The 1153433-nt window shown below is 43.2% G+C and overlaps 7 protein-coding genes, 1 non-coding gene and 1 pseudogene across 23 annotated transcripts; 7 read left to right on the top strand and 2 right to left on the bottom strand.

Annotated features, from left to right (window-relative positions):
• The first annotated feature begins 262813 nt into the window (after nucleotides 1–262813).
• TENM2 (teneurin transmembrane protein 2) lies at nucleotides 262814–760313 on the top strand. Its single transcript, XM_088838514.1, has 28 exons — nucleotides 262814–262993; nucleotides 263546–263628; nucleotides 325576–325785; nucleotides 411623–411857; nucleotides 449804–450042; nucleotides 508118–508240; nucleotides 525949–526154; nucleotides 552151–552346; nucleotides 560039–560140; nucleotides 583726–583920; nucleotides 589802–590002; nucleotides 591724–591909; nucleotides 625849–625995; nucleotides 653235–653445; nucleotides 658070–658189; nucleotides 661396–661657; nucleotides 662431–662698; nucleotides 672901–673044; nucleotides 673685–673934; nucleotides 685233–685465; nucleotides 686707–686861; nucleotides 688138–689012; nucleotides 696466–696641; nucleotides 698160–698395; nucleotides 731901–732197; nucleotides 733637–735251; nucleotides 756400–756530; nucleotides 758165–760313. Exons 2-28 carry the CDS (start codon nucleotides 263613–263615, stop codon nucleotides 758924–758926), a joined length of 7791 nt encoding a protein of 2596 aa, XP_088694640.1. The 5' UTR covers nucleotides 262814–262993; nucleotides 263546–263612; the 3' UTR covers nucleotides 758927–760313.
• A 35910-nt stretch (nucleotides 760314–796223) lies between these two features.
• WWC1 (WW and C2 domain containing 1) lies at nucleotides 796224–955146 on the top strand. Of its 2 annotated transcripts, XM_088838511.1 has the most exons (23): nucleotides 796224–796798; nucleotides 875999–876108; nucleotides 884071–884274; nucleotides 894932–895008; nucleotides 896649–896728; nucleotides 903484–903613; nucleotides 905237–905383; nucleotides 906509–906582; nucleotides 911319–911561; nucleotides 919040–919129; nucleotides 919889–920424; nucleotides 923479–923587; nucleotides 923937–924017; nucleotides 924619–924705; nucleotides 925514–925706; nucleotides 931380–931532; nucleotides 932312–932403; nucleotides 940031–940148; nucleotides 941435–941599; nucleotides 948056–948148; nucleotides 950760–950993; nucleotides 953156–953277; nucleotides 954367–955146. In XM_088838511.1, the coding sequence occupies exons 1-23, from the start codon at nucleotides 796680–796682 to the stop codon at nucleotides 954431–954433; spliced, it is 3324 nt and encodes a 1107-aa protein (XP_088694637.1). In that variant the 5' UTR covers nucleotides 796224–796679; the 3' UTR covers nucleotides 954434–955146. The 2 variants fall into 2 exon arrangements, with proteins under 2 accessions (XP_088694637.1, XP_088694638.1); XM_088838512.1 differs by lacking the exon at nucleotides 796224–796798 and having other exon boundaries at nucleotides 884071–884267.
• Nucleotides 955147–962399: 7253 nt separating this feature from the next.
• TRNAE-CUC (transfer RNA glutamic acid (anticodon CUC)) lies at nucleotides 962400–962472 on the top strand. Its single transcript has one exon. It is a non-coding gene; the product is annotated as a tRNA-Glu (tRNA).
• Nucleotides 962473–965462: 2990 nt separating this feature from the next.
• On the top strand, nucleotides 965463–994928 carry RARS1 (arginyl-tRNA synthetase 1). Its single transcript, XM_055429998.2, has 15 exons — nucleotides 965463–965566; nucleotides 966887–967021; nucleotides 970482–970670; nucleotides 971749–971857; nucleotides 972400–972500; nucleotides 973719–973840; nucleotides 975148–975268; nucleotides 977002–977131; nucleotides 978116–978220; nucleotides 981492–981670; nucleotides 982044–982153; nucleotides 988162–988267; nucleotides 992890–993062; nucleotides 993200–993447; nucleotides 994710–994928. The coding sequence occupies exons 1-15, from the start codon at nucleotides 965522–965524 to the stop codon at nucleotides 994817–994819; spliced, it is 1983 nt and encodes a 660-aa protein (XP_055285973.2). The 5' UTR covers nucleotides 965463–965521; the 3' UTR covers nucleotides 994820–994928.
• On the bottom strand, nucleotides 972884–973396 carry LOC129558660 (large ribosomal subunit protein eL20 pseudogene; annotated as a pseudogene).
• A 12396-nt stretch (nucleotides 994929–1007324) lies between the features above and the next one.
• FBLL1 (fibrillarin like rRNA 2'-O-methyltransferase 1) lies at nucleotides 1007325–1008581 on the top strand. Its single transcript, XM_055430212.2, has one exon. The coding sequence runs from the start codon at nucleotides 1007461–1007463 to the stop codon at nucleotides 1008439–1008441; it is 981 nt and encodes a 326-aa protein (XP_055286187.1). The 5' UTR covers nucleotides 1007325–1007460; the 3' UTR covers nucleotides 1008442–1008581.
• Nucleotides 1008582–1030237: 21656 nt separating this feature from the next.
• Nucleotides 1030238–1093985, top strand: ZFYVE16 (zinc finger FYVE-type containing 16). Of its 11 annotated transcripts, XM_055428837.2 has the most exons (20): nucleotides 1030507–1030641; nucleotides 1033390–1033513; nucleotides 1045771–1045976; nucleotides 1048841–1048949; nucleotides 1049589–1051858; nucleotides 1053703–1053799; nucleotides 1056554–1056715; nucleotides 1059910–1060052; nucleotides 1061845–1062220; nucleotides 1063621–1063743; nucleotides 1068045–1068200; nucleotides 1069697–1069921; nucleotides 1072550–1072632; nucleotides 1073739–1073843; nucleotides 1074211–1074358; nucleotides 1075186–1075266; nucleotides 1085422–1085584; nucleotides 1087180–1087285; nucleotides 1088200–1088367; nucleotides 1091317–1093985. In XM_055428837.2, exons 4-20 carry the CDS (start codon nucleotides 1048880–1048882, stop codon nucleotides 1091479–1091481), a joined length of 4641 nt encoding a protein of 1546 aa, XP_055284812.2. In that variant the 5' UTR covers nucleotides 1030507–1030641; nucleotides 1033390–1033513; nucleotides 1045771–1045976; nucleotides 1048841–1048879; the 3' UTR covers nucleotides 1091482–1093985. The 11 variants fall into 11 exon arrangements, 9 of the variants coding, with proteins under 9 accessions (XP_055284814.2, XP_055284816.2, XP_055284815.2 ...); XM_055428841.2 differs by lacking the exons at nucleotides 1030507–1030641; nucleotides 1045771–1045976 and adding an exon at nucleotides 1030245–1030377; XM_055428840.2 differs by lacking the exon at nucleotides 1045771–1045976 and having other exon boundaries at nucleotides 1030478–1030605.
• Nucleotides 1093986–1100077: 6092 nt separating this feature from the next.
• FAM151B (family with sequence similarity 151 member B) lies at nucleotides 1100078–1134477 on the top strand. 5 transcript variants are annotated; one of them, XM_055430543.2, is made up of 6 exons: nucleotides 1100081–1100238; nucleotides 1106844–1106969; nucleotides 1117536–1117701; nucleotides 1125814–1126031; nucleotides 1128439–1128574; nucleotides 1133544–1134477. In XM_055430543.2, the coding sequence occupies exons 1-6, from the start codon at nucleotides 1100214–1100216 to the stop codon at nucleotides 1133701–1133703; spliced, it is 831 nt and encodes a 276-aa protein (XP_055286518.1). In that variant the 5' UTR covers nucleotides 1100081–1100213; the 3' UTR covers nucleotides 1133704–1134477. The 5 variants fall into 5 exon arrangements, with proteins under 5 accessions (XP_055286519.1, XP_055286518.1, XP_088694634.1 ...); XM_088838508.1 differs by having other exon boundaries at nucleotides 1100103–1100238; nucleotides 1106824–1106969; XM_088838510.1 differs by having other exon boundaries at nucleotides 1100146–1100296.
• A 14952-nt stretch (nucleotides 1134478–1149429) lies between these two features.
• ANKRD34B (ankyrin repeat domain 34B) lies at nucleotides 1149430–1151225 on the bottom strand. Its single transcript, XM_055431297.2, has one exon. It carries the CDS (start codon nucleotides 1151204–1151206, stop codon nucleotides 1149668–1149670), a length of 1539 nt encoding a protein of 512 aa, XP_055287272.1. The 5' UTR covers nucleotides 1151207–1151225; the 3' UTR covers nucleotides 1149430–1149667.
• Nucleotides 1151226–1153433: the final 2208 nt, after the last annotated feature.

Genomic DNA, 1153433 nt, shown 5'->3' with positions numbered 1-1153433 from the left:
TTTTTTGTTAATATGAATAGTATCGTCTGTTGCGTGCTGATTCTTTTTTATAAAAGATCTTTTTTTCTTAATTTTTAAGCACTGTTCAAAAAAATATCTACATCATTTAAAAGAGAATTTCAGCATCCCCCACTGTGTTGTAGTTTTTCTTTTCCTGAAAATAGATCCACAAATGTCATAAATTAGTCTGCAGATTTTACCTTATTATGCTTCCTCCTTCAAAAAATATGCAGGAAAGTGATTATATGTGGTGTTCAACTCAAGGCTGATGAGTTGGTTGTAATTATCAAGGCAGACATAATGAGATGAAAACAACTCTTTCTCGAGGGTCTCCAAGGAGTTTTCAGTCACTATCATAACCCTGTCACGCTGGGTTAACTGTTTTCTACCCAAGTAGATGTCAACACAATTAATTTCACAGTTTCCTCAGCTGATATGGTTAGGGTTCATTTGCTCATTTAGGCAAGAAGACCCCCATATGTTAAGGGTGGAATTGATTTCTGGGTTTTTCATAGGCAGATAAAACAATGAGAAAAATAGGCACTTATTTGTATTTATACAAAACTAGATGTCATTTTCTCTCTTTTTATGTCCTTAGATACACAGTTGTTGTGTTGATGTTCCTTTGCCATTTGACATGTATTCCATCATTCAGTCACTCAACAAATATTTATCAAGTGCCAGCATTGTACAAAGCCTCTTGCCAAGCTGTGAGGTTATGGGGAGAGTAAAGCAAAAAATCCCTTGTGAAGTTGGCAGTCCATCTGGGGAGAGACATTATTTAAATAATTATACCAATATATCTAATTAACAGAAAAATATGAAAGACAACTAGATAATTCATATGGCCTTTGTAACTCATTCTTTAGCCCAGAAATAATAAATGTTTGCCATGGAAGAGTATTCATTAGAACTTTGCACAATGATGGAAATATTCTGCATCTGTGTTTTCCAGTACTTCGACACTAGGCATATTTAACTTACTAAGAACTTAAAATGTAGGTGATATGACTTAGAAATAGAGTTTTTAATTTTCTTTAATTTCAATTAATTTATGCTTATATATAAACAGACACATGTGGCTACTGACTACCGTATTGGACAATTCTAGTCTAAAATGTACCATATGTACTTTTGCCTTTGAAAATGTCACTTGCTAGTATAAAAACAGGGCACAGCATGTGTACATTTGATTTATCATTTACTCCATGAACTATAAGGAACACCTTCAAAGACCAAAAGAATCCATGAGGGAATGACTGTGTTTTTGCATATTTGATAAGAAATGATAAAATAATGCCCTTGATCTTAATGTGTGAGTAGACTACAAATTCACTTTTAATTTGTGTCTTGAATCCTGTACCTGGTGAGTTTATTTCCCTAAGTCCAGTTTTTTACTTGTTATTCTTACTCTATGAATCACTGAGATTGTATATTAATTGAGTAATACGATTTATTACCATACATCTCCTTTAGCTTATGCTGCCGCTTAGTAAAAGCAGCAAACGTATTTTCACCCAGAATTGTGTTCAACATCATTCCACTGTAACCAATTTCTCACGCTCATTTTGTAGTGTATATGTATTTCTTAATGATGGGAATTGAAAGAGAGAAAAGGAACTGGGGCAGGGGATGTGGAGAAGGATGCAAAGAGGAAGAGGAAGGGAAAAGCAAGGATGGGGGAGGGATAGGGGGAACCAGAAAATTAAAACAACCCGGAGAAGGTAGCCTTTGGCCATGCATACAGCTATAATCATTAAAGTTGCCGTCACATTTCTTTCCCTTAGCATTGCTGTTAACTCTCCAGATTCCTCGTCCCTGCAGTTTTGGAGTATAAAGAATGATCGAGTGATTTTGGTCCCTACATTCCTCAGCTGCTTCTTGTTTGTTTCTCATTCTATTTCTTGCCAAAGAAGGAAAAATGAGCCAAACAATTTTCTGCTCCTTCTCCTTTCTGCTTGATATCCGGGACCTTTTAATTCAATGCCTTGTATGAAACCCCCTGCTGGCCATCTGTGAGACATGTTTGTGTCACCTCTCCACTTGGGGTTCACGCCTTCATACTGTCTCGCCATCTGTATTTTTTTATTGATGAGGGTAGAGCAAAGAAAAAATATTTCTCTATCAGTTTCTACTGAAGATTGAGTGTTCTGGGTCATGGTTTGGGTTAAGTAAGCTTGTGGAGGTGGGGAAGAATATATGTTGTTGAGACTATTTTAGACTATTCGCTCAAGTCCATTGAAGAAGAAAATACACTTTATGAATGCATTTCGGCTTCTATAAATTCATATATTCTTTCAGTTAATATGAATCAAGTGCATCCTTCCCAGTGGTTTTCCTAGATTCTGATGATATAAGGAAAGAGACACGACTGAATGACTGAACTGAACTGAACTGAAGGAAAGAGAAAGATTGAGAGCAAGACACACAAAGAAAATGATCAATGGAACTTAAGGTTTTGTCAGGCAGTGGGGCTAGAAAGGAGAAAGAAAAGCAATATGTAAACAAGGGACAAAAGAAAACTTTATAGAGGTAAAGGATGTAAAATAAATGCAGAGTCATATGATGTTAACTGGACATGGGGAGGATTCCCTTAAAGAGAATGGTCATGGAAGGTCTTATGAAAATAGGGACATCTGACCTGAGACTTGGGTGACAGAGGGAGCCTGCTGTGGGAATAGCTTTCCAAGAAACATCAAGGCAAAGGATCCTGAGATGAATAGGACTCTGATATTTCAGGTTCTCAGATGTAGAAGAATACAAATAGATCCAGTAGGCTGAAGCAACATGAAGGAGAGGAGGAGGAGTGGGTGTGAAGAGGTTATAGATACTTAAGTGTCACTAGATGCTCAAACACCTAGATTGTCATTTTGCCTGTGTTACGGGTTATCAATCGATTAACAGACCATACAGCTTCTTAAATTCCTTTAGATAGTACAAGGTCATAATATTATTTCAGTTTCATTGTTGAAACATATGCCAGAGGTATTTCCTCTAATTGTTTAATGTCAGTTTTAAGGAGGAAGTTCATATTGGTTTTCAGATGTCACAGATCGTTTTGAGGCCTTAAGGAGAAAAGCATTAAGAAATACCTGCAGAATGCTTAAAAGTATTCTTTAAGACCATAGAATCTACTTATTAACAGATGAATGGATAAAGAAGATGTGGTACATCTATATAATGGAATATTGTTGCTGGTTAGGCACTAAGGCATGTCCAACTCTTTGCAACCCTATGGGCTATATGTAACCTGCCAGGCTCCTATCCATGGGATTCCCCAGGCAAGAATACTGGTGTGGGTTGGATTTCCTTCTTTAGGGGATATTCCTGACCCAGGGATCGAACACGAGTCTCATGTCTGCTGCATTTCAGGCTGATTCTTTACCCCTGAGCCACCTGAGAAGCCCTACAACGGAATATTATTCAGCCATAAAAATGAATGAAATTTGCAGCAACATGGATGGACCTTGAGATCATCATACTAAGTGGAGTAAGCTAGACAGAGAAAGACATGGATGTATATGCACGTGCATACACACACACATATATTGGGTTGGCAAAAAAGATCATCGGTTTTCTTAGTAACATCTTACAGAAAAACCCAAAGGAACTTTTTGGCCAACCCAATAGATATTTTACATTGTGCTGTGCTTAGTCACTCTGTCATGTCTGACTCTTTGCAACAGCATAGACTCTAGTCCTTTGTCCATGGAACTTTTCAGGCAAGAATACCGAAGTGGGTTGTCATTTCCTCTTCCAGGGGATCTTCCTGACTCACGGATCGAACTCCTATCTCCTGCATCTCCTGCATTGGCAGGTGGATTCTTTACCACTGTGCCACCTGGAAAACATTACTGAATCACTTTGCTGTACACTTGAAACTAACACAGCATTGCTAATCAACTATATTTCAATAAAAAAAAAAATGTTTAAAGCCCTGCAGGATACTTAAAAGTGTTCTTTAAGACCATGGAGTCTGTTTGATAAATAGGGATGAAAAAGTTGAACTTACACTGTTTTCTCTTCCTCATTAGTGGTAAGGGGGGATGAAAGGATCTGTATTTCCAAGTCATGCTAAAGACAGAGCACTTGCAAATAAAAGCCAGCAGAAGAAGAGGAGCATTACAGTGGGACATGAAAAAGAAACTATATAGAAATGCTCTATTTTCCATTAAGTACGTCCTTTAATTGGTCTGGAGTCTTATATCTCTGTGTTTTGAAGTTTATCTCAGGAATGAGGCATGTATTCCCCCATTTTCTAGCTCAGAGTCCTTATTAGGGTGAAATAAAATAATACTAACCTGGTTTCCAATTTTCTCAAAACACCAAATTTAATTCTAAATATATGCATTCAGTTCAGTTCAGTTCAGTTCAGTCGCTCAGTCGTGTCCGACTCTCTGCGACCCCATGAATCACAGCACGCCAGGCCTCCCTGTCCATCACCAACTCCCGGAGTTCACTCAAACTCATATATGCATTAATGTACAGTATTTTTCACTTTCTGACTTACTTCACTCTGTATGACAATCTCTAAGTCATCCACATCTGTGCAAATGGCACAGTTCCATTCCTTTTTATGCCTGAGTAATATTCCATTGTGCCACTTCTTTTCCCATTCCTCTGTTTATGGTCATTTAGTTTGCTTTCATATCTTGGCTGTCATAAATAGTGCTGCAATAAACATTGAGGTGCATGTGTATTTTGGAATTATGGTTTTCCCTGGGTGAAAAGAGAGAATATGTGTGTATGTATAGTTGTTTTACTTTGCTGTACAACAGAAACTAATGCAACATTGTAAAGCAACTGTACTCCAATAAATTCAAACAAACAAACACTGAATTTGAAAAGACTAAAAATAGTAAAAAAAAAAAAATACGGTAGATGATAGTAACAGAAAAAGAAAAGATAAACATGAAACATGAAGCAGGACCTGTTAGTCCTATTTACTATTAAAATAATGCCTGGCACATAGAAGATGCTCAGGAAATATCTGCCAAGAATGGTGGAAGATGTAGCTGGGAAATGAGCACTCTGCAGTTAAAACTAGAGCAAGTAAAAGAGCTTAATCCTTAATGCCTTGAAATTCATATTGGAAAGGTTGTAATTAGCGAATTACCATCTCATTGACAAAATAGGGCAGTGGGCATTTTTTTTCCATCTCCTTCTTTGAATTACAGATTGACAGTGAAGATCAATGTTGTTTTGGCTCATCAACAGGAGGCTTTGTTTTAAGTGGTTTAGTCACTGGCAATCTTTTGGAGTCCTTTTTTGTGATCTTAGTATTTAATATGTCTCCATGTCTGTAAGTACATTCTTGTGTTGGATTTGAGTTGCTATAAGGCTTATATCATTCAAAAATCTTCTACTATTTTCCCTCTCTGAGAAGAGTAAGTCCTCTAGAGTATATTCATGTTACCTGAGGCATTAGGATGAGATGCATCAATGTATTCATGCTATTTTTGATAGGTACTTAACAATGACCGGATCTTTTGGCAGATGTCAAGGCTTACAGCAAACTTAAGACCAAACCTCCAGTAGTTTAAAGAGTTTTAAAGGAAAAATGTACAATGGTGAAGTGATACAATGTGATGAAGGCACAATGAATAAAGTCTGTGGATGATGCAAAGAGAGAAGGAATGATTCATTCTCTTTAGAAAGATTAAGAAAGACTTCCTAGAACTGAAGCTTGAGAAGCATTGGGGAGGCAAACAGAAAGATGATATTCCAGGCCGAGGAAAGCAGGTTTGATCAAAGACTTGGAGGCGTGCAATGAGGTGTGTTTCTTGACCTGCAATTAATGACAAGGTCATCCCTTGTCAGAGCAATGAGAAATGAAATCGCAGATGTTGTCCAAGTCAGACAGTGAATATGATCCTAAAGTTACAGACTGCTTTTCACCCTATGCTGTAGTCCATGGAAAATCATTAAAGAATTTTAAACAGGAGAATGCAATGACTTTGTGTTCAGTTTATGTTTTTTAAAAACAGTCTTGGTAAATGGGAATATGGCAGTACTCAAAATTGTAATTGTTTTTTTAAAAATATTCTTTTATAACTCAAAATTAAGAATCTACTATGAATCATCTTTGGAATATATGCTGGCTATAGGGAGATGAACAATGAATAAATATTCACCATAGGGCATGCTATGACTTTCAAAGGCAATAATGAAAATAAATTACATTTTCCAAAAAACGGTCAGTGAATAACTATTCACCCCTAAGTACTCTTTTTAAATATAGCCTCCTGTCCCCACTGAGAAGTCCTCCCCTGGGGTTACTACCACTGAGTATAATTAGGCCACCTGTATATGTGCTTGAGGATTATGTGTTGAACAAAGCTTCTTTCCATTGGGTAGAATTGGTATCACATGGTGGTCGATTTCTACATCAAATTTGTGTAACTCTCTAATGGGAACTCAGTTTGGAACACGTATGTAAATATTTGGTGTAACCATATCCTTTTATTTGTAATCCCCTTATCCTGTGGAGGCATGGGGCACATTGGCCATATTTTCCTCACATTTCTCATGAGTTGTGAACATTTGATGTATGAGATAAAAGAGTCCTTATCATCTCACATAGTGGTCCTTAGCTAGGCATGCACATCAGGATTAGGGGAAAACCTTTTTAAAACAGTTTTAAAAACTGTGCATGTATAAGTGCCAGCTAAGAGATGAAAGGTTGGGGGCGGGAGGAGAAGGGGACGACAGAGAATGAGATGGCTGGATGGCATCACCGACTCTGTGGACATGAGTTTGAGTGAACTCCGGGAGTTGGTGATGGACAGGGAGGCCTGGCATGCTGTGATTCATGGGGTCGCGGAGAGTCGGACATGACTGAGTGACTGAACTGAGCTGAAGAGATGAAAATCTCTAATCTCAGAGTAGGGGTAGGACCCTGAAGAATTTGTAGTGTTAAAAACTCCCCCAGCATATTTTTACATATTCATCTACTTGAAAAACCACTCATTCTAATCAGACATCCCAAAGCATAGATTTTAAAAACTAAGGCTAGAAGCCCTATCCCTGGAGTCCTAGCCCTGGGTACTTCCCATTAAATGCACCTCTTTTTGTGTCCCTCCAGCCAGACCTGGACCTGAAGTCAAGATGTCTGTATTTGCATTGCTTTAATCCTCAGTCTCAGTGTACTAGTCAGCTCCTGCTGCTGTAATAAAATACTGTAGTCTGCATGGTTTAAACAGTAGACATTTATTTCTCACGTTTTGAGGCTGGAAGTCTTGAGATCAGGGTGCTAGCTCTCTTTCTTGGCTGACAGATGGCTACCTTCTTACTATGTCCTCACCTCACTAAGAAGGAAAAGCACAGAGAGAAAAAGAAAGAAAAGGCGAAAGAGGAACAGAGAAAGCTCTTTGGTTTCTTCCTTATGTACTTATTATTTGTTTTTTTAGCTTCTCTGGGTTTTCTTTCCTATGCGTATGCTTCTCTAGTCCCAGGGATCAGAGACTACTCTCTGGTTGGCGTGCAGTTTTCTCATTGTGGTGACTTTTCTTGTTGCAGAGCAGGGGCTCCAGGTGCACCGGCTTCAGGAGTTGTGGCACACCAGCTTCGTTGCCCCTCAGCAGTGGGATCTCCTGGTCCAGGGATCAAACCTGTGTCCCCTGCATTGGCAGGCAGATTCTAAACCACTGCGCCATCAGGGAAGTCCTGGTTTCTTTTGATAAAGGCACCAATATCATCATGAGGAGCCTACCCTCAAGACCTCGTCTAAACTTATTTACCGCCCAAAGGCCCCACCTTCTGCTATTATTAAACTGGGAGTCAGGGCTTCATCATATGATTTTTTCAAAAACGCAAACATTCATTCCACTACACTAAGAGAGTGGTACTCAACCCCTGACTTCACTTTAGAGTCACGTGGGAACCTTTAAGAAAATATTGTCACTCTGATTCTAGCCCATGAGATTCAAATTTAATATGTTTGCTGGGCCTACCTCTTCATCCTGCTGGTGACACAACTTTACTTACAACCTTGGTTTTCTCATCTAAACAATGGGAATGGTATTCCTAGCACCACTGTTCAAGTGATATGAGATGACAGATATCAGAAGGCTTGGTTATCCCTCAAGTATTATAAAAGTACAATTTTCTGTCTTAATTAGCTGTCTTTCTTTGTTAAGGAGCTTGACATGAAATCAGTGTTTTAAATTTTGTATGGCAGAGCTTTTGTGGCCCAGGTTTTCTGCTAGCTGCTACTCTGATGATATCAGGAAAGGATCTTCCAAGAGAATGTGGAACCGGGGTCACAAGTTCTAATATCCACCAGGCCAGGACAGAACTTGTAAATGAAGAAGGAATGAGCTGACAGAGAGGAAAATCATTCAGTGCTTGGAGCCACTTTTGACGGAGACCTAGCAGAGAAAAATGTCTCCCTGCTCTTAGAAAAGTAATAGTGCAAACATGGTGACAAATGGCAGCTGGCATTAGCTGCTCAGGGCTGGAGAAACTAGAGAGTGAACACCATCTGAAGGGGGCAGCTGTCTGTACTCAGCCCAGCATTGCCAAATGTCCTATCCCCTCCCCCCCAGAGAATCCCAAATGTATGTTCTCAGGTAAAAGCTCTCAATATTTAAATGTTAATAACTAATTAAAATCACAACACACACACACACACACACATTGAGTAAGCATTTCACAGGCTGACATTGCCTGGTGTAAACAAACATATCTGTGTCTGAATTTGGCTTGTGTGCCCCAGGTGGCCTCCCCACCACTAGTTGATGACCATCCCTCTGAGTTATTCCCTCTGGAATCCATCTCTTCCATCTACTGAATCACTGTTTTTTGTTTTTGTTTTGTTTGCATATATTGTTTACCAACGAAATGCATCTCTGTGCGGGCATCCAGTTGGCAATCTCTGGCATGGATCCTTGTTTCCTTTCACTCAATTTTCTGGCATTCCTTGCTATGGATTATATTCATTCATGTAATCAATATTTACTGAGTTAGATGATACTGTGATAGATAATAATGATACAACATTCAGTAAGACAGAGTCCCTGCCCTATGGTGCTTCCAGTCTAGTCTAGGATATTTGCCCAGTGCCGTGACTGAGGTCTGAAAGGACAGGACAGGAATATGAGACAAAGAGGCCTCCTCTAGCGTGCCTGTTGCTTCTAGATCTTTTTATGAATAAAAGAAAATATCCTCCCTTTTTTTTTTAACCTGCCTTTTCTTTCCCTTATTTTTTTAAACATTTAGCCAATGCATTGAGCCCACTGTGTAAAGAACACCTAACCTTTGATTCTTTTGAGGCTTAAGAGATACGATGCCCAGAAGGTCAGGGTATAAAACTAGAAGTCTTACCACCAGTGTCATGTCAATAACTAATATTATCAACATTGTATTTAAAATGCGAGCTGTGTGATAGCTGTATTCAGCCAGTGGGGAAAGACCCGGATGCATTTGGTTCAGATGGGCAACCTGGGCTTTGGGCACTCAGTGATGCCATGTGACGCACCCCGGGGGACCGTCTCTTGTAGCAGGTTTCTCTCCAGGGAAGTGTATCCCCAACCCTGAGATGGTTATCTGTTAATAGAAGGAAAAACAAGTTGTGAAAGTAGGCCATGCGCATCACCGATAAACATGAAAATTTCATTGGCGAGCGCCCTCCTTTCCCTGCCAAAGTGACCTTGGTTGGCGCAAAGATGACAGAGTGCTTCCCTGCCCAGGTCTGACAGCATTGCTATCACAGCACGTTTGACAAATCGTTCACATTAAATCGGGGGGCACTTTCGGCAGCGCCGACGTCCCCTCTCCATCACTCCTGATTACCACACAAACGTCAACCGTGGCACCAAGCACATTTGTCAGAGGGAGTAAAAAGCAGTTGTTAGTAAGAGTGCTACCTGTCATACTAATGGACTAGAGCTTGTTGCTTTGTGTCTCACCGGAGCTGCAGATTTGCAAAAAAACAAAACATAATTTTTTTGGAGGGTTGGCCTGTTTCTTGAAAATGCTTTGTGCTTAGGCAGAGAGAGATATTGAAAGCTTGTCAGATGGGACACCTGAATGTCTTCTCTTGGAAGAAGAAATAGATTCTAATTTTTTTAGTGACTTTGCTGTTCCATGACCACTGTCATTTCTTTGTGGTCAAATAGGCAGTAGCAAGTGTTTCAGTTCAGAAAATCCACATCCTATATGCTGATTAAATTAGTGCACAACAACAAAATGAATGACATACTTTTTTTGTTATTTAGGAGTAGACATTCTAACCTTGCCTTTAAATTATGGGAAATCATTTGAAGGAGATGAAGGATGAATCTGCTTCTATCATCTTGTCCTTTAATGTGTAGATGCCATGTTTTGCATAAAGCATCAAACATTACTCATGGTCCAGCCATAACAAGCCTTCAAGGTAGTCTAGTCATGCCCTATTACTCCCATTTTAGAGATGACAAAACTGAGAATCAGAAAGGTAATATTGCCCGGGGTTACACAAGTTGAGTATCGTTTCTTTGACTCTAGTCCACAGTGTCATTACTATTTGGATTTCCAATAGAGAATATGCATTTGTTGATATGATTCTATGTCAATCTATATTTTTTTTGTTCGGTTGCTCAGTAGTGCCTGACTCTCTGTGACCCCATGGACTGCAGCAAATCAGGCCTCCCTGTCCTTCATTATTTCCTGGAGCTTGCTCAAACTCATGTCCATGGAGACGATGATGCCATCCAACCATCTCATCCTCTGTCGTCCCCTTCTCCTCCTGCCTTCAGTCCTCCCCAGCATCAGGGTCTTTTCCAATGAGTCAGTTCTTTGCATCTTGTGGACAGAGTATTGGAGCTTCAGCTTTAGCATCAGTCCTTCCAGTGAATATTCAGGGTTGGTTTCCTTTTGGATTGACTGGTTGGATCTCCTTGCAGTCCAAGGGACTCTCAAGAGTCTTCTCCAACACCACAGTTCGAAGGCATCAATTCTTCAGCGCTCAGCCTTCTTTATGGTCCAACTCGCACAACTATATATGACTACTGGAACAACCATAGCTTTGACTAGACAGACTTTTGTTGGCAAAGTAACATCTCTGCTTTTTAATACGCTGTCTAGGTTGTCATAGCTTTTCTTCCACGGAGCAAGCGTCTTTTAATTTCATGGCTGCAGTCACCATCTGCAGTGATTTTGGAGCCCAAGAAAGTAAAGTCTCTCACTGTTTCCATTGTTTCCCCATATAAATGCCATGAAGTGATGGGACCAGATGCCATGATTTTAGCTTTTTGAATGTTAAGTTTTAAGCCAGCTTTTTCACTCTCCCCTTTCCCCTTCATCAAGAGGCTCTTTAGTTCCTCTTCTCTTTCTGCCATAAGGGTGGTGTCATCTGAATATCCGAGGTTATTGATATTTCTCCCGGCAATCTTGATTCCAGCTTGTGCTTCATCCAGCCCAGCATTTTGCATGATGTGCTCTGCATACAAGTTAAATAAGCAGGGTGACAGTATACAGCCTTGACGTACTCCTTTCCATTTACGAACCAGTCTGTTGTTCCCTGTCTGGTTCTAACTGTTGCTTCTTAAGCTACATACAGGTTTCTCAGGAGGCAGGTAAGGTGGTCTGGTATTCCCATCTCTTTAAGAATATTGTATGATTCTATATTATAACTGTTTCCAAGTCATTCCTCTTTTTCCCCAAGTCCTCTTGAACTAGTCAGCTTGTATTTGTTTTTTTTTATTTATTTATTATTTTTTTTATTGGAGGCTAATTATTTTACAATATTATATTGGTTGGTTTGATTTCTGTTTTCTTTCTTGTCTGAAGAATCAAAAGGTTTATTTAAAATTTGTTTTTCTTGAAAAACTGGGGAAAGAAAAGTAAAAGAAAACAGAGTAGTTTAGAAACTTTTGTCTGACTGTATTTTATAACAGAATCAATTACTCTAGATTTTAGTTTGAGAGAATGAACTTCTTATACTAAAAACAAACAAGATTGTCACGTTAGAATCCAAGAACTGTTGCTTTTCTGTCTATTATAGGCCAATGAGTGGCCCCTTTTGGCTTCTTGTGCATTCTGTCTTCTAAGTGATGCAACAAGGCTGGGGTGATGAAACAGATGGGCAAAGTTGAATAAAATAGCACTGGTTAAGTGTTTGATTTTCTTCTCATTTTGTTCTAGAAGTCTTAAATTAATGTTTCTAGATGTTTGTGCTGGTTCATTTCCATTGGATAGCTTAGTTACTGTCAATGTTCTTTTCATAGGAAAATATGTGATCTTTAATTAGCTTTTCATTACAACCGTCTCAGATCTCTGAACCAGGAAATCTCAAAGTATTAAACCCACTCTGATTCATAAGAAGACAATCCCTCATAAATCTATCCAGTCATCAGGTACTATTCCACATTTATGACGTGCCCATACCTGGACTAAGCCCTGAGAATACCAAGACGAATGTGGGCCTCCCACTGGTTTCATGTGAATTATTTTATGAGAAGAAATGTTCATCTGCGAACCTTCTTTCTAGTCCCCAAGGCTTTGCATTCCTGGATCCCAAGCATTCTCTTATTCTCACTGACTACTGCTAATCTTGGAATGCTTCCTTTTTAGATCATAATGACCTTTAGCACATCAATATCAATATCTCTAATTTTTCTTTCTTTGGTAGTTGGTTTCCTTTCGCACTGCAGTATACTAAGTAGATCAAACAGGAGCATCCTTGGTTGACATAGGGGTCTAGGGTTTCCTTGGTCTAGAAGCCTGGATTAAGTCCTGCTGGGAGAAGATAAGAAAGCCCAGGTCTTGGGTTGCATGCAGGTAGTGCCATGAAAGAAGGCTACCTTCAGCTGAGAGCCCCTCCCCCTCTCTTTTACATGCGCCTGCTTGAGCAGTATTGTTGCTTTGGTCGTCCATGCCACAAGGAAGGGAGAATCTTGTCAAGAAGGTCTAGAGGAAGGAAGTCTAGTTTAAGGATATTTAACATATAGATTGAATGATAGCAATTTCTATTTTGTATCATATTCCAGATGCTCTGAAGCAATTTAATACACATTTACTTCAACTGATCAATATTTCCATGCCATGAATTTGTCCCAGTGTTTATTTTACAAATAAAATATGAAGTCATAGTGTCATATCCAAGGTCAGAATTATCAAACTATTACTGAAGCCAAAACTGGAGCACAAGTTCTCCAAGTCCAGCCCTGATGACTTCTTTGCAATACCGTGCAAGCAGCGGAGCAGCTCAGCACCTTCCTCAATAGAGGTATATGTTTTCATCGTCTACTGCTTTCTGCTTCTGCTGCCTCCATCATCAAGCTTATAATGCACATTTCTACCTGTATCCAAGTTTCTTCAAGACACACATTTCCATGGAAATGGACACCCATCCCCCCAAAAGATAGGTAGAAGGTAGCATTTATTTAATTTTCCTAAGATACCTCGCCTTATCTCCTTTATATCAAGATATACTGCATGCTTCTTTTTTAAAGGCTAGGGAATCTGGCCCTGTGTTCATTTCCATGGCTACACACCCAGTCATCCAACACTGGCTTAGCAGCATATGATATATTCAATACATTTTAAACACTGCTGCATTTAAAAATAGCTTTAAAAGGTTGTAAATGTCAATTTGAGATTTGAAATATGTCAGATAGCTGTCATTTTTACACCCTTCATTAATTTCAATTGGACTCAGTGAATTGTATTTGACAAACTGTTATCATACATTGACTATAAGCTTGCTACATTTATGTAGCACAGCCCTGACGTACAGAATGTTTTGAGGGGAACTTGAATACGTGACTTCTCTTTGACCTCCTCCATGACATAAGACCATCAAGTGACAAGTGTGGCAGCATTCAGCTCTCAGGTTTTCCAAATAGTGGCATTTGGAAAAACTTCAAGAGACTTGTTTGGAGAAGGAAATGTCCACTGGAGGGTTTCCAATAACAAAAATAGACACATTTGCTCTAGGTACAAAATGGCAAAATTTGGACTACAGCTCAGACAAATAGGTCATGACTAAAAAATCCCTTTGGGTAGATCTGAGCAGGAGGAGACATGCATGGAAGAGTCAGACCTGGTTATAAAAATAATTTCATTATTAAAATTAATAGCAACTATCAGCGATTCAGTACTACATGAAGGGCATGATACAAAAAGCACAGTGCTTAAAACCCCATGCTCTCGCGTGTCAGACTGTGTAAGTTCAAAGGCTGGCTTCACAGCTTACTCTGTGACTTTGGGCAAGTCACTTGACATCTAGAAGCCTCAATTTGCTAATTTGTAAAACCGAGATAATAATATTACTTACCTCATAGAGTTACAGTGAGGATACTCTGAGTTCAATGAAGGTTAGTTATTATTATTATATAGCAGGACCCTGTGAGGTGCTTGGCACATATTCATTTAATTCAGATATTATGAGCAGCATCACGAATTTACAAATGAAGAAATAGAGACTTCACAAGAGGCTTATCTTGTTCAGAGTTATCCACCTCGAAGGGGTCAGAGTCAGGGAGTCAGGGAACTGATAACATATTTTAGGTTAGTTTGTTCATCTCTAAAAGGCAGTAATTAAACTTGAAGGTCCCACCTACATCAACCATTATTGGAAGCAGTTGACACCCAGAGCCACCTTACTGTCACCCACTGAGAAAAATGAGTTCCATAAATCCTAGCGTCAAGCCAAGTTTATGCCCCTCCAGTACTGGGCAGTCAGTTTTAAAAACACAGGGCATCCTCTTTTCTGTCTTAAGAGAAAGAGGACTAGCAGAGAGCTCCCTTTTCTCTTTTAAGATAAGCTGGGCTTTTGTGTATGTGTCGGTGTTAGTGTCATTTTTTTAACACAGCATTAAAGAAAGTGTCAAAAAGTAAATAACCGGCTAAGTATGTTTTCAAAATGCAGCTGTTGAATAAATTTTACCTAGAAATTACTGATTTTCAGCTGTGTATTGTCCTGAATAAAGAAAATTATTCACTTCTATTCACTTTTTCTTTTTCTTGGCTTTAGTGCAGGAAAAAAGTCACTTGAAAACCTACTAATATAAATTAGTTTCTTAAAATTTGAGGAATCTTTTGAGATCATTGAGTCCAGAGTTCTCAAATTCCTGGTTCATCTGAACATTCTTTCTTTTGTCTGGACAAATAAATAACATGATCACAGTTGGCTGGTAGGTCATACTTCCTTTGAGATCTAGATAATATGCTTAAAAGTATGCCAGCTTTCAATAACCACAATACAATATCGGACTTTTATGAGGAAGTTCTCAGTTTTTGGATATCAGTAACTAATTCAAAAATGTATAAAACTGTTGTGGGATAAGAAATAGCTGTCTGCAGGCAATTTTTGCCCCTGAGTGAACCATTGTTTTATTTTAGATTAAATCTAATCTAGATATTTTGCATGTGGGGGAAAGTTTCTTCCCCCGCAAAGAAAGTCATGGTCACCTTTCAAATCTTTAAGATCTTACGTTGAGGTGGTAGTGATATAAGACAGGAACTCAGGCACTCATTAGTTCTACGCTTTGGTTAGTTTCGATATATCATCCCACCTCTTTTACTTATTGTCAGGCAAAAGTAAAGCGGTATGGTCTGTTAACTCATACAAGAGAGAAAACATTATTTTGCTTACATATTTGGAAAGTGGAAACACTTTAAGATTGGATTCATAGGATTCACTTGTAGCTTGGATTCATAGGATTGGATTTGAGGATTCTAGGGGAAAAAAGAAGATTTTACAGTCTATGGTTAGTTTCCTGATTGTATGAGGAAGAGAGAAGCACATCCAAACCAAAGAGAGCCTGTGATCCACCCTAAGAGATTTAATCTGTCACAGTGACCACGGAGGAGCAGAGAGATTGGGGATTGACACAGTCACTTCCAGTTTCATGTAAACCATATCCCATCGTGGTCAGTTTCTAAAAGCTTATCTGTCCTTCAGCCCCCTTTCTCCTTTCATTTTCCCACAGAATAAGCTTAGCTCTCATGTGAGCTAAGACGTGAGCTATAGTATGTGAGCGGGTGATTTCGTTTATCTCTGTGCTTCCTTTTTACTGATGGCTCCACTGACTGGAAGCAAATGCTGTCTTTATTTCACTGTGGGGGTTCAGCATCCTTCGTATTAGTTATTTTATGTAAATGAGGACTCTAAGAAGGAAATAATAATTTATGAGAACTGCATAGAGCTGCCAACCAATAATCATAAACATTCTAAACAACTTTATCTTGGTTCAGAACAAAACATACATTTTGTCACCTAATAAGGATTTTCATTATTACGTTTCAAGACTGCCCTATTACTATGAATAATATGGGTGGGTGGTATTTTTTGTCTGTATGTTTTTAAATATCTGCTCATTGCTATGATTCTTCCTTAAGGGTGAGAGGACAATAAATATTATCAGGTGAGTTGACCTTTATTGAGTCTCACTGTTGAGGAAATTAACTGCCAGTGCCTTTTGAAGTTCGGGTGTTATAATGGATTAGTTGTTTTTTGCTTTGTTTTGAACAAAGTAATGAGCAAGTTGTAGATCCCTGATCCTGAAATTGAAACCCCTTGACTCATTTGGTCTCTTCTGTCAGTCATCATTTATTATCACTTTTGCTTCTGCAGAATCAAACAGAAAGTGATAGTTCTTTGATTGTGTTGTAATTTCAGAATATAATAGTTTTTCCAGTTGATTTTCTATGGATTCCAACACTTGTGGGAAAAGGGATTCAGACTTGTGACATGGAAGATTATTTTCTTTTAATCTTTAGTGTCATCAATGAATAAACATTCAGACTACCTTAATTATAATTCAGGGAGATAGCAAATAGTCAGGTTTTTTCCCAGAGTTGCACATCACTACAGAACAAAAAGAAAAGCAAGCAAAACTCCCCAGTTAGACTAAACCTTTATCCTCTTAATATTTTTCATGCTGGTGGAGGGAATGGAGAACAAAACCAGTTCTTTTTTTTTCTTCTGTTACTCCTTTACTACTTATTATTTTTAAATCTAGCTTCATTATCCCTGGGTAGTATTTGAACAAAAGGCCATTAGGTAGAATCTTCGCTTCCAAATTTAAATGCTCATCTAGAGATAACCAGTGTAATCAGCTGAGTTTGCAAGGAATACACAATCATAAAATCATTTAATTAAATTCCATTAATGCTGTTTGTTTTGGTGCCCATTTGGGTATTAATAACACCGTTGCTGTTTTCAGTGCCAAAGGTTTACCACTTAATTATTATCTTCACTTATTGGAGATGTTAGCATTAATTTGTAGGGTTCCATAATCACACACAGGGTGTTGTTTCACCAGATATAACACACTTTCTAGAACTACAAGTCCCACAATCTGTGCTTGATCTGAAGATGAAGCCGTGGAAATCAAATGAAAACATTTGTTAACTTGTAAAAATGAAACTCAGAAAGGAAGAACAGTTATTCAGACTGTGAGTAAATTTGATGGGGTGTGAATGGATCACTTTATTGTGCTCTGTTTATAGCATCCTTGCCATTTTCTGAAATGGCAGCCCAGTGCTTTTCATTGTCTTAATTAGATTAAGAATGGATTAGAGGAGCCAAATCTATTATTAAAAAGGCAATTCTGCAGTGGGTTCCTGAGAACCCCCTTTTGGTTTTTAATTTCTTAAATTCCACTGATGCAAAATAGCAAATACCTTACCTGTAATTATGAGCATGTATGCATTCATTTAAAAGGCGGGTAGGGTATTAGGAAAGTTGGATCTTTGGTTTTTGGAAAATATTTCTGAAGATGTAAGGAAAGGAGGAAAGAGAGGGAGAGGGGGGAAGGAGGGCTGTGTTTCATTTAGCTGTGATGGAAACACGGGGAAACAGTGTAATTATTTTCTTCCACCTTTGGCTAACTCAAACGTATAAAGGGCAATGCACGACTATATGTGCTGATACCTGTAATTTCTCCAGGCCCGTTAGTTTTTTCAGTTTACTTCCCCACCTGAAATACTTGAGGATGCAGGTTTCTCATCCTTCTAACTTAGGGACGTTTGTTCTGTGAAAAACCTTCCAGAATGATTATCTGGTTTCAAATTTTGCATATCTATCTCTTCTCCTTGTGGCTATACACATGCAACTTTCAGTTTATAATTTTCCTATATAATCTGTTATAAACAGTATGCAGGTACAGTTTTGAACTTCAGTTGGAACAAAGCTGCTGTGTTGGAAATTGTATTATTTTGTTTGTCCAGTAGGTACCCTAGTTTTCATTTGTTGTTGGGTTCCACCCTCTAAACTGTCACTGTGAGATGCTAATTTATTTTTTCCATATATTCTCTCTATTTTAAAATTACTGTATAGTTATGTGATTAAATTTCATAGTATCTCTCTCACCACATACATACGAATGAATGCGTGTAGAAACTAATGAAATTAGAATGTGGTCAGTGGTTTACTTTAATGATATCATAATGGTATCAATTTTCTGATTTCAGTAATGTACTATGGTGATGTAAGATTTCATTGGAAAAAGCTAAATGAAGACTACATAGGAACCTTCAGTACTATTTCTACAACTTCAGTGGGTGTTTATTTTAAAATAAAGTTTTTTTAAATATATAGTTTTAGTCCATTGACTACTAAACTGCTACCAGCAAGTATTGATTCCTCCATGATCTATATTAAATTAGTTTTATTTTCATAACACTGAGATATCACCAGTCTTCTGAACACTCATAATTCTCTTCTACTTCTTGGTACATTTCATGTATGCCTACCCACTTATCTCTGATATCTCTTAGCACAAGATCCATATCTGAAAGATCTTTTTAGCCCCAGAAACTAACACTGGCCCCAGAACTTTGAATATCCTGTTCATGGGACATTTAATTGTTGGGTATTCCTATACGAATGTAAGATATAAAATGAAAATAAGTCATGGAAGGATGGCTAAGTGCATTAAAGAACAGCTGCATTCACACAATGTTTGCCACACAGAAAACACTCTCTATATTCTGAATGAATGAATCAGTTGATTAATTCTGTTCACATGTGAATTTTGTACCTTAGCAAGATAGGACTCCTTTCCTGCCGAGCCATCTGTTCTTTTGAATGCTTGGTGATGGACTCAGATTCTGAGATCGCTCATTAATTGTTATTGCCTCAGTGAGGTGCGATATTTGGGATTGGAGGTCTTGAAGTGATACCTAATTGAGGAGGGCTGTGACAAAATTTATCACTAATTACTTGTCTCTCAAATGGGAATCAATGCCATCCACAACATACGATAGTGATAATGGTTATCATTTATCAAGTGATTAGTATTCTAAGCACTTTACATGCATTCTCTCCCTTCAATTTTATTCCATTACCAGCTTAGAGTTCAGTAAAATAACTTGTCCAGGGTCACCCATAATTGGCTTGTGAGTGGCTGAGCTCGGACTTGAACCCAGAAAACCTGCCTTCAGGGAACCTTCTGTGGTCTTGCTTTCACACATATGCCCTTATGCTCTTAAATGGTGAGTGGTTACATGTTAGACTCATTGAGGACCTCTTCTGGACCAACTCTCAGATACATTTGTTTAATTTATCTGGGGAGGGGGGCATTTTGTTAAAGTTCGACGGTTCCTCCTAACACGCAGCTGTGTTGAGCATCACTTACTTGGTTGCACATCAGGACTTAATGTCCGTAAAGAGTGGAAACGGTATTATTCTACCCACAAGTTAATTTTGTCTGGGCACTGCCATTGCAATGCAGGGGAGTGGTCCCAGCCACCTGTGTTTGGAGAGAGAGAGCTGGGAGCCGACCTGTTTTTGTGATACATTTCCCACCTTCGGTTACCCATCTGCTTTTCATATTCTCAGCTACAGTCTTTACAATTCCACTACCCACCATCTGCCACTGATGTTCATTTTAATAGCATTTTACCTATATAAAGGTTTCTGTTTGTCCCCCAAAAAGAAAGAAAAAGAGACTTTACACCAAGTTCCTAAAATATACCAGTTTAGGAGAGCTGGGCAGATCAGGTAAATGAATTAAGAAGATAAGTCTTTTAATAGTGAGTGTGCCATCTTAAAAAAATAGAAGTGGTTATAACTGGAGCAAACTGGGGAGTATATGTCCCATTTCTAGGGGTCCTTAAACTCTAATTGGACAAGTTAGCCACATGGAAATCCTGCCCAGTGTTTTGGATCTTCCAGTTTTTCAAGAGTCTCTGAAAGCCCAGTTTTTTGTTTTGTTTTCCATTGCAAAATTACATGGCAGCTAGTTCCATTTGGGTTTTTCTTTGTTAGGGTTGCTATATGTTTGTCTTTTCTTTTTTATGAGGTATAGTTGATTTACAATATTATATTGTTGCATTAGCTGCTTTCAGCACTGCACAGGTCAATATCGTGTCACCAGTAAAAACACGAAAGAGCTTGTGTGTAGCTCAAAACAAGCAGCTGCCTTATTCTGCTGTGTATGATGCATGCTAAGTTGCTTCAATCATGTTTGACTCTTTTGCATCTCTATGGACCATAGCCCTCCAGGCTCCTCTGTCCATGGGATTCTCCAGATAAGAATACTGGAGTGGGTTGCACTTCTCCAGGGGATCTTCCCAATCCAGGGATCAAGCCCATTATCTCTTATTCCTGCATTGGCAGGTGGATTCTTTACCACTAGCCCCACCTGGGAAGCCCCTTATTCTGTTACCTTTATGCATCTGGAAATAAATAATTTCTTTCCCTCACTAACTACCAATGCCAAGTTCCAATCTTCACCAGAAATTGGCAGTCTTCTTGAATATAGACAAGGCATAGAATTTGGTGAACCCTGTTTTTTATCTGTGAAATTGAACCCAGAGAAGGACGTGACAAAATTATAGCTGGCATTAAAGGCCTGGACTGTGGAGAAAGGCTAGTACACACGAGACCCTCTTGCTCCTACTCACCAGCTCCTTGACTTTCAATGAGTTATTTAGCCTTCAGAGCTAAATGCATTTCCTCATCTGTAAAATGGAGGTATAAGATAGTGACTCTCATGGTTGTCCTGAGGATTAAATTGTGTATTTAAAGTGTTGAGCAGAGTGGATGGACCTGGAGACTATCATACAGAAGAAGTGAGTGAGAAGGAGAAAAGCAAAGATTGTATATTAATGCATATATGTGGAATCTAGAAAAATGGTATAGATGTTCTTGTTTGCAAAGAAAAAGCAGACACAAGGACATAGAGATCAGACATATGGATACTAAGGGGGAAAAGCGGGGAGGGCGTGAGATGAATTGGGAGATTGGGATGGACACACATACACTATTGATACTGTGTATAAAATAAATAATTAATGAGAACCTGCTGTATAGCACAAAGAACTCTACTCAGTGCTCTGTGGTGACCTAAATGGGAAGGAAATCCAAAAATGAGGGGATATATGTATACATACAGTTGACTGATTGTTATACAGTAAAAAGTAACACAATATTGTAAAGCAACTATACTACAATAAAAATTAATTTAAAAAAAGTAAAAGTTGAGCATTAAATCGCTGGTTCTAGTAATAGTAAAAGATATCTTTTTTGAGTATCATGTTTTTAACAGTGAAATCAGGCAATCGATTGCCCTGGACTTTGTCCCATTACTCTTGTTGGCCTCAAGCATTGCGCAAATTTGCTTGTTCTGCCTTTGCTACCCCTTCCATTGAAAACATTTCAAGGCCTTTTCCTATTACTGGTATTTTAAAAAAATTAGCAGGATTGATGGCTTCATGGTGAGGGATAGAAATGCAAGTTTCTGCCCACTCTCATATAGACCATACTGATCTAGAGGTTGTGGCTGTAGAACCAGGGGAAATCTCTTTGGGAAGAATAGAAATGAAGCATGATTAATAATGAATATATGTATGTGTTTTAAGAGTAGGGTTGTATTAAATGTGAAGAGTCAATAAATGCCTGTTAACCTTCTCAGAGGTCAACAGTCGGCTGGGTGACTGGTTATGCAGGACCATATGAGCAGCTGGGGCCTAATTCAGGCCTGCTCTGAGATCTCACAGTGGTTCATGCCATTAAGAAAGTATCTCTGTAATAATGATAATCAGTTTAAGCTAAGAGGACAGGGCACAGCTGTGGAGGAGCATTTGAGAGAGAAAACAGAACAATTCATATTCCTGAGAAGCAAGTCTCAGGTTCTCCCTTTTCGATATACATCTCCCTTTTTGGTAGCTTTCAAGTCCTACTTGATCACAATTTACCAAAAAACATTTTTAACATAAGTTCATGACTCTTGGGCCGAAGGCTCTTTCCAGGTCTTTTTAAACTTATTGTGAATAGGTTGGGATTGTGCATCTTCCTTCTTAATAATGCTATTGCGGATTTAAATCTCTAATTCAAACCATGTTGGACACAAACTTTGTGTTTTGGCTTGTATTATATTTTTTTCTCAAAAATTGAGCTCAAATTGTACTATTGTTGGGACTTCCCTGGAGGGGCAGTGATAAAGACTCTGCACTTCCATTGGGGTGTGGGTTCAGTCCCTCATCAGGGGACTTAAAATCCCATATGCCACCAGTACACCAAAAATTAACAAAAATTATAAAATACCCACACACAAAAAGAGCTGAACAGGAACATTATCAAAGTGTGGTCATAACCTACCTGCATCAAAGTCATCTGGGGCAGTGGCGGGATGTGTTATTTAAAGGGAAGGTTCCAAGGTCTCACTCCAAGCTTATGAATTCAGGCTTTCTTGGACTAGAACTTTCATTCTGCATATTCAAGCTTCTCAAACAAGCCTTATGTATAGGAAATTGGAAAATCGAACTCCTTTTCATTTGTCTCAGGAAATTCCTACTGTATTATGAAAATTTCAAAGACAAAAATATTTAGGTTAATATGTGTGTATATTCATGAAAGATTCCTGCTGACAGCTGCATGTGTTTACACTGTTTTATATACTAGCTCTTAATAAGATTACATAAGTGTGACAATTTTTAACATACTTAAGATTTATCTTTATTAATTCAAGCAAAATGAGTGAAATTGGGAACATACTTAAGATTTATCTTTATTAATTCAAGCAAAATGAGTGCAATTGGGTATTTTTACTTTTGTTCTATTCCATTTACTTGATTTTATTATCAAAAAGTAAACTCCACCTTGGCTGAGGAAGACATATAACAAGAAGCAAACCCTTTGGTCACCACAGGCCAGCAAACCCCTGAAATCCAGGAGCTCAGGAGTGGGAACTGCATAAATGCAGAGAGATACAAAAGTCTGCCATGTGTTAAAAACACATATGGTCTTAATGAACTAATGTTTAGAAGAAGAATTGGGTTAAGTGATAAAACAGTAAGTTGACTTTCAGAATAAGTTTTCACAATTGGGAAGTTTCGTCCAAATATTGGTGAAGATTTAGATTCCTCTATTCCCTTAGTGAGTTTTTAGAAAGATATCAGAGAAAAAGATTCAGCACTGAGATTAAGCCATACCACACAGTTCAAGTGAGTATTGTTCTTGCTCCAAGTACACTGTGTTTTTTAAAATCCCTTGAACACTGTAGACATGACAATCGCTTAAAATAGTATTTCCAAGGAAGAAAATGACAGATCATCAGCTTAGGAGGAACATGGCTTTAGAGCTATTTTTGCTATATGTGTATTCCAATCCAAATAGCCTAAGAGGAGGTCAGAGGCTGAGAATTTCTTTATTTCTTCTTTGGGGTTTTGTTTTCCCAAACCAAAACTTCATGGTATTTCCCTCTTTTACTGTCTCGTCAAAGCTGCAAATGTTATCACCCATTTCCTCTTCCTTCTACCTGAATCCTAACAAAATATGCAATCATTTGCACTTGTGGCAGGGAAAACAACAAAAAAAAAGGGCAGATTTTTTTGAGAACAAAATTCTGTTAAAATATCTTGTACAATTTTTTTGGAAAATGTCACCATAAGATGCTGCATAAGATGGCAGGAGGCTAAGATTTACTTTAGGATGCATAGCCCAAGAACTAGGGCTGCTGTTTCTTGTTTCGGGGCCAACTACTTCAAACACAGATTATTTGATACAGTGCCCTCATTCTGTCCTGAAAATAGAAGACTGTATTTATTTCACTTTCTAATACAGAGTTCTACTTATTATTATTTTTGTTGCCCATTTTATGAAATAGTTTTCACTGAAAATTACTAAGAATGATTGACTATCCTTTTCCTAGCTTGTGTGGTTCCTCTTTATCATCTCAAAAACACACCTGAGATTTTTTTTAACTTTTTTTCAGTTTCAGTTCCAGCACCTCTAGTGAATTGAGCTCATGACCTTTGAATTCCCTCCTTAACCCTGTGTTTGCCATCAAATCTGATATTAGTATAATCTGGCAATCTGTAGGCTACGTCATAGCCAAAGGGATTTGTGTAGCCAGCAAAGTGATTTTTAAATTGAATTTGAATGCCTTTCATTAAGTACACTTCCCAGTACCCACAATTGCCTCAAACCTGGCTGCTTCCCTCACTGGCCTCTGAAGGAATCCTGGCAAGACCATCTCTGGTGCTGATCTTGTTACAGCTTTTCCATCCATTTTTCTGCTTGTGTAACTGCTAAGTTTCCGGAGAGTGCATTTGTGTGTGTGTGTTGGCTGTTAGTATGCATCTTGTGTGTGTGTATTGGTTGTGTTTGTATGAGGTGGGTGGGTGGGAATGGTGAGTGTGTACTTTAGTTCTATTCTTTTAGAGTGTGTGTGTGTGTGTGTGTGTGTGTGTGTGTGTCTGTATGGTGTGGTATGTGATGCTGGGTGGAGATGCTAGTGGAGCAGCTGGTTATTTTTATTTTCTTTCTTACCTGTCCTCCACCCTTAATAGCCAAATAATTCTGTCTCCCTTGGGAGATTTTAATAATTATTTAAAAATTAGGTGGTTTTCATATTTTGTTTATCAATATCTATCATACAATTTGGGCTTCCCCACTGGCTCAGTGGGGAAGCATCCACATGCAGCGCAGGAGCCACACGGGACGCAGGTTCAATGCCTACATCAGGAAGATCCCCGGAGGGGAGGCATGGCAACCTGCTGCAGTATTCTGGCCTGGAGAATCCCATGGACAGAGGAGCCTGGCCAGCTACAGTCCATAGGGTCACAAAGAGTTGGTTGGACATGACTGAAGTGACTTTTCATGCAGGAATCATATAATTTATGTGATTCTTCTTATCCTCCCCCAAGGACAAAATCCTGATGTAAAAAGTCACTCATTTAGCTAAAAAGAATGTTCTGGGCCTCAGATATTTGACTCTGTCAGTTAAGAGTCAGGATGCAGAAACTTCTCTTTAACAACAGCTGATGGCATTTTTAAACTGAGGACTTCATAACAAGAACATTCACTGGGAATGACAAAATATATTCTATGATATCATTACCAAACACTTAGCAGAAGTGTTTATCTGCAGAAATATAACATTATATAGAGAGCTATAAACAAGGTGCATCTTGCATTAACAGCCATCTTATTTCACCAAGGAACTGTTCACCCTCTTAACTATGCTGATTTTCAGCGTTGCATTCCTGGTGGCTTCGTTTAGCAAATCACTATCTAGATAGCTGGTTTACCCTGAACGGAGAACTCTCATATTTCCTTTTGGCAGTGGGTGCACATTAAGATTTTTAGCATTCATCCTCACCACCTGTAAACTAGTCTCAGCCACTGCCCTTCCTAATGTGCTCTTTGAAAACTGTATCCAGAGTCAGGACTAACATGATTTTCTGCAGTGACAGTTGCAGTTGCCCATTATTACCAGTAAGTTTAATTCCTTATTCATATGTGAGTTTGTGAAACACAAGGAACATTTCCTGATTAAAGTCACCCCCACTGCTCAGGTTTAATTTTTTAGTCCATGCTTCTCTTAACTGTTTTATTATCGTACACTACCTCAGTCGTGTGCACGCTAGTTGCTTCATTCATGTCCAGCTCTTTGTGACCCTGTGGACTGTAGCCCACTAGGCTCCTCTGTCCATGGGATTTTCCTGGCAAGAATACTGGAATGGGTTGCTGTGCTCTCCTCCAGGGCTTCTTCTTGACCCAGGGATCAAATCCACATCTCTTATGTCTCCTGCATTGGCAGATGGATTCTTTACCATTGAATCACAAGGGAAGCCCATACCACCTCACTGAGGCCATGCAAAGTTGTATTATTTAACCATGACTTATTTTTAGGGACTATATACTAACAGCAGTGCTTATGAATTAAGAAGTATTTACTGATATTTGTGATGGTGATCATTTTTATGTGTCTGTGTATCTCTGATAAGAATAAATAAAAGTAGAGTTAAAAATGTCAGGAAAGGAATGTCTTCTCAGGTCTTCAGTTCAGTTCAGTTCAGTCACTCAGTCGTGTCCGACTCTTAGCGACCCCATGAACCACAGCACGCCAGGCCTCCCTGTCCATCACCAACTCCCGGAGTTCACTCAAATTCATATCCATTGAGTCAGTGATGCCATCCAGCCACCTCATTCTCTGTCGTCCCCGTCTCCTCCTACCCCCGATCGCTCCCAGCATCAGAGTCTTTTCCAGTGAGTCAACTCGCCGCATGAGGTGGCCAAAGTATTGGAGTTTCAGCTTTAGCATAAGTCCTTCCAATGAACACCCAGGATTGATCTCCTCTAGAATGGACTGGTTGTATCTCCTTGCAGTCCAAGGGACTCTCAAGTTATCTATTGCTGTATAACAAAACTACCAGAAATGTAATGGTTTAAAGCAATAATATTTAATAATCACAGTCCTTGTGGATCAGAAATTTGGGAGTGAATTACTTTATGAGGCTGTACAAGGGTTTGTGGCCCCAAGTGCAGCATCTGAAGGCTTTATTTGGACTGAAGGATCTGTTTCCTATGTAGCTTCTTCACAAGGGTAGCATTTGGTACTGGCTGCCTGCTGAAAGGAGGCTCAAATCCGCTTCTGCTTTGGTTCCTGCACAAGTTGCTTGATGTCCTTCTGACATGGCAGCTTGCTTCTCAAAGAGCACAAGATTCAAAAGAGATGAAGAAGCAATCTTTTTTATGATCCAGTCTTGGGACCCACTGTTATATCTGCTCTATTTTCTATTCACGAGAAGGGAGTCACTGAGTTTTGCCCACATTCAAGGGAAAAGAATTAGGCTCTGCCTTTGGAAGGAATAAGCATGAAAGAATTTGTGAACATATTTTAAAACTACCATATAATGCTCCTGTAATTTATGCTGCTGTTGTTGTACAGTGGCTAAGTCGTGTCTGACTCTTAACAACCCCGTGGATGCAGCGCGCCGGACTGCCCTGTCTTTCACTGTCTCCTGGAGCTTGCTCAGACTCACGTCCATTGATACGGTGATGCCATCCAACCATCTCATCCTCTGTCACCCGCTTCTCCTGCCCTCAGTCCTTCCCAGCATCAGGGTGTTTTCCAACGAGTCAGCTCTTTGCATCCGGTGGCCAAAGTGTTGGAGCTTCAGCTTCAGGATCAGTCCTTCCAAAGAATATTCAGGGTAGGTTTCCTTAGGATTGACCTCCTGTAGCTAAGAAATTAAGAGACGCTTACTCACTGGAAGCAAAGTTATGACCAACCTAGACAGCATTTTAAAAAGCAGAGACATTACTTTGCCAACAAAGGTCCATCTAGTCAAGGCTGTGGTTTTTCCAGTGGTCATGTTTGGATGTGAGAGTTGGACTATGAAGAAAGCTGAGCACCAAAGAATTGATGCTTTTGAACTGTGGTGTCAGAGAAGACTCTTGAGAGTCCCTTGTACTGCAAGGAGATCCAACCAGTCCATCCTATAGGAAGTCAGTCCTGGGTGTTCATTGGAAGGACTGATGCTAAAGCTGAAACTCCAATACTTTGGCCACCTCATGCAATGAATTGACTCACTGGAAAAGACTCTGATGCTGGGAGGGACTGGGGGCAGGAGGAGAAGGGGACGACAGAGAATGAGATGGCTGAATGGCATCACTGACTCATGGACATAAGTTTGAGTGAACTCCAGGAGTTGGTGATGGACAGGGAGGCCTGGCGTGCTGTGATTCATGGTGTCGCAAAAAGTCTGACACGACTGAGTGACTGAACTGAACTGAATTTTTAACTTACAATTTTTAACTTTTTATAGATTTGACAAATTGGATTAGATCATCAGTATTTTTATTTTTTTTGGTCAGTCTTGAAATGTGATCAGAAGGCCACTATGGAAGGCCATGTTCTTCCAGGTACACAGAATGGTTTCAGTTTGACAGTATTACGTGGGTTTTCCTGTGTGTGTTTCTGGCATGGTTTCCCAGAGTGCTTGATGTATTTAATAAAGTTAAAACCACTTATTGGCATCATATATAAAACAATCCAAGCCTCCCCTACTCATTTGGCTAAGTGGCTGTTTTTTTTTTTTTTAATAGAAAACAGTAACTTGACTAGGTCAGTGGTTTATAAACATAGGTTTTACATCTGACTCACCTGAAGTCTTTTATTAATAAAGATTTCTGGCCACTAGCCCAGATCTACTAAATCACAAATTCTTGGGAATGGGGCCCTGAGAACTGTTATTGTTTTTAAAGCTCTAGGTGATTCTGACAGAGTCAATTAGAACAGAGTTTGAGAACTACTGCCATACTTAACCAAATCTATTCACTGACTAAAGGCACTTATAAGGGACAACATCAAAAAAAAAAAAAGGCTAGGAGAATCATTGACACTCATGATAACCTATTTTGCTTTAAAAAAAAGCCTCCATGTTTCCCCATACCAGCCACCTGACTGAATATGACTGTTTAGTTCTGTAGCCATGTCCCCCCAAGGCAGTAACATGAGGGGCCATTCCAGTGGTCAGGGCACTGGCCCAGAAATGTATTATTCATGCTTTGCAAAGACAATGACTCTCTTTCTGATTAGAGTTGTCCTTTTACCCAAAGGCTTTCCATGCAACCAAGGGAGCATAACAATGACATGAGGGCTTGGAAAGGAAAGGTCTTCATTGATTTTTATTTTGTGAATTGGTGCCTCCATAAAAATGGTACAGGCTTGTTTTACAGTGTCAGTACATGGAATTGAGGGGAGGACAGTTAAAACCCCTCCATTTTCCCAAAGTTTAAACCACCCTAATGAATTAATCCATAGATAATGGATTGAAGTCAGTGCAATTACCCCAGTAACTAAGGCTTGTTAAAAAGAGATACGGTAACACACTAAAGAAAACAGCAATTTCAGCTGTTAACTGGATTTCATCTGGGCACTCATAATTCAATATGTGAGTTTCCTATGAAAGAGAGATGGTGAGACCCCATTATCAGTGTAGAAACCAGATGCTGGAGTTCACCTGTGAGTATTACACTCCAAAAAAAGAGGAAAATTGTGACAACCCTTTTCCCAACAACTTTAAAACGTACAACAGGTGTACCCAGTAAGTCTTTATGAATATAAGGCTTTGATTCCTCAAGACAGGAAACACATCCTTGTTCTGTGTTCAGGTTTTTGTCCCTCATTTTTTCTTTTTCCTGAAAGCTCCTAAGTGAATTTCCTTCTTCACTTTGCACATTCCTGCCAAATGGGTTGTTTCCAAAAACCTTGTCATCTTTTCATGGCCTCTACTCAAAATTCTAAGTTGTTTGTAGGGTTTCCAGTGGTTGACCCCGTTATTTGTGGGGTTGACCCATGAGCTGTAGCTGAAGGTCCTCGCTGGTCTAGTTTTCCCTGCATTTCCAACACTGGATTCCATTACCTTCCTTCGCGCTATTCTCGCCTGTAGGCTCTTTAATCTTTGTTCGTGATCTCTCATTTGTCCTTCTGTGATGCTGTTCCACCTCCTGAAAATATACGTTCCAATCAACACTCCCTTGTTTCTAAGACATTTTTCCCTTCCGCATAGATACCAGTTCCCTCCCGTTCTGATCTTTTATGGTAGTGGGAAACAACATAGCACAGACTAGGTGGCATAGAGAATGTTATCTTGAGAGTGAGCTGGCCTGGGTTTAAATTCTGCCTCTCTCACTTGCTAACTTGTGCTTTCTCTGTCACTCATTCGTGCCCAGCTCTTTGTGAGCCCATGGATTGCAGCACACCCCTGCCCCCAATCTCTCCTTGTAGCTCAGCTGGTAAAGAATCTGCCTGCAATTTAGGAGACCCCAGTTCAACTCCTGGGTCAGCAAGATCCCCTGGAGAAGGGATAGGCTACCCACTCCAGTATTCTTGGGCTTCCCTGGTGACTCAAATGGTAAAGAATCTGCCTGCAATGCGAGAGACCTGGGTTCTGTCCCTGGGTTGGAAAGATCCCATGGAGGAGGGGATGGCAAGCCACTCCAGTATTCTTGCCTGGAGAATCACAGAGAAGCCTGGCAGGTTACAGTCCGTCGGGTTGCAAAGAGCTGGACATGATTGAGGGACTAAGCACAAGCAGAGCACAGGCTCCTCTGTCCATGGGATTTCCCAGGCAAGAAAACTGAATGGGTTCCTAGAACAAATAAACTCTCTGATCTAGGTTTCATCTGTAAAAAGATGATAATGCCTACTTTTAGGAACATGGGGATTACATAAGGATAGAGGAAGCCTTCAGGACAGTGTTATATTGCTATTATTGACCGCTAGTTCTTTTCCCCTGTATTACCCACTGAATTTGTAGATGTATATTACTTGTGTTATGTTCTAAATCTATCATCATCCACCCAGAGGAGGTTTGTGTCATTGGATCTTCACAGCTGAACCTGGCAGAGTATCCATAAAGTACTGATAATGCATAATTGTCATAATTTATTAAACACTATAAGTGAAGTACTCTGCTCTATTAATCCTCAAAACTATCTATGAAGTAAATCCTATTAGCATCACCAATTTCTACATTAGAAAAGTTGGATCCATGGTCAAATAAAATCCAAGTGGTAGAATGAGATTTTGAATCAGATGAAATGGTTTAGTGTTTAACTCTTCACTTCTAAGAGAATGAGAGAGAAAGAAAGAGACTGGAGAGAAAGAAAGACTTAGGCTACCACTGTTTACCACTTTCTAGATATGACCTTTGATGAATTTTCTAATGTTCATAAGCCTCCGTCTTTTCATCTATAAAATTAGGATAGTAAAAGTATTTACATCCTAGGGTTCTTGTGAGGGTTAAATGAAATAGCTCATGTTAAAGTACGTGGTGTGTTTTAAAGGCTCTATAATGTTAACTATTAATATTTAATCATTTTACCCTCATAATCCATCCACTTAAATCTTATGCCCATGCCTTGCTGGCACATATTTTTCAACTGATTGGTATCACATCACAGCCTCTCTGGACCAAAACAGTTTCATCATTAAAAAAAAAAAAAATCCAGGACTGAGCAAGTATATGAATTGACTTCACACTAGAACATAAACCAGGATGGTGTTTTCAGACTCTGGGCACTTCCGAGGCTAACTGATGGGGTGATAATAACATCCCAAGCTCACCTTTGCAGTGTCCAGTAAATACACACATCCCGTTTTCTCATTGTTATATAGAATGTCAACTACACTTAAGGCAACAAAACTCTCAGGGATTTGAGGAAATTATTACACTTTCTGGTGCCTTATGACACCACCTAGGGTGTGTTATAATCACCCAGAAATGCACTACTTGTTACATCTTGTTGCAATTCAGTTTCTATGTAAAAATTTAAAAAGAAGAAAAATAAATGGGAAGATGCTGTGGGAAATCCGAGTCCACTCCTTTGGGTGATTTTGAGGGTCCAGGCAATATATGGTGATTTCAGTGACCATTGGTTTTAAAAAAATCACAGACTAAAACCTCACACTTCCCGAAATATTTATTATTTAAAGTAGAATTACCTTTTCTAGTATATCTAAAGGCAAACTGGAACAGTATTTAGGGATGTGGTTCTAAGAGTGTCACAACTCAGAGGGGAAATTAGCAGGCAAAAATATATGGAGCTGCATCCCTGAGTAGCTTTTCTTTGCTGGGAAAAATCCAGGGTGGGAAGCTGCCTCCGAGGAAAAATGAAGAAGAAGATGAATCTTGGTTTTGATCCACTAAGAAAGTGCTCCCCAGCATTCTCTTGTAACCTCAACAGGGTTTTGGATCCCTGACAGAAATTTCTGCTCTTCCATAGTGCTGGGGGTTGTAATTAATTCATTCACTCATGCAACAGTTATCCGTGGAGTGCTAACTACGTGACATAAACTATTGCAGCTACTTGGGATATAAGACAGATGAAACCCCTGCCCTCTTGTTGGCTGCCTTACATTTAAGAAAGACAGTCAGTCCGCTTGGAAAGAAAGAAACTCAGTAACTCCAGTGAGTGAGTTGGGCTATGAAGAAAATACAATGCAGTATCAGAATCAAGGATGACAAAAAAAAAAGGCACTGTTTTGTAGAGGGCCAGCAGGGCGGGCCTCCCAGAGAGTGTGACGTTTATGCTAGGCTTGAACAATGAGAAAGTGCCATCTCTGGAAAGACCTGGAGTGTCCCACACAAAAGAAACAGTTACAGGTCCTGAGATAGGACCCAACTGGGTACATCCAGAGATAGAAGGAAGTTGGACATGGCTGAAGCACAGAGAGCCAAGAGGGAAGATAGAAAACAACGCGGGTAGCAGCCAGATGACACACAGTATTCTAGGCTCTGGCATGGGGTTTGATGGAATGTATTACTGCACCTCTGATGGAGAGTCTTTGAAGGCAGAAATGAGCTAAATTTAATGAATATTTACCACATTCCTGCTACTGTTCCAAGCACTTTATACCACTTATTTCAACCTTTACAACCAATTTGTATATTCTACTGCCCGTTTTACAAATGGAACAAGTACAATGTAAAGAGGTGAAAAGACTGCCCAAGGCTAGTAATTAGGCCTAGAAACTGAACTGAAGTCTCACTTCCTAGCCTGTGTACCTGCCTCTCTGTTCTAGCTAATTGCTGGATCAGTGGTACAGATATTTTTTCAAAAGACATGGGTACCAATTTTGTTACAGCGTGCATTAGTATTCACATTTTTAAAAAGAGGAAGCCAGTGTTGGAAGCAAAAAAAAAATAAAGAAATAAATTACTAATGGCGACGTTTAAAACAAAGGGAAACTATTTTATTTTCTGAAGGGCCACATGTCTTTCCAGCATGACTTTTATTTTCTTCTCCACCATTCCTACATTCCACCTACCGTCGAGTACTGACGAATTGCCCTCCTCTCTATCTGTCTCCTCTGCTTCCCCTGTGGAGGACTGCTGCTTCATCCAAGTCACTGTCAGCTCTCACCTGGATGCTCATGGAGCACCAGCTGTTTTCCCAAAGTCCACACAGCCCTCCCTCTCTACCTTGCACTCAGATCAATCATTGTTGGACCTTCTTACGTCGCTCAGGAGGGTCTTCCCATTGCTGTTAGACTAGAGAGCAAATTCGGAGAAGGCAATGGCAAGCCACTCCAGTACTCTTGCCTAGAAAATCCCACAGATGGAGGAGCCTGGTGGGCTGCAGTCTGTAGGGTCGCTAAGGGTCGGACACGACTGAGCGACTTCACTTTCACTTTTCACTTTCACACATTGGAGAAGGAAATGGCAACCCACTCCAGTGTTCTTGCCTGGAGAATCCCAGGGAAGGGGGAGCCTGGTGGGCTTCCGTCTATGGGGTCACACAGAGTTGGACACGACTGAAGTGACTTAGCAGCAGCAGCAGCAGAGAGCAAATTGGTTATCATGGTCTACAAGGCCTGGCCCCTCCCTCCTCGTAAGACTCATCTTAGTCCTCTGAGCACCTGCCCAGGGACCTTCTCCTTTTCTTTTGATTAGCATTATTTCCTCCCATTTTAGGTTTATCTCACTTTCTAAGAATGGTTTCCCTACACCCCACCATGTTAGCCTTTACCTGTTAACTTCTACACTGTTAGATTTTGCTTCAAACTTGGCTTCCTCAGAAAAGCTTTCCTGGACCCCTTCATTCCCCCAACACCTTAGACTAGATCAGGATGCTGGTCACACACTCCTTGGCCTTCTATTTGATAACCTACACTGTGGATTATAACCATGTATTTATCCATTCATTTCTCTGCCCCTCTCTTTTGATTATGGGCTCTGTGAGGTCAGGAGTTGGAAGGGTTTTGCTCATGTTGAAGCCTCAGCACACCTCCCATGATATCTGGTGTATAGAACACATGCAGCAAACTGTTGAGCCTGGCAGTGTGTTCACTGCCAGAGAAATTACTGTACGAGGGTCTAACTCTGCCATCTCACTTCTGCAGCGATGAAGTAGCATTTTGAACAGCTCCTGTGGATGTTGCCTTACCAGTCTCTCAGCTCCCAAGGTGGGGGCGCGTGGTGGAGTCCTCTCGTAAAAGCTCTAGAAGATCCCTGTCAAGAAGAGTGAAATGGAAAGTCTTTGTTCTTACACACAATATTCATCCTAGTGAGCATGACAGCATCTGTGAGGCAGGCATCCTGCATCCAAATATACCAGAGAACTCTCCAAGAAAGAGGAAGCTCTTAGAGAAAATCATTCTGTATTCTTTGTGGATAAATTGGCCTGTTACAAAATATGTGAAGACGTATCAATGTAATAAAATGCCAAAGTGACACTGGAGTAGAGAATCAATAAATCTACTCAGCACTACATGTCGAATCAGCTTTTTAATGCATATTTGTAAGGCGACCACCCACGGAGCCACATTGAAATCTACGCAGTTGAGAGAAATAAGTCAATTATCAGTCCTGAGTGATTAAGCTTTTTCCCCTTCACTTTCAAAGCAGCCCCTTTACTTTGTTTGGACTCAATATGGGTGTACACTGGTGTGTACACACACACACACACACACACATACATGTGTGTAAGGTCAGGTATCCAGTATACTGCCCAGCACACTCTACTTAAAGTATAAAAGGTAGCTATTCTTATTCTACATGTTAAAGAAATACTCCAGTGAAAGGAAACACCCTGTTCTCGATCACACTGACAAAAAATGAGCAGAAGTTATGGCTGACAAATATTTTATTGCTTTGGGATGTGATTTCTTCCCCATTATCCTGTAACATTTTCTGAAGTAAAGTGAACAGTTTATAATTGCAAGTGGGCTTCCCTTGTGGCTCATCTGGTAAAGAATCCTCCAGCAATGTGGGAGACCTGGGTTCGATCCCTGGGTTGGGAAGATCACCTTGAGAAAGAAAAGGCTACTCACTCCAGTATTCTGACCTGGAGAATTCCATGACTGTGTAGTCCATGCAGTCGCAAAGAGCTGGACACGACTGAGCGACTTTCACTCATTAGGGAGCTAGCAGAGGGGGAAACTGAGGATGCCTGCAGGGTTTCTAGCTTGTTTAATAAAGATCATCATTGAAATAAACCTAGAAGGAAATCAAGGTTTAGTTCAGGATATTTGGAGTTTGAGGTGTTGGTGATACACATATGAAGATTTTTCAAAGGTGATAGCTCAAGTTAGAAGTTTGAGCTGGAGTTTGAACTGAGATCTAGCAGAATTTAATAAATATTCAGAAATATATGTACATTAATACATGATATTTGTTTTTCTCTTCATGACTTACTTCACCTCTATAACAGGCTCTAAGTTCATCCATCTCATTAAAACTGATGTAAATCCATTCTTTTTTATGGCTGAGTAATATTCCATTGTATATATGTACTTCATCTTCTTTATCCAATCATCTGTCAATGAACATCTAGCAGGGAAGGAATGGGGATGCAGATATAGAGAACAGACTTGTGGACACATTGGGGGAAAGAGAGAGTGAAGCAAATAGAAAATGTATCATAGACATATGTATACTACCATGTGTAAAATAGGTAGCTGGTGAGAAGTTGCTATATAACATTAGAAGCCCGGCCTGGTGCTCTGTGATGACCCAGAGGAGCGGAATGGGAAAGTGGAGGGAGGCTCAAGAAGGTGATATGTGTATTCTTATGGCTGATCTGCATTGCTGTATGGCAGAAACCATCACAATATTGTAAAGCAATTTCCCTCCAATTAAAAAATAAATTAAAAAAACCACAGAAATAGAAATAAAATATGTGATAATGCAGAAACACAGTATGCTCTGTAAGGAAATTGGGGATTAGGTTTATCAGTTTATCTCTGCTCAAAGAGTTTTCACTCCTGTTGAGTTGACAGGATATACTTGTCAACATTTATAGGCTCAAATGTTTTTGAGAAAGAAGAAATGTTTAGGACTAGAATCATTGGCAAAACCTTCCAGAAAAAAAAAAAAATGTTAGGCTTTGAATTGGCCCTTGAAAAATGAGTGGAATTTGGAGAGAAAAGTTCTTAGAAGACATTCAGGGATAATTGGAGCAAATCAGTCAAAATACTCTTGAAAACACATGGCAAATGCTGGATTTAATCCAAGCAAATTGACTTAACAACATCAGGTAGAGTTTCATTTGAAGCTCTCCAAGTGTTAGCTGAAGGGATCTTTCTAAATCAAAACTGAATTGGTAGTGCCAATCAGCCTAAACAGTGTGTGGTTTAGCTTGGCTCCTGGAAATATAATTTTAGCAGATTAGCTACACTCTTCCTCTCCCTCTCTCTCCTCCTCGTTTTCTTCCTCCCTTGCTTCTTTCTTTTCCTCCGTCTTTGCCCAAGTATTAATTAATAATGTTGTATGGCTTCAGGTATTGTACCTTTACCTTCCTATAGGCACAATCCGTCAAAAGAAAGGTTTGATTATCAATGGAAATCCATCCCTGGAAACATTCTTCAAATAATATAATAGATCATTTTGTAGTCCCAATACAAATGTAGATAGTAGTTTTATTACCAACAGCAATTTTGCTTGGGTTCATTGAGCCATTCCCAGGAGAGAAATTTGCCTCAGTTATAAGAAATGGTTGGGCTTTTCCTGAGCAACTGGTTTGTTTCTGCACTGTGAGCACCATGGATGTTGTAACTACTCAGGCTACCTCTTTGAGTTGGTTGCTAGAAAACTTGGGCTTGAAAACAAATATTGGCTCAGATGTCCTGAATTCATAAATGCCAAGGTTGGGACGTGGGATTCAAAAAGCTCAACAAGTAATTCTGATGATCCAGGAAATTTGAAAAGCTTGGCTTTTGTTTCTGTTTGTAAGAAACTTATGGTTTATAATGAATATTTGGCCAATGATTGCATTCCCATATAGGCTCAGGAAGCACATTTATTTTCCTGCTACAAGCAAGGCATTCTGCTGATATTTGGCATAAACTTTGAAAATAATTTAAATGTTAAAATACCACAAGGAGAAAATAAGTCAAAAGTTAGAAATTCTCTTTTTTGGAGTCTCAATAGGTGCTTGAAAGTATTAGGGTTAACTATTCATTTGATTATTATTATTATGGGGTGCCTAGAAAAAGCTTCAAAATGTCTGAGGAAGTTACCTGATTTTTTTGGGGGGGGAGACAGAAAATTTAAATGAGTTGATCAAGGTCATACAAGTACTTAATCCCAGAATCAGTTCATAGCAGTACCCAAATCTCTTGATTCATAGTCCAATGTTCTCTCTGTAGTCTCAGATCCATAAAGAAAACTGATGGCTCTGTAAATAAAGTACTTTTCCTGTATTTAACTTGAAGCAATCCCACCTGAATCCTCTATGTTCCCCAACTTAGTCAGGGAGGAACTGTTAAACAAACCTCCAGTATATTGAAAGCCTCCCCAAAGCGTTCATTTGCCCTTGAAAACCATTTTCTTTCTTTCTTTCTTTTTTTCTTGCTGCAGTCAAAGAGATGAGCAAGAAAAGAGATTTCTGTGAAATTAACTAAAAGATCTGGACATTGATTTTAGATGATGGGTCCATGGTTAAGTTTTTGGCAGATTAGAATATTATGGGATGCTGACACGTTGAAGATCTCCCAATTGGGAAATCTTTTATTTTGAAATATTGTCATTGCCTTTATTTAGAGCAATGTTTCTTGAACGTGGTACAAGAAGAAGCTATTGAACTTCTTTTCATTTATTTCAACATCCTTGAAAATGTTGTGTACATTTAATAACATGTAAGGAGGAAATGACAACTCACTTCAGTATTTTTGCTGGGAAAATCCCATGGACAGAGGAGCCTGGTGGGCTACACAGTCCATGGGGTTGCAAAGATTCAGATGCAACTGAGCACACACACACTATATATATAGTTTATGTAATAGGGAAGTATATATTTTCGTAAATAAATACATATAGTATGTGTTTGTTCCTTTTTAAAAAAACTGATATGAACACAGGAGACAAAATAAGTTTCAGACAAATGATAGAGCTCTGAAGATTATTTTTTCCTTTGTTTCTCTCCAAGGTCACTTAGAGAAACAAACTTTTTCTTTCTTTCTTCATGTGTTCCTTCCTTCCTTTCTTATTTCCTTCCCTAGTTTTTCTTTTTTGCCTGAGAATGTTCTCTAAGTGCATATCTCTATTCTCTGTAGATCAAATCACCAACCACATACGATGCTCAAAGAATTTCAGCCATTCTCCAAACTCAATAGTTCTATCTGCACTTTATCTCAAAATATTTTCTAAAATACCAGAGAATTTCCCTAAATATAAGAATTCTGATTATTATTAAATTATTGATACATTTTTGGAGCACATTCAGCTTTAAATACATGATAATAAACATATGAGAAGATGGATTTTTTTTCTTTCATTGACCAGTTATTTTAATATATGTTTTAGCCTGTATTTTTGAAAAAGCCTGCTTAATTATTTTTAAATGTTTAATTTACCTTCTCACAAGAGGGCTTCCACATATTTAAAAGTTCTCTTTCCTTAAAGAAATAAATAAGTCTTTTTAGATGATTATGGAAAATTCTAAGTATACAATAATTAGATTTAAGAGGATTCTCTCAGAGTCGCAATTTAAAAATTCTAAATGCATGATACACACTTCTGTGAAAAGCATAATAATCACCTATACAATTAGCTAAATGATTCTCTTGAGTTCAAGAATATAAATTGGTGAGTGGCTATCTGCATTAATCAGGTAATTTCCATGTTTTACTTCTGTATGTAGACTTTAAAAAATATTGCTTTGTGGATTTTACCTTAGATAATAACTCATTGAAATGGAAGGAAAAAGTTGATTTAATCCATGCTCCAGTGGTTTAATATTTGTGTGATTTTTGAGGGATTTAAGCACTGTGCCTCAGGGAGACATAAAGGAGAGGGTAAAGCCCATCCAAGAACTTCTCATATTAGTTTGTTGATTCATTTCATTCATTCATTCACTTAACATTTATGGAGCGTTTGTTCTGCATCACAGCTTCATGTGTGAGTTGCAGACTCCTGCGTCAAAGCTGTGATTGATGATTTATAGAGCATCCACCTAAAATAATAGACTGTTTGACCTAAGAACAATAAATATATCATATCAGACTTATTGTTACTTATAATTTATTTTATACCATTTTAATGGCATATGATAATTAGATAAGCACTGCTCCTTGAATTACGTTTGAGATACTGTGGTAGGCACCTTAGATTTATTGTAACACTTTCAACTCCCCTGCAACTTTGGCATTGTAGCACAGGGTAGGAGTACGAGTTGAGAGGCTGAACTCTGAAGCCACAATGGCTGGGTCCAGGATTTGACTCAGCCCTTTGGCTCAGAGGTTAAAGCGTCTGCTCCCAATGCGGGAGACCCAGGTTCGATCCCTGGGTCGGGAAGATCCCCTGGAGAAGGAAACGGTAACCCACTCCAGTATTCTTGCCTGGAGAATCCCATGGACGGAGAAGCCTGATAGGCTACAGTCCACGGGGTCGCAAAGAGTCGGACACGACTGAGCAACGGAACGGAACCAGAATGAGCTATTTGATCTCTCATTGTCTCTGTTGCTTTGTGCAAAATGAAGAAAACAAAATCACTGACGTCGTAGAGTTGCTTTACAGATTAAATGAGATGATAATATACATAGAACTAAGAACAGTGAATTTAGAACAGTGTGTTTACTATCACGATGATTGTTGCTGTTTCCATTTTAATTGATGAAAAATAATGTATTGGTTTTTAAAACAGAATTTATTTGCATATTGTTTTTGCCTGGGATACAGTGAGGGAGACTTTTCATAGGAAGAGAGACTGATTTGGTCCTTGAAGGTTGAAAGTTGTGTGGTATTTCAATTCAAAGTACATTCCAGGAAGAGGGAACAAAATGAACATGAGCATGGATGTTTAATGGGCTTCCCAGGTGGCACTGGAGAAGGAAATGGCAACCCACTCCAGTATTTCTGCCTGGAGAATTCCACAGAAAGAGGAGCCTGGCAGGCTACAGCTGACAGGGTCACAAAGAGTAGGACACAACTGAGCAACTGAACAAGGTAGCTCTAGTGGTAAAGAACCCACCTACCAGTGCAGGTAGTCTTAACAGATGTGGGTTTGATCTCTGGGGGGTTGGGAAGATACTCTGGAGGAGGGCAAGGCAACCCACTCCAGTATTCTTGCCTGAAGAATCCCATGGACAGAGGAACCTGGCAGGCTATGTTCCATAGGGTCGCAAAGAGTCATACACAACTGAAGCAACTTAGCACGCATGCACATGGATGTTTAACAGTCCAATGTAAATCTGGAGAAAAATTAATAATTTGGGAGCCTGGAATGTAAGGTATATGATAAAGATAAAAAGGCCAGATCTTTAATATTGTGATTTGGTCTATATTGGCAGAATGTGTGTATGCACATTCATGCATGCACAATGGAAAATCCATTGATTGTGAAAACATTTGGTTCTCAAGTTGTTTTCTTTTTAAATTGCCCTCAATAGATAATCTTAGCACTTATCAAAAGCTGATCTTAAAAACAGCCTCAGAAACAAAGGAAACCATTTAGAGACAAATAATGACTTTATTTATACTCAGTCGCAATGTAACTCTGGACAGCAGCCATCAGTTAAATAGACCAAAAATTAGACCGAGATCAAAATTGTGAGCCCAGGCACAGTATTAATTTTCTGATTGATGATGAGTAAGAAGAAACTATTGAGCATAGCCTCAGCTGTATTTCAGGGACCCTGTACATTTCTTCTAATTTATAAAGTACAATAAATGAATCACCAAGAAAGAAGGATTAGTTGTCAGCTATAAGACAGAGTGTGAAGGATGAAGCACTGCTGTCTTCTCCTGATGTCAGTTGATCTATTAAATTAACAAGCGTATAGATAGATTATTTAAAGATCAATTTAGCCAAGAATTGCTTTCAAATGAATATATCAGGCATCAAGCCTGTTTTCTGAGATCGTTTTATAATTGGAATACATATTACATTCAACTTCTCATAACAGGGCTCAGGCAGTTTCAATCAGGAGGCTCTGCTCTTTCTGGAAAGTGTGTGAAAATCAAAAATGAGTGGATTCACTTCATTATGTATAATGAGGAGATCTGTGTTACTCTGTAAGTAATCTCTGAAAAGAATTGCTAGAAAAATTCTCCTTGCTCACATTACTGGCACTGGGCTAACACTTTCCTCTTAAAAAGTCTTTTCAGCATGAAAGTTTTGGAATTAAGTTCCTAATAAACTTCGAAAGTCCAACAGCTGTGAGTAATTATGATACAAGCATATCAATCCATGTGCAAACAGATTTATTTGGTAAGCTCCAATCCTCTTGCTAACCCTTCACTGCAATAATTAAGCACACTCTAATGAGTTTGTGAGCAATTTCCATATGATTTTCCCCCTAATTATTATTTGAGTTGCCCATGTTTATAATACTTAGTAATATCCTTAAAGTATCAATGGTTAAGGCACAATTTTGGCTGCTGTATTAATGTGTATGTTCTCATTCATATGCTAAATAAATGAGGGAAAAACATCTATTTAAAGGTCAGAATTTTTAAATGGATTTTTATGTATGTGTATGTTCACTTTCACATAGTTTTTTTTTTTTTTAATACCCATAGAACCAGTGAGTAATTTTAGCTTAAATCAGTTCTTACTTTTCTCTGCCAAAAGACCTCCAAGTTCCTGTGGTGTCCTTTAAGAATCAAAAAAGAAAATAATAATAATAATAAAATAAAAGAAGGTGTGGCATACAAACAGGAAAAGAAGATCAAAAAGATATTTATTGCACTTTGCTCCACAGCAGAAATTAACACAGCACTGTGAATCAACTGTGCTTTAGTGAAGTAAATTTTTTTAAAAAGCCCAGTTATATCTTTTAGATTAAGAAAAGGTGTTTATTGGACTGGCCTTGCCTTGATAGTCTTTGCTGACATCTCACAGGGCTGGAGTGCAGCTCATATCTTACAGTTAGGTGCACCTTTCAGAAAACAGAGAACTAGGTAAATGCTGGCTGATTTATTACTTTATATAACAAGAACATTTTATGATCATTTTAACTTTGTTTTTAATGGAAACACCCTCACTAATGAAATTTTCAGTAAATGTCATTCAAATTAAAATGACCTCTAAATGACCTTAAACGATCAGGTTCTGGGTACCACTCAAGACTTGGTCTCTTATTTGCTTACTCTCCTGGTTCCAGAATATTAACCTTCTTCCTATTTCTTGAAATTGCCAAGCCAGTTTGGAAAATAATATAAGAAGAATATATATGTTTCATGCATATGTTTGACTGAATCACTTTGCTATACAGCAGAAATTAGCACAACATTCTAAACCAACTATACTTCAATATGTGCTTGTGCTTAATTACTAAGTCATGTCTGACTCTTTGTGACCCCATGGACTGTTAACCCACCTGGCTCCTCTGTCCATGGGATTCTCCAGGCAAGAATGGGAGTGATTTGCCATTCCTCCTCTAGGGGATCTTCCTGACCCAGAGATCAAACCCACAACTCCTATGTTTCCTAATACAAAATAATTAATTAGTTAATTAATTTTTATAAAAGTTGAGCTGGTTTATATCTCAGGATCTTTTGCATTTAGTACAGCCCTACCTGGTATATGCTTCCCCCGTCATTTTATGTAGCTGTCTCCCTTTTTAAATCCAAGAGTCCACTAAGATATCACTTCTTCATGGAGACCTTAACTCTTAGCTACAGTGATGCTTTAATGATATGGTTATTCTCCACCATCTTACTCAGTTTTATTTTATCTCTGAATATGATCACTATTTTATATGAGCTAGCTTGTGCACCTAGAATGTAAGCTTCATGGCATGCAGAGTCTCTTACTCAGCTCTTTGTTTTCAGGGCCTAACACAGTGCCAGATGCATGGTAAATTCTTAATGAATACTTCTTCAGTGAACAACTAGATGAATAAATAAAGCAACACAGGAAGGAATCTCAGCTATCTGGTCTACCACTCATTTTCTAGATGAGTAAATTTAAATCTATTTGCATCTATGATTTGTCTCCAAGAGCTTGTTAGAGCAGACCTAGGTGATCAGGTCCCCAGTTGCCTAATTGCTGACTCAGTGCACCATCATTTTGCCACTTGCTTTTATTTTTGTCTGTCTGGTTCTGCCTGTTCACACCATGATATGTATATTTGTAAAATTTAAAGTTTTAAGATTTTGAATCAAAATCACACCAATTTAAATCCTTTCTATCTATATGGACAAGTCACTTAACTGCCCAGGGCTTTGGCTATCTCATCTATAATATGATAATATATTAGCCATGCCAGTCAAGTGGTTGTCAGAGACCAAGTAAGAGAAAATTGCAAAATAACTTGAAAAATGGAAAAATAGAGTTTGCAGTGATAACAATCAAGACCCAGGTGCCACTTAACTAAACTGTATAAAGGAGAACTTAATTCTTGGTATGTCTACTTTTGAATGAGTTCAGATACTGAAATCCTATAGAAATTATAAAATGTATTCCTACGTATAGAGGAGAACAAAGTAAATAGAAAAAAAAAATTTCTCTAGATGCTTCTCCTTTCTTTTGAAAGAAAAAAAAAAGGTCTAAAAAATTGGTCCTCAAATCAATTTACCAGTATTACCTGAAAACTTGTCCAAAATACTATAAAATCTCCAGCAAACCTGAGACCTACTGAAGTGGATACCATGGGAGTCAGCCAAACAATCTGTGTTATATCAAGCCCTCCAGGGAATGTTGATGCACACTCAACTTGAGAACTTTTGTTGTAAGTGATTTAATAAGGTACACATGATAGCTTTCAGAATTCTAAGTTCTTACTGTGTTAGATGGAGAAGGAAATGGCAACCCGTCCAGTATTCTTGCCTGGAAAATCTCATGGACAGAGGAACACACCACTAAGCACTATGTTAGAACATGTGTTCATAGAAGTTCATATGAAACCTAAAAGTTGGATTTGCATCAGTGTGTGTCTGCCTATTTCCATTACAGCGAATTCATAGAACCAAATCAATCATGGCGAGCAGATTCCCATAATGCGATAGGAGATCAATGATTTATCACCAACATATCATGGCCGATTGCCGAAGGAGGTCTTTATAATTCCAAAGCCACCCCTACCCGTTAGGCAGTTCATTGAGGAAGTAAGGAATTTATCAAGATGGTTCAGAAAACAAACAAGTATTTTGTTTTTCTTAAAAAGACACTTTCTTTTCCTCCCAGAATTCTTGATGTTTCATCTCTCAGACAATTATTTTGGAGTTGATAAGGGAGCAGAACACACCCCCTATAACAGTTTACTAAATATTATGAAGATAATAAATTTACTGTGCATCAGACTCAATTTCAATCATGAAACAGCTGGGTATTAGAGTGATATCTGTCTGCTTCATGTACTAGCCTGATGAACCTGGGCTAGTTTGCTAACTTCCCCTGAGCTTTGCCTTCCTCATCAGTGTAAAGGGGGAGTGGGGGATAAAACCAGCCTCAGATAGTTGTTACAAGGACTGAATAAAATAATATAGAGGGAAGACCTACCAGCATACCACTTGCCAATCCTGGCACAAAATGACACTCATTCACTGGTGGCTTCCCTTTTGCCTGATCTCTTTAGTAAAAAGCCATAAACGAGTCTTTTTCACACTCCACACCCCTTTCTCTTTGTCTGCACCCCAGATTTCCAAAATATCAGATATTGAGGAAATGAGGACACAATGACGTGAGAAGAGAGATATGATCGCAAAATACAGCAATTTAAGTGTCAGCATAGATAGTACTTATAAAATGAGCTCCTTTCTGTTGAGATGACTGTACACAGTTGACCAGAAGACATAGGAGCTCTCTCAAAGATGCATTCAGTTCAGTTCAGTCTCTCAGTGCTCTCTGACTCTTTGCGACCCCATGAATCACAGCACGCCAGGCCTCCCTGACCATCACCAACTCCCGGAGTTCCCTCAAACTCATGTCCATCGAGTCGGTGATGCCATCCAGCCATCTCATTCTCTGTCGTCCCCTTCTCCTCCTGCTCCCAACCCCTGCCAGCATCAGAGCCTTTTCCAGTGAGTCAACTCGTCGCATGAGGTGGCCAAAGTATTGGAGTTTCAGCTTTAGCATCAGTTCTTCCAATGAACACCCAGGACTGATCTCCTTTAGAATGGACTGGTTGGATCTCCTTGCAGTCCAAGGGACTCTCAAGAGTCTTCTCCAACACCACAGTTCAAAAGCATCAATTCTTCGGCGCTCAGCTTTCTTCACAGTCCAACTCTCACATCCATACATGACCACAGGAAAAACCATAGCCTTGACTAGACAGACCTTGGTTGACAAAGTAATGTCTCTGCTTTTTAATATGCTATCTACGTTGGTCATAACTTTCCTTCCAAGGAGTAAGCGTCTTTTAATTTCATGGCTGCAATCAGCATCTGCAGTGATTTTGGAGCCCAAAAAACCAAAGTCTGACACTGTTTCCACTGTTTCCCCATCTATTTGCCATGAAGTGATGGGACCAGATGCCATGATCTTTGCTTTCTGAATGTTGAGCTTCAAGCCAACCTTTTCACTCTCCTCTTTCACTTTCATCAAGAGGCTTTTGAGTTCCTCTTCACTTTCTGTCATAAGGGTGGTGTCATCTGCATATCTGAGGTTATTGATATTTCTCCCAGCATTCCCATGCCCCCATATCTATGTATATCTCTACATACACACACTCTTGCACACCAAATTGAATCTACTGTGAGTTTGTATTACCTATGAGATGTGAGTGAAAGTGAAGTCGCTCAGTCGTGTCCGACTCTGTGAGCCCATGGACTGTAGCCAGGCTCCTCCGTCCATGGAATTTTCCAGGCAAGAGTACTGGAGAGGGTTGCCATTACCTTCTCCAGGGGATCTTCCCGACCCAGGGATCAAACCCAGGTCTCCCGCATTGCAGGCAGACGCTTTACCATCTGAGCCACCAGGGAAGCCATGAGATGTGAAGCTATTGTTTATTATCATCCCCGTGAAATACCATACAAGTGTCACAGTCAGGCTTCATGTCAAAAGGTTCAAAATAGACCAAAACATGATAGAACCGTTAAAGGGTTGGACATAGAGCATTGATGAATGGAGGGGATACAATGCTTAGAAAAATTCAAGAAACTCAAAGAAGGGATCTAAGACTCATGTTCTTGATATCATTTGAGTTTGAATGTTAAGTTTGTGAGTATTATGCATTGTATGGAAGTAGCATGTGAGAAAAAGGTGAGGTGGGAGGGTCAAGGTCTTCTTTGGAGGGGAATGTTGGAAAGCCTGCTTCTACAAGTAGGCCATGGGGTTTCATGCAAGATTCAGTAATGACATGGTGCTTAGTGCATAAGCTTAAGCCATCAGCGTTCCCGGAGAAGATGTCCTAATATCACTGCAAAGTGAGATATTACTCTTTGATGACAGTAAGGCAGAAATTCCTCTCTCAAACAGCCTGTCCTGCCATTAGTTTCAAACCATCTGTTCTTCCAGGTTATTTTTTCTACAGCTTTATTGATTTGTATTTTATATATCATTAAATTGTCCCATTTCACCGGACAGATCAATGACCTTTAGTAACTTCACTAAAGTTGCTGAAGTAACTTTACCATCCCCATAAATAAATTTTAGGATATTTTTGCTCCCCCTTAGTGAGCTTCCTTTTGCCAATTTAGTTAATCCCCATTGCCACACCCAGCCCCATGTGACCACTCATCCACTTTCTGCCTCTATAATTTTGCCTTTTCTGGGTGTATCAGTGGACCACACACTCCATGGGCTCTTGTGTCTGGCTGGTTTCACTTGGCATAATCTTTGTGAGGTTCATCCAAGATCCAGCCTGTGTCAGTAGTTCATTCCTTTCTGTTGCTTAACAGCTTATTAGCAGCTTCTGTTAAGCCTTTTTAAAGGCTTATGTTTATTTATTGATAGATATTCAGAAACTGGAGGGAAGACTCATTTCCAATGAAAAGCAAGGTAGATCCAGAGTTAGAATAGGGTTTTATTCTCTAGATCTCATGTAATGTGGCTGATTATACTTTCTCATTCATTTGTCCCTCTTGTAAAGAAAATGCCATGTCAAGTGTTGCACTTAAAATAAAAATAATATCCCACCATACTATTCAAACCCAGAATGATGAAAATATAATAGCAATTTCTGGCAAACTGTTTGGGGGAAAAAAAAAAGTGCCAGGCATTCATTTGGAGAGTGCTGTGATGCAAATATGTGTTAAGTAATGTAATAGAGTTAAGAATTATCATAGTATTAAGATGAGTCATAGGAATCTGAAAATAAGTAGAAGATTCATTACTTTTAATATTTGAAAGTAAATTAATTCCGTATCTCATAGTTTCGTTGATTTCATTTTCTTTCATATTCTAATATCGTGTCAGAGAGATTGCTGCAATATTTACATATTGTCTTTGCTGCCTGCAATATAGTTACCCTCTCAAATTATCCACCTGAATCCATTTAATTTCATAATGGGTTTCTTTGGAAGTTGAGTTGTGGAACGTCATAAATGTTCAGGGAAAGCATGCCACTGTGGACTCAGAAATTATATAAAAATGCTTCCAGTACACATGCTAAATAAAAACGGTTCACATAAAGTTTATTAACTAAACAAATTAAACCAGCTTGGCAATGGGTGTTTCACATGAAATTCCTAGTGCAGTATCAATGGGCTTTGTAAACCTGAGGTTTGAGCTCATGTTTGGCTCACATTATAACTGAGAGCTGAAACTGGCTTTTCCCAGTTTCTCTTCTAAGTGGGGGCAAAGGCTGTCTTCCTTTCTCTGGGGTGTGAGAGGTCTTGCCAAGAGTAGGGTGACTTTCCAGACTCGAACAATTCCAGAGGATTATCGAAAGGGTCGGAAAAGGAAAGGGCAACCCACTTAGTACTCTTGCCTGGAAAATTCCATGGATGGGGGAGCCTGGTAGGCTACAGTCCATGGGGTCGCAAAGAGTCAGGCACGACTGAACGACTTCACTTTCTTTCTTTCTATAGTTCCTTTTGGAGAATGAAATGGCAACCCACTCCAGTGTTCTTGCCTGGAGAATCCCATGGACAGAGGGGCCTGGTGGGCTACAGTCTACGGGGTTGCAAGGAGTCGGACACAACTAAGCAACTAACACACACACACACACACATAGAAAGGGTCAGGAGGTAGGTCTGTGGTGCCCAAACATTAATAGTAAGTGTAGAGTTATGCACTCAATGAATGGAAGCTACTGTTACATATGTGTACTGTAACACATATGATGTTGGGAAGATTCAATAAGATAAATGCTTTATGATGTAGCTTATATCATTACTCCATTTGGCAAATGGAGGCTCACAGAGGTTAAGAAACTTGTCCAAAATCACTCTGCTAGTGTCACTTTATGCTAAAGTACGTCTCAAAATGGCAATCAGACCTGCTCTTCCCCATCCCTCTGGTTCCTCAGCTACATTAAGAAGTCAAAGAACCTTTAAGGTCTCCATTTATTAATCTAAAGAATGAGAGGTTCATTCTATACCAGGGTCCTTATCTTGAGCAGAATCATATTTTCTTTTTCCTACTGTTTTAAAATGACATTCTCATGGCTGGGAGAAGGGAGTAATCATTGTAAATTGCTCATTGGGATGGAAAGAGGTGCCAGCAGTGAGGGAAAAATCTATGCTGAAACATGAAGGAAGGGTAGGAAGAAAGATGGTGGTGATGACCAGCATCGCTCGGGACTAGGGCTATTATAATTGCCACAGGAAGTCATAACAAGCACCAATCAAATCAAGCTTGTCAATCAATCAGAAAACCCCCCTCAGTCTCTGATGCGTCTCTCATACTCTTCACAGGAATAACTTGTGTGTTTTTCTTCTTTTGTCAGGAACATGTAATTTAGAAAGCAGAGATTTTTTTTTTTTTTAGGTAAACATGAAAGATTAAAAGAAAATAGACAATGGAGCTTTTAAAGAATGCTTTCATAAGCCCTTCAGTGGATGTTATCCAGTAAGTAAGTTTCACAGTATGTTATCAATGTTAGTTTAGAGAAAGAAAGGTCAAAAAGTTAAACTTTGATATCTTTATCTTTTCACAAAGGTTATTCCTGAAGGAGCTATATGTAAAAAGAAAAACAAAAAAAGAATATATATTATAACAACAACAACAAAAAAATCCTTTCCTGTTTTCATTCCAAGTAATGGGTTTCACCTCATAGCTATTCTTTTCTGCACAAGGTTCATGTTATTATCCTTGGGTATTATTTTCTGATGGTATCAGGCATAGTGGGTCATTATCGAAGAGCTGGCTTATTTCTAGAAGATGTTATTAAATGTTGTGGAGGTATGGTTATTTCCATTAAAATGCCAGAAGAAACGGAAAATGTGGAAATCTAGGGGTAGTTCTGAAGAAACCAAGCTGCACCTTAGAAAATGAGACACATTGGTATTAAAACTTTTAGATATTTTGGGGTTTAGCCTGCTCCATACACAAAGGCTGAGACAGGAGACACAAACCCAGAGTTTTACTGGAGCTAAACTGGAGATATAAATGAATGAACCAGGCTGATTTGGTGATAGACACAGGAGCATTAAAAGCATTCCATATTTCCCTTCATCCTGTGATAAGAATATAATACACAAGTGAAAAGTTAAAAAGTAACAGACATTCAACCTCAGCGTCAAGGCATATAATTGTGAAAGGAAAGACACTGGCAAGCCAGATGGCTTTGAAGGGCACAACTGTAATTCAACTCAAGCCAATAGCTCCTTCCATATTTTGAAAATCTGGGTCAAAATCCAGAGGAGGATAAGGGTTGCATGTTGTTGAAGGGAAAGAAAGGAGAAATTTAGAAGTCCTTTCATGCCTGGCTAGGATATAGAGATATGAGATGATTTCTCAACTTCTTGGAGACACTGTGGCACTCTCAAAGAGTTCCAAGAGTTGGGATGCAATAATATATAGAAAAATGGGATATTGGCAAATTAATCTGAATTTGTTTAGTGGTTTGAAATACAGAAACCAGTCATAAGGACAGGAGTCATAAGGACTCCTCTGAAATTAGAGTAGGAGCATTGGAAATTACCAGACTGATGGGAAGTTGGTAGAGCTGATGGATCTAGAATGAAGATTAATGTCCAGGAAAGAAGAGCTGTTGACAAAGACTCTCAGGAAAGATGTTGACTCTACCAACAACCTAGGACCAGGAGGAAACGAGCATGTTTCAAAGGGAAGAGGCTGAGATACTGAATTATTTCACATGGGCAGCATTCCCAAGGACAGAAACAGAAACTAGAAGTGCACATCTGTTCTGCAAGTGCCCCCCTTGTCTGATCCCCTTTTGTAGGAATTGCTTCTAGGTTCAGTTTTAGATCTTTAGACTTAAGATACTGGCAGATGCCTTCCCAGTTTAGAAACTTGAGCCCTATTCTGACTTCTCTCATTTTTCTCCTACATTCAATCCTTGGGTACATTTTGACTGCAAGTCACCTTGGACTTTGTTTCAGCTTCACAAAATCTGTAAAAGTTTGGGCTAGAGATAGTCTCTGTCCAAAAAGCAGTTGCCAGGATCTGCTTTGGTACAGCCACGTGTGTACATATCTGTGTGGAAAACCATAGAAACTAACCAGTGGTGTGAATGAAAGCGGGAGGAACCACACTAGTCTAATGCATTTCAGAGTGTCACTTAAAGGGGACTTCCCTGGCAGTCCAGTGGTTAAGACCCCATGTTTCCAACGCAAGGGCTGCAGGTTCAATCCCTGGTTGGGAAAATAAGATCCCACATGCTGTGCAGTGCAGCAAAAAATAAAATAAAAATAAAAATGCCTTAGTAACTCTATTACAGACAATGGCCCATTCTCACAGAGACTGTCCAGCTCTGGCAGACTTGAGTGCAGCACCTGGCTTAGACAAATTACTGAAAGCCATTGTGTGATACTCTTTCCTTTCATACTATAAAAGTATAAACTGTGCACACAATATTTTAAAAAATACAGTAATTAGGAATTCTAGTTTGATGATACGCAGAAAAGGAGATCTAAAATTTGTTTATCATATACTGTGTATCAAGCACTGCCCAGCCCAGTTTTCTTTACCATAGTGACCCTGTTTTGGAACGTGTCCCAGCAATGGGGACAACAGGACTAAATATTAGAAACGTAGACCATCCTAGGAAATCTGAACCATATGGTCACGTACCTGTACCTTCCTCTTTTTCTTCTAACAGAGCTTGAAAATTCCAGCAAGTGATTTGGAAGTCTGTTTGATGTTGCTCTCTAGTGAGAAGCAATGCGACTGTTCACTTACTGCAGTCGGATGGATATCTGTCTGGGAAAGAGGGCGGAGGGTGGAAGGGGTGCTGGGGGACCCCTCACCACAGGCTTTGATCTTTCTCGACTCCTCCTGGGATGGCTCACCTTTTGATGTTGGGAATCAGTTAATTACTAGCCAAAATTGGTTTGAGGGACTAGGAAACAGTCTGAAGGCTCTTTTCTCAAACAGCCTGTACTTTGATCTGAGGAACTTTAAGGCAACTTTCCAGGGCATCTCAAGCAAATGAAAAGGGCTCAGTCTGTGGCCCCTCCCTAGCTGCAGTCCTGATTTTGATCCTCTTATTCTATCGTCATACCATCCTTATTTAGCAGACTTCTCCTTCCGAGCGCCTGTAGTTTCATCTGTAGAAAATGATGACTTTAGGAGAAATTGTTAAGGGTCTTTCATACTGCAGAGTGCATACAACTTGCTAATTCCCTCCTTAGATCTTAATTTGAAACTTCCATCTCTCTTTCCATCCCTAACTCTTGGTAAACACCAGCTTGAATAGCTCCTGCAACACAATCTTGATTTGTAAGACAGTATATTAAATTAATGGGTTGGGAGTCAAATTTCCTGCCCTTTCCTTTGTTGATGCAAGTTAACATCCTCCGGGTTGACCTGGAAGGCTGAGAAATGCTCTGGGGTTTGATGGGCAGGTGGTGCTAGGGAACTCGGCTCTCCTTTCTCTTCCAAACAAGGCAACACAAGCTGGCACCTTGCCTAGTCATCCAATTCTCCTAATGAACACATCTTCCTAGTCTGAGGCCCCTGCAATGTGACCATGCCACAGGGCTGACAAAGAGATAATTTTCAGTGCTCAGGACAAAAAAAAAAAAAGCACATGCAGAAACCTTCTGAGAGTGTGTTTTGTTCTAATGTCACAGCCCATTATGTCATTTTCATTTTAATTGCATCTGAAACCCATTTAAAGAGGTGGACTTGGAAAACATAGGCAGGAGTGATCTGGATGTGTCTTAGAGGAACCTGGTTGTTACCTGTGCTGTCATCATCAGACCTGAAGGGTGCTAACATGGTATTGAGTATCTAAGCACATGTGATATAGTTGATCCTCTTGTATATAAATCCCTTGTTCTTATATAAAAGGTAGATTTATATCAAAGTATCTCAGGCAACAGAGTACTATTCAATATTCAAAGATAAAATATGCATTCCTATGCATGGGCGTTGTCTACTTTTTCAAATGGAAATTAAGCCATATAGATAAGCCACCCATACATGGAGACTCTAGAATTACTCATTTAGAAGAATGATGAATAGGTGTTTTTTGTTTTGTTTTTTCTTTATTCTCATCCCCATCATGGGAAGTGGCCCATACTTCAGAGAGCTTTAGGACTTCCTGACCTTCTGTAAGTAATAATGAAAGTCCCCAAGGTCAGAGAAATGAAACCACAGGGTCTTTTTCCATAAAATAAATTGTGTTCCCTAGTCTCAATATCTCTACCCTTCTGTGAGAAGCAGGTTTCCCAACTGAAATAATTTCCACATTGCTTTGACTCTTCCCCACTGTGGTCCCTTCCTCATTTAGCAGGCTTCGTTCTATATGCATAATTGGGAATTAATTTTCTAATTAGGTTTTTCACATTTATGAAGTTGTTTGATGGGGTGTCTGTTCTTATAACATGGCCTAAAGGCTAAAGTAGAGGTAATAATTCTTTTTTTCTGGCTTTGCCCCTAATTCAGCTAAGGTTCCTAGGAAATATATTTAACTTTTATGAGATCCTGGTAATACATCTTTAATGCTGATCTACCTTTGAAAGGTTGTTAGGAATGTGCTAACGAAGGCTTTAAGACTCATTACAATACGGTTGGCTTTATTTGTAATAGTTGCTCAAACGAAGCCATTTCTTTTGCAACATGAAAGGTATTTAGAAAACCAAGATCAACAACAGTTTCAGAAAGTAAAACCAGATGATGCTGGGAGCAAAATAACATTGAATTGACATTTTAATGTGGTATGAACAGTAAGGGTCTGTCAACTGAATTCTCTGTGATTTGCCACGATGCTTTCACAGGTAGAGCTCATGGATCAGATCATGTCAGATCCATAAAGGCAAGCAGGTATAATCAAAACCATTTAAATAGTCTATTTGCTTTCTAACCATTAGACTTAGAAGTAAAAAAGAAATCTTGGTGTCACAACTTTTTCACATAGTGGAGAAGATCATGTTGCTTATTATTATGGGTATAAATAGCATGTTTATGAGAACAAGAGGCATTAACATTGGAGAATGACAAGAGCATCCCCATTTCATAGGAAATCCATGTCATTCACCCTCCTTGAATTTGGCTCCAAAAAAAAAAAGGATATTCCTCAGGACCCTCCAAATAAGAATCACCTCTCACATAATTTCCTTTGCACATCAGTATCTTCATTTCCATTTATGTATTTGCATATATGTCAGGGTCAAGCAGAAATGAAGTATAACACTGGATATGTGATGATTTTAATGGTAAGTGATAGTCTCAAAAAAAAATATTTTTCTGACTCTGGGCCAATTTTACTCTATCATCTGGGTTGTCTTCTAGGTCCATTTATCTTCTGAACTCATGACTCTCTAAAAGTTCCCACTTTACAGCTGCAGCTGTAACTCTTAAGATCTAGTTAAGTTTCTGCATAGAAAATGCCACGTGATAGAATGGGAAAGTCACTCTACCACTCAGGATGCAGGCGTCCTGGTCGCTGTGTTGACCTCTAATACTACATGTCTGTCATGATCATGGACAAGTTATCTAAGCTCTTTGTTCCAGGAAATGTCAAACAAAGAGGTCCTTTCTGTTCTCATTGCACTTTGCCTCCAACTTGTTATCTGCCACATGTATTACCCAAGGATATCTTGGTCTGTCCAAATTTTTAAAAAATTATCTGGAACCTGCCAGCTGTAAGGACAGCATGGCAGTTAAGAGTAGAGGATTCAGGCACTGCGTTTGGATGTCATCACTGCCTCTTCTCCCCAGCTATTTAATTATCTCAGTCTAGTTTTGCAGCTGTAACTTGGACTGCAGATCATATTTCACTAATCCTTTTCTCTTCCCCTGCTGTCTCCTCCTCCTCCTTTCAGTGCTGAATGGTAGATTTTTGTTCTGATTAATTTTGTTTTAAAGATCTAGAAAAAGAACTAGAAGGAGGACCCTGATCAGCTGGCCTAGATTAACAGTTAGGAATCAAGGATCATGGAGATATCTCTTGGTCTAGCAATTGTCTGACCTTGATTTCACTCTATCTAACACTCAAAGTCTTTCCAGAATTTAGAGTAGAACTCACCCTTCCTTTGTTTAAACATCACTCATGGCTTCTCACTGTACTGTATCTAGAATAAAATCCAAACTCTACCATATTTAATGGTAACGTTTGACTTTGGACCCCTTCTTTTCTTTCTCTTCCTTTTGACTATGTGCATCCTCTTCTACAATTTCAACCTCCTCCTCATCTTCCTTCAGGAGGAGAAGACTTAGCCCCCAAATCTGTGCTGACTTCACACTTGCATTTCTAATGGCTCAGTTCAGTTCAGTCGCTCAGTCGTGTCCGACTCTTTGCGACCCCATGAATCACAGCACGCCAGGCCTCCCTGTCCATCACCAACTCCCGGAGCTCACTCACACTCATGTCCATCGAGTCGGTGATGCCATCCAGCCATCTCATTCTCTGTCGTCCCCTTCTTCTCCTGCCCCCAATCCTTCCCAGAGGAGTCTTTTCCAGTGAGTCAACTCGTCGCATGAGGTGGCCAAAGTATTGGAGTTTCAGCTTTAGCCTCAGCCCTTCCAGTGAATACCCAGGATTGACCTTTAGAATGGACTGGTTGGATCTCCTTGCAGTCCAAGGGACTCTCAAGAGTCCTCCAGCACCACAGTTCAAAAGCATCAATTCTTCGGCACTCAGCTTTCCTCACAGTCCAACTCTCACATCCATACATGACCACGGGAAAAACCATAGCCTTGACTAGACGGACCTTGGTTGGCAAAGTAATGTCTCTGCTTTTTAATACACTATCTAGGTTGGTCATAACTTTCCTTCCAAGGAGTAAGTGTCTTTTAATTTCATGGCTGCAATCAGCATCCACAGTGATTTTGGAGCCCCCCAAAAAAAGCTAAAGTCTGACACTCTTTCCATTGTTTCCCCTTCTATTTCCCATGAAGTGATGGGACCAGATGCCATGATCTTTGCTTTCTGAATGTTGAGCTTCAAGCCAACCTTTTCACTCTCCTCTTTCACTTTCATCAAGAGGCTTTTGAGTTCCTCTTCACTTTCTGCCATAAGGGTGGTGTCATCTGCATATCTGAGGTTATTAATATTTCTCCCGGCAATCTTGATTCCAGCTTGTGCTTCTTCCAGCCCAGCGTTCCTCATGATGTACTCTGCATGTAAGTTAAATAAGCAGGGTGACAATATACAACCTTGACGTACTCCTTTTCCTATTTGGAACCAGTCTGTTGTTCCATGTCCAGTTCTAACTGTTGCTTCCTGACCTGCATACAGGTTCCTCAAGAGGCAGGTCAGGTGGTCTGGGATTCCCATCTCTTTCAGAATTTTCCACAGTTTATTGTGATCCACACAGTCAAAGGCTTTGGCATAGTCAATGAAGCAGAAATAGATGTTTTTCTGGAACTCTCTTGCTTTCTCCATGATCCAGCGGATGTTGGCAATTTGATCTCTGGTGCCTCTGCCTTTTCTAAAACCAGCTGGAACATCTGGGAGTTCATGGTTCACATATTGCTGAAGCCTGGCTTGGAGAATTTTGAGCATGACTTTACTAATGGCAAGTGGAATTTATTTCCCTTGAATGCTGGTCAGTGTGTCCGAGTTGTCATTCATTATATTCTTCCACAAACCACCAAGCAGCTGTGGTTTCTGACTTCTCTTAATGGCACCTCTGTTGCTATAGGCAACCAGACTCACCATCTCATTCCTTTTGACTTCTCACCCTCACTCTCTCCCTTTAATTGTTGACCAGATTTTCTATTTCTACATTATTTGTACTTCCCCTTTCCTAAGGCCATAATGCTCACTCAGATCAGGTCCTCAGGAATACTGAAATAGCATCTCAGGGACTGAAATAGTGAAATATATCTTCCCAACAGGTCATCCAACCTCTTCCTCTTTTCTCTTTCATTCTAGGTTATAAAACTGTGAAATTAATTTATTAATTTCTGGAAATACAGTTCTGACCATTTGGTGTCCATGCTTTCAAACATTTGTGAGCCATATAGTAAAATCTAAATTGTTTAGCCTGACTTTCAAAATCCTGTACCATATGACCCTAACCACTTTTCTAGGCTAGTTTTCTACATTTCATGTATTATTCTATTCATTAATCCCTTTATTTTTGCAACAAATATTGATTGAGGACCAAAAATAGGAAATATTCCAAAGATACAAAAATACAAGTGTGAAATTTTCAGTCTAATTTTCAGTCTTTCAGAGAAAGACTAAGCACAAACACACATACTACACACACACTGTATAATGGAAACAAAGAATATGACTAAAAATATAAAGAGGGATTTCTGTACATTTAAGTAACTTAAATATATCTTATATTGACCACAGTTGGATAATTTAGTAATTCTGAATACTGCCTAGTATTTTCTGCCTATTTTTCTTTGCTTATGTTCCCTCTTCTCAGAATGTCCTTTTCCTTAATAGTCAATATCTGGTCCATATTTAAAGACATATTTATTGAAGCTTAATTTTATTGCCCCTCCAGTGTTACTTTCTCTGGCTTCACCCCTTCAAGGCCTTCAACCCAGCCCTTGGTCCAGCAATGGGTCATGTGACCTTGGGCTTAGGCAATCAACTAAGCTACATTTCTCTGCTCATAGAGATTGGCTCTGAAATGGCATGTGACTTAAGCTAGGCAAAGAGCTAATCTGAGGGATTTTAAAGAAACCATTGGGAAACAGTCTTCATATATTTCTGTTGGATTTCAACTTGAGAGGATAGAAAATCTAGAGTTACCAGAGCCATCTTATCTGTTGGAGAGTGGAGTCAACCAAGAAGGAAATTGGGAAAAAGAAACTCATTCTTGCTAAGATCTTATGAGCACCCCAAACCAAATCACCCCACATTCCCAGAATGGTTAGTTACATAAACCAATCGTTTTCCCTCTTGCTTAAATCATAATTGTGTTTTCTAAAAGAAGAAAAACAAAAACCAACCCATCTCACATACTGCTCTTTTCACTGAACATTTATAAATATCCTACTCCTTTCACTGAAACTTTATTAATATTTCCGATTCAACACAGTATGTCTCTACCATCAGTCATTTTGTTTCTCAATTTTGATACATATTTTATTCATCCTTATTGTAAGATCCTTTATGATCTTGTCTTGACCCCTACCAGATATGAATGGAAGAGCTCTTGATTGATCTGGCAAATGGGGCCCAAATTAAGGTGTGTTAAGTAAGGTGCCTCTGGTGCAGTATTTAAGGAAGCACTCACTCAGGCGCTCACTCTGCACTCCTATGAAGGGAGAGAGAATGCATACCTCCTTAAATGTTGCTCCCTGTACACTTAACTCACCGCATTCTAGTTCTGACTCTGCTAACAGAGTAACTTTAGGCAAATTCAAGAGACTTCCAAATTTTGCATGAGATTGGGAATTACCCAGCATCACATTTATTTTTCAGCATTATACTCATTTGACAAGCCTGTTCCACTCTTTTTTTAACCTTTACCTCTTCATCTTGCAGTCATTTGTCAATATACAATGATTTTAGGGAGAGTCTGTTGATGACATGACTCAAAAAACCTCTGAATAATATTTGCCAGCAAGGAAGTGAAGCAATGACTCTGCTAAGTGACACATTCAGAAATGACCTGGAATAAGGGACAGAGGATTGAATTTTCACTCACTCACTTATATTTTCATAGCCCAGTGTCTGTTGTGGAGCCAGAATTATACAACTCATTATCTAGGTCAATCTTGTGAGCCATCCTGTCAGCACAGATGTGCTACTTTTACACTAGAATTCTCGGCGGTAAAGTCGATTTCAAGCTGGCACCTATTATTAATAAAAGTGTTAAATCAATCAATTAGAGAAAAAACAATGGGATCTATGAAGCCTGTGCAACAAGCACAATAAGCTGTAAACGTATCTTCATTTTATAAGGAATTTTGTTGATTATTTAAAATTGTGGGAGGTCAGTAGCCTCTTTGTGTTTGTGCTGGTATTGGCTCATTGGTTGTAAGCAACGGAAACTGACTCCAAATAGAGGAAATGTTTCAGAAAAGTAACATCAGGTCAAACAAACAGGTTCCAAAGAAAACTTTTGGAACAGTTTAGAAGCAAGACAGCTCCAAGGAGCTAAATAACAAGAACTTATATCTATAGTCTCATCAAGCACAAATAGGATAAATCTCCACTAACCATTTTCCTCACATGATTCCGCTCAAGTTTTGTTTTTGCATTATTTTACTCAAGACTAGTTCCTAGGACAGTAGGTTAATTTCCTGGTTGTGATCATATGTCTCCCCCACAACCAAGAGAAAGAAAAACATTCTCTTGAAAAGTTCTACCAACACTACACACAAACAACAGATTTCTATTACTTGGGTACAGTTAGAATCAGAAAACCTTTGCTGGCCTACTTTACACATATTCTGGGCAAATTGCCAATTTGTGTTGAACATGGGCAAAATCATTTTATCGCAATACTTTACTGTACCAGTCATATCACATTTGTTCAGATTTCAAAAGCACAAAGCTGTGTCCATAGGCATGTGGTTGAATTTTGAAGCAAATAATAAATAAAAAGAAAAATTTTGTATTGTTGTATTTTAATTCAGCAATTGGTCTACTCAAAGTCTATGCTGCCATCTATTAGTAAATGAATTGGACTAATCTCTCTGTGAATTGTGTTGAAATGGTTTTGCCAATAGGTATGGAGAGTGAGAATATCCAAGACACAGATTTTTAAACCCCCAATTTTATCATAGATTAGCCCTTTCCCCCCTGGAGGATGCTTAGAAATGTGTGCATAATCCAGATAAGCTGGGTAAAAGGACACTATTATTAATTCAGGCATTGACCCTAGTTACTAACGTAGAACTCCAGTGATGTTGGCTGGAGCATATAGAAGACTCTTTTGTCTGGGTTTATTAGGGCTAAGTAGCCTGGAACTAATGCACTCTGAAAGTCTTGTTTTTCTGCTTTTCTGGAATTACAAACCTGATTTTACTCTCAAATTCAAGGCAAGCCCAATGCAGGTTTTGTCCTTCCCAGAGAAAAACAAAGGCAAAGTCAAAAGAGCATAAGATTTTGTCCCAGTGTCTAGAGTTCAGCTGCCCTCAGCTACCCAAGTCAGGAGTTTGCACTGATTCACAGCTTCTCCCAAGATGGCTGCATCTAAGCCTCATGAAAGACTAGGAAGAGAGGAACCAGCACCAGCTTCAAGGGCTTGTGATCCGTGCAGTTGTCCTGGACTCAGAGGAACTTCACATACTTGGCTTAACATACTGCAGTCCCCTGTTGAGGTTGTTAATAACTCAGACAAAAGGCTTATACTTTCATTGCGTGCCAGGCCTTGCGTGTTATACAGCTGATGCTAAGAAAGACAGAAACAAAGGAAGCCAGAGTAGCTTGTAAGTGGGAACACCTAGGCCACAAGTTGCCGCAGATTTTAATCTCTTTAAATAAATGTCATCTCTTGACACTCTAGCCAGATACAAAAAGGGAGATTCAGGCAATCCATATTTAACATGCTTTCTTCTTAGGAAGGGCAGAAAAGGTAGGAGACAGGTGAAAATGATAAAGAAGAATCATAGTGTTTCCACCACTAGAAGCCAGCTCTCAGCCAGCAACCTTTGGATCCAGACCTCAGACATGTTGATTTATCCAAGACAAATCACTTTTCTGAAACATAAAATGTTTTGATAGGTCGGATGCGAGAGAAATGGGTGAAAGTGATCAAAAGGTATAAACTTCCAGTTATAAATAATTCCTGCAATGTAATGTACAGCATGATGAGATAGTTAATACTCACATGCTCAGTCGTGTCCAGCTCTTTGTGGCTCCATGGACTGTAGCCCACCAGGCTCCTCTGTCCATGGAATTTTCCAGGCAAGAATAATGGAATGGGTTGCTACTTCCTGCTCCAGGGGATCTTCACAAGCCAGGGATCCAACACACGTCTCTTGTGTCTCTTGCATTGATTCTTCACCACTCGTGCCACCTGTGGGCTCAGTCGCTTCAGCTGTGTCCAGCTCTTTGCAACCCTATGGACTGTAGCCTGCCAGGCTTCTTTGTCCATGGGATTATCCAGGCAAGAGTACTGGAGTGGGTTGCCATTACCCTCTCCAGGGGGTCTTCCTGACACAGGGATCAAACCCACGTCTCTTGCATCTCCTGCGTTGGCAGGCAGGTTCTTAACCAATTGCGCCACCTGGGAAGCCCTTTAGCGCCACCTGGGAAGCCCAGTTAATACTACTGTATTACACATTGGAAAGTTGCTAAAAGGCTGGATCTTAAAAGTCCTCATCACAAAAGAAAAACTATGTGGTGATGGTTGTTCACTAGACTTACTCTGGTGATCACTTCACCATTTACAGATATGTTAAATCATTACATTGTATGCCTGAAATTATGTGCTGCTTGTTGACTCACTGGAAAAGACTCTGATGCTGGGAAAGGTTGGGGGCGGGGGAAGGGGACGACCGAGAATGAGATGGCTGGATGGCATCACCGACTCTGTGGACATGGGTTTGAGTGAACTCCAGGAGTTGGTGATGGACAGGGAGGCCTGGTGTGCTGTGATTCATGGGGTCGCAGAGAGTCGGACACGACTGAGCGACTGAACTGAACTGTCATTTATATCTCAAATATATCTGTGTGTGTATTTGAAATTGGTTGTTCTCCAAGGGTGAGGATTAACTCCTTGGATGAATTGGACTTGCTGTTTTTTAAAAAAATATACTCTTTTTAAAATTTATTCAACCATTTGTTGTATGAAACTTTCAGGGAACTTTGTTAGGTTCAAGAGAAAATCTAGCATTCTATCCATTATTACTGAAGGTTAACGTTTGACTTAGAATATAGTTGAGTACTGAATGCTGCATCTCCTAGTAGAAAAGTATTCTGTTAAAGCCAGATATTGTGACATGTTATTTATCTGTTTAAAATCTTTCAATCTGTTTTCATTGTAGAAAATTGAATAAAAATGAAATTCCTAAGTTGAGTCTACTCATATTCAGATCTTGGTGTAAATCTCACTTGGTGATAGAGATCTTCCTTGTCTTTCCAAATCAAATCAGGACTCTTGATGTGCTCTCTTAGGACATCTGCTGTTTAACATGACAGCATTTTTCAAAATTAAAAATAAATTTTATTGAAGTATAGTTGATTTACAATGCTGTATTAGTTTTAGTTATATAGCAAAGTGACTCAGCTATATTTGGGTTGGCCAAAAAGTTCATTTAGGGTTCCCAGAAGACATTAAAGAAAAGCCCAAATGAACTTTTTGTCTTACTCAATGCATAGGCATATATCTGTTCTTCTTCAGATTCCTTTTCTGTATAGGTTATTGCAAAGCATTGAGCATAGTTCCCTGTGCTATGCAGTGGGTCCTTATTGTTTCTCTGTTTTATGTTTAGTGATGTGTATATGTTCCTCCCAAATCACTAGTTCATCACCCCACCCACCTTCCCCTTTGGTAACCATAAGTTTGTTTATTTTGTCTATGAGTCTGTTTCTGTTTTGTAAATAAGTTCATTTGTATCATTTTTTATATTCCACATGTAAGGGATATCATACGGTATTTGTCTTTGACTTACTTGACTTATTATGATAATCTCTAATTTCATCCATGTTGCATCCCAGGGACGGGGGAGCCTGGTGGGCTTCCGTCTATGGGGTCACACAGAGTCGGACACGACTGAAGTGACTTAGCAGCAGCAGCAGCAGCAGCTGCAAATATCATTATTTTGTTCTTTTTTATGGTTGAGTACTATTCAGTATCTATGGCTGAGAGTATACCTCATTTTCTTTACCCGTTTATCTGTCCATGGACATTTAGGTTGCTTCCAGCTCTTGGCTATTGTAAATAGTGCTGCAGTGAATATCAGGTTGCATTATCTTTTGGAATTATGGCTTCTCTGGATATACTCTAAAGAGTAGGATTGCAGGATCATATGATAGCTCTATTTTTAGTTTCTTAAGGAACCTCCATACTGTTCTCCATAGTGGCTACACCAATACATTCTTACCAGCAGCGTGGGAGTGTTTCCTTTGCTCCACGCCCTGTGCAGTATTTGTCATTCGTACTTCTTAAAATATTTTAATTGAAGGATAATTGATTTACAGTGTTGTGTTGGCTTCTGCTGTACAACATGAGTCAGCCATAAGCGTACATACGTTCCCCACCTTGAGCCTCCCCACCTCCCCCCACCCCATCCACCCCTCTAGGTTGTTACGGAGCACCTGGTTGAGCTCTCTTTAATACTGGCCGTTCTGATTTGTGTGAGGTGACCTTGCAGATTTTGTATACTTCATTATTTGATGTTTCTCTTCCATATTAAGCTGTATACTTCTTAAAGAAAAGAGCCAAACTTTGCTCACTCTCCAGTATATGACAAGCACTGAGGACGGTTCCTAAGGACTTAGTACATGCCCCATAAATATACATTGACTTTTTTAAAAAAAATGCATGGAAGTTCATACCCTATATTTAAAGTGGCATCATGTACAGAGGCTCTGAGATATGAACAAACATGGCCTCTTCAAGGACCAGAAAGAAGGACCAGAATCCCTGGGATGCAGAGAACTAAGGCTTAGGGAGAAGAGGAAAGAAGTGAAATTTATGAGGGACCCAGGAACCATGTAAAGCAAAGGCCTTGGGGGATAGAGTAAGAAATTAAACGTGATAGGAAACCATTGCAGAGGTTGAAGTTGTTGAGGTCTATACTAAAGATGACATCTGCATTATAACACCATAGTATTTTGGAACTTAAGTCTGAAGCATAAAACTTAATTCAGTATCATTTGGAGGAGAGGTGAGCAAACATCTCTATAAAGAGCTGGCGAGTAAATATCATAAGCTTCTCAAACCATGTGGTCTCTGTCACAACTACTCAACAGTCTCATGACTGTGTGAAAGTAACCACAGATATAGATTTTTTAAAAATAGGTATTGCTGTGTTCCAGAAAATCTTTATGTAGAAAATTAAGCAGAAGGTCAGATTTGGCCCATTGGCCTTAGTGTACCAGTCTCTGGTCTGGCAGAACCTGGGAGCGTGTGCATCTGTATCTTAAGGGATGCCTGCTGGAAAAACGGATTCTTGTATCTTCCTTCAAACACAATGAACCTAAATCTTTAGGTTTGAAATCTGAGTCTAATAAGTTGTCCTAGACATTTCACTGTATGAGTAAGTTAAGAACCACTGGTCTAGTGGTTCCCTGGGTCCAGGCCATTCCCCTGGGGACATTTCTAGAGTACTAAAAAATGTAACCAATTGACCTAGGGTAGCATATGGGGGTGGTTTTTCACCGTGAAAGGACTGTTTGGGATGCTCTGTATTCAGTTCAGGGCACAAGGCAGGTTGCAGGAACTGGCCAATAAATCAGAGTGGAGCGTTTCAGGAGACTGTCAGGCAGGGCATATGGTTAGTAGCAAGGCAGAAAGCTCTGCTTAGATAAGGCTGCGGAGATCAGCCCTTCCTTTGAGTTCCCCCGTTTTAATTATTGATGCTAAAAATACTTTTCCCTTAATTGTTTTGTGAAAATAAGTTAAATAAAGAATAAAGCTGTTCCATACATGCACAGGCAAACATTGCACTCTTTTCACATAAACACTGGGATGATTCCGCAGAGTGTTCCTTTTCAAATGTGGTTGCAAAATAACACCCACGGAATGTATTTCCAACCACAAAATACTGTGACAGTAAGCAGACAGCACAAGAGAGCCTGTTATGCTTTATAGATTGCAATGATTATATTGTGGGAGCAGTTGATGCATTTGCTGGTGTTCATTCTATTTCACATTTGCATTTAAATTCCTGGGGAACAAAGGTAAGATAAAGAGGGAAACAAATGATGCTTATTTGTTGTTGTATTGAACTCCTATTATAAGTGTTGCTTTAAAAGTGGGTGAAGCTTGGCAAGGAAGCATTCCACGTGTTCTTTACAAAACATCAGATACACATTCAATCATCAACTAGAAATATGCAGGAGAACATGTCCCTAGGGCTTTAATAAAATCATAAATCAATAAGGAATAACCCAAAGTGTGGTTGCATACAAGGAGCAAATGAAATCCTCAATATTCTTTTTGACATATTTATCCACATTTTATTGATATATAAGAACTGTAGAACTGCATTTGAGTTTTGAAAACAGTATCCTTTTTATTTCAGGCGAATTTTTAAAGCATGGCTTGATATTCATGTTTCTTCTTTCAAATAACCTATACATCCGCAGTGTGATCCTTTGATGAATTTATGCAGATCAGTTCTACATCCAGGGTAATTCTTTCTGCTCCTCTAAGCTCTCTATTTTGTTGGGATCCAAGGAAAAAATCTTCTCATAGAGTTCAATTGCACATTCCAGGAAATGCATGTTGAATTCTTCTATCCATGCAAGAAAAACACCTGCCTCCCCAAATGATGTGTTTGAGATTGTGAACCCTTTTTTGGATGTTGGCAGTGAGAGTCTGAAAGCGTTCCGCAAAAGTGGGGTCTGAAGAATACTCTTAATAAGAAACATTCCACAAAAATTAAATTTGGTTGTCAAATTTAGTATTATGACTAAGAACCACTGCTTCGCTTAGCTTCTTTCTGGAATATTTAAATGCATACTGGCACATTCAAGGCTCTGAGAAGTCCAGCAGGAAAGATATGTATGAAAACTTTTTTTTTTTTTAATCTAACAGCTGGCATTGGAACATATATTCCTGGGAACACACATACCAAAAACCCTGATCTAAGTGTTAATTGGTAACTAGCAGTAACTATGGATTTCCCTGGTGGCTCAGATAGTAAAGTATCTGCCTGCAATGCAGGAGACATGGGTTCTATCCCTGGGTCAGGAAGATCCACTGGAGAAGGGAAGGGTTACTCACTTCAGTATCCTTTCTCCTCTCGCCAGAGGAGCCTGGTGGGCTACAGTCCAAGGGGTCACAAAGAGTCAGACACGACTGAATGACTACCATACTTCACAAGCGTAAATATATGCTCCTGCTTTTTGAATATTACACTTTTATGTCCTCTAATGCATATTTTAATATATGCTTTAGGCATATTCATTTATTTGTCATTCATTCAGCAAATATTTGAGGAAATTTTCTGTGCCAGGGACTGTTGGGTGCTGAGGATGCATCAGTTCAAAAGCATGTTTTAATTTTGTTTTCAAAATACATTAGTTGCTAATATAAATAAAATGTTATATTAAAAATCAAAGTATTGCAACACATCAAATAAATATTGTTTTAGAATCTTAAATCAGGTGGTCAGGACAAGTGCAAAATAATAGGTATTTTTTCCTTACGTGTCATTAGGGTAACTTGAAGTGAGCAGGTACCTTATTTATTGTTGTGACTCTCCCTCTGGAATACTGACAATGATGCATTTGAATAACTCACAGTTACGCGATTTAGAATCAGAAGCAAAGAAATTCAGAAGCATTAATTTCAGCCTCTTGCTTTAGCTGAATTTCTATGATCTAAATCAGTCCCTTCAAATGTTTTGAAAATCAGATCATAAACAAAATTTTATAAGCTGCCTCTTTTAGAATGTGAATTTAGAATGGCACAAACCTGGCCCATTTTTTTCAAATGTTAGGCAAGTTGGGTTATAAAATCTATTTTTGGAAATAGTAAACATTTTAAAATTCATAGCAGCTTCAAGCCGTAGATTTAAATAATAGCACACAGGAAAAAAAGTAATTCTGATTCTCATTCTTATATAGCTTATGTCCCTTCAGCCATGTCAGTAGAGCTGAAAGGGGCTGCCAAGTTAATTTGGTCAAGTGGTTTGCACAAACCATACACCTTTAAGTATTACTCTCATTTGCTAGTTAGAAGACCCAGTTCAAACTGGCTTAATTAAATAAGAACAGCAATAATGAATAAGACCAAAAATTGGTTTAGGAGATAACTCACGTCGCCTCACAGTGCAGGGGTATCGTTTGCTCAGGCCTGTCTAGATTCAGGTATAAACCATGTCATGGGGTGTGTGTCTCTCTTGTCTTTGGGTTTGGAATGGCTCTCAGACAATGGCTCTCTGTTGGTTCCCAGCAGCGTCAGACTTACAAAATTCCTCCAGCTGGAAAACCCAACACAAAGAGCAATCTTTTTCTTAATGATTCTCAGAATTGACTCTCGTTAGGCTGTTCTGACTCAGATGCTCGTACTGCAACCAATCAGAATGATCAAAAGAATAGAGTGACCTGCTTGGCCAGGCCTGGAAGATGCCTTTATTCCCGTAGTTGGCACAGACCAGTAGTGAGTGACACAGTGTGGTTTAGATGTGGTTCTTCCCAAAGGTAATTGAGGTGCAGCTACCCAATGAAGGAGGAATTGAGGCAGGGCAGGCAAAAGCAATCTGGCCATTATGTTGTTTTCAAATGAGCATGAACATAGAAACTTGAGGTGTGAAATAAACAAAAAGAGGACATTTCTCATTAGATGGTCCTGGGGGAGAGGAAGAAGGATCCAGAGACCTGATGATTCAGACACTCCTCTCAACTCTAAGGGAAGCTGTCCATCTGTCCTGATTTTTCTGGGATGATCCTGATTTGCGTCTGCTGTCCAGGGTAATTACTAATGGCTGCCTTTTTACTCTCAAAAGTGTTCTGGTTTGCTTAATAAAATTTGAGGTTGCCAGATCTTGGGAAATCTATGAAATCTATTACTTTCAATCAGACACAATTGCAAAACTCTTAATGTACACTATGGCATTCATCTTAATAAATGCTTCTGAGTTTCACCTGAATAATATGAAGATCTTGGAACATTTTCTTTTTAATCATCCTCTCCCATTTTACTTCTTTCCTATATAAAATTAAACCTTATTGTTATCATTTATACAAGTAATGTGCAGAGTTACCCACCTTTAATGAATTCTGTGTTTATCACTGCTTCATTTTTGTTGCTTTTTTAAAAGTTATCCACTAGGTTTTTTTTTTTCAATGAATGGATAAAGATGTGGTACATATATACATATTCACAACTGAATATTACTCAGCCATAAAAAGGAATGAAATTGGGTCATTTGCAGAGATGTAGATGGACCTAGAGTCTGTCATACAGAGTGAATTCAGAAAGAGAAAAGCATCATACATTAATGCATGTATGTGGAATCTAGAAAAATTGTACACATGAACCTATTTACAAGGCAGGAGTAGAGACAGAAGATGAGGAACAGACTTGTGGACATGGGGACTGGGATGAATTAGGAGATTTGGGTTGATATGTATATATACTACCATGTATAAAGTAGATACCTAGTGGAACCTACTGTACAGCTCAAGGGGCTTAGCTCAGTGCTGTGTGATGATGCACACGGTTGGTGTGAGGGGGAGGGAGGGAAGCTCGAGAGGGAGGGGATATATGTATACTTATAGGAACTCAAAAGCCTCTTGATAAAAGTGAAAGAGGAGAGTGAAAAGGTTAGCTTGAAGCTCAACATTCAGAAAACAAAGATCATGGCATCTGGTCCCATCACTTCATGGCAAATAGATGGGGAAACAGTGGAAACAGTGTCAGACTTTATTTTTTTGGGCTCCAAAATCACTGCGGATGCTGATTGCAGCCATGAAATTAAAAGACGCTTACTCCTTGGAAGGAAAGTTATGACCAACGTAGATAGCATATTAAAAAGCAGAGACATTACTTTGCCAACCAAGGTCCGTCTAGTCAAGGCTATGGTTTTTCCAGTGGTCATGTATGGATGTGAGAGTTGGACTGTGAAGAAAGCTGATCGCCGAAGAATTGATGCTTTTAAACTGTGGTGCTGGAGAAGACTCTTGAGAGTCCCTTGTACTGCAAGGAGATCCAACCAGTCCATTCTAAAGGAGATCAATCCTGGGTGTTCATTGGAAGGACGGATGCTAAAGCTGAAACTCCAATACTTTGGCCACCTCATGGGACGAGTTGACTCACTGGAAAAGACTCTGATGCTGGGAAGGATTGGGGGCGGGAGGAGAAGAGGACGACAGAGAATGAGATGGCTGGATGCCATTACCGACTCGATAGACGTGAGTTTGAGTGAGCTCCGGGAGTTGGTGATGGACAGGGAGGCCTGGTGTGCTGTGATTCATGGGGTTGCAAAGAGTCGGACACGACTGAGCGACTGAACTGAACTGAACTGAACTGACAGCTGACTCACTACGTTATGCAGCAGAAACTACCATTGTTTCTTGATCCTCAGTCTTTCTCCTGAGATAAATTTTTGTCTTCTTGAACTAATGCTTTAGACCTTTCTACTCAAAGCTTGGCCTCCTGAGCAGCATCATCAGTATCATCTGGGAGCTTATTAGAAATGCAGAATTTGGGGCCCACTCAATTAGATTCTGTAGTTTAACATAATACCTGAATAATCTGTATATGCATTAAAGTTGAAGAAGCCCTGTTTTAGGACAGAGGTTGGACTGGCTGCCCATTAGAATCTCCTAGATGTCCTAAAAACCCCGGTATTAATGTGTGAGTGTGTATGTAATATATGTATATTTAGAGATAGACATATAGGTGCCAGACCCTTCCTCAGACCAACTAAATTAGAATCTCTGGGCATGGGGCCAGAAGTTACCCTAGAAATTCCTTTGTCGCCATTGTTGATTCGCTAAGTCACGTCCAACTCTTTGCAACCCCATGGACTACATCATGCCAGGCTTCCCTGTCCTCCACCATGTCCCAGAGTCTGCCCAAGTTCATGTCCATTGAGAAACTGATGCCATCAAAGCATCTCATCCTTTGCCACCCTCATATCCTTTTGCCTTCAATCTTTCCCAGCATCAGGATCTTTCCAATGAGTCGACTCTTTGCTTCAGGTAGCCAAAGTATTGGAGCTTCAGCATAAGTCTTCCAATGTATATTCAAAAAGCTTCTTAATTTAGGATCTTGTCCTTAGTCACTCAGTCATGTCCTACTCTTTGTGACCCCATGGACTGTAACCCACCAGGCTTCTCAGTTCATGGGGATTCTCCAGGCAATAATACTGGAGTGGGTTGCCATGCCCTTCTCCAGGGGATCTTCCCAACCCAGATCTCCCGCATTGAAGGTAGATTCTTTACTGTCTGAGCCACCAGAGAAGCCCCTAATTTAGAATCAGTTGGTAACAAATTCTCATTTTCTTTTTGTCTGAAAAATATCTATTGATACTATTCGTATTGAATAATAGTTCAGTCACACAATGCTAGGTTGACATTTATTATCCTTCAGTGACTCAAAGATTTAAAAGATTTTCATTCTTTTCTGCCTTAATTGTTGTTGCTGAAAAATTTGTTGAGAATAACATTTTTCTTTTGTAGACAGTCTGAGTTTCTAATTTCTCACAGTCATCAATATCTTCTCATTTTTGATATTGTGCAATTTTACGGCATTGTGGCTAGGTGTGTATTTCTTACTTACTACATTTAGAATTTATTTCACTTACTTATCTGAGGATTCAAGCTTTTCATCACTTTTGAAGAATTCTTAGCCATATTATTATCCCACATTCTGTTCATTCCTTTTATTTTCAGGAAAGAAAGTTAGACTGCAAGACATTTTCCTTTTATCTTCCTGTTTCCTATTCTCTCAAATTTTAGTCTTCTTGTCTCTCTCTTCAACATTCAGGATAAATTTTTTGTATCTTCCAATCTAATATGTGACTGATATACATTGGGTTTTTATTTAGATGCTTTTAGTTTTTTGGTGTTTGAATTTCTATTCAGAATATTTTATTCCTAGGAGTTTTATTTTTGGCCCCACTCAGTGGCACATGGGATCCTTAGTTCCCCGACCACGAATCAAACCCATGCCCCCTGCATTGGATGCACAGAGTCTTAACCACTAGACCAGAAGGGAAGTCCCCAAGTGTTCTGTTTATAACCTGACCAGTTTTTCTTCCATTGTGTCTTTGCCTTTGCTCATTATTTCAGTTCTTTAAAAAAATATTTAAACATAGTTATGTTACAATTTGAATCTCATAATTCAAATGTCTAAAGGTTTTTTTTTTTTCCCTGTTGTTTTTGCTGATGACTGCTCATGAACACCTGTTTCCTTGTTTACTTTGCAGTTTGGGAGAGTGAGCTTATGTTCTCTGGAATTTATCTGTGTATATTTTGTGGGGCCTGACTTGAAGCTGTATCCCATCCTTGTAGAAACATTCCATCTTTGTAGAGATATATGTGTTGGCTTGTGCCATGCTCTATAAAATACAACTAAGTCAAGACCACTTTGATTTCTTGTCTTGGGGTTTCCTGATATATGCTAGTAATGTAAATGTTGAATCCCAAATTTGCCTAAGGGCAGGCCTGTGGTGATAAATTTTTCAGAAGGCACTTTTTTCCATCTAGAATTCAGGATTAGATAAACAGATTCCCTGGTCTGTCTCTTTGCTGACTGGTGAATTTTTTTTTTTTTTGGCCCATCCTTTCTTTGAGGAGAAGCACCCCAGCTTCAAGTCATTCACACTGTTAATGAGTAAAGTGAGGATCAGAGTTTGCTCAGGGTCACCCAGCACCTGGGAGGCAGAGATGAAAAAAGGACCCAGATCTTCTCATAGACCAATCGTTTTCTCTCCAACAAAACAAGCTACAAAAATAGCAATGCCTTCTTCTAATAAGAACGCTTCACCTTTGCTCCAGTTGGACAAGGAACAGCAAGATTCAGTTATTCCTCACAGTTAAGCTTGATGAATTGTAGAAATAGGTTACTTAGATATATTTTAAGAATCATAAGAACATAAAAAAGTCACATGGGATAAGAATTATAGTTCACACTATTCAGTATTTTGTCTTTTATAGTAGCACCAAGGGACATTGGTGTGACATGATGAGAGTTGCCCTTCTTGATATTGTCCTCAAAGGGGGCATCCCTAACTGGGGAAGATCTATCATCCAGGAATTTCTCTAAACCCTTCTTGAACTCTCATTATAGTTTTGGTTTGTATAACCTTAAGGCATGTCTTTATATGGAATTGATCTTATACTAATCAGGACACGGGATAAATAACCCTGAGGTCCTTTTAAAATATGATTTTAAGTATCACAAATCTTGTTGTATAAGTAGACTGTGCAAGTGGAAAGCATATTGAGGAGTGATGTGAAACAGATGCTGAGGTGAACAGGCTGTGTTAAAATACAGACTTTATCCATGTGACCTTGGGCAAAATCTTTCACTCTTCTGAACTTCTGTTTCCTTCCTGGGAAATGGACAATGATTTTAGGATTATCGCAGGTCATTGTGAAAAAGGAATAAGATAGTGCATGTAAAATTATATAGTATAAGACTCATAGTAAGCAATGATATGGAACTATTCTTAATATGACCATTATTAATATTTTTATTATTGTTAGTGGATGAGTCTTCATCATGGTTACCAATATCACACAAAAATGTTCATATGACCCCATTTCATTTATTTTAAAACATTTGGATGAAGAAGGGCAGAGCAGGATACGAGTGAGAAAAAGTTAATACCTATACTTTCAAATGATTTAGATTTTATGGCTACCAGTGTGTACCAAATAAGTAATCAAACTTTCAGAATACAGTAGTTAATATATCTTTGCATATGCAGTTGTGGGTCCTTTATTTTAAAAAAGAGAAACTAGCAAAGTAAATAGGGTCACTTGCGGTTCCATTCTGGATTATACCCTTATATAAACTGACTCTGATACTTGGTCATCAGGTGCCCTCAATTATCTTATTTTATTTTTGCCAAAAATATAAAAAAGCATGTAATAGCTCTAATGTTAATAAAATTGAATAGTTTTCCCTGGAAAGTGGCCTCTCCAATTTTTTCTTAAATGTCTCAGTCTGCCCCGACATTTACTTTGCACTAGTAATAACACTCAATTTTCATTGACATTATCTTCCCAATACAATCAGATCAAAAATCGCCAACATCATTCTCATTCCTCTCCTGCAAGGAGATAATACAGGACAGGGTCTGGCTGATAACTTCCGCTTCAGTAACCTCTGATTCCACTACTTGAAATGCTCTGAGTGGTTTTGACCAGAGTCAGAGGTATCCGTGTAAAACAGGTGATTCCCATCAGCAAAGATGCACAACATGGCATTTGCCTTTAATAGGACTTCCTTCCTGCTGGGTGCAGAGACTCTGTGAATTAGTAGGTCCCTAAGGGTGACTTGTACTAACTGGAGCCTGTACCCACAGGGACCTTCCCAGGCACATGTTTATCCTTTGCCCCAGGGGCTTGTCCTCAAATCTGTGGGTTGGAAGGAATTGCAGTGAAATTTCTAAGAAACGGTTGTGAGCATTTAGGATGTTCTATCTCAGTTCACAGAAGTATTGATCATGTTTTGTGACACTTTCAACTCCAAACTAAATCTACTCAGGCTTGCTCACAAAAATCAGGAATTGTTCTTCAAACCCTTATCATGTAAGTGACTTTCAGCAGGTAACTTAAATTCTCTAAGCCTCACTTGCCTCATCTGTAAAATGGGAACAAATATTAATATTTTTTAAGAATTATTTGAGAAGTCAGTATGATAGCTCAAGTATAGTACTTCAAGGGCCTGGCATATTTTATATATATATATGTATATATACTCATAGGGCTTCCCTGGTGGCTCAGACAGTAAAGAATCCACCTGCAATACAGGAAACCTGCGTTCAATCCCTGGGTCAGGAAGAATCCCTGGAGAAGGGAATGGCAATCCACTCCAGTATTCCTTCCTGGAGAATTCCATGGGCAGAGGAGTCTGATGGGCTATAGTCCATAGGGTTGCAAAGAATGGTACACAACTGAGCAACACTTTGACTTTTCATATATACTCATAATATTTAATGTTAATGCTAATATATGCCTCCACTAGTTTTTGATTTTGGGCTTTTTTCCCCCACAAATAGAGATCTCCATTCCTCAGTTTATATCTGAAAAGCAAAGTGGGCAATTAAAGACATTCTTTAAATGTAGTCCAAATTCTCCTTGTACTTGATATGCCCAGATGTTCAAGGAAAAACAAACTGCATTGGATTATTCGGATAATTTCTCAATTTGGGGGTGGGACATTTTTCATATGTTGAGTTTTCCTGTGTACATGTAGGGTAACCAACCATCTAGGTTTGCCTGAGACTGAAGAAGTTTCTGGGATATGGCATTTTCAGTGTGAAAACCATGACAGTCCCGAGCAAACTGGAAGAGTTTGTCACCTTATACATTATAGCTTCTGGAAGGCACTGCAAGGCACTTAAATCTAATGAGCTTTTAAGCAACACATGAGTCTTTTGTAAATTTTAAAAACCCTTTAGTGAAGAAAGTGCCGAGGGAAAGGAAGGGGGAGGAGGGATCCTCCTTAGAGCTGTTTTCAGCTTCAAAAACAACTCGATGCCAAACTAAAACTGATTAAAATAAAAAGCCTTCTTTGAGTCTGGAGGTAGTTCTGGATTGGTTTAGTAGTTCAACAGTGTCTTTGAGCAGGGATTCCCAACCCCTGGAGCCACAAACTGGTACTGGTCCATGGCCTGTTAGGAAGCAGGCCATACAGCAGGATGTGAGCAACTCGGGAGACAGGGAAGCTTCATCCGTATTTACAGCTGCTCTGCATCACTCGCATTAATGCCAGAGCTCCACCTCCTGTCAGATCAGCAGTGACATTAGATTCTCTCATAGGAGTGTAAACCCTACTGTGAACTGTGCTTGTGAGGGATCTAGGTTGAATGCTCCTTGTGGAAATCACCCTGAAACCATCCCCCACTGCCACTCGTCCATGGAAAAATTGTCTTTCATGAAACTGGTTCCTGGTGCCAAAAAGGTTGGGTAGCGCTGTCTTTGATGACTGGAGAACCTTTGTATTGGCTTTGGCCATGTTTGCCCTTAGATTCTCTCTGGACTTCATCCTCAAGCATCTCACTCTCTTTACTGCATGCAAACCCAGAAGGGCAAATAGCAGATCCCTCTTTTATCATCAGGGAGTAAAACTCACTTTCTGAATCTGGCCCAGGCTATTTCCTTTTATGTTTCCAAGAGCTGGGTCAACTGCCTGCCCATTACTCAGTCAAGCAAGTGCTTGGAATCACTAGACAATCAGACAAAGCAGAGTTTATCCCCTGGGTTGGGGAAGGGACCAACCTTTGCTAAGCACCTTGTGTGTGTGCGTGTGTGTGTGCTCAGCTGTGTCTAACTCTTCACGATCCCATGGACTGTAGTCCACCAGGCTCTGCCCATGGAATTTTTCCAGGCCACAATAATGGTGCAGCTTTTAGCATGAACAAAAGTAGGATTGGTTACAAGAGAAGGAGGGAGATAGAAAGAACTAATGGCTAAGGTGCAGGCAAACAGCAGAACCTACCATGGGCAGGGAAGAAGGGGAAGCCTGTCTGTCTAGAATCTACTTGTGTTCTTCAGTCAGTCATTTGTCACACAAACGTGAGTATTTCTTGCTGTTAATTTCACCAGACATAATAGAAAGATGGCAGATGGATCACTGTCTATTGGTCAGCGTAGATCTTAAGGCTCAGGGAAACCATATGAAACTTCTCCCTGCCTCAGTTTCTCTCTATCTGACACTTAAGATTAGGCCAGCAGCCTTCTAAACTAGAAGAAGAGTCTAACCAAAGAAAACGGTAAGGAACTCTCCATCCTAAAGTTTATTTCTTGCCTGCAAATCAAATAAGATATTGATCTTTCATCTCAATAGAAAGTCTTTCACTGGAACTTTGATGCCCCAATTCTCATAACAAAGTCCCCAACAAAGAAAATGTGATCTGATTTTCTCACCTTTGAAAATCTTTCTCAACTCCCTAAGTGACTCTCTTGATGTGAACTGAATGTTTATACTCTTCCCTCCTTCCTGAGACTGCTTTGTTTATTTAGGGATGAGGGTTCAAGGTCACTGAAATAGATCTTCCTCAGCTCTACCAAGACCCAAGAGCTCTTGTGTAAGTGACCAAATCCTTGTTTATCAGAGACTGGCCTTGTGCAATCAAGGTCTGTTATCTCATTTATACCTCTTACATGTCTTTTATGAGGATATTATAAGGTTTCATTAACTAATGATTATGATATTTCATACACTTTTTTAGAAATGTTCTACGAATGTTAGGTGCTATTACTCCTTGGATCATTCCCTATTTGCATTAATATGACTTTTAGCATCATCTGTGTACTCGACTGTGGGGTCCCTTGCACATTTACTGGCTCCTTAGGAACAAAAGATGACAGTGCAGAGTGAGGTTTAATTTTCTTTTCTGCTGGTAGATGATTCTTAAAACCTTTCTGAGAGACCATGATTGAGAATAATCTGGAAAATAATGACTTCTAATAGTAAAGACCTAATCTATGAAATATTTGATTAGGAGTTAAAGAATAAATCAGCAGTCACATGGCCCTGCCTTTTAAATGAGCATACATTTAACATGGCTTCCTAGGGACTTAGTGATAAAGAATGCAGTCTGCCAATGCAGGAAATGCAGAAGATGTAGCTTCCATCCCTGGGTCGGGAAGATACTCGGGAGGAGAAAATGGAAACCCACTCCAGGATCCCTGCCTGGAAATCCAATGGACAGAGGAGCCTGGTGGGCTACAATCTACAGGGTCACAGAGTTGGACACGACCGAGCGACTGAACCATATTTAATATAGCCACAGGCTATTCCTTCCATTTGGGATTTCCGAACAATTTAAGGAAAAACTAGTGAAAGTATATCCAGAAATATATAGGAAATCCAGTATGATTTTGGTGAGGTGAGCCACCTTCCGTGGCTCTGTTTTCATATACACTAGGGCGTGTGACTCTATGGGGCTTTCCTGGTGACTCAGTGGTGAAGAATTCACCTGTCATTGCAGGAGATTCGAGTTAGATCCCTAAGTCGGGAAGATCCCCTGGAGAAGAAAATGGCAACCCACTCCAGTATTCTTGCCTGGAGAATCTCATGAACAGAGGAGCCTGGCGGATTACCAGTCCATGGGGTTGCAAGAGTTGGACATGACTTAACGACTAAACTACACTACCATCATGGCTCTAAGCTTGTCTATAGATGTTTGCAGTTTCTATTTGTGTGCAAATGTACAACAGATGATCTGTTTAGAATTGGGGAAGAGCTATTTACTTTAAAGGTATATTGTTTGTACACTGTGGACAAAGTTCTGAATAAGAAGTAAGCATTTAGAAAATCTTCATTTAATTGGTTTGGTGAATCTAGCTTTCAGTCAAAAGAAATATGTGAACATCTTTTGCCCAAGACAAACAACGCATAAAGAAGGAAACACATCAGACTGATTTGTTCTATCCCCTGAAGATAGGAAGGTGGAAGAAGCATAAAGAGAAAATGAAAGACACAAATTCCTATTACACGGCACAAAGGATTGGTAAACAAAGCTTTGAACACCCTACTCACAGATACTCTAGAGTGTAACTTTTTAAATTTTTTTCTAAGAAGCCACCTTCATCTGCTCCATCTCATTCTTTTAAGAGCAGTCATGCATCGCACCTACTGAGCTCTTCCACCTCCGATTCCAACTCAGAGGAAAGCCAGCTTCATACTGGTTGTACTTTGTTGGGAGTAGAGGGCAGCGTTGCAGAGGGGGGAGTGAGCGCCTGTAATTAACATAATGGTTTAAAATATAGCTTTCAAAAGATGAACATTCTTAGACAAACCAGTGATAGTAGGTCATAGGCTGTGCTTTCCTTGCTAATAATTGCAAAATCCATTGCTGTCCCCTTTGAGCTTTTTTTTTAATAAAAGACTATTAAAACTGAATAAAAGCATAATAAGTAGATTAGTTAGAACAATAGTCCTCATGAGAATGTTTTGATTCTGAGTTTAGCTGCTAAAGATAACCCTAAATGCAATCAGGTTTAGCTCCCTGCCTGTGTGAAAGGAAGGTAATACCCTCCGAGATTTTGCCAACAGATGACATTATTTTTTAAGCATCTCTTTCTACATTTAAATTAGTCTTTCCTCTGGGCACTGGCAACAAAACCTTTGTTAAGAATCACCAGAGAAACAGCGCTCAGAATAAATGCTCAGTGGAAAATTATTTTTGAGAATTTGGTTTTAGATGTTTCACATCAAAAAGATGGATGGCAGTGCATCCAAGAGGGAGTGCTTTGTGATCCTTCTCTGTCCTCTTTGTGATTTTAAGGATCAAAACTCCCAAGGTGGCCAGAGATAAGGACAAAGGGAGATGGTGCGATTTTACTAAACATATACACATTGTAAAGGGCAATGTGATCCAATGTCAATGATGGTGTGTCCATATTCTGTTCTCTGCATTTCATTTTATTAATTCCATTCCTTTTGGCAAGATGGATTCAGATCCCCTCTTTCTCATTCTCCAATTTTCTCTGTACACTGAAAGAGCTGTGTAACCCCTCAGGGGGGAAAAAAAAACAAACAACCCATTCATAGACTTGACCATTTAAACTGTCATGAACGTTGCTACCCAGGTAAGTTCTTCAGATAAGATCACATAGTCAGTACCAATATTCTTTGTAACCTCCTGCAGTGTGCACATTCGTACGGAGGCCACCTTCCAGTTTCCATCTCTTTACCCTTCTATTTCTTCCTTCAGTAGTATATTCTTTTTTTTTTTTTAATTTATTTTATTGGAGGCAAATTCAGTTCAGTTCAGTTCAGTTCAGTCGCTCAGTCGTGTCCGACTCTCCGCGACCCCATGAATCACAGCAGGCCAGGCCTCCCTGTCCATCACCAACTCCCAGAGTTCACTCAAACTCATGTCCACAGAGTCGGTGATGCCATCCAGCCATCTCATTCTTGGTCGTCCCCTTCTCCTCCCGCCCCCAACCTTTCCCAGCATCAGAGATTTTTCCAGTGAGTCAACTCATCGCATGAGGTGGCCAAAGTATTGGAGTTTCAGCTTTAGCATCAGTCCCTCCAATGAACATCCAGGATTGATCTCCTTTGGAATGGACTGGTTGGATCTCCTTGTGGTACAAGGGACTCTCAAGAGTCTTCTCCAACACCACAGTTCAAAAGCATCAATTCTTCAGTGATCAGCTTTCTTCACAGTCCAACTCTCACATCCATACATGACCACAGGAAAAACCATAGCCTTGACTAGACGGACCTTTGTTGGCAAAGTAATGTCTCTGCTTTTCAATATACTATCAAGGTTGGTCATAACTTTCCTTCCAAGGAGTAAGCGTCTTTTAATTTCATGGCTGCAATCAGCATCTGCAGTGATTTTGGAGCCCCAAAAAATAAAGTCTGACACTGTTTCCACTGTTTTTCCATCTATTTCCCATGAAGTGATGGGACCAGATGCCATATATTGGTTGGTTTTGCCATACATTGACACGAATCCGCCCCGGGTGTACATGTGTTCCCTTTCTTGAACCCCCTTACCCCCCTCCCTCTTCCCCACATCCTCCCTCCAGGTCATCCCCGTGCACCAGCACCAAGCATCCTGTATCATGCCTCGAACCTGGACTGGTGATTCATTTCACATATGATAATATACATGCTACAATGCCTTTCTCCCCAGTCATCCCACCTTCACCCTCTCCCACAGAGGCCCAAAGACTGTTCTATATACCGGGCTTCCCTGGTGGCTCAGAGGTTAAAGTGTCTGCCTCCAATGCGGGAGACCCAGGTTCGATCCCCTGGAGAAGGAAACGGTAACCCACTGCAGTATTCTTGCCTGGAGAATCCCATGGACGGAGAAGCCTGGTAGGCTACAGTCCACAGGGTTGCAAAGAGTCGGACACGACTGAGCGACGGAACGGAACGGATACAGGGTTAAGGTTACCATCTTTCTAAATTCCGTATATATGCGTTAGTATACTGTATTGATGTTTTTCTTTCTGGCTTACTTCACTCTGTATAATAGGCTCCAGTTTCATCCACCTCATTAGAACTGATTCAAATGCATTCTTTTTGATGGCTGGTATATTCTTTTGTATTTTCCTATATCAGACATTTCAACATATGCTTTTCTCTACGATCTCCTGGACATCTCTATTACATTCCCAAGAAACCCTTGGGTGATCCGTTTTGTCCTCCTTCAGTGCCGTGTTTCATTCTTTTCCCATGCATCCCTACTCCTTCATTGCCTCCCAAACCATCACATTCCCTCAGAGTTTTTGTCTCTGTTTGGATAGGAGAGACTGAAATCTAACACTGTCTCAAGTTTGTAAGTTTGTGTCACCACACTAAGCAATGAGACTCTTTCATTTGTCCACACTTATCCAAATATGACTGCAAATATGGGATCTCATAATATTGCACCGGCAAAAAAGTTCTTTTGAGTTTTCTGTAAGATGTATGGAAAAACTAAAATGAACTTTTTGTCTAACCCAGTAGTTTTACTTTTCTTTTGCCTTTTAATGAAGTCCTTAACCTTATAGCTATCAGAGTGTAGGAGATATAGATACAAGACTTCGTCAACATAATTTGGTCTCACATACACATTACCCCACCCTACAGCTTTGTAGCCCTGTAGTGGTGACTTATATATATTTGTTTTGTAAATATAATGTGAATTAAAGTGAAATTTATTTTGAAACTATTTTATTATTCTATAATAGCTCTGAAATAATTGGAGAACCATTTGAAAATCCATAAGTCAAAGAGTAAGCTCCTGTTTGTTTAGCATAATCATAAAGCTGGTAAGGAATCAGTCACTCTATTATTTTATGAAAGAGGAATTTTGATATACAATGTGTTGACTTTTTTTCTAAGTCCAACTAAAGTCGGAATCATCTGAAGAGCTTTGTAAAACTACACAGACTTAAGTCCCATCTTAAGCCTCCTCATCAGTAGCATGGGTAATGCCCCAAGTGGAAATATTTTTTAAGTTCCCTAAATCATTCTGACATCCAGCCAAGTTTAAGATCTATGGACCTATTCTATTTCATGTTGACATTTTATGTATGTCTATATAAACACTGTGTGTATCCATTACATTTATTATTATAAATACATATTTATCATTCAGTTCAGTTCAGTTCAGTCGCTCAGTCATGTCCGACTCTCTGCGACCCATGAATCACAGCACGCCAGGCCTCCCTGTCCATCACCAACTCCCAGAGTTCACTCAAACTCATGTCCACAGAGTTGGTGATGCCATCCAGCCATCTCATTCTCTGTCGTCCCCTTCTCCTCCCGCCCCCAACCTTTCCCAGCATCAGAGTCTTTTCCAGTGAGTCAACTCGTCGCATGAGGTGGCCAAAGTATTGCAGTTTCAGCTTCAGCATCAGTCCTTCCAATGAACACCCAGGATTGATCTCCTTTAGAATGGACTGGTTGGATCTCCTTGCAGTCCAAGGGACTCTCAAGAGTTTTCTCCAGCACCACAGTTCAAAAGCATATTTATCATTAGATCATGTTAATTCCTTTAGAAAGTCTGTATTTGTATTCTATATAAATCCAATCTATACCTATAGATGTACAGAACCAGAAATATTATAGGTAGAATGGCCACAAATGTTTTTCTAAAAATTATTCACAATTCCTGAGCTATACCCTCTACTTAGAGTATAGAGGTTATGCACTCCCCTCCCTGAAATATGAACATGTCAAGAGCACTGATAGCTCTCCTTAACTGAGCTTACTCTTCTGTGTTGTGTGCTGGGGTAAGGGTTTTTCATACATTATCTCTTCAATCCTCCCAACAAATCTGTGAATGCAGCGCTTGCATTTCTTCTCTCGTGTAGTATATGCGCTATCTAAAAATCTTGTTACATGCAAAATCATGCACTGAAAAAAATAAGATGATTTACTGTAAATCTAGGTTGGGGCAGACCATTTAAAGCCTATACAACTTGGTAATCAAGCATCAACAAAACATTATAATCCTGAGAAATAAAACAATAGTGAAGAATTATTAAATTTTAATGTGTGTGAATACATATGTGTGAATGTGTGTGGGTGTATATATATATATATATTTACCTTTAATTAAAGGTAAAATAATTAAAGAGTAGGAATGGTAAAGACTGCTGAGCTATGGAAACAAGAGCAAAAGCAAAATATACAAATACAAATATTAGGAAGAACCATATATCCTTATAAGTCAAAATACTACCAAAATGAGCCACCGTCAGACTGTAGGATGAGCAGAAGTCATGCGCAGCAAGGGGCGGGGAGTGCTATATCATTGTTGGTTGACCTGCTGCATTCAGCTGGGTTTTCATCCCTAGGAATGCTGTCATTCCCAACATAAAACATGAACATGCTGGGGAAAACTGTATATCAACTAGTGAAATTCTAAATTGCATGGCATTATTCCCTTATTTGCCAACAGCCTAACAGCTTAACTACAACAGCAAAACACCTGCTGTAGAAGAATACACTGTTCTACTAGTAGCCACATCCAACAAATGAGGACATTTTAATCTGTGGACACAGGCATTCTTGAAGAGGTGCAGGTTCCCTCACCCTACCCTTCTCTTTCCTGCTCCCTATGTCTAGCATTTAGGACAGTAGAGGACGGACTCATTTAGGAAGAGGTGTGATCTTTAGCGAAAATAGGGATGTACAAGTAAAGGACCTGCCTGCCAATTTTAGGAGATGTGGGTTCCATCCATGGGTCAGGAAGATCCCCTAGAGAAGGAAATGACAACCCACTCCAGTATTCTTGTCTGGGAAATCCCTTGGAGAGAGGAGCCTGTGGGCTACAGTCCATGGGGGTCACAAAGAGTCAGGGATGACTGAAAAACTAAACAACAACAGCAAGAGGTTTTGTTATCCACTAGGTGGTTAGGTGGACACGGAAAAAGATAATTTTTTAATATAGAGCTATAAGAAGACTCTCTTATGCTAAGATAACTTTTATCTCTACTGGGCTTATTTAATTTATCATGTGTTGCCTCATCATTTACCTTATTTGATGCTCACTGCAGCCCTGTTAAAACTGTTAGGGGAGGTGTCACTGAGTTCACTTTGAAGATAGAATGACCAGAGCCCAGAGAAGCATCCTGTAAATTAGGAGGAACGAACTGTACATTTTCCCTTCCACCTTGATTCCAATATCTGTGTTACTCCACTACTGAGAAACGGAGATAGATGTTTCATCTGCTAATTAATAAAGCCCATAGCACTCTTTCTTGCAGACATAATACCGTGACTTGGTGTCGTTGAAATGACTTATTTAGTTCAGTTCAGTTCAGTCACTCAGTTGTGTCCAACTATTTGTGACCTCATGGACTGCAGCACGCCAGGCCTCTGTGTCCATCACCAACTCCCAGAGTTTACCCAAACTCATGTCCATTGAGTCGGTGATGCCATCCCACAATCTCATCTTCTGTTGTCCCCTTCTCCTCCTGCCCCCAATCTTTCCCAGCATCAGGATCTTTTCAAATGAGTCAGTTCTTCGCACCAGATGGCCAAAATGTTGGAATTTCAGCTTCAAAATCAGTCCTTCCAATGAACACCCAGGACTGATCTCCTTTAGGATGGACTGGTTGTATCTCCTTGCAGTTCAAGGGACTCTCAAGAGCCTTCTCCGGCACCACAGTTCAAAAGCATCAATTCTTCAGCAATCAGCTTTCTTTATAGTCTAACTCTCACTTATTATTACCAAGGGTCAAGCTCTGTGGCTTTAAAAGGACTCTGTACTTGGACCTGCCTTGCTTCAGAAAAGATGAATTCATCGTTTAGAGTATGAACTTTGAATTCAGGCAGACTTGGGCTTCAATATTCTATTTTCTTAGTAATCTGGGTACTTAACTTGTTTTGCCTCAGTTTCCTGATCTATAAAATGGGAACAATAACTCTGCCCAGAGAGGATTGTTAAAAAGATCAAATATGTACATATGCTAAATCTATAGTACAGTGTACAGAGTTAACATTCAATTAATAGTAACTATTATTATTAGGATGTTATTTTAGAAAAATAGGTTATAAAAATCCAGGTAGCACACTTACAAAAGAACTTAAAAATATCTGCCAAACTGTGTAAAATATAAGTTCAGTTCTAGACACTCAATTTCCCAGAAATCAGCTGTATGTGAAAGGTAGACCATGTGCATGTCTGTTCATCGTGTATAAACTCTTTAAATAAAAAGAATTGAGAAAAGATCAGTGACAAAACATAATAACTAGCATTCATTTTTCTTATCCCCTTTGCATACAGCTACACTATAAAGTATATTCATCTAAGTTACGAGAGAGAATAGAAAGCAATATGGGGGAAAATAGACTGTGAATATATCAACCAGAAGAATCAACATAGCTGCTTTTATTGAACTTCAGTGTTAGACTCTGAATTTCTCAGTTATGGACATGAAGCTCATGGTACTTACATAGATTTTTATTTGTTTGTTAATCAAAATGGGTGTAGGGGTTAGAGGAAAATAAAAGTTACTCAGGAAGACAAAATGTTTTTCAGGTATTAAATCCCCAAATTTTTCATGCCAAGTTTTTAAAATCAGAGATATTGAATGAATGGCATAAGCAATGTTCTCAATGTCCTTGTCTTGATAACCGAGACTCAGGTGGGTTTTTGAATGTGCATACCTGATAATATCCTTTGATCAAAGTCAATGGCATAGCATTAGAACCTTATTCAGTATGATTCATACTCCTTGACTGAGGTCTAAGCACATGGCCTTCTGGTGATCTGACTTCAGTTACTAGAGGGGTGAATGGACCATGTATCCCACAGACAGGTTTTCTGGCCCATCATTTCTCTCAGCCAGGCTTTCAGTAGAAGCTTGGAATTAAATAATCAAGTAAGTGATGCTCTCTAGAAAAGATTTGGCATGGTGATATGCACTGTTAAGAGTAAGTCTGTATGTCTGAAAATCAAACCAGGAGCTAAAAGCTTTGATGCCTAAGTGAAAGTTTATCTTCAGAGACATGAATACAGGTATACACACAAGCATGTTTTTCTCTCAGAAGAGAACTTAAACAGACTGGTGACTTGAGCACACAAGAATAAGAATTATGGTGTGATGAATAATTTGGGCAGAAATACTTGGCTGAGAAAAGTCGCTTTAAAGTAAGCCAAAAATTAAGCAAAATCGAGAGAAAAATGTGATGATTTGTCCAACCCTTATCATATAATAATAAATGGAGCCATGTCAGTTTCTCAAGAGATACCAACTGACCTTACCCACGTCCCCGCTCCAACATAGTGACTTTGTATAAAGAGCATGAAACAATCATGTCATGTTTTGACTTGTGGTGGTGTCACCAATATGTGGGTGCCAGGTATCATACAGCTGTTTCTATATCTACATCTGTGAGCAGGACTCAAGAAAATAATTTAAACTGTATTTTAGTATCCTCTTGTGTGTTTGGGGTGAGGGAGGATGTCTCCTTTTTAGTTTTCAGTGTGGTTTCCGTTTGTTGCAGTGTGTGTATACTACTATAATAATGAGAAAAAATGAGTTTATTCTAATTTTAAATAAAATATGGTTCCAAGTAAGATTTTTATTTGGCTTCCATGCCAAAACAGGTTTGTTCACAACTGTTGAAAGGGGATACCTGTTCTCATGATTGCCTTCAGGAAAGCTCTCAGAGGCATAGACTGTCTCTGCTGCTGCTGCTAAGTCGCTTCAGTCATGTCCGACTCTGTGTGACCCCACAGACGGCAGCCCACCAGGCTCCGCCGTCCCTGGGATTCTCCAGGCAAGAACACTGGAGTGGGTTGCCATTTCCTTCTCCATAGATTGTCTCTACCAAACCTCTAACGTTGATTCCTTCACCTAACATATTCTGAACACTGTGTACAGTGTGTTTCAAGTACTTGAGATTTTTAGCAAGAATCTGATGGGCGGGCTTCAGTGTTTAGCATAAAGGGTGTTGTGGGGGCATTTAAAGATAATAATGTTCAAAAAAAATCCAAATCCCAGTTCAAATACTGACTTCTAGGTTGGTGGTCTCAGAAAAGGGTTAAAGTTGAGAGACCCCAATTGAATCTGCAGCTTCTATTAAATTTGAACCCTAGAGACACCTTCCTGCAAATACCTTATTTTTTTTTTTTGAGTGTAGAACAATTCATATTATATACACCCTTCTACTGACCTGTCTCTTTGAACCCTGCAGGCACTTGACAACTGATGAATAAAATAATATTGTGTGCTCTTGGGGCTATTGCAGACCCTATTGTGTCTATAAAAGCTCTCATTTTTTCCCGACATATGGGAGAGGATTCAACATGGAGAGAGGCTGCATAGAATAACTGACATAGCACAGTCTAAACCCCAGGGGCACCAATGACATTGCATCCACAGAGCCAAGTTAGAATGTTCTATAATGATGTCATTAGACTCCTGAAAAGCTAACTTATTGCTGACTGGAATTTCTCAATTACATTCTCTTTAAAAGGGGAATAAACTCCAGGGTGTGTGGCTCTGCGTGGTATTGACATTGAATGTCTGTGTCTCCAGTCACTCTGCGAAAGCCATTTGACCTTCCTGCATGCAGTTTAGTCAACTCAGCTGCCCTTTTGATGGAGACAAATGAATTTCCAGGATTATGCAGGTCAGGTCACCTGGGGTCAATAACTGATTATTCAGTCATGCCATCTCCTCTGTTCTACCTTGGCATCTTTGAACATTTATTCTTTAGGTCTTCACCTTTGATTTAGTGTCCCCAAATGTTTATTCCTGTGAAAGTACATATGCAACTCAAATATAGAAATCTATAGCTGATGCCTAGAACACATTTCAACCCACTCCTGGGGAAGCAGATACCCAAAGTGGGCAGTCTAAAGCATTTATTTGAAAGGCAAAGTTGTAGTAAGGGAAAAAATAATCAGAAAGGAAGAAAATAAAAAAATTTGAGACCAACGTTCTTTTGTTTATAAGCCAAGTGACCTAGTTTGAGTTACATCACGTCTGTATTTCTCAGGTTTCTGGCCTGGAAAAAGGAAAGAAAAGTGAAGTCTCTCAGTTATGTCCGACTCTTTGCAACCCCATGGACTATAGCTTACCATGCTTCTCTGTCCATGGGATTTTCCAAGCAAGAGTACTGGAATAGGTTGCCATTTCCTTCTCCAAAGGATCTTCCCAACCCAGGAATCGAACCCAGGTCTCCCGCATTGTAGGCAGACGCTTTACCATCTGAGCAACCAGGGAAGTCCTGGCCTGGAAAGTGGGGTCGTTAAAAGAATCCAAGTCTGGCCTGGAAAGTGGGGTCATTAATAGAATCTCCCTCTTGGGGTGGCTCAAGTGAGATAAACATGTGAAACACCTAGTAAGTAATCAAGAATGGTGGTAGCACTGATGAATATGGGCACAGGAGTAACTGAACCTGGAATTTCACCAGAGGAGCATCAGTTAACAGAAACATAATCTTCCTAAACCTAGAACTTAGATTGTGTTTATGTACTGGCTGGTCACACTGTCAGCACTGAAGCTTTTATAAATGTCTCCCTATCAAAACACTGCAGTTTTTATGTAGCTGGGCTCTGTTTAAGCTCCAGCCTCAGACAGCTCCAAATTTGCATTTCCCGCATTTGCATTCTCTATCTCAGTGGCTCGCAAAACAAAGGCAAGAAAGAAAATTTTCAACTTAGAACACCCATTCTGTCACACTGATGTGCTATCCAGTGCATGGTGGGGAAAAAAGAAGGACATCACTCTGGTAATATGTAAGCACTCTGAAAATATCAAGCAAGCCCAATGCCAATATGATATAATGAGATTTAAAAAAAAAAAAACAAGTATGCTATAGTCTAACAAGATTGGCATGGTTTATTAATGGTCTGTGCTTCTTTTCCATTGGGAAGATTAAGAATTTTGTTTCCTGTTGTTTGGGGTGACACACAAAGACTTTTGAATACCTGCTGATACTTAAGTAAGCCTGAGGATATAGAATTCGAAGTCAGTTGCTACATAAAGTTCACAAGGAAAAAGGAATATAATGTTCAGAGCACAGTAGTCCTATCTTCCCATTAACAATATTTGGCTTTCTAAAATCATGTATATCCACTGTACATCTTTGTACCAGATAGTTGATCTGCTCTTTGGCGGGCCAGGCCCGGATGTTCATCGGATCGCCATTGCTTTGTCTGCATCAGCAACACTGCCCGACATTAGTCATGGCACCCCTGAAGTTGACATTGACACCCATGAATCATGACATTAATCAGGGGACCCCTGAAGTCATCTGAAGATGATTCATGTTCACAGAATTTTAGAATGTTTTCTTGATCACACAGTTTAAGGACTTCATGTGAGAGACTGTCTAGCCTCCCATATATAGTTGTCAAGGGGTTAAAAATCCCAGCTTTGCTACTTAGAATTTGGTGATTTTGTTTCAGCCTCAGTATGGTAGGGAAAATAATAGTACCTAGCTCAAAGGGAGTAAGTCAGATCCAGCACATGTTCAATAGTTGATAAACAGTGGCAGTTGTTAAAGTCAGAGAGTCACATTCTCATATAGAGAATACAAGACAAATATCATTATATCCAGATAATACTTTTACAGGAAGCTTCTCTCCCTTCTGTATCCTGATCATCCTGGTGGTTGTCCACTTCTTAGGTCATCTGGGTAATACAGAAATGTCAGAGATCAGTCTGTCTTTCAAAACCTTTGCAGTATTTACTGACCCATGATGCTCGACAGCAATCTGGAATAGGCAATGTGAAGTCTCAAGCACATTCAAAGAGCTAGTTTTGAGGAAAAAAAAAAATTCTATCACCCAAGTCTTCAGTTGTTGCAACAGTTCATAACTATTTACATGGCAGTTTTATTCTATGCATGGTGAATTTTTCCAGAATATAGATGTTGCAGGAATTATCTATTCTATTCATCTTTGATAATCATTTTCTCATCTCAGCCATCTTTAGTTGAAACTTCAGCCTTTTAATTTTTAATCTAGATTTTTCTCCCTTGAAATTAGGCATACTTTAAGTCACTAATACCCTTCTGTACTCATTCTTTTCTATCCAGTCTAAATACTCACCCTATAAATCATCCATCAAAACTTAAAAAAAAAAAAATAGCAGGCATAGTTCCTGGATTATTTTGGAATATGCAGCCTAGGTTAAAAAAAGGAAAACTCAGCACGTCTATACTTTACACTTATTTCTAATGTCTAGTACTCAAGAATACTTTGACAAAGTAATAAATTAACTAGAGAATGTATACAAGGTAATATGGCACGTGTAAAACTATTCTTATACATTGAATACATGCATTCATGTCTGTCCAGGAGGAGAGTAATCATGGTTGAAGCGTGTCAGTCAGGGAAGGCTTCCTGGAAAAATGTCAGATGATTAAGTTTCAGAAGCTATAAACGGAGCTTTGGAATGACAGATTTTTTTTTTCAGTGACTGTTCCTGCACCCATATCCCACAAATAATATGTTTTCTAAATTACATTGTATCCTTTGTTAAAACAGCACTTAATGGAATGAAACATACATTTCCCTCCCTCTTGAAGTGTCCTTGAAAAAGTTGAGATTCTAGTAGGCCTTTATTGTGAATCTAATGCTTTTTGTCATGAAGAAAAAGTCGAACTAATTAAACTATGTGAGAACAGAGCACCTGAAAATGACCTCTTAAAGTCAGCTGATGTCTGTAGGTAATTCTCTCCACTAAATGTATGCATGTTGTACAGTAAGGGCATTAGGCGGTCAGTGGCCTTTCCCTCTGTGTCCTATTCAGACTCCTGCACCTGTCTTTCAAATGTGGAGGACAAAGGAATGTCATCGCATCTCTTTTCAGCTGCAAGAGGAACTGTTCTAGAGAACTCACAACATTGTTTAGCAATTTTCCAGTGTTTCTAGTTATCTCAGGAGAAGATTATAGCATGAAATGATTCTCTAAACAGTTTAGTGTACTTAGCAATAAATTTTATTTAAAAGTTACAATTTTACTGAAGCAAATAATTGCATTTACCTTGACCATGTAATTGAGGATATCACTCAAACATCACATAGATTTTTATGAAGGTTTGAAAGAAAACATTTCTCATGACTTAGTACTAGAATAGATAAAGAAGAACTGCTTTTTGTTCATTTTTAAGAAATTGTTGCTTGTTTGACTAATAGTATTTTTCTGTTTCCATTGGTTGGCAAGTAAATCATACCTAGACTTTTGTTCCCCTCTATCAAAATCTGTAGATATTTATGTCTCATATTCTGTGTACTAATCTTTTCTCTCTTTTCTTTATGTTTTCCAACTCTTATTCACCATTTTTATTTTTAAAATTTTTCTTTTAAACCTATAAGTCTATAGGAAACTTAGAATATTTGGGGACCAATTAGTTAAGAAAATACAGTTTCAAATATAACAATTAAAGAAAATACTATTAATATAAATCTGTTCATAATAGCAGAAATTTTAAGATAAATTTGAATAGACTATGACTGAAATGGTTTTTCCCGTGGTCATGTATGGATGTGAGAGTTGGACTGTGAAGAAAGCTGATCGCCGAAGAATTGATGCTTTTGAACTGTGGTGCTGGAGAAGACTCTTGAGAGTCCCTTGTACTGCAAGGAGATCCAACCAGTCCATTCTAAAGGAGATCAGTCCTGGTGTTCTTTGGAAGGACTGATGCTAAAGCTGAAACTCCAATACTTTGGCCACTTCATGAGAAGAGTTGACTCTGGAAAAGACTGATGCTGGCAGGGATTGGGGGCAGGAAGAGATGAGGACGACAGAGAATGAGATGGCTGGATGGCATCACCGACTCAATGGACATGAGTTTGAGTGGGAGTTGGTGATGGACAGGGAGGCCTGGTGTGCTGTGATTCATGGGGTCGCAAAGAGTCGGAGACGACTGAGCGACTGAACTGAACTGATGATTGAAATGATGAATCTATCTTCCCCAAAATTAATAGATCCAAGACACAAATTTTTTATAATGTAGAAGAGGTGGAAATTGTCTACATGTTCATCAGTAAGTAGGTGGTTAAATAAATTAATGAAAAGTGAAAGTGAAAGTCTCTCAGTTGTATCCAAGTCTTTGTGACCCCATGGGCTATACAGTCCATGGAATTCTCCAGGCCAGAATATTGGAGTGGGTAGCCTTTCCCTTCTCCAGGAGATCTTCCCAACCCAGGGATTGAATCCAGGTTTCCTGCATGGCAGGCAGATTCTTTACCAGCTGAGCCACACAAGGAAAGCCCAAATAAATTAATCTATCAATGCAATAAAATAATGTATGACTTAGAAACATGATGTAGAACAACATTTTAAAATATGGAATAGTATTTGTGTTAAAATATAAAATTTAACATGGCAGTTTACAAAATAGCCTACCTAGGACTGTTCTTTTTTAAAAAAAAAAAAAAAGAATAGATTTCAACACACACACCACTTGCGGTCTCTTAGTTCCCGGCTCAGGGATCAAACCCATGCTCCCTGAAGTGAAAAACGCCAAGTCCTAACCACTGGACTTCCAGGAAATTCATGTGCTACATTTCTAATCAGGGAATTTGTTTTAAAAAGTCACATATGAGCCATTTATTGTTATCACATCCAGCAGATAAGTCCTGTCTCTCCAAATAAGCTATAAGAGAGGATTCGTATTCAGTCAACACAGAGCCTTTTCCACCTGGATGGCAATGGTGTAGTATCTCGAGATTGGCAAAAATATCTAATAAGCAGGTTCTACCTACAGAGTCATTCTTTTCTTCCCCTGTATTCCCACAGCAGGCTGTTTCTGTTACAGGACTTGCCACCCTGAAGTCCACCTCTTTGTTCATTAGTCTTTGGTTTCATACCCAATGACCCATTAGTCTGCATCTCATTTGTAGAGAAGATGATTCATATATATAGGTATTCCTTAAATGTGTGTGGAGTGAGTGAGTATATAAGCGACTCAGTAGAAATAGAAAAGAGGCCCTTGCTGCCAATCAGACCAGAATAAGGGCAGACAAGACACCTCCTCTCACAGTCAATTTTCTTGGCTGACTTTGTATAATTGCCTCAAATCTGAATTTCCTTTACCTATCTAGCTTCTGCCTAAATGTTGAATATTGTATTTTCCCCTCAAAGAATGTCAATAAAGATTTTATTTTTTTTTCAATTACTGTTGCAGGGAATGTTTCCCTTTAGGAAAACTAAAATTTAATAACTTTTCTTCAGCAAAGTTGACGATCTCTTTATTCTCACCATGATGACTGTAGTCAATCAGTAGTAAGTTGGAAGCCTAGCTGAACATAAAGTGATTAAAAGAAAGCCAAAACACAAATGCACCCTCTTGAAAACCTAATCACATTATGAAGCCCTAAGCATGAGGTACGAGGTAACTATGGCTGCCTGGGTTTTGATGAAGTACCTATAATTTCATATCAGCTGCCACAGGACTATTTCCTGTAGCCTTTCTGACTTCTAAGTTTAAAATAAGATTTACTCTGTTATCATCTACTTATACAAGCTTCAAGATCTACCTAGGAAAAAATAGTATTAATAATATGTTAAACTGCATTGCTATAAGATACTTATTTTTCCTCATTCATACAGTGGAATTCAAGCAGTAAAAATAAAATAGGTAATTCATTAGATTTCAAAGTTCTGGTTGTGAAAAGCATTTTCTCAATTCAGGAATCCTGGCATGAATCCATATGCTATCAGCAAGTACGATAGACATACTTCTTTTGAAACTATGTGCATTATTTTTATACAGTTTAGATAAGGAATAATTAGACTTATTTAAAGTTAAGGGGTTATGTGATCATGATTAATTTCAATATATTCATATTTCAGCTTTAAACCAGTTTTCTGCGTTGGTACTGAATACAAGTTTTATTTCAGAGAGAGTAATTTAACAGGGGAACTTTGGCAATTAGTTTCTTAGGCTGTTTTTTTTTTTTTAATGTTATTAGACATTGATACTCTCTGACATTATAAGCAGTTTAGATTTTTATTCAAGGTCCATATTCTGCAGGAAGAATTCGATTACACTGATGAAGACTCTAAAACGTAATCTGTCTCCACATATAGAAACAGAAAAGGCAAACTTTTTTGCAATGCTCACCTGAGATAGTCTGGGATCAATTCTGGAAGGGATAGCATTTATGGCTTATGTTTCATCATGGTAACAGCTCTTTTTTTTAAGTTGGATATTTTCGTTGGCCAAGTTATTCTTTATTTTTAAGGGAACACAGATTTTATAACCACCTGGTTAAATATCAGAAGTCTCTCTCTGCATTGCCTTTGTCTTTTCCTTGTCATTCTTCAAGACACATTCTTCAAGGCTTTGAGAAAACATCCCCCAGGCTGCAGTGGACTTTCCTTCTCAGGGCTCCCATAGGTTTTCCAGTCTAATTAATTAATCACTCCATTCCTTCAACCAATGTTGAACCCACTTTATGCTAGGTACAGTGCTTGGCCCTGGGGATGGTGATAAAGAAATGATCTCTGCCTTTGTACCGCTTACAAATTTATAGAGAAAACAAACATGAAAAGGGGTTTGAAGAATATATATATATATAAGAATACATATATGGTACTCTGATAGGTTAAAAAGAAAACTCCCTGAGAAGGTAATAATAGAGTTAAATCTGAAGGATACGTAGGAATTCAACAAAAGAGTTGGACAAGAGGTTCCAGGCAAAAAGGAATTATAAAGATTTGGGACAAACAAGAGAGTGTTGGTTTAAAGAACTAAAAGTCACGGAAGTAAAAATGAAGCGGGGGGGACTTTAGAGAGTGAGATATTGGAAAGGCTTCAAAGTTCCAGTTAGGATGTTAAGGACACAGAGAGAGATTGAACAGATATTTATGCGCAGTCATGTGGGGGAGAACGCAGTTTAAAAAGCCTGAGGGGCAGAGAACAGGAGGACAGGCAGAAGCTAGCTTATAGTTCCTGTCACTACATGAAGATGGTGGCCCAGGCGTACAGGAGAGAGAGAAGACGCAAAGCCCTGAACAGGTGCTGGGAAGGCTTAGGAGGTAGAAATGGCAGAACTCTGAGATCAAAGCATGGATCTAGCATGTTGCTGTTGTCCAGTCGCTAAGTCTTTTACAGGCATTTTTTTTTTTTAATCTAAAACGAATCACCAGTTCAGGATCGATGCATGTTATAGGATGCTCGGGGCTGGCGTGCGGGGATGACCCAGAGGGAGGATAAAGGGGGGAAAGAGGTGGGAGGGGGGTTCAGGAGGGGGAACTCATGTACACCTGGGGCGAATTCATGTCAACGTGTGGCAAAACCAACCAATATAATATTGTAAAATAATTTGCCTCCAATAAAAAATAAATAAATTTAAAAAAAATAAAAAAAAATAAAAAAATAAAACCAAACTCACTGCATGACACATTTTAGATGCTTGGCACACACTGAAGATGTTGCTGTTTGTTGTTCAGTCACTAAGTCATGTCTGACTCTTTACGACCACATTGACTGCAGCATGCCAGGCTTCCCCGTCCATCACTGTCTCCTGGAGTTTGCTCCGATTCGTGTTCAATAGTCAGTGATGCTATCTAATAACCTTCTCATCCTCTGCGTTCTCCTTTTGCCTTCAGCCTTTCCCAGAATCAGGGTCTTTTCCAATGAGTTGACTCTTCGCATCAAGGAGTCAAAGTATTGGTGCTTCAGCTTTAGCATCAGTCTTTCCAATGAATATTCAGGATTGATTTTCTTTAGAATTGACTGGTTTGATCTTGCAGTCCAAGGGATTTTCAAGAGTCTTCTTCAGCACCACAACTGGAAAGCCTCAATTCTTTGGCGCTCAGCCTTCTTTATGGTCCAGCTGTCACATTCATACATGATTACTCAAAAAAACATAGCTTTGACTATGTGGACCTTTGTGGGCAAAATGATGTCTCTGCTTTTTAATATGCTGTCTAGTTTTGTTAGAGCATCCCTTCCAAAGAGCAAGCATCTTTTAATTCTATGGCTGTAAACACCATCCACAGTGATTTTACCATCTGTCACTGCTTCTACTTTTTTCCCTTCTATTTGCCATGAAGTGATGGGACCAGAAGCCATGATCTTAGTTTTTTGAATGTTGAGTTTCAAGCCAGACTTTTCATGTTCCTCTTTCACCCTCATCAAGAGACTCTTTAGTTCTTCTTTGCTTTCTGCTATTAGAGTGGTATCATCTGCATATCTGAGATTGTTTTGATATTTCTCCCAGCAATCTTGAGTCTAGCTTCTGATTCATCCAGACCAGTACTTCACATGATATACTCTGCATAGAAGTTAAATAAGCATGGTGACATATAATATATAGCCTCTTTGTACTTCTTTCCTAATTTTGAACCAGTCCATTGTTCCATGTCCAGTTCTAACTGTTGCTTCTTGACCCACAAACCTCAATTGATTTCAATGTTGTAAACTGTCTTTGAATGAATTATACAAAGATTACACACACACATATGTATATATGTACATATATATGTATATATATATAAATATTTCAAGACCCTACTGCTATTGAAACATGCAGCATCTTTTCAATGTGTTAGATATTTGTTAGCATAGTTTCCTGTATGAAAATAATAATAGCAACTCTACTTAGTTCTTTTATATCAGTTACCATAATCTGTATTTATTGCATATATTTGTTTGGTTGAATATTTATTGACTGTCTTCTCCAGTAGCTCCATCATAGGCAGGACCATGTCTCTTTTCCTCACTGAGCATCAGAGATAGAAAATTCAAGGAAATAGACATAGCCTTCACTGGCATTTTTATATTATTTTGTCTTAATTTCTCAAAGGGAAGAAGATTCCTGTAATATCATCTGACTTCCTGGTTGTACAAAATCACTAACCTCTTAGAAGAAGAACACTGTTCATGTGAAATACAATAGTGTTCATTATGTTTATCTTTAAAAACTAAAGTGTGTTGTTATGTAAACATCCAATTGACTGCACTGGAATCCCCAAAGCTACCAATAATTGAGATTACATGAGGGAATAAACACAGGCAGCATTAGAAAAAACATTGTCATTTTATCTGTGTCCCAAATAGAATGGTTTCCTGAGATAGGGCAAACCTTATTTGTCAGGCATAAAATTTATGTTCCTATGAAAGGGGTACCTGATGTTATAACAAAACTCATAAAAACACATAAAGAGATTTGGAAGGAAAGAAGGCATTTCAAAGTGTGGAAACAATTGATGGAATCACAATAATGTTAATTTTAATAACAGTCTATAAATAGCCTGCCAGTTTCACTCTCTACCACATTGTACTCTTATTTATGATTATTCTAATGTAATTGGAAGTATTTTTTAAATTAAAAGTGCACATAGTACACAGATAAAGGAGATGCCTCTTGGGTAGCCTGGTGGCCATTGTGCTTTGCCTGTGGCTTCTCAGCTTTTGAAAAGACAAATCACACACTCCATGTGGATATGCCAGTGAGTAGGATCAAAGGGTCAACTCCTGCAGCTGGCAAGGGGACCACCAGTGCCAGCCCATCTTCACCAGTCATGTTTCAGTATGCCTGACCAATGCACAGAGTTATTTCAATGAAAACAATCATAAAGTCCACACCCAAGCCTCTCCTTAGATCTACACTCACTGGATTCTTCTCTAGGAGACAGTTGGCCCCAGTCTTGGCTGCTGCTGCTATGTCACTTCAGTCGTATCCGACTCTGTGCAACCCCATAGACGGCAGCCCACCAGGCTCCTCCATCCCTGGGATTCTCCAGGCAAGAACACTGGAGTGGGTTGCCATTTCCTTCTCCAATGCATGAAAGTGAAAAGTGAAAGTGAAGTTGCTCAGTCGTGTCCGACCCTCAGCGACCCCATGGACTGCAGCCTTCCAGGCTCCTCCATCCATGGGATTTTCCAGGCAAAAGTACTGGAGTGGCTTGCCATTGACTTCTCCGCAGTCTTGGCTACCTGTCCCAGATGGGTTAATGGTCTCTCCAAATGATGTCACCTGGAAAATTCTCATGCAGGTCAGCATCAAAGTAGCTTCTGTCTAAGCCTTGGCACAGATCAGGAGGCTTGTGCATTCAGGAATCTCCCAGTTCATTTAGTGTGCCTTTGGTATCAAAAATGCACCTCTCAAAATTTGCCTGATCAAGAATGAGGGCCTGGGCTGATATTTCGTTCATGGTGCAAGTGAGTGAGTTGGGAGAATGCATCTGCAACAAATAAAGAAAACTAGTACCTTCAGAGAGAAGTTAGATAATATTTACAGGAGGATTCCTCAAAGCAAATGCTCTCATCCACTGTTTTGTATGTGCCATGTGGGAAACAATGGAAGAATGTAGTTTAAATATTTTAAGAATAAATCAGGCTATACATTACCTGCTGTAAGGACATTACATTCTTTCCTACCGTCACTAGAAGTCCTTTCCCCATTAATAAGATTAGGAGCAATTGTTGTAACTGTCATAACAAGAATATAAATCTTTATTGAGCACCTGCTGTACTCTACTAGCCTGGCGTGCTGCAGTCCATGGGGTCGCAAAGTGTCAGACATGACTCAATAACAACAACTCTACTGAACTATACTGAATCCCCTTCACATACACTTTCTCAGTTACTTCATGAAAGTTCTGTTAACAAATATCCAGGTTCTATTAATATCAGATCTAAAGCAATGAGAGTAAGGATACATGATATGGAAGTGGAGAGGCCAAATTCGAACCCAAATGAGAACCTGTGGAATTCAAGCTTGCAGGTCCCAAACGGTACACAGCGCCATCTTGGTTGTTACCATTCCAAAGCCACATTTTAGAAACAGGCTCTTAGAACTTCCTGTGGAGTTGTGAGTCATCAGTAGTTAAACAGTTTCGTTACTGTTTCTGCAGTTTCAGAAACCAACTTGAAAAGAGAATTGTGGAATGTTTGTACTGTTAAATATTAAAAATTACATCTTGAAAAGGGACTCAAATGTATGGTTTAGTGGAAAAAATGAAACCAGTGGTGAAGATTAAAATCCTTGAGATGATCTTTTAAATACTATTGGGAAGAAATGCGTTTTCAGTATCTCAGTGTTTGGTACTGTCAGATCATTGCTGTATCAGTAATTCTGTTTCAGAGAATTTACGCACCTACCTATACTTATAAGCTTCGGCCTGGAGCCAGGGCTTACAAAAGTACTGTGAAAGCATAAAGGCATTTTTAAGTTGAAACATTCCTAGTGGTTGAATTCTAAACGTAATCAAGAGAGCTATGTAATTAAGGCAATTCATGGTAGACAGGTGGGACTTCCCAGGCAGCGCTAGTGGTAAGAAGCCCACCTGTCAAGGCAGGAGACGTAAGAGATGCGGGTTCCATCTGGGGCGGGAAGATCCCCTAGAGGAGGGCATGGCAACCCACTCCAGTGTTCTTGCCTGAAGAATCCCATGGACAGAGGAGCCTGGTGGGCTACAGTCCATGGAGTTGCAAAGAGTCAGACATGACTGAAGTGACTTAGAACGCGTGGCAAATAGATAATCCATGATGGTATGTGACAGTCTGTGATAGGTGATTTAAAAAAAACAAAACAGCTATGTCACTGTTGCTAACACGAGATGCATTTACCTTTCAAAAGAAGGGGAAAGGCTATAGAAGGGATGGAGCAGTAAGGCTGAATAGGAGTGTCCGTAAGGTTTTCCGAGTCTTATAATTGGCTGCTGCTGCTGCTGCTAAGTCACTTCAGTCGTGTCCGACTCTGTGCGACCCCATAGTCGGCAGCCCACCAGGCTCCCCTGTCCCTGGGATTCTCCAGGCAAGAACACTGGAGTGGGTTGCCATTTCCTTCTCTAATGCATGAAAGTGAAAAGTGAAAGTGAAGTTGCTCAGTCTTGTCCGACTCTTAGTGACCCCATGGACTGCAGCCTACCAGGCTCCTCCATCCAAGGGATTTTCCAGGCAAGATTACTGGAGTGGGGTTCCATTGCCTTCTCCATATAATTGGCTACTAGCTTATAAAGCAGATAGGTATACATTTGTGTAAGTGCGTCATCTGAGTTCAAATCTAGCATGGCCGCCAGGGATAATGTTACCTTGACTAAGTCACTTATCATCTTTTAGCTTCAACTTCCTAATCTATAATATGGGGATAAGAAATGTGCTTTTCTCATATGAATGTTGCAAAACTCAAATAAAGCAGTGTACTGAAGCACCTAGAATAGTACCCAACACATAAGATTTGGAATTTATTGATTGCTTAATATTAATAAGCCAAGATCACCTTGTCTATCTTTTAACAAAGGACATCTTTGTAAAGGCACATTTTTAACTGAAGTGTAGTTAACATTACAGTTTCAGGTGTACAACACAGCAGTTCTATATTTTCACAGGTTATACATCATACACATTTATTATAAAACCATTGCCCTTATTCCCTGTGCTGTATATTAACATCCCTGTGACTTGTTTATTTTATATGTGGTAGTTTGAATCTCTTAATCTTCTTTACCTTTTTCATACCTCCCCCCACCCTTGTCCCCTCTGGTGACCACTAGTTTGTTCTATGTATCTGAGTCTTTTTCTGGTTTGTTATATTTGTTAGTCTTTCAGATTCCACATATAAGTGAAAGCACATGGTATTTGTCTTTCTCTGTCTGAGTTGTTTTCCTTAGCATGATAATCGCTAGGTCCATCCATGTTTTCACAGATGGCAAGATTCCAATTTTTTGTTTGGCTAAGTAATATCCCACTGTATGTAACACCACAGCCCCTTTATCCTTTCATCTATCAATGGGCCCTTATATTTAGGCTGCTTCCATACCTTAGCTATTATAACCATACTGCAATGAATATGAGGGTGCAGATATTTGAGTTAGTGTTTTCATTTCCTTTGAGTAAACTCCCAGAAAGGAAATCACTTGATCATATGGTAGCTCTATCTTTAATTTTTTGAGGAACCTCCATACCATTCTCCATAGCGGCTGCACCAATTTACATTCCCACCAGTGGTGCACAAGCATTCCCTTTTCTCCACATCGTCACCAACTTGTTTGCCCTTGTCTGTTTGATGACAGCCAATCTGACATGTGTGAGGTAAGGTCTCCTTGTGGTTGTGATTTGCATTTCCCTGATGAGTAGCGATGGTGCACTGAGTACATATAAAGTACATATAAAGGGTAACCCAGTTCCCACATAAATGCCTCAGCAGTGCAGATTCGTGATGTAATGACCAAAAAGATGGTTTTATGTAGAACCTATGCAGAGTACATCATGAGGAACGCTGGGCTGGAAGAAGCACAAGCTGAAATCAAGATTGCCGGGAGAAATATCAATAACCTCAGATATGCAGATGACACCACCCTTATGGCAGAAAGTGAAGAGGAACTCAAAAGCCTCTTGATGAAAGTGAAAGAGGAGAGTGAAAAAGTTGGCTTGAAGCTCAACATTCAGAAAACGAAGATCATGACATCTGGTCCCATCACTTCATGGGAAATAGATGGGGAAACAGTGGAAACAGTGTCAGACTTTATTTTTGGGGGCTCCAAAATCACTGTGGATACTGATTGCAGCCATGAAATTAAAAGATGCTTACTCCTTGGAAGGAAAGTTATGACCAACCTAGATAGCATATTAAAAAGCAGAGACATTACTTTGCCAACAAAGGTCCGTCTAGTCAAGACTATGGTTTTTCCAGTGGTCATGTATGGATGTGAGAGTTGGACTGTGAAGAAAGCTGATCGCCGAAGAATTGATGCTTTTGAACTGTGGTGTCAGAGAAGACTCTTGAGAGTCCCTTGGACTGCAAGGAGATCCAACCAGTCCATCCTAAAGGAGATCAATCCTGGGTGTTCATTGGAAGGACTGATGCTAAAGCTGAAACTCCAATACTATGGCCACCTCATGCGACGAGTTGACTCACTGGAAAAGACTCTGATGCTGGGAAGGATTGGGGGCAGGAGGAGAAGGGGACGACAGAGAATGAGATGACTGGATGGTATCACCGACTCGATGGACATGAGTTTGAGTGAACTCCGGGAGTTGGTGATGGACAGGGAGGCCTGGCGTGCTGTGATTCATGGGGTTGCAAAGAGTCGGACATGACTGAGCAACTGAACTGAACTGAACTGATGACCTTTCTTACCCTGAATGTTTTAGATTTGAGATGGAAAACTTTGCTATCCTGGGTGAATAATTATCATGTCTTTAACTTAAGTGTTTAAAGGTACTATAGCACATTTGTTAATATTTCTTTCCTTGCAGACATCTATTCCACAGCCCAAAGTTCGCTGCATTTGTACACCGAGGGCCTATAGGTAGTGTCTGCATGGCAGGCATTTTGATTAAGTGAGAGCTTTAAAAATGGAAACATGTTTCCAGCCTAGAAAAGCTGGATGCGTGCATGTGTGTTCAAGGTCTTGGTATAAGTGGGGCCTGAGGTGTTTCTATGGTAACCTCATTCAGTGTTACAATGGCCAATCTCATGGAATGTGATAGCATTCAGAGATAATGTTCTGGAGTTTTCTTGATAGTCAACCTAAGTATGGAAATTAAAACAAATAGGATAGATACCTCACTGTAGCTTTTTTGGATGCTGGAGCCAATAAAGGAGCCCATGCCTCAGATAATAAAGAATAAGTCAAGATAGTAAAGGAACGTCAGGAAATGAAGCTTATGGCATCTTGGCACACAGGAAATCCCTCAGCTTCCACTTCTTATTTGTCGAGTTCTCACTGAAATCCTGGGGCAAGAAGACAGAGTCATCACACGACATGACAGACATATGCAGTTAAAATATATATAGGACATGAATTAAGTTATATCTCTGCTTGTTGTTTTTCTGGTAAATTTTAGTGATATGTTCTCTGGTAACTTCAGGGAAAATTGACTCGGGTGTACTCTTAGGGTTCCAGAAATCAAAGTTCGATTGCTTTAAGCCCATCATTTTACATCAAAATGGTACCATGTAATATTTGACTTATTGACAGATTTAGAGCTTATGCACGTATATGTCCTATACTTTCATTTGGTATAATTGCCAGTGCATTTTTTAGGATTATGCATATACAAAAGTTAGCGTGACCACCATTTTCTGAAGAAAAAAAATTGGCTCAATTTTCATCATAACTTAGGAGAGGGTGACATGGGAGCACCAGACAAGGGAAAACATTTATTCCCCAACTTAGTAATCAGGAGAAAACTCCGTGTATGTAGTGTTTTCACTTTGATCCCAAGGTCATATTGATTGATATGTGATTTTGTTCACTTGTCATTTAGTTTGAGAGTTCACAGATGTTTTAGTTAAGGTATTTCAAAATAAATTCTAAATGATCAAGGTACTTGGAGTTTAAGACTTAAAAAAAATTAAGCCACTTTATCCAGTATACACTATTTATGGAAGCAGAATTTGTTATGACAGAAGAATGCAAGAATTTTCCTTCTACCTCTCCCTTTCTCTCCCTTCCCTTTTTTTCAAATGGTAGATGTTTGTATGTATAAGAAAACTTTAGAATAAACAAAGAAGCCAGGGAAAAAACACTTGAAAATCATCTACTGATAGTATGTATAAAGTTGGGAACCTACTGTATAGCTCAGGGAACTCCACTCAATGCTCCATGATGAACTAAATGGGAAAGAAATCCAAAAAAGAGGGGATGTAGGTATACATATAGATGATTCACTTTGTTGTGCAGGAGAAACTAACACAACTCTGTAAAACAAATATACTCCAATAAAAATTAATTTTATAAAAAGAAAAAAGAAAATCATCCATTATCTTACCATTTAGCAAAAATCCCTATGGACACAGTGAGAAATGAGCATCTAGGGCTGTCTTTGTAATTATGTAATAAAAATTAAAACAATATTAATAATACTTTTATAGCACTTACTCTGTGCCAGGCACTTTTTAAAATGCTTTACATTTAATCCTCCAAAGAGTCCCATGAGCCAGGTATGCAGTCATCCCAGATGAATGGGGAAAGTTGGGTAGAGACAGGTCAAGTGACGTGGCAAGGTTATAAAGGTAATGGATATGTGCGGCAGAACCAGAATTTGATCTCAGCCAGCCAAGCTCAGGATGACCTTTTCCTAACCTAACTATTCTGTTATACTACCTCTTTGTGTGTATATTTTAAAACAAAAATGGCATCATATTTTATTTCTTGATTTGTAATTTTTTTCACTTAAAAATTAATACATTGTAAACTTCCCCTGTATTGTCACGTGTTCTTCTATGGTGCCATTTTTTCCTGATTCTCTTTGTGAGTTCATCTAAAGGGCAGGCAATAATGTCTTTAAATGATTCCCTCTTGTGGGCCATGTAGACTGTATCACATGGCAGAAGGCTGTATAACTGAGGAGTTTCTGTCTTCGTCCTGGAAACACTAGCGTTCCAACTAACTCATGTACCAACTTTGTTTGAAAAACAAAACAGATTGCATGTTGCAAGACAGAGCTGCTGGCAAAATACTCCATCGTGTCAGATTTATACAAACCCATCTCCTGTGTATTGCACCATGTCCTAGAAAACTGAAAACCATGAAAACAAGTGCTCATATTTTAAGGAACTCAATGACAGCTGATAAAATATTGCATTTTCTGTAGCAGTTTTTACATAAAGCTTCCACCTTAAAGAAATGGATTCGATGGGACTAGGTGGTAATTTTTTAACACAAGCAGTGACAAAATAAACACCATCTGTTAGTATTGACTTATTCTACAGCATTCTCAGGCTGGATGGTTTTATTTCACTTTTTTCAGAAGTGGTTAATGACACATCTGGTAGTCAGTGAAGGTACACTTTGGGTGATAAAATGTGGTCATAAGTTTAAACAAAATGCTAACAGAACATTTTTTTTCCCTTTCTATTATAACCAGTGGGACATGTCTGAGTCCCCAACTAGCTACTCATTTTAAACCTTGTGCCGAATGATCTGTTTGGCACTAGTTGAACTTTTGTAACAGTGTTGTGTCTTTTGGAATGCTCAGAGAAGCAGATACCAAGGCAGGATGAGATATGTAAGAGATTTCTTGGGGGAAACACCTGAAGACTAAAACAGAAGTGCCAGAGAAGGAGAAGGTGGGAGAGGCTTCAGCTGACAGTGTGAGTCTGACACCAGTGACAGGAGAGTGGGAGGAAAGGCGGATGCGGTAAAAGAGCCCCAGAGTGTAGCTAGTTCTAAAAAATGTCAGCCAGGACAGCGGAGAATCCAGGAACCAAATATGTCTACCAGAGCTTTCCCACACTCCACAGAAATGGGATTGAAGTATGTTATCTACTTTGCTCCGTCATTGGCTGAGAGTGTCCTGTAGCAAGCCTGACCTTGGCACACATACAGCTGTGGGTCCAAAGGGGACCGTGGTTATGGCTCTCCATCAACTGTGCTCCCACAGCAGGAGATCTGAGGGGTGCATTTTCATGGTCACCACAAATATCTACCCAGGAATGACACAGTGAGATGAGGTGACCACTGCCATCATTCATCTCTATGTCTTTTTTTTTAAAAAAAAAAGAAAATGTACTATTTTAAATACTTTATATATACTATTTAAATACTTTCCTCTCCCAGTTTCTCCACGGATCTCCAGCAGAGGGTTAGCATAACTGGAGGATGTGCTCAGTCACTCAGTTTTTATCTGACTCTTTGTGATCCTGTGGACTGTAGCCCACCAGACTCCTCTGTCCATGGGATTTTCCAGACAAGAATACTGGAGTGGGGTGCCATGTCCTGCTCGAGGGGATCTTCCCAACTGGAGGGATGGGTCCTGTTTTGATTAAATTCTATCAGCTGAAGAGAAAGAAAACAGTGCTTCACCCAGTTCTTACCTCTTCATCTGCTCTTAAAAAAACTCTGAGACACTCTAAGCCTGCTGCTAATTTCGCTTTTTGTGGAAAGTTATCCTTGGATTACCATAATTCTTGGCCATGAACCCAGGAACCTCTCCTCCTGTTTGAATTGAAAAATCATTTTGGAATGGGAGAGGTGGAATTTAGGAAAGAACACATGCTTTCCAGACATTCAAAACCCAGCATGTATTTTGAGGGGCAGAAGGCAAAAAGAAAAAATGAATGCTGCCTTATACAATCACTGTCTGTATGCCAAGCCTTTAGAGTATCCTCTTCCTTCATGTTCACAGCCTTCTGAGGTAAGTAGGACTTGTGTCATTGGGTTTGTTTCTTTGTTTTTAACGGAAGAGGGAAATGAAGTGCAGAAAAATCTGGTGACTTTTCATTGGCACATAACTGGAAAGCACAGATCGGGATTTCAACCTGTTCTTTCTCTGTTTTTCCTGAATTCGTATACAGAATAGATTTGCCAAAATTTTTCAATCCCACCAGTTACTTTACTTATGTGAGAAGCACTTCTAATGTTTGTACAGATATCTTTCTTTACATCTTGAAAAGGGCACTGCACTGAGACCTGCATTTTATTACCATTTCTGCTACGAAATAGTTGTGTGCCTGTGAATTAGTTAAGTTCTTAGGGCCTTTGTTTTTCCCTCAGTCAAGACAGGAGGTTGAGTTAGATAGTATTTTCCAAACTTCAGCCATTTTCCATCATCATTATTTTTGTCACATCTATAAGAACACCTATAATTTATTTGTTTGATGTAAATGAACTTATTTACAAAAGCAGAAACAGACTCAGACATAGAAAACAAAGGTTACCAAAGGGGAAAGGGAGTAGGGATAAATTAGAAGCTTAGGATTAACAGATACACATGAATGTACATAAAATAAATAAACAAGGTCTGACTGTATAGCACAGGGAACTATATTCAATATGTTGTAGCAACCTATAATGGAAAAGAATCTGAAAAAATGGAAAAGAATCTGGGCTTCCCTGGTGGCTCAGTAGTAAAGAAGCCACCTGCCAATGCAGATATGGGTTCTGTCTCTGGGTCGGAAAGATCCCCTGGAGAAGGAAGTGACAACACACTGCAGTATTCTTGCCTGGAGCATTCCGTGGACAGCGGAGCCTGGTGGGCTACAGTCCATGGGGTTGCAAAAGAGTTGGATACAACTTAGAAACTAAACAACAGCAACATATATGTGTGTGTATGTGTGCTCACCGCTCACCCTCTGCCTCCCTACACCACCACCTACCTTCCTGATTTATTGTGTGGAGGCCTGTCTTCCTTCCTGCTTTACCACCCTGTGTTGCTGCTCCCTGAAATTCTCTTATTTATGTGTAATGTCTACTTGCTTACTGCTATTCTCCCCTCACTAGATTGTAAATCCCTGGGACAGAATTTGTCTATCCTCTTCCCGGCTTGTTTTTAGAGTCCAGAACAGTGGTAGTACAGAGTATTCGGTCAATAAATATATACTGAAAAGTCAAATAAATTAGCCTGAGGCAATCGTCCCCATTCACTCTAACTTACTGAATTAGTTCCTAATTCTGGCTGCACACTACCATCACCTGGGGCTTTGTTGGAAACACGGTTTCCAGATCATCACCCCTCGATAGTCTGATTCAGTTTGTCTTGGGTGAAGCTTAGGAATCTGTATTTTTAATTAGCATGTCAGGTGATGGGACACAGCCAGTGCCTGGACTGCTCTACAGAAATTACTCCCTTGGGGAATATTACTGAAGACAGAACTTCATTCTCAGCCCATGAAGACACAGTGTCCTGTATTGAAAGCAATTAATTGTGTATTTATGATTTTTTAAAACGTACATCTCAAAGGCCTATCCAGTTTGTGTATGTGCTCTGGCAGACCCAGTTAGATTTATTCATACCCTGTTTGCAATATGGTAGGGAGACCAGCTGTTCAGTCAGGTGCCTCTTCCCCAAGAAAAAGATCCATTAGGTTAACAAATAAAATGGTGAACTGCTGAGAAGTTGTGAAAATGGCCTTTGGGCTTTCTTCTAGAATGACATCAATACACTGTAGCATTGTGGCAGATGGACCACAATGTTGCAGATTCGCTTGTGCTGGGAATGAGGCCATTTTGAGTTCTTCCATTGGTCCCCTGAAGGGCTGCCTGGTTGGCTTGCATGTATCCATTTGGCAGGATGGAGTGGAAATTGAGAGCCCAAGCTTTAGAGTCAGACAGCCCTAGGTCTGAATCACAGAATGGCCACTGATTAAACTGTGATATGGGGCACTTTGCATAGCCTTTGTGAGCCTCGGATCTTTCATCTGTAATTAGGGATAATATTGTCCAACTCATGGCTTTGTGATGAGCTATAAGTACAGAATGCCTGACATTTTGTATATATGCCGCTTAATAAATGCAAATATCATAACCTCTGGGAAGATTAACTCAGACAGCACCATTGCCAGAAATCACCCTACTAAGTCTCCAAAGTCTAAGAAATCTTGTCCTCAGTGACCAAGAAAGGGACCAGCCAAGATTGCTTAGTTTAATGTGGAAAAAGTGCAAATAATGGAACTTTGTTAAAAAAGTATTGCTCCTCCAAATTTCATTTGACATTTGCTGCATAAAGTTAGGATTTTAATAAAGAATTTTTAAATAGTTGCATAATTTTCCTGAAAGGTAGATTGGGTTCCCAGAAAAAAAAGAAAGAAAGAAAGCTGGGTTTGATTAAGATGAATCAAAAATTAATGTCCTAAGGAACAGTGTCAGTGGGTAAACTGAGTAGTTGTTACTGGAAGACCAGGTAACTGTCATATACTAGCACCTGATGCTGCTACCTCTCACTGTCATCAGCCCTTTAAGAAATTTCTAGGCAAAAAATAGATAAATATGTTGGTTAATGCAAGAGTTATTAAACATGAATTAGAGTGAAAAGACCTGGGGTTGATGATAAAAGACATATAGCTCAGATATTTGCAGCAAAACCAGTACACAGATAGACTTTAATGATAAATTCGATTTATACCTCAAGGTATACTGACTAGCGTGTCCACAATGCTGCAGTAGCTCCATGATCACCATATAGGAAGGCTAGTTACATAGGGGAACATCCCTTACTGGGAGTTCCCATTCCCCAAAGATTTTGCTTTAGGTTGAAATTCAAGGAATCCAGCACAATCTTACCTTTTAACTTTTAAAATTAGCTGAAATCCTGGAAGCAGAACAGACTAATAGGTTGAGTGAACTTTTTCCAGTTCCATTTATTTAAGATTTTTAGACAGGCCCCATAAACCTCAAGCTGAGGTTTTAGTACTATCAAAAATTCTTTATTTATTTTTTTTTAGATTTCATAACTGTTGCTTTTCAAAAGATACTCTTTTTTTATCTGTATCTTTTTAAAATTTTTATTTATTTATTTTAATTGGAGGCTAATTACTTTACAATATTGTAGTGGCTTTTGCCATACATTGACATGAATCAGCCATGGATGTACATGTGACCCCATCCTGAACCCCCCTAGCACCTCCCTCCCCATCCCATCCCTCAGGGTCATCCCAGTGCACCAGCCCTGAGCACTCTGTCTCATGCATTGACCCTGGACTGGCGATCCATTTCACATATGGTAATATACATGTTTCAATGCTATTCTCTCAAATCATCCCACCCTCGCCTTCTCCCACAGAGCCCCACAGTCTGTTCTTTACATCTGTGTCTCTTTTGCTGTCTTGCATATAGGGTCATCGTTACCATCTTTCTAAATTGCATATATATGTGTTAATATACTGTATTGGTCTTTTTCTTTCTGACTCACTTCACTCTGTATAATAGGCTCCAGTTTCATCCACCTCATTAGAACTGATTCAAATGCATTATTTTTAATAGCTGAGTAATATTCCATTGTGTATATGTACTACAGCTTTCTTATCCATTCATCTGCCGACAAACATCTAGGTTGCTTCCACATCCTGGATAGTGTAAACAGTGCTGCGATGAACACTGGGGTACACGTGTCTCTTTCAATTCTGATTTCCTCAGTGTGTATGCCCAGCAGTGGGATTGCTGGGTCATATGGGAGTTCTATTTCCAGTTTTTTTAAGGACTCTCCATACTGTTCTCCATAGTGGCTGTACTAGTTTGCATTCCCACCAACAGTGTAAGAGGGTTCCCTTTTCTCCATACCCTTTCCAGCATTTATTGCTTGTAGACTTTTGGATAGCAGCCATTCTGACTGGCATGAGATGGTACCTCATTGTGGTTTTGATTTGCATTTTCTGATAATGAGTGATGTTGAGTATCTTTTTATGTGTTTGTTAGCCATCTGTATGTCTTCTTTGGAGAAATGTCTGTTTATTTCTTTGGCCCATGTTTTTTGAATGGGTCATTTATTTTTCTGGTATTGAGCTGCAGGAGCTGCTTGTATATTTTTGAGATTAATCTTTTGTCAGTTGCTTCATTTGCTATTATTTTCTCCCATTCTGAAGGCTGTCTTTTCACCTTGCTTATAGTTTCCTTCGTTATGCAAAAGCTTTTAAGTTTAATTAGGTCCCATTTTTTTATTTTTGCTTTTATTTCCATTACTCTGGGAGGTGGGTCATAGAGGATCCTGCTGTGATTTATGTCAGAGAGTGTTTTGCCTGTGTTTTCCTCTAGGAGTTTTATAGTTTCTGGTCTTACATTTAAATCTTTAGTCCATTTTGAGTTTATTTTTGTGTATGGGGTTAGAGTGTCCTAGTTTCATTCTTTTACAGTTGGTTGAACAGCACCACTTGTTAAAGAGATTGTCTTTTCTCCATTGTATATTTTTGCCTCCTTTGTCAAAGATAAGGTGTCCATAGGTGCGTGGATTTATCTCTGGGCTTTCTATTTTGTTCCATTGATCTATATTTTTGTCTTGTGCCAGTTCCATACTGTCTCAATGACTATAGTTTTGTAGTATAGTCTGAAGTCAGGCAGGTTGATTCCTCCAGTTCCATTCTTCTTTCTCGAGATTGCTTTGGCTATTCAAGGTTATACATATTTCCATGCAAATTGTGAAATTATTTGTTCTACTTCTCTGAAAAATACTGTTGGTAGCTTGATAGGGATTGCATTGAATCTATAGATAGCTTTGGGTAGTATACTCATTTTCACTATATTGATTCTTCTGATCCATGAGTATGCTATATTTCTTCATCTATTTGTGTCATCTTACATTTCTTTCATCAGTGTTTTATAGTTTTCTATATGTAGGTCTTTTGTTTCTTTAGGTAGATTTATTCCTAAGTATTTTATTCTTTTAGTCACAATAGTGAATGGAATTGTTTCCTTAATTTCTCTTTCTGTTTCCTCATTGCTAGTGTAGTAATGCAAGGGATTTTTGTATGTTAATTTTATATTCTGCAACTTTACTATCTTCATTGATTAGCTCTTAATAATTTTCTGGTGGTGTCTTTAGTGTTTTCTATGTAGAGGATCATGTCATCTGCAAAACAATGAATTTCACCTTTTCCCCAAGTGCACACAGAACCTTCTCCAGGATAGATCACATTCTGGGCCATAAATCTAGCCTTGGTAAATTCAAAAAAATTGAAATCATTTCAAGCATCTTTTCTGATCACAATGCAGTAAGATTAGATGTCAACTACAGGAAAAAAAATATCAAAAATACAAACATATGGAGGTTAAACAACACGCTTCTGAATAACCAACAAATCATAAAAGAAATCAAAATATGCATAGAAATGAATGAAGATGAAAACACGACAACTCAAAACCTATGGGATTCAGTAAAAGCAGTGCTAAGGGGTAGGTTCATAGCTATACAAGCTTACCTCAATAAACAAGAGAAAAATCAAATAAATAACCTAACTTTACACCTAAAGCAACTAGAAAAAGAAGAAATGAAGAACCCCAGCGTTGGTAGAAGGAAAGAAATCATAAAAATTAGGGCAGAAATAAATGAAAAAGAAACAAAGGAGACTATAGCAAAAATCAGCAAAACTAAAAGCTAGTTCTTTGAGAAGATAAATAAAATAGATAAACCATTAGCCAGACTCATCAAGAAAAAAAGGGAGAAGAATCAAATCAACAAAATTAGAAATGAAAATGAAGAAATCATAACAGATAACACAGAAATACAAAGGATCATAAGAGACTACTATCAGTAACTGTATACCAATAAAATGGACAACTTGGAAGAAATGGTTGAATTCTTAAAAAAGTATAACCTTCTGAAAGTGAAGCAGGAAGAAATAGAAAATCTTAACAGACCCATCACAAGCACAGGAATAGAAACTGTAATAAAAAATCTGCCAACAAACAAAAGCCAAGGACCAGATAGCTCCACAGGTGAATTCTACCAAAAATGTAGAGAAGAGCTAACACCTATCCTACAGAAAATTGCAGAGGAAGGTAAAGTGCCAAACTCATTCTATGAGGCCACCATCACCCTAATTCCAACTTTCTAAGTCAACCTCTCTTCAGAGCTCCCCTTGTTCACCCTATCTCCTCTGTGCTCATTCGGTCCAATTTCTCATCCCATATGAGCCCATTTTACAGTCTTGTGGATATCAGGGCAGGGGGTAGCACAGTGAAGAATGGCTCTCAGGGCTGGCTGCACATTGGATTCACCTGGACAGCCCCAGGCACCTCCAATACTGGTTAATTGGTTGGGGGCGTGGCCTGGGACTCCGGCTTTGAAGCCCTGCCCCGACATGATTCTCTTCAACAACCAGACCCAGCATCCAGGAGAGAGGAGCCTCTCTCTCCCCGCAGGAGTAGTGGTGGCTCAGTTATGTTTTTCATCTAACTTTGACAAATTAGTGGCAAATTGTGCTCCTGACTGCCTTTTAACAATTAACATGGCCTCATTTTCATGGGAGATGATTTCGTGACGAACCCATTCACTGTGTCACTGCTTTGCTTTCTTAGTTTGTTGTGCCTTCAAGGAGCTTAGTGGTTGGAGTCTTGGTGCTGACAGAGCTTGCTAATTATTTCTTTTCTTTCCTACATTTTTGAGAATTGGGTCCTTTCTCAGTCTCTGGGTGTGTGTGAATAGTTCTCATAAGTTGTATTAAGTGAAACTAAGTATAGAAGCTTGCTGAAACTGGGCCACATAATCACATTGTTCAGTTGAATGGATTTTAATGTTTACTTGGAGAGGAAAAAAAAAAAAGGTCACATGTAGATAAACAGCCCATTCTTTCACAGAGCAGGAACAAACCACCAGGAAACTTGACTCTGTTCATATTCCTAGTCAGGCCAAAGAGCCAGGAATTTGGATATATTACTATACACCATATATATTTCTGTACAATATTTGTCTACTCTTGATATTGTCATTTCCCAAAGGGATATGCATTTTTCTCAAGCTTTATTGCTTTTTGTGGGACTCAAAACCACAACCAAACTCAGAACCAAAACCAGTCTTTAGCTATGCTCACTCACAGAGCAGAACTTTCCAGTGTGTGAGCTACATATACAACGGGTGGTAACAAGATGATTTTAGAAACAGCCCCTGAGGTGGTGTTAAATAACTTCAGATCACTAGGAGAGGTAGACAAACTTTTTCCTTAAAAAGCCAGAGAGTAAATATCTTAGGCTTTGGAGGCACTACAGTTTCTGTAGCAACAGGTCAGCCCAGCCATTTTAGCAGAAAAAAAAAAACAAAAACAAACCGAAACAGCTGTAGACAATTCAGAAGAGTTGGCAAGAATACACAAAAGAACTATACAGAAAAGATTTTCATGACCCAGGTAATCACGATGGTATGATCACTCACCTAGAACGAGACATCCTGGAATGTGAAGTCAAGAGGGCCTTCAGTTCAGTTCAGTTCAGTTCAGTCGCTCAGTCGTGTCCGACTCTCCGCGACCCCATGAATCACAGCACGCCAGGCCTCCCTGTCCATCACCAACTCCCGGAGTACACTCAAACTCATGTCCACAGAGTCGGTGATGCCATCCAGCCATCTCATTCTTGGTCGTCCCCTTCTCCTCCCACCCCCAATCTTTCCCAGCATCAGAGTCTTTTCCAGTGAGTCAACTCGTCGCATGAGGTGGCCAAAGTATTGGAGTTTCAGCTTTAGCATCAGTCCCTCCAATGAACATCCAGGATTGATCTCCTTTAGAATGGACTGGTTGGATCTCCTTGCAGTATAAGGGACTCTCAAGAGTCTTCTCCAACACCACAGCTCAAAAGCATCGACTCTTCGGCGATCAGCCTTCTTCACAGTCCAACTCTCACATCCATACATGACCACGGGAAAAACCATTGCCTTGACTAGACGGACCTTGGTTGGCAAAGTAATGTCTCTGCTTTTTAATATACTATCAAGGTTGGTCATAACTTTCCTTCCAAGGAGCAAGCGTCTTTTAATTTCATGGCTGCAATCAGCATCTGCAGTGATTTTGGAGCCCAAAAAAACAAAGTCTGACACTGTTTCCACTGTTTTTCCATCTATTTCCCATGAAGTGATGGGACCAGATGCCATGATCTTTGTTTTCTGAATGTTGAGCTTCAAACCAACCTTTTCACTCTCCTCTTTCACTTTCATCAAGAGGCTTTTGAGTTCCTCTTCACTTTCTGCCATAAGGGTAGTGTCATCTGCATATCTGAGGTTATTGATATTTCTCCCAGCAATCTTGATTCCAGCTTGTGCTTCTTCCAGCCCAGCGTTCCTCATGATGTACTCTGCATATAAGTTAAATAAGCAAGGTGACAATATACAACCTTGACGTACACCTTTTCCTATTTGGAACCAGTCTGTTGTTCCATGTCCAGTTCTAACTGTTGCTTCCTGACCTGCATACCTTAGGAAGCATCAATACGAACAAAGCTAGTGGAGGTGATGAAATTCCAGTCGAGCTATTTCAAACCCTACAAGATGATGCTGTGAAAGTGCTGCACTCAATATGCCAGCAAATCTGGAGAACTCGGCAGTGGCCACAGGACTGGAAAAGGTCACTTTTCATTCTAATGCCAAAGAAAGGCAATGCCAAAGAATGTTCAAACTACTGCACAATTGCACTCATTTCACACACTAGTAAAGTCATGCTCAAAATTCTCCAAGCCAGGCTTCAACGGTACGTGAACCATGAACTTCCAGATGGCCAAGGTGGATTTAGAAAAGGCAGAGGAACCAGAGATCAAATTGCCAACATCCGCTGGATCATCAAATAAGCAAGAGAATTCCAGAAAAACATCTATTTCTGCTTTATGCCATAAGCCTTTGACTGTGTGGATCACAATAAACTGGAAAATTCTGAAAGATATGGGAATACCAGACCACCTGACCTGCCTCTTGAGAAACCTGTATGCAGGTCAAGAAACAACAGTTAGAACTGGACGTGGAACAACAGACTGGTTCCAAATAGGGAAACAAGTATGTCAAGGCTGTATATTGTCACCCTGCATATTTAACTTATATGCAGAGTACATCATCAGAAATGCTGTACTGGATGAAGCACAAGCTGGAATCAAGATTGCCAGGAGAAATATCAATAACCTCAGATATGCAGATGACACCAGCCAGCAGAAAGTGAAGAACTAAAGAGCCTCTTGATGAAAGTGAAAGAGGAGAGTGAAAAAGTTGGCTTAAAGCTCAACATTCAGAAAACTAAGATCGTGGCATCTGGTCCCATCACTTCATGGGAAATAGATGGGGAAATAGTGGAAACAGTGACAGACTTTGTTTTTTGGGGCTCCAAAATCACTGCAGATGGTGACTGCGGCCATGAAATTAAAAGACACTTTGCTTCTTGGAAGGAAAGTTATGATCAACCTAGACAGCATATTAAAAAGCAGAGACATTACTTGCCAACAAAGGTCCATCTAGTCAAAGCTATGGTTTTTCCAGTGATCATGTATGGATGTGAGAGTTGGACTATAAAGAAAGCTGAGCGCTAAAGAATTGATGCTTTTGAACTGTGGTGTTGGAGAAGACTCTTGAGAGTCCTTTGGACTGCAAGGAGATCCAACCAGTCCATTCTAAAGGAGATCAGTCCTAAATATTCACTGGAAGGAGTGATACTATGCTGAAACTCCAATACCTTGGCCACCTGATGCGAAGAACTGACTCATTGGAAAAGACCCTGATGCTGGGAAAGATTGAGGGCAGGAGGAAAAGGGGACGACAGAGGGCAAAATGGTTGGATGGCATCACCGACTCAATGGACATGAGTTTGAGTAAACTCCAGGAGTTGGTGATGGATAGGGAGGCCTGGCGTGCTGTAGTCCATGGGGTCACAAAGAGTTGGACACAACTGAGGGACTAAACTGAAATGAAACAATTCAGAAGTGATAGGTGTAGCTCTAAATAAACCTTTTTTTATGGATGTTGAGAGTTCAGTCTCACATAATCTTTACATGTCATAAAATAGTATTCTTTGTATTTTCTTCTGCCATTTAAAACCGTAAAAATCACTCTTAGCTTGCTGTTTGTTCAAAAATAATCACCAGGCAAATTTATTGATTTCTGCCATTAAGGGAAGCCTCTGTGTGACTGACATTAATGTTTCTCTAAAGCCTGTGAATTTTACTGTTTAACAGACTTAGAAGTTGTGGGTTTTATCTCTTTATTAGACTATTTAGCTAAAATTGAAGCAGACTGTCTTGAATCCCTTAAATTTTATTTCTAAAACTACCTTATATTCATGTCTAGTTAAGTGATTTTTCCATTTAGAGCAGGATTGTTAAAATGACTTCTGGAAAACTGCTCAATAGAGAAGACAGTGATCCATAGATCCACAGTGATCATGGGACATGTGTGGAGGGGATAGTATTTGGTAAAATGCTATCTAGGTTTAATTGTCTGTCACCGTTTTCTTCTTCAAAGGAATACCTGTCTTTCTGAAAAGAACTAACACAAACCTTACCATCTTTCCCCACAGCTGACAATAGTTTTTAAAAAAACCCTGACTAAACACAAATCCCCCATCCACCTACTCATCAGAGCCAGCTGAGGTATGAAAACCAAAGTAGAATAAGGTTAAAACTTTAGGTGACCCTTGAAATACATAGAGCAAGAGTAATGAAATTACCTCCCTGGAATCGTCTATGGGAGAGTACGATCTCACATAGTTCCCTACCACGTCTTTTATCTTAACACTTACCATGTTTTTACTGCCATGTCAGGAGCCACCTGATTCATCTTTATTCAGAATGGTGATTCTCCCTTTCCTTTGTATGACAGTACTCAGTAAACTTTTCCATTAATGCAAAGACCCTGCTTTTTGCCCATTCCGCATTCTCTTAGTACTTTCAATGCAGCAGGCTCTAAATTATCTCGTCTTCTCCTCCTGCTACTTCCTTGAGCTCTTTGCTCATGTTCCACCTCCTCACCTTCCCTTTCTTTACACTCAACAGCCAGTGAAGATCTTCAGGAAACCAGCCTGTGGCTGTCCTGCTTAAAAAACTCTCAAGCCTCCTCACTGCACTGGGGACTTGCATGCATGCTTAGTCACTAAATCATATCAGACTCTGTGACACCATGTACAGTAGCCCGCCATAGGTTTTCTGTCTGTCCATAGGTTTTCCAGAATACTGGAGTGGGTTGCCATTTCCTTCTCCAGGGGATCTTCCAGACCCAGCAGTGGAATCCAGATCTCTTGAGTCTCCTGCATAACAGGCAGGTTCTTTACCATTGCACCACCTGGGAAGCACTGAGAACACTCACACCCAAACTCTGTAAAGCTGCCAACCCACCAGACCCTGCATGGTCTCAGCCCACCATCTTAGGCCTCAGCTCATGCTCCCCACTCAACGCACCCCTGACCTTTATTCAGTGTTCACCCTTGCCCAGTTCTTAGCTGCCTCTGGGTCTGAAGCCCAGATACCATTCCCTCCATCTCAGAGTTTCTCATCCTTGGCACAATGGACCTTCAGGCCAGGTAGTTCTTGGTAGTGGCAGGCTGACCTCCGCACTGCAGGATATTTAGCAGTGTTCTGGGCTGACCCACATAGAGCCGGGAGCACCACCTCTCCATAGTTAAAACCAACAAAAATGTCTCCAGCTGGTGCCAAATGTCTTGCCACTTGAGAAGCATTGCTTTGCTGGAGACACTGTTGGCTTATTCCTCCTGTTCACTTATTAGAGCTCAGCTGCAATTTACTTCTATAGCCTCCTTGAGCCCCATTATTAAAAATGATTCCTCTGATGCAAGCCTTTTATTCTGTACTTCAGTTTTCCTTACTAATGCTTGTCATGATTTCTAGTCATGAATCTGTGATGTGTCTACTTTTGAATGTCTACTCATTCACTAGACCATAAGTTTCTTTGTTGGGGTGGGGGACGGTATACATTTTTTTATTGTATTAGTTTTTATTGTTATTATTATTAGAGTATAGTTGCTTTAAAGTTTTCCTTTCTGCTGTACAGCAAAGTGAATCAGCTATGCATATGCATATATCCCCTCTTTTTTGGATTTCCTTCCCAGTTTGGTCACCACAGGGCACTAAGGAGAGTTCCCTGTGTTATACAGTAAGTTCTCATTAACTATCTGTTTTATACATAGTATCTGTCAATAGTGTATATGTGTCCATCCTAATCTCCCAGTTTATCTCACCTCCCTTTCCCCCTTGGTATCTGTTTGTTCTCCGCCTCTGTGTCTCTATTTCTGTTTTATATAGGATTTGTCCCCACGAGTTTTTTTCAGATTCCATATGTATGTGTTGAATACTATATTCTTTCCCAGACTGTAAAGTTGTTGAAGGCATGCTCATTTGTTCACTGCCTTCTTCCCAGCACTTATCATAGTGCCTGGCATTTTTCCATGTGTCGAGAAACAAATATGAATGAACAAAGTCAGATGCCTTCCAAAACCCCAAGTGCCTAGGACTGTGCTCACTTATGCATCATCCCTAGCTGCTACAATTTATGTTATTTAGGACAGAAAAATAAATAATCAGAAGCTGTAAATATAATTGGAGAAGGAAATGGCAACCCACTCCAGTATTCTTGCCTGGAAAATCCCATGGACAGGAGTGTAGCAGGCTCCTGTAGTGTGTCCATGGGGTCACAAAGAGTCGGACATGACTGAGCGACTTTACTCACTCATTTTAAATATAATAACCCAACAAAATATCCCTTGAAATGATTCAGCTGTTCTCATATTTTAGGGTACAAATAACTGCCTTTATTGTTGACTAGAAAGTACACCTAACTCCACAGAGGGAAATTTCTCCTCCTCCCGTTTTCTCATTGTTTCAGGTGATCTGTGTCCACATCTGATTAACCTTAATAGGCAGCCCCTGCGTGTAGTCATTTGAGTTGCATTAAAAGCCTGTCTCTGTAATGTTCCTTTTCCCGGATCCAGTGAGTTTTTGTTATTGTTGTTTTGGGTTTTGTTTTGTTTTGACCTCTGGCATTACCTCTCAAGTGAAAGTATTGCATTTCTTTCTACAAGATGATGGCTTATGCTCACCTCCTTGTTTTTGTCTCCCAGGAACCCGACTCATCATACACGTGCTTTATTGCCCTGAGTGACTTGACAGTTTCCAACCAGACCGTCATATCTGTCTCTTCCTCAGGCTTTGCCACACTGTTCCATGTGTTAGAACATTATTGCCCAGAACCTTTGGGAAGCAATCTCTTAATTTCTAGGATGTATCTAGCATCTTTTCTACCCACTTACCTGGCCCCTGATCTTAATGCCATTGTGCTTGATACACTGCACTTCCTATTCACTGTTTGCCTGACCGCTAACATTGCTTGGAAATGCTAGTGGGAAAAACAGGAAAGGACGCCCTTAAATACTTTCTATAGGAATTAATAAAGTACTTTTAAAATGTAAACTCCCTGAAATTCAAAATGGATTCCATTGTTAGCTAGTTATAAAAGTTGGACTATGTTTGGCTGCTTCTCCTGCTAAGTCAGTTCAGTCATGTCCGACTCTGTGCAAACCCATAGACGGCAGCCCACCAGGCTCCCCCGTCCCTGGGATTCTCCAGGCAAGAACACTGGAGAGGGTTGCCATTTCCTTCTCCAATGCATGAAAGTGAAAGTGAAGTCACTCAGTCGTGTCCGACTCTGAGCGACCCCATGGACTGCAGCCCACCAGGCTCCTCTGTCCATAGGACTTTCCAGGCAAGAGTACTGGAGGCTCAGTTCAGTTCAGTTCAGTTCAGTCGCTCAGTCGTGTCCGACTCTCCGTGACCCCATGAATCACAGCACGCCAGGCCTCCCTGTCCATCACCAACTCCTGGAGTTCACTCAGACTCAAGTCCACAGAGTCGGTGATGCCATCCAGCCATCTCATCCTCGGTCGTCCCATACTCCTCCCGCCCCCAACCTTTCCCAGCATCAGAGTCTTTTCCAGTGAGTCAACTCGTCGCATGAGGTGGCCAAAGTATTGGAGTTTCAGCTTTAGCCTCAGTCCTTCCAATGAACACCCAGGATCGATCTCCCTTAGAATGGATTGGTTGGATCTCCTTGCGGTACAAGGGACTCTCAAGAATCTTCTCCAACACCACAGTTCAAAAGCATCAATTCTTTGGTGATCAGCTTTCTTCACAGTCCAACTCTCACATCCATACATGACCACGGGAAAAACCATAGCCTTGACTAGATGGACCTTTGTTGGCAAAGTAATGTCTCTGCTTTTTAATATACTATCAAGGTTGGTCATAACTTTCCTTCCAAGGAGTAAGCATCTTTTAATTTCATGGCTGCAATGAGCATCTGCAGTGATTTTGGAGCCCCAAAAAATAAAGTCTGACACTGTTTCCACTGTTTTTCCATCTATTTGCCATGAAGTGATGGGACCAGATGCCATGATCTTAGTTTTCTGAATGTTGAGCTTCAAGCCAACCTTTCCACTCTCCTCTTTCACTTTCATCAAGAGGCTTTTGAGTTCCTCTTCACTTTCTGCCATAAGGGTAGTGTCATCTGCATATCTGAGATTATTGATATTTCTCCCGGCAATCTTGATTCCAGCTTGTGCTTCTTCCAGCCCAGTGTTCCTCATGATGTACTCTGCATATAAGTTAAATAAGCAAGGTGACAATATACAGCCTTGACGCACTCCTTTTCCTATTTGGAACCAGTCTGTTGTTCCATGTACAGTTCTGACTGTTGCTTCCTGACCTGCATACAGGTTTCTCAAGAGGCAGGTCAGGTGGTCTGGTATTCCCATCTCTTTCAGAATTCTCCACAGTTTACTGTGATCCACACAGTCAAAGGCTTTGGCATAGTCAATGAAGCAGAAATAGATGCTCTTCTGGAACTCTCTTGCTTTCTCCATGATCCAGCGGATGTTGGCAATTTGATCTCTGGTGCCTCTGCCTTTTCTAAAACCTGCTTGAACATCTGGGAGTTCACGGTTCACATATTGCTGAAGCCTGGCTTGGAGAATTTTGAGCATCACTTTGCTAGCGTGTGAGATGAGTGCAATTGTGCGGTAGTTTGAGCATTCTTTGGCATTGCCTTTCTTTGGGATTGGAATGAAGACTGACCTTTTCCAGTCCTGTGGCCACTGCTGAGTTTTCCAAATTTGCTGGCATATTGAGTGCTGCACTTTCACAGCATCGGGTAGCAAAAAGAAATACACATGGTTATTACCAGAAATAGTTCTAAGTACTTAAGAAGATGTTTCAAAACAGATAGCAAATACGTCAGATCCTTCTAACCAAGACTTAGAAGGCTTGAGAGGCTCAATGTTTTGAAATACTGTGCTGAGCAGGATTCTGAGGCCTCATTCAAACTTAATAAAAATAATTGGATCCATCAGCAAAATTTTATGAGCATCAGGCAGGGATGTGTAACATCCAAACTCTAGAGAGGTAACAAAAAAAGTAAAAGAAGGATCCTAACAAAAATTCTGCCACTTTTACCTAATGTTGAAATCAGAGAATCTTGAAGAGACCTCTTGAGACACCCCTGAATCTAATCACCTTTCTTTATGGATGAAGCAGCTAAGGTTTGCAGAATCAGTATGATGAGCAAGCCCCACAATAGCAAAAATAGAACTAGAACAATGCCCTGCTGATTGTCTTTCTAAGAATTCTGAACCATGCTGAGTTCATGGGGCAACATTCCCATGACAAGGCTTGCAGTTGAAGAGGTTTCTGGATCTGATACTCCTCTGCAAGTGACTAAGAGATACCGACTAGCAGCTATAATGTAACAATGATTTGTTTAGTACCAGTTCTGAGCCAGCTTTTGTTAAACACTTTGCTCTGCAGTATCTTCCTCATCCTTCCTAACTATGCTGTAGGATAGAAATTATCATCATCTCCAATATGCAAATGAGAAAGCTGAGGCTTGAATGATAACTTTGGGGAAAATGGAGAGAGCTGGACTTTGACTCAGTGTGACTCCAAAGTCACTCTGCCCTTTGAGGACATCTTGAGTTCTTCAGACTTCTTCACAGACATGATACAGCATGGAAATAGAATGAAATTTGCCAAGACAATTGCTCTGAAAACATAGAGAATACTTAGAAAATTTACAAAATCCCATTGCTCCCTTGATAGGAAAATCACATGGAACGTGGACTATAGTATTTTCTGAAACCTTTTCGAAATTGGGATGTGAAACTAGAAGTCTTAGATGATCTACATTAAAACTAATAAAAAGATCAAGCATTCCCTGGGGCCTTACTACATGGTAGGGGCTGCGCTAAATCTTTTATAAACAGAATGACCTGAATCGCCACAACCCTTGGGCAGGCTGGCATGTTCAGGCTGTGCACTGCACCATTCATAGAAACGACGACAAGCACAGTGGCTTTTGGAGTAAGGCAGTGTAATGGCTCTGACCCTGGGGTGGTTAATGTTATCCCACTTCTTGAGAAGGCAGAGTTTCAGTGACTGGTTCAGGCTTCATGGAACTAGGAAGGGGCTGAGCTGGGATTTGAACCAGGAGCATCCTTCAGAGTTATTCCCCACTGCTCTTGATACACCAGTAGGCCTGTAATCATCCTCTCACAAGGCCGAGAAGCAGGCTGATTAAATCGGCATGGCCAGGCTTGCCTGGGTTATGTGAAATCGGTCTTCGTAGGAAGCACAAAGCCAGCCATTAATGGCTTGATACTATTAACAGTAGATTGTGGATATCACAATTCAGCCCATGTTTTCAAAGCAAAATAAACAGATTCCATTTGAATATGTATTGATTCTATATTCAGTACCATTATCCTGCTTTTTAGCATAGCATGCACTGGAAAAATAAAATCGCTGTTCAGAAATAATACTTGGTTCAGCATCAGTTCACACAGTCTCTACCTTAAAGGAAAAAAAAAATAGGTTTTTGGGCTACTCCAGGGAAAACAATATGTGAATTAATTTCAGTTTCAAAGGAACAGCAGGGATTATTCAGGTAAAAATATTTATGTCACTATGATGGAATTGCCACATTTTATCAGTGTGACCAGTAGCACTTTCTAAACAACAGCTGCTAGAGAAATGTACACAAGAAATGTGGCAGTTTTGTGGAAAATGGAATTTTTGTATTCTAGCTACTAGATTTTTTTCCCAATTATTACCTATCCCTCACTCTTGCAGGATGTGAGATTTTTGCATAAGTTGCAAATTCGTAGTTAAGTGAGGTGCTTTTTTGACTTGGCGAAAGCTGTGTAAACATGCAGTTACGAATACTCTGAACTGGTATGAAAGGTGGAACCGTAACTACCAGCATTATTATTATGATGGATTTTTTTTAATATTGGTTTCAAATGTCTGCATGAAATTAGCATAAGGTAGCAATTACTCATTCTCAGGCTGTGTAGCTTCTGCAGGTTCAGTAAGAAGGAAAGCTAACATGAATTCCTGGCATGTAATGTCTGCGACAATGGCTTTAGAAACAGGCTGGCCCTGCTTTGCTCCTCACTAGCTGCATGCAAGATCCTGAGTGAGTCATTTAAACTCTGGTTCCGTGCCCTCCTTCAGAAAGAGAAAAGCTAAGAGTCCATGTTATTGACTGTCATATGGGTTGGCTGAATCAACACGTGTATGAAGTGGCAAAATGCCTGATTCCTAGTTAGTGGGACTCTAAATTGTTACTTTTGTATTGATAATTAGGGCTTCCCTGGTGGCTCAGAGGTTAAAGCATCTGCCTCCAATGCGGGAGACCTGGGTTCGATCCCTGGGTCGGGAAGATCCCCTGGAGAAGGAAATGGTAACCCACTCCAGTATTCTTGCCTGGAGAATCCCATGGACGGAGAAGCCTGGCAGGCTACAGTCCACGGGGTCGCAAAGAGTTGGACACGACTGAGCGACGGAACGAACGGAAGGAACGATATTGATAATTACTGTATTGTGGTAGTCCCTGCTCTGCCCTGGAAAAGGATCTAGCTGCATCACTATATCAATATTTTCTTATTTTAATGGTAGTTGCTAACTTTTTATTTGACCTTTCCTTAATTTTATATTGTGTTGTAATAACTTGAACTACACTATAAGTAAATATATTTCTTTCAATGTCATTATCTACCAGTTTCTTTTAGAGAATATTTGCTTTGGCAAGTAGAGGTATTTCCTGCTCTAATCAAACCACCAGGCTCATTCGATTTAAGGCATTTTCACAACATTTTGAATATTGCAACAGTTCCAGAAAACTCTAAAGTACATTCTCTCCCTTTGAAGCAGTCCGGGGGAGGATTATTGACATCTTTTATGCAGAAGAAGAATTATCCTGAAATACCAAAGAAAGGTTTAATATACATGTAAAAACTTAGATGGCATGCTGATTTAACTATTTAATGAGCAAACCTTGTGAACTCTGCCCACCCGTTCATTCAGCTACACAATGAAATCACTGACATCTGAACCTTCATGCATGGATGACAAATTTCATAAACAAGGTAACCAAGAATAGGACCACTTGGGTATCAGTATCATACCTTTCCTTGAGAAAGTTCTGTCTCACAGGTCCTTCAAGGACGTCTCTTGAGTGTCTGAGTCCATGTCCACCTCACCATCATACTTGTTTATATACTGACGTCTGGTTTGGATTTTGTTTCTTTCTATGGTGCCATATCCCTCACTGAATCTCAGTTTGCTTTAATGAAGAAAGGACTAGTTTTTGCCACAGTGTGAATCCTTTCAATAGCAAAGGTTTTTCTGAGAACTGTTCTTCGCATTTTCTTCAAAAGTCCTGATCTGTGCCCCCTCTCCCCATCTTGTTCTTGCTTTCTCTCTTGCATGCCTCCACAAGCACAGCCAGACACACCAGCATTCACAGACCTCCAGCCTTCCTTCTTATAGTGTCACCTCATGCCCCACAGTTGCCTTGGCTAAAATTGGTCCAGAGACTTGCAGTCCAAAGCCATATATAATACATGCTGGGGGATCCCTGCGGTGAATGGAATACAACATTTAAAAGGACACAGTAAGTCTTGATTTAAACAGTAAGAAAATTGGGTATGATTCTTACTTGTTCAGTTACAGGAATCGTCATAGGATTACTTTATATCATTTAGGAAAAAAGTTTGTTTTTCTTCCAAGAAAAGTATAGTAGAAGCCAACAAGTAGTAGTACATTGACATTGAACTGGCACTAATCCTCAAGCTCATAGTCTAATTGATGTGTTTGTTTTATGCAAGTTGTATGAACAAATTAGGGCTTTGGGTGTGATGTAGCAAGTGGTTTTCTCCTAGACTCATAGGGGAGAGTAGCAGGAGGTAAGGATTTGTGTCTCTCCATAAAGAGGCTGTGTTTTATTGTGTCTGTTGCTGTCCTCACCTGCTCTCCAGCCCTTTCTAAGCCAGAGGAGCGGATGAGAGGGATGGAGAAAGAAGGAATGAACTGTGAGGCAGAGTAGGAAGGAATTCCTTAAAGGTACAAAAATGACTTCCAGGAAAATCTGAACTTGGTCCCATTGGAGAACTTTGTGATGGGAATTGGCTGTGGACCTCTCCTATCTGGGATTACTATGACTGAGGCTTTTATTCCTCAATTCTGTATGGTCATGGTGTGGGATTTGGGGAACTGGCTGGAAGCAGGCTGTGTCTTTTCCACTTACCTTCATGGAGGCATCCTCTCAGCCTTATCTGCACTCTGAGTTCCTTTCTTGACAAGTGATACCTATGTGTCACTGCCCATCATTTCTCTGGGTACAACCTTAGCCCCAGCTTCTATTGTTGCTTTAACAATTTTATTTTTCCAAGAGCTATAAGCTAAGCACACCTTATCCGATAGGAGCCATCCTTACTGACTCATTCATTTAACACAAAGCCCACAATGCAAAAACTAATACTGTAGGTGGAGTCTTTCTTTGTATGGAAGAGTAAGTGCCTCTGATAAAAAGAATGCTCCACCCTCACTCCTCACTACGACTAAGAATATAAAATATTCAAACAGAAAAGCTAAATGCCAATATTTTATGCTACATGGTTGAGTCTAGAAACAACAATAATAGGAAGAGAGAGGCAGGGAAGACCAGGAAACTCAAGGAAAAAGAAGACCTTGAATAAAAAGTGTAGAACTTTGTGTGAGTTAACAGGTTTTGCTTCTTGCTGCTGTGTTGTTAGAATTGCAGGAATCACTCCTTTTCACTGGAATAAAGTTTTTGTGCATTATCACCAGACTGTGATTCTTGGTGTTGAAATTAGCATGCTGTCTTTTTTCCGGGATGCCAGGGAGTAGCGCCTCGGGTGAAAGCACAGGGCATGTGTGAGGTGAGGTGGAGAGGAATGAAGGTAGACGGAGCTGGCATGTATTGATTCTTTATCTCCAGTCGGTTCTGAGGCGTGCATTATTGACAGTGGAGTTTGAATGGTTTCAATGCTCTGTGGAGAAACCATGTGTTGCTTTGAGTCTGCAGAAACACTTGAGGAAAACAATCCCTTGCTGTCCTGACAGTCCTGTGCTTTTTGTGCATCCGGAAGTGAAAAGTGATTGAAGACTTGAACTAACTTTATTATTATTATTATTATTGTTGAGGTATAGTTGATTACAATGTTGGGTTACTTTCAGGTGAACAGAAAAGTGATTCCATTGTACATACATATATAGCTATTTTTTTCAGATTCTTTACCCTTCAGTTCAGTTCAGTTGCTCAGTCATATCCGACTCTTTGCAACCCCATGAATCACAGCACACCATGCCTCCCTGTCCATCACCAATCACAGCACACCATGCCTCCCTTTCCATCCCCAACTCCTGGAGTTCACTCAAACTCACTTCCATCGAGTCAGTGATGCCATCCAGCCATCTCATCCTCTGTCGTCCCCTTCTCTTCCTGCCCCCAATCCCTCCCAGCATCAGAGTCTTTTCCAGTGAGTCAACTCTTCGCGTGAGGTGGCCAAAGTATTGGAGCTTCAGCTTTAGCATTTACCCTTATAGGCTATTAAAAAATGTCAAGTTTAGTTCCCTGAACTATATAGTAGGACCTTATTTATCTATTTTATATGCAGTAGTTTGTATCTGCTAATCACAAACCCCCGATGTATCCCTCCCACGACTTTCCCCTTTGGTAACCATAAGTTAGTTTTCTGTGTCTATGGGTCTCCTGTTTTGTATATGAGTTCGTTTGCATAATTTTTTAAAATTCCACATATAAGTGATATCATATGGTATTTGTCTTTCTGTGGCTTATTTCACTTAGCATGTTAATCTTGAGGTCCTTCCATTTCGCTACAAATGGCATTTCATTTTTTATGGGTTGAGTAATATTTCACTGTTTAAATATGCCACATCTGCTTTATCCATTTCCTTAACAGTAAATATTTGAAGGGAAAACTTTGTTCTGCAGCTTTTAGCAAGTATGGTTATTATGTTCCTGTTTTATGAGTGGACTCTGCTGAGTTCATACTAAGTGATCATTTAATGCCAATACAAAATCAGCTAATGGACAAACAGATGTTTATGTCAGTGAAATAGTATCATAAGATCTTGGCTCACTGCAATTCTCAGAACTGTGGAATAATTGGTAGATATTTGGGTATTCCTGTTTTTTTTTTTTTTCCATTATTCCTCCATTGGTAGTTCTGGATAGAACTTCAGAATATTTATGACTGCCTTTGGCACTCTCATTGGCATCCTCCCTACAATTTATCTATTTCTGTAGTAATTTACTTTGAATGTGAAGCTTGAAAGAGGATGAATGGCAAGGCTTAGTATTTACTGGCTATGGTAGAGAGGGAAAGTGTGGATTTTCTTAACATTCTCTTGGAACTAATTCATCCAGTTCAAGATAGTTCACCAAGTGCATTCTCTGCTCTAACACTTAGCAATGATTTAGACTCATAATGCATAGAGATGTTATTAAAAATACATCAAAATTGACAGCATGAATTGTACATGATGAACTTCTCAAAATCCTGGAACACAGTCCCTGTATCCTGCATAAAGCCTTGGACAGTTGCACTCTGTATTCCATTAGGCTTTGGTGTGGAGTCCAAACCAGACTGGATGTGTGTATGAGCATCAGAAAACTGTTTCTTTTCGGAAGCCTCCAAGCTTTAATACAGGTCTTTAGGTAGCTCTCATGAGTACAGACTCCCCATCAATCCGGGAAATAGTATTCAGGGACACATTGAAAGTCAAAATATTAGCTACAATTCACAAAAGTGAAAAGGAGTGGGTGATGCTCGGTTTTCTGGTCCAGCCATTTCTCTGCTCAATGAATATGATCAGGACTTTCTTGCTATCTTCTTGTATTTTAACTCACTGATGTTGAGATACAGTCTAGGGTTGGAAAGGCAAATGGATTTTATCTAAAATTCTGATTCCCATCAATTGACAGTAGCTCCCTAAGCTGTTGATTCGAGAAGATTGTGATATCTGGCTTCCATTAGAAAAAGGAAGAGCTTCCCCAGTTGAAGAGTGCTTTCTGTCACAAGATGAGAAAGGAGAGGAGGAAGAAAGATGTATTATATAGACATTTATGTACGCACCAAGTTATCTAAAATAATAGCATGTGCACTTCCAAGGGTGAAAATGCACGATATAGGTGACAGATCCTGGCTAGTTGTTTATCAACCTGTTGCTCCTTCCCTTTTTGGACAAACAATGAAAATGCACTTTCAGCTTTCCTTGAAGTTAGGTATGTCCATGTTCATGAGTTCAGAGAGTGGAATATGTGTAAGGAAATGGCATCATTTCCCAAAAAGAAAATAAATCTACCTAGGACTCTCCATCCTATTTCTCTGTGCATCAGTAGAAGGAATGGAGAGGACTTGGGTAAGAAAACGTAGAAGGGAGCCCAAACCCAAGAAGGAGCCCGAGTCCCTGAATGACTGCGTGGAGCAGAGGCCTCCCCCGGCCCCCCACCCTTTTGCCTGCCAACCTGCTTTGTGCTGCCATGAGCGAGAAGTACACTTTTTCTGTGGGGCACCGCACAATCAATGTTGGTCATCTACATTGACTCATACTGTGTATGTCAAAGCTTTTTAGAAAGTGCAAGTGTGTTAGTCGCTCAGTCCTGTCCGATTCTAATGGACTGTAGCCCACAAGGGTCCTCTGTCCATGGGATTTCCCAGGCAAGAATACTGGAGTGGGTTGCCATTTCCTTCTCCAGGGGATCTTCCCAATCCAAAGATTGAACTAGGGTGTCCTACATTGCAGGCAGGTTAAGTGTAAAACATACCAGAAATCTGAATTAAAAATTCAAGAAAGCAAAATATGCGGTTTCCCTTTCCATACAAATTATCTATTTTCACATCGGCTAAGAAGCCTTCCCCACAGCATTCTTTCTCTTTCATTAAATGGGAATATTGAGCACATTTCCCTTCTTCCTAAATTGGGCTTATGCTTCGAACTGTCTGTCAGCACAGTGCTCTCTGAAGGTGACAGTGTCAATGTTAGAGTCCAGAGGCAGGCATCAAAACTACACGAGAGCTCAGGGGCAATCTCAGGGGCAAACAGAGGGGGATGCATTGCCTTTCCCTCCTTCCCGGCACGTACATCCTCGACTGAGTCACTTTCCTGCTTTGTATCTACTGTCTCTGCCCACTTGGGTTCACTGTGTGGCCTCCTGTAATCCCCAAGTTATTTTGACTTCGTCTCTCATTTTCTCCCCAGCACTTTTCTATTTAGGTTTTATAGAATTTATTTTTCCTTTCCTAAGTGTAATTTTTTTGTATCTGTCTTATTTGAATTTCATTTCATGAAATCCCTCCAGTGCATCCAGGCCATTTTGGATTCTAAACGTGTTGTCTCATTCCTGACAGCTGGGTATTCATTGTAGAGAACAAATATATACTTAACTGTGATGGCCACGCACTTATAAATAGAACAGTGAAACCAGAGTGAAAGTTAGAAGAGATGGGAGCTGTCCATGAGACTGGTCCAATGGGTACTTACTTGTCCTTGCAATAAGGCAGCTAGAACAAATGGAAAACTGTGTGTGTCTGTGCGTCTGTGCTTTCTCTCATTCTCTCTTTAACTCTTTAAGAATATCTTTGTCTCTGCATATCTTTCTCACACTCCTTTCTCTGCAGACCCACTTTCCTTGCTCCAAAGTTCACATGGCAGGACGTGGCTGCCAACACCCCAAAGTTTTATACCTTCCCTGTTGCAGAAGTTGGCTTTGATTTTACTAGTTCAAAATATTAGAAAGAATTAGAGAGAAACTAGGGGGACAGGAGGGTACAGGGGAAGAGAGGCTGCTCTTGGTCCAACTCATTCAAGCATCCACATCTGACCCAATGAACTCTGACAAAGAGAGCAAAGTTATAAGGTAAAAATAAGGCTCTGGGGTCCCAAATCTGTGGATAAATTAAGAAGAATCATTCTGTATCAGACACAACCTGGAAGAGATCTGACTACAGTGAAGAAAATAAGTGGTAGAGGAATATAAAGAAATGAGAGGTGAGAGAGAAACTGATTGTAATTTAACTTCTTCTAAACCTGGAATTCAAAAGAGCCTGTATATATAGTATACATATATATACACACGCATGTGTATACATAATATATGTATGAGTACATATTTCCACACATGTATGTACAACACTGTTGGTGAAAACATACTGTACCAGGTACTGGAAAGGCCCTTGTTCTCAGGTAGCTTTCAGTCTCGTAGAAACACCGACACACAAACCAAGAAAAATTAAACTCCTGGGCACAGTGGTCATGGGGCCCAAGCAGCACTTACTAACCCTGACAAGGGGATGACCAGAAGTCTTCCCAAAGGAGCAGATGCCTGAGATGGCTCTGAACAGCAGAATAGGAAGTGGCCTGAGGAAGAATGGGTGAGCATCCATTCACAGTCGGAGGCGTAACATAGACGGAGGCAAGATGATGAGAAATACCATGGTATGTTCTGCAAAGGGTAGCTCGATGTGCTAAAGTGTAAGGAGGTAAAGAGGGGAAAGCAGTGGGGAGGGAGCAAAGGACTGACTTTAAAGAGCCTTGCTACCCAGGTTAATCCATTTAGATGTTACTCTAAGGACATCGGGAAACCATGGAAAGATTTTCAGCAGAGGAGTGACACCATCAAACTTGTGTTTTAGAACTTCTTGTTGCCTGTACACACTGCTATGTTTGAAATGGATAACCAACAACGACCTACTGGATAGCACATGGAACTCTGCTCAATGTTATGTGGCAGCCTGGATGGGAGAGGAGTTTGGGAGACAGTGGATACATGTATATGTATGGCTGAGTCCCTTGCTGTTCACTTGCAACTATCACAATATTGTTAATCACCTATATCCAAATACAAAATGAAAATTAAAAAAAAAAAAAAGCTGATGTTTTATGTTGATCACCCAGCAGACAAATGGAAAACAGATATTAGAGGAAGAAAATTGGGGCACAGGGAGGCTTGCTAAGTAACTATTGCAATAATCTAGATGGAGATCTAAACTGAAGCAGAATAGCAAGAATATTCATGAATTCAACAAATAGCTATTAACATTTCTTATGTGCCCTGTACTACCCTAGATATCTCCCATGGGCCATCTTACTCAAATCATATTCAGTCTCCAGAAAAGACTTAGGGTGCCAAGTACTGTCATTGCAGGTGAGAAAGCTGAGTTTCAGAGATTACCTGGCCAAAAGTCTCTACACCATGAAGTGGCAAAGGCAGTATTTAAATCCAGGTCACTCTGACAACAAACTTCAGTAACTAACCACTATCCCAATGGTAATAGCAATGAAAAGGAGAGAGACAGATCAGAAATATTTTGGAGATAAAATTATCCAGACTAGGTAATTGACCAGGTTCAGGGAATAAGGGAGAAGAACACACCCAGGATAACTACCGTGTTTGGAGCCTCAATGTCTAGGATAGTGAATGCAGAAGGACTCAACTTTGTTCGTTTTCGGGTCTTTTTTGTGTGTTTGTTTATTTGCTTTGTTTTTTGTTGTTTTGTTTTAAATTAAAAAACATTTTGTTGATGTACAGTTGGTTTTCAGTGTTGTGTTAGTTTCGGGTGTACAGCAAAGTGAATCAGTTATATTACTACATATACATACATCTCTTTTTTAGATTCTTTCCCCATATAGGCCATTATAGAGTATTGAGTAGATTTCCCTGTGTTACACAGTAGGTCCTTATTAGTTATCTGTTATATATATAGCAATGTGTATATGTCAATCCCAGTCTCCCAGTGTATCCAGTCCTAACCACTGGACTGCCAGGGAATTCCCTGTTCATTTTTGAAAAGGGCTTTGACATTCATTCCAATTGAAACGTGTCACCTAGAAACCAGTCATTAGCAAACATCACTCTCTCCAGACCCTTGGCTCTTCCGTATTCTCTATCTAATCAGTCTCTCCAGCCCCCCTGGGCCCCTTGGCCAGTATTTCCAGCTTATCTCTTTTACACTTCCTGCGGTCCTTTGTCCACTGAGCTTGCCACCATACTCAACTCACCAGTCATTTTCCTTGAATCAAAGCAACTGTCCCTTTATCCTGTGCCAGCTCCTGAAAACCCATGCAGTGACCCCTGCAAAACCAGGAGGCTTAGTTCGTTCCTCCCCCTCATCCTCTCCTTCTCCTATCAACTTCTTCATCCTGTTCTACACCAAGTCCCTCTCCTTAGACCCTAGCCAGACACCTGCTCTTTGCAGGGTGAAATGATTTTGCCACTGATTTAGGAGTCAACGTCATGCATGTTGAGGTCACTCAGCTAAGCTGCCCTCCACCTGCATGTTCTATTCTGACCTACTGTCCTCTCTCCACTCTTATTTCAGGGAAAGAGGTTGTTTCTCTTCTTGCTGCCCGCTGAAACTTGATCAGTTGTGCACAATTGATCAATTGATCAATTTAATACATTGTTTAAAATGTATGTACCTTGCAAACTCACATAAAGTTATTTATCCTCTCTCTTAAAAAGTAGTATTGTCCTCATTAACACAGCTTTCTTTATCCCACAGTGAGCTATGAGAAGGGCTCAACTTTTTCCATCCTTACCTCAGGTCAGGATGAAGTAGGTTAAGCTCCAATCAACTAGATTTTAATTAGCCCCCAAATGATGTTTCACTTCCGTTTCTAAGCCCCAGCCACTGAATAACCAGATAAAAAATAAGTTTAACAAGTGAAGAAAGGCAAAAGTTATTAATGTCTCAAAAACTAGGTCTTTTACTATATATTATATTAACAAGTTTTAAGATGCCACCAATTGAGAGTCTTTTAAGGGATTTGGGGGAAGTTAAATGCATAAATGCAAATTTAATCTGGTGCTAGTGGTAAAGAACCCGCTTGCCAATGCAGGAAACTTAAAGAGACTTGGGCTTGATACCTCGATTGGGAAGATCCCCCGGAGTAGGGCATGGCAACCCACTCTAGTATTCTTGCCTGGGAAATCCCATGGCTGGAGGAGCCTGGTGGGCTACAGTCCATAGGGTTGCAGAGTCAGACACGACTGAAGTGACTTAGCATGCACACATGCAACCCTAATATCAGAAATGGGAATGGAAAAATGTGAAGAAAAATTGAATCTTACAATTAAGATGATACAATAAGTTTTATTCTTAGAATTATGCTTCTTTTTATCTATTATTTGTAGCTGAGTCTAATGGTCAATGAGAAAATTTCAAGGCCATGTTGCCCTCTTTTAAAGATTTTGCTTTATTTTCTGTTTTACATGGAAGTAGTATCTGAGACCCATGAGAGCCATTTCTCTCTTAGGTTAGGAACTGGTTTTTGATGCCTTTGCTCGATGGTCTTTTTCAAAAACATAAACATACCTGCAGTAAAGATTGAAGCACCACAAGGAAAGAAAAGCCTGTGACTTCAGAGGCTTTTCTGAATATGGGATAAAATATGAATCTGGACATAAGCAAATGAGAACACGTATTTCAGTGTTTTACCCCAGTAGAAGTTTCATGGAGAAAACAATTTGTTTGCTCTAAAATGACAGAATATTTCTCAGCAAACACCCATATGTGTTTGCGTGTGCATGTTTCCCTTATTAAATGATAACATCACTCTACTCTAGATTTTAGTGTCTTCCTGCTGGAAGCATTTGATTGCACAAATTAAGCCTATGACTCAGGCTGGGTAAAAGTATTTTGGGGTCTCATAGGCTCACAGTTAGAGATGCTACATGGATGTACATACTTTTGTATACACCTATGTATATGTTTATATTTTAATAGCACTTTGAAAAGGACACAGTGTTTGTAATGTTCAGTGAATGTTTATTAGAATGCTTTGAATTCCCTGAGCCTCTGCCATGATTTCTATCTTCCTATGGAGATTTTGGTGGTTTTTTCTGTCTTTTAAAATGTAACACTGATGAGAGATGCCAAATCGACAGCCTAGAGAGAAGTCAGGAAGCTGCTTGTTACCGCCATCCTGTAGTACTCCCTTTGGGTTTCTGTGCCAAAGCTGGCTGCGAGAGCTGGAGTTTCAGCTTCCTATTTAATTTGGCTGATCCTTTCTTCCTGGTGAATCATTTTACTAGTTTGAGTGTAAGGTACTGATCTCATGGACCGAGCTTACACACACACACACACAGATATAGGTGTACGGACACAGACATGAGCGCACATATATGCACTCCCATGCAGACATACATGTATGCACACACGCACTCGCACACGAATGTCACGTACCCCTGTGCACATGCAGGTATGCAGGCATGTGTCACAGACAGCACATGCCTCTGTTTGCATGCACACATACACACATATGTGTAGGACACATGCATGCAGATGCATTCATCTGCGTGTGCATGAACTCGCATGCATACACAGATCTGATGCCCTTTCCCCTTACCTCTCCCACCTAAACTCTTTTTGTTCCTTTTTTAAATTGTATTTATATTGAAGTATACTTATTGCAATGTTGTGTTAGTTTCAGGTATACAACAAAGTGATTCAGTTATACATAAACTCATTATTTTTCAGAATTTTTTTCCCATTTAGGTTACTACAGAATATTGAGTAGAGTTCCCCATGCTATACAGAAGGTCCTTGTTTATCTTTTATATATAGTAATATGTATACGTTAATCCCAAACTCCACATTTATCCGCCTTTCCCCTTTGTAATCTTAAGTTTGTTTTCAAAGTCTGTGAGTTTGTTTGTTTTATAAATAAGTTCATTTCTGTTATTTTTTAGACTCCACAGGTAAGTGATACCATATGGTATTTGTCTTACTCTATCTGACTTACGTCACTTAGTATGATAATCTCTAGGTTCACCCATGTTGTTACAAAGGGCATTATTATTTTTAACGGCCAAGTAATATTCCATTGTATATACCTCATCTTCTTTATCCATTTCTATGTCGGTGGACATTTAGGTTGCTTCCATGTCTTGGCTATTGTAAAGAGTGCTGCAGTGAACATTGGGGTGCAGGTATCTTTTTGAATTATGGCTTTTCCCACCAACAGTATAGGAGGGTTCCCTTTTCCACAAACTCTCTGTAGTATTTATTGTTTGTGGACTCTTTGACGGCCATTCTGACCTGTATGATATGATGCATTACCCTTCAACATGCCCAATATTGAGACTTTTGAGGTTATTGATAACCCATAGCTGTTAAGAATATGATATTTCTATAGATAAAGCCTGGATATCTCATTTTACAAGATCACTGAACAGTCCTATGCACCAGGTATGGAAGTTTTCATAACCCACCTGAGCAGAAGAAACAGATCATTGAAGCCTAACCCTAATTAAGCGAGGGTCGCCTTGGCCTTGCCTTCTGACTCGGGCTATCTATGTTGTACTGAGTGAGGGACATGAAACTGAGGATATCCCACAGCCTCCTTCCCCAGAACCAGGGGGTTAACACACACAAGAATTTGTATGTGTTTTCTACCATCTCCCCCATTACTTCTTTTGGGGGATTGGTTTTCACATCCCAGTTCTTCCCTGGTACTCCAGGGTTCTTTGTGTTGGGTTGAGGAGAGAGGCCTTTAAAGTTGCTGGGGCAAGAAGTGGCAGGAGTTGGCTTCATCACACTCTGTAGATCTTATCTCTGCTCTTTTCTTCTTCTTTTGTTTCATGCACTGAGAAAGGGCACCTCTGCTTCTGACCTCTGCTAAGTCACTGTGAAAAAGATTAGAAACAAGAAGAGGAGGAGGGTTGCGTCTTTTAGTTGAATGAGCTAAGTTCATTGACTCCTACCTTTCTTGTTGTGGGTAGACTTGGGCCTCCCAGGCCTCTCAGCTCAGGATTCTGTGATCTGTCAGCTTTCAGGCCAACAAGCCCAGCCAGGGAGTCTCCTGAACAACAGACAAGTGAGAGGAACTGGCTTTTGCAACTAAATTGGATAAACAAAGCAAACTGATTAGGAGGATTGACAAGCCAAATTGAGGAAGCATCTCCCAGCTGAAATCCCATGAGACTCTTGCAGTATTTTTCCCCAGTCTTTCTTTTGCATTTTTGTTTGTTTATTTTTGACTGTGCTGGGTCTTTGTTGCTGTGCATGGACTTTCTCTAGTTGCGGTGAATGGGGGACGCTCTTGATTATGGAGCGTGAGCTTCTCATTTTGCTGGCTTCTCTTCTTGTGGAGCCGGGCTCTAGGTGGGTGGGCTTCAGTGGTTGTAGCTCAGGGGCTCAATAGTTGTGGAATACAGGCTTAGTTATCCCGAAGCATGTGAGATCCTTCCAGACCAGGAATCGAACCCGTGTCCCCTGCACTGGCACGTAGACTCTCAGCCCCTGGACCACCAGGGAAGACTCAGTATTTTCCCAGTGTTTAGCCTACCACCCTTAACCCAGACACTGCTCCCAAATTCATGTCACTGAGGCTCTCTCCACAGCCCCTACACTGTCATTTTGTCCCCAAGGTTGGTGAATGCATTGTAGGTGGAAATTCAGTGTTAGCTCAAATAGTCCTGACATATATAATTACATAAACACTTTCCACCCTTGTTCATGATTTCTAAGCAACATACTCTTTCCTGTTAATAGAACAATGAGTACCTACTTTGCATTACTCTTAAGTGTTAGGCTCTAAGGATGCCAGGAGAACAGAACGTCGCCCCTGACCTCAACCATCTCATGGTCTTAGAAGGAAGAGACAGGAAAGTTCATATCATAGAGAATTCATAGTTCGTAATAGATGGACACATGATGGTGAGGCTGGAAAAGTGAAAGTGCAGTTGCTCAGTCGTGTCCGACTCTTTGCGACCCCATGGATTTTAGCCCACCAGGCTCCTCCGTCCATGGGATTCTCCAGGCAAGAACACTGGAGTGGGTTGCCATTTCCTTCTCCAGGGGATCTTCCCGACCCAGGGATCGAACCCAGGTCTCCCACATTGCAGGCAGACCCTTTAACTTCTGAGCCACCAGGAAAGCCCGAGGCTGGAAAAAAAAGGATACCACAAAGAAAGGAGGCTGGCTTGGCAGAGTGGATGCAAGAAGGTACATTTTAAACTAAATCTTAGGAGAAAGCAAAGGGTTAGTCAAATCCATTTAGCTGGGATGACAGGTCCCCACAGAGGGATATATATTAGTGACCACCTGTTTCTTTGGGGATTTTTCAAGAAATCTGTATCTGGGGGAGGGTAGTGTGTGCTACTTACAGAGGCCCAGATGGAGAGGGGGCTAGAGAAGCCATTTGATCCAAATGAGCCATTAAAAGATTTAAAACAGTGGAATGCTAGTGGGAAGCTGCAGTGCAGCACAGAGAGCTCAGCTCCGTGCTCTGTGATGATCCAGAGGGGTGAGATGGAGGGGCGGGGGGAGGCTCACGAGGGAGGGGATATATGTATACATACAGCTGATTCACATTGTTGTACAGCAGAAACTAACACAGCACTGTAAAGCAATTATACTCTAATTAAAAGAATAAAGCAGTAGAATTATAATATCATTTTCATTACTGTGACTTCTGGGGTGTTTTGACTTTATGGGATACAAACAGATATTTTCAACAGAATTTTCCCAAGATTGATGTTTTTATTGAGAAAATATTTCCTAGGAATGATAAACTTTAGACAACTTAATTTCTCAATTTCATATGCATTTCCATAGAGTAGAACCCATTCATCCAGAGTGAATTGACGGGGTCAGATCTTTTTTGGATTCAGAGTGACAGAGAAAAAAATTCAAAGTAGTGAAGGAAAAAACACCAGTAGTGAGTTCAAGGCTTCCTTGCGTGGGTTCTCATTTTATACAGGTCATGTGAGCCGCTGAATGCAAAATACATTCCTGCCACACTCTTGTATTTGTCTGGGATGCATGAGGGGCCCACTTCAATTCAGTGAATCTGTTATTTTAGAATGCGTCTCTCCTTGGGGAACTTTTAAATTTTCTAATTCCCTCTGTACATGTTTCACATGAGGCTTTTTAAGAAGAGGGACGGTGGAGGTCAAACCATTAGGCACACTTTGCTTGCTGCCATCGCAAACAAAAGAGGCGGAGCTTGGAGGGGAGGTGTCATTGTCCCTACCGCGGCTCACACCAGCGACAGCTGCTGGTGCGTGCTTGGAGAATAAGGTTCCTCAAGGTCACCAAGGAACACGGTCCCCGGTCCATCCCACAGCAGCCCAGGAGCACAGGGCCCTGGTGTGGTCCTTTGTTGTAGAAACAGTGGCTGCAGTCAAGAAGGCTTGAGAACAAGTCACCTGAGAGCTGACGGTGACTGGTGAACTGCATTGTGAAAGATCCCAAGGTGTCTCTTTAACACTCATGCCTCCTCCAGCAGTCTGCTAATCTGTTGCCTTCGGCTTTCATCTCCTCGAACGCCACCCAGCTCCTGTTACTGTGTCACGTCTGTGAAATGTGCATCACCCCCGTGCTTTCATCTGAGAGTTGATGACCAAAATTCAAGTGATCATCAGCAATGGGTTAACGTCGGCTAGAATTAACAGCAGTTTCACTCGTGGACTTTTATTGTTAATATTTACATAACTTCCAGATTGTGGCCTTTGGGCAGGGAGACCAGTGGAATGTGTAATGAGCTAAGGTCTAGGAGCTCAGAAAGTCACTTCTTTCTTTAAAAAAAAAAAGTGTTTTATTTATGATTTTAATAAATGAAATGAGTTGAATGGCTTCCAGTAAAACTGACAAACATAAAATATAAGGTTTGGCTTTATGCAAGTCTGAGCAATCCAAACGGATACTAAGCAGTAGTATTTGAAAGCTGGGTAAACTTGACTTTGTGAGGTAAGTCATTGCTGTACTTAGAATTCAGATATATCAAGGGAAAAAATCAATTTTAAGTCTTTTGTTACCTGTATTTTCAAGCGGTGAAATTTTCATATAGCCATCTTTACTCAGCCTTTGTACAGTTTCCAACATGACTAAGAGTACACTAACTTGCTTTCTTCAACTTGACTTTCAACTCAGTATTTTGAGTGCTTCATGCTTGCTGTAAAGTGACCCCTTCTCCATCCTCAGTTTTAGAGTTTCAAAGCAATATGGCTTAGAAATAGGTGAACATATTCTCAAATAACCCAAGAGTTGTGTTTAAATTATTTCATCAGCACACACTTCATGCTCTGAATTCTTTGCCTCCTTGAATGCTTTTTAATTTTTGCTAGAATGTTATAGTTTTTATACCGTCTATCTCTTTTGAGATTTTAGTGGTGCTTAAAATATAAAGATATTTTTCTGCTTCTTGAGGAAGCAGTATTTTCCCCTTCTGGTTGAAAGGACTTATAACAAAAAAGCATGATCACTGGAATTGGCTGTAAGTAGTAATCAAAACTGCATCATTGACAGACGTGCCCTTAGGTTCACTTTTCTGAACCTCCATTTGTAAATCTGCAAAATGGGGATTAAATTAAACAAAACCTAAAATCACTGTGGGACAGAAACTGCATCAATTTCCTCACAGTGAAAGTGTTAGTCACTCAGTCGGGTCTGTCTCTTTGCAGTCCCATGGATTGTAGCCCGCCAGGCTCTTCTGTCCATGGAATTCTCCAAGCAAGAATACTGGAGTGGGTAGCCATTCCCTTCTCCAGGGGATCTTCCTGACCCAGGGATCAAACTTGTGTCTCCTGCATTATAGGCAGATTCTTTACTGTCTGAGCTACTAGGGAAACCCTCAGGGACTGCCCCAAAGTGGACTTTTGGGAAAAGGAGACCAAACTTTTGCTCCGAAAGACCAGTGGCATTGAGTTAAAATTACAGTGAACCGTTCAACATTTTGGAGAAGGCAATGGCGAGCCACTCCAGTACTCTTGCCTAGAAAATCTCATGGATGGAGGAGCCTGGTGGGCTGCAGTCTGGGGGGTCACACAGAGTCGGACACGACTGAAGTGACTTAGCAGCAGTAGCAGCAGCATTTCTACATTTGTCAAACACCATGGACAGAGGAGCCTGGTGGGCTGCAGTCCATGGGGTTGCTACTAGTCAGACACGACTGAGCGACTTCACTTTCACTTTTCACTTTCACACATTGGAGAAGCAAATAGCAACCCACTCCAGTGTTCTTGCCTGGAAAATCCCAAGGACGGGGGTGCCTGGTGGGCTTCCGTCTATAGGGTCACACAGAGTTGGACACGACTGAAGTGACTTTGCAGCAGCAGCAGCAGACTTTTGAGATTTTTAGCCCTGCTCATTTGCAAGGGAGTTTTAATTTTAAATAGGCAGTCTTGAAAGATTTTGCTGTTGTGAAATTCTGAATGTATCATCCAAATATGAATTGGATTTTAGATGTGCTTTATTTCCTGAATCCAGGAGACACAGCTTCCTTCTGTGTAATGTGGGGAATTTTAACTCTCTTAGCAGAGTTAAGCACAGGAAACTCTCATCCAGTTTGTTCTAGTGTGTGTGTGTGTGTGTGTGTGTGTGTGTGTATTTTTTATATGGCCTCATAATTGCCTCCATCATTCTCTCTGTTGCTGTGGAACTGATACAGCTTGAAGTTGTGTTGTGTGAAGGCAACAGTGCCAGGCTTATTGTCTGATAAACTGAGTCCTATTCCTGGACCACTCACTTACCTGGGTAAGTCACAGCTTCTTTGTGGCTCAGTGTCTGCATTTCTAAAACAGGGTGATCACCCTTGTCCTTTGTGCCTTGCCAGAGACAATGTATGTTAAAGAGCTTTGAAAAACCTCCTGGGATGAACACATTTCAGAGGAACATTGGTAGTGTGGGAGAGTGTAGAGCCTGTGTAACCCTCTGGGACTCAAAGAAGCCTAAGTCAAATTGTAATTCAAGGACAGGTTGGGTGGGATTTCATATTGGAATTATTTTATCCATTGTATGGTTGAAAGAAGCAAGGTTTTGGGGTCATACCATAGATCGGGATTCACACGAATTGAGAGGAACCGATTTTCAAGCACCACAAGGTGGGTTCCAGTTAAGACAGTCTAGTTTGAATCAGTGGTTTAGCTTTATATTTTGTTCTGCTTCAAAACGGACCAGTTTTGAAGCCTTTGGCTTTTCATTTAACCTGAGCTTCAGTTTCCTCATCTGCCTGAAGGTAATACTAACAGCAGTTTCTCAGCTTTTCTGGGTGTGTATGAACTAGAAAGATATAAACATACGTAAAGCGCCAGGCACAACCCCAGAGATACACACATGCCCCAGAGAAATATTGACGGCTGTTTCTAGTTTTCACACCTTTCAAGTGTACAACTAAATCAGTTGTTGAACTCAGCCCATGTGTTATAGATGCGTTTTTAGGTATTCAAGGCTATATAAATAAAAGAAGGATGAATAGAATTCTACCCAGAAAAGCAAGTATGGGTTGGAAATGTAATTACAACAGAACAGATGAAAGAAATTGTTTGTCAAGAGAGGAGACCTCCTTCCTAATAAAATATGCGTCACCTTTCAAGGTAGATTTTTAAACTGGAAACACTTTTTTAAAATGGATTGGCCTACATGTTTGTGAAGGTCCCTGTGAACCAAGTTTTCATCTTGGGTCAATACCCTTGGTCTCAGTGACTGATCACAAAGGACTCAATAGAGAAGACAGCACTTTGGTGATTTTGTGTGTGTATGTGTGTGTGCTCAGTAGAGTCTGACTCTTTGCGACCCCATGGACTATAGCCCACCAGGCTTTTAGGGCAATATGAATGAGATGGCTGGATGGCATCACCGACTTGATGGACATGAGTTTGAGTGAACTCCGGAAGTGGGTGATAGACAGGGAGGCCTGACGTGCTGTGATTCATGGGGTCGCGGAGAGTCGGACACGACTGAGCGACTGAACTGAACTGAACTGAAGAGGTAAGGAAACTTCCTGAGGGTTTGAGCTCAGAGGGTCCTGGAGAGCAGGAGGAGTAAGAAGCTTGAGTTGGGCTTCCATAGAGAAAAGATGTGTTTCCAAAGAGGCGAAAGGGAAGATGAGTGTTTAATGAACTGAGGATGAGAGCAGACCGACAGGTCATAAGCGTCCGGAGCCCTGGGTGATGGCTGGGCATAGGGCTAGTGGCAAAGCAGAAGGAGAATCTAAATGAGCAGCGTGTGTGCAGTGAGATACACCAAAGGTCGTCTTCCCAGGGACTGAGCAGAGCCTCTCGAGCAGTGACTCTCAACCAGATGCCCCCCACAAAGGGTTTTGGTATTGTCTACAGACGTTTTTGTTTCACACAACAGGGGTAGGCGTGCTGCCTGCATCTAGTGAAGAGAATCCAGAGATGCCGCCACACCCCACACAACGCACAAGACAGCCCCCACCTCCTCATCAAAGAGTTACATGGCCCAAGACATCAGGAGGGCCCAGGGAGAAATGCTGCTCTAGAAAGGCATTTTCCAAACTCCATTCCACCCGCATGCCACTTCGAGGGACAGTGGTGGGGAGGTGTGGCTTGGGAAGAGGAGGTTCCATGTCCCCATAAATTTGGGAGGTTCTGTAACCCTAAATTGTAAATAGGTTTCTTTACTATAGAGTGTTTCTGAGTATTTAATTAAAATGGGAAGCACTGCCAGAGCCAATTTTCCTAGAAATAACTTCGTAAGTTCTAAATGTTCTACAAAATGTAGTATGGGAAATACTATTAACCTAGTATTTCATGTTAATTACTCCACAGTATCTACTTGAAAAAAAAAAGTAGACAAAGTTGACCTTAAATTGTTTAAACACACACAACCAAACACAAAACCTAGCCATGCATTTGAACAAAAGATTGCTTCCTGACAGAATATGTCATCTTGATGGCTCGGGCCGAGACGAAACTAAGAATATTCTAGTCCATAGTTCCCTCATACTGTCTCTAGCAGTGAAGAATGACAAAAGTCTAATGTCTCGTCAGTGTGCCAAGATGCTAATACAGCCGTTTCCCTGATAGGCACTCAGTGTGTTTGTTGAACTGAATTTATTGTTGATACTTAAGTGATTCTCCCCACCCCTGTTATAAGTGAGTAGTTACAGCAGATGCTCACATCTGATTGCTTTGTTTGTAAAACGGATTCCATCCCCTTGCATTTTTTCACTCTGAAATATTGCATTTATTTATTTCAGTGCATCTTCTTAGAAGATGTATTCAGGAGAGAGACCGAATAATGTATACTCCCTGGTTGAGTGCGAGGACATAATTTAAATGGAGGTGTTGGGCTGACATCAGAGCTTTTGAGTGAAATAGAAGCCCAGAGGAAGAAAGGAGGAATTGATTATTGTTTACGTGTTATACGGAAGCTTTAAGTTCCCTTAGTTACATGAATGTAATATGCATCCCTCCAAAGAGGACCTGGAAGGAGCTTTGCAGGAGAGGAAGTTGGGTGTGTGTTGTGCTGTAAAGAAATCTACAGTAATCTGTTACAAATGGCAGTTTATTAGGAAATAGGCATGTGTATTTAGCATAATAAATCCCTTCCTTCTAGTAGCCCAATTACTTAATTTTCTAGGAGAAAACTTATATCTCATCTCTCCTTTGATCCTACTTACTATAGTATTAAAGGATTAAAAGCCTTAGGACCTTTTGTCCTTCAATCATTCATTAGCTTGATGTTATACCTAATCCCCATTTCCATTTGCAGAAAAGTCAGTTAATATAATCAGCTATCATCATTTCTCAGGTTTAAAAAAAAGAAGGTAACACATCACTTGAATGTTGAAAATTTTTTCAGTGGTTTGAATGGCTTAATTTTTTATCTAATGCCACTAAAAAACTTACGAATTCATTTTCCTATTGCTACTGTAGCAGAGTAGTACAAAAATAATTTAAAACACTACATATTTATTATCTGATGGTTCTATAGGTCAGAAGTCTGACATGAGTTTCACTGGGATAAAACGAGGGTGGTATTTCTGGAATTTCCAAGGGAGAGTCTGTCTCTTGCTTTTGATAGCCTCTTGAGGCTGCCCACCTTCCTTGGTTCATGCCCCTTCTTCCATCATCAAAGATACCACCACTGTGTCTCTCTGACCCTGCTCTTAGGCACATTTCACTCTCAACACAGCCAAGAAAGTCTCCATTTACAGGGATTCATGGATTGGGCTTCACAGGTAGCCTAGTGGGGAAAAAAAATTCACCTGCAGTGTAGGAGACACAAGAGATGTGAGTTCAATCCCTGGTTTGGGAAGTACCCCCTGGAGAAGGAAACGGCAACCCAGTCCAGTATTCTTGCCTGAGAAATTTCATGGGCAGAGGAGCCTGGTGGGCTGCAGTCTGTCGGCTTGCAAAAGAGTCGGACGTGACTAAGCGACTGAGTACACACACACGTGGATTGGATGGAGCCCGCCTAGCTAACCAGGATCATCTGTCTCCCCATCTCAAGGTCCTAATTTCATCTGCAAAATCCTTTTTGCCATGTAGGGTAACATAGTCACAAATTATGGTGATTAAGATGTGAACATCTATGGGAATTCATTTTCTACCTAGCATGCTTTGTTTCCAGTATGATTTGAGAGAAATTCTGAAAAGTGCTCAAAAATCAGAAAAGCATATTTCAAAGTGTTTTTAAAAAGCAAACAAACAAGCATGAAGCCATTACTTCTTCACCTTTGAAATGAAATGAAATTAACCCAGACATGAGCTCGTGGGCTCCATTTCTTCCCCATTCATACTGTAGAAATACAGCTCCTGAAGACACTGAGTAGGGTTTGTCCCAGGACACGCAGTAAGTAGTAGATGTTGGTGGAGCATCTCCCCTGTCAGTGTCTGGCTGTGAATACCCGCGTCACCTCCTAGCCTGAGTGTCTGGCTCTGCGAAGCTCAGCCGTGTCACTCCTGCCTTCCCTCAGGCACAATTTCTACACGCAGACAATTTCTGGTGTCAGCAAGCATGTGGCTCTGGCTGGCTGCATGATTCGCTGTTAATATTTGGTAAAAGGAATCATTTGAATCCCACCCGTGTACCCATCCCAGATAAACTGCTCTTTGAGCAAATGAAACCACACTTCCTAATGTGAAGGAGGCTGTGGGCAGAATAAAGTATTACTCATTTTCCATGAACTCTGTGGGAAGAAAATATCTTTATTCACTCATTAGTCCTTGTTATAAATTAAAAAGGAGGAGAAGAGGTTTATTAGGAAGAGTTGAAAAACTCCTCAAATTTTTTATTCAAGTTCTTAGAAATGCTTCTACATTCACCTTAGCTCTTTCTCCTAAATTTCAGAAAACAGATGTTTCCAGTATGACAAGTCATGGAGAAATGAGGCATTTTGTTGGGAGGGAGAGTATGATGAGGCAGCCAACTACAAAACCCTCTTTGGAACCAGAATGATGGTATTAGATTTCTTTATCCCTGAAGGACTTTAACACTGTAATCACTACATCTGTCATTTAAATACACATGAGGTTGTGTGTTCAGTAATTATAACTCTATTGGCACGCTTTTTAAAAATTAAGGCATTTTTTTAGTCAGTGCTTAGAAACCACACTCTTCTGTTCCACTGTTGGCTGATGCCAACTAAGAAAAGAAAAGCATTAAAAGGTGAGCTTTTGCCAAAGGAGCGTGGCTGCTGTTGTAAAAAGATTCTTGTGCCTGCAGCTTTCTTTATATTTAGCGCGAGATCCACATGCTCTGGCTGATTTGGCCACTGTTTCCCTTGCTCACTATTCTGTGGTCATGTTGGGCTTCTGTTTCTGGAAAGGGTCAGGTCCTCCTATCTCTAGATCTTTGCACCTGCCGTTCCTTCTGCCCCCGATGCTCTTCCTTCCAGGCCTTTTCTCTGTACCTGTGTTCTCAGCACAGCCACCAGAGGGCGCTTGATACAGTCTGATCTGTCACTGCTAGGCTCCCAGCCTTCCAAGGGTCTCTAATTTCACAGGGGTCTTTACAGTGACCTCAAAAGCCCTCCACAATTCGGCCTCAGTTACTTCTTTGACACCTTCTTCAGCTCCCCCTCCTCACTGTCACTTCAGATTTCTCCACGTCCCTCAAATGTGCTACATGTTCTCCCACCTCTAGACCTCTACCTTTGCTGTCTCTGACGCAGTGGTCATCCCCTAGATGTATGCAGGACATCTCCCCACTTCACTCATTACCACTATACTTTCTAGAACAAGCATTTAGAAGGTGCTCAGTAAGTGTCGCTGAGTGCATGAATGAACAAAAGCAAGTGTTCCTTGTTCACGGAGCCTCCTGACACTCCTATTTATAGTCCTCCCTGTATGCTGCCAGGCGTCACCCTCTTTATTTCTTTTATAGAACTTGCCTGCATATTTTCTGGTTTCTATTGGCTCTACTAAGAAGTTAGCTCCTAGAGCAGGGTCCATGACTAACTGCTTCATGACTGTGTCCCTAGCACTTAACTGCAAAACTGCCACATAGTTGGGGCTCGATAAATATTTGATGAATGTGTAAGTCGGAAAGAAAACAAGCCCTCATTGATGAAAATTAGATCTACACCCCACTAGGCAGAAACTTGAATATAATGTAAAAGGTGGTGTCCAAACAGGTTGTAAATTTCAGTGTTCACACTCGCTAAGGTATAAATACAGAGATTCTACTGCCGTTTCGGCTCTGTGCCATTGATCAGAAGTGAGTTTCCTGAGTACTTCATAATGTAGCCGGGATAACTGTTGCAGCGCAACCAGAGATCGGTTCCTTTGTTTTTGTCCGTGCTGGTTTCACACATCTCACTGCATCTCATGTCAGGGAATATTGTACAAATAACACTTTTTATATCCTACACCTGTTAGGCTCCAGTGTTACTTGCCTTCCTCTCCAGCAGCCCCCTCGTCAGTGGCTTTGGAAAAGACCTGATAAGGGCAAAATACTATTAGACTTTTTCCTTTTACTTGCTGTGTGACTTTGGGCAAATTTCTTAACCTCTCTGGATCTATTCATGTATAAAATGATATTTTTAAAAGATCTGCTTTGTAAGGTTCACATTTATTTAGCATTTTACTGACTACCTACTGTGACCCAGGCATCACTTAGGTGCTAGGGAAAGAGTGATACGCTAGACAAATAAGATGCCTGTATTCCTGTAGCTTTCAGTCTTTTGGCATTGGGGGTGGGGACGGTGATAGTCAAGTAGGAAGAAGATAAATAATTTAGTAAGGTATTTTCAATGAGTGATGTTTAAAACAAATAAACTCAGGGTGATGGAATACAGAGAGGAGGTAGATGGCGGGTGGGGAAGAGACTACTTAAGGTGGAGCTTTCAGGGAAGACTTTTCTTTGGACTGAGATTCAAATGCTGAGAAGAATCAAACAAAAAGTTTCAATGAAATAACGTTCCATGTCGGAATAACATAGGTTCAAAGTGCCTGCGATGGCTGGGAGCTAGATGATTCAGGGACCAGAAAGATAGCTCTTGTGGCTGAAGCAGAAGTGAGCATGGCACTAAATCTCTGGGCTCCAAGATGTTAGCAAAAGTGGCTCATATTGGGAGCACCATGGCAAAGTGTTCCTGGGAGAATCATCTTACCCCTGCTTCTGGCACCTAGTAATTGTCCAATAAATTTAAACTTTCTCTTTCTTTCAGATTTAACTCCTCCAAGTAGAAAGACTATATTTGTTCTCCAGTAAAATAAAGGGCATAAACAAGGGCATGTTCTAGTAATTTGGTGTGTTTGTTCTACACTGCATTTATTATCAATCACGGTTTTAATTAAAGGCACAGGAAATTGATCCTTATTAAGATATGTTAACTTTTTACAAATTGTTTCATTTATTTACTTTTGTCTGCACTGGCTCTTCCTTGCTGCATACAGGCTTTCTCTAGTTCTGGGGAGCAGAGGCTACTGTCTAGTTGAGGTGCTCAGAGTTCTCATTGCGGTGACTTCTCTTGTTGCAGAGCATGGGCTCAGAGAGTGTGGGCTCAGCAGTGATGGTGCATGAGTTCAGTTGCCCAGCAGCATGTGAAATCATCCTGGACCAGGGATCAAGCCTGTGTCCCCTGCATTAGCAGGTAGATACTTAACCACTGAACCACCAGGGGAGTCCCAAAATTTGTTAACTTTCTAATCCAAAATGTGCTCAAGCATTTCCACCTCACTTAAGACAATTGTGTCACCCATGATATGGTGCAAAATGAATCATGCTATTAAAAAAAATTTTTTTTTATTTGGATATCTTCAAGAAAAATATGCAATGAGAAAATTCCTGGTATATGTATTTCCTGATAGCCTGTGTGAAGCAAAAAAGTATCTGAAGGTCTTTGCTGCTGCTGCTGCTGCTAAGTCGCTTCACTCGTGTCCGACTCTGTGCGACCCCATAGACGGCAGCCCACCAGGCTCCACCATCCCTGGGATTCTCCAGGCAAGAACACTGGAGTGGGTTGCCATTTCCTTCTCCAATGCGTGAAAGTGAAAAGTGAAAGTGAGGTCGCTCAGTCGTATCCGACTGAGTGACCCCATGGACTGCAGCCTACCAGGCTCCTCCATCCATGGGATTTTCTAGGCAAGAGTATGGGAGTGGCTTGCCATTGCCTTCTCCGTGAAGGTCTTTGGAAATCTTTAAATAAAAAGTGTTTTCATTAACTGGCATATTTGTTTGTTCTCCCAACAAATACTTAATGCTGGTGACTATATTATGCTGCATTCTACATGCTTATTAATTAGGCCCAAATTGTGTGGATTTTACAGGCTAAATACCTCTAATGTACATTTAATTGTTTTATCCCAACAAATACACTATCAGACTCTACCCTCCCTGCCTGTATGTCTGCAGCAGCTTCCTAATGAGGTCTTCTCAAATGCAAATATGCCCCTTTGCTCCCTCCTTTCCCATCTTTGCTTGGCTTCTCAGTGCCCTGAGTGCTTCAGGGGTGTCTTTAGTTTTTCGCCCCTTATTTATTTTTCCAAGTGTATCTCCTGCCGCCTCCTACCATCACTCTGAAATTCTTTCCTTTCCTTCACAGAATCCTTGCTGTCTTTTGCTCACGCTGTCACATTTTAAAACACCCTTCCTCCACCTAAATTCTTCTCCTCTGCTTTTTGTTGTTGTTCGGTTGCCAAGTTGGGTCCAACTCTGCAACCCCATGGACTGCAGCATGCCTGCCTTCTGTGTCCCGAGAGTTTGCCCAAGTTCCTGTCCGTTGAATCAGTGATGCCTCTGCTTTTACTGACCTAATTTCTACTCATCCTTTTAGTCCCAGCTTAAGTCATCTCCCAAAGACTGCATTTCATGTCCTCCCTTTTTCTGTGTCTAGTTAGGTGTCCTCTCAGGACATGTGTGCTCAGTGTGTGTGGGCTCAGTTTCGTCCAACTCCTTGTGACCCTGTGGACTGTAGCCTGCCAGGCTCCTTCATCCGTGGGATTTCCCAGGCAAGAACACTGGAACCAGTTGCCGTTTCCTCCTGCAGGGCATCCTCCCGACCCAGGGATTGAACGTGCATGTTTGCATTGGCAAGAGGATTCTTTTACCACCGAGCCACCTGGGAAGCCAGTCTCAGAATCACTGTGGTTGGTTGTCATTGCTGCCTGTCTGGCCCCAATACTGGACCATTAGCTGATGACGGCAGGCTCTAGGACTAAGAGGTTCTTCTTTAAATCCCCAATGCTGGGCACACCTCATGGCATAGAGAAAGTACCCAGGAGGCATTTCTTGAATTTAAAAGAGAAGTAAAGTGAAAGTCACTCAGTCGTGTCCGACTCTTTGTGACCCCATGGAGGTGGTAGTAGTAGTCCGCCAGGCTGCTCTGTCCATGGGAGTCTCCAGGCAAGAATACTGGAGTGGGTTGCCATTTCCTTCTCCAGGGGATCTTCCCCACCCAGGGACTGAACCCAGATCTCCCACATTGCAGGCAAATTCTTCACCATCTGAGCCACCAGGGAAGCCTGGAATTTAAAAGTAGCCTTTAAATCAAATGCCTCTGAAAAAAGCAGTATTAATAGATAAACTCTTTACTACTTGAAGTCTAGGAAGTTCCCTATAGCTTATACAGTAAAGAATCTGTTTGCAGTGCAGGAGACCTGGATTCAATCTCTGGGTCAGGAAGATCCTCTGGAGAGGCAATGGCAACTCATTCCAGTATTCTTGCCTGGAGAATCCCATGGACAGAGGAGCCTGGTGGGCTACAGTCCACGGGCTTGCAAAGAGTTGGACACACAGTAGATAAATTCTTTACTACTTGAAGTCTAGTTTCATGATCTACAATCTAAAAATCTGATTTGATCATATCAGTATTCATAAATAATAGCAGAACTTCTTATTTTCTTTCTTTTTTTCTTCATTTTTAAAATAGAACCATTGCAAACTCTGGCAATATATGTCAGGAGCCCGCCTTTCATTCCGAGGGCTTGCTAATAACCGTGGATGCCTCTAATGGTCCTAAACTCCCCTAGCTTTCAATTTTGTCCTGTAGAATTGATTGCTTTGAATTTCTATTGTTAGTAATTAATTGAAAGAATAAGTCTTCATGAGAGGTTAATAAATATGTTTTATTGAAGAAAATCCCAGCAGTGCAAATGCAAAACTTGTGTATTTTAAATTTTAAATGGTTACTGAGATGAAGCCTCCGAGTCTACCCAAAGTAAAGCTTGCTGAATCCGTAATGACTCCATTAATTTCTGACATGGTTTTTTGCAGATCTCGTTAGGGCTCCTACCAGCGTCTATTGAGTCCCAACTAAATCAGAGATTACTTCATAGATCTGCAGTTCATCTCTGGATGGACAGGGCAGAGACTCTCAACTCGTTTTATTTAAGTTTCAGGTGCACAGTATGATGAGTTGATGCCTGTATGCACTACAGTGAACTCCACCACAGGTCGAATGATAGTCTGTCACCAAAAATTGACCACCCCTTCACTCATTTCACATATATCCAACTCCCTTCCCCTCTGGCCACTACTAATTTGCTCTCTGTATCAGTCTGTTTTTGTTTGTTCATTTGTTTAGTTTATTTTCAGACTGCACATATAAGTGAAGGCATACAATAATTATATTTTTGTGTTTCTGACTTATTTCATTTAGCCTAATAACCTCAGGGTCCATCCTTGTTGTCACAAATGGCAGAATTTCATTTTTAATGGCTGAGTAGTATTCCACTGTGTATATATTCCACATCTTCTTTACACATTCATCCATTGATGGATATTTAAGTTGTTTCCATATCTTGTCTATTGTAAATATTGGTGCAATGAACATAAGCATTCATATATCTTTTCCAATTAGTGTTTTCATGTTCTTTGGATATATACCAGTAGGTGAAATAGCGTGTCATATGGTGGCGCTAGTGGTAAAGAACCCACCTGCCTGTGCAGGAAGCATGAGACATGGGTTCGATCCCTGGATTGGGAAGATTGGCTGGAGAATGGCATGGCAACCCTTTCTAGTATTCTTTCCTAGAGAACCCCTTGGATGGAGGAGTCTGGTGGGCTACAGTCCATAGGGTCACACAGATTTGGACCTGACTGCAGTGACTGATCATGCATGCGTGGTAGTTCTGTTCTTCATTTTTTGAAGAAACTCCATATTGTTGTTCATAGTGACTGCACCCATTTATATTCCCACAGCAGTGTACAAGGGTTCCCTGTCTCCACACCCTCTCCAACATTTGTTATTCCTTGTCTTTTGTACACTAGCCATTCTAACAAGTGTAAAGTGATACCACATTATGGTTTTGGTTTGCATTTCCTTGATATTCAGTGACACTGTTCATTTCTTCATGTACCTGTTGGCCATGTTTATATTGTCTTGGGAAAAATGATACTCTGCCCATCAAGTTGTTTCTTTTTTGTTGTTCATTGTGTGAGTTCTTTATGTATTTTGGATATCAACCCCTTAGTGGAGATAAGATTTGAAAATATCTTCTCTCCTTTAGTAGGCTGCCTTTTTATTTTGATGATGGTTTCCTTCACTGTGCAAAACCTTTTTAGTTTGATGTAATCCCATTTGTTTATTTTTGCTTTTCTTTACCTTGCTTTTAGAGTCAGATCCACAAAACCACTGCTAAAATTGAAATCAGTGAGGTTTCTACCTATGTTTTGTTTTAGGAATTTTATGGTTTCAGGTCTTATAATCAAGTCTTATCCATTTTTGAGTTACTTTTTATGTGACACATGGTAGTGGTCTAGTTTCATTCTTTTGCATGTTGCTGATCAGTTTTTCCAGCACCATTTATTGAAGAGATTATCCTTTCTCTGTGGTATATTCTTTGTACCCTAATCATCCATTGTTTATAAATGAGTGGATTTATTTCTGGGCTCTCAGTTCTGTTCCATTGACCAGTGTATCTATTTCTGTGCCAATACTCTACTGTTTCAATTAGTATAGATTTATAGTACACTTTGGAATCAGAGAGCGTGATACCTCCAGTTTTGTTCTTTCTCAAGATTGTTTCGGCTATTCAGGGTTTTCTGTGGTTCCATGCCACTTTTAGAATTATTTGTTCTAGTTCTGTGAATATGCCATTGAAATGTTGACAGGTATTGCTTTGAGTCTGTAGATTGCTTTAGGTACTCTGGATATTTTAACAATATTAATTATTCTTGTCCGTGAGTATGGAACATTTTTCCTATTTGCATCCTCTCTAATTTCTTTCATCAGTATCTTTATAATTTTCAGTGTATAATTTTCACATCTTTCATTAAATTTATTCCTAGATATTTTATTCTTTTTGATGAGATTGTAAATGGAATTGTTTTCTTAATTTCTATTTCTGATAGTTTGCTGTTAGTGTATAGAAGCACCAAGTATTTCTGTATCTTTATTTTTGTATTCTGTAACCTTATGGAATTTATTAGTTCTAGCAGTTTTTGGGTGAAGTCTTTTGGATTTTCTATATATAGTAGTATCATGTCCTCTGAAAATAGTGACAGTTTTACCTCTCCCTTTCCAATCTAGATGCCTTTTCTTTCTTTTTCTTGCCTAATTTCTGTGGCTAGGATTTCCAATACTATTTTGAATAAAAGTAACAGAGGAGGCATGTTTGACTTGTTAATGATCTTAAAGGAAAAGCTTTCAGCTTTCACAATTGAGTATGATATTAACTGTGGGTTTTTCGATTATGGCCTTTATTGTATTGATGTATGTAACCTCTATGCCCACTTTCTTGAGAGTTTTATCATAAGTGGATTTGGATTTTGTCAAATGCTTTTTATATATTTTATCCTTAATTTTGTTAATGTGATGTATTACACTGATTTGCATTCATTGAGTCATCCTTGCATCCTGGTATATTCAGGATGTATGATCACATTAATATGTTGTTAGATTCAGTTTGTTGAGGAATTTTGCATCTATAATCATCAAGGATACTGGCCTCTTTTTCTTTTATTCTGTGGTATTCTTTTATGGTTTTTGTTATCAGGGAGGGTAATACTAGTTACACAAAATTTGTACCGAAGATTTCCCTCCTCTTCAAATTTCGGGAAATACTTGAAAATGATAAGCATTAAATCTTTGAATATTTGGTAGAATTCTCTACTGAAGCTATCTGGTCTTGGACTTTGCTTATTGGGAAATTTTTTATTACTGACCCACACGCTGGGCTGGAAGAAACACAAGCTGGAATCAAGATTGCTGGGAGAAATATCAATAACTTAAGATATGCAAATAACACCATCCTTATGGCAGAAAGTGAAGAAGAACTAAAGAGCCTCTTGATGAAAGTAAAAAAGGAGAGTGAAAAAGTTGGCTTAAAGCTCAACATTCAGAAAACTAAGATCATGGCATCTAGTCCCATTACTTCATGGCAAATAGATGGGAAAACAGTGGAAACAGTGGCTGACTTTAATTTTGGTGCTCCAAAATCACTGCAGATGGTGATTGCAGCCATGAAATTAAAAGACGCTTACTCCTTGGATGTGAGAGTTGGACTGTGAAGAAAGCTGAGCGCCGAAGAATTGATACTTTGAACTGTGGTGTTGGAGAAGACTCTTGAGAGCCCCTTGGACTGCAAGGAGATCCAACCAGTCCATCCTAAAGGAGATCAGTCCTGGGTGTTCATTGGAAGGACTGATGTTGAGACTGAAACTCCAATACTTTGGCCACCTGATGCGAAGAGCTGCTCATTTGAAAATACCCTGATGCTGGGAAAGATTGAGAGCGGGAGGAGAAGGGGACGACAGAGAATGAGATGGTTGGATGGCATCACCAACTCAATGGACATGGGTTTGGGTGGACTCCAGCAGTTGGTGATGGTCAGGGAGACCTGGCGTGCTGCAGTTCATGGGGTCGCAAAGAGTTGGACACGACTGAGTGACTGAACTGAACTGAATCTCCTTTGTAATAGTCCTTTTATTCAGATTTTTAATTTCTTTAGGATTTTAGAAGATAAATTAGCCACAGAAATTTATATGTTTCTTCCAGATTGTCCAATTTTTTGGTTTGTACTAGTAGTTTCTCAGAATCCTTTGTATTTCTGTTTTATCAGTTGTAACTTCTCTTTTACTTCAGATTTAATTTGTATCCTCTCTTTATTCTTGGTTAGTCTAGCTTAAGATTTGTCAAGTTTATCTTTTAAAGGAACCAGTTCTTAGTTTCATTGAACTTTTCTATTGTCTTTTAAACTGTTTTAGACTTTTTCTGTGGTGGTTTTTTTATTTCTTTTCTCTACTAATTTTGGGCTTCATTTATTCTTTTTCGAGTAAATGTAAAGTAGATTTGGGGTGTAGGAAATGGCAACCCATTCCAGTACTTTTGCCTGGAAAATTCCAAGGACAGAGAAGTCTGGCAGGCAGGGTCACAAAGAGTCAGACACAGCTGACCTGAGCAACTAAGCATGTATGCACAGATTTGGAGTGGGAAGATTTTTTTGTTTAAGTTAGACCTGTATTGTTGTGAACTTCCCTCTTAGAATTACCTTTGCTTCATCTCATAAGTTGGGTTTTCATTTATCTCTAGATATTTTTTAAAATTCCTCCTTTTATTTTTTCCGTGACCCATTTGTTGTTCAGTAGCATGTGATATTTATGTTTTTGTGGGTTTTCACTTGTTTGTTTTTTTTTTTTTTTTGCAATTTTTAGTTTCATATCATTGTAGTCAAATAAGATATTTGATATGATTTCAATCTTCTTAAGTTTGAGACTGTTTTGTGACCTAACATTTGACATATCCTGGAAAATGTTCCGTGTATACTTGAGGAAAGAATGTATATCCTGCTGCCTGAGATGGAATATTCTGCATGTATCTATTAATCTAGTCTAATATGTCATTTAAGTCTGATGTTTCCTTATTGATTTTCTGTCTGGATGGTCTATTCATTGATGTAAGTGTGGTGTTAATGTCTCCTATTATTGTATCTCTTTCAATTTTTCCCTTTAAGTATATTACTATTTGCTCTATATACCCATTTACATTTAAATTAGTTATTGATAGGTAGGTGCATATTTCCTGGGTGTTCATTGGAAGGACTGATGCTAAAGCTGAAACTCCAATACTTTGGCCACCTCATGCGAAGAGTTGACTCGCTGGAAAAGACTCTGATGCTGGGAAGGATTGGGGGCGGGAGGAGAAGGGGACAACAGAGAATGAGATGGCTGGATGGCATCACCGACTCGATGGACATGAATTTGGGTGAACTCTGGGAGTTGGTGATGGACAGGGAGGCCTGGTGTGCTGTGATTCATGGGGTCGCAGAGTCGGACACGACTGAGCGACTGAACTGAACTGAACTGAGGTGCATATTCGGATGAGGCAATGGCAAGCCACTCCAGTACTCTTGCCTAGAAAATCACGTGGACAGAGGAGCCTGGTGGGCTGCAGTCCGTGGGGTCGCTACTAGTCAGACACGACTGAGCAACTTCACTTTCACACATTGGAGAAGGAAATGGCAACCCACTCCAGTGTTCTTGCCTGGAGAATCCCAGGGACAGCGGAGCCTGGTGGGCTGCCATCTATGGGGTCGCACGGAGTCGGACACGACTGAAGCGACTGGGCAGCAGCAGCAGCAGGTGCATATTGCCCTTTTATTCATTGTTTTCTGCCTGTTTTGGTAATTCCTCTGTTCTTCTTTCTCTCTTCCCTTGTGTTTTGGTGGTTTTCTTCATTGTTATGTTTAGATTGCTTTCAAGTTTTCTTTTGTTTTTATTGTCTTTTATTTGTGGTGACCCTGAGGTTCACATATGTAATTAGTAGCTTGTTTTTAGTTGGGAGCAACTTAAATTTGAACACACTCTGATGTTTTGTCTTTCCCCCCCACCACATGTTTTATGCTTTTACATATTTCACATCTTATTTTATGCATGTGTTAACTGATTATTGTAATGTTAATTATTTTTGCTGCTGTTGTTTTAACCTCATGATTGCCTTGTAAGTGACTGATCCACTACTTTTATGTATTTAACTTTTCCAGTGAGATTTTTGCTTTTGTATGTTTTATTACTAATTAGTGCCATTTCTTTTCAGCTCAAAGAAATCCCTTTAATATTTCTTGTTCAGTTCGGTTCAGTCACTCAGTCTTGTCCAACTCTTTGTGACCCCATGAATCACAGCACGCCAGGCCTCCTTGTCCATCACCAACTCCCAGAGTCTACTCAAACTCATGTCCAACTGACTTGAGTCAGTGATGCCATCCAACCATCTCATCCTCTGTCGTCCCCTTCTCCTCCTGCCCCCAATCCCTCCCAGCATCAGGGTCTTTTCCAATGAGTCAACTCTTCGCATGAGGTGGCCAAAGTATTGGAGTTTCAGCTTTAGCATCAGCCCTTTCAATGAACACCCAGGACTTATCTCCTTTAGGGTGGACTGGTTGGACCTCCTTGCAGTCCAAGGGACTCTCAAGAGTCTTCTCTAACACCACAGTTCAAAAGCATCAATTCTTCAGTGCTCAGCTTTCTTCACAGTCCAACTCTCACATCCATATATGACCACTGGAAAAACCATAGCCTTGACTAGATGGACCTTTGTTGGCAAAGTAATGTCTCTGCTTTTTAATATGCTATCTAGGTTGGTCATAACTTCCCTTCAAAGGAGTAAACATCTTTTCATTTCATGGCTGCATTCACCATCTGCATTGATTTTGGAGCCCCAAAAAATAAAGTCTGACACTGTTTCCACTGTTTCCCCATCTATTTGCCATGAAGTTATGGGACTAGATGCCATGATCTTAGTTTTCTAAATATTGAGTTTTAAGCCAACTTTTTCACTCTCCTCTTTCACTTTCATCAAGAGGCTTTTTAGTTCCTCTTCACTTTCTGCCATAAGAGTGGTGTCATCTGCATATCTCAGGTTATTGATATTTCTCAAAGCAATCCTGATTCCAGCTTGTGCTTCTTCCAGCCCAGCATTCCTCATGATGTACTCTGCATATAAGTTAAATAAGCAGGGTGACAATATACAACCTTGACGTACTCCTTTTCCTATTTGGAACCAGTCTGTTGTTCCATGTCCAGTTCTAACTGTTGCTTCCTGACCTGCATATAGGTTTCTCAAGAGGCAGGTCAGGTGGTCTGGTATTCCCATCTCTTGAAGAATTTTCCACAGTTTTTTGTGATCCACACAGTCAAAGGCTTTGGCATAGTCAATAAAGCAGAAATAGATGTTTAGGGATGGTCTATTGGTGATGAACTCTTTTAGCTTTTGCTTATCTGGAACTTTTTCTCCTTCAATTCTGAATGATAGGCTTGCTGGGTAGAGAATTTTTGGTTGAAAGTTTTTCTTCCTTTTAGCGCTTTTAATATGCCATGTCACTCCTTTCTGGCCTGAAGAGTTTCTGCTGAAAAAATCTACTGATAGTCTTCCAGGGTTCAGTTCAGTTCAGTTCAGTCGCTCAATCGTGTCCGACTCTCTGCGACCCCATGAATCACAGAACGCCAGGCCTCCCTGTCCATCACCAACTCCTGGAGTTCACCCAAACTCATGTCCATAGAGTCGGTGATGCCATCCAGCCATCTCATTCTCTGTCGTCCCCTTCTCCTCCCGCCCCCAACCTTTCCCAGCATCACCCTTGTATGTAACAAGTTGTTCTCTTTATTCTTAACTTTCACTTTAATTGTATGTGTCTTAATGTGTGTCTCTTTGGGTTCATCATATTTGTAACTCTCTGGGCTTCCGGGACCTAGATGTTTGTTTTCTTCCCTAGATTAGGCAAGTTTTCAGCCCCTATTTCTTGAAAATAGTTTTTCTGGCTCATCCTCTCTCTCTTTTCATTCTGGGAACCCTATAGGGTGATTGTTGTCCTGCTTGATGTCCCCACTGTGCCTTAAGAGTATCTTTAATCTTTTTAAAAAAATTTTTCCCTTGATGATCTGAGTCCCTTTTTTTTTTTTTTTTTTTTATCTTTTAGCTCATCCAGCCTGCTGCTGAACCCTTCTAGTGTATTTTTCAATTTAGTTATAACTTCTGTTTTATACCGTCTCTTTCTTGGTTGAAGTTTCACTGGCTTTATCCATTATTCTTCCAAATTCAGTGAGCAACTTTATGACCATTATTTTGAATTCTATCAAGTAGTTTGCTTATCTCCATTTCTCTTAGTTCTCTATAGGAGGTCTTGTCTTGTTCTTTTGATTGGAATATACTCCATTTTCTTTATTTTTGCCTAACTCTGTGTTTGTTTCTATGTATTAGGTAAGTCAGCTCTTTTCTCCTAGACTTGAAGGAATGGCCATATTTAGGAAATGTTTTGTGGGGCTCAGAAGAGCAATTCCACCTGGCTACCAGAGCCAAGTGCTCAAGGGGTGCCCTCTTGCTGGGCAGGGTCATGGCTGATGTGCAACACTAGATTTGATTGGGCTTGGTCTTTTGGACTGGCTGTGGGGCCCAACTGTAACTTCTATAGCATACTCATGGGTGGGACTATCATTTCACCGGCTGTGAGGCCCAGTTGAGGTGCAAAGATGGACAGAGCTTTCTGCAGGGCACTAATGCCTTAGAGGCAGAATGCCAAATCGATACCTGCCAGCAGCAGCAAAGTAGACTAATGGCTCCCAGTGTCTACCAAGTCGCTTCAGCCAGTTTCTCAGTCCTTGGGGCACATCCCCTCTGGCTCCTGCCTTCCTGGTAGGTGCTTCAAGATTGGTAGATAGATCCCTTCTGTGGTCTTTGGGCTTCTCAGTCAGGTGTTTCTGCACATTTTCAGGTCAAGTAAGTATGCACACAAGCCCTCTAAGAGCAGCTTTTCTGTTCCCTGTAGTTCTATAGTTCTATTTTCCTGGAGATACTCCTCATTAGTTTTCAAGGTGAGCTGTTTGGGAGGCTCATTTCTCCTGCGCAGGCTCTAAGGGTTCAGATGCCTGGTGTGGAACTCGAATACTCCAGAGGGAAAAATCCATTCCTTTGTGACACCTACTGGTTGTGAATCACCAGGACGGGTCTGTTGTTTTTTTTTTTTCCTTGGCAGGACTGTATCTCTGCCTCTTCTACCTGTCTCAATGCTGTCCTTTTTCCATTTGTTGTAGAAGCTCAGTTTATCCAGTTTTCAGGCCCCTTTCCATTGGAGTTACTCCTTGTGTAGATGTAGATTCATTGTGCTTACGGGAGAAAGTTCAGGATCTTCCTGTGTCACCATTCTGAACCCTCGAGACTCAACTCTTGTAGTATAGTTATGTGCTTGTTCATATCCACCCTGATTTCTAGAGTTTTCAGCATCACCAGACAAGGTTCAAATCAGGATTCACTGAATACTGCATGAACACATTTCATGCTAAAAATGATGCTGTATATTCACTTCTCATTGGGAACCTTCTTTGAGGCCCTGGGCATGTCACTTAGCTTACCTGGGCTTTAGTTTTAGTCTGTGTTAACATTACGGCTTTAGGTAACATACAAGATAACAGTTTCAAACTTAGTTTACTTCCCTGGTGGCTCAGATGGTAAAGAATCTGCCTGCACTGCTGGAGACCTAGGTTTGATCCCTGGGTGGGAAAGATCTCCTGGAGAAGGAAATAGCAACCAACTCCAGTATTCTTGCCTGGAGCATCCCATGAACAGAGGAGCCTGGTGAGTTACAGTCCGTGGAATCGCAGAGTCAGACATGACTGAGCGTCTGACATTTTCACTTTCTTTACTTAAAAAGGAGGCTGAGTTGACTAGAGGAAACCAGAGCCATTGCTTTGATGGAGGCTCCTTGCACATGCTGTTTATTTCTAAAACTCTTTCTCTCCACCCCAGTTTATTCTGTACTCCTTGTTTTGTCAGAGTTGTCTCAGAGAAGCTGAGGAAGATTAGCTACCTCCCCTCCTTCCTCCCTTGCTTTAGTCAAGGATTCTCAGCCTTGCTTGCGCACAAGCATTAGATGAGTTTTCCTAATATTAAATGGAGTGTCTGAGAGAGAGTGTGGTTCACTGTGTGTTTAATCTGCAGCCTTATTTGTCTTCTGACCACCCACCACTTCCACCAACAGCAGTGAGCTCCTGGACCAATGTGGGTGGGAACCACAAGGACTCCTGGAAATGCCTAGGCCTTGACACTGAGGAAGAGGTCCAAACCAAATCTGTGCAGTCCAGGCTAATCTGACCTTGTGGTACTGCCAAGTCATTGTCAGAAAGAGACGCTTCTCATGTTCAAATGTGGGCATGCTTATCAAGAAGGCAGACATTTGTTGTTTCAACAGATACCCGAAATGTGTAGCATCTCTGCCGTGACAGTCCTGCTTCGTTTTCTTTGCTTTTTGTTGCCTCGCCCTAGTACTCGAACTGAACAGCCTTCTCAGTACTTCACATTTACCAAAATGCTCCCTCACAAAAGCATCGCTGAAAACCCAGGCCCGATTTCCACCTCTGAGTAGCCATTGAAATTCCTGAAAGAGATTTCCTTCTCTCCCTTTCCTCTCCCCTGTTGGCTCCTTGTCTAGATGTTAGGCTTCCAAGCCCTTCACTCTCTAATTTCACTTACTTCTAAAATATAAAGAGCTATTATTATTAACTTTTAATCAGGGAGCTAAAGTTTAGTTTTTGCATGTGAATAGGCCACTGTTCTTCCTGTATTAGAAACTGCTTTTTAAAGCTCTTGTGTTCCATTAAAATAACAATATCAAATTATGTAAATGTGTTAATTGCTTTATTGAAATTAATACCCTTATTTAGCAAGTTAAACCTTGCAAAATGGCCATTTTTATTAAAAATTATGGAAGTGTGCTGGCTGTTTAAAGGCTAATGTAATTGGGTGAACCCAACAACTGGGAAATGTCAATTAACAGGAGATTGTTAAATAATATTGTTTAAACAATCAATTTTCTCTTGTAGCTTAGAAAATGGTCCTGGTAAACTCATAATGACTGTCTAAAGCCTGAGGGAAGGTTTATGACTATTTTCTTCTGCCCTGTTTTTGAATCTGTTGGATTTTCTTTTCCTTTTGTCAGAAGTAGGTTTCGTTTAGTAACAGAATTTTAAATTTAGCAGTTTGTAGGAAATTACACTCAGAACATTTTTCCTATGTGAAGGTCATTTTCTGGCTGGCCATAAAAGGGCCACGTAGTATGTCTGCCACCATGCTGTGGGTACGTAGAGAAATATTTGGAGATTTCATTTTATTCTTTTTGAGATAGTTTTCCTTTTAGAAAAGGATTTTGAGATTATAAAGACATCTTTCTGCTTTTGATAGCATGCATTGCATTCCCTTAATTTCTTAAAATCTGTACTGTTTACAATAACCCTTGCCATACAACAGTCCTAAAATTTGTCGTCTTCGGGCAATGGCAAGCCACTCCAGTACTCTTGCCTAGAAAATCCCATGGATGGAGGAGCCTGGTAGGCTGCAGTCCGTGGGGTCGCTGAGGGTCGGACACGATTGAGCGACTTCACTTTCACTTTTCACTTTCACACATTGGAGAAGGAAAGGGCAACCCACTCCAGTGTTCTTGCCTGGAGAATCCCAGGGACGGGGGAGCCTGGTGGGCTTCCATCTATGGGGTCACACAGAGTCGGACACGACTGAAGTGACTTAGCAGCAGCAGCAGCAACAGCCCTCAACTGGAACTGCTAGTAACTCTAGTCGTGCAGTGTAAATGTTCTCATTGGAGCATACTACAGAAACCTATTTATGAAAATATCTTGTGGTTTCCAAATAGTTGTAGGGAAGGGAATTTTTGGTCACTTATGCAATTTACAGAATCGAGGTCAGCCAAGGATGTTGGGATCTTTTCGACTGAGGCTGTGAAGACAAAGGTATGAATAATACTCTAGAGCTCTAAGCTCATTTCTTACTGCATATTGTTTGTGAGTCATTAGCTTTGAAAACCAGAAAAGAGCCCCACATTCGAGTTTCTCTGTCAACACCTGTTCTGGGTGTCATCCGGCCTTTGAAGGTAATCATTGCAGGTGGCGGATCCTGTAGAATTTCTAGGGCTTCTTGTGATGACTAAGGGATAGTGTTTCTTCATTTTATGAAAGCACACAGTTCTCTTCTCCCCCTCCCACCCCACTCCCCCATGGTTCTGGAACCAAGCCATCAGAGAGTTTCATCTCTTCAAGTTTTCTTTGTTCACCTTGGGGGCTTCTGAGGTAAAGAATCTGCCTGTCAATGTAGGAGACACAAGAGTCATGGAAAGAAATGGCTGCCCACTCCCATATTCGTGCCTGGAAAATTCAGTGGACAGAGGACCCTCGCGGGCTCAGTCCCTGCACAGCTTACTGAGCATGCGCACATTGTTCACACAGAGACAGAGACGTGTGGGGTTTGTTCGGTGGACTATCGTGATTAATACTCCGAGTATTGATTTTGTCAGTCCAATCACTTGTGAAGCTGATTACTTTATTGCTAGAACCAAAAATTAGTGAAATAAACTCTCTTAATAGACTAAACTTTTACGTTTCCCCAGAGGGATTTACCCAACTGGCTGTTATGTTTATCCTCCCCTCCACTAAATTTCTGCAACATGGACAGCAGAGTAAGAAGTGTACGTATATGTCTAGATTCCTAGCAGTTTCAACATAATATTTCTCACAGAAAATTACTCAGTTAAAAGACAATCCATACAGTGTTTGAACATGGTCAATCTGATTTCTTTGTGGAGGCAGGGATTCTTTTGAGAGAAACACCCTTATGTTCCAATACAGAAGGGGAGTAAGCAGCTGCTGTTTTCACCTTTGGAAGATGCAAATAACCTTTTAATATCAAAGCATTGTGAAAACCCCATACTGGTTGACTAAAATGGGTTTTTACTCTCTAGATTTTTTGTGTATGTGCCAGTTCTAAGGGGGAAAGTTCAGTTTTTAACTGTATCAGTAGTTTTGTACAACATGGAAGATGTTTGCCTCTGTTAGAGTTTCTTGCATTCCATGGAATTAAAATTAGCTGGCATCTGCTGAAGGACATTTTTCTGGTCTGTGTGCTGAAGATGCTTTTTCTATCAGGTGCATAATCATTTCCAGCTTTTTGAGGTCTCAACCAGGTTATTCTTTGATCTTTATCTTATTCTGAGCTTACTAATGGTCAAATTAGATCAGAATAGGGTATATCTCAACCCTCCAGACATTCAGGAAGAAAATGTCATTTTGTTGGTAGTTTAATTTTCTTTATAACAAAATATTTGTATTGACCTGTTTCATCATTTGAAAATATGTATATTGTGTTGTTTCTGACTTCTGCCTTCCTCGAAGGTGTTTGGTATAGTTAAATCTCTTTTCATGGACTCTGGGTGGTCGCTGAAACATCCGATTCCTCAGAACTTTTTTTGAGATATTTGAGCCTCATCACTGGTCTCCTGACCGTGCCCGGACCGCTGCATTTTGGTGGGGTTTCTGTCTGTCTGCTTTCTTTGTATACTGTTGCTCCTCGTGCGTTGCCTTAGTGCTCGTCACAGTGCCTGGCGAATAGCAGGTGTGCGTTAAGTGTTTGTTAAATGAATGAATGTCATTTTTCACTTCTGCTCCTGCATTTCTGGCTTCAGTGTCTCCCCTTCTGTTTTCTAAGTGCCTGTGTCTAGTTTGTTCAGGTTTGGAAATTTGATAGCATACATGATAGTAATATGTGCAAATCAAGATTAAGCAGAGTATGAATGAGGACTTGACTTGCCTGAGGCATTTGACAACCCAGCACAGACCTGGATTTTGCGACATCTATTTTGACTGCAAACAGGTCACTTTTAAAATTTGCTTCTTCTTTTGAAATTGAGCTCTGGATCCACAATATTGTATGACAGCTGAATTCCAGATAGATGAGGTATTTTTGTATTTAGTTTTCCTCCGATGGTCACTATCAGCACCTAGGAGAACTGCCAGAAGCAGGATGTGTAGAAAAATTACTAAGACATTACTGTGTTTGTGCTTATTTAATTAGATTTCTCTTAATTTTTTTAAAAACTGTCCAGAGAGTAATGTGTCCCGTGTGAATGTAATGTCCATTATATAAAACTTAAGTGCATCGTAGGCTTTGGAAAGTGTAAAATGTACACTCAGGGTCTTGTTTCGTCAATTTGATGTGATTTAAGATCAATTATGGAGGGAGGAAAGAACTGAATACATTATTGTTTTCAAGAAAACTTCAAAGATAAGAATTTTTTTTTTCTTGCTGCCAAATGGCTGACAGTTTGCTCTTTTGAATTTCAGTTGAGCTTTTGGAGTTTGTTGGTCAGACCCCCTTCTGCCACTTTCTTATTGTGTCCTGGCTGGAAGGGTGAGGAGGACAAGGGAATTTCTCATTAGTGACATGTAGTGACACTTCACTTTATTGTGTGTGGACGATTTTCTGACAGAGATAGATGACATGGTTCGCGTTTCCAAGAAAATGTTATTCCATCATTGAGTGGGGAAGCTCTGAACCAATCTTTCCGATTCACAAACAGGCTGTAGATGTGCCAAATGTGACAAAGTGATACTGAAATCTGAAGCCTTGAAATGGAAGATGCTTCCTTGTTCATTTCGGGCTGTATAAGGTTGCAGGTAACTGAACACATTAACAATGTCAACTTTTCACTTTTCATTAAGGAGTGACGTGTACGGTACTCAATCTGTAGTGAAGACTCTGCATTGGTTTGAGTTTTTTGACATTGGAGTCTTATTTTCCCATCAGGAAATATTTTTCTGGAGTAGAAAGGGAAAATGACAAATTCTTCTGTTTTCTTTAACCCCCGCATCTCCTCAATTTGATTCTTCAAACTGGCTTGGTAGTGTCAAAGAGAAAGGCGTGTCCACACAGAGGTGGGTATCTGTATATTACTCCCCTAACCCTCAGCAACAAACAAATTTTGTCACCCCCTGGCCAATTGTGCCCAGTGTCTCCTTTGGGGTACAGGAGAGGAAACCAGGATATAAACTAAGCCTGCCAGTCGAGTCTATCCTTCTAGCAACGTGGTCATTGACCTAAGCTGGCCTGACCAGAGAGCCTCTCAGGACTCTTAATGAGAGCCAGGACATGAAACAGCTCAGAGGAATCAGTAGGGCGTAAAGATGTGAGGACAGAAATGGCTGCCACCAGTTTTAGCTGCTAAGAGAGAAGCCAGCCTGAAGATAAAGTGGGTCCTCCAAAAAAGGGAAGAGCTAAAAGAATCTCAAAGAAATGTGAGCCAAGTTCCAAACCTTTGAATTAAGCCCTCTCTGAAGCCTGTCCTATTTCTAGACTCTTTTCTAAATTCTTTTCCTTTATTATTCAAGATCATTGAGTTTTCCATGGCTCTCAGTCAAAAGATACTCACTGGTGAAGCTACTCAATCTGCCATTTTTGGTTTTGATCACCTGCTATGAAAGTGCAAGCCATACAAATGTAGTATAAGATCAAGGAGCTAACTGTGGATCTTTCTAATAGAATGTCTCATCAGTGCTGTGCTGGTAAATGGTTAACAACAGGCTCTGGGTACATGAGTTGAGGTTGGTCTATAGCATTTGCCAATTTGATTTCCATGGTGTTAACATTCTCACCATGGCCAAATTTCAAGTTGCCAGTGTGATACTGAATGTGGGATTAGAAAGAGATAACAGTAATTGGATCCCGTGAGTCCATAATAGTCAGCACCATCATACCACCACCTCTATTCCAAGTTTCTCTTTTACATATAAGAAAACCAGGTTACAGAAGAGTTAAGAGGCTCTCCTGCAATCGCGCAAAGAGAGGAAAGGCTTGAACTGGAATGTCTGTCTCCTAACTTTTGAAGTCTGGTTTTTAACAAGCGGATAATCTGACTTACATATGTTTACACACACAGCTGCTAACATTAGCACATTTTTTAAAGAACAGAATGTCCTATGGTTCTCTGCTGAAGACCAGAAGACTACCCAGATTTTCAAAGTCATGACCTCACTCTTCACTGCCCAGGTGATCAGCAAGAATCCCAGCAAATCCTCACGAAAGTGGCCACCACATTTTGACAGTGTTTGTGCCCGTTACTCCATACACATGATGTCCTCAGAATACAGCAAAGGAATCATCCTTCCGTTTTATATGTGAGGAAGCTAAGGTTCAGAGAGGCAGAAGTCCAAGGTCACTTCTCACACCTAGCAAGGGGGGAGTGATAACTCAATAGCTCTAGGTTTGTCTCAGTTCAAACAGTAGTTAGACTGCCCCACCCTTGGTATCCTGTCTGGAGAGATGATGTTTCTACTGCATCCTAGTGGGCTTTTCAGGTTTTCCATAACTTAGGAAACACTTGTGGGGAACAAATTACAACTGTTTTTCGGTCACTAAGTTGCATCTGACTCTTTGTGACCCCATGGACTATAACATGCCAGACCTTCCAGTCCTTCACTGACTCCCAGAGTTTGCTGTTGCCATCCAACTATCTCGCCCTCTGCCACCCCCTTCTCCCCCTGCCTTCAACCTTGTCCAGCATTGGGGTCTTTCCCAGTGAGTCAGCTCTTTGCATCAGGTGGCCAAAGTATTAGAGCTTCAGCTTCAGCATCAGTCCCTCTAGTGAATATTCAGGCTTGATTTCCTTTAGGATTGACAAATTACAATACCAAACAAAAATGCAGCTGGCCCCTTTGCTGAAAAGGGCATGAACAGTATTCATGGCCCTTTGGGGTTCCGCTTATGGTTCTTATTTATCATATCTAATTTGACATGTCATCTTTGAGACTTGGTGGGATAACTTGTGAGGACTCACATAAGAAGACCTGTGTTCTATCTTGAATGCCCTCTATAAAATGGTATGAGAAATAGTCCTTCCTGTAATAAATGTGAGCAAGCAGTAAAATCTAAAATGAAAGCAAAAGAATCACATGCTATAAATATCAATAATAGTGGTTCATAAATGTCAGTCAATAACATCAATAATTATGGTTCATAGAAACTTAACTGGTTAAAGAAAAGAATGCTGTATTCCCTCATTTAATCCTTCTTTAACAGGTACCACTCATAGGAATTCCATAGTTTCTCAGTGTGTTCTGTCTGCATTATTCGGAATGACTCTGCAGCTTTCAATAATGTGGTCTGAATTATTTAAGTGGAATGATTAGCATAATCTGTACTGCACCCTTAAGAATACAGGGGCAATTAAACACTGAGTTTGACCTACTGCCCTCTTTTGTAGGGCAGAGAAGATCCACACAGCAGAGGAGATTACAAAAATCAATTCTGTTGTTCTCCCTCCCGCCCTCTTACCCCTCCCTCTGTTTAACTGCCTTTCTCCACAATGCACACACCCAATCTTTATCCTTCAAAACTGGGAGGAAACGCACTTGTTTTGTTTTAGTCTAAATGGCATTAGCCTATCTCAGTGAAAATTGAATATTCTGGTCAAACAGGGTCTCCAAATTACCCAAGCATCTGGATGTGTAGTGTCTTGTGGACAAACTAACCAGTTATATCCGTGGTGCATCTGGCTCTCTTTGGAGTCATTTGGAGACAACAAACATCAATGTATAAAGAAAAAGAATAATAACAAAATGCTATTTCTTTGAAGGTCCACTACAATCATACTGTGGTATGTCAGGCAGCCACAGCCAATGTGTCTGAAAATTATGGTTAACTTGTAATAATAATCTTACCCACCAATCCCCATTTTGGAGTCTCAAAATTTACACGTGAACAAAACTGCCTAGGGGTACCCGAGGTCATGTCATTAAGCCTAACAGAAGGAGCACCCTTCTTGATTCAGGCTACTAAAATGTCAAGTTGCTTTTGGTTAGAAAATCAGTGAGTTTTCTTTCAGTTAGAAAATCAATACTAAATAAATGCAACTTGGTAAACAAAACCTTTTATTGAAATACTTAGCAGATTGTTTAGAAAGGAGAGTTGGGCACAATATAAGAACTGTTGACCAAGAAAGTTAGGAGAACCGTCCTTATCAATTCGTCAGTTATTCACTGGACACCTAAATAAGTGCCATGCAGGTTTTAAGATTGAGACCCCATGCATGATACTTACCATCTAGTGGGGAAAGAGAAAAAAGTTTTATAAATTTGATGTTACCAAAGGAACTTAGAAATGTCTATTCCTGCTTGTAACCAAAAGGAATCTGAACACAAAAGAGCAGTCTGCCTCTTCAGTTCAGTTCAGTTCAATCGCTCGGTCGTGTCCAATTCTTTGCGACCCCATGAACCGCAGCACGCCAGGCCTCCCTGTCCATCACCAACTCCCAGAGTCCACCCAAACCCATGTCCATTGAGTCAGTGATGCCATCCAGCCATCTCATCCTCTGCCGTCCCCTTCTCCTCCTGCCCCCCAATCTTTCCCAGCATCAGGGTCTTTTCCAGTGAGTCAACTCTTCATATGAGGTGGCCAAAGTATTGGAGTTTCAGCTTCAACATCAGTCCTTCCAGTGAACACCCAGTATTGATCTCCTTTAGAATGGACTGGTTGGATCTCCTTGCAGTCCAAGGGACTCTCAAGGGACTCTTCCTCTAGTCCATGATTTTAAAGGAAACAGAAATGCAGTATAGATCAGTAGGTAGGTAGGTGAGCAGGTATATGGGTAGGAGGGTGGGTCGGTGGGTAGGTAGGTAGATGGGTAGGTAGATAGAGATCCAGATGCCTATTTTGTCCAGCCAGTATCTATCATTTCTTCAGGTTAAGTTGTTTAAGTTCTCAGTAAAAGACTGTCTCCTCTGAAAAAATGTAAAGCTGTTAGAAAACCTTAAAAATTCTGCTCCAATAAATGTGTTGGATTAGCAGCCAGTCACCTAGGACCTCTGCAGCATCAGGCCAGGACAGAAACACTGGGGATGCTGCAGGGAGGCATTAGAGGAAAGGAAGTGCTTCCTGACATGCATACTTCCAGAAGTTGCCTTAGAGAGAACTTGAGGAAGCCAGGGAGCCCTGAGGAGGGGCTGGAGCAGCCCCACTGTGGAATGCCAGCGAGGAAGCCTGCCTTCCCCAGCCACAGGGACCAGGCTGGTTAAGCCTTGGGTTGGCCTGGCTGCAGAGAAGCACTGGCCTCCCTGCTGAATGATATGGAAAATGAAACTGAGTTGATGAGAGTTGCCCAAGGCCATAGAAACCGTCCCTGTCACACCTGGGATTCTAATTCAGCTCTTTCTGCCTTCCAGAAAGACAACTCCTGTCATTCCCCATCATGTCCTATATTTAAGTTCATTAGTTCACCTCTGGGTACTTAGCCAGTTGCAAGAGCCCACATGTCAAAGCATTTTAAATGGACGAGTCTAAAATGATGGTCCTCTGAACGCCAGGCTCATCCGATGAGCCCCTGCAAAGGTTCCATGGTTCCTACAGAGGCAGACTGCTCATCAACAAGTTTCCCTGGGAGGTGGGAACGTCCCTCCTCTGATCAGAACATGCCTGTCACAGAGTGCCGCTGGCCATTGAGCCAGTGCCTGAGCCCAGGAGTCCACAATCCGTCTTCTGGCAGAGGCTTAACTGTTTGGCTGCCACATCGGAAGATCCATGCTGATACCTCCCAGGAGGAGAGAACTCAGCTGGGTAGCTGCCAGTTGCAGGCAATCTTCTCCTTCATTTCAACTGTACAAGTATTTAATGTGTCCCTGCTGAGGGTCCGGTCCTGTGGGGTGTGCAGCCCTCGGGTGGTCTACAGTCCTGGCAGGGAGTCCAGACACGTGGGCAAGAGGCAGCCAGATGATCCAGGGAGCCTCCACATAATTAAGAGCTTGGAAGTCATGGCTGCCGGAATTCAGTGATTGTTCTGGGCTCTTGATGTAGTGCTGCCCCTGCGAAAGGACCACTGGCAACGTTTAGTAGACACCCGATGAGATTGCCCCTGCCCTACCCTGGTTCTGCCTTTCACTTTAGGACACACAATGTAAGATAAAGTGGGGTCTGCTGAGGAGAGACCTCACAAGAATGAATAGGGCTGCCTCTGATCCACGGGGTGCTTTGCCAGACAGTCTCTTGGGGGCACTCAGCTGATCCATATCCCTCTGAGGTCAGAGGGAAGCCAGGCCAGGCCCCAGCAGTCATGGCTGATGTGGTTGATCCACCCTTGCGTTCTGAATGCCTAGCTCCTGTTTGCTTTTCTTTCTTGTGTTACATGCTTGATTTTATTCTTGATTTTGTTCGTAACTCAGAACTCAGGTCACTGTGCGTGAGCACTTCAGTTCAGTTCAGTTCAGTCGTTCAGTCATGTCTGACTCTTTGCGACCCCATGAATCACAGCACACCAGGCCTCCTGTCCATCACCAACTCCTGGAGTTCTCTCAAATTCATGTCCATTGAGTCAATGATGCCATCCAGCCATCTCATTCTCTGTCGTCCCTGTCTCCTCCCACCCCCAATCCCACCCAGCATCAGAGTCTTTTCCAGTGAGTCAACTCGTCGCATGAAGTGGCCAAAGTATTGGAGTTTCAGCTTTAGCATCAGTCCTTCCAATTAACACCCAGGACTGATCTCCTTTGGAATGGACTGGTTGGATCTCCTTGCAGTCCAAGGGACTCTCAAGAGTCTTCTCCAACACCACAGTTCAAAAGCATCAATTCTTCGGCGATCAGCTTTCTTCACAGTCCAACTCTCACATCCATACATGACCACTGGAAAAACCATAGCCTTGACTAGACGGACCTTTGTTGGCAAAGTAATGTCTCTGCTTTTTAATATACTATCAAGGTTGGTCATAACTTTCCTTCCAAGGAGTAAGCGTCTTTTAATTTCATGGCTGCAATCAGCATCTGCAGTGATTCTGGAGCCCCAAAAAATAAAGTCTGACACTGTTTCCACTGTTTCCCCATCTATTTCGCATGAAGTGATGGGACCAGATGCCATGATCTTCGTTTTCTGAATGTTGAGCTTAAAGTCAACTTTTTCACTCTCCTCTTTCACTTTCATCAAGAGGCTTTTGAGTTCTTCTTCACTCTCTGCCATAAGGGTGGTGTCATCTGTATATCTGAGGTTATTGATATTTCTCCCGGCAGTCTTGATTTCAGCTTGTGCTTCTTCCAGCCCAGCGTTCCTCATGATGTACTCTGCATAGAAGTTAAATAAGCAGGGTGACAATATACAACCTTGACATACTCCTTTTCCTATTTGGAACCAGTCTGTTGTTCCATGTCCAGTTCTAACTCTTGCTTCCTGACCTGCACACAGGTTTCTCAAGAGGCAGGTCAGGTGGTCTGGTATTCCCATCTCTTTCAGAATGTCCCACAGTTTGTTGTGATCCACACAGTCAAAGGCTTTGGCATAGTCAATGAAGCAGAAATAGATGTTTTTCTGGAACTCTCTTGCTTTCTCCATGATCCAGTGGATGTTGGCAATTTGATCTCTGTGGTGCCTCTGCCTTTTCTAAAACCTGCTTGAACATCTGGAAGTTCATGGTTCACATATTGCTGAAGCCTGGCTTGGAGAATTTTGAGCATGATTTTACTAGTGTGTGGGATGAGTGCAATTGTGCAGTAGTTTGAGAATTCTTTGTCATTGCCTTTCTTTGGGATTGGAATGAAGACTGACCTTTTCCAGTCCTGTGGCCACTGCTGAGTATTCCAAATTTGCTGGCATATTGAGTGCAGCACTTTCACAGCATCATCTTTCAGGATTTGAAATAGCTCAACTGGAAATCCATCACCTCCACTAGCTTTGTTCGTAGTGATGCTTTCTAAGGCCCACTTGACTTCACATTCCAAGATGTCTGGCTCTAGGTCAGTGATCACACCATCGTGATTATCTTGGTCATGAAGATCTTTTTTGTACAGTTCTTCTGTGTATTCTTGCTACCTCTTCTTAATATCTTCTGCTTCTGTTAGGTCCATACCATTTCTGTCCTTTATCGAGCCCATCTTTGCATGAAATGTTGCCTTGGTATCTCTAATTTTCTTGATGAGATCTCTTGTTCTTCCCATTCTGTTGTTTTCCTCTATTTCTTTGCATTGATTGCTGAGGAAGGCTTTCTTATCTCTCCTTGCTATTCTTTGGAACTCTGCATTCAGATGCTTATATCTTTCCTTTTCTCCTTTGCTTTTCGCTTCTCTTCTTTTTACAGCTATTTGTAAGGCCTCCTCAGACAGCCATTTTGCTTTTTTGCATTTCTTTTCCATGGGGATGGTCTTGGTCCCTGTCTCCTGTACAATGTCACGAACCTCCATCCATAGTTCATCAGGCACTCTATCTATCAGATCTAGTCCCTTAAATCTATTTCTCACTTCCACTGTATAATAATAAGGGATTTGATTTAGGTCATATCTGAATGGTTTAGTGGTTTTCCCTACTTTCTTCAATTTAAGTCTGAATTTGGCAATAAGGAGTTCATGATCTGAGCCACCTTCAGCTCCCGGTCTTGTTTTTGCTAAGTGTATAGAGCTTCTCCATCTTTGGCTGTAAAGAATATAATCAATCTGATTTCGGTGTTGACCATCTGGTGATGTCCATGTGTAGAGTCTTCTCTTGTGTTGTTGGAAGAGGGTGTTTGCTAAGACCAGTGCATTCTCTTGGCAGAATGTGGTCCACTGGAGAAGGGAATGGCAAACCACTTCAGTGTACTTGCCTTGAGAACCCCATGAACAGTATCAAAAGGAAAAATGATAGGATACTGAATGAGGAATTCCCCAGGTCAGTAGGTGCCCAGTATGCTACTGGAGATCAGTGGAGAAATAACTCCAGGAAGAATGATGTGATGGAGCCAAAGCCAAACCAATACCCAGTTGTGGATGTGACTGGTGATAGAAGCAAGGTCCAATTTTGTAAAGAGCAATATTGTATAGGAACCTGGAATGTTATGTCCATGAATCAAGGCAAATTGGAAGTGGTCAAACAGGAGATGGCAAGAGTGAATGTAGACACTCTAGGAATCAGTGAACTACAATGGACTGGAATGGGTGAATTTAACTCAGATGACCATTATATCTACTACTGTGGGCAGGAATCCCTTAGAAGAAATGGAGTAGCCATCATGGTCAACAAGAGAGTCCGAAATGCAGTACTTGGATGCAGTCTTAAAAATGACAGAATGATTTCTGTTCGTTTCCAAGGAAAACCATTCAATATTATAGTAATCCAAGCCTATGCCCCAACCAGTAATGCTGAAGAATCTGAAGTTGAACGGTTCTATGAAGACCTACAAGACCTTTTAGAACTAACACCCAAAAAAGATGTCCTTTTCATCATAGGGGACTGGAATGCAAAAGTAGGAAGTCAAGAAACACCTGGAGTAACAGGCAAATTTGGCCTTGGAGCATGGAATGAAGCAGGGCAAAGGCGTGAGCACTTAATGTCTGGCAATGCAATAACATTGCGTTGGTGGACATTTCAGGCTAGGGGACTTTCTAATTGTTTTATCAAATAAGAAAGTAGCATTAGAGGCTGTTAGAACACAATGTGATACAAGGACTTGAGCTTACGTTAGTTAGGTAGTGCCTGCTTTTTCCTGCTTTTGACACCCTTTTACTTCCTAGGAGAGTGACTTCTTATGCTAGGCAATTTTCTTTTAGACTTACTGCCACTCTAGCTAAGTAATTATTAGTAACCTAATTTATTTGATGTCTTTCACTCTTGCAAGACTGTAATTCCCACGAAGACGTAACAAAACATGGATTCTTCACTGATGCCTTAATCAGATTTGGCAGGAAGTGCTCGGTATCTAGTGAAGGGATTGTGTTAGTTTGGTAGGGTGACATAATAAAATATCACAGTGAGGGTGGCTTAGACGATGGAAATTTATTTCTCACAGTTCTGGAGGCTGGGGGTCGAAGGCCAAGGTGTTGGCAGGTTTGGTTTCCCCGGACAACCCCCTCCTTGGCTAGCAGGTGCTGCTGTCTCCCTGTGTCTTTACCCCTGTGTGTGCCCCTGTGTGCGTACAAAGTTCCTCTTCCTATAAAGACGCCTGCAAGATTGGATTAGGGCCCATCCTGGTGGCTTCATTTTAACTTCATCACCTCCCAAAAGGCCCATTTCCAGTTATAGTCACATTCTCTAGTACTGGGGGATTAGAGCATCAACATGTGAACTTGTGGAGGGTGGGCAGCACACTTCCGATTACAAGGATGAATGAGATAAACAGAATGATGTATTACACAGGAAACTGGTTCATTGTCAAGTGGAGAAATCTGAGAATAATGGCCATAAATATTACATTAAAATTAGTTAAGGTTATTCCTTGTGACGGTCACAGGCTCCCTCCTAGGTTCCCTTGGGCAGAAAAAGAAGGGTGGTATTACAGCTAGCAGACCAGAGGTGGTGTCCTAGCTGGGGCTGGGGGGCACAGGTGAGCTCTGTCATTTGGGGCTCATCTATTTCTGGGCCTCAGTTCTTTAACCTACAAAATGAAGGGCTTGGAATCACTGAGTCACTCTGTGATTCTGTGAAAAGCAGACCGGAATGGAAATTTTCCTTCTGGCTAGTCTGTTTGACTAAGAGCAGTGACCTTCAGTAATTCTCTCTCAAAGGCTTGGGAAGAGAAAGCAAGAATCCAAAGTCTCCCCTGCCGTTTGCTTAGTGGGATTCCAGTTCTGTGCTGCAAGTCGGAGACCTGGGGAGGCAAAGTCTCTACCCCAGGATGCTTCCCAAATAACCTCTTTTAAGCAATTTTAAATAACGTCCTGAATAGGAAACAGCTGGCCAATGTTCCAGATTCCCATCTCGTTGACTGGGAGCCACTCATGGCTTCCATCCATCTCCACCTACTTAGTCATGATGAGTTTGGGGGTTATGGTGGTTGAGACAGTAAGAAAGACCATATTTCCACAAATGTAATAGTCAAAACTTAGCCCTTTCCCCCACTCTGCCCCAAAGCTGAAGAAACCCCATAAAGGACTACTTTCTGCCCTGTCTCACTGATGTTTTCTATTCTTTCCTCTGAGGGCTTAATGAGACATTTTCTTGAGCAGTGAAATGACAGAGTTGAAATATGGAAATTTTTTTTTGCTCCCTCCAGTGTAATACTCCAGGAAAGTACAACAAGTAACTTTTGGTAACCCTCTTCCACCCTTCTGTCTCTTAAATATGGTCATTGTTCCAGCATGTGAAAACTTGCTGTGATGCTGCCAGAATAAAATCTTAGGATGGTTAATAGATGCAGGGGTTTCTGCCTTGTTTCACCAGTGAGGTGTTCTGGTCTAAACGTCTGCCCTCTTGCTCATTGCATGTCAAATGCAGGGTGGTAGCTGCATTTGCTTGGACATGCATATGTTTCTCCCATTTTCATTCACTGCCCCATTGCCCAAAAAATCCCATTTCTGAGTCGACAGTGACTCAAATATGTATCTTCGCTTTCTGCCTTTAGTACTCTCTTTGTTTATTCCATCACATAGGGTTACAGGGACAGAAAAGGAGAAACTTGTGCAAATCATTGTGATCTCGGAAGTTCAAGGTCATTTGCATTTCAGCTTCTGAAATACACTGAATGGAACTTGGAAAACTTTGGTCACACCCACAGCTGACAGAATCCTTCTCTTGTCTGCTTTGGATTGTGCGGTCAATTGACATTTTGTTGACTCTACTTCCCTTCAATCTCCCTTTCTATATAACTTCAATTCTCCTTCTGCTTGGATTTCCCATTTCTATTGCCGGTGGCTTTATACCTTGGCTCAGTCAATCTTTGGGAAACAATGCCATTCATTGCTCTTATTTCTTTTCTATTCCATGTCCTACTTGATCCCTATCTTGCCTCTGCAAACACAATTGGGATAATGCCAAGATAAAAACCACCCTTTAGCCTCAGTAACTAGGGGCTAGGGACTCATGAATGGCACCTGATAGAGGTCAACCAGACGTTCGTACTCTGGGCTTTATTCTGAAAGATTAAGGATTAGGACAATCTTGATTTTCTCTTACTGAGAAAAAGCATCCCTGACCTGATTCTTAATTCCTTCTTGGTGGTCCCTCCACCTTTGACCTCATCAGCCCCCACTGCCCCTTTCACTGTGGGGTTCTAGCCACACCAGTCTCCTTTAGACCCTGCATGTATGCCAAGCTCATACTCATCTTGCTTATCTAAAAACCCTGGACTTTGTTTCCTCTTTCTGGTACATCCCTGCACTATAGCTGCACTGTGTCTTTCTCGTGAATCTGAGAAGTTCAGTCAGAGCTCACATGTTATCTCCTTCAAGAAATCTCCCCTGATGACCCTGGTTGAAGTGACCGCTCCATCTCCACTGGTCACTCTCCTTTCCACTTACTTCTTAACTCTTTAACCTTCTTACTATCACAAGTAAGCACTATGAGGGTTAGAACTTCATGCTGTGGTCCCTGTTTTCTCCAGAATCTTTAACTGTGCTCATTAAAAATGAGATACTAAGTAGATCTTTGTTGAATAAATAAATTTTGAAGAATAGGGTTAAGGGAGGAAGAATCAGAGTAAAATACAGTGAATGATCTTCAAAAGGGAATCAGTGGAAAAATTGTCTTGTTGGTTCAGGCTCTAGCACTCAAGTTTGTAGTTCTTTAGGAATTGCCAGTCATGGACCATCTCCGAGACTTGGCTGAGGTGCAGCCGTCTTGCTTCAGACATCTGCTGCTGCTGCTGTTCAGTCACTGTTTTGACTGACACTTTTTGACTCCAAGGACTGTAGCCCCCCAGGCTCCTCTGTCCATAGGATTCTCCAGGCAAGAATACTGGAGTGGGTTGTCATTTCCTTCTCTAAGGATCCTTCCCCACTCACGGTTCAAATCCACATAGTCTGCTTGGCAGGCAGATTCTTTACCACTGAGCCACCTGGAAAGCCACTTTAGACATCACTTCTACACAAAATGTTCCCAGGAATGTATGCCATCTTCCCTCATTCCTAGATTCGACCATCACCTCTGAGTCAACATATTGAAAATATTATCATGACTTCTGGCTCAGCAACTACATCTACCTTCTGAACTCTCCTGTCAGTTTCACTGCCTGTCTTCTCTTTTCTCAAGAAGAGAAAAGCCAGCCCTCCCTGGCTCTTCCCCGTCTGTAGTCCCTTGTCCTCAATATCTCAAAAAAGAGTTATGTTACTTTCTGTAAACTTAAGCAATCATGCATTCATTTAGCACCTGTTGTTACTGCTAGAAACTGTGCTAAGCCTGTAAACAAACCAGGCTCTGGCCCCTGGGGAACTAAGAGTCACCCTGTTTCTATTTTAATTGGATGAAAGAACAATGAATGAGCATCCCTCCCAGGACCCTGGCCCTCACCACCTTTCTTTTTTTTCTTTGGCCACACTCTGCAGCATGTGGGATCTTAGTTCCCAGACCAGGGATCAAACCTACACCCTCTGCTTTGAAAGCACAGAATCTTAACCACTTCACCCCCAGGGAAGACCCTCAAGCCCCCCTTTCTTGAATAACAATCTTCTAATCATATCTTGCACACCATTGCCAAACTAATTATCCTCATCAGCAGTGAATTATTCTCTTCTTTAAGAATCTAAACTAGCTCCAGTTTGGGTCTGCTGCTGCTGCTGCTAAGTCGCTTCAGTCATGTCTGACTCTGTGTGACCCCATAGACGGTAGCCCACCAGGCTCCACCATCCCTGGGATTCTCCAGGCAAGAACACTGGAGTGGGTTGCCATTTCCTTCTCCAATGTGTGAAAGTGAAAAGTGAAAGTGAAGTTGCTCAGTCTTGTCCGACTACTAGCAACCCCATGGACTGTAGCCCACCAGGCTCCTCTGTCCATGGGATGTTCTAGGCAAGAGTACTGGAGTGGCTTGCCATTGCCTTCTCCAAGTTTGGGTCTAGAGTTTTCTTATACTGAACTTTGGAAAGTTTTTATCATCTGACCATCACTCCAAATTCCTCCCACATTTCTCCAATAATTTCCTCTTTCCCAGCCATACCAGTTGCTTTCCTGTCCTTTTAACCCCTATTTTTATTTCTATATTTCCTACCATAGATTTTCAGATGCGTATGGAATGTTAAACATTATTCAGCCCAACATTTGCATGGTATCAAAAAGAAAACTAAAGTTCATAGGCTTCAAGTCAGAAAGCTAGCCCTAAAAATATTTGCTGAGTTTTAAGACTCTTTAGCCAATATATTTTCACTTAGGCTTTGTAGGTGTATGTCCACATGGCTAGTATTTAGCATCATTTAGTATGAGATGTACTGTGAGAGCCCATTTAGAGTTCTCATATCAAGTGGTGAATTAAGAGAGAAGTTTTCTCTAGTAAACCAGGGAAGAACAGTTGGATAAGGAAAGGAGAAGAAAGAAGCAAGCTAAAAGGAAGCACGTTTGCAGATTTGACTACAGTCGGCCTTCAGTATCCATGGATTTTGCATCTGTGGATTCAACAAACCACAGGTTGTCTATTTTGTTTGCCATCAGAAGTTGATTGCATCTGCAGATTCAGAACCCACAGAAGGGCCTGCTATGGAACTTGAGCATCTGTGGAGTTTGGGATCCACAGTGGGTCATGGAGACAGTACCTGATGGGTACAGAGCGGTGACTGTGTTCTCCTCTCATCCTCTTTTGTCATTGGGTCAATAAAATAGAATACCAATCCTTAGTTGCCCAGATCTCTAGCAACCCAGATCCTTGAATTCACCTCAATGCTAAAGAAAAAAAAACCACACAGGCACACATAGTTGCTTTTTGTCTTTTAGTATAAAACTTGGGAGTCCGCTAACTGGGGTATAGCTGAAGCAAGAGTTTAAAAGACCAATAATTGTTGACTAATGGTGCCACAGTGGTAGTTCCAATATGCCAGTTAATGCATATTGTCTCTCTGCATGAAACCTGATCAAAAAGCTTTAAAGCTGCCGGGCCCCTACCATTTGTGAAAGAAAACACGGGGAACCCAAGACCTCAGAAGGAGGGGTGATTTGGACACATTGACTCTCTGGGCAAGACCTCATTTATAAAAAGATTAAAAAAGAAAAAAAAAAAGAGGCACCATCTTCGAAATGCATTGCATTGCAAATAGCCCATGATTTGTAAATGATCTGTAAGGTAACTATTTGAAGTGACAAAAAGGCTAGCAAAAAATAAGGAAAACAAAGCCAGCTTTTCTTCTCCTCTCTGTATTTGAAAACCTCCCCATTAAAAGAACACAATATGCAACTGCAAACATGGATCAGGCTCATTAGGAAGAAAGAAAATTGTTTGAAATAAACCTCAAAGAAAAAGAAAAAAGCTGTCATTTTCTTTAAGGACACTATTATGTTCTTATTGACAAGACAAAAGAGTAATAAAGTTAAATTAGAGCAACTAGGAGCTTGATAGTTTGGTTGGAGGGAAATAGAACAACCTTTGCTATTAAAAAAGAAGAAAGAAAGGAAAGATCTTTTAATCAGCCTCTACAGAAGCGATGACTACTGACCTTATCTTCATTGAGAGCTTTCTTGAGTCTGTTCCAGGGGCAAAATTATTAGCTCATTGATACAGTCCAGGAATTTTAAAACTCATAGGAAGCTTGAATCATCATTATGTGAGAGTATCTTATTTTGTAATTGGAGGCATTGGTGTCTAAAGCAGTTAAGAGACTTGCCCATGCTCACCCAGCTTTTGAATTTCAAGGTTAAATTCTAGAAATCGGCAGGAATGGAAACTTATTTTCTCCAGATATAGAATCTGTTTATCCTGTCTTATTGGGAAGGCATCCCACTAAAAACAGATTCATGGTGATTATTCTGAAATCAGTCCAGAGGCATGGTCAGGGATTTTGAGCACACCTGTTAAAGACCTAGGGTTCTCTTCCCAATCTGCACTAGGCATCGAACAGTAGAAGACGGGACCCCCAGTCTTCCTCCCGACGGCACTTGGTGATAAGCACCTGGTACCCATGTGCTCTCCTTGTTGGAACAGAAGCAGTGCCTGTCCGGCCCCTGTTGTGAGTAGAATGAAGCGCAAAGACCCTGCCGGCCATGAGTGAGTTATGGAACTCTCCAGAACAGCAGTGAGAGGGACTAGACACCTTGGAAGTGACAAGCTTTCCCTGGTAATATATAGTAGGAGTTCAGAAAAAGGAAAATTCAATCATTTCTTAAATACTTTGGGCCATTTTCCCCTCTTCCTCCCCTCCCCAAGAAGTCTGGACACGTTTTTATTTGGAAAGGTGCATTGTGACATTTTATATCATTCCCTCCACCTATTAATAGCTCTGGCTGCCCCAGGTGTTCATTTTCAAGACACCCTCAGAGAAGGAGGACTTCTGGCAGCCACTCTGCAGCTGACAGCTCCAGGGAAATGGCAGGTTTTAATTGATGTATTGTGGGCACTGTATTTTCTCTATCTCTCTCTTGAAAAAAAAAAATGTGTGATGGGTTTCGTATCCTCCTAGGACCTATAGATTTTAATGTCAATTATTCCTCTTTTATTGGAACTTGTATGTTTGCGGCTGACTGATGGCATTCCAGGCACCTTTTTGTCTCCGTGTGACACCAGACATCCATGTCTCTTTGAACACCTTTCTGGACAGGTAACAGCCAACAGCCCCCGTATAGATTCTCATCAGATCAGCAAGTCATACAGAGGACTTCTTAAATTAGCTGCCTGCCGTTAGTTAGTAATTACAATGAGATGAAATTGGAAAGGGTGACTGGAAGGCAGGAATAGGAAGTACCAGAATTTCTCATTTCAAAACCCAGTCCTGGCGGCAGGTCTCTGAATACCCCTGAGGGAGCCCACATTCCCCAGGCCGACAGTTGCGTGGACATTGGCTCCAGGAGACATTCCCTAGTATTCTGGCTGGCTGTCTACTTTGTGATGGAATGAGGGTATTTCCCAAGAGTGTCAAAGAACACCAGCACCACCATCACTTTGCCCAGCAAAGCCACTGCCTTTATATCAGCTTCTGCATAGAGCTCCATCTGAGACCCTTCCCCAAATAGCGAGTACAAGGGGATTTCTTACTCCCTCAATTTCCCTCAGCATTCTTATATATCTTTAAAAGAGTAAAAGAAAAAAAAACTTTGTTGCTACATAAATTATATACCATAAAATTTACCCATGAGTATACAATGTATGATTTTTTGTCAAATTCATAGAGTTGTACAGCCATCAGCAGGCTCTAGTTTTAGAACATTTCTACCATTCGGAAATTCCCTACTGCTCATTTCCTGGTAATCTATACTTCCACTCTCAGCCCTCAGTCAGCACTAGCCTACTTTCTGTCTCAATGAGTGTCCCTTTTCTGGACATTTCTTACCAATGGAAGTATATAACATGTAGCATGATGTTTTTGAGGTTTGTCCATGTTGTAGCATGTACTAGTAGTTCAGTCCTTTCTGTGACTGAATAGTATTCCATGGACACAAATGTATCACCTTATCTGCATCCATCCACCAGTTGATGGATATTTGGATTATTTCTAGTTGTGCGCTATTATGCTTTTATGAACATTTGTATGCATTTCTCTGCATGGACCTCTTAACTGCTGCTTATTAAATGCTCATGTGCTCCAAGCTATGCTCATCAGTTTCAGTGCATCATTTCGAGACTTCACAACTGATAATACAAGAATTTTAATCAGGAAACCCAGGCTTAAAAAAGCATGCTCACTTGGAAAAAATGTTTCTGGGGCCAAAATTCAAATTATGCTCCTTCCACCACGTCTGGCAGCCTCTCTACCTCTCTAGCAGAAAAGCAGGCATTTGCACTGCTGCTGCTGCTGCTGCTGCTGCTGCTAAGTCACTTCAGTCGTGTCCGACTCTGTGTGACCCCATGGACGGCAGCCCACCAGGCTCCCCCGTCCCTGGGATTCTCCAGGCAAGAACACTGGAGTGGGTTGCCATTTCCTTCTCCAATGTGTGAAAGTGAAAAGTGAAAGTGAAGTCGCTCAGTCATGTCTGACTTGTAGCGACCCCATGGACTGCAGCCTACCAGGCTCCTCCATCCATGGGATTTTTCCAGGCAAGAGTACTGGAGTGGCTTGCCATTGCCTTCACTCCACTACAAACCCAATTGCCCGCCCTCTAGCCACATCAAAAGTCCCCAGTGTAGCCACTTTAAATGGATTTGAGGTTTGCAGATCTGCCCTAGGATTCTCTCACCTGAAAATGTAATCATCCAAATTTTAGCAGGTCACTTCCAACTCAGTTTTAACATTGATACCTAGACCAGTGCAAATGTGTCAATTTTCTGTCTTATGCTTAGCACAGGATAGGCAGTGTGAGAATTCAAAAGATGGATGACAAACAGCATGGCCCCTGGAGAGCTGTATGATGGAAGCACAGACTCATAACCACTCATCTAAATAATGTAGAATCAACTACACATGCACTGAGAGCTTTGATTAGTTAAAAACCTTTGCTAATATTCAGACCACTTACAACTCATATGGCACCTGCCTGTTTCCTTCTTGAGTTATGTGGCCACTGTGGAGGTGAATTACTAATATATAATATAAAGAGGGCTGGACTCTATGCAATTAGTGAGCTGCTCAAAAGATATTCTGTGGAAACACAGAGACATTAACATCAGCCATATTATTGATGAGGCAGTTTATTTTTTCATATTTCCCAGTTGGATAATTAGGTAATCTACAGCTTCCCCTAGAGATTGTAGTCATATATACACGTTTGCACACGTGTGCATATGTGCACACATACACAGAGTGGAGGTGGAAGAGGATTATATATATTTTTTCTTTCATACATCCCGTAAATCTTTCTGAAACACCCATAGTGTTCCAGGTCAAGTGTAAGGCATGCGGGTTTTAGCAGGGAGCAAAACTAGAGTTCCCTGACCTCTGAGAGCTTACGGTATTACAAGGAAGATGAAGGTTATAGATTAAACATTTGTGCCTTCCCCCCAACCAAAAAAAAAAATCCATGTGTTGAATCCCTAATCCTCAATGTGATGGCAATTGGAGGTAAGGCCTTTGGGAGGTAATTAGGTTTAGATGAGCTCATGAGGGTAGAGCCTCCATAATGGGGTTAGCCCTTATAAGGGGATGAAGAGACTAGAATGCAGCTGTCTCTTTCTTCACGGTGTGAGGCCAAGGTGGGAAGGCACTTTAAAAGCAGGTGCTAAGTTCACCGGAGTTGAATGGAGTTCACCTGAGTTGACTGCTGGCACTGTGTCTCACACTTCCAGTCTCCAGAACTGTGAGAAGTGAAGGTCAGTGGTTTGAGCTACCCAGTTTTGGGTATCTGTTATAGCAGCCTGAGCTGCCAAAAACCATGGGTATTCAATAAATAGATAAATCATTGAAATCATGGGAAAAGCCACGAAGAAACAGAATATGTCAAGAGGACATGTCTGTCAGGGGCAGAAGACAGTGGACTTATGCTCAAATTTGCAGTAAAATAAAATGAATAACCAAGCAAAACAGAAAATCAGAACATCACCTCTCTAGGCAATGTATGAAGGATTAGCAGGGAGCAAGTGATACATCCCAGTGGCTTTGAATATGGGCCTGGCAGGATAAATGGAGAGAAATAGTCACATTTAAAAATGTAAAACCGTTCCTCCTGTGTCTTTTTTAATAAATACTCTGCAAATCTTCCGTAAAGATTGGCAATTTCTCTATCAAGCCTGGGTAACCTAATATATCACTTCTCCATTTTCCCTGCCCACGTTAGTGATAACATATCTTCCATTAACCTATGCTGAAAGAGCCATTTCTATTTTAAAAATCTATTTATGTTCCCCTATAACTTTCTCAAAGATATGCCTCTGGGCTGTAAAACCTCAATCTTATAATTCAGCTGAAATGTGAATACTTTTGCCAAATTTCAGTAACATCAGTTGGACCTTTTCTGACTCATTTCATCATGAGGATGTCTTCCCTTTGGGGGGAAAATATCGTCTTTTATTTGTTGGGTTTAAAAACTGAATTTGCTTCTTGGTTACTTGCTCTAGATTTGGTCTTCAATGTCAACCGTATCCTTTGACTTTTATTTTCAACTATTTCATGAATTAGAAAAGCAACAGGTGGTTCTAGTCCTGAAGTTTCTTTTAATAAGTGTAGGTTCCTGATCTTTGTTTTTACAATCTTAAGTGACATATTGCATTTTATTTCAGATGTTTTTCTCTGTACATTCTCAGTCTTTTTCACAGTTCTTACGAAGCTTCTCTGGCTAATTCTTGTTACTTTCCAGTTGTCAGAAACCTTTAGTTATGTGATCATTTTTTCCTTAAAGATTTCTAAGATGAAAGTATAGTTTCACCTTTCATCATCTCCCCATTCCAGAGAATTCTTTTTGAAAATTTAGTTCCCATACTACTTCCTACTGTAGAATTAGTTGTCTGTATTTCTTCCAGTTGCCTGTGGTCATTAACAGAATTTTTATCCATTAGGAAAAATCTATAGAATTCTTCCCACTGCATGCTTAAATTATTTTATGGTATATATTGAGAAGCTTTTGTAATTCCATAATGTTTCATTGATCCCTGTTTAAGGTTTTGATGTTTAAAGACATTTCAATCTGTGAAAACCTGCTGGTTTTTCATTAAGATAAGAACAATTCATGTTTGTGTGTGTGTATATATATATTTCCATTTTTTAAGAGGAATCAAACATAATGATTTCATTACATGTCTATTGAAATTGAGTGTTACCTTGACTGAAGCAATAGAGAAACTGAGGCAAAAGTGAAAAAAAATGTAATTTAGGACAAGAAGTATGCAAGGTGTTTATACTAAGAACTGACAGGAATAGGGTGATAAATAAGACATGATTCCTGTCTTTAAAAACTTGCACTTGAGTAGGTTAGGGCAAAAAAAAAAAGTTCAGATATTCATAATTAGAAGAATTGAAGGAAATAAAACGTGAAGGGAAAGGGAGAGATGTTTATTTGGCTTAGCTGTGGTACGTGGAATCTTCGATCTTTGTTATGGCATGCAGGATCTTTAATTGTGGCATGGGGGTTCTTTTCTCAGGTTCTTTAGTTTTTGCATGTGAACACCTAATCATGGCAGGGGGATCTTGTTCTTTGACCAGGAGTTGAGCTGGACCTCCTACATTGGGAATGCAGTGTCTTAGCCACTGGACCACCAGGGAAGTCCCGAAAGTGAGATTTATGAAGGCTGAGTAGCTCTACAAATTCAACACTGAGTCTTTCTGACCCACGTCTTCCAGTCAGCATGAGAGGAGGGGGCGGCTCAGTAAGAGGAGCTGATGACTTGCATTAGCATTTGATATCTTTCTTTTCTGAGTGGGTATCTTTGTTTTTCACCCTGAATCTCTTAGACCATCTGATAAGGATATCAATCCCCGCCCCTTTTATGAAGAAGGAAACTCGGGGACAAAAATTGGGATCCAGAACTGGCTTGATCACTTGCTATGTTTCCCATTCTGGTAAAATCATTGTCATCTGATTACTCTCCCTTTTCCTTTGATCAAGTATAGCAGACTTTGGTCAAAAGTAATGGGGATGTTTTTTTAAGTAAAAAGACATAAGGGGGTTCTTTGCAGGATTGGTTCATTATTCAAGGGGAAAGTTATCAGTCTTCCTGGAGAACTCTATAGAAGGAAGGATTCAGCCAAGGGACAAGTTTATTTACATGCTAAACTTACCTTAAAACCCCTAACAGAGAACTGGCACAGAATAGGTGCTCAGTTCAGTTCAGTCCAGTCGCTCAGTTGTGTCCGACTCTTTGTGACCTCATGGACTGTACCACAGCAGGCCTCCCTGTCCATCACCAACTCCCAGAGTTTACTCAAACTCATGTCCATCAAGTCGGTGATGCCATCAAACCATCTCATCCTCTGTCGTCCCCTTCTCCTCCTGCCTTCAATCTTTCCTAGCATCAGGGTCTTTTCCAGTGAGTGAGTTCTTTGCATCAGGAAGCCAAAGTATTGGAGTTTGAACTTCAGCATCAGTCCTTCCAATGAATATTCAGGATTGAGTTCCTTTATTATGGACTGGTTGGATTACCTTGCAATCCAAAGGACTCTCAGGAGTCTTCTCCAACACCACAGTTCAAAAGCATAAATTCTTTGGTGCTCAGCTTTCTTTATAGTCCAACTCTCACATCCGTACATGACTACTGGAAAAACCATAGCTTTGACTAGATGGACCTTTATTGGCAAAGTAATGTCTCTGCTTTTTAATATGTTGTCTAGGTTTCTCATAGCTTTTCTTCCAAGGAGCAAGCATCTTTTAATTTCATGGCTGCAGTCACCATCTGCAGTGATTTTGGATAGGTGCTCAATGAATGTAATTTCTCCATCCCTCTCCCCCTGCTCCGGCCCCAGGATGGCTTTGCCCCATGTATTCCAGTTGGTGTTCCCATAAACATGCTTAGAGCCTCAAGGGCTTCAGTAACATCTCGGGGTCTGGGGGTTCAATTATCAGAATATCTTTCTCCTTGACTCCTGACATGCTGAGTAATTCTTGATGGTCACTTTGCCCTTGACATCCAGCAGTGGTTCTCTTCATCTCCAGCATTCTCTGAAGTTGTGAGTCTGATTATAAAGGGAATGAGTGTGTGTGGTGACCTAACATCTTCTGCTGGGGTGATTGACATACCATAGAGGCAGCTAATCACAGATTGGCAACTGGGACCTTGAAACCATGTGATTTTAAAGTAATATATCTATATTTCAATCTTTTCTCTAGACCTTGGGGAGTCTTTTTTTCATTTTAAGCTCATTACCCAGCCTAGATTTGCTTTTGTTTTTAGTAAAATTGATGTGGGCAGCTGATTCAACGTTATGGTATATTCTAACTTCCACTCCCCTCCAGAAATATGTCTGGAATGATATTTTATTTCCATGAGAGAGAGAGAAGCCCTCCTTCTGTGGTATGGCTCTTTAGAAGGTTTCTGAGAACTTAGGACTTAACATTTTCTGATGCAATTATATCATATTCCACCAGTGTTTCAAAAATTTGGGACGGTCTTAGAGAAGATTTATAGGATAGGACAGCAGTATGTACATGGAGGGAACCTGACTTGAATATGATATCAAAGAAAGGCTTCCCTAAAGAAGTAAACTGATTAATAGCAAGTAACCAGAGGAGGGGATGGCGGAGGGAGGGAGAAGAGGACTACATGTGGAGTGAGTGTAACAGTGTGAGTTCCAGGAGTGAAAAGCTAAGGTTACTGGGGCGGAGAGAGGGAGCAGGAGAGAGGCGTGAAACAGATGGTAGGAAGTGGGAAAGGTCCAGATCCAGCAAGGGTTCCTGGGTCATCTTAAAGGGGCATGGACTCCATCAGTGGAACACTGGTGAAGGATTTTGAAGGAGGGGTTCTAATGATGAGATTTGTCTTTAAAGATCATTTTTGCCTACCATGTGGATAAAGGATTAGAGGGAGGAGCCAGAGTGACATGGAGAGAACCAACAGGAGGTGGTCATACTGTGCAGGATGCAGTCATGGCAGAGAGCAGCATGATAACTTCCCTGTGCCTCGAGAGTTCACAGAAGAGCAAGGAAGTGAACATACGTACCATGTCATCATGCAGTATGTAATGTGCCACAGGAATTAAGGAAAATAAAACGAGAAAAGGGAAAAGCCCCTTTTAGCAGAGAAAACTAAGGAAATATCTTCTCGTCTGTTGAACAGCAAATCCTGTGACCTGAGGTTTGTTTGGTTTTTTTTTTTTTGCTTTTTTGCTCTTGTTTTGATTTTAGTTACAACTGCCTCCAGGATAAGAAATTACTTTAAAAGTAGCATTCCCACTGTTTCTGTTGTTTTTCAAGCTACAACACACGCACACATTTTATATTCAATTTCACATTATCTTTGGCAGGCAGTGGAAAGCAGGTTTTGGTTAATTTCCTTTTAGAAAGGAGTGAGTGAGTTTCCCATTCCTTGTCCAGGTCATCTGTCTGTCAGTACAGTCGGGTAGGTTTAGAGACAGATCTTCTCTTTGTAGAACAGGGGTCTCCCCAAGCCCTACGGCCATGGATCAGTACCAGTCCATGGCCTGTTAGGGACCGGGCTGAAAGTGGGAGGTAAGTAGTGAGCGAGCCAGCTAGGCTTCATCTGTATTTACAGCCATTCCCATTATTACCTGAGCTCTGCCTCCTGTCAGATCAGTGGTGGCATTAGATTCTCATGGGAACACAGCACATTTCAGGTGTCACTGTCTCTCATCACCCCCAGATGGGGCCATCTAGTTGCAGGAAAACAAGCTCAGGGCTCCCACTGATTCCACATTATGGTGAGTTGTAGAATTGTTTTGTTATGTATCACAGTGTGATAATAATAGGAATAAAGTGCACAGTAAATGTAATGCACTTAACTCATCCTGAAACCATCCCCTGTCCTCAGTCTGTGAGAAAGTTGTCTCACGAAACCAGTCCCTGGTGGCAGAAAGTTTGGGGACCACTGCTGCAGAGGGCCTAGTGCTACCAAGTCAACAGTGTGGGCACAAGGCAAACGGAAGGGGTATTGTGCTTTTACCCTGAGAAATCTGGAAGAGACTGCAGGTAGAAAGACCTGTACAATGTTCTGCTATAGCTCTTGGAGTTGCTTCTTGAAACAACCCTCTGAAACCCCATTCTGCTTTTCATTCCTCAATTCCCGACTTCTTCATCTAGATCTCTTGCACTGGGGACGGCCAATCAAGAGCGCCAATTTGCTGTAATGGAAAAGCTACCAAACTCCACCGATGAATCTCTTTGGAAAAGAAATAGGCTAGGTTTTCCTGCGGAGAAGGCAATGGCAAGCCACTCCAGTACTATTGCCTAGAAAATCCCATGGATGGAGGAGCCTGGTAGGCTGCAGTCCATGGGGTCGTGAAGAGTCGGACACGACTGAGCGACTTCACTTTGACTTTTCCCGTTCATGCATTGGAGAAGGAAATGGCAACCCACTCCAGTGTTCTTGCCTGGAGAATCCCAGGGACGGGGGAGCCTGGTGGGCTTCTGTCTATGGGGTCACACAGAGTCGGACACGACTGAAGTGACTTAGCAGCAGCAGCAGGTTTTCCTGAGCTCATGAGAAAGAAAACTTCCATTTGGCCATATAGAAAGGCATTGGGAAAGTTCTCGCTCATGATTTCGTATTGGCTTAACTTTCATCACCAGCTCTCTGAGTTTCTTTGGAAAAATAAGATGGTTAGGCTGATTGATCATCCAGGTGTTTTTCACTCTTTAGTTCCAGATATATTTCCATCCAGGAGAGCTGTGAACTGATTTTTCAGAAGGTTCTTTAGCCTCAGGATAATTGCAAATGTTTAGTTATGTGGGTCTATACACCAGAGAGTGCTTGGCTCTATGTATGCTTCATACCGATGTCAGAGGAAAAAAGGAGAGAATTTCTTTAGTCCTCTAAGTATCTGAAAAATGCATTTGGGCCAAGAGGGTGGGAGGCTCTTTGAATATGAATTTTAACTGTGCCTGGTGGTTTGTAAGATTGAAGAAATGGCATATCTGGGCTAAGGAAGATTAAAAAGTCTCCTATGGTTTGCACTCTGAGACCACACCCAGAAAATTCTGTTCTGTATAATATGATGCAATTTAAAGATGCTGACAAATCTGAATCAAACACGATAAAGATGAAGAAAAATCTGGGAAAATTGCCATATAAGGAGAAGTTGTTAAAAATGGGAAAGGCTTGTTCTTGAAGACTTAGGGATACATTACAGCTGTCTCAAATATTGTGTAGAACTGTCAGGGGAAGAGAAATGAGACTTACTCTGCTCTGCCTTTCCTATTAGGCTTGGGGTAAATCAATGGAAATTTCAGGGAGCTTTATTTGGGCTTGGTGTGGAGAAGAAATTTCTGACAACAGCATCTAACCACGAATGGAAGGGGACCTAGATTATCTTGTGTGGGGGAGTAGTAAGCAAGAGACTGGACATTAACAGTACTGATCATAAGAGGCAGTGATTCTAGTATTTTTGTATGTATTAACTCAATCTTTATAACACCGCTTTGATGTAAGTTTTTTTTTTAATCATTCCCATAGTACAGATGGAAAAACTGAGGCACAGTATGGCCAAGTCATTTATCTAAGGTCACACATTTAGTAGGTGACAAAACTGGGATTTGACCTGTCAGTCTGATGGTAGAGTCCACAGGCTTAACTGTGCTGCTATATCGCTTATAGGTGGGCATCACTTAGAGAATCTGTGGCTATGTTTCTGCCCTGAGTTTCCAAGGTGTTTAAAGTGTCCACAAGTGGCAGTGTGTTCTGTGGTGGTACGTCACATATTCAGAGCTACCTTTCTGTGTGTGCCCCCAGAGCCCTTGGGCTTGAACCTCCATGCCCAGTTGGTCGTTCTTCTTTAGGTACACATAGCCATTCACCTGCCTTCCCCATGCCATCTGGAGTTGGGCTTCATTATTTCTTGGTAGAATTTTCTTTGTCTGCCATATCGATGTCATCCACTTCAGCAGCCATGCCATGCCATTCCTTTACAAAATTAAAAATCATATCCCAAAATATCACAAAGAAAAACAGCCCTGCTCTCTGGGTGCATGAGCTACAACTCAACCTTTCTTCCAGACATGGTGGAGAGCTGTGTGTTGTCTTCTCTCCCAGAGACTGTGCCTGATAGGAATGTTTGCGAGAGGTCTTGCCTTAATCAGCCCGTTGACAGTTAGGAACCACAAGACATGGGAAGTACTTTCTAGTACAGAAAGGAGAACGAGATAATCCCTTTTGGACCTGGTGAGATCTAGCCAAAGGTAACTGACCAAGAAGGAGAACTGACCCCACTTCACATACAGGTGCTTTAAAATAATTTCACAACAGGTAGTTACCGTTGAAGTATGCCATGCTGTCAATCACATCTTCTGGATTTGAACGCTTGTTTTACTTGAGGGAAGATGATGCGTGAACATTTTATGGCATCCATCAACAGGAATGTGTACATGGTCTCAAATAAGGGTTTCCAGCCTTCTGAAACCAATTACTTCTGCCTAAGTAGAAATGCCAAAGCAGAGAGATGTCAGCAAGTAAGGAAATAATTGTTTTAAATAATAATAAATACACCCAACGGTGCCTTGCAACAACTGCAGTTGTACACGCACACACAGACACACACACACATGCACAAACCTTTTTAAGAGATATTTTTAAAAGTCTGTGTCAAACAACGTTAACCCAGAGAGATGCAGAAATGTCAGACACATTACATGGGCAGGACTTGCAGTTGGCATTTGGCTGCCAGCGGGGGAGGCGTCTCCCGCTACTAATTCCTCAGGAACCTCATGCTGTGCCTGTCTACAGGGAAGGGAGAGAAAAGGGAGGAGGGGGAGAGCAGACAGTGGGATGATGTTTTTCCCTCGCAGCTGGAGAAGACCTCAGCTGTGGCAGGCTGGGACTGCTGGCGATTTTCCGTGGTTAGAGGGGACCGCCGAAGGACTGGCAGCCTGTTCCCAGCTTATGCCAATGGTGAGCCAGTCTCTGCTGATCATCAGCGTGGCTGGCACAATTGAGCACAAGCCAGACCGCTTCTCATGGAGACACGGCCGTGCCTCACCCCTGCCCACGAGCCCTCTCCGTGGGAAGGTGGTGATGGAGTCTCTGGGTAAGGATATCGCATGTGATGTGCGTGCAGATGGGGTTTCACAAGGACCTTTCCGAATGGACAGAGGAGCTGGACCATTTGCTTGAACCCTTCAGTGGGTGTGGAGGGAAGGACGGGTGACAGTGAAACTGCTTCTGCCCACAGCTCTCTTAGAGTAGCCATGGCCTCTTGCCGCCTAGTGTAATTTCTAATTCCTATTGGCCTGTGGGTCTGCAGGGTTTTTTTCTGTGACCTCCATGATGGCTGCCAGGTACAGCATCAGAAAAATATGCTGTGATCGTAGATATAAAATGGGATCGACTAACTGTAACATCTGTTGAGTCAAGCATCTTAGGTCTGTTGCCGAAATAGACTTTCAAGGGGCTCTCTCTACAACTGTCACATTCTTTCACCCTCCAGAGACCTCTTTATGGGAGTTCTCTTTGCACTGATTGGCTTCACCCTTGACTGTGGCTCTGTGTCGAGGGGTTTTTTAAAAACAGGCAAAAAGGGAGAGAGGGGAACGGATTGATTCTAGTAACCAAACTTGTCTTCGAAACATGGATGATTCTTGCGATCTGGGTCTGGCATTTAGTATGCCGAACAGATTTTTAAGAAACTCCTGGTGTCTTCCGCTGCAGGTGCTGAGTCTGTTGATGCGTCTTCAAAGAGCACACTGCTGTCACAGCAGTTTAAATAAAGTCAGAATAACCCCTTGCTTTTCAGGGCAATCTATGTTTTACAGAGTTCTCTCACTTCTTTTATCAAACTGATCTCATTTTATCAGTACATCAACCCTGTGTGGTAGGCATTACGATTTTTATCAGCTCCGTTGTGCAAAGGAGGAAATTAAGGACAAAGGACCCTTCCAAGGTTATACAGCTTCTAAGCCGAAGTGTTGGTATTTCGGCCCACTCCATGCTTCATTCTTTGAGTTGTAGGTGGTAGAGACACAAACACAGACGCAGATTCCTGCTCCCTTAGTGTCTAATATTCGCCGTTTTCCTTGTTTGACCTGCTCCCTGCTCTTCAGGTCACAGTAAGGACAGGTGTGGAGTAGAACAAGTTCAGTTTGAGCATGTGCTGCCTCCCTAGCCTCAGGCAGGCACACACATATTCACGTGCATGAGTACACACAGATACCCACATATGCACACACTTTGCTCCCTGGATCTAGGGGCCCTGAGATACTGTGCATTTCCTCTCATTAAAGAAGCAAATCATTAGTAAATCTGATAGGAGGTTAATATTCCCTATCATGAGTCTAGAGAAAACAAAAGGCTGATTCTGTAATAGGGTGATTTCACTGAGATTTGTTTGAGTAGAAAGAATTAGGGAAAGCTGAGGGGAATGCCAGTATCCTTCAGATCATCACACATAGGGTCCCGCAGCCTTTAAGAACAAGCAGGTGTGTTCCCAGCAGCTGGGGAGGGCAGATTCCTCATGGAGCTTAGTGATCTGTCAAGAACTGGCCAGCCGGAGTCCTTGAGAGCTAAGACCCACTCATGAAGTACATTCTAGGAGCCCTTTCTCTCTGTGTGTGGTTTTTCCTTTTTTTGGACTGCATTTTGTGGCATGTGGAATCTTAGTTTCCCCACCAGAGATCTACCTGTGCCCCCTGCAGAGGAAGCATGGCATCCTAACTGCTGACCACCAGGGAATTCCCTAGAAGCCCTTCTTTCCCCTAATTTATTTATATTTTATTGGAGGGTGATTACTTTACAATATTGTGCTGGTTTCTGCCATACAACAACGTGAATCAGCCATAGGTATACATAATGTCCCTTCCCTCTTGAACCCCCTCCCAGCCATCCCACCCATCTAGGCTGTCACAGAGCGCCAGGTTTGAGCTCCCTGAATCATTACAGCAAACTCCCACTGGCTCCCTATTTTACATATACGGTCACGTAAGCGTTTCCACGCTAGTCTTTCAATTCATCCCACCTCTCCTTCCCGCACTGTGTCTACAAGTCTGTTCTCTATGTTTGCGTCTCCGTTGCTGCCTTGCAAATAGGTTTATCAGTACCATCTTTCTAGGTTCCCTATATTTGCATTAATATGCTATATGTTAATGGTATTTGGATGAGCTGCATAGGATTCAAGCGGATACGATCCTCTCCTCCCAACCGCTCCCTTCATCTGCGGCCTCCAAGCGTCCGCATTCAGGCCCAAAAGCGTGTGTCCACTGGTTCTTTGTGAGAGCCCAGGGATGGAGCTTGACACAGGCTCCCACAAAAGGGAGCAGGATCTCTCTTCAGGTTTACCAAGTATGTAGTACCCTTAGGTACCTTTGCCTCCGCTGCGGAAAGAGAATAAGGGATTTTGCATTACTCTGCCGCCTCTGTCATGACAATTTCGTATTCTCAAGCCACCGTCTTAGATCACTGAACAATGCCCCGGTTACTTTCTGGAGCAGACAGATGCCCTCCCAGCTCAGCCACAGTCTGCCTTCATGCTTCCATCCACTTGCGCATGTAGAAATGATCGGAATATCACCCGAGTTGGTGGGAGCTGTCTTTTCAACTTTCTTTTTTGAAGTTATTCTTTACACAAATCTCTTGAGACATAGGTGGAGGGTGGATTCATCAAATCTTAAAATGTCAGAGCTGGAAGGCAGCATAAATTGCATGTGGTCCAATTGTCTCATTATAATGATGAAGAAATCAAGTCCCAGGGAGGTTGAGGTTTGTCCCAGTTTATCACGATAATGACTGTGTTCCATATTTTCCGTTTGTCCTTCACGTGCCCCTCCATCTCTCAGGACCTTGCTCTCCATCCTGAGAGCTGACCACATGGGCTGCATCAGTGGGTGCCCTTGGCCTCTGGCTGCCAACTGTTTACTCAGTGGGAACAGATCAGAGGATGGAGGAAAGGGACGCGTGTCCTTATTGCCAGCTTCCTCCTTATCGTGGGGCCGGGGGCTGGCTATTTCTCTGTCCCCACGATGCCAGTCCTCTCCGGTGGCCCACTCCATGTGTTGTTCTCTTTCTGATTCTCCTCATCACTCCCTCCCCTTACTCCTTGATGATGCTGGCAACTTCCCTCTTTGGCCAGCCCAGGAACACGGCACCAACCCTCCTGTCCTCCCTGAACCCCAACCCACGACTTCTAAAATAGTCTGCTTAATAAACTCTCCTCACGCGCCTCAGTGTGTCGTCTGCTTTCAGGTTGTGACCCTGACTGCACAGTAGCAGCTAGAACTAACATTACAGCCCAGCTGGTTCTCCTTCTCCTGACCCCTACCTACTCTGTTAGTCCTTGAACCATACTGCTTTTGTGATGGATAGCTTCATACTTGGCACACAAACATCATGTCTTATAAATACCTATTGCTAGTTGCTGTGAAAAGGATTAGCATTCAGGGGTTAAAATCATGGGTTCAGAGTCTGGAGTTTAGATCCCAGTTCTGCCCCTTGCTAGTTGTTTCTTAACTAGCGAGTTACGTGACCTCCCTGTGTCTCAGTATCCTCACTCATAACTAAAAGGCTGTTCAGTTCAGTTCAGTTCAGTCGCTCAGCCGTGTCCGACTCTTTGTGACCCCATGAATCACAGCACACCAGGCCTCCCTGTCCATCACCAACTCCCGGAGTTCACTCAAACTCATGTCCATCGAGTCGGTGATGCCATCCGGCCATCTCATTCTCTGTCGTCCCAGTCTTCTCCTGCCCCCAATCCCTCCCAGCATCAGAGTCTTTTCCAGTGAGTCAACTCGTCGCATGAGGTGGCCAAAGTACTGAAGTTTCAGCTTTAGCATCAGTCCTTCCAATGAACACCCAGGATTGATCTCCTTTAGAATGGACTGGTTGGATCTCCTTGCAGTCCAAGGGACTCTCAAGAGTCTTCTCCAGCACCACAGTTCAAAAGCATCAATTCTTCGGCAATCAGCTTTCTTCACAGTCCAACTCTCACATCCATACATGACCACTGGAAAGGCTGTGGTGACAGTTAAATGATACCAGTGTGTTCAGAGGGCTTAGTATACTTATGTGTTTCAAATTAAATGTTCCTAAGTGCCCAGCACATGGTAAGTGTTCCATAAATGTTAGCTTTTACTAGTGTTGGCTCTTCATTAGGACTCGCATTCTGCACATGGAGACATTGATTAGGACTCTATTTCTGAAAATGGAATATGTGCAGATTTTCCTGAGCCGCGCACAGTGTCATAAAATTTCATGAGGATAAAGTCCTCAGTTCCCAGGAATGCTGAAGAGTAGTGGGGAGGTTTTGGGGAGAGGAGGATGTGAGTTTTGGGTTTGCAAGGACAGGTGGAACAGGAATGCAGACAGCACCCTGACGGACACGCCTGGATATGCCTGGAAGCTATGCTTTGCCTGGGAGGGGCAGGAATCAGCTCCCTTCCAGCAGGGTGGATGTCACTTCCCAGCTGGCAGACCTGAGGGGAGACCATGGGCTCTGTTGCTTGAGGGAGACAGTCATGAACCTGGGGGTTCCTTCAACACTAACCACACGAGAGATAGTTTCCAGAGATGCTGACGAGCCCCCATTTGGAGACAGGATTTCTTTAGTTCTAGAGTGTGAAACAAAGCATCGGTTTCTTTTCTTTTTAAAAAAGGAGATTTTGTTTTTCAGATGTTTATTCTTCTTTTGCAATTTTTGATGAATATCCAGAGATGTGAAATGGGCTATATGTTAGTGTGACCATCCTGGAGAAGAGTTGTGGGCTGTTTGGAGAGAGAGACTGGACCCTCCTAAACAACTTAAGTAGAATGTGAGGCTGGCTCCTACCCGATTAAAACTCCGAGTGGTACATTTCATCCTCCTGGCTTTACTCCCGGTCTCGCCAGAGGTGTGCTGGGTCCTGGCTTCCCTGACTTACATCCAGTGGCTTCTCTCCTGTCGTTAAATAGGAGACTGGGACATGCCTCTGGAAGAAAAGGAAATAAAGTCATCTCACCTTCTATTGCCCAGTGACAGCTCTCTATTATTACTTTATGTCAGACAAGGAGAGAATTTAATACCCTGTCAGAGGCCATGGGATCCTAGGAGGAAGCTGACGCCGTCCCATCTCTGCAACTCAGGCTCTGGTCCTAACATATCCCCTTTTCCCCTTTGATTAGGGTTTTGATTTCTGATCCAGAAGGTTGTTAACCCTGGAGCCAACGATCAGTTGTGTTGAGGTTGCCCGAAACGCCCTTGATGGGGTGACTTGCAAATAAACCTCAGTCCCTGGTCAGTGTGCTCCCCGCCGCCACAGCGGACCTCTTGTTGCTCTGTCCACATTGGGTGTCCACACTCCTGCCCAGCCTGGGACCACTGAGCACCTCTGTGGCTCAATGTCCAGGACGGTCTGTGACTAAGATCCTGAGTGAATGTACCCTCCTTTCTCAACTTGCTGCTACACCTCTTTTCAGTCTCCTTCTGTCTCTCTTTTTTTTTTTTTTAATTTGGCCATAGGGCTTGTGGGATCTTAGTTCCCTGACCAGGGATCAATCCTGTGCCCCCTGAATTGGAAGCTTGGAGTCTTAACCACTGGGCCGCCAGGGAAGTTCCTCTTTTCAGTCATTTTTTAAAGGAACCTTCTCAGTGAGTCCTCTACTGAACATGCTGTTTAAAAGTAAATTGCTCTTTCTCCCACCCAGCCCCCTCACCTTCAGTCTCCTTTACCTTGTATTGTGTGTTTTAATTTTTTCTTTCTTTTCTTTTTTTTTTCCTGTTCATGACACTGAGTTTCAGACACGCTATGAAATTACTTATTATGTTATGGTTTCTTCGCCTCTACCCAGTGATACATAAGCCCCAGTAGGGCAGGAAACTCTGGCTAGTTTGTTCAGAAATATATCCCTCGGGCCCAGGATGGTACCTGATACGTGGTAGGCTCTCTGAGAATATTTTGCAGAATGAATGACTAAACAAGCATCCTGAAAAGGCCATGCCAAGAAATTCCTTAACTCTAGAAAGAGGCCCAGTGCTGTGTTTCTCTACCTTGGAGATGATGAGCTGCTATTAAGAAAAATCGTTCAAAAATCAGATTCTATGAAAATTTCAGTATCAGTGCAAAAGAAAAACTTAGTCTTTATAATGGATGCATGTTTTAGCTTTCGATTTTTAAATTGAAAACACGAGATTAAAATCCCCAAGGAGCACATGACCCCTACAAAATGTCCTGGAGGCTTCTGATCAAGGGCGGCAGTGGCCCACTCCGGGGGCCCTCTGAGGATACTGGCATCTCCACTTGGCTTCCTGAGTTTCCCAGCAGCTATTCCAAGCTCGGGCCCTTGACAGTCCCCCCTTCCACCACAGAGGCATTCAGCGATGATCATGCATCCTCTGGGCCAGAGTCTGCCAGTGCCAGCCGGGCCACATCTAGCAACATCACTGATTGGAAGTTTCCACTTTGAATCTTCATCATGCTTGCACCAATGAGCTGAGGGCTGCAGGAACCAGCTCTGCGGCTGGGAAGAATTAAGCAGATGTGCGAGTACGCGTGACTTGGGGCTAGCCTGAGGAACATGAAGTTCTTGATTCTCAGATGGTTTTATGGAAGGAAATCAAAATGACTTATTTTCCATCTTTCTCACACACAGAGTACATGCATCCATACATAGATCTAAGGTCGTCTACAAATGAACTAAAAATCTGAGCAGCTTTTTAGGAGGAAAAAAAACCTCCTCCTGCCACATCCACAAGCATCCTTATTCTGCTTGTAGGTGTGGGGGAAGCTAGTCACATCTATGATCTGGCTTTTGTCTGCATAAAGCACTTCTTTATCCCGTAGAAGAAATTTCATTAAGGAGCACCAAAAATGCACAGTGCTTGCGATGGCCCTTTTCTCAGGGTTACCTCCCTCCCCTTATCTTTGTGTGTTTCTTTCTTTAGGCGATGCAAGACCCTCTTGGATTTAAGTGGGTACCCCAGTCTGCAGAGTTGTGGTTGTCAGCAGCCAGTGGTAAGGTTAGGGATGAAAAGTCAATTTTAGATGCTCTACTAGTATCGATCTCCATTTATCAGAAAAGGTGTTGCTGTGCTGGTTTGCTTCTTTGCTTAGGCAAAGGCTTTGGCAGATTTACGACCCCAGCTTATTCAATCTGTTATAAAGTAGCATCGACATGCAGGGTGCCATTCCCCTTACTTTAACCCAGTTTTAGAAACATCCAACTCAAGAGGCTTCATTAAGTTTACATAGAGGTTGCAAAGCAATCAGAATTCCTCCTACAGTTGTAACCAGTAGAATTGCCATAAGACCTCTCTATCTTAGCCTCCAAAAGCTGCTGTCTTTGGGGGTAAAGAATGACTGCCACACAGGAAATACTTTGCCAAAATCCAATTGAACTCCTGAGTTTTGTTTCGTTTTTCCCCTTCCTGACTTGATTCCTTTTCCATTATCACTGATTATCTAGCTTGTAGAGTCCACGTTCACACTTTCTCTTTGGCCTGCCTTCTCCCTCCAGAGCAATTCTAGTAATCAGTTCTCTGGCCCTAATGCACATGTTATTAAATATCGCCACTCCAAGTCCCAAAGAGTTTACTCCAACTCTCTCATTGAAGGCCGCCCATGCAAGACTTGCTGCTTAGAGAAAAATGGGGTTTAAGCAAGTGCATGCTTTAAAAGATGTTTTAAAAAAGTGCTTCTTGAGGTAGATTGGTTTGTGTTCCATCCTGCCTGCTGTGATCATTTTATCTCTCACCTACACGGGCCACAGAAAGCACAGCTTTTACCAAGGGCTTTTCCCAGCTCCCAAGTCAATGTCATTCTGTGCTTTGCATTAGATTCTTTATGCTGAGAGTTTGAAATGGCAGCCTAGAGCTCCCAAGCGATCAGCAAATGTCAAGTGTCCCCAGGCACAGAAACCAGCAGAGATACGGAGGCACTGCAGGCTGGAGGGGGATTGCATTATTGTTAGGTTTCTGGTGGGATGAGGAATAGAATAAAGGGGGAAAGGGGGAAAGACGCCTCGCATAGACACAAAGACCGCATCTTCAGTCACTCAGCATCTTTCAATAACCAAAGTTGTGCTAGCACCACATTTGGAGGCAGTTTGCTAATTTCATTACCAGCCTTGCCTTGAATAAATGTTAACTGGCAGTAGGTACTTCTAACTTTTCGTGAATTTGTTTTAATGCCTGGAATATTTCTCCCATGCAGGCTGAACTTCCCCTTCCTTTAAATCGTCTGTTTACTTTAATTAAGCCTTCCCCAGCTCTCCAACTTGTTGAGCTTGACAAGCATTAATTTATAGAGAGCATTATTTTTCCTTTTTTTTTTTTTTAAGTTTTCTTACTTTTTCTTTTTTTTTCTTTAGCCCTCTCATACTTGGCTGGCGTAGAAGTCAATGAACAACTGAAAAGCAATACACTGTTAATCTGTGCTTTCTAGGGAGAAAGCCTGAATCCTATGAAAGTCTGAATTTCCAAGCTAATCCCACTGATGGTCTGTGTTGTTTCTTTATTTAGGCTTCTTAACATAGACATCTTTAGATAGGGTCTGGCCGAAAGAGAGAGATGCTGGGAAATTCTCAATTTCACATTCCAGCTGTGGCAAAAAGAAAAAAAAAATCGTCACTGGGGGTAAATTTGAGAGACTGCTGAGTTTTCCTTCCACTTCTTGTACTCTGATTTGACGCTCCAAGCTACTATCCACTTTTTTTAATGTCTCCGTCCAGATTTTACTTCTCCCGGGAAATTTTCAGTGACCCCCCCACCGCCCCACACCACCCACAGTTAAGTAAGGTTCCTCTTCCCTGCTCTCATGGCACCATCTGTTTTTCCATCATAGTGCTTCTTATATCCTATTTAAATTAATTTAGCAATTTAATTTAAATTGTCTCGATTGTCAGCTCTCCAAGGAGTGAGAGGCTGTCTAACTCATTGTCGGATCCCACCTGGCAAAGAGGAGCTTCCCGAGAAACAGACCTCTGTTGGATGTGATCTGGAAGCCAGAAAGAGTGTTCGTTCACTCTTGCCTCTGTGTTTCAAACAGTCCGTGGAGTCACTTGTGGCTAAATTCACCTGCCTTTTTAGATCTAAATAGAGCACATTCTTAAGCAGAACAGGGGCACTGGGACACTGTGGGCCATGAGGATTGCCTCTTCTCCAGTCTATCACCCTCATGCAGAGACCAGGGCCAGGATGCATATTTATGATCTCTGGATGAATGTGTCTTTCCTACCTGCCCACGGGGAGCTCTCCCACGAGCCTCCCCTCTGCCAGCCACACTTCCTTGCTTTGACGGATGGAGCTGACCGGGCAAATTGCTATGCTGATGAACTGCTCAGCTACCTGAGCACATGTTCCAGGGAGATCTCCAGGGATAAACCACATTTTAGAGAAGGCTTCATCTGCAGCCTGGGGTGAGCCTTTTAGCCCTGAGCTAGTGGAGTACGGTGGGGTAAGGAAGATGAAAGGACTCCAGTTATCAGGCTCACTTTTTAGCAACCCCATGCCTGTCCTTGGGCTAGAAGGAAGCCTTATTGCATTTCTCTCTCCTCCCAGAAAGTTATTCAAATTGAGACCTCGAGGTCTGGGTGTCACCAAGCTCATTGAAAGAGGGAAACCAAGAAGCTGAAGTAAAAGCACTTAAAGGCAGGATGCATTACCTTAAAATATGCAGATGGAAAACTGACATTATTGTCAATGTCAGAAGTCACCTTTCTCAGTAAACATTCACCTCTGGGCAAAAGCAGGGCTGTGTTTCTTTCCGTTTACAAATGACAGAGTATGCAAATGCAGGGGGGTTGTGCCCTGGAATGCAGTCTTCTTCTTTCATCTATCTGTAATGAGGGACATGCAGGAATCTGTCAGAAAAGGCATCCTGGGTTTGATTTGTGTCTTCTGAATCCAGGGGATTTTAGTGTTAAATCTGCCAGTTGGTTTTGTGCCTGAGTATTACATCAGTCTCTTGTATGATCTTACATCCTGTGTAAAATGCAATATTGGGGCCTAATGGGCAGGATTAGCAAGAGCTGGGAAGCCATAAATGAAAGTTTCTTGTTTCTAGAGAGCAAGTTAGAGCTTTTATATTATCTCCCGCAGAGCTCGGTGAATTTCAATGTATCTCTTGGGCTTTGGTAATATTCGTGTTAATGTCAAAATTGATCCCATTGTTATTGAGATGTGTGTTTTTTTTCAGGCCTGAGACTCTCAGAGCCTGTTGCCAGGGCTGATGAATATCTGATTGGGATAGGTTCCTTCCAACCTTTTCCCAGAACTAAGTGAGTTTATCATTGTGCCTGCTACCAAGTTGTGTTTGGAGGTCTGCCTTTTCCTGTAATTAACTCATAAACTTAATTGGTATTCACTGAGTACCTACTATGTGCCAGACACTCTGCCTGACTCTGGAGATGTAACAGGGAACAAGATCTGGGCTCTTCTCTCATAGGATTCCTTCCTAGATACAGAGAGAAGCAATAAAATAAACACACAAGAAAAATATTATAATTGTGCACTGACATCAGTGCCCTGTGAGAAGAGCAGCAAGAGAATAGAGGGATCATGGGGAGGGAAACCACTCGGTCTATTGGAGGCAAGACAATATTTAAGCTGTGATAGAAAGGATGAGGCTAAGTAAGTCTTGAAACTGGAAAGGGAAAGAACTTTCTACACACAGACAAAATAGTATGTGTAAAGATCCTAAACGGGCAAAGAGCCTGACATGTTTGAAGAATCAAATGGTGATGAGCATGTCTAGTGCAAAACAAGAAGGCAGTGTGGGATGCGATGGAATTAAAGCGGTTTCTGCAGAGAACAGATCGAGACCTTGTAGCCATGGAAGGAGTTCCCCATTTTATCCTAAGTGCAGTTAGATGCCATGGAAGAGTGTTTCTTAGTTCAGTTTATATCTTTTAAAACTATATTTTCACACCTATTAGGATGGTGATTTTTTTTTTTTAATGGCAAGAATGAGAAATTGGAACCCTTATGCATACTGATGGGAATATAAAATTGTACAGTACTATACAAAACAGTGTCACAATTCCTCAAAATATTAAGCACAGAATAACCATATTATTCAGGGATTCCTCTTCTGAAAATATTCCAAAAAGAATTAAAAGCAAGAACTCAGACAAGACATTTTTATACTCATGTTATTAGCAGCATTATTCACATTTACCAAAAGGCAGAAGTAAACCAATTGTCCATCAACAGATAAAAGAATAAGCAAAATATGATATATATTGAGTTGGCCAAAAGTGCTTATGAGTTATTCTATAACATCTCACAGAACAACCTGAACCAACATTTCGTCAACCCAGTACATACAGTGGAATAGTATTCAGCCTTATAAAAGGAAATGCTGACACATGCCTCATATGCTGAACCTTGAAGACATTGTCCTAAGGAAGATAAGCCAAATACACAAAATATCATATGGTCAGACTTATATGAAGGACCTAAAGTAGTCAAATTGATAGAGACAGAAAGTACAGTGGGTGGTTGCCAGGAGTGGGAGGAAAGGGAAAGAAGAGTTATTACTGGTATGGACTTTCCTTTTGGAAAGGGGTAAAAGTTTTGGAGATGCATTATGGTGATGGCTGTACAATGAGGTGAATGTACTTAATGCCACTTCTGCACTTAAAAAGGGTTAAGATAGTAAATTTTATGTTTTGTATATTTTACCATAATATAAAACAGCTTCAAAAAAAAACCCTCTCTATTTTATACTAGATGGAAAAGAAGCAAGAAAACAGTAGGGAAGACAGGTTACTGCTCCAGCCCAGTATTAAGACAATGGTGATTCAGTGGCAATAGAGATGCAGAGGATCTGTGAATCTGAGACATATATTAAAGGGGAAAAGCTACAGGACTTACTGCTGGATAACATCACAGTTCTTTATAGTTTGAACTCTGATACGCTTGAAGCCTTTAGACCACCCTTATGGAGGGTAAAGACTGGCAAAATCCCTTTGACTGGCAGATGTGTTTAAGCTTGACGTCTTGGTGCATGACAAGGAAAGCTTTATTTTTAAACCCTTCCGTAGTCTTGGATGGAGTATGGGAGCTATTGCTGTTGACATGTGACTATCTGTGTGAACTGTCACACAGCAATCATAGGCTCCGGGTGAACACGGCTCGTCTTGTGATTTGCAGGGTAACTAGCATGTGGCTGGAGTTGTTCATTCCTCCCCTTATTAGTAATGCATGTCTTCCATTAGCATATGCAACTAACTACTCCCTTTCCCCTGTGTAGTGTTGACATTCATTGTAATGATTTATTATCCAAGCTAAATAACCCTCAATATGAAACAACAAACATGCCTGTGTTTGTGTTTTCCATTTGTTTTGTTTTCTCTTTCTTGCTTCTGCATAAGTAGATAGTTCTTTATGTGATAATTGCATGGCACAGAAACAAACAATTGGGAAGCCCACTAGAAAGGTTATGAATGTGGGTTAGGTTAATTTTTTTAAAAATTTGAAAATCTACCCCATTTTAGTAGCATCCTACATAAGCAATTTGGAATTTTAAAATAATGATATTATTAAGAAAGCATTTGATATGAGCAAGCACTCCACGTAAGATTTAATGACCTATGGAAGGGCCACTTTCAGCTTCCCATGAAGCCTCTGAAGTCCCTAGGAGTTTTGTTTTCTTTGTTTGGATGTTTCCAGAATGGTCAGAACCGTAAGGTTATAAAATTATAGAAGCATTGATTGGGTCCAGAGCTCAGCAGTTCCACTGCTTGAGTCATATCCTAGCCACTGACCGGGTGTGTGATGTTAGATGTACTTAAACTCCCCGAACCTCAGTGTTATCATCTATAAAATGGGACAAGAGCCATGTCTATCTCCAGAGGTCCTTGTGATGATTAAGATGCTAAATGTAAAACTGTCGAAATAGTGCCTTCGAATAAATGTTCAGTGAGCATTAGCTGTTATCATCATCAGTGAACTGCAAATTGTGTGCTCGTGATAAAGGCATTATATATGAAGATAAATGTATGGAGAGACGTGACATAAAAAGAGAAATAGATACATTGAGGCCATTGTGTATGTGACTAGGTGTATATGACAGTGTTCATGTGAAGAGTGCTTTATACTTTATGGAGTGCTTCGTGCCCATGATAGATTTAGCAAGATTTTACCCTGTACAACAGCGATTCGAAATCTTGGTCCATAACTACTTGATCTGATCTCAAAGGCACTTCCTCACCCACTTTCGTTGTTCTGTTTCTTATTAAATTTATGTTGCCCATTTGAATCACAGTGACCCCTCTTCACAGCATTCTGGACATTTGAGACTGTTCACTGGCTAATGATAATTTCAATAATTTGACATTACAGAAAACTAATTTTATTATATTTCACCCAGTTAAAGCTGCCTTACCTGGCTTACTCTGGGCAGTTCTGTTTTCAAAAGAAAAAGAAACGCTAATTTTTGGTTGAGCCACAGCTTAAAAACCTAAGCCGGTTATTCCTGCTGCAGGCTTTTCCTCCATAGAAAATTGTTATTGATGTTTTGTAAGTATCATATTCCATTCAAAGGTAAAAGGCTGCTTCCACTTGCCATTTTTCTAGTGATTTTTTTTTCTACACTGGGTCTGCAAGTCAACACTCCTGGGCTCAATTAAAATATGTATTTAGCCACTGGATTTGCAGAGAGATGATCAAACTTGAATACTAATACCTGGGCTGCTGCCTATGAATACTAGGGTGCTGCACATTGAAGAATGGCTTTCAAGACAATGGCCAGTGAAACCAGGATGCATATCACTGCTTACAGCACAATACACACGTATAGTTGGATTTTCCTGAGTTTTGCAGCAAACATAGCACATTGCTCATTACGATCACAAGTCAATTGAAGTTATGCCCAGTCTCAATCATATAAATTATGGGAAATTCAAAACCACCAAAATGCTGCCTCTTTCTACCTTCTCAATGCCTAGAAATCCTACAGGACAGGCATTAGTTTTTCCCCAGCCTCGGTTCTGAAGACCTAACACATAGCATCATGATAGCAACTAATATTCGTGGAGCTCTTACTGTGTGTTAAGCCCCAGCTTCTAGCTGGGGATGGAATGATGATCCAAGGCAGGCACAGCCCCTGCTTCTTGGAGCTTATATTCTGGGGATCAAGGAGGAGGTGATATAGTCCTGGGAATTATGAAAAGTTTCCCAGAAAAGGAGCCAATTGGGCAGAACAGTGAAGGCTTAATGACTAGGAATGAGCATCTCAGGCAAGAGAAGCAAGGTCCATGTGGCTGTGTGGCAAGTGTGGGCATTGCCACGTGGGGATCTAGGAGAAGTTCTGGGTGGCTGGAGCCAGGAAAAGCAAGGTCCAGAATAACTCTGGAGAAATAAGAAGGACCAGTTCCCCAGACCATATTAGGAGTTGTGTCTTGATTTCTTAAACCAACTTAGTACAACAGTAGATACTATTAATACTATCTTCCCAATGCTTTGACAAATCAAAGTTTAAATAATGAAATTACCTCCTTCCTCAACTAGGAAGTGGCATATGGAGGATGCCTGAGTTTCTAACTATATTATAGCTATATAACCATAGCCTGAGCTTATAACCATCCTATTATAGTTTCTCTGTGAGATGTTTCTGAAACATTTTCATGGGGTTTTACTCACAGTGTTGTCATCCAGTGTCAATGTAGTCTTTCCATAGAATCTATTACTTTTAGTCTGCTGTTGGTTTGCCTTCTCAGTTGCTTAGTCATGTCCGACTCTTTGTGACCCTATGGACTGTAGCCTGCCAAGCTCCGCTGTTCATGGGATTCTCCAGGCAAGAATACTGAAGTGGGTTGCCATTTCCTTCTCCAGGCGATCTTCCTGACCTAGGGATCAAACTCACGTCTCCTGTGTCTGCTGCATTTGGCAGGCAGATTCTTTACTGTTGAGCCACCAGCAATGCTGGCATGGAAAAGAAACCAAGCTAACTGCTGGTAGACTAAACAGTACACAGATGACCTTTTATACAACCGGTATATCTTTATGCCAAATCTTAGGTCTCCAAGCCTAGAAAGAGGCTTAGAATTTAGGGTTTGAGTGAGTGTTTTTAGTCCCTTTGGGCAGCATGATGGCTGGGAGAGGATTGTATAGCTTTTCTTAGCTGAGACCAGGTTGAAAAGTCCAGAAAAGTTTAAAGAGAGCAAAACTGCTGCTGCTAAGTCGTTTCAGTCGTGTCCGACTGTGCGACCCCATAGACGGCAGCCCACCAGGCTCCCCCGTCCCTGGGATTCTCCAGGCAAGAACACAGGAGTGGGTTGCCATTTCCTTCTCCAATGCATGAAAGTGAAAAGTGAAAGTGAAGGCGTTCAGTCATGTCCGACTCTTCGTGACCCCATGGACTGCAGCCTACCAGGCTCCTCTGTCCATGGGATTTTCCAGGCAGGAGTACTGGAGTGGGGTGCCATAAACTAGTGTTATATTAAATGATGGTTCCAGTGTATTTAAGCAATGAAAAGAATCCTCTTAGGTTGCATACAAAGAGGGGAACGGGGAAGGGAGGGGAAGAGAGAAGAGAAACATTGCTACTTTTAAAGTCCACTTCAATCATATTTTTTCTCTCTCACTCCCTCTCTTGCCACTGCTCCTTCCCCACCCTCAACTTTTGCTTTGAAGCTAAACACTTGATAGCTTGGCCCACCGCTAAAGAAAAGGCCTTCTTTTATGTGTGCAAGCTTGGTAATTGCTGGAGAAAGATACTTAGTGGCTCATAATATTCATATAATCAGATTAGTTTTGAATCCTACCTCAGTGGAGGATGTTGGAGTAATCCAATTCACGCCTGTTTGCCTTGTCTGTGTAGGCACTTCTTTTTCCCAGTCGTTTCATCCTTTCTCTTGGCCTCAGTGGGTGCTACCAACACAGGGATCCCAGTATCTCTGAGAACATGTCAATTATCAGACCAGAAAGAAAAATAAAGAAAAGGAGTGGATGGACATGTTTGAAGAGGAGTGGGCTCTCGCTTTTGTTTTTCTTTGCTTTCTTGGTAACAGTTGATACAACCCTGAGGCTCTCCACCCCAGGCTATGAAAATTTTGCTGGGCAGTTAACATCTCAATTCAGAGACAGCTGTCTCCTGACCAATCCGCTCAGAGCTTTGAACATATGGCTGTGTCTGATGGCTCCGCTGATTGCACCAGGGAGAGTTTTGTAAGATCTCTATTTGAGGGAGAAGCCACTACACAGATGAGTGATACACTCCTGGAATTAATTATTACTTGCCGAGTTTGAGGATTGAATCATTCTAAGCCCAGAACCAAAAACTCATCTCAAAGCTGCAATAGTTTTTGATGATCTGGGTCCAGCTCCCCTTCACAGACCCTCTAACCTGGGTGCCGTGTGTACTTTGTTATTAATGGTAGGCTTTGAACTCCTTAGTTTGAATTTCACTTTCTAATCATAAATAAATGAAGACAGTGAGGGCCATGCATTCCCTGGGCCTAATAATTAAGGATCCTACCTTGCAACTCAGCCTTCGTCTTTCTGTGAGGGCTGCCTTTCTTCCTGAAATGAAAGTGGCATTTCAGCCATCTGGCATAGACTGCTGTCAATAAAGAAAGGCAATCACATCTTACCCGTTTTATTCCACGTGAATAATGAGCTTAGTCTTTATAGATAGATTTGTGCTCCCTGGCATATAGGAGTAGCCTCCAAAATTGCTGATCTTTCCTAAATGCATACTTAAACAAATAACATATCCAAAAAAAAAAGAAATCCTAATAATTGATGGAATCTAATGGGGAAAGTAGCATGGATTAACAGTGATGGTGCCTGTCAGTCTTCGTGATCTACCTAAAGGCACGTCGGCTGGGTAAGGTTTTCTCCAGACCAGCATCTCACTGTCAGGCCATCTCACTTAAGGCTGGATGAGCTTATTTAGGCAGCATGACTCTCTACTCTTTTGGATGTTATCCCAGTGTGTGTTCTCTCCAGTATCCCTAGGCAAAGGGTCCAGGCCACCTTCTCTCATTTTGTGTTAGGACTCTGAAGTGTGACGTTTTCAATTACCTACCAGACTTGGTGTTCTCTCTGAATAAAGCACCAAGTATCAGACCCACTTTTCTGCAGTCCTAATATTGAAAGCCCCCTATTAATAATATGTTGCACAGACAGGACCACTATGCCCAGTTTAAGCACCTTCAATTGGCAGGCTTGCATGTTAAATAGTATCTGATTAATAGTATCCTAGTAACCAGAAGAATGAATAAAACTCTTCTCTGTTTTCTGTATGTTTCACCTCTTTCAAACTACTGACAGGTCTTTTATTTTGGAAGTATATTTTACAGGGGAGAAGACTTCCTAAATATGATTTAATTCTTTTCTTCCCTCCAGAGAAATAGGATTTAAAACTTTGTGCTTGTACCCTCCAGAAAAGGCTCAACCAAACAGAATCAGAATATCACAGCAGTGAGAAAAAAGATGCTCTATTGTTTCAGAGTCCAGATCTGTCTCTTGTGATAAAGAGGTTTAAATCCTCGCTATTCACAGGGTACGAGCCACTCTGAGCCATGGAATATATTGAAATGATAGAAAGCTTTCAAGTTGAGCATTTCTGTGTGTGTTCCATGGTTGGAAATTCTGTTGGAGAAATATGGTTAGACTATTTTGACAATTTTTAACCTGCTTAAATTGGATTTTTTAAAGTGCACAAATTGATGTTCTGCCTACTTGGAGAATGTTTTAAAGATACCAAGACTTCAAAGAAAAACAGTGAGAGTAAATCAGATGCAAACATCCCTGTATCCTTCCTAGCAAAATTAGTTTAGGATTTCCTAGGGCAATGCTAAATTAGAATGATGCTCAGGCATGAGGGCGAGTACCACTGGTAATCATCTTTTTTTTTTTTATTTTATTGGGGGAGTGTTGAGAAAGGAAAGTGATTTTTCCATCTTGTGGGAATCTCTAAATGACATCAACTTCATAGATATTTTTCAAGGATACAATTGAGAATTCTTAGTGTTTCTGCCATAGTCAAGGAGAATTGTGTGACTTCTGACCTTTTGAAATTTGGGGTGTCATGGAGGGGGGACTTTCTTACCCACTCTGTTCTTCCTAGTTGGTCATCAGATATCTTTTTTTGCTTTTTTTTACTGCAGAGTAAATTAAGTCTCAAAAACAGCGACGTTGTATTAGACACGATATCAACTCTAGAAGCGGAAAGCATTTTTTTTTTAAATGAAGCCAGAGAGATGGAGTGATCTGCTTGATAATAAAGCTTAGCTTTAATGCCAGCTCCATGCTGTTACAGCATATTACTAAACAGCAAGAAATGTGGCACAGATGTTGTGGCGGCCATATTTTACACCATCCAAAAGGTCATGTCGCTTGTTATTACATTCAGAATCAATATTAAGTGAGCGTTCCAAATTTCAGCTGTCAGTTGAATTTATTGCTGCAAACCAAAGCTGAAGGGTTCTCGACTGTGATTCAAGCAAGCTAACAAATTAACTAATATAAGGGCATGCCTAGAAGAAGCAGGTGACCCACATGCCAGCAGCAAAAGCCGAGTCCTTACGTAGCTGTGAGAAAGGGCTGCCCCAGTTGCCAATCACAAACAATTGCCACCTCAGTATTTTGTAAAGAAAAAAGAAGGTAGATGGATTCTCGGGTGGATGAGATATGCTAAGGGCAGCTTCTTTAGATAAAGTGCTATATATGCTTATCTGTCAGATAATATTCAGTATGATTAGCACACCATGGAGATGGCTTGGCTTGCCTTGCTGAATTTGCACAGACGTCTGGTCCCCTACCCTCACTTCATAGGCATCTTTAAACCTAGACATGAAAATACTAAACCAGGTGGAAATTATGCTATATTCTTCATCTTGACATTTATCATCTCAGCAGGCACATCAGGAGCAATCTTTCTTAGCGGTAGTCAGCTCTAGAAAAGGCACAGAAAAATCTAATAGATGTACATCCATTTAACTAGTACATAGACACCCCCAGTTGCCTCACATGGTTTACTAAAGGGAATGAGGAATTTCAAGTTACTGAAAAGGAACTGTGGGTATTATCCCATCATCAGATCAAGAGTCTCAGAAATGTATTCCGCGCAGAATGGTTGGTGAGAAAGTAGAGGACTGTTGGCAGTAGTCTGCAAGCCTGAGAGTCCATATAGCCATGATTTTCTCTGAAAGTATTTTTAAAACCTATCCTCAACACTGTGTGTGTCCGTGATACAGTCTTTCCAGTGCATCTGTTGAGAGAATGAATGTTGCCCAATTAGCAAGTGGTCCAGAGGATGTGCTGGGTCTTCTCCAGTATGTGAGATCTCACAAGGCCACCTCACCAGGAGAAGTGAGCAGGAAGAAACCAGGTTGTGTGGTCCCTTGGCAGATGGAATTTCTCTCCTGAGAATTTCCAGCTCTTGTTGGAAAATCTCCTGAGACTGTGGATGCATTGGTAAGCCTCCAAGCTGCTGGTAACTAAGAACTAGGCTTAACTAAGGCCCTCAGATACTTCTGACAAAAATGGCACTCAGTTTTGGATATTTCCTCTTATCCTGCCTCCTGTTAAAAATGCAAGTAATGATTTTTAATTGACTTTACTAGGAGTGTTTAGGAAAAAAAGATCTGTAATTCTAGTAAATAAGTACTTGAGTCAAGGACTATTCATTATTCAAGATTCAATAAACATTTTTTTTTTTTTTTGAGTGCCTACTCTGGGCACAGTCTGTGTTCAGTGCTCGGGGATAAAAAGATGAACCAGACAAGGTTCCTATTCTCAGGGACTGGGAAAGACAGGTGTAGTCAGGGAAGTATAAAGCAGTGTAGCAGTATGTTGTTTCGATTGTGTTACTGTTTGACCCAGCAGGTTCATTTCCAGGAATTTACCCAGAGAAACAGTGTGTAAAGTTATGTTTAAATGGATATTGGTTGTACCATGTTGCCTGGGAGCTAAGTAGATGCTCAATGACTATTTGTTGCATAAATAAATATTATCATGAAGTATTCATAAGAGCAGAAACGGGACCTTCTAAATGTAGCAAAAAGGATTAGCTAAAGATGACATCTACCAACTAAAAGATTTTGGAGGAATTGTAAATTTTGTGAGGAATATAGCATGGGAAAGATTTTTCAATTTATTATTTAATGAAAGTACTTACAAAGAAATATGTGTAGTATGATTTTGATTTTTGTGAAAAGAAAAAAAATACGGAAGAAAAACCTTCATGCTATATGATCAAACCAAATGATTGATGGGTTAGCTAAACCAGTAAAGCAATGGGTTGTAAAGATCAATCCATACATATCTTAAGTAGTTTGTTTCAACTTCAAATATGGAAAAGTATTGTTCCACTAATCCTAAACGACACTGATCTTAAGGCGCAAGGCTAAGCTTTATCTTTGAGTGTGAAATTGTTTCTTTCTTGCATAGACTACTCCTGTTATGCAGGCTGTATGATTTCCTATTGCAGTTCTTTAAAATAAAGCCAGAAATCAAATGGCTTGCAAAGAAGTCTGAATCCTGAATCCTTCTAGATGTTTACATGTTCTCCAACAATTTTTTCCGGTTGTATCCATACCTAATTTGACAGTATTGTTTGTAGCAATTTGCATGCATTGAGTTTTTTCAAAGGCGCTGAACTTAAGAAAATGCTTTGTGTTTATACCATTTTGTTGGTTCATGCTATATTTAACTGAATTGTGAAATTAGATTAAAATACAACTGACATAAATAGGTTTGGGAACAAGCACAGTTTCCATGAGCAGAAGGGAGAAGGTTATTAGAGAGTAGCCTACAAGCTGTGTGCTGTGGATATGCTTGTATGTTTTAGAGGGATACAGAGTATGGGCTAATTCAGCCAACCACTCAAGTGAAAGTTGATCAAGGAAGCTGGGCGCATACATTAGCCAGGAGACAAAAGCAAATGATAGAGTGTGTGTGTGTGTTTAGTCGCTCAGTCATGTCCGACTCTGCAACCTCACGGAATGTAACCCGCCAGGCTCCTCTGTCCATGGGGATTCTCCAGGCAAGAATACTGGAGCGGACTGTCATCACCTCTTCCAGGGTATCTTCCCAACCTAGGGATCAAACTCAGGTGTCCTGCGTTGCAGGCGGATTCTTTACCATTTGAGCCGCCAGGGAAGCCTGAAAGAATAGAAACCACAATGTTAGTCGTGCTTATCACTGGAAGTGGACAATTATGACACATTTGTATTATTTTCTTCATCTCCATTATCTAAACTCTTTACAATGAGCAAGCATTCTTTTATTAGCAGACAAATTACTCAGTTAATTAATTTTTAAATAAATATAAAAGGCAAAAAATGCAGCGTACCTGGCACTGAGCTGTATGATGCAGTCCGTTTGAGATGTGGTAATACAGATTTGCTAGCAGGACTGTCTTTACACTTGGACTCCCTGGCTTTGAATTCAGATCTCCCACTTTATACATGTATACTTTGGGGAAAGTTTATTTTAAACCCAGTTTCTATAACTGCAAAATAGAGACAGTAGTAATAGCATCCAATGGCCGGGCTTTTGTGAAATCAGATAAAGTATATCAAGATTTAAAACACTTGATGATGCAAAGTACTTCTGTAAGCATAGCTAGTCTTGTGTTACTATTATTTTTCTCATGTCAAGGGGCCAAATTTCTAAATTGTGAATCAAACTGAGGCTTACCTGTTAATCAAAGAAAAATGCAAGTAAACAAAAGATTAAGTAAGATCTCAAGTATTTGTCTTGATGCTGTGGGAGAGGGATTTGGCATACTACCACCCATGGCCCAAATCTGACCTCCAGCCTATTTTTGTAAATAAGGTTTTTCTGGGAACACAGCCACGCCACTCATTTATTTATTGTCTATGGCTGCTTCCACACTGCAGCAGAGTTTGGGTAACTGTGGCAGACACTGTGTGGACTGCAAAAGCTGCAATATTTACCTACTTGGTTTTTATGGAAGATGTTTGCCCACCCATGCTGTAGGGAATTCACTGAGTATCTTTATATGATGGAGTAAAAAGGGAAGGTTTTGTGAGACAGAAGGAGGTGGACAAAGAGAGACTGTCAGAGGTGTGTACAAATGGTGTGTTCAAGGATGCTGCTGAAGCCAGTAAGATACATGGAAGGATAGGTTCCAAAAACAGTTCAGCTGAGTAGAGTAGGACCACTGTGAAGATCTTTGTCCACTTCAGCAAAGATGCTTACGTCTTGTGTGTTGGGCCACACACAGGCTATTGAACAGGACAGACACAACTTGGTTTACAGGAGATTATCTGATGGTGGAGTATGTGCAGGGATTATAGAAGGTAAACCTGCAACTGGAACATGAATAGGTACTTATTAGAGCAACATGGTGATGAGAAAATGGGATTTCAGCAAGATTATTACTGGGAGGGAAGAGAAAATTAAGTTTCACATAGTCCTGTAATCCTTTTAAGAACTATTTCCCACCATCTTGCACAAAGAAAACATCGTGGGTTTCTTCCCTGGAAACAAGCTTAGTCGCATACAGTCAGCAGCAGAGTTCGTCAACATAAGCAGAATAGCGGTCTTTTCAACAAAAGGTATTAAAATAGTAATTCAAAAATGGGATGCTTCTTTTGGATTAAAAGGCTCAGTGTCTTCATTTAAAAGTCACGCATTCATGTACGTGTAGGCTGCACAAGCTTTAGTTTGGGGAAACATTAAAATGATCTTATTCTATCAGAATTCCTTCTGCTGTGGCAGGATCTGCCTGCTTACCTTGCCAGTTATCAACGTCTGATCTGACTCGCATTCAACTTAGCCCTTGGCTAATGGTGTCAACGGCATTAGCACACATCAGGCTGTCACCCAGAGCTTAGGGTATCTTTATAGGCCTTTATTGTGACACAGAACATCATAGTGGTAATGAGGTGGAAGGAAAAAAGTTTCCATCCTAAATGTAAAGTGAAAAGGAAAGTATCCAATATGCAACCTTTGAAACACCAAGTAGACAGGCAGTGGTAGGCAGCAACATTGCCTTCTGGGTGGAAGGGTTTTTATACTGCATCTTTGAGGTCCTCTGTTAATTATTAAAGCCTTCATTGACAAAAGTCTTTAGCAACTCAGAACTGAGAAACAACCCAAAAGCACAGATGATATTAGAGGAAATATTTACTGCCCTACCAACCAAGAACCTCTCTAGAGTTCAGTCGGATGGGAGTAGGGGTTAATGGTGAGGTGGACTTGGTCCTCAGTAGCCTAGATTATATATCATGAGATCCCAAATGCACTTTCATCATGTCTAAAATTTCATAAAATCAGGTGAGCACACCGCAGACTCTTGGGGAAAAATGAAAACATGTTGCTTCCTGTCATCCTATATCACAAGGACTTTACCAGAACCCACTTCCCCTTTAGTCTCGGTACCAGTAAGCTTAAAAGCATATACTATGGCAGAATTCCTTTAAATAACTGAGTTTTAAGCAATGTATTAGTCAGTGGTCCTCCACTTGATGTTGAAGTCAGGTAGCACACCAGAATAAATGTGACTTAGAGAGACAGGCTTTCTGAAATGCTTTATAAGCACTGGCTTTGCATAGATCTCCTACACTTGCTGCACAAAAAGTCTACCATGTTCCCAGCACAGTTCTACAGAAGGTGACATCCAGCTGCAACTGGGGCACTAGAAGGAAACATAGGCAGCTTTGTACTTTGCCGTGAAATGTTGTGAGCCACCATCCTTCAGTGGTCCAAAGGTACAGGACCAGGTGCCAGGAAGCCACAGGACACGTCTCAATCTCCCAAATGTATACAGATAAGGGAGAATTTCCCAACGCGTGGGACAAGTATCGATGGCGATACTCCAGGGAATAGCTGGTTCACATGCTTGACATTTAAGTGTATTGAATCACAGAGCAAGCACAGTGTTGGCTTTTTATTATGTCAAGGAGAAAGCCTCCATTGGATACGAGCATGTCTTTCTTCCTAATACAAGCAATCCTTATTATTTGTGGATTTCACATTTGTGAATTTGCATCCTCACTAAAATGCATTGTTAACCCCGCAAAAGCCACACTTACGGCGCTTCCACAGACATTCACGAATGTGTGCAGGGCAGTGAAAGTGTTCAGTTGTTCTGTGCACATTCCCAGCTGAAGCTGAATAAGGACACGCTCTGCCTTCTTGTTTCCATTCTCCCAGTGTTAAAGCATTACTTCACAGTCTCCTCAGTGTCACTTTTCACGTTTGTGGGGTTTTTTTTTTGGTGATTCTGTTCTTTAAAATGATCCCTGAGCACACTGCTGAAGTACTATCTAGTGATCCTGAGCACAAGAAGGTTGCATTGTGACTTATGGAGAAAGTGCGTGTGTTCAGTAAGCTTTGTCCAGGCATGAATTACAATGCTGTTGGCTAGGAGTTCAGTGTCAGTGACTCAACAATATCTATTAAATAAGATTAATATTATTTAATATTAACATTAATATTAAATAAGATTTAATTCTGTCTTTAAACAGAAACATGAAATAGAACTATGTATTGGCCAGTCAGTGAAAATACTGTGAACAGAGGCTCTTAGGAACCTAACCCTTTTTCCTCCCTAGGAGCAAAGGTTTAGTATTCCCTAATTCAGTGTCCATGGTGATTTTTAAAACTATCGTGAATAATGAGGATCGTCCTTACAATTAGGTGACAGTAGCATTTGTAATGGAGAAGGAAATGGCAACCCACTCCAGTGTTCTTGCCTGGAGGATCCCAGGGACGGGGGAGTCTGGCGGGCTGCCATTTTTGGGGTCATACAGAGTCGGACACGACTGAAGTGACTTAGCAGCAGCATTTGTAAGAATTTGTAAACACTTTTGTTTCCCCTTATTTGTTTTTCATATATTAATTCTCTTTGCTGTTACTTTCAATTTATGGCATAAATACAATAGTATTATAAAATTTCATTGGGTTATAAAGTGATAAAGATTTTCTCCGGATGCATTTATTTATGTGAAATAACTGAGTTAATTGAAATTTATATAATGTTAAGCCAATGATAATATGGACTAGGAAAGATGGTAGTAAATGCAAACACAAAATAATATGTGAAGGAGGTAGGAAAAGTAAAAGTTTATGGGAACTTGGAATTGGAGAAGGAATTTATTCTTCATCTTTCTTACTTATTGCTTCCTTAGAGTCTAGTTCTGTAGCCACAAGCACATTTAATAGAGATTCTGTGACTTAAGTGAAAGGAGTGAAAAGGGTAAATGGCAGGAATGGGGTGAGTGTATGGCCATTCTAGATTCAAACTATAACCCTTGACCTTCTAGACAGAATTTATGAAGATCGTGGGTTAGGAGTTTTCCGTATTGGTTCTTTGTTGTTCAGCTACTCTGTAGTGTCCGACTCTTTGTGACCCCGTAGACAGCAGCATGTCAGGCTTCCTTGTCCTTCACCATCTCCTGAAGCTTGCTTAAAACTCATGTCCATTGAGTTGGTGTTTCTTTATAATAAGTCTTCTGAATTACTGTTAATAATCTAGCTCACCAGATGTGGCCTTCAAAACACAAGAGGGCCAGTGACCCAGCAAGCTGGTTCTCTGCCATCTGATAAAGATGACTCGCTTGCACCCCTGGGAAGGAAAGAAGTTCCCACCCCACCTCAGTAAGGCACTGAGATCATTTCCAAGTTCAGCTCTTCATGGCAAACCGTTCTTCAACATGCTTTTTTGGGGGGATGGGGGGCACACCACACATCACGTGGGATCCAAATTCCCCAACCAGAGATTGAACCTGCACCCTTGCATTGGAAGCCTGGAGTCTTAACCACTGGACTGCCACGGAAGCCCCCCAACCTGCTTTTATAGTAAACGCGCAAGAGAAGGGAGATTTTTGGCACTTGGAGCAAAATATGTAAAAACAAAAAAAGTGCAAGGGAGCAGTCAAACTGAAATGAGAGCAATTAAAGAGACAAAAAGTCCTCTTAGCTGCCTTTTGGGTACTTTTTTGATCTTTTCACCAAGGAATTAGCAGCTTTTAATTTTCCCCACCTTAGCTTAAAGTACTGCTGGAGGAAAAGAAAGGAGTGTTATGGGGGAAGGCTGCTTTGGATTAAAAAACAAATGTAGGTGAAGTCAATCAAGCAGCTGTCAGATGCCATGAACACAGGGTCTGCTTTCCTAGCTCAGTTGCCAGGGTTATGCTGGACAACAAAAGTCTCTCGTATAAAAGCAGACGCTTTTATTCTCCTCTTTTCTAATCATCAGATGTGTGTCTCCACTTGGCTTGACATTTTTTATGATCATCTGACCGACTGGCTGCTTCTGCCACTTAAAAGGGAGGAGAAAGGGATGCTTAATTTTCAAAGCACACTGAAAGGACAGTGCTTTTGAAATCGGATGTAAGCTCGGGTTCTGCGTTCTGTTCTTAGCAAGGACAGTGAAACAGTAATCAGCTCTAACTAAAAACAGGTTTTTTGGTGTGTGGTGTTTTTTTTTCCACTTTTGTTTGTTTTTTCTTATTCCCATCGGATGCTTTTGTTCATCGGCACAACTCCGGTTCAGTTCACTCAAGAAGTCCAAGGAGAAGGGTCACGTTCGTCTGGGAGATGGTGCGGGCCTGGCTGGGGCCATGCAGGGCAAGAGTGGGGCATGTTTATGGATGACCACTGGACGGCGCGGGGCAGACCCTCACGGCCCTGGCTGCAGCTTTCACTGCTGGGACCCAGAGTACATCGTTTCTCAAGGAAGGGTTTCTGAACCCCAGTTTAACAAGCCCTTCACGGCTCTGGCTCCAATCCCCAGGAAACTCATTAATGCAGTTAGATGCCACGGCTGTGTGCGCATCAGACGGAGAGGCAGAGCAGCAGCACTTGCTCTCCAGCAGCCCCGCCCCTTCCTCCACGCTGACCTCCAGGAGATGCTTCCGGCCTTCTGAGGACCAGCGCAGGCACGGTTGCGAAGCACCAGTGATGTTTCTGATGTTACAAAAACGTCGACTGGCGCGTGAAGGGTTCTTTGCCTACTGGCAAATCACTTGATTCTGCAGAGAAATCACACGACTTTAGCAAGGCCTTGGTCAAGCTTATGGGTACAGTTAGTCCCCTACATACAAACGAGATCCGTTCCTGGAGAGCATTCGGAAGTCCCATTTGTTCGTAAGTCCAGCAAAGTTAACCTAGGGACCCAACTACCAGAATCAGCTATACAGTACTGTCCTATAACAGGTTTATAATACTTGCATAAATAACACATAAAGAAACAGAAAAACATAAAACATTTTTAACCTTAGAGTACAGGACCTTGAAAAGTACCCTAGCACAGTACAGAGGCTGGCATACAGGGGCTGGGAACTAGTGAACAGGCAAGAGTTAGTGACTGGAGGAGGTGGGAGATGGTAGAACTGAAGGATTGTCTGCAATAGGAGATTGAGGGCAACACCTGGCGTTGATGGCGCCTTTGAAAGTTTGCTACTTGAAGTTTCCTGTGTTGGGGACTTAGAGTACAGTCCTATGTGGGCATTTGATGAGTATCAACGTTTGAAACTGAAGGAGGGGGAAAGGAAGAGAGAGGGACCTGGTGGTACTGAGTAAACCATGCGGTGAAATTGATAACCTTGTGGGGAGTTTTGTAACCAACTTTGGGGTTAACTCAGTAGAAAACAAGGGCAGGATTCCCGACAGGATCATAGCTGCAACAAGAATAGGCACTAAAGTCATTGCCTAATTAAAATTCTGACTCAGTCGCTTATTAAATTTCAGATTGTTGGATAAAAGTGCTGAATCTCTAAAGCTTCAGTTGCCTCTTCTATAAAATGGGGGTAAAATAATAATGATCCGAAGGGTTTGCATTTCAGTTTAGGGGTTTCATTTTGATAAAGAGATAAATGAAACAGTGTGTGTGATTATCACTTGCACATGGCCTAGACCACTGTACTTTTCTTCTATGGTTAGTTCATGTAAAGTGGGAACAGTGGTTTTACAGAAATCATCCATCCTTCTATTTTAGGCTAAGTGATACATTGTCACATAAACCTTAAGTGCGACCACATGTGTATAGTTATTGACCAAAGAATGGGATAGTTCCTGTCTTCTTTAACCTTCTCCAGCATGAGGAGTTATGTGACTTTTGGGTGCCAGAGAAGCATAAAACTGTTTTCCTTTCAGCCAACCAGTGAATATGAGATTTGACACATTTGCATTTGTCATTGTAATTCTTTTGTTCCCAAAAAAGGGGTGAAAAGAAGGTTAACAGGGATGTCATGCATTGGAAGGAAATATCAAAATGTGTACCAGTCTCTTTTCAGAACATTGCCCAAAATTGAGAGTTTGTGTTATTTGGGTTTTAATTCAAGGTGGAAAATCTAAAATACCAAAGACAAATGATTTGTGACTCCTACTCAATTTATTCAACTCCAAACTATTTCAACAAATCTAGGAATTCATCTATATCCTGTTAAATTAAGAGTTTTTTTCATGTTGAAAGAAATAGTGCCAAATTGATAAAGTTTTCTGAATTATTCTCTCTAAATATACTTAATCTTCATTAATGCAGCCCTGTGTGGTATTTTGAGCCAATCTGAACTAACAGAAAAAATTTTCCCATATCTAATCCTAAAATAGAATTTCTTTATTTTTCCGCTTACTATACAGTCTGTCAAGGCATGTGTGTATAGAGATTCTATGTACATTCAGAGTTTCTCCCTCCTGATCTCCTACCCCAGTCCATCCTCATTTCTGGGTATCATACTGTATGATTTAATATGGTCACTGGATTTGTTTTAATTTTTCCTATTTTTTCCTCAGTGTCATTGGAAGATAATTCAAGTATCTATTAATGTGCATTTTATTTGGTGAAGTCATTTAGGGGAGTCTCTTCCCTTTTTTTTTTTTTTGTCCTTGCTGATGTTGCTAATGAAACCATATACAATTCAATTCCTAGGCTCCCTGGATTCAGACCTAGAGAGTAGCTAACACACAATTGATTTCCCACCCTGCAGGAAAAGGGGAAACAGCAGAAAAGTCAGATGGATTGATCGCTAAGATACAGGCCCTGTGGGATGCTTCGATATCACCCGCGTCCTGAATGCATGAACAATCCTCTCATCAATACGAAAATCCCCAGGATAGTAACTTCATAGGGTCCGGAGAGAAGTTGAAGCAGGCAGGTGTGCTCTCCCACGTTCATTCCTGTTTGGGTCTGCCCTGTCATAGTAAACTGACAAATTCACGAGTTCAGACTTTAGAAATTAGCAAATCCAAGGTAGAAACATTACATGATGGTACTCAAGTGCCCCAGGAGAACTTTAGTCAAAGGATTGCAAATTCAGATGTCTACAAGTACCAGGTGGGTGGGTGTACGACAGTAAATGCTTAACTAATGCTTTGTAAGACAGCGTAAGCAGGCAGGTGTTACGCTAGGAGGTAAGGAAATAAAATGGCCACACAAAACATATTCATGGGACAACAAGGACCTCTGATGTAACACCAGGAATTATGTTCAATATCTTATAATAACATCTATTGGGAAAAATCTAAAAAAAAAAGAATGTGTGTGTGTATCACTGATTCACTTTACTGTACACTTGAAACTAACATAACATTGTAAATCAACTATACTTCAGTTTTCAAAAAAAGTCTGAAGTGAAGTGAAAGTCGCTTAGTCATGTCTGACTCTCTGCAACCCCATGACTATACAGTCCATGGGATTCTCCAGGCCAGAATACTGGAGTGGGTAGCCTTTCCCTTCTCCAGGGCATCTTCCCAACCCAGGGATCAAACCCAGGTCTCCCACATTGCAGGTGGATTCTTTACCAGCTGAGCCACCAGGGAAGCCTCCCTACCCCCCACAAAAAAGTCTATCTTCATAGAAAAAACATATTCGTGGGTTATCTTTGCCAATAGCCTGCTCATTGTGGCCCTTGAATTAGTCTCACCCCTCATTTTCCAGAATAGAAAACTTAGAAGGTGAGAAGTAAAACCCAATGTGTCACACTCAAATTTTCTACTCTTCTCCGCCCCCCTCCATTTTTTCTGTACCTGATGCCATTACCAGATGCCATGTATAACGTTCAACTTATGGTTTAAGAAGGTACCAAGCCGTGTGGAATGCTATTGCTCACAGTATTAGACAGGATTCTCTCCTTTAAAATTGACAGCAAGTGAATTTCAGCCAGCTTCAGCAAAAATTAAAGGGGGATTCAATGCCCGGGACATGAGCAGCAAAATTCTAGCTAAAGGTGTGGCTGGATCTAGATGCTTGAATCAGCTCATCAAGACACACTGTCTCCACCTCTTGGCTGTTTTTTTTTTTTCTTACTGGCCTCATTTTTAGAAAGACTTCCCCTTGTCATGACAATGTGAGTTCTGTTAGACGCAGACTTACATATCTATGTGATAACCTGACCGAACGGTGGTAGAGCTTCTCTTGTTACTGTTGCTGAGTCTCTCAGTTGTGTCCAACTCTGCGACCCAGTGGACTGCAACACACCAGGCATCTCTGTCCTTCACCATCTGTCCCTTTCTCCTCCCACCTTCAATCTTTCCCAGCATCAGGGTCTTTTCCAATGAGTCAGTTCCTTGAATTAGGTGGCCGAAGTATTGGCGCTTCAGCTTCAGCATCAGTCCTTCCAATGAATATTCAGGTTTGATTTCCTTTAGGATTGGCTGGTTTGATCTCTTTACTGTCCAAGGGACGCTCAAGAGTTTTCTCCAGCACCACAATTCAAAAGCATCAATTCTTTGGTGCTCAGCCTTCTTTATGGTCCAACTCTCATATCCATACATGACTACTGGAAAAACCACAGCTTTGAATATATGGACCTTTGTAAGAAAAGTGATGACTGCTTTTTAATATGCTGTCTAGATTTGTACAGCTTTCCTTCCAAGTCTTTTAATTTCATGGCTGCAGTCACCATCCACAGTGATTTTGAAGCCCAAGAAAATAAAATCTGTTGCTGCTTCTACTTTATCCCCCTTCTGTTTCCCATGAAGTGATGGAACCAGATGCCATGATCTTAGTTTTTTGTGGCTCTAAACAACAAAATCCTAAGATTGATTCTCATTGAAATGTGCTGTGCTTAGTCACTCAGTCTTGTCCGCATCTTTGTGACCCCCGCCCGGCTCCTCTGTCAGTGGGTTTCTCCAGGCAAGAATACTGGAGTGGTTTGCCTTGTCCTCCTCCAGGGAATCTTCCCCACCCAGGGATCTCATTGGAATAGTTTTGGGGTAAATGCTCTTTCCTAAAGCAATCAGTGTGGCCAGGAGAAAGAAATAATTGATTGGAGGTAAAGTCTTCCCGGGGAATGTCCTTGCTTGGGAGTGAACAAGAAAGACTGAGACACTGTTTTAAAAGAAGGTGATAAGAACCAGGCAGGTAAAAACAATAGCTATCTCTCATGCTTCCCTTTGTTCAGTGCTTGCCATTCCCAGCAGGACCACTAGCGTAGGGCTTAGATAGTTGGATTGTGTAGGAAAATACCTTAGCACTCCCTGGACCAACCTGAAGGCAGGACTAGGGACCAGTACAATTTCCAGTGACTCAAATGCAAAAGGTGAACCCCTTTTTTCTCTATTTTCTCCATTCTTTAACTTACATTGTTAAGCACTTACTAAATATCAGGTACTTTGTTAGATGTTCTTTTCTTACGTGGTGCTTTATTGTATTCACGCAGCCATCTCACAAAGCACAGAAATGATTATCCCCAGGGTCCAAATAGGAAGCATGTGCTGTTCAAGATTCTAATTTGTGTTTCAGGGAGCCGGGAGATCTAAGCCTTGTATCAACCCAGAGCAGTGCTTTCATCAGTGTCACATCTTTATGTTCTGTGTACTGATTTTTTTAAGGCATTAGTACTTAACATTTTTTCCTGAATATTACTTATCAAGTAATTAAGTGATGTTCTTTTCAGTATTCATCAGTTGCAGATGATGGAACTCTAATCTCTAATTTAATAGCAGCAACAGCATCCAAAAAGGAAATGTATTGACTGAAATGACAGAAAAGTCTAGAAAGAGCTGATTCTAGGGGTTTACACTTTGGATCTCTTTTGTTCAAGATTTCACTCCGTTCTTTGTCTCCAAGTAGAAGCCGGATGTTCATCTATCACCCTTCCTTTTCTCACTTGCTTAGAGCCTGCCTCTTTCCCAGGTAGTTCCAAGCATTCATTCCATCTTTTAGCAATCTCAACAGAGACAAGCCTTTCATTTTCCAATAGTCCTAAGAACCTTACTAGATCTGCTTGTCATTGAGTCTTACTAGATCTACTTGACCTGTCTTATATTGCCTGCCTATTCCTGACCTCTGTGGTCAAAGGAATACCATGCTTTGTTTGACCATGATAGAGTCAGGTGATTCCTGGGCACCTCGGAATGGGAGATGACCCTCACAACCCACTTGGGTTGAAAGCATGGGAGAGATGGCCCCTAAAGGGAAGCCAGAGGATTATTAGTGGAAGGTGGCCAATGGCAGGTGAGAAAGTCCACCAGCTCAATGACGGAGCCAGAATAATATCATAGACATTTAATTGCATATGAGTACTCTTTCCATTATATCTTGCACTCTCCTTTGTCTGTGGTATAGGTCTTTAAAGGTAGTAGGTTTTATATTCACTTTTTTGAATTATTTTTATTTTCCCATGACAGTTATAGGAATATAAGTAATTGGATAAGTGGTTCATAGAGACTGCTGTTTTGCCAAAAATGAGAGGTGGTGTTCTTAATTACTACACTGTTAAGAAAATATGTGTACGGTAGATAGCAGGTAATGGACTCAGATCCTGGCCATTGTGTGACCTTGAGCCAAATGCTTTTCTCCAGGTTCCTCCTCCATAGGATTTTTATAAGGATTAATTGAAACAACATGATTTATAAAAAGATCTTAGCACAGTGCCTAGCTCATGGGAAGTATTGTTTTTCAAGTGATTTACCCACAAGGATCCTTTAAATAAGAAATTCCTTAGAACATCTGAACGATAGATTAATTTACAGTAAAGGAATCTATAAAAAATATTTCCTAGACTGAATCTATTTCATCAAGAAAAAGACACTTGATGTACAACTCATTTTTATGATAAAAGTGTTCTAAGTAATTGTTAGTGGCATGTACAAGCAACAGTGGAATACCAAACAAGACCTGGAAAATATGGGATGTATTTAGGTCTTCTAAGACTCAAAATGGTTCATCACAGAATAGACTGTCAACAATATTTTGCTTATAGGTCATGTATTAGGTTAAGGTGATGCTACAAAAGCTTGGATTCCCCAGTAGCTTACCTCAGAAGAAAAACGCATGATCATTTGCATCACAGTCCAATTGCTGAGGGTCCAGCCTTCCCCGTAACTATTCAGGAATGCAGACTGCTTCCAGTTGTCGCTTTGCCTGCCTTTTGATTGTCAGCATCCTCTCCATTCAGCCACAGGAAAAGTACCACTTTCTTGATCCCTGACCCATCACTTCCTCTCCCTTTCCACTGATAGTTACGTGGCCCTACCAAGATGCAAGTGAGGCCGGGAAATGGAATATAGCAAGCACCTTCACAATGGAAGGGGAGGCAAAGCCAAAATCTACACGGGCCAGCTGCTTCAACTCTGCCGCCCTAGAGCCTGCTGCCAGCTGCTTCAACTCTGCCGCCCTAGAGCCTGCTGCCCCTGCTGTGATTTAGGATTCTGTGAGCATTCCAAGAATGCCATGTCTCATTGGTCATTGCATCCTTATTGCCCAGTGTCGTACCTAATTCTTTCCTAGTTGAATAAAAGAATTACTGAAGCAAACTAGCACATCCTCAAGATCGGGCTCAAAAGTAATTCTTAGATCAGTAGTTGCAGTCATTTGAGGTTCACATTTTCCTTTTCCTAGGCTCGGTCCTCCTGGTAGGTTTTGAGATAAAAGAAGGAGCATTATAACCTTAATAGCATCTGACAGTTTGGAGAAGGAAATGGCAGCCCACTCCAGTGTTCTTGCCTGGAGAATCCCAGGGACGGGGGAGCCTGGTGGGCTGCCGTCTATGGGGTTGCACAGAGTCGGACACGACTGAAGCGACTTAGCAGCAGCAGCAGCATCTGACAGAGGGTTGATAAGCAGGAGTTACCCAGTGCAGGAAGCCAGACCAGTTATAGGTCAATGGCTGTCTGACTCTCTCCCCACCTTTCATTCTCTCTGCAATGCTAAGCCCAGCTCATTCTTTGGTTTGTAAAAGAGGAGCCACGGTAGCCCGGAGCAGGCTGCAGGAGCAGAGTGCAGTTTTACCCTTTGGCCAGCCTGGCCAATTTTGGCTGCCCATGGGATATGGGTTTGTCATTTTCCAGGTCACTTGGGCATTTTGAAAGCCTTGTTAACAATGGTTATTTTAGCAATCATATTAACTAATTTGGATTTTCTTTGTTCCTTTTCAATTGTGTTATTTAGATTTTGGCCAGCTACTAACTTAGTGGGTGCCCCTGTTTGTTGTCATGAACAGCAGCATTCTTCAGATAATCTTCTAAGGCAGTTTAGAGAAGCAATGACGAATATGCTATCAGCTATCAGTCTGCCTTAATTCAAATCTTGGCTCAGCTACACCAGTGGGATAAATAATATTTAGGGCTTTAATAATATTTCCTTTTCTAGAAGGTTATTATCCTTTTTCAAAGTACTTAGCACAGTGCCTGAGACATAATATGCACTTAATAAATGTTAACCAGCATTATTTTCATTGTAATTATCCAAGGATTCATACCTGAAAATTTTAAAAAGCAGCTAGATCCTATTATAGCTTGCAGATAAAAGAAATAACATCACGGAAGTTGAGTTTCTCATTGCCTGGTTTCTTGATTTAACCTCTATCTCAGTGCTTTGAGTATATTTTTTGTTAATAACAGACAAAATAAAAAGCTGACTTTTTTTTTTTTTGAAGATATGATGAAGCCATGCCCTGGCTTTGATTCCTGCACAGAGCCGCCATTCATTGTCAGAGCGATTTCTCTGCATGGATTGATGGCAGAATACCGTCTGTTTCTAAGACTGTTTAAAGCAGGACACAAAAGAAATCACACTGGCGGGGTCCACAGCTGGCAAAATGGGAAGAGACTAAGCGGGTGAAAGGAGCTGTTAATACAGACCAGAAAATTTTTAAGCTAAAAAAAGGAATATGCCCACCGAAAGTCTGAAAACAAAAAAGTTTTATTTGGGTAAAGCAATGTTCAACTCTGTGTGATTCCTACTTAGAAAACTCACATGCTTGCCTTCTCCAACTGCCAGAACATCATTTTTTGACACAGAGGAACCAAAATAGGGAGAGGAATAATGGGCTTTCAGATCGTGGATGTCCAAAAGCAAACCTGGAAATGTCAACACTAGGTCCCTAGACCCGGCAGAATATAAAAGCAGAGGTTCCTGTAGCCCCTCTATTGCAGAGACACCCTCCTGCTGTCATTCACCATCACTGTGGCAATCGGTTTTAGGAAGACATATACCAGCCGAGGGCTTCCCAGGTGGTGATGGAGGTAAAGAACCAGCCTGTCAGTGCAGGAGACATAAGAGAGATGCAGGTTTGATCCCTGGGTCAGGAAGATCACCTGCAGGAGGAAATGCTAACTGGCTCCAGTGTTCTTGCCTGGGAAATCCCATGGATAGAGGAGCCTGGCTGGCCGCAGTCCATAGGGTCTCAAGGAGTCAGACACAACTGAAGTGTCTTAGCAGTCAAACAGAGAGGCTTTCCAGGTGGCAGGAGTGGTAGAGAACCTCCCTGTCAATGCAGGAGACTTAAGAGATGCAGGTTCAGTCCCTGGGTCAGGAAAACCCCCTGGAGGAGGGGGTCACAACCCACTCCAGTATTCTTGCCTGGAGAATCCCATGTTCAGGGGAGCCTGGCAGGCTCCAGTCCATAGCGTTGCAAAGAATCAGATACGTCTGAAGTGACTTAGCACGGATACACATACCTGCAGACGGGAGACAGGTGTTCAGGGGTGGTACTCAGTTTCCAAGTTACTTTTCAACACTCCTTTCTCTAATGTTCTCCTCAGTATATCCCCACAAAAACATTTGCCTGAAACCCCCAAGTGATAATCCATCCCTCAGAAAACAATGTCTGAAAACACGACTTCTCCCTCAAATGCTTTCCATATTGAAAATGTTTCTCCATCGCTGGCAGGACAGCCATTCAGTGACTGATTCTTCCTCTTTTCTAGTGAAAAATAAATCTTGACCTTCATTTTTCACTCTAACCCTTAGGCTATGACTCAAAAATTTCATGGCCAGTCACATCTCTGCTACAGGTTTCTGTTTCTCTATGTCTATACCTTATCAATAACTGCCCACAAGGATGCATTTGGCTTAAGAAATAAACCCCAGGTGTGTCAGCAGAGCATCTATGTAATCCTTAGATTTCATCTCACAAAGCCTGTGTCTTTAATAAAAGCTCTCTAGTGATGTTTTAGCCATCATATTTCAGTTTTTGAGTTCTTTTTCTTTCTCTTTGGCATGTTGTATATTCTAAGAAACATGGACTATATCATATAATGTATGTATATGTGTAATTTTTTATATCTGTATTTTATTAAAAATATAATACACATACACCCTCCCTCTGGAAACATGGACATATTCCACAGAACATAATAACGTGCTTTGTTGTTGTTCAGTCACTAAGTCGTGTCTGACTATTTGCGACCCCATGGAATGCAACCCGCCAGCCTTCCCTGTCCTTCACCATGTCCCTGAGTTTGCTCAAATTCATGTCCACTGAGTCAGTGATAACTATCTAACCATCTCATTTTCTGCTGCCCTCTTCTCCTTTTGCCTTCAATCTTTCCCAGTATCAGAGTCTTTTCCGATCAATCAGCTCTTTGCATCAGGTGGCCAAAGTATTGGTGTTTTAGCGTCAGTCCTTCCAATGAATATTCAGGACTGATCTCCTTTAGGATTGACTGGTTGGATCTCCTTGCAGTCCAAGGGACTGTCAAGAGTCTTCTCCAACACCACAGTTCAAAAGCATCAATTATTTGGCGTTCATCCTTCTTTATGCTCCAACTCTCACATCCATACGTGACTACTGGAAAAACCATACCTTTCACTATAGGGACCTTTGTTGGCAAAGTGATGTTTTTGCTTTTTCATATGCTGTCTATATTTGTTATAGCTTTTCTTCCAAGGAGCAAGCGTCTTTTAATTTCATGGCTGCAGTTACCGTCCATAGTGATTTGGGAGCCCAAGAAAATAAAATCTGTCACTGCTTCTACTTTTTCCCCTTCTATTTTCCATGAAGTGATGGAACCAGATGCCATGATCTTAGTTTTTTGACTGTTTAGTTTTAAACCAGCTTTTTCACTCTTCTCTTTCACCCTCATCAGGAAGTTCTTTAGTTTCTCTTCACGTTCTGCCATTAGAATCATATCATCTGCATATCTGAGGTTGTTGATATTTCTCCTGACAATGGTGATTCAATCTTGTGATTCATCCAGCCCAACATTTTGCTTGATGTACTCTGCATATAAGTTAAATAAGCAGGGTGACAATATCCAACCTTGTCATACTACTTTCCCTATTTTGAACTAGTCACTTGTTCCATGTAAGATTCTAGCTGTTGCTCCTTGACCCACATACAGGTTTCTCAGGAGACAGATAAGGTGGTCTGGTACTCCCATCTCTATAAGAATTTTTCACAGTTTTATGTGATCCGCAGTCAAAAGCTTTTGCATAGTCAGTGAAGCAGAAGTAGATGTTTACATACAGTAAATTCTTGGTAAATATGTATTGAATAAATTAACAGGGATCATGATTGCATAGCATATAAGGAAAGCAGTTGGAACCCTAAGTATGATCAGTGTTTCTCAAATTCTGCACTTAGGAATCAGGAGGCGAGTTCTCCTCTTGATTTGAGCCTTCTCTTGCTGTTTAAAGGCACAAACCTGTCTTGTGTGACCCACACAATAATTAAGAAAATTTGGAATTAATGGGCTAGGGTTCAAAACAAAGCAAGCACCTAGATTTCCAATTGTTTTTGAAATATCACAGTCTGATTTCAGAGCCACACCCCCATGTGACATCATGCATGCACAAGGGCACTGATCTTTCAGTTAAAACATATGCTTTCCAGGGGGCCAGAGTCCCCAGCTCTTCATTTTGTCTTCCCAACGATGAGGATTGGTGTCACATGCATTTATCATCAAGATTGAAATAATTGTTTTTCTGAAGAAAGGAGAGTGAACTATTTTTTTTTTTTAATAAGAGAGGATTTTATTATCAACATAAGTTGTACCTTACCAGATGCATTTTAACCCATGGACATTTTCTAATTGTTCAAATGCAACAATTCAATTGCATTTTCTTTTTTAAAAATTTTTATTGAGGTATAGTTGATTTACAATGTTGTTAGTTTCAGATGTACAGCAAAGTAAATCGGTTGTACATATACATACAGCCACTCTCTATTAGATTCTTTTGCCATATAGGCCATTACAGAGTAGACTATTGAGTAGAGTTCCTTGTGCTATACAGTAGGTCCTATTAATCTATTTTATATATATTTTACACATACCAATGTGCATATGTCAGTATTTAATATGTATATGTCAGTCCCAATCTCCCAATGTATGAGAGTGAACTATTTCTTACCCCCATGTCTCTATCAAGAAAAACAAATCAAAAGGGCTTCAGTTTCTCATAGGCTTTCTAGTTAATGAGCTCTAAGTAGGTGCTCCAGGCCTGTGAATTTGCAAACCCCATCTTAAGCAAATCACAAGAGACCAGAGCCTTCCTTACATGTTCCTCTCATCATAGTTTTTCTTTGAGAATACAATAGAGTAACAGCCATAATGATGTCATTAGAACTGCCTCAGACTGTCTCTGTGAATCAAAGGTCAGCCATTGACCTCTGTCTTAAAGATCATTGTGTGGGTCCTGGGGACAACTTGGACATGAAGGCAGAGCATGCTGGCACTTTCTGGAGGAACAGGGTCTCTACTCCACCAATCTCGATGGTGGTAGTTATGACACAGGTACAGAGAGGGCATCGGGAAGCATTCCAGCCAGAAACAGGAGAGGAGGTGGTCCACGTGGGGCTCCAGAGGGCTGCTCAACACTTGGAGACAACCTGTCCTGTCTACCTCACTGACTGTAAGAGTTCCTTAGGAGCCACACAGAGCAGTTGTCTACATCCTTAAATTTAGGAGTTTCCTAACAAGTCAATCCTAAAGGAAATCAGTCCTGAATATTCACTGGAAGGAAAGATGCTGAAGCTGAAACTCCAGTACTTTGGCCACCTGATGCGAAGAACTGATTCATTAGAAAAGACCCTGATGCTGGGAAAGATTGAAGGCAGGAGGAGAAGGGGGTGGCAGAGGGTGAAATGGTTAGATAGTACCTCTGACTCAATGGACATGAACTTGAGCAGACTCTGGAGATAGTGGAGGACAGGGAAGCCTGGCATGCTGCAGTCCACGGGGTCGCAAAGAGCTGGACACGACGTAGTGACTGAACAGCTTCAAACACCAGAGCTTGTGTTTCACGTAGTAGAACAGAGTGACTCTCGGCAAATTGTTACTAGAAATTGTTGCCACCATAAATCTGCATGGTGGAACTTCCCTGGTGGTCTAGTGGTCAGGACTCTGCACTTCTACTGCAGGGGGCAATGGTTAAATGCCTGGTGGGGAGCTAAGATCTGACATACTCCCTTAGTATGGCAAAATAAAAAAAAGCCCTGCATAGTGATCTGTGATGTCTGTCTTTTTTTTTTTTTTAAGGTGACTCATTTTTACCTCCGGGAGGTATTGTTCTGTTAACAGGCATTTACGTGATAATGTTGATGTCAACATTTGTAATGTGAAGAGAAGACTTTGCTATAAGCCCAGTAAGGTTTTCACAGCTTCTGCAGGAGCCTTCTCCTCTGAGGTTTCTGTCCCTGACTGAGTTTTCCAGTTTGTCCTCTTTCTTCTGCGAGTCCTGCCACACAGAAAGCACTTGGGGGAAGAAAATCTTTCATTTGTACACCACACTTCCTGGATTCTCCAGAATGCGCAGCAAGCACTTGTTCCTCCCAGTTGTTGGAGATAGGCAGGAGTGAAAGGGTCTCTTCTTGCTGTGAGAGCCTCAAGAGAGTGCTTTTGCCTTCCTAGAATGAAACTGCCTGCAATGAAATATTTTCACCTTCCCTTGTGAGGTGGTGTAGTGAAACCTGGGCTTAGAAATCAAGAGTGCACTCAGTTCCACCAATTGTTAATGTATGATCTTGGCCCAAGGACTTAGTCTCTGAGGCTGTTTTCTCATCTGTAAAATGGGGGTTATAATAGATTGATGGGAGTGATTTTGAGGATTAGAGGAGAGAATGACTATAATCACTACATAACCATGTATAATAGATGATGGTAAATGCTTCATAAATATCTACCATTATTTTTCAACTTCTATCTCTTCTTAGCTTTTTTCATTTTCTGTTTTCTTCTCTTTGGTAAAAGCATGTATAAATAGTAATGTCTCCCTCAAGTTGCAATTTATTCTTAAGAACCATCCAGAATTGTGTAAACATGACCAGCTGGGGTACAAATTATAAGACTACCTTGTAATATAACTTTCTGTTACTTTTCAGTTTTACTTTAGCATTCACCTTTCTGCTCGCTTGGGGGAAAAATATTAGAAAAATGTTAATAAGCCCTAAATTTGAGAAGTAAGAATAGAAAAATGATAGACAGTGAGGAATATCGCTTAGGGCTCCTCTCCCCAACAATTATTATTCCTGAATATTTAAATTCTATTTCTATCCACGTATTTAATTGAGGAATATATTACAGTAGATATGTCACCCACCAGTCCACTCAGAACCCAGATAAAATCTAAAGCTGCTTCTCCAAACATGTATTATACCAATGCTACAAAGTGGCACATGTTTGCCAAATAAAGCAGTTGTTCAAGAAAAACATTTTCTTTGGGCATGATAAATTACATATGTTTCTTTCAAAACTGTTGCCTCTACTGGTTAACCTCAAAAGGAAAGTAAGTTCTTTTGGTCCTGGGGGAAAGGTAGGCTATTAGGAGAGTCAAGTCATCAGTAATTCCTTCAGTAGGAAAATGAGGGTGGGGGTGGGGGGGCGGGAAATTACATTTGAAATGAGTCCTTTACAACATGATTTTGCTTAGCTCTCGGTTAGAAATGAATCAGTGAGTGTTGATTCCTTCTGTATTTTGGGTACCAATGTTGATATGGGTGTATACAGTAAGAGTCAATTTAGTGGAGAAAAGAGTTCTGGAAGCATTAGAAGGAAAGAGAAAGAAGCAGGCAACTTTCCTGCAGGAGGTTTCACAATGAAGGCAAGTAAAAAGAGTTCCATGGCAGAAATCTGGAAGTAGCAGGGAAAAGAAGAAAGCCAGAAAGTACTTATGGAACAAATTGAGAGGGAGGGGAGATATTTAGGCTAATAAAAAGCAAGCACGCTAAATGCAACATGGTGTCCTGGTTTGGATCCTGGGACAGGAAAACCTGGCAAGATCTGGAGTTGAGTTACCCGCAGTGTGCCAGTGATAGTGTCTTACTTTAGAAAAATGTTCTTTGAGGACATAATATGCTGGGATTGGGGTACTGGGTGCAGGGCATATAAGCACTCTCTAGCCTGGAGAATCCCAGGGACGGGGGAGCCTAGTGGGCTTCCATCTATGGGGTCACACAGAGTCGGACACGACTGAAGTGACTTAGCAGCAGCAGCAGCAGCAGCTTAGCTTTGACACTTTTCTATAAATTTAAAACTATTCCCAAATAAGATTATTTTACTAAAGACAATCAAGAGTGGGGAACACAGAGTAGAATGGTGTATTTGACCTGGAGTTTGGGTAGGTGAGTGAAGTTACAACTTAGATGGAGAGGGAGGTTGGACCTTATTGAAAAGGGATTTGAGGGACTTTGCTGGTAGTCCAGCGGTTAAGGCTCTGTGCTCCCACTGCAGGGGGCATGGGTTCTATCCCTGGTCAGGGAACTAAGATCCCATGTGCCATGGTCAAAAAAAAAAAAAGGTGGGGGGACTTGAATACCAGGCTGGAGAATCTTCACTCGGGTAGAAAAGTGTTTTTGTTATTTTGTTTGTTTTAAGCAGTCTTAGATACAGTTTTCATATGATTTGATCTGGTATCTGGTAGAGGTGTGCAGGAAAATCTAATAAGCAAGAGAGACGGACAACTTAGATTTTTTTGGAGGGAACCATTTGTGGGGAGGTACTAGTTTATGCTTTAATTTCCCCTGGCAGCTTACAGAGTAAAGGTTGCCTGGTAGAAGCGTCAAGTCATCAGCAGTTCCTTTGCTGGGAAAATGAGGGGGTACTTTCTGAGCACTTGAGAATGTAGTGATGGTGGTACATAAGGGCAGGTATATCTTCCAAAATTTTAAGGCTTATGGGTGGATTTTAGAAGTTAGAGGAGAAACCCACATTGAGCTGTGTTCAGTTCTACAAAGGAGTGACCCACAGAAGAGTCATCTGAGTCCTCCCTTTGGCAGAAATTCACAGTGAGGAAGTACAAGGAGGGTAAAAGCCTTGAAGGTAACTCAAGAATGAGGAGATGGAGGAGCTAAGAGAAGAGCCGTAAGGATATAAGACCCCCAAAAACGAAGGAAGGAAAAGATTCCAAGGTAATGAGCATGGACCATACTGTTAAAGGTAGCACACTCCAGCACGATAAACAGGAGGCATGCAGATATCACTCGGGAGGTAATTGCGACCACCAGGGCAACTGTTTCACGGAACTGATGAGGACAAAAGCCAGATTTTCACCAAATGGAGAAGAGAAAAAACAGAGGCACAGTGCACCTCCCACTCTGAGAAGAAATTATTTCTTTAGAAATAGGGGGAGGAACTTCCCTGGTGGTCCAGTGGTTAGGTGTCTGCCTTGCAGTGCAAGGGATGGGAGTTTGATCCCTGGTCAGGGAACGGGGATCCCACCTGCCATGGGGAAATGAAGAGCCTGTGCGCCACAGCCAGAGAATCCTTGCGCTGCAGGAGTGAACGATCCCACATGACCCCACAAAGATTCCATGTGCCACAGCTGGGATCCAACACAGCCAAGTAGCTGTAAGAAAAAATAGAGGGAGGAAGATGTCACGTAACGGATACATCTGTGCGAGCCAATGCATTTTGCTGTGGTTTTATTATTTTTCAAGATAGAGACAATGGGTTTTCTGAAATGAGAGAGGGATAGGAAAGACTGCAGATGCTGAAGAAAGGAATGGAAAGGAAGCAGTGTCCTTTAGGAGCTTTAGAAAGAGATAGAAAAGGGACATCTGTAAAGGAGCTGGTTTTGTCTCTAGACCCCACCACCATGTCTCATCTGGAACCATGATAGCTTCCTGGCTTATCTATTACATCTACTCTTGCACTCCCCGCCACCGTGTATTTGTCGTAGTTTAACTAGAATCTTAGCATGTGGTACTGATCCTCCTCTGAAAACCCTTTACACCATTGCATTTCGGATAAAGATCAAAATCCTACTAGCCTTCCCGCTTTATATGACACCATCTTCTCCTTGTTCTCTGCTTCCACGCGCAATGGCTTGCTTTCCATTTCTTGAAAACACTGTGGTTTCCTCTTTCTCAGTATTTGTACAAGCAGGCATGCTCCCAAGATACTGTGGGTTTGGTTCCAGACCACCACAATAAAGTGATTATCACAATAAAGCAAGTCACATGAATTTTTTTTATGAAGTTATGTTTATACTGGAGCCTATTGTGTTCAACAGCATTATGTCTTAAAAAAAAGAAAAGGTACATACCTTAATTTAAAAATATTTTATTGCTAAAAACCTACTGGCCATCATCTGAACCTTCAGTGAGTCACAGTAGTAACAGCAAAGGTCACAGGTATGCTCAGTCGCTCAGTCGTGTCTGACTCTTTTGCAACCCCATGGATTATAGCCCACGAGGCTCCGCTGTCCATGGGATATTCCAGGCAAGAATACTGGAGTGGGTTGTCATTTCCTCCTCCAGGGGATCTTCCCGACCCAGAGATTGAACCTACATCACTTGCATCTCCAGCATTGGCAGGCAGATTCTTTACAGTGATCCAGGTGGACCCACTGCACCATCTGGATCACCATAACAAATATAATAATGAAACAGTTCAAAATGCTGTGAGAATTACCAGACTATGACATAAAGACAGGGAGTGAACAAATGCTGTTGGAAAAATGGAGCCCATAGACCTGCTCCACCAAGGGTTGCCTTGAATCTTCATTTATGTAAAACACACTGCAGAGCAACGTGAAGTGCAGTCAAATGAGGCATGCCTGCATTGCTTACTCGTTCCTGCCTTTCCCTTCTGTGTTCCTGCTTCAGCTCTTAGCTCAGTGACCGTGACCTCAGTGAGGCCTTCCACAATGTCCCTCCGTTCTCCCATTTTTATATTCTTACAGCATTTCCTTTTCTTTTGAGGCTTTTCTCATAGTTCATTTGGCCTCCAAGTGTGTGTGTGTGTGTGTGTGTGTGTGTGTGCACATTATGTGTACACACACAGATGCATGCACACACACAGAATTAGGTACACACACAGAATTAGGTAATATGTGTGTGTCTCCTGAATGTAGTTGGGAGCAGCTCAAGGATTTAGGGATGCCATACTGTCGCTATTCATCCTCCATCGCCTGGTAACAGCAACCAGAACATACAAAGCAGAACAACAACAATGAGTTGTTCGTGTTTAAGTGTTTCTTTGGAATTTCTAGAAATCCCTTCTCTAGTTGTCTGTCAAGGTCCTAATATAGCTTGGTTCAATGCTATTTCTCCCCAGGAGTAAATTTTTATCTATTCCTTTCTGATGTATAGTATCAGTATGGTATTTGACAACAAGATACATAAACTTTACTGCCTACAGAAGCCAAACAGGGACCCACTCTCCAGTTTGTCACAGTTCCCTAGTAAATACCAGTCAGAGAAGCGGTAAGTGGTTAAAAGGTAGCAGGATCTCTACTTGTTAGTCTTAGCCCAACATTGACATTTAGTCTTAGCCCGACAGTCACCATTTTGCTGTGGTGGGGACATCACAATAGGTGACATGCAGAATCACATTCTCGGTATTGTCATATCTACTAATTTTTTAACCAATCAGCCCAAATCCCTCTAGCCATTCACTGTGGCACATGGGAGATGTCACTTGAACCCTGGGATCCTGAGTTCCTTTATCTTGTGACCTGCCACTTAAAGCATCTTTGCATTAAGTGGAACCCATTCTCAATGGCATCTCCTTTAATGAGTGGAAATATTTGTCACCTTTAACTGACCAGCCCTTAGAAACAATTAGCATTGAGGAAAATTCTTGTTTAGGAGAATGTCTGCCTCAAATTACCGTTTGTGGACACATTTGAAGCTGGAAAATAGATGCTCATTTTTCTCTGTGATAGCACCTGCACAAATGCAATTGTGAGGCTAAGAGCAGCGTTATTGTGAGTTGTCATATTTACATTATGAGTGAGAGGACATAAACGTTGTCTAATGAGAGAGACTCTATTCCTTTCAAATTGTGTTATTTACCTGTCATTTCAGATCTGAAGGTTGAGTATGTTTCACATGTTATAATTAATTCTCCCACCTTCTTTGAGATCACTGGCTTCTGGCCATTGTCAGAGAAACAGAGTGAAGCTATCAATCAAAAACAAGTACTTGGGGTTGGTAGGTGCAGTTGTTACATTTCAGTTCAGTTCAGTCACTCAGTCGTGTCTGACTCTTTGCACCCCCATGGACTGCAGCACACCAGGCCTCCCTGTCCATCACCAACACCCGGATTCTACTCAAACTCATGTCCACTGAGTCGGCGATGCCATCCAACCATCTCATCCTCTGTCATCCCCTTTTCCTCCTGCCTTCAATCTTTCCCAGCATCAGGGTCTTTTCCAGTGAGTCAGTTCCTCGTACCAGGTGGCCAAAGTATTGGAGTTTCAGCTTCAGCATCAGTCCTTCCAATGAATATTCAGGACTGATCTCCTTTAGAATGGACTGGTTGGATCTCCTTGCAGTCCAAGAGACTCTCAAGAGTCTTCTCCAACACCACAGTTCAGAAGCATCAATTCTTCAGCACTCAGCTTTCTTTATAGTCCAACTCTCACATCTATACATGACTACTGGAAAAACCATAGCTTTGACTAGATGGACCTTTGTTGGCAAAGTAATGTCTCTGCTTTCTAGCATGCTGTCTAGGTTGGTCATAACTTTTCTTCCAAAGAGCAAGCGTCTTTTAATTTCATGGTGCAGTCACCATCTGCAGTGATTTTGGAGCTCAAAAAGTAAAGTCTGTCACACAAAGTCTGTTTCCCCATCTATTTGCCATGAAGTGATGGGACCAGAAGCCATGATCTTAGTTTTCTGAATGTTGAGTTTTAAGCCAACTTTTTCACTCCTCTTTCACTTTCATCAAGAGGCTCTTTAGTTCTTCACTTTCTGCCATAAAGGTGATATCATCTGCGTACCTGAGGTTGTTGATATTTCTCCTGGCAATCTTGATTCCAGCTTGTGCTTCTTCCAGCCCAGCGTTTCTCATGATGTAGTCTGCATATAAGTTAAATAAGCAGGGTGACAATATACAGCCTGGATGCACTCCTTTCCCTATTTGGAACCAGTCTGTTCCATGTCCAGTCCTAACTGTTACTTCCTGACCTGCATACAGGTTTCTCAAGAGGCAGGTCAGGTGGTCTGGTATTCCCATCTGTTTCAGAATTTTCCACAGTTTATTGTGATCCACACTGTCAAAGGCTTTGGCATAGTCAATAAAGCAGAAATAGATGTTTTTCTGGAACTCTCTTGCTTGTTCAATGATCCAGTGGATGTTGGTAATTTGATCTCTGGTTCCTCTGCCTTTTCTAAAACCAGGTTGAACATCTAGGGAGTGTTTATTAAATTCCAGGGACTATAGAGAGAGCTTTCCATGATTTATTCCATTTACTCATCCTGACAGTCCTATTTACTGATGAGAGGATAGGTGTTTAGAAAGCTTCAGTTAAATGCCTGAGATTGTTCAGCTAAAAATGGCAGAACTGGGGCTTGGACGTAGGCAGGCTACCTCCAGGGCCAGAGCCGCACAGTGGTGCATCTACAACTAAGTAAATGTTAAACCTCTTAGGTCAGTTACACCTCCATTAATAGTCCCATCTCTATCAGCCTTCAGTAAGCTCAAGATTCTCAGTGGGTCACTCCTATGAAAAGTCCCAACCAGGAAGTCACCAGCAACCATCTCTTCCCCATGCAGATGAGTCTACAGTGCAGGGGGGATGTTGCGGTGGTGTAGGACACAGTCCTCAGTGTTTGATGAGGGGAAGTAGGAGGAGAGCTTCAGACTGTGTAGCACAGTTCCAGGGACTAAATGCCTCCGTGTAGCACAGAAGCCCGCAGGGGCCAGAGTGGGTGGCGGTCCGCAGGGCGCATGTGCGGGAAGCTCTTCCAGGCTGGGTGGCCCTGACTGAGCGTTTGGACCTCAGAAAGGAACAAGATGGGGGAGGCGGGGGTCGATTCCAGGAGATCGCAGATTCTGCACTTTTGCCTAAGGCCAGCCTGGCTTCAAAGTGAAACTTCCACGGGAAAACTAAATAAAGGAAAGAAAAGCCAAACAGAACAAATTCCCATTTAGTCAGCTTTTACGGTCCTCGGAGGCGCTGTGTTTATGCTAGATCTTAATTATGCCGCTTGTCAGAGGCATCCTCAACTCCACTGTGGTTGAGGGAGCTATTTTATCTTTTTATCCTTACAGTCAGGAAAGGACTTGGTATGCTGAACCCTACCCTGCATGAGATTCAAACCTGGAATAAAAGAACCTTTCTCTCTTTCCTGCCCCACAGTCCCCACCTCTGCCCTGCCTGCCGTGAACACCTAATGAGAAGGCTTCTGCAGCGTATGAAAGCGGCAGAGCCTGGGTGGCCTTAAATAAAACTGTGATGTCCGGGGGGCTACATGGGCTTCCCATGTCCGACCCCTGGGACTCCCAGACCCCACACCCGTGCCTCTGACTCAGACATTCTGGGAGAGCACTGCCCTGTACCCTACCAGGAGGCTAAGAGTGGGGGGCGTGCCCTTAGGGTAATGCCTCTGGGTAATACTGGGGAGTTATTTAAGAGTGTAGGTGCACAGCAGTGTGTTGAATGACTGAATCTCACAATAGGGTGAGTCCCACTTCACCTCTCTTAATCCTTCAGATTATATCAAGGAGAACGTGTTTGGTGTTTTTACCTTCTCACTTTCATTTTCTTCTGTCTGGTCTTACCTTTACTTTGTACGTAGGGCAGGTGATGCTTGTTTTACACTTCATGCAGTGGTGTAAAAGTTTCTTTCTGATGAATGCCTTCGTCAGGAGAAAAAAACAGATGTATAGGTGTACCTAAAATCTTAAGTCAGTGGTGATAAGGTTAAAGTAAAGACAGGGAGGGAAACAGGAAGGACGAAGTTTTGACAAAAACTTTATTCTAGAGGCCCTGTGTTATCCCGCACTCTAACTCAGCCTGTGGGATGTTGTTTCTGCATATCTCTTCTCAGACATACGCGTTTTCAGGGAATCTTGAGAACTGTGGCAGATTGTTAACACTGAGTGGTGACTGGATCTGAGCGGTGACTGGATCTAACGACATTTTCAGGCTCCTAAAAGCAGTATAAAAAGAATGTATTTGGGGGTAGATATTGCCATAGGTCATAGATTGCCACAGTCTATGATAAGAGTGTTTTGTTCGGTATCAGACTTGTGAGAGATCTTTGCTTTGCTTTTCTCTATTAAAATTAGGATACCTGAGTCCCACCCCTAGAGATTCTGTTACAGTGGGTCTGGGGTAGGGCCAAGGAATGTTCATTTTAATAATTAACCCAGATCACCATTGAGCATTCCCAGTGGAGAAGCTCGATGGATGGAAGTTGGTCCATGTTAGTAACCTGGGTTGTGTATAAGATGAGAATATGTGTGGACTGTGTCATATAAGTATCAAATCTTCCGATGTAAAGAGCCCAGACCAACATAAGACAAGTAACAGCGTTTGGGTTTGTAATTAGAAATGGCAAAAATAAATTTCCGATTCACACAGCCCTGTGTTCACCAAACAGCTAAGTGGCCTGTCAGTCCCACTGGCCTTCTTGACCTCAGGAGTCTTTTCTGGAAAGTTAGGCTGATGATATTCACCTATATGAGAGTAACACATCTGGCTGGATAAATCGTTTAAGTCTCTCTCTTTTGCACAGTGTCCACTTGTTCTCTTAAAAACTCGCTCTTACCAAAGGCCACTGATGTCATACAAGCACTTTCTCAGTTCCTGTTTGAGGCTTGTCTTGAGTCAGGTTTTCTTGCACAGATCAGAGAAGGACCACCCATCCCTCCAATAGGAGCTTGACAGTCTTTCTCTTTACCGAGCCTGACGAAGCTGTTTACCTTCCGGTTTCTGCAAAACCAATGGGCTTTGTCAAGGAACAACCCAGTCCAGAACGTGCTCAGATTTCATTTCTAGTTACAGACAAGATCCAGGTGACTTGCTTGAGCTTGGCTTACACAGAGTTCCCTTTCAGCACAGACGTTGCGTAACTGGCCCCATCCTGCCTCACCCAAAGCCGTGTGAAAATATTTTCAACAGTTAACAAGCAGAGCCTGCATATGCTCATTAGGCTGCATGTTAGTTTTCAAGTCTTGCAGCTCACATTGTCTGCTACTTGATTTCCACTGAATTTCAGTTCTGTTGGGCATCAGCATAGGAACCCTGGTAGCCCTGGGGGCTTTGCCACGGGCTGCTGTTTTCTGTGTGTTTTCCACAAGGCTGGGCTGACTAGAATCCCAGGGACGGGGCAGCCTGGTGGGCTTCCGTCTATGGGGTCACACAGAGTGAGACACGACTGAAGTGACTTAGCAGCAATAGCAGCAGGGCTGACTATAAAATAGCACACCTACCCCATTTGTGTCTCCTGTCACTTTTTGTCTGGGGGTGTCCCTTCAACCACCAAAGAGGCTTTCTTGATCCTCCAGTGAACAGATTCCTTCAGGAACCAAATTAATTTTAGATGACACTGTGGAGGTTAGACCCAGTAGTCCCTGTAGATGAATGAATGGGCTGATTTCTGGAGTTCATTAGATCTCCCTTTGTTCTAGACATTATTTCTGTGTGTCTCCAAACCACTGCCTTGAAAAATAATGCTCTAATTCCAAATAATCAGATTTCAATTAAAGTCCTTTAGCCAACCAAGTATAGCACTCCCCCAGTCCCCTGTATTTTGAAAGCCCTCCATTTGGGGGAAAATATTCTGTGTCTCTAGGGTCAGAGTGTGCCAGTGCTGTGGCGACTGTATTTGGGCAGTTTCATATTTTGTAAAGAAATGATGCTGGCTGGTAAAGGAATCATTTATTTCTATCTTTTTTTTTTCTTGGTGGCTGGCTGTGAAGGAGTGTTTTCGTTCTTTCGTCAGTCAGTGAGTTAGTAGTGCCCTGAATGTGCCTGGCAGGGTGTTAGGCCTTGAAAAGTACAGTGATAAATCACACCCATTTCACTCCCTAATGGAAGTAATGGTTAGTGGGGAAGGCCAGTCTTCTGAACAGATAAATACAGTGGAGCAAGATGAATGGCATGATTAGAGCTGTGACCAGAGGTGACAGAATGGAAAGACAAAGGCTGGACAGATGATGAGATCCTGTGTTGGGGGAGACCCAAGAAGCATCAGGATTGAAACAGAGACAGAGAACCAGAGATCCAGGGAAGCAAGAGGGAAGTGAGGCAGGTTGGAAAATATTGACATGGAATGAGGGATTGTCTCTTGAGAGGATGATGAATCTGGCCCATATTTAAGATCTGTAAGTACAGACTGGTAGGGGAATGACACAGGGGTACATTGACCTAAGGAGAGCTGGGTGATGCTGAAAGACAGATAAAGGGTGAGGGCGATGAAGTTGGAGAGGGAATAAAACACAGTAAGTGTGGAATCCTTTTTGGTTCAAGACCCCTGGGACTTTAATGAGGCATGCAGGTTAAGACTAATCACATCTTCACACTTAGCATTTCTTCCAATGCATTTGTGACCCTTCAGTGGCTCCTCCATGATAGGATATGTGTTACTACATTAAACAACATGGTGACATAAAATAACCTCTTTAAACCGTATTTTGAATCTGGCATATTCATTGAATCTGCCCAGTTCCATAAAATGTGTGGTCTCCTTAGGTAGTTATACATTGAGTTTCAGATTTGAAAGGTCTGTCTTCCTCCTTTAGGCATCTCAGAATATTTGTTAAAGGATGACCAAGATGTTCCTTATGGCTTGAGATACTCATACACTTACACACTGGGCAAGGTTAACTTTGTTTGAAGCATCTGGTGAGAGGCCTCTCTGATCATTTAAATGGGTTCTTCTTGATTCCCATTAAAGTGATCAAGCACTCATGTTGGTCTGAGTGATCGTAAATGCTTGGTAGTACAAACTTAATGTCATCTGCATAAGGTTCATACCTATCAACCTTCATTCTTTTATTGTGAGACTGTTATTTCCCGGGATGCTACATATTAACTTGCATGAGTCCTAGAATTGATGGCGTATTAACCCTGCATATTCAAAGAAAATCAAATGAGTGCTTGCAGGAACAGTTGCCAACTGCAGGCAATGAGACTTCAGTGCAGATGAAGCTAAATACCTGATGTGGGAGGCATTAGGGAGAGCCTGAGGCACAGATGAGAAAAGTGGCGAATCAGTAGTTGCTGAAAATCACTACTTGATTTTATCAAATTCTCCACCTCTTACACAGTGAACATCAAACCCGCCTGCCTGGGTCAGATATCTCTTCTACGGTCATGTACCTGGGAAGATAGAAAGGACGGGAGAATGCACCTCTGTTCCCAGGACCTGGCGCCAGAAATTCCACCAGTGAAGTCTCCTCCAGGAGCGGTGGCGTCCTGTGCATATTCAGCTCTGTCTACCTTTGCCTTACTTACTTTCTCCGTTCCTTTGAACAGAGAAAGATTTGAAAGTAGATTTTGATTAATGGAAGATTTAAAGAGTGTTAGGACATCTTGCAGGAGCAAACTGGAAGAAGAGTCTTCAAGGAACTTGGAAATGAGCCAGTAGCAGGCTTGCCATTCTCCACTTTTCTTCATTTTCAGGAGAGCTCTGCTTCCTGTGTTGAGATCAGATCATGGTTTAGGAACACTGGCTCCTATGGAACTCCAAATTTTCCCTTACCAGGACATAGATCTGATAAGTTAGGGTTTATCAAAGTAATGTTACTGTTTAAAACAGAGGGTTTATCAAAAATGTTGCTGTTTAAATGTTACTGTTTAAATCTGCATACTTATAATTCAAAGTTTAACCTTACTTTTTCTCCTTTCCTCCCTTCCTCTCTTCTCATTTCTTTATTCTTAAGTTGCTGTGTCTCTTTATGGAGGTATAATTTATATACCAAAAAATTCACCCACTGTAAGTCCTAGATTTAATGATTTTCAGTAAATTTATTCAGTTGCACAATCATCCCCAAAACCCATTTTTAAAGTTGTTCCATCATATCAGAAAGTTTCTCTCTTTCATATCAGAAGTGCCTGCCCAACGTGTTTTTATTTAGTCTACAAACCCCTCCACAGTTTGCTGCTGCTGCTGCTGCTAAGTCACTTCAATCGTGTCTGACTCTGTGAGACCCCATAGACGGCAGCCCACCAGGCTCCGCCGTCCCTGGGATTCTCCAGGCAAGAACACTGGAGTGGGTTGCCATTTCCTTCTCCAATGCATGAAAGTGAAAAGGGAAAGTGAAGTCCTCAGTCGTGTCTGACTCCTAGCGACCTCATGGACTGCAGCCCACCAGGCTCCTCCATCCATGGGATTTTCCAGGCAAGAGTACTGGAGTGGGGTGCCATTGCCTTCTCTGACAGTTAGATGATATGTTCTTTATTTGAAAACCATGGAAGCCTATTTTGAATATCTTATCATAAAAATGTATTTAAACTGATTTTTCTAGCTTCTATTCAGTTCAGTTCAGTTCAGTCGCTCAGTCTTGTCCGACTCTTTGAGACCCCATGAATCACAGCACGCCAGGCCTCCCTGTCCATCACCAACTCCCGGAGTTCACTCAAACTCATGTCCATCGAGTCGGTGATGCCATCCAGACATCTCATTCTCTGTTGTCCCCGTCTCCTCCCACCCCCAATTCTTCCCAGAATCAGACTCTTTTCCAGTGAGTCAACTCGATGCATGAGGTGGCCAAAGTATTGGAGTTTCAGCTTTAGCATCAGTCCTTCCAATGAACACCCAGGACTGATCTCCTTTAGAATGGACAGGGTGGATCTCCTTGCAGTCCAAGGGACTCTCAAGAGTCTTCTCCAGCACCATGGTTCAAAAGCATCAATTCTTCGGCGCTCAGCTTTCTTCACAGTCCAACTCTCACATCCATACATGACCACTGGAAAAACCATAGCCTTGACTAGATGGACCTTTGTTGGCAAAGTAATGTCTCTGCTTTTGAATATGCTATCTAGGTTGGTCATAACTTTCCTTCCAAGGAGTAAGCATCTTTTAGCTTCTATTAGACTATTATAATTTCTGGGTATGAGAAGAAATAAGGGGAAGGATGGTCTTTTACAATGACGAAGCCAAGTTTGCAGAGCAGCTCCATTTCTTCCTACTTTGATAGCCCACACTGAGATTTGAAAAAGTACAACTTTGTGTGGATGGCAGAAGGGAGAACCCACTTTTTGAATTATGTGCCTTATACTGAAGGTAGCAAGCCTTTGTGTATGTGTGTTCAGTTGTGTCCACCTCTTTTGGGACCCCATGGATTGTAGCCCACCATGCTCCTCTGTCCATGGGATTTTCCAGGCAAGGTGGAGTGGGTTGCTGTGCCCTCCTCCAGGGAATTTTCCTGACCCAGAGATCAAAGCCTCATCTCTTGTGTCTCCTGCATTGGCAGGCAGATTCTTTACACAAGCACCACCTGGTGTAAGCCTGTGTATGGGTGCGTGTGTGCATGCACATGTGCTCAGTTGTATCTGACTCTTTTGCGGCCGCGTGGATTATAACCCACCAGTCTCCTTTGTCTAGGCAAGAATACTAGAGTTGGTTGCCATGCCCTCCTCCAGGGGATCTTCTGGACCCAAGGATTGAACCAGAACCCATGTCTCCTGCACTGGCAGGCAGATTCTTTACCACTAATACCACCTGGGTAAGCCTTTAGTAGCCAGTGAATTGGCAAATAATAATAACTCTGCTACTCATTGACCATATCTTCTAGTTTATTCTCTTCACATACATTATCTTATTTAAGCCTCACTGTGAAGCCTCACCCTGGGCTCTCTCCCTTCATAAAGATTAGAAAACTGAGGTTCTGAGAGATGGAATGCGTTTTGTCAGTCACTCCACAGCCGATGTCAAAGCTAGGAATGAAACCTAGGTCTGTCTTACCACCCGGCCGCCTCCTTTCAAGATCATACTTCATTCCAACTCCAGACAAATGAATCACGGCACAGCAATCCAGGGGCAGCCCAGCTGTCAGCGGTCTGCTTCTAGTGCTAGGAAAAAAATTGAAAAAAACACGCGGCCCTATGGAAAAAGGTATGCTGACGTCACACTTAACAGCCATTCAAAAATAGATGTGAACAGAAGAATGATTTAAGGCAAGAATCCTTATGGCTGTGGAAGTCCTGAGACATTGTCCTTTGAGCTGCGTGGCATTTGAGGCTCTGAGTGAGGGGCTGAGACTGTGTATGGACAAGCCTGCCTGACTCATTTTTTACTTTCTACCTGGAAATGAACTTCACAGATCTGTGGTAATGCTTCAGGAGGCATCACCATCTGCCAGCTTGAATAAACTCAGAGTAAGTTATGATTATATAGCAACTGGGGGATGTAAGAGGGGCAGTCTGAAGTCATCTCTCCCTTAGCTGACCGCTCAGTGCACCCCCTCATGGCCGCTTAGCACATAACCACTGCCTTGTATTGGACTGTTTTCATGTGTGTGTTTTAGCATCTATCCCTGTGGTTCTCAAACTCAGTTAAGCACACCAGTCAAGGGAACCACTTGCTGGAAGAATAGGTTTCTGGTCCCCTGAGAAACTTTTCATATAGTAGTTTTGAATTAAGGCTCAGATAACTGTATTTTTTTATAAGGCTTTCTTGTGAATCTTAAATGGACCATACTTGCGATTTGCTGTTCTTTACAGTGGTTAAGTCCATAAGGATATCTTGCTTCATGCATCTAGCAGAGAGCTTGGCATAAAGTTCACTAGAGATGTGTTGATGGAAAGAGGGAATGAATGAATATTTTAATTTCCTTGAGGTCGGTGACGATGTAACGTACCTCTTACAACGTTAGTAAGTGGTGATCGATAACTGTATATTAACTGATTAGCTTTAAGTCTGTTTTATTTTTCCTCTACCTTTGCTTGGCACTGGGGAAGTGGTCATGAATTTGCTTCAAAGCAAATTGAGTTCTAGAAAACCTGATGCTTCTTCAGTGAGGAGAAGTGCAGGCTAGAACAGCCAGGAGATGATTTTGAGTCATTTCAGGAGTTCACTTACCCTAGAAACCCAAGGAGAAAACCAATTCCCACATTTTGCAAGTTTATTTTGCTGTAGTACAGTGAATAATTGTCCTGAGGGGACTAGATAGCATCGGAGAGTATTAATCTTAGATTTTCATTTCCTGTAAAATAACTTTCCACTTATTACATTCAGTGAGAATACTTTGAGTTTCAGGAAATATGCATATTTTATCACAGATAGTCCTAAGTGTGTTCTGAAATATATCTGAAGCTCAGGAGTTAAGAGGGGCAGCTATGGGCAATTGAGTGAGCCAAGGGGTGCCACCCTTGGCTGAGGGAAAACTGAGAGTAGATATAGGACCAAACCTCGGTCAGCACAGCCAGCATATCATTGTTTAATCTTAGGATCATTGGGCTTTCATTTTTTTTTTTTCAGTAGAACAATATTGAAAATCAAAATGACTATAATAATAATAATTAATGGGCCCGTATTCATCAAGCCCCTAAGTTCCAGATATTATACTAAGCTCTTTCACACATCATGCTGTTTAATTGATTCTTTACAAGAACCTAATGAAATAATACAGTGAATTACAAATGAGAGTATCTCAGTGAAGATTAGGCTTAAGAAAAAAAATATTCTTTTTGCTCATAAAACTGAAAAGGGGTCCAGGGGTACCTCTAGACAAGTTATATTTTAGGGACTCAAATGATATCATAGGGCCCTTGTCTTCTATGTTGGCATTTTTCCATGATAATAAAGATGAGCACCAACAACTCCAGCTTCTGTCGTAGGAAGACCAATCTCCATGGAAAAGAAGACTCTCTACCTGCAGAAACAGGAAGTCCACAAGATCACGTTCACCTTTTACATCAGCTGCAAAGTTTAGAAGTCCCCACCATCACCTTCAGTTTTGATCATTTGCTAAAAGGACTCACAGAATTCACTGTCAGCTGTGATACTCATCAGTTCAGTTCAGTTCAGTCTCTCAGTCGTGTCCGACTCTCCGCGACCCCATGAATCACAGCACGCCAGGCCTCCCTGTCCATCACCAACTCCCAGAGTTCACTCAAACTCATGTCCACAGAGTCGGTAATGCCATCCAGCCATCTCATTCTCTGTCGTCCCCTTCTCCTCCTGCCCCCAACCTTTCCTAGCATCAGTCTTTTCCAGTGAGTCAACACGTTGCATGAGGTGGCCAAAGTATTGGAGTTTCAGCTTTAGCATCCGTCCTTCCAATGAACACCCAGCATTGATCTCCTTTAGAATGGACTGGTTGGATCTCCTTGCCGTACAAGGGACTCTCAAGAGTCTTCTCCAACACCACAGTTCAAAAGCATCAATTCTTCGGCGCTCAGCTTTCTTCACAGTCCAACTCTCACATCCATCCATGAACACGGGAAAAACCATAGCCTTGACTAGACGGACCTTTGTTGGCAAAGTGATGTCTCTGCTTTTTAATATGCTATCTAGGTTGGTCATAACTTTCCTTCCAAGGAGTAAGCGTCTTTTAATACTCATAGTTAGGGTTTATTTCCATAGCATACAGATGAAATTAAGTCACAAGAAGAAATTCATGGAACGTCATGGAACATAGTCTAGGGAATATCCAAGAACAAAGCTTCCAGTTAGGTACCCCCGGTACAGTCATGGATAACACCAACTTTTCCAGGTAACCATGTGTGACAGTGGGCCTGGAGTATTGCCAACCATGGAAACTCTCCCAAGTCTTGGCGTCCAGAGTTTTTTTGGGCATCAGTCACAGAGCCATGATTGACCACCACATGCTGACCTTCAGTGTCTAGTCTCCCCAGAGGTCAAGCTGATAACCTTGTGGTTCAAAGTTCCCACCATAAATCACATTGTTAGACTACTCAATATGACCCAAGGCCCTCCAGGTAAACACAGGCTTTTACCAGGCAGAACATTCCAAGGGCTTTAAGATCACCTCTCAAGAGCCGAGGACAAAGGCCAGACTTCTTTTTGAATACAGTTAACTCTTTACTACACAATTCCTCTACTGTTCCATTAACAACCCTGGTCTCCATTGGTGTTACGAGCCCATACCTGAATCAGTTGCCCTGGCATGGAGAAGAAATACGCCAACTATCTGCCCAGTACATAGAAACAAGAGCAAGGAGTGGTAGTTTTCCAAGAAAACTGGACATTGGTCAAGGTCTTTTCAGTAGTAAATAAAAGTATGAAAGTCTAAGTAGTAAATAAGAGGATGAAAAGACTCCACAGAATAAGAAAAATACAAAATTCCTTTTATTTTGACTTCATGAGATTTCATTAGGAAGTCTATGGGAAAAGGAGCTAAAGGTGATTTAAGATAAATGTAGTTTTTTGAAAAGAGAAATAACTTCTTAAAATATGGCATGCATTATTTAAGAAAGAGCAAAATAATAGCAAGGCTCCACGTGTGATTGTTCATGCAGATTTCCCACCAGCAAAGGGATGTCTGTCTCATTTCCGTAGAGCATCATGGGAGCCATCTAGAGCGGTGGTTCCCAGGCTCGCTGTACATTAGCATCATCTGGGGGACTTTTAAAGTCTCAGTGCCCAGGGCACACCCCATAGCAGTGAAATCAGAATGGCTCGGGATGGGATCAGGCATCTGCATTTTCAAAAGATCCCTAGGAGATTCCAGTGTGAAGGAGTTTGGAAACATCATGATAGGATATTGAAGCAACACAAACACTTCTGCTCTGACCCTAGTTTCCAGTATGGACAAATGTATTTAATTAAAAGAAAAACTACCCCACCACTAGTCAGAAAAATTATTTTCCAAAATTAGCAGGATGTAGACGGAGGAGCCTGGTAGGGGTCACTAAGAGTCAGACACAACTGAACGACTTCACTTTCCCTTTTCACTTCCATGCGTTGGAGAAGGAAATGGCAACCCACTCCAGTGTTTTTGCCTGGAGAATCCCAGGGACGGGGGGAGCCTGGTGGGCTGCTGTCTATGGGGTCGCACAGAGTCGGACATGACTGCGGCAACTTAGCAGCAGCAGCAGTACAAAACTGACGTCAGAGATAGCTGAGTTCAAACCTGGCTTTTATATATACAAGGTGCTGGATCTTGGGCAAGTATCTTAGCTTCTGAGGTTCAGTTGCATCACCTGTGAAACAACTGGTAACTTCTACTGCATGGAACTTCAGAAAGAAAATATGGAGAAAGTACCTGACATAGCAAATATCAATTCTCTTTTTTATATCCTTACATTTATTTTAAGAGTGATAGAATAGAACCCCTTTCTCTTGTTTATCTACCTTTCAGACATTGTTGCTTTGTGCGTGTTGTTCTTTATTTTTAGCATATCTATACAGGATCAAAAAATTTTGTCTCAGTCAGTGATGCAAAGGTTGGAAGGTTTTGTCGTTAAATATGATTATTCCCTTAAGTATTGGGAGTCCCTTGAGAAGGTAGCCCATTTATTCAGTCATTTTTTTTCCATGCAAGATTTATTAAGTCTCTATGGCAATAATTCAGCAATCCTAAAATATACTCACTTGCAAATAACTCTTTATTATCTTATATATGAAGAGAAGAGAAGCCTTGCCAGTTAAACTTAAAACATGCTATAATTTGCAAAAGGGATTCCTATTTCATACATGTTCCAATGAGCAAGGAAATGTATATCACAGATGTGGTGTAGTCCAGGATGCCAGGTTTCAGAGCTATACATGATGCTGATTCAGTCACTGGAGGCCAGAAAGCACCAAGTTCCACATATGGCTTCAGCCTCTCTCCTCAGAAAAGTGACTCTATTTCCATCAGAAGAACATTTTTTCTCATGCCTCTCTTAGATCATTAAATATCCTACGCTGATCATCATTTCACCTTTGCAAAATAGAATGACCTGTTTAAATGGTCCCCATTTTTAAATCATTTTTCTCCAAATGGGGCCAATTTTAAATGGCTGAATGCCCTCCCACCTAGGGAAGGGAGAGTGAAAACGGCTCATTATTTCAGCAGATCACACAAGCCTTCATAGAGGAACGTAGGAGGTGGGAAGCCAGAATTCAGTTTGATGATCACATGATCTTTCTTCCTCAAACCTTCCCATTCAACTGAAGATTTTGGGTTATGATCCCAAATGAGTCAAAATAGAAGCTTGGAAAAAAATTTCTGAATAGCGCCTTTGCTGTATTCTGTGTATACTTAATACAGATTTGCCCCATTTCTCGCTCCTTACATTAAAGCTGACTTACCCAGAAATGTGCCTACATTTACTGGATTTTTTTTTTTTTTGGTAGCTGGCTAAATATGTCCCCAAGTGGAGGCAAGATGTTTGGAGCGATTTTGAGGATAAGTGAAACATAAGTGACTCTGACTCAAATCACTGAAATGCAATCATTGTGTTTAGTTTGGGAAATTAATTTTTTGTTGACAGAAAAAAAAAAAAACCCTCCAGAAAAAGACAAAAATAATATCCACTTCAAATCCAAAAGAGGATCCCACTAATAGCATCTTGGTGTGCCATGCTGGGGCCCTGGTCCAATCAACAGAGCTTTTCTTTTGAAGGTAAGCAATTTAGAGAATGAATCGGCTCTGCTGTCTAATAGGCAGATGGGTGCCAAAGTTAGATCTTTAAGGAAATAATCTTATTAGTCCCTCTTATTAAGGAAGCCTCTGCGGTGTGTAGACTTTGAACCTGCCTGATAAAAAGTAGGTCTTGTCAAACAGCTCACAGCTCCTAGTGAAAAGGTTGAACTTCGTTGGTTTAGATCATCCAATCCAAATGCAAACATGTTTCTAAGCTCTGTTTGCATACTCCAGGAGGAAGAAAGACTTCCTCATTTTCCCTCACTCTGACACTAATAGTATTCCAAGGGAATGGCAGCTTCCACAGAAATTACTAAATCACTGTGTTAATGGCAAAAGTTTCCTGCATATCCTGAAAGTCAAAGCTTCCCCCTGTCATTGTTTGGGTCCTTTTATTTACTTAACTCTTCATTTTTTTCTCCTAATGGATCCTGGGCTTTCCGTTTCTCTGCCTTTCTATCTCCAAGCTGATCCCATCTAGAAATTGTAAGGCTGAAATTTTTTAACACCTTTTTTTTCAAACATACCAGTAATATTTTTTAATTGGAGGAAAGTGGCTTTACCCTGTTGTATTGGTTTCTGCCATACAACTCGAATCAGTCATAATTATATAAATATATCCCCTCCTTCCTGAACCTCCGTCCCCTTCCCCATCCCAGCCCTCTAGATCATCACAGAGTGCCTGACTGGGCTCCTTGTGTTATATAGAAACTTCCCACTATCTATTTTGCACATGTAGTATATATATAACACCTTTTTAAAAATAAGTACATTTGGAGAAGCTGAGGGTGGGATGATATGAGAGAATAGCACTGAAACATGTGTATTACCAAATGTAAAATAGATGACCAGTGCAAGTTTGATGCATGAAGCAGGGCACCCAAAGCTGGTGCTCTGGGACAACCCATAGGGATGGGGTGGGGAAGGAGGTGGGAGGGGGATTCAGGATAGGGGGCACATGTACACCCGTGGCTGATTCATGTCGATGTATGGGAAAACCACCACAATATGGTAAAGTAATTAACCTTCAATTAAAATGAATTAATTTTTAAAATAGGTGTATTTCTTTTATTCATTTGTTTTTCTGACTGCCCGTCATGTAGGATCTTAGTTCCCAACCAGGGACTGAACACACACCCCCTGCAGTGGAAGCACAGCTCCCACTGGACCACCAGGGAAGTCCTCCTGAGGCTGAAATTGTGACTGCTTTGTCGTTTTCATCGCTATGAGGGTTGATGTTGAGTTTATAGGATTACTGCTCTCCAGGAATACATTACTACATAATCAAGCGGAAGGTCAAGAGAGATAGAGAAAAAAACTGTTAATTAAATCAGGAAGGACTGACTTGTGCCATCAAGCACGGTGCACCTTCAGGCAGGGCCCGATGCTCGTATCCAAGAGCAACCATTGGCCCCAGTCAGGAGCCGCACTTTTCATTGCTGGACCACAAAAAATGTACCATTAAAGTGAGCCACTCCTTGAAGAACTGGCTTCGTTCTTTGCTTCTCTCCTGCTATTAAGGCCCTTCTCGAATCAGATTAAGGGAAGATGCTATAACTTGGAGCTTGATTAGAGCAATGGAAAGAAGGGAGCCAACTCTTGTCTTGCCTCTGCTGCTTCTGCTCCTAGGATGTGTGGGTTCTGGGCAGTAACCTGGTAGGTAATACAGCCAGACAGTGGTGCCCAAATAGAATTAAAAGAGAGTGTGAGACCTAGTCTCCTGGGAACAGAATCAAAACGAGCCTCACCCCAGGCTTTTGCATGATGAGTCCCTGAAGTACTTAACCAGGCTCCGTGTCGAATTCTCAGACACCCAAACTGCTTTTGTCTGTTTTAGCTCAGCACAACCTTTGTAAGACCTACCACTTGCCAAACAGTGGCAAGATATTAGTGGTTTAGCAAAGTCATAGACAGGAGCTTCATGTCAAGAGCATGGGAGTGAACACTATAAATACGAGGTGGTTTAACTCAATGATGAGGCAATACTTATAGCTTTTAAAAATTACTAAGCACCTGCTTTGTGCTAGTCACTGTTTGGAGTGCTTTAGAAGGAGTTTCCCAGGTGATGCTAGTGGTAAGTAACCTGCCTGCTGATGCAGGAGATGCAAGAGATGCAGGTTTGGTCCCTGGGTTGGGAAGATCCCCAGAGAAGGGCATGGCAAGCCACTCCAGCACTCTGCCTGGAAAATTCCATGGACAGAGGGGCCTGGCAGGCCACAGTCCATGGGGTTGCAAAGAGCCGAACATGACCGAGCACACATGCACACACACATGCGAGCAGGAACAAGTCATTTAATGTAAAGGTTAGGTTATCATGCCTGGAGCTCAAAGGCATGTGTGGAAAATCTCCCCAAAGGAGGAGTTTCAGTGGATTTTGAAAAAAATGTATGGAACTATTGCCTACATTTAAGAAATAGAAGAATCAAAAAACAAAACAAAAAAACAACCTTGTTAAATAGAGAAAATCTCAGATATAGAGGCTTAAAGTGTGACATAAGATGAAATCATCCAAGAAATATAGTATTCCTGCAGCATAGAGCAAAAGGCAGGTGGTGGAGAAGGAGCTGAAGGTCATGGGATGGAATGAAGGTTTTGTCCTATGAATGATGGAGCTACTGAAGGATTTTAAGGTAGGGATGATGATCTGATTTCCATTTAGAATTGTTTCTATCCCTGTTGATGTAATAACCATGCCAGTTTGCCCTGTAGACCTCCCTTGGAAAAAAAAAAAAAAAAAACCTCCCACGAGGGTGGGAAATGCCCTGGCAAAGGTCCCAGTGTAGAACTCTCCCAACTTTCTATTTGTTGACCAGAAACAGAAGGAATGAAAATTTGTATTTTTTATTTATTGGTGAATGCTCCTCATGGAAACATAATGCTCCTGTATCAAATCTAATGTCCTAGGATTTCTTAGAAAACATTACCTTCATTAAGTGGCAACCTGAGTGTATCCCAGGCTTCCTTTGTGGCTCAGCTGGTAAAGAATCTGCCTGCAATGCCAGGAAAGGTCCCCTGGAGAACAGAAAGGCTACCCACTCCAGTATTCTGGAGAATTCCGTGGACTGTATAGGCCATGGGGTCGCAAAGAGTCAGACACGACTGAGTGACTTTCACTTTCACCTTGAGTGTATCCCACTAAGTGTCTGATTATGTCCGTGGAAATGATGATCCATGGGCAGTTGACTGGAGCAGACATGAAACCCTATATGCCTTCTCCACTAGGCTTGTGTCTGAGGACATCTGGTCTCATACTTAAAGGTTGAGGAAAGCCATCTTGCTGAGCTATACCTGCCTTTGATGGCCCAGTAGCATGACTGAGTGTTAGTCGCTCAGTCATCTCCGGCTCTTTGCGACCCCATGGATGATAACCCGCCAGGCTCCACTCTCCATGGAATTCTCCAGGCCAATACTGGAGTCGGTAGCCGTTCCCTTCTCCAAGGGATCTTCCCAACCCAGGGTCCCCTGCACTGCAGGAAGATTCTTTACTATTTGAGCCACCAGGGAAGCATGACTAAGAACCAAGGCAAATGAGAAAGGCAGGGGAGGGGGACAAAGCAGAAGCAGTAACATGTGTATGAGCCACAGCAGGGTGTCCGGGATGGCACTCAGACTGGTGATGACCATCCCCAAGTAAAGGGAGGGTGCAGGGTATGCGATTAGGTGATAATGTATCAGACCAGCAAGTTACACTTATTTCTTCCCTAACCATTTTGCTTCAGGTTAAAGTCTCCTGCATGCCTCTGTGAAATAGCTGCTGAAAATGCAAAGGTTTATCTCCCACCTTGGAAAGTGTCAGTTTCCTGGGAACCCTTGCTGTGGCCATTGGCTCTTGTTCCTTCACGAGCAGGGCCTGGACCCTCCATTCTGAGGAGGACAGCGTGCGTCCCAGTTAGTGGGAGTGGGGATGATGTTGTGAGATTGTCTAAGTCTCTGAAATGTGTCCAAAAGTGAAAGTAAAGCTGTTAAACCAACCCAGATGAATGCCTTGGAAGGTCTTCAGTGGATGGAGAACTACTATATCACTGCCCAGGGTTCTGGAAGGGAGCTGCTTTACTAGAGAGCTTAACAGTCATACATCCCCCACCCAACACACACAGAGAACTGAGCTAAGTCTTGGGAACCTCTCTGCTATGATGGAAAGGGCAATGGAATGTTGAAAAAGCAGGGAGAATGCATGCTGTTGAAATGCTGGATTTTGCCTCTGAACTTCCAACACGGGTAGCATTCTCCCTCTGTCCGCTCATGTGGTGCCAATGTGTGACCCCATGGATGATAACCCGCCAGGCTCCACTCTCTGAAACAATGCTAAATTGTTACAGTCATGTCTGACTCTGTGCAACCCCATGGACTATAGTGTACCAGGCTCCTCTGTCCATGGGATTCTCCAGGCAAGTATACTGGAGTGGGTTGCCGTGCCCTGCTCCAGCGGATCTTCCTGACCCAGGGATCGAACCCACATCTCTTAAATCTCCTGCCTTGACAGGCAGGTTCTTTAGTGCCTCCTGGGAAGCCCCATACAGTTTCAGGGAACAGAGCAAACCTCCAGTGGACAAGAAGCAAGAGAACTGAGGCCTCCGCTTTCCTGGCTCTGCATTCTGGGCAGTGCCAGGTGGAAGTGTCCCCTCCCTCCCTGCCTCCCACACTGCTCAGATCTCTTAGAAACAGGACTCTGTCCTCCTTGGTCACGTCAGGCCTGCAGAGCCTTCCTAAGTCCGAGCCACAGCCAGCTTTCTAAATTGAGAAAGTGATGAATTTTTAAATTCTTGAACTTGCCTGTAATAATCTTCCTGCCATCCCACACATTACGATGCAGGAAGGCAACAGATGTGTTTTCTTATGGTTCTGGGAACATGAAATATTGATGGGGGAAGGGAGCATGGACATGGAATCGAGATTTGCCCACGACGAAGGCAGCGGATCTCATCCCAGCTTCTCCTTTTCCACCTTTCTCCTCTGACACTTAGGGCTTGAAGCAAGCCCCAAACCCGTGAGAGCCCAGGCTAGTTCAACACCAGCTTTTCAAAAGCTGTGCAGGGAAATCTGTCTAAAAAGGTCTTTATCAGTCTCCAGGGACCAATCGCTAATGCGGCTAATACACGTTTGATCTATACAGATGATTTTTCCTTTGTCCCCAAGGGAACTTCTACAAACACTTTGGATTTACATGGTGCCAGGCCCAAGCGGGCTGTCGGAAAATAAATAGCATTTTAACACCCTCGAGCGTCAGTACCCGGGATGAAAAGTAGCATGTGGGCTCTTCTCTGAGTTTTCTATCCGGGCTGTAGGACATAATCAAAACTTCATTTTTAGAGCATTTCTTTTCCTGGTGACATTTCACTCTGAGGCACCGCATTCTGAAGAGGAAAAGGAACATTCTGACTCCAAAAAGAAAAAAGGAGAATGTTTCCCCTAGGACACTATTTCCAAACACATGTTTGAGTGCTGTTGGGTGCCAACATGTGTGGTACAAAAATACAAGATGGCTTTAAGAGGCACAGAGCTAATTTTTTTTGTTTTAATATTTAATGTAATGTGTATTTGAAATTATATGTATGCCATGTACACACGTGTTTAAGAATGTATGTATATGTAGTTACACATAGCTACTACTTATAAACTGTGATTTCATCGATATTATTAGGATGAGGCTAAAATTAGAAACAGCAAGTCAGTTTGAAGAAAAGTAATTGGAAGAAGCAAAGATTGGATGAAATGACAGCTCTAACTCCTTCAGGGGGAAACTGGGTAGAGCCAAAGTGCAGAAGGTAGTAGGGGAATGACTGACCTTGAGGAAACGCTGATCTAGGAAAATTCCCCACCAGTTGAATTAATGCGAGTTGAGGTCAGCCCCGCCCTTTCCCAGGCAGTGGTGATGAGTAGGAATCTGTGACCTGACGTCCCTAGGCAGAAACACAGAACACACTGATTTCTTGGGGCTCAATGGGATTTGAGTCACAACTCCTTGTTGAAGGAAGTCCTGTCTTTCTTGTGGTTTTAAGCAGAAAACTGCATGTTCATAGTACCTTAATCCAACCCGTCCTATCTACCCTCTTCCCAGTGGAAGGTTATGAGACAGGATATTGCTGACCACTCAGAAGACATGCCTTTCAGAGAGGGAGTCCTTCAAATAAATGGGCTCTGCCCAGGATTCTCAAGTGCTAGAGAAGAACCTACAATTCTCATAGAACTTATTACTCTCTTAGGATGTATCTAGGGCTTCCCTGGTGGCTCAATGGTACAGAATTCGCCTGTCAATACAGGAGACATGGGTCTCAATCCTTGGGTCAGGAAGATTCTCTGGTGGAGGAGATGGCAACCCATTCTAGTATTCTTACCTGGAAAATCCCATGGACAAAGGAACCTGACAGGCTACAGTCCATGGGATTGAAAAAGAGTCAGACATGACTTAGCATGTAAGTAACAAGGATGTATCTAAGTCCATGATGAAGAAATTATGATGACAGTACCTAGCAACTGAGTCTTCAGGATATGCTAGGCGTGTCTCCTTAAGTCTAAACTTCAGAAGAACTAGATGACCCAGACAGACACCATTATCTCCTGGTGTGTTTATACAGAAGCTAAAGTTAGGACATACACTACTCAGAGATTCAAATCCAGTTCTTTCTTAATGAGAGGTTGGACAAGAGAGGCTGTGCTCCAGTGGTGGACACTTTGGGGGACAGCTGCTCAGATAAACCTGTAGTCCCATCACCAATGGAATTTGAATATCCTACAAAACACTCCCTAAGAATGGTGCCCAGAGTTATACTTTCTCTCTGACAACAGAAGATCACAGACTAAGAAAACATTGACCATGATCTTTTTTCAGATCTGGCGAAGGTGGGGAAGGGGAAGGATGGTTGATGTGGAAGGCACAGTGTGTGCGTGCCCAGTTGTGTCTGATTCTTTGTGACCCTTTGGACTGTAACCCACCAGGATACTGTGACCAGGGGATCCCCTAGGCAATACTGGAGTGGTTTACCATCTCCTCTAGGGAATCTTCCTGACCCAGGGGTCAGACCCATGCCTCTTGCTTCTCCTGCATTGGCAGGTGGATTCTTTACCACTGCACCACTGGGGAAGCCGACATGTGGGATGAAAAGAAGGGAAATAAAATAACAAATCCATGTAAATGAGAGGAATTTCTGTGCCAGGATTCTCTTCCCAGCTTATTGTTAGCCTTGACTACGTTAGGAAAATATCTTATCCTCTTTGATCTTCTTTTTCCTCACATATATTGTGAGGGATTTGGACTAAATGGCCACTTAGTCCCATTAAAATCTTCTCAATCCTAGGATAAGTAGTTTATCTTCAGTTTGTCTGTGATGTAGAACAGCTCAGAAAGACAGAGTTGGGTTAGAGGATGGCTCAGATGGTAAAGAATCTACCTGCAATGCAGGAGACGTGGATTCGATCCCTGGGTCCAGAAGATCTCCTGGAGAAGGGAATGGCTACCCACTCCAGTATTTTTGCCTGGGAGATCCCATGGACCGAGGAGCCTGGCAGGCTATAGTCCATGGGGTCACAGAAGAATCGGACACAACTGAAGCAACTGACACTCACTCACAGTTGTTAAAACACTAGGAAAATCTTACCTTCACTGAATAACTCAGCCTCAAAAGGGAAAACAGAGCCACATCATCATAAAAGATCCCAGAAAGGGTAACACAGGGTATCTCGTTCTGGAGCAGAAACAGAGGGCATGACATAGGAGGGACAGCGGGGCTCCATTCTACCCCATCCACAAACTCTCTCTGTGGACTCTGTACCGGACTCCCTGCTACCTTCTGGCCCAACCATTGCTTGGATTGTTGCAGAAGAAGAAAAATGCCAAGTCCTCTTCCTAAAGAGCTTAACTTTAACTTGAGGGGGATAGGATGACTGTTGTTCTTTTGGTTCATTGAAGAAAGTTATTTAGATGAGGATTATACAATTTCTGAAGCCTCCAGTGGAAAGGATAACCTCAAACAATCGTTCTGCCTGCTGGAGACAGGATGTAGATGCCCCAGGCTGTCCATTGTGTTGTTCTGGAAGTGAGAATAGTTTCTCAATTTGGCTTCCAACAAGACACACCTATGCCTCTTAGGTAGTCTCCAGTTCAGTTCAGTTCAGTTCATTTCAGTCGTGTCCAACTCTCTGCGACCCCATGAATCACAGCACGCCAGGCCTCCCTGTCCATCACCAACTCCCAGAGTTCACTCAAACTCATGTCCATCGAGTCGGTGATGCCATCCAGCCATCTCATTCTCTGTCGTCCCCGTCTCCTCCCACCCCCAATCCCTCCTAGCATCAGGCTCTTTTCCAGTGAGTCAACTCGTCGCATGAGGTGGCCAAAGTATTGGAGTTTCAGCTTTAGCATCAGTCCTTTCAATGAACACCCAGGATTGATCTCCTTTAGAATGGACAGGTTGGATCTCCTTGCAGTCCAAGGGACTCTCAAGAGTCTTCTCCAGCACCATGGTTCAAAAGTATCAATTCTTCGGCAATCAGCTTTCTTCACAGTCCAACTCTCACATCCATACATGACCACGGGAAAAACCATAGCCTTGACTAGATGGACCTTTGTTGGCAAAGTGATGTCTCTGATTTTTAATATGCTATCTAGGTTGGTCATAACTTTCCTTCCAAGGAGTAAGCGTCTTTTAATTTCATGGCTGCAATCAGCATCTGAAGTGATTTTGGAGCCCCCAAAAATAAAGTCTGACACTGTTTCCACTGTTTCCCCATCTATTTCCCATGAAGTGATGGGACCAGATGCCATGATCTTCGTTTTCTGAATGTTGAGCTTCAAGCCAACATTTTCACTCTCCTCTTTCACTTTCATCAAGAGGCCTTTGAGTTCCTCTTCACTTTTTGCCATAAGAGTGGTGTCATCCGCATATCTGAGGTTATTGATATTTCTCCCGGCAATCTTGATTCCAGCTTGTGCTTCTTCCAGCCCAGCGTTCCTCATGATGTACTCTGCATGTAAGTTAAATAAACAAGGTGACAATATACAACCTTAACGTACTCCTTTTCCTATTTGGAACCAGTCTGTTGTTCCATGTCCAGTTCTAACTGTTGCTTCCTGACCTGCATACAGGTTTCTCAAGAGGCGGGTCAGGTGGTCTGGTGTTCCTATCTCTTTCAGAATGTTCCACAGTTTATTGTGATCCACACAGTCAAAGGCTTTGGCATAGTCAGTGAAGCAGAAATTGATGTTTTTCTGGAACTCTCTCAGGATTACATATTTAGTGCTGTTCATCCTTAGGGAAGGAGTTTGAGCTTCCACCTAGGGGAAAAAACTCTAGAATTTAAAGACCACCTAGAATGCCTCCATATTATTTACAAAGGAAGCCTATGTCATAAGACTAGAGGTTGAACCCCACATGTTGTCAAAATACATATGGCCCATCAGGGTCAGTTAACCTCAGGTGAAGTAGAGCTGGTAAGAGAAAAAGTACTCAGCTTCATGCCACACAATTTAGTACATACCATGGAGGAAAAAATATAAGAGAAATGTTAACAAAGCAAAATCGTGACTTGTATTAGAAGGTGATTAGCTGTGATCTGCCCCATGAATAAAGCAGGGCCATGTTGCAACTTGATTTAGCTGCTGTGTTTCAGAAGAACTCATAATTCATGTTTCAACTGGAGAAATAGCTTCAGTGAATGATGCAACATACCACATTTTTGTTCAGGTGGTTTGACAAGAAGTGAAAGATGGAGTTGTTTGAAACTTAAATTGAGTTGAGGATCTTAGAGATGTCTGTGCAGTCCTGATGGTCATAGAGGTGTAGTCACAGTATGTTTGGGTATTTCTTAGTAGTGAAATGTTGGAGAACCTGCTTCTTTTGAAGATTTATAATTCTGATAGTGCTCATTTACATTAGAAAATAAGTGTGGTTAATATTTCAAATACTGCCTATTAAGGACTTCCTTTGTTTGTATATACAGAAGAGGATACAGTGATCTATTAACTAGGTCATTAGAGAAGAGATATATGGGCAAATGTCTCTATTTTTCAAAGATACTGATACTAACCCGCATATGTTATCATCCATTGAAGATGCAGCTTTCATATGAAATAGGAGTTTGAAGTAGCCCTTTTCTCATTTGAAAGACTGAAAAATCTTGATCAGAACAAAAATGGCTTGAGGGAAATAGTGAAACTTAAAATCAAAATTTAAAGTAATCACTTTCTTAAAAAAAAATGAAGTTCATCATGTAGTTAAGTAGTGGTCCTCTACACACAGTTTTAAAACAAAAAGACTGGATTGAGTCAAAACCAATTTATTGGGCAGTGAAATAAAAACTTTGAGTTCTACTGGTTTTACCTTTGGCCTTGTGAGGGGATGGAAGGAGCATTTGGCAGGATGTCAGACCTGTGGGTTCCAATTGAGCTGTGCTGGGTGACATGAAATTGACTGAGTCCCTTAATCTCTCTGGTCTTCCTTGTCTTTTTTTCATAAAATGCTTCCTTTGTACTAGATTAGAGGTTTTCAGCCTCTGGTCCTTATAGCTTGTGGATAAATGGATAGAGGGCTCTAGATAATGGGATTTCAGGCCACTTTTCCTTCCATCTCCAATACCGCAGCCCTGTTTTGGATACCAACATTCTGAAATAGTTTTAGTTTACAGTTAATCAACAGAAAGGTATTCAACTGATCTGTAACATGCTGGAATTTCCTTTAAAAAGTGTTTCCTGATCTGCCTGTTAATACTCTCAGTTCTTCTACTGTCTTTAGTTTTTATTGACATCTCTGTCATGGGGCAACTCATCTGAGCAAGTTTATTGAGGGAAACGAGCGCCATAACTACAGTGCTTGGCACACAGATTGTGAATAACGATCTGATTGTTGAGGGAGTACTTAGAGAATGGGCTCAGGCATCTGTAAACTAGTCAGGGTCAGTTTCGTGCCACTGAACTGATACACTTTTGGAAACTCATAGTATCCAAGTTTATTGTAAGCTCGCAAGGTGCCAGGCACTGGGTTAAGCCCTGGACTTTTCTGACGGAATCCTCAAAATCCTGGAAGTGGGTCTCACTATCCATAGTTTCCAGATGAGAATAGAGGCTAAGGATGGTTGAACAGCTCATCTGAGACCACAGATTCTCAAAGTACTGATGGAGCCCCGGGTCGCTCCCACACCACAGCTCTGGGGGTCAGCATGAGGGATATCCTTACCAAGGTTTTTAGCTTGAGGTTAGCCTCTGTGTTAATGATTGCTTAGTTCCTGGAGGAATAATGATATTCTTGAGTCACCTTTCTCCCAAGGGATCATCTCTGTTCTCATCACTCTTGTTAGTTGCTTCTAAGTCCTTTCCAAGAGAAATTACAATGTGGGTGGGATTCCTTTGTGGAGAGGATAAGAGAAGTCACTTCTAGCTGGGAGCACAGTGGTGACCCTGTGTGGCCAAGGCCTCCTTAAGGGTCAGTGAATTGGATGACCCAGTGTTCTGGGTCTCAGCAGCTGATACCCCAACTTGAAGTCATCCCATCGGGCAACTTGTATCCGCTTTCTGTTCATCAGCTCTTTGGGTGCCTGGGTTGTATCACTTTGTGATATGTGAGTGTGAGAGTGTGTGCGCACGTGTGTTCTATCATGCTTCCTTTCATCTGTTTACGGCTGAGGAAAGCACTGCTTCTTCACGCACTGGAGCAGATTCCCCATTGCTTTGCTCGTGTGCTTCAGAGAGTGGGTTTGCCCGCTCCAGGCTCTGCCCCACTGACCTACACTGTGTTCGCTACGTTGTTTCCATCTCACACACCAATTTTCCACCCAAGATATCTGAGTGGGGATGGACTAAGTCATTGGAAGTGACAGTCACTTAAAAAAAAAAAAAACCGGCACAACACAGGAATTCACATTCAAAGGAAGCCTTTGGAGAGAGGCAGGTCGCTCCTTTCTCCTTGTGTTCTTAGATGAGACAATTGCCTTTCCCTCAGCCAACTTCTTGCCCACATCCACTGACTTCACTATGAGGGCCTGCCAAAGGTGGTTTCACTAAGCAGTGCCTGGGGCTTTCACAAAGTGAAGTCACCTCTGCCTGCCAAGCAGGGACTTTCTAGCTAGACAGGGAGGGGGAGATGCATAGCCTTCTTGCTGCTCCTGCAGAGGAGGAAGTGGCTGTCATCGGCCTTCCTCCACTGTGCCTGCATGCAGCGCCTCTGCCCATGGCTGAGAGACCCGTCTCAGAACATGTGGCCGAGCTATTGACAAGAAGGGAGATGGTGGACGGCAACTTGGAGAGTTGTTCGTTTTGCTGAAGAGGACGCTTGAGGCCAGGATGGTTGCTCTACTTGGCTAAATCCGTGGTCTTCCCGTCTAGGGCTGTGACTTGGATGGGGCACCAAGGAGCAGTTGGTAGGGGAGCATGATTGCTCTTCATCCAGCTTGGAAGGTTAGTCGTGTTGCCAAATGCTTCCTTCCTTCCCTTAACAGCCCATTCTAAATCAATCTTCCATGAATTCATCAAAGTGGCTTTCGGGTAGCGCCTTCACTTTGCTGCCTCCACATCAAAGTCCTCAACCCAGGGAGGACATTTGCTGGGTTATTCCCCAGACTCTTGCTGGAACCTTCCTCCCTGGAGTTTGCCTTCCGCCCACTCCAGGGAAAATGCCCTTTTCTCTCAGCTCGTTTGCCATTGTGACCATATTTCAGTGCTCTCTTGGCTCATAGTAGGTGAGCTGGGCCACGCCTCAAAGTGCTTTTGTTTCCTCTGAAAGAGGTTGAATCTGGGGAAGGGGGGGAGGTGGTGAAAAAAATATATGTGGGAACGGTTTAATTGTATCCATGAGGATTCCTCGTAATCAGGATGCCAGTGTGTGTTTTCCAGAGCCTAGAGCTGACATAAATAATGTAGCATACCTCGCTCTGTGCAGGCTTGCTGAGGAATGCTGATGGAGAAAGAGCCAAACTGGGATCTAAAGCTCCCGGCTCCCGGCACAGCCTTTAAAATCCTTTTATTGAGTAGTAGTTTGGAATCGGCAGCCAGGGCCTTGGCGGGCTGTCTCCACCAGGAGAAGCTGACGGAGGAGTAACCTTGGAGGGAGCCGCCTCGCTGGATTTCAGGAAGATGAGAGTCTGGCGCAGCCTGGCCGGCTCCCGTGAACGACTGGTTCATTTCACTCTGTGTTCCTAATCCCAGAAGGAATAGGACAGCTCTGTGAAGTCCCTGAAAGCCTGGTAAGTGTGCAGCTGTTGCTAACAAGATATGACTGGCCCCTCCAACGTAGTTAAAAGCATCTTGCTTTGCCTTTTAGAGCCTCTTGCCTTAATGGTGTAAGAGCCAAATGAGCTTTGCGGGACAGCTAACCCCAAATGAAGTCCTGCGACTTAAGCGCATTGAAAGGCGAAGTCTGTGCTGGCGAGAGCCAGAGGGACCACAAACGCCACAGTTCATTTGCAGGAAGGAAACAAATGTGGCTTTACGTGGGATTTTTACAGGAGGTCTGCCAAGCCAAATATCCAATTGAAGCATTTCCAGATTATGATTTAAAGTACAACTTAAGCCTTGTCTCGGGTACAAATTATAGAAGTGAGGGAAGAGATGGGGGATGAGGAGGATGGCTTAGTGGAATGTTAGAAAGAATTCTCTGTTGTTGATATTAAGGGACAAATTCTGGCCATTCAGTAACGAAGGATGACTCCTCCTTGCTTATACTCTGGGGATTGAGAGAAGGAACCTCAGGGAACATTTGTGTTGTTTTTTTTTTTTTTTCTTTCCTTTTGATTAAGGCATTTGTGGTCTAGAAAAGAAGATTAAAGCAGGATCCGTTTCATTTATTTAGTTTGCCTCACAGACATGAAGCTTCAGAATGGTAAGTGTCAAATATATTCCTACCTGTTGGGGAATTAGCCAGGAGCAGGAGATCTGAGCAAAGATGTGGTACCACTTCCAGACTATTTTTCAGTTTCTGGCCAGTGATAGGAGCTGGTGTGTCAACAAAGAGAAAGTATAGATATCAAGTTTGGTTGGACTGGAAGGGTCTGTGCAACTTGCCCTTTAAGAGATGATTCTTTAAAAAAGAGAGAGAGATGGTTCTTTCTGCTGTTGCTGGTTTGACAATGATGGGACCTTGTTTAAGTGGGTTAAGGTATAACCCACTTAAATTGACTAGAAAAAATGTAAAAATATTCAGACAGTTTCATTCTGGGACATGAGTATTTTTTTCCCTTTGAAGTTGCTACATAGTTGGTGGGTTTTTCCCCCTCTGTTTAAAAAGTATCATCCAAATGTGTTTTATAAAATAGCACTTGGAAATTTTGCCTGTGGTATGACCCTTTGCTTTTAACCATCTTATTGAACTGGTCAGAAAGGAGCAACGATTTTTGGTCTGAACTTCATTTCGCTCTCCCAAAAGTGCCCTTGGTGTGTTTACCTGCCACTTTAAGGGGTTCCAGCAAAACTTTTATTCAGTGATCACCGGAGCTCTGCATGGGCCTCTCTGCTTGTGGAAATACATTCCTAAAACAGAGTTGTTGTTTTGTCTTGCTTTGTTTACCTCGTTGGTTTTTGTCATGGTAGAAAAGGACATGAGGTGGGGACAGTTTAATTGAGACTTCTTTAGTCTGAAATCTATGGTCTTACAGATCTGTTTCAACTATTTTCTAGCAAGCCTTACATTCTTTAGCCATTCGCGAGCCCGTCTGTGAAATGGGCTTGAGACCTGAGAAAATGTAATACCTCTGCAGTCTGGAAGATGCTCAGTCTATTTAAAAGGGAAAAATTGTAATAGAGAATTAGCTAAGGTTCTGTCTGCAAGCTGTTCTCTATGGGCCTGAATTTAGAAATGCTGTAAGCACCTAAAACTCTGTCACTTGTTGGTTTTTATTTATAAGCGCATTAGGATAAAGTACATTTTACGTTTTAACTGCAAAGAGAAATACAATACTCCTAATAAACAAAACTCGGCTTTTATAACCAAAAAGTGACCTGGAGGAATGTGAGGGCTTGATAGAAGGCCCTGGTTCTCGGGTGCAGAGTCACAGCTTCATGTTTAATTTAACAAAACATTAAACATTTCATGTTTAATTTAATGAAACATTAGAGCACTAGGATTTGTCACCTTCATGACAGAATGTCAGAACTCTGGGATAGTTGCAGAATATATGTTCTTTCTGCAGAATTCACATGTGACACTTGGAAATGTTTCACATTCAGAGACCTTGGCTTTATTTAGGGGCCTTTTTCCCCCTCTGATCGATGCCAAAAAAGCAAAAATGCAAGTAAAACAACAAAAACAGCACCACATTAGGCATGCACTACTAGTCTAGCTAATTTTAGGGAGGGGCTATTAGCAGGCATTTAGGCAAATCTATTAACATTTAGCATCAGCACAAATGCAATCACATTTCTTCTCCTTGTGCTTCTGATAAAATGAGCCCAAGGATCTTCAGGACAAGAAAAATATGGATATCTCAGTCTCATTTGTTACGTAGTAAACTTTTATTTAACCCACTTGGTTTTTTAATGAGCTATTTAAGAAAGTGGGGTGTGATGTTTGGGGAAAATTGAAGGTAATGTATCTGTTTGATAAAGATTATTACCAATGAGAAAGAAGAAATCCTTGGTATGGCATTGCTTGCCAGTACATTTTTTTTTTTTCTTCCTTTTCTTAGTGGGAAAAATGTGGTTGTTGGTTGATAATGCTACTTTGCCTTTGGCTTGTGATGGAAGATTTCCCTTTTTGTATTTCCAAGTGCTAAAATATAGATATGCCCTACCTCCCTGTCCAGATTGGTGAGGCTCTGTTTTCCTCTGTTGCTTTCAGTGTTTAGTTTCTTTCAGTAGAAAAGAAGACTTTATATTTGAGCCATGAAGATGATTACCAATTCATAAAACATGTGTGAGAGTATACAGATGTGTGTTTATATACACATGCATACATATACGTATGCACACAGCATACAGATATACAAAAGCCTCCCCCCAGATCCTGCCTCCATTCATTTGAATTATCTCTTGCCCCGTTTCTGGAGTGTTTTTATCCAACACGACCAGCATAGAATTTTGCGAGTACAGTATCTGGCTTTGTGATGGCAGGAGTACAAATACCTCTCTGCGTTATTATAGACTCAGTCTGAATGTGTGTGCTTCCTTGTGCGCCTTGAAGTGGCTGAGACCAGATGCTTCAGCGAGAGATGTCATATTAATGCTATTCAGAGGGGCATATGGCAAGAGAAAAATCGTTATGACAGTGACTGACCTACAGAGCAAGTAGCATTTTTAACCTTAAAAAAAAATTTGTTTTAACCCTCTCCTAAGTAGCAGCAGATACTTTCTTGAGTTGATTTTTTTTTTTAACTCTCCTGGAGGTTGTGTTCTGGAACGGGGGTACAAAGGAATAGCCTGGACTGCTAGGGAGCCCTATTTACTTTGATGTGGGGGCAGAGAAGAAGGCAAGAAGGTTGGCCTGTGCTTATTCACCACCCACTCCCCAGGAGGGCCTTTGGGTCCAAGGGCTGAGATCCAGTGGGGTCAGGGGGCAGCTTATCTTTGACTGCCTTGATGACACCCCAACCCCGCCCTGAAGAGTCCCCCAGCTGAGGAGGCCTGTTGCCTATGTAATCTTTTTCTGACCTCCGTCCGATCCCACTGGTGGCCCTCTCCCCTTCAAAGTGCCTCTTTTGAGGCCCGTTTCTGTGCTGGCACTCTGACAGGCACTGGAGGGAAAAGCAAATGAGACGTGGTCTCCAGCCTGAAGGATCTCCCATCTCATGGGGAAAGGCGGCCAGTAGAAATGCAGAAGGCATAGTCCTCGTGCTGAGGAAGGAAAGTCTTGAATGGCCACAGGCACCAGATGGAAGGTCAGGAAAGGCTTGGTAGAGGCCATTGATCAAGAGAAGTAGCCGGAAGATTCCCCTGGAAGACGTGGGGTGGGGTCTTGTGGGCCCTGAAAATGGCCATTCATGCGTGGGCTTCCCTGGTGACTCAGATGGTAAAGAATCTGCCAGCAGTGCGGAAGGCCGGGTTCGATCCCTGAGTCAGGAAGATCCCCTGGAGAAGGGAATCTTCACTTCAGTATTCTTGCCTGGTGGACGACAGCCCATGGGGTTGCACAGAGTCAGATGTGACTGAGTGGCTTTCACTTTCCCTTTGGCAGATCACTTCAGGTGCTCAGTCCAGGAAGGCAGGTACACAGGGCACGCTGAAGGCAAAGGATTGGACTAGATGGGTGGGTGGAGCCCTCATGGTCATTGGCTTTCCATACCCTCCAGTCTGGGCCACTCTCTTAAAAGTGTAAAGCAGCCAGGCTGTTCGTGGCAGTAAGCACAGTGAAGGCCAGACACTGGGCATTAGGAGAGAACTCCTGAGCTTTGCAATTTTCATTCCTAATTCAACTTAAAAAAAAAAAAATTGCACCGGCTGCCACCGTGTGAACCAAACAATTAAATGCGAAGGTCCCAGATGGAGCCTGGGGGCTGCGAGCTGGCATCCTCCACAGGTGGACAAGAGGATGTCTACAAAGAGATTTCACCCTCCAGCTCAAATCCAACTAGCTTTCGATCTGAAAGGAGAGGTGTGTGGCACACCTTTAGAGAGGTGTGTTTCCATATACATAAACAGTGTGTTTCGAGACACAGTGTCTCCAAAATTCTCTAACTTTCAAGTGCCCTCACTTGAAATTCTGGTTGTAGGGCGGAGGGTCAAAATACATATGTCTATGTTGTGCTTTACAGGTATTTATGTAGTGGTGGGTGTGTTCAGATTCCTTCATGGAGTCAAAGCTCCTCAGAAATCCAGGTTGAAATGCCAACCTCATAGATAAAGACACACACAATCAGCCTGTCTCAGCTAATGACGGCCTTTATGTTTAGCCCATGGAGAAGGAAATGGCAACCCACTCTAGTCTTCTTGCCTGGAGAATCCCATGGACAGAGGAGCCTGGTGGGCTACAGTCCAGGGGATCGCAGAGTCAGACCCGACTGAGCATGCACACACATGCTTAGCCCATGTTGTAGGAGGTTTGCGGGCATTTTTCCTTGGTATTCAATTTTTTGTGTCTTATCAGCAGTGTAACTCTCTACCCTCCAGTCATAGCATAAAAGCTCCCACTGCTGTTAGAAAGCCCTCTCGGGTTCTGTGCTATCTTTTGAGAATGCAGCCCCCGCTGAGCAGGGTGGTGGGAAGGAGGCTGCGAGCAATCGCCTTGACCTTGACTCCCTGCTACCACTTGACCTGCATCTGGCCCCAGGTCGGTATGCGTGCCAGTCTGTGGGCTGGGCATCCCAGGAGAGACCAGCCAGAGGAGCCCATCCATCATCCCGCAGGCTCTGCCTCCCGAATTGTCAGGGCTCCCTGGGCATTACGAGCTGGGCCAGCAATGAGCAATCCGGGCCCAGGCCCTGGCTGTCAGGCTGGTTTTAAGGACAGGTGCTGACATGTGAAGTTTTTCGAGTGATTGACCCGTCCCTGCCCTAATTTATCTGTCTGAATAGTGGATAGCAATACTTCTCAACTCTATGAGAATAATATTAATAATGATTTTTTTTTTAATTTGGCCAAGGTATCAGCTCAGACCCTAGTCCCGCAAACCAGCCACAACTACTGTGCATTCCCAGGTTCCCTGGGCTCCTGCTCTCGTTTCCTTCCCCAGGCCTGCCACCCAGGGCCCAGAGTCTCAGGGTCCAGCGGCCTGGCCTATCTCAGTGCCGGCACCAGTTCCTTTCTCTCCACTTCATATCGATCCACTTGTAGAACTCGGCCCCTTTCTCCTGGCACGTACAGAAAAGGAATCACAACCTGGCAAACAAACACACAGGCAAACACAGTCAGCCGCACAAGACCTCTGTGCAGAGTACACTGAAAAATTTCATATGCCAGCCACAAAAAGGACTTTGGAATATTTGATGCCCTCCACGCATTCCAGTTTTCTTGCCTGGAGAAGCCCCATGGACAGAGGAGCCTGGCGGGTTACAGTCCATGGGGTCGCAAAGAGTCAGACGACTGAGAGACTACGCATGTACGTACGTGCCTGTGTGTGCGCGCGTGCACACACACACTCATGCCCACTATCCCCTTCTTATGGCTTCCTAGGTGGAGTTAGTGGTAAAGAACCTGCCTGCCAATGCAGGAGACACAGGAGGCATGAGTTTGATCCCTGGGTCAGGAAGATGCCCTAGAGAAGGGCAGGACAACCCACTCCAGTATTCTTGCCTGGAGAATCCCATGGACAGAGGAGCCTGGCGGACTAGAGTCCATGGGGTCACGAAAAAGTTGCATATGACCGAAGCATTAGCACACACACACCCCTTCTTAAACAGTCGCTGCAGCTCTAGGAAGCAAAGTCAGTAATGATCTGTCTACCTACTCCACCTGTCCACCAAGCTCCATGCTGTGTCTCTCTCTTTCCTAACTGACCAGGAGTTCAGTTTTTCTCCCATTGTGCTTATGGAGAGCAGATCAGCAGTCTCCACCTCTGCCCCCAGAGCCAGTGCCCTTGGCAGGATGTTGGCAGACAGAAGCCCGTCTGTTCCTGGCTTGGCCTCTCTCCCTATCTCAGCAGATTCCGCTGGAGGAAGACAGTCAGAGAGAGATTTAGCTCCCCGAAGAGCTGAATGATACCACTTCCCATCACCAACCTCTAAGCCACCAGAAAGGGAAAGCTGTTAGGTCCTTGTTTTAAATAAGAGTTTTTCAGACACATAACAGTGCATTGTGTATTTCATTATGCTTTTCAATGCCCTTCCCCCATATGCCAGTTGATTGACATATTGATTATAGAGGCAGTATGGCTGAAAGGTAAGAGCCCAGACTCTGGTGCTTGGCCCCTTGCTAGCTATGTGACCCCGAGCGAGTTGAAGTTCTCTGCTGTGCTATACTCAGTCGTGTCTGACTCTTTGTGACCCCATGGACTATAGCCCACCAGACCCCTCCGTCCGTGGGATTCTCCAGGCAAGAATACTGGAGTGGGTTGCCATTTCCTCCTCCAAAAGTTCTCTGAGCTCCAGGTAAGTGAGGGGTCATCTTGGTGTCTCTCTGATCCCTCTTATGTGATTCAGTGAGATGTTATCTCAGAACTGGGCATGTGCAATGGTTGTTTCTTTGGGTGTCCGCATTGATTTTCCTCCCGATTTTATGATGGGATTGTTGCTTTTATTTCCAAAGAAAGAGGAAGAATTTCAGTTGAACTTGGCAGGGCGCTGAGATTCTGGCAGAACACACCCCAGCCCACCACGTAGAAATTGACACATAGCTAGGGATGTCCCTCCTGTTCAAGACAGAAGGAGGAATGTGGGGGGGTGGGGGGAGGTGGTCCCGCTGGCTTCCTCCATGCAGGCTTTCGGGTGAGTGTCTGTTTCTCTGCAGTCACCGTCTTTCCTACTGCTCGGTTCAGAACAAGTGTCCATAGCAGAACTTTTTTTTCTTTTTCCCCCAAGCAGAGTATTACTAGCAATGCAAACACTCCAAATTACCTCACTCATCTCTGGTGGAAGAGAATCCAATTGTTCGCTCTTGGTTTGAGTCCTCAGAGGGCGGGGCTGGCAGGGGGGCAAGGACAATTATGGCGACTAAATTTTAATCAACAGTTTCAGTGACAATATTGAATTAAAAAGTTACTAGCTACTAGTTAGAGCACGGCTCAGCTCCTCCACGGGCAAATCAGTCATTCTGTGGTGATTAACATCTATTCAGAACAGAGAATGTATTATGGGTACCAAATTATCATAGGAATTAATGCAGTCTTTTTAAAGGGCTTAAAATATGTTAATAAATACAGTATTCCAGCACCTGCAGCTCAAGAAACTAAAGTCATTAAAGATGGATATAATTATATTTATTATTGCAGGGATCTGGGTGTGGGGGGAAAACAGTTTAATGAGCATGAATGAAACAGGGGTTCTTTATTTAAAACTTCTTACCTAAGGAAACTGTTCCCTTTGAGGAAGGAGGTATTTCATAGAATCGTTGATTTAGAGAACTATACAAAAGGTAAATTAGAGGTAGTAATATTCTAAGTTTGGGGCAATGAACTTCAGAGGTCCACTGGGGACATGGCAAAACTCTCCCCTTCCTTGGCATTGAGCTTGGCATGGGAGTCAGCATTCCCCAGCTTCAGTTTCCTCCACCTTCCCATTTATGTTTCACCCAAGAACCCCAGCGTTTTTGAAGTTTCTGAAACATACCCAGCTCTTGCCCACCCCATGGCCTTTACCTTGGTCTGACGTTCATTTTATACCACTTCATTAGTACAATGCTTGGCTCCATCCCCAAACAAATTTTCCTTACCAGCTCATTTAGTCCTCACAACAGTCTAATGGACTAAATCCTTCTCCTTATCAGCTCCATTCTACAGACAGGGAAATGAGTCAAAAGGAGGTCAGGGGCCTTGCCCTGGGTCTTGCTAACTTGAGGTCTCCTCTTTGCCACCAAGTTTCGTTGCTTCTTCACGGGGCCGGCTACTACCAGCTCTCAGCTCCTATGCGGTCCCTGACAGCTTAATCTCATTCATCCTCCCCCACTGAACATTTCAGGACCTAGCTTATCCTTTTCGGCACATAGTGTGTCAGTTGCTCAGCTGTGTCCGACTCTTTGTGACTTATGGACTATAGCCTGCTAGGATCCTCTGTTCATGGGATTCTCCAGGCATGAATATTGGAGTGGGTCACCCTGCCTCCCCCCAGGGGATCTTCCCAACCCGGGGATCGCACCCAGTTCTCCCGCATCGCAGGCGGATTCTTTACTGTCTGAGCCACCATTAGTGTGTGTGTTCTGTCGTTTTCATTTTCTGGCACTACTGTCATGTCCGTGAAGACAGCAACTGTTTTTGTTTGATGCTCTATCCCCAGTCGTGTTCAAGTAACTGACATTTAATAAGTACTGAATAAATATTTGTTTAATGGGTCTTTGAATTCATATGTACAGCATTTGCTCTCTGTAGCCAGAATGAATGGTATCTTTCATCTATCTGTCTATCCACGTAGACTGACAAATAGGTGAAACAAAATCTTTTTTCAAATTTTCAAAAGGAGAAGGTAACTTTATTTTTGTGATTAAATCCTTCTTAGTCAATTGATATAAAAATGGCAGCCTAGTATAGCCATTTCAGTATTAAATCTGGGTCTTTGGTAGAGACAAAAAGTTGTAGAACGTTTATAGAGATTAATTCCTATTTGACCGGTAAGTAATCAGAGAAGCTGAGAGGAGAAGCCACTCACTCAAGTTAGGGAGGTGGTCAGGACTGGGTTCAAGAACAAATCCCAGTGCTCTTGGCTCATGATCCAGTGTTGTTTCTGCAATCTGCCTTGCTTACACAGTCACCCAAGCTGATAGCATCAAGAGAAACTCATCAGAAACAGAAGAGCACTTAAGACTGACTGTGGCTGCTGCTGAGAACGTTGTATTTGGCAGGTCAGGAGTGGTAGATTGAAGCGCTCTTATTTTCTTAAATCTTGGGGGTGTTGGAGGTGAAAATTAACTGTCTGTCCTTGTGGTGGAATGCATTTGAAATGCTATTTCCTGTTATGAAGTGAAAGAAGAAAAATAAATGCACATTGTGTGGAATTAAAAATGGAGATCACAATTCTACACATCACGCCCTAGAGGAAGATACCACCTTTGAGAAACTATCTCAGTTCTCTGGTTTGCCAGCTTATTGGGAATATGGTCTGGCTCCTAAAATCCCCAACACTGTGAGGTGGTTTTTTTTTTTTTTTTTTTTTTACAATTTAGAAGCCATGGATCACATTGAGAATGTGATTAAACTTTTGGGCCATATAGCCAGAGTAAAGGAATATGGACAAACGTGAGATGTTTTGCAGATTATTTCAGGGAGCTCATGGACACATTTTTGTCCATTTCGTTGATCTCTAGAGACCCATGGATTTCGATTTAAGAAGTCCTGGTAGCACAGAATGCGTGATAGTATTAATTAATTATAATAGTGAATATTTATTAAGCTCTCATGTGTCAGACACTTGACTCATTAGCTAGGTATGCTTTATATGTGAACTGTGCATATTATATATGTAAGTTTTTAATTTAATCCTCAGGTATCACAATTGTTCCCATTTTGCAGATGAGGAAGCTGAGAATCAGAAGAAGCTAAACAAGTTGGAAAATATTGGAACCTGGATTAGAACCCAGGTGATCTGATACCATAGCCACATAAAGGCGGGCATAGGACATTTTCATAAAGTAGGCCTTGATCATAGTGTGTGCAATGCTGTGGTAAATCCCATGGTAGCAGACACACGGTAGAAGATACAGGCTAAATAGAACACCTTTAGAGTGTCGGCATCCCTGATCGCTCAGTTGGTAAAGAATGAGCAGTGCAAGAGACCTGGGTTCGATCCCTAGGTTGGGAAGATCCCCTGATGAAGAGAGAGGCTACCCACTCCAGTATTCTGGCCTAGAGAATTCCATGGACTGTATATCATGGGATTGCAAAGAGTTGGACATGACTGAGTGACTTTCACTTTCATAGAGTGTCAGTGAAAGCTCCGAAGGGCTGGAGGCTCCATGCTCCAGGTCTTTCATTTCCTCACAGCGAGGCAATCAGAATGGTATCAGGGTGTCCCCTCTTTCCAAGAACTTCCCTCCACCCTCCCACATGGGGGAGACTGGAGTACCAAGGGACTAAACAGTAGTTCTGTGGTTTCATTATTGCCCATGTTTAGATAGGGGCTTCCCTAGTGGTTCAGACAGTGAAGAATTCACCTGCAACGCAGGACACCCAGGTTTAATCCCTGGGTTGGGAAGATCCCCCTGGAGAAGGGAATGGCTACCCCCCTCCAATATTCTTGCCTGGAGAATTCCATGGAGCCTGGTGAGCTCCAGTCCATGGGGTCACAAACAGTCGGACACGACTGAACGGCTAACACATACATATTTAGTTAACTTTAAATTTGAGAGTGTCTGTCATCAGATGGGCAGATGGGCCCTGTCTGAATGTGAAACCATCTTAAGAATATTCAGAACCAACTGGACTGTCAGCACACTTTACAAGAGGCTATTAGTTTGAGATGTATTCAATTATTTTTTGCTTTCCTCAGGAGGATAAATAGTGAACCCGATAGAAGTTGCTTGAGAATGTTCCTGTGACCACTTTTTCTTCCTTCTTTCTTTTTTGAAGGAAACAAAACGTTATTTTTACTTAAATGTGGATGTCATTTATCAAGTTAGAACTAATAACTTGAATGAATTTGCAAATTTCCATTGTTTTCTTTTTCAATTCATTGGGATTTATCTAGCCATTTCGTTTGTGATTAATGTCCTAAGAACTTGCTTTGGTCTAGGCCCTTGGCTGGGCACTGAGAATAAAGAAGTGAGTCAGATACAGCATGTGGCCTCAAGGAGTCTAGTAGGAGAGCAGTCTGTGTAAACAAATCTGTGTAAGGTGTTGCAGTGTGTGGTACAGCGTGGAAGCAGCTGCAGGAGTGGTTGGTCGACTCGCGTTCAGAAGATTATCACTGGCTACATGGATGGGAAAACTATGTTCCCTAGAATACGAATTCTTAAACTTGAGTAGGCATCAGAGACCCCCAGAGGGCTTGTTAAAACAAGATTAATGGGCCCCAACCTGAGATTCTAATTCCATATGTATGGGGTGGGTCCTCAAATTTGCATTTCTAAGGAAGTTCTCAGATGATGGTACTGCTGCTGGTCCAGGGAATACACTTTGAGAACCCCTGTACTAGCCTTTCCAGAGGATGGATGATATAGAAAATACTCATTTCTGTTTCTATGGTTTTATCCCCTAAGTTAAAAATATTTCATCCTCTTGTTACTGCGTCCAGGTTTACACCACTCACTGCACAACAGGCCAACGAATTGAGAGACAAGTTGTTGGGGCAAGGAATAAGAACTGTGTTCAGAAAGTGAGCAGACCAAGAAAAACAGTGGAGTAGTGTCCACTAGAATCATCTTAATGGAGTTAGAGTTCAAGCTGCTTTTATAGTGAAAGAGGAGGGGTGTGGTTGGTTGTTGCAAACTTCTTGGTGTCTGAATCCTTTGTTTTTGCAGCTGTTCACAAAGGTCAGGTCCTGATGTTCCTATAAACCTCCAACAAGTCAAATATTATGCTCTATTCTGCAACTTTTTTCTCTGTAAGAATGGAAAAGTATTATACCTTTAAAGCCAGAGCTTTGAGAATGGGCTTTCCTGTATAGTGTAGGCAATTGGTGGCACTCTTAACTTGTAACAAAAAAACAATAGAATACAAAGGTTAAAGTAAAAGAAACAGGTCCAATATGGAGTCATATTTGTTTTTCCCTGTTGTACTCTGTCTTGTTTAAGGTTTCCTTATGAATGTGTATGCTTCTGTTCTCGCCTTTGAAAGTGTAGTTTTGTAGTGTTCTCTAAGTTTTCCTTTTTAAGTTCTTGACTTTGACCTCTCATAGGAGGGAACAGTGAGATGCTAAGAGAAATGATAGACCACTTGACATGAATCACGAATTGCCTAAATTCTAGTGGATGTGAGCATGTGAAGATGAGTGTCTTCTGAAACAGTGGTTAGCACTGAGTCTCACAAAATACTGTGGATGGCCAATTAAACAAGGTGGTCAGATTTCAGATCCCCTCCCGTACATCCTGAGGTCGTCCCAGATCCTATGGGGCCCACATCATGCTCACAGAGAAATGAAAGAGAGAGACAAGAGACCAAGGGACACCCAAAAAGAGTCTTACACAGTGAGAGTACTGCAGACTTTTCATAAAGAGAGTCACGTTTTTGGCCAAATGCAATGGAAAATATGAACTCGCGTCAGAAAACAATACCCAGTTTCTAGATTAATGCTTCTTCCTCTTCTCCTTTATTCTTTTGGTCCATTTTGCACAGCAAATAAGAACCTTGTGGACAGAAAGATCATCATTTGTCAATCCTTTTGCAGCAATTTTCCTAACAGTTCTTTCAGCTCTAAATGCTTTTAAGCATCTGTCAGTAGCATATAACAGCCTTAATGGGAGGGGAAAACAGCAACAACAACAGTAACGACTATTCGTGGCATAAGAATGAACTTAGTGTCTCTCCCCTTCCTGGGCCATAGTGAAAATGATCATCCGTCCATATGTGGGTTTCCACACACAGCTGTGCTGTTATTGTTTGTGCGTAGACCTTAAGTTGTCTGTAATTTTTATGTGTGGAGGAATGATGCCAATTCAGACAGAGAATGGACCCCCTCCCCCCCAAAAAAATTTAGTGTCTCAGTGATGAGACAAGTCAATAAACAGCTTGATTACTAATTCATTCAGGAACAAAAATAATGGCTTTCTAAAGTAGAATGACCAAATCCAATAACTAACTGTTTGTCAGGGCAGTAATAATGGTATTTGTATATCTTTTAATTGACTTTAACCTTTCCCTTCATGTGTGCAGTATTAAAAAATTAAAGAGGAAAGTATTTAGAGGCATGGATTTACGGCACTGCGTGGATTACATGCTTTTAATGAGGTCAGGACAATAAACCATCTGAGCAGAACCTGCTGCCCAGTGATGAATTACTCCCTTTTACAATAGATAGAAGACAGCCAGTGTGTGGGCACACGCATGCTCACAGGCTCATCTGTAGACCAGGTGATGCTCTGCTTCTCTGTTGAGCTAACACAGAGTGTTTCCAGTTACAAGGAGGGTCCAGAACTTTTCAAAATACAGAGCTGCAATATACCAGGTGAAAAAGTGAAACTCGCAGAAGAGAATGCACAATGTGTATGTTAGATATTGACTCATGTGTGTCTGTTTGTGTGCAGGTACACGTGGTTAGACAAAGGAACGATGGAGAGAAGGGAAAGAGAGGGAATGGGAGGGATGGAAGGAGGGAAGGAGAGGGGAAGGGGAAGAAGTACAGATAGTGTGGAAGGAGCAGGCTGTCGTGTTCTGGAGCTGGCTTGGATTGTCACGTAGAGTTGGTTATGTAACACCCTTTCCCGATTCCATCGAAACTACAGCTGAAAATTGCACTTGGTGGATGTATTGACCACACAGAAATAAGCAAATGCTATTATAAACCAAAACTTTCTTTTCTGGAAAGCCAATTGTTAAGCTTTTGGACATACGACAAACACTGCTGGACGTTCAACAAACCAGAACGTTTATATCTAGAAAGCAGGTTGACTAGGAGAAGGAGTGGCCCATGGAGCAGAAGGTTGGGACTGAGAAACAAGTGTCTTTCCTCTTCATTGCTACAGTTTCCGTATAGCATTTATTACTTTCATTGCCTTCGGAGAAGGCAATGGCAAGCCACTCCAGTACTATTGCCTAGAAAATCCCATGGATGGAGGAGCCTGGTTGGCTGTAGTCTGTGGGGTCGCTAAGGGTCGGACACGACTGAGCGACTTCACTTTCACTTTTCACTTTTCACTTTCACACACTGGAGAAGGAAATGGCAACCCACTCCAGTGTTCTTGCCTGGAGAATCCCAGGGACGGGGGAGCCTGGTGGGCTTCCATCTATGGGGTTGCACAGAGTCGGACACGACTGAAGTGACTTAGCAGTAATAATAATTCCCTTTAAACAGTTCATTGTAAAATTGTTCCACAATATCACTGAAACATTTTTAAAATACAGAAATAGAATTAATCACCTTTACTTTGTAAGTCAGGTACAGAACACTTTGTGCAAGGAAAAACAATTCAGACAAGTGATAGAATCAAATACTCAAGGGACTTAAGACTCAGAACACTCGGAAGTGTGTCCTTTGGTGGTGAAAACTTCCTCAGTCTTCCAAGTAAAGAGGAAAACCAAATCACACACACAGTGTGAATGGAGCCTGGCCCTGGAGTGTGTAGTGTTTGCAGTCAGATCCCACCCCGCAATAAATTCTAGTGACGAAAGTCTCATGGCTCTCATCCAGAGCTCATCTCCTCATGTTGACCAGTTAAGCCAAATCACCTCACAGTCTTTACCTAATCAGTAGCCTCGAGTTGACAGCATGAAACATTGCTAATGAAGAGGAAAGCACTCCAGCCCAGAAACGGAGCTGCAACCCCACTGGAAACGTACCATCCATGGGGTCCAGCCAGTCTGTCACCACCTGAAATGATGGTGATGCTTTTTTTCCCACTCTGAGATGCTGAGATCTCTAGTCCACCTCAGTAAGGTGCATTTCCCCTTCCTTTCCACACTGCTGTCTGTCTGCTCAGTTCTATCTCCATGAACTCCAGGTGATATCCTGCTAATGACCAAATTGCTCCTGTTTCCTAGGACTCTTATAGATGAAAGTCCCACATCTAAAAGCCTATACCTCAACCATTCATGAAGAGAAATGCTTGATTTTATAAACATGTATTCATTCATTCAACATATTTCTGTTACTGACCAGGGTTCTCAGTTTTCTTAATCAATAAAAATTGATAGGAGGCCAGATAAGAAACATAGGCAAGGCTTTACTGGGGCCCCTGCTAGGGCAGGGTGAGAGCAAAAACAAGGAATAGTTTCCCTTGCTCCCTGGCTCACTTGCTGAGGAGGGTTGAGCTGGTTCCTTATATGGGATGAGGGTAAAGTTATGTCCAGGGATCAGAGCAGAGGGGTGGGTTAGATGGTTTGCCCACCCCTTGGTGGTATGTGCAGCAGGCATGCGCAGTACCCTCTTTTTCCTCCTGACACTCTGCTTTTAGGGCTTCCCTGATGGCTTAGAGGATAAAGATTCCACCTGCAATGCAGGAGATCCAGGCTCAATCCCTGGATTGGGAAGATCCCCTGGATTAGGGAATGGCAACCCACTCCAATATTCTTGCCCGGGAAATTCCATGGACAGAGAAGCCTGGCAGACAACAGTGCATGGGGTCACAGGGTCGGACACAACTGAGTGACTGACTCTTTCCCTTTCACACTTAAACCCTGCTTTTGCTCCCAGCTTTTCAGGAGTGTCACTTGGGTTTTCTGGTCTCTTTGTATCGTGTCCATAATTTCCCCAATTGCATATGCACACAGTTATTTTCAGTCCTTTATAGTTTCTTTGTGTTTTGTTGCTCAAGGAGATGTTTGTCCAGGTGTAAGTACTGCTGCAAATGGTCTCAGGTCCTCGGTTCCAGCTGGGCTCATTTTTGTGTGCCTGGCACTGGCTTTAGTGTAAAGATACAGTCATAAACACATCAAACAAATACCTCACTTTCCTGATGCTGACATTCCAGTAAAAGGAGACAGACAGAAGCAGGTAAACCAATAAAAAACAAGCAAAAACAGGGTGAGTGATGTTTGAAACACAGTGAAATAAGAGGGTGCGATAGAGAGAACAGGTACTTTATATCCTCTGCTTTAGAGGGAAGGAAGGGGAAACATTTCTGGAAGATAAACTTTGAACTGAAATGGGAATGACAGGAGGCAGCCGGCCATGGGCAGATCATCATATGAAATGTATGGAGGTTCCTTAACCTCAAAGCGGGCTTATCTGCTTTTAAGACTGGGTGCATTGAAGGGCACTGTAGGTGCTTGCTTGCTTTCCTAGTATCTCAAAGCAAGTTGCCTGCTCCAAGTACTTCTGAGAAACGTTCAAGATGGGGATCATTTGTGTGTGTGTAGCTGATGTCATGTTCTTAACTATGTCTGAGATGGTTTACTGGTCCACGGAGTAGAGAGCATGAAAGATAGACAGGGCAGTCATAAGCTGAGATGTCATCATCTTATGATATCTCACAGTTGTGAGTTGTGTCCGTACAATGTTGACAGAAAGACAGTGTGTTGAGGGGAATGTATGCAGACTTCGGATGAAGAAACAGCTGCGTTCAAATGTCAGCACTGCCACTTAGTGTCACTCACATGGTATGGACCCTCTCTGATTTCTCAGGGCTGTCACCTGTAATGTGGGGATATAAAAATGCCCTCTTCATAGGGGGATGGTGAAAATGGAATAAGGTCATGTCTACAACGTGCCTGGCTCAGAGCATCCGGGAGCTTCCTTTTAGAGAAGTTTTTGGAAATACTGTTGAACTGTGACGCACCAGAGTGAAACTTTCATTGCTTGGGGAGAGGGACAGCTCATTCCTATCTTTGCTTCCATCTTTCTGCTGGCTGCAGCGCTGCAGTTTGAGACTTGAAGCTGTAGCAAAGTATCTCAGGTTGGGCAAGAAAATTGAAAATGCAGCAGTCATTCTTTAAGCAGGATCCATGGCAGAAGACAAAAGAGGCATGATAGGATGGGTACTCAGCAAGAGAAACACCCATGCCTTCATCCTTTATTCAAGAGTTACCCTCTGCCCTTCCCCTACCCCCTCCTCCTTCTCTCTTGCTTCTTTTAGTTTTTTCTTGGTTTTCCCTGAAGCACCAGGGATAAAGCTCAGCTCAGAACCAACTGGTCAGAGTCCTTGAATCACATCCCATGTGCAGTGAGATTCATACAGCAAATGGCGTTGCCTGAGAATAGAATTGTAAGGACATGCATGAATGCTGACTCTAGTCCTAGGGGTAAAGGAAGCTGCGTGTGAATATGAAAATAAAAACTCAAAAACCTTGGGAGAAAAATAAACATGACAGAAGCAACCAGATAATGTTTTTATGTTTTCACCTTTAATTGACTAAAAATATCAGTACAACATACTCCTTGGACAGTCTCCCCAAGCCCCACTCCCCTCTTTTTAATGGGAGTGAGAAAAAGTGGTTTGGAGGAAGAATGCTCGCTGAATTGATAAAACAGTAGTTACCCCTGGGAAGTACAAGTGGGGACCTAGAAAGGCCTTTATTTTTTATTTTAAACACATTCATCACTGTTTGATTTTGTTTTGAGCCAGCCTGTACTATGTTTTTTAATTAAAGTACTGTACCTTTTTAAAAACCGATGAGGAAATGAGGCAAGTTACTTTCTGCACAAGACAGCTACATTGTTTTTTAAGTAAGTTTTATTAACAAGTGACAATTACTTTTTTATGATACATTTAAGATAGTGAATTATGAATGACTGAAAATCCCCTCCAGCCTAATTGGGAACCATTATGTCTGGTAATTGCCACTGATTTCTGCAAACAGTCATTTTTCTCGGGCCTATTAACATAATTTGAATTTTTAATTGCCCTTCATAATTGTCTGTTGGAGCTAACAAACAGTCCCATTCACCGAAGGGTTTCAGACCAGGCTTCACCCCCAGAGAACTCGGGCTGGAAACTCCAAAGACACTATTAGGACTTGGTGGATTGTCAAATTGAGGTGGCAGCCATGGTGACAAATGTGACACATCTTTTTAAGGACCCACTGGGGTGATACTTTTTCAGATTTCTGCATCATTGAGTTTGTCCACTTTGTCTTGAAGCTACCTCAAAAAAAAAAAAAGAAAAAAGAATGTCACACTGTTAACAATTTTAACAAGGACTTTCATACTGGTACTTTATTGCAATAAGTGTGATCATTCTGGAAGAAGGGAAGAACATGTCCTGCTCCATTTCCTGTAGGATTTGTGGTGTAATTAACTTTGTGAATTCAGAAAAGGACAGAATTCCCAGTAGAGATACATATATATCTTAATATATGGAGAATAACATTAACTACAAAGACAATTTATGTTTATTTTTTAAGTTAAATTCAGAAAAGTACAAACAGAAATATAGAGGAAATTAACTATAATTTTACTAATAGTAAGTAGTATATTTTGCATAAATGCATACGTATATGTATACTGCTACTGCTGCGTCACTTCAGTCGTGTCCGACTCTGTGCGACCCCATAGACGGAAGCCCACCAGGCTCCCCCGTCCCTGGGATTCTCTAGGCAAGAACACTGGAGTGGGTTGCCATTTCCTTCTCCAATATGTATATTAGTGTTTATATTTTCCACATAATTTAATATTTCTAAGATATTATTTTTAAGGTCTACATATGGTCCAACATATGGATTCACCATTGGTTACTGAAGCATTCTACTCGTGTTGGATATTTAGTTTCTCAGTTTTTACCATTACAAAAAAGTGATGTGCGTTTCATATCCATCTCTGATAATTGCCTCAAGAAAATGTCCTAGCAGTGGCATGTACCCTTGAATCATCCTCCAAGAAGTTGAATTTCACTATACATTCTCCTAGCAGTATATAAGAGTGCTAAATTTCCCATACTTTGCTCAACATTAGACACTGACCTTTGTTAAAATATTGGTCTAGTTGCTAACTTAAAAAAAATCCCATCATTTTGTAAAGTTGAATTTATTTGATCAACAGTGAAGTCAAACATCTTTTTCATCTGATTATTAATTTATAGCTTGCTGCTGCTAAGTCGCTTCAGTCGTGTCCGACTCTGCACGACCCCATAGACGGTAGCCCACCAGGCTCCCCCCGTCCCTGGGATTCTCCAGGCAAGAACACTGGAGTGGGTTGCCATTTCCTTCTCCAATGCATGAAAGTGAAAAGTGAAAGTGAAGTCGCTCAGTCGTGTCCGACTCAGCGACCCCATGGACTGCAGCCCACCAGGCTCCTCCGTCCATGGGATTTTCCAGGCAAGAGTACTGGACTGGGGTGCCATTGCCTTCTCCAGTTTATAGCTTAGGTATGTGTTTTTGAACTCCAGTTCTTCCCTACACTGGCCATTTTTCCCTTGGAGTGTACTACCTTTTCTTACAGTCATAATCAAGATTTTAAATTTTTTGTGCTTCATTAAACCTCTGGAGATAGCGCTGCTTCCAAGCCAGTAGGTTGTCAGTGCAGGAAAAACAACAGACTCTAGCCCAAAACACACAGCTAGTTCAGGATCCACAGGAAGGAAGGTTGGGTCTGACCGCCGCTGTTTGGCTCTTACACATTTGCCATACGTGGGAAAGAATCGTTTTTCTCTCAGAACAGCCTAGGGAGCCATTAGCAAAACTGCCCCAGGCGCCTCTGTCTTCCTCCTTCTAGTCCTTGATTTAGTCCCCTTGACAAGTCCCCAGGAAGCCCTTTAAGAACTTGCACCTGTCTGAGAAGTGAGGGAATTAGGAAATGCCGATCAGAAACAGACTGGAGCTACTAGTCCAAAATACCAACTCACAAGCACTTCTCCCCACCCAGGGTCCAGCATTAAGCAAAGTCTAATCAATATATTCGGAGAAGGCAATGGCACCCCACTCACTTGCCTGGAAAATCCCATGGATGGAGGAGCCTGGTAGGCTGCAGTCCATGGGGTCGCGAAGAGTCGGACACGACTGAGCGACTTCACTTTGACTTTTCCCGTTCATGTATTGGAGAAGGAAATGGCAACCCACTCCAGTGTTCTTGCCTGGAGAATCCCAGGGACGGGGGAGCCTGGTGGGCTGCCGTCCATGGGGTCGCACAGAGTCAGACACGACTGAAGTGACTTAGCAGCAGCAGCAGCAATCAATATATTGATGAGGAATCTGATACTTAATGATACGTAAGGAGTCACAGAAATAGCAGTTTCAGTGAGAACATCTGATGACTCAAATCTCTTTCCAAAGCTGGGAGCTCAAGGGTCCATTGAAGTACCTTTAACAAAGGTTCCAGCTGAAATCTTTATGAGAGTCACTCTGGGGAAGCCCATCTGCTGGACTGAGCAAATCTGAAGCCTAGTTATGTGTCCTTAACTGGGAAACTGTCGGTACTATTGCTGTGAATGCGTTCCAAGTGGCCACAATTCTTCATAACTTTTGAGATACATTCAGCAGGGACATCAGAGAAGAGTAGGTGCTAAATGAATTCCTACACAGAAGCTTCCAGGGCTCAGCATCTGCTGGTGACTCTGATGGAGACATTTTTATAAAAATAGCAACAGTTAGTTGTCAGTCCTGACACAGCCCACACTTTCCAAGTTGAAACTAACTCTTATTACTCTTATTTCTGTCATGTCCCCAAGAAACTCCAGCCGTAGCCCATTTTTCTGTGACTCTCATTTCAGCCGGTACTTTGCAGACTTTGTTTCAAACTTGCTTTCCTTGAAGAGGCCTTGGAAAATCTCCTTCCTTCATCAACTAAACAGAGAGAAAGAGTGTTGTGTAGGTTTGGTGACATTACAAACCAGGGTTTCCAGCACTAATTTGGGCTTTTTTTTTAAAGTTTAAATAATAAACGAAGACTTCTTTGAGAAAGTGTGGTTTCCTTGGAATAAATTTTTAGACACTTGATAGCTGAGAGCTCAAAATTTGGAGTCAGAAACTGGCTTAAATTCTAGATTTGCCACTTTCTAGGTTAAAGGTGGTGCTGTTGATGAGGCAAATAGGGTTGTTGTTAGAATTAAGTGAAATGACTTAGGCATATAGTACGCTGTCAGTAAGGATTTCTGAGTACATGCATGCCTTGGAGATGTGAATCCAAATCATCACAATAAAGTGAGTATTGCAGTAAAGTGAGTTTCATGATTTTTTGGTTTTCCAGTGCATATAGAAAATATACTGTAGCCTAGTAAGTGTGACGGAGAAGGCAATGGCAAACCACTCCAGTACTATTGCCTAGAAAATCCCATGGATGGAGGAGCCTGGTTGGCTGTAGTCCGTGGGGTCGCTAAGGGTCGGACACGACTGAGCAACTTCACTTTCACTTTTCACTTTCACGCACTGGAGAAGGAAATGGCAACCCACTCCAGTGTTCTTGCCTGGAGAATCCCAGGGACGGGGGAGCCTGGTGGGGTTCCGTCTATGGGGTCACACAGAGTCGGACACGACTGAAGTGACTTAGCAGCAGCAGCAGTAAGTGTGACGGAGAAGGCAATGGCAAACCACTCCAGTACTATTGCCTAGAAAATCCCATGGATGGAGGAGCCTGGTTGGCTGTAGTCCGTGGGGTCGCTAAGGGTCGGACACGACTGAACTACTTCACTTTCACTTTTCACTTTCACACATTGGAGGAGGAAATGGCAACCCACTCCAGTGTTCTTGCCTGGAGAATCCCAGGGACGGGGGAGCCTGGTGGGCTTCCATCTATGGGGTTGCACAGAGTCGGACACGACTGAAGTGACTTAGCAGTAGCAGTAAGTGTGAAATAGCATTATGTCTTTAAAAAAACAATGTACATACCTTAATTTTAAAATAATTTATTACTAAAAACTGCAAGCCATCATCTGAGCCTGTAACAAGTTGCAATCATTTTTTGCTGGTGAAGGGTTTAAAATATTGCACAAAGCACCAGAACGACACAAAGACAAAAGTGAACAAATGCTGCCAGAAAAATGTCTCAGTAGACTTGCTCAATGCAGGGTTACCACGAACTTTCAATGTGTACAAAATGCAATGTCTGTGAAGTACAGTAAAATGAAGTATACCTGTATTGTCTTCATTATTGTTAAAAGCTGATCAAAATTATTATATTTACCACTTACATCTCTGAGGTGATTGTTTGTTCCCTCCTCTTTTCAGAGCCATCAATATTCCCAGCTGATTCCAGCAAGGCCCCGTCCTGCTTTTAATGTAGAAATAGAGAGGAAAAATATGGGATAACTTAAAAGATGCCAGATGAATCTCTGACCTGAGGCCAACTGTTTATACAGCTCATTCAACTAACAAATAATTTCACTGGTGATTTATTGTTTTCCTCAGTGATATTTTCCTTCATCCATCCATAATTAAAAAGGGTGCAGAGCAGTAAATCGGTGGCCCTGTCATGTAACATTTGTTAGCATCGAAAACTTAGGCATCATAGCTTTAAGAAAGAAATACGAAGAGGTTAGATCGAACCTGAGAAAGAGATTTTTAACAAATTTTTTATTTTGGAAAATTAAAGATGTATGTGTGTGTGCATGCATGTGAGCACGTGCGTTTAAAGACTTGAGGCCAAAATATAAAGTATATGTGACACTGTGTTCTTAGAATGGCTTAATTTCCATTGATACTGAAAATATTCTCCTTACTAGCAGTGAGCACATGGAATGTTTATAGTTTCTTTTAGAAGACAGTTCCTTTTTTAGTGACAAAATTTTCCAAGCTCAAAGAATAGATTGGATTATCTACCTAGTTCATAAGTTGTCTTTATTCAAGGTCAGTCCAACTATCCACTTGCCCATAAGGAAGTGCTAAATGAAGCAGTCAGTAAGCCTCTCAGAATCTGATTATAGAGAAAGAAAAGTTTAACTTATTTTCTGAAGAAAGTAAAAAGTGGAAGAAAGCAGAGTTTGGACCCCAGCTTTTCTACCAAGCTAACAAACAGCTGTGGATTCCTACTATATAATGTGATCCATGGGTCTCATACAGTTCAGTTCAGTCGCTCAGTCGTGTCCCACTCTTTGCGACCCCATGAACCTCTGCACACCAGGCCTCCCTGTCCATCATCAACTCCCGGAGTTTACCCAAACTCCTGTCCATTGAGTCGGTGATGCCATCCAGCCATCTCATCCTCTGTTGTCCCCTTCTCCTGCCCTCAATCTTTCCCAGCATTAGGGTCTTTTCAAATGAATTAGCTCTTTGCATCAGGTGGCCAAAGTATTGGAGTTTCAGCTTCAACATCAGTCCTTCCAATGAACACCCAGGACTGATCTCCTTTAGGATGGACTGGTTGGATCTCCTTGCTGTCCAAGGGACTCTCAAGAGTCTTCTCCAACACCACAGTTCAAAAGCATCAATTCTTTGGTGGTCAACTTTCTTTATGCCATGAAGTGATGGGGCCAGATGCCATGATCTTAGTTTTCTGAATGTTAAACTTTAAGCCAACTTTTTCACTCTCCTCTTTAACTTTCGTCAAGAGGCTTTTTAGTTCCTCTTCACTTTCTGCCATAAGGGTGGTGTCATCTGCATATCTGAGGTTATTGATATTTCTCCCAGCAATCTTGATTCCAGCTTGTGCTTCATCCAGCCCAGCATTTCTCATGATGTACTCTGCATATAAGTTAAATAATCAGGGTGACAATATACAGCCTTGACATACTCCTTTTCCTATTTGGAACCAGTCTGTTGTTCCATGTCTAGTCCTAACTGTTGCTTCCTGACCTGCTTACAGGTTTCTCAAGAGGCAGGTCAGGTGGTCTGGGATTCCCATCTCTTTCAGAATTTTCCAGTTTATTGTGATCCACACAGTCAAAGACTTTGGCATAGTCAATAAAGCAGAAATAGATGTTTTTCTGGAACTTTCTTGCTTGTTTGATGGTCCATCGGATGCTGGCAATTTGATCTCTGGTTCCTCTGCCTTTTCTAAAACCAGCTTGATCATCTGGAATTTCATGGTTCACATATTGCTGAAGCCTGGCTTGGAGAATTTTGAGCATTACTTTACTAGCATGTGAGATGAGTGCAATTGTAATAATGATGCTTTAAAAATTCTGGTGTTACCAGACACAAGTTCATGTGCCCAATGCACAGTGAAGTCAAACACACTGAAATGTGGGACTTCAGAGCAGAGAAAGGTGTGTTGCAGGGCCATGCAAGGAGATGGGTGGTTCCCCCTCAAAACCCCAAACTCCTTGAAGGTTTTCAGCAAAGCATTTTTAAAGGCAAGATGAAGGAGGGGTGTGGTTGGTTGTTGCAGACTTCTTGGTGTGGGAATCCTTTGTTCTTAGAGCTGTCCACAGAGGTCAGGTCATGGTATTCCTGTAAACTCCTAACATGACAAATGTTATTCTCTCTTCTGCAACTTTTTATCTCTGTATGAATGGGAAAATACTATACTCTTAAAGGTGAGAGTCTTGAGAATGGGCTCTCCTGTACATTTCAGGCTACAGGTCACGTTCTTTTTCTTTTTTTTAATTGGAGGCTAATTACTTTACAATATTGTGGTGGTTTTTGCCAAACATTGACATGAATCAGCCATGGGTGTACATGTGTCCCCCATCCTGTATCCCCCACCCACCTCCCTCCCCATCCCATCCCTCAGGGTCATCCCAGTGCACTGGCCTCCAGGCCACATTCTTAACTGTAAGCAAAAGCAATAGAATACAGAGGTTAAAGTCAAAGAAACATGTCATATGGAGCCAGATTTGGTCTTCCCTATTACAGTGGGAGAGAAAGGATGGGAGGAATTAAAACCAACCAGTGTATTTCTCCCATAAGGTTCTTCTGTAACTGAATGTCACTCTTCAACCAGTTCTGCACACATAAGAGTGAACTGGATACACACTGCGTATGCTTAGTGCCCTCCTGGACCAACTCAGCTCTTCTACACTCGCCCCTCTCCCCACCCCCACATTAACTGAGGACACAATAAATCAGCTAACAATATAGAAGCCTCCTCTAAAGCGTGCTTAGTCTCAAAAGAGAACAGCATTTTGAAAGAGACAGACAGTAACAACAGATATAATCATGAGAAAGAAAGCATGGAATGAGGGAACCGGCAGTAACTATGCCATGCCCCATTAAGGACCACCTCAAGATAAGGCGCTCAGTATTGCTACTGATCACAAGTGAATTCATGTCAGAAAAAGGAAAGAACATTTGGTCTATCGGACTATGTCAGTCTGGCTCGAACATGTCCGCCCAGGAAACTGTCAAGTTCTCCCAGCCTCCATTTGAGGGGTAATTGTGCCAGTGACTCTGAATGCTCAGAGCAACCTTGCCACCTCACTTTTCTTTGTACATAACACTCAATTAATTGGAGCAACCAAGCACCACCTAGTATGCCGGTCATTCATTTAAAGAACACTTAGCTTTCTTTAAAGTTGTCATCCTCATTTTTTTAACTTTGGATGCAATTTTAAAACTGTAGGAAAACATAGAGCCACTCGAGCACAATGGCCAGATTCACCACGTGTATATGTTTGCCCCGTTTGTCTATTGCTTTATCATTCTTTGCCCCTTTTCTCCTCTTTCTCCCCATCCCTCTCTCCCCCAAACCCCCCTTTCTTATGAGCATTTTCTCCCTGAGTCAGCTGAATAAGATGCTACCACATTCAGCTCCTTGACCCCTGAATACTTCAGTGTGTATTTCCTAAGAACAAAGATGCTGTTACATAGGAAGTGTTACTTGCTCAGTCATGTCTGATTCTTTGTGACCTCATGAACTGTAGCCTACCAAGGCTCCTCTGTCCATGGAAATCTCTAGGCAAGAATACTAGCCATTCCCTTCTCCAGGGGGTCTTTCTGACCCAGGGATCAAACCCAGGTCTCCTGCATTGCAGGCAGATTCTTTACTGTCTGAGCCAGCAGGGAAGCCTTCACTCCTACATAACTACAATACACATAACCAAAACCAAGCAATAACAATAACAACAAAATTACCATTGATAGAAAACAATCTAATCTTCAGTCCATATTCAAATATTATCAGTTGCCCCTATAGCTCCTGTTTCTCCGTGTAGTATTCATTTCAGGGTCACACTCTGCAACTTTATTTTTGTGTCTTTCGGTCTCCTTTAATCTCAAATATTTCCTTTACTCTTCTTTGTCTTTTTTGATTATGACATTTTAAACATTTTATTGAAGTTTTACTATAAGTATAAAATGTGGAGAAGGAAATGGCAACCCACTCCAGTATTCTTGCCTGGAGAATCCCAGGGACAGAGGAGCCTGGTGGGCTGGTGTCTGTGGGGTCGCACAGAGTCGGACATGACTGACGCGACTTAGCAGCAGCACCATATATCATAAATGTACAGTACAGTGAATTTTCCACATATGGAACATACCCATGTTACTGGCACAAGAGCAAGAAATAGACCCTAAATACAGCATGCAGGAGCCCTGCTCAGCACAATTTTTATTGTGCACATTGATTAGCTAAAAGAAGCTTGAATTCTTTTTGACCAGATTCAGCTCTTTCATCCCAACATATCTCATGCTATGGCTCTAAGCTGTCTCGCTCGCATGGTGGAACAGACGTCTTGCTGCCATCTGATACCAGGAAGGGGCAGGGCATTGCTGTCCACTGTGGTCTAAAGGAAGCCAAGAGTTTGGCTTAGTGAAGTTAGACAGGGGAATGCCATTGTTCACGTCTAAGGAGCGGAACTCCTGTCTGTGGTGATGGGCTTTTTGTGTTCCAGTTCTTCAGGGATCTTTTAAATACGGTCCTTCTGCACTTGCTCACGTACAGTCTGTACCCCTGAGACTCCGTGCAAAGCACTGGGGCTGGACAGTAAGCTCCTGTCAGGCAGAATTCGCTGGTTTACATGTTCCAGGAGCATTCCTGATTCCCCAGCCTGCTTTGGGCCACATCCAGTGCCTCCTGCACAGCTGTAACCTCTGTTTATACCAATACTTTTACTGGGGGGATGACTCCGTTAGTGTCTAGGGCCCTGATCTGACTCTGGGCTCCATGGAGCAGAGACCCTGCCAGTTTTGACCCCTGTGTGTCCTCAGTGGTGCCCGATGCCTAACAGACAATAAATAGCTGTCACGTGGAAGAATGAATACGTCAGTAGTGCCTTCTCACGAACCATAAGTTCGTGGCACCCTGAGATATGCTTCAAGCCAGCATAACTCCTTTTGGCATAAAAGAATAGAGATGGATCGTTATGGCTCTGAGGATTTGAGAATGTTTCGCTTGTTTTAGTTTTAAATGGGAGAAATCACACTTTTGAAAAATGCCTAAATTGGGCCTTACATATTCATAGTAGACACTTAAAAAGCATCCATTTCTTTTTTATTTTTTAAAAGCATCCATTTCTAATTAATTGTTTTGAGAGCGTAGTACTATTTTAACAGGGGGGCTGCATGTTGCTATTTTCAAGAAATTCTATATTTGTCCCATTGTATTACTTTGTTTAAGAATCACATTTAGCCAGGCCTCATTTCAGTGTGTATTCTTAACATTTGCTGGGGAAGGACCCCAAAGTTCTGTACTAAACAACCAGAGCCCGATTTATTCATGAAAATACAGATTATAAAAGGTTTGCAAGCAAAAGAAGGTTTTGAAAGCCAAACCTTTGAACAGGTTGTTTTTAAGAAGTTAAATAGGCTCAGTTGTCTATTCTTCCACTTTTTCCCTTCCACATGAACGGTAATGATAATAGTAATACAAGTTGATGCTTTACTAGGTAACAGTAGGAACCCTCACCAAAACCCTCTAAACTGAAACCCTCTAAACTGTGGGACTCGATCTTTGGAGCACACACTTAAAACTGCTGCCTTTTGGTTCTCAAGTGCTGATGATCTGGGATACGTCATTTGTGTTGTGTGACTCCGTCTCAAATTAGGGCTGACCAGTAGAAGCTAGGGGCTTCCCTGGTGGCTTGGTGGTAAAGAATCTGCCTGTCAATGCAGGAGACTTGAGTTGGATCCCTGGGTTGGGAAGACCCCCTGGAGAAGGAAACAGTAACCCATTCCAGGATTCTGGCCTGGGAAATCCCATGAAGGAGCCCGGAGGGCTACAGTCCATTGGATGGGGTCACAAAAAGGCAGAAGCGACTTAGAGACTAAACAGCAACAAGTAATAGCTAGACAATCAAGAGTGCTCTTGGCTTGGTGAATCGTTAGTAGCAAAGGAATGTATCTGAAATATACATTTCCTCACCACTTTTTCAACCTAGTTTTCTCAGCCACTCTGGTAGATAGTGATGACTTACAATTCCAGTGTGACATTTTAGGAGAACTAGTGAGGCAGGGGGAAGGTAGTAAATGTAAAAGATACGGCTCATTCTGTCTTTGAAATTGTTGGTGTGAAAAGAGCTCAACGGTGTTTTATTTAAACAAGGTCGGCTCCGACCTTGATTGACTTGTAGTAAATTGCCTGGTACAAGAGGCGAAAGGAAGTGGAGAGAAAAATGGCAATCAGCACCAAATGTTTCACGCATTGATTGACAAGCACCAGAGATGTGCTAGAGTAAGATAAATTGGCCAACAGGGCCCATCTTGACAGCTCCTGAGATGGGAAAATTGTTCTTGTTAATTTGCTGCGGGAACCTTGTCATTTATGGAATGTACACGTGAGTGTCTTCTCATTGTATAAACAAAGTTCAGATTCCTACGCAGCTTTGTGCTGTTCTCAGATTTGGTAATTTTTTGGTCTGAATCACCAGGATGCATTTGTAAACAGCTTTTGAATTGAGGGAGAAAGGGGAAGCAGTGTACCTGCTTCAAGCTGACATCTTCCACTGCAATATAGGAAATTGCTTGGCAGACATTTTCCTCTTAACAATAGGTTTCAAACAAACTCATGTGCAGGAGTTTCCTTTCCATCCACTTCCCATGATCTTCTTCTGGTGTGATGGATCTAATTGGCTTTATCTCATCACAGGCAAGAATTGGCAGTTTTTAGATATGTGAGTGTTTTTAGAGATTTGAGAGTGGCCAAAAAATCCTTCACAGGCTATTCTTCCCTTCACCCCTTCGCTGTTTCATTTTCTTTTAGTTGTCCCCTGCTGCTGCTAAGTTGCTTCAGTCGTGTCCGACTCTGTGCGACCCCATAGACGGCAGCCCACCAGGCTCCGCCATCCCTGGGATTCTCCAGGCAAGAATACTAGACAGGGTTGCCATTTCCTTCTCCAATGTGTGAAAGTGAAGTCGCTCAGTCGTGTCTGACTAGTAGCGACCCCATGGACTGAAGCCCACCAGGCTCCTCTGTCCATGCGATTTTCTAGGCAAGAGTACTGGAGTGACTTGCCACTGCCTTCTCCTAGCATTCGTCCATTTCCACTGGAGTATAGTTGCTTCATAATGTTAGTTTCTACTGTACAGCAAAATGAATCAGTCATACATATACATATATCCCGTCCTTTTTGGACTTCCATTCAGGTCACCACAGTGCATTAACTAGAGTTCCCTGTTCTATACAGTATGTTCTCATCAGTTATCTATTTTATACCTTGTATCAATGGTGTGTATGTGTCAATTCCAGTCTCCCAACTTCTTCCACTCCCCCTCTTCTCACTAGCATTATTTTTCTAGAATGTTCCCTCTCCTGTCTCTCCTTCCACCATGCTGAATTAGTGAATGTCTGTCATTTCTTAGTCCCCTCTTTACATCTCTTTCTATAAATTCAACTATAATATGTATCAAGTAGTGGGCAGCCTGCCAGAGAGATCCATCTAGAGGTCATCTTTCAGTCTTGTTTGCCATTTTTGGCAGATTAGGTAAAAATTTATTTTCCCTTTAGCAGTGTAATTTAAATTAAAAGGTTGTTGCAGAAATTTCTTTTTATATTTTTCAAGTAGAAATCCTCCCCATCATTACCTTCTCTCTCCCTCTCAATTTTTCAGACCTTTGTCCATTCTTGATTGGGTAGGAGTGATACTTTTATTTAAGAGGGCTGTGTGCAAAATAACCTCAAAATATAGGAAATTAAATATAACTGAATCTTTGAAATAATTAGGTATTATTTTATTAACCACCTTCATTGATGTCACAACTCTGAACAATGTATCACTTTACCGCTCTCCACAAGAAAGACGCAGACTCAAAAATGTCCACGATTCCCATATTATCTTGCGTGGACCCCTTTACTATTAAAGTATTCTTTCTGGTTTTAGGCAGGTCGCAGAGATGTTTGAAGCAGTCTGGCATATGAAATGGGCTTCCCTTGTGGCTCAGCTGGTAAAGAATCCTGCAATGCAGGAGACCTGAGTTCAGTCTTTGGGTTGGGAAGATCCCCTGGAGAGGGAAAGGCTGTCCACTCCAGTATTCTGGCCTGGAGAGTTCCATATATGTGAAATAAGATAAGGGAGTGGTAGGGCCTGAAGTGATCTGGACAATATAAACCCCGCTAAAAGCATTTGAGGTTATGCCACAGACAGGCAGACAGACATTGCTTGCTGCAAACTATAGAGATGCAGTTTATGATTTTTCAGCTTAAACTTACTGCCCTTAACCTTTTCCAAAGTACTCCCTTGCGATCTCATTTTTGTTTTCAGAGCAGCCCTGGAAGGCAGGCTCTAGAAATTCCATTTTTCCCACTTCACAGTTGAAACAGACACACCAGCAAGTGTTCAGTGGAGACAAGGAACAGGCTGCAGAGCTCATCCTGGCGGTTCCTCCTGTGGCCGTTCTTGCCACTTTCCACCCACCTAGGTTTCATACGTGGCTTCCTTCTAGCCTTGTTCTTTCACCCACCTCCCTCCACCATCTACTTAGCAAGGTCTCATTCCTAAACCATCTCTAGTGGTCTCTGGTTGTCATCAGCCCCCCCTTTCCCAGGGAGAGTTCACTGCACTGTCTCTGGGTTCTCCCACCATGCTAAGCAGATGCCTTGAAGAGCAGATACCAGGTTGAAAACAGCTGCATAGTTAACAGTCTGTGCTCCTCGCAAACGTGTGAATTCCTCGAGGACACAGGCCATGTCTGGTTTCATGTTTTGGTCCTCCTATCTAAGCTGGCTCCTGCCACATGGCCAGCCCTCAGTGAAGACTGGCTGAACAAATGTAAAATGTTAGCATACCCTCAGGACAGCTCAGCGACTTAGAAAAGTGTTGAATCTGGCATCCCTGCAGTCAGCTTTTTTCTCCATCTGCATGCATCCATCCACAGGGCCTGACTGGCAAATTGTTGGATTTAGAAATTATCCTGAGTCAGAAGCAAGAGGGAAAGGGACTCTGACCTGTCAGTAGCACTCAGATTGCTAGAGAAAGTTCACCCCCAAGTAGCCTGAAAGTGCTGGGAGTCTGTTTTAGAATGCTCAGGTGGTGTTTACATGATGCCAAGAATGTTTTGAAAGGTTGAGAACAGATGATGCCATGGCGTAAAATGCTACAGGTAACACTGAAAACAATGCTAGGATATTTTGTATCTCTTTTATTAACAAATTAATAGCCTGGGACATGCTTATGAGCCACATTCCCAAGGCTAGGTTTCAGAGAAAGCCTATTTGCACTGTTCCTAAGTAGCATCTTTTGCTCCACATAAATGAACTTGATTTTTCCCTTTCTACTTTGATAAGATCCACATTCCAAATTGTGTGTTGTCTTGAGGAAAATAAGGATGTGGTTTCAGAGACTCTGGCTTTTTGGACTGAACCACAGAACTCATCTTTCTCCATTTTTATCCACACTTGGATTTCCTCTCTAGGATCACCACCAAGGGCTGTTCAACATCTGCTTGAATGCCTCCACTTATGGTGAACACATTCCCACACAAGAAATATCATTTCATGTGGATACTAGTCAGTTCATCAGAAAACCCAACCTATTTGGCTTGACTTTTTTCCCCTTACTTTTTTTATTTCTTGGTCCCTTTTCTACCCTCTGTAAACAAATAAATGCCAGCCTCCCTCTACCGGGCGGAATGGTATGAACTGGATTAAATCTGCTCTTGTGCACAGCAGACCCCTACCTGCCCACTCTTTAGTTCTCCTGGCTCTGAGCATCTTAGTTTCTTTAAAAAAAAAAACAAAAACAAAAAATCCTTTTTTTTTTTTTTTTGTTGGCCACACTGCATAGCCTGTTCCCTGACTAGAGATTGAACCGGTACCACCTGTGTTGGAAGCAGGGAGTCTTAACCAGTGGACTACCAGGGACGTCCCTTACTTTCTTTTAGACTTTCACCTGACTTGAATGTACTCCCCAGTGCCATCTTGCCATTTTCTTATGAACATCTTGCAGTGTACAGTGTCATGTTGAAATGCTACTGTATCTGTGAGCATGTGCTGTCTTAGTACAGAGCTTGAAGTATGGTTTCTTCAGAACCTTGACTTCTCTTAGGGGTTTGTTTGGGCCAAACACATCTATCAGTGCCTCATAGCAGAGCTGCTATTTTATATGTGCTTCTGTTGAATCCTGTTTTCCCATTTAGGACTTGATAGTTTTTTTTCTTCTGTTCTTTTATCCTCTATGAAGAACTTTATATTTACCCTCTTAGATTTCAGACTGAGTGATTCAGCCTTCACTGTGTCTTCATTCTCATGTCCAAAATACAAGCTTTTGATTCTAGTACTGTGTTTCCTACAAATGTGCCAAGACCACCCTTTGCATCCTTATTCAGTTTTTCTGTGAACCTACAGGACTTCTCAACAAAGCAGCCCTGTGGTTTATCACTAGGAATGTGCAGAGTGATAGACTTTGGTGGGTCAGAATAGACAGCTAAATAGGCCATGAGTGCTAGATGGGCCATGAGACTCGCTTCAGAGTTAAATCGTAAATGCATAGTAAAGTGACCATAGATCTTAGCCTGGATTGAAAACATCTAGACAATATGAATGAATGAAATAGCCAGAGGTAAGTAAAAGAGAATGGTGAGGTCTCTGGTAAAGTAAGGGTTTCCCAGGTGGTGCTAGTGGTAAAGAATCCACCTGCCAATGCCGGAGGTGCAGGAGACACGGCTTCAATCCCTGGGTCAAGGAGATCCCCTGGAGGAGGAAATGGCAACCCACTCCAGTATTCTTGCCTGGAGAATCCCATGGACAGAGGAGCCTCGCAGGCTATAGTCCATGGGGTCACAAAGAGTCAGACACAACTGAGCGACTAAGCACACACACATGCTGGTAAAGAGTGTATACTTTAATCGAAGGCATTAAAATTCAATTGAAAAACACAATTTTGGTTAAAAAATACGTATGTATACATGTGTATGAGTGTGTGTGTGTGTGTGTGTGTGTGCATGCCAGACAAGACCAGTGACCCACCGCAGGGCAGACCATACTGCAGAGAAAAGCATTAGAACCAAGGAGCAGATCTGGACCTGTGTATCTCTCCCATGTAGACAGCAATCCCCAGCTCTTAAAAAGATTTTCTGGAGAGTCGTTACTAAAAAACTACTCATGCACTTTTCCTTCTTGGGTAGTTTTTAAGGTATTAGTTGATTCACTAACTGGTGACTTTTTGTCAGAACCCTCTGTGTCAGCCTTATTTCTATTGTTGATCTGACTGCTCTCAAAGAGTTCGGTTCCCTGGTGGCAGAATTTGGGAGCAGGCTGGACATCTGTCCCCCTTCTACCCCGTTCCCAGCACCCTGGGTTGGGTGGTCCTGACACTGGACCAGACAGACCACATAGAACAGGCCTCATTTCACATTGTTTAGTTTCCTGTTAGGACTCTAAACCAATTACCACAAACTCAGTGGCTTAAGATAACACAAATTTATTAGCTTACAGTTCTGGAGGTGAGAGCCCAAAAGCTGTCTCAGTGGACTAAAATCAAGGTGTCCACAGAAGGCATTCCTTCTGCAGACTCTAGGGAAGAATCTCTTTCCTTGCCTTTTCTACTTCTAGAGGCTGCCTGCATCCCTTGACTCCTGGCCCCTTCCTAACATCGCTCTGACCTTTGCTTCTATGGTTACCTCTCTGTGAACTTTGACCCTTCTGCTGCCTTGTTATTTCCCTCTTATCACCCCAACCCAAGATCCTGAACATGTGCACATTCCCTTTTGCTGTGCAAGGTAACATACTCACAGGTTCCAGGGACCAACTAAGTTATGGATGATGTTGGGGACCATCACGGTGTTCACCACATATGTTATATAACTGCGTGTAGTACTGCGTGTAGTCATGAGGCCAGCTGGTGGAAAAACCACTCAGCTCTTCCACTTTCATTCTTGTCAGCTGAGCGATGCTGTGCGTGGAGGGGTTTGCTGAGGAGGGGAACTCTTCTAGGACTTAGGGGACAGTTGCATTTTCGGTGCTGGAGAGAGATGATGGAGCTCCTTCCTTGAGCTCAACATTTAAAACTAGAAACTTCTTTCCTCCTCAACATGTAACCCAAAGAAGATGTCACCTCACTTCTGAAAGTAAGCAAAGCCATAAACAGAATCCAGGAAAAGCCTGGGAAATAACTTCCTGGGGGACGGGGGCTATTCCAGAAGATAAGGGTCTACAAAGGTAAGGTCTGCGTGATTATTTAAGAGAAACAAACTCTTTGCCAAAGCACCTGGGCTATGAAGAGAAAGCAGGAAAACTGGACCTTCGGCTGGTCGCCAAGTGCTGGCTTCGTGTGGCTACCCCCAGCGCACCCCTACCCGTTAGCGTGAAAGGAGTTAATAGCAGCTCTCCATAGTGTGACGTAGATGAGGTTTGGCATTAAAAATGCTAAATAATTACAACTCTGAATTTTCTCATCTTCATTCACAAAGGTGTGATCTTTTCCACCTAGTACTATCGCTCTTAGAATGAATCACTAATTGTTGTCTGAATCTCAGGAGGTGAGTTTCTCCGTGGAACCCAGCAACAAAGAGCAAAGCCTTAAAGGTGACGTATGAGGCCATGTGTCAGCCTACATGGAGATGTCCTTTTCCCGCCTTGGACATTATGTTGTTTGGAGTCAGTAGAAGATTAACTGGGGGGAGGGGCTTATTGATCAGTGTGATCATTTGCTAGGTGTTGGGGGATGGGTAAACTATGAGAGCCAGAGCCATTTTTATCTTAGTTTGTCCTGTGGCTCACGAATTCTGAGTCCTGCTATGAAGTTGTCTTTGTTGAGAAGACAATGCTTGTGTGTATAGTCATAGATTTTTTTTAGAAAAAAATATAAAGAAATATGTATATGTCTGTAACCACATTTACTCTGGTTACCCAAGATATCAAGCAAGGATTTTTATAGTGTCAGACACTACAGAAATGCTTGGTAAGGTCAGAGAGCATGTTATCTATTTCTCTCCTAGGTGTTATTCATCTTCTTGTTTTAGGGTATAAAAAGTCTCCCTACAAGGCTTCGGATTTGGGCCTTGAATGTAACAATACCAGTGCTCAAGGGTAGACTTCTGACTATAAGGAATAAATAAAAGAGAAAAGCTTCTTGGGCTTAAGCTTTGATTGAGGCCATGTCTGTCTTTGTGGGAAGCAGCAGCAGAAGCAAAAAGGAGTCTTTGGGTCAAGACTCGCTTAGGTCTTTCTGCAGGGGACCGCTGGAGACTCTTGCAGCTCACTTGTTTAGGAGGGGGATGGGGAAGGAGTGAAGGAAACAGAAGTGCTGCCTTCCTTCCTCCTCTCTTCATTTCTCTGGTGAAAGAAACCAAAGCCAAGGAGTTACTGTCTCTTTTAGAAAAGTTTCATTAGAGTAACATAAGTTAATACTGTCTTAACTGACTCTCTGATATTTTTAAAAATAAGGAGAATAGTAATGTTGGCTGTTTGTTACCTAATATAATAATTGTCTATACTACACACAGAATTTTCCCCACTCCATAATTCTCATCTCCCCATTACCGTATCCTTGATACTCTTAATGGAGAATCAGCAGCCAGGGATGCTTGATATGATATTTAAATTATTTGAGAAAGACTTCTAATTAAGCTATTGGGAAATATATGGATCTGTGCTAAAATTGCAGGTAGCTGATTTGCTTTTCAACTTCTGTAAGGTTTTGCAAGTTTAAAGCACTCAAGTCAAAGGCAGAACTAATAAAAGCACAGTTGAACTTAATATATTATATCAAGATTTACAGTAACAAATTATTGTTTTTCAGCTATGAAGATGTCATTAAGCATATGCCAAGCAATCAGTGCATGACTGTAATAGGTTCGTGAAGGAAAGCCTTTTCCTAATCGTATTTGGTGGTGTTTTTCCCAAGACAGCAACAGCTTTTATAAAATGATGGTTATATCTCCTCATTATAGAACCTAATCTCCCCCAAAGACATTCAGCAGCTGCAAAACTCTAGCATCTTTTAGTTGTAAATTGTTTTTTATTATTTATTCCTATTTAACTAAAGAAGAAATGGCCATCAGATGATGTAACAAGGCGAGAATTTAGTGGTTTTAACTTTTGACAGCCCCCCAATTGTTAGCCTGTGCCTTGATCTCTTTACATCTGGGTTTAATCTGGTAATTGGGGTTGTTTTGCTTTCAGCCTCTACTGTATAAGCTGGGTGTGAGTCTTCTAGAAAGCAAATGTGTGTGATCGGCTCTTTTATATCTCCCTTTAGCATGGATTTTGAAGTTTTGTGTCCTCCTCATAGAATTTAAGAAATGGCAGAATTAGACAAAAAGGAGCACATGTGCCCTGCTGCAGTAAGTCAAATTTTGATAGGAGGTGTCATTTGGAGCTGGATTTGTTACCCACAAACTGATACAGGCAAGTCAGCAGACAGAAGCCTCTGTTTGAGTGATGGCCATTATGATTTAGTGGCGCACATCCTGTGGCAAATGATGCTCCTCAGTGGGAACACTTGAGAAAGTGATCATGCTCTGTTTGAGACTGTTCTGTGGAATTTAAAAATAAAATGGGACTAATGAGTTTTTGCATCACTCCACTGGTAGGACTCTCAGGGGACGACCAGCCAATTTAAATAAATAAGATTCCATAACCCTATGGGAAGATTACAGTGGTGAGACATTCATTTGAATCAAGGCCCCCTTTGAGGAGAAGAAATTTCCCTCATAACGTCCTTTGAAGTAGATGGTTCTGTCGTGGGTTTTGTGGCGATGTTTCCTTTGTTGCTGTTTTAAGGAGATAGTTTGCTTTTCTTTCCAGGACTTGGCTTGTTTTCCTGGAAAGGTTTAAGCAGTTTCTCCACCATTAATACTGCATGCTGGCTACAGTGGCAGGTCACTCAGAACCAGTTAAGCAACTGTTTCACTCCACAGACTATCACATTTTGCTTCTTACTTACTCTGTGCAGACTGAAGTTGTATGTTTGTGGCCAATTGCTCTCCAATCTTTAGATTTTCAACTTCAGAGACAGAAATTCATCTTCCAGTTTTGTGATAGAATAATTCAAATAAGACTTTAAAAACTTACAGCGCTTTACATAAATAACCTCTTCCCTATCATAACAACGGAGAACTTTGTACAGTTGTGAATCTACATTTCTCTTTACTCAATAATTGTGCCCTTAATGCTGTTTACTATTTCATTTGTATTATTTATACATCAACCAAAGGGTATGAGCAGTAAAAAAATAATTTCACATCACCTATCTTCCATTTCTTTTTATTTTAAAAGCCCTGAAGATACAGTTCTCCTATAAATAATAATAAAAAGGTGCTATATTAATATTTCAACCAAGGTCCGCATCTACTCAGGCACATGCACAAATACATATTCTCTGATATATATACACACCCCTCACTACAAATTAACTGTGCCTGAGGCTTGCAAGAAAATCAGGTCAAGTTAAAGGGGAAATCAAAGAATGGGACCAAATTAATGTACTGCTCTGTACCACATGTGAATATGAGTTTGCAGGGAGAAAATAGCTTATTTTCTGGACCACTCCTATCTCTGTAATAGGTTGAGAAATTTGTACTCTAAGGCATGAGTAGCGTCACCTTGCCTGGACAGAGGTGAAAGTTCAACTCTCTCAGCTTAGGTTTTATTAGATTTTCTTAAGTTGGATAAAAGATGTCTACCTTGTCAGTACTGTTCTAGAACATCTGAAAGACCTCTTTGTACCTCTTTCTTCCTGGGAAATATGTTTTTTTCAAATTGTGAATAAAATAGCAATTTTGCCTATCTGTTTGAGAAGTGTAATTTAGGCAGCAATTAGCAACATTTTCAAACACTGAGAATGGTTTTCGGTCCAGGTATATCTTTCATCTTACGCTCCGTGTGAAAGCAAACGCATAGCATCAATACGTGAGTGTGGTAGGACTCATGCCTCTGCAACCATGCTTATTCAGGCCACAAGCTGAATTACCGTAACTTCTTTCTCTTTAAACCACATTAGCCCACCAGTGAAACATGTCAGCTTTACCTTCAAAATGTCTCCAGGTTCTGATCTTTGTCACAGTCCAAGCCCCAGTAATCTCTGACCTGGATTTTTTTTTTTTTTCTGACCTGGATTATTATAGCGCCTTCTAATGGGTCTCCCACCTTCTGCCCTACCCTTCCTTAGGTCTGCTTTAAACACAGCAGCAAAAGTGATCTTGCTAAAGCGTGCATCTGACAGGTCACTCCCCTCTTAGAAGTCTCGAGCAGCTTAGCGTGAAAGCCAAAGATCTCATGGTGGCTTGTCAGGCCTCCCTCTTCCCCATCTGTCATTACTTTCTAGGCTCCCTAACCTGCTTGCTCTTCCTGGATGCACCAAGCATATTGCTAACTCAGAGCCTCCCTCACTTGTGTCCAGGATGTGCTTTCTCCTAAGTATCAGCAGAGCCTCCTCTTCACTTCCTTCAGATCCCTGTTCAAACGTTATCTTAACTGGGAGCCCTTCCCTGATGGCCTTGACTTAAGTAGCACCACCTCCTAAGCCCTACCCTGCCTCTCACTAGTCCCCCTGTTTTCTCTATTTTCCCCTGTAGCCCTTTTATACATGTATACATTTATGTTTGTGTTTGTATATGAGTACCTGTAAATATGTATTTTGTTGGTTTTTTAAAATTTATTTTTGCTATTACTTCTTTGTTGGGTTTCCTCTTTCCCAACCAGAATATAAACTCTAAGAAGGCAAAGATTTTGGCGTTTCATTTCATGTGTTGAGAGATTTCATTTCATTTTGTTCACACACAAGAATATGTGTTGAATAAATGGAAGAAAGGGGGAAGGGAGGGAGAGGGGATAGGAAGGAAAGAAGAAAGACAGGAAAAAAGGGAAGAAAGAAGGCACTTGAGGGAGAACAGAAAGGTAGGGTAGGGAATTCCCCACTTGTGCTTTTATCTTCCACATAACCTCTTATACTGGATAGAAACTATTTTGGTTTAGGTACACATATGCTGACTTTTGGCTTCAATAAACAACGTGACTTGTTTACTGTGATCATAGAAAAAAAACAACAAAAAAAAAACAGGTGGGAAGAGAGAGCCCGGCATGCCAGTTTCTGCCTGAGCATTGACCAGTCAGCTCCTCCCACACCTCCCTTGCCAAACGAGTGAAGCAAATGGATGCTCACCTCCCAAATGAAGGTTAATCACTGTTTACCCTGTGCTTTGAGATCCACAGATGAAAGCTCTCGTAAAAGGAAAAAGTGTTATTACTTTGTGAATGGCTATAGGCTCTCATCTAGCTCTGGAAACTGATTAAGTGGAAATGTTGAATCATGGAACTAAGGTTGGCCAAATATCACACTTGTTATAATTAATGCGAGCTTGAGCTTCAGCACAGTGACATGTTTCCTTTAAATAAAGCAAAGTCCTCTTCGGATGTGGTGAATCTACACAGGTCTCAGGTTTTCAAAAGGAACTAAAAATTTTCATGTATGTAGAAGGCAGGAAGACAGATGTGTCTCTGACTTCTGATGAGGTGTGGAGACGCTTGGGGCAGACCGCTTACTTTCGAGATATCTTCTAAATGATCCTCCGTCTCCTTTACCCCAAGGGACAGTGAAAAGAACACTCCTAAAATCGTGGAGATTTCAAGCTGGAGCTGAATGTTGAAGGCCTGTGAGCCCACTTCTCACTAAACATGAAACACTCTCTGTGGTCTGCTGACCAGGGCTGATCCGGACTGCTTAAATAATCTCTGTGATGGGGAGCTTATTACCTGAATGGTTGCAGATTCTGATATTATCTAGCAACTGTTCTTAGAAAGCTCTTTGCTTGTGTCTCTGTTTGATCCAATAGTAGTATTAAACACTTTGCATGAGCAAGTGCGTTGGGAGCTGGAAAGATTAAACACACCAGCACTAGTGTTGTGGATTGAACGACCACCTGGAGCAATGCTCTGGCCTAGAAGACAGCGGGAAACACAGTAGGCTTTCAATAAATACGCGTTGAAGGAATGGAAGAGTAGATCACACCCTAAGAAGGATGAGAAAGTACATGCCTAAGGAATCATAATACTAGGTAGAATTTAGATAAGGGGAGGGAAAAATAACTACAGTAGATACCAAGCTGAAGCCCCTCCCTTTAACTTTAATCAGTCCTAGCACTGACATCTGAATTCATTCATAAAAGTTCACTTCTTCTTCCATGGATCATGGCTGTGTCATTTCAGGATTGCTACATCTTCCCTTGCCTCTTTTCCAGACTCAAGAGTTGCAGGGCCTATAACCTTTTAAATGATTTCTAAAACACCTAACACCTCTAACAGCTTCCTGAAGCTGTCTCCCTTCAGGAAGGGACACGATAAAGGTGAAGGAATTGGAGGAAAAGCTCCAGGGAAGAAACGACCATTTTTAGAGACAAATGTAAATGTTTGATGCCACTGAGGTCATTCCGTCTGCACTGCCGGGGCCGGCGTCTCTTGCGTCGCGTCTGCGCAGCCGGGGAAACTTGGTCAGCATCAATAAAAATGGAGGGGAGAAAATAATATCAATAACCTCAGATATGCAGATGACACTACCCTTATGGCAGAAAGTGAAGAGGAACTCAAAAGCCTCTTGATGAAAGTGAAAGAGGAGAGTGAAAAGGTTGTCTTGAAGCTCAACATTCAGAAAACAAAGATCATGGCATCTGGTCCCATCACTTCATGGGAAATAGATGGAAAAACAGTGGAAACAGTGTCAGACTTTATTTTTGGGGGCTCCAAAATCACTGCAGATGCTGATTGCAGCCATGAAATTAAAAGACGCTTGCTCCTTGGAAGGAAAGTTATGACCAACCTTGATAGTATATTAAAAAGCAGAGACATTACTTTGCCAACCAAGGTCCGTCTAGTCAAGGCAATGGTTTTTCCCATGGTCATGTATGGATGTGAGAGTTGGACTGTGAAGAAGGCTGATCGCCGAAGAATTGATGCTTTTGAACTGTGGTGTTGGAGAAGACTCTTGAGAGTCCCTTATACTGCAAGGACATCCAACCAGTCCATTCTAAAGGAGATCAATCCTGGATGTTCATTGGAGGGACTGATGCTAAAGCTGAAACTGCAATACTTTGGCCACCTCATGCGACGAATTGACTCACTGGAAAAAACTCTGATGCTGGGAAAGGTTGGGGGCGGGAGGAGAAGGGGATGACGGAGAATGAGATGGCTGGATGGCATCACCAACTCTGTGGACATGAGTTTGAGTGTACTCAGGGAGTTGGTGATGGACAGGGAGGCCTGGCATGCTGTGATTCATGGGGTCGTGGAGAGTCGGACACGACTGAGCGACTGATCTGATCTGATCTGATCTGAGGTCATTCCGTATGTTTCTCGGCAGAGAACAGACCTACATGAGGTAGGAGGGTCGCCCCCAACTCAGGGTCTTGTCTGTGCCCTCCAGGGTGGTTTGCTGGGCAAAGGAGGAGAATTTCCTCCCCCAAGCCAGTCCAGTTTCTCAGCTGGGCTCTAAGATGATGTCAGCCTGAAATGGAATAGGTCAGCCAGTCCAGATATGATCACACCAGCCTAGCATACACTGAGACTCTTTTCTCCTAGGCGTCTCCTATTGTGCAAACCATTTGGTCCTGGAACCCTTTTTTTCCTGGGTCGCATATTTATCTTCTAAGAAAACCCAGTGTTCCAAAGAACACAGTTTGGAAAATAAGAGTGTAACATTATGTGTTTGGCTTCACTTCAGGAAGAGGGGTCAGTACCTATTTTACACCTTTTGCAGTAGAATTGTAAAATTGTAGCTCATTAATATGATTTGCTATGAAATTTGATTTCTTTGTCAGAACTGGAACTTTGGTTTTTCTACTTATCCTTCAACTTGAATATTATTAAGAGTAGTGTGATTTAGTGGACAGACCTAGGACTTGGACCTTGGACTCGGGTCACTGATTCACTGCATGTTCTGGGGAAAAGCCATTTTCTTTCTCTGAGCCACAATTTTGTTATCAACAAAATGAAATGGTTGGTCCAGATACTCTCTGATGTTCCTTGTAGAGCTAGCCGTTGATGGTCTTAAGCCATAGCTTTCGCTGACTTTCTCCAGGTCATTCTATAAATTTTACTAGTCTCCGGGGAAGACGAAGAGATAACTAGATCACTCTTCTAAAGAGATGCAAAGCAAAGAAGATAAGCAGCCAAGTCAACCTTCAGTTCAGTTCAGTCACTCAGCACGTCAGCCTTCCCTGTCCATCACCAACTCCCGGAGCTTGCTAAATCTCATGCCCATCGAGTTAGAGATGCCATCCAACCATCTCAACCTCTGTTGTCCCCCTCTCTTCCTGCCTTCAGTCTTTCCCAGCATCAGGGTCTTTTACAACGAGTTGGTTCTTTGCATCAGGTGGCCAAAGTATTGGGTTTCAGCTTCAACATCAGTCCTTCTAATGAATATTCAGGACTGATTTCCTTCAGGATGGACTGGTTGGATCTCCTTGCAGTCCAGGGGACTCTCAAGAGTCTTCTAGAACACCACAGTTCAAAAGCATCAATTCTTCGGCACGCAGCTTTCTTTATAGTCCAACATTCACATCCATACGTGACTACTGGAAAAACCATAGCTTTGACTAGATGGATCTTTTTTGACAAAGTAATGTCTCTACTTTCTAATATGTTGTCTAGATTGGTCTTAGCTTTTCTTCTAAGGAGTAAGCGTCTTTTAATTTCATGACTGTGGTCACCATCTGCAAGTGATTTTGGAGCCTCAAAAAATAAAGTCTGTCACTGTTTCCTTTATTTCCCCATCTATTTGCCATGAAGTGATGGGACCGGATGCCATGATCTTAGTTTTCTGAATGTTGAGTTTTAAACCTACTTTTTCAACCTCCTCTTTCAATTTCATCAAGAGGCTCTTTAGTTCTTCTTCGTTTTCTGCCATAAGGGTGGTATCATCTGTGTATCTGAGGTTATTGATATTTCTCCCAGCAATCTTGATTCCAGCTTGTGCTTCATATTCCCCGGCATTTCTCATGGTGTACTCTGCATATAAGTTAAATAAGCAGATGACAATATACAGCCGTGACATACTCCTTTCCCAATTTGGAGCCAGTCTGTTGTTTCATGTCCAGTTCTAACTATTGCTTCTTGACCTGCATACGGATTTCTCAGGAGACAGGTCAGGTGGTTTGGTAGTCCCATCTCTTGAAGAATTTTCCACAGTCTGTTGTAATCCACACAGTCAAAGGCTTTGGCATAGTCAATGAAGCAGAAGTAGATGTTTCTCTGGAATTCTCTTGCTTTTTTGATGATCCAATGGATGTTGGCAAATTGATCTCTGTTTCCTCTTCCTTTTCTAAATCCAGCTTGAACATCTGGAATTTCATAGTTCATGTACTACTGAAGCCTGGCTTGGAGAATTTTGAGCATTACTTTACTAGCATGTGAGATAAGTGCAATTGTGCAGTAGTTTGAACATTCTTTGGTATTGCCTTTCTTTGGGACTGGAATGAAAACTGACCTTTTCCAGTCCTGTGGCCACTGCTGAGTTTTCCCAATTTGCTGGCATATTGAGTGCAGCACTTTCACAGCAGCATCTTTCAAGATTTGAAATAGCTCAACTGGAATTCCATCACCTCCACTAGCTTTGTTCGTAGTGATGCTTCCTAAGGCCCACTTGACTTCACATTCCAGGATATCTGGCTCTAGGTGAGTGATCACACCATCATGATTATCTAGGTCATGAAGATCTTTTTTTGTACAGTTCTTCTGTGTATTCTTGCCAGCTCTACTCAATATCTTCTGCTTCTGTTAGGTCCACACCATTTCTGTCCTTTATTGTGCTCATTTTTGCATGACATGTTCCCTTGGTATTTCTAATTCTCTTGAAGCAATCTCTAGTCTTTCCCATTCTATTGTTTTCCTCTATTTCTTTGCATTGATCACTGAGGAAGGTTTTCTTATCTCCCCTTGCTATTCTTTGGAACGCTATGTTCAAATGGGTATATCTTTCCTTTTCTTGTTTGCCTTTAGCTTCTCTTCTTTTCTCAGGTATTTGTAAGGTTTCCTCAGACAACCATTTTGCCTTTTTGCATTTCTTTTTCTTGGGGAAAAAGTCTACCTTACCCCCTACTTTCGAGACTCACCTAAAATGGCAGAACTGTGTAAATGGCAAAACAAACGTGAACTACTACCTATGACTGTCTTTGTTCTTTGTGGCATGTTTTCCTCAGAAAAGAAAAATCCTGAAAATTTTTGCTTAGTGATACTGACACTTCAGTCACATCACTTCCACCATGCCCTGCCATGTTCATACCCTGCCTTGCACATCATTGCATCACCTGACATGCAAACTCCTCACTCACCTTAAGTGTCTCTGCATTTCAGCCCAGGTAGGCACTAGTTTCTTTCTTAGCAACTGTGATTATTTGAAAATAATGTCAAAACAAATGATTTCCTTTTTTGACCGCCTGCCAATCATTTAGTAGCTATGCCTATTCCCGAGTCTCTGCCCTCATCTCTCTTTAATTATTCTCTTCCTCCGCTTCTCCATCAATTCCCTTGGCTAATTCAGAACTCCCTCAAGAAGTTGGGCAGAGGCATCTAAGGGCTGGGAAGAAAGAAGCAACCATTTCCTAGTGCTCAGTGATGTTTCAGGACCATGGACAGCGATGTTGGCTGGTGATGGGAAAAATCCATTTCAGTAGGTTTTTGCCTGTGGTGATCAGGCCCCTGTTGGAACCCCACAGGTGGCGGAGATGACAAAACTCTACAAAGACACTTTGCAGTGAGAACCACTCTCCCCAGAGCTTAGAAGCCAAACCTTATACCATCACATACAAAGAACAGATTGCATCTGGGCCCTGCCGTTGTCCTAATGTCAGCTCGCTTGGCATTTACCTTCCTTCCCCAGGCTGACCTCTGATGATGGGGGCAGGCCCTGGAGGCATTGTTCTATCTGGGCAAACGCTGCAGCCATTGTGTCGGCATGGGAGAGCTGCCGGTTCCTTTCCAGCCCAACACTGTAATTTTATCAACTCTGGCTCAGAGAAACCTATATTTATAATGCTAATTAGAAGAGCACACATTTAATTTGAGTGGAAGACTGTTTGTATCTTGCTGAGCCTGAGAGCACAGGGCTCAAGCGACAACAGTCAGAGGCAAAGCAGGCCTTTCTCCCTTCTCCAAGTAGTTGAAACAGGGCTGAGCCTTGCCAAACAATTTCTCTGTTGGATTAAAAAGAGAGGCGGGGGGAGGCAGTGAGAGTGCTGAATATGCCGGAGCTCAGAAAACTTTGGGTTTATCTCCCGTCTGCATAATATATTTCTCTGTGCACTGAGAAAACATGCCTCTTATGTTATCTAATTGTTTCCTGACACATTTAGCAACATTTCACACTCTTTAAAGTGACATTAACATTGCTGACAGTGGAGGTGCTTTCATTAGGTGGGCTTTGAATTGTAGCCAGGATGCACTGCAGGTCTTCAAACAGGCTTGTAGAAGGCGAGAAAGGCATTATTTATGAAAATAGAGACTTGGCCAACAGTGCCCCGTAGGTGCATGTTAATTTTGCTGACTCCAGTTAATTTAAGAATGTGTTCTTATGCGCATGGGCACATGCATGCACACAAGATAAGTTCTCATGAGCTGAACTGGGACATCTTCATTGTCCGGCAAGCCATGAGGATGCCTGCGTATTATCAAAAGTCTGAAACATCTCCCTTTCCATGTATTTTCAACCATAGCGTAGCGATTTCAGACACACATCAGTCATTTGGCATGCAATCCTCAGACTGAGAAACGTGTGGCTAGGGTATGTGGTCAGTGTGATTATTATGCCAACTTGTAGAGTCAGTTCTCCTCTTTTTTCCCCCTTCATGCTTCCTTCTGCCCTTTGAAGGTCGTTTTTTCATGTCTTCAGCTGTCTGCATGGAAGCATAGTTTCCCCTGGTGAGTATTCTAAATGAGCCTTCAGAGAACAGGACCCAGCAGTGCCTGAAAAGAGAAATGTGAAGATTCATTCTGACTTTCATGAAAAAAGGAAGCCAGGCTAGGAGATGATGGGGAAGGTGGAAGTCAGGTTGTGAATTTCTGCTAGGATGCAACCTCACCTGTGATCTTGATCTGATTATTGATCTCTATACTTGTTATCTGGGTGCAGTAGATGATATTTAGAAATTGTGGAGTTTTAGAGCTGAAGGAGAGCTTCCTACAGGTTGTTTTGTCACCTCCACAGTGCTATGCTTTCTAATCTGCCTTCCCAGCTGATTCTAGTTACTCTTCTCTCTTTATCTCACTCATGTTGCAATAACTCTTTGTGGCCATTCGACCAATATTCATAGAGATCTGAATTAGTATCTTGGCTTTGCTCATTACTTACTGTGTGACCTTGGTCCAGCCACTGGACCTCTACCTACCTCACTTTCCTCATCTGTAAAATGGGAATAATTATCATACCTTCCAGATAGTATTGTTGGAAAGGATTAGTAAGTTACAAACAATGAAGTGTGCTAAGCATTTTGACTAGAACATTGTGAATGCTCAAAAAGTGAGTATTAGTCTCCTCCATTGGAATGTGTGTTCGATTGTGGCTAAGACTACATCTTCACATTGCCTACAAGTACTTGGAAGTGTTATGTAACAGTTCAGTAGCATTGTCAGCAAAAACAAGACTGGGAGCTGACTGTGGCTCAGATCATGAGCTCCTTATTGCCACATTCAGATTTAAATTGAAGAAAGTATGGAAAACCCCTAGACCATTCAGATATGACCTCAATCAAATCCCTTACGATTATATAGTGGAAGTGAGAAATAGATTTAAGGGACTAGATCTGATAGAGTGCCTGATGAACTCTGGACAGAGGTTCATGACATTGTACAGGAGACAGGGATTAAGACCATCCCCATGGAAAAGAAATGCAAAACAGCAAAATGGCTGTCTGAGGAGGCCTTACAAATAGCTGTGAAAAGGAGAGAAGTGAAAAGCAAAGGAGAAATGGAAAGATATACCCATTTGAACATAGAGTTCCAAAGAATAGAGAGATAAGAAACCCTTCCTTAGTGATCAATGCAAAGAAATAGAGGAAAACAATAGAATGGGAAAGACTAGAGATTGCTTCAAAAGAATTAGAGATACCAAGGGAATATGTCATGCAAAGATGGGCACAATAAAGGACAGAAAAGGTATGGACCTAGCAGAAGCAGAACATATTAAGAAGAGGTGGCAAGAATACACAGAAGAACTGTACAAAAAAGATCTTCGTGACCCAGATAATCATGATGGTGTGGTCACTCACCTAGAGCCAGACATCCTGGAATGCAAAGTCAAGTTACTTAACTGCTCTGTGCTTCATTTTCCTTGCCTGTAAGAGAGAATGATAGTCATCTATAAAATAGGACAATTAATGATTCACTGAGCTAATTATGCAGTTGTTTAGTGCAGTGGCTGCACACAATAAGAACTCAATACATGTCAGCAATGATGACAATGATTTGACTTTTGTGCTAGAACTTGGCTAAGAGTGATTGGGTAGTGGGTACAGCCAGACATCCTAGAATGTGAAATCAAGCAGGCCTTAGGAAGCATCACTACCAACAAACCTAGTGGAGGTGATAGAATTCCAGTTGAGCTATTTCAAATCCTAAAAGATGATGCTGTGAAAGTGCTGCACTCAATATGCCAGCAAATTGGGAAAACTCAGCAGTGGCCACAGGACTGGAAAAGATCAATTTTCATTCCAATCCAAAAGAAAGGCAGTGCCAAAGAATGTTCAAACTACTGCACAATTGCACTCATCTCACACGCTAGCAAAGTAATGCTCAAAATTCTCCAAGTCAGGCTTTAACAATACATGAACCGTGAAATTCCAGATGTTCAAGCGGGATTTAGAAAAGGCAGAGGAACCAGAGATCAAATTGCCAACATCCATTGGATCATCAAAAAAGCAAGAGTTCCAGAGAAACATCTACTTCTGCTTCATCGACTATGCCAAAGCCTTTGACTGTGTGGATCACAACAGACTGTGGAAAATTCTTCAAGAGATGGGAATACCAGACCACCTGACCTGCCTCTTGAGAAATCTGCATGCAGGTCAGGAAGCAACAGTTAGAACTGGACATGGAACAACAGACTGGTTCCAAATAGGAAAAGGAGTACTTCAAGGCTGTATATTGTCACCTGCTTATTTAACTTATATGCAGAGTACATCATGAGAAATGCTGGGCTGGATGAAGCACAATCTGGAATCAAGATTGCCGGGAGAAATATCAATAACCTCAGATACTCAGATGACATCACCCTTATGGCAGAAAACGAAGAAGAACTGAAGAGCTTCTTGATGAAAGTGAAAGAGGAGAGTGAAAAAGTTGGCTTAAAGCTCAACATTCAGAAAACTAAGATCATGGCCTCCGGTCCCATCACTTCATGCAAATAGATGGGGAAACAGTGGAAACAGTGACAGACTTTATTTTCTTGGGCTCCAAAATCATTTGCAGATGGTGACTGCAGCCATGAAATTAAAAGATGCTTACTCCTTGGAAGGAAAGTTATGAGCAACCTAGACAGCATATTAAAAAGCAAAGACATTACTTTGCCACCAAAGTTTTGTCTAGTCAAGGCTATGGTTTTTCAGTAGTCATGTGTGGATGTAAGAGTTGGCCTATAAAGAAAGCTGAGTGCCAAAGAATTGATGCTTTTGAACTGTGGTGTCGGAGAAGACTCTTGAGAGCTCCTTGGACTGTCCACCCAGTACACCCTGAAGGAAACTAGTCCTGAATATTCATTGGAAGGACTGACGTTGAAGCAGAAACTCCAATACTTTGGCCACCTGATCCAAAGAGCTGACTCATCTGAAAAGACCCTGATGCTGGGAAAGATTGAAGGTGGGAGGAGAAGGTGATAGCAGTGCATGGGATGGTTGGATGGCTTCACCGACTCAATGGACATGAGTTTGAATAAACTCTAGGAGTTGGTGATGGACAGGGAGGCCTGGTGTGCTGCAGTCCATGGGGTCACAAAGAGTCGGACCTGACTGAGCAACTGAACTCTACTGAACTGATTGCATGCATTGACTGAGGCCTGCTGAGGGTAAGTCATTTGCTGTAAATCACTCAGCTAGCAGCCCTGAGGTAGCCACAATAAGAGCCGTGACCTCCTCACTCTAACTGTACTACCATTGTGGATTTTTTATGTCCAAGGCAATGACTTAGAAATGACTATATGAGGAAAGAATGAACTAATGAACTTATCCGTGGTCTCCTGACAAGCTAGACTTAGTACTGGTCTAGATTACTTTTTCCATTCTAGTTTTCAAACATTTTATAAATTCTTTGAGGGGGAGATTTTCAGCCTTTCTGTTGGCTATTGGTGGTTATTCCTAATATATCTAATCCTTAGAACCTTATCAAGGAGTGGTCCATGAGGAATGGGTGGGTGGTAGTGTGAGTAGGCAACAGAGAGATGACGAAGTTCAAGCATCTGTCACCTCAATCCCTTCTTTTATCTTTGCTGTCTCTAAGGCACAGAGCAGAATACAGACTTTAGCTGAAAACTGTTTGCTATCTGCAAACAAATCCTTTGAAAAAGAAAGCTTCCAATAATGAGAACAAAGACAGGTACCATGTGTAGAACACTTTACCACTTGCATTGGACTTTCATATATATTATTATTTAATCCTCAATGTCCTGGAAGAGGGGAATGGGACATCTCTCTCATTGCCTTCTGATGGATGATAATATTTACTCTTTACTTCAGAACATTTATGTAAATATCTCATTCAATGCTTAGAATGATCTGTATTTTTATATACATTTGCTTATCAAACATTTGAGAACAGTAAAGTTAAGTGACTTGCCAAAACTCACCCAGCAAATCAGTGGCAGAGCTAAGTTAAACTTCAGTCTGGTTCCACTACCAATCATATTGTCACATCAGTGGTGGATACTTTGTTGCTATAATGGTTAATTAAATTTCACTGTCATTCCCTATGCAGTGTTAAAAGCTCTAGAGCCTTAGCTCAAGTTCTTCCAATGAGCCGACCCATCCTGTCTTAGTTCAGTCTTCTGTTATTTGAAATGCAGATATTTCCTACCCTGAAGGACTGTTATAAGATTAAATATAATAATATATTTTAAGGGCTTGGAAATTATGCCTGGTGCCTTATAAGAGCTCAACGAATCTTAGCAATTGGCAGTCTTATGTTTCCATGAACCCAAAGAGTGAATGTAAAAGTAAGATGGATTCCTACATGTCATGGAAGATGTTTCCCAAGGAAGCTTTTTGAAAGTTAAGTTTTGTCATGGGCAAACAGTTTGTTTCAGTCTTCCTCTAAAAGTTCTCCCCCCAGATAAGCTCTTATGTGAATATAATGGAGGTTACATGAGGACTAGAAAACAGCCCAGTGTATGTTCTGTGTAATACTTGTGACACCATGGGAACTACATTTAGTACTTGCCCCTTCTGTTCTTGGGATCCCTGGTGGCTCAGACAGTAAAGAGTCCGCCTGCAATGTGGGAGACCCAGGTTTGATCCCTGGGTTGGGATAATCCCCTGGAGAAAGAAATGGAAACCTACTCCAATATTCTTGCCTGAAAAATCCCATGGATGGAGAAGCCTGGCAGGCTACAGTCCATGGGGTCGCAAAGAGTCGGACATGACTGAATGACTTCCCTTTCTTTCTTGTGTTCTTGGCCAGTATTGGGTCACTCCTCTGAAGCAGTTCCTAGGATAGGAAGCCTTCATAATTATAGAGTGGCAGTGTATCGTAAACAGGGTTTAGGTTCTGGGGTCAACCCAGCCAAGCCAAAAAACAGTCATACCACTACCATGGAGAATTCCTTAGAAAGCACCATCTTAGCAACTGACATATTTCCTGTTAATAAATCAAGCAGTAAGTTTTCCCTCCAAAGTTGTTGCAGACTGCTGTGTCTTCATTTGAGCACCAGATGAAGCAGTAGCTGAATATTTTGTTGTTGTTCAATCACTAAAATCACGTCGGACTCTTTTCTAACCCATGGATTATAGCACTCCAGGCTTCCCTGTCCTTCACTGTCTCTCAGAGTTTTCTCAAATTCATGTCCATTGAGTCACTGATGCCATCCAACAGTCTCATCCTCTGTCACCCCCTTCTCCTGCCTTCAGTCCTTTCCAGCATCAGGGTCTTTTCCAGTGAGTCAGTTCTTCACATCAGTTGGCCAAATATTGGAGCTACAGCTTCAGCATCAGTCCTTCCAATGAATATTCAGGGTTGATTTCCTTTAGGATTGACTGGTTTGATCTCCTTGCAGTCCAAGGGAATCCCAAGAGTCTTCTCACAGTTCAAAAGCATCAATTCTTTGGCACTCAGCTTTCTTTATGGTCGAACTCTTAATGTTCCAGCTACTTGATTAAAAGAAAAACATACATTTAAAATCAGAATAAATTCTTCTCAGCAAAATACTGACATACTGAGAGGCACCAAAAACCCAAGACCAATAGAAACGGCATCCAGCAGTAAAATCAACACCATTGTGCATTTGACGCATGTGCAATAAATATTTGTGGCATAAATTGTTATAATCAACCAATAGCACCACTCCTTACAGTGTACAGGCTCTGAACTAGGTACCAAGATACAGGGGTGCATGATCCCTCATCTCTACCCAATCATTCATAGTCTCATGAATGAGCTGGACATGTAGAAATATAAATATGTTAACATATTAAAAACACAATAATAGAAGGATATCCTGGTTAACCAGTGGGTGAGGTGATCAGGGGAGATTTATAAAGAAGATGATGCTTAAGCTGAGTGTTCCAGGAGGTTTGCAGGAGAAGGCTGAAACTGCCAAAGAGAAAGGAATGACTTCCATACACAGGGAAGGAGGGAAGGGGAAGACGGATATTCAGTCACCCCAGTGCTCTGCTGTGGTTAGAGAATAGGGCATGAGAGCATCTGGGAAGAGATAATTCCATGGGAGAGTTAGAACTCTATTTCATAGGCACTGAGGAGCCTTGGGAGAGTAAAGGAGGATGTCAGGAACAAATCTGTATGTTCAGAAGTATATTGGCTCTTGAATGGAGAAGACTCAGGAGTGAGGGGTACCATTTAGTGGCAAGCTAGAACCATAGACTAGACTTATACACCATATTGGTGGCCATCTAATATGATAGCCAGCAGCCACATGTGGCTATACAAACTTAGATTAAGAATTCACTTCCTCATTTGCAGTAGTCACCTTTCAGGTATTCGGTATTCATACATTAATCATTATTGACGTAGAACATACCCATCATCCCAGAGAGTTCCATCAGTCAGCACTGATCCACGTAAGTGCACATCACCAGAATAATAATACCATCTCATCTCAAAGAAATTGAGAGATGTAATTAAGATGCATGTACCGAGGAACTAGGAATTTGTGGTCAGGATGTGTTTGAGACTCCCTTACCTTGGGTAAAGAGTTGAATTGCTTCTGGTGGAATAGAATTTATGCCCTCCAAAGGGGAAACTGCACAGATTCACTGCATTTCATCTCATGAATATGAAAGGGCTGGCATTAAGAAAAATTATAGAAATCATATTACTTCAAAAATAAACTCTCTCCTCTATCTAGAGCCTGATCTATATTTGACACCTTCCAAAGTGCAGTGCTGCCAGGAAGATGTGCTATATAAACAGGCAAGTTGTTCCTGAGATCTAGGAATGACACTCAAAGGCATGGAGCCCCAAACTGTGAAGACAGTTCATGCTCAAGCTCCTGAAAGAGGCTCTTTAACTGGGGCAAGTCCAACAGCCTGCCACTCTTCCGATAAATTATGTATAATGGCCTGTGCAAAATCAGGATAGTTTTGCCAGGGCCATCTGAAAACGATTTGTTTTCGAGAAAATGCTTAACTGGGCTTTAGTGAGTTCAGTGAAGTGTGAGTGAAGAGGGCAATTAGGTCTTCTGCTGTAAAAATAAAAACTTGAAATGGGCTGATATGGAATAGCTCAAGCCCAGTTAAGCTGATACTGCCTCATTGAGAAGACATAAGAGGTCATCATGAAAATTCCTCAGGTGAGATACACTTACCTACACCCAAGCTGGAATGTTCTCCCTTGAATCTCTTACATCTGTAAAGGCAACCCAACTCTCTATTGACAGGCAGGTCTCCCCGTCTTCTGGATAAAGGTCAACTGTAATGTCTCTTAGCAACAAATTAGATTTGCTCTGAGGAACTTTTCCCTCTCTTTAACTTAAATCCCCCCATTTTCATCTTAAACTTGTTTGCTTGAAGTTTTCTTGGGTGAAGGGGAAGAGCTAACTGGGTCCAATTTTTACTTCTAATATCTACCTGTCATGTCCAGCTCTCTGCAACCCTATGAACCATGGCCTGCCAGGCTCCTCTGTCCATGGGATGCTCCAGGCAAGAATACTGGAGTAGGTTGCCATTTCCTTCTACAATATCTACCTAATTATTATCAGTTGAAAAAAAAAAAAAGGAGCTATTTAGAAACTGACCATGTCACATAAAGGATTTTAATCACAAGCTGTCACACATGCTGACCCAGGGGTTCTTAGCTTCCACACTGTTGACATTTGGGGCTGGAAGTTATTTGTTGTGGAGGACAGTCCTGTGCATTGTAGGATGTTTAGCAGCGTCTCTGGTCTCTGCTCACTAGGCATCAGTAGCATCCTCTCCCTCCCCCACCCTACTGAATTGTGACAACCAAAATGTCTCCAGACATTGCCAGTTGTCCCCTGGCGGGACATAATCCCCCCCCCTTTAAGAATGACTTATCTAGACTAACATCAACACTAAATATAAGCAGTTAGCAGGGGAATATAAATACATAATATGATATAAAAATTACACACACACACACAAATATATACACACCTATTTGAATTTTCAAATGCTATATTTATTGAGGTCACTTTGCATTCTACAGTTTTTATCAAACCGCCTATCTCTGTTCATTTTTAAAATCTTAGATGCAGGCGAGAAATTGAGTCTTGGGTGTTCTCTCACCCTACAATAAACAAGATCATTTTATTTATTGTAAGGCCCGGTCCAGCTAGAAGGTGATCTGAGTTTCTCTCCATTGCCAAGGACAGAAGGCTCCTGCAGTATAAGCTTGATTGATACCAACATTTGCCGGCATCTCTCCCCTACTGTCTGATGCCCATAGTATTCATGTCAATAGACTAGGTACCACCTGTCATAAATGGTTTCTCTGGGTCCCAACGTGTTCAATTTCTCGTGATTTAACAAGAAGGGAATCAGCTTATAGAACATGAACATCTCATAATTCTGAAAATCTTCTGCCCTGAAATCTAGGTGTTCTACTAAATAACTTTAGGGTATTAACCAAGTCATATTCTCACTTTGGCTTGGTAACCAGGTTTAAACAGGATGCTTTTGGTTCTGAATGACAGAAACCAACTCAAACTGGCTCAAAAACAAAACAAAACAAAAAAAGAGGGCTGGATGGAGAATGAATTGGTTCATATATTGAGAAGTTCAGCAACAGAGTTGCTTCAGTCCTAGCTGAATCCAGTACCCTAACAGTGCCATCCGAATATCTCTCTCTGCCCCTCACACCTCTGCTGTCCTCTCTGCATAACCCTTTCTCAGGCAGCCTCTCCCCTTGACTGGCAGGATAGCTGCCTTGTTCCAGCCTCACTGTCTACAAGACTCAACCCAAGAGGAAAGAATGATAGACCCCATGACTATCACATGGCCATGCACACAGAGTAGGTGCTTGCAGACCAACTGGAACCAGTAAGCTGCAAGTTTCATTGTCTCCATCTGAGTCCCTGGCACTTATCATGGTGTCAGACACCACCTTAGGTATATTATCTCTGGCCTTCACTACAGCATGTAAAGTCAGTGTTCATCAGTGTTAGTGTCATCAGAGAGGCCCAAAGAGGTGAAGTTAATTGCTTAAACTCACACAGAAAGTGCCAGAGCTCAGTCAGCCTGGCTTTAAAGTCTGTGCCTTCTCCATTCCCCACTTGGGCTTTGGAGGACCGAGGAAAGCGGGTGGACCAGGGAACTAAGCATGGATTGCACAGTATCGACACAGGGATACTGTAAGCAGGAAGGCAGAAATCCTCATTTGCCAAAGACTGTTGGATAATCACATCCATTGGAATCCAGGATTTCATTTAGGGCAGAGTGGAAAATGAGAATAGGATGGGTTGGATGGTGAAGGCAATTAGCAGGTGAATTTCAACATGAGCCAAGTCCACGTTTAGTAATAAGCCATTGCAGTTTTAGTAGAACATAAGCTGAAGTTCAGATCTTGGTTCTGCTCTGTTCTTAACATCTCTGAGTCTCTAGACAGTGTTGCTGTGATCATTGTGTTAGGTAGTTAGAACAGGAAAAAGTCCAGAATGGTGGTGGCTAAAAGACAAGGAAGGAAAAATCTCACGAAAATAGAACAAAGGAGGGTCCGAGAACCAGAGTGAGGATCTCAGGTAAAACAAACAGCATTCCTGCTAGCCCAGTTTACATCGGGCAGGCCCAGGGAGAGGAGAAAAAACTTATAAAAAAGAGGAGCCAAAATTGGGCTGGGGGGGCCTCTCTTCTCTTCACGTCTTTTGGGCCAACATGCCCTCATGTCTTGAGGGTGTATTTTCCTTTACTTTATAAATAAAACTGAGCTGTAACACGGAGCTGTAACACTGGTCCATCCAAGGGCTGTAACACTGGTCCGTCCATCACTTCAAATTTCTGTTGTGACAAGACAGAACCAAAGAAATTACAAACTCCCCCGACATCTATGGTAGTCCTCGGACCTTCCTTTGTTCTATTTTCAAGGGTTTTTCCCTTCCCTTGTCTTTTAGTCACCGCCATTCTGGACTCTTTTTTCCTATTCTAACTATCTGATAATTGGGGAAGGATTTGTGAAAAGTCCCAGTCTTTTTCTTAGCACATAAAATAGGCTAAACAGATGTGCAGCAGCTTCATCCACATTCCTTCAGCTGGAGGCAGGGAGTCCGGTTTGAGCTGTTGTCAGGGTACTTTGGACCAGATGTGGTGGCGGCCGAGGCTCCTATGCCCCAGTGCCTCCCTGAGCTCACCATCCCTCAAGTGAGTTGTCCCACCAACAGCCTTCTTCAAGTTCCATGTGTGGAACTAGGTAGAGCTGAAAAGATCTGATCCATCTTCCAGAATGATGTTCACGTGGAACTCCAAAGAAAGTGGGGCTGCATTCCTCAGGTATTCATCAGTTACAAACCAAGTGTTCAGTGCTCAGTCTTTCTGCAAGGACTGTGGCCCACCAGGCTTCTCTGTCCAAGGGATCTCACAGGCAAGAATACTGGAGTGGGTTGCCATTTCCTCAGCAAAAGGAGGGCACAGTCTCAGACATTAAAATTATTTCTGTTTACATACATACCCACATACCTCACTTTTCATTCTGTCAAAAATAGAGATTTCATAAATCCCAAACATCTGAGGGGAAATGGATAATTTAGTCAGACATCTGAGTAAACAGTAAGTATTGGGAAATGTCATTAGGACAATTGTTTAAATTCTTGAATCAACTGCTTTGCTTTTGTTAACACAGTCCTTTTGCAACCCCAACTTTAACACAAAAGTGATATTTTTATTAAGTCCTTAAACTTACAAAACCACAGAGGATTTCCTGTTTCTGACTTAAGAATTGCTTTCTTTCTTTCTTTGCAAATCATGTATTGTTTGTGCCTGATCTCTATTTCCAGGAGGAGCCTTGTTTCTGCCGCAGTTTAATTACCTCCCCTAGGATGACCTCTATGGTGCCTACCAGAAGAGGATCAATGAGTCTGGGGTTCATACCTTGTTCATTTTTTTTTTTTAAGCAATCTCTCTTCTTTAATGTGGGAAGTGGGAAAGCATAGAAGGAACCATTTGAGGCTTGGGTTTTGCCATCAGAACACCTGAATTCAAATCCCAGCCAGTTCTGCTATTGGTACAACATTAGGAAAGTTAGTCCATCTCAGCCTCAGTTTCTTCACCTGTAAATGGGGATGATAATAGGATTTTGTTCACAGAGAAGTTGTGAATGTTATAAGAGAGAAGTGCATGTAACATACTTGGCTAAGTTCTTAGCACAAAGCGAAATCACATGTATATTTAATAATGAGGTCATTTCACTTAATATTTTATTTGTAATTGTTCTCCGTGATGTTCTTTTTGTTTTGTTTTGACTGTCTCCCACCCGTGTGTCTCTGCTCCACCAAGTATCCTGATACCCCGTCCCTGCATAGATCGGTTACGCATTGTCTACACAAAAGATTTTACTATCAGCTGGCCATCAATCTTTTGAATGAAAGAGGAGCTTGTTGGAAGTGAATTTGGGGAATTGATCTGCAACATGCCCTCAATCATAAATTAGTGAATGTGTTAGCAACAGTTGGGCAGAGCAGCAATTTCACGGATGATATTTACTGCTTTGGGGATGGGGAGTAGATTGTAGCCATTTAATCTTGGGTAGGAGAGCTAGAGTTGGATCCAAGTCGGTTTAAGAAGAAAGTCAGAGCTGTAATCAAGACATTGGGAGTGAAAGCAAGGTGACTTAAGCCACAGATAGTGTGGAATAAAGTTTTCAGATGTGGCTGAAGCAGATGATGTATGAAGGGCTGGAGTATAGATGGCAAATGCACTCTAAACATATGCTACCTTTCCCCTCATTCCTTATCCATGATTTTTCTATTTGATGGTACGACTGTTTCCTTCAGAACCCAGGAGGTCCTCAGAATGTTCTCCACACAGTCTTCTGAACAGCCACTACCAGTCAGAGCTAGCATGAAACTGATTTGTCTGGCTATATGTCTTTTTTTAAATATATGTATTATTGACACATATTTGCTATGTACACAGGTATACAGCAAGGTGATTCAGTTATACACATATATTATTTTTCAGATTATTTTCCATTATAGGTTATTATAAGATAATGACTACAGTTCCCTGTGCTATACAGTAAACCTTTGTTGCTTTTTGCATATCTGTTTTTTTTTTATTAGAAATCTAGCATTCTATTCATACTAAGTCAAACAAGTAGAATCAAAATGTAATAAATTTTTTCAGTTCAGTTCAGTTCAGTTAGGTAAAAATTCATAGGGTCCTTTTTTTTTTTTTTTTCCCAGGCAAAGCTTTACTGGGGCCTATGTCACAGCAGAGGATAGTGAGAACAAATAACAGTTCCCTTGCTTGCCCACTCCTCAAGGAGGGGCAGGCTTGTTCTTTATATGGAGTGAGGATAGGGATGGGTCCAGAGGTTGGGCAGAGAGGTGACTTAACTGGTTTGCCCATGCCATGTGTCTTTCAATCCAAAAAATGTTATGAATTAAAGCTGTCACAAAATCTTACTCATTTGAAAGCAGAAAAATCAGCAAATTTTACTTAGTTCCCACTTTTAAGGTCATGGGGAGCCCAATCACACATAATTAAGCTTTGATTTACATGGGGATCTTAGAAACACACATACATATACACCCACACATATCAAGACCAAGAGTTTAATGAATGACATATTGCTGCCTTTGCATGTTTCCTCTTGCTTTTTAACAGATTGATGAAACATGGTTTTCTGTATATTTGCCGTGGACCCTATACACATTCAAAATAAAATTTCAAAAATAGTTTGGGGGCCAGGGAGCCCCCATAGTGCATCAGGTAGGAACTGGGTAAGCACGTAGCCCCTGGTTTCATGCCCATCCCACACTAAGTATTTTAGTAAGAAATCATGGTCTATAAAGTGAGCCTGTATAAGTTCCAGCTTTCTCCCCTGTACTTTGGAACCTGTTTGTGTCTGTACAGATGGTCTCTGTCAGTTGGAATAGTCATGGGGAAAAATGTAGCATAAGTGAACAAAATTAGCAAATGACATAGCAAATAGAGAACAGCACACAATTTGATTGGGGGCAGATCTCGGGACTGAGATATTTCCCAAGTAGTAGTGGATAGCATCTAGAGAATTTAAGGAGCTACCAAAGCATGGATTTTAAGGGTGCATGGATTTTATGGGAATCAGATAATTCTGCAGTGTGTATTCTAGTAGACCGGAATAACCCCCATGCTTGCACTGTGTTAGGACTGCTCTTCCATTGTCTGTATGTGTATGAATTAAAAAGCAGTCCTGTCTGTACTCTAGGAAATGAATTCATGCTGAACAAAATTTCCAAAAGTTCATGTAAAGAATGATTTCACAGCAACTATCATATCAGCCTCCTGGAAAATTGCCCCTGAACTTCAGTTCCACCTCAGTCACTCAAAGGAATTTAAAAATTGGCTCCCAGCCACCCTTGTTCTTCAACATGCATTTTCAGATATGCCTCAATAATACAAACTTTAAAGCCTATTGATTGGGAGTTAAAATCCATTCCTGCCACAGCCCTGCTGCTAAGTAGATGTCAACGCCAACTTCACTGTGCCCTGGTCAGGCCGCCTCTGCATCAAGGATCCTTGAAGAAGGTGGAAGGTATCATGGCTGTGAAGAAGCCACTTTGAACTTCATAACAAAATTTTAAGAAAAGCTTTGAACTCTGCCAGCTTATAGCTGCTATCAATGGTTAGTCAAAGCAGTGTTTCTCATTTGAAATCTCCAGAGTGCCTTGGGATAGGGAAATGGGAAACTTGAAATATGATTTCCTGTCCATCACCTCCCCTCCTTGTATGTCACCTTCTTCCATTTTTGTCACCATGCAGTTTAGGCAAACAGCATGCAGACTGGTGAGAGAGTAGATTTGGGAATAGGCAAACCTGGCCCCTGGCCCTTGCTGCCTATGCAGTGTCATTGTGCTGTGCCTCAGTTTTCTCATCTGCAAAATAGGGATGATAATCATTTAACCTCACAGAATTGATCCTGATTGCGCTGTGAGAGGCAGGTAGTCATTATGCAAAAAGATTAGCAGTTAAAATGATAATAATGATGGTAGTATTTTTATCAGCTTTGGGGGGAAGTCACGTTGATTAAATGTGAGTACTAATTCTGATCACATGCTAATTATTCAGCCTACCCTTGCCAGAGCATCTGGCAAGAATATCATGCCTTATATGGCTCCTGAACAGTTATGAATGAATTGGATTTTTAAAATCAAACTTCATTCATCCATTGACCTACTTCAGGAATGAGTCTTCTTGGACTGTGTTACAGAGCCCCTAACATTTAAGCTTTAAGCTACCTTGTTTCCTATCTCTTTCTGCCACTCCCACCCTCAAAAAGGGTAGTCGGCTAGTGGTTTGATGTGTCTGTGCTGTTGTTCATTGTGTTTCCTCTCACCAGGAGCCCCTTTCCTCTTCTCTTGAAGACTGCCTGCATACCACCTTTCCCAGGAATCCTTGCTTGACTCTCCATCCCTGCTTTGACTTGGTCTCTTTTTCTGGGCCCTCATAGAAGCACATTCTTACATGGGACCATCGTGCTCTTTACCATGTGCTGCTGAAATGATGTATTTTACTGTTTGCCTCTCGCACTAGACTGTGAGCTCTCTGAGGGCAAGGATGATGTCTTGCTTACTTTTGTATCCTCAGTGTTTAGCAGAGTGCCTTTAGGAGATGCTTATACATTTTGCAGAGTGCCTTTAGGAGATGCTTATACATTTTACTGATTCAAAATGATCTATCAATAACATTTAATGCACTGGAGAACTAATCATGAAATACAATTACAAAAGTGATGACAAAAATATACATCCAGATGTAATATCTGAGGGCTTCCCAGGTGGCTCAGTGGTAAAGAATTCACCTGCAGTGAAGGAGATGCAGATTCAATCTCTGGGTCAGGAAGATCCCCTGGAGAAGGAAATGGCAACCCACTGTACTATTCTTATCTGGGAAATCCCATGGACAGAGGAGCCTAGAGGGCTACAGTCATAGGGTCACAAAGAGTTGGACACAACTAAGCGACTTAACAATAATGAGATGTCTGAAAATGCCTTCACAGGTACAGTGCATCTAAAAGCAGGAACATGGGTTTCTTCTGCCTCGGGCATGTCTTGCCTGAGTTGAAACTCTAACCTGTTTCTTGAGTTTGCCTTCTTAATACCTTCCCTCTTTTCGACAACCCCCGATTTAGGGCATATCCCCTGGGCTGCTGTTCTTGGCTCATTTTTCTGAGCTTTCCAAATGAACAAACCAGCAGGCAAGCAATCACAAGGACCCCAAGATATAAGGGTGAATCAGGTTAAAGTCCACACAGCAGTTACCTTCACTCAGCAGTTCTGCTGCCAGGAGCTACCTGCCACAGAAAAAGAGGGGTTGTAGCAGCCTTCTGTGCAGGAGAAGAAGTTCTTGACTGAAGGCCAGCCCCAAGACACTGCCCACCTCCTTCCAGGCTGGCTGCTCCTCCCTATGGCTTGGTGTGGATGGTCCTTGTAAGAATTTCCCAGTGATGTCCAGAAGAACGACATGATGAAGACAGTGGTGAAAGAAACAGTCACTCAGTCCTGTCTGACTCTTTGGGACCCCATGGACTATAGCTCACCAGGCTCCTCTGTCCATGGGATTCTTCAGGCAAGAATACTGGAGTGGGTTGCCATGCCCTTCTCCAGAGGATCTTCCTGACCCAGGGATCAAACCCAGGTTTCCCTCATTGCAGGCAAATTCTTTACCATCTGAGCCACCAGACAATGGTGGCACTGGCCACTTCTTTGAAATGCAAATTTGTTGCCCTTTCTGCCTCTCATCCCCTTGTTCCCTAGACTAATGAGTTTGATTTTAGTCTCCCCTATTGATCTGTTCATTCTTTCAACAGATGCTGTTTGTTAGAAAGATACTGAGGATATAGGGGTGAATAAAATAAGTAGACGTATCTCCCTTCCAGTAGTCATAAGGGCTGTCGAGAAATTTAAACAAGATGACAGGATAGAGCAGATAAATGGGCAGTTCTCAAGAAGGCAAACAGGGAAGGCTTGAATGAAAAGAAGCAGGCTTGTGAGTATCAGTGAGGTTGCAGGTAAGGAAGAATGTTCCACTAGAGGGGATGGGAAGTGTAAAGACTCTGAAGATGGAATGGTGTGATGTGTGCAAGCAGCAGAAATAAAGATAGTACTTTGGCTGGAGAATAAAAGTGGAGCATGGTAAGGGCCGTTATCAGAGGTGAGATGGGAGAGGCAGCTGGTGCCAGTGTAGACGAGACATGCAGGGCAGTGTAAAGAGTTTGGGTCTCTTTCTACAGAAAGTGGGAAGCCACCAGAGGGTGCCAGGCAGGAGGGTGATATGATCTAATTTCTGTCAGTAAATTAGCATTCTGGCTGCTGTAGAGAAAGGAGGGAGACAAAGGGTCAGAGACAGGTGTGTGGCAAGAGTGGAAGCAGGGAGAACAGAAGGGAGCTAGTCCATTGAGAGATGGTGGAAACTTCGATTAGGACCATAGCAGGAAAGACAGAAGGAAGTGGATGTCTTCCTGGCTGATCCTATTTCAGCTGTGTCGATGGACACTTCTGTTGTCATGTCCATTTTCTGAAATATACAACTATGGTCATACGAATTTGGACATTTGGAAAAACCATCAATCACTCAAAAAAATACATCTGGAGCTTTTTTTTTTTATATTTGTATTGTGAGGTGATTGTAATGTGACTTTCTCTGGATGCTCTCATGACGCTCATTGCTGACCTTTGACCCCTCTGTCCTCTTTCCCAGGTCGTCCCATTCCACCTACATCCTCGTCTAGCCTCCTCCCATCTGCTCAGCTGCCTAGCTCCCATAATCCTCCACCCGTTAGCTGCCAGATGCCATTGCTAGACAGCAACACCTCCCATCAAATCATGGACACCAACCCCGATGAGGAGTTCTCCCCCAATTCATACCTGCTCAGAGCATGCTCAGGGCCCCAGCAAGCCTCCAGCAGTGGTAAGGAAACCGTGGCGTCTGAAAATGTGGTGTTGTGTTGTGTGATGGTCTGGAGTCTCCTGCGAAACAACACCTCTGAAACCAGGGCTGGGGAGAATGTGGTGTGGGGAGCGAGGAGGTGAAGTGCCTTTGTCATCTGGTGACATTGAGGTTTCAGGGTCTATTTGTTGAAGGTCGTGGTTACTAAAGAGGTGTAGCTTATCTGAACAGAGCTTGGCCCTCCTTCAGTGGGAAGAATTTCCCCCCAACTGCACGTGAGAGTCTGCAGTTCTCAAAGCTGAAGTGCAGAGAGATGACAGAATATTGAATGTTGTGTTACTATAACTCTGGTCATAGCTGACAGACATTCTCAATGTGACCAATGTATATGCATCTCAGATTTTTTTTTTTTTTGATGGTTGGCTTCTGACTCTTTCTTCCTTGCTTATTTAGATGATTTTGCAATTAAAATATGTTCCCCTGATGTGAATGTTGAATGTCTTGCCAAGCCTGAAGCATTTGAGGGTGACCTCTCCTCTGACCCTCTACTTGTCGGACTTCACTTGAAATTAAAGAGCTGATTCCATGGTACCATGATAAATACCACCTCTAAATCATTGGTTCTCACCGTGGTTTTCACATTCACACATCAGAAGGACTGGTCACAGCATTCTGTCCCCCTTTTGAGGATTTTGTGGTACTTGCCTCAGTTCCAGATCTCTAAATATTAGGTGGAATTGCCCCAGACCCAGAAGTAGCCATGCCTTATTTTGATTTCTGCTGTTGGTGGCTCACAAAACACGTGAATGTAGGATTGGGCAGCATCTAGGGTTAAGGACCCACAGCCCAAGGAGAGACATTTGCGGAAATTAATTGCTCCCGACCCCCAAGGCTTTGGAGTTATCTTTGGAGTTGGTCACTCATGGTGTTCATTAGCATATCCCATCAAAAGCATCCAGAAAGCTCTGGATTTCCATGCCAAGGGCGTTCCTTGATGAGATTGTATTTGGGCTCCATCCATGAGTATATGCCACCAATGGCCTCAACCTCTACAATTAGAGAGGACCTCCTAAATACATTAAAGATGATTCATTCAGGAGATGAAATGATGGACTGCTACTTATGATGGCCCATGCCCTTCTTCAAAGCCAGCCCTGATATATTTGGTAAACTCATATTCTTTTTCAAAAAAAATTACCTAATCAAATCTCTCATCAAATGAGCAATCCATTGTTGATATTATGAAGGCCTTTAATCTACCATAAATCTTTATTAGAACTCATCAGAGCTTCTAGTTTGAGAGAAATGTGATTATGGCACTCTTAAAATGACATTACATCATTGGGGTGATTGGTTTATCATTTGGAGAAGAGACATCAATCATAACTAGCATAACCACACAGTAAATGAATTCAACCTTTCTACCGCGGAACAATGACACTGTAATTGCTCAAAATCAGGCTTAAAATGAAATCGGAAAATGCTCTTTCTTCAAATATGATGTTAACTTAATGGAATATATTATAAAAAATCATGTTTGAGGAAATTCTATATAATTAAAAATATGTGGAAATATATTCCCTTTTTTCTTTCATCGGAACCTGATTTTAGCTACAGGATCATTTTTTTTTCCCTTTGCTTCTGAGATTATGTTGCATTTAATTGAACTATCCTCACTTATGTTTTGCTGCTTTTTATTTCATACTATGTAATCGTGATGAATATTGTATTATAAAGGACAAGAGGCTTTTGAAATGAGGTGCACCTGCTGATAGCTTTTTAAAAACAGATGATTATTAGCAAGAAAATGAGCTTTTAAAAACTATCTCCTTTTATGCATCAATGTATACCCAAGCCAAGATGATTTCCATAAGAGGGGTCAATTCATACCTCAGGGCTGTCTAGAATGATTTCTTGGTGATAACGCAGTGAGTGATTTCTTTTCTGTTGTATCAGATTGTAAGTGGTTGATAGGGAATTTTTGTTGATTTGCTGCCTAATCAGGACCTTCTTCTGGTGGACACAACAGATGTGTGTGTTCGGACTCAAACTTACCCATTTTTCTTCACTCGCACCAATTTGTTCTGCTCACTTTAGACTGATAGCTATTTAAGCTTCAGGAATAGGGAAAAATACCACAGAAAATTTGAGGGTACATTTTCATCCCACTTAAGACTGCAGTGACAGGTTTTCTTCACCTGAGGGGTAAAGATCCAAATGTGCACTATCCTTGTTCTCGGAAGGTTACTTAATCTGAGAACTGGTTAAAGCTCTGGCCACCTGGCAGCCATTCAAAATTCTTGATTCTGGCTTAGTGCTAAAGTGAGTGCAAATCCATTTTGAATATCCGTGTGCTCACATGTGTGTGTGTGTGTGTGTGTGTGTGGTGGAATGGATGTGGGGTCCAGAGCAAATTGGGAATTCTATGAAGATCTGAATGTTGTTGTCATGAATTTAAATTTGACATAAAGGATTGAAAATAGAGTTTGACACAGAAGATGCAAAGTGCAGAGCCATGCCTGGGTGTTCTGAATTGGGTTTGATGAAAGGGGCTGGCTTTTTCAGTAGCTGTGGAGGCACAAAGTGACCACGTGATTGGTTGTGTTATGTTCAGCTGCTTAAGAACATAGACCTTTCGAAGCCGGTCTCTTGACAGTGACCCTGTGCTTTGAAGATCTGGGACCAGTTTGGTCCTTGTCTCTTTCTTAGGTGAAGTAAAACCCCTTCCAACACCTTCAGCACATACATGACAGTAAAAAAATTCTTTCCTGCTGCCCTGATTGTTGCTCTTATGACTTGGCATTAGTGAAGCCCATCATTAGGAGAGTCAGTGTGCTCATTTCCTGCTCAAAGAGCTTCTGTTCTAAAGAGACAAACTGGACATAAACTACACAGTAAAATGTTTTTGACAACATGAACATCTCAAGGCAACAACAAAACTTCACCGTTATGGCTCCACTGTCATTATTTTCTATGACTGTAGTGCATTCTTTAGTGGACGGTGCTAAAACCTTGGCACCTGTGCAGCCAGATTGCTCTAACCTTCAATCTGTGCCAATCGTGCTGGTACCCAGGCACAGCTAGTGAGATGCTTATAAGAGGTGTGCTTCCCATCCCCTCAAGCATTTTCTTCCAGATAACTGAGCTCCGGCAAGTGGTTCATCCTGTGTTCTGACCTTCTGCCAGAGCAGGTCAGCTTCAGAGATGTTTCTTGTCTACAACAACATAATTTCAGATTCTGTGAAATAACTCATCTGGAAGAAAAAAGTCTGGAGCCCAGTGGCAGCATAATGGAGGCTCCTGCAGATGGACGCATAAGACTACCTTCCAAATAGGAATGGGGTTTGCATTTTGCTATCAGCATATGAGACAGAAAATACCCGGGCAGCTGCGTTATAGTCTAAAGCATTGACTTACCTCCTCCACTCTAGAAAGGTTGAGTTTTCATTTTCTTAAAAGTCTAAATAAAGGGATTTTGAATACTCATTAGTAACATCAAAGTATGCAGAAGAAACGTAATCAGTATGCCTCTGCCAGGACCCTTTCCACTGGTTCTGTGTGACTAAGAAGCTATCTCCACTGGAGAGTGTCACTTTGTTAAAGCGCATTGAAGGTACCCAACTCTTTTTTAAAGAGCATCACCTTGGTTAATTCTAAAGAACATAGTACTTCAAAACATCAAGCCCTGAGTTCCCTCGAGTGGTTCAGGAATTCGGTTGCCTAGCTCATTAAACAATACTCTTGTTTATCTGGCATCATAGAGCAAAAAACTTCACTCATCCGTTCATCCATTCAGCCAGCCAGCCATTCATTCCTTCTCTTACATCTTCCCTATAATTTGGACGGCTTCTAACAAATTTTTTTCAAAAACTGGAAAATTATAAGAGAATAAAGGGAAAAATCTAGGGAGAAAAGCATACATACAGGCTTATATACATAATGTCCAATTCCATTATTTAAGATAGAAAAACTTGATTCTAAGCTTCCCAGAAACCAAAGGAAAAAGAGACAAACCCCAACACACACAACATCTGTGAGATAAAAACAAATCAACTGACTGCTTCGGGGAAATTCTGCGAATCCTTATATTAGTGAGGCCAGAAAGACGACTGATTCCCAGAAACATGCTATAATGCACGCGAAAGAGTGTCCTGTCAAAATGTCTTACGACCTCCCTCCTCATGAGCCATAGAGGACATTTTCAGTTAAAAAACCTTTCTACTAATATTCCAAAATTGCACAACCCCAGGGCAAAACTTGATTTGATCCATAGATAAACCTTAGTTCTATAAGAGACCATGTCAACTGTTTGTCCAATGGGCAACAGAGCTTAAATATCATTGCTCATAACTAAATGTTTTATCAAAATTAGTCAACTTTGGGGTGGTCGTCCTCACCCAGAACCTGAGAAGCAGATGTTCTATATGACAGCTTTGTCTTGACAGCCTTTGAGATGTTAGAAATGACATCCTCTCCTGTGGACTAAAGCACTGCCCCAAGACAGTCTCATTCATCTGGCCCCTCCCACCATCCACGGGGCTGGATTTGGGATGAGGCATAAGGGGATTGCCCAGAATTTTTTTAAGTTAATGAAACGATGTCCCCTTGGATTGGATTGGCCAAAAAGTTCATTTGGGTTTTCCTGTACATGCATATGGAAAATCTGAACAAATTTTTTGGCCAACCCAGTGTATTTTAGGCTTAGGGAAGAATTTTTCCTCTAATATGATACAAATTTTCTTGCCTCCTTAAATAGATTATGCCCACTCTAATTTAATTTTATTTAGGATTTCCTAAATAGCTCACAGCAATTCTTACACACATGGATGATCTGACTATGTTGATAATACTAACTTGTTTTCTTTTTAAAATCCTTCTACATTGTGAGACTGTGGTGGTTTTTCAGTTGCTAAGTTGCATCCGACTCTTTGTAATCCCATTGACTGCAGTATGCCAGGCTTCCCTGTCCTCCACTGTCTCCCAGAGTTTGCTCAAATTCATGTCCATTGAGTTGGTAATGCTGTCTAACCATCTCATCCTCTGCCTCCCGCTTCTCCTTTTGCCTTCAGTCTTTCCCAGCATCAGGGTCTTTTCCAGTGAGTCATCTCTTCACAGTTTATTGCACCTCTTTTAAGGTACCGCATGTTAACCTTGTTCTTTTTCTAGACTTCTCTTTCTTCTCTTAGGTTCAAGTCATTATGCATAAAGCTCCTCTGTAGGATTCTGGTGTTAGGTCCAAAATAGATCAGTAAGTGTCTATTAAATAAATGAATTCATCGGTGTCTTCAAGAACTGTTAAGTGTAATGCTTTACATCATGTGTGAATGGAAAAACGGGATAATGAGGGAGTGAAGGCGGTTTAGAATATCCCAACTCAGAGGAGCATACAGACCATATTCAATATACCTATTTTTTGCTTGGTTTCTCCTGTTTTTGATCCTTTAGAACTTTGTTGATCATCTTTAAATGAGAAGGTGTTGAATAACACTTGTACATATCACGACAAGCAATGGCAGAACCAGTGTGAAGGACTCAGTGGGAGCCTTGGCAGAAAGAGGCACACCTGTTCGGGAGAGATTTCATTCTTCACTCTTGACTTGGGGGTCAGGAAATCGAGTCCAAATACCATTCACATCCCCAAGTTGGATTTCTCCTGTGCTTGAGTTGCTTGGTTCCCAGTTCTTCTCCTTCAGCTTGGACGTGGGGGCCAGATGTTCAGAGCTACCTGTAATTCCTTCATGGTTCTAGGCAGTGGTCTGACTGCCTCTTCTCCAGGGGAGTTCCAGGGCACCAGCAGCATGGACCAAGTCCTGGATGCTGTCTCGAGGCTGGGGAGGGCACACCTTCACCTTGCTCTTGCCCTAAATGCAAAACACGTGGGTTTGCTTCTCCCCCGAAGCAGCCTTCTCCCTCTACACTAGGCATTATGTCAGACACTTTATGTACCTCCTTTCAAGGAGGGCATGGCAACCCACTCCAGTATTCTTGCCTGGAGAATCCCCACGGTCAGAGGAGCCTGGCAGGCTGCAGTCCATGAGGTCACAGGGTCGGACATGACTGAGGGAGTAGGCACAGCACAGCACATACCTCCTTTCATTCATTCGCCACCACATCCCAGAGTAACAGGATTACCATCATACCCATTCCATGGATGAAACACCCTGGCACAAAGAAGTAACTGAAGTCACAAAGCTGAGAAATGAACGGCCTGGGTATCAAACCTAACCTTCCTAATTCCGGAGACTTTTCTCCCCACCCCTCTGTTAAATGTTAACCTTGAAAATATCTGAGTGACTTACTGAGAGAAACAGAAGACAATGAGAGCATTGCCTTAAGGGACACGAGTTACGCTGTTTAAAAGGTTGGGAAAAAACTGACAGCACATCACAAAAATACTCTTGACCTCCTCTGCTTGGCAAACACACACATCCCCTGACTCTTTCCAGAAGATTCTGGTTGAATAAGTTTAGGAGGAGCTCAGGAACTGTACTTTCACTTCTCTCTTTAGATGATTCTTAGGGTCTGGCAAGTTTGGGAAGCCTGGGTGTAATGGGAAAGGCCTAAAATAGAAGCTGAAGATTCAGTTCACAGCATGATCTTTAATAGTCAATCCTGTGCCTCAGTTTCCCTACTTGTCAAGGTCGAAGACTGGCCCAAAAGCTTCTCTTCTTGCTCTAATATTCTGTGTGTATAAGTTCCTTGTATCCAGCTGGACCAAACTACGCTTCCCCCCATTTAGAGCCTACCCTCCACCCTTCTTCCTGCATAGTGTGGATTTCACCCCATCCTCTAGGGCTTTGTCAAAACGGCAAGTAGCTCCTTGTAGTTTCCCTGCAGAGGTTGAGAAGCATGGTTTGGCATCTGATGACACATGCTTGAAAATGTTGATTGCCATCCCAGCAAGCAGAAAAGCAGAGCACCCGGGCTCCCAGAGCACCTCCTAAACAAGGTTCTCCACCCTGAGACTGGGAGTTGAGCGTTCTCAGAGACTCTCTTGACACTGATAAGCAGAGGTCAGACCTTTTCTTCTTGTTATCTGTGCCTTCTTGTAATGCATGCATGCTCATGTGCACATGTGCCCGCTCACAGGAATTTTGTAGGTTCAGCTGTTTCCAGCCCAGCGATGGTTGGGATCGCTTGTCTGCACCACGGTGCAAATGAGCACACAGGCAAGATGGACAGGCAATTCCTTTGGAGATGCGCAGCATGGAAGTGACATACGGCACCGAAATGTTCCTTCTCAGCAAATAATCTTGCTATTGACAAAATTCCCAAGGTCGATAAGCATTGTGTACTTTCTGCCTCTCCATCTCTGGCCCTGGTTTCATGATATTAATACAAGCGAGATGCCCTAGGAGCTATATGCAACATCTTAACAGTTTCCTGCCCTAACAATTTTTATCCAGAACTTCAGCTTTTCCCAGATTTTCTTAAAGACTATATTTAATTCTAATTAGCTTCTCAGCTAATATTAAATAGCCATTTTAAAATGTGGCCCCAGTCTGTTGCTATAGATGTATCAATGCTCTACTAAATGAAATGATAGATTTCTTTTACAAATGGGCAGTTCTAACAGAAATAATAACCCCAGCCCCTGGTAAATCTCTTAGACCCCTCCCAAATATAATAATTAAAAAGAACTGTGTTCTTAAGAGTGGGCTCTCAAATCTATACTAGTTGGATTTGAATCATAGCTCAGCCACTTTGTAGCACTGTGATCATGAATGACTTACTCCATCTGTGCCTTGGTTTTCTTTATCGGTAAAACAGTAGTAAGAGTCTACAACTCCTAAAGTTGTCATGAATATTAAAGGACATTCTGATGTATCTAAGTATCTTGAAAGAAGATTTAGATGGAGCAGGGATCAAGTTTGATATTATTTAATTTTGACTTTAGCAAATACATTGTGATAAAGTATCAAGTTCAGTTTAGTCACTCAGTCATGTCTGACTCTTTGCAACCCCATGGACTGCAGCACGCCAGGCTTCCCTATCCATCACTAACTCCTGGAGCTTGCTCAAACTCATGTCCGTTGAGTCAGTGATGCCATCCAGCCATCTCATCCTCTGTCGTCCCCTTCTCCATAAAGTGAAATTGCCGTTGCTAACCATTTTTCAGGTACCATTCTGCAGCAAGAAGCACATACACATTGTTGTGCAGCTGTCACCACCATCCGTCTCCAGAACTTGTCATCTTCCCAATGGAACTCTCTTCCATGAAACACTAACTCCCTACTCACCCCAGCCCCCTGCAACCCCCACTTGATTTTCTACTTCTGTGAGTTTGCCTTAGAAAGCATCACTACGAACAAAGCTAGTGGAGGTGATGGAATTCCAGTTGAGCTATTTCAAGTCTTGAAAGATGATGCTGTGAAAGTGCTGCACTCAATATGCCAGCAGATTTGGAAAACTCAGCAGTGGCCACAGGACTGGAAGAGGTCAGTCTTCATTCCAATCCCAAAGAAAGGCAATGCCAAAGAATGCTCAAACTACCGCACAATTGCACTCATCTCACACGCTAGTAAAGTCATGCTCAAAATTCTCCAAGCCAGGCTTCAGCAGTATGTAAACTGTGAACTCCCAGATGTTCAAGCAGGTTTTAGAAAAGGCAGAGGCACCAGAGATCAAATTGCCAACATCCGCTGGATCATGGAGAAAGCAAGAGAGTTCCAGAAAAACATCTATTTCTGCTTCATTGACTATGCCAAAGCCTTTGACTGTGTGGATCACAATAAACTATGGAACATTCTGAAAGAGATGGGAATCCCAGACCACCTGACCTGCCTCTTGAGAAACCTGTATGCAGGTCAGGAAGCAACAGTTAGAACTGGACATGGAACAACAGACTGGTTCCAAATAGGAAAAGGTGTACGTCAAGGTTATATACTGTCACCTTGCTTATTTAACTTATATGCAGAGTACATCATGAGGAACGCTGGGCTGGAAGAAGCACAAGCTGGAATCAAGATTGCCGGGAGAAATATCAATAACCTCAGATATGCAGATGACACCACCCTTATGGCAGAAAGTGAAGAGGAACTCAAAAGCCTCTTGATGAAAGTGAAAGAGGAGAGTGAAAAGGTTGGCTTGAAGCTCAACATTCAGAAAACAAAGATCATGGCATCTGGTCCCATCACTTCATGGGAAATAGATGGGAAAACAGTGGAAACAGTGTCAGACTTTATTTTTTTGGGCTCCAAAATCACTGCAGATGCTGATTGCAGCCATGAAATTAAAAGACGCTTGCTCCTTGGAAGGAAAGTTATGACCAACCTTGATAGTATATTAAAAAGCAGAGACATTACTTTGCCAACCAAGGTCCGTCTAGTCAAGGCAATGGTTTTTCCTGTGGTCATGTATGGATGTGAGAGTTGGACTGTGAAGAAGGCTGATCGCCGAAGAATCGATGCTTTTGAACTGTGGTGCTGGAGAAGACTCTTGAGAGTCCCTTATACTGCAAGGAGATCCAACCAGTCCATTCTAAGGGAGATCAATCCTGGGTGTTCATTGGAGGGACTGATGCTAAAGCTGAAACTGCAATACTTTGGCCACCTCATGCGACGAGTTGACTCACTGGAAAAGACTCTGATGCTGGGAAAGGTTGGGGGCGGGAGGAGAAGGGGACGACGGAGAATGAGATGGCTGGATGGCATCACCGACTCTGTGGACATGAGTTTGAGTGTACTCCGGGAGTTGGTGATTGTCAGGGAGGCCTGGCATGCTGTGATTCATGGGGTCGCGGAGAGTCGGACACGACTGAGTGACTGAACTGAACTGAACTGAACTGTGAATTTGACTATTCTAGGTACCTCATATAAGTGGAGTCACAGAACATGTGACTTTTTGTGTCCAGTTTATTTCACCTAGTTTCATGACTTTAAGATTCATTCAGATTGTGTCATGTGTCAGAGCTTTCTCCCTTTTTAAGGATGAATAATAATCTTTTGGTTCTGCATTTTAATTATTCATTAATCAGTCACTGGACACTTGGGTTATTTCCTCCCTTCAGCTATTGTGGCTCATGCTGCTGTGAACACTGGGGTACAAGCATGTGTCCAAGGGCCTGCTCTGACTTCTTTTGGGTGTATACCCAGAAGTGGAACACTGGACTGTGTAGAAATTCTATGTTGAATCTTTTGAGGACTTGCCGTACCAGTTTCCACAGTGCCTGCCGCATTTCAAATCCCTACCCGCAGTGCGCCAGAGTTACAGTTTCTCTCCAGCCTTCTAACACTTGTTATTTTCTTTGTTTTTATAATTGCCATCATAATGCATGTGAAGTGGTTTTGATTTGCGTTTACCTGATGATTAGTGATGTTGAGCATCTTTTCGTGTACTTATTGGCCTTTGGAGAAATGTTTTCTCATTGCCCACTTTTTAATCAGGTTGTTTGTTGTTGCTGAATTTTAGGGAGTTCTTTATATGCAAGCGTATCCCATTTTATTGAGCTTTGTTTTACTGCACTTCCTTTTTTTTTTAACAAATTGAAGCTCTGTGGCACCCCTGAATCAATCTGTCAGGATAATTTTTTTCCAACAGCATTTCCTTACTTTGTATCTCTGTGTCACATTCTGCAATTCTTGCAATATATCACTTTTTCATTATTATTATATTTGACACAATGATCCCTGATCAGTGATCTTTGCTATTATTACTCTAACTCACTGAAGGTTCAGATGATAGTTAGCATTTTTTAGCAATCAAGTGTTTTATGATTAAGGTATATGCATTGCATTTTTAAAAATAATGCTATTGCACATGTAAAAGACTATAGTGTAGTGTAAACATAAATTTAAATGCACTGGTAAACCAAAAAAAAAAAAAAATTCATGTGACTCTCTTTATTGCAGTAATAGCTTTATTGTGGTTATCTGGAACCAAACCCACAATATCTCTGAGTTCTGACTGTACTTTGGATGTGCTTAGTTGCTCAGTCATGTCTGACCCTTTTTGACCCCGTGGACTGTAGGATCCTCTGTCCTTGGGATTCTCTAGGCATGAATACTGGAGTGGGTTGCCATGCCCCCCCTCCAGGGAATCTTCCCAACCCAGGGGTTGAACCCAGCTCTCCCGTATTGCAGGAGGATTCTTTACTGTCTGAGCCACCACGGAAGCCCTGTACTCTGGATATCAATCTCTTATTAGAAATAATTTGCAAATATTTTTTGAATTCTGGAGGTTGCTTTTCAGTCTGCTGAATGTGCTTTGATTTGCAAAATGTCTTAATTTTAGTGTTGTCTGTCCACTTACCTGTTTTTCTCTTTTGTTGCCTGTGCTTTTTTTAGTGTCATATAACAAACACTTTTAAGGTCTTATTTTATGGCAGCCATTGTGCTAATGGTTTTTACAGATGGCAGCTCATTTAATCCTTCTTACCTATGAGAACAGGAAAATCAGCCCTTAACACTGGGAACTAGTCTGACACTAGCAGCTCAGCAAAAGTACTGTCGTGGGGAACTGGCCTGGCATCCCCAATCAGGCCATGGTGTCCTCCCCTTGAACCTAACAGTCTTATAGAACACCAGCATTCATCAGGACCCCTTTGTGGTTGAGATAAAGTACGATAAAATGAAAGCAAGGCCATTTTATAATCTTGCCTGAATAAAGACAGAAACCAGGTCACTATCCCAAACAGAAACGTACAAAACACCCCTTCTCCAGGCCAAAATGAGGAACAGTACTTTCTCTACCAGTGGTAGTGTTAGCCTCTTCAGCTCAACCCTGCCTGTACATGAAATATATCGAGATATCCAATCATAGGGTTATCCCCACTATCTGACAGCACCAAATGCAGTCAGCCTGTTTCTTTGACCCCTCCCTAAAATTATTCAACAGAGCGCTCTCTAATACCCTTCGACTGAAGCACCCCATGGCTCCTTTTTTGCAGTGAGTTCATTAACCCAACTTTGTTTGACAGTCTGTTCCTAGTGGTGTTTTGGCTGGAAGACATTGCCACCATTACCTTGGTGTGATCTCCTGTTCAACAGATTGAAAAGCTGTGGCACAGAGTTTAACTTGCCCAGGACGCAGAGTGGACAAGGAGTAGTACAATGAGAACAAAGAAATCAGTCTGCAGTGCTGATAAGCATATGTAAATTTAAGTAAATTCTTAAAAGACAGCAAAAAAATTGTTCAAGAAATGAAAGATGGTTATCATTTATGACATGGCTCAGCTCTTAAACACTGACTATGGATCTAAGCATTATATCAGAAGGACAGGGAGATGGAAAAGTACAGTACATATATGGATGGAACAGGTAGAAGAAAAAGGCTAGCTGTGCATTTTTCTAGTGAGAAGTTACTAGATAATGCCTAAAATTGGAAATGCAAGAAATAGCAACAAAACATGTTATTTATAGACCTGGAGCTAAATACCAAAATAATCAACTAAAAAAAAAATTAGGTAAATGTAGTTGCCTCTGGGAAAGAAGAAATTGGTAGTGATGCAAAAAGATTGCTACTTTTGAAGCAAACACTGTAGAACTATTCAATTCTTTAAACTGTGTGCATTTTTTCTCTTTACAAATAGAAAAATATTTTAAAACAAAGTACAAGGGATTGGTTGTGCACAACACTTCATACAATGTTAGAACACACAAACGGTAGCTGTTTAATATCTCCAGATGTATTTTCATTCAACATACGTACGTTGATTAGAGGCTATGTCTTTGAGGTGATAACAGGCGATGGGAACTTGAATGGTTGTCACTGAAACATTTCATCAAAACTGTAGATTTGTCTTATATTTGCTGCTGTTGATGAGGGAGTCCTGTGGAGTTATTTAGGACTTTAGAACTTTATCCAAACCCAGCCCCCATCCTTGTTGAAAAGTCCCAGGCCTAGAATGGCCTGAAATGGAGGAGATATCCTAACAACTGTTCCTCCTCATTACTAACCCAGTATCCATGTAAGCACAGGTCCCATCTTTTTCCCACATCTTTCCTAACCAACATAGCCCAACTCCAGCCAGAGTCAGAATTGCACCAGTCTTATAGGCTGCCTTATTCAATTTAGCACCTCATTACATTCTGATCTGTAATATTCTCTTGGTATTTCATGCATATAAGTCACTCATGTCAACATTAAATTGTCACCACTTCAAGACAAGGGTCATTTCTTTGGTCTTTTTATACCATTTAGCCCTCGGTATGGATTGAGTTGAGCTAAGACATCCTTACTGATCTAGGCTTTAAAAAGACAGTGGTAGACTGGGGCAGGTTCTTTCCATGTGGCTCAGTGGTAAAGAATCTACCTGCAGTGAAGGAGATACAGGAGATGCAAATTTGATCCCTGGGTCAGGAAGATCCCCTGGAGAAGGAAATGGCAACCCAGTCCAGTATTCTTGCCTGGGAAATCCCACAGACAGAGAAGCCTGCAGGCTACAGTCCATGATGTCACAAAGAGTCAGACACAACTGAGCATGCATGCACACTGGGGCAACAAAAAAGTGGACTCATTCCCAGTTAAGGTCTTCTAACTTGGGCCAGTTGACTGAAGGTCGTCGTAATGACTGTAGGTCTGAGATCATCTGTGATTGTGGGTATGAGCTTTTCACTGTTAGAAAGAACAGAAGAGGCAGCCTAGGGCATGATGAGAAAAATGTATGTTGGTCCAATCTGTTGTCTTCCTTGGACAATATTTCTCTCCATTCTTTCTAGCATCTGCTCTCCTTGGTAGATGGTGCTTTTGAGATAGTTGCTTCCACTGATGAGTATTTGGTAGAACAGTCATAACCTGGGAAAATAACCTGGGGAATTCACGTTCTTCGCATCTATAAGTTTTCTAGGGTTACTTTTATCAGTTCAGTTCAGTTCAGTCGCTCAGTCGTGACTGACTCTTTGCGACCCCATGAATCACAGCACGCCAGGCCTCCTTGTCCATCACCAACTCCAGCACCACAAACTAGGTGGTTGTAAACAACAGAAATGTATCCTCTCACAGTCCCAGAGGCTAGAAGTTCAAGCTCAAGGTGTTGGCTGGTCCATGCTCCTTCCGAAGGTTCTAGGGGACAGTCTTTCCTTGTGTCTCCTCACTTCTAGTGGTTGCTGGAAATCCTTGGCATTCTTTATTTGTAGCAGCATAACTCAATCCCTGCCTCTATCTTCACATGACCATCTTCTCCCTGTATGTATTTCTAGGTCCCCTAAACTCTCTCTGTCTCTTTCTTTTTAATTTATTTACTTTTAATTGAAGAATAATTGCTTTCTCTCCTTTTTAAAAAAAAAAAAAATGTCTTTACTTTTGACTGTGGGGCATCTTGGTTGCAGCACACAACGTCTGGCGTCTGTGTTGCAGCGTCCAGGCTCTTCCTGGCAGCGTGTGGACGTCTCTCTAGCTGTGGCACGTGTGCTCCAGAGCGTGGGAGCTATGTAGTTTGCAGCACGTAGGCTCTCTCGTTGAGGCAACGGACTTCGTTGCCCCATGGCACGTGGGATCTTAGTTCCCTAACCAGGGACTGAACTCGTGTCCCCTGCATTGGAAGGTGGAGTCTTAACCACTGGACCACCAGGGAAGTCCCTTCTCTCTCTTTATAAGGATACCAGTGATTGATTGGATTTAGAGCTCACCCCAATCCAGTATAACCTCATTTTAATTACATCTGCAAAGACCCTATTTCCAAAAAAGGTCATTTTCACAGGGACCAGGGGTTAAGACTTTAACATATCTTCTGCAGGAACACTGTTCACCCACAGCAGCATCTACCTGAGCACAAACCAGAACAGAGCTCCTAGATGCAGGGCCTCAGAGTAGTGCTCAAGCCTCTTGTCTTATTTCTGTGACAATGGAAGAAGCAACATCCCTCTTGCCTCCCTCCTCTCGCGCTCTCGATTCCATCTGGCCCCACCTTCTCCCTGTATTAAGGATCTCCCCTAGAGGACCTTTGCCAACAGGATTTAGTTCAGTGGAGAATTACTCCTCCCCTTGAAAAATTTCTTGAAAAACTTATCTGGCTTCTCTTTCTACTTTCACACTCCCCACATGCTCAGCAACTTATTATTTTCACTGACAAGTAACTGCTCTTCCTACATTCACAAATAGCCCCCTATTTGCTAAATTTAATAAACACGTCTCATCACGTCTTACATTTCCCTTTTTCACTGCTCCTTTCACCTTGAAATGCCCTTTCCTTTGACATCTTTATACCACGTCCTTTTCATTTTCTTTCCTGTGTTTCTGGCCACTCCTGTCTTCCTATACATGCCCCCTTCTCTGTTGATCCCTTAAATGTCAGGGTATCTATAAACTCAGGCCCCCTTTATTTTACTTTTTATGTACTCTCTTATGGACGATCAGCTACACTCATAACTAAAATTACTATCTGTAAGTTTATGGCCCTGATATCCATTTCTCTAGGTCAAATCTTTTATTCAATATATTTAATCGTCCTCTGGATATTACCACTAGGATGTCCAATAGGCCTTTCGAATACAACAGCTCTGAGATGAAACTGCAAAAGCTCAGTGCCTTTAATCCCAAACGCGATCTTGGGATCTGATTCATCTCTGGTATTCCTCATCTCAGCGCGTGCCCCACCATCCAGCTGCTCAAGCCAGCGTCCTAGAAAACAGCCTGCCTGTTCCTCGGTTCTATGGAGAATAAATTGCCAAACGCTATCAAATCTGTTTGCTTTACTTTTTTCAACGTTTTATCTCGTCTTGGGCTAAAGCCGGTTAACTATGTCGTTATAGTTTCAGATGAACAATGAAGTGATTCAGCCATATATATACATGCATCCGTTTTCCTTCAAACTCCCCCCCATCCAAGCTGCCACATAACACTGAGCAGGGTTCCATGTGCCGTATGTAGGACCTTGTTGGTTATCCATTCTGTATACAGCATTGTGAAAATGTCCATCTTAAACTCCCTAACTATCCCTCCCCTGCCACTCCTTACTCCCTGCAACCTAAGTTGGTTCTCTAAGTCTGCAAGTCTCCTTCTGTTTTGTAAGTTCAATTGTATCATTTCATTTTAGATTCCACATATAAGGAATGTCATATGGTATTTCTCCTTCTCTGACTGTTCTCACTCAGAATGACACTTTCAAGATCCATTTGTGTTGCTGTAAATGGCATTATTTCATGCTTTTTAATGGCTGAGTGATATTCCATTGTATATATGTACCACATCTTTATCCATTCCTCTGTTGATGGACATTTAATTGTCTCCATGTCTTGGCTATTAGAAACAGTGCTGCGATGAACATCGTAAACCCTATCAAATTGGACTCTTAAATATTTGTTTATCTCTGCTACCACAACCCTAGCTCAAATGACTATTATCTTTGGCCTAAAGAGCTAATTTGTTCTAATTGAGTCTTCTTTCTATTTTGTCTGTATAGTCTAACTCTTTCTTACGTTGCAGTTAGCAGAGTTTCCATATAAATGCATATCTGAACAAGTCTCTCTGCTGCTTCAGACTCTTTGGTGGGATCCCCTTGTTCCTTGGATATAGTATATAGGTTTAAGCATGTCACAAAACCCTGTGCACCCCTGTGCACGCCCCTACCCACATCTCTCGCCCTTTGCCCCACTCCGTACAGAGCTCCCGGCTGTGCACACTTGTGCTGCAGCATCTTTGTGCATCATGCTCGTTCTTCTGGGAAGCCTTCTGGTCCAACTGAGCTGGGTTCGTCTCTTACGTCTCCCTTCCGTAGCTCTCAGGCCACCTCTGTTACTGAACTCACTATCTGACTGCACTCAGCATTGTATTTAAGCTCTTTGAAGACAAGCACTGTATCTCTCTTGTGTCCCATTTGACTCTATGCATTTAACAAGCACAGTGCCAGGCACAGGGCAGATGCTTAATCAATATTCGGTGAAACGAACAGATAAATAGGAATGAAGTCAAAGGGCAGAGCAAAGGTGCTCAGAGAGTATTTTCAATTTCCAAAGAATGGTCCAAGAAAGTAGTGGGGGCAGACCCTGGCTCCCAGGCTGTTTTCCTCATCCTGTTGTAGAAGAGGTAAAAAATGAAGAAGGCATTTCTGGTTGGTGGAATAGAGCGGTGCGGTGTGCATGGCAGAGAAAGTCAGAAGCAAGTGAAGAAATGCAGTATAGTTAATTTTTCAACTCTAGAATCTGAATAAAGTAGTAAAACATAGAAAAACTATTTCTTGTAGTGCTTTAAAGTTCCCGTACCAGCCTTCTGCCTGATTCCGCCTGGGCCTCCAGCCCTCTTTCTCTTGTCATTTTCTGTCTCGTCTTTTGTTTTATGATTTCTGCTGCTTATTATGCTTATTCCTTTCTCGTGCCCGTAAAGCCCAGAGATGTGAAGGCACAGGCATTTTGATACTGAAGCATTTAGGCAGTTATCACTTCAATTAATGTTTTCTGCTAGAGTTGTATTTTAGTGGAAAACAATAATTGTTTCAAAGACAGCATCTTGGAGTTGAACCAGTTCTATCAGTGAACACTCAACCATGGGAAGCTAACAATGAAGGCAATGATCAGTCGTATTTTTCATTCTGTCTTCTACTCCAAAGGCAGATTTTGCCTCCCTTTGCTTTAAAAAAGACTAAGCTGACAGTGTAGCATCTTTTTAAATACTTCAGCGGAACAGTCCTGCCCCTTTACAGAAAGACCCTTGATATATCTTTATCACATTTTCTCAGCCCTCACCCTCACCCAGGATTTACAAAATGCATGTGTGCAAATTAGGACCTCACAAATCCCTGCTTTTCAACTGTGTTGATGTTCACCCCTGGACTGAGTGGTGGGGCCGGGGCTCATATTCCCTCTGCCAGCCCCACCCCACCCCCAGTAGTCCCGCAGTGCATTAGGTGGCATTCACACTTGACTGGAATCGCATTTCAGTCTGTTCCATCTGATTGGACACTGGGTTTTCTTCCCGTCTGTGGTAATGGAGCACTTTTTCCAAGTTCCCAAGGTTATTTTCATCTCAATGACCTTTTCCGTCTCCCTGGGGCGCCTCACCATTACCCACCCTGCTTTCTCCCTGCCTGCTTTAGATATTGCTTTATGTGTTACTCTTTCTGCAGGAACCATTGTCTCTGATACATTTCTATCAGCAATTTTATTGGAGCAGTGATCTTTATCAGCCTATGCTCCCACCCCTGTTTCTAGGTGGGTTCTCTCTCAGGTCGAGCAATTTGCTTTAAAAAGTGGGAAGAAATAGGATGGAATACCACCTATTTAAATCCTAGGATGCTGGCTTTCTGTTTCTTTTGCTAACCTGTGCACCTCCGCTTGAAGACTGGTTAGCATATGAGACTGAAAATGGGTGGTGAAAATAATTCACAGGGATGGAAAAAAGTCTTATTATACTGGGCACACTTGGCCTTTTCTGCCTCTTTTTATTGATCTCAAATTGCTGAAAGGGTTTGGAAGATAAAAAGAATGTGAAACAAAGACAGAAAATCATGGCAAAGAAGAAAAGAACCCTGAGACAGTGGGGGAACCAGGGAATCGGAAGCTGAGTCCTGATTCTAGGAGAACTCACTGTGTCAACTGAGTGGTCACTTCTCTTCTTGGACCCTCTGTTTTTGATTCTCTAGTGTTGGGAAAATTGGGGCCAGATGTTCTGAAAAGTCACACTTCTAGGAAAAGAATAACTAGGCACAAAGCATACAGTCCACTTGTAGGGATGTCTTGAGTTGCCAATTCTGTTACCTCTCTTTAAAAGCTCTTTCCTTCCCAAAGGTAGGAAACTGAAACCGCAATCCCTTTCTAGATTGCTGGTAGTGATGATAGTGACAGTGATAGTAATAATGATGGTGATATGATGATAATATTAAATAATCATTGTCACTTAACGTTTCTTTACATTTCATTGATAGTTTCAAGGAAAAAGTTCGTGTACATTATCTCAGAGGTTGTAAATATCTGGCCCTTGGACACATTAGCTTGCAAACCTATGTGATTTGTCTTTGCTGGTATTTTTTAAATGTTTTTGTTTAGGTGATGATGTTGAAAATGCAGGATATTTTATTTAAACATTCATAAGACTTTCTTGAAATAACATATCTAGCATTACTTGCCTGCACTGCATCATGGCCACAAATACCTGGAGTCAAGTAGGAGCTGCCCATTTTAGATGGGGTAGGCATTTTCCGTTTACTTCTTCCTGTGACTGACTTGGCCTCTTTAGATGTTTGACCTTGTGGTCTCAATTATCTAGCTTATGGATGATGATGATGATGTTATTGGTGATTATCTTCCTGTTGGTTTACCATTCTTGCCTTTAGAAAACTCTATCATGTGCATTATCTGTTTAAAACCCCATTACTACCAGACAGTGAGAAAGATGTAAAGAGTTTCATCATCCTCAGTTAAGAGAGAAAGTATCTGATGGTCAGAAAACTAGATTAGTCTCTAATCTCCCAACTTTCCCACCACCAAAACCTATTTTGTAGGACTCTGTCTACCTATTCACACACATTAAGTCATAGTTTGTTTTCTCATTTTTGTTACATGAAAATACACATATATGTTTTTTCAGAACATTGCTTTGTTTTAACACACTAAACTAATAGAATTCTTGCCCACTGGGCTTAGACCATCCTCCCAAAATAGGCTTTTAGCTTCACGATTGCTTTCAACTTCCCCTAAGCTATCAGCAACTTTTTCAAACTACATTTCAACTGCTATCTTCCTGTACTCTCAATGATGAGTTTATTTACCAAGTAAAATTATAACTGCTAATGAATAAATTCTTTGGCCCCTTTGTGCAATTACTCTGAATTTTCAGGTGGACTTATCAATAAGTACATACAGTTAAGAGGAAGGAGGGCTTACATGGGTCACGGAAAGTGGAGCAGGATATCTTTATAACATAGCTGAGTTTTATGCTGATCTGCTAAGGTCACTGCCAAGGCAGCCAGATGGGGAAGACTTCAAACTCATATATTTTGTTGTTGCTATTTTTGATATGGGAATATCCAGTGTGGAAAATGGTCTCACCTCTGGTTCCGGGTCTAGTACTTGGCAGCCACAGAGTGTCAGCACATTTTAATTCAATACTCACTGTATGTCCATCATGTCACAGGGGTTGGGCATTGCCTGGATTTGAAGTCCCATCGTCACCCCAGAGCTAGCTCCCCTGTCTTCCTTTCGGCATTCTGTCTGATCCTCATGAGTTCTGAAGCTCTGAAACACCCCTGGCCTGAACTTGCTCATGTCCTCCCAGCATTACAAGATCAGATCCCTTTTTCAAAATAACGCAGAGGCTTCTAGGGTTTAATTTTACTCCAGCCTGTTTTGGAAAAGATTCAACTTTTACAAAGAGGAGACTTCCTATGTGGAGGAAAGTCTATTTCATTGTATTTTCTTGTAAAGTCCTTAAGTTCTTTGTGAAAGGGGCTCGTGTTAGAAATACATAAATTTGGGCTCTATTCTAGATTATGAGATGACATTGATAGTAAATACACCATGGATTTAATTACAGCATTTCATGGGCGGAAATAAGAAATGCTACTTTAACCATGCATGTTAATCATGAAGTCCTAATTTCAGCAACATTAAATGTGAAAAAAAAATTTCCCAGAATGGAGAAAACAGCAACTACATGACTTTAGGCCAAACACATTTCTTTGTAAATGAATGGAAGATGCACGCCTGGCCCATAGTCATGGCGAGTTGCATGTTTTGAATAACCTGGATCAACTTAGGTTGATGTAAGAAACGTCCCTGTGTTGCAGTGCACCCAGGCTTTGAAGGGCTCTCTACATAGGTGTAGTTTTCCTTCGTGCGGTGAAGGAATGAGAGGGTAGCACACCTTGCTTGTTATCAGGGATCTGAACTAAAGCAGAGATCATCTGGAAAGAGCTTTTGTGAAGCAATTTGGGGAAGGAGGTGATTTTATCTTCCACACCTATTATGTTTCAGAGGTCAAGGCTAGACAAAGCACCTGAGAAATATTTCCTCAGCAGGGGTCAAGGTGGGAGCCCATGCCTTCATTTTGTGTCCATCACAGTTCTGAAAAACCCTCTGGCAAGACCTCCAAAGTCTGTGCCTTATTCGCTTTTCCACCTGGACTCTTGTTACCTTGGGCAAGATCTTTAATTAACTTCTCTGTGTTTTAGTTTCACCATTTCTAACACAGGGATAATTCTCCTTCAAGATCATGTGTGAGGGGGAAGATGCCTCTCCTTTGCCCAGTGAGAAGCAGACATGGACGTTATTGCTATTGTTGATTGAGAGTAACAACGCCCCACGTGGACAAACCTGACATTCACTCAGGTTTCTCTGGAAGGTAGACAGAGATAGAGCATCACTTCTCTGCTGGGTTTCTTCTTTTCTTGCTGCCATGTTCCTCTTCATCCTCTGTAAACATCTGGGCTCAAGCTACTCAAAACTCACTGACTAGAATGATCACAAGAGACATTGATAATGGGAAAGTGACTCAGGCTACTCAGACCAGAGATTTGGCAGACTGTTAAAGCTTCCAGGTTCAGAGTCGATTCCTACATTTCCAGGGCCCTACTCCCTCCAATAGGAGTCCGACCAGTTCAAGGTTGAATAATAGATGTGAGAAAGCAATTACTAAGACATTAAGCACACACTTTAACTTTCTACATTGTAGTAGAAAATTCCGCTCATAAAACAACGAGGCACACTGATCAAGACCCCCTGCCGTGTCCAATTAGACGTCCTTAAAAAGGAACAAACTCTTTAACTTTGTGGGTTTCTGGGGGCTGTTTATCTTTTCCTTTTGGCTTATCACAACTCTTAAATTACCTTAGCATATGCTTCAATTCTAGTATTTTTCTTCCTTTCCTTTGCCAAGAGAAAGAGAAAAAGGGTTTTATAAGAGGCATTTCAAGAAAGTCTTAGAGGAGGAAAAAACATTGGTTAATGAAATAAAGAAGAAAATTCCCGAAGGCTTTTAAAACTATGTTGTAGGACAGTCATTCAAGTACAGGATCAGCCCCTAAGCAAGATGAGGTCTAATGGGTGACAGATGAACTAAGTTTGATGTGTCAGCTTTAAATCCTTATTACCCTAGTTTCTGTGCGCCACCAAAATTCCGGGTCCAAACAGTTCTGCTTAGCATGCTTTTGAATATGATAAAATAATACAAAGTTCTGTGTTATTTCTACCCAAAGATTTAGTCCTCGTAGGGACATTGTATATGTGCTTTGTCCGACTCTTTGCAACCCCATGGACTGTAACCTGCCTGGCTCCTCCATCCATGATGATTTCCAGGCAACAATTTTGGAGTGGGTTGTCATTTCCCACTCCATGTGGTCTTCCCGACCCAGGGATCGAACCTACATCGCCTGTGTCTCCTGCATTACCAGGTGGATTCTTTAACACTGAGCTACCTGGGAAGCCCAGTAGATACATTGAGTCCCTGAGAAAAAATGGCAAGGTAATTTAGTGGAGCAAGCATCATCATTTATACTTCTACTAGGCCTCTTTCACACTTAAAGTACTTTATTAGATAATAAATTTCTTGAGAGGAGAAGCTTTGTCTTCTTTATCTTTATATCTTTGTTACATGGTAAGCACAGTTCCCGGCATGTCAGAAGCCAGAGATGACTATTGTATGGATAGCTGGATGGATGAGTGGATAGCTGGATGGATGAGTGGATAGCTGAATGGATGAGTGGATGGATGGATGGATGGAGAGAAAAGACTTGATTTCGGTGATCTTTGAAGTTTCTGGTTTCATCAGTGAAGATATAGAGGGCAAGATTCTCATGCCTAAAAATCGGTCTGGAGTGATATGTTTAATAAAATGTTTTCAGTGCACTCAGAATAAAATCTAGACCACTTATTAGGGCTAACCCCTTATCTCCCTATAGCTGACCTTTCATCTCCTTAGCCCAAACATCATCTCCTCAGACTGGCCTCCCCTCTTTCCGTATCCTCAGCACCCAAGAGAACGCCTAGCATTTAGCATATACTCAGTATCTGTTGGGTGATTGCCAGATAATAATCCATATTCACCAACTATTCAATATGATACTGTCAGGAAACTCACGAGGTTGTGCTTCTTCCCCATACCCAATGAAAAAATGAACAATCTAAAAGGCAGATCCAAGGTGGAAATGTTCCTTTTGTTTTGTCCTCCTAAATTGGAAGCTAAGGAGTTGCCTCCACTCCACCACTCCCCACCAAAAAAGGGGAGAAAGGGAGAAAGGAAGGGAAGAAGGGCAGGAGGGAAGGAGAAAAAGAGAGAAAGAGAAAAATCTCAGAGAAGACTGGATCATACTAAGTTTGGGGGAGAAAAAGTTATGACTTCTCCAAGTTGTTAATATGCTTATGTCAACTGAAAGTCTTCAAGAGGAGAAAAGATGCCTTGTTTCTAAGAATGATTTGACCAGGCAGCAGTGTTCCTCCCGCTCTTCCTCCTTGTCCTGAAGATCCAGGGACTAATCTTGGCATGCATTTTGCAAAACAGGAAGTTAAGAACCGACATGTGCAAGACAGTTACCATCACCCCAGGCCCTGTACTAGGCATTTCAGGTTTGTCACTTGCTTTGGTCCCTCTCCCTTTTACTGATGAAGAAATGAGCCTCACAGAGTTTAGCTTACTCAACCAAATTCACAGAACCATCGAATCAAGCATAGCAGCCAGGGTTTGAACCATTTTTGCTTGATTCCAATGGCCTTGATCTTCTCACTGCTACACAGTTCTTCTCAAAATATTGCTTCGAATTCACTAAAGCAGATGTTCTTGCTAGCATGCAGTATGATCACCTCAAGAGCTTATAAGATACAGATTCCTAGGCCTTCTACCAGCCTATTTGATTCAGTAGGTCCAAGGTTGGACCTGTACATTTGCATTTATTTAAAAAAAATAGTTTATTATCCCTATTTTAGCCAATGTAGTATTTTTATTTATTTTATTTTTCTGGCTGCCCTGTGTCTTCATTGAGGCCCACGGGCTTCTCTAGTTGTGGCACATGGGCTTAGTTGCCCCACAGCATGTGGGATCTTAGTTTCCTGACCAGGTATGGAACCCACATCCCCTGCATTGGAAGGTGGATTCTTAACCGCTGGACCACCAGGGCCATCCCCTATATTTGCATTTCTAATGAGTCCCCAAGTAGTGTCTGATGCTGCCGGTTTGGAGCCAACATTTTGAGTACCACTGACTTCAACAGCGAGTATCACTGTTTCTTTTTCCTTTTTTTTTTTTTTTTTTTAGTAATAGTGTTCTTAGAGGCTTGAGAAGCTGAAGACTCTTTCAAGCAGTTTTTCCTGCCTTCAAATGATACAACTAATTCATTCTAATTCCACAGATATTTCTTGAGTATCTACTGTTATAGACCCATGACTCAATAAACAGAGATGAGAGTCAGAAATGACTAACTCCAGATACATAGCCTTAGGGAGACCCTTATCTAGCTGGTGGCGGCATGGGCTGAGGAAAGGCACCAAGGAGAGTAGAAATAAACAGATGACTGTGATAGCAGCACGTCAGGTGTTCTGATGAATGCAGGGACCCGGTGCTAGAAGGGCATAACTGGGCCCTCCCCATCTGGGCTATAGCTGGGTTGGGGAGCAGTCTCCTTACAGAGTTGGCACCTGACTGGTCTCCTACATCATGATTAGCAGTCAGCTGGGAAGAACAGGTGGGGTTCCAGGAAATCCAAGAGCAAGTGCAAAGGCATGGAGATAGAAAAGAACATGGTGTATCTGGGGACGGCTCAGGGAAATGTTGATGCCAAGACTAGCATGCAGATGTGTCTAGATTCAGGCCAATATGGGGACCCACCGGAAATGAGGATGGAATCTGGTTGTGAAGGGTCTTGTCTACATGCTGTGGGTTATGAATGGCAGTCAGACAATGAAGAAAGCTCATAATTGAGGTAGGTGTCTCCTGAACAAGGTAAGAAATGAAAGTGAAAGTTGCTCAGTCATGTCTGACTCTTTGTGACCCCATGGACTGTACAGTCTATGGAATTCTTCAGGCCAGAATACTGGAGTTGGTAGCCTTTCCCTTCAGGGGATCTTCACAACCCAGGGATGGAACCCAGGTCTCCCACACTGCAGGCATATTCTTTACCAGTTGAGCCACAAGGGAAGCCCAAACCTGCTGTTTATTCAGACATACGTTCATTTGGTAAATTTTTTTGAATCTGTGCTAAATGATGAGGGCAGTACAAAGAAGACTCAAACTCTGAATCTCTCCTTTAGGAAGAGAGAAAACATTTATGACCTAAACTCCAATATGAAGGTGAATATCTGCCTTTATTAAAAGGCATTGAGGGACTTGCCTGGGGTTCCAGTGGCTAAGACGCCACACTCCCAGTGCAGTGTTTGATCCTTGGTCAAGAAACTAGATCCCACGTGCCCAGCTAAGAGTTTCGTGCCACAACTAAAGATCCCACGTGCCACAAAGACCTGACCAAAAAAAGCACAAAAGCCATCAAGACATAGGAGAAGTTGTGGAGCAGCCTAGAGGAAAAGCGGTGACCCATCGGGAGAAGCCCAGAGGCCACATTTGTGATAACTCTCACAGGAGAGTCAGAGGTAAAGCAGGTCCCGATTATCACCCTCGCAGACCTTCATGGGTATTTGTATACCCAGTTCTCTGATTCACCTTCAGAAGTGTAGGGCTGAAGGTAGGATGTGTACAATCCAAAGGCTTTTAGAGAGGGGTTGCCTGTAGACTCACGCCTGCTTTTTCCTCCTTGCTCAACATACAGAGAAGAGCTGGCCTGTGCGTCTCCCCAGCCTGATGAAAGGATGGATGTGCCAGCCTCTAAATAATTGCTGCATGAATCTTTATAACCACACAAATGAGCGGCACTCGGCTGGTCTGCAGTGGCGGTTATCACCCGCAAATGCTTCAAAGAATGGGAAGCAGAGGCTCTGTTCCCTTCTTCCCACACTCCCTGATGAATCCACACTTTTAGAATACGAGCGAGGGCTGACTGATGAGCTGATTTAGTTTAGCTTTGTAGGATTTTTTCCCCCAATTTAGCAAGCAATGAGGACCCGCGCTATTTCTACTCTTCCATTTGGCTCTTAAGTCTCATTTGTGCCATGAGCTGAACTAGTACAGCTCACAGTCAGGTTTTTTTTTTCCCCTACTCAGAATTCAGAGACTCTTTCTTCTCTTATAATTATAAAGTGCTCACGGTCAAGACGGCTCCGGTAAACTTTGCTTTTCAGCCCAAGAACAATATTAACTGAAGCGCTGGTTGTAATACAGATGCTTAGAAAAGTAGGGGGGGGGAATCAAGTCTTAAAAAGATTTTATAAACCTCATTCCAGATTATATTCATCATCTTCCTTTCTTACTCTAAACTCTCGAGAATTTAGGTAGGAAAGTTATTTACAGTGATCGCTGTCAGGAGATGTTGAATATAGATTTGAGTATAGAATCTGCTTTCCAGGTCAAAATTACCTTTAAAACCTACATGAAATGGAAAAAAGGAAAGAGAAACCACATTTTTCTCAGTAATGGGATATTCCTGCGATAGTCTTGTAGGCACCCACATTCTTTGCTGCATTTTTGAGCAGTGCCTTGGGCTAGTCTAAAGGTCCTTATTTCAGAAACAGTATAGAAAGAAATAAGTAGATAGGCAGACAGACACACAGACACATAGATATAGGTTGATAGGCAGGCAGGTAGACAGACATAGTTAAAATGCTAAGCACAGTGAGAAACAGAAACAAATAACTAAACTCATGAGCTTGAAAAATTCCAGGAGTTTGAGTTAGAAAAGAACACACCAGTAACCCATGCCGTAGTCTCTATTTGTTTTTGTTTTTTTTTTTTAATCTGTCAGGCAGCTGACACAATCCTATTGGAAGTAGGGTCAGAATATTAACTCGGGCCCTTTCATACTGGGCAACGTGGTTGCCGAGACAAGGGATTTGTGGACAGAAAGCGTGACCTCTTCAAACCTCCTGCTCATCTGGATCGTCTTCCAAGAGCCCTTTGCTGCAGACTACTGAGGACCGCTTAGTCTACCCAGTAGTGTGTTTTTCCTCTCAATGACCTTACCTTCATACACCTCCAGTAAAGGAAACAATTTAGTGCCATGGGTCTCCAAGTTTTGTTTCCCTAGATCAGCGGCAACAGCAGCTTCTGAGAACTTGCTAGAAATTCAAATCTTAGGGTTGGGGCCCCACAGTCCTTGGTTGGCCAGGCTTTCCCGGGAGTCCTGACTCATGCTAACGATTGGGGAGCCCTGATCTAGAAGCTTGGTTTTGCTAAGCTGTCCATTTATGCTGTAAACTGGCAGCCTTGGTCATACATTGGAATCACCTTGGAATTTTAAAATAATGCCTGAGTGACAACTCAGAGATTCTCATGTGATAGGACCTGGGGCAGGGTGGGTACAGCCTGGTCAGCAGGGTGTTTAAAGCTCCCTGGATGTTCTTGAGGAAGGGTTCCCATGGAAGCAGGTGTAAGACAGGCTGTGGGGGAAAGACTGGAGCTATGCTAAGAGCTAGTTATGGCAAAACACTGCCTGGGCCCTCAGAAGTAAGGAGAGATATTTAGGCTGTGCCACTGGTTGCTGGGGCTTCCTCAGTGGCTCAGAGGTGGATCAATCCCTGGGTTGGGAAGATCCCCTGGAGGCGGGCATGGCAACCCACCCCAGTATTCTTGCCTGGAGAATCCGATGGACAGAGGAGCCTGACAGGCTATAGTCCATGGGATCACAAAGAGTTGGACAGAACTAAAGCAACTGAGCATGCACCCTCTCACTGGATGGTGAAAGATGCTAAGACTGGCTGGAAAGAAGCCACAAAACCTGGATGAATGCATGGGAATGGAAGAGAAGTAAAAATCGATGGTAGACCTAGTACTTGAGCATGGCCAGGAAAATAGAAGATTCCTCGTAGCAACGTTAAGATTGAGGTGTAGAGGGAAGGAGATCTCTGACGGCAGGTAGAAACCAGCTTTGACTCTGGTGATTTGTGGTCTGACCAGATGGTGATTGATGCCCAGTGGGCAGCTAAAAGTTTGGGTCTAGAACTCAGGGAGGAGAGACAAGGAGGAAGAGAAGAATGAAGGGGGAAACCAGGAGGAACACAGAGACGCGAACAGAGGGGAGTTGGCAGTCACCTGCTCAGAGGTGGCATTTGAAGCACATGAAGAGGAGGTCACAACTGAGTTCGAGGCGTGCTGAGAGAAGACAGTCTCCAGAACGTTCAGGGCAGAAGCAAACAGAAAGAAAAGAGGGTAACAAAGGGGCCAAGAGTTTGGAGACGAGCCATATTAGTGTAGCATCCTGGGATGACCGCAAGAATCATAATTGCTGATAGTATCAAATGCCAGAGAGAGGCCAGGAGGGTGAAATATTTCAAGTAAGAAGAAAGCTCACAAAATCATCACAATAGTAATAATAACGGTAACTCGTGTTTATAATCCATTCACGAGCCAGGCTCTTGACCAGGCGCTGTATGTGAACTCAGCAAGCCTTCAAGTGTTGGGTTTCCCCATATTGCAGCTGAAGAAGCTGAGAAACAAGGTAACACAGAAAAAAGTGGGGGCGCCCCGATGAGAACTCAGGGCCATTGGACTACACACATCTGCCCTCTCTGTGGAAACCGGCAGGAGCCGTTTAGAAGGTGATGCTTTGTAGGGTTGGAAAAACCAACAGGGACTGAAAATCTCTGTCCAGGTAGATGAAAATATCTCCCGCGTGGCTCCAGACAGGAATTCTCCACAGAGAGTGGATTCTCTGTGCTGAGAAAATGTCACTGGGCAAAATGTGCAAACACCTATCAGGACCAAGGGAAAGCTCTGCACTCGACTCTGACAAAAAGTTGACATTTGAACAAAGAGAATTAAATAAAAGAGAGTGCGTTAAATTAATTTGAAAGGTCTTGTTTAAATCCACTCACGCAAAGGCGTTCTCAATTAAGGCTTTTATTCTACCCTTGGCTCACCTCCCCAAGTTTCCATAGCACATTCAGGATGATGCCAGAGAAAGTTCATTTCACACCTGAAATGGTTAGCCCTCATACCGTTCCTTACACTATCTTTCTGTCTGTGCCCTCAACCCTTAAAAAAAAAAGAAAGAAAGAAAGAAAAGAAAGGAGAAGGGAGGAAAAAAGGAATGATATCTTCCTCTGGAAATATCACACGAAGGCAACCGTTTCATGGTGGTGCATTAGGAAACTCTTAGATGTCAGGTGCCGAGGAGATGTGAAACAGCATCTGGTACTTCCCGTGCAATTTTTTAAAAAATCATCAAAGCACTTTACATACATGAAACCACCGACACTTCTGTGGGGGAGGAATTATTATCTGGTTATCATGAAGTTGGGAATTGCAGCACCGAGAGGTTAAATGATTTTCCCAGCAGGTGAGAGGAGAAACTTTCCCAGGCCTGCCAGGAGAACTTCCCTATTTGTATTTATCTTCTAATGAGGGCTGCTCTGATGATCCACGGGAAAATTTTGGGAATTGGGGTAATGATTTATCAGTGCAAGGTTTTTAAAAGCCATTTCCCATGTTTCAAAGTGAAATTTGACTGTGAGAATTCATTGCAAATGAGCCCAGATAACTGAGGCTGACACAGATTCGTTTTTGAAGTGAAAGGATGGGAGGATTGGCCCTGTTTTCAAACTGTTAATTTTCTTGTTAATCATGGGGTTGGTTAATAACTACCTGGTTATGACTGTGGCAGTGAGAGATTGTCTGAAATGGGTCACGCCTTCATTCAGCCCGGCATGTCCTGTCTTGATGGAAGGCTCGGGAAGCACAAAGGCTCAGCTGTGGGAGGGGAGAGGGAGGTGAAATTGATGACACTGTGACCAGCTCTTCCAGGGATGGGGAGGCTGGCAGGGCTGGCCCAGGGCACTCTTATGTTGGAGACTGGAGATTCAGGACAGACTCACAGGGAGCCCCCAGGGGACAGGGGGGTAACAATGGCCTGAGATGTCATTTTTGAAATGTAGGCACGTTTTAATTCCTTAAAATTGTTTTTTGTTAATAATGTGAATTAAGTATTCTCTCATTCTCTGTGTTCTATGAAAATAAAACAATTGGAATATTTAGACAAGATTAAAATGACAGTTATGCAATGCAGGAGACCCAGGTTCAATCCCCAGATCAAGAAGGTCCCCTGGAGAAGGGAATGACTACCCACTCCAGTATTCTTGCCTGGAGAATTCCATGGATAGAGGAGCCTGGCAGGCTACAGTCCATGGGGTTGCAAAGAGTTGGACACAACTGAGCGACTTAGCACACAGAGATGATCACTGTTAACCTTTTGATATGTAGAGTCCCTCTCTCTCCTCTCTATGCATAAGATTCGTGAGAGCAAGGACTTTATCTTTTCTTCAGTGTATTTTTTAAATAGGATAATCGCTTCACAACATTGTTAGTCTCTGTCACACATGAGCAGGAACCAGCCACAGGTAAACATACGTCCCCTCCCTCTCACCCCGCCTCAGCCCTCTGGTTGTCACAGAAGACCAGTTTTGCGTCACACAGAGAATTCCCACTGGCCATCTGTTTCACGCGCGGTAATGTATATGTTTCAGGGTTACTCTTTCGATTCATCCTGCCTCTTCTTCCCTCACTGTGTCCACAAGTCTGTTCTTTCTGCCTGCATCTCCATTGCTACTCTGCAAATAGATTCATTAGGACTTGATCTTAATTGTTCACATCTAAATTACTACCACCCAGAACTGTCCCCGAGCACATAGTAGACCCTCAATAAATATGTGCTGATGTAGGGTGGAAAGAAAAACTCATTATATTTATTATATGCAATTATATATTATACACATAATTATAGGTAATGGCATATTCATGTAATTTTCAAATCCCAATCAGGGAGTCCACCTTATACAAACCCTCTTTCAAATGGCAACATACGGTACCATGAACCAGCACATGAAGAGACTAGGCTTCAGAATCTGGGGCCCTGGAGTCCGACTGCCTGAGCTGGAATCTACACTTCAGCACTTACTAGCAGGGTGACCTTAGGTAATGTCTTAATCTCTTGAGGTCTCAGTTTCTTAATCTGTAAAATGGGAACCATAATAATATCCATCTCAATGCATCTTTGTAAGGGGAAATAAATAGGTACATAAATGAGCTTAGAATCTTGACTCACAAGCTCATACCTGCTGGTAAATGCTAGCTATTCATCTTACTGTACGTTATTAAATACTATTCTAGAGCACCATATTAATGTTATCCCATCATGCTGACATAGCACAGCTTATTTAAACTTGCTCCCATTTGTCAATCACTTTTACTCTCTTCAATTTTTTTGGTGTTAAAACATATCATGGCAGAGATCATCCTTATATAAAAATTGCTTTACCCACCTATAATTTTTCCCATCAGGTGAAATTGTAGAAGTAGAAACAGAAAATCATAGTCAATAGATCTTTTTGTAACTCTGTAACATATTGCCGATGAAATGTAGTAGCAGTGTAGGAACCGCCAACAGCATATGAGCAAGGCTCTTTTTACCTGTTACGCAGTTTCACTTTGAAAAACAAATCCCCTTTTATTTCTTCAGGCCATCTTGAGTCAGGTCAAGGAGTTGCTCTGCCGACAGACAACAGAGTTTTAGGAGCAAGTTCTGGGTGGCTGCTCAGGTAAGGGGCAGTGTAGAGGGTGAGAGAGAAGCATAGATGTGGATCTTCTGTCCCAAGAAGCTATGTGTGTATCACGGATGAACCTAACTGTTGCCCTCAATAAATTTAAGTGCTCAAAGCACAGCATAGGAAGTGCCGTGCCCAAGGTGTGGGCCAGGGCTGGCGTCTCCACAGCTGCTTCTGTTTGTATACTTGATTGCCTTGTCATTTCATTTTGTTTTACTTTTAACATTTATTGATTTGGCTGCTCCAGCTCTTTAGTTGCGACCTGCGGGATTTTTAGTTATGTTATGTGGGATCCAGTTCCCTGACCAGGGATCCAGCTCATTCAGGCCCCCCGCTTTGGGAGTGCAGAGTCTTAGCCACCGGGCCGCCAGGGAAGTCCCTCACCTTGTCATTTTCATTTCCTTGCCCTTCTCAAGATATCTGAATCAAGGCCATTGCCGCCTCCTTGGCCCCCTGCATTCTCCCTTTCTGCTGCTGCGATGCGGATCATAGCATCTGCTTTCCAGGGCTGCCCCAGCCTAAGAGAACATGCCGCCTATGGAGTTGCCTCCTCAAAAGGAAAACTGATAAGGTGTTTGTAGAACTCCTCAGAGAAATGGAATGAGTTGTATAAATGAAGTGCTCTGGCAGCCGATGCATGGAGGGTGAGGCCCGGTGTCACTTAAATGTTTTGGAGCTCTCTGTATCTTACGAAGGGGAACCTGGCTTCATATTGCAGTGCTTCAGCTCCGCCTGGAAAGTGATCACGGATGACAGTTTGCTTTTGTACTCCCCCAGTTTATATGAAAGGAGCGAGGCACTTAGATTGGCTGTATTTGTTTCGAAGAAGAAAACAAATCTGGCATTTTTACATATTATTCTGTACTCCAGGGAAAAATAGCTTTGGCAGCCTAAGGGAAATGCAGTTCAAATGGAAGCAATTCCCATGAATGTTTCAATATAAAGTAAACCCACCGTTTGACTGGAGAGCACTTCCATTCATTACAATCCTTGCACGCCTGTCCCAAGCTAGCACTTTTCTAAGCGCTATGGGCCTAATGGTACCGAAGGAAGATGTGGCCCCTGACTTCATGAAGCTTCTAGTCTAAAGGGGAAACTTAAAATTTTGGAGTCATGAAAATATAATGATGACCAATTGTGAGTGCTGTGGCAGCCATATTCAGATGCTGAGATTAAACAAACAAACAAGCATGAAGATGCCTACTCAGATAGGATGGGGGAGGAATGCTTTTGAGGAGGTGACTTTTTAACCACATCCTGAAAAGTAAAATTGAGGTCCCCATGGGACAAGGCTTTGAGTGGCTGGGGCAGGAGGGGGCAGTGGAAAGATTTTATACAGACCAAGAGAACAGTAAGGAAAAAGCTCAGAGAAAGGAAAGCTCTTAATAGTGTTGAGGAGCTAGAAGAAAAGGCCTGTGGCTAGAATGTCACCAGTCCAGGGGAGAGAAGCCCAAGAGATGATTGAAGAGTCAGTGGAGATGAGCCCAGCACCATTCACAGCCTCTGGGAGCTCATTAAAATTACAGCATCCAGGCCCCGTCCTAGACCTTCCGAGTCAGGGCAGGCTTTACACTGCACTAGATCCTCAGGTCATTCATGGACCTGCTCAGGAAAGTTTGAGAAGAACTGATGCAGGCGATTAAGGTAAGAGATCCAGGCTTTGTTTTAATAGCCAGGGGAATTTTTGGTTGAACAGGGTGTGGCATGCTTTAACAAGATCTTGAAAGATCACTCGGGCTGAACGGAGAAGGATGGGAGGGTGAGAAGAAACAGGAGCACAGTTAGGAGACTGTTGTAGTAGCTCATCTGAGCCATGAATTCAACCCAAACTAGATGACAGAGAAATTCCAAGCATGATTATGTGCCTGGGAAGCTTGTCTACTGTCCTGTGAGTCTGGGCAAACAGAGGAAAATATGCCCATCTATGTCCCCCAGGCGGGAAAATAGGACATTTGTTTCCCCTCAAGCAGGTGCTTTGTCTTAGACTCCCAAAGAGTCAAATACCCTCAAGGGCCTGGATGAGCCACAGAGGTCCTTCTTTGCAAAGCATCACCAGGTAGTTAAGAGTATGGACTGTAGAATCATCAGAATTGTCCCCATCTGCCTCCCTCACACCCTTCCTGGACACCAGTGATCACATCACCTGGATTCTGTCTGTCTTGGCTTCCTGTTCAGTGCAGAAGGGAGAAAAGTAGCACAACGCTTGCCTTAGTAAATTGGTATGTGTATTAATTGAGAAAATGCATTTAAGTTACTTAGCAAAGTAATTTAATAAGGGCTCTATAAACACAAGTTATTAGTATGAGCAATATTATTTCACAAATATGTACTGCATACCCACCACAGGCTGCATAGAGCCGGGTGGTAGAGCCCAAGTCGGGGGCAATGACCAGACTTTCCTGCAAGCAGAGTTTGCAGACTTCATGGGAAAATAGGTGAGAAAGGGGATTAAGTCTAGCTATGGGGTCATTTCTATTTATTTTTCCCCATCCCTCACTTATGTCCCTCTTCTACTCTGAAAACTCACAACTTAGTTTTGAGGAAGTCCAAGTTAGATAGCATCTTACTTGTATGTTTTCTTAGTTCATTGACTAGTTAACTTTAACTGTAGGTCAGGTGATCAAAGGTCCTAGTTTGCCAGAAACTGTCCTGGTGTGAACACTGTAAGTGCTGTATCCCAGATATCCCCAGCCCCTGATTGATGGCCCTGACTGTAGGAATGGTGGGTAAGAGTCAGGAGTTGTTGTGTAGTCGCTAAGTCATGTCTGACTCTTTTGTGACCCCATGGACTGTAGCCCACCAGGCTCCTCTATCCACAGGATTCTCCAGGCACGAATACTGGAGTGGGCTGCCACTTCCTTCTCCAGGGAATTTTCCTGACCCAGGGATCGGACCCATGTCACCTGCATTGGCAGGTGAATTCTTTACCACCAAGCCACCAAGAGTCATGAGAGCCGCTCTCAATGACCATAAACTAGTCATAAGGTCTTGGGCATTTCTTTACACTCCAGTTTCTTTATCTGTAAGACTGAATATTATTTCCTAGCCTGTATTTCTCAGGACATGATTGTAAGATGAAACTGAACAGTACTTCATACTCCATATGATCAGGAATGGGACTCTGCAGATGATCATCATGGTCACAATCTGTATTATTAGGATGACCACAAATGAGGATGTTAGAGGTAGAAGGAAAAAAATAAAACCCCAAATTCAAACTTAACTATTTCCTAGAAACCCTCTGTTGGTCTCTACTCCATGTTCTGATAGTAATATGTAGGTAGAAACACAGATAAAAAATTCAGCCAACCTCATCATTTTGTGATGGAGAGCAGGGAGTAGGGGCTACTTAGAAGGTATTTTGGGATACAGCAAGTTCCCACAGATGAATCTTCATTGGGACGGGAGGTTAGACCTGTTGCATGAATAAAAATGAGCCGCCGTCAATGATGATTATGAGATGCTAAATTCACACCGGCTCCTAGTGAGCGGCTGCTGTCTGTAGCCTGGCCAAGGCTGAGATTTTTCAATGAGAGCATCTGGCTTACAAACTCCATGGGAGGGAGTTGGGGGTAGAAGAGGAAAATTCAAGAAATCCCTATGAGACCTTTTTAAATTTAGCACTAAGGCACTAATGTAAGAAAATACCAGTGTGGATGAGAGAACGAGGGAGTCTTTACAAATAGGAGAATTTGGGATATCTGTGTTTGAGAAATTCTTTTGGACAAAAGCGGAGAAAATGACATTATCTGTAATTAGAAATAATAATGTGTAATTGGTTCATTTGCCATATTTCTACAGTTCTGATTTAGTTGAACAATGTGATCATTATGCCACCAGTTTTCAATAGAGGTGTCACAATGAAAAATAATTGCAATATTCCACAATATTAACTGCACCCTAATTGCAAAAGTTTTGAAATATAATTACCATGAAAGCTAATGCGACAGGGAACATTAAGCATAATTAGTGTTTTTTTTTTTTTTTTCAAAAAGGAAAAACTGTTAGGAGCTTGTTATTGTCTAGTAAGGTAGCTTCAAATTAGCTGGCTGTAGAGCACTTTCATCTAGCTTTTCTATAATTTTCATTATTAGCACAGACTGTAATAAATTTATTTGACATAGCTCACACCTGCCAGCCCTGCAGGAGAGAACTTCTAATGTGTGCCAGCCCCAAGGTTTCCCACTGAACCTGTCAGAGCTTCCTACAAGGAGGTAGCCGGGAGTGAGGTTATTTTTTTTTTAATAATAAAATAAAATAAAACCCCTCAATTGCACATTACACAGTCCAGATTTAACACTTAAGCTGTGTTTTAAGTAATTTCCGTCGAAAGCCAGTGCTCTAGGAATGCAATTAAGAGCCTCTTGTGGGCGGTGCTAAACAATCAAATCAGGGACCATTTGAAAGAACTCCCAAGGCGAAGGCATGCTCTCAGGGGACTGGCGGACTCGGCTGGGAGCTGACAATTAGCCCGTGCACCTGTTTGCCCAAGTGCAGCCCCTGATTTTCTGAGAAAGGCATCGCTACCCACCCACCCCGAACTCAGTGGCCGCGATCAAACCCATCAATTTCTCCTTTGACAAAACTACTCAAGGTCAGCACCTACCCACCCTGGCTTCATTCTGTCTGTAATGAGGCTGAGGATCAAGATTTTCACTCCACCTGGACCACCGGATTTGGGGAGGAGAATACTCAGTGCCCCAGGGGCTCAAGCGACAGCCTTTCACATTGTTTTCTCTGTGAAGTTGTGCCTTGGGGGTTTCCGGAGTGAATGGTGCCTCCTGTGGCTCCTTCTTTCTCTTTACAGGCTTTCTGCTGATTGACGACATCACATTCCTTTGATTAAGAGAGAGAGAGTACAGAAAGCAAGGCAAAGCAGGAGTGACTGGGAGCCATAGAATCTAATTAGGTAGACCCTCTGTTTTAGGTGGTCCAGCAGGTGAAGTCAAAGATGAAGAAGGCATAGCCGCTTAAGAGCATAAATCTGAATTATTTTAACTCTACATCCGTACATCTCCATTTTAAGAACTCATAAGACCCTTGTTTGCAAAATACTGCACCAGAAGTTGAAAATGGTCCCTTTCGACTTTGTCACTCACAACACCAACTCAATAATAAAAAGGGGTATAAATAAAAGTGGGTAATTTTTTTCTGGTCATGATAATCCTGCTCCCTTTAGTTTGTTTGATATCATCCTGAAAACGAAAATAAATAGTTTCGTAAATTCTTATAGCCTTAATATAGACCTAAAGAATTAAGGAAGAGGTATTATTCCTTTTCTCCTGCAAGCCTCAACATAGAGATGAAAAGCCTCACTGATTTTGTATTAATAGCCATACAACCAATTTTTAACTCTGAAGCTGCCCTCATTTAAATCAGTCTGATAGAGCTGATGACATTGACATGCATAAGAAAACATGAAATTCTCTGTGGCCTAAAGACACCGTGTCCTGTAGAAAGATAACCAAAAGAAAGCAGGTCACTTGTCCATATGCCTCTGTTTTGTTGCTGTTTAGTCATGTACGACTCTTTTGCAACCCCATGGCCTACAGCCCACCAGGTTGCTCTGTCCATGGAATTCTCCAGGCAAGAATACATTTCCTTCTCCAGGGGATCTTCTCAACCCAGGAATGGAACTCGTGTCTCCTGCATTGGCTAGTGGATTCTTTGCCACTGAACCACCTGAGAAACCCTTGCCTCTGTTTGTGAAGCATGAAGCAAAGTGAAGCGAAGTCGCTCAGTCGTGTCCGACTCTTTGCAACCCGTGGACTGTAGCCTACCAGGTTGCTCAGTGCACGGAATTCTCCGGGCAAGAATACTGGAGTGGGATGCCATTTCCTTCTCCAGGGCATCTTCCCGACCCAGGGATCGAACCCGGGTCTCCTGCATTGCAGGCAGACGTTTTACTGTCTGAGCCACCAGGGAATTTGCAAAATGAAGACATTCAACTTGATCCTCTAGATCCTTCCAGAGCCAAAAGTCTCTGTCTCTAAGTTAAGGTTTTTGACTGACGCGTTTCCTCTGATTGCCTGATTCATATTTCCGGCCAGTACTTGGTTCTCAGAATCACTCTGTCCTAGGCTTTCTATTGTTAGAACCACACATGCTATTAGCAACAGGTGAGCCTAACAGATATCTGGAGCCTAACAGTTATCTATTGGCAGGCCTCAGCTAGCCGGAAATCCTTGAATAAGAAAGTTTGTACTCACACTTTTCTCTGCTTTTCTCTCTCCTGTTCCCTTCTTTTCTCCCTCCCTCCTTCCCTCCCCAACACAGTCCTCAGCATATAGGTTCTCACAAATATCCCCTGACAAAAGAGAGAAGAAAGGCCAGCCTTTGCAGTTCTCCAGGCAAAGTGTGTTGCTTGCTTGGAGAGAAAGGTACCATGGGTCAGAGTTAATCTTCAGGTCTACAAGGCATGGGGATCTTGGGAGCTTCCCTTAGTTCAGCACTTGAGGCCCATAATCTGCTGAATACAGTGCCTTTCAATATATGGAAAGGGGTCATATATTTTAGTGGTTATGCATGACTTAAATAATGTTTAATGCTTATTATGATTCCTTAGTGTGACATTTCTGCTGAGTTTCATATTTTCATTTTCTTTTTTTTTAAAGCAAAAATTGAACCGGTTTTATTCTCTTCCAAGGGAGAGAATTTCCTTTTCTAAAAGGAAAAGAGAAAATGAACTAAAGACTCAGAGTATAATTTTTTACATTTTGGATGCCACATGGAAGTTTTGTTTATCCTGTGACAGGGTTTACAGCTGGACTTTTTAAAGAGTTAATGGACTGAATATCTGATTATTGCATTACTTCAAAAATATTATCTACATTCCCTTTGTCCTGTGACATAATGTAATCACTTGTGTTTAATCTGCCTTCTTTAGGGAATGAAGGATTGTCAAAAATGTTGTTGCATTGTCACCAGAAAATTCTTAAAATTTTTTTAAATAATAAAAAACTATTCTTAAAGAGATCTACTTTGTCAGTATTCAGCTATAGTCCTTCACTTGTAAGATCCTTAACTCTTATTTGTCAGTACTTTGTAGGTGAAAAGTTCTCTTAGAGCCTTAAGGGTGAACCTGCATTCAACAATCAGTTATCAAACCTGCATTTGTGAAGTTTAGAAAATTAATTTTTCAGTTAAAAAATATAAAGAGTTAAAATATAAAAATATAAATATTCTTTATAAATATTTATAAAAAAATATAAATAACAAAGCTTAGTGTATTGTATTATCATCCAAATGGCTAGACTTTATCACTCAAACTAGACATAAAATTTTATAATTAGTTTTATTTTATTAAAAAAAGTAAATTTATGATAGCACTTATGAGCAGGGAAAGAACAGACTATGGAAGTCATTTGGTTAAGGAAAATTAAGCCTTCTGAAGTTCACACCTGACTCTTCAATTGTAAGGCTTTTTTCTAGCACAGACTACATTTGTACAAAATGTAACACTTTGTGTCAATAGCTAGGACTTTTTAATATTGAAGGGCAGATTGGGCTCAGTATTATACAATTATTGACCAGGGATCTACCTTCTGGGACTCTCACAGGATTCATTTTTTTACTTTTATAACCATATGGCCCACTGTGGTGTGTAGCTTAATTTATCTTTCTGCGATACTAACACAATGAAAATTTTTTTTTCTGGTTTTGGAATTATATCTATTTTGGCAGAAACTAAGTGTACATGCTATTACTCCTCATTCTTGCACCCAGGGCAGACATTACTAATCAATCACAGCGCTCTTTCCTGCTGGGAACAAATGCAGCCTGCCAATACTTCTCAACAGTCCTCTAAGCAGCCAGTACTAATCAATCAGATTGGCATGCATGATGAAATGCACTTGCCATTCAGGGCAATAATCACATAAAGTAGCAGTCTCATAGATGTGATTCTCTGATGGTATCCAGGATGCCAAAACCTATTATAAATTCTCTCTTCAAAATGTGTATTTAATAGTCTCCTTTTCTCCAATACAAATACAAGAATAAAGGCATGCAAAGTAGGTTCTGTTCTGTTTGGGAGAGAAACATCTAACATTTTTGCTTTTCTCCAAGATTTAAACTGTTCTTGCACAAAAAGAGCTATCTTTGAAATCCACTAACTCACAGCTCAGTTTACATTCATTTCCTCCAAAAACAAGGAAGAGCCAACCCTTATGGTACAGTTTCACTATTATTAAATCTCTCTTCTGTGAGCAGATAGTTCTGAATGCTTAGCTTCCTTGGTCTTGAATACTGATACTAAATTGTGTCCTTCCACAGAATGAAATACTCTGAATTTTGAAGCAGTTATATTTATAGAGGAATAATTTACCCTGAGTTACATTAAAATAAGTAAATCCATGGCAGCACAGTTAAATTCCTAAGAGCAAGAACCTATCATTACTCTCAGATTCTCTTTGGATCTCTGCTAAATTGAGGACTATGCAATTTATGAATACATATTTTTTGGTTAAACAAACCCTAGGAAAAAAAGCATGTTTAGGCATCCAAAACCTGTTATTAAGAGCTCAAAATATAAACTTCTTATTAGAAGATTTGAATTTTTTCCAACTGCAGCAATCTCTAGAATTCAGAGTGATTTTGTATTTCCTTTTGTGAAGAGACAGTCATATCTTGTTTTACTTAAGATGGAGGGAATTGCCTGCAGTTTTATTGTTCCTCTAGAATGGAGGTATTGCACAGGAATGGCCATGCATACTGTATTGTGGGCAGTGGGGTGAGGAACCCAACTGTGATCAACAAATTTCAATCCAGTACCTATTCTGTGTTCAGCATTGAAACTGCAGCTCGGGTAGCCATGATAGCTCCCAGGAGGACCCATGAAGGGCTCCAGAAGGCAGTGGGCATCAACTCCCAACAGTCATTCATGCAGTGAATATTTATGGATGTTTTCTTTGTACCAGGCAGTGTCCTTGCGCTCCAGGGCTGTATCAGACTACAGAAAGATGAACAACCAGGGGTGGTAGGTTATAACTTATGAATGTTTCATTTTAAGTTTCTCTTAAATGAGCTTCTCAGGGGCCAGTGACCCTGCCTCTCTAGTTCGTTGTTGGATTCTTAGCAACTAGCACCGTTCTCGCACAAAGTAGGTGCTCAGTACGCACTCACTGAATGAATTATATGAAGGGAGCAGGAAGAGGGAGTGAGTGGATTCATGTGATTTCACACATTCCTTTTGCACACAACGAGCTCCCTAAGGTGGGCACAAGTCTGCTATCTCTGTGTGCAGAGGCCTTGGTACCTCCTGGGCATATGAAACATGTTGCAGAATGATTTCAGAGGTATCTAGGGAGTGATTAGAGGTCACTTAGGTGTGAAGATGTGAAGCCAAGGAAAGAAGGGGCCTAAGGTCATTTGAGACCACTGTGGTTTTGAAAAAAGAAATCCAGAGTGCCTTTTCCTCTTCTCAAGAGCAAATAGAGAATGGAGGTGATTTACTCATTGTACACTTTTGTGTTCATCATTATTCCTTGTGCCAGCTGCTGGAATACCTTGGGCAAAGGCAGGGAAAGGAGAGGGCATTCCCAGGTGGAGTGGGAACAGTCACAAAACAGGGAAGATTCAGGCAGGCATGAAGAGATGGATGAAGGACTATGCATTAGAAAACCTGGAGGCGATCATTCCTTGCTACGGCTGCTAAGTCACTTCAGTCGTGTCCGACTCTGTGCGACCCCACAGACAGAAGCCCACCAGGCTCCCCCGTCCCTGGGATTAACCCCGTCCCAGGCAAGAACACTGGAGTGGGTTGCCATTTCCTTCTCCAATGTGTGAAAGTGAAAAGTGAAAGTGAAGTCGCTCAGTCATGTCCGACCCTTAGCGACCCCACGGACTGCAGCCTACCAGGCTCCTCCATCCATGGGATTTTCTAGGCAAGAGTACTGGAGTGGCTTGCCATAGCATCCTTTAATTCCAGCAAAGCTCTGTGGTAACCTTAGAACAACAGAGTAGCCCAAGATGATGCTGAGAATCTTGAGGGGGTGCTCACCAGAGCCCAATGGCTAACTGGCTGGCTAGTGGGGTGTTGCATCCTCCTGCCTCTTTTCCTTGTACAACCTGGACCCTCAGCTAAGTTCTGATGGCTGAATCCATCTTCTTTGCCTGGGATTTCAGCATCTTAACTCCATGCCAAAGATCAGTGGGTTTATAAACTTTGATAAAGCAGTGGAAGCAGCAAGTTTCACATACCATCACCCATCATATTTTCATATCAAGCAGAAAGAATAAGTTTCAGTGGTGTTACAAAGCATATTTATTTATGCAGACGCTCTTTTTATCCTTTTCTCGACAGAATATTGGCACAGCAGTTGAAATGGGGTGGGGGAGAAAGCAGCATGTTCCCATCTTTCGATACCCTTCCTGCCAACTTGGAATTAAGACCAACTTCAAGATTTGAATATCTTCAGCATGAATCTGTTGCTAGATTGTGGTGGAAAACTTAAAACAATAGAAGTCTTCAAGTGAGATAGATAGTAGTTTGCAGTATGCATACCCTCTGTGGACATAGTGACAGGCAGAAGAGGGAGAGAGGTTATACCTTCTTCTGCTGCTCCGTCTCTGGGAGGCCCCATCACTCTGGCAACTTCTGAATCCCACCCCCCCACGACTTCTGTCCACTGCAGTCATGGTTCCACCACCTACCAGGCATGTAACTTTGCTCAAGTTATTTCTTGATTGCCTGTTTCCTCATCAGTAAAAAGGAAGTGAGAGCAGAGCCTAGCTCTGCAAAGGCTGTTGCAAGAGTTCGAACAGATCATGTACATTAAGTGCCAAGAATGGTGTCTGCATCTGTTGAGATACCGACGATGTTAGCGGCTATTGTTATTATTGTGCTAAGTCACTTTAGTCGTGGCTGAATTTTTGCGACCCCATGGACTGTAACCCACCTGGCTCCTCCATCCATAGGATTCTCCAGGCAAGAATACCGGAGTGGGTAGCCATTTCCTTCTTGAGGGGATCTTCCCGATCCAGGAACAAACCCACATCTCTTATATCTCCTGCATTGACAGGCAGGTTCTTTACCATAGTGCCACCTAGGAGGCCCCCTATTCTTATTGTTACATGTATATAACAGAGACTGTGTGTCTAAAATTGAAGGGCCAGAAAGGTAGGAAGTGGAGAAAACAGAAGCTCAACCGAGGTTGAGTATTCCCATTTCCTTTTATATTGTACTTTGCATGAGTGGGGCATGCCTGACTCTGAGTTTTACTCACATGGGTTCAGGGTTACCCCTGTATAAGTTCTTCATGGCTGCTGTAATAAGTCACCATAGTTTTTAAAAATTTTATTGGAGTCTAGTTGATTTATAATGTTGTGTTAGTTTCTACTGTACAGCAAAGTGAATCAGTTGTATACATACATATATCCACTCTTTGTTAGATTTTCCCCCCATATATACTCATTGTAGAGTACTGAGTAGAGTTTCCTGTGCTCTGCAGTAGGTTCCTATTAGTTACCTATTTTATATATAGTAATGGCAAGCCACTCCAGTACTCTTGCCTAGAAAATCCCATGGATGGAGGAGCCTGGTAGGCTGCAGTCCCTGGGGTCGCTATGGGTCGGACACGACTGAGCGACTTCACTTTCACTTTCACACATTGGAGAAGGAAATGGCAACCCACTCCAGTGTTCTTGCCTGGAGAATCCCAGGGACGGGGGAGCCTGGTGGGCTTCCGTCTGTGGGGTCACACAGAGTCGGACACGACTGAAGTGACTTAGCAGCAGCAGCAGTATGTATATGTCAATCCCAATCTCTCAATTTATCCCTCCCCCACCCAATTCCCTCTGGTAACCATGGTTTGTTTTCTACATCTGTGACTCTACTTCTGTTTTGTGAATAAGTTCATTTGTACCATGTTTTTTTGATTCCATGTATAAGCGATATCATGTAAATTGGTACGGCCACTATGGAGAATAGTGTGGACGTACTGTAAAAAACTAAAAATAGAGCTACTATATGATCCTGCAATCCTACCCGTGGGTATATATCTGAGAAAACCGTCATGTGAAAATATGCGTGGGCCCCGATGTTCACGGCAGCACTATTTACAATAGCCAAGACATGGAGGCAACCTAAATGTCTATCAGCAGAGGAAAGTCACCACAGTTCAGTGGCTAAATTCAACACAAATGTATCATCTTATAGTTCTACAGGTCAGACATTGGAAATGCCTTGACTTAGACTAAATCCAAAATGTCACTGGGGCTGTGTTCCTTCTGGGGGCTCCAGGGAGCCTGTGTTTCTTTGCCTTTTCCAGCTTCCAGAGGTTCTGCCAGAATTCCTTGACTCATGGACCCCCTTCCGCCATCTTCAAAACCAGCAGTGTCAGACCTGTTCTTTCTGATTTTGCCATCTCACTGGTTCTCTCTCTTCGCCACCCTTTTCTAATTAAAAGGACCCTATTGATCGCACTAAGTCCACTTAGGTACTGTGGGATCATCTCTCCATCTCAGGGACACCTGATTAACAAACTTCATTTCATCTGCAGCCTTCATTCCCCATTAGTTCATTTGCTTGTGTTAGTGTCTTTGGGCTGCTATAACAAAGGACCACAAATTGGGTGGCTTAAAACAACAACACTGTCTCATAGTTCTGGAGCCTAGAAGTCCAAAATCAAAATGTTGTTGGGACCATGCTCTCTCTGAAACCTCTAGAGAAATCCTTCCTTCCCTCTTGCTAGATGCTCATGGTCTGCTGACAGTCTTGTAGCCGTGTCACTCCAATCTCTGACATCATTGTCATATGCAGTATTGCTTGTGTATCTGTTTTGTTACAAGGACATGAGTCATATTGGATTAGGAGCCCACCCTGCTCCAACATGACCTCACCTTAACTAGTTTTCAAGTCACATCTGAGGTTTGAGGTTTAGGACTTCAACCTGTTTGGCAGGGGACACACAATTCAACCCCTACCACCATGTATCCTAACATTGTTACAGGTTCTGGGGGTGAGGACGTGGATACTTTTAGGGCTCAGCATTCCACCTGCCACCCCTCTCCAGGTCACCCTCGTTCCAGATTGGGATGAGGAGGCCACAGCTCAGAGTGAGAAAGAAGGAGAAGCTGAGGTTTGGCCCCAGCCTCATGGTCCTACCTTCTGAATGACCATTAATGTGAGAGGAGATAGCCCTCCATGACCCATGAAGGACAGCTAGCCTGTGCTGTCGAAAGGGATTTCAGTCCCCAGCAGTAGAGAAGGAAGTCAGAGAGAGGAGAAAAAGGAAGAAATTAAATCCCTGACAACATATGGTCAAATCTCATCCCAAGTGAGCTTTCATTTAAGGTGTCTGAATCTGTTCTTGGAAGTGTCTTTTCCCCTCCTGTTCGGGGAAGTTTGCTCCATATTGAAGTTCTTTTCTCCTCCACACCCCCTCTAACCACCAGCTCCCTTCTGCTGGCATCAGCCTCTGTTACTCCTCTGATATTACAAGTGTGTGACTAGGTCTCACTTTCCCAGCAACATCTTTTGTTCCCCTGTATCGATTCCACAATTAGCCACCTAGTCCCCACTGTCCATTCCCTCCCCTTTTAACACCAGCTCTACCTAAACCAGAAATTAAATGCCTAAACCTGACCAGAACGTGGTCAGCTCTCAGGGCCTCTCAGAGAAGAAAAACAAACCCATGTACCAATAACAAAGACGGGCTGTCCTCTATTTCTTTCCCTGTAGGAAAACATAATCAGGATCTTATTTTATGAAAAAATATCTCCTTAGTTTGGTGGGCATTAGTTGTATCAAAACATTAATTATATCAAAACAAATGTCACTGTTAACTATTCTGGTCCAAGATACAAGTCCCACTCTAGATATGTAAGGAATGCAGGTTCAGATTCTGATAGATGTATTTGATCTATGCTGCCACTTTGTCTACCTGTCCTTGGAGAAGTAACCTGGACTCATCCCTTATCTGTATTTGGTTTAAATTAATTTTTATTGGAGTACAGTTGCTTTACAATATTGTGTTAGTTTCTACTGCGCAGCACAGTGAATCAGTTATATATATACATATATCCCCTCTTTTTTATCCTCTCTTTTTTTCAAGTACCTAATTCATAGGTTTGTGACAAGGATTAAAGAAGCTAATAACATATAAGGACACTAGCTGTGTGCCCTTTTCATGGATTCTCAGGTGATGGAGGTCACTTAGAAAGTCTGATGCATAAGAAACAGTTGTTATTTTTTGTGACTCTGTGGTTTTGTCCCCCCACCCCACCCCCGATCCGTCACAGGAAGCAAAATACTCTTCCTTTCCTTTATGTCCAGTCTTGGAAGCTGCTCAAAAATCCGTTGCAAGAGCCCCAGCTTCTCCCGGGGATTGTTTCCGACTTGATCGTACTGTATTTTTGTGCAGCGAGGCAGAGCCAGAGGACCCCGTTGGTGAAAAATTTAAATCAGATCGGCGAGAGTCAGCAATCTTCGTCTCCCCCGCTGTTCGGCTCCACACCTTTGCCACCAGGTCAGGGAAATCATCAGTCCCGGGGAGCAACTACAAAGCTGTTTCCAGAGCCAATTTCCTGCTGAACTGTGTGTTACACTCTTAGCAACATTCCAAAAATTAGACTCATTTCAAAGCCAGCTTTGATCTGGACCCCCCCACCTTGCCTCAGCCCTTGCCGGGAACCGCATCTCCAGGACTGGAGGTTCACCTTGAAAGGCTGAGATGCCGGTGAGCAGAGCCGGGCTCTTCCTGAGAGGGAGAGAGGCCCCGGAACAGAAAAAAAAGGAAAAAAGAAAGTCTGTGGGAGGCCTCACTCATTCTCAGTGGTCCCTTGCCCTTGACTGGGCAGCTCAGTTCCTTCTCGTGGTGAGAGAAACCGCCAGCCTGGGCTCTGCCATCCACAGAGAAGCGCAGCGACAGCTCTGCTTTCAGCATTGCCGGCCTTGCCTTTTTTTTTGTCGTCGTTGTTACTTAAACAGGGAGCTGCCCTGGGTTTTTCACTTGGGGTCCCGATGCAGAGGTGTGCCTGAAGCGGATGGGAAGAGGTGGGGAGGAAATGTTCTTCCCAAGGAGCGACGTCAGTGCCATTCAAACCGAGGAAGGCTCGTGTTTGCCGCCTGGTGCATCAGATGCCCCGACGGTTCTGTGAAAGGAGGAACTCTCAAACGGGCTTCGTTTTCCTCTGCCTCCCCTCCTCGCACTCCTAAATTAGGATGTGGAAACTGAGGAAGAGAAAAAAACCTGCTCACGGGACCAGTTGCCTATGGAATCCAGGGTGATTCATAAACCCCATTTCTAGCCCATGAGAAGTTTTCTCCCCAGAAGCCACGCAAAGCTAGAATGACAGCTTGATGAATATACTTCATCCTCTGATGAAGGTTTGCCATCTCCAGGACTTACGGGGAGACAGTACTGTAAATCCAGGAGAAATGGAGCCTATATTCCTTTGTGAATTGGGAATCTCAGGGTGTCCGTAGGCAGGGACTCTTTTTTATAATAGTTACCAAGTTGAAGGACTCCATTTCCACCTTAGATCAGGGAGTAGGACGAACAGTGTATACTAACAGGCAGAGTGGGGAGAGGGGATGGCCAAGCCTGCCACCTGCCTACTGGGACCTTGAGAGATTCACGTCACTGTCTGAATCTCAGGTTTCTCACCCTTAAAATGGGGATGATTAACCCTGAATACTCATGGGAAAGACTGATGCTGAAGCTCCAATGCTTTGGCCATGCAGTGCAAAGAGCCAACCCATTGGAAAAGACCCTGATGCTGGGAAAGATTGAAGGCAGGAGGAGAAGGGGGTGACAGAGGACGAGATGGTTGGATGGCATCACCGACTCAATGGACATGCGTTTGAACAAAATCTGGGAGATAGTGAAGGACAGGGAAGCCCTGTGTGCTGCAGTCCATGGGGTCACAAAGAGTCGGACATGACTTAGTGACTGAACAGCAACAACATAAATGATAAAAGTCCATGCAAAGTGCTTCAACCAGTGCCTGACACAGTCTGTGCCCCACAAAGTTCACAGCCCCGTAGGGTGGCAGACACCAAGAGAAGCCTTCTCTGACAACCAGAGGGCCTCAATCTTGTCTGTCTCCCTATGCCTAGCACCCTGCTTTTCACTTTATGGAAACTCCATGTGCATTGATTAGATTGAGTTGACTTTAACAATGAGCAATATTTTCAATATGTTCAGGAAAGTGTGTATAAGGGAACCTTCAAGCTTTTTGTAACCACCCCAATATTATTCTTGCAACTACTTTGATTAACATTATTATTTCCTACAGAGGGCAACAATAACAACAGCTACTGTTTGCTAATACCTGACATTTAGTATAGCATTTAGCACAAAGTTAGCATTCAGTAAAGGTTAAATAATAGTGAAACAATACATAGCCTGCCTTTCAAAATGTTGGTTTCCATATGCATTCATGGCACTGCATCTGTGACATGAAGGATTTGTTTGCATTTCTCTTTTTTTATTAAAGCATAAAAGTTATGTTGAGTGAGCAAAAATAGTTACCACTCATCCTCAAAGAGAGGCAGTGAGATGGGTGTTGAACAAACACAGAATGTTTCCAGAATGGGGTCTTGTCCCCGAACCCCACTGTATCACACTGACCACAGGGGTAATTAATAACCATCCTGACACTTGAAGGTCCATAAGGCATGAGATGCTGCCCTAGTCTGGGAGGCTCAGGGACACATCACCACCTGCCTACCTCCCCATCAGCTCTGCCTGCACTAGCAGGCGACAGCGATTATATTAGACAGAGCCACAGCTGAGCCCGAGGTTTGATTTCTGTCACCATAAAGGCAAGACTCAAAATGACACTAGAGTAATTAGGAATGAATTTTCAGATCTCGACTTCTCCAGCATGCTGCTAGAGAGGGAGGCGGGAGCGGGTGGCAGTGTTCTGGAAGCTGAGATGGTGACCTTGCGCATTGCCCTCAGTCTTAATCTTTCTCTCAGAGAGCCTGGTGAGCACTTGGCCAGAACCTCTTGTTAGGCTGACAACCAGAATGGTTGTGTGTGTGTGTGTGTGTGTGTGTAGCCGGTAGGCACTTAGAAAAAAGAGCCGAAGATTGAAGCCAATATGGGAAGTAAAGTTACTACAGGGACAAAATGTTCTTCAGAGCAGCTTGAAATGAGCATAATTTGGGAGAATTTCTGCAAGAGCGGGTTAATTCATAATTGGGTTTGCTGAGCAATCAACAATGTGTTGCTTGTGTTTTCATATGCTGGGAGCATCTGACTCGGCGCGCGCGCATGTGTGTTCGAACGCTCCAGTACTCTGATACTTCACTAATGTGCAATCTCTATTTCTTGCTTTTGTCTGGGGGCCTCTCATATTACATTTAGATTGTATCCTTTATCATCCCAAATTGACATTTATGCTTTTACTTCTATTGTTTCCCTAGCTTCTCCCTGGTATGGATCAACAATTTGTTTTAATATGTGTCACTTCTCTTATCTCCCTCGACACAGAGGAGCAGTCATTTGGCACCGCCATCCGCCTACAGAGGTGGTATTATCAAGAGGGTGGTGGGGTCCTGCCCCTTCTCCCCACTATCTAAAGGGCTGGCGAATGTTAATTGCTTTTCCAGTTAGTTTATAAGAATGCAGAAACCGCTGAATGCAGCTTGACTGGTTTTGATGAAAGTAATGGAATGCTAGTGCCTATGAATAAATAAATCTGATTTACATAGAGGACCATCGTGGGGGTGGATAGGAAGCTGGTGAATGCAAGCAAATTATAGTTTAAGGACACATTATTCCTTGGCTTTTATTCTAAGTGCGGGAGGAGAACTTAGATTTCCTTGGATTTCCAGAGAGGTGGGGTGGGGGGCTGGGGGGGGTGCGTTGTGGAGGGGAGGTGGGCGGCGATCCCTTTGCCTCAGAGAAAGATGCTTTCCGAGAGCAGCCTTGGTCTGAAACTTAAGGGGGATGCGTTTTGTTTGGAAAGAAGCTCTGTTTCTCTGTCTCATTCTTACAATCCCCTTACAAAAAGAATAGCAAGCCGTGAAGAATTTATGAGCAGTAAACTGAACATGTTGGCGTGAACATCAGAGTGCCCTGGCGATAGATCCAGCAAAGACTCTCAGAGGCAGACGGGATTGCAACCATTTCTAGTTTGAGTTTATTTGCGTTTCCTAAATTCCCGCAAGATCACGGCGACTCGAGATGGAATAAATCAAGGCACTCTTATTTTCAGACGAGACAAGGCAAATATGAAGGAACGCTGTGCTGTGTGAGTAGCCTGATCCCAGCTGACTGCCGTTTGCAACAGAGAGGAAATAAGAGTCCTAACATCAGGGTGTCTGTGTTCCAGGACACCCAGGCTTGTCCTCACATAGGCCTATCTGTCAGGAGAGGAGCTGGCCAGAGGATGTGAACAGCTGAGCTTGACACCTGGACTAAAGGAGAAGCAGGAATGCTGTGTTTTACAAGTGACTCTGTTGGTGGCTTCCAACAAATGAAGGAAGGTTAAACATCAAAATTTAATCACCCAAAGAAGATATGGGTCAAGTTTTATTCATGGAGCAGGGGTAGAGTCATGAGTAAAGCAAGTCACGAGTAAAGCAAGTCACAGCCTCCAGGCCACTTATATTCTCCCACCCAGCCCTTAGCAGGTTCAAGGAGGTAAATAATTGAAGGAAATGTTGAAAGTTACATACAGATCTTTACTAAATAAAATTCTCAGAAAAGAGACCGTTTTCTTTGCATTTAGCATCATTCATGACATGGTAGCATCCAGAAGGCCTAAGAAAACACCTCCAAAAGAACCCAGCATGCAAGTTAGGAGTTAGGTAAAAATCATCAACAATATAAGGGGAAGAAAACCCATCTGACTTATTTTGCCCATTCCAGGGTCCTCTGTCTATAACTATATTTGAAATTGCGTTATTATACACTATCACCCATGCTTATCTTCCAAGTTCCTCCTAATCATTTCTCAGGTCCTGATGATGTATTGATAGCCTATAGATTAAATATGAAATTACCACAGATCTCAAGCACCCAAAGATTTATGGACCGGGGGCTAGGCCTTGTATCAAATCAACCATCTAGGAAAATATATTATTTTACAATAATATTAAAAATTACTGGCAGCATCTTCATCTTATCCGATTGGTGGTGTCCGGATGATAAGCCACGGTACTCAAAGAGAGAAATCATGTGATAAATTATGGAAGAGACATTGAAAAATATGTTTATTACGTTTGGGTGTGCAAGGATTTCACTCGCTGTGTATCGAAGAAAAAGAATTTATTTTTTAATGCCCACTTCAGTTCCATATATTTTAGAGTCTCAAAAGACTGGGTGATCGTCAGTTGGTGCCATTCACAGGAGTTACTCAAATACATAGGTGGGGAAAACAAAGGGTATAGTTACAGTGAAGCTGTTGATTCTAAACGGAAGTGTTTCCTGGTCACCGTGAATGATATGCACTAGAAGATCTAGAGTGGTTACAATCTGCCTTTCATTCTCCTCTCCAGAATTGTCTTGAGAGTTTAGAGCCATATGGCCTAAAGGGTGGTCCACAGATCAGCACATTTGCAATCTCTGGGAGATTGTGAGAAATATAACCTCTGAGGCCCCCCACCCCAGACTCGCTGAATTAGATTCTGGATCTTGAATTAGATCCCTAGGTGATTCATAGATGTATTGCTGTTTGAGAAGTCAAGGTTTGAGGCAAATCATGCTGTGACAGATATAAAGCATGAAAGGAGGTGAGGCGCTCTTAATATATCTCAGAAAGTGTCCTGAATGACTGCGAGACATGACCCAAATGATGATGATGGTGATGATAAACCAGAGCAGCAAAACAGTAAAAATAGTAGTTAATGTTTATTGAACCCTTACTATGAACAAGACACTATGCAGAGGATGTTTTATTCTTGACCCAACATAATCTTCATGAAGACAGCCCTATGAGTAGACAGTAAATAAATATTTGCCAAGACTAAATATTTCCTATTTACAAAGGAAATAAAGCCTAAGATAATTAAAGAACTTTCCCCTAGTCTGCAAGCTTGTGAGTAGCATTGCCCAGGTGGACACCCATATCTGTGTGGCTTCAAAACAACTGTGGTGCAGTCCTGATGAGTAGAATTGCTAGTTGATGGGGGCAGCTGTGTGGAGGGAGAACCTGGAATATTGAGCAGGAGATTAAGTCCTGAAATGAGAACCATCTTCACAGGGAAGAAGGAAAGGAAGACCAGCAAATGGTCTTTTAGGTTCTATGAAAATATGTCCCTCTCTGAGTTCCCCAGTTAAAAGCCTGCAGTCCTTGATTTTTCCTTTTCCCTGATGACCCATATCCAGTTGACCATTTCTGTCATTTTCTTTCTTTAGTATCTCTTTCCCATTTCCTTGGTTTTTAAGTTCACTCTGCTGTCTCAGTTCATTGACTCCAGCCCACCCACCGTATTGCTAGTCAATCACCACTGTCTTCGTAAAACCCAATCCAAGCATGTTTTCTCTGCCTGGCTCTATGTCAGGGACTGAAACACCAAGGCAGCTGAAATACATATTTTGCCCTCAAGGAAGTGACAAGTTCACAGAAACCCCTCACATTCTACCTGGCCTCCCTATCTGATCTCATTTCCCTCTCTCCTTACCTGCATGCACCAACCCAGCCACTCTCACCAGTCACACATTTTCCACCACCAGGAACACTTTTTGCATCTGAACTATCCAATGAACTCAACCCAGCTTTCAATGAAAGCCAGTTCAGCTGTGCAGTCTCGTCCATCACCTTACCCAAGCAGAAGGATGTGCTCCCTTGGCTTAGACCACTTTTATATCAGTTAACACTTTACTTATTGCCTCTTTTAAATCATAATTTGTATTCTTGATATGGCCCTGGAACAAAGAAAGAATATGAAGACAAGAAAATGGCTCACAGGTCAAAAAAACTGGGCATTAAAATGTGTTGTTGGGTTTTAGACATTGTAGATGAATCTTCCCCAACACCCAGCTCTTATTCTCTAACCAGAGTTATGTGAAGAGGGTGTGGAATGTTTTTAGGCTTAATTCATGATGTGAGGACACCACCTGGTCTCCTAGCCACTTTAATTCCAACAGCCTTTCATGCATCTGAATAGAAACAGGATTAATTGAAGCATAAATAGTTTGAATTATCTATAGAATCTCAGAACCTCTGCCAGCAAGTTAGAAAGACAGCTTGAGTGACTTCAAACCAGAATTATGTCCCCCTGGAGGATGTCGTCAGATTCAGTCCCCATTTGAGTCCTAAAACAGGAGATGGCAAGAGTGAACATAGACATTCTAGGAATCAGTGAATTCAAATGGACTGGAATGGGTGAATTTAACTCAGATGACCATTATATCTACTACTGTGGGCAGGAATCCCTTAGAAGAAATGGAGTAGCCATCATGGTCAACAAGAGTCCGAAATGCAGTACTTGGATGCAATCTTAAAAATGACAGAATGATTTCTGTTCGTTTCCAAGGCAAACCATTCAATATTACAGTAATCCAGGCCTATGCCCCAACCAGTAATGCTGAAGAAGCCAAAGTTGAACGGTTCTATGAAGACCTACAAGACCTTTTAGAACTAACACCCAAAAAAGATGTCCTTTTCATTATAGGGGACTGGAATGCAAAAGTAGGAAGTCAAGAAACCCCTGGAGTAACAGGCAAATTTGGCCTTGGAGCATGGAATGAAGCAGGGCAAAGGCTAATAGAGTTTTGCCAAGAGAACGCACTGGTCATAGCAAACACCCTCTTCCAACAACACAAGAGAAGACTCTACACACGGACATCACCAGATGGTCAACACCAAAATCAGATTGATTATATTCTTTGCAGCCAAAGATGGAGCAGCTCTATACACTTAGCAAAAACAAGACCAAGAGCTGACTGTGGCTCAGATCATGAACTCCTTATTGCCAAATTCAGACTTAAATTGAAGAAAGTAGGGAAAACCATTAGACCATTCAGATATGACCTAAATCAAATCCCTTATGATTATACAGTGGAAGTGAGAAATAGATTTAAGGGACTAGATCTGATTGATAGAGTGCCTGATGAACTCTGGACGGAGGTTCGTGACATTGTACAGGAGCCAGGGACCAAGACCATCCCCATGGAAAAGAAATGCAAAAAAGCAAAATGGCTGTCTGGGGAGGCCTTACAAATAGCTGGGAAAAGAAGAGAAGCGAAAAGCAAAGGAGAAAAGGAAAGATATAAGCATCTGAATGCAGAGTTCCAAAGAATAGCAAGGAGAGATAAGAAAGCCTTCCTCAGTGATCAATGCAAAGAAATACAGGAAAACAACAGAATAGGAAAAACAAGAAATCTCTTCAAGAAAATTAGAGATCCCAAGGGAACATTTCATGCAAAGATGGGCTCAATAAAGGACAGAAATGGTATGGACCTAACAGAAGCAGAAGATATTAAGAAGAGGTGGCAAGAATACACAGAAGAACTGTACAAAAATGATCTTCACGACCAAGATAGTCACGATAACGTGATCACTGACCTAGAGCCAGACATCTTGGAATGTGAAGTCAAGTGGGCCTTAGAAAGTATCACTATGAACAAAGCTAGTGGAGGTGATGGAATTCCAGATGAGCTATTTCAAATCTTGAAAGATAATGCTGTGAAAGTGCTGCACTCAATATGCCAGCAAATTTGGAAAACTCAGCAGTGGCCACAGGACTGGAAAAGGTCAGTCTTCATTCCAATCCCAAGGAAAGGCAATGCCAAAGAATGCTCAAACTACCACACAATTGCACTCATCTCACACGCTAGTAAAGTCGTGCTCAAAATTCTCCAAGCCAGGCTTCAGCAATATGTGAACCGTGAAATCCCAGATGTTCAAGCAGGTTTTAGAAAAGGCAGAGGCACCAGAGATCAAATTGCCAACATCTGCTGGATCATGGAGAAAGCAAGAGAGTTCCAGAAAACCATCTATTTCTGCTTCATTGACTATGCCAAAGCCTTTGACTGTGTGGATCACAATAAACTGTGGAACATTCTGAAAGAGATGGGAATACCAGACCACCTGACCTGCCTCTTGAGAAACCTATATGCAGGTCAGGAAGAAAGAGTCAGAACTGTACATGGAACAACAGAGTGGTTCCAAATAGGAAAATGAGTACGTCAAGGCTGTATATTGTCACCTTGCTTATTTAACTTATATGCAGAGTACATCATGAGGAACGCTGGGCTGGAAGAAGCACAAGCTGGAATCGAGATTGCTGGGAGAAATATCAATAACCTCAGATATGCAGATGACACTACCCTTATGGCAGAAAGTGAAGAGGAACTCAAAAACCTCTTGATAAAAGTGAAAGAGGAGAGTGAAAAGGTTGTCTTGAAGCTCAACATTCAGAAAACAAAGATCATGGCATCTGGTCCCATCATTTCATGGGAAATAGATGGAAAAACAGTGGAAACAGTGTCAGACTTTATTTTTTTGGGCTCCAAAATCACTGCAGATGCTGATTGCAGCCATGAAATTAAAAGACGCTTACTCCTTGGAAGGAAAGTTATGACCAACCTTGATAGTATATTAAAAAGCAGAGACATTACTTTGCCAACCAAGGTCCGTCTAGTCAAGGCTATGGTTTTTCCCATGGTCATGTATGGATGTGAGAGTTGGACTGTGAAGAAAGCTGATCGCTGAAGAATTGATGCTTTTGGTGTTGGAGAAGACTCTTGAGAGTCCCTTGTACTGCAAGGAGATCCAACCAGTCCATTCTAAAGGAGATCGATCCTGGGTGTTCATTGGAAGGACTGATGCTAAAGCTGAAAGTGCAATACTTCGGCCACCTCATGCGACGAGTTGACTCACTGGAAAAGACTCTGATGCTGGGAAAGGTTGGGGGCGGGAGGAGAAGGGGACGACGGAGAATGAGATGGCTGGATGGCATCACTGACTCTGTGGACATGAGTTTGAGTGAACTCCAGGAGTTGGTGATGGACAGGGAGGCCTGGCGTGCTGTGATTCATGGGGTCGCGGAGAGTCGGACACAACTGAGCGACTGAACTGAACTGAACTGAACTGTTTCAGGTTGTACATTAGATGACTTTCACAGGTTTTAGCTTGTCTTTTTCTGTGTGTGTGTGTGGTGTGTGTGTGTGTGCGTGCTGAGTCGTGGCTAACTGCGATCCCATGGACTGTAGATTGCCAGTCTCCTCTCCTTATGGGATTCTCCAGGCAAGAATCCTAGAGTGGGTTGCCATTTCCTTCTCCTGGGGATCTTCCTGACCCAGGGATCGAACCCACATCTCCAGTATTGGCAGGCAGATTCTTTACCGACTGAGCCACCAGGGAAGCCCCATTTCTCCTAGCAGCCCTATGGAATAACTGCTATAACTTCTGCTTTACTCATGAGGAGATCAGGATCCTGGTTATGTTCAATAATTTCCTACATGGATCCGACCTGTGGCTTATTAGTGTGGAAGTTGAGCGTTTCCTCTCAGATGGTAGACCAGTATATCCCGCTATACCAGGCAGCCTTACCCACAGCTCGCTCTTTCTCTCTCTCTCATGGCCATCAGTTTTCTAACAAAGCTCCCAGGGAGTATGTGTGACAATATAGAGACATGATGTGTGACTCTAAAACAGAAAGACGTTAGAGTGAAATATACATACAGGTCTCTCTTATGCCTTAATATCATGCCTATTCGTGGGAAAATAGCCCCGTGTTTGTACTTATGACCAACTGTGTGTATTGACAGTGTCCAAGTCCTGGGTCTCCCTGCTTTTGTTTTCTCACCCCTCAATGCATCCTGGACAGGAAAGGATGCTTCATGTCAGCCCACAGATATGATCACAGCATCTCTCTACATCCAGACTTTAGGCACACATTTCTCCTGATACTTTTTTTTTACAGATGAGCAGAATCAAGTGCATGTCTCAGCTCTGGGGCCCAATGAGTCAAACACAGATGACAGGCAAGGTGCTCTTGCCGGCTCCTGTGTGAGTATCATGGGGACCAGCTCTGGTCTGTTTCTGGCTGTGGGCACTTGCCAGGAACCATGCAGGCAAGTCAATGGGATGTCCATTGATAGGCCAAATGTTTTTCTCGACAGGAGCTTACAGAGTAGGTAAGAACAGCAAACTGGCTGGTCTGACCTGTCAGCCAATCTTTCTCTCCCTTGGCAATAGTGTAAAAGTGGCAAAATATTTAGAGTCTGGGACACAAGTTAACACTTCCTTCAACACAAGGTAACCAAAGTGTGGATAAACCAGAACCTGAAAGGAACTCTACTAAATGCAAAAATCAGGATCATATGAAACTTATTCCCAGGACTATTTGTCACGGTGAAGTTGGAGGACCACCTGTGTTAGAAGCAGAAGCATCAGGAGAGCTTGAGATGACGTGTCTTGTCTGATGTTGCCAGCCAGATGCTAAAGCTGGGACTTTAGCTGAGATCTGACCAGAGGTCTAATCCACACATTGGATTGCAAAGTGTATCTCAAGACTTTCTTTCTGCAATGCCTTTGAGTTGAAAGAAATATAAAGTATCATTTCACACCTACCAGAATGGCTGAAGTTAAAAAGATTGACAATACCAGCAGGAATCTAGAGTACTTCATATATAGTGGTGGAAGTGACAGGTTGTAATCTCATATAATCACTTTGGGAAATGGTTTGACATCTTCTCATACAATTAAGCATTTACCCAGTAATCTCAATCCTAAATTGTTAACCCAAAAGAAATAAAAATATATGTCCCAAAGTAGATTTTTGCCTGAATGGTAGTAGCAGCTTTGGTTCTCAATAATGTAAACTGAAAACAGAACCGTTTTCAATGTAAACTGAAAACAGAACAAATGTCCACTCACAAATTAATAGATAAACAAACTCTGATATCATCACACAATGGAGTTATATTTAGCACCTACTGAGATACACAGCCGGAGAAGGCAATGGCACCCCACTCCAGTACTCTTGCCTGGAAAATCCCATGGACAGAGGAGCCTGGTGGGCTGCAGTCCATGGGGTCGCAAAGAGTCGGACATGACTGAGCGGCTTCACTTTCACTTTTCACTTTCATGTACTGGAGAAGGAAATGGCAACCCACTCCAGTGTTCTTGTCTTTAGAATCCCAGGGATGGGGGAGCCTGGTAGGCTGCTGTCTGTGGGGTCGCACAGAGTTGGACACGACTGACGTGACTAGCAGCGACAGCAGCAGAGATATACAACAGCATGGATGAATCTCAGAAACATTATGCTGAACAAAAAAAAAGTCAGATACAAAATAGCAGTGACTTATCCTTCAGGAGTTGGTGTTGGACAGGGATGCCTGGCGTGCTGCAATTCATGGGGTCACAAAGAGTCATATGCAACTGAACTGAACTGATCCTTCCCTTTATACATGTTCAGAACATGTAAAACTAATTCACGGTGATCAAAATCATAAGCATGACCTGAAGGCTTGGGGACTGCCTGAAAAGGGGCACAAAGGATCTTTCTAGGATGATGAAAATAGTCTGTATCTTAAAAAAGCTGATAATTACTTGGGTGCATTATGTATCAGAACTTTGCAAATTTCATGCTTAAGTTTGATATGTGTAGAAGTTCACCTTGCTTTTTAAAAAGGAGAGTGGAAGAAGTGAAAGAAAGGGAAAGTTACTCAATCATGTCCAACTCTTTGGACAGACCCTACAGACGGTACCTCACCAGGCTTCTCTGTCCGTGGAATTCTTCAGGCAAGAATACTGGAGTGCGTAGCCAGAAATTGCCTTCTCCAAGGGAATCTTCTCAACCCAGTGATTGAACTCAGGTCTCCCTCATTGTAGGCAGATTATTTACCGTCTGAGCCAACAGGGAAGAAGTGGGTATAAAAGAGCAGTGTGAGGGACCCTATTGGTGATAGAAATGTTCTATATGTTGGTTGCGCCAGTGTGAGCATCTCACTTGTAATCCTGTTGCTCGTTTCATAGGATGTTAGTTACAATAAGGGGAAACTGGGTAAAGGGTAGTTGGTATGTCTCTGCATTACTCTTACCATCGCGTGTGCATCTATAATTATCTCAAATTTTAAAGTTTTCATTAAAACAAAACAACAAACATTTGGTATTAACAGCTTGGGATTTGAATTTTTGTCTTCTTGTAAGTAACCTGCTGTGTTTCTGTGTGTGTGCGCGCGCACTTTTTATGCGAAAGACTGAAAGAAAACAGGGCTTCTAAATAATTTGAAATTTATTTTGAGTTTTGTTTTGATGTCTCCATTTTTATTTTGATTTTTGTTTTGTATGCTCATGGTTGAACATTCACTCCTTCGATGGTGTTGACTTCATCACTCTAAGGTCAAAAATCGTTACATCACTCCCTGCTTCTTCCCAGTGTCTTATCACTCCAAACTTGCCATGGAATACAAGGAACTCCTTTCTTGAACATAACCATTAATCCACTAACTTCATGGAGCAAATAGTGCAGTTGATGCGTCTATGATGCCAGGTGGTGGGAGATGCCAGCCACGTGTGATTTTATAGCCACACCCACTTTTGCATGTTTTCTAGGTAATGCAGTTAGTACTAATATAGTCTTTTAGATGTAAGGACACCAGCTGGGTTTATGTCACTCCCTTGAGGGCTGTGAGTGCATAAATCAATTCTTTTTCTTTTCCAGTCCATGCAGAGGGCTTCCTCATGTGTACAGCACACAGGGAGAGAAGGCAAGATGTCTCCTTATGTGAATGATTTGCATCTGAAGAAAGCAAGCAATGCATACACTATCAGAACCTAGGTTTGGGAGGCATTTTGTTTCTTTGTTTAAATCCCGTGGGAAGGCTGCTCTGGCTTAAACAACTGTGAAGGAAGGAATTCATCAGCTGGAATGATGTTGCCAGCCTTGGCTTGTCTAAACCCATCCTTGAGTCACCATTGCAGCCAGCCTCCTGACACCTGCCCACGCCACTCTGAAACACACCAAGCTCGTGGATTCTGCTTCAGTCAAATGTCTGCTATAGTAGGGCTGATAGTGTGAGTTACGAATGCCAGTGATTATCAAGGTGCGCGTTAGGAAGGCTAAGTCCCTCCCACCTGCTTTTGGGGCAAGGACATCACCAGCATTGTCTTAATATGTCCGATGATGTCCAAGAGGTGGGTTGATACAGTTTATCCCATTTTACAGAAAGGAAAATTAATCTCACTTAGACCACCTCCTCCTTCTGCATGCTCTTCATCTTTCTATGCTTCCTCTTTTTCTTCTTCTTCCTCTCCTCCTCGTCTCCCGTTCCTCCTCCTGCCCCTCCTCCTCCTCCTTGGGGAGCAGGCGTAGTAAGAATTTAAGACAAATATGAAACCCTCTCGTTGCCTTTTCTCATTTCTTCTAGCATTTTCTTCCCTTCTCCACACTCCCCCCAATCCTGCCACCTAACGCCTGAGGTTCCCATCTCATTCTCACTCCAATGTCGGAACTTACCAGTTCTGTTTCCCAGTCTCTGTGGACCCTGAGGCTTGATAAGACACCAAGTGATAATTAGATTAACCGGGTAAGATGAAGCTCTAACATGTCATGAAGCCATTCGTTTCCTCTAGGCCCATAAAGGATATTTCTAGTGTAATCCTAGGCCCCAGAGTAGAGCCATGGGACAGAGAGTTTTAAGCCGATAGCTCGAGCTTTCATGTTCTCAAAATTACATCCGATGGGAAGAGCAGCACTTTTAGTTATTCAGTGATAACCGAAGACGGAGTAATATGTCTGGGTCTTCCCAGCACACCTAAGAGACACCCAGATGTGTGTTGGAAGAACATGTGAAGAAGTGTAGGATCATCCCCATTCTTTCCTAAGAGCATTTGAGAAAAGCCTGTGAAGGGATCTTACAGCCTGCCTCGCTTGCCCATGAACTTGCTCTCATCTAGAAAATTTTGAGTCCAAGTAAAAGCTTATGAGATTGCATTCTGTTATCATAATAAGAAGCCAGCTGCCAAACACCCTGCACCCTATCCTTTCTTACCACTTTTCAAGTTCTCTTGAAGTTGCCCATTCCTCCTACTACAAATTCCTCCAGGGTGACAGCTAAATCTTAGGTATCCCTTGGCTCGAAGCACCAAGCTCGGATCCAGGGACAAAGCAGATGTTCATTTAATGGCTTATGAGCTTCTTAAGCAAAAGTGCTAGTTCGTTTCCAGGAAAGAGTCCCAATAGGATGGATCATCAAAGAAGCTGGGGTCTGGACCTGGAGGAGCATAAGCAATGCTCCTTGGTGATCTCCTTCCAGATGGCTTGGTGCCCTTACACAAGAGAATGGATTCTAATCCAGGTCAGCCATGGGCCATAAGCTAGAATAGAGACTGACAAAATTGGTGGAGGAAGATTTATGGAGCTTTCCTTGATGGTTCAGGGCTCGGTTTCCTGCAAGATAAGAGTGCCGTCCCTTAGATAGGAGCACGAGTGAGCTGATGAGTTCTTGCCTGTCTGCCTTCTGTCCTCTTCATGCACCAGTTCTCAAGACAACACTGTTATCGCGCCAGAAAATACAGCCCAGAGCATTACAGATGTCTGGTACAAGCGGAACCCATATTAATGGTTATTGCTTAAAGAAGAGGCATGCTCAGATCTCTTCACTGTGCTCTAGGGAAATAGCAATTCTTACTTTCTTCCAGAGAAGACCAGAGACATAAAAAGATCAATTGGTCTGGCCTATCTCAGATAGGCAAGGCTTTTTTAGAGGTAACTTAAAGGGTCAGCTTGACATGACCTGAGACACATCCCCACAAATACAGATTTTTTCAACAATTAATTTTTGTTTGGATGGATAGACATAAAATGTTCAATTTGTCGTAGGAACAAATATATTAGTGACACTGTATAAAGAATGAATGAAGAGTCAGAAAAAATGGATTTTTTTGTCATTTTGGTTTTTTGGCATGAACTTCAGGCTTGTTCCAAAAATCCTGGATTTCTGTAGTCTGTTGACACTTGATTTAGGATTAACTGAACTTTTTTCCTTTTCTTTTTTTCTCTCTCTCTTTTTTAAAAAAAATTTTATTAAAGATACTTAGCCAGTTTTTGACAGTGAGTATATTGTTCCTAAAACAGAAAATTTTGGAGGAGAGAAAGCATGATTTCTTTTCAAGGAGCCTCTAATTGAGCCAAACTGGAAATTCATTAAATGACATTTAAAATGGCCAGGCAAAGTTACTGTTTTTGCTCTGATAAAAAAATGATTCATTTAAAACACTTACTGAGACATGCATCGTATACCATGAAGTTCCATAACACTTACAATGTTATCAGTGCCAGCCTCAGCTGGGAGGAGTTTATTTTCCTTTTCTGCAAAAAACAAAAGATCCCAAAGTATTGCATCTCCATCCTGACCCTGCTTCTACCTTAATTGCTCTGGAAATAAAATAGCACCTTTTGCCCCTTGAAACATTGCCATTTGTAATCATCCCAGATCCCCTGCTAGAGAGAGTGTCAACAGCAACAGAAACTTTAAAATTGCTTGCCTTTGATGAAAAATGAAAATGTTATCAGTGAAACATCTAAGAAGATAAGTTCAGGCCTGATTCTCGCTATGCAAACAGATACATACAGTATCTTCCTGAATCAGCTTTTTCTCATCTGAAATGGAGCCATTGTACTTTACTATGATGTCAGAGATTGAACTTGGGCATGAATACACTTCTGATAATTAAGATCATATCAGATTTGGAAAATTTAATTCATAACAAGAGATGAAAGTTTCCCACTGGCGTAGACTCAGAATGCTTGTGAATGGGGCCGTGTAATGGTCATAAAAGTAAAGGGTGAATTTGAAATTCCTCATTGCATAAATGTGCAGATAACGCCAGAAGGATGAGCACCCCAATCCCATAAGCCCATTTTTTTTTTTTTTTTAAAAATGGAAGCATCTTTTGGAACAGGCAGGTGGTGTATCATATGTTCCCGGGGCGGAGAATGAGCTTCTTGCTTTTAAAAGTAATTGATTTTATAGTGAAACGTGTCAAGAGCACTGGTTTTCAAAATGATTCTGTTCATGAGTGCTGGGAAATAATACATACTGCTAATTGCTTCAGAAATAGCTGAATCCTTTAACTTTGGCTTTGACTGTGGTTGGAAGAAAGATCCTGTGCCTTTCTGCCTTTCCCCCCCATCACAGATTAATAGCTGTTTTGAAACTGTGTCTCCTTTGGCTGTTCCAGAGATGAAATCTGCATGCCTTCACTTTTTGTCTAGGGCATCAGCTACAGTATTTTTTAGTTCAAACTCTGAGTGTTCTAAAGATAGCGGTGTGACATTTCTGTTTCATTGAAGCCCAAATAGTAGGCAAGATATAAAACACCAGAGAAGAAAAAGATGCGTTTGCTGATTTTTCCATCGTCCCTACTGAGCTGCCTAGGTGAACAGTTGTAAGTAGGGAGGTTGATTGCAGGTGGGGGAAGGAACGGGGGGAAGCTTAGTGCGTGTGCCTTGCTGTAATTCCACATTTGAATGTTTCAATCCTGTACAGATAGATTGAATGTACCATGGAACCCGAGAAAGGAAACCCAATTGTTTCTTTATGTTTTGTTCTTTTTTTTCCTTTGGTTGTCTCTCCAGTACGCTAACGTGAATGTATCTGATTTACAGTCTGTGTTTGCTCAAGGTATCAGCCCAGAGGAATAAGCCAGAACCATAGCCTATGGTCAAAAGTATTCATAATTGAGCCTACTAATTATGCCTGTGTGTTTCATCATCACTTCATTCACACAAACGTAATATACCTGTAATAAACATCCATACATGTGTGTGCAAGACTGAAGTAGACCTTGATGAATTTCAGAGACTGCTCATGTACCTCCTCTTCCAGGAAGACTTCTTGCATCCACTAGGCCGGAAGTCAGCAAATTTTTTCTGTAAAGGTCCAGATAGTAAATATTTTAGGCCTCACTTTGTGAGCTACATATGGTTTCTATCACATATTCTTTTTTTTTTTTTACTACCCTTCAAGGATGTACAAAATATTCTTAGCTCAAGGACTGAAAATGGTCCATCGGCCATAATTTGCCAACCCCAAGACAAAGCCAAGTGTCCCTTGTTTTTTCATCCAGAGCAGCCTCCACATCATATTGAAAAGAGCTCAACTCAAAATTCTCGGAGGGGAGCTTCTTATCTCTGCAGCCCTGGTCTCAGTGCTGGCAAGTGTTCATTTTCCAAATATACAGTGATTGCCGCCTTCCAGTTTTATATTCCAGCTGGGAAAAAAAAAAGATCCTGTACAGAAATGAGTTAAGTAACGATTCAGAACACAGCGCGTGTTCTCGACAGATCCTTGGCAACTTTGGCTTTCTGGAATAGAACCCCAAGTTGAGAAATAAGTTTTTTCAATGCCCTCTTAAGTTCCCACAATAGCTTTAAGAAAGCCTTTGCTCTGTGCTTCATTAGGCTTTCATCTGGGGTCCTGTTTGTTCTTTCTTAGCATGCAGGGTTTTTTTTAAGTTTAATAATTAAAAAAATAAATAACTTAAAAGATGGACAGCAGGAAGGGAGAGGGGTGTGTGATGGTGCCTGGGCAAAGCAGTCGGCCTAGAGGCAACCCCAAGATTGACACCAGACAGCCTGACCTCCAAGAAGGAGACAGTAAATCAGAAGGAGATGCAGAGCTAGCTGACTGCCTAGTACAATTATGTGTGTTCTTAATAGGTTTTCAGTCATCAATTAAATGTTGAATTATGCTCATTAGGCTCCCTTTAAAAGTACAGCCAAATTTAGCTTCCAATTTCAAATTATTATATCTACACAACACGGTTAAAATAAAAATATATCCAAGCACTTGCAGACAGTTAGTTTTGGTTATTTAGAAAGTTCCCTCACTGGACCCTCTCACTTTTGAATAATGTGTGATGAAAGGCACATTTGTGACCCAGGACCACCTAGCATGAAGAGCAAGTGGTGGAGAGGCAGGTGGTCTGGGCTGGTTCTTCCTTTCCAGCTATGCAGCCTGACGCAGTTACTTTCTCTAAGCCTCAGTCTCCTGGTCTCTATAATGGGCACTCTCTTAAGGTCACTTACTTAGAGAACCTCATTATTCTGCGTGAAGTAAGTAAATATCTTATCATTACTTCACATTCTGTGTTAAGTAAATAAAATTCTTGACACAGAAGCTGACATAAAGTGGGGGCTCAAAATACTTAGCTATTAATGGCAAGCCACTCCAGTACTATTGCCTAGAAAATCCCATGGATGGAGGAGCCTGGTAGGCTGCAGTCCGTGGGGTCGCTAAGGGTCGGACACGACTGAGCGACTTCACTTTCACTTTTCACTTTCCACTTTCACACATTGGAGAAGGAAATGGCAACCCACTCCAGTGTTCTTGCCTGGAGAATCCCAGGGACGGGGGAGCCTGGTGGGCTTCCATCTATGGGGTCACACAGAGTCGGACACGACTGAAGTGACTTAGCAGCAGCAGCAGGACTATAATTATTATCAACATTATGATAAAGTGTGAAAAATGAATGTGACAGAGTACTCAAGGAAATGACATAAAAGTATAAATATGAAAGTTGAAAGCAACTGAGAAGGTACCTTATGGAAAGTGCTACTCGATCTAGAATGATCATGTGAAGTCTAGAAATCAAGCTAAATTGGGATGAATTACCTCAGAACTCTATTTACCCCTGGGATACTTTTTTAGGTTGAGAAAGTCTGTTTTCTTGAACAGTAAAATCCACACACATATTTTCACATCAGATTCTACTCTAAACTCCGGAATGTTTTGAATTCCCAGCACCCTATCACCTTAGTTTTTTATTCCTTGCTGAAGGCACAAAGGGAGTGTAGAAGTGGAGTGGAACAATAGAATTTCATTTCACTCAAGTGGCTCAGTGCTAAAGAATTCTCCTGCCAATACGAAGACTTGGGTTCAACCCCTAGGTCAGGAAGATCCCCTGGAGAAGGAAATCGCAGCCCACTCCAGTATTCTTGCCTAGACACTCCCATGGACAGAGGAACCTGACAGGCTACAGTCCATGGGTCGCAAAGAGTCGGACACCACTTGAACACACACACGTACGTCACTCAGACCACCAGAGCCCCTCCTAGAAGAAGGGGACAAGATTCACAATTTTTTCCCCTGCAGTTTTCTTTCAGAGTGTTCTGGCTTCAAACCATGCTTCACTGTATTCCCCAAATGTAGCCCAGTGGAGTTACTGACACACCACACTGGTCATGACCTTTAAAAGCAAGGACCTGAAAAGGACTGCTTCCTTCTGGAATAATAAGCGCTGATAACAAGTCTAGTCACTGATGTAACACAGAGAAAGGGCTGCTTCAGAGGGAGAAATTGGGACAAGGGAGTTTGGCTGGAGCAATGAGAAACGTCGAGAGCCTTTGGGTATTAACCAGACTGGCAGCGTGATCCCCGGGAGGAAAGACAAAGATAGCTCCCGCCTTCCTGACTCAGGACTGCCCACACTGCTGCACCACCCTGCCCTCCTGCAAGGCTCTCCTCGTGCAGACGATCTCCATAAGTTGGCACCTCATGTCCAGCCCGTGCAGCACCAACTTTCCACGGCCTGGCATCTGTGTCCTCAACTCCGCAGTCAGCGGACGGTTGTACAGGCAGCCCTGCCGTTGTTTCATCCAGGTAGGCAGAATGACGGTTTCCTATTGACTTTTCCTGGAGGCTTAAAGCAGAAAAGAGGGACGGGAAATATCAAAACAATAGACGGCATTTTTGCTGTGTCCTCATAGGTGTGCATGGGAAACATCGGAACACCTCAGGGACAGGGGCAGAGACAGGGGATAAAGTGTGCCCGGGAAGGGAAGGGGAAATAAGACGTGAACTGCTCTCGCAACTGAGCTGGAGACGGAGGAGCAGAGAAGAGCGCTTAGCACTGTGGGGCATCCTGTTCTTTGTCAGTGCCTACGGTACCCTGGTTAGAATTCTCGTCCCCTTCCTGGGACCAGCCCGTGTAAGCCGCAGTCCCTGCTGTGAGTGCAGGCAATGTCATTTTCCTGTACCCCCACCTCCTTTCTGCTCGGAGCCCAGTCCCATAAGTTGGGGACCTCCTGGGCTCTGAAGGACAGGACCGATGCGGGTCACAGGTGCTAGAGCTGCACAGACACTATGCTAATTACACCACACCTGTTTCACCAGGTTAAGCCGTTGCTGTTGGCAACCTTGATATCCCTTTTCATGTATCCATTTCCCAGCAAGGTGTCATTGCTCTCTCCCCACTCCCCACCCCCCATCTCCTAGCAAGTAACAAACCTTGGACCTGGGACTTGGTCCCTCCCGTTAGGGGACAAGGACAGTAAGGAACAGCCCACAGGAAAGTAGCATCTGTATGTGTTACCTGGAGCTGATGAAAGAAGAGTCCGTTCCACCTGCTGGGGAAGAATGAGGTCAGGAAGGGCTATCAGGGGGATGTGAAATGTACAAGATGAAAAGGCATGGACCAATTGCTGGCATGGGGCCCAGGGACCAGCACAAGCCAAGTCAGAGTAGGTGGGCCCCTGAACTGCCAGACCTGTATCCACTGCTAACATCCCCTCTATTCCTGAAGGTGTTTTTCCAGTATATCCGAGATATTGTGCAGAACTGTGCCATCACTTTAGACAAGGCAGGAATGGTTTTCTCCACTTCTCCCAGCTCACATTCTGTTGAGCCCCAGCCGTGTAGCTGAGCTGTGAGTCCCCTTAGGGGTTCCTTCTAAATACTTTTACAAGTTTTTTTATCTTTTATCATGCTGTAATTTTCTTATACTCCCAGAATCAACCCCTTCTACTTATGGGAAGTTTCTCAAGACAAACAGAAGTTTCTCTTCCTGGGTAGCAATTTCCATTCATGAAAAATTGCCTTGTGTGCAGTCAGGAAGTATAGCAGGTTGTGAAACTCTGTAATTTGTTTCCCATCAGCTAATAATCTTATTGTGATGAATAATACAGTGCTGTTAATGTTGCTACAAGGTTATGGACTGTGCTGAGTGTCAGGAGAGGAGCCAACAGTGCCGTGCAGCAAAGCCATCCTTTCTTCATTTCATGCAGCAGAGTTTCTTAAACAGCTTGTGAGAGTCACATAAGCTCCAGCAAACAATATTCTAATGAATTCAAACATAAAAATTATTAATATCACGCCAGTATGACTTTTGCACAGATGTTGACTGTTTTGACTTGTTTCTGGTGTGCTTTTTGTTTTTTAAGGATGTGCCAGTGTATATATTGAAAGCAGATGTTCCAGGTTTGGGGGTTAATTTGCTTCCTTGTTTTTTGGAGAAGAGCCTCAGCTTCTCTACCTGGAATGGCTCCTGATCTGATGCAAGTGTTTCCCTGTCGACACCGAATAACTCTGTTCTGCTCTGCACATCCATCCACGTGTTTAATTTTGTTTTATTAATATTATACTTTTTAAAATTGGCATACAATACCTACCTTTATTGTATAGGGTCCTATCAAGTTTAACTACATGCATAGTAGATTTGCATACCATCACTCTCATGACACAGAACAGCTCCATCACCTCAAAAACCTCCCGTGTGCCATCCTTTTGAATTAGATTGGCCAAAAATTCGTTTGTTCGGGGTTTCCTTAACATTGAAAACCCAGACGAACTTTTCGGCCAACCCAATAGTTTCATCTCCTCTCCTTCCCAACCCCTGGCAGTCACTGATCTGTTCTCAGTCACTCAGGTTTTCGGGTTTTTTTGAGGATGTCCTGTGAGCGACATCATACAGTATATAACCTGCTGAAACAGACTACTTTCTTTCGCGTGTGCCTTAGAGCTGGATCCCGCTTGCTGTACCCGTAGGTGATCCCTTCCATTGCCACGTCCTATGCTGTCGTGCCCCACCTTGATTATCCGTGCACTGGTGGTAGGACCTCTGAGTTGTTGCCTGTTTTTGGTGATTGTGGATAGAGCTGCTGTGTAACTCTTGTGTGTGTGTATTTTGTTTAGTTTTTAGTATTTTTTCTATTTTATTTTTTAACTGGTGGGACATTGCTTTACAATGTTGTGTTGGTTTCTGCCATACAGTACCGTGAATCAGTCTTAATTATATATCTCTCTCTCCCCTCCCTCCTGAGCCTCCCTCCTTCCACTCATCCACCCTCTGGGTCATCACAGAGAGCCAGGTTGGCTCCCCACATTGTTTAGCATCTCCCCGCTAGCTGTCTATTTGACACGCGATCGTGTATATGTGTCAGAGCTGCTTTCTCAGTTCGTGGCCCCCTCACCTTCCCCAGCTGTGTCCACGAGTCTGTTCTCCACTAGGTTCATCACTTCCTGTGTGGATTGGGGGCAGACACACATTTTCACTTCTCTAGGGTGAACACCTTGGATGGGGATTATTAGTTGGTGTGGTAAGTGTGGCATCGTGGGAAACTGGTAAACTGTTTTCCAGGGTGACTATACCATTTTGCACCCCCACCAGCCATGTATGGGAGTTCCCATTATGTTATTTTGATTAGCTTTCATGTCTGTCAAAAGTATGTTCTCACATAATGCTCTCTTTTGTCATGACCTGCTTCTAACTTGATAATTTCATATTTTTTAGTTCCCTAATGAAAGAGTCCTTGAATTCTCTGTCTTTAAAAAAAAAAATCTTTATTTGCAGTGCCAGGTCTTAGCTGTGGTACTCAGGATCTTCAGTCTTCATTGCGGCAGGTGGGATCTTTAGTTGTGACATATGGGATCTAGTTCCCTGATCAGGGATTGAACCCGGGTCCTCTGCATTGGGAGCGTGAAGTCTTAGCCACTGGACCACCAGGGAGGTCCCTAACTTTCTGTCTTTTTAATGGTAAAGTTAATTTTTTTTAAGAAGAGAAGCATAAAACATGTTTGCCTACTTTTCTCAGTTCTATTTATGGTTTCTTCTTTGGTTGAGATTACATGTGTTTTAATTAGGAAAATATATCAGTGATATATGTCTCTGTGTTTTTCACAGAATGAGGGCCGTGAGCTTAGTATACTTGCAGAGGTGCAGACAGATGCAGCTTGGCTCATCGGAGTGAACCCGAGTGGTAAAACCTCTCCGTGGTCCCCTTCCCTTTTCACTTTATGACACCAGGTGTTTCACTGCACCTTACGTGTGCATAAAGTGCCCCGAAGGCGTGTGTCCTGCTCATGCGGCTGCGAATCCAGGGCAGGAATGCCAAGTCTGAGTCCTGCTAAGAAAGCAGTATAGCACGTATATTCCATGTGCATAACTGAGGACTCCAATTCACCACGCTCTGTTATCTGGAATTAAACATAAAAGACAGTCGATAAATACCACATTCAGTTGAAAACACAAATGAATCAAAATGTTATAGTTTCTCTCCACAGGTAACAATTAACATTCTTGTGAATTTCTCAGCGTGTCACAGATCACCCTTTAAATGGTGTGCTGGCAAAAAAAGAAAAGTCCTTGTACACTGAGACATGTGGGTATATAGACCCAACAGAATAGTGAGTTAGCTTCTGGAGATAAAATTAGGGTGGGAGGAGTAGGTAAGGATTCATGTTTAGTTTAATGATATACATATAGGAAAATTTTTCAAAGCAATATGTCATAATGGTCCTTAGAAAATGTTTTTGTGTAAACTGCAACATGAATAAAAACCTATATGAAAAATGAAGCATTTTGATTGTTAACAGTCATGAGGGGAAAAAATGTTAAGGTGAGATCTTTGTGGCTCAATGAAAACGTGAGTGTAGGTTATGACTGTCTTTCCTGACCTCCCTAGAGGTCAGAGATTCTATAACCTCAAAAATCCATGGGATCCAGGGTGGAAGCTCAATAATTAATTGCTAAATGAATGTGCACAGGAATAAGTAAAAATATGATGAAGGAACAAACAAGTTGTTGAAAATGATTTGTCATAAGTGAGCTTAGCTCATGGGTCACTGGGCAAGGAATTAATGGGAGAGAAGGCAAATGGAAAAGAATAGGAAAGGCTTTGATAAATACCCAACTAGCATATGACTTTGCTAGGCTCTGTACAAAGAGAAATCCATAGAATGACAGCTTTTTCCTATTATGTGCTGTGTATAACAGGGGTCCCCAACCCCCTGTTAGGAATGGGGGCCGTACAGCAGGAGGTGAGCGGTGGGCAAGCAAGCAAGCTTCATCTACCACTCCCCATCACCCACATTACTGCATGAACCATCTTTCTACTCCTAGTCTCCACTCCTAGTCCGTGAAAAAAAATTGTCTTCCACAAGACCAGTCCTTGGTGCTAAGTTAGAGACTTTTGTAAAGATTTAATGGGCTAAATATGGCCACGGGGAATTGTTCAATGTATAACATGCCAGTGGCATGTGATATATTACTACTGCAATCGTAGTCCTAGAACAGAACAACCGTAAAATATCTTACACTTGTAACCATACAGTACGGAAGCATTTGGATTTCTTCTGATCCAATCCAAAAAGCCTTCCTGCAGGAGGAAGAAATCCATCTACCTTGCTTTTGGCTTGCAAATCCCCTGCAGCACCCTCCTTTCCTTTGCCACATCGGTTTGCTTTTTGTGTCATGAGCCACAGAGATAAATCAGGATTTACCCTACTCAGATGAGTCAGTGGCCTGCAGCAGAGGTTCTTTAATACAATAGGTTCATAATGGAGAAGTGAACATTTTCCAGTGGCCTAGACAGCCACCAGAGATCCTGTTAGCCGAGTTTGGAAGTGAAGTGCATCTATTCCCACTTGGGGTGTGTCAGAGGCCTCTGCCATCATGAGTTCCGTGGGGATTTCAGCTTGTAAGGCATTTGTTGTCATGTTTGGGTTGCTGCAGAAGAGAAAAAATTGCTGCAGTTTGCGTGAGACCGAGCTGTGTTTTGGTAAGGAAGCCTGCCATTGTTTTTTTCCTGAACTTCGGTCAAGTTGAAGCATTTACGATTTGTCTCGAAGGATATCAAGCAACAGCCCCTTTGAAAGACTTCCAGATCTGTTAGAATTCGGACTGTCCTTTTGACTCCTTTGTTCCTACCTTACTTCTCAAAGTGTCCTTCATTCTCAGCAACCCTTTGTTGTGTCTACTAAGTGTTCCAGGAGGCAGGAATTCAACAGGGAATAAGACAGCCTCCTTGCCTTCTAGGAGCTTACTTTCTAAAAGACAATTTTTCAAACTGTGACAAGTGCTTTAGGCCAAAAGAAAGCAGTGTAAGGAGGATAAGCGTGCTGAGGTTGTCTTGGGAAGGCAAGTCCTGAAAGATGACACGTAGCCAAGACCTGCACACACGAAAGGAGTGGGCCATTCAACTGTCTGTATCCCCGATCAAGGTGTGGTGAGTGCAAAGGACCTAGATTTGAAGCCTGTTGGTTAAGTCCCAGATCAGGTGGAGGCCAGAGAGGATCAGAGCCTTTCTCGTTTACTTAAATGTTTTCTCTGAGAATCAGGCTTGAAGCTGAAGGCAAGAGACCAGCCTAGGATGATATTCTGGCCAATCCCTACACACGCCACAGATTTTAAAATGTCTTTGTTCTTGCTTTTTTCTCTGCCTGGTATGTTTGTTCCCCCAGATATTGGAATGGCTCTCTCCCTCTTTCCTTCAGGTCTCTGATCAAATATCATCCTACTGAGAAGCCTTCCCAGGCCACACTATTAAAGTGTCAGATAAGCAGTGTTAGAAATGGAAATTATTTGTTCCACCAAATCTGATTATTTCATGAGAGAGATGACTCATTCTCTATGTTACGGGATTAAGAATGATCCCATTTGAGATGACAAATATTAGAAAGTTTCAGTAACCTGAGAAGCCCTGAGAAACAAATGGCTAATTCATGACTTACACCATGCAAACGTGATGAATAACTCAGGGCCTCAGTGGCTTCACTGGTGAATTAGCAGTGATAGAGCAACCTGCCTGGCTCATCAGTGAACCTGAGCAAAAGAAACTTAAAAGTCTGGATTTTTCCCTTGGTTTTTTTCAAAATGAGGGCTGATACTCAAACAGGAATACCAAGGTTCAGGAAAAGCTTAGCTTTTCTAATGCTGATTTTTATAGAGAATAAGAGAATTTATAAAAAGTGGAAAGCTACTGATAAGGCCCTTCAGATTATCCACCATCAGATGGTTTTATTTCAGTATATTTATTACACAAGCTGAAAATTAAGGGCACTGATTATTTCAATGTGTTTTAAGACCTAAAAGAGCTACTATGACTCATGAGTAGGAAAAAAACCCTTGTTCTTTTTTTTAATCTAAGTACAGTTGATTTGTTATGTTAGTTTCAGGCATACAACAAAGTGATTCAGTTACACATATGTATATACAGATATAGATATGGTCTTCCCAGGTGGCGCAGGTGGTAAAGAACCTGGCTGCCAATGCAGGACATGTAAGAGATGTGGGTTCAGTTTCTGAGTCAGGAAGATCCCGTGGAGGAGGGAGTGGCTACTCAGTTCAGTATTCTCGCCTGGAGAATCCCATGGACAAAGGAGCCTGGCAGGCTACAGTCCATGGGGTCACACAGAACTGGACATAACTGAAGTGACTTAGCATGCACACATAGATATTGTGATATATGTATACATATGTGCATATATCAGTTCTTTTTCTGATTTTTTCCATTACAGTTTATTATAAGATATTGAATATAATTCCCTATGCTCTGCAAAGGGTCCTTGTTAAATGGCAACCCACTCCAGTGTTCTTGCCTGGAGAATCCCAGGGACGCGGGAGCCTGGTGGGCTGCCGTCTCTGGGGTCGCACAGAGTCGGACACGACTGATGTGATGTAGCAGCAGCAGCAGTATGTATCAGTTACTCCAAAACTCCTAATTTATCCCTCCCCCTCGTTCCCCTTTGGTAACAAAAATTTGTTTCTATATCCCTGAATCTATTTCTGTTTTTTTAAATAGGTTCATTTGTATCATTTTTAGATAAGAGTCCCTTGTTCTTAAAGGTGCCATTTACCTCAACAATATCTGGCAACAGGAAATTTTCCAAGTCATTGAAATAATCTCAGGATCACAGGATCTATTTCACGCCTTTCTCCATCATCTCTAGAAAGAATTAACCTGATAAGATAGAAATAAATAAATGCTGACATTTCCTAAGTACTTCCTATTCATGATGCATTTTCTTTGCACTTTAAGCATGCTATCTCATTTAACTCTCTTTACCAAATGGAAATGGTTATTAACTATCTTTTATGGATGGGAAAGCAAAGGCATGGACAGGTTACCTACTTGATAACTCTGATTGTTGAACTCAGAAGTCACCCAGGGAAAACTGGAGAAATCAATGTTGAGAAGACTGTGGATAAGTCCTGGAAATAGCATACTGAACTGTGGCTAAGAGGAAATTCTGTTTTCCAAGGGGGCACAGTGGGAGATGGTGATTCTCATGTCACTGACACCTCCTCCCCAACAAAACGGAGATCTGCAGAGCACACTGGCCTCCTGTTGGTCCCCGTGTTTTCTGAAAGTTGTTTGCATCCTGCGACTCTTGCATCAGGCTGAGGGGTACATGTTCATGCTCGTGAACCACTATATCCTGGGAGGGGTATGCTTCTTCAGAAAGCTCTGATATTTATTTGTTTCTCCAGCATAATTATGTGCTTATGTGTGTGTCCGTGTTTGTTTATCTTGAAGGCAGACCTGAAAACATCCCCAGCAATATACCCTATATATCCCTACATACCCTACCAAACCCAGCAATATACCCATTCATGTCCCCTGTCACTTGACATGAAGCCAGACACACAAAGTTCAAGGTCTGACATTCAGCTGACTTCCGTTTACATAGTATGGAGAAACTTTTGTTCCCTTGCCTTATAAGGCTCATACCATGAGAGATTTGGGGAAAAGGTCACCCAGAGAGTAAATAATTCTGCTGAGCTTTGAAGTGAAAATGTGCTAGGAACCTTTATCCCGTCGTTGCCATTTAACTGGTGTGTGTCAGTCATTCTTGGTATTAATGAATGGTGTAGACCAGAGCATGTTCCCATCATTCTGTTAATCAGAGGCTCAATCTGACATCAAAATCAGATTTTATCTTTGTTTTGATTCCCTTCCTATGTTCTGGGAAAAGAATTGTGACCATCTCAAAGAAAGAAAAAAAAAAAAAAAAGAATGAAATACACCCCAAGGAAAACCTAGTTTAAAAGCTAAAGAATGACATCTTGATGGAAGAAAATTCCACTGTGATTTTTATTTTTCAAAAAAAAGAGAAAAAAGTCCAGTCTTTGAAAAACATATTATCTTTCATGGGTAGGGAAATATCCAAATTATGCCCAGCCTATTTTACAATAAGACCTTGAAAAGCTATGCGATGAGCTGGAATGAGAGGAGTTTAAATTTCTGATGCAATTCTCTGCTTGGGAAAGTGATAATGCAGCTCAAATAAGAGAGAGTATTTTCTGCTACAGCGCAACAATCAACATAACGTCTGGGCGTATTAATAATTTCACTCCTAAACTTCTCGACTGGGAGAGCATGGGTCTTAATAGCATTGTCAAGATCCTTAGGGCAATTGAAAAACCCAAAATCATTACTTTTCACTGATAGGCTTTCCTCTCCCAGAGGATGCCAAAATACCTAGGGTAATGTAGATTTATTGAAATGCTCAGATAGGCACTGCTCAGATGTAACTTTGCAATAAAATCTTCTCTTTAGAAGGATTTCTCTCAGATATTTCAAGTGGTCTTTTTTTTTTTTTTTTTTTGTCTTTGTCACTTGGAAAGAGCTAATGGAGTTGACACTGATCTCAAGTGATACTTTCCTGATGATTTAAGAAAGCAAGAAGTGAGAAAAATAAGAAAGTAAGGATTGAATATAGGAAGGGTATGGTAAAAATAATGTGGCACTTCGGATTAAAACCCCTTTCCGACCCACCAGAGGTGAGAACTTGCCCACCTGGGGCAGGACGGTCCCAAACCAACAAGCGACTTGAAGCTCGTAATTCAAGGGTAGCTGCTGGCTTGGCACCTGATGCAAGAGTTCCCTCTGTCTTCCTTCTCCCCCGTCAAGAGTTCCTGCCTGTGCACGGCTGGGTTTTAACTGAGCAGAAATGGCCCTCTGCTGTGATTACAGCCATGCCTGAAGCACTGCAACAAATTCCAGGATCCCCCTCAGACCCTCAAGTACACAATTGGCTCTCAAATGGCCATCACCTAACAATCTCCACCGGAAAAATATCAACAGCAGCCCAAAAGCGCCTGTGAAGGACTGGCTTCAGGTTGCCTGGGAAAGATGTTTTCTGAGTGGTATGAAGTGCTCCCCTCCCCATCTGAGACCTAACTTTGTTCCAGCGGGGCTCCGCAGCAGACAGACAATGTGATTATAAAATCCCAGAGGGGATCACCCTTGATATGCAATGTCCAGAATAGGCAGACTCGTGGAAACACAAAGTAACAGGGGGACTTGGACAGCACCTGCTAGTGGGTATGGGCTTTCCTTGTGGGGAGTGGGGGTGACAGAAGTGTCCTCAAATTAAACAGTAGTGATGGTTGTATATCCTTTTTAAATACTATAATGTGCACTTTACGGACTGAATTTTATTATAGCTCAGTAAAGTTGTCATTAATAAAAATTAAAAGAATAGGAGGTCAGGCAGAGCCAGGACCAAGCAAATAAAAATAGAGGGGATGGAAGTCACCTGCCCCCTGTATCTGCCCCTCTGCCTGTTAAAGGACCTTCTGAGGCAATGAGAACCAGGGGAGTTAACGGGAATGCTCAGAGAACAGGCGCAGAAGTCTACTGTGACTCCTCTGAGCTGAGGCTCACCGAATAGCACCCTCCAGGGGCATCCGTTCATTTGCTCATTCATTCTCTGCTACTTCCGTGCCAGGCACTGTAACCTTGTGGTGGGGATATAAAAACAAGAGAGGTAGGCTTCTGGTGTTGGAGGAGCTCACAGTTTAGTGTGGAACACAGGAGGGTCCAAAAATAATACAAAACTTTTTGCCAGGGGTGATGCAAGAGATGGTGCGCTGGAAAGGGGCCCGGATAGAATGTGGTTAAATATGGAGTGTCCAAAAGGAAGCCTGTATCACATATCCTCCTTGCCCGCTCCATTTCCTCCTCTTTGCAATGGACAACAATATCTATTCCGAAGGTTGTTATAAATTTTTCTTCCATTTTTTTTAGTTTGATTTCACTGGAGTAGAGTTGATTTGCAATGCTGGGTTCATTTCAGGTGTACAACAAAGTGATTCAGTTATGCATACTTATTTTCTCTCTTTTACAGATTCTATTCTCATCTGGGTTATCATAGAATATTGAGTAGAGTATTATAAGTTTTAAATAAGGCGAAATATATAGAGTGCTTATCACACAGGTGGGGCTTATTAAATGCAAACGATTGTCCTTAGATGAGCTAAGATGTCCCTCTGAACTCTAGCTGTTTATGAACGTAGGTAAATCTGACAACACGCCTGCCTTGTGAGTGTCATCGTAAAGGTGCCTGGAATGCTTTTGCTCTGAGGTCATACATTTTGTGTAAGCGAGTAAAGTACAAATCACTCATGAGTGAGTACTGTCCTTTCCTTCTCTGGTGCTGCGGTCAGGCTGAATGGGGTCTTTCCAGGAAGGTCGGCCTCCTGGCTCCAGGACCGTGCAACGCAGACAGAGACGCACTGGCCAGGGAGGCCCTCTGGGAGATGAGAAAGAGGCCGTAACTTGGCTTTTCCTTCACCTTGTATTCTTTCTTTTCTCCTCTAGTCTGACATGCAGAGAAATTGCCTGACAATAGCACAGTTAGATGTAAGAAATAGTACAGACAAGCCACCCATCTCACATGCCAGCAACACCATCGGTGAGTCAATAATAAAAAATAAAGAGTCTGTTCTTTAGGAGACAGATCATTCAGTAGATGTTAAGGGAAGGAGGGGGTCCAGTACTTAGAGGCAGGTAAGTAAGCCTCTCTCCAAACGGAGGAGGAAGCTGAATCCAGATCGACCTCCACCCCCTCATCCCTGGGCTGTTGGCAGAGGCTCTCCGTTCAGAGCCAGCAGGACAGGCCGAGGCCGGTGTGCCCTTGTTTCTGCCTCCAGCAGACCTAATTGCTGCTCATCCTTCCCGCCACTGGTTATGGGAGCCAGGGATGCAGCGCGGGGAGGGGCCCTTTGGAGACGCGTGGAAAAGAAACCACTCTGCAGTTTGGCTGTTCTGGCCTATTTCTCTTGATTCAAGCCGTACTGTGAGGGGGAGATTCCTTCCACTTTCTCACGAGATCGGGTTCTGCGATTTAAGCAATGTGTAAAAGAGTACAGCGAGCCAGTTTTCCTCTGTATTTGCAGTGTGTGTGTGTGCGTGTTAGTCACTCAGTCGTGTCCGACTCTTGTGACCCCAGGCTCCTCTGTCCATGAAATTCTCCAGGCAAGAACACTGGAGTGAGTTTCCACTTCCTTCTGAGGGGATCTTCCCAACCCAGGGATGGAACCCAGGTCTCCCACATTTCAGGCAGATTCTTTACCATCTGAGCCCCCAGGGAAGCCCAAAGTAGTTTGACACTTTCCCTGTCAGGGAATCGAACCCATGTGACAGGCAGGGATTTGCAGGGTCCTGAGCAAACTGGGGAGGGGTCCCCTGTGAGCCTGCTTTCTAGAACCTTGTGCTCCTCTGCATGGGGCAAAGTGGGGAAGAGACCCTGGGATCAAATGCCAGCTTTATTGCTTACTCAGCTGTGTGACCAGTAGCACACAACTTAACCTCTCTGAGCCTAACTTTCTGGATCTGTAAAATGGAGATGATAAGAGAACCTATCCCATAGAAGGGAGTGGAAATACTCTGAAATAACTGAAGTGCAGCCCTTAGTGTGGGATCAGACACACACAGAGAGCTTAATTCATAGCATCTGTTGTCAATGTTATTGGTTTGTCGTCCTGATCATTGTTTTGTTTATGGAAATGAGAGAGCTCTGAATCCCAGGTTCCACTTCCGCAGGCTTTTAGAGAGATACTCCTGAGACCGCCTGTATTAATGTCCCTGCTTTGTCACTTAGTCCCTATGCCCTTCTGCAGACAGAATCTGAAGGAAGGGGGATCTAAGGATGGTAATTTTGCCTCCACATGTTGATTTGATATCTCACCGTGAAAGCTGCTGCCTAAAAGAGCTAGGAAAGCTGGAGTGCCTCAAGAGGTATGCATCACTTTTGGCAGAACCATGGTTGCTATCACCGTTATATCTATTATTGGTATTATCAGTTGCAAAGAAAATGATATGTATTGATAGCTTACTAAAGTGCCAAGAATTATCCTAGCAATCATATGAAAGAAATAAAATGACTATACCAATCTTACAGATGAAGAAACAAACTCAGAAAAAATTACGTAACTTTCCAGCGGTCGCATAGCTAATAAGTGGCCAAACAGGGGTTCACAACTTACCACCAGCCTGGCTGTTTGCAGTAGCCTCCACTCTCCTTATTTCTAACCTGAGGCTTGAAAATGCTCACCTCCGATTCCCTCTGGCGCCCATTCAAGGTTAAAACTGAACAGGGCATCCTGGTGTCAGTTTTAATCAACCCAGAAACTCCAGAGTCTTTTTCAACATTATCCCCACTTCCAGCATCTTCAAATTGCTGTCAAGGTGGAACTTGCTCCAAAGATGAGGTTCAGAAGGCAGAGAGTTTGTGGTTAATTCATTATCTTGGGGGCTGAAGGGTTAAAATTTTAAAGGCCAACAACTGGCATGCCAGCTCCAAGAATGAGTAAATTGTTGGCAGCTAGGCAGGCCTCTACTTTTTTCTTTCACACATTTCATCATCATTTTTAATCGCCAAGAATAATTGGTGTGGGCAAGTCAAGGCTATCTGAGTTCATCCCTGCCCTCCCACTGTCATCAACACCCTGCCTGGCAAAGGTAGACCCAGCCTGAATACCTCCCTCAGCTGTTGAGTTAGGAAAAGTGCAACAATAGCCAGTTATTGTGAATTTACTTCCTTAGCTCCAAACAAAGTTCTTTCTTTACACATTATTTAAAATGTGGGCGTTGCTGGTTTCCACAAGCTATTTGAGCACCACTCATCTAGTCAACACAAAAGCTGACTCCAGTGTATGTGTGTATGTGCGTGTGTGTGTGTGTATAATTTTTAAAGATCAACAGTTAGCATGCCATCTCCAAGAATGAGTGATACTCATTATCTATTTTATATATAGTGAAGGTGTATAAGTTAATCTCAGCTTCCTAATTTATCCCTCCTAATTTATTTATTTGTGGATAATGAATTAACCACAATCTTGCCTCCTGAACCTCATCTGTGAAGCAAGTTCCTTCTTGACAGCAATTATGCTAGAATAGCTAGAATATGCTAGAAGTGGGGATAATGTTGACAGACTGGAGCCTCTGGATGATGAAACTCCAGTATGCATTAATATGCATGTGTGTGTGTATACAATGGACTATTACTCAGTCATCAAAAGTAATGAAATAATGTCACTTGCACCAACATGGATGGACCTAGAGATTATCAGGCTAGGTAGAGTAAACCAGAGGAAGACAAATATTATACTATATTGCTTATAGGCTGAATCTGAAGGAAAAAAAAGACACAAATAAACTTATTTCCAAAACAGACAGAGACTCACATACACAGAAAACAAACTTATGGTTACCGAAGGGGAAGAGGGGTAGGGGAGGGATAAATTAGGAGACTTGGATTAATATATACACATTACCATAAATCCACCAAAGACCCACTGTATAGCACAGGGAACCATACTCAGTATTCCAAAATAACTTTTAAGGGAAAAGTTATATATATAACTGAATTGCTGTGCTGTACACCTGAAACTTAAGTGATATTGTAATTCAACTATACTTCCGTAAAAATTTTTCTACAAAAAGAGTTGATACTCTAAAATTTTGTAATCCCAGACAACTATGTTGGAATTGATATCGTGACTTGATCACGAAGTACTGCTTTATTTTTAAGACTCTACCGTTAACCACTTGGCATTTAGAAAGGACAGAATATGTGAACAGCATCTCTTTCAGGAACAGAATTGCTGGCAACTGTCCCACAGCACATCTAAAACCTCAGAAGCATAGACTGTTCAAGCAAACAATTCCAAATAAGCAAACAGTACAAGTTAAGTGTTCATTCAAGCACTTCATTTTTAAATCTACAGGAAGCACCTTCTCCATGAATTAACTTATCTTTGCTTGGATTCCTATCTGTCCCACCCTAGCTTTTAACATCAGACCAATATATAGCTCCTCTTCCTAGGACTAAAAGCTGCACAGCACCAAAAAACAAATTCCAGATTTCTGACTTCAGGATAAATCAGGTGCAGCATAATAGGTTAGCACAGTAATTTTATGACAACTGCCTTTTGCTGCTAATAGCATGCTTACTAGGTTGATACCATGTAAGTGTTTATGCTACATAGTTATTCATACCTCAATTACATTACTGTATGATTTCATATTTATATAATAGAAGAGCCATTAATAAGATGCACATGAATTAAGCCCAATAAATGTGTGGAACTCGGAGTGGACATGAAGGAAGCTTCCTTCATCAAGCTGAGGTATTCATCTTTGTTTCACCAAAGATTGAAAGCAACACTTGCCTTAGAGAATGACTTTTTCATGTCATTTAGCTTCCTAGAAAGCAGTAAGGCATGTTGCTTGCCATTGTGAATTTTTTGAAACAGAAAACCATCACATCCAGCAAACATATTGGATGACTGCGACAAAAACAAACACAAAAAGTGCTTGAGATCATTAACTGTAGCAGAAGTGTTGTTATATTACAGATACGTGACCCACACAGAATGCTAAGGAACCCTGAGTTCAGGCAGCAGTCTAAAAGCATAGATTTTGCCATTTGTTATAAGCTGGTATATGTAATTTAACCAGAACCATGGGAGAGTTGGTATTGTGTGAATTCTGAGGCACTTTCGACATGTTGTAGGAGTGATGTGGACTTTCTTGAGTTTTACACATTCATGAGTGAATGGTCTGTATCTCGTGCCTTTGTTGGTTTTCTGTGAGCTGTAGTTTCTGGGAAATGAGCAGCTCTTATTCCTGTAACTCTTGTAATCCAGTCATTCGTGTGCCTCCTTCATGAGGATTCAGTGCGGCTGTGGTACTGTTATCCCTCTGATAGGAACTCTAACTCAGTGTAAAGCCCCATAGATCTGTTACTTATTTTTATTTTATATTGTACTATATTTTATTTACAGTGTTGTGTTTGTTTCAGGTGTATAGCAAAGTGATACAGTCATATATATATATATATATATATATATATATATAATATGAATTAACAAAAGCAGTTCCCGTCTTTTGATGGGGAGCTCGTGGTTTATAATATAAATGGCATTATTTTGAGAGAGGGATAACTTAGGTATGGCATTGGGTTTTTTTTTCTTTTTGCAGCTTGAGGCAGTTGTAAAATAACTTAATGTAGCTTTTTGCAACTGTGTATTCTATAGTATTTTTTTCATTTGGTGAAATTTTAACTGTTAATGTTTATGGCATTGTGCTTTGTACCATTTATTAAATATTTATTTTAAAAAAAAAGCATAAATATCTACCAGCCAGTAATACAAATGTATACATCTGACCAGATGAAGGTAACAGGGGTTGTTCAGGTTGATGCCAGAAGCAAACAAACAAAGCCACCCAATGGTGCTGGGCTCCATCCAGCTGTTGCCACGAGGGAATACAGACTCAATATCTTCAATTTGTTTTCAAGAGAAGTCAGAAGTCTGGAACCCTATGTACAGTCTTGACCTTGAATTTTTGGTAATAGTCAGCTTGGGGTTTGCTGGTTTGTGACTCCTGCCCTCGGGAGATGAACTCTGGGCGTACTCTTTCTGCTTAAATCTGGGCCCCTTTAGAGCTGCAGTTACTCTTTTATCCATCCTTCTGTTCCCAAGAACCAAGCAGTGGTCCATGCACACAGTTTGGGGGGAACTTGCCAGCCACCAGGTAGCATGTTTAGCCCTTTACACTTATCTTCCTCCCTACCTTTCACAGCAACCTTATGGGTAGTTACTGCTGTTTTCATCATTTGACAGATAAGGATGTTGATAATTAGAGAAATGAAGTCTGAGGCCTAAGTTCCCATAACTCAAAAGTGGGCAGACTTGATCCTTGAACCCAGTTCTTTAGATATTATCTCCTAACCACTGGCTCAGTGCGCCCTGCAGATGCTCCTGCACCGTTCTGTTTATCCCCAGTGATAGCATTTGCCTCTCTTTGCTGTCAGTGTCTTTTCCTTCTAGCTCCTGCACCTAGTTCAAAAGTTTGAGTTTTAAATAGATAGATAAATGAGCAAATATGACCAGTGTCACAGTGGAAATGAGCAACAGTATAAGGAGAGCACCCTTCAGTCCTGAGGATGGGGGGCTGCTGTGCTGTTGCTGCTTTCAGTCATTTGATTTATACGCAAAGAGCTTGTGGCTTCATAGGAGGGCCGGGTGAGTGGAGAGCTGAGTATTTGTTTATCTTCTCCTGTTTGTCCTTCTCCATCCCTCAACCCCCCCACCCCCACCCCACCATGAAACCCTAGGCCTTCTCTTAAGGAGAAATGGAGAATTTGACATGTCTTGCAATTAACTGGAAAACTCACCCTCTGTCTGTTGGAAACATACCACACAACACCCAGGTGGGTGCTTCCGTTCCCCTCTGGGCATCACCACCCGCTGTGTCTTCAGGGAGACAACCACAGGAATCCCACCCACACGGAACACAGATGGACAGGAAAAGACCACCCAGGCTGGAGCAGGCAGAAAAATCTCAGCTCAGGGTGAACAGACAGGAAGCAGGAGGGTCCTGGTGTCCCATTTAGTGAATGAAATCCCCCACACGGCCTCTTTGTACTTGGGAGGGTGTAGCTGGAGAGCTGGAGGGGCTGAGGGCCGAGGGAGATGCAAAGTTAGGGCTTGGGGCTGGGGGGGGGCGGGTTCTCACTTGTACTCTGATTCATCTCGCCTTCCCGAGGCAAGGCTCATAATTACCTAACTAATGGAGAATAATGACACCACTTGGATGGGAGTTGAGAGGGGGAGAAAGAAAGGCATGAGAATTCATTAACCTTGTGTGAGGGGCTTAGATAGCATCTCTGAAGGATCATTATTACATCATTTCACCCCCTTTTCTCCCCTCTTTCCACTAATACAAGACAGACAAATGCTAAATAACCATATAATAATACATTGCAAGACAGACAACAATGCCAGAAAATATAATAGCCTGCTAGAGCAATGAAACTCCCTCAAAGTTATATTTAAAATGTCAGTGGTGCAGAATGGAAAATACGAATTAACAGGTTCATTTGGAGGACGCGATTTAAAAATCTATACAACTGTATGGTGGCATTTCCCACTGGGTTTTAGTTTTAGTTGCCTTTTCCATATACAACCCCCCCCAAAAAAAAAAATCACCCAAGTAATTTCAGCCCAGAGACACAAACTTCGAGGAACCACTTTCCTCTGTATTTTTCTCTCCTGTTTACAATGGTCATGATGCTCCCCAAACCTAGTATCTTCTTGACATGTTGCCTTTCTCTCGGATCGTTTCTGCAAGCTTCCCAGGAGCCATGGAATGTAGATTACACCTTTTGGAGATGTAGCATGGCCACATAAGGAGACAAGTAGTTGAAATTTGTGTCAAATTGCTTGTTTAAATGACTTGAGCCAACTTCTTAGAGCCAGGACAGCAGGGGCTGAGGATTTTCAAAGTTGGCAGGGGCCAAAATGACAAGGCTCGGCAGTCACCTGGTGGGCTGCCAAACCCGACTGGAGGCTTCAAAAAATAAACTTTCTCAAAGGACACGAATTAAAAGTCATGTTTCAGCAGCCATTAAAACCAAATTATAGGCTTGCATTGCATAGTGAACTGCTTTCATTTTCATTACGCTTAAAATATTTCACTTTGTAGATGGAGACGGATTGCCAGGAAAACCGTGGATGGGATTGTCATCCTTGGTCATATTTACAGGAGAATATGTAGAAGGGTGTGGTTGTCCTTTGTGTGTTTTTCCTGCAAGGATGGAGGATTTCAAGATTAGAAACTAGGATGCAATTTTGAGTAAGGGTCACGGTTTGAAAACATCAACCCTGACCTTCTCCAGAGACCGAGTCCTCAGGGTTCATCTCTCAGAGGACAGATGTTATCAAGCCCCTGATCTAAGTGAGCTCATAGGTATGTTTTGTTGACTCTCATTTTTAAAAAGGTATACATATATACATGTGATTATGTATACACGTGAAAGTGTTAGTCACTCAGTTGTGTCTGACTCTTTGAGACCCCATGAACTGTAGTCCACCAGGCTCCTCTGCCCATGAAATTCTCCAGGCAAGAATACTAGAGTGGGTTTCCATTCCCTTCTCTGGGGGATCTTCCTGACCCAGGGATCGAACCAGGGTTTCCCACATTGCAGGCAGATTATTTACCATCTGAGCCACCAGGGAAGTCATATATAGTCATATGTATGTATATATGTGTGTGTGTATATATTAAAAATATATATGTGTGTGTATACATATATATGTGTGTTTATATATAAATACACATACCCAAAACACACACATATATATTTTCATTGTCAACATTCTTTTAAAAACTCTAAAAGTCCAGATCTTCAGCTTTCCTAGAAAAACTGGAAGATCAGTTACCTTGATCTCTAACCCCTTAACAGCTAGGTGAGCCTTGATCTGAGTGAAGGCTGTTCCCTACCTGCCTCCATTCACCTCAATCCACTTCGCTTTCCTGCCTGGCCCCTGATATGTGTTTAAACTTGCTACTCCCTGACTTCCAGTATGCCATATTCTTATACCTTCAGAAAGATGCCATACCGTTATTTCTTTTTATGTTTATTTTGGCCACGCTTCACAATATGCAGGAGTTCCCCAACCAGGGATCGAACCCAGGGACCCTGAAGTGGAAGTGTGGAGCCCTAATACTGGACCACCAGGGAAGTCCCCCCCTCCCCCTTTTTTGGACATTGTTTAAAGAATGTATGGAGTATCCGGCTTACCAGGAAATGGGCTGGAAATTTGTCACATGACTTTCCTTGTGGAATTAATAAGTTTCAAATAATTCCCACCGGTCAGCCCTTCAGTTCAGTTCAGTTCAGTTGCTCAGTCGTGTCCGACTCTCCGCGACCCCATGAATCATAGCACGCCAGGCCTCCCTGTCCATCACCAACTCCCGGAGTTCACTCAAACTCACGTCCACAGAGTCGGTGATGCCATCCAGCCATCTCATTCTCTGTCGTCCCCTTCTCCTCCCTCCCCCAACCTTTCCCAGCATCAGAGTCTTTTCCAGTGAGTCAACTCGTCGCATGAGGTGGCCAAAGTATTGCAGTGTCAGCCCGTACCAGCCTGGTTTTGCAAACCTAGCTTCTCATTCATCATTTGATGCCTACCTAAAGGCAAATCAAGGCAGACTGTTTATTAGTAACTGACCCTGGGATGCTTGATGTGGTCTTTCCTGCGTTTCCAGTTGGTGATGTTCAGCACTTGTCAATATCAAGGCTTCGGGTCCAGATGGAGCGTTCGCGGCGGCATCCGGCAGCCTCTGACCGCCGTTTCTCCTTCCTCTCTCCTAGGTCCTCCAAACCACCACAGCCAGTCGACTCTGAGGCCCCCTCTGCCGCCCCCGCACAACCACACGCTGTCCCACCACCACTCGTCCGCCAACTCCCTCAACAGGAACTCGCTGACCAACCGGCGGAGTCAGATCCACGCCCCGGCTCCCGCGCCCAATGACCTGGCCACCACGCCTGAGTCCGTTCAGCTTCAGGACAGCTGGGTGCTGAACAGCAACGTGCCGCTGGAGACCCGGTAAGTCCCCATCGTGATCACACATGCCTCCTTCCTGCCTCCCCCTCCCCGAGCCTCAGGCTGGCGCAGAGCTCTAGTGGGGTGAAAACCCCGCCTACGTTGTGCGATAAGTTGACCAACTGTGGCTGTTCCCTTGGTAATTCCACCCTGGACAGCAGGTTGGTAGGTATTTCTTTTGTTCACATGTGTCTCCTTTTAATGCATGTTTACTTTCTTCGACAGCTCCTGTGTACCCAACTAATAGAATTAGCATAACATATTTTTACACAAAGGCTCATGGGAAACATGCTTATAAGGGTATATTGACTGAAAGCTGCTGATAAATTATGCATTTAGCCTTTCCTGAAGTAATAAATGGAGACTCATTTGAAATTAAGTGTTTGGGGAGACCTTGAGAAACAATCCCCGATTCCAGACTGACAGAAGTATAATTTTAATTTATATTTCATCCAACATGCAGTCTCTCTTTAATCCCTCCTGTACACACTTTTTAACAGCTTGATGCCTGAGGGGCAAACAACAATGCAGAAAAAAAGAAAAAAGGGGCAGCATTTATGTGGAAAGGGAAGAGTTTGAAAGTGATCTCCAGGTCTGGCTTTGTTTTGTTTTGTGTTTGCTTCTGTCCTTTTCTCACCTTTGCTTCTGGTCTTCCAAAATCACCCTTGCCTTAGTGACCAGAAGGAAGGGGCATTGGTCACAGCGTGGCAGGCTAGAATGTAATTGGCAGTGGGTTGACCAGATATTGGAATGGTCTTGTTTTTCCATCCCCAGGCACTTTCATTGTGTGTATACTTCAGTGGTTACTGTTTCCTAGCCCAGAAGAACCATGGAGACTAAATAGAGAATGGGGCTAATTCATATTGAACCTTTAGAAAGTTCTCACATAGTTTTTAAACTTTAATAACTTAGGTTTAAGAAAAGACAAAAATAATCTGTAATCTTTCTGGTAATGACCAGTGAATCTTCTGCATGCAGCTGGAAATAATTATGCAAGCCACAGCATTTCATGTTGTTTATCTCTAATATCTTTGTGTTATTAATAAGATCTTAAATACGTTGAACACCATTGTCACTAGAGTCACTTCAAACTTTAATGCATTTTATTTTCTAACCAGCGTAGGTGATTTGTAACCATGCCTACATTCTTAATCTCTAAGGTTTACAATAAGTAAACATAGAAACTATATGCACATATTATATATAAAAGATAGGTTTAAACATCTGCACTGATATAATAACCCACTAATAAGTAGCTTTATGGAAGGGTTCCAGGCTGAAAGTTAACTAGTCCACCAGGCTTAACTCAGCATATTTTCATAGTTAGTGGTGGTCTTTAAGACTAGATAAGATTTTTTTTTTCTTCCTTATATTTATGAACTGCCATAGAGTTTGTTGGGTACTAGTCAGTTTTCACGTTAACAGACCATTATTTGAAAAATATTAATAGTCACCAAACATGAGGCCATGCACAGTGGGTGAGATGGAGGAGGAGGAGAAAGGGCAGACGCAGTGTAGTAGAGACGGGAGAAAGAAGGAGAAAAAGGAAAAGGAGGACTGCCATCACCAGTGCCGAGCAGTTTTTCTTGGGCGCTTTGTATATGCCAGTATTAGTGGTTTAAAAGCCTGGAAGCACTTCAGTGAAGTAGGAAGAAATCATTGTTGTCACCATTTAAAAAATTCAGAATGTAGATCTGGGGGTCAAAGTAACTTGCAAGCATTCTAGAGAGTCAGTGAGATGGTAAATTATGAGTCACCTTGGATGGAACCCTGGTGGTTTCTACACATAAAATGAGATGGTGACATAGCTGATCACAAACCTACAATTATTGCCTTGATTGTCACATCATCAGGGAAAGATCCATCAGAATGTCCTCTCCTCACAAAGAATCTCTTATTGGTGATAAGAACACATACACCGCATGAGGGTATCTCCTGTCACCCATCACATTCTGATGTGATTGGCAGTAAATATTTCCCTTGAAAAGATCTGGGGGAGAGGACCAGCAAACCAAGCATATCCCCTTCCTGTTCTCCTGAAGTTCTCCCAGAACATGCCTTCCAACCTGTCGAGTCCTTCTTCAGGTTATTAGAATACTTAGCATTTCTCCTAGGATTGGACTTTCTCAATGCTTTTAGGGGAAGCAAGCTTGAAGAGTTAATAAAATGGCCAAAACCTTGAAGCCTATCAGAAGGCAAGAACAGTATCAGATGTTCTCTGATCAGTACATTCAAGGGCCAAGAACTCGAAATGTAAGTCCCTTGAGATGGGCCATTACTAAAATCAAACCCAGATATTTGAACTTCCATCCATAGAACTCAATACTTATAATTTGGATGTGCAACTGGTCTTGTATTGAATTGTTGAATTTAATGTTTCTCTTTTAGATATTATTTATTCAGTCTCTTATTAGCAAATATTTACTGAGTCTCTTGAAAATACTCAGTGCTATGTTAGGTACTGGGGAGATTATGATTAAAACATGTATTCTTCCCTTAGAGCTCATACAGCCTAAAAATGGACATAGGCACAAAAACAGAAAGATCATGCAGTGTTTACAATAATGGAAGTCTGTAAATTACAGTGGTTGAACAATTGACATCATAATTAACTATTCCAGGATGTTCAGCAAAAGTTTTCCAGCTGAGGGGCTGTTTGAGCTGGGTTTGGAAGGATAAATAAGAGTTTTACCTAGTAGATAAGTGGAGAAAAAAAAATTCAAAGATTATGGCATCATTTGTTCCCATTCTTCAGTGATTTTTCTGTATAGTTTTGGCAACTGTAGAAGTGAACAATTTCACTCACTCAAAAGCTGAAATATTGTTAGTTTAATGGTGTCATTTTCTTACCCACCGAGCAAATGTAGGGAACGGAAGCTCTTAAGTTAGGGTAATGATATCATACTAGGATTCCCATTCGTGTCTTTCATATCAAATAAGAATTGATTAACCACATCCGAGAGAGAGAACCACTGAAGGCAAGACATTCTGGAGGCTGATTATGATGTAGTCATCAACTGTGAAAGTGCAATGGAAACTTACAAACAAAACTTCACCACCCCCGATCTCATTAATCTAGACTTCTGGGCATGATGGAAGAATTTCATAACTCTGGAAGGTGATGGGTAGGCATTCTGCCACCCCAGAGACTCCAAGCCAAATCCAAGGTGTTTCTTTAAACCAGCAAGGAACAAGCCTTGCCCCCTGCATTGCTTGTTGATGTTCCCATCAGTCTTAATGAGGTATGTTAGATCTTCCCTGGACTGTGCTTTTTCCATTTTTTGTCCTATGACAGGTAGAATCAAGGTGCTGGTTAAGGAGGCATAGCCAGAAAACAGCACTGTACAAATCTGGAATTTAACACAAGACAAAAAAAGCTTATAAGGAAAGTTCTGTATCAATGTTAACCATATAAATAAAAAATACATATAAATGCATACTACCCAAAACAATCAGTTCATGGGTACACCATAATATAAGCCAAGAGAAACCAAACATAGGGCAGAGGAACTATTTGCAAACAGTCTGGACGGTCTGCAAAATCACTCTCCTCACCATCTTTCTCAGCCTACTTGTAGAATGTCTTAAAACAAGGTCCACGGGTGATTCTGAGTTGATACCACCTATCTCCTCCTTCTTCTCCTGAGTGCAGCAAGGTCAGGAATCTTTCTGGCCAGCTGCTGCTTTGTGAGTTTCTGAAGTCAGCATCTCTTCATCTAAAGTAGTAAAAAGTAGCTCAGTGACAGAACCTAACTTTCCTTCCGTCGTGCATTTTGCTGAAGCAAGCTTCTTTCTCAGAATCTATCTCTGGTAGCAGGTCACTAAAGTAAATCCCTAAGCAGGACAAAACTTCCCTCTGAGTTTGCTTTTGCCCCAGAATACCAGAGTATTCAAGATCCTCAAGCTGCAAACAAGTTTGCAGGTTACTTTTTGAGATGGTCATCCATTACTCATTAGAGAAACAACTATGAGACCCAAACAGGTGCTAGACATTGAAGAAGAAGAAAAGCAAGTCCTTGTCTTTTTGTAGATTCTAGGCTGTAGACAGAATGTGAGCAAAATATTAGGCCTGTGACCCTACAATGACAAATGTATTAAGTGCCATGTGAGGTATAGAGAAGCCAGACTCAGGAGAAATTGGCATATAAGTTGAGCCCTAAGGATGAGTAGGTGTTAATTAGACTTAAAGAATGTTCTTGGTGGCAAAAACCATGATCCCCTGGGAGAAGAAGTGCTACAGTTCCAGGAAGAGAAAGCAAACTAGAAAGGCAGGCAAGGGCAGGACAGTGCATGGTTTGGGCTGCTTTAAAGATTCTGGACTCTCCCCCTAAACAGTGAAAAATCATTGAAGCGTTTTAAACAGAAGGTTGAAATAATACATAAATGATTTTGTTTTGCTTTTAATTATGGTAGCTGCCTTATGGTTAATAGGTAGGGGTTTGGGGAGTAAGACTGAGGGTACAATTTGGAGAATACTGTCATGGTTAAGATGAAAAATGGTAGCATTTCCATTAGGGTCCCCATAGCTGCAGTATCAGAGCTGTCTGCCTTTCTTCTACCAATCTGACCAGAAGGTGAACGTTCAGAATTATGGGGAATGTACTAAAGGTAGAATCAGTAAAATTAATGATGGCTGGAATGTCAGGATGTAGGTTAGACAGACGTGAGCACAATACCCAATTTTTTTACTTAAGAAGCTGAGTGAATAGTGATGTCACTTAGAAAACAAGTTCAGTTTTCCACCTCTTAAATCTCTGAGGCAACAAGAGTATTGAGTTGCTGTTATTGGCCAGACTTATTTTGATTCTAAAATAACAGATGTAACATAGAAGCACATCCATTTACAAATAATAGAATAGTTAGTGTATCCAACTCCAGTTTTCTTAGGTTTCCCTTGTGGCTTACTGGTAAAGAATCCGCCTGCAATGCTAGAGACCTGGGTTCCCTGGATTCCCTGGTTTGGGAAGATCGCCTGGAGAAGGGAAAGGCTACCCACTCCAGTATTCTGGCTTAGAGAATTCCATGGACTGTATAATCCATGGGGTCACAAAGAGTCAGACACGACAGCGACTTTCACTTTTCACTTTCACTGCATCCAAAGTTCTCAGCGGTTGATTTTTCTCTTTAAAGTCCATAAATTTTGTTCAACTTAGTTATTCTACATGATTGTATAGTTCTGTGAATAACTTTATTGAATAGCTTTTGCTCAATACTTAGTTTTACAGGCATGATCCCATTGAACCCTTTAACTCTTCTGTTGAGTATATGTTACTTATCCCTATTTTAACTAAATGGAAACTGAGACTTGAGAAGATGAAATTACCTGCACATCTCCAAATAAGTAGGTGGCAGGACTGGAATTGAAACTTGGATCTACCTGACTCAACGTGCCATACTCCCATCACATGATAATGTCTTTGAAACTAGAAGAACAAAACAAAACAAAATGATACTTATTATCCAATAAAAATTTACCCAGGCCATGAAAATGATGAAGTTAATGCATTATAAGTGAAGTGAGGCAAGAAATGATCTGAGAGATGAATCCCAGTCTGTGACTGGACATAGAGTTGGTCACTGACAAAATCATAAGCTAGGCAAGATATAAGGGACCCTTGTCTTCAGCTCTACAAGACTGGCAGCCACCTGGAGTGGTAAATCTGAAGCCTCGAAAATCCGTGGTGGCAACAGCATGGGATACATGTGAGCTGAGTTCAGAGGTTTAAGGCTCTGCCTTCATAAAATGCAAGAGTAAATTGAAGCTGCAGAAATAAAAAGCACTGCTACTTTTTTTTAGCTCTGTGATTTGCAGGAGGTTTATCTTCCAAACAGGACTTTGTCAGATCGGCAGGAGAAAGCCACACTGCCTTAAGTATGCTGGATGGCCATTTGGTCATCGTTCATGTAGGGACACTCAAAAAGTTGTGATAACACCCAGGAAGTGCTCTGATCAAGAATGGAGCATGTTGGGCTTGACAAGTGGCACAGGGAATCCCAGGAATCTAATTTGGGTATCAGCATTTCAGAAAACCTACTTTTTATCTTCAAGACCAAGTAATCTTAGCCTCATCTGGAAGCGTTATGGGCAGTGCATATTTGGGAATCAAGCCTAATGACCTTTAGTAAATAAGGTTTTCATGGAGAAGCAGTGAGATTGTGGAAACATCCCCACCATGCTGAACCTGAAGACTCTTCTCCACTTGTTCTCAGATTCATTTTTCTACCTAAGGATTAATTTTCTGACAGAATCCCTGACAAGCTTGATCTTGAGAATATTAAACCAAGGTAACCTGTTTGCTTCCCCCCTCCCCATTTTTTTTTTTTTTTTTTAACGTTTTCGAGTGAGCTGTAAAGCTAGAATTCATTTTGGATGAACCAAATGCATTCTAGCACTTTTCAAATCAGTAGGCAGCATGATTTCTCCATATTGCAAAACATTATGCCCCCTCTAAATTCTCATCAGAGGCAACATGGAAATTAATGAGACCTTTAGGTTATCTTTTCAAACTCAGCCTTAGTTTATGGCTTTACCTTGCCTTTCTGACACCATGATCCCGCCTGGCCACCAGCAGCATTTCACGTTTCCGTGCACTTTAATTTTGTAGTTTTCTTAGTCTTCCTTGGAAACTGGCAGCTTATTAATCTCAATAACTGAACTGCTCAATAGGCATGCTCTCCAATGAGAAACCAGACTGTGTCTTATTTTTTTTTTCTTGGCAGATGGAGACAGGGTTGGCTGTTGGTTAGAAGCAGGAGGTGGAGTTGTGGGGGTGTTGGTGAGTGGTAGAGAAAAACCCAGTAAGGAGGGGTACCCGGTACTCCACATCACTTTCTGACAATTGGCAGGAAGATAAAGAGAACCTGGTCTAATCCATTGCTTTGCTATTTATGGCTTGCGGTGTTAAACACACTCAAACCCATTAATAAGAAAATAAAGTGTTGTGGCTCGTGTGCAAATTACAAGGTGCATTAAGAAAGAAACAAGCATTGTGTCTTATTTAAGACCACTCTAGTCTGCTCTTGGCATGGTTTGCAAACTTGGAAACATACTCGAAGGTATAGGTCTACAAGGAGGGCTCAGCTTTTAAAATGTGTCTCCCGCTATAAAATTAAAGCCTTGTTAAGTTTATTAAAGCTCTGGGGACTTGAACTTCTTACTTACGAGTTACCACGGGGAAGCCTCTGGGTAGAAAGATATTTTGTGTTTTTTAAAAGCCATCCCTCCGCAGCCTGGACCACGGGGACCCTATTACAGACTGAGGCCACCTTGCAGTCATGTCTTGGAAGTGCAAGACTCTGCCCTGAGTCCGTGTAAATGTCAGACTCTTGGGTTAAGTTCACAGTTGAAAAAAGCCCAGTATTTCCATCTCTGTCTGTGCTCTTTCACCCATTCAGCTAATATCAACTGTCATTCCCTCGGGGCATTTCCTGAAGCCTCCCCAGAGGATATTTTATCTGGCTCAGATGGGAGAGACTTGATGGAGCGCGAGGCTTTTCTAATTCTGGCTCCTCAATGATCTTTTTCTTTTCACAGAAGCCAGATAAGGCACTCGTGGTTCTCCCAGGCAGGGGCAGTAGGCTCTGCACCTTTTCTGAAGCTTCCTTTGATTTATTAGTCTTGGTTTGGCCTGCCTTCATGATTGGGAATCTCATGTCCACGGAATCGCAGTCCATCACAAGGCACTCAGCCAATGTGCTCAGCTAGGACTGCATCCTTTGGATGATAAGGGAGCTGAAACAACTTGAAGCACTTTTTCTCAGAAAGCTTTTTTTTTCCCCCTCCAAAACCTGCCAGTTTCAGACTGTTCCCTAAGTGTTGTATGCAAATAATCCGTTTTTATGACAACATTAACCACGGAGAATCAGCCTCCAAAGCATGTGTTTTTAATTCCTTACAGAATCATTTCTTGCTCAGAGTAATTGTTTGAGAAACCAGCAAGTGCTTCCAGTTTCTGTCCTTGGTGTTTTAACTGTGCATCCCTGCCTTATATTTCAAAAGAGAATGGGTAGCACTTCCTTTTTTTATTTGTGAGATGGTTCTCAAATTCTATTTCAATTTGTTAAAAGCTTCAGCTGGGTTGGAGCATCCCTAAGTCCACTGCTCAACAATGAGTCCTCCTGTCATGATGTCGCACACCAATGATATAACAATTAAAAGTTTATTGTTATTATTATTTTGCAATTACTTGAAGGACTGGATATAAAGTCCAGTTCTAGGAAGAAGATACGACATGTTCTTCCTCTTGCATGGATATGTGCTTAGATAAGAATTTTAAATGGGAAACTTAGGCTTTGTGCCTTTGTAAATCTCTTATCAACCCAGATCCTCTCCACTCCACTTTGGAACAGGGAATAAGAAAGCATAAGGTGATATTAGGCACTTTTAAGCATTTGGTGGGACCCTGGGGAAAGCCAGCTTAGTAAAGTGAGACAATAAATGTAAAAACCCTCTGAAAGTGGGACCCTGCTGTGTGGGTATCGTGTGTTCAGCTTAGCGCTTTCTTAGTTACCTTAGTACCACGGTCCCCAGCCTTTTTGGCACCAGGGACCAATTTTGTGGAAGACGGTTTTTCCACAGACTGGGGGTGGGGGTGGGGGGATGGTTCCGGGATGGTTCAACTGCATTACATTTATTATCCACTTTATATCTAATGCTGCCAACGATCTGAGAGGAGGTACTTGGTCCATGGCTCAGAGGCTGGTGCAGCTCAGCTTTTGCATTTTCGCTGACCCTGAGTAACCTCTTCTCTCTTTCGCCAAAACCCAATGAGTTAATCTCTCTAGTCCGGTGTTAAGACCCTTGGCAGATCTGAGGACTTCCTGCGTGTGATGTCTTGGAAAGGGAGACACCGGGTATGACTTTGAATTTATCTAAATAATTAGAAAAAGGAGGGTATTCATTACTGGAAGCTGGAGCAAAAGTATGAAGGCAGTTTGAAGAGCACAGAAATGGGGTTTTGTCAGACACAAGGTGTCTTGAAGACCTGACAATTTGACCATGACGTTCTGTGAATGAGTTTGATGAGAGCGCTCCACACAAATCCTGCGGATATTAGCAAGTGACTTGATTTTTCATTTGGAAATCGTGTTTGATGCTAGGAAAGGTTGAGGGCGGGAGGAGAAGGGGACGACGGAGAATGAGACAGCTGGATGGCATCACCGACTCTGTGGACATGAGTTTGAGTGAACTCCGGGAGTTGGTGATGGACAGGGAGGCCTGGCGTGCTGTGATTCATGGGGTCGCGGAGAGTCAGACACGACTGAGCAACTGAACTGAAATGAACTGAACTGAATCATTTTTTTTTAAATTAAACACGTGTTTATTTTCTGTAAAATATTGAACACTTTTGTTTGTCCAAAGGCAGAGAAGGGCAGAGATCGTCTTGTCCAGCTTCTAAACTTCTGAGTCCGTGTGAGGAGAGATGGTGGCCATATTGAAAATCTTTGCACTGTGTGGACGGACTGAACACTGTTGCTGGCTTTGTCTTTAGTCATTGTCATCTCTTAAGTGCCTGCCTTGTGCCAAGCACGGTTTTAGACACTTTATGTTATCCAGTTGGGAGCCCTGTCAGGAAGATGCAACTGGGGGTAATGCAGGTGTGATGGGACAGAATCAAAACTCAGGCAGAACTTGATTCAGGGACTTGAACTCAGGCACTAGGTGTCTCTCTATCAGCTGTTTTTCTGTTTCCTAACATCATTCTTAAGCAGGTGTCCTTTCGTGAGATCTCAGTGGGAACAGCGGGCTCTATTCTCATAGCTTAGGAACTAACTGAAAAAGGATTTCCCCTTCATATTTCAAGGAAACTCCCAGGAACTCAACTAGAATCCCATGCCCACAGCAGGCCCAGTCTGGAGGTCTGGAGCATGAACCGTGTTGGCTGATTAGGCCTGGATCATATTCTTAGGGGACCAGATACCAGAAAGAAGGGTGTGGCCATGACCAAACGCCATGGTGTTAGACGGTGAGCTAGGGAGCTGGCAGGCTGAAAAAGACAAGAAAGCCCAGGCTGAGTTCAGTGCTAGCTGTGCCCCAGCCTAGTTGTTTTTTCTTACTGCCTAATTCCATTATATTCTCCTCTGGGCACACAGTCCTGGCCAGGGTTGGGAGTATGAGAGGTTCGCGAGTATCGGTTACCTCACTTGCCTGGACACAGCAGGGGGTTTGCAACTGCTTCCGTCATGAAGTGGAAAGAATAAGTTCCCCTGAGTAATTGCCATCCCTTCTGATTCATCACCCTCTCTGGTTCACTTCTCAAACGTCCCACGACTTTACCTTGGAGCTGGCTGTGGCCACTGATGCACCTTAACTTTTATTTGTCCCCTGATGTCTCTCTCCAGCTATCATCTTCTTTCCTGCAAAAGTGCTTGGATTCCACATTTTCTAATTAGAACATGCTCATTTATTGTCTTACTAACCAGTGCTCTTTACGAGTGCTCATGATGAGAAAGTTAAAACAACTCAGTGCATTTCTCATCTCCTGAAAATGGCTGGAGAAGCAGTTTTACCTTTATCAATTTGAAGTCCTTGGTTTTGCTTTTTAATAAGACAGTGAATGGGAAACCTTTAATTCCATGCTCCAAGGTTCTCTTCTCAGCAATATAAAAATGCATCTTATCCTTTTTGTGGGGAAAATTTTAGATAGGAGTCAGCCTGCTCCCTAATGGACCTTCTTATGGGTACTATCAGAATAGTTCCACATTTAATGAGACAAAAAGTTTTGTCCTAAAAATAATCTTCTCCTAATGTCAATAATTATGGCCATTACTATTTACACTCTTGTGATTTAATCTGATATTGCATGCTGTAGAGAAGCTCAGTAGTAAGGGAACGTAGCACACCTACATTTAAACTCCCCTAGAAATTCAGTAGAATGGTGTGTGTGACACTGGGCTGGGTGTGAGAACCAGGTAGGATTCAGTATGTGTCTGGAGGTACTTTTCTGAGTTTTCACCATCGTGGGCCCTGTCTGGAAATACAAAAGCTGTGCTAGGATGGAGACCTTCTCCTGTCCTGCCTATAACGTGCATCTTCACATTCACAGTACCTTCAGTTTTTAGAAAAGGGAGAAGTGTAGAATTTTCTGCAGGGTTGGAGTTGTTTTCTGCAGGTTGGAGTTGGGCTGTTTCAAGGAGAGAGGAAGAGAGAGAGGTAGGAGGTGAGGTGGGAAGGAAGGGGTCTGATGATGAGCGTATAGAAACACCTGCCATCTTCCAAGAAGTTGGTCCCTTGAGTCCTCTTTTTCTTTTTTTGGCTGTACAGCAAGGCTTGAGGGATCTCAGTTCCCAGACTAGGGATTGAACCTGGGCCCCCAGCAGGGGAAGTGCAGGGTCCTAACTACTGCCCCACCATGGAACTAGCAGTCCCTTGATTCTGACCATTGCATCAGAAGGCAGACCAGGAGGGGGAATCAAGGTCAGCAGGATTTGGGTTGACCTGATCGTTTAAGAGGAAAGGAACCATTTAGTAGAACCAAGGCAGAATTTTGAGGCAGGAAGCCATGTTCAGATCACTAGTGCAGGCTGATATCTGTTTTACAGATGAGGAGGATGAAGCCGGGTGACTCATCAGTTTCTCAAGCTGATTGTCCAGGTGGGGCTGTAGGCAGGTCTCTGACTGGAGCTTCCCTCCATTTCCTGTATGATGATCAGGCAATTTTGTTGCCTGTTCATCCCATGCAGAATCTTTATCTCCACTTCCTTCTGCAAAGGAATAGTCAAGAATTAGGCAAAGAATTAGAGCACTTATTACAATAGATTGAAGGGATTAGATCTGACAGAGTGCCTGAAGAACCATGGATGGAGGTTCCTGACATTGGACAGAAGGCAGTGATCAAGACTATCCCCAAGAAAAAGAAATGCAAAAAGGTAAAATGGTTGTCTAGGAGGCCTTACAAATAGTTGAGAAAAGAAGAGAAGCGAAAGGCAAAGGAGAAAAGGAATGCTATACCCATCTGAATGCAAACTTCCAAAGAATAGCAAGGAGAGATAAGAAAGCTTTCCTCAGTGACCAGTGCAAAGAAATAGAGGAAAACAGCAGAATGGGAAAGACTAAGGATCTCTTCAAGAAAATTAGAGATACCAAAGGAATATATCATGCAAAGATGGACACAATAAAGGATAGAAATGGAATGGGCCTAACCAAAGCAGAAGATATTAAGAAGAGGTGGCAAAAATACACAGAAGAACTGTACAAAAAGGATCTTCATGATCCAGATAAGCACGATGGTGTGATCACTCACTTAGAGCCAGACATTCTGGAGTTCGAAGTCAAGTGGGCTGTAGGAAGCATCACTACAAACAAACCTAGTGAAGGTGATAGAATTCCAGCTGAGCTATTTCAAATCCTAAAAGATGATGCTGTGAAAGTGCTGCACTCAATATACCAGCAAATTGGGAAAACTCAGCAGTGGCTACAGGACTGGAAAAGGTCAGTTTTCATTCCAATCCCAAAGAAAGGCAATGCCAAAGACTGTTCAAACTACCACACAATTGCACTCATCTCACAGACCAGAAAAGTAATGCTCAAAATTCTCCAAACCAAGCTTCAACAGTACGTGAACCAATATCTTCCAGATGTTCAAGCTGGATTTAGAAAAAGCAGTCAGTCAGTTCAGTCACTCAGTCGTGTCCGACTCTTTGCGACCCCATGAATCACAGCACGCCAGGCTTCCCTGTCCATCACCAACTCCCGGAGTTCACTCAAACTCATGTCCATCGAGTCAGTGATGCCATCCAGCCATCTCATTCTCTGTTGTCCCCTTCTCCTCCCGCCCCCAATCCCTCCCAGCATCAGAGTCTTTTCCAGTGAGTCAACTCGTCGCATGAGGTGGCCAAAGTATTGCAGTTTCAGCTTTAGCATAAGTCCTTCCAATGAACACCCAGGACTGATCTCCTTTGGAATGGACTGGTTGGACCTCCTTGCAGTCCAAGGGACTCTCAAGAGTCTTCTCCAGCACCACAGGTCAAAAGCATCAATTCTTCGGTGATCAGCTTTCTTCACAGTCCAACTCTGACATCCATACATGACCATAGCCTTGACTAGATGGACCTTTGTTGGCAAAGTAATGTCTCTGCTTTTTAATATGCTATCTAGGTTGGTCATAACTTTCCTTCCAAGGAGTAAGCGTCTTTTAATTTCATGGCTGCAATCAGCATCCGCAGTGATTTTGGAGCCCAAAAAAATAAAGTCTGACACTGTTTCCACTGTTTCCCCATCTATTTCCCGTGAAGTGATGGGACCAGATGCCATGATCTTGGTTTTCCGAATGTTCAGCTTCAAGCCAACTTTTTCACTTTCTTCTTTCACTTTCATAAAGAGGCTTTTTAGTTCCTCTTTACTTTCTGCCATAAGGGTAGTGTCATCTGCATATCTGAGGTTATTGATATTTCTCCCGGCAATCTTGATTCCAGCTTGTGCTTCTTCCAGCCCAGTGTTCCTCACGATGTACTCTGCATATAAGTTAAATAAGCAGGGTGACAATATACAACCTTGACGTACTCCTTTTCCTATTTGGAACCAGTCTGTTGTTCCATGTACAGTTCTAACTGTTGCTTCCTGACCTGCATACAGGTTTCTCAAGAGGCAGGTCACTGCTGCTGCTACTGCTAAGTCACTTCAGTCGTGTCCAACTCTGTGCGACCCCATAGACGGAAGCCCACCAGGCTCCCCCTTCCCTGGGATTCTCCAGGCAAGAACACTGGAGTGGGTTGCCATTTCCTTCTCCAATGTGTGAAAGTGAAAAGTGAAAGTAAAGTCGCTCAGTTGTGTCTGACCCTTAGCGACCCCACGGACTGCAGCCTACCAGGCTCCTCCATCCATGGGATTTTCTAGGCAAGAGTACTGGAGTGGCTTGCCAGTCAGGCGGTCTGGTATTCCCATCTCCTTCAGAATTTTCCACAGTTTTTTGTGATCTATACAGTCAAAGGCTTTGGCATAGTCAATGAAGCAGAAATAGATGTTTTTCTGGAACTCTCTTGCTTTCTCCATGATCTAGTGGATGTTGGCAATTTTATCTCTGATGCCTCTGCCTTTTCTAAAACCTGCTTAAACATCTGGAAGTTCACAGTTCATGTATTGCTGAAGCCTGGCTTGGAGAATTTTGAGTTTGACTTTACTAGCGTGTGAGATGAGTGCAATTGTGCGGTAGTTTGAGCATTCTTTGGCATTCCCTTTCTTTGGGATTGGAATGAAGACTGACCTTTTCCAGTCCTGTGGCCACTGCTGAGTTTTCCCAATTTGCTGGCATATTGAATGCAGCACTTTCACAGCATCATCTTTCAGGATTTGAAATAGCTCAACTGGAATTCCATCACCTCCACTAGCTTTGTTCGTAGTGATGCTTTCTAAGGCCCACTTGATTTCACATTCCAAGATGTCTGGCTCTAGGTGAGTGATCACACCATTGTGATTATCTTGGTCGTGAAGATCTTTTTTGTACAGTTCTTCTGTGTATTCTTGCCACCTATTCTTAATATCTTGTGTTTCTGTTAGGTCCATACCATTTCGGTCCTTTATCAAGCCCATCTTAAGCCTATGCCCCAACCAATAACGCTGAAGAAGCCGAAGTTGAACAGTTCTATGAAGACCTACAAGACCTTTTAGAACTAACACCCAAAAAAGATGTCCTTTTCATTATAGGGGACTGAAATGCAAAAGTAGGAAGTCAAGAAACACCTGGAGTAACAGGCAAATTTGGCCTTGGAGCATGGAATGAGTCAGGGCAATGGCTAATATAGTTTTGCCAAGAGAACACACTGGTCATAGCAAACACTCTCTTCCAACAACACAAGAGAAAACTCTACACATGGACATCACCAGATGGCCAACACCGAAATCAGATTGATTATATTCTTTGCAGCCAAAGATGGAGAAGCTGTATACAGTTAGCAGAAACAAGACCAGGAGCTGACTGTGGCTCAGATCATGAACTCCTTATTGCCAAATTCAGACTGAAATTGAAGAAAGTAGGGAAATCCACTAGACCATTCAAATATGACCTAAATCAAATCCCTTATGATTATACAGTAGAAGTGAGAAATAGATTTAAGGGACTAGATCTGATAGATAGAGTGCCTGATGAACTCTGGACGGAGGTTCATGACATTGTACAGGAGCCAGGGACCAAGACCATCCCCATGGAAATGAAATGCAAAAAAGCAAAATGGCTGTCTGAGAAGGCCTTACAAATAGCTGTGAAAAGAAGAGAAGCAAAAAGCAAAGGAGAAAAGGAAAGATATAAGCATCTGAATGCAGAGTTCCAAAGAATAGCAAGGAGAGATAAGAAATCCTTCCTCAGTGATCAATGCAAAGAAATAGAGGAAAACAACAGAATAGGAAAAACAAGAGATCTCTTCAAGAAAAGGCAGAAGAACCAGAGATCAAATTGCCAATATCCATTGGATCATTGAAAAAGCAAGAGAGTTCCAAAAAAACATCTGCTTCTGCTTTATTGACTATGCCAAAGCCTTTGACTGTGTGGATCACAACAAACTGGAAAATTCTTCAAGAGATGGGAATACCAGACCACCTTCCCTGCCTCCTGAGAAATCTGTATGCAGGTCAAGAAGCAGCAGTTAGAACTGGAAGAACGGACTGGTTCCTAATTGGAAAAGGAATACGTCAAGGCTGTGTATTGTAACCCTGCTTATTTAACTTCTATGCAGAGTACATCATGCAAAATGCCAGGCTGGATGAAACACAAGCTGGAATCAAGATTGATGGGAGAAATATCAATAACCTCAGATATGCAGTTGACACCACCCTTATGGCAGAAATCGAAGAGGAACTAAGAGCTTCTTCATGAAAGTGAAAGAGGAGAATGAGAAAGCTGGCTTAAAACTCAACATTCGGAAAACTAAGATTGTGGCCTCTGGTCCCATCACTTCATGGCAAATAGGTGGGGTAACAATGGAAACAGTGACAGGCTTTATTTTCTTGGGCTCCAAAATCACTGCAGGTGCTGACTGCAGTCATGAAATTAAAAGACACTTGCTCCTTGGGAAAAAAAGCTATGACCAACCTAGACAGCGTATTATAAAAGCAGAGACGTTAACTTGCCTACAAATGTCCATCTAGTCAAAGCTATGGTTTTTCCAGTGGTCATGTATGGATGTGAGAGTTGGACCATAAAGAAAGCTCAGTGCCAAATAATTGATGCTTTTGAACTGTGGTGTTGGAGAAAACTCTTGAGAGTCCCTTCAAGGAGATCCAACCATTCCATCCTAAAGGAAATCAGTCCTAAATATTCATTGGAAGGACTGATGTTTGGCCACCTGCTGTGAAGAACTGACTCTTTAGAAAAGACACTGATGCTAGGAAAGATTGAAAACAGGAGGAGAAGGAGACGACAAAGGATGAGATCATTGGATGGCATCACTGACTCAGTGGACATGAGTTTAAGCAATCTCCGGGAGTTGGGAAGCCAGGTGTGCTGCAGTCCATGGGGACACAAAGAGTCAGACACAACTGAGTGACTGAACTGAACTGATTACAATAGATTTAGTATTTCCAGGTGTTTTATTACAAAATGTATTCACTCTCTCGATAAAAATATTCAGTGATTATAAAGGCGAAAAATGAAAAGTATACTCCCTGCCCCTCCATTCCTATCTTCAAGGAAATCTCATTTGAAGGTTTATTATCTTAGACTTCTAAAAATATTTATGGTGTCTGAGCATATTTCTTTTTAAGTTTAGTATAAATGGGATTGTGTTATACCTACCATTTGGCAACGTCTTTTTTTTTAGCTTCATAAGAAATTGTAGAAACCATTTCAGGTAATTTCTTGTCGACTACCTCATTCTTTTTTAAAGTCTGTGTAATATTCCGTAACGCCATAATTTATTTAACCAATCTCCTCCTGATGGACATTTAGATTGCTTTCAGGTTTTTGCTGTTACAAACAAAACTGTAATGACGAGTCTTGTGTATATATCTTTCTTTGCATACTTCCATGATTATATTCCAAATTTAGATTCCTGGAAGTGAAATTGCTAGATCAAAGGGTATGTATAATGTACATTTTGAATTTTGATAGATTGTGCCAAATTATGTCTGTCCCAACTTGAATGTTACAGTCTCTTTTTATTCCTCCTTTCTTGGCCTGAATGTCTTTTATGGGTTTAAAATAAGAGTCCTGAAGTTTACAGTCTTGGATTTTAGACATAGAATTGAATTTTCTTTTTTCAAGGACTAATGTACTATATAATACTCAAATGTTCCAGAAACTCAGCTCCCCTTCTTACATGTCAGGTAAAGCAAGAAAGAGGAATGGCTGTGGGGGAAATTGGATTTGCTCACTGCCCTTGGTTCCAGCTGTAGGGCTCTTTCTCTTTATTCCCAGACTTTCTGCAACCTGGCGGCTGTGATTCTAGTCTAACCTTTGCTGCCTTTTGTTTTCTCATTTCTAATTTGGCAATGTTTAAATTTGCCTCCTTTCCTCGTCTACCTTGCCTCTCTCTACCTAATGGGGATATTATCAGAATGTCTAAGATGACTGAGTCAAAGTTTCTGAGTCCCCAGGAGAAATGCTGAGAACAGCAGTATCATTGTTCTGTTACAGGAGAGTGTGATGATCAAGAGCTTGCAAATCCCGCACAGAAGACATTCTCTTTTGTGAAATAACTATGTGAAGGCTCAGTCAATATGAGGGCCTCTGGCCAAACTTATCTAGTTTCTTTATCTGAAACTCCAGTTTTATGCTAAATAAGGACTTTTGTATTTCGCACTTCCCGTTGGTAATCCCATTACTAGCTGTGTTCATCAGTTTAGTTCGGTTCAGTTGTTCAGTCCCTCAGTCATGTCCAACTCTTTTCCACCCCATGGACTGCAGCATGCCAGGCTTTCCTGTCCATCACTAACTCCCGGAGTTTGCTCAAACTCATGTCCAATGAGTCGGTGGTGCCATCCAACCATCTCACCCTCTGTCATCCCCTTCTCCTCTCACCTTCAATCTTTCCCAGCATCAGGGTCTTGTCCAATGAGTCAGTTCTCATGAGGTGGCCAAAGTATTGGAGTTTCAGCTTCAGCATCAGTCCTTCCAATGAACACCCAGGACTGATCTCCTTTAGGATGGACTGGTTGGATCTCCTTGCAGTCCAAGGGACTCTCAAGAGTCTTCTCCAACACCACAGTTCAAAAGCATCAATTCTTCGGGGCTTAATTTTCTTTGTGGTCCAACTCTCACATCCATGCATGTCGTGTTCATCAGACTACAACTTAACGTGTTGAAATGTTCATCAGGTTTCAACTTAATTCAGCCAACATTTATGGAGGTCCTGTTAGGGCCTGAGCACCAAGCAAGATTCTGAGAGTAAAGGAGGAAGAGGGTGTGGCCCTTGTCCCCTGGGAACTACAGTCTGGTAGGAGAAAGCTTTCCATAGTGTAGTGTTTATCATGTTTGCCCTCACACTCGAAAGGTTCCTGATTAAAAACTGGGCAGAAACAGATTGTTCTTTGGCTTTCCTGGTGGCTCAGATGGTAAAGAAGGTGGCTCAGATAAAAAGAATCTGCCTGCAATGCAGGAGACTGGGGTTTGATCCCTAGGTCAGAAAGATCCCCAGGAGGAGGGCATAGCAACCCACTCCAGTATTCTTGCCTGGAAAATACCGTGGACAGTGGAGCCTGGCAGTCTACAGTCCATGGGGTCTCAAAGAGTAGGACATGACTGAGTGACTAACACTTTCACAGGGGAAAACTAGGGCCTCCCTGATGGCTCAGCAGTAAAGAATCTGCCTGCAGATGCAGGAGATTCAGGTTCGATTTAGTGATGAAACAATAAACAAAAGAAGAAAGGGAAGTAAGTAACTTACGTGAATATAAACAGTTGTAAGAGGGAAGAAGGTTCAGGGCAATGTCTGGGGACATAGAATGATGGGGCAAGGAGTCTGGGCTGTAGGAATGGTGTCTGAGTCCCATTCTGTTGGAAATAAGAGAGTTACCCCAGCAAAAGGACATTCAAAGCTGAGACAAGGAATAAAACTAGGCCAGAAATGGAAGAATGCACGAGTATTCTGGATCCACTGCACTGAACAGGCCCCAGGGCCTATGGCAGGGGCACCTTCCAGGCCCAGTCAAGCCCCCTGTGGTTTATTCTGGGTGGGATATGGACCCTGCAGAGGGATTTATCCAAAGGTGTGTTATGACCCCATTTGTGGTAAGAAATGGGAAAGACTTTGATGAACACACCAGAAGTGCAAGAACTAAAAGTTAACGGCACGTTGGTAGTCCAGTGGTTAAGAATCCGCCTTGCAATGCGGGGGACTCAGGTTCAATCCCTGGTCAGGGAAGTAAGATCCCACGTGCCACAAAGCCACTAAAGCTACACAGCAACTACTAAAGCTGCGCGCCGCTGCGAGAGATCCCACATGATGCAACTAAGACCCAATACAGCCAAATAAGTGAAATAAATAAAACAGGCTCTCAGCTATTAACCAAAGGGTCTCATAAAGGAAGAAAGGAATGGGGACTAAGAGGCAAGAAACAGTTACTTCAAGGAGGCCATCTACAGGGGTCATTGGTCATTAGCTGCAGCAGTGATTGAGGGTCTACTCAGCATCAGGTATGTGCTGAGCCCCCACGTTTAATCCAGACCTTATCCCTATGAGATATTTTCAGTCATTTTCACCATTTTCCATCTCAGGAAACTGAGATTCCACAACATCGGGTTGTTTGCCCCAGGCTGTACCAGGTTCCAGGAGGGGCAGCCAGGTGATGAAACCCATATGCTGTCCACAGTTCCCCCTGTAACCTCAGCCCTGCCCAGCGCCCAGGATGAGCAGGTGTTGGGCCAGCCTTCACGCTGCCCCGACCTTCCTCCTCCTTCCGGGCCCCTGACCTCTGCATCCACTCCATGTCCTCTCCCCAAAAGGCAGACACTGCCTTGTTGTGTCCTGTAACCACTTCACCTCTTATCAAGCCAAACCTCAGAGCCACACGGGACCCTGGTTCAAGTCCAAACCTCTGCAGCATCTGCAAGGCACCCTCCCCTCACCAGACTCTCCTTGAGGTTTTGTTTTAATTCTGCCACTTGCAAAGGAAATGCCTGAAGGCGGGCCCCTGCCTTTTCGTCTCTCATGCCGCTTTCCCACCGGGCAGCTTTCAGTTTCCCGTGCCTCAGCCTGTCCGTCTGCATCTTCATCAAGGCTTCCAAGATGGCAGTGACAAGCTTTTCGGGTACTTAAGGCAAGCACACATGACAGTTTGCCTTGACACTTGCATTTTTAAAAAGCCTTGCCTGGGGCCCTGGGAAACCCAGCATTTAAGAAACCAGGAGCTTTTCAAGGAAGCCAGACTTTCAGAATCTGCTTCCCCGGGACCTGTTTAGTGACAGGAATGCAGCAGGATCTGCCTGAGAGGATAAAAAGTTGCCATGGCGGTATTTATGTGTTGATGCTAAAAGATGGTTGCCTTTTTAAATGGCTTTTTTTTTCTTTTTTGATGACTGACATGTGTGGATCTGTTCATTGTCAGTGGGTATGTGGATGGCCTACAAACACACTTAAATGGCACACTTCCGCAAAGCATTAATTTCTGAGTGTCCAACAGATATATGTAGGCAGGCAGACATGTCACAGGGGTTGCTACAAAGCTTAATTAATATCCCTGAAGGGCTCGTGTATCATTTCCTGAGGAGTGCTAAGAAGAAGTTCCTATGGATATTATACATGTAAAAAAATGTGGGTACATACACTGATAGGTCTTTTTTAGGGCTTATGCCCTGAAGAGCCTCATGTAAATTCAAATGAGAAAACAAATTGTATTCAAGGTAACTACTTTTATTTGAGGGCTGAAAAAAGGGAACAGAGCCCCAAACATAAATGCCAGCAATCTCCACATACAGTAGATATATGGAAACAGCAAATGTATAAGACACAAGAATGGGCAGCAGATTTCTTTCTCCTCTGGCTGTCCATACAGCTGAGTTACCAGCAACAACTAAGTCATCAAGGCAATCGCAGCTGTACACACTGCAAAAATTTAAGATAATCCAGTGTTTCTTTTCTAGGCCTTGAAGGAATCCTGTAACATACTTAATCTGTCCCTTTTAATTTTTATGACATAGAGATAGTCCTGCCGTCTGCTCTTCTTTCTCTCTTTCCTTCTTCCTTTTATCCCTCCCTCCCTCCCTCTACCCCAAGACTTGGTCTTAAGAATCTACAAAAATCTAGGAAATAACCATTTTTGTTTGTTTATTTCTCATTTCTTTCTGGGCGTTAGTGTACTCATTCAGAAATAGAAATGAATTAAAACTTTATTTCTCAAAGATGTACCCAGTGGGATACCAGTTTTAAGACTGGGAAGGTGGGTGGGTTAAAATTTATGTGATCAAATCAGTAAGTAAAATGATTTCGCAGAAAGTACCGAGATCTTTAAGATGTGAAAGGCTTGTGAAAATATGTAGTAATCTCCTTAATTTTATTTACTCCAGTATTTCCCAAATATCGTGGAATTCTTTCTTTAGCTGAAGTTAGTAATATATATATCCAGTTGGTGGTCCAAGAACCCAGTTCGAGTCTGAATATTTCAGTCTATCTCTGATGTCATGACTGAAGTAGGAAGGCTAGCATGTCTTCACATCCTTGCTAGAGAAGGATTTTGTCATTTTGCTCTCTAAAATAAAACATAATATCTCTTTCGGCCAAAACTTTTGAAATTCACTCATTTATTAGGTTCCACAGTAGTTGGACCTTATAAGTACTATTAATAATACGGTGCTCAGAATATGTGCTAACAATGAAACCTTTTTTAAAAATAAACTCTCAGGGGATAAAATAGCTTTCCTAGAATATAAACTTTACCAGGCTTTCACTATAACCTCTTTTCTGAAATGAAAGCCATTGACTTGGGCATGTGAAAGCATTTTGTAAGATATGAAGTTGTATTATGCTTTCTGCACATATAGCTCCCTGGCCCTTTGATGATGCTTCTTGTTTTTGTAATTTAGTTCAAGGTTTCAAAAACAAATTCACAACATGGATTAGATGCAAGAAGCCTGACACGAGGTTTAGAGCCAACCAGAATGTAACCTTGCAGAGAAGTTCAATGTAGACCATCATTCTCTGCATTTAGAAGCTAGCTAAAGGTTTATCAAAAAGTTAAACATAATGACCACTGTGCTTAATCACTCAGTCGTGTCTGACTCTTTGCAGCCCCATGGACTATAGCCCACCAGGTTCCTCTGTCTGTGGGAATTCTCCAGGCAAGAATCCTGGAGTGGATTGCCATGCACTCCTCCAGGGGTTTTTCCCTACCCAGGGATCGAACCCAGGTCTCCTGCACTGCAGGTGGATTCATGGTTATAGGTCATGGGTCATGGTAACCATATGACCCAACAATTGCCCTCCTGGGTATAGCCTTAAAAAAAAAAAAAAAAACATGAAAACAAGTATTTGTATGCAAATATTCAGATCAGCCCTGTGCCCAGTGGCCAGGAGGTGGAGACAACCCAAATGTCCATCAGTGGGTGACTGAGTGAACATGTGTCACATATAGTCACAGGTTCTGCATCTGTGGAGTCAATGAAGCAGGGATCAGAAATATTTGGGGGGGAAATTCCAAAAAGCTAAATTTGAATTTGCACTGGCAACTATTTATGTAGCATTTATATTCCATTTACAATGATTTACATAGTATTTACTTTGTACTAGGTAATATAAGTAATCTAGAGACAATTCACTCCATTGTTCTTGCCTGGGGAAGCCTGGTGGGCAGCCGTCTATGGGGTCTCACAGAGTCGGACACGACTGAAGCGACTTAGCAGCAGCAGCAGCAGAGACAATTTAAAGGAGGATGTGTGTAGTTATATGCAAATATTCTGCCACTTCATTTAAGGGACTTAAACATCCATAGATTTTGGTATCCAAGTGGGGTCCTGAAACCAGTCCCCGGTGGATACCCAAGGATGACCATAATATATTAATACAATGGAATAGTTTTCAGCCACAGGACAGGAAAGATATACTGATAAATGTGATGACAGAGATGACTTTAAGAACATTATGCCAGGTGAGAAAAGGCACAAAAGGCCACATATTGTGGTTTTATGTAGTGTGTGAAATATCTGGAATAAGGAAATCCATAGAGATGGAAATCATATCAGTGCTTACCCAGAACTGAGGGTGGGAGAAGGGAGAATGAGTGTTACTGTTTAATGGGGACCGTTTTCTTTGGGGGTGAGGAAAATTTTTGGAATAAAATAGAGGTGGCGGTTTATGCCGTTGTGAAGGTACCAAGTGCCACAGAATTGTACAGCTTAAAATGATTAATTTTATGTTATGTGAATTTCACCTCAATAGAAAAAAATTTAATTAATGAAAAGTAGCTAGAGGATCGATGTGTCTCCCTCAGTCTGAAAGATCTACTCAAGGGAGAGACACAGTAGTCTGGAGAACATGATTCTTGCTCCAGTCTTTTCCAAGAAGGATGCTAGGGAATAAATGTCTTCTTCCAGAACATACTTTGAAAGGGTGAACTTTGAAGGCACTGCACAAAATACCAGCACATGTGATTTGATTAATACTGGTAAATGGATCCACATGTGTAATATGTTAATATCTGGAAGATGGTCCACATGATCCCCGGGCTGCATCCTGGTAAATGGAACTCCAGGTTTTCCTGAGATCACTGCAGCACCAAAGATAAGGAAAGAGAAAAAACGTATGAGGCAGGACTCCTTCATTACAGAGGTGGGGGAGGAAGAGAAAGATAATAGATTCTTCTCTGGGGGGTGGAGGGCAAACACTGGATTTTTCAGAGATGAAATCCGTTCTCATCGTATTCTTTTCAAAGTGATTTGGAAGAGAAAATGCACCATGAAATCTCCATGTCTGCAGAGATACGAAACCTGTGAAGATAAACTGCTCTGTATATAGGTGGGCAGAGAAGTGACAGATAAGTAGCAAGTACATTTACCAAAAATTCTTCCAGACTTAAAGGAGTGTTATCTCTGAGCTCTTGGTGACAAACCAGTAACTGGCCCGGAGATTACTGTAAACTAATGCCTGAATATATACATCCTTTGGGTTTGCTGTGGAAAGGGAGGAAGTGAAGGCTGCAAAATGCACAGAATCACTAAGTAGGATCCTAGAAATTAGCCTTAAAAATGCATTGACCCATTATTTTTCAAAACCATTGTGTTTCCTCAATGGAAATAATTGATGTAATTGTGGCTAGCATACCTCAAGGATGACAGAATAGTTGAGGAAGATTCCAACTTGAAAGATGAAGAAAAGAAGAAGACTCACAAGACCTGCTGGATGCCTCCTCAGAATAAAAATGAGAAAGTTTCCTCTGCTTGGGACACTCTTTTCACCATTTGATTACCCACTCCTTTTCCTCAAATCACCTCTTTTTCTTTGTCTCCTCAGAGAAGAGTGACCCCACTAATGGAGTCCCACATTTCTATCTTAGTTGTTTTCACAGTTTGTAATTATATCATGTACTTATTGGTTTACAAAGGTCCATATAGTCAAAGCTGTGGTTTTTCCAGTAGTCATGTACAGATGGGAGAATTGGGCCATAAAGAAGGCTGAGTGCTGCAGAATTGATGCTTTTGAACTGTGCTATTGGAGAAGACTCTGGAGAGTCCCGTGGACTGCAAGGAGATCCAACCAATCCATCCTAAAGGAGATCAGTTCTGAATATTTATTGGAAGAAATGATGCTGAAGCTCCAATCCTTTGGTCACCTGATGAGAAGAGCCGACTCATTGGAAAAGACCCTGATGCTGGGAAAGCTTGAGGACAGGAGGAGAAGGGGATGACAGAGGATGAGATAGTTGAATGGCAGCATCAACTCAGTGGACATGAGTTTGAGCAAATTCTGGAAGATGGTGATGGACAGGGAAGCCTGGTAGGCTGCAGTCCGTGGGTTCATGACTTAGCGACTGGAAAACAACAACAAATTGATTTACCTGCACTTGAGTTTTATTTGGTCTGCCTCTCCAATCAGAAATTCTGCATGAGGGTTAGGAGTTAATTTACCATTGTATCTCTGCAAATACAGAGATTTATCAGACTGAGTGACTGAACTGAACTGATCCCTGTAAATATTGGTTGACTCAGGACAACCAACATTTAATGAAGACTCAGGACATGCTTAACACATGAAGGTACTGTATTTCCGAAATATACAATACATTCATCTATTAAACGCCTCCTAAAGGCCAGCTTCTGTGCTCACAAATGATCTCTTTCAGCCCTTCCAACAGTTCTGTAATGTAGATGCTATTATTTACCCATCTTTTAGAAGAGGCATCCAAGGCTCAGAGAAATTAATTGGCTTTCCCAATATCACACCGTTCCCGAAGGCTTTGAGATTTGACTGCAGCCGTGCCTCATTCCAAAGCCTGTGCATTTTCCATTAAACCATCCTCTGTGTGTTCCTTCAGCGACACTGGTGAACACCAACTGTACACAGAGGAAAGCACTGGGAAGCAAAAGGCACAGAGCCTGTCTTGGAGAAGCTTGTCATTTGACAGAAGAGACGAGGCAAACACACAGGACAAAGGTGGTCGCGTGAAGCAGAATATGGTAAAGGGACATGTCCTAAGGCTCCTTTCAGCTTGAAAATTCTTTGACTCTCTGAATGGCGCAGGCAGTAGACACAATGGGAGACGTCCCTGTGCCCTTTGATTATGTCTGATGGCCTGCATCCCCTCTTTCTCCACCTCTGGCCGCCGGTGAACACAGATGCCAGTCTATTTCAAATGGCTGTCTCTACACTCCCATATTATGGTGGAAGGTGGTTTCAAGGTCAAGCTGAAGCCAAAGTCAGAAGTCTTTGTATTTTTCCCTCTACTATATCATGAGTCTTACCAATTAACTTGAAAAAAGTCAAGTTAACAACTCGGGGGAGGGGGAGCGGGGCACGAAAAAAGACTCGTCATCATCTCATGCCAAAGATTCTGAAATGGATTGCTCACAAAACACCAGGTTTCTTTAGTGATCTTCTAAGACGTTGCCTGTCACACTAAACACTGTATCATTTCATGGGGGTAAAAGAAAAATGAAGTTTTTCTATGAAAAAAATGCTATGTTATATCACAGTGTGATGCTATTTAAATATCAAGCTTCTATTTAGAAAACGGAAGGCAATAAATTGAGTTGCTAGTTATTCCAGCTGTGAGTATTTTTGGTATGACTGCAAATTTTGAAGAGGGCAAAATAGAGGATTTTCCTGTTGTTCGTGGCATATGCAAATGTAACGATGGTCCCCTCTGATCTGAAAGGTTCAGAGATCAGAAACCTTGAAAGCCTGTTTCTCATTGAATCAAAATTGGTTTCAGTTTAAGCTTAGGGAATCATGATATGAAATGGGCTTTTCATTATACTAATTGGGTTATTGGCTGCTTCTTCAAACTTGGGAAGTAGCAATTTTTTAAAACATTTTTCAAGTTTTATTTTTAAAGCAACAGTTCACTTCTCAACCCAAGCATGAATTCCCGACTGGAAGGAGAGATGCATATTAGTAACATCCTCAATCCTTTCCCTTCCTAATAAAATTATTTTTGAGGGGTAGGGTTGCTGACAATCCTCTAGTCGCTGTGCTAATTAGGACAATGCATTAGTTCTAGAGATATTTTAAATGAGCTGGGCACTGTGTGGGTCAAGCAGATCTAGTAAAAAGTAAGATAAACTTGATTCCTGCCTTCAAGCGATTAATAGCTACATTTATTGATCACTCCTTGGAAGGAAAGTCATGACCAACTTAGACAGCATATTAAAAAGCAGAAACATTACTTTGTCAACAAAATCCGTCTAGTCAAGGCTATGGTTTTTCCAGTAGTCATGTGTGGGTGTGAGACTTGGACTATAAAGAAAGCTGAGCACCGAAGAATTGATGCTTTTGAACTGTGGTGTTGGAGAAGACTCTTGAGAGTCCCTTGGACTGCAAGGAGATCCAACCAGTCCATCCTAAAGGAGATCAGTCCTGGGTGTTCATTGGAAGGACTGATGTTGAAGCTGAAACTCCAATACTTTGGCCACCTGATGCAAAGAGATGACTCATTTGAAAAGACCCTGATGCTGGAAAAGATTGAAGGCAGGAGGAGAAGGGGACAACAGAGGATGAGATGGTTGGATGGCATCACCAACTCAATGGACATGGGTTTGGGTGGACTCTGGGAGTTGGTGATGGACAGGGAGGCCTGGTGTGCTGCAGTTCATGGGGTCGCAAAGAGTTGGACACGACTGAGCAACTGAACTGAACTGATTGATCACTCACTGAACATCAGGCTCAGTATTAAGGCTTTCACATGAGCGTTGTTGTGTTGTGCTGAGTTGGCCAGTCCCTCTGACTCTTTCCAACCCCGTGGACTGGCCTGCCAGGCTCCTCTGTCCATGGGGATTTTCCCGGCAAGAGTACTGGAGTAGGTTGCCATTTCCTCCTCCAGGGGATCTACCCTCCCCAGGGATCGAGCCCATGGCTCCTGCATTGGCAGGAGGGTTCTTTACCACTGAGCCACCTGGGAAGCCTTTGCATGTAAGTACATTTACCCAATCCCTCTAACAAGCCTATGAAGTAGGTATATATACATATATACCAGCCATCTCTCACTTTACAGGTGAGACCGCAGGAACGGTGACTTGCCTAGTGCCAGGATCCAAACCCTAGTTGTCCAAGTTGAGACTCTGTAGATTCAGTACCACCTCCTTGGCATGATCCTGTTGATTTCAAAAAGAATTAATGATAATAATAAAAAAATTTTTATCTGTAGGGAAAAAGTGTGACTCTAAACATCAAATGTTTACCAGTCTCTCCCTGATGACTCAGTGGTAAAGAATCCACCTGCAGTGCAGGAGACACAGGGGATGCGGTTTCAATCCCTGAGTTGAGAAGATCTCCTGGAGGAGGGCCCGGCAACCCACTCCAGTATTCTTGCCTGGAAAATCCCATGGATAGAGCAGCCTGGCGGGCTACAGTCAAGGGTCACAAGGAGTTGGACATGACTGAGCACACACACTTTCTCAGTGTGAGGGAGACTTGCTTTCTGTTTCTTTAACTTATGTACTTGGTTTTTCTTTTATAATGTGTGTCTCTTACGTTTGCAAACAGGAAAATAAATTCAGGACACTTAAAAGATGGTTTGGTTTTGCTATTTAAAAAGTGACTGAATGGGGATTCTGTGGCGATTCAGTGGTTAAGACATGGGCTTTCACTGCTGTGCCCAGGTTTGATCTCTGGTTGGGGAACTAAGATCCTGTCAGGCATGTGGTGCAGCCCCCAAAAAGTGGGGGAGCTGAATAGGGCAGTGTCCGACATCATTTTTCTCTGTCTCATCCCGGAAGCTTCTCTCTCTCTCTCCTCCCCCCCACTGTCTCTTCTTTTTATCCTCCTTCTTTTTCTTATTCATCTGTACCCTTTTCTCTCTTCTTTTCCCCTCTTTGCTCCCCCTCCTCCTCCTTCTTTACCTCTTTCTCTCTTTCTCATCTACCCTTTGAGTTGCCCCTCTCCATCACCATTCCTTCTCAGGTTGGAGAGCAGACTCTCAATGGCAGAAAGTGTTGTTTAACCTCTCTCCAGCTAACTGTTTTATGATATCTCCTGAAAACCTAATTACAGTAACTTTACATGCTACAGTACCCTTTATGGGCTGCCTCTTTATTAAACTTACTCCTTTTGAGACAATAAACCTGGTGCTTCAAAGGGCACGGCCAGCACCAGTGAGATGGGAGGGGATATCAAGTTTTTCAGGGCACACCTGGTCTCCCTTACTGATCACCACTCCCCCACGCCTGCTGGACTTCTGCCTCTCTCCTTTCTCTGGCGTTTTATCGCATTTCAGCAACTGCCTGTATGATATTCAAAATCTTTTAGGGATTAATGGACTGTGTATCAATATTCCCATCCGCTACTCTGAATATCTGTGAGTTTATTTTCTGGAGAGGTCAATTTTCTCGGTAGAACAACGGTCAACACCTGGTTGCCCTGATAAACAGAGCTGGTTTGTTTGTTTTTTTTTTTTTTTTGCACACCAAGCTACCTGGAGAGCATTCAAGACATTCACTCAGTTTCAAGGAGAATGGTGACTATGGCTGACTTCATGAGCAAAGACCATGGCTGCACTGTTAGTTGTGAGTCATCCTGGTTAGTTCCATGGTGCTCTGTGATGGAAGAGCTGGATCCAGACTGAGAGTGAGCAAGCAAGAAGAAAAACACAAAAACTTGACCTCTACACAATTGTTTCTCTAGTATATTTCTTTTTCAAAACCCTACTGGGATTTCCCCCGGGAATAAAGTTAAACCAACAAAAAGATGGAGACCGCCTCTGAGGATCCCACTGGTTGCAAGCTGGGGGAAAAAAAAAGATACTTGGCATTAAGGGCCTTTCAATATTTGTTTGTTTCTTTTCTTTGGTAGGTTTTGAGGTTAATGAGTGAGTATATTCGCCATTGACTCAGAAAAAAAAAGGAAGAGAAATCTTTTGTTGGGGCTTCAAGTAGTTTAGCCAGCCACTGCTTTTCAAAGCTTCCACTCTAATCAGTCAAGCTCCTTCTGTATCACAAGAATAAAATAAAAATGCACCATGTTTTGAATTGATGGGGTCCTTCTTGCATGGATGCAAAGCATGAGTGTCTTGTTTGTTCAACTGCTTTTTAAAATCTTCCATGGTTGTTTCATCAGAGAAAATGTATGTCCTTAATTTTCTAAGCAATTTGAAGCGAAAGCCTGGCTTGCCAAGATTCTGCCTCAAATGCATGGCTTTGCAGTCCTGTAAATTCCATGGGGGAATGACTATTTCTTTTGGTCTCCTCCTCTCTCTCACATGCGTGCGTGTGTGCTGTGTCGCTTCAGTTGTGCCCGACTCTTTGTGACCCCATGGATTGTAGCCCACCAGGCTCCTCTGTCCATGGAATTCTTCAGGCAAGAATACTGGAGTGGGTTGTCATGCCCTCCTCCAGGGGGATCTTCCCTTCTCAGGAATCGAACCCACACCTCCTGCGACTCCTGCTTTATAGACAGGTTCTTTACCGCTGAGCCACAAGGGAAGCCCTCTCTCTCTCTCTCACAATTTTTATTAAATGATTTTGTTTTCACAAGAGGGGAAGTGGTGACTTGTACTCAAAAGATTGAGAGTTTAGAGTGAAGTGATGATCACTTTATTCTGAGAATTCATGGGGACGGAGGCTACAGAGCAGAGAGAAGAGAGAGGGACCACCATTCCTTATTCTCACTACTCAATTTGACAGCCAGCCTTTGAGCCCCTAACCTGTGCCAGGCATGATGCTGGGTGCTGGGGCTGAGCTTTGATAACCCACATGGCTACCAAGCAAAGAACTGTGCACAACAAAAGAAGTATTAGTTTTTGTACAACATCAAGGACTGATTTTCTCTCTCCCCTCGAGTGTTAGCAAACTCCAAAGACAGCACTTTGGGGGCCCCTCATTTGCCTTCCTTCCTGAGGCACAAGTGGCCAATTCTGAGAGCAGTTGAGTTGTGATTGAAAAATGTCAAGTGCATTTGGAAACTACACATTTTTGCTGATGCCCAGAGTCCCGAGCTGTGCTATTTCCATGGCCAACCACTGGGAAGACCTTCGGTTGGGGCATGACAAATGACTCATTGGAGCACACTAAGCAGGCCCCTGAGGGGGATAAGCTGTCTTAAGGGCTAGTTTAGGAAAAATCCAAAGTGCCCTAACCCTTCTTGGCCCTCCCATTGACCATCTGGCCAGACCATCACCTTGTGGGTCTTTTTGCTTCCTTTTATTTACCTTTATTCTTGCTTCATTTGACTGTGATCTTTGAGTGAATCAGAGTCTGCATTTTCGTCAACCTGTTATTTTGAAAACTTTCAAGCATTCAGAAAGGTTGGAAGAATGATACAGATGAGAAAACCCACCTGTATTACAGTAGTAGTTAATTGTAGTTTAAACAATTGCTATCATTTTGTTGCATGTCACTTTTAGATCCATAGAGAGAGAGAGCGCGCGATCTTTGTACTGAGCCATTTGAAAATAAGTTGTAGACTTCATGACATTTCACATCTAAAGACATCAAGCATTCAAAACTTGCATTTTAAGGCATATATCTAGTAACCATTTAGTGTATTCTGGGTGAGGCAGATGTAGTTGAAAATTGCATCAAGGGTTAGGGTAGAATTTCTTAAGCTTCATGATACATTAGAAGCACCTAGGAAGCCTCTTCACCAATTCCTTCCCAGACCCCAGGCCTAGGTCTGAATGCAGCCCAGGAATTTGCACTTTTCTGACAGAGCCTTCAGTAATTCTAAAGCAGGTATTTATGGGATATAATCAAAAGATTGCTTCTTTTGATTAATAAAAAGGTTTTTTTATTTGCTGAATTTAATCTTCTAAAGATACAAAACACCACGGTGTAATTGTATTATGTGAGGAGTCTGCCTATCTCTGACACCCTGGTTTAATAATTTTAAAGACCAGCAACCAGAAAGAAAGGATATGATAATTAAATGAGTTTCATCTAGCAGTGATCACTACAGACACTGCAATACCCGTGAGAGGCCTGAGAGTTGTATCCTGAAAAAGTTAATACAGTGCCAAAAAGTATAGAGGTTGTTTCTCGTCTGTAGCAGGATCTGGCCTTGTCTGTATAAATACAGACTCTCTTGCCTGTATGAACTTTGCATACTTATAGATCTGTTTGGAAAATAAGAGTTGACATGGCAGAAGAAATGTTCATTTCAAAATTCACAATGTTCACAGTATTGTCCCTTTAGCGTTCATGATTTTGGCCTTAAGAAGGTTGCAGGACTTTTTCACCCAACAGAGATTTGTTGGCTTCCCTCTCTGTGCCAGGCTCCGCTCTAGATGTTAGGATATAGTGATGAACACATCAGACAAAATACCTGATTGTTTTGAACGTCATAGAAATTCAGTTCTCATGATGGAGACAGACAATAAATAATGCACATATGCATGTACCTTGGAGGAAAAAAAAAAGCGGTTTTAATAGGAGAGAGTGACAGAGAAAGAAGTGAGGGGAAACAGGAAGTTGACCAACATGAAGAAACAATCTGTGCAGGTATTTCCAGGCAGTGAAAGTGAAAGTGTTACTTGCTTCAATCATTACCCACTCTTTGCGACTCTTTGGACTGTCCAGGAATTCTCCAGGCTCATTTGTCCATGGAATTCTCCAGGCACAAATACTGGAACAGGGAGCCATTCCCTTCTCCAGGGGATCCTCCTGAACCAGGGGTCAAACCTGGGTTTCCCACCTTGTAGGCATATTCTTCATCATCTGAGCCATTTCCAGGCAGAGGGAATAGCAAGTTCAAAGGTCCTGAGGCAGGAATATGTTGGACATGATATGATGAGTGTAACTCATGGAGGGGAGGGGACAAAGTGGTGGAAGATACAGTCAGAGGACAGATCATCTGGGGAGTTGTAGGCCATAGGAAAGATTTCCAATTTTTCTCGAAGTATTATTGGAAGCCTTGTCTTTTTATTTAATTACATTTTGTTTTTAAATTTTTATGATGTTTTCCTTTTTCTTTCTTTCCTTCCTTCTTTTTTTCTTTCTGGGAAAAGAGGACAGTGATGACATAACATTAATCTGACTTCCTTTTTAGAAGGAAGTGTGAAAAAATAATCTGGATTGTCAAGGGGACAGTTGGAAGATCTCATGAAGCAATCCCATATATAAGAAATAATCATATTCTTCTAGTATTTCTTATAAATGAGTGCATTAAAGACAACTAAAATCAATTCAAATGTCCTAATCTTCATCTTGTGATTTCTCTCATATTGCTAAAAAATCCTTGTTTCCAATTTATGGATTCTGTCCACAAATATGACTGGTGTTGAGGCACTGATGTTTAGATTCTAGAAATACTCCTTGGAAGGAAAGTTATGATCAATCTAGATAGCATAGTAAAAAGCAGAGACATTACTTTGCCAACAAAGGTCTGTCTAGTCAAGGCTATGGTTTTTCCCATGGTCATGTATGGATGTGAGAGTTGGACTGTGAAGAAAGCTGATCGCCGAAGAATTGATGCTTTTGAACTGTGGTGCTGGAGAAGACTCTTGAGAGTCCCTTGGACTGCAAAGAGATCTAACCAGTCCATTTTAAAGGAGGTCGGTCCTGGGTGTTCATTGGAAGGACTGATGCTAAAGCTGAAACTCCAATACTTTGGCCACCTGATGCAAAGAACTGACTCACTGGAAAAGACTCTGAAGCTGGGAGGGATTGGGGGCGGGAGGAGAAGGGGATGACAGAGAATGAGATGACTTGATAGCATCACCAACTCGATGGACATGAGTTTGAGTGAACTCTGGGAGTTGGTGATGGGCAGGGAGGCCTGGCGTGCTGTGATTCATGGGGTCACAAAGAGTCGGACACGGCTGAGCGACTGAACTGAACTGAACTGAACAGCCTTTTAGTTATGAGTGAGGATACTGAGACACAGAGAATGAGATGACTTGATAGCATCACCAACTCGATGGACATGAGTTTGAGTGAACTCCGGGAGTTGGTGATGGGCAGGGAGGCCTGGCGTGCTGTGATTCATGGGGTCACAAAGAGTCGGACACGACTGAGCGACTGAACTGAACTGAATGTTTAACAGTATCAAGTGGAAAGGATTTTACAATTGGATTTGTGACAGTCACATTAAACATATTTACATAATATAGCCATATATAATATGTATTTTATAAGCACACACATATATAAACAAGTGTATATATAGCTTCTTGAGTGCACAGAGTGATGGGGTGGTGGAGGTGGGGGAATGTTGGAATAGGTTTCCCAGGCAGGTGGTTGGAAGGTGAGTCAGAGTTGCCTGGGATGGGGAAGATGGAAAGAACAGGAAGACATTTTGGAGAGCATTACACATCATCCACAAAGGCACAGAGTCATGAACAGGTTGGTTAAGGAGCACTGCATCTTTTTGGTGTGGCTGAAGTGTAGAGTTCATGGGAGCTGAAAGCCCAAGGTTGGAGATAAAGATAAAAAGGTTGGGTAGTGGTTGTAAGAGTCTGGTCCCATATTGGTATCTGGGTTTCCTCTTCTAGGGGGTGGAGAATCCACAGGGCTTTCTAAGTAGGGCATGATGAAATTTGTGATTTGGAAAGAAAAGTGGGAGAGGGATGAAGGAGCAGTTTGGTGGGAGACCTTTTCAGAAATAAAATGGATGGGCTCTTTAAGCCTTTGTGTAGGAGAGGATGAGAGAAGGAAGGAGGTGGGGATGACAGTGATGTCCTAGGCAACTGGGGATAACAGAAGTCAGGAGCAGTGTGACTGGGGAGGGGAAGGAAAAGAGCCGGTGTTTGGCTGTAACTTGCTCAATAGAGTTAAGGAATGTGGAGGATGAGACATCCAGTATTCAATTGGAATGTGGGTCTCAGGGAAAAACTTGAGCTAGAAATGGAGATCTGGGAACTCCAGGCCCATCAACGATGGGAGTAGCTGAGGTCCCTGGTGGAGTGAAAACAGGTTGTCTGTATGTTTGTAAATTCTCATTAATGATGGCTTACAATGTCTGTATATTCCCCTAAGTTTGATTCCCTATTTTTTTTTTTTTATCAGAACTGAAGAATTGTTCAAGAAGTAAACTTGAAGTCATTCTAAATCAAATCCTGGAATTTTCCCACCATGCTGGCTTTCTGGTGTGCATATGTTCTAGCTTAATTATAGGCCAGTGGACTATTATTTAGTGATTTGGAGAACTCTTCAGGTGTTTGCTCAACATTTGTCAAGCTTTAAATTAAAACTCATGTTTCAGGCTCCTTATGTTCTCTGAGGAATTAAGAATAAGTGCTATTTGTCAGGCACTGAGTACTTCCCATGGGACACACCCTTGCTTAAGTGCTCATCCTACATGACTATGTGAAATTCCCACAATAACCTGTGTTGTTATTATTCCCATTTTACTGATGAGGAGCTAGAGGCTGTCAAGAACAGCATAAGGTAACCTACATGAGCTTCTGTGTCCAGGAATGGCATAACCAGGACTCCAATCCAGATGAATTTTGTTCCAAAAGGCTACCTTTAAACACAATGCCCACTGCCTCCTCTTCCAAAATGCTCTTTTTATCTGGAGCTTTCAAAGAGAGCTCTTGGACAAGGAATGCAAACCTCATTTATAGAATCAAACCTCTTGGCTGTATTCAGATCATCAAATGTTCTTATAGTACAAATAAAGTTTAAGTATCAGTTGTTTATTTTGATGTTAGCCATGCTAAATAATTCACTAATCAGAGAGTCATTTTCTGACATGATTGTCAGTCATCTCAGCCTCCTTTGGCCTTTGTCAAGGATTAAAATACTTGCAAAGTTTTATCTGGAAGAGGCCATGATATAAATACTTGTAAGGACCACGATCTTGCCTCAGAATCCCACTGGAAAAACCAGCTAACCCCCATATGCAGGGAACATGTGGTGTTGTAGGTTCAGTTAGAGCTTTCAGAGTCCTGCAGACTGGAGTTTAAGCCCCAGTGATCCCACATGCTAACTCCTGGCTTCAGTTTTCTCATTCGTAAAAGTAAGGTAATAATAGTATCCACTTTATGGGTTGTTGTGAGATTTGATTACAAGTAAAATATCTAGCATTATAACTGACGCCTAGTATGTATTCCATAAATAAAGCTGCACCTACTGAAAACTTGAAGAGGCAGAAGTACCTGTGTAACATTTTAAAATCAGAATTGAAGCTGAGTAAATTCACAAAACAATGAGGAAACTCCATTCATTCATTCAAGTCACCCCTACCTGCTGTACTTGAATTGGGTCCTGGGAACCAACAAGGTACAAAATAAGCCACATTCCTCATCCTCCAGCTGCTCAGACTCTAGGCTATTAAACCCATTCTTTGCTATCCACTAGATGTTTTCCAGAAGATAAGTCGTCATTTTGAACAAGATATGGCCTGGCACCTTTGAAGTCTCATAAATGGCACACAAAAGAGGGAGAAAATCTCTAGTGGGAGAATTGATGGTCCCTGAAGTGTCCTTAGAGTGACAGGCTTCTGACCCCTGAGGAAGGGTTCTGTTTGGGGTCAACAGTACATTATCCTGTTGTCATGCCATAATTCTAGACTAAGGGCACCTTATTCACTTAGCAGGCAAAGACATTTCCAAAGAAAGAACCATGATCTGGAAAAAAAGCTTATGGTTACCAAAGGGAAATCGTCAAAGAGGGGTTGGGGTGTGGAGGGGGGTAAATAAGGAGTTTGGGATGAACAGGTACACACTACTGCATATAAGATAGATAAACGACAGGGACCTACTGTATTGCACAGGGACCTATATTCAACATCCTGTAATAAGCTAAAATGGAAAAGAATCTGAAAAAGAATATATGTTTATGTATGTGTGTGTTTGTGTATAGTCCCTTTGCTGTATATATGAAGCTAATGCAGCATTGTATATCAACTACACAGCAATTTTTTTAAAATTAAAAAAAAGAGCCAGGATCACATGATCTAAAGAGGCAGTCTCAGAAGAGAAAGCATAATGAAGGGAGGAAAACAGCCCATAAGGAAGACTCAAGAGAGACAGTTAAGGGTAAAACTTAAGAGCACAGACTTTAGTAGGAGACAGAGCTCACAGTTTAAATCCTTGAACAGCTGCTTGACTTTGCTAAGCCTGATTTCTCAAATCTTAAATGGAAATAAATATTATGATATTTAGTTTGTAAGTAGTTGTGACAATATATTTCAAGTTCTTTTATTTTTTTAATTGACATATAGTTGATTAACAATGTTGTGTTAGTTGCTGCTATATAGCAAAGGGAATCAGTTATATATACACATTATTTTTCATATTCTCCATTCTGGTTTATCACAGGATATTGAATATGGTTCCCTGTGCTGTACAGTAGACCTTGTTGTTTATCCATACTATATATAATAGTCTGGTCCTGCTAAACCCTAACTCCAACTCCATCCTTCCCCTAACCCCCTGGCAACCACAAGATTTTAAGATTTTATTTCTAATTTTATATTCGTGATATGAGAAAGGGTCTTGGTTTTCACTCATCATGAATATCTTCTCAGCATTTATTTATTAAGTTTCAGACTTTATTTCCTCAAATTTTATGGCCCTTTTTCTAGTGTGAGCACTTCATTTTGAAGGCAATTAGTTACTCTTTCTCAAACCAAGGGCTTCATTTTTTTAAATTATTAGTAACTATAATTGTAGTCATTTGATAATCATTTCTTTCTGCCCTCTCAGAGTTTCCTGATCTGAAGCTGATATCCTCTCTTGAACTTTGGGTTGCTGGAAGGAAATCTGTAGAACATGTGACTAACTTTATCCTTGATGTTAGTCTGTGTAGTAACAATTCTGTTTTCCACTTGGTTATAAATTTTTATTTTTCAGAACATTTCTGTTCATGTTGATGTATCTTACACTCAGAACTACATGTTTTAGCGTTTGAATGGGAAAAAACAAAACAACCTATTTGTCACCCTTGAATCAGTGTTGACTGATCAGTAGTAGGTCTTTTACCATTCTGGACATGAGCACGCAGGTACAGAAAGCCTTTCCTTTATCAGAGGGTATGGTTTGTGATACTAATTGCTGTTTTAATTGTGGTTGCCTTTATACAATACTCATGGAAAGAGTGTAGAATATTTTTTTAAAGTCATGACCATCAGATATCGCGTTCACCCCTCTGCCCAGGACAGGGTCAGGTAGAAAATTAGGACTGTGTGTTGTGCTCACTGACTCAGTCGTGTCCAAGTCTTTGTGACCCCAGGGACTGCAGCCCGCCAGGCTCCTCTGTCCCTGGAGATTCTCCGGGCAAGAGTACTGGAGTGGGTTGCCATGCCCTCCCCCAGAGGATCTTCCTGACCCCAGGGATGGAACCCAGGTCTCCTGCACTGTGGGTAGATTCCTGACACGGTGCCACTTGGGAAGCCCCAGTTAGGACTATATTCGTGCGATGTAAAGCAGAGCTGGGGGGAAGCAGCTGACTGGTCCTCAACAGCCAGGGTGTGGGGCCTGACTCTTTCCTCTTCCCCGGCAGGCACTTCCTCTTTAAGACATCTTCGGGAAGCACGCCCCTGTTTAGCAGCTCCTCCCCGGGATACCCTTTGACCTCAGGAACGGTTTACACACCACCACCCCGCCTGCTGCCCCGCAATACGTTCTCCAGGAAGGCCTTCAAGCTGAAGAAGCCCTCCAAGTACTGCAGCTGGAAATGCGCCGCCCTGTCCGCCATTGCGGCCGCCCTCCTCCTCGCCATCCTGCTGGCGTATTTCATAGGTGAGTCCGGGCAGCTGTGACCGGGCGGGGGCACGGTCACCCACTTGTGAACGGAGGGGGCCTCTGTGGTCTGTGCCGTCGGGCGTCTTGGCTCCTGAAGAATGTAAAACTGAGTGATGGATGGGAGTGCTTTTTCCCCTCCTGAAATCCATTTCACTTTGATGAGTTTCTCCTTCATGATGCTAAGTGACATTTATCAGATGTGAAATTAAATATCCTCACTGTATACTTTCTTGGAGATAAGCTGAAAATTGTCCTTGCCGTCAACCCCTCCCTCATTCCTCAAGCAGCCTTCTGGTCTCTTCCATCTTGGATTTTTAACCCGGGTCTGGGCTCGGCAATTCATGCAACGTTGGTTAAACTTCAGCCAGCCAAAAACTGGATAGAAGAGTAGCCATCAGTAGGCCTGGAACATTGTGATTGCAAGGAAAGTCAGAGTGGCTAGCTGATTTTTAGAGCTGGGGAACAGAAATAGGATTGAGGGATCGAAGCATCCAGCCAGGTCTTCGTACGGAATCAAGTCTCCCAGACCCAGTGGGTCTTGCCCATCTCTTCTCCTTCACCTCCACTGCTTCAACTCTCATCTCACGCGCTGCTGAATGTGAAACAGATTCACCTCACACACCAGATGTGATTCTGGGTTGAGCTCAGGATATGAGCTAGGATAGCAGATTGATGAAGTTGCTGGAGTATGTTTCTTCACCCACTGGGGATGTTGGTGTGCATCCGTGGGGTATGGCCTTCTAACTGTGGGAAGCAGCAGCTGCCAGGGGTTCAGGGACAGGGTGCCCCCTGCATTAGAGCATCCTGAGCTGGGCACAAAGCCTGCTTGTAGCTCCTGGCCCCAACTAAGAGCCCCTAGCACTGCTGCTTTGTCAACTGAGCTTGCCAGCGGCAGATCTCCTGGCCCAGGAAGAGACCACGGTGACATTTGTTTAAATTTATTTGAAACACTGGATGGTTCTGGCATGGTTTCAGGGCTGCTCTGTCAGGCCTTCCCAGTTTGGCTGTGCCGTGTTGCAAAGCAAACCTATAAAACACCAGCAAAAAAGAGACCGGCTCTAAATGAGTTCTCAGCACGTTTGCTGAACTCCTTCCCGTTTACAAGAGGGAAAATAAAAAACAACCCTGATCATTCTCGTTTAGCCCTTTCTCCCAATATAAATCCTCCTCTCTCACACACACACTTCCCTTATCCTCAGGCAGCCAGCAAGGTGCCTGCCAGAGGATAAGCTGATCTGGAGCTTCCCAGACCATTGTGCCTGAGCTTGCCTGGAGGCAAAGGAGGGCACCTGTGCTTCCCCAGAGATCTGGGGCCTTGCATAGAGCAAAGCACAACAGACCAGAAACTGATGGAAGGGTTTCACTCTCTTTCACTAAATATTGTCGCTGTGCTCCTCTTAATATGGAAAATCAACTTTGTGCAGCCCTTGTTATTTGCATCCCTCAGGAGTGAGTGCCCCCTAGGAGTAAGCACATTGACACTCTGGGGAAAGGTACCCTGTTAATTTGGGGCTTTGCAAAATTCTTTGTACTTTAAACCCCAGCTCTCCACGTGGGCTGAGGTCAGATACCCGGGCACCCCTAATTTAAAGTCATGCCTGCTTCTCACTTACCTCTTGATTAAGGATGGAGCCAGGGATGGACTGAAGGAGTGGGAAGGGCGTCTGTTGTCCCCTCAGTCACTTGGGTGGAATCTTCTCTGTCCTTAAAGGTAGTTTTCTGGGCTTCTGCAGGTTGCTGTTCAGGGGTGGAGCTTGGTGGAAGCGAATTCAAAATGCCTTCAGAGTTCTTGCTTGATTTGTCTATGTGTCAGAAATTTCAGAAAGGGCCCATGAGCTCACTCCTTGGGCTTCAGTGTTCTGCTGGGCTGGTGGGCACCACGGGGAGCTCAGATATAGAAACTGACTGCTTCTGCCAATAAGGTCCCCGGTGTACCTCCTTCTCTACTCGCAGGAGAGAAATAGACGGCTACTGCCTGATTTATTGAGCTTGATAGTTAAAATATAATGCTTTCTGTAGGGCGATCATATAAACAGGAAACAGTGTAGCGAGAGTTTAATGTTTTAATCGGGTATGTAACTTGTAAGTAATGGATTAGGAAACATATTTATCCTCGGTCTGGAGGCTACTGGAAGCTGGACCCAAGCATTTTAGGATGGCTTATTAGTTTATAACCCATCATTTCCTATTATGTATGCTTTAGGTAAGATTATGCTTTGACCCTGGAGTATTGAAGAATAGTTTACGACTCAAAATGAGTGATGGAAAGGGCTGATTCTCCCAGCAGTCTTGGTAGTGCCAAGGCTACTCTCGGCCACTCTCCAAAGGTGAGGGCAGGTCTGCAAGCATGGTGAGGTATCCGGATCTGGAGGGCGCCTGATTTAGGAACTCAGGGATCCAGACGGATTTCTGACCTTGACCCCAGTGACCCCTTTCCCTGTGGCCTTGACTGAGTTGTTTTCCTTCTGGGTCTTGGTTTCCTAAGTAAAACCTGGGAGTGATGGTTATTGACATTCAGAAACTCTAAAGCATGATGAGGATTAATTAATGTGTATAAATCACTTTGAAGATGAAAAGCAGTATATTATTAATTACAGAACTGCAGGGGCATAAACAGTGCGTTGAAAACACAGAGCAGAGTGCTGTCAGGAGCAACACATGATTGTGCCTACCTAGAAAACAAGCCATCAGGCAGGACAGAAGGACAACATAAAAAGCAAAGCCCTTCTGTTAAGGAGGGCGACGATTTAAGACCTGAGCCTGCTCTGGCTCATACCTGACTCTGTGTTCCGCTGGAACATGACAGGTCCTGAAATTGACACATCCGCCCCAGGACAGTTATGGACAGGCACTGGATTCAGGCCTGCCAGGAACTCTGACAAATAGGCCAAATTATCTGCCTTGCGTGTTGAAACTTACATGAAGTCCTTCCAGAAATGAGCAATTTGGAAATGTTTAGCCCCTTGACAGTTCTTCCATAGCCTCAGCCTGTGGGCAAGTGTAGATCAGAGTAACACCAGCCCTCGGGCAAAATGGAAGACGTGAGACTTTACCCACTGTGGTAAGGTCCCCTGGTTCCTGCTCACGCAGCTGGGGTCTTTTCTGTGATAGTCTTCCTCCAGATTCTTCCAGTGCCAAAGTCTCCCAGGGTACAAAACATCCTCAAATAAATTATTCTGAAAAGCTACATGAACCGCTCGGGGACCATCTTATGCATCACTCAGCCCTTCGCCCAAATGGTTCCTCGGGAAGACTGGTTTCAGAGAATTTGGCTGGGAAATGCACGAGAGCTTCCTGCTCAGGAAGTCGTCTGTTATCCTTGGGCTGCTCAAGTACTTTCATTGCCGGCAACACCAGAAATCCCTCTGGATCCCTGAGTTCCTAAGGCATGTAACCAGCATACTGTTTCTCACCTGTTTTATGCCAAGTCTACAAAGTTTCTCTCCTTATAGGGTGCATACAGTAACTGGTCAGTGCCTTCTGTTTGATTAGAATTGTTTTTCTATTTAAAGCACTTGTATATGATTATTGGGCTTCCCTGGTGGCTCAGTCAGTAAAGAGTCTGCCTGCAATGCGGGAGACCCAGGTTGAATCCCTGGATCCACTGGAGAAGGAAATGGCAACCCACTTCCTTCAGTATTCTTGCCTGGAGAATCCCATGGACAGGGGAGCCTGGCAGGCTACAGTCCATGGGGTCACAAGAGTCGGACATGAGTTAGTGACTAAATCACCACCATATAATTATTAAATTTGAACCGTACCCCAGCCCCCTAATATACACTCCGGCAGAAAATGAAATTGGCATGTTGCAATCCTTTGACAGTTGTTGCGGCTGAAGCCCAGAGGGCCTCATCACATGGCTAGTTAGTTGCAGGACCAGGACTAAGCACTCGTCCTCCTGGCGCCTTGTCTAACCTCTCTCCCTTGACAGCTCTCCCCTAAACATCACGGTTAGCCACATTTCCCAAATGCTGCATGAAGCCTCAGTCATCCTTTTCATAGCGTCAATTCACCTTACCTGATTCTATCCTTATTAGCAAGGGAGAATAATTGGTTCCCATCCTCCCCGAATCATCTTCTAAAAAAATGGAAAAAAAGCCACATCTCCTGCTTGCTCTCCTAACCTGGCCTCATATTTCTGCTTTCCCAAATATCTTCTGTCACAGAGACCACCGAACTTTTTCAGCCAAAAGCTAAATAGTAAATATTTTTCATTTTGCAGGTCATGCAGTCTGTTACAACTCCACAACTTTGCCGTTGTAATTCAAAAACAGCCATGGATAGTGTGTCAACAAATGGCCATAGCTTTTTTCCAGGCATCTTTAATTGTAGACACTGAAATGTTTATTTTATGTACTTTTCATGTGTCATGAAACACTGTTCTTTTGATTTTTTTCAACCATTTAAAATGCAAAACTGCCCCCTAGGTCCATGTATTGTTGCCACAGTCTGCCAACCCCTGTCTGATTGCATTACTATTCTTTTCCTAAATATATCTTTTCAGAGTATCTCTACCTTTACAAAAACAAAAAAACAGGCAAATGAGAAACACTACAGTGCTCTCAAACTGGCAAGAGTCCCCTGTAAATGGTGATTGCCTATAATTCCACTTCATAATGAATGCTTCCACCTTATCTTCTGACCCAAACTAAAAGTGGAAGAAGGAATTCACTTTTCTCCTTAAGATAAAAACTTTCTATAAGATGAAAATTTCCTTCTTAGTAGACTGCCTGAAACACTGCCCCAACTCATGCATAGAGTATAATTACCTAGGAACTTTGCCACGTACTCACTTGCCCTCAATCTTTAGATTTTTCTGCAAAACTATTGCCTGTTTTTAAAGATGACTCAGCACCTGACACCTTCTTTGGTGAGATTTTCCAACAGGTCGTAACAATGCTGGGTTGCTGAATGACATCATTGGTTTCTTGTCCCGGGTTAACACTGGCGAGATCTCATTTCCTTAAAAGGCAGCAATGTTCTTGCAGGGCTACCCCCCATCAAGGAAGAAAGATGCTTGTGTGACTTTGCTGTTTAAATCCAGATAATCCTCGAAATTCTAAGATGAGAGTCAAGCACAACGGTTCAACATGACGCGGGGCTCAGACCGTCGCCCCTGAGTTAAAAACAAGAGTCTTCTGTCAGAAATTCTTCACGTGGCTGGGAGAGGAGGGGGAGTAGAGAGACAGATAAGAGCATTTCTGTCATCCTAAATTAGTTTTCAGCTCTTCAGATCCCTGCCAAACTAAAATACATATATATGTATTAGAAAGTCACCTTGTCTCTTTTCACTGCAGTAATTCCTGCCAAATATGAAATGCTATGTTTTAAGTAAGCTGTTCACTGCTCTGTCTTCTGCCACTCTCACTTTGATCTGGGAAGAACGCGGGCCATCAACATGTCAGGATGTTAAAAGTCTAGTAATTTGGGGTGCTTTCAGTTTCTTTTGAAAACAATGAGAGATTATTTTCTATGGAAACTAAAAGCCTACAATGTGTTTAAAGTTGCTACACTTGGAAATTGATGTGTTGAGACTCACGCTGATGAATCTTGCGTTCTCGGCTGCGATTTTGTGTATTCCCATCTTGCCGAATAGAGCGGGTTTGGGGGAAAACATAAAGAAAATGACAGAAAATGATGAGAACAGTTAGTTTAACCTGGCATTCTTCCTGAGGACACAGCCGAGGAGAAATGTCAGCCCTCCCTTTCAAACTCACCACTCTTTGACTATCCAGAGAAAGAGTACACCATCCCCTCCTATATGAATTCCAAATTATGTATTTCCCTCCCATTATCTGAAGGGCAAAATGCTAATGATGATGTTTGAACAATCCAGCAAATAACATTTCCACCCAACTACCTGGCCCTAGATCGTCAAACCCCTCACAGTCAACCACACAGAGATAAAGAGAACCGCCCACAAATAAGTCAGGGGACCCAGTTATGTTGTGCATTTGATGTTAGTAGCAGACTTTTTATCTAATAGATATGCTAATGTGCTCTTAACTGGATAATAAAGTCCTGTCAGTGCTTCCACGCTGGTGCGTCTCTGGCAGTGGGGCTGCCATCTCCTAATTGTACGCCTGATTTCAAGAGGATCTGTCGACTTACAGAAAGTAAATTAAGTCATTAGATAGGTCCCCATCACCTAGCCACCGTGTGGCAACATTTGTATCTCATGTTTGACATTCAGAAAAGATGAGTTCCTCTGCTGAGGGGAAGGAGGTGTTTTTGCTTTCCTCTCCAAGGTGCCTGTCAGAAATCAAGGTAATTGGGGGTGGAGGGGAGGGATAAACGAGGAGTTTGGGATTAACAGATACACACTACTATAGGTAACCAACAAAGACCTAGTGAAGAGTGCAAGGAACTATAGCCAATATCTTGTAATAACCGAAATGGAGAAGAATCTGAAAAATAGTGTATGTTTGCATGTATATGTATATGTAGGGGCTTCCCTGATGGCTCAGCAGATACGAATCCACCTGCAGTGCGAGGAGAGGCAGGAGATCCGGGTTCAGTTCCTGGATCAGGGTACATGCGTGTGCACACACACACATGTATAGTATATACATATATAAATTGAATTATTTTGCGCCTGAAGCAAACACACCATTGTAAATCTACTAAACTTCAATAGAAAAAAATAAAAATAAATGCAGAAATCAAGATAATCAGGCAATAGAGAGCTTTCTACCGTCACGAGTAGATTTGATTGGTAAGAATGAGGAAGAAATTTTGGGTCCTAACTCAATACAGCATCTTAATGCAAAACGAGAAGTAGGTGACACAGCCCCGTGGACCCCTTGGGTCCATGTTCTTAAGGAGCACAGTAAGGAAACAGGGTGCTGTTATCGTCTGCCAGCCCAGGGCTCTGTGCCTCTACAAGATGTAGAGAGTCAGGTAGACGAGGATGGAGTGTCCACCACTTGTCAGTCCCTTGAGTCACCATTCAGCTCTGTCCTGGACTCTCTGTGTGACAGTTATCTCTCTAGCTGTCGTCAGTCCAGAAGCAGTTCTGTTCAGTCATTTAGTCGTGTCCAACTCTTTGCAACCCCATGGACTCTAGCATGCCAGGCCTCCCTATTCATCACCAACTCCCGGAGTTTACTCAAACTCATGTCCATTGAGTTGGTGATGCCATCCAATTATCTCATCCTCTGTCATCCCCTTCTCCTCCTGCCTTCAATCTTTCCCAGCATCAGGGTCTTTTCAAATGAGTCAGTTCTTTGCATCATATGCCAAAGTATTGGAGTTTCAGCTTCAGCATCAGTCCTTCCAATGAATATTCAGGACTGATTTCCTTTAGGATGGACTGGTTGGATCTCCTTGCAGTCCAGGGGACTCTCAAGAGTCTTCTCCAACACCAGTGTTCAAAAGCATCCATTCTTCAGCGCTCAGCTTTCTTTATAGTTCAACTTTCATATCCATACATGACTACTGGGAAAACCATAGCTTTGACTAGACAGACCTTTGTTGGCAAAGTAATGTCTCTACTTTTTAATATGCTGTCTAGGTTGGTCATAGCTTTTCTTCCAAGGAGCAAGTAAGTGTCTTTTAATTTCATGGCTGCAGTCACCATCTGCAGTGATTTTGGAGCCCAAAAAGATAAATTCTATTATTGTTTCCCTATCTATTTGCCATGAAGTGATGGGACCAGAAGCCATGATCTTAGTTTTCTGAATGTTGAGTTTTAAGCCAACTTTTTCACTCTCCTCTTTCACTTTCATCAAGAAGCTCTTTAGTTTTTCTTCACTTTCTGCCATAACGGTGTCATCTGCATATCTGAGATTATTGATATTTCTCCCTGCAGCCTTGATTCCAGCTTGTGCTTCATCCAGCCCAGCGTTTCTCATGATGTACTCTACATATAGGTTAAATAAGCAGGGTGACAATATACAGCTTTGATGTGCTCCTTTTCCTATTTGGAACCAGTCTGTTGTTCCATGTCCAGTTCTAACAGTTTCTTCCTGACCTGCTACAGGTTTCTCAAGAGAGTCAGGTCAGGTGGTCTGGTATTCCCATCTCCTTCAGAATTTTCCACAGTTTTTTGTGATCTATATAGTCAAAGGCTTTGGCATAGTCAATAAAGCAGAAATAGATGTTTTTCTGGAACTCTCTTGCTTTTTCGATGATCCAGTGGATGTTGGCAATTTGATCTCTGGTTCCTCTGCCTTTTCTAAATCCAGCTTGAACATCTGTAAGTTCACAGTTCACGTACTGTTGAAGCCTGGCTTGGAGAATTTTGAGCATGACTTTACTAGCATGTGAGATGATTGCAGTTGTGCGGTAGTTTGAGCATTCTTTGACATTGCCTTTCTTTGGGACTGGAATGAAAACTGACCTTTTCCAGTCCTTTGGCCACTGCTGAGTTTTCCAAATTTGCTGGCATATTGAGTGCGGCACTTTCACAGCATCATCTTTCAGGATTTAAAAGAGCTCAACTGGAATTCCATCACCTCCACTAGCTTTGTTCGTAGTGATGCTTCCTAAGGCCCACTTGACTTCGCATTCCAGGATGTCTGGCTCTATGTGAGTGATCACACCATCGTAGTTATCTGGGTCATGCAGATCTTTTTTTTATAGTTCTTCTGTGTATTCTTGTCACCTCTTCTAATATCTTCTGCTTCTGTTAGGTCCATACCATTTCTGTCCTTTATCGAGCACATCTTTGCATGAAAAGTTCCCTTGGTATCTCTAATTTTCTTGAAGAGATCTCTAGTCTTTCCCATTCTGTTGTTTTCCTCTATTTCTTTGCATTGATCACTGAGGAAGACTTTCTTATTTCTCCTTGCTATTCTTTGGAACTCTGCATTCAAATGGGTATATCTTTCCTTTTCTCCTTTGCCTTTAGCTTCTCTTCTTTTCTCAGCTATTTGTAAGGCCTCCTCACACAACCATTTGGCTTTTTTGCATATCATTTTCTTGGGGATGGTCTTTATCACTGCCTCCTGTACACTGTCACAAACCTCCATCCATAGTTCATCAGGCACTCTGTCTATCAGATCTAGTCCCTTGAATCTATTTCTCACTTCCACTGTATAATCATAAGGGATTTGATTTAGGTCATACCTGAATGGTCTAGTGGTTTCCCCTACTTTCTTCAATTTAAGTCTGAATTTGGCAATAAGGAGTTCACTATCTGAGCCATAGTCAGCTCCTGGTCTTGTTTTTTTTGTTGACTATATAGAGCTTCTCCATCTTTGGCTGCAGAGAATATAATCAATCTGATTTCGGTGTTGACCATCTGGTGATGTCCATGTGTAGAGTTGTCTCTTGTGTTGTTGGAAGAGGTTTGCTATGACCAATGCATTCTCTTGGCAAAACTCTATTAGCCTTTGCCCTGCTTCATTCCGTGCTCCAAGGCCAAATTTGCCTGTTACTCCAGGTGTTTCTTGACTTCCTACTTTTGCATTCCAGTCCCCTATAATGAAAAGGACATCTTTTTTGGGTGTTAGTTCTAGAAGGTCTTATAGATCTTCACAGAGCTGTTCACCTTCAGCTTCTTCAGCGTTACTAGTTGGGGCATAGGCTTGAATCACCGTGGTGTTGAATGGTGTGCCTTGTTCTGGTTCTCTCTGTGACAGTTGCCTCTCTAGCCGTCATCAGTCCAGAAGCAGTAGTCAAGTATTATTATCTCTGTCTCTCTCTCGACACACTTTGTTTATTTGTCTGGATCACTTAGGATGGTCACCAATCCCGCAGATCCCCATTTTCTGAGTCTTTCATTTGTTCATGTATTTGTTTCATGATGTGAGATTCTGTGCACCACTTTGGGTTATTTCACTCTCCTCTGCACCTATGACATGGTTGTAGAGGTTCTCACCCTGCCTTGGTAGTTACAAAAGAAACAGCTTGATGTGATGGAAAGCACATATGTGGGCATTGATGTCAGAGACTAGGGTTCACTTTCTAATGTATATATTTAAAAGCCATATGACTATGGACTTGATGTTTAATCTCACTGCACCCAAGTTTCCCACCCAAAACAATAGGAATAATTCCTGCCCTGTAAAGATGGTTCTAGTATTCATTGAATTGATACATGCACACAACTTTTCTTTAAATCCAATACATGTATGCATGAATACGTGCTCTGCTGCTGCTGCTGCTGCTAAGTCACTTCAGTCGTGTCCGACTCTGTGTGACCCCATAGACGGCCTCCTACTAGGCTCCCCCGTCCCTGGGATTCTCCAGGCAAGAACACTGGAGTGGGTTGCCATTTCCTTCTCCAATGCATAAAAGTGAACAGTGAAAGTGAAGTCGCTGAGTCGTGTCTGACTCTTAGTGACCCCATGGATTGCATCCTACCAGGCTCCTCCATCCATGGGATTTTCCAGGCAAGAGTACTGGAGTGGGGTGCCATTGCCTTCTCCGAATAGGTTCTCAGTCATGCCCAATGCTTTGCAACTCCTTGGACTGCTGCCCATCAGGCTCCTCTGTCCATGGGATCTCCCAGGCAAGAATACTGGAGTGGGTTGCCATTTCCTTCTCCAGATGATCTTCCTGACCCAGGGATCAAACCCACATTTCCAGCATCTCATGTATTACAGGTGGATTCTTTACCACTGAGCCCACCAGGAAAGACCCTCAAATCCAATATGTCATCATATGTGAGGTGATGTTACTGTTCATATCCTCGAGGGGAGAGAAAGTTATCAGTTAAAATAGGGCATTATTACTTAGCATTTGTAATTTGTATTTTTAGGAAAAGATAGACACAGACCACCAGGATTGATACGTGACCCTGTGTATAAAGAGATCCAAGGTCAGACCAGCAGACCAGTGTGCTGCCTGGTCGGCCTCAGTTTTAAGAAAACACCGATTTTGAAGGAGCATCCTGACTCCAGAAATGTGAAAATGTTTAAAAAAAAAATCGAATCTTAGAACAGGTGAAATATGGTGGTACCTGGTGCACAACTAGAAGCTCAACTAAATGGAATTACTGTGATTATTATATCCGCTGCCACACTCCTTGGTAGGTACCGTAAGAGGCCTAAAGCAAGTCCCAGGGCCGTTGTATCTTCAGAACAGTGCCTAGTCCCTCATAAGCGATCTGTACACATTTGTTGAGTTGATGAATATGCTGATCAGGGTTAGGGCTGAGTTGAGCCAATTGTGGAGGGCATTTCTCAGGTACCCAGAACCCCTGTTTTCTAGCTTTACTTGTTCCCCATGTCAAGAGAAGTTGAGGGTGCCCTGATTTAATTGTAATTGCCTCCGTTCCCAAATTGCGTTCCCAAGTTAGAAAGCATTTAGGCAAAGGAACAGTGAGGTGGGCTGTGTGTGTAAGCACCACACTGAAGCCCTCTAGCAGGAACCCGTGATTCCCTGAAATCAAGAGAGCCAGCTGAGCGAAACTGGGCAGTGTTTGTGTCTGGCACACAGCCAGCATTTGGCACTCACATTACAAAAGTGTAACAGGATTCAGTTGGAGTTCAAGGTGAAGAAGCAAATAATGGCATAAATCTGAATGTCTGCTGGCTGCTTCTCTGTAAATGAGGATGTGCTAAGAAATGAAAACAATTGCTACAAGGCACCAAGTAGTGAAAGGAACTATTATATCATGAATTAGGTCTGTGTACACAAGCCATACAGAATCTTTCAAGCCCTGCCACACCCTACATAGCTGTATAGCTTCGTATGACAGAAACTTGACCCCCAAAGCGAACTTTATAAACATTTGTATTTCCCTTGAGGTCACCTTAAACCAGATTTCTTATGTCCTTTAGAGAAAATTCTACCTTGGTTGTAAAGAATAGACCCTCAGAATTTTTGCCTGAGCCCTTTTGTCATCAAATAAATCTTTTATTAAATTGATGTCTCATAATAAGATCCTCAGCATTAGAAGAGCAAATGGCCCATCAACTATATTAACATATTTAATATTACCATAAAAAAAGAGGATAATGCATTGCACGTTCCACTAATTTCATTTTTTATCTTACCGACTTCTTGTTTTAAATAAATAATATAAATATCAGAGTGTTTCAGAAAATAGTCCTCAGCTACATGTTGATAAGAAAAGAGCTTTGCGAAAGAAAAGCTCTCCATTCTTGGAGAGACAGAGGAATTTATAAGATTTATAGTAGGCATCGTCTTTCAAAGGCTTTTTCTTTTTTCTCCTAAAAGTCAGACCTATGGGTGGGAAGGGAGGATGAGCTTTGCTTCCAGTCTTTACATTTATTTCATCATGACTGTCTGCACAGCAGTTAGGGAAGGCCCTTCCCTGGGGATGGGTTTTCAGTGGAGTTAGGTCATTTATGGGAAGATTTGTGCGAACATGTTCAGTACTCCCATTAGGGACTCTGATCTTTGGAAGAAGAAGGCATATTGCCTTGCTTTGGACTTTGCAGTCACGATGCAGTTCTATCAATCTGCTTACTTATGTTAACACCACACGCATTTTAGGCATGACGAAGGTCAGATTAGGCTCCATCATATTCCACAGGGAAAGGTTAAGCGGCACTGTGTCAGATGCTTTCTCTTCTCCAGGCCATGATAAACAAGGGGACATCTTTCAAGGAAGTTCAGTGTGCCTTTGAATTAGACTCATTTTGGAAATGGACTGTAAGTCTCCCTTATGACCTCAGTTGTACAAACACAGCTTTCTGGAGTATTAGAGTACATGTGTTTCATAAGATGATTTGTAGACTTCCTAAATCTCAAGAGAATTGTGGGTAGACATTTTTATGAAAAAAGTTATTGTAACTTTATATATTAATTTTATATTCATTTAAAATGTATTAAATATAGTACATTAATTTTACGTGTTTCTGTTGGGGAAGAAATGTTATTTAGGTGAGCTACTGTCCGGTCACATTGTATGCTGGAATCTGCTGACCAGCCTCAGAATCTAGGACATTTTTACTTGAAATGTTTTCCTAGACCTAGAGTCTAATGAGCAAACCTGTAAAACAGTACATTTAGTAGAAAGCTTAGCACCTGGGTAAGTTATATTTTGCACAGACAACTTATGCATGATGTCAGTCAGACACATACAATAGTGATAGAGGCATCTGACTTTCATTTTTCCCAGTTCCAACAGAGAACCAAAGCTTTTATCCTGAAAAACTTTGTTTAATGCATTGGCATGAATCAGTGATCAGCCATTCATTTTTTCCACTAGAAATGTGAAGTGGCCTAACCATTTTACAATAAGGTATTGAGGAGATTTGTGTCTGTTTTTACCCAATTTGGTTTTGTCCAGTGTAGGTATTATCTCCTCCTGAATTTACTTGAACAACTATCAAACTTCCAAATAAAAAAGCTTACACTTCGTAAGACCATACCAGTGATGAGTGAAGAGCCAAAGAAGGAAGAATAAATACTAAAAAGAACGAGATGAAATTAAGACGAGAAATAAGAATAAGGCATAAGCAGCTGTGAATAGAATAATTAAAAATGTTACCTAGCAATGTAAACTACAAAATGCCATGTATCAAGTAGATTAAAACATGACACAATTAGAAGACACAAGTATGGTGGGGGGGGGATGGAGAATGACACCCAGCATACCAAATTACACGTAATCTTCTGCACAATTTCTCGAACCAATACATCCAGGCAAGGTAATGAGATGAAGAGCTATCCTGGAGAATTGCTTGGAGGTGCTGTTTCACCACCTCATCTTACATCATTAAACTTTTGGTTCCCTCATGAGCTACTTAGATAAATAACAGTAGACAGCTCGACATTTATCCAAATAAACCAGAAAGCTACCATGATAAAGGAAATTAAATTTATAGACACGGCAGGCTCTTGCCTAATAGATGAGAGTAATGTGTTCAATGATGAATATCAATCTACATTTCAGATGCAGTGTACAAAGTTGTTGGGTGGGGGGGACTCTCAAAATACCTCCTCCTCCGAAATCATTTCTCACTACCGACTCTATGGACATGAGTTTGAGTGAACTCCGGGAGTTGGTGATGGACAGGGAGGCCTGGCGTGCTGTGATTCATGGGGTCGCAAAGAGTCGGACACGACTGAGCAACTGAACTGAACTGAAGGTTAGTTTATTTTCCACTGTGTCTAATTGATATCCGTGTAATTCCACTACCATCTTTGCTACTGCAAGTGATGTGAGAGATGGAAAGAATGACCATGGGTGTTGGTTCCCAGGAGAGCACTGAAAGTTGGAGATCAGGAATCACTTTTGTCTTCAGTGTTGTCTTTGGAATGACCCTTGCAGCCAGAGGGTGAGGCTATTTGTTTTTAATTATGCGAGGGCATTCTCCAAGTCTTCAATCTTGATCAAAAATTGACAGGAGGAAAATTGTTTTATATAACATCTTTTCTCTGCCTTATTTTGTATCATGATGTAAAAAAAAAAAAAAATGTCCAGTAAAGACTATTTGAGTTAACCCTACAATTTCAGCAACCAATCCAATTCAGTGGATTTATAAACTTCTAGCATTTAGATGACTTAGTTGGTAAAGAATCCGCCTGCAATGCAGGAGACTGCCTGCAATGCAGGAGACCCAGGTTTGATCCCTGGGTTGGGAAGATCCCCTGGAGAAGGGAATGGTTACCCACTCCAGTATTCTTGCCTGGGAAATCCCTGGACAGAGGAGCCTGGTGGATTACAGTCCATAGGGTCACAAAAGTTGGACACGACTGAGCAACTAAACCACAAGCATTTTGTAAAGTTCCCTAATTCCTCATCAGACAGGTCTTGGTTGAGGATAGGACATGACTATGCCCAGGCCAGTAGCTACTTACAACTTACCCAAGTCCTATCTGTTGGTGTGGGGGCAGGGCATGGGGCAGTGAAGGAGAAGGGAGAGGTCAGCTCTTAAGTTGGCATGTGTGTAAATGGTGTCACACACCACTACTCCTGCAGACCCCATCCCAAATATTCTGGTCATAAACACTTTTTATCATGTGTATATTTTAATGAAATATTTTGACATGTAAATTCAGTCTGACTTTAAGGAAACCAGCTTCCAATCCTGCTTGTAAAGATTTGCTCTTTCATAATGTCTGCTTTTATTTGCACAGATATGGATGTCTCTGTTTCTCTCCCTTCCTGTCCTCTATACATTTCAACTTTAAGTGTCCTTGGGGCACATCCAGATTTAGCTTGTTCTGTCAAGTTTAATTTTTTTTAAAGGAATATGCATGCATTACTGTTAATTTTTTTAAAAGGTACTAGCCTGCTGATCTGTGGCTTATCCCCAGCTCTTGTCTCCCCCACCCCTGCCCCAACCCCCACCTTGGTTCTTTAGGTGTAGGTCATGGGGGCGAAAGTGCTCCCAAGAGGCTCATGGCTCTGACTCCTTCTGGAGCACATATCTCTATTTCTTTTCTGTAGAGATGTGGATGCTAATTGCATGGTATTTTATTCTTCTCGTCAAAACTGACAGGAGTGAAGCCTTCTGGAAAGGTCGGCTGACCCAGCAGTGCTATCCTATCCTTATCGCAGAAAAATACCAATGGATTATTTTAATGTCAGAGGCAGATTGGCGAGCAGACCTGAAATACCCATGACTAAATTTATCTCAAAGGAAGAAAAAGAATTGTCTGTCATGTTTGTATGACTAAGGAATTTATTAAACAGGCTGTGTACCCCACCCAAGGAGAATGCTGTCAAAACATGAAGAAGAAGAAGAAAGCAGAGATCACAGAAAAGCCAAGCCTGAACTCTTCTCCTAATTGCATGTTTGAACACCCTTGCTAATTTTGCCCACTCCCTTTGTGATTCTTCACCACACTCTACTGCTGCCTCACCCCTAACTCAAAGCTTTACTGTGCTTATGTTTCCCACCACATCAGATTTGGAATCGACATGTACACACTGCTTTATTTAAAATGGATAACCAACAAGGTCGTACTGTATAGCACAGGGAACTCAGCTCAATGTTACATGGCAGCTTGGCTAGGATGGGAGTTTGAGGGAGAAGGGATACATGTATATGTATGACTGAGTGCCATCATGTTCACCTGAAATTATCACAACCTTGTTAATAAGCAATGAAAAGTGAAAGTGTTGGTCGCTTAGTCGTGTCTGACCTTTGCAACCCCATGGACTGTAGCTCTCCAGGCTCCTCTGTCCATGGGACTGTCCAGGCAAGAATACCGGAGTGGGTTGCCATTCCTTCTCCAGGGGATCTTGCTAACCCAGAGATCAAACTGTGGTCTCCTGCATTGCAGATGGATTCTTTACTGTCTGCGCCACAGGGGAATACTCCAATATAGTTTGAAACAAACAAACAAAAAACCAAAACAACAAAACAAAAACCTAGCTAATTGAGAAGATACCCAGAGTAGACTCTTGGCTTGTTGTCACATCCTTCAAAGCTCATTTACCAGATTAGATATAGCCCAGGGACTTTCCTCCAAGGGCCAGCTGATCTGGACTCTCTCTCAGTGGAAATGTAAAGAAAGACTCCAGATCAGGAAAATAACTAGGTGTAAATTGTAGTGGAATGTGTTGTGCATGTACTGTCCAATTGTGGCTGATTTTCTTTCACATGAAAAAGTGGGGTGCAGACTCTCATGGCAAAGCATGTAAAAAAAAAAAAAATGACCGAGGAAGAAAAATGCATAAATGCTGCAAGAAAAAGCAAGCATGCACCAGATAGAAAATAGACGGGGAGGCATTCCTTTGAGTGACTGTAGTGTATATGGTGTATATATTTTTTCCTGGGAAGATAAAGATGGCAGGAGGCCAGATGAATAGCTAGAGAGAATTATCGTTTACTCTGGCTTCTGTTGAACAAGAAAGAACCACATATTCACCAGTAGCCTAGTGAATAAGCTCAAGCCTCATGGTCAGTTCAGAAAATCCTCTGCCTTAGATTAAGCTGGTCTTTATTTTTCTACTGGATGATGAGACTGCAGTTTTAGCCCATCTGTTCCCACCTCCGTCCCCAGCATCCGCAGAGACTGCATCCATTTATCTTCGAAAGCCAAAGAAAAGAGCATGATGTGAGAGGGAGAAGTAAAGCCAGTGGCCCGGGGAAGATTACTCTAATGCTGAGTGAGGAGACTGGAAATCTCTCCCCTAGAACCCTGTGATCTGGTGGAGTCCTGAGGTCCCAGCGCACAGGGGTGACCCTTGTGTCTTGGCTGAAGATGTTCCATGTATGCGTAAAGATCCTCTGCGTAGAAAAGAATTTCAGGGGAGGGGGTCTGGGCTTTAATGTGTTTGAAAGCACATGAAGAATAACTCTGACATGCTTTCACCACAGCCTTGGAATCCCAAAATAAATAAGAGAAAAATTGTGATTTAAAATATAATTCCAAATACTAACTGGGCCCCGCTGTCTCGATGAGTAATAAGCTTCAATAAATGTGTGACAGGCACAAGGCTCTTCAGTATGAAGAGTAGTGAGGCCTCAGAAATAGAAATAGGTTTTTCATTACCTGAGGGATTAGGTTCAGCCTGGCTCTGGAGGCTGTTCCCGGGGCCACAGCTGCATCTTCGGCCCACGGTCGTATTAACTGGTAATAGTAAAACAGGCACGCGTGGCCCACAACAGCGATTTGTTTTAGGGAGGGGAGAAAGGTCGCTTTCTCCCGCTTAAGCCAGGATTACCATTGTTTATGACACATTTTTCCTTAAACTTCTCTCTCTTGGTGCTAACGAGCTACAATTTGAGTCAGGTCCCACCTGGGGGCGGGGCTGGGGGGGGTGCTGCTGAAATCTACAAGGAAGCCAGCGATGGAGACATCAGCATGGCTGGGTATGATAGATTGCTACCATTTTATTTTTTACCCGTAACAGGTTCAGCAACACACACGCGAGTGTATTTCTTTTTTTTTAATTAATTTTATTGGAGTATAGTTGCTTTACAGTGTTGTGTTAGTGTCTACTGTACAGCAAAGTGAATCAGCCATACATATACATGTCCGTATCCCTTTTGGATTTCCTTCCCATTCAGGTCACCATAGACCATTAAAAGGGTTCCCTGTTTTATATTGTAGGTTCTCACGAGTTATCTATTTTATACATAGTATCAATAGTGTGTATGTGTCCCTCCCAGTCTCCCAATTCCTCCCCCTACTCCCCGTTCCCCTTGGTAGCTATACATTCTTTTGCAGGTCATTCTTGAGTTGCTCAGTGTGTCCGACTCTTTGCAACCCCATAGACTGCAGCACTACAGGCTTCCCTGTCCTTCACCATCTCCCGGAGCTTGTTCAGACTCATGTCTCTTGAGTTGGTGATGCCAGCCAACCATTTGAAGGTTGTATAAAGTTTTACTGTTTCATGGCAAACTCAGTTCTTCGTTTGAGTTTTCCTGGTACAGGAACTCAAAAATTCAGCAGGCTCACTCCAGGCCTCTCTTATTCTCAGGACTGAGATGTGTGGTCAAGAAACTGATCTGAGCACATCCTGTCTCATGGAGGGCCAGAGAGGGAGAATCTCCAGTGATGAGTTTCGAGACAGGTTGGGGGACTAGCTTGTAGAAGGGTGCCCATGATGAGAAGAGCAGATTATCATGTGGGGATAGGTTTCCTTTTTCCTGCATTATCAACACAGAATTCCCTGCCTCTGTTTCTTCTTGACCCAAATAATAACTCATTGAAACTTTATACATCCAGGTCTTTGTTCACCTGGATTAGGAAACCTGATTGGTAGTTATAATAATTCCTCATTTCAGGGTCAGCTGACGTTAGAGCACTCCAGTGCAAAAAACTTTGAATTTGGTTTAGGCAGCTGGGTTCGTGTGAACCCTTGCTAACAGTGCTTTGGGGAAGGTGAATTCCCCAAAGAATTCAAGAAGGTGAGCCTCCTTGATTTCAACAATGAGGAGTGTTTGATAATAGTTATAGTGATGGTGGCACCTTTTTTTAATAGTCTATGAGAAATTTTCAGTAGATTTTATTATTATTATTATTGCTCTCTGTGAATTCTTTCAAGAGAAAACACACAGAGATGCTGAATCGCATTTTAGGGACTAGGCTATTGTGATTTAGAGAAGAGGGGGAAACTCCCCACGGACTAGAGAAGTTGAAGGTGACTGAGTGGAGAAAGTTCCAGGCTGACGCAGTCCTGTGAGGATGGAGAGAAAATGACCGGGAAGCGATTGAGAAGTGTTCAAGGCAGAGACACTCACAGCAGGGAAGGCAAGGGGCAGGAATGCAGAGGGCGAGTGAGGGTAGTGAGCAGCTTGGCCAGTGAGCGGAAGGATGTGATGGAAGAGCCGTGGAAAATAGTAGGTGAGGTGCAGCAGGAACAATTGATGGATGGCCTAGAAATCTGGCAGGAGGTTTAATTTGATTAATTTGGCAACAGGGAGGTGCTTTAAGTTCATAAGCGGGAGTATAATACAATAAAATTATGACATGATAGCGTGTCAGTTATCTAGTAGATGCCCCATAAATATTTATTCGCTAATTGATTGAAGATTCAGATAGATTGGGAAGTAAGACAGGAGACAGGGAGGCTGATCCAGAGGCTCAGGCAATGAGTGAGGGCATGAGTTGGTTAAAGCCCAGATCAGAAGGGGAGCCGTGGAAATAGAGAAAACAGGAGGGATCTGTGAGCGATGCCTTCCAGAGAAGAGAAGACAGATTAGTGATAGAATTTGTAGTGTGTCAACTATGGAGGTGAAGACAGAAATATCTAGTATGCTCCTCAGGTTTCTGACTTGGAGTCCTGGAGGGATGTTGTCAAGAATGGGGGAGCTGAAAAACTTGAAAAGGAATCCACCATTTTTGAAATCACCACTCACTTTTCTGAAAGAGTGGCTGGCCAAAATATATTTTTTTATGGGTGTTTAAGTTTACCAGGGCTGGCACAAAGCCATTCTTTTTTAATGCACTCAGTAAATCTCTGTGCAGTTTCTTTATTATCATAGGGCCCTTTGATTCAATAAAACCCATCAAGACCCCTTCGGAGGCTTTCACTTTGGATTTTGTGTGAAAGTCTGGGGCGGAGGGGGGAAGAGCAGAATCGTGTTAAAACTAAACTCAGAAAGGCTAAAAAAATTCCTCCAAAACATAGTCCTCCTAGGTCGTGCAAATCTTGTGGACCAAAAAAAGAGGCATCAGGATATAGGTTGACACACAGCACACCCACTTATAAACAGAAAACATGCTCCAGGACTTGAAGGCACTTGCCTTAGAAATGCAGAGCGTAGTCCTGGGAGTCTGTACCACTGCCCTTTTTGATTTGGGGCAGTGAAGCTTACAAAAGAAAATCTTCAAAGAAGAAACTTGCCTTTTGATCAGCCAGTTCAAGGCAGGTTTGAAATGATGATAAATCTGCTACATATTCACTGTATGAGCAGGTTGAAACTCTAACGTGTCTGTGCAGTGAGGCTGACCGACTGGACCCAGGCTGAAGGGTGAGATGGATGAAGTGGGTTATGGGTCTGCGGATCCGGGCAGAGAGGGCCAGACATCAGGGAATGAGCCTTTGCCCTCCTCCTGCCAGCCCTCACTCTGCACCATGCTCAAGTCTCCATTTATTTTCTGTGCTTTTAACATTCGATGGAAGTGCACAAAATACCCTCGCAGTTGCTAGGGGCCCAGAGTAAAGCATAAAACTTAAAACTACTTCATCACCTGGGGAATTTTAGAATGAGCTTCCAAACTAACCAAGATAATTTAGACCCCAAAGGCACTTTAGTTTCTCTTATCTGAATTGAGTGCGTGGATGATCCTAAATTTAGTTGATAATTATATCTCTGTACTTTTTTTTTTTCTTCTTCTCCCTGCTTTTAGTCTTTTTTCTGCCAGAGGGGAGTGGGAGATAAGGCTTGGCTAGGAAGCCAGACATCCCATTTCTGTCCAGGTTTTGACCCTGCACTGGTCTTCAGGGAGGTTCACATCAGTAACCATTTCCAAGCTCGGTTAGGTAAAGATGGACATCAGTGCTCGGGCTTCTCTACTTCATCCTGCAAGAAAGCCAGTGCCATGATGCCAGATCAGCCTTCTCCTAAATTCTCTGCAGTCTTCCTATATCCTCCCCAAGCTGCTGTGAGAGAAGTTCCTGGGATTGAATGTCATGTCTTGTGGGGTAATTAACTGTGTGTGTTCCCAACAAGCCCATGGCTCTGTCGTAAATGTGAAGAGTTATTATAAACAGCACTTAAATTTAGTCAACTTCTCAGCCAGGTTAGAATCATCACAGGACAATATGTTATTGTCTAGGAGCAGTACTATCGCCGACAACACTCTGAAAACCTCTTCAAGATACAAAGGAACGTGCTCTGGGGACTCCAAGATAGGATGAAGTTTTAAAGTGGAGTTTGAAAGAGAGAGAACAGGCCCTTAACTGTGGATGAAATTGTGAGAGAATTTCTTAACACTCTTCTTACAAACCAGCTTGTCATTCTCGAGTGTATAATGAAATAATGTGGATGAATATTTTCATGCAGAGCAGCCTTTCCCTCAAGTTTTACCCTCTTCAGCACTCCGTGGTGTATACAACAGAGTCTTTTAGAACAGTGTTGTACAATCTCAAGACCATGGGTTCCCACAAAGATCCTGAGAGAAGTGTAAAAGAGGAACAGCTCAAAGACATTTTTGTTAAGTAAAAGATGATGAATGATGAGGAGGGATCTTCGTGGGGAAGAGCCCCTTAAAATTATCAGGATTAGCAGAGAATGAAAGTAAAATGCAAACACTCATATTCTGTACCTACACTGATGAGCAGATCTCTGATGGTTTTCATGTGTTTGATGAGCCAAGGGCTTGGCTAACTGCACCCTTCCGCTTCAAGCTGAGGGTGTAACTGGAGAACAGAGCTAAGACTCCTTTCAGGCTCCACTACCTTTCTGTAGCTGCTCTTCTGTGATTCGTTTGGCTAGAAGAGCACCTTGTGAGTGAAGGATGAAGGGGAACCCAGTAGGTCCCTGGTGGTTCAGACGGTAAAGAATCTGCCTGCAGTGCAGGAGACCTGGGTTCAATCCCTGGATTGGGAAGATCCCCTGGAGAAGGGAATGGCAACCCACTCCAGTATTCTTGCCTGGAGAATTCCATGGGCTGAGGAGCCTGGCGGGCTGCAGTCCAAGGGGTTGCAAAGTGTCAGATATCACAGAGCGAGTAACACTGTCACTTTCTCTTTATAGTGCACCACATCTTTAGCCATTAAGCTGACTTGATTTGAAGAAGTTCTTGCATGGATTGATGAATAATCCACGTATGATCACTCCTTGTTCTGCAGTCTGGATAGAGTCATAACCAGTCACCTTAAGCTTTGCTTATCAAACAGGTGGTCGGCCTCAAAGATGTGTAGAAGTATTTCCTTGCTGCTCTTTCTGTTTCTTGCACAATGCAGGATTATAGTGCCTGGGGGACCACTTGTGGATGTGGCCCAGTAAGAGTCACCCAGTGAGACTCTCTTGTACATCAAGACTCCACTGCTTTTCGCTCTTAACTCAGCACACCACACCCCACCCCTGGAAACATCCAGCACCCTCTGCAGACGCCTTTCTTTGTCACAGTTAGGGGATGCTACTGGCATCTAGTGGGTAGAGGCCAGAGATGCTCCTCAGCATCCCACAATGCATGGAATAACCCCATATGGTGAAGAATTGTCTCACCCAAATGTCCGCAGTGCTGTGATCAAGAAATTCTGTTTTCTCACTGACTTGTCATCACGCCTTTAGGTGTCTTTTTTCCTCCTTTACCATCAGAACCAAAGTAAGAGCTCAGACCCAGTATCAGCCTTGTGTGGGTCATCTTTAGCTCTGTGTTGCTATTCTGCTTGATGCTGTTTTTCACACTCAGTCCTCAGTTCCCTCCATGAAAGCGAGCTATGGTGCTAAGTTCTGAGAAGTTCTTCGACTGAACTGGTTAACTCTGTATTATGAAAAGAGGGCTCAACTGCAGAGGTGGAAGAACAAATACCCCTCAGTGTTCATCTTTCCCAAAGTATCATTGCTGATGCTTTTTTCTCTGTAAAAAGGACAGTGATGTCAGTCCTGTGTGCAGTAACTTCACATGTGGTATCTTACATAATCTTCCCATTGTTTTCTGTTTTCCTGTTTCTAATTAAGGAAAGAGATTCAGAAAGGTTGAGTGACTTGCCCACAGTCACGCACTAGTCAGTGTTTGGGATCTGGAATTAAAACAAAGATCTCTTTAATTCCAAGTCCATGTTCTCACCAATATGTAAACTGCCATCAACTTGGTGCCTTTGACATTATGTGTCTCCATCCCCCAAGAAATTCTTGCACCCACCCTTAATCACACCACTTCCAATAAAGTAGAAATTACATCCCTCTGGTCACGCACATACCAGTCAGCTGCACCTTAACCTTGTCCTGCAAGTTGAAGGATGACACATTGCTTAGCCAATTCTCCACGGCAGGACAGGTAGGAAGACTGGAGACAGGCAAGAGAAATTGGGAAATAAATATTTCTCAAAACTGAAAGTGAGGAAGGGTCCTTAAAGTCCTGGTCAGGGAGATCAGATAAGGCAGTGTTTCAGTTAGGGAGGCATTCAGCCTCCAGTTATCAAAAACAACAACTCTCATGGTGGCCTAAACAAATGTAAGGCTCTATTTATCTCACAGAGCCAACTAGATAGCCATGGTTGGCTGGAAAATGGCATTGTTTGTCCTGCTCAATGATACCATCTACAATGCCACCCCTTCCTATCTCTCCACATTGCCATTCCCAGAACTTTCGTGTTTTCCCCTTGGATTTGCTGCCTCATTGTCACAAAATGGCTGATGTAGCTCCAAATATCATATCCACCTTCACAAGAGGGAACAAAGAGGAAGGGAAGAATGCAAGTCTCTGAGTCATTTATCAGAAAAAGCTTAAACCCACTCCCCCAACACAGACACTTAGCAAAATTTTACTTGCATCTTATTAGTGAGCATTGTCACATGATTGTCCCATGCTTCAGGAGAGGCTAGGAAAGCTTTTCTAGACTCTTATTCGAGACAGCAAGGGAAAAGAAGGTTGAAATTGTCTGATAAATCCAAAACACAGCAGTGTCTTTTAACAGTGATTTTTATACTCTAAAGCTGTTAGTTCTGCTTTTCTGAAAGTATTAAAGCAGCAGCTACTTTTAAGAAATCTCTTTTGCATATGTGCTCTGTGTGGCACTTTGAAAGAGGGTGTATTAGTTTGCCAGGGCAAATACCAAGTACTGTGAAATGAGAGTTTACAACAAAAGTTTATTGTCTCACAGTTCTGGAGGCTAGAGGTCAAGGATCAAAGGGTCAGCTGAGCCCTGCTCCCTCTGTATGTTCTAGGAAAGGATCAGTTCCAGGCCTCTTCTTAGCTTCTGATGGTTCCCTGGCTTGCAGCAGCACAGCTCCAGTCTTCACATGGCATTCTTCCTGGGTGCATATCTGTCTCTGTAGCCAAAGTCTCCCTTTTTTTTTTTAAGGACATTAGTCATATTGGATTCGGGCTCATTCATAATGAGCTCATCTTAACTTGATCTGCAAAGAAACTTAATTCCAAATAAGTTCACATTCACAGACACTGGAGGTTGGGACTGCAAAAATTGCTGGTGGGGGTTGGGGAGAGGAATACAACTTAACCTATACACAGGATTTTTCTGAATCATTCATACTATCTTAAGATGACTGTTAATACTTTTGAACATTTACTATATTCCAGAAAGCTCATAGGAATTTTCTCATTTAATGTATATTACCACCACACTAAATGATCAGTGTATCATCATTTCTGTCTTATAGAAAAGGAAACTGAGGCAAAAAAGAAAATTGGATAATTCCCCCCAAATCACATAATTAGTATGTAATACGCTAATTTAGTGTGACCACTAGGCCCTTGCACTTAACTGTCACTTAGACTGTCTTCGCCACAGCCGTCTTCATCTCTGCTATTACAAGTAGCCTATTCATAACTGCCAAATAAGGGTAGACAAGTTGATTGCCATGTAAAGGTAGACAAATCAGGTTCCTTAAAGCTTAATTTTTTTTTTTCTCAAACATTTCTTTGCTGCCTGGGAAACACAAATAAAACACTTTATTCCGTTCTGGGTATAGTGGTTTCCTCTTACTCAAATGCAGAGCCATCTGCAAAGTATTTTATTTCATCATTTGGTGAAGCTCAATTAAAAGATGAAATCACCCTTAATGGAATGATGAACTGGAAGGATTCCTAAGTCAAAGGCAAATACTTCATGTAGAAGCCCAAATGTGCCACCTTTGAGGCAAAATCCAAGGTGATGGGTCCTGATCACCACTTCTGCCCAGTCTCAGGGTGACTGTGGTTTGCTCTGACAACCTCCTGGAGAAAGAGAGGCTCTGGGAAGCTGGACAAAGTGGTCCTGTGGGTAGCCAAGCAGTCCACAAGGAGGAAGTGATGCTTCCATGCTGGTCCTCTGGCTCTCCTCAGTCAGGGGGAGCCTGGCGTTGATCTGCAGGCTGGAATCGGGAAAGGACTTTATCATCATTGCTTTGGCCATGCAGCCCTGTAACTGATCCCTTTTGCCATAAACTGCCTTATGACTACTTACAGTCATCCAGTGCTTTGCTATCATCCTTCTGCACCAGAACCGTGAATGGAAAAGAAGGCTGCCCCACCTTATAATAAAGGACTGAAAACAGAGAGGGAAATGAGGCTTTTTAAAGGCGATCACATAGGTTCCTCATTTCTTCCTGGTTGGAGTCAGTCAGGGAAGGATGTGAGAGCCAAGAACAATAATACTTTATGTCTGTGTGGTCAACACCAGGCATGGTGGTCCTCACTTAACAGCTGCAGACACGGTTTCTAGATTCAGAAAGGGCAAGATTTCCTCCTAGAGGACCAAGGTACTGCTTCCAGGTCCCATGCCTAAGGAGAAGTCTGTTGAGTTGGGGAGATGAAAGGAATTGAAGGGACATCTCTTGGCTACCTTTCCTCAATTTGGGATTTGTCCACATCACTCATTCTTTGAGTTAGCCAACAGTCATGAGGAACAGTTTTGTCCCACTTTTATGATCCTCATTCCTGAGAACAAAAGCTATGCTCTTCCAAATCAGAAGGGAAGGAATTATTATGGCAGTTGATATTTAGTGAGCCCTAGAGATGCTTCTGGAGAAGGAAATGGCAACCCACTCCAGTGTTCTTGCCTGGAGAATCCCAGGGACAGGGGAGCCTGGTGGGCTGCCATCTATGGGGTCGCACAGAGTCGGACACGACTGAAGCAACTTAGCAGCAGCAGCAGCAGAGATGCTTCAGGTTGAAGGCTTTGCTTAAATCACTCATTGACTTCCACTCCACAGCCTTATTAGTAGAGGTTAGAAAACTTGTCCCCATTCAGCAGATGGGGAGACTGAGTCTTAGAAAGTTTAAGTAACTTGTCCAGATTTGCACAGCTGGAGGGAGAAACAGAGGTCTATATTCCATTACTTCCTCCGTTGTTAATTCTTAACCCCACGTAAGTGTTTACCCTCTGAGAACCTCAGCTTTCCCATCATAACTGTCTTAGCATTTATGCAATAAGCACTTTCTCTGTGCAGGTCAGTGGGCTTTGCCTGCATCCTCTCATTTCCTCCTCCCAACAAGCCTATCAGGTTTTACTATTAATGTTTTTACCTCCATTTCTGAGACCGAGAGGTGTTAAATAACTTGTCTAGGATTACACAGCCAGGAGCTGCCTAAGTGAAGCATCCAGCCCTTAACCATAATTCTCTGTGGCCACAGGTCATCCCCAAGATCCTTCAACTCGACATTTCTGTCAATCCATTATTTTATCAAATTTATTAAACTTAGTATAAATTTCTCTTCCCAAGTGTTGTGTTTCTGTAGTGAGTTCTGCACCATTGTCTTCATTTTATTCCCATTTGTCAGCTGCAGAAACTGACATACAAACCAAATAACTCACCTAAAGTAATACAATTAGGGAAAGGGGAAATGTCTTCAAGGTCAGGCCCCCTGTACTCCCATGCCCATGATAATGTAGGCTCTGGGGAGCTGACCCTCAGAAACTAGACTTCCTACCCCTTGACCTTGACCTCATATGAACAATGACATCATGATCCCTGAGCATCCTCTTCGTGGGAGTTGAAGAAAGTAGTTTGCCTGGTGGCTAATGGCCAACCCCCTAGATCAGAGCAGGGCTGGAATCCCACTCTTCTACTTATCAGCTGTGTGATTGTAAGCAAGTTACTTAACCTCTCTGAGATAGTTTTGTATCATCCATAAAATGGTGACAATAAATGCACCCACCTCCAAAAGCTGCTGCACAGATTAAATTAGAGGCTATGTGCACAGCTTTTTGCACCATGCTTGGTATAATTAAGTGCCCAATAATTTCTCAGTGACTTTGGAGTAGACCTCATAGGGTTACCAGCCTGAGCCAGCCCAGGGCAGGACCCAACTTTGCACAGGGCTTCTCCCAGCAGGCACCCTGATTAGACTCCTTACTGCATGCATTAGTCATTTACCATCCTCTTCTCCTGCCCCTCCATATTTCTTCATCCCCTTGTTCTGACCCATCTAGGGAGCCCTCTCATCGCTTCATTAAAGGAATAGGAAGCAGAGACGATTTATGGTCAGTTTTAGAAATGGGACTGAGGTGGAAAGAATATGTGTTTGGATCTGCTCAGAACCGGGTTCAAATTGGGATGTCATTTAAATCTCCCTGAGCTTCAGACTATGACCTTAAAATGAGGATAATAATGCCCACCTTTGCAGCATTGTCATTAAACAAGAGGATCGTTGTGGAGTGCCCTGGCATGTGGTAGAAAAATGGTTGTCATTTTTAAACTGGCCAACAGGTTTGCTCTTGGCAATTTGTGGTGGTCCATAGAGAAGAAGGGATTCCCTGGTGGCTCAGTCAGTAAAGCGTCTGCCTACGATGCGGGAGACCCAGGTTCGATCCTTGGGTTGGGAAGATCCCCTGGAGAAGGAAATGGCAACCCACTCCAGTACTCTTGCCTAGAAAATTCCATGGATGGAGGAGCCTGGTGGGCTACAGTCTATGGGGTCGCAAAGAGTCAGACATGACTGAGCGACTTCACTTTCACTTTATAGAGAAGAAATGATCTGAATTCTACAAGTGATCTTTGCTCATTTTGTTTGACATTGTTTGTATTCTGAATTTTCCCCGGCTCCAGCTGTTGCTGGTGGGAAGGAGTTTAAGAGAATAGCGTATGACAAGGAAATTACTTTTGAATAGTATGTGTAACTGTTTAATTTTCATTGAGTGGAGAAAGGCATATTACAAGGAAAGCAATCTGCATGTTAGGATATTCAGAAGCATTCAGCCAGGCACTGAAGTCTGTGAACCATCAGTGGGTTCAGCCTCCTGAAACTCAAGGGGACTTGGGGGCTGGATATTCATAATTATCTGATTCTTTTTCCAGTTGTGGCTATTTGAGAAAGGGGCTTCGTGTGCCAGGACCTCAAAGCAGAGGATGGCTTCAAAGTTCTTCACGCCATTTTTGCCATTCTTTGCTGATGTTGGGTGAATCTTTGGGGACCCTCCTGTCACTCTGTTCCTGACATATTAGCCTTAATCCATTCTTCCTCCATCTTCCCAGCTTGTTCTTTCTCATCTCTTTTTCTTCTTCCATACCTCTTACTCGCTAGCTTCAGCTCGCCCACTGTTGGGTGATGGAAGACCTGTCTTTATTTAGCCTAAACGTTCTCTTCTGCCAGATGGTGAAATTAACTGCCCACCAGCATCTTGGAATTTGTTGAAGCATTCGTGAAGGGGGTAGTACATGTTTAATGTTTTTAAAATTCTACTTACTCTAGAAATGCAAGAATTGCTAGTCTTCCTCTCTGTTCCTTTCTCCCTATTCTTCTTCTGCTCCCAGCATTACATCTGATTTCTTCTCTCTCTCAATTCATCCAGCTTACATAATTTGCCTTTTCATTTTGTGAATAGAGATAATTTGTGAATAGAAATTACTTCCAAATGTTTCAAAAATATTTTCCAAGCCTTTGCTTTAATGTGGTCTTGTAAGCTTTTTTCCTCCTTTTTTTTTTTTTTTTTTTTTTTGGTGAGGAAATAAGTGTTTCTAGGGAAATAGAGCCTGGAGTTAAAAAAGGATTGGATTGCCCTCTGTTCTTGGGTCTCTTTTGTTGATGACAACTTTGGATCCCTGATCGCTGGAGAAACAGCAGATATGGACTTGCTGACCCCAAGGCTGGGGGAAGGAAGGAAGACAGTTCAATTCAGACCCCTGCCCTAGGAGTCCCAGAAAAGAATAGAATAAGAGGGAGGAGAGAAAGGGAAGCAACTGAGTTCAGAAAACAGAGCTAGTCTGGCGGCTGAGGACTTTTGAGGTGAGAGAATCCCCACATTGGTATTTTAATTTTACAGCTCATTCTCAATTTTGAATCTATCCTAGGGTACCTCCCAAGGACTGGCTTTGTCCTTTATCCATTCATTCAGCAAACATTTGCAGAATCCTTTCTGAGACCTTGGTGACGCAAAAATGCATCCAAGGTCCCTGCCCCCCACCTCCAGCAGATAGCTGTCACACACAGAAGGCAAACAGTCACTTAACGACACAAGCTAAGGAGATCATAACTGTGCTTCATAGCAAGTGAATGGGGAGAAGAAAAGGAGGAGTTTAGCTGAAGGTATCTGGGAGTACTTCAGAGAGGAGGTGACATTTGATTTCTAGCTGGAAAGGTGCATAGGAGTTTGGCAGATGACTGGGTGGGAAAAGTATATTTCAGGAATTAAGAACACCAAGTGTGGTGATTCGAGCCTGGGAAAGCATGGTGTTGTCGGGAGCCACATGGTTCACACTGAAGCAAACCATATGACAATATGCTGTCTAAGTTGGTCATAACTTTCCTTCCAAGGAGTAAGCATCTTTTAATTTCATGGCTGCAATCAGCATCTGCAGTCATGTGGGAGCCCAAAAATATAAAGTCTGACACTGTTTCCACTGTTTCCCCATCTATTTCCCATGAAGTGATGGGTATTAGAGAAAACTAAAGGCTTAAGAAGTACCTGCTTCTTTTTACTTAACATGACTTGTCTCACCTGCCTCGTGGTTTATTGCCTGAAAGTGAGGAGTGGTTGGGCTGCAGATAACCTGAGGTAGGCTTCAGAGATGGATTTCTCTTCCTGCGACAGTTATTCACTAGGTTCTCAGAGGGTTAGGATCAGTTTGGGGCTTCAGGGCTGGATTTAGGAAGGATTCAGGGATTAGATTGTTAGGATTAACTATCAGCTTCAGATTTGTAGGATAATGTTGAGGATATAAGTAGGCTTACCAGTCAAGTTCACTTAGACCTTGCCCCACCCAAATACATCGCTATCACTTAGCTGTAACAGACAGACTAGGGGTTCCAAGGTGATCCCCATTGACATCTTTAGTGGGTGCTCGGGGTCTCCACTCTCCAGAGAGAAATGAAAAGGAATCTCAAGCCCTCTCTTTACAGGGCAAAGGCACGAAGACACACCCAGTGTTTTTTTGTTTTTAAGATTTTTTTTTTGACGTGGACCATTTTTAAAGTCTTTATTGAGTTTATTATATTATTGCTTCTGTTTTATGTTTTGACGTTTTGGTCATGAGGCATGTGGGATCCTAGCTCCCTGACCAGGGATCAATCCTGCACGCCCTGCACTCGAAGGCGAGATCCTAACTACTGGACCACCAGGGACGTCCCGGCACACCCAGATTCTTAACAAGAAGGTCTTGGAATACCTATTTCCTGATTCCTGTTCCCCTTTTCTTCCAATAAATGGGGTGTATAAGTATGTGTGTGTGTCTGTGTTGGTCCAGCATGCTCCAAAAGACATTTTCAATCATTCAATCATGATACGTTTGCCCCTACCTGGTTATCACTGTTCAACGTGTCTGTGGGGTTTGGGGCATCATCGTTTTATTCTGTTTTCTTGGGAAGAGAGCCGCCTGCCCTCTGCCAGTCGCTTGATTTTTACCAGCTTTGGTAGCAGATCCTGAAAACGATTACCACTTCCACCTTGGGCTGTGGTTTTCAGCAGTTCATGGTTGAGTAGGATGGAGCTTCCACCAGCCGGCTTCCCAAACTGAAATGTTGGCTTTTGTGAACTTCAAAAGTTGCTAAGATACTGTGTGTATTTGGACACCATCCAGCCTGTTTCCCTCCAGGCTCACAGCTTTGACGGAATATTTCCTCTCCTTGATATCGTTAGATAGGTGACATGCCAAACCAAAGTTAGCACTGTTAGAAGACATTTCTTTGAGTGCAGTTTCCTTGGTTCTCCCATTCATCTGCCGTGCTGGAAGAAAAAAAAGTCAAATCAAAAAAAAAAAGCTGTATTAAATAGAAGTGCCAAGTAACGAGGGAAAAAAAGAAAAGTTTCTTCCAACTTTCATATGCTCAGAATTGTCTCACAAGCATATTTTTATTCCTTCCCTCTATTTAAAAATTGATAACCTAGAAATAAAGTCAGAAAAGGGTTAGAAATGGTTTGTGGCACGAAAGTGGCACCTACTGGTAAGCCTTGGCTGAAATTTGAAGTTTAGATTTGTGCATGACCTTGACCAAAGTTACACCCTCCTGAGAAGGCTTCCTAATGATTTTCTATGTCTGCAAGGGCAAACCCTCTTTAGATGTATAAATATTAAAAAGCACTTCTTAGGCATGAGGGCACTGGTTTCAGGGCTCCAGAATGACTTTTCCAGCTTGTAATTAAAAAACACCTACTGGATAACTAACCAGCAGCACTGTTTGCTCAGAGGAGCAAATGATTTAAACCTGACTGCATCACACGCAAAAGGGGAGTGGCCTGTCGGTGACTGTTCTCACCTCTGGTTTCCAGAAGCATCTGCGCAGGTCCCGCACCCTCTTCCTGCCACTGGGTTCGTATCTCTCCTTTACTTCTGTCTTTGGGGTTTCTGCTTTATCCTGCTGCTATTCATTTCACTTTTGGCTTTCTGTGTCTTTACTGTGTATCTGAATCTAAAGTGCTTGTCTTTAAAGGAAAATCATGGCATCCTCATTTATGGTGAGGTTTGCAAGAGGTACCCAAACAGTAATTGCCTTGAGCTGGCAAAACTTTCCTTGTTGAAGGTCTATAAATTTTTTTCAAAAACACAAAGACTCTCCTACATATTTGATCCCCCCCCCCATTTTAAAGGCAGATTCTATAGAATGATGCAAAGGGAACACAAGTGATCAGGTCCAAGAGTTGTGATTTATCCAGTTGAATAAGTGGGAAATCGTCCCCTTCTAAATGGTCCCAGGACCTCTATGTTCATTTTTTTAACTAATCTACAGTACAGTCTCATGCAGTCAGTATTTCTATCAAACCCATTTTATAGATGGGAAAACTGAGGGCTAGAGATTACTTACCCTGTGCTACCTAACAATTAAGTGGCCATATTAGGAGTCTTTCTGACTTTAAAAGCCATTTTACACCCCTGGATGACAAGACAACCTCTGTTCATTTGTTCATTCACTCATTCCACAAATATTCCTTATGTCCTGCTAGTATCTTGGCCAGCCCTGTGCTGGGTCAGGGATGTGGTACTCAGGGAGAGGAAGTGGGTACCCTGCTCCACTGAAGCTGACAGTCTCCTGTTACAACCAGAGTCACCACATCACGGTTTGCTCTGTGTTTTGAAGTTATTTTTTAACCCCTGCAGGGCAGAGTTGACAGATTTGGAACATTGATAAGTGATTGAGTCGCTTTTTTCCCCCAGGCTTCTTAAACACAGTTTTCAGTGAGTGCCATGGTACTACTTGGGATGTCTCCGAAGTCCTACTGGAAGAAATCAGAGCGGGTCATATTGTGATTAGCTAACCATCCTCAGCCTTAGGTTGTTCTGCGGGCTTTTCCTCAGGAGGCCCATTTTTCTCAATTCTTCAGCCTTCTACCTCTTGGGTTCAGTTTTGCTTTGTGCATTTAAAACAAATGCCTTCCAGGCATGAGTGTAGCAGGATTAGAATAAAATGACAGGGGTGAGGAAAGACAGATATTTGGGGGTTTTTTGGGTTTTTTTTGGAGCTGGTAGAAAGGCTGCATGAGACGGAAGATTCCAATCATCAAGCCAGTCTTACCAAAGCAGGTATAGTGTTTCTTTGTTTGTACTCTTTATCTTAATGGGGTCGGGGGAACGACTGTTACAGAACAAGTTTGGAGTTGATCCTGACTTCTGGAAAGGTGATTTTCTCCCCCTGGGGTCAGGGCTTTGGGGTCACTCCCGTGCACGTAGTACCTCACTTTTGTGCATCTTCGTCTGTCCAGTCTGCACTTTGTAAGCAACATTCTATGTGCTGACCTCCACGACCTGCATCCTTTGAAACCTCCCCCGGACTCCACTCCCCTGTCTCTCTTTCATCAGTGGAAGAAGTTTGCTTGACCAGTGTGGCCTGAATAGCGAGGGGCCCGGATTAGCACAACAGCTTCCGCCGCTGTCAGCATGTGACCTAATAGAGTCAGTGGAGAGGGTTCTTTAGAGGCGCTGGTCCTGACAAGGAAAGCTTCTGTAATCTTGCCCTTGTTTAGAAATATGAACTTCGAAACCCTGCTGCAGAGAGTGTCGGCAGCCACGCTGATCCGAAGCCTTGGGCAAATTCATTTGAATTGCTTTGAAATTGGATATTCAAAATTCAATAAAAATAAGCCAGCCCGATGGTACAGCTGCGGCATTTCCACCCATCCAGCTGGGTAAGCCGCACTGATTTCCAGGCCTCGGACTAGCAAAGCCTGAGTGTGATGGGAAGATGCACGCCAGGGCTGCCAGAGAACTCTTTCTGGCAACTCAGCCTGCCACCGGCACCCTGCCAGCTGACTCACGGAGCAGGGCCGGCTTTGGCAAGATGCAGCGCCTCTCGCTGGCCTGCCCAGGCAGGGATGCGGTGCCTGCCTCCGTCGTGGCAGGATCCAGGAAGAGGGAGTGCCTCAACGGCACATGGACAGGGTATCAGAAAAACAATAAAAATCCCAGCACTTCAGTGGTTTGCAGAGTGGCTGGACTTCCCAAACACTCCACCGCAGATCCTGAGCCATCAGACACGTAGGCGGGTTTAATTAAATTGTATGCAGATGTAGACAAACACCATAATTTGCCCTTGAGCAAGCGCTACTGTTTTTTCCTGTGACAGAGGACGTGGCATCGTGGATGGTGTTCTGCTGCCATCTACGCTGGAAGATCCCACTTCATCCTAGTCTATTTGGAAAGGCTGTTTCTTCTACAAGGGATTTTTAAGAGAAGGCCATTCTCTCTCCCCCAGTAAGACTCAAGCTGTTTGATCTCCCTGCTTCACAATGGGAGATCACAATGATGAATAAAAACTGAGAAATGCCTGTAAAACATATACATACATGCAGGGAGAGATGTAGATGCATGCACACAGGTAAACACACACATATACACGTATGTTCATGTGCATTTCTGTACAGACATGTGCAGAGATACGCAGTCTGATCTGTACAGAGAATACATGTGAAAATGGTGTCTTGTAACCCCTGAGCAGTCTCCTCAGTTTTCATAATAGGAGCCGATACCCCATGCATGAGTCCAGGCTCTTTGTCCGAACCGGTGTATATGTGAAGCATCTCGAGACAGGTTCCAGGAGAAATACATCCATTAACCTTCTGATCGTCGCCCCTCTGCCCCACACAGGACCATACCTAAAGAGGGGATAATTGCAGTGCCTGCTTGCAGGAACATTGTGAACAGCCCACTCCACTGGCCTGCCTTATATATCGCCAGCCACTCAAGGGCCAGCCGTGAAATTTAATTTGGAGTTTTACAGACCCATTCTGAATCCGAAATCTCAATAATAACTTTCCCTTTGCTCAGCCTTTTAACTGTGAAATTCAGTTGGGGAGTTTCGGAGCAGCAGGTAATGTCACAGCACTCCAGAGGGATTTTGCCAGAATTCTACTAAAGTGCTTGCAAGTGTCATTTCCATATTTAACTAATTTCAGTTTTTAATTAGCTCCATGTGAAAAATGAGAGTTCATGCTGAGCTCCTCTGTCAGCACAGACGCTTGTTTCCTTTCTAGGATCTCAGGACAATTAAGAAAAAAATAGTTGATGCTACAGTAAATGTGATCATGCATCGCATTCTCAAGCCCTAACATTGTTCACTGACAAGGAGGAAGTGGCACTCCCTGGCCTACTCGCCAGACTGGGAAAGAGCAGTCGGAAAAGGGGTTAGGATGCAGATCTATGGAGCCAAGAATCTGAGTGGTTTCTTCAGCCGCACGAAGCGTATTCTTGTTCCTGACTTCTCCAATATGACTTGAAATCAGTTTTTAGAAAAACCACTGTATGAAGTCGGTAACTACAAAAATGATGTTCCCTTGGGAAAACAGATTTCCTCAGTGCCGTCTCCATGCTAAACTCTTGCATCCAGGTACGTCCAAGTTCATTCGATTTCAGATTCTTAAGGCCCTTGGCGTATGAAAGCAACTTCTTTATTATTAAGTTTCAAAATGCAGTATAGACATGGAAATTTGTTAATCCTACATTCAGAGTGTAAATTTACCACTTGGGACTAACATGCAAATGAAAAACTACATACTCTTCAAAAAAATGTATTGAGAGGTCTTGCTTTGCATAAACTGAAAAATATTTGATGTGATCAGGTTTCTGAAACAATTTTGAGGAAGCCAAACAAATGCAGGTCCTGCATCTCATTTACATAGCATCCATGTTAATGGCATTATTTGTTTAAAAGAGAAGATTCATTAAAAGTTTTGAAAATGATTGAAGTGGAAAAGGGTTCAACACTTCTCTTTAGAAGCAATTCTTGGAAACTGGTTTTGCTGGAAAGTAGAATCTTTTTCTGTTTGTTTTTCCATGTTTTTTACTGTTAAGCGATGGTTCCCCATGGACCATGGGCATTAACAGATGATGCCGCAGTGAGAATATGAGACTCTTCCAGTGGGAATTGAAAATTGGAATCCAGGTGGCAAAAGTATCCAGACTCAAGTGTTGGGTCTGTGTGTCTTGATTGGTAAGCACAGTGGAGTATGGGTAGTATTTTATTCTGTGTAGTTTTGTCTACTGACTATGTAAGAGTTTTAAAAAGCAAACACAAGTGTGGGGATCAAGTAGGGCTGTCTTTTTGGTATGGAATTAGAGAGGCCTCTTGTGGGGTTGACAGAAATTCTACCATTCGAGATTTATTTGTGTAAATCATACATGAAAGAATAGAGAGGTTTTTGAACATGAAGAGACTGTCTGCTGCTGCTGCTAAGTTGCTTCAGTCGTGTCTGACTCTGTGCGACCCCATAAACAGCAGCCCACCAGGCTCACCGTCCCTGGGATTCTCCAGGCAAGAACACTGGAGTGAGTTGCCATTGCCGTCTCCAGAAGAGACTGTCTAGAGTTGTTTGAAATAACTGCCACAGTGAGTATCATTGACCAGCCATGGAGTCTTAGTTAGCCCATGAGACTCAAGGGTAGGATTTGATCACCCGTCTGAGCTCAGAGAGTATGGTACTCCTCTCCCAGGGCCATGATGGGAACCCAGCTGTGACGGGGAGTGAATGGTGAATGGAGAGAAATACAGCTTCCTAATTCAGAGTGGTCTGCTCTGTTGTCCAGAGATGGTTTGGATCGTGTGTATTTCTTTGCTTTTCTCAAGGTGTTCGATCAGGTGGGCTCATCTGGATTTTCAGGGTGCATAGCTGCCTGTAGCTCATCACGAGAAACTGGTCCTTGATGAGGAGGTATGGCTCACAGTTTCTTTGAATGTTGACGACCTCTCTAAAATGTTGAAGATCTTTCTAAAAAGAGGAGGCAGTAGCGGTGTCCACCTAAGCGTTTATCCACTGATGTGGAGATCGGCAGTTAGCAATCCCATAACAGGGAGTTTGTGTAATAGAACTGTGAGAATAACGCAGACTCTGGAAGTCAGAATGAGCTGTAGAGGGTGTGGGAAACCACATACTTAGTCAGAGGGAGAAATGCTGGGATGGGTGGAACTTTTAGAGAATTTTATGTGATTTCTGCGCCTAATAACTAAGGGTGAAACATGGTTTTGTCATACAGTGCTTTAATCTTACTAGCCGTCCGTTTATTTATTAATTTATAAAACAAGTATTTTCCAGTATAAGGCAAGAAAACAGGCTCCAGAATGCAGACTGCTCAGGATCAAATCCCAGGGTGTTGTTTTTTTTTTATTTATTTACTGGCTGCATGAGCACAGGCAGGATGCTAAGCCTCCCTGTGACTCAGTTTCTTCCTGTATAATGGGCATAATAATAGTACTTGTCTCATAGGAGTTTGGGGGAAATTAAATGAGAGAGGTTTTGACTCACCCTTAGCACAGGGCTTGGCAAAGGAAGGAGCTGTATAGAGACCATTTTTCTCTGCTGGGTTCCAGGGGTACAGTAGTGAGGCAGATATACCTAGTCACTGCCCTTCTAGAATACACAGCAACAAAACCAGATGAAACAATGAAGACAAATCACTCATAAGACACATACATACATGCGGGGAGATGTGTGTGTGTGTGTGTGTGTGTGTACACACACGTATGTATATACAGACATATATGCATTCCTATTGATGTACGTTTATGTACATACATGGGCTTCCCAGGGGGCACTAGTGGTAAAGAATCCCCCTGCCAATGCAGGAGACACAAGAGATGAGGGTTCAATCCCTGGGTTGGGAAGATCCTTGGAGTGGGAAATGGCAACCCACTCCAGTATTCTTGCCTGGAGAGTCCCATGGACAGAGGAGCCTGGTGGGCTACAATCCATGGCCACAAAGAGTCAGACACAACTGAGCAACGGAGCACATGTATATACATATACATGGACACACAGAGACAGCCAACCTCTACAGAGAGTCCACGTGAGAAATGTATCTCATCACCCCCAGACAGTCTGCTCAGTTTCCATAAAAGGGCCCACCATACCCCATGCATGAATCCTTAGGAGGGTCAGTCAGCCTTCCAAGTTTTATGTAAAATAAGGATATAGAATTAGGAGTATGGAATGGGAAAAAAATCTTAGCAAAAAAATAAACTAATTGGCTAAAGCCACTTATTAAAATGATAATCCCCTCTCTGGACAAAGTGGTCCCACATGCACTGAAACATATTTCTCAGAAAGACTGTTTCGAGCCAAGTGCCCTCACCCAATGAGAGCTAGCTCCTGACCACTGCGTGAAGCACAGGACCTCGTGGAAAGAACACTGATATGAAGGTCAAGTCTGAGATCATTGGCACTTGATTAAGGAATCTGTTCTAAATGTATAGAGCCTTCCCAGAAAAGGAAATACTGTCTTGCCCTTAAACCAGACATGCTTCCCATGGGCCCCTAGACTAGCTTTTTGCTTCACAATCAGTTCATTCACCCAGAGCTTTTCAGGCACCGTTGCTCCTGAGAACAGATGGGAGAACACGTAGAAAAAAGTTATTCAGCTCAAAATCTCGCCTATGCTGACCTTGCCCTGGACTGGCTTTGTGTATCCTAAATCCAAGCCCAGCACTTCACTCCAAAGCTCAGGGTTCTTTGGGGGATACTTGGTGCTAAAAAGTCATCCCTTATCAGCAAAATAAGACAGTGTTGTCTGAAGAAAAAATCAAGTTGAACTGTTTGACATTCCTGCTTTAGAAAATGTAATTGAACTTTAGTTTTGGGCTGCTCTGTTCTTGTGTTCAATAGTCTAACAGAGAATAAATCTCTGTAAAAGTTTTGTTTGTTATTTCTCTTTTGTCTCTGGTTTTACTGTTTTCCTCTGTGTGGAAGGTTTCAGTAACTACTGTTTGTTCTTGCTGTCAAGGAAGTTCAGCACACAGGTACTATAGCAGATTGATGTGGTAGTAAGAAGACATCACCTATTACTTTGTGTAATAAACCTCCTTCCAGAAGGAACAGAAAAAATGGCTGTGCCTTGACTGCAGAACACGTTTGGTAAATATTTACAGGAATCAACACTGTTGGCAGAAATGGAACTTGCAGAAGATCTTTGCTTGCATGCGTGCTAAATCGCTTCAGTCGTGTCTGGCTCTTTGTGACCCCATGGAACGTAGCCTGCCAGGCTCTCTGTCCAAGGGATTCTCCAGGCAAGAATACTAGAGTGGGTTGCTGTGCCCTGCTCCAGGGGATCTTCCCAACCCAGAGATTGAATCCAGGTCTCCTGCATTGCAAGCAGATTCTTTACCACTGAACCACTGGGCAGAGATCTTTAGGTTTCAATTTTTCAGCTGAGATGAGAGAAGAGAAGACCTTATGAATGGGTTGTAGTGAGCCTTCTGGAAAGACATCCAGCCTAAGAGATGGATTTGGACCAGTTAGGTAGTATCATGCTGACTGTCAGATGTCTCTAGGGGGGCTTTGGCAAGAGTGGAATATCAATTTGATGCTAGCTGAATTATGTTTTCCTTTTCCATTAAATTTTATTATATGATATTGAATGTGGTTCCCTGTGCTCTACAGTAGGACCTTGTTGTTTTTCCATCCTATATAGAATAGCTTGTATCTGCTAATCCAAAGCTCCCAGCCCATCCCTCCCTGGCTTTCCCCCTCGCTTGGCAACCACAAATCCTGTTCTCTGTGTCTGTAAGTCTGTTTCTGTTTCACAGGGAAGTTCTTTTGTGCTGTATTTTGGATTCCACATATAAGCGATATCACAAGGCATCTGTCTTTCTCTTTCTGACTGACTTCATTTAGTGTAATAATCTCTACATCCATCCATGTTGTCACAAATGGCGTCATTTTGTTCTTTATATGGCCTAGTAGTATTCAATGGTATATATTTATCACATCTTCTTTGTCCATTCCTATGTCGATGGGCATTTAGGTTGTTTCCACGTCTTGGCTAATGGCCAATAGTGCTGCTCTGAACATAGAGTTCCCTGTATCTTTTCAAATTAAAGTTTTTGCCAGATAAATGCCAATGAGTAGGATTGCTGGATCACATGGTGACTCCTTTTAGCTCTCTGAGGAACCTCCATACTGTTTTCCGTACTGGCTGCACCGATTTACATTCCCACCAACAGTGTAGAAGGGTTCCCTTTCCTGCTCACTGTCTCCAGACTTTACTTGTAGACTTTTTAATGATGGCCATTCTGACCTGTGTGAGCTGAATAGCTAATTGTAGGTATAATTTGCATCCCTCTAATAATCCTAGATGAATTTTCTGGTAAAATCCTCAGATCCCATCTGGGAATCCATCCAGGTGATAAAAAGTCTTGTGCACGAGTTTTATACACCAGACAGCCCCAGTTTTTACACTTGGTGAAGAATGCGGATGCTGGCCACAGGCTCTCACCTGCATGGACAGCTGTCCCAACACAACCAGAGCAGAGTGTCAGGGCACCTCTGGGTATGGACAGTACTTTGCTCCACAAAGAACTCTGTACCTCTTCAAGGGTTTAACCAAACTGTTGTATATACAAAATAGGAACCCTGATTGACTCCCACCAGTTCCTTTGGTGACAAGGTTGCCAGATTCAGTGTAAAACCTCAATGAAATCTGAGTTGCAGATAAGTAACATGTAATGCTTTTAGAATTAGCATGTCCTAAATATTCCATGGGACGTTCAAATGTGACTAGCATCCTGTATTTTTATTCGCTCAGATGTGGCATCTTCACCTGATGGCAGGTCTCTATACACAGCACTTTCTGCATATTGTCTTCAGTTCAGGCCCATGGTGTTATCTTCCTTCAAGGCCACAGTGACAGACCCACGGCAGGACCTGTGACCCCAGCTGAGACAGTCAGAGTCCTTGTCTAAGGCGTCTGAAAGTGAAGCTGGAAAAATGAAGTTCTTTTCTCTGGTGGCCCAAGAGGGTAGGAAGATGAGTCTGGTATTCTTTGTTGCCATGGTTCACCACGTGTGGAGAAAGCCCACTGATAGAGAATAAAGACAGGGGTTGGTGGGCCAGCTCCTCCCGCACTTCCATGAACTGACTTAACAGCCTTCCAAAAATTGCCCTATTCTGCTGAAGCTGTGTCAGGCTGAGCCTTAATAGTCCTGAGCTTGTACATAGCTGTTAAGCTCAAACTCGTGGGTTCAGCCTCCTGGACTAAAGAAGAAAAGAATTTGCCCCAAGAATTCTCATGGACAGATATTTCCTGTCAGAAGTCCCTGCCACAACTACCTCAGTGCATCTCTTTGGACAGCTCTGTGCCTGATGGGAGGAAGGGGCTGCAATCCTGCCAAACAGAGCTCAGATCCGTCAAGACCTTCCCGCCCTCAATCTGTACGTTAGCAGTCAGGGCTGACCAGAGAGTGGAGGAGGGAACCCTCCCTTTGTGCCATCTTGGAGCCATTGTCTAAAATGTTGTCTCTCTGAAAATATCTCCCCAATTTTAGGCACAGTGCCTAAAATTTCCACCCTGAGAGTTTATATGTTTGGCTTAAGCTCCCTTATAATTACACATCTATTAACGGTAGAAAATGTGAAGTTGCTGTAAGCGGGGGAGGACATTCATTGAATTCATATGCACTGAAGTGGCCGATAGTTGGGAAAGCAAAGTTCTGAGCGAGTTGGATGGGAGTCCAGGAAGCGTCCAGTGTGATGGGAAGGCATTCATACGAGTGGCACTGCTGAATCTGGCAGCGGTGGTGGGTCTCTGATAGCTGGTCTTCCCAGATAGGCAGAGCAGACAGACAGCAGACCCTGGGGGGAGAGGAGGCAGGCTGGGGAGGAACTTGCCCTGCTTCTCTGTTTCACTTTGGCTCAGGTCTGGTTCTGCATTGTTCCCGTCTTTCCACTCTGGCTTGAGCATCTCTTTTCCATCTTGCGTCTTCCTAGCTCGTTGTGACATTCTTCCCATGTGGGCGGAGACCTCACGCACCTGGCGGGAGGTTCTGGGTCTCTCACCGCCTCCACCCTTGTGGAAACAGACAAGGGGAGCTTGTTCCCTCCCTTCGGGTTCTGCTTTACTCATTGCTGTCAGCACCAATGGTTCTTGGTACAGCACCAGTATTTCTCCGACTTGAGCATCTGTCAGAATCTCTTAAAGGGCTTGTTAATCCAGAGATACCTGAGCCCCACCCATGCTTGAGTTTCTGATTTATGGGTCTGGAGTGGGGCCCAGTAATTTGCATTTCCTAACAAGTCCTCAGAGGATGCTGATTCTGCTAGTCTGGGCACCATGGCCTGAAACCACTGGCCTGGACAGGCAGCTTTTGGAGGGCAGCAGTGTCTTGGTAACCGCTCCCCTCCTGAGCCTGGCTCAGCACCAGGCTCACAGTCAAAGATTAGGGGAGGTTCGTTAACTGAGATCTCCCACGCTGCACAAGCCTAACCATGTGAGCAGGCTGAATTTGTGACTATCAGGGTAAATGTAGAAAATATTGCTATTGAATGATTTTTACACAGAAGCATCTCCTGAATATTAACACAGGAAGGGATTCAAGGTGATAATCTGGGTGGAAAGAGGGAGGTTGGAGGGCTCGTGTTGAAGTTACATTTGCATAGAAAACCTGCTGATTTTACTTGGACCGTGTTTTGCCAGTAGCTTTAGAGAAGGTTGATAGAAATCATTTAGAATCCCCCCTCATCTCCCTTTCCCACCCCAACTGCACCTCCCAGCACTGCTTCGTATTGCCAGTGACATCACACACGCGTGGACTCTGTGAGTCGGGTCAGCAGGCCTGACATCCCACTTGAAAGCATCTCCCCAAAAGGATGACTTTGAGAGTCCAAGCAGCAAGGTGGACGCGAATGAGGTCAGGGGTCTGTGCTCCTCGAGAATAGTGCCTGGCCTCCCTGCCAAGGTGTTTAACCCCTGTTCGGTTGGGCTCTGCCACCTCTTCTGTAAAATGAGTCTGGATAAGATGACCCCTAGGTATTTTTCCACTTCAGATTCTGAGGTTTTCATTCAGAAAGCAGGGCATCTCCAATTTAGGGATGACTATTTGCTTATAATCGAACGGTTTGGAATTTGAAAGATACTTTTCTCCAAATAGACAATGTTATTTCTGGCCAGTCCACACAATAACTTGTTTATTGAGCTTGTAACTCTGTCAAGCTGAGCTCAGTGTCTTGCATGCTCTATTTCATTAAATGTGACGATCTCTCCTGGGAGGCAGGGAGTGTGAAGATTCCCACTTTACAGATGAGGAAACTGAGGGTCAGAGAAGTCAAAAAACTAAACAGAACTTTCCCAGAATCTCACAGATACCCTAAGGGCCAGGGAGACCTAGGCTTGAAGCCAAATCTTTTTGGCTGCTAAGCTGCTCTAACTACATGTTCCATTGTCTCCATAAAAGTATATTTTACCCACAATGCTCCTAAAGTGTAGCTTCTAGTCTTTAGGCAGAAAGAAAGTAACTTTCTGTTTTGACACTTTTAGTCTGGAGGCAGAATGCATTATGGTTAAGTGTTCCGAGCCAGAGTTTCCAAGTTCAAAGCCCAGCTCTGTTACTGGCAGTTGGATGACCAGGTTACTTAATCTCTCACCCCTATAGTTTCTTCAGATATAAATGAGTAATAATAAAAGTATCTGTCTCTGGAGCTATTATGCTGCTGCTGCTGCTGCTGTGTCACTTCAGTCGTGTCCGACTCTGTGTGACCCCATAGACGGAAGCCCACCAGGCTCCCCCGTCCCTGGGATTCTCCAGGCAAGAACACTGGAGTGGGTTGCCATTTCCTTCTCCAATGTGTGAAAGTAAAAAGTGAAAGAAGTCGCTCAGTCATGTCTGACTCGTGGCGACCCCATGGACTGCAGCCTACCAGGCTCCTCCGCCCATGGGATTTTCTAGGCAAGAGTACTGGAGTGGCTTGCCATTGCCTTCTCCGCCGGAGCTATTATAGTAAATGATTAATACATTTAAGTTGGACCATTGAAAATTACTGACATTCTACCACATTTGATCTATCAAATATTTCATGCCTAAATATTTAACCTTCTTAGAAGTGTCTAGCACCCAGCAACCACTGTATTAGTGTTGACTATTATTCTTATTGAAAATCACATTGAAAACTAGTATATACAAGAGGCATAAGCAACAGGTTCCTTCAGGAGGTGGTAAAGGACAGGAGTGCTACAGTCCATGGGCTCTCAGAGTCGGACACAGTTGAGCGACTGAACAGCCACAACATACAGCATAGGAAACTGCGTTCAGTGTCCGGCGAGAAACCATAATGGAGAAGAATATGAAAAAGAACATACAGACGTATCACTGAAGCAGTTTGCTATATAGCAGAAATTAACCCAGCATTCTCCGTCAGCTATACTTCAATAAAACTTGGAAAAAGGAAAGAGGTTTGCACGGCGGGTTTGCAGTCTCTGGGGTATAGTAGGTGCACAATGATTGCCAGTGGATCTGTGAGTCAAATAGAAACAGGAATGTCCAGGAAGACACCCGTGGTGGTCTGGGCTGTGGATATGTTTGTGGGCAGCAGGTGGTGTGGATCAGGACTCTTGAATTCTAGCAGGTTCCAGACTATCCTGGCATGATCCTGGTATAAGGTGGGTAGGCTCCCGGCAGCAAGGACTGACCCCATGGATCCAGCCTGCCTTAAGCCATCTTAGTCCTCTGGCGCTGAAGATACAAAAAGCAAGCCTCAAGGTGGAGGGACTGTGTGGGAGGTCAGGTCTTGTGGTTCACTTATGTTTTGCTTTTATCCAGCTAAGAAATAATGAGAAGAGACAGGCATGAGCAGCCTTCTTTCCAGCCCATTCTTCTACTGCTGGTGTTTTTAATTTTTTTTTCGTCTCTTAGACTACTGTAGAGGGCAGAAAAACACAGAAATAATGGTGGGTCTTTGGAAACAGAAAGACAAATGTTCTAAGTTAGAGGCAATCTAGCAGGGGGTAGTGTTTGCCCCAGCGTAGGAGGAAGACCACCGGTAGCACACTCGCAGTGTAACTGTGAACTGTGTGCGCAAACTTTTTTAATTCAGTGATTCTGTGTTTATTTTCATGTATCACAAAGCCTTACAACTAATACATCAGGCTTTTTATTTCACAGATACTATTTTGGGATGAGGCTAAGTGGATTGAAATTTTAAGAGGGTGGGGAGGGTGATTTTAAAATGTAGTGAGGAAATGATAGCATGAGTGGAGATTGGATTTAGTAAAAAATCAGGAATATGGTCCATGATGACTGAGGTTAGCGAACCACCAGTGAGGGACTGAGAAATATCTGCATATTCCTGGCTCTGGCACTTAGGAGCTGTGTGAGAGTAGGTTAAGTTATTTAATCTCCCTAAGCCTCAGTTTTCTCATCTGTAAAACAGAAATAATAAGTCCTGCTTCAAACATGATGTTTTAGGGGAAAGAGGATATTCAGGTGAGAAATGCCTATAGTTATTGAGAGCCTAATACAAGTAGATATTGAGAGTAGATACTGTTTATGACTATCGCCATGATTATTCTTAGCCTGGTACACTGTAAGACCTCTGTTAATTGCATTTTTTTAAACACAGCTTGTCAAGTCATTCTTTTATTCAGTAGATATTTTCTGGACGCTAGCGTGTTCTAAACCTGATACAAGTTGCTGCAGCAAACTGCAAAGTGTGTTAGTCGCTCAGTCGTGTCCGACTCTGTGAGCCCCCGTGGACTGTGGCTTGCCAGGCTCCTCTGTCCATGGGAGTCTCCAGGCAAGAATATTGGAGTGGGAAGCCATTCCCTTCTCCAGGGAATCTTCCCGACCCAGGGATAGAACCCAGGTCTCCTCCATTGCAGGCAAATTGAAATGAGCTGGGTAAAGACTCACTCTCACCCCTCAAGGTGTTCATGGCTCAAAGTCTGAAGGGAGGTAGGGTGACCGGCAAACAAGTTGTTACCACGTAAAGCTGTAGATGCCCTGAGAGATGTGGGCACAAAATATCCTGGGAGCAAAGAGGAGGATATCGGCCTGGAAGAACCACAGTAAGCCCCAATGGTCTGGAATTGTTCTGTCCAGTAGTCACATGTGAACTGTAGTTCATTTAAATTTAAAAGCTGAAGGAATATAACATGGTTTTCTGTTTAACAAACTTTTCTTGTTTTGGCAGAACCACATTTCGCTGTACCCAAGGTGGGGAGGGATCACCAATTGAAGAGGGAGGGTGCACAGAATGTCATCCTGCTGTCATTGTAATACTTTATATAAGCCAGAAATGCCATAGTGGTTACAGTGCTGCTACCTGTTGAAACCAATGTGTACCTTCAGCAGGAAAGAAATCTGTGGAACTTGAGTGTCCTGTAAAACCCCTGAAATTAGCTCTACTAAGTAAATTGTCAAAGACTCAAAATAAGCCTAGCTGTGTCATTTATCATATTGCAGATGAATATGTACTTCTCTTTTGATGGATACTGGTGGCTTGCATTACAATAAGAAGTTATCCCTTTTTTTCTAGACTAGATTTTTCCCAGTAAAAACTTGACCATGTTAATATTAAGCATATCAGAGAACCAGGACTACCATATTTCTAAAACTTTTCACTTCCCACTCTATGATCAGGCTCTGGGGGAGAGAACTAACTCCTTTTAAAATTCAATGTTTCTTTCCATCAGAATCAAGTTTTAAATGTTACAGGTTAGGCATGTGAAATCCACTTAACTAAAAACCATTTAAGAGAAAGATCAAGTCCAATTTGCTAACACAAGATTTTTTATTCTTGAGTTGAAAAAAAAATCCTTGAGTGAACCATGTCAGAAATTAAAAATTGAAAAGAACACTGGCAGCCTCCCCACGTGCCTAATTTGGCTCTGCTGAACAAATGACCAAATTGAAATGAGAATTACATACAGGATTTGCTCAACATTCTTATTTCTGCAACTCATTTCTCACTCCTGAAAAATTACCAAGTTGACACGCAGGCGGGATCACATCTCTATCATCCTTGGACCAGGTAGAAATAAATAGAAAAATCGTGATTTTAGATTCCAGCTGTGAATGAACTTCTGCAGCAGAAGTACTTTGTCATAGAAACCCTAGCTAATGAATTTAGGATCAGGAAGAGCCATATGCCCGGTTTGTTGACTAATTTATTAACAGGTTATTTTTGCTCATACCCTGCATTGCAGAAAATAGTAATAAAAATCTTAGGTGAGAGAAGATGGCTTCTCTGCAGTGCCTTCATTGTCTTTTAAGGCCTTTCATTGCCTATCAGCTTCTCTGTCTTTAAGGAAATGGAAGAGACAGCAGAGAGGGCACCAGACAAAGAATCAGGAGACCAAATTTCAAATCCAGGCTCAGCCAGTCATTGGCTGTCAGGGGCACCATCTGTACAGCAAAGGTCTAGACCAGATGACCTTTGAGCCCATCTCAACTGTGGCTCTTCCATCCTAATGTGATGCAGTAAAGGAAGCCACAAAGGTGCCTCTATGATAAGGGGTTCATGCCAATGGGGGAAGACTATCTAGATGAATATACATCCCCCATCTCCACTGGTATTGGACTTCAGCTGACAGTTGTCCTGCTGTGAGCTGGGTGATGCAGTCAGTACTCAGGCTGTAGGTGTCACAAGACTCAGGTTCAAATCACCCCTCAACCACTTCCAGCTGCTGCTGCTGCTAAGTCACTTCAGTCGTGTCCGACTCTGTGTGACCCCATAGACGGAAGCCCACCAGGCTCACCCGTCCCTGGGATTCTCCAGGCAAGAACACTGGAGTGGGTTGCCATTTCCTTCTCCAATGTGTGAAAGTGAAAAGTGGAAGTGAAGTCGCTCAGTCGTGTCCGACCCTTAGCGACCCCACGGACTGCAGCCTACCAGGCTCCTCCGTCCATGGGATTTTCTAGGCAATAGTACTGGAGTGGCTTGCCATTGCCTTCTCCGCTTACCAGCTGCCTGTTACATCAATTCCTTGAGCTTTAATTTCATTATCTGTGAAATGGGAGAATAATGTACACACTCCATAAAATCTATGCCCGGCACACATTAAGGACTTAAAAGTTAGCCACGATCATCATTGTTGTAATGACAAAAAGATCTGAGACCCAACAGGAAGTGAGACACGTTTCTTGAGTGCCTCCTGTGTGTTTGATATCCCCAGGTTCCTGCCTCTTTTATACTGACTATACCCTGCAAGGTTGGTTTGATCACCCCTCTCCCCATAGAGATATAAACGGCTGAGAGCGTGTGCTTGATTCCATAATCAGCTGCCCCAACTCTGAGCCCTGTCAGTGTGGGCAAAATTCCCAACACCTTCTGGCCTCAATTTTTTCATCTATTAGATGGGAATGATAACAGAACCCACCTCTGGATTTATTGTAAAGGGTAAGTAAGGTAATGCATACTCAGTGGCTCAGTATCTGCCACTGAGTCAGTACTTTATAAAAATGTTAGCTTTTATTCTAGCTGAGGAAAGTAAAGCTCAGAGAGGTGAATTCATTGGTTCAAGGTTATCTGCTTATGAGTAGCAGTGCAGGGCTTTGAACCCTAATGGAGCTGAATCTCTCAGGGACTCAGGAAAGGGAGATAGCTCCTTCTTTACCCTGTTGCTAAGCTGCTCTGGCTTGGCTGCAAGTCTCAGGATGCCTGGCTATGGGCTCTGAGTTCAATCAGAAGGCTCACTGGGAGCAGTTTGCTGGGGGCTGCCTGGGACTCAGGGAAGGAAGTGAGTCTGGACCCTCCTTCTCATTTGCAGCAGTTGAGAGAACAGAGTAGGGCAACCACCCTAATTGTCACCTTCCAGACCCTCCTCCTCACTCCCTCTTTACAGAAGGCTATTATCACAAGAGAGTGCCCCCTGTTTGTTCCAGCACAAACAGCAGATCTCCTGATCGATGTGACATCTCATCCTCTAAAACATGCATAATGTCTGCTTCCTAGGATTCCAATGGCCACATTCCCCGCGCAGCCCACGTCCCTTCCCTCGTAGTTGGTGGGCTTAGGGACCAGCACCCTCTTGAACAGGACTGCTGGTTGCTGTTCCTTAAAGAGACCTGAATATTGTTTGGGTTGTCAACCCTGAATGATAATCTTCGGGGAGGCAGGGGGGAGAAAGATGCATTGAGGTGAATGTGTAAGGATTGTGGGAATGTGTTTTGCTATCACAAAAGCTCTTAAAATCCAAGACCGTGATTTATTTGCAGAATAAAACCTACTGATATTATCATTCTCTAAAGGTATTTTGATCACATGGGTCCTTTCTTGGAGAAAGGAAGGCTTTTATTTTAGCTCTTTCCCAGGAAAAATAACAGCAGGAACGGAGTAGTCTGGGACGGGAAATGATGCTCTGTGTGTTGAATGGCTCCAGGTGTGTGTTTTATCGGCCCAAGGATGAGCTGGCTCGTTGGACAATGGGAGGCTCCAGCAGCATCACCTCTCCTCCAGTGTATTCCTGGGGTCCCCACACGAGAAAAACAAAGTGGCCGTTGAGTGTGTGTGTCTGTCTTACATATCGATCCGCCCAGTGATGCTGGGAGCCGGGGAGCCTTGTTAGAGGTCACAGGAGCACAGCAGACAGCACACACCCATGCTGTTAACAGTTGCCACCTGCAGTGCAGTGGGTGCATGGGGATGACAGGAGTGGGACTGACACCAGCGTGGGGGCCCCGTGCACCCTGAAGCGGCAAGGAGCCCCATTTGTTTCCTCTAAACACAGAACTGATTAATCTCATACCACTTCCCACTCGCTGTACCATCCCAAGCCTGTCACAAGAATAGATTAATGCGCTGGTCCCTCCGTGTGGATTCTTCTTGCATCAGGAACATACTGCTCTCTGGTCCCAGGGCTGCCTCATGCAACTGGCTCCTTGTCCTCATGGCAGGCACACAGGAGGGGCCAGAAATCCTCCCTACTTTTGTGAGGGACTAGAATTAGAAAGGCACAGACAAAGCGTGTGCGGGGAACCATGGCAGCACCATGGCTGGAGGATGAGAGAGTGCAGGTAGAGGGATCGAGGCTGGGCCACTTCTCCCAAGCCCCCTCACTACCCGTGGTCCTGCCAGGATTCTGATATGGCTATCTACAGCTCATCTTTCCTCTTCCGTGTAACTCCTGGGCTGTAAACTTTGCAACCATTTTGGAACCTGCGGGCCGGAAGTTGGACACAGGCAACTAAGTTTTCAGAGCATTCTTGGGAGATCGGTGCACAAATCCCATTAGTGGTAAAGGGATTTGTGGGCATAACTTCCCTGCAGTGCTTTGAAAGTTTATTCTGTTCAGTGTATCGCAGTACAGTAGGGCGAAAATAAAAGAAATCACATCACCATGGCCGTTTGAAAGGGATTTAAAACATACAAAAAAAAAAACTCCTTTAAGATTTAATTTTTTTAAACTCCTTTAAGACTTTAGGCATTTCCAAGAATGTTCTCTCTCATGCTTTTGTTTGTGGCTCTTCTTTTAGGCACAAGGTCATTTTGGCACTAACAGCCTTCCTCAAAAGGATAATTAATACGTTGCAGCAACCCCTCCCTTCAAGTAGGAAGACATGCTGTCGTCTACCGTGTCCCCAAAGGATGATAAGCAAACCGACCCTGGAAAAAGTCACCAAACATATTGATGGTTGGGCAGTCAAGACTGTAAATTGAAGTTGCCATACAGATTTATTTTCTCCAGACAATGGCCATTCCTTTAAGTTAAATAGCACACTGGTTTTTTTATATTTATAGAAGACTAATCACTGCTTGCAAAAGGAGGTGTCTGTTCCCAATTGAGCCTTGACAATGTTTAGGAAGAGATTCTGTAGCCCACCTGACTTGTTCGGTCTTGGCAAAGCCGTAGTTCATTTAAAGAACTCAGAGGGCCAGATGGCCTCCGGTGAGGACTTGGTGGAGGGAGTCACTAGCTGGAGGGCGTGATGGTCGACCCTGCAGGTACACGTGTCCCAGTCAGAATCCCAGGCTTCCCGTTCACTGGCTCTGTGATCTTGGGCAAGTCACTTACCACATTATTGACCAGAGATGTAATTACCCGAGTGTTATTGACCAGAGACATTTCAGTATTCACTTACAAAACAAATTGTAGGCCATAGGCCTTAGTTTCTACACAAATTCCCTGGTCAATAATGAGTTAATCTTCCAAAGTCTCAATAGCTAGAAATTGTAGATTATATGAAAACCTCACAGGGTCAGAATGAGGTAAATGAGCCTTTATGTACTTTAGAACCCTCCACTGTCATCCCATCTCACCTAAATACGTGGCCGACAGCCTCCAAGTGTTTCTTAGGCTTTAAGACTCAGTTTTTAACTTTGTAAACCACATCTGAAAGACTTGGCACTTCTGCATTATTGTGTTTAATTTTTTTTTCTCCTTTTTTTCCCCCCCTATTTTGGTTAAGAGGATAGTAGAAAAAGATTTTCTCATATTTTTGTTCACTTGGTTAATTTGTATACAATTCCGATTGCCAGTTGCTCAGATAACAAGTGACAAGGCAGAATTCTTTAAAGCGTTAAAGTTCCTTAAACCTAAGGCTAAATCTTGAATACATTATTGAATTCTTTAATATCCTGATGGCTAGCAGATTGACAGCTGCACATTTGGCATGCTTTGGTTTTTGGTTTTGGGGGGTTTTTTTGGACTTTATTTTTCATTGCAGATTTATTTGGCAATGTACAGTAAATTTTGTAAACTTGCATCAAGTTTATGAATAAAGAACCATTTAAAAAATAAAAATAAAAAAAAAAAACAGCACCCACTCCCTATCACTGACCCCTCCAGCACCCCACACTCTTCTTTCCTCCTAACTTCACTTCAGCCTGGAATGTTCTTCCCCAGATGTCATCATAAATTGCTTGCTTCCTTCCTTCCTTCAAGGCTTGGCTCAAATGTTACCTATCACAGACCTCATTTTTATTTATTTATTTTCTTTTAATTGGAGGACAATTACTTTACAGTATTATAATGGTTTCTGCCATACATCAACATGAATTGGCCATAGGTATACTTATATCCCCTTCCTCTTAAACTCCCCGCCCACCTCCCTCCCCATCCTACTACAGACATTGTTTTTGATTGGTCTATATTTATATAGGATCTTCCTTGTAGCTCAGACGGTAAAGAATCTGCCGGCAATGCAGAAGACCTGGGTTTGATCCCTGGGTCGGAAAGATCTCCTGGAGAAGGGCCTGGCAATCCATTCCAGTATTCTTGCCTGGAGAATCCCATGGACAGAGGAGCCTGGCAGGCCACAGTCCATGGGGTCACAAAAGAGTCGGACATGACTAAACAACTAAAACTGCTACTAAACTACTATATTTAAGTGAAAGTCATTCAGTCGTGTCTGACTCTTCATGACCCCATGGACTGTATAGACTTTCCCTTCTCCAGGGAATCTTCCCAACCCAGGGATCAAACTCAGGTCTCCCACTGTATTTAAACAAACAAGCAAAAAGACAAAAAAGTTCAATTCCCCATCCCCCATATCCTGGCATTTCCTAGCCCCAGACCCTACTTTTCACTTACATGTTTAATTTCTGTTTCCCACTAGAATGTAAGTTCCATGAGAGCAAGGGATTTGGTTAAATGGCTTTATTCCTGGCACCTAGGAATGCATACCTAACACACTGTAGGTACTCAATAAATATATGCTGAATGATAAATGATGAATAAATAATGCAAACACTGTAATTAGCCCAACACCTGGCTCCGTGCCAAAATAAATGTTAATTGTCACCATCATCATTGAGCAGGCTCATTTGCATGTGTTAATTTTCACTACTGCTTGCAAAAGTGCCTTTGCAGATTGCCTGTGCAAGTTCCAGGTTAGCATTGGTGCACTAGAGCTCAGAGTATTCCACTGGGATTCTTTCCCTCCTCTGGATAGGGGCCCTTTCCAAATTGGGTACACTTCCCACTGTAGCCCTGGCATTGTTGGCTTGATCTGCTGATGTCAGGGTGGGGAGACCCAGCCCTGACCCACCCCATCAGCCTGCCTGGTCTCCAGAGGAGCTTTGCCATCATCTCTAAGGCCCTTGAGAAACTGCTCGCAGGCTGAGCCACAAGACCCGGTGAGCTCGACTCCCTGACCCCCTCCCTAAGCTCTGCTTGGCCTGCAGCCTTCCATTTTCAAAGGGAAAGCCCAGTCTCTTCCTCCAGTTATGTATCGACAAAGCTAATCTTTAAAGATAGCCCCGGTTCCTGGGGACCTGCTCGGCAAACACAGAACCCCCGTGGCCCCCGTGTTTGCCCTCTTTGACAAGCAGGGGCTGAGCAGCTCTCCAGGAAGCGTTGCTGACATATTGATTGGCCCTCTTGTCAACTTGATCCTCTGCCAGCCAGTGAGCATGGAAGGTTCTAAGTGGCACCCAGCAGGGCCCACACATAGCCTAATTACTATTTCAGACAACCCTCGTTCCAAGCTGCCACTTTTCCAGGCCTCCAGTCTCCTGCCCTTGTGGTTGCTAGAGAATTCTTTTACCTGCCACCAGCCCCTCTACCTTCCCTTTGCTTTGGTTCCCCCTGAGTATTTCAATCAGAGCACAAACACAGGCACAAACACAGGCAAGTTCAATGAGAAAACAGTACCTTCACTCCAGGTAGGTCTGTTTATTATTCCTGCTGAAATCTGGGGTCTGTGTGTGGTCTATTGGTCCTGCCTTGGTGCATTTTTAATACTTGATGAAAGTTTTCTCCAATTAGCCAAAGACATTTTCAGAGTCTGTTTGCCTGTTGTGTTTTTAGTGGCTGGTTTCCCAGCTGCCACCTGCATTACATGAACTTCCACTTGGAGGCTTTTCCTCTTTTGTCCCTCCTGACCTGTGGAGCCCCCTGGTTCCATCCCAGGGTCTCTCTGGAGTGGAGCCTGTCAAATCATGATAAATTGTGCATTTTGGCTGTCAGTGGGGGGTGAATAACATTAGGGAGAGGGTCTCCCAAACTCATTTCACTCCTGACCCTTAGATGGCCTGAACAGGACCTTTTGGGATGAGCTGCTGGAGCATTTTTGGCTAACAGAGGAGGGGACCACCCCCACTGCATCCAGATATCTTTGGGAAGAAAATAATGAGGCCAGTGTTCACCTAAAATCTTTAGATGAAAAAGCAATGGGCTTCTTCCCTGAGGCTTCTTGGCTTTCTAAGTCTGATTCTGAGAGCAGATCAGAATTGGAGATAATCATCACTTAATGTTTAAAGAGCTACTTGTTGTTGTTCATAGAGAAAAAAATGTAGTGGCCCTAAATATGTGCTAACTCTTCCCAGCTGGTTTTTAGAAAGAATCTTGACCCTGTAAGTAAATAACTCTAGGACTGCACGGACACCTAATGTATAAAAGTACAATTTCTCACATCCCGTACACTTAAATGTATCAGTCAAGATCGGCTCAAGCATGCTGCTGTAACAAAGAGCCCTAAACTCTCCATTGCTTACAACAGTAACCGTTCCCTTCTGCACTCATTCTGTATTGTGTCACTGATCAGTCATGGCTCCAGGCCATGCTGTCTTCTCTCCAGACCCAAGCTGATCATGTGGCAGAGGGAAAAGGTGTACAACGTGTGTGGTGAAATCAACAAGGTGAGGAGCTGTAAACCACCCCCTGCCCCAGAAAAAGGATGCTAACTATATATTGAGCCAGCCAAAATGGTCGTTTGAGTTTTTTCATCAAATGTTATGAACTTTTTGGCCAGCCCAATAAAATGACACTTCATAGACCATAGGGAGATTAATCATGAGTTATAAGAGACCAGGTTGCCTGAGATCCTGTTGCAAACCAGAATCTGTAACCAAATCACTGGGAAGTATGAAGCAGCCAACCACCTCATGTTGTAATCCTCCTGGGATTCCAAAAGCCCCCTGTGATCATATTTAACCGTCAACAGCTTCCTTGTCTGTGAAATGGGCATGATGATAGCACCCACCTTGACTGTAAGCAGTGAGCCTTGACATAATATCTGTAGAATGTCTGCCACGGAGCTGCCTATAGCAGGGATCCAAGGACTGGCAGCAGGTATTAATATCCTAATCATCAAAACGCTTCTCTCCACAGACCCGTCCGTATTACTGCCAGCACTGTTTCATTCCATCCTTTACACATCTATATTATGTATTTTTTATTTATCAGAGTACCATATCCTACAATCCAGCTCTTCACATGTGCCCCCATGTGTCATTACCAATTTTAATGAACACTTAGGGAGCACCTTCTATATTCAAGACATTCTGCTAAGTCTTCAGGGGGTGGCAGATGCTGAACCTCCCTCTGGCCCTAAGCAGCCATTATCCTACCTGTAAAGGGAAACCTTTACAAAAGGTAAAGAGAGAGACTGGCTGAGAGACTGATTTCTCAGCCCCCACCATCAGGCCAATCAGTAGCAGAAAAAGAAACAGAATTCTCATTAGTCAGGAAACTCATTTACTTCACAGCTCCCCTGGGTCTTTATCCTAAGGACAGTTCTGTCCATCCCCACAGTCCAGAAACAGAGTCTCATTTTCCTACTCACGTTAGAAGGAATAGCTGACCAAGAAAAAAAAAAAAAAAGTGCAAACTAAAGTCTGTTTCAAACTTTCCCATCCCCCCCCACAAAGAAAAAACCAAGAGAAGGTGGTTCTACATCTGATATAGTTCTCATTTCTTTACTTAATGTTCAGTTCAACCACAGAACATGCGCCCAAACTTGAGTTTCATTTTGCAACTTGAGTTGCATGGCTTCTACTGGGAGGACAGAGCCTGTGCACCATCAATTTGGCTCTTGTCCTTTTCCAGTCTTCCTCTCACTTTATTTTTCCTTTCACTTCTGGGAGTTCTCTGAGAAGTTACTTGTATACTCTAAGTTGAACCCTTCTCACCCCACCTGGGGTTTTCTTCCTTTCAGAATACTTTTTTGTTTTAATAAAGAGATGCTATGAAACCAAGACAAACAGCAAGGTGGGGACAGGCATCTTTGCAAACAGAGGCCACTGTTTCCTGGATGTTTTCTCTTTATCCAGTAAGATTGGGGTATTGCTTGCTTGCTGATCTTCCACAGCTGATGGCTGCAGCATGTTCTGCACCTTGAAATGGCAGGTTTGAGTACCAGGAGAGGAGAACAGGGACTTCCCTGGTGGCTCAGTGGTAAAGAATCTGCCTGCCAATGCCAGGGCCCCAGAATCGATCACTGGGTTGGGAAGATCCCCTGGAGAAGGAAATGGCAACCCACTCCAGTATTCTTCCCCAGGAAATCCCATGAACAGAGAAGAGGCTGAAGGGCTATACAGTCCATGGGGTCTCAAAGAGTCAGACATGACCAAGTGACTAAACAGCAACAACAGCAAGAGGGGAGCAGTTTTGACAAGAGTTTTCATATTGAGAAGGCACCTGGGGAGGTTGTTTGTCCTCTTTGACTGATGGACCCTCCACTTCCTTCTCTAAATGTGAAAAGGCAAAATCGTGTAAGGCCTGGGCCCCGGCTAGACCTGCAATATCTGTTTGCGTCTCTCTTAAAACACAGAGGCCCTCCTTGCATCTCCCATGCAGCAGCAAGCCGGGCTGAGGCGAGCCCCGATAGCCAATTGTAACTTTTTAAAAAATCATTTAAAAATAGCTAATTCCTTGGTTCCCTTCACCTGGTAATTACAAATCAGATGCTATCGTTATCTTGAAGCTGCCACAATTAGTTCTCATGTCCTGACCTCTGTACGCTGAAAATATGTCATTATTTGAGGCAATCGGATCTGGTCTCTTCAAGTAAGTGACCTACATAGAATAGATAAACTGCAGGAGAAAATTAGGTGTTACCCAGACGGAAAGTGTACAGTGAATGTCACTTATTAGCATGAATTATCTCAAAGAGTTGCAGCAGTGGGCTGTGCACTTCAGAGGCATGTAGAGAAAGAAAACTTCGTTATGAGGTAGGGGCGTGTGTAAGAAAAAAGCGGACGTGCCCCCAAGGACACCTTGCCACCTTCATCCACGGCCATCAATCTGAGCTGTAAAGTTTGAAGATAGGTTTTCTAACCTTAAAACAATGCAGCCTGACTTTAGGTGGTGGTAAGCAAGCAGAATTAATTGCTGTGTGAACAATTTCCTAAGCATTGTTAATTGCGTTTCCTGTGGTTAATTGTTTCTCCCATCCCCTCATCATACTAGGAACCTTTCGCTGTCAAGAACCCTTTCTTTCCGGCAGTACTGGAAACATAGCAAGGACATCAATCTGTGTCCAGTTGAGATGCCAGACAGACACGGGGTGGTTATTGTCTGGGTGAGAACTATGCAGGGAAGGGAGCTCCTTATATTTTCGCAAAGGAAGCATTTCCTAGATCCAGACTTCGAAAGAATGCAGGTGTGTGGGACTTGCCTTTCGTGCTCTTCAGTAAAAACAGCTTGGTGAGAAGCATCAGGTGTAGGTGGGCATTGAGTTTGCTCAGTGAGCTGGGACATGGGGAGTTGGCACCGCCGGAACAAGGACGATGAGAAGGAAGTGTGTATCTGGAGGCTTGAGGCATGCCTAGGAGTGAAGCACGTTTTGCAGGCGTGCTTGTTTGCTTAGCAAAGAAGAGGCAGCGTTCCGAACTCTGTCTCATTCTATACTCTGGGGAGGTGTGGGGGTGAGGCAAGTGGGAGGGATTTTAGAGGGAAAGACAGGGAATTGTCATCGTACTACTTCTAGAGAAGGACCCCATTCCACTGCTACCCCCAGGCTTTTTCCGCCGTAGGCAGAAAGGTACTCAGTGATCAGGAGGAGGGCTGAGAGGGAAAACTATCTTTAAAGTTTGAAATAGTCTGGGAGGTGGGCTTTTCCTGTGGACCTGTACTACTGCCAACCAGGAGACACGGGTTCAATGGCTGGGTCGGGAAGATGCCCTGGAGAAGGAAATGGCAATCCACTGCAGTACTGTTGCCTGGAGCATCCCATGGACAGAGGAGCCTGCTGGGCTACAGTCCGTGGGGTAGAAAGAGTTGGCCAAAACAACAGCAACAAGGAGTACTGCAGCTGCTGGGGGCTACGTGGTTATTCAGCACAGGTGTAGTCTCGCCTGAACCAGACCAAAAGTCTGGTCCCACTTGGGGAGCCTCAATTTGAAACAGGCTTAGATTTTGAGCAGTTTGAGGGAAAAATATCCTTGTCAATGTCCTTGGACCACCAGTCTATAAACGACTCTGTCCAGAGAGCAGGAAAGGCCCAGAGGGATAGAGAATACCCTTCACAGTGAGTCCAAAGGGATATGTTCCCCTTTGTGGGGGCACGTTTGGAAGGTCTGGGCTGTGTTTCCTCCCTCCTCCTCCACCCAACCATCAGGGATGCTGTCCCACCGTCAGCAGGGCTGTTTCCTTTCCATTGGAGGAGGAAACCCCGCCCACCCAGACCTACTTGCTTTCTGTATTTAGCTAATCCCTGTGGCCTGGGGCAAGCCATTTTTGAACTGCAGCTTCCTTCAAAGGCAGCCGCTTGGAAAAGGCACCTGGCCCTCCCCCTTGACATTTGCATTGCTGAATTATCTATTCATATTTTCATTACTTTGTCTCTCCTGCAGCAATGCATCTGCTCGGACTCAATTGGCAACTCCAGCCGGCAGATGGACACACCTTTAACAATGGGATAAGGACCGGCTTACCAGGAAGCGATGATGTGGCAACAATGCCATCTGGAGGCAAAGGTGAGGTTACAGTTGCGGCTTGCCCTCTTGAGGTCACAGGAAAAGTCAGAGCTTCCCCCCCCCCCAACCCCCGCCACCTGGTTGAGGTTTTCTGATCCAAATCTTGGAAGGTATGCAAAAAAGGAAAAAAGGGGAAGAAAAAGAACTGCCCTTTCCAGGTGCCCCTGTTCCAAGCTGTCTGCTGTCCCTGTCTGTGAGCTGGGTTTGGCTGGAGTCGGTGGGAGCTGGCAAGGTGCCGGCTTGGAGCTATGTGCATACCTAAGCTATCTGCAGCGACTGGCATGCTCTGCAGCTACTTGAAAGCATCTCAAGGCCGGGGCAGGAGCAGCAACAACAGCAGCAGCTGGGGCAGCAGCAGCAGCAGCAGCAGGAGGAAGTCCTGCCTGATGGGGAAAGCTGAGAGCAGCAGGCGGCATGCCACTAGACGGGAGCCTCTCCCGAGGGGAGAGATACAGCTTCCCCTGGGAGGAAGCGCCGCCTGGCAAGGCATGAAAGAGAAAGACCCAGAGCGGTTCCACTTCGGGAGAGAAGAGAAAGGAGTTTTGACAACTCAGAAACAAAGCTTCTTTTGGCAGAACAGCGAAGGGGGACAATACAAATGTTTATGAAAGCAATCAGGCAACTGTATTTTTGCAGAAAAAAAAAATAGGTGTTAGCAAGGTGCTAAGAAGGAGGAGAGAAAACAGAACTGTGGGGAAGTGGGACTGTGGGGCAATTAAAGGACAACGATGGCTCAGCAGTAAAGAATCTACCTGCAGTGCAGGAGCCGTAGGAGGTAGGAAGTGTGAGGTAGGAAGTGAGTTCGATCCCTGAGTCTGGAAGATTCCCTGGGAGATGGTATGGCAGCCCACTCCAGTATTCTTGCCTGGAGAACCCCATGGACAGAGGAGCCTGGCAGACTACAGCCCATACGACTAAAGTGACTTAGCATGCATGCATGCAGGGCAGCCAATGGCGCTGTGAGGCAGGTTGGCATGTGGATGGGGGAAAAGGATGCTTGATTCAGGACAGAAATCAGGAAGGGAAGAGGTTGCCTGGAAGGGTTATCCAAACACAGAATTTTTCACTCTGCCTCTTAGCTCACAAGGCAGTTCACCCCACATTTTTAAAATACCCTGGAGAGATATTTCAGTGATGGGAAGGGAAACATTTATTGGGCATCTATTGTGTGCTAGGTTTAATGCAGTATAACTTCAATAACTCTAAAGGAATAAAATTTATCTCAGAGAAACAGACCCAGGATGTTTTAGAAATTTACCCTGGGACTTACCTGGCAGTCCAGTGGTTAGAAGTCCACGCTTCCACTGCAGGGGGCACGGGTCTGATCCCTGGTTGGGGAAATTGAGATCCTGCATGCTGCATGGTGCAGCAAAAAAAGAGAAAAGAAAACAAGAAATTTATCCCAAATCAAACAAGTAGGCAGGTACAAATTTGAACTCAGGTCTCTGTTATGTGCATCTTTAGGGGAGTTGGGGTTTTCCAAGATGAGGCATTTTCCACAGAGACGATTCCAGATTCTAGACTAATGTATACCTCACATAGGGATATACATCAGTCATCCCTGAGATGCTCATGTTGCTTAAATTACTCTCTCTGGAGCTGTCCTAGTGCTTCAAGTGTGACTTTTTCATCTTTTGATCCGGGCTTGAAGAATCACTCTCCTCATCTCTCCTAATCAAAACACTGAATTACCTCTAAGTAAGCATGAAAAAGTTTTATCTGAGGATGAAATTATGTGCTTTCCATTATCAGGTGACTAAAACCAGCCCTGAAAATGAGCAGTATATTTTGTCTTCACTGATCCAAAAGCCAGGAGCCAAATTTCTTGGCCCCAGATTTGCAGTCTGCTCTCCTCTAGGACTTGACACCACCCATAAATGTAACTTGAGTTCCCTTTAGTGCAGTGGTTCTCAGCTGCACTGTCTTTTCCCCCTAGGGACATATCTGACAAAGTCCGGAGACTTTTTTGATTGTCACATTTAGAAGAGATGCAGCCGCCATCTAGTAGGTAGAGGCTGAGATACAGTTAAACAGCCTGCAGTGCAGAGGAACGCCTCCCACAATGAGCAATCTTTCCATCCAAAATGTCCATGACGCTGCTTTTTGAGAAACACTGCTTTTGGGAGATTCTGTTATGTCTGATCCACAAATGTCCTTTATTCTCCAAATCAGCACCCCTTCCTTTGAAAAGAGTGCAGAATATACAATGAAAAGTGAATATGCATATATTTTGCACAGGGATATATTTTATGTGTGCATATATACTGAGGTTATACACACTTTTAAAATAGCAGTCTTCACAAAAGGAAATCCCTGATAGGCATTAACTTCCATAAATGAAGGTCTGCCTCGTCTCCCATATGGGGTTAAGCTTCGTTTCCAACCCCCACCTGACTAGAGCCTCCCACACCAGCAGGACTGAAGGTTCCCCGAAGAGAACAAGTCCTAACTGAGAGTATGATGTCTCTAAATGAACAAAGGGACATTTTCCACAGTGTCTTGGAAAAGACCAGAATTTTTCCCCTTAGATGCAACCTGCTTTTGAAAACGTTGTGTGAGTCACATAACATCACACACAAAAGAATATTTTCCAAGTGAGTTCTGAGACAGCAAAGGGGTTGCCAAATCATTGTCCAGTGGTTTTTAAAATAATTACTTATTTTTGGCTATGCTGGGCCTTGGTTGCTGCATGTGGGCTTTCTCTAGTTGCAGCAAGCAGGGGCGACTCTTCTTGAGGTGCGCAGGCTTCCCATTGCTGCGGCTTCTCTCGTTGCAGAGCACGGGCTCCAGGCACACAGGCATCAGTAGTCATGGCACATGGGCTCTGTATTGTGGCTTGTGAGCCTTAGTCGCTCCACCGCATGTGGAATCTTCCCGGACCAGGGATGGAACCCCTCTTCCCTGCATTGGCAGACAGATTCTTATCCACTGGTACCAGGGAAGTCCCTGACCAGTGAATTTTGTCAAGAGAACTCTTATGATAAAGTCTGAGCATTTCAAATTGCTTAAAGCTGAAATAAAACTCGGAACACCTTCTTCTGAACACCAAAACAGTACTTTCCCTGTGACCAAAGAGATCACATATCTTCCTAAGTTGAAAAGTGTGGTTTTAAAAGCAACTCAAAAGGTTTACATTTTCACACACCCGCCTAACACTTTCGAAAGGCAGTGACGCTGGGTTTGAATTTCTTTACTCAGTGACCCACCCCCCCCACACTCGCCAATTCTATACATTTAGATAACCTGAATCAATTCCAATCGACCGCTTCTCCAGTGTTTCAAAGAGACAATCAAGATATATTGGCAATAAGTTAATTAAATACCACCCCCTCTGTTTTTTTGTGCTATACGATAATCCTTCACTCCGATAATGTTTTCATCAAAATCCACCACACATTGCCAGGGAGGTTAATCTTATTAAGCAATTACTGGGTAAGTATCCAGCAGACACAAATTAAAATGTAAGCAAAACACAGGCATGTGAGTCCCATCTAAGATGGCACATTGATAGAGATTTCATTACCTGGTCTTCAGGAGTGTGTACATTGCTCAGATTTGGAAAAGCGTCTAATAGACAGGGCAGCCTGCACAGTCGGATATGTTAGTGGAAGCAAAGTGCTTGATTAATTAGTTGGGAGAGTATATGTTCTTTGGGCTTTGTCTCCCCTTTTCCATTTGTTGTTGCCCATGGTTCTTTTTTTTTTCCCTCCATTCTCTCTTTCAATTAAACCTTAATGTGGTTGATTTGGGTGTTGGATTTCACATCAAGGAAAGGGAGCCCACAGACTGCCAGAATCACTCACCATCTCGAGTGTATTTCTATGTTAAAAGGAATGAACTCATACATCTTCATTATAAGAGCAGGAGGCACTTTTTCTATAGATCTGGGATGAGATAAGCCCGGAGAACGAAGATTCAATACAGTTCTGACCTGGTCAGAGAGCATAAGGGAATCCAGTTTGATTGGCCAGGCCCAGAGGCAAAGTGTGCAAGAACTTTTAAAGGGCACATCATATGTAGCCAATTTGTGCACTGATCTTAAGAAAGAATAAACTCCCAAGCAGAATTTCATGGACCATTCTCAAAACCTATCACTCATTTTACATTCAGGGCATCCTCTAGATTCGGGGTCAGCAAACTGTATCCCATGGACCCCATCTGGCCAGCCATCTGTTTTTTCAAGTAAAGTTTTATTGGAATCCAGACATGTTATTCATTGTCCCTGGCTGCTTCTGCACTGGAGCAGTGGAGTCAAATAGGTGCCACTAAGCTTAGATGGCCCGAGAAACCTAAAATATTTACTATCTGGCCCCTTACGGAAAATGTTGGTGGCTGCTCTTGATCATCCAGAGAGGGCAATGGCAACCCACTCTAGGACTCTTGCCTGGAAAATCCCATGGACGGAGGAGCCTGGTAGGCAACAATCCATGGGGTTGCAAAGAGTCGGACACGACTGAGCGACTTCACTTTCACGCACTGGAGAAGGAAATGGCAACCCACTCCAGTGTTCTTGCCTGGAGAATCCCAGAGATGGGAGCCTGGTGGGCTGCCATCTATGGGGTCAGACAGAGTCGGACACGACTGAAGCGACTTAGCAGCAGCAGCAGCTCTTGATCATGTACAAACCCATTTTGATCATGTACAAACCCATTTCTACTTTCCTTGGACTTGTCTGTAACTAAAAACTATAAGAGACTAGGGAGAAAGACCCAACACCAATATATCAGTTTTTCCTTCTTGACCGAGAGTTGGGTTTAATATAGTCTTGGCGACTTTGCATTGACAGATGCTCTGTAATATAGGGCTCTGGGTTGGTCTCACGGGATACAAACACCAGCTCCATCACTTAGCAGCTGTGTAAATGTAGACAGGTCATTTGCCCTCCCTCAGCCTCTTGGGTCATCATCTGTAGAATGGTACCCCCTCATAAGCGTGCTGTCCAGCATAGATGAGATGTCACTTATGGAACATGGTGTATGATGTCAAACACTAATAAGAGATCCCTGAATATTTGTTGTTGTTCCTGACATCACTATAATGTCTCCCAGTCGGTCCATGTAACAAGCCTCCACAGACTGCCAACTTCTTGTGAGGTGCTGTGTTTCCCAAAGGCAAAGGCTGCCTTCACAATGTCAAGGTAGACAATCCTGCCACTTTATCTTTCTTCTTCATCTTCTAAAAATTGGGACAAACCATAATGAGGACTTCTTCTTAACTAGATGCTTGATGAGGCCAGTAGGAAGCAGGACTTCGCGTTCCAAAGGACCAACGTGCAAAAACAAGCTGGCCAGCTCCTCACCGCATTATTTGTCTCACTGCAGCTTGAGTTCCATCACTGCCAGCCTGTCTGTTTTAAGCCCCACCATTCTCGGTTTATAACTCAGCTGTAAACATTTATTTGTGCCTGGAGCACATTTCTTTCCTACCCTTTGAAAAAAAAAAAAATCAGAATTTCCAGATGGTATGCAAGTTGGAAAAAAATGGCAAAGACTGTTATTCTGTTTAGAAACATGTTTTTCTACACTTGCCCTTTCAGCAAAAACTTCATAATGATTTTTACTAGTTGGCTTAATGTATGGTACTAGGAGCCAGATTAGCAGGGAGGTTGCTAATTCTTCCTCTGGCTCTCGTCAGCCTCTCAATGAACACAGCCCAGGGTTCCAAAATGATCACTTCCCTACATGGGGCTTTTTCAAAGTCGGTGAAGTTCCCAGAAGGGCACGGGGTCATTATGCTCAAGCCAGTCATTACAGTACTGCATGCACATCTACTGGCAGATATAGTACCAACAGCCTCCATAGCAATGCATCAACTCCCTTCATTCTGGAGGCCATGCCATTCTGCCATTGTTTCAGAAGGGCACCACTTAGTGCCCCAAACTGCTGGATTTCAGCTTCTGTCTGCCCCCTGCACCCTGTTCCAAGTTGCATACTCCCTGTTGTACATAGCATCATCACACATGCGTGTGTGCCAAGTCGCTTCCATCATGTCCGACTCTGTGAGACCCCATGGACTCTAACCCGCCTGGCTCCTCTGTTCAGCCCACCAGGTTCCTCTGTCCATAGGATTCTCCAGGCAAGAATACTGGAGTGGGTTGTCATGCCCTTCTCCAGGGGATCTTCCCAACCTAGGGATCGAACCATCATCTTTTATGTCTCCTGCATTGGCAGGTGGGTTCTTTACCACCAGCACCACCTGGGAAGCCCATCATGACTTGACAGAGGTAATAATAATGAGATCCAGTTTCCCTCCCTGCTGCATTTGCCCTGAAATTTCATTGGCACTTTTCTCTTTCAGAGAGACCTGCACACCCAGATCTTGATCTCTGCTTGATACATGTCTTTTTGTATCTCTTGTACTTAGCCCCTGGTCCAAAATGCAGTCAGCATAATGGTTATATATGTGGGTTGCAGAATCAGTCAGACATGGTTTCTGACCCAAGCTCCAGCCAGCACTTAAGACCTGTGTGACCCTAAGCAAGTCACTTTACTTCTGTGGTCCTCTGGTCTGAAAAAAAAAATCATAAAGGAACTGGGAGATGATTCCATGGTGAGTTGTAACCAATCTGTCAATTTTAGCCACTATCAGTTCAGTTCAGTTCAGTTCAGTCGCTCAGTTGTGTCCGACTCTTTGCGACCCCATGAATCACGGCACGCCAGGCCTCCCTGTCCATCACCAACTCCCGGAGTTCACTCAAACTCACGTCCGTTGAGTCAGTGATACCATCCAGCCATCTCATTCTCGGTCGTCCCCTTCTCCTCCCGCCTCCAATCCCTCCCAGCATCAGAGTCTTTTCCAGTGAGTCAACTCTTCGCATGAGGTGGCCAAAGTATTGGAGTTTCAGCTTTGGCATCAGTCCTTCCAATGAACACCCAGGACTGATCTCCTTTAGAATGGACTGGTTGGATCTCCTTGCAGTCCACGGGACTCTTAAGTAATACTAATGAACTGAACTGCATATTGATACAGAAGCATATTCACCTGAACAATTAGATGTATAAATATCTGTTAACACCCTGAGTGGCAGAGAGTTGGCCATGTTTGTCTAAGATTGAGGTTTCAAAAGATGTAAAAGCCACATGTAGTTCCTCATGCTGAAGGATTTTATTAAAATCGCTGTTGTTGTGTGATGTTCTGAAAACTATCATGGGAGTAGTGGACGCTCAGGATGGAAGTTTATTCCCCAGGAATAGCCAGCCAAGAGCAGCGGGCAGGCTTGCAGGCCGCTGCTGACTCAGACAAGCTGGTGAATCTAATGTCCTTAGGTGGATCTTTTCACCTATCTCTTGGTTAAACAGAACCCGCAGATGGTTGTCCTGCTTCCCAAATAAATGGAAACGAGGTGTAATGTCTGAAGCAATATTCTGAATTCCACTTTATTTGCGATAGATAAAAATATGTGAGGCAGAATAATCTGCAAGGCAGATTTATGCCAAGGTGCCTCCAGAGTTCAGTTCAAGTTTAGGAAGAACTAATATGAGGCTTCATTTTCCTGGTATGACTATGAGTCCATTCCCTTTATCACTTGTTTGGGGAATAGTCTCGCTGTTTCCATAAATGAATTATGGCAACATTTTCTGAAATGATTAGCTTCTAATGGGGCTATGGACGGCTGTCGTTTTGCTCGACATCAGTCTTATTTAACTGGCTGGAATTTTAGGTACATGTGTCTGAAATGGGCAGTCGCTTCACATTTCTATGAGCAATCTTCCGTGGAAGTTTTAGAGGTAGACTATCCTGTGAAATTGATCATTAGAGTGTTGCCTCTAAAACCCCAGAAATCTCATCTTTGAGCTGGAGGTGAACCAGCCAGAACCAATGTGTCTTAAGCATCTGCTTCGTAGGGCAAAATGATCATCATCTCCACTTTTTACCGGGCAGCTCGTAGATAGGAAGAAAAGCTAGCCATGGAAGCTGCAGCTCTGGGAGACACAGGCTGGACTCCATGGTGTTTGCCAGGACCCCACCCTCGGTCATTACCAAAAGCCCAAGGATGGTGGTGGACTCTCACAGAATGATTACAGAATGGTGTTAAATTCCCCTGTGCTTGATGCTGTCCATGGGACCCTGATTTCAGGCTGCCTAGATAACGGGAATATGACAGACACCCCAACTTTAATGTTGACCAGAGATTACCTAGCGCTGCAGTTGATGCCTGATAGTTGTTGCATGAATACTCGAGTAAGTGGCCCATCTGACATTGCTTGGTACCTTCAAGAATCATTGTTAAATAAATATACAACTGCTTTTCAGTTGTCTGCCTAAGCATCTAGAGTCCATATCAACACCTGTAGTTTGGGATGAATAAATTAGACTTTGCTTTCTCCGGCCATACCACTTTAATTCATGCCATAGGTTTCCCCCAGGTCTGCAGACGTATTGACCACTCATTGTATATTGATTTCAGCTGCTCTGAAAAGTGCCTGTCTCATTATGGCCCAGTCCCAGCCCTAGGCCCTCTGTCGATGTGGTGCATATATATATACAATGGGATATTATTCAACCATAAAAAGGAGTGAAATTGGGTCATTTGCAGAGGTGTGAATGGATCTAGAGTCTGTCATACAAAGTAAGTCAGAAAGAGAAAAACAAGTATCGTATATTAATGCATAAATGTGGAATCTAGAAAAATGGTACAGATGAACCTATTCGCAGAGCAGGAATAGAGATGCAAATGCAGAGAACAGACTTGTGGACACAGCAAGGGAAAGAGAGGGTAAGATGAACTGAGAGAGCAGTATTGACATATATATACAATCGTGTGGAAATAGCTGGTGGGAAGTGGCTGTACAGCATGGGGAACTCAGCTCTGTGCTCTGTGATGACCTAGAGGGGTAGATGGAGGAGGTCGGTGGTGGGACAGAGGGCCAATAGGAAGGGGATATATGTATACATATAACTGATTCACTTCATTGTACAACATCGTAAAGCAACTACTGTTGTTCAGTCACTAAGTCATGTGTGACTCTTTGTGATCCCATGGACTATAGCATGCCAGGCCGGCATGTCCAGCATCTCCCAGAGTTTGTGCAAACTCAGGTCCATTGAGTCAGTGATACCATCCAACCATCTCATCCTCTGTTGCCCCATTCTCCTCTTGCCCTCAGTTCTTTCCAGTATCAAGGTCTTTTCCAGTGAGTCAGCTTTTTGCATCAGGCGGCCAAAATATTGGAGCTTCAACATCAGTTCTTCCAGTGAATACTCAGGGTTGATCTCCTTTAAGATTGACTGGTTGGATCTCCTTGCAGTCCACAGGACTCTCGAGTCTTCTCTAGCACCACAATTCAAAAAACATCAATTCTTTGGTGCTCAGCCTTCTTTATGGTCCAACTCTCACATCTGTATACAACCACTGGAAACTATACACCAGTTAAAAAAAAAAATAGTGCCTACACTATGCAGCTGCTATCATAAATTAGACCACTACACATTTATCCTCCAGATCTGTGACAAATAGTTACAGATGTTTTAAGGTAGCACAACAGATAGCAAGATATAGAAGCACCTAAAAGTCAGGTCCTACCTGTGTTACTCTGATAAATCCTCAGAAGCAACCCCATTATACAACCTCAGATGAATAGACAGACTTGGAGAAGGGGAGGGATCAGCCCAAAGGCATGCAGCTAGTAGTTGTCAGAGCTGGGATTCAAACCCAGGGCTGACCAGCTCCACACGTAACATTGCCCCCTGATATCTCAGAACTTCTAAGTATGTGGACACCCATCTTGGAGGTAAAGAAAGTGTTCATTGCTCAGTTGTGTCCGACTCTTTGCAATCCCATGGACTATAGCCTGCCAGGCTCCTCTGTCCATGGGATTTTCTAGGCAAGAACATTGGAGTGGGTGGCCATTTCATTCTCCAGGGGATCTTTCTGACCCAGGGATCAAACCCAAGTGTCCGGCATTGCAGGCAGCGTGTTTACCATCCGAGCCACCATTTCTCTGGAGGTAAAGCCAGAAACAGTAATTATGTTGTTTCCTTCTTGAGTGTCTCTCAATGGCATCCTCTTAGGGATTAGCTATACTTCTGATCCTGGAACAGCTGGCACGGCTCCAGGAGCCCAGGTTCAGATTCTTGTTTGTGGGACTGGGAGCCTGGTTCGGGCTGCTGGCCACTTTGACCTCAGAGGCTAGCACAGACTTTCCAGACAGCAGCCCAGGGATTTGACCCTCAGGGATGGAGTCACTGGTATGGTTCCTCACATTGGCAATAGTAGTTTACATAAAACCACCTTTCCTTTTTATCTCTTGAGTGGCAGTATTGGTGTATTTTTCTTCCTTTTTATTATTTTTAAAATTATCCAAGTTATGCGCCTTCATTTTAAAGATTCTTTTAAGAATGTAGAGTCTTTTTTTTCTCGTTGGTTATAAAGACTATTGGTGTAACAATTGGCAAATTTGAATAAGATCTATAAATATATGTGTTTAGTTGTATCAGTGTTATTTTTCTATTTTTGATAGCTGCACTATGCTTCTGAAAAAGAATGCCCTTGTTTTAAGAGAAACACATGGAGATATTTAGAGGAGTAACCTGTTTACCACTTAACTCTGAAGGTTTCAGTTACAAAAATTTTATATATAGAGAAAGCAGAAGTGTGTATAATATTTTTGGAGTCTGGGTGAGGGAGATGCAGGGATCTTTGTACCAATTTTTGAAATTTTTCTGTAAATCTGAAATTATTTCAAAATGAAAAATTTGGACTTCTCCAATGGCGCAGTGGTAAAAGAATATGCCTGCAATGCAGAAGACACTCAGAAGACCCGGGTGTGATCACTGGGTTGGAAAGATCCCCTGGAGAAATGGCACCCCTCTCCAGTATTCTTGCCTGGAAGATCCCATGGACAGGGAACTGGCGGGCTACACTCCATGGAGTCACAGAGTCGGACATGAGTGAGCAACTAAACAACAACAACAACAAAACATATATATATTTATATATATGTGGAAATATATATATGCTAAAACTAACATTGTTGCATCTGGCCCCATCACTTCATAGCAAATAGATGAGGAAACAATGAAAAGAGTGACAGACTTCATTTTAGGAGGGCTCCAAAGTCACTGCAGATGGTGACTGCAGCCATGAAATTAAAAGACACTTGCTCCTTGGAAGAAAAGTTATGACCAATCTAGAAAGTGAAAGTGAAAATTGCTCAGTCGTGTCCGACTCTTTGAGACCCCATGGACTTATCATGGAATTTTCCAGGCTAGAATACTAGAGTGGGTAGCCTTTCCTTCTCCAGAGAATCTTCCCAACCCAGGTCTCCCACATTGCAGGCAGATTCTTTACCAGCTGAGCCATAAGTGGAGCCCAAGAATACTGGACTGGGTAGCCTATCCCATTTCCAGGGGATCTTCCCAACCCAGGAATTGAACCAGGGTCTCCCACATTGCAGGCAACTTTACCAACTGAGCTATCCAACCTAGACAGCATATTAAAAAGCAGAGACATACTTTGCCAACAAAGGTCCGTCTAGTCAAAGCTATGGTTTTTCCAATAGTCATGTATGGATGTGAGAGTTGGACTATAAAGAAAGCTGAATGTCGAAGAATGGATGCTTTGAAACTGTGGTGTTGGAGAAGGCTCTTGAGAGTCCCTTGGACTGCAAGGAGATCCAACCAGTCCATCCTAAAGGAGATCAGTCCTGAATATTCATTGGAAGGACTGATGCTGAAGCTGAAACTCCAATACTTTGGCCACCTGATGCGAAGAACTGACTCATTGAAAAAGACCCTGATGCTGGGAAAGATTGAAGGCAGGAGGAGAAGGGAACAACAGAGGATGAGATGATTGGATGGCATCACCAACTCAATCGACATGAGTTTGAGTAAGCTCTGGGAGTTGGTGATGGACATGGAAGCCTGGCATGCTGCAGTCCATGGGATCACAAAGGGTTGGACACGACTGAGTGACTGAACTGAACTGATGGGGAAAAAGTGAAAACCCCTGTTTGCAAAAGCATACTTCAGTTTCACATCTGGGAAGCTTACTTTGAAAGCAATTACTAGTTTGTTAAAAGGGATGTAACCTTCACTTTCTGTAACCCTTCCCCCAGCAGACACCACACATGCATCTTTGTAGCACAAAACAGGAGACCACCCTCCTGGCTCACTCTGTAGACCCCAGCAGGCTAGGGTGGAATGCACCTTAAGATATTTTGGGGTCATACCACTCTTAAGTAGACAAGAACAATGAGACCTGAGAGCTCACCTGCCTAAAACTAGCCACCTTCTTAGTAGCAAGGATAGGAGGTCAACAAAATAATTCCTTTACACCCCTGTTCCTTCCACAGATGGTTCAGAGTCATAAAGCATCAGGATGAGGACTCTCAACTTTGGGTTGTTAATCTAAGAACTTACCCACTAGACTCCAGCTGCCCTAGCTCATTGTTTTGTTTATAAGATTTTATATAAAAGATAAATTAAAAGCTGACTCATGATTTTTCAAAAGGATTCATAAAGAAATTTTGTTTAGATATTTTTGTTTTGTTTAGATAAATCTCCCCATGGAGCTTTCAAAAGAGAATTTTGTTAAAAAAAAAAAATCAGTTTCTATGCAACCTTTCAAAGTAAATCTTCCTTAAAGCTCTCATTTTACTTGGTATTCATAGGGATTAAGTTAAAATACCCCATCAGATGGACAGATAAAACTTGATTCAATTCAACAGTCATTTATAGATTACCCATGAGTTGCCAGGTGCAAACCACTGAGAACCCAGAGATGAATTTGTAGCTCTGCCTGACCTCAGAGAGCACAGTGTCTAATGAGGGAGACTTAGGAAGGCAAAGCTAGACAGCGTATTAAAAAGCAGAGACATCACTTTGCCAACAAAGGTCCATCTAGTCAAAACTGTGGTTTTTCCAGTAGTCATGTACAGTTGTGAGAGTTGGACCATAAAAAACGTTTAGCACTGAAGAATCGGTGCTTTTGAATTGTGGTGCTAAGAGGACTCTTGAGATACCCTTGGACAGCAAGGAGATCAAACCAGTCAATCCTAAAGGAAATCAACCCTGAATATTCATTGGAAGGACTGATGCTGAAGCTGAAACTCCAATACTTTGGCCACCTGATGCAAAGAGCCAACTCACTAGAAAAGATCCTGATGCTGGGAAAGATTGAAGGCAGGAGGAGAAGGGGGTGACAGAGGATGAGATGATTGGGTCGGATCACCAACTCAACGGACATGAGTTTGAGCAAGGTAGTGCTCAAGATAGCTCCAGGAGATAGTGAAGGACAGGGAAGCCTGGCCTGCTGCAGTCCCTGGGGTCACAAAGAGTCGGACACAACTTGGAGACTGAATGACCACTAGGAAGGCAAACAAAATCAGCATGGTACCTAATAATAGCGCTGTGGCAGAGTTAAGTGTAAATGCTATGGAGACAGAGAAAGAACCTGTTTATCTGGTGGGAGGCAGGGTGTAAAGGACAGAAGAGCTGCAGTGTGAAGGCGAAGCTGACAGGATCTTTATTTCAGTGTTAACTCAAAAGCAGGTTATTCAATAAAGTAGTCTAATCAGAAAGATAACCACACTGGCTCCTAGAAGGTCCCAGCAAGTCAGTAATGGAAACTGAGCCTGACTCCCAATTTTAAACTTGTTCCCATAGTTCTCTTAAGAGAGAATTAGACTCTCCCTTCTCTCTTGATGGATAGATGAATAGGTAGGTGGATAGATATGTGCTCCTCCTCCTCCTGAGTCACTTCAGTTGTGTCCGACTCTGTGTGACCCCTTAGACGGAAGCCCACCAGGCTCCCCCGTCCCTGGGATTCTCCAGGCAAGAACACTGGAGTGGGTTGCCATTTCCTTCTCCAATGTGTGAAAGTGAAAAGTGAAAGTGAAGTCGCTCAGTCGTGTCCGACCCTTAGCGACCCCACGGACTGCAGCCTACCAGGCTCCTCCATCCATGGGATTTTCTAGGCAAGAGTACTGGAGTGGCTTGCCATTGCCTTCTCCGATAGATATGTGCATTATGTATAAATATGTACATGCATGTCACATATATACACATTGTTTCCTTTTGGAAATTCTTTACTCTGAAAAGAAAGACAGGTACCTTCCCTTATAGTTCCATTATAGTTTTTCATTTTTGATTTGATTAATGTAGCTAGCATTTATTTTATTATTAGTCCGCTCAGCACCTTCTTTGTGTCCTTCCATTTGTTACTCTCACCTGATGAGATAGTTACTATTATCATTCCCATCTTAACAAAAAGACAGTGAAGGCCCAGAGAGGTTAAGCAGATTGGTGGAGGTCACACAGCAAGCAAGAACCAGAGCCAGGATTTGAACCCAGTTCTGTCTGACTGCAAAACCTTTAGCACAGGTGCACTGCCTCCTTTAGTGGATAGGGCATGGGGAGGGAGCATCTAGAACCCGGGGGGAAGTGTGAGTACTGAGAAAGCAGCCTGTCCCCACTGGTGGGAGCAGCTGTTACTGACATCAGTGTCCTGAAGTCAGGGTCTCATGAAAGAAGGGGGATCCCACGGCTTTCCACCCTGAACCAAACCCCTGAGGCCCCTTGCAGGAATTTTTCCCTCACAGCCACTCTCTGGAAACCAGCTCCTTTTGCCATCTCTGGCGTCCTCCTTGGTTTGATATTATCAAAATCCGTTTAAGTTTCAACAGCAGATTAGCAGGCTCGTGGGTGCCTATTTCCTGCTTCTTTTTCATATCCTGTCATTAACCCAGCAACCCCTGAAAGCCCAACAGACATGAAGGAAAGTTCACTTTATTAAGTTTAAAAATGAATAATTTCTTTAAAATTCTTTCATTTTTAATGTGTTTCTTTAACGTGTTGCCAAACTATGAATGATTGCTGGGCTTACATGTGGCCTTTATAAGAGGTTTGTAAACTATTCTTCCCCAGAGATTTTTTTTTTTTTTCTGTGTTACTTCCTTACTGCATCCTTTTTATTTGTATTCCTTCTTCCAAAAGGTCTTAATTAGGGGGAAGGGAAGCCCATCAAAAGCAGCATTTTTAAGTACAAATGTATTTTTAATTTATAATCATCAGAGCTTCTGATCAAGTGGTGATAAAAAGTGATTCCCCCCGGGTATGTCATTATGTCAGCAGAATAAACACCCCTCTATTGGTGTTGGTGGTGACGGTAGTTTAGTTGCTAAATCATGTTGAACTCTTGTGACCCCATGGACAGAGGACCTGACAGGCTACACACAGTCCATGGGATTTTCCAGGCAAGAATACTGGAGTGAGTTGCCATTTCCTTCTCCACTATTGAGTCTCAGATAATTTTTGTTTAGTGCTTGTTTCGTGCCAAAAAGTACTCTAAGAGCATAGATTAAGTCATTAAATTCTTTTAACAACCTATGAAATAAATAGTATTAATGTCCCAAATATGCAGGTGAGGGAACTGAGGCCCAGAGAAGGATACCCATAGCAAGTGTCAAAGCTGGGATTTGAACCAAGGTGGTCTCAGTCCAGAGTCTCTGCTCTTACATGTGATGCAGGGTTCCTCCAACTCCACAGTCTGTTAGGCCACATGAAAATGTTTGGGGAACACATCATCGAGTCCCCATCTAAGGAGCTGAACCACAGGACTCACTAGTTTCTTTTCTTCCCAACAGCGTTTTGTGGAAACGCTTCCCAACTTCCTGTGGAAGCCCATTCCCTATTCTAGAGGTCAAGCATGTCCCCTTAAGATCCAAACCAGGGTGTCTCCTACTTTATTTGAAGCCCCTGTTTACTTTGTACTTGCTCCACTACTGAACTATTATAAAGGGGAAAAAATTAACTTTACATCCTCAAGTCACTCCACGGTTTCTCTTTTATAATTTAGATATAGAAAACCTTCAGGATCCAAGAATGTCACCTCTCCATTTTCCAGATGGAGAAGCTGTCATTTATGAGTCATTTACAAGTCTTGTCTTGACTGCAGTGGCCAGATAGTAACAGAGCAGGGTGGCTAAGTCACTAACCCTTCAGGCCAGTCTCCTGCAACTGCATGATCCCTCCTGACCATCCAAACCTTTTGCAATGGATTGCAGCCAAGTACAGATGAATATATTCAGAGGAGTCCATCCATTACAGAATGCAGGAGGGAGCCTGCTTCCCTTGCTTTGCCTTTCAGGCTGAAGTTTTCAGATTCAGAAGGCCACCAAAGTGATCAATCAAAAAATGAAAAGACCCTCAGAACCCAAAATGTCTTCAATTCTTTCTGTATTTGATTTCAGCTGGTTTAGAAGATCTTAAGAAGATAGGAGATTGTGCTTTTATATTTCAAGTTTAGAATCCATTTGAAGGAATCACAAATGACCTATCTGAAACCAGCTTCCAACAAGGTTTTATTCCCATTTTAGAGAGGAGATTAATGAGGCTCTGGGAAATCAATTAACTTGCTCTTCTTGGGCAACTACTAGTAACTCCCAGCTTTTTCTTATTTGTAAAGCAAACCACCCTCTGAAGTGCAGGTGACCCTGGCTGGTTTGTTATTAAGAAATCCTCTTTTAAAGTAGGATTTTCTGAAACTCCTATTACTAACGTTCTGAAGGATGCTGAGTATGTGCAACCAATGGTTTCTATGTAGGTGATTTCAAATAATGCAACACAGATGCACCAGTGTCACCATGCGAAGGGTGTGGTTTCCGCTTGATCCATAAGTCCCTCCCTCTAGCAGGAAAGAAGTAAAGAAGTGAACTCACTCAGTCGTGTCCGACTCTTTGTGACACCATGGACTGTAGCCTACTGGGTTCCTCCATCCATGGAATTTCCCAGGCAAGTGTACTGGAGTGGGTTGCCATTTCCCTCTCCAGGGGATCTTCCTGACCCAGGGATCGAACCCAGGTCTCCCACATTGCAGGCAGACACTTTACCATCTGAGCCACCAGGGAAGCCTCTAGCGTTAGTATTGGGTCAGCCTGAGGGCAAGCCAGCATTTTCTGTTCAGTTATTTTATTTACTTTGGACTGATTTTTATTCACTGATGTCTCTTTTTTTTTTCTTTTTTAATTTATGAGAATGTCAGAGTATATTGGACTTGTTTGTGGCTGGAAAGAATAATTAAAGGCTGCACGAATTACATTTCATGCCAAATTAACATCACTCTCCCCTCTCCTGCTGATGATTTAACATCCCAGTCACATTTGGGGTGCTGGAAGCTTTACATGTACTTGTCAGACTGTCACTCAACTGATAGTTGATCAGTAAAGAGCAGTCACAGAAGTTCAGGAAGCATTGTGCCAATATTTCGGATGCCCTGGGGTATGCATTTCTGTGTTTCTTATTTAAAACCGAAATGGTTTGTTTTGGTTTTCATCTGCCCTGTTCTTTGTGCGCAGGCTTTCTGTAGTCATCTTGAGCAGGGGCTACTCTCTAGTTGTGGTGCTCGGGCTTTACATTGTGATGGCTTCTCTTTGCAGAAAACAGGTTCGGGGTATGCAGGCTTCAGTAGTTGCAGCACGTGGGCTCAGTAGTTGAGGCGCACAGGCTCAGGGCTCCACAGTAGGGGGGATCCTCCTGGACCAGGTATCAAATCCATGCCCCTTGCATTGGCAGGCGGATTCTTAACCACCAGATGACCAGGGAAGTCCCTAAAATCTAAATGGTTTAAGCTCTGACCTGAAGAGAAATTCGCCATGAGTTTCATCTTTATATATATATATATTTTAATCCTAGCATGTAATCAGTTGGAAATGTAGAGCCAAATAATGGGTACACATGTCACTGACTTGATGTCAATTCCTATTTTCCAGTGCCCTGGTCCTTGAAGAACAGCAGCATAGACAGTGGTGAAGCAGAAGTTGGTCGGCGGGTGACCCAAGAAGTCCCCCCAGGCGTGTTTTGGAGATCGCAGATTCACATCAGCCAACCCCAGTTCTTAAAGTTCAACATCTCCCTCGGGAAGGATGCTCTTTTCGGTGTTTACATAAGAAGAGGACTTCCCCCGTCTCATGCCCAGGTAGGACCATGCTTGATAAAGCCATGAGTTTAGAAAATACCACTGTGCACCCACTGAGGTGGCTGTAATGAAAGGACTGGCAATAATAAGTGTTGGTGGAGATGTGAGAACATTGGAACCCTCATACATGGCTTGTGGGAATGTAAAATGGAGAGCCACTGTGGAAGGAATTCAATAGTTCTTCCAAAAGTTAAACAAAGAATTGCAGTATGACCCAGCAATTCCATTACTAGATATATTCCTACAGAGAACTGAAAACTTTCTCATTTAAAAACATACATAAATGTTCATAGCAGCATTTATTCATAATCGCTCATAAGTGGAAACAACCCAAATGTCTATCAATTGGTGAATGGAGAAACAAAATGTAATCTCTCCATACCATGGGATATGATTAGAACATAAAAGGGGATGAAATTTTTTTTTAATAAGAATGAAATATTGTCACATGGATGAATCTTGAAAATGTTTTGTTAAATGAAAGAAGCCAAATACAAAAGGTTACACAGCATATTTGTTGTTCATTTGTTCAGTCATGTCTGACTCTTTGCTACCCCATGGACTGTAGCACTTCAGGCTTCCCTGTCCGCTATCTCCCAGAGTCTGCCCAAACTCATGTCCATTGAGTCAGTGATACCATCCAACCATCTCATCCTCTGTCATCCCCTTTTCCTCCTGCTCTCAATTGTACCCAGCATCAGGGTCTTTTCCAATGATCCGGCTCTTTGCATCAGGTGGGCAAAGTATTGGAGCTTCAGCATCAGTCCTTCCGATGAGTATTCAGGGTTGATTTCCTTTAGGATTGACTGGCTTGATTTCCTTGCAGTCAAAGGGACTCTCAAGAGTATTCTTTAGCACTACAGTTCGAAAGCATTAATTTTTCGGTGCTCAGCCTTCTTTATGGTCCAACTCTCACATCCATACATGAATACTGAAAAACCATAGCTTTGACTAGATGGACATTTTTAGCCAAAGTGATGTCTCTGTTTTTAATATACTGTCTAGGTTTGTCATAGCTTTTCTTCCAAGGAACAACCGTCTTTTAATTTCATGGCTGCAGTCACCATCTGCGGTGATTTTGGACCCCAAGAAAATTAAGTCTGTCATTGTTTTCATTGTTTCCCCATCTATTTGCCATGAAGTGATGGGCCCAGATGCCATGATCTTAGTTTTTTGAATGTTGAGTTTTAAGCTAGCGTTTTCACTCTTCTCTTTCACTTTCATCAAGAGGCTCTTTGGTTCCTCTTCACTTTCAGCCATAAGTGTGGTGTCATCTGCATATCTGAGGTTATTGGTATTTCTCCCAGCAATCTTGATTCCAGTTTGTGCTTCATCCAGCCCAGTACATATGATGTACTCTGAATATAAATTAAATAAGCAGGGTGACAATATACAGCCTTGACGTACTCCTTTCACAGTTTTGAACCAGCCTGTTGTTCCATGTCCGGTTCTACCTGTTAATTCTTGACCCGCATACAGGTTTCTCAGGAGGCAAGTAAGGTGATCTGTTATTGCCACCTGTTAATTTTCTACAGTTTGTCATGATCCACACAGTCAAAGGCTTCATTGACTCATAGTCAGTGAAGCAGAAGTAGATGTTTTTCTGGAATTCTCTTACTTTTTCAGTGATCCAACGGATGTTGGCAATTTGATCTCTGGTTCTTCTGCCTTTTCTAAATCCAGCTTGTACATCTGGAAGTTCTTGGTTTATATACTATTGAAGCCTAGCTTGAAGGATTTTGAGCCTTATCTTGCTAGCATGTGAAATGAGCACAATTGTGCGGTATTTAAATATTCTTTGGCACTGTCCTTTGAGATTAAAATGAAAACTAACCTTTTCTAGTCCTCTGGCCACTGACGAGTTTTCCAAACTTGCTCAATAGAGTACAGCACTTTCACAGCTTCATCTTTCAGGATTTGAAATAGCTCAGCTGAAATTCCATCACCTCCACTAGCTTTGTTCATAGTGATGCTTCCTAAAGCCCACTAGACTTCACACTCTAGGTGAGTGACCACACCATTGTGGTTATGTGGATCATTAAGAGCTTTTTTGTACTGTGTATTCGTGCTACCTCCTCTTAATATCTTCTGCTGTTAGGTCGATATCATTTCTGTCCTTTATTGTTCCCATCTTTGCATGAAATGTTCCCTTGGTATCTCTAATTTTCTTAAAGAGATCTCTAGTCTTTCTTATTCTATTATTTTCCTTATTTCTTTGCACTGTTCACTTAACAAGTCTTTCTCATCACTTCTTGCTGTTGTTGGAACTCTGCATTTAAATGGGTATATCTTTCCTTTTCTCTTTCACGTATCTTCTTTTCTCAGCTATTTGTAAAGCCTACCCACAAAACCATTTTGCCTTGTTGCATTTCTCTTTCTTGGGGATGGTTTTGGTCACCACCACATGACTCTATTTATGTTGTCTGGAAAATCCATAAAGACAAAAGGAGAAGGAAATGGCAACCCACTCCAGTACTCTTGCCTAGAAAATCCCATGGACAGAGAAGCCTGGGAGGCCACAGTCCATGGGGGTCACAACAAAAAGGAGGTTAGTGTTTGCCAAGGGTGAGGCAGGAGGAAGTTGGGACTGACTGCTGATAGCTATGGGCTGTCTTTTCTGGGTGATGTGAGTGCTCTGAAATTAGACAGCAGTGATGGTTGTACAACACAGTGAGTATACTAAAAACTACCGAATTGTAAATGGTAAAGTTTATGTTATGGGAACTATTTCTCAAAAAAAAAAAAATTGGTTGCTTCCCTACCTGATGTAATTAGCTTATCCCAACTAGACCTTTGCTAATTGTTGGGTACTTTTATTTCAGGGATTTGGGTTATTTGTTAAAGCATCCCACTGTGTTTGACAGGAGTGGTGTAACTTTAACCAAAATTCAGCAAACACTTTTCTGTGGCTTCCCTGTTCTTGTCGTACTGAGTTCCTTGGGAAGTGCTTGACACTGCAAAAGTGAGATTATTCCCTGCATTGGAAATGAAGAGATTGGATTATATTATAGATTTCATGATTTTTCTTCTCATCCCTCCTGGTAGAGATTTTATTAAGCATCCCACTTGGGATGCATTAACCCTCCTCTAGTTTGGTTTGCTTTTCCAGTAAGATTTGTGTATCCTAAGGAAACCCAAGTAGTATTTCCTGCCTCATTTGCTTTCTAATCCAGCAAGAATATAAAGAAGTCCATTAGGAAAATACGCCAGTGGAGGGAAAAACACCCTTAACCACCCTTTATATCCAGTCAAAGCTAGCTTTTTAAAACATGTGTTGGAGAGGTATTCATCCAGAAAATTCAGTGGAAGAATGTAAAGCTTTAAACCCATTGGCAAATGCAAAGCGGGCCACCATTTCTTTGTCTTTAGCTCATAGCAGACATTCCTAATCAAGGACTGCACTTTTTCCTCACTAAACTCAGTACACAGATGCCTCCAAGAGAGCCCTCGAGGCAGCCACCACCAATTGACCAGTGTTGGCTCTCAAGATGAAATTTACTTGCAGTCCCATCTTTTCAGCCTGAAACAATCGATATAAGGGACTAAAAGGACTTTCTTATCTGAGCATGGAGGACTGTGTAGGTTTTTAACACCATATACAGCCCATGCTATAGGGACCAATATGTAAAGTGGTAATCAATAAGTCCTCCTCCATCCATCCATCCAGAAAAATATTTATTGGTCTAGGCGCTGATTATCCAGAGGTGAGTTAGCATAGCTCCTAAGAGAAGGAAATGGCAACCCACTCCAGTGTTCTTGCTTAGAGAATCCTGTGGACGGAGGAGCCTGGTGGGCTGCTGTCCATAGGGTCACACAGAGTCGGACACGACTGAAGCGACTTAGCATGCAGCATGCATACAACCAAGCAAAACTCCTAATACAAAATTCACACCTGTCCTTCAGAGAGATTCCCTTAAGAGAAAGAGAGGAATTCAGCTAAGAGGAGTCCCCGAGGCATTTCTGTAACTTCCGGCCAGGAGCAGGGAGCTGGTCTGAGAAGTTATGCAGAGTGTTAGAGGGTCTCCCTGACCTTCAGACTCCACCATTTCTACGTTAGCATAATGAAAGATTGACAGCAGTGAAATCTGCTTGTTGGCATTATTCAAGTAAGTAGGAACATGCCTCTGGGCACAGCTGAGCATAACTTTCCTCTTAGCCCCTTGGACAGCAGGAGATTTACTTGGGGAAATGTCCTGTTTCGACCTTGTTCTGAAGCACTGCTGTCCTCCTCTGCTTGCATGCTCTAGACAGTCAGAATCATGGAAAAGCCAGCGATCATGGCAAGTCCAGTCGGTAACTCTCTGAAACTGACTGATAGTGGACGGCAGGCAGGAACATGCTCTACCCGGGTTCCCCGCTGTTCTGACATTCAGGACTCAGACCCTGCATGACAGTGTCTCTCCTCCTTCTGCGGCTACACCACGCCGTCCATCTCCTGCCAAGCCGGTGATTGTTCTAGTGATCGTTCTCTAAAAATAGCTCCACTCCGGGGACAGCCCCATCCCATTTCTCGAGAAGAAAAATGAATAGGTGTGGGCTGATGTGCACCGAGGGTTGCAGTCCAGCTGCCAGTCTGGGAGTTGAGCTTGACTTGGAGGGTCAGGTAAGCGAGCCGCGCTGCAGATGCTTGGAAATGCACAAGACAGCTACAATACAGGGGCACTTCTTAAAAAAAAAAAAAAAAGAGGGTGGAAACCGATTCCCCAAGCATCTTCACATTCATTCGCTGTTATTAGGAGCACTCATGTCCATTTGAGGAGTTACATTTCCTGGAGGAGACGGCGCTTAGCCCCGCGCAGGGATAGGCAACTAACTCACGTCTCAAACCATTATAGAATTTCTCATTTCTATTGGCATATTCTATCAAGGAACATAAGTTCTATGGGGATTGGCAGACTAGCCAAGGTGACTCATTTGAGCTGAAAAGAGAAAGAGAAAGAAGTAGGGAGGGGGAGGAATGTGAAAGTCTCTCGGCTGCATTGCACGAAATGGCTCTGCTTAAATTTTATTGAGGATCGTGCTCTGACCAAGTGCCTACAAGGTTTAGTATCCTTGTCCAAGGATATTAAATACAGAGGAGAATCCTTTCTTACCTGTTTAAATTTCCCAAAGAATCAGAGTCTGTCCCAGTTGACTTTTTGAAAGTGGCTTTCTATAGAAATGCAAAGGCAGCGTGGCACAGAGGAGAAAGTACTGGAATTAGCGAGAAAGCTGAGGATGAAGGTGCTGCTGTGTATTAACCAGGTGTCCTCAGACATGCACGTTAATCTCTCTGAGCCTCAGTTTCCTTGTCTACCTGTTGCTGTAGTTACATCTCCCCCCACAAAGGTAAGATGGGAACACACTTTGTAAACAGAAATGCAATATAAAAATATGGTACACAAGTGTCTCATCGTACTTAGAAACCCTGCGTGTCCCTAGTCAATACTGTCTATCAATAAGCAATTATGCAAATATAGGTTTTTAAAGTAAAATTAATTGGCTCATTTTTTTCTTCTTATCAAAGGACAAATTGTTTTCATTACAAAAAAATTTTTACAGCACAGAACAACAAAAGGGAAGTAAAAACACTCATAATTGGAAGCAGTCCCCTTTTGCTAAATATTTATACAGAGTTTTTGCTATAATGAAACAAATCAGTTGCAGTTAAAACAAACAAAAAAAAAACTCAGAATCTGAATGGTTTAAAACCACAGAGGCTGATTCTTGTTTATACCAGTGGCTCTCGACCTAGGCCAATTCTGCCCACCGCCCCCGCCCCTGCCCCTGAGACATTTTGCAGTGTCTGGAGATATTTTTGGTTTTGCCCTAAGAAGAGGTTACTCCAGGCAGGTAGTGGCAACTAGAGCTGCTGCTAAACACACACAGGAGAACCCTCCACCACAACCAACTCCAAAGGGTGAAAGTGCTGAGGTGGGAAATTCTACTTCACGTGTTCATTTCAGGTGACATTGGACTTTGCTCAGTATCAGTCTCATTAAAGGACAGGGAACTGTGAAGTTTCCACTGTCAGGAACATGACTAGTACTCTATTGCAAAGGAAAGAGAAGATGGGTGAATTATGCCCCAATCCCTAAAATCTTCTGCTTGCAAGCGTCACATATCATTTAAGCCCTTCACCTATGGACCAAAAGCAAGTCAGATCCTAACTTCTGTGGAGCAGGAATTACAGTCCTCTGGTGTTCCTGGATGGAGGGGCACCAAATATCCCAATGAAAGGCCCTTATGACTTACAGTAAAACTTTGGGAGACCTGTCCTTGTGGCTATTCTTTGTGTACACCCTTTATTCTTTTCCTGACAGCAACTCTTTAAGGATTTTATATGAATTGCCAAATTGTCCTTCTGAAAGTTTATACCGATTACCCTCCATACCCCTAGAGAAGGAAATGGCAACCCACTCCAGTATTCTTGCCTGGAAAATCCCAAGGACAGAAGAACCTGGTGGGCTACAGTATGTGGGGTTGCAAAGAGTTGGATACAACTGAACAACTAAGCGCATACACACACACATACACACGCACACACTATACTTTCCTACCACCAGCGGCAGTGTATAAGTGTTCGTTTTATTTACTTTAACTCCTGTATAAACTGAATATTATCGTTGTTTAATTTGTCCATTTGAAAGATAGGTATTATATTGTCTTTTAAATGCAGCATTTTCATAACCTGAATTTCATTTTTTTTAAATACCTAGACACAAAGAGAAAAAAAAAAAAAAAAGTCAGTCTAAGCCACTCTCAACCGACCAGCTCAAATTCTTATGGGGCTAGTGTGTGTAAGGTGGCCTAGTCCATCTTGCCAAGGATTTGAAATCCTACCAACCGTGTCAGGTTTGCTTGACCCCAGTTTCAGAAAGGAAGCTGATGAGACTTAAAAGTCATCATCATCATCTGCCCTGGCAGCAGTACTGGGGATCAATGGAGATCTCAGAAGCTATTGATGCAAGTGAGACTCTTGGGTGGTTAAGGCAGGGAGCAGGTTTGCTTGACAGTTCATCACTGATTGCTACCGATATGTCAAGCCAAGTAGAATCCTGCATGAGAACAAGTCAGTAATCGGCAAATTAGGTACATGATAACCAGAGCCAACAAGATGCAGTTATTGCTGGGGAGCCCTGCCAGGACTTCACCTTCTCCACAGTCCTGTTTATCAAATCTCAAAAATGCCTGTTTCATCACTCAGACTGATGGAGCCATGAGTGCAGTCACTTCCAGTGGCAACTTGAAAGTGTGGGGTGGACTTGCAGCTCCAGGTGTAAGGGTTTATTAGAAGGAAGTAGTGAGGAATAAATGATGCTAAGATAGAAGCAGACGCTGTCAGCCGCAGCGCTTTACCCTAAGATGTGTCTGTGGGGTGGGAAGCAAAACTATCCACACATTCATTGAACGATAGAAGGGAACTATTTAAGAGACCACAAATTGCCCCATGATCATACCAAATAAGTGCAAATGTGGCAGATTAAGCATGTACAGACCAAGATCAAACAAATGAGCAAACATTCCTATTTGTCCTCATCAGCAGAATTCTCCTAAATGATAGTTTTTAAAGGCAAATTTATAGATAGTGATGAATGGTGTTAGCTTTTTCCCAACTCAGTTTATCCCTCTCCAGTTCAGAGCCTTCTTTGAAAATGAATTCTTTCTTTCCTTGCCCTCTTCTCTTGTCCAAGCAAGTCAGCTGTACATAGTTTCCATTAGAGATGTAACTAACTGCATCACTGGATCACTGGAATGCCCGCGTGTTCTGAGCAGCCTGGTTCCGTCACTGTGACCCTGCCCATTGCTCAGTCACATAAGCTCTCCTTGGACCTCACTCATCCTGCAGAACTGTGTTCGGTGATCTTATGGGGATCCTTCCCCATACCAGGTTTAGCTGTCAGCTTGCATAATCACCACATAGCATTTTTTTTTTAATTGAAGGATAATTGCTTTACAAAATCATGTTGGTTTCTGCCAAACATCAACATGAATCAACCATAGGTATATATATATATATCTCCCCTCCCTCTTAAACCTCCCTCGTACCTCCCCCACCCCGATCCCACCCCTCTAGGTTGTTACAAAGCCCCAGTTTGAGTTCCTTGAGTCACACAGCAAATTCCCATTGACTGTCTATTTTACATATGGTAGTGTAGGTTTCCATATTACTCTCTCCATAAATCCCACCGTCTCCTTCCTCCCCCTACCCTGTGTCCATAATCTGTTCTCTGTGTCTCATTGCTGCCCCACAAATAATTTCGTCAGGACCATCTTTGTAGAGTCCATATTTATGTGTTAGTGCATGATATTTGTTTTTGTCTTTCTGCCTTACTTCACTCTGTATAATAGGCTCTAGGTTCATTCACCTCATTAGAACTGATTCAAATGTGTTCCTTTTCATGACTGAGTAGTATTCCATTGTATATGTACCATACCTTCTTTATCATTCTTCTGTTGAAGGACATCTAGGTTGCTTCCATGTTCCAGCTATTGTAAATAGTGCTGCAATGAATATTGGAATACATTTGTCTTTTTCAATTTTGGTTTCCTCAGGGTATATGCCTAGTAGTGGGCACTTTAATTTCATTTTAGGAAGGGGCACATTTTTACAGGCATGTTTTACAGACCCTTCCTCTCCAAACAAACTTGAGGTATAGGGAAAGAGTTTGCAAAACCAAGAGAAATTTGGTTTCTTCTGTATTGTACTAAAAGTGCTTTTGAAAAGGTCTTTCTCAGGAGACCCCTTCCGATTATCTGGTAGCCTCCTACAGAAATGGAAACTGCCATTTAAATCAATGAGTATCCTCCTGGGCAGTCACCAGTCAGGAGAAATCTCTGGAGATTCTTGAGTTTTACAAGGGACCTGGGATTGAGGAAGGTGTATGAGGAGGGCACATTGAATATTTTTCCAAGAAGGCATTGATTTGAGTACATGGAACTCAGGGAGAAAGACAGAAACAGTGAAAACAGGAATGAGTAAGAGGGGGCGGTACCAAGCCACATATTGCGACTGAGCAGAATCTCAGAGGTGCTGTAATTCAGGAGTTTCAAGTTTTCTAGGCAGTGGTCTTTATCTTAAAGTGGAATCTTCTGTAGAACCCCATATATAAAACAGGTTGTGACAGTTTTATTAGCATAAGTATGGTTTATAATTCAAATCCATATTTATTATTGTAATATTTTAATCTGTGTGCATATGTTTCTCATATGTTTCTTATATGTGTTTTAATCTCTGTGTACCTGTTTGTATGTATAACTATATATATATATATATATAGTACATAGAGATAGAGATACCAGAAGAGAAACTAAATTCATAAGGTTGGTCACCTGTAGGAATAGGTGAGGAAAAAAGGACTGAGAATTAGATTTAAAGAGTATTTTTTTATCCGTAATAAAACATTAAAGGTAAGGCGAACCCTTCCCCATCTGTAAGACACACATGGTGTGTGCCCATACAATGACTGAAAGTAAATGTGACACAGTGTTAACATTCATTTCAGTGGTTGAAATATGGGCAGTCTGTCACCATATTCTTTATACTTTTCTTAATTTTAGCAATCTCTCTCTCTTTAGGAAAAGTGAATCTGTGACAAACTTGAGTCTGTTTTGAGTAAAACAAGCATTAAGAGGTTATAGATGATGACTCTAATCTTATATCACTCTCAGGATTCAATTTATTTATGTACTTTGTTTTGTTTGCACAGTTTTGGGAAAAATCACAGTGAATGTATATAAGTAGTTGCAAAGAGCAACTGTATTTTTTTCATCATTTCCCTTACAGGCTCTGGATAGTCTTCAATTAAATTGATCCATGAACTTGAAAGAAGAGCAATAGAAAATAATCATTTCAAGGTTAAATAACCTAAAATATCTAACTATTCACATCTCTTGCCTCAGATACAGAAGTAGGAAGGTTGTACCCCACACTTAAGCTGTGAAACTATTCCAAAAAAAAAAAAACCCCACTGTTCTGGAACATGCTGCTTGTTCTTTTTTAAATTGAAATATAGTTGGTATACAATATTATGTACGTTACAAGTGTACGATGCAGTGATTCACCATTTTTAAAGAGTGTACTCTGTTTGTAGGTATTATAAAATGGTGGCTGTATCCCCCATGCTCTACAGTGTGCCCTGTCGCTTATTTTATCTGTCAGGTAGAACCTCTTACTCTTCTGCTCCCGTGTCTCCCATCCTCCCTCCACTCTCCCCTCTGCTGACTACGAGTTTGTTCTGTCCATGACTCTGCTGCTTTTTTGTTACATTCACTAGTTTGCTGTGGTTTTTAGATTCCGCATACAAGTGATATCATACAGTATTTGTCTTTCTCTATCTGACTTATTTCATTTCACATAATGCCCTCCATGTCCATCTGTGGTGCTGCAAATGGAAAAATTTCCTTCTTTTTATGGCTGAGTAGTATTCCATTGTGTGTATATGTATGTATATATCTATCAAAGTATGTATGTATACACACACACGCACGCACACACACACGCACTCGTGCACACCATATATTGATCCATTCGTCTCTTGATGTACACTTAGGTTGCTTCTATATATTGGCTATTAGAAATAGCGTGGCTATGAACATAGGAGTGCTGCTACATGTTTACTTGAAATTGCAATCCTGGTTTAAAATCCTGACATTAACTTGTGTCTCTGCTCTGCCTGGCATTTGGTTGAACAGGATCTCCAGTGGAGTTCCTTATACAACTTTTTCTGAGCAGACACACATCAGGTGGCTTCAAAGAAAGCCCAGGGAAGATCTTGAAGTTTCTTGATAAAGAACAGAGTAACAGAAGGTCAAATCTGTAGAGATATTCAGAAAAGCTTTATTCCAAACTCTTCACAAAAATTAATTGACTTTAGAAATGTTCATTGAAACCCCTCTCAGTACGGATGTCTGTAAGGGAAGCCAAAGTTGTTAGAAGGCAAAAATAACTATTAATTATCTGATCTCTTATAAAAATATTCCCCACTCAGATATCCCTCCCATTTAACATGAATTATAATGATCGTATTATTTGAGGGCTACAATGTTTCATATAAATTATTTTATCTTCACAACAACCCTACGATTGAGGCACTGTTCGGAGCAGCCCCATTTTACAGAGGAAAGAACTGAGGCAGAGTTTAGGGTCTCAAAGCTGGTGTGCATTGGACACAGCAGACAGGTACCCCCTTTCCCTCCTGCCAGAGAAAATTAATGCTGCTGGCCATCATTTCCAGGGGCATCCTGCAGTACAACGTCAATGTGTTTGTTGACAGAGTAAAATTACAACTCAAGCCCAAGACAAGAATTTCATTAAATCAGAGGAAGTGATGCTGGAGACCTGCTTCTGAGTGCCAGGGGGACTTGGTCAACGTGGATCCGACCAAGGTAGCACAGTTAACTAGCATGGCAGAGAGAAGTGACAAGGAGAGTGGCATGATCGGCACTTCTAAGAGGGCGGCTGTAATAACGCGAAGAGGGGTCCTGGAAGATTTGACGAAGACAGCCAGTATGTTTGCATTTGTTTGTGTGGCGCCAGTCAGGCTACAGTGAAGCTGCATTGTTCTCAGATAGTTTATCAATTCTCAGATGCACACAATGCTCATCTTTTGACATCTCGGAAAACAGGGTGCGTTTTGCAGTCAGTATAGCGGAGAGACAATGAAATGTTCGTTGTCATATGTCTGTGTATACAGGAAAGCTCAGTGTTCATTCTAATAATTAGAGTGTAGTGGCAAACATAATCTGAACATTCCTAAATATGAGATAAAAATACTTTAATAGTTACAGTTTTATTGTTCAAGGTAAATTCCAAATTGGTCATTTTCCCATTTGTTCAGAGCATCCATTTTAAGTGACCTTTTATTATTTCCAAATACACTCAGGTGAACTCAATCCTAGTGTGTATGTCGAGTCAGGGTGGGTATTTAAATATAATTTTAAAAATATATAAATACACAAATAAAAATAAAGTTTAAGCAGACATTCTGTGGAATGCCTGTGCAGCTGTTCCAGACACAGAGGAGCAGGGGATAAGGGTTCGAACCAGGCCAGACGGCCAGATCCAGTATTTGCAAGCTGTGCAACCTTGGGCAAGTCCCTCAGTCTCTCTGTGCCTTGGTTACTTCATCTGTAAGATGAGGATAATAATATTACACATTCATAGCTTTGTTGTGAGATGTAAATGAGGTAATCTTTATAAAGCATTTACAACTGTGTTGGCAGAAAGAAATGATATCAGCTATTATGTTTTTCAAAGCATCCATAATGCAAACAAAACAAACAAAGCAAAACAAATTCCAACAGTTTTATTAAAAGATAACTTTTATTTGTTATAAAAGCAATATATAATAATAGGAGAAACAGAAAACATTAAGATCTTTAGTATAATTTTAGTGTATCTTCTGTTCACATACAGTAATCATTTTTACAAATTTGAGTCTTGTCATACATACTGTTTTTATCCTGATTTTTTGAATAATGATAAGTAGGAAACATCTTTCTGTATCTGAATATTCTTCCATAAACTCATTTTAAATGCCTCAAAAATAGCTCATTCTATACTTTAAAATTTTTTAACCAAGCTCCTTTCTTCAACATTGTATTCATTCTACAGTAAACATCTTCACAGACATACTTTCATTTGGTTTTTAATAATTTCCTTATATGAATTCTCAAGAGTAGAATTGCTGTATTGGAATGGGTTGCCATTTCCTTCTCCATTTCTAAGAATAGTAATAATAGCCATAAGAATAGCTGATACTGATCCATTGCTCACTGTGAGCTGGACCAGACTCACAATGACCCCTAGAGGTGGGAAATTTTACTATTTTCATTTTAGGGATTAGAGAGCAGAGACAGTTAAGTAACTTGCCTAAGATCACAGTCAGTCAGTTCAGTTGCTGAGTCATGTACGACTCTTTGTGACCCCATGGACTACAGCATGCCAGGCCTCCCAGTCCATCACCAACTCCTGGAGCTTGCTCAAACTCATGTCCATTGAGTCGGTGATGCCATCCAACCATCTCATCCTCTGTTGTCCCCTTCTCTTCACACCTTCAGTCTTTTCCAAAATCAGGGTCTTTTCCAATGAGTCAGTTCTTCGCATCAGGTGGCCAAAGTATTGGAGCTTCAGCTTCAGCATCAGTCCTCCTAAAGAATATTCAGGACTGATCTCCTTTAGGATTGACTGTTTTGATCTCCTTGCTGTCCAAGGGACTCTCAAGAGTTTTCTCCAACACCACAGTTCAAAAGCATCAATTCTTCAGCACTCAGCTTTCTTTATAGTCCAACTCTCACATCCATACATGACTACCGGAAAAACCATAGCTTTGACTAGACAGACCTTTGTCAGCAAAGTAATGTCTCTGCTTTTTAAGGTCACAGTGCTGCCTGGTGAAAGGGTCAGGCCAGTTTGGAGTCAAACCACCAGTGCCCGTGACTGTGCCTCTTTCACGCTTGAGAAGGCATTTTGTGACTGGACACGTTCCCAGTTTGCTCCCTCTCCTCAGTGATATATTTGATTTATTTTCACACGCAGCCTGCATGAGACCCTTCTATTGATCTTAGGAGGGCAAGGAGCCAAATGTGACATTTCTGATAAACCACTGGCTAACACAATTAGATGGGGATGTGCAGTAAATAAGAAATCACATCAGCAAGGCACTAAGAGGTAAAACCTCCATTCTCCTGACCCCATGGTAGAGCTTCAGCGCATCTTGGCATGGCCTGGAGATGTTCGTCAGTTTCATTGAACTTGACCCCTACGCTGTGGCTGGCTTGGTCTTCAGGTTGGATCATAAGGCAGCGCAATGACGGCATTACCTTGTGGGAAGACAAAATATGAAATCAATCCAATCATGGACTCAACAGATACTCACTGCAGGTCTGTGTTGGGGATGCAGAGATGAAAGATAGGGACCTGACAAGTCAAGTAACAATGGCATCATCGTGCAGAGAGAGCCGTGAGATGAAGTACCAGGCAGAAGATTAGAACTGATGTTCCAGAACAGGCTTGGCCTGGGTTGGAATCTTATCACCCCTCTGTAGTAGCTGGAGGTTTGTGGATGAAACTCTCTAGATTCAGCTTCACCATCTGTAAAATGAGGACTGTACCTCGTCGGGTTGTTGAGAGAATAAATGAGATAATGCCCAGGAAAGAGTGAGCACCCCATGGAGATCAATCGATCAGTCTGACTGGTCTAGAGCCCGTACCACTCGCTCACAGGTAACCTAGCAACCAGAGGTCTCTCCAGGCAGGATAGCAAGGCCTCTGGCAAAAACCAGTGCTGGGTTGCAAACTTGAGTTTTCATTGATCTCCCTTAAGACTCTAATCCAGATTGCACAGATTCAGTTCAGTTCAGTTCAATTGCTCAGTCGTGTCCGACTCTTTGCGACCCTATGAATTGCAGCACGCCAGGCCTCCCTGTCCATCACCAACTCCCAGAGTTCACTCAAACTCATGTGCATCGAGTCGGTGATGCCATCCAGCCATCTCATTCTCTGTCGTCCCCTTCTCCTCCTGCCCCCAATCCCTCCCAGCATCAGAGTCTTTTCCAGTGAGTCAACTCGTCGCATGAAGTGGCCAAAGTATTGGAGTTTCAGCTTTGGCATCAGTCCTTCCAATGAACACCTAGGATTGATCTCCTTTAGAATGGACTGGTTGGATCTCCTTGCAGTCCAAGGGACTCTCGAGAGTCTTCTCCAGCACCACAGTTCAAAAGCATCAATTCTTTGGTGCTCAGCTTTCTTTATGGTCCAACTCTCACATCCATACATGACCATGGGAAAAACCATAGCCTTGACTAGATGGACCTTGGTTGGCAAAGTAATGTCTCTGCTTTTTAATATGCTATCTAGGTTGGTCATAACTTTCCTTCCAAGGAGTAAGCATCTTTTAATTTCATGGCTGCAATCAGTATCCGCGGTGATTTTGGAGCCCAAAAAAATGAAGTCTGACACTGTTTCCACTGTTTCCCCATCTATTTCCCATGAAGTGATGGGACCAGATGCCATGATCTTCGTTTTCTGAATGTTGAGCTTCAAGCCAACCTTTTCACTCTCCTCTTTCACTCTCATCAGGAGGCCTTTGAGCTCCTCCTCACTCTCTGCCGTGAGGGTGGTGTAGGGTCTGCCAATTCGGTCAGGTGGTTCCTGTCTCCTCTTGGTCCTCTTATAAATGGTAGTAGGGGCTTGGGGTGCCTTTCCTGGGGCACGTTGCCCAGCACATCCAGCCATGTCCAACCCAAGTCCACCTTTCCACAGGTGGACAACGTGCATCCTGCCAGCACTGTTGTGCTGTACATTTCTTGAAGTCGGTGCCATGTATCATTTATGGAGTTTGTTCCTATCGCTTGTATGATCATCAAATATTAGCTATTACCATTCCTAAAGAGTTGGGTGTAGGAGGTTTAAGAGTGTTAAATTGGCTACTAGTTCTAACCTATGCAGGATTTTAGGGCAGCTTCCTGAAGGAGATGCTACCCAAGCTGACTGTTAGAAGGTGAATCAAGCAATCAAAGAAAAAGGGAAGAGGGGGAAAAACCATTCCAAGCCAAGGGCAGTGAAGATCCCCCTTCTGTATGGGCTGTGCTGAAGCTTCACATAAGACCGTCTTCTATTTAGAAACTATACTTTTCTTTAGCTGTCACTCACCAACGAGGATATAGCTTTGCCTTTGAGACCTGGCTCTTATACGGCCAGGAGGGACCAAGGAGGGCAGCCCCTTTGGAGGTTTAGTGGCCATGACCCTGTGTTGACTTACTGCAGGCTTATAGCCATGTACACAGCCCCCACTAGGCATCCGTGTTATATAAAAGGAAAAAGTGGCCAAACACCACAAAGCTATGAGTTACCCTTGAAACTGTGAACACACGCTTTTATGTACTGAGGGGAAGTCTTGAAAAATAGGAGATCAAACTTATGGTTTTCAACTGTTTCTCTCTGATCTCAAAAATTTCATGGGAGAGGGTTAACGATCTCCCAAGCAGACACTCTCTTTAGCTAGATACATCATTCAGGCCATAACCCTGGACTCCACCAACATTTATGGAGCACCTGCTGTGTGTTGTGTGTCAAGGGGCTGCAGCAGTGGGCAAGACAGTGCTGGCCCTTGTGTGGCTGCCAGGCATTTTGGCATCAGGCCTGGAAGGGCCACCTACCAGGGGATACATTGTCCCTGCCTTGCCCCGGCCTGGCCTTATCACTGCAAGTCTATTCGTGGAAGTGGGATCCCTCTCTGATACACCCTGAGACGGAGAGGTGCTAGGATCTCACCATAGGAACAGTGAGGATGCTGATGTCTTCTTTAGCAGTAATAATTGATCCTTTTCTATTCGTTTTCTCTTCTGCCTGCATGATTCCCATCCCACACCGGACATTCAAATCGTATTCCTTTGAAACTTGAAAACCACAGTTTTAGGCTTGATGAGGGGTTCGTAAGGGGAGCTTGGCAGAACCCACCGTCTGCTTATCTTCTCCCAGCAGTCACCAAATCCCCTGCCAGCCCTGAGGGCCCTTGGGAACCCCCCACCATGAACACAGGTGAGGAGCTCTCTTCTTACTACAAAGAACAGCTGGTCTCACCTTATTTTAACTCTTCATTGGTGCGTTCATCTTTGCAGACCTTCCATCGACCTCCCATCACACTAAGAGGAAAATCTGAGGTGGTTCTAGAATGCCAGCTCCCTGAGGGCAGGGACGGAGGGGTTACCTGCAGCGTCTGCAGTGCTGACAGCCATGCTGGCCTGTAGTGGGCGCCGGCGTCCCCGAGGCCCTCGGATCTTTGGTCTTGTCTCTCTCCCTAGACCCTCCTCCACACTGACCCACTTTCTCTCCCCTAGGCATACCCGGGTCATCCTGTCTCATACGGAGCTTTGCACTGGCTGTTCCCTCCTTCTGGAATGTTCCTCCCTGATATGCAGGTGGCTTCTTCCTTCCTCTTGTCAGGACTCTCCCTAAACACCATGCCCTCTGTGAGCTCTTTCCTGACAAGGGAATCTAAGACTCCTTTATACTTTATCCCTATGCTCTGCTTTATCTGGCTTCAATCAACTTGGTTTTGCTCCATCTCATTACATGCGGGTGGGATACCCCCCGCTCCACAGGCACCCTCATCTTGGTCTTACCACCCCGGCCTCCCAAGAGGGAAGAGTTATTCTGGGCCAAAGAAACAGGATCCAAAACACAAAGCTGGTTGTGTCCTGAGCGTGATTCTGTTGACAGTCCTGTGGGCTACTTGAGGAGCCCCATTCTGTCATCCAAGGCTCTCCGGCCCTGATGCGTAGATTCTCCTACTGAAGACAGGAGGATAAACCTTGGTCTCCCCATGTGAACAAGGCTGACCAGCAGTGACCGCCCGTTTGTTTGGTGTGGCCTAGAGTGCAGTGGATTCAGGGCACACCCTCCGAGGCTGACTGCTGGGGTGAGAACCCCATTTCTGCCTCTTGCCGACTCTGGAACAAGTGATGTAACCTCTCTGTGCCTCAGTGTCCTCATATGCAAATGGGGATAACGATTCATGTTCAGTGGGGCTGTTACAAGCATTGAATAAGATCATGCATGAGAATCACTTAGAACAGTGCCTAGCCTCATTAAATGTCACCTTGTATTATCATCTCAACAGTTAGCAAACAAAACCCAGGAAAACTACATAGTGTTTAGTAAAACTTCCTAGGAACCTTTCCTCAAGAGCTTATGTCCTTTCAGCATTTGTACCACAAGATTCCACTGAACTATTGTACTTTTCACTCTGGGTACTATTTTCTTTTGAGCCTGAAAGTTTTCATTCACTCAGTCAGGGTCTTTTCTGAGTACCCACTGCATGCCAGGCACTGCTCTAGGCCCCAGAGGTCCCATGTGGAGTAAAACAAACAAGTCTCCTACTCTCTTTTAGTTTATTTTTTCTGCATTCAAGGCTGGTTAGCATTTATTTATTGGTTTATTTTATTGAGGTATAGTTGGTACACAATATCATATATGTTTCAGGTGTACAGCATAGCGAGTCACAATTTGTTTTTTTAATTCACTTTTGGCTGTGCTGGCTCTCTGTCACTATGTGGTCTTCCCTCTCGTGGCGAGTGGGGGCTGCTGTCTAGTTGAGGTGCGCAGGCTTATCACTGCAGTGCCGTCTCTTGTTGCAGAGCACAGGCTGTAGGGCGCTTGGGCTTCAATACTTGCGGCACGTGGGCTCAGCAGTTGCCTTTCCCAGGCTCTAGAGCGCAGGCTCAGTAATTGTGGTGCCCAGGTCTTAGTCGCTCTGCGGCGTATGGGATCTCCCTGGACCAGGGATCAAGCCCATGTCTCCTGCACTGGCAGGCAGATTCTTTACCACTGAGCCACCAGGGAAGCCCCACAAGTTTTTAAAGATTGCATTCCATTTGTAGTTATCATAAAGTCTCTCAGTCTTAAGAAGTTTGTGTTTGAGCTTAGTGAGATGGAGTATAAATTAGCAGAGAAGTGGCAAGGTTTTTGGTTTTTTTTTTTTTCCCCAAAGAGTTTTTGATCATTTTTTGCTGAGAGCAGAAATGGAGAAGTGATCAGAGCACTTTAGAATGGCTGGTTTAGGATGTGCTTTCTAAGGCCATGGTGTTTAGGCAGCCTTGATTGACACGAAGCAGGCAAGCTGTAAGATCAGGAGGGAGAGCTCATGCAAAGGCCCTGAGGCTGGGGTGAGTTTGGCATATTCCAGGAACAGAGAGGAGAGCAGTGTGGCTGAAACACAAGGAGAGAGAAGTTAGGAGGTGGACGGAGGAGATTATGGGCCGGGTATGGTGATTGCCCAGCAGAGGCATCCAGACCTCTCTTGGCATCTTTTTCCATCATCTCCAGTGGGACATCTTCCTGTCCTCAGGTGCCCAACTCACTGCTCAAGTCTGACCCTAGAACTCCTTGGCTCTGCCTTCCTCCCTCTCTCTGCTCACTGGCTTCTTTGGGAAACTTACCAACCAGGCCAGTCACCAAATATGCTGGCAGCCAGCTTACACCCGGGTTCTTGGAAAACTTCTGGCAACCTCCCACCATTAAGACTCATGCTAATCCAAGTTCAAGTCCTCGCTTGGCCACCAACCAGAGTCTGTGGCCCTGGGTGTATTATTTAACTTCTCTAATAGCCTTTGTTCTCTCCTGAGAAATGGGGATGAGAATAAGGTTTCTGGGAGGGTGAAATGAGATAACACGTATCAGCTTTTGCCATTTTGCCTGGCACATAGCAAGTGCCTAGAAAAAAAAAACTACTTATTCATGATGATTCCGTTTTCCTCTGCTACAAGAAGACATGTCATGAAAGAATCAGGAGTTGCACCTATGTAGGTGTAGTCTCCTTGCTCCTTATGTCAGGAATCATGTTTGATTCTTCTCTATCTGCTCGATTCTCACAATGGAGCCCAGCACGGTGATTGTTACAGTCCACAAATACGGGTGATGCTGTTTCCTGCCCGGAGGTTTGGGTCTTGTTCTCGTAGCTAGGGTACAGACAACCCCGCAGTGCCCACACTGGGCCAGTCGGCACCTAGTGAAGCAACCTTGACACTGAAGACATGGGCCCTGCAAGTAGGAACCGAAAATGACAGGCGAGGCCACGTGGAGGGAAGGCAGCCGCTCCCCAACCCTCCCAAGCACGGCCCACCGCTCTCATCCTTCCATGCTTCCTGGAGTATTCAGCCCTTTGAAAGAGAGAAAAGAAGCTGTGCAGAGCTTTAATGAGGAATCAGCCAGACGCACTTTGCCACGGGCCTGGCTGGAGGCGGAAAGAGATGCACAGGCCCCCAGGAGCGACCCGCCACTGCCAGTCGTCACCGGATGCCACCGCAGCCTCCACGCTCATGTGGCTTCAAGCAGCCCTCACTGACACATGCTGCTTCCCTGCAGTCCGACCACCTGCTGCACGTGCCTGGCTGTCTAAGGCGGCATCAGCATCAGACACCGGAGGCTAGGGATATTGCCAGCGTGGAGCCGGGTGTGGCAGGCTCTCCGTGGGACAGGTCAGCATTTGCCGCTGCCCCCATCCACATGGACCAGGGGCGAGCAGGCGGACCAGATAACAGTAAACTTACTTGCCTACCCCCTGCCCTCTCCCAGGGTCCTGGCCCCAGTAGTAACATCTTCCAGAAGGGCCATCAGTCTGTCCCTAACCTTGTCCTCTGTGGCAGGTGTGCGTTGGCATTGCTTCCAGAAGCTTCTCTGAGCTGCACACTCGCTACCTGTGGACATGCTCCCTCCAGGGAAAGTGAAAGGCCTCTCAGCTGTCTCCTCCAGCGCCCCTGGGAAGCCACTAAGTTATCTTAATTACCATTCCTCCTGGGCCTCTGCCAAGAAGCAGGGGAGACTGACAGTCGGATCAGTCAAATATTTGCAGTGGTTTCTTTGTTTGCCTCTCGAGCGCTCACGAAAGTTGCGTTTTCATGCCACTTCGGGGTATGACACATGACTCGGAGGCACAGCCCTCACATTTCATGCCAGCATGGGCTGTTTTTCAAAGGCCAAGGAGGAAAAGAGAACTTTAGTGGTGGGGTGGGGGGGCAATTATTTCGGGTTATTGCACTGTCACCCTCTGGGTGACCTTATTGCCAGATCAAGAGAAACCAGCTGCCTTGGGAGACAGGCTTGCTCCTGCAGGCAGCTTGTACACTCCCACAGCCCCCAGTGGGACTGGGCCACGTGCTTTCTAATCCTCTTCCAGGGCTTCTGCAGATCTATCAGATAGGATGTGATAGGAAGCAACCTTCTTAGTCCTTCGAGCACAGCATGGTTTTCTGAGCAGCCCTGGATCCAGGATTGATCGTGATGGAGTTCTGTAACTGAGGAGGCACATGCCCCTGGTACAAAGCCTGAGTTTTCAGTCCCCAGCACAGGGGCATGAGACAGCGACTCTGGCCAGCGCCTGAGTCCTTGGCCTCCTTCTGTTATCAGCCCGGCTGCCAAGCAAGCTGGCCAGACTGCCGTCTAGGATTCCTAGAGAGCAGAGGCTCTCCAGAACCAGATGGCCTCCGTACAAACCAGCTTCTTACTGTGTCCCTGCTCTTCCCACATGGAAAGCAGTCTCTGCTCTTGGCTGGCTTGATCCACCTTGTGTTTCTAGCCTCCAGCCCTCCCCAGGTTGTAGCAGGCATGAACGAGGCTGCGTGATGCTGCTTGGTATACGTTAACCAAAGAGGAGGGTAACTGTGGATTACACACCAGAGCACTTTTGAGAGTGGAAGAAGGAGTAGGAGATGGGAACTAGGACACCCCTGGGCAAACAGAAGTAAATAGATACCCTACACATAATAGGTGGAAGTTAGCCAACAAAAGATGCTGCCATTCCTTCCTAGGTGATTCTCTCCTACCACTCCAAAGAACAGAAAATATGCTAAAACTTACAGTCTTGCAGAGTGAACCAGCAAGGAAGAGAAACAAGAAATCTTGAAGGGTGTGCTGAAATAACAAATAAGCCTCAACATATCCGTAGCTTTTTATTTTTTTCATGTATGCGTGTATTCCGGCTTCTGTATACACTACAGCATGCTCACCACCAAAATTTTGTTTCCATCGTTTACCATGCAGATGACCCCTTTCACCCATTTTGCCTTCCCCGATCCCACTTCCTCTCTGGTAGCCACTACTCTATTCTCTGCATCCATGGCCTAATTTAATAAGTGTTTACTGCTTGCTCATGTCTGCATCTCCAGCTTCCCTCCAAGTGCAAATCTTGGATCCAGGCCACTCCTGTCTTGTGACTCCATCATCTTGGGCTTTAAGAGAACTCTGGTTCTCTCATGGGACGGGTATGGGGAGCAAGCAAGTAGGAGATAGCACAGAAGAATCCAGAAGGAGAGTTCATCACAACAGCTTATGTTCCTTAATGGGGACACCGTCACATGCTTGCACATAATGGAGAGGATTAAGACTCTGATGTAGACTGACCAGCCATCTCTACTCCAGTGGTCCCCAAGCAACAGGGCCAAAGGAGAAAGAGAAGGAGGATAAGAAAGCCTGTAGGAAGAAAGTGTGCATTGGACACCATCTCATTTAGAACTGAAAAGGTCATAATGGCCATCTGAAGTCACCTCTCAAATCTGGATGATCTCTGTGAATACACAGATTCCTTGGGCCACAGTGTCCGTCATACGCATGTCCTACCCTGTGAGGTGCCTGACTGAGGCTCACTGCCTCTGACTCTGCCGATTTATCTCCTATTCAAGAAAGCACACTAGAAGACAAGGGAGGGCAACTGATTTGTTATTAGAGACAAAATCTTCTAACATTGCAAGTTAGTTTCCTTTTCATGGAATTCATTTACAGATTCAGTATTTTATGTATTTGATATTTAATAAATATGTATTGATCACCTCAGCTAAAGATGAATTAGATATAACAATGAGTTATCATCGGGATAGCAGAAACTTTCAAAGTACGCTTACCTTATGCAGGGGCTTCCCTGGTGGCTTAGACAGTAAAGAATCTGCCTGCTAGGCGGGAGATCCAGGTTCGATCCTAGGGTCAGGAAGATCTCCTGGAGAAGGGAATGGCAACCCACTCCAGTATTCTTGCCTGGAGAATCCCATGGAGAGAGAAGCCTGGTAGGCTACAACAGTCCATGGAGTCACAAAGAGTCAAACACGACTGAGCAACTTTCACTTTCACAATATACAAATTACTTAGTATTCTAAGCACTTTACATACCTGGATTCATTTAGTCCTTACAGCAGTATTATGCTGTATTATTATTATGTCTTGATATTTTGCCCATTTTAAAGATAGGAGACTGAGGCACAGAGAATTGAGATGGCTGCATTCTAAAGGAGATCAATCCTGGGTGTTCATTGGAAGGACTGATGCTAAAGCTGAAACTCCAATACTTTGGCCACCTGATGCGACACGTTGACTGACTGGAAAAGACTGATGCTGAGAGGGATTGAGGGTGGGAGGAGAAGGGGACGACAGAGAATGAGATGGCTGGTTGGCATCACCGACTCGATGTCCATGAGTTTGAGTGAACTCAGGGAGTTGGTGATGGATAGGGAGGCCTGGCGTGCTGTGATTCATGGGATCGCAAAGAGTCGGACACGACTGAGCGACTGAACTGACTGACTGACTGATGCAAGTGTTACAGCAGGTAAGTGGCAGAGCGTAGGTTCTAATCAGGCAGTCTAGTTCCAAAGTCCCCACTCTTAACCATTCTACCATACAGGTGAAATCCCTGACCTCCTGGAGTTTATCTTCTTCTGAATAGACAGACAATAAGCAGAAAACATTATAGTCATTTTCAAGGGTGATAAGTGCTTTGAAGGAAATAAAACACAACAAAGAGATACAAGATTGGGACACCTCAGACCCACATGTCCCAGTGCCCCAGGGTCACAGATTCTTCTTTAAATGAAAACTGCCATTCTTGCTTCCATGGAGAGAACGGAAGAACCAGCCAAGACAGATGTCCCCTCTCTCCTCTGAAAAATGCCTTTTCCAGGGTCATTTGATTGGTTGTTGAACAGCAAGCACCACCGATGGTCCTAAGCCATTCCTGTGCCCCTGGGCTGGGCAGCCAGTTCAGAAAAAGATGACTGATGCCCAAATTAATAATGAGCAATGGTCCCACTCAAGTAATCACCTTCCCTGGACTGTTCCTCAAGGGGGTGATAACTAGAATCCCAGGTGAAGTATATCCTTCTCACTTTGCCACCAAGGAAGCTACACTCATTCCTCTGGCTGACAGCAATTTGTAGATGTGGGTCTGGGTAGCTGGACATTTACGAGGTTGCTAAGGAACAAATGCCTTGGTTACAAGAGGCTCCAAAAGCAGTATCAGTTTGTCATATCCTTTCAGATCATTTATTTTATCCCATAAGGACAGCTGCGACCAATGAACTGTGGGATAGAGGGAAGCTAAATATGAACATTTGTTTCCTGAGAGATGGAAGAAATTTCTACTTCCTATACAACATCCCTCCCCAGGCCCCTAGACACAAAAACTAAAACCATGTGCTTCTCCTCCACAACCCTTACAACTTACAAGTAAGTTGTTCAGAGTCACAAGGTATTTCATAAAATGGTTATTATCTTTCAGGCACTGCCCTAAGCATTATCTCATGTTATCCTTGTAACATCCCCAAAAGGTGTGGGTTATTATTCCCTAGTATGCAAACCAGGAAGAGGGTTAAAGAATCACCGAACTTCAAACAGTAGCAAACGGCAGAGTCAGAATTCAAACCCAGGTTTATCTGACAGTAAAACCTTTGTCCCCAAGATTGTAGACTCTTTTATTTTCACTGATCATGTTTCAGGTGGGAAAAGTGGCAGTTCTGCTGATGCGGAGGTCCCGTTAGTGGATTTCCTAGCATTTCATTCTGTGGGGTTTTTGAAAGGGGTTACAGTTGGATGGCAATAATCTGTGAAACCAGCTCTGTCCCACAGTGGTGATTTTTATCTGCTAAAGACCTCCACTTTGAATGTTCTCTGGAAGTCGCCATGCACATGACTTTCCTGTGCAATGATTTTGCATGAGTTCAAGATGATTCCTTTTCTACTGGGGTCTTACTGATTTTTTTAATTGTCAACAAGTAAAGAGACATGGCCACCTTCCTGGCCTTTTCTTTCATTCTCTCTGTCCAGCCAAGGTCAAGCCTTGTCCTTTCGTCCCTAAAAACAGTCCTCCAAAATTGCCCCCTTTTCTCTTTCACTGTACCTAATCACGATGTTTGTCACTTCATGATTGGGTTTCTACAATGGCTTGGTAACTGGTCTTCCTGCTTCTTTTCATTCCCTCCTCTAGGATATCTCATAGGCTGCCTGCAAGTGAACCTTAGAACGTTCCTCTCATTGTGTTAGTCACTGCTTAAGGGTCTTCTGTGGCTCCCACCTGCCCACCCCAGGATTTCACCATACCCTTGGGCAGGCCCCCCTTGGATGACAGTTGCTCTCCCATTCCCCCCACCCATTCCTGGTAGCCTTCACCCCCTACTCTCTCTCCCACTGATTACTTTCAGTTCTGAGCCTGTTTTCCATTGAAACAGAGTTTCATAATTAATTGCTGGTTGATGGGAGGTCAGGCACAGTAAGGGCCCAGGCATTGCACCTAAACAGATCTCGGTCCAAATTTTTGCTTGCCCACTTGGTCAGTGGGTGACTTCGGGTATGTTTGCTGGTCTTCTCTGAGTCTGTGTTCTTGTTTGTAAAATAAGATACAAATAGGACCTGTCTTACAGGGGTTTTGCAAGAATTGAATTAAATGATGGTGATAATGTGGTCATGATAGCTCACAAGTACTTTGTGTTTGGTCTGATTGTGTATCTATATGATCTTATTGTTCACAACAACCTATAACATAAAGACGGTTATTTTCAGTTTTGAGAGGGGAGAACTGAGGCACAGATAGGTGATGCTAATAAGTTCCAGTTTCCCTCTCAGGTAGTCTGGATCCTCAGCCCTCTTTCTTAACACATTATCAACCGGGGAATTTTTGTGGAAACTAATGCCCGTGGCATTACTATGTCTCTGGTCAATAATGTGTTAACACCTCTGATATAACTACTCTGATTAACTATTCTCCCACCTTCCCTTAGTAAATGGTCAGTCAAGGGTATCTGGTGTCTGCTAACATAGGTTAGTAATTCCTTACCTGAAACTCTTGGGGGTGCCAGATACATTTTGGAATTCAGAATTGGGGGAATTATTTTAAAAAGTTACACTTGGCATATGTTACATATTATGCAACACTCTCTTGAGGAATAGAGCAAAAACTCACACCCTTCCCCTCTCCCTCTCTGTCATACATACACACTCAAAAGAAAAAATCATAAAAGCAGAAAAGAGATTGTGGTCTATAGTCATAAAACTATTAGCAATAATTATAAGCATAATACGTGGTGACTGTTGTTATTACAACATTCATGACTCTTGTTTTACTTGTAACAAAATGAGTTTGCAGTAAAACATACTCAGAAGTATCTCTCAGTTAACTGATGGGGCGGGAAGCAGGGGTGCTAGTCATGGGAGCAGGTCTGCACCCCGTGTCACACGCAGCACGCTCTCTTCTTTTCCCAGTATGACTTCATGGAGCGCCTGGATGGGAAGGAGAAGTGGAGCGTGGTCGAATCACCCAGGGAACGCCGGAGCATACAAACGCTGGTTCAGAACGAAGCCGTGTTTGTCCAGTACCTGGATGTGGGCCTGTGGCACCTGGCCTTCTACAATGATGGCAAAGACAAAGAGATGGTTTCCTTCAACACTGTGGTCTTAGGTAGGTATGGGATCTCTGAGGTGCTGTGTCATCAAAGAAAGCATGGAAGTGTCTGGCTTCTCTGTTGAAGGCACACCTTCCAAGGTGGTTCTACTGCATAGAGGGCCAACCAGCATCCTTAATTTAGGGTTCATAGTTTCATCCACTTAAAAATAGCCTTGATTAAAATACTAATGCTACTTAATTCATGAAAAAGCCACTGTGAGTCCCAAGGATTGAGTTGCAATGAGGAACTTGGGTCCAACCACCTGGCTCAAGCTCTGGCCACACAGCATAGGCAAATCACTGGACTTTTGTCAGCCCCGGTTCCCCTGTGGTAAAATAGAACTGAAAAATCCCACCTCATACTATGAAATTAATTAAAGTATGAGTTATAAATCACTAAACATATAGTAGAGCCAGTAAATACTGACCATTCATGCCGGCTCATAATTTCTCTCAAAAACCAAGGAAAGCCCAAACTTTAAAAAAAATTTTAAAACCTGAAAAATAAGGATATAACCATAGAAGGATAGACTTCCCTGGTGGCACAGTGGTAAAGAATCCACCTGCAATGCAGGAGACTCGGGAGATGTGGGTTCCATCCCTGGGTTGGGAAGATCCCCTGGAGGAGAGCATGGCAACCTGCTCCAGTACTCTTGCCTGGAGATCCCATGGACAGAGGAACCTGATGGGCTACAGTCCATGGGGTTCCAGAGTCAGACATGATTGAAGCAACTGAGCAATAAGAAGGAAAACATATCTTTGTTCTCAGATTAGTAAATCTCCAAAAGCTTTACTTAAGCACTTGTCATGTGGGGCATATTTTAGCACTACTTTTTAGTAGCTATTGAGGAAAAGCTAAGATTTTTCCCAAAAGTTCCCCTTATAAGTCAAATAACCCCTAAAAACCCCATTTGTTTGAGAGTATTTCGTGAGTTTTCCAAGAGCAAATCCTAAGAATTTTAGCATTCAGAGCACCTGTAAATATTTTCATTACATTTACTTTGTCATTAGGTTTTAATCGTCTACTAATGATGGTAACTGATCCTGGGCAGAACCTCTCTGAATCGTGGCAGATTGTTAGACCCATTTCACAGATGAATAAACTGAGGTTCAGAAAGCTGAGTCCCTCAAGGTCCCAGGATGTGGAAATTATGTAAACAACATGGACTTCCAGGGATTTTTCACTGCCTTTCTGCAGCGCCGTGTTGTCCCAGCAGCATTCAGTCATGGACCTCACGGTTCTCTAGAAACCTGGAGAAGATGGTTGATCTAGGATTGAATCCTGCCTTTTCTTTCTTACCTGGGAGGGTCACTTACCTTCCCAAGCCTCAGTTCCATCATTTGTGGACAAGTAATACCATGTCCCTGGAGGGAAGGATGATGTACCATCTCTTTTGGAACCTGTCTGGAATGGAGCTGGTAATCACTCGTGAGAGCTGATAACTTTTAAGAGCACGTCTTGTGCAGCTGTTTTTCTCTTAACTTCATGTTAAGAACTTCTCTACTGGTTTCATGGATTGCTCTTAGGATTTCCCTGATCCTTGAAATAGATATATAAGCCAACCTAAAATCCAGGTGGCAGCCATAGCTGCCAAAAGCAGGATTTGGTATTTACCATAGCACTGAAGTTAATGCTTATTCCTCTGCTAAGAAAAGATGGGCTCTAACAGGGCAAGCCAAATGCTCTAAAGCAGTACTTGGCATGCCAGAGCCCATGGACCAAATCTGGCCCACTGCTTATTTTTATAAATAAAGTTTTATTGGACCACAGCCACATTCATCTGTTGTCACATTGTGGCAGCTATTAACAGCAGAGTGGAATGGTTGCAGTGGAGACAGTTTGACCTACAAAGCCTAAATATTTACTGTCACTTGACAGAAAAAGTTTGCCAAGCACTGCTCTACACTAATGGCATAAACTTTGTATCAGGAAAGTCACTGGAGAAATCTTCCATTAGTTAGGAAAATTTTCCAGGAGCAGATTATGTACCAGTGAGGAAAAAAAAATCTAAAAGGATAAAAACCAGATCACAAAAGAAAGACACTGGCAACACATTTGGACCTAGTTTGAGATGTTAAGATAAAAAAACAATCTTTTGCATAAGAATATGATGAGAAATGTGGAGAGGGCAATGGGACCCCACTCCAGTACTCTTGACTGGAAAATCCCATGGACAGAGGAGGCTGGTAGGCTGCAGTCCATGGGGTCGCGAAGAGTCAGACACGACTGAGAGACTTCACTTTCACTTTTCACCTTCTTGCATTGGAGAAGGAAATGGCAACCCACTCCAGTGTTCTTGCCTGGAGAATCCCAGGGATGGGGGAGCCTAGTGGACTGCCATCTATGGGGTCACACAGAGTCAGACATGACTGAAGCGACTTAGCAGCAGCAGCATGATGAGAAATGATGTCCTTTGGGTTGCCTGTGTGGGTTTTTAAAAAAAAATTTTTGTAAATTATGTTTTTTAAATATTTTTATTGGAATACAGTTGATTTACAATGTTGTGTTAGTTTCAGGTATACAGCAAAGTGAATTAGTTATACATATACATATATTCACTCTTTTTAGATTCTTTTCCTATATTGACCATTATAGAATATTGAGTAGCATTCCCTGTGCTCTACAGTAGGTGTTTATTATCTGTTTTATGTACAGTAATGTGTACATGTCAATCCAAATCTTCAAATTTATCCCTCCCCCGCTTACCATAACCACAAGTTTGTTTTCTACATCTGTAACTCTTTTTCTGCTTTGTAAATAAGTTCATTTGCACCATTTTTTTAGATTCCATATGTAAGCAATGTCATATATTTGTCTTTCTCTGTCTGACTTACTTCACTCAGTATGACAATCTCTAGGTCCATCCATTTGCTTTGTGTTTAAAACTCAAAGGCTTCATACACACACCTCATGCACAGTAGCTGGCTTAGCTGGAGTCTACAAAGACCCAGTGGAATGGATAATAGCAAAACCAGTAATAGCAGCACATCCATAGAGAGTTTTCCATGTTCCAGGTCCCCTGGACTTGGCCTTTTTGGGGACCTGGCCTTTTTGGGGACCAGATCAGTCAACCCATAGAGTAGTTATAAGAGGTCAGGATTACCAATATTTTGTTTTCCAGTTGAGGAAGCCCAGACTCAGAGAAGTTAACTTGCCTAAGGTCTCACATAGCTAGTAAGAAGTGGAGTCAGAATCAGCTATCCAGAGCCTGTGTTCTTAACCACTGAATTGCTTTGGATTGTAGCCAGCTAAAACCCTCTTCCCTTCCACGCAGCAGGTTGTCTGGGGGCCATGTTATCTAATAATGGCTTCTGCCCTCCATCACCTTTATCCACATGGACACAGATGGCGGTGTTGAGATGCCCTTCCCCCTGAGCCATTACCCTCACTTCTCTGTCAGAGCTGGGAATAGCAATTCTACCCGAAGGATTTCTCTCATCTGGCCATAGCTCAAAGAGAAAGTCAAAGGTAATCGGCCTAATAGTTGGGCAGACATCTTGATAGAGCAATGATAGTAATTGGCCTGAAATGTAGGGAAAAGAACAGTGTTTTATTTGGTTCAGAGATTCTCCCACACATATCTATTATCGGACCATTCGCCGTCAAGAGCCAGGAGCGCCGTAAGCCCCTGTGATATGAAACAGAAGAAAGGACGTTAGACGGGTGTCAACCAGCCATCATGCTAAATATACCTTTGACTCAGGGAAGTCTTCTGATGTGTTCTGGAGGGAAGCAGCCTGCTTTCAGAAATGAGTTTCATCTCAGGGGACTATAGAGTGGCATTCTTGAAGTGTGGTGCACATTTCAGGGAGGCTGGCCTCCGCTTGAGTAAAAATCCCATTTCCTGGTCTAACTCTCATCGCCCGCCTTGTTTCCTCAAGAAAACTTCAACCAGGATGACAAAAAGGAAAACTGATAAGATTTCAAGAGTAATATTTAAATTGAGTGTTGAACAAAGGTGATTGAGGGAAGTAGGCTCCTGTATTTCAGCAGTATCACGTAATTGTTGCTTTCCTCAAAAACTGTAGAAATGCTTCAAAGATAAGACCTGGGGGAAATTGAATGAAAAGTACACTTCATTGCAGTTTTTGCTTATTCTGGATTCTCCTATCTTCTGAGATGTGTGTGCATACACACACATGTATACTCACAGACACTTCAGTAACTCTTTGCCAAGGATCTACTGTGTGCCAAACATTGAGAATACCTCAGTAAACAGTTCAAATCTGATCTCTTCCTCATTGAGCTTGATGAGAGGAGACAGATAGGTAAAAGGCAATTATAGGAGCTAGGGGAGGATAATGGAAAGGGTACAAAACCCAGGTTGAGGGAAGTAGATTTTGTTGTTTAGTCGCTGAGTCATGTCCAACTCTTTGTGATCCCATGTCCACCTCTTTGTAACCCTCCAGGCTCCTCTTTCCATTGAATTCTTCAGGCAGGAATACTAGAATGGATAGCCATTCCCTTCTCCAGGGGATCTTCCAGACCCAGGGATTGAACCTGCATCTCTTGCACAGACAGGTGGATTCTTTACTGCTGAGCCACCAGGGAAGCCCAGAGAAGGAAGACACCTAGAAACTAAATGTTTTCTAAACTGAGACTTAAAGATAAATACCTCAACTAAAGAGCAAGGAGTTTGTGCAAAATCCCTGGTCCTTTTCCCTGGGACTGTGGTGGTTAAGAGCTTCCTGTCTTCGCTGCTCTGAGGATGCTCGGTTGGAGAATAGGGAACTTTGGCCTCGGCCATGTCAGTTTCCACCAAACCATTACCAGATCCAGCTGCTCAGTGAGAATCAAACTCCACTTTACTGTCAGGGTGACTTCTGAAAATGCAAGCTGGATGATGTCATTTCTATTTTGAAAACTTTTCATTTGTTCCCGTTGGTCTCAGAATAAAATCCAACTCATCCACATGGTCTCCAGGGCCCTGGAGGATCTAGGTTTCTCCAGCTTCACCTTATGTAGTGACATAAGGTCTCTTCCTTCTTTCTACCCTCCAGCCACATGGGATTCACCTGTGCTCTTTTCCACCACAGGACCTTTGCATGTCTTCCTCCCATCTGGAATACTTTTGTCTTGCTCTTCACTTGGCTTTTCTAGTCCACCCTTATATGTCACCTGCATGGAATAGTGAGGCCCTCCCTGGCCATCCTCTCTAAGTAGCTTCTTCCTCTTCCTCCCTTTCACAGTATCCCATTCTTTTCAAAGCACATATAACGACTTGTGCAGGGCTGTGCAGGGGAGGGGGTTGCACCATGCTGCACAGCATGTGGTGTCTTACTTCCCTGACCAGGGGTCAAATCTGTGTCCCTGCATTGAGTGTGCATAGTCTTAATCGCCGCACAGCCAAGAAAGTCCACGTACCACGATTTGTACTGTATTTGATGATTTTTTTTAACCTGTATTCTCTATGACAGTGGAAGTTCTGTGAGGACGGGGACTATGTCTTTCCTAGTCACCACTGTATTCAACAGTGCCTTGTAGGGTGCCTTGTATCATTCTCCAGGCAAGAATACTGGAGTGGGTAGCCATTCCCTTCTCCAAAGGATCTTTCTGATCCAAAGCTCAAACTTGGGTCTCCCACATTGCAGGAAAATTCTTTACTACCTGAGCCACCAGGGAAACCCCATTATATATAACAGATGCTCAATTAATAAAGTAAACCCCCTTTCAAGGACTGTGGCAGGTCTGAGATCTCACCCTAATTGTAAGCTAATGCATTATTAGCCAGCCACAGCCTCGTCAATGTTATCAGAAGAGGCGATGCTCCTGGGTAAGAGACAACAGGCTTTATTCCTCAGAGCAATATAATATCAAAAATATCAGCCTACGTGCAAGTTTCCCAAACACCAGTTCCCACAGGGCCACACAGACAGGGCCAGGTGACACCTGCGCCGGCAGTGGGTTATATTATGTAGAACTTTTCATTTTCTATACTCCAGTCTCCAAATGGGCAGTGAGCCTGCTTGTGCTTTTCTCCAGAGGGAGACATTCTCTTTATTCTACTGGACAGTAACTAAACCTGGCCTTTGCTCTGAAGACAGATGCTATATCTCCTAAGGCTGTTCACTGTACAGACAGTCTTTCAAAAGATAGTCCAGAGCTAAGGCAGTCAGTGCCTCTGCTCATAAAACATTCAGAAACACACGAGACCCATGGCGAGTTATCTCCGACCATCATGTGAAATTGCTGGCTTTTGACCTGCCAAAGCAGCTACCTCGTATGATTCAGTCTAATGCTTTTTGAATGAAAGAAGGAAAGGGACAATGAGTGGATGAAACATGAGACAAATTGATAGCCACTTGGGTGCTGCTCAGACCACCTTTACAGAGCCAACTTCAGGGATTTGATTCTGCAGTGATCATTGTTGGACACTAAAGAAATTGGCTTGGGAATTCCCTGGAGGTCCAGTGGTTAGGACTCTGCACTTTCACTGCTGAGGGCACGGGTTCACTCCCTGGTCCGGGGACTAAGATCCATAAGCCATGCAGCACAGCCAAAAACCAAAAAAAAAAGAAAAAGGAAAGAAATGGCTTGATACTGATTTTGGAAAACACAGATAGACTGCTTGAATTCTCCTACTGCCAGAAACCAACCACAGCCTGATTCTAGAAGATGAGAGCTGAGAAGTGAAACTATAGAAAGAAAGCATGGTTTGGTTTTTCAGTCCAGAGTGGAAATAAATGGGAAATTCATTTTAAAGGAAGGCCTTACCATTCCATTAGGGACAATTAGACTTCATAGTCTCACGCACATCACTAAGCCAATGTCCCTAGCTCTCCACGGACTGTGTCATGTCATCTTTGGGGCACGGTAGCTTTTCATCATCTTAGCAATTTAGAACCTGAAAGTCTAAATGTGTTTATTTGAATGTAAGGCAAAATGAGGATAATAATAATCATAATTTTAAAAGAACACATCTACTTCTGTGCAGGCCCAAATCAACATGAAAAAGTTCCAAAATGATCCCTTTGAAGGCATTTCTTGAGAGTACACATAGCAAAGTAAATCATGAAATAAGATGGCTGTACAGGTGAGAACAAGGGTGAACTAATTGATTTTCACACACAAAAAAAAAGTTCTTCAAAAAGCGAGGCATGAAAGGACTTTTGTGCCACCCCAAACTGAAGTGACTTAGCAGCAGCAGCAAACCTACTACTTGGTGAATCCCAAATCATGCCAAAATTGATCAGTCTTAGGTGTTTAGACTTTCTTTCTTTAATGCAGGGGATATTTTCACTCTGTGAACCTGAGATCAGGAGCCCACTCTGTCATTTGGAGAATCATTCTCTACACTTGAGGCTAAAAGCTGATATCTCACATCTCAAACCAAATCTCATATTGATAGGGTGATACTGGGGGCAGACTGAGGCTTAACAGTGTTTAAAAACTTGCCAGCATAGAACGTTGCAATTTTTAAATTCAGATAAGCAGTTTCTTTTGAAAAAGCAAAAATTGTCACAGTACTATATTCAAATTCCTGCCTGGGCTAATCCCGTGGAGAGCAGTGGTTATACCCTTGCATTGTCCAAGTTGCCCTAGTCCCCACCCATCCCTGTTCTATTTCATCCACTTCTCCTTACCAGTCCCCAGGAGGGGTCTGAGGTTACTGCCACTGCTCCTGAAAACCAGTAGGTGGCTGGCTACTAAACTGCTTCACCAGCAGGCAGAGAAAAAAATAATTGTTCACATTCTCTCTTTTTCAGATTCAGTGCAGGACTGTCCACGTAACTGCCACGGGAATGGCGAATGTGTGTCCGGGCTGTGTCACTGCTTCCCGGGGTTTCTAGGAGCAGACTGCGCTAAAGGTATTTACCACCACTTCCCTGCTATGATTGGAAAATGGAAAAGAGGCTTCTCAATGGGGCTGGGAGAGGGAGCACCAAGGTTGCCTCCCCAGCAAATTCCACTGGGATGTCTTGTAAGCCTGTGCAAGCTATGCATCCTAACACTTTGGCAAAGAGGAGACTTTGATATATGACAATTGGCCAATATACCTGTAAGAGCAGGGCAGTTATCCTTGGCATTGAGGTGTGCTGAGAAGAAAGATTTGCTAAAAATGAGATGGTTAGATTTCCTGTAAAAGCAGAAGTGAATTACCATCACTCCTTTCTTATAATCATTAACTTCTGTGTAATGGAAGATTAAGCATCTCAGGGTTAGTAAATTTCATTCATTCTGGCCAGCTACGCTCTTAATCTAGGAAGTGCTATTTATCTTGGTGGAATCGGTTTTAAATTGTATTATTAATTTATCTACACTGCTTTGCACAGAATGACGGGGGCCCTGGGATTCTTGGGGGAAAGGTAATAGAAGAAAGAAAATGACTCTCACAAAAACAGGGGACTTAGTGGCTCATATCTAGCTAACAGGAGACCTTGAATTTGACCTTCAAGTGATGCTATCACAGGCAAGTGCAGTGGAGAGCTGAGCTTCTCACACTTTTTAGACGTGGTACATGCATGCATACATACACACACACACGTATTCATGATAAATACAGGTATGAAATTAAAATGAGACTTTCATAAAACAACACTTCATGTTTCTTTTCTATTCTGTCCTATTTCACTTTTAAAAAATGACATACACTGACCACACTGATTCCCCACCCACCAGTGAGTGGGTCTGAAAAACAGCAGTAGAGCACCTCCAAGCCTTTATTCAGGAGTCAGGCCTTCCTGGGTTCCAGCCCCATTCAGATACCTGTGGCCTTTAGCAAGTGACCTAAGATTTCTGAGTCTTGGTTTCTTCCTCTGGAAAACTAGGGAATTTCTTCCTGAATTCATTGTGAGGATGGAATGAGAGAATCTACCCCCAAGCTCTTAGCAGAACATTTTGGGAGCCCTTGGAGGGTTTAGTTTTACCATCTTTTATTTACACACGTCATAATATATTTATTTATTTATATATCTGTATACTATTTTCACCCCTTTATGTACTCTTCTTCAAAAGACCGTGCTGCCTTGACATTCTAAGAGAGAGGCAATCATTAATAAAGCCGCTCTGTAAATACTCAATAGTACCACCCTCACCACGATGGCTTGGGAAAATTGTATGGTATTTCAAATATTCACAATATTTCAAAGCTTTGCAACTCCCATATCCTTCCAAATGCTGATTCATAAGTGAACAGGACTGTGGTTTGGTTGCAGCTGTGTGAGACTCATTGCTAAATGACACCACCTACATTCATATCCTTAACCACAGGATCATGTCAAAGGTTTGGTAAACCTGTCAGATGCAAAAGGAAAAGAGAGCAGGGATCCACCGGACCATACCGTTCTCTCAGCCGCTTTTCTCCTTACCACACTACGCCCAAGGGTATGTGGACATATCCCCCAAGTAGACAGCAGAGCCTGGTGCTCCTTGGCTCCAGTTCTGATGGGCTTTGATGGAGGCAGGTAGATGACACCTGCCTTGCGGTGCCGAGTACTTTTCCTGAGCAAAGGCTTTAAAGTAGGGAAAATTTCAGTAGCGTTTGAATGGCTTTTCTTGCATAATCTAATTTTCCTAGGAGTGAAGGCATTAATGAGAGAAAGAATAGTCCTTTTCTGTATGGCTGCAAACAGGCTGAACACTCTGCTGCATGGCCTGCGAGCTGTAAATGTATATTAACACTGACACACTTCGATGTATTATTAATCCTAAAACCGTGTGTGCTCTGGCTGCATATCCAGGGACCGGCCTTTCAGCCCTAAGTACCCCAGCCATTTAAGAACTCTTCGCTCTCCATCCATTTGCAGATGAGCGCCCATTCTGCATTATGGATCTGTAATGGGGTGTGCATTTAGCTCCTTAAAAGGCCTCTCGGTGTGTTTTGCATTCACCACCTGTACTGAGGGCCGGGCTGCACACTCTGACTGTGCATTAGTCGGGGTATATAATTGATCCTTGCGAAACAAATATCGAGTGGCTGTTAAGAGTAGTTCCTCTGGCATACTCAGAAGCCGTTCCTGAAATCGGCCGCTGAACTTGTTGTATGTTTTAATTCGGCTGTTGATGCCTACAGTGGGCAAAATTGAAGTGTTTAGAGACAAAAATGGCTTTCTCTTTGTTTCCTCACTTATTCTTGGGTAAGTTGGCTTAAGAATGTTCGGAGTAAGCTATTGCCTCTTGGCCCTGAAGATGTTCCTTAGTATTTTTTGAAATGGGCACAATTTAGCTATTTCATTAACAAGGACAGTGTTTAGAAACACCCTAATCCCTCATTTCTCACACTTTGCTCTTTCATGTACCACCTTCATGATTTTTGTCAAATTCATGGGGCATCAGAATTTTTATTTCCTTAACATGTTTCTTTAAGTCTACCCATTAGGTTTACATAGGTGAACTTCTTTTGAAAGGAGCCATGTCAAAATGAAAAGTTAGAAAAGAAACCTGGAATCTGTTGCAATAAATAGGAAAGGTTAGTGCTGCCTTTGGGCTTCCCTGGTGGTTCAGACAGGAAAGAATCTGCCTGCAGTGCAGGAGACCCAGATTTGATCCCTGGATCAGGAAGATCCCCTGAAGAAGGGAATGGCTACCCACTCCAGTGCTCTTGCCTGGAGAATTGCACGGACAAAGGAGCCTGTCAAGTTACAGTCCATAGGGTCACAAAGAGTCAGACATGACTGAGTGACTAACGCTAACTAGTGCTGCCTTTAAATCTATTGAGAAAGAAATGTTTTCTTTTTTTAAATTTTGTTGACGTATAATTGATTTCCAATATTGTGTTAGTTTCTGGTATACAGCAAAGTGATTCAGTTATACACATATATATTCTTTTTCATATTCTTTTCCATTATGGTTTATCACAGGATGTTGAATGTAGTTCCTGTGCTATACAGTAGGACCCTGTTGTTTGTCCATCCTATGTATGATAGTTTGCATCTGCTAATGCCAGACTCCTGCTCCATCCCTTCCCCTCCTCCCACTTGGCAACCACGAGTCTGTTCTTTGTGTCTGCGAGTCTCTTTCTGTTTTGTAGACGTGTTCATTTGTGTCATGTTTTAGACTCCACATGTAAGTGATATCGTATGGTATTTGTCTTTCTTATAATCTCTTCACGTGGTTCATCAGTGTTGCTGCAAATGGCATTATTTCATTCTTTTTTATGGCTGAGTGATATTCCATTATATATACGGACCACATCTTCTTTGCTCATTCATCTGTTGATGGACAGGTTGTTTCCATGTCTCGGCTGTTGTATGTAGTGCTGCTGTGAGCATAGAGGTGCATGTGTCTTTTCAAATTATAGTTTTGTCCAGGTGTATCCCCAGGAGAGGGATTGCTGGATCATATAGCAACTCTATTTCTAGTTTTTTGAGGAACCTCTGTACTCTTTTTCCATAGCGGTTGTACCAATTTATATTCCCATGCACAGTGTCGGAGAGTCCCCTTTAATCCATACCTTCCCCAGCGTTTGTTATTAGCGGAGTCTACAGTGCAGACTTTTCAAAGATGGCCATTCTGACTGTGTGCGGTGGTACCTCATTGTAGTTTTGTTTTGCATTCAAGTAAGGAATCTTTTCCTTGCTCTGAGCAATCAAGTCAAGTCAGCTTCTCACACATTCACTTCACACCAGTGATCCACAAATTGGATCCTACTATATAGCATGTGTGAGCCAGCCTGGCTTCTAGAGAAATTCAAGCCTTGAACATCTCAAGTCCTAAGTTTAGCGTCCTGAAAATAACGCAGTTCACTACCTACACAATAGATAGGTGATAAATGAGAAACTTGGTAAAAATAGCCACACAGGTTCAACTCTACCAGCTTCAAGTGGGTAAGCTTAATGATTAGTGCCTGATTTACTTGTGGTCTGTTAAGCCTCCATTTCAGATAGTTTCTTTTTTTCATAACCACCAATAGTTATTAAGTATTAAAGATGTACCAGGCTTTGTATAAAGTACTTAATACATACAGTCTTATCCATTCTCATATCAGCAATGTGAGATAAATCCTATTCTAACCACCCGCCCCAATATCTTAAGCTTTTTATATTAATATTAAAATCATTTTTGTCTTGCAGACAGGTTGCAAAAATAGTATACAGAGTTCCCAGGGTTCATTCAGCTTCCTCTGATGTGAACATTTTAACTGACTAAAGTTCAGTTGGTGAAACCAGGAAATTAACATGGATCAATGCTATTGACTAATTTACAGACTTGTTTCTAATTTTGCCCCTTTTTTCTGGTCCAGATCTCACTTTGTGTTTAGTTGTCATGTCTCTTTAGTTCCCTCCAATCTGCAAGGGCTCCTCAGTCTTTTTTTTTTTTTTCTGTCATGACCTTGAGCATTTTGGAGAGTACTAGTGAGGCATTTCTTAACTAGCCCCTAGATGTGGGTTTTTCTGATGTTTTCTCATGATTAGATTGAAGGTATGCAGGGACTTGCCTGGCAGCCCAGTGGTTAAGACCCATGATTCCACTGCAGGGGGCACAGGTTCAATCCCTGGTTGGGGAACTAAGATCCCATGTGCCATGCAGTGCAGCAAAAAAAAAAAGAAAGATTGAGGTTATGTTTTTTTGTAAGATGCTGTGCCTTTGTCAGTGAATTCTATCAAAGGTGCACTTCTGGTCTTTAATAAGAAAAAGATTCAAATATGGTTCTGTGTGAAGGGGTGTGTGCTTGTGGTTGTGAGCATGTATATACCTGCCCCTCACACACAAGGCAGAGATGGTGGGGTGGCTCCATCCCATTGGTCCTGTGCAGTCTGTTGGTGACGATGACAAATTGCCACTCATGGACAGCTTTTGAGCCTAGGAAACTGCTAGGTGTTAGCAGGGAGAGCTCTGGAGCAGACGGGGTGAGGTAAGCGTGCTAGCGAGTGCAGAGGAGAGAGACAGCCAGTCCCGGGGCTCCTGCCACCCTGAATGGAGCATGCCGTCTCCCGGCTGCAGCCCACGATCATGTCCTTTCTTTCTTGATACATGTCTTTAAGAGAGCCCTTGCCCAGGCCCTCCTGCATCACAAACTCGCATTCCCCTTCGTTCCTGCACTGCCAGCTGTGCCCGGTATGCCTCAGGGCTGCCAGTTCCTGTATTGCAGGCAGCCAGCAGACTCGGGCCCTCCTGCCAGGAGGAGAATTTGCCACATTAGCAGATGAGATTCCCATCACATCCAAGCAGCCCCGTGTGCGTCCAAGTGACAGAAATGCGGGTTTGCTCTCCTGACCTGGCGCAGCGCCTCTCATGCCCTCAGATATGCAGTGAGGACGGCAGCTCCTTGTCTCCTGATAAACCTGCCAGCCTGCATCAGGCACCCAAAGACATCCTCGCCGTGAGTGAAGGAAGCAGTCAGCATGAACTGCAAGACAGTCATTCCACAGTCCCCTGCCGAACTGGGGGCTCCAAGGGGCTAGAAGTTCAAGGGGAGCTGACCGTCACCCCCAGAAGAACGTATGAGGGTTCTAACCCCTCGATCCAAATCAGTTCAGGGGACCGAACTTATTTGTGCATCCAGCAAATGCTTATCATGTGCCCGCGGTGAGCCAGGCACTGCACTAAATACCAGACATCAGGTAACAAGCGAGAATGCCGGGCTGTGCCGTCTGCGAGCTTCCCGTCTGATGGATGCACGTGATGAGGAAGTAGGAAATGTAAGCCTAAGTCCGGCGTGCTGGGATGTGGATTCTGAATGCCATAGATGTCAGTAAGAAGATAAGGAAGTTCACGAAGCAGTAAAGTGTGGATCTATGAGGAGTCAACTAGTTTCAAGGAATGTGGGGAAATTCCATGGCAGAAGCGTACAGTAAAGGAGCTACACTGAAGAGCGTCTTCTTGCAGAGAATGTCAGTAATTTTTAGTGCAAGAAACGAGCTCTTCACACTCAGAGCTTCAGGAGATATGGTCTTTTTTTCCCTGATGTCTTGCATTGTTCTCCATCAGGCGCATCTCCTGTCCAGCTAGAATCATGCTTCAGTTCAGTTCAGTCGCTCAGTCGTGTCCGACTCTCCGCGACCCCATGAATCACAGCACGCCAGGCCTCCCTGTCCATCACCAACTCCAGGAATTCACTCAAACTCATGTCCACAGAGTCGGTGATGCCATCCAGCCATCTCATTCTCTGTCGTCCCCTTCTCCTCCCACCCCCAATCCCTCCCAGCATCAGAGTCTCTTCCAGTGAGTCAACTCTTCGCATGAGGTGGCCAAAGTATTGGAGTTTCAGCTTCAGCATCAGTCCTTCCAGTGAACACCCAGGACTGATCTCCTTTAGGATGGACTGGTTGGATCTCCTTGCAGTCCAAGGGACTCTCAAGAGTCTTGTGAATCATGCTTATTATTCGATTATTGTTTAGTTTGTGTTTTTTTTTTTTGTTATTACTAATTCCCTTGCATGACTTTCTCATTACTGTACTTGTATGCTATTTGCTGTAGGTTAGATGCTTTTTTTAAATATTTTTACTCATTTAACTGCTCTGAGTCTCAGTTGCAGCACAAGGGGACTTCCAAGTGGCATGCAGGATGTTCTGGTTGCCACACAAGGAATCTTTCAGTTGCAGCACGCAAACTCATCCTTGCAGCATGTGGGGGGTGGGATCTACTTCCCCCACCAGGGACTAAACCCAGGCCCCCTGCATTGGTAGTGTGGGGCCTTAGCCACTGTACCACCAGGGAAGTCCTGGACTAAGAGGACTCTGATTCCTTTTTCTTTCACTGAATTTTACTTGAAGTCTCTCATTGACTTAAGATGCTTCCTTAGCTTGTGTATAAAGTAGTCTTGCCTTTCAGAAAAGATAAGGCTTCTGATGGTGTGGTTTTTGATGCTAGTTTTTCAGGTGATGTATTTGGTGCTGAACTTAAGGCCCCAACCTGCGGCGGAAATTTAACACAGCAGAGCTTTCCTTGTTTACTAATAGCGATTAGAAATGACAGCGTCCACTGCTGAATGGCTGTCAGGGGAGGCCCAGAAATGCTGCAACCGCAGGAACATAAAGTCTTCTCTCTGGGAATTGGTCTCTGCTCCTACTGAGTTTCTGTGGGGCCTTGAGAAAAGAGGATGGGAATCTTGCCATTTTTTCTCTTCAGTTCCATTCAGTTCAGTCACCCAGTCATGACCGACTCTTTGTGAATCAATGGACTGCAGCACACCAGGCCTCCCTGTCCATCACCAACTCCCGGAGTTCACTCACACTCATCTCCATTGAGTTGGTGATGCCATCCAATCATCTCATCCTCTGTTGTCCCCTTCTCCTCCTGCCTTCAGTCTTTCCCATCATCAGGGTCTTTTCCAATGAGTCAGCTCTTCGCACCAGGTGGCCAAAGTATTGGAGTTTCAGCTTCAGCATCAGTCCTTCCCATGAATATTCAGGACTGACTTCCTTTAGGATGGACTGGTTGGATTTCCTTGCAGTCCAAGGGACTCTCAGGACTCTTCTCCAACACCACAGTTCAAAAGCATCAATTTTTCGGCCCTCAGATTTCTTTAAAGTCCAGCTCTCACATCAATACATGACTATTGGAAAAACCATAGCTTTGACCAGACGGACCTTTGTTGGCAAAGTAATGTCTCTGCTTTTTAATGTGCTGTCTAGGTTGGTCATAACTTTCCTTCCAAGGAGTAAGCGTCTTTTAATTTCATGGCTGCAGTCAGCATCTGCAGTGATTTTGGAGCCCAAAAAAATAAAGTCTGACACTGTTTCCACTGTTTCCCCATCTATTTCCCATGAAGTGATGGGACCAGATGCCATGATCTTAGTTTTCTGAATGTTGAGTTTTAAGCCAACTTTTTCACTCTCTTGTTTCACTTTCATCAAGAGGCTCTTCAGTTCTTCTTCACTTTCTACCATAAGGATGGTGTCATCTGCATATCTGAGGTTATTGATATTTCTCCTGGCAATTTTGATTCCAGCTTGTGCTTCATCCAGCCCAGCATTTCTCAAGATGTACTCTGCATATAAGTTAAATAAACAGTGTGATAATATACAACCTTGACGTACTCCTTTTCCTATTTGGAACCAGTCTATTGTTCCATGTCCAGTTCTAACTGTTGCTTCCTGACCTGGATACAGGTTTCTCAAGAGACAGATCAGGTGGTCTGGTATTCCCATCTCTTTCAGAATTTTCCACAGTTTATTGTGATCCACACAAAGGCTTTGGCATAGTCAATAAAGCAGAAATAGATGTTTTTCTGGAACTCTCTTGCTTTTTTGATGATCCAGTGGATGTTGGCAATTTGATCTCTGATGCCTCTGCCTTTTTTAAATCCAGCTTGAACATCTGGAAGCCCACGGTTCACAAATTGTTGAAGCCTGGCTTGGAGAATTTTGAGCATGACTTTACTAGCGTGTGAGATGAGAGGAACTGTGCGGTAGTTTCAGCATTCTTTGGCATTGCCTTTCTTTTGGATTGAATGAAAATTGACCTTTTCCAGTCCTGCGGCCAGTGCTGCATTTTCCAAACTTGCTGGCATATTGAGTGCAGCACTTTCACAGCATCATCTTTTAGGATTTGAAATAGCTCAACTGGAATTCCATCAGCTCCACTAGCTTTGTTCATGGTGATGCTTCCTAAGACCCGCTTGACTTCACATTCTGGGATGTCTGGGTGTACCCACTACCCAATCCCTCTTGGCCAAGTTCTAGCACTAAAGTCAAATCATTGTCATCATTGCTGACATGTATTGAGTTCTTATTGTGTGCAGCCACTGCACTAAACAACTGCATAATTAGCTCAGTGAATCATTAATTGTCCTATTTTATAGATGATTATCATTCCCTCTTACAGGCAAGGAAAATGAAGCAAAGAGCGGTTAAGTAACTTGCTCAAGATCACTGAGCTCATAAGTGGTATTGTCAGGATTCAAACCAAGCAATCTGGCCTGAACCCTTAACATTAGACCAGCCGTGAGATGGATTCACCGAAGATGTGAGTGTAGGAAGATGTGCTTTGCAGCTTGTGTAGCAGATATACACTGGGATTTGGATTGGAACCCCAGAAACCCTCACGAGAGGAAACTAGGATTTCCTAGGTAGAGAGTGGCAAAGCAGGTATTTGAAACTATACCCATTGTTGAATGTTACTTAACCTCTCTAAGCCTTTGTTGTTGAATCCATAATATGGGGGCAATAGCAATACTACCTGATGGATTGCTGTAAGGATTAAAAAATAAATGCATGTAAAACATGTAGAACCATGTTTGACACGTATCGAATGCTCCATAAATACTACCCAGCATTAATCTTCCCAAGCCTTGGAAATCACTGTTATCCATATTTTACAAGAGAAACAAAGACTCAGAGAAAGAAACTACTTGCCCAAGGTCACACTTCAGGCTAGATGTTGATGCATGTCTGGCTGACTTTGATCTTGTGACCCTAACTTGGTTTTCCTAACTTGGCGGAAAGATCTCCTAAATGGGGAGCAGTGACCCCTCACTTACTCCGAAAACCCTCACAGAAACTCAGCTATCTGGCTCTCCTGGCTGGCTTCATCCACTCAGCTGTTTCCCATCTCCCCATCAGTTGCTCCCCCAAGTGGACATCTGCACTCAGAAGGGGAATGACGAGCCCACCCCAGAATTGCTCCCCTCAGAGCATCTTTGCCAAGGAAGCCACTTTCCCCTTTCACAGCTGGCTCACCTGTCTCAGATGCCACCTGTCTTTCCTGGAACAAGCACAGATGTTCCTTTAGACCACCTGTCTTTCACACCTGTCTCCCTCTGCCACCCCACCTCCCTCCACAATCCCCTGTAATACAGACTAAAGGGGCCATGGCTGCTGCCCACAGGAGTCGTTCCACCGCCCAGTGCAGTTCAAGGCTGAATCCCACCTCTCCTTATTCCTGTCCTTGACCTGAGAAAATGTGCAGGAATTTCTTGGCGGCAAAGACCCAGGAGATGGGGCTTGATACCAGGCCCTTGGTTCAGGCTTTGCAGAAAGTGAGTGTCCACATTCAGCAAAGGCACCTTTGATAAAATAGTGTAAGAATCTCTGCCCATATTGAACATGAAGTGAATGCCAGGCCCTGTGCAGAGGGTTTAAACGGAATGATCTTGGGTCATCCCCACATCTGGCATCATCATCATTCCCATTTCACAGCTAAGGAAACTGAGACTCAGAGAAGCTAAGGTACTCGCCCAGGCGTGGCTTTAGAGCCCTACTCATCAGGATCACCTGTTAACTCACAGCTTGCTGAGTTCCCCCCAGAGTTTCTGATTCAGGAGGTTTGGGGTGCTAGCATCAGCCTGGGGAACCTGTTCAATAGCCAAACCTCTGGCCCCACTCCAGACCCTCTGAATCAGAATCTCACTGTCACAGCATCCCCAGATGACTTGGGCACACATCCAGATCTGAGTCTGGATGCCACTGCCCATGGACTGCTCAGATGGCCCAGAGAGCAAGAGCGGCAATATCACATTTACCTTCCACTCTTCCCAGCTTGCCAGGCAGGGGTGGAATATGCCTGCCGCCTCTGTTGGAAGCTGCAGTGCCCTTTCTTTGGTGCCCTCCTGCAGAGCCTTGCCTCCAGAACATGGGCACTCCTGCTGGTTCCCAGGTTGGTACATCACCAAACAGAAATCTCTCCACAGCACCCACCTCCGTCAGCCCTCCCCTGAGTCAAGTTACTTCTGAGGCTAAAAACTTTTTATTTCCTTTTAAACTACTAGATAGGCAGAGCAGTCCGAGAAAGCAGAGGGCCTAACCCTAGGGAAACCTGCTGTAGGAATGAGACATAAGAGGTGGGAACATACTCTGGTTTTAGAAAAAAAAACTTTCATATTGGGAGACAAACCAGTCTTTAGAGAGGAGGTCAGCTAGGATGGGTGATGGGAAAGAGTGTTTCCCCCTCTCTTGTCTCTTGTTTTTTTTTTGTTTGTTTGTGTTTGGCCATGGTGTGGTATGCAGAATCTTAGGCTCCCCAACCAAGGATCGAACCATGGCCCCCTGCCTTGGGAGTGTGGAATCTTTACCACTGGTCTGCCAAGGAATTCCCTCTTGTCTCTGTATGATGTGATAATCTGGAACAATTTTCTCCTAAAAAAATGATGATAAATCATACCTATAGATTTCTTACTATATGCCAGGCATTGTATATAGCACTTCACAGGCATTATCTCATTTCATCCTCTTAAAAACACCACTGGTTAGGTAATCCAGCAATTTAGTCCTATTTTAAAGATAAAGAAAATGAGGCTGAAAATAAGGTGTCTGGAGTCACAGGACTGGTAAACCCGAAGGGAAGTTTGAGCTGTCTAACTCACAGCCCAACACTCCTGGTGCTTTTCTATGTATCAGTGAATAAACAAGGCTTCATGTCTTGGGGAAGCGCCCATGCTTGCAGATAACAGGACACTAGTAATTTTCAAGCTCATCTCGATGCCTGAATCACAATAAGAATGAAAATTTCTTCAGTCTGGACTTGAGCTGCAAAAAAGCTTACTGTGTACTCTGAAAATTTTAAATATTCATTATGTAATTAATGCTGTTCGATCACACATATACACACACACACACACACACACACAGAAAAAGACATTTTTTAAGAAAAGCTTAAGCCCTTATCGATTGAGAACTTTTATAACTCTCAAAATGGAGGCATCCCCATATCTCTACAGGTATTTTAAATGAATTGAATTAATCATAGGCTTAAAAGTCTCTTGCGATCTTCGTTAACTTCCCTGGGTTTAATTAAAACATCTGTGCACTTTTAATTTATCGATTCATCCAACTCATATGTCATGTTTTTAACACACCCCAGCATGCTCTGCATCATTTTTAACCCGATTTCCACTTAACTAAAGCAATTAAATTCACCCCGGATTAATTAAAGCATCCATACTTTCGTGCTTAAGTCAGCGTGTGCTGCTTTCCCCACATGGCTCCTGAATGTCAGAGATCTGACACACCTGATGAGTTTTTCGTCCTTCTGGAAATTCTTCCCTGAATCGCTTCCTTGCTTATTAATGTGCCATTTGACAGAATGGGAATGAGGAAGTGGGTGCGCCTGAACTTTGGCCCTCTGAGCCGGAGGCTGTGTCAGAAGCATCCTTCACATGCCTGTCTTCACAGGGGCTGCTGGATATTGCCCCTGACACTGAGGCCAACTAAACTATCTGAGTAATCCAGGCAGGAAGGTGGAGGGCGGCTCCGGTCAGAGACTATCATCGTGAGAAGAGTGGCCGATCATGTTTCCTTTTATACTTTTGTCATGGCTCGTTAGTTCTGCTTTCCATCCTCCTCACTCTTCCTACAAAAACAGTCCTTTCTTGTCCCACCCATTTCATAGGGAGGGAAAACTGAGGCACCAAGGTCAACAGGCTTCTCAGTTGGGCATGGTGAGCCAGGGAGCTATCCAGATAGGAGCAGATGAGCCCCCTGGAAGCTAGTTTGAACGTCTGCGCCCCATCCACTGTGACGTAACCCGTTTCCCCTCAGCTGTGGCAGCATTGGAGATTATGTATTTTAGATTTAAAAAAAATTTTTATTGAGTGTTGTATTAATTTCTGCTGTACAGCAAAGGAATTCAGTTATATGTATATACATTCTTCTTTTATATTCTTTTCCATTATGGTTTATCATAGGATATTGAGTATAGTTTCTCTGTGCTATATAGTAGGACCTTGTTTTTAATCCATTCTACATATAAAAGTTATAGATTTCTTTAATCTGATAAGTCAAAGATTATTTCTCATTTTTATCTATGCTTATTTAATTGCTGGTGAAGTTGAGAACTTTTCATACTTTCATTGGCAATTTTATTTATTTTTTCATTGCTCTGAGTCTTTGTAGCTGTTCCTGGGCTTTCTCTGGTTGTGAAGAGTTGGGGCTACTCTTCACTGCGGTACACGGGCCCCTCATCATGGTGGCTTCTTTTATTGTGGAGCACAGGCTCTTGGCACAAGGGCTTCAGGAGTTGCAGCACGCAGATTCAGTAGTTGCAGTTCCTGGGCTCTAGAGCACACACTCAGTAGTCACTGCCCAGAGGCTTCGTTGCTCTGTGGCTTGTGAGATCTTCCTGGAGCAGGGATCAAACCTGTATCAGCTACATTAGCAGGTGGATTCTTAGCCACTGCACCACTGGAGAAATCCTTATTGGCAGTTTCTGTTTATATTTATCTGTCCTTTGCCCAGGTTTTCACTTGTTTGTCTCTTTTTATTGATTTGTAAGAGTTCTTTTTGTATTTCATATGTCAAGCTTTATTCTGTAAAATGTTAGAAAATATATTTCCCCAGTGTTTCCTCAGTTGTCTTGTTATTCAGTTGCTCAGTCATGTCCAACTCTTTGCAACCCCATGGACTGCAGCACACCAGGCTTCCCTGTCCTTCATCATCTCCCAGAGCCTGCTCAAACTCATGTCGATTGAATCGGTGATTCCATCTAACCATCTCATCGTCTGTTGCCCTCTTCTCCTCCTGCCCTCAGTCTTTCCCAGATTCAGGGTCTTTTCCAGTGAGTCAGCTCTTCACATCAGATGGACAAAGTATTGGAGTTTCAGCATCAGCACCAGTCCTTCCAATGAATATTTGGGGTTGATTCACTTTAGGATTGACTGATTTGATCTCCTTGCAGTCCAAGGGACTCTCAAGAGTCTTCTCCAACACCACAGTTCAAAAGCATCAATTCTTTGGCGCTTAGCTTTCTTTATAGTCCAACTCTCACATCCATACATGACAAATGAAAGAACCATAGCTTTGACTAGATGGACCTTTGCTGGCCAAGTGATGTCTCTGCTTTTTAATACACTGTCTAGGTTTACTATAGCTTTTTTCCCAAGGAGAAACAGTCTTCTAATTTCATGACTACAGTCACCATCTGTGGTGATTTTGGAGCCCCAGAAAATAGTCACTGGTTCCATTGTTTCCCCATCTGTTTGCCGTGAAGTGATTGAACCGGATGCCATGACCTTAGTTTTTTGAATGTTGAGTTTTAAGCCAGGTTTTTCACTCTCCTCTTTCACCTTTGTCAAGAGGCTCTTTAATTCCTCTTCGCTTTCTGCCATAGGGTGGTATTATTGGCATATCTGAAGTTATTGATATTCCTCCCAGCAATCTTGATTCCAGCTTGTGCTTCATCCAGCCCAGAATTCTGCATGATGTACTCTGCATGTAAGTTAAATAAGCAGGGTGACAATATACAGCCTTGATGTACTCCTTTCCCGACTTGGAACTAGTCCATTGTTCCTTATCTGATTCTATCACTTCTTGATCTCCATACAAGTTTCTCAGGAGACATCTCTTTAAGAATTTTCCACAGTTTGTTGTGATCCACATACTCAAAGGCTTTAGTGTAGTCAGTGAAACAGAAATAGATGTTTTTCTGGTTTTTCTGGAATTTTCTTGCTTTTTCTATGATCCAACGGATATTGGCAGTTTGATCTCTGGTTCCTCTGCCTTTTCTAAACCCAGCTTGTACATCTGGAAGTTCTCAGTTCGTGTATTGTTGAAGCCTAACTCAAAGGATTTTGAGCATTACCTTGCTAGCATGTGACATGAGCACAATTGTGTGTTAGTTTGAACATTTTTTGGCATTACCTTTCTTTGAGATTGGAATGAAACCTGACCTTTTCCAGTCCTGTGGCCATTGCTGAGTTTTCCAAATTTGCTGGCATATTGAGTGCAGCACTTTCACAGCATCATCTTTTAGGATTTGAATAGCTCAGCTGGAATTCCATCACTTCCACTAGGTTTGTTCATAGTGTTGTTTCCTAAGGCCCACTTGACTTCACACTCCAGAATGTCTGGTTCTAGATGAGTGGCCAAATCATCGTGGTTATCTGGGTCATTAAGACCTTTTTCGTATAGTTCTTCTGTGTATTCTTGCCACCTCTTCTTAATCTCCTCTGCTCCTGTTAGGTCGATACTATTCCTGTCCTTTACTATGCCCATCTTTGCATAAAATGTTCCCTTGGTATCTCCAATTTTCTTAAAGAGATCTCTAGTTGTTCCCATCTATTGTTTCCCTCTATTTCTTTGCATTGTTCACTTAAGAAGGCTTTCTTATCTCTTCTCGCTATTCTTTGGAACTCTGCACTCATATCAGTGTACTTTTCTCAAAGTTAACCTTCTTGGTCTCTTGAATTTATCTTTTTTATATATCTCATTCACAAGAAAATAAAATTAGTCTTTAGTATTTTTTCAAATACTGTGTAGATTTTTTTTTTCTTATTTGGATCTTTAATCTATATCAAATTTATGGTGTGTAATAGAGGACAGACTTTCAGTTCAGTTCAGTCGCTCAGTCGTGTCTGACTCTCCGCAACCCCATGAATCACAGCACGCCAGGCCTCCCTGTCCATCACCAACTCCCGAAGTTCACTCAAACTCATGTCCACAGAGTCGGTGATGCCATCCTGCCATCTCATTCTCGGTCGTCCCCTTCTCCTCCCGCCCCCAACCTTTCCCAGCATCAGAGTCTTTTCCAGTGAGTCAACTCGTCGCATGAGGTGGCCAAAGTATTGCAGTTTCAGCTTTAGCATCAGTCCTTCCAATGAACACCCAGGATTGATCTCCTTTAGAATGGACTGGTTGGATCTCCTTGCAGTCCAAGGGACTCTCAAGAGTCTTCCAGCACCACAGTTCAAAAGCATCAATTCTTCGGCGCTCAGCTTTCTTCACAGTCCAACTCTCACATCCATACATGACCACGGGAAAAACCATAGCCTTGACTAGATGGACCTTTGTTGGCAAAGTAATGTCTCTGCTTTTTAATACACTATCTAGGTTGGTCATAACTTTCCTTCCAAGGAGTAAGGGTCTTTTAATTTCATGGCTGCAATCAGCATCTGCAGTGATTTTGGAGCCCCCCCAAAAAAAATAAAGTCTGACACTCTTTCCACTGTTTCCCCTTCTATTTCCCATGAAGTGATGGGACCAGATGCCATGATCTTCCTTTTCTGAATGTTGAGCTTCAAGCCAACCTTTTCACTCTCCTCTTTCACTTTCATCAAGAGGCTTTTGAGTTCCTCTTCACTTTCTGCCATAAGGGTGGTGTCATCTGCATATCTGAGGTTATTAATATTTCTCCCGGCAATCTTGATTCCAGCTTGTGCTTCCTCCAGTCCAGTGTTTCTCATGATGTACTTTGCATGTAAGTTAAATAAGCAGGGTGACAATATACAGCCTTGACGCACTCCTTTTCCTATTTGGAACCAGTCTGTTGTTCCATGTCCAGTTCTAACTGTTGCTTCCTGACCTGCATACAGGTTCCTCAAGAGGCAGGTCAGGTGGTCTGGTATTCCCATCTCTTTCAGAATTTTCCACAGTTTATTGTGATCCACACAGTCAAAGGCTTTGGCATAGTCAGTGAAGCAGAAATACATGCTCTTCTGGAACTCTCTTGCTTTCTCCATGATCCAGCAGATGTTGGCAATTTGATCTCTGGTGCCTCTGCCTTTTCTAAAACCTGCTTGAACATCTGGGAGTTCACGGTTCACATATTGCTGAAGCCTGGCTTGGAGAATTTTGAGCACGACTTTACTAGCGTGTGAGATGAGTGCAATTGTGCGGCAGTTTGAGCATTCTTTGGCATTGCCTTTCTTTGGGATTGGAATGAAGACTGACCTTTTCCAGTCCTGTGGCCACTGCTGCATTTTCCAAATTTGCTGGCATATTGAGTGCAGCACTTTCACAGCATCATCTTTCAAGATTTGAAATAGCTGAACTGAAATTCCATCACCTCCACTAGCTTTGTTCTTAGTGATGCTTTCTAAGGCCCACTTGACTTCACATTCCAAGATGTCTGGCTCTAGGTCAGTGATCATGTTATCGTGACTATCTTGGTCGTGAAGATCTTTTTTGTACAGTTCTTCTGTGTGACTTTATTGACTATCAAATAGATTGTCACCTGCAAGAGCCCAGAAATAATGGAAACTTGCCTTTCCTGACTTCAGCTCAGCACCAAACTATGTCCACAATCCCTAAAGACAATGAGACACCTCTTTTGGTTTCAGTGACACTGAACTTTGTCTCCCCTCCATGACCCAAAATATTAATATTGTATCCTTAATTGCTTCAGAAGACTCGAGGCGTCTTTATTTCTCTATCCTTTTTTCCTACCACCTAAGCCAGCTACTCGCATATATTAGGTTCTTCATAAGTGTTTATCGACTATCTGGGATGTGAGGCAACCAGTCATTAGTACAATTTTGACAGTTTTTCATAGTACTAGGTTCAAGTATTCTCCAGTCTCTTTCCCAGAGAAATTTTCAATCAGATTTCAAATCACTTTTAAAAGACACATTATTTGTTTTTTCAAATTTAAGTCTAGTTGTTTTACCATGTTGTGTTAATTTCTGCTGTACAACAGAGTGACTCATTTATGCATTGTTTTTCACGTTCTTTTCCACTGTGGTTTATCATAGGATATTGAATACAGATACATGTGCTATACGGTAGGACCTTGGTGCTTATCCATTCTGCATATAATAATCTGCAACTGCTGGTCCCAAGCTCCCAGTCCTTCCTTTCCCCACCCACCCCCTTGGCAACCACAAGTCTGTTTCTGATTTGTAAGTAAGTTTATTTATATTGTATTTTAGACTGCACATATAAGTGATATCATGTGGTATTTGTCTTTCTCTTTGTGACTTACTTCACTAAGTAATCTCTAGGTCCATCCATGCTGCTGTGAATGGCATTATTCCATTCTTTTTTATGACTGAGTAGTGTTCTATTGTATATATGTCCATCTTCTTTATCCATTCATCTATTGATGGACATTTAGGTTGTCTTCATGTCTTGACTCTAGTAAATAGTGCTAGCGCTGCTATGAACATTGGGGTACGTGTACCTTTCCAAATTGTAGTTTTGTCTGGATATATGCTCAGGAACGGAATTGCAGAATCATATGGCTACCCTGTTTTTAAAAAGACGCTTCATTTGAAAATACCTCCAACATCTAGCCCAACCCACAAATGCCTTGTCAAGATGCGGCATGTTCCCTGTGTGTCTGGCTGACTGGTCCTCATCAATCCCCTCTGCCTTCTCTCCAGCTGCTCCCTGTACTGCAAGCTCCAAAGAAATGGCACCCATTTCACTTAAAGCAGCAGACGTGAGTGACTTGTCCTGTTACTTCCCAATGAGTAAATAACATGGATAATTCATTTCATCCTTTACAGAGAACTTTAGGGCAGCGAGGGGAAAGCTCCAGCTTGATCACTAAAATGAGTTTTACACCATTTAGGTGAATCTAAATTGTGTCATAATTTTGTCATCAGCCTCTAACTTGTCAGTCATTAGTGGCAGCGGTAATTTATTTTTCTTCTGCACGTCTTAGAGCTTCCATTTACTAGGTTTACTAAAACAGGAATAGCCACTTTGTGCAAAGTTTTAATTAATTTTAAATAGAAGCTTGGATATACAGTACTGTGCTCCTTTAAAGCCTTAGGAAGAGGGAAGAGAGACAGGGACGGAAAAGTTTCCACTGTGATTCCAGAACCACCTCCCACCCACAACCAGGGGAAGAACAAGATGAGATCTTTCTGTCAGTATTATTTGGAGTGGTGGTGGTGGTATGTGTGCCTTTGAGACCTGGGAGTCAGTTTGGTCACTCAGTTTGGAATGTCACAAGGGAACATCTGTTAATTTATGCACCAGGTGTCAGCTACTGTTTTGAGTCTTCAAAGATCTTCGCACACATATTGTTCCCAGCGACTAAAAGAGACAGTTTTTTTATGGGGAGTGTGGGTCTCAGAGGAGTCCAATAATCTTGTCAAAATCCCACAGCTGGTAAGTGATGGGTCAAGATTTGAACCCACGTCTTTCTGGCAGCAAAACCCTTGTTCTTTCCACTTAACTGTTCCATATCACTTGCAGGCAGGTGGAGTCAGAAATATTTGTCCTATCAGTTCAGTTCAGTTCAGTTCAGTCACTCAGTCCTGTCCGACTCTTTGCGACCCCATGAATCACAGCACACCAGGCCTCCCTGTCCATCACCAACTCCCAGAGTTCACTCAAACTCATGTGCATCGAGTCGGTGATGCCATCCAGCCATCTCATTTTCTGTCGTCCCCATCTCCTCCTGCCCCCAATCCTTCCCAGCATCAGAGTCTTTTCCAATGAGTCAACTCGTCACATGAGGTGGCCAAAGTATTGGAGTTTCAGCTTATTTGTCCTATAACTTGCTATAAAAAAAAATCTTGTAGAATTAATGATAGTATAACTAGTAAGAAAAGTTGCTATGCAGAAGGAGGACCCTACTTCATGTGCAGCCTTCCAGGTGAGGATCGGGCTGAGCCTTACATACTGTGATGCTCTGGGTTGAGTTATGTCTGAGGATGAGTCAGTTACCCTAATGGAAGGAGTTCTCTCTGATGCAGGTCAATAGTGGCTACCAGAGGGGGCTCATCTGATATTTGCACTCTGTCCTATGGCAAATGGGTTTTTAGAGAGCTTTACACTTCTTTAGCTTTCCCTCTACTTTTTTTTTTTATGTGACATCAGTGGAGCCTGTCAAGTGTCCTGCTTTCTGGAGAACATCACAGTGTTTTACATTTTTTTCCCACCCTCCCGGTGAGCATGCAGCAAACATATTGACGGAAGGCTGCATTTAGAATGTAGAGAACTCTCTGACCTGACTATTCTCCCCCCTTTTTTTTTCCCTGAGAAATGTAAGTAGGTCACATTTTAAACCAGGCACCTGGTTTTAAATAAAATCCATGCTTACATTTTAGAGAATCCAATATTTTTTCACCACCTTAGAGTTTTTGCAGAGGAGAAACTGTTTCAATAAAAGAAAATAATCCTAACTTAATTTTTCAATTGATAAAGACAATAATTTTTTCCTTTCTCTTCTTACCCTCTTCTGCCTTTGGGGCGGAAGGAATGTCCAATGAAACCCATTGGTGGTGATTTAATGGAACTTTCTCTGCCATCAGAACTAGTCTAACATATAACCCTCGGGTCAGAAACAGCCCTTGGAGGCTTATCCCACTAGTTTCGCATGCTTCTCACTCTTTTCCCTCTCGAGTGTGCGTGGGTGGCAGGGGGTAAGAAATGGTGCTTATTCAAGTCTTCCCACCAGGAGATATCTTCAGTGTCACCTAGATCAGAAAGGACAAGTGAGTTTTCTCTTGTCCACCTGCTCCCAAGTCCCAGTCAGGGCGCCACCTTGAAGGTTTTCAGGCTTTTTCTAGACTCAGGGGAGCAAAATGCTTTGATCTGTCTATTCTGAGGTGCAGGAAGGGAGAATAGTGGCTCGTGGACACTTAATGGCCATCCCTGACCTAGTGCTTAGCATGAGTGTATCATGGGACACTGACATGGAACCAATGTACTTTGTCCTGAAAACCCTCTGCAAACTTTGAGAAAGCTCATAATTTCTCATACTTGTTCATATTAACACAGTCTCTAATTTTGAATCTTGGGTTCCCTGGTTTAAAACTCTTCCCTCTACCCTCTCTCAGACAATCAGACAGGTAGCAGCTGATGTTAGGTAGGGACTGATGTTGAAGCTGAAACTCCAATACTTTGGCCACCTGATGCAAAGAGATGACTCATTTGAAAAGACCCTGATGCTGGGAAAGATTGAGGGCAGGAGGAGAAGGGGACGACAGAGGATGAGATGGTTAGGTGGCATCACCAACTCAATGGACATGGGTTTGGGTGGACTCTGGGAGTTGGTGATGGACAGGGAGGCCTGGCGTGCTGTGGTTCATAGGCTTGCAAAGAGTCAGACACAACTAAGTGACTGAACTGAACTGAGCAACTCTATGAGTCTCTCCACTCTTGAAAATAGAAGGCAATTCTCTATTAAATTTAGAGAGATTTTATCTAAATTTAACATGTAACTTTGATGTTCTCACTTTTGAACTCATTCTTCTTTTCTGGTATTAGTAGAGTCATAAGGATAAGAATTCTACTAGAAATGGTCATTTTTTTCACCTATTCTGCTATAAAGCGTTTGTTGGGCAGGGGAGGAACTAGCCCCCCCATCATATGTCAACAGTTGAGATGTTTTTGTTTCATGTCAGTTTACAATTAAGGTCAATTACCATCAACACACCCTTCCCCAGACAAAGGCATTGTATGTACAACGTGATGTCCACTCTAGAAATTGTTCTTTCCACACCTTTCATAAATGGCCATGTAGTGCTTCCCCACACCCCCACCACTTGGGAATCTCTGAATGAATCAAGAACATAATAGAAATATTTACTCAGTCAAGCCAACATTGATGAATGTAGCACTAGAAGGAAATCAACAATGATAACCATAATCTTGTCCTTTAGTGGTTTACTATATCTTTGGGAAACTAAACACTCACAGAAGGAGAATGAATTACTATAAAAAATAAACAGCATGACAACAAAAGGGGATTGATAAGGTGGGTGGGGCCATGATTATGGAGTGATCTCATTAGATATGGAATCATGTCAGGGGATGGGGAGACCATTCCAGTTGTACACACATGTGTGACTGTAGAATTCTTGGAACCACTGCATTACAATTTGCAGATAAACCAGAAATCACTAAAAATACCTCTGTAGGTCATTTCTGAGGAGAAGGCAATGGCAACCCACTCCGGTACTCTTGCCTGGAAAATCCCATGGACAGAGGAGCCTGGTAGGCTGCCGTCTATGGGGTCTCACAGAGTCGGACACAACTGACGCAACTTAGCAGCAGTAGCAGGTCATTTCTGAAGGTCTCTGAATGCCTGTTCCATAACCTGGAACAGTGTCTTCATTTTAGGCTCACACTAAAAGCCAGGTTCTTCTAAGAGATTCTTGTCCACAGTAGCAGAAATAATGATATGGTCATCGGATTAAATTCACCCATTCCTGCCCATTTTAGTTCACTGATTCCTAAGATGTTGATACATTCACTCTTGCCATCTCCTGCTTGACCACATCCAGTTTACCTTGATTCATAGACCTAACATTCCAAGTTCCTATGCAATATTGTTCTTTATGGCATTGGACTTTACTTTTAGCACCAGGCACATGCACAGCTGAGCGTCATTTCCACTTTGGCCCAGCATCTTCATTCTTTTTGGAGCCATTAGTAATTGCCCTCCACTCTTCCCCAGTAGCATATTGCACACCTTCTGACCTGGGGGCCTCATCTTCTGGTGTCATATCTTTTTGCCTTTTATACTATTCGTGGGGTTCTTGCAGCAAGAATACTGGAGTGGTTTGCCATTCCCTCCTCCAGAAGGCGAAAGAAGAAGGGGGAGGCAAAGAATGAGATGTCAGATAGTGTTACCAGTTCAATGGACATGAATTTGAGCAAACTCCGGGAGATAGTGAAGGACAGGGAAGCCTGGCGTGCTGCAGTCCACGGGGTCACAAAGAGTCAGACACGGCTTAGTGACTGAACGACAGAAGGCAGGTTGGAAATTCAGATTCTTTACAAACTGATCCCGAAGTGAAAAGCCCAAAGCCTGAAGGTGACCACTAAAATCCCACTCTTAATGACCTCCAAAGGGACAGTATCAGCATAATTGAGACCAAACTGGTGAGAATTGTTGGTAATTCATACCAGGCCATCCCCTGTGATTGTCAGCCTTCTTGCTCTCAACAGATGAAAGAGGGTCCCTGCTGATAAGAACTGCTAGAGATTTCATGTCTTTAGTCGGCCCTCCCTGTCTTTTTTTTTTTTTTTAAGCCAGCCATCTTTCCTCTTTATTGTTTATCACACATCACCCTTTGGGGAAGGCACAGTTATTTCTTTGTGATCTAGATAAGGAAAGTGAAGCATAGAGAGGTGGTGTCTCAACACTGGCCCATCCTTTTCCTTCTTAATGAGCATAAACTTACCAGGAATAGAAGTTGACTAATCTGAAGGTAAAATATTCAGCAAAATGGGTTCTGATCCCCATTACCAGCAACAGTAACAAGACTTGCTTGTCCTTGAGGCTTAGTTAAGGGCACAGCTTAAGAGGTGAGGCAGCCTGATTTCCCATGGGGCCCCCTACTGTTGAGTTTTGTGATTTCAGCAAAGTTCTTTCCCCAGTCGGAGCTTCACCTGTAAAATGGGATTGTGATTCTAACTCCACCTCACTGGGTGATAATGACAATTCAGCATTAAATTGTACCTAAAGCATCTTATGCCATGTCCAGAGAATAATGGGCATACGGTTAATGGTAACTGCTTTTATTAGTAGCATTTTAAAATTGATTTTTATTGGAGTATAGTTGACTTACAGTGTTCTATTTGTTTCTGCTGTACAGCAAAGTGAATCAGTTATACATATGTCCACTCATGTTTAGATTTTTCTCCCATTGTAGATCATTACACAGAGTATTGAGTAGAGTCTCCTGTGCTATACGGCAGGTTCTTATTAGTGATCATTAGTAGCATTTCTGTGGTGGTGGTGATTGTTTATTTGAAAATTGCTCTGCCACGTCTGTGGCCCAAGTCCCCAGCCCAGAGCAGTACAAGCAGAGCTGAGATGCCCAGCGGGCTCTGCCTTCGTAGACTGACAGCCCTTCAGGCTCTGGACCCCCTGACCTGGTGCTCTTCGCTCTTTGCAGCCGCCTGCCCCGTGCTATGCAGCGGGAACGGACAGTACTCTAAAGGGACATGCCAGTGCTACAGCGGCTGGAAAGGTGCGGAGTGCGACGTGCCCTTGAATCAGTGCATCGATCCTTCCTGCGGGGGCCACGGCTCCTGCATTGACGGCAACTGCGTCTGCTCAGCCGGCTACAAGGGCGAGCACTGTGAGGAAGGTAAGCCCGCGGGCTGGGCTGGCGTCTGCAGTTCTGGACCTATGCTGATGAGCCTAGTCCTGGCTCCCTGTTTTGCAAAGGAAGGAAACATTTTACATTTCAAACCACTCAGCTTTGATGGACTTCTTAAACTGTAGAACTTGAGAGAGTGAGCTTAAGGGTGGCTCTGAAAGGCGTGGTCTGTTTTCCTCTCCTTTATGATAATTAGCTCCTTTTCTCTCCTTTGTTTTTCTGTCTTCTCTCTCCCTCTACTTCCTCCGCTTCCTGCTCTTTCTTTTCCTTTCCCTTCCCCTCCACTCCTCTTTTTTTCTGCTTTATTTAAAGCCCTCTACATTGAGAATCGTGCTATGCAGTAAGAACAAACAAGAATCCTTAATTCTCTTCCCTTCCCCAAAGCTTTAAAAATAAAAAAATAAAAAAACTATTCCTGGTAATCTCAGATCCATATATGTCTGTGTAAATATTTCTGCAAAAATTCATATCCATAAAAGACAGTCAGGCTTGAGAGACGATAGGTACCCATATCGTTTAGAGACACCATGTAGAGCAAACGATCCTGGTTACCTGCAGTCACAGAGACAAGAGAGAGGGTGTGCCGTGAGGAAGCTGGGGTTTGATGAGTCCTGAGGAGCTCACTCTATGCTTTGAAGTGGCCTCTAGCACATGGTGGGGGGAGAGGGGGAATCAGAGGATGTAATCAGCTAAATCCAGTTTGAAGGAACATGATCAGAGACCAGGCTTAGCGACTGAAAGAGGGAGGTTTGGGGGAGAAAGTGAGGAATACAGGGAAAGAGCACCCCTCTGGAGGTGTTCAGAAACAAGCTCTAAGCCGTCCTAGTTACTCCAGTTGGTGCTTCTAAAAGTCCTTTGGTAACCAAGTGTTGGGACCTGTATGCAGTGGAGCTCAGCCAAGCTGCCTGTCAGCCCTCCCCTCTGTGTTTGCCCTTCCAGACTGTGGGCTCTAGTTGCTCACCTGTTGCATCTTCCCATATAAAGAATCAACCCCCATTGGTAGGAAGGTAAAAAACCCTTCTTCTCAGAACCTCACCCACTCCTCAGCCTTTGCATTGGAAGTCTTCAGCATCTTTCCACTCAGTCCATCTCCCAGTGACATGTCCCCATGCAACCCAAATGGCTCTTCCCTTCCCATCCTCCCAGTGGAAAAAATCAGCATCCACTCGCCCAACAAGCTAAGAGGAGGAGTGAAGCCCACTGCCTACCCCATAGGAAACAGCTTGAGATGACCACCCAGGGTGTCTCCCTGGAAAAGAGCCTTGAATGTCAGACACCCATGTTCTCTCTCAGCTTCTCGCTGCCAGGCTGATTAAGAATGGACCTCAGATGCCACAAGGTTCTTAGATGCAAGTGGATCTGTTCTCTCATCCTGTTATTTTACAGATCTCTGGGTTTTTGTACAAACTCATCAACCATTATAGCCCTCACTACAGAGGAATGACAATGGCTTACCCTTAGAAGCACATACAAAAGCTCCCCTTGTAACATCTCCCATTTCATGGTTTTTAGAACTATTTCCACAAGGTTCCGCTTCCATGACAATATTCTTCTAAGATTTTCCAATACGTCAGTGCTAGTCCCCTTCATGGGACCCAGAAGTGTAACCCCCCACCCCCAGGTCATCACTTACTCAACTCTCTCTTTATTTTTTCTTCTATTATAAAAAGTAAGCTTCCTCCCTCTGTCTGCATCATAAAACCAAATTGGGAGTTTGGATGGAGGAAGTGCTGATTTAATAAAAAGGTCAAAGTTCTTAAAGATAAATGGACTGCAGGAGGCAAAGCTTCATTTTGTGAAAACATGGGAGAGGCCAATAATATGACAAAAAAGGTTAAAACGACCTTTTACATACATCATTTGGCAAGAGGATAGTGATAGAACCATGGCATTGCCCATCTTAGAATTTTTTCTGTCCAGGAAGGCTTGTGTATATCTGTATGAGTGGAATTTCAAGTAATTTCTCAACATTCTCACTGTCCCAACTGGTCTTATTTAAATGTTTGGAATTTAACATCCAACAAAACAAGGAAATCACGTGGATCATTATGAAAGGATGAAGTTTCCTCTATTGATTTCTGCTACCCCAAAAGAATGAACCGAAATGATTCATATGCTGTTTCAAAACAGGAAATGGAATCAGAAAGCCTGTATCAGCACTTTTTCTTCCATTTAGCTTTTTTTTTCTTTGATATTCATCATAGTCATAACGTTCAAACAATTTACCTGAAATGGCCATGGCAATGAAATCAATAGCTGCCATCCTCTGTTTTTGCTGCCTAAACATTGTTGTACTATTAACAAATTTGCACAAGAAAATGAAAGGACAGATTCGTGAGGTTTCACTCAATGATATCTGGGGGAGTGGGAAGGTGACGAGAGAGAAATTGACATATTAGTTTAAGTCAGCCATGTTTTCATGTCAGTTTCATGGTTGAGTCATTTTTCAATGACATTTAACTTCATAAATGTAATTCATGGTTCTTCAGGGGTTTATAGTACATATTGTTTGTAAAACTCCTTGACCTCCTTTTTTATCCTTAGGGATAAAAATTGCATTCACAATCCTTTTTTGTCAAACCTACAGAGGGCCCAAGACTAAATGAGTTCTAATGATTTCAGCTGCCAAGGGGCTGGTGGTATAAGGCACATGGTACTTATCTGGTAAAGGCCACTGTCCCCCTTTTAAGTATAACACTGTTTCTATTTATAAAACTTTGTAAAATGCCACCCTCCCTCCTGCCTGCTGAAGACTCTAAGGACGTGACCAGAAGACCACCTTATGAAATTGGAACCAAATTTAAAATTAATAGTGAAACTGTGCCCCTTAAAGTATGAATTTAGTTATTCAATCGGCTGCTGTAATTATGTAGCACAAAGGGCATATTTACTGGTCTCAGTGACCAGAGAAAGGGTTATCTCCCATTTCTAGATACAACAAATGGTTCTTTTGATGACATTCCACTCCAAGGCTAATAAATCTCAGTGGATTTTCCTACTTCCTTCACGCTGTAACTCAGGATAGAGCAGAGAAAGCTAATTTAAATCTGGAAGAAAAGTGCCATTTTTTTTCTTTCCTTTTTTTTTTTTTTTTTTGGTATATTACTTTTTTGTCATTCTTTTAAGAAAATGATTATATTACAGTTTCTTCAGTTTTTTGAAAGCTCCTAGCTCTTGGCACCTCACCAAACATTTTAAGTGGCTAATTATAGATGAGAGTCATTACTGAGGTGCAAAGCACGTGAGGTATTTTCATGTACTTGTTGCTTTCTCTATGTCCGAAATGAGGACAGAACTTTGGGGTTTTCTTTTATGAAAAGAATATGGACAAGATTGATGCTTAACGAGTGAGTTCATACTTTGAAGATTCCAAATTACACTACGTTCTTCCCCAAAGAAAGACGTGGTTAGCACACTTCTGTCCTTGTCCATTAGTCCTTCACACTGGAAATTTGTCTTGTTAACAATAATGCTTGTGGCAAAGTCTGCCGTTCATCCTCTCAGATGTGTACTGAGCAGATGTGTACTCCCTTGACTGGGCCAGGCATGAGACGTCAAGGGCATCGCACAGCCTCTCTGTGAATGTCTTCCATGTGTTGGAATCTTTCACTTCATTTACAGCCAGACGTGCTCCACCCGACTGAATGGAGCAAATTAGAAAGTATCGGAAAGTATCGATATCATCAGAAGTAATAAAAGTCCCCGAGAGAAAGAAGGTCCAAATGGGATCCTAAGAAACATCTCTTAACACTGAAAATTCTTACTTTTTACCTGAAGGGAGAGGTACTCTTTGGAAGCTTCATGGAATGTCATGAATTCAGTTAAATCCAAGTTCCTCGAGTCTGATGTCCCCCAGAATGAAGCAGTTTGGATGATCTAAATCATGCCATATTTGGAGCTGATGTACCATCAGTTTTAAAATAACACCATTACTTTGTATATCATAAGAAAGAAAAAGAGCTGCTACACTACAAAAAGCTGGAACCCCATCTGAATGTCATGGTGAGCTATTTAGAGGACAAAAACCTTATTTCAGTCTTGGCATTGGGAAAAGAGAGAAATCAAAATCTTCTCTGAGAATCTGAACTACAAGATGGCACACATTCATACAAGGGACTGAATTACACCATCAGCGTGGCCCAAAAAACCTCAAGAAAAGGGTTTACGTGATCTCAAGCTGGCTGTGCCCCCAGATGATGGCAGAAGCAATTGATTTAACCTATGCCAATAGACCTGATTTCCAAGCTGTTAAAATGCACGAAATGTATGTCTTAGTCAAGTAAGATTATAAGACACCCTCCCCCCATTGCCATGATCCACATGGCAACATCTAAGCCTCATGCGAGATCACTGTTTGCCACTCAAACCCCACAGTGTGCAGTGTTCTTTCCTCCAAATGCCACTGCATCATTTTCTCGGAATACCTAAGGAAGCTGGTCTTCCTTTGAAAAGCTGTGTTTACCTACCTGTAAGCTAAGTGGAAGGGGGGAGGAGGGCTTCCCTGAGGGCTTCCCTGGTGCCTCAGACAGTAAAGAATCTGTCTACGATACGGGGTTCTTGGGTCGGGAAGATCCGCTGGAGATGGGAATGGCTACCCATGCCAATATTCTTGCCTGGAGAATCCCACGGAGAGAGGAGCATGAAGGGCTACAGTTCATGGGGTTGCAAAGAGTCAGACATGACTGAGTGACTAACACTTGCACTTGACAAGCTAGATATCCTAGTTTGGGGCCACATTCTCATACAAAAAGTCCTGTCCTTGAGAACTGACCTTTGCGTCTCATTCCTCTCCTCACTCCGAGTTGATTCCAGAGTAATAATCTTCAGGTTACTACTGGGTGTATATCCACTCTGATTACTGAGATAGCCAAGCAGTCAGACCATGAAACTGGTCAGAACAATAGTGACCAGAATCTGACCATTAATTTGTCTGATTAACGGTCTGTGGAAAGGTCAGTGACACAGCCAGAGACTGACCCATCCAGTCCACTCATGACTATGTGTAGGAAGATTACCCCTTTGGGGTCATTTCCATACCCAGTTTCACTCTCTCTGGGCTTCCCTAGTAGTTCAGACAGTAAAGACTCTGCCTTTACATGCAGGAGACCCAGGATCGTTCCCTGGGTTGGAAAGATCCCCTGGAGAAGGAAATGGCAACCCACTCCATTATTCTTGCCTGGAGAATCCCATGGACAGAGAAGCCTGGCAAGTCCATGGGGTCGCAGAGTCGGACACAACCGAGCGACTACCACTTTCACGTCTTCCTTCCTGTACATTTACACTTCTTGAGTAGATATGTGCTCAGAGTGAACACTAATTTTAGACTTGTCCTAAGTGAAACTTAATTAGGAAAGTGACTCATGCATGAGTCTCACTGGTTTTCTTTTTCAACTTTTGATACCTTCTGAAGTTAAGCATTAGTGAAGTTAAACTGAGCCTCTCTACTTTTCTTTCCAATAGTGAGTGATGATTGGGTTTGGTGATACATGTAAAGGTATCACCAGCATTCATGGTCCAGTCTCAGAAGCCCCGATGTGATTCAGTTAAGATACTATTACTTATAACCTTACAAAGCTCTCAAAGTTGGATGATACAACTCTGTATTCAGTTCCTCTAGTTCTGCTTGAGAAATCCCCCTTTTTCCTTTACATTCTCTTCAAGTTTAAGATGCAGTGTTTTAACAAATCAAAAATCTTTAATTCTGTATGGGTCTTCTTCAAAGGGCCACATAACTATTACTGGAGCTGCTCCATTTTCTTGCAGGTGGATAGGAATTGGTGAACCACTGGTCCGTTCAGCTCTCAACTGGTGTTTCGTGTCCCCTCCCCCATGAGTGATCAGTACTTTTCCCCTCTTTTTTTTTTTTCAGTTGATTGCTTGGATCCTACGTGCTCCAGCCATGGGGTCTGTGTAAATGGAGAATGCCTTTGCAGCCCTGGCTGGGGTGGTCTCAACTGTGAGTTGGCGAGGGTCCAGTGCCCAGACCAGTGTAGTGGGCACGGCACGTACCTCCCAGATACTGGCCTCTGCAGCTGCGATCCCAACTGGATGGGTCCCGACTGCTCCGTCGGTAAGTCAAGAAGTTTCCTCCTCACTTCCCCCAATGCTCACACCCTGTGTTCCTTCTAAGAGTCCACACAGATGGGGTTCAACTCTTTGTACTTAGCTCGGGAGGGAGGGACTTTAGTCAATTGCATAGTACCTCTCTTATTCTGTTCTCAGCTCTGAAGTCTTTGATCCTTGAGAAACATAAAAACAAATCCCACATAGGTTCTTGTGCCTTGTTGGTTTCATCACCACAAATGGATGAGGGGCCCGGGAGGGACACTTCCATTTGCATTAGAGCTTTCTTATGTACACTCCCTAAAGGTACTAGAAAACAAAACAGAACAATTCAGTCTCAGACGAACTGAATGGAATGTCCTATAAAACAGAAAAGAGGCTCCCTCGGGGTCCTGGGTGAACATGTTATAGAGCTCTGCAATACTCTAGTGACAGGAAAATAATGAAGTTGCACCATACACTTTATTTTCCTAAAATTAAGAGTACGTGTCTTCTCTCCCGAGTGACCTTAAAATGGAACGGTTCAACAGTTCAGGCCAGTGCCCACCTCTCCAAGAACGGTTCCATTCACACTGACAGCACCTATCCAAGCAAGCCATCATCTTTCCGCCCCCTTCCTGTGGGTAGTGAGACAGCTGTCAGATTGCCATGGCAATCAGAAAGGGAACCTATGTGAAGCTTTGCTACAATGGGAAAGAAGTGAATATTTCATTCCAGAAGGAAAAAAATAAAAAGGAAGATTCCATTAAATGGGCTATTTTGTGTGTCTTCTCAGCCTACTTGTCTCTGGCTTCAATTCTGAGACTAGTGGCCCAGGCCAAGTGCTACAGAGGATGGGGAGGGTGGGGCAGCCCTAGATCCAAGGCCCAGCTGTGCAGCCGACTTTCTGTGTGACTCGGAGTGAGTCACTGAACCTCCTAGTGTGGCTTCCCCTCCCTGGGCCTGATGAGCCACGCCTCCCTCCGTAGTCTGTTGTAAGGATGAGTGTCTGGCACGTGCTTGTCCTCGAGTGAGAGGTCTGGAACGCCAGAGAGTGCATATCTGTCTGTCTGTCTCCTCCCCAACCACCAAAGACTTTGAGCTCCTTTGAGAAAGAAGCTGTGTAAATGCAGCACAGTTAGAGCGGTCCCGATGGCCACCACGATGCCAATCTGGGTGATAGCTGCGTCTGCCGTCCTCCTGTGTGGATGGAGCTGCTGTGGGGCCCCAACTGACTTTGGGGCAAGGCAGGCTCTCAGCAGGGAAAGACATCCCAGCTGGCCAGGGAGTCAGGCTCCATGGGTATCTTTTCAGGTGGGCATCTCCCAGGGAGCTTTGCCAAACCAGATGGGCAGTGTCTGACCTCTTCCTGGGATGGTGTCCCACCCCAGAACCGTGGTCCTCACACTTCAGCATGCATCAGAAACACTTGGAGGACATAGTAAAAGAGATTTCTGAGTCTCACTCCCTGCGTTTCTAAGCCAGGAGGACCAACCAAGGCATAAGAAGTTGCATCTCTACATAGTTCCCAAGTGATGGTTGATACAGCCAGTCCAGGGGTCTACCTCTGAGAACACTGCTCTAGAAACTACTTAACCATGAATGAACCGGCCAGTGGTGAGACAGGCCGCCCAAGATGACGTGGGCCTTGGGCCGGTTCCAGGGACCCGGGCCATGTTTGTGGTCTGGCCTCCCATGGAGGGTTTCACCGGAGGTGGTGTTGAGCTGTAATCATTGTTTTTCTTCCAGAAGTGTGCTCAGTAGACTGTGGCACTCACGGCGTCTGCATCGGGGGAGCCTGCCGCTGTGAAGAGGGCTGGACAGGCGCAGCTTGCGACCAGCGCGTCTGCCACCCCCGCTGCATTGAGCACGGGACCTGTAAAGATGGCAAATGTGAATGCCGAGAGGGCTGGAATGGTGAACACTGCACCATTGGTAGGCAAACGGCAGGCACCGAAACAGGCACATATTGCTTTATTTTCATAAATCGTAGATCTATAGTGATGGTTGTGCGTTGCAACTGGCTGTTCCCTCAGGGATACAATGCTTCCTGCTGCCTCTCAAATCTCCCCGGGGCATAGGGAAGGGAAAAGCATGGTCCCGATTGGAAAAGATTTTCCCTGCTTCCCAGAATTCCAGATTGGGAGGAAAGGGACCAGATTAGATAAGAAAACCCATCCAAATTACTGAGAGAGAAATGCACATGCATGGGAAATTGTCAGGACCTGGAGGTTTTAAGTACCCCATGTAACTGCGGTCTGCGGGTCTCCCCCTTCTGAATATCCTCCCAGCTGGTTGGATCGCTGGATCCTTGCTTGGTGGCAGCAATGGAACTCACTTCTTTTAGATCAGGTTGGATGCAGGCTGGACTCCCAGGTTACCTGGGTAACCAGGTACCAGTTATGATAAGTTTGAGCATCCTCTTGCTGTCCCAAGACAAAGGCTTTGCCTTTGGGCTCCTGCCTACCACCATCATCATCGATAAATGTCTCCTCCTGTGACCCCATTTCATTCTCACTCAGCCACATCTCTATATAAGCTTCATGACCGAGAACATGTCTCTACGGGTCATTTTCTTTGTTAAGAAGTAGTAGTTCTCAAGTTTCTTCCATTTTGGTTTCTTTTTTGTCATTATTGTAGTTTGGGGTAGGACAAAACTGGATTTGTTATACCAGTTATCCCTTTAATTGAGAAGATGGGAGTGATTGCCCTCTGGATTTCCACATCTCTTAGACAGCTGGGATTAGCATTTTTTTTTGTTTGCATTTGTTATTTAATTAAGTCAGATATAGGGTTGATTTCATGCCAAGTCTGGCTGAAGCCACTGACTGGCATGGACACTCTCAGAGAAGTTTCCATCTGAACTACTAACTTGGTCTCTTGAACTTACCTTTGATTCTAGCCATTGAGTTGGGGGCCCTCCCATCTGCCCTAACCTCAAGACCCCAGGCACCGGGAGTAAAAGGCAGGATTAGGAGCTGGTCCAGGGCTGACTCATGAGAGCAGACTCAGTTTCCCATGCTGTTCATTTGGGTGGTCAAGCAGAGAAAAAGTGCTCTTTGCATTTGGTTTCCCCTAATTCCATCTAATTGGGCATCAGAGCGGGCAGCATGCCTATCCAGGCCATGACCGTAGCACTGGGACCCTGCCGGGACAGTCTGTTGGCAGTGAATTGTTTTTGCAATCTCTCAATGATGCTCCAGATCCCATGCCCCCCTCCCCCCCTGCAGCTGCTTTCATTTACAGTTCCCTGCAGAGTCTGGGGGAAAATTCAGAAGGCTCTCAAGGGAAGGATGTGTACAGCCCATTATCCAGACAGTTTAAAATCATTACCAATAGCTCCTGCTCTTTAGGGTTGCTCCTCTTGAAATACTTTTGCATGCTTGGTGTGATGTAAATACAGACTCTCCCCCCATACCTCCACTGACCTCAGTCTTCCTCCCCAAAAGAGCTCTTGCCAACCAATAACCTTTAGGTGGAAAATCCCACTTTCTCTCAGTTCACACACTCCGACCTCAACCTCCCCTTTTCCCCCTACCCCCCATCTGCCAAGGGTTTAGCATCCCACAGAGATGCCTGCTGGCCCTCTCCATCCTACAACCCATCTCTGCTCTGGGAAGAGCTCACAGTGCTGATGGATTAGAGCAAAGCTTGGAAAACTCTAGGCTGAAGGGGGCCAAATCCAGCCTGCTGCCTGTTTTTCTGTGACTTACAAGCTAAGAATAGTTGTCACATATTTTTAAGGGTTGAAAGAAAAATATTTCCTGACACATGGCAATTATATGAAACTTCAATTTCAGTGTCCATTACACAACATGTTTGTTGAGGGCAGCCCCACCCATGAGTTCAATGTATTGTCAGCTTCTGCACCACTCCTTGGCCTTGAGTGACTGCAGCATGGTCCGCGAAGCCCTTTGTTGTCTGGTGCAAAAATATACTGGAAAAAAACTGGCCCACCCCTGAATTGGAGAGTTGCACCAGTCTGGGTAGAGAGAGGAGAAAAGAGAAGAGGGTCAACAACTCACTTTAGGGAAAGGACACCAAATGTGATTTGAAGGACATCAGGGTCCAAGAGAAATGGAAAGGTCCAGATGTCACAGAGAGCAAGGAGAGAGAAAACAACTGTGTCAAGGAAATGTCTCTGTGGTCTTTGAAAATGAGATGGGAAGATGGTAACTTGAATCTCATAGAAGATGGTGAGGATGTAGCTGGCAACAGAGCACAGGAGATGATTCTAGCTAGCCCTTTGGGTGAGATGAATTAGAGAAAGGTGTTTTTGCTACTTGAAGCGTTTGGTTCAAGTTTCACATCACCATGAACTCTTGAGAGACAGAGAAAGGTGCAAATTTATATGCCAAGTAAAGCTCCCCCAGTGAAGCTAGTGACATCCCAGGAAGGTTTCTCCTTGAGAATTATGATCTTGCGTGACTTCATGAGCTTGTACTACTTAAGTTATAAAGGTCTTTATCACCAGTGTCTGTCCTTGTAAGAAATTAGGGCTGTATGGTTTTCTTAGTAGGATCCGTGCCATCTCCTCATAGATTTATTAATATGTTCACTGGGGCTTTGCTCAAAAAAAGCCAAGCACACCTTGGTTTGGTGAGATTTGCTATTCAAAATCTAGAGGTGTTCGTACACACGTAATTGCACCTTTTGCTTTTCAACCTCTGCCCCCAGAGCTGTTTCATGGAGTTTTAGTCTTTTATTTTGAGCAGACACTCCTGTCAATTCACTTTAAGTAAATGCCACAATTTACAAGCCCAGAATCAGTCCTCCTCCTCAGGGATACTGACAGTCAGAAAGGAAAGCAAGGCTTTTTGGTTCCTCTCAAGCAGAGACTCAAATGCTGTGTTTTGAAAATAGAAAATAAATCAGAATGAAACAGCACCTAGTCTACCAAAAAGGCATTGGCAGGTTTGGGGTAAGACAAAGCAGTGGGTGCTTAGAGTTGGGGTACTTTGGGTTGTCTGTGGTTTGTTTTCAAAAGGCCATGGTGCAACGGTTTTCTTAGGGTCATTGCAAATAGTCAGCTAAATAATGCACGTCAGTCCCTGTGTATCACGTGTATTTTACTGAAGGAAGCAAGAAGATAGATGCTGGGCTTGGGGAGGGGCAAGGATGAGAATAAAAGCACAGCCTCTACAACTCAGTCAAGTAGAATCACCAGAATCTATCCATAGTTGCTCAAATGCATTTCTAGAATTTTTCAACCCAATTATATTTGGATATTTAATACATATCACTGAAAATTTAAATACAAGGTATCACATTTCAGCATTAACTGGTAGAGCTAGCTTAACCAATCCTAGGCTGGATTCTACCAAGCAATGAACTCACTTTGTCTCTAACAAGTTAAAAACAGAGAATGGCTAAAATCTACAGAATTGCATTGATGAAAAATAGGTACTGAATCCAGATCAACTGCAATTCCTGTATATCTTTGAAATATATTAGCAGTATTTGAATAGATGGCAGTTTACGCATATGAATAAACCGGAAAGCACATTGTGTGGTGAGAATAGTTTCATTCTTTAAGCATAATCCTAAAATGGGTTGTTTTTCCTGTCACCTGCCACCCCTCCCCTGCCTGCCTCTTATTAATACAGAAGATTTAACCTCAGAAGTCCATTCAAAATCTATAACACCAGGGCATAAAGGAACCTATGTGTGCTAGAATAGAGTCAGATACACATCTCTTATAAAGAAATAGAGTAAATGTTAACATGTTTTGCAAACAGAATAGTGAGGCAAAATACAGGGAGAGACCAATGTCCTTATTACCGGAGATTGCAAGAGAAAAGCAAAATGCTAATTGAAGATAGTCACTATTATCTCTTGAATGTCAGCTTTCCAGATCCCCACTCTAAATAATACAAGCTAACACATGCACAGAATAAACCCGTCGACACTAGGCTCCAACCCTAGGTGAACTCCTTGATATCTGGGTAGCAAGCGATGTCTGTAATGGCTATTCTAGCCTGTTTATTTTGTGTATGTGGTCCTGACCTCCAACTGCATTTCAGAATCGTGAGGACTGGATTCCCAGAACCATGTGGGGCTGAATAACCTGCCCCTGGAACACAAGTCACATCAGTTTTCTTTTCCCTCGATCGCACTGGGGCCCTTCTATTTTTCCTCTTTAATTGGTTGGGGAAAGAACTAGGTTCTTGTGATGTTAATAAGGAAAATGAGTCTTTACCCAAGGTAAAACCAGCCGTGCGAAAATCTGATATGCTGATTAAGTGATTGTCACCAGGAATAGACAGGGTCACAGTCCAGGAGGCAGAGAACTTCGGCGCTACAGGGAACGAGACAACTGTCGAAACGAACCAACTTCAGACCAGTACAGCTGCTTCTGCATTTCATTCCAGCTTCATTCTAGTTGTAGAAACTTTTTTTTTCTTGTAGCTATTATCCTTCAACATTTGAGCTTTCATGACTCTACAATGAGATATCAAGTTGAGATAAAATTTGCCACTGTGGAGCCATCCTTCCTACAGGATCTGTAGAAGCAGCTAATTCTCTGATTCTCTCATTAACCTATTCCTCCTGGAGCCCTTCTTGGAACCTATCCTAGGATATCCCATCTTTTTTGAAATGAAAACCTAAAGTGATGATTGTTTACCATTTAAGACTATGGATAGCAGAGAGGAGAGGATGTTCCTCTGCTAATTTTTTTCCCCCTACACGTTGGCCAGAATGTGAGCCTTTTCACTGAAGATCAGGAATCACCACATGCCCAGAAGTTATCTCTGAGTCTCTTCAGGCAGTCTGCCTGCCCAGGTTTCCTACCCAAACTCAGAACAAGGGCCTGGTGGTAGTGGTCATGGGAACCCATTTTCAGCTCACTGTAAAAAGTGGAATAAAATGAAAGGGGAAAAAAAGAAGAAGAAAACTGCCTTACAAGTAGTGAGAAGTGTTGCTGAAAGTGTTTACTTTCTTGGCCTAGATGTTGAAGAGATCTTTTGGGGGGAAGGTAGTCACAAAACTCCCACTAGTTTTATAGTTCAACCATCCTCTAGTTTAAATGTCAACTTTCTTTTGTATTACTTCCTATGTGATTTAGTAATATATGCCCCAGCAGAAAAGGAGGTCCCATCAAAAAAGAAAAGAGACAAAGAGAAGTCTTGGAATTTTAGATCTGTGAGGAGACAGTAAGTTGGAGCATTCCTTGTGCCATCCCCTTCATATTTCAGAGGGTCCCTTGATGTACTCTTGTGTGGCCCACAGGGACAAGGCCAGACCCAACAAGGAGATAGCATGATACACAGAGTTACTGCCTTCATAAAAGCAAAGAACTAAAAACAGTTCCGAACTCTCAGAACAGAGTGAGCGTTAGCTTGAAAGATTCCAGATTCTAAAGAACGGAAAACATCAAAGAGTAAGAGCTATGGAAAAACTGAGCTGCACTCCCTGAGTGTGTGTAATGAGGACTTGGTCGCTTCAGCTTTTCCAGAGAATCAGCATTTCTTCCAAGTCTATGGTTCTTGGGTTCACAATGCACTCAAGACTTTATATTAAAGGGAAAGGGAACACAAAGTGTGCCTCAGAGCAATGAATTCCAGAAGATGTTCATGATGGACATTTACTCATCACTTGCTCTATGATTCGTCATGGTGTCATGAAGAATAAACTGACAGAGGAGATCTGTGTTCTAGGCTGGACTGTGCCACGAACATTCTGGGTGCCCTTGAGAAGTCACCCAACCTTCTAGCCTCAGTTTCTTCCTGAGACCAGTGAGGGGGTTGACTGCATCACTGTCCATAAACATGAGATGCTTTCTGTTGGTGTGCAAGTATATTTTATTGACTGGTTATACATAGCTGTTAAAAAAGAAGTATTAGGAAAACCATAACTAGTCCATCAAACTTACGATTATACGGGCGTTATTGCTTAGGGATGTGGCAGAAGCAGGTAGTGATATTAGGCCTAAGTAAATTTGTAAGAAATATTAAGTAAATAACAGTGCAGATATTGCAAATATCACAAATTCAATATGTGATTGACTGGATTTAGAACACACTTGGATGAGGTGATCTCTAAGGACCTGTCCATCTCCAGAAATTTATTACTTTTGATGCAAATGTATGTGCATCAAATGGAATGGTCCATTTCAGCACAATCAGATCCTTCTCTAAGGTCAGGGAGGGTCTCCAGGTAGATTCCCATAATACATACTTTACATTAAAGGGATAGATACAGCAGAGTGTTGGTTTCAGTGATGACACGTGGTTGAATTGTTGAAATCAGTGCTGGCTTTTTATTAGTCTGTCTGATTATCTGCTCATCTCAGTCCCAATGTATATCTGGTTTACCTAGAGAATCCTTCTGGGCATTGGAAAACTTTCTTACATGGTTTATATTTATGTTTCTTTAAAAAAATTTTTTACTGAAGTATAGTTGATTTACAGTGTTATGTTAATTTCTGCTGTGCAGCAAAGTGATTCAGTTATATACACATATATATATGTGTATATTCCGTTTTAAAATATTCTTTTCTATTCTGGTTTATCATAGGGTATTGAATATAGTTCTCTGTGCTATACAGTAGGATCTTGTTGTTATCCATTCTATATAAATTAATACCTTAAGTCAACTAACCTCAGCCTCCCACTCCATTGCCTTCCCCCAGCTTCTGACCCCTTTGCAACCACCAGTCCGATCTCTATGTCTGTGAGCCTGTTTCTGTTTCATAGATAGGTTCCTTTGTGTGATATTTTAGATTCCCTCATATAAGTGATATCACTCATTATTTGTCTTTCTCTTTCTTAGTTACTAAATACGATCATCTCTAGTTGTGACCATTTTGCTGCAAATGGCATTCTCTCATTCTTTTCATGGCTGAGTAGTATTCTGTTGAGTATTTGTACCACATCTTTATCCATTCCTCTGTCCATGGACATTTAGGTTGCTTCCATATCTTGGCTATTGTGAATAGTGCTGCTGTGAACATAGGGATGCATGAATCTTTCTGAATTATAGCTTTGTCTGAATATATGCTCAGGATTGGAATTGCTGGATGATACCGTAATTCTGTTTTTAGTTTTCAAGGAATCTCCATACTGTTTTCCATAATGGCTGCACCATCTTATATTCCCACCAACAGTGTAGGAGAGTTCCCTTTTCTCCCCACCTCTCCGACATTTGCTACTTGGTTTCTTGTGGACTTTTTCATGATGGCCATTCTGCATGGTGTGAAGTGGTACATCACAGTAGTTTTGCTTTGCATTTCTCTAATAATTAGTGATGTTGAGCATCTTTTCATGTGCCTATTGGTCATCTGTATTTTTTCTTTGGATACATTTTGTTTCTTAATAAAAACAAGGTAGTGTTAGTAGAGGTCCATCTGACTATAGCCACTTCACTTGGTTTGGGGGCAATGCAAGCGTGATGATGAAGTGCTTAAGACAGAGTCTTTTGGTTCAGTAAACCTGAGATCAAATCCTAGAAAATTTCCCAACCTCTGTATGCCTCAGTTTCTTTGTTTATAAAAGGAGAATAATGAATATGACCTTCCTCATTGGGTTATATGTAAAGTAGTTGGCACAGAACCTGTCATAATGTATGAGCCAAGTAAATATGAGCTAACATCATCATCATTAACCATCATCACCATCCTCATCTAGTACCAATGAGCACAAGGGAGGATTATCAAAGTCAACTTCCCCTTAAGACTTTCTGCTGCCTTCAGTCTCCCTCTCACACATCTGCCTATAATCCGTCAAGCAGTTAGCAGCATGTTGAACATAGCAGCTACCCACTATCCATTTCCCAAACAAAGGTTTGTTTTGTAACTTGCTGGCGTCTATCTGGTTTTAACAGACAAGCTGCCTCTCTTACCTGGAATTGAACCTGCTTATTTTACCAAACAGCCCAGTTATTCAAACATGAAATCAAATATCTGAATATCTTATGTTAATATAGCCTGACTATGAAATTGGGGTTTGCTTTTTTCAACCAGTTTCTCCAACCTAGATCTCTTGGACATATCCTGGGATAGCCAAGAGATCTATGAGAATTTATTTTTAATCCTGGGTTTCCTTTATTCCCATAAGTATAGTTCAAAAGGAAAAAAAAAAAAAAAACAAACTTTTCCCCTGAAATATTAGTTTGGAGTTCTGTTATTATTTGAAGAGGATAAAACTTCAATTCTTTAAGCTCGCATTTCTCCTACTAGGGACAACAGACATATTCTTGAGGCCTTTGGTAGGAATCTGTTCTCCTTTAAGAAGAATCTGATGTTTCTCATATTTGAGGATGCTGCCAGGTCAGTGTGTCTTAGGACACCTTGTCCTGGTTCTCACCTTTTCTAACTCGTTCTCATTCCTCATGACTCTTGGGTTCCAAGATTCTATTTGCCTGGCTCTGTTCATCACAGAATAATCCAGGAGCCTCGACTCTGACTCAGCTGAATAGCACACATGCGTTTCTCAGAGACTCAAGATTCTCACTGGTTGTCTGTCTCTTTTCAGCCCAACTAACTCAGGCTGCAATTGCTTGACTCCTTGAAGCAAAACCCGGGGGTCGGATATGGAGATTCTTTGCAATTCCTTGGTTCATCTCCTGGGTTATCAGGAGTCATACAGGGTATCCCAGGTATTTATGGAAGAAACAAATTCTGCATTTTCTCCCAAGTTGCCTGGCTTATGGGATTCACTTTTACACTCCGTTCCGTTCCGTTCCGTTCAGTCGCTCAGTCGTGTCCGACTCTTTGCGACCCCGTGGACTGTAGCCTACCAGGCTTCTCCATCCATGGGATTCTCCAGGCAAGGATACTGGAGTGGGTTACCATTTCCTTCTCCAGGGGATCTTCCCGACCCAGGGATCGAACCCGGGTCTCCCGCATTGGAGGCAGACGCTTTAACCTAACCCACTTCTTTTTCTAGCACTCTATTTCACAAACTCTTATTAAAGGACTTGCTTTTATTACTTTTGAAAAATATGATACCGTCATTTTGAAAAGCCTCCGGTCAAAATCAGGGGTTATTGCTCCCTCCCTCCATCCTTTCCACTGTGCATTTCTGTATATGATTATAATCAGACCCGCAGAGGCCATCACACCATTGACCATTGCTGAGCCTTTCCCTTCATGAGTAATAAAGAGACCTCACAAAACAGCGGTAAGGAGAAAGTTGAATATTTTATCATAAACATTCTTGTGATAATTAGAATGGATTAAATTACAAGAGAAAATGCATTTAGTTAATCTTTCTTCTAATTAAAAAAGTATCCCTGGTTTTAAGTAAAGTGTTTGTTTTTAAAAACATATTCTCATTGTAATCAGTAAGGGGGGAAGGCCTGCTTGGTCTTTAGTGATAGGCTTCAGCAGTCTGCAAAGTAATTAAAAGCTACCAGCCACTGTTTTCGTGATGATTAAGATTCTTCAGAAGCCTACTCAATGTTTTCCCATAGCTTTCACTGCAGGATTCTCCATAAAAGACCTTTTTCTGTGGTCTGTGGTGACAGAACCCTCTTTCTGTGCCCAGATGGTTGAAGACGTGGTTGACTCCCCTTGGTCAGCAAGTGTGAAGTGTGAAGAATAATTCAAGAGAGGTTTATATACTTTTCCGAGTGAGCTGGGGTAAGAGTCAAAATGAGACCAGTAGGTGACCTGAAACATGCATGAAGTAGAACAGGGTCACAGTCTAGCCCGTCATGTGTTCTGTTCCAAGACTGGCAGACCCCACACTGCCCCAGACCCTACAAGTCTGTCCCACAAATAAGGGATCATTCACATCCCTTCTCCATCATGGTTCGTCCCAACTGCAAAACTCACTCCCCACTGTCACCCCAGACATTTCTAGAGTGTGTCTCACATGCTTATCGTTAGCCCATTCAGATTCCTCTGGCTCAAGTCTCCTCAATGAGGCTGCCTGCAAAATTTAGTTAAGGGGAGCCCTACAGCACTTCCCCTGCTGCCAGGGATGTGCCAGCCGGCAGCCACAGCAACCACTCTACTGAAGCCCTGCTGTGTTGACACCCAGGAGAGGCTGCCACGGTCTCCCACCCTGGGGAAATGTATCAGCTGCTGAAACGTTCCTTTGCGAGAACAGTGCTGCTTTCTTTGTCCATCGCCCCTCTCCTATATCTCAAGGTTTTGAACCAGGGCTGGGCTATAGAACAGACCGTGGGATCCTGCGATCATCCTCAGACACCTTCTGCAGACCGAGGTGCACTGGGACATGCTCACACATTCTTTATCTTTCTTTATTGTCTGTATTTTATGGTATTTGTTTTAATTGGAGGATAGTTACTTAACAATATTGTGATGATTTTTGCCATGCATCAATATGGATTGGCCATAGGTATACATGTCTCCTTCCATCCCAAACCCCACTCCCACCTCCCTCCCCACGCTGTCCCTCTAGGTTGTCACAGAGCACCAGGTTTGGGCGCCCTGCTTCATATATCAAACTTGCCCTGACTATCTATTCAATGTATGGTTATACTATTTATGTTTCAGTGCTATTCTCTCAAATCATCCCACCCTCTCCTCCCATTGAATCCAAAGTCTGTTATATCTTTATATCTGTGTCTCCTTTGCTGCTCTGTATGTCAGAGTGTTGTATAGATTCCATATATGTGTGTTAATATACAGTATTTGTCTTTCTCTTTCTGAACTTCCTTCACTCTGTAATAGGCTCTAGGTTCATTCACCTCATTAGAGCTGACACAAATGTGTTCCTTTTTTATAGCTGAGTAATATTCCGTTGTGTATATGTACCACAACTTCCTTATCCATTCATCTGCCAATGGACATCTAGGTTGCTTCCGTGTCTAGCTGTTGCAAACAGTGCTGCAGTGAACACTGGGGTACATGTGTCTTTTTCAATTCTGGTTTCCTTGGAGTATTTGCCCAGTAGCGGGATTCCTGGATTGTATGGTAGTTTTATTCCTAGTGTTTTAAGGAATCTCCATACTGTTCTCCATAGTGGTCGCATCAGTTTGCATTCCCAACAAGTCACATGTTCTTTAAACAGGCCAGATAGCTCTGAATCCCAGTTTACCCTTAGGACCTCTGACATCTACACAACCAGATCTTAAGGGTGGCTTCCATTTTCAGCCTGCTCAGCTGCCAATCAAAGATCCATCCCCTGTGGCCTCCCACCTTCCTCATAATCATGCACCAGGAGAACTGTCTCCATATCCCCTAGACTGCAGATTTCCAGCAGTTTCTGGCACAGCTCTTTGAGATCATGTGTTCTAATCCTTCATGACACCCAGCATCACACGGCCCAAACCTTACATCACAAAAGCTATGTCCTGCCAGACCCCAGAGAAAGGAAGGGTTAACGAATGTTCTAGAGACAGAAAGCCACATACAATCACTGTCCAGGAGGAATTAAAGTTTTGGAGGATCCTGGTCCACAAATTCCTAGTTCAGCCACAGCAGCACCTGGTCAAATTAGCAATGAAATTGGTTAGAGCCTGGCCCAGCAGCGTCATCTGTCTAAAGTGGTAGGCAGAGTGATGGCTCTGATAAGTGTGAATTGCATTTCTTTATTTTTTAAATTATGCTTTAACTTCAAGAGGGCTTGCCAGACAGCTCTGTCTCATTTAGAGACAGCATCTAAGGGTGGGACCCCCAAAGATCATAAAACAATCACCTCACAAACACAGAGGAAACATTTGTATCTGATTTGATTCCAACAGGTTAGCAAGCTGTCAATCACTGGTCACACTACTCCACCCAAGACATACTCTGTCTTAACGACACAAAACTTACAAGTGGTGGCTTAGCTTTGCAAGAGAGCATCCTGGCAATAGGCAGTGGGATTGTTTCTCTACATGAGGTGTATGTGAGCCCAGGAAGCCCAGATGTTGCTGGTGATAGCAACTCCTGTGAATAAGGAAAGAGATTGAAGATGTAGGAGGCAGCGAGAGAGACTCGCTTTTTTCTATTAATCCAGGGAATGCAGGCAAGTCGAGTTGGGTCCCTGAAGCCTGCTGCTATCAACTTCTCCCCATACTTTGAATATGAACCGATTTAACTTTTTATTTTCATTTAATGGAGCCAAGAAAGATCTGTATCTGTTCACTTACAGACCTACTCTCTGGGGCTCTGATACAGGAAATGTTATCATATCATAGAAAAGCCTAGTGCCGAAAACAGTCTACCCAGAATTAAATAGCTCAAAACACAAAATGTGCATCAACACCCACTCCAGACTCTCAATGGCGCCCATGTTCTGTCTGTAGACTGTGCCGTCTTCCCTGTCTGCTGCATGTGAACACTTATTGTCAGTGCTTTCGTACTCCAGTTATCATGCATCCGCAGGTGGGGCTGGTGTCAGGAAACCTGTGTGCTGTGCTAAGTCACTTCAGTAGTGTCAGACTCTCTGTGACCCCATGGACCATAGGCTGCCAGGATCCTCTGTCCATGGGATTCTCCAGGCAAGCATATTGGAGTGGGTAGGGGATCTTCCCAACCCAGGAATTGAACCCGTGTCTCCTATGTTTCCTGCATTGGCAGGTGGGTTCTTTACCACTCATGCCACCTGGGAAGTGTGTAGCAAAAGGATTAAATGTATGAATCAAACAGGCCTAGCTTCAAATCCTTTGCACACTGGGTGACTTTGGCAATTTCTGTATCTTCGGTAAGCCTCGGTTTTTTCCTTTCTGTAAATTGTGAATTAATAATAGCCATGCCCTACTGTTGTGGGGACTTCACTTACAGGTGAAGCCCTTAACACACTGCTTGAAATTCCATCAATGCTGACCTAGTAATCATGAACAGCACATCTTCATGCTTTGGCTGTTGTTTCCCAAGTGGGTCTTCATGGAGGGACCAGTTAAGAAAGCAGTGGGCATAGGACACAACCATGCTTGGAAAGGAGAGGCCAGGGTACTAGACCTTGTGTGTCAAGCTAGCTGTCTGGGCTCCTCCTCTGACTTCACTTTTGCAGAAGGAGCTCATTGGAATACCTGGATTCTGTTCCTTTAAGAAAGGAGAAGCCTGGGGGCTCATGTAAAGCAGGGAGGGAGGTAGAAATGGCCCCATGGACCTGACTGCCAGCTGCGGAAACGTGGGTGTTATAAACGAGAGAGACACCTGTATCATTGCATGCCACGTCTAGGGTCTGCTCTTCCTCCCTCTGGTTCTAGCTGAGCAATGGCGACTACATTCATTCATTCATCACAAAGCATTTATGAAGCACCTACTGTGTGCTGGCTGCAGCACACACCCCTTCCCCTTCTCCGTGTCAGCCCTGGGGCAGCAGGAAAGAGAGGTGACTTGCATAGGGGCTGGTAACAGCCTGAGGAGCTCTGGACCTCCCCTGCCTTTTCGACTGCATGAGACTTGGCTGTTTTCTACCTTGGGACACCTCTCCTGGTGTTTCTGTCAATAGTTTTTGGTTGACTTTTCAACCCCATCCCATGCTCACAGCTTCCCGAGGAGATCAATGTAAGCATAGAAGCCCGTCTACTTCAAATGGTAGCTTAAATTCATTTGTAACACAATGTAATTACATAAAAGGAAGCAGTCAGGTATCAAACTGTGTGGATACACACAAATGACTCCCTCATAAGTGTTAATATTTCCAACAACGGAAGACATTTAGTTAAATCAAATGAAGATGGCAACTCATTAAAATTTGATTTTCCCTCCTATCCTTTTTTATCTTTTAATCCTCTGTGTATGGCACGGCTTGTTCCATTAAATAACACTCATTAATTAAATCTCATCATGTCCTCGCTGTATCTATATTTTTATTTATTAGGAAAACCTTCAGATGCTTATAATCTAATTTAGTTGGATTACTGCTTGGACATCTCTAAGTTAAAGAACTATGGAGTTTTCAGGTGGAATTACTGGCTAGAGGAGGGGGCAGGAGAAACCAAGTTCTCTCCCTGGTTCCCCCTGGCAGGAGCTGGTAGACGGGCCTCTCCTCTGTTGGGGGACTTAGCCTAGATTTGGAGAATGAGTGCACCATGCATTGCACATCTTTCTTGGCTATGAGAAGAGAAGGGAGGGCAGAATCTGCAAAAGAAGTTATGAACTCGAACACCCCTATGTGAATGAAGCAAGACCAGTATAAGTAAGTGCACTAAATAGGGTCTCAGATGGTAGGGAGTGGGAATAATCTGGAAAGCAGAGGCCCCGTCTATGGAGGACAGACACAAGCCACCCCTAGCCAACTGCTGCCATGTAGAAACAGAAGTTTAGTTTTGCCAGATTTTTCCAGTTCTTCAATAGAAGCCAGAGATCCAAAGGGGCAGGCATACCCTCCCAAAGTTTAAACATTGGCAAGCAATTCAAAATTTATAAAAATGCCATACAGGCCATTGAGACAAGACTGGGGGCCAAATGGGGCCCCTGACACTCCAGTGCAAGGTCAGTAGTGAAGAAGGAAACCTCACTTGCCCAGATTGAGGTTGGGATGGCTTCGGCTACTTTTTTTGATACCCCAGCTCTCCTGTTGACTGGTGTAAGCTGATAGGAGTCTGGCTACCATGATACAATGGTGATACTTTGCACTTACATGGTGAATTTTCTCCAAGGAGCTCAAAAGACTTTGTGCTGCCTCGGTCAACCTCACAACAAACCCACGAGGCTGGCAGGAGGCTCTTGCCCCCAAATGCACACTGAGCAGCATCAGAAAGAACTGGACACAGGCAGCTAGGTTGACTCATTGGTTTCAATGCAGAGTCTATACAGTTGACAAACATAGCATTTGAGAAGCATGGACAGGGCTTCCAATACTGCCTCCTCTGCTGTCTTCTTGGCTTATTTTCTTTGCATCTGCTCCAGTTGACAGCTCAGCCCCGAATGTAACAATATAGGCCAACCGAGCCAGGAACTAATTTCTGTCGTGCGTGTGAGTGTGTCCATGTCTGCGTGTGCATGCATGTGTGTGTGCCCATCTGACTTCTCAGCAGGCCCAGCATGGTACATCTGCCCCCATTACAACATGCCCCTGCATCGGTCATTGGTCTAATGCCATGCTCTGAAATGCTTCTTTTGCAAAAGCTCAAGACCTAGGCATTCGCAGTAGGTGTCTTCAGGAATCTGGAAACCTGTTTTAACTAGCAGTGCCTGAATAATTCATGTTGCTTGGGGCCCCTCTGTCCCTTTCTCTTCTTCAGTCTGATAGAATTACTAATGGTAGAGGAGAAGTTTTTTCTCTTACAGAGCTGCCATGCATGCCCTCTCTTTGGCTCCAGTGGATTAGTGGGAATGGCCATGTAAAACACGGACAAGGGACAGGAACAAAGATCTTCTTGCCTTGGGGAGAACAGCCAAGAAAGTGACACTGACCAGCAGTGATTGGAGCTCTGTCACTGTTATCACTTCCCCTGTATGACTGGTTGGGTTCAAGGGCTTTCTATACAATCTCCCTACTCAGCCCCTTCGCCTTGGCTTCTTGCCGAAGCCATCCCAACCTCATATGCACTGTCTGTCCTGCTCTACTCAGGGGAATTCCCTGGGCTTTACAGGCGTGACCCAGAGAGAAGACTCCAGTACAGCAGTGTAAACCTATTGATCTTTACCCCGGGACAGCAGAGCACAAGTATCCTACATTTTCTAGATTGCCTTGCTCTTCCCTCCAAATTTTCTCAGATCGTGCTACTGATTCCTGGGAACAGTTCCCAGCATGATTCTCTATGACAGTCATTCACACTCTCTGCATGTGAGCATGCCATGAACATCCTTCAGAGGCAGATGCAAAACCAGAGAAACACCTGGCCATTTTCAAATGCATGTGTTGGGGGGTTAACTAGACTTATTGACATTGGAACTACAAAGGCTGTCATACCCATCAGCTTCCTAACTGATCCTTCAAATCAGGAGACTCTTCATTAGAGTCAAAGGAAGCTTGACTTTTCCAGGGATGAAAACTTCTAAAGATCCTACAGAAAAGCAGTGGAAACCTCTCCTCGATCTAGTCTGAACCACAACTGATTGTGCCTCCTGAATCAACCATAGTGTTTTAGCTCATCCTGTAGATCAAAATCCATGTTGAATATGTTTTGAGTATGTAAATTAAGAGAATGATTTCTTTCTATGCCCGACTCCAGCTGAGTATATGAAGAAATGGCTTTTTTGCTGCCTTGGGAGAAATGTACTTGTGCTTTCCACAGGACTGTTCAGAACGGAAGCTTTCAAAGTCAGCCAGGGCTGCTCTTCATCTCCATTCACTATGCCTCTCAAAGTATCACACAAACTGTCGTTTGTATTTTTCAAACATATATACACATATGCATTTGAGGGAGTTTAGGGGGCACCCTGTTGGGGACATCTCTGTCTTCATAGCCTCAGGGTGACATTCTAGAAAGTCAAAATAGGGTAGCCACTGGCATCCTCCGTGTTGCAATACCTGGGAAAGCCCAAATTGCCGTGATGCTGGGAAAGATTGAAGGCAGGAGGAGAAGTGGGTGACAGAGGATGAGATGTTGGATGACATACGCTGACTCGATGGACATGAGTTTGAGTAAGCTCCAGGAGTTGGTGATGGACAAGGGAGCCTGGCATGCTGCAACCCATGGGGTCGCAAAGACTTAGCGGCTGAACAACAACAGTGTGTAAAATGTTGGCACAGGTGACCCTCGATTTATCTGCTGGCAAATTCAGGCCTACCTGACTGAATTGGCCTTCATGTTAAATTTCCTCTTGAATGCAAACAGATTCAGGGAGGCTCAAGAGGCCAGATGCACTGGTCGACAGGGAGTTCAGCCACTGGAGTTTCAGCCTTCGGCCTCACTCAGGTTTTGGGAGAAGCTGGAGTGAAATTCCAGGTTGAATTAAATACCTGGTGGGACCAAAAGGTCACTTCAATGCCTCTTAGTGATCCCAGCTTCCTGAGACAGCTTTACCTTGACATGTAAATTTCCACATCCATCACCAGTGAGGTTTGGTTACTTTAAGTAATGCAATCTTAAAATATTTTCTGAGCAGTAAAGGCAAATGGTTGCAGTGTTATAAAGTCCTGTCTTGTAGGAGACATTAAAATGTTATGCAGCAAGGTAAAAAGCCACAAGCTGAGACCTTGGGGGAGAGGAGGCAGAGTCCCTGAAAACAGCATGAGGCTGACACAGAAAGTAAGGGGTTAAAGCCAGCCAGCAGTGGCTTCAGAATCTAGAAAGGCACGTTGCCGGGGGCGGGGAGGGGGTTGCTTTTCATTTGTTTTTCCTCCCCAGCTGGAACTTCATCCCTTTCTATTAAAACTCTTGACAGTGGCTCCGAAGAAAGGTGATCTCTGACCCAATTCCTTGGGTTTGGCCAACCCTGGCAACAAGCAGCAAAAGTGCTACCCAGATAGAGCCTAAATGACTCCCTGCCCTGAGTAAGAATACAGCAGGTGCTCTCTAAGTGCTAACTGGCTTGAGATGCCCTGGGAAGGACCCTCTGGGCCAGCTCAGTTCCGAGGAGAAAAGTTGGGGAGCAAAGAGTTAAAAGCCACTGTGAGCACTGTGCTTCTTAGCTGCCAACAACAGCCCCTTGTTCCAAAGTCAAGAGCTGGAAGGACTGATGCTAAAGCTGAAACTCCAATACTTTGGCCACCTCATGGGAAGAGTTGACTCACTGGAAAAGAGTCTGATGCTGGGAAGGATTGGGGGCAGGAGGAGACGGGGACAACAGAGAATGAGATGGCTGGATGGCATCACCAACTCGATGGACATGAGTTTGAGTGAACTCCGGGAGATGGTGATGGACAGGGAGGCCTGGCGTGCTGTGGTTCATGGGGTCGCAAAGAGTCGGACACGACTGAGCGACTGAACTGAACAGGAACTAAGTGAACGCAGGGCTCCTCCTGAGTTGGGAACTTGAGGGCTGGAACACAGGGAAGTGCTGGCCTGTCATCTAATGCCTATGTTCAAAATGGCGCAGGAACACCCCCAGTGGAGTAAAAAATGGTTCCTTGGGAGGATGTAAAAAAAGCTTACCCTTTATTGAATCAAACAGATTCACAGGGAAGGAGGCAGTAACCTAAAAAGGTTGAGAAATACTCATCTGGTGGAAGAGATGACTGACTGTTTTCTAGAAATGCAGTAGAAGCAGTCTTAAGTATCTTTACTGAAGACATCCTGTGGCTTGGGACACCTTCTTCCAGCTCATGTTTCTGTATTTATCACCCCCCGACAGCAGACTCAGGCTTACGCCAAAACCATTTGGGCTGAAATAAGGAGACGGGCCAGAATAATTGATGTTGTATATGTTTTGACTGTTTGGATGATAATAAGAGCTAATAGTTATTGAGTGTTGACCAATAACACTTGCCAAGGCCAGTGCCAAATTCTAACCATAACCTTCTCTCATCAAATCCTCACACCAGTTTTGTTAGGTGGAAACTTGTCATCAGCAGGGCTTCCCAGGTGGCACTAGTGGTAAAGAACCCACCTGACAGTGCAGGAGACATCGGAGACACAGGTTCGATCCCTGGGTCGGGAAGATCCCCTGGAGGAGGCCATGGCAACCCACTCCAGTATTCTTGCCTGGAGAATCCCGTGGACAGAGGATCCTGGCGGGCTGTAGTCCATGAGGTCGCAAAGAGTCACACACAACTGAGGCAATTTAGCATGCACGCACGTTGTCGTCAGCATTGTACAGGTGAGAAAATTGGCTCAGAGAGGTGCAGTAGGCAGTGTGTTACCTGGCAGAGACAGGGGAAGTTGAGTTCTAAATCCAGGACTACTTAACAGAGGCCAGGTGTACTATTGTATTGTTTTGATCACCTGCTTTGACCCCAGGTAATTGCAACAAGGGGGTTACTTTGGAGACTAGAGCTGAAATCAGAAATATATGGGCACAGAGAGCCACCTTCACCTCTTGGTAAAGTCACCACCTGCCATAGTGTCTCTTTGGTGATGAGGGACTGCTCCCCTGTTAGTATGCTTTGGGGTTCTCTGGTTTACCAGCACCCCCCAGCCAAAGAGTTCCCTGACTTAGAATCCGAAAATGACTTCCTGCTCTTCAGCATAGGTATTGTAGGTCAGCTCCCCTAAATTTAAGTTGACTTTCTATCAGTGTTCACATTTCCACTAACTTTTCATTAAATTAATTATTCAAAACAATTCAGAGTTAGCATTCTCACAGCAACTGTAACTCTGCCATGACTATATTAAGGTGTAAATTGAGCAGCATGTTTCGCAATAAAGTTAATTTTATATTCACCAGAAAACTGAGTTGTAGTTGCTGTGGGAACCATCATTTTGAATCTTGACTTTGGGGGCATTTAAATTCTCAACCACAGCATTGTACTCCATAGCGTATGTTACTTGGAGCTTTATCTGCTCCGCCCCCTGGCCAGTCTACGCTGAACTTGAAAGTCCTGTCAGTGACTAGCGTAGCAGCCTTCTGGTTTTCCCAGCCTTCTTACTCATGCTGGTATCTATCTATGACCCTGCACCGAGAAATCGCCAAGAAATCAAAATGGTTCCCATTTTATCCCTGCAATGTTTTGAAGAGGTGACTTTCCTTGGAAGCGCAGTCAGGGAGAGGAACCAAGTCTCAGGCAATGTCAACTAAAGCAGGCGATGCCGTTGCCTTTGTGTGGAGCCAGGATTCTCATCCAAGGGTATTTTTGGCTCTGTATTATTCAGTACACACAGGGTGACCTCTGAAAGCTCCAAGTCCTCACACGTGCCATTAATCATGCAGGCATGCACAGCCATACATCAGAACTTATTGGAGCTCCGGAAAAGCTAAACAACATTTCCCAGAGCCCCATAAAACCCAAGCATCTCTAAATCAAGACGCATTGCAGAGCCTCTCTAAAAGGTACGTTCAGCAGAACTGGAACAGAACTCGGGCTGAGTCCTGGCGGTATAGAATTGGTGACGCACGCCAGGGTAAAGTCAGGCTTGTTTGGGAGAGGGAGGGAGACTCGGAGATGGTTAGAGACGTGAGCGTTCCATCTACAAGAATTATCGATTTTTGTAGCTTTATTGGAAAAATCAGTCATGCTTTCTGCCTCCTGGGGATTGCTCGGCGGCAGTTTGGGAGTGTGAGTGTGGAAGCCCGGCAGGTTAGCAGCTGAGTAGCAGCTCCTATTCGGCATTCAATTATCCATTTAGCGAAAATGTGACTTAGCAGAAACATACTGCTGTTTTGCATGTTTAAAATGTATCTGAAAAGGAGGGATTTTTTTGTTTCTCTGTGAGTGAGAGGATTTCCAAGAGGTAGCGCTTGCCTTCATAAGGGCACACTTACTATCCAAAACTGAAGACTGGCACCTAACAATAGCAGGGGCCAGATTGTTGGAATTCTGTACTTTCGGAAAACAAGCTTCCTCATTCCTTACACTGTAGCACACGTACTTGCTCCTCTGTGTAGAGACATCTTACAAAATTGGTAGAAAAAGACCCAGTCATGAGCAGCATCCTTCCCCCGAGTCTTTGATCAGCTGTGTATTAAGAAAAGGACTAGAACGCTACGTGCAAGTAGGAGTATCAAAGTACAGGATATGGTCAGTACAATTAGGACGACAGAGTTACCTGGGTCACAAGGATGGGGAGGGATGAATGACGAGCATGCTGGATTCATGAGTGAAGGGGGCGATGGGAGATGCCACGCCAGCCAGAGGAGAGAAAGGAGGTGAAAAGTGGAGGGGAGGCTGGAGTTGTCTTTACTGTCTCTGTACCAGGCAGAAAATAGCAGAAAACAAGATAAAATATGGCTATTGTGTGAGGTTATTTGATATGCGGTGTTCTGAGAGCAAGTCTTTAGAGGTTTTGGAGAGATTGTTTGGTAGGGAAAGCTTGAAATAGATTAATAAATATAAATATAGATAAGTAGATAATGGATAAGTGATGGATGAAAAGGTAAATGATAGATAAGTAAGTGAGTGTTAGTCACTCAGTCACGTCCAACTCTTTGCGACCCCATGGACTATAGCCCACCAGGGTCCTCTGTCCATGGAATTCTCCAGGCAAGAAGACTGGAGTGGGTTGCCATTTCCTTCTCCACGGGATCTTCCCAATGCAAGGATCAAACCCCAGTCGCCTGCATTTCAGGCAGATTCTTTACCGTCTGAGCCACCAGGGAAGCCCTAGATAGATAGATAATTAGATAGCTAGATATTAGACAGGTGGATGTAGCTTTAGTATGTTTGAATGCCACCATTCAGATTCATCCAGCTGATCTATAAGGATAAACAATGCAAAGGGATTTAAAGTCCAGGAGCACTAATCTGGGAGGATGCTTGGGGGTGATCCAAGGAGACCTTGATGCCAAGAAGAACTAGACAAAGCTGGCAGAATACATGCAGCCTGTGGTCTGAAGTCATTATGTTAAGAAAGTCGGGACTCTTAACTTGCTGGAGCTGTTCTATGTTCAGTTCAGTTCAGTCGCTCAGTCGTGTCTGACTCTTTGCAACCCCATGAATCACAGCACGCCAGGCCTCCCTGTCCATCACCAACTCCCGGAGTTCACTCAAACTCATGTCCATCGAGTCGGTGATGCCATCCAGCCATCTCATCTCTGTTCTATGTTAGACCATCAATTTTGACCCTAGGGACCAAGGCTGGGAAACTCCATGGTTCTCTGTTCTCTGCTCTTTCCCTCAGCCTCTCCTGATTATCTTTAATGAGGAAAAGCAACTTGGAGATGAGGGCAGGATCACAGCAGAATCCAGCCTCCTTAATCCCATTTGTTTGCTAACTCCCGGCTGAGGAATTGAATTTGTTTACATCAACCAGAGCACTATTTTATGAACAGTGTGTCTTATTCTCTGCTTTCATGTCCCCAGAGTCTTTCCTTTTGGAGGGATGTGTAGGGAACCTTAAATTCATAGAGGATGAGCCATGACACGTAGAGCCACCCCTGTACCCTGCCTGAGCCACCACCGTGGTGACCAAGATTGGCCCTGTGGCTTCCTCCTGGCCAGCCTCCCAGGCTCTGCCCTTGCCCCATCCCTGTGTGTTCTCCTTGCACAAAAAGAGCCCCTAAAACTTCATCGGATCAGGCCACTCACTGCTCAGAACATCCCAGTCGCTCTTTTTGCTCAGAGTAGAGCCACCATCCTCACAGCAAACTGTCCTACGTGACCTGGGCTTGTCCCCACGCTGTCTCCTTATTCACTCACTCCAGCCACGTTAGCCACCTTGCTGCTCCTCCAACACCCCAAGCACCCTCTGCCTCAGGGCCTTTGCAACTACAGTTTTCTCTGCCTGGATTCGCATCCCTTCAGATACTGGCATGACTCTCTCCCTCCCTTCCTGTAGGATTTTCACTCAGATATCACCTCATCAGCAAGGACTCCTCTGACCACCCCAGAGGTAACAGCAATCCCCATCACATACCCCCCCATCACAGTCCCCACTCTCTGTTTTATTTTTTCCCTAGTGATTATCAGCATCAGACATATTAATTTCTTATTTCCTATGAGCTTCCACCTAGTACAATATAAGATCTTTAAGAATGAGACTTTGTCTCTTTCACTTGCCACCGTATATTCTGTGTCTAGAACGTACCCCCAGCATTTGGTAGATACTCAGCAAACGCTGGGGCTTCCCTGGTGACTTAGACAGTAAAGAATCTGCCTGCAGTGCAGGAGATGCAAGTTTGAACCCTGGGTTGGGAAGATCCCCTGGAGAAGAAAATGGCAACCCACCAGTATTCTCACCTGGGAAATTCCCTGGACGAAGAAACCTGATGGGATACAGTCCGTGGGATCACAAAGAGTCAGACATGGTTTCGAGACTAAACCACCACCACAGCATACACTGACAGAATGAATGGAAGAACGAACTCATGAATGTATTCCAGAAGCTGGCACGCTGTATCACTCTGTGCGTGTTTGATGTCGGACTGGGATTGTCCCGGAGAAGTCCTTTCACTCCCTGAGTCCCACATGCTAAACTCATCAAGAGCAAGAGGTAGAACAGGGGACCAAGGGTATCACTCTTGACTGTGGACAACCAAGTCACTCAGGCAAGACATCACAGTGTGGCTTCACCCACAGGATCCTCATGGCGCACTGTCTGCTTCTCATCTTACAACAGAGTAGGTCAGTCTCCAGACTGGCACGCTCACACTGCCCTAACCCACCTACAAACCCAAGATTGTTGTTCTAAGTCATGTCCAACTCTGTGTGACCCCATGGACTGCAGCATGCCAGGCTTCCCTGTCCTTCACCTTGTCCCGGAGTTTGCTCAAGCTCATGTGCATTAAGTCAGTGATGCCGTCCAACTATCACATCCTCTGTCACCCGCTTCTCTTCCTGCCTTCAGTCTCTCCCAGCATTGGGGCCTTTTCCAAAAATTTAAGATGGCCATTGATTAATCCCCAGTAAGGAAAGCCTGCATCTCCTTCTCAGAGTACTCACTCCCTCAAAGGAAATCTATGTGGGAAAGGAAGTTAAGATCACAAGATCGCCAGGGAAGCAAGGAGTCAAAGCAAGGAGTGTGCTATTCTGACACCACCTTCTCCCCATGGAATCCAACCTGGTTAGAAGGAAGCGAAGTGTGTGGGCTCAGAGTTGGACGGGCCTGGGTGCAAACCCTCAAGCCACAATTTTAAGTGATTCTGACCTGGGGCAAGTTTGTTAACCTCTCTGAGCTTCAGATTATGGAACCACAAATGATGATAATAATTCATACTTTATATTGTCCTTGAAAGGGCTTGATGAAATAATGAGGTTGTGCAGTGCTAAGCTCCTAGTCTTCACTCTTCAGTGGCAGGGGTGTCCCCTTATTCTTCAATCAACGAGGACGTACTCATGGCTGAGTTGACCCTGACTCCCTCCTGCTCCGTAGGCTCCCCTTCCACACCCCAGGCAGACCACCCCTCTCTCTTAACATGCCTCCTTGAGCCTAAATGAGATTTCTCAACCTTAGGATCCTTTACAGTTTCACCACCCCTGCCTCTTGTATTTTAAGTGCAATTCTGTAGGTTACATGTCGCATCCATTATGTACCCACCTTACTCATGTAACTCCCAGGAAGTTTGCTCACTTTTCTCATTTCCATTTCAATCTTTGGAGGGCATCTTCCTGGGGTCTTTGCTCTACTGACTGTACAGATCGTGATGCTCCCTCCCGTCACCTGTTCAGAGATTGTGAGAGCAAATCAGAGGCTCTTCTTAGCTACACAAGCCCCTTCTTCTATTATTCGAGGTTACTTTTCTTTCTTTTTCTTTTTTTTGAGGTTACTTTTAGTAGCAGCAATTGTGATAGCTGTTAGTTCTAGAACTTCTACTATGTGCATTTGCACGTAGTTTACATGTTATGGGTATTGTTGTGCAAAGTAATACGATATGTATTCTCTTTCAAACCCCAGTTGTCCTCTAGAATAGGTACTCTTATTGCCCTCGTTTCATAGATGAAGAAACTAAGGACTAAAGATCTCATCATTTTTGCTAATAAGATTATGCAACCAAGGGATAAGAGCTGGGATATGAACTCAGGCAGCCTGGAGTCAGAGCCCATTGTCTTAACCACACTACAGCCATGTGGTTACAGGACTGACCTGGTACTTTGTCCCAAGTGGGGCAGCCGATGCTATTGGAGGCCCAACATCCTCAAACCGGTAACCAGTATAAAAGTCTGTGCCCTGTCCCTTGCCCTTAGGGACATTCACCCCCACAACCACCAGTGAAATGAGTCCAGTCCTCATTCCCTGACCTTGATGATAACAGTCATCCCAGTTGGCATGGAACTGAGGGATTTCCTGGGACTCACTACTTTTGGAGCTAAAACTGGACAGTCCCAGGCATGTGGGGATGGTTGATCCCCCTAGGTGAGAGCAGAGCCTCTGGAGCCCATCTGATGTCACATCCTGGCTCCAGAACTAACGCGCTCTGCAACTTTGGCCAAGTTACCTAACCTTTTTGTGCCTCCATTCCTTCGTGTGTAACATGGAAATCATAATAGTGCCTACATCATAGGGTTATTGTAACAAAGAAGTTAATGCATGAGAGACATATAAAAGAGTGCCAGGCACACAGAAATGTCTAGTTGAGGGTTTGCTATTATTGTTGTCTTCCTATTAAAAGCTTCCAAAACTCCAGAGTTACAGTCCTGGGGCAGGTTCTTTGCCTAGTGCTTTTGACATCTATAAGAAACAAACATAAGGTGATTTCCTTACATTTTCTCAAGTTGGACTGCAAACAGCAACAACAAAGGAATATATATGGCAGTTTATCATCAGCCTGATTTTACACCGGTTAAAAGAGAGCCGTCAGCCCTGCAGTAAGTAACAGGTCCGTGCCCACAGGCCTCCTAGGTGTTATTTGTATTTTTATGACCCTCCTGTGGCTATATGGATGCTCAGTGGGTGTAGAAATTGGATGGTTAAAAATAACAAATAAGAAATCAAAGTCGTGCCTTTGTCCCTATTTCCATACCGGGTAGGTACCACATTCATTATTTGCTGGACAGCTGTGGGAATAAGCAGCTCGAGCTACAACAACTTGATTATCCTCCAAGAACCAAATTAAACCATTGGGCTCTCTTATTATTGTCATCCTTGCCTTTGTGGAACTCTTGTCACCCTCTTAATCTACCAACATGCCTCTCTTCTCCCTCTCCCTCTCCCTCTTCTCCCATCTCCCTTCTCCCTGGGTGCCCTGTCCTGTCTCTTTCGGTCAGAAGGGATCAGCTGGTTCAAAGTTAAAATGCACAGACTCCCCCAGCATGCATCCACAGCCACTGGAATCAACCTGGGTTTAGACCCAGCCCTGGAACCAGCTGTTTCTTTGACTTGGAGGAGGTGTCATCCATCCAGGGGGCGTAGCCTGCAGGAAGCTTTTCCGTTTACCTGGCTGCTGACTCAAGGACACAGTGAAGCAGCAGAAACACCCTGTGGCTTATTTATGCATTCGTTCAACAAACATCTTTAATGCCAGGTGCTGGGAAAACAGCCTGTACAACAGTCTTTGCTCTCGGGAGGCCTGGAGGCTCCCAGGAAGATGGGCATTGAGAGTTCTCAATCTCAGCTGCACAGAGGAACTACTTAGGGAGCTCAAGAAATCAAAATACTGATGTCTGAGCCTCATCCTTGGAAATTCTGATTTAATTGGGGTGCAGCCTACAATCAGAGTTTTTCAAGGCTCCCAAGTGATTCTGATGTGCAGCCAAGTGGAGACCTACTGCTCTAAGCAAAGGATGAATTAGAATGATGGCACGTGCTTTAGAAGGAGTAGGTGGTGCTGTGAAGTCGTGTGATGGGGGCAGAACCCTGAGTTGAAAGTCAGAAAGCCTCCTCTGAACAAGCTGAGGATGCATGGCTTTGCCAAAGTGAGTGCAGGGAGCAGGCTTTAGGGGAGGAATCTGCCAAAGCATAAAAGGAGGATCCAGGTCATGCAGGAAGGCTGTGTTCTTGAGCAGAGCAGAGCAGCGTGGCTGAACGTCAGAGAGCAGAAACCTCAAGTGGCAGGAGAAGAGATGGACAGGTTCGGATCATGTGGGGCCTTGGAAGCTTTTTTAAGGAGTTAGGACTTGATCCTGAAGCAGCGGTTCTAACACAGCAGCCTTCAGATCCTGCTGGAGGGCTTGTTAAAATGCCGACTGCCGGGCCCCATCCCCAGAGGTCCTGATGGTGGGTCTGGGATGGAACCCAAGCGTGCGCATTTCTAATGAGATGTTGCCGCTGGTGATGTTGCCCCTGGTGGGACCAGGACCACACTTTGAGAAGCACTGCTGTGATCTGAAGCAGTGGGAGAAACCCCCTGGTGCATCGCCAGTGGCATTCAGTGTGGCTCCAGTTGATGTGTACCTTAGCAACCTCCTGATATTTGCCCATCACTAATGCAGGACATCCTCCTGTGATTGGGTGAAGTGGAATAAAGAAAAGTGACAAAGAAAGGAAAAAGGCAGGCTCCCCCCAAGGATAGCACAGACTTGCATCTGACTCCAGGGCTCCTGGGTGATAATGTGTGCTCAGTTGTCTCCAACATTTTGTGACCCCCATGGACTGTAGCCCACCAGGCTCCTCTGTCCTTGGCAAGAATACTGGAGCAGGTTGCCATTTCCTTCCCAACCCAAAGGTCGAACCTGCATCTCTTGCGTCTCCTGTATTGGCAGGTGGATTCACTGTGCCACCTGGGAAGCCACCATTCTTAGCCAAAAGGCCTAGAAGCAATAATGACTCAGTCTCAATTCACTAAGTAATTGACATGGGATTTCCCTCCCCAGAACGATCCCCAGTTACTGCTGCCTAAACTGTTTCCTCCCTTCATGATCTTCTGCTCTTTTAAAAAGTGTACTAGTAAGATCTGGAAGCATCAAAACTGTACAAAATAAGATCCTTTTTTTTTTCTGAGCCCAAGGCTGAGCCTGCTGCCTGCCTTCTCCCAGTCAGACAGAAATGATGCTGATCAGTGAGAATCCTGGTTCATCCAGGAAACAGGCAGCATCGACACTTGGATCCAAACTTATATCACCTCATGGAAGCTTCTGTTGCTGCTGGGGTGGGATGGAGGGGGGCATGATTTCTATCTTCCAAGCAAAAAAGAAGCAGCAGACCATGGAAAGGATCACTGACATTCCCAGCCCTCCCCTGCCCCAGCATACCCCCTCCTCGGCCCTACACAAACCTTTAAAGACATACACATCCTTTTGAGATGAAGGAACATCTGCCTCTGGATTTTCTGCATCTTTTCTGACAAAGCAGGGGCATCTGTTCAAGCTCAGGTTCGTGGCTGAGGGTTGGTACCAGTTTGTGCCTGGAAACGGAATCTATTCCCTGCTCCCTCTTATTCACCCAGATGAGCGAGAGGACAAGTCCTGCTGTTTTCTGGGGACCAAAATGCTTCTCCGGCAGAGCCAGGCTTCTAAAATTAGTTGGAGTTTGCCCCAGAGTGTCTCGAAACACCCAATTGAATTTTCTGAGCATTTGCCGCTGCTCTTTAATAGAAGTGACCACCAAACCCCTGGTCCCCAGCCCCTCAGCTGTTTGCAGCCTTAAAGAGTTCTGGAGTGCAGTGATGGACTCTATTACTTTTTTCCACTGTGCATCTTTTCCTCAGTTCCAGCAATGCACAGCTCTCAGAAAACAGTGGTGTTTAAAGCAGTTGGGGGAGAAAGGGTCCCCTAATTAAGTGAACAAGCAAAAGTACAGTGCTTACCAAAAGAAACAGTCATCACTCATTTTATCCGCAACTCTTCTGCTCCTCAGGGTGGGTCTTAGTGTCAGTGGGTTATCTGGAAACACTTCCAGTGACCCTGCTAGAGTCTTGGGTGGTAGGCAAAGGGGAGTGAGGTTTTCTAGGGAAGTGAAGCAGTCACACACTCAGGACACCCCCGGAAACCTCCATTTTTTCATTTGAAACAGAATAAGGTCTTGGTTTTTTCTTAATCTGGAGATGAGGCAAGAAGAAATGGCCTGCACTTCACCTTATGCCCCAAAGAAAAAGCCTGCCACTAATTATATATAATATTTGTAGTATCGATAATTATATCAACACTAATAACCATAAGTGCTTCTCTCTATGGAGCGGTTGCAATGTGCTCTAACTTGATGCTAGAATCTTTGCCTTTAACATTTCATTTTACCCCTCTGACATCTGTGTGAAGTATTGCCATCATCCCTGTTCATTCATTCATTCAACAAACGTTGACTGCATGTGCTACATGCCAGTTATTTTTCTGACACTGAGGATACTTCAGTGAACGCAAGATGCGAAAATCCTAGCCCTTGTGCAGGTCGCATTCTTTTGGGCAGGACAAGAAATAAGATCCATTAGCAAGATGGTGGTGGAGATTTAGTCACTAAGTAGTGTCTGACTCTTTGTGACCTCATGGACTGTAGCCCCCCTGGCTCCTCTGTCCATGGGATTATCCCAGGCAAGAATACTGGAGTGGGTTGCCATATTTCCTTTTCCAGTTAGCAAGATAGAGTTTTACAAACAGGGCTGAAAGGTAAAGCCACTAGCTCACAGTGACACAGACAACAAGAGGCAGATTGAGGTTTTGATCTCAGAAATCTCTGACTACAAACTGGGTTCAGGTTTTCCCCTTGACTCAGAAAAACCTTTCCACGTGGGTGTAGTTCAGGCTGCAGTAGCTCTCCTAACGGTCTCTTGAACCAGCAGGCACATAAGTCTCCCTTCTCCAGCTTGCTTTGTCATCTGTCTGCACTGACATGCATCTTGTTGTGTGTTTTCACTTGCATTGCCATCTGCGTGTTGCCCTCTCTGCTTTTCTAAGGTGTACCTGATGTACAGTGTTAAAGTCCTGCTTCTCTTTCCACATCCCTTGTCCCGTATTAGCCACTTATTTCTACCTCTCAATTGCTGCACGTGGCAGAACATTTCTTGATGCCTTTTTAGAAAAGCCTTTTATGGTAATTATAGCTTTCTCCAAGTACGTTTATGCTCCCCTTTTTACTGTGCTGTAGACATTATTTCACTCATGCCTAATTTTTGTTAAGGAAGAGAGCCTGCCTACCTAGTAACTGTGTCCATGAAATTTTTTTTTTAGTGTTCAGAATTCTGCGTGTATAAAAGTCTTGGAAACTATCCCGTTTCCACTCTGCCAAAGGTATCAGAGATGCTGATTTCAGTCAGAAGTCATTCCTTCATTCATCGCCTGCCTATGTGTTGAGTACTAGCAATCCAAGAGTAAACAGGGTAGACATGGCCCCTGCCTTGGCAGGTTTACATGATAACAGAATTGCCCAGAGCAGTTGTACACTGCACAGTTTTAGGGACCCCATTCAAATGGCAGTTGTGACGATGTGCACGTTTATTACAACAATTTTCCTTCAGGTGATGATGAAACGTCATAAAGAGGAGCTGCTACAAGGGCTAGCAAGCATCAAGGAGATGCCAGAGTTGTGATTCTGTGTAGTGGATAGAATAGGATAGGGAAGGATAAAGCACCATGATAGGTAGAACTCGATTTGGGAGCTTCAGAAAGGCTCTCCGAAGGTGAGTTGAGTGAAGGATGGGGTGAAGTTAGACAGATAACAAAAGGCCAAATGGCTTCGATGTGAATAAAGCCTAAAGCGATATTGAGTTAGACTGATATGATGATAACCAGTGTAAGATCTGGAAGCCAAGGACTTCAGACTTTACCTAAGGTCATTGGAAAGCTATAGAAGTGTTTGCAGCAGGGTCCAGAACTTAGAGAAGGGATAATGGTACAAAACTGGTGGCAGGGAGACAAGTTAGATGGCTTTGACCAGAGTTTAAACCAAAGATGGAGATGGCTCAGGTTACGATTCTAGAGAGATTTGGGAAGAACAGGTAGGGTTTCTTACAGTAAAGAACAGGACTTGATTGTTGACTCAAGATGAGAGAGAAGGGGCATAGGGAGTAATTAACAATGACTCCGAGACTTCAGTCCTGGCCAGTGGGATACATGGAGGTTCCATCCATTGATCAAGGAATCAGTGTTTGGAAGGGGAAGGAAGATCCAGAAACCAAATTCTGTTGAGTTTGAGATACCTGTGAGTGAACAGATGGAGATGTTGAGATGCAAGTTGGAGTCCAGGTCCAGTGTTCAAGGGAGTAGATTTGAAAATTCAGGAGTCATCAGAATATACCAGTGTGTTTGGGTTTGGGGATTTTTTTAAATCCTTAATTTTTACATCAGCTCTAATTTTTGTTACGGCAGAAACTCTGCCTACCTGGTAACTGTGCCAATGAATATTTTTTCCTAGTGGTTAGAACTCTGCGTGTAGAAAAGTCTTGGAAATGATTCCATTTCCAATGCTTTCTGCCAAAAGCATTCAAAATGTGATAGAACCAGCCCCAGATAGCATTGTTGCCCTAGAAATTTCTCTCTAGGAAGAAGACTTAGGTCTTTAAGAAGGAGGCCCCACTAGCTTCTCATAACTCTCAGAAGAGTCTATAAATGAAGGCCAGGCTGAAATGACCTAGCACCACCTGATTTGTGTTTCCATTCATTAAGGCCACTACTGTGTGCCTAACACTGGGGCAGTTTCTGAGATCCAACAGCGAACAGGGAAATCTCCGCTCTCGTGCAACTGTAGATCAAGGGCAAGGCTTCTCCACCTCAGCACTACTGCCACCTGGGGCTGCTTTGGCCTTTGTCGTGGGGACTGTCTCAGGCATTGTAAGATGCTCAACATCCCCTCTACCCACCAGAGGCCAGTAGCATCCTCCCCAAGATGTGATAATCCCAAGTGTCTCCAGACACTGCCCATGTCCCCTGGAGGGAGGGAAGGGGCCACAATTGCCTCAGTTGAGAATCTCAGGTTTAGGGTCATGATAGAACCTGAAGTTTCTAACAGCCAGCTCGCCAGGTGTACAGCGAACCAAGCAGCTGTGCCTCAGGCCTTCTGTATCAGTGGTCTCAGAGATAAGCACTCAAGGAAGGAGCAGTGTGCTAGCTAGCCTGAAATCCAGAAGACTCCACACAAGAGACCTGCTGGATCCCCAAGTCTAAGCCCATAAGCCCCATTCAACTGCAGTTTTAGATTCCTCTCCAGAGAAAAGCCACCACCCGATACCCATTTGCCCTCCAGACTAATTACTTCCTACGTTTTGTTTTCCCTTAAGCAGAGGCTGGCTTTGCACTTTACAAACACAACGAATCACCTCCTCGGAAGGCCACCAGCAGAATGAACTTGTGCTGGGGGTAGCTTGGGGTTGCCTAGCAACGCCACGCATTTACCAAGGCTGCTTTCTTCCTCTTCAAGCTAAAAAGCAACGTCCTGTCCATTAATTCCCAGCTGCCCCAAAACTTCTCAGAGATTTGCCAGCTTCCCACTGTTCATGTTTTCATCTTCCTCATACAATGTGGAGAAAACCAGCTACTGTGGTCTGTTTATCTCGCTTCAGTTGGTCTGGGGAGGAGGAGGGGAATGGAGAGAGAAAGAAAAGGGGAAAAAAAAAGAACCTCGTTCAATCTAGGAGCATACATATTTTGAGTGCGTATCTGACTGACATGCTGGTGTTCTTTGCAAATTTGAAATTTATGTAGTGGACTTGGGTTTCCTACACAATGAGGCTTCTGTTGAGACTTTGGGCATGATTTTAGTCAAACCCAAGACCTCAAAGTAGCTAAATAACAAAGCACACATAATGGATACCACGCCAGGTGAATGCTGGTGGGTCTGTCATGGAGTGTTTTCTCTGTGACCCAGTCCCTAAAACTCTGCTTATAGAAACTGTACTCTTGACTTTGAGAGGATAGGTGTGGAGACCAGTAAGTCTTTTTCTAGGTATGCAAACACCAGTGCTTTGCTCACCTCCTGGACTGAGTGCCAGGCTCTACAACAAAAGAAAAAAAATTCTCTGATCACCATCTCCTCGTACCTCCTCTCAAGAAAGCTGTTTCTTTACAGAGACTTCTGCACGTAGAACTTCTTCTGTTGCTTCCCCAGGTCCTAACCCATACCACATTCTGGAAAGGATGGGAGGGAAGAAGTATTGAGGAGTGAAACTCCTTAAAGAAGTAAATTTCAACTCAATTTCAAACCCTCCAGCCCTTTCTGCTTAGGAGGAGTCCTTTAAATTCCCACCTCTGCCACATGCACAAATTAGGTTTATCGGCATTCTCGTAAGGGGGACTCGAGAGAAGAGAAGAAGGCGGCCAGGTGATGGCCTCCGGAACGCAGGAGAGAGAAGGAGGGGGAGAGACACAGTTTTGATTCAGAAGATTTGGGCCAAAAAGGTTTCAAATCAATTACCTCCATCATTACGAAGTGCTTCATCCCTCTGCCAGGCCCAATCCACCCTGCACTCTGTGTGGTTTAAAAATAGATATAGAAAGAGATGGAGATAGTAGCAAGAAGTCGAGATAGAAGGAGAGAGATTCAGGAAAAGTTATTTTCTGAGGACAATTAAGTTAATGGCCTTTCGGAATCTGTTCTAACGTAAGAATCTCTTTAAGTGTAGGGAACATACCTAGATTGCTCATCTTTAATTTCCTCGAAGTCATTGCCTTGTACACTTAAAGCAGGCGGATTTTATGGTATGTAAATTACACCTCAGTAAAGCCGTTAAAGGAAAGAAAGAGGAAAACATATCTAGGAATTCTTGCCAGCAAGTAGGTTTTGTGAGCATGGCCACATCCTCCCAGAGACACCCCTCTCTCTGTAATGACCCCCAGTCTTTCTCTCCTTTCCTCATCCAGACTCTCTGCCCAGGCTCAGGTCAGGAGAGCAGAAGCTGCAACTGTTTTGTGGGCTGGGGCAGCTAGGGAGTGAGGCAGGCTACTGATTCTACACAAACACACATCCAAAAAGGAGTGAGGCAGGCTACCGATTCTACACAAACACACATCCAAAAAGGAAAACCACAAAATAAGAATGACTCGACCCCTCCCACCTCCCCCCAGGCACATAAGCTTTCCTCTGTTTTCTCCCGATCCGTAGCACTGAGCACCTACCCCTTCCCCAGGCATCAGATCCTGCAGTATTTTTACATCATGCCATAAATAGGTTGAGTGATTAGCAGCCAACATTTTAAGTGTCCCTTAAAACTAAATACCACAAAAATATGAAAATAGCCCAGCAGAACCATCCAGTTCTTGGTCCTAAGAAGCTCATGCTAATCACATGTAAATTTAGTTTTAAAATTCTGAAAGATGGAGGGCACTCAGCTTCCACCCTGGGTTGGTAGGGAATTTTCTCCCTTCTGCAGAAGGCACTGAAAAAAGAAAGAAAAGCTTTTCCTTGAGGTAGCATCAACCCTGAGCCATGGGCTGGAAGTAACAGCCTACTAGACTTGTCTGCTCAGGGCTAGTTTCGTTTTTCCAGAACGTTCCCCACTTTGGGAAGGTTGCCTCAGACCCCTTCGCACAGGTCAGTGTCACTGGGGAGCGCCTGCATCTGGGCCCCTGCTAACGTCTTGCAACTGCATGCATCGCCTGCTTCCCCGACTCCTCCCGAGCCAGGTACGGGCCCCCCTCTGCGGCTGGCCCAGCGGCCGCCCTGTGGCCTGCTCCCCCTTTGCATGGCTCCCCCGCGGCCCCAGCACGGCCTCACGTTCCTCCTCCTCATCCTCTCCGTTTCTCCAACCAGATGGCTGCCCCGATTTGTGCAACGGCAACGGGAGATGCACACTGGGTCAGAACAGCTGGCAGTGTGTCTGCCAGACCGGCTGGAGAGGGCCCGGATGCAACGTTGCCATGGAAACCTCCTGTGCGGATAACAAGGATAATGAGGGAGGTGAGTGAGCGCCTTCGAATTCCCAGCCCCTCAAGAGTGGAACGTTGTGTATAGACGGTCGTCCTGAGTCCCTTTTGAAAGACCTCCCCTCTGCTATCATCAAATGTTGTTGTAACACTTCCTTTGAAGCAAACGCAGCAGAGAACGGGGGTCCTTGGGCCAGCAGGTGCCCCTGGAGGCAGCAGGGGTGGATCCTGGCTTTGGTTTCTCAAGGACACCTCCCCATGGAAAGGTGACCAGGCCCTGACTCTACCTTCGGGTGACCATTCCTTACAGGGTATGGAGTTACCAACAAATCCGTGCTGGTGACGTTATGTGTTCAACATGGGCTAGGATGTTGTGAGCTGTGAAAAGGCTGCATCCTTTCAGCCCTTTGCGATGTTGCTATACAGATGAGGAAACTGAGGCCTGGAGAGTGATGAAGTAACTTTTTTCTTTAATTTTTATTGGCGTACAGTTCATTTGCAGTCGTGTTGCTTTCAGGTGTGCAGCAAAGTGAGTCAGTTATGCATATACATATATCCACATTTTAGATTCTTTCCCATGTGAACCATTACAGAGCATTCGGTAGCGTTCCCTGTGCTGTACAGTAGGCTCTTATTAGTTACCTATTTCACATATAGCAGTATATGTATATATCCACCCGCCTCCCAGTTTGTTCCTCCCCATCTTTTTTCCTGGGCAACCGTAGGATTTTTCTCTACATCTGTGACTCTCTTTCTGTTTTAATCCCAACCCAAACCCAGCTCTGACTCCAAAATCCATGTTCTAACCAAAGGTTGGCAAACCACAGCCCTTGGACCAAATCCGATCCACTGCCTGTGTTTGTACCAGCAAAGCCTACAAGCAAAAAAAATGGTTTCTACATTTTTCATGGTTGGGGAGAAATATATAAAGAAGGAAAATACTTCATGACACGTGAAAACTCTCTGGAATTCAGATGTCAGTGTCCATATGTAGAGTTTTGTTGGAGCATAGCCACACCTATTTGTTTATGTTCTGTCCTGCTTTCAGCATTAAGGCGATGTTGGTTAGTTGGCCAAGACAAAGCCTAAAATTGTTATCCTCTGACCCCTTATCAGAAGTTTGCTGACCTCTGTTCTACACCTCGGAGCTGAATTGTCCTGTGCTGTTTATTCCCTGATGGAGTCCTGAGATTCAGGGGCTAAATGGGGTTGCCGTAGCGTATGGACCTAGGAACACAAAGTCATGGTTCCTAGCCTAGGAACACAGAGTCATGGTTCTCTAACATGAGTACAGGTTTGTCATCTACCCCTACCAAAATGACTTACGTGGTCCGCATTTCCTCAGGGCAGAAACTGTGTCCGGGTATAAGAAGGTATGAGTCTATTTATTTAACAAAAATATGTGTTCTCTCATATGTGCCAATCCCTGCACCCTGGAACTGTCAGCCCCTGCCCTCATGGCCCCAAGGGGCCGGCTTCAGTGGTGTCTGGAGAGGTGGGCTGAAAGTAACAGACATCCTATTTCTGTTTTCCTTCATCCTCCTAGTTTGCAATTCCCATAACCTGTTATTGCAGTTGTAACACCTCTACAGTTTCTAGGTAAACAAATGTGCATACACAGATAGGAGTACACCAGTCGCTAAAAGTTTATAGACTTGACACCCCCCATTCATTCGTTTAGCCAAAACAGAAGCCACTTTTAATTCATTTTGAATGAAGTGAGGCATAAGTCCATAATACATTTTATTTCCCAAGGGAGATAGTCAGAATTGCATTGCTTTTCCTGGTAATATTCACTATTTTCGCGTCAGGTCCCTGGTGGTTTCACCAAGCAAAGCAGTTGCTTACAGGTCTGCTCTTTCACCTTCCAAAAGGAACTGGCTTCCTTCCCTGGCGCTGGTGTCAGCAGCTGCAAGCTTAGCAAATGGCTGAAACGCTGCACCCAAGGGAGGGGGACCCAATCTCCCCCAGATGTGCCCTGCACCACTCCCTTCTCCCTCCACCGGCCCCACTCGGATCCCAGCTCTCACCAGGAGAAAATTCCTGAAGTGATGGGGCCGGGGGAGATTCCCTGCAAGTCCCCAGCCTGAGGACTGCCCAAGTGGCAGCATTCAGGGTCTCTCCTGGCAGGCAGAGGCAAGAGACATCCTAAAGGCAGGCCGAGGAAGCAAAGGAGGCAGTGATTATGCTGAAGACAATAATGGCCTTGTTATGGGAACCATTAAAGCAACCTCCCAAGGAAGTAATTAACCATACACACACACACAAAAAAGGCTCTGCACAGTATTTATAAAAAGAAACTCCCAGTTAATTCAGAGTTGCTTATGTCAGGTGAGAGGGATAGGCAGGGATTCTCTCTCACCTGGCGTAAGCAATTCACAAACGAACCGAGTTCTTTTTTTGGAGGAGATTCCTCAGTGCAGAGTATCCTTTTTATGGTAGCTACTTCCCAAGGAGGTGTGCTCAGCACTATGGGGCTTATTGATAAATATTGAAGCTGTTCCTCATCACCCAGCCCTGCAGCAGGCCAATTTTATCCTGTTCTGTTCATTTGGGGGTGGGGGTGGGGGTGGGAGTTCTGCCCCAGGCTCTGGCCTGCTTTGCCAGTTCTCAGGGAGAGCTTTGTGGGTCTCTAGACATGGCAGTGGGTGGGTCAGAGGGACGCCCAGGCCTGGGGAGCAGCTGCAGTGAGCGCATTTGTTATAAACCTCATGAATGGGGAAGATAATAGAGTGCCCTTCCAAAGCAAGCTGGAAGAGCCAAATCATTTTTCCATCTAGGAACGCTCTACATTTTTTTTTAAACTCTCAAGTTTAAAGTGATAGATCTTTTTTATTTTAAACAGAGATAAATATAGATGCAAATATGGCAATAGATATTTAAAGTCCTCTACAGCCTTTTTCAACCTGAGTTCCTCCATGAGAGGCTTCCCTGGTGACTCAGATAGTAAAGAATCTGCCTGCAATGCATGAGACCCGGGTTCAATCCCTGGGTTGGGAAGATCCCCTGGAGAAGGGAATGGCTACCCGCTCCAGTATTCTTGCCTGGCGAATCAAGAAGTTTTAATGCCTACAGACACTAGTAGTTTCCAAAGTTAAGCTTATAGCAAAACCACCTGGACAACTTGATTACACATAGGTTGTTAGCCCTATCCCCTTTTCTGATTCCGTAGGTCTGGGCAAGGATGCAAGAATTTGAATGTCTAGTAAATTTCCAGAGGGTGCTAATGCAGGTTCTCTCTGAGAGCCCCTTAACTAACACATCTGTTATATGGAATGAATGAACTTCTCTCCTATGCACATAGAATGGTGGTGGTAGCTTAGTCGCTAAGTAGTGCCTGACTCTTGTGACCCCATGGACTGTAGCCCACCAGATTCTTGTGTCCATGGGAATTCCTGTGCAAGAAGAATGGAGTGGATAGCCATTTCCATCTCCAGGGCATCTTCCTGACCCAGGGATGGAACCTGGGTCTCCTGCATTGCAGGCAGGTTCTTTACTGACTAAGCCACCCAGAAAAGCCCCATGCATCTAGAATGGTACTAAGTACCTTCCTCGGGAAACTTGGGAAATTGATCACACAAACATTTTCCGGCTTCTGTGGTTCTTAGATGAGAAACCCCATTGGAAAAAGCTGCCTTAAAATATGCCCCGCCAAACAATTTATGGATTCCTACCTTCTTATTCTCATCACTTTCAAAGTCTCCCAACAGCCCCAGCCTTGTGACCAGCAGCTTAACCTCAGGAAACTCTAGCTGATTTTGAAGGGACAAACATCACCTGCCGTGGCCCCTGAGAAGTAGCAGACACGGTTCAGACAGACATGCATGGGAGCAGACTGTCGTTTTTAATAGTGAGAGATCTTTGCTTGAACTGCTCACCCCAGTTTGAAAAAGAAGAGACTCAAAGAAATATTTTTGCTTACAGAAGACAAATACGAGCTCATTAAAGTCTGAGAATACACACAACATGTGCGTCAAGTGACAGGCGGATAATATTTAATTATCACCACCAAGACAGAGGTGTGAGATTTAGTTCATCACAGCCAGGGGTAAGGGAAAGGGTGTAGATTTCCTCTCAACGTGGGAACCTTGAGGTGGGGAGGCGCTGGTGGACCGTCTGCCCTGGAAAGACAGTCCTTATGCCTTCCCTCAACCCATTTATCACCCAAACCTTGGAATCAGGTGCCCTGGCCCTCTGGGTGTAGAAAGGCTGGCTTCCATTATTGTCTGAAGTGCTCGTGGAATCCTATAAGATGCTGTCCCCAGTCTGTGGGCAGAGGCTCAGAGGGGGAGAGGTGGGAGACAGTCCTTCTGAAGGCTTCCCCTCCACACTGGGCGACTGTCTTTGTTTCCCTCTGTCTTGCTTCAACACAGATCTGGAAGTTACATGCTGGGAACTTCCCTGGTGGTCCAGTGGTTAAGCATCCGAACTTTCACCACAGGGGGCATAGGTTCTGGGAACTAAGTTCCCTGGTGGGAGAACTAAGATCCTGCATGCCACATGGTGCAGCCGGGGGAAAAAAAGTCAAACAAATGTCTTTAAAAAGGTAAAGAAAAGAAAGATGCTTTGTGTGCATCCCCTGTCACTTCCCTGATCTTTGAATAGGTGACACTGTAGCAGAATATGGTTAAGAGCGTGGACTCAGAAGTCGGTCACTGTAACCCACTTCTGCAAGTCAGTTTCCTCCTCAAAGTGTCAGTTTTGTTGTCTGTAAAATAGGCCCAGTTATGCCACCTCCTTGAGCAGCTGTGATGTTTCAGGGAGAAAATGTGTGTGATACATTTTACAAGGCACCTAGCTCATAGAATGCCCTTTTGTGTTGGCTGTTGCTGGCTTTCATGTTATTAGTATTGATGATGTTGTCATTGTCCAGAATGGATGCTAAATCCAGAGATGGAGCCGAACCTGTAGTTTCCCCACAGTACATAACCAGTGAGATTCTAACCAGCGTTCATCAGACCTCAGTGTTGTATGGCAACACTGGAGAGCTTGTTAAATATATAGATTTGTTGGTCCCAACCTTTGAGATTCTGATTTATTAAGTCAGATGTGGGATTAGGAATCTGCATTTTTACCAAGGATTCTGATGCAAGTGGTCTGCCAACCACATTTTGAGAAAAAAAAATTTCAAATAATAGTTTCCCTTGCGTGGGCTGACACAGCCCAATGTCGTGATGCCTGTTTCCAAGACCTCTACCCCTAGAATTTCCAGAACCCAAGAGGAGTAAAGTGAAGAAAGGGGAATTTAATTCAGGAAGAAGGAAGGAATTGGAAAAATATGAACACAATTTCCTGTTGTGTTTCTGAGTAAATAACTTCAGTATGTTTTAGAAGTGCTATCCATTCCTGGTTGGAGAGGTGGCCAATGTTGGTCTCAAAATTTAAGTAGCCTTTAACTCTCATTGAGTGTGAATCCATCCTTCCGTTTGTCATTCATTCACGGTTTAACAAACATTCGTTGAGGGCTGACTAAATGTTAGACTTTGGAAATAGGCCTCTGGAAATATGAAGACAAACGGCCCAGAGTGTCCACAGAGAGTTCGCTGAATCCATCTCAAGCTCAGAATCCATCTGAAAAGATGTATAAACATGGGAGTATTAGTATTACAATCCAGCGTGTGAAGTCAGACGGGGTGGGAAGCCATTCGCCGGGAGCTTCGGGGAGACACTGTGAGAGAGCATGGGTGTCAGCTCTGTGGAAAGAAAGCCCATCTCAGTGTCAGGCCAGAGGTCTCCAGCCTGCCTCCTGTCTCCCTCAGATGCTCAGGTCTGCGTGGTCAGGAACCCCTGGTAGGAGCTCTTTCATCCACTAGCAGCTTTCTCTCTGTAAGTTAAGGTCTTCAGTCAGGCTGCTCTTCAGAATGGTATTTCCCAGCCCACCTCCATCTGTGAAGCTCAGTTCCTTGTTTTGCTCCAAAGGAGGCTGCCTAGGGTTAAGAGATGTGGTTGCTGGCCTGAGCTCAGGGCACTCCAGCCAGGCCTAAATGAGGAGAAAAAACACTGGAGTCTGTCCAGAAGCACTTGGAACAGACAAAACCCACCCCTCACCCACTGCCTCCTCCCCATCCCATAACCATCCAAATTGGTTTGACATGATTCAAGGATGCTGTTGCGGCATTTATCTCAATTGTTAATTAATAACTCACCTTGTCTGTACATTTAGCAGAGCCAAGCTCGGGACCTCAGGGACTCCGGGAGAATCCAAATAGTCCGGTTTCCCCATCCAATGAGGGAGCAAGCTTGGTGAACCCATTGTAAATGCCTTGATTAATGTGTGTAAATCACACTGATGGATGGGTTGGGTGGAGGACAGCATAAAAATGCAATGTTGCTCTATTAATTGGGTTGGATGAGGATTCCCTTTGCAGTCCAAAGACCTTGTGGCAAATGTAGCTGGAGCCATAACCAATTAGCTCCCAGAGAGCAAAGCAATATATCTAACGCTTAGAAGACTAAGATGTGGCCTAGAGGCCACTGCCAGCTGGCCAGGCACTGGGGCACTCGTCTTCGGGAGCGAAACAGAACTAGCCCCATCTGAACTCCTAGCGAACCACATGGGCCTTCCAGCTGTAATAAGGTCTTTGATTTCCTGGGCACATTTGACTAGAGAAGCTTCTTCTATTGAGGGTACTGAGAGCTAGGGGGTTTGGTTTGCTTTTATTCTATTGAGGTTCAAAAAAGACATAGAATCCACTTTCCATTGCATATAAAAGCTATAATCAGTAAGATTTCAAGAGCACAATGCTGGGCTTTGGAGGCACCCGGATCATGGGAACAGGCAACCCACGAGGTTTCCCTGCTGCTGTTGTTGCTCCTGTTCTCTGTGCCCCCACACAGAAGCAGAGAGAGAGTTTTACATTGTAAGTCAGATGATGGCATGCCCTCCAAAGGCTTCTCCCATAGTTAGCATCAAAATCAAATGTTTCACCTTGGGGAACTTCCCTGGTGATCCAGTGGCTAAGACGCTGCACTCCCAATGCAGGGGACCCAGGTTCAATTCCTGGTCATGGAACTAGATTGTTCGGCAACTAAAGAGTTCTGCATGTTCCACCTTAGCCCAGAGGGCCTGCTGTGATGGGTCCCTACCTTCTCTCTCGCTCTTCCCAATAACCTCCACGGCAGACCTGCTTCATCCCCTCTGGCTAGCCTTCTGAGCCTTGTGTGGGCTAAGTTTCATCCCCCAGCCCTTGCTGGTCCAAGGCCAGCAATACTCTGACCTGGGCCTTTTGCATGAGAGACTTATTCAGGCAAAAATACTGGAGTGGGTTTGCCATTTCCTCCTCCAGGGGATCTTCCCAACCCAGGATCAAGCCTGCATCTCTTGAGTCTCATGCTTTGGCAGGTGGATTCTTTACCACTGAGCCACTTGGGAAGCATCTTATTCGTAGGTCTCAGCTCAAAGGCACAGAAAGGCCTATCATAGAAGGCTCACCTCTGTCTTTTTCCCATCACTCTCTGGTGTTACCTTCACCCTGATTTACCCCTTCTTTCTTCTGCATTTTCTGTGTTTCACATCAGAGATGCAAGGTCTTTGAGTCTATCTCTTCACAGTTTTTCCATTTCCCAGATGAGAATACCTCAGGAAGGGCATATTCAAAACAGGCTTTTCAGCTGACCACTGTGACATCACTTTTCTTCTTTAAAGCCAGCATCTCATTTCTTCTAAAACAGCAACAAAATTTGGAAGTTGTTTCTGAAGAAGCTTCAAACAAGTACAGAATGTGTGCTGTTGCCAAAAAAGGTCTTGGGGGGACATCACCTCCTAGGTAAAACTTTCCATTGAACCTCTTTTCATAGTCAATGTATTTGACCATGGAATTTGTTGAAGAAAATCAAAAGGTGTTGAAAGTTCATGAGTTTACCTAACACAGCACCTTCAGTCTTTTCTAATCAAATCTTTAGAGGCTTAAATGGTTATTAAGTGTCTCTTAAGGAATTATATGTTTTTCCCTGATTAGATGACAAATCAAATATTCATCATAAAATTATGATTAAAATACATAATCTGCAAAAAATGTTGATAATTCAAATCACTGAGGACTTCAGTTCAGTTCAGTTCAGTTCAGTCGCTCAGTCGTGTCCGACTCTCCGCGACCCCATGAATCACAGCACGCCAGGCCTCCCTGTCCATCACCAACTCCCGGAGTACACTCAAACTCATGTCCACAGAGTCGGTGATGCCATCCAGCCATCTCATTCTCCGTCGTCCCCTTCTCCTCCCGCCCCCAACCTTTCCCAGCATCAGAGTCTTTTCCAGTGAGTCAACTCGTCGCATGAGGTGGCCAAAGTATTGCAGTTTCAGCTTTAGCATCAGTCCCTCCAATGAACATCCAGGATTGATCTCCTTTAGAATGGACTGGTTGGATCTCCTTGCAGTATAAGGGACTCTCAAGAGTCTTCTCCAACACCACAGTTCAAAAGCATCGATTCTTCGGCGATCAGCCTTCTTCACAGTCCAACTCTCACAACCATACATGACCACGGGAAAAACCATTGCCTTGACTAGACGGACCTTGGTTAGCAAAGTAATGTCTCTGCTTTTTAATATACTATCAAGGTTGGTCACTTGGGGAAATTGAAGGATCAAAACAAAGATCTAACTGGTGGCAGAGAGGTAACTTTTGTATCATTCTGTTGGCTTCCTGCTTTTTGCCTTGACCAGAGAAACTGCCTAGATGACAGATGCCCCCTGGTTTCTGTAACCAGCATTTAAATTTCAAATTCAGGATTCAAGGGTGCAGGTGCACGGTTAGCTCTGTTGCCCCCACAACCCTCCCCTCAGCCCGGACTAGTGGTTCCCTACCAGCGACGACTCAGTTCTCCAGGGCACCTTGGCCACGTCTGACATTGTATGAGTCACAGCCAGGAGGACCAGAGGAGGCGCTGCTGGCATTTTGTGGGCAGAGGCCAGGGATGCTACTGAACATCCTGCATGCACAGGATGACTCACAACGAAGAATGGTCCAGCCCCAGATGTCAGTAACGCCGGGGCTGACAGATCTGATGCAGACACGAACACCTCCCAGGAGCGTATCTGAGGGGCTAGACGGTGCCAGCAAAGGGAGTGTCCTCTGTTTCAAGATCAAAGGCCTGGTGCATGGAGCCCTTATTAACACAGGCCAGGCCGGTGCTCAGATGTTACCAGACTGCCCAAGTAAAACATGGCATTGGCCCAGGAGAGCCCTAGGAGCCTCTTATTATTATCCTTTACATAGATGATAAAGAAGAGCCAGAGAAGGACAATGGCTTACCCTGGTCCCCCAGCTAAAATGTAGCCAAATCAGGATTCAGGACACATGGTCAAGGGCCCCTTACAGCTCCTGAGTTTTGTGTCCCGGATCAGAGCAGAGCAGATCTGCTTAATGCCCTCAGCTCCTCAGCAGCACGAATTCTGCAGCATTCTGAAAAATCGCCTCGGCATTAGCTTTTCTCCCCCCAGTTTTGGATCTGGAGTGCATTTTTTGCCACAGAGTGCTTCTGCGCTGAAGTGCCAGGGGCGAGCAGGGGAAAGTGGAGCAGTTGGACTTTAAATAGCAAGGCGTTCTCCACAGTGAGGAGAGAACAGCTGCCCAAGGCCTGTGCTCTTTTCTTTGACTTTCCATCTTCTCAGCCAAGAGCTCTGGGGGATTGGAGAGGGGCCAGAATTATGCGGCCAAATGTGAATCGAAAGAAAACTGCAAGGTGTCCCCCAAGCTCAGAGCCCAGTGTTTCTGCCTCTCTTCACACGCAGCAAAACCCACGCCTCTTCCAGGAAATTCCCTTCCTTTTCAACCCTCAAGGTATACCAGCATTGATCTGCCCCCACCCAAGACTACCAGCACTATGCAGGGGTAGGGCCTCACACCGAGGGACACCATGTCTTTCATTTACGAGATTATGGAGCCCAGGATTGTCAGGTGCAGGAAAGCTACAATATATAGTTGCCAGCGGCTACAAAGTCCAGAGAGAAAAGTAACTCCATGAAAGTGACACAGCAGGGAAGGACAGACAAGAGCCAAAAGCCTGGTTTCCTGGCTTTATTTTGTTGTTGTTTATTTATTTTTTAATTGGAGGATAATTACTTTACAATATTGCATTGGTTTCTGTCATACATCAGTATGAATCAACTGTAGGTATACACATGTCCCCTTCCTCTGAACCTCCCTCCCACTTCCCACCCCATCCCATGCCTCTAGGTTGTCACACAGCACCAGGTTTGAGCTCCCTGCAACATACGGCAAATTCCCATTGGCTATCTGTTTTACATATGGTAGTATCTGTTTCAGCGCCACTCTCTCTATTCGTCCCACCCTCTCCTTCCCCACTGTATCGACGAGTCTGTTCTGTACATCTCCATCTCCACTTCTGCCTTGCAAATAGGTTCATTATTAACATCTTACAAGATTCCATACATATGTGTAAATATACAATATTTGTTTTTCTCTTTCTGACTTACTTCACTCTTTATAATAGGCTCTAGGTTCATCCACCTCATTAGAACTAACTCAGATGCATTCCTTTTTCTGACAAGTAATATCCCATTGTGTATATGTACTACAACTTCCGTATTTGTTAATCTGACAATGGACATCTAGGTTGCTTCCATGTCCTGCTGCTAAGCTGCTAAGTCACTTCAGTCGTGTCCGACTCTGTGTGACCCCATAGACGGCAGCCCACCAGGCTCCCCGGTCCCTGGGATTCTCCAGGCAAGAACACTGGAGTGGGTTGCCATTTCCTTCTCCAATGTGTGAAAGTGAAAAGTGAAAGTGAAGTCACTCGGTCATGTCTGACTCATAGCGACCCCACGGACTGCAGTCTACCAGGCTCCTCCGTCCATGGGGTTTTCTAGGCAAGAGTACTGGAGTGGCCTGCCATTGCCATCTCCGTTGTAAGGTCTAGGCATGTTGTTTTGGAGAGTGGATAACTGATGGTTAAAACATCATTTCCCCAATGATGAAAACCTAATCTTAATTATAGGTTGTTGTTTAGTCGCTAACTTGCATCTGACTCTTTGGGACCTCATGGACTGTAAGAGCCAGGCTCCTCTGTCCATGGGATTCTCCAGGCAAGGATACTGGAGTGGGTTTCCATTTCCTTTTCCATGTCCTAGCTTTAGTAAATAGTGCTGTGATGAATGCTGGGGGACATGTGTCCTTTTCAATTCTTTCCTGGCTTTAAATCCAGTACATGCTTCCCCAAAGGGACCCAGTTACCCTCCAGAGAATGGGTGCCTGGCATTGCTTGTTTGAGCCAAGGTCCGTCTGAGACCCGGGACCTCGACACACTGGAGAGTGAGCACCGTCTTTGTTTCTGGCTGCACTGGGTCTTTGTGGTGGAGTGCACGCTCGTCGTCGCTGCACTCCGGGGCTTCCCTTGTTATAGCCCACAGGCTCTAGAACGTGGGTTTAGAAATTGAAGCAAATGGGCTTAGTTGCCCCGGGTCATGTAGGATCTTAGTTCCTAGACCAGGGACTAAACCTGCGTTCCCTGCATTGGAAGGTAGATTCTCAACCACTGGACCACCAGGGAAGTCCCATGAGTGCCTTCTTTAAAGTTGCACCCCAAGTGGGACTCACCCCACCCCAGTCCCCGCCCTTGTCATTGATTGTGATGATAACAAACACCTCCCCCCAAACCAGCCACTCTGGGACAGAATCCCCCAAATCATTCATTCATTTAACAGACGTACACCAAGCCTCTACTCTGTGGGGATGCATGAGACACAGAGTCCCACAGAGAACCCACAATCTGATGATGGGTGAAGAATACGTGAAACCAGTCAAAGCCATGTCCTAAGTGTCCATGATAGACCTTAGGCCACAGGACAGTGGCAGCCCAGAAAAGGGATATCGAAGCCAGTAAAGCTTGAATTTTGAAAGCTAGAGAGGAATCAAATAAGAAAAGAGGGAAGGGCATGGTGGGTGAGGAAAATGACAAGGGGACCGCAGAGCACGTTTGGGGGCATATGAGATGACCGAGAGTTAAAGCATGGAGGGGGAAACTGGGGGAGCTGGTAGGGATAGACCAGTTCTTGTGTGGCAGATCTTGTGTGCCAGACGGAGCATTTTATCCCAAGTATTGGCAAATCGCTGGATGCTGATTGCAGCCATGAAATTAAAAGACGCTTACTCCTTGGAAGGAAAGTTATGACCAACCTAGATAGCTCATTAAAAAGCAGAGACATTACTTTGCCAACCAAGGTCCGCCTAGTCAAGGCTATGGTTTTTCCCGTGGTCATGTATGGATGTGAGAGTTGGACTATGAAGAAAGCTGATCGCCGAAGAATTGATGCTTTGGAACTGTGGTGCTGGAGAAGACTCTTGAAAGTCCCTTATACTGCAAGGAGATCCAGCCAGTTCATTCTCAAGGAGATCAATCCTGGATGTTCATTGGAGGGACTGATGCTAAAGCTGAAACTCCAGTACTTTGGCCACCTCATGCGACGAGTTGACTCACTGGAAAAGACTCTGATGCTGGGAAAGATTGGGGGCGGGAGGAGAAGGGGATGACAGAGAGTGAGATGGCTGGATGGCATCACCGACTCTATGGACATGAGTTTGAGTGAATTGCGGGGGTTGGTGATGGACAGGGAGGCCTGGCATGCTGTGATTCATGGGGTCGCGAAGAGCCGGACACAACTGAGCGACTGAACTGAACTGAACTGATTGGCTTCACCTTCCTCCACTGAGCATCTTGGTCCCCAAAATCGCAGCCACCCCTTTCCTTCAGACAGGAGGCTGACAGATCTGTTTGAATTATTCTTGAACACACATACTCACAGCAGAGAAGTGTCTTTCTTATGGTGACTCATTGCCTGTGGCAGGAAGAGGCAGCCTGGCAGGATGATAAAGAGGTTCTGAGGTCAGGAGGTTTTGTTCACCTTCTGGCTACCCCCACTGGTTCGTGGTATGAATGTAAGTAGGTCCCTTCTATTTCTCTGAGCCTCAGTTTTGTCCTCCCTAAAGTGGGGCTAATGATGGGTCCTACCTTACAGGATACTGTGACGCTTAAATGAGCTCATCCATGCAAAATGCTTAGCACAGTGATTTCCATCAGTCAGTGGGCATCAGAGTCTCCAGAAGGGAGTAAGGCATAGGTTAGGCTGGGCCTCATTCCCAGAGTTTCTCATTCAACAGGTCTTGTAGGGGATCCCAATGCTCATTTCTAGTGAGTGCTCAGAAGATGCTGACACTTTGAAAACCACTGACTTGGCACAATATGTCCCCTTGTGAGGAGAGCTCAAGTGCCTGCAGGGGATGACGTCTACAGGCCTGGAGGCCCTGGGCTGCCCGATGGGGAAACCAGCTAAGGCACTCTGGCCTTGAGGCTGTGGGAACATCCCACGCTCACATCCCTGGGGCAGGTCTACTGGAGCGGTCGCTCCCTGGCTCTCTCACCTGCCACGTTTGTCTGCATGGTGTCACACAGATCCATGGATACACCTTTTTCTGGCCCCTCCAATCTCTATTCCTCATTATTAAGGCCCTGGTTTCTTAATGCCTTCCCACCTCCACCCACATCCTACCATCAACTCTGCTAGGCTGATTACTGTTCCTGCGGCTGCCAGTCTGTCCCACACAGGGCCCTCAGAAGACTCCTCTTTAAAGGTCAGGTCGTATCACAGCGCTTCTCAGACCTTCCCAGGGCATCTCCTCTCCCACAGAACGGCGACCAGGCGCGACATTGGCCCTTCATCTGCAAAAGCAAGTCCCTGCTTCCATCTGATCTCCTTTCTTCCTGACCCTCTCCTTCCACTGGCCCAGCGTCCACCTTCTTGTTCTTCCCATAGCTCACAAAATACACCCCATCCCTGGGCTTTTGTCCCTGCTGTTCCCTCTGCTCCAAATGCTTTTCCCCCAGATGTTTCTGCAGTTTGTTTCCTCATTTCACTTAGGTTTCTCCCAGTCGTCACTTCAGAGATGCCATCCCTGGCTCTCCTCCATCCCTCTTCAACCCTTGGCCCCCCTTTACTTTTCTTCAAAACACTATCAACCTCGCAAAGTCTATTATAATTTGTTTGTTCACTGTTTCCCCTCTCAAGTCTAGGCCCACAACGTCCAGGTTCCTGTCTGTCTTGGTCAATTCATTATTAAGTGACTTGAAGAATGAAAACTTGAATAGGAAGTATCTAAGATAAGCAGCAGTTGTCATTTATTCAAGAGATTATTAATAGGATGAATAAATTTCTTTTGAGGATTAAAGAAACACACACAGACAGTGACACCCAAGTCACTACATATCATTGCCACCACTGTATTAATGCAAAGAAAATCCAAGTGTAAGCTACACTGTTTCTTTCACAAAGATGTGGACATGTGGTTCTGCTGCTGTTCACCTCTGTAGCCAACTTTGTTCACCCTGTGCGTTGACTTCCTGTGGGCTGACCGCAGTCGGTAGGCAAGCTCCATGATCCTCCTCCAACGAAAGGCAGAGGCAGCCAGGAATCAGTCCTGAGTGGGTCCCGACCTCCCACAGTATGGGTCACTTGACCAAATGTGGCTAGCAAGGAAGCCAGAGTAAACAGATGGTTACTATCCACCGAGTGCTTTTGCACGGAGCTTATTTACTCTTTCACAACAACCCTATTATGCTGATACGTTTATTTTCAGTTTACCGATGAGGACGCTGGGGCTCAGAGAGGTAAAGTAACTAACCCAAAGCTGCACAGCCAATGCATTACTGACCTCCAGATCCTGGGGTCATAATTGGCAGTACTGTACCAGTTCTCGGTGCCTACGCCATAGAGGGGGTGTGAGGATTAAATGGAGCACATCGCTAGGAGCGTTCAGCACAGTGCCTGGGGCAGAGTAATGGCCAGTTTTAGGAATTCGCACTTCTGATTACCCTCATCTAGCAGGAAGCTTCTGATAGCCAAGTCTGGTTCCTTCTCCCCATGGCCAGGCTGTGGGTATTTCTTTCTTCTTTACCTGCTAATTCTCTCAGCTTTGGGGCCAGCCCTCCCAACCTCCCTCCGTCCCCCAGGAGACAGGGCCTCTCCTCAGGCGGAAAGGGACTGTTCCGGCTTGTTGCTCAGAGGTGTCGGTGGTGACAGCCCTCTTCTTTTCTGAGGGCCCCAGCTAGTCATTGTCTGGCACCCCACCAGGCTGCCACCCCCTGCCAGGCCCAGACTCCCTGGCCATCGGCTCTCTTCTGTCTGACCTGTCAGTGGGCTCTTTGAATGGTAGTTGACGAGGGCAGCAGGCATGGTGGGGGGAGAGGCCACAGGCAGCAGGGCCAGGCCAGCATGTGGGAAGTCGGTGCCTGAGATCAGAAGCCCCCGCTCTCCATTGCCGCTGGTTTTTGTAGCAGGAAAGGGGGCGGACAGCTGCAGGCAGGGGAGAAAGCCCCCGGGTATAGAAACGTGGCCCTGGACTAACACGAGGGAGACTGTGCCGGCGAGGCCTGTCAGGGATGTCCGAGGTGAAACTTTCTGATCAAGTGAGATCACTGTTCCTGGAGGCTCTGTGTGGACTGAGGACAGGCAGAGGGGAGGGGAAGAAGGAAGAGAGGGGAAGACTGAAAGAAACAGCAGCTGGAAAGTGAAGGTGTTCTCTGAAGGCTTGGCATTTTCTTCCCCAAGTCCTGCAGCATCCACAGGACTCCTTGCAGCCTCCTGTAAAGAATGAAGGGTAGAAACCCAGAGCATAGACCGCCTAGGGGGGAATCGCTCCTCCATCATGTACTTCCTGTGAGGCTGTGGTCAAGACCCTTAAGTTCTCTGAGCCTCCATTTCTTCACCTGTAAGGCGGAGCTCTCAGAAGATAAAAAGAAAAGTGAAAGTATTAGTCACTCGGTCGTGTCTGATTCTTTGCAACCCCATGGACTGCAGCCTGTCAGGCTCCTCTGTCCATGGGATTCTCCAGGCAAGAATACTGGAGTGGGTTGCCATTCCCTTCTCCAGGGGATCTGCCCGACCCAGGGATCAAAGCTGGGTCTCCCGCACACAGGCAGATTCTTTATCATATGAGCCACTCATAATCTGCCTCAAAGGGTTCTTGTGGGCATTGCTGGCTGGTGGCTGGATCCGGATGCTTGGCACAGGCAGAGAAAGCACAGAGAAACGTAAACTGCTGGTGAGGGGGCAGCCCTGAGGTGGTCTACCCGAGGCAGAAGTGTAAGCTGGGTGAAGTGAGGAGCTGGGGTGGAGGGCAGCTAAAACATTCTGCACCCTGGTTTTTCAAAAAATAAATCACCCTTCCCTATGGCTAAATTGTCCCTCTTCTGTTTGATGTAGTCCTGCCTTAAATAAAAGAGCTTGGTGCAGGCGCTAAGCATGGCAGCGTGGCAGATGAGCTGCTCCTGTGTGTTGGCCGTTCGGAAAGTTTAACAGTAGCTGACCTGTCATGGCAGCCTCATGCAGGATTTGATTCTGGAGTGTAACAAACTGGGTTCAAAACCCAGCCCTGGACGGTGCAGCCCAGCCGCCGCCAGGCCATCGTCGCCTCTGCGGGTGGCGGTGGTGTGCTCGATCAGCCAGAACCGGAGCGTGGAGGCGCACAACGTTCTCAGGAGTCAGAACTGAGACCAGAAGCACTGGTTGAAAGAAAGTCGATTTCTGAGTTGATCTGAACGTTGAGACGAAACTGGTTAGATCAAGCATGGTGTCAGCTCCAGCAGCTAAAACATTTTCCCTGCCTTAAGGATCATCTCTAACCTTCTGTAGCAAACAAGGATTCAGCATCTGGTCCTTCAGCACAGGAACTCGCATGCAGCTTCCAGGACCAGCACCCGACAAGCCACACGTTTATGATTTCAAAACCACATATAACCAGATGTACAACGACCTCCTTAGGAAAGACCAAGAGCTGCATTCCAGTGGTTGCCCTTGAACCGCGAGGGCTTGTCTCTGACAGGTGTCACCTGTGGGTCCCACTCAGGGACACCTGTGAAGCAGGGGACGTGGCAGCCCGTACGAGGTGTGCGAGGTCACTGGCTTTCTGTTCTTGTGCTCATGGGGCAGTCCAAGGGTCGGAGACCACATGGACACAGTCGGGGAAAGTTCTGGTGCGATGTTAGAGCAGTTTCGATGAGGAAGGTGGGACCCCAAACTCTGTGGCTTCGCACACTGCAGGTAGGTGTGGGGGGTGGGTGCCCTGATTCACAGGGGTATGTCCCACTCCGGTGGTGTTCTGGAGGGTCAGATCATAGGAGGGCCATGCTGGCTGCAGGGGAAGCATATTAGAAGCAGGTAATTTGAGAAAATTTCATTTCAGGAAGATACAGAGCAGACTGGGTCTGCTCCCTGAGACTCACCAGGTTCTTAGGTACATGACCTCAATCTGTGTGTGGATAGTAAGACCATCCTTGATGGCTGGGTTTTGACCAGGACCTTCAGGATCACGCCCAGATGCTTTATGTTCCTGGGCCTTTTCGCATTATTTCAAATGATGGTGAGTCTCGGGGTAGACCCCAGACACGTTCCAAGCAAAGGAGTGTAGACACCATGTGGAAACCTCTTCACGTTGGCACTCTTGCAGTTTTGAATAAACTACAAATGTTCTCTGTTAAAAAAAAAAAAGAACAGCCCCACCAGATAAAAGCTGCAGTCTTGGGTGAGGTGTTTAATCTCTCTCTCAATCTGCAATTCTTCATCTGTAAACAGCGGTGTTGATGATGCCTGGAGTTCTGATGGTAATTTAATGAGAGGATGCAGGTAAAGCACTTAGCCTGGTGCCTGGCACTTAGTAAGCTCTTCATAAGAGCAGCTATTAGCTCTCATTAGATGATCCGTGGCCGTGCTGACCCCCAGGGATGCTGTCACCTAGCACAGGATCCCTGTGCTGAAATGCACTGGCTTTGGGAGGCTCCGGGAGCACCAAGAGAGAGGCTCTGAGCCAATGTGCTCATTTTGATGGTGTAGTTTACAGTAGGCCTGACCACCCCAAGCCTGTGTTTTACAGGATGGTCAGTAAAGCATGGAGCTGTCACTTGTGACTGTGGAGTAGATGAAGGTTTGGCTGGTCCTTCCTAGGGGAGAATCCCCAAACTTAGAGCCCTGTGTTCTCCTGAAGTGCTTCCCAACAGTAAGACACTAGACTGTTGGCATGGAAATGCTCCAAGCCAAAAAGTGTCCATAGTCAGGAAATACTGCACACTCCACTGCAACAGTAAAGATTCCTAATGCATAGTCACTCAACAAAGGCTCTGAGAAATCCCGCTGTGATGAAACCACTTTACCTTTGTTTAACCAGCACCCCCCAGACTGTCTGACTGCAGACCCTCCTGTCCCACCTCACTCTTTATTTTAGGGAACCCCTGTTACTCTCCCCCAGGAGGCATAAGTTGCCTGAGGGTGAGTTGTGCTGCTGTGGATATCTGAAAGGTGTTTTCAGTCATTCAGAGCAGGGGGGTCTCAAGCTTTAGTGAGCAAAGGAATCATGCGGGCATTTTCTTTAAAATGCAGATTCCCCGTTTCCACTCTCAGGAATTCAGTAGGTGTGGGTGAGATAACAATCAGTATTTTAACATCACTGAGCTGATTCCAGGACAGGAAACCTGGGAGCATAACCTGACCATCAGCAGTTTGGTACCTGATTTATAGAAGTACGTGCTCAGAACACCAGCGTCAGCATCACCTGGGAGCTTATAAGAAATGCAAGCTCTCGAATCTCAAACTCTAAAACCACAGAATTAGAAGCTACATTTTAGCAAGTTCCCCCAAGTGATTCTGATGCTGGTTAGAATTTGAGAAGCATTGGTTTTAAAGGGTTTGGTTAATAGTGTTTGTTTTTGGTTTTTGTCCACTTGTTTTATTTTTGATGAATCATTCCCCCCACGCCCCAAAAAGAAAGAAATCTAGACACACATTTCAAGTTCATTGCCATAAGATTTCTACCATCCCTCACCGCCCATCCCCATGCATATGGAGTCGACCAGATGCCCCAGTAGCTTTACGGTAAGCCTTCAGTAACAGTGCCTGGGTTTTCCTAGGCAGTCTTTGCTTTCTTTCCCACATCCATCCTGAAGACCAGGAAAGCCAGCAAAGGAGCTGTTAGTGGGAGCCTCCACTCTGCCAGGTCTCTGATTGGACATGATGGATCTTCCACTGCTAAGTTATAAGAAAAGCTGGAAGGTGCTTTGGGGGCAAGGATCCCAGGCCTTGGAATTCAGAGACCGACAAAAAGAGTTGACAGGAAGCAAGTGGGACACTTCCAACAGGCCTTCCAGAAGGAATGCAAATACAATTTTACGTCTTGCAATGTTTGAGAATGGCGGTTGCCCCATGGGGGGAGAGGCGAGATGCCTGCTGAACGATGGTCCATCAGGCAGCCAGGGTATTAATGGCAGGTGAAACCTTCCAAATGAGCACCCTGTCAGCCAATCTATTGCTTTAAAAGGTTGGCAGTGCGGGAGACCTAACAGAGGCAATGAAGAACTAATCTCATATTGCCAGGTTAAATCAAGTCAGCCTTGCCTGTGCCTTTCACTTCTTAGTTACATCAACCTGGAATACTTTCAATTATCCCTCACTTCCAACTTGTCAGCAGGCATTGGGTAAAATGCAAATAGAACAGTGCCCTTCCCTGGTGAAGAGCAGGAAATATCATTAAAAACAGCCTCCACCGTTTACTGAGCTGACTTCCTCTGTGTTTAGCGCAGTACCTTCATCTTCTCATTTCACATGGACCATCTTATAGCATCTCCCTGATCTTTGGTGACATAGGTGCTATTAAGTCCACTCTGTAGCTGGGAACACCAAGTCACAGGAGGTCACTCGCCTTAGCTAATAAATGATAGATAGAACAGGTTTTTAAAACCACACCGTTCTGACTCTAAAGCCTGTATTATTATGTTATTTGTTTAACTAGGATAGGAGCCCAGTGCTGCCCTGGACAGTGGCTCCCTGACCTTTGGAGTCCCTGCCTTAAAATTTTGTGAGTGCTGTCCCAGTGGTAGAGACTGGCCAGGATCAGCAACGCAGTGGCAGAGACTGGCCGGGATCAGCAACGCAGGTGAGGTGTAGTGCCCTCACCTGGACTAGGGCCCTCAGGAGCCCTGGGTCCTATTTCCTCCTTTCACGTGCTCTCTGACCCTCTCCCCCCTCACCTTCACCCCCACGCATGTACGGTTGACCAGATACCCTGAGATGTTTGGAGATTTGCACTTCTGAGTTATCTCAAGGTCTGACACCCAGCCTCAATACCAGAGAGCAGCCTGGGAGTCCGTTGCTCCTGCGGGCTGAAGGAGTGTTTCTTCTGCAAGTTTATGTAAGATCAGGCTGCCAGAATAGTGCTGATATGCTGATCTGGGTAACTCAGATTGTTTACCCAGATATAGGCCCGGCAGGAAAATATTAGCCAGGGACCCCATACACTTTCAGCACGGTCCTGTAAGAGCTCACCTTAAAACAAAATAACTCCCAAGGCAAGTCAAATCCTATGGTCGCTGTATTTCTTTTTTCACTCAAGAACCCCTTTCTGTGTCCGGCTGGAATTCAGGAGCCTTTGGCCTCTGCCAGCCTGCAGTGAAGGCCGCTCTCCAGCACCCCGCTTGCTCACCCTTCGTGTCCATCACAAAGAGCACGCAGGGCAGGTCTCCTTCTTGCCCCAATTGTCACCTCCTTCCTTCTCACCACTGCTTCACTCATTCCCCCCTCCTCTCCATTATTCAGGTGATCTCTAAAACTGCCCTAGGATTTATTGGGTTTACTACTGGATTCCCTGTATTTTGGGGGGAAATTGAGAACACGACAAGTACTGTACTCTGTTTGGGAAACAGACCTATATGACGCCAAGAAGACTCAAAAAGAAGAAAAGAAGTAGAAATGATTTGGAAGCACGTAGTAGGTTACTTGGATAGGAAATGGCTACCCACTCTGGTATTCTTGCCTGGGAAATCCCATGGATAGAAGAGCCTGGCAGGCTATTGTCAATGGAGTCGCAAAGAGTCAGACACAATTTAGCAACTAAACAGCAACATCGGTAGGTTACTAGGTGCTTTTATTTAATCCTCCCAGTGCTCCTGTGAGGTCAGCATCATCGTCAGCAGCAGCAGCATCACCATTATCATCATCGTCATGCCTACTTTGTACTTAAGGAAGACAAAACACAGAGAGGATGATTATCTTGCCTGAAGTCAGTCTGTTAGCAAATACTTAAAGAGCATAATCTTAAATATACACCCTGATGAATTTTTATCGACATAATCACTTGTGTGGTCAAGTGAATAAGATCATCTAGAAAATTCCCAGAACCTGAAAGGTCCCCAATATTCTTTTCCAGGCAATACCTCCCTGTAAAGGTAACTACAATTTCTAACATTTCTACTATAAGTCATGAGCTTTGCGTGTTCTTGAATATCCGATAACTGAAAGCCTATGTAGTCTTGAAAGCCGGTGTTTTCACCAGTCCACCCTACTGAGTGGGAAAGGTAGATTTGATGGTCGATGGTCCCTCTCGTCAAACTGTGATCTGGAAAAAGTGGGGCTTGTTTTTCATGAGCTGCCGACCAGTTCCTAACCCCGTGCTGCCTACAGACACCAGCAGAATTTATCCGTGGCACCTGAAGTGAATTGTGGGAGTTGATTTGTGCCACCCTGTCACAAAATAAAACTGAGAAAAGTAAATTTGGATCTTCCTCTGAAGCCTTTAATACCCACGAAAGCCAGAGAGTTCATGCAGGTCATTGAGGGAGTCACTTGCATACCAAGCTGCAAAGAACAAAAGGCACCAAGAATAGACCCAAATGCCTCCATTCAGATTCTCCCAAAGCTGCCCAGTTTACAAAGATCAAAGAAGAAATGAAATAACCCTCGTCTCATTCCTGGAGACTTCACTTTCCTACAGGAGTGATGCATGGACTCAGGCAGCCTTCCCGAGACAGAAGAGACGTACATCTTTCAGCCAACTTGGAAACACTCAGCTGTTTGCTATAGCTTCTCTGCAGCCTCTCTGTTCACCCATGGCCCCTGTCCCCCTGAGAGTAGCATCACTGTTAAGTGTTCAATGAAGGTTTTGAGGTTAAATCTCTGGACTGTTGAGGAACTCCTTAAAAAGCTTTGCAGAACAAACGAGGCAGCAGCTGGAAACAGCTGGCACCAGCCTGCAGCCCACCCAGGTGTGCCACCTTGTACCAGTGGTAAACAGCTGGAGGGGTCTCGAGTCTCACAGGTAAACAGTGTGGTCCTCAGCAGCCTGAATTGCAGACAGTGAATTCCCAGGCATCTTGTTTCTCATGTTAATTCCTTTTTCAGATGTTCATTTCAACCAGCCAGACTCTTTCTCAGCTGTAGGGCAGACAAGCCTTCAGAAGTGATTAAATCTCACCACTGCTCATGCCTTCCCAGCTTAATGAGTGTCCACTGCCCTATCTTCAGGCTCCCTTTGGGAAGGAAGCATCTCCTCCTTCCGATGATGAAGAAGACAATGAGTGGTGATCTCGTGGATTGCCTCTTTCTGCTTTTTCTCCAAAGCTGCTTCTTGACCACTCGAAGAATTTACTTAGCTTCTCTGAGCCTCAGTTCCAGCTCGATAGGATGGGCGTTGTTCTGAGTACTTGCTACACCAGGTGCTTTTCCAAGTCCTAAATATGGAATAACTGCTTTCATCCTCCCAACAGCGCTTGTCGTCATCGTCTTCACTTTGTAGCTAAGAAAGCTGAGGCTCAGAGAGCACTTAACTGTCCACGGTCAGCAGATGGGTAGTAGCTGCTCTGAGATTCAAACCCAGACACCCCAATCCAGAGTCTGCAGCTTAAGGGTTCTATTTGTCTGCTTTGTAGGGTTGCCATAAGGATATAAATCAAGAATATATGTAAATCCTATACAATCTATAGCATTTATTATTACCATCAATTATTAACTTATCCCTACTTGAAAATACAGCATTCTTGCCCAACTGCAACCTACCCATGAATGACTCTAATCAGGGGACATTCATTTCATTTATTTCTTTATATCCCATTTTCATCCACTGAAAAAGTGGAAAACTTCAGGGAGTTTCCGGTTATAGTAATTCCTATCATTCAACATATACTGTATTGGTCAGTCCCTAAGTCCCTAACTCTGCAACCCCGTGGACCATAGCATGCCCTGTCCTTCACTATCTCCTGGAGTTTGCTCCAACTCATGTCCATTGAGTCAGTGATGCTATCCAACCATCTCATCTTCTGTCCATATATACTATATGCCCGACTGATATTATATCTGTCCATTCCCCATCATATGACCCTATGATATATGCATTGTTATCACTCAGTTTTAAAGGCAAAGAAATTGAGTTTCAGCCAGGAAAACTTTGATTTTAAACTTTTAAACTTTTTGTTTCTAAGCTGACACAGCCAGGGACTAGAGGAATTCATAGTCAGGTTCTTACCTCTGTGTAGACACTATGTAGACTTTTGGCTTCTTATCGTGAGAATGCCAATCCAAAGCTTTCCATTTAGCCTTAACCTGATTTTAGTGTCACGTTGCCAGAACTGTTATGCAAGATTCTTTCTGATTTTCTTCATCAAAATCAATACGAAGAATGCCTCACATACTGTTCCCAGAAAATTTCTCCCTGTCCATATTTCTCTGAGATGGTCATTCCCATTAGCATACGATGTCTGTGTGTGGCATACCTCCAAAACTTTTCTTTAGTGTGTGTTCTAACAGAAATTACCTAGTTAATACTCCGCAGCCGCGTTTTGCGGAGTGGAGTAGATAAGAATGTTTATGAAGCAGACGTAGGACCCTGCTGTGAGCTGATGGGGTAGGTCTGGGTCAAACTTTCCCATAACCGCTGAGTCAGAACGGGGCCCTTTTCAAAGACTCTGCAAACCTCTCTCACCAGGAGAAAGCCAAGCAGACAAACAAATAAGTAGGCGGATAAATAAAAAAATAAATCGTCCAATGTCATGCAGGGGCCGAGCCGCTTTCGCGCCCCTGTTGAATGGAGACGTCGGCAGCCTCTCAGGTCCTGAACTGGCAATTCAGAACAGTTTGATTGCCTGCTTGATTGTTTGCGAGATAACTGCAAGATTGTCAGTGACAGGGTAATTTACTGAAGATTGCCATGTCAGACTCCATGCAAGGGGCTTGCTGGCATAAAGATGCGCTTCTCGTGACTGACAGGCCGCAGGGAGATTGGAGTGCCAATTTCAAGTTCACAGTGTCATCTGCAAGTGTTTGGCGGCTGCAGCCCATAATCACAAAACATGATGAGGTCATTACATGCGTAATGTATGCTCACACTTAATAACGGCTGGAACCCCAAATGCATAATGTCTGGAGCAGGTAAATGTAAATATGTAGGAGGACATAATTTATATCCTTTTTATTTTAAGCATTTGCCATCTGCTATTGCTGATGTGTTTGTAGGACACCTCCTGCTGCCAGACGGACCCTTGAATAAAAAGCCCAGAGTCAACAAAAACAGTGAGGAAATTTGAGGTCCACACTTTTGAAGCAATCACAGATCCGGAAGGAACAGCAGACTTGAGGGGGTTGGGAGAGGAATCTTAACAGGAAAGACTGTCTTAAGTTATTATTTGATCCCGACGCGAGGCCCTCAAGCTGGTTGTACATAGTGGGTGGTAGAGGTTTGAGGGTGGGAGCGGTCACATTCCCGGCTTCGGGAGGAAAAGGCCACCAGAGATGGATGGGACTCCTAATGGGAAGAGGCCGGTGGCCTTAAAGAAATCTATAGTGTTAATAACAGTGGGTTTCTTCTACCTGAAAACTTTCTGCAGCGGCTGAATGAAGCACTGCTAGCATAGCTCAGCAGGATATTTTTAAATCCAAAGCAGGCATTTCGCGGTGGATTCCTTCTGTGTAGTGAGGGCAGTCCATGGAAGGCGATGTTACAGGAAGAATACTTGCCTTTTTTTCCTATTCTTCTTTCATATTCTACCAGGGCGCTGGGAGCCCCTGGCTGATGTGAAATGGTACCTCGGCATCATTCTGCTGCTGAGATATGAGTCTCCAACACCATTTCTTAGGTCTGAGATTTGCGGGACTCTGGGGGGTACCTGATTCAGCCAGCATGTCAGACAGAGGTACTCATAGCCATGACTCTGAAAGTCTCTAAATTTTAAGCGTGCGTGCCTGCTCACCCTCCTGTGTCTGCACTTCCAGGAAATTTTGTAAATCTAAATGTGTTACGAGACACCCGAACAACATTTGCCCATGTGGAAAATGAGAGGCTAGTTTTAGTAATTTAAAGCCAAGCAGAACACACAACCTCCTAATTTGTTTGTTTGCTAAAAAGAAAGTAATGCATTAAAATCATTGTACATTAATTGCTAAATTACAGTGGAACTTGGGTGAAATTATATATTTCAATTTCATTAGCAGAACCAAACGTAAAGGGTAATGCCAAAAAATTACATTCTAGTGAATTTAAAGCACACAGCCAGGCCTCTGATTCAGCGCTCCAGTTCAAGTGTTCATCAAGTCACAGCCCAGGATTGGAGTGCATGTTTTTATGATGCTAATTATGGCCCCCAAATGCCTCACTATCAAATCAAGGAGGTGTAAGCAAGTTACTCTCCAAGCTCCTACACTGTGTATTCAATCAACTCCCAGCAGAGTGAAGAAGGACTGGCTAACTAATCCATTCTAATAGGAAACCCAAGGCATAAACACTGCCCTAAACGTTCCCATCCCCATTCCTAACAGACATGTGGAGAATGGGAAACAGTCATTTATTCATTCAACAAACATGTGTTGGGTCCTGATGCCATGATTGGCACTAAGCAAGGCATGAATATAGAAATGAATGTGACACTGTTCTTTTCAAAAAGCTTGTTTTCCAGACAGGAAGGCAAGCAGACAGAGATAGATAATTCTAGTACAAGGAAGTTAGTGTAAACAATGGTTTCTAATATTTCTGGTGCGTTAGAATCACCTGAGAGTCATGTTTAAAATGCAGATTCCAGGACCTACTCCTGGAGGCTCTGCTTGGGGAGGCCTGGGGTAGACTCTTGATTCTCCCTATGGGATTTTGATGTAGAACCATTCTCTGAAAACCTCAGATTCAGGGATACACAGAACAAGAATACCTACCTTAGCCATGGACATCATCAGGAAGGCTTCCTGGCGGAGGCCACATCTAGTGTTAATCTTAAAGGATGAGTCATATCCATTTCCTCTTCAATATTGTCAGCTCCTTTAGGACAGACACCATCATTCTTTGTTCTCTGTTTTATTTTCAGAACATGAATAGCACTCAAATATTTGTTGAAGGGTAGATGGCTAGGAGGGCTTCCCTGGTGGCGCAGACAGTAAAGAATCCGCCTGCAATGAGGGAGACCTAGATTCAAACCCTGGGTTGGGAAGATCCCCTGGAGGAAGGCATGGCAACCCACTCCAGTATTCTTGCCTGGAGAATCCCCATGGATAGAGGAGCCTAGCAGGCTGCAGTCCATGGGGTCACTAAGAGTCAGACATGACTGAGCAACTAAACACAGATGACTCAGGAATGGCTGAAGGAGCAGGAATCTAGGCAAATAAATCAGAATGTTCAGAGTCCTGCAACTATGGTGAAGGAAGCTCCAGAAGCAATTGTGTAAACTAACGGCTTAGTTTGTGGATGCTCATGCCAAAGCCATATCTCCACATTTCCTGGAAAATGTCGCTCTTCACCCCCTGGTGCTCCCACCAGTCAGCACTACCCTCCCTGGCTTAGAGGAAGTGAGGAGGGAATCCTTTTCTCCACTGAAGCAGGATTTAAGGAATTCCATGCATTTTGATGACTTGCATACCCATTAACATGGGTCCCTGAAATCTAGCAACAGGTAATTTTTTTGTGCTATGTTGTTTAAAAGCAAAGTGTTAGTTTTTATTGCCAACCTCTCAAATAATACGTGTTCATAATAGAAAAAGTAGAAATACAAAAGTTTTAATACAAGATAGAAAAAGAGACACACTCATATACTACCTGGGGATAGCCATTTGTCAACATTATCAACAACTTTCTTTCAGTCTTTTATTTATATTGGAAATATACTAGGCTTGTTGTGGTAAACCTGCCAGGTCAGGCCTTTGGGAAGGGTCGAGGCTGGTTGGGACAAAGATGTTAACATCTCAAGGACTTCCCTGGTGGTCCAGTGGTTAAGAATCTGCCTTGCAATTATCCTTAACCACTGGATCCCACATGCTATAGAGCAACTAAGGCCACATGCAGCAACTACTGAGCCCTGGTGCCACAGCTGGAGAGTCTGCGGCTACAGAGAAAGAAACGAAGATCCCGCGTGCTACAACTGAGACCCAATGCAGCCAAATTAATTAATTAAAAAAAAAAAAAGTGCTAGCATCTCAGAGCAGCTTTGGGCCGTGAAATCTGCTGACCTCTGGCTTTGTCTCTGCCCTTCCAGATGGCCTGGTGGACTGCCTGGACCCTGACTGCTGCCTGCAGTCAGCCTGTCAGAACAGCCTGCTCTGCCGAGGGTCCCGGGACCCCCTAGACATCATTCAGCAGGGCCAGACAGACTCACCCGCAGTGAAGTCCTTCTACGACCGCATCAAGCTCCTGGCCGGCAAAGACAGCACCCACATCATTCCTGGAGACAACCCCTTCAACAGCAGGTAGGCGCCCTTCTGTCCCTGCAGATGGCTGAGGTCACTGCTTCCCTTCCTGTCCTGAGCAGGAGGAAGTGCTCCTGGCTCCTCTGTGGGATTTGACCCCCTGTGGCCCAGGACCTGCTGGAGACCCCTGTTAAGTGCCTGCTTTCTAGATCATTTTGATGATCTATTATTTTATGATGTTATTGTTATTATAAATCTCCCTGATTGTGACTTCTGTTTGATCATCACTGAAATATCCCATTCATTAGAGAATTTTTTAATTTAATTATTATCATTGGAAGGATAATTGCTTTATAGTATTGTATTGGTTTCTACCAGACATCAGCATGAAACAACCATAGGCTTTTAAAGAAGTTGTAAACTCAGTAATACAACTTATCATTTGTGGTGTCTTAGAGTCAGGATGATGCCAGTTGCCAGAATTTATTGAGCACCTATGATGAGCTAGAGACTTGATGTGTATAGATTGGCTCTCATCCTCATAACCACCCCACACCCAACAGTTGTATCTGCTAATTGCTTACTTGGTGTTAGGCGTTGTGCCTGGGCATTTCCCCTTCTCATTCCAGAATGGCGGCGGCAGAGTAGATTCTCTTGAATTTACATTTGCTCTCAGTTGCTAATTTGAGGCGTATGAGTATTCTGGGGCAAATTCTGGATTTATTTTGTAGACAACTTGGCCCCTCCTTTCCCACTAAGACAGGTTAGAGCTGTACCCTGGAGAAGAAAGCAAGGAGAAGAGTTGGCTTTGAGATACCCACCCTCCTAGTCAGTGTCTGCTGCTGCTGATGCTGCTAAGTCGCTTCAGTCGTGTCCGACTCTGTGCGACCCCATAGACGGCAGCCCACCAGGCTCCCCCGTCCCTGGGATTCTCCAGGCAGGCACACTGGAGTGGGTTGCCATTTCCTTCTAGGCGCTGTTTTTGGTGCTGAGGGTGGAGGGAAGGCAAAGAGAGGTGGCAGTCTTGTCCTCTTCAGGCCTGCTCGCACACCTCTGCTCTCACTCTGTGTCAGCCTGGATCCAGATAGCAATGGTGTCAGCTGATGGCGGGTGTGACCTTCTTGGGGATGCCCCGCCCCGTATTTGTGCTCCTCCGTCTCTGGAGAAATAAGAACTGGGAACCTCTAGAAACTTGTCCCCATCCCCTTATCCCTCTGACAGCCCTCATCATGCCATCTTTCTCCTAGTTTTCTTCCCCCTCACTTAGGTCCGGGCAGACCCACAAGCAACTCAGGAAATAGGCTGTTTAAGCAGGCTTCCAACTAGAGAAGGGAATAGCGAACTTTCCATTTTAGAAGAGACCCTGAGTCTACAGGAGATTGTCTTGGGCCACCCTCATTAGACTTTGGGGAGGAGACATCACCATGTTACAGTTCAAACTCTGGTCCTCCCGGGAGAGCCTGGTGAGGGTGGGGGTGAGGAGCTGGTGGGTAATGGCACAGCCAATTAATTCTGCAGCCCCTTAGAACGCCCTGGGAAGCTATGTAGCCCCAATTCATGGCAGCTCTCCGACTATGAGGGTTCTTAACAAGGTCACCTTGGGCCAGCAACTTTAGCCTCTCTCTGTTCTGGTTTCACTAAAAGTAAAATAGAAGAGAAAAAAAAATAATAATCTCAGCTCTCGCCTGTTTCAACCTGACATCTTCTGGCTGTGTCACATTAGGCAAGTGATTTAACCTCATAAACTTTATTTTCTTGATTGGTAAAATTAAATTAGTAAGTGTAGATTATACTACACACAGTAGTATTATTTTAATATGAGTAGCCCTCAAAAAAATAAAAGAAACCACATATCTTGGAACCAAAAAAATATTTTCTCTGCTTATTAATTTCTAGTTCTGGGGCAGAGACTGTGTTGGTATGTTTCTTTTTAATTATGGACATGATTCCCATTGCCAGGATGACAGGCCCTTGCATTAGTCCATAAGCATTTCAGTGAGGTTTGCGTGTGTATGTGTGCTAAGTTGTGTCTGACTCTTTGCGACCTTGTGGACTGTAGCCCTCCAGGCTCCTCTATCCATGGGATTTCTCAGGCAGGAATACTGGAGTGGATTGCTTCCAGGGGATCTTTCCCACCCACAGACCAAATTCAACCTGTTACATCCCCTGCATTGGCAGACAGTTTCTTTGCCACTAGCGCCACCTGGGAAGTCCATGAGGTTTGCATACCATTTGATTATACTATAATTGCATCTTTCAAAGGCTCATACTCAGTTTCAATCAGCTTTCTATTAACATTTTATTTCTCCCCTAAATCCTTTAATTTCCTCATATTCTTTTCATACTCTTTCTTCACTTATGCTTTAAGAGTCAGTCTTATCCTCCTTACCAGTAGTTACCACTCCCAGAAGGCACCCTGAGTTAGAGCCAAGAAGTCGGGGAGCAGGCAGGGACTCCAGAATTTTAGGTAGACTATACCATGCCCAGAGATCTGGGCAAAAGAAACTTGCTTTAGAGAAAGCTTCTCTGAAGCTTTGAAGGCAGCAATCAATAGCACCACCCAAATGAGCCCACACTCCAGCATGTCGGCTTGGATCCATAATTCAGAAATGCAAAATGTTACTCCACGACATAGGTTGAAGTTCACTAAGCATGTGAATTTCAGTGCATTATCCTCTGACAAATAATGAAGGACAAAGCTCGGAGTAAAAAAGAACTTAATTCAAGACTTCTAAGAAGGCGTTTCCCCTAGATAATGGCATACAAAAATAACTAAAATGCCTTGACTCCACCACTATAATTTATAGAGCAGATCTCACTATCTAGATAATGTGATAATTGTTACACATCAATAATCATAAATAGAAATGAACTGATAGCATGTCTTAGCTGAATCTTTGCTTCGAATTGACTGCCTAGAGATGTAGGAAGCCAGCAGCAATGAAGAATTAGAAAAATAGAGGGTAGAAATCATAGGCAACCCAGCTCCCTTTATTCCTATGGCACACTGCAAAGTCTTGTGCTGCAGGAGTGATTTAAAGAAATAACAGTTGTATTAAAAAGGAGGGGGAAAAAAACTCCACTGTGGGATACATTCCCAGTTTTGTTTTCTCATCACAAGCAGCTTGTACCTTGTGGTCATCAACACACATCATTGATTTTAAAATAGTGTCTAGGAAGGCCTGAAAGAAATCTTAGTCTGAGCTAAGATAAGGAAAGGGAATTGAACAAAAGAATTATTTTCATAAATTAGTTTTCCACTTTCAAAAGACTCTATCATTGTGGTTAGAACCAGCTAAAAATGGAATTCATTTGTTAGGCAGCCAGTCGCAGACAATTAGAGCTGTCAGTGGAACAGTCTAAATCCTCCTGAGATCATCAAAGGGTCGGAGTGGAACAGTTGGGGGGATTGCTAATAGAAAGCGGGGTGCTTGGAGAGAACATCCCTCCAGTTTTTGGTCACTTGGGATTGCAGAAGTCGGCGCTTTCCAAAAATTGAGTGGACTTGGACAAGATTCTGGCACAGAACAGGTCAGCTTTATTACCTAGTCCAGCAATTGGGAGCGTGTCCAGGAATCTGGATGCCTGAGAACCTCTCTGCCTTCGCCAAATTGCCCAGTGACTTGAGGGCCGACGATACAGCTGTGGACCTGCCTGGTAGGCTGGAGCCTCAGTGCAGAAGTGGAACTTCTCATTCACCCATTTCTCTATGAACTCAAGAGAATTCAGGCGAAGGGAGACATGTGCATTCTCTCTCCATGGATTTTGAATAGACTATTGTAGCATGTCCTTTGCTTTATGGGCTTTCCCTGAAGGAGCTGGTTGAATGCTGGCATCCTTGGGAACATGCTAGTTACTATGATCTGGATAGAGGAGAGGTTTCTGCCACAAAGGCAGAATTTGAGAGGGATTTCAACCACTTCCACCCTCCCCTGCCCCAAATCAGGGTAGCAGGAATTTGATGTAAGAGAAATATATAGTTACATGGAATCCAGAATTGAAGATAGTTCTGCTGGAAAAAATATCTCTAATATTCTCTTTTCCTCAGGCTGTCATGGATTGTGAGAAAGGGCAACTAAAAAACAAACAAACAAACAAACAGTGTATGTATATGCCCTGGCCTTGTTAAAAACCTCTGTGTGCTTCCCTTCTTCCCCATTCCCCACTCCCTCTGTCATCCCAGCCTGGAGGGAAAAAGTAACATTGCCTTCCTCCAAAGCCAAAAAAAGGAAATGAGTAGGCAGATGGGGAAGCTCTCACCCGAGGATAATACTCTCTGTGCCAGGCTAAGGCACAAACATGAGTGATGTGGGGCAGCCTGGAGCTCCAGCCAAGCAAAAGCCAAGTGATGTCAAGAAGTGGAGTGAGGCCAAGGGCAGAGGGACTGTGCCCGGAGGACCCCATTGCCCAGTAGAATGACTTAGGACGCTGTCCATGGATCTCACCCCAGACTGCTCCTCAGGGAAAGCCAGCACTGAGGCACCCCTCTCGCCCACAGCTCCCTATGATCGTGTGAAGCCAGCAGTTCACATTTGAAAATCTTCCCTTTGCCTTAGGGACCAGATGAGGATGGGCGGGTGGGGAGCTTTGGCAAAGGAGAAGGGGAACTTGACAGCGATCCCCACCCCCTGTCCCCTGGTTCTCCTGAGTATGGCTCAAAAGCTTATGTTTCTCTTTCTCTCAGTTTGGTTTCTCTCATCCGAGGCCAAGTAGTAACTACAGATGGGACTCCCCTGATTGGTGTGAACGTGTCTTTTGTCAAGTATCCAAAATACGGCTACACCATCACCCGCCAAGATGGCACGTAAGTAGCTTTGTGGGGCTCCACTTACTTAGTATTGAGGCTGCAAAGAGACAGATGGTGCAGTGGGCTTGGAACCACGTGCCTCCCCCTTGCATACTAGGGGGAGACCCACCAGGCCAGATCTTGAGGGAGAATCCCCCCCCCCCAGATATATATTTTTTGGTATGATCTCAAAAATGGAAGATAACTAGAGTAGCCAACCTCTCCAGGGCTGCTGACAGCCATGCTTTTTCCGTGGCACATAAATGCTTTTCACTCTGTGTGTTGGGGGGGGGGGTGTGTGTTGGGGATAAGGTTCAGGGTGGCAGAGTCTAGAAGGAAAGGAAAGTAGCCCTTGGAACCTCACTCCTATTTTCTTTTAAATCAAAGGCTGTGCAGGGTGACAGGGATCCACAGGCCACAGTGTCCTGTGGTGAACCCCTTCTGCCTTCATCTGTGACTTTAGGAGCGGTGGTGTGTTCGCTTCTGTTTTGAGGGGGTGGGATGTAATCAGGGAAGTCTAATTAAATACATTTAGCCTTCACCCTGCTGTGTGAAGGAGGCAACCTTATCCTATTATCTTCTGATTGGAAACCCGCACCCGTGCAGCCCCCACCAAGATGAAAGCGCTGTCATTTCCTTAATCCGTTGGGCATGGAATTGCAATTTAGAGAAAAAGATAAAAAGAAGAAAAGAAATCTATAGGAAGGGGAAAACACGCACCCACCCTGGCCTTAAAACACACAGACACACACACACAGCACACACTGCTGTGTTCTGTTTCAAATGGAAGAGGAGACTGACTGTAAACCTGGTGCAACACTTTCTCTATAAACCTGGAGTCTGGAAAATCGTAAGCGAATCACGTACTCTGATTCTCATCTTTTCTCTGGTGAAGAATCTCGTCTTTTTTTTTTTTTTCTAATGTCCTAAAATAGCCTTGCAGGTCGTTTCAAAAATGACCAGCCCACAGTAGCCCTATCCTCCTATTTCCATTTCTGAGACTCAAAGAATGCATCCGATGATTCACATCAGATTCTTAATATTCACCAGGTTTCTGGTGTCTTCGATCTTATGTTCCTGCAGCCAGATCTCATTATTTGAATGCACTGGGACCGTGAAGGTGTACTGTACAGGGCTACGTAGGCACTCGTTCATTCTCACTCACCCTGTGAGTCCTGTGATAACACCAGAGGAGGTTTCTGAGTCCTTCGTCTGCCATCTCTTCCACCTCACACTGCCCCATCCTTCCTAGCTGCTTCCAGACTAATTATCACCTAAATCCACTTCCCAGATCATGTATCCAACCTCCCAGATTGGTGGTTCTTCAGCTTGTCCAGGTAGCAAAGCCTGGAAGTCACAGGATGTGTTTGGAAATGCTCCGAGGAATCCCACAATCTGTTGTGTAGTGCTGTGCGCCACAGACGTGGGTGGTTTGACTCTCTCATCCCAAGGAGGAACAACGTCGCTTCAGAACATTTCACTCTCCTGCACTCTAGAGAAAAAAACTATCCCCAGCAGCGTGCATGCCCTAAAATAAAAATATAAACAAATTAACAGAATAAACTCTTTCTCCATGATATTTGCCTTAATACTTCACTCATTTTATGTCTGTTACCAGAATTGAATGAAGTCAGAGAGTCTGTATATTTTCACTGAGTTTTTTTAAATTATTATTGGAGTATAGTCGATTTATAGTAATGTGTTAGTTTCAGGGGTACAGCAGAGTGAATCAGTTATACATATATCTCCCCTTTTTTTCCATTGGGTTTTTACTGGACTCTAGGAACTCTGCTAGGTGCTGGGGATTCTGAAGTGTGTGGAAGAGAGCGCCACTGCCCGCAGAGAGTTGAGATCCTGGTGGAGGAATAAAAGGTCAAATTGAGAGACTTCTCTCCATTGACTTTCTTTTCCTTTAACTGGGGAAGAACTACCTTTATTTTACTTCACTAGTAATAGATTTCCATCTAGCCTGAAAGAACAAGCAGGAATATAGTTTAAGAACAATTGTCAAAAATATAAGAAACAGTAAGAACCATTTCATTCCAAATGCCAAATAAATTTGTGTGCTGGAAAAATATGTCAGAAACAAGGCAAAATGGATGAAGGAGGTTAAAAAGTCAAAACTTCTTAACCAACAAAGACCTACTATATAGCACGTGGAACTCTGCTTACTGTTATGTGGCAGCCTAGATGGGAGGGAAATTTAGGGGAGATTGGATACGTGTATATGTATGGCTGAATCCCTTCATTGTTCACCTGAAACTGTCACAACATTGTTAATCAGCTATAGTCCAATATAAAATAAAAGTTTTTTAAACAGTACAGGCTTCTAATAATAAAGTCCTGGGATGTATGTACAATGTGGTAACTGTAGTTAATGATACCATATTGTATAGTTGAAAGTTGCTAAGACAGATCTTAAAATTTTTAGCACAGGAAAAAAAAGAAATTGTAACTGAGCGTGGTGATGAATGGATTTATGGTGGTGAACATTTCACAATATATACAAATATTGAATTATTATGTTATAGACCTGAAACTAATATAGTGTTATATGTCAATGGTATCTCAAAAAATGTTAAAGTTCTATGAAACCAAAAAAAGAAGTCAGAAACAGCACAGGTTGATGAAAAGAAAGCTTTCCTGAGCCTAGGATCAAATCATTGTAACTCCACTGAGAAGTAAAGACTCCTATTAGCCTAGCACAATGCTAAATGCTTTATACCAGTGGTGAGGGAGCATTTTCTGTAAAGGGCCAGATTGTATCTATTTTAGGCTGAGATGCCATATGGTTCCTTTTACAACTACTCAGCTCTGCCACTGTACCCCAGAAATGGCTGGAGAGAATAAGTCAATCAATGGGCATGGCTGGGATTCCCACAAAACTTTTTACCAAAACAAGTGGTGGGCCGGCTTTAGCTCACGGGTCTAGTCCGCTGACGTCTGCTCTGAATTCATGATGATATTTCATCCTCTCAGCCACGCTGTGAAGTCGGTATAACTATTCCCATTTCACAGATGAAGAAATTGCGGCAACTTGCCCACAGTCACACAACTAGTAAGGGGTAGAGTTTGGGCTCCCAGCCAGCCCATCTGCTGACAAAGCCCGCTCTCTCCTCCTGCCTGCGCTGCCCCTCCACTGCCCTCAGCGTGAAGGTCAGAGCACCTACCTGGTCTGCAGATGACTTCAGACCCTCTCAGTGAGCCCATTTGCCCCTCTCCAGGTTCGACCTGATCGCCAATGGTGGTGCCTCCTTGACGCTGCACTTTGAGCGGGCCCCGTTCATGAGCCAGGAGCGTACTGTGTGGCTGCCGTGGAATAGCTTTTACGCCATGGACACTCTGGTGATGAAGACAGAGGAGAACTCCATCCCCAGCTGTGACCTCAGTGGCTTTGTCCGGCCAGATCCAATCATCATTTCCTCCCCGTTGTCCACCTTCTTCACTGCCGCCCCGGCACAGAATCCCATTGTGCCCGAGACCCAGGTAGGAGCTCCGGGTACCGGGGTGGGACTCTCGATCCCGCCCTGACCCAAACCCACTGGCCAACTTCCTCCCACCATCTCTCTCTCTGGGGGTAAGCCAGAAACTACTATTAAGGGGGAGGGAGAAAAAGTAAGGACACAGTATAATTTATTGTCGCTGGAGAGAAAACTGAATCTTTCCTGGACATTCCAGATGTTTCCAGATAGTTGTTCAAGACTTTGGCAGTCACTGGAGCTTTTAATAGAATAAAAACGATACACATATGTGCACGCCACCTGCAAATTGCTTTTTATTCCTGTTAGTCACAGAGATACATGATAAGAGGCGCTTTAATGATCTACATCGGTGTTACGACAGAGGGCATATTACATTATTGCTTCCCTGTTGCTTTATACCAATTGTCAGTGGAAGTTGCAGGTTCATATAATTACAGCCTCTTGTGGCCTCCTTGCATGCAACTAGCAATAAAGCCTGCTGTTCTTATTTACATCTTTTGCCAACAGTGTGGTTTTAAAAAAAAACACCACAGTGACCAAGAATAATTATTAATCCAAAAATCATAACCTCAGCCCCTTCGCTCCATCGTGCAGGAGAAAGTTGTGGTTGTTGGTTTTTTCTCTCTCCTCAGCCATGGGAAGTGGTTCTCACACCCCACCCCTGTAAGGTGGGATGCTTTGGTGAGGATGATAGCAGACAGGTAGCTATGGGTTGCAAGCAGCCTAGCTACTGGGGTGTGTTTGCTGCAGTTTCTACCTGTGTTTCCTCTCCTCCAGGTTCTTCATGAAGAAATTGAGCTCCCTGGTTCCACCGTGAAGCTTCGCTACCTGAGCTCCAGGACCGCAGGCTACAAGTCACTGCTGAAGATCACCATGACCCAATCCACGGTGCCCCTGAACCTCATCAAGGTTCATCTCATGGTTGCTGTAGAGGGGCACCTCTTCCAGAAGTCATTCCAGGCCTCTCCCAACCTGGCCTACACCTTCATCTGGGACAAGACAGATGCCTACGGCCAAAGGGTCTATGGACTCTCTGACGCTGTTGGTATGTTTCGGTTTCAACCCCTTAGTGATCCTTGGATTTAGGTGTGCATTAAATCAATAAGTATTTGTTGAATTCCTACTATGTGCCAAGCATTGTTCCAGTAGTTAAGAGTGCAGTGGTCCATAAGACAGACAAGAGTCGTCTTCTATGGGCCTGCTGTACTAGAGGGTATCGAGAGACCAGCAAGAAAATTTCAAGCAGTGAAACGTGCTAATGTGAAAATAAAAGTAAGTGATGTTTACTGGGAAGGAGGGGCAGCCGTAAGTGGGTGTTCATGGGAGGTTCCTCAGCAGGTGACATTTAAACAGAGGAACCCTGTGACAAAGAGAAGAGCTGGTTTTGAAAGACACAAATAGGCCAGCATGGCTGGAATGTAGTGGACAGGGAGACTGTGTGAGACGGGGGAAAACTGGGCAGGGGCTGGATCGTGCTCCAGAGTGGCACAGAACATACCTAAAGGGCCAGACGATGGAGCGAGAGGGCGTCTGAAAGCCACAGGCTCTGTTCCAGGCTTTGCCTCTGAAGGAATCATGTGACTTCCTACTTAAGAAAGACCACCGTGAGAAAAGGGTCCTACAATTATCAGTCTTTGAAGAACTGTGAACCGTGGATTCATATCAACCTACCCAGTATATGTTCTTACTTGTAGAAAGCTGTCTGGGATTAATTAAAATCCAGAATCCTGCATCTTCTTCACTAATAGGCTTGTGGTTTTCAAGAACTGCAATAAGTTTACCAAAATAAGAAACCAGCAAACTCAGAAATGTTCACTGTAACTGGCCTCCAATGTTTATCAGACACTCCCTTTGTGCAGAGCTTTGTGCTAAATCTTTTGTCTTGGGTGACCTTTCACCCAAGAAGGCACTCTCATAATCCGCATTGTCTAGATGGGACAGGAGGGCAGGGTAAGCAAGCTACCTAAAGACACACACCTAGCAGGTTACACATGCTCAGAATGTGGTCCCTGTGGTCTGCTTCGTCAGTGAGTGGTTCAGTTCAGTTCAGTCACTCAGTCGTGTCCAACTCTTTGTGACCCCATGGACTGCAGCACACAAGGCTTCCTTTTCCATCACCAATTCCTGGAGCCTATTCAAACACATCACATCAGCAATGCCATCCAACCATCTCATCTTCTGTCATCCTCTTCTCCCACCTTCAGTCCTTCCCACCATTAGGGTTTTTTCAAATGAGTTGGTTCTTCGCATTAGGTGGTCAAAGTACTGGAGTTTCAACTTCAGCATCAGTCCTTCCAATGAATATTCAGGACTGATTTCCTTTAAGATTAACTGGTTGGATCTCCTTGCAGTCCAAGGGACTCTCAAGAGTCTTCTCCAACACCACAGTTCAAAAGCATCGATTCTTCGGTGCTCAGCTTTCTTTGTAGTCCAACTCTCACATTCGTACATGACTACTGGAAAAACCATAGCTTTAACTAGACGGACTTTGCTGGCAAAGTAATGTCTCTGCTTTTTAATATGCTGTCTAACTTGGTCATAGCTTTTCTTCCAAGGAGCAAGTGCCTTTTAATTTCATGGTTGTAGTCACCATCTACAGTGATTTTGGAGCCCAAGAAAATTAAGTTTGTCACTGTTTCCATTGTTTTCCCACCTATTTGCCATGAAGTGATTGGGACCAGATGCCATGATCTTAGTTTTCTTAATGTTGAGCTTTAAGCCAACTTTTTCACTCTCTTCTTTCATTCTCATCAAAAGGCTCTTTAGTTCTTCTTCGCCTTCTGCCATAAGAGTGGTGTCATCTGAGTATCTGAGGTTATTGATATTTCTCCAGGCAATCTTGATTCCAACTTGTGCTTCTTCCAGCCCAGAATTTCTCTTGATGTACTCTGCATATAAGTTAAATAAGCAGGATGACAGCCTTGACATACTCCTTTTCCTATTTGGAACCAGTCTGTTGTTCCATGTCCAGTTCTAACTGTTGCTTCTTGACCTGCATACAGATTTCTCAGGAGGCAGGTCTGGTATTCCCATCTCTTTCAGAATTTTCCACAGTTTATTGTGATCCACACAGTCAAAGACTTTGGCATAGTCAATAAAGCAGAAGTAGATGTTTTTCTGAAACTCTCTTGCTCTTTTGGTGATCCATCAGATGTTGGCAATTTGATCTCTGGTTCCTCTGCCTTTTCTAAATCCAGCTTGAACATCTGGAAGTTCACAGTTCACGTACTGTTGAAGCCTGGTTTGGAGAATTTTGAGCATTACTTTGCTAGTGTGTGAGTTGAATGCAATTGTGGGGTAGGTTGAGCATTCTTTGGCATTGCCTTTCTTTGGGACTGGAATGAAAATTGACCTTTTCCAGTCCTGTGGCCACTGCTGAGTTTTCCAAATTTGCTGGCATATTGAGTGCAGCACTTTCACAGCATCATCTTTCAGAATTTGAAATAGCTCAACTGGAATTCCATCACCTCCACTAGCTTTGTTCATAGTGATGCTTCCTAAGGCCCACTTGACTTCGCATCCCAGAATGTCTGGCTCTAGGTGAGTGATCACACCATCATGGTTATCTGGATTATGAAGATCCTTTTTGTACAGTTCTTCTGTGTATTCTTGCCACCTCTTCTTAATATCTTCTGCTTCTGTTAGGTCCCTACCATTTCTGTCCTTTATTGAGCCCATCTTTGCATGAAATGTTCCCTTGGTATCTCTAATATTCTTGAAGAGATCTCTGGTCTTTCCCATTCTGTTGTTTTCCTCCATTTTTTTGCATTGTTCACTGAGGAAGGCTTTCTTATCTCTCCTTGCTATTTTTCGGAACAGTAATAAGTTATTGGAGTAACCAGTGCATTTATTGTCAACACTATGTCAGGCTAGAGCCAATATCAAATTGATAGCTAACATCCAACAATAGACTGACTAACACATCCCAGGTACTCCAGTTTCAGCCATTATCAACACATGTCGTTGACTCTTGTTTCTTTCTCACCTTCAGCTACTCCTCTGCCTCCTCTGTTTTTCTGAAGCAAGTCCCAGACATCACATCATTTCATTCAGAATATATCAGAATGTATCTCTAAAAAGCACTTTGAAAGCATAACATCATCATCATTACGGCAAGGAAACAGAAGAATTTCTTTACATCAAACAGCCAATCATCATTCAATATTTCAATTGCCTTATGAATATCTGAAATTAGAAGTACTTCATTTGCTTGAATCAGAATCCACATAAGATCCACCTTTTGTAACAGGTTGATTTCTTTTTGTTATATATGCTTCAGACATACAGCATTATTACTTACTTCTGTACACACTACAAAGTGATCACCACCACAAATATTGTTGCCACCTATCACCTTACCATTGATCCCCTTCACCCATTTGACTCATCCTCAACTCCCTTCCCCTCTGGGAACCACTAGTCTGATCTCAGTATCTTTGCATTTGTTTTTGCTTTATTTTGTTTGTTCATTTGGTTTTTTCTATATTCCACATATGAGTGAAATCATTCAGAATGTTGTCTTTCTCTTTCTGATTTGTTTCACTTAGCATGATACCTTCAAAGTCCATCCATGTTGTCACAGATGGCAGGATTTCATTCTTTTTATGGCTAAGCAGTATTTCCACTGTCTATATGTACCACAATTTATTTATTCACTTATCCACCAGTGGGCACTTGGATTGTTTCTATATCTTGCTGCTGCTGCTGCTGCTGAGTCACTTCAGTCGTGTCCGACTGTGTGTGACCCCATAGACGGAAGCCCAGCAGGCTCCCCCGTCCCTGGGATTCTCCAGGCAAGAACACTGGAGTGGGTTGCCATTTCCTTCTCCTTCTATATCTTAACTATGCTAAATACTGCAATAAATATAGAGGTGCATATATCTTTTTGAATTAATGTCTTAGTGTTCTCTGGATAAATACCAAGAAGGGAATAGCTGAGTTCTCTTAAAAAATTTAAATTAATGGTTTTCCCTTTCATCTCTGGATTTTTTTCCTCAGTTTTAGAAATAATTGACATACATTACTATGTAAGACATGTAGTATGATAATTTGATTTACTTATATTGTGAAATGATTAGCACAGTAGATTCAGCTAACATTTATCTTCTCATAAAGATACAGCAAAAAAGGGAAGAAAAGGGGAAACTTTTTGTGATGAGAACACATAGGATTTGCTTTCTCAACCACCTTCCCGTGTATCATGCTGCAGTGTTAACAGCAGTCATCATGTTATACGTTACATTCCCAGGACTTTTTTGCTTCTTTCTAGCACTTATTTATCTTATATCTGGAAATTTGTACCTTTTTACCACCTTCATCCAATTTCCCCTTTCCCCACACTTTGCCTCTGGGAACCTCAAGTCTGATCTTTTTCTGTTAGTTTGTTTCATTTTGTTTTTCGGTTCCATAAATAAGTGAGATCATACAGTGTCGTCCTCTGTCTGACTTATTTCACTTAGCGTAATGCCTTCAAGTTCCATCCACGTTATTGCAAACAGTAGGATTTCCCGACCAAGTGACTTCACTTTCACTTTTCACTTTCACACATTGGAGAAGGAAATGGCAACCCACTCCAGTGTTCTTGCCTGGAGAGTCCCAGGGACGGGGGAGCCTGGTGGGCTGCCGTCTATGGGGTCGCACAGAGTCGGACACGGCTGAAGTGACTCAGCAGCAGCAGCATGACTCAGTAATGTTGTGCCTGTACCCATATAGTACATTTTGTGTGTGTGTGTGTGTGTGTGTGTGTGTGTATACACTGCTGTTTCTTTATTCATTCATCCATCATTGGACACTCTGATTGTTTCCAATATGAAAAGGATTGCTGTATATTCTTCATAAAGTGTTCAGAGAACTCACCAGTGAGACCATCTGGTCCTAAGCCTCTCTTCACTGGGAGATTTTTGATTACTGATTCAGTCTCTTTACTAGTAATTGGTTGTTCAGATTTTCTGTGTCTTCCTGATGCAGTCTTGATAAGTTATGGCTTTAAGAATTTTTCCATTTCTTCCAGATTGTTCAGTTTATTGGTGTGTAGTTATTCAGAGGACCTTCTTATGATCCTTTGTATTACTGTAGTATAAATTATAATGTGTCCTTCACTTTTAGTTTTGTTGATTTGAGTCCTTTCTCTTTTTTCCATAGTTAGTCTTATTAAAGATTTATCAGTTTTGTTTATCTTTTCAAAGAACTGACTCTTGGTTTGGTTAATCTTTTCTATTGTTTTTCTGCTTTCTATTTTATTCATTTATACATTAGTCTTTATTTGTTCCTTTATTCTGCTAACTTTGGACTCAGTTTGTTCTTTTTCTAATTCCTTAAGACATAGAAGTGGGTTGTTTATTTGGGATCCTTCTTAATGTAGGTGTTTACTGCTGTGAACTTTCCTCTTAGTACTGCTTTTAATGCATCCTGGAAGTTCTGGTATTTGTGTTTCCATTTTAATCTGTCTCTTTATTTCCCATTTAATTTCTCCTTTGATCTGTTGGTTATTCAGGAGAGCATTTTTTAATTTCTATGTATTTTTTAATTTTCCAGTTTTCTTGTTATTGATTTCTAGGTTCATGCCACTGTGGTTAGAGAAGATACTTGGTATGATTTTAATCTTCCTGAATTTGCTAAGACTTGTTTTGTAGCCTAACATGTTACCTAAAATGTTCCTTGTACCCTTGAGAAGAATGTGTATTCTGGTGTTGTTGGATAGAATCTTCTATGTGTAATAGGTCCATTTGGTCTATAGTGTTGTTCAAATCAGCTGTCCCCGTTATGATTTTCTGTCTGGGTGCTATCCATTTTTGAGAATAGGATATTAAATCCCTAACTTTACTGTATTATTTCTCCTTTTAGCTTCATTATGTTTAGATGCTGCAATGTTGGGTGAATAAATATTTATAATTGTTATATCTTCTCAATGTATTGACTGCTTTACAATTGTATAACAATCATCTTTGTCTCTTTTGAACATTTTAGTTTAAAATCTATTTCATCTGATATAAATATAGCTACCCTTGCTTGAGGCAGGGTAGGGAGGTTTACCACTTGCTTGAAAGCTTGAAGTGTCTTTTTCCATCCCTTCATTCTCAGTCTGTATGGGTCCTTAAGCCTATGGTAGGCGTTGTATCATTGAATCTTGTTTGTTTGATTTGTTCACTTGGCCATTTCATGTCTTCTGATTGGAGACTGTAATGTTTACATTTAAATAAGTTATTGGCAGGTAGGGACTTAGCATTGTCATTTTAGCCTCTGTTTTCTAGCTTTTTTGTGAACCATTGTTCCTTCTTTCTTTTTTTGCTGTCTTTGATATTAGTTGCGTTGATGTATTTATCATGTTCTTTTGTGTAATTACTATAGATATTTCCCTGTGCTTACTATGAGATCTGCCTTGTGTGATTGGTTGATTTCTCTTCAATTATTTTATCCTATGGTTTTTCCTTTCACTTCTAGCTCATTTTTGTTTTATGATGTATTTGTTGAAGAAACTGTTGTTTGCCTATAGCATTTCTCATAGTCTGGTTTGTTTTCTGATTGCACACCTGTGGCTGTTTAACATATTCCGTTGTTCTGTATCTCCTGTAAATCAATAGCTGAACCTGGAGGTTTCCTAAGTACAGGTTTGATTTTTTATCTATACCAACTTTTTTGAAATATAATTGACATATAACAAGTGTATGACATAATGATTCAGTATTTGTATATATTGCACAATGATGACTGCAGTAGGTCTGGTGAACATCTGTCACCATACTTCAATACAAAATTTTTCCTGGTGATGAGAACTTTTAAGATCTACTCTCTCAGCAACTTTCAAATGTGCAATACAGTATTACCAGCTATAGTCACTGTGTTGTACCTCACATCCCCACGACTCATTTATTTTTTAACTGAAAGTTTCTGTCTTTTGATTCCCTTCACCTGTTTGGTCCACCTTTCAGCCCTTGCCTCTGGCAGCCTCTTGTTCCCTGTACATGATCTTGGTTTTTCGCTTGTTGTTAACTTTTTATTCTGCTTATGATCATCTTTACTCCATAAACACTTTACAAAGATTAGTTAGATGTCACAAAAAGAAGTGTACTATTTATCACAATAAAGCATTAGGCATTTAGAGCAAGTAATATTCCTATTTACACAAGCTTTTAGATCCACATATAGGTGAGATTATACAGTATATGTCTTTCTTTGTCTCACATATTTCACTTAACATAATGCCCGCAAGGTTCATTTGTATTGTCACAAATGGCAAGATTTCATTCTTTTACATGGCTGAATAATATTTCATTGGTTGTATACCACATCATCTTTATCCATCTATTTATTGATGGACACCTTGGTTGTTTCTATATGTTAATTACTATAAATAATGCTACAATGTAATATTTTTGTTTTCTCCAAGTAAATACCAAAAAGTGGAATTGCTGGGTCACATGGTAGTTCTATTTTAATTTTTTGAGAAACCTCCATACTGTTTTCCATGGCTATACCAGTTTACATTGCTACCAATAGTGCACAAGGGTTCTTCTTCTCTCCATCCTCACCAACATTTGTCATTTGTATCCTTTTTGATGACAGCCATTCTGACAGCTGTGAGGTAATATCACATTGTGGGTTTGATTTGCACTTCCCTGGAAATTAGTGATACTAAGAATCTTTTCATGTAGTGTTGGCCTTATGTAGGTCTTCTGATAGATGTCCATTAAGTTCCTTTGCCTGTTTTTTTAATTGGATTTTTTGGCTTTTGGTTGTCAAGAGGTGCAAGTTCTTTTTATACTTTGCATAACCTCTTATCAGATATATGATTTACAAATATTTTCTCTTTTCACTTTATGGATGGTTTCCTTTGCCGTGCAAAAGCCTTTTAGTTTGATATAGTCCTAATTGCTTTTGTTGCCTTTGCTTTGGCTGTCAAATTCAAAGAATCATTGCCATGATTGATGTTAAGGAGCTTACTGCCTGTGTTTTCTTCTAGGAGTTTTATGGGTTTGGGGCCTTTTAATCCATTTGAATTAATTTTTATGAATAGTATAGAGTGGTACAGTTTCTTTTTTTTTTTTTTTTCTGTGTGTGACTGTCCAACTTTCCCAGCCCACTTATTGAAGAGAGTGTCCTTTGCCCAGTGAAATATTCTTGGCTCCTTCATCATAAATTAGTTGACTGTGTATGCTTAGGTTTATTTCTGGACTCTGTATTCTAGTCCACTGATTTTTGTGTCTGTTTTTATGCCAACACCATGCTGTTTTGATAAATATAGCTTTGTAATATAGTTTGAAGTCTGGGCGTGTGGTGCCTCCAGCTTTGTTCTTCTTTTCAAGATTGCTTTGACTGTTCAGGGTTTTGTGGTTCCATGCATATTTTAAGAATGTTTATTCTTTTTCTGTGAAAAATACCACTGGAATACTGATTGGGATTGTACTGAATCTTTACTTTGCTTCAGGTTATATGGACATTTTAGAATATTAATTCTTCTAATCCATGAGCATGGAGTATCTCTCCATTTATTTGTGTCTTCTCCAGTCTCTTTCATCAGTTTCTTGGAGTTTTCAGTGTACAGGTCTTCTGCCTCCTCGGTTAAATTTATTTCTAGGTATTTTATTCTTTTTTTTTTTTTTTTTAAGAAAGACAGGTGGTGCTCTCATCTTCTGTCAGGAGGTGACTAATGTCAGCTGGTCTATTCTGTAATGCTTTCTGCAGCAATGATGCTCCCTAGATTCATTAGGTCATTAGGGATTACAAAATGATATTCTAATAATATCATTGCTTCTTTATTATTTACTAGCTAGAATACTTTTCTATAAAGATATTTTCTCATTAACTAGTTTGTTATTTGAAGTACAGTTTAAATAAGATAAATGCTTGATTCTTTCCCTTTGTTTACCAGTTTTCAACATTGTAAGTTGGCTCTCTAATATCCTCTACCAGTGGCAAATCCATTTTTTAGATACCATTATAAACTCACAGGATGAAATGCCTCTTAATATATCCATTGAAGTTGTCTTTCCTAATAGTCAGATTGTCTCATCTCTGGTCAATAGAAGCCTCTTAAAGCTGATTCCCAAATTTTTTTGCCATTGCCCTAGTAGAGTTTATCTCCTTCCTATCCGGTCTGATAGAATGGCCTCGTCTTCCGTTGTTCATTTCTTGCCCCAGCCATGTCTTCAAGGAGCCCTGATTCCTTTTAATGAGAAATAATATTTCAAGGCCACAGACCAAGCACTAGCAATTCTCTTTGCTACTGAGTTGGTCATTGTTTCTCAGAATTTTCAGAGGACAAGCCAGGAAATACATGGAGCTTTTTTTAAAAAGATAAAATGTATCTTTCGTTCATCTCGACACTCCTATATCTCAGGATTTAAAAGAAGCGGAGGAGAATCCCCAAAGGTGACACACATAGTTAAGAATTTAATGTAGTAGGAACAGCAATAATAACAATGCCTCATATTTCTAAAGCAGCGTTCCAATTAAAAATGTATGGCATCTCAGCATTTTGTCTCATCTATCCTCATGACATCTCTCAGAAATTGAAGCTTCACTTGCTCTGTTTTACACATGGGGGAAATGGAACCACGAGGAAGTGTGAGCTGTAACAGAATTGGGACTCAAGTCCTTCATCTCCCACCCCTCTCTCCTATTTGTCCATGTGGCAAGTGCAGGATTTTTATAGTTTTTGGATTCTGTTTCCCACTGCATTGCCACATAATTGGCAGGCTGTGTCCCCATGCCTGCCTCACTTGGAACCCTCTGGAATCCTGAGTGAATGTACAAAGTGCCTTAACTAACACAAGCTGTTGCCTCCAAAATCTCCTTATAAATGAGCCATAAAGCTTCCATAGGTCTTTCTCCTAGTGAGTGGAAATAAATAACGCAGAATATAGCGCACGCATGCCGTGAGCAGCAGGCTGAGGGAAACGGTCTCCTGTCCGTCTCTAAAGAAGCGCTGTATTCAGTTTTTAAATGATTCATCTCTTCCCTCTCCATCACTGGGGTCATTTTTGAAAAGCCGGCTGTTCATTGGAAAGGTCTTTCCATCCCCACAGACTACTACTGTGTAAAGTTTCAAGGTTGAGTTCAGCTTGAAATCTGAATTTAATATTGTATGGAATCACAAGGAGAAAAGCAATCAGCCTGCCTCCTTGAGTGAGTTTTTTAACTGAATCTGTGTTGCCGTGAGCACAGGCTTCTTGCTCCTGCTGGAGGGCTCTGGAGTCATCACGTACACCCTCTCATCTCCGCCCTGCCCCACCCCCTCGTCTCTTTCAGTGTCCGTCGGCTTCGAGTACGAGACCTGCCCCAGTCTCATCCTGTGGGAGAAAAGGACAGCCCTCCTTCAGGGATTTGAGCTGGACCCTTCCAACCTCGGTGGCTGGTCCCTGGACAAACACCATATCCTCAACGTTAGAAGTGGTATGTAGGAGACCTCCCTGGTGATCCAATGGTTATGACTTCACCTTCCAATGCAAACTCAGTTCCCTGGTCAGGGAGCTAAGATCCAGCATGCCTTGGTGCCAAAAAAAAAAAAGACATAAAACAGAAGCAATGTTATAACAAATTCAATAGACTTTAAAAATGGCCTACATCAAAAAAAAAAGTGGTTTGTGAGCACATCTCCTTTTCCTGCATACAACCTAGTCTTGCCTCTGGAACCTTCTCTCCAGCCTTGACATTTAAGCGAAAGCACCATCCCCTTCTTGCATCTATTTTTCATCAAGTGCCCAAAATACTCATAGGCTTTTCCACCTTCTCCTTTTAAATGTCAAACTCCGTTGAGCTGGTTTTCCCAGAGCATCCATCTTAGCGCCCCTCACAATTCTTCTTCAATTATCTCTGCAAATGTTTCCTTACCCCGCACCGTGGCCTTGGGGTTTACCCGTCCTATTGCAGTGCTGTCAGCATTGTGAGGAAACTGGGGGTCTCCCCACAGTTGACGTTTCCTACTGTCTCTCTGCCCTCTGTCACTTCCACCCATCCTCACTAAGTTGATAGACATGTCCACCCTGGAGGGCTGCAGTAACCATCCCAATTTACTGCCCCCCACCCCGCCCAGGAATCCTGCACAAGGGCACTGGGGAGAACCAATTCCTGACGCAGCAGCCCGCCATCATCACCAGCATCATGGGCAACGGCCGCCGCCGGAGCATCTCCTGTCCCAGCTGCAACGGCCTTGCTGAAGGCAACAAGCTGCTCGCCCCAGTCGCGCTGGCTGTTGGAGTCGACGGGAGCCTCTTCGTTGGCGACTTCAATTACATCCGACGCATCTTCCCCTCTCGAAACGTGACCAGCATCTTGGAGTTACGGTAAGTGACGGCACAGAAAGCCTGCTTTTACTCTATGGCTCCCACTGCTACAAAACTTCCCTGGGTAAATGGTGGCCACGTGTGGGGTTCTCCAGAGGATACACATTTGGTGTGATGGGCTGAGGTTTGATAACCCAGGCCTGGGATCAAATAAGGATTGGGGGAAATCCTTGGTGTACCAATAAAACACTACCCATATATTTAATACAGTTGTTGACTCCTACCTTAAGGCAAAGGCGAAAGCCTTCAGACACTGTTCTGGGGGTGGGACCTGGGTAGCTATATTTTATAAAACCTCCACGAGAGAAACTGATACATACCCAACAGTGAAAGAACCACTACTCTAAGTTGATAGTCCATTTCCCTGGTTTCTAAAGTGGCACGTCTTAAAAATACAGATTTCCAGAGCCTACCCCCAGAGAATTGGTTCAGTAAGTCTAGAGCAGTGTCAAGGTGTCTCTCTCTTTGACAGGCTCTGTAGAAAATTCTGATATGCATCGAAGTTTGAGAATCACTAACGTTCATTCATTAATTCAAACATTTCTATTGAGCACTTCTGTGTGCTAGCTCTCTGTGAATTTTCTAGATCTTTGCACATTTATTAGGATCTGACTTAGAATTATTGCATACGCCTTGCTAGGTAAACTCCAGCCACCCCAGGGGATTCCTCCTGAGTCTAAAGTCCAGGTCTCTGTCTGGACAAAAGCTCTTTGAAACTCTCTTTTAGGGAAAGTTGATTCCAGGTCCTCAAACCTAGAGAGGAATCCATCTATAAGTAGGGGGAGAAATGTAGTTTATAAACAAGGGAGAAAATTCATTCAACAAATACTGGTGAATGTATACCATGTGCAGGACAGTCTGGTGAAGCGGGGGAAAAAAAAACATGGAAAAAGCGAAGCCCTCGCTGTCACGTTGGTGATCTGTTGTTGTTGTTTAGTCACTAAGTTGTGTCCAACTCTTTGCGACCCCATGGACTGCAGCACGCCAGGCCTTCCTGTCCTTCACCACCTCCCAGAGTTTGCTCAAAGTCATGTCCACTGAGTCAATGACGCCATCCAACCATCTCATCCTCTGTCACCCGCTTCTCCTGCCTTCAGTCTTTCCCAGCATCAGGGTCTTTTCCAGTGTGTCAGCTCTTCACATCAGGCGGCCAAAGGTGGTGGTCAGATAGGGAACTTCAAACTGAATCATGTGGACAAATTTAAAAAATTCTTTCGAGTAGCCTTCAATGCTCTCAGGAAACTCTAACACGGTGAGAAATAGGGACCGTGGTGATGGGGAGGAGGAAGAAGAAAGCTACGTAAGATAAAGTGTTCAGAGAAACCCCCTGTGTTAGGTGACTCGTGAGGCGGGACACGAATGATGAGGGCAGCCACGTGGAGTACTAGGGAAGAGTATCCCAGGCAGAGAAACGTTGTGCCAAAGCCCCAGTATCAGCAAATAACCTGCTTACTTATGGGATTGATAGAAATCCAGGAGGGTGGGGAGCTGAGGGGAGCGTGTCTCAGAGGAGAGCAGAGAGGTAGGTAGGGGACCAGTGCCTCAAGATGGGAATGACCGTGTCTACACGTGTGGATCAGATTCTTTTTAATTTATTTTATTGAAGATAGGTGATGTACCATGTTGTATTCATTTCTGCTGTATAAAGGTGTGATTCAGTTATACATACATATAGATGCTTTTTCATATTCTTTTTCAGTATGCAATGCACAGCCATGGGAGGTTGAAGTAGGAAGAGGGGTGAGGCTGATATGATCTGATTTGCATTTTTTTACAGATGACTCTGGCTATCAGGGAGGAAGGGACTGTAGGAGTTTGAGACAATAGGGAGACTGTAGCCATTGTCCAGGATTTCAGTGATGGTAACATGGATAGCCAGGGGGATGGGGAGCTCCCAATAGAGATACATTTTCAGGGGTAAATCTCACAGGAAATGTCGATAGACTATTTTCAGAAATTGGGGTGGGGAGAACCAGAGAGAGAGAAAAGAAACAAAGGTCATGCTAAGATTTTGATCTGAGCAGCCAAGTGGGCGGTGGTATTTTCTGAGGCAGCCTCAGCTGCCAAGTGAAGGACTTGGAAGAAGCCACAGGCTGCCCCTGCATTTTGTGTCTCTGAGATCCTTCTGAGAGGGAGGTCAGTGCTCTGACCACAGCAAGCGTTGATGGTGTACTGGGGGGGCTGAGACTGTGCCAGGCACTTGTGGGAAGTGGGAAGAAGAAGAGAATACAACCCAGCTCCACCCCAAGAAGGTGACGGTCTCAGTGATACAATGAGCGGGGATCCTGGAGGCGTTTACTGAGCATAAGGGTGAGCCAGACCCTGAGCTGGGTCCCAAAGGGGATGAAACCCAGGCTTAAAGAGCACCCGTTCAAGGACGAGATATGGGCACCCCAGAGAGGAAAAGCAATTCAAGCTGAGTGTTCTAGAAGAGCCAACAACCAACCATCACAGAAACACAGTAGGGTGGGCGGGGGACACGGGGTAGAGGGTGTAATGACCAAAAGATAATTAGTGAGAGGAAGGGGAAGGCAAAGTGGAAGAGGCTGGATGATCTTCAGAAGGTCACACTGACAGTGAGACATGCCACTTGCTCAGCACTCCCCAACCGGGTCCCTTTCCCAAGTTGTTTATTTCCTTTGTTATTCTGGTAGAACATCGTCTTCATAGGCATCCTGTGGGCAGTGGAGAGCCAGGAAAGGAGGCAGGGAGGCAGTGGAGCGAGCGCTGGGCCTGTTCTGAGGGGCTCCATGTCCGCATCTAGCCTTTGTCACCCTCTGCATCTGGCTCCTGCTCCTTGGTCACTGCTTTTCCTGCTCAGAGCCCCGTCAGCACCTGCCTGCCACTTCCCCGCCTCCACGCCTTGACTCTTGCTGCTTGGTCCACTTAAAATACCTTCTCCGCCTCATCTCCCGCATCAGGTCCCCCTTTAGAGATGGAGTTTGAAGGCCTCCTCTTCTGTGAAGCCTGGTCTCGCCAGCAGAAAAAATTCTCTCCCTCCCCTGAGCCATTTAACTCTCATTTTCCACAAAGGTGACACCATGGGACTGTCATGTTTTTCAGCTATTTCTGCAAGTCTGTAGGGCCCCAGGGTGTGAATGTCTATAGAGCCAGCACCTTTGACATCTTTGCCCCTTGATGCCCAGAGAGGTGCCTGGCCCACAGGAGGGACTCGAGATGTGCTCCTTGAGTTAAAGTGGATAAAGCCCAGCATCCTCTCTTTGGTTGGAGTTTGTCCCTGATTCCACATCTCTCAAGTTGCAGGGGCCACAGCATCAATGGTGCAAGTTGAGAGCCCACGTGGTAGCATTGAAGACAGCTGGAGGGGGTGTAACTGTCAGTCTCCCTTGACAGCTGTGTGATTTTTTTTTTTTCCCTTTGTAACCACCTTTAGACTTGCTCTTATTTCATCAGCCAGGTATCCAGACGATTAGAAGTTAAGCTTTAACAAGAACGCTGGTTTGATTCTTCTTTGCTTCCCACCACATACCTGAAAACAAAGGGCTGTCAATCCCCTCTCTTCCAAACAGCAACCAGCAAAGGGAGGGGGGAAGGGGAGAGACCTGTCGCGCTTCTGTCTTTTCTCCATTGTGAGTTGGCAGCCGAATTATCCAATTTTGGGAGTTGGTGCTGGTCCCAGAGCTGATCCTCCAAGCCCGAATTTTATTTCAGTGCTCACTCCTTCTCCCTCACCTCTTCCTTTGCCTATCCCAAATGTGTAGGGGCCGAGTTCTACACACTTGAAAAACTGATGCTGGGGAAGAAGCCTTCTTCTTATGTAAACCAGCTATCACCTGCCTGCTCTAATTCCACCAGCATTCAAGACATTTTCAATACCCACATCCCCAAAAAGCCTGATAACCTGCCTCTGGGAGCCCATTTCCCTTCTTACAACAATTATCCTCTTCAAGTGGTTCTTAGAAAACCCAAGCCCTGTGGAGGAGAGTATATCTGTCAGTCACTTACATCTTGGGGTGAAGTTCTATCAACAAACAAGCTTTCCTGTCTTCCCCGTTTGAGAATATCTCTGGACCTGAACCCCAGTATGAGGCAGGAAACGATAACGGATGGGACAGTGCCTCTCTGCCTTTTCTTGACTTGGCCTCTTTCCATAAACATAAGAATCTCACACTTGCCTTCATGTTTGCAATTCTAAGCTTTTTTTCTTTTTCCCATTATTAGATTATATTGTGGTATGAGCTATGCTTTTTTCCAACTAAAACACTTGCCCATGCTGAGATTCTGATGATACTGGTGGGGCGGGTCAGCAGCACCACTGCACTAGGGAAGATGTTTAGGGGAGGGGATTGTCCTGCCCAGGTGTGTGAGTGCTGGAGAGGGAAGAGATGCCAGAATGTAGAAACCTAGGAGAGTGGGTAAGGACAGCAGAAATTGAAACGAGGCTTCACCAAAGGCCAGCTTTGCCTGAGAGTTCACCTCCAACAGACCCTGCTTAATGCCAACATAGAAAGTTAGGGAGCAGAATGAGATTGTAGCCAGGGGGGAAATGCTTTCTCTGTGTAGACAGCGTATAAACATGGAGATCAGAAAACAAAATATAACACAGCACCTACCCAGAGTAACAATGACAACAATATTCCCACAAAATTTTAGACAGTTCTTGGCACTGTTTCCAAAGCTCTTTTTACCAAGGACAGATCCAGGTTTCATGGGGTCTGAAACTTAATGCAATTTTAGAATGAAACTGTCTACCATTTAAAATAAGTAAAGAACCCAAAACAACTGACAGATTTAGAAAAGCTGGCAATCAGTGCAGACATAACAAAATCCAGACAAATACCCTAAAGTTTGTTGTTAAGTAACCATTGCACTTCCATGATACATGACTTCTCCACTGGACATTCTAGTTCCTGTAACGATGTTAGGTTAGTTGGTATAACAGGGCAGGAGCATTCCTTAAAGCCGTGAATACCACTGTCATCTAAAAGATAGTGAAGGACTATGTATGAGCCACAGAAGCACATCCCCCTAAATTAAACTAAATGTATCCCAACTCACTTTTTTTAAGAAGTAATACATGTAAACAAAAACTCTGACCACCCCACATCCATCCTGTTCTATGCCACAGAGTGAAAGTATTGGAATAGAAAGAGACTACATTCTCCACTGATGGCAGCTTTGTGATTCTCAGCAGAACGTGAGGGACTGAACCTCATCCAAGGCAGGTCTTCCAGCATGAAGGGAAGCAGCCCATTGCTTCCTTCCTCTCCTCAAGAACCCGTTTTTCCAGCCCTGCCTCTCTCCAAGGCTCTCTACTAAGAATCAGCCACACAGAGATAAGTCAGTCATGTACAGATTTACTTACTCACTTCTGTTGCTGATGCATCAAGAAAGATAAGCACACACACATAAATCACAAGACAGCCTACAGAGAGATCCCTGAGATAAGCGGAGAAGGCTTGGAGAGACCCTGAAGACTTTGCAGGGGAGTCATTGAAACTCGACAGTGTGGAGAACTAATCCATCTCAATTCTTGAATCGGAGACAACCCTTTCCTCAAAGGGTTGGTGTCCTGAGGCCATGGACCCAAAGACTAGGCCTGTCCCTTGTAAGTAGGGCACCTACGCACATGTACAGAGATTGACTCAATGGTGCTATTATTTGGGTTTGTTGCTCCTAAACACCCACTTTGCTAATGGCCCTGGACTGGAAGAGCCGTGACCTCAGCCTTTGTCCAAAACTCAGATCCATACGATCTTTCAGACTCTGCACTCTCAATGACTGAGCCCCCACTACCTTCTCCTTCCCCCAACATAGATATTATATTAATCAACTTAAAGCAGATGTTCTTAGCAAAGAAGTAGGTCAGGTCTACAGACCCAAATCCCAACCAGTCTTTTCACAAAATCTTAACTTTAAAAAAGTGGAATTGATATTGTAATAATTAAGAGCCAAATATGACTACCACTGGTGGCAGATAACATTTCACTTTCATTAAGCAATATAAAATAGATGCGAGAATTCCCGGCTGCCACCCTGACACACCAGGCTTTGCAGAATGAATCTTAAATTGCACTATGTCAGTCAGAGCTCAAGAGTTATCAGCATCATTTAATTAACTTTTTTTTTTTTTTGCAAAAACTAACATGTTGGAATAAAATATAAAAATGTAATCCCTGTGTAAACCCACCACTAATGATGGCCCCTGGCAAAGGCCTGAGCTGTACCCAGACAGGAATCAGGGTATTCAAGCTTCTTCGTTCCTTCCCTGAAGCCTCCTCCCTTAGCTGGAAGGGAAAGAGAGGTCAGGGGTTCCTTCCATAGTGGCCAGGAAACCTCAGAAATGGGGAGTACTTCTCTATTTGAGGCCCTAGTCTCTCTCCTCTTCTCCTTAACGCTGTTAAGATTCAGCTGCTTTTCTGTTGAACCTGACATGTATTTTCATTCTTTTTTTTTTTAAGATTTTTTTTTTTAACTTGGCTGTACCAGGTCTTGATTATGGCAGGTGGGAGCTTCTATCTTCATGGTGGCATGTGGTATCTTTAGTTGAGGCATGTGGGATCTAGTTCCCTGACCAGGGATGGAACTCGAGCCCTCGGCATTAGGAGCTCGGAGTCTTAGCCACTGGAAAGTCCCTGTATTTTCACTTTTGAAAGAAAAAAGAAGTAAAACTTTCACTAGCTTTCTGAAAAAGAATGTTCCCTGGAGTCTTTGGCTCCGATTACAAGAGGCTAGCATCACCGGTGAGTTTCAGTGATGAGTGTTACCTGTCAGGAAGAGTGCATGTTAGGCGGTGTGTGTGTCAGTTGGGGAGGGGACTTGGAGCAGGGTGAGGAAATAGTTGAGACTCTCAGGGTCTCAACAGTGTTTGCAGATGCAGTTGTCTGGGGCAGGGGCTCTCTCCTGGGGGCAGAGTCCCTCTCTCCCTGATTCTGTGATGCACCAATGCCAAGTAGGTGACACAGGTGTCACCAGGCTCCCTCCCACACCCAAGGCAGATGTCCCAAATGACTACAGCACTCTGTGCTGTAGATGAGCTTGAATGTGGCTTCAGAATCTACCCCCCCACCTCCCAGCAGCCAGTACCAGTGGATAGGTGTTGGCACCCAAGAGGTCGCCTGTGTGTGTGCCATCCCTGCATTAGGCTGTTTCACCTGGGTCACGTAAAGCCACACTGCTGGTCAGAGAATTTAAGCATTCTTGTCTAGATTTTCCAGTGGCTGGGAAGAATCTAAAACTAGAGCTTCCCAAATACAGTAAGTCTCCTACATATGAACCTTCAAGTTGCAAACTTTCAAAGATGCAGACTGTACCCCGGTCCAGTCACCTAAGGAATAAGTGAAATTGCAGCTTGCCCTCCATCTCCTACTGCTAATGACCCTTCAGCTCTACTGCCTCCCACCTCTTCTCCCTTCGCCCTTCTTCCACACTCTTCTTCCCTGTTCACTTAATGCGAGGCCCTGTAGACCAGCTGTTGAACTTTTCAGGGTACTGTACTGTAACATTAAAAATGGTTTCTTCATTTTTTGTGTGTGTTTGTTATGTTCATTGTGCGAACAGTATTAGAAACCTATTACAGTACAGTGCTATCTAGCCGATTGTGTTAGTTGGGTACCGAGACTAACTTTGTTGGACTTTACTAACAAATCGGACTTACAAACGAACTTTTGGAATGGAACTTATTTGTATGTAGAGGACTCATTTCTGTAATTGTACTAGGAGCTGTCAGCTAGAAGGGAAAAAAAAAGGAAAAGACTGCCTTTGGGGGGGCCCTTTATACAAGAAATGAAAATGTTATGTTTGCTTTATCATCAATTCTTCTGCTAACTGTTTGTTCTTTTTCCTTCTGTTTTCTTTCTATAAAGAAATAAAGAGTTTAAACATAGGTAAGATGAAGAACTCTTTCCCATATAATTTGATATGGTTCGTTTGCTTCCTTGTGTTTGCGTTTTGTTTTTGTGCTTTCTTGTGTAATGTTGTATATTTTTATGTGCCAAATATAGTAACTTTTTTATGTGCTAATTGTGTGTTGTGGATATGATAAGCTTTAGCAATTATGAAATGCAGTCAAAAAAGAACCAAGTAAGCTGACAGTAATTAGAATTTCCGGAAGATGCAAGTGTGAGATAATGAACCCTCAGCGAACTTTTACCCTGACTGCTCGTTGCTGTCCATAATTGGGCTAAACAGTTGAGGCAAACTTCTGGCTTTTGTAAATGCTGGACTGGGTTCACAAAAGCTTTAATGAACTGGAAACGGGTCAAAAACTCATTTTCAACTCATTAATGATTTTTTTCCCCTGAATGTATGGTCACTTAAAAAAAAAAAACAAGTTAATTGCCAATCTGCTGGTCAAAATGAATCCAACAGTCAGATGCACTGGGAATTTTCATAAAATTCAGGCACTTTTAAGTCGTATGAAGGGTGTGGACCAAGTACTTTCTGTCTAAATACCCTTTGTCATTCAGCTGCTCTGAGGTTATACTTAAATCTGAAGTTACCAGATTGAAGTTCATATCTACATGCATAGTGCTCTGAGGAGCTTCGTGTTACAAAGTTAGGAAAACTTCGGGTTGCACTAAAACATTAGAAAAGTGACCTTATTTTCACTTGGAAGAGGAGAAGAAAAAGTGCATTTTAATACTCGAGGGAATTCTTCTCCTTACTCCTTGAAATGAAATGTTGGCAGAAGCTTCTGCATCATGTTAGGTCAAAATCAAGTAAAGAGTGGGACTTCCCAGGTGGCTCAGTGGTAAAGAATCCTTCTGCCAATTCAGGAGATGCAGAAGATGCAGGTTCAATCCCTGGGTTGGGAAGATCCCCTAGAAGAGGAAATGGCAACCCAGTCCAGTATTCTTGCCTGGGAAATCCCATGGACAGAGGAGCCTGGCAGGCTGCAGTCCATAGGGTTGCAAAGAGTCGGACACGACTGAGTGGCTGAGCACACACACAGGCAAAGAGTAAAGTTGTATAAGATCATCAAATCAGTGTAAGAGCCATGTGTAGGAGTCCCCTGCCTCCTCCATCTCAGGCTCTGCCAAAATTGGCTAGTTATAGGCACCCCAATTGATCCAAATCTTTTAAAAAGCAGCAACACTGTGGAAGGACACCCCCTCAAATTTCCATACTCCATTTGACCTTCACCATAGCCCCAGTGTGAAAGCATGGCTGCCCATCTACCTGAGCTCCTCTGTAAGCATCTCGATTGGAATGAGTGTGAGACCGTGGGGAAGAATGGGCTCCCAGTAGGAATTGACCCTATACCCTCAACTGGCTGCTCTTCTGCCAGAAATTTTGAAGCCTCCTTAAATCGGGCTCCCTAGAAAGTCCAGAATTAATTATCCTGTTCATAAGATAGGCACGAACGTGCAATGCCCCCTTCTTCTGAGGATGGCACCAGCTCCTCCAAGGCCAGTAACAAAGTACAGCATCTCATTAGAAACCGGCATGAATTTTTCCCTTTCTGCTCTTATTTGTTTTGCCTGTACAGATAGTCTCTTAAGACTTAATAGCCAAAAATAAATAATAAATAAAAGGAACAATGAAGGAAGGCAAGAATCCAGGTAGCCTACTCTCCCAGACTCAGCATCTAGGCTGGAATTTTAGAAAGCCCTTGACTTCTGGTTCAGTTATGGGTCTTAACAGCCACCTGAGGAGAAGCTGGAATTAAGATGGTATCGATGCATAAACTGTTCCTAAAAATGGCTTTCTAGTTCTTTTCTTACTTAATTCAGCAAAGAACCCAAGTGGTGGTGTTTTAATTAGTAATTTACCAGCTAACATCTGCAGGACAGATGCACCCAACACCTTCATCACCCTCATCTTCGCCTCACCTTTTCCAGCTCCTCTCTCCCCGTAATTCCAAACTACAGATGCAGAATGACTGGGGAAGAAATGACCTGTGCTCATTTAGACCTGTGGCACCAAAGCCTAAGACAGAGAGACATCTGCCACTTGTCTCCCAGGGACAGTGATGCTAATAACCAGTGTGGGAATAGCATGGGGATCCATTCTGTTGCAACCTCCAACCAGTGACACACACTAGAGAGGGACAGAAATGTAGGGCTTGAGCCAAAAGGGACATGCGTGATATCCTGATTCAACTTCTTCATTACCCCCGATAAGGAGTCTAGGACCCACTGTGGCCGAAAGTCTTCCTTAAGGTCCCCGGCTGAGTTCTAATTGAGTTTAGAGTTTCCTTAGTCTTAGTTCTGAGCCAGGTTTACAGATCTTACCCATGGGAGAGCTGGACACACAGCAGAGAAGGAGATCCAGGTCTCTGAGGCTTCGTGCTCTCCTGATACATCACCTCCACACTGAGATACTTCTCTTCCAGGATCTTAGGATCTTGGCAGCTTCTGGGGCACACCTGTGACCTCACTATTGCTTGGTGGTAGTTTAGTTGCTTAGTCGCTTCCAGCTCTTGTAACTCTGTGGACTGTAGCCCACCAACTCCTCTGACCGTGGGATTTCCCAGGCAAGAATATTGGACTGGGTTGCCATTCCCTTTTCCAGGGCATCTTCCCTGCCCAGGGATCGAACCCACATCTCCTGCATTGCAGGCGGATTCTTTACCACTGAGCTACCAGGGAAACCCCCAGATCTCACTGTTATCCAATATTTGAAAACTACATCACCTTCCTTTATAATTTAGATTCTGAACATGATATCAGCAAGATATCACAGGTTGTCACACAAAATACCAACTTTGTTCGTATCCACACTGAGGAACAGTAGAGAAGGTCTGAGGTTGAGGACTTGAGGTGGCTGCAGGGAGCTGCCCATCACCAAGTCAGAAAGACTCAAGGTTACCCCAGTCTTCGTGATCTAGTACCTTGGAGTCACCAAGGGAGCATAGATTAGAAAGAGGACATTGTCTTGTGGAAGTGCTCCTCAATCCCACTTGAGAACAGAGTAAACCCCCAGGGGAAGTAAAGAAGACCAGTGCCCACAAAACACAAACACAAAAGCAGGATCAGAGTGGGATTTTTCACACTAGCCAAGTGAAGCAGTGGTATTTTAGCATGATGGGAAGTGACGAATTCTCTGATAGCGTCAAGAGCTTAAGCCCAAGCAGAAATAGCTCAGAGCCATGATATGTTAGAACACTAACTTACTAGAGTAGATTCTTTCCAGTTCACTAAAGTATTGGGTTGGGCCAAGAAGTTGGTTCAGGTGTTTCCATATCATCTTATGGAAAAACCCAGCGACCTTTTTGGCCAACTCAATAGACACCGGAGGTGGTGAGAGTCTCGCTGGGATGTTTGTCATCTCTTTGACCCAGGAGGCCAGCTGCATGGTGCCATCTCACTCCTCTTTGTGCTTCTTCTCCTGAAGCAACAACCCGGCTCACAAGTACTACCTGGCAGTGGATCCCGTGTCTGGCTCTCTCTACGTGTCTGACACCAACAGTCGGCGCATCTACCAAGTCAAGTCTCTGAGTGGAGCCAAAGACCTGGCTGGGAACTCAGAAGTCGTGGCGGGGACAGGCGAGCAGTGCTTGCCCTTTGACGAAGCCCGCTGCGGGGACGGAGGCAAGGCTGTGGATGCCACCCTGATGAGCCCTCGAGGTAAAGGCTGCCCAGCAACTAAGCCCCACCCCAGAGAGAGCTCACCACACACTTGGCTCCCTTCAGGCTGGAAGTGAACTCAGCCCAGGCAGTCCCAAAGCCAGCTTGTCCTAGAATAATGTAACTCTGATAGATGGCTTTGGTGGGTGGGTGAGTATTGTTTTATTTCTTAAAGAAATATCTGAAGAAAGAAAGAAAAAAAGTATTTCTTTATCTGAAGTAAACGTCATCTCCCACATAGGCTGCAAGTGGGAAGTGGGGTCGCTTGCCCCTAGAGATTGCTGACTGCTGCCAGTCACAGAGAGTCAGAAGGAAATGTTCGCAGTGGGAGCCCGAAGGCCAGCTGTGTGGGCTGGAGACAGAACAGAGCCCAGTGGGGGGAGCCTCCAACCACTCTCAGCTGTTCCTGTTAGATAACAGTGTATATAAAGTCCAAACAGCACCTGACATTTTGCAAATGCCCCATAATGGTAGCAATTAAGAATCGGTATAATGTCCAAGGGACTGGGATTGGCAAGGAGGGGTTCTTGGCTCTGAGGGATCTCTATTTGAAAAGGACTAAAGATGCTGAAGGTTAAGGACTGTCACTGGAAGGTCCGATCCTTGTTAGCATTTTTAGCTAAGCTGAGAGCACACAGCAGTGTAGATTAAGGATGGGGAGCCTTGGGCTTGGGCACTGGGGTGAAAATGCAGAAGAAATAAAGCTGCTGTCTGCCTCTTACCAAGGGAGTGCTAGAACCAGCATTCCCCCAGAATAGCAATGTGCTGAGTGGAGTCACGGCTTAACTGGGAATACTTCCTGGAGGATATATTTTGAATTAGGAGTCTGTGACTGCAAGAGTCACTGTTTTTCAGCCTTAGTGTGGCAATCAGTTGTGAAGGGTATTCCAGTAATTTACTACCAATAATTTTTCAAGCAGTGAACTTGGGAAAAGCTCTTTTCTAAAAAGGAGCAGATGCAAAATGACCTCCCCATTCATTCATTCGCAGCCTTGGTTCATTTGCAGCCCAAGGTTCTTTCTTCACTTGCATGGTGAAGTAGCCAATACCCCAGGAATAAGCCAGATCTCAGCACAGTCCCCGTGAGAAAGGGTGTCACCTTAAATGACTCTTGAGTGTGCTATCCAGTCAGGTTCCTCATCCAAGAAGATGATGCCTAGTAGGGCATCCCCACTACCACCACCACCCCAGCAGCCCTGTCCCTTGCCAAGAGACACACTCCTGCTGTTTGCCCCACTCAGGTATTGCAGTTGACAAGAATGGGCTCATGTACTTTGTCGACGCCACCATGATCCGCAAGGTCGACCAGAATGGAATCATCTCCACCTTGCTGGGCTCCAACGACCTCACCGCCGTCCGGCCCCTGAGCTGTGACTCCAGCATGGACGTGGCCCAGGTGGGACTCTCTCTCTGTCCTCTCATTTCTCACCACTGTGCCACCCCTGATTCTGAGCCTGAACGTCTCACCTGGGTTCTCTTTGTGTTGGAAGTGGAGTGGGAGGAGGAGATACAGATCCCAGGTTTGTCTGCAGTAGGTTTGAAATGAACTGGACAGCAGGATGGAATGGGACATGTGAGACAGGCATGAGAGAGAAATAGGAGAAAGGGAGAGGGGAATTCCGCTCAGAAGCGTGGAGCTGGTGACATGCTCCAGCCGTGGCAGATTATAGGGTAGGCGTTACTGTGTAATTACCTCTCTTCTCCATCATTATCGTGGGTTTGAGAACATACCATACAGTACTACATGTCAATCAGAACTTCCCTGTTAATCTGAAGCAATTGCATCCTCACTATATAAACCTTTACTTTGTAAAGTTGTAACTGAGCAGATCCCTCTGTGATATTCCCCCAAGTGATAGTCTTTTAGTCTGGGCTCTTACATTAGCAGAGAACAGAGGCTCACTCAAATGTACAACAGGGGGAAAAGGACTGTATACTTTAAAAAATTTTTATTGAAGTATAGTTGATTTACAGAAATGGGACTTGAATATAAGGGTCCTCAACCTGAGTCTGTACTTAGTCTTCCAAAAGGGTCTTTTCCACCCTCAGTTAACCTCATTACTTTCAGTGCAAATTCCTCAACTAACTGACAACTGATTCCTGAGGTTTTCATTTCAGATTCTGCAGAGAAGGGAAGTGTTTTATCCAGTTTACTTTTTCAAGCAAACTCAGGTTGTAGTTCACTGGCCAGCCTGTGCATTGGCTGCCCTTGGGGCAGGGACCTCTTCTAAACTGCATGGTTCCTTGCTGTGAATTAGATCAAGGTGCCTCCTCTGAGTGAACACAGCCTCCTCAGGCCCATGGCTTGGTGAGCAGAGCATGGACTACATTACACTAGCCCTTGAGCTATGAACTACCTGTCCAACTATGTGTGGTGAATCCAACCCTGGCCCAATCATCTGGGGCTGCAAAGAGCATTGTGGGTAGAACTGGTGACCTACTCCAGCCCCAGCAGGTGATGCCACAGAAGATATCTGTTCCACAGTCTCTTGCTCTCCATCATGCCCAGCATGGACAGTGAGCGAGTGGTTCCACGATGGGCACTTCTACACTGTGTTAGGAAAAAAGAGTATTTTTCCCCCAGTTGCGTAAAATCAATAGAAGTGCTCTGCTCAGGTAAACATTGAGCATGCTAGAGGCTGTCCTTGAATTTGGTGCTGTATCGTCCATAGGTTCGCCTGGAGTGGCCAACAGACCTTGCTGTCAACCCCATGGACAACTCCCTGTATGTTCTGGAGAACAACGTCATCCTTCGCATCACCGAGAACCATCAAGTCAGCATCATCGCGGGACGCCCCATGCACTGCCAGGTTCCTGGCATTGACTACTCGCTTAGCAAACTAGCCATTCACTCTGCCCTGGAGTCAGCCAGCGCCATTGCCATCTCTCACACTGGGGTCCTCTACATCACCGAGACGGATGAGAAGAAGATTAACCGACTACGCCAGGTAACAACCAATGGGGAGATATGCCTGTTAGCAGGCGCAGCCTCTGACTGTGACTGCAAAAATGATGTCAATTGCAACTGCTACTCAGGAGACGATGCCTACGCCACTGATGCCATCTTGAATTCCCCATCATCCTTAGCTGTAGCTCCTGACGGTACCATCTACATCGCGGACCTTGGGAATATTCGGATCAGGGCGGTCAGCAAGAACAAGCCCGTTCTGAATGCTTTTAACCAGTATGAGGCTGCCTCCCCTGGGGAGCAGGAGTTGTACGTCTTCAACGCCGAGGGTATCCACCAGTACACCGTGAGCCTAGTGACGGGGGAGTACTTGTACAACTTCACGTACAGTGCTGACAACGATGTCACTGAGCTGATTGACAACAACGGAAATTCCCTGAAGATCCGTCGGGACAGCAGTGGCACACCCCGCCATCTGCTCATGCCCGACAACCAGATCATCACCCTCACAGTGGGCACCAACGGAGGGCTCAAAGTCGTGTCCACACAGAACTTGGAGCTTGGCCTCATGACCTATGATGGGAACACGGGCCTCCTAGCCACCAAGAGTGATGAAACAGGATGGACAACTTTCTATGAGTAAGTCGATTTTTAAAGTCGTTCCTCAGAGCACTTACCCTACTACCCTCGCTGGCATCAGGATCAGCTGTTGGTGTGGCTTTTAGAATCATTTAGTCATGTTGTCTTCCTGACTTTAATGCCTCAGGATAGTCCTGTCCCTTCTCCCTGACTCGTAAATGATTTGCATTATTGGGTGTCTGATAGCGAACATCCTCCCTACAAGAGTCGGGAATTCCTGTTGTCTGCTTGCCGTTCCAGTTTCAGGATATTGGACATGCACAGCGCCTGAGAGATCAAGTGTTGATTAACTCTGCTGATTATTCATGTTTGCCATGGGTGCGGAAATTAGAAACTAAAAGGCAAGGTCCTGGTGGGACTCCTGTAATTTGCCGATAGGTCCAGCAACACACTTGATTGCACAGACAGGTAGATAAACTCTGAATTTCCTCTTTAGCAGAAGCAGATCAATACAGATAAAGTGCTAGGTATATTAAAAGATGTGAGAGCTGGTCATATTTCCCCTAACAATTATCTCATACTTGATAGTCCTGCTGTTTGTTTTACCAAAAAGCTGTTTTCCCTCACGCCTGCAGGCAGTTCTTGGTCACCTGCCTGCTGCTGCAGGGATTAACCAGTGGGATGCCGGTGGGAGGAGGTTGCTAAGGCATGATTGCTGAGGTTGCTCCTTGGCTGGCTGAGACAGGGATGGCTTTGGTAGGGATCTGGCTGTCCTTGATGGTGAAGGATCTGGTTAATTACTATGTAACTTGGAGTCGTTGCTTTCTGTCTATGTGACGCTGCTAGCTGAGAATTTAGTAGGTTGGCCAGGTGTTGTCACGGAAGGAAAGAAGGACAGGAGAGAGAACAGAAGACTTCGTTGATGATCAGTCTTAAATTCAGGCATGTTCACTTCCTGTTTGCATTCCAAAGGCTTTGAGAGAATGTAAAGGAAGCTTCTGCCATCTGCTGGAAATAGGCTGCATTGCCGCCTTCCTTTGGGTAAAGCTGTCTTTCTCAGACTTCTGAAGCAGCCTGGCACTCTTCAGGGCACTGGAACTGGATCACTTTACCAGGTGACTCTGTCCCTGAAGGTGCCATCTGAGTGTCATCTTTGGCTCTCACACCAGGTTAAGCTAAAGCTGCGCTGTAACCCAAACGCCTCCTAGATTCTCAACTTCTCTTCTCACTTGAACCTGAAGACTCAACACATTTCAGAGAGAATTGGTGTCACTCTCAGGAGGCCAGTCTGAAGTGGGCCAGGTGTAAGAAGCTGGAGTGACAGAGTTCAGGCTGAGGTGCATCCTGAGACAGGAACTCGTAAGTAGAAGAGTAGTCTCCAGAAGGGGCGCCGAACTAAATGAAAACATGGTCATGGTTTTTTTTTCCCCCTCATGATTGTTCAGAAGTTACACCGAAGAGAGAATTTTTTTTCTCTCTTGATGTGAAGACTTGCTTTTCTTCCATAAAGTTGGTAAAAGATCATACATTCTCCATTGTAGGAGTTCAATGCATATGGTTTTCTTAGCCTCCTAAAAAAGATGATAGCTTCTGTTTTGTGGTATTTTTTTTTTTCACACATGGTCAGCAAATTGGTTGTTTAATAATCAGACACAAATTCGACTTCCTGTTGAGACTGTCACCTTAGTGAAAATTTTAGAGAAAGGAGTCAACAAAGTCACAAACAAAACCCCACAGACACCTGGATTCAGTTTAGAGAGGCAGAATTAAAGCATGTAGTTTTCCCATCTGATCTTTACATAATACTCCACTTTGAAAACTTTTAGAAAACATTGATTTATTTGGCCTCTCTGGGTCTCAGCTGTAGCACTCAGGATCTCTTAGTTGCGGCACATGGGAATCTAGTTTCTTGACTGGGGGTCTAATCCTAGCCGCTTGGATTGGAAGCATGGAGTCTTAGCCACTGGACCACTACTCCACTTTGAATTCATCCTGCTCTCTCCTCACCCCCTGTACTCCTGCCACTCTCTCTCCTGCCAGGGCAGAGCCTGCCTTACCAAACCTGGGGCCCAGAGGACAGGCCCTCCAGAAGGGAGAAACTAATACAAAGCAAAATATATAGGCTTCCCAGGTGGTGCTAGCGGTAAAGAACGCGCCTGCCAATGCAAGAGTTGTAAGAGACACAGGTTTGATCCCTGGGTCAGGAAGATCCCCTGGAGGAGGAAACGGCAACCCACTCCAGTGGGCTGCAGTCCATGGGGTCACAAAAAGTCAGCCATGACTGAAGCAACTTAGCCTATATATAAAGTATTTATTAAAATTTTAATAAAATATATTTATATAGTATATAAAATACATTTATATATAAAGTACTAAATACTTTAGTATTTTAATATAGTATTTAAAATACTTTTAGCATTACTAAATATAAACTAAAATAAAGTAATATAAAGGGCTATTCCAGTCCTGATCAACTCCTCCCAGCAAAGCAACAGAGGAAGGACTGAATATCAGATCTGAGGGAGGGAGGGAAGTTAGATTCCAGGGAGCACGGTTGAAGAGTTATTTTCTAGAATCAGCCAGCATTGCCGCTCAAGGAGCCTGGAGTGGGTCCCTTTAAGGGGTTACCATTCTCCCCGCTCCCCTTTGTGTTGGGAAGTGCCCCATGGAGAGCTGGGCAGGGATGAAGCCAAGATGGGAATGCCTCTGGACTGCTGTTGTGTCTGCTAAGTTCTCTGAATGGGCGCGAGCGGTCTGTTATCTCTGAAAGGCACAGGGCTACCGAAAAGGACAACCACCTCTACACATGCGCTCTCTCTCCTCCTTTACTTTAATCCCTACCGCTTGTCACCATATGACATACTCTGTATTGGGAGCTTTATTTTGACCCTCCCCATCTAGTTTGCACACACATCACGAGGGCAAGGATTTTCATCCATTTTGTTCCTAGATGGGTCCCTGGATCCTTGAACAGTGCCTGGCACCTACGAGGAACTCAATGAGTAGGTGCTGAATGAAGAAGTCAAATGCAGCCTCCAGCCCCACCTGAGACAAGGAAGGCAGAGCTGGTTCCACTGGGTGGCCATGAGGTCCCATTACTGGAACTCACAGCTCTTTGCCAGTGTCTCCAGGCTTCTTTGCAGAGAGACCTGAATCTTAGACATTTACTGCAGATCAAAAGCTGAATCTTCTTTGAAAGTTAAAGAAAACCTGCTTTTCTCCTGCTGGTCACTGAGATTCTGGTCTCAGCCTTAATTCTCTGTTTCCCGAAAGTAGAAGCTCCGGTTCCTACTATTTCTCTCACAGCAAAGCACAGCAATCTACACACTGTAGGTGTCCAGGTAATATAGTGGATTGGAATTAAATCATTGCCTGGGGCTCGAGGAATACACTGCTTACATTGTCCCTACTTGACAGCAAGAGTTGGAACACTGAGTTCTCCACTAAGCACCCCACATCAAAATACTTAGAATTGTTTTTTATTTTCTTATTTATTGAGGTAAAATTAATGTGTAACATTATATTAGTTCCAGGGATACAACATAATGATTCTGTATGTTGTGAAATGACCACAATATGTTTAATTAACATATGTCACCATATAGTTACAAAAAACTCTTATGATGAGAACTTTCAGGTTCTACTGTCTTAGCAATAGCAACTTTCAAATATGTAATACAGTATTATTAATTACAGTTACCATGCTATATATTACATCCCCATGACTTATTTTATAACTGAAAATCTGTACCTTTTATAAGTTTATTTTATTGAAGTATAGTTGATTTACTGGAGAAGGATATGGCAACCCACTCCAGTACTCTTGCCTAGAGAATCCTGTGGACAGAGGAGCCTGATGGGCTGCTGTCCATGGGGTCACAGAGTCAGACACGACTGAAGCGCCTTAGCATGCACGCACACATAGTTGGTTTACAATGGTTCATTAATTTCTGCTGTATAGCAAAGTGATTCAGTTAATTCTTTTTCATATTATTTTCCATTATGCTTTATTATAGGATACTGAATATAGTTCCCTGTGCTATACAATAGGACCTTGTAATTTATCCATAACAGTTTGCATGTGCTACTCCCAAACTCCCAATCCATCCCTCCCCAGACCCACCTTTCTGTTGGGAACCACAAGTGTATTCTCTTATGTCTGTAAGTCTGGTTCTGTTTCATGGATAAGTCCATTTATGTCACATTTTGGATTTCACATATGAGTGATACTGTATGGTATTTCTCTCTCTCTGGCTTAGTATGATAATCTCTAGGTCAGCTGATATTGCTGCAGATGGCATTAGTTCATTCTTTTCCTGGCTGAGTAGTATTCCGTTGTATATGTATGCCACATTTTATTGTTCCTCTGCTGATGGATGTTTAGGTTGTTTCTGTGTCTTGGTTGTGGTAAACAGTGCTGCTGTGAACACTGGGGTGCATGTATAGTGTTGTCCGGGTATGTCCCCAGGAGTGGGATTGCTGGATCACATGGCAACTTTTAGTTTTTTGAGGAACTTCCATACTGTTTTCCATAGTGGCCTCACCAATTTATATTCCCCCAACAGCGCAGGAGCGTTCCCTTTCCTCTGCATCCTCCCCAGTGTTTGTTATTTGTTGACTTTTTGATGGTAGCTCTTCTGACCCAAACTGCCGTTGCAGTTTTTGATTTGTATGTCGCTAGTAATCAGCGATGTTGAGCATCTGTTTATGCGCCTCTTGGCCATCTGTGTGTCTTCTTTGAAGAGATGTCTGTTTAGGTCTTCTGCCCATTTTTGTGATTGAGTTGTTTGCTTTTTTGTTACCGAGTTGTGTGAGCTGTTTGTATATTTTGGTAATTAAGCCCTTGTTGGTCACATTGTTTGCAAATCTCTCTCCCAGTCTGCAGGTCATGGTTTTGTTTATGGTTCCCTTTGCTGTGCAAAAACTAGTGAGTGTGATTAGGCCCCATTTGTTTATTGTTTATTTCTGTTCCCTTGGCAGATGGAGATTATGCACCTTTTGACCCCCTTCACCTACCCCTCACTTCTAGCGACCACCAATCAGTTCTCTGTGTCTATAGACTTGGTTTTTTCTGGGGTTTTGTTTTTGAGACCTACGTATAGCTGAGATCACAGGGTATTTGTCTCTCTGTCTTACTCATTTCACTTAGCATCGTGCCCTCAAAGTTGACGCGTGTCATCACAAACGGCATGGTTTCATTCTTTTTATGGCTGAATAATATTCTGTTTATACCATAGCTTTTTTTATTGATTCATCTTGGTGATGGGCCCCTTAATCCATATCTTGACTGTTGTAAATAATGCTGCAGTGACTATGTGAGTGAATAAATATTTTCAAATTAGCATGTTTGTTTCCCCCCGATTCCACCCAGAAGTGGAAATGTTGGATCACATGGTAATTCTACTTCTGTGAAAAATCCCCAAACTGTGTTCTATAGTGATTGCACCAATTTACATTCTCAACAAACGTGTAGGAGTTTCCCTTTCCTCCAGATCACCACCAACATGGTTTGTTTTGTTTTTATGTAACAGCCATTCTAACTATTGTGAGGTAAGATTTCAGTACGGTTTTGATTTGCAATTCCCTAATGATTAACGATGCTGAGCATCTTTTCATGTACCTGATGGCCATCTGTGTGTCCTCTCATTGTTTAGTCAAATCGTTCATGTTTTGAGCTATTGAGTTGTATAAATTCTTTATATATTTGGATATTTTCTCTTGTCAGACTTGCAAATATTCTCACTCAGTACACTGCCTTATTTTGTGGATGGTTTGCTTTGCTGTGCAAAAGCTCTTCAGTTTGAAGTAATCCCACTTGTTGGTTTGTGCTTTTATTACCTTTGCTTTTGTGTCAAGTGCAAAAAAAAAAAAAACCACACAACACTAATGTCATGGAGCTTACCGCCTATACTGACTTCTAGAATTTGTGGTTTCAGAGCTTATATTCAGGTTTTTATTCCACTTGAGTCCATTTCGTGAGTGGTGTAAGACTGTTTCATTCTTTCTCATGTGACTGTCCAGCTTTCCCAACACCATGCATTGGAGAGACTGTTCTTCCCTCATTGTATATTCTCAGCTCCTCTGTCATAAACTGACCATGTGTGTGTGGGTTTTGATTTGCAGTTCCCTAGTGATTTCTCAAGATTACTTTGGCTATTTGGGGATCGTGGTTCTGTACAAATTTTAGGGTATTTGTTCTATTTCTATGAAGAATACCGTTAGAATTTTGATAGAGATTGCATTGAGACAGTAACTTGCTTTGGACAGCATGGATAATTTATCAATATTAATTATTCCAATCCATAAGTATATGCTGTCTTTTCACTTATTTGTGTATTCTTTGATTTCTTACATCAGTGTCATAACTTTCAATGTATAGGTTTTTTTACCTCCTTGCTTAAATGTATTCCCAGGTATTTTTTCTTCTTTGATATAACTACAAATGGTGTTTAAAATTTTCTTTCTGGTAGTCTGTTATTAGTTTATAGAAGCACAATAGATTTTATATATTTTGTATATTTATATATAGATATAGATAAAATATGTTATTTACAAATAATACCTTTTTTCCTTGACTACTTGCTCTGAATACGACCTCCAATATTATGTTGAATAAAGTGGCATTCTTTGTCTTCTTCCTGATCTTAGAGTAAAAATGGTCAGCTTTTTACCACTGTGTCTGATATTAGCTGTGGGCTTTTCATGTTGAGATATGTTCCCTCTATATCCACTTCATTGAGGGTTTTCTTGTAAATTTTGTCAATGTTTTTCTGCATCTATTGAGATGATAATACGGTATTTCACATCAAATGATTTGCTGATGTGAACCATCTTTGCATTCCCTAGAATAACTCCCACTTGATCATGGTGTATGACCCTCTTACTGTACTGTTGAATTTGGTTTGCTAATATTTTGTTGAGGATGCTTGCATTTATGTTTAGAGACACTGAATTTTAATTTTCTTTTCTGGCAGTGTCCATATATGGCTTTGGTATCAGGGTAATGCTGGCCTTATAAAATGACTTTGGAGTGTTCCCTCCTGTTTATTTTTTTGAAAGAGTTTGAAAAGGGACTGGTATGAATTCTTCTTTGCATATTCAGTAGATCTCACCAGGAAGCCGGCTGAGTGATCCTGGACTTCTGCTTGGTGGGAGGGTTTTGATTCATGAGTCAGTCTCCTTACTCCTCATTGGTCTATTCAGATTTTCTTGTTCATTAGTTAGTCCTTTACTTTGTGGAGCCCAAATTAAAAAGCATCAAGTAGCTGTTCTCACTAACTTGGGAAAGCGTAATTAGGCACCCCTTGCCTGAGGTGAAATGCTTTCACTGAGGATGTTGTTAGGTAAATGGGTGGGTGGTAGAAAGCATCGCCATTTCCCAGGGCAGGTGGGTGTGCTGTGCCATCCGGCCACCCCACCGTCCCCCTCTCCCCTTTTCTAGCCCCATGAGTCTGTCCCTTGTAGGGTTCTGAGTTTTGAGGAACTGCTTCTCATCAGTGTCTCTTTTCTCCAGCTATGACCACGAGGGCCGCCTCACCAATGTGACACGCCCCACAGGGGTGGTGACCAGCCTTCACCGGGAAATGGAGAAGTCCATCACTATTGACATTGAGAACTCCAACCGTGATGACGACGTCACCGTCATTACCAACCTGTCTTCGGTGGAGGCCTCCTACACAGTGGTACAAGGTAAGTCCCTCACTCATCACCATCCTACCCACACACTCACCCTCAGCCATAGCCAAAGCCAGAGGCAGGTTTGAGTTACCAAGCCTGGGAGGACCTCCTAGCACCCCTCAGCTTGCAGTTTTAGCCCAAAGCAAACTAACTCTATAAGACATCCACCTTATAGAAAAGGACTTAATCAGATGCAGGAGAATGTCATCTATAATACCAACCTAATATTTTAGTTTGGGATATTTGGGAATATCTACATATTTACCTGAAAATGTCCCTTTCCATTCCCACTTGTCTGTCACCAGCACTCCCTACTCACCCAACAAACACAGCTACCTCCTCAAAGGTGGTTTTAGTCTCATTCTCTCTACCAAACATTTGTGTGATGAGCCTGTTCTCCTCAAGTCACAGAGCCCTTTAGCAGTCTCTTGCTCAGACCGTAAAGGCCTCTGACCAGCTCGTAGTTACTCTTGCTGTTCAACATGATGCACACTCCAGGATAAGCACGGGGGCTGGCAAGGAAAGGAATTGTGCAGATTAATTTTTCTTTTAATTAAGATAGACTGTCGGTGGGCTAGCCCATTGTCAGAAGATAAAAGTGTCCTCACGGCAGATAAATGGTGACACTTCTGGATTATCCCATGACAGAGCCCGTATCCATGACTCTATTTCTATTCTGCCAGATGATTAATGATGTAGATTTTTGTCTTTCTGCATGATGGCTGCAGTCGCAGGAGTGACAGGTCCCCACTTGCTTGCCACCCCCAAAAGTTAGCATCTCGGAGGCCAGCCCAGCTGGACTCCTCTGCCCAAATAATCAGGAAGTAACTTATCCATAAGAAGAGTCTCAGACTCACATTTCCTACCTGGAACTTTTCGATAAGAGAAAAGGTCAGAAGTCTGATGGACGAGTGTAGATTCCATTTGGGCAGATAAACACACATTATCAGCACCCACTGGCTCAGTCTCTCTCTTGCTATTTGAGGCTCCTCAGATTTGTCTGGCGTGGAGGTGGCATCATGGTAGAGTCAGCAGCAAAGAGATGAGGGGCAGAAAGGCTGCTGCTTCTTGAAGAATCCTAGACTTGATTTGCAGTGGATCTGACCCATGGTAAATCATCAGCCTCAGGTTAGATAGTAGGGGAAAGGAAATAAATTTAAGTCTGTTTTCATTTATTTTTTTCCATTTCAGCTAAAATATATATGTTAAAGATCAGGGATTTGATTGACACAAATTGTGTAGGCATGATACGTCTTTAAATGCACTATTAATAGTCTTCGGTGAGTAGAAGAAAAATATCACAGCATAATTATTTCCAGAATGCCACATGTTAATAATGTTTTTCTTTCCACGGATCAGTAGCATCTCTGCTACTCACCTTAACATTGCACGTGTGCTAATTGCAGGCAGCCTTCGACTGACAGCTGCAAAATACCATGGAAACCTACAAAAATAGGGGTTCTGTTCTCTCATGACTAGCAGCATGGATAATTTATTTCCCTCTCCCTGCCCCCACTTCCATTTCTCCAGATCAAGTGCGGAACAGCTACCAGCTCTGCAACAACGGGACCCTGCGGGTGATGTACGCCAATGGGATGGGCGTGAGCTTCCACAGCGAGCCCCACGTGCTCGCAGGCACCATCACCCCCACCATCGGGCGCTGCAATATCTCCCTGCCCATGGAGAATGGCCTCAACTCCATTGAGTGGCGCCTAAGAAAGGAACAGATTAAAGGCAAAGTCACCATCTTTGGCAGGAAGCTCCGGGTAAGTCATCCCACCCAACTCATCCCCACAAAGTGGCAGGGTACACCCCCTTTCCTCAGGAGCTGAGGCCCTCTCCCAAGCCTCCATGGCTCCTTTCTTCCCTGGAAGAGACACGTGAGTCACATCCCTCAGGCACTCGGGTCTCAGGGAAAATGTTCTGCATTTTCTAGGATGGAAAAGGTGGGGATTTACCTTCAGCTGAAAGTAGAGATTCCTTTTGGTGTCTTTCACACTTACCATTTTCTCTGTCAACTTTCACTGTTTGGCCAACTTAACAAATGAGCTGGTGCCTATGCCCTACTGTGTGCTTTGCTAAATAAGTTTTATAACACACTCTCTAGGCTCAAGGAGTTGACAGTCTGGTAGAACAGATGAACTCAGGATAATCCAATGGGTTGAGCGAGAAGCTGGAGGAGCATCCAGGGCTTGGTGGGATCACAGAGGAGGAGCTCTCATCCACCCTGCAGGAATCAGGGAAGGCTTCCTAAGAGAAAGTAACAAGCAAGCTGCAGCAAGAAGTTTTAACCGACTCTAGCTTCCGCAGACTAGGTAACTCACAACAAGTTACAGCTTTTAAAACCAATATATAACATTCATGGAGGACTTTAATGATGCAAACACAACATTAAATGCTTTGCTTACATTATCTTACTTTCCAGTGGGGGTAGGTGTTATTTCCATTTTTCAGATGAGAAAACATGGGCTCTGGGAAGCTAAGTAATCAATTCGAGGGTACGATGGCTTGAAAATGCCAAGGCCAGGACTCAGCCCCAGTTCTCTCTTTCTGTCTCACATGCTAGGATTCTTAGCCAGTAGGCTTCACAACTCCGGATTCCATCAACAGTCATCCAGATAGCCTGGGTCCTGCTCTGGTCACTTACGTGGCATGAAGAGGGACAGGTTCTTACCTTCATGCTCACTGGGAACATCTTTGGGGTCTCAGTCTTTGTCAAATTCAGCACATATTTATTGAACACCTAACAAGGAGCCAGGCACTGTGGTACACACCGGAGCTACACCGCACAAGATCCCTGCCCTCTTACAGCAAGCAGGTTAGGCAGCAGATAGTAAGCCAACTAACAGATAAGAAATCATTGTAGACTGAGATACTCACCAGGAAGATGGTAAACAATGCAATACGGCAGGGTTTAACAAATGCTTTGGAATTCCTGAGCTCAGAAGGCTCACCCACAAAAAAACCTGGGTCATAACTTCTACAGTGTTATTGGTTTGAAATCCAGCCAGCCCAGGTGACTCCCTGCAGACCCAGGCCACTCCATGTTAAGATTCTACCTTTGTTTAGTTGGAGTTTAATTCTCCACATTAGGTTATCAGCAGGTGCCCATGTTTTTCTTCCTCTGCTGGTATCTGTAGCTGCGGTATCTTCCTAAAGACAAAAATGAAATGAGATTAGTAACTAAATCCTTAATGACTGGATTTCGGGGCTGTATAATTGATTTTTGATACACTCTACCGTAGAAGTTGATTAGGAGTAGTAATCATGCCTTTTCTCTGATAAGTCAGTGATGCACTTTGACTGAGTTTTTGAAATAAAGATAAATGCAGCCCTCAAATAAAATGGCCATAATCGCAACTCCGAATATTAAAAGTCGTAATAATGGTACTCGTGGTAATTAGCAGGAGTTAGGCACGCAAGTCTTATAACTGAATTTCTGCCAGGGTTAGATTTGCTGGCATCATGTTTATGCAAATCGAAACACAGCTTTATCTATCAACACCTCAACATTTAATTGTCTGGTGTTAGTTCCTGTAACAATAATCACATATCCATTTAGCTCTCTTAAATGAAAATCACTATGAGATTATAACAGGTTGAGTGGACTGAAAATGTAATTTGAAAATGAGGGAGAAAGCCTGGAATTTATTTGCATCTCATTTATTTTAATTCAATTCATAAATTGTTTAGTGAATGAAATAAAAGCAACTCCTGGAAACTGCTGGGGAACCGTTGGGAGAAGGTAGAGGAGGAAGGTGGAGTGGCACGTGTGAGTCACGTGATGTTGTGAGCTGTCAACAAGGCCAGGACATCAAGGGAAGCGGGGCTGTCACTGTATCATCAGGGGAGGATGAGCTGTGGGCGGTTAACAAATGGGCACAGATAAACCCTGCAATTGGGGGCTTAATGAACATGGCTAGATGTGGCAGGCTTCACTGCCATTCCCCCTGGTGAGAACACAGTGGGGTGACTGCAACTTAACTGCAAGGAAGCCTAGGAAATGGTGTCTTTCTGCAAGCCTAAGAAGAAAATGAAAGGAGATTTGGTGACCATGTAGCAGGGTCCCTGCCCTCCAGCTCAGGCTGAGAGATGCTTCACAGAAGAGTTGGAATTAGTTCTACAGAGCAGGAGGAATTAGCCAGGCAAAGATTATCAGCAGGGGGTGATCAAAGTGTTGCTTATGAAAAGGCAAAGAGTTCCCCCCCCAAAAAAAAAGGAATGGCATTTCAGAAAACTAATTCAGTGTGGCTGGAGAGAAAGGTCTGTTATACTGTGAGACAGAGTGAGTTGGTCGGGGTTAGGATGGGAAGGGAATGAAGGGCATATTTTGCTAGGGTGGGGGTGCTGCTCCGGGGTTCGGTTGGCAGAGTGATGTGTTGGGATTTGGCGTGTTAGAAAGACCTCTCAGGGTTCCTCGGGTACAGAGGAAGATAAATCAGATGGAGACAGGATAGGAGGAGGGGGTAATTCAAACAAGAAATGAAATCACTAGCAGAGAAGACAGAGGGAGACCTGAGCGCTACTTCGCACACACAATTAACGGGATTTGGCAGCTAGCAGGGTGGCTATATCATGTGCACCTTTAAGGGCCCTTTTCCGTGATCAGGTAGACTGGGAAGCCAAGGAGTCCTCCAGACTTCAAGAACTAGCCTGCCAGGCTCTGTTGCAGGAGAGAGGCTGGGACCTGAACCCCAAGACAGTGATGTGCGATTCCAGCAGCCCCAGCCCTGCCTCTTGGAGGGGGAAGAAACTGAATGAACTTTCAGTTGCTACCACTGAACCAGCACCATTCCATCGTTGCTCCCCACCCCTGTGGATCTGTTTGCATTGACGCAAACAGCCTGACGTTTCCCAGGGGCTGGCACACTCCTGAGAGCCTGGCCAATTGAGCAGTGAGGGCCAAAGGCTCTGAGCATCCCTGGAGTTCACCAGAACCCCCAGAATGGTCCCCAGTGAAAGTCTAACCCACCTAGGTACCCCTTGTTCCAGATTCCAGCCAAGGGCATCTCTCAGGGGAGGGATGCACCAGCAGCCCTTACCTAAAGGTTGAAGTGTAAAATGGTGGCTGGATGGACCATGGCCGTTCCCTTCCACCAAAAGCTTTATGGCTTTTTTTACTTGGGCAAAATCTCGAACAATTGTCCCTGCCTAGACGGAAGGACTGATGCTAAAGCTGAAACTCCAATACTTTGGCCACCTCATGCGACAAGTTGACTCACTGGAAAAGAGTCTGATGCTGGGAGGGATTGGGGCTGGGAGGAGACAGGGACGACAGAGAATTCTCGAGATGGCTGGATGGCATCACCAACTCGATGGACATGAGTTTGAGTGAACTCCGGGAGTTGGTGATGGACAGGGAGGCCTGGCGTGCTGTGGTTCATGGGGTCTCTAGGAGTCGGACACGACTGAGCGACTGAACTGAACTGAGCTGAGACTGAAAGTGGAGAAGACTTTTCCTTCTGCCTCCCAAGGATGGCTCCAGGAATCTCTTTTGAAAACATCCTCCTGCCTCCAGCCCTCACCACCCACCATTCTTCCCTGTTTCCTCTGACCTTCTCACGAAGCTATTACATCAGGGTACCTGTAAGCTCTATGGGCATGAGGACCATCTCACGGCCGTATCCCTGATGACAGGTACCATGTGATGGGCATTCAGGCAGTGGGTGATGAAGATATGATGACCACGCCCCCTTCAAAGGCTCCTCCATGGAATGTGCATAGTCCATAAATGCCTCTGTCAGGAATCTTTCCACTGCAAGAAACAGGATGTGTACTCAAATGAGCTGTTAAAAAGGGCATGCGTTGGGCATGGCCTTGCTTCTCCCCACCAGTGACTTCACCAGCTCACATGGTATCATCAGGTTGACATCTTTGTCCTGGACCCCTTCCATCTCTCATCAGTGTTTCCCTTGGTACTTAGGCTCCTTTACCCCTACCTTCAACTGGTGACCTCTTCACACTGGGGAAGTCAGGCAGGCTTGGCTAAAGATGACTCCAGGCTGCTATTAGCTCAGCTTAGTGACCCAGAGGGAGGAGAAAGGGATCTCTTACAGAATTAAAAACCAAAATCCCTTTGAAGCCCTCTGAAGGGCCTGCCACAGATGGAATGGCAGTCACAGCCCTGGGCCAGTCCCACTGCTCCGGGAGTGGGTGGGGGGGTCTGTGCTTGGCTGGGTCACATGTACCATGTGACGGATGGCTCAGTAAAAACTTCTAGATGGGGAAACCTCAGACAAAGGGGGCACTGCTCCCAAAGAAGGAAGAGATGGTTACATCACACTCAAACTTACACACCCCCAATCTAGTCTTCATCGTCCATCCTTCCAAAGCCTAATCATAAAACAAACTTCTGGTCCTGAGGACTTGTTCATGCTTTAATGCTCCTCCCCTCCAGCAAGACTTCTTTCTATACTTTTGGAAGAGAGAACTGAAACCAACTCATCCTGTTAAGATTTAAAACTTCTGCTCTTTCTTAAGACAGGCTTACTGCATGATTCTCTGATAAGGAAGGCATATAACCACCCTCTAGGATATCTCCTCCTGATTATGATTTACACAGAGATTGCAAAAGCATGAAACAGCTACATGTGTAGGTAGCAGAACAAAAGGAAAATTGCTGCCAAGATAATCTTCCATCATGATATTGGTATTAGTGTTATTAGTATTCCCAGAAGGAGTGGGAGTTAGTAATTTTGTTTTGGTTTCTGTATAATTAGTATGACATTGCAATTACACGTTGGCTTGTGTTACTTTTACTTTTGTGGCAAATGACAGTGACACGGGAACAAGGTGGGAGGCAAATGTGCATGTGTGCCTGTGAACACACACACACATGAACTCAGTTCTGCATGGATCCCACACTGGTAGGTCTGCTAGCCTACACTGTCATCACAAAAGCCTGAATTTTATCAGCCCTTCCTGCCCCAGTGCATTCACTTTGCACCAACCAGTGTTGTTGTTTTTTTTTCCCCAAGCACCTATTATGTTCCTGGCATTGTATTAGGCACTGAGTATATATTAGTGAACAGACAAGACACTCAATTCTGAGCAGAGCTTGTACAGACAGAACTTGCTACAAATTTCACATTAGCTTAAATAATATACAGTTAGAAGGGTAAGCCTCTGCAAATATATTCAACAGTATATCCCCCAAACAAGCATTACTTTTGGATTACTTGCTATTTGGATTGGTGTGATAAAAAGTAAAAATATCCTCATGGAGCTTATACTGTAGCAGGGGGAAACAGTACTCAAATTAACTACAAATAATGTAAGGAAATGGTGATGGATGCTGTGAGGGAACATGGTTGAGATAACAAGGCATATCTGATTGAGGTGAAGGTCACACAAAGGAAATGGTATTTGGGGTAAAAAATGAATGAAGAGCAGGAACTTTCCAGTAATGGAATGGGAAGAAAGCCTTCTGGGCTAAGCTACCAGCACATCTAAAGGCCCTGAGGCAGAAAAGACTATTGCTTGTTGGGCTTCCCTGGTGGCTCAGAGGTTAAAGCGTCTGCCTCCAATGCGGAAGACCCGGGTTCAATCCCTGGGTCGGGAAGATCCCCTGGAGAAAGAAACTGTAACCCACTCCAGTATTCTTGCCTGGAGAATCCCATGGACGGAGAAGCCTGGTAGGCTACAGTCCATGGGATCGCAAAGAGTCAGACACGACTGAGCGACTGCACTGCACTGAACTGTTATCTGAGCAGAAGATGAGGCAGAAGGGCTAGAGCAAATTAGCTGGGGGTGGTGAGGTCAAGGGGTTGGGACCTTACTGTGCTGGCAAGGATCTTAGAAGGGCTTCCCAGGTGGCTCAGTGGTAAGGAATCCACCTGCCAAGCAGGAGACGCGGGTTTGATCCCTGCGTCGGAAAGGTCCCAACTTTGGAGGAGGAAATGGCAACCCGCTTCAGTATTCTTGACTGGGAAATCCCATGGACAGAGGAGCCTGGTGGACTACAGTCTCTGGGGGTCACAAAAGAGTTGGACACGACTTAGTGACTATAGAAATATAGAAGTTCTCACCAGACATACCCACTGTTGAATGGAAAGGAGCATTCATCCATAGGCTGCACCATCTTCCTTTCTTCTTAGAGGCTAAAGAGACGTCCAACATACTTGACATCCAGAAGTTCAGGTTGAAGGATGACAAGTACAAGCCCCATTCAGGTCATCTAGGCTGGGCCTCCACATCAGACCCCTCTCCTCTCTGCCACATGCCTCCCCAGGGACCACCTGCCTCCACTGGGATACCCGCAGCATCAGAAGTGAAGTTCTCTGACACCTGGGCAGGGCCCCTGCTAACCACCCAAGCTTTCGCTTCCTGACCATCCCATCCGGAATGTTCTCTCTAACCCACCTCCTGCCCTCAGCTGTTGAACTCTCGCACTTCGGGACCCCACCCCCAGCCCCGAGGCAGCGCTTTCTCTGGGCAGCTGTCCGTGTCCGCTCAGTTCTGATTCTGTACCTTTTCCGTTCCACAGTGCCTCCCTCGTGTACTCTCACACCCACACAAGAGTTTACCGCTGTTGGTTTGTGTGTCTTTACCCTCTGACCTGTAAGTTCACAAGGGCAGGGGCCCCAGCTGCTCTGCTCTATCTTAAGTATTGATCACATCAACAAGCATACATAGTAGGTGCTCAGTAAATGCTCAGTGAACGGATATGATTTTAAATTGACATCCTGAAAATCCGCCCCCTCCAATCTGTGTTCATTCCAGGACTCGAGGGTTCCTCCCAGAATGACTATCACTGTTGAGAATGAAGACAGCCTTTCAGATATTTGGAGGTCACAGTGTCCTGCTCACATTTTCTTGTCTTGGTTTTTCATGGTACAGCCTTAGATCTAACATGCTTATACTCAGTCTAATTCAGCACCCTTACTCACAAATGCTTGTCGAGCGCCAAGCACTTTCCAAAATGAGAGAGACCCTGAGAAACTTAAGATAAAGCCTCTACCCACCAGAAGTTCACAGGCCATGACAGATAAGGAAACCAAGGCATGACCAGGGAAGGTTCTACTTTGTAATGACAAAAACGATTCATATCAACAATGCAACTCGGATCCGGGTCTCCTCCACCTTTCCACCTCACCACCATCCAAAATAGCACATAATCACCAAATCATGTTTGCTTGGGGAATACATTATTTAACATGTTTGCAGAGGCTTAACCTTCTAATTATGCATTATTTAAGCTAATATTAAATTGATAGCAAGTTGTTCTGTCTGCTCCAGCCCTGATCCCAACGTAGCACAGAGTCATGTTGTATGGGAGTTGGGGAGAGCTGCTTTTTAACTCCTAGAGGACTGACCCAGAAAGGAAATGAAGATGTCATCCAGGCCAGGCTTCTCCTCTGGGTGGGTGAACAGCTCAACTCTCCAAGTGGGGAGTTCTGCTTTTCAATGCTGCCAGACAAGGAGACTCTCTCCCCCTCCTCCCTCACGAATCTTTTCAGCGTTTCCCAGACTTAAAGCAGAAGAGGCAAGGGTTCTGCTCTAAGTCTAACTGAGGCCTCTCCTCCTGTGCTTCAGTGCCACTTCTGGGAGGGGACCCAGCTCCGTGTTAATTTCTTCTTTGCAGTTTCTCGATTCACCGGCTCCCCACGCTGCCCCTCAAGCAAAGTTAGAGTCATCGGTTATGGGCCCAGCAGGGCCATTTTGACGACAGCGTTTCCTTTTCTCGGGGTTTTTTACGAGCCTCCTTGTGACAGGCGTGTGCTTGGTGAGATCAAAACATTCTGGAGGGAAATTCCACATGGGGAAACTACTTCCCAAAGTCTGCCCTCTGCAAAAATAAAAACCATGCTAAGTAGCTGAGTTTTATTAACTGGGGAAGCCAGGCTGAGGAAAATGCCCGATAATTAAAAATAATGGCTTCCTTGCAAACACAAAATTGTATTAATTTAAAAATTGGTTTCTCAATCACTGAATACCTACCGAGCTGGCTGGGAAGGGAATTGTGCTGATCCTGGCAGTGAAAATAATTCAAAATAACTTTTATGTTCTCCAGGAAGCCTCAAGGTTAATTTAAATATTGTTAGATGGGTAATTTAATTAGGAATAAGAGAGCGGTGTGGCTAAGTGAAAACTCCTGCACACTCTGAAGACAGGGGGTGCCCATGATGAGCTAGGCATGCCTGTCAGACTCTCCACGATTTCGACCCCCACAGCCCAGGCACCTCCTCTTTAGCAAAGGGACCCTCACAATTCAAGATGTTTGATTAGATGATGTGGCTGGCCCAGACTCCTTTGCTCTGCTTCCAGTGAATTTATCACACTTAATTATTAGAAGGATTGGACGTTTTTAGAGAAATTACACATTTCCAAAGTTAAACTCAGCAGTATCACCAAGGTGGGAATGCAGGTCATTCCTGACTGCTCTGCCCTTACAAGCACAGCAACTAACCACTGAGAACATTCGACAGCACAGGGTGAGGCTGAGCCGACCCCAACACACGCACTGCAGAGGGTAAGACAGACACATCAGAAGGGTAAGGGGAGCAGCTGCCTCCGGACCACATCGCCCCGCCCCTAGGCCGGCTCAGCTCCACTAGTGAGAAAAGCAAGCTCATGGGCGACATTCAGGGCCCCCCGCCCCCATCCCAGCAATGTGAGGGGCTTTGTGAGAGCCACTGCACCTGTATTGTCCCACCAGGACTGCAAGGGAATCTGCAGGGCTCAACCACTGGGAATCGGACGTGATGGGGGAAACAGGGAGGGGCCTGCAACATCCCACACTCCAGAGCACAGCAGACCAAGTCCCTGCCTGCAGCACCCAGGTAGTAATCCCATCCAGCAGCTTTGCTCAGCTGCAGAACCAAGTCTGAGCAGGGAACTCACCTGGGTGCAAGTCAGGTTCTCAAACGAGGGGTGTTTTGCCAGCCCTGGAGCCTGATCTGCCCACCTCCCTCTCCAAGGCATGGAAGCCCAACAGTGCTCAAGCCAGGAGGCAGGCAGGCAGAGCTGATCGCCCCCAGAGCACAGTCTGTGTCAGGCATGGAGGCTTCCCCTGCTATGCCCAGACACGGAGAGTTCATCCACAGTCCCATTGCTGCCAAGTGGAGCTCTCAGCTCCTGCAAACCGGAAAAACCTCTTCAGAAAATGTGGGAGGTGCCTGAAGTGGACCCCACACGCACACAGCATCCAGGCAGGGGAGCAGATCATAGACCTGCCAGCTGCTGAGTGTGGCTCCCACCCGGACTGGCCAGAGTCACTGCCAGGAACACATAGAGAATGGACCACACAGCAGTCTCAAGCAGAGAGATGGGAAGGCTGAGCTGATAGCCTGTAGAGCAGAGCCAGTAGCCCTATTTGACCAGGGAGCTTGGGGCAAGAGTTGGTTTGGATCAAGACCACAAACGAACAGCCTTACAAACCTTGGAGCTAGTTCTCCCACTGTGCCCAAGCAGGGAAACTAATGTGTAGCCCCACTCATTGCTGACTACATGCTTCAGCCCACCCAACCAAGGAAACTAACCAGAGCCCTGCTTATAGCGGCACTTGAACAGAAACACTCCGTGGCTTTTCCCATTTGCAGAGCAAAACCAGTAGCCCCATCTGGACAGGGAATTCAGTATATACTCTTCCCAAATTCAAGTCCCACAACAAAAAGCCACGCAGCCCTTGGAGTCCATTCTGCTGCCTGACTAGGACAAGGACGCCACCTACTGCTGAGTATAGTCACCTGGCCCAATGGTCTAAAAAGCCTGACCAGAGAACCTGGACAACTGCAGAGCCTATACTATACGCTCCCTTAGGCAGGAAACCGAGACAAGAGTCCTATCCAACTGTTTGCAGTCAACAGCACACCCTCTCACCCCTGGCCTCTGGCAGTTACCTTACTCAAAAACAGATCCTAATATCAAGCCCTACCTGCTCAAAGACATTATCAGTAGATACATCCAGAAACCAAAACTGAGCTAAGTGGTGAAGAATTATCTCTACCAAAGCAAACCTATGAAGTCTAGAAGAGAGACCACTTACTTCGGTGCACAGATACCACCATGAGGAATGGAAAACCAGAGAAGTATGGCGCCACCAAAAGAAACTGAGAGAGCTTCAACAGCTGGCCCTACTTAAATGAAGATCTGTGAGCTGTCAGCCAAAGAATGCAGAATAGTCCTCTTAAAGAACGCTAGTGAACTGCAAGAACACACAAATGAAGGAAACAACTATTGAACACAAGTTGAGCAAAAATAGAAAACATGAAAAAAATTCTAGAGCTAAAAACATACAATAACTAAACTGAAGGAGTCAATAAAGCACTCCAAAAGCAGAATCAACACAGAAGAAAAATCAGCAACCTGGATGATCAGGCAGTTGAAGTTATCCAGAGGAACAAAAAGAAAACAGAAAAACAGTGATGAAAGGCTTTGCACTTTTCCACCCCACCCCAGCTTCTGCAAAAAGAATATTTGCATTACAGAAATTCCTGAAGACAAAGAGAAAAGAACAGAAGGTATATTGAAAGCAATAATGGCTGAAATTTTTGTAAATCAAAAAAAAAAAAGGGAAATGGACATCCAAATCAATTAGACTCAAAGGACCCCAAATAGCTTGAACCCAAATAGGGCTACACTGAGACACATTACAATTAAAATCTTCAAAAGTCGGTCCCCCACCATTCCCACCATGGTGGCAGAACCAGGATCAGTGTGGACAGCCCTTCATCCTGGGACACAGGGCATGGCAGGAAAAGTGGCCGCCCCCTCACCCATCACGCACTGCATGTTCGTGGGGAACCTGGTGCTAAATCATTCGTAGATGACCTGCTTCTGGGTCGGGGTTTCATAGGTAGCAGAGCAGTTCCCTCACTGTAATCTACTGAAAGTCAGCCCTCCACACAAGTTTGTAAAAGAAAAAGAAAGAAATTTTAAATTTTAAGAATTTTTTTTTCTTTTAAAAGAAGAAAAAAAATGTCGAAAGTCAAAGATAAAGAAAGTTGAGAGCAGCAGGACAAAAAAAAAAAAAAAATACATCCCATACAAAAGAACTCCCGTGAGACTATCAACAGGTTTCTCACCAGAAACTTCAGGCTAGGAGAAATGGGATGATATATTCAAAATCTTGAAAGGAAAAAACTTTAAACCAAAAACTCTATACCCAGCAAAACCATCCTTCAGAAATGAAGGAAGGATAAAGACTCATGAACAAACAAAAGCAAGGGTGTTCGTCACCATTAGACCTGCCTTACAAAAGTGATAAAGGGAGTTCTTTGAGTAGAAATAAAAGGACACTCACTAGCATCGTAAAAATGAAGAAAGTAAAACTCACTTTTAGTGATAAAGGTACAGGCAAATTTAAATTATGTAATATGGTAAGAGTGTAATATAATTCACGTACAACTCTAGTTATAAGTTAAAAAGCTAACATAATAGAAATAATTATAACTAATCTGTTATTAGGTATGTAATCTTAAAAATATGTAAACCATAACACCAGAAACTAAAATGGGAAAAGTTAGTGTGCAAATTTCAGGAGTTATATTGAAGTTTTTATCAATTTAAAATAGAATATTGGGACTTCCCCCACAGCCCAGTGGTTAAGCCTCTATGTTTCCACTGCAGAGGGCCCAGGTTCAATCCCTGGCCAGGCAACCAAGGTCCCACATACTGCTAGATGCAGCCAGAAAGAAAAAAATTTAAAAAAAAAAAAATTTTTAATAAAAAATAAAATAGAATATTATAATTTTAAGATATTTTATGTAAGCCTAGTGGTAACCACAATAGAAACACGTGTAGTAATTACACAAAGAACATGATAAAGAAGTCAAAGAACACTGGTGCCAAAAGACATCAAAACACACCCAAAAAAGGACAGCAGATTATGAAATAAAGGAACAATGCATCTACCAAAGAAATGATGAACAAAATTGCAGTAGTAAATCCTTACCTATAAATAATCACTTTAAACATAAACATTAACTTCTCTAATTAAAAGACATAGAATGGCTGATTTTTTAAAAATCCAACAATATGCTGCCTTATGTGAAACACGTTAGCCTTAAAGGCACGCACAGACTGAGAGTGAACAGGCGGAAAAAGTTGGTACACCAAAAAGTAATCCCGCCCAAAAAAGGTGTAGCTGTACTTACATCAAATGAAAGACTTTAAAAGCAGTTTAAAACAACAACAAAGAAGGTCATTATATACTAATAAACAGGTCAATTCATTAAAGAAAATACAGTTATAAATATTTGTGCACCAAACACTGGAACATCTAAATATACAAAACAAAAACTGAACTAAAAGGAGAAATAAGCAGCAATGTACAATAATAGTGGGGAATCTTACTATCCCACTTTCAACAATGGATGCATCATTCAGACACAGAATTAATAAGAAAACATCAGATTTGAACAACACTGGGGCTTCCCTGGTGGCTCAGAGGTTAAAGCGTCTGCCTCCAATGCGGGAGACCCGGGTTCGATCCCTGGGTCGGGAAGATCCCCTGGAGAAGGAAATGGTAACCCACTCCAGTATTCTTGCCTGGAGAATCCCATGGACGGAGAAGCCCGTAGGCTACAGTCCACGGGGTCGCAAAGAGTCGGACACGACTGAGCGACGGAATGGAACGGATAGACATAATAGACCTAACAGGCACACCGAGCATGCCGTCTGATAGCAGCAGAATACACAGTCTTCACGTGCACATGGAACATTTTCTAAGATAAACCATATGTTGGGGCACCAAACAAGTCATAACAAATTCAAAAAGACTAAAATCATAGCAAGTATCATCTCTGACCAGAGTAGTATGAAACTAGAAATCAATAATAGGAGGAGAACTAGAAAATTTACAAATACTTAAAACACAATCCTGAACAACCAGTGGATCAAAGAGAAACTAAAGAGGAAATTTAAAAGAATCTTAAGTCAAATGAAAATGGAAATACAATATCCCAAACCTTATGGGATGCAGCAAAAGCAGTTCTAAGACAGAAGTTCACATCAATAACACCTACACTAAGAAGCAGGAAAGATCCTAAAGAAACAATCTGGAGGTGGAGACAGAGTAGACAGAGTAGGAAGACATGAGCTCACCTCTTCCTATGAAAACACCAGAAGTACAACCAACTGCTGAACAACCATCCTCAGAAAAATGCTGGAACCTACCAAAAAAGATATCCTGTATCCAAAAACAAAAAAGCCACAAGAAGATGGTTCAGTTCAGTTGCTCAGTCGTGTCCGACTCTCCGTGACCCCATGAATCACAGCATGCCAGGCCTCCCTGTCCATCACCAACTCCCAGAGTTCACTCAAACTCATGTCCACAGAGTCGGTGATGCCATCCAGCCATCTCATTCTCTGTTGTCCCCTTCTCCTCCTGCCCCCAACCCCTCCCAGCATCAGAGTCTTTTCCAGTGAGTCAACTTGTCGCATGAGGTGGCCAAAGTATTGCAGTTTCAGCTTTAGCATCAGTCCTTCCAATGAACACCCAGGATTGATCTCCTTTAGAATGGACTGGTTGGATCTCCTTGCAGTACAAGGGACTCTCAAGAGTCTTTTCCAACACCACAGTTCAAAAGCATCAATTCTTCGGCGATCAGCTTTCTTCACAGTCCAACTCTCACATCCATACATGACCACGGGAAAAACCATTGCCTTGACTAGACGGACCTTGGTTGGCAAAGTAATGTCTCTGCTTTTTAATATACTATCAAGGTTGGTCATAACTTTCCTTCCAAGGAGTAAGCGTCTTTTAATTTCATGGCTGCAATCAGCATCTGCAGTGGTTTTGGAGCCCAAAAAAATAAAGTCTGACACTGTTTCCACTGTTTTTCCATCTATTTCCCATGAAGTGATGGGACCAGATGCCATGATCTTCGTTTTCTGAATGTTGAGCTTCAAGCCAACCTTTTCACTCTCCTCTTTCACTTTCCTCAAGAGGCTTTGAGTTCCTCTTCACTTTCTGCCATAAGGGTAGTGTCATCTGCATATCTGAGATTATTGATATTTCTCCCGGCAATCTTGATTCCAGCTTGTGCTTCTTCCAGCCCAGCGTTCCTCATGATGTACTCTGCATATAAGTTAAATAAGCAAGGTGATAATACACAGCCTTGACGCACTCCTTTTCCTATTTGGAACCAGTCGGTTGTTCCATGTCCAGTTCTGACTGTTGCTTCCTGACCTGCATACAGGTTTCTCAAGAGGCAGGTCAGGTGGTCTGGTATTCCCATCTCTTTCAGAATTTTCCACAGTTTATTGTGATCTACACAGTCAAAGGCTTTGGCATAGTCAGTGAAGCAGAAATAGATGTTTTTCTGGCACTCTCTTGCTTTTTCCATGATCCAGCGGATGTTGGCAATTTGATCTCTGGTGCCTCTGCCTTTTCTAAAACCTGCTTGAACATCTGGGAGTTCACGGTGCACATATTGCTGAAGCCTGGCTTGGAGAATTTTGAACATGACTTTACTAGCGTGTGAGATGAGTGCAATTGTGCGGTAGTTTGAGCATTCTTTGGCATTGGTAGGAGGATGCAATCACTAAAATCAAGTCCATACCCACCTGGTAAAGTAAACAGTGAAAGTGCTATTCACTCAGTCATGTCTGACTCTTTGTTACCCTATGGACTATAGCCCATCAGGCCCTTTTGTCCATAGGATTCTCCAGGCAAGAATACTAGAGTGGGTTGCCATTCCCTTCTCCAGTAGATCTTCCCAACCCAGGGACTGAAGGCAGATTCTTTACTGTCTGAGCCACCAAGGAAGTCCACTCACCTGGTAGATGATCCACAAACTGGAAAATAATTATATTGCCCACAGGAGTGAGTGTGTGCCAGGACCCAGGGAAAAAAGCAGTGACCTCACTCATAGAAGCCTGGTCATAGAGTGCCTCCCTGCTGGTATTGGAGGGCCTTGTGCAAAGAAAGGGGGAGGCTCTGGCTCACTGCAGGGACAAAGACACCGGCAGCAGTAGTTCTGGGGAGCACTCATTGGTGTGAGCTCTCCTGAAGGCTGGCATTTTCTCACCAAGTAAAACTGTCACTGTTTGCAGATGACATAATACTATACATAGAAAATCTTGAAGTTGCTACCAGAAAACTACAGGAGCTCATCAATGAATTCAGTAAAGTTGCAGGACACAAAATTAATACACAGTAATCTGTTGCATTTCTATACATTAACAAAGATCAGAAAGAGAAATTAAACAATTTATCATATCAAAAAGAATAAAATACCTAGGAATAAACCTACATAAGGAGGCAAAATACTTCTAATCTGAAAACTGTAAGACACTGATGAAAGAAATCAAAGATGACACAAACAGATGGAAAGATGTACCATGTTCTTGGATTAGAAGAATCAATATTGTCAAAATGACTATACTACCCAATGCAGTCTTACAGGGTCAATGCAGTCCCTATCAAATTACCAATGGCATTTTTCACAGAACTAGTACAAAATTCTTAAAATTTGTACAGAGGTTCAAAAGACCTCAAATACAGAGCTGGAGGAGTCAAGCTTTCTGACTTCAGACTATATTCCAAAGCTACAGTCATCAAAAGAGTATTGTGCTGGCAGAAAAACAAAAATACAGCTCAATGGAACAGGATAGAAAACTCAGGTAAATCCATGCACCTGCAGTCAATTAATCTATTGATAAAGGAGACAAGACTATGCAATGAAGAAAAGACAGTCTCTTCAATAAATGGTGCTGGGAAAACTGAACAACTACATACAAAAAAATTAGAACATTCTTTAACACCATACAAGAAAAGAAATTCAAAATGAATTAAAGACCTAAATGTAAGACTGGACACTACAAAACTCTTAAAGGAAAACATAGGAAGAACACACTTTAACATACATCAGAGCAATATCTTCTTCAGTCTGTCTCCTAGAGTAATGGAAATAAAAACAAAAATAAATGGGACCTAATTAAACTCAAAAGCTTTTGCACAGCAAGGGAAACCATAAGCAAAACAAAAAGAAAACCCATACAACAGAAGAAAATGTTTGCAAACAATGTGACAGACAAGGAATTAATATGCAAAATCTACAGATAGTTCATGTGGCTCAAAATCAAAAAAATAAAAATAAAAAATAAATGGACAGAAGACCTAAATAGACATTTCTCCAGAGAATACATACACATAGCCAAGAGGCACATGAAATGATGCTCCAAATCACTAATTATTAGGGAAATGAAAATTAAGACACCTCACACCAGTAAGCGTGCGCATCATCAAAAATTCTACAAATAATAAATACAGAAGAGAGTGTGAAGAAAAGGGAACCCTCCTACACTGTTAGTGGGAATGTAAATTAGTACCATCTCTATGGAGAAACGTGTAGATTCCTTTTAAAAACTAAAAACAGAACTACCATATGACCCAGCAATCCCTCTCCTGGACATATATCTGGAGAAAACCATGGTTCAAAAGGATATATGCCACCCTAGTGTTCACCAGCGCTGTTTACAATAGTCAAGACATGGAAGCAACCTAAATGTCCATTGACAGAGGAGGAACGGATAAAGAAGATGTGGTACATATATGTAACGGAATATTACTCAGTCATTTAAAAGAACAAAATAATGCCATTTGCTGCTACGTGGATGAGCCTGGAGATTATCATACTAATTGAAATGTCAGACAAAGAAAAATATCATATAATATTGCCTATATGTGGAATCTAACAAAATTATACAAATGAACTTATTTACAAATAAGTTCACAGACTTAGAAAACAAACTTATGGTTCCCAAAGGTGAAATGTAGGGGACAAATAAATAACTTACTGTACAGCACAGGTAGGTCCTACAACAGGGTCCTACAACAAGGACCTACCGTACAGCACAGGGAACTCTTGCTCAAGATTCTGTAATAACCTACATGGGGAAAGAATCTGAAAAAGAATAGATAACGTGTATATGTAACTAGAAAAAAGAACAAACTGAACCCAAAGTTACCAGTAGGAAGAAACAATAAAGAGCAGATATAGAGAACAGGAAATATATAAAATATATAAAACAAAGTCACAGTTGGTTCTTCGAACAGATCAATACAACTGACAAACCCTTAGGTACAGCAGCCAAGGAAAAAAGAGAGGGGATCCAAATGAACAAAGTTATAAATGAAGAAGAACATATACAAAGGATCATCGGAGGCTTCTCTGAACAGCTATACACCAACAAACTGAATAGCCTAGAAGAAATGGAAAAATTCTTATAAACATAGAAGTTAGCAAGACTGCATTAGGAAGAAACAGAAAATCTGAATAGACCAGTTACTAGTAAGAAGAAAATTGGTAATCAAAAATCTCCAAATGAAGAAAAACTCGGGATTGGATGGCTTCACTAGTGAATTTACCTAAACATTTTAAGAATTAATACCAGTCCTTCTCAGACACTTTCAAAAAATCTAAGAGGAGAGAACACTCCCCCAAGCTTATTTTACAAGACCAGGGTTACCCTGATACCAAAACAGAAAAGGACACTACCAGAAAACTACAGACCATGTCCCTGATGAATATAGATGTAAAAATTCCCAATGAAATACTAGCAAATCAAATTCAGGAGCACATTAAAAGGATCATTCACCAGGATCAACTGAGATTTGTTCCCGGGATACAAGGATGACTCCAAATTTGCAAAATAATCAATGTGATAGATCACATTAATAGAATGAATGAAAAATTCATATGATCATGTCAATATATGCAGAAAAAGCATCTGACAAAATTCAGCATCTGTCCATGATAAAAACTCTTAACATATTAGGTATAGATAGAGCATACCTCAACATAATGAAGGCCATATGTGGTATAAATAGAGCATACCTCAACATAATGAAGGCCATATGTAACAAGTCCACAGCTACATCACAATGGTAAAAGGTTGAGACCTTTTCCTCTAAGATCAGGATCAAAACAAAGGTGCCCACTCTCACCACTTCTATTCAATATAATTTGGGAAGTTCTAGCCAGAGCAATTAGGCAAGAAAAAAAAATTTTTTTAAGTACCAGAATTGAAAAAGGAAGAAGTAAAACTGTCTCTATTTGCAGATGGCATGATGTTATACATAGAAAATCCTAAATACCAGGAAACTGCTAGCTCTAATAAACAAGTGTGAGAAAAGTTTGGGATAAAAATTTAACATAAAAAGATCAGTAGTGTTCTTGCCTGGAGAATCCCAGGGACAGCGGAGCCTGGTCAGCTGCCGTCTATGGGGTTGCACAGAGTCGGACACGACTGAAGCGACTTAGCAGCAGCAGTGTTGCTATACACTCACAATGAAATATCTGAAAAAGAAATTAAGAAAATGATACTATTTGCAATAGCATCAAAAACAATAAAACAGGAATAAATTTACTAAGGAGGTGAAATATTTCTGCTTTAAAAAATAAAAGACTGATCAAAGAAGATACAAATAAATGAAGCATATCTCATGTTCATGATTTGGAAGACTTAAGATCACTAAAATGTCAATACTAACAAAAGCCATCTACAGAGTCAATGCAATTCCTATTAAAATTCCAATGGCGTTTTTTACAGAAGTAGAAAAACACTCCTAAAATTTGTATGGAACCACAAAAGACTCTGATGACCAAAGAAATCCTAGGAAATAAGAACAAAGCAAAAGGTATCACACTTCCTGGTTTCAAGCTATACTATTAAGCTATACTCATCAAAATGTATGATACTGGCATGAAAATAGACAAACAGACCAATAAAATAGAGTTGAGAGCCCAGAAATAATTTCAGCCTTATGTGGTCAACTGTATTTAACAAGGAGCCAAGAATACTTGATGGAGAAAAGAAAGTCTCTTCCATAAATTGTACTGTGAGAATTGGATATTCATGTGTAAAAGAATGAAACTAGGCCCCATAGGCCACTCACAAATATTAACTTGAAATGGGTTAATAACTTAAATGTAACACCTGAAATTATAAAACTCCTAGAGGAAAAAAATAGGGAAAAAAAATCCTTGACATGGGTCTTGATAATGATTTTTTTGGTATGACACCTAAAGCATAATCAACAAAATCAAAACTATAAAGCTCTGCACAGCAAAAAACAAAAACAGCAAAGTGGAATAACTATAAAATGGGGGAAAAAGTATTTGTAAACTATACATCTGACAGGGCTTCCCAGGTGGCACAGTGGTAAAGAATCCACCTGCCAATGCAGGAGGCGCAAGAGTTGGACATGACTGAGGCAAGGTTTGATCCCTGGGTTGGAAAGATACCCTAAAGTAGGACATAGCAACTTGTTCCAGTATTCTTGCCTGGAAAATGTCATGTATAGAGGAACCTGGCAGACTGCATTCCATGGGGTTGCAAAGAGCTGGACATGCCTGAGCAACTGAGCACACACATACGTATATCGGATAAAGGGTTAACATCTAAAATATGTAAAGAACTCATACAATTCAATGGCAAAAATCCAATTTAAAATTGGCAAAGGACCTGAATAGACATTTTTACAAAGAAAATATATAGATGGCCAACAGGTGTGCTCAACATCTCAACAAGATGCTCAACATCGCTGATCACTGAGTGAGTGAAGTCACTCGGTCATGTCCAGCTCTTTGCAACCCCACGGACTGTAGGAGCCTACCGTGCTCCTCTGCCCATGGGATTTTCCAGGCAAGAGTACTGGAGTGGGTTGCCATTAATCACAAACACAATGAGATATCATCTTACTCTTATTGGAATGGCCATCCTCAGAAGAGAAGAGATAATAAAAGCAGCAAAGATGTAGAAAAAAGGGAACTCTTACACAACTGGGATTGCAAATTGGCTCAGACACTATGGAAAACAGTATGGAGGTTCCTCAAAAAGGCAAAAATAGAACTACTATACAATCCAGCAATTATACTTTTAGGAGTATGTCTGAAGGAAAAAACCACTATGTCAAAGAGCTATCTGTATTCCCATGTTCACAAACAGCATTATTTATAATAGCCAAGATATGGAAATATCCTAAGTGTCCACTGAAAGTAAACATATAAAGAAGCTGTACATAGGTAGGAAGATGGAGACAGACAGACAACAGAATATTATTCAGTCATAAAAATGAAGAAATCCTGCCAATAACAACAACATGGATGAACCTTGTGGGCATTGTGCTAAGTGAAATAAGTCAGACAGAGAAAGATAAATACTATGTGATTTTACTTACGGTTAAAATATGTAAAACAAACAAAAAGCCCCAAACTCATTGTAAAAAACAGATCAGAGTTTTGGTTACCAGAGGCAGAGATGAGGGAAGTAGAATTGGAGGAAGGTGGTTAAAATGTACAAACTTCCAGTTTTAAGACAAATAAGTGCTATGAGTAATGACCATTATGACCATAATTTAACACTGTTGTATGATATGGGAAAGTTGTTAAAGAAAGGCATTACATAATGACAAGAAGGATATATTATATATATATATATATATATATATATATATATATTCAGCAAGAGGATATAGTGTTTACAAATATTTACATACCCACTATAGGAGCACCCAAGTATATAAAGCAAATATTAACAGATCTAAAGGGAGAAATACAGTAATAGTAGGAGACAATATCCTGCTTACATCAGTGGGTAGAGTGTCAAGACAGAAAATCAGTTAAGGAAACAGTGGCCTTAAGCAATAAGTTCTGCCAGATAAACTTAACAGATATACACAGAGCATTCCATCCCAAATGTAGAAGACTGAAATCATATCAAGCATCCTTTCTGACCACAATGGTATGAAACTGGAAGTCAATTACAAAAGAAAACTAGAATATTCACAAATATGTGGAGATTAAACAACATGTTACAGATCAATTGATTACACCAAAGAAGTTCTCATACTGTTGCAAAAATTCAAGGCCCCACAACACGCTTCCCAACCTGGGGATCTGACAAAGTGACTGAGAAACTCCAGGGAATCTGACTGAGAAGGGGATGTGATTACAGATCTTTCACTGGACTAGGGAAATAGAATCTCTTGGAGGGCACAAACAAAACTTTGTATACACCAGGATCCAGGAGAAAGGAGCAGTGACCCCACAAAAGACTGAGCGAGACTTGCCTGTGAGTGTTTGGGAGTCAACAGTGGCCTGCCACGGGGTCAGGAGCCCTGACAGCAACAGTCCTGGGAGGCATTAAGTCCTCTTGAAGGAGATGACCATTACCTCTACCATAGTTCGGCCTCAGGACAGACTGCATTACCTGCCTCCTGAGAAACATGTATGCAAGTCAAGAAGCAACAGTTAGAACTGGACATGGAACAGTAAACATCAAGGCTATATATTATCACCCTGCTTATTTAACTTCTATGCAGAGTACATCATGTGAAATGCTGGGCTTGATGAAGCTTAAGCTGGAATCAAGATTTCCAGGAGAAATAACAATAACCTCAGATATGCAGATGACACCACCCTAATAGCAGAAAGTGAAGAGGAACTAAAGAAAGCGAAAAGAGGAGAGCGAAAAAGCTGGCTTATAACTCAACTTTCAAAATATAAGATGATGATATCAGGCCCATCACTTCATGGCAAATAGATGGGGAAGAAATGGAAACAGTAGCAGACTTTATTTTCTCAAACTCCAATATCACTGCGGATGGTGACAGCAGTCATGAAATTAAAAGATGCTTGCTCCTTGGAAGAAAAGCTATGACAAACCCAGACAGTGTATTAAAAAGCAGAGACATCACTTTGCCATCAAAGGTCTGTCTAGTCAAAGCTCTGGTTTTTCCATTTGTCATGTACAGGTCCATGTGAGAGTTGGACCATAGAGAAGGCTGAGTTCTGAAGAATTGATACTTTTGAACTATGGTGCTGGAGATGGCCCTTGAGAGTCCCTTGGATAGCAGGGAGATCAAGCCAGTCAGTCCTAAAGGACATCAACCCTGAATATTCATTGGAATGACTGATGCCGAAGCTCCAATACTTTGGCCACCTGATGTGAAGAGCCAACTCACTGAAAAAGACCCTGATGCTGGGAAAGACTGAGGCCAAGAGGACCAGGAGGCAACAGAGGACGAGATGGTTGGCTGGTATCATTAACTCAATGGACATGAGCCTGAGAAAACTCCAGCAGATAGCGAAGGACAAAGAAACTTGCCATTATCAGCAGTCCATGGGGTTGCAAAAAGTCAAACATGATTAAGTGACTGAACAACACAACAGATAAATGCGTCAAAGAAATCAAAAGAAAAATATACCTTGAGACAAATGAAAATGGAAATACAACATACCAAAACTTAAGGAATACAGAAAAAAAGCAATTCTAAAAGGGAAGTTCATAGCAATAAATATCTACCTGAAGAAACAAGGAATATCATAAGTAGATAACCTAATGTTACACCTCAAGGAATTGTAAGAACAACAAATGAAGCCCACAGTTAGAAGAAGGAATAATAAAGATCAGAGAGAAAGTAAATTAAATAGAGACTAAATAGACAATATCAAAAATTCAATGAATCCAAGAGCTAATTCTTTAAAAGGGTAAACCAAATTGACAAACCTTTAGCTAGACTTAGCAAAAAAAGAAAGGACTCAAAATCTGAAATGAAAGAAATTATAACCAATACTACAAAAGTAAAAAGATAATAGAGACTACTGTGAACATTATATACCAACAAATGGACAATATGGAAGAAGTGGATGCATTTCTATGAACACAGAGCATGTAGACTGAATGATAAATAAAATATCTGAACAGATCAATTACTAGTAATAAGACTGAATCAGTATCAAAAACATCCCACCAAACAGAAATCCAGGATCACATGGCTTCACTTATAAATTCTACTTAACATTCAAAGAATTTATACCAATCCTTCTCAAATTCTTCCCAAAAGAAGTTAAAATAAAGGGATGTTTCCAAACTCATTGACAAGGTCAGCATTACCCTAAAACAAAAATCAGACAAGGACACTGCCAGAAAGAAAATTATAGGTCAATATCCCTGATGGACAGAGCTGCAAATATCCTCAGGAAAATATTAGCAAATTGAGTTCAACAATACATGAAAAATATCATACACGGGATCAAGTGAAATTTATTCCAAGAATGCAAGGATGGTTCCAAATCCATAAATCAATGTGATACACCACACTAACAAAATAAAGGATAACAATCATCTCAATAGATACAGAAAAGCTTTTGACAAATTCAACATCCTTTTACAGTTAAAAGAACCTCTCAACAGAGTATAAAGGGAATGAATCTCAATATAATAAAGGCCATGTGTGATAAGCCCATTTCTAACATCATACTCCATGTTATGACCAACCTAGACAGCATATTAAAAAGCAGAGACACTACCTTGCTGACAAAGGTCCATAGAGTCAGAGCTGTGGTTTTTCCAGTGGTCATGTGTGGATGTGAGAGTTGGACCATAAAGAAAGCTGAGTGCCTAAGAATTAATGCTTTTGAACTGTGGTGTTGGAGAAGACTCTTGAGAGTCCCTTGGACTGCAAGGAGATCCAACCAGTCCATCCTAGAGGAAATCAGTCCTGAATATTCATTGGAAGGACTGATGTTGAAGCTGAAACTCCAACACTTTGGCCACCTGATGTGAAGAACTGACTCATTGGAAAAGACCCTGATGTTGGGAAAAATTGAAGGCAGGAGGAGAAGGGGACGACAGATGGTTGGATGGCATCACTGACTCAATGGACATGAGTTAGAGTAAGCTCCGGGAGATGGTGATGGACAGGGAAGCCTGAGTGGTGCAGTCCACAGGGTCACAAGGAGTCAGACAGGACTGAGCAACCAAACTGAAGTGCACATCATCAGATCAGATCAGATCAGATCAGTCGCTCAGTCGTGTCCGACTCTCCGCGACCCCATGAATCACAGCACGCCAGGCCTCCCTGTCCATCACCAACTCCCGGAGCTCACTCAAACTCATGTCCACAGAGTCGGTGATGCCATCCAGCCATCTCATTCTCGGTCGTCCCCTTCTCCTCCCGCCCCCAACCTTTCCCAGCATCAGAGTCTTTTCCAGTGAGTCAACTCGTCGCATGAGGTGGCCAAAGTATTGCAGCTTCAGCCTCAGCATCAGTCCCTCCAGTGAACATCCAGGATTGATCTCCTCTAAAATGGACTGGTTGGATCTCCTTGCAGTATAAGGGACTCTCAAGAGTCTTCTCCAACACCACAGTTCAAAAGCATCGATTCTTCGGCGATCAGCCTTCTTCACAGTCCAACTCTCACATCCATACATGACCACGGGAAAAACCATTGCCTTGACTAGACGGACCTTGGTTGGCAAAGTAATGTCTCTGCTTTTTAATATACTATCAAGGTTGGTCATAACTTTCCTTCCAAGGAGCAAGCGTCTTTTAATTTCATGACTGCAATCAGCATCTGCAGTGATTTTGGAGCCCAAAAAAATAAAGTCTGACACTGTTTCCACTGTTTTTCCATCTATTTCCCATGAAGTGATGGGACCAGATGCCATGATCTTTGTTTTCTGAATGTTGAGCTTCAAGCCAACCTTTTCACTCTCCTCTTTCACTTTCATCAAGAGGCTTTTGAGTTCCTCTTCACTTTCTGCCATAAGGGTAGTGTCATCTGCATCAGTTCAGTTCAGTTCAGTCGCTCAGTCGTGTCCGACTCTCCGCGACCCCATGAATCACAGCACGCCAGGCCTCCCTGTCCATCACCAACTCCCGGAGTACACTCAAACTCATGTCCACAGAGTCGGTGATGCCATCCAGCCATCTCATTCTCTGTCGTCCCCGTCTCCTCCCGCCCCCAACCTTTCCCAGCATCAGAGTCTTTTCCAGTGAGTCAACTCGTCTCATGAGGTGGCCAAAGTATTGGAGTTTCAGCTTTAGCATCAGTCCCTCCAATGAACATCCAGGATTGATCTCCTTTAGAATGGACTGGTTGGATCTCCTTGCAGTATAAGGGACTCTCAAGAGTCTTCTCCAACACCACAGTTCAAAAGCATCGATTCTTCGGCGATCAGCTTTCTTCACAGTCCAACTCTCACATCCATACATGACCACGGGAAAAACCATTGCCTTGACTAGACGGACCTTGGTCGGCAAAGTAATGTCTCTGCTTTTTAATATACTATCAAGGTTGGTCATAACTTTCCTTCCAAGGAGCAAGCGTCTTTTAATTTCATGGCTGCAATCAGCATCTGCAGTGATTTTGGAGCCCAAAAAAACAAAGTCTGACACTGTTTCCACTGTTTTTCCATCTATTTCCCATGAAGTGATGGGACCAGATGCCATGATCTTTGTTTTCTGAATGTTGAGCTTCAAGCCAACCTTTTCACTCTCCTCTTTCACTTTCATCAAGAGGCTTTTGAGTTCCTCTTCACTTTCTGCCATAAGGGTAGTGTCATCTGCATATCTGAGGTTATTGATATTTCTCCCAGCAATCTTGATTCCAGCTTGTGCTTCTTCCAGCCCAGCGTTCCTCATGATGTACTCTGCATATAAGTTAAATAAGCAAGGTGACAATATACAACCTTGACATACACCTTTTCCTATTTGGAACCAGTCTGTTGTTCCATGTCCAGTTCTAACTGTTGCTTCCTGACCTGCATACAGGTTTCTCAAGAGGCAGGTCAGGTGGTCTGGGATTCCCATCTCTTTCAGAATGTTCCACAGTTTATTGTGATCCACACAGTCAAAGGCTTTGGCATAGTCAATGAAGCAGAAATAGATGTTTTTCTGAAACTCTCTTGCTTTCTCCATGATCCAGCGGATGTTGGCAATTTGATCTCTGGTGCCTCTGCCTTTTCTAAAACCTGCTTGAACATCTGGGAGTTCACGGTTTACATACTGCTGAAGCCTGGCTTGGAGAATTTTGAGCATGCACATCATAGTCAATTGTAAAAGGCTGAAATCTTCCTCTCAGATCAGGAACAAATATGCCCATTCTTGCCACCTTTGTTCACCATAGCATTGAAAATCCTAGACGGCAATTAAGCAAGAAAAAATAAAAGGCATCCAATGGGAAAAAGAAGTAAAACTGTCACTTTTTGCCAAAACCATGAACATACACACACAGAACACCCTAAAGACTTTACAAAAAAACTGTAGAATAAACAAATTCAGTAAAGTTGCAGGATACAAAATCAGTTACAGAAATCTGTTACATTTCTATATACTAATAACAATAGGAATTAAGAAATCAATCACATTTACAATTGCATCAAAATGAACAAAATACCTAGGAATAAATTTAGCCAAGGAGGTGAAATACCTGTACACTGAAACCTGTAAGACATTAGTGAAGGAAACCGAAAAAGGGATTTTCTGTGCTCATGGATTAGGAGAAAAATGCCCTTAATATCAAAAGCAACTTACAGATTTAATACAATCCCTAACCAAAGCCCAATGGCATTTTTCACAGAAATAGAACAGACATTCCTAAAATTGATATGGAACCACAGATATCCAAATAGCCAAAGCAATCTTAAGATGGAAGAAAAAAGCTGGAGACATAACAACCCTTGATTTGAAACTCTATTGCAAAGCTATAGTCATCAAAACAAATAGCAATAAACATAGACACATAGACCAGTGGAACAGAATTGAGAGACGAAAACTAAACTGCACATATATGGTCAATTAATTGACAACAAAGAGCCAAAAATATACAACAGAGAAAGGACACTCTCTTTAACAAATGGTGTTGGGGAAACTTGACAGTCACATATAAAAGAATAGAACAGGAGCACTATTTATACCACTCACAGGAATCAACTCAAGTGGATTAAAAACTTGAACCTAAGACCTAAAGCTGTAAAGCTGAGGAAAAAACATAGGCAGTAAGCTTTTTGACATTCATCTTCAGGATGATTTTTTGGATTTGCCACCTAAGCAAAGGCAATAAAAGCAAAAATCAACAAGTGGGACTACATCAAACTAAACAGCTTGCACACAGCAAAGGAAACCATCCACAAAATGAAAAGACAACCTTTTTATTGTAACATTTTTTAAGCATTTACAAATCATATATCTATTAATGGCTTAATATCCAAAATACAAAAAGAACTCATACAACTCAATAGCAAAAAAAACAAAAAACACTTCTACTGAAAAATAGGATTTATATAGACATTTTTCCAAAGAAGACATATAGATGGCCAGGAAGCACTTGGAAAGGTGCTCAACATCGTTGATAATTAGGGATGTTCAAATCAAAACCATAATGAGATATTATTAATACTCACACCTATTAGAATGGCTGTTATCAAAGAGACAACAAATGTTGGTGAGGTTGTAGAGAAAAGGAAAACTGTATGCACTGTTGGTAGGAGTGTTAATTGATGCAGTGACTGTGGAAATAGTATCAAGCTTCCTCAAAAACAAAAAAAATTAAAAGCAGAACTACCATATGATCCAGCAATTCCACTACTGGATATATATATGAATAAAATGAAAACACAAAGCCAACAAAATGGGCACCCCAGCATTCACTGCAGCATATTAACAACAAACCAAGACATCGAAGCAACCTAAGTGTCCATCAAGGATGAATACAGAAGATGTGATATACATACATACATACACACACACACAATGGAAAATTATTCTGACCCTGCCAAAAAAAAAAAAGAATGAAATATTGCCATTTGCGATATGGATGAACCTTGAAGGCATTATGTGAAGTGAAATAAGTCAGACAGAAAAAGACAAATACCATATGATCTCACTTATATATGGAATCTCAAAAAAAAAAGATTATAGTTACTGAGAACAGATTGGTGGTTGACAGTGGTAAGGGGTTGGGGTGCTCAAAATGAGGAAAGGGACTCAAAAGATTCAAATTTCCACTTAAATAAATAATGGAGTTGTAATGTACAGCATGGTGTTTATGGTTAACACTGTACTGCGTATTTGAAAGTTGCTAAGAGTAAATCTTAGAAGTCCTCATCACAAGAAAAAGTATTTCACAACTGTGTACAATGACCAGTGTTAACTAGACTTACTGAGCTGATTGTTTTACAGTACATACAATATTGAATCATTCTGTTGTATACCTGAAACTAATAGAATACTCTATGTCAATTTGATCTTAACTTTAAAAATAAACATAAAAGTCATTGATTTTAAAGAAAGCTGTGAAGAGAGTAAATCCTAAGACTCTTCCCCTTTTTTTTGTATCTATATGAGATGATGGATTTAACCTAATTTATTGTGGCAATCATTTCATAATATATGTAAGTTAAATCACTGTGCTATACACTTTAAACTTATACAATGAGGTATATCAGTTATCTCCATGAAGTGAAGTGAAGTGAAGACACTCAGTCATGTCTGACTCTTTGCGACCCCATGGACTGTAACCTACCAGGCTCCTCCATCCATGGGATTTTCCAGGCAAGAATACTGGAGTGGGTTGCCATTTCCTTCTCCAGGGAATCTTCCCAACCCAGGGATCGAACCTGGGTTTCCTGCATTGCAGGCAGATGCTTTACTGTCTGAGCCACCAGGGGAGCCCAATTATCTCAATAAACGGGGGAAAATCTCAAATTAGCTCTATAATAAAATCCCATTCCCAGAACATAATGAATTTGGGAATAAAATCCCACACTGAATTATCAATGGCTAATGGGGTCACAGACGGTGATTGCAGCCATGAAATTAAAAGACGCTTACTCCTTGGAAGGAAAGTTATGACCAACCTAGACAGCATATTAAAAAGCAGAGACATTACTTTGCCAACAAAGGTCTGTCTAGTCAAGGCTATGGTTTTTCCCGTGGTCATGTATGGATGTGAGAGTTGGACTGTGAAGAAAGCTGATCGCCAAAGAATTGATGCTTTTGAACTGTGGTGCTGGAGAAGACTCTTGCGAGTCCCTTGGACTGCAAGGAGATCCAACCAGTCCATTCTAAAGGAGACCAGTCCTGGGTGTTCATTGGAAGGACTGATGCTGAGGCAGAAACTCCAATACTTTGGCCACCTCATGCAAAGAGTTGACTCACTGGAAAAGACCCTGATGCTGGGAGGAATTGGGGGCAGGAGGAGAAGGGGACAACAGAGAATGAGATGGCTGGATGGCATCACCGACTCGATGGACATGAGTTTGGGTGAACTCTGGGAGTTGGTGATGGACAGGGAGGCCTGGTTGCTGCGATTCATGGGGTCACAAAGAGTCAGACACGACTGAGAGACTGAACTGAACTGAACTGAATGATTAGCACGTATTACTTTTTTATGGTTGGTGTACCTGGGCCTCGTTACCTTTTCAGTAACAGCAGCAAACTCAAATGGTAGCAGTCAGAGGTTTGGGAACCCTCTTGTGTGCTTGCCCACTATTCTGGTTTTTCTGCATTCTCAACACCTTCATATACTAATATAGTTGTTACTATGATAGTCATGCTTGTATATATGATTTTCATGTTAGTATCCCCCATGAATACATGTTATAGCACTATACGTACATGCATACACACACGATTATATTATGGATATATGATTTGCCTGTTGGTCTCCCCCAGGTAACTGAAGATAGAGCCTTATGGCACACTAAGTATTTTAGCCAGTAGTACTCATCAGAGTTGCCCAGCTTCGATTCCCTGGGAGGCTGATTCAGCAGTGGTGGAGTCAATGCAGCAGCCATGCTTTGAGAGAGCATCCCCGATGGTTTAGAATCGCACGTCTGATGGAGAGCCCCCCATGGGGTGGGAGTGTGGGGGACAGCCTAGGGGTGGAGGTGGTGAGCTCAGGATTGGGATCCTGGCCCCAACACCTACTGTGTAAGCGTGAGCACAGCACTTTAACCATCTGTGCCTTTCATGTAATATGGGGATAATAGTGCCTGCCTGTGAGTGTTGTGAGGATTAAACAAGAAAAACATGGGCAGTGCTGAGAACACACTAAGCCCATCGCAAAGTTCTCAGGACGTGTTGCTTCGTTGGTGGTGTTCCTCCTTGCCTTCCAGAGCAGGCACCATGCTTGACAGTGGCAGAGATGTAATGTTTAATCAATAATAAATGCCCTGGAGGCTGTGTGATATTAGTGAAGAGAAACAGAGGGGAAAAGAGTAGGGAAGGAGTGGAAGGATGACTGAGGACGTGGGAAATACACAGGTACAGGGGGCTCAGGAAATCCTGAAAATCCTTCCTCACTGTTGCCACGTGTCTCATTCTGCCTAATAAAATGTGGCCGAGGTCTTGAACTGAAATTCTTTGACAGTCAGTTCAGTTCAGTTCAGTCGCTCAGTCGTGTCCAAATCTTTGCAACCCCATGAATCACAGGGGCCTCCCTGTCCATCACCAACTCCCGGAGTTCACTCAAACTCATGTCTATCGAGTCGGTGATGCCATCCAGGCATCTCATTCTCTGTCGTCCCCGTCTCCTCCTGCCCCCAATCCCTCCCAGCATCAGAGTCTTTTCCAGTGAGTCAACGCGTCACATGAGGTGGCCAAAGTATTGGAGTTTCAGCTTTAGCATCAGTCCTTCCAATGAACACCCAGGATTGATCTCCTTTAGAATGGACTGGTTGGATCTCCTTGTAGTCCAAGGGACTCTCATAGGCTTAAGAATATCGATGGCCTTCTGCTGCTCTTGTCCCAAAGAAGTGACCCAGTGTAGCCAAATTCCTGTTCCCAGAGGAAGTGATCTTTCTAACCCAAGCTTGTGGTTTGTTCCGGTTATGATAACTCTAATACCATATCTTCAGCATCTTCAATGATTCTGACAGCATTAACTTTTGGACATGTTAGAAATATCCTGCCATACTCACTCCTTTTCTGGATTCTTCCAATTACTGCAGGTTTGATGATATGAATCTTCCACTTAAAGTCCCAAGAACTCACACCTTTATACTCTTTCCATGCTTTAGATAAATGTTCTATCTCACATGTTCTGTCCCCTTTTCTCTGGGATGATTTCATGAAAACAGCAATGCTTTGGGGAATCAGGTAGTCCTGGGCTCAGATCCTGGCACTCCTCTAGTTATGTGACCCCCTCGAGCTTGGATGCCCATGTATAAAATAATTTCTACCTATGTGTGAGAATAAAATGGAATCAAGTATGTAAAGTACTTAGCACGGTGTCTGTCAAAGCATCAGGGACTTTTATCAGTTTAGGTTAGCTTCAACTGCTGGTAACAGATTAGAAATAACAGGAGATTATACAAGATACAGACATTATTTTTATGATCTAAAAGGAGTCTGAAAAGTGAAAGTGTTAGTAACTCAGTCATGTCTGACTCTTTGTGACTCCATGGACTGTAGTCTGCCAGGCTCCTCTGTCCATGGAATTCTCCAGGCAAGAATACTTGGAGTGGGTAGCCATTCCCTTCTGCTGCTGCTGCTAAATCGCTTCAGTCGTGTCCAACTCTGTGCGACCCCATAGACGGCAGCCCACCAGGCTCCCCTGTCCCTGGGATTCTCCAGGCAAGAACACTGGAGTGGGTTGCCATTTCCTTCTCCAGTGCAGGAAAGTGAAGGAGTCACTCAGCTGTGTCCAACTCTTGGTGACCCCATGGACTGCAGCCTACTAGGCTCCTCCGCCCATGGGATTTTCCAGGCAAGAGTACTGGAGTGGGGTGCCATTGCCTTCTCCTCCCTTCTCCTAGGGGTAAGAAATTCATGGCTGGTACAGATGACCTAGGCCATCTTGAAGACACCTAGGTTGACAGGGATCTAGACTCTTTCTCTGGATGAGCCATTATCTTTAAGGTTTAACATCCTCAAAGTCACCCCATATTCACAAAGTGAATACTGGAGCACCAGTGATCACATCCACATTCCACCTAAGGAAAGGAGGGAGGAAGAACAAAAGGGGTGCTTGCTTTCTGGTTATGTCTGCTTTCTTCAAGGTTCCCAGAAGACCCAGCCAACGACTACTACTTAAATCACTTTACCCTACCCAAGTCTCAAGAAAGCTGTGAAATGTAATTCTTTACCTGGGTAAAGTGCTGCTCCCCAATATAACAGGTGTCTGTCATATTAGAATTATTCCTAGTTCCCCCACCAAAGCTGCAATGTGGAACCCTTCAAGGGCTGTGGCAATGCTTTACAGTCATTTGACACATCTCAGGACACTCAATGCATATCCAACATAAACAGTGTGGGAAATAGTAGAGCTGTGGTTAACTAGTCAAAGTCTAAAGACCTAAGTCCCAGACTAACCTACTACTTCATTGCTGCATGACCTTGGGCAAGTATATAACCTCTGTTTGAGGCTTAGTTTCCTCATTTGTGAGCATCAGCTCCGAGAGTGGATGTAAATTGCCCAAGATAATGCCTATATAGACTGGCTCTGAACATGTGTCAAAGTTAGTATTACCATCATTATCATTGTTAAGTGCTATTGAATTATTACTAGAAGGTGGGTAGGTACCAGACATCTTTCACATCCTTTCTTCTGCATGTTTATACCTTCTCTTGCCTTCAGCAGCCACCCCAGGGATGTGCAGATTTGCAGTCAATTATGTTGAAAGAGACTGGGCTGAGTTGGCCTCCTTCCCTTCAATTCCAGACATCCACTCCAGGCTAGCAGAATCTCTAGAGTCCCTCTCATGTCCCCATACCCAGAGTCTAGTCTCTCAGCTCTGCCTTCTGAGAGAGACTCTCTTCTCTAAACAGATCAACTGCTAAATAAATATTACATTATATCTGGATTATTCCTTCAAATCTAAGTGAATCAGTTCTTCCCTTTGTTGGAATTCCCCAGCCCTGTTGCTATCATCCCACTGGTGTCTTGCATCCTTGGCAATGGTGAGATTTTTCTCTAGGTGGGAGAATTAAAGGATTTCACATAGGAATAAGGCTGCATATTCCCAGATCTTGGTAAAACATGGATTTCTAAGAGCTTCTCCTCACCTTCCTTGGTACCTTTTCCTTAAGATTTTGGAACAAATCTTGGCACCTGCTCTCAAAGATCATTAGCTACCCATTAGTTGATGACGTGCCCAAAAAGGGTTTTAAGTGTGTAAATATACAAATTCTCTTGCTTGCCAAGATAGCCAGGCAGGACAGTCAGAATCCTGGGATCCAGGGCTATTGTGGATGGCTGTGTAATTTCACCATTTACATGGTCTACATGATGGCACCCCTCAGTTGTTCAGTGTACAGCCTATATAACTGTTTATGGTGGCCATGCCCAGATCAGTCACTTCCAGCCATAAGCAGCCTTGTTTCTGTATTCCAGTGAATGCTACAAAAATTACCATTTCCTGTGTGTACTATGATGTAAAGGCATTTAGGAAGCACTTCCCTAAATAGCTTCAAGAGTATTTCTTCCTCTAAAGCACACACATGCCCTGGCCACACCAGCCACAGCCTCCATAGCAACCTGAGCTAACATGCCCCGTGATGTCTTTCAAAGCAGGCACATTGTGTTTTCCTAGGTCCATGGAAGAAATCTCTTGTCCATTGACTATGACCGGAATATTCGGACAGAAAAGATCTATGATGATCACCGGAAGTTCACCCTGAGGATCATTTATGACCAAGTGGGCCGCCCCTTTCTCTGGCTCCCCAGCAGCGGGCTGGCGGCCGTGAACGTCTCCTATTTCTTCAATGGGCGCTTGGCTGGCCTTCAGCGTGGGGCCATGAGCGAGAGGACGGACATCGACAAGCAGGGCCGGATCGTGTCCCGCATGTTTGCCGACGGGAAGGTGTGGAGCTATTCCTACCTTGACAAGGTGGGTGGACATGCTGCCCTTGCTCAGCTGGGGCTGTCTCTCTCATTCACGCTGCTCTTTTTAAGCTGACCTGATACACTTTGCCATAAGACATTTTAACATCTTTACTTTGACTCTACCAGGGCTCCTCGTGTACTCCCACCCTCTGAGAGGGAGGAAATCCCAAGGAAAATATTATTCATAGCCCAGCATTACTACCAAAAAAAAAAAACCTGCTAGACACTCGGTAATGGCGAAAAGAATGGATTGTCTGATTTTATTCCCCAAAAAAAGTACTGTTGAAACAGACAGAATCATGCCACTAGCAGCACGGTTCATCATTCCTTATGAATTGTAAATGCAGTGATTCATTTCTGCCATGCCTGGAATTAAGCCATCAGGGTAGGGAACTCTGCCTAAAACTCCAGCACACAGAGCAGCCCCCTCCTACTTGGCTTGTTGGCTGAAGCAGTCAACAGATTATTGCACCATAATTCCGTGTGTCTGAAAGTGCCAGACTCAGGTTTCCGTGTCAGAAAAGGTCAGGTTGGAGCAGCAATAAAACAGAGGTCCCTTCTGGGAGTGGGGGATCAAGGCTTTCAAAGACTGCCTTGGTCATCTATCACTACACAGGGGATGCTCAGCCTGAGCCTCTCACCTGGACTCACCTCCACACACGCCCGTTTCCATTTCTTCCCTTCTTGCCTCCTCATGACAGTGGTCACTTGCAGACAGAGCTGTTACCTCCTCCGTAAGAGGGGCTTCTGTCTGTTTTGTCCCTTCTCAATACTGTTCTCATTAGGACAGAAGATACCAGAATGAATGGTCAATCAGAGAAGGCAAGAATCTCCCCATGGCTTCAAGTTGGAGGTCATTTTTCCCCCAAAGAATCAATGATTCCGGGTTACTTAATCTCTCCAGTGGCTTCTAAATGAAGGATGTGCTTTATGGTGAGACTTCATTGGGGGTGCCCCCAAACATAGTATGTGCATCATACCTGTCCCCTGCTGGGCCAGCAGCAGTCATTTCTCACCAGTCTCAGGATTTCTTGTCATGGAGTCTGGAGGCAAACCCAGTGCCTCTCATCTCAGCCCTTCAAACCCCTTACAACTCAGGCTGTGGTCCAGGCAACACCAGCATCACCTGGGATGTTCCCAAAGCAGATTCACAGGCCACCTCCCCACTGCCCTCTTGCACTGAACTATATAATCAGAATCTGTCTTTTCACCAGATCCCTGGGTATTTTACACATACGTTAAAGTTTGGGGAGCATTCCTGTAGTCGCCATGATCCGTAGAGTAGCATGCCCAGTGACATCAATTCACCCCAAATCTCTGATCTAAATCTCATCCTTCACAGCTTTTGAACTGCCATTTAGAGACATGGAATAAATTCTGTCCATTTGAGCACCGGGTCCTAAATGGCTAACTCCTGTGTTCCCTTCCCCTTTCCTCCTCCAGTCCATGGTGCTTCTGCTCCAGAGTCAGCGTCAGTACATATTCGAGTACGACTCTTCCGAGCGCCTCCATGCCGTCACCATGCCCAGTGTTGCCCGGCACAGCATGTCCACCCACACCTCCATCGGCTACATCCGCAACACTTATAACCCGCCTGAAAGCAACGCTTCCGTCATCTTTGACTACAGTGATGATGGCCGCATCCTGAAGACATCCTTTTTGGGCACTGGACGCCAGGTATTCTACAAGTATGGGAAACTCTCCAAGCTGTCGGAGATTGTCTACGACAGCACTGCCATCACTTTCGGGTATGATGAGACCACCGGCGTCTTAAAAATGGTCAACCTCCAAAGTGGGGGCTTCTCCTGCACCATCAGGTACCGAAAGATCGGCCCACTAGTGGACAAGCAGATCTACAGGTTCTCCGAGGAAGGCATGGTCAACGCCAGGTTTGAATACACCTATCACGACAACAGCTTCCGGATCGCAAGCATCAAGCCCGTCATAAGTGAGACTCCCCTTCCCGTTGACCTCTACCGCTATGATGAGATTTCCGGCAAAGTGGAGCACTTTGGCAAGTTCGGGGTCATCTATTATGACATCAACCAGATCATCACCACGGCCGTGATGACCCTCAGCAAACACTTTGACACCCACGGGCGGATCAAGGAAGTCCAATACGAGATGTTCCGATCCCTCATGTACTGGATGACGGTGCAGTATGACAGCATGGGCAGGGTGATCAAGAGAGAGCTGAAACTGGGGCCCTATGCCAACACCACTAAGTACACCTATGACTATGATGGGGATGGGCAGCTCCAGAGTGTGGCCGTCAATGACCGCCCCACCTGGCGCTACAGCTACGACCTCAATGGGAACCTCCACTTGCTGAACCCGGGGAACAGTGTGCGCCTCATGCCCTTGCGCTACGACCTCCGGGATCGGATAACCAGGCTTGGTGACGTGCAGTACAAAATTGACGACGATGGCTATCTGTGCCAGCGAGGGGCTGACATCTTTGAGTACAACTCCAAAGGCCTCCTAACGAGGGCTTATAACAAGGCCAGTGGCTGGAGCGTCCAATACCGCTATGATGGCGTGGGGCGGCGGGCTTCCTACAAGACCAACCTGGGCCACCACCTGCAGTATTTCTACTCTGACCTCCACAACCCAACTCGCATCACCCATGTCTACAATCACTCCAACTCAGAGATAACCTCGCTCTACTATGACCTCCAGGGGCACCTCTTTGCCATGGAGAGCAGCAGTGGAGAGGAGTACTATGTTGCCTCGGATAACACGGGGACGCCCCTGGCTGTGTTCAGCATCAATGGTCTCATGATCAAGCAGTTGCAGTACACCGCCTATGGGGAGATTTATTACGACTCCAACCCTGACTTCCAGATGGTCATTGGCTTCCACGGGGGACTCTACGATCCCCTCACCAAGCTGGTCCACTTCACGCAGCGTGATTATGACGTGCTGGCGGGACGATGGACCTCTCCAGACTACACCATGTGGAAAAATGTGGGCAAGGAGCCGGCCCCCTTTAACCTATACATGTTCAAGAGCAACAATCCTCTCAGCAATGAGCTGGACTTGAAGAACTATGTGACAGGTAAGGACCTGGCCACCTCAGTTGGGCAGTGGCTCCCCTGGGGTGGTTGTCTTAGTAGACTGTCAGGGACTTTGAAACAAGGTCTTATGTCTGATGCTAGGAGAATCCTGGAGGGCTGTGTACACTGCTGGTACAAGATCAACAGCAGTCAAGCAATCAGAGTACAGAGCAGTCCTTAGCTCTATTTGAAGAAAAGTGTGAAAATGTTAGTTGCTAAGTCATGTCTGACTCTCTGGACCCCATGAACTCTAGCCTGCCAGGCTCCTCTATCCACGGAGTTCTCCAGGCATGAATACTGGAGTAAGTTGCCATTCCCTTCTCCAGGGGATCTTCCCTGGAATTAAAAGTCCCATGCTCTACCAACTGAGCTAGCCAGGCATCTCTGTCTGAAGATGTCCTGGCCATTTTCAAGTCCATCCCATTGAAATAACTTATAAGAGGGCTCTCTAACTCAAAAGAGGAAAGCAACCTTATGAAGGAGGAAAGGGTGAGACCCCGATCTCAGAAATACCTGGTTCAAGTTCTCTCTTTTATTTATAAGTCAAAGGACCCTGGGCTGGTTGTCCAGTATCTCTGAGCTGTAGTATCCTTCTCTGCAAAAGGAAGAGAAGGATTTTGTTGGTACCACTAACAAAATCATCTCACAGAGTGATCGTAAGAAGGAAATGAACTTATGTATGTAAAGGTCAGTGCCTGGCACTTAGACAGAGGATGTTCACGAAAGGGTATCTGCTTGTGTTATTAACGTCACCATTACTAGTGAAGCAAAGAAACAGCGTGGGTATTGAGATGACTATGACCCAGCTCCTGACCTCACAGCGAGGCTCGTGAGAAACAAATACAAATAAGCAGAGATAATGGAAAATGGGATTAAGTCTATGCTACCATGTAGGTGTACACTACAAGCGCTTTTAAGGCACCGGCATGCTTCATTCTTGGAGAAGGAAATGGCAACCCACTCCAGGGTTCCTGCCTGGAGAATCCCAGGGACGGGGGAGCCTGGTGGGCTTCCGTCTATGGGGTCACACAGAGTCGGACACGACTGGAGTGACTTAGCAGTAGCAGCATGCTTCATTCTGCGGTTCAGTTCACTCAGTCGTGTCCCACTCTTTGTGACCCCATGGACTGCAGCATGCCAGGCCTCCCTGTCCATCACCAACTCCTGGAGCCTGCTCAAACTCATGTCCATCGCGTCAGTGATGCCTGCTGGTGATACAATGGTAAACAAGGCAGACGCTTCTCTCAAAGAAGTGTGTGTGTAGTGCATGTGCAGATGACTTCAGTTTTGAAAACTTTGGCATAGTACAGAAGGGCCCCACCTCAAACCAGGCTTGAAGAATGAAGGAGATCTTGGCGGTAGAAATGGGCTCAAGGCTGAAGAAACACATGAGCAAAAGTCAAAAAGGACAGGGAACTTCCCTGGTGGTCCAGTAGCTAAGACTCTGTGCTACCACTGCAGGGGGCGCGGGTTCAATCCCTGACTGGGAAACTAAAATCCTGCATGCCACTCAGAGCTCAGTCACAGAAAAAAGGAAAAAAAAAAGGAGGCTTGGAGAGAGGTCTGGATAGACAGGTCAGTTCAGTTCAGTTCAGTCACTCAGTCGTGTCCAACTCTTTGCGACCCCATGAATCACAGCACGCCAGGCCTCCCTGTCCATCACCAACTCCCGTAGTTCACTCAAACTTATGTCCACAGAGTCGGTGATGCCATCCAGCCATCTCATTCTCTGTCATCCCCTTCTCCTCCCACCCCCAACCTTTCCCAGCATCACAGTCTTTTCTATTGGGTCAACTCATCGCATGAGGTGGCCAAAGTATTGGAGCTTCAGCTTTAGCATCAGTCCTTCCAATGAGTACCCAGGATTGATCTCCTTTAGAATGGACTAAGACGCTTACTCCTTGGAAGGAAAGTTATGACCAACCTTGATAGTATATTAAAAAGCAGAGACATTACTTTGCCAACAAAGGTCTGTCTAGTCAAGGCTGTGGTTTTTCCCGTGGTCATGTATGGATGTGAGAGTTGGACTGTGAAGAAAGCTGATCGCCGAAGAATTGAGGCTTTTGAACTGTGGTGTTGGAGAAGACTCTTGAGAGTCCCTCATACTGCAAGGAGATCCAACCAGACAGGTCAAGGAAGGCAAATAATCTGCTTCTTCATGCTAACTGAGAAACTGGTTAAATGACGGTCCTTATCTATCCATATGTCTATTCACCTATTGACAGATATTTTCATGTAACATATAAGTACTAGAGATGCAGTGGACGACAAGATAGAGTCCCTTTTTTCAGGGAGATAAAACAAGGAAATCTGGATAGATGGATAGATAAATGAATGGAAGGGAAAAGACCAATATTCAACAAAGAATATGGAGCAATCTCACCTGAACATGCATTGTAGATGAATAACAGTGAGGACCCCAATTCCAAGCCCCCACAAGTTCCAGGGAACTCATAGCTCTTAGCCATGGGCCAGGGAAGCATCAAGCCTAGAGGGTCCCTACCCTCAGGTAACCAGGGATCATTTATCTGTCCCCAAGATAGGAAAGGAAGCAGCAGCTCCCTGGAGCACAATGTGGCCCTCAGTGCCCCTTGCTGCAGAAGTAGATGACCTTAAAGGTCAACTTCTGGCCATGTTGTGCCTCACTGACAAGTTCCAGAGCCTTTGAAGTTGAACCCAGCACCCCCCTACAACCGAAGCAGTTGGTACCTCAGTACAGGAGTTACACCCAAGCTAGTTCCCTCCTAGTCGCCCCACTGTTCATCATCGGGAGGCGCTGCCATGCTACTCTGCCAGGGCTTCCTCTCTTCCCCAGGACTTAGCAGGGTTTGTGTCCACCCAGCTCACTGCAGTTTCTTTTAATTCATTTATTTTAACTGGAGGATAATTACTTTACAACATTGTGGTGGTTTTTGCCATATGTCAGTATGAATTGGCCATAGGTATATACGTGTCCCCTCTATCCTGAACCACCCCCTACCCTATCCTTCCAAGTTGTCACAGAGTACCAGCTTTGGGTGCCCTGCTTCATACATCAGACTCGCACTGGTTATCTGTTTTACAAATGGTAACGTATATGTTTAGTGCTGTTCTCTCAAATCATCCCACCTTCTTCTCCCACTGACCACACTGCAGTTTCTAACTAAAGGGCGTCTCAAGAAAACACACACACCCCTGTGTATATAGTTTCAGATAATGACAAGGGCCGTGAAGAGAAATGAAACAGCTAAGAGTTAGAGAACAAAGGATCTCATTTCTTTGGGGTGCTCACAGAGGAAGGGGCGTTTGAGCTGAGGCCATTATGAAGTGGGGAAGGGAGAGGAAGAGTCTCCAGATGAAGAAAACAATAGGAATGGGGTGGCAGCCCATGCCTATCTCGGGCATAGAAGAAGAAGGCCTCCACCCCCAAGAATGCACTTCCCAGAGCCCTCTTGGCACTGGACACCTTAGGGATGGACCAGCCAGAAGCAAATAGAAAGTCCTCAGCTTGGGTTAAACACCCTACAGCTACCAAGACCCAAACAAAATCATTTGCAAAGCATAGTCAACCTCACTGACCCTCAGCTACTCTCCTGGTTCTCCCGAAAAGACAAAAAGAAACTAGCAGATACTCAGTGCCCAGTGGTGAGCTAAATGGGAAGGAAATCTAAAAAACAGAGGATATACAAATACGTGTAGCTGATTCACTTTGCTGCACAGCAGAAACTAACATAACATTGTAAAGCAACTATACTCCAATAAAAATCATTTTAGAATTTCATGTATTTTTAAGTGATTTTATTGGAGTATAATATACTCCAAATGTTTCTACTGGAGTATAATTTAAAATAAATACATCAACTATACGCCAGTAAAAATAGAAAAAAGAAATTAGCAGAGCTTTTTGAATAGCAAGATGACATTCCTCATTCCAGTGCTTTATGGAGACTCAATAAATGGGCATCAAAGCCAAGCTGAACAAGTCCAACAAAATTGACTCCAGAAAACACTCAAAGAGTCTAAAATAAAAGGTCCTATTAGAGAAGCTCCACGCCTAGGACTAATGCCTGCAGTCAAAGCAGAGGAAGAGAACCTGGGAGAGCGCTTGACTAGGCACAAGCCCGCACCTGCTGCCTGCCGCAGACGAGATGCCCTCCGAAAGGTGCATCCCAGGAGAGAACATCAAATCACTCTCCGTTATTCAAGTGTTGGCTCATCGGTAAACCCATCTTTGTGACTCTTAACTTGGATCTTAGGAGACGAGCAGAGTGGTTGAACTTGCCACTCACAATTTAAGAAGTAATTAACATGTAGTCAGCAGGAACGCCACGAATAGAAATTCTCTTTCTCTCTCTCCCTATCTTGTGCTCAAAAGAATCCTTCCTGTTTGGAAATGCAGCTCTCTGAGTGCAGCAGACACCTCTTGAGGCTGGTGGAGGCTGTTTCCTCTACTGGCACAGAGGCGAGCAGCACAGACCCCCTGTTAGGAGCAAGCGAGTCATGATATGTAAAGAGCCAAGGGCTGCACAAAGCCTGATCCATGGTAGGAATGCATTTGTTCTTTATAAGACGCGCTAGACTCGGAGACAGGAAGTCTGTAGGTGAGGAGTGAAGTTATCCCCTTTATGTAATTCCCTAGGGCTCCCAGGGGTGTGCAGCTCTATTTTGAAACAGATCCCAAACTCTGCCCTGAGTGGCATTGCTCTGGCAAATCTGAAACCCTACATTCTGAGACCTCAGAAATGTTACCCACGATGACTTGGGTTGGCTCCCCACCCTTCTCCCTTGGGGATCTCTGGGCTTACAGACCCCCAGATTCATTCAAGTTTGAAGTCGGACTTCATGGAGATTGATTTCCCTGAGAGGAGGGAGGCCCAGCCGCCCCCTCATTCTACCCTCTGCTCTGTCTGCACTTACCACCTAAGCCGCTATGCTGACAGTGTGTATTACAGAGCACGTGCTCCAGCAGCACTTGCTGAGAAGGACATAAGGAGGGGGAGTGACGAGCTATCAGGAGGGCCCACATCACCAACTCCTACCTGGAGGAATGATTGTTTAGGGAGGCTACCACCGGAGGACACCAATGACTTGAAAGGAGGAGAAGTGTCTGTATGATGCCACAAGTGCCTTCTGCGAAACGTAGGAGACAAGCAACTTGAATAAACATTTCAGAAGAGGTTTAGACTTGGAAACCAAGCCACGTTAGAAACTTTAAAAGAAGAAAACACATGACATGATCTATTAGTGTTCATCGGAGCAGCCATTAAAATGTCTGGTCCCTTGCAACTTCCCTGATGGTCCAGTGGTTAAGACTCTGCGCGTCCACTGTAGGGGGCACATGTTCAGTCCCTGGTCAGGGAACTAAGATCCCGCATGCCGCATGGTGTGGCCAAAAAAGAAACAAAGAAGAAGAAATGCCTGGTCCCCAAGGCCGAGTGTTGTTAACTTATCTCCTGGAAACCAGGGAGAGATGCCTGCAGGGGAGAATCTGCTGAGGGCAAAGACCTTTTTTCTTGCCTTTCGTGGGATTCCCTTCATCTTTCTGGTGAAAGATGTAATGATTTTATATGTTGTACAGATGAGGTATTAAATAACATGGCAACACAAAAGGGGGAAGTTAGTTTCTTTCCATGCTCTTTTTATTCTCCCAAATAGGCAGAGGAGAAAGCCTCCAGTTGATGCTGGTGTGTATTTAACACCTCATTAACACTTCTAATCTCCCTTTTTAATGGAGAGAGCGGGTCTAAGACTCCCCCGGTAGCAGGTAACAAAATCATGCTCCAATTTAATTGCATTGCTTTGTTTTAATTTTACAGTTATTTTCTGTTTGCAGCAAGTCTGCTTTCCCACTTATGGTAGTGACATAAAGTCTCTTCTTTTTTTAAATGGATTTCCTTAAGTAGACAGGGTAAAACAATTTTTTAATTAGATAGCAAATACCAGTAAAATAATCCCCAGATATGGCAGAACAATCTTGACAGGTGATCATGATGGGTGACCAGGAATACCCAGTTTAGAAATACACACTGCACAGCATTCATCATCTATTAGTACTTTGCACAGAGGTGCTCTGTGGGTATATGATTGTTGCTGGACTAAAGCCAGGCTTCTCTCTGCTGGGATGCTGACACAATTTTTAAAGCAATTTCAAACCTGTATTCTTAAATGACTTCTTTATTGATGTATAGGTGACTTACAATATTATATTAGCTTCAAGTGTACAACATAGTGATTCAATATTTTTATAGATTACGCACCAAAGTTATTACAGTGCTATCGACCATATTCCCTGAGTTGTACATTACATCCCTGTGACCTATTTATAACTGGTAGTTGTAGCTCTTAATCTCTTTCATCTATTTAGCTCATTCCCCAACTCATCTCCACTCTGTCAACCACCTGTTTGTTCTCTGTATCTGTGACTCTATTCTTTTAATATATTTGTTCATTTGTTTTGTTTTTTAGAGTCCACATTTAAGTGAAAACATATGGTATTTGTCTTTCGCTAACTTCTTTCACTAAGAATACTCCACTATAGATGTATATATACCACACTGTCCGCATCCATTCATCTGTCCATGGACAGTTAGGTTCCGTGTCTTAGCTATCATATATAATGCTGCAGTGAACACAGGGGTGCATATGTCTTTTCAAATTAGTGTTTTCTTTGTATAAATACCCAGGAGTAGAATTGCCAGATCATATAGCAGTTGTATTTTTAATTTTTGAGGACCCTTCATACTGTTTTCCATGGTGGCTACACCAATTAACATTCCCATCAACAGTGCCTAAGGACTCCCTTTTCTCCACATCCTCACCAACACTTATTGTTTCTTGTCTTTTTGATGACAGTGATTCTGAGAGGTATGAGGTACTATTTCACTGGGGTTTTTACTTGCATCTCTCTTATGATTATTGATGTTAATGACTCTCAAATGGGTTTCCCAGGTGGCGCTAGTGGTAAAGAACCCACCTGCCAGTGCAGGAGACATAAAAGACTCCCATTCAATCCCTGGGTTGGGAAGATGCCCTGGAGGAGGGCATGACAACACACTCCAATATTCTTGCCTGGAGAATTCCATGGACAGAGGAGCCTGGTGGGCTACATAAGGTCACATGGAGTCAGACATGACCAAAGCAACTTAGCTTGTACACATGTATGATTATTGATGTTAATCAGTCTTAAATGGACTATCGTTAATAAGTATAGTTACCAAGTCATTCAATACCTAGTCTGCACCTAAGGCTGATGGATACACCACAGATCCCAGAATCTCCCTCATTAGAGGGTCTTCTCGGACTGTACGTTAAGCAGCAAAGTTGCATTAAGCCCCTCATACCAGCCCCAGGGCAGGAGGTGGGTAGACCTTACTCAGCCCCTTCAGAAGCCTCTTCTCAGGCAGGTACAGGTAGTTCCTCCGTCACACACAGTAGTCAGGGTGGCTTTTGCCACATATGTTCAGTGTTTGTTCGTTCATCCACTCCATGAATCCTTACTGAGCACCTGGGGAGACATCAGTGAATGACACAGACTTTTAACTCCCTGTCCTGGTGGAGCTTACATTCTCTCCGAGGGAGACAGATGAAAAACAATGAATGCAATAAATAGCCACATGAGACATATGTTACAGTGTGGTTACAGTTTTGGCGGTGGGGGATGCATGAGGAAGGGGACTAGGGATTGTTAGGCGGGAATGGGCAGGGGTTAAATGTGGGGGTTGAGGTCAGCCTTATTGGAGGCAGTATCTGAGCAAGACTTGAAAAAGGGAAGAGTGAGACAGCACATTCCAGGTGGAGTTGTTGCCAGTATAAAGGCCCCAAGATGAGTGTGCACCTGGCATGTTTAAGAAATAGCAGAGAGAGCAAGAGAGAGAAGAGAGATCACATGTTAAGGGTCCCTCAGGCCATTAGCAGGACTTTCACTTCTTCACTGAGAGGAACGAGGGAATCCCTGGAGTGTTATGAGAAGGGGAACGCTAGGGGCTTATTCTGGCTGCTGTGCTGACAGGGTGTGTGGAGCAGAGGTGAAACCAGGGAGGCCAGTCAGAAGATGAGGCAAGGCTTTAAATGGTAGAAGTGGTGAGAAGACACAGATTCTGGTCTGTTTCTGTTTTAAAAGTAAAACTAAAGGATTTGACCATCAGTTCAGTTCAGTCGCTCAGTCGTAACTGACTCTTTGTGACCCCATGAATCACAGCACGCCAGGCCTCCCAGTCCATCACCAACTCCCGGAGTTCACTTAAACTTATGTCCATCGAGTCGGTGATGCCATCCAGCCATCTCATTCTCTGTCGTCCCCTTCTCCTCCCACCCCCAATCCTTCCCAGCATCAGAGTCTTTTCCAGTGAGTCAACTCTTTGCATGAGGTGGCCAAATTATTAGAGTTAACCATAGGACTCTGCAATTCCACACCTAGGTGTATACACAAGAGAACTAAAAACACATTTTCAAATGTCAATTTGTACCATCATCAAAAAGTCTACAAATGGGACTTCCCTGGTGGTCCAGGAGCTAAGACTCTGCCCTCCCAATGCAAGGAGCCCAGGATCAACCCTGGTGGGGAAACTAGATCCCACATACTGAAACTAAAGATCCCAAGTCTTGCAACTAAAACCTGACTCAGCCAAATAAATATTTAAATTTTTAATTATTTATTTATTTGGCTTCCCTGAGTTATGACACATAGGATCTTTGCTCTTCACTGTGGCATGTGGGATCTAGTTCCCTGACCAGGAATTGAACCCCGGTCCCTACATTAGGAGCTCAGAGTCTTAGCCACTGGACGACCAGGGAAGTTCCTTAAATTTTTTTTTTTTGCAAAAGCAAGAATGGGGTTTATTTCTAGCTCGAGCTAGGGCTCCTGCCCCTCCCAGCGCAGTGGAATGCGGACAAGAGCCCCTTAAATTTTTTTTAAAGTCTACAAATAACAAATGCTGGAGAGGGGGTAGAGAAAAGGGAACCCTCCTACACTGTTGGTGAAAATGTAGATTGGTGCAGCCACTATGGAGAACAGTATGGAGGCTCCTTAAAAAAAAAAAAAATAGAGCTATCATATGATTCTGCAGTCCCACTCCCATGCATATAACCAGAAAAGATAAAATTATAATTCAAAAAGATACATGCCCCTCTATGTTCATAGCAACACTGTTCATAATAGCCAAGACATGGAAGCAACCCATATGCCCACCAACAGATGAATGGATAAAGAAGATGTGGTACATATATACAATGGAATATTACTTGACCATAAAAAAATAAAATAATGCCATTTGCAGCAATATGAATAAACCTAGAGATTATCATACTAAGTGAAAAGTCAAAAAGACAAATATATGATATAATTTATGTGTGGAATCTAAAAAATAGTACAAATTAAGTTATTTTTAAAAACACAGAGAAACTCACAGACATAGAAAACAAAGTTATGATGATTACTAAAGAGGAAAGGGGGAGGGGGAAATATATTGGATGTCTGAGATTAACACATATACAATACTTTATATAAAATAAACAACAAGGACCTGTATATCACAGGAAATAACCTTTAATGGAAAAGTATCTGAAAAAGAACATATGTAGAGCCCTCCATTCTGGACAAGATGGCAGAAGTAGGACTCTTCTCACAAAAACACCAAAATCACAACTGCTGAACAGCCATCAACAAAAAAGACTGGAACCTACCAAAAAAGATACTTTAACATCCAGAGAATCACAGCCTGATGTCGGAGGGGCACTTTCGTGACATAATCAAACCCCATACCCACCGGATGGGTAACCCACAAACTGGAAAATAATCATATTACAGAGGTTCTCCCGTAGGAGTGAATTCTGAGCCCCGTGTTGGGCTCTCCAGGCTGAGTCTGGCAACAGGAGGAGGAGTTCCAGAGCATTTGCCGTTGAAGGCCAGCAGAGCTTGCGTACAAGAGCTCCAGAGGAATGAGGGAAACAGAGGCTCTACTCTTGGAGGATGCACACAAGACTTCACGTGTACTAGTACCCAGTGCTGTGATTCATGGGGTCGCAGAGAGTCAGACACGACTGAGCGACTGAACTGAACAACTGAGCACCCAGCACAAAGCAGTGACCACACAGGAGTCTGGGCCAGACCTACCTGTGGGTCTTGGCAGGGTTGGTGTAGGGAGGTTCTCCTGGGGATGTGGCAAGTGGCTGTGGCTCACTTGTGGGGGCAAGGACACTGGTGGTAGAAGTGCCAGGGAATATTGATTGGTGTGAGCTCTCCCAGAGGTCATGATTTTGGCGCCAACACCTGGCCCCACCCAACAGCCTGCAGACTATAGTCCTGGGACACCCCAGGCCAAACAATCAGCAGAAGGAGAACACAACCTCATCAGCAGGCAGGCTGCCTAAAGCTGTACTGAGATCACAAGCCACCTGAAAATATATCTGTTGAAATGGCTCCACCTCCCGGAGGGACAGGACCTAGCTCCACTCACCAGTGGGCAGGAACTAGTCCCTCCCACTAGGAAGCCTGCACAAGTCTCTTAGACCAGCCTCATCCACTAGAAGACAGACAGAAGAAGCAAGATCTGCAACCCTACAGTCTGCAGAAAGGAGACCACAAACACAGAAAGACAGAATGAGATGGCAAAGAAATATGTTTCAGATGAAGGAACAAGATAAAAAGCCAGAAGTACAATTAAGTGAACTGGCGGTAGGCAATCTACCTGAAAAAGAATTCAGAATAATGATAGTAAAGATGATCCAAGATCCTGGAAATGAATGGAGGCACAGGCTGAGAAGATACAAGAAACATTTTTAAAAGACCTGAAATATTTAAAGAATAGAGATTAACAATACAATAACGGAAATAAAAATAGTCTAGAATAAATCAATAGAAGAATAAGTGAGACAGAAGAACGAATAAGTCAGTTGGAAGAGAGTGGTAGAAATCACTGCTGTGGAATAGAAAAAAGAAAAATAAAAAGAAATGAGAACAGTCTCAGAGACCTCTGGGACATTAAATACATCAACATTCCCATTATAGGAGTCCTAGAAGATGAGAGAGAGAGAAGGGTCTGAGAAAATACTTGAAGAGATTAGGCACCAAACTCTCCTGTCATAAGAAAAGACACACTCATTCAAGTCCACAAAGTTCAGAGTTGTCCCATACAAGAAAAACTCAAGGAAGAACATACTGAGACACATATTAATCAAACTGACAAAAATAAAAGACAACCAAAAATTATGAAAAGCAACAAATAATATTTAAGGGAATCCCCATAAGGCTGTCAGCTGATTTTTCCCCAGAAACTGTGCAGACCAGAAGAGAGTGGCATGATACATTTACAGTGGTGAAAGGAAAAAAAAAAAGTGGTGACAGGGAAGAACCTGCAAGCAAGAGTACTCTACCCAGAAAGGCTCTCATTCCGATTCAATGGAGAAATCAAAAGCTTTACAGATAAGCAATAGCTTAGAGAATTCAGCACCACCAAACTAGCTTTGCAACAAATGCAAAGGAGCTTCTCCAGGCAGAAAAGGCCACAACTAGAAACAAGGAGATTACAAATCAAAAACCTCATGGTAAAGGCAAACATAAGGGTAGAAAATCACACACAAATATGATATCATAACCAGCAATTGTGAGAAGAGTGAAGAGTACAAATGTATGATATTAGAAATGCATGGGAAATTAAGAGATCAGCAAGTTAAAACAATCTCATACACATAGATGCTATATCAAAACCTCATGGGAACCTCAAACCAAAAATCTACAATAGATACAAACACACACACGCAATCTAACACATCACGAAAGACAGTCATCAAACCACAAGAAAAGAGGAAGGGGGAAAAAAGAGCTATAAAACAAACCCAAAACAATTAACCAAACAGCAATAAAAACATGTGGGTGCCTGCATGCTAAGTTGCTCAGTCATATCTGACTCTTTGCCACCCCATCAACTGTAGCCTGCCACCTTTCTCTGCCCATGGGATTCTCCAGTCATGAATACTGGAGTAGGTTGCCATTTCCTTCTCAAATAAGAACATACATATCAATAATTACTTTAAACGTAAATTGATTAAATGTTCCAACCAAAAGACATAAACTGACTGAATGGAAAAACAAGACCCATACATAATGCTGTCTAGTAGAGACCCACTTCAGATCTAGGGACATAAACATATACAGACTGAAAGTGAAAGAATGGTAAAGAATATTCTATGCAAGTGGAAATCAGAAGACAGCTGGAGTAGCAATATTCATATCAGACAAAATAGACCTTAAAATAAAAACTATTATAAGAGATAGTCACTGCACAAATAAACAAATGGGTCCAAATTAAACTTAAAAGCTTTTGCATGGCAAAGGAACCTATACACAAAACGAAAAGACAACCTACAGAATGAGAGAAGTTATTTGCAAGTGAAACAACCAACAGTGTTTAATCTCCAAAATGTGCAAACAGATCATGCAGCTCTATGTCAAAAAACAATCAACCCAATCAAAAAATGGGCAGAAGATCTAAATTGACATTTCTCCAAAGAAGGCATACATGTGACCATAAAGCACATGAAAAGATGCTCAACATCAGTAATTATCAGAGAAATGCAAATCAAAACTACAATGAGGTATCACCTCACACCAGTCAGAATAGTCATCATCAAAAGTCTATAAACAATAAGTGCTGAAGAAAGTGTGCAGAAAAGGGAACCCTCCTGCACTGTTGGTGGGAATGCAAATTGGTACCACCACTACAGAGAACAGTATGGAAATTATTTAATACAAAAGAAAAATAGAGCTACTGTGTGATTGAGCAATCCCACTCCTGGGCATATATCTGGAGAAAACCATAATTAGAAAAGATACATGCACCCCAGTGTTCACTGCAGCACTATTTATAATAGCCAGGACATGGAAGCAACCTAAATGTCCATCAACAGAGGAATGGATAAAATTATGGAACATATATACAATGGAATATTACTCAGCCATAAAGAGAACAAAAGAATGCCATTTGCAGCAGTGTGGATGGACCCTGGAGATTGTTATACTGAGTAGACACAGAAAGACAAATATCATTTGATATCACTTATGTGTAGAATCTAAAAAAGAATGACAAAAATGAACTAATTTGCAACACAGAAACAGACTAACAGACTTTGAAAGCAGACTTGTGATTGCTGGGGGAAATCATGGTAGGGAGGGATAAATTAGAAGCTTGGTGGATTGGCCCCAGGGCAGCCAGAGGCAATGGAAAACTGGGGAAGCCCTCGGTTCCTGGGCATCCTCCAACATCGGCACCAGCTTCTCTCAGACCCTCTTGCAGCAGGGCCTTTGCCTCAGCCCCAGGCTTCACATTGACCAGCACCCAATGGCCCATGAAGGTTTACACACTCAACAAGGGCCAGCAGTGGGACAGCCAGGGCACTGGGCATGTCTTCCAGCTATGTGGAGAGGCTGGAGGGCATGTCCCTGTTAGTTATCGCCTGACAAAATGTGATCCACTGGAGAAGGGAATGGCAAACCACTTCATATTCTTGCCTTGAGAGTCCCATACAGAGTATGAAAAGGCAAAAAGAAATGGCACTGAAAGATAAGCGCCCCCAGGTCGGTAGGTGTCCAATATGCTACTGGGGAAGAACAGAGAAATAGCTCCAGAAGAATGAAGAGGCTGGGCCAAAGCAGAAACAACAGCCAGTTGTGGACAGAGGAAGAGATAATTGGATGGCAACACCGACTCAAGGACATGAGTTTGAGTGAGCCTGGCATGCTGCAGCCCATGGGGCCTCAACTGAACAACAACAACGGGTGGTGAAAGTAAAACCCAATGCTGTAAAGAACAGTATTTCATAGGAACCTGGAATGTCAGGTCCATGAGTCAGGGTAAATTGGATGTGGTCAAACAGGAGATGGCAAGAGTGAACATCAACAGTGAATTAAAGTGGACGAGAATGGGCGAACTTAATTCAGATGACCATTGTATCTACTACTGTGGGCAAGAATCCCGTAGAGAAATGGAGTAGCCCTCATAGTCAATAAGAGTCTGAAATGCAGTACTTGGGTTTATTTCCATAGCAAACCATTCAACACTACAAAAATCCAAGTTCATGCCCCAACCACTAATGCCAAACAAGCTGAAGTTGAATAGTTCAATGAAGACCTACAAGACCTCCTAGAATTAACACCAAAAAATGATGTCCTTTTCATCACAGGGGACTGGAATGCAAAAGCAGCAAGTCAAGAGATACCTGGAGTAACAGGCAAGTTTGGCCTTGGAGTACAAAATGAAGCAGGGCAAAGGCTAACAGATTTGCCAAGAGAACGCAGTGGTCATAGCAAACACCCTCTTCCAACAACACAAGAGATGACTCTACACATGGACATCACCAGATGGTCAATACTGAAATCAGATTGATTACATTTTTTTCAGCTGAAGGTGAAAAAGCTCTATACAGTCAGCAAAAAAAAAGACCTGTTGATGACTATGGCTCAGGTTATCAGCTCCTTGTTGCAAAATTCAGACTTAAATTGAAGAAAGTAGGGAAAATCACTAAGACTTTCAGGTATGACCTAAATCAAATCCCTAACAATTATACACTGGAGGTGACAAATAGATTCAAGGGACTAGATCTGAGAGACAGGGTACCTGAAGAACTATGGATGGAGGTTCGTGACTCTGTACAGGTGGTAACCAAAACCATCCCCAAGAAAAAGAAATGCAACAAGGCAAAGTGGTTGTCTGAGGAAGCCTTACAAATAGCTGAGAAAAGAAGAGAAGTGAAAGTCTAAGGAGAAAGGGAAAGATATAACCAACTGAATGCAGAGTTTCAGAGAATAGCAAGGAAAGCCTCCTTAAGTGAATGATGCAAAGAAATAGAGGAAAACAATAGAATGGGAAAGACTAGAGATCTCTTCAAGAAAATTAAAGATACCAAGGGAACGTGCAAAGTTGGGCACAATAAAGGAGAGAAGCAGCAAGGACCTAATAGAACAGAAGAGATTTAGAAGTGGCAAGAATTCACAGAAGAACTGTACAAAAAAAGCCCTTTAATGACCTCGATAATCATGATGGTGTGTTCACTCACCTAGAACCAGACATCCTGGAGTGTGAAGTCAAGTGAGCCTTAGGAAGCATTACTATGAACAAAGCTAGTGGAGGTGATGGAATTCCAGCTGAGCTATTTCAAATCCTAAAAGATGATGCTGTTAAAGTGCTGCACTCAATATGCCAGCAAATTGGGAAAACTCAGCAGTGGCCACAGGACTGGAAAAGGTCAGTTTTCATTCTAATACCAAAGAAAGGCAATGCCAAAGAATGTTCAAATTACCACACAGTTGCACTCATTTCACATGCTAACAAAATTATGCTCAAAATCCTTCAAGCTAGGCTTCAGCAGTACATGAACTGAGAACTTCCAGATGTACAACCTGGGTTTAGAAAAGGCAGAGGAACCAGAGAACAAATTGCCAACATCTGTTGGATTATAGAAAAAGCAAAGGAATTCCAGAAAAACATCTACTTCTGCATCATTGACTATGCTAAAGTCTTTGACTGTGTGTATCACAACAAACTGTAGAAAATTCTTAGACAAATGGGAGTACCAGACCAACTTACCTGTCTCCTGAGAAACCTGTTTGCAGGACAAGAAGCAGCATTTAGAACTAGACATGGAACAATGGACTGGCTCAAAATTGGCAAAGGAGTATGTCAAGGCCGTATATTGTCACCCCGCTTATTTAACTTATATGCAGAGGACATCATGCGAAATACTAGGCTTGATGAAGCTGGAATCAAGATTGCCAGGAGAAATATCAACAACCTCAGATATGCAGATGATACCACTTTAGTGGCAGAAAGTGAAGAGGAACTAAAGAGCCTCCTGATGAAGGTGAAAGAGGAAAGTGAAAAAGCTGGCTTAAAACTAAACATTCAAAAAACGAAGATCATGGCATCCGGTCCCATCACTTCATGGCAAATAGATGGGGGAAAATGTGGAAACAGTGACAGATTTCATTTTAATTTTCTTAGGATCCAAAATCAGTGCAGATGGTGACTGCAGCCATAAAATTAAAAGACGTTTGCTCCTTGAAAGAAAAGCTGTGACAAACCTAGACAATGTATTAAAAAGCAGAGACATCGCTTTGCTGACAAATGACAAAGGTCCATCTAGTCAATGCTATGGTTTTCCCAGTAGTCATGTACAGATGTGAGAGTTGGACCATAAAGAAGGCTGAGTGCTGAAGAATTTAATGCTTTCAAATTGTGGTACTAAAAAAGGCTCTTGAGAGTCCCTTGGACAGCAAGGAGATCAAGGAAGTCAATCCTAAAGGGCATCGACCCTAAATATTCATTGGAAAGACTGAGGGTAAAGCTGAAGCGCCAATACTTTGGCCACATGATGTTAAGAGCCAACTCACTGTAAAGACCCTGATGCTGGGAAAGATTGAAGGCAGGAGGCGAAGGGGACAACAGAGGATGAGATGGTTAGATGGCATCATCAACTCAATGGACCTGAGTTTGAGCAAATTCCAAGAGATGGTGAAGGACAGGGAAGCATCAGTCAGTCAGTCAGTCAGTTCAGTCACTCAGTCGTGTCCCACTCTTTGCGACCCCGTGAATCACAGCAGGCCAGGCCTCCCTGTCCATCACAAACTCCCAGAATTCACTCAAACTCATGTCCACAGAGTCGGTGATGCCATCCAGTCATCTCATTCTCTGTTGCCCCCGTCTCCTCCCACCCCCAATCCCTCCCAGCATCAGACTCTTTTCCAGTGAGTCAACTCGTCGCATGAGGTGGCCAAAGTATTGGAGCTTCAGCTTTAGCATGGAGTGCTGCAATTCATGGGGTTGCAAAGTTGGACACAACTTAGCAACTAAATAACAACTACTATATATAAAATGGGCTTCCCTGGTGGCTCAGATGGTAAATTATCTGCCTGCAATGTGGGAGACCGGGGTTTGATCCCTGGGTGGGGAAGATCCCCTGAAGAAGGAAACGGCAACACACTCCACTGTTCTTGCCTGGAAAATTCCATGGACGGAGGAGCCTGGTGGTCTACAGTCCACAGGGTCGCAAAGAGTCGGACACAGCCGAGCAACTTCACTTTAGTATATAAAATAGGTAATCAACAGGGACCTACTGTATAGCACAGGGAACTCTACTCAATATTCTGTAATAACCTATATAGGAAAATATTCTGAAAAAGAATGAATATGTGCATATGGACAACAGAATCAGTTAGCTGTACACCTGAAACAACACTGTAAATCAACTATATTCCAATATAAAATAAAAAGTAAAAAAAGAATATATATGTATGTATGTACATAACTGAATCACTTTGCTATACCTGAAACTAATGCAACACTGTAAATCAGTGTACTTCATTTTTTTAAATGTTATCCTAAAATAATAATAAAACCCTGACAGTAAATGAAAAAATATATAAATTTGTACATGGATATTCATAATAGCATTATCCATAATATTAAAAAAAAAGTGTAAACTACTGAACTATCCATTGACTGATAAATGAATAAACAAAATGGGATATCCAAACAACAGAATATTCATCCATAAATAATAATAATATACTGATACATGCTACAACGTGGATGAACCTTGAAAATGATGTGCTAATTGAAAGAAGCCAGACATGTTCTTTGATTTCATTTATATGAAATATCCAGAGAAGGCAAATCCATGGAGACTAGAAAGCAGTGGTGGTTGTCAGGGACTGAGGGGAAAGAAGAATTCAGAATGAGTACTAATGGTGATGCAGTTTTTGAGCAGATGATGAACATGTTTTGGAATTCATGACTTCCAGAAACGATGATTGTGCAACATTGTGAATGTAACTGGAAGCCACTGAATTGTGCACTTTAAAATGATGAGTTTTATGTTACATGAGATTTACCTCAATTAAAAAAAAAAGTAGAGGGTTTATGGATGGATTAGACGCAGAGAGTGAGAAAAAGGAAGAGGTCCAGGGCGGCAGCTGAAAGGATGGGGTTAGCACAGTCAGGGGTGAAGAAGCTGCTGTGACAGACGTGAGGAGGAAGACAAGGGGCTGAGGTTTGGACAGAAGCTGGGCACTGAGGGAGAAGTCCTAGATGGAGACGTAAAGTTTGGAGTTGGCATCAGCATGTAAGTGGTACTGAGGTGCAAATAAAGCATGTCCTGGGGCTTCCCTGGTGGCTCAGTGGTAAAGAATCTGCCTGCCAATGCCGGGACATGGGTTCAAACCCTGATCCAGGAAGATCCCACATGCTGTGAAGCAACTAAGCCCATGTGCCACAACTACCAAGCCTGTGCTGCAGAGCCTAGGAGCTGTGTGCCCTAAAGCCACTTCAGTGAGAAGCCCGAGCACTGCAACTAGAGAGTAGCTCCCACTCGCCACAACTAAAGAAAAGCCCAAGCAGAAGACCCGGTGCAGCCAAAAATAAATTATTTAAAAACAAACATGTCCTTATATGAATCCTTTTGTATGTAATCAAATCAAATAATGGACAAGTGTTTCTATTAGGCATTCTTCTATCCATTAAGGCACCATGTGAAAATGATAAGGTGCATTTTTGCTAACTCTCAGTATATTTAGGGTGATCTGGCTTAGAATACAGATTGGGCTAGGGATAGAATGTATGACATGATAAATATAGCTAAAACTCATGTATGGTTTCCATCCTGGAGTTTCCATCATAAGAGAAAAAAATGTTTTTCTCTTATTTTGTATATCTATGAGACAATGCTGCTGCTGCTAAGTCACTTCAGTCGTGTCCGACTCTGTGTGACCCCATAGATGGAAGCCCACCAGGCTCCCCCGTCCCTGGGATTCTCCAGGCAAGAACACTGGAGTGGGTTGCCATTTCCTTCTCCAATGTGTGAAAGTGAAAGTGAAGTCACTCGGTCATGGCTGACTCGTAGCGACCCCACGGACTGCAGCCTACCAGGCTCCTCCATCCATGGGATTTTCTAGGCAAGAGTACTGGAGTGGCCTGCCATTGCCTTCTCTGTCTATGAGACAATAGTATTCACTAAATGTACTCATCATTTCATGATGTAAGTTAAATCATGCTGTGTAAAATTATACGGTTCTGTATGTCCATATTATCTCAAACTTGGAAGGAAAAAAAAATGGTATTGAGGGCCCTGAGACTGGATCAGATCACCATGTCTGGGAAGAATAGATAGAGTGGAGAAGAAGTTCACAGACTGAGTCTAGGACATCCCAGCGTTCAGAGCAGAGAGATGAGGAGGAGCCAGAGGGACAAGAGGCAGCCACAGAGGTGGGAGGGGGACGGGACAGTGTGCTGTCCACAAGGCTAAAACAGAGAGAGATGCAGGAGCGTTCAACTTGTCAAAGACTTCTCATAGGTCAAAGTAAGATGAGGACCACAGCCAGCATTGGACTTAGCAACACGGAGGTCATGTCTGACCTTGACAAGTGTTGTTCTAATGCATCTTTGGGAGCAAAGCCTGATTCAAAGGAGAGAAATGGGAGTTCCTGTGTCTAGAGAATTATTTTGAGTTTGGGAAGTTCTTATAAAGGGGGTGAGACACGCATGGTGGCTAAAGGGAGAAGGACGGACAAGAGAGGGATCTTAAAGGTGCGTATTTAGTGGCATGTTTGTATGTTGGTGGGCTGACCTGTTACACCAGTGGAGGGTTTTTTCCAGCAGCTCACCTGGAGTAACAGAAGGAAAGTGAGAATAAAGGTACTAATGCTGGTAAATATGATGAGCGTTTATGGGGATTCCCCCCGACCTCGTCCGTTTTCTCAGAATAGGAATTAAAGGTCAGCTGCTAGAGTGAGGAAGGTGGGGGATGTTTTAGGAGAGACGAGACGTAGCAAATCACCCAGGAGAATGGGAGAAGGACTGAATGGAAAAAGGGGATATGGTCAGATTACCAGGCGCCAGGAAGGCACAGTTGGGGTTCACGGTCAGGAATTTACCACCAGCCAGTGTGGCTTCGTTCATTTCTGCTGCCACGTTCAGCTGCACCAGGGACAAACAGGAGCCTTCCATGATTTCACCAAGCAAGTGTGATGAAGTGGGAAAGAGGCAAAGGATCTGAGAATATACACAAGGGAATGATTCTAATGACTGACCGTGGAACGCATGCTAGGTGAGATGAGAAGAAAGACGAAGAAGCTGGGGGATGGGAAAAGAAGTTTAGGTTGGGTTGAAGGTCCTAGGGAAGGGAGACATTCTGGGAGTATGGGGCGGGGGGGTGAAGTTACAAAAAAAGAGTAAACTAGAGAGAGTCCAGGCGGTGGTCAGAGGGTGATGTCTATGAAATTGAGCTACTGATGATCACAAGCTCCAAAGAATGAGCAGGAGAGTTAGTAAGTGGAGGATCACCAAACAACTAAGAGGCCAGGATACTGGAAGGCTTGACTGCTTGTATAATGAAATCATGAGGAAGGAATTCAGGAATAGAGATGGAGCATGACAATGAAGTCAACCCAACCCTGGGCCTTAGCAGGAAAGGGCAATTGTATTCTGAGCGCACAAGAGCTCTCTCTTGACCTCCCTTTGAAGAGTAGACACCTGAGGAAAGGATCTCAGGAGCCAGGTGACTCTCTGCATTGCGTACACTCAGGGACCCCCCCTTTCATAATGAGCCAGGTTCGGTGCAGCAGCCTCTGCCTGGAGGTCCTGCACAGTGTTAATCATCACATCTACACATTTCCGATCATTATATCTCTAGCTTCTAAGCACACTGACTGGCCCATCAATACTGAAGTACTTGCCAAATGAAGGAATTCATTGTGACTGAACAAGCCACATGCCAGGCACCATGATAAGCCCTCCACGTGAATTTTCTCCCTCAACCTTCACGACAGCCCAATGACAATAGTAGTTTGTATCTGATGAACCTCAAGTTGAGAGAGGGCCAGGAACTTGCCAAAGATCACACAACAAGGGCATCCAAAGGGAGATCTAGCTTACTCCAGCACTTTCCTAAATCACCAGGTGGAGGGGGCATGGGGGTCAACTGACCAAGTCTGGAAGGACATCTGTTTCCTAGAGCCCAGGTAAAGCAGCTCTAGGTCCAGATCAGGAGACCCTCACAGGCTCTTGCCTCCGTCTCCTGCTGGACTCCATACTCAACATCCCACTTGATTTCATCCTCTCTCCAAGATCCCCTCTAGCTTTCTACCCATCATGATTTCAGAAGTCTTTATTTCTGTTTCCACCATAGATGTGAAAAGCTGGCTTGTGATGTTTGGATTTCAGCTCAGCAACATAATTCCTGGCTTCCCAAGAGCCAAAATGTATTTCGTGCCTCCACCCTATGAATTGTCAGAGAGTCAAGCAAGTGAGAGCGGACAGGTAAGCGGAGGTCCCTGCCAAGGATCCGAATGACCATCATCATTCCCTCTGGCAAACAGAACCATGTCGGGGCCAAGGACATGTCAGTAGCAGCAGAAAATACTGGAGCTGGGTATAAAAGGGGCATGAAACCTGGTGGCTTCACAAGACAGCAAACATCAGTGCTGTTACTTATCTGGCACAGCACATATTTCTTCCCAACCTCAATTATTACCTTAATTGTGGTATCATTATCTGTTCAGTGTATACCCTTGAGTCACTCCTTGATTAACAACAGCACTGAGAAATCTAGCAGCAACCTACCATCTGCACTGCCTGTAAGATCATAACCCTTTTGGCTTTTATGGGACATAATAAAACGGTGGTTTGCAGTTTCTGTCCCATTAAAGAACATTTTTATGCCTCACATAAAATCTCAGCATTTTATGGCCCAAACGTATACAGATTGAGTTTTCAGAACATAATCTGTGCTTGGGTTTCTCGGTGATGACCGAGAGGTGGTCAGTTTCAATTTGGGTGCAGCTGAGACCGCGGCCACAATTGGACGGGAAGGGTGGGCATCTGTGTTTGGATCTCTCCTGCTGCAGAACCCGTGCTTGGCACGATCAACCTCTGAAAGGTCTCAGCTGCTCTGAATAATTGTCCAGACTGTGTCACTAGAGAGAAGGAACTGCCGGGTAATTGAGAACAGCGTTCTCACAGTTCTGCCCCGCGGGGACCACTCACTGGATGAATAGCCATCATTTCGCTCATTTATCTAAGTGCCATTACCTCCCCAGCACAGCCTCCTCCATTATCCCAGCCTGTCCCCCAACCACCAATTGAGATGAGTTGTAATTTGTGAGTGGAAAACTCAAGGCCAAGGAGATAATGGGGATTTCGTCCCCCTGCAGAAGCAGGGCTAGGATCCAAAGCAAATGGCTCAAAAAGCCCAGGGATATTCCCTCTGGCCCACAACACTGGAATCTCTTTAGCCTGGTGCGCCTCAAACATTCATATGCATGCAGACCAGGAAGAGGGTCTTGTTAACATGCAGCTTCTGACTCGGTGGGTCAGGAGGGAGGCCCGAGATTCTAGTCTTTGCTAACAGGGGAGGTCCTGGTGATGCCTCGGCTCCTAGCCTTACTTGGAGTAGCACAGTGCCAACTCAAGGAAGTTAATGAGCATCCCCTTCTGGAGTGGGTAGCCATTCCCTCCTCCAGGGGACCTTCTCAACCTAGGGGTCGAACCCAGGCCTCCTGCATTGCAGGCAGATTCTTTACCACCTGAGCCACCAGGGAAGCCCCTATGTATGTATAAGGCAGCTGCTAAACCATCAGCGGGCCAAATGACCCTTCTGCAATGGTGGAGAGACATGGTAACTGGGTAGGCCTGGGTATAGATGCCAGTCAGGTGTTACGCCTCTGCACCCCTATTTATAGTTACAAGGTGGGGAGGCCATACCATCAGAGCACTGGAAACAAGCCAACCTGTCCTAGTTCCAAAAGGTAGGGCTCTCTTAGTTCTGATCATGACAGACGCAAGACGTATTCTTGCAGGGGTGTCCCAGCCTTCCTCTTTCTGACTCAGCCCATACATGCACAAGGGGGGCCCAGCCCACCTCCTCAGCTTTCTGTGTTTCCTTCTGCCCACAGCTCATTACAGGCGTCCAGCAGACAACCGAGAGGCACAACCAGGCCTTCCTGGCTCTTGAAGGGCAGGTCATTTCTAAGAAGCTCCACGCCAGCATCCGCGAGAAAGCAGGCCACTGGTTCGCCACCACCACGCCCATCATCGGCAAAGGCATCATGTTTGCCATCAAGGAGGGGCGGGTGACCACCGGCGTGTCCAGCATCGCCAGCGAGGACAGCCGCAAGGTGGCGTCTGTGCTGAACAACGCCTACTACCTGGACAAGATGCACTACAGCATCGAGGGCAAGGACACCCACTACTTCGTGAAGATCGGCTCGGCCGACGCCGACCTGGTCACCCTGGGCACCACCATTGGCCGCAAGGTGCTGGAGAGTGGGGTGAACGTGACCGTGTCGCAGCCCACGCTGCTGGTCAACGGCAGGACTCGAAGGTTCACCAACATCGAGTTCCAGTACTCCACGCTGCTGCTCAGCATCCGCTACGGCCTCACCCCCGACACCCTGGACGAAGAGAAGGCCCGTGTCCTGGACCAGGCCAGGCAGAGGGCGCTGGGCACGGCCTGGGCCAAGGAGCAGCAGAAAGCCAGGGACGGCCGCGAGGGCAGCCGCCTGTGGACGGAGGGCGAGAAGCAGCAGCTGTTGAGCACAGGCCGCGTGCAGGGCTACGAGGGCTATTACGTGCTTCCCGTCGAGCAGTACCCTGAGCTGGCGGACAGTAGCAGCAACATCCAGTTTTTAAGACAGAACGAGATGGGAAAGAGGTAACAAAATCGTCTGCTGCCATTCCTCGCCTGGATGGCTCAGCGGGAGTCACTGTTATCTCCTCTCCTAAGGAGATGAAGACCTAACTGGGGCACTAAAGGCCGGGCTGCTTTAGGAGACCAAGTGGCAAGAAAGCTCACATTTTTTGAGTTCAAATGCTACTGTCCACATGAGAAGTCCCACCTCCTGGAGTAGACTAAAGCCCGGCGGCAAAATTCCTGAGGAAAAAAAAAACAAATAAACAAAACACAAAACAGACGAATGGACGAACACACAACCGCGTTCCAAGTTCCCCTAAAATAATGACCCACTTGTTCAGGGTCTACGCAGCCAACAGACGGAAAGAGACGCAAAATGTTCAAAAGAAACAAAAGAGCATACATATGCACATAGGAAACAAACAAAATACACACACACACACACACACACACAAAACAAAAACACATCGACCGAAAAACAGACGTGAAGATGAGAAGGCCTCATGTTCTATTACCTCACTCATTCACATGTGAGCGACACACAGATATCCGTGAGGGCCAGCATCCCAGGACCAGCTAAGGACCACGATTCAGACTGCTCGTTGGATAGATACTACAGACGTTTTCGTTTAAACAAATACAGGTGCATTTAAACCATGACTTTGGGGGTGATTTGTGTGTAGCGACTGGGGAGGGGGGGATAAAAGTGAAAGAGTGAGCACTGGAAATAACTTTTTAAAGAAAAAAAATAGAAAAACACAAGAAAAAAAAAGGAAATTAATATCAAAAATCGAAGCGAAATAATACCGTTCAGCACTTAACTCTCAGGTCCTGATTTAGTCTGGCCTGAGCTAATTTATTTGAGCGCAGAGTGTAAAATTTAATTCCAAGGGTGGCTATAATCACTACAGATCAATTTCATACTCTTTTGTCTTTGAAGATTCCATTGTGGACAGTAATACGCAGTTACAGGGTGTAGTCTGTTTAGATTCCGTAGTTCGTGGGTATCAGTTGCAGTAGAGGTGTGGGCATCGTGACACTCTTTTGCTAAACGGGCACCACTTCAGATCACCCTGTACATACCTAAGCCTCGAGGCACAATCACTGTTTGAGATTTACAATTATTAGTGTGTTTGTTTGGTCCAGAAACTGAGACAATCACATGAAAGTCACCACGAGGAGAGAAAAAATTTTAAAAACGCACAAAAAACAAGAAAAAAAATGTTTAAAAAAAAACATAAAAAAATGTCTAATAAGAACTTTGGTACAGGAACTTTTTTGTAATATACATGTATGACTTGTTCATCGAGTTTTTATATTAATTTTAATTTGCTGCTAAGCAAAGACTAGGGACAGGCAAAGATAATTTATGGCAAAGTGTTTAAATTGTTTATACATAATAAAGTCTCTAAAACTCCTGTGGACACTGGTCTTCTGTGGAAATGCTTTGCGGTGAGGGCAAGGTCAAAAGTTCTTGAGAAAAGGGTGTGTGTATGTGCTTAGTTGCTGTTATGTCCAACGCTTAAGATCCCACGGACTATAGCCCACCAGGCTCCTCTGTCCGTGGGATTCTTCAGGCAAGAATACTGGAGCGGGTTGCCATTTCCCTTCTCCAGGGGATCTTCCCAACTCAGGGTTCGAACCCAGGTCTCCTGCATTACAGGTGGATTCTTTACCATCTGAGCCACTAGAGAAGCCAGAGGAAAGAGGGATCTTGTCAAGATGCTCAGGCAGATATGGACTTTTGAACTTTGTTAGAGGCATCCCCTGTTCTCCAAGCTTCTCTAGAGTGATCTCTCCCAACATCTGCAGCCCCACTCTGCATGGAGCAGAGATGAGAAGGAGTGTGTGGGCCTGGGACCAGTGGGTAGTAAAGACCCTCAGGCCCACCGGTGGGTGCCTGGATGGGTTCCTCCAGTACTCCTGGGACAGTCAGCCTTCTCCCTGCTGCCACATTCTAGTTCTAAAAGGTGCTGCCAGGAAACTGACATCAAACACAGTTGTCTCCGTGGGAGACCTGCATGTGTGTGTGGCTCTGTATGTGCATATGTGTATATTTTCCTCCAGACTAGATCACTTTACCCCAAAACTTGCAAACTTGGGGCAACCAAAGTCAGAAGACCATTTTTTTTTAAGTTCTTTTTTTTCCTTTTTCCCAAACTAAACTTTTTATTTAGTATTGGGGTGTAGTCAATTAACAATGTTTTGGTTGTTTCAGGTGAACAACAAAGGGACTCAACCATATGTATACATCAGAAGAACACATGATTTGGATGAGTTTTTCCCCACCAGTCCCACAGTTAGAATAGTAATACTATCATTAAGAGCTCATATATATTAATGCTTGTTGCATGCCAAGAACAGTGTCTGCAATCCCATAGATGGGTGCCCACCAGGCTTCTCTGTCCATGAAATTCTCCAGGCAAGAATTTTGGAGTGGGTAGCTGTTCTTTTCTCCAGGGGAATCTTCCTGACTCAGGGATTGAACCCAGGCCTCGTACATTGCAGGCAGATTCTTTACTGTCTGAGCCAACATGGAAGCCCCATTTTTTGATGTTTATTACGTGTCAAGAAGAGAGCTAAGTGCTCTACACATAATATTTTCATTCAATTCTTTTTTTTTTTTTCATTCAACAGCATTATTCTGAGAGCTTACCATATGCTGGACCCTATGCTAAATTCTGGGGATAAAGGAGGTGACAGGAATAGGGGCACTAATCTCATGAAACTGACAGTCAGGGATGTAGAGAGACAACAGTCAAGTAGTTACACTATAAAGTAAAATGACAGGAGTCAATACCAAGAAGGAGAGATTTACTAAGTTATGAAAGCACTTAACGGGGGATGTGGCCTAGACTGAAAATGCAAAGGAAGTTACGGAGATTTGAAAGTTAAGGAGGATCCAACCAGTCCATTCTAAAGGAGATCAGTCCTGGGTGTTCATTGGAAGGACTGATGCTAAAGCTGAAACTGCAATACTTTGGCCACCTCATGCGACGAGTTGACTCACTGGAAAAGACTCTGATGCTGGGAAGGATTGGGGGTGGGAGGAGAAGGGGACGACAGAGAATGAGATGGCTGGATGGCATCACCAACTCTGTGGACATGAGTTTGAGTGAACTCCGGGAGTTGGTGATGGACAGGGAAGCCTGGCGTGCTGTGATTCATGGAGTCACAAAGAGTTGGACACAACTGAGCAGCTGAACTGAACTGAACCAGGCAAAAAGAAGTGAACACATCCCAGACCCGGAGAACAGTATGTGCAAAGGGACAGTGGTCACACAGTCAGTTAGACCAGAAAACAGAAGAGGCTTTCAAGGTTCAGAAAACACCCTGATTAAAGACTGGATTTTTTTTTTTTTTTTTTTGTATTGCAAACAGGGAGTCTGCTTTAATCTCATCAACAAGTGCTCTGAATGTGGTGTAACCAGGCAGGGGAGCTGATGCAATCATCTATGTGAGATAACAAGGAAGGTTGCTGGCCATCAAGGAGGAAACAGAAGTAAATTGAGTGGACAGATTGCAAAGACAAGCTCATAGTATCATTCACTTCACAAGTGGAGAAACAGGCTGCTTGTCACAAGCTGGGATGTGGTGGAATGATTGAAGCCCAGCTGCAGCTGATTTCCAAACCTCTCCAGCACATCCTGGCGGCATGTCACCCTGAGCCCTCCAAGGTTTCTAAACCACCACTGCCTTTCAATTCTCTAGCCTGACCAGGGGTGGCTTCCCCAGGTGGAAGGTGATGGGAAGAGAGGCCAGGCTAGAGAGGCCATGGTATATCAGATCCCATGGCCCTCTTATCAGCAGAGCAAGCTGTGATGAGTGAATCAAATAGGAGAACAAAAATATACCAGAGAATTTTCTTCTCAGAAGCATGTGTAGGGACTTCCCTGGTGGTCCAGTAGCTAAGACTCTGCACTCCCAATGCAGGGGGGCTAGTCTCAATTCCTGATCAGGGAACTAGATACCACATGCCGTGACCCAGAAGTCCACATGCCATAACTGACATCCAGCGCTGTCAAATAATATGAATATTTTTAAAATACCTTTAAAAAAGAAGCACATGTAAAGCCTTCTTTCCCTATTTTCTTTTAGAAGAACAGGAAGCAGGACACAGGTCCTCCCGTGTACTCGGTCCAGCTGCCTTGTTTAATCTGACTGGTGTCAGGACCCCTTGGATCTGTGCCCACAGAACAGCCTCCAGTTGGTCATAAAGCCAGGCTGAATCCCAACCACACGGGGACCAACTGCTGTGCCCTGTCTCTCCAGGGAATATGCAGCCAGTGGAGCCACCAAGATGGAGGGGATCTCAGGCAACAAGGCGGTGGGAGCTTGCCCAACCTCACCAACCTCATGGTGGGGGGGAGGAGCGGGCAGACCAAAAAGGGTGGGCTCATAGCGCAGCACACAGCAGTCACATGTCACCAGAGTTTCCCTTGAATGTGAAACTCTCCTCTTCTTCCCCAGCCATCTTTGAATTATCCATAAGTGTTCTGTTATACCCAGGCAAGTCCAGCCCCTCACAACATGCACACTCATAATACAGGAGAAGGAGATGGTCTTGGGTTAAAAACAAAAAACTTCTGTCTTTCCTTGAGCTAGACCTAGAATGACCAGCATAAAAAAGTTTCACCTCTTCCAAAAGTATGGGTTGGCCATACTTTTTCCATAACATCTCACAGAAAAGCCTGAACAAATTTTTCAGCCAACCCAGTATTTGCACAATGAAAGACAATTCCAGAAAGGGCTTTCAGGGGACAAGACTGTACACTCTGAAGTCAGCTGGATGGGAACAAACCCTAACTTGACCGCTCATGAAACACAGGGCTTGGGAAGGTTTGTTTATGTTGTTTTGTCACTAAGGTATGTCTGACTCTTTGCAACCCCTTGGATGATAGTCTACCAGGCTTCACTGTTCATGGGATTTCTCAGGCAAGAATATGAGAGAAGGTAGCCATTCGCTTCTCCAGGGGATCTTCTTGACCCAGGGATGGAACTCGTGTCTCCTGTATTGCAGGCAAATTCTTTATAGCTACATGCCAAGAAGAGTGTTATGTGCTCTACAGATGATATTTTCACTCAGTCCTAGTTCTTTGTCATTCAACAACATCATAGCCACCAGGAAAGCCCTTTGGGAAGTTTTACCTGTATTAATTGGGGTAAATAGCATTAGCTGCTTTAAGAGATAAACCCAGGAACTTCCGTGTCCAGTGGCTAAGGCTCCATGCTCCAAATGCGGGGGGCTTGGGTTCAATCCCTCATCAGGGAACTAGATCCCACATGCCACAACTAAGAGTCCACATGCCACCACTAAAGCTTCCTCATGCCACCACTAAGACCTGAAACTGCCAAATAAGTTTAAAAAAGAGAGAGAGAGATACCCAATATAAGCTAACACGGAAAATGCTGAATCCTTCCTTGTGTAGTTGTCCACTGTGGGTCAGCAGTGGGAATGGCTCTGCTCCAATGGGCGCCCCAGGCTCCATCCATCTGTGGCTCCACCTTCTTCTAGATCCTCAGAATCTTTGAAGTAGCGCCAAGAGCACATGTGTAACTACTTTATTTTTAATGGGCCACACTTAAACGTATACTCATCCCCTCCACTCACATTCCATGAGCGGTTCCGTGGACCTTCCTACTGCAAAGGACACTTGGACAACGTAGTCTGACTAGGAATCCAGGAAGAGGAGACCAGATGTTCATGAGTCTAAGCAGTCATTGCCACATAAGGCAGCGTCTAGGAGCCTCTGTTTCCTGACCCGTAAATCAGGGCTGATAAACACCGGGCTGCTTGGATGATTAAATGAGATTGCATATATCACAAACACAGGGTAAATCCCCAGTAAATGCTAGCTTTTATGATTTCTAAATCTTTGCTGCAAGCACAGGGTTTCTACAAGTAGAACTTGAGGCATGACCAGTTCATCTTAGGGATAAGAGATTTTTATGCAGCTGTGAAGGAAGATGGAGAAAACTGGCCCTCAAATCCTGCTCGGGGGTGCCCCTCCTCCCTCCCAGGCCCAGGACACAGGAACATGTACCTCAGGACCGGAGCGCTGCTCACGGCTTTTCGGAAAGGCTCGGAGATCTCAGCAACATGGAGTCTGGCTGTCCATTCAGTCATTCGTCGACATTCCCAGTCACCGAGCACAGGGTCTTCCCGGGCACCGTCAGAAGCTTGGACTACAAAGAGAAATAAAACATGGTCCAAAATCTCACCGTCTAAAGCATGAGAACTAACTCACAAGCCAATCTGTGGGACAGAGCGGGCTCGACGCTGGCACAAAAGTGATGCCCCAAACAGTGAAGGCGGGGGAGAGGACCACAAGTTCTGTCCACGAGCTTAGAGCTGGGTACTCACAGGGACGAGACCATGGGGAAGAGAAGGTGAGAGGGCGGCCCGGACTAAGAAATAGGTTGCAGGAGTGAGAAGACAGTTACAAGCTGACCGTGGAGAGCTTGCCAAAGGACAGAGCAATGGCTACGCACGAGGGCCCTCCCGGCCACGTGGAGCTCCCTGGACACGCCCACAACCTCCAGGACCCCGACCAATCAGAGCAGGATCTCGAGGGGGCGTGGCTGCCAGGGGCAGATTCTGAAGCTCCCCAGGTGATGTGAACCTGCAGCCAGGGGAGAAGTACTGGTTAGAGCCTTAACAGGTGGTACGTGGCCTCAGACATCGATGTCGGAGTGAGGCAGGAAGGAAGGCCAGGCTAAGAAGCCGGACGTCCTCTTCCACACCGCGAGGAGTGTGCCGTGGGGCTCTTGTTGTCTAGTCGTTAAGTCATGTCTGACTCTTTCCGATTCCATGAACTGTAGCTCACCAGGCTCCTCTGTCCTTGGAATTCCCCGAGCAAGAATACTTGTGTGGGTTACCATTCCCTTCTCCAGGGGATCTTCCGGACTCCAGGATTGAACCCGCGTCTTGCTTGGCAGGCGGATTCTTTACTGTCTCAGCCACCAGGGACGCGCAAGGCTCTTGCACCTGGGGAGAAATATTACTAGGAAATCCTTTGACTAGCAAAGTGGCGAGAGGAGCGGAGCAGAAAGAACAGAGTCTAGGGGGCTGCATCAGCCCCTGTGTAACAGCCCAGATGATGAGGAGACACAGGATTAGGTTTTGGAGGGAGGAGGAGGCTCTGTATCTCCCTCAGAGCTGGGGGCAGTGTCGATACAGGGTCGAGCTCAGGCAGGATTCAGTCCAGAAGCTCTGAGGGTGTCCTGCAGGGGAAGTGTCACAAACACCAACATGGCCTCCCCACACAGGTAAAAGAACCAATGCCTCAGGAGAAGGGCTTAAGGAGAAGTCTAACCTAGGCTTACCTTCAGGATTGCTCTGATGGGCTCACGTCAGGACTTTGCAGGAAAATTCTGATCCTTTGATGGGCTCACGTCAGGACTTTGCAGGAAAATTCTGATCCAGTGTGCCCACAGCCAAGCCCCACCATCCATCCTGACGCTGCTGGGAAGCCTGAACCCTCCCTCTGACGCCCAAGCTGGCCCTCCGACTAGGGGACAGCCCTCCAAAACCAAGTCTGCTCCAGCTGGAGTCATTCCAGAGACTGACCTCACCTGTTGCCCAAGCCCCACCCTCCTAAGCCCTTGCTTTCTCCTGGTACATGCTTGCTGTCTGGCCACAAGGTGGCAGCCTTTCCCACGAAATCTTCCTGGATCTGGGCCTGGGCACCCGGGACTAGTTTAGCGAAAATGTTAGGCAGCTCCACTCTGAGAATCAAGAGTCCGCCAAGAAAGCCCTGGGCCCAGAGAAGAGTCCTGTGCCCTCAAAGAGGCCCCTGAAATCGGTTCCAGGAAGCAAGATTCCAAAGAATATTCACCCTGGGAACAGCCAGAATGGATTCAGAGCCTAGCTCCACCACGTATTCCCTGAGTAGATTTTCATACAAACTTTCCCCTTCCTAAGAAACCCGTTTTCTCGGGTGCAAAACCGGGGGGCGGGAGGGGGGGGGATAACTTTATAGGATTATTTGAAAAGAGTAACAAAAATAATAAATACAAAGTGCTTGGCAAGTACAAAATTGGGATTTAAAATGTTTTTTTTTCTTAAAATAATTTTATGTGTTTATTTGGCTCTGCTGGGTCTTTGTTGCTGCACGGGCTTTTCTCGAGGTGAGGTGAGTGGGGACTACTCATTGCAATGGTTTCTTGTGTTGAGGAGCACAGGCTCTAGACACATTGGCTTCAGTCATTGCAGCTCCAAGGCTCTAGGGCACAGGCTCAGTAGTTGTGGCACATGGGCTTAGATGCTCCATGGCATGTGGGATCTTCCCAGATCAGGGATGGAACCCATGTCTCCTGCATTAGCAGGCAGGTTCTTTACCACTGAGCTACCAGGGAAGCTCTAAAGTTTTATTTTCTACTCCAAAGACCGTAACCCCAAAATGGTGTCGTTTTCCTTTCACAGTATTTTACCATTTAAATCCCACTGCCCCCCTTTCTAACTCAGCCTTGGCTCTTTACCTAACCTCTGAAACCTCACTTTTCTTCCCTCTGAAATGGGTATGATGATCCCATCTCACAGGGAGATGCTGTAGCTAACACCCAGCTTAGTGCCTGGCAAATGGGGATGACTATTCATCCAATACAAAGTATGATTACTCTTAGCCTGTGAGGACCGAAGGTGGAGCCCCTGCCCCGAGATTAGCTAAACACGGTCCCAGTCTTGAAGCTTGACCTGTCAAAGAGCAAAGGTCACCACTCCCTCTCCATCCACCTCACACATAAACTACAGAAAGCAATATGCATGCGCTCAGCTAGCAGACCCTGAGGCAAGAGGAAAAGAAGCTATGCCTGCACCCCCCACAGGAACATTCTACCCAGTGGTCACCTTCCCAGAGAATGAAATAAAAGGATCTTGATGGGGTCCGTTACCCGGGTTCTCAGGAGGGTAGTGAAAGAAAGGGGTGATCACCTGGCCAGTTACATAGTCCTCATCAGGGCTCCAGCCTGAGCAGGACAGACCACCTCTCTTTGCCTCACCCATCTTTATTTTGAGGGGCTCCAAAATCACTGCAGATGGTGACTGCAGCCATGAAATTAAAAGATGCTTGCTCCTTGAAAGAAAGCTATGACCAACCTAGACAGCATATTCAAATGCAGAGACATTACTTTGCCAACAAAGGTCCATCTAGTCAAAGCTATGGTTTTTCCAGTAGTCACGTATGGATGTGAGAGTTGGACCAGAAAGAAAGCTGAGTGCCAAAGAATTGATGCTTTTGAACTGTGATGTTGGAGAAGACTTGAGAGCCCCTTGGACTGCAAGGAGATCCAACCAGTCCATCCTAAAGGAAATCAGTCCTGAATATTCATTGGAAGGACTGATGTTGAAGCTGAAACTCCAATACTTTGGCCACCTGATTCAAAGAATTGACTCATTGGAATAGATTCTGATGCTGGGAAAGATTGAAGGCAGGAAGAGAAGGGGATGACAGAGGATGAGATGGTTGGATGACATCACTAACTCAATGGACATGAGTTTGATCAAACTCTGGGAGATAGCAAAGGACAGGGAAGCCTGACTTGCTGCAGTCCATGGGGTTGCAAAGAGTCAGACACAACTTAGCAGGTGAACAAGAGAGCTAGAATCCCACATGCCTCTTGGCCAAAAAACCAAAACATAAAACAGCAGCAATACTGTAACAAATTCAATAAAGACTTTAAAAATGGTCCACCTCAAAAAAAAAAAACCTTTCACCCAAATTAATTGATCTTATCTGAATTTAACATTCACCCAGTGAGACAGTCAGGAGCAGTTGAGAAACTGAGGTTTGAAGAGAGGAAGTGACCAGATGAAGTCGTACAACACAACAGACCCTTCCTAGTGTCTGGAAATCCAACTCCTGTTCTCAGTCTACTATCTCATTATATTATCATTCATTATTTTCATTGCCAGGCTCCTCCCTCAACAACCCCTCACCCTAGTGTGACCTCAGTCAAACACAGATTTATTCTAAGGCAGGAGCCATTGGCCAGAAGGATTCTGCCCCATGGGTTGAAGTCAGCCAGGTGCTGACTTCATGCAGGAGGCTGGAGTGGGGTGGGGGGGAGATGATAGGAAGATCCCAGACTGGCTCTGCCCCCAGGCAGCATCACTGTGTTAATCAGAGCACTTGTGATGCTAAGTGTCAGAACCCTGACACGAAGCAAAAACTGGCAAGTCCAAAGGCATGACTGACTTCAGACACGGTTGGATCCAGGGGCTCAAAGGATGTCGTTGCCCCGCCTCCACCTCTGCTTCCTATGGGAAGTGGCCTTATTCCCAAGTAGGCTTTCTCCATGTATGGGAACAATGACTGCTAACAACCCCAAACCTATACCCTTGCAGCACCCGTGGAAACAGCAGAGAACCTTCCCTCTACCCAAAGAAGACCTTGAATTGGCCCAAATCCCACCAGAACTCGGGGGCCATAGATTTGCAGCAACATGGATGAAACTAGAGATTATCACATTAAGTGAAGTAAATCAGAGAAAGACAAATATCACATGATAGCACTTATACGTGGAATCTAATACATGACACAAATGAACAGAAATATGACACACTACGAAACAGAAAAAGAACCAGGGGCATCGAGAATACATGTGTGGTTGCCAAGGAGAAGGAGGAGTAAGAGAGGGATGGATTGAGAGTTTGGGCTTAGCAGATGCAAACTGGTATATATATTAATAGAATGCGCAAACAACAGTTCCTACTATATAGCACAGAAAACTGTATTCAATACTCTGTGATAAACCATAATGGAAAAGAATATGAAAAGGCACATATGCATGTAACTGTGTATAACTAAGTCACTTTGCTGTACAGCAGTAATTAACACAACATTGTAAATCAGCTATACTTCAAGAGGGAAAAATTAGAACTCTGGGGCCATAAAGAGTGGGGAAAGGTGGTTTCCCCCAGGAACGATAAGTGCTTAGACAAAAACATGTTAGCTGCTAATGTATCCACTGAAACCACGCATTTGTCTATTCTGTCAACAAAGCGTCCCCGCTCATCTTAGGCGCTTGGTTGACAAGGTCAGGGGCTGGGGATCCAAGGATGAACAAACACAGCCATCTGGGAGCAGTCTGGTGGGGAACGCCAACCAACAAAACAACAATCGCAATGCAACACAGAAGTGCTGGGGAGAGAACCGTGCAGGGCATGGTGGGAACACGGTCGGGGGAACAGTTCATTCAGCGCTGATGCGGATTTGGAAGAAAGGACATAGGAACTTCCTGGTGGTCCAGCGGCTGAGACTCTGCCCTCCCAGTACAGGGGGCTCAAGTTCAATCTCTGGTCAGGGAACTAGATACCACATGCCGCAGCTAAGACCCAGCACAGCCAAATAAGTAAATATTAAAAAGAAAGAAACACATGCACAGGTACCACATTGGGAAGATCTAGGTTGAAACTTCATGGGCAAAAAGGCACCAAGCCCATCAAGTCTTCCTGCTAAGGTTTTTATCCACCTCCCCCACCACCTGCCACCGCCCACCATGGGCCTTTCCAGTCCTCTGTGGAGGCAGGGAACCTTGTCCCAACACCAGCCTAGAGAACCTGTCACTGGGCAGAACTGGGGATGGAGAAGGGCTAGACATCCCTCCTGCCCCTTCACTTCCTCTCTCCCTCCCGCAACACATGGGGAGCTGGACCTCCCCTTAGTGTCAACTGCGTTGCCAGCAGAGGTGGTTCTGCCCATCAGATCAGCCTCTGATCTGCTATACTGCACGGGTCTCCTGCCAAGTACCACAAACACTTAGGGTTGGCCGGTCTGTCGAGGGGCTCCCCTATACATGTAGGAGGCTGAGCAACATCCGTGATTTCTATGCACTGGATAGCTCCCCATGCATAGTTGTGTGCATGCCTAGCTGCTTCAGTCCAATCCGACTCTTATGCAACCCCATGGGCTAGCCCATCAGGCTTCTCTGTCTGTGGATTTCCCAGGCGAGAATACTGCAGTGGGTTGCCATTTCATTTCCCAGAGGATCTTCCCGACCCAGGGATCGAACCTACATCTCTTAAGTCTGCTGCATTAGCAGGTGGGTTCTATACCATTAGAGCACCTGGGAAGACCTGCCTAGTTGTGACAACCCCAAAACAACACCTCCAGACACGGCCTGCTGTCCTCTGGAGGTGGGGAGAAATGCCCTCAGTTGAGAAGTGCGGCTCTAGTGCCTCCCCCCACCCCTTCCCTCATCTCTCCTCCAACCCAGACTCCAGCCCCCTGGTCAGGCAGGCGAGCTCCCCCTAAGCAGACATTCGTCAGTACTCACCCAAGTTTATCCAGGGTGTGCCGCTCCTCTTGCACGCACCGCTTTGCTCTGCACGTTCCATCGTTCCCGCGTTCTCCCAAGTTGCGTGCATTCCCTGCACAGCGCAAGTCACCACTCCACGATCTCTGGGTGATGCCTTCGCTCGTGCCCAGTGTCTCGGCACCCGCGTAATCCTCCCCAGCTCCTCGCAGTGTGTCACACACACGTTCTTCCTCCATGTGGCCCCCACTGGAAATCATGCCTGAGTGCACAGACCCGTGCTCCTCTGAGCATACACCACGTATCCCCCTGCACACAGGCAAACACACAATGTGTGTTGCAATTCAACAGACACACACATGCAGGTCGTAGCACCTGGTGCAGACCCTGGGCCTTCCCCCCCATCGCTCAAAACACGGTCTGCTGTACACTTGTGGGCAGACTAAGGAAGACATGCCTCTCCCTAGCCCGTCTTCTCCCTCTTCATGCCAGTGTCCCTGGCATCAGGATGTCCGGTATACCCCCAGAGCTGAAAGAGTCAAGACACACCTGACCAGTGGCGGTTCCCACAACAGTAGAAAGGACAGCAGCTTGGCAGACTCGTGCTCCTGAGGAAAACACCACCTCCTGCAAGCCACCCTGGAAGCCTTACAGGTTGGCGCAGATGGACACTGACTCCTATTCTCTCTAGAAATGCCATGGATGTCACGGCACCATGCCCAGCCCCATCCGGAGAACACTGGAAATCGTTAATCACCATCAGATGCCCCTTTTCAAGGGACTCCTGGAACAGGACAGGGGAGGAAGGAGGAAATACATTACCCAGTCATCTCGGGCCCCAGCATCCTGCCTAGGTCCCAGAGGAGGGCCCCTGAGAGGTCCCTTCCCCCTCTCCACCTGTCACTTTCCCTGGGGGATGGCTCTGATGGTCATCACTGGCATGGACCCTGGAAGCTGCGCCTCACCCAAACAGACCTACCGCCGCTCTGCCTGCAGTGTTCAGGTCGCTGCCTCCCTTTTAGCAGGGGGAGCTAGCGGGGCAGGGGAGGACCCGGGAGGTGGGGCAGCAATCCATTCTCTTCACCATACTTGGCTCATGAACTTAGCTACTGAGTAGTATCTCCTCGGTGGTGGATCCCAGAAGGGGAGACTCAGGGCGGAGACCAGTCCTTAGTCCCTGAACCCCTGGCGTGGAAAGACAGGAAGCTTGTGTGGCATCACTCTCAGCACAGATATAGACTGTGCAGACAAGCGCAGTGGGATGGCCACTGTGCTCCGCTTCCGACCTTGTAGGGCGGGACAGCTGACAGTCTCCGCACTCGAGAATGTGTGCAGTGAGATGGTTTCTGGCACAAGCTTTGGAATCAGTGACTTGAGGTTGAACCCTGCTCTACTATGGACTTGCTCCAAGCCTCAGACAAGCTCCCTAAGACCCGGCTTCCTCCTCTGTGAAGTGGAGAAAATGATGCTCTGTGTCTCCTGCAGGGGTTATGAGACTCCACTGACACCCACTCTGTGTAAAGCTCTTACACGGAGATGCCACAGTCCCACGTGCTGGCTCTTGTTAAGTGCAGGATACAGAAGATAGCACGTAGCAACTCTTTCACAATGCCCAACTCAGCACTTAGCACCAACTCAACAATGCCAGGACAGAGAACCTGGACTCTGCCAAGGGCTCAGCTGTCATACGCGAAGGCAGAAGCATCACCCTGGAGGCCCTTTTCCTGCTCTTTGCAATCCCCACCCCTGCTGGAAACCCCCTGTGTCGTCCTGCCAGAGATCTGGCAGAGGGGAAACTGAGGACCAGCACAAAAAGGAAGAGAGTCCCATCAGAAGCACGTCCTGTGGGTGGGAAAGCATGAGGGGAAACAGGGTGGAGACCAAGTCTAAGCCACTGCACCCCCAGGCAGGCTCAGGCCCTCAGAGCAGAGGGAAGCAGGCCAGCTCTTCCAGGCCTCTGCCTGTGGCCCCAGGGCCCCCACCCCCAGCCCCTTTCTCTGCTCCTGCACTCAGGGAGGTGCTGGAACCTGCTCCCAAGATGACTTGTCCTTCCCAACCCCGTGTTCAGTGACATCACACTGGTAGTTTGGCAGAGGCCATAGAGGGGATAGCTACACCATGCACGAGAGCAAATTTCCACGAGACTGGGGTGGGGTGGGGTAGTGGAATACAAGAAAGGATAAAGACATCAAAGATTCATTAAGCAGGGCGCCTCTGGTGGCCAACTGGTTGGGATTCTGGGCTTGTGCTCCATGGTCCACCTTCAGTCCCTGGTTGGGGAACTGAGATCCCACAAGCCATGTGGCCAGGCCAAAAATAAAAGAGAGAGAGAGATTAAGAGAACAAACATATGGATACCAAGGAGGAAGTGAGGGTGGGAGTAACTGCAAGATTAGGACTGACACACATATACTATTGATACGGCTTCCCAGGTGGCACTGGTGGTAAAGAACCCACCTGCCAATGCAGGAGACACAAGAGATGGGTTTGACCCCTGAGTCAGGAAGATCTCCTAGAGGAGGGCGTGGTAACCCACACCAGTATTCTTGCTGGAGAATCCCATGGTCAGAGGAACCTGGTGGGTTATAGTCCATGGGGGCTCAAAAAGTGGGACCTAACTGAATATAAAATAGCAACTAATGAGAACCCACTGTACAGCACAGGGAACTCCACTCAGTGCTCTGCAGTGACCTAAATGGGAAGGAAATCCAAAAAGGAGGGGATGCATGTATACATACAGCTGATTCACTTTGCTGTACAGTAGAAACCCACTATTATTAACACAGCCTTGTAAAGCAACTATACACCAATAAAAATTATATTCTAAAAACAGAAAAAAGGAAGCCCTACCATTTACAACATGAAAAAGAGAGAGAGAGAGAAGGGGGTAGAGAACATACCCAAAGGTGAAAGCTTTCTCCTTTGACTTCAAGGATACAGCACTTGGACACCCAAGGCGAAGAACTCAGGCCACAGCTGCTGCTGCTGCTGCTAAGTCACTTCAGTCGTGTCCGACTCTGTGTGACCCCATAGACGGAAGCCCACCAGGCTCCCCCATCCCTGGGACTCTCCAGGCAAGAACACTGGAGTGGGTTGCCATTTCCTTCTCCAATGTGTGAAAGTGAAAAGTGAAAGCGAAGTCGCTCAGTCGTGTCTGACCCTTAGCGACCCCACGGACTACAGCCTACCAGGCTCCTCCATCCATGGGATTTTCTAGGCAACAAAAGGACATTTTCTGCATTCTTCCACATTTTCAGGGTGGGTGCAACCAGTTGACAATGATACGGTCTGGACCGTGCTGCAGGTGAAGATCCCTGCCTTCAGCTTTCTGGCACTGGTTCTTCCGAGGCCGGGAAACTTGCCCGCAGAAGGCTCACGAACCCCCTCTCTGAAGGGAGCTGCGGGAACAGTCACACCATCCCCTACCCTGGTGGGAGTTCACATCCAGGAACTAGTCCACCCCAAGCTTCAAAGGCCTGGCTGCTCCCCTGGGTGAGCAGCATCTCTGAAGAGTTATCCCAGCTCCAGAGGGCCAACAGGATTGGCCCAGGCCACTGCTCCTATGCCACTGCAGCCCAGCTTCCCCATCCACCCAACCCTGAATCCCTCCCTCCCTCCCAGGTGTTGTTCCTGGCATGCTAAGAAGCATCCTTCACTCAAATCTTCAGCCCAGAATCCTTTCCCAGGACTCTTCCTAAAATACACCCTACCCATCTCCCTGTAAAGAGACGACTGCCCAAGAGAGCTAATGCACAACCCCAGGTGCTTCTTTGCAGTGAGGACTTGTGCATGGCTGCATGGCTGTCCCATGCACCAGTGCAGGGGCTTCCCAGGTGGCACTAGTGGTAAAGAACCTGCCTACCAGTGCAGGAGACATAAGAGATGAGGGTTCGATCCCTGGGTTGGGAAGGTTCCCTGGAGGAGGGCATGGCAACCCACTCCAGTGTTCTTGCCTGGAGAATCCCATGGACAGAGGACCCTGATGGGCTATAGTCCATGGGGTTGCAAAGAGTCGGACATGATTGAAGCGACTTAGCAGGCATGCACATGGAGCTGCCAGGGACCTGTAGAGCCGATGTAAGGGTTTCCTTGGAAGAGGTGTCTCACAGTGTTTTGCTGGCGGAGGTGGTGGAAGAAGTAGGGGGAGGAGCATGATGGAGTGTGTGTGTGTGTGCCTCTGCTGCTGTTTGTTTTCCACCCCTGTTGAAGGGCACGGCAAGGGTGGGGGAGGCAAAAGAATGCCACCTGCTTGCTGAGTTTAGCAGCACCCAGGACCTCTGAGACAACAGCCACCTGCTCTGCTAACTACACAACACATCTGAGTGTGCAGAAACATACACCATCTCTACCTGCAGGCACAAAATGCACGCAGCCCCAGACACACAGCCCACCTTCCCAGTCCTGGTTCTTCAGTGGCGATGGAAAGAACTCAGCCCACCTCACCTTGAGTGCAAGAGGTGAAGCTGAAGAATCAGGTCCCGGGATCAGCTCCTGGTCACAGGTAAATCCTAACCTCTAGCACATGTCACACGCTCCCTCACGAGTCCATTTATTCACTTCCCCCAAAGACTGCACTTACTGTTTGCCATCTTTGCTGGCTCGGAAGCTCCCTGTGTGAGGCGAGCCCCAGCTCACTCTCCACAAGAGGATGCTACACAGATGGGGAGCTTCCTCACCACCTGGAACAAGGGAGTTCCTGGCCTCCCTGCCAACGAGAGGGCTCTGCTGATCAAGCTCCAGGCAGTGGACCACGTCCACACTGGTGGCTCCACGCAGAGGCAGAAATCGCCTCCCACCTTCCCCCACAATCCTCCTGCCCATCCCAGCGTTCAGTGAGAGCACATGCCTGAAACTTGCCCCTGGTGGGGACAACCGTGTTACTCGTTAACTTGGTGATTGGAAATTGATTTCTTCTCTGAGGTGCTGAAGATGAAATGAGGAGGACAGCCTGTGGAGGGCAAGGCTTCTGGGTCCTTGCGCCCTTAGGGTAATAGTAATGCCATTCACTGTTCGAATGAATCTAGAACTTCACCAAGCACTCAGAGGCCAGATCTCATGTGCTGGGAGAATCTTCCGTATTCCCAGGGGTGGGAGGTCTTATGTTAACACTAGATATTCTGCAGCCTGGAATTTCGTGTCAGGCAGGCTTGGGTCTGATTCCTCCCCCTACTTCTCCCACCGCCCCCCCAGCAAAACACACTGTGAGGCACCTCTTCCAAGGAAGCCCCTACATTGGCTCTACAGGTCCCTAGCATCTCCATGTGCATGCCTGCTAAGCCGCTTCAATTGTGTCTGACCCTTCGCGACCCCCAGCCCCAGATGGATGTGGGAAGTGCCAGCTCAGCGCCTGGTTCAGGATGCCCAGTCAATCCACGGCCACTGGCAGTACTATTGTTGCTGACCCCAGGGAAGCTCCTGTCTACAAGATCAGCCCCCTTGGAGGCTATGTGTAGGGCAAACCCATCATCCACCTGCTCTTGGACCATCCTCTGGCCCCTGACCCTCTGCCTTCAGAGGTGCCATATGTGAGGGCTTTCCTCTCCTGGGCTGGACCTTATGTTTGATCGCCATGAAACGAAAACATAAGATACCAAGAGACTGGGGCGGGGAAAGGCCCATGAATCCCTGTTAATTTCATGCAGGTGCGAATCTTCAGCCTTCCAGACAATTTCAGTCATTGAGCTGGATCGTTAGGATATCAAAGGGGCTGCAATGCACCAGCAGCCAAGCTCTTAAAGGGACATCCAGGGAGCTGTCCTGGAAAATGAGCCAGAGAGCGTCTCCGTCCTCCATAATCTGCGTATTAATTTTGTATCCTGTGTGCATATGTACATGCTAAGGTGCTTCAGTGTGTTGGACTCTTTGCAACCTGGACTATAGCCCGCCAGGTTCCTCTGTCCATGGGATTCTCCAGGCAAGGATATGGGAGTGGGTTGCTATGCTCTCCTCCAGGGATTGTCCCGACCCAGCAATCAAACTTGACTCTATGTCTCCTCCATTGGCAGATAGGTTCCCTACCCCTGGTATCACCTGGGAAGCCCCATCCCCCGTATTCTGAATCAGGTGAGACATGGTGTCCCATGGTCACATCCAAACCCAGATTTCTTTTTCCTTACTTGGAATATCGAGAGCAAGTTTCTCCCATAACTTTGTTTTCCTTTATAAAGACTTTACAATAAAAATGATAAAGCATGTGAAACCTATTTGGAGTTCAAGCCATTCAGCTCACCAGGAAAGAGATGACTATTTGCTGGGCTTTTTCATTATAAAGTTGTCAAAGCCCAATATCAGAAGTTCAAAGGGAGGAAGTGAACAGATCACCTTAGGCAACTCAATGCACATCATCAGACGACCTATTAGTGGTTGCTACTGCAGTTCAGTTCGGTTCAGTTCAGTCGCTCGGTCGTGTCCAACTCTTTGCAAGCCCATGAACCACAGCACGCCAAGCCTCCCTGTCCATCACCAACTCCCGGAGTCCACCCAAACCCACGTCCATTGATTAGGTGATGCCATCCAACCATCTCATCCTATGTCATCCCCTTCGCCTCCTGCCCTTAATCTTTCCCAGCATCAGGGTCTTTTCAAATGAGTCAGCTCTTTGTAACAGGTGGCCAAAGTATTGGAGTTTCACCTTCAACATCAGTCCTTCCAATGAACACCCAGGACTGATTTCCTTTAGGATGGACTGGTTGGATCTCCTTGCAGTCCAAGGGACTCTCAAGAGTCTTCTCCAACACCACGGTTCAAAAGCATCAATTCTTCAGTGCTCAGCTTTCTTTATAGTCCAATTCTCACATCCATACATGACCACTGAAAAAACAATAGCCTTGACTAGACGGACCTTTGTTGACAAAGTGATGTCTCTGCTTTTTAATATGTCTAGGTTGGTCATAACTTTCCTTCCAAGGAATAGGCATCTTTTAATTCCATGGCTACAATCACCATCTGCAGTGATTCTGGAGCCCAGAAAAATAAAGTCAGCCACTATTTCCGATGTTTCCCCATCTATTTGCCATGAAGTGATGGGACTGGATGCTATGATCTTAGTTTTCTGAATGTTGAGCTTTAAGCCAACTTTTTCACTCTCCTCTTTCACTTTCATCAAGAGGCTCTTTAGTTCTTCTTCACTGTTTGCCATAAGCGTGGTGTCATCTGCATATCTGAGGTTATTGATATTTCTCCTGGCAATCTTGATTCCAGCTTGTGCTTCCTCCAGCCCAGCATTTCTCATTATGTACTCTGCATATAAGTTAAATAAGCAGGGTGACAATATACAACCTTGACGTACTCCTTTTCCTATTTGGAACCAGTCTGTTGTTCCATGTCCAGTTCTAACTGTTACCTCCTGACCTGCATACAGGTTTATCAAGAGGCAGGTGAGGTGGTCTGGGATTCCCATCTCTTTCAGAATGTTCCACAGTTTATTGTGATCCACACAGTCAAAGGCTTTGGCATAGTCAATGAAGCAGAAATAGATGTTTTTCTGGAACTCTCTTGCTTTTTCCATGATCCAGCAGATGTTGGCAATTTGATCTCTGGTTCCTCTGCCTTTTCTAAAACCAGCTTGAACATCTGGAAGTTCATGGTTCACGTATTGCTGAAGCCTGGCTTGGAGAATTTTGAGCATGACTTTACTAGCGTGTGAGATGAGTGCAATTGTGTGGTAGTTTGAGCATTCTTTGGCATTGCCTTTCTTTGGGATTGGACTGAAAACTGACCTTTTCCAGTCCTGTGGCCACTGCTGAGTTTTCCAAATTTGCTGGCATACTGAATGCAGCACTTTCACAGCATCATCTTTCAGGATTTGAAATAGCTCAACTGGAATTCCATCACCTCCACTAGCTTTGTTAGTAGTACAGCCAACACTTATAGAGGTATCCTTCATGGCAGGGGCTTCCCGGGTGGCTCAGTGGTCAAGAATCTGACTGGCAAGAGGAGGCTTGGGTTCAGCCCCTGGGTCGGGAAGATCCCTTGGAGGAAGGTATGGCAACCCACTCTAGGATTCTGGCCTGGAAAATACCATGGACAGAGGAGCCTGGCAGACTACAAGCCATAGAATCGCAAAGAGTCAAACATGACTTAGCAGCTAAACAACAACAACTTTCTATGGCAGACACTGTACTGAGATGAGTTGAATAAAACCTAAAATATAGTACCTTTTTTTCTATTGTTTACTGATTTTTAACAGTATTGCCACACTTCCATTCTCTTCATCCCTCCTTCCCTCCAAAATCCTCAGTTACTGAACCATTTGAAGTAAGCTGTAGACATCATGACATTTAACCCCTAAATCTTTCAGCTTCTGTCTCCTAAGAACAAGGATTATTCTTCTGCAATAACTACAGTATCACCGTTATTCTAAGACCATTAACACCAACATGATAATATTGTCTAAAATGCACTCTGTATTCCCACTTCCCCAAGGGTGGCAGGAATGTTCTTTGTAGCTTTTCTTTTGTTTTTTTTTTTTTTAAAGCAATCCAGGATGCACTTGTGGATCATGCACTTCATTTGGCTTCTTCCTAATGTTTTGATAGATGTAAAGAAAGAGTTAGAGCTGTCCAATAAAGACTTTTGAGAAAGAAACTTTAGACTGCAACTAAAAAGACAAATCTGTCCATAAGGACCCTTGGATGCTGCATAATTCTCGTTCTTCACCACAGATGGGCAGATTATTTCTTAGAGGGGCATATGGACTCCTAATTATTCCAACAGTTTAATGCCATCTGCTCCCTATGAGGAGGAAAAACTTCAAATGTGGTGTAGGGGAGTCTTAGGTCTTGATCAGGGTTTATCTTGTGTTCTGGAACACAAGCCCATGTCAGTGTGGGCCTGTAGTAGGCACTGAACAGGTGGGAAAGATGAAAAACAAGCCTGCCCTCACAGGGTTTCAGGTCTAGTTGAAAGTGGAAATGTTAGTCGCACTGTTGAGTCCGACGATTCTTTGCAACTCCATGGACTGTAGCCCGCCAGGCTCCTCTGTCCATGGAATTCTCCAGGCAAGAATACTGGAGTGGGCAGTCATTTCCTTCTCCAGGGGAGCTTCTCAATTCAGGGTTCCAAGCTGGGTCCCCTGCATTGCAGGCAGATTCTTTACCATCTGAGCCACCAGGGAAACCTCCCAGGTCTAGTTGGGGGTGGGAAAAACAATAAGAAGAGAGAGAGAAAAATGATGAGGCTGGATTTCTGGATAAAGTAGATGAAGGAACATGTGACTCAAGGCTGGATGGTGGGGAAAAGGTCTCATCTAAGCCACAAGCTGAAGCAGGGGCTGGGGGGGGGGGGCGGTGACGAGGGCCCACCTAAACTGGGCCTTACAAGACATAGTAAGGTGCTTGGAATCTATCCTAGACCAGTCAAGTGCCATTGAGGGGTGGAACACAACCAGATGTCCTGGCTCACTGTCTAGGATGATGGGCAAGTGGGCAGAGGAACCACAGCTGGGAAACTGTACCAGGAATAGGTGATGAGTGACTGCAGTTAAGACAGTGGAAATGGAGATGGACAGAGGGAAACAGATTTTGTATTCTTTAATTTTTTTTTAAATGAAGTATAGTTAATTTATGATGCTCTGCTAGTTTCAGATGTAGAGCAGAGTGATTCAGTTATACATATATATTCTTCTTCAGATCTCTCCACTATAGGGTATTACAAAATAATGAATACCATTCCGTCTGTGTTCAGTAGGTCCTTACTGATTTTTTTTTAAATTTTACCAGAGTATAGTTGATTTACAGTGTTGTGTTAGTTTCAGGCATATAACAAAGTGATTCAGTTATACACATACATATATTCATTCTTTTTTAGATTCTTTTCTCACATCACATGTGTGCGTGCATGTTCGGTTGTGTCTGACTCTTTGTGACCCCTATGAACTGTAGCCTGCCAGGCTCCCCTGTCCATGGGATTGTCCAGGCAGGCATACTGAAATGGGCTGCCATCTCCTTCTCCAGGGGATCTCCCCCACCCAGGGATCAAACCCACATCTCTTGTGTCTTCTTTCCCACTAGAGCTATCTTGGAGAGGTGATCTATTTAATATGTTGTCACTGTTGCTCAGTTGCTAAGTTGTCTAACTCTTTGTAACCCCAGTGACTGCAGCACGCCAGGCTCCTCTGTCCTCCACTATCTTCTGGGAGTTGCTCAAATTCATGTCCACTGAGTCAGTGATACTATCCAACCATCTCGTCCTCTGCTGCCCACTTCTCCTTTGCCTTTAATCTTTCCCGGCATCAGGGTCTTTTCCAGGGAGTCAGCTCTTGGCATCAAGTGGCCAAAGTACTGGAGCTTCAGTTTCAGCAACAGTCCTTCCAATGAATATTCAGAGTTGATTTCCTTTAGGATTGACTGGTTTGATCTCCTTGCAGTCCAAGGGACTCTCAAGAGTCTTTTCTCGAATCACATTTCGAAAACATCAGTCCTTCAGCACTCAGCCTTCTTTATGGTCCAACTCTCACATTTGTACATGACTACTGGAAAAACCATAACTTTGACTGTCTGTATACAGACCTTTGTTGGCAAAGTGATGCCTCTGCTTTTTATTATGCTATCTAGGTTTGTCATAGCTTTCCTTCCAAGGAGCAAGAGTCTTTTCGTTTCATGTCTGTGGTCACCCTCTGCAGTGATTTTGGAGCCGAAGAAAATAAAATCTGTCACTTCTTCCACTTTCTCCCCTTCTATTTGCCATGAAGTGATGGCACCTGATGCCTTGATCTTAGTTTTCTGAATGTTGAGTTTTAAGCCAGCTTTTTCACTCTCCTCTTTCACCTTTATCAAGAGGCTCTTTAGATCCTCTTCACTTTCCGCCATTAGAGTGGTATCATCTGCATATCTAAAGTTGTTTATATTTCCCCCCAGCAATCTTGATTTCAGCATGTGATTCATTCAGCCTGGCATTTCTCATGATGTACTCTGCATATAAGTTAAATAAGCAGGGTGACAATATACAGCCTTGACATACTCCTTTCCCAGTTTTGTGCTAGTCAGTTCTTCCACGTCCAGATCTAACTGTTGTTTGTTGTCCTGCATACAGGTTGCTCAGGAGGCAGATAAGGTGGGCTGGTATTCTCATCTCTATAAGAATTTTCCACAGTTTGTTGTGATCCACACAGTCAAAGGCTTTAGCATAGTCAATGTAGCAGACGTAGATGTTTTTCAGGAACTCCCTTGCTTTCTCCATGATCCAATGCATGTTGGCAATTCATTGGATTCTGGTTCTCCTGCCTCTTCAAAATGCAGCTTGTACATCTGGAAGTTCTTCAGTTCATGCACTGCTGAAGCCTAGCTTGAAGGATTTTGAGCATAACTTTGCTAGCATGTGAAATGACTGCGGTTGTATGGTGGTTTGAATATTATTTTTCATTGCCCTTCTTTGAGATTGAAAGGAAAATGAGCCTTTTCTGGTCCTACGGCCACTGTTGAGTTTTCCGAATCTGCTGACATATTGAGTGTTGCACTTTAAGAACATCATCTTTTAGGATTTGAAATAGCTCAACTGGAATTCCATCACCTCCACTAGCTTTGTTCCTAATTTTATAAATAGTAGTGTGTATATGTTAATCCCATACTCCAAATTTATCCCTCCCCCTCACCCCTGCTTTTCCCTCTGGTAACCATAAATTCATTTTCTATGTCTACGAGTCTATTTCTGTTCTGTAAAAAAGTTCATTTGTATCATTTTTCTATTTTAGCTGCACATATAAGTGACATGACATCTATCTTTCTCTGTTTGACTTACTTCACTTGTTATGATCATCTCTAGGTCTATCCACATTGCTGTGAATGGCACTATTTCATTCTTCTTATGGCTGAGTAATCCTCTGTATGTATACCACTATACTGGATCTTCTTTATCCATTTCTCTGTCAATGGACACAGGTTGCTTCCATGACTTGGCCATAGCAAATAGTGCTGTTATGAACACTGGGGTGTATGTATCTTTTTGAATTAGATTTTTCTCCAGATATATACCCGGGAATGCAGAATCATATGGTAACTCTACTTTTAATTTTTCGAGGACCCTCCATACTATTTTCTATAGTGGCTGCACCAACTTACATTCCCACCAAGAGTGTAGCAGGGTTCCCTTTTCTCCACACACTCTCCAGCATTTGTTATTTGTAGACTTTTTGATGTTGGCCACTCCGATTGATGTGATGTGATAATAGATGAATATTTTGGAGACAGGATCCAAATAGAGTAGATAGAATGCACATAGGGAGCAAATAAAAGTAAGAAATACAGGATAAGGCCTGTAATTCAAATGATGTTTTGAAACAGGGGTGGGCAAATTAAAACCTGAGGGCCAGTGGCCTGTTTGGAAATAAAGTTTTATTGGCACACAGCCCCACCATTTGTTTATGTATGGTCTAAGGCTGCTTGCCGGAGAAGGCAATGGCAAACCACTCCAGTACTCTTGCCTAGAAAATCCCATGGATGGAGGAGCCTGGTAGGCTGCAGTCCGTGGGGTCGCTAAGGGTCGGACACGACTGAGTGACTTCACTTTCACTTTCACACATTGGAGAAGGCAATGGCAACCCACTCCAGTGTTCTTGCCTGGAGAATCCCAGGGACAGGGGAGCCTGGTGGGCTGCCGTCTATGGGGTCACACAGAGTCGGACACGACTGAAGTGACTTAGCAGCAGCAGCAGCAGCAAGGCTGCTTGCAGCTACAATGGAGGAAATGAGTCCTTTTGACAGAGGTTGACCATAAGGCCTGCAAAGTCCAAATATGTATTGTCTGGTTCTTTGCAGAAAAAGTTTGCATTCCCCTGCTTTATAAACATTGTGTTCCAGAGATGCCTCAGGAAGCAAAAAGATGTTTTAGTCAAATAAGTTCAGGCCATTCATATTCTATGTTGTTTTCTTGACTATTTACCACAGATGCAGGTACACTGAGAGCTCTGAGAAGTCTCATAGTAAAGAAATCTCTTTATTAAAGTCAACATTTCCCAAATCCATTTGCTCTCAGACTGTTCTTTAGTTTGACGCTGAAGAATGCACCTATGGACACTTGCTTTAATAATTCGTTTATTTGAGTTTTGGCTGGGCTGGGTCTTTGTTCCCACGTGGCTTTGCGCTAGTTGCGGTGGGCAGGGCCTACCCTCGCGTGGAGACGTGTGGGCTTCTCACTGCAGTAGCTTCTCCTGGGAAGCTCGGACTCTCAGGGCACACACTTCCGTTGCTGTGGCGCATGAGCTGAGTTGCTCCTCACCCTGTGTGTGGGATCTTCCCAGACCAGGGATTAAAACCATGTCTCCTGCATTGGCAGGTGGATTCTTTACCACTGAGTCACCAGGGAAGCCCCTAGTGGACAGTTGCTTTAGAAAGATGAAGAGGGGGACTTCCCTGGTGGTCCAGTGCTAAGACTCCAAGCTTCCAATGCAGGGGGCCCAGGTTTGATCCCATCCTGGGTCAAGGAAATAGATCCCTCTTGTCACAACGAAAAGATCCTGCATGTTGCAACTAAGATCAAATAAATAACAAATAAAAAAAATTTTTAAGATTAAAATAAATTTTCAAAAAGATGAGTTCAGTTCAGTTCAGTTCAGTCGCTCAGTCGTGTCGGACTCTTAGTGACCCCATGAACCACAGCACGCCAGGCCTCCCTGTCCATCACCAACTCCCAGAGTTCACTCAAACTCATATCCATCGAGTCGGTGATGCCATCCAGCCATCTCATTCTCTGTCGTCCCCGTCTCCTCCTACCCTCAATCGCTCCCAGCATCAGAGTCTTTTCCAGTGAGTCAACTCATCGCATGAGGTGGCCAAAATATTGGAGTTTCAGCTTTAGCATAAGTCCTTCCAATGAACACCCAGGATTGATCTCATTTAGAATGAACTGGTTAGATAATGGTAAAGGTGGATGAGAGGACCAGTTACTGCTGCTGCTGCTGCTAAGTCACTTCAGTCGTGTCTGACTCTGTGTGACCCCATAGACAGAAGCCCACCAGGCTCCCCTGTCCCTGGGATTCTCCAGGCAAGAACACTGGAGTGGGTTGCCATTTCCTTCTCCAATGTGTAAAAGTGGAAAGTGAAAAGTGAAAGTGAAGTCGCTCAGTCGTGTCCTACCCTTAGCGACCCCACTGACTGCAGCCTACCAGGCTCCTCCATCCATGGGATTTTCTAGGCAAGAGTACTGGAGTGGCTTGCCATTGCCTTCTCCGTGAGATCAGTTAAGAGAACATTAAAATGACAAGAATCAGATAAAAGGATCTGGACCAGGGCTCACATCAGTAAGGAAGGGGGAGACATAAGCGAGGCCATGAAGGCAGGATTCTCAGTCTAATATTAGATAGCTGTGAGGGACGTGAATGGAGATAAGGAGACGGAGAGAGGAGGCGGAACGGGAGGAGGAGATGCCGGCTTGAGAAAAAGTGAATTCCAGCTTAGATACACTGGGTTTTGTTGGCTCAGAGGAAACAATGAACTTCTGCTCCCAGGATGATGGAGTAGGCATACTTCTTCCTATTCCTCCCACTAAGTAAAACCAAGAACTTTGGACATTATACACAAAACACAAGAAGACTCTGAAAGTGCAGAAAGGAAGGCAGATGGCTAGGGACCTCAGGATCTGATGAATGGTATGGTGGGCAGTTCTCTGAGCTTTCCTTTTGCTACATATCCCAGACTGAGCGCTGGAGAAATGGAAACCCACAGACACCAACGGTCCCGACAAAAGAAAGTTCAACAAAAGCCTGCTCTCTCTAGCCAAGACCTAGCAAAGAGGTAGACTAGCAGACAAAAATCTTTTAGACAATAGCCACCCTACTCTAGCTAAATACCATGAGGGGAAACAAATGTGGGCACACTTTCACCTACATAGGCAAAGACTGAGGAGGGACCCTAAACTTTCACCCTCAAGAGGCTGTGATGAGGTGCCCAACATTCCCCTGGATGACGTTAGAGAAGGTCCGTGAGCAGTGTGGACCCCCCCACCTCCAGGTGTCAACAAGGCCCAAGTGGGTACCATGACTGCCCCCTCTACCTGAAAGTAACGAGGTGCCCTCCACCACCTTTCATCCCCCTGCTGGAATGGTATCAGAGCAAACCAGCTAAAACTGGTTTGCATAAGATTCAGAGTCTCAGAACATGTAAAAATATCCTGGTTTCAGTCAATAATCATTCATCATACCAAGAACCAGAAAAACTTCAAACTGAGTGAAAAAAAAAAGGTGGTCAATAGATCAACCCCCACCCCCAACCCTAACAACAACAAAAAAGAGATTTAGAATTACCTGACAAAGAGTTTAGAGCAGCCATGATACAAATGCTTCAATGAGTTCTTTATCAACACACTTGACTAAAGGGAGAAACACCCTCAGCATGGAAATAGAAAATATCAGCAAAGAAACAAATGACATAAAGGAGAACCAAATGGAAACATTTGAACTAAAAAATTTATTACAACTGAAATGAAAAGCTCAGTGGCTGGGCTCAAGAGCAGAGTGGAGGAACTTTCCTGGTGGTCCAGCGGTTAAGAATCCACCTTGCAATGCAGGGGACAAGGGTTCGATCCCTGGTTGGGGAGCTTAGATCCCATATACTGCGGAGCAACTAAGCCCTTATGCTGTAACTACTGAGTCCATGCACCACTACGAAAGATCTCGAATGATGCAACAAAGATTCCGTGTGCTACAACTAAGTCTTGATGCAGCCAAATACATATTTTTTTAAAAGGAGGGTGTGCAGAGTGGAGGGGACAGAGGAAAGAATCAGTGAGTTAGAGGGTAGAACGATAGAAACGACCTAATCTGAACAGCAGAGACAAAATAGACTAAAAAAAAAAATTGACGGAGACCCAGAGGGACTATTATAAAAGATGAGAGTCCCAGAAGGAGAGGGGGAAAAGGGTGAACTGTAAAAGGACTCAGGAATAATGGCTGAAAACTTCTCAACTTTGATGGGAATCATCAAACTACAGCTTCAAAAAGCTGATTTGTAAATGCCAAAGAAGATAACTGTCCCTCTACCCCAATCCTGCTGCAGTTCACATCATGATATATAACAACGTCTGAAAGCAAAGACAGAGAGAGCAAAGTACCCACACTTTACTAGGCTGTCTTCAGTTTTTAGAGGCTTCTGCAGCTCAAGAACACGGACCAGGGAGCAGGGACTCTGTTCAGCCTGAATCAGGGTGTCAGTGTCAGCGCAGGAAGACGTGTGATTGGGGTCAGAGAACGTTGCAAGAGTTTAGGACAACCACCCACTAGCTTGAATCCCTCAAGAAAAACAACTTCCCATGGTTTACAGAGGAACAGAAACAGGATTCTTTTGATGTGTTGAACACACCACATCTTTGCATGCTTTCTATCTCCTGCTCCCTTAACCAGGGATGCGCTTTCTTTGCTCATTTACATTGCCAGCTATCTCAGTGTGAGTGTGTGCTAAGTGATTTCAGTTGTGTCCGACTCTGTGCGATCCCATGGACTATTGCCACCAGGCTCCTCTGTCCATGAGATTCTCCAGGCAAGAATACTGGAGTGGGTTGCCATGCTTTCCTCCAGGGGATCTTCCCAACCCACAGATCGAACCTGCATCTCTTTTGTCTCCTGCATTGGCAGGCGAGTTCTTTACTGCTGGTGCCACCTGGGAAGCCTGCTTAAATATCACTTTTTCAGAAAGGCCTTCTCCTCTGGGCATATTTAAAGTAGATTTTCCACTAACAACCACCCGAAAGAAAGAAAGTGAAAATCGCTCAGTCATGTCCAACTCTTTGCGACCCCATGGACTATACAGTGCATGCAATTCTCCAGGCCAGAATACTGGAGTGGGTAGCCTTTCCCTTCTCCAGGGGATCTTTCCAACCCAGGGATTGAACCCAGGTCTCCCACATTGCAGGCAGATTCTTACCAGCTGAGCCACAAGGGAAGCCCAAGAATACTGGAGTGGGTAGCCTATCCCTTCTCCAGGGGATCTTCGTGACCCAGGAATTGAACCCAGGCCTCCTGCATTACAGGAGGATTCTTTACCGACTGAGCTATGAGGGAAGCCCAACACCCACCCGACCATGCTGTATATTTTCTTTTTTTTTTTTTTTGCTTGTAATTTTGTTTATTTCTTGTTAATTACCAAGAATTTAAAAGGCCCCCAGATTGCTGGTTCCTCTGACTGTAGGAGTTGCTTCATTTGGCTCTGCCAGGACTCTGATCTGGGGGCTCACACCTGGCCTCAGGTGTGGTTTGAGCAAAGAATCTGGAAAGAGGCTCAGTAGACCCACTTCTCTGCCGTATTAACAAGCCACCCCCGCCCCCCTACCCCTGACACACACCGCTGCAGCAGGCAGAGGCGATGGGAGCAGGCTCCTAATTGCTGCGGCATGCCTGGGCAAACATTGCTTTCTTGGATATCAGCAGAAGCCACGGAGTATAATAGGAGAGATCACTGCTGACTGGGGTCTGATCATCTCTGGAGCATATCGGGCTGCTGATCTAAAGTAAGCCTTGATGTCTGAAGCGCAGAAGGACTTCTTCCAGAATTGGAAAGAGAAGCTTGGAAGGAAACTTGAATGGCAGCTTCTGTAATGTTCCCTGCCATCCTTGCCCTATTTTTGTTGAGATAGTCCTTTATCCTTTAGTGCCCTTGAGTGATTTAACCCCACTGGATAGAATTGTCGCTGAGGACCTACTTTACAGAGGAAACTTGAGAAAACCTACATTATCAAGTACGCTTGGTCTCTTAACCTGTGCTTGTCTTAAAAGTGGCTCTGCATCTAGATGTGTAGGATGTTTTTTTAATTGTAAGATACAGTATATGTAGAAAAATGTTCACAAAACATTTATAAACAGTGTAAAGATTCATATAAAATAAACACCAGGGGATCACCGGTCAGTCAAGAGGTAGAAGACTGAAGAATCTTTCGCCTCAGAACAATCCCTTCCTTTCCCTCCAGAAGGAACCACTATCCTGACATCTAAAGCAATCATTTCACTGTTTTTCATGCTTTTAGGCATCACTAAATGATATTGTTTACGGTAGCCAGTTTTGAGCTTTGTATAAATCTGGTAAAAACATCAGTCTTTTTATGACTTGCATCTCTCACTCTGTAGCATTTGAAGAATCATCATTGTTGATACCTGCAGCTGTAGCTATCTATATTTTGCTGTTTAGTTGCTAAGTCCTGTCTGACTCTTGTGATCCCACAGACTGTAGCCTAGCAGGCTCCTCTGTCCATGGGATTTCCCAAGCAAGAATACTGGAGTGGGTTGCCATTTCCTTCTCCATGTGCTGTATATTTTCATAGCATGCTGTCTTCTTCTTATCAGTCTCAGTTCAGTTCAGTTCAGTTCAGTCGCTCAGTCGTGTCCGACTCTCCGCGACCCCATGAATCACAGCACGCCAGGCCTCCCTGTCCATCACCAACTCCCGGAGTACCCTCAAACTCATGTCCACAGAGTCGGTGATGCCATCCAGCCATCTCATTCTCCGTCGTCCCCTTCTCCTCCCGCCCCCAACAATTCCCAGCATCAGAGTCTTTTCCAGTGAGTCAACTCGTCGCATGAGGTGGCCAAAGTATTGCAGTTTCAGCTTTAGCATCAGTCCTTCCAATGAACATCCAGGATTGATCTCCTTTAGAATGGACTGGTTGGATCTCCTTGCAGTCCAAGGGACTCTCAAGAGTCTTCTCCAGCACCACAGTTCAAAAGCATCGATTCTTCGGCGATCAGCTTTCTTTACAGTCCAACTCTCACATCCATACATGACCACGGGAAAAACCATAGCCTTGACTAGACCGACCTTGGTTGGCAAAGTAATGTCTCTGCTTTTTAATGTATTATCAAGGTTGGTCATAACTTTCCTTCCAAGGAGCAAGCGTCTTTTAATTTCATGGCTGCAATCAGTATCTGCAGTGATTTTGAAGCCCAAAAAAATAAAGTCTGACACTGTTTCCACTGTTTTTCCATCTATTTCCCATGAAGTGATGGGACCAGATGCCATGATCTTTGTTTTCTGAATGTTGAGCTTCAAGCCAACCTTTTCACTCTCCTCTTTCACTTTCATCAAGAGGCTTTTGAGTTCCTCTTCACTTTGTGCCATAAGGGTAGTGTCATCTGCATATCTGAGGTGATTGATATTTCTCCCGGCAATCTTGATTCCAGCTTGTGCTTCTTCCAGCCCAGCGTTCCTCATGATGTACTCTGCATATAAGTTAAATAAGCAGGGTGACAATATACAACCTTGACGTACACCTTTTCCTATTTGGAACCAGTCTGTTGTTCCATGTCCAGTTCTAACAGTTGCTTCCTGACCTGCATACAGGTTTCTCAAGAGGCAGGTCAGGTGGTCTGGGATTCCCATCTCTTTCAGAATCTTATCAGTCTCAATAGGCAAATATTTGTTTGTTGATTTTTTTATCTCCGATACTAAACTGTACTCTCTCTGAGACCTAAAACCACCCTCTGTCCTGAGGGCTTGACCCATTGTCTGTTACAGTTGACAGACAAGAGTCTTGTTGAGTGAATGAATAAATAGCTGAGGAGGGAAGGGACCTACCTTTAAATGAACTCCTATGTTTCGGAGGCTGAACTAGCACTTTATTTGCATCACCTCATTTACTTGACAGGGAGGTAGGTACAGAGGCTCTCATTTCACAGATGAGAAAACTGAGGACCAAAAAGTTACCGTCTCATACCCAGGGTCACAGATACTTCTTTTCTGCCCATGTATTTTCCACCACTCCACCCAGCCACCCTGTTTAGGCAGGTTATCTGGGCTTAGGTCCCAACCCTATACCCTTCTTGATAGGGTCTTATAAAATTCACTCAGTTTGCTCCTCTAGAATTCTGAGAATGAGGTACTGAACCATGAGCAGTGGACAGGTACAGAGTACTTCATTCCAGCAGTCTCCAAGCAGCTGTGCTTCAGGCTAAGTCGCTTTGGTCGTGTCCAACTCTGTGGGAGCCCGTGGACCATAACATGCCAGGCTCCTCTGTCCATTTGGATTCTCCAGGCAAGAATACTGGAGTGGGTTGCCAGGTCCTCCTCCAGGGGGATCTACCCAAACCAGGGACTGAACCCATATCTCTTTCACCTCCTGCAATGCCAGGCAGGTTCTTTACCACCAGCAGTCGGGGTGGACTATAAGTGCCTGGGTACCATGGCGATGCAAGTTCTATAAATACCCAAGAGAGGCTTCTTTCAGCCAGCCTGTTGGTTATTGCGCTTGCACCCTCACCCCTGTTTCGCACCAGGGCTCCTCTTCAGAGGCTGGGGTGGGGGTGGAGGAAAGCACTGCTTTGCAGGTACTCCGTCCCTCTGTTCACACTCTTTCTTTCTCCTCTCCACACCCCCGCCCTTGAAACTGAGATTTCATCTCCACCTCCTCCTATGGTGCCTAATTTATTTTCTCATTGGTGAAAGACACAACAGCTCCCAGCCCCCAGGACGCAGAGGCCTCTGGGATAGGAGAGTGGAAACCTCTCCTGATGGCCCCAGGATAATCTCCCATCCAGGAGAAATCCAGTTCAGCTAATGAATGAAGCAGCAAGAAAAAAGCAGCGAGGTAGGCAGGCAGGTTGCATAGGGAGAAAAGTGCCCCTCCTTCCACAGAGACAGCTCCTCTGTTAAAACCCCAGCAATCTAAACCCCAGGTGGGTCTTGTTGACACATTGCTGGAGGCTGAGAACCAGGTTGGTCTGTCTTCAGCTTGGAATTCAGAGCCCCCACCTCAACTCTGCCCTTTCATTGTAAACTCAGCTATGACCTCAGGGTGCCCTCTCCCACCTCCAACCGCTCCAACCGATATGCAATCTGAGTGAAAGCAGAGACTAGTAGTCTCCTGGCTGCTCTCTGCCCCCTTCCAACTAGACTGTTTATATAACCTGAAGTCCCTTCTTCGTTGACATTCTGGAGCACACACTGCCCTGAGTTCAGAAGTAAAACCTCAACTGGGAGGAATTGAATTGGACTCTTGGCTCTATTATTTACCATGTCACTAGAGGAAAGTCCGGAGAAGGCAATGGAAACCCACTCCAGTCCTCTTGCCTGGAAAATCCCATGGATGGAGGAGCCTGGTGGGCTGCAGTCCATGGGGTCGCTAAGAGTCAGACACGACTGAGCGACTTCACTTTCACTTTTCATGCATTGGAGAAGGAAATGGCAACCCACTCCTGTGTTCTTGCCTGGAAAATCCCAGGAACGGGGGAGCCTGTTTGGCTAACGTCTATGGGGTCACACAGAGTCGGAGATGACTGAAGCGACTTAGCAGCAGCAGCAGAGGAAAGTCACTTCGCCTCTCGAGTCTCAGTTTACACATCTGTAAAATAGGACTAATAAGAGACCAGGGCAATGAGTCAGTATTCATAGACACTCCATCAATCTGTAAAATGAATCTACTGTGCTAGACTTATTTTGATGTATTTTCAAGCTATTAAACACTGAGGTGTGTGCTCAGTGACTTCAGTCCTGTCTGATTCTTTTCGACCCCATGGACTGTAGCCCGCCAGGCTCCTTTGTCCATGGGATAGAATACTGGAGTGGGTTGTCATTTCCTTCTCCAGGGGATCTTCCCAACCCCGGGATCAAACCCACATCTCTTGCATCTCCTGCCTTGGCAGGTAGGTTCTTAACCAACTGCGCCAACTGGGAAGCCTTGAACACTGAAGACTAGAGATAAATAGGTCTCTATTTATCTCCACTTCTGTCTCAGCTCTCATATTGCCAAGGTTTCCTGCACCCTAATTTTCCCTGGCTTACGACATGTTTTCCCATTATTGAAAGAAAATAGTTCATGGGCCCAATTATGAATCGCACATAATGCATGACTAAAGAAAGGGCACATTATCGGCTCCATCACAGAAACGCAACTGTGCATCCTGCAGGGTGCGTGGGAGGGGGAGCATGGTGTCGGAAGAACAGTCATGGAGTCAGAAAAAAAATCTCCGCAGAAGAGGTTTTTTCCATTTCCTTGAAGAATGTCGATGCTAACAGGAAAGTACTGCCTGCATTTCTGCTCCTTTCTTTTTCTAAGCTAATTTCTTCTCCTTACCATCTTCATAAAATATGTTACCCTGCCACTCTGAAATTCTCTGAAATGCATGTGTGTTCTCCTTTGCGGCTGCAGTGGGGGAAAGGATTTTAGTGGGTGTCTTAAAAAAAAAAAAAAACAAGACCATCTGTTTCAGGCTCAGGTGTGTCCAATGGGCAACCTGGCTGTGAAAGCAAACCAAGCAGAAGTCACTTCTGCTTGGCTCCAACAAATGACTGTGGCTCCAACTTCCTGGGCAGGCTCACACAGCCCAGGAGGAAGGCTTCGTTTCAGATTCCTGCAGTTCATTCACCTGTAGAATAATGTCCAATTTGCCCTATCACGTGGCTGAGCTGGTTTTTTACCTTTAATCCCTTTCACGTTTGTCCTCAGCCTCAAAGAATGCCTGGGGATGATTCACCCACCATTACATGGGGCAGACAGTTTTATTACCTCACCCTGCTTGCAGCTTCTGAGAGATAATCTAGGATTCTTCAGTTCTGGGTGGGGGTGGGGGGTGGGGGGGTGGAGGGGATGGGGTGGGGGGGTGGGAGGGGTAGGGTAGATGGAAGTAAGGCAGACAGAGGAAGGTTTTCAGGAGTCTATTCCTGCTCTGGTCTCAATTTCCTACTTTCCAGCTCAGGTAAAAAGACCTGCAGGAACAAGTGATGTGGCCTGGCCAGGGCTCAGGCCAGAAAGCTGGATTTGGAGGTTTAAAAGGGGTTTTCCCTTCACTACCAACATCAGCCAGTGGGAAGTCTTGGTTGCAAAACAAGACAGAAAACAAAAGCAACAGTTAGGAAGATTGTCACACACACACACACACACACAAATCCCACACACAATTTTCAGGAGGGGAAAGGACATGGGCTTGTGTTTGCCACAGAAAATACTTCAGTTTCACATGAGTACATGGTGTTCTGTACATGCCACTGGGAGAACCCTGAGATGACAGCATACTGTGAAGTGTCAAGCCCCCTACATTTCTCATCTGTAGCCCTTACCACAAGCCCTACAGAGTCTATATGATTATGGTGACTTTCAGACCTAAGACTGAAACTTTGATCAAGTTACTCAAGGTTACACAGTTAGAAAAGAGGGAGGGTTTAAGACCCAAACAGATTGATTCCAGAGCTTTAGCTTCTCAGCCAAATAACGACGAAGCAAGCATCCAAAGAGACAAGCAGTCATCAGCATCCGTAATATTCCAGATCCAGACCCTGGGTAGGTTCAGGAGTTTCAGAGTAATTAAACAGAAAGAAAGAATAGGTTAATGGTGGAGAGCAAGAGTACTGAAGTCAGACCTAGGTTCACTTATTAGCTTTGTATCCCTGGTCAACAATATAACATCTTGGATTGTTGGTTTTCTCATCAGTGAAATGGGTATAATAAGTAGTATTCTTTATTTCAGAGTGGTGGTGTGAGCTTATGTGAGATCATGCTTGTGAAGCAGCTAACACCATGTTGGCTTTAATTCTGAGCTATCAGGCTTCCCTGGTGGCTCAGATGGAAAGAATCTGCCTGCAGTGAGGGAGACCTGAGTTCGATCCCTCGGTCGGGAAGATCCCCTGGAGAAGGAAATGGCAACCCACTCCAGTTCTCCTGCCTGGAAAATTCCATAGACGGAGGAGCCTGGTGGGCTACAGTCCATGAGGTTGCAAAGAGTCGGACACAACTGAGCGATCTCATGCATGCACGCACACATTGCCCTCATCAGTAATGGGAGTATTTCGCACCCAGTGGCATGTTCGCATTGCCCTCATCATTAATAGGAATATTTTACAACCAGTGAAGTTGAGGAGTGAGTTGTAGAGGGCTGTGGGAATCTCCCCATAAGAAGTAGGAGGGTGAGCTCCTAGGTATTCCGAGGCCAGCCTGAGGTCTGTGTTTCTGGACTTTTGTGCATGGCATCTATGGAATGAGGGAGGGAGGGAAAGGTCAAATACTGAACCCATGGGCCTGGCCTTAGGGAAGTAACTAGCTTAGCAGAAGGCATCTGGAGGTGAGGAGCTGCCACCGCAGGTCTTCTGTACCAAGAGCAGAGGAGACCAGAAACATGGGATTCTCCTCTATGCTCAGCACACCCTGGCCCATACAGCACAGGACACTGGCTCCTCTGGGAGACTGTGGGTCTCAGGCAAAGGATACAGCAGGCTGGGCGTCATCCTTCCAGTCCAGCTCCCTGCTATACATCCAGGGCAAAAAAAAAAAAAAAGTTAAAGACATTCAGCAGACACAGACAGCTGATTCTTAACTGTAATTAAATAATCACAAAATTTTTATTTCTCAAGAAATATTTATTTTTTAAATTTCTCATTTTTTTCAACATGGAATTTGTTTTGTCTGCTTCCTTCTTTTTCATAACCCCTATCCCCCCAAAGCCATGACAGATCAATTAATATCTGGAAGAGGGCAGGGGAAACCGCCTGGAACAGGTTACATATTCAATTTAATGAACAACAACATCATTACTATTTCAAAGTGCCTCCCCGACACCCACTGGAGGTCCTTGGGGGTTGGGAGGAGGAGATGCCTAGCACTCTTCATTTTCGGGACCCGGGGAAGAGCCAGCTACACTTGCAAGTACGAGGGGTGGGGGGATGGGTGAAACAACGCGCGGAAAGAATAGAATAAGAGGGAGACAGATGGTGTGTGTGTTGGGGGAAGGGATCAGAGATCCTGGAAAACTTATGTTCCCCGATTTGCAAGAATGTTTCCATTTAACCACTTCTTGCCTGACTCCTGATTGGAGAAGCCGGGAGTTACAAGATTGGGGACACCTGTGCCAAAAGCCGGGCCACTCGGGGTGGAGACAGCCCGGAGCGCCGGGAGGTCTAGGCAGAGCGGGGCTTGCTCGCGCCTCCCGGGGCTCCAGCCTGGGTCCGGGACCCAGGTAAAGGGCGGGCTCCCAATCCTCCCGGCAGGAGCCGCGAAGCGGCGGCCGGCGGTTGGGACTGTCCCACGAGGGGGCGCGTCTCGGGCCCTAGGACCCGCCCTCGCGGCGCTGGGCGCGGGGAGGGGACGCGGGAACCCTGGCGCCCGGCGCTCCGCCTCCAGTTTCCGGGGCAGCGCGGTTACCTGCACGGCCCGAGCCGCACCTGGCGCAGGCAGGCGTCGCAGACCAAGCGGGCGCTGAACGGCGGCGGGAGAGCGAGGACTGCGCCCGGCTCGGGGCAGCGAGAGGCGGCGGCGTGGAGGCTGCAGGGCGCCGCGCGCCGCGGAGGAGGACAGGCGGCAGCTGCGCTCGGCTCGCTCTGCCCCGCCGGCCGGGCGCGCACCCGGGCCCGCACCGCGCCGCTGCGGCCGCACATGGCAGCGTGAAAGGCCGGCGGCGGGAGGAGCAGGAGGCGCCGGGCCGCGGCCGCATGGACAGCGCCGCCAAGCCGGCCGGCCCTCACTAGGGGCCCCCAGCCCGCGGGCGCCACCTTCCCTCCCCAGCACCCCGATCATGCTGCCTCGGCGGCCGCCCGAGCCGAGAGGAGCCGGCCGGAGCCGCTGAGCCGGGGGGGCCCCGTGGCGGCCGGGAGCTGCATGGGGGAGCGCGGGCCGCGCTCTGGAAGATGCCCCGGCCGGAGCTGCCCCTGCCGGAGGGCTGGGAGGAGGCGCGCGACTTCGACGGCAAGGTCTACTACATAGACCACACGAGCCGCACCACCAGCTGGATCGACCCGCGGGACAGGTAGGATTCCGTGGGGCGCCCCCATCCCGCTGCTGCCCCGGGGGCCACCAGCCAGGACGGGGCGGGGGCCCCGGGGAGCCCTGCGAGCCTCCTGCGCTGTCTTCAGTGTGCCCCCCACCCGCCGTGCCCTTCCGGACCGCCGGCTCCTGCCGGGTGGGCGGCCGGGAGGAGGGGTCGGCCGGCGAGTTGGCCCAGGCTGCCCCCTCAGCCCCGCCACCCTCGGAGGGAGGACTCGGCCCCCAGCCGGCACCTGCCGGGAGTTTTGACCTTAAGCGCTGGCCCCGCCTCCCGCCGCCCCCCGCCCCCTTAGTTAGGTCGGGCGGGGGCTGGGGGAGCGATCCTGCCGAGTGCTGCTGGGGCTTCCCGGGGAGGCTTTCCCCAGCACTGGGTGGGGTGGGGGGGAGAAGGGGGGCTGGGAGAGCATCTGGTTTGGAGGGGGTGGTAGGCACCCAGGACTCAGCGGGAGGCTGCTGGAGGAAGGACACTGCGTGCCGGGGAAGGCAGCCCAGAGTGTGATTTTTGACAGGTGCCTCCCAGGCTCGGAGAGACGGGCGCAGCGGCATTCTGGAGGCCGACAGTGGGAAGGAGAGGAAGGAGCGGGGGAGGGCTGATCGGGGAGACTGGTTCTCCAGGAATCTCACGGCAACTTGGAAGCTGTTAGGATGGAGATGGAGGTGAGAGGCCGCCGCAAAGCCCTGCCCATCGCCTCTTCTCCTCCCTGCCTTCCTCTGCTCAGGGGACGGGAGTTCCTCAATCCTGCACCAGCGCGTCCTGACCTTGGTGGGCACCGCGCCGGTTGGAGCACCGTATTTTTTTTTTTTTTTTTTTTTGCTGAGGCAGGTGGAGTGTGAGATGGCTGGTGTGGCTGTTAGCATCCAGATTTTCTCCTGGTTTTGACTGCTTGGCATTTTTTTTTGCACACAGCACTCTCTCTCCATGAATATCCTGGGGCGGGGGAGGGGGAAGGACCACCCTCTGGGACCGCTGGTTGTCCTTTGCTGTCATCTCTGTGGTTAGTGCCCCAGGAATGCGGAATTTTCACCTGGTAATTGTGACCTTGGGTGTCAGGTGCTTGTAAAGCAATGAAGCTGAATTGTTTGGCTGCTTCATCTTGTGGGGTGGGATTGCAGGTTCCAGAAGTCTAGGATGGGGTGTGTAATCAAGATGAGAGTTGAGCAAAAGAAAAAGCTAGACAGAAAATGTGAGCTGAGATTGCCCACAGCTTCTGTGAGCATTGGTTCATTCATTCAACATGGACTGGGTGTCGTCTCTGAGTTCAGTACTGTGCTGAATGTCTCATCAATTTAATCCGAAAGAGACATTTTTAATGCTGAAGAGCTCAGTGTCCCAGGGCAAGCTGCTTTAACCTCTTGAGCCTCAGTTTGCCTGTTTGTCAGACAAATGATTTGCTTGGAAGGGAAAGGGTAATAGTGGAACTCTTGAAAGTGGAAGGGACATGGAAGATGAGGGCCCAGCTCCCATTTTCAAACATGAGGCAAACTTTGAGATCCGGAGGAGAGATGTGCTTGGGGGTTTTGATCTTCTCACCACTCTGCCTTTTGCCAAATTCTTTACCAGCTCTGAAGTTTTAGCCTCCACAGTCCCTTGTCCTCGCCTAAAACAGACACAAGTTCAAGTTTGTGTGTCCTTCCCCATTTTAGGTCCCAGCACCTACGGAGTCCAGTGGGCTGTCAGCAATTGAATGTCGAGGGCATTGCTAACTCACCCCAGGTCCTGAATCTGGGAACTTCTCTGGGGCACTGAGAGGATAACACAGCTGCAGAAAGCTGCTTAAGCAGCGGTCATTCTTTACCCCTGGAAGAGAGCACGCAGTATAGCTTCCATGGAAAACTGACTTGGCTACGGCATAATTTCCCAAATTTCAGTATTATGTAGACCACCTTTTTTGCTATATCACCTGTGTTATTGCTGACTTAATACTTGACATTGAATCAACCCAATCTGAATTCTTTTTAGCCACTTTTGCAAATGGGAAACTAGCAATATCTATTGCTCCAAAGAGACAGGAAGCTTTAAAAAGTACAGTGAAAGGGGGGGAAAAAAGTACCTTTCTATTTGAATTCACTCCTGTGACCAGTCCACGGCCCCAGTAACAGGCCTCCACAGCCTGTGTTTTAGGCAGATTGGCAAGCAATGGAGAGGAATTAAAAATATAACTGGCGCTTAAGGAACTGTTCACTTTCCCCGCCTTGCTGTTCACTGGTTTTACGCTGTGCCTTTGTATCTCCGGTCAGCCCACCTGCATCGGCCTGGGGTGGGGCCCCTGATCTTGGGGTGCTGAGGGTTTCTGAGCTCACTCTTGCAGTGAGCCAACTTTGAATTCTTGGGGAAACAGCTGAACAGAGGGCGTCCACCTCTGCCTCCCTGGAATTCCCTCCCGCACACACCAGAAGAGAGTTTGACCTTCTCACCCTATCTGTGTGGCCCCAGGCAAATCTCCTGCCCTCTCTGAGGTGCAAGCAGTCCTTTGGTGAGAGATGAAAGTTGATGAGATGGTCTCTGAAGCCCCCTGCCAGTTCTCAAATATGATCTCATGGACTCGGGTTTGTCCTCACCTTATCCCCTGTGATTCCATGGCAGAATTGGGAGGAGGGCGGTAGGCAGGAAGGTGAGGGAGCTGTAAGGAGGAGGAAAAAATTGAGCAAAGCTAAAAAAGAGCCAGACTTCTTTGGGGTGGTGGGGTTTGTTGTGGGAGAAATTCTGCCAGGGTGGTTACATCTCTGCAGCTGGTTAATGCTATGAAACAAAATATCACATAAAAGAAAAAAGATTCTGCTGGGTGTGTGTTTGTATGTCTGTGTGTGCATGCATTTGTCTTGATTTTTTTTTTTCTTATCTGAATCAATGCCTGCCCATTCCCCTGAATTTAAAAGTAAGTCAAATGGTCCTTCAGTTAGAAAAGTGATTTCTTAGCCACCGAGAACAAAATAGCGTCTCAGGTTACCAACCCTGAAGAATGTCTTGGCACATTCCACCCTCCGGGCCTGAGCTGTTTTGTGTGCTGTCCGCCATGGAGGCTGCTGGGGGTAGGGAATCCAGTTTTCAGCTTCCCCTTTCACCAGGGGGTTGGAAGAGCAGCCAGGCAGCCAGCCTTGCCAACTCTCTCCCCTTCTCACCCAGGGGAAGACTGGGAGGCCGAAATTCCTGAGGACGGTTGTCCCAACAACCAGAGAGGGGCCAGTGGGCAGCTCGGGGCCCTGCCGACTGGGCCAAAGGCTCCACCAAGCTCTGCGGGCTCCTCCCGATGTAGGGCTGGTCTTAGAAGGTGCCAGGTCTATGGGGAATCAGGTGCTGTCGATCTGGCCACGGAGCAGTACCCCTTCAGCAGAATAACCCTGGATGCTTCTGGAAGCTTCCAGCCAAGGGCCAGCACTTCGGGTGTATTTCACTTAGTGGTATGCAACAACAAATGCACTGATTGTTCTCCGAGGAAGAATGGATTGTTGGAACTGGCCCTGCCAGAGAAGGTTCCTGAAGCCTAATCCCTGCTCCTTGGTGTGTGTGGGGGAGGTGGGGGGACTGTGTTCAGACTTTCTTCACCTGGGAGCTCTGTGGGAACAGTTTCTGTGTGATCAGTGCTGGAGACCCACGTGGCTGGCAGACCTTGTTGAGAGAACCCAGCAACTTCTCTCATGATATGCAGAGGAATTTTTGCCAACCCTGTTATTACAGGAACAGTTCATAGTGTAAGATGTTGGGCTTTACAGCAGGCAAAAGATCTTAATCTCCTTCTGGTCACAGACCCTTAGAAGCTTCCAACAGAGGTTAAGGACGTTTCTCAAAGAAAAGCATGGACAGGGCTTTTGGCACATCATTTCAGGGGGTTCACCGACTCCAGATTCATAACCCCTGCCATGGATTAGCTTAGAAACTGCTCATCACTACCTGTATGCCCTCCTGTTTAGCTGAGACATAATGATTGAGCACTGACTGTATTCAGGCAGTCTGCTGAGCACTTTACATGGAGGATTTCTTTTAATCCCCCTAACAGCCCTGGGAGTAGATTATCTACCTGAGAAACCTCGAGGCTTAGGGGGCCTAAGTTCGGAGAAAACCACTCTGCTTCTGAGGAGCTGAGATGCAAATGCCAGGTGTATTGACTCAGAACCCACATTTCTGACCACTCAGCTGCCTGGAATCCCTTGCAGAATCAGAAACCTCTGCTTTACTGCCTAAGGAATTCAGCCTTGGGGAATGGAGCCTGGACAGGCGTGATTTCACTTACCTCCTGCCATTCTGGTGTGGCCAGGCCACAGTTATTCAGAGAGCAGTGTAGAAAATGGGAAGAGGGGACTTCCCTGGTGGTCCAGTGGTTAAGACTCTGCACGTCCACTGCAGGGGTTGTGGGTTCAATCCCTGTTTGGGGAACTAAGGTCCCACAAGCTACATGGCGGGACCAAAAATAAACAAATAGATAAAATTAAAAAACAAAAAAAAATGGGAAGAGTCTTTGAATCCTAACATCTTTGATCTGCTTCTTATTACCTGAGTGACCTTGGCAAGTTATGTATTCTCTCTGAGCCTCAGTTTTGTCTTCTTTAGGATGGGATGATACACATTAGCTGTCAAGAGGCATTATGAGCATGAAATAAGTTAAACTGGGCAGGAAAACCATCAGAGCCTCATATAACAGTAGACACTTGGGAATGTCAAATCTTTTAGCTTTTACAAGGAGGTCATTAAACATTCTGCCTGCAATGCAGGATCTTCCAGGCTTGGGAAGATCCCTTGAAGAAGGGAAAGGCAACCCACTCCAGTATTCTTGCCTGGGCAATCCCATGGACAGAGGAGCCCAGTCAATGGGGACACAAAGAGTCGGACTGACTAAGTGAGTAACAGTTTCACCTAGAAAATACTTAAGTCAAATGGAGACCAAGTCTCCATCCAGTTCTGCTCAGTTCAGTCTAGTCACTCAGTCGTGTCTGACTCTTTGCGACCCCATGGACTGTAGCACGCCAGGCTTCCCTGTCCATTGCCAACTCCTGGAGCTTACTCAAACTCATGTCCATCGAGTCGGTGATGCCATCCAACCATCTCATCCTCTGTTGTCCCCTCCTCCTCCCACCTTCAATTTCCCAGCATCAGGGTCTTTTCCAGTGAGTCAGTTCTTTGCATCAGGTGGCCGTAGTATAGGAGTTTCAGCTTCAACATCAGTCCTTCCAATGAACACCCAGGACTAATCTCCTTTAGGATGGACTGGTTGGATCTCCTTGCAGTCCAAGGGACTCTCAAGAGTCTTCTCCAACACCACAGTTCAAAAGCATCAATTCTTCAGTGCTCAGATTTCTTTATAGTCCAACTCTCACATCCATACATGACTACTGGAAAAACCATAGCTTTGACTAGATGGACCTTTGTTGGTAAAGTAATGTCTCTACTTTTTAAAATGCTGTCTAGGTTGGTCATAGTTTTTCTTCCAAGGAGCAAGTATCTTTTAATTTCATGGCTGCAGTCACCATCTGCAGTGATTTTGAAGCCCAAAAAAATAAAGTCTCTCACCGTTTCCATTGTTTCCTCATCTATTTGACATGAAGTGATGGTACCAGGTGCCATGATATTAGTTTTCTGAATGTTGAGTTTTAAGCCAACTTTTTCACTCTCCTCATTCACTTTCATCAAGAGGCTCTTTAGTTCCTCTTCGCTTTCTGCCGTTAAGGGTGGTGTCATCTGTGTATCTGAGGTTCCAAATCAGGAAAGTAGTACATCAAGGCTGTATATTGTTACCCTGCTTATTTCACTTATATGCAGAGTACATCATGAGAAATGCTGGGCTGGATGAAGCATAACCTGGAATCAAGATTGCCGGGAGAAATACCAATAGCCTCCAGCTCTGTAGCAGTTTGCAACTGGAGTGGACCTTTCTGGTCATGTCTAGCCCTCTGATTTCACTTGATGAAACTGAAACCAATGTCTTGCTCCAGGTCACACAGAAAATGTCAATCCTGAGTCTCTGGTGAAAAGTAAAAGTCGCTAAGTCATGTCCAACTTTTTGTGACCCCATGGACTATACAGCCCATGGAATTTTCCAGGCCGGAATACTGGAGTGAGTAGCCTTTCCCTTCTCCAGGGGATCTTCCCAACCCAGGGATCGAACCCAGGTCTCCTGCATTGTGGGAGGATTCTTTACCAGCTGAGCCACAAAGGAAGCCCAAGAATACTGGAGTGGGTAGCCTACCCCTTTTCCAGCTGATCTTCCTGACCGAGGAATTGAACCACATTCTCCTGCATTGCAGGCAGATTCTTTACCAACTGAGCTACCAGGGAAAGGCCTCCTTTCTTCTTTGTCTTATGTAAACTTTTCCTTGAAAATCAGACCCACTTTCTTCTTATCCACTATAATAATTTGAGAGTATTTTACGCTTGTGGTTTATTCTCTGTAATCCTTTTTGGCTGTGCTGATGACCAACAAGTTTCTTTCATAGCGTCACAATCATGTGTGAGTCGTGTCATAGGAATGTGTTATGTGTCGAGCAAAGTACAGCAATTGCAAGTGCGCTACTATTTTTATAATCAATTTAAATAGATTTAAGGTTATTGTCAGACTAATGTCACTTTCCACCAATTTACATTCTGACATGCTTTCTTAAGCGGGAATTATACCCAGCCTGCCAGGGAATTTACCCAAAGCCTCTATTCTCCATGCTTCTGCTCTTAATGATCCACTAATACCTTTAGTTTGGGCCTTTACAATTATGAGGGCTTTTCTTCTCCTTCCAAGGCCTGAATTTATGATCTACACGTCTCATGGGCATCTGCAGTGCATGGGAGTATCTTATGTCATTCATTAAGAAAGAAATAAGGTTAAAAGACACTAGTCTAGCTAATAGGAAGAAGTAAGAGGCTTTGGAACACACAAATGAATAATAATAGATGTTAATATGTACTCTGGGCTTCACGCAAAGTGTTTTATATTATGATCTCATTTAATCCTTTTGCCAACCCTATAAGGTAAATAGTGTTACTCGCTCCATCTTCAGATAAGGAAACAGAGACTTAGAAAGGTCATGAATTTATATTTGCTCAAGGTCACCCCCACTAGGTGATGCACCCAGGACTGGAGCCCAGGGGTTGAACTCCTGATCCACACTCAGATTGTACTGTGCTTAGTTGCTCAGTCATGTCCAACTCTTTGCCACCCCATGGGCTGTAGCCTGCCAGGCTCCTCTGTCCTTGGGGATTCTTCCAGGCAGGAATACTGGAGGGGTTGCCATGCCCTCCTCATTGTAGCCATTTTAGGACTCCAGATGCCCTGTTGACAAACTGGGCTGGAAGATTACCATTCACTCCTAAAACGAGGCCAGCCTGCTGTGGAGTTCAGGGAAAGATGCTGGCAAGGAGGCTTGATCAGAAAAGTTAGTGAAATCCACATGGTGATTTGGGAGACCAGCGGGCACAAAGGCTACCCTCTGGGAGCAGCCAGCCAACCAGAGCTCTGGGAGGAAGGGAGAGAACAGAGACAGAGGCAGGGAAACTCTGAAGGATGCAGTATGTGGAGAGTTCAAAGCCATTCCCAAATTGCTGGGGTAAATGCTCCCAACAGCCAGGGACTTAGTAACCACTAAGGCAGCTCCTCCCTGTTACTGCCCCTCCTGCTTTTGGCCTCACCAAACTGACCTGATTCCCCACTCCCCTGGGAGCCCCGGGAGCCGTGCAACACGGCCCTTTTGAAGAGAAGAGAGTCAGCTTGCCTGAGTTACTGGGCAGGTTGGAACACCAAGCTCAGGTGCACAGAAGGAGAGACGAGGCTAGAATAAGTGGGAGCTGGACGGTGGCCGGCCTGCTGCTGCGGAAGCCTCGGTCAAGTTTTGGCAGCATCTGCAGGGGTGCCAACTTCACAGCGCTCGCCTGTCCATGCTGAGTGCACCTGGAGCTTTCTCTCCGGCCACGTCTGCCTTCAGGCGATGACGATCTGCCCCAGCTCAGTGAGAGGCCCCGGATAAGAGAAGCCCCCTTGGAGAAATGGCCTGGGTAGCATCTCCTTGTGCTTCCGCTTGGACAGGGCGGAGGGCTGGATAGGGGCTGAGTCCTGGTGAAAAATACATGCCCTGTCTCTCCCAGCACAGAGGGTCCAGCCGGCCAGCCACACACCCTTAGGTGGAACAGCTAGAGGCTCTGGTTGCTGCTGCTGACAAGCTTCTCAGCTGCCCTGGATCCCTGTTTCAGACTGAGATAAAAGAAGAGAAAACTCAGAAACTGGATACAGTGGCGTTTTGTTATTTAACCTTCACCAGCGGGCCATTAAGCCTCTGGCTCCTGAGCAGCAAAGCTCCTGCCAAAATAACGGGGCCGGGGCAGGCGGTGGGGGGGGCATTCACTGTTGTTGTGTGGGAAGAACATAGAACATTCTATAAAGATGCTGGACCAGGGAGAGGGGGTGGAGAAGAGAGCGGGGGGGGGCGGGGAAGGACTAGTGCCGTGGGTTGCGTCCCTGCACCCCCAGCCCCGCCCCCATTGCTGCTTCAGTGTGTCTACCCATGACATCTCAGCACTGCAAGGAAACGGGATCTGTCAGTTTCAAATGTCTGCCAAAGAAAAAGGGCTGAGGCTTACGTTCTCCTTCAATGGTCAGCCAGGAAAAAAAAAAATGAAGCTGCATCAAGATTAGGGACACCTTTGTTGGCTTTTTTTCTTCCCCTGCTCCATTCATCACTCTCTGGCAGCCAGGACACCAGGCCAGCGGCAGCTGCTGACTTTCCCCAGCCGGCTGCCTGCTGTTGCCGGGCCCGGTTTGATGGCAGCCCGGCTGTCCCCAAGCTGGCTTCCTGCTCACCCAGTGGCAGTTACTTGTTGGGTTTGTCTCTGGGCTGCCCTTAGGATCCACTGACTGGTGCCTGACTAGGAAGGATAAAATATCAAGATCAGGTGGCTGTTAGGATGAGATGACCCTGGGACAGCCTTCTGATCCTGCATCTGTCGTGGCTTTTCTTGGATAGTTAGGGCTCTGTGAGCGTGGCGCTGTGTAGTCCAGGAATTTCTTCCACGAGCATTTGTATCACAGTGAAAACTATAGTTATAACCGGACCCTGGCGATCACAATGGTTATATTTAGTCATCTTTATCTAGTACCTGGCATGTGCCAAGCACAGTCTTTTGTACCTAGTGTTTTTCGGACTTAATGGGGAAACTGAGGTTAAGAATGGCCAAGGGACAAATTCAAGGTTGCACAGGTACCAAGGGGCAGAGTTGGAGTCTGACTCTAGGTCTGTCTGATTACAGAGCCTTACTCTTGGCACCACTGCAACCTTTTCAGTGCATTTGGAGAGAGGAAGGGAAGAGGGGAGGAGAGCAAAGGAAAAGGGACCTTTTTAACTATGGAGATAACACACCTATTGGCATATATACCTTGTTCACTATGGAGGAAAGTGTTTGTGTGGCTCCAGCCCAATGCTGGTTTGACATATCACACAGTTCCCTGCAGCGGATAAGGTCTCCATAAAGATCTCCAGAGACTACCAAGTCAAGTCCTGCCTCTGTCATTTCCAGGTAGTAGTTCACCTTGGACAAACCGCTTCTCAGTTGTGTAAAACACAGGTAATAGGAGGGCTCACCTGCCCCCGAGGGTTGTGGGGAGAGGAAAGGCGGCTCTTACCCAGTGCCTGCTACACACCAGATTTTCACATGGGAGCTGGGACTAGTTAGGTGAGCTTACCCTTCTTTGCCTTGGTTGAGGAACAAGAACCATTGTTGCCTCCTTTCCAATTCAAGTTTCTTCCTGCTGAACCAGAGTTCACTTGAGCCACGTTGACATCAGAGTTTGCAAACCACCTTGGGGCACTCACTGTATAAATAAACCAATAAATTCTTTTCCCCCTGGTCTTATCAGAGGCAAGCCCTTCTTTGGAATTTCTAGAGTGAAGTGACTCCTACCAGGGAGCTGGCACCAGGGTGGTGTGTGAGGCAGGGGTAATGAATCGCAGTAGTCATGGCTGAGCGAAAACGGCTGCTGTGGGAACTGGTGGCGGGGGGGCGGGGGGGGCGGCGTCTCTGGAATTATTGATAACTGTTTTGATATCCTGGTCCTTCACTGGGGCTTCCCCGTGCCCTGCTGAAGAGCCGTTTGAGAACCTGCTGATTTTAGCGTGGAGGTGGTACAGAAGGGCATTGGTATTTATCGCGTCCCACCCAGCCTGGGGTTGGCCATTCATTCAGTAGGTATTTATTGAGTTCCTACTGGGCTTCTGGCTCTGTTGCCCTAGCCAAGGATCAGAGCAAAGTCCCTGCTACAATGGGGTGTACCCTCGGGTGAGGGAGATGGGCAAACAGTTAAACAGGTAAATTACATTATGACCAGGGGCTTGGTATTTGCTACAGTTTGACCCATCTCAGGAAGATGGAGGGATGACCCTGTCTTAGACACCAGTTGGTAGTTGTGGTGTGAGCTTAGATTTGGATCTGAGAGACCTTTGTGCCTTCAGTAGATAGGGTGTTACCCAGAGCCAATGAGGATGAGCTGGTCACCTGGCTAAGTGCTAGGAATGCAAGGGTAACACAAGACCGTGTCCAACTCATAACATTTACTACAAATTAGTGAGAAGTTGTCATCAAGCTGTGTGAATAGAAATCCCAGGCTCTCTGAACCTTGGTTTCTTTCCTCTCCTGTTTCATCTGGACTCAGTTTAAAAATATTTATGGAGCGCCTGTAAATGGATAGAGTATCTGAAATATGCTGGACATTGTTCCAGCGCTGGGGATTCAGCAGTGATTAAGCCAACAAAAATCCTGTTCTCATGGAGTTTACATTCTAGAGCAGTGATCGTCACACTTGGGGAAGCATCAGAATCACCTCGAGGACTTGTTAACCCCAATCCCACCTCTCTGCTCCCACCGCTGCCCCTAGTTTGAATCAGTTGTTGTTTAGTCACTAGATCGTGTTTGACTCTTTTGTGACCCCATGGACTATATCCTGCCAGGCTCCTCTGTCCATGGGACTTCTCAGACAAGAATACTGGAGTGGGTTGCCATTGCCTTCTCCAGGGGTCTTCCTGACCCAGGGATCAAACCTGCATCTTCTGCATTGCAGGCGGATTCTTTGCTGCTGCTAAGGGGCCCGGAAATTTGAGTTTCCAATAGGTGATACTGCTGGTTTGTGCCCTGTGCTTTGCACACCACAAACAGTTGATTTATTGACTCCTCAACAGTAGCCTGGAAGTGGGTATACTAGGGGAGCACCATCTCAATCCCTGTCTCAAAAACAGAGAACCGAAGAAGGCAGATGAGGTAGCTTGGCCCTCCTTTTTATGCTAAGTGGGCTAAAGGAAGTGACTTCAGGAGCAAGCGCTGTTTACCTGCATCCCTATGATGCTACGAGCCATTTTGTTCTGTTTCTTTTGCTGACCTGAAGCCTTAGTGGTGGCACAGCCCAGTAGGGTTTTCTCCTACATTGTGAAATACAGCACAGGGAAGCAAGAGGGCTGAGCAGATCCAGGGAGGACATTTTCTTTATCTGAGAATGTGTGGAGTCACATATCCATGGTCACAGAGAGGAACAGAAGGAAGTCTTCCCTGTTCCTCCCTGGGCTGAGCCAGGGTACCTGTGCCAAGCAGCTCTCCTATCCCAAGTCTAGGAAGTGCAAGGGCAGGGAAGAGGCAAGGTCCACCCCCCCTTCAGAATCCTCTAGGGAGGCCTTGTCCATGGCTCTTCCCCTTGACCATGACTTGGTCTGTCCATCTCAGCCTTGTCACTGGCTAGTTCACCAATCTTGGTTAAGCCCCTTGAAGCCTCCTGAGGCTCAGTTTCTTCATTGACAAGATGGGAATACATTAGAACCTGCCTTGTAGGCTTGGTCACAATCAAATTCAAGGTCACTGTCCGTATAGTTCTAAGTGTGGAGATTAAGGTCTCCTTGCTAGCTTTATCTATACTTTGGTAGTTTCTGCTCAGTTCATGTATTTTGAGCACCAGAATTTTTTTGGACATAAGCCATTTCTCATTTCTCTGGGAAAAAAAGGATCATACTTAAGCATATACACATCTTCCTGGTCAACAAAGACTGGGAGGGGGATCGTAATAGCTCAAAACATTTCAAACCAGCCTGAGTGGTTTATTCCCACTGCTGATATGAAACAAATATTTGCCAGCTGCTAGTGGAGGACCCTGGGTGTTTCTTCAGCCTCCTTACCGGTCACCAGGCCTGTCAGTCAGTCAGTTCAGTCGCTCAGTCATGTCCGACTCTCTGTGACCCCATGAACCACAGCACCCCAGGCCTCCCTGTCCATTACCAACTTCCGGAGTCCACCCAGACCCACATCCATCGAGTCGGTGATGCCATCCAACCATCTCATCCTCTGTCATCCCCTTCTTCTCCTGCCCTCAATCTTTCCCAGCATCAGGGTCTTTTCAAATGAGCCAGCTCTTCGCATCATGTGGCCAAAGTATTGGAGTTTCAGCTTCAACATCAGTCCTTCCAGTAAACACCCAGGACTGATTTCCTTTAGGATGGACTGGTTGGATCTCCTTGCAGTCCAAGGGATTCTCAAGAGTCTTATCCAACACCACAGTTTAAAAGCATCAATTCTTCAGTGCTCAGCTTTCTTTATAGTCCAACTCTCACATCCATACATGACCACTGGAAAAACCATAGCCTTGACTAGACGGACCTTTGTTGGCAAAGTAATGTCTCTGCTTTTTAATATGCTGTCTAGGTTTGTCATAACTTTCCTTCCAAGGAGTAATTTCGTGGCTGCAATCACCATCTGCAGTGATTCTGGAGCCCAGAAAAATAAAGTCAGCCACTGTTTCCCCATCTATTTCCCATGAAGTGATGGGACCGGATGCCATGATCTTAGTTTTCTAAATGTTGAGCTTCAAGCCAACCTTTTTACTCTCCTCTTTCACTTTCATCAAGAGGCTTTTTAGTTCCTCTTCACTTTCTGCCATAAGGGTGGTGTCATGTGCATATCTGAGGTTATTGATATTTCTCCTGTCAATCTTGATTCCAGCTTGTGCTTCCTCCAGCCCAGTGTTTCTCATGATGTACTCTGCCCAGGCCTGAGTGGTTCTCAAAATGTGGTCCCCAACCAGGACATCAGCTTCACCTGGGAACTTGTTAGATCTGCAGAGTCTCCTGTCCCATCTTAGATCTACTAATCAGACACTCTGGTGTGTGTGGGGGTGGTGGTGGTTGGGAGCCCTGAGAGCTGTCTTTCAAGGAGCATCCCAGCGACTCTCCTGTCCCCTGAAGTCTGGAAACTACTGGCCAAACATTTGTAGCCAGAATGCTGTCAGGAATTTTGTGGGTGGTCTCTGGCAAAATCCGGCCAGGTTTGAAGAGCCTTCTGAGTACGGGTAGATGCAGCCCATTGAAATGGTCATCAGCCTGAGAACATTTTTATATCAACCCCTAAACTGTTATTTCTTTTTAAAAATATTTATTTATATATTTGGCTATGCTGCGTCTTAGTCGTGGCATGTGGGATCTGGTTCCCTGACTAGGGATCGAACTTGGACCCCCTGAATTGGGAGCATGGAGTCTTAGCCACTGGACCATCAGAGAAGTCCCCCCAAATGCTTATTGTCCAAGCGGGACCTCTGCACTTCTTGCGCCAGGTGTCACCGTCACTTGACATCTTTGCATCAAGATTCAGCTCGCATGCCCCTGTCCCTGGTGGTGTTTGCTTCACCTTCCTCGCAGACCATTGTGCCCAAGGGAGCCTCATCTCTTGTTACTTCCGCATGAAAGACCTATCAGGAATCAAATTCCCCTCGGACACTTTGGGGTCTGAAGGGCCTTTGGGCTTGGACTGCGGCATTCTTGCTTGCCCAGTGGCACATCCGTCATCTCAGGTCTGAAGTGGCTCCAGCCATGCACGAATTACCTTCCACTTCTGTTGCATGTTGGCTAGAACTGAGAGCAAAGAATGTATTACCTTGGTGTGTCTCATTCCTGGTGAGAATGGTGCTAAGAAGCAGGTCCAGCAGTGGCCAAAGATAGACATCATTCCTCATGAAGCTTATAGACAGAATGAGAACGTGAACCAAATCCTTACAGATCAGGAAAATAAAGAGGATGCTGTGCTCAAAAATAATAGGCCTTGTAAATGACACCACACGTCAAGTTATAGAATTTGAAAGTTCTGTAGTCAGAAAAACTGTTTGCTTTTAGCTTTAAGTAAATAAAAAAAAATGGATCACTATTCATCTGTGATGACCACGCAACCTCTTCAACTGAGTTTTCTTAATTCTAGTCCGAAGAGCATGGCACTCACTGTAGTGGCAACAAGAGGTGTTTTTCTTTCTTTTTTTTTTCTTTTTGAATGAAAGATTCTTTCAATTCTATCGCACTTTACAGTTTTCAAGTTTCACACATATGATTTCACATGGTCCCCTAATACCCTCGCCTCCCACATTGGCCCTCTCCTCTTCCTTCTCCCCACTGGTAACTACTAGTTTATTCTCTATATCTGCGAGTCTGCTTCTTTTTGAGTTTATTCACTAGTTTGTTGTATTTTTTTAGATTTCACATGTGAGTAATATCGTCATTCTTTCTTTGTCTGACTTATTTCACTTAGCATAATGCCCTCAAAGTCCATCCATGTTGCTGCATATAGAAAAATTTCATTCTTTTTTATGGCTGAGCAGTAATCCATTGTACATGTATTTCACATTTTCTTTATTCCTCTTTTGATGGGCCTTTGATACCATCCTAAGTTTAAGAAGCAATGATCAATAGACTTGTCCCAAATCATTCTAAAGACCCAACCAAGACTAGAATCCCTTCAGCCTCTCCCTGTAACCTGGCCTACTTCTCAGTCCTCACATCCAAAACAGCTCTTCCTTTCTTCAGGCATCTATGGATGTTTCTAGTGCTCAGGTGTTCTCTTTCTAAGAGTAAGTCTTCAGTCTGACCAAAGTTCCAGAAGTGTCACCAGGCGACATGCATGGCATCTTCCTTGACCTCCCTGTAGCATCTAGCGGTGTTGCCAACTTCTGCCTTTACCCGTGGTCTTTCCCATCCCTTAGCTTCTCCCTGGTGGTGGCCTGTGTCCCCAAGCCTTCAACCACCTCCTGTTCAGTGAAACCTCAGGAGCCCATTTCCAGTTTCCCGCTGGATATCACTTCTCTGCCCAGACAAGCACTTCAAACTACCACGGATCTAAAGTTGAATCCAGTCTCTGACTCAACCATTGACTTTGCCCACTGGGGTCCATCAAAGCCACCTCCACCTGTGTCTATTGAAACCCCACCTCCCCACAGGCCACACCCACTGGTGGCCATTGAAACCACGCCCACCTTGTCCTTTTAAGGGCCACCTCCCTCACTGGCCACTTGGGACACCGCTTGCTTCGTGAAGCCTTCATCATCTGCCATCTCCCCCTGCTGCTCTGCTGGAGGGAATCTACTTTAAGTCAGACCTGTGGGCTTCCCTGGTGGCTCAGAGGTTAAAGCGTCTGCCTCCAATGCGGGAGACCCGGGTTTGATCCCTGGGTCGGGAAGATCCCCTGGAGAAGGAAACGGTAACCCACTCCAGTATTCTTGCCTGGAGAATCCCATGGACGGAGAAGCCTGGTAGACTACAGTCCACGGGATTGCAAAGAGTTGGACACGACTGAGCGACGGAACGGAACGGTTCTAGTCAAAAGCAGCAGAGGCCCACATGACATGGCTCTAAAAAAGAGGCTACTGTGAGATTAGAGGTTTCACTGGAATTTAAGGAAGGTCATAGTGACCCCCACCACTGGACGGGCAGGAGCTATAGCTGGAGCCCGTCAAAAACAGTGTCTCCATATATGCCCCTCTAGTCCCTCCTTTCTCAACCCCAACCCCCCACCCATCCCCAGAGTTATGGTTTCTGCTACCTCCTGAAACCTTTATACAGACTATACAAATCTAAAGTTTGTTCATACATTCATAAACCACGTTATGAATTAGTTCTGCTTCGAAATTGCTGTGTGACCCCCAGGCAAGATACTTAATCTCTGTGAGCCTCAGTTTCCTCTACACAAATAAGTCTAAGAGTAATAAAATAATAGCCCAGATTTTATTGAGTGCCAAGCCCCACTCTAAGTGCTTTACGTTTATTCGCTCAATTAACTATCACACTAACTTTCTGAGGGAGGTACTATTAGTATCCTCTTTATAGATGAGTTCGTGGAGGCACAGAGAGGATAAGTAATTTGCCCGAGGTCACACAGCTAGAAAGTCACAAGGCTAAGATTCAGACTCAGGCTCTCTGGTCCCAGAGCTCATGCTATTAGACTGCCATTCATTGTGAGGGTTATTGTGAGAATTTCAGCACAGATTCTCTTATTTAGGACACACAGCCCAGAGCAAGGCCCGGAATAATTACTTAAGAATGCTAACAGTCATGACATCATCACAGCATTAGCTTGCAGGTGACCCATATGACCTTCGCAGCGCCAGCCAGTCTCGTAATTCTTCACCTCAGCAACCACAGCTCACTCCATGTCCCCAGTTCAGATTCTTGTGAGACACTCATTTGGAAAGATGACAGAGCCGGCCTTGAACTGGGCTCATCTGGTTACAGGAAACCACATCAGGGCTCAGGGGTCATGTACCCCCACAGAAGCTGTCGACTCAGGTGAGGCTGTGGGCAGCTGGCACCCCAAGGCTGTTCTTTCTCAGAACCCCCAGAGTCCATTTTTTGGAATGCTGTGGCAGTTTGGGGACCTAGTGGTTACTCTCTGAGCACATGGTCTATTCTGAGCCCCACTTTTGGCTTCATCCCCCTTGGGACAAGTTCCCATTCATTTGCATGACCCTGACTTGTTCTCCTGGATGTGGGGACTGTGGACCAGCACACCAGCATCTCCTGTGAGCTGGTTAGAAACGCAGACTCTCAGGCTCCACCTCAGACCCCTGAGACTGCATTTTGACAAGATCCGCAGTGGTGCTTCCGCAGGTTAATGTTTGAGTTAGCACTGGCCAGTCAACACAACCGATGTTTGCATGCTGCTAAGTCACTGCAGTCGTGTCCAACTCTGTGCAGCCCCATAGACGGCAGCCCACCAGGCTCCCCCATCCCTGGGATTCTCCAGGCAAGAACACTGAGTGGGTTGCCATTTCCTTCTCCAATGCGTGAAAGTGAAGTCGCTCAGTCGTGTCCAACTCTTAGCGACCCCATGGACTGCAGCCTACCAGGCTCCTCCATCCATGGGCTTTTCCAGGCAAAAGTACTGGAGTGGGGTGCCATTGCATAGCCCTGTTTTATTCTTTTGTTCTGTAGCTGACTCTGCCTCTAGACACAGATAGCAGGTAGTAAGCAGTGGGTTCTCACATCCAGGTATAAACACTACCGAGGACCAGGAGCTTCTTGGCCTGTTCCTGGAACTCCACTTGGGATAAGGGATTGAAGCTGGATCCAGAAATGGGGGTGGGGGAGGGCTCAGTGGAAAGAGCATCACACCTGCTGAGAAAAGGTCTTGAGCCTGAAGCATGCCCACCAGCAGAGTCAGAGGTCAGAGCCGATGCAGGCTATAGGGCAGTCCACTACCATGGCCCCCAGGGGGCAAGGGACAGTCAGAAGATGGGAACTTTGGTGGCAGGGGCAGTGTCCCTTGACTGTAACAAGGAATGAGGAGGTGGCCCGGCAGGCACCTGGCAGAAACCACAGAGGCAGGATTCCAGCCCTTAGACAACAGTGGCAAGACCAAGGCCAGGAGGTCTGGGTCCCAGAGAAGCTTCCCAGGTAGGGGCATGAGCCAGCGATATAAACAGCAGGTTCCGTGCAACTCTGTCCCTGGAACTGTCTTTGAACAGGGCGAGATACTGCCATGTGGGGACTAGCAGAAACAGTGCTGATGGCCAAAACTGGGGGCCGACTGAGCCAGGCCCACACACATTCCTCCCCCCCACCCCCCGAGCCGCCCGGTGCAGCCCTGGTCCCAGCCAGGGGCAGCCTGAGTGGGGTGGCGCTGGGGCTGGAGAAAGCAGTCTCCCTGAGGGGCCCCCGGGGGTGGGAGGGGCAGGGAGCCAGCCTAAGGCTGCAGAGAAGTCTGTACAAGGCCTCGGAGGACGGCCTCACCTTCCTGGCAGGAGAGTGGCGGGGAGGTGTGGCAGGATCCCAGAGGGCTTTCCCGTCCACCGCTCCCTGACCCAGCTTCACCTGTGAACAGCGTTCCTGCCTAAGCGTGGACCTCGCCCCGACGCATTCCTGAGATAGCCACCCACCAGCATCCTGGGGGCACAGCGCCAGTGCCTCCGCGTGAGCGAGGGCCCTGCCGCCCTCCCTGCACTCATTTCCAGTTTGTTGGATGTTGTCTGTGTGTCTGTGTAAGATGACTGAGGAACGAGTCATTAGTGAGCTGTCCAAAGTCCCTTTGGGGACATTCCAGAAAAATGAACCAATATCCCATCAAAGCCATGGATGCCGCATTCCTTCAAAGCAGAGTTTCTCAGAGTGTGGTCCACGGATCTCCCTGCCTTACTCCCCTGTGAAGCTTATAAAACCCAGATTCCTGGGCCCCCACCTGAAAACAACTGAATTGGAATCTCAGTGAGGTTTCCCAAAATTTTCATTCTTACTAGGCTCCCCAGCCAATGCTCAGTTCAGTTCAGTCGCTCAGTGTGTCCGACTCTCTGCGACCCCGTGAATCACAGCATGCCAGGCCTCCCTGTCCATCACCACCTTAAATTTGAAAACCTCTCCTCCCACCGCCAGGGAGGCACTCTCTTTCCTTTGCATAAACCAGGTCCTGTCTCTGCCTGCTGGTGGTACTCCCTTCCTGTGCTGCTACACCCAGATGCAGGGTCACCTCCTTCTGGGAGCCCGCCTTGCTATCTTTGTCCCAGATCATGTAGGGGGGCCATTGTGCCCCCTTTCTAACACGGCTCTTGCCACATCGGTGTCGTTTTTTTCATATCTGTGTTCTCTACTGAATGATAAAGCATCCCGTCAAATCTCCCCAGGCTCAAAACAAAGTTGTGTACATAATTAGAACAAATAAATGCCTGAATATACGTGAAGGCAGCTGAGAGGGATTGATGAAGCCTCGGAGCAGAGGGTGAAAAGTCAACGCTTTCCAATAGTAAGCTGCCATATTCTGATTCTCCTCTCAGTCAATCTGAAGTCCTCGGTTAAGTTTTGGAGCCAGAGAACAAGTATTGGACCCAAGGAGAGTCCAGGGTTCTGGCTGGCCTGGGGCACAGCCCACCCACGTGGGCCTGAGGTGTCCCCAGTGGAAGCCTAGCTCCCTATCTACATTTTAGAAAAACTCCAGCAGAAAAAAAAAAGGAGGGTGGTGGTGATGCAGTAGAAAAATGACTCAAGGATGGTTTGCCAGCCCCAAGCCTGACCCCAAACCCCAGGCCTCTAGAATTTTCAACACCCCCTCGCCTTGTCAGGCAGGACGGGTCAAAGAATAGAGCTATCAGACCATGAAATGCCCAAGAGTCAGTCCTTTCCCCTAGCCTTTCTCAGAGATCACTACCATCGTTTTCAGTGTGAGGCTCCAAATTGCCATTTGCCAAACTGGGAAATGTCGACCCAGCAGAAATCGCACAAAGATAGGAGAAGCCTGGGACCGGCTGCCTTCATGGAGTTGGTGAAGGGAGAGCCAGGTGCCTGTGAGCTGAAGAATGTGGCCCATCTCCTCGCTCTGAAAAACAAAATGCATTTCCTTATTCTTAACAACTTGAGCACCATGAAAACCTGCTTTACCAGTCCAGGGCACCTCCTCTGATCTCTGCCTCTCTGTGTATATGTGGGGTAGGGAGGGGAACAGGGTGGTTTTGGAAAAAGACCTGGCCTGGTGAGACTCTAAGGTCAGCCCAGACGGCTGTGACCACAGAGGACCTCAGCCCTGGAGGCAGACTGGCTTGTTAACATGTCACTGCGGCCCAGTCGGAACTTTGTTTCTTTGAAGAGAAAAGATTGTCTGAATTGTAGATGACTGGGCAGAGCAGCTGAGGGCGAGCACCCAGTGTTAAGTGTGGGCTCTCAGAATCCTTCAGACAGTTACCAATGAGACACAGAGTATTTTCTGCCGTATCAGTCAACGAGGATGTCCAGTCGTCAGCGATTGCATCCCTCCAATGTGAGCCGTTGAGCCCTTAGGGAACACAGAAAGAAAAAGAATACATGCCATCTGGCAGCCATCAGACTATAGCCATTCCCTTCAGTGAGCCCCAAGGAAGCTCAGGCTGTGAAAAATACAAGACACTGGCCCCAGATAGCTGAGATGCTCATCAAAGGAACGGTTTCATGTGCAACTCAGCCCCAGATCCTTGCATCTTCCCTGTGTAGAAAAGCACTAAATTCCTTAATCGGGGTTGTCTGGTTTTCTTTAGTTAACAGTAGTCTTTCAACATTCAGACTACCTGTTCTTTGTCATAGAGGTTCTATATAACCTGTATTTCTCTCCTCACCTCAGTTCTGTCAGGGTTACTTGAGATGTTGTCCTCCGGGCTTGAAGTCCTAAAAATTCCCACTGAGTAAAACATAACTCTCAATGTTTAGGTGGTAAATAGTTTTTAAGTCGACACTGAAATTCCATGAGGGCATCAGTATGATAGGGTTTTTAGGTCACTACTGAATTTCTTTCATACATTAAAAAAATGTTATTTATCTATTTGGCTGCACTGGGCCTTAGTTGCGGCACACAGGATCTTCTGTCTCCCTTGTGGCATAAGGAATCTTTTGTCAAGGCATGCGAACTCAGTTGCAGTGTGTGGGATCTAGTTCCCTGAGCATGGATCGAACCCAGCCCCCCCCCCCCCCCAGCCCCTGCATTGGGAGCACAGAGTCTTAGCCACTGGACCACCAAGGAAGTCCCAGAATGATGTTATTTCTGAATCCCCTCTCTCTCTCTTCTCATCTCCTCAGATTACACTTGGATAGCTTCCAGGAAGAAGACAGGCTGATGTTACTGTTTGTTCACATTCAAAAAATGATACAAGTTCAAAAATCTTGTTTGATGCCGCAGCAATCGCTCCACCTGCCACCCCAGCTGGAGATTGTGACGGCTGCCTTTTACTAAGGAATTTTACTGATTGACTTGTGCCTCCCTTCCAGAGGAGGCAGCTAAGGCCCAGAGAGGCTAGGGAATTTATCAAGGCCACACAGCAAGTTGGCGAGAGAGATGGATTTTCATGCAAGCATTGTGACTCCACAGCCCCAGGTGCTTGTCATTGCTGCGTGGTTGTCTCTAGAGGTCATTGGTGCTTGGGGATGTAGCATCACTAACCATTTCCCCACCATTTCTCAGAGCATTTTGTGTACATGTCCTGGTTAGAGGATTAGTTAAGCTCTCACACTCTCCAGGGAGCAGGGGCTAGACGCCTTGCCTCCTTCCTAGAGTCCACAGGCTGTCAGATCCCATAGACGCTAACTGGTAGGGAAGGGAGGATGAGAGACTGGTGCCCGTGGCTGGGGGAGCCAGCAGCCAGGTCTTGATGACCCACGGGCCACATGCTCCCTGTCACTTCCCAGGTACCCTCTGCCTCCCAGCACCTCCTCTCCTATCTCCCTCTTCGCCACCTGCCCTCCTGGGTTCGACAGCTGTTTGGAAAGGTGAGCACAGAGAACTTTTCAGAAAGAATCCAGTTCTCCCAGCATCCTGGTAGCCTCGCTCACTTGAGAGGGAGAGAAAGAAAAGCAGGATTGTGTGGAAGCGAGAGCCAAGTGTATGGGAACAACTTAGACCTGATTGTTCATCATCCTAGAAGAAGGTCTGTCTCCCGAATGTCCCCATTTGCAGTCAGGGGTGCCGCCTGCCTTTGTGAGGGGCCACGCCACGCTGAGTGATGTGTTATCAGTGCAATGCAATAGCCCGATGACATCATGAAAATACAGGCTTTGGGAGAGAACATGTTCACAGGCAAAAATACAGCGATGAGATGGAAGGGCCTGGTTACCTGGTATAATCCAGCTTTTATTGTATAACCCCTGAGTTTATTGGCCCCTTGTTCCTGTTCTGTTTGACAGACAATGATTTTTTTTTCCTTCAGACTTTCTGATTAACAATCAATAGTTTAAGGCTGCTAATCACCTCTTTAGCTTGGCATGTGGACCAAGGAAAGGCCATGGCTTGTAATCTGTTCTCTCAGGTCCAGAAATTCACAAGTGTCATCAGCCCCAATTATTTTTTTAAAAACTAGACTATTATGGTGGCTCAGATGGTAAAGCGTCTGCCTACAATGCAGGAGACCCAGGTTCGATCCTTGGGTTGGGAAGATCCCCTGGAGAAGGAAATGGCAACCCACTCCAGTATTCTTGCCTGGAAAATCCCATGGACGGAGGAGCCTGGTGGGCTACAGTCCGTGGAGTCGCAAAGAGTGGGACACGACTAAGTGACTTCGCTTCACTTCACTTCAGACTATTATTCAGGATAATTCTTATCATAATTATAATAAACATTCTGAGGTTTATTATGTAGAGATTTGTTTTAGTTCACTTTAAAAATTTTTTTCTTATTCTTTTTTTCCAAAAGTTTTCTTTTTCAACTAGGTAAAGCATACATAACAAAATGTCTCATTTTAACCATTTTTAAGTGTGCGAGTTCAGGGGTCATAAGTACATTCCATCGCTGTGTAGCCATCACTACCATTGGTCTCCAGAACACTTTTCCTTCTTGTAAAACTGAAACTCTATCCCCATTAAACACTAACTCCCCCTTCTTTTCTCTCCCCCAGTCTCTGGCAACCACCTGACAACCACCATCCTACTTTCTGCCTTCACCGCTCTAGGTACCTCATATGAATGAACTCATACAGGATTTGTCCTTTTGTGACCAGCTTATTCCACTTAGCATACTATCCTCCGGGTCGGTCCATCCTGTGTGTGTGCGTGCGAGCATTGTGCTGAGCTGTGTTCAACTCTGTGTTCCGTGGACTGTAGCCTGCCAGGCTCCTCTGTCCATGGAATTTTCCAAGCAAGAATACTGGAGTGGGTTGCCATTTCCTTCTCCAGGGGATCTTCCCGACGCAGGGCTCAAGCCTGAGTCTCTTGCACTTCCTGCCTTGAAAGGCAGATCTTTACTGCTGCACGCTGTGGCCTGTGTCAGAATGGCCTTCCTTTTGAAGGCTGAGTGCTGTTCTGTTGCATGTTTACACCATGTTTTGTTTATCCATTCATTTATTCATGGGCACACTTTCACCTTTTGATTAGCAGGAATAATGCCACTATAAATATGGGTGTGCAAATAACTGCTTTACATACTTGCCTTCACAGCCTGTGTACGTACCCAGAAGTGGAATTGTTGGATCATATAGTAGTTCTAGTTTTCATTTTTTGAGGGACTGCCACACTGTTTTCCACAGTGGCTGCACCATTTTCCATTTCCACCAGTAGTGTACAGGGTTCCAGTGTCTCTACACCCTCATCAACACAATTGTTAGTGTCCGTTTTTGTTTTGTTTTTGATAGTAGCCATCCTAATGGGTGTGACATGGTATCTCGTGGTTGTGATTTGCATTTCCCTGTTGATTGCAGCCATGAAATTAAAAGACGCTTACTCCTTGGAAGGAAAGTTATGACCAACCTAGATAGTATATTAAAAAGCAGAGACATTACTTTGCCAACCAAGGTCCGTCTAGTCAAAGCTATGGTTTTTCCCGTGGTCATGTATGGATGTGAGAGATGGACTGTGAAGAAAGCTGATTGCCGAAGAATTGATGCTTTTGAACTGTGGTGCTGGAGAAGACTCTTGAGAGTCCCTTGGACTGCAAGGAGATCCAGCCAGTCCATTCTAAAGGAGATCAATCCTGGGTGTTCATTAGAAGGACTGATGCTAAAACTGAAACTCCAGTACTTTGGCCACCTCATGCGAAGAGTTGACTCACTGGAAAAGACTGATACTGGGAGGGATTGGGGGCGGGAGGAGAAGGGGACGACAGAGAATGAGATGGCTGGATGGCATCACTGACTCTATGGACATGAGTTTGAGTGAACTCCAGGAGTTGGTGATGGACAGGGAGGCCTGGCGTGCTGTGATTCATGGGGTCGTGGAGAGTCGGACACGACTGAGTGACTGAACTGAACTGAACTGATGATTAGTGATGCTGAGCATCTACACAGATATTTCTTAAAAAAACTAACTTCTCCTGTCATTTCAAGGCTGTGCCTGCTTAGTCACTCAGGCAGATTCTTTACCTGTAGCCCATCTGGCTCCTCTGTCTATAGGATTCTCCAGGCAAGAATACTGGAGGGGGTTGCCATTCCCTCTCCAGGGGATCTTCCCAACCTAGGAATTGAACTGGGGTCTCCCACACTGAAGGCAGATTCTTTACCATCTGAACCACCAGGAAAGCCCAGTATTTCAAGGCTAAAGGCAGTAAAATGTACAGTTCAAGTGCTGAATCTGAGAAGCCACACGGCCTGCTTTAATTCTGGCTCTGCTTCTTTCTGATCGTAACTGCAGGTCGCTTGCAGTATCTCTCTGCTTCAGTCTCTCATCTGTGAAATGGGGTGATCAGCAAGCTGTCTCACAGGGCTGCTGGGAGATTTCTGTGATCTAATACAGATCAGTCTCATGGGAAGTGCGAGACTAGCTGAAGGGGTCTGCTGAGTGCTGGGCTTCATTGCTCTGAGTGAAGAGTCGCATCTGTCACTCGTCCCTACACCAGGGCTCATTTTCCCCTCTGCCTAGTCTTTTCCAAGTGGGAGCCTTGGGAGTCTGAGGTGAGCTGGCAGCTGGAATTTGAGGTTGGGCATGTCAGGGGGAAATCCATCCTGGAACTCGGCAGCTTCTGGTTTTAAGAGTGAGTGTTTGCGGATCTGGAGGCCAGGAAATGGGACTGTTCCTGGGAATCCAGTGCAGAAGTAGCTGCTCTGGTTCCTTCGGCCAAGAGCTATTAAAGCTGAAAACCACGTGGACGAGGAATGGCTCCTCACTGCCTTGAAGCAAGGCGGCTGGCTAAGGGTTTGTGTTGCCGCGTGTGTCCTCGTGGGACGCTGCCCCCAGACCATCTGGAGAACTGTCCGCAGGCATACATACTTAGTCCTCTCCGGGTTTTGGGCCTGTCTGTGGTGCCCCACCCATAGGACATCAGCCTCCTCCCAGAGAGATTAGGGCTTCGCCTATCCCTGGAGTAAATTCCAGGAGTGTTAGAAGGCCCCTGGGTTCCGCTTCCCAGGACAAATCTCTGACTCGGGCACTCAGCCCAAGGGAAGGAGTCATGGGAAAGTAATCCTCATCTCTGAGCCTTCTCTGAAGCCTAACCCAGCTTCCTTAGGAACACACTGAAGGATGGGGGCTTCCGCCTCTCCTGCTAGTTTACCTGGTTAACTCCTCCTCAGGTCCCAGCTTCTAACATCAGTTCCTCAAGGGATCATCCTCTTATTCCCCAAATGGGGTCAGTGTGCACATTTCCTCACAGAGCAGTATTCTTTCCCTTGAAATCAAAGGTTCAATTATTATTAGTTAAGATCTCACCTTTTTTTTTCTGTTTAATGTCAGCCTCGGACTTTTCTAGACCAGCCATTCTCAAAGTCTGTTCCCTGAAGGTCCCCAAGATTCTCTCAGAAAGTCTGCAAAGTCAAAACTTCATAATAATCCAAAGAAGTCATCTGCATTTTTAACTTTCCACCTGTCAACAAGAGGACTGTGGCGTTTCCTGGAGGCTACATGACATGCAGTTTTGCAAAAGACTGATGCAAAAGCAGCTCTTAGGACCCAACTATCTTCTGTTATTATTAGTTTAGTTGCCTAATTGTGTACAACTCTTTGCGACCCCATGGACTGAAGCACGCCAGACTCCTCTGTCCATGGGATTCGCCAGGCAAGAATACTGGAGTGGGTTGCCATTTCATTCTCCAGGGGATCTTCCCAACCCAGGGATCAAAGTCAGGTCTTCCGCATTGCAGGCCGATTCTTTACTGTCTGAGCCACCAGGGAAGCCCTTGTCTTCTGTTAAATCATACATTAAAAAGATTCGCAAAAATGTGAAATAATGACATTATTATGTCGCGATTATATGCTCACCATGTGGGGGAGGGGAGCTTGGAGAATATAAGAATCTGATTTGTGTTAATGTACAATAGGTTTATTATTTTTATTTTCAAAGGAATTAATATTTTCAAGTTTTCTGTTTTCAATTCTAGTATAATACATACTGATCAATAAAACCCATATAGGGACTTCCCTGGTAGTCTCAGTGGCAAAGACTCTGTACTCTCAAGCCAGGGGACTGGGTTCAATCTCTGGTCAGGGAACTAGATCCCACATGCCACAACTCAGAGTTTGCAATATGCAGCTAAAGATCCCACATGCTGCAATGAAGATCAAAGATCCTGCCTGCTGCAGCTAGAATCCAGCACAGCCAAGTCAATAAATGCATAAATAAATAAATAATTTTAAAACCCCATATAAACAACAACTCTTTGGGGTTCTCAAGTTTTAAGAGTGTGAAGGGATCCTGAGACCAAAAGGTTTGAGTGAGAAGCGCTGCCCTAAACAGGGATCAGGAACTTTCTTCCATAAAGGACTAGAGGACCATACCCTCTCTGTCTTAACTGTTCAATTCTGTAGCATGAAAGTGGCCACAGATAATGTGTATACAAATAGGCATGGCTGTGCTCCAGTGAAAACTCTCTTCACAGAAACAAGCATGAGTGAGTCTGGCCCATGGGCCATATTTTGCCCTCTTCTGCTCGAGACCATAAGCTCCAAAATGCCAGGAACCACTTCTCACCAGTGAATTACTTGATCCGCAACACCTAGTACAGGGCCTGCTACTTAGCAGATGCTTAGGGATTATAACAGAAATAGTGTTTTGTGGCTGGTCATCCAAGTGAAAAATAATAGTGACATTGAATGTAATAACATCAAGGTAGATCTTGACTTCTTTAGCTCATTATTGAAAAAAAAAATCAAGAGGCAGGCCAGTTAGGGCCAGGGTGATGGCTCCAGGGACCGAGGTTCCTTGTACCTTTCTGGTACCCCATTCTTAGCATGTGACGTCCTTCATTAAACTCACCTCATGGCCCAACCAAACTTAAAGACCCTCAAGAGATTAAGCTGATCTGCCAATAAATGAACTGCCTATCAGAACAAAGCTTAACATTCTTTAAAGAAGCAACATAAAATCCAGATATTTGTCAACTTAGCGTTCAGATGTTTTCTAACATCTAATAGAAAAGGTACTAGACTTAGGAAGAAACACAGTAGAGACAGACCCAGGAATGGCAGAGTTGTTGACATTAGTGGAAAATGAATTTAAAATACTTACTATAGATATGTTTAAGGATTTTTAAGGAAAACAAGTCAGTAGGGAAATGGAACCGAATAAAGATTCTAGATGAAAATGACAATATCTGAAAACTTCACTAGATGGATTTAATAGTTGATCAGATACTACAGGAAGAAAGATCATTGAACGTGAACTCAGGGCCATAGAAGCTATCCAAACTGAATCACAGAAAGGAAAAAAAAAATGTTGAAAGAAAAGGTCAGAACCTCAGTGATCCTTGAGATGTTATTAATCAGTCTAACAAATGTATATTTAGATTCCCAAAAGGAAAGGAGAGAGAATGAAAAAGAAAATATGCTTGAAGACATAATGGCTGAGAAGTTCCAAATCTGGTGAAAAATACTGACCCATGGATCCAAGAAGCTCAGTGAATCCTAAAGCACAATAATCGTGTGGAAAATTAAGCGTAGATCCATTGTAGTCACCTTGCTGAAAACGGGAGAGAGCGAGGAAAATCTTAAAATCTCCCAGAGGATAAAAAGATACTGCATGTAGGAGAACAGTCGGAACTATTGTTATCTTATCAGAAACAATGCATGCCAAAAATTAATTGAATAATATCTCTAAGGTGCTGAGATACGGAATAACAGCTGGTCTGCAATTCTATATCAACAAAAGTATCCTTTAAAAATGAGGGTAAAGTCAAAACCTTTGTTTTCAGATAAAGGCTGAGAGAATTTCTCACCAGCAGACTTAACACAATAAAAAATGTCAGAAGAAATTCTTCAGGCTGAAAGACAGTGCTATCAGATGGAAACTTGGATCTACACGAGAAATTAAGAGCACCAGAAATATAAAAGACTTAAATTTTTTCCCTTAATTTCTTTAAAAGATAATTGTCTGTTTAAAGCAAACATGATAGTATTATTTTTATTGAAAATTGTTAAAAGCAGGAAAAGAGGATCAAACAGATGAAACAAGTAGAAAACAACTGGTTAGCTAGTAGACTTCAGTCTAGCTATATTAATTATTCATTAAAAGTAAACAGACTAAACATGCCAGTTAAAAGATGTCAGGTGGTGGGAAAAAAACAAGACTGCAGTTTATGGGCTGCCTACAATAGACACACTTTGATATGAATACACAGGTAGGTTAAAAGTAAAAGGATGGGGACTTGCCTGGTGCTCCAGTGGTTAAGAATCCACCTGCAATGCAGGAGATGCAGGTTCAATCCCTGGTTGGGGAACTAAGCTCCCACACACCATGGGGCAACTAAGCCTGTGCACTGCCCCTGGAGAGTCTGTGTGCCTCAACGAAAGATCCTTCATGCCTCAACTGAGACCCTATGCAGCCAAATAAATAAATATCTTTTTTAAAAAGGAAAAAACTAAAAAAATAAAAAGGAAAAATCTTTTCAAGGGAAGCCAGTTTGCCAACCACTGGGGCTTTATTCCTCTTGTGATTTCCCTGGTATTTAAAACCCCATTCTGTAAAGAAAGTAAAGCTATGCTCAGCATTTTGATTTTAAAAAGAAGGTTCTTCCATGAGACCTCAAGTTTAAGAGACAGTGAGAAATGTACAAATATTCTCAATTACATTCACAGCAGGTATAGTAATGGATTCCATATGACTGCTTCTTGAAGTGGACTTCAAGGAAAACCAAAGTATAATGGTAATGGCAATTAAGCAAATCTGTAGAAGCCCAAAGCAATACGGTCTAAGTATGTGGCTTTTTGATGATTAGCATGAACCAGAGAAATTCTAGAGCTTTAATATGCTTATGAATCACCTGGAAGTTGTACTGAAATACAGAGGATGATTCAGTAGGTCTGCAGAGGGGGATAGTGGGAAGGCTGAAGATAAAAAAAAAAAAAAAAAAGAGGTGTGCAGATCCTGGAATGCCTGAACCAACTCTTTTGAGCTCTTGTTGTTGTTTAGTTGCTGAGTCATGTCCAACTCTTTTGTAGCCCACCAGGCTCCTCTGTCCATGGGATTCTCCAGGCAAGACTACTAGAGTGGGTAGTCGTTCCTTTCTCCAGAGGATCTTCCCAACCCAGGGAGCGAACCCAGGTCTTCTGTGTTGCGGGCAGATTCTTTACCATCTGAGCCGATAGACTATACTAAAATAAATATTTTTTTTAACATGTTGCTAAAAGTAAAAAGATGGAAAAGGTATAATATACAGATACTAATCAGAAGAAAGCTGGAATGGCTATAATGGTGGCACACAGAGTATACTCAAAACAGGAGAATTAGCAGAGAGAGCTTTTATAATAACAAGCCCATTCATCTGAAAGACATAATAATCCTAGATGTGTACACACGTAATAATTGAGTTCAAAATACATGCATAAGTAGGTGACTGGATCCAGTAGAGCAAGTTTGCTGGCTCTTCGCAAGGGGAAGGGCCGATGGAGACACTTCCTCATTCCTGGGCTGTCTCCTCTGAGTCAGTGAAGGGACAGAAGTGGGCAGGAGCAGGCTGACTCCACAGCTGGTTCTGCACTCAGCCTGGTACACATGTGTGTCTCTCGAGTGCCTCTGAGAAGGCAGGCCCTGGGGCTCTCCCATGGGAGCCCCTGCAGAGAGTTCCCACAGGCTGCTTCACCTCTTCTTGCCATAAAGAGTTTTCTGGAACCTGCTGACCTCACATGGGATGCCAGCCAGGCCTCGAGGCCATGCACCGGAGGTTGGAGAGGACTGGGGTCTGGAGCGATGGACGGGGTCAGGGATGGTCACGGGGAACGCCAGGAGTCCCAGGACACAGGAGAAGGTGGCCGTGTCTCCTCCTCTCAGGCTGGCTCCCAGTGTTCAGATTCTGAAAAGGGGCTGAGTCAGCACCAGGTGGGGCAGGGGACAGGATTAGGGGCATTTTTCAGCAATAACGAAATGTTGCCTGGAAGGGGAGGAGGAGGAGGTTTCCAGATAGGGTGTGCCTGGCTGGCAAAGAAATTGCATCATTTTCAGTCCCATTTGCTGACAGTCCAGCGATAATTATTCTCCTTTCCTTTCTTTCCCTTCCCTCTCCTTCCCTTTCTTCCTTCCTTGCAAACTTTAAAAAAACAATTGTGGCAAAGTACACATATTATAAAGTTTACCATCGTAAACATTTTCAGGGTACAGTTCAGAGGCATTAAGTATTATGCATTCACATCATTATGCAACCATCACCACCATCCATCTCCAGAATTCTATCCATCTTGCAAAGCTGACTCTCTGTACCCATGGAAACATTAGCTCCTCATTCTAGCCCCTGGCTTCCACCATTCAACTTTCTGTCTGTATGAATTTGACTATACTAGGTATTCTTATAAGTGGAATCATGTGGTATTTGTGTTTTGATGACTGGCTATTTCACCCAACATAATGCCCTCCAGGTCCATCCATGCTGTAACCTGCATCAGAATTGCCTTTTTGAAGGCTGAGTAATATTCCATTGTATGTACATACCACACGTTTTTTATCCATTTATCTGTCAGTGGACCCTGGGCTTGCTTCTGCCTTTGGGCTCTTGGGAATATCGCTGCTCTGATCATGAGTAGACAGCAATGATTCCTTTTTGAATAATTTTGTTTGTGTTAAGGTCATGAGGTTAAGGCAGGGATAGAGGTTAGTGGTTCAGGGACTTCCCTGGCAGTCCAGTGGCTGGGATGCTTCCCCTGGAGAGGGCGCAGTTTCGATCCCTGGTTAGGGAACTAAGACCCCATGTGCAGTGTGACATGGCCGAAAAATAGAATAAAATAAAATAAAATTCAACACTGTTTCCCCCTCCTTACCCCACCTTCTTTAGAAAGAAAAGTAAGAAATTAGTGGTTCAGAACACTTGACAGCCTTACTTCATACAGGGGACTCAGAACAAAAATGAGCACCCGAGAGAGTCCAGCCCCGCGAAGCTGTGTATTTGATGGTCCAGAGCTGCCGGCACCTTTTGCTAGTTGAAGGCTTTGAAGTCCGTCCCCGCTCTTCCAGCAATCCTTTGCGTTTTGTGCTCCCTGTGGTCACAGTTAAGGTGTCATGTCTTGCTTTGGCCATTGTCACAGGATGGCCAGGTTCCAAGATCATTTTCCCGCAACTCATGTTGCAACTACTTCTGGAATTTTCCAGGTTTTCCAGAGCAAATTGCTCCCCTTCTCAAAAACTTCTCGTGGTTCTCCAGTGCCCATAGAAAAACCCAAAACTTAGCATGACTCAGGGCCCCACTGCCCTGAGGAGGCCCCTTCCCCTCCCTCCTTTCATTTCCCTCATTTATCGATTGGTCTATTTGTTCATCCTGTGACCTGTATTTTAGAATGTTTCCAATGCATGTCTTATATTGACGCATTGAAATGGTGTGTTAAAGGGCCCAGTACACAGGAAGTGCTAGAATGTTTCTGATGAATGAGTTTTACCTGGCATCTTATTAGCTCTTCAGGGATAACCTTGTGCAGTAAATTGTCTCATTCTCCAATCGACTAACCAGGAAATTGAGCTTCAGAACTGTTGAGAAATGAATTGTAATGTTGGTCCTTGAATTAAATTCAGAATCAGAACCATGCTGTTCCTCTGAGCAAGACTGTGGCTTTATGAGATCCTGGAAAGCCCAAGGCAGCAAGAATAAGGATGCTCGGGAGCTCTGGGTACATTCTTTCACGAAGTAAAGATGACTTTTTGCTGGAGTCGAGTTTACCTGAAGAACTACGAGAGGTCAGTGCTTATAGATGTCTGCTGAGTGAAAGCCTGAGTGTAAAATTGCCTAGTGGAGCCTTAAGTTGGCTGCTTTTCCAACATTGGAAGGATATATAGAGAGAATATAAGCTTATATGGGAAGGAATATGCTTCTCCCTTTATAAGGAACCCGGGAGTAAGGAAAAGTCTTACCAAAATAGGTTGCATTCATGCTGGTAAAATTCTGAATGCTCAGCTGGATGGGTGAGGAAGTTGGAGCAAGTGGGTGGATGCTGACTCCTTCCTCCAGTGGGCCGCCTGCGGAAATGCTGCAGCTGAGGACAGAAATCAGAAACACCCACGGTGAGTGGGGAGGTTGAGGGACTCGCTTAAGGTCACTCAGCTAAAAAAATGCTGAACTGGGCCATCCACAGTTTAGGAATCTAGGTCAGTGGTTCTGGTGTTTCATGCAGGCTGCTTTTAATCCACATCTTCCTGTTGGAGGTCTGTAGTACAGGGGAAAGAACATGGACTTTTGAGCATCACTTGCAGTCTTGGCCAGGTGAGCCAGCCTCAATGCCCTCACCTGCAGGGCGTGTATAAGAACCCTTATACCCTGAGTAGAGTTGAGGACTAGAGAGCGGTCAGGTTACGCAGTCAGCAGGTGCCTAGGACAGAGCCAGTTGTTAATGCTGCTGTTTCCTGGTGAGTTCATGCTTCATCTGCCCTTCCTTTGCTTGGTGTTTATGACCATTACCTGGGTCTGCCTCACGTGGTCAAGATTCTTGGTTGATTACACCTTCGATGTGTGCTCGCTGAAGGAATAGAAGACTCTGATTGGATACAAAGGCCAAACAAGTGCAGCCTCCTTGCTTTTCTTGTTAGCACTTTTCCAGTGGCCACACTAGGCAATCGTGGGGTGGGGTAGGCATGGGGAATTTTCTCACTTCCTTTTCCCCCAAAATCTATGCCTGACCTCATGTTTGCCGTGACATTTGGCGCTTACTCCGTCAGCTCAGCCAGCATCCACCCTGGGCTGGCTGTGCCCCAACCCCTCGCCCACCTCCAGTAAACCAGACATGCCTCATTGAGAGCATCAGGCTTGTCTGGAGCGAGCAGGTGTACCTCAGGCCCCTTCCTGCCTAGAAAATTGCCTCGCCTTTGGCTCCCCCTTCATAGGGTACCCTCTTCTTCTTCCCTCTGTGGTGGTATCTTAAGAAGAAAGTCCTACCCTAGAGTTTCCAGGAAGCCACTTGATTGATAACTCCATTTACCCTGGAGCAGAGGGACCCACAGTTCTGAGTTATGCTCAGAATTTACCATGTGCTGACGTCAAGGCCCAGGTGAAAAATTGAGAGGGTCTGGTTATGTGGAGTGCCTGTCAGACAGCCCGGAGAAGGCTTTGAGTTCTCTTATTTTATATATTTTTTAAAAGGGCTCCTTCTTCTTTTGAGACAGAACTTCAAAGGAAACATTCCAGGCCACACTTCCTTTTGGTAAATCTTAACCAGTGTAAATGTTTGCTTTTGTGTTGTAAATCCTAGGAGGTGAGGTGGAGGTGGGGAGGAATTTCAGAAGCAGGTGTCCTGCCAGCCAAAGTTAAAACTTAATCTGCTCTTTAGGGTGTTTGGGGAGGCGGGTGGGTGGCTGCAGAGCAGAGCGTTTATAATTAACGAGCCATGCTAATGAACAGGGATTTGGAGACAGAACCTTTTTGCCAAGTTGTGCAAATTCCTGGACTTTGTGCCTGTGGTCCCCTGGAAAGGGAGAGTTTAGGAAAGCAGGACTCACAGGTGGAAACATCTGCTGGGGAGGTCAGTGAATGAATATGGAAGGAACAGGGCAAAACAGTAAATAAAAGGGTAGAAAGATAAAGGGAAGGTGAAATGATACAGAGCAGTAATCGCTAATAACTAGCATAGTAGCTCAGTTGGTAAAGAATCTGCCTGCAATGCAGGAGACCCGGGTTTGATCCCTGGGTCGGGAAGTACCCTGGAGAAGGAAGTGGCAGCCCACTCCGGTATTCTTGCCTGGAGAATTCCATGGACAGAGAAGCCTGGCGGGCTGCAGTCCATGGGATCACAAAGAGTTGGACACAACTGTACAACTAACTTTCTTTCTTCTTTGGTTGAAATGTCAATTCTTCAAATAGTTATTAAAAGAAGTATCCAGTTTCCTGCCACCCCGGCCTAGTCCCCCTCACCACACACAGGAACATAATACACTGAACAGGAGGGTCTGGAGAACTGGCCTGGGACCCACGCAAGGGCTTCCCTTGTGGCTCAGCTGGTAAAGAATCTGTCTGCAATGAGGGAGATCTGGGTTTGATCCCTGGGTTGGGAAGATCCCCTGGAGAAGGGAAAGGCTACCCACTCCAGTATTCTGGCCTGGAGAATTCCATGGACTGTATAGTGCATGGGGTCGCAAAGAGTCGGACACGACTGAGTGACTTGTACTTTATTTCCACATTCTCAGGAAAAAGACTTCAATTTGCCCCTTTCAATCTGGGGTGGGAGTTTGGGGGAGAATGGATATATGTATGACTGAGTCCCTTTGCTGTCCATCTGAAACTGTCACAACACTGTTAATTGGTTATACTCCAATACAAAATAAAAAGTTAAAAAACAAACAAAAGCCAATCTGCTGCCTAAGATATTCCCCCTTGGAAGAAGCCCTGAAAACCTGGGCCATTGTATGGAGGAGGCCACGTGTACCTTGTACAACTTGGGCAAAGGCATTCACCTTCTCCTGGACTCGGTCTTCCTGTCGGTGTAATGGAGAGCAGCCGCCAGGTGCAGAGCAGTGAGGAGTCATTATGATTGTGGGCGTTTGCTCCGGCATTCAGTAATCATGATTGCTACTTTCACCGCTGCAGAGCCCATCCTGCAGGTGTGGGGTGTGCTGGAGGGGGTGGCTTAGGAGGAGGGGCTTCTGGGGGCCTCCCTCCACCTCCCCCGCGTGCACACTCCCTGAGACCCTTTTTTCCTTTCTCTCTTTTCCTCTGTTCCTCTAGAAGGAGTTGGGGCTGGTAGGGAGGGAGAGGGACAGAGCACAGGGAGAAGGATGCTGTGAGGTCGTTGGCAGGCAGAGGCTGGGTTTGGGGACTACAGGGCTCAGCAGTTCCATAAGAAGAAGATGAGGAAAGAATGGGGTCCCATCCCGGTCTTCTCCCCTAAAGCTGCTGAGTCCTCACCAGCTCTAGGAAGCAGCTGGTGCCTCCAGAATCCTGTACCTCCAATCCCTCGCCGCCTCCCCTAGAGCCTGCAGCTGACCTCAAGGCAGAGCTGCCAGGAAGTGAGCTGGGTGACTCACTGCCTTCCCCAGTTTGGGCCCATCAGAACCCCCTCCCACACTGCGGGGTCACACTTCACACCACAGCTTTGCCCCTTCCTTGTCTAGCCTTGAGCCTGAGAGCAACCAGGAAATAGACTAAACATCTCACGCTGGGAGCTGCCTACGTAAGCTGGGGAGCATCCACACATTGGGGCACCTCTCCACACAGTGGGGCGCCTGCACACCTTGGGGCGCCTGCACACAGTGGGGCTCCTCCACACAGTGGGGCACCTGCACATAGTGGGGCTCCTCCACACAGTGGGGCGCCTGCACACAGTGGGGCACCTCTCCACACAGTGGGGCGCCTGCACACAGTGGGGCTCCTCCACACAGTGGGGTGCCTGCACACAGTGGGGCTCCTCACAGTGGGGCGCCTGCACACAGTGGGGCTCCTCCACACAGTGGGGTGCCTGCACACAGTGGGGCTCCTCCACACAGTGGGGCGCCTGCACACAGTGGGGCTCCTCCACACAGTGGGGCACCTGCACACAGTGGGGCACCTCTCCACACAGTGGGGCGCCTGCACACAGTGGGGCGCCTGCACACAGTGGGGCTCCTCCACACAGTGGGGCGCCTGCACACAGTGGGGCTCCTCCACACAGTGGGGCGCCTGCACACAGTGGGGCTCCTCACAGTGGGGCCCCTGCACACAGTGGGGCTCCTCCACACAGTGGGGCGCCTGCACACAGTGGGGCACCTCTCCACACAGTGGGGCTCCTCCACACAGTGGGGCGCCTGCACACAGTGGGGCACTGCACAGTTAACAGTGAGGCAGAGCTATTAGGGAAAGAATTCCAGGATGTATGGTTCAGCAGACTGCAAAATTCAGAAAAGTATGTTTTGTGTTTAAAAATGGGGTTAGAAATATACATCCATGTGTAGTTGAGTTTTACAGAGGGGCTCCGAAGCATCATGCATTCCACAGAAACACTGGGCCCACACAGGGTAAAACCACACCACTGTATGTAAAATAGGTAACTGGTAAGGACCTATTGCAGAGCACAGGAACTCTACTCCATACTCTAGCATGGTCTCTCTGGGAAAAGAATGTAAAAAAGAGTGGGTGTGTGTATGCAGATAACTGATTTGCTTTGCCATATGCCTGAAACTTAATACAATATTGTAAATCACTTACACTCCAATGCAAATTTTAAAAATAAAAGTATTGAGCGCCCCCTGCCCTGCCCCCAAAATAGCCGCTGGTCCCTTTGAGCGCCACTGCCTTGGAACTGCTTTCTATTCCTGCAGCCTCACCTTTCCCACTTCACTCGGTCGCCTGCCTGACTCTCGCCTGCCTGACTCGTGTGGTAATCTGAGTTTGCAGCTCCCAGTCAACGGAGAAAGAGTGGAGGGAGCTGGTGTGTGCACCTGCACCATAGTGTGATGCACCAGTTCAAAGAATGGCTCATTTTTGTTTGTTTCACAAAAACAAAATGTTAACATCTTCAAATGTTAACATGTTGCCACCTTCACATTGGGGATGAATCTTAGAAACGTTGGCGTGGTCATTGCGGACACACGCACAAACTCTACTTTTCCTCCAAATGTAGCTGGTACCGTGACTCCTCTGTTTCAGCCCCAAACCATGTAAGACCTCTTGTGGATGGACCTTTGTTCTTATCAAAAAATCTGTCTCTGACATCTTCTGGTAAAATGACGAAAGCATCAGAACCCAAACTCAAAGTGATTTTCAGTAGCTTGGAAGAAAAGCAGAGGCATTATCAGACAGTGCCCAGCACGAAGAAAGGCACTGTGAGGAAGCCACAGATGCAGGTGACTCAGAGCTCAGCAGGGTTCAGTCTTATCAATCCCTGAGCTAACGTCATTCACTTGTGTTTTTCTTTTCATGTATGGAAAAGAGAGCCATATAATTAAGTCCACATCTGAAGAAGCCTAAATGAGCGTTTTTAATACATATAAAGTAAATATTCTGAGATAAAGAAAGCATTGGGACCATAGCTGATTGGCAGTGCTGTTCTTTCTTTGTTGCTTACATAATAAAACTTTTGTTAATGAGGCTTGCTCTCTTAGGTATGATGCAGTCAAGTGGACTTGTGTTGTGTGTATGCTGGGTACATACACATGCTGGTATGTCCATAAAAATATTTCTGGAAGGACATACAGGAAATCTTTCTTTGAATTGAGGGTAATTGACATATAACATATGTTTTAGGTGTACAGCATAGTGATTCAATATTTGTATGTATTGCAAAATGATCACCACAGTAAATCTAGTTAGCATCTATCTCCTTACATAATTTTTTTTTACTTGTGATGAGGACTTTTAAGTTCTACTATCACAACTACTATATAAAATAGATAAACAACAAGTACTTACCGTATAGCACAGGGAGCTATATTTAATATCTTAGCAGCAGCAGCAATAACCTATAGTGGAAAAGAATATGTATTTCTATATGTATAGCTGAATCACTTCGCTGTACACCAAAAGCTGCTGCTGCTGCTGCTAAGTCGCTTCAGTCATGTCCGACTCTGTGCGACCCCATAGACGGCAGCCCACCAGGCTCCCCCATCCCTGGGATTCTCCAGGCAAGAACACTGGAGTGGGTTGCCATTTCCTTCTCCAATGCATGAAAGTGAAAAGTGAAAGTGAAGTCGCTCAGTTGTGTCCAACTCTTCACGACCCCATGGACTGCAGCCTACAAGGCTCCTTCGCCCATGGGATTTTCCAGGCAAAAGTACTGGAGCGGGTTGCCATTGCCTTCTCCGACACCAAAATCTAACACATTGTAAATCAACTGTCAATAAAAAAATGAAGATCTGCTCTTAGCAACTTTCAAATATACAATATGGTATTGTTACCTATGGCCACCATGCTGTACGTTATCTCCTATGACTGTTTCATTTTATAACTGGAAGCTTGTACCTTTTGACTCCCATTACCCAATTGGTCCCCCTGCCCCCACCTCAGGCTGCTACCGATCTGTTGTCTACATGTGTATAACTGGGAAGGAAATCTTAACTTTCCTGTTATTTGGGGGGCTCGCATTCATGGGTGAGAAGGGGAAAGGTTTTTGTTGCCTGTGTTTGTAGGTTGTTTTGTTGTTTTGTTTTAATACTTTCACTATATTTTCTCTGGCTTTTTTAGTTTTAATTTTTTTTTTTTTTTTACTAACAGTACCTCTGAAGTCTCAAGCCCCATCTCAGACCTCCTGACCTCCTGATCTCTGGGCATGGGACCCCAGAGGCGGGGGAGACAGCCAGGTTCAGTTATCCATCTAACCAGGCTGAAAGCCAGTATCTTCCCCCACTCCCAAGTCAGGAGATCAAGCATCCCCTGAGGCTCATCAGGGTTTCAGAGAAATCACTAATTAACTAACTTGTCGCCTTTCCCCTCTCTCGCCCCCTTGCTTCCTCAGATGTTTTTAGAGCACCTCTCCTGCGTATAGCTTCAAACAGGCTTCTACAGACTCACTCCTTCCAGACTTCCTTGTAGAGCTGAAGAGGGATGTCCATTTTGCACTAGAGGTGCCTGCAAAACATGTTTGTCATTACAATCCTGCCATCTCTCTAGAGCCTTTAAGTCTGAGGATGTGCCCTCAATGCTGTGACCACCACCCCCCGGCCCCTGCCCCCATAGTGGAGGCTTCTCCTCCCTGGGGTGATCCTGATGCATGGATGGCCAGGTGCAGGTTTATCAGTTATCAGATTCCAAATGCCTGGCAGTGCCTCTGTGATCTTTGCAACCCAGAGAGGCTGCTCTGATGTGATGTCAGTCTAGAAGAACTAGAAGGAGACCAGTGCTGGTGTGGCTGCTAGGGCTTTCCAGAAGGAGAGGGACATGGAGGAAGAGGACAGCCCCTCCCCCACCTGCACAGCCCCCGCTCCCCCTCCCCCCTGCCATGAGCCCAGGTCCATCATTTTGCAGACTTGGACACTGCTACTAAAGTTCCCTAACTGATAAATCTGCTTCTCTCCCCTCCATACTCCACTGTCCAAGATGATCTTAATATATCTTAATATATATATATAATGTAGTCTATAATTTTTTATAGAAATTCAGTCTGATCATGCCATCCCTGCATTAAAAGCATTTTGGTGTGGACTTCCCTGGTGGTCCAGTGATTACGCTCTGAGCTCCAAATGCAGAGGATCCCTGGTCAGGGAAGATCTAGCATGCTGCGTGACACAGCTCCAAAGAAACAAAACAAAAATGGAAAGAAACAAGGCATGCTGATGCTCTACCATGCATGGCGCATGGAACAGAAGTCTGACCCTGATTTTGCCTCTCTTGCCCCCCTCCACCCCGCCTTGTACCTGACCACAGATATGCCAAGGCCTGGCAACTCTGCATTACTTGCAAGCATTAGTCCCTCTGCTCGGACTCTTCTTCCCTCCTCACTTCACCTTTTAATGTCTACTTACCCTTCGGCTCTATACTTAATCATCACGTACTCAAAGGAGCCTCCTCTAACGTTGCTGAGTGGTTCAGACCCCCATAGACAGTCACCGACTCATGCCCCTGTGTGCTACAGCTTTGTAGACCTGCTCACAGTATTTGTGTGACTGACTGTCTTCTCTGAGGCGCTTGCAAGCTCCCCGAGAGCAAGGGGTCAGGCTGTTTTTCCATAGAACTCCATCCTTAGTGCCTGGCCCTGATAAGCTCTGAACACATGTGTTGAACAAATGAATGGCTGACCCTCCTGCTAAGCAGTGATGCTTCTCCGAAGAGCCAGTGGCTGGCCCCGCCCCCAGCAGGATGTGACCGAGGAGGCTGATTGGTGGGATGGAATGCGACAGGTCCCTCTGGTATCCTGGATACACGAGAGGGTGGGAATGTAAACTGGGCCCAGAGGCTGCATTCTTGAAATTTCACTTCAGCCCAGGAGGACCCTGCAGGGAAGTGAACCTGACCTTGAAGTTCTTGCTTGTATTTTTTTTTGCTCCCCTCTCTCTTAAAAGAGGCAATCATGCAACACATTCTTTCTAAGGGAGCTGCGAGGTGGGAGCTTCTAAGTCACGCTCCATTCATCACCCAAAACTACTTTCTGGTATAGGTGTGCCTTCAAAAACTTATTGGCCTCCCACAGCCTGGAGGAGGTAAGGTTGCAGGAACATACTCCCTGGGCACTTGCAGAACATCTCAGCTGCAGTTTCCCAAACAAAATATCACAGATATTTAAAAAATAAAATAAAAGAAGCAGACTGATAACAATGGCAGATGTTTACTGAGCATCTATTATGCCCCCAGGAAATGTGCTAAGCACTTCGCCTGCTTCATTTTTTTTTTTTTCCGCCTGCTTCATTTCATCCGGTTCTCCCAACACACTTGTAAGTGAGAGATTATTATGCCAGTTAAATAGATGAGGAATTAGGACTCAAGGAACTGAAAGACCTGCCTTCATCAACACAGCTGGGTGTGGAAGTACCCGTATATGAACACAGCTCTGTCTAGGAGCTTCCACGCCTCTGTTCTAAGGTCTGTGCTGTCTCCAAGTTGCAGCTAGCACCTGACCAGGTATAGTGTTCCTAGTACTTCACATCCATTCACCTAACTGTTCGCAAAACTTGACGAGGAAGATATGATCACTCACGCTTCTCCAATTACTTAACTGAGGCTTAGAGAACTTCATCAGGCAACAGAGCCAGAATTCGAACCCAGTTCCACCCACCTGCAAAGTCCTTGATGTCCTGCCCCTAGGGGACCTGGGAAGTCTGTATGTCTTAGATCGGATCACTTTGCCTCTCTCTGCTCCTCAGTTTCCTCATCTCTAAACAAGGACATTGGACTCTCATCAGGGGTTTTCAAACACTTTTTAGTCATGGAGCCCTATCTTCAGATGGAATCTTGCATTGAATCCTGGCGTGTGAACTCTTAGTTGTGGCACGTGGGATCTACTTCCCTAACCAGGGATTGAACCAGGGCCCCTTGCATTGGGAACATGGAGTCTTAGCCACTGGACTACCCAGGAAGTCCTACCCTGCATACTCTTATGTGTGGTGGTAAACAGCCCTGCTGAGTATCCGAACAGCCTGCTGTCAAACCATATGCACTTGAGATGAATGGTTTTTATCTTTCCTTTTGACTTCCGTCTTTCAACAGCTACATCAGTGATCCGTAACTAGAGAAGATTTTGACAGCTTTTCCCACCTGTCCCAGGGAACGTTTGGGAACGTCCAGGGACATTTTTGGTTGTCACAGTTGGGAGGGTGCATCTGATGGCTAGAAACCAAGGATGCTTCCAAACATCCTATAATGCACAAAACAATTCTTCCCATACCATGAAGAGTTATCTGGGCCCAGATGTCAGCAGAGACTCCTGGTGAAGGCCAAAGTCAAGAAACCCTGTTTGGAAAGATGGTAACGATGACCCTATAGGGTCTTTTTGCAATATGGCAAAAGAGACACGGACGTAAAGAACTGACTTTTGGACTCTGTGGGAGAAGGCGAGGGCGGGATGATTTGAGAGAAGAGCACTGGAATGTGTATATTACCATATGTGAAGTAGATGACCAGTCCAAGTTTGGTGCATGAGACAGGGCACTCAGGGCCAGTGCACTGGGACAACCCTGAGGGATGGGATGGAGAGGGAGGTGGGAAGAGGGTTCAGGAGGGGGACACATGTACACCCATGGCTGATTCATGTCAATGTATGGCGGAAACCACTGTAATATCGTAAAGTAATTAGCCTCCAATTAAAATAAATTAAAAAAAAAAAAACCCTGAAATCTATGTTAAGCACCCATGATGCAGGCCTGGTCCCTGCCCACATGGATCATGTAGTGTAGGGTGCATCATGGGGAATTTGGGGGTGGGGAACAGGGCTTAAATGACCAAACAAAGAAACAGGCATATAACTGCCCATTGTTGTAAGTTCTGGGAAGAAAATAAAATGGTGCCCTGGTGGAGAATAAATAGAGGGACCTAATTAAGATGGCTCTGGTCAGATAAGCCTTCTCTGGGAAGGTGACAGTTAAACTGGGGTCTGGAGACCCAGGAGCTAGCCAAGCAGAGAGAGGAGGAGTGATTCCTGATGTGATCTGAAATGTGCAGGGTGGCAGAGAAGAAGGAGCCTTGGACAAAGTGGTAAGAGCTGGAGGAGGCTGGGGAGCCAGCCAGGAGGGGTCTTCACACCTGGGCAGGAGGGTGGTGGATTTCGTTCTAAACACAGTGAGAAGCTGTGGAAAGCCTGTAACAGGGACGTGGCATGCTCTTGTTTATTTTTTTAAAATTTATAAAGTGTGAATTGGAAGGGATTTTTCCAGTTTTAAAAATGTTGAGGGACTCCCCTTATCCAATGGTTAAGACTTTGCCTTTCAATGCAGGGGGGGAGAGTTCAATCCCTGTTTGGGGAGCTGAAATCCCACCTGCTCTGTGGCCAAAAAACCAAAACATAAAACAGGAACTGTATTGTAGAAAAATTCAATAAAGACTTTTTAAAAATGTTGAGAGGTGCTGAGAAACCAATCCTGGCCATCGGAAGGTCCAAGGGCTCCAGGGAAGCCTTGACCAGAGAGGCGCGGCAGGTGTGAGGACACCTGGAGTTACACGAACAAAGATGCTTTGAGAGCGGGGGAAGCAGAGCGTGTCCGCCGGGCTCCTGGTAAAAACCAGACTCCCCGGAACAGAGGGCTGGGGCTGGGGTGGAGGGCCCCGCCCCACAGCTAGCTGCCTGCAGGGGAGAAGATGTGAGCGAATAGCTCTTAGGGCCTGTGGGGCTCTCATTTGATGTCAGTGCTGTTAGTTTTTGCCAAGTGGTTTCCCACTTCAAGTTCAGGGAACCCCAGGGTTTGGGGAACGTTGCTCTGTCTGTATGTGATGGTTTAGCACATGGGTTTCGCCTGCTTCTGGTGCTTGCCAGCCATGTAAGGTGAATTACTTAATCTCTGCGAGCCTCAGTTTCCTCATCTTAAAGTGTAAGCATTTTCCTGATCAAGCTGTGAGGTTGAAACAATGTACTCTTTGTAAAGTGCTTAGCATATAATCAAAGTTTAATGAGTATCAGTTACTGCGCAGTTAGTTTTCACAAGTAATACATTTAATCTCCTAAACAATACTATGAGATTGTATCTGTGATTTTTTTTAAACAGCTTTCAGTTCAGTTCAGTCACTCAGTCGTGTCCGACTCTTTGCAACACAATGAACCACAGCACGCCAGGCCTCCCTGTCCATCACCAACTCCCGGAGTTCACTCAAACTCGTGTCCATCGAGTCGGTGATGCCATCCAGCCATCTCATTCTCTGTCGTCCCCTTTTCCTCCCGCCCCCAACCTTTCCCAGCATCAGAGTCTTTTCCAGTGAGTCAACTCATCGCATGAGGTGACCAAAGTATTGCAGTTTCAGCTTTAGCATCAGTCTTTCCAATGAACACCCAGGATTGATCTCCTTTAGAATGGACTGGTTGGATCTCCTTGCAGTCCAAGGGACTCTCAAGAGTCTTCTCCAGCACCACAGTTCAAAAGCATCAATTCTTCGGCGATCAGCTTTCTTCACACTCCAACTCTCACATTCATACATGACCATGGGTAAAACCATAGCCTTGACTAGACGGACCTTTGTTGGCAAAGTAATATCTCTGCTTTTCAATATGCTATCTAGGTTGGTCATAAGTTTCCTTCCAAGGAGTAAGCATCTTTTAATTTCTTGGCTGCAATCAGCATCTGCAGTGATTTTGGAGCCCCAAAAAAATAAAAGTCTGACACTGCTTTCAGTTCAGTTCAGTTCAGTTCAGTCGCTCAGTCATGTCCGACTCTTTGCAACACAATGAACCACAGCACGCCAGGCTTCCCTGTCCATCACCAACTCCCGGAGTTCACTCAAACTCATGTCCACAGAGTTGGTGATGCCATCCATCCATCTCATTCTCTGTCGTTCCCTTCTCCTCCCGCCCCCAACCTTTCCCAGCATCAGAGTCTTTTCCAGTGAGTCAACTCGTCGCATGAGGTGGCCAAAGTATTGCAGTTTCAGCTTTAGCATCAGTCCTTCCAATGCTTTACCGAGGTATAATTCAAATGCCAAACAGTTCAGCCATTTAAAGTGTACAATTAAATGACTTTTAAAGTGTTCATAGAGTTCTGCAACCATCACCCAGTCACTTTAGAACATTTTTTATCACCCTCAAAAGAAACCCAGCTTCCCTTAGCGATCACCCCATCAATTTCTTCCCACCCTTTCTCCCAGCCTAGGCAGCCACTAATTTACTTTCCGTCTGTATAGATGTATCTACTTTGGACATTCCATATAAATAGAACCATATGTGGATTTTTGTGTCTTCTTTCACTTAAAGTTCTCAAGGTTCATTCGAATTGTTAAATCCTGTGTCAGTGCTTAATTCTTTTTATTGCCAAATGATATTCCCCTGTATGGATTTACATTTATCCATTCATCAGTTGATAGCTAGTTGGTTATTTCAACATTTTGAAATATTATGAATAATGCTGCCATGAATGTTCATTTACGAGCTTTGGGGTGTATATAAGTTTGAATTTCTTTTGGATATGCGGTAGGTAAGGTCCGTCTAGTCAAGGCAATGGTTTTTCCCGTGGTCATGTATGGATGTGAGAGTTGGACTGTGAAGAAAGCTGATCGCCGAAGAATCGATGCTTTTGAACTGTGGTGTTGGAGAAGACTCTTGAGAGTCCCTTATACTGCAAGGAGATCCAACCAGTCCATTCTAAAGGAGATCAATCCTGGATGTTCATTGGAGGGACTGATGCTAAAGCTGAAACTCCAATACTTTGGCCACCTCATGAGACGAGTTGACTCACTGGAAAAGACTCTGATGCTGGGAAAGGTTGGGGGCGGGAGGAGAAGGGGACGACGGAGAATGAGATGGCTGGATGGCATCACCGACTCTGTGGACATGAGTTTGAGTGTACTCCGGGAGTTGGTGATGGACAGGGAGGCCTGGCGTGCTGTGATTCATGGGGTCGCGGAGAGTCGGACACGACTGAGCGACTGAACTGAACTGAACTGAACTGTCTCTTTTCTTTGGCTGTCCTGGGTCTCTGTTGTAGCACGCAGGCTTTCCCTACTTGCAGGGTGTGGGCTCTCTGGTTGCTGCACGTGGGCTTAGTTGCTCTGCAGTATGTGGGATCTTAGGCCCCAGATCAGGAGTAGAACCTGTGTTCCCTGCATTGGAAAGTGGATTGTTAACCTCTGGATCACCAGGGAAGTCCCTGGTAGGTACTACTCTTACTTCATTTTACAAGTAAGGAAACTGAGGCATGGAAAGATTAAGTTACTTGCCCTAGGCCCCACAGCTAGGGTATAACAGAGCTGCAACCAGAATTCAGGCAGCCTAGCCCCAGAGGCGGAGAAGACAACGGCAAGCCACTCCAGTACTCTTGCCTAGAAAATCCCATGGATGGAGGAGTCTGGTAGGCTGCAGTCCATGGGGTCGCTGCGAGTCAGACATGACTGAGCGACTTCACTTTCACTTTTCACTTTCACACATTGGAGAAGGAAATGGCAACCCACTCCAGTGTTCTTGCCTGGAGAATCCCAGGGACGGGGGAACCTGGTGGGCTGCCGTCTATGGGGTCACACACGACTGAAGTGACTTAGCAGCAGCAGCAGCAGCCCCAGAGGAAGCTCGCTTCCTATGTAGCAACTACTATGAAAGGAGCCAGGAGAGAGAGATCAAAAGAACAAAGCGGACAGACACATCTCTGCGCCTACGAAGCTTCCTGGGAAACCACAGTGTAATAACCAAAGATGCACAGAACAACTAGCGTGACGGCTGTAACAGCAGAGTTCCAGGTTCTGGTGGGTGGGTGGCAGGCCCTGGGATGTGTCCTCACTGGGGGTTAAGGCTGAGGCTGCGTGTCCTCATAGGCTACGAGCTGCAGGAGGCAGAGGTGCTAACCAGGCAGAGATGGAGGGAAGAGAAGGGCAGCTATGAATGGGTGCAAGCCCTCCAGGGTAGGGCCAGCAGAGCATATATCCTTCAGAGGCCAGGCATTTACTTAGCTTTTATTTAGCCCTCTAAGTCGACTCAGAGCTCCATGGACGCTGAGTCCCAGGGTCGGTGCTGACTGAGAAAACTGCCTCCAGCTAGAGCACCAGGCGTGAGCGCGTCCCGCCGTTGGATATGACTGATGTCTCGCTCAGTCGGGGAGGCCCAGATCTCAGTCCCCACCTCTCCTCTGAAACATTAAAAGGCTGAGATGCTTCTGATCTAAACCTGGGGTGGTGGTTTTCATCTCCTCCCCTCCCAATAACTGTCCTTTCACATGGGGGAGAAGAGCCGTTCCTCTTCAAAGGAGTCCAGGGGTCGTGTGCTGATGAAAACTGGGTTGGGGAAAAAAGAAGTTGTCAGTCAGCAGATATAAACGCCTGCTGAGGGTTTGGCCAGCCAGGTCCCCCCCGACCCCTTCTTAAGTGAGCCAAGAAGACTGGGTGACTCACCCAGAGGCGGCAGAAGAAAGCCCTGTCGTCTCCTCCTGGCAGCGTTTGAGCTCACTCCTTTTTTCCGGGCGGGCGGGGATTAGGTGGGGTTAGTTAACTGTGACCACCAGGCTCATTCACAGCCCTGCTGCTCCCTGCCAGGGTAGGACTCCAACCTGTGTAATGGGAGGAAGTCCTGGAGGAGGGCATGGCAACCCATTCCAGTATTCTTGCCTGGAGAATCCCATGGACAGAGGAGCCTGGTGGGCTACAGTCCATGGGGTCACAAAGAGTTGGACACGACTGAGCCACTAAGTAATGGGAGGAAACAGCTCCCTGTCCCCAGGGCGCTGGATCCAAGTACTTCATCAGACCATGGAATGGCCCCCTCTGCATGAGGGCGTGTCAGTGGAGGCGTGTGGGGAACCGTGGGGGTCTGCTGTGAGTGACTTTCGGTCATGGGGAAGATCAGACGCAGCTCCAGTCCCGCTGGCCTGCTTTTCCTCTGAATTGTGTGGAGCCAAGGAAGGGAGAAGGGAAACAGATCATGGTGATAGTTTCTGGGGCTGATGAAGCTCAGCCAGGGCACAGATCTTGGAGGGGAGAATCACCGAGCCAGACTCAGGGCGTCACCAGCTGAGCAGGCACGGGGCAGGCGCTCGGTGGGGTCTGAGTCACAGTGTCAGGGACTGAGGGTGAATCCCAGAGGCAGATGCCACAGGCCCTGCCTCAGAGGTTCTTGCAGTTCAGCCAGTGATGCACAAAGTAAATTAGGTGTGGGCTTCAATTTGTGCTGACGGGTTCAAGCAGAAGGAGATTCCCGGAGACTTGTGGAGGCACTGAAAACTGCACAGCTTCTAAAAAGGCTAACCCTGATGTGGTCGCCAGCAGGCCGAGGGTTTGGGGAGGGCTTTCAGAGGTCAAGACACTGAGGCAGGAAAGGGACACGGTGACCAGATTGTGTTGCATGGGGGAGGGGCTTCTGGAAGAACTCAAAACGGTAGATGAGGAAAAGCCCAGGAAAGTCGGCTGAGGAAACCAGTGAGGGATGGGAAGCCAAGAACAAGTGGATGCAGGCGTGGCCAAGAGCTGACCATGCTGTGCATGGATCGAGGGCACTGTGTGGAACCCCTGAGCATGGCCGCCCTCTGGGCAGTCAGGCTTATTCAGGTGCCCACTGCCAGAACCTGTGCCTGGCCCAGGCAAGAAGCAAAGGGCGTTTCAGTTCCAATGCTGAGTAGTTTCTCCCTGTTGTACCCTCCAAGGAATGACTGGTTCTGTTGTCCTGTGAACAGGGGCCCTTCATGTGCCTCCCACTCCACGGATAAGACTCCTGTCCCCAAATTGCCCAAACTTAATCCCCTCTTCTGTTTGCACAAACCTGTAGTCATGGTTTTGAAGGTCATGGAGCCCCCTTGATCGGGGACACAGAAATACCTTCTTGATGGAGAGGCCTAACATTTATCGAGTGCTATCGTCTGCCTGGCACTTGACTATGGTCACGATGGCCTCTGTGCTTTGAGCGTTTACTGCAAAGCTAGCCCTGGGCTTACTGTATGTCTCACGTTATCTCATGTGCTTTTCAAACAGGTGTGAGTGTTGGTCCCCATTTTATAGATGAGAAAAACTGAGCCTCACAGGGGGAAGTAACTTACCCAAGGTTACAGGACCAAGGTGCTTGTTGGCAGCACACAACTGGTTGCAAAGATGTCGGTGAACAGGTGTGTTTCTTCCTCATCCTCAGAGGTTCAGACCTCAGAGGTTTTGCCAACACCCAAATAGAAGACTCAGTCTTCCACTGGTGGGCATTTCTTAATAATTCATGTGCTTCTTCTTTGGCACAGCTAACAATCTGAGAACACTGCTACCTTTGCCTGTAAGTGGCTTGCAAGTCCCCTGCATCTGAAGCAGTTCCTTTCTTAACATATATATTTTATTGAAGTATAGTTGACTTACAATATTTCAGGTGTACAGCAAGGTGATTCAGTTATACATATACACATATATTATTTTTCAGATTATCTTCCATTCCAGGTTATTACAAGATATTGACTATAGGTCCCTGTGCTATACAGTAAACATTTGTTGCTTGTGACATATCTATTTTTTTAAATTAGAAATCTGGCATTCTATTCACACTAAGTCAAACAAGTAGAATCAAAGTGTCATACATTTCTTAGGCAAAAATTCATAAGTTTTCTAAAATATATACATTATACATACTGTTTTTATATATGTATACAAAAGTTTTTCTAGTATGCTTGTTAAAGGCTTGAGAAAGAACATCAACCAAAAAAAAAGGAAAAGAGAGATGGAGAAATTGGAGAACAGGAATTGAATGAAATGGGAGCACGGAATATGAACTAGAAAAAGTGAAACAAACTAGAGAAAGGTAAAAGGTCATCACAGAGTCCAGTTGTTTTTAAACATGGCTGCTCATTAGAAACACAGCTGGAACTTTGGAGGAAAAAAAAAGCAATACCTGAGCATTTGTGTTTTTCAAAAAATTCCAAGGTAATTCTGATAAGCATTTGAATTAGAGCTCCTCTGGCTTTTTTTTTTTTTTCCACCTAGAACAGCCCTGATAAAGCAGTGGCAATGTGTTCATTGTCACTGTTCTGCTTTAAGACTTCGGGCTGTTTCTGTGAAAGGAAGGGAGATATGACTGGGTGTTTTAAAGCAGATAGTTTCTCAAAAGACTTCTCTGGCCTGAAACACTGTTCATTAGCCAGCAGAATTTTCACTTGTCCTTCTAAGTTTGTGAGAACCAGGTGTCATGTGGGAAAGAATAAGAGGTTTAAAGCTGCATTTTAGTCCTGAAGCTGCCACCAGTAAGTTAGGGGACCTCAAGCATGTTCTTTTGATCTAAACCTCCATTTCTCACGAGTAATGTGTGAGTGTTATTTTTGCCTGGCACAGTTTTCCTGTTGGTCAAGGTGAGATCGTGGAAGTGATCAGTTTTGTAAGCTATAAAGTGGATGTCTGCGTGTGGAGGAACAGTGCATGGTTTACTTTGTTTCTGGGGTTCTGGAAGGCTTTTGATGAAACAGTTGATGGGAAAGTTCTCTGAAGAATAAGAAGCTCTCTGCATCTCTGAGGCTATGAGATTATTGCTCAGCTCTTGGCGGTGGGTCTCCTATGGCAGGTCAGCAGGGCTTGACATAGGAGCACAGGGATTCCTAGATCAAGGAGAGATTTCACATAGAAGAGAAACTACTTAAAACAGAGATCAAATTTATAGTGGATTTTGAGGGGAAAAGATTTTATGAGGTCTTTATTTGGACAGAAAACAAACAGTTTGGACCATAAGTGGATGTTATGTTGTGGTTAACAAAATTTAAGTTGCAGCTGCAACCATGCCTCAGTTCTTAGTACAAATAAAGTGTTGATTTATTTTTTGTGTAATTGTTTCGATATGATTAACAATAGCTATAAGGCACAGCTTTCTTCTCCCATTTAACTTTCACAGCAGATGCATAAGGAAGGTCATTTTTGCAAAATATTGGCAAGAGCTCCAGCAATTTCCCAAGAGCCTCATCGGATCCCTATTGTCATCAAAGTTCTCCTGTTCTGAAGAACCTGTTGTCTCCTCTTCATCCTGCTGGATATTCCCCTCACTTGTTAACCCAGGGACTTTGCCACTCCTTGGGTATAACTCTGGTAGTTCTTCCGAATCACTTTCACTGACTTCATGAAATGCTGCATCATTTAGAATATTAGTTATTTCCCTTTCAGATGCTGCGCACTATACTTGCATCGCTTTGTCAACATCCAACTAACCCAGTAGGTTGCTGACTTGAGATGTTAAGGTCTGTGCTGGAAATGGATGTTAAATGGGGAGTGATATTTGAGTAGGCACTGATTTTATAAGTGCTCAGTTCATGGGTTAAATGTTGAGATCATGATGACTCTTGCTTCCCAAATTGGTCTTCTACGTACCCTGCCTGTGCTGTGTGTGCTCCATCATGTCTGACTCTTTGCAACCCCGTGGACTGTAGCCTTCCAGGTTTTTCTGCCCATGGAATTTCCTAGGTGAGAATACTGGAATGGGTTGCCATTTCCTCCTCCAGGGGATCTTCCCGACCCAGGAATTGAACACACATCTCTTGTGTCTCCTGCGTTGGCAGGCTGATTCTTTACCACTGAGCCACCCGAGAAGCCCCTCTGTATACAGATACTGAGATAATATCCAGTTTCTCATGATTAAGAGTGTGGGCTGTGGAGTCAGAGCACTTGTATTTGGGGGGGGGCAGGGGGGCGTGCTGTGCCGCATGGCATGTGGGAACTTAGTTCCCCAACCAGGGATTGAACGTGTGCTCTCTGCAGTGGGGCACAGAAGCTTAACCACTGGACTGCCAGGGACGTGCCCAGCATTTGGGTTAAAATCTCAGTATTTACTGGCACAATTTGTGTGACCCTTGACAAGATCATCATCAGAGTCTCAGTTTTTCCCCCCTATGTAAAAAGGACAGTGTTATAACCCCTCACTCATAGGGTTTTTAATGAAGATGAAACGAGATAGTTAAGGTAAGGAGCTTGGTTTAGTGCCTGGAGTTTACTGTAGGTGTTGCTGTTATTACCAAGTACTGTTGTTCATGATTTTCACCAGAATTTTTTTTACTCATCTGTGGCTGAGTTTTCTCATGGAGCTGCATGCAGTTCACAATGTTAGTGACACTCCACATCCAAGGCCAGGGTCTAGTGCAAACAAGGTTACATCAGGACGGAGAACGACCTCAAGGTTGGGAACAAGAGCATTGCCAGCATTCAGGACTCTGGTGTGAGAGACTACCCCAATAGCACCTTGGCAGGGAGAAATGACTGACCCATTTTCTTAATAGAACCCAATGGCCAAGGGAGGCGCACACCTTCAGGAGCCTTGGACCTGAAGACTTGGATGCCACCGCCCTGACTTTCCAGTTCCCTTCCTGAAATTAATCAGGTGCCTTGTGTCCAAAGTAAGAAGCAGAAAGGAAAAGGGCATGGGAAGGACAAGTTCTAGTAGACTGATACCAGCAGGACTCCAGGTAGGCCAGGCCTCTGTATTTTGGAGATGCAGAAACACTTCAAAGAGGCAGCACACACCTTGCATGCTATAGGCATGCCTGGAACCCTTGTTGTGAGAATCAGTGTACCCAGAATGCACTGGAATTCCTCCTGTTTTGCTCTGAGCAAAGGAATTCAGCTGGCTTCAGAGGGCTTCATTTTCCCATTGTTGAGAAACCTGTGCGGCAAGTTAGAATTAGTTAAAAAGCTGGGGATCTCCCAGGGCCTAAGTTTGCTATGCTTTTCGAGTGACTGTTCCATAAATTGGTGGTAGTTTAGAAGTGATTGCCAAATGCACCTTATTTTTTTAATGTGACAGTGGATGGTGAGTCCCTGTAAAAGGATTTTAGAGGTGCCGTGTGGTTAAGTCAGGCACTATGTCTCTCCTGGCCCCAGATGCTTTTCCTTTGACTTGGGGGCACTGGCCACACATTCTAAATGTTCATGGGCATCCCGGGCAGTGGCGATAGGGAGTGGAGATGTACGGTAAGAGGTGCTGTGCAGAGTGCTTGGATCTATGATACTGGGCTTATATTCAGAGTGCTTCTTCCTTTCCTGATGGGGTCCTCTGAAATCACCTGCGGGCATTGGTCATTACCCCCAATCTCCTGGATTTGCCCCTGAGTGACAAGGGTCCTCCCCAAGGGCCAAGGCCAGGTCCTCCACAGGTCAGATGGCAGCTTTGGAGCCCTGGGCTGAGCGCTGTTTCCTGGGACCTGGGATGCAGGGAGTTCTTGATTTAACAGGTTTGAGCTACACTCCCTCTGGGGCAGATCCCAGGGGAGAAGCAGTTCCACGGGGACTGCTTATTCAGCCCACCATGTTGGGGTCCCTTCCCAACTTCCCATTTGCCTCCCCAGTGCCCACCCTTGTCTTGCCTGGAGAGGGAGCCTAGACTTGAGTGCCCGGATTCCAGGGTCTCCATACACCTTTTGTTGAGGTGCTGCTACTGAGATAAAGGTCCTGTGAAGCCCTTGCTCACTGGGACCTGTTTGTGGATCCCCTGCTAAAGTGGACCTAAAACCCACTTTTTGCCATTCTGTCATTTTGTGGCCTGATTTGAACATAGGCTTCATTTTCCCGAGTACACCCTCCACTCAAGCGTCAAGGCAGGGCAGAGGAATCTACATGGGACTCCATTTCATTCATTAGCCTGGGTGAAATCTGATGGTGATTTTTCAGTAAAGTCATTGCCAAGCAAAATCAGTCCCCAGATCAAATCCCTATATATGCATAGCCATCATACACGCCAGCCTCACTCTGTGTGCTGTCTGCTGGGGATATTGCAGAGGTTTGAACTGTCCTGCCGCCTGCCCTTGGGGAGGTCACAATCTCCAGGGGAACATTGGAAGTCAGGCTGGGATCTAACCTGGTCTGGAGGGTCAGAGGAGTGATGTTCAGGCAGTGGTGACTTAAGCATTCAACACACCTCTCACCAGAGAGTCTTGAGCGCCGGCTGTATCTAGGCACAGTGCAGACACATGGCAAGCCTGAGCTCCTTTATATTCATGAGCGAGGTCCTCCTGTCACCACATGGGACAGGCGGGCGGTGCTGTGACGAAGGGATGGGTGCCGGGCACACTCAGGACTGCAGGGCTGGTCCTGAGCAGAATGGATGTGACTGCGCTGTTGGGATGGGGTAGGGGAGGAGGGTGCCGCTCAGGGAGACCCGAGCCGTCACCCTCACCCCCTCTACTGTCTTCCTGCCAAGGAGGGGCACGTCCCCAGGATGTTTGCAGGCTTTATTCCGCCTGGGCACTTACCCAGGTTCCTTTAATCCACGGCCGGATGGGAAGAGCTGCTGGCACTGCTGGCGGAGGGAAGGGCCTCACAGCTTTGTCACTCTCGTGGAGCACACCTCTCAGCAAGTTCCGGGGTGGGGTGGGAGCTTGGCTGGGAGCACAGGCCAGCCTTTATCCCACCTCGATGTCGGATGGCCAGAGGAGAGCGTCGCCGACTTGCCAGCCGGGGGTGACGGCCATCACAAACAAGGGCTTCTCCAAGGAGGAAGCAGCAGAGGCTCCCCCCGGAGCACCGGGAGGATGGAGGAGGAGTTGTCTGGTTAGGGCCCACTTGGGAAACACAAAGAAAGACAGAAATGATCTACTCAGGAAAGGGCCCTTCCTGAAGGTGGCCTGGAAGGAATCTGGTTGGGAGAGGGGTTGGGGGTGACTAGTCCCCAAAGAATCAGTTTGGATTCTTTGCTTGGGGATGTGGGAAGAAATTTCTTTCCTGGTGGAAGGTTCCTGAGTAGTCTGAAAATTCTAATAGCTAACGTGCCTCAACTGCTTTCCATATGCCAGACCTAATGACCAGTATGACAAACCCAGACAGCATATTGAAAAGCAGAAACATCACTTTGCCATCAAAGGACTGTATAATCAAAGCTATTGTTTTTCTAGTAGTCATGTACAAATGTCAGAGCTGGACCACAAAGAAGGCTGAGCACTGAAGGATTGATGTTTTCATCAATCTTTTCTGGACAGCAAAAGAGATCAAGCCAGTCAATCCTAAAGGAAATCAACCCTGAATATTCATTGAAATGACTGATGCTGAAAGTGAAGCTCCAACACTTTGGCCACTTGATGCGAAGAACTGACTCATTTTAAAAGACCCTGATGCTGGGAAAGATTGAAGGCCGGAGGAGAAAGGTACAACAGAGGATGAGATGGTTGGATGGCATTATTGACTCAGTGGACATGAGTTTGAGCAAACTCCAAGAGATGGTGAAGGACAGGGAAGCCTGGCATGCTGCAGTCTATGGGTTCGCAAAGAGTCGGACACGACTGAGTGACTGGTCAGTATTATACACACTGTGTCCTGTGAGCCTCCCAGTACCCCCATGAGGGGGACTACTGTTATCCCCATTTTACAGAAAAAACTGAGATATGGAGAGGCTAACAGACATGCCCTCAGTTCTAGAACTGGTAACTGGAGAAATGAGCTGGCTCCTCCTCTCAGCTCTACCATCGAGCGACTATAGCCAAGTCACTTTCACTCCCTCTGCGTCGTTTTCCCCTTCTCCACAGTGAGCGGCCTGGACATGATGCTTTCTAAAAGGCCTTTTGCTCCTGAGGCCCCATGACTGTGTCACAGGGACCTGCAAAGTCGTTCATTAACTCACAGAGGGCAGGTGCTCTTAGGCACTTAGGTTTCTGACACCCCTGCCGAGGTCTTCCCATGCACACCTGTTTCTGAGCCAGCCTCCTGAATGCTCCTGTATACAGCATCTCCTACCTTACAAACCTAGGGAGGTGTTTTGCTTTTTATTTTTTAATATGTATTTGGCTGCACCAGGTCTTAGTTTAGCTGTGGCATGTGGGATCCAGTTCCCTGACCAGGGATCTAACCTGGGTCTCCTGCGTTGAGAGAGCAGTGTCTTAGCCACTGGACCCCCAGGGAAGTCCCTAGGGAGGATATTATTTTTGTTTTGTTTGCTTTGGTTTTAAATGTTTTCCAACATGAAGCTCAAAGACCCCCTTATCCTCTTCTCTGTAAAAGCTTTCTGCCTCCTATCCCACTCTGCCAAGCAGCCTTGCCTCCAGCACAGGTCTGTAGGCAGGCATTACCAGCCCTCTAAGAGTTATTGAGCGCCTGGCACAGGACGTGCCCAAGGTCACACAGTCTGTGGATGGTGTCTCCAAGCTGGGACTTACCTCCTGGTCTGCTGTTACAAACGTGACAGGTGCTCAAAGAGTGCGACTTTCTCCTCCCCCTCCCCCACGCCCCGCATGTAACTGGCCCTTCTTTCCTTTGCTTCTGTTTGCAGACAGAAGGCAGAGCAGGGAGTGGGGTTGACAACCTCCGACCCACTGGGCCAGGCTCTCCCAAACCCTCCTGCTTTTGGAAGAGTTGGTCTGGACAAGGAGCTCCACCAGCCCTAACTCGGTGACCAGAAGCATCCTCCCTAGTGCCTTTGCTTCCTCAAAGCAGTACTCAACATTTCACCTGCAGAAAGGACACGGGCCCCATCTTGCAAGGCCCTGCAAATATCAGCTCTCCACCTGTGCCGCTTAATACCTGCTTCTCCAGGTTGATCTTCCAGGAGGTGGTGGCCCTGAGCCACGCTGGACATTAAGTACTATAGGGGTAGATTGGGGATGTACTGGGAAGATCCAGGAGAAGAGGCTGTCAGCTCCAAGGCTCTGATACTGCCCTCAGGATCTGGGTTCTCTCTGTCTCCTGGCTGCACTTGTGCCCTCTTGACTTTCTTGTCAGTTTCCACATGACGGGCTTCTAGGATTCAAGACAAGTGCAAAAAGAATCTTTTTCCTTCATGGCTCAGACAGAAGTCCTGGGATCTAATCACACTGGCTCATACAGGAGGGTCACTTGCCTGCCTCTGAACCAGGAGTCAACATTCAGGGGCATAGAATGGGGTTCGGTCAGGCCCACATCAAATGTCTATCTCTAGAGCTCGGCTGAAATCAACTCCCCAACAAAGCACATGGACTAAAAATCCTAGAGAGGTGATTTCCCCGGGAAATTTGCAATACACCCACTAAAAAGGCAGAAATGGGTGCCTGGTGGTAAAGCTCCAACTGTCCTCCATGCCTTCCCCTGGGGGTCCCCAGGGCCTGGTCCATAAGTAGGCTGCCTACATGGGCCAGACGGGCACCTAGACAGAAGTTGAGAGTTCTCTTTTGGACTGACTTTCCCACGTCCCCTGATCCCTCCTTTCCAGCAAATGCTCTCCTCTCATCCACTCAAAGATGAGTCATCTCTGGCCAAGGACAGGACAGGAGGTAGGGGAGTAGGGGAGAGCCTGTCATTATGATCATTCACTCATTCTTCTGCCCGTTGGATTTCTCAACTATTTGCTCAACACATGTTTATTAACAGCTAAGACATCTCAGACACCAAGTTAAATCGAGGTTTCTCAAACTGCAGTCTTTAGCCTGCTGTCTTTCTAGTTTGTCGTTCAGACATAGGCGTGCTCTCTTCGCAGTTTCCCACTTCTCAATTGTTGGCAAAAGCCAATAGAAGCAAAATTATGTTACCAGTCCCTAGCTGATAGCTTTGAACCTGTATTTGATCTCTTTTTCTTAAAAGGGAAGATTGCCAGGTATTGGAGTTGTTAAAGACACTGTATCACAAGACTGAGACTCTTTTAAAAGTTTTTATTGGAGTATAGTTGCTCTACAATATTGTGTTAGTTTCTACTGTACAGCAAAATGAATCACCTATCCATACACGTATATCTCCTCTTTTTTAGATTTACTTCCCATTTAGGTTACCACCAAGCACTATAGAGTTTCCTGTGCTATACAGTAGATTCCAATTAGTTATTACTTTATACATAGTAGTATTTGTATGTCAATCCCAATCTCCCAATTCATCCCACCCACCCCCTCTTCCTCCCCTTGGGATCTGTAAGTTTGTTCTCTGCAAATTAGTTCATCTGTAGCATTTTTCTAGATTGCACGTGTAAGTGATGCTATATGATACTTGTTTTCCTCTTTCTGACTTACTTCACTCTGGATGACAGTCTCGGGTCCATCCATGTCTCTGCAAGTGACACTGGCTTTTTCTTTTTTATGGCTGAGTGGTGTTCCGTTGTCCTCTTTATCGATGGGCATTTAGGTCACTTCCATGTCCTGGTTATTGTCAATAGTGCTGCAGTGAACATTGGGATGCATGGATCTTTTTGAATTGTGGTTTTCTCAGAGTATGTGCCCTGGAAGGGGATTGCTGAGTCATATGGTAGCTCTTTGAGGGTCTATTCTAGATCAATTCTGGAAAACTGAAAGGGGATTGAGAAGGAGTTCACCTTCTCACTGAAAGAGCCATTGCCTGGTCCTGCCTTTTATGTATGCCACATAACACTGTCCTGTGTGCCACCGAAAAGCATCGTGTACACATGGGAAAAGTGAAACACTGGTGGAATTCAGAAAGGAATCCAATGCAAACTTTGCCTTGAAGCAAATTCCAGTCTAGAGGGAGAGAGAGAAGGCACAAATCAAAGTGCTCCAAGGCAGGACATGACAGAAGGAGGGGTTCAGATGAGGTGCTGTGGGAGCTGAGAAGAGGGTGTGCCCCTAGGAGTCTGGGGAGGATTCTGACCCCCAGAGAAGGGGGTAGGACATCGCAGGTAGAGGGGAGGCAGGGGGGTTGGAGAGCAGCACGGAGGCCCCCCCACAGGCACGCTGTGCCTGTGCCCAGTGCCACCTGCCCAGTCGTGTGTCCTGTTTACGTTCGTCCTGATCCTAACGGTGGTGTGTCTGCCCAGTGACTTGCTCTTTCCCTGCACACTCTCCCCAAGAACACCCGGGTTTGCTCCACGTTCTCTGCCCAGTCGTTCTGGAAGGGCTGCTGGTGTAGCTAAAGGAGCCCCTGTGGATTCAGAACCCGCGGCTGTGCCTTCCCAGGGCCCCTCTCTCCTGTGCGTTGGCGGTCATCCGAGTACCTACCTCGGAGGCTAGCTGGGAATGTAAAATGAGACAATGCACACAAAGCGCTGAGCACACGGTCTGGCACAGGCAAGCGCTCAATAAACATTAACCAACATGGTTTGAAAAATAACATTCCAGATGCACTTACAGTGGAGACACAGTTGGACTCCCATTCCTGTTGCTTCCTGACTCTGGGACCCTAAGCAAGTTAACCTCTTTGAGCCTCAGTTTCATCATCTGAAAAATGGGATATTCTCCCAGCCACTGAAATAACATTTAATTCAGAGAAGCACACAGTATCCCTTGGCAGATATTTTCTTTGGCCAGGCCCTACCTGGGTTTTGGGTTTATCTGGTGATTGCTCAAGTATCACTCATTGAGCTCCAACTTGATTTCTGAGTCTTGCAGACTTTTTTTTTCTTTCTGATTGTCAAAATAACTTTGTAAGGTATTCATATTTTTACTCCCTGATTTACTCATTGGTGTTATGAGCATAGAACCTGCAGGCCTGGGTTCAGCTCTATTGCTTTCCAGCTGTAGAACCTCAAGTAACTGGCTCTAGGTTTTCATGCCTCGACTTCCATCTAAAATACAGGCAAGAATCCTTAATGACACCAAACAGTATCTTCTCACTGGATTGCTGGGAGAATTAAACTGAGTTCACACTTGGAGCTCACAGGTCAACGCCTGCCAGACAGTTATGCTCTATAAATGAGAACTGTTGTTGTTGTTATTATGGAGGTGATGTTACTTACCAGCGGATCAATGAGTGAACTTACACTTGAATCCAGACCTGTAGGCTCTGACACCCACGCCCCATCCATTCCATCAGCAGCCTCACTCCCATGTGGAGTATTTTGGGCCCTTCTAGGGCTCAGGGCAGCCCCCTCTGAGTGGCCTCTCATCCCTGGGGCACCCCAGGCTCACCTCTGCAGGAATGCTCACCTCCCTCTCCTGCCTTTCCTCCTCCTCCCTGGGCTTCCCTAAAGCAGCCCCGTGACCTGCCTGGCTCTTCCTTCTAGAATTTTCTTCCAGACCCGAAGGTAGGTCTTGCCCTTTGCAGGTGAACTTCTCAAGAGACAAGATGCTATTGATGTGCAAACATGCGACAGCCTTGTTCTTGGCATCACCCTGCTCTGACCTTGCTCCATCTCGAATTAGGGCTGCTGGACCTCCCCTGCAGAAGCCTCCTGGCCTGGGGGCTGTTCCTCCTCAGCTGTGTGCCCTGGGCCAACCTCAGCCCCTCTCGAGACCTTTGTTTCCTCTGGTGCACTTGCCTGTCTCATTGTGAAGGCTGAAGATCTACTTTGTTATTTGCTTGTGCCTACTCCAAGTGCTGCCCTTCAGGACCCAGGCTCCTTCCTGCTTCCTTTTGGGAACCTCCTTGGAGCTGCCAGCCCGCGGGGCTCTTCTTTCTTTGAATCCTGTGGCCCCTTTCATGGAAGTTTCATTTTAAACAATGTCTTTGTTGTTTTCATGCCTTCATATATATTACTGTGCGTGAATGAACATTTGTGTTTATTTCCAGCTGGTTGTAAGTTCATATCCCTGGAGGAGGGCATGGCAACCCCTTCCAGTATTCTTGTCTGGAGAATCCCATGGACAGAAGAGCCCAGGAGGCTATAGCCCATGGGGTCGCAAAGAGTCGGACATGACTGAAGCGATTTAGCACAACACACACGTAAGGTCATATACAGTATTCAGTGCTGGGCACATAATAACTGTGTAAAAGATATTTGTTCATTAGTGTAGGCTCCTCCAAAAGCTAATGTGTTTTCTTCTGTTTTTCAATATCAATACCATCGAGGAGACAAAAGTCAGGGTTCATTGTTGAATCCTTTTACATTGGTTTGCTTGTTCTCTAGGGAAAAGTAACATTTGAACTATTTCGATAAATTTCTGAAATATATTTTAGCTTGTGTACTCAGTCATGTCAGACTCTGCGACCCCATTGACTATAGCCCCAGGTGGCAATAGTGGTAAAGAACCTGCGTGCCAATGCAGGAGACATAAGAGACATGGGTTTGATCCTTGGGTCAGAAAGATCCCTTGGAGAAGGAAATGGCAACCTGCTCCAGTATTCTTGCCTGGAGAATCCCATGGACAGAAGAACCTGGTGAGCTCCAGACCATGGGGTTGCAAAAAGTTGGGCAGGACTGAAGCGAATTAGCATGCACACATGCTCACAGACTATAGCCCGCCAGGCTCCTCTGTCCATGGAATTTTCTAGGCAAGAAGACTAGAGTTGGTTGCCATTTCCTACCTGGGGTATCTTCCCAACTCAGGGATCAAACCTGCATCTTTTGCATTGACAGGAGAATTCTTTGCCACTGCACCACCTGGGAAGCCCTGCTTTTTAAAAAAAAAACATTCTTTCCTCCATCCTTTTAGAGCCCAGGGTGTGTCTGGCATGAGCAGTAGGAACAAAAATAAATCACAATTCCTGAAGTTCATAGGACCCTCAGGTATTCATCATGGACCCAGTTCAAGGATCTGACTTCTGCCAGTCCACAGAGAGATGTTTCCAGAGGCCCATGTCATCCCCTCCATCAGCGAGTTTCTCCCTCATGGACTGTTCTGGCCCTGTCGGTTCAAAGCCTTCTCAAACAGGGTTCTCAGGGCCTGTTCTTGGGAATTTCCAGTTTGCTCTGGGCTGTGTGAAGGGCATTGAGGTTCATGGGTAAACCTATAACACCCTGGAGTGGGGCCATGTGCTTGGTGGCCCTGGAACTCTGCAGGAGTCCCGGTGCTGGCTTGGTAAGTGTTGGGCTCAGGGACTGTGCCTCTGGAGGGAGGGTAAAGGAAAACAAAGACAAAAAAATAAACTCGAAACCTTTCCCCTTGGGGAGAAGGGGAAACTCACAAGTCCTCTGCCTCATTCATTCAGCAGGCAATCGGGCCATCAGCTGACTCTCTGCTCCACCTTAGAAGCCAGAGGTGAGCTCAGACAGACAGACAGTCAACAAGGCTGCCTGGGAAGGCGTCTTAGAGATGTTGTTGTGGCTGAGAGCTGAGGGACAGAAGGCAACAGCCGTGCAAATGGTGGACAGACATGTGGACAGGGACAGGCGGTGGCATCCTGGGCAGAGGGCGCTGCGTGAGCCGAGGCTGAGAGGTGGGAATTAGGTTGTTGAGTTCTGGGAACTGAATAAGGCTGTAGAGATAGGCAGGGGGCTGGGCCACAGCCAAAGTTAGGGTTTCTTTCTAGTTTGGGTGGCCAGACTTTCAAGGGATTGAAGCAGTAGACGGACAAGGTTGGACTTATTTGGAGTTTCTTTATGGAGTGAGAGGTGAGCAGGAAGGAGGCAGTAGAAGAATTGAGGAAGCCAACAGCTGGAGGAGTGAGGAGAGGGGACTGCAGTGTAGGAAGGGGAGAGGCAGGGGGTGGGTGGGGAGCTAAGGGCCAGAGAAAAGGGGGACAGCAAGAAGGTGATGGTTTCCTTGGAGACCCCAATGAGAACGAATGGGCGCAATCTGGGGGCTTTTGGAAATCCAGCTGCTGAAGTCTAGGTCATGGACTGCGAAAGCTAGAAACTCAAGGATGAGTTTCCCTATCCGTGTAAGACATGGAGAGTGAGCCAGAAGGAAAGGAGCCTGGTTCTTCCACTGGTGCCTCTCTGCATGTGTGTTAAGACACTTCAGTTGTACCCAACTCTTTGAGACCCTGCCAGGCTCCTCTATCTGTGGGATTCTCCAGGCAAGAATACTGGAGTGGGTTGCCACGCTCTCCTCCAGGGGATTTTCCCGACCCAGGGATTGAACCCAGGCCTCCCACATTGCAGGTGGATTGTTTCTCATCCGAGCCACCAGGGAAGCCCTCTTCCACTGATACTAGACCCAAATATGTTCTTTTTCCAGCATGAAATCTTGCCACATGATTTCTACTGATCAGACTTGTTAAATAGCTAAAAAAGCATATTTCTTGGAAGGCTTCACTCAGGAGAAAAAGTAGAGAGAAGCGATGAAGTGCATACATCATGAGCCCTGTTCTGTGCAGAATGGTGGGGAGCCAGCTGTGTGCAGCCCACAGAGGTGAAGAGTCTGGCACGAGATCTCACAGCTGGGGGCCCAAGCCTCTGTGGTCCCCAAACCCTTGCCCGCTCCCCTGACCTAATTAAGGCTCTGGACCACTCTGTGTTGTTGTCTGTGGAAAAATAGCTGAAGTGCTTGAGTATCAGGCAAAGGTCTTCTAAGTCAGCTGATGGGAACGTTCCCAGGCCACCCCCAGCTCTGACCTGGGGAGTGTGTGTAGTGATGGAGTCAGCAGGGGCTCCTGAATAACCAACCCTCAGAGACAATCCACAAGGGTCGTTTCCACCCTCGAGGGTCACCTCCTTCTCCCAGGACTTCTGAGCAGAGCCCTCCAAGGCCTGCCAGTGCCAGGGGCAATTCTGCTTCTGCATGGTGACGATTATGCTAATGAGTGACACAGGAGTAGGAGACGAGCCCCCCTTGGCTACCTAGTGGGTAATCCACTACCTGGGAGAGGGAGAATTAGCCCGTGCCACACATCTCCAGTTACCAGCTGGGAATGAGCGGAGGGAGCCATTGAGACAGTTCAGGGTGGAGGGGACTGAGCAGTGGGCCAGGTCCAGTCCTGGCACAAACCAGGGTCCTGGGAGCCCTGTCGGGTGAGGAGAGTCTCTGAGTATTGGTTTGCCCCTTCGTAAAATGGGGGAACAGTCCAGATAGTAACGATGCTGCTTTGGTGACAGTTATTTGAGAATCAAACAGGGTCAAGAATGCAAAGGCAGTCTGAGGACCTGCTCGCAAATTCCTTTGTTGAGTCAAGCCTGACTTGGAACCTGGCGCACCTCACTCTGAACCCTGCGGGGAATTCCCATGAGCCCTTTCTCTCTTCATTTGCTCTTTCGTAAGTACATTTATCCATTCAGTGAACATTCACTCCGGGTCTACTCATGTAAGATGCTGAGGTTACGGCGACGAATAAGACACCGCTCAGGTCCTCGTGAAACTTCTTTAAGTGGCGGACGTATAAACAAATAATAGAAGTACATATATTGCTTCAAAAGGAGCGGGGAGTGGGAAAGGGAGGGAAGGAGTGTTCTGGGCAGAAGGAACAGCGATGACAAAGGCACGGAACATGTGAAATAGCGTGCAGTTTGCACTGAGTGATCTGGGAGTTGTGTCCTTACCAGCAGCAGCAGGAAGCGGCTATTTTTTCCTCGGCCAGAACATTCTGGGTGCAGAGAGACTGGGGTGAGGGTTGTTTTATCAGCCACTGCTGCTAAGTATTCTAACCATGGTCTTATCACAAGTTGTGATATCAACTTATCTCTATCAACTTTCTATTCGACACACAAAATATTCCAAGCTGCCCCCTGTTTATTATCCTCTACTAGCCCTCCTCCAGCAAAACTTCATTTGGGGTGATTAGTAATGGTTCGGTTTTTTTTCCAAGGTTCTTCATACCCAGGTGTTGGCAGGGAGAGTATCTAGTGATGATTTTCCCAAATCCTCGGGGCCTTTCACATCAGTCTCCAGACATGCTCCCAGGCTGGTCCCCTCTGGGGTCTCCGGCTTTAGAGAGGAGACCCAGGAGGCAGCCTCTGTTTCTTTCCTGGCAGATGGACCAGGGCTGTGCTGGGGTGGCTCACTGGCCTCCATGCTGCTTCATGGCCCCACTTCTTCTTTTTTAAAAGTATTTATTTAGCTGTGCCGGCTCTTAGTTATGGCATGTGGGATCTAGTTCCCTGACCAGCGGTTGAACCTGGGCCCCTGCATTGGGAGTGCAGAGATGTGGCCCTGCTTCTACACAGGAATCACAAAACTACTGTTTATGCTTGTCTTCATTCACTATTTTAATGCTTTCCTATACTCTGACCTTGTCTATAAGAGGAAAATTAGGATTCATTTTCAAATGACTTTTTTATGAAGAGGGAGTAAGAGGTTCTGGATAGCAGGGCTGAAAAATATACTTGGTGGTTTAGGGGGTTTTGCCTTATTACTGGTTATGAAAACAGCAAAAACAAATGAATAAACCAACCAACCCAAACCCCATCCCCACCAGTGAAAGGCAAGCACTGTCAACATTTTGGCATTTTTCCTTATAGTCATTTTCCTTTTTAGTAGCAGGCAGGTAAGATCATTGCTGCATGCACAGTTTTGTATCCTGCTTTTTAAATTTCTTTTTAATTCTGTACTATAAGCCTTCTCCCTTTTATCATTCAAAATGCTTCCTGAGCATATATTTCAAACAATTACTTGAAAGATTATAACCAAAATTTTCCACCTGTTCATTCCCTACAGATATTGAGGCTGTGCACATTTTTTTCCTCCTATGATAACTAATGTTGCCTTGAACATCTTTGAGTGTAAATCTTCCCACCTGGGTCGGGTCAGAACAGCAGCTGGTCACTGGAGCATTTGTGCATTTGTCTTTAAGACAGTGGGTTAAGTTTGTAAGTTTTTAAGATGCCCCTTATCTTTTAGGAACTGAGTGCTTCTGACTGCTCCTATCCTTTGTCAGCCGTGACTTCTGCTCCTGGGTTGTCTAAACTTTTGGAAGTTTATCTAAAATCTTTGACTGAAAACTTGTTCTCTTTATCTTCTCCAGACAACCACCCCCTCTCTCATAGCCTCACCCACAGCATTCCTAATATCCATTCCTAATATTTGTAGCCGGGCAATAATAGCCCCCTAATTTTCCCTTCTTACCAGACTTTATAGTTTAAAGCTATAGGGGGTAGTTTTCAATTCCATGGTATTTTAAAAACTCCCCCTTCTGTCCCCCCAATTACGTAGAGTCACTATCTCCACTCACTTTCTGAGTCATAGTTAAGTCCTGAATCCAAATTCTTAGTCAGTCTCTTACCATCTCTCTCTAAGGCTCCATGTACTTATGTGTACCATGGGAGATCATCATGAGAACCACTTAACTGGATTGCTACCAGAATTGAATGACAGGTAGCACATGTAAAGTACTGAGTGTTAGTGTTCTTATTCTTTAAAAGCTTTGACTTGCTAAAGGGTCAAAACAGGAGCATGCAAATCATCTCTGAGATGCTAGATTTTTGTGACAAAATGGTACCATAAAATGTCAAACCTAGAAGGATCAGTTAAGATGGAGCTCATATCCCTGGTTTCATTGATGGGGAAGCTGAGGCCCACGGAGGGGGAGGGACTTGTCTAAGGTCTCCTGCATGGATATAAGGTATGAGATCACAGCACTACTTCTATGGTCAGGCAGCAGAAGGGGGCTGATGGCTTCAGAGCCCAGATAGAGCCCTTCCACCAAGCCTGGAGGACTCCTCCTTTATGTCCAGACCTTGGGTGGGCTCAGTGTGATGCGCAACTAATTGTCCAGATCCCTCCCATTGCCTCCTGAGTCCCCAAATCAATGCCAGAGCAGCTGGGAAGCTTGTGAAGTATTAGAAACACTGTATGCATTCTCTCTTGCCCTGCACAGGTGATCGCCTATGACTCACTCCCCATGCCATATGTGCTTGTGTGACCACACACACACACACACACAGACACACACACACACCCCTCTTGGGCCAATTGGAAATTCATATATTCTCCCCTGGCACGGGAGCTGAAGGTGTCTGCCAACCTGTGGGTTTCTTTTCCATGTGGTTCACCATCTGGAGTAGCCACCTGGGCTCCTTGTGGAGGACACGTGCGTGTGTGTGTGTGTGTGCGCGCGCACATGTGCACACACTCGCTCTGCGCCCATGTCCCAGGGCCAGGGTATTGTGTCCCCTCTCTGTGCTTGAACGATTGAATGAACAAGAGCAAGAGAACAGTAGAACAGAGGACAGTGCCCCGAAGTCATCCTGGCAGCGTGAATGAATAATTCATATTGTATCTGCTGCTTTCCAAGGCTTCCCAAAATAGCTATTTTAATTGCTTATTTGTTTCGATGCTGACTTTAATTCAGCCGCCTTCAGCTCTGAAGGCGCCTTCCTCCTCTGGTGTTTAACGCTGACTCGCAGGTAGGGCTTCCCTTCAGGGAACAAGGGTTTATTTTCTTCTTTAGAAAGAAACGATGGGAGGAGAACATAAACCCTTCAAGTTGTACTTTTCAGAGGTGAAAACCATTTTCTTTTCAACTCCCGTGCAGAGCTCCTTTGTAATCAGTCACCGTAGGCCTCTGCGGTCTTGGAGAACAAAGAGCGAGCAGTCAGGTGGACAGGCAAGGCGAGCTTCTGGGCTGGGTCCGCCGGCCACTGTGATGCAGTCAGCAAACACCTGGGCATCTGCAGGTTCTGAGATCCTGAGACGTGGCCAGGCTGTGCTGCCTTGTGCTTCCCCAGCCTCAGCATCTAGGGAGGTATGAGGAAGGCTCTACCTGCTTGCACGAATAACCTGGGGCCTGCCCTGCTTCTACAGCCCATAGAATAGTAGGGGGTCCAAAGCCATGGCCTCTGCGGGGCTCTGGCACAATTCCTTCAGTGTGAAGTGCGTGGCTCAGCTTTGAAAGAGCTTCTGCTGGTGGTCCTAGGGGTATGAGAAGGGGAATTGGGAGACTGGGATTGATGTGTGTACACTGCTATGCATCAAAGAGATGACTAGTGGGAGCCTGCTGCACAGCACAGAGAACTCCAGCTAGTGCTCTGTGGGGACCTCAATGGGAAGGAAATTTTAAAAAGAGGGGGTATATGTATGCATATGACTGATTCACTTTGCTGTCTAACTAGCACAACATTGGAAAGCAACTATGTGCTGTGTGCTTTTGCTCAGTCATGTCTGACTTTGTGATCCCATGGACTGTGGCCCACCAGGCTTCTCTGTCCATGGGATTCTCCAGGCAAGAGTACTGGAGTGGGTTGCCATTTCCTTCTCTAGGAGATCTTCTCAACCCAGGGATCAATCCCATGTCTCCTGTGACTCCTGCATTGGCAGGCAGGTTCATTACCACTGAGCCATTATACCCCAATAAAAATTCACTAAAAAAGTGAAGAATTTCACTTTTTTTCTCAAAGTTTCTGAAACTATGAGATAGGGGATGTTGCACAGTAGTGGGTCCTGAGTAAGCGTGCTGGGAACAGAAGCATCGTTGTCCCCTGGGAGCTTGTTGGAAATGCAGATTCTTAGTCATCCCAGATTCAGAAACTCGGGTCACAGCTCTCTTTGAAGCTCTGTGTGAGTTAACAAGCCCTCACTCTCCAGGGGATTGTGTTGCAGCTCAAGGCTGAGGATCACTGCTGTATACAAGAGGGTGTCAGAAGGAGTGTTCAGAGAACAACTGCGTATAAACCAGGGGATCGAGGAGAGTTAGAAAACCTGGGTGCCAGGAGGAACCATTCCTCTGTGGCTGTATGACCTTGGACAAGCCCTCAGGTCACAGTGTTAGAAACCCAGTACTGAAAGGTCCCTTAGTGATCTATCACTGTGTCATCTCCTTATGATGGGAATGGAATGAGGAAGGGATTTGACCACAGCTACTCTTGAGAGTCCCTTGGACTGCAAGGAGATCCAACCAGTCCATTCTAGAGGAGATCAATCCTGGGTGTTCATTGGAAGGACTGATGCTAAAACTGAAACTCCAATACTTTGGCTACCTCATGCAATGAGTTGACTCACTGGAAAAGACTCTGATGCTGGGAAGGATTGGGGGAGGGAGCAGACGGGGACGACAGAGAATGAGATGGCTGGATGGCATCACCGACTCGATGGACATGAGTTTGAGTGAACTCCGGGAGTTGGTGATGGACAGGGAGGCCTGGCGTGCTGTGATTCATGGGGTCGCAAAGAGTCGGACACGATTGAGAGACTGAACTGAACTGGACTGAACTGAACTCAGTGGCAGAGCTGAGACTTGAAGCCAGTTAGATTTGCCCCTTGACAAACTGAATGTCAGGATGTACCAGCTTGCCTCGCTATGCCTGTTTCTACATCTGTAAAATGGAGCTAATAATAGTACTTAGATTATTTTAAACAAGATAATATGTAGCATCAAAACATCAAATATGGGATTTTCTTGTATTTTTTTTTTCTTACAACAGTGTTGAGGAATTACTGAAGCACACTAACTTGTATGTATTTAAAGAGTGCAATTTGATGACTTTTGACAGGCACACATACATCCGTGAGCCTGGTTCACAATCAGTATAACAACTATTCCCATCACCCCCAAACCTTTCTTTGTGCCCTTAACACCTCTCTCCCTCTACACATCCCCAGGCAACTACTGATTTGCTTTCTGTCCTCATAGATTGGTTTGTATTTTCCAGAATTTTACATACCTAGAATTGTACAGAATAGTCTCTTTCCCCCGCTGGTTTCTTTTCGCCCAGTGTGTTTCTGAGATTCGTCTGTGTTATTGTTTGTGCTAATAGTTTGTTCCTTTTTATTACTGAGTAATATTCCAGTGTACACATGTACTGATCTGTGTATCCATTCCCCTCTTGATGGACATTTGGACTGTTTGCAGCTTGGGGTTATTAACACTAATCAACTTAGCACTGACTTTAAGATGTACCATTATTTTATCTTAGTGAAGAAAGGAAAAATGCTGCCATTTAAATTATGACCCAATGTTTTAAAATTAACTAGAATGTTTATTTCATACTTCTCAGATCTTTCAGATTTTTTTTAAACTCACATACTGCTTTTTTCATACAAAATTAAAAAGGAATACCTAAAGAAAGGTAAAACTCGAGTGTTCCTAATACATCTTCTCACTTTGAATCAAATTCTTTGGAGTCATTTTTTAACTCTGTGCTTCTAATATCCTCATTCTTGATGTCCTTGAGCATTGGTGATGCAGCCTTGTTACAGGACCCACAGAGCAGCTCAAAGGATCTGGTGCTGGGCTCTGTGGCCACCATGGCAATTATGCAGAGGGTGCCTCCCTTGCATGCCTGCTTTGGGAATGTTGCTAAACATGTCTGTTCACTGCCTCCTCCACCCTTCCCCACAACCATGTGGTTCCTAGGGGTTAAAAGTGCTCCACTATTGTCTCTGGGATTTCATCCCAAGCCTGTGACACCTTTGATGTCTGCGCGCACATGGACAGTGACAGCTACATCAGGACCGCAGCCTGGTTGACACTGTTGAAAGATGTTAGCAGTGCTCACACACATTCCAGTCTCAGAGATGCTAAAATGTATTTTAAAATGTGTAGCTTAGAATCATTGAGACAGAGTCTGTGTATGGGATCCTGAACTGTGCCTATACTTTGTAAACACTCAGTGAGATTTAGCTTGTGTTATAATTATTACATGACACTGAAACATCAGTTTCCTGGTGGTAAAATAAGGGTGGCTCTATCTGCCTCACAGAAATGTTGTGAAGATAAAGGGCTTGATTTATTTCACTTAGAACACATGGTCCAGGAAGATGTTTTGTTTCATTGAAACCTCACAATGTGGTTGATTTTGGGGACTGGCAAGATAGTGGACTTATGAACGCTGAAGCTGCAAAGTGGGCCTTAGAAACAGGACATTTCAACTCCTTTGTTTTGCAAATGGGAAGCCCAGAGAGGATTGGTGCCTTGCCTAAGGGCCTGATTCATCTAGTGGCCATCCAGGATTGAAACCCAGACCCCCTTCCAGTGCTCTGCCTAAACTATGTAGTCATGGAAGGAGCCACAGATCAGGATCCCAGAGAAGCCTTCATGGCCATTTCCATTTCTGGAAGGATCAGCTCCTCAGGCTGCATGGCTGGGGTGAGGGTCAGAACTCAAGGAACAGGAATGGCCAGATTCCAGTAAAGGGTGGTGGTGGCCTTTGTCCTTCAAGCTGGAAGCTCCTGGATAGACCAGCACCTGGGAGGACCCCTTGGACACCCCGTTCTTGAGACTGGAAAGGGGCAAAGCTGGGGGTTAAGTGCCCTCAGGGCCCTACATTCATAAAGGAGGAGCTCTTGTGGTTTCCCTGGCAAGGGTGAATATGGTTTGATCCCTAGTCAGGGAGCTAAGATCTTGCAAAAAAATTAAAAACAAATCAAAAAGGAAGAGCTCTGCATGCCTGCCCAGCATCACATGCCAGGGACTCTGCTGACTTGTTCCCAGGTACTAATTTATTCAACACTACTAGAGCCCAATGAGGCAGATTCTCTTGACTGCTTTATTTTAGACCTACAGGGAAACAGAGCTGGGGAAGGAACACCTAAGATTACATGGCTAAGGAAGATGGAACTGGGAATTCCATTTGGTTCTCTTGGCCCTTTCTATAGGGCCAGAACCTCTTTAGCCTAATTCCCAGTTCGGAAATGAGAATGGAGTTGGAAGAAGCTGGATGAGGGGGCAGCATGGATACCCAGTGCTTTGCTCAAGAGAATTGCCCTTCAGTGAGGAAGCAGGCAAAATGAAGGGCCCATGTCCCGACCTTACCTATCCATGGACGGGAACTCCATAGTTTAATATGGGCTCTGGCCCAGCGATCATTCTCCTTTCAGTATAATAGGGCAATACTACCCATAGCTGTTTCTTGAGGCCTATTCAGGCGATCACTGCATCTCAAATGGAGCTAAACTCAGCAGCAGGCTGACTTGATCTCTCGGTGTTGTGAGTGATGCAGGCCTAATGTTGGTCCCCAGGTTTTAATCTCAGTCTTGCCACTGGGCCCTTGGGTGGCTCTGGCCAAGTCTTTCTCGCTGTACTTCCGTTTTCTCACCAGTGAGACAAGGATTTGTCAGATCCCAGATATCACATTCAGTTTTAGCATTCTTTAGTACTCCTGCATCAGGCGCCTCATTTGAACAGCAGTGAAAATAATAATGTGTTGCTGACATTTGCTGAGCACATACTGTGTACCAAAGTGCTGTTTCACCCATTAGCTCATCTAATCCTCGGAGGACACTGTAAGCTGGGTCTGAATGGCGTTGGTATGAGGTCCGAGTGAGTCAATGTATGTGCAGGGCTTAGAACTGTTCCTGGCACAGAATGCATGCTCCATCAGTGTGTTATTATTTCTCCTGTTCTGCAAGTGTGAAAACTGAGCCCAAGAGAATTTAGGTATCTTGCCCAAGGTCACAGAGCTAGAAACTGGCAGTCAAAGCCCAGAGAGTCTGACTCTAGAGTGCTCCTAATGACTTCTCTGTGCTGTTTCTTGTTGGGCTTGCTGGGCAGAACAGTGGTAAAGAATCCTCCTGCAATGCAGGAGACACTGGAGGTTCGAGTTTGATCTTTCTGGGTTGGAAAGATCCCCAGGAGAAGGAAATGGCAACCCATTCCAGTATTCTTGCCTGGAAAATCCCATAGACAGGGGAACCTGCTGGGCTACAGTCCATGGGGTTGCAAAGAGTCAGACACAACTTAGCAACTGAGCATGCACACAGGCTGCCTCTTGATAAGACAAGATGCAGGAGAAACACGTTAGAAAGCAGAGCGGACTGTGTGCAACTAGTGAGGGGCTGACTTCAAAAGGCATGCCTACTCTATTCTTAAAGTACAACATTATAGTAGACAAGCAAACATATCTATAGGCCAAACTTGGCCCTGCTAATCCATAATTTGCTTCTCAGAATCTTAATCTTAAATTCCAGCAAGTGAGATGTAGAGGAATAGCACAGTCACCACCGCGTCAGTGAGCTGGAGGGTATCTGGGCACGAGTAGGCATAGGGACATGGCGATGGAGGCGAAGGAAGGGAACAGACCTGAGGCTGGGGCGTGTGAGCCCAGGAACTCAGTGGGCGTAGGGCAGAGTGAAGGCTGGATTTATCAGGGGGAGGTGAGCCACTGCTTTGTTGAGGCCTGGGTTGAAGACTAGAGCGGGTAGGGGGAACAGTCTGGAACCTCCCCTCCCCACAGAATTCCAGGAATGGGAGGGAGTCTCCAGACCAAGAAAGCGCCTGGATAAACCAACCCAACCAAAGAAGGGAAGGAAGGAAGTCTGGGGGTCGGATAACCAGAATGCCAAGACAGGTGTCGGGAATAGAAGGAGGGAGGGGGTTAAGAGAGAGAGAACTTGGAAATTGCTGGTGTAAATGCTTTCTTCAGAGTACACAGTTTGAGAGCCAAAGCCAATCCAGCTGTCATCTCTTAACTTTCTCTGGTTTAATTTCCAAAAATCCAGGGAGTTTAATCAACCCCAGCTCGTCTAGGGAGGGAGGTGGTGGAATACAGTTCAGGATTTAACGGCTATTAGCATGGACAGGTTTTTGCCTCATCACGGAAAGGAATATAAAACTCTCAGAGAACTCTACTCAGTGCCCTGTGGTGACCTAAATGGGAAGGAAAAGCAAAAATGAGGGGATACGTGTACACATATAGCTGATTCACTTTGCTGCACAGTAGAAATGAACACAGCATTATAAAGCAAATACCCTGCCCAAAAATTAATTTTAGAAAAGGATGTAAAACCTAACTGGTAAGAAAGTGAATGTGGGTGGAGCCCTGTGTGCCGTGGGCTCAGCGTAGCTCATTTTAACCAGGTAGTCACTCTGAGAATCCCCACTCTACAGATGAAGAAGCAGGTTCAGGCAAGTTAGGGGTTCATGCCCAACGGGATAAAGTGAGTAAGTGGTGCCGCCTGCCTCGCAACCCAGGTGGCTGACTCTGGAGCCTGTGAGTTTTAACCACCACTCATATCTCTTGAGATGAAAAATGGGGACAGCAATGATGAGAACGGTGATAGCTAACATATCCAACAAACTGAAGATGAAAGATAACACAGTTCTCACAGCAGAGAGTACGGAAATCTCTCCGCTGTCCACGTTAACAGCCCACATTTACTGAGGGCTTATTACATGCCAGGCCCTGTACTAAGCACTTTGCATGGGTTATCTCATTTCATTCCCACAATACCCTTGTGAGATTGGACCTTCTACGTTTCACAGAGAAGGAAACTCCTAACAAGTTTAGGTGACGCGCCTGTGGCTGTGGAAGAGGCAGGGTGTGGGTTTCACCCCAGCCTCAGTTCCTCAGCCCATGTGGGTAGCAGCTACCCTGCTCCTTGTTAGCCCCGGAGCTGACCACCGTCCTCCGTGAACTGCTTCCTTCCTCCGGCCTCCCCCGACTACGCCCCATCCTCTCAGTCTCTCCCTTCTCCCACCCCTTTGCTCTTTCATGTGTGTACAGTGGACCTGGCATCTTTTTGTTTTAAAATTAATTCATTTTTATTTTTGGCTAAGCTGGGTCTTGGTTACTGCAGGGGCCTTTCTCTGGTTGTGGCGAGTGGGGGCTACTCTCCCGTTGCTTCTCTTTGCAGTGGCTTCTTCCGTTGTGGACCAGGGCTGTAGGGCACGCAGGCTTCAATAGTTGGGGCATGTGGGTTCAGTAGTTGCAGCTCCCTGGTTCTAGAGCGCAGGCTCAGTAGTTGTGGCCCATGAGCTTAGCTGCTCCGTGGCAGGTGGGATCTTCCTGGATCAGAGATTGAACCCTTGTCTCCTGACTTGGCAGGCGGACTCTTTACCACTGAGCCGCCAGGGAAGCCTGTGACCTAGCATCTTATTAACTATCTCTGCCTCCTCTAATTGCCCACGGTTCGCAGCCTAAGGTAGCATAACCGCCGTACATACTGTCAGAGGGATGAGCTACTCCCTGCTTTAAGGGTAAGCCTCAGCTGCTTGGCCAGGCCCTCTGCTCTCGAAGGCAGAAACAAGGCTTATTCAAATGTCTGAGCTCTGGTCGTGCCTAGCATGGGACCAGTCTATTGTGTCCATGCAATAAATTCTTGTTGCTTGGAGGACTGATGGAAAGCAGGGAGAAAGGAAGTGAGGAGAGGGTGACTCAGAGAACCTCTCTGGGTCACCCTCTGCAGCTCAACACTAGGATGGCTCTCAAAGTCTAAACAGGGACCCCAAAGTCCTAAAAGCCCAGCATCTGCACCTGTCTGTCTCTACTCCATCACTCATGACATATGTGGCTCATATGTGGCTTTCCTTTCTGTTCCTCACACCAACATCATCCCACCCCAAAACCTTTGTACTGGCTATTCCTGATGCTTCCCACCATCTGGTCTCCCCTCCAAGATCACCTCCTCCTAGAAGCCTCCCTTGATTATCCCAACCTACCCCACCCTTACACATAATCCCACTACCCTGTTGTATTTATCTGAACAGCACAAATCTCTGAAATGATCCTGTGGATTCACTTTTTGGTTGCGATCTCTCCCTGCCAGGGGTGTAAGGGCAGGGTCCTTTCGTCCACTTCTATAGCTGGATGTTTGTTCAGATTCCGCTGCAGTTCGTGTGCTCAGCCCTCCTGACCAACTATGAGACGGTGATTACTTTCATCCCCAGATTTGTTTAAGGAATGAATGAAGGTGTTTGAACCAAATGGAATTCAAGGGAGGAAGGAGAGCTTCAAAGATTGCACTTTCGTCCAGCCACCCCAGCCTTGCAGGTGTGGGAGTCGAGGGTCTGCGTGGCCTGGGGCTCTGCCTCAGTCTGGAGCTGGCTGCATCTCCTCAGTTGTGCAGTCCTGAGCTATGGGAACTATGCGTGTGAAACACCTCAGGGCAGGAAGAACCGGCCTGGCCATTGTGCCTGGGGTTGAGAGGAGAGGTTCAGCTGAAAGTTTGGACAGTTCTTGGCATGTAGTCCTCAGGGCCCTTTAGAAAGTGATCCCGCCCAGCTGGCCCTGGCGAGAGCCCGGTCGGGGGCCAGCATCATGCTGGCTGGCCATAAAGAGGTTACTGTGGGAAGCGTTCAGATTGCTCGGGAAGCATTAGGAACATGAAAGATATGCTACGCTTTCTTCAGGCCCAAGAGAATCACCACCCAGTGTTAGACTTGGCAGAAGGCTTTCCGCTCCTCTGAGCTGCCTCCTTAGAAAAGACGCACTGTCTGAATACTGAATGCCAGCCAGTTGTGGGGACATGGAGCCAGCAGAGGACAGGGGCCCGCGTTCTCGGACAGGTGACCCCACACAGCCCTACCTGTCTCCAAGGCAACAGATCCAGGCCCCTTCTTCCAGGAGAGCCTGTTGTGAAACATTCAGGAATGTTTGTGTTCCTCCAGAGACTGGTAATTAAGAAGAGGCAGAACTGGTTCTCTCTTGGCACCCTCCCTCACTCCCCCTCACCCCTCCAGCATTTGGGTCATTTGATTTCATGATCTGGGTTTTCAGCAGCCCAGGACTTGGAGCCTGGAGGCAGGGACCGCACCGGACAGGATTGGGGTGAATCGCGTCATCAGAGGATGGGGGCTGTCAGTTGCAGGCAGGCCCCCAAGTCCTGGCCGCATCTGAAAGCAGACATCTTTTCCCAGCTCACATTCTTGGCACTTGCCCAAGGGGAAACACTGCAGGCCAGAGAAGCACCCACAGTTTCCCAGAGGGGATTGGTTTAAACGGACAGTTCCTCTCTCTGGGATGAGGAGTGGGTGCCCATGTATATATACGTGTGTGTGTGTATTTAGATCCTTGTACAGCTAAAAATGCTTCTCTTCATCCTGATTCTCTGAATGACACGTCCCTGCACACTGAATAATTCATCCCCCTCTTGGCATTTGTTCCAGAGAATCTTGCTGTCCAGATTTCTTGTAAGTTGTGTAGTCTTCCAATAGAAGCTTTTCTCTTTCCCATGGAAGAGCTGTAGGAGTCAGGATGTCAGTCCTCTGGTGTTTTCTCCACGATCGCTTTTAAGGGAAGCCTGAATGTCAGACCCAGAGCCTTTCTGTCTCCCTTTGCCCCCTCTGGCTACCACGGTCCTCTTGGTTCCTCTTCTTTATACCTGTTGAGCACAATGTCTGCGTTCACCATAGGCGGGAATCAGCATTTCAGCTTTGGCAGGAAATCCAAACTGATGCTTGTAGCTAGCATTTATTTCAGGTCTGACTTCTCGATGTCCAAGGCTGGAATGAGAGTAACGTTCATGGTTTTCTGGAAAAGCGATGCCTTTTTGGTGTTTTAGACCTGCCTCTCCTTCCCCAGTCTCCAGCCTCACACAGAGAGCTCAGTGAATCACTTGTTACGACGACTTTAACACAGTTGTCTTTTCGTGAAGTAATTTTGCACTATCCAAATGTATCGAGTAGCTTTGCATCGAGACGTGGAAAACTGAAGGTGCAAGTAGGCTGCAGCTCAGGTGCCTTCTGCCTGCTTCCGATTTCCCCCCAGCCCAGCTTTGACGTCTGTATCTCAGGCATAGCTTCCAGATTATTCTGAGACTCCCTTGGTCTTGTCAGTTTTTATTAGCAAAGCTCAGGTTCTGGAGTGAGACGGTGGGGCTTCAGGTTATACCTCTGCTGTTTGCCAGCTGCAAGATATTGGGTGTGTTTTCTCACTGGTCAAATAGAGGAAAAGCACCTGCTGCCTAGAGAGGGAACAAACTTGTTTTCTACGCTTTGATTTAGCCATCATTAACTATTTTGATTACAATTGAGATAGAAATACTACAGAGAAGCTAATTTTAAAAAGATTAAAAAGAAAAAAAATAAATTATTAAAATCCCTCTACCAATATAGCATTTTAATGTATATCTTTCCAGCTTCTCTTCTACAAATGCACACACATTTCAGGCAAAAATACTGTATTAGAACAATATCCTAAAGCGTTTCTTGTTCAACAGTGTCATTTTTCTCATAGTATGTTAAGAACATTCTTCCATGTTAGCAAAATACACACCATTATTTTTTGTTCTTAGATATTCATTGTCGTATTCACTCATTCCACAAATATTTATTGATCACCAATCATGGGGGACATAAGATTCTATTGCTTAAATGCACCATTGATGAAATCATTCAGTTCATCGCCACAGAAGATTTTTATCATTTTTGCCTTCCCTGGGTTTTCATTGTGGCACATGGGCTTAATTGCCCCATAGCATGTGGGATCTTAGTTCCCCAACCAGGGATCAAACTTGTGTCCCCTGCATTGGAAGGCCGACTTTTATCCACTGGACCACCAGGAAAGTTCTCCTTCCTCTCCTCCCCACCTCACCGCTCCCCAACCCTGGGAGGGGGGAAAGAATTTTGATCCACACGTGGATTCAGGGAGCTATGGAGAGGGAATATATCTTTGTCTTCTTGGTTTTCTGGGTTGCAAAGTGTAAATAACAAGATTCCTATCTTCATCACCAGGCTGGTAGGTGGGGCTTCTCAGGGCTGCACCCAGGGAAAGGAATGAACCAGAAGGATCTGACAGTGGTTGGCCCAAGCACTCCTGTTCCCTTCCCAGATGTATCTGTCCTCAGTAACAGAGTCACTTGCTGTGGAGGGGTAGGCCTGCGTGCAGATTTTTCCTTCAGAGACCCCTTCAGTGATGTGTTAGATGAAATGATGTTGGATGAGACTTCACTGTTGGTCACTGGCCTTCATTCTCCATAAGGAAGTGGAAATGAACCATTTTTATAGGGGTTTAAGGAGGAGGAGGAACTGAGGGACATGGTCTCTTGCTTCTGAAGTCTTGGGGTGGGCAGGGCTCGGGGGGTAGTGGCGGATTGGGCTGAAGACAACTTTTAGAAACTATCCAGGTTGGTCTAAGTGCTCCCAAATGAAGAGCCTTCTGGCCTAAAGAAATCACCCGTGTCTTCCCCATCTCTTCATTTTTCACTCAAGACAGAGGCTCATAATTTTCCATGGGGCTCAGCTGAAGATGTCAACTTTCAAGAGAACCTTTCGGTTCACAGCAGGGGCTCTGAAGGCAGAGTGCCTTGCTTGAATATCATTGGTATAGACATTGAGAATGTTATTTCATCTTTCTCTTAGTCTCCGTTTCCCCTTCTGGGAAGTGGAGAAGAATGTTCTTTCAGCATTCATTCACACCAGGATCTAAATGTTTTTACAATCATGACTTTATTTAACCTGACAACTTGGAGAGTTATTATCCCCACATTTTAGATAAAAATACTGAGGCTCAGAGAGGGACACTTAAGTGGCCATACTTATACAGCTAATACGTGATGCCTACTGAATCCTTATTGGATAGGGCTTAGTCTGTTGTATATCATATAGACCTCTGCCTCATCCTTGTTGTCTCCCATAATACAGCAGTATGATTAACAGAGCTTTGGGGCTATCCACTCCTTCAGCCGGTAGATATTGTTCTCAGTCTACCAGACCCTGGATATATAGTGGTATGTGAACACACTAGGTTTGTCCACCAGGGGCTCTTTCACTGTTTATTTCTCCCCACACATTTTGCTTTTCTTTCTTTTTTAAAATTTTATTTGGTTGTGCTGGGTCTTAGTTGCCGCAGATGGGATCTAGTTCCCTGATCAGGAATTGAAGCCGGGTCCCCGGCATTGGGAGCACAAAGTCTTAGCTACTGGACCACCAGGGAAGTCTCAGCACATATTTTGCTTTCAGCTTGATTTGGGGTGGGTTTAAGAGGGAAGGAGATTGCTTGGGCTAGGAGAGTCATCTCCTATGGCTTGGAGGGAAGTTCTTGACCAGGAATCCTAGCCCCCATCCCACTCATCTTTCCTCCTGTTGCATTGTACCTCAGTTTGCCAGTCTGTCGAAAGAGTGTTGAAGCACAGCCTTTCAGTCTTCCAGAAGTGGGATGGGAGCAGACAGGAGAGGGAGAATATTGTTGTTCAGTTGCTAAGTTGTGTCTGACTCTTTGCAACTCTGTGGACTGCAGCACGCCAGGGAGAATATTATGTGTGTGTGTTTTAGGCAGATACAGTGATGGGGAGAAACTAACCCGGCCATCCAAAGGGGCCACTCAGGCTGACTTCAGTGTATCCAGATTCCCTGCTCCCTGCATGCTGGCTAAAGTGCTGGACCAAGGACTTCTGATGTTTTTGAGCCTTGACAAACCTTTGTTCATTTAGTTGGGTGGTTTGTCTATCTGACATAGTCGCCAAGACTGAGTGGTTACCACCACCTCACTCCCCATTTGGGAAGTCCCAATATGGAGACTTCGAGGGTAGTTATGGCTAAAAGATCAGTTTGGCCTGGATTGTACAGAGAAGGACAGCAGCGGGTACAGGCATTTGGGAACCAGCCCAGGAAGCAAAAAAAATACTGCGTTTGGCCAATCTCACATGGAGGGAACATCTGTTCTTCTAGATGCTGCAGCGAGCTAGCTTTTCAGAGGGGAAATAGGTAAGACAAACATGGACAGAGCCTGAAGGACGGCTGGGGCTGGAGTGGGCCAAGTGCCCTGTGAGTGGAGAACCCAGAGAGAAATTTGAGTCTGAGTCCAGAAGCCAGGTTCGACCTTCGAGCACTTCCCTGTGACCCCTCACTTAGAGAGTGAGGCCCAGAGAAGCAGGCGAATCACTCAGAATCCCTTCCCAGTTGGTGGCAAAGTTGGGACCAGAGCAGATTTCCCACCTCCCTCCCAGGTGACCTTATCCTGCTGCTCCGATATGCATTCATCTTCCCCGGGGGACGACGTGGCTGGGGCGCAGAGCTTCTGCATCTGGTGGGTCAGCCCAGAGGGCCAGGGAGGCTATAGGCAGCCACGAACGCAGCTCCCTGGGGACCGTAGGCTGACGGAGTCTCTTTCTCCTCTCCCTCGCCAGGTACACCAAACCGCTCACCTTTGCTGACTGCATTAGTGACGAGCTGCCGCTGGGATGGGAAGAGGCGTACGACCCACAGGTCGGAGATTACTTCATAGACCACAACACCAGTAAGTCCCCTCCACCCATCCCTCCACCTCCTGGCCAGCCCCCACGTCTGGAAGAGCTACCAGCAGGGGCTTGTGAAGCCAGATTGTGTTTCATTTCACACAGAGTTGGATAGAGATGTCAGTGTAGATATAGATAGATAATGTATGCTCATATATAAATAACAGTTTAGAAGAGTTTTAAATAGAATCTAGAACTCTGTGTCTCACAACCCATCTCCCCAATTTTACAGAAGTAACCACTGCTAGCCATTTCTTGTGTATCTCTCCAGAAACTTCCCAGTCATGTGTGCATACATATATTCTTTTTTTTTTTTAATGTATATTGATTTCCACAGGGCTTCCCTGGTGGCTCAGATGGTAAATAATCTGCCTGTAATGCAGGAGACCTGGCTTTGATCTCTGGGTTGGGAAGATCCCCTGGAGAAGGGAATGACTACCCACTCTAGTGTTCTTGCCTGCAGAATTCCATAAACAGAGGAGCCTGGCAGGCTACAGTCCATGGGGTCACAAAGAATCAAACATGACTGAGCGACTGACAATTTCACTTTCATTGATTTCCATGCACCATATGTAAAATAGATAGCCAGTGGGAATTTCCCACATGACTCAGGAAACTCAAAACGGTGCTCTCTGACAACCTAGAGGGCAGGGATGGTGGGAGGGAGGTTCATGCATGCAGATTTTTTCCACAGAAGGTAGATGTGTCTGTGTTGTCCCCAGATTATTTTTTAGCAGCCTCTGCCCCTAAAGCAAGTCCACAGCGGCATACAGCATGTGTCTGTAGTAGATGGTCTGAGTGATGTGTGTATGTATCTCCAGCCCATCCCACCAGTCAGCCCACCCTCACTTTGTATCTGGGTCCAGATATCCTGATCCAGAATGAAGATTCCTAGCGTCTTCGTCTCTGGGACTTTGATGGGAGCATAGGTTGAGAAGGGGAGAAGCTTATTGTCTGACAGGTGGAAGAGCCCAGATTGAGGTCTTCCAGGCAGGGAGGGTTGATGTGTACTTGGGCCTCATCCATTGTGCCCCTTCTTGGCCAAGACTATTCTTGTCCTCGGGAATTTGCTGCCCTATTTGTTCATGTATAATAGAGGAAAGAGGATTTTTCTGTCTAGATCTCAGCCTTCTGAACTGTGGGATTCCTCTTGTCCTTTCAGGCAAGAGGAGAATGGAATGCAGTGGCACGTGCCCGAAGGTTGAGATTAGGGCACTGAATCCTAGTAGCCCTTGTTTCCTGAGCATGCACTCTGTGCCATGTGCTGGACAAGGCACTTGATTAGGCATCATCTCATGCAATCCTCCCAACACCCCTGTGGGATGCTAGGATGATTGTGCGTGTGTGCTCAGTCATGTCCGACTCTTTGTGACCCCATGGACTATAGCCTGCCAGAAGGGAAAAGCCTGGTTCTTCCATTGGTGCATCTGTGTGTGCATTCTAAGACACTTCAGTTGTATCCAACTCTTTGAGACCCTGCCAGGCTCCTCTGTCCAAGAGATTTTCCAGGCAAGAATACTGGAGTGGGGTGCCATTTCATACTCAAGGGGCTTTTCTCTACCCAGGGATTGAACCTGAGTCTCCTGAATTGGCAGGCCATTGGTGCCACCTGGGAAGCACTAGGATGATTAACTGTGTCTTGTGAATGGAACTTAGAGATAGAAATTGACTGTGCAACTCTCAGAGCCAAAGCATGGCGGGGCTGGGATTTGAACTCGTCCTGGGAGTGGAGTTGGGCTTCTCCATCCACTTCCTCTTCTGGGTTTCTATAGCACCTGGTCAAATCTCTGCTGTCCCCCTCACCATTCTGTAGTATAACCATTTATCTGTTAGGACAGGTTCCCCAGACTTTTTGCCTGGTAAGGTACATAGTAGGTGTGCACTTGACCTTTGCTACCTAGAAAAGGTTATATGTGCATGAATGCATGACTAAATAAATGGGTGCATGAGCAGACTTGGCACCAAAGCATAGGAGAGTTTCTGAGAGACAGCTAATGGCACTAATTGCATTGTTGGGGTAGCAAAGGTTTTTATTAGCACTCATGATTGCATATTGGATAATGAGAAGTAAATATGCCTAATTGAGTGTGTATGGGGAAGGAGGTTAGTGCTTGGAGGGCTGCATGATATATTGGGTTAAACACTGATGTGCAGGAACCCTCACTAGTCCTTTCCTGTCTCTAATTGCTGAGTGAATCCCCCTCATTGAAATCTGATGGCAGGAGTGGGATTTTCTGGTGCTTTTAGGAGTCATTGGAGAGATGGAAGGCGTATCGTGCAATGGTAGAGTGTATTCTTGAGGGGACGGTAGCAGAAACAGGAGTGTGTATAGGGAGGTAAGTAAATAAAAACCACAAAAGGAAAAATTCTCTCTGGCAGTTTTGCCAGCAGTCAGGCTGCAGGGTTTCTTTTGGCTGGAAGGTGCTCTCATTGGATAGAAGGTGCCACTTCTACCACTTCTAAAGGACGGAGTCAGCGATAGAAACAGTGGTATGCACAAGGCCCACTCATTCAGAGCTGTGGACTCAGACCAATCCTCTGTGAGTGACTGAAATTACTGTTTTGTTTTGGTTAATAATTTTATTTATTTATTTTTAGCTGTGCTGGGCCTTCAGTGCTGCATGGGCTTCTCTCTAGTTGTGGTAAACGGGCTTCTCATTGAGGTGGCTTCTCTTGTTGCGGAGCACAGGCTCTAGGTATACAGGCTTCAGTAGCTGCAGCCCCTGGGCTCTGGAGCACAGGCTCAATAGTTACGGCACGTGGGCTTAGTTGCTCCGTGGCATGTGGGATCTTCTTAGACCAGGAATCAAGCCTGTGTCCCCTGCACTGGCAGGCAGATTCTTTACCACTGAACCACCAGGGAAAGCCCCTTAAATTACTATTCTAGAGTTATAGACATGATAGAATTGAACAACAAAGTAAACCTACCATCAAGCATTCATTCATTCAGCAAATATTTATCGACTTCCTACAATGTTCCAGGCACTGTACTGGGAGCATGGGGTACGTGAGAGTGCAAGATGGCAATGATCCTTGCCTGCACAGAGCTTTCATTTTGGCAGAAGCAGCAGAAGATAAACAGAATAAGTAAGCCAATTATGTAGTATTTTTTTTAATTATCAGGGTTATGAGAAAGGAGGGAAGCAGAGCGTGGGGCTGAGGTGTGCTGTGTGCATTTGTGGGTGTCAAGGGAGGGACAGTGTTGAGAAAATGCTCTCTGAGCCAAGACTTGAAGGAGGTGGGGAGAGTGCTTCAAGTAGAGAGGGTTGATCGAGCAAAAACTCCAATGTGTGATCACATTTTGCTTCTCAAGGGGTGACAAGGAGGCAGGTGTGCACTGAGCAGAATTTGTGAGGAAGTGGGGAGGAGGGCATCAGGCCAGGTGGTAGCAGGGCCTGGATGGGGCAGTGAGCCACCTGAAGGACTCAAGCTTTTATTCCATGTGATGGGAGCCATTGAAGATCCCCTAGAGGAGGAAATGGCAACCCACTCCAGTGTTCTTGCCTGGAGAATCCCAGTGACAGGGGAGCCTGGTGGGCTGCCGTCTATGGGGTCGCACAGAGTCGGACACGACTGAAGTGACTTAGCAGCAGCAGCAGCAGCAGCAGAGGAGGAAAAGGCAACCCACTCCAGTATCTTTGCCTGGAGAATCCCATGAACAGAGGAGCCTAGTGGGCTACAGAGGAGTCCATAGGGTCACCAAGAGTCGGGCATGACTGAAATGACTTAGCATGGAGAATTTTAAGCAGATGAATGGTGTGATCTGTTTTATGTTTTAAAAAGGGTCATTCTGGGTGCTTTGCTGAGAGTAAACGATGAAACAAGGACAGACATAGGGAAACTTGTGAAAGAATGTTGTAGTAGTCCGGGTGACAACGGACAGTGGCCCAGACCAAGGCTATAGTGGTGGTGGTGAAAAGTGGCCTGAGGCTGGAGGTGTTTTCAAGATAAAGCCAACAAGGCTTCCTGATAGATTATATGTGGGGTGTGGAAGAAAAAGGAATGAATGAGCCTCTCTGAGCAGGTGACAGGATGGAGTTGCCATCCATTGGATGGAGAAAGCTGCAAGAGGAGTGATGTGTTTAGGAAGGAAGAACAAGGGTTTGCTGGAATGGGTCACATCTTCCATGCCTGTTAACCACCTGAGAGGAGATGTTAGTCAGTTTAATGTAGGAATCTGGTGTTTGGAAAAGAGAACTGGGCTGAAGGTAGGCATTTGGGAGCTGTTGGCATAAAGAGAGTACTCATTTATTTTTTAAATATTTATTTGTTAATTTGTGGGCATTTATTTCTCAAATTTACAATGATTGTAGCTTCATGTTCTGGCATTGATTTTATTTATCATGATTAGATGGTTTTAATCAGTGATCAAATTCTGTTTTCTTTTTTCTCTGCACACTATGTCATGAATATTTGAGAGATGCTACATAGTCTTCATATTTGCCATTTTTAATGTGTCAAACAGGCATCAATACCATTATGACACAAAATGAGTGTAGCATAATACCCCTTTCAACTGACCTTTTGGGTTCTTTCCATTTGTTTGTTATAAAAAATAACACTTGAGGGAGCGTCTTTAAGCATATTGCTTTATTCTTCTATGATACTTTCCTGGAGTCACATTTCCAAATGTAGGATCACCAAGTGAAAGGTTATGGACACTTGTGAGACTTCTGGTAACTCTTCCTAGTTTGATAATATTTCTAAAAGATCGAGTCAATCTGTACTACCACAAGCAATGAGGGTACCGTTTTCCTCATACCTTGATCAGTATATGACTAATTTCACTTCTTTTGATGCATTCATCACAGGTTTAAACTGTTACTTCATTGTGTTTTATTTGCATTCCTTTGCATAGCAACAAGGTTGGACTTTCTCCAGATGTTCAGCTGTTTTTAAGATGATTGTAATTCAAGCCCTTGGAGAATTCAGTAGCGTTAGTCACATGGGTGCTTGTGTGGTGCGTGTAGACAGCAGGTGTGTGGTGGGGTGAGGAATATGTGAAGCCCGTGAACTGTAAACTGTATGGAGAGCGTGCAGTGTATTTGTAGGTAGAGGTTTGGGGCCTGGGGGAGGAAGGAGAACTGGGTGTTAATGATGGTTGTATTCAATCAATTAAACGTTTGTTGGAAGTAGCTACCTTTTAGGGAGAGTGCGAATGAAGGGGAAGGGGATGAAGGGAAGATTTTGTATGGAGCTGATTTTTGTGACATGCTGAATGATTCAACTATGTCCATGTTTAATAAAAACAAGAACTGAAAAATAGTTGACCAAGGACTTCCCTGGTGGTCCAGTGGTTGGGAATCTGCCCTGCAAAGCAGGGGACACAAGTTCGATCTCTGGTGGGGGAACTAGGATCCCACATGCCATGGAATAGCTAAGCCCACCCGCTGCACTGAGCCCTGAAGCCACAGTTAGAGTCTGTGCCCACAACGGAAGAGCCCACGTGATGTAGCCAAGAGCTGACTCAGCCAGATAAATAAACAAGGAAATAAACAGTCGACCAAGGGGGTCTCTAAGAACCTCCCCTGGTGTAAAGTTATCTGTTCTGGTGATATGGAAGTTAAGGAAGGAGAGTGAACATAGAAGGGGCTGGGCGTGGGAGGACCTCCTCAGAGTGTGATTAGCTCAGGACAAACTGGCCGTCTTCACAGCATGTTTTCTTTCCCAGAAAAAAGGGAGGAGGAGAAGAGCTTGAAGAACAGCCAGTCAGAGATAATTCAAACACTGGCCTCAGTGAATAGTTTTGGCTTTACTGTCACCATCGTTTGTTTACTTTACCTAGGTCTAAGTGCTCTACAGCTTCCAGGGAAGCAGTGAGGCAGGGCCCCTTATTCTCTTTAATAATCAGAAAAGTAGATTCAGAGAGGTTAAGCAACCTGCATGTTGTAACACAGTGGTCACTGGCAGGCGTGAGAACGTGGCCCTGCTACCTCTGTGATCATTCTCCCTGTCTCTTCTTTCTTTCATTGGAAATGCTCTTTGGGGCCTATTCGGGAGGACTCTCCCTCAATTCCCCCGGAGCCAGACCCATGACATAAATGAATGCAGCAGATAGATTGTGGACCCGTGGTGGCCAAATCTTCTGAATGATCAAGAAAAACCAGAGATCAAGATTTTAATGTATACATCTCCTTGTTAACCTAGAAAAATGGTATGGTGACCCTATTTGCAGGACAGAAAGAGGCAAAGATGCAGAGCACAGATTTGTGGACCCAGTAAGGGGAAGGAGAGCTTGGGATGAATTGACAGAGTAGCATTGACATATGTACACTACCATGTTTAAAATAGCTAGCTAGTGTGAAGCTGCTGAACAGCACAGGGAGCTCAGCTCAGTGTTCTGTGATGACCTGGAGGTATGGGGGTGGGGGTTGAAAGGAGACTCAAGAGGGAGGGGTTGTATGTATACACATACCTGATCTGCAGAGTTGGACACCACTGAGCAACTAACACTGAAAACCTGATTTACTTCGTTGCACAGCAGAAACAAACACAATATTATAAAGCAATTATGTTCCAATTTTTAAAAATTAAAAATGAATTTTTAAAAAATCTCCTTATTTTTATATACCAGTAATCAATTCAAAATTACTAAAGTTCTTTGGGCTAAGCAAAACTTACCTGCAAGCTGAATTTACCATATGGCTGTGATTATATAATTTCTGGTGTGTTAGTCATCCCATACCCCACCTTCCAGCTGGGAAGTGACTGAGGAGTTGGCAGTCGATGGGCATTGATTCTTTGACATTAACATTGCTTTGACCTCTTCCATATCTGCTTAGCTGCCAGCTACCCTTTTAAGGTCGCAGAGAGTCGGACACGACTGAGCAACTGAACTGAACTGAACTGAATCCTTTTAAAAACATTTTTTGTCCTATTACTTTTTTCTAAATTATCACTGTGTATTTTTATTGGATACATAATTAAAAAAATAAAAAAGAATGAAGAAAAAGCATCCTACCAACAAGACATATCTACTATCGATAATTTGCTGTTTCCTCCTAATCTGTTTGAGAATATACATATGTATTTTGATAAATACAAAACTATTTATGCAATTTTGTACCCAGTTGTTATTATTGTTTAGTTGCTAAAATGTCTCCAATTCTGTTGAGACCTCAGTACTTACACCTGTTTTTTTTATCATAAGCACCTTTCTGTTTTTTTTTTCTTCAAAATTTTTTTCAAAGACATTATTTTAATGGCTGTTTTAGTGTATTGTGTAAATATAGCATATGTATTTGAGCAGTAATTTCTTGTGTTACCTTGAGCAAGTCACTTAACCTCTTTATGTCTCATTTTTCTCTTTTGTTTAACCAGAGTAATAAAAGAATTTATAGAGTTAATGTGAGGATTAGAAGAGTAGATAGATGCAAAGTAAATGAAATAGTGCTTGGCATAGAGTAAATGTTAAATAAGTGCTTCTTTATGATGAAGATGATATTTTATAAATGCATCTTTGCCTGAATTTATTACCTTTTGTAATAAATTACTATGGGAGGAATTATTGGATGAAGGGTATTAACATTTTAAGTCTCTTGATTTTCACTGTCAGATAGCCCTTTAGGAAGGCTGTTCTAATTTACATACTGTGTGGACACAGTATATCTACACATCTTTTGAAATATCAGTTATTTTATTTTCCTTTACTGTTTACCAAAATGAATGATTTTAAACATCTATAATATTGTTGAGCCTCTCTGTCTTACATTAGAATTCATATCTGATCATTCTGGCTGTTCTCCGATTAACTGCAGGTTTGGAAATTGATCCTGGTTTTTTATGTATATTTGTTTGCTTAATCCAAATGAAGAGTCTCTGCCATTCAATAGGCAAGTTTAACCCATTTAAATTTATTGTGATTTTATATTTATTACATTTTTTTTCTCTGGTAGATTCTACAGGGCACAAACTCAACAGACATTTTTGAGGTGCTAATCTAGGATCTCTGGGGTCTGTTCCAGAAACCACTCAGATTGAGGATCCCCGGGTACAATGGCGGCGGGAGCAGGAGCACATGCTGAAGGATTACCTGGTGGTGGCCCAGGAGGCCCTGAGTGCACAAAAGGAAATCTACCAGGTGAAGCAGCAGCGCTTGGAGCTTGCACAGCAGGAGTATCAGCAGCTGCACGCCGTCTGGGAGCACAAGCTTGGCTCCCAGGTCAGCTGTGAGTACCTCCCACCACCAGTACCCCCACCAACATGACCTCGTGGAAGAGGAAATGGCCACACTGAGTCCTGCATGTACTGCCTCTCAGTGCTTCTCAGATCTACCTGTGTTCTTTCCTCTCCACTCCTTGTACAAACCACCACCCTTTTCCTGCTCCTGCTTGTGCTTTGCTATGATTCATCTGCCATTTTCATTCCATTTCCTTTAATTCATTTTTCGTCTCAGAATGCCAGTTGACTTACCTATCTCCTTATTTGAAGCCCTTTATTGGCTGGGGGAAGTGGGGGTAATTTTTGGTTAATATACAGAGTTTCAGTTTGGAAAGATGAAGATGTTTTGGAGGTGGATGGTGTTGATGGCTGCACAACAGTGTAAATGTATGTATGTCCTCTGAAACGTATATTTTGAAATGGTTAAAGTGGTAAATTTTATGTTATGTGTATTTTTTCACATCACTCTTTCCATGGCTTACACAGCCCCATGTGATCAGACTCCTGCCAGCCACTCCCACCTCCACTCATGCTCCCAGTCACCAGGATCTAGATGTAGATCTAGATCTAAGCACACCCATTCTGCTCCCCTGGCCGCTCTGCACCTTTCTACCTTGGGACTTCTGTCCTTGCTGCTCCCCTGCCTAGAAAGATTTTCCATTGATCCATTTGCACAGCTGGCTCCTTCTCACCCTTCCATTCATCTCCTCTGAGAGGCTTGCTTCTGACAACTCCATCCTCAGATGCCCTTCCCCAGCATTAGCCTCTGGAATGGCTGTTTATTTTGTTCATAGCACTATCACAGTACATCTGCTTATACATCTGTTGGTATTTCCCAGTGGAGGAAATTGCCTGTTTCCCTTGTTCACCCTCATGTCTGCAGGAGGAGAACAGGCACCCCACTCCTTCATTCTCAGTGTAGGTAAATGCCAGATCCATAGCTCTCAAAGAGCCCATTGACCTTTTCTGATGTTTTGGGGTTTTGGGGTTTTTTTTTTTTGGTCTTTTCCACTATTTTTAATAGCTAATTGAACTGAATCCTTTTCTATGTTTACTGAGTGCTTACTAAATGCTCACCTACAGTCTGAATATGTTATTTCTCATAACAGTTCTGTGGGGAAGCACAATTAATATATTCCTGTAACAGATGAAAAATCTACAGCTTAGAGAAGACTAATAGTATACCCAGGGACTTACATCTGGTAAGAGGTGATAAGTTACAATCCTCTCCCCCAACATCTGCAGTTTGGGCCAAGGGGCCAGCTTTAAGCCATGGTGTCAGAGTTTCCATGCCTTGGCTGAGTCATCAAACACCCACCCTGTGTGAAGCCCCCACTTTGAGAAATTTGGTCTGGGAGGAGGACAGTGAGTAGGTTACTCAATGTCCCAGCCCTGCCCTTTTCCTTGGCAACTCAGGGAAAAACCCAGAATCTCAGATTATAGAAAAGAACTGCATTACACTCATTAGCTGTTTCTAGGTCAAATAATGTCCTAGAGACCATCATGAGAGTTTTAGCACTTAATCTGTCTTAATCAGCTGGGACTGCCATAACGAATTACCACAGACCAGGTGACTTTAACAACAGACAGTTATTTTCCCACAGTTCTGGAGGCTGGAATCCTGAGATCAGGGTGTTAGAATGGTTGAGTTCTGGTGGTACCCTCTTCCTGTCTTCTCACTGTGTCTTCACATGACAGAGAGAGAAGAGAAAACAGCAAGCTCTGTGGTGTCTCTTATAAAGTCACTAATCCCATCATGAGGGCCCCATCCCTGTAACCTCATCTAACCCTAATTACCTCCCAAAGGCCCCCTTCTCCAAATACTATTACAATAGGGGTTAGGACTTCAATGTCCATAGCATTATTCTTACTAGAGCCCTGGAGGGAGATATTAATATCCCTAGTGAAATTCAGATTCAAAGAGATAATTTTTTTTCTTTCTGTAGTCTGAAATAGTGACAAGTGTATAGAAAAACAAACCTTCCTGTTTTGGAGGTCAGGATGTATACAGGGACCCCAAATATCACACCCTGAATAGCTTACTAACTTTGGGGGGGTAAAATGTATTTTTTATATTGAAGAGCTGTAGCCACCGCCACCTTACACAGGGGTTAAATTAGCATCACCAATAATGAGACAAACTGACATTGTATACTTTCTGATGCGATGCAATAAAAAAACATCACCGAGGATTCTTGACAAAAAATGTTTACTCTCAATCGAATCATGAAGAAACAACCAGACAAATCCATACTGCACAGTATCCTACAACATAATTACCCTACACACTTTCAAAAAATAGTGCTGTGAAAAAAACAGAAAGAAGGGCAATGTTCTAGATTACGAAACAAAAAAAGTCTAAGGAGGCATCAACCCAGTGAAGTGTTTGCACCTTGACTAGACCATCGATGGAGGGGAAAGCAGCCATAAAGATATTCTCAGGCAACTGGAAGATTTTCTTAGGTATAATAATGACTTTGTAACTGTGTAGGAGAATGTCCTGTTCCTAAGACATTCGTGTGACATCATGTCTGCAACTTAATTCCAAAAAAATCCAGGGGGGTGGGGGGTGGGGAGGGTAAATGAAAAAACTATGATGTCAGTCTAAGTGAAATCAATGACTCATTGATGGTTTTGGATATGGGATGGGTTTTTCCCAATAATCATTTATTGAGGGCTTTTATGATCCAGGCAGGCACCCTACTGAGAGAATAAGAGTGGAGGGTGGGATAGACAGAACAGATGTGGGGAAATGCTAAAAGTTGGTAGATCTAGGTGAAGGATCTATCAATATTCATCACATTATGATTTCAAATTTCCAGTAGATAGAAAGTTTTCAAAATAAAAATTTAGGGTGGGGAAAAGAGCCAAGTGGCAGCAATGACACATTCTTAGTGGGAGCTGTCCTGTGTGTTGTAGATATTTAACAGTATTCCTGGTCTCTGCCTATAGCATCTCCCACCCAGAGTTGTGATAATCAAAAATGAGTGCAGACACTGCCCCAGGGTGGGCTAAGTTGTCCCCAGCCAAAAACCACTGGTCTAGGTAAACCACTTAGCACAATTTCATTAGAATATATTAATAGCTCAATAAATATTCTCTTGATAAGAAACACATTACAAAATCTTTTGAGAATGTGGACTCTGTAGCTGGACTGCTGAGGTACAATCCAGGATATGCAACTTCCTTGCTGTTCAACTTTGTGCAAGTGATGCTGCTTCTCTCTGCATGAAGTTTTTCATCTGTAAAATTGACAGGGACTTCCCTGTGGTTAAGACTCCGTGCTTCCAATGCAGAGGGCAGGGGTTTGATCCCTGGTTGGGGAACTAAGATCCCACATGCTGTGTGGTGTGGCCAAAAAGAAGTATAAAACTGACATAATAATAGTGTTACCTTCCACTGGTGTTTTATGGGGTTCGTACTTGGAATACTAGTTATCACATTCTTAAGCTCACAATAGATAATATCAATATTTATTTGATATTATTAATTCATTGGCATTGAAATGACCAAGATTTTTAACCAATCCCTGGAACCAGTAAGAATAGACAATTCCTTATAGAAAGTAATTGAGGCAGTCCTGTCGTATGACTTCAGTGCTGCTACTGAGTGCTCCATCAGGAGCAAAGACACCGTTATTTTGAATGTTAAAGAAGGAATCAATAGATAGCTAGTGGGAAGCTGCTGTGTAGCATGGGGAGCTCAGCTCTGTGACCTGTGATGACCTAGAGGGGTGGGATATGGAGGTGGGAGGGAGGCTCAAGGGGGAGGAGATATATGTATGTTATAGCTGATTCACATTGTACAGCAGAAACTAACACAACATTGTAAAGCAATTATCTTCCAATTAAAAATTTAAAAAAAAAGAATCATCTCAGATCACTAGTTCTAAGATACAAATCAGCAAGGGATGGGGGCGTCCCTCAGCCCAAGCATCCCAGTGAAACAGGCATGACCCAAGGGTCCTCATGACTTTCTTAGGGTTTGACAAGCCAGGTTTGCCTTCCAAGTCAAGCTCTCTGGCATGTTGATAGACCGGTGAGGTCACATGCCTCCCTCTAACTCAGATGGCCTGTCAGGGCTTGTGAGAGTTTTGCCACCTGGCCTTGACTGCTGTAGGGCTTGGCTACAGGTGGGGCTCTGCCTTGGGGATGGAGGCTTTGTTGTCACCACTGGTACAGTCTCTCACCCCGTGGGGAATGAGAAGAGAACTCTCATTTAACATGCATCTATCGAATTTCTGCAGGGCGATATGCTGGCCACTGTACATATGTTGTATCAAATAAGCATGCTATACACACACACACAATCCTATAAGATACTGTTGTTCCCATTTTACAGATAAGAAAACTGAGGCCCAGAGAAAGTAGCTTCCCCAAAGTCACACTGTTAAAAAGTGGCAGAACTAGTTTTTTTACTCATACGCATCCGACCTCAAAACCAATTGTCTTAATTTAACCCAAGTCAGCCAGTCAAATTCTAAAGTTTGAGGGCTGCACTGGGGTTCTTCCATCCTCTGAAAGATGAGAGCTCAGGAGAGCTGGGTTCTTTGGGACCTCACCATGCTCTTTCCTCCTCCAGGCCTTGGTTTCCCATTTGGAAAATCAGTCATTGGGCACCTTGCTGCTAAAAATGTCCATTGAACCACCTACGTGCTTTCACTCATTCCTGAAACTAAGAAAATATCAGATAAGAGATTTTTAAAGCATACATGCACAAGGACAGGGAGACTTGGAGAAAAAGGCAGCAATAAAATATGGAGACTTAAAGGTGGAAGGACAAATAGCAACCTGTCTGATAGACCAGAGAAAAGAGGAATTGGGCTGACGGTGAGAAAAAACAGGCCTCTGGTCTACCTGGAGCATGTGCAAAAGCATCAGGAATTGGAGGCACTGGCTGTCTCTGTGGAATGGGAATGAAGTTAGGAGGCCCTCAGAGAAGACCGGAGGAAAGTTGTTTCTGAGACACAGACCACCAGATCTCTTCCCCAAATCAGTGAGACCCAGGCCAGTGCCCATCTCCAACCTGATGAAAAATTGGAGGTTTATTTTTAGGAGAGAGTAAAACAGAGTCTCTGGACCACAGGATACCAGGCAAGTTCAAAACTGAGGTGCACCATACTGAAAACATGGTATTCAAGTGAACACGAACTTGAGGATTGAGACCCCAGCCGGCATGTACCACTTGACTCCCAGAAGAGTACCAGGCTGGACAGTAGAAGAAGAATCTGGGGAATCTGAGTCTCTTCTTTTCAAAGAAAAGAGATATAAAGAGAAAAGATGAGATTTCCCTAGTGGCCCAGTGGCTCAGAATCTACCTGCCAATGCAGAGGACATGGGTTCGATCCCTTGTCCGGGAAGATCCCACGTGGCGGGGAGCAACTAAACCCGTGTGACACGACTAGAGAAGCTCGCGAGCCCTAGAGTCTGTGTTCCGCAGCAAGAGAAGCCACCGCAATGAAAAGCCCGAGCACCACAACTAGAGAGTAGCCCTTTGCTTGCTGCAACCAGAGAAAAGCCCACAGAGCAGCAAGACCCAGCACAGCCAAAAATAAGTAAGTCAATAACATTAAAAATAAAGAGAAAAGATGTAAAAACACTGAAAGCGAGGATTCTTGGATGAAACAGTCCAGCTAAATCACATATACCAAATAATCCACAGTGAATCATGTAACCCATCTCCAACAAACTCTGCTCCAGCCAGCTTTTTGGGTCCCCAGTTTAAGTGTGAGCAGACGGCTGAGTTTCTGAACATCTGTGGAAAGCCTCTTACATGAACGGTAGAGATGAAACAAGCACCCAGCAGTGGGGAGGCCTTGTAGGAAATGGAGAGTGTGTGTGGAGAGGAAAACATGGCGAAAAGCTCACAACTGTGAAAGTAAAACAGGATGCTACATTTTATAAATAGGAGCGTTCAGAGAGCACAAAAGAGCCTTTGGAAATTGAACTACGAGAGTAGAAATGAAAAATCCACAGGAAGCCTGGAAGGTAAAACTGAGGAAGTTTTCTAAAAAGCAGAACAAAATTACAATGAGATGGAAAAATAGCATCAGGCCAAGAACTCTATCCGAGTAATGAAAGCTCCAGATAGAGCAGAAGAAACAGAGGGAGAGAAGCATCAGTGACATAATTTAGAAAAATTTCCCAGAACTGATAGAGGAGATTGAAAGCGCTCAGTGAGCACCCAACACAGAGGATAAAAGTTAACTCACACCAAAGACATATCATTGTGCAACTTCAAACACTGGGAACGATTCGAGATTCTAAAAGCTTTCAGAGAGGAAAAACTAGGTCACACAAAAATGATCAGGACTCAGAATAGCTTCTGGCTTCTCAGTAGTAGCACTGGAAATCTAAAAGACAATGGAGCAATGCCTTCAAACATTTAAGGAAAATAGTTTCTGCCCCAGAATTCTATATCCAGCAAAACTACCTTTAATCATGGATGTTGTTGCTGTTGTTCAGTTGCTATGTCATGTCTGAATCTACATGCAAGTTTTACAAAAGTGTTATTTCCTTCATGCTTCCTTTCTCAGGAAGTTCCTGGACGTGATATTCTACCAAAATGAGGAGGTAGTCACAGGGGGCATGTCATGGAATTTAGGAGGAGAGAGGGAGGCAGTAGGGGTGTGAGGGTGGGGGGTTCCCAGGATGCCAGCCATGCAGGGAGAATACAGACACACACCCAGCGAGACAGAGCCCAAGAAAGGAGCTCAGTGAGAGGAGACTTAGATAACTGGCCAGGTGTGAGGTTGATCAGTGATAAATTTGTGGAAAGTAAGCACACATAAAAATGATAATTATTAACTTTAAGGAAAACACCCCCAAAAATGTGCTGGAAAGAAAAAGTAAGCAAAGTTGGCTACATGCCTTGGCCCTGAATAGTGTTTACAGAGTAAAAGTAATACAAACGCTGAAGGTGTCTCTGGCCAGACTCATCTGTAAGGAAGATGAGGAGCTGAGAGGGGGTGCCCTGTGTGGGGTAGGGGTTGGGAAAGGGAGTGAGGCTAACACTCCATCCTCCAGAGAGAAATGAATAAATGATGCCTAAAACAGGAAAAAGAAAAAATCAAGAAACAGTGATGTTTGCATATTATCAGACGCATGGGGTTGGATGCCCAAGAAACTGGCTGAACCCATTGAAATGATTCCTTTATTGCTAGTGAGATAAGTGGATTGGGGAATGCTCTTTTTTTATATCAAATCTGGGATGTATAAAATATGTAGCATTTTATATAGACTGTTAGAGTGTTCATACATAACTTGAATAAAAACTAAAAATTAAAAACTAGAAAAAGTTATAATCTTAAAGGCATTCTCTACTATGGTCCTGTTTGAATATGAGATTATTTTGTTGTGAGTAACTGAGGGGCCACGGACACAGAAAGGAAGCTGATGACCTGTTTCTTGATTGGAGTGTTGTCACTTGAGTGTGTTTCTGGTGTGAAAGTTCACCAAGCTGCACGCATATGATTTGTGCGCTTTTCCATTCCTATATGTATTTTTTTTTTTTACTTCAACAAAAAGATTGCTTAAAAAATAACAAGCCACATCCTATTTCAATAGCTGCTTTGGACAGAAACAGTGCATGTCACAGGGATTCTCCAGAGGGTGATAATTCCAGCCCCTGGTGGCCCCGTTGGCAGAGTCTCATCTTTGTCGGGTTCTCCCTTGAGGGTTTCTGAGTGTTCCCATGGAAGAACTCCCGCCTTCCACAATCTGCCCTGGCAGCACCGGTCCCCACAGCCACCCTCTCCTTGTTAGGATCAGGACTTGCCGTGTTTCATGGGCTCTCCCAGGCTGCTACCACGTTCCCCTTGACACTTCCCCCAGTAAAAGGAAAGCCCAGCAGCACGGGTGAACAGGGTGGTTGCAGGATTGGGTGATCACAGAACAGGCACACTCCTTTTTTGTTGTATCCTGTTTCCTCACTGATGACTCTCCTTGTCTTTTCACCATCTTTTTTTACTAACAATCGATGGGTGACAAAGATTGTCAATGACCTTAAAATTTTGTCCGGAAGTGCCTATTTGGGCACTTTGCCTAAGTCAGTACATCCAGTTTTGTATCCAACCAGGTCTCTCCCCTGAAACTCCCAATTCCAGGAGTTACAGGAGTTAGAGCGGAGGAAGTAAAAGCTTCAAACTGGAAACGAAACATGTCTCTGGAGTCCCTGTTCCATGCTCACAACAAGGGCTGTGAGGTCCTTCCTATCCGGGTGTTCCTGCCACTCGTCTCTTCTGAGAAAGTCCAGCGTTAGTCCCCATCATCCTCATCATCACCGTCTCTCCAAACTCCAGAGGCGGAATGCTGCCCATGGTGCAGGACGTCTTGTCAGTTTCTACTCAGAGCAATTTTATTTCCCAGACTTCCCAGTGTTTCATTTTAACTTTCCTAAAGCATAATCAGGGGTTTCCCTGGTGGTGGAGTGGTAAAGAATCCACCTGCCAATGCAGGAGACGCAAGAGGTGTGGTTTTGTTCCCTGGGTCGGGAAGATCCCCTGGAAAATGAAATGGCAACCCACTCCAGTGTCTTTGCCTGGGAAATCCCACGGACAGAGGCACCTGGTGGGCTTCAGTCCATGTGGTCACGAAGAGATGTATGCGACTGAGCACACACAGTTCTGTTCCGTTCAGTCGCTCAGTCGTGTCCGACTCTTTGCGACCCCGTGGACTGCAGCCTACCAGGCTTCTCCGTCCATGGGATTCTCCAGGCAAGAATACTGGAGTGGGTTACCATTGCCTTCTCCAGGGGATCTTCCCGACCCAGGGATCGAACCCGGGTCTCCCGCATTGGGGGCAGACGTTTTAACCTCTGAGCCACCAGAGCACACACAGTACATAAGCATAATCTAAAGGTCCCCCTGGTGGTTCAGATGGTAAAGAATCTGCCACAGGTTCAATCCCTGGGTCCGGGAAGATCCCCTGGAGAAGGCAATGGCAACCTACTCCAATATTCTTGCCTAGGAAATCCCGTAGACAGAGGAGGCTGGCAGGCTACAGTCAATGGGGTCACAAAAGAGTAGGACATGATTTAGCAACTAAACAACAACAGCAGCAAATCAAAAGGTCCACTCCAGTATTTAAACCAGGTCCAAAGAGCAGAGCAGCAGCCCCTTCATGATTGTTCCTTCTACCTCCACACACTGAAAATTGCCCGCAATCTCCAAATAAGCCTCTTTAGCCTCAGAAAAATCCAGGTCCCAGCAAGTGATGTTAAACAGAAAAGGGAGGTGATGAAATTGCTCTGACCATAAGATTAAGGACTCAGGAGACACGCTTCTCTGGCTTCTCTGGCCTTTACCTGAACAGTGCCTGTCCCTTTCCTGAACAGTGGGGTTGTGTTTGAAGACACCATGAGTCGTACACAGGGCCCATTTTCCTCTTCAGATCAGCAGGTAGGAAGCTCAGAGCCAGGTCTGTGGCAGCGGCGGGTCAGAAATGGGACCTCATGGCATGCAGTGAGCCCAGCTTCACGCCAGTGGCTTCCTCACTCTCGCTGTACGTTTATTTCATTTTCCTTCCTTTTAGATGGATCACTCCGTATCCATTTTTGTAAGCCTTAAAATCCTTTATCAAGACACAAAGAAATTCTATTTTTAAAATGCACTAAGATTACAGCTGCAGGCATACCTCGTTTTATTGCACTTCACAGAGATTGTGGATTTTACAAATTGAAGGTTTGCGGCAACCTGGCGTTGTCAGATGATAGTTAGCTTTCTTTAGCAATAAAGTTTTCTTTTTTATTAAAATGTGTACATTTTTTAAGGCATAATGCTATTGCACATTTCATAGATTGCAATAGTATAAACATTACTTTTATAGGTACTGGGAAACAAAAAAATTCTTGTGACTCACTTTATTGTGATAAACCATTTGTTTCGATAATCCCTTTATTATGGGAATCTGGAACCAAACCCACAATATCTCTGAGGTATACCTGTGCATGATAGAACTGTAGGTAAACATTGAAAGGTAACTTGAAGAGAAGATAATTGTATTAGGATGATAGGGTTACAAGTAATTTATTTTCCTTTTCAGATGTACATTAATATTGTAAAGTACATTAAATGATATTTTTAGTAACTTCTTCTGATTAGAAAATTATGTTTGTGTTAGAAATTGTAGAAAAGATAGAAAAATACAAAGGTGAAAATTAATTTTATTCAGCATCCAAATCTCTAAATGTAAATATTATCTTCCTTATCTTCTTCCACATATGTGTGTGTGTGTTACCTCTGCATATTTTCAAACTTATTCTTTCTTTGTAGTTTTTCGTAAATTACTATTTTTTATTTAACAGTAAGTTTTGGACATCTCCTAAATATTTAGTATCGTTCTACACCATCGTATATTTGTTTGCTTGTTTTTTGCCATGCACAGAGCATGCAGAATCTTCGTTCCCCCACCTGAGATCAAACCAGCACCCCCTGCAAGGGAAGTGCAGAGTCCTCACCGAGGAAGTCCCTACAGCATCGTTTAAATCACTTATGTTGTACAGTCCTCATTTTATACGTAAACCCTGTTTATTTAACAAATTCCCCTTTGTTGGGCTTTTAGGTTGTTCACTAATAGTCATTCCTTTCTGGGTTTATCTAGATGGCCAAATAAGCCAACTTGACCAAAATATGTTTCATCTACAGAATTCCCTTTTCTCTTTTTGCAGTGGTCTCTGGTTCGTCATCCAGCTCTAAGTATGACCCTGAGATTCTGAAAGCTGAAATCGCCACAGCAAAATCCCGGGTAGGTCCTCTCTGCTTATGCTATTGATGGGGGTCCCCTAGGCAGCTTTTGGCTACTAGCCTACCCACAAGACCAGAGTAGATGCTTCAACCAGGCAGTGGCAGCTGGTGCTGACTAACAAGACCCTACATAACAGGAGCAGCTGCAGCAGCCCTGATTTTACTAATAGCAGTGTTGATAGCAGCTACCCTTTCACAGGCGATCATGCTAACCAGGCACAATGCTAAATGGTTCATGAGTAATACCTCATGCCCTCGCGATAACCCTGTGAAGTAGCCACTGTCACTATCTGCATTTTAAAGATGAGCCAACAGAGGCTTGGCGGGATTAAGTAACTTGCTCAAGGTCACAGTGGACTCAGGCTTACCCCAAATTTCTTCATGGAAGGTGCTCTCTTCCTAACCACTGCTCGTTCTGCAGTATCATATTTAATTACTTCCTGATTACCTTAGGGGACAGATAGCTTTTATTCCCCCTTTACGGATGTGGAGACGGACTGAAGACCAGCACTTAAATGACTTGCTCAAGGTGAAGTCAGTGCTGTGAATGTGGGTTGACTACAATTTCAGATGCCTGTAAGAAACTATGAAAGGGGAGAAGGGGCTGGAGATGAGGCAGGAGGGGACGGTGTGGCCTCGAAGGGTATGCCTTGTCTAAAGGAGTAGTGGGATTTTGGCTCTGTGCTCTTGTGCCCATGCTGGAACGTGGGCTCCGCGTTGGCACATCTTCAAGTATTTTCATAAAAGAACTGTGTATCTAGGCCTAGTATACAAAATAGCTCAATATTTAATTATTAGCAACTGATTTTTTTTTCATTTTTATTTATTTATTTTTGGCTATGCTGGTCTGCGTGGGCTTTCCTGTAGTCTCAGCGAACGGGGCTGCCCTGTAGTGGTGGGCACGGGCTTCTCAGTGGTGGGGGCTGCTCTTGTTGCAGAGCATGGGCTCTAAGGCGAATGGGCTTTGGTTACTGCAACACGTAGGCCCCGGAGTTGTACTTCCCAGGCTCTGGAGCACAGGCTCAACAGTTGCGGTGTATGGGCTTAGTTGTTCCCTGTGTCTCCAGGCTTTGGCAGGTGGATACTTTACCACTGAGCCACCAGGGACACCCTTCAGCAACTAATTTTTAAAAATTTAATAAGACTGCAAGCCAAAGCATTTCTGCAGGCTGATGCTGGCTCCCTGGCCAGGTCGTGCCTATAAAGTTACTACGTTGCCTCTTACCTCCCTGCACTACACTAGCGAATCCAGTACTTGCTTTAAGTAATGCCCAGCCCAGGAAATTGCCATTATCTTCATCTGTCAGAAACAGGAAGGGGAGGCTCACAGAGGCAACGACATGGCTTGAGAGAAGCCAATCAGGCATGAGAGAAGCCAGCCAACTAGTCGGGGGAAGGCCAGACTCTAGCCCAGGTCAGCCAGGTCCTGTCGACTTCGTGTTTCCGCGGAGCAAGGGCTGGCTAAGAAGGACCTACAGGACCGCCGGACTGGGAGGCTGACCGAGTGGGCAGCTGCTGAGACCCCAGCAACATCAGAGAGGGGTGTCCAGGGGACGTTGACCTGAGTCATTATGCAGGGGCAGCTGGGGGCTCTGGGTTAACATCAACTTCTGACCCTCTGTGCGGTCTTGTGCCATCCAGGTTAACAAGCTGAAGAGAGAGATGGTTCACCTCCAACAGGAGCTACAGTTCAAAGAGCGTGGCTTTCAGACACTGAAGAAGTAAGTCCACCTTGTGGGGCAGGGTATGGGGATTACCCTCATCTGTGCTCGCCTCCCATCCTCTCTGTCGCGCTCTCCTTCTTTCTCTTTCTACCCTCCTTGAAACGAGGCTTTCTAATCGTTCAGTTCCACTTCTAGTCTACTGAAGACCATTCCCCAAGGCTGAGGTTTAGAAAGAGAAAAGGGGACTCATTTCCGATTGAGGTTCTCATGGTCCTCTGAATTCCCGAAGTCATTAAAGTCTGTTCCATTCAGTTGAGTTTTGCCAGCCACAGAAATGAGTATCACCGGGCATATCTGTGGACCCAACTCCTCCCCTCCTGTAGATGGGGGAGAATCTGATATGCACACAGACAAAACCAGGTCTTTCCATGGCCCCCCAAAGTGAACAATGACCCTGGCTTGTGTGCTCCCAGAAGAAACAAGGATCCCTTCCACAACAAACGGATTTCTAGAAGAGTGGGCTCCATGCCAAGCACACTGTACTTTGCAGGTGACAAGAGATTTCCAGAACTTTGACCAAATGCAGTTTTCGCTTTCAGAAGCTGACTTTCAGCCACGAACATGCAGTTCTCTTGTTTCCTTAGAGGAGATGTGCTCCTTGTCACTTTTATGATTATACTAGCAGAGATTTATTGAGCACGTAGTCCATGCCAGGGAGCACTGCCAGTGTTTCTGTCTGGGTAACCCCTCATGACAGCTCTGTAAGGAATGTGCTTTTAGGTGACTCCATTGTATAGATGGGGAAACTGAAGCACCTAGGCCATGTTCCTGAGTGTTAGCTTATTGTCATTATTAACCACTTATATCACTGAGACTTGTGCCTTGAGTCATGTTCAATATGTGTGATGGGCTCATGGGACAGTCTACCAAGGTGCCTCGTAGCCTTCCTGGAAGCTTCAAAGAGGACAGTCAGTAGATGTCTCTGTTCTAAGGGCTATCCGCTTAGACTCCCAGTGAGGTCGCCTGTACACAGATAGCATCTTCTCTGGACACTGCTGCCTCACTCCATTCTCCAGACCTCAAACCACTCTCACTACTCTTGGCCACAGCCCCAAGCCTTTGGGTGTTTATCTCCAAGCCCTGTGAATCGAGGGGAGTTGTTCAGTTGCTCAGTCGTGTCCAACTCTGCGACCCCATGGACTATAGCACGCCAGGCCTCCCTGTCCATCACCAACTCCCAGAGTTCACTCAAACTCATGTCCATTGAGTCAGTGATGCCATCCAACCATCTCATCCTCTGTCGTCCCCTTCTCCTCCCACCTTCAATCTGTGCCAGCGGCAGGGTCTTTTCCAATGAGTCAGTTCTTCGCATCAGGTGGCCAAAGTATTGGAGTTTCAGCTTCAACATCAGTCCTTCCAATGAACACTCAGGACTGCTTTCCTTTAGGTTGGATCTCCTTGCAGTCGAAGGGACTCTAAGAGTCTTCTCCAACACTACAGTTCAAAAGCATCAGTTCTTCAGTGCTCAGCTTTCTTTATAGTCCAGCTCTCGAGGGGAGTTGACCAAAGGGGCCAGTGGGTTCCTATTCACATATCCCCACTCCCCCGGCCCCTATTGTGCAGGTGAGCCACCAGGATATAAGGAAATATGGCTCTGTGTTACAGATTGCATAGAGTACCTTTTTGTGTTATGTGTTAATGGCTTTGTGTTTATATAGATATATATATTTATATGTGTTTATATAGATATTTAGGTGTGTATCTATACATATGCCAGTCCTGTCTCTCAAGCCAGTTTCTAGTCTCATTAGGACAAGGGGCTGCACTTTATGCTTCTTGGTAGTCTCCAGTGGTGCCAAGGGCAGCCAGCGGCAGTAATGTGAGTTCAGAAAATTCCTGTAAAGCAAATAGCCTCATGAGTCTTCCAAGGTAGTGGAGCAGGTTCTGAACACATAGTTTAAGGGCTACTCACTCTCAGAGCAGGGGTCCTCCCCCTTCCTCTTCCCTCCTCCCCTCCCCGCTTCCTCCAATGCCTGCCCCACCACGGTCCCACCCCTGTCTCCCAACTCCTAGGTGCTCTGGAGCTTCTGGTTCAGACACTTCCCATTATTCTCTGAGCCACCACAAACCTGTTTTACCACTTTGTCACCCTGTAGCAGCATTGATCATTCTTGTTGCTTGGTAAGCTGACGCCGAAACCCCAAAGACAAGACTCCTTTTCTCCCCCTCCCTCAGCCTGCCCACCCCCACCCCTTTGATATCGGCCCAGATAAGACCGCCTCTCAGGGCTGCTGGGCCGGAAGCCGCTCCCCCCGCCCCCTTGTTCCCTGCGGAGGAAGGTTTCTGCTCTAATGCGCACCTTGGCAGAGAGGGTTAGGAATGTCGCTGCCAGGGGCAGATGGCCTAGGTTCAAATCTTAGTTCCCAGGGAACATGAAAAAGTGGTTTGCTTCATCCCCTTGAGCTTCTGTTTCTTTGTCTGAAAAATAGGATATTGTAAATATTGAATTGGAAAATCCGTGTCAAGCGCTTGACCATACCTGGCACGTAGGGAAAACCTGGTGAGCTGAAGGGGGTGGTGACCTCTAGGTAGTTGGCTGTTTGGACTTGGGAAGGAACTCACATGAACTGTGCCTTCGCCCTGGGCACCAGTCACCTCCTTCCATTGTCTGTACTCAGCAGCCTTTATTCTGCTTCCCTTTATAGGCCAGGGTACTTGATGGGGCTGCAAATAGACCCGAAGCTAGACCTGGGACTCTTGGTTTTGAAACGCATGTCCTTATACCTGCCTTCCTGGCATCGTCCCAGATAAACCCCCCAGGCCCCGAAAACATCAGGCCCCTTTCCCTCTCCCAAGGGACTGCATTCAGTGTCCACTGGGGAACTGTCCAGTCACTTTTAGCGTCCTCTCTTTGTGGAACCTGGAGGAAGCTAAAACTCATTTGGTTCATGGTCAGCAAGGGGCTTCCCAGGTGGCACTAGTGGTAAAGAAACCGCCTGCCAATGCAGGAGACATAAGGGACACGGATTCAGTCCCTGGGTCAGGAAGATCCCCTGCAGGAGGGCATGGCCACCCACTCCGGGATCCTCGCCTGGAGAATCCCATGGCCAGAGGAGCCTGGTGGGCTACAGTTCCTGGTGTCATAGAGTCGGACGCAACTGAAGTGACTTAGCACACACATATGGTCGGCAAACCCAATCTTAAAAAGAAAAAAAGGCTGCTGAGGATGGACCTCTCGGAAAAGACTGAAAAGAAAAATTAGGACCAAAGCCAGGGATTTGGCCCCATCAGCTGCCTTGAGCCCTTGTAAATAAGGAAGACTAGGCATACCGTCCCTGGGGGTGGTGGGCAGGACAGCATCTCTCTGCGGGTCCCCAGAGCCACCCTGCCCAGTGAGAGTTGTCTGGACAAGACCCAGAGGAGCCAGCTACCATCAGAGCCTTTGCCCTGCTTCTCTGTGGCTGCCGGGTGTGACTGTCTCAAATGCTTAAAGAAAGGATAGCTGTGTAATTCGGAAATCCTAAAACACCAGCGTCCCACTCCCCACCTCTCCCAGCACATACACACCCTCTCCTTCCCACCAACTACGCAACTTTTCTTTCCCTTTAAAAAAAAAAAAAAAGATTGATTCACTGAGTACATAATGGTAACCCTTTGTTCCGCTCCCCCCACTCCCCAGTCCCTGAGAGTCCGAGTTCCTCTCTGGAGCCAAATTCCAGAGCCTGGGTTGCTAAGGCCCCTGAGAGGAATCAGGTAGAAGCCATGTGAGGCACCCTAGGCCCTGAAAACAGACCACTTCTGTCTCTTCCTGCTGAGGATTCAAAGCCACCCTCACCCAGTTGGCAGGGGACAGCTGGGCACAGCCCCCTGCCCAGAGCCCCCAGCCCCCGGCCAGGTTCAGACAATACAGCATCTCCCCTGCACCCCCTTTCCATTTGGGACAGGGCCACTTCCGGCCCCAGGACACTCAGCTCTAGGGGGAGCCTTCTCTCCACCAAGCATGTTGGTCAGGCCTCTGTTGGGAAAGCTCCCTGTAGACAAAGTTTTCAAACTCGATCTGAGACCAGTCTTAGCCAACCTGGCAGGCTCACCCAGGCCCAAGTCCTCGAAAGGCATAGACAGGCTATTTTTAGTGGGGAGACATAACTGGGGCTTTGTCTTCCTCCAAGGAGGAGGCTGAAGGGATGGGGCTGTGAGACAAGTCTCCTTACCCCTCCCTGCTTGCAGACAAGGAGGCCAGAATGAGAACCTGTGATTCCCCACTCAGGTTATTTTTAGCCCAGGATACTTCGGCCTGTAGAAGGCCAGAAAAGCATGCCTCAGGGTGGTTTCTCATCCTGAAATAATGGGTTTGTGGTGTTCCCTCAGACTACAAAACTTCCTTTTCTTCACTGGGAACTGAAACCTCTGCCCTGGCTTTTGATGAAAGTGTGAAGCAGTTAAAATTTCTCTCTGCGCTCAGAGCCTCGTCCACAGCTCAGCTCTCCTTCTCCAAGAGGGCTGGGCCCCCCACCAATAGGGTTCATTTGACCTTCAGAAAATGGGTTCGTGCCCCTTCACCTCCGTCTTCCTCCATCAAAATGAACCTGTGTGTAGGGCCTGGACGGGCTGGCAGACTCCCCAGTCTGAAAGTATTATAACCCCTCACATTTGTCTCATACTTCCTAGCTCCCCACCTTATGTTTCAGCCTTATCCCACTTAACATGGTTCACAGCTCCGTGAACACGGGCAAGGCATATGGCATTATCCAGGTTTTTTTCAGAGGAGGAAGCTGAGGCTCTGTGTGCACGAGCCCCATGCCCAAGGTCATGCTACTAAGTGGTAGCAAGGGGTTTCTTCATCCTTCTAACCTTTCCTTCGTGTGACCATTAACTTCGACAAATGCTTTTTTTATTATTATTATTGTATTTTTAAAAATACTTGTACTTATTTACTTACTATTGGCTATGTTGGGTCTCCGTTGCTTCACTGGCTTTTCCCTTTCTGTGGCAAGCAGGGGCTACTTTCTAGTTGCAGCGCACAGGCTTCTCATTGCAGCGGCTTCTCTTGTTGCGGAGCACAGGCTCTGGGGCACACGGGCTTTGGTAGTTGCAGCTCCTGGACTCTAGAACACAGGCTCAGTAGTTGTGGCACACGGGCTTAGTTGCTCCGTGGCATGTGGGATCTTCCCAGACCAGAGATCGAACCCATGTCTCCTGCACTGGCAGATGGATTCTTTACCACTAAGCCACCAGGGAAGCCCAACAAATGCTTGTTAAAGGCCGTGGTTCTCACCAGCGGTGATTTTGCTCCTCCTATCCAAGGGACATTAGGTAAAGTATGGAGACATTTTTTGGTTGTCACAACTCAAGGTCCAGATGCTGCTAGCATCTAGTGGGCAGACGCCAGGGGTGCTACTGAACATCCTACAATGCACAGGACAGCCCTGACAACAAAGAATGATCCCACCCCAAGAATCCTGAGGTTGAGAGACCTGAGTTAAGGAACACGAAAAGATACTCAACATCGCTAATCTTCAGGGAAATGTAAAAGTATCACCTCACACCAGTCAGAGTGGTCATCGTCAGAAAGAACACAAACAAATTGTTTGTGAGGATGTGGAAAAAGGGGAATCCTTGTACACTGTTGGTGGGAATATAAACTGGTGTAGCCACGATGGAGAACAGTATGAAGATTTCTCAAAAAACTAAAAATAGAGCTACCACATGACCTAGCAGTTCCTCTCCTGGATATATATCTAAAAATCACTAATTGAAAAAGATACACACACCCCAGTGTTCATAGCAACAGTGTTCACCATTACTAAGATATGGAAGCAATCTAAGTATCCATCAACAGATAAATGATAAAGAAGATGTGGTACACATATACAATGGAATCTTAGTCATAGGAAAGAATAAAATTTTGCCATTTGCAATGACTCCGATGGACTTGGCATTACGCTAAGTGAAGTAAGTCCGACAGAGAAAGACAAATCCTATATGATATCACTTATATGTGAAATCTAAAACATACAACAAACTTTGAACATAACAAGGAAGAAGCAGACTCACAGATATAGAGAACACTCGGTGGTTGCCAGTGAGGAGAGGGAAGGGGAAGGGACAGTATAGGGGTAGAGGGCAAAAAGGCATTATTACAGGATTTTATGAAATCATGTGTGTGTGAACCCTTTTGAAAATTGTAAAGCACTATAGAATTGAGAGACTTTCCTTCAGTAAAATAAAATAATGTTAAAAGTGAAAAAAAAGGGACTTCCCTGGTGGTCCAGTGGCTAAGACTCCACACTCCCAGTGCAGGGACCTGGGTTCTATCTCTGGTCAGGGAACTAGCTCCCACACGCCTCAACTAAGACCCAGTTCAGCCAAATAAATAAACATTTGGAAAAGAAGATCACATTAAAAAAAAAGTATGACTCTGTGCTATATAATAAAACTACTCAAACATATTCAAGCTTATCAGATGACACTACCACATAAATTATTAATTATAATGCAACATACCGAGTGCAGTGTCACAGCTCTACAAGATATGAGAACATCTAGCCCAGCCTGGAGACTCAGGGAGATGATCAGGGAAGGCTTCCGCTAAGAGTTGACTTCAAGAATGGTGTTGCTTCTGCAGCCTAACACTGACATTTGCAATTTGACAGGGACCTTCTGTGCTTTATCCAATAGGCAGGACCTGAGGAAGAAGGGACAGAGGGGAGACTTCTTTCAGGACTAAAGCACTGTGGTCTGTGTTTTTTCCCTGGGGGAACCCCATCCATCACCCTATTTTTATCTGACCTTTCCCCTTGGCTCTCTCCTAGAATCGATAAGAAGATGTCAGATGCTCAGGGCAGCTACAAACTGGATGAAGCTCAGGCTGTTCTGAGAGAAACAAAAGCCATCAAAAAGGCCATCACCTGTGGAGAAAAGGAAAAGCAAGATCTCATTAAGGTACAAGACCTCCCAGTGGAGCAGGCCCCATCCCAATTTTTCCCGAGCACCTTTCTGTGCCAGGCAGGACTTGGGTGGGCTACTTCCATGTGCTGCCAGATCCCTGAGTTCTCTTCTCTAGTTCTCTTGGGCTTTTAGTCTCATTTTATAGAGAAGAGAATGGAGGTTCAGAAGCATGAAGTGACTTGCCTAAGGTCACACAGCCAGTGGCAGTGGCAGAGCCAGAACAGAAGCCCTCTGGTCAAGATTAAAGGTCATATCCTGGCCACCAGCTCTAGCTGTCTGGTTTACAGAACCAAGTGGCGGGAGCTGGCATCAGCGTCACTAACCTTGGCATCCTTGTAAGCATTTCATTGCGTGTTCCGACTCTGTGCTGGGAACTGACAAATGGTGATAGCTGTGATGTACAGTACCGGGCAGTTGTGCCAAGCACTTGGCCCACACCGTGCCTCACTTTCCCCTTATATCAGTGCTAGATTATCCCCGGTATACAGCAAAAGACTGCACAGATGAGAGAGCAGACACTAGAGCCACGATTCAACCCCGTCAACGCCTAACTCAGAAGCCCATACTCTTAACCATTGTACATCCCACCCACCCTCAGCGGAACTGCCTGGACCTCTGAGATATTCTATTTTCGGTCCCGTGGGCAGATGAGCAATTAAGCTCAGGGTGTTGTAAATGACTTGAGGAGGGAAGCTTTACACTCTGGGACAAACAGAATAATTTCAAAGCTCCTACGAGGACTGTAGCCCAGCGAAAACACTGAAACCAGGCATTAGTGGACAGTGAGGCATGTTCCATTCATGCTTAGCAGTTAAACGTGCCAAGCCTTAAGTCAGATAGACTAGGACCAAATCCCGGCTCTGTCAGTTGCCAGCTTCTCCACGTAACAACTTCCTCATGGATAAAATGGGGGTGCATACGTGCCTTCACTTCAGTCATGTCCAACTCTTTGCAACCCTATGGACTGTAGCCCATCAGGCTCCTCTGTCCATGGGATTCTCTAAAGCAAGATTACTCAAGTGGGTTGCCCTGCCCTTCTCCAGGGATTCTTCCTAACCCAGGGATCAAACCCCGGTTTCCTGCAGCTCCTGCACTCCTGGCAGATTCTTTACCACTGAGCCACCACCAGGGAAGCCCCAAATGGGGATAATCACAGGTTATTCCTTGTAAGATTGCGGTCAAGATTAAATAAGGTCATGGTAAAATGGACAGTTATTAAGTATTGACTAAACCAGCACTTTATACTGGTTATCTTGTCTAAACAATATGAAAGTCAATATGATAGCCCTGTGAGATAGGACCCATGGTTATTCCCATTTTGCAGGAAAAGAAACTGAGGCACAGAGAGGTTAATCAACAAGGTCAGAACACACAGCTAGAAAGTGCCAGAGCAGGTTATCCTGACTCAGGCTGTGCAGCTCCAAAGCCATTGTCCACACTGGCTTCTCCCCTGTAAGGGGCCCAGCACAGTGCCTGGCACCTAGTTGATACCCACCCACTGGTAGCTCTTTATAGGAGAAGTGGGGTGTCAGGGCCCCTAGTATATTCCTAGAGAGTGACAGACCCAGAGCACCCTCCATGGAGGGGGTGTTGCTAAGCCTGCCCTCCCCTCTCCAGAGCCTCGCCATGCTGAAGGACGGCTTCCGCACCGACAGAGGCTCCCACTCCGACCTGTGGTCCAGCAGCAGCTCTCTGGAGAGTTCGGGTTTCCCACTGCCGAAACAGTACCTGGACGTGAGCTCCCAGACGGACATCTCAGGAAGTGTGAGTACATAGCTCGTGCCACCAGGGGCCCCGAGAAACAGAGTACCCTTCTTGTTACTCACCCGAGGAGCTCGCCGGGGCCCTCTCTGAGCCTGGGTGCTGCCCCAACCTTCCAGAACGCGTTCTCTTGCAGACCTCTTGGCCTGCGGACGGTGTGAGATGATGGCCTGGAGGGGCAGCCAGCCCTCACTCGCTGGTCACAGGAATGCATCTCTAGATGCTGCACAGAAAGCTTGTTTGAAGGGTCTTTCTCAGGTTTTCCTTGTGCTGATTAGCAGCGCCATTCTGTTTCCCTCTCACCACCTGAGAAGCAGAAGATAGTTCCCTCCTGTTCACCCCAGAACAATACATGTGGCTTTCAGACAGCTGCTCCCCTCCCAGTTCGAAAGCTCAGCCCTGGTTAGAGCAATGAAGAGTGCAAGTGCTGTCCAGACATCGCTCCTCAGAGCAGAAAGCCTCAGAGCAGGACTGACCCAGGGCAATCCGTAACTTAGAACAGCTTTTGTTTTCCTGGAGCAGGTGACACTGAATGAACGCGCCTCCGTGCCTAAATGCTCTTCTCTGGTTTCTACAGTCGTATTCCCACTCGTGAGGAGAAGCTCCATTCATGTCTGATGGGGTGAGCCTCGTGGCTTTGGACAGACTGGCATGGCCAGCAGGGCCTCCATCCTCACACCGCCCGTTGTCCAAGTTCTAGGCCCTTCTTGTCACTCGGCGTTGCCCTCCTGACTGCAGGCTCCCTGAGTATGGAGGAGCCCTCCCCAGCAGGCCCAGAGTGGCCTTCTTGTGTGGTGGCGGTGCCTATTTCCCCCGGCCAGCTGTCCGCCATGCTCTTACGACCTGAATGAGCTCCAAGCCTTTTGGGGCTGCAAGATGATATTCCAAGCCCTCGGCTTCTCTTCTCGAAGTGATAAATGTGTGCTTTGGGGGCTCTTCCCATGCCTGTAGGAAAGAAAATGTCTTTCTCCTAACTAGCTTCCCTGCGATTCACGCAGCCAGCTCAATAATTGGGTACTATTTTTAGCTCCTTCCCACACAAGCTGTCAAGTCTCTCAGGAGCCCCCGAAACCCAGCTCAGCCCTGGCCACCATAACCATGTAATTCCTGACCTGTTCTTTCCTCCAGTTCGGTACCAGCAGCAACAATCAGTTGGCAGAGAAAGTCAGATTGCGCCTTCGATACGAAGAGGCCAAGAGAAGGTAATTAGAGGCTGGGGCCTGGGGGCAGGACGGTCCCCACAATAACAACTGGTTGGCCAAAACGTTTGTTCAGGTTTTTCTGTAAGTACTTAAAATCCAAACGCACTTTCTGGCCAACCCAGTACTACTGTAGCGTGTCTGCTCTGTGCCTGCTTTTTACACATTTCATGATGTTTAATCCTCGCAAAGACTCTGACGGTATTATCATCTTCATACTTTAGTCTTCTCTGAAATTCTGGAAATGACTGAACCAGGGACACTTAGATAAAGAGTACAACTATGTTTTGAACCATAAACCTTAAACCTCAAACCTAGTAATCTTTCCACTTGCCTGCCTAAAAATCAACCTCTAAAATCAAGGCTTACCAACAATCATATAAATAGTTGTGTGCGAAAGAGCACAACTGGGGTTTCCACAACAGGCTAAAAAGACTACTGATTCTACCCATTTCAGTGTCTCCTGCCCAACTGGGAACAAGCTGTGCTTTTATACTGTGTAGACACCAGGGACTTTAGACACTCTGTGACTTCACAGAATCCTAGGCAGTTGGGTTCCACTACCACAAATAAAATAGTAATCAAAGTTGACATTCTTAGAGAATCTGTAATGGTCCAGACAGTGCACTAAACCATCCGTATACTCATCGTCTCACTTAATTTTAAAAGCAACCTTATAGCACAGCTTATCTCATATTCTCTCCATGTTAAGAGAACAGTAAGATCTAAGATGTTTCATGACTTTTCAAGGTAGATTCAGAATTTGAACTGGACAGTCCATGGTCTTCCTATACACTGAGCCTGTATTTCTAAGCAAGAAATCACAAGATCTGATGGTAAATGAAACCAAGCACATTGCATCCATTCCTCCTTAGGCTACATTGCCCAGGCCATGGACATTCTAAGTCAAGCCAGGGGGAGTGTGGCGGTACCCAGCCCTGCCCCTCTGCCATCAATGAGTAAGCAGCAGAAACCCTTGGCAGCAATGACAGGAATCCTGTAGAAACTGGAAACAAGAAAGGGAACTCATAGGCTTATTGAGCACCAACGTGCAGGGGTAATCTAGCTTCAGGCACAGCTGGATCCAGAGTTTCAAATGAATGTTACATAGACTCACTCTCCTTTTCCCCTTCCTGCTTGCCTTTGTGTGTTGATAGGGTTTTCTGTCAAAGTGAAAAATGACCCCTGCTCTTCTAGACTTACATACTGCCAGGCTACCAGCCCCAGCAAAAATAGGACCTACTTTCCCCATACAGTTTTACCAAGCTTTGGGCTTGAGACTCATTGGCTTTTCTGGGAGAGTCAGTCATTGTCTCAGGATGGGAGGAATTGGAATTCTCTGAAGGTCCAGACATGACTCATGTGCCCAACTATAAGAAGGGGACTGAGGTCAGCTCTGTGGGAACTAAGTGACCTGACAGTATGGGAGGACATGTCGAGTTCCCGAAGAAAACTTGGAATATTGTTAACAAAAGAAGCAGAAAGTGGATACTGTTCAGGTGGGGAAAAACACACCCTGTGCACTGTTTCAGCTCCCCCTAGAGATCCAGCAGAACAGCATGACTTCTACCTTGGACAGCCACTTCTTGGCCGCTCTGAACTCTGTATATATTCCAGTTTGCAGTGGTGGCTATCTTAGATGATCAGTTACGGAGAAATGAAAGGGCTGGAATCTTTCCTTTAGGGCTGCACCACTGAACTTCTCATTACAGAGCTTTCTGACTCATCTACTTTTATCCAACTTTGCGCCTCCTCTTTCACCTGAAAGTAGTTTAAGGACACAGAATAAAGTAGCCTGCTGAATGGGGAAGCAAAGGCTGTGGGCCTTGAGGCAGGGCGGGTCGGTGGCTGTAACGCAAGGTCTGATTGTTGCCAGGTTTTGTCATGTGTGCCCTTCTTGGGAGTGAGTCTAGTAGATTTCTTCCAGTTCTCCTAAGGATGTATGGCTCAAAGTTAAGGAGCGCTGACAGGCAAAGCACCACCAGAAAGTACATTCAAGAAAACCTCAATTAGCGACCTAAAAGGAAAGAAAAATCCAAAAAACAGGGGATATGTGTATATGTATAGTTGATTCATTTTTCTGTATAGCAGAAACTAATGCCACATTGTAAAGCAAATATACCGAAATAAAAAATTTTTAAAGGACTTTTCTGGTGGTCCAGTGGTTAGGACTTTGTCTTTCCAGTGCTTTGGGTGCAGGTTTGATCCCTGACTGGGGAGCTAAGACCCCACATACCTCTTGGTCAAAAGATAAAACATAAAACAGAAGTAATATTGTAAAAAAAAAATTCAATAAAGACTTTTAAAATATGTTTAAAAAATACATACATTGACTCTGATGGATCTGGGACAAAAAAAAGAAGCATCAGTCACCCCTTCAATGTCCCATGTGTAGTAAAGCACCCCCACCCCCTGACTTGGCCATACCACCCTTCTCAAGCAGTTGGCTAGATAACAGCTACAGTTATCCCAAAGCCGGTTTTGGTGGACTGCTGTATATGTGAGTATGGGATTAAGATTAATTCACTCTAAGAGTCCCTGCTGAGACACTTGGTTGGGAAGGAGCAAATGTAGATGTGGTTCTCTGTGAACTTCTCATTACACAGCCTGGAGGTCTCATCTCCAACAATGTTTTTGGTGAAATAAGAATTTGGCCACCCTGTTTGCAGGTAAGATTGAACTGAGGGTCTGGAGGCCTGGGGCCCCAACAAATACTGGTCATGTGTATGACCTGCAGTCATAGGGGAACCAAATCCTCTCTGGCTACCTGTCCCACGGGATTACCATTAGGTCCTGTCCACCCCAGGGTAGGACAGTGAAGGGGCTTCCCTGGTGGCTCAGATGGTAAAGAATCCACCTACAATACAGGAGACCTGGGTTCGATCCCTGGGTGGAGAAGATCCCCCTGGAGAAGGGAATGACTACCCACTCTAGTATTCTTGCCTGGAGAATCTCATGGACAGAGGAGCCTGGTAGTGATAGCTATTAATAAAAAGACTTTGCAAAGACTAAATCCTGAAGAATCACATGATTGTTTTTAAGTATTTGTAGCAATACTCTCGGAGAAGGCAATGGCAAACCACTCCAGCACTCTTGCCTGGAAAATCCCATGGATGGAGGAGCCGGGTAGGCTGCAGTCCATGGGGTCACTAGGAGTCGGACATAACTGAGCGACTTCACTTTCCCTTTTCACTTTCACACATTGGAGAAGGAAATGGCAACCCACTCCAGTGTTCTTGCCTGGAGAATCCCAGGGACAGGGGAGCCTGGTGAGCTGCCATCTATGGGGTCACACAGAGTCGGACACGACTGAAGTGACTTAGCAGCAGCAGCAGCAGCAATACTCTTAGCAATACTGTGAATTTTAATTTGATCCAATGATAATCATACCGAATATCTATGTAGCACTTGGCCTTGTATAAAGAGCTCTTTTTTTCTTTTTCAAGTCCTCTTTAATGGAATGGATTGTTCCAATTTTTAAAAAAATGTATTAATTTTAAAAGGGTTCACTTACATCTGTGTAAAGAGCTCTTAATTATATGTTTTCATTTGGTCCTTACAACTCGCCTCGCAGATACCAGTATCAGCCCCACCAGATGAGGATGCATGTGTGTGTGCTAAGTCGTTTCAGTCGTGTCGACTCTTTGTGACCCCATGGACTGTAGCCCATCAGCCTCCTCTGTCCCTGGGGTTCTCCAGGCAAGAATACTGGAGTGGTTGCCGTGCCCTTCTCCAGGGCATCTTCCCCACCCAGGGACTGAACCTGCGTCTCTCAGATCTCTTGCATTGGCAGGCAGGTTCTTTACCACTCATGCCACTTGGGAAGCCCACAGATGAGGATACTGAGTCTCAAAGCAGTAAAGGGCTCCCAGCTCCTTCCCGTAACACTGCTTAATGTCCTACAGTGTACCAGGCACTGTGCTAGCAGCTTGTGTTGCCTAAATGATTTCTTAAGAAAGTCAGAGCCAAGACTCCAGCAGGCAGCCTCAGACCTCAAGTCTGCAGTTGTTCACAGGGTGCTACCACTACCCTCTGGACTGAGAACACCAGGGGAGCAACGGCAGTTTTTGCTGTCAGCATAGAGGGCCCATGACTGCCATTGTTTCAGCACTTATGTGCCAGACATACAGAACACATAATTCCTCATTTTCACACCAATTCTGATGCAGAAGTAACTGTTTTCTTCTATGCAAGGCTCAGGGAGTGTGCCCCACATTACACACATGAGAAGTGGTTAAACCAGGGAGCAAGCGCAGTAGCAGCAGAAACATTCATTGAGTGCTGGTTTAGTATGTGCCAAATATTGCGCTTGGACATTTTATGAATTATGTCCTAAAACCTGCAACCGTTACCCCACAAGGAAGGAGGTTTTGTTATTCCCTGCAGAGTGACGAAGCAACTTGCCCAAGGTCACATAGCTAGCGGTAGGAGGCTATTGCCTGGTGATGGATCCACTTCTGTTCTATCAGGCTTCATGTCCCTCAGGGCAAGGACACTGCCTCTAACCCCCTCCCTGCTGAGCTGGGATTGGCATGTGGTAAGCACCGCATGTGTTCGTCAGATAAAAATCTGTTCCTTGAGACCACACACTGATCAAAAGGAAGCCAGTCAGGGTCAAAGAGGATGCTCTGAGAACAGCAGTGCTCCTCGGACCATGTAACCTTGGCAACACAGTCTGTCCTGCTGCTCCTGGGTTGCCACTGAGCACACCGGTCAGCGCTCACCCTCTTGGCCCACAGGATCGCCAACCTGAAGATCCAGCTCGCCAAGCTTGACAGTGAGGCCTGGCCTGGAGTGCTCGACTCTGAGAGGGACCGGCTGATCCTCATCAACGAAAAGGAGGAGCTGCTGAAGGAGATGCGCTTCATCAGCCCCCGGAAGTGGACCCAAGGGGAGGTGGAGCAGCTGGAGATGGCCCGCAAGCGGCTGGAGAAGGACCTGCAGGCGGCCCGGGACACCCAGAGCAAGGCGCTGACCGAGAGGTGGGGCTGGGCTGGGGGCATGGGGCCCTTCCCTGCTGCTGGTCACCCTCTAGCCCCCCAGAGAGAGGGACAGCCTGGGACGCCTGGGCTCCACTCTGAGAGCACAGTTTAGAGAGCTCATCACTTTGCAGAATAGCAAATCTAGGGAAGTGACTCACCAGTCAACCATCCCAAAATTTTACCAGAGGGAATCACATTACCAAAACGTCTGCTCACATGCAGATTTTCAGAAATTCTCTTCTGAGATAAGCTCTGTGTGATTTAGAGCAGTTGTTCTCCAGCTTCGTGACAGTGACTTGCATGTTATTACCGAATAGATAAAAGTTTCACGAAACGGTGTGTAGTCTTTCTGTGTGACAGTCCTCTGATACTTTCTTTCATATTGCATCTCTCTTCACACCGGTTGTGGCCCACTAAATTGGTTTTGCCACGTGCTAAGGAATTGCAGTTTGCAGTTTGAAAAACACTGGTTTAGATGGGGCTTGCAAACTGAGATGCTTATAGGGGTCAAGCAGGTGATATAAATGCCAGAGGCCATGGGCCATGTTAGACTGCAGTGCACAAACCCCAGGAGTTGTCTGCAGCCTCCAGGAAGTGAGTACGGTCCCCAGGCTGCTAGAGGCCCCATTTTTCAAGAAGAGAGTTCTTTTGATTTTTTTTTTCAATATTGGCAACTAATCCAAAACAATTTTTAATACCCTAGAGGCTATATTATCCTCTTCTGTGGGCTTGATTTAACACGAAAGCCACTGCTTTACATTCTCTGGTTTAGACTGTATAGTGAAAGTCGCTCAGTTGTGTCCGACTCTTTGCAACCCCATAGACAGTCCATGGAATTCTCCAGGCCAGAATACTGGAGTGGGTAGCCTTTCCCTTTTCCAGGGGCTCTTCCCAGTCCAGGGATCAAACCCAGGCCTCCTGCATTGCAGGCAGATTCTTTACCAGCTGAGCCACCACAGACTTCCATCCTAGTGTCTCCCCAGCCTCCACACCCACACTACACAGAGCGCATCTCCGTGTTCACAGAGTCCCTCAGGTGGTCATTCAGGCCCCAGCTTCTCCATTCGTGCAAGAGACGTTTTGTGGCACATATTTTGCATGCAAGGCAAGAATAGTCATGATGTCTGCTCTGATACTCTTAAAGTATATTCAGTTATTTTCACTTTTTTTTTTTTTGGCAGCAGACTTTATTGGACAAAGTCCCTGCCCTTAATCTCATGGACAGAGGAGCCTGTTGTTTAGTCGCTCAGTCGTGTCCAATGTTTTGCCACCCCATGGAATGGACTGTAGCACGCCAGGCTTCCCTGTCCTTTTCTATCTCCCGGAGCTTGCTAAAACTCATGTCCATTGAGTTGGTGACGTCACCCAACCGTCTCGTCCTCTGTCGTCCCCTTCTCCTCCTGCCTTCAGTCTTTCTAAGCATCAGGGTCTTTTCTAATGAGTCAGCTCTTTGCATCAGGTGGCCAAAGTATTGGAGGTTCAGCTTGAGCATCTGTCCTTCCAGTGAATATTCAGGAATGAATAGTTCTTCCAATGAATATTCAGGCATATGCAGCATCAGTCCTTCCAATGAATATTCAGAGGAGCCTGGCAACCTATAGTTTGCGAGAGTCGGACATGTCTTAGACTAAACCACCACTACCACCTGCCCTTAAGGAGCTACAATTGAAGACGTGCTGTGCTTAGCTGCTCGGTTGTGTCCGACTCTTTGTGACCCCATATACTGTAGCCCACCCAGCTCCTCTATCTGTGGGATTCTCCAGGCAAGAATACTGGAGTGGGTTGCCATGCCCTTCTCCAGGGGATCTTCCCAACCCAGGGATCGAACCCAGGTCTCCCACATTGCAGGCGGATTGTTTACTGCCTGAGCCACCATGGAAGCCCGGAATTGAAGACAGTGATTTTCAAACTTGTGGGGTGGGCTTGGGCAAGAAGGGAAGGGATGAGCGGGGCACTCCTCTTTCCAGTGTGCTCAGAGGCAGAAGCCCAGTTTATAAAGCAGATGAAGCTGGCTGGGCCAGTGGCAGCAGGCCAGGTGTCCTGGGTGCCCAGCCATGCTCTCTGTATCACCCCATGGTGGGGGCTAGGATGCTTTCAGGGAGCCTCCTCTGTGCTAAGGTACCCTGCTTGCAGCCCCACCCTGGTAACTGAGTGAGCTCTATCGGCATATGGCAGGGTGCCAGATGGGTCAAGTTGACCCGCCTCTGCCTGGCCTCCTGTAAGCACATCAAAGAGTCCATTGACTGTCAGTGGTAGGAAATCTGTCCCCATCAAGCCCCTTGTCAGAACTATTCACCAGGATATGTCACTTTTCTCACCTTTTCCTTCTCCAGGGAGGAGTGGCTGATTGCTGACACACCACCAGGCAGGTGGGAGAAGGAGGAAAGGGGTTCAATAACTGGTGGTTTATAGTCCTAGGAAGCGCCTTCTAGAAACCTCCTTTAGTGCCAAGACCCTGTCCTACTTTCCCCATGGCTGTGCAGCTTGGGGACTTGGCCTGTGACAAGACACCTTTTTGCCTTTAGCGTCATTTGAAAGAATAAATGGTTAGCCAACCTGAGCAGACCCTTACAGGCCTCTGCATGTATCTCCTAATGTGTCTCCCAGTCCTCTGGGTTCCTGACTTGCTCCTGGGCCCTGCAGCTATCATTGGGAAGCCCTCAGCTATTCATGCTCACAGCCAGCAGCTGAAAAGAACAGATGCGTGACAGCCTTACTCCTTGGTTCAGTTCAGTTCAGTTCAGTCGCTCAGTCGGGTCCGACCCTTTGCGACCCCATGAATCACAGCACGCCAGGCCTCCCTGTCCATCACCAACTCCCAGAGTTCACTCAAACTCATGTCCATCGAGTCGATGATGCCATCCAGCCATCTCATTCTCTGTCGTCCCCTTCTCCTCCTGCCCCCAATCCTTCCCAGCATCAGAGTCTTTTCCAATGAGTCAACTCGTCGCATGAGTACCCTTCCTACCACTGACCTTGAGCAAGTCATTGGCCATATGGACTTCAACTGCCTAATATGGGGGGAAAAACAAGATAATTACATTACATACAAATATTTATATATTCTGAAGGCCGGTGGTTAGACCAGATTGTGAACTGAGGCTCTTCTCTAATAATTTCAGTTTCTTGAAACTAGGATTGGATATGCTCTTAGAACTCCCTAAAATGAAAGTGTTAGTCACTCAGTCATGTCTGATTCTTTGTGATCCTATAGCGAGTTGCCTGCCAGGCTCCTCTGTCCATGGGATTCTCCAGGCAAGAATACTGGTGTAGGTTGCCATGCCCTCCTTCAGGGGATCTTCCCAACCCAGGGATCGAACCTGCGTCTTAAGAGTCTCCTGCATTGACAGGTGGGTTCTTGACCACTAGTGCCACCTGGGAAGACTATACTACATGCAAAAGGTACCATTATGTACCAGATTCTGTAACCTACATCATCTCATCTAAGCCTCCCAGCAACCCTGAGATTAATCTTCGTTTCATAGATGAGGAAACTGAGGCTCACCCTATATCACCGAGGCACAGAACCAGGATGACTACCCAGGCTGCTGCCCACTTAGAAGAGCTTTTATTGTTGCCTTCAGCGTCACCTTTCAAAGGTCTGGCTGCTCTCCTGGAACAGTGAATTCACACAGCCCGTCCAGGGAAGCCAGAACCTCCAGTCCATGGCAGCTGCTGAGCGGGCGACTCAAGGTCCCAGAGGGCAGGGTCCCCTGGGTCACACAGAAAGAAGCCAGGGGAAAGCCTTGGGAAGGACAGGACTGATGGCTTGAGCCCCTGCAGGAGAGAGAGGAGAAAGCCCACCTGTAGGTCTTCATCTGGGTTCTTCACCTCCAGCCCCCTGACTGTCTGCGTTCATCTTCTGACTCTTATTCTCTGTCTAGGTTTCTTTCTCTTTTTGTTTCTCAGGCATGCATGCTCAGTTGCTAAATTCGTGTCTGACTCTTCGCAACCTTGTGGACTGTAATCCACCAGGCTCCTCTGTCCGTAGAATTTTCTAGGCAAGAATACTAGAGTGGGTTGCCGTTTCCTTCTCCAGGGGATCTTCCTGACCTGGGGATTGAACCCATGTCTCTTGTGTTTCCTACACTGGATTCTTTACCACTGAGCCTCCAGGGAAGCCACACTCCACTCTTTCTTCTCTCCCTCTTTAAGTGGGACAGAGGGGACTTCCCAGTGGCTGAGACTCTGGGCTCCCAATGCAGGGACCCTGGTTCGATTCCTGGTCAGGGAACTAGATCCCACAGGCCACAACTAAGACTTGGCACAGCCAAATAAATTAAATAAATAATTTTTTTTTTTTCTTAAAGTGGGACAGAGGATGAAATGGTTGGGTGGTGTCCCCGACTCAATGGACATGAGTTTGAACGAACTCTGGGAGATAGTGAAGGATGGGGAGGCCTGGTGTGCTGCAGTCCATGGGATCACAAAGATTCGTATACGATTTAGTGACTGAACAACAGTTGTACTCCTCACCTGCACACAACAGCCTCTCTGTTTAAGGTGGCTTTGATTAGGCCAGAAAGAGACACATCCAGGAACAGCACACCACAGGGCCTGCCGAACCCCAATCAGGAATCGGTGAGAAGCACAGACCTCCCCCCAACACCCCCTGTCCTATCCCTTACTCCCACCTCCCTTCCTGCAGACCCTTCCCCCACTCCAGAGAGCTGCAGTGCCTGTTAGAGTGGGGTCTCTGCCCCCACCCCAAGGACCAGCTCTCCAGACCTGAGACGCAGCCCAGGCTCTTGCATTTTTAACCAGCACCCCAGGTGCTGAGCTACAGCTTGTGGGGTTCCAACCCCACCCCCTGGGTCCCCTGCATGCTTCCACGCTTGATGTGTCCTTGGCCTCCCAGCATGTGCTGGGCATCACATGCAAATGCCATATGGCCACCGAAGCCCATTGCCTCTGGGAGGCGGCCTCAGCACCTGCATGCTGTTACTGGTGGCGACACCCCTGTGCTTAAGAAGTCAAGGCCACCTGGCTCCCAGTCCCCTAAGCCTCCAGTTGGGCCTCCGGGGTGGGTGGGGGGAACCTGTGTTTACTTCTAGTGCATGTGCTGTGGTCTCCTCCCAGAGGAGAGGAAAACAAAGGTAGAAATGGGACCCCCAGCTGTGCCTTGACCACCCGCCCCCGGACCTCACACCCTTTCAAGGTCTTGCTCTTATAGAGGGTCACATTCCACAGTCCTGTCCATTCCATTGAAAACTGGGCTTTTGTTCATTACTGGCTCCATCTGCCAGCCTGCTGTCTGCCCCCACCCCCAGCCCCAGGCAGGACTCTGGAATAACAGCGCCAGGGGTTGAACTGGCCAAGAACCATGCCGAGGCCACTACGCCCACTGTTCCCATGGCCTTTTTCTGTAATTTCACAGCCCGGCTCCCCAGTGACGGATCCTGCCCGTCTCTCATCACTCGCCAGTTTTGTCTCTGGTCTTCATGGCAGGGTCTGTGTTGGGGGCCTGGGGCACGTCGGTGGAGGGATGGCATGGTTAGCTTTTCCATGCAAATGAACTCGTTCTCTCAGGCCCCAGGCTGGGTTGGCTGTGCTTTGGGAGCCATGAGTCCAGTAGGATGGCATAAGGGGATACGAAGACGCATCCATGGGAGGTTATTTTTTTAATCTATTATTTACTTTTTGGCTGTGCTGGGTCTTCACCGCTGCACCCGGGCTTTCTCTAGTTGCAGCGAACAGGGGCTACTCTTCACTGTGGCTTCACATCTGGGTGGCTTCTCTTTGCTTTCGTTGCGGAGCACAAGCTCTGTCTAGAGCATGGGCTCAGTAGTTTTAGCCCACGGACTCGGTTGCTCTGCAGCGTGTGGCATCTTCATGGACCTGTGTCCCCTACATTGCTGGGGGGCTTCTTAACCCCTGGGCCACCAGAGGAGTCCCAAGGGAGATCGAGCGTCTGGGTCTTTTCAGGAGAGCAAAGGAGCTTTCCCTGTGTCAACTGGGGAGGAGTCTTCCCTCCAGTGATGCCTTTTCAAACATGTCCATGTTGTGGGCACCATGCTCGGGGCTGGGAGAGCAAGGCACAGCTCCTGCCTTACAATCCCCAGCTAGTGAAGCAACTTGGAGACCGCAGTGTGCCAAAAAGTCACCTGGGATAGGTAATAATGATGCAGATTCCAGGGAATTCCCTAGTGGGCCAATGGTTAGGACTTGGCACTTTCCCTGCTGAGGCCTGGGTTCAATCCCTGGTCGGGGAACTAAGATCCCACATGCTGAGTGGCGTGGCCAAAAAAAGAGAGATGCATATTCCTGAGCCCAGGAGATCCCTGACTGTTCAGTGGTTAAGTCTCCATACTTTTCACTACTAAAAGGGTCTGGGTTTGATCCCTGGTCGGGGAACTATAATCCCGCAAGCTGTACTGTACCAGCCAAAAAAATAAAAATAAATAAAACCCCAAGGATTTTGCCCTCAGGAAGGGAGTTGCAGAACTGAGCATTGTTGTCAGCATGCCTGGGTGCAGGCCTTTGCTCCCGGGCTCTGTGATGCTCCATCACACTCACCAGGATCTTCCCCAGCTGCTCTGGAACCATTCTCTCAAGCTCCTTTGCTGACTGCTTCTTGCCTGTTCAGTCTTGAGATGCTGTTTAGACTCAGAGCTTGGTCGTGGACCCTACCTCTTTTTGTCCCTTTTATATTTTGCCCTAAGATTGTATATTTGTTTGTTAGGGCTGCCAAAGAAGCATACCACACATGGGGTGACTTCAACAACAGAAATGTATTAAATATTTCCACAGAGTCCTGGAAGCCAGAAGTCCAAAATCAAGGTGTTGGCAGGGTGGTTTCTTCTGAGGCCTCTCTCCTTGGCTTCTGGGTCTGCACATGGCCATCTACACATCTGCATGTGGGCTTCTCTCTCTGCGCACAAGGGATGGTTGGGTGGAGTCTTAACTCTGCCACTAACTCTCTAGCTTTAAGCAAACTATTTAGCTCTAAGAGCCTCAGCTTCCCCATGCATAAAGTGAGATGATAAAATTCTTACAAGAAGGGTTATTGTGCAAATGCTTTAAGGCTATATCAGGGCTTCCCTGGTGGTTCCTCAGTGAAGAATCCTCCTGCCAAAGGAGATGCAGGTTCCATCCCTGAATTGGGAAGATCCCCTGGAGGAGGAAATGGCAACCCACTCCAGTATTCTTGCCTGAGAAATCCCACAGGCAGAGACATCTGGTAGGCTACTGTCTATGGAGTCGCAGAGTCACACACGACTTAGCGACTGAAGAACGACAACGTAAGTTTCCTAGTCAGCCCCTGGTATATAGCAGGTGATGCATATAGCAGTTACTCTAAGATTGTACATAAAGACCAGATCTCTCCAAACGTCATAGTATAACGCTCCTAGGACGTTCCTGTGTGTGTGTAGGTCTGTGGACATCTTCATGAGTACATGCCTGCAATTCCTCTCTCGGGGAGATGGACGCTGGATCCCCCAGGGCTTCCCCCTCATGCCTTCTCTCGCTCTCTTCAGGTTGAAGTTAAACAGTAAGAGGAACCAGCTGGTGAGAGAGCTGGAGGAAGCCACCCGGCAGGTCGCAGCCCTGCACTCCCAGCTGAAGAGGTGAGTGGTGGGCAGCGGGGTAAGTGTTCCCTGGGGAACAGCCAGAAGCACTTGAGTGCACAGCAGGCCCGTGGATGGTCTGAGGGAACTTGTGCTGGGCCAGGTGTGGCCCAGGGCAGGGTCCTTCACCTCCCCAGACTGCAGCCTCCTCGGTCCTTCTGACAGCGCGCAGAAGGCCCCAGTCGGGTGCCAGTGAGTCTCGTCCACATCCCTCACCCCTACCAGCCAACCTGCATGGCACAGAGGGGGTCGGCTTCAGGCCGGGGCCTTGCTGGGCAGTGTGGCCGGCATTCTATCACAGCATTTTGTTTTCATCAGGTATTTTTATCAGTTGACAGGGCTTTTCAAATTACACTTAGGCTATAAAGGCTCCTTTTGAAGATAACTATGTTAATGTTTAAAAAGTGAGTTGATTTGGAGAAAAATATTAAGCTGCATTCCTTGGCACTGGATTCAAATATGGAAAAATAGGAAAATAGAGTGCAGCTGGTGGAGGTTTGAGAAACAGAGATACAGAGGAGGAAGTGGACTCAGAAGGCAGCTGGCTTGGGATCGAATCCCAGCTCTGCCGGCTCCTGATTACGTGGCCTTCTCAGGATATCCCCTTCAGTGAAGCGGGGGTGCTTGGTCTGCCCTGGACGCCATCAGGGGGGTCCAGTGAAATGGGGGGTCCAGTGAAATAGTGTGTCCCGAGTGCTTTCCGGGGGAGCTTCCGGGCAGCCCACCCGCTCAGTGTCCTCCGCTCCCCCCCTGCCCCAGCCTCTCCGGCAGCATGCAGAGCCTGTCCTCGGGCAGCAGTCCGGGGTCCCTCACATCCAGCCGGGGCTCCCTGGCCGCCTCCAGCCTGGACTCCTCCGCCTCAGCCAGCTTCACCGACCTCTACTATGACCCCTTCGAGCAGCTGGACTCGGAGCTGCAGAACAAGGTGGAATTCCTGCTCCTGGAGGGGGCCACGGGCTTCCGGCCCTCCGGCTGCATCACCACCATCCACGAGGATGAAGTGGCCAAGACCCAGAGGGCGGAGGGGGCCGGCCGCCTGCAGGCCCTGCGCTCCCTGTCAGGCACCCCCAAGTCCATGACCTCCCTCTCCCCCCGCTCCTCACTCTCCTCCCCGTCCCCACCCTGCTCGCCTCTCATCGCTGACCCCCTCCTGGCTGGGGACGCCTTCCTGAGCAACCTGGAGTTTGAAGACCCCGAGCTGAGTGCTGCTCTCTGCGAGCTGAGCCTCGGCGGCAGCATGCAGCAAAAGTACCAGCTGGAGGAACCCGGCCCGGAGGGCAAGCCACTGGGCCAAGGTAGACAGCGCCGCATCCCAGGAGGGAGGGAGGTGGGGACTGTGCTCAATAGGCCTGAGTTCCGACCCCAGTGATAATTGTGACAGTTACAGGCAACGGTTACTGACTGCTTTCTGCACAGTGAATCGATTTATTCATTCATGCAGTAGGTATTTATTATGTGTTTACTGTCGTCTAGATCCTGAGCAAAGGGTTTTTCCATGGTGAGTTCATTCATGTAACAGGTATTAAGTGCCTGTTGAAACTATGTCCTAATGGGTGGACATGGATTCATTCATTCATTCATTGGACAGATAGGCCATGTGGGTTAGTCACGAGGATACAGTGTGGAGGACAGACAAGGTGCTGGTTCCATGACGCCTGCATGCAAACAAAGGTACAAATAATAACTGTACAAGCAGACCGGGGGAAAGCACTTAGGAGGAGAATAAAACAGGCTGTGATGGAGCCTTTCAGGTTGGGGTGGGGCTGCCATTTCAGGCTGGGTGGTAAAGGAAGGTGACATTTGAACTTCAAGTTGAACGGTGAGAAAGAGCCAGCCTTGAGAGAAGCAAGAACAAAGTGTCTGAGGCTGAAACAGGGGCTGCAAGAGAAACCAGAGGGAGGGGGTCACCAACAAGGCAGAGAATCAGGCAGAGAACGAATTGTGTAAGGTAAGGAGTTTGTATTTTATGCTAATTGCAGCAAGGATCCATGTCATTGAAGCCAGGGAGTGACAAAAGATCACTCCTGTTATGAGGTCAAAAAGGGCAGTGTAGTCTAGACTGAGATTCAGGTCAGAAGCTTCAAAGTAAAAGATGATGCCAATAATGACAGCTAAGGTTTATTAGAAACATTTTCAACTGTAACAGCAACCACATAATAAATTATAATGGTGAATATTTATTAGGGTGCATTGATGTGGTGGGCAATGCACTTGATATGGTGAAATAGGCTCCTTCTATTATACCCATTTCACAGATGGGGAGACAGAGGCTCAGAGAGGTGCTATCACTTGCCAACAAATGGGGAAGGGGAGATTGGAATCTGGGTTTTTCTGACCCCAGCACCCAACCTCTTTATCACCACGGTCCCCTTAGGACATGAGGCAGCTCTGTGTATTTATTCCTAAGATACCCCTGACACTCGCTGACCCCATCTCGCATATGGTATGAAAGTCAGGACGGAGCAGGATGATTTATTGAGTTCAGGTGTACAAGATACAGGCACTGTTGCACATACTGATTCATGTAAACCTCAAAACACTATGAGGTGGGTGTTGATTTTATCCTCATCTTACAGACTGAAAGGCGTGAGACTCAGTGAGGTTAAGTGACTTGTCTGAGGTCAGTATCACTGCGGTAAGAGGAGAATCAGGACTGGCCTCAGGACCACCTACCCAGAGCCCACACTGAGCCAGGTGCCAGCAGTGTCGGCAAAGGTCTCCTGCTTCTGACTCCCATGAAGCCAGCTAGAAGCTCAACCCATCTCAGCTCCAGGAATGGGGGGGGCGCAGGGGGGCAGCTGCAGCACCCAGAAATATCAGTTCCTTCGTATACAAGGGCCACTGGGAGCAAGGGAGAAGCAACACGATTTCCTGGTTAATTAAAGGCTCTGCTGGGTGCATGCCAGCCACTTCCTTAGAAGAAGAGCCCGGAGATCCCTGGGGCTCCCTCATCAGGAAGGCAGTCTTGCCAGTCCTCTCAAACAAAAATAAAAACAGGCTTCCTACTGCAGCAGGTGGAAAGCTTCAGAAAATTGTTCCCTGGAGATGAGGGGGAGCAGGCGGAACCTCTAATGAGACTCAAGAAGGGTTCCCGGTGCTCCCTGTCTAAGGCCGCGATAAGCTGGATCAGGGATGCTGGGATCCCAGTTGGGTGTGGGGAGTGACCCCCTCCCACACACCCCTTCCCCCGAGCCACCCACCCCCGCCCCACAGCATCTGTGCAGCTTGGGATCCAGGGACCGCTCACATCCCAGGCCAGCATTTCTTCATGCCATCTCCAGAAGCCTTGCCAGGCTGAGCTCAGATGCTAAGCAGGTTATGCGATTAGTGCCACTGTTCAGTCAGCAGACAAATTAATCTCCTTAAGTGGTTTCGTGGAGGGTGGAGCGGGGTGGGTCTGAAGGCAGGAGGGCTCCAGGGCTGCAGATGAGGGATGCAGGCTTGGAAAGGCACACCCAGATGGCCCCTTGGCCTCTGCGAGGCTCACGGTCACCATCCCCTAGCTCAGCCAGTGCCCCCCCACCCCCCACCCATGTGCGTGGCACACAGCAGGTGCTCAGAAGTGCTGGCCCTGAGGTTGGAACACCTGAATCTGTCCTTCTTATACTGCGTGGAGGTCAGGAGCTGTCCTATTCATCTTGGCAGCTCTGAACTTGGCAGTGGCCCTGGCGCACTGTCAGCGCCCATTGCTCGGAGAGGGAAGGAAAGTGCACCATGTGCTGAGTCTGAGTCCCAGGTCAGAGGCTTCAGAGGGCCTCTGTCAAGGGAGGGGAGATGAGCTGACTTGGGAGTGCAGTGGGATAGGCAAGTAGGAGAGCCAGTGCTTAAGTCCTTCTTCCCCTTCTTGTCCTCCTGCAAGGGCCCAGGGTCTGTGTTATTGTCCCAAGTGTGTAGGAATTGGTCTGGAAGGCGTCACTGTAGTGATGGGAACGGTAGTCATAGTAACTAAGGATAGCAGGACGGGTTTCTAGGGCACGTCCCCTGCCCCAGTCTCTATACTAAGGATTTCCCTATATCATCTCCTTGTGTCCTCCCAGCAAAGTAGCTGTTATTATCCCCATTTTACAGACAGGGAGTGCAGGGCCTAGAGGGAATAAACCAGCGTCCCAGTGCCATAAAGCAGCGTGTGATTTGAACCCAGGTGGTTTGCCTGTGGAGTCTGAGATGTTAAGACAGACTCCTCTGCCACCCTTTCCTTCACCCCAAAACACACAGGGCCTTGATGTAAAGGTCAGAGGTGGCAGGATTTTGGTGAGACCATCTTAAAACGATAGGGGGTCCACAGTACATGTTGGGATGACAGTATCCTGATTTCTGAAGCCTGCCTTTTCTCCCCTCTCTTCCTCCAGCTGTGAATACGGCTCAGGGGTGCGGCCTGAAAGTGGCCTGTGTCTCTGCTGCCGTGTCAGATGAATCCGTGGCTGGGGACAGTGGTGTGTATGAGGCTTCCGTGCAGAGGTGGGTCCCTGAGTCCCGGGCCCCCTCCAGTGTGTGGGAGGGACCCACAGGAGGGTGGGGCTGGACATGCCTCATGTCTGGGAGACTGCCGGTTTCCCCCGAGTGCCATCAAGGGGCGTGTGGCCAGGGGAGCAAGTACTGGGGAAAGAGCAGCCCCCTTGAGAGAGGGATCTAGAGTCACTGTGGGCAGGCAGGGTCCACAGGGAGGCTCAGCAGATCCAAACCTTCCTCCTCAGGAATCTGCTGCTACCTCCCAGAGAGAACCCTGTCTCTGGAAAATGACTTTGGCCCCAGGTCACTGCAGGCCAGCCTGACCCTCTCTCTCTGTCTTCCACGTGTTGCCTTCCAGGCTGGGTGTCTCGGAAGCCGCTGCTTTCGACAGTGATGAATCAGAAGCAGTGGGTGCCACCCGGGTTCAGGTCGCCCTGAAGTAAGTGGCAGGAGGGCGGGGCAGAGGGGCGTGGTCTACACTGGGTCCCCTCCTCCCCCTCCTCCAGAACCAGCAGGCCCCACTGACAGCTGTGGGCTCCTTTCTATGCCGGCTCCCCATTTTGCAAAAGAGAAAAGAACAAGGTTTGAAGACCTTGTACCTTGCCCGGTGTCACTGAGCTGGGCAGTGGCCAAGCCAGGCAGGGACCGAGACCGCCTGCCTCTTGATGTGTTTGGTCATCACCATCACTACAGCTTTTGTCTTATCATCTCATCTGGACTGAAGTCAACCCCTAGGGGCCTACAGCCTAGATTTCCTGTTGTTGCTCATCTCTTAATGGGGAATGGTCTTGATTATTTTTAAATAGGAATGCATTGCCTACATATAGCTCTCAGGAAATTTTACACAACCTCTGGCTTCCCTTTAAAAAATCAGACTGACAGCTCTGGACCTGTGTCCCTGCATGGCCACAAACACTGGGTCTGTGATCTCCAGCTCACCACGGTCCCAGAGCAGCCAGCAGCCCCGTCCGTGATGATTAAGGGAGAGAGAGATAAACGTGTTACCAACAGGTGCTCTGTATGCCCCCTTTTCATTTCAGGTATGATGAGAAGAATAAGCAGTTTGCAATATTCATCATCCAGCTGAGCAACCTTTCTGCTTTGTTGGTGCAGCAAGACCAGAAAGTGTGAGTGTGTAGCTGACGGACGGGGTATCATCCTCTCGCCCTCTACGCCCATCCCAGGGGACACTCTCCTTCCGCCCTGCGCCGACCATGGGCCCCTAGACCGCTGTGGGTGGTTAGTGCACATGACCATGATGCGCAGTGTCAGCGCCATGAGCGTGCAGGCAGGCTGGCAGACACGCTCATATAAAGAGGAGCGCCCCAGACAGCTTCCCACATGCGTCCTGAGCCCCGACCAGCTGCCAGCACTAAGAACGGGGTGGTGAGCACGCCCCTGTCCTTGTGAACTTGAAGCCTGGTGAGGGAGGAAGTCAGGGCCCCTTCTGTCTGCTCTAAGCTCCAGTGTTCCATGCAGAAAGAGCCAGGCCTGCCTTTCTCAAGAGCCAGCTCCCATCAGCGCGATTCTGGGGGCAGGTTATGACGGGTGTTAACCCTGATCATACAGCAGAGACCTACACTGTCTGCCTCTCGGCTTTGCCTGCAGACGGGTTTATGTTTCGTTGAGCTCACCTGCCTCCATGCCCCTCCTTTGCTAGACCATATGCCTTGAGGGCAGCAGTACGAGCTTCTGTCTCTGTGGTCTACACCCAGCCAGCGCCTGGGGCGTGACATGTGGGAAGGAGAAAGGCAGGCCCAAAAGCAGGCAAAACAGAAGGCAGAAGAGATTGGATACACAGCACCTGGGGAAATGACAAACCCTTGTCCTCTGTGGCTTCCTGGGGGATTTGCAGCAGCTGTGCAGCAGCCTAAGGCCTGAGCCCCCGACCCGGGCTGTCCTGACCCCGGCTGTCGTGCTTGCCTGCCCCTCTAGGAACATCCGAGCAGCTATCCTTCCGTGCTCTGAGAGCACCACCTGCCTGTTCCGGACCCGGCCCCTGGACGCCGCAGACACCCTGGTGTTCAACGAGGTGTTCTGGGTGTCCATGTCCTACCCAGCCCTTCACCAAAAGACCTTAAGAGTCGACGTCTGTACTACCGACAGGTGCCATCTGGAGGAGTGCCTGGTGAGAGCTCTGTTTGTCTGTCCAGCCTTCTGTCCTTGATCCACCTTTGCACTTCAGGGAGAAGGCTTGGGGCAAACACAGCTTGTGGTATCAGCCCAGCTCTTTGTGGGTTCTAGGCAGACTTATTGGGAGCAAAGGAGGGAGAGCAGGGAGCTCCTTTATCTGCCGTGGAATTGCAGGGCCTCATCCCTTCCTTGTGCCTGAAGCTGAGCCAGCAGCCTTCCCCAGCATGTGGCCTAAGATGCTTTAACTGTCTCAGTTTCCTTATCTGTAAAACCAGCTAGCCCCGGCTACTTCACACGTGGTTCTCTGGAGACCGAATGAAGCGCTAAACCAGTGCCCCTCGAACTTTCACATGCAGACAAGTTACCTGGTTAAAATACAGATTCTGATGCATCAAGTCTGGGCAGCAAGATCCCGTATTTCTCTCAAGCTCACAGGCGATGCCGGTGCTGCTGGTCCCTGTAGCAAAGATGTAAAGAAATGAAGTGTCTGCACACACTGGTTCTCACTGGAAATCGGTTCCCATCACCTTCCTGCTCAGCTGGGGTTCATAACAGCTTCATTGCCATTTATATTGTTGTTATTACTGGCAGTAACGCAACAGCTTGTATTAATTGGATGCAGTTTATATGGTGGGCTCTGAACTGAACTCCATGCTTGTATTATTTCTGTTGATCTTCCCCACAAATCTTATAAACTAGGTACCATACTATTATACCAGTGGGGAAACTGAGGCACAAAGAACTTTCTCAAGGTCAGAACAGAGTTAGAACGTGGGCAAGTCTACCCAGGTCAGACCCTGGAGTTTTCTCTGGGCCAGCACGGTGCTCCCTGGAGGAACCCAGTACATTAGATGGTGACTCAAGGGTTTGGCGACCAGGGTGGGTGCTGCTGAAGGATGGAGCAGAAAGCTTTTCCAAATCCAGCCTCCAAGAAATTCCCCGGTATCTTAGTGGTTAGGATTCTGGGCTTTCACTGCCATGACCCAGGTTCAATCCCTGACTGGGGGACAGAGATCCTGCAAGATGCATGGCACGCCCAAAAACATATGTCTTTATTTATTTCTATAATATTAATTTCCATTCTACCCTTTAGAATAGAAATTAAATACAAAATTAAAAAAACAAATCCAGGCTCCTCCAGTGAAGCATTTCCTCAGCCCCGAGCATTCCTAAATGAGAAGAGACTCAACCCTGTTTTATCCTCCTAATTGGATGCCTTTTATTCCTCCTTCCTAATTGAAGTCTGGCCATTGCTGGTTGCCATGGCAGCAGCCAAAGTGCTCATCCCACCGTGGCTTGTCTTCATCCACGGCCAACCGAAAGCCTCTGTCTCCCATGTCCCATGGGGATGTGGAGTGTCAGGCTGTCATGTTTTGGTGGCTGGAGGAGGCATGCAAGTGAGAAGCGTGGAGGAAGGGCTGTCGGCTCCCACACACTGTCTCCCCACACTGATAAGTTGGTGGCATCCCTGGTCTGTTTTGAGCCACATAACCAGCCGGGCAAGGACAGTAGTACTCATCCTGAGCAGCATCTGTGTGTCTAGTTCTGGGCTAAGGACTTTGAGTGCAGTATCTCATTTAATCCTCACAACAGGGAAGCAATATTAGCATTAGGTCCATTTGGCAGGTAGGGGATCAAGGCCCAGAAAGGGTCATTAACCAGCTCAGGTCATCCAGTAAGTAGGTAGCGAAGTCTGGATTTGAACACAGATTCCAACTTCCTTATGTCACCGTCACACTGTGTGTGTGATCAGTTGTTCAGTCAAGTCCAACTCTTCGACCCCATTGACTGTAGGCACCTTTGTTCATGGAATTTCCCAGGCAAGAATACTGGAGTGGGTGGTCATTTCCTTCTCTAGGGGATCTTTCCAACCCAGGTATTGAAGCGGTGTCTCCTGCATTGGCAGATGGATTCTTTACCACCGTGCCACTGGGGAGCCATCACACTACCCTACTGGATTATGGGTTTGGATGGAATATGTGTCCTGCCCTCCCCAGTGTCAGGGGCAGTCCACAGTCACTTTATGGTGGTGTCACAGGCTTTCCAGCCAGCTGCTGGTTGCTCACCCTTCAGCTGTGCAGCTTCTGTAAAGGCAGCCCACTGCCCGGGCCCACTCATACCCGAGCTACCCGTTATAGCCCTCCCTTGCTCCTTTTTCACTTTGCCATCCACACTTGGCAAAGCCCCAGCCCTGTCCAAGTGGACTCTCCCCTCCTGTCTGCCCATGCAATTGGAGAAAAACACACGTAGCACCGAACTCTTATCCTCTCTGTTCTCCTCACCCTTACTCTCCCTCTGCGGAGGCCCTTACTTTATACCCAATCCTGGAACAGTAGAAGGAACCAGAAGAGAGCCCCCACTGCTGCCCGGCCACAGTTTGCTCTTCTTGCAGGCTCTGTGGTTCCCCCCAGAGCTCAGGGTGGGCCCTCCGCACTCCCGTCCATGGCCATCCTCACTCAAGAACGTCATGCCAACCCCCACCCTTCTGCTCTGGCCTCTGTCTCCAATTTTCCCTCTTCCACTAGATCGAATCTCTCGATATACCTCTCCATATATATGCTGTTATTAATCCCATGCTGTAAAAGAAGAAAAAATTTTTTTACTCCATTTCTTCCTCCAGCTACTGCATTCCTTCTTTTTTCTCTGTAGCAACACGTGGACGAGGTGTGTGTGTTCTCTCTGTATCTCAGACCACAGGGGCTCTGGCCCTTGTCGTTCCACCAAAAGTGCGTTCCTCAAGGTCATCGGGGACCTCCTCGTTGCTAAATCCAGTGGCCAGCTCTCTCCAGCCTTGAGTCTCTTGGCCTGAATGCAGTGTTTGGCTCAGCTGCTCACTCCGTCTTCTTCGACATCCTTTGCCCTGACTTGACTTCCTGGACCGCTCGCTCTCTTGGCCGCCTTCTCCTATCACTGGCTTCTCTGTCCGTCTGCTCTGTGGATTCTTGCTCATTTCCCTGACCTCTCCCCGTCTGGAGGCCCCAGGGCTCGGGCCTTGCTTGCCTCCCCTTTCCGACTTGCATGCACTGCTTCATTGATCTTGTCCTATCGCCTGGCTTTCAAACACCATTCCATGTAATAGCGCCATCCTGGGCCTCCCCACTCATCTCAGTGCTGTATGTCTGCTGTCTCTTCCATCTTTTCTTGCATATCCAGTTGGCATCACCAATCATGTGTCCACAGCATACCCTTGAGCTTTCCTTCCATGTCTCCATTCTCTCTGCTGAAGGCAACCCCATTCATTCATCCATTGCCCAAGCCAGAGACCACAGGGTTGTCTTGGACCCCTTTCTTCTCTCGTACCCCACGTTCAGTCCTTCAGGAACCCCTAACTCTGCCTTCAGAAGACCTCCAGATTCCGGCCACTGCTCCCCACGCTCCTGACCACCACCATCTCTCGCCTGATAGTTGCAGAATCCCCTGCCGGGTCTCCCTGCTTCTGTTCTTGCCACCCTTCATCTCTTTCCAACACAGTCGTCAGGATCATCCTATTAAATCGCAGATGAGTCCATCCAGTCCTCTCCTTAAATCCTTAGGAAGGCTTCTGTCTCCACCCAGAGTCAACTCCTGGGCCTTCGCCTGCTCTCCCCAGGTCCTCTGAGGTCTGCTCCCTGTCATCTCTCGGATTTGATCCCCAAGACTCTTCCTCCAGCCTCCTTGTGCCCCTTGAATGCACCAGCACACCCCCTTCTCCGGCCTTTCTCACTGCTGTCCTTTTCGAATGTGATTCTTTTCTCCTGGATATTGATGGGCAAAAGTCACTCTGTCGCCTTATTCTGCTCTTGACCCAGATGTCACGTTCTCCGAGAGGACTTCCTTCCACCCTACGTAAAGTCACATTGCCCCTCCACCATCTTATCCTGCCTCTCCACCTTGCCTGTATCATGCCCTCTGCAGCACTTTATATCGCCTCATATTTCTCCGTATCATAGGTGTTAGGGCGCAAGTTATTTTCACACCTTTATCATCTCTGAAATCAAGACGCAGTGTGTACTAGCTGGCAGGTCATATTCTAATCGGTAACTATTTTTCTTTCTTAGTGATACATGAAATAATAGTACACTCTATAACTGATGGCATCTTAGACTCTATGAGACACAATATAGAAGTTACTTACTGATTATCTGATTCCCCCAGACTGGAATATAAACTCAGAAGGGCAGGGATTTTTTCTGTGCCTGAAATCCTGCTGTGTCCAACACTGTTCCCAACAGTGTCTGACACATAGAGGCAACTGGGCAAATGTGTGTGTCAAATAAATGATTGAGTGAATGCGTAGATGCTGTCAAAAGTGCATCCAGTTTACTGAGGCAGACCATTCCACCTGTGAGGCAGCCCCAAGTAATTGTTGCTGATGTTGTTCAGTCACTCAGTCGTGTCCAACTCTTTGCGACCCCATGGACTGCAGCATGCCAGGCCTCTCTGTCCCTCGCCATCTCCTAGAGCTTGCTCAAACCCATATCCATTGAGTCGGTGATGCCATCCAACCATCTTGTCCTCTGTCATCCCCTTCGCCTCTTGCTTTCAAACTTTCCCAGCTTCAGGGTCTTTTGTAATGAGTCAGCTCTTCACATTAGGTGGTCAAAGTATTGGAGCTTCAGCATCAATCCTTCCAATGAATATTCAGGACTGATTTCCTTTACAATTGACTGGTTTGATCTCCTTGCAGTCCAAGGGATTCTCAAGAGTCTTCTCCAACACCAGATTTCAAAAGCATCAGTTTTTCAGCACTCAGCCTTCTTTATGGTCCAACTCTCACATCCATACATGACTACTGGAAAAACCAGTAGATATTACTTTGTCAGCAAAGTAACATCTCTGCGTTTTAATGTGCTGTCTAGGTTTGTTGATCGCTTTTATTCCAAGGAGCAAGAGTCTTGTAATTTTGTGGGTGCAGTAGACTGTATCTTGTTGGACAACTCTCTACATCAGTACCTAGAAATTAGTACCTAAAAAATCTTATTTTTTGTACATAGCTATGTAATAACTGTATAGATATAGGTTACAGTTTATTCCCCCAGTCTCCTGTTGCTAGAGCTTTGAGTCGTTTTCCTTGACATCAGTCTTGGCGATTATCTTTCTCAACTCTAACGCCAAAAGCAAAAATCAACACGTGCAACTACCTCAAACTAAAAAGCTTCTGCACAGCAGAACTTTCATTTTCATCAATAAAATGAAAGGGCAACCTACTAAATGGAAGAAAATATTTGCAAATTGTATATCTGATAAAGAGTTAATATCTAAACAACCCATGAAAGTACAGTGTTAGTCACTCAGTTATGTCTGATTCTTTTGCGACCCTATGGACTATAGCCCACCAGGCTCCTCTATCCATGGGGATTCTCCAGGCAGAATACTGGAGTGGGTGCTCATTCCCTTTTCCAGGGGATCTTCCCAACCCAGAGTTTGAACCTGGGTCTCCCCCATTAGAGGCAGATTTTTTACCATCTGAACCATCAGAGAACCCATCCTTAAAATTAATATCTAAATAGATCTTAACCTATACAACTCAGTGAACAAATAAGTCAGTGAATGAGTGAGTTATTAGAAAACAATACCCAGCCATTTCTTCCTCCCAGGAAGCTTCTATCTCACCTGGAGTGGTGTTTTACCTACTTTCCCCAGAATACCTTGTCACTCCCTGCTTATGCTTTTTTCCCATCCTCCACAGGGAGGCGCCCAGATCAGCCTGGCTGAGGTCTGCCGGTCCGGCGAGAGGTCAACTCGCTGGTACAACCTCCTGAGCTACAAATACTTGAAGAAACAGAGCCGGGAGCCCAAACCAACAGGAGCCATGGCCCCCATCCCAGGGCCTGAAAGCACGGTGAGCTAGACCACGGCTTTGCACCCTCTCCTATAAAAGGCAGCACCTGGCTGGCTGGAAGGAAAAGCCTTTCCCAGAGTTGGAAATGGCTGGACATCAGAGAGTGTGTGTGTGTGTGTGTGTGTGTGTGTGTGTGTCACTCAGCACATCAGAGGGATGTGTGTGCGTGTGTGTGTCACTCAGTGTCCAACTCTGTGTGACCCCATGGACTGCAGCCCGCCAGGCTCCTCTGTCCATGGGATTCTCCAGGAAGAATACGGAAGTGGGTTGCCATTCCCTTTTCCAGGGGAATCTTCCCAACCCAGGGCCTGAACCAGGGTCTCTTGCATTGCAGGCAGATTTTTGTACCCTCTGGGCCAGCAGGGAAGCATGGACATCAGAGATGGAGTAATTATTAGAGAAGAAACTGAGTCTCAGAGACGTTAAATAATCTCCTCAAGTCACACAGGCTTCCTCAACATGGACACCACTCAGTGGGACAGTCTCCCTGACTACTTGATAATCTCCTTGCAGCTGTAGACCTATAATTCTGTCTCATGCAAAAGCTAACCTCATCTTCCAAATTTTGTCCATATATACAGAGGTTATTTTCAGTAGAACTGCCGGTGAGAAGAACTAGGGACCGTATTTCCAGTTGATGTAACCTTATGGCAAGATGCTTGCCCACTCTGGTCTTCAGTTTTACCCTCCGTTCACTGGGAGGGTGATAGGGTCTGATTCCTGCCCAGTGGGGCTCTACCTGCCATGCACAGAGGACTCATCGGCCTTTGTCTCTGCAGGATGCTGTGTCTGCTCTGTTGGAACAGACAGCCGTGGAGCTGGAGAAGAGGCAGGAGGAAAGGAGCAGCACACAGACCCTGGAAGACAGCTGGTAAGTGAGGGTGCCCCTGGGAACTGACCTGGTTTGGATCTGAGCCCAGGGATGAGATCCCCAGACACCAGGGCAACCAAGAGAAGTGTTCCCCTGTGAAAACAGAGATCTTTTCTCATGGATTCTCTGTAGGCAACAAGGCCATATGTAGTGTGGTACAGTGTTTCCCAAGTCCTTTCCCAGTTTGTGATTTTGTGTTCTAGCAGTTATTCATACTGGTTCACATGTTAATGTTTATCGTGATGCACTTACATTTATTTTGGTTCAAAAAAAAATCCTAAGAAGCTTTATATTACTAGAAGTGAAAATAAGCATGAAAGTGAAATTCGCTCAGTTGTGTCCGACTCTTGGCAACCCCATGGACTACACAGTCCATGGAATTCTCCAGGCCAAAATACTGGAGTAGGTAGCCCATTCCCTTCTCCAGGGGATCTTCCCAAACCAGGGATCGAATCCAGGTCTCCCACATCGCAGGCTGATTCTTTATAAGCTGAGCCACAAGGAAGCCCAGGAATACTGGAGTGGGTAGCCTATCCCTTCTCCAGCAGATCTTCCTGACCCAGGAATCATACTGGGGTCTCTTACATTCCAAGCAGATCCCTTACCATCTGAGCCAGAAGGGAAGCAGAAATAAGTATAATTCGCCATAAATTGAAAATTCCTCAGTAAGTAATTGCAGTTGACTGCTAGGAATAGGGAGCAGAAATAATAAGCTTAAACAATATAGAATTTTACTTCTTTGTTACTTAAAAAAGACTTAGAAAAAGGCAATCCAAGGCTCATCTGTGAGCCCCATGATGTTACTGGGAACCCAGGTTCTTTTTCTTATTCTGCTTTGCTGTCCTTACTGTGTGACCTTCATCATCAAGGCTGCTAAGCACAGAATGGCTGCAGAGTCACCAGCCATCAGGCAGGCATCAGGAAAGAGGAAAGACAACAGAGTCTACATGAGTGCCTTTTAACCAACGAGCCTTCCTGAAAGTCCCACCCAGCAATATCCACTTGCTTTTCATCGGCTTGGCCTACTCAGTAGCTAAAGGAAGCTGGGAAATGAGGTCTGGTATAAAATTCAGGATCTGTTACTAAGGAAGAATGTAGGAGTGGATATTGAGTAGGTCATGAGCCAAGCCTGCCTTAGAAGATAACTGTGGAAGATTAAATGTAATAAAAATACAACAAGAATATTAAAATCTACCTGGATATATTGCTTGCCAAGGTTCTAAGAGTAAGATCTCTCCTGCTGTTAAAAAGGAACATCATACCTTCTCTACTTCTGTGTCTCTATTTCTGCTTTGCTTAGACAGAGATGTCAAGAACAAATGCAAGGATACCGAGGAGGGAAGGGGTGGGGGATGAACTGAGAGATTGGGATCGACACATATACACCACTGTGTATAAAGTGGGTAACTGATGGGAACCTACTGTAGAGCTCAGGGAACTCTACCCAGTGCTCTCTGGTGACCTCAGTGGGAAGGAGACCTGGCGTGCTGCAGTCTATGGGGTGGCAAAGAGTCGGACACGACAGGGTGACTGAACAACAACAGCCGATTCACTTTGCTGTATGGTGGAAACCAACACAATATTGTAAAGCAACTATACTCTAGTAAAAATTTAAAAAAAAGGTCCATGTGTCAGCAATGTTAAAGACATGCTACTGCCCAAGAGAGACTTCCTTCTTGATGTAACCAAGTCTGAAGAAGAAGTGGACAGGACACAGCTTTTCCAGTGTGTATCAGAAACTTTAGTCCCTTGTCTACCCACAGAAGGTATCATCACACACTTTAGGAAACAGTGATGTAGACTAGGGTTCAAATCCTAGCTTTATCTTTTTTGGTATAACCTTAGGCAATGCATTTTTAAACTTTTTATTGCGACATCATGCACATTCAGAAAAGCTGGTTGTGTGTACAGCTCAGTGAATTTTCAGAAGCCAAACTACCCATGGGTCCAAATTGAGGAGCATCACCAGCTCTTTGGAAGCCCATACCACGTTTCCTCCAGTCACTGCCCACACCCTCAAGAGCAACCAGTTAAGCAAGTCGTTCTGACCCTGTCTGATCCTTGGCTCAAATGTGGGGCCATCACAGTGACTGTGAAGGGTCATCAGAAGAGACTGAAGGACCAGCCACTGATGAAGTACAAGTGCAAAGCTTGTAGTAGATGCGCAAGAGACAATAGGGATTCTTATCAGGAAATGGAGGAGGAACACGACTTAAGTACCAGCTGGAAAGGGAGACAGCAAATCCCAACTCCGAAATGAGCACAGCCTCGGAACCTTGCCATTTGGAGGAAGTGTGTGTTGTCGTGCTTAAGTGCATGTGCTCTGAATCCAGACAGATGTGAATTTACAAAATCTCGCTCAGCCAGATCCTTGTGAGATCCTAGGTCTGAGTGAGGCCTAAGCATCAGTACATTTAAAAGCGTCCTGGGAGGACTTTCCCGGTGGTCCAGTGGTTAAGATTCCACCTGCCAATGCAGGGGACATGGGTTCGATCCCTAGTCTGGGAAGATTCCACATGCCCCAGAGCAACTGGGGCTGGGCACCACAACTCCTGAGCCTGCTCTCTGAGCCCACAAGTTGCAACTACTGAAACTTGCACACCTAGAAACTGTGCTCCTCAACAAGAGAAGCCACCACATTGCGAAGCCCATCCACTGAAACGAAGAGTAGCCCTTGCTTGCCGCAACTAGAGAAAGCCCATGCACAGCAACAAAGACCCAGGGCAGTCAAAAATAAATTAATTTGGGGGGAAAAAAAAATCATCCTAGGTAATTCTATGGTGAAGCCTGGGCTGAGAACCAGGCTCCAAACCCAGTTTCTCCATCTGTGAAATAGAGATTTAAGACATGGCCATTATACATGGGGTATTTTGTAGACTCTGAAAATTATGCACGGTTAACCCTTAAAACAGACCCTGATCCACAGACAGCATGCAGTGACTCTTTTCTTACAGCCCTAAATTCTACGTTTGGTCTGACAAGAAGTCTCTCCTTAATACCCTTTTACTCCAGGGGTCAGCAGGTGTATTCTGGAAAGGGCCAGATAGTAAATGACTGCTTCGTGGGCCAGGCAGGCTGTGTTGCATCCACTCAACTCTGCCATCGCGGTGTGACGGCAGTCACAGACGGTTCACCCACCGGCCAGCCGTGTCTCTGTCCTTGCCCCTTCATTTTCGGACATGGAATGGAATTTCACATCATTTGCACATGTCACGAAATATCACTCTCTTTTTCATTTTTTCCCCCCAGCCGTTAAAAAATATAAAAACTCTTCACAGCCTGGACCTTGGGCTGTCCAGAAACAGGCGGTGAGCTGGATCTGGCCCCTAGGCTGACTCCTGTCTTCCTGCTCCCTTGACTCTTCCTTCATGTGATAAGGAACAGGGAAGGTTCCTGAATTCCCGTGTGTTCGTTTGCTTTAGGGTTCTCTCTCAGCTGTCTCAGGTTTTCTTTCCTTCTCTGTCCCACCCTCCTTCCCTCCGCTCCCTCCCTGCTTCCTCCGGTCTCCCCACTGCCTCTCTCCTTCCTCCCCTCCTCTCCTTCCCTCCCCACCTCCCTCCCTCTCTTGCCTTTCTCTTCTCCCTTCTCTTTCCCTCTCTCCCTCTCTTCCCCTCCCTCTGACACTCTGCAAAGGTCCCGATGCCGGAAATCGGCCCAGGACCTGTCTTCCAAAACCCTGGCACAAGATCAATGGTTTTCCACCAAATTCCAAGCTCGTGTGGAGGCTTTTCACACTGTCTCCTAGCAACCACCTTCTGTTCTCTCACCCTTTGTGGCCCCCTCTCTCCCCACCCTTGGCCATTCAAACTTCCCCAGACACTGACTTACAAAGAGGGCTGGGAATCCCCCCAGAGCCGCTTCGGTAGTGGGGTGGCTCCATCTGCAGCCCCCTGCCCCCACACTAGAGGCTTCTTTTGGTCCTGGAATGTTAACTAGCTCTGCTTTGCCTCTCAGCTCTGGAGTGGAGGGCTCCACAGACTGGTCCTCTGTTCTCATCTCCTCTCCTCCCTCCGCACCCGAGGCCCAGTGGAGGATGCCGCTGTTGTTCATTTGTTTAGGTTTCTTTAATCCATATAATCAGAAGACTTGATCTTTTTTTAAGATCCACAAACAAAACAAAACTCTCAGAGGATTAGAAAATGTATGAGAATATAGGGGCTTCCCCTGGTGGCTCACCGGTAAAGAATCCGCCTGCAATGCAGGAGCCGCAGGAGTTCGATCCCTGGTCCAGAAGATCCCCTGGAGGAGGAGGAAATGGCAACCCGCTCCAGTATTCTTGCCTGGGAAATCCTATGGACAGAGGAGCTGGCAGGCTACAGTCCATAAGGTCGCAAAGAGTCGGACACACACGCATGCAGGAGAATATAACCACAAACAATGCTAGAGTGGAAACCCTTGTATTTACCTCCTTGGGAGCTTACGTGTATTTGTCTAGGACAAAGGTTGAGAAGTGGCCTTACCGGGTCCCAGGGCATGTGCAGTTTATATTTTACCGGCTCCTGCAGCATCTTTCTCAAACAGGATTGTAAACACTCCCACCAGCAGTGACCGAGAGTGCCCCTAAAGCTCTGTCCTCTCTGATACAATATAATCAAACAGTATTTAATCGAGAACATGTACATGTTTTTTTCTAGCAGGTACTACTAAATTGACTTCACAGTATTCATTGGCTGCTCTAATTAACACTCCCCACAGGGATACACCTTTTTCCCAAACCCTCACTTGATATCAAATACATATTATAAATATCAAATGCATATTTTTAAATTTTAATTTATTTTTGGCCACTTTTCCAAAGGGTGAAAAGATGTGTCTAATTATTTTTCTCTTTACAATTGAGGGTTTGTTTTTTTTTTCCTTTCCTGGAAAATATGTCGATCAGCTTCTTAGTCACAAGGAAGAGGCTTCCCTAGCAGCTGAGCGCTTCGTGGAATGGAAACCTGGCTGCAGCACTGAGTGGCCTGTGACACTGAGCAAGGCCTACTCACTCTCTGAGACAAGAGGGGCTTTCAGTGTTGTTGAAGGGCCTCAGTGTGGCACCTGGAGGTCATCGAGTCCATGTTTGAAAAGTGAAAGTGTCCGCTGCTCAGTCGTGTCTGACTCTGAAACCCTATGGACTGTAGCCCACCAGGCTCCTCTGTCCATGGGAGTCTCCAGGCAAGAATACTGGAATGGGTTGCCATTTCCTTCTCCAGGAGATCTTCCCAACCCAGGGATGGAACCCACATGGAAGCCTCTGGAATCCATGTTTAGTCGCTCTTTCATGAGTGGATCAAGAGACAGAGGAGGGAAAGAAGAGGCCCTTCCATAGCGAGAGTCCCCATCTAAGTGCCAGGGAGGTTTTCAGCACAGGGCTGAGGGTGGAGAGCCAAGATCTGTTTTCCCTCTTGGGAAAACCCTAAGGGAGGTTTTGTGTTTATCCACAGTCTCACTGAGCCAGCTAACTCTCTGCTTTCAGCTTAAATTCCTTCAGCTCTTTATGGTAACACTGCCTCATGCTGATTGGAAGCCTGGTGGTTATGTATGTCTTTGAAAAGTAAAGGTGGGAATGGAGATAAATTACTAATTAACAGATGCCATCCGTTTGTCACACCAACTCTTTCGAGGCTCAGAGTCCGAGGGGAAAGGATAATTATGAAGAGTATCACCAAAAATGAAGTCTCTTCAACAAATGGTGCTGCAACCCCATCGGATATCCATACAGAAAAAAATAAATGTTGGGTGCCATGGACAAAAATTAATCTGAAATATATCATAGTATTAAACATAAAAGCTGGAACTATAAAACCTTTAAAAGAAAGTACAAGAGAAATTCTTTGCAAAGACTTCTTGGGTACAACATAAAAAGCACAAAGCATTAAAGAGAAAAAGGGATAAATTGGACTTTGTCACAATCAAAAGCTTCTGTCCTTTGAAAGAAACCATTTAGAGGAGGAAAGGCAAGCCACAGACTTGGAGAAAATATTTGCAAAGGATTCCTATCTAGAATATATAATGAACTCTTGCAACTCAGCAATAAAAAGACAACCCATTTTTTTAAATGGGCTAAAAATTCTAATGGAAACCTTGCAAAAGAAAATCTGAATGGTCAATGAAATTCTCAACAGGAAAGTACACATTAAAACCACAATAGATCTGAGTACTCATCAGCAGAATGGCTGCTTCCCTTGTGGCTCAGCTGGTAAAAAATCCACCTGCGATACAGGAGACCTGGATTCGATCCCTGGGTTGGGAAGATCCCCTGGAGAAGGGAAAGGCTACCCACTCCAGTATTCTGGCCTGGAGAATTCCATGGACTGTATAGACACGACTGAGCGACTTTCACTTTCACAGCTGAATGACTAAATTTAAAGAGGAGCCAGAATTCCCATAACATTACTATGGAAACATAAAATGATATAACCACGTGGGTAAACCAGTTTGCCACTTATGCTTATTGTTTGACCCAGCAGTCCTACTCCCGAGTATGTATACATATCTTATGGTCTGAATTATGTCTCCCCCAGTTACAGGTATTGAAGCTCTGACCATGCTTGAGAATGTGACTGTTTTTGAGGACAGGGTCTTCAAAACTGCTTAAGTTAATCCAAGGCTGTTAAAGTTAGGGTGGGCCTTAATCCAATATGACTGGTGTCCTTATAAGAAGAGGACATTGGGCCACACAGAGGAACACCGGGCACGCACACGCAGAGGGAAGACCACGTGGGGGCCCGGCATGAAGGTGGCCGTCTACAAGTCACCAAACCTGCCCGCAGGTTTGATCTTGACTTTTACTAGCCTCCAGGACCATGGGAAATGAATTTCTGTTGTTAAAAGCACCCAATCTGTGGTATTGTGTTATGGCAGCCCTAGCAAATTCATCCAGTGTCTTAAGACAAATGAAATTCTATTTCTACACAGAGTTGTAGATGAATGTCTGCTGCTGCTGCTGCTGCGTCACTTCAGTCGTGTCCGACTCTGTGTGACCCCATAGACAGAAGCCCACTAGGCTCCCCCATCCCTGGGATTCTCCAGGCAAGAACACTGGAGTGGGTTGCCATTTCCTTCTCCAATGTGTGAAAGTGAAAAGTGAAAGTGAAGTCGCTCAGTCGTGTCTGACCCTTAGCGACCCCACAGAGATGAATGTCTACAGAAGCTTTATTCATAATTTCTAAGAATTGGAAGCAATCCATATGTTTATCACCTGATGAGCAAACTGTGGTCCATCCATCCAATGGAAGATGACTCGACAATAAGAAGGAGTAAATTGTTGATACTATGTGCCAAATGTGTTTCCATTTCTAGGAAACACAAGAAAGATCAGATTTAATCTTTAGTCATGAAAAGCTGATCAATGATGGGCTGAGGGTGGGGGGAGATTAACTGGGTAAGCATATAAGGGAAACTTTCAAGGTAATGGAACATTCTTTTTCTTGAGTGTGGTAGTGGTTATACAGGGGAACACAGTGGTCAAAACTCATCAAACATTACAGGAAATGCGTTTTGTTATATGTAAGTATACCTCGTTAAAATTGATTTTTTTTTTGTTTTTAGAAAATGCTTGGAAGCCCTGCCCTGGATGCACTTAAAAGCAGGTGAGCAGATGAGCGTGGGTGCTGTGGGTAATCAAAGTGTCTTGTCATCACAGGAGGTACGAGGAGGGGACCAGCGAGAACGAGGCCGCAGCCGAGGAGGAGGAAGAGGAGGAGGAGGAGGAAGAGGAAGAGGAAGCCTCCCCTGACATGGACGGGTGCCCAGCGTTAAAGGTAGGGAGGGCCGGGACATGGGAAGGGCTGTTTTGGGTGAAATAATCCTCAATTATTGAACCCGGGCAGTCAGAAAAGTCTCGGGGCTAAGTCTCATGCCCCAGCATCAGGGGTGGGGTGACCTGCAGATGGTTGTGTAGGGGTGTCCCTGCCTGGAATTGGAGTCATTTCAGTGACAGAAAATCAGGAGGAGTTGATTGACCCTCTCATCTCTCCCACCCTCTGTGGTTCCCAGTTCTCTGGGCAGACCCCAGGCTGTGCAGTCAGCTGGCCTGGATTCAAATACTGGCTCTGCTCCTACCTAGCTGTGTCGCCTTAGACTGATGACTTCATCCCTCTCCAGCCTCAGCTTTCTCATCTCTAAAATGGGCGCAATAACACCAACCTTGCAGATGGGTGGATTTCAAAGCAGTGGATTTCTCCATTCGGGTCTACCTGAAGGACAGTAGGAAAGGGGGTCTAGTCGAGTCACTGTCACCTTCTGCTCACCTGCTGCACTAGGGTGACGTTATCAGAGGCTTCATACTCCATAAAGAGGGATCTCCATATTCTCTCACCTGTAGGACTTCTGGGAGTGTAGTACATGGGGTGGAGGTACAGGCTGTGCGCTGCACAAAGGTGCCGGCCCCCAGGCCGGGGTCGGGGAAGGTAGGGATGTTGGAAAAGAAGCTGGGCCTGCCTTCTAACTACTCCACACCAAGAGGAAATCATGTTGCAGTTTCTCCAGCCAAAGGGGGTACCTTTTTCAAAAGCACACAAAAGCACTGTTTAGGCTAACCAAGGCTTTTCATTTGGATGTTTTTATTTGTTGATCTCTACTGGTAATTACTGTGAAAGGACAATAGAAAAGCTGATCACCTAGTTTTAAAAAAACAAGGTTTGCTAGTTGCTTCCATAACTCCAAGAAAACATCTGCAGTTCTTGGCTAGGGCGGTGGAAGCCTTGGGTGTGGCTTTGTCAAAATACAGTTGGCACATTATTCTTGAGGGTGTGAGGCCCAGGACATCCGTGCCTGAGGTGCCTCTGCTGCTTATGTGAGCTTGTAGGGGACTGAGGATCGCCCACTGGCCCCAAGCACAGGTGTCAGGGAGGACTGCGGGCCGGCACGTGCAGCCTCGGGTGCCATGCTGGCCGGGCTGGGTCCATGGAAGCCCCCAGCTGTGTCTGAGCGGCAGGGGTGAGGTGATCAGAGTGGGGAGCAGCTTCAGTGTCCACCCTGTGAGTCTCAGGGTGGGTGACTGAGACTCTGGATTCTCCCAGCCTCACGGCTGTGACTTCTTCCTCAGGTGGACAAGGAGACCAACACAGAGACCCCAGCCCCATCTCCCACGGTGGTGCGGCCCAAAGACCGGCGGGTGGGCACGCCCTCCCCAGGGCCATTTCTTCGAGGGAGCACCATCATCCGCTCCAAGACCTTCTCCCCAGGCCCCCAGAGCCAGTATGTGTGCCGGGTAAGCAGCTGCACAGCCGTCCTCCCCGGAGCACCCACTTCTCGCCCTGCAGCTGAGAGCCCTGGGCCTCGCATGGTTCTGGGTCCAAGTCCTGGCCCCGCCCCTGCTGTCAGTCATTCTTGGCTTGTTAACATCTGTTTCCTTATGGAGTTAATAGACCAAGTCTATGGGGTTGCTCTAAGGACTGAATTGGCTAAAGTGTGGGAACGGCTCAGTAACCAGTACATGGCCAGCGCTTTTACATATGTGTGTGTCTCTTTACTTACTTATGTATATTTATTTACTTGCTTATTATATAAATACAATATGTATATTTACTTACTTACCCAACCACATGGCACATGAGATCTCAGTTCTCCAAGCAGGGACTGAACCCTTGCTCCCTGCTGTCAATACAAGGAGTCCTAACCACTGGGCCATGAGGAAATTCGCAGCCAAGGCTGTTTATCAGTTCAGTTCAGTTCAGTCTCTCAGTCATGACCAACTCTTTTCAACCCCATAGACTGCAGTACGCCAAGCCTCCCTGTCCATCACCAACTCCCTCAGTTCACCCAAACTCATGTCCATTGAATCGGTGATGTCATCCAACCATGTTATCCTCTGTCATCCCCTTCTCCTCCTGCCTTCAACCTTTCCCAGCATCAAGGTCTTTTCAAATGAGTCAGCTCTTCGCATCAGGTAGCCAAAGTACTGGAGTTGCAGCTTCAACATCAGTCCTTCCAATGAACATTCAGGACTGATTTCCTTTAGGGTGGACTGATTGAATCTCCTTGCAGTCCAAGAGACTCTCAAGAGTCTTCTCCAACACCACAGTTCAAAAGCATCAATTCTTCAGCACTCAGCCTTCTTTATAGTCCAACTCTCACATCCATACATGACTACTGACAAAACCATAGCCTTGACTAGATAGACCTTTGTTGGCAAAGTAATGTCTCTGCTTTTTAATATGCTATCTAGGTTGGTCATAACTTTTCTCCCAAGGAGTAAGGGTCTTTTAATTTCATGTCTGTAGTCACCATCTGCAGTGATTTTGGAGCCCCCCAAAATAAAGTCAGCCACTGTTTCCCCATCTATTTGCCATGAAGTAATGGAACCGGATGCCATGATCTTAGTTTTCTGAATGTTGAGTTTTAAGCCAACTTTTCCACTCTCCTCTTTCACTTTCATCAAGAGGCTTTTTAGTTCTTCTTCACTTTCTGCCATAAGGGTGGTGTCATCTGCAAAGCTGAGGTTATTGATATTTCTTCCAGCAATCTTGATTCCGGCTTGTACTTCCTCCAGCCCAGCGTTTCTCATGATGTACTCTGCATATAAGTTAAATAAGCAGGGTGACAATATACAGCCTTGATGTACTCCTTTTCCTATTTGGAACTGTTTATAATTCCAACCAACTCTCCACTCTGTTTATGCCTGGCCCTGCCCTTCCACACTCCTTGCTGAGATCAGACTGACCCTCACTGTCCCTGACAGACAGTTCCTCCCCTTCCAGGGCAATGGCAGCATGCAATCTGAGGGTGCAAAATAGCAACAGCCCTGGATTACTTAGCCCTGGGTTTAGGAGCCTTTTTTCATCGAAGTTTCTAGCTACCATTGAAAACTTAGGAAATTCAATTAAAAATAAAATTTAAAACGCAGTCATTTCACATAAAACTCCAGTTTCTCTAGGGGGTAAAAGGGAGACTGTCTGGCCCCAAGGGCCACACATTCTGTCACAGTGATAAGTGGCTGGAGCTCCACAGTAGGGGCCACTGCCCTTGGAGGAGGGACTGGCATGCCTTTTCAAGTTCACTGTGGCCTCCACCTGGCCCTCTTTAACCTATTTGACTTGCCGACCTGCTCTTGCAGGCCATGGAAAATTTAGAAGCCATGCGGTGGTCTTGGCTTCTGGATCCCTTTGGCTTCTATCCAATTAGTCTACCCTGTTCAAGGGGTCATGCCAGCTGCTGGGGCTACAGAACCAAGACCTTGTTTCTGAGGTTCAGATGACATGTTGACATCCTTCCTTATCTCCCACCGTACAAAATGAGCAAGCAATAACTAGAATAATAAACAGAACCTTCCTGCCTCGTATTCCAGTAAGTTGTGTAGGAGAGGCCCCTGGAACTCGCCCCACCTCATCAACCTGACATCCACTTGTCTATTGTTATAGAGAGAGGGGCTATGGGGGGATTCAGCATCTAATATCTGGTATCCAAGGCCTCTAGTTATAAGCTTGTGTGTGTGTGTGCACGCGCACACTCAGTTACCTGGTTGTATCCAATTCTTTGAATGCTCCTCTATCCATGGGATTCTCTAGGCAAGAATACTAGAGTGGGTTGCCATTTCCTTCTCCAGGGGATCTTCCCAACTCAGGGATCGAACCTGCGTCTCCTGCATTGCAGGCGGATTCTTTACTGCTAAGCCACTAGTAATGAAGTTAATTTTTTCATAACGTGACAATTTTACAAATGCACCAGCTACTTTTCAAATTAGTGCCCACCTCAAAACAGTCCCTGCAGTACCTCCCAGAAATAACGTAAACTTCTCCTCTCTGTGTCAAGTCTTTACTTAATGTTTGAGCTTGTAAATGTCTGAAAAGACAGTGTGAGTCCACGTAATGTAGTTGTGTATCTTGCAAAAGGTACAGGGTTTCCTGCAGTCACTGAGTGTGATTTTAATGCAAGGGACTTCCTGAACCACAAGTGAAGAATCCTGCTTAATCCCAGCTCACAGCTGAAGAAGAGAAAAACCCAATCCATGTTTCGAATGTGAATAACTTGAAGGATTTAGAAAAGCCCTCAGGATAATGGATAATCTGTTTTTGGCAAAATTACCGCCTTTATGAACGTGCAGTGGAAATCAAACACAAAATGAAGGATGTTACTTGTTGGAAAAATCACAGCAAAAGAAATGAATGTTTGATTTATCCTTTGTCATCAGGATTTAGAATGCAGTTGTAATTTTGTCAAATGGAAGATATGAAATATAAAACTTGAAAAGTGTTACTCTTTCCAACTAAAAACTCAAACTCCGCCCCCCCCCCCCCCCAGTGTTTACTATAAAATTCTGGTCTTCTATGTAAATGGATTCACTTTAAATGGGCTTTTCCAGAATTGGCATTCCTGATAACAAAGAGGTCCAGTCCCATATCTCAAGCATTATTAATACAACTAGCACTGTGTTGAGCCCGTCCCACATTTTATTACCTGGACCAGTCTCCAACCTCTGGGCTGAAGGTAAAGAAATTCCCAGTCTGCGTGGATCACCTGCCACAGGCAAAAAGGGCCTTTATTAGCAAAGATGAGTATTTTTTCTTCTTTTGCTTTCTGACTACACTTCAGCCCAAGCTTATCTGTTTCTGGTAGATTCTCACTTAAGGCTACAGGAAGTAGCCAATGGTACAGCATCCTGAATTTTTTTTTCCTGTCATTTCCCTTAAAACTCTATAGGGGGGTGCAGTCTGTCTCTGAGATTCAACAGGTAATAATAATGTATCCCTCTGTTTCTCACCCACAAAAGGAGCATTCTCAAACTTCCAGCAGGGAATATGTGTCTGTGCCGAACCCCTCCTACCTCCAGGACACAGCCAGCTCCGTTTTCCAGCCTGTGGTTTATGGCACTCCACTCCCCTGGTACCAAGTCCTATACTGGTCAGGGTTCTTAACGGCAAGCAGCAGAAACAGGCTGGGAGCAGTATATGTGGGGAAGAAATGTTTGAACTGGAAAGTGAGTAGTTCGTAGATTCATTAGGAGGCTGTAGAAGCAACCTCAGAAATCAGGCAGGAACAAGGCGGGCCAGACCACAGCCAAAATCACACCATCAAGACAGGTGAGGACACAAGCGCTGCTGTAGACCATGGCCCCAGCTGGCCCTGCAGCTGCCTTTGGGGTTCAGCACTGTTGCCCGCACCAGACTCCTGACACTGCAGGAGGCCAGGAAAGTTCTAGCTGCTGCTGCTGCCACTGTTCACCACTGATGGCTTCTTCTCCCTGAGAAACCAACAAACACAGATGCAACAAACAAACCAACAAACACGGAACAAGAGAATGGCCTGGCTGAGTCCAAGAGGCACAGTCACAGAGATTGGGTCTAGCTGACCAGGTTGTGATTCAAAGACCAGGGCAGTCGCATTTAATTGTCATAGCTGAGTCCTGTGCGGGCTTCTAGCTGCAAGGGAGGCCATGAAAGCAAGACTGGTACTTTTGTCTCATGAGTGGAAGGTGGGCTTTGTCTCCCACTGAAAGTCATAAGAGAATGGAGTTTCATATGCTAATTAGGTTAGCACCACACGCACACACACACTGCCCGCCCAAAAAAACTTCCCTGTTTTTCCTGTGTCATCTAATCTCACAAACAGCCCTGCAAGGCAAGTGGCATTAGTCCCATTTCATAGATGCTGCAAGTCAGGGCACTTTGTTGTGAACACAAGCAATCCCTTCTCCTGGCCTGACGCCACATCAAGAGCCTCTGCCGGGTGTCCCCTTCTTTGGTCCTCAGCACGGCCTGTGTCACCTGGTGAGTTTCCTGGCCTTGGGCTCCCACTGGACTTTAGGTCATGAGGGGTGGGGACAGTGTGTTCTACTCTCCACAGCTCCCCACAAGCCCTGCGTCTCTGACACCTGCGTACTTATCAGCAGCACTGTCACATGCGTTGGTTGGCTCACTTTGACCTAAGGATACAGTTCTTCCAAAATTCTCATTTTCAGGTAGACCCCTCTGACTTCCAGTTATTTCGCCTCTCTGCTCCTCAATCTCCCTCTAATGGAGACAACAAAAAGGCAACAATATTCTCTACCATGTCTAAGATCAAATGCACTGAAACATCTTTAAGAAAAAGTTAAATTCAAGGACTTAATGTAACTTTCATCACTCTTTTATAACATGGTCTTTAACACATAAACAACTGTGACTTTAGCATCAATCATCCCAACACATGTTTCTAGTCGGTATGATATATATTCTGTGAGTGCCACTTTTGGATTGAAACAACGCAGAATAAAGCCCTCTTCTGAAATGATACCCAGCCAGTCCATTTGTACGAACCCACCCCAGTCAAGATGGCCCACCCCTCTGTCTTTATCTTGGTTTCATCTCTGAGCATTGCGTGCATCCTGCAGAGGACGTGGCCTTAGATGGGACCTTGAACTCTTGTTCTGATGCTTACCAGCTATATGGTTTATAAAAGTGTGGTAATCTCTGCCAACCTCAGTCCCCTCAGTTAAGACAGTTTGAGGATTAAATGAAACTGTCAGTAAAGCCCATGGCACATAATAGGGGCTCCATCCATATGGCTGTAGTTTTGCTTGTTTTTATCTGGCCGCACCAGGCTGTAGTTGTGGCATGCGGGATCTTTACTTGTGGCATGTGAACTCTCAGTTGCAGCGTGGGGACCTAGTTCCCTGACCCAGAATTGAACCCCGGCCCCCTCTTTCGGTAGTGCAGAGTCTTAGCCACTGGACCGCCAGGGAAGTCCCAGTGTGGCTTCTGTTGTTCCTGTCGTCTGTTTCTCAATTCTGATTGACACTCTGCCTAGTGCAGTAGCTATTTCATCAGTGTAGCAGGACTATTAATATCATTATTACTAATCATTATTAACAACCACAAACATGACAGTGTGGACAGCTTCTCAGAGGAGACCCACCTCAGTGAGCTGACAGCTGCCAGAATAAATAGACTCTGGAGCATCAGCCTGTAAGGATCCCACTGACCTGGAAATATGACTCCAGAGAGAGACCACCATCTCCCCTCCCTCTCCCGTCCTCCCGCTGGGGACACGAACTGTCAGTAGAAAAGCATCCACTTGACCGTAGTCCTGATCCCTGGCCACGGATGAGGAGCGTTAGCCCTCCAGGGAGAGTCCAGATAACTGCGGGATTGAATGGGTTCTGATGAGGAGAGAGCTGTGACCAGCACAGCTCTCACAGAACCTGTCTGCCCCATCTTCTCTGAGGATAAGGCCCTGAGGGCTGGCCTGTGGGCTGCCTTCTCACATATGTATCAGTCTCGACACGGGCTCCATTCAAGCCCTGAAAGTGGGCTCTGTGGGTGACAGGAAAGAATTGATGCAAACAGGCCTTAGCATAGGAGGTCAGGGGGCAGTGTATCCTGGAGTCATCCATGTCTGGTGTCCATCCCGCCAGGCTGCTACCAGCTCCAACCTTGAGCAAGTTGGGTAGCCCTTCACCCACCGTCTTCTCATTAGTAAAGTGGCGATGTCCGCTCGCATGGGGCTGTTGGAAGGATGAATGAGGTCTTGTGGTTAGCACGCAGGGGCGTGCATTGTTGAGGACCCACTCACTGAATGCTCACCCAGAGAGAAAAGGAAGGTAGAATGAAACCTGCCTCCTGCATGCAGTCCCCCCAGGGAACATGGCAAGGAAGGACTGGGCTGGGGACCCCACCACCCTCCTGGCCCCAGTGTGCCTTTTGCAAGCACTCGGACCTTCATGAGTATCCCACGCCTCTTCTCTTTGCAGCTGAACCGAAGTGATAGCGACAGCTCCACCCTGTCCAAGAAGCCACCTTTTGTTCGAAATTCCTTGGAGCGGCGCAGTGTCCGGATGAAGCGGGTGAGATGGTCCCTTTGTTTCCCCTAGCCCAGTGTCCTTCACGCACATCCCCCGACGCCTGACCGTTTCTCCTCAGCCACTGTTAGAAGAAAGCACTTGAAAGCATGGTGGTATTTGCAGATGGAAGTTGGTGAACTGTGAGGCCTGGGTAGGCACTGGGGAAAGTGCCAAGGGGTTAATGTAACATAGTTTTTGTGACCAGCATGTTAGATCAGGAGTGGCCATACTGGTGTAGAAATCAGAGTCACAAAGAACCAATCAACCTAAGACGTCATAGCTACCGATGGGAGCCTGCCTCGTGCAGGTCTCTGCTCCCTGTGTCATCCAACTGACCGAGCAGTTGAAGGGCCCTTGCAACAGCCTCCTTGTGGGAAGAGAGGCCAGGTGCCCCTGCCCCCAACACCTCCCCACCGAGAGCTGACCTGGAAGCAAGGAGGCGCGAATGGGACTCAGTCCAGCTGGAAACTCCCAGGGAAGAGGCCCCCAAGCTGTCCCCGCAGAGCAACCTGGTCTTTCCTTACGGAGAATGTGCCTGCAGGATGGGGGTTGGCCAGAGGCATTAGGCCAAGGCCCGACTCCTGCTAGGGACTCTCACTAGTCAGGGCTGCAGGAGGGGCAGGGGCCCTCCCCACTTTGGGCTTTCAGCGCAGACTTGACAGCAGTTCTGCTGAGCTTGTAGAACTAGAAAAAACCCAGGAGCCAGAATGTCAGAAAGAGGAGTGGAGAGAGCAAAGCAAAAACGCAGAGAAAGGAGAGCGTGCTGATAGCCCCATGGAGGGGCAGCCCCTTAGCATCTCTGGCAGGCCTGCTGCTGACCGCCGGCCTCGGGAATGGCCCTGTGCCTGGCCGTACCCTGCCCCCACAAGTCTCCAGAAAGAACCAGAGACAGCAGGAGAAAGAAGGCAGTGCAGAAGAGGCTCTCTCCCAGAAAGGAGAGAGTGCTAGCTTCAGGAGAATGTGGGCATGGCCGCCAGTGGCAGGGGTGTTGTCCTGCCCCTCCCCGTCTGCTGTGACTGGCTGGCATTCCAGTCCCTGGAGCACCAAGTCACCTTGGGAGCTTGTTGAAGATGCAGATTCCAAGGCCACACTCCCAGACCACCTCATCCAGGCAGCTGGTGTGTGGCTCTGGAAGCAGCATTTTTATAGGTTCCTCAGAATTCTGGAGCAGGTGTTCCATGATCCACTTCTGGAGAAATGACACCGAGGAACTCCTACTCAGTCCCCCCTGCACATCTTACAACCCCCTCACCCCCGGCAAGGCAAGCCCCACAGAAGTTCTTGCTTCTTCACCTCCTCTTCCCCTCAGCCAAGGGGATGCCTTGCAAAGGGGACCCGTGATCCTTTCTATGTCCTGAGGAACAGGGGTGTCCAGAGGCTGGGCCAGAACTCATGCACACTGCAGACCTTCCTCCACTAGCTGCCTGAGCGATGCATGTTGTGGAGAGGGCCACCTGGCAAGGGCCTGAGAGGACCTCTAGTAGCTGTGAGCAGTCCCTGGTCAGCAGCTGAGTGAGAAAATGCAAGGAAATGGACCCTACCCAGGACCTGAGGTGCAGCCTGGCTGCAAATCATCCTTCATCAAACTCCTGGATAGGGATGCAGTCAGTCAAAACCTAGATTTTAGCCTCATGAGACCCTGAGCAGAGGATTCAACCAACCTGTGTCTAAACCCATACCCACTGAAAATGTGGGATAATAAGTTTGCATTACATTCAGCTGCTAGTTTGTGTAATTTGTTATGCAGTAACAGAAAACCAATACAACACCCAGTAAAGTGATTTTTTTAAATGGTGTTAATATATAAGACATTAACTATGAGACCTGTCCTCACTTCAGGCTGGCCAGCATGCTTTTAGGAATAGGAAACCACTCAATGGAGTGGTTCTGTGCTTTTCTAGGGTGACCATTGTCTAGTCTGTACTTATAAATGAGCAAGGCCGGGAGGTCCAGCTGAGTGATCTCAGTAACTCCAGGTCTCAACGTGAAGATGCTTTTGCTTAGCTCTGCTGCCCCTGTACAATCATCAGTCGTGTCCTACTCTTCGTGACCCCGTGGACTGTAGCCCGCCAGGCTCCTCTGTCCATGGGTGGGATTCTCCAGGCAAGAATACTGGAGTGGGTTGCTATTTCCTTTGCTCTGGCCCATGTCCAGTCTGAGAAACTTGTCTGGATATGTCGACGCAGAGAGAGGCAGAGCTCAGGCAGTAGATGGAAGCCAGTGAGAGTTAGGGAAGCAACTGCGGGTAGGGCGTGAGTGGGTGGGATCTGGAGCCAGCTGCCTGGGGTGGAATCCCGGCTTCACTGCTTATAACGTGTGTGATTTAACCTCTGGGAGCCTCATCTGTCAGGACCTCATAGGGTTGTGAAAATGAACTCAGGTAACGGAAGTAAAGCGCCCAGCACCATGCCTGGGACATAAACATGCTCACTAATATGAGGGGTAGACATGGAAAAAATCACGACAGGCTCCCAGGGGTTGGGCGAGCCTCACTTTCGGAGTGGAAGCCCGCTGAGGAACGAAGGCGGGTAGCTGAGCTCCAGAGCAGGGGAGAGCACAGGGTCACTGGACCCGGCCCTGTACTAACCAGTCTAAACCATCCCCACCCCCGCAGCCTTCGTCGGTCAAATCCCTGCGCGCGGAGCGCCTGCCGCGCACCTCGCTGGACCTCGAGTTGGACCTGCAGGCCACCAGGACGTGGCACAGCCAGCTGACTCAGGAGATCTCGGTGCTGAAGGAGCTCAAGGAGCAGCTGGAACAAGCCAAGAGCCACGGGGAGAAGGAGCTGCCGCAGTGGGTGCGGGAGGACGAGCGCTTCCGCCTGCTGCTGAGGATGCTGGAGAAGCGGGTGGGTGGCGAACCTCGGGCGCACAGGGTGCGCCGCTCAAGGGAGGGCGGCGAGGGCCCTGGATGGGTCCTGCAGTTCAGTGACTCACCGAGAGTGCTCCCAGAGCCCCTCAAGCTCATCAGCAAAGGAAGCCAGCAATCCCTCCCCCAGGAGACCTGATTGACTGTTTACTGGCTGCCAGGTCCTTTTGCTGCATTCCCGTGGTTGTGTGCAAGCCCTTATTACTCACGTTTATTCCAGCAGCTGGTCCTTCATCAGGCATATTGGGGGGCACTTTATCTACGCTGGGGCACACACTTGGACAGAGTCAATAAAAATGCTGACCTGCCCTCGTGCCTGCCTACCCAATCCCACAGAGCGCGTTTCTCCAAAGGGGAGAGGAGTGGGTCCTGGCGGGGTTTTATCCTGATGAAGACGCCTGATGATACAAACCTGCTGGCGTCTCATCCCTAGGGTAGTGAGTTGGAGAGATCTCAGCGTTGCTCAAGGAAAAAGATACAACCACAAAGAGGCCAGAGCACATGATGAGTTGAATTTGGGTGGCTGCTGCTTTCACACGTGTGTATTTGGGAAGGTCTCACACTGCATGAGACACCCCCACCCCCAGCCTCCAAAGGCAGCTGTTTTGGCTCCACTGCCTAGAGGGGAGGAGGCCAGGCGAACTCCCAGGGAAAAGGGGGTTAGAGAGGGGGCCTGGATATGGAGATGATGTCACTTGGAGCACCATGAGGAGTCTTGGGTTGGAGAACTCCAAAGCAGCAGGAGTTTGGGGTCTTTTATAGCCCTGGGGTTTAACACATCTATGACTAGCAGAGGTTGGGTCCAATTTTAGGGGGTATACGTAACAGGGAGGCTCTAAAAGGCTAAAAAACAAACAAACTGCTATTTGAGCTTCATTTAAAACAATTGGATGAGTGAAAATTTGTCTTGTACACCAGTGGGCTCTTGAGCTAACAGATCCCAGACTGTGGTGAAGAAATAAACACCATCGGGCTAACACACAGAGGGCATCTTTGACTCATTCCTTTCATACCTGCCAGGATGGCTGTCCGTGGCAGAAATGACAAGCTTTTGCTTGTTTTCTCTGCACACAGCCAAGCAATGCAAGAGCACCTTCCAGAGGGTGCCTCACTGGATTGTTGGGAGGGCCATGAGCTAAAATTCCAGCTCTCAATTAAGGTGATAAGAACATAAAGCAGGGAGGTGGTGCTGGGCTTCTTAGGTCTGGACTTATGGGAGCCTCAAATTTAGTAAATCAGAAGTTCCCCAAACATTTATTTCTTTCTTGTTTATTACTTACATCAAAGTTATAATAACAATATTAAGAAAAAATAGAAAATTAGAGAAAGTTTTAAGGAAGAGAAGGAACTAAATATGTCTGTAATGGTAGCTGTCCATTACATTTATCTTGGAGCTTCCTAGTAGCCAAGGCAAAAAGAGGTAAACAAACAAGTATATTTGTGTCCCGCGTTAAGAAAGCACCTACCAAGAAAACCTGACCTTTCAAATCGTTTTGTTTTTTTTTAATAATAAATCTATCACTATCTGATGATGATTCTGTTAAAGAGATTCAAATGGTATAGCTTCATTAACCAAAATACTGTCTTCATGCTATGTTTTCAGATATGTAGAACAGAGATACTTGAGGGCTTTCTGGTTTGTTCTCTAAAGTGCTTCCTTATATTTGTATCAGGAGGGAAGGATGTATTGTTCCTCAAACCCTTGACCATAATTGCATGATTTGAAATTGGTTTCTACGATTTCTTAGTTGTATGCCGTTAAAGCAGTTTCTTAACATGCCTGAGGCTTTATTTCCGCATCTGTAATATAAATTGTTATAAAGCCTCCCTTCCTAAGTGACCCCGAGGAGCAGTGAGGTGACACTCACTTTACCAGGTAGCCCTTGCCGCCTTACTTCTGACAGGGGCACGTAGGTATTCGGTTCCCTGGCCCTGAAAACCTATCCTGTCTGACACCTGTTGGGATCACTTCCCCTCATTATCATTTGGAATAAAGAGGAACAGGAAGCATCGTGGTGCCTGTCCAGTGACTCTCAAACCTTTTAACCACAGTAGACTCCTCATTTATGCTAGAAGGGTCTCCGTGGCTGACCCATTTCTCGAGACCCTAAGGACTCTCTACTACCTCATTCTGCCCTCCAGATGGACCGAGCAGAACACAAGGGAGAGCTTCAGACAGACAAGATGATGAGGTCGGCCGCCAAGGACGTGCACAGGCTTCGAGGCCAGAGCTGTAAGGAGCCCCCGGAGGTGCAGTCTTTCAGGTCAGCAAGTGGGCGCCTGGCCAGCCGGCCTTTCCCTTCCCACCCTGCCCTCCCAGCCTCGGTCTCCTCCCCTCCATCTCGCTGCTCCCTGTCCACGCTCCCTGCTGTAGCAGAGCCCCAGCTCTCTGCAGCAGATGTCCGTCCTCTGCCGAGTCTTCCCCTGTGATCTGTGAGCCCCGCGGTGCTTCCCCCCAGCTGTCTTTATCAGTCCCCACACAACTCGACCTAATTTGTTAGATCCTTTTGTTTAATGGATGAGCCACCTGCTCCAGCCTTTCCTCTTAGCATTGCCATCACCAGTAACTGCAGAGGACGGGCCGAGGGATAAATTAGCCTGGGAGTGGAAGATGCTTGCTGGGCCTCCCTAGCACTGCTTGCCACCTGCCAGGGTCTCGGGGAGATGCCTTCTTGCCACCCCGAACCCAGGCGTGTCCTGGGCCTCCCCGTTCACAGAGGGGTTTGCATTTAGGCTTATGTTGTCCTCTTGGAAAAGGTATTCATGTTTGTATATGTGCTAAAACGCATCCCTTTGTGGAATTTAAAGATGTAAAATACACTGTCATTTGTCTAACCACACTTGGACATCTTTCCATTCTTAACCAGCAGGGAATCTAAAACAGACCACCAGTGGAAATGGCCAAGGGCCCTTTGAGACTTCAGAGGCCCCTGATTGGAACTGGAGGTGGCTGTTCCTGCTGATGTTCCCCCAAGGCAGAGATTCTCAGCCAGGGGTGACTTGAGCCTCTGGCAATGTCTAGGGACATTTTTGATTGCTAGAACCAGAGGAGGGCTGGCAGAGATGCTTCTGATGTTTTGTGGGTAGAGGCCAGGGATGCTACTAAACACCCTACCTGCACAGGATTAGCCCCACAATGAAGAAATTATCCTGCCCATAATATCTATAAAGGGAGGTTGAAAAGCCCTGCTCTAAAGGGATGGCCTGGGACTTCCCTGGTGGCCCAATGGTTAAGAGTCCACACTCCCACTGCAGGGTTCACAGGTTCAATACCTGGTCAGGGAACTAAGATTCCATGTGCCTCACAGCGTGGATGGGAAAAAAATACGTAAAGGAATGGCCTTTTTTTACAGGGAGAAGATGGCATTTTTCACGCGGCCTCGGATGAATATCCCGACCCTCTCTGCAGATGACGTCTAATCGCCAGAAAAGTATTTCTTTTGTCCCACTGATCACGCTGTGAACCTCGACTGTGGCTAAAGTTATTTATGTGGTGTTATATGAAGGTACAGAGTTATGAGTCCTCTAGCACTCTTGTCCATTTGAAGATAAACAGAATTTTTTAGTTTGGGTTCTATTGTTATTAAAAAAAAAAAAAGACAAAAAATAAACAAAAAACAAAACAAAAAAAAACCAGCATTACAATGACAAGATTGTATAGTTTGTATATTTAGGAATGTATTTTTGAGAAAGAAAATTTAAATGAACTAAAGCAGTATTAAGTTGCTGCTCTTCTTAAAATAAAGTTGTTTAGATTTTTTTTTTGTACAGATCTACCTACTAGAGGTTTCATTGCAATAAGAAGTAATGTTTGGGGGACGGTAATCCTCAAAGGATGTCCTGAAGGTGTCACAGCACAGCTGACCTTTCCTACTTAACGTATTTTGTACAATGTTTTTAAAAAGATGCACGGGAACTGTGCAGGGATTCCGAGGTGCGTCCGTGAATCTTCACGAGCTGTGATGTGTTTTTATGTGGCCGCCTGACGTGGAGCGGGCCGCGTGGGGCTGGCTGGTGACAGGCCTGCCCACGCTGGTCTCATGCCCAGTGAAGCCACTGACACGAGTGAGGGAGGGCTGTGGAGAACACCTTTCAGTTTTATCTCCATCAATAAAGTGGCCTTTCTGAACAAACGTCCTCACTCGCTTTTTCTCCCCTACCCCTGCCTTCATCAGTGTTCCCCTGGTTTTTGAATCTCCACTTCCCACTCATTCCCTCCCGGCCCATCCCCAGACCAGGAGAGTTTTGTTGTTTTTTCTTTTTGTTCACTCATATGCTCATTAAAGGAGCAAATGTCTGCTGAGCGGGGACTGCTGCAGACCTCCGAGGTCGGCCTTCAACACACAGGTCACAGAATCTTTTCCTCCTTCCTTCCTCTGAATTGAGCAGTGCAGCTGTCTTCAGAGTAGGTCGCACTACCAGCCACACCAGAATCTTGGGCCAGCAGACTTCCCTGGGGGTCCAGTGCTTATAAATCCACCTTGCAACGCAGGGGACGCTGGTTCCATCCCTGTTTGGGGAACTATGATTCCACATGCCTCAAAGCAACTAAACCCATGCACCATAACTACTGAACCCACGTGCTGCAACTGGAGAATCCATGCACCTCAACAAAAGATCTCTCACGAGACAATGAAGATCCCTCATGCTGCGGCTAAGAACTGACACAGCCAAATAAGTAAATAAATATCTTTTAAAAATACAGGGGTCTTCCCTGGTGGTCCAGCGGTTAAGAATCTGTCTGCCGAGGCAGGGGTCACAGGTTCGATCCCTGGTCCAGGAAGATCCCACATTCCTTGGGGCAACTAAGCCCAAGCCCCACAACTCCTGAAACCGATTTGCCTAGAGCCCGAGCTCCACAAAAGAAACCACCGCGCTGAGAAGCCTGCGTACCACAGTGAAGGGTAGCCCTCGCTCACTGCAATTAGAGGAGACCTGTGCAGCAATAAGCGATCAATAAATAAAAATTAAAGAAAATACAGACTCCTGGGCCCCTCCCTCAACCAGGAGGGCTCAGAGACCTGCTTTTATCCACATTCCCATGTCAGTCTTATGCACAGTACAGTTCGAGGGACCTACTGGCCTAATGTGAATGAGACAGAGGCGGAGCGGTGCAGCCCCATCCCAGCAGAAAGTCACACGGGGGACACTGATAGGAATGGCCCTCTGCAGGCCACAGAGGACCGCTGCCAGAGGGGAGGGTAGACCACGCCCCCTCCCCTTCTTGGCTGCAGAGGCTCTCCCCCACCTCCTCACTACATCCCTTACCTGGCTGTTCCTTGTGAATTATTCCTTATGTAGAAGGAACCTTTCTGGTGGCTCAGATGGTTGAGAATCTGCCTGCAATGCAGGAGACCCGGGTTCAATCCCTGAATTGGGAAGATCCCACGGAGGACAGCATGGCAACCCACTCCAGTATTCTTGCCCCGAGAATCCCATGGAAAGAGGAACCTGGCGGGCTACAGTCCACGGGGTCGCAAAGAGCTGGACAGGACTGAGTCCGACAAAGCCCAAAGGGCACTCAAGGACTATGGTAGCAAACCCTTCCACTTCTATAGGTGTTGGCATGGTCCCGAAGCTTTACTTATTTGTAACTCATGTATCTTTACAGTAGCCCTATCAGGTTGATAGTATCACAATCATTACTATTTTAGATCACTCCAACTTAAGTTACTTGCCCAACATCACACAGCTGGTAAGTGGTATGGCTGGGATTAAACCTAGAGTCCTCACTGCAATGACAAGTCTTCTTCACATTTCTGTCCCCACCAGCTGGTTCCCTCCCTGAAGGCATCCTGTATTGCCAGTTTTTCCTGTCTTTGCAGAGATGGGCAGTGCATATACAATCTTACATATGTATTCTTTTTTTCCCACCTGAAAGGGCATACTAACCAGACTATTTTAAACCTTGCCTTGTCTCACTTAGGATGATATCTGTAAGCTATTTTGTTCTTTTTAACAACCACATAGTATTCCACTGCTTGTTCAAATGAATTGAGGGACATTTATGTTGTTGCCAATTCTTTGCTTTTACTCTTTTCCATTCAGCCTTTCACAAATTACCGCCTATATTTTTATTTTTTTAACTTTTTAGTTTATTTTGGAGTGTAGTCGATTAACAATGTTTTGATAATTCCAGGTGGACAGCAAAGGGGCTCTGCCATACATATACATGTACCCACTCTCCCCCAAAGTCCCCTCCCATCCAGGCTGCCACATAACATTGAGCAGGGTTTCCTGTGCTATACAGTAGGCCCTTGTTGGTTATCTGTTTTAAATATAGCAATGTGTACATGTCGATCCCAAACTCCTTAACTATCCCTTCCCCCCATCCTTCCCCACCTGGAAACCGTAAGTTCATTCTCTACATCTGTGAGTCTGTTTCTGTTTTGTAAATAAGTTTATTTGTGTCATTTGTTAGATTCTACAGATAAGTGACAACACATTTGTCTTTCTCTGTCTGACTTCACTTAGTGTGATAATCTCCACGTCCTTCCATGCTGCCACAAATGGCATTGTTTCATTCTTTTCGTGGCTGAATAGTATTTCATTGTATATATGTACCACATTTTCTTTACTCATTCCTATGTCAATGGACACTGAGGCTCCACGTCTTATTGCCTGCATTTTTCAAATGCTCCACGTAAAACTGGAAAAGTGCCTCTCAGTCATTTCTTCTCAGTATGTTTGCTGGCTTTATTAGGCAGATCAAGGATGTAATACATTATAGGCACCGAACAGAATTTGGTCATTAATGAATGGTAGGGAACTTCTTATATTCTAGCAGAAATCATATTCTTACTGTATTCTAGATGCTCCTGGGAATAACTAACGGTAGAAGTTTGTCCTGCACCACCAGTAAGGCTTCTCCCAGGGCACTTGGGACTGGTTTTACATTTATCTAGGAGAACATGGTGAGTCATATTTATAAAAGTTCCCAACCATAAATCTACATGAAGCTAATCAGAAGTAACAAAATGACCTCAGCTTAACATTATAATAGCTTTTACCACTTGCATTTACGTAGTTCATATTTTGGTTTTGAATCTGTGATCATGAAGGTATTGGACACCTAGGAGCAGGCATCAGGCCTGTCTTGTGCACCATTTTAGCCCCAGGGCCAGAGCAGTCCTGACAGATGGCACAGCCTCAACCAATTGTTCTGTGAATGAATTAGTCTAAGACCAAAGTTCTGATTGCAGTCCTGATAAGTAATAACATGAATCTGGGAAATTTCCAGTGGTTTTATTTTTTGTTTGTTCGTGATTTTTTTGTGTTTTGTTTGTTTTTTCAGGGATTTTTGACCCTTTGACAGGCTGTCTTAATAACCAATGATTTCATTCAGAGTCTTCCAAAGCAAAGTACAGGAGGCACTGTTAGAGGGTACCTAGGTGGATTTTGTCAGAGAAGGCAATGGCAAGCCACTCCAGTACTCTTGCCTAGAAAATCCCATGGATGGAGGAGCCTGGTAGGCTGCAGTCTGTGGGGTCGCTAAGGGTCGGACACAGCTGAGCGACTTCACTTTCACTTTTCTCTTTCACACATTGGAGAAGGAAATGGCAACCCACTCCAGTGTTCTTGCCTGGAGAATCCCAGGGACTGGGGAGCCGGGTGGGCTTCCGTCTATGGGGTCACACAGAGTCGGACACGACTGAAGTGACTTAGCAGCAGCATGTTTATTTTAACTTGGCCATCGAACTCATGAATTCACGGCTACTACTCCTGAGGATGAGGATAAGCAAGCATTTAAGTTCAGAAAGGAATCGATTTAAATATGGCTATCTCAGGAAATTCCGTGGCAGTCCAGTGGTTAGGATTCTGTGTTTTCACTGCCAAGGGCAGTGGTCGAACCCTGGACAGGGAACTAAATTCCTGCAAGCCTTGTGGCATTGACCAAAAAAAATAAATTTTAAAAATCACATAATCAACAAAGAAACTTACCTGACAATGATTGAGTCAATATGTCTAGAATGGTGCTAGGTATCTGTAAGCTACTTTTCAACAACCATATAGTATTCCACTAAATGAAATGAATGAAATAACTTGAATTAACTGATGGATATTTATGTTATTGCCAACCCCCTGCTTTGACACACAGTAAAATGCCTTCATATTCGCTTGAGGCTGGCGTGACACCGGACCCAGGTGCTGCAGAGGTGGGAATAATCAGGGCCAGGGACCCTCGATGACTTCCCCACCGTCTCTCTGACAGCAGGGAGAAGACACGGAGAGGCTTTCTCCTCCTGTTGGGTCAGAACTTTGTCTTGGTCCCGTCCTCTCCTTTTCAGAAGTCACTCACTGTGCTTGGGGCAGTCCTCACTGGGAGCTGGAGGCTAAGAAAGGGGGCCTGCCCTCCCCTAGAGTTTCAGCATGCGTGGTGCCTGATTTTTTTTCACTTTAGAATTTGTTTTCAGTTACTGCGTAATTATAGGTTTAAAAAAAACCCTCAAATGCTACAGAAAGATATAAAATAAGACACCCTCCCCTCTGGAATCTACAATTAATAATTGTTAATCAGGTGGTTTCCACATAAATAATTGACCTTTATTCCTTGTTCATCATCTGCAAGCAAGAGCTGTCCCCTCCCTGCCATAAAGATGAGGAGATTCTGCCACATATTTCCCTTTCTCCTTAGCAACACCTAATTTTTGTTAGTTACATGGTTATTTTTTATGTAGTTTAAAACAGACAGTCACATTTACATGTTCCTCTGCAGTGATCATCCAGCTTCCTATTATAAGTTGATTCGAAAATTTAGAACTGTTAACAGCATTTACAGTGCAATGGTTGAAGTAAATATTATTCGCTATGGAAACGAAGTATGTTGGGTCATTAAACTTTTGTTCCAGGAAGGAAAATTCAAAGATCCAATCATCCTCTCCTTCCCTATATAACCTTCATTTCTTTCTGCTCATACTTAGTTCATTATTTCTCATTCCCCGTATCTTTATTTTTGGATTCCAAGAGCAAGTTCCATCAGTTCTACCTCCAAAATTTATTGTGAATCTATCCATCTTATTTTTCCCTGTTACCACTTTGGTTCATTATCCCTCACCTGGATCACTTGCAAACCTTCTGTATTAGTTCGCTAGTGATGCCATAACGGTCTGTCAAAGACTGGGGGGGAGGTGGGCAGTGAGGGAGGCTTCACCAACAGTTTATTTTCTCACAGTCCTGAAGGCTAGAAGTCTGAAACCAAAGGGTCTGCAGGCAAGGGTGGTTGTTTCTGAGGCCATTCCCCTTGACTTGCAGACGGCAGTCTTCTCAGTGTGTCTATACACAGTCTCCCTTCTGTCTGTCTGTGTTTGTGTCCTGTCTTATAAGGACATGCGACATATTGGATTAGGCCCCACGCTCATGACCTCATTTAAACTAATTCCCTCTGTAAAGGCCCTGGTGGTGGTTTCGCTGCTAAGTCGTATCTGACTCTTACAACCCCATGGACTGTAACCCGCCAGGCTCCTCTGTCCCTGGGATTCTCCAGGCAGGAATACTGGAGTGGGTTGCCCTTTCCTTCTCCAGGGGATCTTCTCGACCCAGGGATGGAACCCGGGTCTCCTGCATTGCAGGCAGACTCTTAACCAATTGAGCTACAAGGGAAGTAAAGGCCCTATCTCCAAATATAGCCACATTCTGAGGTAGTAAGGGATCAGGCCTTTGACATATCGACTGGGGAGAGAATACAATTCACCCTGTAACAGCTCAACTTCCTTTGGAAAGACAGAAATCTGATTTTTCTGCTACCCTGTCCATTGGTTCACACTCTGCTTGGAACAAAATGAAACACGCCGACCGCCTTCACTTACAAATTCCTATATGCTTTGGTTTTGCCAGTCTTTCCATACCCGCTCACACCGAATCCCTCTTCTTTCTGCTTTCCAGTAAGCTTAGCTCCTGTCCGAGACCATTTGCATTTGCTATCCGCTCTGTCTAGAACCCTGTTGACTGAAGGAAACAAAAAGCCCAACCAGCATGCAGGCTTTCTCTAGTTGTGGAGAGCGAGGGTGCTGTTTGTTGTGGTGAGCGGGCTTCTCACTGTGGTGGCTTCCCTTGATTCGGAGCCCAGGCTCCAGGCGCACACGCTGCAGTAGTTGCAGCACCAGGGCTCAGCAGTTGTGGTCCTCGGGCTTAGTCCCTCTGCGGAATGTGAAATCTTCCTGGACCACAGATTGAACCCATGCCCCCTGAATTGGCAGGCAGATTCTTATCCAATTATACCGCCAGGGAAGTGCAGTTTTTTAGTTTTTTTTTTTGGTCACACTGCATCTTCACTGTGGCATGTGGGCTTAGTTGACCCCGCAGCATCTCAGATCTTAGTTCCCTGACCGGGAATCTAACCTGTGTCCCCTGAATCCTGAGTTCCTTCAGGGTTCACTGTCCAGGGTGGCTGTCCTGTGATGGCCTGACGGCTGCAACCCTTTGTTTACTGATATGGCAGGAGACATTTTTCATTCACAACCCTCCTATTCATTTCATGAAGAAACATTTTTTTAGCAATGTCCTGTGACAAACTAGGTCATATGCAATTCAGGGTGTAGGAAGACATTCTAAGAGGGCTTAGGGCTTGGACACATGAGAAGAATCTATTTACAGATTCTGAATTTTTGTATACTCTTTCCTAAAAAATTTTTGCTTGCAAATTCAGTTATCTGATTCTCTTTATAGCTCTCTTTCCACAGAGAAAGGCATAACACTCCTCCCACTGCCCTGGGTATAAACTAACAGGAACTGAACAAGGTATACTTTGTCAGGAAGAGATTTTCCTCTACCCTCTAGCTTCTTTGGGCTTCCCTGTGGCTCAGCTGGTAAAAAATCCACCTGCAATGCGGGAGACCTGGGTTTGATCCCTAGGCTGGGAAGATCCCCTGGAGAAGGGAACGGTTACCCACGGCAGTATTCTTGCCTGGAGAATTCCACGGACTGTATAGTCCATGGGGTCGCAAAGAGTCAGACATGACTGAGTGACTTTCACTTCACTTTACTTCTAGGTTCTTTGAGCTGGCTGGTCTAAGAATTAAAGGGACATGAGACAGTTTAGCAGGAGAAATCACAGAAACATTTAATAATATGTATACATGGGAAAGACTCAAGAGAAATGAGGAACTCCCAAAATGGCCCAAACCCTCACCTTAAATACCATCTTCAGCTAAAGGCAAAAGAGGCAGTTGGGAGTCATGGTTTGGGAGTTCAGAGAAAAGCAATTCACATGGAAATGGAAAAGCAAGTGTTGGATAAGTAAACATTTGAGATAAGTGTGGACTGTGATCTCTAGGCCCTGCCAAGTTTCCCCCAGCACACCTAGCCCATATTCTTTGCAGAGTTCACTGTAGGTAGCTCTATGCCAGGAACAGGCCCTTTATCTAAATTCCTTAGGGAGCTGGGGACTTCTCTGGTGGTCCAGTGGCCAAGACTCTACACTCTCAATGCAGGGGGCCCAGGTTCAATCCCTGGTCAGAGAACTAGATCCCACAGGCCACATCGAATGATCCCACATCCTGCAACCAAGACTTGGCACAGCCAAATAAATAAATTTTTTAAAAAAATAAATTCTAGAGCTTCCCTGGTGGCTCAACTGGTAAAAAATAAAATTCTTTAGGCAGCTAGTTCAGTTCAGTCGCTCAGTCATGTCCAACTCTTTGCCACCCCATGGGCTGTGGCATGTCATGCTTCCCTGTCCATCACCAACTCCCGGAGTACACTCAAACTCATGTCCATTGAGTCAGTGATGCCATCCAACCATCTCATCCTCTGGCAGCCCATTCTTCTCCTGCCTTCAACCTTTCCCACATCAGGGTCTTTTCCAATGAGTCAGTTCTTTGCATCAGGTGGCCAAAGTATTGGAGTTTCACCTTCAACATCAGTCCTTCCAATGAACACTCAGGACTGATCTCCTTAGGATGAACTGGTTGGATCTCCTTGCAGTCCAAGAGACTCTCAAGAGTCTTCTCCTACACCACAGTTCAAAAGCATCAAGTCTTCAGTGCTCAGCTTCTTAGGCAGCTAATGGGGAGGTAAAAAGAAAAACTTCCTGAGTCTTCTGTTTCATAAAAAATAATCAGTCTAAAATAATCCTCACACCAAAAAGATACATTTTGAGGTAGCAAATTTTGCTTCTCTGCAACTTCAGGAGTTTCTCCTGAGGGTAACCCCTTTAGCACCAAACAAAGGAAATTTACTTAGAAGATGGCCCTTTTCCTTGCTTTATTTCAAAGGTAGACATCGATCTGTCCATCGATTTGACCATTCACCAACTCATCCATCCTTCCCTCCATCTACTTTTCTCTCTTAGAAAAATGAAAAGGTATCACACAGACATACATTAACACTTGTGCTTGGCTTAAAAATAAAAGCAAACTTTAAAAATAAAGTAAAAATGATATGAATTACTTGACTTGACAAAGAGAACTAGCTTTTCCAATTAATTAATATAGTAGACATTTTTCATAAATTGGATGAACTAAATTCACAGCTCCACAGCTTTGATGAAAATACATTAAGAACACTTATAAAAGAAACAACATGCCAGAAAATAGTTCATCACCACTATTCAAATTTGTGGAAAGAGCTTTCAGATTTCAGCTTTTAAAAGTCTGTAGAGTATGAATTTTAAAAATTCTTTTATGGGCCAAAGAGGCAAAAAAGTTTGGAGACCACTGTTTGCAGATCTGGAGCTCCTGGGAAAAGTTAACAAGACAGTTAATGCCTCTGTCTTCTCAGAACTTAAAGCCAGATTAGCTGTTTAAAATTTTAATTCAAATGTTACTGCTCAGAGAGACCTTCCCTGACCTAAGTCACTCTATCACATTATCTTCGTGGCAATTAAAACTGAGATTGTTATTTACTTTTTGGTCCGGTGTATCTATTTACTCTAAAATGTAACCTCCATGAAAGTGGGAACCTTGTCAGACTTATCCAGCTCCTGTTCCAGCGCCTGGAATAGTTCAGTCACTCAGTCGTGTCCAACTCTTTGTGACCCCATGAACTGCAGCATTCCAGGCCTCCCTGTCCATCACCAACTCCCAAAATTTACCCAAACTAATGTCCATCCAACCATCTCATCCTCTGTCATCCCCTTCTCCTCTCACCAGCATCATGTTCTTTTCAAATGAGTCAGCTCTTCACATCAGGTGGCCAAAGTATTGGAGTTTCAGCTTCAGCATCAGTCCTTCCAATAAACATTCAGGACTGATTTCCTTTAGGATGGACTGGTTGGATCTCCTTGCAACCCAAGGGACTCTCAAGAGTCTTCTCCAACACCACAGTTTAAAAGCATCAATTCTTCCACGCTCAGCTTTCTTTATAGTCCAGCTCTGACATCCATACATGACTACTGGAAAAACCATAGCCTTGACTAGATGGACCTTTGCTGGCAAAATAATGACTCTGTTTTTTAATATGCTGTCTAGTTTGGTCATAACCTAACCATAATCTAACATAACCATAACAAGGAGTTCAGTTCAGTTCAGTCGCTCAGTCGTGTCTGACTCTCTGTGACCCCATGAATCACAGCACGCCAGGCCTCCCTGTCCATCACCAACTCCCGGAGTTCACTCAAATTCATGTCCACAGAGTCAGTGATGCCATCCAGCCATCTCATTCTCTGTTGTCCCCTTCTCCTCCCACCCCCAACCTTTCCCAGCATCAGAGTCTTTTTCCATTGAATCAACTCATCGCATGAGGTGGCCAAAGTATTGCAGTTTCAGCCTGAGCATCAGTCCTTCCAATGAACACCCAGGATTGATCTCCTTTAGAATGGACTGGTTGGATCTCCTTGCAGTCCAAGGGACTCTCAAGAGTCTTCTCCAGCACCACAGTTCAAAAACATCAGTTCTTCGGCGATCAGCTTTCTTCACAGTCCAACTCTCATATCCATACATGACCACTGGAAAAACCATAGCCTTGACTAGACGGACCTTGGTTGGCAAAGTAATGTCTCTGCTTTTTAATATGCTATCTAGGTTGGTCATAACTTTCCTTCCAAGGAGTAAGCGTCTTTTAATTTCATGGCTGCAGTCACCAGCTGCAGTGATTTTGGAGCCCAAAAAAATAAAGTCTGCCACTATTTCCACTATTTCTCCATCATGATGGCATATTAATGTGCATAATAAATGCTATTGGATAAATGATTAATTTTGTTGGTTCTGTACCCATTTCACGGAGGGTTAAATGAAGCCCTTAAGAGACACAGGCTTTCGTAAGTTCCTCTGTCTAAATCCGTTGAGCACAGAGCAGCTCTGGTCCGATTCCCCTCAAATTCTTTGGTCTACTCCGAACATGAGACTCTGAAGGCTGCAGCCCTCATCCAGGCAGAAAATTCCCCGCGAGTTTTCCCTGCAGTTTCTTCAGAATTCCACCAGGGGGCAACAGAGGAGGAGGCAACGACACCCAGGCAGTCCAGCGTGGCTGGGGGGGCGGGGCCGACGAGGGCCGAAGGGGAGGGGTTCCGCTTCCGAGGGTGCTTACCGCTTCCGCTTCCGGCGACTTGGAGGTTAGGCCGCTGACGCGAGGATGGACGCCTTAGTTGCTCATTGCTCCGCGCGGCTGCTGGAGCAGGTAATACCGCATGGGGCCGGTCGGGAGGTTTGAAAGAGAGGCTCCAGGGCCCGGCTCCCGCCCGGGCAGCTCTAAAACAACGGCTACGAGCCGGAGACCGGCCTGCTCCCCGCCCACAGGGGCAGCGGAGTCCCGATACCCGGGCCTGCGCTGCCTCGGAAGTTAATGCCTTCCTAGGAACGCTTTCCGAGAGATGGAAGAGGAGGAACCCTGGGTTCCCAGGCCCGGGTGACAGTGAGGTGCAGCGAGGCGGTCACTCTCTTTAACTTCCCCAAGTCAGCATCTACAGGGGGGCTGGAGCCTGGCGTGTCGAGTCCCGCTCGTCCTTCCCTGAACACGCGCGCTGTGTCGGGGCAAGCGCGGGAACACACACAGAGGAAAGCAGGGTGACAACAGGAGCCCTAGGCCCTGTTTGCAGCTCAGCACCCGTTTTGTCTATGATACTGTGCAAGAGGAATCCTGAGAAGCCCTTGCAGTGACTGATTATCAAGCTGGGGTTTGCTTCTTGCCTTCAGTATTCGTGGGGAAAGAACTGCGAGAGCTTGTCAAGAAGTGACAGTTTCCTTACGTTCTAAGGTGCGGATGGGGAGGGGCGGGAGAATGGGGACCGCCTCATTGCTAAATCCGTCACAAGTTGGTCAAGTAAATTGTCACGTTCTTTGTTGTTTCGAGTCACATGGTCTTTTTCAGTTTAGGGACATAGGTATACTCTCAGTGGGTTGTGATCTGAATAATAGAGATGATTTCTGAAAAGTGTTTAGCTCTGTGCCTGGAACACAGTATGCTCATTTATGGCATACTTTGGTTTTGGTCTTTGCAGTAATTATGCCCCGATAAACAATCTGAAATTTAAAGTGAGGAATCTCTGCCTGAGTAATGCAGTTAGTTTGGTAGCTTTATTTCTCTTGAATTGACATGTCTTTGGTTTTGGGTATTAGAGTAAAACACCTGGTCTAGGACTTAAGACACTAGAAACAAAGAGAGAAGAAAAGGGGAAAGTCCTTTTGTATCAGAAAAGGCAAAAGCGGAGGGACTTGAACCAAAGAAACCAGCCATCTGAAGGTGATTCCATTGCAGGCTTAACACTCCTGTTCCTCCTCTCCAATACACACAAATACTTTTTTCTTACCAAGGATAGTATCGTAATGTCATCAAAAAACTCAAAGAAAAATCACAGCGTATCAAAGGGAAAGTCCTTAATTGCTATCACCTCTACCATGCTCACAGGTGGAGAGGAGGGGAGATGAAGTAAGTTTATGGTTCAGTTTATCACATCTGGGAGTTATGTCATGACTGACCAAGATGGCTGTTCTTTCCTAGGAAAAAGAGATTAAGTTTCTGACTGCTGAAATTGATCGGTTGAAAAACTACAGCTGTTCAGAAGCTTCTGCAGATTTAGAGAAGTTGCGGGAAGAAAATTTAAAATTAAAGTATCGACTGAATATCCTTCGAAAAGTGAGTATTCTGGGCTTTGGTTTCATTCTACAATTTTAAATTATTGTGTCTTTCAAGAAATCCTTGTTAGTGAAGATACTGAAAGGAATTTGGCAAAAGGACTTAAAACCTGTCCTTTCCCACTTCATTAGACGAGTTAGGAGTAAGTTGTTGGTGCAGATAATGGAGAAATTGCTGTTTTCCTTCTGAGGCCCTTTGAAATGTTTCATCATACTAAAGGTTTAGCCAGCTTAATTTTCAGTAATTGCTTATATCAAATCAAAATATTTTTAACTACACCCACAGTCCTTCTCTGCTTTAAGTTGGTTATTTTACAGTTTTATTTTTGTAAAGTGTCATATTTGTGGGAAGGTTCTTTTCCCGTTAGTATTTTGGAACATTTTTCCCATGAAGCTTGTGTTGCATTGGTTACTTCATAATCTTAATAGTGTTTATTGATTTTGTCAAAAAATTGAGCTTGCTTCCGTTGGGGCTTTAATTCTTGGCCTGCCTTTCAGGTCTGCTGATGACACATCCTGGTCGATGACCTCAGTCCCATGATTCTTCTGCTCTGTGTGTTCTCTACTACTTTCAGGCAGGCTGCACTGGCATTATACCTTTTTTCCAAAGCTTACTCTTATTTATTCATCTTAGACTCTGCCTGCCCCACTGCCTTGAAGTCTTTTTTTATTACCTACTGTGATCTCTTACGCTTGAAATAGCTTTGAGTCTTCTAAAATAAAAAAATTCCATTTCCAGGGAATTGTCCCCAAAATATCTCAACCTTTCTGATTATCTCATTCATTCTGCAGTTATGTTCACTTCTCTTATTTATTTCAAGTCAAAACTGTTGTTAAATACCTGATATATGCTGGCAGCTAGGAGGGAAAAGATACAAAAGGAAGTGTATTTTGTTGCTGTTGTTGAAGTGTAATTGCTTTACAACGTTGTGTTAGTTTCTCCTGTACGACAACTATGAGTCGGCTGTATGTGTACATACACATCCTCTCTCTCGGATCTCCTTCCCACCCCTCCAGTCCTCTGCTATACAACACATGTGTTATATCCTTCAAAAAGTGAGTATTCTGGGCTTTGGTTTCATCCTACAATTTAAGTTGTGTCTTTTTAAAAAATCCTTGTTAGCGAAGATTCTGAAATTTGATAAAAGGACTCAAACCCCTTCTTTTCGCCCTGCATTAGACAAGTTAGGAGTAAGTTGTTGGTACAGGTAATGGAGAACTTGGACTCCCTGTGCCACACAACAGGTGCTCACTAGCGGTTTTACCCATGGAAATGTGTTTCTGTTGAACCTAATCTCCCAGTTCATCCCACCCTCCCTCTCCACATTTGCATATCTGTCCTCTACGTCTGCTTACCTATTCTTGCCCTGGAACCAGATTCATTTTTCTAGATTTCACATACATGCATTATATACAATATTTGGTTTTCTCTCTCTGACTTACTATGCTCTGTTTGACGGACTTAGGTCCATCCACATCTCTACAAATCCACTGAGCTGTCTTTTTTTTTCAGGATTAAGTCTCACAGTATTTATTAGAACGACAGGTACATTTTTTCATCAATGACAATGTTAAGGTTGCTTGTGATGGTGCTCTTGTTACAAAATCACAGATTTTGAGTTATCTCCTGATGCTAATTTTCTTGTAAGTTCTGTTGTTTTAGGAGGGTTTTTTAGTTTGTTTGTTTTGCATAATGTGATGTTTCAGAATGCTTATATTGAATTGTAGCAAAGGTGCTTGTACCATATGTAATATTTCTTCACCTCATGAAACTTAACATTTTAGGGGAGAAAAGAGTATTCACCTTGAATCCTGGCTTTGCCTCTTGCCTTTATCATTTTTAGCAAGTTACTTAATCTCTAACCCACAAGGAAATGGTGATAGTAGTCACAGACTCCATTTTTGTTATGTAGGTGATGTAAGGTAATGCACATAAATAAAGCACTTGACTGCGTTCTTGACACTTGAATCACTCAAGAGTACTCAGTTCAGTACTGCTCGAATAATAGTTTACATTATCGTTGTCGTTCATATTATATATCATTGACATTTTAACTAATGTAAACACGTGATTAGTGTGTAGACAACATTTTCATTTGTGTTTCTTTGGGAGCATCTCTATTCAGTCACCAGTCATCTTGACCTGCTACATGGCAGGTACAGTGCTAGGTGCCAGAACTTTTGTTTGGTTGCTGTGTCCAACACTTCTGCAACCACATGGACTGTCACCTATCAGGATAGAACCATAAATAAGACACTTTCTTTGCAATCAGAATATTTGGAGAAATTTGAAATCTGTCCACAACAGATAATTTGGAGAAAGTATGAAAAGTGCAATAATGGAGGTAATTAATTAATTACATACCATCGTCAGTTCAGTTCAGTCGCTCAGTCGTGTCAGACTCTGCGACCCCATGAACCACAGCACGCCAGGCCTCCCTGTCCATCACCAACTCCCGGAGTTCACTCAAACTCATGTCCATCAAGTCAGTGATGCCATCCAGCCATCTCATTCTCTGTCGTCCCCGTCTCCTCCCGCCCCCAATCCTTCCCAGCATCAGACTCTTTTCCAGTGAGTCAACTTGTCGCATGAGGTGGCCAAAGAATTGGAGTTTCAGCTTTAGCATCAGTCCTTCCAATGAACACCCAGGACTGATCTCCTTTAGAATGGACTGGTTGGATCTCCTTGCAGTCCAAGGGACTCTCAAGAGTCTTCTCCAGCACCACAGTTCAAAAGCATCAGTTCTTCGGCGATCAGCTTTCTTCACAGTCCAACTCTCACATCCATACATGACCACTGGAAAAACCATAGCCTTGACTAGACGGACCTTGGTTGGCAAAGTAATGTCTCTGCTTTTTAATATGCTGTCTAGGCTGGTCATAACTTTCCTTCCAAGGAGTAAGCGTCTTTTAATTTCCTGGCTGAAACATACCATCTTAAATGAGCGTATTCTACTTCTGAGAAGGTGAGGAATAGGAAGTACCGCCGGGTTATTTAGCAGTAAGACAAAACAATCTTTACTCTGATACATTAATGTTACCTATCAGTATTTTTGACCTGTTTCATTTCATGCTTGAAAGGGTCAGCGTTTTAATGGAGAGATTAAATGTTTTTATTGTTTTTGTCCATAGAGCTTTCAGTTCCAGCATTTGATAAGAAGTTACTTAGGATTGATTTTATATTATTTTCTCTGTGCTTTAGGAAGCTAAGAAAATCATCAGCCCCTTACTCCCTATTGCTGGCTTCTGTAGAAAGAAAGTACATGGGGTATTTTTACATGTGTGTCTTAGACGCTGTGGGATAGACTTGTCCTGTTGATGCTTCTCAGCACATCCTAAATGTGAGCGTGTTACACTATGAGTATGTGTTACCTTTCAGTTTCAAGATACTTGAAGGCTTCTCAAAATATTTGGGAAATTTTTGTATAAAGTTTATTAGCATTTACATTCTTTTCTTACAGAGTCTTCAAGCAGAAAGGAACAAACCAACCAAGAATATGATTAACATCAATAGCTGCCTAGAAGAGGTCTTCGGTTGTGCCATTAAGGCTGCCTATCCAGATTTGGAAAATCCTCCACTGATAGTGACTCCCAGTCAGCAGCCCAAGTTTGGGGACTATCAGTGTAATAGTGCTATGGGCATCTGTCAGGTAATTATATTATTATAAAGCGTTCTTTGTGGTTTGATTTTCTTAAGCATTACAATTATCATTGTGTGCGTGCTCAGTCATGTCTGTCTCTTTTGCAACCCCATGGACTGTAACCGCCAGGCTCCTCTACCCGTGGGGTTTCTCGGGCAAGATTACTGGAGTGCGTTACCATTTCCTTCTCCAGGGAGCTTCCTGACTCGGGGATCAAACCCACGTCTCCTGCATCAGCAGGCAAATGCTTTACCACTGAGCCACCTGGGAAGCCCATAATTATCATTATCATTTACATAAATAATAGAGCGTTGTATCCTCAGTGAAAACATTTTCCACAGTTCTGAAAAGCTTGAGGAAAGGGAATGTGTGTTTTTAACTTTTAAAAAACACAAGTTTTAATATTTAAATTGTATATACTCGGTATTTAAGGAAATAGCTGATACTGTTTTGGCACGTTCCTTCTTTTGTGTCCAGGATAACTGAGTTATTGTTGAGGGATTAGAAGTTAGCTAATTAGCACCAGCATTCCCATCAAGTATTTGATGGAGATGTGTCTTTGAGATAGGCTTGTGTATTTCATATTCAGTCAGAGAAGTTCCCTGTTTTTAATAGCTAATGTGTTAGTAGTTTATTGCCCTTGGTTTCGGACTTTTTGATTTCTTTTCATTGCTGATAGAAAGGCTTCATCTAAAGAGATCAGATTTTTTTCTAGATAATTTTTGTGTGTCTGTGCTGGAGTTAAGTTTATAAGGGTGCTGTTTACTACTCAAATCTGAATATTGCACACTTTCATGATTTGAAAATTAGAAATGTAAATATCCTGGAAACAGACATTATAACTAAAGACTTTAAAAGTCTTCATTAACAAGTTCTAGGTAGTTGTGGCAGCTCATTCTGAAAAGAGATCATTCCTCCTGGCAGTGTTGCTGTTTGATGCTTTAATCTCTCTTCTTTACAAGGTCATTGATCTCTGCTTCTGCCTTTTAATGAATCTCGTGTCAGGTGAATCTGATGCTTTGTCAGCTGTGTGTTTCCTAGTAATTTGCTGAGACCTATTGTGTAATCAATCATTGATGTTTTATAGATGCTTAAAACCAAGGAACAGAAAGTTAATCCAAGAGAAATTGCTGAAAACATTGTCAAACATCTCCCAGACAATGAATATATTGAGAAAGTTGAAATTGCTGGTCCTGGTATGTCATAATGTACTCTTTCTTAAGTAGTTCTATTGATTGCTGAGTCCTTTTGAAATAAGACCATTTTAAATATAAACATAAGGTTAAAACTCATGTATTGAACTAGATGATGAAAGCACCTTGGACTGGGAGTTAGGAAAGTGAGGTTTTAAACTAGACGTACTCACCTGGCTGTGGATGAGTTACTTCATTGCCTCGTCACTCAGTTTCTCTTCAGCAAAAAGGAGATAAGTGACGGCAGCTATTCTGTGCAAAAGGATCGTTTGTTTTCTGTTAAGAGTTAAACAAATCATTCGCTGGGAGTGAAGGGGTCCTGCATTAAGTAGGAAGCTTTCAGGACAGTGGTGAAACCAGATCTGTAAACAGGGAGCTTATAAGAGGGCTCACGCCAAGGCCCTGGGTGGTGTGGGAAGCCTGAAGAGTTTTACCAGAGCCACACTAAGGTTCTGGAGCCAGCGTAAGTGAAATTGAGAAGTGCTTTGGGAGTGAGCAGTCAAGTTTGGAGGCTGTCTGATTTTTTTTCTCTTCTCTGTTTTTAGGTTTTATTAATATTCACTTAAGAAGGGACTTTGTATCACAACAGTTGACCAATCTTTTGGTGAATGGTGTTAAAATACCTTCCACTGGAGAGAACAAAAAGGTATATGTATATTTTTTGATTTATAGCATAATACATTAGAATTTTATTAGCTGTAGCTAAGAATGGCTTTCACTTTTTATATTGAGATTTAATCATTCATATTTTGAGATTATGAACATAGCTGTGAAGTAACCTTTCCACTGGGTCTTTTTTTTTTTTTTTTAAGTCTGGAATCTTCTGCCAGCATTCAGTAGGTGATCTGTAAAGGGTTGTTCCACATGCAGATGTATTTTTGATGTATTTGTGGGGAGGAAGATGATCTCCATATCTTAGTCCACCACCATTTTGAAAGTCCCCCTTCCCCTGGGTCTCTTTTTTTTTTTTTTCCGGTTTTCCCACTTGAGTTTTATTTGGGTAGACCCGGGGACAGAGAGGTCCTGCACCTAAAAGAAGGTGTTGGGCCTGTTGGTGGTGAGGCATGGCTTGTGCTGGTGACGGAGGGCCTGGTGTTGCAGTGGGAACCTGATCTTGGCGTCTTGGAACTGCTTGACCGCTGGTTGGCGGCACTTGCTGGCTGCGATCTCCTCCACCTTCACAGTCTGGATTGAGTGGGTCCGGGCTCGGTGCCAGCGCCCATGTCTCGGTAGCACTGGGTGACGGCGCCAGCTGTGGTCAGGTCCCGGTGCACGCTGTGGGTCCCGCTGTGGGAGTCACCGTGCAGCCAGACGCCAAAGTTCTTCACCCACAGGGGAGATTTCTCGAACACCTGTCCACAGTAGACCATTTCCCCTGAGGATTTCTTCAGTGGAGACACAAAAGTACCAGAAGCAGGGCTTGGCAACAGCGTGACTAGGCGCAAAAATTCCCATATGATAGAGGGGCGGCATGCGGCATTTGGGGCTCGGCAGGTGGCACCCCACCACCTTACATTCGCAAAGCGTCCCTGAGGCCTTCATGGCGCTCTGCCCACGATCGCCACCATCCTCGAAAAAACTCCCCGGGGCTTGACTGCTATGTGCTTTTTGTTTTCATTCCCCAAGGCATTTGAGGTAGCCAGCTGATATTTATGAGTTGTCTCTGAAATAAAGAATAGATAACTTATTTAAACAGATTTGATTATTTTTCAATTAATGATGGAGAAGTTCCATCAGAAATCCTAACAGTTGAATTACAATCCAAGCTAATGTTTAAGCCTTATTACTAAATGTTATTAATGAATGTGTTAGCAAAAGAAAACTTTTATACTCCTCTCTAATAAATCTTTATTATTTATCGCAGGTTATAGTTGACTTTTCCTCTCCCAACATAGCTAAAGAGATGCATGTAGGCCACCTCCGGTCAACAATCATAGGCGAGAGCATGTGCCGTCTCTTTGAGTTCGCAGGATATAACGTGCTGAGGTACGCACTCTTGCCTTTCTTTGGAGATTTCTATAGAAAAGAAGGTATCGCTGGAGAAAAAAATCTTTGACTGAATCAGTGATTCTTAAGTGTCTGCTTCATAATCACCCATTAGGCTTTTAAATTATATCTTTGGCCCCTCCTTTGGACTAACAGCTGTTAAGACTTGGGGTGGGTGTAGAACCAAGGAAAAAACTCCCTCGTTTGTTGCACAAATATTTCTTGAGTGCCTCCTGTATACTAGAAGTGTATATTTTAGTGGGAGAGGTAAGCAAGAAACAGATTGTACTGGACCTTATAGGCCATGGTAGGAAATTGGGGTTTTATTAAATGCAGTGGGAAGCTTTCGGAGAGTCTTAGCAGGGCATATAATCTGATTAGAGATTGCTCTGGTTTCTTTGAAGAAACTAGGCAAAGAAGGGAAAAAGGACTATAGTAATTAATTAGAAGTCTATTTTAATAATCGAGATGAGATGATCTGATGGTTTGAGGTTAGATGAAAGCAGTGAGAAATGAGAAGTGATTGGATTGATACATTTTGAAGAATTTTGTTCATTGATATTTGGGAACTACTAAATTATACTGAAATAATTGGTTTAAAAGTTACATTTTCATAAAATTATGGTAATAACCAACAATGACCTGACTGCCACTCTCCCAGTTAACTACGCAGTAAACAGATCACAGTCCATTCATAGGAACTTCATTCAGCAAATCCTATAGGCCAGGTGTTTGCAGGCTCCATTACTGGGTATCTGATGACAAACATAACAGACCTTGTCTTTGCCTCCCAGACCAGATGAGGAAACACCTCCATAAAAAGAACACTACTGAACATGATGTACTGGCATTTAATATTTGTGGTCGCTCAGTCGTGTCCAACTCTTTGCAACCAACCCCATGGACTGCAGCATGACAGGCTTCCCTGTCCATGACCAACTCTTGGAGCTTGCTCAAACCAAGTTCATCGAGTCGGTGATGTCACCCAACCATTTCATCCTCTGTTGTCCCCTTCTCCCATCTTCAGTCTTTTCCCAGCGTCAAAATCTTTTCAGATGAGTCAGTTCCTTGCATCAGGTGGCCAAAGTATTGGAGTTTCAGCTTCAGCATCAGTCTTTCCAGTGAATATTCAGGACTGATTTCCTTTAGGATTGGCTGATTTGATCTCCTTTCAGTCCAAGGGACACTCAGGAGTCTTCTCCAGCTCTGCAGTTCAAAAGCATCAGTTCTTTGGCACTCATTCTTCTTTATAGTCCAGTTCATGTTTATCATTTTTAAGTGGTTTTATGTTCTGTGTTTGATATTAGATTAAACCATGTAGGAGATTGGGGAACCCAGTTTGGCATGCTCATTGCTCACCTGCAAGATAAGTTTCCAGATTACCTAACAGTTTCACCTCCCATTGGGGATCTTCAGGCATTTTATAAGGTTTGGTGCCATTTATTTTTGTATTTGTGTGTCTATCAATTATAATTGTTTTCCTTAGGGAGTTTTAAATGGTATTTGAAGCTATTATGGGGTTAAATAAAAGTTGTTCCATTCTCTGTTTCTCAGTATAGCATGTTTGCTTTTATTGGTGTACATTAAAAATTTAAATCTACAACATTACCCATTCTTACGTGAATTTAGGAGTTGGTCAAAATACATTTTAGTATTTAAAAATTTTGATGCTGCTGTTATCTTCCTGATTCTATATATGTTGAAAGCATTGTTAAGTATAAACAGTTTTTTAAAGACAAATTTACCATAAACCATAATTTTAAATAAATCACTGTAGTAAACAGTCTTTGACTTTTTCACTTATACATATATAAATTTTTATTATATCAGTTGTCATTATAATATAATTTTTATATTGTACCTATTTAAAGTTTTATCATACTCTTTCATGTTACTTTGTGACCATTTTGGATTTGTAGACCAAAGTGTATACTCCTTATTATTGGATTTTTCCCCCTCCATTTTGGGGATGCTCAGTAAGTAACTTCATGTTTTTACTTGTAGGTTTACTTATAGGTTTTACCTGTATGTTTCTACATGTAGGTTTTCTCATTTTTAAAATTGTTTTCTTACGATAGAGTCCCAAGAATAGGATTACTGTATTAAGAAATAATATAGTACTTAAAACTTTTTTTGGTTGGTTGGTAATTGGCTTTTTTAGAGTTTTTTATTTTTATCTTTTGGTATGTATTTTCTAATGAAAAGATTGAAAATTGTTTATTGATAGCAGTTACGTGAAATAGCTGTTATAATCTGCTGGGATTCTGTGCACTGAATACAATGGGCAAATCTATTAATGCCATAAAATAGTTAAAATATATTGCTGAATTTTAATACCAAGGATTAAAGAACAATCATATATTTATAGTTTTTAAAACATACAGATCTGTGATTGCAAAGAAATATGTAGAACATTCCTCAGAATGTTATTGCTGGTTAGTTTGGGATAGAATTAACAATAGTATTTTTTTTTAATAAGCACGTATTCTTTTCAGAGTAGCTACGAACCAGTGAAAGCAATGTGTTTTTTGGTTGCACAGGGTCCTTGTTGCCGCACAGGGGCTTTCTCTAGTTGCAGCCGGCGGGGTCCGCTCCCTGGTTGTTGTGCACTGGCTTCTCTTGTTGCAGAGTCCAGACTGCAGGCTCTTGGGCTTCAGTAGTTGTGGCGCACAGGCTTATCTGCCCCACGGCATGTGGCGTCTTCCCAGACCAGGGATCAAACCTGTGTCCCCTGCACTGGCAGGCAGATTTTAATCTACTGTGCCACCAGGGAAGTCCACAATTTTATTTTTAATTACCAAAAAAAAATTTATTCAGAATGGAAAATAGAGCCTGGAAAATTCAGCCTCAGCTGTTAGCTATACATTGTAATTGTTTTGGAACACAAGCACTAGTGTGAACTGGAAAGGTAGAGGTAGCACTGATGCAAATTTTACATTTTTAAGGAAAATTATTTCAGAGGCGATAATTGGGTTTTACTGGCACATTGATTTGTAACAACATTCTTTGACTATTGAGATAGAACACTTATTCTGTTGTGCAAAATATCTAAATTTTTACTTCCTCTGGTTTTTTGGTGGGGTTTTTTTTTTTTTTTAGAAATGTGTATTATCTAGAAATATGGGGCTGATTGTTTACAAACCGTACCTTTTTTAATATAGGAATCCAAGAAGAGATTTGATACTGAGGAGGAATTTAAGAAGCGAGCATATCAGTGTGTTGTTTTGCTCCAGAGTAAAAATCCAGACATCATAAAAGCTTGGAAACTTATCTGTGATGTCTCCCGCCAAGGTAAGCTTCTGGGCTTTGTTTTTTTATCCAGTGAGTACTGTTGCATGTAGTTTCTTGAGTATTCAGAATTGACTTTGAATGACGTATTAAATTTTCAAGGGCTAGCAAATAAGACTTTTGTTTTTCTTACATATTTTCTGAAATTGAATCTACAAAGAAAGTTTATAAAGACAGGCAGGTGCAAAATTTAATTTCTTTAGAAGCCAGGAAAAATTAGTTAGGAAAAAAGTAGAAAGGAAAAAGATGCTATTTACATTAAGCATCCAAAGCGATAGAATCCTTACAAATCTATCCAGAAATGGGTAGGGCTAAAATGAAGGGAAATACACACCAGGGTGGAACAGAATGTTTGAGTAAAGTGTCACGCCAAGTCCCCTAGTTCTCCATATTCATTTGTGGTTTCAAGACAGTTCTGAGTGTTCAGACTTGACAGTGTTGTTTGAAAGGTCACTTTGAAGAACAGATGAACATGAATAGCCAGTAGATCTTTGGAAAAGGCTGGTGGCTGTTTTGCCACACTAGGCAGTAAAATGTATTGTGTTAGTAGGTTATCTTGTGTCACTAATGTGCAGCTAGACAAAAAGATAAATGGTACCAATTAGGAAAAACTATAAGAAAATTCAGTGACCAGTTGATCTCCAAATAGGAAAGGCTTTTCTGTTTTCCTTATCATTTACATTTTCTAAGTACATTTTTAAAAAATGACATGAGGTATTTCTTTGGAGGAAAAAAAAATGTAGACAGGAAAAAAGAAAGTAAGTTAGCTGTATTCCTACCCTCTGTTAATAATTTTGACATGTATCTTGCAATATTTTCTTCACACTTTTAAAATGGCAATATGTATATAATATTCTGTATCGTACATTTTAATGAAATTAATTTTCTTCCAAATATTTAATTAAATAATAAATTTCCTTGAAGGTAAGAGGCATGTTTTCTCTTTTTAAATTATACATTGTCTTTATTTTATGACTTTTTCCCTAGAGTTTAATAAAATCTATGAGGCATTGGACATCTCTTTAATAGAGAGGGGAGAATCCTACTATCAAGATAGGATGCATGATATTGTAAAGGAATTTGAAGATAGAGGTAAGCACTCTGCTTTTTTTTATAAACTTGATTATACAAATTTTCAAACATAGGCAAATGTGCAAAGAATATTATGTGACATCCCAGCTTCACGCATTTGTCACCAACTTAATTATGAACACAGGCAGACCTTACTGTGTCTGTTACCTTCCTGTGTACACTGCTTATATTATATAATTTCTTCTATGACTGCTTTGGTTTGTCTCTGAAACAACAGACCCTTCATCCCACCCCAAAACCATGATACCGTTGTCACTCCATGACAACTAATACTTCTTTCTTTCTTTTTTTTAATTTGTTAATTTGGCTACGTCAGGTCTTAGTCACATCGTGCAGAATCTTTCATTGCAGTGAACAGACTTGTGGCATGTGAGCTTCAGTAGTTGTGGCCCGCTGGGTTAGTTGCTTCTGACGTGTGGGAGCTTAGTTCCTTGACCAGGCATTGAACCCACGTCCCCTGCATTGCAAGGGAGATTCTTAACCACTGGACCACCAGGGGGACGTCCCAGTGATTTCTTAATAGCAAGTCATGAGTTCACATTTCCCAAGCCGATTCATATTTTTTAATCATAAGTATTTTTTCAGAGTCTGCACATTACATTTGTTTAATATAATATTTGTTAAGTCATGGGTTTCTCTCCATAGCCCCACACTTCTTTCTCATTTATTACTGAAGAAATTAGACCATTTGTCTTATAGAGATTTCCATATGGTGTTGTGTGGCATAATTCCTCTATCTGTATTTTCTAAAGAGGCTAGATTAAACTCTGGTTGTGTTTTCTTTTCTTCACTTGTTTTGTCTTGTTTATTTGTGAGAATGCCAATTTTTAGTTGGCTCTCGTTATGATGTTAAGATGAATTAGTGGGTTCAGGTATTGTCAGCCTGATCTATCCTTTAGTTTCTCCATTAGACTTTGCTCTACTGGTTTAGCAGCTGTTGATGGTCATGACTTGGTTCCATTACTTTATTAGAGGTTGGGAAATGCAGGATTCTGTCATTTCTTTGTTTGTTACCTAGAATTCTCCTGTGCAGAACTTTGTCACATCATCATTTTGGTTAACCTGAGGTATGGCTCATAGGAGGCAAACAGTATAAATGCTTGGTTCTTTATTTTTCTTTACCAATTTTCAGAATAGTAAACTAATTTCTTAATATCTTCCAGAAATAACAACTGGATTATTTTTAGCGTTATTGTAAATTAGGTTTAATATATTTTATGTTTTCCAACTGTTTACCTTTATTTTTTTAATATTCATTGTCTTGTATTTAGCTAATGGTAGTCTCAAGTGGTTTTCCTTTTTTTCCTCCTTGACCCTTACAGTTTGTGGTAGTTAACTTGTTTTCTGGACACAATATTTCAGGATAAGTTTGTACATTTTCTGCCTTAATTGTGGATTCAGTCAGTCTGTTATCTCCAGGGAAACTTAGTTCCTTGAATGATACTAATCACATTCTGGAGACTGGGGACCATACTTTTAAGATAAGGAATTTTTTTAAATTGTTTTAACTTGAGATATAGTTGATTTACAATTAATTTCTGCTTTACAGCAAAGTGACTCAGTTATATACATACTTTTTTTTCGTATTTTCCATTTTGGTTTATCATAGAATATTGATTTTAGTTACCCATGCTATATGATATAACCTTGTTTACCCATTCTGTGTATAATAGTTTGCTATTATATTACTAACTCCAGACTCCCTTCCCTCCCTCGGCAACTACAAGTCTGTTCTCTTTGAGTCTGTTTCTGTTTCATAGATAGGATCATTTGTGTCATATTTTAGAGCCACAGATAAATTATATCATATGATATTTATTTCTCTCTGTTTGACTTACTTCACTCAGTATGATAATCTATCCATGTTACTGTTAATGGCATTTCATTCTTTTTTATAGCTGAGTAGTATCCCATTGTACATTTATACCACGTCTTTATCCATTCATCTGTTGCTGGATATTTAGGTTGTTTCCATGTCTTGGCTATTATGAATAGTGCTGCTGCGAAGACAGGGGTGCGTGCATCCCTTTGAATTATAGTTTTATCTGGATATGTGCCCAGGAATGAGATTGCTGGATCATACAGCAACTCTAGTTTTTGTTTATTGGGGAACCTCCATACTGTTTGCCATAATGGCTGCACCAATTTATATTCCTACCACCAGTGTAAGAAGGTTCCCTTTTCTCTACACCTGCTCCAGCATTTGTTATTTGTACATTTAGGTAAAAAAATTTTAATAATGAGAAAAGAAGCTGGCCATGTTAACCATGCTAGCCGAAAGGAAGAATTCAACAAAACAAGGCAAAGCAAGTGTGGGGTCCTTAGAAATAGTTTAGTATATTGGAGGGAAACTGTATTCCTTGCTGTGAGGGGAAGATGAGAATCCAGATTGTCATAATGTGAGAAACACTTTAATTGTGACATTATTTTGTACTCGTAACAAGAAGAGTAATGTCCATTAAAAAAAGAAAAGAAGCACAAAGAAGTTAGTAACTTCCCAAGGTTACATGAATCTTGCTAAGTCAAGATTCATATCTGGGCAGTCTGGCTTCAGAGTTTGTTTTTAACCAGGATTTTATACTGCCTTCATCATACCAACTATCAGTTTTCTAAAATGTTTTTTAAAAAAAAAGGAAAAAGGCAGTAGTAATAGTATTTACTGCATAGAGTTATTGTGAAGGTTGAATTTAAGACTCAGTATAGTATTTGAAATGGCAACCCACTCCAGTGTTCTTGCCTGGAGAATCCCAGGGACGGGGAAGCCTGGTGGGCTTCCGTCTATGGGGTCACACAGAGTCGGACACAACTGAAGTGACTTAGCAGCAGCAGCAGCAGCACACACTGAAATATGGCTGTTTTTACCATCATGTTCCTTATTGTCCCTTCTTGGATCCAAGAATTTTGCCTTTTTCATCATGAGTGTATGAACATGACTTTATTTTTCCATTTTACTAGTCGTTCCAATGCTGAACCCTGCCATGTTTGTGCCCTGAACTCTGTTGTAGTTGTAACTCGAAAACTGTAAATGGATGAATACATTTTAAGAGATAATGATAGAAATTGCATCTTTCTCCCAAAGGAAGGCTATGGCTCCTGCTTGAAAACAAAGCACAGATTTCCCTGTTTTGTGTCTGCTGAGCAGGTGGACTCCTCATAGAATGAAATGCTCTTTGAAGAGTTTGGGGGCCAGAGGTCGTGTTACTTTGGGAAACTACCAGGAACACTCCCTGGGTGCCCAGACACAGTTTTTTTTTTTTCTTTTTTCTTCTAGGATTTGTGCAGGTGGACGATGGCAGAAAGATTGTGTTTGTTCCGGGATGTTCTGTACCATTAACCATAGTAAAATCAGATGGAGGTTATACCTATGATACATCTGACCTGGCTGCCATTAAACAAAGACTATTTGAGGAAAAAGCAGATATGATCATCTATGTGGTAGACAATGGACAAGTAAGTTTGTATATTTGTATCCATTTCTGTTGTCTGATTGGAGATAAGGCAGTATGGTGAAGCATTTGGCACTCAAAAACCCTGTAAATTTTCCTCAAAGATGGAAATTCAGAAAAGTGATATAAGAGAGAACAGGGTTTGGATTTGGCCAAACTTGTTCACTTCTCAGTTTTCCCACTTGTCTCTGTAAACTAGGAAGGATGTTCCCTTATTCTCATATATAAAGAATAAAGAAGAGCTCCTATAACTTTACTTGCCTTAAAAGGTTAGTGAGTGATTTGAATTTTACAAATCTTTATTCCTAAGTAGAAGAGCTTTAAGTCATGTTTTAAATTAGAAAGTTTAACAGGTGACTTTCTCTGTTTCTTTATAGTCCTTACACTTCCAGACAATATTTGGAGCTGCTCAAATGATTGGTTGGTATGACCCTCAAGTAACTCGAGTGTCTCATGCTGGATTTGGTGTGGTCCTGGGGGAAGACAAGTAAGTCTGGAAAATGTGAAGGCGGTAACAACATACTGATCTATGCAGTAGTATGTACGCAGCCAAGCTGTTTTGTACCTGTGTCTTATCACTACCAGAGAGCGTAGCCTTTTAGGAGGAATTGAGAGAAATTTTTACATCTTCCATTTAATATTGTCTTAGGATCACTTAGTTAGTTAATTACCACATCATTTTGATTTGGTGACATGGCCTAAATTCTGCCGTCACATAAAAGTGGGTGATGTTTCTAAAAGCTTCATGAAGTAGCTCAAGATGCTTCACATGCCAATGTGCAAAAGTCCTAACTACACATATAAAAGGCCGGCTAAGGCAGAGGCACCAGAGATCAAATTGCCAACATCCGCTGGATCATGGAGAAAGCAAGAGAGTTCCAGAAAAACATCTATTTCTGCTTCATTGACTATGCCAAAGCCTTTGACTGTGTCGATCACAATAAACTGTGGAACATTCTGAAAGAGATGAGAATCCCAGACCACCTGACCTGCCTCTTGAGAAACCTGTATGCAGGTCAGGAAGCAACAGTTAGAACTGGACATGGAACAACAGACTGGTTCCAAATAGGAAAAGGTGTACGTCAAGGTTGTATATTGTCACCTTGCTTATTTAACTTCTATGCAGAGTACATCATGAGGAACGCTGGGCTGGAAGAAGCACAAGCTGGAATCAAGATTGCTGGGAGAAATATCAGTAACCTCAGATATGCAGATGACACTACCCTTATGGCAGAAAGTGAAGAGGAACTCAAAAGCCTCTCGATGAAAGTGAAAGAGGAGAGTGAAAAGGTTGGCTTGAAGCTCAACATTCAGAAAACAAAGATCATGGCATCTGGTCCCGTCACTTCATGGGAAATAGATGGAAAAACAGTGGAAACAGTGTCAGACTTTATTTTTTGGGGCTCCAAAATCACTGCAGATGCTGATTGCAGCCATGAAATTAAAAGACGCTTGCTCCTTGGAAGGAAAGTTATGACCAACCTTGATAGTATATTAAAAAGCAGAGACATTACTTTGCCAACCAAGGTCCGTCTAGTCAAGGCAATGGTTTTTCCCGTGGTCATGTATGGATGTGAGAGTTGGACTGTGAAGAAAGCTGATCGCCGAAGAATCGATGCTTTTGAACTGTGGTGTTGGAGAAGACTCTTGAGAGTCCCTTGGACTGCAAGGAGATCCAACCAGTCCATTCTAAAGGAGGTCAATCCTGGATGTTCATTGGAGGGACTGATGCTAAAGCTGAAACTGCAATACTTTGCCCACCTCATGCGACGAGTTGACTCACTGGAAAAGACTCTGATGCTGGGAAAGGTTGGGGGCGGGAGGAGAAGGGGACGACGGAGAATGAGATGGCTGGATGGCATCACCGACTCTGTGGACATGAGTTTGAGTGAGCTCCGGGAGTTGGTGATGGACAGGGAGGCCTGGCGTGCTGTGATTCATGGGGTCGCGGAGAGTCAGACACGACTGAGCGACTGAACTGAACTGAACTGAACTGAAGGTTATATGCAGACAAAATACCTTAAATCAAACATATAATTCTATATAGCTGCACTTTTTTTGTAATTGGAAGACACCTGGTCCTTAAGGTATTCATGGTCCTAAGAAAGTGCTGAAAATCAAATGCATGAGTTGAGTATTGCTTAATAGTATCTTATTTTCCTGTTTTGTTTTGTTTTTGACTAACGTTTAGATTATTCCTACAATTGGAAGAAAATTAGCACATTTACTTCTTATGTCTGATATTTATCACCAGTAGTTATATGTCAGCATTTGTTTATCATGTAATGGCTAGAGGATTTTCTCTTTTCTTTTTTTTGGTTGTTTTGTTTAATTAATTTTTTTATTGAAGGATAATTGCTTTACAGAATTTTGTTGTTTTCTGTCAAACCTCAACATGAACCAGCCATAGGTATACATATATCCCTTCCCTTTTGAACTTCCCTCCCATCTCCCTCCCCTCTAGGTTGATACAGAGCCCCTGTTTGAGTTTTCTTAGCCATAGAGCAGTGCCTGTTGGCTGTGTTACTCTTTCCACACATCTCACTGTCTCCTCCCCTCTCCCCATGTCCACAAGTCTCTTCTCTATGTCTGTTTCTCCATTGCTGCCTGTAAGTAAATTCTTCAGAGCCATTTTCCTAGATTCCATATATATGTGTTAGAATATGGTATTTATCTTTCTCTTTCTGACTCACTTCGCCCTGTATAATAGGTTCTAGGTTTATCAACCTCATTAGAACTGACTCAAAGGCATTCCTTTGTATGGCTGAGTAATATTCCATTGTGTATATGTACCACAACTTCATCTATTTATCTGTCAGTGGACATCTAGGTTGCTTCCTTGTTCTAGCTATTGTTAATAGTGCTGCAGTGAACAATGGGATACATATGTCTTTTTCAGTTTTGGTTTCCTCAGGGTGTATGCCTAGGAGTGGGATTGCTGGGTCATATGATGGTTTTATTCCTAGTTTTTAAAGGAATGTCCATACCGTCTTCTATAGTGGCTGTATCAGTTTACATTTCCACCAGCAGTGCAAGAGTGTTCCCTTTTCTCCACACCCTCTCCAGCATTTATTGTTTGTAGACTTTTTGATCATGGCCATTCTGACTGGTGTGAGGTGATATCTCATTGTAGTTTTGATTTGCGTTTCTCTAATAATGAGCGATGTTGAGCATCTTTTCATGTGTTTGTTGGCCATCTGTATGTCTTTGGAGAAATGTCTGTTTAGGTCATTTTCCCACTTTTTGATTGGGTTGTTTGTTTTTCTGGTATTGAGTTGTATGAGCTGCTTGTATATTTTGGAAATTAAACCTTTGTCAGTTATTTCATTTGCTGTTATTTTCTTCCATTCTGAGGGTTGTCTTTTCACCTTACTTATAGTTCCCTTTGCTGTGCAAAAGCTTTTAAGTTTAATCAGGTCCCGCTTGTTTACTTCTGTTTTTATTTCCATTATTCTAGGAGGTGAGTCATAGAGGATCTTGCTTTGGTTTATGTCATTGAGTGTTCTGCCTATGTTTTCCTCTAAGAGTTTTATAGTTTCTAGTCTTACATTGAGGTCTTTGATCCATTTTGAGTTTATCTTTGTGTATCATGTTAGGAAGTATTCTAATTTAATTCTTTTACATGTAGCTGTCCAGTTCTTCCAGCACCATTTATTGAACAGGCTGTTTTTGTTCCGTTGTATATTCTTGCCTCCTTTGTCAAAAATAAGGTACCCATAGGTGCATGGGTTTATTTCTGGGCTTTCTATCTTGTTCCATTGGTCTGTTTTTGTGCCAGTACCATACTCTCTTGATGACTGTAGCTTTATAGTATAATCTGAAGTCAGCTTACTCCTTGGAAGGAAAGTTATGACCAACCTAGATAGTATATTATAAAGCAGAGACATTACTTTGCCAACAAAGGTCCATCTAGTCAAGGCGATGGTTTTTCCCATGGTCATGTATGGATGTGAGAGTTGGACTGTGAAGAAAGCTGATCGCCGAAGAATCGATGCTTTTGAACTGTGGTGTTGGAGAAGACTCTTGAGAGTCCCTTGTACCGCAAGGAGATCCAACCAGTCCATTCTAAGGGAGATCGATCCTGGGTGTTCATTGGAGGGACTGATGCTCAGGCTGAAACTGCAATACTTTGACCACCTCATGCGACGAGTTGACTCACTGGAAAAGACTCTGATGCTGGGAAAGGTTGGGGGCGGGAGAAGAAGGGGACGACCGAGAATGAGATGGCTGGATGGCATCACCGACTCTGTGAACATGAGTTTGAGTGAGCTCCGGGAGTTGGTGATGGACAGGGAGGCCTGGCGTGCTGTGATTCATGGGGTCGCGGAGAGTCGGACACGACTGAGCGACTGAACTGAACTGAACTGAAGTCAGGAAGGTTGATTCCCCCAGCTCCATTCTTCTTTCTCAAGACTGCTTTGGCTATTTGGGTTCTTTTGTGTTTCCATATGAATTGTGAAATTTTTTTGTTCTAGTTCTGTGAAAAATGTCATTGGTAACTTGATAGGGATTGCATTGAATGTGTAGATTGTGTTTGGTAGTATAGTCATTTTCACAATATTGATTCTTCCTACCCTGGTTGTACTGTTTTAGATATCTGCATTCATATAATTATGGTGTCCTACACCATAAAAAGAAAAATTATCAGTGATAGCTAGCCAGTGGCATCCTACCATATTTTAAACACTGATATTAAAATGCTCAAATTCAGACCTCCCTTGGTGGTCCAGTGGTTTAGACTCCGAGCTTCCACTAGAGGGGAGTGGGTTCAGTCCGTGGTCAGGGAAGTTACGCATGCCATGCAGTGCAGCCAAAAAAAAAAAATATGCTCAGATTCTGCCATCTATTTTTTTAGTGAATTTTTCTTTTTTAAGGCTTTTTACAATAAATAATTTATCATTTTTTTGATCAACTTCCTGTGTATTGAGCACCCACTGTGGATGGCATTGGCTGGGTACTCCACAGTGTGTACATGAAGATAACATAAAACACGTCCTGTTTCCTGAAGAAGCCTTTCCTCTAAAGCAGATTAGTTCCCTTTGAAACCTGGTAAAATACACATGCCAGCTGGCAATGGCAAGCCACTCTAGTACTCTTGCCTAGAAAATCCCATGGATGGAGGAGCCTGGTAGGCTGCAGTCCATGGGGTCGCTAAGAGTCAGACATGACTGAGCGACTTCACTTTCACTTTTCACTTTCACACATCGGAGAAGGAAATGGCAACCCACTCCAGTGTTCTTGCCTAGAGAATCCCAGGGACAGGGGAGCCTGGTGGGCTGCCGTCTATGGGGTCGCACAGAGTTGGACACGACTGAAGTGACTTAGCAGCAGCGGCAGCCCCTCCCAGAAGAGTTACTGACTTTCTAGGTCTGCAGTGGGTATTAGGCATCTGTTTTTGAAAGCTCTCTTTGATACTCAGCTGTGCGTCCCTCTCATTAGAACCACCGGTGAGAGGAGAAGACCCACACATAACGAAAAATAAAGATTCAAGGCAGGCACAGGTAGGGAGTAATGGAAAAGACCAGATTTTGCCAAGTGGAGACATTAGGAAGGCTTTCTTAGCATTTTGCCTTGGCTTCATGAATGGGTATCATTTCATCACACAGAAGGTTTGGAAGATGTTGGACTCTCAAGGATAGGCAGGGATGACATAAGGAAAGCCTGGGAAATTGTATAGTTTTGGAATAATAAAGGAGTTTTAATTCTGGAATAAAGGGCAAGATGATCCCTTTTAAAGGCAACTCTGAACATACAACTTTTTAACAGGAAGTATCACAGTCACTTTGACAGACTTTGTGTTAGATAGAAAAGCATGCTTCCTTTGAATCATTGTTGGGATTGAACAATGTTTTTAATATAAAAGAAAGAAAAAGACATTAAGTATCTTGCAAACTTATTTAACAGGTAAAATCCAATTTTCATGAGATGCTTTTTAATAATGCAGTTGCCCAGGGCAGTGCTTATCAGTACTTTTGCCCCATCCACAAAAATTCTGATTTCAGTGGGTATGAGTGGGGCCCTGACATCCAGTTTTAAAGTTCTTAGGTTGATTTTGATATGTTCTTAGGGTTGGCTACCACTAAAAAGGTGGAATTACTAGTTAGGAAAATTCAAGTGAGATTCCAGTTAAGAATTTCCTCCCAAACAATTCTAGAAGTGAAAGTATTATTAATTAATAATTTTCTAAGAAGGCAAAACAACTGACCCAAACTTCGTGTTCAGGAAAATGAACAAATTAACAGATGCCTTCTTTCTTTCCCTTTTAGGGACTGTATTAGAAATGGATGTGTAGAGAGAATGCTATTAGGAGCCTAAAGCATAGAATGCTTGGAGTTGAGGGTTATAGATGAGAGACACTGGGAGTGTCTGCTTTCTTTTGTCATCCTCCCTGGTTATCAGCTGAATAAGGTGATGTCAAACCTTAACTTTCAACGATTTCTAAGTTGGAAGGTCTGCTTCAAAATCTGTTTAATTTGGACATGTAAATTTTATTAGGAAGAAGTTTAAAACACGATCGGGTGAAACAGTGCGCCTCATTGACCTCCTGGAAGAAGGACTAAAACGCTCCATGGACAAATTGAAGGAAAAAGAGAGAGACAAGGTAATCCAAAGACTTACTTGTATATTGTGTAGCATGCATTTTGTTGTGGTTTTCCATTTTTGTTTTTATTGAGAAAACTGGGAAGGTTTATAAGCAGTCAGTCAACTTCTGACAGGCTTATATCTCAGGTTTATTGCACAGTTTGTTTCGTGAGTTCAGTTCAGTTCAGTTGCTCAGTCGTGTCCGACTCTCCGTGACCCCATGAATCACAGCACGCCAGGCCTCCCTGTCCATCACCAACTCCCGGAGCTCACTCAAACTCATGTCCATCAAGTCGGTGATGCCATCCAGCCATCTCATTCTCGGTCGTCCCCTTCTCCTCCCGCCCCCAACCTTTCCCAGCATCAGAGTCTTTTCCAGTGAGTCAACTCGTCGCATGAGGTGGCCAAAGTATTGCAGTTTCAGCTTTAGCATTAGTCCTTCCAATGAACACCCAGGATTGATCTCCTTTAGAATGGACTGGTTGGATCTCCTTGCAGTCCAAGGGACTCTCAAGAGTCTTCTCCAACACCACAGTTCAAAAGCATCAATTCTTCGGCGATCAGCCTTCTTCACAGTCCAACTCTCACATCCATACATGACCACGGGAAAAACCATAGCCTTGACTAGACGGACCTTTGTTGGCAAAGTAATGTCTCTGCTTTTTAATATGCTATCTAGGCTGGTCGTAACTTTCCTTCTAAGCAGTAACCGTCTTTTAATTTCATGGCTGCAGTCAGCATCTGCAGTGATTTTGGAGCCCAAAAAATAAAGTCTGACACTGTTTCCACTGTTTCCCCATTTCCCATGAAGTGATGGGACCAGATGCCATGATCTTTGTCTTCTGAATGTTGAGCTTCAAGCCAACCTTTTCACTCTCCTCTTTCACTTTCATCAAGAGGCTTTTGAGTTCCTCTTCACTTTCTGCCATAAGGGTGGTGTCATCTGCATATCTGAGGTTATTGATATTTCTCCTGGCAATCTTGATTCCAACTTGTGCTTCTTCCAGCCCAGCGATCCTCATGATGTACTCTGCATATAAGTTAAATAAGCAAGGTGAATTGCTGAGTGTTTATTGTGAAAATATAGTTCTTAGCTATTACAAAAAACCATGGCCTTTTCTTCCTTTGTTAATGTGGAATCTCTGCTGCTTCTTGGCAGTTCACCTGTCACTGCTTTGAACCAATGTTAGAATACTGAAGACTGAGGTGATTTGAGTGAATAGCCTACTTTAGAGTGTACATCTGCTGAGCTCCTTTCTCTGGGAGCATTTGAAGAGTCGTTATTAGCAGTAAACACCAACCACGCGAGGCTTCCCTTGAGCCCACAGAGTAGGCAACATGATGGCCTTTCATAGCACCCTTAGAAAGGACTATGGTTGGATTTTTGTAAAATTGGGATGAACTGCATCAAAGTGGGGGAAAAATTTTTTTTAATATAGAAATAAATACAGGTCAGAGATTGAGTCAAAGGATCTTAAGTCTTTTACATTCCAGCAGTCAAATGGAATGAACATAACTACTATAAACAGAAGAGTAAAATTATAGAAAGAGACCCAGAATAGGATTAAATGTAGACATGAATGAGCCAAACAAAAAAAAGTTCTTCGAGGACGTACTCTGGTTTGGTTTGGGTCTCACTGATAATCCAGAGAGCGTGAAGGCAGGCTCTAAGGGAACATTCTCCCCCGCTGTTCCATTTCCATTGTTCCCAAAGTGAAACATGAAGTTGTTTTTTGTTCTGTTTCCAGTTGGTGGTTGTCAAGTATACCCAGTTGGTATCTCCAGAATGGTTTTGCCTTTTAGTCCTGGCCTAGGTATAAGTGGCACAATCAGATGAAAAGTGGAGAATTTAGTCACGAATCAGTTTGTTTAGTCTGCATAGTAACCAAAACTGCTTTAACTCTTTATTTGGCCATTTCAGCTACTAGTTTTTAATCTACATAGAGTAAAATGTAAAGCTTGATGAATTTTTACACACACATATATATATGCTGCTGCTGCTAAGTTGCTTCAGTCGTGTCCGACTCTGTGTGACCCCACAGAGGGCAGGCTCCTCTGTCCCTGGGATTCTGCAGGCAAGAATACTGGAGTGGGTTGCCATTTCTTTCTCCAGTGCGTGAAAGTGAAGTCGCTCAGTTGTGTCCATGCTAACATCAACCAGTCAAGTTATATCTCTATCACCCCAGAAAGTTTCCTATCACCATAGATCATATTTGTTTATTTGAGGACTTTAAATGAAATCATAAAGTATGTGCTGTTTTCCAGGTATATCAGTAGTTCATTTATTTTTACTGCTAGATAATAGTATTAATGTGTTTCTTCTGTTGAAGGACATTAGGGTTGTTTCTGTTTGTTGACTGTTACGAATAAGAAGCTGTTAATAATTTCAGCGTTACTGTTCAAGCCACTTTTTGGGTACGTGCACTTTTCTCTTGGATGTATATCTAGGAATGGCATTTCTGGGTTGTAGGGTGGGCTTACATTTAACTGTTTTAAAAATTGCCAAGGAGAGAGTTACAAGCATTATATACTCCCATCACTAGTACGATTGTTCCAGTTGCCCTGTATCTTGTTGTGAGTCTTATCTCACGGGTTAAAATTTGCATTTCTCTAATGAGTAATTACGTTAACTGTTTGTGAATGATATGTTCAAGTCTTTTGCATAGTGTTTGTTTTAGGCCATCCATTTATATTTATCCACATATTTACACTTTCCTGTGAACTTTATTCCTCCTTGCAGTTTTTAATTGCCTAGGTGTGGTTTGGAGAGGGAGGTAGAGTGTTTCCTTCTTTCCTTTGTATTTATCTTGCTTGGAGTTGCCGAGTTTTCTGAGGGTTGGGTTCCTCATCAGTTTAGGAAAATTATCAGCCATATCCCTTCAAACATTGCATCTTTGCCCCGTTGTGTTGTGGAATATAAGTACATATATTATGTTAGAACTTTTCCCCACTTTTCTCCTCTATATGCTTTATTTTGGATTTTCTAAATACCTTAAATCATAGTTTTCCATTTTGAAATAATTTCAGACATAAAAAATTATAAAATAGTACAGAGTATTCCTATATCAGCCTCCCCAAATATTAACATCCTATAGATGTAGTGTGATTTCAAAACCAGGAAATTAACACTGCTACAGTACAGTTCACTAATCTGCAGGCCTTAGTCAGATTTTGCCATCTGTCTCCTTTTTCTAGTCCAGGATCACACGTTGCATTTAGTCTTCATGTCTCCTTGATCTTTTTTAACCTGGGAAGTTCCTTGCTCTTTCTCTTTCGTCACCTTGACACTTTCTGTCAGGTTTTCTGTGGAATGCCCTGCAGCTGGGTTCATCTGGCATTTCTTCGTGATTAAATCAAGTTACGCAGTCTTTTTTAAAAGATGTATTATTTATTTTTGGCTGTGCTGGGTCTTTGTTGTGGTGCGCGGGCTTCTCGATGCTGCGGCTTCTCTTGTAATGGACCATAGGCTCTAGGGAACATGGGCTTCAGTAGTGGCTGCGCGGCATGTGGGATGGAACTCGTGTCCCCTGCATTAGCAGGCAGCTTCCTAACCACTGAACCACCAGGGAAGCTCCATTCGCAGACTTTAAAGTCGCTGTTGCTGTTTCTGTTGTTTGTATTGTCTTGTTCCCCCTCTCCCTCCCTCACCTCCTTGGTTTGTCATTTCATCTGACATGGTGGGGGAAAAGTTGTGATAGTTCTAGATAATGTCATCTTCCTAGTTAAGTTTTCTGGCTGACAGCACACCAGCCAGTTGTCTTAATGATGTCCTTGTGTTGATGCTCTCTGGAGACTTCAAACAGTTGCTTCATATAATTTATTCAGCTTTTAAATAATTCTGGTGGAAGGGGTTAGTCTGCTTCAAGCTACTGCATCATGTCCAGACCAAAAACCCTCACCTACTTATTTGACCTAATTATGCTTCAGAATATATGACCAAATTTACCAAGACAGTGTTAGTTCTTTTTCTTTTTTAGTGTTAGTTCTTTTCCAGTTCTTGACACACTGTTTTATTCCAGTTAATTACCTGACCCTAATTTTGTTTCCTATAACCTACATCAGAATGTTCTATGGAATGAAGCAGAGAAAAACTAATAATTGGTGCTTTTGTTTCTTATCTGCTGAATACACTGGGAAAAAGTGTATTCATGATTTATAACTCAGGTTTCTCATGGAAGCATTCTTTGTTATGCAGAGCTGATGAGTTTTCTTTTCATCATGCCCTTCCTTGTAGATTGGTCTGTGTTTTCCTGCCTCAGTGTCGATATTTATCAGACTTTACTGATGAAAGAGCACCATTAGATGCTCCCTGTGCTGTGTGTGCTATGCTCAGTCGCTTCAGTCATGTCCAACTCTGTGCAGCCCCATGGACTGTAGACCCCCAGGCTCCTCTGTCCGTGGGATTCTCCAGGCAAGAATACTGGAGTGGGTAGTCAGTCCCTTCTCCAGGGGATCTTCCTGACGCAGGGAGCGAACCTGCATCTCTTCTATGTCCTGCGTTGGTAGGCGGGTTCTTTACTACTGGCACCACCTGCGAAGCCCTAGATGCTCCTTACCACCATCTTTTGTCTGTGAGATGGTGGAATAAAACAAGGATTGGTAACTTATGAATTGGTAACTTATTTTTTGTTTTTCCAAAAGGTCTTAACCACAGAGGAACTGAAGGCTGCTCAGACATCTGTTGCTTACGGCTGTATCAAATATGCTGATCTTTCCCATAACCGGCTGAATGACTATATCTTCTCCTTTGACAAAATGCTGGATGACAGAGGAAATACAGCGGCTTACTTGTTGTATGCCTTCACTAGAATCAGGTAATTGGGATGCAACATTTTTTATTTTGAGTCAAATGATGATTTCTAGTTTTTATCAGTCATTCCTTATTGCATGTTTTCATTTGAGAAGAATATACTTAACAAAGGGGAATGATGGCTATTATCTGATTTTTCAGGTCGATTGCACGTCTGGCCAATATTGATGAAGAGATGCTCCGAAAAGCCGCTCGAGAGACAAAAATCATTTTGGACCATGAGAAGGAATGGAAACTAGGCCGATGCATTTTGCGGTTCCCTGAGGTTCTGCAGAAGATTCTAGATGACTTACTTCTCCACACTCTGTGTGATTATATCTATGAGCTGGCAACTACCTTCACAGAATTCTATGATAGCTGCTATTGTGTGGAGAAAGATCGGCAGAGTGGTAAGTGGCTCATCCAGTAGTCATATTGGGGATTGGGCACCAACAGAGGCATTCATCTGAGTTGGATGTGGGTAATTTTCAGTTTATTTATGGAAACCCCCACACCCAATTTCCCCCTAGTTACACAGTTCAGTTCAGTCGCTCAGTTGTGTCCGACTCTCCGCGACCCCATGAATCACAGCACGCCAGGCCTCCCTGTCCATCACCAGCTCCCGGAGCTCACTCAAACCCATGTCCACAGAGTCGGTGATGCCATCCAGCCATCTCATTCTCGGTCGTCCCCTTCTCCTCCCGCCCCCAACCCTTCCCAGCATCAGAGTCTTTTCCAGTGAGTCAACTCGTCGCATGAGGTGGCCAAAGTATTGCAGTTTCAGCTTTAGCATCAGTCCTTCCAATGAACACCCAGGATTGATCTCCTTTAGAATGGACTGGTTGGATCTCCTTGCAGTACAAGGGACTCTCAAGAGTCTTCTCCAGCACCACAGTTCAAAAGCATCAATTCTTCGGCGATCAGCTTTCTTCACTGTCCAACTCTCACATCCATACATGACCACGGGAAAAACCATAGCCTTGACTAGACGGACCTTGGTTGGCAAAGTAATGTCTCTGCTTTTTAATATAATCCATATCATATACAACAGACAGAATTGCACTGGCTCTAATACAAGCATAAATGGAATTCTTCCCATTCCCAACAGACTTGTTTCCCCACTTTCAGGCACATGGGATGGAACCATAAAACTCCAAAGAAACAATTGGAAGGTCACTAGGAATAAGACATTTCCAACAAAAGCAGTGTGACTGATAGTCACAGAGTCTTTGGGTTCTTGATAATGAAAACTACCCTTGGAGGAAAAAAATAATACCTCTCTTAGGCTTTTTGCTCTATCATGTTACATAGTTAATGAAATAGACCAAACTAATGATTAATAATAATACAGCAAGTAGGCATTTCTGTCATGGTGTTTCAAGTTAATTCAGACCATGAAGTCTAGATCAAAATTTAAAAAAAAGAAAAAGATAAAATTACAGTCTTAATAGTGCAGGCTCTGTATTTCTTATCAGTTAAAAACAGATTTCTTGAACCGAACACCTTTATTTCTTAGATTCTGTCTCTACGGTTTAAGTAAAGATGATTCTAGTTAAAGCCCCCGAAACATCTGGCTTAGGCTGTTTACTTCTCAATAAAGTCCAGAAATAGCATAGATTCTTTAACAGTGATTTGTAGAAAAAGTAATTACTCTCTTTCTCTATATTCTCAGGAGAAGTGCTGAAGGTGAACATGTGGCGTATGCTGCTGTGTGAAGCAGTTGCTGCTGTCATGGCTAAGGGCTTTGACATTCTGGGAATAAAACCTGTCCAAAGAATGTAATCCTCCTAAGGTTTGAACACTGTGTTTTCACCAAAGTGGCCATTAGCATTGTTTGCTTTTTTACAATCATGTGGATACAAAAACAAGTAAAAGGAATTTATCAACTATCTATAGAACTTGTGGTTCTTTGGGTCTCACAACTAAACTTCTGAAAAGTACTTTCACTAACTTTAATTAGATAAGGAATCCCATTTATTGAGCCCTAATGTAGTAGTCCCCAAGAACAGAACCTTCACTGCCATTTATTCTGGAGAAACAAATGCTTAATATACATGAATGTTACTGCACCGTGCTGCTTCCAAGGGTCTCCACGCTCAGAGGAGCCTTAGATATGATCTTAATGAATTATGACCATAGCTACAATTTACAAACTGGCTCTGTACAGAGCCCATATCTACAGTATAAAGGATACTTTGGGAATAAATATCTAACCAAATAGAGAATAGCAGTAAGAAGACAAATTATGAAGAGGCCAAGTAGAAGTTCTAGAGGTGAAAAGTATAACTGAAATTAAAGATTTGCTGGAGGGGTCCAACAGCAGATTTGAGCAGATAGAAAAAGGAACTTGAAGAGAGGCCAGATTTAAATTAGTCTGAGAAAGAATTACATCAGTGCTTAGAATGAAATTTTTAAAAAATGAAAAGAGACTAAGATGACCTTTAGGACACCATCAGCAGTACCAGCATATGTATAACAGGAGTCCCAGGTGAGAGGAGAGAAAGAAGCATGAAATATTTGAAGAAATAATGGCTGAAAATTTCTCAAATTTGATGCAAAATTTTAATGTACATGTAGAAGAAGCATAGTAAACTCCAAGTAGGATAGAAACAAAGCCTTTTAAAAACAGTCTGTGGAGAGACAAATTGAAAACTTTGAAAGCAATAAGAAATCACAGTAATTATTTTTTTCTAGGAACTGCAACATTTTCCACAGAAGCTCTAGTGTTTTCCCTTCCCACCAACAATGCACAAGGGTTCCAATTTTTCTGTTTTTGTCAACACTTTCTGATAATAGCCATCCTGTTGGGTGTGAAGTGGTATCACAGTTCTGATTTGCATTTTCCTAATTAGTTAACATTTTGAAGACCTAAGGAAGGAAATAAAGACCAGACTGGAGAGGAATGAAATAGAGAATAGGAAAACAATAGAATCGAAAGAAAATTTGGATCTAAAGATCAGCAAAATTGACATTAAAGCTAGACTGGTAAGAAAAAGCTCAAATCACTAAAATCAGAAATGAAAGTGGGGTATTACTACTAACCTTACATTATAAAATGTATTATAACTGTACATAGTCTAGTTGCATGCCAAAAAAATTATAAGACAGCCTAGGTGAAATTTTAAAAATCTAGAAACAAAATAACCAAAGCTGATTGAAGAAGAAATAGAAAATCTGAATATACCTAAAACAAGTAAAGAGATTGAGTCAATTATTACCAAAAAAATTCCAATAAAATTCCAGGATCAGGTGACTTCTCTGATAAAAAGAATTTACATCAGTTCTCAAACTCTTCCAAAAAATAAAGAAGAATCACTACCTAACTTGTTCTATAAGGTCAGAAGGCCAGTATTACCATGATGTTTAGTTGTTGTGTCTGATTGTGACCCCATGGGATTTCCCAGGCAAAAATTCTGGAGTGGGTTGCCATTTCCTTCTCCAGGGAATCCTCGACCTAGGAATCAAATCTGGGTCTCCTGCATTGGCAGGCAGATTCTTTATACCACTCAGTATCAAGGGCTTCCCAGGTGGCACTAGTGGTAAAGAACCTGCCTGCCAGTGCAGGAGATGTAAGAGACTTGGGTTCGATCTCTGGGTCAGGAAGATCCCCTGGAGGAGGGCACAGCAGCCCACTCCAGTATACTTGCCTGAAGAACCCCAAGGACAGAGGAGCCTGGTGGGCTGCATACGGTCGCAGAGCCGGACCCTACTGAAGCAACTTAGCACACATGCATGCACCCTGATACCAAAGCCAAAAACATGGCAAGAGAAGAGAAGCACAGATCAATATCCCTTGTGAATACAAATGAAAAAGAAAATCTCAAAAGTACTAGAAATCAAATTGAACAATTTAAAAATATATGTTATGAGCAAATGAGGGGCTCCAATGAAGATGGCAGAGCAGCAGGACATGGAACTCTCCTCCCACAAATACATCGAAAATCCACTTACAAATGGATTCTTACAGAACACCTACTGAACACCAATGGAAGTCCTCAAACACCTGAAAGGATGAGAAAGATCTCCATATAACTGGGTAGGAAGAAAGCGGGTGGGGGGAGAGAGGAAGTGGGAGCGAGCTGAAGAAAGGAAAAATTCCCACATCCTAGGAAGACCCCTCACCTGTGGGGAGAGAGCTGGGACAGAGAAGGAGCTTCAGTGGCTCACAGGAGGGCGTGGTAGTTTGAGGCAGGCAGAACAGAGGTGGTCCGTGCCAGTGCCCTGTGACCCCAGCCTAACGTGCATCCGCTGGTACAGGCACGGGCTGGAAAACAGGGTTGAGAGGGCAGACCTGGGGCGAGGACTGTTGCTGGCTGGAGACATCCTGAAGGGGCTGGAGTATGGCACAGCTGACGGCAACCAGGGGCAGAAGCCCGTCCCACCACAGAAGTGAAGCTCCAGTGTGAAGGGGCCCATTACAGCCTTTTTATCCACACGTCAGCCCCCTCCGCCTTGGGCTCTGGGAGAGTGCCCCGCCTGGGCAGGCTTGCAGGTCCCAGCTCACCACCTCAGGAGCAGACGCCAGTGGATTGCCCACGTGCAGAAGTGGGGTGGAAAGCACAGCTGAACACAGAAGGCCTGAGGGACACCTGAACAGAGTGTCCCGAAGCTGTGGGCTTTGCAGGTGCCTGCACGAGGGGGCTGGGCCAAGCCAGGATCTTAGATGCAGGCTCCCACATCAGGTCCAGGTGTGGGACTTCTGCAGTCCTGGGAGACTCAGAGACGAGAGACACCAGGGCTGATTGCCGACACACCCATGGCTGAGGTGGGGCAGAAGGCAGTACCCGCAACAGTGAACTTTGTGGGGGAAAGGTGACACAACAGAGCACACTCCCCAGTGAACAGCTCCAGCAGAGGATTGCTCAGTGGCTCCCCTCCCAGTGGGAATGCTCCCATCCCATCTACCTCCCACCACAGCTCAGAAACCTATCTGGGGACGTCTGCTCCAACAACTAACGAGCAGACCCTGCCCCTAACAGGGTAGTGACAAATACAGGGCAAAGAGAAGGCCCTGCTCCACAACCAGGGCAGGGTCTGGTCACCACAACACCAGTCACACCTCCTATCAAGGGGATTAACAGCCGGCCCACACTAAGAGCTGGCAGCCATCCATACCAAAACAGTCCTCACACCCAAAAGATTAAACCTGCGCAGGCTATACAGGGATGTTCCCACATAAGCATAGACCTCCAGGACCACAGTAGATAACTGTTTTTCCTAAACTCACAGAGCAAGAGAAATAAAAGTAAAACGAAAAAGCAGAGGAACCTTTCCCAAATATAAAAGATCAGGAGGATTTCCCTGAAAGGACAAACAAAGAGACCTCATAAGCTTAACAGACACTGAGATCAAAGCGGGGATAATGAAAAGGAATTAAGGAAGGCTATTGGGAGAAATTCGTGTGAAACACTCCCTTGGTATCTCCAATTTTCTTGAAGAGATCTCGTCTTTCCCATTCTAGTATTTCCCTGTATTTCTTTGCATTGTTCACTTAAGAAGGCTTTCTGATCTCTCCTTGCTATTCTCTGGAAGATTACTGCAAAAAGGACCTAGAAACTATAAGGAGGAACTGGGAAAAATTAGAAAATTTATCATGAGCAAATGAGACTCTCCAGGAATGTAAGGATGGTTCAACATTTGAAAATAAAGTATACATCATAGTAATCAATTGAGGGTGTGGGGAAACCCCACATAAGTATATCAATAGGTTGGGAACAAGACAGGGAAATCTGCTTTGGTCTGAAGCTGTAGCCAGGGCAGTTAGGCAAGAAAAAGAACTAAAGGACATTCAGATGAGAAAGGAAGAGGTAAAATTCTCTTTTCACAGATTACATGATTTTATATATTTTAAAAATTTCTAAAGAATACATACACATATATACAAAGACAACTAACAGAGCTAGTAAAATCAACAAGGTTGCAGGACACGAAGTCAAAGTACAAAAATTAGTTGTATTCCTATTTTGTTTGTTGTACTGCTTACAACAAACAATACAAAAATTAAGAAATCCATTTACAATAGCATCAAAAAGAATAAAATAATTAGGAATACATTTAGCCAAGGGAGTGTAAGACCTGTATGCTGAATTAAACTACAAAACATGGAAAGAAAATGTTTAAATGTCTAAATGGAACAACATTTCATATTCATAGTTTGGAAGACATTGTTAAGATGGCATTACTTCCCCTATTCATGACCAGTAGAATCCTAGCTAACTCCTTGGAGAATCTGACAAGCTGATCCTAAAGTTCATATGGAATTGAAAGAGACCCTGATTAGACAAAACCTTGAAAAAGAACAGCTAACTCCCAATTTCAAAACTTACTACAAATTAACAGTAAACAAAACAACATGGGATGGCATTAAGGATAGACATAGATCAATGGAATCGAACTGAGTCCAGAAATAAACCCATATTCTACGGTTAATTGATTTTCGACAAGTGTACTAAGACCTTTCAATGGAGAAAAGACATCTTTTTAATAAATGGTGCTGGAATAACTAGATTGTTCTTGTTGTTCAATCACTAAGTCATGTCCAACTCTTTGTGACCTCATGGACTGTAGCATGCCAGGCTCTCTGTCCTCCACTGTCTCCCAGAGTTTGATCAGATTCATGCCCATTGAGTCAGTGATGCTACCTAACCATCTTATCCTCAAACAATTAAATGCAGAAATGCCATATAATAATGCTTGCTCCTAGGTATATATTCAAGAGACCTGAAAATATGCTCACTCAAGAACATGTATACATGTTCACAGCACTGCAGCACTATTCAACATTCATAATAGATAAAAGTAGAAACACCCAAGTGTCTGTCAACTGATGAATACATAAATAAAATGTGGTAATCTACACAATGAAATATTTAGCCATAAAAGGGAATGAAATACTGATACATTGCCAGGAGATGGAGAAACCTTGAGAAAACCTTATCTAAATGAAAGAAGCCAGACACAAATGATATGATTACATTTATAGTAAATATCCAGAATAGGCAAATTCAGACAGAAAGGAGATTAGTGGTTGCCAGGGTCTAAAAACAGAGGGAAAATGGGAAGTGACTGCTTAGCGGATATATGCTTTCTTTATAGGGTGATAAAAATGTATTGAATTTAGGTGGTGGTAAATGGCAACCCACTCCAGTGTTCTTGCCTGGAGAATCCCAGGGACGGGGGAGGCTGGTGGGCTTCCGTCTATGGGGTCACACAGAGTCGGACACGACTGAAGTGACTCAGCAGCAGCAGCAGCAATGGTCATTATAAGAGCTCTCTAGTCTTTCCCTTTATAAGAGCTCTCTAGTCTTTCCCTTTCTGTAGTTTTCCTCTATTGTTCATTGAAGAAGGCCTTCTTGTCTCTCCTTGCTATTCTCTGGAACTCTGCATTTAGTTGGGTGTACCTTTCTCTTCAAGAAAATTGGAAATATCAAAGGAAAATTTCATCCAAAGATGGGCACAAAAAAGGACACAAACAGTAAAGACCTATTAGAAGCAGAAGAGATCAAGAAGAGATGGAGAGAATACACAGAAGAACTATACAAAAAAGATCTCAGTGACCCGGATAACCACGATGGTGTGGCCACTCAACCAGAGCCAGACATTCTGGAGTGTGAAGTCAAGTGAGCCTTAGGAAGCACTGCTGTCAATAAAGCTAGTGGAGGTGATGGAATTCCAGCAGAGCTATTTAAAATCCTAAAAGATGACTATCAAGGTGCTGCATTCTATGTGTCAGCAAATCTGGAAAACCCAGCAGTGGACACAGGACTGGAAAAGGTCAGTCCTCGTCCCAATTCCAAAGAAGGGTAGTACTAAAGAATGTTCAAACCACCAGACAACTGCACTCATCTCCCAAGCTAATAAGGTTATGCTCAAAATCCTTCAAGCTAGGCTTCAGCATTATATGAACTGAGAGCTTCCAAATGTCCAAACTGGGTTTAGAAAAGACAGAGGAACCAGAGATCAAATTGCCAACATTTGCTGGATCACAGAGAAAGCAAGGGAATTCCAGAAAAATATCTATCTCTGTTTCATTGACTATGCTAAAGTCTTTGACTGTGTATATCATAACAAACTGTGGAGAACTCTTAAAGAGATGGGAACACCAGACCATATTGCCTGTCTCCTGAGAAACCTATATGCGGGTCATAAAGCAACAGTTAGAACCCTGTATGGAACAATTGACTGGCTCAGGACTGAGAAAGGAATATGACAAGGCTGTTTATTTAACTTATACACAAAGCACATCATGCAAAATGCCAGGCTGGATGAGTTACAAGCTGGAATCAAGATTTCTGGGAGAAACATCGACAACCTCAGACATGTGGATGATATCACTCTAATGGCAGAAAGTGAAGAAGAACTAAAGAACCTCCTGATGAGGGTGAAGGAGGAGGATGAAAAGGCCAGCTTAAAGCTAAATATTAAAAAAAAAAAAAAACACTAAGATCCTGGCATCCAGCCCCATTACTTCACGGCAAATAGAAGAGGAAAAGGTAGAAGCAGGGACAGATTTCCTCTTCATGGGCTCTAAAGTCACTGCAGATGGTGACTGCAGCCTTGAAATTAGAAGACAATTACTTCTTGGCAGGAAAACTATGACAAACCTTGACAGTGTGTTAGAAAGCCACTTTGCCGACAAAGGTCCGTATAGTCAAGGCTGTGGTCTCTCCAGCAGAGCTGGATCATAAAGAAGGCAGAGCGCTGAAGAATTGAGGCTTACAAACTGTGGTGCTGGAGAAGAATCCTTAGAGTTGCTTGAAGAGCAAGATCAAACCAGTCAATCTTAAAGGAAATCAATCCTGCATACTCGGAAGGACTGATGCTGAGGCTGAAGGTCCATACTTTGGTCACCTGTCGCAAACAGCTGACTCATTGAAAAAGACCCTGATGCTGGGAAAGACTGAAGGCAGAAGGAGAAGAGGGCAACAGAGGATGGTTGGATGGCATTGAGGATGCAATGGACATGAACTTGGGCAGACTCTGGGAGAGGGTGAGGGACAGGGAAGCCTGGAGTGCTGCAGTCCATGGGGTCGCAGAGAGTCAGACACTTTTCTCTGAAGAAAAGTCCATGCAGCAACAAAGACCCAGCACAGCCAAAAATAAATAAATAAAATTATATATTTAAAAAAGAAGTTATTACACAGAAGAATATTATTCAGCCAATAAAAAGGAACTCTCTGGGGGGACTTCCCTGGTAGTCCAGTGGTTGAGAGTCTGCGTTCCAATGCAGGGGACGTGGATTTGATCCCTGGGCTTCCCTGGTAGGTCAGCTGGTAAAGAATCTGCCTGCAATGTGGGAGACCTGGGTTTGATCCCTGGGTTGAGAAAATGCCCTGGAGAAGGGAAACGCTACACACTTCAGTATTCTGTCCTGGAGAATTCCATGGACTGCATAGTCCAAGGGATCACAAAGAGTTGGACACGACTGAGTGACTTTCACTTTTCACTTTCAGGGAACTAAGATCCCACATGCAGCAGAGCAACTAAGCTTCCGAGCCACAAATAGAGGGTCCATGTGCTGCAATGATCCCCTGTGCTGCAACTAAAACCTGATCCAGTCAAATAAATTAATTAAAAAAAAAAAAAACAAAGGAACCCTTGGTTGACATATAATCCAGCAATCTCACTCCTGGGCCTATATCTAGACAACACTATAACTGGAAACGATACACGCACCCCTATGTTCACAGCAGCACTGCTCATAACAGCCAAGACACGGAAGCAAACTAAATGTCCATTGACAGAGGAATGGATAAAGATTTGTAATGGAATACCACTCAGCCATAAAAAGGAATGAATAATGCCACTTACAGCAACATGGATGGACTTAGAGATTATCATACTGAGTGAAATAAGTCAGAAAGAGAAAGACAAATACCATATGATATCACTTATCTGTGGAATCTAATGTGTGACACAAACGAGCCTATCTACAAAACAGAAACACACATACAGACACAGCGAACAGGCTTGTGGTTGCCAAGGTGGGTGGGGGTGGGTAGAGAAGGATTGAGAGTTTGGGATTAGAAGATGCAAACTATTATATATAGGATGGATAAACAACAAGCTCCTACTATATGGCACAGGGAACTACATTTAATATCCTATGATATACCATAATAGGAAAGAATATGAAAAAGAATGTATATATGCGTAACTGAATCACTTTGCTGGATAGCAGAAATCAACACAACACTGTAAATCAACTACACTTCAATAAAATAAACTGAAAGGAAAAAAAGATGCCAGAGAGCTTATTTTCCCTCCCTACCACCTAAGGACATGGTGAGAAGGTGGTCATTTACAAGCCAGAAAGAGACAGCTCCCTTTCTGCTGGTTGACCAGAAACGGACCGTCGAACACACTGGCACCCTCATCTTGAACTTCCAGTCTCCAGAACTGTGCGAAAACATGCTTCTCTAGAATAACACTGAATAAGCTTTTGAGAATTTCTCGAGTGTCAGTCACTACTTCTGTAGGGGGAATGGAGTGAGAGGTGAGCACCTCACCCCTGAGGGAGTGAGCAAACGTCGATGGAATCCCAGCTAAGGGAACTGGACCATTCTCCAAGGCCCAGATACTAAAAAAAGAGACCATTCTCTTTTTCACTGAACATGCTATATTAGATATGTGATTGGGAATCGAGTACTACTACTTTGGGTTTTAGTCATGTGTCAGTAAAAAGGTATTGCATTTTGCCTTGAAGAATACATTTATATATATGCACACCAAACAGTAAATTTTGTCTGTGATGTTTTATAGGTACATTGATCCAGGTGTGCCACACTGACATTCTGCAATAGATACCTGTGGCCAAAAGGTTTCCTATTCACCAATGACCCCACCCACCAGTTAGACAGGGCATGTCATTAGTCCTGGCCAATGGCTGTGTGAAGCCCTGGGCGCAACACAGAAAAAGACACGTGAGCTCTCCGTGTCATTTCTTCCCTTGTGGTCGTGTGGTAACAATGGGAATCCTCTTGTTGCTCATGTTACAGCCACAAGATGTTGGTGCTGAGTCTCGCAAGTGACTTTGTAGAACAAACCTTCCATAGATTTTCAAGGGACATGAAATGTAGGAAAGTAGGAATAAGCTATTCAGATGTAACTGCAGACCTTCATCATATTGTGCGCCAGAGGGGAACAATATTAATGCTTGCTGATGAGAGCTTGCTAACTTGAATGCCTATTTTACAGATAGTACATTTATAGTATGACATTTATAGTATCTCCTGATGTATTTCTTCCAAGTTCCCTTTGCACAACAAACTTCTGGCTATCTTTGAGATGCAGTGGCCAACTGAAGCAGGCGCTGTTGATGCCTACTATCGCCTAGACTCACCTTGGAGCTCACCTGCAGCTGTGGGTGGTAAGCAGCTTCCAGTATGGTTGCAGCTCCCCACTCTGAATGCCGGCTTCCCCGCCTGAGGGCTGTGTGAAGCATCAGGGGAATCTGCTGAGCCACGCACAGGAGCAACTCAAAGGATAAGACAGTTAATGCCTCAGAAACAACTCCTGACGATGGGGGAAGGAAGAATGGTGGATGACTGCCCCAGCCTCCCAGCCTGTGCTGGAACAATTCTGAGATGACCTGTACGGTTCTTCAGAGGGTAATCAGAACAACTGAGCTCTAATCATGCACTGTGCTAAACTGTTCAACAATGACTCCTTTCTGGACTTCCCATGGTGGCCCAGTGGTTGAGACTTTACCTGCCCATGTAGGGGACATGGGTTTGATCCCTGATGCAGGAAGATTCATTACGGACAAACACCCCTTGTGAGAAGAGTAGGAACCTCTAAGGAGAGTGTTTTATGTGAACCATCCACCTCAGGAACCACACTTTGCACTCTCTGACTCCTTGTCCACATTTCAACACACAGACTTCTAGCCCACATTCAGGAGGCATTTTGACCAGAAGAGAAAACCAGACCCGGTGTTGCTATCCATGAATTTGAATTACGAAGACTCCTGGTCCAGGATGAAATGAAAGCTTTGCTGTGTGCACCCTGCCTGACATTTGCCTTAATTTTCAGGTACATTTTGTCTCTAGCTAGCCCAAGCATTTAGCCCCACTCATAGAGAGGTCCAGTGGTTGCTTACACCACCTACCTACACCATCTCCATGGCTTCTAGTTGAGCCCGAAGCAAGCCCCAGTAGCTTAACTGGCCCCATTGATGTTGCTGTCCATGGTTCTGATAGAACGAGTATGCCTCTGCATCGACACCTGTTTTTGCTGTCTGTGCTGCTGCCTAATGGTTCTTTTTTTATGCTCAGGAAGATTCTGTACATTTAAAGAGCAGATTTTTGAGACACAGACTAAAACTCAACTATAAACATGAGGTTTTGGCTCTCATTGATGTGTTATAGGGGCTTCCCAGGTGGCACTGTCAAATGAAGGAGACATTAAAGACACAGGTTCAATCCCTGGGTTGGGAAGATCCCCTGGAGGAGGGCATGGCAACCCACTCCAGCACTGTTGCCTTGGGAATCCCAAGGGCAGAGGAGCCTGGAGAGCTACAGTCCATAGGGTTGCAAAGAGGTGGGCACAACTGAAGTGATTTCACACAATGTGTTATAGGATTTAGGACAATGGCCTATGTGTCCCCATTCATGCTGAAGAGTCAATATTTTCTTATTGTCCCATATTCTCAGAACAGGTTTTAGGATTTAGCACAGCTGATGGAAAGGAGTGGAACTAAATAGGGCTGTAGCTTGCAGGCTATTAATCACACCAGGGGAGCCACTATTCCTTTGGCAATCCCTGGCTTGGAACTGTCCTCTTTTTTACTTCCTATGTCCTTTCTAGCAGAAAGTCCTGTGGATTCTATCTTCTAAACAGCTTAGATTAGGCTGCTTCCTCACCTCCACCAACACTTCCACGACAATGATGATCATCACACTACCATCACCACCCTCACTCCTCTGCTTCTACTAACCATCACTTCTTGTTGGAATCATCCCTCTAGGATAAAAACTTCCAAGTGGAATAACTAAGTGTAAGTATAGGTATGTCGTTTAAGGATTTGATAGCTGTACCAAGGAGCATTTCCACCAACCTTGTAAAAAAGGACCAGAGCCACTTCCAGGTGGCAAAAGCACTACCAGCAATACAGTTGAATTAAAAATTGACCAAAAGAAACATTGAGTTGGCCACAAAGCTGATTCAGATTTCCCAAGTCACTGAAAAACCCAGATGAACTTTTTGGCCAACCCAGTACACTGAGAAACTAAACAGGGAGTTCTCTGGTGATCTAGTGGTTAGGATCTCACACTTTAACTGCAGTGGCCTGGATGCAATCCCTGGTCTGGAAACTGAGATCCTGCAAGCTGTGTGGTGCAGCCAAAAGGTTTTTTTAAATTAAAAAAAAAAATACTAATGCTGGACTTGCCTGGTGACACAGTGGATGGGAATCCATCCGCCAGTGCAGGGGATTCAGGTTCAATCCCTGGTCGGGGAAGATTCCACATACCTGGGAGCAGCTATACCCACGTGCCACAACTGAGGCCGCACTCTTAGAGTGGGTCTGCGGTAAGTACTAATGCCCCTATACTGTCTAGAGCCTGCGCTCAGCAGCAAGAGAAGCCACTGCTCACCGCAACTAGAGAAAGCCCTCACAAAGCAGCAAAGCAACGAAGATCCAGCACAGCCAAAAATAAAATAAATAGTAATTTTAAAAAAGATTTTAAGAAAATGCTAATGCTTATATAGAGCACTTAACACATACCATAGCTGAAGCAAGGGCATGCGGTGCTTCAAAACAAACCTTTGAGGTAGGTTCTGCTTTACAGAAGGAATAATGAGACCCAGGTACGTCAAGACACTTGCTCAAGTTCAGATAAGACACTCAGAGAAGGTCAGACAAAGCTTTCCGAGACTACACAGCAAGCGAGTGGCAGAGCAGGGACAGAAACCGATGTTTGTCTCCCCCACTCCTGCCAAGGAGATTCCTCCTTTCCTGCACCCCTGGAGAACTGCCAGGGGTCCCTGAGAAAGCAGAGATGGGGAAAAGCGAAAGGGACGCCTACAAGGGAGCAGGTAGCAGGAGAGGGCTGGGAAGAGGGGCTTCTGGGGCTACCGGGTCGCCATAGCGAGTGTGATGCAATGACGCCCATCGCTGCGTCAAAGGGCGGCTCCAGGGATGCGGGCACTGCGGCAGAGCTGGTCCCCACCGCCCGCGCCCACCTCGCCCCTGCAGCCTGCAGCGGCCCAGCCAGCAGGCAGCCGCTGCTGCTAACCTTCCTCCGGCCTCAGGACCACCGCCCGGAACCTCCGGTGACCCCTGAAAACCTCTCTCTGCCACAGGTGACCCCTGACAACCACTGCCAGGTACCAGCCGTCCCTGACAACCGCTCCAAGCCATCGGGAGCCCCTGACAACCGCCGCCAGCCACCCGCAGCCCCAGCCCGGCCCCCGAGCGCACCATGAAGTCGGCGGTGGGCTTGCGCCGCGGCGGGCCTGGCGGCCGTGGGGGCGGCGGCTGGGGCGCGGGGCGCGGGGGCGGGGGCGCCGGCGGCGACGGCGGCGGCGCGGGAGGCAGGGCCGGCTTCGGGGCGCGGACGCGCGGCTTCGGCGGCGGCCGGGGCCGGGGGCGCGGGGGCGGCGGCGGAGACGGCCGGGGGGCCCGCGGCGGCGGCGGGCAGCTGCGCGGCGTGAAGAGCAAGAACCGCCGCAGGAAGAGCGTCCTGACGGTGTCGGTGGAGCCGCACCGGCACGAGGGCGTCTTCATCTACCGCGGGGCGGAGGACGCGCTGGTCACGCTGAACCTGGTGCCGGGCCAGTCGGTGTACGGCGAGCGGCGGGTCACGGTGACCGAGGGCGGCGAGAAGCTGGAGTACCGCACGTGGAACCCCTTCCGCTCCAAGCTGGCCGCGGCCATCCTGGGCGGGGTCGACCAGATTCACATCAAGCCCAGGTCCAAAGTGCTGTACCTGGGGGCCGCCTCGGGGACCACCGTGTCCCACGTCTCCGACATCATCGGCCCGGACGGCCTGGTCTACGCGGTCGAGTTCTCCCACCGCGCCGGCCGCGATCTCGTCAACGTGGCCAAGAAGCGAACCAACATCATCCCGGTCCTCGAAGATGCGCGGCACCCGCTCAAGTACCGCATGCTCATCGGCATGGTGGACGTGATCTTCGCCGACGTGGCGCAGCCAGACCAGTCCCGCATCGTGGCTCTGAACGCCCACACCTTCCTGCGCAACGGGGGCCACTTCCTCATCTCCATCAAGGCCAATTGCATCGACTCCACCGCGTCCGCCGAGGCGGTGTTCGCCTCTGAGGTGAGGAAGTTGCAGCAGGAGAATTTGAAGCCTCAAGAGCAGCTGACTCTGGAGCCCTACGAAAGGGACCACGCTGTGGTGGTCGGGGTCTATCGGCCCCTTCCTAAGAGCGGTGGCAAGTAGCCACCCAGCTCGGGCTGTCCCTGAGATGTGCCCGAGACTGTGCTGTGCTCCGTGTTACCATACGTTTTCTTCGTGCACTGTTTTTCTGTTAAATGACATAAAGAAACAGTACCCAGGTGTATCAGTGAGGTCACACTGAGTTATCCCCACATCTCCAAATCCCCCAAACACTAAAATAGCTAAGATACCTGGTGAAAGGGGTCCATTAAGGAATAACAGCTTGGGGACTGTGCTTACTGCAGCCACTCAAAATCCTGACTGTTCAGGGCCCCTCTTCACACGTCCTTCCTCATCACAGGGGCTGGGGAAATGAGCTTATAAAATCATCTTTGGAAGGGGGGTGGGTGGGGGAGCACTTCCTACACATTGACCGCATCATGTGACCAAGCCTGACTCCAGGGAGTGGCACTGGGACTAACACACCCCATCTGTCTGACTCCAAGCCAGAGTTCTAATCATAATAAATAGTCAATCCTTTTCTCTTCAGGCTCCCCTGGTGGCTCACCGCTAAAGAATCCGCCTGCCAATGCAGGAGACGTGGGTTCAGTCCCTGAGTCTGGAATATCCCCTGGAGAAGGAAATGGCCGTCCAGTTCAGTACTCTTGCCTGGGAAATCCCATGGACAGAGGAGCCTAGTAGGCTACAGTCCATGGGGTTACAAAAGAGTCAGATATGACTAAGCAACTAAGCAACAACAACTTTCCTCTCCAAATAAGACCTTTTGCATTTGCTGGTATGTGTAATGGGACTTCTTAGGTGGCTCAGTGGTAAAGAATCTGCCTGCCAATGCAGGAGACCTGGGTTCAGTCCCTGGGTCAGGACCATCCCCTGGAGAAGGGAATGGCAACCCACTTCAGTACTCTTGCCTGGAAAATTTCATGGACCGAGGAGCCTAGCAGGCTACAGTCCACGGGGTGGCAAGGAGCTGAACACAACTGAGTGACTGAGCACACAGTATGTACAGTGAGAACGCCAGCCCCAAGGTGGCTTTGTTACCATTACCCTTTTACACAGGAGGCAACAGAGCTTCTGAAGGTAAACTGGTTGCTCAAGTTTGCACAGCCAGATGGAACTCAGAGCTCATAATCCATTGCTATTCTTTGTACACCAGTGGGACCTTGCCTCTCCCCCACAGGGCCCATGCTAAAGAGACCATACAAGCCCTAACACAAAGACATGGATTAGGACTGTCTTGACTTCTCTGTGTTCTTTCTCTCCCTCCTGATGCTACCCTTTACTTTTTTTTGGCCATGCCACGTGGCTGGTGGGAATCTTAGTTCTGTGGCTAGGGATTGAACCTGGGCCCTCGGCAGTGAGAGTGTGGAGTCCTAACCACTGAACCACCAGGGAATTCCCCCTTTTCTTAGATTTCAAAATAGTAATACAGGGTATGAAGGTAGGCTGTGAGTCCACCTAACAAAGTATTCCCAGTGCAAGGTATAACACATTCAAAGTGGCATCACCAAGGGTCTGAGAAATAACCAGGAAAATGATTCTCAGAAAGCACCTGTCTCTGAGAGGCAGTTCCTGCAGACCCTGAAGTTCAGTACATCAATTCTGGCTCTCCACACCAGCCCAAGGGAGCAGGAGAGTGAACAAGGCCAGGAGAGCTGTGAATGTTTCAAATCAGGCTTTTAAAAGGTCTTTTATTTATATTCATTCACTCATCCATTCAAGAACTCCCCACTGCCAATTGCCAAAGTCCTGGACATTTCATCCGGGAATGACTGGTCCCTAACACATCATTTGGAAAGCGCATCCACCTTCCTAAAGGTGTGCTTGCACAGAGACTATGGGTAGTCTGCGTTTTCTGAGGACATACTTCCTTCACACAGGAAGAAGATAAATCAGATTTTTAAACGGCATCCACCCCTCTGCTCCTCCCCTCCACTCACACACACACACACACGCTGCAATGCAGAGGGAGAGCTATCGTTCAGATTTGTTGGCCAGACTGACTCAGGAAGAAGAGGCTGAATAGAGTAAATGTCTGCAAAACCCCAAACCAGGCATTTCCATGAACAATGTGAACTCTTCATTAAAACCCTGCAAAGCCAGGATCATGTCTGTTTAACAGACGAGGAAACTGCCGTTCAGAGAGATGACATGACTTGCTTCAGATCCTCCAGTAAGACTCATAGCCAGAAACCAAACCCACAGGAGTCTGACTCCAAAATCACTGGCCTTTCCACTGAGGTCTGTGCTGCTTCCTCTACTTTGAAAAGCCCTTTCTCCAATCCTAAGCTAATGGATTCATGGCTGAGATGAAACTTGGAAGCTGAAAAAAGAAAAAACAGGAAAAAAAAAAAGAGGACTTCCTTGCTGATCCAGTGGGTTAAGACTCTATGCTTCCGCTACAGGGGGCACAAGTTCAATCCTTAGTCAGGGAACCCCACGTGCTGGGTAGAGTGACCAAAAAATAAAAATAAATATGCAAGAAAAAACCCTGAGGCTGAGAATGGACTCCCAGGAAAAAGGATGATTGCTTCCAGAATCTTAAGGGATCCAGTCCTTCCTCAGAGTCAGCTCAGCCTCGATAAGGAGCTTTTGGAGCCTCCAAACAGGGTTTCTGTCCTTCCAGATTGAGGACAGGGTTTTCTTGGCCTTTTTTCTTGGTGTGAGCATTTCCACATATACACAGGCAATTTATAGCTCATGTGTGAAGCTGCTCCACCATCAGTGGAGAAATGGCATTAAAAAAAAACAACTCATAAAGAACGTCTCTGAGCTGTAGATGGGTCTCTGGGCCAATGGGGTGAGATGGTATATCCCAGGAGAAATACGGGAATAAGGGCTAAGGGAATGTAGGAAGGGAAGCTGAAACCTGGTTTCGGAGGATAATGGCAGGAAGGAAGTATGGGACTGTAACTCCCATGGGCGGTGAGGTTCAGGACACAGGTAGCACCTGACCTGCCTGGGTTCCCAGAAGGCATTAAATTTGGGGTGCTTAGGTGTCTTAGACTGTGGATAACAAAATACCACCGTCTGCGTGGATTCGATAGACAGGTAACTTCTCCCAGTTCTGGAGGCTGGAAGTCCAGGGTCAAGGTGCCAGCAGGGTTGGTTTCTGGTGAAGCATCTCTCCTTGGTTTGTCAAGGGCTGCCTTCTCCCTGGGTCCTCACATGGTCTTTTCTGTGTGAGCACAAGGGAGATGAGAGAGATCGGGGAGGAGGGAGGGATCTCTGGACTCTTCCTCTTTGTAGAAGCACTCCAGCCCTGTCAGATTACAGCTCCACCCTTATGACCTCCTAGAACCCTAATTACCTCCATAAAGTCCTCATCTTCAAATACCGTCACATTTGAGGGTTAGGGCTTCAATATTTTAATTTGGGGAAACACAATTCGGCCCATAACACTAGGGACTGGATGGGAACTTTCTGCTAAAATGCTTGTCTTATTGGCTTCTGGGAAATGACTGCGAAAAGCAATGTACATCTGAACTAGCTGCACAGAACGCTGCACATCATCCCTTCCTCCCATCTTTCCTCCTGCTGTGAGTGTAAGACAACCAAGAATTAACAGGTAACACAAAGGCTGTGGGTTGGAACGGTGCTGGTGGGCGGGTAGGGTGGAAGTGGTGGGGAGGAAAATTAGTTGAGCTTCCAAGAGGGATTGGTTCAAGCTGGAAGCTGGGTAGAATCTGCTGCTGAGTTTCAGAGAATCAGGAGTGACAAGAGCCATGGTTGAGCCCAGCCCAGCAGATGCAGTGAGGCTGGAGGCTGATGCTCAATAGACCAGGTGAGATGGACCCTGAGTCAAACAGTGTCAGCAGGAACCAGTGGGAAGAACCCACAGACCTCAGCCTTCCACACACCCTTACTATGATGTCCGTCAGCTTCCTCCACCCTGATGCCTCTGGGGATGAGGGGAGGAAGAATGAGGAGGGAGAAGAAAACCTTTGTCGCAAAGGGACTGTTTTAAGCCGGAAGAAACCAATTTTTTTTCAAGTGGTAGTTTCCCTCCCAGCTGCAAATCCTCGACCAAGCAAGATGCTTTAACCCCATCTGAGCTGCAGTGAATATGTTTGAATTCTACTACACGTATTTATCAACCACTTATGATGTCTCAGGCATACAGATAAAGCACTTATTTGATTGCAAAGTGTTGTTTTTAAATTAATCACAAGAACAAACATACCAGAAAATACTGAAACGGAAATGTTCAGATTAATGTTAGCTGTAAAATGAATACTGGTGTCAGAACCACTCAAAACGTCTGTGTTGCTGGAGTTGAGAGAGCATGTAAGAGCCCCTGACCGGTGTCCTGCCCTTTTTTCTTCCCACCCCTGGTTCTGCCCCCACACCCTGAAGGAATGCACACATATGTCTGTAAATAGACTCCCAGCCCTCAAATCCAAGATTTGATCCTGCCTCTCAAACAGGCTCCTTTAAGCCCCTTGGGACTGGAGTTGCAAACTGGGAAGATGGTCCCCTCAGGAGAACTGGCCTGGGGAAGACTTGGCCCCGATGCATGATCTAGAAGGTGGGGGCATGGGCTCCTGGGGGCAAGACACTCGGCCACTATGGACTCCTTGCCCTGTGGGCCAAGGTGTAGACAGAGGAAGGCCAGAGTGCAGCGCTCAATATGTGGGGCCCTGGGCTGGGGCCCTGATTGCTCAGATCTGAGAGTGGCCCCTCTACCCAATTGAATCTGTGTTCCTCCTTAAGGAGGCAAGTCTAACTCTTTCTTCCTAGTAGTCTTTCCTGGCTCTTGGGCTCACAGGAAATTCCTCCTGATTCATGTTCTGATGGAGAAAACATTTACCGTGCACATGGTATGTTCCAGGTACCTCTAGACACCTTGTTTCACTTAATCCTCACAGCACCCGCTGGGAGGCAAGTGTTATCATTCCCACATCACAGATGAGGAAGCTGAGGGTCAGAAAAGTGGCAGGAATCACCCAAGTTGCAACAGAACTGGAGAATATGAGATCTGGGTTGTTGTGAAGAACTGTATTCTTTCTCTGAGTCAATGAAATTAAAACCAGGTGCTCTAGGGGAAAGAAGGCCTGACATCTGTTTTCGGTTAAGTCCCCCTAGCTGATTCTAATGTGCGTCCAGGGCTGACACGACTATTTCATCCCATACTGTTCTTGCTGTTGACTGGGAAAGGCAGAATTAGGACAGCACTTTGAATCACTAGATGACAACTGAGCTTTTCTGTGGGGCCTCTATGACAGGCCAGGATACCCCTTGAGATTCTCTATGACAGGCCAGGATACCCCTTGAGATTCCCAGGAGGAGGAGGGTTGAAGTCTGTAAATGAAGTTACTGCTGTTCCTGCCTCTTTAGTCCCTGATTGAGAACTGCCCGCTAGTCTTGTAAGGAGCTCAGCTGAGCTGGGAGAGAGAGCTGAGGTGCCAGGTGCAGGAGGAGTTCAAAAAGCAAGGAGGCAAAAATGAGAGATTTGGTCTTTAATCACTTACTGTGATGGAATGGGTACTCGTGGTAAAGAACCTGCCTGCCAATGCTGGAGATGTAAGAGACATGGGTTCGATCACTGGGTCGGGAAGATCCCCTGGAGGAGGACATGGCAACCCATTCCAGTATTCTTGCCTGGAGGGCCATGGTCCATAGGGTCGCAAAGAGTCAGACACAACTGAAGTGACTTCGCATGCAGTGTGATGGAATAAGCAAGCAGATAAAATGGGAGAAAGTGCCAACTCCCCTGTTCCACATTCCCCCATGGAAAGGCACCCCAGCTGAGAGTCAGTGGCAGCAGAGCTATGTGGGGATGACTTACTGCTGAAGGCGCCCTGGAACCAAATGCTCCAGCGTTTTATGGATCCTGACACCGCTGGTTAGGGTACGAGGGGGAAAGGCTGGGAGTGCAAAAGTTTTCAAGATTCTCCCCTTCATGCATAAGGAAGCAGAAGTCCTCAGATAGAAACTTATAAGGGACTTATCTGGTGGTCCAGTGGTTAAGACTGGCACTTCCACTGTAGGGGGCAAGGATTCAACTCCTGGTCGGGAAACTATAAGATCCCACATGCCACTCACATTTAAAAAAAACGAAAACATTTTGGAATGAAGGTGATGGATAGGAATGCCCCTGAGTCCTTGACTGCCACCCCCTTCAGAAACAGAAGTTCGCAGGCTGTGCCCCAGGTCTGGCGTGGGAAGGGCAGCTTCCCCTCCAGTCCCACCAGGTATTCTGGGTAAAGCCTCCTTAATTGCCTGTGGTCAGGCCTGAAAAATCAATCACACATCGATCCTTAACCAGAAGCTGATTCTGCAATGCCTATATCCTCATCCAAGCTCTGAATAGTGTTTCCAAGTTTTCCTGTCTCTTGAGCAAAAAAAAAATTTTTTTTTTTTTACCTTTCCATTTTTCTTTTATTTCTCATGTGTTCCACTTCCACTCCCTGGGGTCCAGCGAGCCCCACATCATCAGCTATGGCTCTAGGCCCACTGCCTCCAGCCGAGCCTCTGCCTGGAGAACTTGGGCGCCTAAGAACATTACACATGACTTCTTGCTATGCACAGTAGCTATTGAGCATGGCAGGACGTGAGAAGGGCTGAGATTGTTTTATGGAGCACATTTGTCTTTCTTACTTTTCACGTGATTTTAATCTCCCCCCACTTTTCCTCCCCGCTTGTTTGTCCACCTCACTGCCTTCAGGAACCCCGAGTCTGACAATCATTCAACCCCTTGAGGACTTCCAACTCTCTGACCCACCAACTTTTCATCATCCTTTCAACCCCCTTGCTCAGATCTTCACTTCCCTCTTTACTGATTTCATGGTCTATAGTCACTTCCTTGCTTAATGTTCTGTTCTTCTCTGTCTGCATTTCTGTTGGCAAACTGGCCAGTTGTTTTCTGAACCTATCTGTTTCTCGTAGTAAATTATCAAATGAAAACAGCTGCCAGTATATGCTACTAACACTCTTTTCCAACTTGTTTCCAAGCAAAAAGTTACTTGTTTGCTCTGACACTGAAAGAAAAAGAAGATACTGCAAAACAGAATAAAGATCAAATTACAGATAGAGTTTTGGGGATCTTCAGCACATGTGATAATTAAAGCCTGCAACAGATGAGTTTATCTATGTGTAGTTGTGAAGGAAAGGACTTAGAACTGAGCTCTTAGGAGATACACCATTTTGTGTTCTGATAGAGGAGACATACACAAAGGAGATTTACACAAAGCTTCTGGAACAATGTTGTGTCATGAAATCCAAAGGAAGACAGCATATCAAGAAAGAGGAAGTGTCAGCTTTGCCAAACGCTGAGAAACCAAGGAAGATGACAGAAAGCACCCGATTAATTTGACTTCATGGGTCACTGTTAGTGTTTGCAAGAACAGTGAATTAGTCAGGGACAATCCCTTTTAGAGAAGGTTGAAGATAAAAACAGGAGGCGAGGAAGTGAGTCAGTGAGAGCAAACACTCCTAAACATGTGATGAGGGGAAGAAATACAGTGAGGAGTGGAGGGACAGTTTTTGTTTTTGACTTTGCATTGACAGTGTAATAATTAATAGTGTGTCCCAGTATGGTTGAGAAGTCAGCCTTTATTCTGGAGTTGCAGTTATCATGCAGAGACTGTTCAGATCAATATTATTTGATGAATCTGTGTTCCTGCAAGAGGGAGCTCCCAATGGCACCATGGTTCAATTAGAATATGGCAGAAATTGCTATTTCCTCCAAATATCCATTTTCCCAGGCAGGATAGAATTTTCAGCCAGGCACAGGGCCTCCCAAACTAAAGACAATTCCTCAGTCTCCCTTGTAATTATATATGACCAGGGGAATAAGTCCTAAACAATGCAAATAAGCAAGAGTATCCTGTAGCAGGGCTTCCCAGGTGGCTCAGTGGTAAAGAACCCCCCTACTAACCAGGGGATGGGAGTTCGATCCCTGAATTGAGAAGATCCCCTGGAGAAGGAAATGGCAAGCCACTCCAGTATTCTTGCCCGGGAAATCCCAAGGACAGAGGAGCCTGGCGGGCTACAGTCCATGGGGCCGCAAAAGAGTAGGATACGACTTAGTGACTAAACAACAACAGCAACATCCTGTAGCAACTTCAGGGAAACTTCCTTAAGGAATAGCTTACATGAGTCATTTGACCCACTATGTCACTTTCTTCTTCCTTGCTTGTTGAAATATGGACACGATAGTTGGAGCTGAAGAGCCATTTTGGACCATGAGGTGACCTTGGGAATAGAGGCTACAGTTGACAGAGTAAAAAGCTAGAAGAATCCAAAGTCTGTGTTGACTTCATAAAACAGAATTCTATGGCAGCCCTAGACATCAGTATCTGTTAATGTTACAAAATGTAACATTAATGCAAATTTTGTTAATGCAAAAGGAAAATAAGCATCTAGTTTAAGCCTTATGTTTTGCAGGTTACTAATATCCTTGCTGTATGCTGTGCTTAGTTGTTCAGTTGTGTCCAACTCTTTGCAACCACCTGGACTGTAGCCTGCCAGGCTCTGTCCATGGTATTTTCCAGGCAAGAAAACTGGAGTGGGTTGCCATGCCCTCCTCCAGGGGATCTTCCCAACCCAGGGATCAAATCCAGGTCTGCTCTGGGTGGAATCTTTACCATCTGAGCCACCAGGCAAGCCCAAGAATACTGGAGTGGGCAGTCTATCCCTTCTCCAGGGGGTCTTTCCCACCCAGGAATCATCTCCTGCATTGCAGGTGGATTCTTTACCAGCTGAGCTACCAGGGAAGCCCACTTAGTCAAATCTAAATCTAATGAATATATACAAGGTCAGCAAGAAAAGTGCAGACTGTAATAAAATTGACAGTCCATCGCTGAATTGAAAACAGACTAAAAGTCACTGAAAAAAATTCTATTTAAGAAAAATAATAGTGTCAATTTAAGACCAAGGATACTGGTCAGGAGTCCTTGATGTTAAGAAGGAAATTAAGAATAGAGGTTTCCCATTTGCAGCAACATGGATGGACTTGGAGAGCATTATGCTAAAGTGAAATAAGTCAGATAGAGAAAGACAAATACTGTATGATATCATCTATATGTGGAACTTAAAATATACATGAACTAGTGAATACTACAAAAAAGAAGCAGACTCATATATAGAGAACAAACTAGTAGTTACTAGTTGGGGGAAACTTAGGTATGGGGGAGTGAAAGGCGCAAACTATTAGGTGTAAAATAGGCTACAGGCTGTATTGAATAACACAAGGAATCAAGACAGTCTTTTGAAATAACTATAAATGGAGTGTAACAATTTTTTCTAAGAAAGAAAAAAATTGCAATTTTTAAATAAATAAATTTTAAAAAATATAAAAATAAACTCGAAGTTGATTAAAGATCTAAATGTAAGACCAGATACTACAAAACTCCTAGAGGAAAACATAGGCAGAATAATCTTTGACACAAATAGCAGCAATTTTCTTGCATCCATCTCTTAAAGTATTGGAAATAAAATCAAAGATAAACAAATGGGACCTAATGAAACTTCAAAGATTTTGTACCAAAAAGGAAACCATAAAAAACAAAAAGACAACCTGTGGAATGGGAGAAAATATTTGCAATCAATGCGACTGACAAGGGATTAATTTCTCAGATATACAAACAGTTTGTACATCTCAATATCAAAAAAAAAAATGCAATTAAAACATAGGCAGAAGACATAAATAGACATTTCTCCAAAGAAGTCATACAGATGACCAACAGGCACATGAAAAGATGCTCAACATCATTATTAGAGAAATGCAAATCAAAACTACAATGAGGTACTCCTTCACATCAGTCAGAATGACCATCATTAAAAAGTCTACAAATAACAAATGCAGGGCAGGATGTGGAGAAAACGGAACCCTCCTACCCTGTTGACTGGAATGTAAATTGGTGAAGGCAATATGGAGAACAGTATGGAGCTTCTTTAAGACTCTAAAAATAGAGTTACTATATGAACCAGCAATCCCATTCCTGGACATATATCTGGAAAAGACAAAAACACTAATTCAAAGAGATTCATACATCCTGATGTTTATACCAGTACTATTTACAGTAGTCAAGCTATGGAAGCAACCTAAATGACCGTCAACAGATGAATGGATAAAGACGATGTACTATATATACACAATGGGATATTGCTCAGCCATTAAAAAGAAGGAAATACTGCCATTTGCAGCAACATGGATGGACCCAGAGATTTTCATACTAAATCAGTCAAAGTCAAATATCATATGATATCATTTATATGTGGACTCTCAAAAAATAATACAAATGAACTTATTTACAAAACAGAAATTGACTCACAGACATGGAAAACAAATTTATGGTTACCAACGGGGAAAGGGGAGAAGGCAGTGGCAACCCACTCCAGTACTCTTGGCTGGAAAATCCCATGGACGGGGGAGCCTGGTAGGCTGCAGTCCATGGGGTCGCTAAGAGTCGGACACGACTGAGCGACTTCACTTTCACTTTTCCCTTTCATGCATTGGAGGAAGAAATGGCAACCCACTCCAGTGTTCTTGCCTGGAGAATCCCAGGTACGGGGAAGCCTGGTGGGCTGCTGTCTATGGGGTCACACAGAGATGGACACGACTGAAGCGACTTAGCAGCAGCAGCAACGAGGAAAGGAGAGAGGATAAATAAAAAAGAAAATGAGAAGGAAATGGGAAATGACCATAATAGGAAAAAAATGTCGCATGAGGAAATGTGGTCTGTTATTATCCAGTTTTCCAAATTTGCTAGCATATTGAGTGCAGCACTTTCACAGCATCATCTTTTAGGATTTGAAATAGCTCAACTGGAATTCCATCATCTCCAATAGCTTTGTTCATAGTGATGCTCCCTAAGGCCCACTTGACTTCACATTCCAGGATGTCTGGCTCTAGGTGAGTGATCATACCACCGTGATTATCTGGGTTGTGAAGATCTTTTTTGTATAGTTTTTCTGTGTATTCTTGCCACCTCTTCTTAATATCTTCTGCTTCTGTTAGGTCAATACCATTTCTGTCCTTTATTGAGCCCATCTTTGCATGAAATGTTCCCTTGGTATCTCGAATTTTCTTGGAAGAGATATCTAGTCTTTCCTATTCTATTGTTTTCCTCTATTCTTGGCACGGATCACTGAGGAAGGCTTTCTTATCTCTCCTTGCTATTCTTTGGAAGTCTGCATTCAAATGGGTATATCTTTCCTTTTCTCCTTTGGTTTTGCTTCTCTTCTCTTCACAGCTATTTGTAAGGCCTCCTCAGACAGTCATTTTGCTTTTTTAGCATTTCTTTTTCTTGGGGATGATCTAGCTCCCTGTCTCCTGTACAATGTCACGAACCTCCATCCATAGTTCATAAGCACTCTGTCTAATACATCTAGTCCCTTAAATCTATTTCTCACTTTCACTGTATAATCATTAGATATTTGATTTAGGTAATATCTGAATGGTCTAGTCATTTTCCCTACTTTCTTCAATTTAAGTCTGAATTCGGCAATGAGGAGTTCATGATCTGAGCCATAGTCAGCTCCCGGTCTTGTTTTTGCTGACTGTATAGAGCTTCTCCATCTGTGGCTGCAAAGAATACAATCAATCTGATTTCAGTGTCAACCATCTGGTGATATCTATGTGTAGAGTCTTCTCTTGTGTTGTTGGAAGAGGGTGTTTGCTATGACCAATGCATTCTTTTGGCAGAATTCTATTAGCCTTTGCCCTGCTTCATTCTGTACTCCAAGGCCAAATTTGTCTGTTACTCCAGGTGTTTCTTGACTTCCTACTTTTGCATTCCACTCCCCTATAATTAAAAGGACATCCTTTTTAGGTGTTAGTTCTAGAAGGTCTTGTAGGTCTTCATTGAACTGTTCAACTTCAGCTTCTTCAGCATTATTGGTCAGGGCATAGACTTGGATTACTGTGATATTGAATGGTTTGCCTTGGAAATGAACAGAGATCATTCTGTCGTTTTTGAGATTGCATCCAAGTACTGCATTTCGGACTCTTCTGTTGTCTATGATGTTACTCCATTTCTTCTAAGGAATTCTTGCCCCCAGTAATAGATACAATTACTATCTGAGTTAAATTCACCCATTCCAGTCCATTTTAGTTTGCTGATTCCTAAAATATCGATGTTCACTCTTGCCATCTCCTTCTTTCACTTCCGATTTGCCTTGCCTCATGGACCTAACATCCCAGGTTCCAATGCAATATTTCTCTTTACAGCATTGGACCTTGCTTCCATCACCAGTCACATCCACAGCTGGGTGTTCTTTTTCCTTTGGCTCCATCCCTTCATTCTTTCTGGAGTTATTTCTCCACTGATCTCCAGTAGCATATTGGGCACCTACTGCCCTGGAGAGTTCATCTTTCAATGTCCTATCTTCTTGCCTTTTCATACTGTTCTCAAGGCAGGAATACTGAAGTGTTTTGCTATTCCCTTCTCCAATGGACCACATTTTGTCACAACTTTCCACCATGACCCGTCCGTCTTAGGTGGCCCTACACAGCATGGCTCATAGTTTCATTGAGTTAGACAAGGCTGTGGTCCATGTGATTAGATTAGTTAATTTTCTGTGATGGTGGTTTCCATTCTGTCTGCCCTCTGATGGAGAAGGATGAGAGGCTTATGAAAGCTTCCTGATGGGATAGACTGATGGGATAGACTGACTGAGGGGCATACCGGGTCTTGTTCTGATGGGCGGGGCCATGCTCAGTAAATCTTTAATCCAATTTTCTGCTGATGGGTGGAGCTATGTTCCCTCCCTGTTGTTTCAGTTCAGTTCAGTTCAGTCGCTCAGTCCTGTCCGACTCTTTGCGTCCCCATGAATCACAGCACGCCAGGCCTCCCTGTCCATCACCAACTCCCGGAGTTCACTCAAACTCATGTCCATCGAGTCAGTGATGCCATCCAGCCATCTCATTCTCTGTCGTCCCCTTCTCCTCCCACCCCCAATCCTTCCTAGCATCAGACTCTTTCCCAGTGAGTCAACTTGACGCATGAGGTGACCAAAGTTTTGGAGTTTCAGCTTTAGCATCAGTCCTTCCAATGAACACCCAGGATCGATCTCCTTTAGAATGGACTGGTTGGATCTCCTTGCAGTACAAGGGACTCTCAAGAGTCTTCTCCAGCACCACAGTTCAAAAGCATCAATTCTTCGGCGATCAGCTTTCTTCACAGTCCAACTCTCACATCCATACATGACCACTGGAAAAACCATAGCCTTGACTAGACGGACCTTGGTTGGCAAAGTAATGTCTCTGCTTTTTAATATGCTATCTAGGTTGGTCATAACTTTCCTTCCAAGGAGTAAGCGTCTTTTAATTTCATGGCTGCAATCAGCATCTGCAGTGATTTTGGAGCCCAAAAAAATCAAGTCTGACACTGTTTCCACTGTTTCCCCATCTATTTCCCATGAAGTGATGGGACCAGATGACATGATCTTCGTTTTCTCAATGTTGAGCTTCAAGCCAACCTTTTTTTGAGTTCCTCTTCACTTTCTGCCATAAGGGTGGTGTCATCTGCATATCTGAGGTTATTGATATTTCTCCCAGCAATCTTGATTCCAGCTTGTGCTTCTTCCAGCCCAGTGTTCCTCATGATATACTCTGCATATGAGTTAAATAAGCAGGGTGACAATATACAACCTTGACGTACTCCTTTTCCTATTTGGAACCAGTCTGCTATTCCATGTCCAGTTCTAACTGTTGCTTCCTGACCTGCATACAGGTTTCTCAAGAGGCAGGTCAGGTGGTCTGGGATTCCCATCTCTTTCAGAATGTTCTACAGTTTATTGTGATCCACACAGTCAAAGGCTTTGGCATAGTCAATGAAGCAGAAATAGATGTTTTTCTGGAACTCTCTTGCTTTCTCCATGATCCGGCGGATGTTGGCATTTAATCTCTGGTTCCTCTGCCTTTTCTAAAGCCTGCTTGAACATCTGGAAGTTCACGGTTCACATACTGCTGAAGCCTGGCTTGGAGAATTTTGAGCATGACTTTACTAGCGTGTGAGATGAGTGCAATTGTGCGGTAGTTTGAGCATTCTTTGGCATTGCCTTTCTTTGGGATTGGAATGAAGACTGACCTTTTCCAGTCCTGTGGCCACTGCTGAGTTTTCCAAATTTGCTGGCATATTGAGTGCAGCACTTTCACAGCATCATCTTTCAGGATTTGAAATAGCTCAATTGGAATTCCATCACCTCCACTAGCTTTGTTCGTAGTGATGCTCTCTAAGGCCCACTTGACTTCACATTCCAAGATGTCTGGCTCCAAGTGAGTGATCATGCCATCGTGATTATCTTGGTCGTGAAGATCTTTTTTGTACAGTTCTTCTGTGTATTCTTGCCACCTCTTCTTAATATCTTCTGCTTCTGTTAGGTCCATACCATTTCTGTCCCTTATCGAGCTCATCTTTGCATGAAATGTTCCCTTGATAGCTCTAATTTTCTTGAAGAGATCTCTTGTTTTTCCTATTCTGTTGTTTTCCTCTATTTCTTTGCATTGATCGCTGAGGAAGGCTTTCTTATCTCTCCTTGCTATTCTTTGGAACTCTGCATTCAGATGGGTATATCTTTCCTTTTCTCCTTTGCTTTTCGCTTCTCTTCTTTTCACTGCTATTTGTGAGGCCTCCTCAGACAGCCATTTTGCTTTTTTGCATTTCTTTTTCATGGGGATGGTCTTGGTCCCTGTCTCCTGTACAATGTCACAAACCTCCGTCCAGAGTTCATCAGGCACTCTATCTATCAGATCTAGACCCTTAAATCTATTTCTTACTTCCACTGTATAATCATAAGGGATTTGACTTAGGTCATATCTGAATGGTCTAGTGGTTTTCCCTACTTTCAATTTAAGTCTGAATTTGGCAATAAGGAGTTCATGATCTGATCCACAGTCAGCTCCTGGTCTTGTTTTTGCTAACTGCATAGAGCTTCTCCATCTTTGACTGCAAAGAATATCAGTTCAGTTCAGTCAATCTGATTTCGGTGTTGACCATCTGGCGATGTCCATGTGTAGAGTCTTCTCTTGTGTTGTTGGAAGAGGGTGTTTGCTATGACCAGTGCGTTCTCTTGGCAAAACTCTATTAGCCTTTGCCCTGCTTCATTTTGTGCTCCCTGTTGTTTACCTGGGGCCAAACTATGGTGGAGGTAATGAAGATAATGGTAACCTCCCTCAAAAGATCCCAGGCATGTACTGCCACAGTCTATGCCCCCAAACCTGTATCAGGCTACCACCGACCCATTCCTTTGCCAGAGACCCCCCAACACCCACAGGTAAGTCTGCTGTGGGGTCACTATTTCCTTTCTCATGGGTCCTGGTGCACAGGTTCTTTGTGCCCTCTAAGAGTCTATTTCCAGTCCTATGTAAGTTCTGAAAGCTCTATAGTGGGGTTAATGGAGACCTCCTCCAAGAGAACTTATACCATACCCACACCCAGAGCCCCTGGAAAAGGTCAGTCTTCATTCCAATCCCAAAGAAAGGCAATGCCAAAGAATGCTCTATCTACCGCACAATTGCACTCCTCTCACACGCTAGCAAAGTAATGCTCAAAATTTTCCAAGCCAGGCTTCAACAATACATGAACCGTGGACTTCCAGATGTTCAAGATGGTTTTAGAAAAGGCAGGGGAACCAGAGATCAAATTGCCCACATCCGCTAGATCATTGAAAAAGCAAGAGCATTCCAGAAAAACATCTACTTCTGCTTTATTGACTATGCCAAAGCCTTTGACTGTGTGGATCACAACAAACTGTGGAAAACTCTGAAAGAGATGGGAATACCTGACCACCTGACCTGCCTCTTGAGATATATGTATGCAGGTCAGGAAGGAACAGTTAGAATTGGACATGGAACAACAGACTGGTTCCAAATAGGAAAAGGAGTACGTCAAGGCTGCATATTGTCACCCTGCTTATTTAACTTATATGCAGAATACATCATGAGAAATGCTGGGCTGGAGGAAGCACAAGCCAGAATCAAGATTGCCGGGAGAAATATCAATAACCTCAGATATGCAGATAACACCACCCTTATGGCAGAAAGAGAAGAACTAAAGAGCCTCTTGACGAAAGTGAAAAAGGAAAGTGAAAAACTTGGCTTAAAGCTCAACATTCAGAAAACTAAGATCATGGCATCTGATCCCATCACTTCATGGCAAATAGATGAAGAAACAGTGGAAACAGTGGCAGACTTTATTTTCTTGGGCTCCAAAATCACTGCAGATGGTGACTGCAGCCATGAAATAAAAAGACACTTAATCCTTGGAAGAAAAGTTATGACCAACCTAGACAGCATATTAAAAAGCAGAGGCATCACTTTGCCGACAAATGTCCGTCTAGTCAAGGCTATGGTTTTTCCAGTAGTCATGTATGGATGTGAGAGTTGGACTATAAAGAAAGAAGCACGCCAAAGAATTGATGCTTTTGAACTGTGGTGTTGGAGAACACGCTTGAGAGTCCCTTGGACTGCAAGGAGATCCAACCAGTCCATCCTAAAGGAAGTCAGTCCTGAATGTTCATTGGAAGGACTGATGCTGAGGCTGATACTCCAAAACTTTCGCCACCTGATGCGAAGAACTGAATCACTGGAAAAGGCCCTGATGCTGGGAAAGATCGAAGGCAGGAGGAGGAGGGGATGACAGAGGATGAGATGGTTGATGGCATCACCGACTCAATGGACATGAGTTCACTGGCTTGGAGAATTTTGAGCATTACTTTGCTAATGTGTGAGATGAGTGCAATTGTGTGGTAGTTTGAGCATTCTTTGGCATTGCCTTTCTTTGGGTTCAGAATGATGTTTTCCAGTCCTGTGACCACTACTGAGTTTTCCAAATTTGCTGGCATATTGAGTGCAGCACTTTCAGAGCATCATCTTTTAGGATTTGAAATAGCTTAACTGAAATTCCATCACCTCCACTAGCTTTGTTCTTAGTGATGCTTCCTGAGGCCTGCTTGACTTCTTCGCATTCCAGGATGTCTGGGTCTAGGTTAGTGATCACACTGATCATACTATCATGATTATCTGGGTCGTGAAGATCTTTTTTGTATAGTTTTTCTGTGTATTCTTGCGACCTCTTCTTCATATGTTAGGTCCATACCATTTCTGTCCTTTATCGTGCCCATCCTTGCATGAAATGTTCCTTTGGTATCTCTAATTTTCTTGAAGACCTCTCTAGTCTTTCCCATTCTATTGTTTTCCTCTATTTCTTTGCATTGATCACTGAGGAAGGCTTTCCTATCTCTCCTTGCTATTCTTTGGAAGTCTGCATTCAAATGGGTATATCTTTCCTTTTCTCCTTTGCCTTTCGCTGCTCTTCTTTTCACAGCTATTTGTAAGGCCTCCTCAGACAACCATTTGGCCTTTCTGCATTTCTTTTTCTTGGCCATGGTCTTGATCCCTGCCTCCTGTACGATGTCGTGAACCTCCATCCACAGTTCTTCATGCTCTCTATCAGATCTAATCCCTTGAATCTATTTGTCACTTCCACTGTATAGTTGTAAGGGATTTGATTTATGTCACTGCATGATCTAGTGGTTTTCCCTACTTTCCTCAACTTAAGTCTGAATTTGGCAATAAGGGGTTCATGATCTGAGCCACTGTCACCTTCTGGTCTTGTTTTTACTGACTGTAAAGAGCTTCTCCATCTTTGGCTGCAAAGAATATAATCAGTCTGATTTTGGTATTGACCATCTGGTGATGTCCACATGTAGAGTCTTCTCTCGTGTTGTTGGAGGAAGGTGTTTGCTATGACCAGTGTGTTCTCTTGGCAAAACTCTATTAGCCTTTGCTCTGCTTGTATTCCAAGGCCAAATTTGTCTGTTACGCCAGGTATTTCTTTTTTTCCCATTGGTGACTTTTTTTTTTTAATTGGAGGCAAATTACATTAATATATTGGTTGGTTTTGCCATACATTGACACGAATCTGCCCCGGGTGTACATGTGTTTCCCCTCCTGAACCCCCCTCCCACCTCCCTCTTCCCCATATCCTCCCTCCAGGTCATCCCCGTGCACCAGCCCCAAGCATCCTGTATCATGCGTCGAACCTGGACTGGTGATTCATTTCACATATGATAATATACATGCTAAAATGCCCTTCTCTCAAATCATCCCACCTTCACCCTCTCCCATGCTAGTTATTTCTTGACTTCCTATTTTTTCATTCCAGTCCCCTCCAATGAAAAGGACATCTTTTTTGGGTGTTAGTTCTAGAAAGTTCTGTAGGTCTTCATAGAACTGTTCAGCTTCCTCAGCATTACTGTTTGGGTCATAGATTTGGATTACTGTCATAGTGAATGGTTTGCCTTGGAAACAGAGATCATTATGTCGTTTTTGAGATTGCATCCAAGTATTGCATTTCGGACTCTTTTGTTGACTGTGATGGCTACTCCATTTCTTCTAAGTGATTCTTGCCCATTGCTGCTGCTGCTAAGTTGCTTCAGTCATGTCCAACCCTGTGCAACCCCATAGACAGCAGCCCACCAGGCTCCTCTGTCCCTGGGATTCTCCAGGCAAGATCATTGGAGTGGGTTGCCATTTCTCCAATGCATGCATGCATGCTAAGTCGCTTCAGTCCTGTCTGACTCTGTGCAACCCTATGGACAGCAGCCCACCAGGTTCCTCTGTCCACAGGATTCTCTAGGCAAGAATACTGGAGTGAGTTGCCATTTCCTTCTCCGTATCCTTGCCCACGGTAGTAGATACAATGGTCATCTGAGTTAAATGGACCCATTCCAGTCCATTTCAGTTCACTGATTACTAAAATGTCGATATTCAGTCTTGCCATCACCTGTTTGAGCACACATTGGTGAGTAAAATATCCAGTCTAGAAGATACATTTCGCTTCACACAGTTCATCAGCCTCAATCAGTCACCCGGCCCTATTCAACCACAAGGGAACCAGAAGGTACTCTGCCGTCACATGTCCAGAAGAGCTAAGAACTAGAAATATTTGGCAAAGAATTCTGACCCCCTCAACAAGAAAGCCTGTGTCATGATGTTGAAGCTGTATGACTTGAGCTCTGGGCATGACTGCACCATGTATCACCTCTAAGACAGTATCCAGACACAAGTGCTCATCAGTCATTTTGGGTATATTTCTCTCTGATGATTCATAGTCATGCAATATATTATATGCAGAGATTGCATAATGAATATAAAGTAATTGGTTGGCTTAGTTATGAATTCAGCAATTCTTTTTAAAAGGAACTATTCCAGTTTTCTTCTTGGATTATTAAAGTAATATGTTCTCATTATTAAAAAAAAAACTACGAAACAATGGAATACTCGAAAAAAGAGGGAGAAACCATCCATAATTTCACCTTCCAAAAATAGAGTTAATATTTTAGTGGAATTCCTTCCAAATTTTTTTCTATGTATTTTTAAACACTAGCTGGCATGGTCACCAAAATGATAACTATTTCTTCATTGGTGCTGTTGTTCTGAATAGGTGATCTAACTGGCCCTAACTAGCTGACAATTTTTTTAAAGATGTTTCAGCTCTTTTCCTTGTAACATTGGTATTTTAGCATGGCTATATAGCACTTAAATGTTAATCAGTAACTAACCATTGCAGGTCACATTCTGTATTTTGAAGCAATGAATCCCTAGTTTAAAAATTGTTTGTTAGTCTCAGACTAGCCATAAAACAAATGAATAATTATAATAGTTATTTTTATATGTTTCTGGTATTTTCTCCACCCAGTTTACTTATGAAAAGGGAACAGCTTTGGAAGTTCATATTACAATGAAATTTAACCCACTTAAAATAATCAAGATTCTAGTTACCTTTCAAAATAATAAAAACTGCTGATGATCCAAGTAATGACTAGTCTAAGGAATAAATTAACCAAATATGTTAGAACTAGGATGATGGCTTTTCTGGAGTCCATTTTGTTATAAACTAGACTCCTTAGGTGAAAGATAATACATGAAAATATTTCAGTAATTATTACTCAACTTTTTCCAAGGACTCTTTTTCCTTAATATTTTTTCTGGCATTGCATTTAATGTGTAGATTTATTTCAACCAAGAAAGAAACATCGGCCAAGCATCTACACACAGCTCTTGTAATTTTACTATACTGTAGCAATCTTTCAGCTGTTTAGGTTAATGAAAGAATAACACAATGGATTGTGAACTTCTTCAGGGAAAAAATTATAAATTATCCATCTTTATAGTCCTTACAACTTCTAGCAAAATGCACTTTATAGAGGAAACACCCATAAACAAATAAATGTGATACAAAGTACAATCTGTATGTGAAAGGTATTTGAGTTTTTGACATATTTTCCTTAGTGTTACTCATCTAAATCTTTGTATTCTGAAATATATCCTTATAATTTCCAACAGAAAAGCTACTTAATTAGGTTGTGAACATTTCTTGAAATGAGTTGACAAGTAACTTTACAAAATCTTTGTCCTCATTTATATCCCCAACAGGGCATGATTGCTCATTTCATTCTAGGCTCACCAATGGAGTTTACTCACAAAGTAAACAAACTAATTAGATCCACAGGACATGTCTCTTGTCTTCTCATTATTAATGAGTTTGAACATTAGTAAAATATGCAGTACACATTTCTTATTTTGTGAACTGACTGTTCATGTCCACACTTATTTATTTTCCCATTTTCTGTTTAAGGTCTTAGTGTTATCTATTTCTCATGTGATGAGCTGACTCACTGGAAAAGAGTCTGATGCTGGGAAGGATTGGGGGCAGGAGGAGAAGGGGACGACAGAGAATGAGATGGCTGGATGGCATCACCGACTTGATGGACATGAGTTTGAGTGAACTCCGGGATTTGGTGATGGACAGGGAGGCCTGGCGTGCTGTGATTCATGGGGTCGCAAAGAGTCGGACACGACTGAGCGACCGAACTGAACTGAACTGAACTGATTTCTAGTCTTCGTCCTCACATTGTGCAGCATAAATACTTCTATCTCAAATAGGCACTTGTATACATGCATCTCTGCAGTGAGGCTGTTTCTATAAGGGTTAGTGACTTCTTTTTACTTATCTGGGAGCAACAGCATACACACAGTAGAGAAAATGCACACTGCATTTCGTAGAATTATTCTTAGGATTAAATGAGATAATCTAAGCAAAGCACTTAAAGCAGAGTCTGTCACATAGCAGATGCTCACTAAATTATTTTCAGAAATCAATACGTTTCACTGTTGAGCTAAAACTACACAATTTCATTTCAGAGTTTAGGAAAATCAAGATGAAGTATCTTTGAAAAATCACAAACCATACGTCCAAGTTGTAGATTTGGATCCTGATTCTCAAATCTTTCACCACAAATTTACATCAGACTGAAATACTCTTGAAAAATTTCTGAAAGACCAGTATGACTTGTGAACTTTAAAACCTTTTGTCCTCCAATGGATTATTTTCCCTAGTCTGTAATACTCTGCACCCACATAGATGTCTTTACTTTCCTCATTTAAATTTATAGGAAATTGGTGGTGAAAACAGTAATGCTCGAAGAAGCCCAACTATACATCACATGATTGACGCTTACTTCTCCAGATTAGTTAGCTTTTGTTTTCAGACAGAAGAGGCAGCTGTTCTCGCGGCCACTGTCAGAAAAGCAGAACTAAAGCAACTGAGAGGCAAAGACAGAGCCCTTGGGAACGGCCAGTCAGCTGGAGGGCTTAAGGCTTGGCAGTGGGTTAGGAGCATTTCTGTTGCTGCCAGGAAGAAGTGGGGGGGGGGGGGTGGTTGCAAAACTAGTCTGAAGCAAAAAAAAGTGAGGTTTTCCGGGATAACAGCAGCGCCGGGGGCGGGGGGAGCAGGCCGGGCTGGCGGCCCAGCAGGCGGGTGTGTCCAGTACAGGCCGGAGGACGCAGGAGGCTGGCGGTGGCGGGCGGGGGGAGCTGCGTCTAGGTCAGCGAAGGACGAAAGAAACCGGACAATGACGCCGATCGCCACCTGCTCCCGGCTCGAAGGCCTCTAGGAAGACACCGACTCCCAACCTACGGCCGCTTTCCCCGGCATTCGCGAGACCCCGGAGCCTCCTCAGGCATTTCCGGTAAGAAGCCCGGGGCGCGGGGCTTAGACCCCTGCATCGCGGCGCGCAGGCGCCTTGCGACACTGGAGGCCGCGGACGCCGACGGAGGGGGCGTGCGAGCCGGAGGAGAGCCTCTTCTGCGCTTGCGCTGTCTGTTTTCACCCGGTCGCGGAGGCTCGGGGTTGGAAACAAACCTTGAGCCGACGTCTGGCACTCCCTGGCCGGGGTCGCCCTCCGCGCGGCGTGTTGGTAGGTCGTCGGAGAGCTCCGCAGGGGTGCGGGGAGGTAAGCGTTCCCTGTTACAGGCGTCTTGGCTTCGCCTCACCCCGTTGCCCTCACGGAGGGGCGGGTGGCCGCTGGTCGCTCGGCGCTGGGTCTGGCCCTCCTGCGCCTCCAGGGGCCGAGCCTTGGGGCCCTCCGGGCCATTCCTTTTCCGAGCCCCCCTGAAAGTGGCTGGGAAATCAGCACCCTCAAACCCAGCGGCCGCCTCGGTGAACCCTGGAGGGCCGGGCCAGGCTGGGATGGCAATCACGGCGACTGTTTGCCGGGTCCCACCCACCTGGGCCGCCCGGACTGCCCGGCGCTGCCCCGGGGCGCGACCCACCGGGGCCGCGGCGGGGGCGGGAGAAGCGCCCCCCGGGCCCCCGGCCGCCTGTCCGGCCAGGGCGGTGCGGCGCCTGCCCGAGGGCCTGCGGTTCCCCGGGAGAGTGGCGGCCTCTGCGCCGACAGGACTCGGCCTCTGCGCCGAAAGGACTCGGCCCCCGCAGACCGATCTGTCACCGCAGCCGAGCTCTGGCGAAGCGCGTTCCCGCACCCGGGCGTTTTTTTCTCGTTGTTTTAGACCCGAAGGACGCGGCGGCGTTCCTTCCGTCTACGTTTTCTTTTGTACCTTTGAAAAATTATGAAAGGTGATCTAACTTTTAAACTGTTAACTTCATTTGTGCTGTTGTGATTGCCTATTATTATGTTCCAGACTGAGGCTGTTCTTGCACCCTCTAGCCCCCACATTTGATAACTTACTACTTTTTTCTTTGACAAAATAGGCAGCTTGTTGATCGAATTAGGTTTCTTAATTTATTGTTTTGAGCTGTCTTTTGAATTGACAGAAGTTCAGTGGTTTGATCTAGTAGAACTAGTTTTTCACCTAATTTCTTTCCTTTTTTTTCTCCCTCGGGTATTAAACTGCATGTTTGGTGTAAAATTTTTTTTAATATTAAAATAAAGGAAAAGGGAAAATAATCAACTATGATTCCACAGTTAAAGGTAATCAACAATAGTTAATTTTGACTTTTTAACCTGAGTCTTTTCCCCATGGGATTTTCTTAATTAAGATGATGAGATTTTATATACAGTTGGATTACTCACTTTTCTTGCTTAAAATTATATTTTTAGCATTTCCCCATATTTTAAAAAAACTTCATAAATACCACTTTATGATTTCGATTACACTACTGATACGTGAACCAACTATCTTTTGAAATAGTTATAGTACAGGTAAAACTAAATTCCCTGTTAACTATCATCCCCTGGTATGCTAGATAATATGAAAGTATCAGTTTATTTAATACAGTGGGTCTCAGGTTCCCTTTCTACACTTAAAAATTATCGAGGAGTAATAGAGTTTTTGTTTTTCTAATGAAGTATATATACTACTTTAGTAAATTAAAATTTTTTATTTATTCATTTAAAATTAGCAATACACCAATTAATTATATATTAAAGTTAATGTTTAAAATAGCTAAAGTATTTTTTTTTAATATTAGAAAGGTGTTTTTTTTTTTTTTTACATTTTTTGTAGATCACTTTAACATCTGGTATTATAGGTAGAATCTCATTTGGTGTGCTACCTTATTTAAGCTGAAGCATATTAAGAGAATCCATCCTTGCACAGATAAATACTTGGACAAGAAGGCCCTCACCCCCCAAAAGATTTGGGGTTTTTAGGGGCCCTCAGACCACAGTTTGAAAGAACTGATTTAATCGTTCTCATATCGATGAGCTGTTAGGTTCTTTGCAGTTTTCACTATTACAAACACTGCAACATTGAAAGTTCTTTGTAATGTATTCTTGAGCATAGTACTGGTGTTTCTCTACAAGTAGAATTGCTAGGTCATAGAGTATATACCTAAAAAGTCTTGACAGACATAAACATCACTTTTGATGTCTACATAATTTTTTGTGTCCTAATGTTGGTGTCTCGATTGTTTTAATTAATGATCTGGCAACGTATCTTTGCATAGTTTTAGTTGTTTTGAATTATTTTCTTGAATTTATGAAATGAGAATTATTAGATCAAATCTTAGGAATCTTTCTTAAGTTTTTTGGTGTATATCGTTCCCCTGACTGAGTATACTGGTTTACTTCTTATCATCAGGGTCTGTGATGCTCTTTTTATCAGACCCTTACCAACCATGTGTGCTTTTATTATTAGAAAGATTGTATTCTGATTTAGGAGGTAGCTAAAGGTATGTGTTCTAATTCGTGTTACTTTGATAATGCAGACTGTACACTGAATTTTTTTTCATAATTTTACTAGTTCTTATTTTGCCTGTTTATGGTCCAGTGTCCAAGTGTTTTTCTAAAAGATTTGTATTATCTTTTTATATTATAAGGATACATGCTATCATTTTTTGAAGGAAAGGAACAAAATTAACTTTTTTCCTATTTATAGTAGTATATTTTTGTTAAAAAATACTATAAGGACATATAGATGTGAAAAGCTTACATAATCTCAGACACCATCATTAATAGTTTGGTCTTTGCTCCTCTGTATTTTTTTTCGTTGTGCCTTTGCTAATACTATTTTTTTTTTTTTTTACAACTTATTTGTAAAAATGAGTTTGTCCTATGCATGAGGTTTTATAATTTGATTTTTTTCTTTTTTTTGTTTTTTAACATTATATATTGGATATTTTTCTATAGACGTACATAGAACTCTGGGCAAAGTTCTTTCAGAGTGGCTTTAGGAATACCAGTTGTGACCTTTAGTTATCTCATGTCAGGCTCCTGTCCTCTTCTGTATTCTCTTCCTAGGTGATTTCATCTGTTAACAGCTATGTACTGCCAGTTTCCAAATCTTTATCTCAGACCTCTCTCCTGCATTCCAGATCCTTACATTCAGCTACCTATTGGACATCTCCCCCAGGACAATCTCAAGGTACTTCAAACACCAGTCCAAATGTAAACTCTTGTTTTCCCTCAGTCCTGCTCCTCTTTGTATTGCCCGTATGGTCAGTGGTACTGCCGGCAATTAGCTGATCTTACAGCTGTGAGGTTAAAGCGTCTGCCTGCAATGCGGGAGACCTGGGTTCAATCCCTGGGTCGGGAAGATCGCCTGGAGAAGGAAATGGCAACCCACTCCAGTATTCTTGCCTGGAGAATCCCGTGTACGGAGGAGCCTGGTAGGCTACAGTCCACGGGGTCGCAAAGAGTCAGACAGACTGAGCGACTTCACTTCACTTAACAGCCAGTAGGTGGCTACCTACTCACTTGTGATGGCAACCTAGCTAATCCTAGCTTTCTCCCTTGTTTTCCCTCTCCAGAAGTCACCATTCTTTAGCCACTTTTATATCTGTTTCCTTTCTGTCTAATCTGTCTCAGTTCAGACTCTCATCATCTCTCACTTGAACCATTTTAGGAGCCTCCTTACTGTTGGTTTTTTGTTCTCTGACAGATCTTCCACGTTGTTGCCAATTTGGTTTCACTCATGAAGAGATTTTTAAAAATCATTTTTGTAAAACTAAATAGTGTAAATACTTGTTTGTAAACTATGTGTCCGTAAATAACCAAGTGAGTAAAGATACTACTTATAACAGGTTATGCACCGGTAAGTAAAATTCCTTAAAATATGGAGTATATCTTGTATTTCTTTTGTGTCTTCTCTCCAAGGTAGATTACTGGCACAATAAATAAATCTTGATCGAAATGGGAAGTATGTGCAGTTTAATAAGATTTCATGTCAAAAATTTCAGTATCACACTTCCTTGGTGGTTCAGATGGTAAAGAATCTGCCTGCAGTGCAGGAGACAAGGGTTCGATCCCTGGGTTGGGAAGATCCCCTGGAGAAGGGAATGACAACCCATTCTGGCATTTTGTCTGGAGAATTCTATGGACCGAGGAGCCTGGTGGGATACAGCCCATGGAGTGGCAAGGAGTTGAACATGACTGAGCAACTAAACACATACCCATCATACCTTTTATAAATTATTAGATTATGGTTTAATTATCCTACTTTTTTTGTATCTTTTAGGTGCCTTAAAGAACATAGTGCTTAGTAGTATAATGCTGTTTAGATAGAAATACTTTGTAAGTAGAAATACTTTATTAAGTATTACTTAATAAATTCTATATTCTTTAAGAAAAATTATATGGCTTTTTCTAATGAGAATTGTTTCTTTCAGTTCTGCACTTTATTTTTTTTAATAAATTTTGAATTCAGAGTTCCTTTATTACTTTTTCCCGTGTTTATTTTTAACGTAATATTTATCAAAAGGATACCTGTACATAATTATTTGACTTTAAAAACTCAAATAATACTACAAGACTTATAATGAAAAACAGCCCTCTGCCCTCATCCTCTCCCGTAAATCCCACTCTGCAGAAGCAAAAGTAGAAGCAACTTTTCTAAGTGTTCCTCATTGGAATCACAAACACAGAACATAATTTGACTAACTGTTTTCTCAGTTCCCCCAAGGGTGATTTATAACTACAGTTGACCCTTCAACAACTCAAGTTTGAATTGCAGGTCCACTTATTCGTGGACCTTTATTTTTTTCAGTAGTAAATAAATACTCCAGTACTACATGATCCTGCTTGGTTGAATCCATGGATACAGGGGAATGTCAGATACTGAGAAACTGTGGATATGGAGGGCCAACTGTAAGTTATACACAACTTGATGAGTCGTCAGCTCCCGTAGCCCACTGTTAAAGGGTCACCTGCAGTAACACTTTAGATGCATAGGAGAGATGTTAATTCATTACACAGAGTGGATGCCTCAGGGCATTAAGGATTAATTCTCTCACAGAACCTTGATCGAGAAATGTTGCCCCACAGTCAGCAATTATTCAACTCTTTTTTCACCTCTAGGTTTTTAAATAACATGCTTTCTTATACAGCTCTCTCTCTCCCCTGCTCCCATCCTACCACAAAGTAAACAAATAAGTTTTAGATATTATTTACCAACTTCCTAGAACAGAAGGTGGGAGTTTAGTTTTGTTATGCCAACCTCCACATTTAAATACCGCACTTCTCCTTTATGTTTGCATATTATATGTTAATTTTTAGGGGCTTCCCAGGTGACTCAGTGGTAAAGAATCTGCCTGGCAATGCAGGAGCTGCAGGTTCCATCCCTGCCTGAGTCGGGAAGATCCCTTGGAGGAGGACATGCTGCTACTGCTAAGTCGCTTCAGTCATGTCCGACTCTGTGCGACCCCATAGACGGCAGCCCACCAGGCTCCGCCGTCCCTGGGATTCTCCAGGCAAGAACACTGGAGTGGGTTGCCATTGCATAGCAACCCAGTATTCTTGCCTGAAAACTCCGATGGACAGAGAAGCCTAGCGGGCTGTAATCCAAAGGGTCCCAAAGAGTTGGACAAGACTGAGCACACAGAACACATTGTTTAACCGTGTAAATATTTTGTACAGCTGAGCTAGGTAGTATATTATAATGATATGTTATATAATTTTGTGTTTTTCCTATAGTTAAAATTATCTTGGTTTTTTAATGTATCTTTTTTATATTTTTTTTAATATGTTAACAGCCTTTCAGACAAGACGTAAATCTTTTGGTAGAGTCACTCGTATCAGATAATCTGTTTGTTTACTTTGCAGCGTCTCTCCTATCACCCTGCCTCCATCTTGATGGGCAGCTCTCTAGACCTGTTGCACAGCTGTCTTCCTGAAGTGTCCTTTTATGGTCATCTGTGAATTTCTTTTGTCTCTCCCCTGTGGTGGATAACTTGTTTCCAGGATGTCAGGTCTTTCTTCCTTGGTGTCTATTACCTTCATGTTGGCAAAGTACATTTTCCAGTAGTTCCTGAAAAAGATCGAAAGGGAGGTAGATTTGACATACCTCCTTCATTGTATGTGTGCAGTGTATGTGCACATGCATTTCCTTACTTTCTGGCATTATAAGTTACTCCATGCTCTTTTTGTTTATTTCCTGTCCCAGTCTTCAGTTCAGTTCAGTCGCTCAGTTGTGTCCAACTCTTTGCGACCCCATGAATCACAGCATGCCAGGCCTCCCTGTCCATCACCAACTCCCGGAGTTCACTCAAACCCATGTCCATCGAGTCGGTGATGCCATCCAGCCATCTCATTCTCTGTCGTCCCCTTCTCCTCCCGCCCCCAATCTCTTCCGGCATCAGACTCTTTTCCAGTGAATCAACTCTTCGCATGAGGTGGCCAAAGTATTGGAGTTTCAGCTTTAGCATCAGTCCTTCCAATGAACACCCAGGACTGATCTCCTTTAGGATGGACTGGTTGGATATCCTTGCAGTTCAAGGGACTCTCAAGAGTCTTCTCCAGCACCACAGTTCAAAAGCATCAATTCTTCGGCGATCAGCTTTAGCTTTCTTCACAGTCCAACTCACACATCCATACATGGCCACTGGAAAAACCATAACCTTGACTAGATAGACCTTTGTTGGCAAAGTAATGTCTCTGCTTTTTAATATACTATCTAGGTTGGTCATAACTTTCCTTCCAAGGAGTAAGCGTCTTTTAATTTCATGGCTGCAATCAGCATCCGCAGTGATTTTGGAGCCCAAAAAAATAAAGCCTGACACTGTTTCCACTGTTTCCCCATCTATTTCCCATGAAGTGATGGGACCAGATGCCATGACCTTAGTTTTCTGAATGTTGAGTTTTTTTTTTATTTTTTTTTTATTGTTCAAATTATCTACATTCTTTTTTTTTTCTAATCTTCAGTTATTTTTTTTATTATTATTATTTTTTAATTTTACAATATTATATTGGTTGGTTTTGCCCTACATTGACATGAATTCGCCCCAGGTGTACATGAGTTCCCCCTCCTGAACCCCCCTCTCACCTCCCTCCTCCCTTTATCCTCCCTCTGGGTCATCCCCGCACACCAGCCCCGAGTATCCTGTAACATGCATTGACCCTGAACTGCTGATTCGTTTCACATATGACAACATACATGTTTCAATGTCATTCTCTCAAATCATCCCACCCTCACCCTCTCCCACAAAGTCCCAAAGACTGTTCGATACAACTGTGTCTCTTTTGCTGTCTCGTATACAGGGTTATATTTCCATCTTTCTAAATTCCATATATATGTGTTAGTATACTGTATTGGTGCGTTTCTTTCTGGCTTACTTCACTCTGTATAATAGGCTCCAGTTTCATCCACCTCATTAGAACTGATTCAAATGTATTCTTTTTAATGGCTGAATAATACTCCATTGTGTATATGTACCAAAGCTTTCTTATCCATTCGTCTGAAGATGGACATTAGGTTGCTTCCATGTCCTGGCTATTATAAACAGTGCTGCAATGAACATTGGAGTACATGTGTCTCTTTCAATTCTGGTTTCCTCGGTGTGTATGCCCAGGAGTGCGATTGCTGGATCATATGGCAGTTCTATTTCCAGTTTTTTGAGGAATCTCCACACTGTTCTCCATAGTGGCTGTACTAGTTTGCATTCCCACCAACAGTGTAAGAGGGTTCCCTTTTCTCCACACCCTCTCCAGCATTTATTGCATGTAGACTTTTGGATAGCAGCCATTCTGACTGGTGTGAAATGGTATCTCATTGTGGTTTTGATTTGCATTTCTCTGATTATGAGGGATGTTGAGCATTTTTTCATGTGTTTGTTAGCCATCTTTATGTCTTCTTTGGAAAAATGTCTGTTTAGTTCTTTGGCCCATTTTTTGATTGGGTCATTTATTTTTCTGGAATTGAGCTGCAGGAGCTGTTTGTATATTTTGGAGATTAATCCTTTATCCGTTGCTTCATTTGCTATTATTTTCTCCCATTCTGAAGGCTGCCTTTTCACCTTACTTATAGTTTCCTTTGCTGTGCAGAAGCTTTTGATTTTAATTAGGTCCCATTTGTTTATTTTTGCTTTTATTTCCAATATTCTGGGAGGTGGGTCATGGAGGATCCTGCTGTGATTTATGTCGGAGAGTGTTTTGCCTACGTTCTCCTCTAGGAGTTTTATAGTTTCTGGTCTTACATTTAGCTCTCTAATCCATTTTGAATTTATTTTTGTGTATGGTGTTAGGAAGTGTTCTAGTTTCATTCTTTTACAAGTGGCTGACCAGTTTTCCCAGCACCACTTGTTAAAGAGACTGTCTTTTCTCCATTTTATATTCTTGCCTCCTTTGTCAAAGATGAGGTGTCCATAGGTGCGTGGATTTATCTCTGGGCTTTCTGTTTTGTTCCATTGATCTATATTTCTGTCTTTATGCCAGTACCATACTGTCTTGATGATTGTGGCTTTGTAGTAGAGCCTGAAGTCCAGCAGGTTAATTCCCCCAGTTCCATTTTTCTTCCTCAAGATTGCTTTGGCTATTCGAGGTTTTTTGTATTTCCATATAAATTGTGAGATTATTTGTTCTAGTTCTGTGAAAAATATCGTTGGTAGCTTGATAGGGATTGCATTGAATGTATAAATTACTTTGGGTAGTATACTCATTTTTACAATATTTATTCTTCCAATCCATGAACATGGTATATTTCTCCATCTATTAGTGTCCTCTTTGATTGCTTTCAGTAGTGTTTTATAGTTTTCTATGTACAAGTCTTTTGTTTCCTTAGGTAGATATATTCCTAAGTATTTAATTCTTTTCGTTGCAACAGTGAATGGAATAGTTTCCTTAATTTCTCTTTCTATTTTCTCATTATTAGTGTATAGGAATGCAAGGGATTTCTGTGTGTTGATTTTATATCCTGCAACTTTACTGTATTCATTGATTAACTCTAGTAGTTTTCTGGTAGAGTCTTTAGGGTTTTCTGTGTAGAGGATCATGTCATCAGCAAACAGTGAAAGCTTTACTTCTTCTTTTCCAATTTGTATTAGAAAATCTGAACAAACCCATCACAAGCACGGAAATTGAAACTGTAATCAAAAATCTCCCAGCAAACAAAAGCCCAGGTCCAGACGGCTTCACAGCTGAATTCTACCAAAAATTTAGAGAAGAGCTAACACCTATTCTACTCAAACTCTTCCAGAAAATTGCTGAGGAAGGGAAACTTCCAAACTCATTCTATGAGGCCACCATCACCCTAATCCCAAAACCTGGTAAAGACCCCACAAAAAAAGAAAACTACAGGCCAGTATCACTGATGAACATAGATACAAAAATCCTTAACAAAATTCTAGCAATCAGAATCCAACAACACATTAAGAAGATCATACATCATGACCAAGTGGGCTTTATCCCAGGAATGCAAGGATTCTTCAATATCCGCAAATCAATCAACGTAATACACCACATTAACAAACTGAAAAATAAAAATCATATGATTATCTCAATAGATGCAGAGAAAGCCTTCGACAAAATTCAACATCCATTTATGATAAAAACCCTCCAGAAAGTGGGAATAGAAGGGACGTACCTCAACATAATAAATGCTATATATGACAAACCCACAGCAAACATTATCCTCAATGATGAAAAACTGAAAGCATTTCCCCTAAAATCAGGAACAAGACAAGGGTGCCCACTCTCACCACTACTCTTCAACATAGTTCTGGAAGTTTTGGCTATAGCAATCAGAGCAGAAAAAGACATGAATGTTGAGTTTTAAGCCAACTTTTTCACTCTCCTCTTTCACTTTCATCAAGAGGCTTTTTAGTTCCTCTTCACTTTCAGACAGCCATTTCTGCAAGGAACCTTGGTTCCTTTTGTTGAAGAAACCAGGACCTGGCACTAGTGTGTTTGTTGACACTAGGATTGTCTTGCTTTTAGACCCTTTTAGCTGATGGAGCGAGAGATAAATGGGTTTATGATAATATCTATACATATTTCAAGTAAAAAATTATTACAAATGTGTAACCACCTGACAATATATTAAGATGAACATGAATTTATTCTGATGTCTCCAGCTCAAATTTGTTACCATATGGATCATATTCTAGCTTCTTTCCCTTATCTGTAACCTTTCCGTCTAAAAGTGGGAGATCCTGGTCCCACCATCAGTCATCCACTTATTTAATTTCATTTTTAGCATATATATATATGGTGATTTCAGAATTAACCCATACCCCCGTGAGAAACAGTTTTATCAACTAGAGCAACCGTTCCCAACCGCTGGGTGGTTTGCCCCAGGGATCAGTTTTATGGAAGACAAGTTTTCCATGGACTGGAGTGGGGAGGGTGCTTACAGGATGGTTCCAGTGCATTACCTTTATTCTGTACTTTATTATTATTATATCAGCTCTAGCCCAGAGGCATTAGATCCCGGAGGTTGGGAATCCCTGAACTAGAGTATAATGCTTGTGTTTCTTTTAGACTCCACTCATTTCCCAAGGTAGAACTTTTATTTTTCCACCCTTTTCAGCATGGTTGTTTTATTTATTCATAATGCATTTAGACCTTTTTCTTTTTCCAAATTCTGCGTTCCATCTGAGTTCTCCAGCCTTCTAAATATTTTTTAAATTTGCATACATTGAGATTGTTCTTTGTATTATAGAGTTGTATGGGTACTAACAAACACTTAATGTTTTGTATTCACTGTTATAGTATTGTACAGAACAATTTCACCACTCTAAAAAATCCACTTTGCTTTACCTGTTCAGTCCTCCCCTAGTCCAAAGCACTGGTTATCACTGATGTATTTACTGTCTCTCTAGTTTTACCCTTTCCAGGATATCATAAAATTAAGAAACTATAGTAGTACATAGATTTTTTTAGACTGAGTTCTTTTACTTAGCTACTGCTGCTAAGTCACTTCAGTCGTGTCTGACTCTGTGCGACCCCACAGACGGCAGCCCACTAGGCTCCTCTGTCCCTGGGATTCTCCAGGCAAGAATACTGGAGTGGGTTGCAGTACCCATTTAAAATTCATCCATCTTTTTGTGGCTTGATAGTATATTTCTTCACATCACTGAATAATGTTCCATTGCGTGGATGTACCAAAGTTTATTTATCCACTCGTTGAAGGACGTCTTGGATGCTTCCACATTTTGGCAGTTGTGAATAACACTGCTATAGACTTTCACATCTAAGTGCTTGTGTGGACATAATCTTTAAATCAGTTGGGTAAATACCTCGTATTACTGTTGCTGGGTCATGTGGTAAGATGATGTTCAGTGTTTTATCATGTCCTTGTTTGCAAATTTTGTATTTTTTTAAATTAAAAAATAATTTTCTTTCTTTCTTTTTTGGCTGTGCTGGGTGTTCATTGCTGTGCAGGCTTTTCCCTAGTTACAGTGAGCAGGGCTCTTCTTTGTAGTGCCTAGGCTTCTTGTTGCACTGGCTTCTCTTGTTTCAAAGTGTGGGCCCTAGGGCATGTGGGCTTCAGTAGTTGTGGTGTGTGGGCTCTGGAACGTACACGCAACGGTTGTGTCCCAAACTTAGCTGCTCCATGGCATGTGGATCTTTCCAGACCAGGGGTCAAACGTGTGTCTCCTGCGCTGGCAGGTGGATTCACACTGAGCTTCCAGGGAAGCCTTTTAACTTTACTTTTATATTGGAGTACAGTTGATCAACAATAATTGTGTTTGTTTTGGGTATACAGCAGTGGTCAGTTATACATATACATGTATCCTTTCTTTTTAAAAATCTTTTCCCGTTTAGGTTATTACAGAGAATTGAGCAGAGTTCCCTGTGCTGTGTGTTGTTCAGTCCCTCAGTTGTGTCTGACTCTTTGTGACCCCGGGGACTGCAGCGCGCCAGGCCTGCCTGTCCTTCACCATCTCCCAGAGCTTGCTCACGCTGATGTCCATTGAGTCAGTGATGCCATCCACCCCATGTTATCCTCTGTTGCCTCCTCCTCCTCTTGCCTTCAGTCTTTCCCAGTATCAGGGTCTTTTCCAATGAGTTGGCTCTTTGCAGCAGGTGGCCAAAGTATTGGAGCTTCAGCATCATTCTTTCTAATGAATATTCAGGATTGATTTCCTTTCTTATTTAGAGACATATCTGTTCAGAACTCTTGTCTGTTTTTAAATTGGATTGTTTGTTATCTATTGGGTAAGCTAAAAATTCATTCAGGTTTTCCGGAAACATCGTATGGAAAAAATCCGAACGAACTGTTTGGCCAACCCAATAATTATTGAATTTTAAGAGTTTTTTGAGGATTTTAGGTACAAGTCCTTTATCAGTTATGTGTTTTGCAACTATTGTCACCCACTCTGTGGCTTGTCTTCTCATTTTCTTAACAGTGTCTTTTATAGAGCAGATATTTTTAACTTTAATAAGGTCCAACTTACCAATTTTTCTTTCATGTCTCATGTCATTGGTCATCACCAAACCCAGGGTTTGGGAAGTTTTCAGCTATTATGTCTTCAAATATGTTCTCTGCTCCTTTCTCTCCTCTTTTTCTGAAACTCCTATAATGTAAAGTTAGTACATTTAATGTCGTCTCAGGGGTCTCTTGTCTTTTTGTTTTCTCCTTAATTCTTTTTTTTTCCTGTTCAGCTTGAGTGATTTCTACTTCTGTCTTCCAGTTCACTGATCTGTTCTTCTGTATCATTCTACTGCTGATTCCTTCCAGTGTATTTTTTTCTTTCAGTTATTGTATTCTTCAACTGTGTTTAGTTCTTTATATTTTCTAATTCTTTGCTAGAAACTAATTTCTCACTGTGTTCATCTGTTCTCTTACCAAGAGCTTTGAGCATGATCATTACCATGAACTCTTTATCAAGTGGGTTGTTTATCTCCATCTAGTTCTTCTGGGGTTTTCCTTTATTCCCTCATTTGGGACGTACTCCTCTGTTGCCTAATTCTGTCTCTTAATTCTGTGTATTTGTTAGGTTGGTTACACTTCCTGATCTTGGACTGGTGAAGCCTTATGTGGAAGATGTCCTGTGGTGTCGCGCACACCCTCCCCTCTCATCCCCAGTCCTACGTGCTTTAGAGAGTGTACTCTGGGTGGACTGCATGGGCCCTTCCTTTGTGGTGGGATGACTGCTGTGGGCATCCTGATAGGTATGGCTGACCTCTTCTCTGGTTTGGTTGCCAAGCCCTAAGTAGCGTGAAGGCTACCAGCTGCTGGTCATGAGCTGATTGGCCCGGGACTAGTACTGGCCCATTAGTGGGCGAAGCTGGGTCCTGAGGCTGGTGTTCTTCTGCTGGTAGATGGGGCTGTTTCCTGACATGGGTGGCTTTGAGGTCTGGGGTGTCCTGGAGCTGATGCTGGCCTGCTGTTGCTTGGGTCCAGATCTTGTGGCTAATAAGCCAGAATGATGCTTATCATCACAAGTGTCCACATGGTAGAATGAGCTCCTCAAAATCACCAATGCCAGCATCTGTGTCCCCAGGGTAAGTCCCAGTTGCCTCCTGTCCCTCTGCTCTCTGAAATCAGCAAGTGAGTGTGACACAACCTCCTTTCAAATTACTGCTTCTGCCCTGGATCTCAGAGCATGTGTGATTTTGTGTGAACTCTTAAGTCTGTATTTCTCCCAGCCCTCTGGCTCTCCTGAATGTAAGCCTAAAGCCTAATGTTTTAGAGGGCTTGTCCTCCTCTTGCAGGACCTCCAGGCTGGGAAACTTGCTGTGGGGCTCAGGCTTCTCATTCCTTGGGCAGAACCTCTGCAATCGTTTATGCTGTTTATGGGTCACCCACCCAGGGGTATGTGTCTTGACTATACCATGTCTCCACCTTTCCTGCCCGTCTTGTTGTGTTTCTTTCTTTATATTAAGTTATAGAAGATCTTTTCTGCAAGTTCTCATCAGTGGTTGCTCTTTAAATAGTAATCTTGGGACTTTCTTGGTGGTCCAGTGGCTAAGACCCTGCGTTTCCAAAGCAGGGGACCTGGGTTTGATCCTTGGTCAGGGAACTAGCTCCCACATGCTGCAACTGAGTTTGCCTGCGACAACTAAAAGATCCTGCATGCCACAACAGGTGGAAGATAACCACATGCCACAGCTGAGACCTGTCACAGCCTCGGGAGTGTTGGGTTTTGTCAAATGGTTTTTCTTTTGCATCAGTCAGTATGATTATTTGGTACCTCTTCTTTAGTCTGTTGATGTGGCACATTACACTGATTAACCTTCAGATGGTGAACCCACCTGGTATACCTGGATAAATCCCATTTGCTGGTTGTGTATAATTCTGTTTATGCACTGTTGGAGTCAGCTTGGCAGTATCTTGTTTTAGATTTTTACTTCTATGTTCATGATCTACGTTGGTCTGCAGTTTTCCTTTCCTGTAATGTCTTTATGGTTTGGTGTTAGAGTCATACTGGTCTTATAGAATGATTCAGGAAGTGTTCCCTCTGCTTCATTTTTCTGGAGGAGACTTTGGAGAATTGGGATCATCTTCATTAAATGTTTGGTAAAATTCACAAATGAAGTTATCTAGACTTGGTGACTTATTTTGTAAAAGGTTATTAATTATTAATTCAGTTTCATTATTATATGTAAGACTTTAGGTTATCTGTTTCTCCTTGTGTGAATTTTGGTAGTTTGTGTTTTTCAAGAAATTGGTCCGTTCCATTGAAATGATCAAGTTTGGGGATATAGAGTTGTTCATAATATTCCTCTCTTTTTCTTTAAGTATCCATGATATTAGACCCCTCTCTCATTTCTGATATTGGTAATTTGTATCTCTGTCTGTTTAAAATTAGTCTAGTTTATCAGCTTTACTTTTGTAAAGAGTTTTTGGTTTCAGTGATTTTCTTCATTTCTGTGTTGTTTTCCTGTTTTTAACTTACTGATTTCTGCTCTGATGTATTTTATTTATCTTTTCTGCTACCTACTTTGGTCTTAAATTGCTCTTTTTCTGATTTCCCAAGATGGAAGCTTAGCATATGGATTTTTGGATCATTCTCCTTTTTCAGTATATGCACTTAATACTATTAAAAACCCCTCTAAGCACTGCTTTTACTGCATCCTGTAAGCCTCACTTGAATTTTTAGATTTCTGCTGTCACTTTCCATGATTGCTTTTTTCTTCATATATTCCTTATGTATGGCTTCCTGTTGCTGTTTCACAGTTGTGTTGCTTTTTTTCTGATAATGTAAGTTTCTTTGATGTTTTCTTCTTCTTATATTATCTCTTCCTCCAAGTTCCTTTTATTTTTTTGGTGTCTGTGTGTTTCCATTTACTTTTGTATATGTATGGTATAACCACAGTTTAAAAATGGAAATAGAAGTAATACACTTAAATGAATTAGGATGACATACCATTGTTATTGAGAATTGTTCTGAACTTTACCTTGTGCTAGCATAATTAATTGTTTCTTTGAAGATGACCCTTTCTTTCTGTCTCTTCTGTCTTCAGGATTCAAAAGTTTCACTATAGAGAAACTGGATTCCTCTTTGTAGTCTGTTGAACCATGTGAGGCTTAGGGATGCTGACCTTCTCTGCTGTCAGAATTCTTCCATAACCTGCAGTCAGTCCTCCGTACCCATGGTTCTTCCACATCCGTGATTCCACCAACCTGATTGTGCAGTGTTGCAGTATTTACTATTGAAAAAAATCTGCATGTAAGTGAACTGTGCAGTTCAGACCCATGTGGTTCAGGGGTCAGCTGTATTTTTGTTGCTTGGTAGTGGGTTTCCTGTATCTGTTGTGTCTTTGATCAGTTCTGGAACTCCTGGCATCATCTTTACAAGCATGCTTGTTTCGTGCTCTCTGTTCTCCTTGTAGGGCTCCATTCTGATTCTGTCATCTATGTTTCTTAACTTCTTTGTCATGTATTCTTCTTCCCTGTTTCTCTGGGCTGCATTTGAGGTTATTTCTTCAGATAGGTCTTCAGTTCTTTGAATCTGTAATAAGCTCTGTCTAACGTTTTTAATCAAGGCTATGGTTTTTCCCGCGGTCATGTATGGATGTGAGAGTTGGACTGTGAAGAAAGCTGATCGCCGAAGAATTGATGCTTTTGAACTGTTGTACTGGAGAAGACTCTTGAGAGTCCCTTGGACTGCAAGGAGTTCCAACCAGTCCATTCTAAAGGAGATCAGTCCTGGGTGTTCATTGGAAGGACTGATGCTAAAGCTGAAGCTCCAATACTTTGGCCACCTCATGCGATGAGTTGACTCACTGGAAAAGACTCTGATGCTGGGAAAGGTTGGGGGCGGGAGGAGAAGGGGACAACAGAGAATGAGATGGCTGGATGGCATCACCGACTCGATGCACATGAGTTTGAGTGAACTCCAGGAGTTGGTGATGGACAGGGAGGCCTGGCGTGCTGTGATTCATGGGGTGGCAAAGTCGGACAGGACTGAGCGACTGAACAGAACTGGACCTTTTTAATTGCATCTTTAAAGTGTCATTTCTCTGAGCCTCGTGTCCCCGGTTTGGTGACTGTCATCAGTGGCGCTAGTAAAGCGCTCTCATGTGTTTACTGTCTTATCTTTCAGTTCCCTCTCCTTTTCCTTACTCCAGGCCACCATTCACATGTGTTTAGTAATGCATGTTTTTGTTTACATATTATTGCAAAATTTGTATTGTGTTTTACAAAACTAACAATTTGTAACGACTGAAAGCTTAAAAAGTCATTCACTGTCAGCTGTTTGAGGAACATTGCTGGAAGTGTTCCCACTTCTGCGCTTAGTCTTAATTGCTTTCTTATGATGTCGTTTAACTTGCCCCTCTATGCTTGAATTTCCTGTAAACATGCAGTTAGTGCTAAAAGCTTGTAGATTCAGAGTCAGTTACTGTTTTTGTTTTTTAAGGCAGAAATATTTTGTGTGTGATTCTGTGTCTTCCACATGAAGCACGTAATGTTTGGTTCTTTCCCATTTATTGATGGTGAAATTGATCACTGGATTCATATGTATTGGCCTGATCCCACATTATAAAGTTTCCCACCAGCCTTTCATCCAACAGTTTTAACGTCCATTGATAGCTATTGCCTAGTCCATTTGTTGCATTAGGGACTGTGAAGAGATGATTTTTAAAATGTTAATACTCTTCTGCATTTATCAACTGGAATTCTTTTCTAAAGAGCTCTTCCTTAGCAGCTATTTTGTTATCCTAAACTCCAATACTTTGGCCACCTCATGCGACGAGTTGACTCACTGGAAAAGAGTCTGATGCTAGGAAGGATTGGGGGTGGGAGGAGATGGGGACGACAGAGAATGAGATGGCTGGATGGCATCACCGACTCGATGGACATGAGTTTGAGTGAACTCCGGGAGTTGGTGATGGACAGGGAGGCCTGGCGTGCTGTGATTCATGGGGTCGCAAAGAGTCGGACACGACTGAGCGACTGAACTGAACTGAAAGTACATTTTGTAAATAAAGGACAAAGTAAACTCTTAGTTCTTTTCTGTTAATATATCAATTTTCAGAGTAATGAGTTACTGCCCTGCTGCTGCTGCTAAGTCACTTCAGTCGTGTCCGACTCTGTGCGACCCCATAGACGGAAGCCCACCAGGCTCCCCCATCCCTGGGATCCTCCAGGCAGGAACACCGGAGTGGGTTACCATTTCCTTCTCCAATGTGTGAAAGTGAAAAGTGAAAGTGAAGTCGCTCAGTCGTGTCCGACCCCCAGCGATCCCATGGACTGCAGCCCACCAGGCTCCTCCATCCATGGGACCCTCCAGGCAAGAGTACTGGAGTGGCTTGCCATTGCCTTCTGCCCTAGCAGCCCTCTAATGAGTGGTGGTTTTTGTTTCTGTTTTTAGTATCATTATGATCTCTTGGTGTGTGTGTGTGTTTTAATCCATTTGATTTGTGGTCAGGCCTCATTTATTTGATGTTCACTTGTCCCATTTAAGCCAGTGGGATCACCTTCAACTTAGCCCCTGTGTTCTTTTCTGTTGTCCCATTAGTCATTGATAGACTCCTTCAAGGTCTCTCAGGCTTATTTGGTAGAGTTCCTGCCATAAATCAAAGGTTCATCTACTTTATTCATAAAGTTAATTTTAGCTTTCTTGTACCTCTTTCGTATGCTTATTTTCTGTTTCTTTAATTTCTGCTCTTAGCTTGTTTTCATTCTTTCCTAGTTTAAGTCTCTGTGTATCTGTTGAAGTGCCACTTTTACTGATTCTCACAAGTTTTTACATGCAGTATTATTTATATGTAGTATATTTTGTATTATTTGATACATGGTACTTACAACTATTTTTAACTTTCAACTATGAATTCTTTGACCCATGAGTTATTTAGGTGAGTGTTTTAAATTTTACAGTAGTTTATGTATACATATTATATTGTTAAGAGTTTGTTTTCATGTCATTTTTGTATGTATAGAGGAATTTCCCCAGATATATCACAGATTCTTCAAAGCAATACTCTTAAATTTTATTTGTGTCTATCCTCTGACTATGTTTCTTAGCATGCAGTACTTGGAATTAAAGGAATATAATGAATTAAAGGAACTATCATACTTTGTATTTTTTAGCCACACAAGAATTAAATTCTGAATAAGTCTACAAGTAGAATGGACAGTTATTTTAAAGCAGCAGTCAGTGACTTGGACAGACTTCTCGATGATTTTGAACAGAATCCAGGTTTGTTGATTTTTCATTTGTACCATTAATGTAATTTTAAAATGTCAGTAATTAGAACTCTTAGCAAAATATGGTTTCAGTTTTGGTCACATGGTTATCTTCTGTAAAACATTCACATATCTCGTTATAATGAATTAGTATATTCTTATACTGAATAGAACCAATAACCAGACATAGAAGTAAGAAAACTAGAAGTTTCTTTCCGGATACAAATTTAGGTAAAAGAAAGATCTTTAAAACCAGCATATGAACCAGCTAAAAGCAGCTTGAGAGTTCTTCATAAAATTGGTATTTCATTACTATGAATGATAGTGTTTTCCCCATCTTAGGATGAAGACAAGGAAACTGGTGGGCAGCACAAAGAAGTTAGATTGTTTTCCAGCTCTTCCTTAGTCTGGTTTTTATAGTGCAACAGAGTAATTTTAAGTAGAGTTTCTATCATATTTTGACATCTACATAAATGTAAAAACCCCAAATAGTTTAAATCCAAATAAAAATGATTCTGGTATTACCATTCTTCAAGAGAGTAATCTATCTCTGATCTAAAAAAACAAGCTTAGAAGTTGAAGAAACCTTAACATCTTTGTGATAATTTTGATTTGGGTCTCCTCACTAACATTATATTCCTGTTTTAATTAGATGAACAAGATTATCTTCAAGATGCACAAAAGGCATATGATTCTAAGCACTATTCAGTCTCTTCAGAGTTGACTGCCTCACAAGTAACTTCGTTGCTACCAAAGGATCAACAGTGCATTAATTGTGTCTCATCAGAAACAGGTTATGAGACAAATCAGATTGCCCTGAGTGAAAAAATACTTGAGGGTCTAACTTCTATACAAAATGAAAAAAATGTAACAGGGCTTGATCTCCTTTCTTCTGTGGATGGTGGCACTTCAGATGAAATCCAGCCTCTATATATGGGACGATGTAGTAAACCTGTCTGTGATCTGATAAGTGACATGGGTAATTTAGTTCATGTAACTAATAGTGAAGAAGATATTAAAAAATTATTGCCAGATGATTTGAAGTCTAGTACAGATTCCTTGATTGGACTGGATTTATCTTCAGTGTCAGAAACTTTCTGTGTGTCTTCAACAGACCATGGTAATAATACAGTCAGAGAGGAACAGAATGATGTCAGCTCTGAATTACAAAACAGAAGAATCAGTGGAACAACAGAATTTGGTGTAAAAGTAGATACAGCACTTTCAGATTCATGTAATTACAATGAAAAAGAAAATTTAGAGGATAAAAAGATCTCTGATCAGTCAGAACCAGTTGTTGATTTTAACATGCCATCTGCTTTGACTCAACAAAGTTCCAAAGTGTTTGATGCCAAAGACCACCCACAGCACAAGAACCAGCCATGTGAATTAGTAAAAGCTGTTGGCTGTTTGGTAAAAGAAGAGGAAGAGGTTCCAGTTAAAGCTGCCACAGAATGTTTAAAAGGAGGAGGCAGCACAAGTGCTTTGTCTTGCATTCTTCCAATAAATGGAGGTTTATGCTTAAATGATTCAAATATAAGAGATGAAAACTCCAAGTTACCTGACTTTTCCTTTGAGGAAGATAGGACTGCTATATTTATAAAAGAATCTGCAAAAGAAGACTCAAGAAATTTAGATTTTAACGATAATAAAGATGTAATCCAAGATTCTGCTTCAGCTTTACATGTTTCAAGTGAAAATACATACTCCTCATTGTCCTGTCTTCCGGTACCTGGGTCTTTGTGTGGATCTTTAATTGACAGTAAAGGTCATGGTGATTTTTTACCCGAGAATGAAAATAAAGATAATGTACAGGATGCAGTGACTGTACATGAAGAAATACAGAAGAAAGTTACTTCAGGTGGGGAATCTTTGAAGGAGACTGATCTTTTGAAACAGGATAAATGTAAAAGCATACTCCATCAGCCATTAAGTGAAAAGATGGGAGATAGAAAGGTAGATTCTAACCAGATGGTAATTAGAATTGAATCCGTGGATTACCCTGGTAACAGCAGTTCTTGTACAGCTGCAGAATCTCCAATAGAGCTTTCTGGTGCTACTGCCCCAGAATCTCCTGATCATTGTGAAGGTCTCACTTTTTCAAGCAGTGATATTGATGGACAAGACTTAGATTACTTTAACATTGATGAAGGCATGAAAAGTGGCACACCAATTAGTGATGCTGAGCTTGATGCCTTTCTCACTGAACAGTATCTTCAGACCAGTAACATAAAATCATTTGAAGAAAATATAAATGATGCAAAATCTCAAATGAATCAGATAGATATGAAAGGCCTAGACGATGGAAATATTGATAATATATATTTCGATGCTGAAGCAGGAGCTACTGGGGAAAGTCCTGGTATTAATATGATTTGTGAAACAATTGATAAACAAAATACAGCTGAAAATGGTAGCCTTTCTTTAGTCGAAAAAAGTACAGTTCCAGTTGAACAAGGGTTATCTAGCAGTAAGTCTGAGATTACAAATGAATTACCAGTCTCTGATAGTAACAGTCAGTCTGTTCATGTTGGAGGGGCCAGGCCTAAGCAATTGTTTAGTGTTTCATCAAGAACACGGAGTTCAAAGGAACCAAATAAACTGGATGCTCCAAATATGCCTGAAAGTAAACCCAGGACAGCAAATACCATTGTTCCAGCCACCTGTACTGCAGATTCTGTGACTGATCCTCAGGTTAGCTTCGATTCTAATTACATTGATATAGAAAGTAATTTTGAAGGTGGGTCCAGTTTTGTAACTGCAAATGAAGAATCACTTCCTGCAAACACTTGCAAAGATGGCCTTGTTTTGGGCCAGAAACAACCTACTTGGGTTCCTGATTCAGAAGCTCCAAATTGTATGAACTGCCAAGTCAAATTTACTTTTACGAAACGGAGACATCATTGCCGAGCATGCGGAAAAGTAAGCTATTAAAATGTTTGTCTTTTATTCTTTTGAGGCATTTTAAATGAAATTTTATGTGACAGAAGAACTGATTGATAGATGATTAAAAGATTTAGTTAATTTAAAATCATTGTTTTTCTTTTATGTGGAAATATATAAAGCCCTGCCATTTTTATAGATTGCTTGAGGTTTGAATAAATATCACACAGTCATGGGTATTACATACTGGGAAATGAAGAACACTGATTTTTGTGAAATCTAACAATATGTGTCATTTTCTCCCTGACAACACATCAGATGTACGGAATTCAGTTAAATTCCAGTTTATCCTTGAATACTTAATTTCAGGACTACTCTGCAAGCTAGTGATATGCTTGATACCTGAGGTAAACACTGAGAAAAAAAGCAGATGGACTTGCACAAGGTTCAGAACACTGAAGATGACTTCATTTGTGTTCTGTCTTGTCTGAATTCTAAGGCTTGCCTATAGAAATAACGTTGCATTTTTTCCCCCAGCATTTTCAGCTTTTCTTTAGTTGCAGCAGGTAGGGGCTACTCTTTAGTTGCAGTGTGCGGGCTTCTCACTGCAGTGATTTCTCTTGCTGTGGCTTATGGGCTCCAGGGTGCTCAGGCTTCAGTAGTTGCAGCCCGTGGGCTCAATAGTTGCAACTCACAGGCTCTAGAGCACAGGCTTAAGAGTTGTGGCACACGGGCTTTGTTGCTCTGCAGCATGTGGGATCCTCCTGGATCAGGGATGGAACCTGTGTCTCCTGCATTGGCCAACAGATTCTTCACCACTGAGCCACGTGTGTGTGTGTGTGTGTGTCGCTCACTTGTATATGTGTGTGAGAGTCGCTCACGTGTGTGTGTGTGTGTGTGTGTGTGTGTCGCTCACTTGTGTCTGGCTCTTTGCGACCCCATGGACTGTAGCCCCCCAGGCTTCTGGGTGGACTGCCATTCCCTTCTCCAAATGTAAACCAGCTGCTGCTAAGTCACTTCAGTCGTGTCCGACTCTGTGCAACCCCATAGACGGCAGCCCACCAGGCTCCTCTGTCCCTGGGATTCTCCAGGCAAGAATACTGGAGTGGGTTGCCGTTTCCTTCACCAGGGAAGCCCTCTGTTTGTGGTGTTTGTCTTTTTTTTTTTAATTGAGTATAGTTGATTTACAATATTATGAAAGTTTCAAGTATACAACATAGTGATTCCCAATTTTTAAAGATTATACTCCATTTGTGATTATTATAAAATACTGGCTATATTCCCTGTGCTGTACAACATATCCTTGTAGTTTATTTTATACTTGTTAGTTTGTGCCTTTTAATCCTGTACCCCTGTCTTGCCCTTACCCGCTTTGCTCAGTGGTAACCACTAGTTTGTTCTCTATAAATCTGAGTCTGTTTCTCTTTTGAATAACATTCTCCTTTTAAAAGCTGTAAAGGAAGGAGACTTCCCTGACAGTACAGTGGTTAAGACTGTACTTCCACTGCATGGATTTTGGGTTTGATCCCTGATTGGGATTCGAAGATCTCACATGCAATGCAGCACAGCCAAAAAGTTAAGGGGAAAAAAGGAGGTTGTAAAGGATGACAGAAAGCTTTTAAAATTGTGAACTTATTAATTAGAAAGTTTTTTTCCCTTCTGATTAGTGTAATTGATTTAAAGGAAGTCTCATCAGTAATCTAATTTTAAATTGTAGAATCCCCATTTAAGTAAAACAATAAAAATAAAAAGAATCATTTTAATAATTACCTACGATTACGGTGATTAGAAAAATTGTCATGTAAAGAGAAAAATAATATTTGCCTCCAGTAGGTATAACCATGCTTGAAACAAAATCAAATTTGATATTTTATTCTCTTCAGGTATTTTGTGGTGTCTGTTGTAATAGGAAGTGTAAGTTGCAGTATCTGGAGAAGGAGGCAAGAGTATGTGTAGTCTGCTATGAGACTATTAGTAAAGGTGAGTATTAACCTGACATATCTTCTTCCAGTAACTGAATATATCTTAAAAACAACTATATTGTGACAACGATAAACTTCTTTATTTTCTTAAGGCGAGGACCTAGTGTTGACTTATCTGGCTTAGGTGGGACACCCCAAGGCTTGGTTTCTCTCCTTTTTGTTCCACTCTCACAATTATTACCACCAGTCTGGAAAGGAAGCATTCAGTTTCTGGAATGGCAGTTCATTAACTTTTAACAGGTACCAAGTCCCTAAATGCTGCATTTCATCTGCCTATTTGTTTCTGTCACCATCATTGTCATCCTCATCATCTTAATCTAAACATTTATAGAATATCTACCAGTAAATAGTATCCAGTCTTATATATTAATAGCATAAGGCAAGGTAATAGTTCCCACCTTATAGAAAATTACAGCCTACAGTGGGAATGAGAGATAAGGTAGTAATATTTATAATTTTTATATAAATTCATAGGACTGTTGCACTGTTTGTACAGTTTCGTCTTTTCCATATTTCTTTCCTTTTTCAGTTTTATAATTTTGTTTGTGTGTTTAGCTAGTTTCCTACTATTATCAGCAAAAATCTTGGTGGTCTTACTTTAGTTCTCACAGTTGTGTATGTGTCTATATATGTGTATGTTTGTTTTTTTCTTCAGATACACGTTTGTTCTTTTAAGTACTTCTTGGCATTTTTAAAGATTTGTTGACAGTTTAATTCCCAGCAAATATTACTTGGGACTTTTAAGACCAGACCTGTGCACTAGCTCAGGTACTGCTTCCTATTAGCCAGGAGAATAAATACCTGATAATAATTTGTTTTTCTCTTTTGAAAGAAGATAAATTTTTTTCAGCAATTCTTCAAAAAGCTCTGATGTGAGTCTTTTAGCCTGAGGTAAGCTGCTTTACTCCCTGCTGTTGACCTCTGCTCTGGAAGATAATAGAGTGTAAATCTTTTAATATTTCCATAATACCACCAGTCTTTATGAAGAATTTAAGTACTTAGAGTTGTTTTGTCTTTTGCTTATGCCATTTCAGTAGCCTTTAAGACTACTGCTGGTGCTGTTAGCCAAGCAATCTGCTAGAATTAAGAAATCTTAGAGCAAGCTCCAATGTAATTATCTCTCCCTGGTTAAAAATAAAGCAACCATGAAGATTTGAAACATTCTTTGAGTTGACAAGTCAGATTTTTAGGTGAACATTAGAACATACTCTGACTTTAAGGATCCAGGAGAGAAGATAAAATCATTAAAGAAACCAACTAGGAAACTGAGATCAAGCATTGGTTTATTATAGAAAATATTTCGAATGGATTTGTTTATTTAGGTATCTGTTGTATTTATTCTGTTTTGATAACAACATATAATTTCATTTGTGGCTCTGTGTATCATTAATTTATACACCACAAGAAAACATAAATAAGTTACTTTAACACCAATGTTAGGGTTGAAAATAGTAGACATGATCATTTAAAATACTGTTACTAATAGGAGAAAAATGACTCAAGGACTCTTTTAAGACAAATTCTAGGAAGAAGAAAAGATAGTTTCATTATAGACTGGATAATGAGGAAGTTGTGCTAAAACTGTATAAGTTTTAAAGAAGCATGCATGTGAGTGCCATTACATAAACTTAGGGCAGGTTGGAAATTACTTTGAAACTCTGGGTATTGTGTTTGGATTTTGTTTGGTTAGTGGACGTCATTCCATGAGGGTGCTAATTCAGTGGTGCTTGAAGAAGGTTATTGTAGCGGTGGCAGCATTTGTAGCAGATCAGTTTGGAGAAATGCTTAGGAGAGAGCTACCAGTGCTGTTCTGTGTTGTTTGGATGAAAAATCATTCAGCAGTGTTCAGGCATTGTTCTGTGCTTTAGAGATCCAGCTGAAAACAAAGTATATTTCCTGTTCTTAAGGAACTTTTTGATCTCATAGAGCTTTTGAATGTGGGGATAGAATAGCAAAGAGAAAATCAGGTGGTGAAATATTCTAAAAAAAATGAGAGAGGGATAGGTGGTAACAGGGAGGGATAGATGGTAACAGATTTGGGGGCAAGAGGTGTTTATTTTAAAAGGCGGTGAGAATAAGGGTTTATGATAATATGATATGTTAAGCAGAGACTTGAAGGAGATAAGAGAATAAAGCTATATATAGAAGAACATGCCAGGCAGAGAGAACAGTAACAGCAAAGACCCTAACCTAGAAGGGTGCTTGCTTCACTGTTAAAAAACAGGGAGGCCTCAGTGGCTGTATCATGATGAGTAAATAGGATTTTAGTGAGAAATGATATCAGCTAACTGGGAAAGCAGAGGCGGAATTAACAGAAATGCAGACTCAAACAGGGTCTTGTGGGCCACTGTACCAACTCAAATTTTCATATCAGTAGGGAAGCCATTAAAGGATTTTAAGCAGAAGAATGATGTGATATGATTTATGTCTTAAAAGAATCACTAGGAACTATACTGGAAATAGACTCTAAGGGTACAAGGGCAAAAACAGATGGTCGTATTAAGTAACAATGATTTTCTTTAGTAGATAGCAAACATAAGACACGATTATATTGAATTAGCTAATTGGTAGCTTATACTGACGTAGAATGCTGCCAGCTCAAATAAGGAAGTAAGAATGTGATCTTTCCCACATGCCACTTCTTGTTTAGCCATTTGATTTCTTTCTCCTTACAACTTGAAAAATAGAATATTTATCATAACTTACTTTGAAGTTTAAAAACATCTGAGATGAATTTTTTTTCCCTTTATAGCTCAGGCATTTGAAAGGATGATGAGTCCAACTGGTTCTAATCTTAAATCTAATGATTCTGATGAGTGTGCCACTGTCCAGCCACTTCAGGAGACTCAAACATCGAGTATACCTTCACCTACAACTTTACCAATCTCAGCACTTAAACAACCAAGTGTTGAAGGTAACTAGAAGAAAATGCTGTGTCTAATATTAAAGATAAATTATTAAAATAGAAGTTTTCTAGTATTCAGGAATCTAGTGAGAATAGAGAACCTAGACTAGCTACCAGAAGGAACTTAATACAGGGATTAAGGTTAGAAGGATATGTGTGTTACAAGGGTAGAAGGAAAAAAAGGGCATGCTCAGGAGATGCTCAGGGGTGGAAGAAAAGCTCTGAGAAACCTAGACAGCGTATTAAAAAGCAGAGACATTACTTTGCCAACAAAGATCGGTCTAGTCTAGGCTGTGGTTTTTCCGGTAGTCATGTATGGATGTGAGAGTTGGATCATAAAGAAAGCTTTTGAAGAACTGATGCTTTTGAACTGTGGTGTTGGAGAAGGCTCTTGAGAGTCCCTAGAACTGCAAGCAGATCAAACCAGTCAGTCCTAAAGGAAATCAGTCCTGAATATTCATTGGAGGGACTGATGTTGAAGCTGAAACTCCAGTACTTTGTCCACCTGATGCAAAGAGCCAACTTATTGGAAAAGACCCTGATACAGGGAGGGATTGACGGCGGGAGGAAAAGGGGATGACAGAGGATGAGATGGTTGAATGGCATCACCAACTCAATGGACAGGAGTTTGGGCAAACTCATGGAGATGGTGAGGGACAGGGAGGCCTGGTGTGCTGCAGTCCATTGGGTCTCAAAGAGTCAGAAACAACTGAGTGACTGAACAAGTGACTCAGCGATTAGTAAGTGCAGGAAGCAGCCGCTATCCCTAGGGTTGGGAGAATGAAAGGGGAGAGTCATTGTTACTAGAACTCAGTACAGGAATACCAGGAGATGGTTGGTTCTCAGACTAGGTGTTCAGGGATTAGGGTACCACATCACGCGGCTGGTGCTGTTGCTTCTAGAGGAACACCAAGTGGCAAGTGCTGAGGCCTTTAAGGAGCCTCATAGGGTTGGTGTTAAGATGACTGGAGGAGTGTTCCCGGCTTGATTAATTGATTGATGTAAGGAGTACTGAAACTCACGGGGCACGTTAGGTATATCGGGTGGTGGTGCTGCTGCTGAGATCCTGGCAGGAACTAGAAAGGGAAAGAATTCCATCTCTTCCAACCTGTCAGTCTTCAGCCACCACCTGTCACTAGTACCTGTGACCAGAACCAACTAGCAAGGAGGTCTGGGAGTTGCACTTTTCAGATATCCAAAGAGTATCAGAGAGCATCATATAGAAGGGTGGGCTTGGATTTGAAAGACAATAGGTAGATAATTGGCATGTCTCCCTTTCCTTAAAAATCTGTTTTTAAATATGTATTTCACCACAATAAAAAAATGTTTCTTATATCTTCTAAAAAGCTTTTAAAGATTTAAAAAGCTTTGGGCACTCTGTTCTTTTTTACAACTTATTGTGGTTTAGGATCTTGAGTAAAACCTGTATAGACTTTTATTTAATTTTCATATTGAAGTGTAGTTGATTTACAATGTTGGGTTTGTTTCAGCTGTATGGTGCAGTGATTCAGTTATATATGTATATATGTTCTTTTTCAGATTCTTTTCCCTTATAGGTCATTATAAAATATTGAGTGTAGTTCCCTATGCTATTCAGTACTGTGTATATTTTTTAGCATAAACTAGGTACTCTTGCCTAGAAAATCCCATGGATGGAGGAGCCTGGTAGGCTGCAGTCCGTGGGGTCGCTATGGGTCGGAGACGACTGAGTGACTTCACTTTCACTTTTCACTTTCACACATTGGAGAAGGAAATGGCAACCCACTCCAGTGTTCTTGTCTGGAGAATCCCAGGGACGGGGGAGCCGGGTGGGCTTCCGTCTATGGGGTCACACAGAGTCGGACATGACTGAAGTGACTTAGCAGCAGCAGCATTAGTCTGTAACATGCTAGAAAATAACTGATTTTCAGACAAATTCAGGTATTTCTGTCAACTGTTTTGAATTTCACTTCTCTCTCACCTAATAGCTTTTTTCTATTTGTCATTGTGACTTAAATAATGAGGTTCAGCATGTATGGTTATATATTACAACTCTAAAGATGATAAGATTGCTTTTTAAAATATTTATATATTTTCTTATATTGACTTTAAAATTATTAAATTATGAAGCATTGTAAATACAAGAAAGATACCTTTTAAAATATATCCACCCATGTTGCAGAAATTATATATAAGTCCAATTTTTTCAGTGTTATTTGTATTATGATATGGAAAGTTGGTCCTTTTGATGTTCATATGTTCTAAAATCTGGTAAGAATTTTCATAACCTTCCTCTGTAGATGCTTTTTAACAAAAGAGAACAGATATTTATGCTGACATCTAGTTATTTCCTCCAAATTTGAGAGGAAAATATTAATTACTATTAAGAAATGTAAATTAATTACATTAAAAAATGTAAATATCCAACATTATAAGAGCAAAACATGTTGTGCTTCTGTTAGAAGTAGAAATTGACCTCCGATGCACAAGTGATCCCATTTCTTTTTTTTAGACTTTTTATGCCTCTTTCTTCTGTTCTTCATACTTTTTTCCCTTTGCATATCTACCATGCTCTGATCTATTCCATTTTCCCTCCCTGTGCCTTAGTCCCTAAATTTTATTTCGTCTCCATACTCACAAAGTTAGCCTTAATGATATAGGCTTTAAATCTGTATTCGATGTTTTTAAGATATAATGTCTTTTGTCTGCTCTTTTTCTGACTTCGGAATTCCTAGGGCCAGCCTTGGAGAAGGCAATGGCACCCCACTCCAGTACTCTTGCCTGGAAAATCCCATGGACGGAGGAGCCTGGTGGGCTACAGTCCATGGGGTCGCCAAGAGTCGGAGACGACTGAGCGACTTCACTTTCGCTTTTCACTTTCCTGCATTGGAGAAGGAAATGGCAACCCACTCCAGTGTTCTTGCCTGGAGAATCCTAGGGATGGCGGAGTCTGGTGGGCTGCCGTCTAAGGGGTTGCACAGAGTCGGACACAACTGAAGCAACTTAGCAGCAGCAGTAGGGCCAGCCCTGCCTTTGTAGGAATTAGGAAAAAAACTGTTCCGGGTAGATGAATCACAAAATGCCATTTCTGTAGGCCTTGAAACCCTGAAATGCAGGGCTTGCCAATAGTTAGAAAAAGCTTTTGAAAATTTTTCCTGACCTATTTAATATTAAATCATTGCAATATCAAATTAAAATGGTTTACTTTTTTAAACTGATCCTAGGATTATGCTCCAAAGAACAGAAGAGAGTATGGTTTGCAGATGGTATATTGCCCAATGGTGAGGTTGCAGATACAACAAAATTATCATCTGGAAGTAAAAGATGTTCTGAAGACTTTAGTCCTCTCTTACCCGATATGCCGTTGGTAAGGAATCTAAAGAATGACTGGTTAATTTAGTAAAATTTTATTTTATAGGTAATTCTTTGCATGATTATTAGAGTCGTCGTTTAGTTGCTAAGTCCTATCTGACTCTTTGGCGACCCCACAGACTATCGCCTGCCAGATGCCTCAGTCCATGGGATTTCACAGGCAAGAATACTGGAGTGGGTTGCCATTTCCTTCTCCAGGGGATGTTCCTGACCCAGGGGTTGAACCTGCATCTCCTGCGTTGGTAGGCAGATACTTTACCACTGAGGCACCAGGGAAGCCCCCGATTACTAGAGTACTTTTTAAAAAATTTGTTGAGCTTCATTAAATGAGAAACATATGATGTAGTGAATATATTTTAGATTTTATTTTTTAATGTCAGTTTAAGGCAATGATTCTTAAAAATTTTTTATCTCAGGATCCCTTTATGCTCTTAAAAAATTATTGAGAACTCAAAAGAACTGTAGGTTATGTGGGTTATGTTTATTGATAATTACTGAATTAAAACTGACAAAAATTTTAAACAAATTAATTAAAAATAAGCTCATTAATAGAAATAATATTTTTATGAAAAGTTTTCAAAATAAAAGTTTAGTGAGAGGAATAACATTGTTTTATATTTTGTGTAAATTTCTTTAACATCTGGCTTAATAGAAGATAGATTCTTACATCTACTTCTAAATTCAGTCTGTTGTGATAAGTTGTTTTAGTTAAATGAAGAAAATCCTGGGACCTCACTGACGTCCTGAAAGGGTGTTGAGATCCCTGGACCACATTTTGAGAACCACTAGTATGGGGAAATAGAACTGAGATTTTAGTAAGGCAATTTAGACTGATTTGTTTAATGATTTTCAAACATTCAGTGAAGTATCTGATGGTAGTATATACGTTTATACAGATGTACTAGGTGTTAAATAGAAGACATAATATAGAATCCAAACCCACTAAGAACTCTTAATTGTGAAATAGTAAAATACTTACAAAAGCAAGTATTAATATATGAAGTAGAAATCTTGTTTATTCACTAAACAGAGATTTATTGAGCATCTCCTCTGAGCCAGTTACCTGGTTTATCCAGGGTACATACATTAGACGAGATGCACATGTGTCCTCTCTTCAAGTTCCCATACCATATAAACTTCGGTTGTTTGTCAGTAAGAGTTCATGAGCTAGGTTTTACAAGGAGCCGTAATTACCGAAAGTAATTACCAAAAATATGTTCCTTAGCTAGCACCTACCCTCAATCAATATTTTAACAAAATGGAATTTTTATAGAGGCTAGTATTACTTGAGTTCATAAACAGTTCTCTATTGATTCAGGTTTGGCCAGTCTAAAAGAAAAGGGGAGGGGGGCTTAATTGAAGCAGATTTGATGTATAGTTTATTCCAGATGGCTACTGTTGTGGAATATATCTACCATTTTGCTTCCTAACCACTTCCCTCTCCGCCTTCTCCCCTTTTCCTCTCCCTTGCCACCTCCCAGCCAGGCTTTTGTGTCTATTAGGAGGAGGAGTGCCTTGGGTTGAACTAATAAACATGCTAACTTTGTGATATGGAATAGGATCCTGAAGTTCTCCTTGCCTCCTTTTTCCAGTCTATAAAATTAAAGTCATACTTACCTGAGCATATAGTAAAGCTAAACCTGGAAATTTGGCTTCTAAAGAATTTCTGAGCACATTTTTATTTTATTTATACTTTTTCAAAAGATATCTTTGACTGTAGAAATCAATATTTCACATTTGAGCAGAGACCAGGAACTGATTTGGGCTTTTTCCTCTATATTTCACAGATGGTAGACACAGTGGATCATACCCATTCTGCTCCAGTGGAAAAACCAAACAGTGAGACAGGAGATACAAGAAATGAGATAATTCGAAGTCCTACTTCTCAGGGTCCACCTGTGGAAAAACTACCTACAAACACAAGAGCTGAGGGATTGCCTCCATCTGCTTCTTTTACAGCAGATGATGATGTTTTTGCAGAAACTGAGGAACCACCAGGTCCTCCTGATGTCTTGGTTAACAGCAGCTTACCTGTTACTAGTACTTCAGATTATAGGTTATTGTGTGGTATTGATAATAATGTTTGCAATAAGATTAGTCTTCTACCTGATGATGAGGACAGCTTGCCCCCTCTTCTGGTTACATCTGGAGAAAAGGGATCAGGTAGGATAGCAGTTATTTAAATTTAAAAAGGAGTTTTGTTGGGTTTTTTTTAAAGAATATATTGATGAATTTTGTCTCTGATATATGAAATGTATGTTTTTAAACTTACTGTGGTTGAAATATGTATGATGGCATGGAACACTAGTTTACAAAAAGTCTTACTATATGAAAACAATTCTAAAAATTTCTGACCTCTTGAGTTGATTTGAATGTGATTCACTTATCTGGGTCCCTAATTTAAAGTCCAGTACAACAGAGAAATTCATAGACTTTAAGTCCTGTATTAGTTTTGACTCCATATCATTTTTTTTTAAGATGCATAGTGCCTAAAGAAAAGAATATTGGATTGGATGACAGAAAAAGAAATTTTAGTTCCTTACTGCTACATAATATACCTATGACTTGAAGCATAATTTAATCTTTTGGACCTCAGGTTCCTTTGTAAAATAAGATAATTTACTTGGTCTCTAAGAACCTTTCTAAGCTGGAGATTCTGTGGCTATCTCCCACCTTGGAATAGTTCCTTAAGAATACATCCATGTAACTCCAGGCATTATGCTGCATCCCACGTGAAATGATTACGTTCTGTGCCTGATAGTGTAGGAGAATGAAGCCTAGGATCTCTGTTCTGTAAGCAGGAGCTATTTTAATATCCTAGTGATAGGGGCAGAAATACTGTAAGCCCTGTTCTTTGCATGCCATTGGTATATTTTCCTGTTGATTGTCAAGTTCTTTCTTAGCTACTTATCACTGACCTAAGCCTTTTCAGAGCAAGCAGTATATACAGTTTGGGTCTAGACTACTTTTATAGTTGCAAATTTCAGAATGTATAATTGGAGTGGCTGGCAGATTGGAATCCACTTTAGAAAACTGTCTTAAAAGCTTAAAGGTGCTGAAATTATATCAGTATGCTGTTTAATCAACATATTTGTGTATAGACTATATATAATTGATCAGAATTTATATGTATTCTAATATTAATCAGTTCAGTTCAGTTCAGTCGCTCAGTCGTGTCCGACTCTCCGCGACCCCATGAATCACAGCACGAAAGGCCTCCCTGTCCATCACCAACTCCCGGAGTACACCCAAACTCATGTCCACAGAGTCGGTGATGCCATCCAGCCATCTCATTCTCCGTCGTCCCCTTCTCCTCCCGCCCCCAACCTTTCCCAGCATCAGAGTCTTTTCCAGTGAGTCAACTCGTCTCATGAGGTGGCCAAAGTAAAAATTAGTAGTATATAACAGTTGTCTGGTTATTGACTGATTTCATGAACAGATGTGTTTTTGCTTCTTAACTGGGATCAAATCATTGGTGGATTTATAAATGTGGCTTTTTTGTGATAGGCATATTTAACAGGAGACATGTTTATTCTAATTAATATGTTATTTTCATGTTTTAGTGCCTGTAGTAGAAGAACACCCATCTCATGAACAGATCATTTTGCTTCTTGAAGGCGAAGGTTCTTGTCCTGTTACATTTGTCTTAAATGCTAATCTACTTGTGAATGTCAAGTTAGCATTTTGTAAGTAACGATTTATTTTTCTTTGCCTAATTGGTAAACAGGATTTCTGAATGATTAATTTCATTGTCAGGTTAAATTCTGATTGGCAACTGTAAAAAAATAAGCAGTATTGGATATTGATTTTTTTAGTCAAATATTATATAAATAAATTTTGCAGTTTTACATGCAGTGAGATTTGAAGTAATAGTTTAAAGATTTTTACTCAGTTCAGTCTCTTGGTCATGTCCGACTCTTTGCGACCCGATGGACTGCAGCATGCCAGGCCTGCCTGTCCATCACCAGCGCCTGGAGCCTACTCAAACTCATGTCCATTGAGTCAGTGACGCCATCCAACCATCTCATCCTCTGTCATCCCCTTCTCCCACCATCAATCTTTCCCAGCATCAGAGTCTTTACAGAAGAGTCAATTCTTTGTATCAGGTGTCCAAAGTGTTGGAGTTTCAACTTCAGCATCAGTCCTTCCAATGAATATTCAGGACTGATTTCCTTTAGGATGGACTGGTTGGATCTCCTTGCTGTCTGAGGGACTCTCAAGAGTCTTCTCCAACACCACAGTTCAAAAGCATCAATTCTTCTGTGTTCAACTTTCTTTATACTCCAGCTCTCACATCCATACATGACTACTGGAAAAACCATAGCTTTGACTAGACGGACCTTTGTTGACAAAGTAATATCTCTGCTTTTTAATAAGCTATCTAGGTTTTGGTCATAACTTTTCTTCCAAGGAGCAAGTGTCTTTTCATTTCATAGCTTTCGTTACCATCTGCAGTGATTTTGGAGCCCCCAAAAATAAAGTGTGTCACTGTTTCTATTGTTTCCCCATTTGCCATGAAGTGATGGGATGAGATGCCATGATCTTAGTTTTCTGAATGTTGAGCTTTAAGCCAACTTTTTCACTGTCCTCTTGCACTTTCATCAAGAGGCTATTTAGTTCTTCTTCACTTTCTGCCATAAGGGTGGTGTCATCTGCATATCTGAGGTCATTGATATTTCTCCCGGCAATCTTGATTCCAGCTTGTGCTTCATCCAGCCTAGCATTTTGCATGATGTACTCTGCATATAAGTTAAGTAAGCAGGGTGACAATATACAGCCTTGACATACTCCTTTCCCGATTTGGAACCAGTCTGTTGTTCCGTGTCCAGTTCTAACTGTTGCTTCTTGACCTGCATATAGATTTCTCGGGAGGCAGGTCAGGTGGTCTGGTATTTCCATCTCTTTAAGAATTTTCCACAGTTTATTGTGATCCACACAGTCAAAGGCTTTGGCTTGGTCAATAAAGCAGAAGTAGATGTTTTTCTGGAACTCTCTTGCTTTTTCGATGATCCAGCTGATGTTGGCAATTTGATCTCTGGTTCCTCTGCCTTTTCTAAACACACCTGGAAGTTCACGGTTCATGTACTGTTGAAGACTGGCTTGGAGAATTTTGAGCATTACTTTGCTAGCGTGTGAGATGAGTGCAATTGTGCGGTAGTTTAAGGTTTCTTTGACATTGCATTTCTTTGGGATTGGGATAAAAACTGACTTGTTCCAGTCCTCTGGCCACTGCTGAGTTTTCCAAATTTGCTGGCACATTGAGTGTAGTGCTTTCACAGCATCATCTTTTAGGGTTTGAAATATCTCAACTGGAATTCCATCACCTCCACTGGCTTTGTTTTTAGTGATGCTTCCTAAGACCCACTTGACTTTTCATTCCAGGATATCTGGCTCTAGGTGAGTGATCACACCATCATGATTATCTGGGTCGTGAAGATCTTCTCTGTATAGTTCTTCTGTATATTCTTGACACCCCTTCTTAATATCTGCTGCTTCTGTTGGGTCCATACCATTTCTGTCCTTTATTGAACCCATCTTTGCATGAAATGTTCCCTTGGTATCTCTAATTTTCTTGAAGAGATCTCTAGTCTTTCCCATTCTATTGTTTTCCTGTATTTCTTTGAATTGATCACCGAGGAAGGCTTTCTTATCTCTCTTTGCTGTTCTTTGGAACTCTGCATTCAAATGGGTATATCTTTCCTTTTCTCCTTTGTCTTTTGCTTCCTTCTTTTCACAGCTATTTGTAAGGCCTCCTCAGACAACCGTTTGGCCTTTTTGCATTTCTTTTTCTTGGGGATGGTCTTTATCACTGCCTCCTATACACTGTCACAAACCTCCGTCCATAGTTCTTCAGGCACTCTGTCTATCAGATCTAATCCCTTGAATCTATTTGTCACTGCCACTGTATAATCGTAAGGGATTTGATTTAGGTCATACCTAAATGGTCTAGTGGTTTTCCCTACTTTCTTCAATTTAAGTCTGAATTTGGCAATAAGGAGTTCATGATCTGAGCCACAGTCAGCTCCCAGTCTTGTTTTTGCTGACTGTATAGAGCTTCTCCATCTTTGGCTGCAAAGAATATAATCAGTCCTATTTCGGTATTGATCATCTGGTGATGTCCATGTGTAGAGTTGTCTCTTGTGTTGTAGGAAGAGGGTGTTTGCTATGACCAGTGCGTTCTCTTGGCAAAACTCTGTTAATCTGTGCCCTGCTTCATTCTCTCCTCCAAGGCCAAATTTGCCCGTTACTCCAGGTATGTCTTGACTTCCTACTTTTGCATTCCAGTCCCCTCTAAGGAAAAGGACATCTTTTATGGGTGTTAGTTCTAGAAGGTCTTGTAGGTTTTCATAGAACTGTTAAGCTTCTTTAGCATTACTGCTCCAGGCATAGACTTGGATTACTGTGATATTGAATGGTTTGCCTTGGAAACAGAGATCATTCTGTCGTTTTTGAGATTGCATCCAAGTACTGCATTTTGGACTCTTGTTGACTATGATGGCTACTCCATTTCTTCTAAGGGATTCTTGCCTAGAGTAGTAGATGTAATGGTCATCTGAGTTAAATTCACCCATTCCAGTCCATTTCAGTTTGCTGCTACTGCTAAGTCACCTCAGTCGTGTCCAACTCTGTGTGACCCCATAGACGGAAGCCCACCAGGCTCCCCCATCCCTGGGATTCTCCAGGCAAGAACACTGGAGTGGGTCGCCATTTCCTTCTCCAATGTGTGAAAGTGAAAAGTGAAAGTGAAGTCGCTCAGTCGTGTCCGACTAGTAGCGACCCCACGGACTGCAGCCCACCAGGCTCCTCCATCCATGGGATTTTCTAGGCAATAGTACTGGAGTGGCTTAGTTCTAGGACTAGGGCACAGAAATACAGTTTAAATTTGGGGGGGATAAGCTGGGCTGGCTGCAGCTCTACTGTTTCTCTTCCTCCCTTCTGCAACCCCATTTCACCCTGTTCAGGCCCCCACACCGCAGGAACCCCTCCCCTGGAGAGAATAAGGATGGAGCATCGCAGCACATGTCCACACAGAGACATGAACCCACGCAAGCACAAGCAACACCCTGAGTAGAGCTTGGAGATCAGGTGCAGCCCTACTGAACCTGTTTTACATGGGGCTCTCACTTACCCATGGTTCAGTCTTAGGACGAACAAGTGGAAGTCAATTAAGAGGAAAATATCTTGACTCTCAAGCGGTGGCTCTCAGCGGGGAGGCTGCCCTCTAGGAGACATTTGGCCACATCTGGGGACATTTTTGGTTTACTGATTACTAAAATGTCAATGTTCACTCTTGCCATCTCCTGTTTGACCACTTCCAATTTGCCTTGATTCATGGACCTAACATTCCAGGTTCCTTGCTATATTGCTCTTTATAGCATCAGACTTCTATCACCAGTCACATCTACAACTGGATGTTGCTTTTGCTTTGGCTCCATCTCTTCTTTCTGGAGTTACTTCTCTGCTGATCTCCAATAGCGTATTGGGCACCTACTGACCAGGGGAGTTCCAGTGGACCACATTTTGTCAGACCTGTCCACCATGACCTGTCCGTCTTGGGCAGCCCTACAGGGCATGGCTTATAGTTTTGTTGAGTTAGACAAGGCTGTTGTTCATGTGATCAGATTGGTTAATTTTCTGTGATTGTGGTTTTCATTCTGTCTGCCTCTGGTGGAAAAGGATAAGAGGCTTATACCAGCTTCCTGATGGGAGATTCTGACTGAGGGTGAAACTGGATCTTGATGGGCGGGGCCACGCTCAGTAAATCTTTAATCCAATTTTCTGTTGATGGGCAGGGCTGTGTTCCTCCCTGTTATTTGACCTGAGGCCAAATCTATTGAAGTAATCTTACACAGTTACACAAGTAATCTTACACAATTCAGTTTAAAGTTTTTGTGAAAACATTGGGGAAATGAGTTTGAAAATTTGTGCTTCATGCAAAGGACAACTAGAAGCTGACATTTACAGTTGTATGCTTTTGTCACTTAAGATTCATCAGACAAATACTGGTACTTCTCAACCAATGGACTGCATGGCTTGGGACAAGCAGAAATTATTATTCTATTGTTATGTTTGCCAAATGAAGATACTATTCCTAAGGACATCTTCAGACTGTTTATCACCATTTATAAGGATGCTCTGAAAGGTACAGTATTTTATTGTTAAGTGTTCAGACCAGGGGATGGATAAATGAGGGGCATTTTTGCTTTTAGCAGTGCTAACTATCCTAAAGGTTTATTTTATAAAGAGATTACTGATTACTTAAAAGAGCTTCAGTTCAGTTCAGTTCAGTTCAGTTCGGTCGCTCAGTCTTGTCCGACTCTCCGCGACCCCATGAATCACAGCACGCCAGGCCTCCCTATCCATCACCAACTCCCGGAGTACACTCAAACTCATGTCCACAGAGTCAGTGATGCCATCCAGCCATCTCATTCTCGGTCGTCCCCTTCTCCTCCTGCCCCCAACCTTTCCCAGCATCAGAGTCTTTTCCAGTGAGTCAACTCTACACAGTAGTCCCCCTTTATCTGAAGGGGATAAGTTCCAAGACCCCAGTGGCTGCCTAAAACTGGAAATGGTACCGAACCCTATTGTACTATTTTTCTGTAGTATGTATATGCTATATGAAAAATAGCGTATATGTATATATATAAAAAATATATATATATATATGTGTTTTGTGCTTAGTTGCTCAGTCGTGTCCAACTCTTTACAACCCCATGGACTGCAGCCTACCAGGCTCCTCTGTCCATGGAGATTGTCCAAGCAAGAATACTAGAGTGGGTTGTGATGCCCTCCTCCAGGGGATCTTCCCAACCCAGGGATCGAACTCAGGTCTCCTGTATTGCAGGCGGATTTTTTACTGTCTGAGCCACCAGGGACATCCAGGAACACTGGAGTGGGTAGCCTATCCCTTCACAGGAGGGCTTCCTGACCCAGGAATCAAACCAGGGTCTCCTGCATTGCTGGAGGATTCTTTACCAGCTGAGCTACTGGGAAAGCCACACACACACCACACACATAATATTTTTTCATACATACCTATGATGAAGCTTAATTTATAAATTAGGCAGAGTAAGAGAACATCCGAATTGCCAACATCACTTCTCTTGTGCCTTGGGCCAATATTAAGAAAAATCAGGGTTACCTGACCACAAGTGCAGTGACTATAACAGTTGGTCTAATAACTGAGACTGCTACTGCTACTGACTAATGGCCTGTAGCGCATACAGTGTGAACATGCTGGACAGATGGCCCATGGTGTGGCTCACATCCCAGGGGGGCAGAGCAGGAGATTTATTTAAGTTTCCATGTAATATTTTTGGACCACAGTTGACCAGAGGTAACTAAAACCATGGAAAGGCTGTATAAGATTTGGGGAACATGATGACTTCACTTGACCTTGAAGTAAGGAGAAAAATTTAAAAACACCTATGGTTAGAAACATTCTCAAATTTTTGTTCACAATTCCCAGTCCTCAGAAATAACTGAACTTTATGCACACAAGGTATTTAATGCTTCTTCAAGAGTGAAAGTAAGGAAAATATATTGCTTTTCTTTAAGAAAGTTTATATTGGGACATTCAGACTCAGAATGCCACTTGAAAACAATTTAAAATCTTTTTATTAATGATTTTATTTCTAGGAAAATACATAGAAAACTTGGACAGTATTACCTTTACTGAGAGTTTTCTCAGCAGCAAGGATCATGGAGGATTTTTATTTATTACACCTACTTTTCAGAAACTTGATGATCTCCTATTACCAAGTAATCCTTTTCTTTGTGGAATTCTTATCCAGAAGCTAGAGATTCCCTGGGCAAAGGTTTTTCCTATGCGTTTAATGTTGAGATTGGGTGCAGAATATAAAGGTAAGTTTTAGAATAATAAATTATATAGGTTCATATACTGACTGTAAATAAGAATTTCACATATCATTAAAATGAATGTTTAATGTATTAATGGGACTACTTTTGTTTTGATGTACTTTTAAAATTCTAAAACAGCCCTCCTCTGGTATAAGATTAGTCTAGACAACCTTGATATGTTATGAGTTTCTCGATGTTCCTAATTATTACATTATTAACTTACCTTGAAATTTTTTTTGAACTTCAGAACAAAACACAGAAAACCTTGAAAAGTTTTCTTAAAAGTATTTACTGTAAGGAGTTCATTTTGTTATGTTGCCTATATATTAAGAAGGTAAATCATTGTGCCCCACCCCAATTTGTACATACTATAATGCCAGACATAAATGGTTGTGAAGTAATTGTCAAGGCTTATGTATATTTCTAAGGTTATCTCTAAGCTAAAATAATTTCTGTGTTAAACTTTTTTTAATTCATCCTTTCTTTATCCCTCACAAAAAAGAATAATATGTAAAGTATATCACATATAAGGAAAATTTAGGCATTTGCTTCTAATTTAATGGATATTTTCTTGGAGGAAAATTAAATGTAGAGAAGTTATAAAAGTGACTGTTACTATTTCAAAATGGACAAATTCCATGAAGAGACATACATTTAAGTCTATTTGGCAGATTTATTAAACTAATTTGAGGGGGTGTTCCTTACCATTTAAGATTTAAATACGTGATGCTATTAAATTGTGTTGTAAGAAGTAAAAAATTAACTTTCATCTCAGGTTTTGTACTGTGAACCAAAGAGCTTAAGAGAGAGCATTCTCAGCCACATGTTTCATCCATTCAGCCTCATGTTTTGTCTCTGATACTAATATTTGAATGTTATTTTTACGGAAAGTTAAGTCAAAATACTGGCTAATCTTAAATCATTATGGAACATCATAATCTATAAATTTGGCCAGTATTTTTGCCAGTATCACTTCTATATACTAAATCTGTTTTTCTTATACTGAAAATAGGAAAATCACAGAGTAATATTTTGAGAAACTTCTCAAAATATCAGGTTGGAGCTGGATAGCCCTAATAGCTATTTAGTGATAATGAGAAAAATTAACAGTTGTATACAGAAGTTAATTAGTCTCTGTTTTCTGAGTTCTTTGTGTTTTGCTGTATTTTAGATAGACCGGCATTTTGATGTTACTGGTGTTCATGCCACTTTAGACTAGAATTTTAAATTGTGGGGGGTGTGTGTATGTGTGTGATTATTTTGTTTTAGAGATAATATACCTATGGAGAAGTTCATGGCAAAAGTTTAGAGTCCCAAGATTAAAGACTGAAAACTGTCTGAAATTAGTAATTTTCAAATAGGAATTTCCTGCACTTTTATGTTGAGACTATTTGGGATATCATTAAATGTTGAATTAGATAATTTATGAAGTCCTTTTGTAACTCTTGACAGAATGTCATTAAGTCATAACCTTTTGAAGATTAATGTTTTAGGTAAAATTACCTCTATCAAGTTGCGAAGGATGCTCCCTATTCATATAAAATGAAGTAAAAAAATCAGCCTTTACCTTAATCATAGTTTCCCATTTTAATGTGTTTTACCACCAGCTTACATTTTTTCTGTATTCTCTGTCATCCAAATAGCTTAGTTGTCATTTTTTAAAACTAAAAAAATATGTTTGTAATAGCAAAGATGTGAGTTGCCCTTACTTAGTTTTCTTTAAGTAGATAATGTCAGGTGTGTTTTCTTAGAATCTTAAGTAAGTACATTTATATAATAGGTATTAAAGCGGTTTATTTAACTAAGCTGAGGACTGAAATTCTCAGTTTAACATGTCTGATTTTTACCATCATAGAAATAGTCTTATCTTCTTGTTCTTACTTTCCTTTTCTTCCAGAAGTCCTGCTGCATTGCCACCAAGGTACTTTTCTTTTTTGGTGTGCAGTGTTTATAGTGTCCTTGAGAAAGAGAAAAGTAGATAGGTGACAGATTCCACGTCACTTCTTTTTTTTGTTTTTGTTCCACATCACTTCTTTGCACTGTCTTCCTACATGTTCCTTTTATCATGCTGATCCAAGAACCATATCATCCATAAATTAACAGAATTGAACATTAATTACAATTGCCTTAAAAAATCTTGAATTCTTCATACTTTGTTTTAAATTTTCAGAATGTTTCTTTTTAAACTATAAGAATTTTATAGAGGTCCAGCCAGTTATGGTAATTTTCCAGACATTATAATGTTTGTAAACAACATGTATGATGAAAAGATTAAGTGCTTTGGAATTGGGCAATCCTGGTTACATATCTCTTTTACTAGTTATTAGCTTAGAAACCACAAGCAGGATTATTAACCTCTGTCTCTGCTTCCCATTTGTAAAGTAAGTGTAGATATACTTGCCTAATTGGGTCGTTAATGCAAAATAAATAGGAAACTGTATACAGAGGCCCCAGTTCAATGTAGCATCTAGTACATACACAGTATGGGTTAATGTCACCTCTTACTCTCCCCAAAGATCCGAATAAGTGGTATTTATTCGTAAATTTTGAAAAATGAGAAATAACAGTAATAAATTCAAGGCTTCTTTTAGTTTTTGTTGATGGTAACCAGTTTTCTGTTCTTATATATAGCATATCCTGCTCCTTTAACAAGTATCAGAAGCCGAAAACCTCTTTTTGGAGAAATAGGACACACTATTATGAACTTACTTGTTGTGAGTAATTGAACTGTTTTATTAAGTATTCTTACATTACTTAAAAAATTACTTTAGCAAATTTTATGTATTTATTTTTTCTATCTTAATTTGGCGTATTTGGTATAATGAAAGTTCATTTATAATAAATCCTAATTTATTTAACATAAATGAGCTTTTTTAATGAAGTGCTTTTAGAACACGTCTTCATTTATGTATACCTGATTTAGATTGCCTATGATTCATTCAGCCGCAGTGCTCACACATTTAGGTAAAGTGAGATTTACACAGTTGTTGAAGTTTTAGTAAAAGTATGGTCAATCAGTTAGGTGATTTTGAGCAAAGTGGCCCTAGTCATCTCATTTTTACTCGGAACTATTGGATTAGATGATTTCTGGTTCCTTTGTACCTCTAATTTCTCTAATTTTGTGTTTACCTTTTATTATAGAAAAGTATTTCAATGGACTTGCTTTTATTTATAAATGTTTAGTTAGAAGAACTATTTTGGAAGATCTATAACTGGAAAGAGGAGTGAAAGTGTTAGTCACTCAGTGGTGTCTGACTCTGGGACCCCATGGACTGTAGTCTGCCAGGCTCCTCTGTCCATGGAATTCTCCAGGCAAGAATACTGGAGTGGGTGTCCAGTTCCTTCTCCATGGGATCTTCCCAACCCCGGGATTGAACCCAGGTCTCCCACATTGAAGGAAGATTCCTTACCATCTGAGCCACCAGGGAAGCCCCAAAGAAAAGAGTAGATCACCCTGAAATACTACAGAGTTCTTCCTGAGAATATTTTTTTATATTATTATAAAGTAGCTGGAAGGATTGGAGAAGGAAATGGCAACCCACTCCAGTATTCTTGCCTGGAGAATCCCAGGGACGGAGGAGCCTGGTGGGCTGCCGTCTGTGGGGCCTCACAAGAGTCGGGCACGACTGAAGTGACTGAGCAGCATAGCAGCTGGAAGGATTAGTTTGTTTGTGAAGTTGGCATTGCTTTCTGGATGGCATTTTGATAGTTATGTATGACAAGTTTAAAAATGACAGATACTCTAAAGAAAGGATTTAATGAATGGGTAAATGTTCATGGACAGTAGCTGGAGTTTTATGAAATATTATTGTTTATGTAGGACCTTCGAAATTACCAGTATACCTTGCATAATATAGATCAGCTGTTAATTCATATGGAAATGGGAAAGAGCTGCATAAAAATACCTCGGAAAAAATACAATGATGTAAGTGTAATTACTTTATTCAAGTTTTGAAAATAATATTGAACATTAGATTTCTTTAGAAGTGTGTTAAATTTCTTGTTCTGAATTGGACTAATATATAATGGCAGGAAAAAGTTATTGTTGAAATTTAAGATTTGTTTCCTCATAGAGGATATGTTTAATCCTATTTTTTCTTTTTCTTACTATTTTTATCTGTTTTTTAACTGAGGTAATTTTATCTTAAAACATTTGTTTCTGACTCATTCTCAGGGAGTTGTCCAGACTAAAAGCTTGATAAAGGTGGTCAGAAATATGACTCTTTGAATTATTGCAACTAATAAAGGCATAAAATGTTAAAAATGTTTCTAAATGAGTATTTTTTCCCCAGGTAATGAAAGTAATAAATTCTTCTAATGAGCATGTCATTAGCATTGGAGCTAGTTTTAGTACTGAAGCAGATTCTCATCTAGTCTGTATACAGAATGATGGAGTTTATCAGACACAAGCCAACAGTGCTACTGGCCATCCTAGAAAAGGTGAGTATTGGTTCCTAGTGTTGATCCATAAAACCATCTCAAAAAATAGAATTCCTTTCAAAGAGGAAATATATATATATATAGATGTTTTACTTATTTGCTGAATTGATTATAAAAGTATGTATACTTATTTGTAGTAAGCTTGGAAAACATATTTCAAGGAGTAGTAAAAAGAAAAACGTGTGAGATATGGCCTTTGTTAGATATTTCCTTTTTATATTGATATATATGTTACTTAGATGATTTTATACTAGATACTTTATATTGTGCCTTTTTTAACATACCATTGACATCTTTTTCATTAAAATTAATTTTAAATTAAAATTTAAGAATCTAACATTTATTTGATAAATACTTTTCTACTATCATCTTACGGAGAAGGCAATGGCAAGCCACTCTGGTACTCTTGCCTAGAAAATCCCATGGATGGAGGAGCCTGGTAGGCTGCAGTCCATGGGGTCGCTAAAGGTCGGACACGACTGAGCGACTTCACTTTCACTTTCACTATGTAGTACAAAATTCACAAGGTATAAGTATTTACACTGCAAAATCTCCTTTCCTCCCTAGACCCCCGACTACCCTTTTCCGCTCCCTACAGGCAACCAAACCAGCATTATCAACTTTTGGTATATCCTTTCAGAGACTTCTTGCTTGTGTGTATATTTAAGCAATACCCCTCCATACACACACCTTTCTTCCACTTGTTTTTCCCTTGGCTGCACTGTGTGGCATGGTGGAACTTCTCTGACCATGCATTTAACAAATATCATATACCATAAAACGAGTAGTTTAAACCATAATTATTATTATTGTTTTTTTTAAATCAGTGACAGGTGCAAGTTTTGTGGTATTCAATGGAGCTCTAAAAGCATCTTCAGGATTTCTTGCTAAGTCCAGCATAGTTGAAGGTATGAGTTTCTTCTTTAAGATTGCTTTAATGTAAAGATGTTTTCCATCTCCTTTTTAAAATGTATTTGATACTTACAAAAGAATATATGTAAGTTACAAAGCATAGTACCTCAAACTTACGTGAATCATCACTCAGCCAAGAACTAGAACATGACTAATGACCGGGTCTGCCTCAAGCCTGACAGCTCTGCCTTAACCTGCATTTCTTGTTTGTTTATAGCCTAAAGGTCAGTCTTGAGATGAGCGCTTAGGTTCTTCTCAGGTCTGGTCTTAGCACACACACACCCTGGGCGTGCACTCAGTATTGCACATGCATGAGGCCTCCTGAACTTCCAGATACATGTTAGAGCCTTTCAAAGTACTTATGGACATCTCATTCCCCAGATTTTCCTGTAAGTATTTGCTTGGCCTATTGTTTGCCTCTACTATTATCTGCTGCCACAGGCAGCTATGATGTTGATCACTGGCCACTAATTGTTTTTGACAGATGCTCCTTGAGAAAACACTTATTTTCCACTGGGCAAGCTTAAGAGTCCAGTCAAATAAAGACATTGTATACAGGAGTTCTAGCCCCATTTGCCCTCTCCAGTGTATACCAAGCTGCTGGTTTTTACTATGATTGCTGACTGTTGGTTTTTAAGGCTAATGCTAAACTGGAAAGGAGGGGAGGGGACTAGGAAAGTTAAAATGACACAAAACTTGCTGTTTTTAATCACAATCCTGCCATTTTTCTTATAAATACTCTCCAGATTGGTACAAGTCTTTGGTTAATTTCCAGGGTTTCAAAAATGTTGCTTCTGACACTTTTATTAGTTTCCTTGTTCTTTTTATGGAGTATTTTCAGAGGTTCTTAGTCTGCATTTTCACTAATATCATCCTCCATGCTATCTCAGTTACATAGCTTTAAAGGAAGTCTTCCTATCTCTGATGCCACACACATGCCTTATTCCTCATTTTAGTAGTGCTCTGGCCAGTTTTAAGTCCTTTATCATGTTAATTTTAGGATCAGCTTGTCAGGTTTAGAAGGTCTGTTGGACTTTTTATTGTAATTGCATTAAGTTGCTAGTTTTATTTTGAGAAAATTGGCATATTTTCTATTTTCATTGTTCCTGTCCATGTACATTGGGTACCTTCAATTTACTTACATAATAGTAATATTTTTTCCAATAAAATTTTTTAGTTTTTCTGTAGGGTTTGAATATATTTTCATAATTAATTCCTGTACCATATCAATTTTATTACTGATATAAATAGTATTTATTTTAATTTTAGAGTAATAAGTAATATAAATACCATTATAATTTTTTAAATTTACTTTTTATGGAGGTAGAGTTAGTATAAAATATTCTGTAAGCTTCAAGTGTACAACAAAGTGATTCACAAGTTTTAAAGGTTATATTCATTTATAGTTATTATAAAATATTAGCTGTATTCCCTTTGCTGTACAATATATCATTTTACACAGTCTGGGTTGTATTTTTTAATCCCCTATGCCTTTATTGCCCCTCCTGCTTACCTTTTTTCCCCGCTGATAACCCCTAGTTTGTTCTCTGTATCCATAAGTTTGTATTTTTTGTTAGATTCACTAGTTTTATTTTTTAGATTCCACATATAAATAATATGATACAGTATTTGTCTTTCTCTGACTTGACTTCAGTTCATGTAATACCCTCCAAGTCCATTCTTCTTGCAAATCACAAAAATTCATTTTTTATGGCTGAGTAGTATTCCATTGTCTGTGTGTTCTGCCCATTTTTAAACAGGTTGTTTTGTTTTTTGATGTTGAGTTGTTTGAGCCGTTTAGATATTAATTCCTTATTCTTGCAAATATTTTCTCCCATTTGATAGCTTGTTTTTTTGTTGTTTCAGTGGACTCCTTTGCTGTGCAAAAGCTTTTAAGCTTAATTAGTTCCCATTTGTTTATTTTTGCTTTTATTTTCCTTTGCTTTAGGAAACAGATCCAAAAAAATACTGTTCCAATTTATGTCAAAGTGTGTTTAGCCTTTTTCTTTCCTAGAAGTTTTTTGGTTTCTGATCTTACATTTAGGTCATTCATCCATTTTGAGGGTGTTGTTGTTTCTTAATTTTTTTGTACATGGTATTAGAGAATATTCCAATTTCATTCTTTTACATGTTGCTGTCCACTTTTCCCAGCACTGCTTATTGAAGAGACTGTTTTTGCTCCACTGAATGTTCTTGCCGCTGTTGTAAATTGATTAACCACAAGTGCATGGATTTATTTCTGAGCTCTCTATTCTTTTCCATTGATCTGTGGTTCTGTTTTTGTGCCAGAACCATACTGTTTTGATTGCTGTAACTTTGTATTAAATCGTGTAGTCTGAAGTCAGGGAGCATGCTTCCTCCAGTTCTGTTCTTTAAGATAGTTTTGGTCGTTTGGGTCTTTTATGTTTCCATACAAATTTAAAAGTTATTTGTTTTAGTTCTGTGAAAAATAGCCTTGGTATCTTGATAGGAATTACATTGAATCTGTAGATTGCCTTGGGCAGTATAGTCATTTTAACAATATTAATTCTTCCGGTCTGTGAGCTCAGTATATCTGTGTCCATCTGTTTATGTCATCTTCAATTTATCAGTGTCTTACAGTTTTCTGAGTGGAAGTCTTTTACTTCCTCAAGTAGGTTTTTTTATTTTATTCTTATAAAAATACCCTAGGTATTTTATTCTTTCTGATGCAGTTGTAAAAGGGATAATTCCTTAATTTCTTTTTTCTGACAGTTTGTTAGTGCATAGAAATGAAATAAATTTTTGTATATTTTGTATCCTGCAACTTTATCAAATTCATTGATGAGCTCCAGTAGTTTTCAGATGGCATCTTTATTATATTGAAGTATGTTTTCTCTCTGCCCACGTTCTGAAGAATTTTTATCGTACATGTGTCTCGAACTTTGTAAAAAATTTTTCTGCATCTACTGAGGTGGTCATATGGCTTTTATTCTTCAGTTTGTTAATGTTGTATATTTCATTGATTGATTTGCAGATACTGAAAAATCCTTGCATCCCTGGGACAGATCCCCTTTGATTATAGTATATGATCCTTTCATTGTATTCTTGCATTTTTTAAATTAAAGTCTTTATCTGTTTGTTGCTGGCACATAGAAATTGAACTAATTGATTTGTGTATTTTTATCTTATTACCAGCTGTATCGCTAAACTTGTGTTATTTAAATAATTTGCCTATAAATTCTTTTAGAGTTTTTTATATAATTAAGTATAATATATATTAAAAATGATAGTTTCACATCTTTCTTTAGAACACCTATGCCTTTTTAATTTATTGTTTATTGGCTAGGACTTCCAGTAGAAACAGTGATTGCAAATGTTCTTGTCTAGATCTATTTTTCTGTGTGTGTGTGTGCGCGTACGTGCACGTGCACGCATGCATGTGTATGCACTCAGCCTGGTCCGACTCTTTGCAACCACTTGGACTGTAGCCTGCCATGCGCCTCTGTCCATGAAATTTTCCAGGCAAGAGTACTGGAGCTGGTGCCATTTCTTTCTCCAGGGGATCATCCCAATGCAGGGATCAAACCCGCATCTCTTGCATCTTCTGCATGGGCAGGTTGATTATCACTGAGCCACCTGGGAAGCCATGTTTCCAGTGTTAGTGTTAATCGCTCATTTGTGTCCAACTCTTTGTGATCCAGTGGACAGTAGCCTGTCAGTCTCGTCTGTCCAAGGGATTTTCCAAGGGATTCTCATGTAAAAATGAGTGATCTTTATGACTAAATTTTGTGTGCCATATCTGTCATTCTGATGATGGAATGTGATGTATTCAGTTACATTTCTTATATCACATTGTATATGATAAGGAATAAGAAAAAACATGTTCTATTTTTGTTGGATTTTTTTATGATAGGTTTTGACTTTGTTCCTTTTTTCAGGGCAGCATAGATCTAAGAGTTATTCATTTTACATTTGTTCAGTTTTTAAATTTTTTAATTTAATTTTTTAAATTTAATTTTAATTATTTAAAAAATTACAATTGAAATATTGTTGATTTATAATATAAGTTTCAGGTATACAGCACAGAGTTCAGTTATATGTATTTTTTTTACAGGTTTTTTTCCATTATGGGTTATCAAAGATAATATGGTTCCCTGTGTTATACAGTAAATCCATGTTATTTATATACATATTAGTGTGTATCTGTTAATCCCATACTCCTAATTTATCCTTCCTCTCCCTTTCACCTTTGTAACTATAAGCCTATTTTCCATGTCTATGTGTCTGTTTCTGTTTGTAAATAACTTCATTTGTATTATTTTTTAGATTCTACATGTAAGTGATAAATAATAGTTGTCTCTGTCTGACTTCGCTTAGTATGATAATCTGTAGATTCATGTTGCTGCAAATGGGAATATTTCGTTGTTTTTCATGATTGAGTAATATTCCATTCTATATATGCAACATATTCATCTGTTGATGGATACTTAGATTGCTTCCATGTCTTGGCTGTTATAAATAGTGCTGCTGTGGACATTGGGATACATGTATTTTTGTTTGAATTAAGACTTTTTGTCTTTTTTGGATATATGCCCAGGAATGGCCTTGCTGGATCTATTTATTTATTGGAGTTCTATTTTTAGTTTTTTAAGGAACCTCCATGCTATTTTCCATAATGGCTGCACCAATTTATATGCTAGTATGGCAACCCACTCCAGTGTTCTTGCCTGGAGAATCCCAGGGACGGGGGAGCCTGGTGGGCTGCTGTCTATGGGGTCGCACAGAGTCGGACACGACTGAAGTGACTTAGCAGCAGCAACAGTATAAGAGTGTTCCCTTTTCTTCATACTCTCTCCAGCATTTATTATTTGTAAACTTTTTGATGGTAGCCATTCTGACTGGTGCGAGGTGCTATCTCAGGGTAGTTTTGATTTGTGTTTCTCTAATAATTAGCAGTGTTGAGCATCTTTTCACATGCTTATTGGCCACCTGTATATTTTCTTTGGAAAAATGTCTGTTTAGGTCTTCTGCCCTTGTTTTGATTGGGTTGTTTGTTTGATATTGAGCTGTATGAACTGTTTGTATATTTTGGAAATTAACCCTTTGACAGTTGCATCATTTGTAAATATTGTCTCCCATTCCATTTCTATTTGTTTATGGCTTCCCTGCTGTGCAAAAACTTTTGAATTTGATTAGGTCCAGTTTGTTTATTTCTGCTTTGTTTTCTTTTGTCTTGGCAGACTAACCTAAGAAAAGATTGCTATGATTTATGTCTAAGAATATTTTGTCTGTGTTCTCTCCTAGGATTTTTATAGTATCATTTCTTATATATAGGTCTTCAAACCACTTTGAGTTTATTTCTGTATGTGGTGTGTGGGAGTGTTTTAGTTTCATTGATTTACACGAGGTGTCTGGCTTTCCCAACACCGTATCTTGAAGAAACTGTCTTTTCTTCATTGTACAGTCTTGCCTCCTTTGTCAAAGATTAATTGACTGTAGGTGTGTGGATTTATTTCTAGGCTCTTATCTTTTGTTCTCTTGATCCATATATCTGTTTTTGTGCCATTACCATATTGTTTTGATTACTATAACTTTATAGTATTGTCTAAAGTCTGGGAGGCTTATGTCTCCCAAGATTGTTCTTTTTCCAGGATTTCTTTGGCAATTCTGGGTCTTTTGTGATTCCATATAAATTTTAGGATTATTTGTTCTGTGAGAAATGTGATGTGTAATTTAATAGGGATAACATTAAATCTGTAGATTGCCTTGAATAATGTGGCCATTTTAACAATATTAATTCTTCCAGTCCAAGAGCATGCAATACCTTCGATTTTTTTGAATCATCTTCAGTTTCCTGTATCAATGTTTTATACTTCTCAGTGGATAAGTCTTTCATCTCCTTGGTCAGGTTTATTCATAGGTTTTGTTTTTTTTTAATGGAATTTTTAAAGGGATTTTTTTTTTTAACTTTCTGATATTTCATTGATAGGTTAAAGAAATGCAACATATTTCTGTATGGTAATCTTATATCCTGATACAAGATTGAATTGTATCAATCTTGTATCAAACAATAAATGAATTGTTGAATTCATTTATCAGTCTTAATAATTTTTGTGTGGAGTTTTTAGGATTTTCTTTATTGAGTATCATGTCATCTGCATATAATGACAATTTTACTTCTTTCCTTCAAATTTTTATACCCTTTATTATTTTTCTTATATGATTGCTGTGGCTGGGACTTCCAGTACTATGTAGAAAGTCAGTGGAAGTCAAAGTCTCTCAGTCATGTCCAGCTCTTTGTGACCCCATGGATATACAGTCCATGGAATTCTCCAGATCAGAATACTGGAGTGGGTAGCCTATTCCTTCTCCAGTGGATCTTCCCAACCCAGGAATCAAACCAGAGTCTCCTGCATTGCAGGAAGATTCTTTACCAGCTGAGCTGCCAGGAAAGCCCATATTGAGTAGAATTTAGGTTTATTCCTAGGTATTTATTTTTCAGCTTTTTTCTTATTGTGGAAATGGGAGTAACAATTTCCACACTCTTTACATGTTGAAGCAGACACCAGAAGTCTTTAGTATTTTTTTGTTGGCAGGCTTTCATTTATCTAAAGTTGTCTACCTTTCATTTTTCTGAAAATGTTTTTACTTCATTCTCAGTTTTTAAGGGTAGTTTTGCTAGATATAAAATTCTGCTTTGAAAGTCTTATTTTCTTTAAAGATGTCACTTCATTGTTTTTTGGCCTTCATTGTTTCTAGTGAAGTCAATAATCAGTTCAGTTCAGTTGGTCAGTTGTGTCCAACTCTTTGCAACCCCATGGACTGCAGCACGCCAGGCCTCCCTGTCCATCATCAACTCCCAGAGTTTACCCAAACTCATATCCATTGAGTCGGTGATGCCATCCAACCATCTCATCCTCTGTTGTCCCCTTCTCCCACCTTCAATCTTTCCCAGCATCAGGGTCTTTTCAGATGAGTCAGTTCTTCGCATCAGGTGGCCAAAGTATTGGAGTTTCAGCTTCAGCATAATTTTTAAATTTTTCCTAGTATTTAATGTGCCCTTTTTCTCATCTATTTTAAGGACAGCCTCTATCTTTGGTTTTTTACCAGTTTTACTGTGATGTGCCTCAATATGGTTTTCTTTGTGTTTATCCTATTTGGCATTTATTGAGCTCCATATTTGGCGTTTGTTGAGCTCTTTGGATGTGTGTGTCAATATTTTTCATCAAATTTGGGGAATTTCTTAACCATTTTAAAAAATGTTTTGATTTCTCTTCTCCTCCTAGGAGATATATATCTATGTATGTGTATGTGTATATGTATATTCATATCTGTATTAGGCTGTTTTGTATCATCCTATAGAGAAGGAAATGGCAAGCCACTCCAGAACTCTTGCTCAGAGATCCCATGGACAGAGGAGCCTGGTGGTCTACATACAGTCCATGAGTCACAAAGAGTCGGACACGACCAAGTGACTGACACACACACACACAGACACACACATACACACACACACACACACAGACACACACACACGTCTTTGATACTCTTTATTTTCCTCTTTTTTCTTTGGGTTCTTCAGATTTGATCATATTTGTTGACCTTTATGTTCTCTGATTCTTTCTTTTGACATCTTCAGTATACTACTGAACCTGTATATCAAGGTTTCTATTTCAGTTGGATTATACTTTAAAGTCCTAGAATTTGGGGGGAGGGTTTCCCAGTTTCTATTTCTCCATTAAGATTATAAAAAAATCTGTTTATTCATTTAGCTGATATTTGCTTTTTCATTCTTTGAATGTGTTTTCCTTTAGGTGTTTGAATATAATTTAGAACAGATATTTCAGTATTTTAAAGTTTTTTTGTATTTAATCCAGTGTTTTGGCCATCTTGTGGTTAATTCCAGTTTTTTCAGTTCAGTTGCTCAGTTGTGTCCTACTCTTTGACTCCATGAACTGCAGCATGCCAGGCTTCCCTCTCCATCACCAACTCCCAGAGTTCACTCAAACTCATGTCCATCGAGTCGGTGATGCCATCCCATCATCTCATCCTCTGTGGTCCCCTTCTTCTCCCATCAGACTTTCTCAGCATCAGGATCTTTTCCAGTGAATCAGTTCTTTGCATCTTCACATGGCCAGAGTATTGGAGTTTCAGCTTCAGCATCAGTCCTTCCAGTTTTACAGGGGCTTACAGTATCCTATGACTGTCTGGTAATTTTTTATTATGTACTGTCATTGATATGCTCAAGAGACTTTAGATTGTTAGCTTTTGCTGAAAGCTTATTTGTATTTAAGCTGGCATTTTCATGTCTGTTTACCTTAAGCCTGTGTAGTCTTTATTTTGTATGTTTGTAACAGATGGGTCTGTGGATATCCTAAGGTATTTACAGTCTGGCAGGACTCATTTTCAGAATCTCTTTTGCTTGTAGATTATGTAAGGGCTTTCCCTTGACTTTGCATAGTTCCGGTTAATGAGGTTCTGTTGTCTATTTTGGTTGGTCTAGACTACCAGTGTTCAAGCTGATTTTAGAAAAGGCAGAGGAACCAGAGATCAAATTGCCCACATCCTCTGGATCATCAAAAAAGCAAGAGAGTTCCAGAAAAACATCTATTTCTGCTTTATTGACTATGCCAAAGCCTTTGACTGTGTGGATCACAATAAACTGTAGCAAATTCTGAAAGAGATGGGAATATCAGACCACCTGACCTGCCTTTTGAGAAACCCATATGCAGGACAGGAAGCAACAGTTAGAACTAGATGTAGAACAACAGACTGGTTCCAAATAGGAAAAGGAGTACGTCAAGGATGTATATTGTCACCCTGCTTATTTAACTTCTATGCAGAGTACATCATGAGAAATGCTGAGCTGGATGAAGCACAAGTGGGAATCAGGATTTCTGGGAGAAATATCAATAACCTCAGATATGCAGATGACACCACCCTTATGGCAGACAGTGAAGAAGGAACTAAAGAGCCTCTTGATGAAAGTGAAAGAGGAGAGTGAAAAGTTGGCTTAAAGCTCAACATTCAGAAAGCTAAGATCATGGCATCCAGTCCCATCACTTCATGGCAAATAGTTGGGGAAACAGTGGCTGACTTTACTTTTTTGGGCTCCAAAATCACTACAGATGATGACTACAGCCATGAAATTAAAAGATATCTTACTCCTTGGAAGAAAAGTTATGACAAACCTAGACAGCCTATTAAAAAGCAGAGACATTACTTTGCCAACAAAGGTCCATCTTGTCAAGGCTGTGGTTCTTCCAGTGGTCATGTATGGATGTGAGATTTGGACTATAAAGAAAGATGACTGCTGAAGAATTTATGCTTTTGAACTGTGGTGTTGGAGAAGACTCTTGAGAGTCCCTTGGGCTGCAAGGAGATCCAACCAGTCCATCCTAAAGGAGATCAGTCCTGGGTGTTCATTGGAAGGACTGATGTTGAAGCTGAAACTCCAATACTTTGGCCACCTGATGCGAAGAGCTGAGTCATTTGAAAAGAACCTGATGCTGGGAAAGATTGAGGGCAGGAGGAGAAGGGGACGACAGAGGATGAGATGGTTGGATGGCATCACCAACTCAATGGACATGAGTTTGGGTAAACTCGGAGTTGGTGATGGACAGGGAGGCCTGGTGTGCTGCAGTTCATGGGGTCACAAAGAGTTGGACCTGACTGAGTGACTGAACTGAGACTACCAACATCTCCCAACATTGCTTGAATTCTAGTGTCTCTGCTCTGCTCCCAACTGTGTAATAGCTGTTCTCTATTGGGCCTCATCCAGGGTCAGTATTGTGTCCTTAGTTCCAGTCCATGGACTCAAAGAGACCCTTGGGCACAATCTCCAGGTGCTCCCCTTTTTAGTGTCTTGACCACAGAATTCAGTCTTCCCTAAACCCTTATCTTTGACTTCTCAGCCCAGAAGGACTATTGTAGGTTTAATGGTAACCATGCAGAAGTTGTCCTCAGAGAGCTTGGACAGTTGTGGGCTTACCTATTGAATATTCCTGTAGGAACCATGGTATTGTACTTCCTGTTGTCCAGAGATGTTTTCTGACAGAAAACAATCATGAAAATGATTTAAAATATGATTTAAAACTTGTGTGGAACATATTTTGATGGCAAAATTTATGGCATAGACATATAAATTTATATTTAGTAAAAGAAATGTGAAACGTGACTCTCATTTTTAGATGGCTTAATGGTACAAATAACTCCAGAGACTATGGATGGCTTGCGGCTAGCTCTACGAGAACAAAAAGACTTTAAAATTACATGTGGGAAAGTTGATGCTGTAGACATGAGAGAATATGTGGACATCTGCTGGGTAGATTCTGAAGAAAAAGGAAACAAAGGGTAGGAATTTTTTGTTATCAAAATGTAACTGATTTGATGGAGGAGAAAGATAAAAACATGCTGTTAAGAAAATTAAATATTTTATAAATATAGAATTATACCATTAATTTAAATGCATATATTTTAATTACTAAATGCAGTTTTTTTCTCAGAAATGTACCTAACCAGCATCATGTATATTTATCTAGGATGCTGTAAATTATTAAAGGGTGGTCAGTTTGGGAGGGGGCCAGTGATACAGTGTGCATTGTGTAGCACTTTAGACTTGATGGCAGGTCTGAGAAAGACAAGCTACTTTGTCTGCTGTATGGTACCTTGAGACACATACATATTTTCACCCCAGACTACCTTTTATATACCAGATATTTATTTCTGTGAAATTATTTCACAATTTTTTAATTTTTTTTATTGAGGGATAATTGCTTTATAGAATTTTGTTGTTTTCTGTCAAACCTCAACATGAATCAACCATAGGCATACATATATCCCCTCCATTTTCAACTTCCCTCCCATCTCCCTCCTCATCCCACCCCTCTAGGTTGATACAGAGCCCCTGTTTGAGTTTCCAGAGCCAACAGCAAATTCCTGTTGGCTATCTATTTTACATACGGTAATGTACGCTTCCAGGTTACTCTTTCCATGCGTCTCACCCTCTCCTCCTCCTCCGCATGTCCATAAGTCTATTCTCTATGTCTGTTTCTCCATTGCTGCCCTGTAAATAAATTCTTCAGAACCATTTTTCTAGATTTTGTGTACATGCATAAGAATACAATATTTATCTTTCTCTTTCTGACATAGTTCAATCTATATAATAGGTTCTAGGTTCATCCACCTCATTGGGACTGACTCAAATGCGTTCCTTTTTATGGCTGAGTAATATTCCATTGTGTTTATGTACCACAGCTTTTTCACGCATTCACCTGTCGATGGACATCTAGATTGCTTCCATGTTCTAGCTATTGTAAATAGTGCTATAATGAACAGTGGGATACATGTGTCTTTTTCAGTTTTGGTTTCCTCAGGGTATATGCCTAGGAGTGAGATTGCTGGGTCATATGGTGGTTTCACTCCCACAATTATTTTTTTAAGTAATGGAATCCTTTGGATGTTTATTCTGTATTACATTGATCCATTGTAAATATAAACAACTGAATTCAATAATACATGTTTACATTAGAGGCCTTATAGAATATTACTGCCATTCCCTCTTACCCATTTTCTTTCTTTTTTTGGAGACTGGCTAAGGGATCTGGAGCAAAAAAGGAAGAAGCGGGCTAATGCTGAAAGATTCCAAAATAGAGTTTTTGAAATACATGAGATAGCTTTTCTGTTAGGAGACTAGTTAAGGTATTTTAAGCCTTAGGTCTGAATTGGGCATTTGAAAAAGTAGATATAATTTGCTACACAATTTAAAAAATCTTGGTAAATGAACGTGAACTACAGTTTTAATTATTTTGTCTATAATTGAGATGTCTTAACTGCTGCTTTAAATTAATAGTTTTCATAATTTTTATCCTTATTCCATTTGTTCAAGTCTTATAATTCACTTCATAGAAAGCACTTTGGTTAATAATTCTGTTACATTTTTTCTGCAGTGTTACTAGTTCAGTGGATGGAATGTCATTACAAGGATTTCCAAGTGAAAAAATAAAACTGGAAGCAGATTTTGAAACTGATGAGAAGATTGTAAAGTGTACTGAGGTATCTTAGAAAAATGATCCCTTCTGTTTACATTCTGTGTTTGCAGATATTTTTGTTAACTTGGAGATTTCACAGTACTCAACCTCTGAATGTTTCAGTGCATCTTATTACACTTTACATTACACCTTGAGACACACATATCTTCACCCCAGATTGTCTTTCATCCACCAGATCTGGATCCCCATAGGATTATTTCAGTTTATTATATGGTGATACTGCCTGTCAGCTCACAGTTAAGTTTTGGCAGCACTGCCATCTTTGTTTGTGCAATAACATGTTATTTGACCATAGTTTTGTCATTTTTCTCTTATTTAACAAAAAATAAAATATTTTATAGATATCAGTTTATAATCAGAATTCACATATGGAAGTAATTTTTGCTTGTCCCAATTTTTTAAAATATGATTAAAGATAATATGAAACTGTACCCTCCCAGCCCCTTAGTCTACCTGCATATTCCCCCCCATTCTACCTCTTGGGTCAATCAATGTTACTAATTTCTTAGGTATTTGTGATTTTAGGTAGGTACAAGATAAACAGAAACTGCAGAGGATACCGAAATTACAGAACATTATTTCTTTGTTTGATCATAACTTCATTAAGATGTCTTTATAAGATGGGCATCTTGTAGGATGGACTCATTAGTACTCTTCTTTAAACTGAGTTAACAAAGCTTTTGTTGCTACAAGTTAACTTTAGGCAAAAACAGCTAAGTCATTCCTATATCCCCTAACCTTTGGGTTTAAGTTTTTACTTATAGATCAGCCCAAATACAGAGAATGTTCTTAACTAGTGAATTTCATGGCACTAACCTTGCAATTTTATTCATAAAGTTCAGTTGAAATTAGCAATTGCAATTTTAAAGCTACTTTTAGTCTTAATCATGACTTGTTTCCTAATTGAATATATTTCAGGTATTCTACTTTCTAAAGGACCAGGAATTATCTATTTCAGCAACTCGTTACCAGTTTGCAAAAGAAATCGCCATGGCTTGTAGTGCTGCACTGTGCCCTCACTTGAAAATTCTAAAGAGTAATGGGATGAATAAAATTGGCCTCAGAGTTTCCATTGACACTGATATGGTGAGACGTGTTTTTCTTGTATTTCTGAACTGAATTTATCGTATATTAAAATAATCAAAGTTTTTTAACCTTTTACTTTGGGATGACTGGAGAGAACTAAAATTTGTTGAACATTAATGTTTGGTATGTACTTCATATATACATCATCTCCTTTACTGTCCACAGCAGGGGCCCACGAATTTTTCTTTTTTTGGTAAAAGGCCAGATAGTAAATAATTTAGGCATTGTGGGATATCTGTTTTCTTTCACAGCTACTTAACTCTGTCATTGTAGTGTGAAAGCAGCTATAGACCGTATATAAACAAACTTAGCTGTGTTCCAGTGAAACTTTGTTTTCAAAAACAGTGGGTGGGCCACATTGACTCACAGGCCATCGCTTACTGATCCCTGCACTACAACATTCCTGCTTGATAAGTAGGTTTTTAAATTATGCTGGCTAGATTCTATATTTATGTGACTTAAAATCATGAAAGTCTAATAAAAGCGTTAAAAAGGGGGAAATTTCAGTTTTTTCCTCCTGTGTAGGGAAAAACCTGTTTCTTCCCTACTATTTCTTTCCAGTGTATCTCTTTTAACTAGTCACAGAAAACACTTTTGGTCACCAGATGTGTAGAGGCTTTCCCCCACACCAGTAAGCAATTCTCAGACACAAGCAGGGTGTCTTAAGAATTCAACTTAATTTTGACTGATCTACGCAGAGAGGGACTTCACTGGTGGCTCAGATGGTAAAGAATCTGCCTGCAAAGCAGGAGACTCAGGTTTGATCCCTGGGTTGAGAAGACCTCCCTGGGGAAGGGAATGGCTACCCACTCCAGTATTCTTGCCTGGGAAATCCGGATCATGGACAGACGAGCCTAGCAGGCTGTGGTCCATGGGGTTGCAAAGAGTCTGACATGACTGTCACTTTTTTCAGTCAGAGATAGCATCAGAACCTCCAGGTCTTACCAGACCGCCTCCTCCCGTACTTCATATACCAGTCACAGTTATCACCTGTGCTTTTGACCAACCAGTTATGGATCAGAAATTCCAGTGACCCACGCCCGCTCCTCCTTGGGTTTAATTAATTTGCTAGAGCAGCTCACAGAACTCAGGGAAACATTTGCTTGTGTTTGTCAGTTCACTAAAGGATACACAGATGAAGACATACATAGATAGGGCAAGGTCTGGTAGGATCCTGAGCAGGAGTTTCCAGGGGTATTATCTCACAAATGTGTATATATATATATATCAGGGCCACCTCATTAAATATTTTCAGAGAGCAGCATTCACACAATGCTCTATTTAATTGGTGACCTCTAGAGGTACTAACTCCAGGCTACAATGTAAATGGTTTCAGTAGAGTTGCTGAGATAATAGCCCTGGAAAGACCTCCTTCCTGCCCTTGACTCCTAACACTTTAGTCCATTTCCATACTCTGCTTCATCCTCTCTTCCTAATCAGGAAATCAAATGTTATCCATTTCTATGTATTCTTTGTAATTTACATGTATGAGCAAGTAAGTTTGTATGTCCTTTTTGTTCTACTCTTTTCACTTTTTTTAAAAAAGCAGTGCTTCTTTAACTTAGTTATTAATTACATACTCTTTTTAAAAGTTGCATAGTAGTAGTTGACTATATAAATGTAGCATTATTTATTTAGTTCTTATGCATGTTTGGTATGTACTGCTTGATATTTAAGGTATCCACAATATTTTGCTTTTGCTTAACTGTGAGTATATAACATCCCTGGAACTCCCAGGTCCAAGTATGTACTCAGTAGATATTACTGTATTGTCTCAGATAGAGGTTATGACAATTTATCCTTCTGCCACAATTTATGATAGTATTCTTTCTCTCACATTCTTATCAAAGCAGTATATAATTAAACTTTTGAACTTTACCAATTTACTAGGTTAAAAAATAGTACTCCAATGGCAAGCCACTCCAGTACTCTTGCCTAGAAAATCCCATGGACAGAGGAGCCTGGTGGGCTGCAGTCCATGGGGTCACTACTAGTCGGACACGACTGAGCGACTTCACTTTCACGTATTGGAGAAGGAGATGGCAACCCACTCTAGTGTTCTTGCCTGGAGAATCCCAGGGACGGGGAAGCCTGGTGGGCTGCCGTCTATGGGGTCGCACAGAGTCGGACACGACTGAGGCGACTTAGCAGCAGCAGTATTTTAATGTGCATTTTTATTTTTAGCTGCTTCCAACATCCAATATAATAGATTTCACTCCAGATTTTTCATTAGAACAGTCAATCTTTTTTTTTTGGCTGTGCTGTGCAGCATGTGGTATCTTATTTCCCCAACCCGGGATACAGCCCTTGTCCCTTGCAGTGGAAGAGTGGAATCTTAACCACTTGAACCACCAGGGAAGTCTGAGAATGGTCAGTCCTAACATATGCTAAAGGTGTGCTTTTCTTCAGGCAGGATGTGTTACAGTTCTTATTGGAAAAAATAACTTACATTTTTCTCTATTAAAAGTTCCTTTTTCAAGGAAGCATCTGATAATTATTTGAGTAATTGTTAATTTTTTTAGTCATATGTATTAAAATATAATTTTCACCAGCAAAATTCAATTCAAATATTATTTTACAATAAATTAAAAATATTTTTAAGTAGATCTTTCTAAAAATACCATGGAGTTTTTACTTAAGTTTTAAGTCATATTGATAATTATTCAAAACCTTGGTCCACCATGTGTTTTACATGTTCATAGAGAAGAGACCTAAAGTAAAGTAGTGGTAATTTTATTTTCATAATATCTGTGGGAGGGACAATTATAATTTATGTAGTAGATGGGGAAATAAAAGAGAATGTAAAACATTATGAATGAAAATATGAAGTATTAACATGCTTAAATAGAATGATACTCTTAAATAGTTTATTTTATATTCATCTGCTGAACTAAAACAAGATTGCTCACTTTGTAGGGTTGACTTACCAAGATTTTTTTTTTTTTCCAGGTTGAATTTCAGGCAGGATCTGAAGGCCGACTTCTTCCTCAGCATTATCTAAATGATCTTGATAGTGCTCTAATCCCTGTGATACATGGTGGGACCTCCAACTCTACTAGTTTACCATTAGAAATAGAATTAGTATTTTTTATTATAGAAAATCTTTTTGAGTGAAAGAACTGAGTCGTATTATATATTACAAATTGATATGTTAAAACTAACTCCAGCACTAAGGCTAAAATGCCACAAACACTAAAAGAAAATATGCTTGATGTTTGAAACTTGTAAGCTTTACTTTTTAGGCAGGAATGATCTTTTAAAAATCATTAGCACAATATTTAAATCTCAAAAAAAATTGAAGAGATCTACAGTTTTTGAAGCTTTACACTTTACAAGTACTGGAAAAAACAAGAATTTCTTTTGTCCTTAAGAAATTTGTAGCATTTACTATGTTGTGTAAATGCTAAAGCCAAAGTATCTGCACTTTTATGCCAAGAACGATTTTAGTGAAGGCTCCTTTCAGATGTAACCTTATGAGGGAAATACCTGTTTTGTTTATATGCCAGTTAAATTACTGGTTTCTAAAGTCTATTAAAAACGTATTTCAATGGCATAGACCAGTTTCCAGATCTTAGACTTATATGATAATTCTTTGAATAAGGCAGATTAGCTTATTTGTTTAATTGGAGTGGAGACCTACCTCCATGATTAGATAAACAGATTATTTGCATTAAAATCAGAATTTTGCCTTTTTTCTTTTCAAATTATTATTTTATATATATATATATATGACTTTCTGTTGATTAAATGGGTATTCTTAAAATAATCGTGGGTGCTTCAGGATTTTGTGCTTCTATATTTAAGTATATTGTTTTTATAGCGAGAACATGTGATTTGGTATGTGTTTTATAACTCTTTAATAATTTATAAATAGGTGATATTTTTGTATTGCAGTGCATTATTTTTCCTCCTTTCCTCCCAAAGTATACCACTGTATATACCACTTCTGTGAGTGATTGACGACAGGCCAGATGACCCTTGAAGTAGTCATTATGTAGCAATAAATGAAGCCTGAAACAGGTGTTTTTTTAACTTATCCTTGAAACCTTAGAAGTTTCTTGGCAAGTCTGCATATTTTCATTGACACCAATGTATTAAATATAAATTTAAATGAACTACTTACTTTTGCATACTTTAAATTCTTTATATGGTAATTATTTTTTATAACAGGATACTAATATAAGTCTGTGTATTTGAAAATGTTACAGAACTTTTCTTCTTTACTTCAAATAGCAAAAAAATTTTAAAGTTCATTGTTTTTAAAAAATCACATTTTAGTTAATCCTGTCATTTAAGTTATATAAAATATCATTATTTTACTGTTTTTTTAAAAAATTCTTATGTGGAATATATATGTTTTTGTATCAGAAACACTCCTATGTCTCACAAAAAAGAAACTACACTAAATAGCCCTGTTTTAAGAAAAGTAAGTATCTATGAAGCAACTCAACCTGAAGACAGAGTCAGGGTTGTAATAACTCAGGATCTTAGTCTCAGGCTAGGAAAGACAGAATTTGAACCAGTTTGGTCATATGGTTCCTACTAAATCACATCTGTAGTACTAGCCAAAGACATGGCATGAAGGAAAATATCAGTCTTCTGGAAGTAACTACTTCATAAACAATGTAAAATGTTGCAGATATTAAATAGCAACATGTAATAACTTGTGAAATTTGTTGACATATAAGATAAAAACAAATGTGTATCAAACTCAATTTGTTTTCTTTATATATTTGTTGTTTATTTTACAGTGTAAGTTAACTGTACAGTCTATGAATACTGAATTTACTTTAAAATAACCGGAAGGTAGAGGGCTCTTCCCATGATGGGATAGCTTTGGATTTGTTTCCATAGTCTTTCCATTTAATAAAAATTGGAGTTATTGTATCTTTGGAGGCACTAAAGTATTCTTTGTAGATAAATGTTTCTGAATGCATCTGTCATGTTCTTCATTGATACTTAATTTAAAATTTTAATTTTTTTAAAGATGAAGAAATAGAATGGTTCTTTGTACTCAGTCTGCAATGATCTATTTTTGGTCTATGCCTTTTAAGAGTACTGTTTTTCTCTGAATTTTGGAATAGGAAGTAAAATTTAGCCCATTTGTTTTCTGCAGCCATCTGGCAGACTTTCTGTGTCTATATGCTTGCTCTACACAGAGCACTTTATTAAGCTTCATTGATTGAAAGATGAATAAACCAGTTCTTTCCCTCTTGGAGATGAATGTGTAAAGCAGATAATTAACAAAGAAAAAGTAATTTGCTAAAATAGCACTATGACCTTGGAGTAGCTGGTTGGAAAACAATCCAGGAGGATAGCTGTACCAAAATATGAGGAGGCATGGGCATTAAACTTGCCTTGGCAAGAGTTGAACATCTGAAGAGTAGATAATATGTCAAAACATTGAATTTTCCCTCTTAAGGCAATTTAAAGAGTCTTCTGTGTTGTGTGAATATCTTACCTTATAAAAGGAGTAGCCTGACTATGGTGTTTCAACAGCCTAGATTTAAATATTGCTTTATAAGAATACAACTTTTTTTAAAGCAAGCATAACTTTGATAACTTGACTCAAATTTTAAAAGAAAATATCTTGAAATAAACCAGAAACCTCTGAACAATCCTAGGTTTTAATTTATTCTTTTGTGGTTGAAATAATGGTTCATATATAATATATAAACATTAAACAATCAGAAATGTTAAAAACTTACCAATGTAAGTTTTCCTGCTGACCTTTTTTTAATTAATTTATTTTAATTGGAGGCTAATTACTTTACATCCTGCCGACCTTGTATGCATCTATCTTGTTCTTTTCACTCTGCAATCTCAGTAAGAAGTGATTTTTATTATTGTGTATCTTTCCAAGGTTTAGGTACAGTAGAAGCAAATAGGAATATATATATTTTTCTCCTCATTTTTTATACAAAATATAGTGTGCTGCTTACACTGAAGAACACAATGTCATCTCCTCAGTTACTTTTGATTTATGTGGCTTCTACTTAGAATCTTATAAGTTTCACTGCTTCTCAAACCACTATTTGATTGATAAAAGCAATCTTAATTGCAGAAAGGCAAGAAGAATATCCATTATTGGGATTATGACCATATGTTTCAGTAGGAGGACTATTTTTCTTATAACAAATTTTTACAAAACTACTTGCAGAGTTATTTTTTATTTGCTCTATATTTAAAACCTTTAATTTTTTTTCCTACTCAGCACTAAGCCTCACCATCTAAATTTATCTTTTACCACTTAATTGACACAGTTTTTTTGTTTTTTACATCAGATTTTTAGTATGTTTAAATCTTCTCTTTATAGTCTGTGTTTTGGATTTAGCTTAGCTTGGAATTATACACAATATTTAACACCTTTTGGAAAACATGTGCATTCGCATTGAGAAAATTACAGCCATATTTTCATGTTTTTACAAATGAAGAAATAGGTCTAATTCAAGTGCTTTATTATGAACCTCTGAATATAAAGTTGTTTTTTCCTTCCCTTTTGGTAAAATAAGATGCTAGCCAGCCTCCAGAATAGCCCACAATGATCCTTGCCTGTTGGTATTCACACCCTTGTGTAGTCACTTCCCACACTGTACCACTGTTGGTGTTTGTGACTAATAGAATATGGAAGAAGGGATGGGATGTCATTTCCAATGTTATAAGAGTTCTGTGGCTGCCATCTTTAGTGCATTTCTCCCCACCTCTCCCTCCCTGTCTGTCCCTTTCTCTTTCCTTCTCTATTGAGTTCCCTCATTCTTGGGGAAGTCAGCTGCCAGGAAAGTGGAAGGGGATCCTCCAACCCTAGTCAAGACTTCAAATTGCAGCCCCAACCACAGTTTGACTCTACCCTTCCAAGGACCACCCAACGAAGCAGTTCTTAGATTTCTGAATCTCAGATATAAATGTCTGTTTTTTGTTGTGTTTTTATTTTAATTGGAAGATAATTATTTTACAGTATTGTGATGGTTTTTGCTATACATCAGTATGAATCAGCCATAGGTATACATGTGTCCTTCCATCCTGAACACCACCTCCCTCCTCCCTCCCCACCCTGTCCCCCTAGGTTGTCACAGAGCACGGGCTTTGGGTGCCCTGCTTTATGCGTCAAACTCACACTGGTTATCTGTTTTACGTATGATAATTATATGTTTGACCACTATTCTCTCAAATCATCCCACCCTTTCCTTCTCCCACTGAGTCCAAAATGTCTGTTGTTTTAAGCTGCTACATTTTCTGTTGGTTAATTATATAAAGCAACTAATATTAGATAACTGAAACAAAATACTGCTATCTTACAGCAGCTCTAAATAAAAATTTCTAAAAAAAAATTAAGCATAATTCTTACCAACATTTACGGATTGCATGCCACAAGGAGTATGTGCTAAGTGCAGAGAATACCACGAGAAAGAGTAGGTTTGGCCACGTAGGAACAAAGATGGAACTGTGGGAAACTTTCTCCAAATTGCTTGTTAGGATATTTAGAGTATGCCTTTGCTAAAAACAACCAAAGCTGATTAAAATACAAAAAGAATCTTAAAACCTCAAAGAGATTTTAAGACAGTATGGAACATCCCATCAAAAATACAAAAGAGAAGTAAACATAGGGCCCTAATATGATAGCCTAATGGGGTAAGGGGAACAGATATCAAAGTTCAAGACCCACACAAGATGATGAATCTTAACAGGCATTGTGAATCTAACAGAAGAACTTCCCTACAATAATCTGAGATTCCCTCAAAGGGTTTTGGCCTTTGGATGAAGATGAGCCAGAAATATCAATTATGTAAAACTACAGCCAAGTTTAGAATTGCCTACATTACCCAAAGATTCTTAAGCTTTCAGCTTGCTTTAAGGTGATCCCCCACTGGTGATGCCTCCTTCAGGTGCTAGGAGGAGTAGAACTGTAAATTCTCTCCATAGAAAGTAATTGTAGGTCTCAAATTAATTTTCAAATATAGTATCTATTAGCACACAGTAAAAACAAAACACACACCAAAAAAAAAAACAAAAAAAACTGAAAAGGCACATGAGGGAACCAGATTCTAGAAGCAGGAATTAGTAGAAACAGGTAAATTCATATCGTCTTAGATATTCAATTTATGATTTCTCTGTTTAAAGAAATAAAGTGTCAAGTACCTGTAGACAATGGGAAACTAAAAAGTGATGGAGCTAATTTGGGAAATACAAATGTTGCAAGAATATATAAAAATTGGTAAATAGGTTTAATGGCAGAATAGAATATAGCCAATTGGAAGGCTTTATAGTCTGGCGTATAAATCAGTAGGTGGCTTACAATCCCAGCCAGTGGTTTGATCTGTTTCGATGTCAACTGCCATGTGGTCTGCTTCAAGAGAGGAGCTCATCTTTTGTGAATTTTTTGCACATAAGTATTTGTTACAGATATTTTAGCAAATGCTGTTTCTCTTGCTTGTGCATATCTTGGCTGGCATTAAGGAAAAATAGTGTAAACATTATTTCCTTACTGGGGAATGAGGGTTTTTTCTTTTTTTTTTGTGGGTGGGTGGGTGGGTAGGGGATGGTTTATGTTGAATGTTTTTCTTCTGCATGAAACATCATGTTGTGGGATCTTTAGGAAACTTCATACTGTACGAATAAGAAAATAAAATATTTGAAACTTGAAAAAAAATCAGGAGAAATTAATCAGAATCACAGGTCATACTTCTACAGACAGCTCATCTCATTCCACTCCTAGAGGAGGAATACGTATAATCTCACCACCTCTACCCAAATTGGGTTAATCAGAACTTATCATTATACCATTTTTTCCTATTTAAATATGTCATCAAAAGCAGCTCCAAACTATCAGGTCAATGCCCATTTTTCATATCCTAATCTTCATAGAGCCCTGTACATCATCTTTCTTCAATGTATCATGTACCCTTAACACATGAAACCCTTCCTTTGTGGGAAAAAAACGAAAAGTAATCACACATATTTGCTATAAGATTTTCCAAACACTTAAAAGTAGAGAAAATCTTAATAATATGAAATTCCATGTACTCATCCTATAACAATCCTCAGATTCAAAAGTTAATCAAGGTTTTCCTCTTGATTTCTTTGCTGGAGTATTTTCAAGATAATCTCAGACATCATTATCTCATGCCACTTAGTCCACTTGCTGTGCTCTGCTTAGTCATGTCCAACTCTTTGTGACACCATGGACTGTAGCCCACTAGGCTCCTCTTGTCCATGGGGATGCTCCAGGTAAGAATACTGGGGTGGGTTGCCATGCCCTCCTCCAGGGTATCTTCCCAACCCAGGGATCAAACCCAGGTCTCCCACATTACAGGCAGATTCTTTACATATTCCACTATATAGTTCTAAAAAATGGACAGTGAAGAGTAAGTTTGAGCCAGTTACTATAAAAATATTGCCCCAATATGTTGATCAACAGGCCATAAAAACTTTAGTACTGCCACTGGTATGATCTAGAAAGTGAAAAGACAACCTGTGGGACTTCGCTGACGGTACAGTGGATAAGAATCTGCCTCCCAATGCAGGGGACACAGTTTTGATCCCTGGGTTGAGAAGATTCCGCATGCTGTGGAGTAAGCAAGCCCGTGTACCACAACTGCTGAGCTGGAACTCTATAGAGCCCTTGAGCTACAACTGAAGCCAAAGCACATAGAGCCTGTGCTCCACAGTAAGAGGGCACTGCAGTGAGAAGCCTGCACACCACAACTACAGTAGCCCCCACTCTTCACAACTAGAGAAAGCCCATGTACGTGCAGCAAAGACCCAGCACAGCCAAAAATAAATTACTTAAAAAAATAAAGCCTGTAAAATGGAAGAGAATATTTGTAGATCAAACATTTGTTAAGGAACTTGTAGTCAGACTTTACAAAGAATTTTTACAGTTCAACAAAATCTCCACAAATAACCTAATTTTTAAAATGTGCAAATAATTTGAATAGACTTCATAGAAAATATATAAAAAGCCAATAAACACTTGAAAATAGTTCAGCATTATTAGTCACTAGCAATACACAAAGACCACAATGAAATGTTACTTCATATTCATTTCGATGACTATAATTAAACTTATTCTAAGTATTGGCGAGGATGTGGAGAAACGAACTCTCATACATTGCTGGTGGGAATGTAAAATGTCTTATGTAGCTGCTTTGCAAAACTGGCAATTCCTCTAAAAGATAAACATAAGAGTTATCATATGAACCAGCAATTCCACTCCTCTGTATATACCCAAGAGAAATACATCCACATGTTATACTTCCACACAGAATTTTGTACAGTGTTTATAGCTGTCAAAATTCACTAGTATCAAAAAATGGAAACAATGCAATGGTCCATCCATTAACTGATGAATGGACAAATGTGGTATATGCAAACAATGAAAATTTATTTGGCCACAAAAAGTACTGATACATGCTGCCATAGGGATGAACCTTGAAAACCTGCTAAGTGAAAGAAGCCAGTCACAAAAGACTGAATGATCTCATTTAAATGAAATGTCCAGAATGGGCAAATCCATAGAGCCAGAAAGTGGATTAGTGGCTCCGTTGGGGTCGGGAGGAGAAGGGGACGACAGAGGATGAGATGGCTGGATGGCATCACCGACTCGATGGAGGTGGGTTTGAGTGAACTCCGGGAGTTGGTGATGGACAGGGAGGCCTGGCGTGCTGTGATTCATGGGGTCGCAAAGAGTCGGACACGACTGAGCGACTGAACTGAAAGTTAGGAAGAAAATGGGGAGTGACTGCTTTGGATGATGGAAACGTTCTAAAATTGTGGCAATGGCAACCCACTCCAGTACTGTTGCCTGGAAAATCCCATGGACTGAGGAGCCTGGTAAGCTGCAGTCCGCGGGGTCGCGAAGAGTCAGACACGACTGAAGCGACGCAGCAGCAGCAGCAGCTGCACAATGCTATGAGTACACTGAATTACAAATTGTACTCTTTAAATGTGTAACATTTTGTATCGTTAGGAAATGCAGATCAAATTACAAGTCAATCAATTGTATGTCTCCAGAAAGATTTTTCTTTACGATAAGTGAAGTCATTGAAATTTGTAGTGTTTTCTGAAACAAGAAATCTTTTGATCTTGAGAAAATCCAGCCTAACTGAAGACACAGTGAGATAATTACAACTCGTCCGGACTTAACGTATGCTAAAATCTGAAGAGTTGGGCGAGAAGGACTGCCATTTGTCCTTTGTGTAACGTGTGCTATTTGTTATCCTAATTTTACAACTGACAGACTGAGTGGAATTAGTTACAGTACTAGAATAAGGCTAATTCTCATCAGAATGACTCCACTGGCGCTTTTTCCAATCCCAGCTTGGTTGTTGGAAGGAGTTGAGGAAGGCAAAGAAGGCGCTGGGTCGGAGACTCCGACAGAAGTGTTTCTAAGGAAAACCGTCAGCGAGAAGAGGGTAACAGAAAAAATTTGACTCAGCAATTCAGCCTCCTCATGCAAGAACACTCATTTTTCTGAAGCTATGATGTCATGTCATTTTTTAGGATGTTATCAAATTAAAAGGAAAAAAATATATCGAACTTTGGAAATTCGTACCCCACTGCGGCAACTAGGAGTCTCAACCCAGCCTCCGTCTTCCCGGACCAGAGAACTCTACTTTTCAGAAGAGCAAGTCGCGCGACACTTGGACGCGAACAACAGGCAGCAGAACCGCGCACCCGCGAAACTCGAGCTACAGCCTCTGCGCGTGCGCCCTGCTGCTCAGCCGCTTCCGCCTCCGTCTCGCAGGCCACTCCTCTTAGTCTGTCGAGTCGGGTTTTCTGGCCACCGGTGACGGGTCATCAGCGGTGCCCACCCTCGGCGCCTGCGCAGACTGAGGCTCACTGTCAGCATGACAGCGACCGCCGGGGGCCCTGGTAAGCGGGGCTCCCCAGGCTCCGAGTCTGAGACCGTGCTCCACACTGTTGGCCTGCAGTGAGTGGACATTTTCTCCGGCCCGGTGCCGTAGTTGGGGGCCCTTTGAGAGTCTCCTTTGGTGGCCCTCCTCCCTATTTTGGATCTTCGTGGTTCGCGTTCTCCACGTGTGCCCATAATCAGCTGGCCTAGAGCCTTGGTTCCCAGTGTGGACGTTAGCGAAAAACTTTTGGGGTGTTCAAGAATGGCAAGAATATTGTGCCTTTTTGAAAAGGATTTCTTTTTTTCAAAAGAGCAGTTTTAGGTTCTTAGGAATACTAAGTGGCAGATCTGGAGGTTCTCCGTTCAGCACTACCTGGCATAGGCATGCGTGCTCAGTCGTGTTGGACTCTGCGAACCCATGACCTGGGATTTTGCAGGCAAAAATAGCGGAGTGGTTTGCCATTTCCTACTCTAGGGACAAGTACATAGCTTCACATTATCAGCCTTCCTCTTCAGAGTGGTACTTTTGTTACAACTGTGAGCCTACCTTGGTGTATCGTAATCACTCAAAGTCCATAATTTACATTGTTCACTCTTGGTGGCGCAGGATCTGTGAGTTTAGACAAATGAATGACATGGTCCATGGTAGAGTATCATACAAAATAGTTTCACTGTCCTAAAAATCCTTTGTGCTTTACCTGCTTATCTTCTTCCCCCCAACCCCTGAAAATCAGTGATCTTTCTATTGTATCCATAGATTTTTTTGTCTTTTCCAGAATGTCATGTAGTTGGAATCATAGAGTACATTGGCTTTCCACGTTGGCTTTTTTTCACTTAGTAATGTGTGTTCATTCCCCATGTCTTTTCATTGCTTGAGAGCTCATTCCTTTTTAGCGAACAGTAATAATTCTGTTGTGTGAGTGTACCACAGTTTATCCATTCATATTCTGAGAGATATATTGGTTGCTTCCAAGTTTTGGCAGTTGTAAATAAAAATGCTATAAACCTAACTGTGCTGTAAATAAAACTGCTAAAAACATAAGTGTGCAGGTTATTGTATGGACCTAAGGTTTCAACTCCTTTGGGTAAATATCAAGGGGTGATTTCTAGATTGTATGATGGGAATATACTTAGCTTTGTAAGAAACTGGAAAGCTTTATTTTAAAGTGGCTATACTATTTGCATTCCCACAGAATGAGTGAAGATTCCTGTTACTCCATATCCTCACCAGCATTTGATATACTAGTGTTGTGGATTTTGGCCATTTTTAGTAACTGTGTAGTTATACCCTGTTGTTTTAATTTGTGTTTGCTGAAAAGTGATGTGGAGCACCTTTTTATATGGTTGCCATCTGTCTTCTTTGTTAAGGTGTCTGTTAAGGTCTTTGGCCCATTTTTTTTTAAATGGGGTTGTTTTCTTATTGTTGAGTTTTAAGAGTTCTTTATATATTTAGGTTAATAGTCTTTTATCATATATGTTTTTTGCAAATGTTTTCTCCCAGTCTGTGGCTTGTCTTTTCATTCTCTTGATGTTATCTTTTGCAGAGCACAAGTTTCTCATTTTAATGAAGTCCAGCTTATCCATTATTTCTTTCATGAATGGATCCTTTAGTGCTGTATCTAAAAAGTCACTGCTGTACTGAAGGTCATCTATATTTTCTTCTATATTATCTTGTAGGAGTTTTATAATTTTGAATTTTACACTTAGATCTATGATCTGTATTGAGTTAATTTTTGTGAAGGTATGAGTTCTGTCTAGTATTTTTTTTTTTTTTTTGCGAAAAGAAAAAAGTTTGTTGAAAAGGCTGTCTTTTCCCCATTGTATTGCCTTTGTGCCTTCATCGAAGATCAGTTACCTCTGTTATGAGGGTCTATTTGGGGGTCTCTCTGTTTTGGCCCTTTGATCTATTTGTTTATTCTTTCACCAAAACAACACTGTCTTAATTGCTGTAGCTTTATAGTAAGTCTTGATGTTGGATAGAGTCATCACTTTGTTCTCCTTCAATATTATATTGACTATTCTGAGTTTTTGCCCTCCACATACACTTTCAGACCAGTTAGTTGATAGCCACAGAATAACTTGGTGGGATTTTGATTGGAATTGCTTGAATCCGTGGTCATGTATGGATGTGAGAGTTGGACTGTGAAGAAAGCTGATCGCCGAAGAATCGATGCTTTTGAACTGTGGTGTTGGAGAAGACTCTTGAGAGTCCCTTATACTGCAAGGAGATCCAACCAGTCCATTCTAAAGGAGATCAATCCTGGATGTTCATTGGAGGGACTGATGCTAAAGCTGAAACTCCAATACTTTGGCCACCTCATGCGACGAGTTGACTCACTGGAAAAGACTCTGATGCTGGGAAAGGTTGGGGGCGGGAGGAGAAGGGGACGACAGAGAATGAGATGGCTGGATGGCATCACTGACTCTGTGGACATGAGTTTGAGTGTACTCCGGGAGTTGGTGATGGACAGGGAGGCCTGGCGTGCTGTGATTCATGGGGTCGCGGAGAGTCGGACACGACTGAGCGACTGAACTGAACTGAACTGAACTGATAGATTAAGTTGGGAAGAACTGACATCTTGACAATATTGAGTCTTCCTATCAATAAACATGGAATATTTATCCATTTATTTAATTCTTTGATTTCATTCATCAGAGTAGTTATCCTTATGTAGATCTTTACATATTTTATTAGCTTTATACCAAAGTGTTTTGGTTTTGTAGTTTAATGTAAATGGTATTGTGTTTTCAACTTCCACTTACTCATTGCTGTGTAAATAGGAAAACAGCTGACTTTTTTTGGGGGGGGGGCTCTGCATTAGGTCTTCATTGTGACATGCAGGCATATAAAAATAACTCTAAAGTAACATTCTGGTTGCATCCATGTTGCTGCAAGTGGCATTACTTTATTCTTTTTATTGCTGAGTAGTATTCCATTGTATATATGTACCACATTTTCTTTGTCCATTCATCTGTCCATGGACATTTAGGTTATTTCCATAACCTGGCTATTGTGACTAGTGCTGCTATGAACATAGGGGTGAATTTTTAAATTTTTGTTTCTTTGTTTATTTGTTTTCTACACCACACAGCATCTTTAGTGGGATCTTTAGTTCCCCAGCCAAAGATCAAACCCATGACCCCTGTGTTGGGAGTGCAGAGTCTTAACCACTGGACTGCCAGGGAAGTCACATATCTCATAAACTTCATTTTTAACAGCCACATCAATTACATATTTTATCATGAGGATAAACTGTGATTTAATTACTTCCCATTGTTGGACATTTCTGTTTTAGCCAATAATTACTGTGTCTTTTTAAGATGCATAAGTTAAACATTTAAAAAATGATGACCATGTATTTAGATCTGAGTCTGAAAGGTCTGTGACTATTGCATATGCTAAAAAGGGACATGTGTTTTTCTATAGGAGACTGCTTGGGGGATAGTGGATACCACAGTTAACTCTTCCCTTTCTTAATTCTGTAACCCAATATGCAGAGTGGTCACTAAGTTCCATGAATATTTGGTTCAGTTCAGTCACTCAGTTGTGTCCGACTCTTTGCAACCCCGTGAACCGCAGCAAGCCAGGCTTCCTTGTCCATCACCAACTCCCGGAGTTCACCCAAACCCATGTCCATTGAATCGGTGATGCCATCCAGCCATCTCATCCTCTGTCGTCCCCGTCTCCTCCTGCCCTCAATCTTTCCCAGCATCGGGTCATTTCCAATGAGTCAGCTATTCACATCAGGTGGCCAAAGTATTGGAATTTCAGCTTCAACATCAGTCTTTCCAATGAACACTCAGGACTGATCTCCTTTAGGATGAACTGGTTGGATCACCTTTCAGTCCAAAGGACTCTCAAGAGTCTTCTCCAACACCACAGTTCAAAAACATCAATTCTTTGGCACTCAACTTTCTTCACAGTCCAACTCTCACATCCATACATGACTACTGGAAAAACCATAGCCTTGACTAGATGGACCTTTGTTGCAAAGTAATGTCTCTGCTTTTTAATATTCTGTCTGAAGAAGTGAAGTGAAGTCGCTCAGTCGTGTCTGACTCTTTGCGACTCCATGGACTGTAGCCTACCAGGCTTCTCAGTCCATGGGATTTTCCAGGCAAGAGTACTGGAGTGGGTTGCCATTTCTAGGTTGGTCATAACTTTCCTTCCAAGGAGTAAGCGTCTTTTAATTTCATGGCTGCAGTCACCATCTGCAGTGATTTTGGAGCCCAGAAAAATAAAGTCTGCCACTGTTTCCACTGTTCCACTGTTTCATTTGCCATGAAATGATGGGACTGGATGCCAAGATCTTAGTTTTCTGAATGTTGAGCTTTAAGCCAACTTTTTCACTCTCTTCTTTCACATTCATCAAGAGCCTCTTTAGTTCTTCTTCACTTTCTGCCATAATGGTGGTGTCATCTGCATATCTGAGGTTATTGATATTTCTCCCGGAAGTCTTGATTCCAGCTTGTGCTTCATCCAGCCCAGTGTTTCTCATGATGCACTCTGTATATAAGTTAAATAAGCAGGGTGACAATATACAGCCTTGACGTACTCCTTTTCCTATTTGGAACCAGTCTGTTGTTCCATGTCCAGTTCTAACTGTTGCTTCTTGACCTGCCCACAGATTTCTCAAGAGGCAGGTCAGGTGGTCTGGTATTCCCATCTCTTTCTGGTATTCCCATCACAGTTTATTGTGATCCACACTGTCAAAGGCTTTGGCATAGTCAATAAAGCAGAAATAGATGTTTTTCTGGAACTTTCTTGCTTTTTCGATGATCCAGCGGATGTTGGCAATTTGATCTCTGGTGCCTCTGCCTTTTCTGAAACCAGCTTGAATATCTAGAAGTTCACGGCTCACATATTGCCTGGCTTGGAGATTACTTAGAAGTTATTTTTATATGCCCCTCCATTCTCTTATCAAATTTGATTTTCTTGCAGTGTCTTGTCAGCAGTTTATAATGGCCATCATTAAGTTTTTAAACTGTTGTTATGTAGAATTAATAAACAATTAATGGAAGACACACTCTCATACATAGGGAATTTGTAGCCATTTGGTAGGTACTTAAAAGTTCAAAACAATGAAGTTCAAAAATTAGGGAGGTAAGGTTATAGATAACTCTTGCTGTTTTTCAGCCTTTTCTCCTTGTTATGGAGTCTTCCCCAGTGGCTCAAACAGTAAAGAATCTGCCTGCAGTCAGGAGACCAGGGTTCAGTCCTTGGGTTGGGAAGGTACCCTGGAGAAGGAAATGGCAACGCACTCCAGTATTCTTGCCTGGAGAATCCCATGGACAGAAGAGCCTAGTGGGCTACAGTCCAAGGGGTTGCAAAGAGTCAGACATGACTGAGTGACTAACACTTTCACTTTCAGTGGGATATGGCAATGTATGGAGTAGAACTAATTTTAACTGACACATTTTAATGCCTAATTAAAAAAAAGTCTGGTCTGCCAAGAAGTAGTCGAAAGATACAGGAATTATGTATATTTGTACATGCTAGAGAAATCTAAAAATACTAACTCAGAATTTACTTAGTCACGCATAAATGTTGCTGACTCTCATAATTTGAAAGCGAATATGTTAAATGTTGGGCTTCTCGGGTGGTGCTACTGGTAAAGAATCTCCCTGTCTTATGAAGGAGACATAAGACACAGTGCATTTGATCCCTGGGTGGGAAAGATCCCCTATAGGAGAGCATGGCAACCCACTGCAGTATTCTTGTCTGGAGAATCTCATGGACAGAGGAACCTAATGGACTACAGTCCATAGGGTCCAAAAGAGTCAGACACAACTGATGCAATTTAGCATGCACGCCTGCTTAGATGTATAATTTAAAATTCTAATGGTTTATATAAATATAGAATGGAGTCTCAGGTGGAGAGTTTAAGTTCTACAAAATTTTGATGTTTTTAATATAGCTTTGGCTTTACATACATTTTACTTAATTATGGGGCTAGAATTGGAGAAGATACCATGTGAAAATTCCTGCTTTAAAATATCTGCTTCTTAGCAGTTTTTTTTCTTCCTGCATTTTTCTTTACACTTCTGAGGCTCGGACTATCCTATATGTTTACTAATTATTACTTATATACAGCATGCATGCATGTGTACTTAGTCATGTCCGACTCTTTGTGACCCCACGGACTGTAGCCTGGCAGGCTTCTCCGTCCATAGGATCTTCCAGGCAAGAATACTGGAGTGGGTTGCCATTTCCTATTCCACATTTCTAGCATATATATATATATCTTTATACTTGTCACATCTTAATGTGTGCTGAGTCGCTTCAGTCATGTCTGACTCTTTGTGACACTATGGACTGTAGCCCACCAGGCTTTACTGTCCATAGGATTCTCCAGGCAAGAATACTGGAGTGGGTTACCATGCCCTCCTCCAGGGGATCTTCCCTACCCAGGAATCGAACCCTAATCTCTTGCAGCTCCTGCAATGGCAAGCAGATTCTTTACCACTAGCGCCATCTGGGAAGCCCTCTTGATACTGGTTCTTAATTTTTTAGTGTCTTTTCTCAGTTTTGTTGCTTTATTTTTCTCCATCAACATATGCTGTGCCATTTTTATTTTAAAAGTACCCTATAAAATTATTTTTAGTATGAATGCTGTCGTTTTAGGATCTTGGAGTGAAAATATACTGGAATATTTTCTGAGAAATAACCAGATCACAACAGAAGATGGCGCCCTGATCATCTGGTGTCACGCAGCTAACCACAAGGTGCAAGTGCATGAAGCACTGAGAAGTAAGTCAGTATCCCTGGTGCTTCAGTTCAGTTCAGTTCAGTTCAGTCGCTCAGTCGTGTCCGACTCTCCGCGACCCCATGAATTACAGCACGCCAGGCCTCCCTGTCCATCACCAACTCCTGGAGTTCACTCAAACTCATGTCCATTGAGCCGGTGATGCCATCCCTTGTGCTTACCTTAGGTAATAGATGAATTCTTTTTTTTTTTAAATCTGGTCATATTTGCAGGTACCAGAGCCGTAGATGATTCAAATGTAAATTCTTGGCTAGCATAAACATTCTTATAAAAGATATCGTTTTATTTACAAAATGAACAAATTTTCCTAATGGAAGAATTTTCTCATTTTCCAGAAATGATTTACCTTTACTATGCCTTATTTAAAGTTCTCATGTGTTATTATATTTGCTTATATATGGTAGTGATTTAAGTAAAATGTTTACGATCACGATAGTATGGCGTAGGTATTTTTGTGTCTTTCACAGTGTACTCAGGAGAGGCTCAAAAATATTTGTTGAATGGATGAATGAAGCCATTGAATGCTAATTTATAATGCCGTGGGCAGTATTTATGCCTGGGCTAGAAACCAAGCCTTTGGGTTTGCTAACTCCATCTGTAATCTTATATAGATGAACACTATAGCAGTTTAGTTAGCCTTTTCCCGTGAAGTATCCCTTTTGGCTACAACAGTGCAGGAGAATGAACGTGTATCATCAGAGGGATGGGGCATAGCTTGAAGTGCTCTGTTCCAACAGAAAGATTTCCTTGTAATCTCATATTTTATTGTAAAAATTTACAAATTTACTCAATTTACACATCGACTCAATTGTGTATCTGGATAATGTATCTGAATAGTTTCTTTTATTAAAAAGATATTATTTTCAGTTGCTTTTCAAAGGGAAGAAATTTGTCTTCTAATATTTAATGCCCTACAATTAAAACAGTGCCTAGCACATAATAACCTAACAGAGGTTTTTTAATAAATAAATTTTATCAGAAGCCATGCTTAAGAAAAACATTGATTAATGGCTTCCTGGAGCTGAAATGAATAGGGGCTGGGGAGTAAATGCTAACGGGTACAGGTTTCCTTTTGGAATGATAAAATTTTTCTGGAATTAGATGGTGATGATGGTTGCACAGGGCTTTCCAGATGGCTATAGTGGTAAAGAACTCCTGCCAATGGAGGAGATGTTAGAGAAACGGACTCAAAACCTGAATCGGGAAGATCCCTGGAGGTGGGCATGGCAACCCACTCCAGTATTCTTGCCTGGAGAATCCCACGGACAGAGGAGCCTGGTGGGCTACAGTCTGTACGTCACAAAGAGTTGGACACGACTGAAATGACTGAGCACACAAGGACACGTGATGGTTGCACAACCTTCTGAATATTCTGAAAACCACTAAATGGTATACTTTAAAAGAGTAATTTTATAGCTTGTGAATTATATATCAATTTCTAAGAATAGAAGAAAATAGGAAGAAATATATATATTATTTGCAGACAATATAGTTTTATATTTAGAAAATCAAAAAGATTTTACAGCTAAATGATTATAATTCATAGGTTGATCTAGACAATCTCAACCTTTTTGACAATATAAAAATCAAAACAGAAAATAAATTGGATTTCTCTGTAACAGCTAACAATTTGGAAGCGATCTTTAAATTTTATGGTTGTAATAGTAAATGTAGAAGTCTCAGACCTAGAAATAATTTAATTAAATATGACTACTTCTAGCCTTGTTTCCCGGAGAACGCAATGGCAAGCCACTCCAGTACTATTGCCTAGAAAATCCCATGGATGGAGGAGCCTGGTAGGCTGTAGTCCATGGGGTCGCTAGGGGTCGGACACGACTGAGCGACTTCACTTTCACTTTTTACTTTCACACATTGGAGAAGGAAATGGCAACCCACTCCAGTGTTCTTGCCTGGAGAATCCCAGGGACGGGGGAGCCTGATGGGCTTCCGTCTATGGGGTCGCACAGAGTTGGACACGACTGAAGTGACTTAGCAGCAGCAGCAGCAGCAGCCTTGTTTCCAGGCTTCCCTGGTGGCTCAGAGGTTAAAGCTTCTGCCTCCAATGCAGGAGACCCGGATTCGATCCTTGGGTCGGGAAGATCCCCTGGAGAAGGAAACGGTAACCCACTCCAGTATTCTTGCCTGGAGAATCCCATGGATGGAGAAGCCTGGTAGGCTACAGTCCACGGGGTCGCATAGAGTCGGACACGACTGAGCGATGGAACAGAACAGAACAGCCTTGTTTTAAAACTAATCAGTGGAAGTTATTTCCAATCGCTGGCAGTCTGCTGTTTATCTGGGAATTTTTCATAGGTTACCTAGTTTTCAGATAATATCCTCTTTATTTTCTCCTAGCCAACCAGAATCCCAGGCTTTATAGTTTTGGGTGTACTTTTTATCAAGTCCCTTTTTGCCAGTCCTGGCTAATCTTGCAATTTCTTTCAAATACAAAGAAAAGAAAACAGGTTCCTGGATACATGTATTACACTGCTTTATCTCATTTCTTCCAGAATATTTAAATTTAGTACAACTGTTATTAATGAATCTGTTTCTGTTTTCATTAATTTGTGATACTGGATTTTCAACAATGTCTGTGATTTAAAAAAGCAAAGTACAGGAGGAACAATGTAGGAGTGCCATTTGTCGACATAAGAGTTGCATTGTCAACACAACTGATCTCAGAATAGACAAAGTTGTTTACAAAAGTTTTTACATATAATGTTATTTTTTGTTATAACATTTCTGCATGTAGATTTTTAAAATGTATATTAAAAGAAATGCTGGTTAAAAATAGAAATTATTAAATCTCTTTGAGAATAAAAAATGAAGTATTTTTAAAAAAACCTTTGTAACATATTAAGGAAAAGTGTGACTATAGTCATCAACTATAACATTAACTATGTATTAACAAAAATATAGTAAATTGCTGCATTAGGGATGTAAACAGTATCAGCAAGATAGATAATTTTAACTTTGTTTCTATAAATATATTTCTTTGAGTTTTGTTTTAGTGTAAGTAGCATCAATTTGGGATTTTCTTCTGTAGAAAATCACAAAAAACCCAAAGCTGTTTTCTGTTGTCTGGCTTTTGTCAAAAGTTGGGGCTCCTATGGTTGGAGTGTTAATCTTGATGTGCAGACTTCTTCCTCTGACTCTCCCTGAGATGGGAAACATGGTGACCAGGCAGTCTTCCAAAGCAGAGGCATACCCTAACCTTCAAAAGCCTTCTACGCAACAGCCACTGATGGGAGAATAGGGAGAGAGGCTGGGCAACTCACATACACGTCTCTAGGCCAGGCTTCCCTCTCTTCTGAGCACTAGTCTATCCAACTTCTTATTTGCTGTTTTCACTTAGAGAGTTCTTGTGCATCAACAGAAAATTGGATTAAAGACTTACTGAACATGGCCCCGCCCATCAGAACAAGATCCAGTTTCCCCCTCAGTCAGTCTGTCCCATCAGGAGGCTTCCATAAGCCTCTTATTCTCATCCATCAGAGGGCAGACAGAATGAAAACCACAAGCACAGAAAACTAATCAAACTGATCACATGGACAGCAGCCTTGTCTAACTCAGTGAAACTATGAGCCATGCCCTGTGGACCACCCAAGACAGATGGATCGTAGTGGAGAGTTCTGATAAAGCGTGGTCCACTGGAGAAGAGAATGACAAACCATTTCAGTATTCTTGCCTTGAGAACCCCATAAACAGTATGAAAAGGCGAAAAGATAGGACAGTGAAAGATGAACTCTCCAGGTCAGTAGGTGCCCAATATGCTACTGGAGAACAGTGGAGAAATAGCTCCAGAAAGAATGAAGAGACGGAGTCAAAGCGTTCAAAAAACAACACCCAGTTGTGGATGTAACTGGTGATGGAAGTAAAGTCCAATGTTGTAAAGAACAATATTGGATAGAAACCTGGAATGTTAGGTCCATGAATCAAAGCAAATTGGAAGTGGTCAAACAGGAGATTATAAGAGTGAACATCAACATTTTAGGATTCAGCGAACTGAAATGGACCAGAATGTGTGAATTTAACTCAAATGACCATTATATCTACTACTGTGGGCAAGAATCCCTTAGAAGAAGTGGAGTAGCCCTCACAGTTGACAAAAGAGTCCGAAATACAGTGGTTGGTTGCAATCTCAAAAACGATAGGGTGATCTGTTTGTTTCCAAGGCAAACGATTCAATATCACAGTAATCCAAGTCTGTGCCCCAACCAGTAATGCTGAAAAAGCTGAAGTTGAATGGTTCTATGAAGACCTACACTACCTTTGAGAACTAACACCCAAATAAGATGTCCTTTTCATTATAGGGGACTGGAATGCAAAAGTAGGAAGTCAAGAGATAACTGGAATAACAGGCAAATTTGGCCTTGGAGTATAGAATGAAGCAGGGCAAAGGCTAACAGAGTTTTGCCAAAAGAACACACTGGTCATAGCAAACACCCTCTTCCAGCAACACAAGAGAAGACTACACATGGACATCACCAGATGGTCAATACCAAAATCAGATTGATTATATTCTTTGCAGCCAAAGATGGAGAAGCTCTATACAGTTAGCAAAAACAAGACTGGGAGATGATTGTGGCTCAGATCATGAAATCCTTATTGCCAAATTCAGACTTAAATTGAAGGAAGTAGGGAAAACCACTAGACCATTCAGGTATGACTTAAATCAAACCCCTTATGATTATACAGTGGAAGTGACAAATAGATTCAAGGGATTAGATCTGATAGATAGCCTGAAGAACTATGGGTGGAGGTTCATGACATCGTACAGGAGGCAGGGATCAAGACCATTCCCAAGGAAAGAAATGCAAAAAAGGCAAAATGGTTGTCTGAGGAGGCTTTACTGTGAATAGAAGAGCAGCAAAAGGCAAAGGAGAAAAGGAAAGATATACCCATCTGAATGCAGAGTTCCAAAGAATAGCAAGGAGAGATAAGAAAGCCTTCCTCAGTGATCAATGCAAAGAAATAGAGGAAAACAATAGAATGGGAAAGACTACAGACAAGAAAATTAAAGATACCAAAGGAACATTTCAGGCAAAGATGGACACAATAAAGGACAGAAATGGTATGGACCTAACAGAAGCAGAAGATATATAAGAAGAGGTGACAGGAATACACAGAAGAACTGTACAAAAAAGATCTTCATGACCCAGATAATCACAATGGTGTAATCACTCACCTAGAGCCAGACATCCTGGAATGCGAAGTCAAGTGGGTCTTAGAAAGCATCACTACGAACAAAGCTAGTGGAGGTGATGGAATTCCAGTTGAGCTATTTCAAATCCTAAAAGATGATGCTGTGAAAGTGCTGCATTCAGTATGCCAGCAAATTTGGAAAACTCAGCAGTGGCTACTGGACTGGAAAAGGTCAATTTTCATTCCAATCCCAAAGAAAGAAAATGCCTAAGAATGCTCAAACTACCGCACAACTGCACTCATCTCACACGCTAGTAAAGTAACGCTCAAAATTCTCCAAGCCAGGCTTCAACAGGACATGAACCGTGAACTTCCAGACGTTCAAGCTAGATTTAGAAAAGGCAGAGGAACCAGAGATCAGATAGCCAACATCCATTGGATCATCAAAAAAGCAAGAGAGTTCCAGAAAAACATCTGCTTTATTGACTATGCCAAAACCTTTGACTGTGTGGATCACAACAAACTGGAAAATTCTGAAAGAGATGGGAATACCAGACCACCTGACCTGCCTCTTGAGAAATCTGTTTGCAGGTCAAGAAGCAACAGTTAGAACTGGACATGGAATAACAGACTGGTTCCAAATCAGGAAAGGAGTATGTCAAGGCTGTATATTGTCACCCTGCTTATTTAACTTATAGGCAGAGTACATCATGAGAAACGCTGAGCTGGAAGAAGCACAAGCTGGAATCAAGATTGCCGGGAGAAATATCAGTAACCTCATATATGCAGATGACACCACCCTTATGGCAGAAAGTGAAGAAGAACTAAAGAGCCTCTTGATGAAAGTGAAAGAGGAGGGTGAAAAAGTTGGCTTAAAACTCAACATTCAGAAAACTAAGATCATGGCATCCGGTCTAATCACTTCATGGTAAATAGGTGGGGAAACAAGGGAAACAGTGAGAGACTTTATTTTGGGGGGCTCCATAATCACTGCAGATGGTGACTGCAGCCATGAAATTAAAAGACGCTTGCTCCTTTAAAGAAAAGTTATGACCAACCTAGACAACATTGAAAAGCAGAGACATTACTTTACTGACAGATCTGTCAAGTCAAAGCTATGGATTTTCCAGTAATCATGTGTGAATATGAGAGTTAGACTATAAAGAAAACTGAGCACCAGAGAATTGATGCTTTTGAACTGTGGTGTTGGAGAAGACTCTTGAGAGTCCCTTGGACAGCAGGGAGATCCAACCAGTCAATCTTAAAGGAAATCAGTCCTGAATATTCATTGGAAAGACTGATGCTGAAGCTGAAGCTCCAATACTTTGGCCACCTGATGCGGAGAACTGACTCACTAGAAAAGATGCTGGTGCTGGGAAAGATTGAAGGCAGGAGGATAAGGGAACAACAGAGGATGATACGGTTTAATGGCATCACCGACTCAATAGATATGAGTTTGAGTAAGCTCAGGGAGTTGGTGATGGATGGACAGGGAGGCCTGGCGTGCTGCAGTCCATGGGGTCGCAAAGAGTTGGCCCCAAATGAGTGACTGAACTGAACTGAATGCATCACATTCTTAATTGGGTCTGCTAACCTGTATTTCCTATGATCCTTCCTCTCTTAGTAAGACACCATAATCCGCATATATGCTTAAGCCAGAAATTTGGGAGTCATCTACTCTTTTTTTTTTCTTGTATCTACTCTATTGGACATTATAATTCTATTCCAAAATGCATTTTGAATTAGTCCACATCTCTCCATCTCTGTTGTCTTCACCCTAGTCCAAGCCACCATGATCTCTTGACCTTATTGCATAGCTTCCATTCTTATTCTTAAACCATCAGGAACATAATTTACATGGAGCCTGAGACTCTTGACACTGCCATTTAGTGATTTTTTTCCCTACTCACGGCAAATGAATGGAGTTACTAAATGGAGAAACTATTACTTTTAAGGAATTCCAAAGCCTATGTGTTCCTTTACAACTGCACTGATAGACAAGATGGAATGCCTACATATGTTATACTAAATACCACTTTAATGAGAAATCATGTTTGTGTGACTTATAAAATTAGACAGAAGCTTGACCAAGTTCATCTTAAACATAGCTCTGTTTGACTTTTTTTGAGAAGCTGCCAAGCTTTTCTGAAGCAGCTGAGTGGGTTCTTATATTCTCACCAGCAAAGTGAATGATGTTTCCAATTTCCCCATGTCCTTGTCAACATTAGTTATTGTCTGTCTTTTTCATTATAGTCATCCTAGCATTTGTGAGTTGGTATCTCGTAGTTTAGATTTGCATTTCCCTGAAGATTAATGATGTTGAGCATCTCTTCATGGACTTATTGGAAAATCACCTGTATGTGCAGCTGAGTAGCTTTTTCAGCCTATTTCCTGCCTGTAGAAATTAGAGAGTTCATGGACTTCTTTTCAAAATCCTTCAAGCTGGGCTTAAGCGGTATGTGAGCTGAGAACTTGTACCAGCTGGGTTTAGAAAAGGCAGAGGAACCAGAGATCAAATTGCCAACATTCTTGGATCATAGAGAAAGCAAAGGATTTCCAGAAAAAAACATCTACTTCTGCTTCATTGACTATGTTAAAGCCTTTGACGGTGTGGATCACAACAAACTGTGGAAAATTCTTTAAGAGATGGGAATACCAGACCACCTTACCTGCCTCCTGAGAAACCTGTATGTGGGTCAAGAAGCCACAGTTAGAACCTGTCATGGAACAACAAACTGGTTCCATATTGGGAAAGGAGTATATCTAGGCTGTATATTGTCACCCTGCTTATTTAACTTCTCTGCAGAGTACATCATGTGAAATGCCAGGCTGGATAAATCACAAGTTGGAATCAAGAATGCCAGCAGAAATATCAACAACCTCAGATATGCACCTCATACCACTCTAATTGCAGAAAACAAAGAGGAATGAGAAAACCTCTTGATGAGAGTAAAAGAGGAGAGTGAAAAAGCTGGTTTAGAACTCAACATTTGAAAAACTAAAATCATGGCAACCAGTCTCATCACTTCATGGTAAATAGAAGAGGAAAAAATGGAAGCAGTGACGGATTTTATTTTCTTGGGCTTCCAGAATCACTGCAGATGGTGATTGCAGCAATGAAATTAAAAGATGCTTACTTCTTGAAAGGAAAGCTGTGCCAAACCTAGACAGTGTATTAAAAAGCAGAGACATCACTTTGCTGACAAAAGTCCACCTAGTCAAAGCTATGGTTTTTCCAGTAGTCATGTATGGATGTGAGAGTTGCACCATAAAGAAGACTGAGTGCTCAAGAATTGATTATTTCAAATTATGGTGCTGAAGAAGACTCTTGAGAGCTCGTTGGGCTGCAAGGAGATCCACCCAGTCCATCCTAAAGGAGATCAGTCCTGGGTGTTCATTGGAAGGACTGATGCTGAAGCTGAAGCTGCAGTACTTTGGCCACCTGATGTGAAGAGCTGATGCATTAGAAAAGATTCTGATGCTGAGAAAAATTGAAGGCAAAAGAAGGGAGTGGCAGAGGATGAGATAGCATCACTGACTCAATGGACATGAATTTGAGCAAACTCCAGGCGATAGTGGAGGACAGAGGAGCCTGGCATGCTGCAGTCGAGGGGTTGCAAAGAGTCGGACATGGCTTAACAACTGACCAACAGCAACAACAAACCTCTTTTCATTTTAACTCTCTCTTTTTTCAGGTCCAACTCTATAACAGCTCTATTAAAAATGTACTGGGATTTTTATATATCACGTTATAAACCATCCCTTTAGTCAAAAGCCTTAACTGCCAAATCTCTTTGAGGCAAGTCTCTCTCTGCTTTGGTTTGCTAGTTAGGGTGCTATGGGATAACACCTTAAGATTCTATAAGTTCTTTTATCTAGCTGTATTGGTACCCAAGGCTCCATATTTCTCAGGTCTTAACAAAGTGTCCTGTAGTTGTATCCTTGATTTGGCCTAGATCCTGAGGCTATAGTTTCCTAGCCGCATCCTGGACTAGACTTTTGGACTGAGGCTTTCTCTTCCTTTGAGAATCTTTCACCAGATGGAGAGAGTGGTTTTATTTTCCAACTCACATGAGTTCTGAGCTGGAAATATTTCCTCTTTATGCTGCTTAAAATCTAAACAGCTAATTATTTAACTCAGCTCTTTCTTCCCATCCTTTATCATAGGAACTAAAAGAAGCCAATTAACGCTTTCAACATTCTGCCTGCAAACCTCCTTAGCTAAATCCACAAATTCATTTGGTATCCTATCTAGCTGCTACAAGTGCCAGGGTTGCCAGAAGTTTTGCCACAATGTAAAAATAATTTCCTCACTGCTCTTCCAACCTCTGTTAGCAGTGCCCTTCTGGGATCTACTGGATTCCAGAGCCAGTGTCACACATCTCAGGTCTTCTCATGCCAGTGCCCCACTTCCAGCTAACTATTTCTGCTTGTTTTCTATTGCTGTGTAATAAATTGCCTCCAAAACTGAGTGGCTTCAAATAACAGTGATTTATTATTTTTGCTGATTTTGTGAGTCAGATAGTGGTTCTTCTCTTCCATGTGGAATAGGTTGAGGACACTCATGTTGCTGCATCTGGCTGGTTGCTCAGCTGGGCCTGGAAATTTTGAAATGGCCTCACTCACGTGTCAGAGACCTAATGCTGTCCGTCAGGCATGAAGCCTTAGTTTTCTTCTATGTGACTTCCCTCTGTGTGGTTTCTGAGTCTTCAGAATTCTTACCTGAACTTCTTTACGTGGTAACTGGTTTTCCAGAGGACAGAAGCAGAAGCTGCCAGACCTTTTAAGAGCTAAGCCTAGAACTGAGTTTTGCTTCCACTTCCTTTTGTTGGTCAAAGCAAGTCACAAAACCAACCCAGACTCAAGGGGGAGAGAAAGAGATGAGAAGATAGATAGCAGGAATTGTTGTCAGACATCTTTGAAATGAGTCCTCCAAAGCCTGCTAAGTTACCCATTCCAGGGATGTGCGCTTTTACATAGTAGCTAAGCTTTAGGTCAAATAACTGAATCTATAGCATAGAGTTTCAAACATAAACAATAAACATCTATAGTTTCTAATTTCAGGAGTGAGAAGATAAAAATACTATTTGTGTTCTCAGAAGCTTCAACAAATACTTATGAAGCCTCCTTTTGTATACTCACTTTGCTATGTACTGGGAAGAAATTAAATATTAGGACAACAGTTTGAGTGTGACCTAGGCAAAGATATTTAACTCCTAACCACCTGTTTGCTCATGACTAACAAACAAGGGCAACGTGCAAGGCCTGACACAGTACCTGGCACTTCGTTATTTCTCAATAAATATTATTTTATTTCCTCTTTTTTATCTTCCTCAAAAGGATATTGGACATGCCATCTGCTGTAGTCTATATTAACACTAACATAGATTCTTTTATGCGGACAGGTACTGCTCATATGATAGAGGCCGATGTCATTCTTCCAAGCGATGGATCAGAACATGGCCAGCCAATCATGGCCCATCCTCCAGAAATAAACAGTGATAATACTTTACAGGAATGGCTGGCTGAAGTTATTAAAAGCAATAAAGGCATAAAGCTGGATTTTAAGAGGTATTTGTACAAACATGTTCAGTCTCCTGGTTGTTATAGAATAACAATAATGGGAAAAAATCAATAAGTATATCTGTACATAAGTAACTTTATACTTTATCTAAACTGAAAATGGAATTGCAAATTAATATGTTTCAGGAATGGACCAAAGACCCACAGAGTTGTCTGCTAAAATTGTTTCTTGGGAATGTTTTGAGGCTAAACTTAATTTTTATAAAGGAATTTATCATAACTGACCATTGTAATAATAGAATAGTAAATTTTTTTTCTATGTGAATAACTCCCAATACCTTTTTAAAATTTTAATTGGAGGATAATTCCTTTACAATGTTGTGTTAGTTTCTGCTGTACAATGAAGTAAGCTGTATGTGTGTATATTTATACCCCGTCTCTCTTGAACTTTCCTGTTCCCCCACTATCCCACTCTTCTAGGTCATCACAGGGCACAGAGCTGAGCTCCCTGTATTATACAGCAGCTTCCCATTAGCTATCTGTTTTGCACATAGTAGTGTACACATTTCAGTGTTACTCTCCATTTGAAAGAAAGTGAAGTTGCTCAGTCGCGTGCGACTCTTTGCGACCCCATGGACTGTAGCTCGCCAGGTTCCTCCGTCCATGGGATTTCCAGGCAAGAGTACTGGAGTGGGTTGCCATTTCCTTCTCCAGAGGATCTTCCCGACCCAGGTATCAAACCCAGGTCTCTTGCATAATAGGCAGACGCTTTACCATCTGAGCCACCAGGGAAGTCGTAGAACAATACAGGTCCACAAGTCCGTAGAACAGTACGTTTAAGATGCTACTTTCATTAAGAAGCAGTCTGACAGAGAGTTGGCAGTAGTTGGTTTAGTTAATGCATTTCCCACTTGATTTGTATTATTATATTTGGGGAATTATTTAGAATTCATTAATTACTGAGGAATTTCTTAAAAATAATGTTTTAGAAACATTGATAATAAAGAGAGCAAGATTAAGTATCATTTCCTTTTCCGTGACCATCACGGAAAGTTTTACTTTTGTGGTATTTTGACAGTGTAAAAATTATAGGCAGAGCCAGGGATTTATTGTGACACATAAAAGCTCTTCATGAGACCCCTGAAGGCAACTGCTATGAGAATCTAGGATGTGTGGTAAATTAATCTTTATAAAAGTATTTATAAAAATATTTATGAAGTAAATACTTACTTTACAGTATTTTAAAATTGAATCATCTCAAGAAATGAAGAAGGGTTGGAAATCTTATAGAGTTTAAAAAAACCTAATAAGTATTTAATCATCAATGCTCGACGAGCAAAACTTTAGATCTCTTTGCCTTTTCATTTGTTGTGGGGCTAAATATACTAGTAAACCTCTTTATACTGTGAATGAAAGCTATTGTAAGATCTTAAAGCTTTTAGAATGGTGAATAGTCCAACTTCATTTTATTGACAAAGGAACTTAGTCCTAAAGAGGTTACGTGACAACAGCTAAACTTGAGAGCTGTGCTAGGACCATATTCCAAGTTTCCTAGAGCCAGTCCAGCTCTGTGATGGTGGTTTAGTCACTCAGTTGTGTCTGACTCTTCACAACCCCATGAACTATAGCCCACCAGGCTCCTCTGTCCATGGAATTTCCCAGGCAAGAATACTGCAGTGGGTTGCCATTTCCTTCTCTAGGGGATCTTTCCAACCCAGGGATTGAACCGGTATTTCCTGAGTTGCAGGTGGTCTCCTAGCATTACAAGTGGATTCTTTGCTGACTGAGCCACCAGGGACCATGAAATAAAGTATTTAATCCTTAATGCTTTGCGAGCAAAACTTTAGATCTCCTTGCCTTTTCACATGCTCAGTTTTCTTTTTTTTCAGTGTTTACCATTTCTTGTAGACTTGTTCTCTATGTAATATATTCTTTGACTCCTCACCAGTCAGATCAGCTTCAGTTCAGTTCAGTTCAGTTCAGTCGCTCAGTCGTGTCCAACTCTCCGCGACCCCATGAATCACAGCACGCCAGGCCTCCCTGTCCATCACCAACTCCCGGAGTTCACTCAAACTCATGTCCACAGAGTCGGTGATGCCATCCAGCCATCTCATTCTCTGTCGTCCCCTTCTCCTCCCGCCCCCAACCTTTCCCAGCATCAGAGTCTTTTCCAGTGAGTCAACTCGTCATATGAGGTGGCCAAAGTATTGCAGTTTCAGCTTTAGCATCAGTCCTTCCAATGAACACCCAGGATTGATCTCCTTTAGAATGGACTGGTTGGATCTCCTTGCAGTATAAGGGACTCGCAAGAGTCTTCTCCAGCACCACAGTTCAAAAGCATCAATTCTTTGGCGCTCAGCTTTCTTCACAGTCCAACTCTCACATCCATACATGACCACGGGAAAAACCATAGCCTTGACTAGACGGACCTTTGTTGGCAAAGTAATGTCCCTGCTTTTTAATGCTAGCGGTCACCAGTAAAAGGATATGCCATTAGAAAAAGATCTTGCATGTTTTTTGATCATACATATTTGAAGGGGAATGAATTTAACTAACAATTATATAAACATGTACTGTATGTCAGACACAGTTCTAAGAGTAAGAGTGTGCTCAGTCGCTCAGTTCTGTCTGATTCTTTGTGACCCTAGGGACTGTAGTCTGCCAGGCTCCTCTGTCCATGGGATTTTTCTAGGTGGGAACACTGGAGTGGTTGCCATTTCCTCCTCCATGGTCTAAGAGCATTGAAGGTTAATTCATTTAATCTTTATAACAATCCTAAGAAGTAGGTTCTTCCTATTCTCATCTTCCAGATGAACAAAAAAAGGAATTTATAGATTAATTGGGAGAGAATTGTTATTTTGCATTATTTACACATTGAATCTTCCAGGCTAGGAATATAGTATATTATTCTTTGTAGTAAACGTTGTATTTTGCTGTTGGGCAAAAGTTTATCCTCAGTCTTTATTTTCCTTCCCCAAATATGGCGTTTCCTCCACATTTACTCTTCCAGAAGAATTTTGTAATTGTTTTGTAAAGTTCCAGAAATTAAAACTAATTTTTTCCTAAGTAAGGTTTTGTGTTTTTCTTAATATAGGTTTTGTTTTTCTTATCGAAGTTTCTGGAAAGGGAAAGTGGCAGTACTATAGTCTGTTGCGTTAGTGATAATTAAAACATTTATATGTAAAAGAGAATATATATATATTAAAATCTTATTTCATCATATTCTGTGTCAAAGCTCTTTATGTCTAACTGTGAAGTGCTTTGCACATGGTAGACACTTAATATATGCTGGTGCAATGTCGGTTTGGGGGAGAATATGCTGAGACTAGATATTATCATATGGCAGGCCATCGTTAAACAGCCTGATGTCAGTTTACTAAATTGAGAAAGGCTAAGAAGCTTCCTGTTGAATACAAACGGAAAGTTAGTGATTAACCCAACTCCACAGACACCAGATTTCTTAAGAAATCAGAATCGTTTCTAGAAAAGGAGAGGAGGTCAGCTGTAAGACGTGTGGATTAGTTTAAGGTTTCCTCCGACTCCACTTTTGAAGAGCAGAACCCCACCAGCACTTCGCTGCTGCTATGGGACTTGCAGACAAGCAAGCTTTGGAGTAATAGGTACAAGTTGCTTAAGTACCTTGTAATAGGTACAGGTGATAGGTAAGCAAGCTTCAGAGTAATAGTACAGGTTGCTTAAGTACCTTGTAATAGGTACAAGGTACTAAAAATGAAGGAGTTTTGTAGGAAGTACAGTTGGCCAGATCTCGAAATTGTGGTTTCTAACACAGCATTGATACCATTCGAGGCAGGAAGCATTTGAGACAGAGAAGTGACAGCATCTATATTAGAATCTGCTAAGGTCCTGCATTAGAGTTTATTAATCCACTATAATCTAGGGCCTGCATTTCAGGGTCATAAGAATGAGAAAAAAATAAGCTTATTACATGGGAGCAGAGTTAAAGAGAGTCTGATTTCCTCTGGTTTTAGTGAACAGTATCCTTGCTTACTAATAAATATGACCCTATAGAAGCAGAAGAGATCAAGAAGAGATGGAAAGAATACACAGAAGAATTGTGCTGCTGCCAATAAAGTCAGTGGAGATGATGGAATCCCAGCAGAGCTATTTAAAATCCTAAAAGATGATGCTATGAAAGTGCTACACTCAATATATCAACAAATTTGGAAAACCCAGCAGTGGCCGCAGGACTGGAAAAGGTCAGTCCTCATCCCAATTCCAAAGAAGGATAGTACTAAAGAATGTTCAAACCACCAGACGGTTGCACTCATCTCCCATGCTAGTAAGGTTATTGCTCAAAATCCTCCAAGCTAGGCTTCAGCATTATATGAACTGAGAGCTTCCAGATGTCCAAACTGGGTTTAGAAAAGACAGAGGAACCAGAGATCAAATTGCCAACATTTGCTGGATCACAGAGAAAGCAGGGGAATTCCAGAAAAATTATCTCTGTTTCATTGACTATGCTAAAGTCTTTGACTGTGTATATCATAACAGTGAAAAACTCTTAGAGAGATGGGAATACCAGACCATCTTACTTGTCTCCTAGGAAATCTGTATGTGGGTCAAGAAGCAACAGTTAGAACCCTGTCACGACCAAGATAGTCACGATAACGTGATCACTGACCTAGAGCCAGACATCTTGGAATGTGAAGTCAAGTGGGCCTTAGAAAGCATCACTACTAACAAAGCTAGTGGAGGTGATGGAATTCCAGTTGAGCTATTTCAAGTCTTGAAAGATGATGCTGTGAAGGTGCTGCACTCAATATGCCAGCAGATTTGGAAAACTCAGCGCTGGCCACAGGACTGGAAGAGGTCAGTCTTCATTCCAATCCCAAAGAAAGGCAATGCCAAAGAATGCTCAAACTACCGCACAATTGCACTCATCTCACACGCTAGTAAAGTCATGCTCAAAATTCTCCAAGCCAGGCTTCAGCAGTATGTAAACCGTGAACTCCCAGATGTTCAAGCAGGTTTTAGAAAAGGCAGAGGCACCAGAGATCAAATTGCCAACATCTGCTGGATCATGGAGAAAGCAAGAGAGTTTCAGAAAAACATCTATTTCTGCTTCATTGACTATGCCAAAGCCTTTGACTGTGTGGATCACAATAAACTGTGGAACATTCTGAAAGAGATGGGAATCCCAGAACACCTGACCTGCCTCTTGTGAAACCTGTATGCAGGTCAGGAAGCAACAGTTAGAACTGGACATGGAACAACAGACTGGTTCCAAATAGGGAAAGGTGTACGTTAAGATTGTATGTTGTCACCTTGCTTATTTAACTTATATGCAGAGTACATCATGAGGAACGCTGGGCTGGAAGAAGCACAAGCTGGAATCAAGATTGCTGGGAGAAATATCAATAACCTCAGATATGCAGATGACACCACCCTTATGGTAGAAAGTGAAGAGGAACTCAAAAGCCTCTTGATGAAAGTGAAAGAGGAGAGTGAAAAGGTTGGCTTGAAGCTGAACATTCAGAAAACAAAGATCATGGCATCTGGTCCCATCACTTCATGGGAAATAGATGGAAAAACAGTGGAAACAGTGTCAGACTTTATTTTTGGGGGCTCCAAAATCACTGCAGATGCTGATTGCAGCCATGAAATTAAAAGACGCTTGCTCCTTGGAAGGAAAGTTATGACCAACCTTGATAGTATATTAAAAAGCAGAGACATTACTTTGCCAACAAAGGTCCGTCTAGTCAAGGCAATGGTTTTTCCCGTGGTCATGTACGGATGTGAGAGTTGGACTGTGAAGAAAGCTGATCGCCGAAGAATCGATGCTTTTGAACTGTGGTGTTGGAGAAGACTCTTGAGAGTCCCTTATACTGCAAGGAGATCCAACCAGTCCATTCTAGAGGAGATCAATCCTGGATGTTCATTGGAGAGACTGATGCTAAAGCTGAAACTGCAATACTTTGGCCACCTCATGCGACGAGTTGACTCACTGGAAAAGACTCTGATGCTGGGAAAGGTTGGGGGTGGGAGGAGAAGGGGACGACGGAGAATGAGATGGCTGGATGGCATCACCGACTCTGTGGACATGAGTTTGAGTGTACTCCGGGAGTTGGTGATGGACAGGGAGGCCTGGCGTGCTGTGATTCATGGGGTCGCGGAGAGTCGGACACGACTGAGCGACTGAACTGAACTGAACTGATAGAACAACTGAGTGGTTTGGGATTGAGAAGAGAGTACGAAAAGGCTGTTTATTGTTTCCCTGTTTGTTTAACTTATACACAGCATATCATGCAAAATGTCAGCGCTGGATGAGTTACAAGCTGGAATCAAGATTGCTGGGAGAAAACCTCAGATACGCTGATGACACCACTTTAATGGCAGAAAGCAAAGAGGAATTCTTAAAGAGTTTCCTGATGAGGGTGAAGGAGGAGAGTGAAAAAGCCAACTTAAAACTAAATATTAAAAAAATGAAGATCCTGGCATCTGGTCCTTTCACTTCATGGCAAATGGAAGGGAAAAGGTGGAAGCAGTGAAAGATTTTTTCTTCTTGGGCTCTAAAATCACTGCGGATGATAACTGCAGCAATGAAATTAGAAGACGATTGCTTCATGGCAGGAAAGCAATGACAAACCTAAAACAGTGTGTTAAAAAGCAAAGACAAAAAAAAAAGCAAAGATATCACTTTGCTGACAAAGGTCCATATAGTCAAGGCTATGGTCTTTCTAGTAGATGTACGGATTTGAGAGCTGAACTGTAAAGAAAGCAGAGTGCCGAAGAATTGATGCTTTCGAACTGTGGTGCTGGAGAAGACTCTTAAGAATCCCTTGGAAAGCAAGGAGATCAAACCAGTCAATTTTAAAGGAAATCAACCCTGAATACTCTTTGGAAGAACTGATGCTGAAGCTCCAATACTCTGGTCGACTGATGTGAACAGCTGACTCATTGGAAAAGACCCTGATGCTGGAAAAGACTGAAAAGGCAAGAAACGAGGGCAACAGAGGATAAGATGGTTGGATGGCATCACTGATGCAATTGACATGAACTTGGCCAAACTCCGGGAGATGGTGAGGGATACGGAAGCCTGCTGTGCTGCAGTCCATGGGGTTGCAAAGAGTCAGACATAACTGGAGAGTGAACAACACAAACAACAATGATGACGTTATCAGTTTCTGCTCATAAAGTAGGAAGCCCAAAAGGAGTGAGGGAAGAGTGGTGGAAGCATAGGCAGAAGGACTTCAGCCCATTAAGAAGAAAAGTTGAAGACTGAAAAGGGGTGCTGCATGTTCTCCCTCCCAATATCCATCTCCCAGATTCTTAGTCCCCCTCAACCATTGTGTTCATTAAAAGCTAATTTTCTGAGAAATATGCATAGGCCTCAAAGATTCAGAAGCAATTCAAGATTGTATGTAGTGTAGTTTTCCAGTAAAGTTTGTGTTTGTATTTTTTAAAAGTAAAAATTATAGTGGCTGTTCAAAGTCTTATTATTTCAAAATATATTTGTCCGAAAAGACGTAGGGAAGTAAAAGGAGTGAAGTTGCTTTTTAGTTTAAAAGTAACTAAAATATAGTTGTCTCGAGTTTTCAGAAAAGATGTTTATAGTAGAGGAGAAAAATGAAGTTTACAAAAGCTTTAAGGAAATGTTTTAATTTTACATTTTGCAGTCATTTTTAGAAATGTGTTTGTGCGTCCAGACTCACACAAGAATACATAGAGGGAAAGAGGCTCTTTTCCCCAAGGTCATTAGCCAGTGTTAGAGACATGGTGTCTGAGTGCACTTTGGGTATTTTTATAAACTGGAATTTGCAGGTTGTGAGTATGTTTAGTTTTAAATCCTATTTATACATTCTTTGATGAGTGAATGTTCGTGTCTTTTCTTAAATTGTTTTTATACTGAGTGATCATAATACAGGGTTTTGAAATGTCTGTGTTACAGGTAGTGGCATTATTCATACATTTATAGAACCTTTTAAGTACCTTCATGAATAATAAGTATAAATCAGTATTTTAAGATATGGCATATGTTAACTTTCCCCTCTGGTAATATCTAATCTTTGATTTTTTTTAATTCAAGTATTATGATATTATACTTTTATTATGAATTTGAGAATGTTAAAGCCACTAGTCTAAAAGAACTTTTTACTTTTACTTTAGGAATGTATCTCATTGACAACAAATTGTTTTTAGTTTGGCAGCTGTAGAACCATCCATGATGCTCTTGGAAAATGTCAAGAGGCATCTGAAGCGTCCAGTGTGGATTAATGCTGATGTTCTTCCTGGTCCAAATGGAAATAGCAGAGTAGTGGATGCAAAACCTTTTATAGACACTGTGATATCCTTCTTTCCAGATGTGACATTTTCCCTGGGTTGGACAACAGGATGGCATCCTGAGAAAGTCAATGAAGGTGATAATTTAAAATATGTGTTCCGGGGAGGGGCGTAAAAAAAAAAAAAAATGTGTTCCTTTTTGGTCCAAGTAAAATACATTCAGATATAAAAATAATACCTTTAATACAAAACCAAAACCATGTTCTATAAATCCAAGAGCCTAATGGAGAGAAAGATCTGGCCCTAAAGATGTGTGTATGACCCTTCCTTCTGTTATTTCAGATAGATCTCATTCACTGGTGAAATTTTGTCACCAGGCTCCCACAGAAAATATTTATTTGCAAGGTCTAGAATAACCAAAGCTGCCTCTTTACATACTTTAAGCAAATTCTGAGTTGGTCTCTTTGTACTTGTAGAGCGTTCTGTACTCCTTTTTTTCTTTTACTTTGAAGAAAACTCTCTATGTTGGATGAAATATAAAGAAGTGGGAATAAAATCTTTTTAAGTGATGTAAGGCCAGAAGTAGTGGGTGTGTGGTTGAAGAGCACGGATTCTGTTCCCTTGATACTAGAAGGTCCTTGAAATGTAGACTGCTAGAAAATAAGCTTGGTGCCCTCACGACCTCTGGCTAGACAGAGGCATGGGAGGCCACGAGACTTTCCTCTCTGCGAAATTTCTTCTTTCTCTTCATGTACTCTTTTCGATGGACCTGATATTCAGCTTCTTTCTCCTGGATGAAGCTTATTACACTATTTGGATTCATCTTTTTCTTCATACATCCCTATTTAGTGATTGTCCAGTGAAATCACTAATTAGGGATCCTAAATCAGGGATCCAGTAAAATCAGATGCTCTGGGTCACCTGAACACATGGTAAAAATGATTAACCAAGAAAATATATAGAATTTATGGAAATGTTAGCCTTTATCTTGTGTTTAGGGCATTTTAGAATTTACTTATTTGCTATTACTGTCTTTAGATATAAAGTTTTAAAATCTAACATGAGATTAGAGTAACTGCTATCTGGTGTGTAGTGAAATTTAGGTTATAACCCCTGGACCAACAATTGATATAATCGAGAGAAAAATGGTCTACTTTAAATTTGTTATATTTTAATTTTCTAATCATTTTATTAGTGTCAGTAAAGGATTTGGCCTATAATTCAAAGTGTTTAAAGAAGGTAAACTAGAAACGATTTAATGACTTCCATACTGCTTCTGATCTCTTTTTAGTCACAGTTTAGTCTAACTCTGACTTAATCTCAGGCTTGAACTGAATTAAACCATGTCTGGGTCTTTAAGCCATGTTGGTGTTGAATGCTTCCAGGCTACTTTTCCATGCTGCTCTGTGGTCATTACCACCATGTGTTTTATCTTCCCTTACTTCTTAGACTACACATTTTAGGAAAGAGAGTTTATATGTTTGTAGTAATGTAAGTAATAGCTTATGTTAGCAACCCCTTTTTCTAATTAAAAAGATAGAATTTTCTAGATTTTAAAGGAAAGCAGACCTTTCCCTTCTTTCATGAGGAATTTAGCTGCTATAGGCTTTTAGTAAACTGTTCCTTTACAGACCAATACTTTTTCAAGCTACTTTTGATAGAGTTTAGGGGTTATTTTTAAAATATACATTTTTTTCTGAAGCTGTCTATAAATAGGCAGATATATTTCCCACAATGTCTAAACTTGATTTAAAACACAAAACGCATATATATAAGCCAATTTAAACACTATTTCTATTTTAGATAAAATGTGTAAGTAATTTGGACTAGCCTCCGCATTTTAAAAAAAATTTAATTATTACTTAAATAGCTCGTAAGTACCTAGCAACCATCTTTTTCCTGGAAAAGAAAGCTTAACACAAGTGGAAAATCTAAGTTTATAGAGTATATTCATGATGCAGAGTCTTAGAATTTAAAATTTTATATATATATATATATATATAAAATGCCAACATTTCCTTTTTTGTATTTGATAGATTAATCAATTCTTTTCTAAGGTTTCAGTTTTTCTGTTTGTTTTGCTCTCGTTCATTTGTGACATGACTTTAGATGTAATTTTTTTATCTGCATCCCACTCAAAATATTTTCCTGCATTAAGTGGTAAATTTACTTTCTCTGAATCCAAATGTAAATTGTAATGAATTACCTATGAATTTGCATATTCATTTATAATTTAATTTTTACCCTTCCCTGGTGGCTCAGATGGTAAAGCGTCTGCCTGCAATGCAGGAGATGCGGGTTCGATCCCTGGGTCGGGAAGATCCCTTGGAGAAGGAAATGGCAACCCACTCCAGTATTCTTGTCTGGAAAATCCCATGGTTGGAGGAGCCTGATAGGTTACAGTCCATGGACTTTCTCTGAATCCAAATGGAAATTTTAATGAATTACCTATGAATTTACATATTCATATATAATTTAATTTATACTTAATTGACTTTTTAGGATTCTGGTGAGAAAAGTTAAATTTCTTTCTTTTTATTTCAGGTTACAGTTGGACAATGGTGAAAGAGATGGAATATATATGTAATGAACTAAATCAGCCTGTAACATTTCCTGTCAGAGCAGCATTAGTCAGGCAGTCTTGTTCTCAGTTACTTTGGCTGTTGAAGCAATCAAACAGGTATGTGTAAGCTTAGCAGTGTAGTGTGTACATGTGAGTGTGTGTGACAGACAGAAAGATGAAAACTGATCATACAGACCGTGCGTGTGAGGGAGAGACAGGGGCGCTGGCTCTGTCAGTGCACAGACTTCCTCACTGGAGTGAAGCTCCTTGATGAATCTTCGTATCCGGTCTTTCACCTCTATTCCGCACAAAACCTTTGCACATGATAGGTTCCCAGTAAATGTCTGTCATTTTTTTTTAATATGCTATACATTCACAAAAAGTTATAAGTGGATACAATAATTTCCCTTTGAATTCTGTCATAATTCTAAGTCTTTTCCATATAAAAATTTTGTTATTTTAAAAATTAATTTTTTTTTGGCTGTGTAGCTTGTGAGATCTGTTTCCTAACCAGAGATTGAATCTGTACCCTTGGCAGTGAAAGTACCAAGTCCTAACCACTGGACTGCCAAGGAATTCCCCAAATTTTATGATTTTAGCATGTCATAAAAATTTGTTGGACCATATATTAAATATTATAAAGCTTCAGATAGTGAAACAGTTTTGATACTATGTTTTTTAATAGGCTGGTCAATAGGACAGCAGGGAAAGCCCAGAAATAAACTCTGCTCTATCATGTAACTTAGGATAGGAAAAGGCTGGTATTTCAAATCATTGGTGCAAAAGTTCAATAACTTGTATTGGGACAGGCAACATTGTAGGCAAAACAAAGTAAATGACCTTCCTTAATCTTCCTCCAAAATAAATTCCAGATGAATTAAAGACTTGAACACCAAACAATAAATGCATAAAGAAAACACAATTGATGATTATTTTTTTGTATGTATAGTTTCAGAATGAAGAAGACCCTTCTTGGTAAGGCACAAAACCCAGAAGCAATAAATAAAAGGAAAGTTTAATACATTTGAATACATAGAAATGAAAAGATTCTTGTAAAACTGCCCTCAACATATATGTTACATAGTTGTAAACAATTCTAACAAACAAATAATTATCACAAATCATCCAGAAAAAGACCCAGTTTGATAATTCACTATATTTTAGAGAGTAAGGGAAGCATATACCCAAATATTAGAGAAATATCCATCTTCCTGTAGGTAGAGTTTTTATTAAATGCTTTTTCAGTTTCTGTGAAAATAACCCTATTTTCTCACATTATATATTAATAAAATAAATTATATTAGCATATTATATATTTAATCATCCACACATTTACAGAATAAATCCCTCTTGATTGAGATTTATCATTCTTTTAAAGTCTGCTGAATTTTATTGCTAATATTTTAGTTAGAATTTCAGCATTTTAAAGTGAGATTGGTCTGTAGTTTTTTCTTTCTCAGTTTTGGGTATCAATATCATGGACATTTCATTAAAAAAACTAAGGACCTTTCTTTGTTTTTACATTTTCTAGGATGTTAAAAATAACATTCAAATAGCCTGTACATGAGTTTGAATAAACTCAACATTGAAACCAACCTGGTGCTTAGTGTTAGAGGCTCAGTAGTGTCCGACTCTTTGTGACCCCGTGGACAGTAGCCCACCAAGCTCCTCTGTCGATGAAATTTTCCAGGCTAGAATACTGGAGTGGGTTGCCATTCCTTTCTCCAGGGGATCTTCCCAGCCCAGGGATCAAACCTGGGTTTCTGGCATTGCAGGCGGATTCTTCACCATCTGAACTACCAAGGAATATAAATATAATATTTTTCATTGACTATTTTAAGGGTGACTTCCGTTCCGTTCCGTTCTGTCGCTCAGTCATGTCTGACTCTTTGCGACCCCATGGACTGTAGCCTACCAGGCTTCTCCGTCCATGGGATTCTCCAGGCAAGAATACTGGAGTGGGTTACCGTTTCCTTCTCCAGGGGATCTTCCCGACCCAGGGATCGAACCCGGGTCTCCCGCATTGGAGGCAGACGCTTTAACCTCTGAGCCACCAGGGAAGCTTGACTTACCGTCATAAAAATAATTTTAAACCTACAGAAGTTGCAATATCTCCTTTACCCATGTTCCTGAGTTGTTTATCCATTTTTCTTCCTCTATCTTTCTCCCCCATCGCCTTTTCTTTCTTCTTTTCTATTTCTTTTTTCTGTTATGATGTCTCATATCCTGAAGTCCTCCAGTGTAGACTTACCCACAAAAGAATACACGTCTGTATTTCTACTGTGTAGCCTCCCAACCAGGAAATCAGCATTAAGGCAAAACCGCTCCTATAGTCTCTGGACCCCATTCAAATTTATCAACCAGTCCAACAATGTTGAAACTCTCTAAGAACATGCATTGCATTTAGTTTGCATTAGTCTCTCAAAATTCTTCCTCAATTTTTCCTTTCCTCTCATACACATAACAGTCTTAAAAACTACAGGCCCTTTATTATGAAAAATATCCTCAGTCTCAATCAGTTCAATATCTTCTCATGCTAGATCTCAGGTCTTGCATTCTTGGCAAGCTAATCATGTACTTGTCCCAATTCCCAAATCAGTCACTTCTTCAAGGATCCCTTCTTGATTATAGTGGCAGGTGGTATTTAGAAAGCAAAATCTGGGATTTTAGTATAATCATTGCTCCTGGAGTGTCAATGCTTCCAGGACTGTTAAGGATAGGAAAGAATTCTTAAGCAAGACACAGAAATCATTAGCCATAAAGGATATGTTTGAGTAATTTGAACACATTAAAATTTGGAAATTCTTCCCATCAAAAAACACCATGAAGAATATGAACAGGTTAGGCAGAGTTGGGGAAGATTTTTGTATATCAAAAGGGCTCTAATAAGAATTTATAATGAATTCTGTATTCTATTATGTGCACATCAGAGTTCATCCATTATTGAATGATATTTGGATTATTTCATGGTTTTGTCTATTGAAAAAATTGGTGTTGTGAACATTCATATATATATACGTGTATATATATATACACACATATATATATATATGTATATATATGTAAATGTGGGCACACACATACATCCTGGTGCAAATGTGCCTAAAGAGTATATCAGGAAGGAATTTCTAGAAATAGAATTTCTAGGTCATAGGGTGTTCATATTTTCAATTTTAGTGGATACTGCTAAACTTTTTCCAAAGAAAATGAATAAACTGTGGCTACATATTTCAACTTGAATACATTTCACAAAAAATATTCAGCGAAAGAAGCAATACCAAAAATATTACATCCCATATGATTCCACTTATATAAAATTTATTAACAGGCAAAAATCAAACTGTATTGTTTAGGATGGATATACAGGTGGTAAAATAATGCATGAAGATGGCAACTGAAAAATCTAGGTTGTGAGAACTCCGGGGGAGAGGCGAGGCTGTGATGGGGCTCTGATATACAGGTGTCTCCTAAGGTGCTGGCAAGGTTCTTTTCTTGGTTTGTGTTGTGTTACACTGGAGTTCATTTTATAATAATTTGTCAAAATTTACATTTATGTTTTGTGATCTTTTCCTATATGTGTTGTTTCACAGTGGAAAGAACTTTAAAAATGAAACCTGAGAGGTGATTTGAATGAATGCAATATAAAGTACCCTTAGGCAATTTTATTTTTCCTACTTTAGTTTGTATACCATAGTGGGAGGATTAAAAGAGGCAAAATAACACTGGAAAGCTCTTCTTTTAACCTAAATTCATATCTGTCTTTTTATAAGGTTTGTCTCCATGGTGCTTGAATAAAGTAATAAAAATACCATTTTAGCAAAAATATGTTTTTAGAGTAATTCTTATTTTTTTCCTGTGTTCCCCACTGTAGTTTAAAATTCTTTTGGGTTTGTCACATAATACTATTATGGAGCAAAATCCGAAGTACTTTCCTTTGTTACATTTCCAGAATGGTGTTATCATCCTTAAGGACAGTAATGTGTCAGTATAATAACAAGAATATATATATTGGTTATACTGTTTTCCCATCTTTAGTAGAACAACTGCTTTGGAGATTTTCTCCTGGATTCTGACATGTTTATGAGGAAAATAAATATGAAAATACTTCAGAGATTTGCGTTTCTCTAAATTCTAATACTGCTACTGCTAAGTCACTTCAGTCGTGTCCGACTCTGTGTGACCCCATAGACGGAAGCCCACCAGGCTCCCCCGTCCCTGGGATTCTCCAGGCAAGAACACTGGAGTGGGTTGCCATTTCCTTCTCCAATGTGTGAAAGTGAAAGTGAAGTCGCTCAGTCGTGTCCAACCCATAGCGACCCCACAGACTGCAGCCTACCAGGCTCCTCCATCCATGGGATTTTTTAGGCAAGAATACTGGAGTGGCTTGCCATTGCCTTCTCCGAAATTCTAATAAGAACAGTGTAATAGTAATGTCACTGGAAGAAATGAAAATATATGATTTAAGTAGCATTTTAATTTCTGAGTATTTTCTTACATCTGTAATCAATCCGCATATATTATTATTGTTTTTTGACTCCAGAAATAGATCTAGGTTTATTCTGTTTGGCATTCTTATATCTCATACAGAAACCCCCAGAAGGGATAGCAGGGCCACGTAGAAGTGGATATGAATGTTGGGAATGTCAGTGACAATTGTATCTTTTCACTGTCCCTTCCAGTCATGCTTTGGACTCTGGCCTGGCTCCTGAAGAAACGAGGTTAGAGCTGCAGTTTTGTGTAGGGAACGGATTCCTTGATCAACAACACAATCTCCTCTGCTCTTTTGTCCAAAATTGGACCTGTTTACAGTGCTAAGCATTCTGGGTTTCTAAAGTCATTAATTCAGATATGAGGGTTACCTCATTTAGGCAATAGTGATGTGAATTTTATTTTCTCTAGTCCCTTTGATGTTGATGAAGGAATGAAACAGGAAAATACAATTCCACCAGTGCTAACTAATTTTTCTTCTATGTGAATTTGGGTTAGCGACAAATGAGACTGACTGTGTTTAGGCTTGTTGGAATTCTTCATCACTGTTTCTTATCTTGCTCTATTAACTATATAATTCTGTTTTGTTTTGATGCAGGTACAGCCTGACCATTTGGACTGGAAAAAATGATAGCTATTCCATTGAAGATTTACTTTTTATTAGAGATCATTTTGACAAAAAACGAGTTTTCTATGACATCTTGGAACCACAAAACCATGAATTTAAACAAGCCATTGGAATCAAAATTAATCTCTAAGATGAAAATTCTGCTAAATTATTTCATGTTTTGCTTTTGCAATCCTTCTTTATCTGATCTGAATTAATTACCATATGAATTATGATGATTGATTTATGTTCCAGTTCATCGAATTAAAAAATACTTATTGAGCGCTTACTCTGTTAGGCTTATGTCCTTATAATACTATACCTGCCTACAAGATTTGGAAAGAAGAGATTTCATTGGGCCTCGTTAATAATGATTTCAAAAAATGAATCTTTAAAACCCTTAATAAAAATATTTTGGTATACTGAAAATAATTGAAAAAATCCACGTGTCATACAGATACTAAATTACATGTTGGTGCTAGCATTAGAGATTCCATAAAAATATGCCATCCTCTTTTCTTTTCCCTGGAGAACTAATTATTTCAGAGACTATAAAAGAGAAAGAGGGCTTTAAAAACGTTTTTAACTTTCACGGGGTTGAGCAGTTTTCTTATAACAAGATCAAGTGTATTTACTGAAAGCAATGAGGATTAAATTAGGATGTATCTAGAATTTCCTTGTTGTTCAGAGCATCCTGACAGCCATATATTAATGTGTTGTTTTGTATTCTTTGTTTTGATCATAGTATCTTATCTAGAGTGAGCAAAATACTATTGGAGAGCAGAATTTTAATCCTGGTAATCTGTTACTTGTTTTTCAAGTTTTTCACCCACACCACCTTGTTCCAGGCCCTTATTCTACTACTAGAATTTAAATTTTAAAAATTACTTCCTCATGACTTCATTCCTCACACTACTCAAAGAAACCTTGGATATTTCTGCTGGGGAAAAAAAAAAAAAAAACCTTTAAAAACATCTCTTTCTTTATGCCAAATCAAAAATCTCTAGGTGCTTCTTAAATTCAACTTCACTGAATTTTACTCTTTCGATACCCTTGCTAACGTAGTCCCACTCTAAAAGTTAATTCAGTGTCCTCAGCAGAAGTGCTTTGTTTCAAAAATGCTTACACCATCAGTAATCTCCAGGTTGTACTGTGATGATTACTTTTAATTGATACTGTTCACTAATTGTGTCATACTCTGTAGTTATGTCTCCTTAGCTAGACTATGAAGTCCTTCATGGTGAGAGAACATTCATAATTGTCTTTACAGTATCTGACATAGTCCTGAGCAAGTTTTCAGAAAAACATGTTGCTTCTTTGATTTATTTAAAAGTACTTTACCAATGAATGTCCTAAGATATGTGATTTGTCTTTTATCAACTGTTTCCCCCCAGAGAATAAAATAGTGCTGTGCAGAGAAAAGATCTTGGATTTTGAACTCATATAGACTTCCCTTACAGCCCCAACTCTGTCCCTTACTAGCCATTGATTTGGGGAAATATTTAACCTCATTGAGTCTTGATTCCTTCATGTATAAAATGGGGGCAGGGGGCAGGGCAGAGGATGAGGATTCTCTTGTAGGGTTGTCGTGAAGATTAAGGGAGATTCTTGCAATGGAAGCATGTAGCTCAGTGCTCATCTGGTAGCAATTGCTCAACAGATAGTCCCTTCTTATTAGACTTACCATGTGATCATACCCATTGTAGATAGACAGCAGTAAGAGATACAATGTGAAACATTGTACACATGCCAGTACTTAAAGAAAATGATCATATTCTACTTTAAATTTTAGCTACAACTGAATATGGTGCTGTTGGTCAAATAACACCTTAAACTTCACTTTCTATGGTTGTTTGCCAAAAGCAAAAGGTGAAAATTCATAATTATAAAATTATAGCAATTGTAGCAAAGAATAACTCTTAAAACTATGGTAAAAAGTATTGTTTACAATAAATGTTCTAAAATGACCATGCTTTGCTTTCACAAAAAGAGTTGAATGTATAAATGAACTACATTTAAGTTTAAAATAAAATTCATTTGCCCAGATTATTTTTATTATTTATCTGGTCCTCAATAATATTTTTTAAAGTGTTAATCTTAAAGCCAAATGCCTTTATATTGAGAAATTTATCAACTGAGTGTTATTTAGATTAAGATTTAAAACTATTTTAAAGTGTTCTCGGGAATAAAAGGGCTTCCCAGGTGACTCAGTGGTAAAGAATCCACCTGCCAATTCAGAAGATGCCAGAAATGCTGTTTGATCCTTGGGTAGGAAAGATAAATTGGAGGAGGAAATGGCAACCTGTTTTAGCATTCTTACCAAGAAAATCCCAAGGACAGAGAAGCCTGGCGGGCTACATTCCATGGGGTCCCAAAGAGTCAGATACAACTGAGCACACACAGCAGCAGGAATAAAAATTATAAAAGAGAATTATAAAATTTATTCTGTTGAAAAGTAAAATTTAAATGGATTATGGTCCATATGGAAAAAAGGATAATGATCCCTCCTTCACACCATACACAGATAATAATTTGAGTTGGATTTTAGGCCTAAAAGTGAAAGCTAAATCTATAAAGCACTTAGAAGAGAATAAAGGAGAATGTTTTCATGACTTTAGGCAATTATTTCTTTCCTTTTTTAAATTTCAGCTTTATTAAGACAAATTGACACATAAAATTGTAAGGTATTCAGTTCAGTCACTCAGTCGTGTCTGACTCTCTGCGACCCCATGAACCACAGCATGCCAGGCCTCCCTGTCCATCACCAACTCCCGGAGTTCACCCAAACTCATGTCCATCAAGTTGGTGATATATTATTTAATATTTGGAAAGAAGTTCACAGACACAAGTAAATGATTTAATATCACTTGTTTTTTCTCTCCAGATTCTCTGGTTTAATGTATTGATATTAAGATACCATAACATCCAAATGCCGTTTCTCAAGCCCTCAGAGCAATCCTTGCCCTAGAAGATGCTTTCGTACAAGATCCAATTGTTCAAAAAATCAGAGCTTTTAAAAGGAGAGTCGCTTTTGGCCCTCTAAAAGTGATTTGATTGCTGAGCAACCAGATGCATACTCATTTATCCAGTGGGAAATTGTTGCAAGTTATTCAGAACAGGTTGTTCATTTGCTTGTTTGTTGGAGATAGGGTTTTAGATTTTTCCTTGTAACTAAAAAAAAAAAAAAAAACACAACAACAACCACAACAACCTAAATACCTAGTGAATATATAGAAAAATGGAATATTTCTCATTTTGAAATTTAAGATGGGAGTCTACCTAGTATGAGCTTCCTATCTTATAAGTTCATGAATCAATGCAAGGAATATCATGTGTTAGAAAGATGAGAATAGTAGTGCTGAAGTACTTTTTAATCTAGAAAATGAGAGTATAATGAATTAGTGAAACCAAGAAGAACTGATCACAGGTCTTGAAAGCAGTGAGGCAGGATCCAGGAGCGCTTGGCGGCCTCAGCAGCAGGAGTTCAGGGGCCTTGGTCAGTGTTCCACCTCAGGGACTCTGGCAGTCTTCACTGTGATTACCTCTCTGTTCCTCCTACATCTGGACTGCCATGCTTTGGTCCAGAGACCTTAATTAGTCCAGTCACTTGTGTCTTTCATGAGGGAGACATGTACTTCAGGGCTCAGTAGGAACTCTGGTGTGAGGGGGCAGTGGGAGGAAAAGGGACACCTAATTGATGTCTGATTTGCTGAAGCAGGGCAAATAATTCAGAAATGATTTCTATCTCAAGGCTCTTATCATCTAGTAGGGGGAGCAAAAGTGAAAGCGAAGTTGCTTAGCTGTGTCTGACTCTTTGTGACCCCATGGATTGTGGCCTATGAGGTTCCTCCATCCATGGAATTTTCCAGGCAAGAGTACTGGACTGGGTTGCCGTTTCCTTCTCCAGGGGATCTCACCGACCCAGGGATTAAACCCTGGTCTCCAGCATTGCAAGGAGACGATTTTACTGTCTGAGCCACTAGGGAAGCTTGAGCTACAAAGGAAGCCCAGTAGGGGGAGAGAGATTTGTAAATAGTATGTTGGATATTTGCTATAACTCCTGTAATGGAACTATACTCCAGGTTGTGGCAAGAGACAGCAGTCTGTTCTAATCTGGAGAGAATACTTAAGTTGTGTTAAGTAAGATCCACCATGTAAACAGAGGGAATGGCCTTTCTGACAGAAGCACATGAGCAGAGGAACTATTAAGGAGGAAAAACTTCAGAAAAGTTTTGTGGAGGCACTGTATCTCAAAGCTGAACATTTAGGCAGGAGCCAGATTCACTTTTCAAGCTAAGGAGTTTGTTCCTTTTCTCTCAAGCTGTAGGAAGCATCATACCATTTTAAGCAGGGATGAGTTATCAGTTTTGAGTGTTACAAAGATGACTCCAATGGCATGAGAAGGAGCCTTAGAGTTCTTGAAAGGAGATGACGCCTTGAATTAAGGTGGTAGCAAAAGGGGATGGGAAGGCTGAAGACATAGAGGAAAGGTTAAGAAGGAAGAACTTTTAAGACTTTGTAAACTAGCTGAATGAGAAAAGCATGGGGGAGAAGGAAGAATCCAATAATACATATTTTGGGCTCGTGTAACAGAGGGTCAGGAGGAGCCACTGACCTTTGTTGACATTGCTACTTTATACCAATTTGGAAAGAAAAATAAAACCCCCATCTTCCTGCCTCTGAACTCACCTCCCATCTATGGTCATAACACACTGAACACACCCAATCTCGTCTGAACTCATCTCCCATTCTGACTTTAGGAAGAATGCTCTTTAATTCAGGTTTCCCAGGTAGCACTGGTGGTAAGGAATCCATCTACCAGAGCAGGGGAAGCAAGAGTGGAGGGTTCAATCCTCAGGTCAGGAAGATCCCCTGGAGTAGGAAATGGCAACCCACTCCAGTATTCTTGCCTGGAAAATTCCATGGACAGAGGAGCTGGTGGGCTATAGTCCATGGGGCTGTAAAGAGTTGGATGTGACTGAGCTCTTTAATTCTATCAGTTTCTTAAACAACTACACCCACTCTGCAGTAACTGCTACTTTACTACATATTTTTTAATTATGTCATAATTTTAACCAACAAAAGCTACCCCACAGTCTAACCATCAGAGTAGAGAGAAAACAGGCAAACCTTGAAAGGTGCTCACCCAACCTCCTGTCCCCGAAGGGAGACTCTTTTTGTTTCTATGCTTCTGCTTGCAAAAGGAACCAGTCTGACTAAATCAGGCAGTTGAGTTGTTCTGGGTTTGATTGCTGCTGCAGAATCTTCATAAAGGCTGGTCATTGCCCCTTTCTTCTTTATCCCTTTCTTGGGGTCACATAATGTAGTAAGAATTTAGGAAATTTAATTGAAGTATTTACTGTGAGAGTCTGTAGCCACTTTGTGAATTCAAGAGCTAATAAAAAAATTCTGAGTTAAAGTTGAAGGGTGTGATCTCTTCACAGAGCCTGTTGAGCTCTGTCCCTAAGCCAAGTATTCTATAAGGTCTTAAATGACTTCCCCAGGGCTTTCTCCTGGTGCCCATCCTCTGCTGCTGCTGCTAAGTCATGTCAGTCGTGTCCGACTCTGTGTGACCCCATAGACGGAAGCCCACCAGGCTCCCCCATCCCTGGGATTCTCCAGTCAAGAACACTGGAGTGGGTTGCCATTTCCTTCTCCAATGTGTGAAAGTGAAAAGTGAAAGTGAAGTCGCTCAGTCGTGTCCGACCCCTAGCGACCCCACGGACTGCAGCCTACCAGGCTCCTCCATCCATGGGATTTTCCAGGCAAGAGTACTGGAGTGGCTTGCCATTGCCTTCTCCGACCCATTCTCTGCTAGACTATGATTATTTTATGGGTTTGTGTTTTTCCCTCAAATGTGCTGTTGGGGGAGAGATTATTCATCATTTTTGTATGATACCTGGTCAGAACAGGCCCTTAACAAATGATGGATGAATGGATCGATGGATGACACAAAACCTCAGCAATTCTCTTAGATCAATTGTTCTTAAAGTTGTGGCCCACAAACCCCTCAGTGTCCCTGAGATGCTTTTAGAAGGGAGATGAGATCAAAACCATTTGTGAAATTGCCTATTTCACTGTGTTGACATTTGCACTGATGGCAGAAAAAAGAATGTTAGGTTCAGCTGTTGATAGCTTGTATGCTGTGTGCTGTGCTTAGTCACTCAGTCCGACTCTTTGTGACCCCATAGATTGTAGCCCACCAGGCTCTTCTTGTCCATGGGGATTCTCCAGGCAAGAATACTGGAGTGAGTTGCTATGCCATCCTCCAGGGGATCTTCCCAACCCAGGAATCAAGTCCAGGTCTCCTGCATTGCAGGTGGATTCTTTACTGTGTGAGCCACGAGGGAAGCCCTTAGTATGAATCAAATTCATGGCATGGACTATCAATCATAATCTCCCCTGCCCCACATGTTAAAACAAAAAGGACACAGGAATATCTTTGATGATTCAGCAATAATTAGTAATTTCAGTAAATCTTGATCCTGAGTACATATCTTTTTAAAATTCCATGTGATGGAATTGAGGTAGAGTACAGCTCTGTTGTACTGAAGTTCAGGGCTTGTTTTAAAGAAAAGTCCTTGATGCAAACTGAACCAGCCATTTTTTTTTTCATGGAAAAACTATTTACTTGAAAGAACAACTGACAGCCCAGTTACTTAGTCTTGGGTAATTGGCAGATATTTTCTCAAAAATGAACAAAGCAAACTTGTCACTTACAGGAAAACAACTGACAGTATCGGCTGCCAATGATAAAACCTGAGTTTTTACATGAAAAATTAGACTTTAACTAAACTTGAACACATCATTGTGAGCTTGACAATTCCCAGTACTTAAGGACTTTGATTCCAAGGGAACATTTCATGCAAAGATGGGCTTGATAAAGGACAGAAATGGTATGGACCTAACAGAAGCATAATATATTAAGAAGAAGTGGCAAGAATATACAGAAGAACTGTACAAAAAAGATCTTCACGACCAAGATAGTCACGATAACGTGATCACTGACCTAGAGCCAGACATCTTGGAATGTGAAGTCAAGTGGGCCTTAGAAAGCATCACTACGAACAAAGCTAGTGGAGGTGATGGAATTCCAGTTGAGCTAGTTCAAATTTTGAAAGATGATGCTGTGAAAGTGCTGCACTCAATATGCCAGCACATTTGGAAAACTCAGCAGTGGCCACAGGACTGGAAGAGGTCAGTCTTCTTTCCAATCCGAAAGAAAGGGAATGCCAAAGAATGCTCAAACTACCGCACAATTGCACTCATCTCACATGCTAGTAAAGTCATGCTCAAAATTCTCCAAGCCAGGCTTCAGCAATATGTGAACCGTGAACTCCCAGATGTTCAAGCAGGTTTTAGAAAAGGCAGAGGCACCAGAGATCAAATTGCCAACATCCGCTGGATCATGGAGAAAGCAAGAGAGTTCCAGAAGAGCATCTATTTCTGCTTCATTGACTATGCCAAAGCCTTTGACTGTGTTGATCACAATAAACTGTGGAACATTCTGAAAGAGATGGGAATCCCAGACCACCTGACCTGCCTCTTGAGAAACCTGTATGCAGGTCAGGAAGCAACAGTCAGAACTGTACATGGAACAACAGACTGGTTCCAAATAGGAAAACGAGTGCGTCAAGGCTGTATATTGTCACCTTGCTTATTTAACTTATATGCAGAGTACATCATGAGGAACGCTGGGTTGGAAGAAGCACAAACTGGAATCAAGATTGCTGGGAGAAATATCAATAATCTCAGATATGCAGATGACACTACCCTTATGGCAGAAAGTGAAGAGGAACTCAAAAGTCTCTTGATGAAAGTGAAAGAGGAGAGTGAAAAGGTTGGCTTGAAGCTGAACATTCAGAAAACAAAGATCATGGCATCTGGTCCCATCACTTCATGGGAAATAGATGGAAAAACAGTGGAAACAGTGTCAGACTTTATTTTTTTGGGCTCCAAAATCACTGTGGATGCTGATTGCAGCCATGAAATTAAAAGATGCTTACTCCTTGGAAGGAAAGTTATGACTAACCTTGATAATATATTAAAAAGCAGACTTTGCCAACAAAAGTCCGTGTAGTCAAGGCTATGGTTTTTCCCGTGGTCACCTATGGATGTGAGAGTTGGACTGTGAAGAAGGCTGATCGCCGAAGAATTGATGCTTTTGAACTGTGGTGTTGGAGAAGACTCTTGAGAGTCCCTTGTACCGCAAGGAGATCCAACCAGTCCATTCTAAGGGAGATCGATCCTGGGTGTTCATTGGAGGGACTGATGCTGAAGCTGAAGCTGCAATACTTTGGCCACCTCATGCGATGAGCTGACTCACTGGAAAAGACTCTGATGCTGGGAAAGGTTGAGGGCGGGAGAAGAAGGGGACGACCGAGAATGAGATGGCTGGATGGCATCACCGACTCTGTGGACATGAGTTTGAGTGAGCTCCGGGAGTTGGTGATGGAAAGGGAAGCCTGGCGTGCTGTGACTCATGGGGTCTCGGAGAGTCGGACACTACTGAGCGACTGAACTGAACTGAACTGAACTGAACTGAAGGACTTTGATATCAGTGGTGATATTAATAACTGTTATTTTTTAATGTTACATAGAGGAATGTGTCAACACTTAGAATATCTATATAACTCAATGAATCATTGTTTTACAGATTAATAGTGCACGATATTATAAGGTCTTGCTTGGATAAGAGAGCCATTCAAAGTGCAAGACAAAGCAATGAAATTTAATGTAACAGAAAATGAAAATTCCTTGGTGTGGCTTCAGATTCTATACTACAACTGTTTAAGAAACTACCACCTACTTAACAAGTTTGAGTACAGTATCAAGAAAGATGATCTAGAATTATCTGAAAGCCCTATTAAATTATTTCTTCCTTTTATATATATCTGTGTGATGCCATATTTTCATGTTTCCACTAAACATTTTACAACAGATTGAAGCAGAAACATGGATGAGAATCCAGCTGTTTTCTATTAAGTCAAACATTAAAGAAACTGCAAAAACATAAAACAGTGCCACTCTTCTCACTAAATGTATTTTGGAAAATGTAGTTATTTTTCATAAAATATTTAGGCTAATGTGTAATGGGTTTGGCATTTTAAAACAATATTTTTTCAATGTCCCAGTTTTAAATTTTAATGTAGTAAATATTGATACACATAAACCAGCTATACAAAAAACAAAATAACTACAAAAAACCTTTGAGGTTCTAATTTTTAATACTGTAGAGTTCTAAGACCAAAACGTATGAATGTCTCAAGGTGTTTTGGGTGTTCAGCATTTGTGGATAAAAGGTTCATGCCATTTTGCTTTGGTCATTCTAGCATTGTTTCTTGAAGCTATAAAATGTATGTCACTCAGTCAGTCAGTCAGTTCAGTTGCTCAGTCGTGTCCTACTCTTTGCAACCCCATGGACTGCAGCACGCCAGGCCTCCCTGTCCATCACCAACTCCCAGAGTTTACTCAAACTCATGTCCATTGAATCGGTGATGCCATCGAACCATCTCATCCTCTGTCGTCCCCTTCTCCTCCTGCCCTCAATCTTTCCCAGCATCAGCGTCTTTTCCAGTGAGTCAGTTCTTCGCATCAGGTGGCCAAAGTATTGGAGTTTCGGCTTCAACATCAGTTCTTCCAATGAATATTCAGGACTGATCTCCCTTAGAATGGACTGGTTGGATCTCCTTGCAGTCCAAGGGACTCTCAAGAGTCTTCTCCAACACCACAGTTCAAAAGCATCAATTCTTCAGTGCTCAGCTTTCTTTATGGTCCAACTCTCACATCCATACATGACCACTGGAAAAACCATAGCCTTGACTAGACGGACCTTTGTTGGCAAAGTAATGTCTCTGCTTTTTAACATGCTGTCTAGGTTGGTCTTAACTTTCCTTCCAAGGAGTAAACGTCACTGCTGCAGTCACCATCTGCAGTGATTTTGGAGCTCCTCAAAATAAAGTCAGCCACTGTTTCCACTGTTTCTCCATCTATTTCCCATAAAGTGATGGGACCAGATGCCATGATCTTTGTTTTCTGAATGTTGTTTTAAGGCAACTTTTTCACTCTCCTCTTTCACTTTCATCAAGAGGCTCTTTAGTTCTTCTTCACTTTCTGCCATAAGGGTGGCATCATCTGTATATCTGAGGTTATTGATATTTCTCCCAGCAATCTTGATTCCAGCTTGTGCTTCATCCAGCCCAGCGTTTTATGTGATGTACTCTGCATATAAGTTATATAAGCAGGGTGACAATATACAGCCTTGACATACTCCTTTCCTGATTTGGAACCAGTCTGTTGTTCCATGTCCAGTTCTAACTATTGCTTCCTGACCTGCATACAGGTTTCTAAGGAGGTGGGTCAGGTGGTCTGGCATTCCCATCTCTTTAAGAATTTTCCACAGTTTATTGTGATCCACACAGTCAAAGGCTTTGGCATGATCAGTAAAGCAGAAATTGATGTTTTATGGAATGCTCTTGCTTTTTCAATGATCCAGCGGATGTGGGCAATTTGATCTCTGGTTCCTCTGCCTTTTCTAAAACCAGCTTGAACATCTAGAAGTTCACGGTTCATGAAGTGTGGAAGCCTGGCTTGGAGAATTATGAGCATTACTTTGCTAGTGTGTGAGATGAGAGCAATTGTGCAGTAGTTTGAGCATTCTTTGGCATTGCCTTTCTTTGGGATTGGAATGAAAACTTACCTGTTCCAGTCCTGTGGCCACTGCTGAGTTTTCCAAATTTGCTGGCATATTGAGTGCAACATTTTCACAGCATCACCTTTTAGGATTTGAACTAGCTCAACTGGAATTCCATCACCTCCACTAGCTTTGTTCGTAGTGATGCTTCCTAAGGCTCACTTTACTTCACTTTTCAGGATATCTGGCTCTAGGTGAGTGATCACACCATCATGATTATCTGGGTCGTGAAGATCTTTTTTGTATAGTTCTGTGTATTCTTGCCACGTCTTCTTAATATCTTCTGTTCCTGTTAGGTCCATACCATTTATGTCCTTTATTAAGCCCATCTTTGCATGAAATGTTCCCTCGGTATCTCTAATTTAAATGTATTTTGTGTCTAAACACATTCAATCCTTGAAAAATAGTTTTATTAGTCTATTTATTTATTTCTTGCCTGAATCATTCATTTTGCAGAATCTTAGCTCCCCAACCAGTGATTGAACCGGGTCATCGGCAGTGAAAGCTCAAAGTCCTAATCACCAGACAATCAGGGAATTCCCTATTAGCCTTTAAATTGAAATATATATATACAAGCAATTTTAAGATTCAAATAGTACAGAAGTATATTGAAGTTGTTTTTTAGTTAAAAGGCTGCATAAAATAATGACCCATTTGGAACTTTGTAGGGGAAAGAGAATAATTATAACCATTGTCTTACCAACTTATCAAATGTTTTCTAATTTTAAAAATTCCCTTATCCTTATATTTATGATAATGATAAGTAGTAAAAATCTGAAGTGTGTACTATACGCCAGGCATTGTACTAAAGAACCTCTGTGACATGCTATGATCACTGATAAGGATGCTATCTCCTGATACACTGTTCAAAGCTGAAGCCTTAGGTGTCAAAGTTGCCTTATAACTCTCTTGGCATAAGCCATGAAGTCCTTGTTTTGATAATGATTATCTTCTTTCTGGACCATATTTTCCATTTTGATCCAACTGATACTGCCTTAGGTACTGTCTTGGTCTGAAACATTTTGGATGTAATAATAGGATCCTACTCAAATTAACTCAAATAACTGAGGCTAGGGAAGAACTTACCATTAGAGAAATATCCACAAAATTCAGAGAAACGTTGAACACCTAGGCGGCAGGAAGGGCAAAAACTAAGACCACTGTCGTAAGCAATAGGAGGTCCCAAACTCCAGTGTGCCACGAGACACATTCAGATTGAGAGAAAGCCCCCACCGGTTCATCCCAGTCTGTGGCTTTGTTCCTTTGGGTCACTTGTCCATCCTTCATCCAGTTTACTGTCGGGGAGTAAGGGAACCAGTGGGATGATATGATTCCTTAGGCTGCCCCTTCTAACAGATGCGGGCAGAAACAGCCAAGAATGTACCTGGTGGTGTACCCCCATCTCTTCTTTCTTGAGAATTCGATGTCTCAATGCTCCATTTGTGTGGAACTGGGATAACCTACATTTACCACTGGCTCTGATAATGCACGGAGAAGGCAATGGCACCCCACTGCAGTACTCTTGCCTGGAGAATCCCATGGACGGAGGAGCCTGGTAGGCTGCAGGCCATGGGGTCGCTGAGTCGGACACAACTGAGCGACTTCACTTTCACTTTTCACTTGCATGCATTGGAGAAGGAAATGGCAACCCACTCCAGTGTTCTTGCCTGGAGAATCCCAGGGACGGCGGAGCCTGGTGGGCTGCCATCTATGGGGTTGCACAGAGTCCACTGAAGTGACTTAGCAGCAGCAGAACAATAATGCAAGGGGGTCCCCAGTGAATTCCTCAAATTCTACCCGTATTTATTCCAACCTGTCATGAAACCTTTTTCTCCTGTGAAGGAACCTGGAATGATCAGATGGTTATCACAGTTTCCATTTTGGTGGACTGTGACTGAATCCCTTGGTGGAATTGTTCTTCCCTTGGATGTCAGATTCCTCATATTTATAGGACCCAAAGTTGTAGGGATAATATAGTTTTTTTTTTTTTTTTTAGAAATTAAGAAGAGCCTTTCTGAAATGTGTTGCCTGACAATCAAAATTTATATTTATGCCACTAAAGCTAACACTGAATAAACATGAAAATAAAGCTAAGAAGTTGCATGGATGACTGAAATTCAAAAACGTAATTTCAATCATTAGTTTTCAACTTGTCCCAGTGAATCTAGAATTGTCAATAAGTAACAGCCTTTCTCAAAAAATCCTCAAAGTTGATAAGACTTTGGTGGTTAGTCAGTCAAAGGAATCTCTTTTGTTAAATCTTTGATTAACATCTATCCTCAGCCTATTTCCAAAAATGATTGTTATCTTCCTAGAATAGATAAAATATTTGAAATATTTTTGTATTTTCTGGCTTTAGTTGTTTTTCTTAATCTGGAGGATTTGGACCAAGTCAGTCATCAGTCCTTTCAGTATTTAAGGTCAGCTGTCTAATCTCAATTGAGTCCCACGGTATGACTTTACAACCAGGCTCAAACAACCTCAGCCCCTAAAATGTTCCTAGGATTGATAGAAGACTAAAAACTCTTCCAAATAAGGCCAACAAAGTTTTAATACTATTAAATATTATTTTCATGTTGGGATAAGAGTAACAACAAAAGTTATTCTTTCTTAGTTTTCTATTTACTCAAAGAAAACGTATATGACACAATTTCTCTTCAGATTATGTTAATTTTTATCATTAGTATGTGTACTAAATACTGAAAAGTAAAAAATACCACTGATACTCAAAATGACTTTTAAATCTTTATTGATATCATTTTGTTTATGAACTAATTGAACTACATATTCTTCCAAACTGTATCCTCACAACTTAAAGCCAAGAACTTTTCTCAGTATTAAAACTTCCAAAAAGGGTTGAGTTACCTATAAACATCAGGCACAATTCTAAGTTCTGAACCAAAAAATACTTTCAATGCAATTAATATTAATGTTTTTCGAAACATTAAATGGAAAACTTCCAGTTTCCATTTATTTTTCAAATAAAAGCCACAAGAAATTAATTACTATGTTATACAACTTGCTTGTATCAAGTTATGAAGAAAAGCATCATGTCAATTGCTGGGACCTCAACTTAATACACTCAGGTTCTGTATAGTATGATTTACTGTTGTAACACTGCTAACTTGAAATAAGGACTCTGTATAGATACCATATTTTGAAATCAGATAGATAATATATCCATAATATTTTATGATAGTAGCATCACATTCATTTATTTTGTTAGAAATTATTCACAGGTCCTAAATACTAGATGATTGAATGTCACACTAAGGAAATTACCCTTATTATTCTCATTATATAAATATCTAATAATTATATCTCAGAAATAAAAAGATATTCTTTAATATTGACCGAATACTTAATACATTTTATAATTAAATTTCTACTGGCTTTATTTTAGCTAACCTAATATAATCTAATAATCAGTTTTTCTTTTTTACAACAAAGCAAGCATTTAGTTTCTTTTTGTGATAAATCCCAAACTTTTTTTTTTTTTGGTTGTCTTTAGAAAGACAAGAATAGTTTAATACAAGAAAACCAGAAATGCTTTTAACAGTTGTATTATCTTGTCATTGGGAATCTATGAGTAAGCTTCAAAAAACAATAACAGGGATGAAAAGATACAGAGAAAGAATTCCATAAAATAACATTTAAAAAAAAGGGCAAAAACCCACTCTAGTAGTCTTGCCTGGAAAATTCCATGGACAGAGGAGTCTGGTGGGCTACAGTCCCTGGGATTGCAAAGAGTTAGATGTGACTAAGCATGCACACACTGAACTGAACTGCACCGCACTAAGATGTAGTAATACCTGAACTGCAAGTAGATATAGTAATGGATTAACACACTTGAAAAACAGGGCGACCATATATCAAAAACATTCAGCAGATTCACAGAAACCAAAAAGAAGAGAACATAAGCACACAAAAATGAAACTCATCAAACTACAAAAGGAAAAACAAAAATTAAAAAAAAAGGAACAAAGAAGAAACAAAAAATTACCTGGAAAACAAGGTTTACAAAGGCAATAAATACACACCTATCAGTAATTACCTTAAATGTCAATGGATTAAGTGCTCCAATTGAAAGATGCAGAGTGGTTGATAGGATAAGAAAACAAGAGCCTACAATATGCTGCCTACAAATGACCCATCTGGGGCGAAGGACACACATAAATTTAAAGTAAGGGGATGGAAAAAGATATTTCTTCCAAATGGAAATGACAAGAAATTGGAGGTAGCAATACTCATTTCAGACAAAATAGACTTTAAAACAAATGTCATAAAGATAGATAAAGAAGGACATTATAAGAGAATTAAAAAAAAGTCTGGATCCACATTGAGTTTATGGACTGACGAGTTAATATTATTCCAAAATGCCTTCATGTTTTAAAAAATCAATACTCTATTACACTGTATATATGAAGGCTCATTGAACTATTCTCTCTACATTTGTGTGACTGAAAATGTCCATAATATAAAATAAGAAAAAAGGTTCTGTCAACAGCAAATGAACTGAAATGTTCCTTTGACTAATAATCCTGTAAATTCAATACTGCAGAAGCTTAGTATCTGGAACAAATTTCAGTAAACTGTGTCACAATGTCAAGCAACAAACTAACATTTTTGTTGTTATAATTTCACTGCCTCTAATATTTTATGTATTTTAAATGTATTCTATTCTTGCTTTAGTCTTGCTGTGTTTGCTCTTGGGAAATAGAATAAAAAGTAGAAAAGATCCTATTAAAAAAAAAAGGCAAAGCAAAAAATAGCACACAAACCTTTGGCATAGATTATAACTAGCTTATAAAACTCAGATCTGCCATTTTGACACTGATTAAGCTGACAACACACATTAGCTGCCTTGTCTACTATAATGGTTGACCTTTAAAAATATTAATTAGATTGTCACCTACCTGGAGTCAAGATTTTTCAAGAATTAGTTCATTCTTTCTTTGTGGCTTAGGCTTATTGATCATAGAACACTTTATAGCTGTTAAATGTTTTCTTCTATGATGTTGGCATCATGGCAAATTACAATCTTGAAATGCTTTTTTAAAAATTACTGAGTTGAACAGTTTCCTAATAATATTTTGGCAAAATTGAAAACTTTAAAGTTATCTCCAACATATGTAACCTTCTTTGTTTGCTTATTTTTGTTTAAATTAAAAACTTGGACCACGTAAAGTTTGTTAAATATGGAAGGTTTTCAAAAAAAATTGCTTTGAGAGAATCTCTTTTCAAAAATTATCTATTATTTGTATATCTACAGTGCATAGTATGATGGTACACATTACATTTTGATAACCCCTAACTATTATGAACTATCCAATTAAAAGTTTTAAAAGGATGAACATTTGAATCTTCTAGTTCCATATTTCTCTGATAAAATGTGAACAAAAATGTATTTTCTAGTCTTATCTTAAAAATTAACTAACTGCTTAATTTGTTCTGTTTGCAATGATTGTCTCCTTAACAACATCTTTTTGCTTTTGAATTCTTTGGGGAAAATAGGAACTGTTGGCATAAGCACTTTTTGACCACAAGAAAGAAGGCTGGAAATCTTGTTGCTGACATTGATATCTGATACGGGAGGGTAAGGGTTCACATTTAAGGGTGGCAGGAATCCTGGTCTGGTTTGTGTACTGTTGTGATCTAAAGGGAAAGCTCCTGAACCACGCCTTTCTAAAAGGGCATGAGTTCTCCTGCTCATGGGACCTGGGGGGATATTCTCCAACAATTCTTTGGACCCTGATAACAAGGAAGAAGATGGCGAGAGAATCTTTTTCTTTCCTATAAGTGCCTTGCCATCGTCTGAAGCTGCAGGGGTAAGACCAGCTGAGAGTTGGGAATCAGAGCTGTAGTGATTTGCTCCTGAGTTTCTTTTTTGAACTATACTTCTTAGGGTGGAAGCAAATATTGTCTGGTTAGAGTCTGGGTCCTGATCCACTGGGATGTCAATGCACTGCTGATTTCCTTCCGAAAAAAATGATTGATGATTTACTTCGTCAAATGACATCTTTCTTGAGCTGGCCTGATCAAAGGCTCTTAGCAAATGCGCAGTGTCTTTTACATCAATACTCTGGTGCCTAGTAATGAATCGCTTGGAAAGGGCCAGCCGGTTGGCTTTGTAAGATAATTCTTCCTCTGGAGTAATATCCTGAAGCTCCTCTTGTAAGGAGGCCACTCTGTGCATTAATAAAGGAGGACTCCTGATCCAGTGAGGAGCCTGAGGGAGCTTGGGCCCATTAGGAGTCAGACCAGGCTTCCTCACAGGGGAGCCTCGATCCCCAGGATCATCACTGCTTAATGCAGGTTCCAGATCTTTAAAGCCAAAAAGTGTCGTTTCAGTTTCGGAAGAATGTGAAAGTGGTGATGAGGCTGTTTTTAAGTCTATTTCTGAAGGAGTGGCACAGGTGGCTGGAGTATGACACCCATCCATACCCCCAGGAGGCATATTTAAGTACTGTTTGGTGGTGTGCCTGCCAGAGGGCGATTTTGCTGTTGTTATGATAATGACCTCTTTCCCCTTTGCCTTGCAAGCACTAAGGAGAACTTTCAGGGTCTCTCTATCTTCCGAATTTATAGCATAAACCAGGGCTGAGGAACTAGAATGATCTTGCAAGCTGAGGTCAGCCCCACTCTTGAGGAGCAACGAAACAACTTCGGGACCAGCTTTCTCTAAGCAAGCATGCATCAAGGCAGTTTTCCCAGATTTATCCTGTATGTTGGGATCAGCATTGTTTTCTAACAGGTACTTAACCATTTTGGCTTTACTGACACTTTGGTGATCAACATGTTTGGTCTTACAAGCAATCATTAAAGGTGTTTCCCCACGGTCATTGCTCTCATTGATGTAGGCGCCGCCTTCCAACAAGAGTCTTGTAAGGCGAAGCCGGCTCTGATGGACAGCTTTAATTAGGGAATTTCCATCACTGGAAATTTCTACACATTCATCCATCTTCAAAAGTCAGAATCAATACCTGGTTATCAGAGAAGATGAAGAACAAAAGATTAGTTGGAATCAATGTCCCAATTTATATTCATGCTGTTATTCACAATTTGTGAAATATGACTAGAGAAAGAAGACATAAATAGGATTGTTCTTTAATAGATACAGAGCAAAATAGTGAACTGAAAAATTAAAAATAATTTTAGAATAGTAACAACCTTTAGGGCATTCAAACTAAAATTTACTTTTAAAATCTTCACTGAATATTTATGACATAACGCTAGCCTGATATTTCTCTAAATCCCACATTAACTAAATAATCATCCTATTTTCTACTTGGAAAAAATATTTTAAAAATAATATTAAAATGCAAATTTAAGAAAAAAGCCAAATTTCTGTGCAACTGCAACTGAATCAATGAAAATAGAGCATGTTTATGATAGCTTAATATAAAATACTTCTTAGTATTAAATTACTTAAACATGCTCTTCAATTAAATAATATAATTAAGATCTAGATTTCCAATTTGGGGGGCATTTTGATGTTTCTTTTAAAGGATGAAAAATATCTGGACAACAAGATGTTAAAATAACTGACGTGTTTGACACTGAGACAGAAATGGTGAGCATGTGATTATGCATTTTTCTTGATTCCATTATTTAAATCATATATTGACTAGGTTATGGGGTTAGCAACATACTATTGGGTTAAATTTTGACCGCTGCTCCAAAGGAGTTTTCTAGGCTAAAAACAAATGAAGACATGTAGACTTCATAAACATTTTACTGTTATCATTAAAACAGAAAATTATTTCTGTTTAGTTTATTTAAATCATTTAGATTCAAACTCACTCAACAGATAATTTCATTAGGTGGTAAGAATTATATCTTTATCGAGAGCCAAGGAAATGTTAGTTTTACAACAGTCCTCAGAGCTAGGGATAAAAAGCAAATAAAAGTTTATGTAATATTTAAGTCTATTTCATTTAACTTGGTAGCTTTGATTGAGAAGGATTATTGATTCTACTCATTTACTTTTAAGATTAAGAATATTGGATATGAATTTCTATTGGATAGTAGAATAGATAATAAATATGGCTTCTTAAAAGAAAGAAGAGATGAAGAGAGCAGAAAGAAAGTGAAGAAAAAAGGGACAGATATGTACACAGAAATTAATTCAGTGATAAACAGCTATAAGCTCTTAATATTGTGATGGGCGCTGAGCTATAACGGTACAGGCCCCAGCCCTGAGGAGCTTATACAGCTGTTTGGAATAAGCAGCTGGTTATGGGTTAAAATAATGAGAACACACAGACTTTAACAGTGTGAGGATGGAATGGGGGCTTCACAGAGACCAGCCATTTGAGCTAAGCCTTGATGACTGTGAAAGAATTTGGCAGGCAGAAAAAGGGGGAACGGAGAAGTAGAGACCACTCCTTGTGCAAAGACCTGAAGACTTTAATTAGCACAGTTATTTATCACAGATCAGGCTTTATATCGATACCATAATCAACTTTAGGAAAATACTTTAGCATATGATTATGTTTAGGGTGATACAGCAGAACAAACACTAATTTTTAACCCTGCCTGAAACCCCCTAAAAGTAAAGATTTTATTTTATTTTTCCAGAAAGACATAAACTCATAAAGATAGCAGGAAAAGGACAGAAGATGACAGCAACATTTTGGAAGCCAGAAAGCAAAAGAGCCAGTGATAACTGACTCAGCCAACCTGAAAAGGCTGTGCCTCGAGTCATCGTGGCAGAGTTGAGAACTAACCCGCGTACACTACAGAATCCTCAAAAGAGGCAGCAGTTGGAGGCTCCAGAACTAGCTGGTGGAGCAAGTGGAGAGTACAGCCCTCCTAGAGGGTTAGGAGAAGGGCCGTGAGAGAGGCAGTTAGATCCCTAGGACTTACTACGAGAAGTGTGGTGGTCCTACCTTGGACCACCAGCAGCAGCACTACCTGAAAATTGTTAAATGTGCAAAATCTCAGGCTCTGACCCCAGACCTACTGAATCAGAGCCTATGGTTCAACGAGATCCCCAGGTGAGTTGTATGCACATTAAAGTTTAAGAAACATTTCACCATTCCAAGCCACTCGGAGACAGAAGATTGTCATCTCCCACCTCAAAAGATGTCCAATTTATTCTCCACAAACAGTGAAACAGAAAATCTCTGGACTGAGAGACACTGGGTATATCTGAGGACAAGAAAACAGGAAAACAAGTGACTGTA

The sequence above is a fragment of the Moschus berezovskii genome, chromosome 8, assembly GCF_049115385.1.
Source record: "Moschus berezovskii isolate FMDL1 chromosome 8, NW_MosBer_1.0, whole genome shotgun sequence".
Taxonomy (NCBI): domain Eukaryota; kingdom Metazoa; phylum Chordata; class Mammalia; order Artiodactyla; family Moschidae; genus Moschus; species Moschus berezovskii.
The sequence above is the reverse complement of the archived record's forward strand: the minus strand, read 5'-3'. Positions and strand labels throughout refer to the sequence as shown.

Excerpts from the sequence above, each read along its gene's own strand:
- TENM2 (XM_088838514.1), top strand. Across the intron at positions 411,858-449,803 it reads AACGTGCCGCTGGAGACCCG|GCACTTCCTCTTTAAGACAT; the intron begins GTAAGTCCCCAT and ends CTTCCCCGGCAG. Across the intron at positions 661,658-662,430 it reads CCATTGTGCCCGAGACCCAG|GTTCTTCATGAAGAAATTGA; the intron begins GTAGGAGCTCCG and ends CCTCTCCTCCAG.
- WWC1 (XM_088838511.1), top strand. The coding sequence starts at position 796,680 with ATGCCCCGGCCGGAGCTGCCCCTGCCGGAGGGCTGGGAGGAGGCGCGC. Across the intron at positions 932,404-940,030 it reads CAGACCCTGGAAGACAGCTG|GAGGTACGAGGAGGGGACCA; the intron begins GTAAGTGAGGGT and ends TTGTCATCACAG. Across the intron at positions 940,149-941,434 it reads ACGGGTGCCCAGCGTTAAAG|GTGGACAAGGAGACCAACAC; the intron begins GTAGGGAGGGCC and ends CTTCTTCCTCAG.
- RARS1 (XM_055429998.2), top strand. The coding sequence starts at position 965,522 with ATGGACGCCTTAGTTGCTCATTGCTCCGCGCGGCTGCTGGAGCAG. Across the intron at positions 967,022-970,481 it reads GACTGAATATCCTTCGAAAA|AGTCTTCAAGCAGAAAGGAA; the intron begins GTGAGTATTCTG and ends CTTTTCTTACAG. Across the intron at positions 972,501-973,718 it reads CCACTGGAGAGAACAAAAAG|GTTATAGTTGACTTTTCCTC; the intron begins GTATATGTATAT and ends TATTTATCGCAG.
- FBLL1 (XM_055430212.2), top strand. The coding sequence starts at position 1,007,461 with ATGAAGTCGGCGGTGGGCTTGCGCCGCGGCGGGCCTGGCGGCCGTGGG.
- ZFYVE16 (XM_055428839.2), top strand. The coding sequence starts at position 1,048,880 with ATGGACAGTTATTTTAAAGCAGCAGTCAGTGACTTGGACAGACTTCTC. Across the intron at positions 1,048,950-1,049,588 it reads TGATTTTGAACAGAATCCAG|ATGAACAAGATTATCTTCAA; the intron begins GTTTGTTGATTT and ends TGTTTTAATTAG. Across the intron at positions 1,051,859-1,053,702 it reads ATTGCCGAGCATGCGGAAAA|GTATTTTGTGGTGTCTGTTG; the intron begins GTAAGCTATTAA and ends TATTCTCTTCAG.
- FAM151B (XM_055430543.2), top strand. The coding sequence starts at position 1,100,214 with ATGACAGCGACCGCCGGGGGCCCTG. Across the intron at positions 1,100,239-1,106,843 it reads AGCGACCGCCGGGGGCCCTG|GATCTTGGAGTGAAAATATA; the intron begins GTAAGCGGGGCT and ends CTGTCGTTTTAG. Across the intron at positions 1,128,575-1,133,543 it reads CTGTTGAAGCAATCAAACAG|GTACAGCCTGACCATTTGGA; the intron begins GTATGTGTAAGC and ends GTTTTGATGCAG.
- ANKRD34B (XM_055431297.2), bottom strand. The coding sequence starts at position 1,151,206 with ATGGATGAATGTGTAGAAATTTCCAGTGATGGAAATTCCCTAATTAAA.